This window comes from Lepidochelys kempii, chromosome 1 (assembly GCF_965140285.1).
Source record: "Lepidochelys kempii isolate rLepKem1 chromosome 1, rLepKem1.hap1, whole genome shotgun sequence".
NCBI classification, from domain to species: Eukaryota; Metazoa; Chordata; order Testudines; family Cheloniidae; genus Lepidochelys; species Lepidochelys kempii.
In genome coordinates, this window is record NC_136380.1 from 134,100,450 (window position 1) to 134,961,865 (window position 861,416).

The window sequence follows — 861,416 nt, forward strand, 5'->3', positions numbered from 1 at the left end:
ATTAGGGTTAGAAATATCAGAAAACCAGAAAGATAAGGCTCCTCTCTTTCCAAGACAGCAAGACTTTTTGTTTAGCTCCAAGAACCCATGATATATGGGATTTTAAGAGCCGTAGATTAGTATGTACTATTTAGAAAAGCTATGTCTGGTCATTTTGAATTGTTTCAATACTTCATTAGTTAGAATATTCCTCTTCCTCTGCATCATGAGGCCTCATGATACTGAAGAAGCCTGGCTTTACAGGTAGAGAAATATGAAAAATGATTCCAATAAAAATTATAAAACACTCCATAAATACATTTAAAATAGTCTACCTGTAAAATATGTGGCATATACCAAATACCTGACCATAGGATGTGGTATAATGGTCTTCATGGGATTCATTTAGGATCATTTAAATAATTCACTTGTGGCTTCACTACTTGTAGGTAAGTTGGCCACGCCAAACTCATACTATTATGATAAAAAACTATTTGTACTGCACAACACCATGTATTCTCTCCCTAGAAGTAAAACATGTGACAAATCCCCAATTACAAATCAACTTTCATCTTAAGCAAGTCAAATTTGCACCTGTACTGAAATCAGTTGGATTCTCCAGTTGATAATAAAACGGATAATAAACGCTTGAGAGGGCTGATCCTGACTCTCAGTCCTGATACTAGTACCATTCTTCCAGCAAATCCACAGCCCCAGAAGCAAATCACACATCAAAAACTATTCCTTCCCACTACTCACCTCTGTTCACACATGGGTCCTTCCACCCATACCTATTACTTCTCTCTCCGTCCCCTCCCTCCACCACATCCCCAAAACCTATTCACCCGCTGCCTCCCCCAGCTCAGCCCTCTGTTCACCTCCATCCATGAGCCAAAGACTCTAAAGATAATCAATATCTGGATTTGAATCCATCAGGAATACTCACTATTTATCTATAGAATCCCAAAATTATGGGTTTGTCATATCCCTAGTACGTGGCATAGTGATCACACTTTAATAGTTTCTTCAATTTTGAAATATACTACTGGTTTGGGAGATAGTCTCTTTACTTAAAACAGAGAGTAGCAGTGGAACTAGCAATCTCTCAAATCGTAAAAATGTTTTCACTACACTTTCACTGAGTACCTACACCAAGGAATTAAAATAATTCATATTAGTAATATATTACATGTAGTCAGATTGTATTTAAATGGCTGCTGTAATGTACAGTATGGCCTTTTAGCAGTATCCAATTTTGAGAGTTGAAAAGTCATGGAGACTGATTGCTTTCATTTACTTTCCTGTCGTTCATGTACTGTCTGCAAGTGATGATAGGATTATATTAATTACACTGGAATCAACCTCGTATATTAATAAGTTGCAAGACATAACATTTGAGTATGATTTTGGTCCTGTAAAATATTTCTTTTTAAAATTTGGGAAATGGAAGGGTTGATATGAAAAGGATCAGGAATTAATGCAAGTAATGGCAACAGTGGGATTTCCAGTGTACTCTGGGTAACTTTAAACACAAAGCTTACAATTTAACTATACTGTGCCATGCTCCTTTGGAGTGATGGTACCCTGTTTTCCATTCTCAGCATTCACTAGAAGCTCAGCAGAGATTATTGTATTCTCCACCTTTTATCTGGCATCTGTTTGTAATTACAATGAGCTTTGTTTACTGTGGATAAGGACAGTCTCTAAGGAGGACCTCAAAGGTCAGTGACTAATCCAGTGAACCGCGCTGCCTCTTCATGACTGCCAATTGTTCTCCTAAGTAGCTGCATTCTCTACAGTGCAGGCGACTATTCATGAGACCTATTCTTACCTCTTAAATGAGTGACTTGCTTTCATTTTCCCTTCATAACTTGTTCATAAAATGCACCCGCATTTCAGTGGTTACATAGTGATGGAATCAGTATCATGCTCAGAAACAGAAATCCAGTAAAAATTGCAATTTTCCCATGTTGCCTGGAGAATTTGGAGAGATCATAAAGGGGAAAGGCCTGGCACCAAAAAACTAAATAACCAATGCCCATCATTTTAATAAAAATCACAGCCTGCCTTCACTATTCAAGTAACTAGCTTAAGAATTCCTCTCACTATAAAAATCTAAAGTACGAATTCAATCTCTTGTTACTGAACTCTGCATTTGATTGACCACAAGTATCTGTATAGGCCTGGTAAGCTATCACATTAAAATAATGTTTCTGCAACCTCCAGTCTTCTCTAATCCATAACTTTCTGAAATTTTCCCTCTTTAGGTTGAAACTGTCCATGCTTGAACACCACGATAAACTGGCTACATATATTGAAGCCATTGAGTTTAAACGAGGGGAGATGTGCAACATTTGGTTGCACAACACTATTATGCTACAGTTTTAGGAGTTAAGCTGCTCTTGCACTCTTGAGATCTTGACTCCATGAAATCAATTGCAAAACTCCCATTGAATTTACTGAGGACAGGATTTCACCCTCCCTCTTGGTCATGACATCTCTTAATCACCAGTATACCACCAGAACAATTTATGTGGGACTGCTCCTTTCTGACAGGCCAACAATTCAGTAGTTCATGTTCTTTTTCTCCATAACATCACCCAGAACTGAAGACAGATAAATCACACACTTTCATGAATGGCAACAATATGTATTTCCTCAAATAAAATTGACATATTCAATCCAAATGAGATAAGATAAAAAATGTATTAAAAAAAGGAGAAAACCACACATAAAACTCAAGAAATTGTCTAAATTATTCCTAAAAAATGCCTGATGTTTAACCGAACTCATAGAACATTGGTTACAAAAGAAGAGTCTAAAAGGCTACCATATTACAGTCTCTATTTGACATATTACAGTCTCTGTGTCTCCTAAAGCTGCACTGTGAAGTTATACAACTCTCCCTCCCTATAGACAAGAACGTTGGGCTGACCGAGGCCAGACAAGAAACCTCAAACTACTTTCATTCAATAACTATATGTATGTTCTTAATATTTCCATGTCATGGAAGTGATTGTTTCTAAAATAGATCAATTAACCCTGCATACTTAAAATGGAGAACTAGCACTCTGAGGTTAAGGCATTATAATTCTATTAATACAGATCAATCAAGTATGTAAAACACACAACTATGAGTTTTCCCCCCATTTTATCCTTTTTCCCCAACAAATGCACAAAATAAAATTAATGCAAGAAATTATATTAATGAAACATTTAAGTTGCAAATGAAAAGAAGCCAGGAAGAAGTCAGGAAATGAAAAGGTTACGGGTTTCAGAAAATGCTAACTTGTTCATGTTGCACATACTATATGCAGTATTTTAAAGTATTGGGTCAATTGTTAAGCACGTAACTGATCTGTATGGATCAGTTCACTATAATAAAAAGTGAAGGTTGTATAGTATTTTCTGATTTGGGTATTTAATTTTACAACCTTAACATATTGCTTTTAATAAAGCATTGCTTATAACATTCTACCATATCTATTAACCTTTACATAGGAACAAAGATGTCAAAACATGCTAAAGTCCTGTGGATATTATTTTACCCTTGGAAAAAGATCACAGTGGTTTCTTCTTCATCTCTCACAAAATGTTTCATTAAAACCTTTGTAATACAACAGTCTTCTACCAAGTGTAAGGGCTACTTTAGGCCTCAAAAACATGTTGATACAAGACCAAAAAAATCATGGGTTTTTTTCATGAAATAAATTAAAAACTCAAAGTTGTGGGATCTGATGAAGCAATCGGTATGGAAGGCAGCAGAAAACTATTTGGTACTGAGGAGCTTAAATGTATTAGTAGGAGAAGTTAATGAAATAATGATAATAATGTTATTAAGATTAGAGGGGGATTAAAATACTCTGGAAAATAAATAGTAAAAATGTATATGTTCTCAGCATGGACAATGCCTTCTGAGACCCATGAGAAGACTATTCAGAATATCTAGACCTACAAGGGTCTCATGGGAAGTACTTAGAGCTAGATTCACAAAGAAAATTAGTTGCCTAGATAATAACTGGGATTCAGAAAGCCTGAGTTTGGCACCTAGGCTCCTTATACAATGAATTGGGAGAGACCAGAGTGGAATGGAATGGAATGGAAACCACATTTAGAATGGAAATCACAAAAGCCAGCACATGCTAGGTGGCTCCTCATCTAAATTAGCCAATGGGGGATGCCTAGCCAAAGCCCCACCCTTCTCTCAGAAATAGGTGCCTCCCTCTGCTTGAGAGCCTCAGCTGAAAACCCTCTCTTGGTGTTAGGCACCTGTGCCGTTTCTGCAAGAAGCCATGGAGTGAGGAGGAACTTATAATTTTTAGCTGAGTAGTCAGAGCACTCACATAGGATGTGAGAGACCCGCAGTTCAGTTCCCACCTGTCTGCTGAGGGAGGGGGGGTGGGATTTAAACAAGGGGTTTCCCATTTCTCAGCTGAATGCTCTAGCCACTGGGCTATTCAAATGTGGGGCTCCTTCAATCTCTCCTGCTGACACTGTTCCACTTTGAATGAATTATGAAAGAATCATTGGAGCAGGGGTGACCGGACCCTATGTCTCCCACCTGCTAGATGAGTGTTCTAATCACCAGGCTACAGCATCATTGTGATGGTTGTGCACAAGAGCTCTCTTCCCTAACTCCCCTCACCCTCAGTGGATTCTCTCATTATTTAATCACAGTGCAACAGCTTCAGCATAGGACCAGAGATTTTAGGCACCTACAGGGTTTGGGGCAGCTAAGCAGGAGTTTTGTGAAAGTGGCGGTTAGGTGCCTACATCCTTTTGTGAATCCAGCTCTTACTTCTTAGACCTTAGGAATCTAGACAGCAGAACATTTCTCCAAGTCTTTATCAAAATCTGGGATCTCAACCACTAAGCCAGGCTGTAATTTGAGTTTGTTTTACAGCCCTTTAGTCTTTCAAGATTTCCGTAACTAGCCAGTAACTATGACCTTCCTTCAAAGCTTTACAAATATGTTAACTCCAGGGCTATTTAGAACAGTTCTGCCTTTATTTGATCAGATAGGGAGCTAGCTATCTGAATGTCAAACTAATTAAGGTGGGATAAAGATCTTTGAGCTTGGAGGATGGAGAAAATTGTCATGTACGGAACAAAACATTATGGGTCAAATTATATTTGGCCCTGTGTGGGCAAACCGAGGGGTGAGTACCACAGCCCAGCACAATCCTGAAGGAGGCCAGCATCAGTTGGCTGACTATACTAGAGAGCACATGGGTGGGTGAGAGCTAATGGTCCAAAGCAGATGTGCCTGAGAATGATAATGGAAGGCCATGGTTACCCTGAGCACCAGACAGTACTGGAGGGAAACTTGTTACACATTTTAACCTGCTCACCCACATCCCTCTATGCTTCTGGAGGAAGCAGTGCTCAGGCAACATGCTTCCTTCCCTTACTCACTGAACATCTCTGCCTTTTACAGACATAATTTAGCCCAAGCCTAATAAAAAGGAATAATGGATAAAAGATAGCCCCAAATTAAGATTAAATTAAAAATAAAATTCAAGTATCTATACACAAAGATAAAGAGCATGGGCAATAAATCCGAGGAATGTGGTCACGTATGTGAGAAAGTAGACAGAATGATGCCTGCCATACATAAAACATGATAGGATACATTGACAGAAATGGAATTTCATTATTTATGGATAGAATCTATGGGCCAATTCAGTGTTGGGGTGAATTTATATTTAAATTATCAGTACATTTAGTGACATAGAATTGCCTTTCAGGAGGAAAAGGCAACAGTAAATCTTTATGGATTAATGTAATGCAGGAAAAGCAAAGTGGATGGGTGACAATAGACTGCCACAAATCTGACTCAAAATATATAGGGGAGGGGATGAAGAGATCGTTCTAGAACACACAAATATAATGAATATATTTGCGTAAAAATTGGATCTCTGTGGACTTCCTGAAATATTTGGAGAATAATTTCTTGTTCCAAAAAGAGGAAAACGTACCAGGGATACTGCAATTTTAGATTCAGCCTTGGTACAACAAACAGACAGTGGAAAGACTAATGCCATATGGAAAATATATACATTTAAATATTATTCTTGAGAGTGGAGAGGTAACAATTCTTGCATTCACATCACTGAAAAGGCCTCATTGAGGATAGCATGAAGCGCTTTGGGCATCTCAGTACAAACAGAAGTGATAAAGAGAGAAAGCAAAGAAGGGCAGTAACAGTAAGAAAGTTGGAAGGTACCACAGGAGGAACAAAGTGAAAAGGAGACATTGTTTAAACATACCAGAGAGTACATATGAACCGTTTTTCTGTTTTAAGGGAAACCAGGTGAAAGAGGGGGAAGACTTATTCAAAGTTGACCAAGGATACATTAAAAGAAGTAATGGTCTTCACCTAAAGAAGAACAAGTTAAGATTAGATACCAGGAAAAACTTCCTAATAAGAGCTATTAATCAATGGAACAGCCTGCCAAGAGAAGCCACAGAGACATCGTCAGAGGAAATACTTAGAGAGAGATTAGATAATACACTCAGACGAATAGTATAGCAGATAAACCTGCACTACAAGCACGGGGCTGGACTTGATAACCTCTTCCAGCCCTAACTTCTGAGTCTTTGCTTTATGCTACATATTAATATATGTAGCATAAATATTTCCATCACAATATTAATTAAAGGCCAGATACTGAAACATTCACCCATTCCAGGAATCCTTAGTCACATGAATATTCTCATTGAAATCAGTTTATCCCAAGTTGTTTCACATGATAGAAAAATCTCAGAAATGTTCAGAAAATTCTCTCAGAAAATGTCACAGTTAGAAAATCCTTCTGTCACTGTCTGCCAGGTCCTAGTTTGAGACCAAAGTATGGGAGACATTTCAAATTAAGGTTTTAGATTCATCTATTCAACAGAGATGGGGAAAATTGCCTTCCCACCTTTCTTTCTGCCTACACAAAAGTCATCCACTTCCCAAGGCTTGTTAGTGGATGGAAATTGTCGGGGGAGGTTGGAGGACCCTGACAAACCTCCTAAGGCTTGGGATGATGAGCCTTCTAACACTTGTGGCATGTGTGAAGAGGGTCCCCCAGCAAACCCCTTCAGGCTCATAGGGACATGATGTATCCATGTGGAGCCCTATTCTTATGCACTTCCTAGCATCTGCAGAAATGGGTCCCTCCTATAGAGGAGATCCACAGTAAGAGAAGGAGAGTCCTCCCCACAATGACCTTGATCTCTCTATTCCCAGCTCTCACAGAGCTCCAGCAAGGGACCAGTGGATCCAGACAGATACACAAGAGTAGGCTCTTTTTAGGAAGTCAGCAGGCAGTGGGACAATAGCCCTTCCAAGCTCCCTGCTCTCTCCTCAAGGGTTACTTAATATTTAGCTAATGTAATGAATGACCTTGCTGGTCTCTTGTACTGAAATATATCATTAAGCCACACAAACTGTATTAGCTCTGCCTTGTAGCAACACCCTGAGCAAATTAGATATTCAGACTACCTCATCCTTCCATAATAAGCATCATTTTAGCAATCACCACAAAAATCAAGGTATTGAGCTTTACTATGCCGTGGTTGCACCAACTATGGGTTACTTTATGTTCATACGCCACCCAGAGAAAATAAAATGCTTACTTTACAAATTCCCAATTGAACAAATAGCACACATCAGGCAATTATTCCCCAGTCCTCATTCAGGCCCTAATACTGGGAGCTGCAAAAGGTACTTAGAACTTTGCTGCTGGGCCCTACAATTACATATTAGCCACTTATGCAAGTGTCATTAAGCACAGTAAGCTTGCCTGCATATATCAGCATCCTGGTCCAGATCATGAAATCAAAGCCCTTGCAATAAAAATATGGTTGTTAAATGGTGACAGAGCAACTCACTTAGTATTGGAGACTTACATATGAAACTAAATATAACCAAACATTCTATGTTGCCAGAACTCCTGCAGCAAAAAGAAGGTGAGAGGCTGATATCTCTGCAGTGCCAGAATTAAGATAGCTTGGCTACCTTACTTGTGCTTTCCATCCTTTTCAATATTTGGGTTTCTTTTTTAAATTTAGCCTTAGATTCTCTGAATTTGTGTATAGGCATGTGTGTTGTGTGAGCAGAGAGAAAATAGACCATAAGCTTGAGTAGGAAACTTGAGAACGATCTCTTACTCAGCGGTCCTTCACTTTATCAAGACCCTCATGCAACACATCCTGGTCCTCTCTAAGAATCTGAAGACCAATAACTCTATGATTTCAACTTAACTCCACAGATTTGATTATTTCTAGTAGTCAATTGGCCCACCCATGATGGTCAAATTGTCACATGAGGAGTTTAAAGAATTGGGCACTGATGTGATATTTTGCCATAGGATATATTATTCACAGAAGCAGATATAAATGGCAAAGTATTGACAAACATGGAAGTTTAATTAACTCCAGTGTCTAAGAAAACTTTTCTGCTTTTAAACCGATATCTAGGTACTGGAATGTATGCATTGTCCTGGGGGCTCCATTACCCAAGCTCCAATATTTGCTAACTTAAATGTTTATTTTCCTATATTGCTTGAACACCTCTCATTATTCTCTCTTTTCCAATAACGTTGGGAATGTAACTGAAGGGAGAATTCGACAATTGCTCAGCCTCTTATGGTAATTGCTGTGACACTTATTTTTATGAATTTGGACAAACTACCAGCTGTCTTCAAAAGCAGAATATGATTGCCCTTTACTTTTAAGCAGGAACGTTTAGTTTAAAAACAGTCTTAGAATTACGCTGCTTGAAGAGGAAAATAAAAGTTTGTTTTTGGGGGGGAGAGTTATAAGGGGGGCTGCTTTTTTACTGCCTGATAGTACCAGGTTAATTTAAAAATATTAGCAGTCATTTAAAGAAAATCCAGGAAGTAAAAGGAACTTTTATTCTCTCAAAAACAGTCCCATTCCTCTCACCTTTCTATCGTAGCATATAAGCTTTCTGTATCAGGGAACTGATGGGCAGGATCCCCTGGGAGAATAACACGAGGGGGAAAGGAGTCCAGGAGAGCTGGCTGTATTTTAAAGAATCCTTATTGAGGTTACAGGGACAAACCATCCCGATGTGTAGAAAGAATAGTAAATATGGCAGGCGACCAGCTTGGCTTAACAGTGAAATCCTTGCTGATCTTAAACACAAAAAAGAAGCTTACAAGAAGTGGAAGATTGGTCAGCATGGATTTACCAAGGGCAAGTCATGCCTGACTAATCTAATTGCCTTCTATGACGAGATAATGGCTTTGTGGATGAGGGGAAAGCAGTGGACGTGTTGTTCCTTGACTTTAGCAAAGTTTTTGACACGGTCTCCCACAGTATTCTTGCCAGTAAGTTAATGAAGTATGGGCTGGATGAATGGACTATAAGATGGCTAGAAAGCTGGCTAGATTGTCGGGCTCAAGGGGTAGGGGCATTGCCAGCAGCTCGAGGGACGTGATCGTTCCCCTCTATTTGACATTGGTGAGGCCTCATCTGGAGTACTGTGTCCAGTTTTGGGCCCCACACTACAAGAAGGATGTGGAAAAATTGAAAACGTCCAGCAGAGGGCAACAAAAATTATTAGGGGACTGGAACACATGACTTATGAGGAGAGGCTGAGGGAACTGGGATTGTTTATTCTGTGGAAGAGAAGAATGAGGGGGGATTTGATAGCTGCTTTCAACTACCTGAAAGGGGGTTCCAAAGAGGATGGATCTAGACTGTTCTCAGTGGTAGCAGATGACAGAACGAGGAGTAATGGTCTCAAGTTGCAATGGGGGAAGTTTAGGTTGGATATTAGGAAAAACTTTTTCACTAGGAGGGTGGTGAAACACTGGAATGCGTTACATAGGGAGGTGGTGGAATCTCCTTCCTTAGAAGTTTTTAAGGTCAGGTTTGACAAAGCCCTGGCTGGGATGATTTAGTTGGGGATTGGTCCTGCTTTGAGCAGGGGGTTGGACTAGATGGCCTCCTGAGGTCCCTTCCAACCCTGATATTCTATGATTCTATGATTTTTTGGCACCAGAAAAGTACTTTTTTTTCCTTCAAAGCACAGGAAATTTTCTCTCCTGGAATATACACTAAAAAATGAAGCATGAAAATTGACTTAAATCTTTAAACAGTTAATTTTATTTTACATAAACAACTGTTACTACTGTCAGAGGAAGCTAAATATACTGCAGGTGCCATAACAAAAAATGAAAATGAGTCAAATATGCCCTTGCTAAATACAAAGTGAGATGCATGTAAATGAAACCATGTCTCTTAAAGGCCTGCCTCCTCCCCTTTGGAAGGCAGGTGTTTAAAGGTGACTTGCACTATTTAAAAATAAATTAGCTCTAAATTATGTGCTGAATACCTGGGAAAGCAAGGGTAAAAGCACCTTATGCTGAGACTCCATCATCTGTCACAAGCTAAGTAGGCGTAAGATTAACCGGGGTCTGTTCTACTGATCCTGACCAAACACCTAAGGGCTTCAGGACATAAATTTGAAGAAAGTACTCTTCTCCCTGAGTGTACAGAAAACCAATGGCCCAGCATGGTTCTGGACTAGAAGACCTTTCCAGCCATACATTTCTATGATGTTTCAGGGCATTGTAACACTGGAGAGAGAGTGTTTTAGATGAGACATGAAACCAAGGTCCTGTTTGCGGTTATTGATCCCATGACAATTTTCAGAAAGGTAGGCATATTATCCCTTCTCTCCAAGCTAAATTCAAATTCAGATCATTACATTCTGCTTCGGTATATTTCCCTTGCAATTTCAATCGCATGTATTATTCACTTCTTTACTTGCATTCTGTGTAGCACAGCTAGATGAAGTTTAACACCCGCTGTGTTGCCTTACTGAGGGGCAGGTCTTTGCAAAAGAGACAACATTTTCAGAAGTGAAATTCAATGGGAGTTAAGACACTTAAGTCACTTACATTCAGTCAAAGGTATTTAGGTACCTAGCTCCCATTTCAATGGGAGTTAGGTGCCTAAATACCTTTGAGGAGCTGGGCCTTAGGCATTTTAGAAAATTTTACCCTGCATCACTGTAACAAAATGCAAACCAGAGCCTGCTGTTCATTTCAACCTGCAGCTCACCCTTTGCAATTCAGAGCCAGTTCTTCCATGACGGAGGATGAACTTTGGTCTCCGCGGCAATGTCTAACATTTTTCCACAACAATTATTGCTACTCAAACACACCTACCATGTTATACCCCACAGGCAGAAAAACCTGAGTGTCTCTGGATTAAGTTTAGAAGTGTGTGCAACACGAGTGATGTAGTGGTGGGAGTCTGCTATAGACCACCGGACCAGGGGGATGAGGTAGATGAGGCTTTCTTCCGGCAGCTCACGAAAGCTACTAGATCGCATGCCCTGATTCTCATGGGTGACTTTAATTTTCCTGATATCTGCTGGGAGAGCAATACAGCGGTGCATAGACAATCCAGGAAGTTTTTGGAAAGCGTAGGGGACAATTTCCTGGCGCAAGTGCTAGAGGAGCCAACTAGGGGGGGTGCTTTTCTTGACCTGCTGCTCACAAACCGGGTAGAATTAGTGGGGGAAGCAAAAGTGGATGGGAATCTGGGAGGCAGTGACCATGAGTTGGTTGAGTTCAGGATCCTGACACAGGGAAGAAAGGTAAGCAGCAGGATACGGACCCTGGACTTCAGGAAAGCAGACTTCGACTCCCTCAGGGAACAGATGGGTAGGATCCCCTGGGGGACTAACATGAAAGGGAAAGGAGTCCAGGAGAGCTGGCTGTATTTCAAGGAATCCCTGTTGAGGTTACAGGGATAAACCATCCCGATGAGTCGAAAGAATAGTAAATATGGCAGGCGACCAGCTTGGCTTAATGGTGAAATCCTAGCGGATCTTAAGCATAAAAAAGAAGCTTACAAGAAGTGGAAGGTTGGACATATGACCAGAGAAGAGTATAAAAATATTGCTCGGGCATGTAGGAATGATATCAGGAGGGCCAAATCGCACCTGGAGCTGCAGCTAGCAAGAGATGTCAAGAGTAACAAGAAGGGTTTCTTCAGGTATGTTGGCAACAAGAAGAAAGCAAAGGAAAGTGTGGGCCCCTTACTGAATGAGGGAGGCAACCTAGTAACAGAGGACGTGGAAAAACCTAATGTACTCAATGCTTTTTTTGCCTCTGTTTTCACTAACAAGGTCAGCTCCCAGACTGCTGCGCTGGGCATCACAAAATGGGGAAGAGATGGCCAGCCCTCTGTGGAGATAGAGGTGGTTAGGGACTATTTAGAAAAGCTGGACGTGCACAAGTCCATGGGGCCGGACGGGTTGCATCCGAGAGTGCTGAAGGAATTGGCGGCTGTGATTGCAGAGCCATTGGCCATTATCTTTGAAAACTCGTGGCAAACGGGGGAAGTCCCGGATGACTGGAAAAAGGCTAATGTAGTGCCAATCTTTAAAAAAGGGAAGAAGGAGGATCCAGGGAACTACAGGCCTTTCAGCCTCACCTCAGTCCCTGGAAAAATCATGGAGCAGGTCCTCAAAGAATCAATCCTGAAGCACTTGCATGAAAGGAAAGTGATCAGGAACAGCCAGCATGGATTCACCAAGGGAAGGTCATGCCTGACTAATCTAATTGCCTTCTATGATGAGATTACTGGTTCTGTGGATGAAGGGAAAGCAGTGGATGTATTGTTTCTTGACTTTAGCAAAGCTTTTGACACCGTCTCCCACAGTATTCTTGTCAGCAAGTTAAGGAAGTATGGGCTGGATGAATGCACTATAAGGTGGGTAGAAAGCTGGCTAGATTGTCGGGCTCAACGGGTAGTGATCAACGGCTCCATGTCTAGTTGGCAGCCGGTATCAAGTGGAGTGCCCCAAGGGTCGGTCCTGGGGCCGGTTTTGTTCAATATCTTCATAAATGATCTGGAGGATGGTGTGGATTGCACTCTCAGAAAATTTGCGGATGATACTAAACTGGGAGGAGTGGTAGATATGCTGGAGGGGAGGGATAGGATACAGAAGGACCTAGACAAATTGGAGGATTGGGCCAAAAGAAATCTGATGAGGTTCAATAAGGATAAGTGCAGGGTCCTGCACTTAGGATGGAAGAATCCAATGCACCGCTACAGACTAGGGACCGAATGGCTAGGCAGCAGTTCTCCGGAAAAGGACCTAGGGGTGACAGTGGACAAGAAGCTGGATATGAGTCAGCAGTGTGCCCTTGTTGCCAAGAAGGCCAATGGCATTTTGGGATGTATAAGTAGGGGCATAGCGAGCAGATCGAGGGACGTGATCGTTCCCCTCTATTCGACATTGGTGAGGCCTCATCTGGAGTACTGTGTCCAGTTTTGGGCCCCAGACTACAAGAAGGATGTGGATAAATTGGAGGGAGTCCAGCAAAGGGCAACAAAAATGATTAGGGGTCTAGAACACATGACTTATGAGGAGAGCTGGGATTGTTTAGCCTGCAGAAGAGAAGAATGAGGGGGGATTTGATAGCTGCTTTCAACTACCTGAAAGGGGGTTCCAAAGAGGATGGCTCTAGACTGTTCTCAATGGTAGCAGATGACAGAACGAGGAGTAATGGTCTCAAGTTGCAGTGAGGGAGGTTTAGATTGGATATTAGGAAAAACTTTTTCACTAGGAGGGTGGTGAAACACTGGAATGCGTTACCTAGGGAGGTGGTAGAATCTCCTTCCTTAGAGGTTTTTAAGGTCAGGCTTGACAAAGCCCTGGCTGGGATGATTTAACTGGGAATTGGTCCTGCTTCGAGCAGGGGGTTGGACTAGATGACCTTCAGGGGTCCCTTCCAACCCTGATATTCTATTCTATGATTCTATGTTCCTTTGGTGGGTGAAGTGATTCCAGTATAAAAATGAAAAGGAGTACTTGTGGCACCTTAGAGGCTAACCAATTTATTTGAGCACAAGCTTTCGTGAGCTACAGCTCACTTCACGAAAGCTTATGCTCAAATAAATTGGTTAGTCTCTAAGGTGCCACAAGTCCTCCTTTCCTTTTTACGGATACAGACTAACACGGCTGCTACTCTGAAACCAGTATAAAAATGTACTTAAAAATTCTATAAAATGTTTTGATTCTTGCAAAAAGCTATACATAGCTTTATAAAATCCCTACATAATTCTAAATTTACTTTCTTCATTCTAGGACTTATGCAGTCATGGCTGGTCAGTTCACAATGCACTTTGACAAACCAGCATGTACACATCAGTGTCAGCAAGGAAGACTGCTAGATCATGAAGCTGCTGATGTTCTGCCACTTTTTGGTTTCCCAACCAGGATATTGGAGCTGAAAGAATGTTGTTTGTTTGTTTCTGTGGTATGGACTATGTATCCTTCCTGAGACACATGTCAGCTTGAGGTTTTTTATTATTTCCAGCAAATGAGAAGATAATTGAAACCCCTTCTGCACTACAACCATGTTTCCTGTCACAAGAGAGACTGACAGATCTAGTAACATAGAGGAAGCTGAAAATAAGGAATAGGGCCTACCTCATATCCATTCATATTGTTGCTGCAAAGACTATTCTTCCTACCCGTCATTTTGACATGGAGCACTTCTTTTTGAAGCCCTCCATTGACTCCCTCTTCTGTACTGCATAAAACAAACTGCTTGTATTGACTTTCCCGACTCTTTACAGTCAATTTCTGCCCCCCACACCTACCCACCTCTCTCTCTCATTTAGTGTCAAGCAATCGATGCTTCCTCTGATCAGCCCATCATGTCAGCCTTCGCTACACTGCCCACAACAGCCTGTCATGGCAGCCATTATTGTCTCAGTGTTTCTTTGTATTCCACTCTCCCCTATTTATATCCATCTACTGTTTCTTGACCTATAGTTAACGTAAGCTTGTCGAGCAAGGACTCTCTTATCGTTCTGTGTTTGTACAGCACCTAGTACAATGGGGTCCTGGACCATGACTGGGGCTCCTAGGCACTACAGTAATATAAATAATAAATAAGAGCTCAAAATAATTAATAACAATGATAACACAGTGGTCTGCCAATGGTAGTGACAAGGTCTGTTTGTTCTGCAGACTTCTGTCTAGTGAAAACGAAACTGAGATCATCACCTTGGGAACTGGTTAGATTTCTGGCAGCTTTATGGCTCTCTAAAAAGATGGGGGATTCTCTATGGGGCCCATCAGCTTTGGAATTCAGTCCCCAGCTTGGGCTTGAGGTAGCCTTACTATGTTGACCATCTGGATACACTTCAAAGTCCATCTGTAAGAGCTGGTTTTGAGGGAGGGCTGAGATAGGGGTGGGCTGCATATTTGTTTTGCATAATGGGTCTGTCGGAGGGGCTTCTGATTTGTAGTATGTGTGCTGATGGTGATCATTATTAGAGCTGGTCAGGTATTTTTCATTTTTGGTCAGAAAATGTTCATTTGTCCAAACCGAAGTATGTCACGGAAACATATTGGTTTAGACAAACCTTGCGTCAGGAAATGTTTCTTAGGTCCAGGATAGAATTTCTGGTAAAAAAACACACACACCCGTCAGAGACACACACCCTAGAGTAGTTGATAGCCCGGTGGTTAGGGCACTGAGAGGGGAGGCCCAAGTTCAAGTCTCTTCCCTACCTGATTTAGAACCTAGGTCTAACTAAAAGCCCTACTAATCAGAATATTAACTATTCTGGGATTTTCCTCTTCCTCCTCTCCCCTGCCCTCACGATCCTGGGCCTGAGAAACCTTCCGAGTGAAATTTTCATCAAAATCAGATGTTTCCTTGAAACATCTGTTTTGATGAAATGGCATTTTTCAACAAAGTTTTCTAAAAAATTTTTCAACACACTATCTAGGACCAAATACAAACCACAACCTAAATGTAGCAATGACCATAGGACCTGCATTTCCTAGCTCCAATTTTTTTATTCCATTATTAGATACATAGCCATACTGGTAAAGATCTAAACTGACAACTCATATCAAGCAAAATTGCAAACATTTATGAAAAACATAGAAGGATAGATTTTCAAAAACAGAAATGGCACTTGGGCACCTAATTCCCATTGGCTCTCAATGGCTAACGAAAGCCATTTGTGCTCTTGAAAATCAATCCCAAAAATCTATTTTGCAATCAAATGGAGGGAGAGGAGAAAAACTTTTTTTCTTTTCCTTTCCAATAACAACAAAGCACTTGGAGCAGTAGTTTGACATCAGTGAAGATAGCTTTCTGGAAAAAAAAAAAAAAAAGGAAAAGCAACACTGACTGTTTCTGAATGAACCTTTGGCCCTCAGCAAGCCGGGGGATGTTTGCAAGGCCATTTCCAGGCAGGACACAATAAATTAGAGAAGCACTTTAAGGATCACTCAACAACAAGATACGTGTTCCCTAAGCATGCATAACAGAATCTGTCAACAGCAGAAGAGAGGCAGAAGATTTTCAGTGATGCTCCAGAATTGCGATTTCTATATCCTGTAATTACGCAAATATATAGTCTATCATCAAATGCTTTTGCCGAGATAGCTTTTTTTTGGTCTTTTCGAAAACAACAAATTGACTGATGTCAGAAACCACAGCAGGGTGAGGTTACTGAAGCTGAGCTGATGGTTGGCATTAACTACCAGAAACTCACGGGTCAGATTTCATTCATTTCAATACCATGGGTTGAAATTTGAAAGTATTCTAAATCTTTGACCTCGAGTTTCCTCCCATTCCATGGCCCTTGCCAGAGTGCGTCAACCGCTCAGTTCCCAAAGTCAGTGCAGCATTGCAAAGCCTACAGAAGTGCAGGGTCCTAAGAACTAACTAAGAAGCCTCTTGCATTGCTTGTGCCTAAAGCCAACACAGAGTTTTAAATGATTTTTTTTGTTTCTCAAGCCATCTAGACTTTTAAAATGTCACCTCTTTATTTAGGTGCCCCAAATCCTAGCCTCTCAGGTCACAGCTCTGAAAGGGCATTAAGCACAGAATGCATAGCCCAATCTGTTCTTTGCAAAGGATAGCCACCTTCCTACACAACACAAGAGCAGAACCAGTCTCCTGTCAGTACAATAGCCATGTGCCATGATATGCTGGTTAATGTGCTTTACATATGGAAGATTTTATAAAGTTTAAAGTGTACTGAACACATTTCTGAGCTGCAGCTGAATTTTATGGCAAGATTTACCCAAAACATATGGAAAAATGATAAAACAATAGTGCTGTTCTCGAGGTATTCACAATGGACTTAAGGTTTGATAATTTTCTTTGCATAAATAAGAACAGAAATAAGCTTACATAGCGGCAGATGGCTGTGGGAATCAAATACAACCAACAGCAAAAATACCCATCTCGAGACTTTTGATGTGGTTTGCAAGCCCTGTTTTAAATGGTTACATATGCAATACTACAAACTAATGCTAAGTATTAAAGATACTTCTGTATACTAGAAGAACGAGGAGTACTTGTGGCACCTTAGAGACTAACAAATTTATTTGAGCATAGGCTTTTGAGGGCTAAAACCCACTTCATCGGATGCATGCAGTGGAAAATACAGTAGGAAGATATATATATATATACCCACACAGAGAACATGAAACAATGCGTGTTGCCATCCACACTATAATGAGAGTGATCAACTAAGGTGAGCCATATCAGCAGGAGAAAAAAACCTTTTGTAATGATAATCAGATGGCCCATTTCCAACAGCTGACAAGAAGGTGAGAGTAACAGTAGGGGGGGAAATAAGCATAGGGGAAATAGTTTTACTTTCTGTAATGACCCATCCACTCCCAGACTTTACTCAAGCCTAATTTAATGGAAAGAATCTCTGCAAGGTACTGGAAAAGTCTATCAATAAACACAATACTGCAACCCATATTATTGTCCACCGTCACTATCAGCCCCAGCTCCAACAAATGTGCTAAATAAATTTCCTAGAACAGAATGTGCACAATTTCCAGAAACAAATAAAAAGCATGTAGAGTGACATACTATCCTAAATCTATATGCAGAGCTTCCACTGATATTAATGGGAGTTGCGTGTATTGAATGAATCCCTCCAGAAACAAACAGCCACAACTCTTACACATTAATAAAAAAAAACGACATTAAGGTGCTGAGTGCAACTTGAACGTATAGCTATCCTAGGCTCGCTCTCATGAAGCAAAAGTCAGGCAGTCCTATTCTCTAGTGTCTCTGCAGCAGAAGAATAGTTTTCATAATTCAAGCCTCTGGGTGAGAGAACTCTTTAGTGCATTGAGAACCGTAAAATCATTTGTTACCAGTTTTTGCAAAAAAAAAAAAAAAAAGTTTCTCTTTGCTATCCGAGTTGCCCATCAGCCAGAGTTACTTAGAGCACTTTATAATTGCTAGTGGTATGGTGTCTTAACCAGCCAGTGGTGAGCACTTTAAATTCTTCAAAAAGAAATTACTTCACAGATTCCACGTCTGCTCTTGTAATTTATACCACAGTGAAAAAAAGACTATCTGGGAAGGTAGAGAGGATTAGTGAACCAGTGTATTACACACCAGCAACTTCATTCTCCCCGCTTTCATCAACCCACTCTCTTCCCTCTTTAAGTCCCTCAGTGTCCTTCTTCTCAATCCCTCTTTTCCTTATTTTCATTCCCTCTCCCACCCCCCACCCCCAGCTCACCTCTTTGTATCAAAGACATAAATTGTAATGGGACAGGAGTTAACCAGCTTGCTAGATTCAAGTTTGCCCCACCCATTTCAAAGTTTAAAGAAGCTAAAGAACAGATCTTTCTCTTACTGCTCAGCTGTGTTTATTTTCCACTGCCTGCAGCACTACTATTGTCCTTCAGATCTGTTTATTTTCCATCTACTGCTTTCTCAGCAGCAGCACAAACACAGCCGAGAAAGCTTTGCCCCTGTCCATCACAGCAGGAGCCATCCTCAGCGTCTATTGGGCTATGTCAACAGAGTTACAGGTGGGCAGGAAGCAGAAAAACTCCTATAGAAGGTCTAGGATTAAAACATACAAAGCAGACTCAGGCACAGAGAGGACTGGAGATGGCAGTCAGTTTAATTTGGTGGAAGAGGTTGGGAATATGGAAAGTACTAGAGAAGGGGGGAGAGTTGCAGAATTTGGGATGGGTTAACCATAATCTCTTATAGTTGCTTTTTCATTGTTGTTTTCACAGCTATTGTCATTCCTCTTTTTGATTCTCATGTATTCAATAATTACTGGAGAGTGGCTCTGGACTCTATGAGTCATTCTCATACAGTAAGATAGATTCATTGCCTGATATTTCTACTGAGATGTCTCTCAAAAAACTCTCTTTGGTGAGACTCCTGTCCCGAACTTTTTATGGATTCCAAACTTTTAGACCCAGATTGGAGAATCCCTGTTCACACGAGAAATGCCCATTTTCTGGCTGACCAGGCTCTCCTCCCCATTTGGAGATAACAAGATTACGAGCTGCATTCTTCCTTTGAGCACATGGTTTCCACTGATGTCAACAGAAGACCCATTCATATTTCCACCAGTAGAATTTGTCCTTTAAAGGGTAAACATCAATTTGTTTTCAAAACTCTTAAAACTTTCCTCATTACCAATGTAAAGCATTATTACAAACAACTACTTAGCTCACTGCTCCTGTAATAATACTTTCTTTGATATGCAGCACCAAAAATTGGGAAAGGAGATGCTGGACTGGTCCTCTAATTTAAATGAAATTCCAAATCTTGCTATACAGGCAAAATAGATCAGCTTTACTGCCAAACATATTTTCATCTGGAAGTTTTAAAAAAATGTATATTTTAATTAAGTTGGCATTTTCACATCACATGTTTTTGGAAATTTCCATGTGATGTTTTCATATCGTGTGTCACTTGGACTGCATTTTCTGTGAGAAACTAAGCCATCAGTTTTTCAGTCACAACCCTCAAGATTTAATGATTGGCCAGATGTGACAAAGGGCACCAAAAGTATACAGCTAGCCTAAAAACACACCCAACGTCCCCCTGCTCCCAAAAAATAGAAATTAAAAAACAGATGTTGCACTTCTTTTCTGTTCTACTTAATTTACCAACACCTTTAACTGGACCACTTCTAATGAGGCAGATAACAGACAAAGAAACTAGTGGATGATTAGATACAAATGTAGTGTATATACTCACTAACAACGTACAATTTGAGGAAGGTCTAAAAACCTCAGGCTATGTTCTCAGAATTGACAGTTCACAGCCTGTGTGTTCACCTGGACTCCTTACTGCTTCTGGAGATCCAAACAGGCATAGCCACATAAAAAACACCCTACTGCACCATTCCCTTCACTGATTCCTGATGGAATATGGGTTAAATTCAAAGTTTTGAACCCCATCTTCAAAGCCTTCTGTGGGACTGGCCAAATTTACCTGGGGGACCACCTCAGCCTGTATGATCAAGGCCTCTCATGACAGCTACATTCCACTGAAACAGTGGAACTATCAACCTCAAAAGGTTAAGATGCACACACAAGAGACAGAGCATTTTGGTGTGTGGCCCACAGAATTGAAACTCCCACCTGGAATTGATCAGAATGACAGTGACCTTCAAAGCAATATGCAAAATCCACTTCTTACAGCTCTTAAATAGATATTATATCTCATTCTGTGAAAACTCTGAGAATCTTTCTGTTCCATGTAAAATCTGATATCAGCTGTTTTAGAGAGAAAGAATATGTGAACATGTGCACACGTACTACACAAACCACATTAAAGTTGCAAAAACTGAAAAGCCAGGAAATTTTAACTTAACCAACACTCCATCCATAGCTCACACTATTCCTATTAAAGAAAAGAAAAAATAAAAAGGCTTAACAGCTCTGGAGAATGAAATATTAGCCTTAAGCTTGAAGTCCCTGGATTGTGTCTGCTTGCGTCACCGCCTTAATTTCTGTGGATTTAGTTTCACATACTGAATTTCACATTATTATATGCATGTTTGTGTTCTGAAGTCCTTGCTTTTCTTTAAAATAAATGGTGGGGAGAATGAAAAGTAAACTACTCTTCAATTAATAACATTAGAGAGCTGAGTCCAGAACAATTACTCTGGTATTAGAAGGAAGCCTATGAGGAGTGAAAGAAGATTTACAAATACAGGCCAGAGAAGTGGTCAGATTTCTGCTATTGTTTTCAGGGTGGGTTTCATTCCATAAAATATAAAGTAGTTTGCTTAATTAAAAAAAACCACACATAGTTGGGTGTGAGTACAACTCTGCCACCTCCCTTCCCATCAATTTCAGCCAGATAAACACTCCAGGTCAGATCCTCAGGTCGTTCAAGCTGGTGTAGTTTCACTGACTTAACTAGAACTATGCTGATTTCTAACAGATGAAAATTTGGCTCTCCAGATATAAATTCAATAGTTAAAGTCTTTTAACCACAACTTTTAACAGAGAATTATAAAGTGTACAGTTCACCACCTATCTGATGTGGTGTGACCCTCCACATAAAACATAGTGTCTGATTGCTTACAGGCACAGCTGTGCTTTCATAAAAATTGAGACACGATTACCTCTAAATTCAAGTTTTACATTCCAATAGGAGTGTCTCATTTCTATGCTATCACTGAAGCTTGCATCCACTGATGATCAGCCATTTTGGCTATTCAGTCCAAGCTCCACCTATGAATCCTAGACAAAAATAATTTAACACTCTAGAGAGAGACTACTGACAAAATTCAAACAAACTTGCATGCCGTATAAATGCTTCCTGTGCCACACACTTAACAAATGTCCACCATGTAGATGACAACACAACTTCCTGAAGGCCATCCACTAACAAATCCAACCTAAACAATACCCGTTATTATGTGGTGGACCAGAGAAGGCAAATAACATGTTACCTAGTAGAAGTTATATAGAAAGTGATACAGAGCAACTTTGCACCTGAACCAAGCAATATCCTTTCTTGAGCCAGACAAATATCCCCAAAATATTGGGGTTCATGCTCTCATAAAACCTGTCTGGTGAATTGAAAGGCCAATAGGACAATGAAGGAAGAGGAAGAAAAAGAGATGAGAATGAATGGCCAATGCATTCTAGGGGCAATCGAGAGAAAATGGGAAGTGGGGTGATAGCAAACATTATTCTCTGAAATCCCCTTGTTTTACATTGTTCACATTTTGGAAAACAGAGGTTTTTGAATATTTTGAAAGAACTTGCACTCTGCTCTAGAATGAGTGAGCTTTACAGAAGCAGGGCCCACTGTGCTACATAGTGTGTAAACATAGAATTAGAAATGTAAGACTGGAAGGGACCTCAAGAAGTCTACAAGTCCAGACCCCTGCACTGAGGCAAGACCAAGTAAACCAAGACCATCCCTAGACGTACATAAAAAGACACTGAAGAGCTTACAATCTAAGATGGGCATCAATTAAGTGAATGGATCTAAAAATGTATTTTATTTATTCCTGACTGGTCTGGTCAAAGCTGACTGTCTCTGTGATGACAGAGCACAAGGGAACAGCCAAGGATTATACTGGACCCATTGATTACATGAAGGTGGTCATCAATTGTAATATAGGTTTAGAGTAGCAGCTGTGTTAGTCTATATCCGCTAAAAGAACAGGAGTACTTGTGGCATCTTAGAGACTAACAAATTTATTAGAGCATAAGCTTTCGTGGGCTACAGTCCATTTCATCGGATGCACAGAATGGAACATATAGTAAGAAGATATATATATACATACATATATATATAATGCCTCTTACAGTTTGTATGGCAACTTCCACCTTCTCTGTATGTATATATATTTCTTCTTACTATATGTTCCATTCTATGCATCCGATGAAGTGGGCTGTAGCCCAAGGAAGCTTATGCTCTAATAAATTTGTTAGTCGCTAAGGTGCCACAAGTACTCCTGTTCTAATTGTAATATAGGTTCACGAGTATTAACTTTCCCCTTTAATTTTTAATTTGAAGGAGGGGGCGTGGAAAACCAAGCACCCTATTCCAAAGACCACCCTACTCTTCATTTTTAATTAGGGGAGGAGCAAGGTGATCCTGACCCCCTAACTCCTGTTTGTGACTCCTACGTGGAAAATTTGTGTCACAAACCCTTCCCTGGAAAGAAGAGTTCAAAGAAAATGAATGCTGCTCAATGCAATATTCTGCAAGGGCAGAGCTACATTCAACAAGAAAAATCCCAGCCACTTCTCTGAGCTCAAACATTCGATTTTATAACTGTGTCATACAAAAGGCCAACAAACCTTAGTGAGGAGAAGGAGCTGATGCTGAATGGCCCTTTCAGCATATAAAAAGATTGAAGAGGCATGCACTGGGCTTATCTATATTAAGAGTTCACAATTTACAGCCTTGTCAAGAACCTTTTTTAGTTCCACTAGCATCCTCACCACAACAACATTTTTCCGTTCAACAGAAAATTATGTCCAAATGTCTCAGGGTGAAATACAGTCTAGTTGCAAGGCCACAGTGTCAACATCAATGAAATAGCAATACAGCCATACTAATCAACTCACGCTGCAAGAACTGGATTCTTAGAAAAAATTTTTAAAAATTCCTCTGTAACATTAGATTAATAGATTTCAAGCCCAGAAGAGACCATTAAATCATCTAGTCTGTACTCCTGTATATAACACTGGCCAAAGAATTTCATCCAGTTATCTCTGTATTGAACCCAATAACTTGTGTTTGACTAGAGCATAACTTGTGTTTGGCTTCCAAAAAGGCATCCAGTCTTCATTTGAAGACATCAAGAGATGGATACTCTGTCAGTTCCCTTGGTAGTTTATTCCAATGGTTAATAACCCTCACTGTTAAAAATGTGTGTCTTATTTGTGAAGGAAATTTGTCTGGCTTCAGCTTACAGACACTGGTTCTTTTTATGTCTTTCTCTGCTAGATTAAAGAGCCCTTTAGTACATGCTATTTTCTCTCTATGAAGGTACTTATCTACGCTAATCAATCACCCCTTGGTCTTCTTTTTGATAAGATAAACAGATTGAACTCTAAGTCTTCCACTGTAAGGCATTTTCTCTAATCCTAGTAACATTTGTGTGACTCTTCTCCGCACCTTCTCTAATTTTTCAACATTCATTTTAAATTGCAACACCAGAACTGTACACAGTATTCCAGTATCTGCCTGACCAATTAATTCCACATGCTGAAGTAAAATTCACCTCCCTACTCTTGGTCACTACTCACCTTTCTATTTCGACATCCAAGAATCACATACACCCTTTTCGCCAGAGCAATGGGTACTCATGTTGAGTTGCTTGTTCCTTCTGACCCCTAAATCCTTTACAGAATCATTGCTTTCCCACATACAGTCCTCCATTCTGTAGATATGGCCTGTCTTCTTTTTTTCCTAGATATATAACCTTGCATCTGACTGTATTTAAACAAATTTTCTTTGAATAGACCCAGTTTACCATGAAATTCAGATTCCCCAGTCTGGCTCATCATCATTTACCACTCCACCAACCTCTCTCTCATCTGAAAGTGCAGATTTTGTATTTACTTCTAGATACAAGATGAAAATGTTGAATAGTCTTAGGCCAAGCGCTGATCCCTGTGGATCCCCAGTAGAAACATATAGTGTTAATGTTAGCACATGGCATTTTGATTAAAAGTCAAATGCCTTTCAAAAGCCTAAGTCTATTGCAGTTACCCAGCTATATTTGTCAACCAAACTTGTAATCACACCAAAAAATGAAATCAGGCTTGTTTGGCCAGACATATTTTCATAAAACCACATTGACTGGCATTAATTATATTCCCACACTTCAATTCTTATAGATTGAATCCCATATCAGCGTTTCCATTATTTTACCTGTGTCATAAATATAAAGGGAAGGGTAAACCCCTTTGAAATCCTTCCTGGCCAGGGGAAAGCTCCTCTCACCTGTAAAGGGTTAAGAAGCTAAAGGTAACCTCGCTGGCACCCTTTCTTGTTCCTTCTTCAGCCGCATGAGTTCTATCTGTCTTTCATGTTCCCTTTATCTTTCCTCAGCCTGAAATTTGGCTAATTCAAGCTGTAGTCGAGCCACGGATTTTGTCATTCTAACCTCTCTGTTTTTAACCAACTTTACACCCGAGGTTTAGAAATAAACAAAACTTGGCTGTAAAATTTTGCTGTGCTCGAATAGAATACCTATTCTCTGATAGTGATTGTCAGCCTACAGAAAAAGACAATTCCCTTGATTCTGCTCTGGGCCCAAATTAAAGCAAAAACCCTCCAACTACTTGGAAACCTGCTTACCCAGCCCAAAGAAAAAGCAAATGGGTAGAACACACACCCCCTATTTACTTTTAGGAAGAAAAAAAAAACCTCTGGGTTGGAAGACTGTGAATTTCCCTGCAGGAGTTAAGTACCCTGCCTCCAGGCAAAGAAAACCTGCAATTCACAAAGATAATCCCCTTTTGTCTCTGCTTGGCCACAAAGCAGAGAAAAAACAAGCTGCTTTCAGTTTCAGCTGCTTTCTGGACTTCCTTTCCAAAGGAAAATAAAATTTCCTTTTTAAAATCTGTATTTCTAGTTCAAAAAATCTCAACTGGATCTCAAAATGATTTCAGGTTAATCCCACCATGTCAAGGTTCCTCCCCCACTCTGAACTCTAGGGTACAGATGTGGGGACCTGCATGAAAAACCTCCTAAGCTTATCTTTACCAGCTTAGGTCAAAACTTCCCCAAGGTACAAAATATTCCACCCGTTGTCCTTGGATTGGCCGCTACCACCACCAAACTAATACTGGTTACTGGGGAAGAGCTGTTTGGACACGTCTTTCCCCCCAAAATACTTCCCAAAACCTTGCACCCCACTTCCTGGACAAGGTTTGGTAAAAAGCCTCACCAATTTGCCTAGGTGACTACAGACCCAGACCCTTGGATCTTAAGAACAATGAACAATCCTCCCAACACTTGCACCCCCCCCCTTTCCTGGGAAATGTTGGATAAAAAGCCTCACCAATTTGCATAGGTGACCACAGACCCAAATCCTTGGATCTGAGAACAATGAAAAAGCATTCAGTTTTCTTACAAGAAGACTTTTAATAAAAATAGAAGTAAATAGAAATAAAGAAATCCCCCCTGTAAAATCAGGATGGTAGATATCTTACAGGGTAATTAGATTAAAAAACATAGAGAACCCCTCTAGGCAAAACTTTAAGTTACAAAAAAGATACACAGACAGAAATAGTTATTCTATTCAGCACAATTCTTTTCTCAGCCATTTAAAGAAATCATAATCTAACACATACCTAGCTAGATTACTTACTAAAAGTTCTAAGACTCCATTCCTGGTCTATCCCCGGTAAAGACCAGCATATAGACAGACACACAGACCCTTTGTTTCTCTCCCTCCTCCCAGCTTTTGAAAGTATCTTGTCTCCTCATTGGTCATTTTGGTCAGGTGCCAGCGAGGTTACCTTTAGCTTCTTAACCCTTTACAGGTGAGAGGAGCTTTCCCCTGGCCAGGAGGGATTTCAAAGGGGTTTACCCTTCCCTTTATATTTATGACAACCTGGGATTGATGACAGGCTGATAGGTTGACAGGCCTATACTTCCCCAGGTCATCTCACTTGCCCTTGTTCAACACTGGCATGACTTCAACATTCTTTCAGTTTTATGGAATCTACTTACTGTCAGTGGACAGCCAGTCCTCCTGTCTGGGTCCTTCCCACCCATACTAGACAAATGTTATAAATTGGGCATTTGATATCTATAGTTTCATCCAGTTGTACTGAATAATGCTGGCTCTTCTGAACTCTTCTAGGCTGCTGCTAGAATCATAGAATATCAGGGTTGGAAGGGACCTCAGGAGGTCATCTAGTCCAACCCCCTGCTCAAAGCAGGACCAATCCCCAATTAAATCATCCCAGCCAGGGCTTTGTCAAGCCTGACCTTAAAAACTTCTAAGGAAGGAGATTCCACCACCTCCCTAGGCAACACATTCCAGTGTTTCACCACCCTCCTAGTGAAAAAGTTTTTCCTAATATCCAACCTAAATCTCCCCCACTGCAACTTGAGACCATTACTCTTTATCCTGTCATCTGCTACCACTGAGAATAGTCTAGATCCATCCTCTTTGGAACCCCCTTTCAGGTAGTTGAAAGCAGCTACCAAATCTCCCCTCATTCTTCTCTTCTTTAGGCTAAACAATCCCAGTTCCCTCAGCCTCTCCTCGTAAGTCATGTGTTCCAGTCCCCTAATCATTTTTGTTGCCCTCCGCTGGACTCTCTAGTTTTGGGCCCCACACTATAAGAAGGATGTGGAAAAACTGGAGACACAGTACTCCAGATGAGGCCTCACCAATGTTGAATGGAGAGGAACGATCACGTCCCTCGATCTGCTGGCAATGCCCCTACTTATACATCCCAAAATGCCATTGGCCTTCTTGGCTACAAGGGCACACTGTTGACTCATATCCAGCTTCTCATCCACTGTAACCCCTAGGTCCTTTTCTGCAGAACTGCTACCTAGCCATTCGGTCCCTAGTCTGTAGCAGTGCATTGGATTCTTCCGTCCTAAGTGCAGGACCCTGCACTTGTACTTGTTGAATCTCATCAGATTTCTTTTGGCCCAATCCTCCAATTTGTCTAGGTCCCTCTGTATCCTATCCCTACCCTCCAGCGTATCTACCTCTCCTCCCAGTTTAGTGTCATCTGCAAACTTGCTGAGGGTGCAATCCACACCATCCTCCAGATCATTAATGAGGATATTGAATAAAACCAGTCCCAGGACTGACCCTTGGGGCACTCCGCTTGATACCGGCTGCCAACTAGACATGGAGCCATTGATCACTACCCGTTGAGCCCGACAATCTAGCCAATTTTCTACCCACCTTATAGTGCATTCATCCAGCCCATACTTCTTTATCTTGCTGACAAGAATACTGTGGGAGACAGTGTCAAAAGCTTTGCTAAAGCTTTGTTCTGTTCCTGAACTTCTCCGGCCATAACATGAATTCATCATCTGACTACATCATTAGAGAAGGGCATTGCTTTGACTTGACTGTCAGCAGCAGATCCTGACATAGCAATAATGACATTCATTCAAAACCTAGGCAAACTCAATGTTTCCTCAATTATAATGAAAATTGGCATCTTTCACTATTCACAGTTTCATGAAGTATGATGCATGGAAGGCTCCCCCATCTACTGCATCATTACCATGAGTAAAACAGTCTTCTTATTTTGTAATCCCATATACTTTTGTTTGAAGACTTCAGTGGTTTTCTTTCATAAAGATGGATGGTTGTTCTCCAAATAACTCAGTGCTCCTTCATTTCAATGGCTGTATGTATGCCCCAGAATCCTTTACTAGCTACTGCAACAACTCTTTTGAAGTATCATGGTACCAGACAAGCATTTTGGTTTGTGTTTGGTCTGAGTTCAGCAAAAAGGAAGAGGTGGATCTGCAGAAGGAAGAAAGAAAAGGAAGATGGTTGATACCACCCTGTTACCTAGCTCCATGGAACACAACAAGGAGCAATCACTGAAATCAATTAATTTCCCTTTAAGGAGAAAGAGGAGCAGCTACAGGCAGGTCCTAGAAGAACAAGGAGACAAAAACATACTTGGTTGCTTGGCTATAGGAAATTGGCCATCTCCATGACATATATGTTCCATTTCTAAATGCTTTGTCTGATACTTTAGACTGGAAAGAGGAATAAAAAAAAAAATCTTGGAAGGCATTTGTAAGCCTGGAAAGAAAATGTTCTGAAATTTATAAGACACTTTTGTCAATAGATTTGACTAGAGCAGTAATGCAATGGTTAAATTTAGCTGACATAAATTTTAGTCACACATATAATCTGCCTTTAGCATTCTGAATTAATTGCAACCTATTCAAAATCTGGTATTTTCAATTAACTGAAGCTTATTCACATCTGGCAAGCTAGCAAACAGAGAGAGAGAGAGAGAGAGAGAGCTTAGCGGAAGCCTGCCATGAATACACATTTGGACAGCCTGGGAGAGCATCAGTGTCACTCTGGGAATGTTCCTGGCATAGTAAGAAGAAAACATCAAAGACATTGTAGATTTAAAACTGCCTCCAAGAGTGAATCTGTAGTGACAGGAAATGGAAAAATCATCCTCCAAAGAGACTGTGAAGGAAGAGGCTCTTCCAAGATGATACTGGGTTCTGCACATAAAGCTTGTATCGTGTCAGAATTCCACAAAAGCAAAATGTTGTACAGCTTTGGCCCTGGCTCAGAAGCATATCTTAATGACAGCCCAGAAACCATAGGAACCAAATCAACTTTGGAAGGCATAGTTCAGTAAGGATGCCTGGTCACCTGCATGGCACATCTAATATTTTAAAGGATAGGGTAATCAGGACACTAGCATGCGACAACAAGGGGCTAATAAGGGTCTGAGATGGAATCCTGAAGAGCTATGAGAAAACAAAATCAACTTGAATAACTATCAGAGAGTCCTCTGAAACCATACCAAGCGTGCCAAAATAATACTTGGAGTAACCCAGCAGTGTCCCTTCAAAGTTTATGTTGCATAAGCATGACTGATGGAATCAAAAGCTGCCAATAAACACAAGAAAAGCAAAAGGATAGAACTTTGATCCCAACGTAGATAGAAAACCTTTATAGTCCATGCACGTACTGTGTGTGAAATGCTCATGCATAATGCACAAGTGAAATTTCTCACAGAGTGCGTGTTATTGAAGATTCATAGGAGGTATTAATTGACATAAGCTTTTGATATGACAAATTCTGTGCATAGGATGGATTTTTGTAAAGTAGGGAAATGGCTTCATAAGCAGATGCCTATTCAAAACCTAGCAGCCTGGCTATTAGGAACATACCAAAATCAATCTATATTAAAATACTCAAAATTAACAGATGCAGAGAGTACCAAAGCGAGAAAATTGCTAAGTAAATCTGTGACAGCAACCCTGCCTCACACATGTGGTCTATACATTTTGATACTGCAAAGAGGGCTCTAGTGAAATATAAATCCTAGAATATTATTATTAAACAATTGTATATTGCACCAGCAAAGTGTACTGAGAATGAGGACATGAGCTTTGATCCTTGTTTACATCTGAGCTGAACTTGGTGCAGCTCTGTTAAGGAGGTCAAAATTGCCAACTTTATGGCTCCCTTATGCTAAGGCCAGCCAAGGATTGATTTAGTCCCTGATGTAAATTAGAGCACATGCTGAGCTGCTCTAATTTACACAGCTGTCTATGGCCCCAAGGGCCTGTTCCAGCTACTAGGGATCAGCATTAAACAGACACAAAGCAGCCATAGCAAGGCTGAGAATATGGCCCAGTGTCACTGACCTAAGGATTTTACAACCTATTCCTATATAAATTATAATATTTCTTAGGGCTTTCAAACAATTTTTAAAAATAATTACAATTAATCGCAAGATTTAAAAAAATCGTGATTAATCACATTTTTAATCCCACAGTTGAACAATAATAAAATACCAATTTACATTTATCATCAATATTTTGGATTTGACATTTTGCAAATATATTCATTTCAATTACAATACAGAATACGAAGTATACAGTGCTTTCTTCGTATTGTTATTTTTATTACTAATATTTGCACTGTAAAAAGACAAACAAAAGAAACAGTATTTTTCAGTTCACCTCATACAAGTACTATAGTGCAAGCTCTGTTGTGTCAGTGTTCTAACATGGTCTGCACTGACTTGCACTGAAATAGTTGGTCTTAATCTGAGTGATTTGGTGCATTATCTTGGTCAGCCTAGTAGTTTAGCAATGTAAAGCTTGTCTCTTTGGCCATTCACTAACCCCTACCATTACCATCATGTGGTCTCCACCAGAAAGGGACCTAAACCATATATCTAGATGTGAACATCCTCAATATTTGAGAAGTCTGGATGTGGTTCTATCTTTGCTGCTTCGTGCCATCTCTTTATCTTCAGAGACATTTACAGAGTTTTTCTGCTGTAACTTGCAATCTTTTTGAAAATGTTCTCCATAGACTTAAATGATAATGTGTTTATCTTGTGCGTTTCAATATCATCATAGTGACCTTAATGACATTTTTATAACAATGCTAATTACTATTTAAATAAACATGTAAATGAATGACATTAATAAATTCTTAAAGTTACTGTAGCATCTGTAGTTCTTTTCGCATTGATGTCTTGGCCAGACAAAAACATTTTATAATAGTAAGTTATTAAATATAAATTGTTTTCTAAACACAGGAGGAAAAAAAGTTAGCTATATTAGAATATTACACAGCCAGAGGGACTCAGGCAAGGGATTGCAGGTGACTTTATGATAGCACTGATATCAAATTTATGTTTTCCTTCATATTTCTGTCATTGTAGTTTGAAAAGAGGTCCGCTGCTACAGAATTTAAAGGGAACTAGTTCACATTAAATGGGATGACATTATTATGTCAAGTGGTGTTCTCGTCCATCCTCCCCGTGGAAGGAAAAGGCCTGGGTAGGGACCGTCGAATCGTGGAAGTCAACGAATGGCTACGCAGGTGGCGTCGGAGAGAAGGCTTTGGATTCTTTGACCATGGGATGGTGTTCCATGAAGGAGGAGTGCTGGGCAGAGACGGGCTCTACCTTACGAAGAGAGGGAAGAGCATCTTTGCGAGCAGGCTGGCTAACCTAGTGAGGAGGGCTTTAAACTAGGTTCACCGGGGGAAGGAGACCAAAGTCCTGAGGTAAGTGGGAAAGCGGGATACCGGGAGGAAGCACAGGCAGGAATGTCTGTGAGGGGAGGGCTCCTGCCTCATACTGAGAATGAGGGGCGATCAGCAGGTTATCTCAAGTGCTTATATACAAATGCACAAAGCCTTGGAAACAAGCAGGGAGAACTGGAGGTCCTGGTGATGTCAAGGAATTATGATGTGATTGGAATAACAGAGACTTGGTGGGATAACTCACATGACTGGAGTACTGTCATGGATGGTTATAAACTGTTCAGGAAGGACAGGAAGGGCAGAAAAGGTGGGGGAGTAGCACTGTATGTAAGGGAGCAGTATGACTGCTCAGCTCCGGTACGAAACTGCAGAAAAACCTGAGTGTCTCTGGATTAAGTTTAGAAGTGTGCGCAACAGGAGTGATGTAGTGGTGGGAGTCTGCTATAGACCACCGGACCAGGGGGATGAGGTGGATGACGCTTTCTTCCGGCAGCTCGCGGAAGCTACTAGATCGCATGCCCTGGTTCTCATGGGTGACTAATTTTCCTGATATCTGCTGGGAGAGCAATACAGCGGTGCATAGACAATCCAGGAAGTTTTTGGAAAGAATAAGGGACAATTTCCTGGTGCAAGTGCTAGAGGAGCCAACTGGGGGGGAGCTTTTCTTGACCTGCTGCTCACAAACCGGGAAGAATTAGTAGGGGAAGAAAAAGTGGATGGGAATCTGGGAGGCAGTGACCATGAGTTGGTTGAGTTCAGGATCCTGACACAGGGAAGAAAGGTAAGCAGCAGGATACGGACCCTGGACTTCAGGAAAGCTGACTTTGACTCCCTCAGGGAACGGATGGGTAGGATCCCCTGGGGGACTAACATGAAAGGGAAAGGAGTCCAGGAGAGCTGGCTGTATTTCAAGGAATCCCTGTTGAGGTTACAGGGACAAACCATCCCGATGTGTCGAAAGAATAGTAAATATGGCAGGCAACCAACTTGGCTTAACGGTGAAATCCTAGCGGATCTTAAGCATAAAAAAGAAGCTTACAAGAAGTGGAAGGTTGGACATATGACCAGGGAAGAGTATAAAAATATTGCTCAGGCATGTAGGAATGAAATTAGGAGGGCCAAATCGCACCTGGAGCTGCAGCTAGCGAGAGATGTTAAGAGTAACAAGAAGGGTTTCTTCAGGTATGTTGGCAACAAGAAGAAAGCCAAGGGAAGTGTGGGCCCCTTAATGAATGAGGGAGGCAACCTAGTGACAGAGGATGTGGAAAAAGCTAATGTACTCAATGCTTTTTTTGCCTCTGTCTTCACGAACAAGGTCAGCTCCCAGACTGCTGCGCTGGGCATCACAAAATGGGGAAGAGATGGCCAGCCCTCTGTGGAGATAGAGGTGGTTAGGGACTATTTAGAAAAGCTGGACATGCACAAGTCCATGGGGCCGGACGAGTTGCATCCGAGAGTGCTAAAGGAACTGGCGGCTGTGATTGCAGAGCCATTGGCCTTTATCTTTGAAAACTCGTGGCGAACGGGGGAAGTCCCGGATGACTGGAAAAAGGCTAATGTAGTGCCAATCTTTAAAAAAGGGAAGAAGGAGGATCCAGGGAACTACAGGACAGTCAGCCTCACTTCAGTCCCCGGAAAAATCATGGAGCAGGTCCTCAAAGAATCAATCCTGAAGCACTTACATGAGAGGAAAGTGATCAGGAACAGTCAGCATGGATTCACCAAGGGAAGGTCATGCCTGACTAATCTAATTGCCTTTTATGATGAGATTACTGGTTCTGTGGATGAAGGGAAAGCAGTGGATGTATTGTATCTTAACTTTACCAAAGCTTTTGACACGGTCTCCCACAGTATTCTTGTCAGCAAGTTAAAGAAGTATGGGCTGGATGAATGCACTATAAGGTGGGTAGAAAGTTAGCTAGATTGTCGGGCTCAATGGGTAGTGATCAATGGCTCCATGTCTAGTTGGCAACCGGTGTCAAGTGGAGTGCCCCAGGGGTCGGTCCTGGGGCCGGTTTTGTTCAATATCTTCATAAATGATCTGGAGGATGGTGTGGATTGCACTCTCAGCAAATTTGCGGATGATACTAAACTGGGAGGAGTGGTAGATACGCTGGAGGGGAGGGATAGGATACAGAGGGACCTAGACAAATTGGAGGATTGGGCCAAAAGAAATCTGATGAGGTTCAATAAGGATAAGTGCAGGGTCCTGCACTTAGGACGGAAGAACCCAATGCACAGCTACAGACTAGGGACCGAATGGCTAGGCAGCAGTTCTGCGGAAAAGGACCTAGGGGTGACAGTGGACGAGAAGCTGGATATGAGTCAGCAGTGTGCCCTTGTAGCCAAGAAGGCCAATGGCATTTTGGGATGCATAAGTAGGAGCATAGTGAGCAGATCGAGGGACGTGATCATCCCCCTCTATTCGACATTGGTGACGCCTCATCTGGAGTACTGAGTCCAGTTTTGGGACCCACACTACAAGAAGGATGTGGATAAATTGGAAAGAGTCCAGCGAAGGGCAACAAAAATTATTAGGGGTCTGGAACACATGACTTATGAGGAGAGGCTGAGGGAACTGGGATTGTTTAGTCTGCGGAAGAGAAGAATGAGGGGGGATTTGATAGCTGCTTTCAACTACCTGAGAGGAGGTTCCAGAGAGGATGGTTCTAGACTATTCTCAGTGGTGGAAGAGGACAGGACAAGGAGTAATGGTCTCAAGTTGCAGTGGGGGAGGTTTAGGTTGGATATTAGGAAAAACTTTTTCACTAGGAGGGTTGTGAAACACTGGAATGCGTTGCCTAGGGAGGTGGTGGAATCTCCTTCCTTAGAAGTTTTTAAGGTCAGGCTTGACAAAGCCCTAGCTGGGATGATTTAATTGGGGATGGGTCCTACTTTTGAGCAGGGGGTTGGACTAGATGACCTCCTGAGGTCCCTTCCAACCCTGATATTCTATGATTCTATGTAATGTAACTCACTGTTAATTAGGGAGAACTTTTTTGAGGTGGCAAGGGACAAAGATACCCATTGGAACAAATTCAGAGGTAATATGTAAAGTTGTCTAAAACAATCTCCTCACAGTCCCTTAGATATTGGTAATAGATTTAAGGTAATCTTAATTGATATGACTTATGTGCAGGAGTGCTATATCAAGGAGTTAGGACATATACACTGAAGTAGCATCCATGAGCATCTCTCTCCTGCCTCCTCAGCATGTAAGTGTCACCATCTCAGATTCCCTTATGCATTAAATCTAGGAGAGTTTGAAACAAATTCAAATGTGACTAGGAAAGTCTAGAGAGTGTGGTGCAACTTACAGTCTAAGGGCACAAGAAGAACCCATATCCTATACCAATTTAGACTCTCTCTAGACTTAGACTCTTTTACACTCAGATTTAATTTATTTAGACTCGTCTAGACACGCCAGGTCAATTTTAGAGGTAATGTGTAAATTAGACCCCACAAATACTAACTAGACTTCTTAAGGGCTGCTTTCATTCACTCTGTTTTAACATACTCCTCCTTCTGGACCCGTCATGGGTAGGCTACACTAACTTAGACTCTTTAACACATCAGTAGAGTGGATGTAAGTAGGTCTAAGGGATTCTGAATGAAATGGAACTTAAGTTTTTGAAGAGGTGTAGAGATTACAAAGACCCAACATACTGTGCTTGGGATGAATGTCAGACAATCTGTTTCCTGTTTATACAGACTTATTCCCTTGCTCTTTGCCCCCTGGTGGCCACTCTATAACATTCACAGCTCGCACCACATCCCTCCTTCTGGAAAGGAAAGGCTGATAAAACCTTTATCCAAACTTTAAAGAACAACATACAACAGGAACAATATATCAAAACACAAACCAAGAATAAAAAGGTCTCTGACAGACAGGGTAGACTGCCTGACCTTTCAGCTTTACGTCAGGGATTTAGTCTGCCATTATAAGACATTCGGCCATTCGTCCTCTAAGCGCATGCTCTGGCAGGTCTCAGCAAGCCGAGCAGATGTAAAGCTAGCATCCAAGGTAGTAGGGAGACCAACTGTACCTCTATTATTCTAGGGCAACCTGGCCAAAGTGGAGCGGGCACCACAGCTACGGGGCACAAGGGCCGGCACCCCAAATCCACTGCTGCAAAATTCTTCTGCCAAACAAGCCACCCAAAGCAGAATAAACTGGGAAACTGAGCACAGACTCATGCATTGGCCTGACCAATGCTAACAACCCAAGGTAGCATGATATTTCAAAAAGAACATCAGCAGCAGTGGAAATGGAAAAGCCCAGATGGAGTCACACTGAATCATAATGATAATGGTATTGATGGATACCAGAAGAATCTTCAATGATGTAGCAATAATAGGAGAATGAATCATTTGCAGAGGCTCAGACCATCATATGTTGTGCTCAAAACTATGCACTGACAATGTCTACAAAGACTGAGTCAAGAGAAGCCAGAAACTGAAGTGAAAATGGCACTTCAACAAAGAGGCATTTGCACGGGAAGTGAGTGAAATGGACCTCGAGTGCAAGGTCAACAAGGACATCGATAAAAAGAAAAGGAGTACTTGTGGCACCTTAGAGACTAACCAATTAGTCTCTAAGGTGCCACAAGTACTCCTTTTCTTTTTGCAAAGACAGACTAACACGGCTGTTACTCTGAAAAAAGGACATCGATGAGGACTATGAAGAGTTCACCTTGCAGATAATCTCAACAGCTAAAAAGGCAAAGGCATTGAAAACCCTTGGATGCAAGCAGAGGATCAGCAAGGAAACTGTGAATCTAATGGCAAGGAGGGCATGCATGAAATTAGAAGGAAAAATGGTTGAAGAATACAGAACACTGTGCAAAGAAATTCACATGAAGATCAAAGAAGACTGTGAAGATTTTAGAAAGAAAAAATTGAGAGAGGCTGCCGAAAAGAAGGAGAGTCTGAAGAAGGTACAAAGAGACATTAGGCTGAAACAGGTTATTCCGGCAGCACTGAAAGATGAAAATGGTGAAAGGACATTGGAAAGAAGCAAGATGAACAAAATATCTACAAAATTCTACAATGATCTCTACTCCATGCATTTCAATGTCCAGCATACACCATCAAGGCAGCAGGCTACAGAAGTTCCCAATGTTATGTGGGAAGAAAATCAAAATATGCAGTTCGTAACAAAAAAGAGCCTGGGAGTGGACGATATTTGGCTGGAATATCTCAAAACAGAAGAAGATTCTCTCTTCAAAGCATTGGCACAATAGTTCACCATCTACATCAATAGCAAGTGTGCTCCAGAGGCATGGAAGAAATCAAAAACAATACTATTGATGAAGAAAGGTGATCTAGAAGAATTGAGCAACTAGCATCCAATCACACTCCTCTCACAAGTGTATAAAGTCTTCACCTGTGTCATACTCAATCGAATTAAGAAGGATCTTGAAATGTATGAGAGCAGAAAACAAGCCTGTTTCTGCTCAGAGTATTCGACAATTGATCACATCCATTCAGTTCGGCAGCTCATCAAAAAATGCAATATATACAAAGTACCATTGCGTATTGCATTTGTGGACTACAAAAAGGTCCATCTAGCCCAGTATCCTATCTTCCGACAGTGGTCAATGCCAGGTGCCCCAGAGGAATGAACAGAACAGGTAATCATCAAGTGATCCATCCGCTGTTGCTAATTCCCAGCTTCTGGCAAATAGAGGCTAGGGACACCATCCCTGCCCATGCTGGCTAATAACCATTGATCGACCTATCCTCCAGGAATTTACCTAGTTCTTTTTTGAACCCTGTTATAGTCTTGGCCTTCACAACATTCTCTGGCAAAGAGTTCCACAGGTTGACTGTGCGTTGTGTGACGAAATACTTCCTTGTGTGTGTTTTAAACCTGCTGCCTATTAATTTCATTTGGTGACCCCTAGTTCTTGTGTTACGAGAAGGAATAAACAACACTTCCTTACCTACTTTCTCTACACCAGTCATGATTTTATAGACCTCTATCATACCCCCACTTAGTTGTCTCTTTTCCAAGCAGAACAGTCCCAGTTTTATTAAGTTCTCCTTGTGAGGAAGCCGTTCCATACCCTAATAATTTTTGTTGCCCTTTCCTGAACCTTTTCCAATTCCAATCTACCTTTTCTGAGATGGGGTGACCATATCTGCACAAGATGTGGGCATCCCATGGATTCATGTAGAGACAATATGATATTTTCTGTCTTCTTATCTATGCCTTTCTTAAGGATTCCCAGCATTCTGTTTTCTTTTTTGACTGCTGATGCACATTGAGTGGATGTTTTCAGACAACTATCCACAATGACTCCAAGATCTCTTTCTTCAGTGGTAACAGCTAATTTAGACCCCATTATTTCATATGTATAGTTGGGATTATGTTTTCCAATGGGCATTACTTTGCATTTATCAACAGTGAATTTCATCTGCCATTTTGTTACCCAGTCACCCAGTTTTTAAAGATCCTTTTGTAGCTCTTCACAGTCTGCCTGGGACTTAACTATCTTGAGTAGTTTTGTATCATCTGCAAATTTTGCCACCTCACTGTTTACCACTTTTTTCAGATCATTTATGAATATGTTGAATAGCACTGGTCCCAGTACAGACCACCTGGGGGACACCACTATCTACCTCTCTCCATTCCGAAAACTGACCATTTATACCTACCCTTTGTTTCCTATCTTTTAACCAGGTTTCAGAGTAACAGCCGTGTTAGTCTGTATTCACAAAAAGAAAAGGAGTACTTGTGGCACCTTAGAGACTAACCAATTTATTTGAGCATGAGCTTTCGTGAGCTACAGCTCACTTCATCAGATGCATACCGTGGAAACTGCAGCAGACTTTATATACACACAGAGAATATGAAACAATACCTTCTCCCACCCCACTGTCCTGCTGGTAATAGCTTATCTAAAGTGATCATCAGGTTGGGCCATTTCCAGCACAAATCCAGGTTTTCTCACCCTCCACCCCCCCCCCCCCACAAATTCACTCTCCTGCTGGTGATAGCCCATCCAAAGTGACAACTCTTTACACAATGTGCATGATAATCAAGTTGGGCCATTTCCTGCGCAAATCCAGGTTCTCTCACCCCCTCACCCCCCTCCCAAAAACCACACACACAAACTCACTATCCTGCTGGTAATAGCTCATCCAAAGTGACCACTCTCCCTACAATGTGCATGATAATCAAGGTGGGCCATTTCCAGCACAAATCCAGGTTTTTTCACCCCCCCCCCCACCCCCATACACACAAACTCACTCTCCTGCTGGTAATAGCTCATCCAGACTGACCACTCTCCAAGTTTAAATCCAAGTTAAACCAGAACATCTGGGGGGGGGGTAGGAAAAAACAAGGGGAAATAGGCTACCTTGCATAATACCTTGCATAATAACCAGTTACCAATCCATGAGAGGATCTTCCCTCTTATCCCATGATAGCTTACTTTGCTTAAGAGCCTTTGGTGAGGGACCTTGTCAAAGACATTCTGAAAATGTAAGCACACTATATCCACTGGATCCCCCTTGTCCACATGCTTATTGACCCCAATGGGAGCTGCGGGGGCAGCGCCTGCAGGTTGAGGCAGCGTGCAGAGCTGCCTGGCCACACCTCCACCTAGGAGCAGCAGGGACATGTCGCTGCGTGCGGGGAGCCACCCAAGGTAAGCGCCGCCCAGATGCGGCACCCCAAAACTCCTCCTGTGCCCCAACCCTCTGCCCCTAGCCCCCTCCCACATGCAAACTCCCTCCCTCCATTGGTAAGTATAACTCTTAGTTAATCAGATCCTTTGTTCATATGATTATGCCAATAATTTAATATTGCTTCATGATTTTACTGATATTAATAAACTCGATGATTAGGTAAAAAGTGCCATTATGCTTAAAGATATTATTGCCATGTCAATGGCAAGGCCCTCCCCCTTCTATCTCAATTAAGGAATTGTTATTGCATAGGAATGAAGTAGCCTCTTTAGATGCATTAATGCTTGGGAACATGTCAGTCATTTGGGAAGACTTCCTAGAAATAAGATAGGGCCTCATGTTTGACAAGGGTACAGCACAGTCATCCATTGTTTTCTTACTTCCACTTTTTTCTGTTTAATTTCCTAATACAACCTCTTTTGTGCCATCTCTTCTTGTATCCAGTTGTTTTCATAAGGCTGAAGGAAAATGGAAAATAAGTATTTCTATGTCATATAGTATGTAAGCTATTCCTAAAATCTTACTGGAAAAGGCAAGGCTCTAAGGCGTTCTTTGGACTTTTCACTGAATCTGCTATATGTTACTTTTACTTTGCTGCTTGGTGTTTTCTATATGCTCTACATTGTATATGTACAGAAAAATTTCAGTATAAACTTGTACAGCCTTATTAGGCAAACTTTTTTTAAAGAGACCACCTCAAAGTATCCTCAAGTGTATAGAGGATTTCAGGTCTGCTGTAGCTTTATTAGAAGACCAGCTCCATTAAGCAATCAATTTTTGGTAAGTCCCTTGAGTATCGTTTAAGACATGTTTCAATATAGTTTGCAAAGTCTTCCAGCAGAAAGGTGCTACATTAATATAAGATTATTAACATCATTCCCTTTCTGCTACTCATGTAGCAAGCATTTGCACAGTTCCATCTTTGCAGGTGTCTAAAATAGCCTATCTGAAGTTTTAAATTGAATTAGTTTTAAACTATTTTCCTTCCAACTCTGCTTCACATGAAAGGGATAGATATATAATATATAAAACTTCAGGCATCATCATCAGAACAATATCCAGATTCGTTTTCCATTTAGCTTTTATACTCTCAGAGGTGAAGGGGGATAGAGATCTTACATTTAAATCTATTATTTGATTATGTTAATTGAAGTGGAAGTTAAATGAAGCAGAGACGTGATAAAATGGAGAACAGCTTACACATCCACTATGATTATTATACACACCTGAGCAAAGTTTTTGAAGTTTTCAATGTTGATTTAGGTGCAGTGTGTATTTTTCTCAGAATTGTTGGAAAGAAAATATGAAATCCCATAGGTACCAATATAAATTTCAGAAACTGACATCACATTATGTTATCCATTTGGAGAATATCCTTATGCCATCTGATCGGAGATAACATTTTGTAATTCTCCTCTCATGGGTTAGATATACAATAGAAACCAAAAAGCTTCAAGTTGAAAAAGGGTAATCCCAGTTTCATGCTGCCAAATGTCCAGGGCATACCAATTTATGAAGCCACGGTTCTTCAAATCAAGTGCAATGAATGACAACTGTGGTAACTGGCTGACCTAGCCTTACACATTTTGTATTCATGCTTGCACTGGACTCTATTCAATAAGTAGTAAGTTAATTATCTCAGAATGTATGCACATATGCCTATTGTGTTCCCATTGGTACACAAGCCACAGGTCAAACAGAAGTGAAGGTGGTTTATTCTGCAGTTTGCCTGCATCTGTGTTTGCTGACAGACTATATAAAACAACATCTTAAGAGCTAATGCAGAAGTTTACCAAAATGTTCAGAGTGAACAATTGATCTCTAAAATTACTTGGATTTTTTCCCTTTTTAAAGTTTAAAAGAAAGTTTAAAATTTGTTAACAAAATCCAAGTGGAGTTGTTGGGACTCTCGAGTACCCAACCAACCTACTGACTGTCTTAAGAATGAACAATACCTAATGATTTTAACTATACTTGATATTTTAGTGACCATACTGATAACACATATGTGAGAGATACCTCTCAAGGGGCTGCAAGTCGCTGAACTGCGGGAGAGAATGCTTCTAATCAAAAGGTACAACAAAGGATGTACTTCCACTTGGTCTCTCTGTACACTCTCTGAAGAGCTAGAAGCAGTTTATCTTTGAAGCATATGTAGAACTCCAACAGCTAGTCTCCTCACTGGCTTTATCCAAGTCCATGAAGTTGGATGGTTTTCCCTATTTCCCCTAGAGCAATAGGTACTCCTCTCTCACCATGTTTCTAGCCAATAAACATGGATTTACCAAGAAGCTCTGACAAATGCATCTGTAACCCCCAAAACACTAAACACATACTATGAATCCAATTGGCAAAGCACACTGGGCCAACATTGATACAACACCACTGACTGCTATTTTCATTTGATTCAGTGGAGTTACATGGGAGATTATTTGGCTCATTATAACAACTGTGAATCTGTTCCACAATATCCCTAATCTTTGTTAGCAGATGTCTGCCTTTGGACCACATGCTGGGTATAATACTTCCATTGCTATTTCAAGTGCATGGTGAACAATTTAGCAACTGTCTCCTCCTGTCTGACATCTGGCATAGGCAAAACAAGGCAAACTGATCTTTTCTAACAAAGAATTGGGTATTTTTAATGAATGATGGATATCAAAGTATTTGCATTTAGAACAGGATATCTCCTTTATCAATATTTGCATATTTGTTTCGACATTGACATTAGAGAAAGAGCAGTTTCATAGTGTCAAGGTCTTTCTCAAAAAATCTCAATTTAGAGTGCAAGACTGCCTCATCCTCATCAACTAGATCTGTCACCCTGAAGCTCTCATCCTACAGTGATGTAGATTTTGTACTATCTCTGTGTCACCATGTATAGTTTGGAATAATATATCAGACTAAACCGGTCTCAGACCAATGCTACAATTACATTCCAGTCACTAGTCCCACAAATACCTGAAGTGGAAATGTGTACAGAAATTTAAAAAACAAGACTGAATTAATGACAAAGTTAATGTTATTAAAAACTGTTAAAAAACTGTTTAAAATGTACATATTGGAAGATTTGTATATTTTAAGTGAAGCTGATTAAACATATTCTTCTTTTGCAGTTCCTCCAATGATTTCCCACAGATTTTGGAACTGAATTTCTTTCAGCTTTTCAGTAGCTCATTCTTATGTGTGAAAGTAAACTTAATTCAGCTTTACTCACTTTACTTACTTATTTGTTCTTCAGTTTCCCCCTGTTGGATATCATTGAAGCTAACATATTAAAGGGCCTGATCCTATGGTCATTTCTGTCAATGGCAATAATAAATAATAACAGTCTTTTTAAAACTCAGATTAGAAGTTAAACTTGCCTAACCTGGGTCAAATTCTGATCTCTCTGGTACAATGATGTAACTCCAGAATAATTTAAGTAATTCAATCCAGTGAAAAGCCAAAGATACTCCAAATTCCACAAACTTCAGTGGAATCACTTCACATTAAACACTGATATAAATCAGAACAGAATCTGGCCCTGTGCTTCAGATCCTTCCCTAAAGGATTAAATTTGAGAAATGCACAAACTATGGGCCAGATTCTACACAGAATGAGTATGTGTGTCGTATCTTGGCCCAATGTGTTTAACAAACTCAGTTGCCTGTACTTTAATCAATTGATGGTTCCAATTTAATTAACAAAATTAAAAATTCTAGATTGCCATTAATTTGTTCGTTTCTAATTAGTGTGCTGAGAGTGGGGGAAAAACAACCCATGGGGAAAGGAAGGTGACTGAGAAAGTGTCTCATGACCTTGTTTCCTTAGCAATTTACACAGCAAAGTAAGGTAATCTGAAACTTACAATATTTACTTTGTTGGACTTTAGTTTCTTTTTACTCGTTTCATATTAGGAAACTCAACACTAAAAGTATAGTTTCTTTGCCTCTTTCAAATCCCTCTCTCTACATTCTTTGGCATATATTAGATTTTAAGTTTGCTTCTGATATTGTCCCACAGTTGGCATTTTACTGATCTAATAAAACTACAATAAAAATACTATATATGACTTAATATTGAAACCCAATTATTGATTTTTAGGGCTTAATTTCCAAGCAAAAAGTGGCATTATGTTTGAAATTCCTGCAACCGGAGCTCTCTCTGGCAGAGTACCAGCTAGTCAGAGGGACATACTGTTAAAAACATCACATTTTCCCTTACCACTAACAGAGCCAGGAAATTATGTGTGTTTATATATATATATAAAATAGATGTCACTCAATCATCCCCCACCTCTCTAATTATTTTTATTGAACTATTGCTTTTTCAAGACCAGAGAAGCCAAGGTTGAAAGCAGGACAATGGCTTTACCGTGTTGACATCTGTTATGGTTTCAATCCTGACAGGCAGACCATTTTTCAACACCATGATTTGGTTTCTGGACCAAAGTGACATTTCTCTGGATTCCAGAACAACTTGGGAAAATATTCTGATTTGAGGGTGAAATCAGTGAAGTAGCCCAAATTTACACAGGCGTAATGGATATCAGAATCTCTCTGGCCCTCTCTCTGCTATGATAGCACCTGCACCATTTGTTGTTTCCATATATTAGATGGTTTGACAGCAATCCTGACATTCTGGATTCTTGGGTTCATCAGGGAGTTCATAATGTAGTCACGGTATTCTTAAAATAAAAAAAATAGGGGCTCATCTATACTTTTCCATCAACGTAATTAAACTTTGGATCAACCCAATAACATATAATTGTAGTATCGTTTATTAATGCGTTTTTTGTAATATGTTATTTATTGAATATTTTTCTGTACATATACAATGTAAAGCATACAGAAAACACCAAACAGGAAAGTAAAAGCAACATATAGCAAAACCAGAGAAAAGTCCAAAGAATGCCTTAGAGCCCACCTTTTCCAGTAAAATTTTAGGAATAGCTTATATTCTATATGAAATAGAAATACTTATTTTCCATTTTCTTTCAGCCTTATGAAAACAACTGGATACAAGAAGAGAGGCACAAAAGAGCTTGTATTAGGAAATTAAACAGAAAAAAGTGGAAGTACGAAAACAATGGATGACTGTGCTGTATCCTTGTCAAACATGAGGCCCTATCTTATTTCTAGGAAGCCTTCCCAAATGATTGACACTTTCCCAAGCATTAATGCATCTAAAGAGGCTACTTCATTCCTATGCAATAATAATGGGGATGGAAGGGGAAGGGCTTTGCCATTGACATGGCAATAATATCTTTAAGCATAATGGCATTTTTACCTAATCATCGAGTTTATTATCAGTAAAATCATGTAACAATATTAAATTATTGGCATAAGCATATTAACAAAGGATCTTGAGGCAATATTTGACATATTCAAAGCAAATTCAAAGCAAATTATTTAAAACTTTTCACAGATTTGCGTGAAGTACTGTTTTGTGTTACAGAAAGAAGATGGAGTAGATGTAAAATATTTTGCATGTAACCCCTAAGAAACCATTATCATATAATTATCTTGTAATTAGGTTATGTAGAATAGGCAACAAAAAAACTATGCATGCTGCATTTGCATTTAACTATGCTGTTGGATCAATAATTGTGTGGAGGGCAGGGGTGTCAGATTGTGTCTTGCTACATGGGAAGACTCACCAAAATGAAGTTCCAAGGAAATATTATGTCTTGAAATAAGTATGCCAACTGTAGGTACTCAAGAACAATAGAAAGCAACAAAGTATGACAGCTATTACCTATTATAGAATGGTACGTAAAACGTTGTTTGATCTTAACTCAGTTGCTATTTTCTATGTTTTATAAATTCAAGAGTGGCCTGCAAGTCTTTGGAAGAGATTTCCTTTGTGAACTTATCATACCACATTGTGTGATCTTAAATACTTACCTTTTCTGCATTCTGAAGACTGTTTTCAGTTGACTGATTAATTTCCATCACTTGGAGAAAAAGTTTAAAGAAATTGGAATTATAATATCTCAAAAATCTGGTTCTCCCCCATTCAGGAAACAAACTACAAATCTTAACAATGAATTCCAAATATGAAAACTGCCATATAATTATTCCTATTAGGACAGATTCAGAAGGGTTGAAAAGAGACATTTAAGGGGGGGACGGGGGGAGAATATGATAGAAGTCTATAAAGTCATGAATGGTGTGGAACAAATGTTATTTACCCTTTCCCACACAAAATCAGGGTTCACACAATGAAATTAATTAGCAGCAAGTTGAAGAGGAAATACTTTTTTACACAACATACAGGTAACGTGTGGAACTAGTTGCTATGGGATGTTGTGATAGCCAAAAGTATAAGTGGGTTCAAAAAAAGAACTAGATAAATTCATGAGGATAGGTCCATCCATGGCTATTAGCCATCATGGTCAGGGATGCAACTCCATGACCGGACAACGCTAAACCTCTGAATTCCAGAAGCTGAGAGGGCAGGATGGGTGGATCTCTCCAAAGTTGCCCTGTTCTGTACTGGCCACTGTCAAAGACAGAATACTGGGCTAGAGGGACCATTGGTCTGACCCAGTATGGCCGTTCTTATGTTCTTATGAAATGGATTCTAACTGAAGGCTCTATTTATTGCTCAGCAGTATTCAAAACGTTCTTCTGAATTTGAAAAAGAACATCTATAACCTGCTCATGATGGAAAAGACAGACCAGCAGGCTCTCTTCTACATGCAACAATAATCCTAACCCATAAAGTGTGAAGATATCCAAAACAGCAAGAGCGATTTACCAGTATTTTGACTTTAGAAATTGCCTCTTGAATTCAAGTAAGAAGACTGTGAATGCACTGTATAGTGCCATGCTAAGTAAGCAGTATAGATAACAAATATACAGTATCTCAGTTCTTATGATGAACCCCGACTGCACAGAGATAACACCATGTAGTCTCTCACAAAACTAAGAAAATTACAGATTGCAGCATGCAAGATTACGCTTTGCTAAGCAGTGTCAAACTCCATTGGCAATTTTCACCTGTCAAATGTGTAATTACACAAGGATTATTGCTAGAAAAAGCACAAGTTCTGGATAATGTGATCTTACTACCAACTCAGTCAGCCATTCATCTGAAAACATGTAGCAGATGAATGTGCATTGGATTAAAATAAATTTAGTACATTTTCCATTTTTCTCTTTTTGTGAGGTGGCATCACTACAGTCCTTGTTCACAGAGATTAATAAAGCCTCTGTGATACTCTTCTGATATGAAAGCTTAATCTAGCAACTGGTATGGATGAGAGAACAGGCACAGCGAAGCTAAGTAGTTCTGGCACACTGTACCAACACCTGCCTGATAGCAAGACATAAAACAGCTCCCATTTCAAATTTCCTTGTAATGCTGTTTTTTAAATATGTTGTTTATATGTATTAATCTGATTACCTAAGTCTAGAAGAAGGAATGAATTATCTCATCAGTATTCAGAAATATTATCACAGCATGAAAAGGAAAACAAATACTCAGATGACTGGATTGAATGGTTTAGGGGATTGATAACAGGGCACGAAGCCTTTTCTACCTAAGCCAATGGCTCAAATCTGGCAAAGGCCAGTAATATCAGACATTCATTGCTCTCTGAAGGTCTGTAAAGCAACATGCGTATTTATGGTGCTGTATAAATAATTGTGACTTTTCAGAGGCCTATGTGGTGATGGTCTCAGTCCAGTTTCTAAAAGTTAGTTGTCCATACCCAATTGCTGTTCCTTTCTTTGTCAAATTTATAAAAAAAAAATATTATGGTAGCAAATCCAAATCATCTGTAATAAGTAACTGAAATTATAGACATTGTTTGGTCAGTGACTGATGGCAATATTTGGTTGTAAAGAAAGTAATAAAAATATCATGTCAATGAAAGCTATTACCAACCACAGAACCTGCATCCTTGCTGACATTCTTAAAAGAGAGACAAATAAAGGATCAGTAACAACTACTGAAGTCAATGACTACTAACCCCTATATTGAGACAGGGGTAACAACTAGAACCACTCAAGAAATTTCAAGGTTTTTTTTTCAAAGTTTTGAATTTCAGTGAATAAAACAAATCAATCTTTTAGCAAAAATGTCAACCCATTTTTCAACTTGCTCTACATAGCATTAACCTGCGTTAATCCTTTTTTAATCCAAATGCCAAGAAGCAGAAAACAAAAGTTCACTCAGGTCCCAACACTCGTGTTTCACACCATTAAATCAAACTCAAGTCACATCATGTACAAGCCACATAAAACACAATAAGAAGGGGAAGAATAAAAGAACAATGAAAATGAAAAGGTTTATCTGTGCTGTGGAGTTTTTCCTCTCTCAGTCCTCCTTAAATTAAAGGATGCACACATGGCATATCCCCTAGTACCTGTATACAGTATCTATATATAATCGGCTGATTGGGAGATTTCAAATGGTATTTGCTAGCTAACTTGAAGCAAGACCAGACAGATGGGATCACCCACTTGTTTCAGAAAAAGGTTTTATTACTTTAGCCATTATTCTACCCTGCTGACATAGATGGTGTCATCTGTAGCCAGCTACTTTAGATCCTGCAGGATTATAATAGAAAAGCTGTTGGTCTTCATGTTTGTAAGTGTGACTTAGTCAGTAAAGTGATAATGTAATATAGCACCTTCTGCCTCCTTTTAATATGTGTCAGACCCATCACTGCTTACAGTGCTGAAAAAATAAAATTTAGTTGATGGTGCATAAAGCAGATTACAAAGCTTGTAAATAGATTTGAGTCTGATTTATGCATCATCAGTAGTTTCATATTGCATTCATATTTCATAGTTTCAGAATTATGTGTACTGTGATGATGCAAGAGGCAACATTTTTTAATACGGCTGGATTCAGAGATTCTACATTGAGTCTGCAGGGCAGAACTGAGGGGAATCTTAACTTGTAAACTGAGAACATTTGCTATGGAATCATAAGAAATAAAAAGGTTACTTTCTCCAAGTCCAAAATAAGTTCTTGTTTGTCTGCTTGTTCAGACAATCTGAACTCCAGCAGATTATATTTCGGTAATATAAATACCCTCCATCCCTGATGGAGGAGGATAATACTATTTGTTAAACATAACCAAATCATTATGCTCTTTTAGCCCTGATCCAAAGGAAACTGAAGTCAATGGGAGTCTATCCTTTATGGCAGGGGGCCATAGATTGGGCCCATATATCACGTTTCAGTGTAGAAACTTAGAACATCTCAAGCTGCTGTACTCAATGCACATCATTAGTGGAAGTGAAAGGAACTTCCAAGGAGCTGTTGAGGCCTATGCTGGGTCACGTGTGCATTCTTCGCGTCCCTAGCAAAGTCTTAATTCTGTTAAACTGACTATGGGCTTGTTTATACAGTAAATGGAAACAAAGTAACAATTTATTGTAATTCACACTTTTAGTTATTTCAGTTCAAGTCTGTGGGCTGATCTTCACTCCAGGGAGATTGATGCAGCAGGGATCAATTTAGCGGGTCTAGTGAAGACCCGCTAAATCGACAGCAGAGCGCTCTCCGGTTGACCCCGGTACTCCAGCTCTCTGAAAAGAGTAAGGCAAGTCAACCGGAGAGCATCTCCCACTGACGCAGTGCAGCAGGGCCAGGTTATGACTGAGGCCCTAAGCTATGTCAAATGTAAGAGGCTCCATACCATAAAAAATGAATTTATTATTTTCACAGAAAGGACACTGAATATATAAACACAAAAGCTTTATATTGGCATCTATACAAAGGCAAAGTTGTAAAAATAGAATAATAATCTTTATTTTCAGCAGACCTCTCTGTAACGACGACATCATGACAGGAATAAATTTTATACAAATTCTTTCAACTAATTGCATATGTAAGTAAATTAGAAGTAAACGGTACAAATATAAAAACTACAAAATAAAAAAAATACAGTAAATAATACAATTTACTAGAAGAGTTCTCAGGAACTTTTTCTTCTCTGTTGGGGCATTTAAATTGTGGAATTCCTTGTCTGAATACGCAATGAAACTCTTAGAGGATATAAGATGGCAACAGAGGATACAAGAGGCAACAGAGGATATAGGATGTAGATAACCCACAAGCTTAAAGCTCAACTATAAGTTATATTGATATGAATTACACTCAGGTAATAAGCAAACCATTAGAAAATAGTATGCAGGTTGTATTTTTCCAATACATTGATTTGTTTTGTTTTTATAGAAGGTTATGCTGCATTACCTAATGTTGGTACTAAAATTATTAGCAGAAAGTTTTTATTTAAACAAGTAAAAAAATTAATTTTATATAAATCTCAATATTTATAACACATCTATTCAACAACAAATCATATACACCCACCAAAAATCTGTGTTATTTTACCCGGTTATTTCTGTGAACGTTAGTGCTATTTTGTCTATATTCTCATGGGAAAACAAGAGTGGATATATAATTTTTTTCACACCATGAATAAGGAAAATTATCCTTCTTTTCATATGAATAAATGAAAAATGTTTGATTAGTTTTGTTAGGGAAAGACAGTTTATCCAGACTATATAAAAATACATTTACAAACGTTTATTCAGATTTAATTTTCGCTATGAAAAAATGAATTGTTGGGATTTTTCTTTTGCCATACTATAAAAATAAAATATGTTATGCATATGATATGTGATTTATAAGTCTATATAAGAATTTTTGCATGGCATACTACCTATAATAAAATATTATCTTGTGCTGTCCAAACCCGGCGAGCAGAAAATTCCAGTCTTTTCAGGCAGACATCTCTCTTCATATTCACTTCTCTATCCTCTGTCTCCCCAGGACCACTAATTAATCTCAAGTAAACACCTTGGACACACAGAGTGACAACAAGCTATATGCACAAAAGAGAAAGAATTTAACAGAAAAAAGACTGGTAATCGCTAGACAGGCATTGAGAAAGTGAAAAAACTAGCCTATATTCAAGCAAATATAATGAATATTATAGGCTTTAATAGCCTATAAATAATATATGCACAGTGTGAAATAACTTGCTCACCAAGTACTCAGAATATTTTGATATATATGTATATCCTTCTTCACTTCTCTCAAAACCCTCTATTTATCCTTTTGTCAGCACTTTCCGATATTTACTGTGAAGGTTCCAGAGGTGAAAGTAAGCTGGTATGGTCCGGTACGGCATACAGGCAAGAGCCAGTATGCCGTGCCGGACCAGACCAGCTTCCCCAGCTGGCGCTTTAAAGGGCCCAGGGCTCCCCCGAGTGGCCGGAGCCCCGGGCCCTTTAAAGCGCTCCCTGAGCCCTGCTGCCGGAGCCCCTGGGGTAGCAGTGGCAGGGCTCCGGCAGTGATTTAAAGGGCCCGGAGCTCTGCTGCGGTAGCAGCAGCAGGAGCCCCGGGGCCCTTTAAATCTTGATTTAAAGGGCCTGGGTATTTAAAGGCCCTTCCTCTTCTGGTCAAGGCCACGCCCTCCCCGCTCAGGACTCCAGAGTGCCGGTAAGTCCTTTAAGTTACTTTCACCCCTGGAAGGTTCCCAAAACTGACGGAGGGAAGCCAACACACATTTATCCTCCTCAGGATCCACTCAACCCAAGTCCATAAAATGATCACCTGCAAACTCAATCATGTGAAGCATGGATAGCGCATGAAGCAGAAAGCGGTGTGCACACTAAAATATACAATTGTATGTATGTACAGATCAAAAGAAGAAAGAACACTAACATGCGAGTATGAGCTTGGCAGGATTGCTTCATGACACTGCTGTCTCTGACCTTACATCTGATTTTTTCGGCAATGAGCTTATTTATTCATCTAAATAAGTATGAAGGCACAGTCAGAATTTTACCAGTAGTAGCTGGCCAACAAAACGCTGCCTTAGGAGACTGATAGCACACTTACTCGTAGAAATACTAATTTTACAAATGCAATTATAATTTTTTTCTCAGTCCTGGCCTCCTGTCTGTCAATAACGAACAATTAGTGAAGGGTAAGAGTAGAGTAAGGGTATTTGTGTAGCCAGATGTATATATTTTTGTTATATTTGAACGAAAATGTCTATATTTAGAGAGAATCTTCTTTTTCCCATATTTCCTTTATTTATCAACTGATTTTGATAAAATTTGAAATGGAGTCTGTTTTTTTCTTTTTTAGAGGCCCTAAGTTGTATCTTAGTTAGCTGATGCCTTAATTAGGCCCTACAGCACAGGGAAGACACCGCGGTAAGTCGACCTAAGCTATGTCAACTCCAGCTACGTTATTCATGTAGCTGGAGTAGCGTAACTCAAGTCGACTTACCCCTGTAGCGAAGACAAGCCCTGTGTGTGAACAGTTATTCTGGAGTAAGAGTGCCCTGTTTCAATATAACTTGATTTGATTTTTATTACTGACTTAACGCTTAACATTTCTCTGGTTCCATTTGCCATTTACACAGGGTCAGAGGTGCCCATGGTTTTTCACCATTCTTTCTGGTCCATGGCACAAGTTCATAGGTTTTGGAGCTCATCCTTTTCTCTTGATAGAGTCTTTTAATCATGTCCTCTGCCTTCCACATCCTTTCTTGCTGTCCTCTTCCCCTCATGCTTTCTTTGCTGATCATTCTTCTCCCATTCTTTTCACATGTCCAGCCCACCTATCTATCACTGAGAGTCCCAAGTTCATCTTCCCCCTAATTTCTTCCAGGCATGTTCTGTCTACCCTCTGCTTGCCTGCCATTCTCTTCAGTATATTATTTTCTACTACCTGTACCTTCTTGTCTTCCATCTCCATAAGACCCACTGTTCCCAAATCACAGAGCAGGCATGGGCATACACATGTAGGATATGCTTTTCCTTTCATCTTGTTACTTAATTGCCAATTCCATAGTACTCCTGACACCTTTTTCACAGTTGCCATGCACACTGGGTTCTTCTTTTGAGTTCTCCAGATCTCTCTCCTTTATACTTCCCAAATACACAAATACTTCTGATTCAGCTTCTCTTCTGAAACTTCCATCACACCTCTTCTTCTGCCTTCCCTACTTGCATAACTGTAGTTTTCTTTATGTTTACCTTCAAACCATGGTCTTCAAACATGGATGTCCACTCTGATACCATATTTACAAATTTCTCTTTGCTGTCAGCCAAAAGGGCCAGATTTCAGCATACATTAGTTTTTTCTGTGTCTCCTGCTAATTAACTCCATAACTAGGATGAAGAGAAGTGAACTCAGCACACTGCCTTGTCTCAATCCCATCGTCACATCAAAACTCTCCAAAATTCCACTTATTGGTATCACCTTAGCTCTTGATCCTTGAAACAGCTCCTCTATTATCTCCATGTCTTGAAGTCCCCCTCGCATCTATCTCAATACTCCAAACAGCAGCTCCTAAGGAACCAAGTCAGATGCTTTCTCAATATCAGTAGATGCTGCATAGCAGTTATGCCCTCCATTTATCATTCTTTCAAACTTGTGTCTCATTGCAAATATAGCATCTATATCACTCCTTCCCTTCATAAAGCCATGAGTTTTCACTGACTTAAGTTACATGGAAATGGAACACTCTTAGGGCTTGTCCACATACAAAAGTTATACCAGTTAAACTATACTTAAGGGGTACAACCCTCCAAGTGTGGATGGAATTATATTGATATAAAGGTGCTTTATACTGGCATACTAATTCCCATACAAGGAGGGGAATAAACTATACTGGTATAAGTCACCTTTATATCAATATAACTGTGTACGCCCTAGGAGTTACTGTTTACACACTGGAATAACTATTTTTAATAAAATTTGATTAAAAAATTAAAGCAAACCATGCCCCTAGACAAAGTAATTATACCATTGCAAAACGGTGTAAACCAGAGTGTCTACGTCCACACCTGGAGAGAAATAATGAAAGGGTGTTAATTGCAACCAATTCAGTTTCATTTACTGCACAGTCTGATGCTCACAGTCCTGTGATTTACCTCACATTTGGTGCTATGACTCAAATCCATGGCTGTTATCCATAGGGCCCTACCAAATTCATGGTCCATTTTGGTCGATTTCACGGGCATAGGATTTTTAAAAATCACAAATTTCATGATTTCAGCTATTAAATCTGAAATTTCATGGTGTTGTAATTGTAGGGGTCCTGACCCAAAAAAGGAGTTGGGGGGTGTCGCAAGGTTATTGTAGGGGGGTTGCAGTACTGCTACCCCTACTTCTGAGCTGCTGCTGGTGGCGGCGCTGCCTTCTGAGCTGGGCAGCTGGAGCGCGGTGGCTGCTGGCCAAGAATCCACCTCTGAAGACAGAGCTGTCACCAGCAGCAGCACAGAAGTGAGGATGGCATAGTATGGTATTGCCACCCTTACTTCTGCACTGCTGCCTGCAGAGCTGGGCCATCAGTCAGCAGCCACCACTCTCCGGCCGCCCATCTCTGAAGGCAGCGCAGAAGTAAGATGGCAATATCATGACCCCCCTAAAACAACCTTGCAACCCCCCCTGCAATTCCCTTTTGGGTGAAGAGCCCCACATTGAGACATGTTGGTCTCCCCCACAGTGAAATCTGCATCGTATAGGGCAGTGGTTCCCAAACTCGTTCCGCCGCCAGGCCGAGGGGAGTACTGGCCGCCGCTTCCAGCAGCTCCCATTGGCCTGGAGCAGCAAACAGTGGGCACTGGGAGCCGTGATCGGCCAAACCTTTGGACGTAAACAGGTAAACAAACCAGCGCGTCCCGCCAGGGGCTTTCCCTGCACAAGGGGCGGAACAAGTTTGGGAACCACTGGTATAGGGTAAAAGCACACAAAAGACCAGATTTCACGGGGGGGAGACCAGATAGCATGGTCCATTTTTCATGGCCATAAATTTGGCAGGGACCTAGTTATAAATCTTTCATGTAAACTAATGCCATCACCAGATAAACTCATAAAAATGTCACACACCCCTGCAAAGAAACTTGTTTTTGATGTGTGAACTTTTCACAATTTTAATCAAAGGGAAGGATTTTGATAAGGGAAGTTTGTTTACATTTCTTTGGAGTGGGGGTTAAGTACATAAAATTCTGGAATTGATAACAGTTTGTCCTAGATTCAGCATTAAGAGTATTATGCGTCTATCAATTTTTACAAATAAAACTGGTGATGCAAAAAAATCAGTAATTTTGCCAACATGAACAAAAAGATTTTCCACCTTCACAGTTTTCAAGAATGGTAAGAGATATGGGCTAGCTCAGTTTGTGTGGAGAACAAGACTTACAGTGATTATCTATTAACAGGTCTGACAGTCCAACTGGTCCACTGGAATTATTTTCTATTGAAGGGCTTCATCCTGCAATTATTCCATGCATCTAACTCTCACAGGGATTTGCACATCTGGAGTTACTACAGGATAGGGCCTATATTTCCTGGGCCACTTTGGTCCACTTTGATTTTGAATCTTAGTTCCCCTCACAAAAACTCTTGCAGAAGCTGCTGTAGTTTCACAGGAACATATTGAAGTCCCTATTTCAAGAACTTTAGTTTCATATTTTTGCTTTTTGAAATCTACAAAATGTTTAAAACAATTCTACTGTGTGGGGGGGGGAGTTTTAGCTGGGGTTTCCCCCCAACAATATTTAGCATTTTTCCTCCTGCCAGTAGCAATTAGATCTGAGTGAACTGAAAAATTTTTCGGTGGGGAGGGGGAGGGGACGACATGGGTCAATTTGGGTTATTTCCAGCTGTTTACACTTTTTAAAAAAAAAAAAGAAAAAAGCTAAATTGCTAAACAAAATGTCATTTCAAAACAAAGTCAAAAGGATTTGTTGCAAAACGGCCAAAATAAACCATTTTGACTTTCAGCTAAATCCACCCCAAATTCATAAATGTTTAGGTGACACAAAAAATGCTTATTTTAGTGAATATATATTTGCAATAAAAATGTTGCCCATCTTTAGTAGCAATCCCAGGGCAGTTTTGATTACTCCGACCACACTGACTTTACAAATAATACCCAAATTCAGCTAAGTTTGGTTTTGTTTTTAATAAATCATATCCTGGTAAAGCTACTGCTGTAATATAGCCTGTGTTTCTCTTTTAGAAAAGGAACTATTCCTAAATGCTGAAATCCACGGGATTTTTCAACTGTTGTGCTGAGATTCAGTGACAGAATTCTTCTCTAACAAATTAAAAAAAAAAAAAAAAAGGTTTCTTCAAGCAGTTTCAGATAAACAGTAATTAGATGAGGTCGTTAGTGCTTTGGCAAATAACCTGTTGGGGCCTGACAGCAGCTCTTCTTAAGAGAGAATAAAACATTCTGATGGAGTGAAATAAGAAGGAGAAAAAAGAAAGACCATGTTTAATATTTACAACTTGTCTGCATGCCAGAAGAAAGATTGCAGGGGTTTTGGAAAAGGGCTCTTTCTCTAAATGCCTTGCTGAGCCTTCAGATAGACTCTTCCTGTCAGCTGATTTCAACAGTTTTCTTTATGTAGTCTGTCTGGGCCTGGGGGGAGAAGTACTCGAGTTGTTCTATCCTGCATTGTATGAACAGCCTTTAAAAAAAAAAAAAAAAAAAGGCACAGCATGCTATTATGTGCAATCATTTAGACAGCACTGCATGTTTACACACCACATTCAGAGTAAGATGCTTTTCCTGTGCCAAAGACTTTACACACACAATTAAAAAAAAAAAGCCAAGCTAAAAAGCATGTCTATGGCACTTTGAAAAACGGAAGCAGCAACTGATGCCCCCACAACAGCAGTGACGGACAGTGGCTGGTGTCCCAAACACCGCTGCAGAGAGCCCATAGATGCTGAAACTAGAGGTGTGGGGGTGCTACAGCACCCCTTACCTTGAAGTGGTTTCCATTATATCCAGGGTTTATAGTTTGGTTCAATGGCTCTCAGCACCCCCACTTTAAAAACTGTTCCAGCACCCCTGATAGAGCCTCTCTCAGCTGCGGCCCCACCACTTGATTCATGTAGTTCAACTCTTTAATTCTATAAACTCTTTCAGGTACAAACTTTGAATCTCCTTATATTTAATTATTTAATTCCCAGCTTCAGTTTTCCCATGTCTCCAGCTTCCTGCAGTATCCGCAAGCTTCTCCTCTGCAATCTCTAGCTCCCGTCTTCCTTCCTAGCTACGAGTTTCCAAGTTCCTATCTTCTTTTCACACTATCCCTGCACTCTGCTAGCATCTTTTCTAATGACTCCTAATCCTCTTCTTCTAGCTGTTGTTACTATAATACCCCCCAAAAGTCAACAACCCTCCCAACTTCCAGCTTCTTCTGAAATCATATGTCCTATGACATTTGACCTAGGCCATAGATTAGTGAAGCTTGACTTATCTAGCAAGAAGCAAGAAACTACAGTTGCGGACAAGGATTGGTTTCCATTCCCTCTTCAGAGAAAAGAGCTGACAGACAAGAAATCAGATTCATTTACTGGATGCTGTGAGACTTTGGGTTGAGCGCAAAAGTCAGATCAAAACCTTTTGGTATTTGAAAAACGCACAAACAGCACTGAAACAAGAACAAAACACTGGAGGCAATTTACAGCACTGATTTTTTGAAAACAGAGGAAGTGGAAGATTTAGTAACTTGTTACACCTCTCTCAGAAGACAGTTCTCAGTCTCTTTTTCAGAATAATTAGATCTTTGTAGTCTAGCAAAATAATTTCTGTGAATTAGGGGTGGAGAAAAGGGTCTGGCCCACAGGAATGGGGGAATGAGTCTGGTATACCATAATAAAATAACTGCAGTTTACCTGGGGACAGTCATAGGGGCAGACACAAGCAAAGCAACTACTTGTGCATTCCTGTGCTCCAAAGGCCTGTCTTCACTAGGAAATCTTATGTTTAGCTACTGTCACATTTCATGATGTCAGCTAATCATAGTTAAACAATTCTCAACTTGACTGGTCCTTGTCTACCCTGGCCAATCAGTCATAGGCAGCACCTTGTCACCTAAGTCTTCCCCTAACAATTATGCTTACACACAGTGTGTCCACTGCAACCTTCATGTTGGAGTCTTTGTGCAGCTAGCTGTGGGGGGAAAAGTTATTGCCCCTTTAGGGGCTTTCTTACAATGGGTAGGGAAAAGGGAGAACATTTAAAGAGATAGACAGGAAAAGCAGGATGCAGTTGGGACCAGGTCAGGAGAAGGTTGCTGTCTTTGTGCTTAACGGAATTAGGGTGTGGGGGGTGTAATTTATACCCTATGAAGCCGTAGAGAGGCCCTCTTTTACCTGGATCGGGTAAGATATCCAGTGTAGGCACTCAATATGGAAGGGATATGGTTAACAGATCAAATGGATTGGAAAAGGATGTAAAGGAAAGCAATCCTTAAGGGAGGTGAGGAAGAGCAGCTCCGGGCTCTTACATCTGGAACAGCTGTGAGGTGACACCTCTCTTCTCATAGACCCCTTTCACCTCATACAAGGTGAAGGCAGCGGGGTCCCAGCAGCAAGAGGGCTGGGACATGACTGGTGATTCTGTGGATTAAGGAATGATGACCTGCACTGTACAACTGTGTTGCTGGGTACTCCCAGATATTTTAAGTGAATAAAGTTGCAGGCTAATTAAACCACATCCATTGCTTCTTGTCTTCTTCTAGTGTGGCCAATAATAATATTTCCTAGCAAAGACAAGCTCCAACAATTTGCAGCCCCATAAATTAAGGCTACTTCTGTGCTAATCTAATTATTTTGTTATTTTCTCTTCCCTGCTGCATTTCATAACAAATGAAAATAAATGTTCCCTCCATTCCTATATAGAGCTGTGTTATTTTCCCCTCCCCCCCAACAAATAGCAAATTTACCAAAAATTGCAATTTGGGGGGGAACCTAAACTATTCGTGAATTTGAGTTAAATTCATGGAATAATTTCAACCCAAAAAATGTGGGGTTTTTTGTGATTGAGGTGTCCGTGAATAAAATGGCCAGGAAAGGAGGAAGTAGTAGTAGTAGTGCCTACTTCAGACACTTTAGCTCAGTGGTTAGGGCACACACCTAAGGCAATTTCCCCCTCTTGCTAATGTGAAAAAAGGATCTCACACATTGCAGACTCACACTCTAACCCCTGAGCTATGGGATATTCTGATGTAGGAGTTTCTCCTCTTAAAGTTGTTCCACTGCTTATAAGTAATTAAACAGTTACTGGAGCTGGGTCTCCCAACTCCCGGGTGAGTGCCTAATATGAATAGCGTCTCTCTCTCTCTGTCTCTGTCCCTCAATGACTAATTATTTATTCAAAGTGGAACAGCTTGAACAGGACAGGCTGAGAAGAACCCACCCCAGACTACCCTATGACCTGGAGGATTAGGCCACTATCCTACTACAATTCACATCCCTTCTTTGCATCAGGCAAAGTGGGGAATTGAACCCAGATCCCGGCAGAGTGCCCTAAATCCTGGACGAAAACTTATCAAGGAGACACCATCACCTCCTCCCTGTGAATCTAGCCCTTTAAAAATTCCCAGAAACAAAATGTTTCCGATACAACAAACCATTCCCTCAACCCAAAGTGGACTTTGATTCAGCAAGTGTTTTTGGAATTTTCAAATTTGGTTCAACCTGAACTGAATTATTTTTTGAAAGTGCGACACTGAAAATGCATCATTCGCCCAGCTCTACTGCCATATGTCCCCCTTCTCTATAAAAATACTTTCTGGTTGAAGCCACTGGAAAAATTCTTATTAACATAACTGGGAGCAAAACTCTGCCAACACCTTTCTAAAGTAAGCATCCGTGTTGATTTAGATGGAAAGCTTTCAACTGATTTATGAAATACATCACACAATGTCATTGAGCTTATCTTGTCCCATAATATTCTACAGAAGTCCTTGTTTCGGTGATAGGCATTTCACATCAGTTACGGCAATTAGCAAAAGTGAAAAGGGACAACCTGGAGTTTCTGGCAATCTTAGAAAGCAGGTATCACACATCCACAGCACTGGTAGAGCTTCCTGTAGCTAGACATTAACCAGGGTGTTGTGTTTGGGGCCCACTTTCCTGTGCCCCATGTACTTTAAGCCTCCTGAGTCTAAACAGAGTCCATGCACCGCTCCTGGCAGAGGTTTCTAGGCACACACTCAATGGGCAGATCCTTTGTCTAGCAGCCCCTTTCTGAGAGCTGAGACCCCCATGATTTAACTGCCTAGCCCTAGTTATAGCTACAGCAGAACTCCCGGTAACTTAAGCAGACCCTCTCCCAGAACTCAAGCCGTGCTCTGGGTTCACAGTTTAACTCTTCAGGGTCACTGTCATAAATATAAAGGGAAGGCTAACCACCTTTAAAATCCCTCCTGGCCAGAGGAAAAACCCTTTCACCTGGAAAGGATTAAGAAGCTAAGATACCCTCGCTGGCACCTGACCAAAATGACCAATGAGAAGACAAGATACTTTCAAAGCTGGAGGGGGGGTGGGGGGAGGAACAAAGGTCCTGTCTGTGTGTGTGATGCTTTTGCCGGGACCAGAGCAGGAATGCAGGTCAGAACTTCTGTAAAGAGTTAATAAGCAATCTAGTTAGATATGCGTTAGATTCTGTTTTGTTTAAATGGTTGATAAAATAAGTTGTGCTGAATGGGATGTATATTCCTGTTTTTGTGTCTTTTTGTAACTTAAGGTTTTGCCTAGAGGGATTCTCTATGTTTTGAATCTGATTACCCTGTAAGGTATTTACCATCCTGATTTTACAGAGGTGAATGTTTTACTTTTTCTTTAATTAAAATTCTCTTTTAAAAACCTGATTGCTTTTTCATTGTTCTTAAGATCCAAGGGTTTGGGTCTGTATTCACCTATGCAAATTGGTGAGGATTTTTATCAAGCCTTCCCCAGGAAAGGGGGTGTAGGGCTTGGGGGGAAGACGTCTCCAAGTGGGCTCTTTCCCTGTTCTTTGTTTAAAACGCTTGGTGGTGGCAGCATAAGGTCCAAGGACGAAAGGTAAAAGTTTGTACACTGGGGAAGTTTTAACCTAAGCTGGTAAGAATAAGCTTAGGGGGTCTTTCATGCAGGTCCCCACATTTGTACCCTAGAGTTCAGAGTGGAGAAGGAACCTTGACAGTCACATGACAGGTAAAAGCAAACATACACACAGGCAGACTTTGCACAGAATTCTGTTGCTCTCTACTTAGATAGAATGAGAAACACACACATCCAGACAAAAAAATACATCTACCTGCATTTCACTGTCACAGTTTCTTCAGCACTCTGAAACAGTCTCTGAGTCCAGAATCCTCTGAGAAGTCCAGATCCTTCCTTTCCTCCATGCCCTCAGCTTGTCATCCAGAACATGGAGTCCTCTGGTCTGACCTAGCTCTCTTTCACCCCTGCCCCCAACTTCTTCTGCTTCTGGTCTCTCTCCCAATATCTGGGGAGCAAGAAATCCTCTCTTTTATAATCTTCCATCCCCTTTCTCCAGTGATCTCTATTTAACGTCATCAGGTGATCAAAGTGCTAAATTTCAGCTCATCTGGGCAGATTGGCTGCCACCCAGAAGAACCAATACTTTGTCCAAGGGTGCTTCTATCTGAATAGAGGGTCATCAAGATTTAACAACCCTCTCTTGTTACCCCTGTGCCACCATCTCTTGGAATTTCAGTCCAACATGGAGATTAAAAGACAACAGAGAAGGCATCAAGCCCCGTATTCAAAATGAAGTCCGTGGTCTTACTTGTGTACACATAAAGAGCTCCCAGTATGAAACAGAACTAATAAACTATGTATAGACAGATTTCCCAAACCATCACAGCAGGAATAGGAAGTTGCTATGTATTTGTTTCTTTAAAAATACACAGAGAAAATGTAAATTTTACAGATAACCCTTTTTTGGTAAATATTTTTCTTCAGCTTTTCAGTCTTATATAAAGATCAGAGTCTCTTATTAGTATTAGTTTATTGAACAGAGGCATCCACTGGAGAGAAGATTTTAGCTGTATACTTCATGGCCATTGTTAACCCCAACTACTCCCAGTGCAGTAAATCTGATTCCACATTCCATTTTACGGAATTTTATTTGCTTTACCTCCTACTTAACAGAGGGTGAGGCAACAAGTTCTCCCATAAAAAAACCTAGTATTTTACTCTTGCATTCAACATTTTAATGGCTAAGCCCAGTGCAAATAGAAGGGCACTTCTGTTAGAAAAGCTGTTCCCCTTTCATGATTCCTACATTTATATTAGCAGACTAGAGACAAGTACATTGTTTAAATGTGCTGTTTTTCCTAAACCATTTTTAATTAATTAGGTATCTAAAAGTCATAAAAACCTAATGCTATATATCACAATACAGACATTGCACTCTTAGTAAAAGTGAAAAGAGAGTGATGAGGTGCTAGTGTTTGGCTCATTTCAAATACAGTAAGTAAGGTTCAAGAGGAAAAAAGAGTCTGTGTATCCTCAAAAATATTGTTAAACAATTACTAGGCTGTGCTCTTCCAACCAATTAATGTTAATGTTAGGGTTAATGTTAATGATCTCTCAAAGTAACTGTTGTTTTTTTAACTCAGTAATGTGTAATAAACACACACAAACAGCTTTGTCCAGTGCTGTGTCAGCTGATAAAAGGAACCATCATATGCATAACTGACCATAATACAACTGGCTGTTTGCTCCAACTCCTTCTGCCCCCTACTTCATGTTCTCCAACCTCTTTTCACCTCCTCTCTTCCTTAGTCTTTCAAACTAGCTAATCCTCTCCTAATATAAGCCCAAACCAGGATTTAAACAACAAAGCAAAAACAAAACCGTACATGACATTTGCTGATCATCACTCTGTTCAGTCTGCTTGTGTTTTATATCTCTTTCCCTTTGTCTGCCTTGTCTATTTAGATTGTAAGCACCTCTGGGCAGGAACTCTGTCTTATTCTGTGTTTGTACAGTGCCTAGCACAATTGGGTTCAGTTCTCTCCTAGGTACTACCATAATAAACATTTTAAAAAAATAAAGCAACTACAGACAGTAGGTGTGTCTATCTTTGATAAATGTAGTGTTGGTAATTAGATATGGTGTAAACACCTATGATGCTAGCCATCTTGTATTGGTGAAAAATGTAATTCCACCTTAATTCTAGGCTGAATTTGTATTGTTTCAACTTCTAAGGATCTTGTAATGCCTTTGTCTGGTAGATTAGAAAGCCTTCTCACAGACAAAAGTAAAACAAGATCTGATGGCTGGAGGCTAAAGCTAGACAAATTTAGACTAGATATAAACTACATTGTTTTACTTGAGATGGTAACGCATAGATTCAGAGAGCTTAAGTTCACAAAGGTACATTAGGCCATCTAGTCTAACCTCCTGTGTATCACAGGCCATTACATTTCACCCAGTTACCCCTGTCTTAAACACATCTTCCAGAAAGGCATCCAGTCTTGACTTAAAATAATTCACCACTTCTATTGATAGTTGATTCCAATGGTTAATCAATTTCACTGTTAAAAAATGTGCCTTATTTCTAATTTGAATTTGCCTGGCTTCAGCTTTCCACCATTGGTTCTTGATAGTCCTTACTCCACTGAGTTAAAAATCCCTTTAGTTACTGGTATTTTTTCACAATGAAAGTACTTATACACCATAATCAAGTCACCTCTGAGTCTTTTTGATAACATAACAGACTGAGCTATTATGTCTGTCTTCTCCTTTGTCATTAATATTAATTGTGTGGGCTATCTGGTCACCATTAACCTTTTTATTGAAGACTGAAGCAAAGTAGGCTCTTGAAGCCATCAGTTATTAGCTCTCTCTCCCTGCTAAGTAGAGGATCTACACTTTCCTTCATCTGTCTCTTGCTCGTAATGTACTTATAGAACCTCTTCTTATTAGCTTTTATGTCTCTTGCTAGCCTTAACATTTCTGACTTTGTCTCTACATGCTTGTGCTTTCCTTTGTATTCCTCCTCAGCAATTTGTCCACATTTCCACTTTTTGTAGGATTCCCTTTTGATTTTCAGGTCATTAAATGGCTCCTCACAGAGCCACATTGGCCTCTTACTATTCTTCCTTTCTTTTCTTCATGTCAGAATAGCTAGCAGTTGTGTGATTAATATGGTCTCTTGAGAAACTGCCAGCTCTCCTCACCTCCTTTATCCCTTAGAATTTCTTTCCATGGGATCTTACCTACCAGTTCTCTCAGTTTGTTAAAGGCTGCTGTTTTGAAGTTTATTGTCCTTATTCTGTTGCTCGCACTCCTTCCTTTCCTTAGAACAGGGGTCTCCAAACTACGGCCCGCGAGCCGGATCTGGCCCGGGGCTTCCATTTGTCTGGCCCTCCCACCAACAGGGGAGAAGCGAACAGCGGAGTAGGCAGGCCACGCAGGCAGGGGCAGGGGCCGCCAGCAGCAGCTCACGCAGGGCAGCAGCACAGCAGAGCTGTGCAGAGGGTTGAGTGCCTCTGGGAGCCAGTGTCCCCCCAAAAGGGGAGCCAACTTAGGGGAGAGTCGTTGCTGCAGCCGAACAGGTACAGGGAGAAGCAAACAGGTAGGCTGCAGCGGAGTAGGCAGGCCGAGCAGGCAGCGGGAGGGGCTGCCGGCAGCAGCTCACGCGGGTGGGGGTAGCTCAGCTGAGCTGTGCGGAGGGGTGAGTGCCCCCGGGAGCCAGTGTGCCCCCCAAAAGAGGAGCCAACTTAGGGGAGAGTCGCTGCTGCAGCCGAGCAGGCATGGACCCCTGCCTTAGAGTAAAAGTACAAGCCAGATGCTTAATTACATCTCCAATAAATGGAGTAAAGAAGATGGAAATTAACAATTTCATAATGGTTAAATTTTAACCATAGCACTAATAGAACCAAACAGTCCCAACCAGCAATGGGAACCTGGAGCTTCTCTTACTAAAGTACAGCCAAACTTTCAATCCTTTGTCATTTTCTTCAGCAGAGCAGGCATGCCTATCAGGCACAGCAAGAAGGGACCAGACACCGGGCAGAGCAGACCCAAAAAGGGAAGCCTGATTTAATGCAATACTGACACAGTAGTGTTGTTTTTTAAACGATTTTGCATATATTTGCATATATTTAATGTATTTCACAGTCACTTCGGCCCGTGAAGCCCCTTCAGAAATCTAATATGGCCCTTGTCTCATGAAGTTTGGAGAACCCTGCCTTAGAATAACGCAATCTGTCATTTCATGATCACTTTCACCCAAATTGCCTTCCACCTTCACCTGTTGGTCAGAATCAAGTCTAAAATGGCTGCCCCTCTGTTTATTTCCTGCACTTTCTGAAACAAAAGGACCAGTTAAGTTCAGAATTGTGTAACCATGATTAGCTGACATCATGAAATGTGACAGTGGCTGAAACATAAGTTTTCCTAGTGAAGACAAACCTTTGGAGCACAGGAATATGGGACGCCAAGTATATTCCTATGATTGTCTCCAAGTCAGGGCCGGCCCACAACATTAGGCACCTGAGGCGGGGAGTTCAAATGATGCCCCCATACCCCCTTGCTTGGGCCAAAACTTTGAAAGGTCTCAGTTCTGCCTTCTTCCTGTTCTACTCCTCTCATGGTACTGCTCTGCTACCTACCCCAATAAAGGAGAACTAACAACTTAAAATGCCTTGTTCAAAAATTTTTTAACACTTCACTTTCAAAGGCCTGAACAGCAAATGTAACTTTTCTTGTCTGCATAGTAAACATGGGCATTTTTATCTGTGTGGGTCTTCAGGTATAGTGAGGAGTTTTGGAATATCATACAACATCCCAAATATACTGCTGTGTTCCTTGAGCTGAAACGTTCTTCAAATGACTGTATTGCACAATGTAGCACGGGGTGGGCAAACTTTTTGGTCCGAGGGCCACTTCGGGGTTGCGAAACGGTAAAGAGCCAGATAGGGAAGGCTGTGCCTCCACAAACAGCCTGGCTCCTGCCCCCTATCAACCCCCTCCCACTTCCTGCCCCTACTGCCCCCCTGCTCCATATCCCCTGACTGCTCCGTCCCGGAATCCCCAGAACCCCATCCCTATCCAACCCCCCCTGCTCCTTGTCCACTGACTGCCATGACCCCTATCCACACCCCCACCCCCTGACAGGACCCCCGTGGCCCCCTGACCCACCCAACCCCCCCCACACTCCTTGTCCCTTGACCGCCACCTCCCGGGACCCCCATCCCTAACTGGCCCCCCAGGGCTCCACCCCCTGTCCAACCCCCCGTTCCCTGTTGCCCCCCCTGTCCTGGGACCCCCCGGAACCCCACCCCCTATCCAACCCCCCATGCTCCCTGTCTCCTGACTGCCCCCCTGAACCTCTGCCCCATCCAACCGCCCCTTGACTTCCCTCCGGGACCTCCTGTCCCTTATCCAACCTCCCGTCCCCCCACCTCCTTACCATGCTGCTCAGAGCAGCGGGACAGACTTATTGGAAAGCCTGGGAGGTGGGCAGGAGCAAGCTGTGCTGCCTGCATGGCTGCGGGGGAGGGGGGTCAGTGGGGGAGGAGCCAGGAGCTCAGGGGCCTGGCAGAATGGTCCCGCGGGCCGGATGTGGTCAGTGTGCTGTAGTTTGCCCACCTCTGATCTAGCACCTGGTTAAAGAATTCAACTTTGAATTGTTATTTGGGGTCTCTTATGGGATGATCCCGTGCCTCATAATCAAAATGTCTTCTTCAGTGACTCTTGTATTCTTGAATGGGTGGGAAAATTGCTTCAGTGTGAAGTTCCTCTGCCAACTTCTGTGCACTCTTCAGAATGTTTTGAAATCCCTCATCTGACCAGTAAGACTGTAGGTATGACTTTGCTTTGTCCAGTTGTTCCATTGCTCCAGATATATCAAGGTCAACACCTTGGAGACTCTTGCTTACAACATTTATTTCAAACAGTATGTCATACCACAACACTAAGCCATACAGAAATTTGAAGTTATGTATGTTTCTGGTGATTCCATTTCCCTCTGCCACTGTTCTCCCACGAACAGTTCCTGTCATAGCATTATCCTCCATAATGGCATCATCTAGCTTCCCAGTTTGGTGTCTGATAGGCTTTATTGCCTCCACTTGACTTTCCGATCGTATGGCACTCAGTGGTTTCAGTGTCAGAGAGGATGTTCCCAGATGTTGCTTCAAAATTTGCCATTGATGAGATGATACAGAGAAAAATACATAGATGCTTTGAATTACATTAAAAAATTCAGCAGCCTCACTAGAAGCTGATGCTGCATTACTGACCGCCAACTTCAATGAATGAGAACTGCATGGGACAAAAAAAGCTTGAGGGTCAGATCTGTGTCTGCACTTCTCTGTTCTTTCCTCTCATGTTGGCACCATTATAGTAGCCCTGGCTCTCATGTCAGCTATCACAATTCCCATATCTTCCAGCTTTTTAAGAAGAATATTTGTCATACCAGCTCCTGTAGTATCATCAATGTCAATAAATTCCAGAAAATGCTGTCTGACAGTCACCATTGCAGGCACATTTTCACTAGGTTCGGTTGTTGTTATAAAATGCACCATTAAAGTCATTTGTTCCATATGGCTGATATCAGGTGTGCAGTCCAGAATAACAGAGTAATATGTTGCTGACTTCAGATCTGCCACAATCTCCTGTTTGACTTTTGTTGCCAGTAACTGTATGATCTCATTTTGAATTGTTTTTCCAAGGTAGTGGTGTGTGTACATTTCTTGGGTGGTGACTCTTCTTAGATGCTCCTGGAGTACAGCATTAAACTCAGTCATCAGGGCCACAATTTTAAGGAAGTTTCCATTGTTTGGCACATACAGCTGATCTGAAGTGCCATGCAGTGCTAGGTTTTGGGTAGCAAGCATTCTCACAATGGCAATGAGCCTTTTCAGAACATTTGGCCAGTAAAGAGACTCTGATGCAATCGTCTCTTGATGCTGATCATCTATGGTGGCCTTTAACCTTAGTCTCATCTCAAGCTCTTTCCACCTATGGAGTGCTCTCTGGTGATTTGCTGCCTTCTCATGGCATGTCAGATTTCTAGCCAGATTTTTCCAGTCCTTTGTTCCTGTAGAACCCAATGTGGCTGAAACATTAGACTGGAAGAGTTTGCAACAAAAACAGTATGCAGCATTCTGGGTTTTTGAATACATAAGCCATGGCCTCTCCACTTTGTCACCATTGGGGATTTCACGCCAGTATAATATGTTGGATGGAAACTTCTATTTTCATTGTCTTTGGGGAACAGGACATTTTTCACTTGCTGTGGCCCACGCAGTACAAGGAAGTCCCTCAGGCTACTGCTCAAATGGGTCCATAGTTCTGGATCATCTAGACTTAAGGAACTAAACTCAGCAGCAGCTGTTTCTTGCGCCTCCACCACACTCTTCTCTGATCTACACTTTTCTGCAGGAATGTGCATGATTACATCCATTTGAGATGGAGATATGGATGTTGCAGTAGGTGCCAGCTACTTTTGCACTGTGACTAACTGGAAGATCAGGCATCTCCTCACCACTCACATCCTCACTGGGGCTGGAAGGCTCACCGTGAACATTTGTGTCTATGTATCTCAAGAGAGCTCCTTCCTGCTTAGATAGAAAAGCTTCCTTTGCTTTCTTTTTCTGAATGATGCCCCGGAGGGGCGTTTTCTTCTTTCACTCATGACTGTTGTCCTGCGCCAGCTCTATTGGCTCTCAACACTCAGTTGAAGGGGACAAATAAGCAGGCTGGTAGCAGGGCCTGAGTGAGGGAAGATATCAGCATCTTAAGGGCCTAACTGGCTCCTACTACTTCAGTTGACTGCCTGTTCTCCTCAAGTGGGTTCAGGGAAGCAGCAGGAAACAGGAAGCTCCCTGAGAAGCTGGTGTTAATCAGTCCAGGCTCCTGGGGGTGCTAGAGGGGTACATAAGAGGCTCATCCTCCTCTCTCTCCCTGTATCTTCTGCTGCTTTCTGTTATTCCCTCTCACCTTTTCTCCTGCCTGCCTGTTTTGTCTCTTGTGCTTCCCTTCCCCCAGCACAGCACTCCACCATCTCTGTGCATCTAGAGCAGAGAGAATACATGTGCACCAGCTGCAGACACAATTTTCTACACTTCTACACTCTGGATCCTAGTGGCGCCCCCCCAGTCTGGCACCAGAGGCAGTTGCCTCATGGTAAGGCCAGCCCTGCTCCAAGTAAACTGCAGTGCATTTTTCTATGGTATACCAGACTCATTTCCCCATTCCTATGGGCCAGACCCTTTTCTCCACCCCTAATTCACAGGAATTATTTTGCTAGACTATAAAGATCTAATTATTCTGAGAAAAAAAAAAAAGGCTAAGAACTGCCTGTGTGTGAGAGAGGTGTAACAAATTACTTAAATCTTCCACTTCCTCTGCTTTCAAAAATTAAGTGTCCTAAATTGCCTCCAGCGTTTTGTCCTTGTTTCACTGGTGTTTGTTCTTTCTTCAAATACCAAAAGTTTTAGATCTGACTATTGTGCTCAACCCAAAGTCACAGCATCCAGTAAATGAATTGGTTTCTTCTCTGTAGTTCCCTCCTCTGAAGAGTGAATGGAAACCAATGTCAGCAACTGTAGTTTCTTACTAGATAAGTCAAGTTTTCATTAATGTATGGCCTAGGTCAAATGTTTCTTTCTGAAAATCTTTAAGATGTCTCATGTGGCCACCCTGAATTTTAGGCTATGAAATCACTACTAGCATTTGAAAATTTAGGCTGAATAAAAGTCAATCATAATTGTAAATCACATTTTCAAATGTGTGTGTCAGTGTGCTCATGCTGAAGATTGCTTCCCTTTGAACTTTCATACCGCTCAGCTTAGTACAGTAGGATAGCTTGCTATTAAAACAAGTGCTAGCTTGTTTTATAGATAACAGGGAAAACACACTTAGTACTATTCCAGACCTATGCTTGGAGGGCTGGCCCCCAGATTGGCAACTTCACCAGACAACAGGATTGTACTATCTGTGTAAAACAAGAGCAGGTCTGCCTCTATTAACCAAGGAATGATTGCTGATATGCTGAGAATACTCTCATTGAGTGTTGGATGCTCCTTTTCTTCTCTTGCAGCCCTATTTGAGCTAGTTTTTGTTCCCATAATTGGCTACAATTATTCAGTGGCCAGTCTGAATGTAAATATCTGTCTTTACTGGAATATTTTCCAAATAAACAAATCTGCTTTTAGAATACTAATGTAAACAGCCATATTTCCCTCCTTTCTTATTCCAAGTACAGTGCAAGAAATTTGAAATTACATCTTTAAGAAACCAACACTTTTGACAAATGATATATTATTTCTTCATTAACATAAGTACTCATGCATATGGTAAATCTATAACAGAGTTAGCAGTTGTTTATGAATGGATATTTGCTTGTGGATATAGCGTTTATGTTTAAACATGAGAGCTGCTGAATTGATTATTTGTATATCTTCTCCTGGGTTTTTCATTTCATTTAGCAATGCAGAGATTATAGTCATGATTCTCCTCTTGCTTACACCACTGTAGACTGGGAGCAACTCTTTTAAAGCCTATGCATTTACACCAATGTAAGATGGTATGACTGCGTGGAGAATAAAGGCCCATTTTTCTAGTAACTGTACATATGTTCACAATGCATTACAGATGCTTAATATACTTAGTTCATTTTGTGAGTATATATATTTAGAGTCTTGACATACAAAATGATATAAATGAATAATTCAACAAATCTCTTAACTATAATTTAGCTGAAAGAATACATCATCAGCAGAGCTAAATTAACCAGGCTGTTATGACTTTTGAGATTAAATTACTGACATAAACAAGATCTGAAATTCCTCCACATAGCATCCCACATAAACATCAGCAGAGCAAGAGGTTGAATATTTTCTTATACGGATTGTATGTGAGTGTAGAGAAGATTTCTCAGCTACGGTCATGTCTCATTTTCATTCACAAGGATAATAAGATAATAATAAGGATAATAATACTGGTGTATAAAAATGGCCATTTAATTATATTGCTGATCTTGAGATACTGGTGTGAATTGATATTAACAAGTTAGCTAAGTGTCTCACATAAAAAGGACAACAGAAAAAGCAGTTTACTGAAGTTCTGCTAAAGCCAGTTTCTAGCAAGAAGTCTGCAGCTCACAAAAGTTGTACTTTTATTGAACTTTACATGTCTTGCTTTTAATTGGTCCTTGAGGAACAAGTTACCAAGCAATGGATCCAGTCACCCCACAGGTCCTGTAACCAGGAGTGCATGGTTCAGCCTTAATTCTATGCTTCATAATTAAGCAACCAAGATGAATACACATACACAGAGTGAAACACAAGATCCCTTTGCACTTTCACATATTTCCAAAGTATATTTTGTTGCTCAGTGATGTATGGAGGGCCTTTTCTTTCCCTTCTATCACATGAAATAACAGACAGAGAGATATGGACATTTTGAAAGCCAATGTTCTGTTGTATGTGTACAACATGGAAAGTAAGTTAAATACCAAGCTTTTTAGAAGAGTCCTGTGGCACCTTATAGACTAACAGACATATTGGAGCATAAGCTTTCGTGGGTGAATACCCACTTCGTCAGATGCATGTAGTGGAAATTTCCAGAGGCAGGTATAAATATGCAAGCACGAATCAGGCTAGGGATAACGAGGGTTAGTTCAATCAGGGAGGATGAGGCCCTCTTCTAGTCTATAAGGTGCCACAGGACTCTTTGCTGCTTTTACAGATCCAGACTAACACGGCTACCCCTCTGAAGCTTTTTAGAGTTTACTACAGTATTTTTTAAAAAACAGGCTAAATCCTGCTGTCAGTTACCTAAATGTGACAATCTGGAATAAACCCACTGCCATTTCTGGAGTCATTCCAGATTTTCACTAGTGTAACTGACTAGAATGTGGTTTTACTGTGTGTCTTCCACTTCAGCGGTTTTCATTTTCATTGTGTTTTTACAGCATGCCTCTATTTATTTCCATAATTGTTTTCCTTGTTCTATCTCAATCCATAAATGTCAGAGCTAAATCTAGCCCTCAAACCCCATACAGTTGAGGCTGTTGGGATCTGGATCTGAGCTAGGCCAAATACATATAAAGAAATTGACCAACCACAAAATTGGATCTAGGTTCAAATTCTGATTCCATAATGCTTCTCTTTGAAGTTTGTATTATTCAGGCCTGGAGTTCTAATTCACATCCATCTCTAGTTTAACTCCTTTAAAATATTTTTAGGTCCTTTTATTTTTCTTTTATGGTTTGTTTAGGAAGTTTATTTTTGTTAAATAGTGAGTTATAAATAAGAATTCCAAACTGATTATGGACTCAAAGATAATAAAAAATATCCAGGATGTATACCCATCTATGTCTTGGTGATAACATGACAAACCCACTAGCTAAAAGTATAGGTGGGGAGCACATTTATGTACCTCTCATACAAATTGCAAGAGTAGCAATAACACTAGCAGAAACAGAACACATTTAGTCTTCCAGTTCCCAACATAAATTTCACTTTTCAAAGGTTTCATAATTAAAGGCAGCAAGAAAAGTTTACTCATCAAAACATGTCTCATATTGTGTGTGTGTATATAACATATATAAAATTTGTGTATATGACAGCACATAGCTATATATACACATGCACAGACACACACAATTTTAACCTTTAAATTGTAATTGTAAAAAAAGTCCTCTGGGAACAAAGAGGCTGGTCCTGTGAAACATGAATGGCAAACTTGTTTTCTCTTAAGCAATCTTTGACTTGCAATTCTGTAGTCTTTTCTTAAGAAAATAATGCCTAGCTCCAAACTATGTCTCTAATTTTACAACGATATAATAAAAAAGATTTTAAAAACTGAAATCAATAGCAATGGAACAGACATTAAGAAAGAGACAGAGACAAAGAATGTTTGCCTTACCTAATTAAAATTTTTGAAGGCTAAGCATGCATTTTGTGTAAACTTTAGCCATACTATTCTTACCATTTTGGTTTGGGTATGTTCCAGAGTTTTGCTAAAGGAGTTTATTGTTCTTACATTTGAAAGAGAAAAAATGGTCTTTAAAGCACAGATTTAAAATGAGAGGTCTGAGGCCAACATTCCTTTTTATTACATGCCCAAAAGACTGCCTCTTTGTTGCAAAGATGACAACACAAAAGTAGATTAGCAAGAGAGGCTAACTATGCACTGTGGAATAAACGATCTGTAAATCATTATTATTATTATTTGTATTACCATAGTACCTAGGATCAGTTGCTTCCTCATTTTCAGGGAATATTTTATGTTAAACTCTTCTAACTTAGATTTATATTCTTTTGTCCTTTAGGAAAACCGCAAACTTTGCTGACCATTGCTTTCAACCAATTTCATGTCTAAATGAAAAGCAACAATTAGAGAAACATGGTAATATCTTTTATTGAACCAACTTCTGTTTGGGAAAGAGACACACCTTCAGAGAGCTTCTTCTCCATGTCTCGGAAAGGTACTAGGCTATGTCAACACTGCAGCTTATGTCGATAGAATTTATGTTGCTCAGAGGTGTGAATTAACTACCCCCCTGAGCGACATCAGTTACTCCAACATAAGCCTTGATGTGGACAGTGCTAAGTTAGCAGGTGAGCTCTCTCCTGCCAGCATAGATTCTGCTGCTCATGGAGATGGTTTTATTATGCTGATAGGAGAGCTCTCTCCCATCAGCATAGAACATCTTCACCAGATGTGCTGCAGTAGCACACCACTGCAGCGCTGTACATGTAGACATGCCCTCAGCCTGTCACAGCTAAATATAAGGTACAGCCAGTTGTTTAGCATGAGTAGTTAACACATATTCTAAGGGAACATTCAAGGTGAAGTGGCCCTAACTTTGTAGCGTTGACCAGGACCGAGGGCATGTTCTACACTACAAACTTTTGCCAATGAATAAAATCAGCATAAAGCTACTGTAGTTAGCCTATTACTTGTGCATAGTTGGTTTCTTGCTCACCAGGCATGCTTGTTTCAATGCACACTGCGGTGCACCATGGGTAGGTATCTCAGCGTGCAACGCGCCACCATCCAGCACACTCGTTTTTGGAGAACTTTTGTCAATGCAGGGTGGGGCGGAAATGAGTTGCACAAAAGTGACTGGGACTGCAGGGTCAAGTTCCCATCATGCAACTTTCTCTATCCCATAATTTTTGTGCCTATTTTGAAAATCCCACAAACCTGCATGGGACTTGCCACTGTCTGCCATTTCTGACAGAAGCATGGGAGCTGCACAGTTCAGTACTATTGTCATGAGTGTTGCAAGCACAGGATGCACGATCCTCCAGTATTTGCAGAACTGCAAGAAACATGATGGTTTCCTGGAGAGCAGATTACTGTGGGACATAGAAAGGACCAAATCAAGATCGTTGGTGATGTTCATGGAGCAGCTGCAAATGGTAGAGTGCTGCTTCTTGGCCCGAGAAAAGAGCCCTGACCGGTAGGATTGCATCGTAATGCAGGCTACAGATGACAAGCAACATCCTACTGCACTGTATTAAATAAGGCTGCCCTCCCTAGAAGCCTTCAGCTACTAGCCATCACCTTCAGCCCCCAACTAAAACCTCTCCAGCGCATCATCAAGGATCTACAACCTATCCTGAAGGACGATCCCTCACTCTCACAGACCTTGGGAGACAGGCCAATCCTTGCCTACAGACAGCCCCCCAACCTGAAGCAAATACTCACCAGCAACTACACACCACACAACAGAACCACTAACCCAGGAACCTATCCTTGCAACAAACCCCAGTGCCAACTCTGTCCACATATCTATTCAAGGGACACCATCATAGGACCTAACCACATCAGCCACACCATCAGGGGCTCGTTCACCTGCACATCTACAAATGTGATGTATGCCATCATGCCATTCACATCCATCCAGCAATGCCCCTCTGCGATGTACATTGGCCAAACCGGACAGTCTCTATGCAAAAGAATAAATGGACACAAATCAGACATCAAGAATTATAGCATTCAAAAAGCAGTCGGAGAACACTTCAACCTCCCTGGACACTCAATAACAGACTTAAAAGTAGCAATTCTTCAACAAAAAAAATTCAAAAACAGACTCCAACGAGAAATTGCAGAACTGGAATTAATTTGCAGACTGGACACCATCAAATTAGGCCTGAATAAAGACTGGGAGTGGATGGGTCACTCCAAGAACTAAAAACTAATTTCCCCATGCTAATTTTCCCCCTACTGTTACTCACACCTTCTTGTCAACTGTTTGACATGGGCCACCCTGATTATCACTACAAAAGTGATTTTTCTTCCTATTGATAGTAGCGCACTTTAATTTAATTGTCTCATTAGAATTGGTAAGGCAACTCCCATCTTTTCATGTACTATGTATATATATCTTCCTACTGTATTTTCCACTCCATGCATCTGATCAAGTGGGTTTTAGCCCACAAAAGCTTATGCCCAAATAAATTTGTTAGTCTCTAAGATGCCACAAATACTCCTCACTGTTTTTGCTGATACAGACTAACATGGCTACAGCTCTGAAAGCTGTCACCTTGATGAAATAGTCTCTCTCCCTACTCACACTGTTCAACAAAACCTCTGATAAACCTCCACAGTGGCAAAACTATTAGTTAAAGGAAATGTGAATTTCCGCATCAGAAGGTAGGCTGGAAAGGTAATCATGAAACATAATTTATACAAAGATCAATTATTACCATAAGACAGGTAAAGTGAAAATCAATCAAAAGATATCTGTTGGACATTATTATATTTACGCGCTATCTCAGAGTTATAGTTGGCTGCAGTGGTCACTGCAGTGCTGATGAGCTCTGACTCTCATTAGCCTCCCAGGTCTCTTAGGATATGTCCAGACTGCAATGTCAGCCCAGAGCTAATAGAACTTGAGTTGGCAGACCCTGGGTTTGTTAACCTAGGGCTTGAACATCTACACTCATTTGTAACCCCAAGTTAGGAATTGTTGAACCCTGGGTCCAAACCTGGGGCTCCAGCATCTACAATGCATTATGCAGGCCCAAATTCAAACACCCGTATCCTGGACTTTCTAGCACCCTTCCCAAATGTGGCCACTCTAACCCTTTGTTCATGGTGCAGTGTGGGAAAACTTGACTGTTCACCAAAACTGCCTGTTCAGAGGACAAAGAAAGTCAGCCCAAGGGATTGTGGGGTACTTTTGACAGACTCACAGAGCATGCTTCCTGTGGGGCTGCAGTTACACTGGGTCTTTACCTGGATCAGATTTTACCACCATAACAGAAAAATTAGTAACACAAATTAAGTTTGTACACCTGTATTTTAATATAGTAACAGCTGAAACCAAGAGTTATTTCTTTTTAAATTAAAAATATTTACAATTAAGTGTTACCTGCCATTCTGTAATGAAACTCTAATGAGACCTTGATAAACCTGGTTTTTAAGGTGGTAAATCAGTTATCTAACTTCGCAGGGAGGAATTACTAACCTTTTTGGCCAATTTGTAAATCCATTTTGCCTCCTCATGTTTTAAACAGCATAGGCTAAATTCATGCCTAATAAAACTCCATTATGTCTTAATTGTGTGTATATATTGTAAAAGTTACTTAATTCAGAAGAACCAATGCATTTCACAAAATTTGTTATTCATTTAGGGAAAGATATCACCATCGGTGAAACCCTAACTTGATTGAGGTCAATGTCAAACTTCTCACTGATGTCTTTGGGGCCAAGGTTTCACCTCATGAGGTGTGATTCCAACTGACAGAATACGGCCTTTGATTTGGTGGATATGTCTCCCTAATCCCACTGTCGGCGCCCAGCATTATTTTTTCTTAAGAGAAAAGCTTGCAACGACTAGTCAAATAGTTATACTGACTCTTTCATTAAAAGATAATTGGAATAGAGAAAGTCTAACACATATTTGGCACTGCAACTAATCTTTCTACTGGTGCACTTATTTTTCCATTGCTATTGCCAGGAAGGCATGAAAATTGTGAATGATTAAGAGGGAAGGTTCAAATTCTGTGTTGTATTGTGCAAGAGATTTAAGGCTGAAAGGCAACAAAGCTGCTGGTGTTTGTTATCTTCTCAAACATATCGTAAACTCTTAATTGCAATACTGCTGAGGCTACTATACTCTACATTGGCACAGAGTTCCACTCTCATGGAAGAGTTAGCAAGATTGGGGCATATGACTGTAGTTTAATTTTTTAAAAGGCTCTAACTGGAGAAAAGTAATAATTCCTAATAATAATTACATGCAATATACAATGTATTAATATGCACTAGCCAAATATATGCACATTGCCAAAGTAAGGCACCCAAAATCCATATTTAGACAACATAACATTAGAATGGCCCTCCTGGATCAGACCAAAGGTCCATTTAGCCCAGTATCATCTCTTCTAACAGTGGCCAGTGCCAGATGCCTCAGAGGGAATGAACTGAACAAGTAACCATTAAGTGATCCATCCCCTATCGCTCATTCCCAGCTTCTGGCAAACAGAGGCTAGGAACAACATTCTGCCCATCCTGGCTAATAGCCATTGATGGAACTATCCTCCAGGAATTTATCTAGCTCTTTTTTAAACCCTGTTATGGTCTTGGCCTTCACAACATCCTCTGGCAAGGAGTTCCACAGGTTGACTGTGCATTGTGTGAAGAAATACTTCCTTGTGTATTTTTTAAACCTGCTGATTATTAATTTCATTTGGTGACCCCCTAGTTCTTGTGTTATGAGAAGGAGTAAATAACACTTCCTTGTTTACTTTCTCTACACCAGTCATGATTTTATAGACCTCCATCATATTCCCACTTAGTCGTCTCTTTTTCAAGCAGAACAGTCCCAGTCCTATTAATCTTTCCTCGTATGGAAGCCATTCCATACCCCTAATCATTTTTTTTTGCCCTTTTCTGAACCTTTTCCAATTCCAATATATCTTTTTTGAGATAGGGCAACCACATCTGCACACAGTATTCAAGATGTGGGCGTACCATGGATTTATATAGAGGCAACACGATATTTTCTATTCTGTTATCTATCCTTTTCTTAATTATTCCCAGGATTCTGTTTGCTTTTTTGACTGCCACTGCACACTGAGTGGATGTTTTCAGAGAACTATCCACGATGAATCCAAGATCTCTTTCTTGAGTGGTAACATCTAATTTAGAACCCATCATTTTATATGTATAGTTGGGATTATGCTTTCCAATTGTAGGGGCAGGATTTTAGAATTGCACTGTAAGAATTAATGTATAATTTGATTTCATCCTGCTAGCCACCCCATTTGAATAGCAGAAAGGAATGACCCTCTGGGACTATGAGATTCTGTTTTCCCATATGCATTACTAATTGGGCCCTTTTAGTTCTTTGTTTTAAGGTTTAGTTAGTAAAAGACAGGATTCTGTATTGTGTCTATGTTAAATAGATTAGAGGAACATTGAAGGCCTGGATCTCAATGTAAATTGTCTTGGTTATTGATTGTAAAACTTAGCAAGGTTTAATTTGCAGTGCCTTTTTGCTCGATATAAAATACTACTGTTTGTATTCTCAAAGTCTCTGTAAAAGACTGTTTGGTCTCTGTAAGAGACTGCTTGTGTGAATGAGGGGGGCATGCATCAGGAAAAGATAAGGTGTGAAGGCCATTGTTCACCAGATGGTCAAGAAAGGAGGAGCGAAGACACTTATCAAGATTTGTTGATGCCAAAGAACCATCAACGCGTATCTATGATTGAAGAAGGGTAAATTGACAACCCTGAGGTGAAAGCTGGCACCCCTAAAGACAACTGATTAAATCAAAACCAAAACAGGATGACCTTCTCAGAGGTGTTTTGGAATGTTAACACCAGTCAAGGAGTAACCGGTCAGAAACTAACACAGCAAAAATCTATAGACTTCAACAGAGAAAGAGGACTATAAGAACAGGGTGCTTTGCTGTGGGACTTTGGGTTCGTCTTGCCACACTCCAGGAGCATCAGATCGCAACCGACAGAGCCCTGCTCCCCTCTGTGACCAATCTGGCTGGCCACTAGATTGATCCAGACTCTGGACTGGTAACTATAAACATCAACTGGCAAGACTCTGTGTGTGTGTGTGTGTGTGTGTGTGTGTGTGTGTGTGTGTGTGTGTGTGTGTGATTGAAAAGCATATGCTAACTGTATTCTCAATAAATGCAGCATGCTGCCTTCTTCCCTATAAAGATCCCGTGTGCTTCTTATAAGTATAACACAATGTGCATTACTTTGCATTTGTCAACGTTAAATTTCATCTGCCGTTTTGCTGCTCAGTCAAAAGAGATCCTTTTGTAGCTCTTCACAGTCTCCCTGGGTCTTAACTGTTTTTAGTAATTTTGTATCATTTGCAAATTTTGCCACCTCACTCTTTACCCCTTTTTCCAGATCATTTATGAATATGTTGAATACGACTGGTCCCAGAACAGACCCCTGTGGGACACCACTATTTACCTCTCTCCATTCTCAAAACTAACCATTTATACATACCCTTTGTTTCCTATCTTTTAACCAGTTACCAATCCATGAGAGCACCTTCCCTCTTAATCTGTGGCAGCTTTTTGCATAAGACCCTTTGATGAGGGACCTTGTCAAAGGCTTTCTGAAAATCTAAGTACACTATATCCACTGGATCCCCTTGGTCCACATGCTTGTTGACCTCCTCAAAGAATTCTAGTAGATTGGTAAGGCATGATTTACTTTTACTAAAACCATGTTGACTCTTCCTCAACAAATTATGTTCATCTATATGTCTGACAATATTGTTCTTTATTATAGTTTCAACCAGTTTGCCCGGTACTGAAGTCAGGCTTACCGGCCTGTAATTGCCAGGATCACCTCTGGAGCCCTTTTTAAAAATTGGTGTCACATTAGCTATCCTCCGGTCATCTGGTACAGAAGTTGATTTAAGTGATAGGTTACAGACTACAGTTAGTAGTTCCGCAATTTCACATTTGAGTTCCTTCAGAACTCTTGGAAGAATACCATCTGTTCCTGGTGACTTATTGCTGTTTAATTTATCAATTTGTTCCAAAACCTCCTCTAATGATACCTCAATTTGGGACAGTTCCTCAGATCTGTCACCTAAAAAGAATAGCTCAGGTTTGGGAATCTCCCTCACATCCTCAAGAATTCATTTAGTTTCTCTGCAATGGCCTTATCCTTGAGTGCTCCTTTAGCATCTCGATCATCCAGTGGCCCCACTGGTTGTTTAGCAGGCTTCCTGCTTCTGATGTACTTAAAAAAAAATTTGCTATTACTTTTTGAGTCTTTGGCTAACTGTTTCTCAAATTCTTTTTTGGCCTTCCTAATTGTATTTTTGCATTTCATTTGCCAGTGTTTAAATCTTAGTGAGGAAAATAGAAAGAAGCATAATGTCCACTTTCTAAACTCTCACTTCTTTTACTTTGTTGTTTAGCCGCCGTGGTTCTTTTTTGGTTCTCTTACTATGTTTTTTAATTTGGGGTATACATTTAAATTGAGCCTCTATTATTGTGTCTTTATAAAGTTTCCATGCAACTTGCAGAGATTTCACTTTTGGCACTGTACCCTTTAATTTCTGTTTTAACTAACCTCATTTTTGTGTAGTTCCCCTTTCTGAAATTAAATGCTACAGTGCTGGGCCCCTGTGGTGTTTTTCCTGCCACAGGGATATTAAATTTAATTATATTATGGTCACTATTACCAAGCGGTCTAGCTATTATTCACCTCTTGGACCAGATCCTGTGCACCACTTAGGACTAGATCAAGAATTGCCTGGTGGGTTCCAGGACCAGCTGCTCCAAGAAGCAGTCATTTAAGGTGTCAAGAAACTTTCTCTCTGCATCCCGTCTTGAGGTGACATGTACCCAGTCAATATGGGGATAACTGAAATCCCCCATTATCATTACTGAGGTTTTTTTTTAAATAGCCTCTCTAATCTCCCTGAGCATTTCACAGTCACTATCATCACCCTGGTCAGGTGGTCAGTAATAGGTCCCTACCACTATATTCTTATTATTAGAGCATGGAATTACTATCCATAGAGATTCTATGGTAAGTTTGATTAATTTACGATTTTTACTTCATTTGATTCTACACTTTCTTTCACACATAATGCCACTCCCCCACCAGCATGACCTGTTCTGTCCTTCTGATATATTTTGTACCCTGGTATTACTGTATCCCATTGATTATCCTCATTCCACCAACTTTCTGTGATGCCTATTATATCAATATCCTCATTTAATACAAGACACTCTAGTTCACCCATTTTATTATTTGGACTTGTAGCCTTGGTATATAAGCACTTTAAAAACTTTTCTCCTTTTAGCTGTCTGCCATTACACAGTGTAATTGAATGGGACTCTTTCATTTGACTGTTTCTGATCAGACCTGCCTGTATTTTATCATTTTCCATCCTGACGTCCTCACTGGGACATAGAGATTCCTATTAATAGATCCTCCCATAAGGGATGTGTCTCTCCGAACCATGTGCTCCTCCACACCTGTCGGCTTTCCCCCAGCCCTTAGTTTAAAAACTGCTCTACAACCTTTTTAATGTTAAGTGCCGGCAATCTGGTTCCATTTTGGTTTAGGTGGAGCCCATCCTTCCTGTATAGGCTCCCCCTTTCCCAAAAGTTTCCCCAGTTCCTAATAAATGTAAACCCCTCCTCCCTACACCATCATCTCATCCATGCAATTGAGACTCTGCAATTCTGCCTGTCTAACTGGCCCTGTGCTTGGAATTGGGAGCATCTCAGAGAATGCTACCATGGAGGTCCTGGACTTCAATCTCTGACCTAGCAGCCTAAATTTGGCTTACAGGACCTCTCGCCTATCCTTCCCTAGCTAATAGGTGGCTTGAATTTCAGTTGGAATTGTAGGTGGCTCAGCACCTCTGAAGTTCTAATGACCTCTCTAGTTGCTTATAGATGAGATTGGGTGCCTAAAGATCGGCAGCCATTTTTGAAAATGTTACCCCAATGTTATTTCAAGATTTTTGAGCAATGCATAAACAGAGGGGTTCAAACAGTAGATACAATTACCGATCAGCTCAATGATATTTTTCAGTGTCAGAGTGATTTATTTATATGGGTTCTTATTCCATGAGACAGATTCTTCTTAAAAGAGAACAGTGGGAGGCTTAATGATTGTGGATAACTTTGCTACTGGTTAATGGGTCTGTCTAAATTATCCAATTCTTATCATGGAAATCAGTGTTTTGGGGAATGAAGCTGCACTGAGGGAAAACCCACACAGTATGAACATTTATTCTATCAAACATATTTCACTAGTCTACAAAGTTCTCATTGCAAGTCTCCTCCAGTTTTTCATTTTTATTTATTTTTAGTTTTTACTCTCATCATGATATGTACTTCTCTAAATGCAACACAAGTTGTGTTGATTTAATTATTTTATCCTCTTTCTAATGTATTGTAGCTAGAGGCTGAACCTCTTAATCAGTGAAATTTAATATTAAAGAAAAATAGAGCTTCTCATAATTACCAAGTATAGTTATACAGGACTATACCACAATTTTGAATCCCCAGGATTTCCGGATTCCAAACCACAACAGTTTCAGCTTTCAAATCATAATATTGTTTCATTATGTTGGAATATTTTGGATGTTGGTCCACTTCACTATTACAGAGCTTTAATAAGAACAGGAGGGTGGAGGGGGAAGAGAAAAGAGCTTTGTCAGTCAGCACCATACTTCTAGATGATAAACAGTGACATCTGTGCTTAAAACCAGCCAATTACAACATGTATTAAGTGCTCAAATGTGACAGAGTGACACACCCACATATTTAAAATACCCTTTTTTGTCATTTCATAGATTCATAGATTCATAGATATTTAGGTCAGAAGGGACCATTATGATCATCTAGTCCGACCTCCTGCACAACGCAGGCCACAGAATTTCACCCACCACTCCTAAAAAAGACCTCACACCTATATCTGTGCTATTGAAGTCCTCAAATTGTAGTTTGAAGACCTCAAGGAGCAGAGAATCCTCCAGCAAGTGACCCGTGCCCCATGCTACAGAGGAAGGCGAAAAACCTCCAGGGCCTTCCAATCTGCCCTGGAGGAAAATTCCTTCCCGACCCCAAATATGGCGATCAGCTAAACCCTGAGCATATGGGCAAGATTCATCAGCCAGATACTACAGAAAATTCTTTCCCGGGTAACTTGGATCTTACCCCATCTAAAAACCCATCACAGTCCATTGGGCCTATTTACCATGAATATTTAATTACCAAAACCATGTTATCCCATCATACCATCTCCTCCATAAACTTATCGAGTTTAATCTTAAAGCAAGATAGATCTTTTGCCCCCACTACTTCCCTCGGAAGGCTATTCCAAAACTTCACTCCTCTGATGGTTAGAAACCTTCGTCTAATTTCTAATCTAAATTTCCTAGTGGCCAGTTTATATCCATTTGTTCTTGTGTCCACATTGGTACTGAGTTTAAATAATTCCTCTCCCTCTCTGGTATTTATCCCTCTGATATATTTATAGAGAGCAATCATATCTCCCCTCAACCTTCTTTTAGTTAGGCTAAACAAGCCAAGCTCCCTGAGTCTCCTTTCATAAGACAAGTTTTCCATTCCTCGGATCATCCTAGTAGCCCTTCTCTGTACCTGTTCCAGTTTGAATTCATCCTTCTTAAACATGGGAGACCAGAACTGCACACAGTATTCCAGGTGAGGTCTCACCAGTGCCTTATATAACGGTACTAAAACCTCCTTATCCCTACTGGAAATACCTCTCCTGATGCATCCCAAGACGACATTAGCTTTTTTCACAGCCATATCACATTGGCAGCTCATAGTCATCCTATGATCAACCAATACTCCAAGGTCCTTTTCCTCCTCCGTTACTTCTAGTTGATGCATCCCTAGCTTATAACTAAAATTCTTGTTATTAATCCCTAAATGCATGACCTTACACTTCTCACTATTAAATTTCATCCTATTCCTATTACTCCAGTTTACAAGGTCATCCAGATCCTCCTGTAGGGTATCCCTGTCCTTCTCTAAATTAGCAATACCTCCCAGCTTTGTATCATCTGCAAACTTTATTAGCACACTCCCACTTTTTGTGCCCAGGTCAGTAATAAAAAGATTAAATAAGATTGGTCCCAAAACTGATCCTTGAGGAACTCCACTGGTAACCTCCCTCCAACTTGACAGTTCACCTTTCAGTAGGACCCGTTGTAGTCTCCCCTTTAACCAATTCCCTATCCACCTTTCAATTTTCCTATTGATGCCCATCTTATCCAATTTAACTAATAATTCCCCATGTGGCACAGTATCAAACGCCTTACTAAAATCTAAGTAAATTAGATCCACTGCGTTTCCTTTATCTAAAAAATCTGTTACTCTCTCAAAGAAGGAGATCAGGTTGGTTTGGCACGATCTACCTTTTGTAAAACCATGTTGTATTTTGTCCCATTTACCATTGACTTCAATGTCCTTAACTACCTTCTCCTTCAAAATTTTTTCCAAGACCTTGCATACTACAGATGTCAAACTAACAGGCCTATAATTACTTGGATCACTTTTTTCCCCTTTCTTAAAAATAGGAACTATGTTAGCAATTCTCCAATCATACGGTACAACCCCTGAGTTTACAGATTCATTAAAAATTCTTGCTAATGGGCTTGCAATTTCTTGTGCCAATTCTTTTAATATTCTTGGATGAAGATTATCTGGGCCCCCCGATTTAGTCCCATTAAGCTGTTTGAGTTTCGCTTCTACCTCAGATATGGTGATGTCTACCTCCATATCCTCATTCCCATTTATCATGCTACCATTATCCCTAAGATCCTCTTTAGTCTTATTAAAGACTGAGGCAAAGTATTTGTTTAGATATTGGGCCATGCCTAGATTATCCTTGACCTCCACTCCATCCTCAGTTTTTAGCGGTCCCACTTCTTCTTTCTTTGTTTTCTTCCTATTTATATGACTATAGAACCTTTTACTATTGGTTTTAATTCCCTTTGCAAGGTCCAACTCTACTTGACTTTTACTTTTTTTTTTTTATTTCACTTTTACTCTCTCTGCTTGCATACCACTTCAGATTGACATCGGTTTGATCAACTTGGAAATTACTAGTATTGTTCAGGAATTTTTTGATTAAACGGCTTTCATGGGAAAATGCTGATTCATCAAAAAAAGTTCTCTGGTCCAGAATGGAATTTCTGGTCAAAATGAGAGAGAGACTGACCCCACCCAAAACATTTTAGTTTGCTTCTGTCTGCTGTAAGATCTGCCACAGATGGCAGGGTTTGCCAGGTCCCCATCCAATACCTGGGAAAGGGAAGTACAGGGCCAGGGATTTGCAGCCAGATTACAGTCCCTTTATGCTGCTTTAGTGGCGCAAAGGGGCTGGATCTCAGAAGATAATCTGTCTTTATGAATGGCACAATCTGTGAAACCGTTCATTAAAGAAGGCTTATCTCTGTTAACATATGGTAAAATAACTGACTTGTATTTACAGGTTGTTAAATCAAGATTTCCATCAGGTAATCGTTCAAAGGCTGAAACACAAAACCCTAAAACTATCACAGATATGACTATCAAAGGATAAACTAAAGGCCATCATGCTACCTGTGCTTTTTAGACTCATGAATGGTACTATGAAAGTCCAGCGGGATTAGCAAGGAGATATCCCGGATCGGCATTCCTCTTAGAGCAAACCACTAAGAACTCAGCTTTTCTTCAGTTCATCTGAGATAGGGAATTAAGACATCAGCTCAGAACCTAGCCATTATAGTAATTTGGATAAAGGGCTAAAATGATCTTGGCAGTCCTTTTCAATATTTGCCAAGAATAAGATCAAAAGGAATATGAATGATGTGGCTGCGGGATACCAAGGTGACTAGATAATACCACACAGTGGGAGATGAAAGTTGTATATATTTTCAACGGAAATATAGAGTTTCTCTCTCCTTATTTGTAGCAACCTACTATTTACAGTATCAAAGCGAGAACTCTAGGAGCAAAATAACAAGACTTCCCAGTTTCTGCATCTACTATTCTCCTCAATTACCCTGGCACTGCAGCTGATACACTTGGCTGATGTGCTTCTCATCACATTGCAACCAGTCTACAGTATCCTGCACGACATACAGGGGAAAACTAAGAATTGAAAGCTGCTTGCTTTTTCCTATCAGATTTGGTTAAGTAATCTAAAATAATAAACCCTGAGAGTGTCCATAGCCTTCTTTTAAGGTTTTCCCCATACATATCCAAAGCTCCCAACATTTTCCTTTCTTTTGTCTTTTAAACCTTATGCAAGTTGTAAAGAGTAACTTTCATTATGAAATGATGCACTGCTTATAATCAATAACGTTCAGACAACTCATCATAATCACAGTAGTAACTTCTTGTAGTTGGCAGTATAGAGGTTCCCATTCCTCAATATAGAGGTTCCCATTCCTCCTCAGGAAGCTCCCACCACTTGCCTACTATTCTACCCTTCCAACCCTTTATTTATTTTTCTTTTTTTTAAATAATGATTCCTGCTGATTCCAGCCTCAGCAGTACTAAGGGGATGCCACTAGCGAGGAGGCACTAAGAACAACCACACTTCGTCCATGTCCCTAGGACTGCCTCTACACAGGGGCTTTATTAACGTCACATCAGCACTTACCATTGCTGTGCAGTACTTTAGTGTGCTACAAACTACGGTCATTTCTAGTCCATTCCCCAAACCCTTTATGGCCAACCTTTGAATTTGTGAAAACAAACGAGTACCTGTCTTGCAGCTGGGGATTCTCAAATAGTGCAATTCATTTACTGCTCTTAAATATGGAACAGCGTTAGTGAAGCCACAGAAAAGGGTATGGGTCATGAGCATTAGGAAGGTGTGTATCTGCAGGAATCTGGAGCTTTGTGAAATTTATGAAACTATTTCCTGTAAATAAGGGTCCGCATCCCACCACTCCTGGGTGGAGTTTTTTTTCTCTAAAATGGTTTTCTGTGCCAAAGCAAAGCCTGTGCAATTTGTTACAGTTAGAAGGCCAAGCACTAAAAACAAGGCTACTATGTGCCCCATATAAAACAATATGCAGCATACACATTTCCTTTTCACCAATAAGGGCACCAGAGAGCTTCAATTCCCAGCAAACCACCTAGCCATTAGGTTTATACTATATTATCCATTTTTGCCATTAGCATCTCTAGTGTCCTTTTATTTTACATTATAGCAGTCATTCTGCCCATCACTGGTCCATTTATATTCTGGTTTTCATTGGACGATTTTCCTTTCTGCCTTTACACTCCTGAGTTGAATGCAAACCCAATAACTTTCACCTTCCAATATAACTTTCAAAGCCAACATATTAATACAAGATGAATTTTCCTATTCCAAATAAACCTTTTCTGATTACAACCTTGCCCCCTGCTTGAAGTGTTTACAACACTTATCTTCAAAGAATTCTACAAAAATAATCAATCCTTACAATGCGCAGTTGACACGAGTATTATCCCTATTTTTAAAAATCAAGAAAAAGAAACAACTTGCCTGAGGTCTCGGACGGGAATCCTTGTTAGAGCCCTTAAGGATTCTGTTTCATAGATCTGAAGGCCAGAAGGGACCTTTGTGACTATCTAACCCGATCTCCTGTGTAACACAGGCAATAGGGCTTCCTTCAATTAAGTCTTGTTTGAACTAGAGCATATCTTTTAGAAAAACATCCAATCTTGATTTTAAAATGTCTAGTGATGAAGAATCTCTCACAGCTCTTGGTAAATTGTTCCAATGGTTAATTACCCTCTCTGTTAAAAAATTGCACCTTATTTCTTAAATTAATTTTTCCAGCTTCAGCTTCTTTTTCAAATCTGATGCAAGGAAAGGATGGTCTTATAGATTGAATTGTCCTCCATTATCAGATTTCTGTTCCCCACGTAGGCAGTGTTAGACTGTGGTCAAATCACTCCTTGACCTTCTCTTTTTTAAGCTTAGTAGACAAGATTCAAGGAACTCATTACTATAAATCATATTTTCGAATCCTTTAATCGTTATTGTGGCTCTCTCCCTTCCTATCCAATCCAAGGGCTTGTCTACACTACCCGGTAGATCAGCACTGCTGCAATCGATGCAGCGAGTGTAGATTTAGCGGGTCAGGTGAAAACACACTAAATCGATGGGAGATCATCCCATCATTTGTGTACTCCACCTCCCTGAGAAGTGTAACAGAAGTCGACGGGAGACACTCTCCCGTCGACACAGCGCAGTGTAGCCACTGTGGTAAGTGGCTCTAAGTATGTGGACTTCAGTTATGTTATTTACATAACTGAAATTATGTAAGTTAGATTGATTAACCACGGTAGAGTAGATCAGCCCCAAGTATCAGAGGATTCTTGACTTCCAGTCCTCAGCAAATAGAACTAGGGAGCCCTCTTAGTCTATTTAATAAATACTGATATTATTTTATTTGTGGTGTACAGTATGCAATGGTAAGGCTTCTCTCTATAGACTGCATCTTTAGGAGTAGAATGGGCCCTCTGGTCAGTCTGTAGAGAAGTCACTTTGAGCTAATTCAGGATGGCTGTTGATAAAGAGGAGGCACACGCTCTCTGCTCTCTTATGGAGACTTCATTTTTCTTCAAATCTAAAATATCAATCAGCAGGGTTGTTGCTAGGGTACTAGACTGGGATTTTGAAAATCTGAGTTTAGTCACAAATGTGTTAAGTGACCTTGGGCAAGTCACTTCACCCCTGTGTCTGTTTCTTCCCTTTCTTTTTGTCTGTCATATAGACTAAGATCTTTCGGACAGGGACTGTTCATGTCTTACTATGTGTTTGTATAGTGCCTAGCATAACTAAAGTTCTATATTGGGGTCTCTACGTGCTACTGTAATACAAATAAGGCAACTGAATTGAAAATATATATTTCCTCTGTGGAAATGTCTATGGAAAAACAATTATACTGTATATTGCACCCAGAAGAATACCACACCAATTTATTACCATATGAAAAGATTGTCTGCACAGCACAATTCATTTAGAAAAGAAAGTGAACATTACTGATAAAGCCATCCACTCCTCCTACAAATAATCACGCTACTTCCAGTATGACAAGACCAATCCAGTATGAAAAGACCAATCCAGAATCCAGTATGACATGACACTTAATACATCAAGGTTGATAAAGCCATTAGGTCCTTCTGGCTATGGCTACTGCTTCCAAGATGTACAGAGGCTAGGATTTAGATATCTATTTTTTGCTGCCCTATTTCTCTCTTATTTTAAAATTCTTTATTGACTTCATCTCACCATAGGCTCAAAAGATATAATACATGATTACTTTCTAGGTGGTTTCCCTGAGGTCTACTAGTTAGTTGAATTCTTTCTTTGAAGCACATGCAAGCCATCAGTTAAGCCATCAGCTGAATGAAAAACACCAGGCTATTTTATGTCAGTTTTATGATGCTGTTTATTAATTACTTTCCATATTATCTCATTTAGAGATGAGGATTACCATGCATTTACAGGTAATCTGTTTGGATCCTCGTTAAAGTAAATCAAGGTACAACAAGGTTGCAGGATGTTAACTAACCATTTTGGTTCTGATGTACGGGAATGCATGTGTTTTAGGGAAATTACAGCATACAACTAACATGTCTTTATTCAACAAGTTCACTTGCAGGGGTTTATTTGCACCTCAGACACTTTAATACAGAAATGAAAGTTAGGACCTAGTCCTTGAGTGGGAATCAAAGGCATACTCAAGACTGCATTTCTCAAGAGGCATTCAGAGTAATACAGAATCAGGGCCATAGTGTGCAGCTATCACAGGCTATTCAATTCAGGGGGATAAATATTCCTCTCTGATGAGAAAAAATCATTTTGTATGCATAATATCATTTGCCCATATCAGGCACCGTTTATTTTTGAATGCCCTTTTTCAAATCTGATGCAAGGAAAGGATGGTCGAAGAAGTCTCATTAAGGCCTGAGCAGTTTCAGTTTCTTCAATAGCCTAAGCTGACGTTGTAGGCTTTCAAGCAGTACCACAACTAGTGGGTCCAGATGTTGACACATACGTTGACGCAACTTTTGCTAGCTCCCACGCACATTTTTATGCCCATACATCATACATGACCTCCCATGTTGCTCACTTGGCAGTATTATTGCTTCACAGACATTATGGGATGTATGAGTCAAGCACCAGACACATCTGCTTAGTTCATACCCCAGATCACAGAAGAGTCAGATGCTGGGAAAGATAGCCTTACAGCTACTTCTGTGAGAAGAGCGGGTTCCACGCAAATCCCTAGAAAGCTAAAGTTTGATTTTGCAGAGAAGCAAGTAAACAAAAATATAGCATATATATATATTATATACACACACACACACATATACATATACACACAGTATAACGTTCTGAAAAATAATGAGCCACTTAAAAGGAAAAAAGAAAAAAATAAATACTTTGGGTAATAAAACCCCCTTCTCTCCTCCTCCCGGCATGGAAGAAATGCAACAGCCATTGGGTTATTCCCTACCTACAGTATTTCTTTCAGAAAAAAGTCATTGTTTTTACTTTGATTCTTAGGATAGCTAAAGTATTCATGGAGTTCGTCAGAAAGCCCTCCTAGCACTAATTCAGCTTGCAGTCAAACGCGTTGTGACTGTTCAAAACTGCTGAACAGTTTTTACTGTGGACACTAAAAAAAGTGAGCCAACCCCCTCCCCCCCCCACCCAGTCCCCTTCAATCATCTCATAAAAAGGATCAGAGAACAACTGCCTTGAAAAATCCAAACCAAGTCTAACACACATTCCTCACATTTGCAGCATTCCAGACACAATTAGAAGGAGACCAGAGAAGAGACCTGACCATGTGCAGTATAAACAGCCATTACAAAACAACAGCCAAGTTTATATCCCATGAATACACATTTCCTTAAGTGACACAGTAATGATAAATAAGGCTGTGCCAGCTAAACACATCCATGTGAGGCAAACAAGTTCTTTCATGAGCCATGTTATCTCTATTAGAATGTTAAGAGGAGCAAGAGATTCCCTAAGCCTTAGGTCATCTGCAAGCTAAGGGAAGATAGTCATCATGGGAATAACACCTTTTTATCATCAGTTTCCAGCCAGAGAGTTTTATTCAGAATATCCATTAAAGAAAAACAAAAATCAAGACCCCCATTAATCAAGGAAGGGGAAAAAAATATTCTGCAAGAATATAGATAAATGTCATGCTTAGTCCAAAAGCAGATCAAAGAATGGCAACAATCCTGTTTACACTCAAAAAGAATATCCAAGATCCTATGAAGGGAACGTTTCAAAATATGTTGAGAGGATCCTTTAAAGTATTTGATGTCTGTGTAAAATTACTTTTGCAATGGGCTAAAGTTGCTACCAGGCATTGTAAAAAGAGTGCTAGCTACATGTTTGCTGACAAAAGTCCCTTCCCTTCCCATCAGGAGCTGGAAACTCCACTTGAAACTCTTTGGGTTTAGTCAGAGTATTCATAGCAAACGTGTGCCAAAGAACTCCTTATGATTTCCTCCAATGTATTCATGAACATATTTCATTGACTAATTATTGGCCTGTAATTAATGAGCTATTTGTTGCAAGTATTCAGGGTCCAAAACTCTAACTCTCTGGATTGCTTGGTAACCGGGGCCAATTCAAACAAAATGGGCTTTAATACAGCCAAATGTAATATTACGCATCCAGGACCAAGAAATGCAGACCATACCTCCAGAGCGGGGGACTATAATCTAAAAGAGCAGCAACTCTGAAGAGAACCTAGGGATCAGAATCAGGACCAAGCACTGGAACCTCAGCAGAAGGGGGGGGCATGAGCTCCCTCCCTTGCCCCATGGACCTACCCCTACTTCTGCTCTCCCCACTGAGGCCCTGCCCGCCCCCTCCCCTGCAGGCTGGAAGCTGGAGCTGGGCAGTGGTAATTGCCAACCATGGAACCTGAGTCACCATCGGGTGCCCCGGACCCTCCACCTGCCCTGGGCAGGGGGGCTGGGTGCCCAAGAGCAGCCCCCAGCCCATATGCCCATTCCCTGGGACACACCGCCCAGGACAGGTGAAGGGTCTGGGGCTCCTCACAGTGGCTTGGGGTCCCTTGGCAGCTCTTACCACGGCCCAGCTCCAACTTCTGGCCTGTGCAGGGGGTGGGGCCTTGAGGGGAAGAGGAGGAGCAGGGGCAAAGCCACGGGGGGGGAGGGCCTCTTGGTCGGGGGACTAATGCAATCTTTGGGTATATAAATAGAAGAGTAGAGAGTTGATTTTACCTCTATGCAGTATGAGTGAGACTTGTACTGGAATACTGCATATAGTTCTGGTGTCCACATCTTGAAAAAGGATAATGAAAAACTGGAAAAGGTACACAAAAGAGCAAAAAAATGATTCAAGGGCTAGCAACAATGCCTTAGACTAGAGAGAATTAAAGAGCTCAGTCTGTTTAGTTTATCACAAAGAAGGTAGAAGTGATTTGGTTATACTGTATGAGCATCTTCAAAGCAACTAAAAGGGATCTTTTTTCTGGTTGCAAAAACTAAAAACATAAATGAACCAATGGCTAGAAGGAGAAGCCAGACAAATTCAGAATTAGAATTAAAGCACATGTTTTTAACAGTGGGGACAATTCATCATTGGAACAAACTACAAAGGGAACTGGTAGATTCTCTATATCTTGCTCAGACCAGAGAGAACTAGCTAGCTCACTGCAAATCTAACTCAACAAGCTTAGCAAAAAATAAAGACATAAATCAACTGTGAACCCTGTGGCTCAGAACCTAAATTTTCAAGACACTCGTAAGATGGTAACATGAAAATCAATTTCCTCAGGAATGTACTTCTCAGTAAGGACTATTTCAATGCCAAATTTCAACGTTCCAACTTCACTGGTTTTGGCAGTGGTGCTGTTAAAACAAAAGTAGCAAAAAAAAATTTAAGAATGGGGAAAAAATATTTCCCTGATTCACCAAAGGGATGAAAAGTTTTTACTCACATTTTAAAAATAACCATCTTTAAGAAACAAAGCCTACAACATTATAAACTAAAAGGTGAATGTTTCAGAAAGATTAAGAGTATTAATGTAATAAAGTCTGGAACTACTCAAAAGAAGATCTATAATGTTACAATTACACTTTTAAGTGTGATTCTAAAAAAGATCCTTCAGTTGGGTGAGGCCCCAGAAGCAGTACAAGGGGTGAGAGTCTCACCCCCACTCTGACACCTTTGTGCTGGGCTAAAGGGCCAAAGCAGAGTACAAAGACTCAATCTGGCTCTGGAAGATAGCCTGCATCCGTCTTCCAAGGACCCCATCACAAGCCTTGGGGCATGGGGGGGTTGCCATGGGTGGGGATGCAATGCACAGCACTGCAGAAATTCCTGGCAGAACTATGGACAATTGGGCAGCAGAGTGATGCTGCCAACAGGCCATGCATAGCTGTCTAAATTATATCAGGGACAACTCCAGGATCAGGAGAGTTCAAGGATGGTTTAATGCTAGCTTAGATCCTCTCCTGCTGGGCCGCAATTCTGGGCCTCTGATAGTACATCTCCCTGGCTCACGTCTTTGGGCAGCATCTAGCGTACATACCCACATAGGTCCCCTAGCACCAGTATAAATAGCAGCGTAGCCAGTGAGACACAGCTTTGGCAAGTAGAGTAAAGATAGGCCTGAAGGGTGCAGGTATGTATGCAAGTACATACCATACACACTCTCTACTCGCCCAAGCAGTGTCTCCCCATCTACACTGCTATTTTTAGCACCATAGTGTCCCACTGCAACCCAGCTGTTGCAGCCTTTCCCCTCTGCAGGAAAAGACACTCCAAGCGGGGAAAGGCCCTGCTATGGATGCTTCCCCTACCAAAGGGAAAGGCTGTGGCAGCGGATGTGTGGTGGGCAGGAGGGAAAGGTTCAGGCAGCTCCCTGCTGCTGGACTCTCCCCACGCCAAACCCTTTCCTCACTGCAGTGAACGGCTCCAGCAGAGTGGAGATGCTGAAGCCTTTCCCTGTTGCCTCCCCTCTGCCAGAGCCCTTGACTAACATGTTGCTATGCATGCCAGCGTGGACGCAGCCTGCTTGTCACTGCAGCATGTAGCTACATGCACATTATACACCACCACCAGTAGTGTGTAGGGTAGACTTAGCCTTAGAGTCTGCAGCTAGTTGCCTGGGTACAAACCCACCCAGACCTCTTAGGTACATACTCAGGCAGCCAACCTGAATGGCCACCCACATTACCCCATCAACCCTGCTATTTTAAGCAAGAAGAGCTAGTGCATATGTCTGGCTATGTGTTCCCAGCTGCTAATGCAGACATACCCAAAGAGGTGTGGTACTGATTCTCACCACCCTTGGTGAGGAACATCTTCTTTGCTTGTTTGGAGAGCAGGACAACAAAAGCAGCAAGGAAGGAAGTAAAAGAAAGCAAGTAAGAGGGAAAGCAAAGGGCAGACAGGTAGAATTCACAAAAATCCCATGATTTTTTGCTGTTCCTTAACCTAAAATTTTTCAACCCTGGAGATAAACTCAAAAAATTGACAGGACAGTTACAATTTATCACTCATATTTGGAAATGCCAGGCTGCCATTTCTAAGATTTACATAAAAACAAAGCTTTCCCCTGGTTTTAATTTCTGTTAGTTGCAAGTCATATTTCATTAGTAATCTATTTCTTTAAAAACAAACAGAAAACTCGACTCTCAGAGGCCATATCCATTGCCTGAGGCAAATTTGGTTCATCCCATTCCAAATTATTCTAACAAACAAATCCATAAATCTATTTTGAGAGTGCCATCAGATTAAACATTGGCCTTATGCATTTTTAGATCAAGAGCTGTCCTTAGAGGAACCATGGGAGTTTAAGTTAAAAAAAGGGGAAGAGGGAAAGAAGAGTTGAAATGTTTGAGAAAGCCACTGACATTGCTCCCCTAAAAGCAGCAGAGTTTAATCTGAGATGGTTACCACATAGAGCAAGTTCTTCCTCATTTCGTATGGAAATATAAATTTCTTCCCAACTACATAACTCTAATGGATTTTAGTGTACCTGCCCCTTCAGAGAAAGCCTTGCTGGCAGGGAGCTTCTCATTTTCTCATACATACATGTATATGGGGGCAATCCCACAAATTACAGTTTCATCTCTGGGATCTGGTTAGAAGGGAACCTGGACCTCACACCATGGGGGTTTCCCATAATGACAGCTATAATTCACAGTGCACAGTGATGCTGCATTGAATATTCTGTGCACATGAGTACTACGTGGGTTGCAAAAACGACAATGATGTTTTATTATTTTGGGGAGAGCTGCCTAACACTGTCCATTCTAAAAGATTTGTGCAACTTTTGTTCCTGAGAGATTCCAGCACCTCCATTGTTTGCAGCAGCCCTTTGTAATGCAGCAGGGGAAAGTCCTTGGGCTAGAGAAGAGCTTTTTCTTTGTGCCATGAAATTCCGGTCAGATTTATGTGAGGTATGAACTTTTGACAATCTGTATTCCCTTTCTCTCGTTTGCTTTCCTTGAGAAACTAGTGGCAGCATGACAAAACACACTAACTAGAAACATTTTAAAGTGCTGTGCCCCACCACCACCAAAAAGGAGGAGAGACTGCTGAACAGTGCTTGGCACAACTGGACCACCCTCAGACCCTGCATATAGCCACAGGTGCTCCTTGAACTCCTGGAGAGAGAACATGAGCAAGCACAGGTTTGTGCACCAGGCTGAGCTCCCCTCACCACTCCTTAGGGTCCCAGCTGTCCATCTTGCCCCTCCTCCCCCCACTGCCACCCCCCAACCTTCTTTGCCCTCTACTGTAGTTATTCCTGCTATTCAGGTGGTAGAAGATTCAGGTGGATGCTAAAGGTTCAGGGTTCCAATTCCACTAACAATACATGAAGGGCGAATTGTTACAGCTGTATAATAAAATTTGATTTTACCCTTTTCCTTTCAATAAAAAAAACCTAGTTTTTGTACACAATTTCCTATGTTAAAAGAACACTATTTCACTTGTAGAGTGAATCGCATGAGAGTTGCAGGATTTAAGGTTGCCTGTGCAAATAATATTCTGTATTACAAACATAGACACTAAAACTTCCTTCTTAATCAGTCTCTCCTTCCCTCTTAGTTTTTACTGCCAGATAAAGTTACTTCCCACTGTATCTGCGGGAAGCAAATGGTGTTATGCAGTGGCTAGCTAAAAAGTACACAACCTGCCATAAACTTAAGAGTATCTCAGAGGGGTGTATTGTATTCTGTTCCCAATTTACCATGAAAAGATACAATGAAAAAATGAATTGTGTGTCAACTACCAGATGTTTTCAAGCATCTCTAATTACATAAAAAAATTAAACAACTGCTATATTGTTTTTAATATATATTGTGCAGATGTGTAATTCACAAAAACATATAGAATCTGATTCCCATTTACATTAGGGCCCCTTTACATTGCTTTGGCAGTATAAGCGGGCACAAGTTACGTTTACACTCATTCCAAAGGATCTTTTACACTGCCAGAACAGTCTAAAGCAGCCTTAGTGTAAGTGAGAATCATGTCCATAGTATTTTGAGGGAGACTCCTGTAAGGTATTGAGAACAATTTATTTGCTTTTGTTCAATAGAAGGAAAGGAAAAAGTCTTAATTTCCTTAAAGCAACATTTGCACTCTGCATAGAATAAATCTGCAGATAACAGATTAGGTTCAGTTCATACAAACTATGCACCTTTAAGAATGTCATTGCATATTTAAATTGTGAGTATGGTTCATTTGCTCATGTGGAATGCAAAGTATTCAGTGATGTGTTCCTTATCCAACTCCCCACCCCCCTGTCCCCACACACACACACTTTCTAACCCCCAACAGCGAAAGTTTGAGAAAAACAGAGAGTGTTTTCTCTACTCATAGCAGCTGTAGTGTCTCATCCTCTGTGATCAGAGAAAAATATAATGAAAATAAGCATTCAACTGTAAGAAGGTGGTACTCCAGTGAAGATAATTGGAAATGAAAATAGACAAAGGGCCTGATCCTGGTCCCAATAAAGTCAAGGGCCCTCAGGGCTTGATTCTCAGATCCACTTGCAGAAGCAAGCAGAGGGAAGCTGGCTTAGATGAATCTAAGAATCCTGCTTGCCTAAGGGGAATCTCTTGGTGGAAAAGGGATAAAACTGCCATAATGTGTTACTCCCCTCTTGGCCCCTGGTGGAAGGGTGTTCTCAAGAAAAAGAAGCAGGAGGCCTCAGCAACCCCATACCCAGTGGTCAACAGAACTGTGAGCATTCTGCATGGTACTTATGAAGAGCAGCAGAAAATGTATTTAAGATCTCTGTATGCCCTACCCAAGCAAACTCCTTGCTACTATAGATCTGCAGTGAAGCAACACCTGCCATGAATGCACAGTTCTAAGCCCATTGAAGTAGCATTTTCTAAAAGAAAGAATGTCAATTTTACAAAGGGTAATAACATGACATGAGTCCTGAAATCTGCCCACAAGCAAGACTGACCCAGACTTCTAGAGGATTAGGTCCAAATACATGTTTAAAATAAGCTATTCCTTTTACAGGGCCAGGACTGTCTTTTTACTGTGTGTTTGTACAGTGCCAACACAATGGGGCCTCAATCCTGATTAGAGCTTCCAAGTGCTACTTTATGACAAATAATATAGATGTACCCTGTGTTTAAAAAAGCTTGTACAAAAGATGGCGACAAATAGAATGAAGATTAGGTTTATGTCTAAAGATTTATAATTTTCCATTTTCTCAAACACAGATCCATTTAAGTACTAATTACCATTCACTATTTTCCCCAAAAGTTTCAAAACTATTTTCTTTTCACCATCTGTACTAATTTTAGACTCTACTTGGAGAGGAGCAAGTCTACTGGGTTCTTGGGATAATCATTAATTTTAGTAAAGTTTGTTTATTAGCATAAATATTATCTGTTTGTTTATTAGCGTAAATATTATACTGTAACAGTTGGTGGGGTTTGCCTGCCCCCCCCCCCCATGTAAGCAAGTGATAAGCCAGCTGGAAACAGTGGAGGGAGAAAAAGCAAGCAATAATACTACAGTCTTCAGCAAATCAGTGGCAGAGTCAGGATTAGGATTCCGAAGGAGTTCCAACTCCCAAACTTGTATTTATTAATTAAGTGTAATATCTCATCATAACTAAACTAGGCTAAGCTAGGGGCTGTAGTAGCATTAATTCAAATATTCCTCGCTATGGTCAATTTGTTTCGTGCATAATGTCATGCAAAACAAGTTATATTTGTTTTACTTACAGCAGCTGAACTTGTATAGACATCCATTTTGCCATCATAAAAGAGGTCTCCAGAGATCTGCACTGACAGCTTCATGGGCTGACTGTGATGATGCTATGTGTCCTATGCAAGGGACTAGGGAAATGGTGAATTAACATTTTACAAGAAAGCTTATGAGGGGAAAAAAAGTGTCTTCCAATTATTTTTGCAACTTAAATATCTCCACTGTTTGAAAATATTTTTCAGTTTGCCAGACGCACTAGTAAAACCACTTGCCTAACATTAAATCTTTAGTGGGTTAGCTATTTCAGCTTTTTTCATCGTTTCTCTCATCCTTCTCCCACTTTGTTTTTAATTGTGGGAATTATTTTTAATAGACCGTGCGCAAGTTATATGTGGCATGAAAAGAATGTTGGTTAAAGACCTGTTTTTCTTTGCACATGTTGGCTTGCATTATACTGAACTTTAATTTGCTGTATTTTTTTTTTCAAAAAAGAGAGAAGGCATTAGAAAAAAAGCCACTTTTTGGGTACACAATGATTTTACTAGAAAATGGCTTAATCATTACATTCAGTCCAGTGAATTATAGTTTAAACTAAGGTCTTATAAAGAAAAAAACAAATAGCATATCCCTAGTAAATTCACAGACACAAAAAATTGTTAACTGAAATTAAAATGGCGAGACTACCATAGTTATAAAAAAAAACCCATGCATAATAAATCCTGAGTTAAGACTAACATTTAAACAACTACTCTATGAAATAAAAATACACAATGAGGACATGCAAATAGCCTTAATTCTGACCTGCAACAATTCCACATTATAGTTTTTCCTGTGTCTTTCATACCAAGGTGTAGTGGGGCAATTACCCTGCTCCTGGGGAAAAGGCCTAGGCTGATTGGGGAAGCGGCCACAGCTGTGGCCACACCCAATCAGGCCACAGCTGGCCCTGATATAAGGGCTAAGGGAGGAGCTAAATCAGTCTCACTCCAGCTTGGAGTGGGAAGGACTTAGCTGCCTGGGAGGATAGGAGGGCAAGGGCAAGGGCAAGGGCAAGGGCAAGGGCAAGGGCAAGGGCAAGGGCAAGGGCAGCTCCAGCTCCAGCTCCAGCTCGGCAACTCCCCAGGTTGAGGCCTTGTTAAAGGCCTATGGAGGCACTGGGGCTGCAGAGGTGCAGCCCAGGGATAGGCAGAGGCAGCTGGTCCAACCCCCTTGCCAATGATGAGTGGCCATTACAGACTGCAGTCTGCCCCAGGGAGAGGGATCTAGATGATGACTGATAGTAGCCATTGAGGCAAGGTGGGTATAGAAGTTGGGGGCTCCCTGGGAGGGGAGACCCAGAGTGAGGGATGCACTGCTGCAGGGCAGCACCCCAAGGAAAGGGGCACTGGGGTCTGGGAGGGATATGGGGCCTGGAGCAGGAGGGACACTGGCCAGCAGGAGGTGCTCTGAGACTGGAAAGTGCTAATTCCTGAGGTAACCAGCAGAAGGCGCTGTGCCTGTGAGTGCTCAACCTGCTACACAAGGGTTATATCTTGAAAACTCTTCATGCAATTCACGGTTTGCATTCATGGTCCCTATATTGTTGGATGTGTTATTTGTGGCTCAATGGATTTTTCTAGAAGTCTGAACTTTTTAGACCCATGAGTATAAACATTCTTGCCAAAAAAGTGTAAGACTCCGGGAAAGAATTTAAAACATAATATTTAAGTAGCAAGTAAACATCCTTATGTCCTGCACTTCCCAAATTATCAGGAAATTCTCCTCTACATTATTTGAAACTTCCCAATGTACAAATAGTTCAGTAATACCACTCAGAAGTTTGGAGAAAGCAGTTGAAAATAGGGCTTAGAATGGAAGTCCATACTCAACATGAGTTACAGAATCACAGCTGAATCTTCCATGGGATATTTTTCTACACCATGAATTCATTTATATTGGAATACAGTTGCTAGCTCTGGTGTATTAATGTTTAACTCTTATATTTTGAAGTAGGACACCTTCATTCTGAAATATGAATGGTTACATAAAGATCTGCACCAAAACAACAAAAAAGGTGAATGAATTAATTCAATTTAGTATCTACTGAATGCAGTAATGTGCACTATCAATAGTGTATACACAGACACACATCACGTTTCCCCACGCTTACCTCTAAGGAGCTCCTACAGGCAGGGCAACCTGAAAGTGATAGGTTAAGGGAGGGATGTGATGGGTTAGTTTATAATTTTACCTTACCTTGCACATTTAAATGTTTAACCCTTTTCTATGAGCTATTACCTCTTTGTTTAAGCTTGTCATTATCTAATTATATATTACATTTTCTATTTAGAGTGCTCAATAACCGGACATAAGGAAGGCTCTTTGTATTGTCTGAGTGTTCTACGTGGGAACTAAGAGCAGCTGAAGGAGAGGAAAAGCCAAGAAAGCAAGATGGGTGGCAGGCGTTGGAGCCTGTGAGCTACAATAGTATTGCCTGATTGCCTCTTAGAACAGCTTGTTCTGGAGCATCCACAAACAGAAACTGCTCCTTTGATGGTCTTGAATACCAGATAGGTTTTGGTCTACTCAAGAACAGTGACCACAACATAAATACGAGTGACCCACTTTTCAGCAGTGTTCCCATGTACTTAAGTACAAATATACCAAAGTACACTCAAGTATTTCAAAGCCCTCTACACATCTGTACCTAAGCACTTTAAATATTCTGTACTTTGTACTTGAATTTAAGTACATTTTAAAAGGTACATAAAGTAAAATACCTTCAAGTAAAATAATTTCTTGAAACTATCACATCCCTCCCAACTCTCCCAGAACCCACTGTCCTGACTTGTCAGGGCTTCAGGCCCTGACTTCTGGCTTCGAGGGCTTTTTCTATTAGCCCTGCTGTTGCAGGACCTAGGCCATCTCCCCTTCACTGCTGATTGGTCACTGCAGCTGTCAGCCATGAGACTAACTCCAGTCTGGCCCAGCCAGCGGTGAGAGAGAGCGTGTTTATCTCTCTGACACACACACACACACAAAATGAAATTTATTTACAAGAGATTTTTTCATTGTTACTCCATGCCTATTTGTGTATATGAATAAAATGTCATTGTTGTTCTTTTTCTCTCTCTTCAAACATGGGCTTATATATTTACATAGTTGTCCATATATTGACCAAACAATTGCATTGAATACTGGAGCTCAAAATACTTGTGCTTTTACTTATATATTTATAAGTACTATTTCCACATCATGTGTTTAAGTACTTCTGTCATAGTGTACTTGTCATTTATACTTCAGTCCTTTTTATCAGTATTTACGGGAACACAGCTTTTCAGGGAGTAATCATAGCAAGGGTTAGTATTGTGAATATTTCATCAGAGTCAGAGGAGGGGCAAACCCCAGAAAAAACAAGGAAATGAAAAGGCAAGAAACTAGTGCAAGACAATTGGTGTGCTTAAGTAGTAAGGTATTAGTCCTCTTTGCTCCTTTGAGTGCTTACGACTGTAAAGTTAATTGTTGTTGATATTGGAAACATCAAGCAAGATTTCGTGTACATTCATTATAAGAATCTAGCCATTCAACACATCAGTGGGTGGGGGAGGGCAATACAGACATTTTTATTAAACAAGTCTCAAAACTTCATAAACAAAAAAGTACATAGTCTAGCCACAGGGCTACAAACATTAACATAGACAGGAACCAGGGGTCAGGTGGAGAGCTAGAAACAGAGTGTTTGGCTTCTACAGCAAAAACATGAAGGAAAAAAATTTAATGGTACATTTCTCCTCATCTCATGAACCACTTAAAATGATAGCTGTGGTATTTAGTGAGAATAGGTCTGCACAAAAACACCAAAGGAATAACATTCAAAAGTCCTAGTTTCTCCTGTCAAGTTTTGTCTTGGATAGATAAATTAAAGTCACTCACCCACCTCTCTAAACAAAGCAAGTTCAGAGTTGCAGTATTTTTTCTGAGTGACTAAAAAAACCACAATTTTCTCAGTTAATTTTGAAGGGAGAAAAGGTCTAATGGTCCAAAGTAGTAGGAGATCAGGTTGAGGGGGTAGAACAGCATGAGAGGAAGGAGGAGGGGGTGGTTTTGAAGCCATTCATGTTATAAATAAAAATAAGTATATCATTCAAGACATTTCCTGGGGTTCTGGAGGGAATAGGAAACCACAGGTTGCACTCAAGTGGTTTGCTATCAGAACTCCTTAGCAGATGTCCGACTCTATAACGTATGGTTTATAGTAATAGAGTGCACTATATAGAGACTTCAAATTGGATGTTCCCATGCAAATACTGAAACCCACAAAGACAACTCTGAATTGAAGGGTGGATACTATGAATTACAGAACTCGCTGGAACCAATTGACAATACCACCACTTCAGCAGACAGCACCAATTATTTGCCAGTTTACTAAAGGGATTATGCCAGATACTCCAATCCAGCTGAACACTGGCAGGGGTGGAGGAAAGGTGTCTTTGTTACTCTCTAGTCCTCAACCAGCATATGCCATTTAGGGCAGCAAGAAATTATTCCAGCAGGCAGGGTTGCTGTAGTTCTATGCCTGCTTTTCCTCACACATCCTGATTACTGGGACCAGGAGGGGCTGCGGTGTATAAGTTTTGCCAAGGGGACCTATCCGGGAAAAATACCTATTTAACAAGTGAATGCTGCTCCAGCTGCAGTGAAGAGAAGCATGGCAGGGTAGCAGCCAGTAGGTTACAGTAGCTGTTGAAATGCAGGAGGGGACAGAAATGAGCCAAATTTTTGGGAGACTAAGATTCAGTATGAACATCTACATGCAAATTCAGGACAGCAATCAATGTACGCAGCAACATGGACACGCACAAAAACCCTAGCACATACTGAAATACAGGGTTATTCCAATATTATATGAACTCAAGTTTCATTCTTGTGATTTATAAGGCCTGAGCACTCTGTGGGAAACCAGACCTACCGTGGCAGCCCACTGGAAAATTCTGCAGTACTGTGCACATTAGCTGGATTATGCCACTAAAATGATTACCAGTGAAACAATACTAGACATTTTATATTTAACATTTAATATGTCACCTAAGTTTCAGGCATCCACAACACATTGAAATGAATGGAAAAGTTCACATCATCCCAAATGATTGTTTCAGGCTGTATAACGAAACTGAGGCTGATGTCACTTCATCAGTTAACCTTGAAAACAAACTGAATGCATCTTCACAACCTAAGGGCAAAGAGCCATTATTTTTCAAATGAAAGTGGAGATCCTGGAACACAATACCATGACAAATTCTGCAGCTGAGAAAACAAGAGATTCCTGTTTATAAAAAAGTAACTGAACTCAGATGAAGTATCACCATCATAATATTCACTGTTGTTTGTTTATTCTGTATGTTAAATAGGCTGCTTGCCTATTAAATATGTATTTTACTTTCCTCCTAAGAAAATATTTTAGCAATAGATTATCCTAGAAGGTATCACCCTTATGTTAAAGGGTTACAGGTATACTTTTTGCAGCCAAGAAGCCCCAATATTGATAGATTGTACAATTGGGGAAGACGGACTGTGGTTAGTGCACGAGCCTTGGCCTTAGGAGACCTGAGTGAAGGTCCCTGCTCCACCACAGACTTCCTGGGTGACCTTGAGCAAGTCACTTAGCTTCTCTGTGCCTCAGTTCCACATCCATAAAATGGGGATTAATGATACTTTCCTACCTCATGGGGGTATTGTGAGGATAAATACATTGAAGATTGTGAGGCACTCAGGTATTATGATGATGGATGTCACCAGAGAGAGAGAAGGGTAATAATCATGAATGTGGGGAGGTAAACATCATGAAATACTTTTCAGGTTCAGAATTTACAAAACTAGTTTAAGCTCATAGAAATCCTTCTCCGCCCCTTCATTCCCCTCCTCCCCAAAGGGGTTTCAACTTAAAAAGAAAATCTTTTTTCTAGTTGGACAGAAGACTGAGCTATACATTAGACAGAGATTAATCATGTATATCATAGTTTGGGCCAGCCACTAGTGCCATGCTAGTTTTGGGGGGATTATATTCTATTTTTTCATTTTAATTTTTCTCTCTCTCTCTGCCTGCTCAGTTTTTCAATTTTCCTTAAATAGAAATGAAAACACACTGCTAGAATTTTACTCAAACTTTTGGTGTTCGAGTGGGTTCAAAATTAAGCAAATCAAGTTCATCCTCCTTTTTACCCCAGCTTCCCCGCTGAGAAACTCAGTCAGACTCAGTCTGTTTGCCCCTCATCTAACTTTATTATTTGCCTCTGGCCAGGCTCCTTCTGGGATGTCCATTCTTGCAATGTGCCTTCCATTTAACTCAGGCTGCCTCCCCTAGCAGCACACTTGATTGCATCTCAACAGCTCTAGGAACACAGTTTCTACGTAATTCAGGCTCCCCACCTAGGGAACACAGTGTCTGCCTAACTCCAGTGCTCAGTCTAGACCTTTTATTAAGGTTCCATAGACCTTTTATTAAGCCCAGGTGCTTCCTTGTTTAATTGACTAACAACCTGCTTCCTCCCTACCAGCTCCCAGGTGTGGTTTACAGAGTCATCATGGGCCAAGTGGACCCTTATTCTCCCTAAAGGACTACTAACCCCTTGAGAACCCCAAATATAGTATCTGATCAATACTCTTTGAGTACAGTGGGATTCTTTCCTTCAGTACTGGTCTTCTTGGTATCATCTGGTACTACTAACTTTTGTCTGCCAGAGGTGCTCTGACTTCAGACATAGAATCTCACTTTGGATTGTTCCTGCTGAATGTGTATTGCCATCTAAAATGTGGAAGGAAGTAAAAGATCCATGCAAGAATAATTCAGCACCATTGAACCATAACATGCAGAAACTCCTGAACCTCTGGTATATACAAAAGACAGTCAGAAAGTCTGAATCTTGTTGGGAAACTTCCAGCTAGGGAATACTTCCTTAGACCCAACTACTGTTTCCTGAAAGAAGAAACTCCATTAATCAACTCTAATAACTAACATCTTGTCAGCAAAGGAAACAAGAAGAAGGCACATGCTAAAGCACAAATCTGTCCCTATATGTATATGAGCTATTTTCCTTTGCATGCCTAAAGGTTTACCACTAATACTGTAGTATTCGCAAGGGGCACATTAAATATTATAAAATTAACGTTGGAATTCTTGGAAACTAGATCTGAACAAAAATCAGAATTTCCATCCTGTGGGAAATTCTGATATTCTGACATTTGTTTTAGTCCCAAATCAAGATGAAAAATTTAAAACAATTTTATTTCATGGAATGAAAAGATTGACTCAATCTGACATTAAATTGCATCTGCCTAAGGTTCCATGGTGCCTCATGGGAGTAGTAGTTAGGGTACCTTTTGCACTCATTCTTCCCAATGAGTTGGGCTCTCTGGATAGACAACTCCCATGACTGATCTACATCTTGGATAATCTTTTTCTGGCTACCTAACTTACCCCTGCAGTTTTAGGAATATCTTTCTCTGTCTTTTTTCTCTTCTAAACTATTGTGTTGCTATGTGCTGTTGAACAGGTACATCACACTGGAGTGTTAGGAAAGTAAAAAATTGATTGAATGACCCGGTAAGGTCTAACTTCTATGACATAATTTGTCTGTCAGTCTGTTGAATGGATAAAGAACTTTGGGATTCTCAGGATTAAAGGCACTATTACAGATGCAAGCTATACACTATTGAATAACTGCAGTCAAGTCTGGCACCAGAATCTAAGAATCCAACACTGTAATTCACTCCCAGGTGAGGAGGGGCTATGATCTCTTTTCAATAACTTGGTAAGCCCCTGAGACAGCATGCCTCACATTTTTCTGTTGTTATCCCTCTGGCCATTGGAAGGCGGGCATGCAGTGAAAGGTCACAGAAAGTCACTGATCTAGCCCTCCTCAGTAGAAAGTTATCACATGTGGTATATGGACTTTGTGGATGGAAGGAAGGAAGTGAGAAAGTGGGAAATAAGGTGGAAACTCTCTGAAAAGTATATGGGGTAAAAAAAAAGGAAAAAAAATCCAATGGAGAGGGAAAATCTATCTTAGTACAATTTCAACCATAATGGTTCAATATGAGGCCGTGGAGAAAGCAACGGAATCGAAAATCCACTGTTAAGATTCATTTTCAGATTTGAATAGAGAATTTTTCTATTTATTGCTCATTGATCTTCTGCATTTAGTTTAGTGGGCTCTCTTTTTTTCCATGACATCTGAGGTTTCAAGCCTTATTTATTTAATAAAAAGTAAGAACCAAGTTTTCAGATGTCTAAAATAAATATCTTCTAGACAGACACTTTTAAAAAAAAAATCCCTGTTCATATTTTTTGCTGTTCTCATGCGAATGCTAAAGGTTACTGATTTAGTTTAAACATAACATTTTCATGGTTCATAAGAAAATCTGTATTATTTTACATTTTTGGCAACTTTCATTATTCCCCAGTGCTTCCTAGAAGTACTTATACTTTCCTGCTGGTGAGAGAGACTTTCCATAAAATAACATAGTATAAACATAGTATTATTAATTGTGTTTTGTTTTGCTAATGTAGAGATAATATCCTAAAGGGAGTAAATCTATTCAACATGCAGCCCTGTGGCTATATTTTTCAATGTGAAATTATTAAGTTACAAAGTGGAAATTTAAATAGGTATTAAAGGTCTGGCTTTATGAGAAAGAGTACTACTAGTTAACTGTAATGGCTCTTCATCTCTCACATCTGACAGAGAAGTCTGATTCAGCTACTTGGGAACTCCAAGGGAGATTGTTCATTAGAGTGTGGTTATGCTTTGAAAAATAACTCAAAATGGAACTGTGAACTTGAAGGGCCAAGGCTATGCTTTAGAGTACCGTAAATATCAGTATTTACATGAAGTATGTAGAGAGTGGTAGTCACTATATATCTAGGTTCTAAGAGTTACAATGTTTAGTCTCGTTCATCCCAAAGTCTTTACAAAGCATAGACCCTAGTTTGCTAACTCCCACCCATGTGTGCAGTGCACTGTTTCAGGACTGGACCCTAAACACAGAGAGGGAGAAAACCACTCAAATGCAGCGTATCAGCTGTGCAGAACAACATCTCATTTACACAGAACATGTTGCACAACAGTGGAGTGAAGGGCAAACGATTACTCTGACAAGTACCACCAATGTTTTCAACTCATGGGAGAAGCTGTCATGACCTCCTTTTATGGTCTTGATTGAATGGATCACTACACTATAAAGGAATTATAGATATTTATTACTTCTCTATCTCAGAAGACTTGAATTGACCTCCTGAGATTTGAAGTGTGTAATGCAGGAGATCTAGAATTTAAAATGAACACTTTAGGCTTAATCTACTTAGCCATCTCCTATCACAAGTGCCAAAGAGGTCACACAATTTCTTGATCTCATATTTAAAATAAAGCCTAAATTCCATGGCCCTTCATTGAACAAGACTCCCATTGCCGCCAGTGTACGATTTACTCAATTAAAGGGACGACAGAATTTGGCCCAAAGAAGCATTTAATATTTGCTCTAACAGTGGAGTAAAAGGTTTGTTCTATTCAATAACTGGACTTTTGCAACAGTGCTTCCTCTGAAAATAGGAAGTTGCTCTTTTGACCAACAGCTCACCAAAACAGTCAGTTTTTAGAAAGATGCTATCAGGTTAAGAAACATATTAAAACAAAAAACTAATTTCCTTGTTTATTTCATTCTCTTATTTCATTCATTATTTGCCAGGAGACTTACTGAAGTCACTGCCTGTGCTAATAATATTGCAAGATTGAGGCATAACATTGTGCACCGTCTGTTTGTGTAAGGACGTGCATCAGAGTAATTTTGTCTGCCAGAATTTTGGGTGTTGGTGAGAAGGAGAATTGCATGTACAGCCAGATTTTTAGACAGGCCTCATCTCAACCACCATTTTTATCTGCACAAAAAATTACACCCACAGTTTATCACTAGCGCACAACAGTACTTAGATGTAAAATTACCGTCTTTGCAGATATAAAATTAAATACCTGTTTATGACAACAAACATTTTTCTCTAATATTTATTGCTAGGGAAAAAATTGGGGGGGCACACTCCCTAGAAGGGGGGCCCATTTGAAAATATGGGCTTTGAGTCTCAAAGCAAGGAAATGTATTTACATTTTAATTCTTGGTGTGTCTAAGGAAGTCTAACTCAGTCACAGTGGTTACTCTAGGAAATGCTCTGGATGCTAGACATTTATATCCTGAAGTACAACATTCACACAATTTAGTAGTCTACTTTTAACTTATTTCACAACATTCTGAAAGCCAGGTAATTGAACTAGGACATACTAATGGGATTGTTTACAGGACAGGAGGTACACACAAAAAAATGGTATAGAGAGAGTATTAATATATAGAGATGGCCACTGGTGTGGCAGTGTGGCAATTCTTATGTTCCTTTTGCAAGTAGTGAAATCGACTGTCTTTGGGAAGATATACAAAGTTCCACTTGCAACTAAGGGAGTGAAAGTCCATATAGAATAGGCCTCAGAACGTTTCACAGTGTGATTAGAAGTATAGAGAATAATCTGAAAGGAAGTTAACATTAGAAAAAGTTAGAAAAGCGTTAGCCATTTTTATGGCCAAGTTAAACAAGTCAGCTTGCTTTCCCACCCCAGAGTTCCCGGGGCTTATGAGTCCTGGAATCTGGGTGAGAGAAGTCAGCTCTGATTATATCTTGTTTGTGTTGGCCATTTAAAATGACTATCACTTTTCAGATTGTTATAAAGCGTAGAATGCACATCTTTACATAGTTGACCTTTTTTCTTCTTTGACATTTTTGTACATATTTTAAATATTTTATGATTAGATATCACTTATTTCCCTGGCTCTTTCATGTCTACGCATATCACACGGAGAGAAACATTTTATTAATAAAAATATCTTAATGGAAACATGGGCAGTCTATATACAAATCAACTTTTTTTATTCATCCTCCTACATAGTGCTGAATCTAAAACAAGAGTAGGCAGTTGTTGCAAGGGAACTCACGTGTAATTGTCATGAAACAAAGATGTAGAAGAAACAATTATGTCTAACTGATAAAAAACTTAAAAAGTTCATATTTCCTGGGTTTTAGAAGTTTGAGTTTTTGCAGAGCCTGACATTCTGGAAGGGCATGAGCTATAACCGGGCAACCTTAACTCTGTATGAACAAAGTTTTTTTGCCATTCAATTTCTTAGGTTTTTTTTTAAACATAAAGAAATGTTTATTGGTAGGAGTTAGTGGTCATTTAGATAGTTGTAATTCTCACCTAAGTTTGCAGCTGATATGCTAGTATGGTAATAAACAAGAGACCTAGCTTTTATATAGTGCTTTTTAGAACTAGCTCTGCTATAATACAAGAACCTTATCACTGTACTCTCTTCTGAAATGGAGGCCTCAGTCACTTTTTAAAGTAGGTCTCAGTCCTTATAGTTCTGAGCAGAACAATGCCTAAATACTTTTTAAAATCTGGGCCAAAATGGTTTACCCAAGTCCAAGATGGAAGTCATTCCGTACATCTACACTGGAATAAAAGACCCATGGCAGAGCCAGGTCAACTGACTCAGGCTCATAGGGCTCGGAATGTAGGGCTGAAAATAGCCATATAGATGTTTGGGCCCAGGCTAGAGCCTGGGAGCCTGCAAGCCCACACTTCCACACAGCTATTTTTAGACCTACATCCTGAGCCCCATGAGTCTAAGTCAACTGACCCAGGCCAGCCACAAGTGGTTAACTGCTGTGTAGATGCATGCACAGTTTAAGGCCTGAAAGGAACAACAGATTATCCAGTCTGACCTTGTGTATGTCAGAGGCCACTAAACATCAGCCAGCTACCCCTATGCCAACCCCAACAACCAGAAACAAACCAAATATTACAACTCTCAGGAGACTAAATGATCATGTTCCACAGGGAAAGAACAAAAGGAAAGGAACTGAATCCAGGTTCCCCAGCTACCATTTGAGTGACCTACTCAAAATATTGTAAATATTGTCCAAGGCTTTCTTCGGACAACTAACAGAAGTTTCCAGATCATAGACCCTGGTTCTCATGGGGGACTTCTGCTGGGAGAGCAATACAGCAGTACACAGACAATCCAGGAAGTTTTTGGAATGTGTTGGGGACAACTTCCTGGTGCAAGTGCTGGAGGAACCAACTAGGGGCTGTGCGCCTCTTGACCTTCTGCTCACAAACAGGGAAGAATTGGTAGGGGAAGTAGAAGTGGGTTGTAACCTGGGCAGCAGTGACCATGAGATGGTTGAGTTCAGGGTCCTGAAAAAAAGGAAGAAAGGTGAGCAGCAGAATACGGACCCTCGGCTTCAGAAAAGCAGAGTTTGACTCCCTCAGGGAACTGATGGGCAGGATCCACTGGGAGGCTAGTATGAGGGGGAAAGAAGACCAGGAGAGCTGGTTGTATTTTAAAGAAGCCTTACTGAGGGCACAAGAACAAACCATCCCAATGTGCAGAAAGAATAGTAAATATGGCAAGCAACCAGGTTGGCTTAACAGAGAAATCTTCAGTGAGCTTAAACACAAAAAGAAAGCTTACAAGAAGTGGAGACTTGGACAGATGACAAGGGAGGAGTATAAAAATATTGCTCAAGCATGCAGGGGTGTAATCAGGAAGGCCAAAGCTCAACTGGAGTTGCAGCTAGCAAGAGATGTGAAGGAAAAGTTTCTACAGGTATGTTAGCAACAAGAAGAAGGTCAGGGAAAGTGTGGGACCCTTACTGAATGGGAGAGGCAAGCTAGTGACAGATGATGTGGAAAAAGCAAAAGTACTTAATGCTTTTTTTGCCTTGGTCTTCACAGACAAGATCAACTCCCAGAATGCTGTGCTGGGCAGCACATTATGGGAAGAGAGTGAGCAGCCCTTAGTGGTGAAAAAACAGGTTAAGGACTATTTAGAAAAGCTGGACATGCACAAGTCCATGGTCTGGATGCAATGCATCTGAGGGTGCTGAGGGAGTTGGCTGATGTGAATTCAGAGCCATTGGCCATTATCTCTGAATATTTGTTGAGATTGGGGGAGGTCCCAGATGATTGGAAAAAGGCAAATATTGTGCCCATCTTTAAAAAGGGAAGAAGGAGAATCTGGAGGACTACAGACTGATCAGCCTCACCTCAGTCCCTGGAAAAATCATGGAGCAGGTCCTCAGGGAATCCATTTTGAAGCACTTGGAGGAGAGGAAAGTGATCAGGAACAGACAACATGGATTCACCAAGGGCTAGTCATGCCTGACCAACCTGATTGCCTTCTATGATGAGATAACTGGCTCTGTGGATATGGGGAAAGCGGTGGACATGATATACCTTGACTTTAGCAAAGCTTTTGATACAGTCTCCCACAGTATTCTTGCCAGCAAGTTAAAAAAGTATGGATTAGATGAATGGACTAAAAGGTAGATAGAAAGCTGGTTAGATCATCGGGCTCAACGGGTAATGATCAACAGCTCGATGTCTAGTTGGCAGCCGGTATCAAGTAGAGTGCTCCAGGGGTCTGTCCTGGGGCCGGTTTTGTTCAACATCTTCATTAATGATCTGGATGATGGGATGGATTGCACCCTCAGCAAGTTCGTGGATAACACTAAGCTGGAGGGAGCGCTAGATACCCTGGAGGGTAGGGATAGGTGGACCCTAAGTGGAGTGACTTAGACAAATTGGAGGATTGGACCAAAAGAAATCTGATGATGTTCAACAAGGACAAGTGCAGAGTCCTGCACTTAGGACGGAAGAATCCCATGCACTGCTACCAGCTGGGGACTGACTGGCTAAACAGAAGTTCTGCAGAAAACGATCTTGGGATTACAGTGGATGAGAATCTGGATATGAGTCAACAGTGTGCCCTTGTTGCCAAGAAAGCTAACGGCATATTGGACTGCATTAGTCGGAGCATTGCCAGCAGATCAAGGGAAGTGATTATTCCCCTCTATTTGGCTCTGGTGAGGCCACACCTGGAGTACTGTGTCCAGTTTTGGGCCCCCGACTACAGAGAGGTTTTGGACAAATTGGTGAGAGTCCAGCGGAGGGCAACAAAAATTATTAAGGGGCTGGAGCGCATGACTTATGAGGAGAGGCTGAGGGAACTGGGATTACTTAGTCTGCAGAAGAGGCAAGTGAGGGGGGATTTCATAGAAGCCTTCAACTACCTGAAGGGGGGTTCCAAAGAGGATGGAGCTCAGCTGTTCTCAGTGGTGGCAGATGACTGAACAAGGAGCAATGGTCTCAAGTTGCAGTTGGGGAGGTCTAGGTTGGATAGTAGGAAAAACTATTTCACTAGGAAGGTGGTGAAGCACTGGAATGGGTTATCTAGGGAAGTGGTGGAATCTCCCTTCTTACTGGTTTTTAAAGCCCGGCTTGACAAAGCCCTGGCTGGGATGATTTAGTTGGGGTTGGTCCTGCTTTGAGCAGGGGGTTGGACTAGATGACCTCCTGAGGTCTCTTCCAACCCTAATCTTCAATTATTCCATTATTCTAAATTGAAATAGAGAGCCTTCTTTCCTTCCTAAACTACAGTGTGTCACATTGTTTAAATGTGCTTTAATGTTTTATGTTGACGTGTTGAAACAATGTTTCCTACTCATTAATACAAATAGGAGTTTTGACATTGACCTGTACTGGAACAAGAGCAGGCTTGAAGTATTTTTTATCTGGAATAATAAAAAGAATTAATGCAGACCCATTTCTCTGGTCAAAAAAGATGAAAGAAAAACTTATGGATCTATTGAGATGTTCCAGTACACTGTCTGTATTCCAGATTTCTGTTTGCTAGTTAAAATGTTTCCACTGCTCTTAATTTTCTATCGTTCCTTCTTTGGGGACCACTTTGTCAGGACATGTTGAACAAGTTATGCTTATTTATTGACTTTATTATTCATCCTATTAGGCAAATTCTGAATGTGCCAAAAAATTTCAAACAGGTTCATTTAGATATTGTTCCTGCTTCAACATTTTTCAGTGGAGTAAAATCTCTCACACATTGTGCTTTAATTTTTGAAACCTGTTTGATTTAATATAGAATCTAAACTGAAAGTTCCGCACCTCCCTCCAAAAATTATTTAATCTAATGATTGATCTTAATGTCAAATAGCTGGAGTGGAAAATCACTATTGCACATATTTTATGTCATATTACAATCAACTCCTTTGTCACTAGGGAGAAATAAGGAAAAATCTTAGAAATAAAACAATTCAGAAACCTTACATGTTACATTCATAATGATTGCCGTAGCCTAGGTCATAGCACTGGTGAAAAGATAACCCTGTGTATTTAGCTTGGAATATAGTAAAAATGCAAAAGAACTATGAATCTGTTAAAAATCAATTAAGCAGAAAGTAGTAAACATGGAGGCCCCAAACATGCATGTTACATTGCACAAGTGGACACCCGCTGTAACCTTTTGTAACTTCTAGGTTGAAATGTTCCCAATTAATATTAAATTGTTAAAGATAAGTGTGCAATAAAACCCAATTTCTTTTTCAGGTTCAAGCCTCTAGGTCAAAAATTTCATTAGTAGAGGACCACTAGGCAACACTTTGAATGATGCGACCAAACTTTATTTTAAAAGAAAATGATTAGTTAAGCAAACTGGAATGCAACTACCACTTATACTATTTCATCTTTGAGCATATCAGTGGATGATCAGTCCACTGACAACAGACGGAAGTATAGTCTTATAATCATGAACCTAAACGTACCCTTCAGATGTTAATTGGAGGTCTCCTCCAATTTAGCAAGGCTACTTCTTTTACAGTCCATTTGTAATATTAGTTAATATTAAACTGTTCTATGGCATAATTATATTTCCACAACCTCCTTAGTGGTTCTTTACATTACACATTATTTAAATTAACATGTGCCCCAATGTCTTTCCCTACTGTCAATAAAGATAGAATTTTAATAAAACATTCACAATTCCTTAAAAACACTCAAAAACCATGCTCAAAACAGGTAAAACCAAAACGTAATAGTAGCGTATTCATTTTTTTCCTGACGGTCTGCTCATACTTCTGAGAAAGCTTTCTTTTTTTAATGCTGTGAACATTGTTAGGAATGAAAGAAGATAATGGCATACATCAGCCTCAGCCCCCCTGAAGAATTCATCTTTGCTACACCTTTGTGTAGTGTTCCAGCTAAGGTCAGGTGAACTCCAGACATTGGAACCACCATGTTCATGCAATCTAAATGGAAATCAGACATGGAGAAATTGAACTGTGGTCCACTAGCACAAATTCTGCCCATAAAGAGAAGCATTGCAAGGATTGAGAGGAGCCTCCATCTGAATACACCCATGTTACAATTCTTCCTTATCCTCCCCACTGAAAGGCATCTCAGCCTCTCCCAGAAGCTGATTCCTCTCACATATCCCTAGTAAGAAATAACCCAGTTTGAACCCTGCCCCTGGAAATTCTTCCTCCCATTGGCCAGCTACCACATAGTGTTGGTTTATTCACCCTTAAATAAGGTTTATTTACCCCACCCCTCTGGATTTTCCCCTGCCTCTGTAGGGAGAGACTAAAAGAATAAGTGCTTCAATAAGGAACTTATTACTGAAATTCTGGACTCTGGACCTGCATCTCTTAGGCTGCAGTTTCTGGTAAGATCATTCAAGCAACTGAATACTGTCCTTAACAGAAAAAGTCCATGGAAGCTATAGCACAAATGCTAATGTTCAGCTAACAGACCATCTTAAGCTCCTGTAAACCTGTTAAGTTATAAATCTTTTCTCTGTATGCTGTTATAAAAAGTGGTAATATATAATTAGCATTACAGTTATAGAATTATTATGCTCCATAAATTTTAGAGCAGGCCCTCCGACACACATCGCTACAGGGCTCCAGGGCAGCCAGCAGTTCCTCACTTCTAAAGAAGCAGATGTCTCAGGGGAGATTAGAAAGTTTTGCCAAACACAAGATCTTGGGGGGTTTATTGTGTGTGGCCAAACTTGTTTTATCTTCTGAGACATCATCCACTGTAGAACGCACAAGTGGCAATAAGATTAAGGGGTGAGTAAACGCAGCGAAGTTTAAGTGATGGGTGCAAAGTTCAGTGAGCCTGGACCTGGCTTGCATCTTGACGGGAGGATGTTTGTATTGACACAAGACCACAGAAGCCTGGACAACTGGCAAGAGCTTATCCCTAGAGTATGAGTATTAGAAAAAATGAGTGGCTGTGCAGGGTCCTGGGGTGGCTGCAGGCCAGACCCCGGCTTTTCTTCATGATCCAATAATAGAACTCCCAGAGTGCAGACTCTTCTTGCTCATCTACTTCTGCTTGATCAGCCCTGTGAGGCAGAGACAGAAGTGATGGGACTTGCCCATGGTCATTGCCACAGCTAAGAAGAGAGCCTCTTGTCCCCTGAACTGTACATATGTCATATCCTATCGACTGGACCACTCTGATTCTTCTAAGGCAAAGTGGTTACGTGATGTGCCCATAGGGAATCAGCATCAAAGCCAGAATTAGAACTCCATTTCCCCATCCCATAGGTAGGCAGGCCTCTTCTAGTAAAGTTTACTTATACCTTATAAATTCATTAAGTACCTGACAAAAGTACATAATGAGCAACCACTTCTGATCTACGCAGAGACACTGACACACATAGACACAGTTTTAGAAACTAAATTTCCAGCAAAGCCAAATATGAGGGCGTGGGTATACCTTATACCAAAGGGACTCTTCTGCAAAAATTGACTGAGAAAGGGATGAGTCATTAGAAAGGAATGGGGTTCACCTGAATAAATCCACAAACCTAATATAAAATCTGCCACTCAGCAATGAATGCTACATTTCTAAGTGCAACTTTAATGTAGCAGTATTTCAGAAACAGATCGCCTCTTACCCCCATCCTCTCATCATGGTATCTGGGGGAAAAATAGAAATCCAATATTCCTTTTTATTTTTTGCCTTTACATTGTTAGGCAGCTGCTGAAATTCATTCTCTAATAATAGACAGTCACCACCGTGTTCTGTATTTTCCAATGGAAGCAACATAAAGGCAGACAACAGCTGCCACATCCCCAGCACATTCATAATTCTCCCTTTCCTGCCACAAAAGGTAACTTCTCCACACATTGGTGTCACTATCAAGAAAAAAGGAGGCTGAACAAAATATATTTCAATAATTTTTTACTAGAGTTCAGAAGAAATCAGGTTAAAATATAGAAGGAATGTTGCAGTGGATTATGGATTTACTTCTATCAGAAGGCTCTGTCTCACAGTCTGGAATCAGTTTACCATATAACTTTATACTATAATTACTCAGAGCTATGCACTTATTTTAACAAGTAGCGAAGCAACTGTTAGAGTTGCTTAAAGCTCAGGTAAAATGTCAACCCATAAATTATAGTGATAGTAGCTTGACTGTGCAGTTATAGGTCTTAAAGAGCTTTCTTCACAATTTGCTAATTATTATAATTACATTATTTTGATAATTTTATATTACCCCTTTTTACAAGAGTACAAATAATTTTTAACTGAAGGGTTTTACTAGAGTTTAGGCAAAAAAACCATTCAGCACTCACACAGTAGCTTCCAGGGAGCATTACTATTAAGGATAGTAGTCAGTTGTTCGTTTGTTTGACTGGTCAGACCAGAAGCTGCAGTCTTGCAGAAAGATACATAGTTTTCCACACAAAACAAATGAAGTGAAGAAAAAAAAATAAATGAATAGAAATTCTTCAACAGCCCCTTTTTTAAAAGAATGTATTTCTCCTTGCCATTCTTTGGTATTCTACTGGAAAAGGTGGCTGCCTCAGGTGAACCATCCTAATCTTCCATCAATGTAGTGCTATTTCTCCCCTCACTGTAAATCCCAGTTATGGTGTAAGGGGTGAATGCTTCCCCATCAAATTATGAGTCTGACCATTGCCCACCCTGACACTGAAGTTTCCACTCTTTCCTCTGTTCTCCTAGGTAGATCCCAACCTCAGAGAGAGTTATATATGTAGTCCCAGGTAAGAAGGTAGATGGATTTCAGGGTCAACGATCTGCCATATAGCAGTGATTACGGTGAGTTCAGCACAACTGAGTTGGAGTTGGAGTTGGAGCCCCAGCCCCTTTAAATTGCCTCCAGAGCCCCGCTGCTGGAGCCCTGGGGTAGCGGCTGCAGGGCTCCAGCAGCTATTTAAATGGCCTGGGACTCCCATGCTTCTACCACCCGGGCCCTTTAAAAAGCCACTGGAGCCCCACTGCTGCTACTCCAGGGCTCCGGCGGCTATTTAAAGGACCGGGGCAGTAGAAGCAGGGGAGCCGCGGGCCCTTCAAATACCACCCGGAGCCCTGGGGTAGCAGGGGCTCCAGGGGTTATTTAAAGAGCCAGGGCTCCAGCTGCCTCTGCCGCCCCAGTCCTTTAAATAACCGCTGGAGCCCCACCGCTTCCCCCGGGCTCCAGCAGCTATTTAAAGGGCCAGGGCGGTAAAAGAGTGGAGCCCTGGGCCCTTTAAATAGCCCCCGGAGCCCCAGGCTGCTGCTGCTACACCGGTGGGGGGGGCACTTATCTTACAGGGTGGGCTGGGGCTGACTCTGACCCCCTCAACCCCACCCCTTCCGCCCTAGGCCCCACCTCTTCCAGGGGCCAGAGCTGGCCCCAGAGTACCGGTAAGTCACTCAACTTACTTTCACCCCTGGTAGGATCCTAGTATAACATTTAGCATCTAGAACAAAAATAAACCACATTGTTGTATGTGTACAGGGCAAACAATAACATAATTAGCTAATGCCTTCCTAATGAAACCACACCCAAAAGAAGTTGTGGAACTAACCTGCCACCATTTGCCACCACCACATTGTTCACTGCTCATATGTTTTATCACTTTCCTATATCCTTTGGATGTCTTATCTATTTAGCTCTTTGGGGCATGGACTGTCTACTACCCCCTAGCACAACAGGGTCCCAATCTTGGCTGGTGTTGAGTCATTACCATAAAAAAATACAAATAATAGTATTAACTGCTCAGTTCAGGCAACAAACACTTCTGTGCCAGGGATCTTTCCGGTACAACTGAATTTACATAGAGCTGTTCATTCACTGTATTCTTTGAAAGGTAATTAAGCCTCACAAGACCCATTGTGGAAGCAGATACCTATTATTATAACCCTTTTACAAAGTGGGTAAACACAGAGGGCTTATATAGGCCATACCCACAGAAAGGGTAGGTACAGAGGGACACTAATAGCAAAAGTTCCTGGAATCATTCTGCCTTTGCTGAGGTGAGGCAGGAGGAATGTTTCCAGGATCCTTGGAGGAAACATGCTCAGGAACTCCTCCTCCTTTTTGGAGCTGCAGTGTCTGCAAAACAGAATAGGGTTCAGGACTCTATCTTGCTGGGGGTGTCTAGAGTTGTAGGATGCACTACAATTTCCCTAATAAGTGGAAAAAGAAAAGGAGTACTTGTGGCACCTTAGAGACTAACCAATTTATTTGAGCATGAGCTTCCGTGAGCTACAGCATGTTGAATGTTTCCAGTGAATATTTTTTCTCTGTTGGACTGCATGGATCAGAAGAAATTGTCTAAGGATCATGCAAGATGTTTCTTCTCCCACCCAATTCCCATCTACCATTTCCCTGTCAACCAAGTCTATTATTTTCCACTATAACAATGTGACTCCCTACTTAAGGGCTATTACTTCTGGTGTTCCCACTCATTAGAGAAAGAAAAACAAAGAAGAAAATTAATGAAGTCTGATTTTTCAAATCAGTTCTAAAGGACCTAAGCCTACATTTCTCACTCAGATGTATAGTCCCATTGATGCATCACATCAGTAAGGGCTTGTAGAAGAGTGACTCACCAGCTGGCACACCCTCTGGTAGCTGGATGCAGCATTGAGACACCTTCCATCTGGGAACTATTCAGGTCCTGTGATGGTCTGGTGCTTCTAATGACTCCACCCTCAAGATATGTCACATTCAGTCCCACCATTTTTTGAGTAATCCAATCCTCCAAAACAGTAATTTAATAACCTTACACCAGATCTTTGGCCTAACTTTGTGCTCAGTAGTCTTTACACCCCTTGTCTCAAGGTCTCTTTTATGCCGCCCTCCTCAGTGGCAGGTAAGGAAACCCAGGCTTTGCCTCTAGTCTCAGTTCCAATCCAGGGATCCTGTAGCTTGCACCTAAGATCTGCTTCTTCAGACGCCTTCTTGCCTAACTGGACTTACTTCTTACCTTGGGCTGTCTCTAGGCCCTTTTCCCGCCCGAGGCTCAGTCCTTCACAGGTACTTTACTCCTCTCCAGGCTTTTCACAGGCTTTTCCTGATCTTATACTGAACAATAGAGGGCTTTCCCTTCACCTTCCCACCTCCCTGGTTCCTGTCACACAGACAGCAAGCAGCAAAAAACCATAAGTCGGAAATGCAGACAATGCGATGTTTATTGGGGTTAATTTCCAGCAAGCATGATTCCAATTTCCGACCCACTTCCTGTTTGAATAGTAATATATATATAGTTTATATCATAATATTCTCAGCTATACCTTAACCAATCATTTTACTGAAATTTTACTAATCAGTCCTAACATATTGTAACATTATTCTCGAACCAATTATATTCCACTACCTTAATTAACTTACACCTAGCAAAATTAATTATACAGCAAACAGAAACAATTAGAGAACCAGACAGATTAACAAAAAAGTGGGGGCCATAAAGTTAACACAATACAGAAATAAGGGTTTCACAGCCACAACCATTGATAAATTATTTCTTGCCAGACAGGATGGTATCTAACTAAGTTTTCTTTAACCATCTGAAGATCTGTTTCTTTATCTGGTGGTGATGGGCACTATCAGGACAGGATCGTTTTGCTAACAGCCCAATAGCACCTTATTTCAAATGTGACTGGTTTGGAATGTGAGGATGTGACCATTCGCTTCCCAGTTTATGGCTGCCCCTGCTGCGTAGCCAAAGGCCAAAACCAGGTGCAATGATAATGTCCTGACTCTAGTTTTCTCTGCCAGTGTGGGGTATACACACAATCACAGGGTTACTTGTGAGTACAAGTTGCAAAATTGGACCCGATATATGGGCAAATAATGCTTAAAGGGTTGTTGGTTTTTTTGGTGAGTGTATTTATTTGTCATGATTTTAAGAGCAAACTAAGCATCCATATCACCCCCTACAAACAGGGAAGAGATGACAAAGGTAATTAAAGGTGTGATATTTGGGAGGAGGAGATTTGATATGAAGGGGTTATTTAATGGACTCCACCCTCATAGGTACCACTGAACATTTCGGTAACAAAGCACATGAACACAATAGGACAAAAATCTAACACCTTCTCTTTGCTAAGGCAAAACTCAAATTTAGGTCAAGAATTGCAGACTGAGCTACCTACACCTGGCCTCCCCTCAGACACACAGCCTACCCCACACAAACCAGCCCAAGTTTTCCAAATATTACCACTCCTTCATCCTTGCCCTGAGGGTTCCTTCACGTACATCTCACTAAGCCCCAAGAGAACACTGCCATGTATGCCACCAGACTGCTGGCAATCCCCAGGGCCAGAAAACACCTTCCTGCACCTTTACTGACACAACCTACAAAGTACAGCACTGAAGTGAGGCATACTTGGATCCTTCAAATCATATACCCACCCCCCGGGGTGCCACCTGGAACTGGAGTACCACTGAGCCTTTGATCCACCACCCTGGGCTCCCTCTCTCACTGCACTGCTGTGACAAGTTGCAGACCTGCTCCCAATCCTCTTCCACCAGCATTCACACAGGTAGGGAGACACCCAGCTGCATTTACATGCAGGCTGTCTGACTAGCCACTGTGTGTGAACTAACAATAGAAAGGCTAAAGCCAAGGTAACTCCCCGCTCTCCTCTGGAGCATAAACCCAAAATTATACCATCTTGCTCTGCACAAAGAACTGTATAGTGTAAGCTCATAGAGTTTGTATTTCCCCACCTCCACCCCCCATCCCCAATGTGGAGAGGAATATGCAATAGCCTTTGCCCCTTGAGCTACGATTTCCCATGCACGTCACTCCAACTCACTGGTTTAGATAAAGCAAACAAGTTTATTAACTACAAAAGATAGATTTTGAGTGATTATAACTGATAGCAAACAGATCAAAGCAGATTACCTAACAAATAAACAAAAAACGCAAACTAAGTCTAAGATACGAGAAAGATAGGATCTGAATTAGCATATTCTCACCCTGGTTGATGATACAAGCAGGCTTCATATTTTTAAGGGGCAAGCTGCACTTGCTTGACAGCTTGGAATCCCCAGATCTTTCATATACAGGCTAGAAATTCCTTTAGCCTGGGTCCAGCTCTTCCACCAGTTCAGTCTTTGTTCCTCAGGTGCTTCCAGGAGTTTCTTATGTGGGGACTGAAGAACAACAGATGATGTCACTCCCTGCCTTATATAGCTTTAGCATATGGCAGGAACCCTTTGGTTTAAAACTTGGTTCCCAGTCCAGTTTGTGGAAAAATACTGACATCCCAAGATGGAGTCCAGAATCATGTGGCCTGGTCACATGTCCTTGTAGAGTCATAGCAGCCATTACTTACAGACTATCTGGAGTGTTCTCAGGACGGCTCCCCAGGTGGGAAATAAGTAGGGGTGGTCAACCTGTGCCTCCACTTGCGGCTCTTCAGAAGTTAATATGCGGCTCCTTGTATAGGCACCGACTCCGGGGCTGGAGCTACAGGTGCCAACTTTCCAATGTGCCGCGGGGTGCTCACAGCAAAATCCCTGCCTCTGCCACAGGCCTTGCCCCCACTCAACCCCTTTTCACCCCCTCCCCTGAGCCTGCCATGCCCTTGCACTTCCCTCCTCCCCCTCAGAGCCTCCTGCATGCCACAAAACAGCTGATCGGGAGGTGCGGGGAGGGAGGGAGAGGCGCTTATTGGCAGGGCTGCTGGTGGGTGGGAGGCACTGGGAGTGGGGGGAGGTCTGCTGGGGGGCTGCTGACATATTACTGTGGCTCTTTGGCAATGTACATTGGTAAATTCCGGCTCCTTCTCAGGCTCAGGTTGGCCATCCCTGTCCTAAGGCCTATTGTTTTCCCTAATGGCTCATTTCTCTGAATAGGCCCTTCCCAACCAGCTATCTAGCCTAAAAGCATCTGGTCTAGTGGGCATTACTCAGGTGTAACTACATTTGAAATACAGATACATACTCAGTATTTATGACTTCAGATACAAAAATGATACATGCATAGAAATAGGATAATCATATTCAGCAAATCATAACTTTTTCTATTACACCTCAGATGACTTAACTTGTACAAAATGCATCATAATTATGCCATGATCATATCATAATAATAACACTATGAAGAATATGGGATGCAGTGTCACACAAGTCTTATCATATCACGATGACAATTCTCCCAACTATACATGATGAGCAGACTGGTGTCACCTCTGTTCATAATAAAGGGTAGTCTACAGCAATGGGGTAACAAAACTTTCTGCCACTCTCTGTAGCTGCAGCCTGTGACTTCCCTGTCCTGGGCTCTTTTGTTTTTGGCCCCAGCAGGAAGCATGTCCCAGGAAACTAAGGACTACATCTAGAGTGTACAGGAAGTGTGACATCCTTACTCCATAGCAATCAACCTGCTCTAGTTAATTTTTTCACCATTTAATACAACTACCCCTAACACACTGAGTTTAGCTGGAGTGCATGCAGATAAATGCTGGAATTCAGAACTGTGGAACACACTACAAACAATGGCACATCCTTCTAGCCCTTCCTCAGACTTGCTTATTGTGGCACCACCTTTACTGAACCATTTCCACTGCCTATTGCCAGGCTCCAGGGGGAAGAGCTAAGATTGCATTGCAGGAGTGGTGCACACTTTAACTTCGTACTTATTGGTTTTCAGAAATTTAGCAATTCTCCGCATCCTGGAAAGGTACAAGGCAGCACTGGGCAAGTTTAATTCTGCATTAACAAAGTTTTAGAGTAATTGCTTTTAGTTTTCATTATTAAATAAAAATTGAGATACTTTCTTTATTTAAGCAAACAATGGGGGAAAATGGATTTGTGTTTGGGGAAAACATGGCTAAGTAAAATAAACACAATAGGCTGTGCCAGAATTTCATTTAACAAAAAAGCCAAAAGACAGCAAGCTTTGTTTGAAGACACAATCATGCAATAATAAAATAATTGACCTGCAACATGAGATTTAAAAATCCAGTTCTCTTTGTTGTTCATTAATACCAAGTATAAACAAGAGAGAGACACTGAACACTCTTGTATTTACATTTTGTCAAAAGCATTTTGGAGTTAAAAGTTGATTTGGTTAGTGCTAAAGATGGGAGAACGCGTTTGTACAAGAAACTCGAGCCCAAGATTTCACCGAAAACTTGAAACATATGTGAACAGAATTTTTATGAGGTTCAGAAGAGTTGGGTTTAAGTCTACATTTGTATATTACTAGTGCACCTTTTCACTAGGGATGGCTCTGAGTCAATATCCTAGATCCGAACTCCCCAACTTTCAGAAAGTGCAAATCCTGATCCAGACAAAGCTGCTGACCCCTAGCTCTTTACTAAAGTAAAACCCTAGATGCAAACACCCTGAACTTCTGGAAATTTTAGATCTGGATCTGAACTTGCAGTTTGGACCCATCTTAATATCACTGTCACCTCAAGGCAGAAGCAAGAAGTATCAAAACAGCACACAAAAGACTGTTTTAATGAGATTTCCAGCCGAATTATCCACCTCAAAGACATTTGTTTAATTCCTATGAAGTCAGTGAGAGTAGGAATAACTGGCCACCACAAAAATCACTAATAACATTTGCTTAATTAAAACCTTTTTTAAAAAAATACAGCCAGAAAAAGAGTTAAAGGAGCTCATAGTATTCCAAAGGATGAAGGAATATTCCTGAGCTAGATTAGAACTAGAGGGAAACGGACAAAAGCCAACTGCATTGATGTGATTTTTTTTATGACTAGTAACTTGTGAAGAATTTGACGATTCCCCTCCAAATTTTGCATGATCTTTCTCCTTTATCTTATAGTACCTCTGGCAATTTTCAGGCCAATTCAGTTTTCCAACTCAAATTTATAAGAGCATAAAAGCAGTCATACTGGGTCAGACCCATGGTCCATCTAGCTCAGCATCCTGTCTTCTGAAAGTGGCCAATACCAGGTGCTTCAGAGGGAATGAACAGAACAGGTAATCACCTTGTTGCCCATTCCCAGCTTCTGACAAACAGAGGCTAGGGACACTTCAGAGCATGGTTTTGCATCCTTGTCCAATCTGGCTAATAGTCATTGATAGACCTATCCTCCATGAACTTATCTAGTGCTTTTTTGAACCCTGTCATAGTCTTGGCCTTCACAACATTCCCTGGCAAAGAGTTCCACAGGTTAACGAAATATTTCCTTTTGTTTGTTTTAAACCTGCTGCTTATTAATTTTATTTTTGGAGCCCTAGTTCTTATGTTATGAGGAGTAAATAACACTTTCGTATTTACTTTCTCCACACCAGTCATGATTTTAGAGACCTCTAGCATATCCTTCCTTAGTCATCTGTTTTCTAAGATGAACAGTCCCAGTCTTTTTAATCTCTCCTCATATGGACTCTGTTCCATACCCCTAATTATTTTTGTTGCCCTTTTCTGAACCTTTTCCAATTCCAATATATCTTTTTTGAGATGGGGCGACCACATCTGTACACAGTAGTCAAGATGTGGGACTATCATGGATTTATATAGCAGCAATATGATATTTTCTGTCTTATTATCTATCCTTTTCCTAATGATTCACAATGTTGGACCCAATATATAGTTGACCATTGAAATCTGTAATATTAATGTTATGCAAGCCATGTGTTTTGATAAGAATGTGAGGCTTTGATGCTACAAAACGTAGTGAGTTTGGTTTGTTTGCTCTAAAATGACTCTCCATCTACTGTTAAACAGCATTTTGAGTGTGGCCAAATTTATTTACTTCAATTACATTAAAACATGCAAGCATAGATTTAGCACTAGCTGCTCCAATACAATACATTCTTTTAAAATTGCAAATATATTCAACCTATTTTTCTAAGAGTAGCCTAAACAGAGATTTATTTTTGCAGCGCTGTTTTGTAAATACAAATAAATTGCAGTGAGAAAATAAACTAGTGCTTCCAGTCCTTAAAACAGAAAATGTAACAGTCACATCTGCTTTGATGTTGATGGGAAATTACTGTACTCTTTGAAAAATGGGGACCTAATAGACTGTGATTTGATTGGAATACTTATCATACTCTAAATGAGAAGGGAAAGCTTTGTATGATGAAAAGGGACATGAAGAACAGCATACATGTGTCATATTCCTTGGGGTGCTGGCAGGCACCTCCCGCTAACCTGGTGCTGCAAAGTCCATGGGGTACCTCAGTGCGCACAAACTAGGGTCCTCACAGTACTTGTCATAAATATAAAGGGAAGGGTAACCACCTTTCTGTATACAGTGCAATAAAATCCCTCCTGGCCAGAGCCAAAACCCTTTCACTTGTAAAGGGTTAAGAAGCTACGGCAACCTTGCTGGCACCTGACCCAAAATGACCAATGAGGGGACAAGATACTTTCAAATCTGGAGGTGGGGGGACAAAGGATTTTGTCTGTCTGTATGATACCTTTGCTGGAAACAGATCAAGGATGCAAGTTCTCCAACTCCTGTAAAGTTAGTAAGTAATCTAGCTAGAAAATGCGTTAGGTTTTCTTTGTTTAATGGCTTGTAAAAAATTCGCTGTGCTGGAGGGAATGTGTATTCCTGTTTTTGTGTCTTTTTGTAACTTAAGATTTTGCCTAGAGGGATTCTCTATGTTTTGAATCTGATTACCCTGTAAAGTATTTACCATCCTGATTTTACAGAGGTGATTCTTTTACCTTTTCTTTAATTAAAATTCTTCTTTTAAGAACCTGTTTGATTTTTCATTGTTCTTAAGATCCAAGGGTTTGGGTCTGTGTTCACTTGTACCAATTGGTGAGGATATTATTATCAAGCCTTCCCCAGGAAAGGAGGTGTAGGGTTTGGGGGAATATTTTGGGGGAATAGGACTCCAGGTGGTCCTTTCCCTATTCTTTGTCTAAAACACTTGGTGGTGGCAGCATTTTATCTAATCCAAGGGCAAAGACTTTGTGCCTTAGTGAAGTTTTAACCTCAGCTGGTAGAAATAAGCTTAGGGGGTCTTTCATGCAGATCCCCACATCTGTACCCTAGAGTTCAGAGTGGGGAAGGAACCTTGACAGTACTAAATTAGGGCTAACAGTCTGGCACCGTTTGAGGGGGGTGGGGCTCCTGGCTCCCATTCCCCAAGTCCTTCCAGTATGGTCCCAGATTCACTACTTGGGAGGGGAGGAGGGTAACTTGCGTACCAAATGCTTGACAGCTCACCGTGGAGCTTGTCTGCCCAGGCAGTATGCTGGAGTCTGCTGCCTCCTTACAGGGATATGAGATCAGTGAGTGTCCTTATGGAGAACAAGTTTCCTGAAGTTCTCCAGGGGTTCCTCGTGCATTCTGTAGAGCTATTGTCTGCTCTCTCCCAGAGCTGCCTACCAGTTCCTGCTTTTAACCCCCTGATCTGCCCCTCACATAACTGACAGAGCCAGAAGAGATGAGTCAGAGTTGCCAACAGCAGCTTTTTAACCTCTTTGTCACTGGTATGGGCTTTATACACCCCATCACAAAAACATGCTAAACAGAGAACACACTAATATGTGAAAAGAAAATGGACAGCTAAGATTAAAACTATTTACTCATTGGATTTCATGTTATGTTCTATAAGGTACTTCGTAACATTTATTTAAGGTTAATTTAAAAAAAACCCTCTGTTCTTTTAAAAGGACAGATCAAAAATGTGAGAGTGAAGTGGCACATTAAGACATGAAATTTTTGAAAAATGTTGCATAGTAAAGAGTCTTCTGTACTATCAAACATTTGAGAAAGATGCCCAATTAACTTAGGGCCAATTCTGTCATTGAATATTACCCATGTGAAATAGTAACTTACTTCACAAGCACCCCCTTTCCAGTCAGCTGGACTATTTGTGGAGTAAGCTGCTATCAGAATCTGCCCCTTCATTACTGAAGCTATGTGGAAGCATAGCAATATCAGCTTGGGTAATCTGAGCCCTGTGGTAAATCAAGACAAACAACAAATAGTTACCATGAAAAATGATTACAATATACACACAGGGAGCTCAGGGTTATTAATAACCTGTCAACTAAATCTATCAGCAGTCTTCCACATGGTCAACCATGAAGTACTGCTGGCTAATCTAGGAGGCCTACCAAGACTGAAAGGGTGACAATAAAGGTTTACTCCCCACTAAACGCAAAATGACTACCAACATGATCAAAGTTAAGCACATACTTAAGCGCCTTGCTGAATCAGTGCTCAGCACTTGGCAGAATAGAACCTTAATTTATTTTTGCTCATTTCTCTTAATATATCTTAGGCACTTACATAGCCCCCCATCACCCATATTATCTGCTTGCTTTATGATCTTTAATGTATTTATCCTCACAACGCCCTTTGATGTAGGTCAGTGCTATTATACCCATTTTACAGATGGGGAATGGAGGCAGAGAGGCAAAATGACTTACCTAAGGTCAGGCAGGAAGTCTGTGGTAGAGCAAGGACTTGATAACAGGTGTCTCAATCTGGCTAATGCCCTAACCACTGGGATATGCTTCCTTTCTTTAATAGGTCCTGAAGGATCATGATGGGAAGCTCCCTCTTCACCCCAACAATCTGTTACTTGTTGCGTCCCCGCAAGGCCCACTCCTATTCAATGTAAACGAAAAAACTAGGAAAGACAGTGGGATACTACATGCCTCATTGCTACCAATACACCTATACCTTGTTCTTTCAGATGTCCCCAGTGTCTGAGAGAGGTAAGTACCTGGAAGAGACTTATATGGCTTCAGTCTAGATAAGTTCAGTCTAGATAATACTTCCTCAATTACATTAGCATCACTTGTGTATTTCAAGGATCTGAGATGAACTTGGAATTAGTATCCTACAGAATGATTGTCATCTGATGTTCTAAAGAAGTGTGAGCTCTAGGGCTTTTTCTGAATACATAGATGATACTAAACAGACAAACTGCAATAGTGCCCAGAAGTGCCTTACTCACCTTTAGCTTGCTAGGAGACTGTGTCCTTTCCTATCAGATAAAAGCTTAGCCATGGCCATTCATGCCTTCATCACTTCTAAGCTAAAGCACACTGCATTGTTTAGCTAAGGACTGGCTGTGAAAGCCATGCGGAAGCTTGTCCAGCATGTAGGACATGACTATTTGATTATACAGACCAATGAAAGTGCATCACCCAGTGCTTGACAATCTACATAACCTCCTCTCTAGTTCCAGAGGTTTCAAATGGAAACCAACTCATGTGAGAAAATGGGGGCACCTAAGAGAAACCTTAACCCTCTGAAGGCGGGGCAGAACAGTGAATCTCAACACCATAAAGCAAATAGAAGCAACATAGAGAGGAATGGAAGAATCTAGTTTTGTCCTTGTGCATCAACATGGGCACAAGAAGGATGTAATGTCACTTCTCTATTGCTGAATTCTTGGATTGTCCTCATGGATTTTCTTTGAATCCTCTGCAATATAAAAAGGTTTGTTCAAGAAGATGGGAGAAAGTTAGCGTGTACCCATTGTTGAAGAGGACATGTTAGTTCCTAATGTGTCATGGTTAGTCCATCTTAACAAAAATATGAGCCTGGCTAGTTGTGATGCAATGGCAGAGCCATTACCCATGGAACAAATGTGAAGTGTTTGTAGACAACTGCATACCAATTGTTGAAAGAAGTGTATTCATGGGTAATTTTTTTAATATAAGTTATAAAAATGTAAGCTTAGATGTGGTGACAAATTAAGTCCATTAATAGTAAAGATGAACTTCATTTATTGTAACTAGCAGAGCCCATCTTACTAAAATGTCTTTATAACCAGTATATATTACCTGGAGAATGGAACAAATCACAGGGAAACAGTTGTGAATATAGGAATAATTTACAGTTTATTAACAAAGAACAAACCTATTTTCTGTCTCTTCAATGAATCGTTCATTGTAAGTTATAGATTGCAATGCAAAATAAGTAGGAGCACCCCGACTAAATCTGTGAGCAATGGAATTAGTACTATACACATAACAGATGGCCACTGTGACAAGGGGCACATTAGTTCCATGTTTATATTAAGAAAGAGGAGGAACTCAACTGTTTTATATGAGGGAGTTATGGGAAAGATCTCAAAAAAGGGCTATGGAAAGGTGGGGGAATTGTAAATATTTGCAAGTGTTTATTCAGGTGCCAAGAACAGTACATTGGTAAAATGTGGTAGAAATGGAAAAGGAAGGGAGGGGAGGGAGAAACACCTGATGTAAGCATTACTGGGTTCATTTCACTAGTACAAGTATTGATTCAGTTCATCTGACTTGACCGACAACAGCACCAACCCAAAACTTGCACGTTCATTAGCATCAGTTGTACAGATGAGATTTCCTGATAAGAGGTCAGAGGAGGAAGATTACATATGCAATTCCATTCAAATTGTAAACAAAGGTGGCAGTTCATCCTCATAACAAGGATGACGAATTTCATGAATAATTGGGACTAGGGGAGAGGCTGTCAGCAATGTACTGTTACCTTTTACAATACTTTTATATTTTTAAAATTCTGGCTATGTTTATACTGCAGAGTTAATCCAGGTGACTGGCACTGAGGTCTGACCACCTAGGTTACAGCTGAGCGTGGGTGAGCATCCCTACTGGAATGCCCGACCCAACTTAGTGTTGTTACTGTTTCTGCTCTCACCCCTGTGGGCAAGGGGAAATGGCACTGAAGATTGCTTACCTGCTGGGTAGATAGTAGATACCCCAGCCTGGCACGTCAAAGAAAAAGAAACTTCAAATAAGTCAAGGGTGAATGCTTAGTGCAGCCAGTAGACTCCCTCCTTTACATAAAATAAACGGGGGAGAAACACTTCCCGTCTTTCATTTCTTTATTCAGCTTGTGACAAGTGGCCATCATATCTTTTTCAGGCATTAGAAGTCACTAAAATCTAAAATAAAATGTAAGTAATTGTAACATGGTTTATCTTTATTTTTATCTTAACTGTTGCTGAATATGACCCAGGCCAAGTTGTAGGGTATCAGATCAGGCCTGCCATATGAAATGAGTTTGACATCCCGTCCTACGACAAAAGGGAGGGAGACATTGGTATGGCATTTGCCCTGACTTGAATTAACTGCTGCAGGGATTTTATACAAGTTCTTGTCACAACTGCCCGGATCCTGCCTGCATCCCAATGGACATGTGCAATTATTTCTGGTCCTACAGACGTCTAAGTGGACAGCGAGAGGACACAAATTACAGGATTTTTCACTCTAATGAGAGAGCCCCTATGTGAGACAAGACCACTGATTGGCAGGGATCCTAGAAATCTGTTTGCCAAGGGGGAAAATGCATAATTTGTGTTTTTACAGAGAATCTTTCATTTTTACATTTTGTGAAAAAAACAATATATTAACTACATTTTATTGAAAGTACCAGTATCATTTATTCAGTGTGCACAACCTCTCCCTTGTGTGGTTGATTTTTTAATGCCCTTTATTGGAGTATGTTTAGCTATGTCAATTTAAACTGCTTCTGGCGTACAGAGATTGCTCAATGGTGTATAGGGGTGCATGTTTTAAGGCATCTCAAATTTCACTTCAGCCTCCAGAGGGAAGTAAATAAAGTTATGAAAATATGCTGAAAACTTTAAAAATCACCCCTCAAGACCATGTCACTAACTTTGGTGAGGACAAATTTCACGTTAATGGTAATGTGCTGTTCTGTATGCAGCAAGGCTGTAGAGTATGTTTGAAGACAGACAATTGAAGAACACATGGAAAGCGCTAAACACCGGTAGGCTTCAAACTTGCTTAAAATTGTAAATATGTCAATATATATTGTGGCTAGGGAAACTAAAGTTTAGCATTTCATTTTAATCGTGGAAAAACAGATTTTTATGTTTTATTGGATAATTTGGGGGGGGGGTTAATCACAAAACTTGGATCCCTGCTGATCACATGCACCAATGCTATTGTCTGTTCAAATCAGACTCTCCTTTTTATTCCAAGTATATGCATCTGTTGACATCCAGGTGGACTGAAATTCTGGGGTTCCTCTCAAATGCATTCTTTAGCAACATCACATTAAAGCCGTGGTGTCTATTCTTTACAGGCTGAGGGCTGACCATATTTTAAAAAGTCAAGGAGTCACAGTCAATGCTTTGGGACAGTTCCTCTGCCCTATTTTGCTTTACACTGAGCTGCTCAGGTGGTAGAAAAAGGAGTGGAAATCATGAGTAGTTCCCTGCTGAGGATTTCCCCACTGTGAGAGTGTACACTGGCTGTATGCCCAGTGGGTAACAGTCCCTTGGGGGCCCACTACCAAATGGTGCAAATTAGAGCAGCCTGGGGATTGCTCTAACTTGCACCAGCACACAAAAAAACAAGTCAGAGAGCCATAATTGGTAGCCAGTTCTTAACTTGTCTCCCCCTGCCACCACCCCGTACCCCACCAGCATCACTCCTTCTATCTCCTGGATTGCTGGATGAAAAATGGGAGCCTTCCATTACTAGATGTCCCCCAAGGCTCATACAAAAAAAGTCAAGTTGTGATCCTACCTTTCCTGGTGCTCTCAGAATAGGCAGAACAATTTTCTCATCTCTGTGTATTGCAGCAGACAGTGGGGGAGGGCTACAATTTACCGCCTCAAGGTTGACAAGTAGCCCCTAACCATATGTTGGTACCCACACACACTCTAATAGCACTGTCCATTACCTGTTTACTGGCTACAGATTGTTGATTAACTCTACTTTTCTTAACATAGGCAGTGGCACCTTCCAATTTCATTTTAAAACCACACATGGCTTACAGAAGAATTCACCAAGGAACTCTAAAATGTCACTGACAGATGAATGAGACAGTAACATCCCAGCAGGGGGGAGAATTTTTGCTAAGATTGTGTTGTCTGAGTGGCTCCAAATTAGGACAGCATAAATGTAAGTATAGCACAAATCTGAGTACAAAAAAAGATTTGTATGTGAAAAAACTCATTGACTCTGACAGGAACACGTTCAGGCTCTTTATATTTGACAGGCTAATTTCTAGCCCAAGTTACACCATTATAAACCAAGAGTAACTGCAGTCATTTCAAGAGAGTTACTGATATAAATCTGAAGAACAGTATTCAGCTCACTCTATATAAATGAAAACTGGACGAGACAATGTACACGTTGGACTTCCAGTAGTCAATGTTTGTCAGTTCTCTCTTCCCTCTAAATATCCATGTCAACCAAAATCTGGAAGCTTTATGTACATGTAAGCAGTCTTAGATTATATGTGGCAGTGAAAGTGTATCAGAGTCAGAACAGAATGTATTAGTTTATTCCAAAACAGCAAAAAAGCAGTTAAAGAATTCTAAAACAACATTTTCCCCTATAAAATCTGTGAAAGATAAATTTAAAATCTGAAGCTAATCACACCTCGGCTTTGGTCCTCCAATGTCACAAGAGCAAAAATTAAAACACATAATAGTAAAGATAATCATGAAAGGGAGAAGGAGGAGACATATGCCAGCAGGAAGCCATCTTGCTCCATCTCCAGACTCTACACTCACCTCTTCATTTGAAGTTAAAATAATTTAAATGGGGCTCAAAAATCCCATCATAAATGCTAACTAACCTAAGGACGGGCCTCTTTGCTTTCCACAAGAATCCAAGCCAGCTGACTCAACTAAGTCAGAGGCTGAAGCAGCTGCAGTTCTGCAGAACACATCACAACACTGAAAGAATTCCTGAGACTTGAATGACCGGGGGATTGGATACAATTTCAATACAGATTAGTGGCCTTTCTCAGCATCTACCACATTAAATTTCATTTAACAATTACAAAACTAATTACTAAACAAAACTCTCTTGAATCTAAGGAGTGAGAACAGAACGGACAAAGGCAAAGAGACAATCTGTTGAAAAACTCGTATTGAGCTCAGACACACTGCTTCCACCATTACAGAAACTGGTCCAATAAAAAGATATTACTTCACCTACCTTGACCCTCAGATCCTGAGACCAACCAAGCTAAAGCAAACATTGCAAATACAAAGAGCAGCAAGATAATCTGGAAAACAGATTTAGGAGAAATGTCTTTGGTATAAGAAACATCATGAAAATTCTTGTTGGGAAAAATACGACTACTTTTCTTCAGAAGTTCCCTCCTGACATACTTCACCCTTAGCTCCCTTTACTTGATCTAGAAAGCTCAGATGGTGCTAGGCTGAAAAGGGTTGGAAATGGACAAACCCAGATGCATTGGGCCTAGTTCTCCATCACACTGAATCTTACACAGCCATTTACACTCATGCACACAGAGGCTGGAACTAGGGGCACAAAGGGTGCTGCAGCACGCCCTGACTTTAAGTTGTTTCCATTATATACAAGATTTACAGTTTGGTTCAATGGCTTTCAGCCCCCCACCCCCCCCAATACAAATTGTTCCAGCTCCCCTGCCAATGCAAAGTGGGTGCAAAATGCTGTGAAACCAGAGCGGTTATGTTTTACATCTATTCTTCAGAGGTATAAATAACTACACAAGCCACAAACCAATGCAGATTAAGGTCTGTTAAATTTCAGCTGCTCAAATTAATGATAGAATTAAAAACAGTGCCAGGAAAGTAGGAGAAATTGCCATTAAATCTTGTATCTTCATTTTTCCTGTTTTTAATCTGAACTGTCTCCCCCATCCCAGAATGGAGGGAGGTGGGGAAAGGGATGTATTAAGGAGATAAAAGGAGATTCTGAGAGACACCAAAACTGGACACTGCCTCAAGTATCCAGCTATCATAGTTATGAACCAGGCAGGTTCTGCAAGGTATCAGGAGAAGTTGGGTGTTACTTGAAACCACAAAAACCAATTACACCATAAATAGTACATTTTTAAGTGACATTTAATATTCATCCACAATGCTCAATATCTAGAAAATACCAGGGTCCTCATTAAAACCAGAGGCCAAGATTTAAAAGAAAGATTAAAATTTACCTCCCTATATATGCTTATTTAGCTAACTGTAGGATTTTTGGAAGTGCAGAGCATGCATAAGGACACATTCACTTCAATAGGAGCTGCCGAACACTCAGAGATTTTAACAGGCATTTTGGTGCCCAACATCAAGGTCCTACAAATCTTAATCCTAGGTCACTAGAGCTGTGGCAGATTGAGGCATAACAGAAAGGCCATGCACTAAAAGCCACAAACATGTTGTACTCCATCAAAAAAAATTGACAGTAGAGAAAGTCTGCTGCCTCTGGAACTGCTCCAACTCTAACCACCGCTAATGAGACAAGCCCCTCCCGCCTTCTCAAAAAGGAAGGCATCTTGCCCAGATTGACCACCATTCATCACCATATTTTGGGGTTCATTAATGGTCAAAGATGTTAAACTTACTGTCTTCCAGCACATCAAAAGCCAGTTGCATCTGAATCACCCCATTTAAAAATACATGCTCCACACTTGCAGAAAATGGTAGCACCCCATTTACTCCACTGTATTCAGAGAATAATGGCAGATTCTTATTAAAAGTGAATTCACAGAACCAATATCCGCACTCTGCCTAAAGCAGGGATACTGCAAACCATTTGCTTTAGTGTAGCTTTCAGGAGTTTGATTGGTCTGTGCGTCAAGATGTATTCTCAGTTTAATATTTGGGTATTTGTACAACCACCATTATAATAAAATGGAGAGTGAGAATATTGCAACAGCAGACTAGACAAACTGCTAAAAGCAGTACCGAATCACAATTCCTAAGCAATAGAAAAGCTTATAAAAACTTTCCGAAATATATATTGCCAAACAATGGTTGACTATAGCCCAAGTGGTCCTCACCCAGTTGTGAAATAAATATTAAGAAGTTTTAGCAGCCACTAGGACTTGGAAGCAAATAATGATTCCCCCCTTGGCCCCCCCGGGGGGGCAGTTTATTGAAAATACCCTTAATAGCAAAGGCTGGAGAACATAATGAGCTCAAGACTGGAGCTCACTTGCAGGTATAAAAAATGCTGAAGCTGTAGTCAATGTGTTTTCTTCAAATTCTACTCCTAACTTCCTAGCTGAAGTCTCTCTCTGTACCCAAAGGCTTTATTCTGCAACCATACTTTTGTCAAATCCAGAGAACCAGCTCAACACTTCAGAAAATATTTGCTACCCCCATCCCATTCGTCTCAATGCAATAATATTTTTGGCAAGAGCACAGACATGATTGTTTTCACTAGTCCTCCTTAAGAAGGTCTGTCCAACGGAGGAAAATGACTACAAGAACAAATCTTCACTTAACTGACAACATCTGTGCATTCTAATTTTGTGGTTACTTGTTCTAGCATGTTTCATAGCGCAGCTGAAAATGAAGGAGCTCAAGCTTATTGCAGCAGGACAACTTTTATATTTGCTATGCCTTAGAGTGGCAGCAATTCTTTGCATTCAAGTGCAAATCGGGTGGTTTTTTGCATGGTTAATATTTTTATATTTAAACTTTAGGAGCACTTGACTTTTCACACACTGAGAATAGTATGTCAATTAACTAGAGTTCAGAATGCTAAAAGTAAAGGGTTTTTGCTGCAGCTGGTAGTTAGACTGACAAGTCTAACAGTCAGGTAGTTAGACTGACAAGTAGGAAGAACACCAATTAAATCTAAACCACCTAAGGGCACAGTCCTCTAGAGACTTTATCATGTCTTTTACAGTTGCAGGTGTGTCATCCTTTTTCCTGGGAGTCTTCTACACTGTAACATGAAGAATCAAATGTATTTTCTCTGTGGCATGCTGACAGTGAATGTCAAAAGTAGGGAAGGAACATACTCATGAGTGAACCTCAAAAGGTTCAGAGGTATTTTTGGTCTGGATAATCGTCCAAAAGTTTGGGGTCTTTATTCCCATATTGAGTCTACCTATGTGGCCTAAAAAGCTGCCAGATCAGATATGGAAGAGATGTCTGGCACTTTTAATTTCAGAGATGCATGAAAATGCAATTGAGGAGAGGAAAACACTTTATTTTTCAACCCTCAACATTTTTTGTGTAAGTTTTACCTGTTAATAAAGATATTGGATTTATTTTATCTAAACCCACTAACCTTTGCCTTCCATAGGTACTTGAGCATTTCAGATTTTTTATTCCCATTCAGCCATAGCACAGTGGTCACTCCAGTGTGCAGAATGGATACCCTATCTAATGATAGAAAATACCTGTGTTTCAAGAAGTTTCTATAACCGTCTCCCACAGAAGCCAAATTCTGTCCTCAGTTATACAAGTACGACTCTATTCAGCAGTGTAAACAAGCGCAAGGTTTGTTTCATCATAAAGATATAGGAACTTGTTCTGTTACATAAAGAACCCTCTTCCTCCCCACAATCCTTATCCTCAATACTAAATCTGTCCCAAATTTCTTTGAGGTTCTGAAATGTTTGGATAAGTTAGTCACCCCAGATGTGTGCTTTTTGCTGAACATGCTCACCTCATCATTCTTTGTATTGGTAGGAGATATACACCACTGCAGGGTGCATCTCTTTTTAAAAAAAATTAATAAATAATGCACAAGCACTTAATAGGCCTAATCATGTTCCCATTGGCTTCAACAGCAAGATCTGACCCAAAGATTTGATTTAAACACTGAGGGTGTAACAAACTGGCCTTCTCTTCAGCTTCCAAAGGACCCCCTGCCACACCTAGAGTCTCTTTGCAGACAATGTATTTCCCATAAGGGGGGTGGGGGGAACCACTGTCCCCTAACCCGTGGACTTGCAGTGTTTTTCCACCTTCTCGCTCAAAGCAACTGCCTCCTGCTCCATACAGCTCTCTGGCTCACTTGCCCTCTTTAAAACCTAATTGGGATCAGCTGACCAGGCACAGCTGCTCTGGCCCTGTGCCCTTTTAAAGGGCCAGTGTCATCCTGTGATAAAAGGATACACCTCTACTTTACTTGGTGTGAAGAGAGAATAGGAGACTTAAATTGGCTTCAGTACACTGCAGGGATCAAATGGAAGCAACAGTGTAATTTACACCCCAACCAGTTAGAAGAGGTGGGCTGTAACAGGGAAAAAAACTCAACCTGAACAAAGGGCAGTTTAATTATACATCATTGTACAGCCTCTTGGTGGTTATTTTTCCTACCAGCTTCACCCTTCTGACCCCACAGCATGTAAGTTAAACTTTTAGGTGATATAAAAGTATCTTAATTGGGTGAGAAAATATTTTCTGGGGGTAGTGGGGAGAGTTAGGAGAGATATTTCATATTCACCTCTTACAAGTGATCCAGAGAGAGGGAGAAAGAAAATGGAAGTTTGGTATTTTTTTCCCCCACTAAATTTGAATCCAAGCTCTATTGCAGATGAACACCAACATGAAGTTTGACTTCCTCATTCCCTGTATGTGTACAAAGGAGTACAAAACTATGTGGGACTTCAAAGCAGAAGTCATACTACGTTTGTTTAACAAATTAAATATAGATACTTAAATGAAATGAAACGATCAGCTCTTTGTTATTGCAGTAAATCCAAACCGGTGTAAGAATCCATAGAATAAATAATCTATATAATCCTCTGGATAAAGTAATTCAGCAGAATAACTTGCATCAACTCCAAGAATTAGCCTATGCTTCTGTGCACAACTAAGTCCTCATCTTTAACTTGAATGGCAAATACACAGGACATGCTGCCTTCTTCCATAGAGCTATGCAAAGTCTGGTCAGGATTGTAGACCCAGAGGTCCATGGCTTCTAAAGGGGTTGTTGCTGTCCCACAGTTCTATTTACAGTTTCAGTTCCCATTTTCATAATTGATTTCTTTGCATTAATACATTCAGGCGTTACTTAACCTTTATTCAGAATAGAACATTTTCCTTGGTATTGTGAGTGCAATAAGTCCTATAAAGTCACATAGCAAATACGATTATTTGCTCCCCAGACATTTGTTAGTACTGGAGTTCAGCCCATTTAAAGCAATCCTGAGCCCCCCTCTTTTAAAAAAAAAAGCTAACAACATTCCCCATTCACAGTTGTGTAGTTTGAGTTATGGACACTCAAATTAGTTGGCAAGTAACCTTTAAATTCACAATTCTGAGAGATGCCAAACACCAGCAACTCCCACTAAGGTCAAAGTGAGATGCTGAGCAGGAATGGGCTGGATCATATTCCTCCTGAAATCAACTGATGTTTTACTATCTGCTTCAGGGAGAACAAAAGCATGGTCATAGAAAGTTCAGAAACAAAAACTGTTTTGCTTTCATCTCTATTGTAACCAGCAACTTAGTTTGAAACTAGTTCCACCTCTCAACAGCCACCTCAACTGCTTGCGAAGAAAGGCAATAGGAACATGCCATCCCATGGATTAGCCATATATCTGAGCCAAGTAGTCTGACACCTAATTAAAAAAAAAAAACTACTGAACACTATGGGTCAGATTCCAGATCCTTTTCCATTTATACCACATGCAAGTGTCCTGCCTTCAGTAGATATGCAGAGTGTAAACCAGCATAGAATTTAGCCTCATAAGTGCACGTTGACAGAGATGTACTAATTCTCTCCAGTGAGCTTGTGGCTATCCTTGCTCTTTTTTTTGTTACATGCAGATACCAGGAGATGCAGTATGTTTTAAGAAAAGTTGGCCTTGACTTTGGGGATTTTTTGTTTTGTTTTGTTTTTGAGGAGTGAGTTCATAAAAGGTGCTAATTTCATTTTCTGAGTTGGTTTACCAAGCTAGTATTCTGTGCTTCCTTTGTATTTCTCCCCAGCTCAACATTTTCAAGTCAGTTACCGGCCTTTAATGCATAAACTTACCAGACAGCAGTTTTGGTTTAGCATTGACTTACCATTTGTGAGCTTTGACAGTCTCCTGGTGGACATATTGGGGCACTGACAGTTCTTAGTACAGTATGTACTACATACATAGTACAGTATGAAAGACAGAACACTTTAAATAAGGGACCCTTGTATATCCTCCCCTCGGCTTTGAAGCATTTTACACACACACACACACATACACACAGAGCATTCTGTGTACATGACAGCTCATTAACAAAGTCTGGGAAAGAGTAATCATGTATTTCCCTCAGTTTGCTCCATTTGCTGTGTGGTAACTCTAAAACCCATCTTTAGAGTGTTTGTCCCAGCTAAAGGGGCGGTTGTACCTGGCCCTGCAGAGTAGGAGAGGTTGCTAGAGGGTACAAGGAACATTTCCTTTCCTTGTGTCTGTACAGGGGCCAGGCACAGTCCCAATCCTTGCCCACTCTGCCCCTCACCGAATTGAGGGGCAGAGGTGTGAGCATCCTCAAGTCTCACTGAAGTGTAGTTCTGGATGCTGATCTTTTAAGATGCTCAGGCAGCTTGAGCACAATCACCAAGGGTCTCTACCCACATTGCTAGAAACTCCAAGTTGTGTTGAGTGGTATAAGAAAAGGGGGACATGGCACAGTCACAGGGGCTAGCCCAAAGCAGATGGAGCTGACACTGCATTCTACAAAGTGTTATTAATGGGGTAACTAGTGCCTGCGTTCCCCTGGGCACATACCACTTTTCTCAGCACTCCCCCAGCTCTGTGCTGTAAGCCACAATTTAGCCGTAAGCAGGTATAGCAGCCATAGCAGAGCTTTCGTCTAACACTCAGGGCTTGTCTACATTACTGGCTGGATCGATGGGCAGCGATCGATCCAGCGGGGGTCGATTTATTCTGTCTAGTCTAGACGCGATAGATCAACCGCCGAGCGCTCTCCCATTGACTCCAGTACTCCACCAGGGCAAGAGGTGCAGGTCGAGTCAACGGGAGAGCGTCAGCCATCGACTTACCACAGTGAAGACACCGTGGTAAGTAGATCTAAGTACGTCGACTAAGTTGCGTAACTTAGATCGATCTCTCCCCCCCTCCCAGTTTAGACCAGGCCTCAGTCTGCACAGCAGTTAAACACCCATGGCTGTCTCATGTCAGCTCACTCAGGCTTTTGCGGGGCAGGCTAAGGGGCCGTAATGTTGTGATGGGGGAGGGTCCCAAAACCCAGGCACCAGACCGAGCCTGAATGTCTGCATCACTATTTAACAGCCCCACAGCATGAGCCCTGTGAGCTTGAGTCAGCTGATACGCATCAGCCACAAGTGTCTAATTGCTGGGTAGACATACCCTAAGTCAGTGGTTGTCAACCAGGTGTACGCATGCCCCTGGGAGTACACAGAGGTTTTCCAGGGGGTACATCAACTCATCTAGATATTTGTCTAGTTTTACAACAGGCTACGGAAAAAGCACTAGTGAAGACAGTACAAACTAAAATTTCATACAAACAATGACTTGTTTATCCTATTTTATAACCTATATACTGAAATGTAAGTTCAATATTTATATTCCAATTGATTCGTTTTATAATTATATGGTAAAAATGAGAAAGTTAGCAAGTTTTCAGTAATAATGTGCTGTGACATTTTGTATTTTTATGTCTGATTTTGTAAGCAAGTAGTTTTTAAGTGAGGTGAAATTTGGGGGTATGCAAGACAAATCAGACTCCTGAAAGGGCTACAGTAGTCTGGAAAGGTTGAGGGCCACTGCTCTAAGTGACTTCTATGTCATGGCCCCCTGTTCCAAAATCCTGACTACAGTAGAGAAAGGAAAAAATTCAAAGTTTTTACTAGCTTTAAAGTTTTTAAGAAGTTCAAAACTCTTCTCTAGTTTATGGAGCAAGTCCCGATCTGCTAGCGCATTTCCAGACATTTTGATAGAAGACCCAGACAATCAACTAGTGAGACGGAAAACTGAATTCTCTCTCTGTTTTACAGTAACTTGAATACAAACTCTTGCTTAAAGCTGTTCAGCCTATTTCCTACAATGTGTCCTTCACTTTAGAAGAGTTTTAAACCCACACAAGAATAAGGAAAACTAAGGTGGGTGAGGTAATATCTTTTATTGGGCCAACTGTTGGTGAGAGAGATGAGCTTTCAAGTTCCACAGAACTGCAGAAGAGCTCTGTGTAAGCTCAAAGGCTTGTCCCTCTCACCAACAGAAGTTGGTCCAATACAACATACTACCTCACCCACATTGTCTCTTTAATATCCTGGGGCCAACATCACTGCATATAAGGACACAAAAGGCAGACAAAGCTAAGTGCTTTCCTCGAAGTTCTAAAAATAAAGGGAGTACTTTAGAGAAATTGTGTAGTAAATAAACTAGAGAATTTCCTTTCTTTAGATTTATTCTATTAATTATGCATTGGTCTTATTTATTCACTAGAGTGAGCAAGTGAATTGTATTTAATAAAATTACTATATAAAGAATATAGTATCCATTATACATGATCTATCTGCTTCACAGGCCAAATCCAGAGCCCCAGTCTACTCCAATTAGCCAAACCAGGTGGATGTGTGGTGGACACAGAGAAGGATTCCTCTTCCCCAGGACACACAGCAGCTGTGGAAGCTGCTATGACAACACTGTTTCAGCCCAGTGTCTGAAGTTTATGTAACAGGCTCAGTTCCTCACTGCCTTACCGTTTTATGTAGTCACACCAATGCAATGGGAATTCTGCTTTAGTGGCATTCTCTGCTTCTTTACACTAGTGCAAGAAATTTACACTCCCTTTACAAAGGTATACTTGACTATACGAGTAGTAAGATACAAGGGCAAAGCTCCCAGTGTTACGAAAGGTGCCCATTCTGTTCAGCTAAGGGTTAGTTTTTAAAGGTGCCTAAGGATGCAGATAGGTGCTTTTGAAAAATCCTGCTGGGTGCCTATATGCATCATTAAGTGCCTAAATACCTTTAAAATCTGGCACCAAGTGTTTCAGATGTCATCTGAAAGAGCCACAGAGCAAAACATAGCTACCTCAGAACAAAGAGCTGACTTGACACTGCAGGATTTGAACCTCTAGTTCCACTATAGCTATATATTTCAAACATCATCCTTAAGCTCTCTACATGATATTTTAGTCTATCATACTTGGAAGCTCCATTCTACAAATAGTAGCACTAACTACATATGACGGGATGCTCAACTCACTGCTAGGACAGTGCTTCCTTCTCACCATTCTGGGGATTAGCTTCACAAGGTTGACATCTCTTCCCACAGTGTCTCATTGCTTCTCTTTTGATCTACAGCCTCTCTCTCACTCCACAAGCTGCTGCTGCCTCTTCATGACCATAGGTGCTAGAACTAAGGATGCTGGGGGGGGGGCTGTCGAACCTCCTGGCTTGAAGTTGTTTCCATCATATACAGGGTTTACAGCTTGGCTCAATGGCTCTCGGCACCCATACTATACAGATTGTTCCAGCACTCCTGTTCATGAGTTGGCCCTCGAGCCAGGTTACTATGGGCATTTTCCCCTTCTGGGTACAAAAGTCTTAATTCAGCAATCCTAGGGACCCTTCCCATTCACTACACCATAGTGCCACTCCCTCAGTCACTGGCAGGAGAACCAGGAGCACCCTCTACTCTGGAATCTGCTCAAGGACACTCTAGTCAGCAGCCAAGGTCTGGTCCCTCCTAAAACTTGTAGTCTTTCCCTGAGCCTCTTCCCTACCTTCTGGCTCTAGAGTTGCCAACTGTCTAAGTGCACAAAGCCAAACACCCTTCCCTTCACCCTCTCCCACTTCCCTGAGGCCACATCCTTGCCCTGCCCCTCCTCTGTGGTCCTGCCCCCACTCACTCCATCCCCCTTCCCTCTGTTGCTAGCTGTCCCCCACCCTCCCTTACTATCACCAAGCTGGGTCAGGGGGGTTGGGTGCGGGCTCTGGGCTGGGGCTGAGAGGTCAGGGTGCAGGAAGAGGCTTTCGACTGAGCCTGGGGAAGAGGGTTGGGGTACAGAAGGGGGCCTGGATGCAGGCTCTGGGAGGGAGTTTGGGTGTGGAAAGGGTCAGATGGGAACCAGGCAGCGCTGCAAGGCATCACAGGACAAACCAAGGGCCCTTGCGAAGGTCTCTGATATCCGGAGGCCAGTCTGCTACTTTTGGAAACCACAAGGCCGGCAAAAGGCAAGGCTCATAGTCGACTGGATTCTAACCTCCGTAGATTTCTACTCCCTTGCCTTCACCTCTCAGCCATGACTACACAAGGACAGCCGCTCTAGAGACCACATGCCAAAACCTGTGAGTACTGACCCCCTAACTAAGAAGCGCAGCTCTCCCTCTCTCTCTTGCACCCTCATGGCTCAGTGTCTTTCCACATCCCTACAGTGGATGAGCACGCCTTGAGATGGCAGGAGAAGTCATCCCAAGACAAAGGACAGAGACTTAGAGCCCAGAAGAGCTAGTCATCGCCATGCCAGAAGTATGCCAAAGCTTGTAGAAAATGACCTGGCTCAGGTAATCAATGAAAGAGCTTGTCTGCATGCGGAGCGGAGGGCCATACATGGGCTGACAGTGGCAGCATCCCGCAGTTGTCTTTGACCAAGGCCACAAAGGCTCTCTTCTTCCCTCTCATACTAAGGCAACTCTCTGTGGTGATATGTTAGCCCACGTCTCATCTGACCTCTTCCACAAAAGAGGAGTGTGGTATGGCTTTCACCCCAGTGACCTAATGGCTAAGGCACTGGCCTTCTAAGCAAGCAATTGTGGGTTCAAGTCCCACCTGGGGTGCTCTTTTCTTAGACACTTGCTTGTGCTTACAGCCCTTGGCCTGACAAGACAACAAAGTTGGCAACTCCTCTGGCTGCCATGGTTTGGTGGCTACTTGGCAGCCTATAGGAAAGTAGGTGGCTTCTTGAGGCCCTAGGAGACCCTTGCAGGCAAAGCAGGGCTCTCTTCACAGACATCGCTCTTTTCTTGCTCTCCTGCCTCCACAGACTGCAGACAGGTTGGACTTTTTGGCTCTCTTGAGTCTCAGGGAAAGATGGCCCCCAAGCACAGCATGACCAGCAGAAAGACGAAAGAGCAACTATCACTGTCTTCTACTGCAGGAAGCCCTGCTGGGGAGGGCCAGATGGAACCGGGCAGGAGCACCAAAGGGCCCTTACAAAGGTCTCTGATATCCGGAGGCCCATCCGCTACTTTTGGAAAACACAAGGCTGGCAAAAGTCAAACCCACATAGGGGAAAGAATATAGTCAGCAAGATTCAAACCTGCACATGCAACAGCCAATGATTTCTACTCCATCGCCTTCACCTCATGACTACACAAGTGCACTTGCACTACAGCTTACCCAGGAGAATCTGGAAGGTCTGCCCCTTTGACCATGTTCTCTCTTGGGTATCTTCTCTGAGCTTCTCATTTGTTTTACAGCTCTTCCCTCAAGAAGACAAAGCAGCTTTCAAGCCCCCACTGCTGGCAACCTTTGACAGGTGCATGCTACCCCACTGGAAAGTTGTAACCTGTCTGTGTCCCTCACATACCCTTCCTCCCTGGCCTCCACAGCCGAGCTGCAGAGAATTCCTTGTTGAGCACCCATTTCGAACGGTGATGGACTCCATGCTCAGGAAGAAGCGTTTAGACAAGAAAAATGAAGAAGTCCTGGGCTGCTTGTGATTTACAGTGAGAGGGAGCTACAGTAGAAACAAAGATAGTAAAAACTGTACAAGTAAAACATGCCTTTTTAGTCAACACTCAGCAGGAGTAAAACACACCCTGCTCCCTCCTTGAGCTGTGGTTTCCTGTTACTGTGACCTACCCTTACTTGTTGCTGCCCCAGCCTGATTCAATGGTTATTACAGAGAACAGAATAGGGAGCCTTCCTCTGATCCATTGCAATAATGCTCCATTCCCTGGCCAGCAAGGTGCACTCACACATCAGGGAATTGATACCTTTGCGGCAGAGTGGCCCCAGATGCTGAACACACCTTGGCTTTTCTTTTAAAAGGCTTCTTATTCTGGGATAGGTACAATTTTCAGTTGTGCCCAGGCAGATAAAAATACAGGCCATTTACTGAACAGGTGAAGAGACCAATAGGGAAATCTGCACTGGGTGCAGATCTCGATTTGGGCTGCTGGTGAGATTTGCACTGGCGAGGAAATATGTTCCCTGTGACTTGTGCTTGTAGCATTCTGGGCTGTGACCCAGTTCCTGACACCCTTCTCTACGGTGAGATGTCCATCTAGCCACTATAACCATGACATTGGCATTGTCTCACACTGAAGCACAGCATAATCTGATTTCACAATCACCACAGCCATATACTTTTTTCTGTCTCCACAAAGTGTGTGGGGCCTTGCCTGGCAAGAAGTCAAAGGTCATAGAACCATAGGGCTAGAAGGGACCACAAGGGTCATCTAGCCTAACCCCCTGCCAAGATGCAGGATGTGTCAGGCCTCTTATCAGCTGTCATAACACAGCTTCCCCAACTGAATTATACTTCCCACATGGGTTTTATACAAACAAGCCATGCTGCTATAATCCTTCACCTTTAAAGGGGCATAATCACAATTTACTTGGCAGGATTCAGCAGGAGAAATGATCGGGTATAAGCCAACCATAATATTGTATCAGGAAGCAAACAATAATCAATACTTTTCTTAGAAAAATAAAAATCACAATGTAAAAGATAAAAAACAGAAATCTTACAATCCATCCACCCCACTCCACCCCCTCCCCACCCCAAAAATGGCTGTCTCCCTCATAGAAAGGCCAGAGAAAGAGTGATTTCTGCTTATGCAGAGTCAAATGCTATTGGTAGTTCAACTGCTAGATAATCCACCTCCATGGTAAATTCATTCTTTGTTTATACTTGAGTCCTTTTATTCTACAACGTGTCAGTGAGAAAGGCAGCTGTTTATTCTAACCACAGTCTCACTGTGGAGTGATGGAAAAGCACCAGTATCACTTTATAAAAAAAACAGTAATCCAATTTTATGTCTTTCTGAATATGTTTCATGCTATTAGGTCATTGCAGTATCCATATTTATGTTACAATTATTTTCAGTCCATTTTTGTTAAGGACCTATCAATGAGTTTACTTAAAGGGTATATAGGAGGATACTATAGGGATGTTAAAGGATTGTGTGAAAATTAATGTGGCACCTACAAGAATCATACAATAGCTTCTATTGTCTATGCAATACCTATAGGCAAAAATAAATGCATTATCATTACTCTGTAATATCCTAACTCAAAGCAGCTAAAAAAAGGGGTAGGGGGTGGAAATATGCTTGCTTACCCAGGGCGCTAAAATGCTCTGGTCAGAATGTGAAGACAACCAGTTCTTTAGAAGGGAACTGCCCTGTGCATCTCTGTGGTCTTCTAACAAACTCCACTGTTCTAGGGAGCCCCTATCACACCACCCCAGCACATGATAGTTAGAAAGCAGAGACAAATGCAGTGACCCTGCCCCACTCACCCACCCAAGATACACCCAGTATGTTGGTACTATTAAGATAAAGAGTTGGAGGGGAACCCCTGTATTGCCCCTGATGAAGAGGATCCGCTGCTGGCACTTGATGGAAAAAGGGGATCCCCATGCCACTGCCTTGCCTCTCTGGGACTGGGGGGGCTTCCTTGCCATTGCCACTCCAAGTTGGGAGAATGGCCCTTGTGTGGGGGCAAGGCCACAGGGCCCCCTCCCCCCCATTTCATAAAGTGCATAGGGCTTTGCTTGGTCTTGATCTGGCCCAAAGTGCAAAAACTATAACAAATGTAGTGCAGTCTGTGGCTGTGTTATTATTAATTGTTATTCTTATTATTGCCTTCCCATGGAGCAGCCAGATTCCCTCAACACTGCACAGCACTCTCTGGTGAGTGGATCCAGGGGGAGGGAGGAAACTGTGCTGAGGAAGCAGCCAACTTTCCCCTCTATGTAGGTCACAGGTCCCCAAAATGTTGAGGGTTGTCCGTCCCCCCCCCATTCCCCTCGTCCATACCCCTTTGCACACACACCCCCAGAGCTAGGGGCAGGAGCCGGGCCGCAGCTCCTGTGCAGGGGTGGACAGGGGGAAGGGGACTGAGGCTGGGGTCGCAGCTGGGGGTGGGACTGGGGCTGGGGACGGAGCCGTGGCCAGGCCACAATGTGGGCAGCTGCCGGGCCCAGGGTTGGCAACCAGCTGGGTGTGGAGCCATGCCGAGGCTGGGGACAGGGTCAGGCACAGGGCCCAGGACCACAGCTGGGGGCAGGGATGAAGCAGAGCTAGGGGCGGAGTGGGCTTAGGTGGTACCATAGGGGGGCGTGCCCTATAGTTTAGAGACCTCTGGTGTAGGTCATGAAAGACCCACACTGTGTTCTTTCAATGCTAGTTTTAAAAACATAGTTGTTAGCATCTGAATAGTACAGGAAACCCTCTAAAAGTGTTAGGGACAAAATACATACATTTTCACTACTAACAGTTTCTCTTGCATGCTTATGAGTTTCTGTTGTAGGTGCTTTAAGTTATATCTAGGCACAATACAAGCAAAGTCACCAGTGGCTAGTGGATAAATCTTGATCACCCTGTTTTATGGAAGGACATGTTGCCTAATGCCCCCAGAAAGTGATGTTTAAAATGAAGCAGCCCTACTGTAATTGAAACCATATGCTCTAAGGTATGAATAGGAGGATTCTCGTGCCCTAATCAGGAGGGTGAAGGTAGTTAGCCATTGTATAAACACGGACATGTATTTATTGCCTGAGGAATGAGCAGGCCATTGTGCACCACTGCTCACAATATATACACTTGCTTTATCTGTTCCCTTCTGCAACCAGCAAGATTAAAAGTGATCAATATTCTGGCATTAGCTCAAGTGGCACTGTTAGAGGGCTTACCCTCAACCCTCCCACTTCCCTGGTTCTTGTCATGCAGACAGCATGCAGCAAAAGACCAGAAGTCCGAAGCACAGACAATGAGATGTTTATTGGGGTTAGTTTCCAAGCAAGCATATTCCGAAGTCCTTCACACCAGTCAGGAATGATAGAGTCTGTTCCCCAGTTTTCCATTCCCAGCTCTGACGCCGCAGAGCCTTTACCCCATGTCCCGGTTCCCCATTCCCTATTCCCTGTTCCCATTCCCCCCCTTAGCAAACATGATTCCACTTTCCCTTCCACTTCCTGTTTGACCCCAGTTTGTATAGTAATATTCTCAGCTATACCTTAACCAATCATTTTACTGAAATTTAACTAACCAATCCTAACATATTGTAACATAATTCTCTAACCAATTATATCCCACTACCCTAATTAACTTACACCTAGCAAAATTAATTATACAGCAGACAGAAACAATTAGAGAACCAGACAGATTAACAATAGAAAAGTGCGGGCCATAAAGATAAAACATACAAAAATAAGGGTTTCACAATCATTGACAAGCGATTTCTTGCCAGACAGGATGCTATCAAACTAAGTTTTCTTTAACCATCTTTATCTGGTGGTGATGGGCATTATCAGGACAGGATTGTATTCCTAACAGCCCAATAGCACCTTATTTCAGTGTGACTGGTTTGGAATGTGAGGATGTGACCATTCGCTTCCCAGTTTATGGCTGCCCCTGCTGCTTAGCCAAAGGCCTTAGCTTAAGAACAAGGCCTCAACTATCCTAGTGAGAGAAGGCCCATACACAGGCAGACTTGTGATTTTGATTCTTTGTTTTATATCTCTATAACTAGCTAAGTGATAAAAATACACCTAAGTTTTTAAAGGATAGGCCTTTGCAGGCAGGCCTGAATATCTATTCTAACAGGCACACTCTCTCACATTTAATAAAATGAAACAGTCAACTTTAAGTGGGTTTGATCCAGCTACCAGTGACTTTTTAACTGCCCTGTTATGATGTGAATAGGAAGCACTGCTCAGAATGGAGAGCCTTTGGTCATACAATTCTTCAGTTTTCACTTCAGAGCATAGGCACCGACTCTTTGGGTGCTCCAGGGCTAAAGCACCCACACGGAAAAATTAGCGGGTGCTCAGCACCCACCAGCAGCCAAGCTCTCCCTGCCCCCGTCTCACCTCCTCCTCCCTCCCAAGTGCATGGCGTCCCTGCTCCTCCCCCTCCCTCCCAGCACTTCCCAATCCCCTGCTGCCTAACAGCTGTTTGGCTGTGCTTAGGACTTTCCCAGAGGGAACAGGAGGAGCGGGGATGCGGCACGTTCAGGGGAGGAGGCGGAGAAGGGGGTGAACAAAGAAAAGTTATTTATTTGTTCCCATAATATAAGAACTAGGGGCCACCAAATGAAATTAGTGGGTAGCAGGTTTAAAACAAATAAAAGGAAGTTCTTCTTCACTCAATGCACAGTCAACCTGTGGAACTCCTTGCCTGAGGAGGTTATGATGGCTAGGACAGTGTTTAAAAGAGAACTGGATAAATTCAAAGAGGTTATGTCCATTAATGGCTATTAGCCAGGATGGGTAAGGAATGGTGTCCCTAGCCTCTGTTTGTCAGAGGGTGGAGATGGATGGCAGGAGAGAGATGACTAGCTCATTACCTGTTAGGTTCACTCCATCTGGGGTACCTGGCATTGGCCACTGTTGGTAGAAAGGATACTGGGCTGGATGAACAGTATGGCCGTTCTTACGTAAGGAGGTGGAATGGGGGAGGGAAGGGGGGAATGGTGGTTGGGCGAGGGCGGTGTAGGGGCGGGAAGAGGCGGACCAGGGGCGGGGCCAGTGGGGGGGTTGAGCACCCACTGGGCAAAGGGGAAGTCAGTGCCTATGCTTCAGAGCAGTACATATTTTAAACATGTAAACATGATGTCAACAGGTAGGACAATATTATTTAAAGTACTGAACCACAGCCTTTAACGCCTCTTAAATAAATATATGTGTCGTCCCCCACCCCACAAAAGTCTAGTTTCACTCTTCTGTCTCTTCAAGAGCATTTTGTTCAAAGAACAAGAATGAAAGCTAAGCAACTAGATTCCCATGGACCTCTGGTCTATGAAACTTTTCATCTAGTAACCTCTTTGTTGGAGAATTCCCATACTTAAAAAAAAAAAGGAGAGAGAGAGAGAAAGAGTTCACAAGTACTGACATGCAGCAAATACTTGGATTTTAGATGACCTAGTTATGCAACCCGTGTCCTGTTTTACTGAAAGTAACAATATGCTCCCAATTTCAAAGTTGAAATTCTCAATAAAAAGTCCATCTGGATATATTTAAGAGACCCACATAAAACAGATGGGTGGGAAAGTTGGCAGTATTTTGATTTTAACCATATTTAAAGAGCCATGGCAATTTTTGTTTGTTCAATGTAATAATCAAGGCATTCAGCATAGTTCTCGATGATCCAATTGGAATGGATTTACATTAACTTAATTGTGCTGTAAGAAGAAAAGGAGTACTAGTGGCACCTTAGAGACTAACCAATTTATTTGAGCATGAGCTTTCGTGAGCTACAGCTCACTTCCATGCTAATCTTTGCTAGATAGGTAACTTTATACCGTATAATCGTATTTCTGTTCTAAATTAACTTCTGCAAGTACCAGACTGTGCCTCCAGATCTAAACTCTCCCATGTAGAAGTGGGTGGGAAGGGAGAAAGGTCAGCTGCCTCTGCAGCATTGTCCTTCTCTGCTTTCCAGGCCGCCACACGGGGTTGGGAAGTGCCTAGAGCTGAATTACCTTTCCACAGATCCCCCACTGCAGCAGGGAGCCTCCTTTTTGAGAGAAGTAACAGGGGTATCAGTGGCTCGGGGGGGGGCCGGGGGGGCTGTGCTTGGCGTTGCCATGGCATCAAGGGGAGGAGGAAGGCATGCTGAGGGGCCAGAACTAGGTCTAAAGCATGGTGCCCCTGTGTGAAAGGCCTTCCCTGCCTATTGATCCCCTAGTCCACTGCGGTGAACAAATATACTCCTAATTCCTTATAAGATTTCTGAGGCACGAGACACAAATCAGAGGCCTACTCTGGGTTTGGTTTCAGACCTGAGCTCCAAACCCTAATCTAATTCTAACCTGGATCCAGGGCCGGCTCCAGCTTTTTTGCCGCCCCAAGTGGTGAACAAAAAAAACCCGATTGAGCTGCCGCCGAATTGCTGCCAAAGAGGAAGAGAGGGAATGAAGGATTTGCTGCCAAAGACCTGGACATGCCGCCCCAATAACGCACGGAGTGCTGCCCCTTTCTATTGGCTGCCCCAGGCACCTGCTTCCTCAGCTGGTGCCTGGAGCCGGCCCTGCCTGGATCTGAAGAGGACCCCGTGGCCCATTTTTTAGTATAAATCACTGGAGGGGCAAGCACCAGTTGCCATCAATTTAGTAGACTATCATACAAATGGTTATTTTTAAACTATGGACTTTTTCAGGCTACATATCTATCTGCAACGGTGTGGCTCCCATCACAATAGAATAAATAGATTAGAGTGTGAGGTGCTGGGATACTATCAGCCATGAAATAGGGAAGCATTATTATCCCCATTTTACAGATGGGAAACTGAGGTGAAGGGATTTGCCCAAAGTCACGCAGGACTTCTGGGGCAGAGCAAGGACTTGAATTTCCATCTCTCAAACCCTAAGCTGGTGTCCTGACCACTGGACCAAGGGGGTCCTTTGAGGCACGGCATTTATATTCACTTTAGACCTCTGTCATTTCCCCTTTTATCAGGTACTAATCTGATTTGCTGGTGGTACCATCCCCATACTGGGTGGGGGGTGGATGCAGAGGATTTTTGGCTCTTACCATTAAACAAAGCTGGGGAATGTATTCAGTTTGTCTCCTCCTGCTCTCCCTTTTCCTTATGCTTGCTGTCCCGCTGCCATCTCCATCCCCTAACATTCGTTGGGGCTGAATTTAAAGTGATAATCCCCTCCCTCATAGTCTGACAGAAGTGACAATTACATCTCCTCCCTATGTACAGCCTAGGAGGAAAGGCAGGCAATTGTCTGAGGGGATTAAGATTTCTTCTGAACAGGAGGGCTGCCTGACTTCCTCAGCCTCCTCACATGGGCCCGTTAGACTCCTGCCACCTCTTCCTTGTGTGGCACTGCTCTGAGCTGGAAGAGATACTATATCAGTGTCAAGGCTGAGGACAGAATAAAGAAAGGTTTTGTTTTTAAAAAAAGTCAAAAAGGCATCAAAGGCAAATCTGGCTGGAAAGTGCACATCAGTTAAAGCTGGAGTGACACTGGGTGAAATTCTGCACTCATTCATACTAGTGTGAATCTGGCATAACTATTAGCGTCATATTAACCACAATGAGGTTTTGCAGATTTGTACCAGTGTAACAGAGAGCAGAGCTTTGGGAAGGTCTAAGTACAGAGCTAGTGCAAAAGTCCAGAGGTGGGAGGCACTCATAAAAGCTGAAAAGATGTGGGACTTTTAATGTTCAATTATCCTTTTAAAATACAGACCCTTAACAACGGGATGGGACTTCTGTTCATTGACACAGATACAGCCCCTTTGAGTGCAGTGGAAACTGCATGCCTCTACCCAGGTGAAGCATTTGATTCTGTGCCAGGATTTAAAAAAACAAAACAAAAAACACATTTTAAAGGCCCATCCCATCATTTTTATTTTCATGTATCTTATAAGACAGGAATGTTATTCATGTACCAGTATTTATACAAAAACTTCTACTAACATAGGAAGGGATTAAATTCTAGGGTTATACTGGTACCTTGCTAGTGAGAATTATTGCAAGGAATAGCCTGCTGCCTTCAGCTCAGCTAGTGGTGAACTACTACTCTGTCCTTGCTTCAGTCTAACACAGGCAGCTATTCCCTGCCCAGTTGAAGTACTTGTCTTCCCTTCCCTGTCAGTTATTCACAAAGTAATAGGCCAGGTTTGAACTTTGCTGCCCATTTTGCTGTGACCCGCTGTCTGGAGAGACACAAAGTTTACTTTATTTAAACAAGAGTTGTCTAGAACTAATAGGGCTGCACTGATGTTTCACGTGTCAAATGTGTGCACCTGACTCATTTGTTATTCAGGCTGTCTGGGGAGAGTTCTCCTTTTGTCCATGAAAGTGAATTTAGTGCTAGTGGAAGGTGCCAGATTGACAGCCTTAAAGGCTGAAGACTCCAGTTCATGCACAGAACATACACTGCATGGGTGGCATCACTGCACGCTTTCCCACACTGCCATGTGCTTCAAGAGATTTATGTTCAAATGTCATGGTGACAAAGGCCATGTAAACCACTTGGCTGGGGAGTGACAACGTCTGGGTGTGTGAAGCTAACGTACAGTAATCAGACCTATGATTCTCAAGTTACTCACCTCAAAGTATTCCAGCTGTTACTTTCATTACACAAAAGCCAAGATCATAGACTTCCAGTTGTCACATCAGGTGTCTGAGCAAGTTTTGCATCATGCCCACTGCTTTATCTAGCCAAATTCAATTAAACCAGGGTAGAAATTATTCAAGACAATGAATAATTACTCTGGAAATCATTATTGTTTCCTTATTAGTGCATGCAGTCACGGGGAGTCATTTAGCACTCAACAAAGATGTGTGGTCAACATCTCTGAAAATCAGGCACAAGGGCCAGGTTTTAAAGATATTTAGATGACTAGAGATGCAGCTAAGGTGCCTTGCGGGAAATGCTTTTGAAAGTCTCACTAGGTGCCTATCTGCATCTTTAGCCACTTAAATACCGTTTAAAAAATTTGACCTTAGGTAGCCCAAGTTGGGCACCCAGAAGTGAAAGCACCCCTAATTAGTGAACACTTTTGGAAAATGTAGCACCTCAACATCACTGGGCCCAAGTTGGCCCTTAGTAAAATGGAGGTCACATTCCTTCTACCTCACAAGGCCATTGTGAGGCTTTATGCATTAGTGTTTGTAAAGTACTTTGGCCGAGATCCCCAAAGGTAGGGGCCTAATTACCTTTGGGGATCTGGGCTGTTGGACAAAGAATGAGAAGCATAAATCATCTATTATCTCCCTGTACTGACATAGCTTCCTTCTAGCTACCATATCCTAAATCCTCCTCTACAGTCCTTGTTTTGACACCATATTATGAACATGAACTGCATCTACCCCAACGTTTCATCTGGTGCATTTATAACCACATTGCAGCTGCTGTCTGCATTTGCACTTGTGCTTTCACTCTCATGTGACCATAGCCTATTGTATTTATAGAATTCCACTACTATTTAAGTTAGATTTTTTTATATTACGGTGATGGGCATGGTGTAAGAACCTGGGTGAGACAGAGGACAAAAGAAGGTGGGTGGGGTTTTTTTGGTGCATTTCTTTTGTTTTGGTAATTTCATAATAGCTTAAATGTTTTGTCAAAGGTTGAAGTGAAATCTGTTGCTTTTGCACATGATCCTGTGAACTATCAGACAGGACTAACCTGCTACTACTTTCCACTTTGTAGTGATAACAACAGTAGGCTCTTATAAAGTGTTATTTATCAATAGAAAGTCCTAGCAGGATCAGGCCCAGTATTTCGTAGCTCTGTTCTGTTTTTAACCTTACTTCGCTCTTTACGGCCTGCTAAGTTGCTGGTAGCATTGGAGCCAGGACCATTAGGGTATGGTGGAGGGTCCCAGAGTCAGGTTGCAGCCCAAGCAGAACACCTACACTGCAATTAAACAGCCCCTTAGACCCAGCCCTGTGAGCACAAGCCAGCTGGCATGGGCTAATGGCGGATGTCTAATTGCAGTGTAGACATAGCCGTAGTCTTTACAAAGATTACAAGAATGTCTACTTACAGCTTTCCTCTGAGGTCCTGAACAGGCCCAGTTTTCCCTACTGTCAGGAAACTGAGCCAACAGCTATATTATGGAGGTATACTTTTGCCAGCTGTGGAACCTGGCTGCCTGAATAATGCCTTGCCTGGGTATTTATTACTGGCTATGAAGTAGCCTTTGGGTGTAAGGCAGACTTGTCCTGCAGTGAACAGAGTGTTTTTGCGTCAGTAACCCCACTTGGCAGACCATTGCACACATTTATTTTCTGCATAAAAAAGTTCTTTCCGATCCAAAATTATTTTCCCTTTACCTCTTTTGATGGAGTCTCCACTGCTCATCTCTGCTAAGTTTAAACTGGTAACTCGGGCTGAGATGGTCTTTCCCTTTGATGAACTAAGGACTTTTTAAGTTTAAATTAAAGCTTCTTTCAGGCATCTTTTTTTAGCAGCAGGAGGAATTTAGAATGTTATTAGCAAGACTTCCTACTTGCTGCTTTAAGTACTACAATAAGCTATGAAGGCTGGTACTCAGATAATTTGATAATAAATAAGTTAGGCAGGAAAGAATTTGCTGTTAGCAACTGGGAATCAAGACTTCTGGGTTCAGTTGCCAGCTCCATCAATAACTCACTGCACAGCCTCACCAAAGACACTTAGCTTGACTGTGTCTCAGTTTCCCTCTCTGTAAAGTGAACATATTGCCTGCCTAACTGGTAGGGTGTGGACAGATTTGGCAATTTCCTGTATAATCTTGGGAGACCTTATTGAATTAAGATTGGGATCCGTTATATTAAATGCAAAGATGATGTATTATTACATTATTTGCATGTAACCTCTCTAGTGGGGAGATGTGATGTGAGGCCTGGGCATTCAAAGGATGACACTGAAAATGTGCCAGACAAGAATGGATTTCTGGGACACGTGAAGTGGATTTCCTGGAAAATACCTAGGGAGAGCTTAATGCAAATTCCCCCCCTCTGGTTATGCAAAACCCCAGCCTTTTTAAGCTACATCTTGGGAAGTATGTCATTGTCTCAGATTCAGACCCAGGGTATTTCAGTTGTTTCTTAATACAGCTCGGGCCTGTGATCTCATCTTCAGGAACAGGTAATCAGCAAACAAAGAATTTTTAACCATGAGGAAAACCCAAGTGAGGATTTAGAAGGACTGACACCTACCACGAGCATTAAAATTGGGGTGACTGCTGGTAAGATTTTTAGCATGCATGTATGTTCTTTTACTTTTAATATGTTTTCACTGTAAGAATGTTTCACCGTAAGAATAAATGTACTTGCTTAAGCCTTGTCTGCACTACAGAGTTTTGTCAACAAAAGTTATGCCATTTTAATTAAACCACTGTTGCATGTCCACACTAGTGCCCTGTGTTGGCAGAGTGCATCAAAACCAGCAATTCTTGCATCAACACAGAGAGCAGTGCACTGTGGGTAGCTATCACGCTATAAAATGGCTTCAGGATGTTTTGGGAAGGGTTTGCAATGCCTCATGGGGCAGGCACAGTGTCACATGATGCAGGTTGCTCAATCCCATCATTCCATGGGCATCCTACTAGATGGCCACTTTTCAACTGAAGTGTGTGACAGGGTGTGTGTGGGTGGGGGAGAGACAGAAACAGGGTGTGTGTTGGGGAAGTGTGTGTGTTGGGGGACAGTGTCTGTATGCTCTCTTTAAATTTAGCAACTAATCCTGAGGGAGGGGGAAAACCCCACACACATCAGTCCCTGGTTCTGCACAGCAAAGCAGTCCCTCTCCCCCACTCCTCCCCGCAGCAGCAGCCTGCTTAACCTGCCTGCCAATTCCACATTAATGGTTCTGTGATTCCCTCTGAGTTTTCCCACAGCCTCCACAGCTGCCTGGAGCAGCATCCTCAACAGCTCTGTGAGCTCTCTAGGCTGAGGAATGTCAACACTTCCCAGAGCTTTGAAAGGGGAGGGATGCATGCCTGCAGGGCAGCCAAGTTCAAAACCCTGAGCAGAGCAGTCACAGTGGACATTGTGGGATACTGGGGGAGGTCAGTTATGGCAACATAATGAACACTGATGCTTTGTCGCTTTAACTTTGCTGCAAAAAAGCTTTATGCCTCTTGTCGAGTTGGTTTTGCCACCAATAGTGGCATTGTAGTGTGTATACCTCCCCTGTTTTGTCAGCAAAAGCTGCCTTTTGCTGACAAAACCATATATTGTAGCCAAGGCCTTAGAAAGAGCTGGGTGGTAACTTATAACTGTGGACTACACACTGAACACAGGACCTTAGGATTATAGTGGACGAGAAACTGGATATGAGTCAACAGTGTGCCTTGTTGCCAAGAAGGCTAACGGCATATTGGGCTGCATTAGTAGGAGCACTGTCAGCAGATCGAGGGAAGTGATTATTTCCCTCTATTCAGCAGTGGTGAAGCCACATCTGGAGTATTGCGTCCAGTTTTGGGCTCCCCACTACAGAAAGGATGTGGACAAATTGGAGAGAGTCCACTGGAGGGCAACGAAAATGATTAGGGGACTGGGGCACATGACTTATGAGGAGAGGCTGAGGGAACTGGGCTTATTTAGTCTGCAGAAGAGAAGGATGAGGGGGGATTTGATAGCAGCCTTCAACTATCTGAAGAGGGGTCAAAGAGGATGGAGCTTGGCTGTTCTCAGTCGTGGCAGATGACAGAACAAGGGGCGATGGTCTCAAGTAGCAGTAGGCTTAGGTTGGATATTCAGAAAAACTATTTCACTAGGAGGGTGGTGCAGCACTGGAATGGATTACCTAGAGAAGTGGTGGAATCTCCATCCTTAGAGGTTTTTAAGGCCCGGCTTGACAAAGCCCTGGCTGGGATGATTTAGTTGGGGTTGGTCCTGCTTTGAGCAGGGGGTTGGACTAGATGACCTCCTGAGGTCCCTTCCAACCCTAATCTTCTTTGATTCTCCTTGGGGGTTTTGAGAGTGATAATCTGTCTGTGTTTACAAAGTGCTGTAGATAGAAGGTGCTAAACACAATTAACTTGTTAATGGCAGGCTTGAGGCCCCGTGCAATGTGGGAGGTCAGTGATACCATGATCCAGTGTTAAAACACCCTGTAGCAACACACACATTTTCCTTTCCTTTCCTTAATTACCATATATGCCAGGAAACATTCTTGTCAGAACAGCATGGCCTTCGTCAAATGGGAGAGGTGAAAGGGTGGTTCTCGGGCTGGCCGCACTCTGCCCTATTCTTTCATTCTGGAGTGCAAACCTGGCTTAGCTCAGTGTGACAGGGCTAGACTTTCTTGAGTGGAAACGGCTTATTTGGACTCCATCATTTTGTAGGTACAGTTGGGATTGTGTTTTCCAATGTGCATTACTTTGCACTTAGCATCACTGAATTTCGTCTGCCATTTTGTCACCCAGTTTTGTGAGATCCTTTTGTAAACCTTTGTAGTCAGCTTTGGACTTAAGTAGCCAGATCAGACCCACCTCTGGGAATCTCCCCCAGCTGCAGGAAGATCTGCACTCCCACCCCACTTCCTGCACACATCGCTACCCAGCTGCGGGGGGAAGGGTCACTGCACAGGGAGCAGCTGCGGAGTTTCTTGCAGCAGGGGGAGTTTTCCAGGGTGGGTCTGACCCGGCCCCGGGAGCAGTCCCTGCAGGAGAAGAGGAAGTCCTGTCTCTCCCCAGCCCAACCGAGACTAGTAGCTGGAGCTCAGCACACAGTAGGACCCCTCATCTGGGGCACCCCCGCCAACTGCACTGGAACCGGGCAGGCCAGAGGGCCATACTCCCCGCCTTTTTAACACAGGCATAGTTATCAGCTCCCCCACTGCAAAGCACAGCCCCTGCTGGCACCATTCCGCACTTGCCCGAGGCTTGCAGTCTGGGGATTGGGGGGCAACACCTCCACAAAGCGCAGCCCTGCCAGCACCACTCCATGCCTGCCCGAGGATTGCAGTTTGGATGGGCAACGCCACCCCTTCATCCCCCGCAACTATGCCCATGTTAAAAACTGGGGGGGCATGACTCCCAGCTCTCCCCTATTCCAGTGCTGGTGGCCCCTCACTTTTACATAGGTTCTGGTGCCCTTGTCCCCAGCCCTGCCCCTCCCCAGCTCCAGGCCCAGCGCTTGGGGGTTAAAGGGGCCTTGGGTGGGCTGACGCGACCACAGTGCCCCCTGGCCATGGGGCCCTGGCATCAGACTGACCCTGCCCTCCCAAAATGATAATCCCCCCCATACCATCCAACCCTGCACTGCTGCTCTCTGACTGCCCAGCTCTGAAGGTAGCGCCTCCGTCAGCAGCAGTGAAGTAAGGGTGGCAATACTGCAACCCACCCCCCCGCAATAGCCTTGCAACCCCCCCACTACCCTCTTTTGGGTTGGGACCCTCCTGGTTATAACACCATGATATTTCAGATATCTGAAACCATGAACTTGACAATTTAAAAAATCCCATGACCATGAAATTGACCAAAATGAACCATGAATTTAGTAGAGCCCTAGTTATGAATATGTTGAACAGCACAAGTCCAAGTACAGATCCTTGCTGGACCCTGCTGTTTATCTCGCTCCATTGTGAAAACTGACCATTTATTCCTATTCTTTTTTTTCTATCTTTTGACAATTACTGATCCATGAGAGGACTGTCCCTCTTAGTCCATGACTACTTAGTTTGCTTACGAGTAGTCAAAGGCTTTCTGAATGCCCAAGTACGCTATGTCAAGTGGATCACACTTGCCCACATGCTTGTGGACAGCCTCAAAGAATTCTAATAATAGAATCATAGGACTGGAAGGGACCTCAAGAAGGTCATCTAGTCCAGTCCCCTGCACTCAAGGCAAGACTAAGTATTATCTAGACCATTCCTGACAGGTGTTTGTGTAACCTACTCTCCAATGATGGAGATTCCACAACCTCCCTAGGCAAGTTATTCCAGTGCTTAACCACCCTGACAGTTAGGAAGTTTTTCCTAATTTTCAACTGTAATGATTCTGCCTCTGGTGGGACACAACTGAGAGTATCAATTCAGGATAAATTGCTTAGAGCAGGGCAGTTACAGCCCAAGGCTGAGGTTTCTCCACTTCTAAGGCACACCAAACCAGACAGACAGAGAGGACTTTGGTTTTACCCCACTAGCTAAACATAAGTCATACAAGCAATTCCCTTAGACACTCCAGTTTCCCAGTATCACCACCAGTGCCACTCGTTATGGGGACAAATGGTTATGAAAACCAATGCCCCTGTAAAAGAATAAAGGTTCTCTCGATCCCAAAGGACCAAGCCCCAGACCCAGGTCAATATACAAGTCACATCTTACCCACAAATCACGCTGCTGCCAATCCTTTAGAATCTAAAATCTAAAGGTTTATTCATAAAAGGAAAAGGATATAGATGAGAGCTAAAATTGGTTAAATGGAATCAATTACATACAGTAATGGCAAAGTTCTTGGTTCAGGCTTGCAGCAGTGATGAAATAAACTGCAGATTCAAATCAAGTCTCCGGAGTACATCCACAGATGTACTGTGGAATGGGTCATTCAGTCCTTTGTTCAGAGCTTTAGTATGTAGCAAGGTTCCTCCAGAAGTAAGAAGCAGGATTGAACACAAAATGTTTCCAGGGCCTTTTATATTCTCTTCCATGTGCCATGTGGCTTGTGCTTCCTTTGTCTCAAATACAAGCTGCCCAGCCATAGCTTGAAAGCCTTAGAGTTCTGTCCATAGGCATGTCCCTGCATGCGTTCCTGAGTCACAAGGTCTATCTGCCTTCTCGCAATGGGTCAATTGTATAGCTGATGGTCTTTAATGGGCCATCAAGCAGGCTAGGCAGTATAGAGCCAATATTTATAACTTTAAATACAAAAATGATACATGCATACATAGCATAATCATAACCAGCAAATCATAACCTTCTCATAGACACCTTACTTGACCTCCTTTGTACAAGATTTGGTGCCACTACAGGATCTTGGTTGCAACAGTGGTCTATACGGTCACAGTTTGTGTCAATAACGTCACACCAACCTAAACTGTTCTTGCCCAATTTAAGCCCATTGCTTCTTGTCCTATCCTTAGAGGTTAAGGAAAACAATTTTTCTCCCTCCCCCTTGTAACAACCTTTTATTTATTTGAAAACTGTTATCATGTCCCCTCTCAGTCTTCTCTTCTCCAGACTAAACAAACCCAGTTTTTTCAATCTTCCATCAGAGGTCATGTTTTCTAGACCTTTAATCATTTTTGTTGCTCTTCTCTGGACTTTCTCCAATTTGTCCACATCTTTCCTGAAATGTGGCACCCAGAACTGGACACAAAACTCCAGTTGAGGTCTAATTAGCATGGAGTAGAGCGGAAAAATTACTTCTCATGTCCTGCTTACAATATGCCCACTAATACATCCCAGAACAATGTTTGCTTTTTTTGCAACAGTGTTACACTGTTGACTCATATTTTGCTTATGATCCACTCTGACCCCCAGATCCCTTTCTGCAGTACTCCTTCCTAGGCAGTCATTTCCCATTTTCTGTGTGTGCAACTGATTTTTCCTTCCTAAATGGAGTACTTTTCATTTGTCCTTATTGAATTTCATCCTATTTACTTCAGACCATTTCTCCAGTTTGTCCAGATCATTTTGAATTTTAATCGTATCCTTCAAAGCACTTGCAACCCCTCCCTGGTTGGTATCATCCACAAACTCTGTAAGTGTACTGTCTGTGCCATTATCTAAATCACTGATGAAGATATTTAACAGAACCGGACCCAGAACTGATCCCTGCAGGACCCCACTCTATATGCCCTTCCAGCTTCACTGATAACTACTCTCTGGGAACAGCTCTCAGACCAGTTATGCACCCACCTTATAGAAGCTCCATCTAGATTGTATTTCCCTAGTTTGCTTATGAGAAGGTCATGCAAGACAGTATCAAAAACTTTACTAAAGTCAAGATATACCATATCTACTGCTTCCCCCCATCCACAAGGATTGTTACCCGGTCAAAAAACGCTATCTGGCTTGACATGATTTGTTCTTGACAAATCCATGATGTTACTTATCACCTTATTATCTTCTAGGTGTTCACAACTTGAAAGGCTTAATTATTTGCTCCATTATCTTTCCAGGTACTGATGTTAAGGTGACTGGTCTGTAATTCCCTGAGTTATCTTTGTTTCCCTTTTTATATACTGGCACTATATTTGCCCTTTTCCATTCCTCTGGAATCTCTCCCAATTTTCATGACTTTTCAAAGATAATTACTGAGGCTGTGAGTTTGTTATGGCGGTCACGAAAGTCAAGGATTCTGTGACTTTCTGGGACCGCCGTGACTTCTGCAGCAGCTGGTGCAGCTGGCCCACAGGCCGCCTGAGGAGCTTGGGCAGGCCCTGGGCCAACCACATCGGCCACTGCTGGAGCAGTCTTGGGCCACTGCCCCTGTCCCAGCAGCAGCAGGAGTTTGGGTGTGGGAGTGGGGTCAGGACTGGGGGTTGAGTCATGGAGTGGGTGAGAGCTCTGGGTGGTGCTTACCCTAAGGAGCTCCCTGGAAGCGGCAATGTGTCCCTCCCTCTCAGCTATTAGCTCCACTTTCCCGCCGCCCACAGGCACCACCCCCGCAGCTCCCATTGGCCGTGGTTCCTGGCCAGTGGGAACTGCGAAGCTGGCACTTGGGGTGGGGGCAGTGTGAGGAGCCAGGAGCCAAGGGAGGAACACATCGCCACTTCCGGGGATCTGCGAGGAGCCAGGTAGGGAGCCTGCCAGCCCCACCAACCCTGCCTTAGCACCAGCGGGGGTCCCGGGCCATGTGCCGCCCCCCCAGCCCTCTCCCAGCATGGGTCCTAGACTGCTCCCCCCTGAGCATCTGTGGTGCCCTTGGGCCACCCCCCCCCCATGAGCACCCACAGCACCCCCAGGCTGCCTCTCCCCCTACCTCCCCCCCCGCCAAGATTTAGTCTTGGACAGGTCACAGGCCTGGACAGGTCACAGGCCATGAGTTTTTATTTACTGCCTGTGACCTGTCCATGACTTTTACTAAAAATACCCATGACTAAAACATAGTGTTAATAATCGCTAACGGTTCAGCTATCTCTGCAGTCAGCTCCTTGAGTATTCTAGGATATATTTCATCAGGCTCTGGTGACTTGAAGACATCTAACTTGTCTAAGTAATTTTAACTTGTTCTTTCCCTATTTTAGCCTCTGATCCTACCTCATTTTCATTGGTATTCACTGTGTTAGACATCCAATCGCTACTAATCTTTTTGGTGGGAAACTGAAACAAAAAAGTCATTTAGCACCTCTGCCATGTCCACATTTTCTGTTATTGTTTTACCCCCTCATTGAGTAACAGGCCTACCCTGTCCTTGGTCTTTCTCATGTATTTGTAGAATGTTTTCTTGTCTCAAGTTAATATAACCTCTTTTTGTGCCTTGGTCTTTCTAATTTTGTCCCTACATTCTTGTGTTATTTGTTTATATTCACCCCCTATAATTTGACCTAGTTTCCACTTTTTGTAGGACTCTTTTTTGCATTTCAGATCATTGAAAACCTCCTGGTTAAGCCAGGATGGTCTCTTGCAATACTTCCTGCTCAGTGGGTTTGTTTGCCCTTGTACCCTTAATAATGTCTCTCTGAAAAACTGCCAACTCTCTTAAACTCGTTTTCCCCTTAGACTTGCTTCCCATGGGATCTTAACTATGAGCTCCCTGAATTTGCCTTCCCAAGCCTGCCTTCTTGAAATCCATAGATTGGTGAGGCATGATTTCCCTTTACAAAAGCCATGTTGACTCTTCCCCAACAAATCGCGTTCATCTATGTGTCTGACAATTCTGTTTTTTACTGTAGTTTTCAATCAATTTGCCTGGCACTGAAGTTAGGCTTTCTGGCCTGCAATTGCCTGTATTGCCTCTGGAGCCTTTAAAAAAAAAATCAGTGTTACCCTCTAATCATCTGGTACAGAGGCTGATTTAAGTGATATGTTATGTTCCACAGTTAATTGTTAATCAATATCATATGTGAGTTTCTTCAGAACTCCTGGGTGAATCTCATCTGGCCCTAGTGACATCTTCCTGTTTAATTTATCAATTTGTTCCAAAATCTCCTCTACTGAAACCTCAATCTGGGACAGTTCCTCATATTTGTCATCTAGAAAGAATGACTTGGGTGTAGGGCTCTCCCCCACATCCTCTGCAGGCAAGACTGATGCAAAGAATTCATTTAGTTTCTCTGCAACAGACTTGTCTTCCTTGAATGCTTCTTTAGCACCTCAATTGTCCAGAGACTCCACTGGTTGTTTGGCAGATTTTCTGCTTCTGATGTACGTAAAAAACCCATGCTGCTAGTTTTTGTGTCTTTAGCTAATTTCTCTTCAAATTCTTTCTTTGCCTGCCTTATTTTACCCTTGATATGCCAAAGTTTATGCTCCTTTCTATTTTCCTTGCTAGGATCTGACTTCCAATTTTTCAAGGAAGTCTCTAACCGCCTCCTTTACTCTGCTGTTTAGCCATGAGGGCATTTTTGATCCTCTTACTGGCTTTTTTTTGTTTTGTTTTGGGAAACACATTTCGTTTGAGCCTCTATTTTGGTCTTTGTAAATAGTTTCCATGCAGTTTCCAGGCATTTCACCCTTGTGACTGTTCCTTTTAATTTGCATTTAACTCACCTCCTCATTTTTGTTTAATTCTCCTTTTTCAGGTTAAATGCTACTGTGGCAGGTTTCTTTGGCATTCCCCCGCCACAAGATCAGGCCAGCTCCTGTGCTCCACTTGGGACTCAATCAAGAAGTGCCTGTGCAGCTGTGGGTTCCAGGACGAGCTGCTCCAAGAAGCCGTCACTGACGGTGTCTAGAAATTTTACCTCTGTGTCACTTCAGGAGGTTACATATTCCCAGTCGAGGTGGGGTTAGTTGAAATCCCGTTATTGTTGTTTCCTGCCTTGTAGGCTCGCAAATCTCCCTGAGCATTTCACAATCACCATCATCATCCTGGTCAGGTGGTTGGTAGTATCTTCCTTCCGCTCTATTCTGATAATTCAAGCAAGAAATTTCTATCCATGGAGGTACTCTGGTACAGTTTGATTCATTTTAGATTTTTACTTTATTTGACTCTATGCTTTCCTTCACATATAGTGCCACTCCCCCACCAGTGTGACCTATTCTGTCATGCCGACGTATTTTATACCTTGTTTTTCCATGTCCCATTGATTATCTTCATTCCACCAAGTTATATCAATATCCTGTTTTAATGCCAGGCACCCATGTTCACCCATCTTAGCATTTAGACATCTAAGATTTGTGTATAAGGGCATGTTCATTTTGTCACTATTCCATTGCATGTATTATATTTAAATGGGACTCTTTTATGTTTGACTATTCCTCATTAGTTCTCACCTATGGTTTACCAATGTCTTTTCTATCCTTTTTCCTAAGATATAGAGTTTGCTCATTAATAAATTCAGCCCTAAGGGATGTCTCCACTCAAACTGTGTGCTGCTCTGCACCTGTCAGTTCTCCCCCAGTGCTTAGTTTAAAAACTTCTCTACAACTGTCTCAATTTTACATGCCAGCAATTTGGTTCCATTTTTGGTTTAAGTGATGTCCGGATTTCCTGCTTTGGCTCCTCCTTTCCCATAAGATTCCCCATTTCTAATAAACCTGAAACTCTCCTCCCTATCCCATCATCTCACCCATGCATTGAGACCCTGCAGTTCTGCCTGTCTAAAGGGCCCTGTACGTGGAACTGGAAGCATATCGGATAAGGCTACCATGAAGGTTCTGGACTTTAATCTCTCACCTAACAGCCTAAATTTGGCCTCCAGGACTCCTCTCCTATCTTTCCCTATGTCATTGGTACATACATGTACCATAACCATAGGCTCCTCCTCAGCATTGCACATAAGTTGGTCTAGATGTCTCATGAGATCCTCAGCCTTCACACCTGGCAGGCAATTTACCATGAGGTTCTCCAGGTCATCACCAACACATTGATCTATATTCCTAATAATTGAGTCCCCCATTACTATTACCTTGCTCTAGGGTGACCAGACAGCAAATGTGAAAAATCGGGACAGGGGTTGGGGGATAATAGGAGCCTATATAAGAAAAAGACTGAAAAATGGGGACATCTGGTCACCTATAAAATTGGGACATTTGGTCACCCTGCCTTGCTTTTCCTTGTAACTGGGATTCCCTCCCCTGGAGAGGTGTCCTCAGTGTGATTCAGAGGATACCATGACATCATCTGGAAGGAGGGTCCCAACTATGGGATTGTTTCCCTCCACACCAGCTTAATGTTCTCCTTCCCTGAGATTTTCATCCTCCTCAACAGCACAGAGGCTGTCAGATGGAGGTTGGGACTGTTCTACTGAGTTCCTGAAAGGCTTGTCTGTGTATCTCTCTGTCTCCCTTAGCTCTTCCTGTTCAGTCACTCTGGTCTCAGGAGCCCCTACATGGTCTCAGAGGGCCATGAGCTGCTTACACCACACGTACACATAAACTACCTTGCCCACAAGGCAGATTATCATTGTCAAGGTTCCTCCCCCACTCTGAACGCTAGGGTACAGATGTGGGGACGTGCATGAAAAATCTCCTAAGCTTATCTTTACCAGCTTAGGTCAAAACTTCCCCAAGGTACAAAATATTTCACCCTTTGTCCTTGGATTGGCTGCTACCACCACCAAACAAATACTGGTTACTGGGGAAGAGCTGTTTGGAAACGTCTTTCCCCCCAAAATACTTCCCAAAACCTTGCACCCCACTTCCTGGACAAGGTTTGGTAAAAAGCCTCACCAATTTGCATAGGTGACTACAGATCCAAACCCTTGGATCTGAGAACAATGAAAAAGCATTCAGTTTTCTTACAAGAAGACTTTTAATAGAAATAGAAGTAAATAGAAATAAAGAAATCACCTCTGTAAAATCAGGATGGTAGATACCTTACAGAGTAATTAGATTCAAAACATAGAGAACCCCTCTAGGCAAAACCTTAAGTTACAAAAAAGATACACAGACAGAAATAGTTATTCTATTCAGCACAATTCTTTTCTCAGCCATTTAAAGAAATCATAATCTAACACGTACCTAGCTAGATTACTTACTAAAAGTTCTAAGACTCCATTCCTGGTCTATCCCCGGCCAAGACAGAATATAGACAGACACACAGACCCTTTGTTTCTCTCCCTCCTCCCAGCTTTTGAAAGTATCTTGTCTCCTCACTGTTCATTTTGGTCAGGTGCCAGTGAGGTTACCTTTAGCTTCTTAACCCTTTACAGGTGAGAGGAGTTTTCCCCTGGCCAGGAGGGATTTCAAAGGGGTTTACCTTCCCTTTATATTTATGACAATCATACATGCTGTATTCCGTGCAATAAACTGGGTAGCTCCCACTCTGCTGCTGGCTTTCTGCCTGCATTAGTTTTACTCTTGCAGGCTTTTTTTTTTTTTTGGTGCAGGAGTGCAGAGGGGAATGGAGAAGGAAGTGGATATTGGCCTAAGTTTAGAGTATGTTTGTTATCTGCCTCTCACACTCCCTCACTAAAGTCCCGTTTGCTACTGCCTCTGGTCGCTGATGAGCTGGCTTTTTAAACTCCCCATTCTCCCTGAGTTAGCTCCCCCTTAGCTAAAAGGATCACTTGGGCCCAGATCTGCTTCTTAACCCCTTCCATCCCAGGGTGGGCATAATATACCCCATCACACTCAGATATACAGCCAGTTTGGTGGCCATAGTCCATCAGAAAAACAAAATACAACAGAATTCAGAATTGGGCTAGGAAAGCCCCTCTCCGTGCAAACTACAGGGACCCAGGCAGCTCAGAACTGAGGTGTTCTAGCAGAGCTATAAGGGGAGATGTGCACTAGATCTGCCCTTTCCACAGTACTTTTTGTCCTTCACTTTCCCCAGGTCTTGAATTCAGTCATTACCAAGAAGAGCAAGGTGTTAAGCTGGCTCCCAGTTGCAGCAGCCATGTAATGAACTGCTCTTCTACCAGCCCAGGCAGCAGGAGTCCAACAGTCATTCAGAACCTGGGGCTACCACGTGATGGCTTATGCTACAATCACGACATCAGGCTGACTTTTCCTTTTCCAGTGAAATTCGTTGAAGGGTATGAGAGAGGGCGCCTTGCCTTCACTAGGAGCCTCTGCCTCTACTTCCCTTTCTCTTTTACTTGTCTCAGCTTGTAGTTACTTGTTGAAATGTTACAATGTAAACTTGGTTAGGCCAAGTTTCCCTATGGTCATCAACTACCGTTTTCCCATCTTCTAGTTTACCAATGAATTAGTAGCCATACACTGGAGAAGCCAATACTTTTGTAATGGATCCCTCTCTTTCAGGTGCCAATGCAGAGTGGAAGGTAGCCAACAGAGAAACAGATTCACTGTAGCATGGCCTGAATAATAAACTATTTCCCTTCAAAGAATTTTGGCACACCAGAAATTTAATACTTCTCCACAGTGCCTGTAAAAGGGCTGTTTGATGCCAAGCTACAAAACAGTTACCCAACTTTTGTAACTATTGTGCTTCGAGATGTGTTGCTCGTGTCCATCCCATTCTAGGTGTGTGCGCCCCCTTGAGTGCTGCACCCATGTGCTAATATATCTGGTGCCGTCAGCCCTATGCCCTCTCAGTTCCTTCTTGCTGCCAACTCCAACGAGGGGCAGGATGGCCGGTAATGGGATGGACAGGAGCAACACATCTCGAAGAACAACAGTTACAAAAGGTGGGTAAGCATTTTTTCTTCTTTGAGTGCTTGCACATTTTGATTCCATTCTAGGTGACTCACAAGCAGAATCCTCAGAGGTGGGCTTGGAATTGACCCTCGTGCAGTTTGAAGAACTGCTGTGCCAAAGCCAGCATTGTCTCGAGCTTGCTGGGTCAGCGCATAATGCGATGTGAACGTGTGGACAGACAACCAGGTCGCAGCCCGACAGATTTCCTGGATCGGCACCTGCCCCAGAAAGGCTGCCGATGACGCCTGTGCCCTAGTCAAGTGAGCTGTCACTATGGCTGGTGGAAGCACTTTAGCCAGCTCATAGAAGTAGCAAATGCAGACTGAAAAGGAGGACTTGTGGCACCTTAGAGACTAACCAATTTATTTGAGCATGAGCTTTCGTGAGCTACAGCTCACTTCATCAATTTTCTTTTTGTGAATACAGACTAACACGGCTGTTACTCTGAAATGCAGACTGTGATCCAGGATGAAATTCTCGGAGCAGAAACTGGGCGACCTTTCATATCTCCATCGGCCACGCACGTGCGTGTGCGCACACCTAGAATGGAATAGTCAGCAGAAAGCACTCGAAGAAGAATATTTAATGTGATGGAATCATTCGCTGTGCTTCTGTATTGCACAACAGGATGAGAGTTAAGGCATTACATGGAAACAAAGTTAGTCTTTAGTTCAGTTATTCTTTAGCTCCCGTTACAAGAATGGCTTCTTGCAGCTTTATTGTAATCTCCTACATAGGCCTAGTTTTCTCTACTGGCAGGAAAGTGGGCCAATGGCTACATCATGGAGGATCTACATCAAAAGGAGCACGGTGGGAGAGAGACTAGAATCACAAATACTGGTAGATTTTCCAGAGGACAACAACAAACTACCAATCACACAATAAGCAGTTCTGGAGAGAAGAAAATCAGAAATTTTGGCTTGTCTTCACAAACTCAAGTGCCTAAAATTAGATGCCCACTGTTAGCCTTAGGCACCTAAATAAATATCATGATGCACTTGCAGCCTCTACTGATCTCAATAGAAGCTGGGTTTCTAACATTAAGCACCCAGGGTGACAAATTTGGCTTCCCTCAACTATTGTCAAAGGCAGGGAGCTGTGTCTCCATGACAGGCTCCCCTTTGCTCACAAGAATGTCCAAACTCCACATCCATGGGGTTAGTCTACAGATTAGATGAGACTATATCTGGATGGGAAGAATCAGGAAGCAGCTGTATTCTACAGTTTATGCCCCCTCCAGGACCTGCATATATATGGAAACCCACAAAAGAATTAATGCTTCTCCAAGCAGTATTAGCCTGCAGAGAATCCCTTCCCTGTTTTATACTGCACAGCTATAAGCAAGATCTAAACAGAACCATGCAGCAGTGTGGGAAAAAGCTGTAGGGGATTGTGAAGAGCAGGTTGTCCTTCAGAGGTCCTGGGAGCAGAGTTCTCCTCACATGCCTTTGGAGTCAAGTTCCATGCCCCTTCTGCAGCCTTCTGCTACTTCCAAGAGGAACATTCAGAGGAAATGCTTTGAGGTGACCCTCTGTCCCCATCCTGCAGACTTTGCCACAGGAGGGTATAGTAGGGGTTTAAGAAAGCTCAGAGCCTAGAAAGAAAACATAAAAGAAATCTAAAGTATTAACAAAAGATTTGGCAGATATTGATGCGGTAGTTTTATCAAAGGTTCTAAGGCAGAGCCAACACAGCTATGACTTTGACTTCCTATTGGGAAAGATACAAGAGACTAAAAGATAGAGATTGAGTCAGTATGGGAAAAATGAGATTTTTTTACTTATTTCAGGCTAAAATGGCAGCAACCATATCTGCTTCTCCATTGGGCTTTGCTAGTGCTGGACCCAAGAAACCTCTATGACCCACACTCATTCACCTCTTCATATTGCTCCCTCCCACCACCTTTGATATGCATTATACATTTTAGGTATTAATGTTGAAACATAACAATTGATTAGATAGTTAAAATTATTCTAGATTTTGCTACAATCCACAAAAGCTCTGAACAATAGACTTCCATGGGGTAGAATCTGCACTTTGATTGAGTTAAATCAGGTGGATAAAAATTGAGTCACTCTAGTTTATTTTTTTTCTAACATTGGAACAAGGCAACATGTTAAAGAAAACCAGTGTTTTAATGTTAGTTTTACTAGCTCCTGTAGGCACTTACGCTTTATAGTCCTATCGCCACACAGTCTGACCACTTGTTTTAAAGTTGTTGAGATGATTTAGTAGTACCTTATCTGTCCATCACGTGAAGGTAGCTCTGCCTCAGATTTTCCTTTTGGTTTGGTAGCTTAGTCCTGCAGCTGAAAATCTCCACCCCTTTCAGGGGTAATTACAGTCCATACTCTTTACCCAGTCTCTTTCTCTGGTTCTCACCCCGCTCCAAACACTTTGGCTAGAGAAACCTAGTCACTTTTACCCCTTTCCTAGTTCCCTTCCAAAGACTCAAAGCAGATCTTTCCCCTTCCCTGATCCCTCTTGGACTGAGAGGAAAGGAATTCTTTCTAGCCCTACCCTTTTCCCAGCAAGCATGTCTGTGAAGCCTACAGCTCCTAACCATCCCTGGGAACTAAAACACCCAGAACACATAGTGTGGGAATAGGATACTGTTGGATCTAGGTCTGCTTTTAAAGGGACCAGCACAACCTTTTACAGCTCTAAACTGGTCTCTGTTCATTTTATTCTGCCCCATCCAGCTGCAGTTAATACACAGAAATGAGGTGATCTTGGGCAAGAGTGTTACTTTAAGTCAACAAAATTTGTTCTGTTGCGGTTCAAATACAAGACAGCACAAAGCTTTTAGCAAGCAAACAGGCTGGTCTGCCAACGGACTGGTCCTGTCAGCTTTCCACCCTCTCCTTTATTCTTTCTCTCCCCCCGCGCATTACATTCTCCAACAAATAAAAGGAATACACTGGCTTTGTTTAACATTCTTATTTACCAATTTCTATCTACCGCATTCCTTGCTCTCGGGTCTTGAGCCCAGTCCTGGGAGGCTTCCCACAGATCATGTCATCTGGGAGAGATTCCAAGGTTCATGCCCTTGAGAGGAGCTGTGTGTGCACAGCTCCTGCACAACATTCCGGGTGTGCCCTGAATGTTGCCGAGTGCCTGAACCTTGTATGAATCCTACATCCCCTCCTTTTTTATTTATTTGTGCTCGGCCATCTCATGGTAGCCATCAATTTGCTTTTGCAAGCCAATTAACTCCCGGACAGACAAGGTCATAACTCGTGGAGCCTGCCAGGGCGGGTCTCGACAAAGCCTTAACAAAAAGGAAATACATTGCACACAGCAACAGCAAAAAATAAGCTTAAGAAGGTAAAGTGTAATTGGCCGGGCCCCAATTAGTCATGCTAGAGTACTGGGAAGAGAGGTTCGCGTAAGCAGCCAGCATCATCTCATTCCCAATTTCTGCAGGGTGATGACATACTGGAATAAGGCACCTACCTAACAATTCTTCAGCTGCTACAAAATCAGATAAACAAAAGTTGGTAACATTTGCTATTGAAGCCAATCTTTCCCATAGGTTATATGTCATTTGGGCCCGTAACGGAGGAAGCTCTCCTGAGCCAACCCCTACAGGAAATAGCAGGCACAAAAGGCATACAATCAATACAGAATTAGCAGTAATTTGGGCAAGAATTGCCACAAACAAAGTCTCAGGAGTCTCTGGCTGTTGGTTTGCTGCCAGTCTTCGTTGAGCCGCGGCGACCAATGCTTTTACTGCTCCCCATGTCACGGGCTGGCTTGGGACGCTATGGTTCTCTGTTTCTGTCCCGCCGTTGTCGACCCAGGAGGCACCGCGTTCTCCTCCAAGGTCAGCTGAAACTCCGGTATGGAGTTCGATAGCCCCTGGTGCCACGCCATGCTGTTTCAGTGCCGGTCGCACACACCGGGGCGGAACCCACAATGGTCCTGCAGGGAGAAACACAGCAGCATATCCCCGACCCCAAGTGATTAAAGGTACCGGGCCCAACCATTGCGGATCGGGCAGCTGACGGTAATAGACACGCGGTCTTTCCAGTACCTCGGATTTGTGAAAATGCCGATCCACGGGGGTCTGCTGATCTGCGTTCAGCGTTAAATTATTTAAAGTAAACAAAAGGATATGCATTTGTTGCTGAATGTCTCCTAAGGTTCGGAGACGCAGCTCCCCTTGTTTTAATTGTTTGTTGAGCAAGGTTTTTAGCGTGCGACTTGCACATTCAACAATGGCTTGGCCCGTGGAATTATAAGGGATCCCATGTTTGAGACGGACGTCCCATTGGGCACAAAAGGTGGAGAGGGCTGTGGAGCAATAGGCTGGGGCATTATCCATTTTTATCTGGCTCGGGCGACCCATAATAGCAAAACAGGCTAGCAAATGGTGAATAACTTTGGGAGTGGCTTCCCCATGCTGTGGGGTCGCCCAGAGGAATCCCGAATAGGTATCAATGTAAACATGTAAAAACGAATAGGGGCGGAATTGTGGCACGTGAGTGACATCCATTTGCCACAGCTGATTTGCTGCTGTGCCTCTGGGGTTAACGGCATAAGAAAAGGTAGGGGCAGCAGCGGCACAGTGGGGGCAAGAACGAACAATAGAACATGCATGATCAGCAGGAATGTGAAACTGTCGGGCCAAAACAGAGGCAGACTGATGAAAAAAGGAATGGCTTTCAATGGGGTCAGAAAAAAGGGAATTTACCTGACCACGTAACACGCGATCAACGTGCGCATTGCCTTCAGTGAGTAGCCCAGGCAGAGGGGTATGACTGCGAATATGAGCAACAAAATAAGGGAAATTACGAGTGGTGAGGAGATACTGTAAGGACAAAAACAGGCGAAGAAGGTCCGCATCGACCTGAGGGGTGATGAGGGCAAGGGGTAAATGATCAATTACCTGATAAACATAATGCGTGTCCATGATCAAATTAAAGGGACAATCAGCAAAAAGTTGAAAGGCCAAAATAACAGCAGCTAGTTCCAAAGACTAGTAAAGCTCTCCAAGCGCTATGCATGCAAATGTTGTTGTACAAGTGAATGAAGCGCTTTCAGCTTTTCTTGGGGGAGGGGCCACTGGTCAATCCATATGGGCTCTAAGGATTGCCATACCAATGGTAATGCGGAGGGCAAGGTGGGTGAGGGAGGATTTGGGGCCATTATATATTAATATCGAGGGTGGTGTCCAGGTTTACAAGTAAGTCATGGCCCCAAATATTGAGGTGGACAGGGAGTACAAAAGGGCGGATTGTAGCAAGGACATGACCTCCTGGTTTAGAGACCGTGACCCAAGACAAACTTTGGCGCCCGGGTTTGCTACCCCCGATCCCCCACAACTCTTTAGAAGGAACTGTTGGCCAACCGACCAGCCACTCCGAATCACGAATCACCGTAACGTCAGCTCCAGTGTTCACCAACCCTGTAAAAGGAACATTATTTAAGAGAAGTGTTAACTGAGGTTTCGAGGGGCGGACCGACATTGTTAGAGCAACAAGCGGAGAGGACGTGTTGTGAGACGGCAACTGAGACAGTGTTGATCCAAAGCCGCCTCCGCCCTGGGCTCGATCCTCTGCGGCTGGCACCTGATAGGGGACTAAAATCAATTGTGCAATTGACCGTCCACGCGGGAGCGACTGCGGAAGATGGGTCCACACCTGAACCTTAATAACGCCAGTGTAATTGGCGTCAGTGACCCCTGGGATGACAAAAAAACCCTGTTTCCCAGCGTGTGAGCAAGGGAGAACCAGACCCACAAATCCGGCAGGGAGAGGTCCCATCACCTGTGTAGGTATGGCGCAAACCTCCCCTGGCAACTGAAAATCAGTGTCCTCCTGCATAATCAAATCAAGTCCTGCACTTCCGGCAGTTGCCGCCCTCATGGAATCTATGGATTTTAAGGCAGAGGAACAATTGTCTGAGTGGGAAACACCCCCGTTTGGCCCTGGGTTCGGGGGAGACCCGTCGTGCAGTTTCCCGACCCGCTACGACACAGATTAGCCCAGTGATAGCCCTTCCGACACTTGGGGCACTTCTTTGAGGGGCAGGCGGGCGCTGTCGATGAGCGGCACTCCCGCTGAAAGTGACCCTCCTTACCACAGCAGTAATAATACTTCCCCTCCTTCCCGCTTTTCCGCAGGGCGGTGGCCAGAACCCCAGCTTTATGTGCTTGTGTGCCGATGTTTTGGCACGCCCGCAGCATGTCCGACAGCTCTAGAACGCCAGCGGCTTGTGCCACCTGGAGAGCACAGCGGCAATCCTCGTTCACATTTTCAACCGCCATTTTTAACAGGATCTCCTGAGCTGCCGCAGGGTTATCCACCTGTCGGAGGATAGCCTCCTGCAATCTGTTGGTAAAATCCATAAAGGACTCTGAGGCACCCTGACGGATACTGGCAAAGCTTCTGTAGGCTTGCCTGAATCCGGGACCTTCCGGAAAGCATGCTGGGCGCAGGTGGAAATAATGGGGAAGACGGCCTGAGGGAGTTGAGACTGCATCTGAACGGTAGCAAACTGGCCCTCCCCTGCCAAGTGCTCATAAATGATACCTTGCTCTCTATATATGGGCTTGGCGTTCCGCCATCTGCCGATACTCACTAAGCCAAATAACATACTGACTGGGCGTCAGCATCATGCGCAACAGCGCCTTCCAATCTTCAGGGATCAGGGTGTACCCAGTACGTAGCCCTTCAATGAGACCACGTACATACGTGCTAGTGAGGCTGAACTCGCGAATCGCTTTCTTTACCTCTCTGATCACCGAGTAAGGCAAACTGACCCAGTTTGCAACCTGGTTGCCCTGGCCATCATCCTGCCAGGTCACCGGACAAACTGAGACCAGATCAGCCAACTCCTGTGCTGTAATATCGGAGCGAGTCTTCGCTGCGTGAGCCATTTGTTGCACCAGCAAAAGCCCCTGAGCAGACGCGGACGACCCCCTGGGGGGCCCCGGAGCATGGGGCCCCACGGGGGGATGGTAATCACACACCGGCTCTGGTGGGGAAGGCAAGGGAGGCGGTGGTAATAGAGGCACTAGGGGCGAAGCAGGGGGAGGGATGGTTGCAGGAGCGGACGGGGGTGGCGGGATCGGCAGCCCCTCTGTTGGCGCGGGAGAGGGCCTTTCCGAGGCGACACGCTGTGTCGCATCGCCAGGAGGGGGAATGGCTGCAGGAGCGGACGGGAGTGGCGAGAGCACCAGCCCCGCGAGGGAGGGCCTGTCCGAGGCGACACGCTGTATGTAAAGCCTGCACGGGCGCCTGAGGCTCTTTGTGCAATGTCTGGCCCAACTGCTCCCAGTCCGCTAGCTCAAGGGTTCCGGCTTCAGGGTACCACGGGCATTGAGCACTCACCTCCTGTAGCAGGAGAGTGAGTTCTCGAGTGGGGCAATCATGCTGAGCCTTACGCAGCAAATACTGTAGCTCATTGTGGTGTTGCACTTGCAAAGCAGAGAGGGAGCTTCCCATACTTACCACAATGAAAAATACTCACCGGGATCCGCGAAGCGGATGAGTGACGCGTCTGAAACCCTTGCCGGGCAAGGTGAGTGCTGAGGGCCCCACGTTTGGGCACGAGTTGTTGCGGTTCAAATACAAGACAGCACAAAGCTTTAAGCAAGCAAACAGGCTGGTCTGCCAATGGACTGGTCCTGTCAGCTTTCCACCCTCTCCTTTATTTTTTCTCTCCCCCCGCGCATTACATTCTCCAACAGATAAAAGGAATACACTGGCTTTGTTTAACATTCTTATTTACCAATTTCTATCTACCACATTCCTTGCTCTCGGGCCTTGAGCCCAGACCTGGGAGGCTTCCCACGGTTCTTGTCATGTGGGCGAGATTCCAAGGTTCATGCCCTTGAGAGGAGCCGTGTGTGCACTGCTCCTACACAACACTCCGGGTGCGCCCTGAATGTTGCCAAGTGCATGAACCTTGTATGAATCCTACATTGTTCTATATTTATTTTCTGCCAAACAACTGAGTACTGAACTATATGACACCAAGGATGTCTTCCAGATTTGGTTTGTGTTGCCATCAATTTGCATCAATTCCAAACACACACATGCAGTCTGTGTGTGTGTGTGTGTAAATAAATATATATTTACACACACACACAAGATGCAAAAGAAAAAATATTTCATGTGCTTGAATAACCACTGAACATCTTTCTCTGAAAAATTGTGTAAATGTATCCGCTTCTGTATTTGGAAAGGGATTCAAAATGGAGGACTGGATTTCTATAACACAAGTCCCTCTCACAGGATAGATGATGCTATTATTGGACCTGAGCTGAGGTTTCATCTATAGAATACAGCTGACAGCAGTAAAGTGTGGGGTGGCTTTGGGCTATCTAAAATTCTTGAATTGGCTGGTTGAAGCCATTTTCCTATTGTGTCTCTGCACCATATGTAGTCTCTTTTCATATTTCATTCTCTTTCCTATTATTTTTGGTTTACTTCTGCTCACAGTTCACATTTAACAACAAGCACGTGCCCTATAGCTGCACCCAGTCTATAAGCAGGAATCTGTCTCTATGACCACCCGCTCACAGTTGCAATGCAGTTCGACAGATTGATGTTGTTTCAGAAGGTCTGGTTACTGGAAACTCAGATTTTTTATTTAAATGTAGTGTTCGTGAGAGGAGACAGCCCGCCTGACAGCATCAGGGATTGCAGTCTTTTAGGTATCTCCAATGGATCAAATCTTGCTCACCTTTACTCTGGTAGGTATTCCTATTAATTTCATTGGGAATATGCACCTGAGTAAAGGCAGGCACTTTGAAAACTACTAATAAAAAGTGCTATACAAGAGCTAGGTATTATTAGGATCAACAGTACAGGCATAGCCCCACACTGCCTACATGTCTTAACCCTGACCAGAACGGTTGCCCCTTTACAAGAGAGAAGACAGTTCATTGCTAAAGGTGAAGGTGGCTTCTCTGGGTCTGTTCACACACTATCAACCCTTTTCCCAAAGAGCACCAACCCACCCATCAGATGCTAACTTTGAGTTGCTAATGACCTGGGCTGGAGTCAAACTACTGACTCAGAAGTGAGTATTACAGACACACTGGCGGCCTTGCTCCCTCACACATTCATGGTTTTGTGCCATGTGTACACTAGTTGAGCACCTGCTGAAATACAAGATTCTAGAACCAAAAAAAAAAAATCATGGTTATCTTTTGCAATTTCAGCATCACAGGGTGTGCTTTGATTGGTCACTTAGTTTTACATACGTGTGTAAGAAAAAGCCCAAACTCAAGACCCAGTGAAGACAATGGATGTTTTCCCATTGACTTGACTTAGACTGGGAGTGAACCTCCCTTTATATTAATGCCTCAAAGCTTTCAAACTTGGGTGCCTAAAGTTAGTACCTTAAAACCACAGTTAGACCTGATCAACATTAGAAAAGTTGCTCTGCTTTAATTAAATCTTTTTAAATTGATCTTGTTATAATTATATAAACCTCATATACGGATGTACTTGAACCAGCTTAAACCTTGCATAAATCCATTTAGTTACACTGAGTTAAGCCAGAGTTATGTGTCGGATTTAGGAGTCTAAAGGTATGTCTACATAGCAAAGAAAAACCCATGGCTGGCCCATGCTGGCCGACTCAGGCTCACAGAGCTTGGGCAGTGGGGGTGTTTCGCAGCTGTATAGACTTCTGGACTTGGGCTGGAGCCCGAGCTCTAGGATGTTCTCACTTCACAGGATCCTAGAGCTCAAGCTCCAGCCTAAGTCCAGAAGTCTTAGCAATGAAACAGTCCCACAGCCCGGGCACTGTGAGCCTGAGTCGGCCAGCATGGGCCAGCCACAGTGTCTATTGGCTGTGAAGGCATACAGGAACCAAGTCCTACTGATTTTCAATGAGACTAAGTCACTTTTGAAAATGCTTCTAAGTAACTTAGGTGCTTTTGAAATTTTTACCCAATAATGATAATAAAAATCACTGACATTTGTGGGGTTTTATTATAACCATTATTACAACAAAAGAGCAAAAAATACTGCAATGCTTTTGTTTAGCTTTTTATTCCATCGTTATGGCACAAGATAGAACTTCAAGACAACATCATTGAATAAGTCTTCAGCTTCATTAAAATTAAGACTAACATGTTTTATAAAAATCTTTTTATATGATACATTTTCCCTTATGTGAAAAAAAAAAATCCTCTTAAAATACTGAAGTACATTGCCACCTGCTGGTCATAAACATTTTTGCAGTTTAATAACACCAGCACTTGTGTAACAGCGACATTTACCAATGTAACATATAGTTAGTTATTGAAGAAAAAAAACATTTCCCCAAATTTTGGCACAATATTTATACACAAAGCTGTGAACTTCTCCAAATGTCGTACTCATTTCTAAAACACTGCATGTGACTCCTTTATGAAAATACATTTAAATGCTTATTTCGATTGCTTTGTTTTTTTGTTGTTTAAAAGAAAAAGCCATATTTCTTTCTATTACATGCCTTATTTCATTTTTTTTTAAATTTTGGATTCCAGTTCATTGTTTTAAAATATATAAAATCATACACCTATAAATATATATTATATATTATATACTGTATATATAAGATTGTAGTCGCTCTAGAATGGGAGGGTGAATTTTTGCACTAAGTCTGTTAGTTTGGTTTAGGCACAAACTTACTCTTGATTGATTAGCTGAACTGCTTCTGAACAGAATCTAAAAAAATATTCTTTTATAACATTGTATCAAATTTTAATTTTGTTCACAAACTTACATTTATAAGAAAAAAATATTTGGTAAATAATGTCCCCCCTAGCTTACTACTACCCTTATAAAATATATGGCTTTTCATGTTTCATTCTATTTTAGTGTTTTTTATAGGCAGTGAACAGAAGGACAATGCCCCCCATTAACAAGTTGTTTAAAAGCACAGAAACCAGCTTGTGCACTTTCTATAGAATTCCAACGCATATTATGGTAACATAAGTAAGTGCAGTGATTTGTTTTAAAAAAAGTCAGTCCTAATTGATTGTCATCTGTTTACGAAAACATACTATATGATTATCATACATAACCCAGACTATACAATCATCAAAACTGCAGACATATAAATACACCTTAGCAACACCAAAGCACTAGTTTTATCTTACACACGGTTTGTGCATGCAGAGTTGTTACACTGAAATGTTCATCTCATTTTTCTCTCTCAAAAGCTTGCTATGAAACAGGAACATACTGTATTTGTAAATGGACTGCTTGACAGTGCTATTAAAGATTTAAAGTGAACAAAGTTTTCTAAAAAATTAAATGAAATGTACTTGGTATAAAACAAAAAGTTTTCTAACGTCACTAGTCTTTCCCTATTCAAGAGACGCGTAGGCTTGGGTGGCAGTTCTCAGTAAGAGTCTGATCATACAAGGGTTTCAGGGAGAGCATCTGGGTTATCAGCTGATAAAAGCTCCCAAATTTGCCACCGCTCTCTTTGCCAATCGTGCCAGTCTGGCTCCGATACATTTTTATTGTTCTGATTATTGGCTGGAGTGGAATAGGTTTTACCCATTTTGTTCGGCAAGGGCTGCCACTGCTGACTGGAAGTGGATTGATCAGTTGATTCAGCTGCTGGTCCTCCTGCTGCTACGGTCCCCAAACTTTTTTCTGGTCTTTGAAGTCTCCACAATGAATGCACTGTTGAAGAGACAGCTGGCCGCTGGGACAATGCAGAACTTTGGTTTTTTGGGCCAGGATAAGGGGGTGGTGGCCTCTCTTTTCTGTTTATATCTTCTTGTCTCAGGTACGAAGGTTTAGCTGTTCTTGGCAAACAACCCACATTTGGGTCATGCTCTGTAAGGTCCTCTGCGCTACTAAAAGTCAAATGCCGCTCAGCCCTTGAATTGGACTGGTCTGAACTCCTCCTGCCACCCTCAATTTGTGGCGTACTGCAAACACGAGAAACTGGGGGATGAGGCCTACATTCAGGAATGGCAGCAGTAGTCTGACTCCTTCTGATTATTTGCTTCCCGTTGTCCAATTCTGTTGCACTACCCTGCCACCGAGGCCAATTCAATGATAGGTTCCCTTGGGAAAGAGAGCACCGTCCTGGTCGTAATGAGCTGCTTTCATAAATGTTTCCATATGAACCTGAGGACCAGAATAAGGCAGAGAACATCAATATGACACACTGACATTTTACAAGTCACCACTGACTTGTTGCACTATATTGGCAAGGTCGATGTTGGACCTGTATTATCTGAACTGTACCTGTTGTATAAAGCTGGTGACTTTAACACTTAGCACTGACATAATGCCATATAACTTCAAAGTGCTTTAAAAGCATGAATTATACAACATTCCTGTGAGGTAAGTAGGTGCAGATTGAAGAAAAACTGAGGACCGGGAGTTAAGTGATTTGCCCAGGGTATACAGGGAGTTAGTGGAGTCAGGAGTAGAATTCAGGTCCCCTGCCTCCAAGGGCTGTGCTTAAGCCCCTAGCACACACTGCCTTTCAATTCTATTGTTCTGCTTTAAAGGAGATGAATTTCTATTACCTTATCTTGTGGCTCACTTTTAAATGCTGCCATATTTGTATAATTGTTGTGCCTCTCTTTACCTGATATATTTGTAAAATAATGAAGTAAAAAAACAAAATGGGAAGCGGAGGAATTGTTAAAAAAACCCTGAAGATGTGTCTAGAATGAAGATTCACCATTTAAAAATAAACAAATGAAAACCGTTGATCTTATAAACATGCATGCACATGTTTAATTTTATGCACCATGAATAGTCCTATTGCCTTCAGTTCATAGTGCATATCAAAGTGCTTAAGCCTTTGTCAGACTGGGGCTAAAAAGTATCAAAGAAAGGTCACACCTGTCATTCCTGGATCTTTGGAGCCACATTTCAGTGTTGAATGCCAGGTGCCCCAGATATTGAAATGATCCTCTGGAACATCTACAGAAGAAGTAAAAGAACATGAAATGATCCCTTATAAGCACTGAATGGAAACACATGAATGGAACAATAAATAAATTAAAGGTAAAACTTTATCCAGCAGCACAAGATGAGAGAGCAAACATAGTGATAAGGTGGATTTCCTGTACACCAGAGACAAAGAGCCAAATCTTGTTCTGAATCATTTAGGCTCAAATCTTTCAATGAGCTCCCTATGGAGAAGACCCAGGAGCTTTCACTCTCGGATTGGGGCCTTCCTTAAGTGTGTAACAAAGCCCTCTCAGCAGCCAGGAGTTGGGGAGGCCTCAAGATGCAGACAGATGCCTAGTGAAATTTTTAAAAAGTACCTAAATGATTTAGGGGCATCAAACTCCCATTGATTTCAATGGGAGCTAGGCACCTAACCTGTTTAGGTGCATTTTGAAAATTCATCCGGCCACCTGTCTGCATTTTTAGGCGTCTAAAGACCTTTGAAAGTCATGCTCCAGATCGCTATATTTCCTCAATTTACCCATTAAGTACTCTGCAATTTTGATGTGAAGAGTCTTCTGGAGTGCTGGCAGCATACCACTATTGTAGCATGAACTGTAGACTTTCACAGAAATAATCAAGCAAATGGAATTTATAACTTGAAAGTATTTAATCATTACAGCTGAGGGCACCATTTGGTTACACAAACAAGCAGTAGGGCAAGGCCTGCACTGTAACAAAGTGTGCGGAATACCCCTGGGAAGATGGGAAGGACAGCGGCAGTGCAAGGTTCCCCCACGTTGTTCTGCTAGCATGGCAGGATTGAAGAGTGATGTGTGATGTGTTTTACTTTCCTAAATGGTGGCTTCAGCTTTCAAGAGTTTGGGAAATGCAATACTCTAATGAGCACAAATGCAGCATAATGGTAGGGGCCAGCCAGCAGAGCTCACAACATGGGTTGAGGAGCAGAGCCTTATGGCTCAACCTGGAAGGGAAGATGCCAGCTGTTCATTATTAGAGCTCTCTATTGCTCCATTATATTAATCTTGACGCATAGCACTCTTTACCATTCCAGCCGCACAAGTGCCATGCTCTCACATATCTAAAAGGCCAACCAACAGTGAATCCTCCATTATGTGGAGGGGAGGGATCCACAGGATCCTATATGGACCTATTTTTTATCACAGCTCAAGTACAGTGCGGAAAATCACACTGCTGGATAAGTAGGTCTGAAGAGGAGGAAGCGATTCTGCCACAAGGGGGAGAAACAATAAACAACACGTCCTTATAAACAGCATGTGAGAAAAACAAACATGTACTGGTCCTACTTTACCTTTCACAGCCCATGATCCAGGCAAATGCTCTCTTGATTTAGACTGCAAATGGCCAACCAACATGTACTGTTCGGGCACCTTGTATAGCTTATCTGAACTGAGGGCAACATCTTCTTGCATTGCCATCAGCGACCGTTCAGACAATACCGGTGAGTTGTTGTCATAAGGGGAGACATCTCCGCTTGAGGCTTTGTTGGAGTCCGTGGAAGAATGTCTCCCTTCCATAGAGTAGGAACCTTCTGATCGCAGCATCTCAGGGCTTCTGACAGAATTTGATAAACAAACATTTGTTAATGTGCAGGGCTCTGAGTCCATTAGATAAAGCTGCATTTTGACAACATCAAGAAATGACGTGATCACAGCTGCTGAAATGAAAACACTTTACAAGCAATATGGAGGAGACTTTTCCACAAATTTAGGGGATTAAAACTTGCCACAAAATGGCCAGCAGAGGTCAATAAACTTCAATGGATGTTGCAATTTAAAATAAAAACAAAAAACTGTACAGCTCACCACTGGAAAAGAAACACACTGAATAGATTCCTTATGTTACCTTGACCGCTTTGCCTGTAGTGCAGTGAATTTTGAGGGTGACTGATCTGTTCGATATTAGGCAATATGTCACAATCCCCCGACCCCTACCACTCTTAAGAGAAACAAAGAGCTATGTCTTGGGTGATCTCTCTCATGGCATGAGAAGGATTCCATTCTAAACAAATTAAGAGAAAAATAACCTACGCAGAAACACACATGACAACTAGCTCTTCTGATAATTTTTAAAGTTTCTTTCACCATTTTATCTTTATATCATATTGATACATCTTGTAATTTAATTTTGAGAAAAAGGTAAAAAAGCACAGCTCAGACTCCCAGATAAACACCAATTTTACAAACATCTTGGGGACACTGGAACCCCAATTTTATGAAGGTTTTCAGTGTTATGATTTTTATTTGTGCTGTAGTAGTACCTGTGGGTCCCAATCAATATCAGTTACCCAACGGGTTAGGTACCACGCAAATATTTACCAAGTGGCAATCCTTTCCTCAAAATGAATTTTGAATTTGAGATTTTGAAAGTAATTTAGAAAATCAGGATTTAGATGGACAGAAGGGTGACCAGATAGCAAGTGTGAAAAATCGGGACAAGGTAAGGGGTAACAGGTGCCTACATAAGACAAAGTCCCAAATATCGGGACTGTCCCCATAAAATTGGGACATCTGGTCACCCTAATGTACACAGGGGAGAGCCCCTGAAGCCTCAGAGAAAACTTCAAGATGACCTTGTATACATTTTTGCCTACATACCCTATTTTTTGTAGTTCCCTTTCCTAATTTTTATTACCAGTTACATTTACCTAAAAACTAGATCTTTATTCTTTAAAAGCTCATCTCTTGCTGTCTAGGGTTCTCTGTGTTACCCAAAATTGGGCCAGCTAGTAAGCTTAGGGAGGACTAATGACCCACCAGAGTCTGGCAGAAAGCAGCACGTTTATTATACTGATAGATAAGCTCCAAAGAAGGTGGTGGGGCAGGGGAGGGTGTCACACTCACACTCGCATACTCACGCTCCCAGGACAGGCAAAGCACTGGAGATGTCAGGATCCTTCAAGGTAAGTGTCCCACAGCGCAGCGATGGATGGTGCGATGAAGGTAAGGCTTCCCGAGGCACGATGGAATGCAACGCAGTGAGCCACTGGCCAGGCAATCCGGGCGAAGGGCCTTCATGGGAGGTACAAGCTTGTGAGTGCACTCCTGAGCACATGGCCCCTTCCCCTTTTAAGGACCTGCTCCTCATGGCCTGTGACTAGAGATGACTTGGCCGCATCTGGTTGGTCACACTCCACCTCGGACAATGTCCACGCATTGGGTGTGTGAGCGCTGCCTAATCAGAGTGTCAGACACCTTGTCTACCTGGGAGCTCTTCTGATCTTCCAGCTGTTCAACCAGCCCATTCATCCCACAAGCATTCCAGGAGGGAGGGGGAGGAGGAAAGCCACTTCACAGGTATTCAAAGAGGGAGAGGAGAGGAGTGTAACAGACCTTTTGAGCATACAGGTTATACATAGCATAGTCATACAAAGCATACAGATCACTGCTGCTCCTACAACACTCCGCCCCTTGACCTATGATCATTACAGTAGTAGTAGTTGTTGTAGGTCACAGGTGATCTGTTGCAAACAAACCAAACAATCATAACCGGGTGAATATAACTAAAACCATTACAATTGACTAAACACCAGATATAACAAACACAAATGCAAACAATCACAATCATCATAATTGGGAATACAATAAAACCATGACCATTACAATAATTGGGTACATTGACAAACAAAATGAGGCCCAAGTTTGATGCTGCAATAGCCATCAAACAATAAAAGTTAACCCTAACCCTTAAATACACACAACAAATAAGATTTGTAGGATTATCACAGTTGTCATGCAAGGTTAAAATGATTTGGAAGATGCATAATAACAGAGAACTTGGTGAAATTGCTGATACTTAAACTAACATTTAGTTGCAATACAAGAAAATGTAACTAACAATACAAATGTATCAATAACAAAAATCAACAACAAAATGATTATTAGAGAACCTAATAAAAAATAAACCTGATGCATTGGGGACCAAAGTCTTTTGGCCTGGGGTGGATGTGATTGATAATTTGGTTGGAGATAGGGGAAGTAGAGAAAGGAAAAGGCATTTACTCTGTCTAGTGTAGTATCCCCTCTCTCTGGACCCAGTGCTAGCACAGGACACCCACCAGAGACAGACACAACATGCAACACAGACTTTATCGCGACACTATAACCATGGTATTTCTATAACTCTTTAGCTGGTACCAGCTCTGCTGATGTTCCGGTTCGGAGGCTGAAAGATAGAAGCTTAGAAACAAATTAGCTGAGCGCTCCCACCACAGCAGACCGTACTTGTTCGAGTTGTCTGCGGTGTCTGGGGTCCGGCCATCTGGAGTCCAGATCCGGGGATCCGGATCATACCACATATCCCCGTCCCAATCATCAAATTGTCCTGCACCCCCCTGGGCTTTCACCCCAATGGCAGCAACCCGGGCTGAATACGCCCCCTGGACCCTGTTCTCCTGGGCAGACCCCTTCAAGACCACATCCTTCAGGAGAGAACTGCCTGGCTCAGAGCAGCATTCTCTACTTCCACAGTCAGAACCTGCGCCTTCCACATATCCTGTTTCTTCTCCAACTCATGAATTGTACTCCCAGGTGGAACCGCCCCTGGCATCCAGGGGTCTACCCCTTTCTTCTGGAGCCATTCTAACAACACCCTGGCGCCGCTCCCCGAGGTGGGGGTGTCTTCTTACTCAGGCTGCTTCACCTTTTTCTTCCCTTTGCCCCACAGTGGCATACTTCGCAGTGGCATCCTTTTCTCCCTGCAGTGGGTTGCTAGCCTACCACTTTTTCATGGAGGCTCAAGCTGGACCCACTCAAGAGACTACTGGAGAACACCAGGGGACCCCTACAAGCAGCCTGAGTGAGAAGACACGCCCCCCTTGGGGAGAGGCACCACTGCCCGGGATGTTGTTAGAATGGCTCCAGAAGAAAGGGGCAGACCCCTGGATGCCGGGGTGGTTCCACCTGGGAGTACAATTCACGAGCTGGAAAAGGAACAGGATATGTGGAAGGCGCAGGCTCAGACTGCTAGCGCCCAGGTGTCTTCCCTCTCTGTAGCCGCAGTAGAGGTGGCGGCAGCAGAGGAGGAGCGGGAGAATGCTGCTCTGAGCCAGGCAGTTACCCGCCTGAAGGATCTGGTCCTGGAGGGGTCCGCCCAGGAGAACAGAGTCCAGAGGGCTTATTCAGCCCGGGTCGCTGCCGTTGGGGTGAAAGCCCAGGGGGATGCGGGACCATATGATGATTAGGATGGGGATATCTGATATGATCCGGATTCCCTGGATCTGGACCCCAGACACTGTGTTTCAGTAGTCTGGAGGATGGTCCGAAACTATGGGCCTGCGCCTGCAGGGGGCACGGCCAGGGCAGGTGCAAGGATGTTTCGTGCCCTAGGAGAAACTTCCACCTTGCGTCCCCGGGAGCCCTGCTGCAGCTCCCCGCCCCAGCTTACCTTTGCTCCTCCTCCTCCCCGAGCACATCACCGCCACTCCACTTCTCCAGCCTCCGAACTGGAACATCAGGAGAGCTGGTACCAGCTAAAGAGTTATAGAAATACCATGGTCATAGTGTCGAGATAAAGTCTGTGTTCAGTGTTCTGTGTTGCATGTTCTGTGTCTGTCTCTGGTGGGTGTCCTGTGCTAGCATTGGGTCCAGAGAGAGAGGGGATACTACACTAGACAGGGTAAATGCCTTTTCCTCTCTCTAATTCCTCCATTTTCAACAAAATTATCAATCACATCCAGCCCTGTCCAAAAGACTTTGGTCCCCAATGCATCAGGTTTATTTTTTGTTAGGCTCTCTAATAATCATTTTGTTGTTGATTTTTGTTATTGGTACATTTGCATTGTTAGTTACATTTTCTTGTATTGTTAACTCCACACTTTCCTCTATGCACCATGGTTCTACTTCCCCAATCCCTGAAGAGTAGTTCATGGGCCCCCATAACCTGCAAGACCTTGGCCCATGATTGTAGGGCCCTGTCTTTCAGGTCTTGGATTTGTTCCCTCCCGTCCAGAGACCTCGAGAACAACTGTTAGTAATTGGGGATTCTGCAACATTTTAGCAACTAAATGTTAGTTTAAGTATCAACAATTTCACCAAGTTCTCTGTTATTATGCATCTTCCAAATCATTTTAACCTTGCATGACAACTGTGGTAATCCTACAAATCTTATTTGTTGTGTGTATTCAAGGGCTAGGGTTAACTTTTATTGTTTGATGGCTATTGCAGCATCAAACTTGGGCCTCATTTTGTTTGTCAATGTACCCAATTATTGTAATGGTCATGGTTTTATTGTATTCCCAATTATGATGATTGTGATTGTTTGCATTTGTGTTTGTTATATCTGGTGTTTAGTCAATTGTAATGGTTTTAGTTATATTCACCCGGTTATGATTGTTTGGTTTGTTTGCAACAGATCACCTGTGACCTACAACAACTACTACTACTGTAATGATCATAGGTCAAGGGGCGGAGTGTTGTAGGAGCAGCAGTGATCTGTATGCTTTGTATGACTATGCTATGTATAACCTGTATGCTCAAAAGGTCTGTTACACTCCTCTCCTCTCCCTCTTTGAATACCTGTGAAGTGGCTTTCCTCCTCCCCCTCCCTCCTGGAATGCTTGTGGGATGAATGGGCTGGTTGAACAGCTGGAAGATCAGAAGAGCTCCCAGGTAGACAAGGTGTCTGACACTCTGATTAGGCAGCGCTCACACACCCAATGCATGGACATTGTCCGAGGTGGAGTGTGACCAACCAGATGCGGCCAAGTCATCTCTAGTCACAGGCCATGAGGAGCAGGTCCTTAAAAGGGGAAGGGGCCATGTGCTCAGGAGTGCACTCACAAGCTTGTACCTCCCATGAAGGCCCTTCGCCCTGATTGCCTGGCCAGTGGCTCACTGCGTTGCATTCCATCGTGCCTTGGGAAGCCTTACCTTCATCGCACCATCCATCGCTGCGCTGTGGGACACTTACCTTGAAGGATCCTGACATCTCCAGTGCTGTGCCTGTCCTGGGAGCGTGAGTATGCGAGTGTGAGTGTGACACCCTCCCCTGCCCCACCACCTTCTTTTGAGCTTATCTATCAGTATAATAAACGTGCTGCTTTCTGCCAGACTCTGGTGGGTCATTAGTCCTCCCTAAGCTTACTAGCTGGCCCAATTTCGGGTAACACTCTGCTTGCTGCTTCTGTCTGGATCCCTTGTTTTGGCCATATGACGTTCACTCCCATCCCTGCTTTCTTATTTTTTGTCCTTCAAACTCAGTTGTGGCTTGTGGTTTATGGTTCCTCCCCCCTTTGGTTGATGGGGAAGCCTTAGTTTTGGGCAGGCTAGCCAGTACCTACAAAAAGTAGAAGCTCATCTGTCCCTGTTACTTTTTTTCCACCTGAGGTCAAAGACTTTGTGACATCATATTCATCTCCCCTATAATTAAACATGATGTGACATCAGCTCAATCTTGTGAGGTGCCGAGTTCATTGAAAATGTTGAGCACCTCACAGGGTCATATCCAAAGAGAGGACCTTGGCTTCAACTGTATAGTAAGCATCAGGAGCACATTGTTTCCAATGAAACAATGATCCTCTTTCCAGACAAGTGACAAATGACAAACTGAAGAAGGAAAACAACACGCTTTTAGAGTGGAAAGACTGACAGACCATTTGAGACTCTGGATTAACGCACAACTGAACCTCTCCTATGTTCTGGGTTTATTTCAGGGGACCTGATCTACCAAAGTGATACAGACTTAGTAAAATTTCAGGCTGGATTCTTTTCATGCAGCTTTACAAGCACTAAACTCCAAAACACAAAATAGATACACTAAACAGAATAGCTCTTATGTTTTATTCACATTCCATGTCTTTCTCACTGTGGAAGCATCCAGAGAATGCTGAGCTTAAATAAATTCAGCTGAATCTAGAAATACTTCCCTGAGCTGATTCTGAACTCTAACTGGGAATTAACTCACACCCAGCCAATAGGGCTGCCATTGGGCTTGGTAGAGTTATCTTAGCACTACTTAGGCAGGGTTCACCAAAAGATCAGTAAACCTTGCCACCGACAGTTTCTAGGAAAACACTTGTTGCAGATGTACTAAGGAATTATGGGATCTGGAGTACAACATCAGTGGATGCCAAATATTTTTCTTTTTCCTCTCTTTAAACTTTTCTTCCTTCCTTCCTCATGTCTACTTCTTTCTTTTTCAATTCTGAGAAACCTTTGGGGGTGGAGGTGGGAAATAGAATTAGAGAAGTAGCAGAGGATTAAGCAATGTCTAAATTTCAGAAGAGGAATCAAAAAAGCCTGAGGGAAATGGGGAACAGCTTGGCTATATTTCCTAACATTGACAGTCTTTTTCTTCCTGCTTCCAGATAGATGGAAGTATAAAATGTATTGTAAGCGATCTAAGGCCTGATTCTGAAACACTTATGCTTATGCTTAACATGAAGCCTGTGAGTATTATCACTGAAGCCAGTGGGACTGTGCACATGTGTAAATGTTTGCTGGATCAGGGTCTGATTAAAGTAAGATATGGGAAAAGAGGGGTTATACATCAAGCTAGCTATGGCAAGGTAACACAAGAAACAGTGAGGGGGAAAAGAAAGCAAAATACTGTGAGAACATAACTTTAGTTATATGTAAGAGTCATATAATGTCTTACCTTGAATGATCTTTGTTATATTCTACCTCTTCTTGATAGTGTCCCTGATAAAGACTTACTTAAATGGAAACTGTCACATTTGGAAAGGTCCATATTTTCACTTCTTAAAAAAATCCCTTCTATAGTATCTGTTATTTACATTATGTAACTATTTACATGTGCTATTACTTTCCAAATTATTCTTAAAGGATTAGTTTTCAAAATTAAAAGAAAATGATTGTAGGCCAGAACAACCCTATACCAAACCAAAGGTATGGACAAATAGAGAATGCGGAACACTTTGGGGGTGGAAATTTAATTTTCAGCTTCCAATGATTTATAAAAACAGTTTAAAAATATTATTTGTAAAATACCTTAAACCATGTTCTACATACTATGCTATAAACAAATAGCAAACTACTGCATATTCTTAAAAACAAAACTTCCAGATCTGTTTCACCTAAAATGATTCCATTAGTAAGTGGATGTTTACTGCACTCCAGTATTTACTTTCACTTAGGTAGTTGTGGCATTCTCTATACTTAGATTGGGAAATTAGGTTATCTACCTGTAACTGGATGTTCTTTGAGATGTGTGGTCCCTATGTGTATTCTACTGAGGGTTTACACATGTACACCATGCATCTGGAACTGGAGATTTTCACAGTAGTAGTGTCTGTTGGTCCATGCATGCATCCTTTTCTTGCCTCCTGGTTTTGTCTGAGGTGATAAAGGGCGGGGCGAACCAACCCCATGTCTCCAGTTCCTTCTCCACCATGAATCAAAGAGTTCCGCAGCAGAGGAGATGGGGGGCAGGAAGTGGAATACAGATAGGGACCACAGATCATGGTGGGTGGCCATGGTCAAAGGCTGGGCTCTCATGGAATGGGCCCTCACCTGGCGGGGGAGGCACTCCCGACAACTGATCGAGTGTAATACACCCTGAAATTCACTTGGAGATTCTCTGTGTAGAGACTGCTTGCCACTTAATACTCTCAGCTATTGCAATAGACAATTTAGAAAATTTCCTGATTGGTCTTGTTCTCTGCAGGTGGAAGGCCAAGGCCCGACAGATGTCGTGGGAGTGAAGTCGCCGTTACTCTTCCGAAGTGTGAGGCTTCAGAAAGAAAGCAGGTAAGTGGATGGGTTGATTCAGATGAAACTGGGATACGACCTTTGACAGAAACTTGGCATGCAGGTGCAGGGAGACCTTATCCTTATGGAAAGTAGTGAAAGGAGGGTCCACCATCTGGGCCTCAAGTTCACCTACCCTTCTCGCTGAAGTGATAGTCACATGGAAGGTGACTTTCATGGAAAGGAGGGACATAGAGCACAAAGCCAGTGGCTCAAAGGGAAGTTTCATTAGTATCAACAGAACTAGGTTAAGATCCCACTTGGGGGGGGGGGTGATAGGTTGTATGGGTGGGAAGGTTCTGATGAGGCCTTTCCAAAACCAAGCAGTCAATAGGTGTATAAATACAGAGTGTCCTCCCACAGTGGGGTGGAAGGTGCTAATAGCTGCTGCTAGGTGGACCTTGAGAGACTTGAGGGTGAGACCCGATGCCTTCAAGGACAGGAGGTAATCCAAAAGAAGGGAAATCTCCACTTCTTCTGGGGAAAGCACTTTCTGTTGGGCTCAGAAGGTGAAGCAGTTCCATTTGGCATGGTAGGAACTAGGAACCTAGTGGACCCTTTCCTGCTACTCGAGAGGATGACTTGCAATTTTGATGAAGTCTAGGGACCATGTGGGGTCCAAAGTTGATTTTTCAACATTGATGCTGGAGCAGGGGTGAGTTCAAATGGCTGGACCCTGTTCTGAAAGTGCTGAGGGACTACCGTGAACTTCAGGAACTGTCTTTGGGCCAGATGGATGTCTATGTGAAAATAAGTGTCCTGCATATCGAAAGCTGTAAACCACATGCTTTCTTCTAATGACGGGATGATGGCTACTAAGGTGACTATACGAAACTTGGGTTTGCGGATGAAGCAACTGAGATAATGGAGATCCTGGATTGGTCTCCATCCACCCTTCTTTTTTTGGGTATCAGGAAGTAAGTTGAATAGAACCCCCTTGATAGTCCGGAGGAACCCACGCTATTGCCCCTCTTTGTAATACGGAGTCCACCTCCAGGGTGAGGATGCTGTTGTGAGAGTGGTGCTTGAGGAGGGATTGGGGAAGGGGTTGTGGCAGCATAATGAACTTCATTGTATAGCCACAATGGATGACATTTAGCACCCGCTTGTCCATTGTTATTGCACTCAAAGCTGGTAAAAAAGAGTGCCAGCCCATCCCTGAAGGAAGTGGTGTGATGGTATGGCAGCAGGCAAGGTCGTTGATGGGTCTCTAGGGTTCCTCAGAAATATCTCTTCTGTGGGAGTTGCATCTGGGAGGAGGAAGATTGTGAGGGTGATCCTGGAGGACGAGACCTTTGAGTCTTTTGACTCTTCCTTGGTGGTTTGTAAGGCCATTGATGGAAAAACTGGGAGGTTCTGTAACGCTGTGCAGGCTGTGAGCAGTGGAACTTATGTTTTGGTGCTGGTGTGTAAATACCCAAGGAACGGAATGTAGCTCTCAAATTCTTGAGGCTGTGGAGGGAATTGTCCATTTTCTAGTTGAAAAGATGGGATTCATCAAAAAGGAAGTCTTCAGTGGTATTTTGTGAGTCCACTCCCTCCTCATGACAATGCCCATGGCCACTGAGGATGATGAGATATCTGCCACATCTACTGCTGATTGGACCAACGTCCCCACTACCAGCTTCTCCTCCTCAATTACTGCCTAGAAACAGGCTCAGTTCTTTTGTGGGAGTTTCTCAGCAAAGTCCTCCAATTTGCTGTCGTTCAGGAAATTATATTTGACAAGTAATGCCAGATCATTCGAAATCCTGAATTGAAGTTTGGCTAAAGAGAAGACTTTGTGGCCTAAAAGGTCCAGTTGCTTGCCCTTCTGATCAGATGGGATGGAGCGTGGATGCTGATGCCTAGCCCATTCTATCGCTGGCTGGACCACAAATGAATTGGTGGGGAGTGTGAGAACAGAAACTCAGACCCCTGGCCTGGTACACAGTATCTTTTTTTTTTTTGCCCCCTTTGGGATAGGTGTACATATCGCCAGCATATGCTAAATCATGCAAGCTGGCTCTAGGATGGCATCACTGATTGGTAGAGCGACTCTGCCTGGTACCGATGAGTGAAGTATACCCAGCAGCTTATGCTGAGTGACTTGGAGCTCCTCCAAGTCAGTGTGAATCTCTCCAGCCATTCTACACAGGAGATCCTGGAATTGGCGGCAGTCAGTAGGAGATGGCGGGGACTTGAAGCCACTACCACATCAGGTCAGGACCACAAGAATCTTTCCTGTTCTTGTGCTCCTATTGGAGCCGGACTGGATGACTCATCTTCCATTACAGGACCCGAACATCTACTTGAAGGCACCCCAGATGGTGAAATAGGCAAAGCCTTCCCTATGGAACAGATGGGTTCCAAGGGAGAGTATTAGGGCCAGGATCCCCCATAGGGCCAGATTATGGATTACAGATCTGGAGGGTGCTGAGGAGGGTCCCACAGTGCAGGAAACCAGTGGCTCCATGGTGGCTGGAGTGAAGGATACTGTCATGATGTAGAAGGCCTCCGTTGGTAGTTGTAGTGGTAGGAAGGGACGGATAATCCCTGACTCTTGTCCGAGTCCACTGAAGACATAACTTGGAGACCAGATCCATCGGCAGTACCACTGAAGCCAGCGGAAGCATGTACGCTGCCAAATCAGGGGGTTAAAGAGTGCCTCAGATGTAGCATGTCTTGTCCTGGAGATAATGTCTCCCTGAAAGTAGAGGCTCCGGAAGGCATGGGGATCTTGGCTCTCCCAGGGCAAATGCTTCCTGGGCTCTGGTGCTTTCCCCAACTTTCCGGAATCAAGGGCACTTTTTCAGAATGGACGCAATGGTCTTCCCAGGAGTGGATGACTCTCTAGTTCTGAGGGATGCCAATGTTGACTGTGTGTGCAGGTTTACACTCAGTATCAGTGGATCCATCAATTTATGTGGCTTCTTTTTGTGTTTGTGAGCTTTAGGGTGTGCTCCGTCCCCATGACTGGAACTCACTGAAGGACTCTCTCCTTTCTTAGGCCATGTCTACACTATCCGCCCGATCGGCAGGTAGTGATCGATCTATCGGGGACTGATTTACCACGTCTAGTGTAGATGCGATAAATCAATCCCCGATCGCTCTGCTGTCGACTCTGGAACTCCACCAGGGTGAGAGGCAGAAGCAGAGTCAATGCGGGAGCAGAGGCCATTGATCCCGCGCCATGAGGACGCCAAGTAAGTGATTCTAAGTCGATCTAAGATACGTCAATTTCAACTACGCTACTCTTGTACCTGAAGTTGCGTATCTTAGATCGATCCCCCCCCCCCCAGTGTAGACTAGGCCTTAGGCTTAGAGGAAGACTTACTACAATGCTATATGTACGCTTCCTGACATCCTGACTAGGCCCCAGAATTGGGTCCACAGTGGTGGTACGGCTGGTGCTGACCTTGGATTCCGTAGTTTAAGGGGGTTCATAGGGAACAAAACTCCCCAAAAAGGAACTTCCATCCTAATCCTAAAATAGCAAACTACTAAAACTTACAATAAAAACAGTAAAAACTTTAAAACAAACTGTACAATTGTATATTTTTAAAGTGTGTCACATGCAGAAGGACACTAATAGTTCCAGCCTAGACCATGCAGTGGTGAGAAGGAACTGGAGATGCAGTCGGTCTGCTCTGACCTTTATCATCTTGGATGAAACCATGAGGCAAGCCAAGAGCGCACTACTTTAAAAAACTCCGGCTCCAGACACATGGTGCGCATGCGTAAACCCTCAGTGGAATACAATAGGGACCATCAGTCGAAGAAGAAACCATAAAGTATTTTGATGAATTTAACTACTGCTAGTGGTAATTAGCAAAATTTTAATGGTTCCTGCTGTATTAGCTTCTCTCCAACATTGCAATCCTGGATATATTACAGTTCCTAAAGTTAAATTAACAGGAAAAACACATTGTCACACACGATAAGTAATTAGACGATTATATGCTTTCATGCCTGATGTTTCAAAGGTATTTTTTCTTTTCTTTGTTTCATTCTGAGGAAGGCTTTTAAAGAAAAACATGCAAAATAAGTACGACATAGGTACACTATATGAAAGAAAGGCAGGTTATGGGGTATTAAAGAGATAGTAAGAAGAATCTGTATCATTAAAGGAGAATGGGGTAATGGGAATCCCTGTAATAATATCCTCTACAGGTTATGAACTAGGTGAAGGAACGATTAAGAAAAATGAATCATAACAAATCTTGCCATAAAGCACAATGTAGAAGATGTGCTAAAACAATGACACTACAGGCATCAGATCCCAAGCTTTGAAAATCCACTAAGCTTATCTATTACAGACTAGTTCAAAAATACCATTTCAGGTTCCAGAGCAAACATGAAATGCCATTAAGGAGCCTTGTTCATTGCCTTGAGGGAACTGATGTCCTTCTACATTTATGTAATGCCACCCAGATACTGCTAGGATGGCTGCATTATAAATACTACTACTACTAATAATGAACCGTTCTACTGAGGATCCATTCCTATCTTCCCACTGGAATCAAGGGCCATAAAAACATAAAAATCTAGATACCTTGGTGGTCTGAGCAAAGAGTCTCTCTCTCTCTCTCTCTCTCTCTCTCTCTCTCTCAATATTTTAAGGCTTCCAAAAAAGGATAATCATCATTCTCTCTTGCAAGAGGCAACTCTTATATAGTGCAATGGTGTAGCAGCATCTGAGACTGAAATGAAGTCCCCCAAGAACTAAGAATCATCACAAACCTCATCATCTTCTGTTGCAAATGCAAGGCTCAGTTCTTTGACCTTGTCTTTTCTAACATAAACACATAGCAACAGATATAAAGATACACACTATGAAAACAAGACACTCCACTGCACATGCATCTTTCTTTGGGGAGAGGATGGCAGAATAAACATCAGGCGACAGATGTGTAGTCACACGGCTTAGTATTGATTAAAAACTATGGCTGTCAAGCGATTAAAAAAACGAATCACGATTAATCGTACTGTTAAGCAATAATAGAATACTATTTAAGTATTTTTGGATGTTTTCTACATTTTCAAATATATTGATTTCAATTATAATAAAGAATACAAAATGTACAGTGCTCACTTTATATTTATTTTTATTATAAATATTTGCACTGTAAAAAACAAAATAAATAATATTTTTCAATTCACCTAATACAAGTACTGTAGTGCAATTTCTTTATCATGAAAGTCGAACTTGGAAATGTAGAATTATGTACAAAAAAAAACTGCATTCAAAAATAAAACAAGGTAAAATTTTAGCGCCTGCAAGTCCACTCAGTCCTACTTCTTGTTCAGCCAATCGCTCAGACAAACAAGTTTGTTTACATTTGCAGGAGATAATGCTGCCTGCTTCTTGTTCACAATGTCACCTGAAAGTGAGAACAGGAGTTCTCATGGCACTGTTGTAGCTGGCGTTGCAAGACATATACATGTCAGATGCGCTAAAGATTCAAAAGTCACTTCATGCTTCAACCACCATTCCAGAGGACGTGTCCCCATGCTGACGGGTTCTGCTCGATAACAATCCAAAGCAATGTGGACCGCCGCGTGTTCATTTTCATCATCTGAGTCAGATGCCACCAGCAGAAGGTTGATTTTCTTTTTTGGTGGTTCAGGTTCTGTAGTTTCCGCATTGGAGTGTTGCTCTTTTAAGACTTCTGAAAGCATGCTCCACATCTCGTCCCTCTCAGATTTTTGAAGGCACTTCAGATTCTTAAAGCTTGGGTCGAGTGCTGTAGCTATCTTTATAAATCTCACATTGGTACCTTCTTTGCGTTTTGTCAAATCTGCAGCAAAAGTGTTCTTAAAATGAACATGTGCTGGGTCATCATCCGAGACTACTGTAACACGAAATATATGGCAGAATGCAGGTAAAACAGAGCAGGCGACATACAATTCTCCCCCAAGGAGTTCAGTCACAAATTTAATTAATGCATTATTTTTTTTAACGAGCATCATCAGCATGGAAGCATGTCCTCTGGAATGGTGGCTGAAGCATGAAGGGGCATACGAATTTTAGCATATCTGGCACGTAAATACCTTGCAATGCCAGCTACAAAAGTGCCATGTGAATGCCTATTCTCACTTTCTGGTGATATTGTAAAAAGAAGTGGGCATTATCTTCCGTAAATGTAAACAAACTTGCTTGTCTTAGCAATTGGCTGAACTAGAAGTAGGAATGAGTGGACTTGTAGCCTCTAAAGTTGTGCATTGTTTGTTTTTGAGTGCAGTTATGTAACAAAAAAAATCTACATTTGTAAGTTGCATTTTCATGATAAAGAGATTGCACATCAGTACTTGTATGAGGTGAATTGAAAAATACTGTTTCTTTTGTTTAGAATTTTTCCTCTGCAAATATCTGTAATAAAAATAGTAATATAGAGTGAGCAGTGTACACTTTGTATTCTGTGTTGTAACTGACATCAGTATACTTGAAAATGTAGAAAAACATCCAAAAATATTTAATAAATTTCAGTTGGTATTCTATTGTTTAACAATGCGATTCAAACTGCGATTAATCATGATTAATTTTTTCAATCATGAATATTTTTTTTGAATTAATCGCGTGAGTTAGCTGTGATTAATCAATAGCCCTATTAAAAACCATTATCTAAAGAGAACTTCAAACAAAAAATCTATCATTTTCAAATATTTTTACTCTATAATGACTACTTAAACATGATAAACCATAAATGGTCTTAAGGAACTATTTTTATTTAGAGGTAATTTAGATTTGGTTCACTTTGTAGCTGGAAACCCCAAACTTTCATCATCTTTAATGCAAAGTACAAAAATGTCAGGGAAATTATCCACAACATCCAATGTAGTAAGTAGTGCAATGTTAATAGTAATTAGCAGTTCTCAGTGCCCAACCCTATTACCTTTCCCTGATGTTTCATACAAGATACTCAACTCTTAAGAGAAGTGGAAAATGAGGCAAACTCTGTTTTGTCTGCCTTTGGAGGAGGAAAACAAAGAGATTGCTATGTTATGGCTAAAACAGAGTCCAGAAATTTTTCATTGGCATTAAAAGCATAGATGTGGAAGGCTGGTCCAGTGCATGCACCAGTTGTAGTAGCCTCAGGATAATTTGCATGAGAATAAAATGCTGAAGTTGTTCTCACATACTATGCTATGAAACCCACTAATTTATTTGCAGATGAAGCTTGTCTATTTAATTATTGAGGGATGTGTAAAGTTTTCCATCCCACAGGTCCAAACTGAAATCCATACTCAAGTACATGGTCAGCAAAATCCATTAAGGAATGTGGTTATATTTTGGAGGCTCGTTTTGATTAAATCTATATAGACATTTCCCTTGTTCTCTACTGCCTCCTCCTTCTCACAGGAAAAATAACCAAGATATATGTGGCCAAAAAATGCCCCCACGTCTTTAAATGGAAATTATTTTCTGAAACATACCCACCTCTTAAAAACAGCATATCCCTTGCATTAACACTGAGCCAATATTCCTTCTAATCTCTTAGCTAAATTCTTACCCAAAAGTTTCCAATCACAGCTGAAAACATATATAGCAAAGAAAAGTGAGTCTGTCATAAATCAGTTGGTAGCCAGGTAAAAGAAAAATGACATCACATATTTCTATTCTCAGGGACATTTTAATATTCCATTTTTTAAAGTACAATAAACAGGTAGAACTGCACCTATTGGCTCCTAATGTCACTGAAAACCTTTCCTTGAGGGGTGGGTGGAGGAACTTGTCATTTGCACAAGATATCCACTGTTCCCTGAATGTGTGCATGTTGGCTGAAAAATAAGGAAGCTCAAGGAAAGATTAATAAGCTTTGAGAGTATTCGGAGAAGGATTTAAGAATAAATCTTCACGTGCACAACTTTTTGTGACTTAAGTCTATGATAAATCATAACATGTATCCATATGTGAAACACAATCATACATCTCTATATACCATAGATGGTGAAGTCTAACATAAAGGTTTTTATTGGAATACATTTGAAATGATGTGACCGTACGATACCACGTCCTCATATAGCTTGTATATATCATGATTTTTAACAATTTTGGAAATGATTTTAGAGAGAGTTTTTTAAGAAGTGTTAATGATACTGTTTCCTTGCATACCTCTGTTTGTAAAGTCATGGACTCTTAGTACCCTAAGTCCTGATGTAAAGGCCTTGGAGGGACAGGAGAATCATTGCCGCTGGATTTTAGAAAAAGACGGTTACTCACCTTTGTAACTGTTGTTCTTCGAGATGTGTTGCTCATATCCATTCCAATTAGGTGTGTGCGCACCGCGTGCACAATCGTCGGAAGATTTTTGCCCCAGCAACACTCGGTGGGTCGGCTGAAGCACACCCTGGAGTGGCGCCTTCATGGCGCCAGATATATGCCCCAGCCAACCCAGCGCCCCCTCAGTTCCTTCTTGCCGGATACTCCGACAGAAGGGAAGGAGGGCAGGTTTGGAGTGGATATGAGCAACACATCTCGAAGAGCAAGTTACAAAGGTGAGTAACCGTCTTTTCTTCTTCGAGTGCTTGCTCATATCGATTCCAATTAGGTGACTCCCAAGCATCGTTGTAGAGAGCAGAACACTTGGCATTTCCGATTCTCGTGAGAGGCGAATAGATCTATCAGGGGAAAGCCCCGCTTCAGGAAGACAGAGTGGATGACGTCCAGGTGAACCGAGCACTCGTGAGTCTGAAATGATCTGCTGAGGTGGTCCGCTCAGGTGTTCTGGACTCCTGGGAGAAACGACGCCACCAGATGGATCGAGTGGGCTATACAGAATTCCCACAGATGAGTGGCCTCCTGGCAGAGGGGGGACAACCGGGCTCCCCCTTGCTTATTGATGTAAAACATGGCCGTTGTGATGTCTGTGAGGACTGCAACACAACGGCCTTGAATGCGCTCTTGGAAAGCCTGACACGCCAAGCGCACAGCTCTGAGTTCCCGTACGTTGATGTGCAGGGATAACTCTCCTGCCGACCATAGCCCCTGTGTATGGAGGACCCCAAGGTGGGCTCCCCATCCCAGGGATGACGCATCCGTGACTAGGGACACGGAGGGCTGCAGGGCGTGAAATGGCACCCTTTCGCCCACTGATTTGGGGTCCAGCCACCAGTCTAGAGAGGCTAATATTCCTGGCAGGACTGTAACTACTGTGCTCAAGCTGTCCCGACCTGGGCAGTATACTGTTGATAGCCAGATTTGGAGTGGACGTAGCTGCAGCCTGGTGTGTATGTGCAAGAGGTGTGACAAAGTTCCTCCTCTACCTTGGTGGGTCTTACACTTATTGGTGGATTTGCTTGCCTTGGAGCTTCACGGTAACCCTCAATTTGGCCGTTTTCGTGGACCCACAGTCCAGGTCAACTCCTCCTGTGTCTGACCAGAAGTTGGGAGATTTGGGGGGGAACCCGGGCCCGCCCTCTACTCCGGGTTCCAGCCCAGGGCCCTGTGGAATGCAGCTGTCTAGAGTGCCTCCTGGAACAGCTGTGCGACAGCTACAACTCTCTGGGCTACTTCCCCTTGGCCTCCTCCCAACACCTTCTTTATCCTCACCCTAAGACCTTCCTCCTGGTGTCTGACAATGCTTGTACTCCTCAGTCCTCCAACAGTATGCGTTCTCACTCTCAGCTCCTAGTGCCTCTTGCTCCCAGCTCCTTACACGTGCACCACAAACTGAAGTGAGTTCCTTTTTTAAACCCAGGTCCCCTGATTACCCTGCCTTAATTTATTCTAGCAGCTTCTTGATTGGCTGCAGGTGTTCTAATCAGCCTGTCTGTCTTAATTTTCTCCAGAAGGTTCCTGATTGTTCTGGAACCTTCCCTGTTACCTTACCCAGGGAAAAGGGACCTACTTAACCTGGGGCTAATATATCTGCCTTCTATTACTCTCCTGTAGCCATCTGGCCCGACCCTGTCACAGGGGCCATATGTCCCAGGAGGCATAGGCATGTTTTCATGGTCGAGGTTGGGAAGTTTTGCAGGCTGTGGACAATGTTCACCAGGGATTGGAAGCGTGCTTCCGGCACAAGTGCTCAGGCTAGGCCTGAGTCTAAGACTCTCCTATGAATTCTATCCTCTGAGTTGGTACCAGAGTAGATTTCACGACACTGAGCAGGAGGCCCAGTAGATTGAACATGTTCATGGTGAGCTGGACATGAGACTGCACCTGATCCCTGGAGCGGCCCCGAATAAGTCAGTCGTTGAGGTATGGGAACAGTTGGATCCGTTGTCAATGAAAGGAGGCAGCCACAACAGCTATGCACTTGGTAAACACCCTGGGGGCCGTAGATAGGCCAAAAGGAAGGACAGTGTATTGAAAGTGCTGTTGATTGACCACAAAGCGAAGGAAGCGTCTGTGTGCTGGGTAGATTGCAATGTGGAGGTACACATCCTTCATGTCAAGGGCAGCGTACCAGTCTCCAGGATCTAAGGAAGGAATAATGGTCCCTAGAGAGACCATGCGGAACTTCAACTTTACCATGAATTTGTTGAGTCCGCATAGGTCCATGTGGGCCGAAGCCCGCCCTTGGCCTTGGGGATTAGGAAGCAGCGGGAGTAAAAACCCCTGCCCCTTGACTCTCTTGGAACCTCCTCTATCACCCCCACAGCTAGGAGCGATTGAAGGGAGTAACCCCTTCCCACCGTGCAAAGGACCCAACGGTCTGCTGTTATGTGAGACCCATGCACGGAGGAAATGGGAGAGACGATCTTGGAAAGGCGGGGAAGGATCCTGAATGGAGACTGATGCTCCATCCTCGGGCGCACATTCAAAAGTTCTGCTTAGGCCCAGTCGATGGCTTGGGAGGGCCTTGGCCTTGGCTGGCTTGGTGGCCAGTTTGCCTTCTTCTACCACCTCGGCCACGTCTTCTAAAGAAGTCCTGTCTTGTCTGAGGGGGAGGGTAGGACCTCTGAGGCTGCGGTCTGAAGGGCCTTCTCTGTGTTATGGGGGTATGCATTCCCAGAGCGCTCAGAATAGTTCTCGAGTCCTTCAGACTCTGCAGCTTTGAGTCTGTTTTGCCTGAGAATAGGTCCTGGCCATCAAAGGGTAGGTCCTGGAGGGTCTACTGCAACTCTGGTGGTAAGCCAGAGACCTGCAGCCACGAGATGTGGCACATGGCTATGCCTGAGGCCAGGGTCCTAGCCGCCAAGTCCGCCGCGTCCAGAGAGGCTTGCAGGGCGGTTCTGGCCACCTTCTTGCCCTCCTCCACTAAAGCCTCAAATTCCTCTCTGGACTCCTGTGGAACCAACTCTTTGAATTTCTCCATAGAGTGCCATGAATTATAATTGTATCTGCTCAGGAGTGCCTGCTGGTTGGCCACCCTGAGCTGCAAGCCTCCGGCTGAGTACACCTTGCGCCCAAACAAGTCTAGGCATCTAGCGTTCTTTGATTTGGGTGCCGGGGCTTGCTGACTGTGCTGTTCTTTCTCGTTGACCGAAGCCACGACAAGGGAACATGGTTGGGGGTGCGTGTAGAGGTACTCATACTCCTTTGAGGGGACAAAGTACTTCCTTTCCACCCCCTTGGCCATAGGTGGAATAGAGGCAGGCGATTGCCAGATTGTCTTGGCATTGGCCTGAATAGTTCGTATGACTGGGAGGGCCACCCTGGACGGTGCCTCCGCAGACAGAATGTCGACCACTGGGTCCTCTACCTCCACCACCTCCTCTATCTGGAGGTTCATATTGCACGCCATCCTGCGGAGCAGCTCCTGGTGGGCGCGGAGGTCCATAGGAGGAGGGCCTGAAACCATAGTCCCTGCCACTGCCTCATCAGGCAAGGACGAGGAAGATACCCCCGGGACTAAGGGATCCTGTGTGGGGTCCTCATGTGGAGGAACTTGTTGCCCAAGGTCTACAACGGTAGGGGCATGGGCATGGGCCTGTGTTGGGGCTGGAGCAGTCCCCTCAAAACCCCCGGTGCAGGGGGAGGGGTGGGGGGAGGAGGAGGAGAGACACAGTGGCCCCGGTACTTGGGGCTCCGAAGGAACCCCTTGGGCCTGATGGTATGCCCAGGGGTTCCAAAAAGACCACTGTGGAGGTCCTTGGCCTGGGTCCTAGCCTTCGTCCAGCCACTGTCCTGCACCATCCTTGCCCTGGTCCTGGGAGTTGTGGTCATCTTGTGAGTGTGAACACGTGGAGGCGGAGCGAGATGGCCAAGGTGGTGCTGAACGTGTTGGCCCAGAGTCCCCCGGTGCTGTATGGTGCTGTGGACCGGTGGCGAGATGTAGAATGGTACCGAGATGTCGATTGGTGCCTGCAGTCATATCGGTCCCGGGAGCCTGATCTGGATCTCGACGGTGACCTTCGATGAGACCGGCGCCAGGATTGGCTCCAGGTCGAGCGCCGCTCTGACCAGTACCGGGAGCAGTGCCGAGAGTCCGATCGCTACCGGCTGTACCACGATTCGGATCTTCGCGAGCCAGAGTGGCGTCGCGAGCATTACTGATGCCAAGAAGGGGATCGGTTCCAGGACTGCGAGCGATGCCGTGAAAGGTGCCGGGACCAAGATCAGGACCGGGACCAGTGCTGCCCTGCTTCACTCGGCGACGGCAGTCGTATCAGGGACAGTTTTCCCTTTGAAGGCACCGCCCGCACTGGAGGTGCTGCTGGCTGTAGGGGAGTCGGCTCTGTGAGTGCAATCAAGTCCCGCACTGTAGAGAAAGTCTCCGGCATGAAGGGCAGCCTTAGCTTTACTGCAGTGTGCACCGGGGAGCTAATATGCACTGGACTTGACGGCCCTTGTGGCACTGGAGTTGATGGTGTAGGAACCGTTACTTGTCCTGTGTGCTCCAGCAATGGACGTGGCTCCAGCTGAGGTGCGGGAAGTGTCATTGGCTGTCGAACCGACAAAGAAGAAGCAGTCGGCACCTGCTTGGGCTGCTTCTTCTTCTGGCCTGCAGACAGGGACCGGCGCTGCAGTGGTGGACGTGCCAGGGGGGCCTGACACTGCGAGTCTTTAGCAGAGTCCAAACGCGGTGCCAGACCAGTAGGTGCTGCAGGGGCACTCTGCACCGAAGATGACGCCGAGTCCTGGTGTGTGGAGGAAGGGACCGGGCTAAGTGCTGCCTCCGTAAGGAGCTGCTTGAGTCTGAAGTCCTGCTCCTTTTTGGTCCTTGGCTTGAAGACTTTGCAAATGCGGCACTTGTCCGCTTGGTGGGATTCCCCCAGACACCTCAGGCAAGAGCTGTGGGTGTCTCCTGTCGGCATCGGCTTCAGCAAGCTGAGCAGGGTTTGAAGTCCAGAGACCCCGGCATGGGCCCCGGTACCGGGACAGGGGAGAGGGGAGAGGGGAGAGGGGAGAAGACCCCGCTCCACCCTACTAAGTACACTAATCTAACTACACTAACTATTAACAACTACTAACAACTATAAACAACTATTAACAGGTACTAAGAGAGGAAGCTAGGGAGAGTGGCGATCAGCTACGCTGTGCTCCACAGTTCCAACGACCATCATGGGCAGTAAGAAGGAACTGAGGGGGCGCTGGGTCATCTGGGGCATATATCCGGCACCATGAAGGCACAACTGAGTGTTGCTGGGGTAAAAATCTTCCCATGGTCATGCATGTGGCACCCACGCACTTAACCGGAATCGATATGAGCAAGCACTTGAAGAACTTACTATTTATTCTGGAAGCAACCACAACGTGCTAGGCACTTTCCACACACACAGGAAGACACAGTCCAGCCTGTTCCAAATAGTTTTCAATCTAGGAAACTCTTAAAAAATTATCTTAAATAGCTTTACCATAAATAACAATGGTATGATTTTAAGGTCTGATATCTTGGGATCTACGAGGGCTAGAAGGAATCCTATTAGAGAACAGGCAGTCTCACTATTCCAAATGTATAAAGTTATAGCATCAAGGCACATGGATGTAGATAGGCATAGATCATGTATTTAACAGAGAAGAATATGAATATTTTGCATACCACATTTGCTCTGCTGACTAGCAGGGTGTTTGTTTTTTTTCTTCCTCTTCATGCCTTTCATTAAACACACTGCTAGATCTGTCATCCATTGTCAATACACTTTCTATTATAACAATCAGAGTGTTAGCAATGTCATGTCTATTTTGGAAGCTTATGAATGTGTATAATAGGAAGAGGGCAACAGACTGGCCAAACTGCTAGCCATGATTCTGTTAAGGCACTGCAGGGTATGTATCAATGATAGTGTAATATATGTGTTGTATTACCAAAAGCACAAGACCACAACAAACACAAGACATGTACCAGTGGATTACTAGGTTACAGTGCACTGAATATATGTATGTAAACCTAATGGTATGTTCTCTGCAGCAGTACACAAACCTTTCTCAGAAACAGTAAACAAGTTTTGTCTTTAGAACAGAGGCGGATTTACAGTGAAACACAGGGTGCCCTGGCACGGGGCCCCACAACGACGGGGGCCCCAGGTCTGGGCAGCTGCGGGGGCAGAAGCTTGGTCCTGCCAGCTCCTGGGGCTCCTGCAGCAGGCTCTGCACGAGCTGGCAGCCAAGCTCCCCCCACCCCCACCTCCTCCCCCGAGCGTGCCGCGTTCACGTCCCTCCCCCTCCCAGCGCTTCTCCTGCTGCCAAACAGCTGTTTGCCGGCGCACCTGGAAGGAGGGGGAGGAGTGGGGCCACAATGCACTTGGGGGAGGAGGCGGGGGCGGGGCCTTGGGGAAGAGGGTGGAATCAGGGCAGGGCGAAGCAAAGGCAGGGCCTCCGCAGTTCCCCTACACATACCACCCCCCGCCCCCAGCCCTCTGCTGTGAGCCGCTCAGGGCAGGGGGCTGGGAGCACACCCTCAGCCCTGACTTCTGCACCCCCCCCTCAAATCCCCCCACGACCCCAGCCCTGACTCCTGCACCCCCCCATATACCCAGCCCCCTCATACCCCATGCCCTGACTCCTGCACCCCCACAGATCCCCACCCCCACCCTGAGCCCCAAACGGGAGCTCCTGGCCCCCCCCCACATTCCCACCTGCACCCCTTGCACCAAACGGGAGCTGCCCCAAGCGCTCCACACTGCAACCTCCTGCCCCAAGCCTGAGCCCGCTCCCTCACTAACTCCTGGCCAGACCCTGCACCCCAACCCCCAGCCTGCTCCCTCACCCTAACTCCCTCCCAGACCCTGCACCCCCAGCCCTGAGCCCCCTCCCTCACCCTATGTCCTGACCAGACCCCGCACCCCAATGTTTTTTTACATTTTTTTTTATAAAGCGCTCTTATCCCAAGCGCTTTGCAATCGTTAGCTAATGGTACAAACAATATTTGGAAAGATCATTAAGTGGTCTGCCGAGACCCCCAGTGATTTTCACGTGGTCTGTGGAAAAATAAGTTAGACTACAAAAACAATTAAGGTACCTCACTTTATTTTCATTTACTTGCTATTACTTATAGGAGGAGGATGAAGAAAAGAAAGCATGAAAAGTGGGGGTGGGAGGGAGATAAGAATGTTCTTTTTCTTGGATGGGTCCCAAGGAGGGGCCCCAAAAATGAAGCTGAGCACAAAGCTCCACTAACTCTAAATCCGCCACCGCTTTAGAAAACAATGTTGAAGAGGCGTAATTTCTTTGGCAGAGTCAATGTCATAGGCAGCACTCTCTGACTCCTTCAGAGAATACACACAAGAACCTTTTGAACACTTCCAATGGAAAATGAAAATTCCCAGCAGGAACAGAGATGATGAAAAAACAGATTACTCACGATGACTGGGAAGCTTTCCTTCTCAGCAAATAGTCCACAACGTCTGGGTCAGTCTCTAACAAACTAATTAGCACTTCATTCTGAAGGTCAGGGGGAACCTACAATGAAAACAACATTAAGAAGTTAGTTGCAGAAGAATATCCTACAGTGTATTTTAATTATGTCCATTTTAAAACACCAGACTTGAGCATGAAAATAAAATTGTGCAGAATTACGTAAAATACTGTGTATATATAAGTTGATAATAATAACTATGCATACACACACTCATACATAACAGAAACATATGTACAACACAGATGTATATAGGACTAAAAACCACCTTGTATGTCAGTGTTAAGTGACCACGATCAAGTATCCCATTGGTTTCCAGTACAGGTCTGGACAACACCTAGGGATTTCAAATGAACTACTTGTGGTAGTACAGCTCCAAAGCTCTGATTTAAAGAGCTCACATTTCCACCGAAAAAGCCAGTGGAGCTTATAAAATTCCAAACTAAATAACTGGATTTCTTTTCTTTTAGAACCTGGAATACTAAATGTGAAATTCTACACTGAAAGGACAGAGTATTCTAGGGTGTTTTTCTTATACAGTTCCCAATTCCCTTTTGTCTAGAAATTAGAATGTGGTTGTTGTATCTCCACACTTGTCCAGGCTTGCTCTCGCTTTCTTTCTTTCGCATGCATGCGTGCATGGCATCTACAGAGCAACATTCTCTAGCTGCAGTTCTAGGTCCATAAGTCATTTTAAGGCCTCCTCTGGGACATTGTGTATATGATTCAATTCACCTTTGAATCCATATTTGGGACACTTAGGTTTGGATGTTCTCACCATAGTCACACGAAGGGGAGTCTTTGATTTTCCACTTCTGCATCAAGTGGCTGCATCTTCTATGGTTTGTTTGGAGGCGGTTCAGTGTGGTCCAAATTCTGCATGGCAGGTCAAAACCAGCAGGGCGGCTCGTTGGGTCAGTAGTAATATGCTTGTTTAGAATGGTAGATGAGGTGCAGACACTTTGCCATTCCCTGGCCAGATCCAGAGACATGAGGTGGTCACATGGTCCATAGTGGTGTTTTTCAATTCCAGGCATTGTTAGGGTAATGTTATCCATAACCATCTGGAGGGGAAGTGCTGGGTAATCTTTGGCAAGTTTAAGTTCTCGTGCTATGGCTATATCTCAGTGGATAGCTGGAGAGTCGATGTTTGCTAATAGAGATAGCCACAGTAGAGGTGTTGATTTTAATGTTCTCATGATGATTAGAATGATCTGATTCAGCTGCTTACCCACAAGATGGATATGGCAGCTTCTTGCCTACCTGATGCACAGTACTCTGCAACTGAGTACAGCAGGGCCAAGACCAATGTTCATAGCACTGGGGCAGTTGATCCCCAACTTGTTCCAGATAACTTTGGAATAATGTTGATGCGAGTCTTCACTTTAGAAAGGCTATTTTTTGAGGTAGTCATGAAAGGTCAAGAATGATATTGAGATAGATTGGCTTTGGGTCAGAATGCAGTTTCACAACAAAACTCAACAGAGTGTTTTGTGCAATTCTATTGTCTAGGTGGAAAGCAGAGACTACCGATTTGCCTGAATTTGGTCTCAGATGCCACTTTTGGAAGTACTCCTCCATGATCTTAATGTCAGATGTAAGGGTCACTTCAAGTTCTTTACAGATATGGGGCAGTGCAAATCATCAGTGTATGCAAACTTCTGCGCTATTGTTTCAGGCATATTGCTTGTGTATACATTGAAGAGTGCTGGAGCATGTACAGAGCCTTGTGGTAGCCCATTTGACCTATGAGGTGTATGAGCATCCTTCAGTTGTTAAGCATGCAGTTTAGCAGCCTGTGAATCCGCATGCAGGGGATCCACTTTGGCCAATTTCAGTAACAGACTTTACTTCCAGGCTGTGTCAAATGCTACTGACTGATAGATGAAGGCAGGACCAGTCTTGAGTTTCGTTGGAACCCTACCTTGATGTTTGTAGTGAGGGCCAGGACCTGGTTGCAGCACATTCTCTGCAGTCGAAAACCAGCTTGCTTCTTGGGTAGGCTGGCATCAAGTGGGCCCGATTCTGTTCAGTTATCCAATTACTTAATTTCAATGGGAGCTGCTGAGAGCTAAGTACTTTTGAAAATCAGGCCATTTATTTAGGAGCCTAAATCAGGATTATGAAAGGGGCCTAAGGTAATTAGGTGTCCAATTTCCACAGAATCCTGATTTACGCTCCTAAATAAATGGCCTGATTTTCAAAAGTACTTAGCACTCAGGGGCCACAGGGCAAAAGTGGGACTTAAGTGGTGCGTAGGCCTTGGGAATTGTGCACCTAACTCTGCCTTAGGTCCTTTGAAAGTCTCAGTCCAAGAGCCAGACTTTAAGTGTCCGTTTTGTTATACAGTATCTTTTGGGTGCCTTTAATACAACTGACCATGAAGTGCTGCTGGAACTGCCAAGTTGTTAGCAGAGAGAGCTAAGAGTTGTTTTGGAATGGCTCTTGTTGAAATGATTCACAGGATAATATTGTGAGCCGGCTTATCTACCCACAAGGTCCTCCCACATGCAGTGCCATACGGGTCTCTTCTCTCCTTCCCTTCTGTGCAGCATTTGCAGGGGCAGCTAGGGTGAGGATCTGAATATTTCTGTCTCATGTTTGTGAATGATAGCTGACTGTCTCTCCATTTCACCAGGGCAGTTGTTGACCATCTTACACAGAACATAACTAAGACTGTGGCTTGGATGATGGTGAGCTAGGTGACAGACTATCTGGTCAAGACTGAGATTACAGAATTATAGAAACAGTGCTGGAAGGAACCTTATATTGCCCCTGCACTGAGGCAAGACCAAGTAAACTTAGACCACCTCTCACAGGTGTTTGTCCAAACTGTTCTTAAATCTCCAATGACAGGGATTCCATAACCTCCCTTGGAAGCCTATTCCAGAGCTTAACTCCCCGTCCAGTTAGAAAGATTTTCCTAATATCTAATTTAAATCTCCCTTTCTGAAGACCATTACTTCTTGTCCTACCTTCAGTGGAGATGGGGAACAACTGATCACGGTCACCTTTATAACAGCTCTTAACATATCTGTTATCAGGTCCACGCCTTCCCCCTCCCCCCCAGTCTTCTTTCCTCAAAACCAAGCATGCCCGGTATTTTTAACCGCTCCTCATAGGTCAGGGTTTCTAAATCTTTTATTACTTTTGTTGCTCTCCTCTGGACTCTCTCCACTTTATCCACATCTTTCCTAAAGGCTTTTTACCCTTTAAGGCTAGTTAAGAGGCTGTGCCATCTTCTTTTGGGCTTGGCCCTGGCCAGAGAGATCTATGACCTGTCCCCTCCCACCTGAATTACTGCAATGCCCTCTACATGGAGCTAAACCTTAAAACCACTTGGCAACTTCAACTGCTGCAGAATAGGGCAACTTGTCTTGAGGAGGTAGCAAGGGGTCGCTCACTGGGAGCATGTTGCACTAGTACTCAAGGATGTGCATTGGCTGCCAGCGTGTTTTCTAGGTGCAATTTAACATACTGAAGTTTTATCTACCAAACCTTAAATGGGTTGGGTCCAAATTACATCAGAGAAGTCATCTCTCCCCAATGCTGTAACAGAGAAATCATTTGAGGAACCTGACTAACCACGTCTGGTTTGTTTGTGATGGGTGGATCAGGAAGCAGAACAGTCTCGGGGGACGTCTACATTGCAATGAAAGACCGGTAGCTGGCCTGTGCTAGTGGACTTGGGCTCGCAGAGCTTGGGCTAAAGGGCTGTGAATTGTGGTGTAGACATTCAGGCTCAGGCTGGAGCCTTGGCTCTAGGACCCGGCGGGGGTTTGGGGTGTCCCAGAGTTCAGGTTGCACCCCATGCCCGAACATCTACACCCCTATTAAACAGCCCCTTAGCCCGAGCCCTGCAACCCCAAGTCAGCTGGCATGGGCCAGCTGTGGGTGTCTAACTGCAATGTAAACATATCCTCAGTAAACAATGCCGTCTGTTTCTGGCCTCAGTTTGTCAGAGTTAAAAATCAAATGATGTTCAGGTCAAGCTGCTCGGTTCATTTGTTCTCCCAGGCATTTACTGGGAAATACGAATAGGATTCCTAATAGATTCCTTGGGGATGAGGGGCTGTTTGGGGAAGTATTTGGAGAGACATAATTTGTATTTCTTTGGACTATGTAGTAATTGTCATAAAACTTTAATATTTACAAATGCACTCAAGGCACAAACTGGGCACAAGCTTGAATAACAAAGGAAATAATTGAAAATAAATAAATGCTCATTAATTAAAATAGATACAAAATCTTTATGATAATTGTACATGTCCAATGCACAGTTTTCTCTTTTGCTTACATTTTGGGTATTTGTTTATCAGTCCTTAAATAATCAACCTTCTTTCTACAGGACTGCCTTTTTGGAATCCTACTACTATAACTAGCCTTGTGACCTCTCAATTTATGTGGCCTTTGTGAACAATGGATTTGGTTCTAAAGAAAATTTGAAGGGAAAGCAGAGTTTGCTTCCTCCTGCATACTACACTGAGTAAGTAACATCAAGTTGCTAATCATAAAAGTATTCAGTAAACAGGACTTTGGCCAATAAAAAAAAGTTTAAAGTGTCAACGTTTTCCCTTACAAATATAAAACTAAACAACTCCCTGAAAACTCTAGTAGATTTTGGAGGGGGGGGGGGAGGGGGGAATCTATAAAATGAAAACAGCCGGCTACATAATGTGTGCAGAATTTTTAATAGGGTGAATGAAGCAACTTAAGCCTTGATCCTGCAACTGGATTTAGGCTGGTGGACTTCTCATAACAGCCAAGTTTTGTTTTGCTTCTTGTATAACATTTTATGTAAATGTAACTAATTTGCAAACAAGTGAATGATTTGCATACAACCTGCTGAGGGTAGGTCATGGAGCTGCACAAAACTTGGCAGTGGTGGTAGTGATGCACAGAGACGGAAGCTGTGGGGTTGCTGGGGCTGTGGATAACGCTGGTGGCTGCTGGGAGGTAGGTGGGTGCTACGGTTCCAGGAGGGCAGGGGACTGTCAGAATAGAAGACACATGGTAGTAGGGGCCCTTCAGGTAACTAGGGATGGTGTAGCTGAGGACGCCTAGAGCTGTTATGAGGTCTCATCTTGTGCTGTCTCCTAGCTGCTGATTCCTGACTTAGATCTAGCAGGAGGACCATAGAACAGTGTTTTTCAAACCATGGGAACTGGCCAGTGGGAACACGGCGGGGGGAAGGGGTGTGCGCCTGTAGGCGAGAGTCGTGCAAAGCCACTTGGGGGCCTCCACTTAGGAGCTGGACCTGCTGCTGGCTGCTTCAGGGGTGCAGCGCGGTCCATGGTGCCAGGACAGGTGGGAAGCCTGCCTCTGCACCCTGGCTGTGCCCCTGACCAGGAGCCGCCGGAGCTAAGTCCATGCCCCAACCCCGTGTCCCAATCCCCTACCCCAGCCCTGAGTCCCCCCACCCCCAACCTGGAACCCCTTTCTGCACCTCAAACCGCTCATCCCCGGCCCCACCCCAGAACTTGCATCCCCAGCCCAGAGCTCTGACCCCCTCCTGCATCCCAACCCCCTGCCCCAGCCCAGAGCCCCCTCCCACACCCTGAACCCCTCAGTCCCAGCCCCACCCCGCAGCCCTTACCCCCACTCCCAATCCTCTGTCCCAGCCCTGAGCCCCTCCCACACCCCAAACCCCTCATCCCCAGCTCAGTTGAGTCATGGGCATCAACAATTTTCTTCAACTGGGTCCCCAGAAAAAAAGTTTGAAAACTACTGCCATGGAGAAATGGTGCCTGGCTGCTTGCTCAGTAAGTGCCGTAGTGGCCTCTAGCAATGAAAATGGGGAACTCCAGGCAAATGGCTGCTGCCTCATTGCAGCTGAGCTACATGTGTGAGAATTCACCTGAGACGCAGGAATGTGTAACGGGGGTGCTAAAAGCATAACACTTGGTAGCTTGGACTCCTGCACCCATGCGGAACGCCAATGGAGTCAATGGGGCATGATGTGGGTGTATGAGTCCACCTACTGGGATCCATTTGCATGACTGGGGCCTTAGTTAGGGGTCTAGAGACCAGCAGTCTTTTATAGGACCCTATCCTATATAATTGCACCTCTAAATTCCACTGTAATCAAAGGGAATTGGGGAACCAAAATAAATGCACAAGTTGAGCCCGAAATGGTGGTAAGAATATCTCTACTATAGTAAATTCACTTTAGATTGCTGGTATTAATCTGAATTGCTGGAATCTATTTTAGAAATCTACGCAGTTCATAATTATCTGGGTTCCTTCTGACAAACAGAATCTTTTTGACCTAGAAATAACTCAAAACCATTCTGAAGTCTGTGGTCTGGGCCAAATATCACATTGTTTCTATTAGATTTTATTTCACAAACCTTGCTCTACTCTCAACGCTGAAGCCAGTCATAGTGTTAAAAAAAACAAACCAAATCAAAAAAATCACCCTGGCAGTAATGTACTGTATGTTAATACTGTGGCTGCATGCTCTAGTCCAGCTGTTTCTCAATTTGAAAGTAGTACAAATGTCAAACAATAACTATAAACAGCAGTCCTGGCGTTCCCCCACTCCCTGGGGTTTGGCTAACAATTTGCTGCTGCCTGATTGGGAATCATCAGAGTTCTGTACAAATAAATGTTCAGCTCGGTTCCCAGCAACCCATCAACTTTGCAAAGGATGCAGTGTGCTAATTTCACAGAGAACAAAAAAACATTTAATTGAACCCCAATAGTGACATTAACAAGATGAATATAGACCCATGGTGCTCCTATGAAACAATAAATACAAGAAGTTTGACACTACTGTACTTAAAAACAACTACTGACATGAAACATAGCTTCATTCCTGAAAACAGGCAGAAGAAAACAACAACCCACCCTGTATGTTAAACCCTGGGAAGAGCAAAATCTCCAGAGATGCTTGTGTGCTGTACATTTCTGAATGTTTCAAACCAATATACTTTAGTCATAAAAAGAGCATTTGGGTAGATATAGTTTTCCCTTGCATCCAGCTATCCATTTAGTCTGGCATTCAGACGCACAGACTTTAATCTCACTCCAAAAACTGAAAAGCTACTCCAGAAAACAAAAGAAAATTATTTCTGTTTTCCCTGCACTGAGTTTAACCTTCAGATAAAAATGCTAGCACTGAAGAGATAAAGGAATAAAACTGTCACAATTAAAAGAGTCCATATGTAGGTTAGTCAACCCCTAAACCCCACCCTTTCCACATTAAAAATCTGAATGTGTGCCTAGAGTGTAATGTGCTGCGATGTGGCTGTTCCATAAAATGTTCATACAGTGAAACAAAAATAATAATACTTCAACATTTGTTTTATGTAAACCTGCTGTAACAAAATCATTATTGCTAGCAGTGCTCCAAGCAAGCAGCAGCTCTCACAGGAGCACAGTTCCATCATTTTTTTCCCTAGAAGGAAAAATATACCAGAAATGTTCCTGAACTGTAAAAGCAAAAGAAAAACAAATTGCTTAATGTTTCACTGGAACAAGAATAAAAAATAATGCCCAGGATGTAATGGAAGGAAATACAGTATGAAAGAAAGACAGAGCAGCTCATCTGATGCTGTTATTGGACCTGGCAGGCCATGTTCACTCTTCCTTTCTCATGTCCTTCTCTCCCCAGCTATGTCCTGCACTGCAGTATGTTCCACATTGTGTTATGTTCCTCAAACCTATGTTACCACATTACAGATTTTCCTGTCTTCTCCCCAGCTCCCAACTATGCTCTATCATTGCAGTTCCCTTTCTTTTATCTTCCTGTTTTGAGAACTGATCACCAATAATACAATGCATGCTGCTATGTAGTTACAATGGAAAACAAAACGGAACAGAACACACAACTATTCTTACCTTCCTAAGACTTAAACTTTTCTTTTTCTTCGAGACATTTGTGTGACTTAGTCTCCGTAAAACGAAAGAAAGATACCACTGACAATTCAGACCTGCACTATCCTGTTATTCCAGCCCAGAGGCTCTCTTAAGCCAAAATCATAAATCATACTAAACTGAGTGATAGTTTTGTAGACAATAGGAAGAAAGGCAAGACACCAGGAATGTGATTTAACTAGGCCACAACTTTATTAAGTAACACATCTGGGAACTATGCAGCAATAACTTGTCCGGTGCAGGTTGTTCTTTCTTTGTAAACCAAGCTTTTCTTTACAGACCAGAATGGTGCCGTTGGGCAGAGAAAAATGCTTATAACTAAGGCTACATTTTAGTCGTGGGTATTTTTAGTAAAAGTCACAGACAGATCTCGGGCAGTAAACGAAAACTCATGGCTCATGACCTGTCCATGACTTTTACTATATACTCCTGACTAAAACGGGGGGCGGGCTGTGCCCTGGGAGAGAGCAGCCCAAGTGCTGGGGGCATGGCGGTGCACGGCCCACGAACTCCACTGGTGCTGGGGGGAGGGGGGTTGGCAGACTCCCTACCTGGCTCCGCGCCTCTCCCCCACACCCCCACAGCAGAGTTTGGGTGTGGGAGGGGGTAGGGGCATAGGATAGGGTGAGGCGGGCTCTGGGCAGTGCTTACCTGGGGGGCTCCCCGGAAGCGGCGACATCCCCCTCGCTCAGCTGCTAGGCGGAGGTGTGGCCAGGCAGCTCTGCATGCTGCCTCTGCCCAGAGTGCTGGCTTCGCAGCTCCCATTGCCTGGGAACCGCAGCCAATGGGAGTTGTGGGGGGTATGGGGGGGTGCCTGCAGCCAGATGCGGCCAAGTCTCCACCTAGCAGCAGAGCAAGGGGGATGTTATCGCTTCTGGGGAGGCCCCCAGTTAAGCACTGCCCAGAGCCCACCTCACCCTGTCTCATACCCCAACCCTGCCCCCTCCCATAGCCAAACTCTGCTGATGCTGGAGAGGTGGGGTGGGGTGGCCCGAGACTGCCTGAGCTGCCCCTGAGCCAGGCTCACCGGCTGCTGCAGAAGTCACGGAGGTCATGGAATCCGTGACTTCCATGACAAACCCGCAGCCTTCCTTATAACTTCTCCCTTTGGATGCCTAAGAACCAATAGGCTTACGCTGCATCCCTTCTGCCCAAACAGTCAGCCTACCAAGAGCACCTCCCACACCTGTCTCTCCTCAAGTCAATGTGGGGTGAGGGGCTGGTACCAATCCTTGAAGGGACTAAAGATTTCTCTTTTCCCTCCTGGCTCAGACAAAGTGGGGGATTTTCATTAATTGGATTAGAACAGGGGTCTCCTCTAACCATTGAGTTGCACTGTTTAACTCACAACTTAATAAATAATTCAATCACACAGAAGAGAAAAAATCATCTAGGAAATAACTTAGCATCTTTCTCTAGATATATAAATATTTTTGTGCAGCTTAAACAAGGTTCCTTCCTAAATCTTTGAGAGGACATGATCAGTCAGAATATATTTGCCCTTATGTACAAGAAGTTTTTAATCTACCCATTTTTAATGCTTAACCCTCATTACAAAGCTCTTTTCCTAAAGTAAGAATATGTAGCCTGCTTACCAATTGCATTCAATCAATGCTAATCATTCCTTCTATAACAATGTTTGCATAATTTATTTGAACATAGCTCAATTCAACTTCTTGGTAGCACCATCTAGGATATCCTGACTTGAAGAGTCAAATGCAAACTCAGTTGGTGTAATATTAAGAAACATTCACCTACCATGAAAAGGGTTTCATAGTTTTCAATCATCTTTTGTACAACAGCAATGATTGCAGTACTCTCTTCAGCTCGAGCTGAACTCTGAACTGTGAATTCTTTGTCTGTAGACTTCTGCTTGTGCAACAGGTTAGGTCCAAATATGGTGGCCAGGTTCAGAGATGTCATTTTGTTCCCAATTACCTAGAAGAAAAAGAATATAAATTAGGGACATGTTTTCTCTGGCTATCGATCATTAATTAATACTCTCTCTCTCTCACCGTAAAGAAGTTCATTGCTTTCTCAACATTCTCCTCCCACAAAGCCCGGAAGTAGAAGAATAGGACCTAACATCTCACCTCATAGCCCCAGCAAAGTACTGCCACTTTAGGCCAATGAATTGGTCCCCAGTGCTGCTCCTTTCAACAGGCGATGGTGCTTCCAGGTGGATAGAATAAATACAAACCCTTATATCCTTCTGTACACAAGTTCCTCAAGATACCTAAACAGCTGAGGACATGCTTATCACTTTTATTAATCTTTCCCTTGTTTGGTTCTTGAACACAAAAATTCTTTTCACTTCTACCCCTGTAGTCACCTGATCTTGGCTAAACTAGTAGATACAAAATAATAACAAGAATACACTAAAAATTCTCTGAAAAAATGTGTCATATGGATTACTAAGGACAATTTTCCAGTGTCAAATTTGCAAGGAGCAGAGGTCATTCAGTTGATCTTCCTCTATGTGCCTCCACCTGGCTGCTATTTTGGGAATGCTGCAAAAGCTGTCAGGACTTCACTAAACAAGACTGAATGTAAATTCCAGATGTTGACTAACAGGGGTGGGGGAGGGGGAGATTTTGATGTATAAGAGGAGAAATGCACATATTCATTATTTTTTCCCCACATCTGAACTGTATTCAACTAATTCATTAAAACAAGGGTGAAAGGTAAAAAATAGTCTGTCAAACTATTCCAGAAGGCTTCCAGCATATAATTATTCTTTCAAATACTATTTTGAGTTTGTCCAATAGGTCACTTACTTTACGTACACGCTAAAGTTCTATCTTGTTGAGTAGAATTCTATTGCATGAACACCTTGGTTAAAAATAAGCATTTTCTTTTATAAATAAGATATTTATGCTTCAATCTTGCAAAGACTTATGCACACAATTAACATTATGCATACAAGCAATCCTTTGGGACGAGTTGGTTGTATAAAATTAATCACCTGTATAAGTCTTTGCAGGACTGGGGCTTTAATTAATTGTTAGCAGAATAATATATTATCTATAACAGATGCCCAATTACATACACTGTCCCTGACTCTTATAATACTGACAGGATGGTTTACATGAATTTGCTGTGTCAGAATACCTGCAGCTGAGCAAATGTATTACTAAGGAGAATTCAGACCTTTACCACAGCTACTCTACCAACTCTCTTAAGCAGCTTTGGGCTCTAACCCTGCGATTAGTTTCACAAGGGCGGATTCCTGCACCAACACAGAACTCAGTGCAGGATCAGGGTCTCAGTGGTATAGCTCTACACCATTCTTAGCACAATAAATATTATTACAGGCCAATTCTTTTTTCAAAACCCTCCATTATTAGGGGTCTACTTAAATCACAGAAAAATTACACAATTTTAGTGGGCTGGTCACGGCATAAATAGCAAATTTTATGGCTGTGTTACAAGACGTGTTACACACATCCACAAAATTTGCCATTTATGCCGTGACCAACCCATGAAAAATGTGTGATTTCTCTACAGCGTTTCTCAACCTGGGGTCCGGCACCCAAAAGGGCACCGCAATCCCATGGGGGGAGGGGGGCGAGGGGAAGGAGGAGGAGTATTGCTACTCTTACTTCTCTGCCACTGCTGGCGGTGGCGCTGCCTTCAGAGCTGGGTGCCCAGGCAGCAGCAGCCGCTCTCCACTCTGCCTTCAGAGCCGGGCAGCCGGAGACCAGATTTCACAGGTAAGACCAGCTTTTGCAGTCTGGGACTCGATTTTCACAGCCGTGAATTTGGTAGATACCTAATTATTGTGTCTGTACTTTTCCACCAACTGCTAGCTGAGTGTGCAAATAGCAGTATTTTGGATGGGATTTTCAAAAATGCTTAAGTGCTGTAGTACTATTGACTTTCAATAGCATTTGTCCTCCTGAGTCATATAAATGTTTTTGAAAATTTCACCCGCAGACATCCAAATATCTGACTGTATCAAAAATTGTTTAGGGTTTCTCAAGGGGTTATGGCTAGAAACCATAAATAATTACTGTGTTTTTCACCCAAACACCTCAAAGTGCTTTACAAAAGTAAGTGTGTCACGGGTGGGATCCGCGAAGGTACTTGGCACCTAAATACCAGACCTAGGTGCCTAAGGCCTGCTTTTGGCTCTACTTCGATGATCCACAAAATTCTCACCAAATGCTGTAGGCTCCTAAACTCACTCAGTACTGAAGTACAAGTTCTCTAGGCACCTACATTTCTGCCTCTGGACTTGTGCACAGCTGACTCCTTTTAGGTGTCTGGATCCCTATATCCCACATAAGCCCCAGAGCAATTCACGAACCAGGGAGAGACAGGCATTCGGTCATATAAGTTGCATGCTGGACCTGATTCAATAGGTGGCCTCTGAGCACACCTACTGGATTGGGTCTCATTCAAAATCTAGCTGGAGGAGGCACCCACTTTATAACATTTATCCTAGTGGTTAGAGCACTCTCCTGGGACGTGGGAGACCTGAATTTAAATTTCCTCCTCTGACAGAGGGAGAGGAAGGATTAGAACAGGGCTCTCCTCTAACCATTGAGCTAAAAAAATCAGTGGAGACCCCTACTCCTCGGGCAAGCCTAACTCCAGGAGTGTGGTTCACGTTCATCCATCACTAGCAGAGACAGACACCTAAGTTCAGACTGCAGGGAAGTGCTCATCTCTGAGAGAGGGGAGAGGCTTAGCATACGCCCCTCTCCTCAGCATCTCCCATTGACTAGTTTAGGCAGCTCCCTGCATAGCATGCTGGCTTTTCTGGGTTGCATTCTTAGGCACCTATGTCTCCCCATTCATTGTATAAGGAGCCTGGGTGCTTAGCTCAGGCTTTTGGGATTGCAATGTTGCTCTGTGACTTTTCAAGGTGCCGTGACACTCAGCATTCAACGTTTAAACCCCTTCATGGATCCCACTCATTATCCCTATTTTACGTATGACAAACATGAGGCAGAGAGAGGTGAACTGACTTGCCCAATGTCTCAACTGCGAGTCAGTGGCAGAGTCAGGAATAAAAAGCAGGTCCTTTGACTCACAGCCTTTTGTTCCATATTATATAATGGGATGAAACTAAACTAGGAAAAAAATAGGCTAGATTGAATTAGCTATTTCTTAACAGTGAAGTCTATTAGGCTCTGAATCTCCCACAGGAAGTGGTGGACGCCTCATTGATTGAGTCATTTAAAAACTACAATACAAAACAATCTCAGGAATATACGATTGTAAACAACTGGATGGCAAGAGGGAGGGCAATATTAAGTCTATTTCATCTTTAATGCTTATGATTCTAGGCTCTCTGTTTCTCATCTTTATACATATGTCCTTAGAGCAAGGAATAACGGAAGTGAAGGAACATGAATGATCTGAACATACCTCCTGGCCATCTTTGTCTGTGCTGTCTTCTGCATGGCTAGCCACCGTAAAGAGGAATTGCAGGAGTCTGTGTAGGGTGTCGCAGTTACAGGGAGGTAGAAGATAAATAAGAAGCTGTAAGGTGCTTAGTTGTTCATCTGGCTCTAATACTAAGAGGGAAAAAGAAAAATCTAAGAAAAACATTGACACTAACCTAATGCAATGCACATACATTCGGTAGTGCTCCAGCTAAAAGAATAATATAAGAAAAGAATTGTTTAAGGAGTTTACTGATCATGTTTCCAATACATTTTCCAAGGTAGGTCGATTCAACTTTAAATACATATCAGTTGCATAAAATATTTCTGTTTTATTCTGTGATCTTATCTCAGCCAATAGTGGAGTTGTAGGATTAATTGTGTCTGCTAGCTCAGATTTAAATTCTGCTTACATTATTGGAAACAAACAAAAGTAAGGTTTGGCCTAATATGCCTTACCGTCACTTTTATATATATATATACTGGATATTGGTGGCTACATGTTCTGGCATCCAGGAGAATTTTAGTTTTAAAGTATTCTATTTGTATTTATGCTTTAACCATTTTTAATTAGTTTTCTTACAACTTTCTTTCCTAGAGTGTGACTAGGAAACCTAAAAAGCAGCAAGAAAGAGCACATAAATTCTGCACTGTCTGTAGCCAGTTCATACTTCTAAATGCAATGTTAGTCAACAGTAGAGATGGGCCTGAGACAGGATCTCAAATCTGAAACCCACAAATGGATCTGAGTACACATGAGTTTGTGGCTTGAACATCTTTCTTATATGGGCTAAATCTAAACACTCAGAAATCTGGCAGAGCTTTAATTCAGATTTTCAGCTTGAGACCTCGACAGGCAGGAGTATTTTGAACCATAGTTCTGAGGTCCATGAATTGCCATAAAGTTTGAATCTGGGTGTAAGATTTGGATCTCGGGTTTCGGCCTGTGTGATGGGGTGGTGTCCAGCGGTCAGCCCACCCAATCACGTGGCTTGGCTCTTTAAGGTTTGAAAGCTCCTTATATAATAGGGGTTATTGATAGAGAGGAAGCATTCATGGGAATAAGTGGTGCTTGGGAGAAAATCTTAAGGAGCCTTGTGGGGGGGGGGAAAGGCAAGACTCCCCTCTCACTCAACCAACTGGGAATGAGCTAGGAGAAGGGGAGCATTAATGCAACCTCCTCCCTCACATCAGGAGAAGGCTGCCAAACTCTCTGACTCTGAGCATTAGGTGGGGCCAACTGTGGGAGAAACTGGCTAAGCTCGTACAGCAAGTTTAACTACCACCTGCTCCAGGAGGACAGATGAGGATTCCTGGTTTAAGGAGAGAGTTGAAAACTGCCTGAATTACCCAGCTCCAGGAGGAGAGACGAACAGGGCTGGCCTTACCATGCGGTGAACTGAGGCAGCCGCCTAAGGTGCCAGACTGGGCAGAAGGGCGCCACTAGGACCCAGAATGTAGAAAATTGTGTCTGCTGCTGGTGCATATATATTCTCTCTGCTCTAGATGCACAGAGATGGTGGAGTGCTGTGCTGGAGGAAGGAGGGCACAAGAGACATAACAGGCAGGCAGGACAAAAGGTGAGAGGGAATAACAGAAAGCAGCAGGAGTTGCAGGGAGAGAGAGGACGAGGAGCCTCTTATCTACCTCTCTAGCACGCCCACGAGCCTGGACTGATTAACACCAGCTTCTCAGGGGTGCTTCCTGTTTCCTGCTGCTTCCCTGAACCCACTTGAGGAGAACAGGAGCCAGTTAGGCCCTTAAGACGATGTATCTTCCCTCACTCAGGCCCTGCTACCAGCCTCCTTATTTGTCCCCTTCAATTCAGTGTTGAGATCCACTTTAGCTGGCACAGAACACCAGTCATGAGTGAAAGAAGAAAACTTCCCCTCTGGGGCAACATTCAGAAAAAGAAAGAAAGCAAAGGAAGCTTTTCTATCTAAGTAGGAAGAAGCTCTTCTGAGATACATAAACACAAATGTTCACGGTGAGCCTTCCGGCCCCAGTGACGACGTGAATTGTGAGGAGATGCCTGATCTTCCAGTTAGTCAAAGTGCAGGTGACCTGGCAGCTACTGCAGCATCCATATCTCCATCTGAAATGGATGTAACCACGCACATTCCTGAAGAAAAGTGTAGATCAGAAAAGAGTGTGGTGGAGGCGCAAGAAACAGCTGCTGCTGCGTTTAATTCCTTAAGTCAAGATGATCCAGGACTGTGGGCCCATTTGAGCAGTAGCCTGAGGGACTTCCTTGTACTGCATGGGCCACAGCAAGTGAAAAATGTCCTGTTCCCCAAAGACAATGAAAATAGAAGTTTCCATCCAACACATTACTGGCGTGAAATCCCCAATGGTGACAAAGTGGAGAGGTCATGGCTTATGTACTCAAAAACCCAGAATGCTGCATACTGTTTTTGTTGCAAACTCTTCCAGTCTAATGTTCCAGCCACATTGTGTTCTACAGGAACAAAGGACTGGAAAAATCTGGCTAGAAATCTGAAATGCCATGAGAAGGCAGCAAATCACCAGAGAGCATTCCATAGGTGGAAAGAGCTTGAGATAAGACTAAGGTTAAAGGCCACCATAGATGATCAGCATCAAGAGATGATTGCATCAGAGTCTCTTACTGGCAAAATGTTCTGAAAAGGCTCATTGCCATTGTGAGAATGCTTGCTACCCAAAATCTAGCACTGTGTGGCACTTCAGATCAGCTGTATATGCCAAACAATGGAAACTTCCTTAAAATTGTGGCGCTGATGACTGAGTTTGATGCTGAACTCCAGGAGCATCTAAGAAGAGTCATCACCCAAGAAATGTACACGCACCACTGCCTTGGTAAAACTATTCAAAATGAAATTATACAGTTACTGGCAACAAAAGTCAAACAGAAGATTGTGGCAGATCTGAAGCCAGCAAGATATTACTCTGTTATTCTGCACTGCACACCTGACATCAGCCATACGGAACAAATGACTTTAATGGTGCGTTTTACAACAACAGAACCTAGTGAAAATGTCCCTGCAATGGTGACTGTCAGAGAGCATTTTCTAGAATTTATTGACATTGATGATACTACAGGAGCTGGTATGACAAATGTGCTTCTTAAAAAGCTGGAAGATACGGGATTGTGATAGCTGACATGAGAGGTCAGGGCTACGATAATGGTGCCAACATGAGAGGAAAGAACAGAGAAGTGCAGACACGGATCCGAGAGTTAAATCCTCAAGCTTTTTTTGTCCCATGCAGTTCTCATTCATTGAACTTGGTGGTCAGTGATGCAGCATCAGCTTTGAGCGAGGCTGCTGAATTTTTTAATGTAATTTAAAGCATCTATGTATTTTTCTCTGCATCAACTCATCAATGGCAAATTTTGAAGCAACATCTGTGAACATCCTCTCTGACACGGAAACCACTGAGTGCCACACAATGGGAAAGTCGAGCGGAGGCGATAAAGCCGATCGAACACCAAATTGGGAAGCTAGATGATGCCATAGTTGCCATTATGGAGGATAATGCTATGACGGGAACTGTTCGTGGGAGAACAGTGGCAGAGGGAAATGGAATCACCAGAAACATACATAACTTCAAATTTCTGTGTGGCTTAGTGTTGTGGCATGACATACTGTTTGAAATAAATGTGGTAAGCAAGAGACTCCAACGTGTTGACCTTGATATATCTGGAGCAACGGAACAACTGGACAAAGCAAAGTCATACCTACAGTCTTACTGGCAGATGAGGGATTTCAAAACATCCTGAAGAGTGCACAGAAGTTGGCAGGGGAACTTCACACTGAAGCTATTTTCCCACCCATACAAGAATATAAGAGTCACCAAAGAAGACGACATTTTGATTACAAGGCACGGGATAATCCCCTAAGAAACCCCAAACAACAAATCAAAGTTGAATTCTTTAACCAGGTGCTAGATTGTGCAATAAAGTCAGTTGAAGAACGTTTCATGCAGCTCAATGCCTATAAGCCAAAACTTCTGCAAGAGGAGGCAGGAGAAAAGAAACATTTCTTTGGCATGATTATTGTTTTGGAGAGGGGCTGTATGCAACTGCTCAGAGGTTTGCAACACTGGAAATAATCCAGGCATTAGTGGATTAGTGGGCAGAGCAATAACAAGTCCATGAAAAATGTGGCATAATCACATGGCTCTATCATTTACCTCATTACTCTATAAAGCCCCCAATCCAAAATTTGGATCTAATGAGGTAGACTCTTCCACCTGAGCAAGCCCCATTGATTTTCATGTGACTCTGCATGAGCATAAAAATCAGCCTTTGCAGATCCAATTACAGAATCCGGGCATGTGTGTATGCACGTGGATAGACAGAATGTGATTTTCTATATACACTGAATAACCTCCATGTTGCTGAGAATTTTTTTTCTGTGTTGTACCTATCCAGCACCAAAAGCAAGTAAAGCCCTTTGCAACACATGAGAAAATTCACAAATATTCGCAATGAACTGGAAGTAGAGGGAGTGTTAAGGCTCTTAAATAAAATGTTGTTAGTGGCCTCGTGGAGCATGTAGAACTGAGCTTGTGGAAAAACACTAAAAGAAGAGGTTGTGAAGCTCACAGAGTGTGTTGATGAAGGCAGTGTAAAGTTCTTTGGTGAGAAGTGGATCTGGCATATCTCGTAGAAATTCCTTTAATAAAGCAGCAACGTCATGGATGCTGTGTTCTTCTTCTAGCACAACATCTACACCACGGTCAAACTCTTCCCGTAACTGGAAAAAATCAGGACAAAAGAATAGTCACACCACAGCATACTCATTAGTATAGTATATTACCTAAGAGAACATATTTTTAGATATGGATTTACCCACATTAACATTTCAAGTTTGCTGTTCCTGGGAAGGGCAGGCATACAACTCACATTTAGTTGCTGACTATTTCCATTATATACAGAATCCCTGGTATGTGCCAGATTCTTTTTTTTTTTTTTAAAAAGGGAGGGAGATATTTTTGTTCTTCAATTAATTTATGGTAGTCTTTTACCAAAAATAGAGCACCAATGAATTTAATCGTCATGAAAATAAGAGAATAATATACTTGCTGGAATCAGTTATAATAAGAATATGTAGTAGACATGTTTCCCCATACAGCCTTGCTCCATTATTCCTACTATTCAGCTCCTGAGCCCTTCAGGAGCAGAGAGAGACTATAAGTCATGCTGCATAGTGTAGCAATTTTCATAATAGGAATAAATAAATAAGAAGAGGCCAAAAGTCAAATTTCTCTTGTGACCGGAGATTGCATTGGAATCCAGGTTTCTGGAAGCAAGAAGCCAAGTTTGCGAACACATTGTGGCACCTTGCCCTGATATTTCCTGCTCCTCCTAACCATTTATTTATTTTCACAAAGTGATCACCATTAAAAAGTGAACAAACAGCCAAGTGACTTCATCACAGAATCTGAGTTCTACTGTTGTTTCTAGCCACAACTGCAGTCAAGAGCACAAGAAATGAGCAAGTCTAGCACTGTTAGCAGCAACAGACTTGCCAAAGGGGACATGGAGAGTCTAAGTCACTAGCCCTGCCTCCTACTTATACACTGCCAATTTTGCATGGGGAATGCACACTGAACTGTGTAAAAGGTTGTCACAGTCCCCTTTCCAGTATGTGTGCTACCCCAGCACCCATGGAAGTATTCTGCACATGCCTTTTTCAAACTGTTAGTCTTGTATTCAAAGTTGAAATAATAATTTATGAAATTGTTTTCTAGGAGTACAGTACTTCAAACCTTTGCTAGTATGCAGGGGAATTTCAAATATTTAAATCACCCCAATGACAAATTATAGGTAAATGTGGCTCAGAAGAAAAAATGAGCCCCCCCCCACAACTTACTTGTAGTGGGACTGAGATGTTTATAGGCAAATCACAGACACAAGAGCAGGCAAATCACCAGGAAAGTATATGCCTACATTGATCTTAGTCTTGAGCAATGGGAAATCATGTAAATGTAGATGAGTGTTGAAAATGCCACATTTTCTAATGCAAACTTGGTCCGAAGGGTTGACACTTTGGGAGTGTTTAAGGGCCTGGTGTAAAAACTGGGGTCCCCTTTTCACTGTGAGCTTTGCTATTAAGTGTGGGATTCCCACACTTGAGCATGAAGCCTAGATCAGCCAATTTGTTCTTACTCCATTATTACACTTCCCTGCCCATGAGACCCTGCTTTGTGGGTATTATTTTTCCAGCTGAGGACTTCAAGGGATTCCATTCACAACCCAGTGCCAATCCTCAGATTGGGTGGCAGAGTTACTGTGGAACATCATGAATAGAGCTGAGCGAATAACTGATTTTTTTGGTTTAATGGCCAAACCAAAAAAAAAAAAAAAATTCAGCCTTGTTCTGGTTTATTTGAACTGACATTTTCAAAACAAAATATTGAATTGAAATGATATTTTCTAAACAAAATGGACCCCACATGGTGGGGCAAAGCGTTACCACTACTTCTAATAACATCTAGCTCTTATATAATCCTTATGGATCTATAGATCACAAAAGGTCACCAGGATGGCCTCCAAAGGGATGTTGTAATTAATAGAATATCAGACATACGTTGTCCATGGAATTATTTCAGTTTGAGATATAATATAAGCAGTATAAAAAGGCAATATCTTTCCATTTCTCATTAAGAGATCTCTCAGACACACTGCTTTTAATTACAGTCTTTTCATCAGACGTTAGGAAGCATACCTAGTAAGCATTAAACAATGGCTTCCAATTGAGGTTTAGGAGATTACAAGTAAAATGGTGTACATATTTGCAATTGCTCTAATGCTTCCTTCCCCGCTCAACAACCCAAACAAATCCACTGGCACACACATTTCTTTGTTCTTTGCAAAGAAATTCACCTGAAATAGAAAACTCTCACTTCAGAAAACCCTTGTCCATCTCGCATACAGGAAAGCCTGTGAACAGCTGTAGACGCACAACTAAAAAAGTGTTTTGCAAAGCCTTCTATGGTACAGAAAATGGACAGATTTTTAATTGAAATCAGACCTTACATATCCCGCACTCTATGTTCATGATGACAGCATTTATTATTGTTACTGCAAAAGGTCCAGACATTTCCATGTGGTTTAATACAATACATGAGTTAATTTAATTAAATACATTAGTTTAATTTAATACAAAAATACCAAACTGTTTTGCCTTGCTACGTTTTTGGAAGCTCGGTAAAAGGAAAAACAGGTAGTAAACGACTTTCAAGTGGAGGTTAGCTCATTGCCTAGTTCATGACTGCCCAGCCTCTGGTTCTTTCCACGGGAATGATATGATTGTAGGTTTGCACTTGCCTTTGCTTAAACAACAGATATTTTGTAGTTAAAGCCTGTAGCTCAAATGGTAACTTATTTTTCCTTGATTTTCCCAATTTAGTGGGTGATCTGTAAGCTACCTTGGTAGAATAAAAATGTCTAACTTCTTGATACATAGCCCACGCAGTTGTCAGAACTGGCATACAGTAATCTACAACTCTAAGGGATATTGAATCCTGCCTTCCAGAATGCAGAGAGCAGAGCTAGATTACCCATCAGAGCTCACTTCCAAGGGGACCAGCCCTGTGTCATGCAGGACCTCAGGTTTTCAGGATCTGGCTCATCCCGCTCCTTCTTTTTGCTCTTTTGTACCATATTGTTTACTCTGATACCTCCTTGTAACTACTGTACCTCCAAACTTAGTATAACTAGCAGATGTTACAAGGCTATCCTCTGTCATCCATCTTTTAGTGTGTGTGGCTGCTGGGAGGGAGTGTGAGCGTTAACTCCCAGCTCTGTCTTTATCATTGGATCCCCATGGTGCAGAATCTTTGCTTTCTCAATGTTCGGCTGAGACTGGGACTTGGATGGGAGAAAACTATTTGAAATTAATAGGGGTAAGAGAGGTGACGCTTACGAGATGGAATTCGGGGGTTGAAGAGGTTGATTTCTCCCTATATAATTTAATATCCCGCAACTTCTGTGTAAGAGATTTGTAATTTGGGTTTAATTTAATCATCAACTCTTTCTGGAATGTTAGATAGAATTGGCAGCCAAGAGTACACCTCCTCCATTCAGTCCAGGTATTTGTCAATTTTTCTTTCAAACCTAAACCTTGTCACTGAACTCTACTCAAATCTCATGCTCTACACTGCTTCTTCAGTTGTGAGATGATCCAGACTATACTGAGATTGCTAACCTGCTGAGACCCTGATACGGATTTCACCAAAGGTGAAGGTGGGCAGTTAAAATTGGGCAGAGGGAGCAATTCTTATTTGACCATTTTTGAACTTGTAAAAAACAAATGTAGTTCAAGATTTAGGTTAGAATTCTTGTTTTCTTTGAACTGTTTTGCTCCTTCCTGAGCGGAAGGGGACTGGAAACAGCCTACTCAGAGCTACCATAGATAATACCCAAATACCATAAAGTCACTTCCACAAAAAGCTCTACTTTCATCTACCGTGAGGAGGGGGAAATAATCACATTACTAGAAATTCTATTGGTGAACAGTCAAAAACAGTCAAGTTCATGTAACTAAATGTCTGCTCACCTGTCTGACTCTCTTTTTTGAGCTTCCAACTCTGAATATTCCAACTGTCTGGAGACCTGAAAGCATAGCATATTAGCAGACTGTTTCACTGTTTAAAAACTCGGTCAGAAACTGCATTGAAACAAAAGCAATCTGAGCTATGTGCATTAGCCACAGTAGAGAATAAAAGCATTTCTCTAAACACGTGTTTACCCAGCTCAGGAGACTTAAGGTGCCTTGGGACAAGGAGTTTTTCAATTTAATAAAACTTTTGGATTACTTGACCTGCCGAACTGCAGTTCAGTGCTACTTTTTGTGCCATCTTTTCAATGCTACATCAACAGGCAGGCAGACAGGTGGATGTTGTGGTGGCAATTTTGCTTTAAGGGGCAGCACATCTAGGAGTGATATCACAGGAAGGAGAGAGGCAGGAGAAGTGTCCATAATTAACAGAGCTGGGACACTGGGTGGGGGAACAGGGGGTAGGCCTTAGGACACTTCTGGCAGTCTGGGGTTTTAGGATTCCTCCCCCAGTTTTGTATGTGTCTCTGAAAACAAGGCTGAGTGTTTTCCTGCGGTGGCGGGAGAAAGAGGACATTTAGGTTGAGCAAGAGCTGTGAAGAACTTGAGCTGACAGGTAGACACAGCAGAGACTGGCTGCGGGGGAGGTTTTTATCAAAGTAGAAAATTAAAAGAAGTTGTATTTGTACTTTTGGCAGGTTGCTTGTTAGTTGTTAGTCAGTCTGGTCACTTAGACTGTAAGCACAATGGGTGGGGGGCCTTTATGTGCTACCAGAATACAAATAATTAATAATATTTTGCTGCTGTATGAATATTCATGAGATATTCACTTGCAAGCTAGTTAACATTAGTAATCAAACAACTTGTCAACAGGTCTCACTTTACAAGCAGGTTGTTGTGGAGTGATAAGAAATTGAGGTCATAATAATAGTTGGTCAAATGCCTAGGTAAATAATGTTATTACCATGAAGTGGTTTAAAATATACTATAAATGGGTTAAAAATGTATATCACACTAAACATTATAAGAACATGTATATGTATGCCTATCTGAGTATATAATGTTTAGTTCTACATACATGAACCCTCATAAAAATGTATCTTTCTACCTAAAGCAAAATGAAATACACTTACCATGTTTTTCTAAATGCTGGCAGCAGCTATCTACAAGCCGGGGAACCTGTCTATAAATAGGGTTCAGACTTAGTTTCTTATCCCTTGCCTTTTCTTTCTTGCTTTGAGCTTCAGCTGGCAAAGAGAGTTGTAGAGCTTCTAGCAGTCGGGATTGATTGTCATCAAGATCTGTAATAGAGTCCACAGACATTGCGCCCTGTAAAGTACACATACATGCAAACAATCAGTAAGGATGGAATCAACTAAGCAGCTCCCTTCCCTTAAGAGCGTATCTAATGAGGTCTTTTGACCACTGATCTTATATATTAAACAACATACATACAAAGTGCCCCTGATTCTCCCCTTCTTGACACTGTTCTACTCCAATGGAGTTATACCAGTATAAAATCAGTGTTCTGGAGTGGAGAATCAGGCCCACTATATAAAAGAAGCCCAATTCACTGTTATTCTGCACTTTGTGTAATCACCTATACTAGTGCAAAGAGGGTATAAAACAGTACCAAATGTTTTACACCTACTTTGTGCTTATTTTTACAAGTGTAATTGCATAAAGTGCAGGACAGTTGTAAATCGGGCCGTGTGTGTACATTATCTATATAAACATACATATGCATGTATGGGTATATTCACACTTTTTTATTGGGCCCACATCTTGTGTAATAACCCCAGTGAAAAGGAATGCAAAGTATATTATACACACACACACTTTATATACATAGACACATCTACAGTACCTCAGATAACTGCATAATCCTGCAATGTATTTTTACTTTTGAGTTGTGAAGGACCAGGGATAGGCTCTACATGGAGCTCTTTTTCGACAATCTGCCTTTTCTGCTCTAAATATTTTTAAAACATTTAACATTGTAATAAAATCTTTAAATACATACATTTTTGAACTAAAGGAAGGCACAGCCTCCCATGCAGTGAAAAAGGCATAAGAGGTAAAACACTTCCAAAATTTGACACCTAAAAATGAAGGCCAGCTATTCCCAAACACAAAAAAGATTAATATCCCTATGCAGTGTTGCTGTAGCCACGTTGGTCCTGGGACATTAGAGAGACAGGTGGGTGAGGTAATATCCTTTACTCAATGTTGGTTCAACAAAAGATATTACCTCACCCACCTTGCCTCACTAGTATTCCTATAACATTATTACATTCCATCGACTCGTCCTGTTTAAATTCCTAGGCAAAAATCTTTTGTGGATACAGTTAAGCTTGTAGATCACAATTATATTAAAAAGATTTTTTTTAGTAAGTGTTTTAATTCCATTGACATTTATTGGCAAGCTAAACTGTTTCTTAATGAAGGTTGGCATAGTAATTTCCTTTTTTATTTACAGATTATTTAAAAAACCTTGATATAAAAACATCTACTGTAAATTGTTATATTTCCTTTTATTACAGATAAAATATTTATTATAACTAAAGATGTGGTGTGAAAGAATTCAGTACATGTTGTTCAAGGGAACATTTGAATTGTAGAATTCAAATCCAATACTCTGCTGGAAACCTTGGTAACCTCTTTAAATGCAAGATGTTCTGCTGACAGAGTATACAAATTCCACAACCTGTGTTGGTGGAATATGTAAGCAAATAGAACCTGAGAAGTTCATATGACATAAGTTACTAATTTTGCTGGTACAATTCTCTGTCAGCCCATGACTGAACTTTATAAATATTTCTAGCCCTTGGACAAACTTATAAAGTCCACTGGGAACTGACTGAAAATTAAAATCTTTCATTAATAACATCTAAAATAACCATATGACCTTATCAAAAATAGTCTTGTTTCCTGGATCTCATGGAAGACTTATGAATAAAACAACCTCGAAGTTGCTAGACCCATTCTTTTTTGAGATTCAGTTTTACAAAAATAATTACAAGACCTTTCACAAAGTCAGCTTCACCTCAATTTCAGTTTCATTCTCTGAAAAATGCTTTGTCTGACCCCCCTCAATTCCTCCCAAAGCAAAAAAAAAAAAAAAAAAAAAAGATACATTGGCTACATACCACAAATGTAAAACTTCACGTGGAAATTACGTTTTTTTGAGGATTTTGGACACAGGGGGTTTCAAAACTGGGCTTACAGTGGAGAACTTCTTTTAAAACACCAGTGATGTAGGATGAGATTTTCAAAACATTCAGATTTGGCTTAACTCTGATCCTATTGAAGGGCATAATGGAATTCCCCTGGACTGCAATGGGAGCAGATTTCAGTTAATGCTGAGAGCTATTGAAAAACCCCACCCACAGTCACTACTGCAGTTCCAGAAATACTGCCATCTCAGGAGAAAGTTTATTCCCCTTACACAGCTTGGTTAATAAAAGAGATGGGACTGTGCTCACATTATTTCAGTGCATTTTGGCATAGATAACGTATTAACATAGGGCCAGAATCATCCCTGGCATAAGCAGGTGAAAATCTATTGAAGGCAATGGAGTTGCACCATCTAATGACAATAGCCCTTTTGGTCCACAGACATCTGTAGGATTCCATCACAAAGTCCACGACCCATCGCCACCACAACAGTCACTAATTGGTGCCCTTGTTACGAGCCTGAGCTGAGAGACCAAGGATTGACTACATAAAATTAATCACCCTCTCATTCCTTGCGATAGTCCCTCCAGGTCAAGGTTGAAGCACAATAGCAGGTGGTGTTGACAGGTTTGCACTACTGCTTTTACCTTCAATACACATTTGACCATTTTCTTTGATATATTTAATAGGAAAAAAAACTTTGGGACTCCCAGTATGCACTGCCCAGGAGGTAAAATGTAAGAGGCAGAGTACCCAGAGTCGGTATTATGGAATGGGACAGTTTCCAATGCTTTCTCTTTTCATCTGTGATGCTGCTAAAATATCTTTTAGGAGAAAGAGTATGGGAGTAATAGGACAAGAACACCTGAAGTGCAAGTTTTCTTTTGCATCGGATCATGTATTTCAAAACGGAAGTTGGGGTGCCGTATGAAAACTACCATACTTATCTGAAGGCCCAAGGAATCTCCAGCCAGAAGTAATATACAATATGTGTCTCTAGGGATGACCAGAGAAAGGGAGTGGTAAGCTACTGCCAAATCTCAAGAAAGCAAAAGCACTTAACAAAATTTAAAATACGTCTGCAACATAGATAGATATTTGGAAACTTATTCAGGACTTGGCCAAAATCCAATATATAAATCAATCTATCCCATTTTAAAGGAGATTGAATAAAGAAGAGACAACATAAGGCAGTGTCTTTAGAACACAATCTGAAATATGGTAAACAAGAATACAATCTTAGGAACTTCACAAAAAAAAACCTCCCCAAATACTTCATAGGTTTCTTGATAGTATCTTTTTCATTTTCACTAAGCAGTGACTGAGAGAGGACACAATAGCCAACTGCAGATATCTGTAGACTGTTAACACCAAAGAGGGAAAGGAATTATTTATGGTAGAGGTAATGAGATAAAACAGAGAGGGGATATCTAGACTGAATATTAGGAAAAACTATCCGATAGCGGAAGGCCAGAATGTGGAATAGTCTCCCACAGGAAGAGGTGGTAGCCCCATCAGTTGCAACATTTAAAAGTAGGTTAGAAAATGCACTGTCGAATATCCTGTAAGAAACACTCCAAGAATGGCTGGGGAATGGCCTAATAAAGTGTAGAAGTTAAAGACAGAAGAGAAATGTGAGGTTGTTATAGTTAATAATTCAAACACATTCTAAATAGAAAATTATGTCTGCTTCTACCTCAACTGCTTGCCTTCGGCTACACTTTTATTTATCTCTGAGGTGAACCATATGATATTATATCACCATGACTGTGTACTGAAACTTCAGCCACAATACCCTGCAAGTGGAAGTACTGACTTCCATCTCTCTTGTTCATACCAAAAAGGTGTCAAAAACACAGACTGCTAGGAACTTAGCACTGGGGGGATTGGGGCACATCTTTTAGATGAAAGATTAAACCTAGATTTCTTCTGCTCATCCCTGATGGCTGTCCAAGTGGAAATTAAATATCTCACAGCACTTTTTGAAAAATAATAGGGGATGGCTCCCATCTCCTGGTCAATAATTCTCTCTCTCACTAAAACAGATTCCTATAACTATGGCTACATATAACATACTACTGAATTACTGTACCATTTACTGTAATTGTTTTGTGCTACTGGAATCTAACTTATTGCTTGTGGTACTCTGGGATACACTGTATCAAATACTGCATAAAATCAATTTTTATTTTGTTAACGCTATACTTTACAGAGTCCCCCACAGTACTTCCCCATAAAAGCTTTGATGCAGGGGAGGTGGAGAAGAGTGAATGTCGCTGAGGATTCCTCAGGAACATTTCTTTTTTCCTTAGCTCCTCTGGTATCCCCAACACTTAGATTAGTTGTCAAGGTTTAATTTTTCTCTCCATTTTTCCACATAAAAAGGCAACGTGAGTAGCATTCACGACAGCTTGTTCCAGTACCATCTGATTTTTTTTGTAAAGAGCTCAAACTGTGACATTATCTACTTTACTGCAGTGTTGCGTCAGTTCAGAGCATGGCATCAAGTTATGAAACCCAAGGGATGAAACCCGGCAAACAAGAGGCTTATCAGATATCCATATCATATGCAGGAGCAACATTCTATTTCAATTTAGACACTAACGACTAGATCTGAGTCCCACTGACATCAGCACTAGTTGGGTCAGGTCCCAGTGCTTAAATTCTCTGACTAGCACATGGCCTGAGGAGCTGGGCTGGGTGTTACAGATGTGAGCAGTGGAGAGAGGAATCTTCCTTTGCAGATATCATCTTCTGCACAGCATGGTGATTGCAGACACCTGTGCTGCCTGTAGACTCCTGCCCCCACCTCATGCCACAGAGCCACACTTGTTCTGCTGCCAAGGGAGCCCTCCATGAGCTAAGAGGCAGGGGCATGATTTGCCACCAAGGGCGTGATCTGGATCTCACACATGGTTTATCCTACTGTTATTTTCACTAACTTTTATAGTGAATTTGATTTACTCTGAGGTATGTGACATCTAAATCAGGCCATAATGATTTTTACTAGTGGATGCTAATAATTAAATTAATTTCTGTTTTTTTGGACTCTAAATTAGAATATGAAAACCTATGAACATCAGTCACATATGTGTAGTCCATCTACCATCACCAGTTGAAAAAAATACACATGGTCAGGGCCTGCAGAACTGGACAGGCCAATCTGAACCAAAGTGGAGGAAAACCGAAAGTCTCGTATCCCTTATGGTGTTGTAATAATCATGCAGTGTCCATCTTGTTCTCTTGTATCTTGTTCCCAGTTGGGAAAGCAGGCTGACTATTAAGATTACAACTTCCACCATTAACAAGGGCTGGCTCGAACCACAACCAGCTTTATTTAAATGTGGTCAGAAACCATCATGCACAAGTTTAATTTTTGGTGCTGACCAGAGCCTGAGGCCCCAGCAGGTTCCCCAGTGTGCATTAAGCTGTTACAGGTAAACTTACCCTTCTTCTGGCACGTGGTGCTGGCTCTGGTGTGTTAGGGGAAGTGGATTCATTTGGTGTTTCCGAGGTCGAGCTAAGAGATGAGTTACTGCTTGAGAGTTCTTTGTTCTGTCTTTTAGTTCCAAATGGTAAGAGAGAGGCTACAAAGTCTGACACATCTTTCTGCTCTTCTCTCTGAGAATCCTGCTTAAGTTTGTAGGCCCGGTCATTAGCAATCACTTGGGACAAGGGCATTCCAAAAGCCTGGGGTACGAATTCTGCAACAAGAACAGAATTATTTATTTGTTAAATTTGTTTCACTTTATACCAAACTTGTAAAAATAGCAATCATCCCAAGACTCTTGATATCTTTGACAACTTTCAACTATATAACAATCTCATTAAGGTAACTGCTCCCTCTCAGTAATAACTCCCAGATAACTATGTACTAGCTGCACAGTGTAGAGGAAGCATAGTCTATGGTTAAGGCACTATAATAGGCTTGCTAGGAAACTGGATTCTGTTCCCAGCTCTGTCATGTACTCCCTAGGTGACCTTGGAAAAATCATTTCAGCCTAGTCTATACGCTTTACTATGTTGGTATAGATAAAGCAGTCTGACCCCCATGATGTGGATGCAGTTATACTAGTGTAATGGTACTTTATGTTGCTATCGCCATTTCTATATGGAAAGAGGAATAAGCGATACTAGTATAAGGCATCTTTATACCAACATAACTGCCTCTGCACTGTGGGGTTTAACAGTGTGTGAGGGGAAAATATCATCCCCCTAACAAACATAGTCATACTGGTAGAAAAATGGCATAGACCAGGCCTTAGCATGAAATTTTCAAAAGCGCCTAAGATGTTTTGGCTAAAATGATCAGCAGTGAATTGGTTAATAACATTGTCTTTTAAAGTGTCATTATTAAGCATTAGAGCTAAGAGCCATTTGAGATTAATGGAGTCAGTTCATTTGTCTATTAGAGCTATTGGTTCAGTCTGGTTTCTTAAGTTATGTAAAACTGTGCATCTAAACAGAAAGTAAAATGTTTATTAAGTCTTTGAGACCAACTCATCCCTGGTGAAAGTGGATGCAACTCTAAACACTAAAGTCATTGGCTTTGAACCCATATAGGAGCTGAATTTGGCACACAGACAACACAAACAGGGATGCAGAGGAAGCAATTCCAGCTTCAGAAACAAAGGACAAGCAGAAATTCCTATAAATGCATTTTCTGTCACACTTTTTAGAAATACCCTTCCTCTACCAGACTTCCTGTTGGGATCGAATGCCCAGCTGTATTTTGTAGAACACCTTTGTAAGTCTTAGCATTTTCACTGAGATTATAACAAGGCATTGGAAAAAAAAAGTGTACTCCCTGAATCTTGAATTGAAGCATTATTGTATTATCAGACCTAAGGAGACAAGAGACTCTATTTTGCTCTGGTTAGAGTCATCATCACTACACTTTAGAAGTAAAGCATGCTAGGACACAAACCAATTTAGTGGCCAGACTAAACCAAAATTGGGAAGCTGATTCACTCATATCAAGTGAGTTTGGAGGAGACCAGTACACTGAATGACATCTCAAAACAACTTGCTTTTAATTTAGAACAAGTAAAAATATCACAACAGAATATTTAAGTGTTAATCAAGCAGTATGTAATGTTACTAATTCTAAGAGATCAAAGAACCATGTCAGTCCATCCTTCACCCCTAAATGAATAATAATAAGATTTTAAAAATAAACACATGGTATTGTTTTGGGTTGTCTTCTGATTTTTTCTCATTTAGGGACCCCAATTTGGAGGCAATTATTTCAGGTTGAAAGTTCAACTTTAAAATGCACACACACTAACATGGACCTCCCTTCTGCTGTTTAATGGAGGACTTCATTTAGCCCATCATAACACCTATGGCGTGGAGCTGTTATTCATTCTTTTCCCGGTTTCTATCTCTATCTCTCTCCTGTCTCCTCTTCATTTCCCCAACCCCTTTCCTGCCCCATCAGACTCCTGTCCCCCACATTCTCCTTCCTCTCAGTACTCTGTCCTCCTGACTTTGCGTCCATGCTGCCCGGGTTCCCTGCCTCCAAATTGTTCTCTTGGCTCCCACAGTGACCCTTACACTGTGTCATTCTACTGTATCTACAGTGTCCTCCTCCACCTTCCAACTGCCTCCTATATTCAGCTGTCCCTTCACTTTTCTGGGGAAGATCATTGAGAAATTGGTGTTAGACCAACTCCAGCAGCAAATGACACCTTCCGATTTTGGGCTCCCAGTCAGTCACGCTTGGGATTTAGATGCGATATGGAAACAGCATTGATCTCTTTCCCAATGATCTCCTGACTACGGAGGTCAGATGATACTACTAGCTCTACCTCGACACTGTTGATCATGGAGTGCTACTAATATGAATTTGGGACCTTGGCTGGGCTGGAAAGAATTACCTTAAAATGGCTCCACTCTTTCCTGGTCACAGAAGGTACTCTGGGGCAACACTCTTCCTCCTCCAGGACTGTTGGTTGTTGAGTTTGATCGTGTCACCCCACCTGTTCAACATGTATGTACAGCTACTAGGGGAGATTCTCAAGAGCTATGGCTATTGTGCCATCAATAAACTGATAGTAGTCTACTGTATGCCTTCCTCTCAGAAGATCTTAACCACTTATCTGATTTCTCAATGTGTGGCAGAGGTGGGGACCTGGATGAAAACCAGCTGGCTTGGGTTCAGGCTAGATAAGAGAAAAGTGATGCTGGCTGGCAGTAGGAATCCCTTTAAAGAACCGGCAAAACCAATAAGATCACCCTCTTTTGAAAAAATTAATCTACCTATTATCAAACTGGCTCACAAGCTCAAGGTCTCATTAGAGCAGCAGTAATCAGAATATATTTTTCTTTGCTAACCAAGAGATGGTGCCTATTACTCTCAGATGCAGACCCTGCAGTCATCCATGCCTGTGTTACATCAAGGCTAGACTAGTCTAGACTAGCCAGTCCTCACTTATAGACAGCCCCCCAACCTGAAGCAAAGACTCACCAGCAACCACACAACAAAAACACTAACCCAGGAACCTGTCCTTGCAACAAAGCTCGATGCCAACTCTGTCCACATATTTATTCAAGTGATACCATCATAGGACCTAATCACATTAGCCACACTATCAGAGGCTCATTCACCTGCACATCTACCAATGTGATATATGCCATGTACCAGCAATGTCCCTCTGCCATGTACATTGGCCAAACTGGACAGTCTCTATGCAAAAGAATAAATGGACACAAATCTGACATCAGGAATCATAACATTCCAAAACCGAAAGGAGAACACTTCAACCTCTCTGGCCACCCAGTAAAAGATTTAAGGGTGACAATTTTGCAACAGAAAAGCTTCAGAAACAGACTTCAAGGAGAAACTGCTGAGCTTGAATTAATACGCAAACTAGATGCAATTAACTTGAGTTTGAATAGAGACTGGGAGTGGCTGGGTCATTACACATATTGAATCTATTTCCCTATGTTAAGTATCCTCACCTTTTTGTCAACTGTCTAAATGGGCCATCTTGATTATCACTACAAAAGTTTTTTTCTCCTGCTCAAAATAGCTCATCTTAATTAATTAGTCTCTTACAGTTTGTCTGGCAACTTCTACCTTCTCTGTATGTGTATATATATATCTTCTTACTATATGTTCCATTCCATGCATCCGATGAAGTGGGCTATAGCCCATGAAAGCTTATGCTCTGATAAATTTGTTAGTCTCTAAGGTGCCACAAATACTCCAATTCCAAAAGTGCTGGTTTTGATCTAAGCAGCCCTATTGGTTAAGATCTATTGAGATGCTTGAGCTATCAGATTTAAATACCAGGAAGACAGGGCTCATAACAACATATGCTTAAAGGTGAGCCTTCAGCTCAGTACTCACCACTCCAGCCAATCAGCAATTGATATTAGCTAACGTACTGAGATTTGTGATTTGTGTACTGAGACATACTGTGGTTTGAGTTGCGATTTGGTGTATTGAGATTTCATGTACTCTGGATTGAATCAGCAGTACATTAATGCAAACTAGGGAACTTTTAGTGCACATTTGCAGGGTCCACCCAGACACTTATTGCACGGCAGGCTGGAGCACTGTAGATTCACTCCCTGGCTTTTTGCACAATATAGACGTGTCCTAAACTGCTTGAACTAAAACATGGCTACCTACTTTTCTGTAACTATTGTTCTTTGATATGTATTGCACATGTTCATATCACTAGAGGTATGTGTGCACCTCGTGCACAGTTGGAAATTTTCCCGTAAGTAGTACCCATCAGGGAAGCATGAGCGCCCGCTAGTGCATTATGTCACTGCATGCAGGTATAAATGGCTATGCTGACCCTGACCCCTCTCAGTTTCTTCCTACTGGAAAAGACTCTAATATAGAGGGGAAGGAAGGCAGATCATGGAATGGACATGTGCAACACATCTTGAAGAACAACAGTTACGGAAAGGTAGATAACTATTTTTCTTCTCTGATGGCACATGTCCATTCCGCTATAGATGACTTACAAGCAGTTCAAACTGCAGGTGGATTCAAATGTACTTGAACAGGGATTGTAGGACCACCTGCCGAAATTGGGCATCATCTCTAGATTGATGATAGATGGCACAGTGAGAGTCAAATGACCAGTTTGCTGTCCTAGAAGTGTTTTCTAGGAGTAGATGAGCCAGAATGGCCACAGAAGTTGCCTGAGATTTGTGCAATATCAGCCAATCAGTAGCATAAATGAATACAGCAAGAAACCCAGGAAGAGATCCACTGTGTGGGTGGCCCTTTATTCTGTCTGAAACTGCAACAAAGAGCTAAGACAAAGATCTGAAAGGCCTAGTCCAATCCAGATAAAATGCCAAAGTTCTTCTAACATTTAGAGTATGGAGATTTTCTTCCCCTTTACTTGAATGAGGCTTTGGGAAGAAGTTGGTACTGCTTGATTAATATGCAAATTGGAAACCACTCTAGACAGGTATTTTGGGTGAGGTCAGAGGAAAACCTTGTCCCTACAGAAAAGTGTATAAGAATGCTCTGATACTGAAGTCTGCAGCTCCCCTACTTTCCTGGCTGAGGTTATAGCAACAAAGAAAGCCACCTTCATAGACATGCCTAACAGAGAACAAGTTGCTAGCAGCTCAAAGAGGGGACCCATCAACTTGGCTGGAACTAAATTTAAACACTGTGGTACCAGGCTGTGAACCTGGGGGTATGATCTGAGCAAGCCCTTTAGAAATCTGATGGGCACAGGATTTGAAAAAACTGACTGGTTAGCCATGGGAGGGTGGAAAGCTGAGATAGTTCCCTCAGAATCCATTTGGCAGCTAAGAACTAACCCTTGTTGTTTCAGAAACAAAGATAGTCCAAGATATGGTAAATCAGAGCCATAGCTGGGAGGACGCCTCTTTGTATGGGCCAAATGGAGAAGCCCTTCCATTTAACAAGGTAAGTAGACCTAGTTGAAGGCTTCCTACTATTTAGCCAAACTTCCTGCACTCCCTGAGACTCTAGAGCAAACTCATTCTGAAGTTGTCAGACTTGAAGCGTCCACACTGTCAGATGGAGGGCCTAACGGTCAGGATGAAGGAAGCAGCCATGGTCCTGGGAGATCACATCCACATCTCTGAGGAGCAACAGCAGAGGTCTGACTAATAGTGCTAGCAGAGTTGAATACCAACCTTGACAGATTCATGCAGGGGCTATCAGAATAAGATAAGCAGAATCTTGCTTGATCTTGGACAAGACTTTGAGCAGGAGCAGAACCTGCAGGAAAGCATACAGCAGACCTTTTGACCAGGATAGCAGGAAGGTGTCTGTCAGTGAAACTGCACTATGACCGGATCAGGAATAAAGAAGATTACTTTTTTTTTTGTTGCTTTTGTTGCAAATAGGTCTACCTGGGGAGTTCCCCACAGCTTTAAAATGGATCTGATCACATTTGGTTGAAGAGACCACTCGGGGTGACCTGCAACAACCTGCTCAGGAGATTTGCCAGAGTGTGTTCAACTCCTGGAAGGTAAGCAACTCTCAGGTTGATAGACCTGGCAACGTAGGCATTCCAAAGGAGGATTGCCACTTGGCATAACTTTAACTAAAGCCCCACCTCTAGCCTCTTGTTTGTTTACACAGAACATGGCTGCTGTGCTGTCTGTGAGTACCAACAAATTCCATCCCTTGATATGTGGAAGGAACACCACACAAGCTGAACAAATGGCCTGAAGCTCCCTGCTATTTATTTAGAGACTTAGATCCTGAGAAGACCAAAGGCCCTGAGTGTGAAGCGGACCTAAGCGAGCTCCCCAACCTAGATCCAATACATCTGTGACTAGAGTGGGTGACTGTTGTGGTGGGGCAAAAGAACTCCCTCACAAACATTTGCAGGTTCTTTGAAGACACCAGTCCAGGGAGGACAAGACCTGAGCAGATGCCTGAACCACCATCTCCATGTGACGATGGGCCTGTGAGCACCCCGAGCTGAGCCACCTGTAGTTCTCTGAGGTGTAGCCTGGCATGCTGCACCACATAAGTGCATGCTTCCATGTGCCCTAGACGTTTGAGGCAATTCCAAACCATAGTGACAGGGTGTGCCTTTACATCTTGAGCTATGACCCACATTGTTTGGAACCTCTGCTCCGGCAGGAAAGCCCTGGTCTGTGTAGAGTCCATGACTGCCCAAATGAATTCTGTTCTTTGAACAGGTGTCAGAATAGATTCCTCTGTATTGATTAGGAGCCCCAGCATGTTGAAAGTGGACTGAATAGTGGCTATATTGGAGAGTTCCTGAGACCTGGACTAGTCTCTCACTAGCCAGTCATTCAGATAAGGGAACACATGGATTCCTGACCTTTCCAAGAAAGCTGCTACTACAGCCAGACATTTTGTGAATACGAGAGGTCTGCTGACAGGTTGAAAGGCAGTACCGTAATCTGATAGTGGGATCCATTGACCATGAATCTGAGAAACTTTCAGTGGCTCTGGTGAATTGCCAAGTGAAAATAAACATCCTTTAAAGTTGAGAGTAGCATAGCAGTCCCTAGGACCTAGGGAAGGGATAATGCTAGAGTAACAATCTGGAATTTTGTTTTCGTTAGGAACTTGTTTAGCTGTCTTAGAAATAAAATGGGCCTGCGATCCCTCTCTGCCTTCAGGATTAGGAAGTAACATGAATAAAATCCTTTCCCTCTAAATGACATGGGAACTTCCTATATGGCCCCCATGAGAAGAGACTGCATCTCCAGAAGTAGCAGACTCTTGTGAGAGTGGTCCCTGAAGAGGGGGGATAGAAATAAATTGAAGGGTGTATCCCAGTTTCACCATGCTTTAAGACCCACTGATCTGTGGTGATACAGGTCCACACACTTAGGAAGTGGTATAGGTGATTGGCAAAAATTGAAGTGGAGAAAGATGGTAGTCTGGTAAGTGGTTGACTGCTGTCAACCAACAGGTCAAAATGATTGTTTAGAGGACCCAGTTTGCCTGAACTGGCAGTTGCAGAAGAGGATGCCTCTTGTAACTTCTGCTCCTCCTTTTGGACAGATCTTGGGTATGCAGTGAGAAGGACTTAAATCATTGGGACTGCTGTGGGAGGAACTGGTTTTTTTTATGTTGCCAGTGTATAAATCCCCAGAGACACAAGGGTCATGCTTGAATCCTTAAAGTTATGAAGTCTCTTATTTGTCTTATCAGTAAAGAGTAGGGGGCCTTCAAATGGGATGTCTTGAATGATTTGTTACACCTCCTGGGGAATACCTGTCCACTGCAGCCAAGATGAACATCACATAGTGATGGCGGAAGCTATACCTTGAGCCACACAGTCCACCACCAGGCTCACTAGCAATGTTGGTTTGGCAACTCAGTTGCCTGCCTCCACCATTGCAATGAACTCCTGATTTGTCTCACCAAGAAGCTTGTCTTTGAACTTCAAGATTTATCCCAAAGGCTGAAATCATACTGACCCAGCAGAGCCTCTTCGTTCGCAATCCTAAACTGTAAACCTCCTGTGAAATAAAGCTTCCTGACAAACAGGTCCAGCCTTTGCGCTTCTTTCCCTTTCAAGGTAGAGGCCTGATGTCCCTGTCTCTTTTTTTCATTGGCAGCAGCATCTACCAGGGAGTCTGGAGGAGGATGGTTATAGAAATGCTCAAAACCCTCTGAAGGGACATAGTATCTTCTCTCCACACTTTTAGCACTGGGAGGTAGGAAAGATGGAGTTTGCCATAAAAACTTGACAGGTTCCAGGATAGCCTCATTAATAGGGAGAGCTACCCTAGAATGTCCTGAACAAGCTAAAATGTCCATGAGCCTGTGTGATCTTTCCTGTTACCTCTTCTGGTTGAACATCTCCAGCTACAGCCACCCTCATCAGCAACGCTTGATGAGCTCTGGAATGATCAGGAGCAGGACTAGTAGACTCAGTCACCATCCTCTCATTAGGCAATGAAGAAGAAGCTAAGCATTGTTGAGGAGGTCCCTTCTCCAATTCCTCCACAGGAGAGTCCCTGAGCACACTGTTCCACTTGCACGGTCCCAGTATGGGGAAAGGGAACACAGTGACCTTGCTGCAGATGCTCCTAGCACCTAGACAATATAGAAGAGCGGGAAAGGAGTGGAGAGACTTTAGAATGTGGAAAGAAGAACCAGAGGGCCACTGATATGGAGGCAGGACCCGGCTATGTGCAGGCCATGGTCCTGGACACTACAGTGCAAATAAGCAATGGTCAAATAAACACCATCCTATACCAGAAACCTACTGACCACTATACTTACCTACATGCCCCCAGCTTTCATCCAGACCACATCACATGATCCATTGTCTACAGCCAAGCCCTCAGATACAACCGCATTTGCTCCAATCCCTCAGACAGAGACAAACACCTACAGGATCTCTATCAAGCGTTCTTAAAATTACAATACCCACCTGGGGAAGTGAAGAAACAGATTGACAGAGCCAGAAGAGTACCCAGAAGTCACCTGCTACAGGACAGGCCCAACAAAGAAAGTAACAGAACACCACGAGCCATCACCTTCAGCCCTCAACTAAAACCTCTCCAGCGCATCATCAAGGATCTACAACCCATCCTGAAGGACGATTCCCCACTCTCACAGACCTTGGGAGACATGCCAGTCCTCGTTTACAGACAGCCCCACAACCTGAAGCAAATACTCACCGGCAACTACACACCATACAACAAAAACACTAACCCAGGAACCTATCCTTGAAACAAAACCCGTTGTCAACTCTGTCCACATATCTATTCAAGGGACACCATTATAGGACCTAATCACATCAGCCACACCATCAGGGGCTTGTTCACCTACACATCTACCAATGTGAGATATGCCATAATGTGCCAGCAGTGCCCCTCTGCCATGTACATTGGCCAAACCGGACAGTCTCTATGTAAAAGAATAAATGGACACAAATCAGATGTCAAGAATTATAACATTCAAAAACCAGTCGGAGAACACTTCAACCTCCCTGGACACTCAATTACAGACTTAAACGTGGCAATTCTTCAACAAAAAAACTTCAAAAACAGACTCCAATGAGAAACTGCAGAACTGGAATTAATTTGCAAACTGGACACCATCAAATTAGGCCTGAATAAAGACTGGGAATGGATGGGTCATTACACAAACTAAAACCTATTTCCCTATGATAATTTTCCCCGTACTGTTACTCACACCTTCTTGTCAACTGTTTGAAATGGGCCACCCTGATTACCACTACAAAAGTGATTTTTCCCCTGCTGATAATAGCCCACTTTAATTGAATTGTCTTGTTAGAATTGGTAAGGCAACTCCCATCTTTTCATGTACTCTGTATATCTATCTTCACTGTATTTTCCACTCCATGCATCTGATGAAGTGGGTTTTAGCCCATGAAAGCTTATACTCAAATAAATTTGTTAGTCTCTAAGGTGCCACAAGTACTCCTCATTGTTTAAACAGCAGGGGAAGCCAGCATCATCAGGTTAAGTAACAATCTAGCTGCCTTGAAAGGCTTTGGTGTAGAGGACACCAGAAAGGGCTCTGGGGTCTGCGGTACCAAAAAATGCACTTCAGGGACTGGGCTCCACAGACCTTTCCTGGGCTCCAGAGTCAGTAATCCCTCTGAGTTACAGACTGTATCTGGGGATGTCTCCTCTTTGAACACACCTCCAAGTCCTTGCCTCCGCTTGTTGCCTTCACTGTAGACTTCAAAAGCCCTGGTACCAAGTCTTTGGGAGACTTATGCTGTCTCTTCTTAGGTACCGGCGATGAGGATCTGCCTCTAGGCTCAATTAGAAGAGGGAGAGCACTCTTAGCCAACTCATACTTGCTCGGTTCCCATTCTGAGTGGGAAGGTTCCAACAGTGGGCAAAGCGCAGTACCTTAAGGTGGTACTTTAGTCTGGCAGCACTGTTCTTTTTCAATTGGGCTTTGAACCCTCTACAAATGTCACTCTCATGCACCTCTGCCAGACACGTAAGGAAGCTGGGGTGTGGGCAGCTCACTGGCATAGACTTATTACATGAGTGACAGTCTTTGAAGCCAGGAGAATGAGGTATTAGTCCAGAACCAAGCCCAGTATCCAACTAGGAAACCACTCTAGAAAATTAATATCCTAAACTTATTCGTATATCTAAATATGTACAAACACACTACACGAGATCAAAAACTGATTCTACAGGTACTATATACATTATAAGAGGGAAGACGTGGAGATACAAAGATCAGAGCTCCAACAATCGTCACTGGTGGTAGGAAGGAACTGAGGGAGATTGGGGTCAGCACAGCTCTTTATACATGTGTGTCGTGGTGCCAGGGACCAGAGGGCATTTATGCTGCCCGATGGATACTGCTCAGGGAAAAATCTCTGACAACTGTGCATGAGGTGCGCACACACCTACAGTGGAATGGGCATGTATCGATCACTCGAAGAAGAATTAAATTCAAGTGTCTGAGGACTGGAAGCAGGGTGAAATTCTGGCTTCACTGAAGTCAATGGCAAAACTCCCACTGACTTCAATGGAGTGAAGTGAAGATTTCACCCAAGGTTTTCACGCAAGTGAGGGATCTGCAACTGGAACTTTTCTTGCTGGTCTGAGATCATAAGGCCTTGATTTGATTTGATTTGATTTAGTCAGCCTTTTTCTGTGGGAAGGATTTTGATTTTTTTAAATGAAGAGTCCCTGAAGTTCTTAGTTGACATAAGTCCAAACATGACATAATGTGGTTTTTAAAATTGCTCAGATGCTTAGAGATCACAAGAGGCACGTTTTAGAAATGTAATAAAATAAAACGCAGTAGGGCACAGACAAGGCCTGAAACAAAAATACTATAATGAAAAAGAAACTTTTTGTATTTATTATGGAACTCTTCTCTCCTAAGAATATGCCAAGGCATACTGACAACATTAGAGTGAATTATTACTGAAGTAGCTTAAGTGTAAACAGTAAGAAAATACTTTTAAATTCACAGAAAATGGGTGGAAAACAAGCATGGAAGAAGAAGGTTTCCAGAGTTTCTGGCTGCAAAGACAAATCAAATATTTATTCACAGAAGTGCTTTTTCTCTAGAAATAACCAGCAATCCACCACAAACAGCCTCTTTGGGGTTCAGGAGGCTGAATTGCGCCCTAAATGTTTACATTCCACACAGAAACAAAGGCAAATTGGATAATTCTCAGTTGCTGAACAAACCAAGTTTAAAAGTTTCATGGTCCATCTCTAGAGTTTTCTGAAAGCATAAAATATTTAAAATAAAACAAAATGATCATACCATATTCCAAAGACTTAAACTCCCGCAATGATGTCACCATGCACGTACCTTCTGAATTTTATTATGTGGTTCTAGTTAGTGTTCAAGGAAAATACTTCACTATTTGTTTTTAAGAGGAGGCTGTGGGAGAGGGAGCGAGGAATCAGCTCACTGATAAAATCTTGCAGGAGAAATCCTTTTGAAGAGGCATCTATCTCTGGAATGCAAGGGTGTACAGTCAAAGAAGGGATGCTTAAACTAACACCCATATCACTGTCTAAAGACAGATGAATGGCTGTTTCTCCTGTCATCAAAATTAGAAGTGAATTTGTAAGGGAACAGGATCTCAGCTGTCAGCATGCCAGGCATCCCATTCAGACCAACGCTGACATTTTATTACTCCCCCAGACTAGCACTCTCACTGTCAGCAGCAAAACAGAATGTTTGGAAAATGCTTAGATGGCCAGAGTGACTATAAATACAAGAAGATGGAGAAGAGAATGTGATGACTTTAGAAAACACTGGGATTTATCAGGCTACTGATACTTTCACTCATGCAGAAGTGATAGATAGATAGATAGATAGATAGATAGATAGATAGATAGATAGATAGATAGATAGATAGATATAATCTGCTGTTAAGTGAGTAGAACAAGATCTGATCCTGAAATATCAGTGATTAAATCACACAATACCCCTGTACAATGTGTATTATTATGCCCCTTTGATAGATGAAGCTAGACTGTACCTCTAGGGTATAGCAATTTGTTGAGGATAGTGCAGGGATGCACCATCTGGGAGAAATCAAGGAGAGGATGCACTTCTTGGAAAAACAATCCTTTCCAAGCCTGCTTCCCACAGTGTGCCTGCCCTGCCCTAATGGCTAGCCCAGAGGGAGAAGTACCCGAGGGCAGGGAGCAAGGCCCCACCTTCTCCCTTCCATTCGCTACTCCTTTTCAGGTACTGTTCATCCCTGGTGAAACACAGAGGTAACTGTCCTTGGGCACCTCAAAGTGCAGGGTCTGCTATTGAGGCAGGCTCTGCACAGGGGATGCTCCAGGGAAGGGAAGGCTCTTTGCACTGACATAAAGGCCAGCCATAATCTAGCCCATAATGAGTATTCTGGAAACCTTGACACATTGCTCTACCTTTGTTATTTCCTTACTTGCCCTAACTTTGACCCCTTCTCAGCCCTGAAGAACAAAGCTACTAGCCCAATCTCTTAGGCAAGCCAGCTGGGTCACTAGTCGCAGGAGAACTTGGGACAAGTAACTGTGAATGAGTGAGTGGTCATAACCCGTTTGTGTGAGTATGCCCACATCCACAGAGCTGAGTGGATTTTTGTTTTGAATCAGTTGCCCGGTACTGGAAGACATTCTCTTTATAAAATAAATGGTAGAAAGGCCTGTTAAATAAACATCATGCAAGAGATGGGGATGGCTATTGTTCTTGTAGGCTGGGGGGAGCTGCAGAGCAGTGCAGTGCAGAACCCTTCTGTTCAGGTGAACACACTCCAGAGCTGGGACCAGGATCCTTATGGTCTCCTGGCCCTTTGCTCCCTTTGTCTACATTATTGCCTACCTATCTGCCACCTCCATCAATCCAGCAGCCTCTGAAGGAAGAAGGGAAAATAGGAACTCTGTGGCTCATGTAGAACAGGATATTTTTCCCACACGTTTGTTCCCCTGTATGTTATTTTTTGCAGGAGTGGAACATATAGGCTTCTGATATTAAACTTCAAGATAAGAGTATTTGGAAGGGTAAAGGGGTGTTAGGAGAGACAAGTTTTAAACGTAAGTGCATAAGAATGGTTATACTGGGTCAGACCAAAGGTCCATCCAGCCCAGTATCCTGTCTACCGACAGTGGCCAATGCCAGGTGCCCCAGAGGGAGTGAACTTAACAGGTAATGAGCGAGTGATCTCTCTCCTGCCATCCATCTCCAACCTCTGACAAATAGAGGCTAGGGACACCATTCCTTACCCATCCTGGCTAATAGCCATTAAAGGACTTAACCTCCATTAATTTATCCTGTTCTCTTTTAAACCCTGTTATAGTCCTAGCCTTCAGCCCAAAGGGAAAAAATAAGAAATTAAAATCCATAGAATCAGCACAGAAACAGGTAAAAATGTGTAGTTAAAGTTATTATAAGTATTACAGAATACCAGGAAGTAAGTAAAAACAAGAAGGAATAAGAGAAACAATATGTTGCCCTTTGCTTATGGTAATGATTCAGCCCTACATAGCAAGATGCATTCAAAAAACCACGTCCAATAAAAAACAAAAATCCAGCCTAAGAGATGCTAACAGAATGGAAATTGTTGGCAGGTAACATGCTACAGCTAAAAAAAAAAAATCTTAAGAACAAATACCTTATAGATAGATAGATAGATAGATAGATAGATAGATAGATAGATAGATAGATAGATAGAAAAAATATTCATAAGTATCTAAGCAGTACTGTAAGAGCCTGCCAGAGTCAGTGATTGGATGAAATAAACTTTTACACAATAAAGAAACATTTTAAAAGGCTGGAGTGATGCAAAGAAACAAAATGATATTGCTTAAATAATCTTTTTCATGGTGAAATATGGGGGAAAGAGTTATCCTAGGGTAAGCATTTACATGTAACAAAAGTGAGAAGCTATCTTTTCATAATAAACAGAAAGAAAGAAAGAAAGAAGGCATTGAAATAGCTCTGGAAGTAGAATTCTAGAAAACAAAAGTTTTTGATGGTACTATAGAAGTAATTGAACCATTATCAAAATAGATAATTCATGTTTACGATCAGTTATTAAACTAGAGAATAGTACACCGACTAAAGGAGAACAAGTAGGTGCAATTTATTTAGGGCTTGTCTACATGGTGTGTTAATGTGCACTAATGTGTCACACTGCTGGTCTACACTAAAAGTTCCCTACTGCACATTGACATAGTACTGTGACCTATATCAACACACACTAGAGAACTTTTAGTGTGCACCAGCAGGGTCCACACAGAAGTGTACAGTGGAATTTGAATCCCAGCTGGTGCACACTAATGCACTATACAGACATAGTCAAGTCCTTAGACTCTCAAAAAAGCTTGTAAATAAAGATTTTCTCAAGAGACGCTCAAAATCCTAGGATGGAAAATAAAATCCTACCACACATTCAAAACTGGTTAAGAGACAGAAGACAGAGTTTAGGAACAAGTGGTCAGTTCCTTGTGCATAAGGAGTTTATGGTAAAGCATGTCACAAATCAGTTCTAGAATCAGTGTTATTTACTATCTGCTTATTAACTATCTTGAAAATGGGATGAATAGCAAATAGAATTTTCTCAAAAAAACTAAATTAGTTTACTCAAGACTAAAGAAGACTAGGGGAAAAAACTAGCAAGCTGAGCAACATGATGGATAATTAAATTTACTGCAGTTAAGTGCAAGGTAGCACACACTGAAAGAAATAATTAAAAATATGGTTATTCTTTGTTCAAAAAGGAGTAAAGTATCAGAGTAAAATAAAACATAGGAGTAAAATATCAGAGTTATGAACACCTCAGGAATGGAGGTGTTCGTAACTCTGAAATGTTCATAACTCTGAACAAAACATTATGGTTGTTCTTTAAAAAGCTTAAACTGAACATTGACTTAATACAGTTTTGAAACTTTACTACACAGAAGAAAAATTCTGCTTTCCCTTTATTTTTTAGTAGTTTACATTTAACACAGTTCTCTACTGTATTTGATCCCGTCCCCCCGCCGCCTCTGTGTGTTCAATGTTACATCTGTTCCCTTAGTGACAAACGTAAGGTTTTACTAGTTTTTCTTCTCTTATCACTCCAGAGCAACACAGCTGCAGGAGAGTAAGCTGGATTCTATTCTGCCAGATGAATCGTCAACAGATTTTTTTTTAAACCAAGTTCCAATTACAAGTAGTTAGCTCTCAAGAGCCTAAGGATGTTTGCAGGCAAGTAACCTAGTCTTAGGTTCATGCTGTTGAATGCAACAGTTTATAAAGCATCAACTATCCATGATTCAGTGGAGTATGAGACCCCTCATTTTCCATGTACCACCAAGACCTTGTTGGATGATAGTCTTTTGGCGCAACTGCCTCTACCTGGGTGCTGTATTTAGTGTGTGTGCAGACTGCTTCTATATGGTGCTGAATAGTTCAATGAATAGAAGAACTCCAAGTCTGTGAGGAAATCATAAGAAAAATAAAACTGAAATAAATTAATACTTCACTCTATTGTAGCATGTCTGCATTGCACTATAATCTGTTCAATTGTATTTTAAAGCTGAATTTTGGTTTTAAGAAATTCCTGAAAAAGTATGGCAATTAAATATATGGGTAAATAAATAAGGCCAAAAGCTGGAAATTTGATGTGAGGTAAGGAAAATTAAGTGTATTTGTATTAACTTATTCAGCAAATAATGCTCATAATTTAGTTAGGCTATTGAATCACCTAACTCAATTGGAAAAACTATTACAAAAATCTTTAAAAATAAACATGACCACGGGCATTTCATTTTTTCCTGATCTTTATCAGCAATCTTAATGTGATAAAGCTTAATTATAGCATTTATTCACAAACGTTTCAGATCAACATGGAGCTTTATTGATGAGTCATTAAAAAACGAACAAAACAAACTGAAACAAACGTGCCCTTTCTAGAAATGCACAAACAGTCAAAAAATTACACTGGCTCAGTAGCTATATTAGTTACAAACTGTCATTTCAAAACTCCATTCTTGCAGTTAATTAGTATATCAACATTGGTGTCAGAATGCTAAATGCCATTAATTCTCGTTCATAACTATAGTTTTTGATTCCAGGCCAACTTTTCTGGAGCCTCTTCTAAAACAGTGACTGCAATGTTAGACACACAATTATTTAAAAGCACAAAAGTGTGGGTGCAACTTTAGAGTCTGGTTTGAGGTATCCTCAAAAATTTGGCCATACATGTGTCACCCTGAACTTATTTGAAACTGACTGTATAGTAGCAATGATAGTTTGCCATGTTTTAAACAATAACAATAATTTCCGTTTGCTAGGTAAAAAGGTTGCTTGCGTAAAAAAAGTTAATGTTGCACAGTGCAGCTAGATTATGGCAGTGACAAAAAAAATACAATATAAAATATAGTATTTTTTTCCATTGGAGAATAAATGACTAGGTAATGTATCAGTTTAGGTAACACAGTCCTATTGCAGAAGATACACATTTCAGAATACAAATCTCATAAAAATGTACAGCTATTAGATAAATATGTACGTCTTTAATCTTCACTGTACCTTTATCTCTGTTTTTCTCCTTCCCTAATGAGTCCAGTTTCTTTCTTAAGGATTTTTTCCTCTTTTGTCCATCTATAAGAGAAAGAAAAAGAAATATGTGAGGAGAAAGAATAGTTAAAGTAGCATTATCCATAAACTAGAATATATAGGGTTAAATTGTCAATCACACATGATTGGGCATACTGAGAAAGGAAAGGGTATAAGGAGGTATGTGTGTGTGTTTGTGTGTGTGTGTGTGAGACAAATGCCAGGGACAGTCACAATCCTTGAGTTCAGGGGAACACTGAGACTCTTCCGTTCTGTGCTCCTAAGAGGGTCTATGGAGGAGGTGGGATCATAGTATGCACATCCACCCACATACCAGTTTGCACAATGGAAAGATCTCAAATGATACATAAGTATTAGGTTTCAGTGGGGTAGTCATGTTAGTCTGCATCAGTAAAAACAAAAAGGAATCCTTGTGGCACCTTAGAGGCTAACACATTTATTTGGGCATAAGCTCTCGTGGGATATAACCCACTTCATCAGATGCATGGAGTGAAAAAAAGTAGGCAGGTATAAATATACAGCACATGAAAAGATGGGAGTTGCCTCACCAAATTGGGCGGGGGGGGGTCAGCGCTAACAAGGCCAATTCAATGGATGTGGCCCTTTCCCAATAGTTCCCTCACCCAAGAAGGGGTGAATATCAACAAAGGGAAAATTACTTTGTGTAGCGCTAAAAAGGCCAATTCAATCATAGTGGGTGTGGCCCACTCCCAGCAGTTGACAGGAAGGTGTGAGTATCAGAGGAAAAATTATTTTTTGCAGTGACCCAGCCACTCCAGTCTTTATTCAGGCCTAATTTGATGGTGTCAAGTTTGCAAATTAATTCCAGCTCTGCAGTTTCTCGCTGAAGTTTGTTTTTGAAGTTTTTTGTTGAAGAATGGCCACTTTTAAATCTGTTATTGAGTGTCCAGGGAGACTGAAGTGCTCTCCAACTGGTTTTTGAATGTTACAATTCTTGATATCTGATTTGTGTCCATTTATTCTTTTGCGTGGAGCAGGGATCTCAAACTCAAATCACCACGAGGGCCACATGAGGACTAGTATATTGGCCCGAGGGCCACATCATGGACACCTTTTCAAACAAAGATACAAAAGCTCCCCAATCTGCCTCCAGCCCTGCCCCCACTCCACCCCTTCCGTGAGGTCCCGCCCCTGCCCCACCTCTTCCCATCCCTTCCCGCCCCCATTCCAACCCCTTTCCCAAAGTCCCCACCCCAACTCCACCCCTCCCTGTCCCTATTCCAACCCCTTCCCCAAATCTCTACCCCTGCCCTGCCTCTTCTCCGCCTCCTCCCCTGAGCACGCTGCATCCCCACTCCTCCCCGCTCTGTCCTGGAAAGTCCTAAGCACTGCCAAACAGCTGTTTGGCTGCAGGAAGCGCTGAGAGGTAGGCGGAGGAGCAGGGACGTGGCACGCTTGGGGGCAGCAGATGAAGGGAGCTACGGTGGGCCACAGGAAATAATTCTGCGAGCTGCATGTCTGAGACCCCTGGTGTAGAGACTGTTCGGTTTAGCCAATGTACATGGCAGAGGGGCACTGCTGGCATATGACTGCATATATCACATTGGTAGATGTGCAGGTGAACGAGCCCCTGATGGCGTGGATAATGTGATTAGGTCCTATGATGGTGTGATTTGAATAAATACGTGGACAGACTTGGCATCGGGCTTTGTTGCAAGGATAGGTTCCTGGGTTAGTGTTTTTGTTGTGGGGTGTATGGTTGCTGGTGAGTCTTTGCTTCAGGTTGGGGGGCTGTCTGTAAGCGAGGACTGGTCTGTCTCCCAAGATCTGGATGAAAGCTGGAGGTATGTAAGTAAGTATAGTGGTCAGTAGGTTTCCGGTATAAGGTGGTGTTTATGTGACCATCACTTATTTTTATTGTAGTGTCCAGGAAGTGGATCTCTTGTGTGGACTGGTCCAGGCTGAGGTTGATGGTGGGGTGGAAATTGTTGAAATCATGGTGGAATTCCTCAAGGGCCTCCTTCCCATGGGTCCAGATAATCAAGATGTCATCAATGTAGCGCAAGTAGAGTAGGGGGGCTAGGGGATGAGAGCTGAAAACATAAACATGTTGGCATACTGTGGGGCCATGCGGTACCCATAGCAGTGCCGCTGACTTGAAGGTATAAATCATCCCCAAATCTGAAATAGTTGTGGATGAGGACAAAGCCACAAAGCTCAGCCACCAGGTTTGCCGTGATATTATCAGGGATACTGTTTCTGACGGCTTGTAGTCCATCTTTGTGTGGAATGTTGGTGTAGTGAGCTTCTACATCCATACTGGCTCGGATGGTGTTTTCTGGAAGATCACCAATGGATTGTAGTTTCCTCAGGAAGTCAGTGGTGTCTCAAAGATAGCTGGGTGTGCTGGTAGAGTAGGGCCTGAGGAGAGAGTTCACATAACCAGACAATCCTGCTGTCAGGGTGCCAATGCCTGAGATGACGGGGCATCCAGGATTCCCAGGTTTATGGATCTTGGGTAGCAGATAGAATACCCCTGGTCAAGGCTCTAGCGGGTGTGTCTGTGTAGATTCGTTCCTGTGCTTTTTCAGGGAGTTTCTTGAGCAGATGGTGTAGTTTCTTTTGGTACCCCTCAGTGGGATCAGAGGTTAATGGCCTATAGAATGTGGTGTCAGAGAGTTGCCTAGCAGAGAGTTGCCTAAGTATTAGGTGTTACTGTTAGACAAGTGAAAAGCAGATTCCACAATCCTACTACTTACGCTTCACTTTTAGTCATGGGGCTATATTTCAGTTACACTGATACACAGCTAATATCTTGGGGACAGGTGGGGAGAAAAACAAGACTCAGGTAAGAATTCTGGTAGTCATGTCAGATGGTTGCTAATTGACCAACTTCAAAAACGAAATTCCTCAGACAACAAGCTTTCCATCTGTGTATGGCATGTCCAGATCAGTTCAGATGGATAAGAATTTTAGAAGAACAACTGTTTCAACATAGTACATTTTAAAAAAAAATTCTATGGGGTATTAGGCACTGAAGAGTTCATGTAGCAGGGTAGGCAGGTTTCTTCTTGACTCAACTATTTCAAACGGTTGGCTGCCATTATTTTCTTAAGAATATAATGAAAAGTCAACAAAAATGACACTATAACAGGTATAAACTCAATACTCTAGGTTAAGTTATGTACCTACTTTAACATGTCACTTTTTGTTTTCTAATATCAAAGAAATATAATGGACCTATATTGAATGTATGCACTACTCTGCTTAGTGATTAATGCATGTTTACTCTTAACATGCTGTTTTTGTAATACACAAAAGAAAACTTATACTATATTTGTTTCATTGTAGCAAGAGCAACAAATATCGCCTCAGCATGTTTTCTTACACAAAGCAATTTCACAAACAGGTTTTATGATTAGGATTATTCAGCAGTCATGTTACCATATAACAGTATTATTCATACTACCATTAGTTAGACAGAGCTATTTTTATACACTTTCAAAAATAAGCCTGAATACTGTCCCTGTTAAGAACAAAAAAGTATAACATATTTTAGAATAAAATGTCAAATTCTACTCTCAATTACACTAGTATAAATCAGAAATAATTCAACTCAGGTTCAGAATTTGGCCCAGATTTGGAGATATCCCCCATGTGCATTTCTTTTTTCTTTTATAAATGTCCACAGTTTTTAGTATCTCTACATTTTAGACATTCTATAATAGCATTGCAGACAACCAAAAGACACACTCCCTGCCCAAATAACATTATGAAAAGGACCATGTTTAGAGCAATGCTGTTTTACTCCCAGTACACTCAACTGAAAGCAGTGTCAAGCACTGGCATAAGAAATAAGGGCAAGATTCTAAAAAAATGCACGAGTAACACCTGCTGCACATAAAAAATCAGGATTGAACACATGCAAATGTATGTATGCATGCAAAGCCCCAATTTACACATGAGTGAGCCTTAGCATCTACATCTTTGTGCATGTCCCTTTGCAAGCTGGGACATAGTGCACAAGTTGTCAGGACCAGAGGAGGGGTTTGCAGCAGAATAAAGGACCAGCATGGCGGGGGAAAGAGAATACAGAGCAGAGTCCTTAGAAGAGTGCATCCTTGGACAACAGAAAGAAGCTTTAGAATACCAGGGGAAAGATACTCATCTGGTAGTGTTGGTCATAAGTCCATTCCTTTCCTTTGAACCTCAGCTTTGAATTGATGATGGACATAAAGGAAAACCCATGAAATGAAGAACAAGTGGTGGGAGATCAAAGTGAAGGAGATTCAACAACTCGCCCACACCCATGACATATGCGGATTCTTCAATGCTACCAAACCACTCTACAGATGTCGCACCCACGGGCTCTCTCTCCAGGGATAGAGCCAACATTTTCAAGGACAACAAAATCGATCAATGGACGATAAAAGGAACACTTTGAAGACTTCCTGAATTGTAACTCCAATGTTGATGAAATCTTCATCTTCGATTTAATCCCTCAACATCCCAGCAAGGAGAACCTTAGAACTCCATCAGCGCTGAACAAGATAAAGAAAGCCATCAAACAGATGAAAGGCATCTGGAGCTGACAGAATCCCTGCCGAAATCTTCAAGGGAGAAGAACTGGCTTGTCAGCTTCATACCCTAATCCTCTAGATCTGGAATTTAGAAGCAATCCCAGCCAACTTTAGCCATGATTGTGACCATCTTCAAGAAAGTAGACAAATCAGAATGTGGAAACTACAGAGAAATCATCCTGTTGTCCACCTCCGGAAAGATCCTTGCCAAAATTCTCCTCAACTGACAGTTCCCCATTGCTGAGGAAATCAGCTTCCAGAATCACAATGTTGATTCAGACCATCTTGGAGTACCAGCAACATGATCTTCACTGCCTGCCAGCTTCAGGAAAAGTGCTGCAAACAACACTGTCCTCTATCCAGGGCCTTCATCAATCTCATGAAAGCATTTGATTCCACCAATCATGAGGTTCTGTGGAGATGGCTCCTCAAATTTCGATGCCTGCCAAAATTTGTTGCCATCCCCCAACTCCTCCATGACAACATGTCTGCAATGGTCATTAGCAATGGATCCAAAATGGACCCCTTCTTAGTCAAGACAGGAGTCAAGCAAGTCTGTGTCATCACTCCAACCCTCCTTCTCATCACTGACTAGCTCCCCTGCAGACTTGACATCCAGTATAGAATGGATGGCAAGCTCTTCAATCTCAGTTGCCTCCAATCCTAGACAAAGATTTTCACTAAATCAGTCACTGAACTCCAATATGCAGATGACTGTACTCTGTGCACCCACTCAGAAGATCTTCAAAAAAACAGTCAACATTCTCTCTGAGGCCTATAACCAATGAGGCCTCACACTCAACAAAACTAAAACAACAAGGAGTCCGGTGGCACCTTAAAGACTAACAGATTTATTTGGCCATAAGCTTTCGTGGGTAAAAATCCCATTCTCACCGGACTCCTCGTTGTTTGTGTGGATACAGACTAACACTGTTACCCCTCTGATACTTAACAAAACTAAAGTGCTCCACCAACAAGCTCCAAATCACCATCAATCCCTCCACTATATCTTCTGAATTAAGAGGGATGACTGATGCACCAACTGCAGCATTTTGTCCCAAGCCAAAATCTTCAACATTGAAGCTATGATCATTCGCCACCAACTCTGTTGGCTGGTCATGTTCTTTGAATGCCAAACAATTGACTCTTGAAGCAGGTCATGTTCTCAAAACTGAGTCAAGGCCAATGGATGAGGAGAGGGCAAAAAAAGCACTTCAAAGACACCCTCAAAGCCAACATGAAGAAATGCAACATTGCCATAAACTCATAGGAAACCCAAGCCTTCATCTGACAAAAAATGTAGAAGGATCTTGAGGGAAGGATCCCAACATTTTGAGACCCAACAAAGAGAACAGGAAATGGAGAAATGGGAAAGGAGGAAAGAACACGCTGTAGCCCAATCTAGATCTTCAACAATCTAAATCCTCACCATCCACGAGGAAATGTCTGTTCCAACTTCGATAAGCTCTGTGGATCCCAGAATGGCCTCATTAGTTACCTGCAGTTCCACCAATCATAACTGGCTATCATTTTATGAAGACAATCATCCTCGAATTTTGAGGGATCACTGACCATAGATCCATCATTGGACCTATGAACATGTACAATAGCTGAGGATCTGCCTCAAAGACAAGAAAATAAAGTGTGAAGGTTCAAGTGAGACAGATGGAAAAGACACTTGAGAATCTTATTGAAGAATCTGATGCTAGTCGCTCTGTGCAGCCAAGAGGACGGGGAATGGATTTTTTTCCCACCAGAACACATGATTAAATCAAATCTATTTAATATGTAAATATTTTTGGTAGCGATTTCTGCTGCATGCATTTTGGTTATGTCAGGTATAAGGCATTCTGGAAATATTTGTAACTACTTAAGGACTCAGCACATTTAGGCAGCTTTGGAAATCTTAACCTTAATATTTTCCAATCCAATAACAACAAATAATAATTTTTTGTATTTATGTAGTACTTTGCTTATTTTATGTATAGTGCTTTGAGAATAGAATTAATCCTCAAAGCATTCCCGAGAAATAGGCAAGTATTATTACCCGCAAGCAAAATTTACTCATTCTCCTCACTGTAGTGCTTTGAAGATTAATTAGCTAATATTTGCAAGTGTAGTGCTATCTACAATGAAATATCATTTAGTATTCTAACCTGTGGTTAGAAGGTGCTTAAACCACAAAGCTAACCCCACCCTCACCCAGCCTTCAGCATATTTTATTTCTATGCTCCCTTTGTCAATGATATATTAATTTAAATTAATTTAAAAAGCTAAATTAAAAGAATACTAGAGTTGCAAGGTGAAGTATTTAAAAAAGTCAGGAAATGACAAAATAAAGGATGCCTGCTTAATTTTATTCCCATGCGCTCTTGCATTATGAGAGTCATTAATTATACCACCACTTTTTTGCAGAATTCCTACCTCAGTGAATGTGCAGGTCAGAAGGTGCAAACAAATGAATCAATTGTTCAATATTTGTTATTTTTCATCTTTCTGCTTCATTCACTACCCAATTCTATGTGTTCATTGTCCAACATACATGCTAAGGCCACCATTTTGAAAAATAAGAGACTAAGCCAGGCTGACTAGTCCATATTGAGACATCTAAATAAGTGACCTCTTTATCAAAAGTGCTTTATCAAAAGCAGCTGCAATTATAGCCAATGGTTGCTGTTGGGTTCTTGGCATTTTTGAAAATCAAGTCACCTATGGTTCTGAACCAAAGCCACTGCAGAGAACTGGAGTCTTTCCATTGAAGTCAATGGAATTTGGACTAGGCTGTAAATAAGGTTTTAGGAACCTAACTTCAGACTCCTATTTTTGGAAACATGGGAAATTTATGCCTAAAAAGTGAATGTTAGACAAAATTATAAGCATCTGAAAAAAATCTGTAGACTACAAAGTTGATTAAACAATTTTATCTCTGGGTATCTGTGACAGAGTGTATCAGCCCCACACTGGCGAGGCAAGGGTTAAGGAGCTGCTCTGGACACAGGAAGCCACGCCTCCTCAGCTCTGTTGGCAATGCTCCCACTAGAGGGAGCATTCACAAGGGAGTGGCTCAACTCAATCTGGGTTGACCAAGGAGGAGAAAGTTGTGTACAGCAGCCTCCTGTCGAGAAGCTGCCAGGACTCCAAACAGCCAGGACTGGGCCTCACAGCCAAGCCACAGAGAGCCGAGAGTGATGACTTGCTATTGTCAGGAGAAGGGGTTCCAGAGACAGACCAGAGAGGAACCCAGGAGGGATCCCAAGACCTATTTGTGGTGACGACAGAGACTGGAAAAAGAGTAGGAAGTGACCCAGGGAACACGCATGAAAGTACCAGACCCTAGGCCATGCATAGATTTACTGTTTTGAATGGCCCTAGGTTGGAACCCAGTGAAATAGGGTGGACCCGGGTTCCAGGATGTTTGGGCTGACACTGGCCAGCCATAGGTGTTTTATTACAATGTAGACATACCCTAACATTCAGATTCTGCTACTCTTACTCAAATTGAGTAGTACTTTACTCGTTAGGGAAATCAATAGGCCTTTTTGAGAAGTAAGATATTGTGGTTAGATGTTGATAGGTGTTTGGCTGTGTGCATGTGTTCACTCTGTGTGCCGCCCCAGCCCTGCGCAGACAGCTGGCACGGCAGACCTTGAGCGAACCGCCCAATGACCACAAGATCTGTTAAGGGACGAAGGCACCCAGCCAGGTTTATTGTCACCAAAGCATGGTACTAGTATCCTACAGACTCTGCTGGACCACTAAGACATGTATGCCCATAACAAGGGACCAACTCAGTGAACGGCGGGACTTTCCGTTCCTCCCTAAGGCCAGACAAAGTTACTCTCTCTGAGATACATCTTTATACCCCAACACAAACAAGTTAGTACTGCCCCTTTGACCTAGTTACTGCTCCCTGACATCACTAGTTATCACCCATCGTCTTGGACATGCTGGTTCGATCAAAATATCTCTATTATGTACTGTCATCCTGATCTTATCTTTTACGAAGGGTCAGTGCATTCCTGTTATCCTTGGGGAATGTTTTAGTACCATCCTTGATATCAGGGTTTTCTGGTACCACTTGATATTGGGATGTGTTTGTGTGAGTACTCTGTCTCTAGCACTTCTTAGGAATGTGTATTTCTGCAATATCAGCCTTGTTCTTGCCAAATTTTGTGAGCAGGTCCTGTCTCATACCAGGCCTCTAATACAAGGGCTTATGTCTCAGGCTCTCTTCCTACTACAGATATTACTCAGTGTGAGGAAGGCTATCACAACCAAACCTGAAGGGACTTGCCCAAGATCATACAGCAAGTCAGTAGCATAGCTGGGGTTAAAATCCAGGAGGGCTTGGCTATCTGGAGTTTAGGTCATTATACTATACAGCCTTAGCACAGCCCAAAATTATATGAAATTAATTTTGATTAAAATAATATACAGTAAAAAGATAACTGCATTAGTGCCTGCCATGTCATGTTACTGAGAAAACAAACTCACTACTATTGTATGATATTTCATATGATGGAATTATTCCCATCATAATAAGCTTCAAGCAATTCTAAAACAAGAATATGATCCTACAACTCCTATTATTCTTATGCAAGGTCTGTATGAATAAGCCATATGACGAGTCTTTCTCAGTAGGTCACATGCAAAGAAACTTGCAGAAAAGGAAGAAGTGCATTTTTCTTTTATGCGCACAGAGTGCAACAGATCCTTTCAATTATTTTAATTCTTAGCTTTTTTCAACAAAGGAAATATTCTCTGTTCCTTATGGGGTTACTGAGTGAAGAAATAAACTCATTTATTTGGCATCTTTCTTTTTCTGTAAGATGTGTGTTTCTTGTCCATTTATGGAAGAAAACAAGGTCTGTTCTACAACAAAGAGTTATTTTCATACAGTGCAGAGGGGACTTATCTGGGAGATAAATATCATACCCATGGCTTATTCAAAACAAAAGAAGATGATAAATCTGTAATTGAAGGATATGTGATTTTAAAAATATGGAAATTCAATTTAATATTTCTCTATAGGAGCTGTAAGCATCATAATTTTCATTTAATGGAATATTACTAAACAAGTAAATTTATTTGTAAAAAAAAATAGGGTGGATTTACTTAAAGTGCAGTTCTACTCTGAAAAATGACTACAAATGGTTTCATGAAGCAAGTTTGTTCTCTTATGGATTTCCATACCAAATTTGCTCATTAAAAATCATTCTGTTTCCGTATGCCAGCCCTGAATACCCAGCCAGGGACCAAAAGTCTTGTGGTTTGTGCATCATCACCTAGAATAAAGATTCTGAAATCGAAAGTTAATTAACAATTCTGTTGACAATGCATGAAAGAGAATAGAGACTGCCACACTTTTCCATAGCTGTAGTGTTTTTGGAGTGAGAAACTTTTCTGTTGGTCACTAAAAAAAAAGCAGATTTGCTTCTGGCTACACACATGGATCTAATCTGATGAGTAAAATGGTGCAATTTTTACATTGTCATTTTTCTGACCTTAACAGCACTTTAATAAATCCTCCTTGCAATGTTTATTTAGATTAATATTGCTGAAATGCAAAGTCCCCATGTAGTAGTTTTCAAACCTCTGCCAGCTGTAACACAGATGGAAGGTGAATATTTTCATCTAGAGGGCCCTGGGCTAAAGTTTTGGGGATGTGGGGCATAAAGTCAAGAAGAAAAATCGAAGCTCTGAGCCACAGATGTCCCCAGGCTGTTCCTCCTTCTTCCCTCCACCAACACAGCCTCAGAACCCGAACTCATTGCGTGGCCAACATAAATCTGCACATCCTTTTGGCCTACATTGTTCTATGTTTAACTTTGTGTTGAGTCTAGTCCCCCTCCTCTGTGCCAATTAACCTGGGGCAAAGGGAAACTGGTCCTTGCAAACTTTCTTTTTACAGTTTAGAACAGCTGTTAAGCAGATAACTGTATTTAATGCCTTTTGCCATGCTCTTTCACAGGTTCTGTTGAAATATTTAAAAAATCCTATGAAATCAAGCAGTGTTGAATACTGAAGGGCTGCATTAGGACCATGGGAGAGTCACAAGTGGATTTTCAGGGGAAGGGACAGCTCAGTGGTTTGAGCATTGGCTTGCTAAACCCAGGGTTGTGAGTTCAATCCTTGAGGAGCCATTTAGGGATCTGGGGCAAAAATTGGGGATTGGTCCTGCTTTGAGCAGTGGGTTGGACTAGATGACCTCCTGAGGTCCCTTCCAACCCTGATATTCTATGATTTTTAATGCTTTGTGCCAGTCACTAAAGTCTGAGTTTGCACTCTTTAAGCAAGCAAAACTCCCAAAGTCTTCACATGGAATTTGGCTCATTAAGTATTGTAGGACTGAATCCTAATTATTAAAAAGTTCCTCTAAATACTAATACTGACTGGCAGAGTGACTAAATGCCAGATTTTTATACCTTTACTCATGCTTGTAGCACTTTATTCCACAAGTAGCCCTGATGTAGTACTGCATAGTGGGCAGTAAAGGTATGGACAGAGGACCAAGTGGCTGCACAGCAAATGTCCTGCCACGGGATGTCTGCAAGGAAAGCCAACATGGCAGCATGAACTTGCATGGAGTGTGCTGTGACCGGGGCAGAAGGGAGGGAGACCATATCTGTTCACAATACAAGAGATCCAATGAGCTAGACGTTGCTAGGAGAGAGCGCAGCCTCGACAGCGGTCAGCGATAGTGAGGAAGAGACGAAGGGAAGCACAGAAGTCACAGGTACACTGGAGGCAAAAGGCCAGTGCTCAGCAGACATTGAGGGAGTGCAGTGTGCACTCTCTGGAGGAGGTGTATGGTTTAGGGTAGAAGACGGGTAGGTGTATGCCCTGGTTGAGGTAGAACAAGGAGACCACTTTGGGAAAAAATTTGGGGTGAAGGCATAGGGAGACCTTGTCACGGTAGAAGACACAATCTTCCACAATCCACAATCATGGCCACTAGTTCGCTGACCAACTGTGCAGAGGTGATGGCCACCAAGAAGACCATCTTCATGGAGAGGTGGGTGAGAGAGCAGGTTGCCAGGGGTTCAAGGGGCAGCTTAGTGAGGGCAGAGAGGACAAGGTTGAGGTCCCAGGGGTGGGTAGGTTACCGCACAGAGGGGAAGGCGTTGGGAAGACAGTGAAGGAAGCGGGCAGTAGTTGGGTGAATGAAGACGGAGAAACCATCCACAGATGAAGGTGATCTCGGAACCAATACTGGCGAGGCCAACCAGGGGCCACGACAAGAATCATCACCCGATCCTTCCGGATTTTGTGCAGGACCTGGAGAAGCAGGGGAATGGACAAGAAGACATAATGGAGCTCACAGGTCCAGGCAATGAGAAAGATGGAATGGAGCATGAGACCATGGAGTTCCCACTCATGGGTGGTACGGAAGGAGAGACTGAGCTGATCCATGAGAGAATTGCTTGCCCCCGGGAGGTGTACAGTGTGGAGGATGATGGACCAATTCCAAAGGAAGATGACCTCCGCACAGAAGCGGGGGGGGGTGGGGGGGAGACACGGACCCAGGCCCTGCCCTGCTTGTTGACATAGACGACCACTGCCATGTTATCAGACAGCACCTAGATGTGGCGGGAGCGGAGAAGAGACAGGAAGGCCAAGCAGTCAAGGCGAATGGCACATAGTTCCAAAATGTTGATGTGCATCCTTGCCTCCAGGGGTGACCAGAGGCCCTGGGCCATGTGGCTGTCCAAATGGTCTCCCCAGCCTGCAAGTCAGGCATCAGTGGTAAGAGTAGTGTGAGGCGCGAACGGGACACCTGTGAGGATCATGGAAAAGTTGTGCCACCAGGCCAGGGAGGTCGGGACGGATGGGGGAATGAGGACAGGCTTGGTGAGAGTGTCCTTTTGTGGGTTGTAGGCCGAGTGGAGCCACAGTTGGAGGTAACGCATATGCAAGCGAGCAAACAGTGTGACCATGGTGCAGGTATTCATATGGCCAGCAGGGAGTGGCACTGATAGACATGCATCCATGGCTGGTGGCAAAGCTGCACGATAAGAGCATTGAGGGCAGCAAAGCGGTGCAAGGGAAGAAAGACACAGGCCACTACAGAATCCAGGCGTGTCCCAATGAAGGTGAGGGTGCATGTGGGGACAAGCACCAATTTCTCCTCGTTGATACAGATACCTAGGTAGCCAAGCAGGGCATGCAGGGTCCGGATACTGGTGAGAAGATGGGCACAGGGGTATGCAACAAGGAGTCAAGATTGGAGAAGAGGGAACGCCCCAGCCAATGCATGCAAGCTGCCACAACCACAAAAACCTTCATGAAGACACAGTAGGGGGCAGTGGTGATCCAAAAGGGAGGACACGGAACCGGTAATGGGAGGTGCCCACCATGAACTGTAGGAATTTGTGATGAGCAGGGTGGATGTCTATTAAAGTAGGCATCTTTCATATCGAGAGCTGTGAACCAGGTGCCATGGGGAAGGCATGGAAGGATATGGGGAAGCATGACCATGCAAAAATGGAATTTGCAAATAAATTTGTTCAGGGACCGGAGGTCCAGAATGGGGCAGAAGCCACTCCCCTTCTTCGGCATGGAGAAATGTGGGCGGGAGGGGTGGTAATTTTGCCCCAGTGTGGGCGAACAGGGCAAGATGACCCCCAAAGGTGATGGGTAGCATAATCGGGAGAGTGGAGGAGGATTTGCAGTTCTCATGGAAGGAGTCAAAAGTTCTGCCTGGAGGTGTATTAACGGAAGGCAGAGGCAGATGAGGTGGAGGCAATAGAATGCCATAGAGGTTGAGAACAAGGCAGCGAGACAGCTCAGGTTGGCTTTGTGAGTAGGGCTGGTAGGTTGTGCAGGGACGGGGTCGGAAAGATGACCGATGCTACCTGCAGGTTGGGACGGGGGTATAGAGGCCCAGCAACTGGAGGATAGTAAGAGAATCCTTAAGAGAATGGAGGGACGCATCAGCTTTGTCACTGAAGAGTTTCTGGTTATTGAAGGGGAGGTCCTCAAGCATGGTTTGGACTTCCTTTGGGAGCCCACTGGACTGCAGCCAGGAGTCACGGTGGAGCACCAGTCTGGGAACCAGGGAGCCTGAGGTGGTGTCAGCAGCATCATCTGCAACTTGAAGGGCCATCTTGGCGAATAATTTGCCCTTGTCCATGAAGTGTTGAAAGTCCTGCTGCTTAATCAGAAGTCAGGAAGGCCTAGAAATCAGTGAGCTCGGTGTAGGAGAGTCATATTTTGTGAAGATAATATGATAACTTGCCCCATGCATCACCACTGCTGTGGAAATGGAACAGGGTGTGGTAACGGTAGCATCCAGAGCTGCCTGAAGAGATGTCCTGGGCAGTAAAACTGCCCCTCAGCGATGCTAGCCTGAAATTGCTCCCTTTGGTCTGGAGGAAGGTGTTTAATAAAAGAACCAAATTTTGCATGATTTGTAAAATTATATTTGGCCATCAGTGCCTGGTAATTCACAATGTGGAATTGTAGGGTTGCCGATGAGTAAGATTTTCTCCATAGAAGATCTAGGCACTTCTGGTGTCTGTCATTTGGAGTGGACTTATATCATTGTTGTTTGCCCTGTTCATTCACTGCATCAACTACCAGAGAGTTGGGTATATGGTGAGAAAATAGGAAGTCAGAGTCCCTGGTGGGAGCATAATACTTTTTACTGGCTCTCTTACATTTAGAAGTTACTGTGGCCAGGGCTTGCCAAATGGTTTTCACAGGTTTCATCAGAGCCTCATTGATGGGAAGGGTAACTTTGTATGGTGTCACAAAGTAAAGACGATCCAACAGTTTGTTGAGATTCTTTTACATCCTCAAGAGATATCTCTATGGAGTTTGCCATCTGTTTAACGAGGTTTTACAACTGCCAAAAATCCATTGCCCATAGATGGAAGAGGAGGCCTCATGCAATGATGAGGATGACATGGTAGTCTGAGGGGTAGCTTTTGTCTGCCCTCATCTCCTGATCCTCAAATGTTTCCTCGTCTTGCTGGGGAGGAAAAGCTTGAGTCTCCCTAACATCTTGATGGAAGAGGATTGGGGCCCTGGAGAACTCTAGGTGAGGTTGTGGTACCAATGGACCAATAAATTTGTCCCTGCATGTCAGTACTGAGGGTTTTGAGCATTTCACAGCCAGCGCTGATGTAGATGAAGGCTTACTCTTGCACAGTACTGAACAGCTAGACAGGGGTACAGCGAAAGGGGTTAAATACGATGGTACTGGTTTTCTCTCTTTGCTATGACCATCTCTGCAGGATGGTACTAGGGCCTTCTCACCTCACCACTACCGAAGGAGCTTTTCATCTCTATAGTATAGAGAGCCTCGTGGTCAAAGTCACTGGAGGCTGTTGACCTGCTCGGAGGTATATTTTGAAGTGGATTCCTTATGAGGCAAGTAAAAAGTACCTCTTCTTGGACTCTTTAAAGGAGATCTCTGAGGCTTTCCTCTTTCTAGGAGAATATTGCACCGAGGTGCTACAGAGTCTCAGACTGGTGTACAGGGAGTTCGCCTGACCTGGCTCCAAAATGGTCCAAAGGAAGTGCTTCATTAACAGTCAGAGCTTGATTCTCCAGCTTTTCCATGCCCTGGATTTGAGGGCTAAACTCACTTCTGTGGGAATGCAACTCCCCTAAGCAGCAAATGCACTTAGTGTGTCCGTCGCTGAGCGGGATTGCCTGTCTATATGTGAAGCAGAGTTTAAATCCCGGTGAATCGTGTATGGCCCTCCCAGGGGGGATTTCCCTGGAGGAAATAAAACTTCCAAATAGCCAGTAACTAACTACTACTAACTAAACACAAATAAACTAAGCTAGACTGAAGTCAGCATGCAGCCGAAGCACACACAACGTGGACCTGCTAAGCTCTGTCTCAGGCCGATGTGGTTGAGAAGGAACTGCAGGCAGTTTGTCTGTGCAGCCTGATATAGCCTCATTGTGGGACATGAGGAAATCAGCCGCGCATGTGCAGATCAAATGGACACCGCTAACAAAAATCTCCCTTCAAAAGAGTTTCAGGTGCATGTGCACCTGAAGTGGAGCTGTCTAGGGACACTATTCGAAGAAGAACAGGCTTTTACAGATATTGAAATCAATGGGGGGATGTAATAAATGAAAGGAAGGGGGGAGCTCCCTTTTATGGACCCAGCCAGCCAGTTAGCTATAAAATTCCTCTTAGTAACTGTTCTTTAATTGCTCTACCTGTAAAGGGTTAAAAGAAGTGAGTGGGCACCTGGCCAAAAGAGCCAATGGGAAGGCTAGAACTTTTTAAAATTGAAACAAGACTCCTCTTTTGTCTGTCTGTGGTGGTTCTCGGAGAGAGGCAGACAGGGCTGCAGTTATGCTGTAGGAAACTTGGGGCCAAGTATGAAAAAATTATCTGTATCATACCTAGAAACTACTCATTTGAAATCCCAGATACGTAAGTAGATCAGGAAATGTCTAGGAAGACGCAATTAGGTCTATCTCTTTTTATTTCTTTATGGCTTGTGGACTCCCCTGTGCTAACCCCAAATGCTTTTGTTTTGCTTGTAACCTTTAAGCTGGACCTCAAGAACGTTATTCTTGATGCTTAATTCTTGAAGGTGTTTTTTTTTTAATCTAGCAATAGCCTGAGATTCCAGATGTATTTTCTTTTTTTGTTTGTTTTTAATAAAATTTACCTTTTTTAAGAACAGGATTGGATTTTTGTGTCCTAAGAGGTTTGTGCACATGTTGTTTAATTAGGTGGTGGCAACAGCTGTTTTTCTTCTCAGCTCTTCCCGGGATGGGAGAGTTGGAGGGGGGGCTTGAGGGTACCCCACAGGAAGGAATTCCCAAGTGTGCCTTCCTGGGTCCTCAAAGGAGTTTTGCATTTGGGTGGTGGCAGCATCTACCCATCCAAGGTCAGAGAAAAACTGTAACCCTGGGAGTTTAATACAAGCCTGGAGTAGCCAGTATTAATTTTTAGAATCCTTGTGGGCCCCCACCTTCTGCACTCAAAGTGCCAGAGTGGGGAATCACCCTTAACAGGGGCGAACTTTTTAAACTGAGGACAATAGTGGGACTAATGTTGTGAATTGTCACAGTGTACAGTAGTTGACAAAACAAGAGTAGGACTATAGTCACAGAATTATTATTTTTAGATTGCAGGAGTGTCCAAAGTGTGCTAGGAATTTTCCAAACTCAAAGGTGGACAAAGTTCCTGTTCCAAAGAGTCCATAACATATTAGGGACTTCCATATTGCCATTGATTTTAAGTGAAAGGCATTCAAATACTATGGTGATCAGTGGCAGTATAAAACACAGGGACAGATCGAACACCATCTTGTGCTTGCAGTGCTCTTGTAACCAGTAATATGAAATGTCAAAGCTATGTACAGTACTGCATTAAGACAAATTGCTGTATAAGAAAATATTTTAGTTGTGTTCACAATAAGGAGGAGCCTTGCTGCTCCAGATGGATTTAAGAGGAATACAAATTACAACTCTAAAACAGCTCTCAGCTCATTATAAACAAAAACTAAAACTCGTAATTGTCTGCTGGTCGCCACTGACTGAATAATAATAAAAAAAAAGTTTTACAAATCCTATCGTGACTAGAAATTATATTATATTAAAATACAAATGAAAGCAGTGTTTAAAGTGACTCCCAGTTTGATCATAAGAAGATACTTAGAATATACTGAACTGATGCAAACACTTATTATGTCTCCAAATTTCTTTCAGTTTTGTGGCTTCTAGAATGAGGCTGATCTGAATACAGTTTGCCCTCTCCCTTGGAAAATCCCACAGCAGAGGTTCAGGTGGAGAGGAAAACTCCATGAGGTTTCCCTTGCAGATTTTCCTCAAATTCTTCTTTTCATGAACAGGGTTTCCTGTCAGAGTGTCTCCAAACTCTCTGGATCTTGGGGGATCTGCCTGAGGTTAAAGAGTGTCTGCGTCCAAGAGCAGTTCCAATCCTCCCTTTTCCCCCTGCCTGTGGCTGCAGAGTTTCATTGGCAGAGACTCCTCATCTGCTGTTGCTTTTGGAATCTCCCCTTAAAGAAAGAACTCTACAGGAAAGATAATGCAGCCTCAGGCTTGTTCCCTGCTGATCTGATGTACATCCCACAAAACCCACCCTATTCGTTCACTAGGTACAGATTCCTTCAGAGCTCCCTTGGGTATGGGGCCCAATGAGATGGTAGCACTTGCTGCAGGCAAGGGGGAGTCATGTACAGAAGGCCCCTTCTGTACACAGGTCTGGGAACACATTACAAACCCTGGCAATTTAGATATTATTTTTAAGGATGCTTGTTGGCATTTATTCTTTTTATCAGCATTTAATTTCAGTCCTCTGTAGCATCCATCATAATAAATAATGTGCCTGGAAGGGACCTCGAGAGATCATCTAATCCAGTCCCCTGCACTCAAGTATTACCTAGACCATCCCTGACAGGTATTTGTCCAACCTGCTCTTAAAAATCCCCAATGGTAGAGATTCCACAACCTCCCTAGGCAATTTATTCCAGTACTTAACCGCCCTGACAGGAAATTTTTCCTAATGTCCATCCTAAACTGCCCCTGCTGCAATTTAAGCCAATTGTTTCTTGTCCTATCCTCAGAGGTTAAGAAGAACAATTTTTCTCCCTCCTCCTTGTAACAACCTTTTAAATACTTGAAAACTGTTATGTCCCCTCTCAATCTTCTCTTCTCCAGACTAAACAAAGCCAATTTTTTCAGTCTTCCCTCATTGGTCATGTTTTCTAGACCTTTAATCATTTTTGTTGCTCTTCTCTGGACTTTCTCCAATTTGTCCACATCTTTCCTGAAATTGGACACAATATTCCAGTTGAGGCCTAATCAGTGTGGAGTAGAGAGGAAGACTTACTTCTCATGTCTTGCTTACAATACTCTTATTAGCTCTTATAATTCTCTCTTATGGGGCTTTTTTTGATACACAGAAATCTGTATATGGATCACACACACCTCATGACAGCTTCCAAATCCTGATGCATTTACTATTGGAATTGCTGTGGGACATTTTTATCCTGAGCCTTTCAACTGTACTTTCACTTTATAGTACTAAAATGATTGTTGCAAAAATGATGGCACAGAGGCAATGCTAATTTCTGATTAGTTTGATAATACTGAAAAGGTTAATTCACAGAGAATGTCACTGACATACATAATTCAAAAATATAAAGGAGAAAAGGTCTCTCTTCTACCAGATCTTTTCAATAAATAAATCCATCTGCAGTCATCTTATCTTCACTAATCAGCATTTACAGACTAAATTCAGACTTATGGCACCAACTAAATTAAAGCTCCTCCGCTAAAACTGTCCAATGAAGAAACTTCAAAAATTACTCATATACAAGGGATGGAAGAGAAATCCTTTCCAGGAATATTTACTTAAGTATGTACTTAAAACAGATGTTTAGAAGTCACATATAAAGATAACAGAAATAAAATTGGTATTTCAATTAAATTACACAGCATAATACGCACTTCAAAGCAGGAGACCTTGGCCATCAGTAAAGTAGAACATGTAGAAGAGTAGTCAAAACGCATCTATAGATGGAGATACCAGTGTTATTAATACAACTTCACAGGTCTCCCATGTGTAGTATATTTATTTTTGTTTTATTCTTTGGCTTTGAAGATAAAGAAGAGAACTATAACAAACAATAGTAATTGAATAAGGAGGTCACTACAAAAATCACCACACCTATATGGATCACTCTGCAAGGACTGAGTCCACAGAGACTAACGTATCTATGATTCTCAGTCCTTTCTCAGATTGTTAACTTTATGCATGAGTAGTATCATTGACTACTGACAGACAGCATGTAAATATAAGCATGTGTGCAAATCTTTGCAGGATCAGGCCTACATCAAAAACAAAAGACATTTCCTCTGACTGCCTAAGTCTTGGAAGACAGGGAATGAAGAAACACAGATCTCTCTTTTGCTGTACGGCCAACACCAAGGCTTTAAAAAATCACAAACCATGACTTAAAAAATAAATAAAAATCCCCAAACCATCCATTGGAATCCTTGTAATTTGTCTTCTGCCTTTCGAATGCATTCAATTAATGTTTTCAAGCTTTTCTCCACAACCATAGAAACTTTTTTTTTAAAATGAAAGTTGAGATTCTCATGTAAAATTCTAATAATGAAATACTACATTTATTTTTGTTACCTTGTATAAAATGTAGATGTATAAAATCTACCTTAAGTGCATTATTAAGGAATGATGCTGGAGAGGATTTCCCATGTTTACTACAAGAAAACATTTCTAAAGTCAGTGGGCTCCATGCAGTTATAAAAGCTTGGTGTCCAGGGATCACTTTGCAGGATTAGGATGTACATGTGCCCTACTCCACAAAATCCAACCTCTAAATGAACAATAGGAAGATCCAGAATTCCCCTTGCCTCATGGTCATGATATAATCTCATGCAATTAGGTTTCACAAGATGGCGAATAAACCTTTTGTATGGAAACTTGGATCATCATACATCTGCATGTATATTTGGAGCATCAGTAAGATCTCTTCCTGCAGTAGCATGCCCACTGTGGGGTAGAAATATTTCATAAAAGTCATTTTTGAAAGCTGCCAGTCCCACTCTCACAGCATATCCTGTATTTTATCAGCTACATGAATGTTCTCATGACCCTGTCAAAGAGGCCCTCTGATATCTCTATCCATTCTGTATTTGTACAGTGCCTAGTGCAATACGGTCCTGGTCAATGACTGGTGCTCCTAGGCAATACCACAACACAAATAATAGATAATAATTAGAAAGACAAAGGTACCCCTTCAGGTAATGAGGCAGAAGACATTTCTCATTTTGAATAGGTAAACAGAAAGAGCTTTGGATCTAAAATGCTGAGTCTGTCTGTAAGGCCTGACGGCTTGACCCTGTATAGTGCTGGGAAAAGGGTTGCTTGCGTAAACACAAGGTTAAAAATGATTAGGGGGACGGGGAGAGCTGGGGAAGCCAATCTGATGAGCACGGCAGACAGTGCTGCTGTCCAGCCTTCAAGTTAGACCTGCCTAGTAGTGGGAGTAAGACTTTAGCATGTAGCATTAGCATGATGAAGATAATGATGCCCATATCTCCTCAAACAAGCCCATGCTGCCCATCCCACCTTTAAAACACTGCACATTAGCAAGTAGAGCTGGCTTGGAAATGGAAATCTAAGTTTTCAAGGAAAGGAATTTCCAGGAAAATTCCAATTTAGCAGAACCAAAACTGAATTTTTAGCATTTCAGCCTGTCTGAAGGGCTCTTGTTAATTTCACCGTTCGCAGAAAGTGAAATTCACAGCCTTACAGACAGGCTGCCAGAAGCTGAAAGCCCAAGCTCTCTGTGTCTCCCCAGACCAACTGCCAGAGAGACAGCCGGACATGTGGACAGCTAGGGCGCTCACCCTCCCTGCCTCCCCTCAAGTTCAGCTGCAGCTCCCCAACTGCCCACCTGTCAATTTTTCTCCCTCCTTAAACACAAAAAGGGAAGCTGACCAGAGCCTTCCAGGTGGGCAGCAGTTTCCTGACAGAAAAAAAATAAAAATTTTTCATCGGAATTTAAATTTCCCCCCAGAGAATTTAATTTTCTATCAAAAATAATTCTGACAGAAAATTCCCAACCAGCTCTGTTCACAAGTCTGACAGGTGAGGAGCAGATGTGAGCTAAATCTGGAGGACTATGCTTAGTTCTTAGCCTTTTGTCTCCATGCATTGTTTCCATTAACACTTGTACTAGAGTGTAACAAGCTTACGTTCTGCACAAGGACTTACAGGACCATGGTGCAGATATTTTTATAGGACACAAATAGGGGCAGATGGTAGCATTAATGAAAAGGTGGTCATAAGCATCTGCATTGGTGCATTGGTTAAAGCGGTTTAAAGCTTTTCTTTAAAGCTGTTGTCAAATTTCAGAGTACAGTTTACTTAGATGCTTCCATTGTTTTAATATTTTAAAAATACATAATTCCGCAGTCAATGATTAGAACACAATGACCAAGTTGGAGCACTTACAAAAATGCAAGCAGAGATAAAAATCATGGTCACTCTCATGTTAAGGAAAATGTGTAATGAAATACAATGAACAGCAATGTAAACAAAAACCTGGTTCAAAAATCTACTCCCTGCCAAAATAAACAAAAAGCAGAGAACACATAATTCTGGATTCTCATTTTTATTCATAGCTGAACAGAAACATGCTGGACACAAAATGAAGCACAGCACAATAGAAGTTCTGAAAGCTAATCTACCTTTGCTCCCTTTTAATGACAGGGTCTTGCTTCAAAATCTATGTTTTATTCTTATAGTGCCTTTGATTCAAAGCAACCTAAAATACTCAGTCACTTCATATCTGCCTAATTCCACCCTAATTAAAAAGTTCTATAAGACTCCATAGTACTGATTTTCTGTGAGCAGAGATGCAGCACCTCATAGCTTCTGAAATCAGTTAGCAAACATGCATGCAAAATTAGGGTTGTTTAATTTACAAGCTACTCAGCCATGTGCACCTGCACATACAAGAGCAAGATACGCTACCGTCTCCTTCTCAGAAATGCAGAGGGTTTTTTCCTTAGATCTCCAAGGCAACTTTAGATGCTTTCATTATGTCAAGATTAATTTTAATGATGATTAATTTGGTGATCTGCAGACTATATTTTTGTAGGCATTACTCAAAACATCAAACATGGTGAATTTTCATTAGCAACCAGGCTTGCTTCCCAGTCTCCATGCCCACGGTATACTACTACAGTATAATGAGAAATTTGCTCAAAAACCTGGCATTATTTGCTGTAATTACTGAAGCTATTATACGCTGCACTAATTTTTGATCAAGTACATAATTAATGATGTTGATAAACATGCGTATCCTATGCAGTGGTGATACTGCAAAAATATATTGGTTGAGACACTTTCTATTTTTTGTCTTCTTGATGATATTGACAGATAGTTTGCAGTCAATTTTGGAAGCATAAGAAAATTCTACAGCTCACATTGGTACTATTCTTGCATTTTTGCCTAGCACATTTAAGATACACTGAAATGAATCCACAAGTACAAAGTAAGCACATGGTACTATAAGTATAATGTAAATATACTTCGGAAAGCAGTGCATGTTAAAACACAAACATAACATGAAGGTTCTGACACAAGCCAACAGAAGCAAGAATATTCATTGCTGAGACTGACATTCTGGTCTTAACCCAACCTGTTGCACCCAGGTATAGAAAAATCCAAATATTGGGCTACCATACAGGGCTCAAAATTAAAAATTGGGTGTACCAATCTCATATTTGAGCAATCAGATTGGTCCTTACATGTGCAACAGGTGGAATTAAACACCTAAATACTTGATTTGTTTGAAGACTGGGCCCAAAACATTTGCTGTAATGCTTCCCTTGTAAAAAGGAAATCTCCACATAATTATATAATAATAATAATTTTTGTTGGCTTGTAATCTTAGAATGATATTGGGTTGTTAATAATAATAAATAATAATGCATCTGAAATACTAACCTTCTGAAGGTCTTTTATTTCTATAACCTCTAAACTGAGTGAATCTAGTCCTTTAAAATACGACATAGTGCACAAAAACAAAATTGTTCTCAGGTAGATATCCTGTGTTCCAGGTGTTTTGTGACAGAATGCATTTTATAAATGCCTCTGCATTTTAAAAGAAGGTGTTTAATGAAAACACTGACACAAGATTAATGAAAACTGTGCCACCCAAAAAATACATTTCTGTAGCTGATCCAAATTTTGGACTGTTCAAGGTAAATGTACATTTCCAAACAATCGGAAAAAATCAGGGGTCAATAGCTGGGTTATGCATTCACTTCCCTCAAACTCCTATTGGGGACTCTTTCTCCCTATCCTAGACTCCAGGATCCTCCTTACCCACTAGCCCTGGAAACCTTCATTACCTTAAAAATCTTCTAGGGGTTTTGCTTAGACGGCTGCAAATTGATTCCATACGGGTGACCATATTTCCCTATGCTGAATACAGGACACCTGGTAAAATTACTCATATTTAAGTGAGTTCAAAGGCAATCAATCAGAACTATGCAGTACAAATGTTCAAATTAACACCAAGTTGACTGAGCCCGTTAAAAAGAAATACTGCATAGTTGGATTCTTTTTATTTACCTTCTTATCTTTAAGGCTTTAGGGTTCACACAGGGAGGGGTGACACACACACCCCTACCCTCCCACACACACAGGGAAAGGTCACACACACACTCCTGTACACCTCTCTCACACGAGGGGGGAGGTGACTGACAGAGCCAACCTTCACTGCCCAGCGCTCTCCGCCCTCCATGCCTGGCTGGGCCCCGGGACAGACCCGCCTCTCCTGGTACCTGGCACCACATCTTCCCAAGGCAACATGTGGGAGGGGGGACCCATGCAGGGTCACATGCCCCTTCTCCCCAGATTTCTGCCAGGGTTCACACCAGAATGTGGCCAGCAGCAGCCTTTTGGCACTGTGTGGGAGGGAAGGGACGGGACCTGCTTCCCGCAGCGGGGGGAGAAGGGGGAAGGGATGACCTGGCCTGTGTCTTTGCAGAGTTCATCTCTCCTTCTCTACTGCCCTCCCCTCCCAAACCCCTCGTGGCTGGAAGCAGCTTGTCCTTTCCTGCCCGCATAGTGTCAAAGGCAGCTAACACGTCCAGGCTACCGCTGGCCACCAACATAACCCAGCCACCTTCCATCCCACTGCTACAGCGTGGGCAGGAAGGGGTTAAGCCCTAAGGATGCATTGTGTACCAGGACACCTGACTGTGGGAGTTTCAGCAGCCTCAGAGCCTGGCCAGAGAGGAGGCTCAACAGGTGAGGATGCCCAGGGGCCAGAGCAGCCCCGTGCTCCCTGGGGGCAGGACCCAGGGCAGGAGGGGGGGCAGGTGAAGAGGGTGCTAGGCTAGGCCCCTGCCCTAGGGGCTACTGTGGAGCCTGCAGTTCAGGGTTTGAACAGGTTGGGAATCACTTTGGCCCTGCCATTCCAGAGTTTAGCTGAGGGGTGGAGAGGCTTCCCCGTGCCAGTGCTGTGCGGGACTTTGGCACATGCAGGACTCAGCTCCTCCTGGTCAGCAGCCCCCGGCCGGAGTTGTCTTGGGCTTTCCTGGGGTGCTAGCCCAGCCAGAGGCAGTGAGGGAAGGAAGGAGCCTGCCGGCCAGGCTGCTGGTGAGCTGATTGCTCCGACCAGGGGCTGGTTCTCCACACAGCTGTGGGAGTCGGATGCTCCCCGTGGGGGGTATATGGAGGAGTGACGTGTAACCAGCTCGCAGCCAGTGCCAGCCAGAAACGGAATGGGGGGCAGGGCCCTGCTGACCAGTCTTGCACACCCACCCCGATTGTCGACAAAGGACCCCTCCACTCCCCACTGATGGGTGGGCAGCTGGCGAGCAGGGATCAGGCCAGCAGCAGGACCCGCCGATACTGATGTGGCTGAGGCAGAATATACGGGACAATTTGCCTGTTTTTAAGAAAAAGTTGGGACACCTGCAGGAGGACTTAAATACGGGACTGTTCCTTTACAAATGGGACATCTGGTCACCCTCGTTCGATATGTTTTGGGGCCTTCTCTTCTCTGACCTCCAAGGTTCATCAGCTGGGCATGGATGACTTTTGTCCTGGGTGGCAGATACGATAGGCTGAGGGAGGCTGTGCCTCCTCAAGCAGCCTGGCTTGGCCCCACTCATGCTCCACCCCCAGGCTCCCTCCTGCAGTTCCCAGTGCTCTGCCCTGGCCCAGGCTGGCTGGGGCTGGGGCTGGCCGGCCTGCTGCGGGGACTCGGGGAGGCTGACGCTGGGGCCACACTGCCCACCCAGTCCTCGGACCGTGCCCCGGCGCTCCGGGGCTGGGGGCGCTGCTGTTGCGCCGCCCGGCCACCCGGCCCCTGCCCAGCCATCCGCTGCTGGGGGGGGGGAAGGGCGGGGAAACATGGCTCTGGGCTCCTGTGGGGGAGAGGGCAGAAGAGGGGAGGGGCGGGGCTTTGGGCAGGAGGGGAGGAGCCAAGGTCTAACCTCCCCCAGTGGCCAGGTCTCTGGCTGCCCATGCCTTTTGGGCAACAGGAGGCCTATACCCATCTAGCAGGCTGATGTTACCTCAGTGGCTCTGGGGATGCCAGGAGCATACACGCCCCTGTGTTTAGTTGCTATGGAAACCTGAGGGTTTACCTAGCTACAGACTAAGCCACTTAGTGAACAACTCTTTTCACTGACAACTGTGCACAAGGGTCCAGGGGGCATTTCCCATTCCCAATCCTAACCTCACTGGAATATGAGTTTCCTCTAAAACAGATCTATTTCAAACAAGTTATTACAAAACTAATTCTATGTGCTTTTCAAATAAACCTGATATGTTTTAAAAAAAAAACAAAAAACATTTTACTTAAGGGATTGTATTTCCATACTGAATGGGACTCCCATAAACATCCATAAAACCACCACCCACCTTAAACTCTCCCTTCCTGTGACGCTTACAAAAACCTTGACAAAAGCCACCGGCTATTGTGCTAGTTGGTATTATTTTCTTGTACTCTCCCATCTGTGTGGCTGTGTCTATCTGTTGTCTCTTATATTTAGGTTGTAAAGTGTTTGGTGTTGGGACCATCTTTTTCGTAATTTATTTGTACAGTGCGTAGCACAATGGGGCCTTCATCCATCATTGGGTCTCCAATGTGCTACTACAATATAAATAATAATAATCAGAAAAAAAATTGCCTATAACAATATAAAGCTTTACATTCATTTAGAGCACAGAAGAATAATGAGCCTATCTGCTTATATTTTACTATCAACCTACAGATTTCTAGGACAAAGGCATTGTCCTAGACTTTCAGCAAGGTCATTTCAGCTGTGCTGCTATGAAAGCACATCGTATTACCTGCACGTTCAGCTGCAGATTTAAAGCAACAACCACTCTCTAGGCATATATAAAAAGGGAACTTATTTTTCAGTCCCAATGCAATAATCAGAGGCTGCTTCAAACTGTCAAAACTAATCATAAATGAAACCAATATACAAAAAGCCATTAGCTTTTGTGTTCGTTGTTGTTTTATTCTCAAGTGAGTTTTCAGCTTGTGAAATGTGCCAAACAGAACTGTAAAGCATGGACAAAAGCAGTATAAATGTCTCCACACTGGTCTGCTCATACAGCTAAGTCCCCACACAGAAGGGCCACCTTTACAAGTGACAAAGCCATGTGCTCTTCGTGCTCATTCAATTCTCAGCCTTTCTGCTCTGACTGTCACAAAGCCAGTGGTCTGCCTACCAGGGATGGGTTGACGCTTATTGATCATGTTCCAGTGCTGTGTGGCGTGGAGGAGTGCAAGCCGTTTCATGCTGCTGAAGAGATCTGTGCTGATAGTCGCTTAAGCTGTCCCCGGGGAGATCTGGATGTGTCATCCCTCTTTGCAGCACTCCCTTGAGCAGCTGCAAATTCCTCTCTGCTCTTCAAATGGAAAGTTCTCTCTGCTATTACCCTAACTTCCTCTGCACTCAATTGTGGACACAACCTCTATTTCCTCCCACTGGCACTCTATCCAACCCCTCATGGGCAAGAACCTCCAGATCCATCTAGTTTGCACAGTAATTTGAAGACAATGATTGGGAGAAGTCAGTCCAGGCTGCCATCAAGACTCCTAGATTCACAGAATTTAAATAAGACAAGACCATTAAATTGTCTAGTCTGACCACCTAGTTAACACAGGACATTAAATTTCACCAAGACACTCATGTACTGAGATCACTTAGTTGTGTTTGACTAAAGAATATCTTCCAGAAAGGCATGCAGTTGACATCAAAAGATGCAGAATCTACCACTTCCCTTGATAGTTTGTTCCAATGATTAATCACCATACTGTTACTATTAAAATGTATGCCTTATTTCTAATTTTGAATTTATCTGGCTTCTGCTTCCTGCCATTCATTTCAATCAGGTGGATTGTCATCATGGTAATAACACTATTTGCCTAATTTGCAGCAAGCTGTTTACTGTGCTGTTATGTTGTCTATGTGATTGTGGCATGCAGCCACATTACCAATAAGAAATATAATTGAACAATTTTGGGGCAGGAAAGGGACTTATTCATCTGACTCTGCACACAATTCTGTGAAAACATCAACTATTTTTCATACCACAGTATTGTTTGTAGACTATAAACAAAACACTTCCTATTCGTGATGTCATAGATTTAGTTTAGGGGAGAATCAATGGCATAGAGGAAAAAAGTATAAGATAAAATATTTTTGATACTATGCCATTTGCACATGACCATTTCTCCAAAAAAAGCCGGATCCAATGCCATTGAAGTAATCGAAAAGACCCTCACTGACTGCAATGGGCACTGGACCAGACCCAAAGATGACAAGTTTATGCCTGGCCCTGAGCGGTGCATATAAAAATAAAAATAAAAAAACCTAAGGCCTGAACCTACTAGTCTCCAATTCGACCCTTCCCCCAACTCAATATATTGCCATATAGCATAAGCCTTCATTTACAGGCCTTCAGCTGGCATTCAATCCATGTGACAATGCACACATCCAAGCCAAATGGAATTCTTTATGTGATTTTTATGTGACTTTCAAATGTTTTACTAAAATTCAGCTAAATCCCATTCTCTTCAGTTTTGAACATTGTGACTACATGTAATTTTTTTCCATTCCTCTGGTAGGAATCTCCCAATTCTCCATGACTTTTCACAAAAAAATTCAGAGTGTTTAATACATTAAACAAACAATTTCCATAATGCCTCAGAATGCACATCATTCAGATTTGCTAGTATGCACACAGTATTCCATTTTCCAGGATTCTCTCAGCTAAGGATTTTCCAGCAGCTGTATTTATACAAGCTTCATTGGTTCCTAATTCTCTATATATTTCCTCCTTACTTATCTTGTTAAAGACCAATTACAAAAAGTATTTCAATAGCTTAGCCATTTGTGCTCAGATTGCACACTGATGGGTGCTTTATAAATACACAGATAGTTTTTAGAATTAGCATCAATTTAATCTTCTTAATGTATTAATTGTCTTGCTTTCTCTCCATTAATTATTATGTTATCTCTATTGCTTTAGCTCCCAGATTCCCCTTTAAGTTTGGAGCCCCTTTGTGCAAGGACTACACAGTCACTGGCACCAAGGAATTTACCATCTACAATAACATACTCCAGTGTTTTCATTCCCACTGATATTTATAAAAGTCCTTTTTATTCTCCTTAATCCACTTGACTATCATTTAATCATGTTGCTGTCTTGATGTACTCTTTAGTCTGCGAGCCTGAACGGTCTTTGTATATTCTTGCTCCCTCTCTCTTCTCTATTTGCACAACTGTTTGTTTGTTTTTTTTAACTTCACATTTGGCCAATGTCACATGAAGCCACATTGGCTGCTTCTTGTTTTTGCATTTTCCTTTTCACATCAGTTGTTGATTACTGTGCACCAATGATGGTTACTTTAAGACCATTCAAGATACCTTTCACACTCATGCACTTTAAAGTGATTTATGCTTGTCTTTCTTCCCCTCCCCCCTCAGCCCCCCATTGCATCCCTTCTCCCTCAGCATACAGGACATGGAGGGTCATTGCTCCCCACTGTGGCAATCAGACCATGGAGGTCCTTCACTGCCCCTCACATCTCAGGTATCTGTAAGGCCCCAGTTTAGGAAAACAGTTAATCACATGTTCAAGCCCCTCCCTATTCACCAAAGCACTTATGGACAGGTTTAACTTTTACCACGTGTTAAGTGCATTGCTGAATAGAGATGATCTACTGCAGGAATAGCCAATTATTTTTTGTCAAAGTCCAAATTTCTTAGACAAGGTACAGTCAAGGTCCAGACTCCAAAGAAACATTTTTCAACCTACAAGTGCCCCTGTTCAACAAACACATTACACAATGCTGTGTAATGTAGCCAGGGCCTATTGCTTATATTTTTAGTGCATTAAATGAAAAATAAAATCAAACCACTGTATAACCTAAAAATAACCTCCAAGAAAGATGTAATAAATTACATCTGAGACTTTGAGAAAGAACATATATAAACCATCAAATAGATGGAAATATTAGTATTAAAACACTTTCCTACAACTGTTTAAGCTTTGCATTTGTTTTGAGTTTCCAAAAAGTATTAATTTTGATTTTGTCAAATAAAATAATTATAGGCACATTACCCCCCATGCAACTGAGGGTTACTATGTTTCAAGTTCCCCAATAAAGGACACTGTCGGCTGGGGGGAGAGTTGGGGAGGAGGGGAAGAGCTGAAGGGGAGATGGGGGATGGGGGTGCTGGAGGGGATATTTGGGTGGTGCTGGAGGGGTGTGCATGTACTGGGAAGGGTATTTGGGGGATGCAGGAGAGGTGTGTTTGTACTGGGAGGGGGCAGTTGGTGGGCGTTGGAAGGGTGTGTGTGTGTACTGGGAGGTGGTACTGGAGGGGTGCTGGTGGGAGTACGTGCGGCCTCACTCTTGAGGTAGTGGGAAGTGTTGCTCCCTGTCATGGTGGCAAAGCGGTTGGTGCAGCCTGCCAGTCTGCACCTCCCAGCAGGCCTCTCCCCCTCCCCAGGGCAGGGAGCCAGAGCCTGGCTCTGTCACCCCTCCCAGCCAGGCTCTGAGGCCCTGCGGCAGGGCAGGCAGACTGGCCAAGGGGCACTTGGCAGCACTGCTTCCCTGATAGGCCAGGTGGCCCAGCTCCCCCCAAATCACCAATCACCCACAAGCTTCCTGCCACCTCACCAGCACCTGCGTGTTTGCCCACTTGCTCCATCCCTGTGCTGCAGCCAGCGGATGATGGAGCTGATGGGGGTTACCTCTGAGGGCATTCTGCACCAAAAAATTAAGAAGTCTGTACCAAAAAATTTAAAATTCTGCACAAAATATTTTAAAATTTGGCAAATTTTATCTGTCAAATAAATGTGGAGACTCCAGCATGGCACTGGGGAGCACAGGCCACTGGCTGCACAGAGGTGGGAGATCACTCTGCAGCTCCCCGAGGGTCACAGACTCAGCGGTGGGGCTGCACCCAACCCTGACACAGTGCAAGGATTGGGCCTGCCCCAGAAACATCCAAGGGCCCTGCCCCTCTGTGCCAGGTGCACCAGTGTGGGCAGGCAGGCTCAGCCTGGCAGGATCCAAGTGTGGAGGGGCTTAGTGTGGGAGGATCCAGGTATGGGTTGAGAGGGTTCTGTGTGGGGCACTCTGGTGCGGGCGGCCCAGTGGGAGGATCTGAATGGACAGGGTTTTTTTTGTTTTTTTTTTGGGGGGGGGTGTTCTGGGTGCAGTGGTAATGGGACTTTGCAGGGGGCTCCAGGTGAAGGTGGTTGGAGGTCATACGGAGAGGAGGTCTGTGTGGGGGGGGACAGAGCTCGGCCGGGTAGGTCTGGGTGTGGGGGGTTTACTGAGGGAGTCTAATTGCTGTGGGAGTGGGGCTCAGTGAGGTGGGGATCCAGGTGCAGCTGGTTGGGGCTTAGTGAAGGGGTAGTAGGGCTCGGTGGGTGCCACCAGACTCCTCATTGTTTTTGTGGATACAGACTAACACGGCTACCCCTCTGATACTTGATAAACAAATTAGGGAAATAAAACCTAGATGGAGCTGGTGGGTGCATAACTAGTTGGAACACTGTTCCCAAAGAGTAGTTATCAGTGGTTCACAGTCATGCTGGAAGGGCATAATGAGTGGGGTCTCGCAGGGATCAGTTCTGGGTCTGGTTCTGTTCAATATCTTCATCAGTGATTTAGATAATGGAATAGAGAGTACACTTATAAAGTTTGTGGACGATACCAAGCTGGGAGGGGTTGCAAGTGCTTTGGAGGAGACGATTATAATGATCTGGACAAACTGGAGAAATGGTCTGAAGTAAACAGGATGAAATTCAATAAGGACAAATGCAAAGTACTCCACTTAGAAAGGAACAATCAGCTGCACACATACAATAGGGGAAATTACTGCCTAGGAAGGAGTACTGCAGAAAGGGATGTGGGGCTCATAGTGGACCACAAGCTAAATATGAGTCAACAGTGTAACACAGTTGCAAAAAAGAAAACATAATTCTGGGATGTATTAGCAGGAGTATTGTAAGCGAGACACGAGAAGTAATTCTTCCACTCTACTCTGTGCTGATTAGGCCTCAACTGGAGTATTATGTTCAGTTCTGGGTGCCATATTTCAGGAAAGACGTGGACAAATTGGAGAAAGTCCAGAGAAGACCAACAAAAATTATTAAAGATCTAGAAAACATGACCTATAAAGGAAGATTGAAAAAAATGGGTTTGTTTAGTCAGGAAAAGAGAAGACTGAGAGGGGACATAACAGTTTTCAAGTATATAAAAGGTTGTTACAAGGACGAGGGATAAAAATTGTTCTTCTTAACCTCTGAGGATAGTACAAGAAGCAATGGGCATGAAATGCAGCAAGGGAGGTTTAGGTTGGACATTAGGAAAAACTTCCTGTCAGGGCAGTAAAGCACTGGAATAAATTGCCTAAGGAGATTGTGGAATCTCCATCGTTGGAGATTTTTAAGAGCAGGTTACACAAACACTTGTCAGGGATGGTCAGACTCTAGATGGTCTAGTCCTGCCATGAGTGCACGGGACTGGACTCGATGACCCCTCAAGGTCCCTTCCAGTCCTATAATTCTGAAAACCAGGATCTTTTTAGGTCTCTCAGTTGGATATCCATAAACTGAGGCACTCAAAATCACTAGTTACTTTGAAAATCTTGATAATTTACAACAAGGTTATGATGATCAAGGAAAAACGTAATATATGATCATGCCAAGCAGTGACCAACATACTATATTTTTCTTCCCATGTTACTGTGACATGTAGTTTGTGGTTTACCAAACAGACGTTTAAACTTTCACCATTCTAAATAGTAATGATTGATGGAGCCTTACCTTTGGGAATAGTAATCTGACAACCTAGGTCACAGTCCTGCTGCAACTGATAAAAGGCCACTTCCTGTAGTCGGGCACGCTCCAACTCTGAAAGGCTTTGAACGGGAACTGACTTCAGCCGAACACTGCGCCCTGACATGCTGTTCCACGTGAAGTCACCCTACAGGAAATCAAGTGGAAAAACATGAAGCATCATATGCACAGTTTAAACAAACATACCCTTCTCTTTCATTGGTAAGCAAAACAACACAGGTCCCTTTCCTTAAAAATTCTCTTCTTGGACAGTCCTGATCTTTGAAATGTCATCTTTGTTTTCACAGAATCAATTAATCTATGCAAAAAACTAGGGCTGTAAAGCAATTAAAAAAATTAATCATGATTAATCGCACTGTTAAACAATAACAGAATACCATTTATTTAAATATTTTTGGATGTTTTCTATGTTTTCAAATATATTGATTTAAACTACAATACAGAATACAAAGTGTACAGTGGTCACTTTACAGTTATTTTTTTTACAAGTATTTGCACTGTAAAAAAACAAAAAAAATAGTATTTTTCAATTCACCTAATACAAGTACTGTAGTGCAATCTCTTTATCATGAAAGTTGAACTTACAAATGTAGAATTATGCACCAAAAAAACTGCATTTCAAAAATAAAACCATGTAAAATTTAGAGCCTGCAAGTCCACTCATTCCTACTTCTTGTTCAGCCAGTCGCTCAGACAAACAACGTTGTTTACATTTGCAGAGATAATGCTGCCCACTTGTTGTTTACCGTGTCCCCTGAAAGTGAGAACAGGCGTTCTCATGGCACTGTTGTAGCGGCGTGGCAAGGTATTTAAGTGCTAGATGCACTAAAGATTCATATGTCCCTTCATGCTTCAACCACCTTCCAGGGAACATGCTTCTCACTTGCTGGTGACATTGTAAATTAGAAGAGGGCAGCATTATCTCCAGTAAATTGAAACAAACTTGTTTGTCTTAGCGATTGGCTGAACAAGAAGTAGGACTGGATGGACTTGTAGGCTCTGAAGTTTTACATGTTTTGTTTTTGAGTGCAGTTATGTAACAAAAAAAAAATCTACATTTGTAAGCTACACTTTCACGATAAAGAGATTGCACTACAGTACTTGCATGAGGTGAATTGAAAAATACTGTTTTTTTTATCTTTTTACAGTGCAAATATTTATAATAAAAAATAATATACACTTTGATTTCAATTACAACACAAAATACAATATATATGAAAATTTAGAAAATCATCCAAAATATTTAATAAATTTAAATTGGTATTTTAACAGTGTGATTAAAACTGCAATTAATCGTGATTAATTTTTAAGTTAATTGTGTGAGTTAACTGCAATTAATCAACAGCCCTATAAAAAACCCAAAACAAAACAAAAACCCACCGCATCATTTCTACCCTGAAAAATTTACCTATTATTGTTGCAAAAACATTAGGATTCCTAAAGAACCAGAGGTGTAGGAGGGGGGAAGGCTGATCTTCCCAAGTTTTGTTTCTTTGTGCATTTGACAGCATTTTTTGTATACTCAGTTTCACACCATTTTTCCTGTATAATCAATTTAACATACAGAGATTTTACTGGACTCTTTACAGTACACAGTTTATTTTCCATAAGTGCTGATCCCTTTATGTGGGTCTGAAGAGCCACCTCAACAAAACCCCACCTCTTCCCTATGTATCCCCTCTCCTCCTCATGTATGTCATGCCTAGATTTATCCTAATTGAATGACAAGTTCCTAAACATTTGTCTAAACAGTCCTAATCAACATGTGTTAAAATAAATATAATATACAACATGAGATGCTATATATTCAATAAATAACCACTGAGTTAGGAAATCTAATCAACAGATTTAGCTATTCAGTCTCCCAGCTTTGGAGAGGAATACAAAATCTTACTCTGTAGGTCAATATTTCATTCTGATGAGGTAAGTAATTTTTTCTGTCAATTAGTAATAGTGAAATATACATATTTGCTTCAGGGTTAGCCATGAAATTCAAACTAACATTTCACAATGGAAGCAAAGTCTAAGTGGACATTTTTGTGGCATTGGGACAGAAAGAATTCCTTTGGTTCTTGAACAAATTCTGACCAAATTAAAAATAATGGTCCAGTTGCTTGAGCTGACACTAGATAATCACAATGGTAATTTCTGGTTTTATAGTCTCTAAATCTTAGCAGGCATAATTTGAAGTACATCAAATTGGAGACAAAGGAGCTACACCAGCTGACATGTAAAACAAAAGATACTACGCAACCATATCTTGTCACAATACGCTGAAAATAGATCTGTCATTACACAATTTTATTGTCATCATAAGATATTTTGCCCATTTTTAACATGAACGTAAGCATCACCATCCTTTCTTCTCCTTCATTTGTTAATGAGTCACCTAGGATTCATCCACTTGGCTGTCCTTAAAAGTGAGATTCAAGGCCAAAGAGTAAGACTTTCCAGGTCGTGTGTTAGGTCATTGCTTAAGAGAGGGACTCTCATCTTTGGTCCTTGGCGACACCCAATAGTCCAGGTTTTTAATCCATGACTCATGCCTGAGGTCCCGGACGTATTGTGGTCTCTAGCAGTGCCTGAGTAAAAATAGTTTAAATCTTTATATATTTACTCAAAGTGAGTGAGATAAGCTTAGGAATGTGTGTGAGAGTGAGATAGCATGCTAATGAGTGAGACTTGACATGTAAAAGACCTAAAGGATCCTCAGTGAATTCAGTAGACATTGGATCAAGTCCCTTATGTAAAATATACAGTAAAGTATACAGTATATGTTCTGCACTGTGTTAGTGAGATACACATATATATTACATACAGAAAACTACATGAAAAGAACATTACGATTGCAGAGTCAAGCACCCAGAAGTTAGGAAATGCCAGAATTAAAGTAGCTCGTGCAACCATATATCATCCCCCTTGTCTGTACGCATTATGAGACTTTTTTTTCATCACAAACTCTCATTTCCTTAGGAGCCCTGACTCATTCAGTGCACAAGATAGACAGTACTCACTGAATGAGCAGCTGTTCATTATTTGATTTTCTCCCCTTTGTTCAAAGTGAGGTCCAATGCCTTATTTACTGCACACTGCAAACTCTGTTTTGAAGACAGAATCATTTATTTCCTCACCAGCTTGTCTAGAATGCTCAAAACTATAGCTTTTGAGTTGTTCACAACATTAATTAATGTATCTCCATAACATCCCTGTGAGGTGATGGAATACTATTACTCGCATTTTACAGATGGGCATCTTAGACAGAGATTAAAGTGAAGTTATAAGCAACTAAAAATAGGGCCTTATAATAGGAAGTGTTGAGCAACTTCAATAACAGACGGTGCTACCAAACACCACCTATTACACACATACACACAGCATGCTGGTACTTATAAAGTTTATCTGCTTTGCATTAAATGTGCATGCATGGTGCATAAAAATTACATAATATGTCACAGCTTATCAAAAAGCACTTCTTTACAATAATCTTTTATAATGGAAAGTGTTAGGCAACCTGGATACAGGGGAAACCACAAGCTCAACCATATGCTAAATACACACCTTGTAATATATTCACATAAATTACACTGCACGTATACAGATTATATATCATAGAATTATGGAAATGTAGAGCTGGAAGAGACCTTAACAAGTCATCAAGTCTGACCCCCTGCGCTGAGGCAGAACCAAGTACACCTAGACCACAGCTGTCAGGATGGAGATTCAACAATCTCCCTTGGAAGCATATTCCAAAGCATAAATACGCTTAAGATTTTACTAATATCTAACATAAATCTCCCTTCTGCAGATTATGTCTATTGCTTCTTGTCCTTAACTTCAGTGAACATGGAGAACAACTGATCACTGTCTTCTTTATAACAGCTCTTAATATATACGAAGACTTATGAGGTCCCCCTCGTTCTTCGTTTCTCAAGTCTAAACAGTTTTTTATCCTTTCCTCTTAGGTCAGGTCTTCTAAACATTTTATCATTTTTGTTTCTTTCCACTGGACCTCTCCAATTTGTGTGTTTAGTGTGGTGCCCAGATTTGGACACAGTACTCCAGCTGAGGCGTCACCAGTGCCAACCAAGAGCAGGACAATTACCTCCATATCTTATATACATCACTCTTGCTAATACAGCCCAAAATGAGATTACATTTTTTTGCAACTTCATCGTATTGACTCACGTTCAATTTGTGATTCAGCAGTATTAGCACCTAGCCAGTTAATCCCCATTTTGTAGTTGTGCCTTTGTTTTCTCCTTCTTAAGTGAAGTACTTTCCACCTGTTTTTACTGAATTTAATCTTATTGAATTCAGACCAATTCTCCAATTTGTCAAGGTTGTTTTGAATTCTAATCCTGGTCTCCAAAGTGCTTGCAACCCCTCTCAGATAGGTGTCATCCACAAATTTTATAACCATACTCTCCACTCCATTATCCAAGTCGTTAATGAAAGTATTGACTAGTACCAGGCCCAGGACTGACCCTTGCAGGACAGCACTAGATACGTCTTCTCAGTTTGACAGCGAGCCATTAATAACTGCTCTGATTATGATTTTTCTACCAGTTATGCACCCATCTTATACTAATTTCATTTAGACTACATTTCCCTATTTTGCTTAGAGAATGTCATGTGGGATTGTGTCAAAATCTTTACTAAATCAAGATAGATAATTTTTTACTGCTTCTTGCACTAATGTATGCTAGAGGTTCACACACTGCTGAACAGGAGATGCAGATTGCTGCATGAAAGGGACTCCTCGGTACTATGTGAGCTGCTTGAACACACTAGTGCGACCCGGGACAGCTGCCAGTGAGCTTGGTGCCCACCCCAGTTGGTAGGGCTGGAGGTCGTACAGATACGCCAGAGGAGCTGCCTGAGCTGGGCGCTGGCTCTTGTAAGCAGTGGCCTGACATGCCATTGCTTTCGCCAGTGCAGTTCCTGGTAGATCCCTGCAACTCCACAGATATCCGCTTTATATCCATAGATATTCGCATCCACAAGTATACATTTTGTATCCATGCAGGGCTCTACTAATAATAATGAGAAGTATTGACCACTGTCTTCTCAGACTTCCTACAAGTCTATCAAATGTAATGGTCTCCTAGGACCAACTTTTGCCTCTGCAGAGACAGATCTTGGCAGGGGAACAAGAGCAGGTCTGCTGTGCAAGGAGGGGAATAAGATTCTTGGGATTCACACTGTGCAAGGCACAGCTCTGGAAGCACCTCCTGTGCTGCAGACAAGGGCCATGGAGGGGAGAGGCAATGGACAGACCGGACTGCACATATCGACCTATTTTACTCCCATCCATATGGGGAGGGCACACTTGAAGTGATCCAAGGTCTACTCTACCAGTTGGGTGAAGTGCCTCCTTGGAGAGGCACCACAGCCAGCTACGGTGGACAATACCTCTCCCCTTACCCTGAGCATCTTCCAAGCACTTAGCTCAGTTACTCGCTGTTGAATATGTATACCTTACACACATATATGCATGCACACATGCACACTTTACTTAATTTGTTATAAAGTGTTTGTCTACATGGAGATGTTAGTGCACAGTAAGCTACAGTGTGAATTTAAAGCACACTAGCTACTCCATACTAATGCCCCAAGTGAACACTCTTCTAAACACTGACAGTGCCCTCAGATGATTTTGCTTAGCACATTTCCAAGGTGCATTAAGCTGATACATACAATGGGCACTCTTAGGGTATGTCTACAGAGTTCCAGAGTTTTTGCGGTGTAAGTTTCACCGGTGGTAGGGAACCAGTGAAAGTAAAGTGTTGGTTTTGTACTCATTTAATTCCTCAGGCGTCAGAGAGCGTTTACATTAGCAGCACTTACCTCGCGGATGAAAGCAGCGCTCTAGCTGCTCTATCCCACATGCAGCTCTCTCCATTTTGACTATGGGTCTTATGGGAAGGGGCGAGGGGTGATCGCGGATCATCCTGGGTCCCTGCACAGCCTCCTCTCCCCAAATGCTGATCAGCTCCACTAGGTCAGCAATGCTCCAAGCAGGGGATCGTTTGCTCCAAGAAGCAGCCACTCTCACCTTGTCAGATAAGTGAGCACTTGCCAAGAAAACAGGAAGGGGAGTTTCAAAGTTCCCGGGGCTTTACAGCGGGAGGGGTGGAAGTCTGTTTACCCAGCGTCAGAGCAGCAGAGCTGCTGGCCAGAGTGGTCACCTAGGCATTGTGGGATATCCTCAGGAGGCTAAAAGCTCTATAAACAGGAAGAATGTCTTTACTTGCACATCACCGCAAAAGCATCACCAGTAAGAGCTGTACGCCTCTCGTGGAGGTGGTTTTCTTTTTGTGGGGAAACTTCTCAGTTTCACTGCAAAATGTCATTGGCAAGTGTAGACACTCCCATGATTTTTGCGCAAAAAAGGGACTTTTTCTGCTTTAAATGGCAAGTGTAGACATGCCCTTAGGAGTTATGTGAAGTAGCTAGTGCACACTAGGTACTGAGGACTTTTTCCTTGCATAGACAAGCCCAATTGTAGTATTGCCCAAAGTGTGCTAGACATTTTCTAAATACAGAAGAGGACAAGCTTAAAAGGCAAAGGATACAACATAGAAGGAAGTGATCAGGGTGATGATAGGACATATCTTGTTAGTTGCAAAGTTTTTCTGTTGATTTTTTTAAATCTTAAGCACACTGAAACCCCATCTCAAAATCCTCCACCCATTAATCAGCTCCATCTCCCACATCTCCTACCAGTCCCCAGCTTCAATTATATTTTCCATTTTGGCCCTTCAACCAACATTCAACCCATTTTCTCCTCATAAATGAGAAATTTGTCAGATAAATCAATAAAAAAACCAGAGTAGATGGCTTACTTAGCATAAGGAAGACGTGCCTAACTCCACTTTCTGCTTTTGAAAATCTGCCATCCTTCCCAAGTTCATTGTAAATATTATCCCAACCTTGAGCATAGCCTTTTAATAGGAAACCAGTTTCCATTTTGCAAAGATGTTTTGAACAAATTTCTATTATGGGTAAAATTTCTGAAAGCACTTAACTGAAAAATCAATGGGACTTAGGAGACTGAGTGCCTACATTACTACTGAAAATTTTATCCTATATCTTTTAACCTCTCCTCCACAACCCCGGCCCTGTCCCCACAAGTCAATGTAGGCAATCAATAACCTAAGTCCTGATCCTTAGAGCCCTGTGAGGATGAAAAATTTGTATCTGCAGCAGATCTGCAAACATGGTCCATGGATGTAAAGTGAATATCCACAGATTTGCAGGGCTCTAGATATAAAATTTAGACCCACATCTATCCACGATCCGCAAACCTGGTCTGCGGATAGCTGCATCCGCGGATGCGGATCTCTGCAGATATAAAGTGGATATCTGCAGATTTGCAGGACTCTAGTGATCCTGTTCACTCTCACTGACAAATTCTTCAAGGGATCCAGAATCAGGATTTAGGTTACTAATTACCTACAGCGACGGATTGAGGGTTTAAAACATGTAGCAGGTGCAACCACCAGGAATTTGAGGTGTGCACAGAGTGCAGGATACGGCCTCTAGTCATATTAGAAACTGTAAATAATAATTTTGATATAAGATTGGAATGATGATTTTATACTACAGCAGTATTTGTAATAGGTAATGGCTTTACTCCCTGCCATGTTTATGTTACAGGGTATACAACAAAGACTGTTACTATTAGCTGTACTTTTAATTAGTCATTTGTTCAAGTCCACTTGAGATACTTAAGATCAAAAGCCATTATGCTGGTTTGGTTTTTCTCCTGAACTAGCAATGCTTAGCCAAACGTAGTAGTGTTTAGAAGTGTATTCACTGTAAAATAATTAAATATTTTTTCACATTATAAAAATTATACTGTGGAAAACACGGCACATGCTAGTAGACATAGTGTTACATAGTTTTAACTTTCTTTGCTTAATTACTTCTATAAGCTTAGGAAACTAAGTATACAACTGCCACTTTGTAAACCTTTCACTTACACTGGTAATTTATTTCAAATCCTTCTAAAATTGTTTCCAGGCCTCTCTCAACCGTAGGAACTTTAAATTTTGACAGTTTATATCGCCCCAACTCAGCTTTCACGTTTGAACATCTAATCCCTCTTTTCCTCACTTTCCAGTTGTTGCCATTTGTATGGACCAATAAAAATACGTAAAAACAAGCTATTAATTCCAGTACAACTTTAATCCTACCACATAAAATCAATATAGAGAATACTAGATGTAAAATAGGAAGTGAATGAAGAATTAAGAAAAGGGAGGAGTAAATATCACTAAATGTCCATTATAGCACGAAATGAACATTGAAGGACCAAATCCTCTGTCCCACTAGGTACTCAAAGCTATCTTATTTTTCCTTTTGGGATTCTCCAAGTGTGCAGGAATGACTGGGTGGTGTAAAGGTGGTGTTCTTTTTTTATATCACTCTCTCTTAGCTTCCCCCTGCATAGGGGTCAAGGAGGAATGCTCAGAACTCTGGGTATCCCCTGGGAGCTGTTACAAGCTGGTGCACCTTAGAGCACTGAGGCTGCTCTCAATTGCGCAGGGTGCCAAACTGGCCCCAGCATAGCGGGAGATCAAGGAATGATGGAAACCCTTCTGAATGCTGAGACTGCACTATAATAATAAAATATGGGAAACTAAGGGCTACTACGTAGCCCAGAAACAGACCTGGTAAAAAGTCTGAAAACCAGTACACTAAGCACTGGGACTCTTAATTATTATTCAATACGAAAGTCTGACTTTACTAATGACTTCAACACACAGGGTGAAATCCTGACCCCATCGAAGTCAATAGCAAAAATCCTATAGATTTCAATGGAGCCAGTGTTTCACCCACAAGATTTAACATTGTGTTATAAACATCCTAGTACAGAGTCTCCCATTATGATCAGAGTCTTTGCAATCAATACCGTTCTTAAGACATTATTACATTCTGAAGTTCTGTGTTGTTATTGATTTATCTCACCCTATAGAGCTACATAAATACTTTACCTAAACACAATACACAGACTAATATTCTGTACATTCAGCTAGGGAAATCTATTAGATTTGGCAAAAGATCACACTTTAGAAACTATTATTTTAGTTGTCAATAGTTTTCAAACAGTAATTAGTTTGAATGTGACAATTTTAAAACACACACACACACACACACAGAGTTATCTTCCTCTCTTGCTAAATGCTCTGAACTGCCAACTGGAATCAGATGAACACAGGATACACGTTGCTAAGTTCTGCATAGCAAGACAACATGTGTAGAATACTGGAATGCTGACATCACCCACAGAGGAGAATGAATTCACACCCACACCAGAAATATATCACTAAGTAAGACGATATGATCCAGCCCCAGGGAAGATAAATATCATAGTTGTTGGCTTTCAGTCATCAGGAAAAAAAGTGTCCTACTAACATTAGTATAAGGATAAAGAAGGGATTTGGGAGCATACCCAGAGGTTAGTATTAGTAGCCCAGTGGGGAAAGTGATTTGCCACTACCTTTGTCAATGATTTCCTGAAGTCATCAGACTGCCCCAAATTGTTTCTTCAAGTTTATAAGTAAGAGCATTTTTTATCACAGAGGGCAATTATGGGCTAAATGCATAAGGGAGAAGTCTTCTGATATGGTCCTTCCATTTCCAGACAAAACTGTTTATCATGTAAAATAGATTCAACCTGTATCTACTACTTAGCATAGAGATCATTCAAGGCTTCTGAAGACCCCATCTGAACTGTCCAAATATTTGTGACCCTCTTCTTAGAGCTAATATTTGTTTGTAATAATAAATTTCAAAACAATGAGTCAAATTCAATGAAGCTGGCTCAGCCAAGAAAGCCCATTGCAGTAGATGGAAGAATTCATCTGTCCGTAGGACAGCCCCCTGTTATGAATGGTTATTCATCATTATTATCTGAGTCGCTCTTGTAACAACGGAATTGATGTTTTCAATACATCAAAGCTGATACATTATCTGATGTCAATTTTCTTATGCTTGAATCTGGTCCTATACAACTAAAGCACATGCTTTACTTTCAGAACGAGAGAGAGTGGTCACCATTATGAAAGTCAGTATTTACCTATCATCTCCAAACAGGGGTATCTGAGATACCATTGTTATGTCTTTATCTTTAAAACAGGAAAACAGCTGTAGTGTCTTAGGGCTAGTCTATATTACCATGGCACTCAGGGGTATGAAACCCCCCCCCCCCAAGTGATGTAATTACATCGACAGAAGCACCAGTGTAGACAGCACTGTATCAGCGGGAGAGTTTCTCCCGCTGACATAGCTACTGCTGCTCATGGAGGTGGTTGAGTTCTCTCCCATTGGCACAGAGCAGCTACATAAGCAATCTTACAGCAATACAGCTGCACGCTGTACGCTCACTAGTTTAGACATGGCCTTAGATCCCCTCTGTTTAGAAGGTGTTGGCAAATGTTGAATTTTTAATGGCACTCTTTTGTCTACATATAATTGGGTAATAGTTCTTTATTAAATGCAAAAGTGGTGATGTTTCCATTTTAAAATGTTAGTAATGTGAACTCTTCAACCTCTGTGGGTCCTGGCTCACCATAAGAACAGCCCTACTGGGTCCATCTAGCTCAGTATCTTGTCTTCCAACAGTGGCCAGTGCCAGGTGCCCCAAATTACTTGTTCTGTTCATTCCATTCATCATCCAAAGGGAATGAACAGAACAAGTAATCATCAAGTGATCCATCCCCTGTGGCTCATTCCCAGGTTCTGGCAAACAGAGGCTAGGGACACCATTCCATGTCGTCCTGGCTAATAGCCATTGATGGACCTATCCTCCATGAATTTATCCAGTACTTTTTGAACCCTGTTATGGTCTTGGCCTTCACAACATCCTCTGGCAATGAGTTCCACAGGTTGACTGTGCATTGTGTGAAGAAATACTTCCTTTTATTTGTTTTAAACCTGCTGCCTTTTAATTTCATTTGGTGACCCCTAGTTCTTGTGTTATGAGAAGTAGTAGACAACACTTCCTTATCTACTTTCTCTACACCAGTCATGATTTTATAGACCTCAATCATATCTCCCCTTAGCCATCTCTCTTCCAAGTTGAAAAGTCCCAGTCTTATTAATCTCTCCTCATACTGAAGCTGTTCCATACCCCTAATAATTTTTGTTGCCCTTTTCTGAATCTTTTCCAATTCCAATATATCTTTTTCAAGATGGGGCGACCATGTCTGCACATAGTATTCAAGAAGTGGGAGTACCATGGATTTATACAGAGGCAATATATTGATATTTTCTGTCCTATTATCTATCCCTTTCTTAATTATTCCCAGCATTCTGTTCACTTTTTTGACTGCCACTGCACATTGAGTGGATGTTTTCAGAGAACTATCCACAATGACTCCAAGATCTCTTTCTTGGAGCAAGAAAGGTGAAGTATGATCTCCAATACTATTATATTCAGTGGGAAAGAATTGGCAACCCATACAAACAGGACCTAGCTAACCTGCTTTTATCATGGGTGTGCACAATATTGCCAAAATCAAGTTTTAAAAGTAATGAGATTTTAAAATTAGTACATTTCGAGTTCTTTATTTACTTTTAGGCTTTTGAGCCTAAGGGTTCTTGTTTTCAAACTTTTATCTGCAATCACCTGGATTAGAAACTTAATTTAAAAAAAAAAATGAAAGCTGAGATTCTCATGTAATCTCATGACTCCAACTGTTTGGCCTTTATAAGAAAAAGATCAAATATCACAAGACTCACAATAAGATTGGATGAGTTAGCAATGTGTGTGTACTTATATACAGGGATATCTGTGCACTGTTCATGCATCTCTATTTAGCAGAATAAATTTATAAATGAAAACAATCCGCATTTGCCAGTTTAATCCCTGCAACTGAGTTATAGCATTAAAAATTATTATATCTACACTATTCACGTCCACTTTTTCTCTTACCTGATCCATTACAATAAAATGTTGGATCACTCAACTTTTTAGCAGCCTTTGAAGCCTGTAATTCAATGTAAACCACTCTTTGTAGTGTATCAGTGACAGCTCCCCTGATTCAAAACAATACTTTATGTAAAATCTGCCATTGCCTAAAGAAAAGACCTTTGGACTTAAAATAAAAATTAATTTGTTGGTCAAATGAAAAAGCTATAGTACTAATCTATATGTTATGGTTGGCTGGAAAACAACAATTCTGTTTCATGGGGGGTGGAAAAAAACGAATTCCAAAATTTGTTTTTCTTCTAAGGCACAACAAAAATGAGACCTTCTGAAATTTTTCGCAAAAAAGCACAAGTGCAAGAGACCCACCCCAAGAGCTCGGTAGTTCAGGCACTTGTCTGGGATGTGGGGAACCCTGGTTCCTGCTATGATTCAGGAAGAATAGAGACTTGAACCTCCCACCTCTCAGGTGAGTGCCCTAGCAACCAGTCTATTCTGGTGTCTCTTGCATTCTCATCTGCAACCTGAGACGCCTTCCTGACAGCATGTTTGGCTGAAACCCGCAAGTTTCACAAAACACATTGGTTTCAACAAAAGAGCATTTTTGGATGGGAAAAAGTTTCATCAGTTTACTATACCCCAACATTACAGGTTATCCATTCCATTGAGGCTGGATTTCTGCAATGCCCTGTAAATGTGGCCATTTTTCAGGATAACTGGAAACTTCAGCTTGCACAGCACATGGCTACTCACTTACACTACTTCTCACAAGGAGCATATTATATCAGTTGCTCCGCAGTTGACTAGTTTCCAGTTTTGTTTCCAGCTGCAACTGAACTCCGCAATTCCTCTCTGAAAGATTTTAAGTTTTGCTGACCTTCAGCCCTGTTGCAATCAGGCTTTTCTCTGAATTGTGGGAGTGGGGGTGCTGAATTTTGTGGGAGGTTTTTATGGTAAGGGGAGTTTTCTTTGAGTCATTTGAGTTTGTGTTGTTATTCACTCATGTTGCCATTATTTTACAACAGATGTACAGCACAGACACCTAGAACTGGTAACAGGCATACTTCATATATTGAAAAATAAATAAATACCTCTTATGAAGAATTTTTCAACTCATGTGCTACATAACTGCTCCACCCATTCATGTTTGTCCTCACACCTATGCTGCTCATGCGTTCTCTCTCTTTCTCACATTCCCCCACCTGCCCTGTCCTGCTCATTGATTTATAAAGTAGGAGGAATTGTAACACTCTGAGTAGTCAGTTGCAACTTTTGACAAGGACCCAATGTATTCCAATATTTGGCACTGTGATATCTTCTGTATTCCAATTCCCAACCACAACAAGCAGCTGCTCTAATAATTCCGCTGCTCAAAAAAACCCTGCACAGTTCACTCTCAGAGCAGAACTTATATTGAAAATCATAACAGTGGCCACTAGCTCAAATGTATGCAATATAGAGTGAAGGCTGATGGGCACTCACAAGTGCTCCCATTTTATCAGTTTGCCCTTGTTTATGCATTGAATTAGCGCTGGCTCCTTTTGGGCTGATTTCTCCTGCATTTGGGGATCATGCAGCACATATGAAAGGTCACCACTTCCATGTTACTTGGTGAAAACATGTTTACAAAATTGTACCTGCTTATTTGCAGTTATGGACATATGATGCTAAAACTAGATTGATGGCTCACTGTACAAATATTTGCTCTGACACCAAAGCCGATATAGTGTTCCTTGATTTTCTTTTCAGTAAATAGGTTATAGTTCCATAAAAACAATATAGAAAAATTAAAAATAAATAAAATTTAAAACATTATACATCAGCAGGAAGTATCAAGAGAGGAATCTTTTATAAATTACCCTCTAATCTCAGGTACCCCAAATTGAGACTGTGTGCCTGCTAACTCGGCTGTAATTTCATTCTTTGCTTTAAGCAGCTCATTTATTTTGGACAGGAAGAGGGAAAACTAGCCCATAAGTTCCCAATGTTATGAAAAACAGAAACAATTGCTAGAGTTACAAGCTCCTCCAGGACTGAGCCAACAGATGAACAGCTCTTACTCTACACTACAAATCATTGCAACTAACTGGAATTTAGAGAGACATGAAGGCAGTTTAGCTAGTCTATAAAACACAAGGCTTACAGGATATAGTGTTTTGCACAACTGAATCTATGCATTAATAATTGTATATTTTGGGGTTACACAGCCTTCACGCACACTTAGAAAAACAATGAACTTACACAGATTTCAAAGCAACTCAACATCTGATTAAGCCATTTAAACAAAATCAACCGAAACATACGCCACGATCATTACATGGATTTTGGTCCTCTCAGGCTAGCTATGAAAACATGCAAGATCATGAAACTATCATTAAAAATAAAAGGTCTTTGAGAGCCTTTAGTTTGTTGAGGGAATACATTTCAGAGCCTGCTAAGTGGTGGGCACAAACTAAGTGCCAATTTTTTTCTTACTAAGCAAGAAGTGTTTGTTTTCTTAAAATTTAGCTACAGCAAATAAAAATTAAAATGCAGTTAAGTTAGAGTCATTGCATACACTCCATTACAGTTATCTCTAGCACACTACATATATACAGATTTTGTTTGCTTACCCATTAACTAAATTCTGCTGCCTCTCCGGTGTCTTTTCTAATTTGATCAAACCACACTTGGAACAAGAACTCGATTTAGAATTTTTGTAAAAAATAATGCAGTTTTCCTGAAACTATGTATCAAGTGTCTGAGAAATAGTCCAGCTGGAGCAACTATGACTCCCACAATACCTTTTGTTCCAGAGACTTCTACTATCATTAATCTTAAGAAACCAAAAATAAATTAAAATAAAATAAAATAAAACAACCTTTTTATTTGACTGCTTCAAAGTAAGCTCAGTAAGTTCAGGGAGTTATGTCATGAAGTGAGCGTGTGTGTGAGAGCGAGTGACACAGGGAGAGAAGCAGACAAATTGCAACTGGATTCCCTGCTTCTTATTTCAATGGGATTGTTTTGAAGAAGTACAAGGAGTGGTTAAGAAGGGGCATGTCTCCCTCCTCTCTTCCCCCATTAAAAAAAAAAAAAAAACCTTCTTCCTCAGGGCTGTACAAACTCATAACTGGACTGTAACTGTGCAAGCTTTCCTTATTAGGAATAGATCAAAGAATGTTGGACGCATCTGGTAAAATCACTTTGAGCATGTTAAGATGCATTTGATGTTTTCTCTGTCCTTCCAAAAAATGTTTTCTAAACCTCCTCTGCCCTAACAAGCAAAACCTCCACTCCAAACATCTTTTAAACAAAAGCAACACTGAGGCTAAGTATTTTATGGTTTGCTAGGGGAAAAATTCCTTGATAAAGATTTTGCTTCCTAAATAAAGTCTGTTGTATTCACAGTCTATGAGTACTATACTGCCATTTATAAAATGCAGCCTAATTAAAAACAAACTCTGAATCACCAGTTATGTTAATTGCAGTTCTATTCCATGTGGTAACTTACCAAATCACCACGATAAATGACATCTTTGTTTCTCAGCTGATATGACTTTACCTCATAAAACTGCTCTCCCAACAAAAGGAAGACAAAGATTCCAGTTCACAGGGATTGACTGTATATCATCATCAAGTTTATTGGTATTGAAATAAAAGTTTATTTGTATGGCTCCTAATCAAATTCAGAGCCCACCCTAGGCAAAGCCACACCGTTAAGACTGTTAATGCACATCAGCAATTTCAGGGAAAAGAGATTAAAATAACACTGAAGGATAAAATGACATTTTAAAATTGGAAACCCAGGATGCTTTAAAGCTAAAGTAAAAATCAACAACATTGGAAAAGATGGAAATATACCCAAATGTGGTTAACTCTTTCCTCCAACACTGCCTTGAGAACACTAGAAAATTTGAAATCACCTTATCCATACAGAAAAAATAGCTTCATATCATCAGTGAACTTGTAAAAATACATCCTTCTTTTTGTTGTAAAAGAACCATGCCTTCTCATGAAGGCAATTTGACAATTCAGACATTGAAAAGGCAGCGCAACAGAGGCAATAATGCCTCACTGTTTGCATAGGGTAAAATTCATCCCTGTGCAGCACCAGGACTATGCACCACTCAAGTCTCACTTCAGTCCTGTGTCGTGAGGCCAAGGCACCAACATCCTTCTCGAGCCCTTTGGGTATTATGCAACCAATGTTAAGCTGTCATTATGCATGCAGTCAGTCATAATTCATATAAAACCTCAGACTGAGAGTATAAATCATTACATTAGAGCTGGCTCAAAATCTTCCAACAGAACGTTTTTCTGTCAGAAAATATCAATTTATTGAAACTGAAATGCTCCGAAAATACCTAGCTGTAGTGCTAGCATCCTTTACACCTTAGTTCTTAACTGGTTGTGCATCTTACGTATTGCTTTTGTTTAAAGGATATCAACATAAAGTTTGACTTAGGATAGGAGAGGAGGCTGCTTGAAAAATAATTAAGGAACTGACTACCTTAGAAGGATGCCTGACCTCTCTGCTCTACTATTAATGCCAGCTTCAATCACCTCATTCTCCACTTCTGCCCCAAGCATCTTCATGCATCCTTCCACGTTCCTCTGTATGTGTGGAACATTTCCCCCCAAACTTATCAATAAAGACCTGTCCTCCTTCAGAAGGCTCAAGCTAGGTCAACATTTTCAAATCTGCCATATGCTTTCCACTATGAACTGCTTTCCAGTAAATTACCTTTCAACTTCACTAAGTATTCTATTGTAACAGCCTACAGAGTCAGTTAGGAGTGCATGGTTTTCACTATGCTGCATACTATGGTAACTAATTCATCCTCAGAAACATTAAAGAGAGAAACAGATCCTTCCCTCCAAGAGCATGATCCAAAGCTCGTTGAAGTTCTTTGACTTCAAGGGCTTTCAGGCAAGCCCCAAAAGCATATGGTCCTACAACTGGGTTTAAAGGAGACTGTACTATATCTATAGCTAAATGAAAGCCTTTGAAACACAGCTGAGCAGTTCTAAGACCATTCAGTAAAGGAGAGTAGTATATGTCTACACAAACTAGCCAAGCAACGACTTAATTCCACTGCAATTAAGGTTGAACACTGACCTTTTTGAAATATGCCCTAAAAGACTGTTTAAACCTCAAACTCAGCCAAAATCATGGAAGTTTCAACTAAACAATTTATCTCATTCCTTCAGATTATTGTAGTCAATGATCAGAGCCCCTGCTTGTAATCATTTAGCTAAGCTATACGTATTTAGTATTTTAAATCTTTCCGAAAAAGCCTTCTCCATCTGATTCATCTTTTCTTGTTAGTCTTTGAATTTTCTCCAATTTCTATAATTCTGTTATTCAAATATCCAGAACTGGGCACAGTATTCCAGCTAAGGTCATATATACTGGAACTATCATCTCTATGGTGCGTATTGTGGTGCCTCTGCATACAGAGCCCAATAATCACACAAGACTTTTATGCAATCAACTTTTCTAAGTTGACTGCAGAAAGATAAAACAGACTTGCAGTGAAGCATTCAATTTAGCAACCCTTACTGAAGTGATTAACTACGAAAGCTATCATCTTCACCTTGAACCTGTAATCCACTTACTGGTAGTTTGAAATACATCTTAACAGCAAAAAAACAAACAAAAAAACCCCCTCCTTCCTAATCACTCATGGGTTCCAATGTATTAATACCTTCTGGCTTAAATAAAGATCCCATCACACTCAATCGCTAACAGTCTACATGTCCAGGCATTTTTTGGAGAATGTCACTATATCTAGATGAGTTTATCATTACATTCCTTGTTTTAGACATCATATAAGGTTCTTCCACTTCAAACTGCGGGTTTTTTTTTGTTTTTTTTTTACAAGTGGCTCCTAGCTTTCTGAAAAGTTTTTTCTTTGGGGTGAAATTTTACCAGCACAGTCTAGCCCTAAAGTTTGAGCAAAATCCAAACAGCCATTTACGAGTTCTGTGAACAAGAAAGAAAATGCACTTTCCCCACTATTTCGATTTGGTTCTTTTGCACTGAGACTCAAAATTATTTACCCTTAAGACTTGAAACTGAATATGTGGTTAGACCTCAGTAAGTACGTAATAACCACTTTAAAATTATTAAACCAGTCTCATTAAAGTTCTAAAAGTTGAAAACTTCATTTTTGTGAATGTGCTCTATATAATTTTTCACTAATTTTGAATTGTGCAAAATTCCAAGAACCAGTCCAGACCCCCACTGTGGTTGCCAACCCTCCAGGATTGGCCTGGAGTCTCCTAGAATCAGCATTGATCTCCTGGTGAGTATTGAAAGAAATCTGGGAGATTTTAATAGGATATTTTAAGAAAATGACATTATGTCATGTTGGGGGGAAAAAATCTCCCAGAATAGCTTCAGTCAGAGTTGGCACCCTAACCCCCTCACCAGAGAAGTGATGGGGGTCATGCAAAGCGTCAACGCGCTCTCCAGTGGCCCCAGGAGAATAAAAGAACAGCTTTAGAGTAGTGCTGGTCTAAACATTTCCATCAAAGTTGTTTTACAATGGGAAACTGGGTTTGCAACTTAAAAAAGACGGTGTGAAAAGTGCCTGCTTTTCATGAAAAAAATTGGTATTTTGTTGAAGAAACAGACAGTTTTTGGTTGAAAACCAAATGTATTTTGATTCAAAATGGCTCTGCCATGCCTCATGGGACTTGAAGTTCAAACACCTGATGCTAGCATACTCCTGAATGAGCCTGGCTCTCTGACCAGACTACTGTTCCCATGATGAACCATGGCCAGGGCTTCCTAGGACGTATCCCCATCCTTGACCAACAGGTGAAAGAATGGTGCATCACTGAAGATGCAGCCTGGCCAGAAAGCTTGGCCCATAAGTAAGACCGGGAGCATAATGAACCCAAACTACAACTCCCATGAGGTATGACAACAAAATTTTGAATAAAAATATTTCTAATTGTGATTTAAAAAGCCACCATTTTCTGACCAGCTCTATTTTAGAGCCACCTAAGTGCTTAGTGAGTAGTGGTGCAGCTGAGGATCTGGCCTAAGGGTGCACAGGAAAACTATGATCACACTAAGTTATACACTAAGTTATACACATTTAGTTCTGATGGAGCCCACAATTATTACATTCAGTCACTCATTCAAAAAAAAAAAAGCATTATTTGTGGGTGAAAATACAAGAGTGAAAGCAACCTGTGCATACAGCAGAAGCAATTTCAAATCCAGTTAAGATAGCTAATCAGTTGAAATGTTTATCAATTACTTGCTTTCAGAATATATACTGACAAATTTATGAAAACTGTTAAGTAGTATATTTACATATCTTTGTCAAAAAGAGAGCTTTTCTTTGAGTGTACCTCAATACACCTCAGTCAACTGATACAAAAAAGATGAATAATGTGTACAATGTTTGATTTAAACAAGTGCTGCAATGTCATCTTGGCATCAGTGAATATGCATATGGTAGGCTGGCTTACTCTACAAGATAAAAGAATAATTTACTGAGTCATATAACTGCATACATTGCATAATAAAGCACTCACTTGTTTGTTTCAAAATCAGCAATTACTGGAAAATACCTACGACCCTAGATTAAATACAGAAAATTGTTTTCAGATTCTAGGACTAAGCTCAAAGTCAGTGGCTCGTCATTTACTTACTAAGATGCTTTAGCCTGGAATTTGCTTTCACTGTCTGCAAGAAGCACCATTATTTTTAACAGATGCCATTGTGCCCCAACCTATTGTACACCCATTTTCACATTGTGGAGATGCATCACTGTATTTTTCATCTGTCCCAGGACACCTCTCAGTAGGAAATACTATGATTTAGTTGATAATGTTTGGTAAAATATTTTAAATTAATAAGTGAATTTGAGAGAAGTCTTTGTCTCTTAAGTAAACCTCTGCTACACTTCAGGTTGCTACCTTTCTAATTGTGCAAAACTGAACACCCTTGCCCCAAGTTCCCACCCCTTCTCTGAGGCTCCGCCCCCCACTCACTCCATCGCTCACTCTCCCCCACCCTCACTCACTTTCACTGGGCTGGGGCAGGGGTATGGGAGGGGGTGCAGGCTCCGGTAAAAAAGTCACAAAAATTAGCAATTGCTTATGTAAGACTCACAGAAAGGCAAAGTTTTGTGCTCTTGTACTCCTTTTGTCACTTCAGCAGTAACTGAGTAACATGTGCTAAAGTGCCTAAAAAATACTTATACACAGTGTTACCAGCTCTCATGATACCTGATTTGTTCCTTAAAGTTTTAGCTTCTGGAGTCATGTGATTATGTGAGACTCACAGCTTTGAATAAAGGATATAACCTTCACGGTTGCTGAGAAAAATCTAGAAAACCCGACCCTGAAAGGCTCAAAAGAAAAGAGAAAAGAAAAAAGGGGGGGAAAAGGCAAATTAACCACACAGCCCAACAAAAAAGCTAATAATTTTTAAAACGAAGATTGATTTTTTAACTTTTGTAGTTGGGAATAGTGAAGACATGAATGACAGTGATACAGGTGCAATATAGCACACTGAAAAGTAATTTAATTTCAAAGTCTAATGGAGACAAAGTTTATGGGGCTGGGGGGACGAAGGAGAGAAATCTGCCCTTGCTAATTAGGGAGAAACATTAATGTATGCATGGGTAACAGTGCTGCAGAAACTGGGGGGGAAATAGAATGGGATAACCGGAGAGTTAAAATTGAATAATCAGTTCTGTAGTCAGTGAGCGTCTGAGGAGGGGAGGTTCCAAAGAGGATGGAGCTAGGCTAGGGGTTCCCAAACTTGGTTCGCAGCTTGTTCAGGGTAAGCCCCTGGAGGGCTGCGAGACACTTTGTTTACCTGAGCGTCCGCATGTACGGCCGCTCACAGCTCCTGGTGGCCGTCATTCGCCGTTCCCGGCTCATGGGAGCTGCGGGAAGCGGCAGGGAGAAGGGGTGGTTGCATGGGGGAGGGATTCCAGGGGGGCAGTCAGGAATGAGGGGAGAGGTTGGATGGGGCGGCAAGGGGCAGTCAGGGGTGGAGGGTCAGGGGACAGAGAGCAAGGGGGGCGGGGTGGATCAGGCAGGGGTCCCGGGGGGCCGTCGGGGGCAAGAAGCAGGAGAGGTCAGATAAGGGGCGGGGGCTGTGCCACGCCTGGCTGTTTGAGGAGGCACAGACTCCCCTAACTGGCCTGCCATACAATTTCGGAAACCCGATGCGGCCCTCAGGCCAAAAAGTGTGCCCATCCCTGCCTTAAAGTCAACACTGCTGAATGAAAGGGTAAACAAATAGGATGGCCATATTCACAAAGCATTCGAAGCAGAAAAATTATAGTCTTTTATATGCTCCGAGCATTGACACCAACATAAACTCAGGGGCAGACTGAAAATCTGTTTTTGCATAAAACAACATGAAAGCTTTCTGATGTTCTCCTCTCTCCCTTCTACAGTTTGCTGTTGCTGGTGTGCCCACTAAGTGCCCTCTGCTCCTATTTAAACTCTCTAATAGCGAACTAACAGCTTTCTTTAATCCAATTATTTTAATCTGTGTGAGGCAGACGCAGCAGCTGCTTTGCTCCTCTTGCCAATTTTATTAATACCCTAATTAAAACATACATTCATCAGCTGAAAGACCCACTGAAACCTCTTTAAGTCTTATTTCCTATGGCTTTATTAAGGAAAGAGCTTAGTAAAAAGAAAAAAACCAACATCCGAGATTTTAAGAATTTGAGAGTGTCTTGGAGCTCAAAATAGGCATGCAAAGACAGGAAGCTGAAGAGGTTTGTTGCCATAGCCTTGTAACAATTAATTTTCTGGAAGAAGAATACAATTTGTCTCCATGTCCTGCTGTGAGGACAGTAGAACTGAACCCCCGGCACAACAACACAGCAAAGTGTGAAAACTTCTGTTAACGCATAATTGCATCAAAAAATATAACAGTTCAGTACAGCCCAATACTTTTCTTAAAATACAAGACTACAAAACGCTATCATTTTGGAGATTATAAGAGCTATATATTTCTCATTTACTAAGGAGATTAATTTAGACACTTAGTTGATATAATATATTTTATTTAAGATAAACCAAGGTAGTAAAGTATTTAAAGTAGTATAATCACAATACTAGTATAATGCTGTCTATAGTTATGTAAAGTCACCACTGCTACATGCCTATAGTGCACCAGGAATGGTTATGCTGGCGTAGACCCCATCTTGCAGCTATTCTGCATACACAGGACCACCATGGATTTCTGTGGGAGTTCCATGCATTGGAAGGCTTGCATCATTTGGCCTTCTGTCTATGTAAAGTATACTCATATTCCTTAGGGTGATTAGTATGCTAACATATGCAAAAAAGATAAACTACATTTCTGGACAGAAATTAAATGCTGCAAAAACATATTGTTGGGCCAAATTCTCTGTTGGTGTAAATTGCCTTAGCTCCATTAGCTTTAATTGGCATAGCTCCATAGTTCCATTAGCTCCTCCTGGGGAGAGCTTGGTGGCCCCGGGCTGGGCAGGGGGGATAGATTGGTGGGCAGGGACACATGACCCCCCCCACCAATTGATGGGGGGGGGTCACGTGACATCCCCTTTAGATCCTCCCCCCCTCCTCCCCAGTATGGGGAGGCACCAGTCATCTATGGCGAGGCGTGCTTGGGGGAGGGGGCAGAATGGGACAGGAAGAGGTAGAGTGGGGGGGAAGAGGTGGGGTGGGACCTTGGGGAAGGGGTGGAGTGAGAGCAGGGCCTGAGATGGAGCAGTATGGAACACCCCCGGGAAATCAGAAAGTCGGTGCCTGTGGCCCTAAGTTTTATTTACTCACATTGTTCAAATCCTGCACTGAATAAAGAATGTTTGTTAAAAAAAAATTCTGTGCTCTTCTCACTATAATATATGACAGGTTTCAGAGTAGCAGCCGTATTAGTCTGTATTCGCAAAAAGAAAAGGAGTACTTGTGGCACCTTAGAGACTAACCAATTTATTTGAGCATAAGCTTTCGTGAGCTACAGCTCACTTCATTGGATGCATAAAGTGGAAAATACAATGAGGAGATTTATATACACACAGACCATGAAAAAATGGTTGTTTATCATACACATTGTAAGGAGAGTGATCACTTAAGATGAGCAGCAGGAGAGTGGGGTGGGGGGAGAGAAAACCTTTTGAAGTGATAATCAAGGTGGGCCATTGCCAGCACATTTCCAGGAGAGAACAAGAACGTCTGAGGAACAGTGGTTTCATGGTCTGTGTATATATAAATCTCCTCACTGTAGCTGAGCTGTAGCTCATGAAAGCTTATGCTGCTATAATATACAAGTGCTTCAAAAAAGTTAATGAATTTTCCTCACAAAATCTCCATGAGGCTAGAAAGTTTTATTTTTTCCATTTAAGAGAACCATGGCAGGGAGTAAGTAAGGTAAAGATTTGCAAGTGTCCAATAATTCTGAGCTTCTCAATTACTGGCTGACCAAATTGAGACATGGAGGGCTTGATTTTTTTAGAGCAGCTGAGCACCTACATTTCCCTATGGAACTCTGAACTTCTGAGGTGTCTCAAGCTGGGCACCAACAACATGAGAAAAATGCAATTAGCGGCCACCTCCAAACATTTCAGTTTAAATTCATTGCACAACATTAAACAGGAACTCTGTGACAGAGCCAGAAACATAACCCATTTCTCCAGGATTCCAACCCAGTTCTTTAAACAACATCCTCATTCTTTTTTGTTATTGTTGTTTGGTTGTTTTAAACAGACTCACACCTTTGTGCCTCATTCACACTTTTCAATTTGTGAAGCAAATGCGGCAGAGATCCAACCAGTGCATTCAATGCCACAACTCTGTCTCATTCAGAGTCCATCCAGGAGATGGAGAAATAGCCCTGAACTCCCCCCCGCCCAGGAATTTACTTGCTTAGTGCATCGCCTGGTGTAATTCCCTTAAATCTAATTGTCATCCATAGAAGTCAGCTTTAGTGGAGTCATGGACTCTATCCCTGAGAAGAAGGAAATTACAGACTGCATTCTTCAACTACTGCAGGATTATTCTCCCGTAACCACTGTGTGAAGACTCTACAGCTTCACATCCTAACAGGCTCATAATTTCCAGAAGTGAGCAACTTTACAGGCTCATTTGGGCTGGATAAGCCTCTTAAATGATAAAGCAATATGCTAGGCTGTGTGTGTTTATCTCAATTTTTAATTATGCTAATACTTCTTCTCAACCTTGGTCTATTTTGGTGCCAACCTCTGTGAAAGTAGTTCACAGCACCATTGCAATTTAATCTTAAAACTGCTTCCTGGTGATCTCTGGTACTAGAAGCATACACTCGCTCCCACTGAAGTGAGTGGTATATTTGTCATTTATTTCAAGGGAGGAGGATCAACAACAAGAGCCTTTGAAGTAATAAGATGCAGCAAAAAATACTTTAACAAACATTAATAAGCTTCAGGCAGGGAACATGTGTTAATCTATTATTGTGAAGCACTGTGTTGTTAAACAAATGACATTATTATCTTAAACTACTCTCTTATCCTTTTCTGCCTTCCACCGTCCTCCTACCCAAAAATTATTCCTGAAGCAGAGCTTCTGTAACCCCAAATGGGAGAAGAGCCAGAGGCTGCTTTAAGACCTCTAGGGAGAATGCTATTGCCAATCTATATTTTGTGGAAGGGGCTTTGATACTATGGTGATGGGCAGCATAAATACAAAACAGAAACAGATACCCCCTACAGAATGCAAAAAATATGGTCAATATTGCCCCATCCCCAAACAGAACATAAAACAATAATAAGAATAACATCCATTATTTCATACTTTCAGGAGCAAAATTAATGAATTTAAAAGAAATGCTTCTCAGGTCTTACTTACCATAATAAGTTCCATTTTTTTCTACTAGAAAACAGATTCTGCAGAATTTTCTCAATTTATTGGCGATGAGAAAGAAAACTCAGTTCTAGCCTTATTTTCTTGTAATAGAAAAGTGAAATAACACTTTTTCCAGATTTCCACAGAGAAGTAAAGTTTAGTGGAAAAGTGCCCAGTATCCAGAAACATTCTCTCTTTGGAAATCAGTTTTACTCTTTCCCTCCCAAATAGGGTCTTCTGTAAATGTGCAGCAAAGAATTGTTTGCTTTTAACAGTAGGGTGCACGCTTTTAAAATATTTATTAAAACATTCATTCCGAGGGTTTGAAATGTATATGTTTCAGGAAAAAGTGTATTAATAAATCAATTATACAATATACCAAGCTTGCACAAAAATCTCAATCAAATGAGAAAGTGTTTGGTTTTTGACTCTCATGAAAATTAGAATCAACAAGGTGCAGTCCTGCTTGGTCACATACTGGAAAAATAGAATGGATGAGTTCAGTATCATATTTTTATTATGTATTATTTGTATTGCCCTATATACAGATTGACTGTAAAGGTATCAGTTATGTGTAAACTTGCGTGTTCTAAGTATGAACGTTTGCCCCAAATTCCTGATTCTATTAAACTCTTCCAGCAATTACACAAGTACACCTAAGCTCTGTACATCATGTTTCATGCATACTTTTCCTCCAGGATCTCTCTGAAAATGTGCATACTTTTGTCATTCTACCATAAGTGTGAGAGTAAGAAGCAATTCAGTCTGCAAAACAAACGCTTTTTAAAAAAAACTTCAGATTGGCCTGTTCATAAAACATTCTTGCACAATATATATATAAAACACAAAAGCCACATGAAAGGAACTGATCCAGCTAATTTACCCTACCAGGAAAAAAAGAAAATTGAGTGGGTTACAGATTAGCGGGTCTAATGTTTAATATACAAATTGCATTGTTTTCTGCTCATTTGATCCAACAATCTGAACTAATTTAAGAGAAATGTTATTTAATTTAGCAGTGATTTCACCATCCTGTAAAACAAAATTCTAACATACTGTCAGTGTACCTTTAAGAAAGTGCCATTCCATAGATACAGGCCACTCTGACTGAAGTGAAGAGATGAAAAAGGTCGCATTTCAGGCCAGAGTGCTTAGTTCAGGGAAGGCCTTTTTCTTAAAGGAACAGCAGTTTCCCACGTACCATGTCTTGGCTCATGAAATTATCAGCCAAACTCTTTCTGCAACCCATGCAGATTCACAGCCGTATGTAGAGGGCTCTCTACTTAAAAAACTCTCATATGAAAGATGAGCTGTAAATCATCGCTTCACGGGCTTGCTCTTAGCAGTACTGTGATTGTATGACCTCACTTCAACTGCTTGAGTTTGTTAAGTTAGCCTTCCCAAGAACATAGAGTGTGTTTAGATAATTTCCCCCTATCTTCCTGACCAAAATAGTTAATTTACTCATTCCCCATTTGCTAGTTACATTTTATATTCACTAGAGGCCTGCAATAATTCTGCTGAAATAAACATATGTGGGTGTACATAACTTCTGGGAGAAGAGGGTTATTTTTGTTTGCTTTTGAATACACTCCATGTGTTCTCCATTTTCTCCTCAACCTTTTATCTTAGGAACTCAGATATAAAATAAGGGGAATGTATTGAAAAGTTATTATCAACTTGAAATTTCATCACCTTGCAGGTACCAACCTGCCCTGAGTACTCAATTTTTGAGATTTTAACATTTTCCTACTGTTTTAAAATATTTTTCTTTATTCCTGTTGCTGTGTGCAAAACCCAACACAAACAGAAAGGGAAACTGACTGAGCATCCACAGCAAACAGTAAAACTGATTATTCTCAAAGACCTGCCAAACACACAGAAAAAAACAAAAGGGAAAAATAGAAAAAAAGATTTTTTCTTTAAATATCGCAGTTACTTGAGATGTTTCTTGTAACAATAGTTGGTAAAGGATTTCAGAGAGCATTATGATTTTTAAAATGACAGGGTCCCTAGAAACAGTGCATGTTCTTTTTTGACCCTGCAAACCTAAATCATGTTATCATCTCTTTGTAAGGTGTTGGAGCATATTCTAGAGAATAAAACAGAAGTATTAATTTCCAAACCCCACAAACTAGGAATATTTCATTCTTTTTCATTACAAACAAAAGATGCTCAGATAGCCTTGATTGTCTGTTAATCACTTTAGGGCATACCTACAGCTGCTTCTGTTTACATTACCTTGGTATAAAATACACTCAGTTATTCTTGAAGTAAATATTGACTGAACAGCAAAGAGTTTTAAAAACAAAAAGCTTGAAAGGTCAGCTGATACATTACAGTTAAAGAGATCACATTATTAATGAAGATGGTATTGAGCATTGCATTTAAGCATTTCATTCCGTATTTTAGATATATGTTTCAAATTTACTATAAAAAATATAGGGCTTTCATTTTCCATAGTTCTTACTCCAGATTTGATCTCAGTTATACTGGTTTGAATCCAGTGTAATTCTATTTTAATAAATGGAGCTATTCTGGATTTGTGCCTGTGTGGCTGAGGTCAGAATTTAGTCCTTCATCTTCTGAGATACTCCAGAATAACTCAGAGCTGCCAGAATTGGTATAAACTCCACCAGGTAGACACCTACCTGGCCAAGAGCATTTATCTCAGGTTAGGCCCAGTTCAAAGAATTTACATACCCTGTTGACAAATACTACAGATTTTTAAGCTTCTAAAGCCAAACAACTTCTGCCTATATGTATATTTAAAACATCAGATACACTCCCGCCCTCCACAGATCACCACTGTGTCTGAGCTTTGGAATTCTATTTTGTAATTCTTGAGATTTTGTTTCCCCAATAAATTAGCCTTCTGGTTCCTGAGACTTTTGGATACATGCTTTCTGGCTTTTCTCCACAACCATGAGAGCTAAAGATTTTTTTTTTAATGGAAGTTAGGATTCTCACTTAATGACCTCTCTACAGGAACTGGGGATTTAAGGGAAAAACCACCAAATACCAAGCTGGCAACCCTGTGTTAGTATAATTTGTTAGTAAAGTTTGAAATATCAAATAGTCCAAAAAATAAGGTTGTTCCTGCAAAATTAACTTGGCCACTGTGAAAGTCTGTATCATTTTCTATTTTTGTATTCCTACTTAAATACAAACCTTGTTTATATTATTAATGTGTGTGATGGAAGTGGAGCTACTCTGTAATTATTTATCAATATTATACACTGATGTGGTTATTGAGCAGTTTATGACTATATTGGTTTAGTTGAATAGTGGTCTGTAAGGAAAAATAAGCAGGACAGGAAGAACGGCTCAAAACAATCTTCCCTTTGTAAACATTCAAGGGTTGTTATGGGACAATGGAAGACCCACGGACTCCAAAGACTCTGGTCTGACTGCTGCTGATCCTACCAAACTGGTTTTGACAAGCAGGACCAAAGCCCAGGAACTGACAAGAACAAAGAAACTCTGTTTGGATTAAAAGGGTTTCACTCTCTCTCAAACAGTTGTTGGGAACCCGTTCACGGAAGTCAGACTGATACACAGGCAGTTCATTGGCCAACTTGGAATAATTACTCTTCCACATATGCTTTGTTTGCTCATACTGTGTAGTCAGGCCAATTAGCACCAAAGAGTGTTTCTCCTCTTGGCCTATTTCCTGCTACATCCTGGCTAAGTGTCTCTAAAAATCTGGGACCTCTGCACTCTTTCAACATCCTATAAATTTTGGCTGGCCTGTCCATCTTTGTTCTCATAAGGGCAGACCCATCTTATGTGCCCTCACGTCCATAAATCCTGCATCCAATCAACTGGATCATAGATCTCCACCTGTTTTGATGCCCAGGCCTGTCCCATTGTTGCTGTGGCTGCCAAACCTCATACCAAAACTCTTGAGTCATTGGTGCAACATCACGGACCAGCTTAGAAGGTCAGACGTATCATGATGGAGGATCTGGTAGGCATCGCTCTGAATTGTCATCACTCCATGATGGCAGAGGACATCTTAGTTCCCACTTCTAGTACCGCGTATTAATGGTTGCCTTTGGTCTGTGGCACTGCCCTGAAGTGAAACCAGGCAATTCAGTAAGCCTGCCTCAGTTTCCCTCCTTCTCTGAAGGATCACTCACAATCCAGCCCACCTGTTGGTCCTTTGTCACTACCATAGCCCTCTGGCTAGCTGTTGGACATCCTTTCCCCTTTCAGAGTGCTAAAAAGTCCATCCCCAGCTCAGGGTGTACAGTCACTGGCAGAACTTTGTGTTTAGTTCACTTGCTTAAGGCCTTAATGGACCCTCCTGTTGGGTTTGGTAGACCCAAGCCCACCCACTTCCTGGGTCCCAGTGGTTGGCACCAATCTCTCGTCCCAGCCTGTTTCCTATTATGCTCCTCTTGCAGGGCATTTCTCAGGTTCGCCCTGTGGTCCTCCAGAGGGTTTGGTTTCCTGGGCAATTTCTCACTGGTCTGTTTCTGAGCCCCTGATTCCAGTAGCTCCTCAGCCTCTCTGGCACTCACAGGGCTAGATTGTGGTTGTGGATCTGGTGGTTAAGTGTCCCCAGCTCCCCTCCATGAAGCTGGGGTTGTGGTTTAAGCCAACCATATCTTGGCCTTCAGCTGGGCCCTTCCCTCCCCACCCCCAATTAGTCATCTAGTTTGGACAGTTCATCAGGCCAGCCTTCTGCTGATATCTGCCCAGTTGAATATCTCTTGAGGAATAGAAGCCGCTGCTAGAGACCCCTCTCTACCACCTGACAGGCAAAAAAGGATCAACCCGTCAAAACGATAAAATCTGAAAGTTCTGTATAAGTGATGCAGAATAGGCAGCTTGTGACATGTAAGGATTTTCTGAACTTTTTAGGAATGCTGGCCATTATTGCTGGTGATTTTGTCAGTTAATGCAGATGAGCATTTTTCACTCCATGCTTTTACCATAGCTAATTACCATCTAACCAAATGACCATCCATCTACATCTAGTCTCACTTGCTTACTGGAGAAGACTATCCTCAACATCTAATTAGTGAATGCTTACAAAACTTTGAAATTACAAGCTACACAAAACCTCTGGTTTCATTTACATTACTATTGCATTTTCCAATGGTAACATGCATCAACATCTAGGCTTCAGGAATCTTTATGTGGCCTCTGTGAATGGAACTGCTCATATTGCACTTTCATATGGTGAACAATACTGTATCAGACAGATACATTTTTCTTCTGGTTTCCATATTTCCCCTCCCGCCGTAAAATTTGGCTCTGGGTCTGTGGGTGCCTGGTAGTGTTGCCAAACACAGAACTCAACTGTGTCAGATGCTTGAAAATGGAAAGCTGTTTGGCCATGGACTGATATGTTGGGCCATCTGCTCTGACCCTTCTGAACAGATTCCTTGGAACAATCTCCACTTGCGTAGCATACATACAGCTCAGCATATCCTCTTGTGCCATTTACAAGCAGAGTGGGTAAAATGGCTGACGGACAACTAGGACTGTTCCATAAACCAGTGGTGACTCACTGTGATTATACTTGGGAAAGTAACAATCTTAAACTGAAAGAAAAGGAGTACTTGTGGCACCTTAGAGACTAACCAATTTATTTGAAAATAAGCTTTTGTGAGCTACAGCTCACTTCATCGAATGTGAACTTATGCTCAAATAAATTGGTTAGTCTCTAAGAAGCCACAAGTACTCCTTTTCTTTTTGCGAATACAGACTAACACGGCTGCTACTCTGAAACCAATCTTAAACTGGAACACTTTTAGTCAACTTATTTGTTCAACAGAAATCCAATCTAGCTACCATTGAAGTCTATGGCAAAACTCATATGGACTTCAGCTGGAGTAGGATTGTCATCAAAACCCATCATGTTGGAGTCATATCTGCTCTCTTTTCGTAATCAAAGTCCACATACCATAATCACAATATTCAGTTTAATGATCTATTCTGACAGCTGAAATTTGATGACAGAAGAGATTTTTTTCTGAGCACTGATTGGCTGCTTTAGTTGTGAAAATGGTTTAAATTGTGCAGACGTAGGAAGAGTTCTAAAGTATGAAGATCAGCGGAACTTGTACTGTACACAGAACGTATTCAGAGTATTCTAAAGGTAAGTTTGATCCATTCATATAATGTTATTTTATAGCAAATTTAAAACTTAAACCTTCTCATAGACCAATTTAAATCCGTTATCTCTTGTTCTGTATTTTTTCTGTGGACATACTGTTAAAACAGAGCAATAATAACAAAAGGAAAAATACTAGTGTGTTAGTTCGGTGACATTTTGGGAACAATACCAACCCTGGATTCTGGTGTCTGACAAATGTACCTTTTAGAAAGCACATGTCAATGTCTTTGATTAGTAAGAAGGCCTGTGGGACGTATCTAAAATACTTTACAATTGAAGATAATTATCCTTATATTTCAAAACAAATTTTTAACCTAAGATTATACAGTTTAGTTTGGCAAAATGAATTATAATAATTATTCTCTTATGCATTTTTTATTTGCCCAACGCTGTAGTATAAACCTTTACATAGCCTAAATTGGGTTATTTAATTATTTCAAATAAGAAGAGCGGAACACTGCTCCTCTGCAGCTATTAACTGTAAAGGCAAGAATGAAGAAAGACCTAACCATTTAGCTAAGTGTACAAGATTTCACAGTGTAGCTCACAGTGAATGTACTCTGAGAAAGTAGATGCATCTTGCCATTCTTTTTAAATGTGGCCAAAATCATGCTTTAATGTATTTCATTCAGAACTGACTTTCATTGGTGTGAAATATCTTAACTAGGGAAGAAATATTTTAATTGAAATCCCTATTCTTAATGTATGAATAATGTATAAAACATGTTCTAACATAGAAAACTTCTATCCTGGAAAAAAACAAAACTTTTCAGCATCTTAATTCTGCACAAGGAAATACTTTCAGCTCCTGGAATTCTGAACGGTTTGTGGTAGAGATGGCACAGAATCTAGTACAGGGGTCCCCAATGCGGTGCCCGCAGGCGCCATGACACCCGCTGCAGGACACCCCACCGCCGAAATGCTGCAGAGAAGCGTCGCCGTTTCTCGGCAGCAACGCTTCTTGTGAGAAGCAGCATTTCGGCGGCAGGGTGTCGGGCACCCGCCACAGTGTTCTAGGAATAGCAATATGCTATTCCCACAAGACAGGTTGGGGACCACTGATGTAGTATTAACAGTAGAAATTGGTTTTAGGATAAATGCACATCAACAAATTCTAAAGCAATTATTTGGCCAAAAGTTCTCTATTCTAGGATAAAAAATAGATGCCTCCTAGGTGCAACATTTGCTGTACTAGTAAGTATTAGATCAGCCTGTAATTCAGTGATCAATTCCAATAACCTTGACAGCAAGCAATATCTTGAACTTGCAAACAATAAGTACAACATTAACACAAGTATAATTACATACGTACAGGCTTTATACCGACAAACTTCAAAGCACTAAGGATTATTTAGTTAATTTTTGTAAAACACCTTGAAAAAAGTCTAAAGCACATAAGTCATCCATATTATTATTACTACTACCACTACTGCTGCTACTACTTCTGGAAGAAAATCCTGCTTTCCAGTGCATTGCTCTGTCAGTCCTGATTGAACTGCTAGAAAGAGACTGACACTGTAATTAAAAGTCCATCCTCAGAATGCCTGAAATACAGCATGTCGGTATGGAGTGTCATGGAGGTATGCTGAGGGAATTGGCAGCCGCTCCAGGCCAAAGATTTGGATTCCTTCCACTTAAGCTATCAAACCCCACTTCATGGGTCTTTACATGTGAACGAAGGAGAGGTGGCAGCACTGAATTAAACCCTAATAGCAGGAGGGCTTGATGTAAAAATAAGCCATCTGAACATGGTTGCAGATAGAAGGCAACTTTATAATTCAGCAAATCACTTACACACATGCTTAATGTGACTTGTTCCATTGATTTCCATGGGACAAGAAAGAAAGAAAGAAAGAAAGAAAGAAAGAAAGAAAGAAAGAAAGAAAGAAAGAAAGAAAGAAAGAAAGAAAGAAAGAACTGTCCTAGTAGTACAGAGTACTATTTTGCATGTCTGTGTATAGCAACATGTAAAAAATTACTGAATACTTGAAAAGAAAGATCTATTCAAGAGAAAATTTGATCATGGTATTAGGAAAAGAGAATCACAACTTTGCAGTTTTCTATCTCTTCTTTTTCTTAAAAGTATACAAATATTTGCAATTCCTCTGAGACTCACTGGCTTTAAGTTTTAACCACAGATTGCAGCATAAAAATAGGAAGGCTGGGGATGCAGACTTAAATGGTCTTCAGTATGCACAGTGTATTTAAATCTCTATCTGCAAGATGACCTCATCCTAAGTAATGGAACTAAACAGTGACACTACAGCATATTTAAGCAGAATTCTCAATGTTACTGTCTCTTGTTAGGTTTCAGAGCGGTAGCCATGTTAATCTTTATCAGCAAAAACAACGAGGAGTCCTTGTGGCACCTTAGAGACTAACTCATTTATTTGGGCATAAGCATTTTTTTTATAACCCACTTCATCAGATGCATGGAGTGAAAAAAATATACAGCATGTGAAAAGATGGGAGTTGGCTTACCAAGTGGGGGGGGGGTCAGTGCTTATACAAGTATAATTACATACTTTTGAATAATGGGCAGTAAATATAGCAAAAGCCACAAACACAACACAGGGCTGGATTAATGTTTTGTGGGCCCTCATGCCCGAACCGTGGCTCTGCCCCCGCTCAGCCTCCACGCTTCTCCTGCGAGGCCCAATTAGATTAGGGCAGATGTGGCCCATTCCCAACAGTTGACAAAAAGGGGTGAGTATCCACAGAGGGGAAATTATTTTTTGTAGTGACCCAGCCACTCCCAGTCTTTATTCAGGCCTAATTTGATGGTGTCAAGTTTGCAAATTAATTCCAGTTCTGCAGTTTCTCATTGAAGTCTGTTTTTCAAGTTTTTTTGTTGAAGAATGGCAACTTTTAAGTCTGTTATTGAGTGTCCAGGGAGATTGAAGTGCTTTCCTACTGGCTTTTGTATGTTACCATTCCTAATGTCTGATTTGTGTCCACTTATACTTTACACAGAGACTGTCCAGCTTGGCCAATGTACATAGCAGAGGGGCACTACTGACACATGATGGCATATATCACATTGGTAGATGTGCAGGTGAATGAGCCCCTCATGGTGTGGCTGATGTGGTTAGGTCCTATGATGGTGTCACAAGAGATCCACTTTCTGGACACTACAGTGCAAATAAGCGATGGTCACATAAACACCACCCTATACCGGAAACCTACTGACTGCTATACTTACTACATGCCTCCAGCTTTCATCCAGACCACATCACATGATCCATTGTCTATTGTCTACAGCCAAGCCCTAAGATACAACTGCATTTGCTCCAATCCCTCAAACAGAGACCAACACCTACTGGATCTCTATCAAGCATTCTTAAAACTACAATACCGACCTGAGGAAGTGAAGAAACAGATTGACAGACCCAGAAGGGTACCCAGAGGTCACCTACTACAGGAAAGGCCCAACAAAGAAAGTAACAGAACGCCACCAGCCATCACCTAGAGCCCCCAACTAAAGCCTCTCCAGCGCATCATCAAGGATCTACAACCTATCCTGAAGGACAATCCCTCACTCTCACAGACCTTGGGAGACAGGCCAGTCCTCGCTTACAGACAGCCCCCCAACCTGAAGCAAAGACTCACCAGCAACCACACACCACACAACAGAAACACTAACCCAGGAACCAATCCCTGCAACAAACCCTATTGCCAACTCTGTCCACATATCTATTCAAGGGACACCATCATAGGACCTAACCACATCAGCCACACCATCAGGGGTCCGTTCACCTGCACATCAACCAATGTGATATATGCCATCGTGTGCCAGCAATGCCCCTTTGCCAAATTCAGAATGAGGTCGAGCCTGTGGAACATCGTCTGCACCAGGCTCATGTGGTTCTCCACTTGGGCCTGGGAGCGGCCCTTGATTAGCCAGTCGTCTAGGTATGGGAATATTTGCGCTTGCTGCTTCCGCAGGAAGGCTGCCACAACTGATATGCACTTGGTGAACACCTGAGGGGCCACCTAGAGGCCGAAGGGGAGGACTGTACACTGATAGTGGCTGTTGTTGACCATAAAGCAGAGAAACAGTCTGTGGGACGAGATTATGGACACGTGAAAGAATGAATCCTTCAAGTCGAGGGTGGCGTACCAGTCCCCCAGATTCAGGGAGTGAATAATGGAAGCCAGGGAGACTATGCTGAACTTCAGCTTCCTCATTAATATGTTTAGCTTTTGCAAGTCTAAAATAGGCCTGACCCAACCTTGGCCTTTGGGATTAGGAGATACCGGGAATAGAACCCCTTTCCCCTAAACTCCGGAGGAAGCTCCTCTAACACCCTGAGTTGTAGGAGCGATTGCACTGCTGCATTAGAAGTTGCTCGTGAGAAGGTTCCCTAAACAGGGACAGGGAAGGTGGGAGGGAACAGAACTGGAGAGATTATCCCAATTCTCCCATGCTCAAGACCCATTTGATAGATAAGTTCATGGAGGATAGGTCCATCAGTGGCTACTGATCAGGATGGGCAGGGATGGTTTCCCTGGACTCTGTTTGCCAGAAGCTAGGAATGGGCAACAGGGGATGGATGACTGACGATTACCTGTTCTGTTCATTCCCTCTGGAGGAGTCCCAACACTTCAAGTCATGAACTCCTTCTCATGGCTACAGCTGTAGCCATAGTATGGGTTGCTGAGTCCTGGGAGGCCTGCAAGGAGGTCCTCGTGATGACCTTGTCTTCTTCAAGGACAGCAGCAAATTCCAAGTGGGAGTCCGCCAGAAGCAGTTCCTGAAACTTGAACAGCATGTTCCAAGAATTAAAACTGTATCTGTTAAGAACTCCCTGCTGGTTGGCAAGGTGAAGCTGGAGCCCCCTGGTAGAATACACATTCCTACTGAAGAGATCCAGCTTCTTTGCCTCCTAGACTTAGGAATTGGCCCTGCCTTTCTTTTTGGTTGGCAGCCTCCACCACCAGAGTGCCCAGCTCAGGATGAGTAAACAGGAACTCATACCCCTTGGAGGGCTCAAAATTCTTCCTCTCCAACCCATTTGCCGTGGGTGGGGAGGAGGGAAGTGGGTGTTTGCCACAACACCTTAGTGGTGTTATGGATAGTCTTAATGAGGGGCAAAGCCACCCACAAGGGACCTTCAGGGTCCAGAATGTCAACCATAGGGTGAGTCTCCTCCAACACTTCCTCTGCCTGCATACTCAAATTTTGAGCTACCTTCCTGAGCACCTCTTGGTGTGCTCTGTTGTCCATGGCAGACAGCGTGGTGGAGCTGCCTGCCACCGCTTCATCCGGGGAGTATGAAGAAGATACCGGGGGGGTTGGGAGGGGGAGAATCCCAAGCTACCGACATGGATGATGGAGGGTCCTGTGCCTCTGAAGTCACAGACAAGGATCTGGACCCCAGCCCTTGGGCTTGGTGGTAGGCCCATGGAGTCCAGAAAGGCCACCGAGCCGGCATCTGCCACTGAGGAGGCCAGGACATCATAGGTAGCGGCTGCCCTTCCTCTTCTCTAAATTGGTGCCAAGAGTGGTGCCAGCTTTGCCTACAGGCGTACAACGCCGCCTCTGAGTCCGACGAGGACTCCGACCTCAGTGACCAAAGTGGTTTGGAGTGAGATGGTGCCAGGGAGCGGTGTGGAGGTGAGGGCAAATGGTGCATCATCATCGTCAGCTTGCCCCTACAGGGCACAGTGCGTCTTCACAGCGCTGGTGCGGGGGACTGCTCCTTCATCGCTATGAGGTCACTAGCTGCCTCAAAGGTGTCCAGTGTAGGGGGAAGGTCTAAGTCCTCCTCCCGACACTCCCGCATCGGGGAGTCCATTAGAACCGGACTTGATGAACCTCCCTGTGAGGCCGGAGTCAATGGTGCCAGCTGAGTCGGAGCCGGGTGTCCTGGCACAGGACATACCCCACTGGTGCCTCCTCGCTCCACTACCTTAGTGGGAGAGAGACCTCTGTCTGTCTGTCTTTCTTTTGCGTGGCACCGGTGAATGGAGTAGTGCCAGGCAGTCGCACCAGAGGAGGTCTTCAGTGCCGGGGAATGGCAATGCAGAGGGTCCCTGGAGCCAGAGTCCTTTCTCAGCGCCAATCTCTTACCAAGGCCGGCGCACTCCAGACCAAAGTGCTGGGCTTGGGGTCAGACACCTGTGCCAGCTGAAGACGAAGGACTGACTCCACGAGGAGTAGTTTCAACCTAAGTCCCTCTCCTTCTTGGTCCTTGGGCAGAAGCCTCTGTAGATTTTACACTTATCCATTTGATTGGCTTCCCCAAAGATCTTCAAACAGGAGTCATGTAAGTCTCCCATTGGCATAGGCTTCAGACAGGACCTGCACGGTTTGAAACCCTGAGACCAAGGCATGCCCCGGTCCCCAGAAGGGGAAACGTGGCAGAGGGGTGGGGAGAACCCCCAACTGAAACTTATCTTAAACTGACTAAAATTACTTGAACTAAGTAACACTAAGTTTTTCAACTATTTACAGGTAACAATGAGAAAAGTCCACTAGGACTTGCTGTGAGATGAGTTGCTCCAATGACGGTCACTGGCGGTAAGAAGGAACTGAAGAGGCAGCAGGTCGGCAGGGACCAATATACACCGCCATGAAGGCGCAACTCCAGGGGGCTCCACAGCCAAAACCCGACTGGTATCGCTACGGGGAAAACATTCCGATGACTGTGCACACGGCGCACACACACCTAATGGAATTGATATGAGCAATCACTCAAAGAAGAAAAAAGGGTTATAATGGAAATAGCAATGTAACCCTAAATTATAGCAGACATTACTAGCTAAAATATTACATATTCTACTAAAGGTTAGTCATTACATCTTGACTGATCCTGTGAAGACATTTAATATTTTCTTCTCCCCCTGATGCAAGTGGAAATTTTCCTGTAATTCCTGTTGTAACGGGTTTCTCCCTCCCTCCCTTCCCCCAGGTACCACTTGGAACTGGGATACCACTGAGCCTGCCTGTCCCACCAGCCTGGATTCCCATTACTCTGCTGCTGTGACAGGTTCTCAAGCTCCTTTTCAGCACTCACACAGGTAGAGACATACCCAGCTGCAGCTACATTCACACAGATGCTGAGATCAGCTCTGCATGGGAGAGCTCAGCTAAAGAATTGCCCAGCACTCAAGTACACTCCCCCTCTGGAGAGTAAACCCAAAATTGTATTGTCTTGGGCGTAAGCTAATTGAAATTCACCCTCTCCCTCAATGTGGAGAGAGACATGTACAGCTTGTCCCCCCCGCCCCCGTTATGAATTACACAAATTAAATTAAAACAAAAACAAGTTTATTAAATACAAGAGGTAGATTTTAAGTGATTATAAGGGATAGCCAACAGATCAAAGCAGATTACTTTAGTAAACAAACAAAAACCGCAAACTGAGCTTAACACACTAGATAGATAGGATATAAATTCTCAAATTGTCACCCTGAGTGAGAAACAGGCTGGCATATTCTTAAGACACAAGTTGCCATGGCTTTCCCAAGTTTTCATACACAGGCTAAAGATCCTTCTAGCCTGGGACCATCACTTCCCACAGTTCAGTCTTTGTTCCAAAGGTGTTTCCAGGTGTGTTGTTGCAAGGAGCGTGAGGTCCCTCCATAATGTCATTTTCCCCCCTTTTAATATCTTCTCCCCACTTGCTGGAAAGCCTTTTTGCTGTGACCTGGATCAAACAGTTCCCATTGTATAGTGCTATCTCTGAGAAGTTTCCATTGTACGCAGTTCCTGGGGTAATAATTCTTGTGCTTGTGTGCATTTCCTCAATAAGCCATTAACATTGTTTGGCCTTTTTACTGTCATACTTGAAAGGCTCCTTGTGGGTATTTTCAACCTCAGGACATGTTTCAGCAACACAAACATAACCAAACTTCACATACAACGATAGCACATACAATCCAACAAGATATTATTGTCTAGCAGATCAAGACTTTTAGAATAACACCTCACAAGGCATACTTTGTATAAGACATATCCCAATTACATGACAGTGACGAATATTGTGGTGTCAGGATGTTATGCCTATTCAAGGAATTGTGAAGGGAAATCCCTTGTTAATGGACAGAAGAACTGACCCACCAGAATTCAAAAACTGTATGAGCTGAATCTCTGTATGGCCTGCAGTGAACCACAATAGACTCCAATGTAAAACACCAGCCTTATGTCTGAACAGAAGCTGCACTGGTTTAAAGAACTTTAATTAGTTATTTAAGCCAATAGAAACCTCTATGTGGTCACATATATCAGTTTACAACTGGTTTACATTTGTTTACCTTATATCGAGCTAAATCATTGTCAGTTTCCAAATAAATTTTAAATTAAATGAAGGCAGTTTGTATGAAAGACCAGATCATAGTGCCATAAGACAGATAAGGCCATTCATCTAGCCTGCCAATGGTGACATTAATTGGTATTTCAGAGGAAGACAATAAAATCCCGTCGTACATCTAGCAAATTGTGCAATGCTGTACAAGGGGAAGAATATATTTTCCAGGACCTTGTATCTTGGATGAAAATGTAAACAAACTGACAACACAACCTTTGTAACAGATACAGTTAATAACATGCTGTCCTAACATGTTTTAAAAGAAAAAAATATCATCCAATACAGTATACTGCTTCAGAAGGACAAAAGAAGATAGCAGTCACAACTGAGTTGTTTACAAATCTGTCTATAGATAATTGACATTCTAATTGTATAGTAGGGTTTTGCAATTTATACTTAGTTTAAAGTTGTATTAATTATTTTATTCCAAATGTGAGAGTTCCACTCTTGTCATGCCTTAGAACCATTTCTAATCACTAGCATTAAAAAAAACCCTAAAAATAAAACAAACAAAAAACACGCACACACATAACCTACGACTACTGTGTTTATGTATGAAGCTGGTTTTAATTTAGTTATTTTCCCTTTTCTTTCAGAATTAAAGAGACCAGGAAATAAGAAAAAAGCAAAAGTATTCTAGGCATTTTCACTCGCTTTCAAGAATCCATCATTCCACTGCAGTCAATGATGCGTGCTTCCATTAACTCTACTTCTTAGTGAATGCTATAGCCCCCCAAAAAACAAAGAGAAAAGTACAACTAGCAAACAATAAAATGTTTAAGAAAATATTAAAGTGCTTCTGTGTCTTTTTGTTGAAGCTGGAGCTTAAAAAGATGAGGCTCTTGACACACACTTATATCAAGAATAATGTAATTATGGGATGTCACTTTCTACAATTTATATAAAAAGAATGGAGTGCAGCATAAATATTAACACCTAGAAAAAAATCTACCTTTGTTTTGAAAAAATAAGATACAGCGCTCCAAGTTACATAGAATGATCTTGTAAAGGGTAACTTATAACTTCAAATAAGATGCAGTTAAAACAGGGGTGTGTATCATACACAGTAAATGTCCTTTATATGAATTTGAATTGCACAGAGTAATTTTATACAGAGAGAATTCAACACACACTGCTATGCGGCAAACTGCTTAGAATGCAATTATGATAAATGCAGCATGAGGGTTGAATCTTTGGAGACTGTTTTCACAGTTTTGTTTTTGCAAATGATTTTAACAACCAAGGCCAGATCACATGCATTCCCTTGAGAATAATATGCATTTCTGAATGCCTGTTTTCTGGAACAATCAAAACTGGAGGGACGTAAAATCAGTGGGTTAAAACCACTGGCTTCACTCACTCTTTTTCACAAGAGACAGTGATTCCCACTGTAGTGATCTAAAGCTTAACGTATAAGTTGAATATTAATGTAAAAGATGCAGTCACAAAATGGTTTAATGACTCTCCAAAAAGCCAATTAAGGTTCCTGCAGTATTGCCAACTCTTGTGATTTTATTGCGAGACTCATGATATTTGGTGAGTTTCTTTAAGCCACAGCTCATGTGGTTGCAGAGAAAAGCTTTAAAATGTGATTCCATCATACCCTTAAGGCTCAGAAATTAGAAGACAAATTAAAGGAATCCCAAATCAGTTATTTTGTTTTTAAATCTCTTGATTTTTAAGCCAATCTTGTGATTTTTGGGACCTGACTTACTATTTTCAAAGGCTTGTGTTTGGCAATACTGTTTATTACCCTTTAGATATACATAATCAAAGGTAGTTTTAAATGCTAGCGTTGTAAGTGCCTTTCACTAATCATACAAGGGTAGATTGTGGTCCTGTTTGCTAGCACAAGGGAGTAAGGAGACATAGCCCTTACCCCTTACCCCCTTAAATCAGCTACCATTACTGCTGTGCTCAGTGCAGAAAGGGAAGAGCTGCTACATTCCCCCACAGAGGTGAATGGGGAGGTTCAGGGGATAGGAGGAGCCTTGGCTCTACCCCAACATGCCAAGCAGCATAACTGCTCAGCTGCTTTGATGCACTGGGCAACATATGCCAAGCCATGTATAGACCCATCAGAATTTACTCCCTCCCAAGAGCAGCAGGAAAGCCAGGAGGAAGACTGCAACTCTGAAATTTAAAATCACCCACCCAGGCAACTCCTGAGCAGTGCAACACCACTTGTCTTTTTACTCTACGCTAGTAGCAAAATTATGACTGAGCTCTAAAGAGAGTGGACAACTAATGGGCAGCATCTGCCCTGACCAAGAGCTCTTTAGTTCTAATCCCAGCCCTGGCTTGGGCAGTCTTAACCTCGCTATGCCTCAGATTCTCCTTTTGTCAAATGGGGATTAAAACATTTACCCACAATATGCGGGAGTTTATGAAGATTAGTTACTCAGTAACAAATATTTAAAAGTACTCTCCCAATGTTATTTAATACTATGAATGCATTACTTAAGTGCTATCTTTTCTCCATCTTGGGGTGGAGGGAGCCAGCATCCATCAAAGTGAATGGAAAGGCCCCTGTTGACTTCAGTGGGGATCAGGCCGACCCAACTTTCCATTCCTATTTGCTAAAGGTTAGAAATATTTGCCTTTCATGTCCAAACTAACCCTTAGTACTTGCTTTTTTACCTGAAAAATGCCATGACAATTTCAAAATAATAGTAATCACCCTGAAAAAGAGTTAACTGCAGTTGCCTCAAAACAAGTCCTATTTTTCCTTATCTGACACGTGATCTTTTTGTATGTTTTGAGAAAAAAAAAAAACAAGCCCCCACACACATTATTTCTGGTACTCATGATGATTTTTTCCCCTATACATTGAAAATGTCTATCTGCACTGCAAAAAAAAAAAAAAAAAAAAAAAGGAGCAAGAAAACAATGTTCAACTTTTTTAAAAACAACTGCACCTACAATTACTCCTACTCATCAAGCTCAAAATTTACTAACAGAAGACAACATACAGAGTCAAAGGTATTCTTTCAAAGCACAGGTGTATAAGCCATACAAACGAAACAGAGTCAAGCTCTGTAAAATGCCAACATGATGTAGGAGCCTACGGCCCTTTGGAAAAAGTGATTTTGGCCCAGATTTTTATACATATTGCTCTACTTAGCATTGCAGCACCTAACTCTCATTTTCAAAAGTGACTTATGCACTTGAAAAAAGAAAAGGAGTACTTGTGGCACCTTAGAGAGCTGTAGCTCACGAAAGCTCATGCTCAAATAAATTGGTTAGTCTCTAAGGTGCCACAAGTACTCCTTTTCTTTTTGCGAATACAGGCTAACACGGCTGTTACTCTGAAACTTATGCACTTGAGAGTCTAAGCCTCACTGAAGGTCAGTGGGCAACAGGCTCTAACATGCCATGTCACTTTTGAAAATGAGCAACATTGCAATGCTGAGGAAACCAAAACCTAAATACCTTTAAAAATCTGGTCCTTAGGCTCTTAAGTCACTTCAGGACTTTTGGAAAATGTTACTTCGTATCTTTTAGGAGCCTATGCTCTCCCATAAAGTAATTAATATACATATTCAAGTCCTCAACATGCAATTCATATACAGTTATACAACCTAAGGTATGCAAGGTGCATATAGCACCATATTTGCCAACTGTGCCCTATTTTGGCCAGGTATGTCCTTGGTTTGGACATAACGAGGGAGCCAGAAAACAAGACAGCCAATTGTGGCCACCATCCGAAGTTTACTTTTTTTAAAAAACTGTCCTGCTATCAGTAGGGAAGGTAAGTAAGAATCCAGAACTCTGCTTACTACCTCTACTGCTCTACACTCCTGCTGAAGTCTAAATACTGCACAAGGTGGATACTGGCAAAGACTGTGGGGAAAGAGGGTGGAATCAATCAGACATTGCCCTGCCCTCTCAGTACAGTGCATGAAAAGTTAAAAAGCCTGAAATTTTCCTTTTGGTTGTCTCCAAGCCCCTCCCCCCGGCACTTTTAGAATGGAAAACAGAGGAAGACACAGGAACATAGGGCAGGGGTACGGTGGGACAAAAAAGCCATGTCTTTCCCAGTTGGAGAAAAAGAGGGGAAATCCCAGAGACTATCACTAAGAGAGGGAGGAAGTGCCTCCTAAAGGGAGCTGGAGAGGCGCCTGACAGGAAATCTGTCCTCTGCTGAAAGCCATCACATGGCAGAACAGGCCAGCTGAGTTGTCCTAGAGATGTGAGTGGGGTAACAAGCAGATCTGATGTCTTCTCTTACAGACACAATGAGGAACGGAGCCTGCAGTTGTCCATTGAACTATAGGGGTAGCAGAGTTGGGGCCTCTTTATAAAAGCAAACACAATAATGGGTGCTTTGGAAATGGGGGGTTGTGTGGCATTTCACGACTGTTGGGCTTTGTGATGAACACCCAAGCTTGAATGCTTTTCATCATATTGTATGAACTATACATCCTGGATGCTTCTCTGAGTCACAGTGTTTTTCAGACTCTTATTAAGGGATTCTTATTTATTAACAAAAAGCACTACTTTCATGTCAATTGAAGACACAACCTCCAGCAGCCAGGGACCTGTCCCCTCCTTCTCAACACATCTTACTTGCAAAATTGTCCCTGAAACTTTTTTAAAATGTTGGCAACTATGCCTGACATTTTGTCTTGCTCAGGATGCCCCTGCTTCCTTTCATTCCCTACTGTCCTCTTCCCTGCTGCTCTATTCTGTTCTGAGCCACCTAGCAGGATGGTAAAAACCATCTAGAATCCTGATCCTGATTTGATCCTGTTTGGTGCCAGCATTCCAAGCTCATTTCTTTGGTTGAATTCATTCTGCTGCTGCTAGTCTACCCTGGGTCTGAGATAAAGCCAACTGAAGATGTGGGAGGAGGCTTCCATGGACTCTAAGGGAGAGAGCAAAACGTAAGAAAGTAAAAGGGAGGAGAATATATGTGGCATGTAGCACATTGTGCATAGAAGATACTTTGAATTTTCATCAGGACAGCTGTCAACTCCCAAGCAGAAAAAATAGGGGCAGGTTTGTAGACTTCAAGTGCAAAATATTAAACTTAGTTTGTTTTCAAAGTTTGACAAAGACATGCTCCAGTTCAAGACATGCCCTAGTAAGTTCAAAGAGCTGAAAATGACACATTCTGGGCTGAGCTGAATTCAGTTTACAATTTATTTAAATAACTCACTCAAAATCAATAAATCCTGGAAGATCTTTGAATCAAAAATAAATATCGGAGAGGTATGAGAATCATTATATCGATGGTCAGGAATTGATAACACAAATTGCAAACATGAAAGGAATTAGCTTTCTTGGAATTCAGGCTGGGTTAAATTGAGTAATGCAGAAAATTCAAATGATCAAGGTCTGGTTTAAAGGGACCGCTTCAACTTAACTATTGTCTCTCTCCTCTTCCCTTCCTACTCCCTTGGTTTATCTGGGAGCCCCTGGAGCACACAGCCTTCATTCCCCTGGGTTGGTCAGTGTGGAGTGGGGTGGAAGGAAGACCACAACTCTTTCATGTCCTGTTGGCAGAGGCTAGCACCACCATGTGGACCAAACCTGCAGAATCCTTGGACTCTCTGAGCACACAGAACCCCACTGTGCTGGCCCTCACTACAGGTCCCAAGAGAAAGGAGGTTACTTGCCTACAGAGCTATCCAACCCTTTCTTTTACTCACTATGCTAGTCTAATAACCCACACACTGAAATTTTCATGCCAGCCTTTTACTTTAAGCAGAATGACAAGTCGAATTTCACCTAGCATGAAATATACTGAATCATCTCCATAGATGTTTTTGTCATCTAAAAATCACAGCAAGGCAAGGTCTGAGTACTCTCAACTCCAAACTCTTCTCTTACCTTTGGTCAACATCACCCAGATCAGTGAAATATGGCCAACAAGCAGCGTGGATTATTTCTATATTTGTTTCAGAGCTTTCATTCTATAGTCAAAAAAATGTAAAACTGTATTCTTTAGTACTGGGAAAACAACTGACTTGAATATTTCTGTTAGCTCCAGATAGATTCCCAGTACTTCACATCTGGTTATGAAATACAACCACTGTGGGGTCCCTTCTTCATTACAAAACAGGAATGTTATGATACTGATAGGCTACAGCTAAAGCAACATGATTCTTAAACTGCAAGAAGGGATCAGATTAATAGGGATGTAATCTACTGAACAGAATACCAAAACACATGGAACAGTTTAGCTACATCTAGACTTTATTAAAAGCTGCATTAAAGGAGAGTGAACATCTTCCCTGGTGCTGTTAATAGAGTCTCCTGAAGCCAAAGAGCAGTTCCTACTTTACAATTAATCCTGCATTCCTTCCTCCTGAACTCTTACTAATCAAGGCCTCAACCCTGTGGGTTGGGCCCTATGCCTGCCTAGAACACCATGAAGGTCAGTGGCACTCCATGTAAGCTAAAAGGTCTCCCTGGGCAGAAATCAGGATCAGTGCCATAAAGACTTTTAGATTCAGAAGGACGGCAAGATCAGCACTGTGTGCGTGTGTAAGATCAGGCTTACATAATGTTCATTATTAAGGGCCCTATCCTGCTCCCCCATAGTCAATGAATATTTATATAACCGAAGCAAAACCATGCCTGTTATTATCAAAACCACACTCTTTCTCCTACGGGGACGGAGTCATCCATCTGCCAACCAGACCAGAAAACTCAAGAAGAGTGCTGCTTGCCCAGAGCTAGAATTCAGGATGTGACGGAAAGTCTGTCAAGACTGATCAAGCACTCAGACCGCTACCCCTTCCTACTTCTCCATCTGGTCACCAATGAAACTACCAAGAATGGCCTTGAATGGGTCACTGCAGACTATGTGGCTCTGAGAAGAAGGATAAAGGAGTTTGAGGTACAAGTCGTCTTTTCATCTATCCTCCCTGTTGAACGAAAAGACCCAGTAGGGACCACCGAACTGTGGAGGCTAAATGCGTGGTTATGCAGGTGGTGTCAACAAGAGGGCTTTGGAATAACAGAGATTTGGTGGGGTAACTCACAGGACTGGAGCACTGTCATGGATGGGTATAAACTGCTCAGAAAGGACAGGCAGGGGAGAAAAGGTGGAAAAGTTGCACTGTATGTAAGGGAGCAGTATGATTGCTCAGAGCTCCAGTATGAAACTGGAGAAAAGCCTGTTGAGAGTCTTTCAGTTAAGTTCAGAGGCGAGAGCAACAACGGTGATGTCATGGTGGGCATCTGCTATAGACCACCAGACCAGGACGATGAGGTAGACGAGGCTTTCTTCGGACAACCAACAGAAGTTTCCAGATCACAAGCCCTGATTCTCACGGTGGACTTTAATTACCCTGACATCTGCTGGGAGAGCAATACAGCAGTGCACAGACAATCCAGGAAGTTTTTGGAGAGTGTTGGGGACAACTTCCTGGTGCAAGTGCTGGAGGAACCAATTAGGGGCCGTGCTCCTCTTGACCTGCTACTCACAAACAAGGAAGAATTGGTAAGGGAAGTGTAAGTGAGTGGCAACCTGGGCACCAGTGACCATGAAATGGTCGAGTTCAGGATCCTGACAAAAGGAAGAAAGGAGAGCAGCAAAATACGGACCCTAGACTTCAGAAAAGCAGACTTGACTCCCTCAGGGAATATGAGGGGGAAAGGAGTTCAGGAAAGCTGGCTGTATTTTAGAGAAGCCTTACTGAAGGCACAGGAACAAACCATCCCAATGTTCAGAAAGAATAGCAAATATGGGAGATGACCAGCTTGGCTTAACAGAGAAATCTTCAGTGAGCTTAAACACAAAAAGGAAGCTTACAAGAAGTGGAAACTTGGACAGATGACTAGGGAGGAGTATAAAAATATTGCTTGAGCATGCAGGGGTGTAATCAGGAAGGCCAAAACACAACTGGAGTTGCATCTACCAAGAGATGTGAAGGGTAACGAGAAGGGTTTCTACAGGTATGTCAGTAACAAGAAAAAGGCCAGGGAAAGTGCGGGACCCTTACTGAATGGGGGAGGCAACCTAGTGACAGACAATGTGGAAAAAGCTGAAGTACTCAATGCTTTTTTTGCCTCGGTCTTCACAGATAAGGTCAGCTCCCAGACTGCTGCACTGGGCAGCACAGTTTGGGGAGGAGGTGAGCAGACCTCAGTAGTGAAAGAACAGGTTAAGGACTATTTAAAAAAGCTGGATATGCACAAGTCTATGAGGCCAGATCTAATGCATCCGAGGGTGCTGAGAGAGTTGGCTGATGTGATTGCAGAGCCACTGGCCGTTATCTTTGAAAACTCGTGGCGATTGGGGGAAGTCCCAGATGATTGAAAAAAGGCAAATATAGTGCCCATCTTTAAAAAAGGGAAGAAGGAGAATCCAGGGAACTACAGACTGGTCAGCCTAACCTGAATCCCAAGAAAAATCATGGAGCATGTCCTCAAGGAATCCATTTTGAAGCACTTGGAGGAGAGGAAGGTGATCAGGAACAGTCGCCAAGGGGAAGTCATGCTTGATCAAACTGATTGCGTTCTATGATGAGATAACTGGCTCTGTGGATATAGGGAAAGTGGTGGACGTGATATATCTTGACTTTAGCAAAGCTTTTGATACGGACTCCCACGGTATTCTTGCCAGCAAGTTAAAAAAGTATGGATTGGATGAATGGACAATAAGTTGGATAGAAAGCTGGCTAGATTATCAGGCTCAACGGGTAGCAATCAACAGCTCGGTGTCTAGTTGGCAGCCGGTATCAAGCTGAGTACCCTAGGGGTCTGTCCTGGGGCCGGTTTAGTTCAACATCTTCATTAATGAAGTGGATGATGGGATGGAATTTAGTTAGCAAGCTCGCGGATGACACTAAGCTGGGGGGAGGGGAAGATACGCTGGAGGGTAGAGATAGGGTCCAGAATGACCTGGACAAATTGGAGGGTTGGGCCAAAAGAAATCTGATGAGGTTCAACAAGGACAAATGCAGAATTCTGCACTTAGGATGGAAGAATCCCATGCACAGCTACTGGCTGGGGACCGACTGGCTAAGTGGCAGTTCTGCAGAAAAGGATCTCGGGATTACAGTGGAAGAGAAGTTGGATATGAGTCAACAATGTGCCCTTGTTGCCAAGAAGGCTAATGGCATATTGGGCTGCATTAGTAGGAGCACTGCCAGCAGATCGAGGGAAGTGATTATTCCCCTCTATTTGGCATTGGTGAGGCCACATCTGGAGTATTGTGTCCAGTTTTGGGCCCCCCACTACAGAAAGGATGTGGACAAATTGGAGAGAGTCCAGCGGAGGGGAGGCAGGGGCACATGACTTATGAAGAGAGGCTGAGAAAACTGGGGTTATTTAGTCTGCAGAAGAGAGGAGTGTGGGGTGGGGGATTTGATAGCAGCCTTCAACTTTGGGATTCCAAAGAGGATGAAGCTAGGCTGTTCAAAGTAGTGGCAGATGACAGAACAAGGAGCAATGGTCTCAAATTGCAGTGGGGGGTGTCTAGGTTGGATATTAGGAAAAACTATTTCACTAGGAGGGTGGTGAAGCACTGGAATGGGTTACCTAGGGAGGTGGTGGAATCTCCATCCTTATAGGTTTTTAAGGTCCGGCTTGACAAAGCCCTGGCTGGTATGATTTAGTTGGGGTTGGTCCTGCTTTGAGCAGGGGACTGGACTAGATGACCTCCTGAGGTCTTTTCCAACCCTAATCTTCTATGATTCTATGGTTCACCAGAACTGGAGACAGAGATTTTAGGGAAAAGGTTGGGGGGAGAGGAAAGTCACCTCATACTAGAACTCACTGCCCAGGGGAGCAGGGTGAGTAAATATCTTAATTCTTCCAGAACATCATGCAAAACTCATCTGTTAACACTTACAACTGACTTTCAACTTTTCCAGGCTTCATTGTTCTTGTGATAAATGTATATCTCTATTAGCAGAATACGTACAGATTGACCGTGAAATGTTTCCAGCAGTATGTATTATATCAGTTAATCAAAAGAATTTACACAGCTTTGTCATCTTCAAAGCACTGTACAAGCATTAGCTAATCAATGAACAAAGAAAGAAGGGAATGCTAATACAGGATTAATGTTTTCAGAATTATACAGGAAGTAAAAATGTGCATGGTAAGAGTTTAATCTATATGTTTGATTATACCACTCAATAAAATGTTATTCCTAAGTCATGTCATCTCTCTGGTTGAAGGTGATGTTGGGGGAGAATCAGGAAGCAGCCACTGACCCAGAGCCAGAATCTGCCTGACAGTGGAAAAAGCTGCTTCAAAAGTGCTTAGGGTATGCAGGCTGTTCCCAGAACTTCTTCTAGCTATAAACCCCATCAACAGGCAAACAATTCTCTGGAATCTATTCTGGGTAAAGCGTGACACTGCTGTATTTCAGAGAGAAGTTGTTGCGTGCTTAACAGGCAAAGTAAGTCCAGGAACTGGGCATACAGCAGAATTAAACATAAAGCTTTAAAAAATGTGGACTCTGACCAAGTCTGTGTTATTTTAAAGCAACTCTGAAGTTCAGTCTGCTGCACCAGCCCCAAAGAATCCTTATACAGTAGAACCTCAGAGCTGGGAACACCTCGGGAACACCTCTGAAATGTTTGCAACTCTTAACAGAACATAATGGTTGTTCTTTCAAAAGTTTATAACTGAGCATTGACTAAATACAGCTTTGAAACTTTACTACACAGAATGCTCTTTTTTAATCTCTGCTGCTGCCTGTTGTGTACTTCCAGTTCCGAATGAGGTGTGTGGTTGACTGGTCAGTTTGTAACTCTGGTGTTCGTAACTCTGAGGTTCTACTATATCAGGCAAGAGCAATAGGACAGCACTTTAACCATCCCTCTCCAAAGTACACTAACTATCGTGTGGGATGGGAGGAGTAGAGCCACCTCTGGGTCAACCATGGAACCCCCTTACACTAGGGTACCTCTCAAATCCAGTCAGTTATAGCCCCTTTATGCTGCCACAGTCATGTACATGAGCCATAATGGACTTGTAAACCAGGGACATAGACCCTGAGGGTTCACAGATCCAGGCTATGATAAGTATATGGCCCATATTATTGTCATATCTGAGCACATAACAATCTTTATTTATTTTTACAACACTCCTGTGAGACAGGTATTATCCCCCAAACTAAGTCCCCCAAGTCACACAGGAGCTCTGTGGCAGACCAGGGAATTTAATCCAGGACGCCTGAGTCCCAAGCTGGTGTCCAAATCACTGGATCATATTTCCTTCCATTTATTATGAGGAAGCTCCAAATCAAGCAGCTCCACTTAAGCAATACTGCATGAGGAAAAAGTGGTCTCTCAGACAACCAGGTCCCAAACCAGTAAGTGCTCTTTATATGCTAGCTCTTAAATTAACCTAACCTCTAAAATTTCACTTACAAGCTGATAGCCACATGAGATCACAGAGTACTGCTGTAATGAGCTCTAAATACAAAACTCCAATTAATAAGTGGACAACTGCCTTCTGCACTATTTACAGCTTCCTAATGGTCTTAAGCGTAGCTCTATGCAGAGCACATGGCATTAGTCTAGTTTCAAAAGTGACAACAGCAAAGATACCTGTAGACAGGCAAGCAAAAGAAAAGGACACCATTTTCTTAACAAATGCATATGGCAAAAAAGTGCCCTTGGCCACTGCAGCTACCTGATTATCCATAAGCACTCGTGTGTCTAAGAAGACCATGTTCAGACAGCCAACCTGCATAGCAAGCGATGAGTACATTCCTTCAGTCGGGTTATCATCAAAGAATATCATCATCTTTTCTAGCTACTTTCTTCAACCCACCAATACTATGTCTTATCTGACTGAGCTGCAATTCACTCACCCACCTCTGAGGCCCCATCTCAATACAAAGGCTCTGTCTTCACAGATACAAAGGTGGCTTTTTACAGGAAGATCACTAACATGGGATAGTTATCTCACTGTAAAATCCTAGTGGAAATAAGAAACCTGTAGTTTTTACCACAAGGTAAATAATACAGTCCCCATGCATGTATGATCATGCCTGGTTTTTACGGATAACATAAAATAATCATTAAAATGTTACAAAATGAACTCAGTCAGCAAATCAAAGCAACAGAGAAGCTTCTTTCTACCAGTCACTGCCTCTAGGAATACACCCTTAACCTTTCATATAAACCCTGTCAAATAAAGGGCATTTGCAATATCTCTTGCATTTCTTGGATTGTAAGCTTCTCAGGCAGAGAAGGTTTGTAAGACACCATGTTAACTTTTTGTGCTATGCTTTATAAATAATCAGCCTTTATATTAAATTATTAACAGTAATAGCCCAGATACTCCTAAACTCTCCAAATGATTGTGAGGGCAGAGAGAGTCCTCTCCAAAAGCTTTAAGGAAGGGAAAGGTTCAGACAGGATGGCTGGTATAAAGAAAGTGCTACTTTCCATGTCATAGAAATCCAAAAGGAGTGGCAGAGACTCCCATCAGCAACTTAAACCATCATTTTAATTATTTTTCTGTTTACATCAGAGTAAGCCAAGGATGAGTTATTATTTATTTAACACAAACAGTGCTCTGTGCCATACAAAACTGTAAATATCTGAGGAAGGCAAAATTAAAAACAGAGACCACAGCTGGGGAGTTTTTAAAACAGGAAAACACCTTCTCCTCCCTGTGATCCTTATTTCAGTTCACTGAACAAGGCAGTTCTTCATATCTACAATCCTTTTTTGGTTTTAGAAATTGATTCAGAACCTCCATAGAGGTTCTCTCCTCAAAACAGTTTTAAAGAAACCCAAAACTGTGTGTCCATACATAGAGTTCATAAAATAACAGCAAGACCAGGTCCCTCCTCATCTGGGGAAAGGAGAACAGGATTTATATCTTCTCTTGTCTCTATACCCTCGCTGCTGGGAAAACTACATGTTCCAACAACTGTGCTCCCCTGGCTCCCAGAGAAGAGACAACCAGGAATGACTTTGAGCTAGCCTTGTCCCATACCAAAGAGAGAAGGGGAGTTGCAATCAACATTGCCCATGGAACCCCAGCCCTGGGGGCCTAAAAGTAGAGTCAGCAGCAATGGTTTTCCGCCAACACGTTCCTGCCCCCGGGTATGTTTTAAGAAGCAAAATCTGAAATAGTGTAGTACTGGCCCACAGATGTTCCCTCACAAGCTTCAAAGAGCTGATATACTCCATTAAAATAGGTTTGATCCTTGCCTTGAAGAGCTTTCAACCTAGTTCAGACATATTTAGTACAGTGGTATCAGTATAAGTTCATGGTGTGCAATAAAGTAGCAATGAACAGTTTTGAAAAGCTTCACAAAAGAGTATTTGGAAGTGGAGATTGATTGAACGCAGCTTTGTTAACACAGAAAGAGAGAGCAAGGAAACACAGGCTCCATGGTATCTGAGAATGGCTGAGCTTATTATGGCTACATACTATTTCTCCCTACATGATTAACATTTTCACATTGGGTAGCAGGACTTGGATTTGTTTATCAAGAGGTTTTCAAAGCCTAACTGTAGATTATCTTTTTCTGGTTTTGCAGATGGAATTTCCAGTGAGTGTCAACCACTCCGTAGCAAAGCTCTTTTTAAAAATAGGCATTGTGCTTTTTAAATAGTGAGAACTAAGAAAATTCTTTCATTCTGACTTTATGTGTGTTTAATCTGGAGAGCTGTCATACTATCTATGCTGTTCTGGTGAGAGAGAAAACCTGCTGCCTAGCCCCTACCCACATTGAAAACAGAAGACAGTGAAGATAGAACTTAAATGATTTCCAGACCAATAAATGTAGTCTAGCAATGCATTTTAAAGACATAATAGACCACATAAAGCTCCTCTTATGAGATTCACGATTAAAAGTCTATCTTATTTTCAACGTTGTCTGTAACTTTGTCAGAATTCCCACCTATGATGTGGACTGAGTTGAAAAAAAGACTACGCCCCATTTAAAAATATTGCATATAGATATTAATTTAAAATCTTGAGCTGCAAGATTGGGCCTGTATATCTTATTCAGGCACTCAGACACCCATAGGTCTGAATTCTGCACATGCTGAGCATATTAACTTTAATTAGAATCAATTGAATTTGCGCGAATGGTAATTCTCAGGAGACATAGCATAGAATCATAGCAGATTAGGATTGAAAGAGACCTCAGGGGGTCATCTACTCCGAACCCCTGCTCAAAGCAGGACCAACCCCAACTAAATCATCCCAGCCAGGGCTTTGTCAAGCTGGACCTTAAAAATCTCTAAGGATGGAGATTCCACAACTTCCCTAGGTAACCCATTCCAGTGCTTCACCACCCTCCTAGTGAAATAGTTTTTCTGAATATCCAACCTAGACCTCCCCCACTGCAACTTGAGATCTTTGCTCCTTGTTCTGTCATCTGCTACCACTGAGAACCGCTGAGCTCCATCCTCTTTGGAACCCCCTTTCAGGTAGTTAAAGGCTGCTATCAAATCCCCCCTCACTCTTCTCTTCTGCAGACTAAATATACCTAGTTCCCTCAGCCTCTCCTCACAAGTCATGTGCCCCAGCCCTCTAATAATTTCCGTTGCCCTCTGCCGCACTCTCTTCAATTTGTCCACATCCCTTCTGTAGTGGGGGGCCCAAAACTGAACACAGTATTCCAGATGTGGCCTCACCAATGCCGAATAGAGGGGAATAATCACTTCCCTCGATCTGCTGGCAATGCTCCTACTAATGCAGTCCAGTATGCTGTTAGCCTTCTTGGCAACAAAGGCACACTGTTGACTCATATCCAGCTTCTCATCCACAGTAGTCCCCAGGTCCTTTTCTGCAGAACTGCTACTTAGCCAGTCAGCCTGTAGCAGTGCATGGGATTCCTTCATCCTAAGTGCAGGGCTCTACACTTGTCCCTCATCAGATTTCTTTTGGCCCAATCCTCCAATTTGTCTAGGTCACTCTGACCCTATCCCTCCCCTCCAGCATATCTACCTCTCTCCCCAGTTTAGTGTAATCTGCAAATTTGCTGAGGGTGCAATCCATCTCATTATCCAGATCATTAATGAACATGTTGAACAAAACTGGCCCCAGCACTGACCCCTGGGACACGCCGCTTGATACCAGCTGCCAACTAGACATCAAGCCATTGATCACTACCCGTTGAGCCCGATGATCTAGACAGCTTTCTATCCACTGTGACAGGGTCGGGCCAAATGGCTAAAGGAGCGTGACAGAAGGCAGATATATTAGCCCCAAGTTGAGTAGGTCCCTTTTCTCCGGGTAAGGCAACAGAGAAGGTTCCAGAACAATCAGGAACTTTCTGGAAAGAATTAAGACAGACAGGCTGATTAGAACACCTGCAGCCAATCAAGAAGCTGCTAGAATCAATTAAGGCAGGCTAATCAGGGCATCTGAGTTTAGAAAGGACCTCACTTCAGTTTGTGGCATGCGTGTGAGGAGCTGGGAGTAAGAGGCACTAGGAGCTGAGAATGAGAATGTGTACTGTTGGAGGACTGAGGAGTACAAGCTTTATCAGACACCAGGAGGAAGGTCCTATGGTGAGGATAAAGAAGGTGTTGGGAGGAGGCCAGGGGGAAGTAGCCCAGGGAGTTGTAGCTTTTGCACAGCTGTTCCAGGAGGCACTCTAGACAGCTGCATTCCACAGGGCCCTGGGCTGGAACCTGAAGTAGAGGGCAGGCCTGGGATCCCCGCAAACCTCCCAACTCCTTGTCAGACACAGGAGAAGTTGACCTGGACTGTGGGTTCAAGAAAATGGCCAAACTGAGGCTTCCGTGAATCTCCGAGGCGAGCAAATCCGCCAACAAGCGCAAGATCCACCAAGATAGAGGAGGAACTTTGTCACACCACCTTATCCAATCCATACTTTTTAAACTTGCTGGCAAGAACACTGTGGGAGACCATATAAAAAGCTTTGCTAAAGTCAAGATATATCACGTCCACCACTTTCCCCATATCCACAGAGCCAGTTATAGCATCATAGAAGGCAATCAGGTTGCTGGGGCATGACTTGCCCTCGGTGAATTCATGTTGACTGTTCCTGATCACCTTCTTCTCCTTCAAGGGCTTCAAAATGGATTCATTGAGGACCTGTTCTATGATTTTTTCAGGGACTGAGGTGAGGCTGACCAATCTGTAGTTCCCCAGATTCTCCTTCTTCCCTTTTTTAAAGATGGGCACTATATTTGCCTTTTTCCAATAATCCGGGACCTCCCCCAATCCCCACGAGTTTTCAAAGATAATGGCCAATAGTTCTACAATCACATCAGCCAACTCCCTCAGCACCCTTGGGTGCATTGCATCTGACCCCATGGACTTGTGCATATCCAGCTTTCCTAAATAGTCCTTAACCTGTTCTTTCTCCTCTAAGGGCTGCTCTCCTCCTCCCCAAACTGTGCAGCAGTCTGGCAGCTGACCTTATCTGTGAAGACCGAGGCAAAAAAAAAAAGAATTGAGTACTGCAGCTTTTTCCACATCATCTGTCACTAGGTTCCTTCCCCCATTCAGTAAGGGTCCCACACTTTCCCTTACCTTCTTGCTGCTCACATACCTATAGAAACTCTTCTTGTTACCCTTCGCACCTCTTGCTAGCTGCAACTCCAATTGTGCTTTGGCCTTCCTGATTACACGCCTGCATACTTTTTTATTTTCCTCCCAAGTCATGCCCAGAGCAATATTTTTATTCTCCTCCCCAGTCATCTGTCCAAGTTTCCACTTCTTGTAAGCTTCCTTTTTGTGCTTAAGCTCACCAGAGATCTCTCTGTTAAGCCAAGCTGGTCACCTGCCATATTTGCTATTCTTTCTGCACATCGGGATGGTTTGTTCATGCGCCCTCAATAAGGCTTCTTTAAAATACAGCCAGCTCTCTTGGAATCCTTTCCCCCTCATATTGGCTTCCCAGGGGATCCCGCCCATCACATCCGTGACAGAGTCAAAGTCTGCTTTTCTGAAGTACAGGGTCCGTATTCTGCTCTCCTTTCTTCCTTTTGTCAGGATCCTGAAATTGACCATTTCATGGTCACTCTGCCCAGGTTGCCACCCACTACTACTTCCCCTACCAATTCTTCCCTGTTTGTGAGCAGCAAGTCAAGAGGAGCACGGCCCCTAGTTGGTTTCTCCAGCACTTGCACCAGGAAGTTGCCCCCAATACTCTCCAAAGCTTCCTGGATTGTCTGTGCACTGCTGTATTGCTCTCCCAGCAGATGTCACTTGGTATCTGTAACAGGGTGCTGGCCAGGAGGTCCTGAGCCAGCCCTCTGTTAGCCAGGTCCAATTAAAAAGCATTAATTGGGGCTGGCTGAGTATGCCATGCCTAATTGCTAGAAGAGAAGCACCTGCGGGCCTCATGATCCATTAGACACCTGGGTCTTATAAGCAGGCTCAGGAGCTCAGGGAGGGGAGAGACAGCAGAGAAGGGAGGATACTTTTGCAAGGAATCACAGGAAGCAAGACAGGCTCTTGTGAGGAATGTCCTGAGGAAGGACCGAGAGCAAGCCAGACGTGTGAGGGAAGAATTGAGAGGGAAGTTGGTGATCTGGATATAGCCCTTCGAAGGGGCAGAGGACCTACTCATTTATGGTCACTCGAACTTATAAACATATTAGACTTTTGACACCCCGAAAGGGGATGGGGCTGGAAAAATAACCTAGCTGGAGGGTGAGGCCACAAAATGCAAATACAGCAGACAAGCTGGTGCACTGTATAGAAAGCAGCCAAAAGGGGGAGCCAGAGGTGCAGACCAGTGCAATGCCATATCCTGATTGAAGGAGGAGCTACACCTGAGCAGAAACAATGATAATCATCCTTTTTTAATCTCAGATTTCCACAATTATCACCAACATCAGTATTTCCATCTGCTTCGTTTGACCAGCTGCAAGTAACTTCCCTTTTTTTTAAGATGTTGCAAGACTTCTTGACATGGACCTTCAAGCTAGAAGCCTCGGTGCATCCTGGGAGCAAAATAAAGTTGGACATGGATGGCTTAATTGGATACTGCAATACTAATAAGTTAAATAGTCTGCATTTTATTTTTCTCAATGTTTGGCTATCCAGAATGTTTACAAACACATACCATATGCCTGTAACTTCCTTAAATGTTGCTGCCAGCACACTATCATATGTCCAGCTGGCTCAATATATGCTTTGTTCAACTGATTCAATCAATCCTTTGTAATTCCATAGAGTAGGGGTCCCTGGACTTTTCATTATAATGAACATGTTGATATGATTGAAGCCCAAGAAACAAATCAAAGATTGGCATGGCTCATCAAACCCACCTTTGAAAGGGACCAAATATATCCCAAATTATCTAAAAGTTCTCCCCGATACGAGTATGCCCTACTCCAAAAACAGTATTAAAGATGTAGAAGGCTTTGTCTAAGAGACATGTCAGAGCAGTTGAGGAAAGTTTACATGCCTCCAAGGAAAAAAGTGCCCCTACTGTATTTGTAATCTTTATCTGATCATAGTCCTTGCACAAATATTAGGGTAGCTCAAACTACCTATTTAAACAAGCTTTTAAATTATAATTAAAAGGAGGTTGGTTTCATAAACACCTTTTACATTCTAGGTACCCTAAATTGCTTTCCAGGCAACAAAATATTTACCCTTCACCTTTAACCCAAGGGCTAAGACTATTAGTCAAGGAGAAAAAAATATATTTAATGCAACTTGCTATTAGGGCAGGTTGAACAATAGAAGAAATATTCATTGAATATATTCAGCAAATCCTACTGGTATTCCATCTAAAAATACACTTGCCAAATAGTATTTGACTAACTATATGGCTGGTCAAATACTGCAAAGTAGTATTTGTCAGATGACCTACCTGATGACCTGTGAAGTTAATCAAAATGCTACATTCAATGACTGCTATTTGACAACTTCTATTTACACCTTTCCTGGTTTTATTACATACTTTCCCATTCTGGCTTGACTCCAATTTTTCTTTTTCTTTCAGTTCCTGAAAACAGAATGATCTTCAGTGTTGTTTAATATCCTCTTTCCCTTCCCCTCTCTCTTGTAACACCCTTTCCCCTTTCTTTTTCTACCTATCCTCTTTCTCCCTTGTATTCTCTCCCTTTTCCTATTCTTCCCCACAAAATGTATCTGTTCATATTTCCCTTTTCTAATATCACATCATCTCTTCCCTTTTCTCTTGCCTAAACACACACATCCACAGACCCACTCACATCTAGTGCTATGAAATTTTAACAGACACAATAGTCAAATGAATAAATACACCAGCCACAGATGGATACGTAGGATTGGGGACTCTACTGTCCAAGGGCAATGTGAAAGGAAGCAAGCTCCATTCCTTCCTAAGCTGCTGGAAAGGGATGGTGAAGTTCTGAACAGGATGCTGTCCCTGGATCCTGTTTTGGATCAGCCTTTAGCTAGCAAATGTCTGAAAAAACTTGGAGACCCCCAACCCAACTTCCTCTGGCTGCTGGAGAACAAAAGGAGCATTTCTCTCTAGCTCTATCTCACTTCTGGACACTCAATGTTTTCTCTCATTATGCAGTATGGATCCAATCCTGCTTCCCACTGAAGTCATAGCTTGACTTTAATGGGAGCAGGATAGGAAACATCATGGATAAAACTAAAAGGTTCTAATCTCGCTGGGGCCTGGGTAGAGGTCTCTGCCTCAGACTCTCCTTGCTGATGGCTCTTCACTCCTTCCTCAGTGACTCATCCCCCCTCTTCTTCTTACTATATGTTTCATTCTGTGCATCTGATGAAGTGGGCAGCAGCCCAAGAAAGCTTATGCTCAAATAAATTTGTTAGTCTCTAAGGTGTCACAAGTACTCCTGTTTGCAGATACAGATTAACATGGCTGCTACTCTGAAACCTCTCCTTTAATAGTTAATTAATGTATAAAAATCCATTAATCACTTCTAATTGCTTAATTTTTTCCCACTCACACATTATAAAAGACTTTTACTCACATGGGAAATTTGGAATTTTAAAGCACATTGGGCACCTTCATCATTTCTCCCTTTTATATATTTCTTCCTCTCTCCCTGCCCCAAGAGGTCACCTAAATCTATAACAATGGAATTTTTCCTTTATATTTTACAAAACATCTCACTTTGTGGCTGAGCCCAAGCATAAATACTTTGAGCCCTAAAGGAGAATTTAAGAGAAGTCTCTCATAGAAGTTATCCTGCAGCTTTAACATGCTCCCTTTTGCAGAATTTTGCGCAATAAAAGAACAAACACAGCCTGCTAAGTGAGGTCTCTGCTGCCTTAATCAATCTTTGGCAGATTAAATTATTTTACCAACACTTTTTTAAAAAATTTGCATTCAGATTTTAGGAAAAGTTACTATTATGGCCACAAAACACAAAGAATAAAATAGAGAATGGGGGCTCAATTGAAAAGTAATCTCTCTGGACCAGACATATCTGGGACCCAAGCAAGGTTTTCAGTACCTCCCTTCAGAAGTTACGTTTATCTATAGAATAGTTCCACCTTACTGAATGTCGATGAAGTAAGTAGCTAGTCATCAGGAGTGAGGGAGCCTTAAAAATGCTTAAAATTGTAAATGAATGTTCCTTATTTTCTCATTTGTGAAAAAAAATTGTATGCTTCATGAACTGTTTCACAGAAACCTGAGTTGGGGGGACTTATTCTGGTCAAATACCAGTGTCCCTTACTTGAAAAGCTGGTCATATTTCAGCGATAATTGAAAGTTGATCACTTTGGAATTGTTTATATATAAACCCCCAAAAGCATGCTAGCTGCTTTACACACATGTAAGGATGTAGGACCTGTCATGAAGAGCTTAGGCTGGGATTTTTAGAAGCACTCAGGGTTGGCCTAACTCTGCCCCACTGAAATCAATGGCAAAACTTCCACTGAAATCATTGGGAGCAGAGAGAGCCCAATGCTGAATACGACTGAAGTCCCACCATTAAATTCTAAATACCCCACTATACGTTACATATAGACAGACCTGGTATTCATGTATTTATACTTAAAAATATATAGTGGATTTATGTATATGGGGCCTGATTCTGTAACATTGTAACAGTTTTCACTGAGCAAGGTCAGATGTCAATTCAAAACATAAGGCTTTCAGAATTTCTGTGCCTGTCCATCCATTCAAGCCAGTGCTGACATACAACTTTTGTGAGCACACGGAACTTGGAAGGGCTTGCAATGCTCTAGTCCCAACCCAACTCTCTTCAAGTGGGGTTTCATTACTCCTCATTTGCCACATAATGAACAACAAATTATACACAAAATGTTGTTTCACAGTAATAGAGAAGAGTTTCTAAAACTTGTGTAGAACACACACAAAGGGGAAAGGGAAAACAGGAAAAGGGAATCACATTTAAAAAAACAAAAAACAAAAACAACCTTGGCCCACTTTCATTCAATTCTAACATAATGTACTCAGGCAGAGCAAGGAAGGCATTTTTTCTTTGTAAAGTATGCTTTTTAGAGATGCTTGAATCCTAGCCTTTCGGTATGTAAATAGATCCCTCTTTGCTATATCCATAAAGATCGCAGAACCTCACTGATATGGCTGAGTTGAACAAAAGAAGAGCCATTTCTAGGTTGATCTCAAATTATCTATTGTATTTACAAAAATTGGAAAAGTGGCAAAAGGAGAAGGTGAACAACTTACATAGGCTTCTTACCATTATTATCCTAGCATTCCATAAAAAGTGTAGTTGCCTTAGCAACTATTACATCATATTCTACATTCCCTATCTCTAAGACACAGCACTTTCTCCTAAACATACACACGCAGATGCAGCAATCAGCCTTTTGAATCACATGAAATTTGGTTCTTTTACAATGTTTAAAAGGAAAGACGTGTTAGAATAAACTGACAAATCCTCCTTGGTGCTGTTGCTCAGTTTATATCTTCAGAGAGATATATTTATTAAACTGTACATTTCAAACAGAAACAAGTATCTGAAACCCTGGCAACATGCAATGTCAGAGTGACAGTACTTGGAAAACTGCACACACTTGCATTTTTATCAAACTAATTAAATTATATTTTACCGGTGCTTTTGAATTCTCAAAAAGCACTCAGTTTCTTCTTGCCCTGGCTTTAAATTTCTTTCTCCATTACTCTTTTACTATCTTAGACTTTGTAGCAAGTTCTAGTCTATATAGGTTCTTATACTGCATTCATAACTGTAGAATCTGAGCACCTTCCAGGAGTTCATTAAGTGGTATGCCTAACATCTGTCATGTGTTTGTTCTCTCATCCTTTTGCCATGAGAGAAGTGTGTGCAGTGGAGTATTTTGTTTTGAAATTTTATATCTATATACACACACATACATATATACTTATGGCCAGGTCAAAGAAATGTGCACTGCCCTTAGAGTAGAAGGCAGTGAAGTTTGCAATGGTACCTAGCTCCTCTGGGTGTTCATTCCATAGTTTTATGCTGGCTGCTGAGAAAGCTGAAAAAAAGCTATAGGGCAGATCCCATTCTCATGAAGCAAGTCTCACAAGAGGATTAAAAGATATTCTTCTCCACTGTGTGACCCTCCAACACCACGGATAACCTGAGATCCATTGGGAACTGTTACATATGCCAGGACAGCACTAAAGGCTGCAGCATCTATGTTAAAATTCTGATCCTGCTCAGTACTCTAAGTAACCACGATCTCACCCAAAATATTTTAGCATGTTCCCCACCCCACCCACCATGGAGCTGATCAGTAGTATTACATCTTACTTCAGAAAAAAATAGAAGAGAAAAGCTGATAAGCTTCCTGTCTACGGAAATGGGTGAGACCATTTGGCCTGAAGGAAGGAGAAAAATTAAACTGTCTGAAGCTGGCAGATGGGCTATTTCTGGATACATATCAGGGCATAGCAAGTTCCTCCTCAGAAAGACAAAAAAAGAAAAATGTTATGTGTCATTTGCTCAGGCATAAGCTTACAGGCTATTCTCAGTGGGTATTCTTTTAAATTGTTCCTGCAATAAGTGTGACAGTATTAAAAGAAGGGTTAATGACTTTGGTCTGAAGCAAGGAAATGTAAGAAAACCTCCCAGAGAAAGTTTCCCCTTCATGGCCACCTGAGCATAATTCCATTTAAAAAGCAATGAAAGCCAACTGCTTTCTTTTTGTTCTGCTTCTTAAAATTTCAATTCCTCCAGTTTCATCAGAAGCAGCTGCTCCTCAAAGCTCATACACTGGAATTACACAAGTTCCTGATTCTCTGATAAGGTTCAGCTCTGAAGGAGACAAAAATATTAAAGGCACAACAGCAAACTATCCTGTTGCAAAGGAAAGATAGAAAGAATAGTAAGAGGTCAATATGGCTCCATCAGGAGCACTTGACTGACCTAAAAATCAAGAAGAAATCCTACAAATAGTGGAAACATGGATAAATTGCTACGGATGAGTATAAAAGAATAGCACAAGCATGTAGGGACAAAAATCAGAAAGGCTAAGGCACCAAAATGAGTTAGACCTAGCAAGGGACATACAAGGCAATAAGAAGAGAGCCTATAAATACATTAAGAGCATGAGAAAGATGAAGGAAAATGTAGGTCTTCTACTCAGTGGCAAAGGACAGTTAATGGATGACATCAGGAAGGCTGAGGTGTTTAATGCCTATTTTGTTACAGTCATTACTGAAAAGCTTAATTGTTTCCAGATACTAAACACAATATTTACAACAAGGGGTAAGGAACATAATCAGAATAAGGAAAGAACAGTTAAAGAGTATATGGTTGCTCCAAGAATAAGTCTAAGATTGCTTTCATCAAGCCCTGCCGACTTGAATACACCTAACATGTTACAGCCAATATGGATTTGTTGCGAACAAACCATTCCTAACCAACACAATTTCTTTTTTGACAGGGTTACTGGCCAAGTGGATAGGGGAAACACAGCAGAAGTGACATCTTGATTTTAGTGAGGCTTTTGGCACAGTCCCACATGACATTCTCATAAGCGAACTAGGGAAATGTGATCTAGATCAATTACTATAAGCTTGGTGCACAACTGGTTCAAAGACTTACTCAAAGATTAATCATCAATGGTTCGCTGTCAAACTGGGACGATGTTTCCAGTGGGGTCCAGCAGGGCTCTACCCAGGGTCGAGTACTATTCAGTATATTCATTAATACTTGGATAGTGGAACGGAGAGTATGCTTTATAAATATGCAGATAACCTCAAGGGGTTGCAAACCTTTTGGAAGACAGAATTAGAATTCAAACTAACCTTCACAAATTGGAGAATTGGTCTGAAATCAACAATTCAATACAGAAATGTAGAAAAACACTGAAAATATTTAATTCATTTCAATTGATATTCTGTTGTTTAACAGTGCGATTAAAACTGTGATTAATTGTGATTAATTTTTTTAATCAAGATTAATTTTTTTTAGTCATTTGCATGGGTTAACTGCAATAAATTGACAGCCCTACTTCAACCAATTGTGCACCCCCTTACTGTAATTTCATCTAGACCACATTTCCGCAGTTTGCTTATGAGAATGTCATGTGGGACTGTGTCAAAAGTCTTATTAAAACCAAGGTCTACCGTGTCTGTTCCTTCCCCCCATCCATCAAGCCAGTAACCCTGTCTAAGAAGGAAATTAGGTTGGTTTGGCATGATTTGTTCTTGACAAACCTATGCTGGCTATTCCTTATAACCCGATTATCCTCTAGGTGCTCACCAATTAATTGTTTAATAATTTATTTCAGTATCTTCTCAGGTATCAAAGTTAGGTCGACTGGTCTATAATTTCCTGGGTCCTCTTTGTTCCCTTTTCTAAAAGATAGTATAGTCCCACTGAAGTTAACTGGACAACTCATATTGGGTAAAATTAGGCACATGCATATGTCTTTGCAGGATTGGGGGCCTATGTTTGCAGTGTTTGAATGGGCTCTTATCTGGTTGGCCTCTAGGTACTACTGTAATCCATGTCTGCTTTGTGTGACACTCTGTCCCCCTCTAGCACCTAGAGATTGATGAGTCTGCTGCAACCTTGGGTAAGAGCCAAGTATGACGAGTTGATCCTCTCCCCACGGCGTACCACCCGATATTCTGATGTCCCACTGAGCCCGCCCGGTCCATCCGCCTGGGCTTCCTCACCCTGTCCTGCCATGCCAGGCCCTCAAGCCTCCTCTAGCACATACACAAGTAGAGACACAGCCAGCTGCAAAGGCACACAGACACTGAGATCAGCTCTGTGCGGGAAGACTCAGCTCGGGGATTGCCCAGCATTCAAGTGCACTCCTCCTTTGGGATGCAAACCCCAAATTGTATGGTCTTGTGCTGCACAGAAAACGGTCTAGCATAAGCTCATGAAATTCGCTCCCTCCCTCAATGTGAAGGAAGATATGTGCAGCTTCTCCCCATCTCCCACCCTGTTATGAATTACACACACTGGTTTTAGAATGAACAAAAACCAAGGTTTTTTAACTAAAAAAGGTAGATTTTAAGTGATAACGGATAGCAAACAGATCAAAGCAGATTACTGAGCAAATAAAACAAACATGCAAACTAAGACTAATACACTAAAGAAACTGGCTACAAATAATAATTTCTTTTAAGCTTGCAGCTTAAAACTCCAGGTATATCCTTCACGGGCCAGACACCATTCCAAGCTCAGGTTCAGTACTTCCCTCTATTCCCTTTTGTCTTTGTTTCTTAGATATCTCCAGCAGTCATCCTGGATGGGGATTCAGTGAAGCTAATCCATGGTTAACTCATTCCCTAGCCTTAATTAGGATTTACATATGGGGAAATCCTTTTTTTCCCCAGTTTGACCCGAATCCCCTTCCAGTGGAAAAATGCCAGCAGTCTAAGGTGGTATCCGGTACCAGGTGACATTATCCCATGACCCTGCAGTGCCAAAGCAGCATCCCAGGAAGCTTCTCATGAAAGTGGGAGATTAGTATCTTCAAAGTCCTATTGCCCTTCCTAATGGCCCCTCCATGCTGATTGCATACTGTCTGGTGGGAGTTCCCCAGGTGCAAACACTTTTGTAATTGATACATAGTCCATATTCCTAACTTCAGTTACAGAAATGATACATCCATATAAATAGGATAACCACATTCAGTAAATCATAACCTTTCCAATGATATCTTACATGACCCATCTTACATAAAACTTATCTTAGTTATGCCATATTCATATCACAACGATAACACTATGAAGAGTATGGGGGTATAGTGCCACACCAGGTCACTTTGAGCTCATGCAGTAGAGGCTCCTACATTTAGTTCCAGAGGTCCCAGGTTCGATCCCACTCACCAGTGATAGGGGGCTGTCAGCATTACACTACCGCAATACAAATGTTCAATGATAGTTTACACCAACTTATCTGAGAGCAAAATTTGGCTCATAGAATTAATTACTACTGAAGTTACTTGAGAAATTCAAATACCAATAGGATTTATTAAACATAAAAGAGGGAAAGAAAGGGAAAAGTACTACAGCTGTGCTATAATATATTTAATATCAAGTTATGATGTTGCTATAGCATCTCACTTGTGAGTGCATAGCAACATAACATTCTGCGATCTGGCTTGATAAGTTTTCTTTCACGGTTCAGAAAGGAAATGATCTCATCATAAGCCTTCCATAAATATTACTCAGACCGCCATAAATTCATTGTGAAACTGTATGTGACAAATATTAATTCTTGTATATAAAAAACCACCTTCAGTGGGGAATATGCTGTAAATGAATTTCAGAGAAAACAGTCTATTAGCAAGATATATGCATGTATGTATACTGCTGTGTAATTCCAACAACACACACAAGAATGTGTGCTTCTCCATCCATTGGCACATACCAGAGGAATGAATGTTGGTAAAAAATAAATGAACTCATCTGTAGAGTTCTATAACTTTTTAACAAAAAGATTAAACAAAAATTATATTTTAATAGCTTGCTTGTAATGAAGCGACTCCAGATTTACACCAATGTAGCTCATAGCTGAATATCACCCTTTTAAAAAAATCCTTTTTTAAACCATAGTAGCTTTCCACATGTTGTATGTTAGATAAAAATAAGCCTGTGCATATTTAAGAAATATTGTGCTTCTCTGTTCTCCACTAGAGCCTCAAATACTGCTGATGCTACTGCTCCTTCCTCCTTTTTGGGAAGGAAAAGAAGTGTGTTTGAGTAGTCAGAAGCCCAATGCTGCTTCCCTCTTCTGCTTTGACTACTGCAAATTGACACTTACAGTGCTCCCATTCTGGTTGGGCCTTCATTGCTAACTTATTTCAACCAGGTCGTTGAACAGCCGGAGATTTGAACTGGCAGGCTATTAGTGGCAAGGCTAAATGTCCCATTAGCAGATCAGTGAGTCATTCAGTCTCCATTCAGTGGTTGTAACATTAGCTTGCATTGTTTCTGCAGAATGTACCTGTACCTCTAAAAACATCTTAAATTCTTTTCAAGAGTGAAGGGGAAGAGAAGTAAAACCAACTGTTGAAGGAGAACTGTGTGTGGAGTAAGCTGAAGCAGTATAACAACAGGAGCAGTGAGGGGAGGACAGAGAAGCAGTAGTAAGAAAAGCTGCGATAGCAGGAAAAGCCCTAAACCCAGTGTTAACAGGTGCATCTGTGCACAGAGGAGGGTTGTGGGTAGCTGCAAGTACTGTAGCTGCATCCTTTTGGCAGAGCTTCAGACACAAAGGCATGCTTTGAATCTTTAAATTCTTTGATCTACCAAGCAGCTCCCAATGTACCACTAAAGTGGAGAGGTTTCAGAGTAGCAGCCGTGTTAGTCTGTATTCGCAAAACAAAAAGGAGGACTTGTGGCACCTCAGAGACTAACCAATTTATTTAAGATTGTGCTCAAATAAATTTTTTAGTATCTAAGGTGCCACAAGTACTCCTTTTCTTAAAGTGAGAGGCTGACCTAAAAGGCCTGGAAAATAAAAGAGCAAATGGACTGGAACATATTATTAATTGGAGCTTATTAGAAACTAAAAATTTCAAAGAGCTCAGCTATAATTGTTTTTATTATCGGTGCCCATTTATAACAGTTCAACATTTTAGAAAACAGTTTTAGACTTCACTTAACTCAGACTTATAAAAAATGCAACATAAAAACCCATTTCCGGGTTGGGCTTCAAGTGTTAATTATGCCAGATTCAAATCATTTTGAAAATACACAATCTGGATGGGATATATGCTTTAAGCAGTATTATTTTTAAAAAGCTATTAGGGATCAGCATAAGAACAGATTCACAATGAATTTGATTACTCTGTTTATTCACTGTGACCAGTGCCCAGAAAAAAAGAAGAGACACATTTAGGAGGATTGTCTAGACAGTCAAAAAATAGCTCCAGTAAGTGACAGGTGCAGGGAAAACTGCAGAAATAGGAACAATTTTGTCATCATACTTAGTCAAAACAATAGCCTCCTTTTACTATCTTCCTTACCCTGGAAAAGAAAACCTCAGCATAAATACTCATTCCTAAACAGCCCCCCGATAGCCACAGTTCACACCAACTTTGTAGATCTCTACAATAATCTAGTTCCTATAACACATGAAGTTGCCTGATTGTTTTCATAAAGTTTGAAGTCCTACAAATAAAGAGTATTCCCAATAAAAAGTGGTGAGATGTGTAAGAGCTAAGGAGAGGTCATCAGGGCTTAAAGTCCCTCTCCCCCCCACATTCCAAATCAGCAAATAAACCTCTTAAAAAAAAAAAAACCCTACGTTTATCTTTTTGTTCAATGCGTGAGTTGAAAAAACCCAACCCTAGGTCTCTTTGCATGTTATGTAATGGAATACGTGCTCAGTCCCTTATTCCTCCAGTTCTCAGAGAATATGGTAAGGAAGGAATGCTTATTCTTTCAAGTCAAACTGTGTGTGTGGCTATGCACTCAAAATGACATTCCCATGGCGGAGACGTGCACAATTTGACAATATTCAATTATGTTAAATAATCTTAAAATAGACAGAATGAGAAAAACATGCAGTGCTGTTTTTAGACTTGTTTGATAGTGCTTTTCCATAGTATGGCATTTTTGTTTTTTGTTTTTTCAGTGTGGGATGCATTAGTTCATGTTTTAATGGATCTGTGGTCATTTTTGGTTCCATAGCCAAGTTTACAAAAGAGTTGCAAACTCTATTCCCTGCCCCAGGGGTGGTCAGCTTCCCTTTAGCATCTGGGGCCGGCTGGGAGGCAGTGGTGAATGGTGTGGTAGAAGATGTTTATAACCTCCACTCTGCTAGGGAGCCTTCACAACCCATAAAATGAGTGCCACTAGCTGGGGTGCAGGCATGGCCTGGGTAGCCAAAAGAGGTACTACGAATCCCTCAACAACCTGCACTGCAATCTTAACAGAGCTGCTAAAAAAAATGTTTTCACACACAAAAGAAGGTCTGCAAGTTTCAAAAATGAACTTTTTTTTTTTTTTTTAAACAAATGAAGAATAAATTCAGGTTTTGGTTTTTCCTGCCTTCACTCTTCTCTCTCCCCCGCACACCCCAATACTTTCACTATTTTGCTTTCTCCCTGGGGGAAGCAAGAATGTAAAACCAAAATAAATAAAAAAATACTTAACATCCAAAAAAAATGTAATAAAAAATTAATTTAAAAAAAAAGAAATTAAATTTTCAGTGAAAAAAATCTGACACCCTTCTGCTCCAGTTAGTGTGAATCAGTCCCAATGACTATAAGTAGGCCATCAGAAAGTGAGTACCATGCATTTTCAACAGCTAAACTGCCATTTATTTTTATAACAATGTGCTGAGTTATGGAACTACAGATAGGAACATATACAAGCATATGTATATCAAGACTTCCTCACAGTATGTAAGCTGGTGAAAAAGGATCCTTCTCAACCTTGCTCTACATGGATCATTCCCACATGCTACCCAGCACTCCCATCGTCTTCCGCCTCATTCAGCTTCCACTCTCCCCCACCCCATCCACCCTTAAATATCTTGTGTATTTGGCAAACAGTATACAATAAAAAAACAAACATGGTGTGGAACAATATAGAGGATTAAAAGTATTTTTGAAACTGGTGATATAATTGATCCAAGAGAAACTAAAGAGGATTAAACTGGGTTGTTGACTTTCCTATTATAGTTCCCTATTTCAATATTTTTTTTTCTAATAAAGGAGGAGAAATTTAAGCACAATAGATGTAACTACCATTTCACTTACACAAGGGGACCACGGATCCTTAGGGCTGCCAGGAACAAGTTTCGATCCTTGCATTTAGGATTGCATACTTCTGCTCATCACCTTAATATCGGAGCATCTGACTTCTACCACTGTATAAATACCCCCTCTTGGGCCTGTCCACCATCCTGAGAGTGTTGAAACACAAAGAACTATGCCCATGCCATCTCTTGCCACCCACATGCTCCCCACGTTGGCTCTACATCAACTGTGCTTTCCAAAGGTTAGGATCTGGCTAAGTCCAAATAGTGCAAATCAGGCCTGTTTGAGATTATTGGAGGTGGAGACATAATGGCAGATGGATAGGGTTTTCAGCTGGAAAGTCCGGTCAAAAATGAGACCTGGCAGTGTCTGGTCAGCAATAATGATAAACACTAAAAGTCTGGTTACCGGAGTAACCACAATCAGGCTCCCCACTGAGAGGGCAGGAAGAGCAGCAGCTGCTGCTGGAGCCTGGAGGAGCTGCTTGCTCTGTTCAGCTGCTGAGGGAGAGAAGTGACGGACTGGCTCCTAGACCCCGCTCCAGCCTCTTCAGCAGAGAGGTAGATACCAGTGCTGCCACCGCCTGGGAGGGGAGATCCTGTCCGCCCCACCCTGCTGTGCCCCCACCTCAGCCCCTCATTCTGTCCGCCCCATGACCCCACTGTGTCCCCGCCCCCTCGCTCTGGGGACCGACACCTCCCCCCCCCCCCCACCTGCCTTGCTGTGCCCCCGCCCCAACCCCTCCAGGGACCAACTCCCTCCTCCACCCTGTGCCCCAATTGGGAAGGCAGGCAGGCAGGCAGGCTCTACCTCAGCTTCACCCAGCCCAGCTCTGCAGGTGAGTCCTGGGACAGGGAGGCAGTGAGTGATGGGGGTAGGGGGGAGTGATGGAGGGAGCTGGGGAGAGGAACGAGCAGGGGCAGGGCCTGGGAAAAGGGGCAGGGAGGGGCAGGGGCGTCCAGTGTTCAGCAATTAGAATGTTGGCAACCCTACAGATGGAGTGATGATAGTACCATAAAACGTCACTTCAATGCTCACCAAATTTCTTCATCTTTTAATGAAAAACAGTGATAAACAGGAACTACCTATGCTATTCAAGAGACTGGAAGGACTAACATATAATGCTAGAACATCGAGCGGATCCTCAGCTGGTGTAAATTGCCACACAATTTACATCAGCTGAAGATCTGCCTGCAACTGCTTTACTTTATATAATAATTCTGAGGCATCACATGAAGTAGAAAAGGTTAATTAAATGCTATTGCCAAAGTGATTTGTTCTTTTCATGATTTGCTCAGTCATGAAGTCTTACATTTCTGCTGCTAAAATGTGATGCATTTAGCAAACAGCTGAAGAGGCTGTCCAAAAGGGAAGGAAACAGAATGATCAATTTAATCCATCTTCCTCTTTTCACCAAACCCCTCATAGGGTGGGGTGTAAATAGAGTGTCACGGCTATAAATATACCTGTTTTATAAAATGAAAACACTCTTTTACTGCTTATGATGAAATTCCAACAAGAAAAGAGTTAGAGAGAGAAACAAAGCAGCAACAGAAAATTATTTTAGTAACAAAATATGTTCTGGTTCCTTAAAACAATATAAGAAACTATGATCTTTTATTAAATTACAATTGTAGTTGTATAAAGGTAAATTCTGAGTTTTGATCTAATTAATGTAGTATTTTTATTCTCTCAATGTAAGGTTTTTATCAATTATATTTGCAAAAGGAAAGCAATATAATGAGTTTTCAGCTCAAGCTGATTTATCATCATAGCCGTCAGCTTGGCCAGATAAGTGGAAATAACCAACTTGCCAATTAATTTTTTCAAGTTGGCAACAAGCTATACAGTTAACTTTATTTTTAAATTACAAATCCTAGTATTGATAGAAGGTTTGTTCTTGAGATAAGGCGCTATGTCATGGAAACAGTTTGATCTGTTTAGCTCATAGAATGAAACCTGAGGCAACAGCATTTCCAGAAACAGAAACTTAGAAAACTTTAAAATAATGCAGCAAATTCTTTCCATAGCTAAAGTGAGGTAATAAAGTAGTGTAATGTCGAAAGGACTGAAGGTTTTAACTAAAAGAACCCTTTTCAAGTCAGTAAAACCTTCCACTAGACCAGGGGTCCCCAATGTGGTGCCCGTGGGACACCCCACTGCTGAAATGCCGCCGAGAAGCGTTGCCATTTCTTGGCCGCATTTCGGCAGCGGTGCTTCCTCCCGCTGCTGCTTTTCGGCAGCGGCATTTCAGCGGCGGGATGTCCAGCGCCCGCCACAGTCTTCTGGGAATAGCAATATGCTATTCCCGCAAGAAAGGTTGGGGACCACTGCACTAGACTAGTAATCTATTCCAGAAGCATTAAACTTTCTTGAAAGGCTGACATTCATCATCTAGAGCTCACTTAGGCCAGAGAGAAACATACACTGTAAAATGTAAATGTTCTGATGCCATTCCAGGAGAGAAAACAGTTTGTGTTTCTGAGACAAGAGAAATATATTGAAACAGTGATTTCCCCATGATCCAATTTAGTTATTAATTTTGCAAGGCATGAAATACAAGGATCCTAACTATTGCTACTGTATTTCCACTGGTAATTATTAGAGAGAGGTTGGTTTTGGCACTCTGTATGGAGGACCACAACTGACACTCCTTTTTGCTTCACAGAATGAAAATGCCATTATGCAGGCTCTCGCTGCTTAAAGACAATACTGGCTCATTTGCAACCATAAACTGTTTTCCCTTCAGATATTATGCTGCAATACTAATTTGTAAGAATCACCAATGACAGAGGGCCTGATTTTACAACCCTTACTCACATAAATAATGCTTATGCAAGTAGTCCAGCTGACATTAGTAGGGCCACTCACACAAGCCAGAATTAGAACTGGGCCCTAAAAATCTAACTAGGAGATCTGACAATTTGATAGATCTTACTTCAGTGCAATACACAGAGTTAGAAGTCTTTGGCAATCCAACTGGTTCACTTTCAGTCAAGGTTAGCAGGCCACACTTGGGGGGTGGGGGACGAGGAAAGGCACAAAAAAGCTCTATTCAATGCACAAATCAGTTTCTGTGGAAGCAGCTGAAAAAGAACAGGAGTCATAAAAGTAAAACACATATGGGGGGGATACTAGGAACAGAGAGAGAGCGCTCCTTTTCTGTGGGGAGGGAGGGATGGATTATTAAGCACTCAGATATCACTGTGATTACAGTGGTGTACAAATCTTGGAGGGCAGACAGAAGAAAAGCCTATTCTTAAGGGACAGAATTCCTCTGCATCTCTATTACTCTGTTTCCTCTTTTCCTTTCTTGTTTCTTACTATCCGCATTGTGCTCATCTTTCCTCTGCTTTTTACAGAGCATTGTCTCTTGTTTCTGCCAGTCCTGATGTGTTATCATGAAGAAATGAAATACTTCAGTTGGAAACAGTGCCCCCTTGTACTGGAGGATGCACTGCATCCAAATGACTACATAACACAGAGAAAGTTATGAAAATTGCCTGTGTCATCATGCTTCACTTTTTTAAGAATGATTTGCTCATTAGAAGCTCTAGCAAGGCCATTGGAAAAGAGGTTATTTCTGGATGTGGTCCTGTGGATCTTCCCCATCTTCCAGAAAAAGAAAATCCAACATATTGCAGGCATTATGCCTTAGGTTTTTTTCCTCCTTTAAAATACTTTAGCAAGAAGTTCTTGAGATTTCAAGACGCCCCAAGCTCCTGGCTCCCCCCACCAGCCCTTTAGATTTATTGCTGTTCTTCAGGTTTAGTTTTCTGCTCTCATGGGCACATTTGCTGCAGGATACCAGGCTTTGGTAAGATATAAACTTTCCAGTATATGGACAGGTAGTTGATATTTTGTTTGATGTGCACTGCATGTTCTCAGGAACCATATTGTACACACCTGACAGTGTATATAGCACATCCAAAACATTTGATAATGCTGCCTAGCTGAATGTACTTGAACATTTGTATTACACTGGTTCTACCTCCTTCCCTGTGTTTTTTTCAACCTCTTTTCTCTCTTCTTTTTCTTCTTATGTTTGTATATCTTCCTCCAGTCCTCTCCAATTCATAGATGACATGAAGATAAAACAAACACTACAAAATCTGACAGCACAGGGGGCCAGATTATGGCCCTTCCTGTGCAATGATACAAGAGAGTAAAAGAGGAGGCATCCCGTTATTCCACTGAGGGAATGTACTATACCACCACTTCTTCACAGAACTGCCATGTCCCCCACCATACAGGGAAGGGGCAGGAGATTGGAAGTGCTGGACATGACCCTGTCCCCATAAAGCTGGTGGCATAATTACACCAGTGCACTGGAAAGGGTATGCTGCAGCAGGTCTATACCAGATGTGGTTATTCTCTTCTCAGAAAAAAGAAAAGGAGTACTTGTGGCACCTTAGAGACTAACCAATTTATTTATTTTATAAATTTATTTATAAATTGGTTAGTCTCTAAGGTGCCACAAGTACTCCTTTTCTTTTTGCGAATACAGACTAACACGGCTGTTACTCTGAAACCTCTCTTCTCAGAGCAGCAGGAAGACTGGGAGGCTACTCTAGGACAGCATAACAACATACTACTTCTTACTCTAGGCTGCATCACAAACTAAAAACCTAGCCCTGAATTCTTAAACTGTGTGGCCAATTTTAGGATCTCAGCACTTAGTTTTTCTCTTATTGACACAGCGGCTTTGTCACCATATCCACTTAAGACTACAGTACAGTGAATATGTAAAGGAGCACTCATCTCTTGAGTTTCTCTCAGCGGCAGCATGTGATACCACTCTTCTTTTCTTGCCCTGGTGCCCCCTGCAGGCTGCTGGCCAACCTCGGTTGGTCTTCAGTGGCTTGGCCCTCCAGCCAACTCACAAAGTCCGAACAAACCCCTTCCAGGTATTAGAGTCCTATAACTAACAATCTATTTGCCTTTGCTGGGATCTTCTGTCCTGGCTCTGGACCCTTTAAACGCAGCTCTTTGTTCAGGCTCCCAAATAAGTTCTGACTCCTTCTTGGGGGTTACACCACTTTGTCTATGGCTGGTGGGGGAACCCAGGCCCACACGCTACCTTGAGTTCCAACCAGGGTATCCTACACACAGCAGCCATGCACTGCTGACCCACAACCTGTCGCTGCTGGTTCCCTGGGCCCCTTCCTACTGGGCCCTTTTATCTCCAGCCCTATCTCAGGGTCAGCATCATCAGGTCTCCTCTCTCTGCAATCCCAGTGTAAGTTCAGACAGCCCATAAACTCAGGCTAATTTACAGGCTCCTTTGGCCAGAAAGGAGACTCTACCTCCTCCACGCCCAGCCAGAAACTGTCCTGCTAGGCCTCTGCAACTCCTTTTATCTGAGGCTACTGAGCTCTGATTGGTTGTTACTAGGTCCTCTAGTTGTTGGAGAACCAGATCTCTGTGGTTTTAAGATGCCTGCTCCAGAGAGTCCTCTCTAAGCAAGCTTGGCAGACCCACGTTTGTCGCTCTTTTCCTCTCAGCTCAGTGCTTCTTTGAGTGGGGTGTACTAGGATCACAGGACCCCCACCAGGGAACTGCAAAGGCTGAATACCCCTGTCGCAGCATTAAAATCTCTGTGATAGAAGAGGCCCAGACATTCCACTAACAATATTATGTAGCCAATTTTTTTACAATTGTTAATTACAAGAATTTTTTGAAGATTATACCAGTGAAGCTTCCTGATGCTCAGTAGCTTTACAATGGGTGCCAGCCTAACATCAGCTTACTTGCATTTCATAAAGTTATAACACAGACATGGCACTACAACAATGCATTATATGATGGATCCGTGTGCTCTTGTTAATAGTTCACACTTTACTGGAAAGTACACATTTTGGCTGTAATACCTTTAATTATAGATTATGTACTATACAAACATCACAATATATTCCATGTGTATGGAAACAGCTATGCCATGTTTGTCTTACTTTCATATCACATTTACCCCAATCACTAATTTTTTTTTTTAATAGAAACAGGTGTGTGTGTACAGGAATGTATCCTAAACCATAATCTTCCATCAGCTGTATGGTGTACAGGGTTGCCAACTCAATTTTATATTTTGTGTTTTCCTTCAAGACTCATCTCCTCGAATCCTGTGACTATATGTGAATCTCAGTTTCCATTTAAGGGGAAAAAAGGTTTCTAGCCCTCATAATTGTGGAGAAAAGCTGTGACCTGAGTGCACCCTACAGGTGCAGAAACCAAAGGGCAAATAAAAATAACCGCAGAATGTTTTTAATCTCATGATCTTTATGTCAATCTCATGATTTTTTGAGGTCTGACTTGATTTTTGAACACTTGAGGTTGGCGTTCCTGGATATAGAGGTGAAAAGTTTATAGTAAATTACAACCAATAGACACTGCAGACCACCAGCATAGTTTAAGTGTACCTGAGTGCACACCTTCTGTTATTGCACAGGACGCATTATGTTCCCTTTGGTTTGAAAGGCTGCTGACCAGGGTCTTCTCCCTAAGGAATTGTTAGTGGTGAAATTTATTCCCTAGCTTGGTTTTCCATGTGTTCATCTTCTATGGATGCTACAAATACAAACATTGAGCAAGAAAGAAATTGAGGTTGAAGGGCTTTTGTTATTATGATGCTTAATATGGAGTTCTACCATATTATGTCTGCAAGTGGATATTTATGTTTAAAATTAATTAGATACATTTTTCTATGGATATTACACAATGTAAAAGCAATCCAAACAATATGGGTTGGGTGCTTAGGTATTTTTTATAAACAGAAATACACACGTATGTATGTATGTATGTATGTAAGTAATCGTATTATTTGAACAAAAAACCATATGTCTTTATCTACACATTTCTGAATGCTTATTAGGATTTGTTTACTCTAGAGACAGGATCTACAGTATACCTGTTTGAAGTAAGATACTAAGGTCCTGATCCTGAAAACATTTACATATATACATATATAAATAAATAACTTCACTTATATGAGTACTCACGTTGATTTCAATGGGACTACTCTTGCATGTTCCCAAGTTTCTCCAGGATGGGGGCCTACATTCCCCGTTATAGATTTCAGAATATTTGTATTACAGGCACAAGGGTGTAATATAAGCCATTTTTACTTCAGAGCATTGTATACCAAGGCAAAGAGTAGTAAAGAACTAAGAACATATTAATAAATTTTAAAATTCTGCATCTTCAGTTCTACACCACTTATATTTTGTAAACATTATAAGCTTTGCCACTTATATTTTGTAAACATTATTAACGGTGGGGAGCTAGGGGCAGTTCAGAATGCTTTAATACTCGCTCAAGTAATTATTCATGAGTTCTGCTATGAATTACAATTATGTACCATGGCTGCATTTGAGAAAAATATTGTTAGGTTCATAATGTCTTTAACTCTTGCAGTCAGAAATACACAAACCTAATATTATATACATATATAAAATAACAGCTAATTCTCTCAAATAACTGCACAAGAAGCTTTCCACTTCTTTTACTGACATGAGTTTCAGGATATCTGGAGGACCCTGATCCTCCTACACTTTCTCCCTAGGTGTACACTCAAGGGTAAACAGATGCTCTTTTAGATTTCCAGACGCTCAGATAATATAATAGTGTACCTAGCAGAAATGAATAGATGGGATAGATGCACTTAGGATGGGATTCAAGCAATGCTGGATTCCACCGCTGGTTTATATTATAGAAACTTCAAGCTTCAGGTCCCAAACAGAATTCTAGCTCAGGGTTCTCAAACTGTGGGTCATAACCCCAAAATGGGTCACGACCCTGTTTTAATGGGGTCACCAGTGCAGGTGTTAGACTTGGTGGGGTCCTGGGGTCAAAGCCGAAGCGGGGCTCAGGCTTCACTTCAGCCCTGGGCAGCAGGGCTCAGGTTAAAGGCCTCAGGCTTCAGTCAGCTATTTCATAGTAGCTAAAGCAAAATCTCCACATGTACTCTACAAATTACATTAGCTAATGAGAATCAAACTTATTATATTTTTCTGACAAAGGTCTCTGTGGCATACAACCGCTTTAAGCATTTTAGTAAATGCATACAATTTCCATTTCTAGTTATCAAAACCATTCATGCATCTCATAAAACATTAAATGATATTTTATGACAGCAGATGGCATCATTTAGTTATTTTTAACTGTGATGTTTGGTCTGTTTACGGTTCAGCATAATTCGTTTTTGGAAGGTTGGCAGATGTGATGTCGGCAAACAGTATTCTGGCCCAATGAAAAAAATATGCATCAAAAAAGAAGAAAACAGTGATTAAATCATCTCATTGGCTTGCCTTTGGTTTAACATCACAAAATCCTTACAATCAATATTATTTATCTCAGTCAACCTGACATTCCTTCATGCATCCTAATTTTCTGATCCTGTAAGTAAGCCCCCTAGAAGCCACCAGCTGATTACATTCATATCTTGACATGATCAGTTTGAGTGATGTCTGTTTTACCGACACATAGCAGACAAGACCACATCTCAGTGGTAATTTATGGTCTCCTTTTCCCAACTGTTCCCACTGGAATCATTAACTATTCGAACCACATCGATCTAAATTGCTTTATAATACTACATTTAAACTGCCAGTTTCTAGGTAATTCTCTTTAGAAATATTCACAACATTTGGTTTGGTTATACAAGAAGCAGAGCAAATAATGTGCTATTAAGACATGTTTAAGAAATTTGTACGCCCCAGCTGGAATAAAAACTTTAATTTTTGCAAAAAAAAAAAAAACCTTGTGAAACTTCGGGATTTAAAAATGACACTGATTCAGATTTAAAACAGCAACTGCAATTCACATAATGGTAAGAAACTGTCTTTATTCTTTGTACTCATTCATCGTTAAGATGGAAAAACAACTTATGAAAATAGGGAACTGGAGACCACGGCAGCCTCACAAGTGGCTGAAAAACAAGATCTGTTATTCAACTTATCTTTTTGTAACTTCTCTCTTGGTATCTGACCACAGTGATGTGAAAAAAGGCAAAAAAGATAAACATATTTTTGTCTTTTCGAGGCTAAAAAACTTTAAAAGGGGGAGCAATAAAAACAGAGAAATCTCTGCACAGTCTCAGACCATTTTGGAAGAAACGGGGATTGAGAGAAGGGAATGAACTGAGCTATTTTCCTTTTCAGAAGAATATTAAAAACATTATGATCCATCACATGGTGTCTCTAATGTGCCCATCACTGTGGTTTCCACGATCTCTCTCTCTATACTTAACATAAATAGTTATATTTTTCCAAAGGGTTCTGTTACCTTTTTCTGCATAGTTATACAACAAAATGAATAAAGTGGTTAGTGGGTGCTTTCAGCATAGCATTGTTTTCAGGTAGCCCTGCAAGATTTGTAAGAGTTCTGAGTTTGTAGGAGTCCTGAGACAACAGCCTTCATAGGTGTTGCAGTGTAAGATTCCTCCCAGAAATTTCTGAATGTCTGGCTACTTATTTTGGTGTTGGTGACTCTTAGGTCAGGTCTACACTACAGATCTATATCGGTATAACTATATCACATGGGGGTGTGAAGAATCCACACCCGTGAGTGACATAGTTATACCAACCTAACCCCCTATGTAGACAGAGCTGTGTTGACGGGAGGGGCGGTGGACTAACTATGCCAACGGGAGAAGCTCTCTCTTCGGCATAGTAGCATCTTCACTAAAGTGCTATAGTGGTCCAGCTGCATCACAGTACATGAAGAAAAGACCTTAATCCTTGCTCACCAAGGACAGTGGGGATGTTACTGAAAATTTCTGCCTTCTTCAGCCTGCATGCTAACAACTTGTCTGGCTTTCTTTCCTAGCTCTACATAATTCTGCTTTCAACTCAAGAGCAAATTCTCTCTCAACTATCAATCCTACAAACGGATATGCCAGTACACACTCTGTGACCCACATGGAGTCCCAGTTAAATTAATAACGCTGCCTGGATGAGTGAGAATTCACACTAGTATAGCTGTTTGCAGCAGAGGAGCCTTCATAAACTCAAATTTATGTAGGCCATGTCTACATTACAAAAGTACTCCAATTTACAGAAGTCAATTTTTGGGAACAGATTGTATAAAGTCGAGTGCATGCATCCACACTAAGCACATTAATTTGGCGGTGTGGGTCCACAGTACTGTGGCAAGTGTCAACATTCCGAGAGGTGCACTGTGGGTAGCTATCCCACAATTCCCACAGTCCCCGCTGCCCATTGGAATTCTGGGCTGAGCTCCCAATGCCTGATGGGGCCAAAAATTTGTCACAGGTGGTTATGGGTAAATGTCATCACCCAACCCTCTCTCCCTCCATGAAAGCAACAGCAGACAATCATTTTGCGCCCTTTTCCCTGGATTGCCCAAGCAGATACCATAGCACAGCAAGCATGGAGCCCGTTCAGCTCACCACAGCAGTTACGACCATTGTAAACACCACGTGCATTATTGTGCAGTTTATGTAGAACCAGCACCTGAAAAACCAGGCGAGGAGGCGACGGCAGCGCGGTGATGAGGACATTAACACAGATTTCTCTACAACCGCGGTCCCCAGCAATTTGGAGATCATGGTGTTACTGGGGCAGGCTCATGCCATGGAATGCCGATTCTGAGCCCGGGAAACAAGCACAGAGTGGTGGGACCGCATAGCGTTGCAGGTTTGGGATGATTCCCAGTGGCTCCAAAACTTTCACATGCTTAAGGGCACTTTCATGGAACTTTGACTGCCCTGAAGCACAATACCACCAAGATGAGAGCAGCCCTCACAGTTCACAAGCAAGTGGCAATAGCCCTGTGGAAGCTTGCAATGCCAGACAGCTACCGGTCGGTCGGTAATCAATTTGGAATGGGGGTTGCTACTGTGGGGGTTGCTGTGATGCAAGTAGCCAACACAATCATTGAGCTGCTGCTACTATCAAAGGTAGTGACCATGGGAAATGTGCAGGTCATAGCTTTGCTGCAATGGGATTCCCTAACTGTGGTGGGGCTATAGACGGAACGCATATCCCTATCTTGGGACTAGACCATCAGGGCAGCCAGTACATAAACCTCACGGGGTACTTTTCAATAGTTCTGCAAGCACTGGTGGATCACAAGGGATGTTTCACCAACATCAACGTGGGATGGCCAGGAAAGGTTCATGACGCTCACGTTTTTAGGAACTTTGGTCTGTTTAAATGGCTGCAGGAAGGGATTTACTTCCCAGACCAGAAAATAACTGTTGGGGATGTGAAATGCCTATAGTTATCCTTGGGGACCCAGCCTACCCCTTAATGCCCTGGCTCATTAAACCGTACACAGGCACCCTGGACAGTAGTGAGGGGCTGTTCAACTATAGACTGAGCAAGTGCAGAATGGTGATAGAGTGTGCATTTGGACGTTTAAAAGGTCGCTGGCGCAGTTTACTGACTCACTCAGACCTCAGCGAAACCAATATTCCCATTGTTATTGCTGCTTGCTGTGTGCTCCACAATTTCTGTGAGAGTAAGAGGGAGATGTTTATGGTGGGGTGGGAGGTTGATGCAAACCGCCTGGCCGCTGAGTACGCGCAGCCAGACACCAAGGCAGTTAGAAGAGCACAGCTGGAAGCACTGCACATCAGAGAAGCTTTGAAAACCAGTTTCATGACTGGCCAGGGTACTGCGTAACACTTCTGTTTGTTTCTCCTTGATGAAAACCCACCCCCTTGGTTGACTCTAAACTCCCTGTAAGCCACCCACCCTCCCCCCTTCGATGACAGCTTGCTTGCAAAGGAAATAAAGTCACTATCATTTAAAAAACATGTATTCTTTATTATTTGATTATAAAAATAGGGAGAGAACTCACACGGTAGCCCGGGTGAGATGTGGGAGGAGGGTAGGAGGGAAGGGAAAGGCCACTTTAAAACTTCTTGAATGACAGCCTTCTGTTGCTTGGGTTGTCCAGTGGGGTGGAGTGGTTGGCTGCCCGGAGCCTCCACCCCCCGCATTCTTGGGCGTCTGGGTGAGGAGACTATGGAACTTGGGGAGGAGGGAGGGCGGTTAAACAGGGGCTGCAGCGGCAGTCTGTGATCCTGCTGCCGTTCATGAATCTCCACCAGACGCCGGAGCGTGTCCGTTTGATCCCGCAGTAGCCCCAGCATTGCCTCATGCCTCCTCTGATCTTCCTCCCACCACCTCTCCTCACATTCATCAGCCACTTTCCTGTCTCTGCTATTGTGTCCCTCCACACATTCTGCTGAGCTCTGTCAGTGCCGGACAACTGCATGAGCTCAGGGAACACGTTATTGCACACGCATTTTTTCGCCGCCTTATCTGAGATAGCCTTTGGGACGGAGGAGGGAGGCTTGAAATATTTGCAGCTGCTGGAGGAAAAAAAAGGGAGTGAAGTATTTTAAAAGATACATTTTACAGAACAATGGCTATACTCTTTCACAGTGAACAACACTATTCACATTACATGGCACATGTGATTTTGGTACAAGGTTGCATTTTGCATCTTATATTGAGTGCCTGTGGCTTTGGTGTTAGAGATCACACACGCAGTGCCAGGCAACAGAATTCAGCTTGCAGATGACCATGGTAAGCCATAGTCTTTTAGCTTCTGCAACCTTCATAACAGCAGCGCCCTCCTCTCCCATACCAAGAAAAGCACGTTGAGTTGGCCATTTAGTGCTGTGGTTTTCCTGTTAACATGCGGCAGCAGAAACCAAACTAACCCCTCCCCCCCATCCAATTCTCTGGGATGATTGCTTTACCCTTCACCCCACCAAATGACTAGTATCAGGGAAGATCCCTGCTAGCCAAATGCGAACAGCTCAGGGCCAATGCCCCTCATCCCCCACCGCATGGCTAACTGCGGGGAGGATTTCTTTTCAGCCACAAGCAAACAGCCCAGTAGGAACGGCCACCTCTGAATGTCCCCTTAGTTAAATTGCCCTATTTCAACCAGGATACCATAAAGGATATCACTCTCCTGAAGATAACACAGAGAGATAAAGAACGGATGTTGCTTGAATGCCAGCAAACACCGGGACCATACGCTGCCAGGCTTTGTCATGCGATGATACCAGATTACTTGCTACTAGCATGGCGTGGTAAAGTGTCCTACCATGGAGGCCAGAATAAGGCTGCTTTCCCCAGAAACCTTCTGCAAAGGCTTTTAGAGTACCTCCAGGAGAGCTTCATGGAGATGTCCCTGGAGGACTTCTGCTCCATCCCCAGACATGTTAACTGACTTTTCCAGTAGCTGTACTGGCCACGAATGCATCCCAAGTCCTCAGTGCTACTTAATCGCTTGCTTTTATAACATGTATTATATTTTAAAAGGTACACTCACCAGAGGTCCCTTCTCCGGCTTCATTGGGTTGGGAGGGTATTTCAGGCAGGGTGATAAAAAGATCCTGGCTGTTGGGGAGAATGGTGTGCTGAGTGTTCTCCTCAAGCTCGTCCTCCTCCTCCTTCTTCTCATCTTCCCCATCCGCAAAATCCTCAGGCATGGTGGAGAGGACCCCATCATCGGAGTCCACGGACAAGGGTGGGGTAGTGGTGGCGGCCCCCCCTAGAATTGCATGCAGCTCAGCGTAGAAGTAGCATGTCTTGGGCTCTGTCCCGGAGCGTCCGTCTGATTCTTTGGTTTTCTGGTGCGCTTGTCTGACCTCCTTAAGTTTCACACAGCATTGTGTTACGTACCTGCTGTAGCCCCTGTCTCTCATGGCCTTGGAGATTTTTTTAAATGTTTTGGCATTTCGTCTTTTGGAATGTAGTTCTGATAGCACGGATTCCTCTCCCCATACAGGAATCAGATCCAGTACCTCCAGTTCGGTCCATGCTGGAGCTCTTTTTCAATTCTGGGACTGCATGGTCACCTGTGCTGATGAGCTCGCCTGGCCAAACAGGAAATGAGATTTAAAAGTTCCCGGGGCTTTTCCTGTACACCTGGCCAATGCATCAGAATTCAGAGTGTTGTCCAGAGCGGTCACAATGGTGCACTCTGGGATAGCTCCCGGAGGCCAATACCTTCGAATTGCGGCCACACTAACCCTAATTCAAAACGGCGATGTCGATTTCAGCGCTAATCCCCTTGTTGGGTAGGAATACAGAAATCAGTTTTAAGAACCCTTTATGTCGAAAAAAATGGCTTCATTGTGTGGACGGATGCAGGGTTAATTCGATTTAACGCTGCTAAATCCGACACAAACTCATAGTGTAGATCAGGCCTTAGTTTCTGCTCTGTAGACTTATAACTTGTCTTTTCAAATGTGTTGCCCCTCAGAGCTTTAATCTCTTATTCCCATAATTGAACACTTTCGACTTGTTTCTCTCCCTCTCCCACCCCCCAAAATGAAGAGAGGCTAATAATTTTTCCCCAATGTAGGACTTGAATGGCTCCCATATCATGGCCCAAGAACAGTCAGATTATAACCTGTATTTGGTATTCTGATACCATCTGTATATACACAAGTGAAGACACTAGTTAAATGGTATGTACTTAATAGCAGCTGTATTCATTGGCTTACATATCTTCTGCCTGTTATCTGAGATCTTTAATAAAGATTTAATTATTAAAACTAACAAAGTAAAATAGCTTAGTTGCACAAGTCATGGATTTCAACAGGAGAGTGAAAATGACTGAAGAGAGTATCAAATACGAACACTTGAATTAAGAAAAAAAAATTTAAAACAAAATCAAAAATTGTCAATTTTTTTTTAAATCACAATGATAGCTTGAAGCTCACAACCAAAGCATTCATCCTTTATCTTCTCAGAGCTGGACAGGAAATGTGCTTTTTCAGCCATTCTCAGAGCATACTGTTTTACTTCTGAAAGACAAGCTAGGAAGTTTGAAAAAGAAAAAAAAATCAATCTCTGGCATGTTTTATAGCCACATTAAATTACAGAACTCCCTTCTTTTTTTTTTCCTGTTCGGATACATCATATTAAAAGGAGTATCAGCACTTTCTGTTCCTAATATTTCTTATTTGCTGGTCTGATGACATATTCAGATGTTTTCCCCAAACTGGCAGAAATGGGAAGTGAACTCCCCTATTTATCCACAGCTGAATGAATGGTACTTCCCCCCCCGACCGTTATACCAACATGCCTGAACCCAACATTGGAGGGACCATTTCTAAGGTACAAGGTAGTGTTCTTTACCCATTTAAACCATGTATTTTCTGCTGAGTCAAGTTTAATGTGGCTACTGCTCCAAAAAATAATGGATAAAGATTATAAACTTAACTCACACAGCCAGTCCTCAGAGATCATCCACATTGGGTATCACTACAATCATAACTGTAACCAAGCTAGACAGTTGGCATAGACAACTGTATCACTTTTCAGCAGTTCTCAAACTGTGGGTCAGGACCCCAAAGTGGGTCACAACCCCATTTTAATGGGGTCACCAGGGCCCGTATTAGACTTGCTGGGACCTGGGGCTGAAGCTGAAGCACGAGCTCTACCCCCCACCCGGGGTGGGGGGCTCAGCCTCTGGCCCTCTCTCCCCCAACTTGTTGTCAGAATGGGGTCTCAGTGCAACGAAGTTTGAGAACCACTGACGTAGGTGCTTTGGAAATTTTTACTTTTTGTCTCTAAGTTCCATAGAGTTTCACTGAGATATATGCTTATCTCACACTCTTGCAGAGTCTTACTTCAACCTCTTATAGCTCGTTTATGGGGTCATTTGCAGCAGCTCCAGAAAAAGTAATTTTCTGCTCACCTCTTCTAGCACTTTGCCACAGTGACATTTTCTCCCTTCTCCCTGCCTTCAGACCTGGTGTGAGGAAAGGTGGAATGTCTCAGTATCCAGCTGTATCCGTACAAGCCAGAATCCAAACCAAAACCAGACTCACTGACATTAACCATACAAATCAAACTAAAGGGCCCGAGAACCTTTTGGCTGGAGCCAACCGCCAATTAAGCAAATCAGAATAGAAAAGATGCTCAGTACAATCATATGTTTTTAGCTACTATACCTGTCAAACTTTCTAGTCTAAGGTCCCGATTTCCAGGACTAAACTTGTCTAGAGAAGTGCTTTGGAACTTTTGGTAAAAACTAACGGCTGAAACAACAGTTTTAATGCAACTAGTCTCATTTTAAATCCCTGCAAATGCACCTTAAGGATATTTGTATGAAAAACATACAGCTGTACTTACCACTTGATCTGTTTATGAGAGTTAGAGATTAATAAAATTCTTATTGCTTATACAAACAAATGGCATTTAAAATTCTTAGTAAACATATTACAGTACATTGTTATTTATAATAGGTGGGGTTGCTGTTTGCTTTTTACCACTGTACTTTTTACTAAATGGTCCTAGCTCCAAGGACCAAAACCTAAAGGATATTATTACATTAAGACTAATCATGAAACCTCAACCTAAAAAAAAAAAAATTAAAAAAAAATTTGTACCTAAATCTGATCTTTTTAATGGTAATCTGGGAATTAGAAGAGATTTTTATTGGGAGTAGATGGCAGACTAAATTACAAAAAAGTCATGTTTGAAAACAAAATCACACTGTTTTTCTAAGAGAATTTTCTCAGCCAGTTTACATATTCTATACTGTTCAATATTTGTCATATAAATATACACAGCTTTCTTGCTTTCAAATTTTCCTCATGATCTTCTTAACTTTATTTGACATTAATTTCACTGAATATTATAAACATATAGAGCAGAAAATTTAATGTGGGGTTTTCCCTATTAGCAGTGAAAAAAACAACCACCCCACTTGAAAAATGTAATTGACCACCCTTTGGCGTCTTGGACAGCATCCTAATGTCCAAAGGCCAGACTATGATTACAGTGCTCTAAATCCAATTTAACTTGATTTAATCTGGATTTAAATAGGTGTAACAGAAATCAGAATCAGGCCACAAAGCTAAGTGTTGAGCATATAATAGTTTCTGGTCCATTTGTCTATATTTTATTTCCAGAAACTGATCAATGTTTGTAAAACCAGTTGGGATACCTTGAGGAAAAAAAAGCTGTTATACAGTGCACACTTTTTATTCATATTGCAATTTAACTGACAGAAAACCTCTAAATGTGATACTGACTGACAAGGAAGCTTTGACTTTGGTTTTTAATTTAGCTAGTCATTTACCTACCAGAAAATACCCAACCCAGCAATCACTGTTGCTATAAACTGTGAAAATATAAACAAGTAAATCTTTTAGTTTGTTTTGAAGTTAAAAATGGAATAATCCAACCATATTTTGGGTAGATATTTAAATACCAAAGCCATGGACGGTAGGTATCCATTAGCTATGCTTTCTCCATTCTCACCTTACATAATGAAAATGTTTATACAAGTCCAAACTGTAGTCTGTTCTATTGCCTCTTCTCAAACATCAAAAGACATGCTAGATTGTGTGTTGTATCTGACATTTTCCCGTTAAAGTTTTAATAATGACAACTCCAGTGTTAAAAAAAAAGTGATTAAAATGGCTCACTGTGATTAATGAGCCTAGCACATGGCTCCTGTACACATAACTCTTCTTCAGATATATAGTAGTCTATGTATAGAATTAGCTTTAAACTATTTGCACAATGAAGTTTATTTGAAATATATTATTCTGAGTTATTTGGAAATTACTGAGCATCCACACTCTAAAAATCAGGCCCCTTTAAAGTGAAGTGAAGTTGGGCACGCAAAAATGGAGGTGCCTGAAATCCCTAGACACTTCAAAAATTTAGCCTTAATGCATACCACCCTGGCGTAGCTCCAGAGAGTAGAGAAACAGCCTGGCTATGGTACCACACTTTAAGGGTCCACCATCAGGTTTCCTGTGTGCCTGTAAAATTCTATGGCTGGTGTGGAGGGGTTGGGCAGGTTAGCCTCAATGCAGCCCTTGTGCTACCCAGCCAGGAGATCCAGCTTCCACACACAGTGACATCTTATATTTTTTCTCCCCACTGGGAGAATTCTCCCCTTAGAGAATTCTGTGTATGCTACTTTCACTTAAAGGAAGTGATGTTATCAGTGGCAGGACCAGCAGTACAACTCATTTGTTCTAGTTCCATGCTTTATTCACCACCAAGACTCATGGCCTTCTTAATTGGCTGGAGGGCTTGATGATGAGCGATGGGAAGAACTCCCTGCCAGAGCTAAACAGGCTTTCTTCAGGTTCACTGCTTTTCTTATATAGTCTGTGAAGGTATTTATATTGGAGAATCAACCAGCACTTCATAATGCCTCAAAAGAGCAACACATTTCCAGATTGCCTGTGGTCAGCTTCCTGGGTCTTGGTGCATTTACTAGGGATGTCAAGCAATTAAAAAAATTAATTGTACAGTTAAACAATAAGAGAACACCATTTACTTAAATATATTTCCATGTTTTCTACATTTTCAAATATATTGATTTCAATTACAACACAGTGCTCACTTTATATTTATTTTTCTTACAAATATTTGCACTGTACAAAAACAAAAGAAATAGTCATAGAAGTACTGCAGTTCAATCTCTTTATCATAAAAGTTGAACTTACAAATGTAGAATTACACCTCTACCCCGATATAACGCAGTCCTCAGGAGACAAAAAAATCTCACCGCGTTATAGGCGAGACCACATTATATCGAACTTGCTTTGGCCCCCCCAGTTCCTTGTTCCCTGACCGCCCCCTCCAGAAACCCCCTTCACTAATCACCCCCAGGACCCCACCCCCTACCCAACCCCCCTGTTCCCTATCCCCTGACTGCTCCGACCCCGATCCACACACCCCGCCCCCTGACAGGCACTCACCGGCAGCAGCGGGAAGTGGAGCAATGCAGCCCCAGCCCGCTCCACTCCCCCACCTCCCAGCCACAGCACTCTGCTTCCCGCCCCTGGTGAGTGCAGGGAAGTTGGGGAAAGGACGCCCCCCGTACTCACGTGAGGCGGGAAGCGGAGCACCGTGGCTGGGAGCTGGAAGAGTGGAGCAGGCGGGGGCTGGGCTGCTCCGCCTCCTGCCGCCGGTGAGTGCGGGGAGGTTGGGGAAAGGAGGCCCTCTGCACTCACCAGTGGCGGGAAGCGGAGCGACGTGGCCCCAGCCTGCTCTGTTTTCCTTGCCCAGGCCCCAGCCATGTCGCTGGGGACGAGGGGGGTTGGGGAAAGGTCCCGCACTCACCTGTGGCAGGAAGCGGAGCACTGCGGCCGGGAGCTGGTGGAATGGAGCGGGCTGGGGCCGGGCTGCTCCGCTTCCACTGCTGCCAGTGAGTGCGGGGGGAGGAGGGTCCCTTTCCCCAAGCCACCTCCTCCAAGTGACACGGCTGGGGCTGGGGCTGGGGCAAGGGAAGCGGACTGGCCCCCCGCTAATCCCCTGGGCCACTCTGGGACTGCGGGGCCCCCAAAAGTGCCCCCCCACAGCTCCTGCCTCCCAGACCCAGGGTGGGGAGCCCCTGACTGCCCCCGAGACCCTCTGCCCCTTATCCAACCCCTCGGCCCAGCCCGGCATGCTCAACACGCTGCTCAGAGCTGTGTGTCAGAGCTTTACCGTGTTGTACGCAAACCCGCATTATATCAGGTCACGTTATATTGGGGTAGAGATGTATGTACAAAAAAATAACAATGTTCAAAAATAAAAAAATTTAAACTTTAAAGCCTACAGGTCCATGCAGTCCTACTTCTTGTGGAGCCAATCGCATAGACAAACAAGTTTGCTTACAATTTGCAGGAGATAATGCTGCCCGTTTCTTGTTTACAGTGTCACCTGAAAGTGAGAACAGGTTTTTGCATGGCACTGTTGTACCAGCGTCACAAGATATTTACGTGCCACATTCATTAAAGATTCATGCTTCAACCACCATTCCAGAGGACAGGTGTCCATGCTGATGATGGGTTCTGCTCGATAACGATGCAAAGCAGAGTGGACCGACGCATATTCATTTTCATCATCTCAGTCAGATGCCACCAGCAGAAGGTTGATTTTCTTTTTTGGTGGTTCAAGTTCTGTAGTTTCCACATCAGTCTTCTCTTTTAAGACATCTGAAAGCATGCTCCACACCTCATCCCTCACAGACTTGGGACAGCACTTCAGATTCTTAAACCTTGGGTCGAGTCCTGTAGCTACTTTTAGAAATCTCACATTGGTACCTTCTTTGCATTTTGTCATATCTGCTGTGAAAGTATTCTTAAAACTAACATGTACTGGGTCATCATCCAAGACTGCTATAACATGAAATATATGGCAGAATGTGGGTCAAACAAAACAGGAGACATACAATTCGACCCCAAGAAGTTCAGTCACAAATTTAATTAACGCATTATTTTTTTAATGAGCAACATCAGCATGGAAGCCTGTCCTCTGGAATTGTTGCCTAAGTATGAAGGGGCGTACAAATATTTAGCATATCTGTCATGTAAATATCTTGCAATGCCAGCTACAAAAGTGCCATGCGTATGCCTCTTCTCACTTTCAGGTGACATTGTAAATAAGAATCAGGTAGCAGTATCTCCTGTAAATGTAAAGAAACTTGTTTATCTCCGTGATTGGTTGAACAAGAAGTAGGTCTGAGTGGACTTGTAGGCTCTAAAGTTTTACACTGTTTTGTTTTTGAGCACAGTTATATAACAAAAAAAAATCTACACTTGTAAGTTACACTTTCATGATAAAAAGATTGCGCTACAGTACTTGTATAAGGTGAATTGAAAAATACTATTTCTTTTATCATTTTTACAGTGAAAATATTTGTAATCAAAAATAATAATACAAAGCGAGCACTGTATACTTTGTATTCTGTGTTGCAACAGAAATGAATATATTTGAAAATATAGAAAACAACATCCAAAAATATTTAATAAATTTCAATTGGTATTCTATTGTTTAACAGTGCAATTAATCGTGATTCATTTTTTTATCGCGATTACTTTTTTTTTACTTAATCGCATGAGCCCTAGCATTTATCCTACAAAAGTGACTAGACTCTAAAAAATCCAGAACATTCAAAAAGGAGCTCCAATCACAGGTGAGGGGGGATTATGAGCAATTCCAAGCAGGTATGGCCTCTTTTGGATAAAACCTTGAATTCTTATGATAAAGATAGTAATTACCATTGGCACACCCTAAGTACTAAATAACATGCACTATTCATGGGCCCAATGCCATTAAACTGTAGATGAGTCCACTGAAGAATGCAAGACCTTGAAAAGTCATATTAACAATACAGAAAATAAGCTTAGACCGGGGTGGGCAACCTACAGCCCGCGGGCCAGATTCAGCCCATCAGGGCTTTGGATCCAGCCCGCGGGAGAAGCAGCCAGCATCATGTCCCTGCGGCGCCGGGCGGGAGGGGGGGTGTTTCAGAGGGCTTCACACACTGCCCTCGCCTGCAGGCACCACCCCCCACAGCTCCCACTGGCTGGGAACAGGGAACCACAGCCAATGGGAGCTTCGGGGGAGGTACCCGCAGGCGAGGGCAGTGCACGGAGCACTCTGCCACCCGCCCCCACCTCCCCGGGGCCGCAGGGACATGGTGCTGGCCACTTCTGGGAGTGGAGCGGGGTTACGGCAGGCAGGGAGCCTGCCTGAGCCCCGCTCTGCGCCACTGCCACCCCAGAGCCACTCAAGGTAAACAGTGCCAGGCCAGAGCCTGCACTCCGAATCCCTGCCCTGAGCCCCACACCCCAACCCCCTGCCTTGATTCCCTGCTGCACCTGTACCCCTTCTGCACCCCAACCCCCTGAGCCCCCTGCTGCACCCCACACCCCTCCTGCAACCCAACCCCCTGCCCTGAGCCACCTCCTGCACCCCACCCCCCTTGCTCTGAGCCCCTTCCTGCATACCACACCCCCTCCCACACCCCACACTCCCTCCCGCACCCCAACCCCATGCCCCAACCCTACATTCATGGCCCTAAATGCAATTTTCCTACTCAGATGTGGCCCTCGGGCCAAAAAGTTTGCTCACCCCTGGCTTAGACTAAGAAATGTCAATTTGGTTAGGAGAAGCTAAAACAATCTTTTCTGAATAGATTTTGAGGGTCTGGAGAATACATAGGTTTGATTTTCCTTTAACAATGCATTTCTGCTGCTATTTGTGTAGGTATTAGAACCTCTCAGCTTTTGTGACATGAAAACATGTCTTCCATGTCTACTTTGAAGGCGAAGTTAGTAGTATATTTAGCATTTTTATCTCCAAAGTGCTAATAAGGTGTCACCTAATACACCAACCTGCCTACACACACCTGTGATGTAGCTTATTATTACCCTCAATTTACAGGTGAGAAAACTGAGGCAGAGAGGTTATGTAACTTGTTCAGTGTTCGAAAGAGGGTCAGTGTCAGAGCCAGGGCTAGAAGGCAGGAATCACTGACTACCAGTCCTATGCGCAGACAACACCTGCTTCTCGCTGCAGAAATGGGAATGTGGTTTTCAGGGTTCAAGACTACATTCCTATTCTGCTCCAAATGCTTTTAAGCAACTTTTCAGACTTGTTGGGGTGGACTACAATATGCTAGGATTTTGTATAGGTTTTTTATGTTAAGTTCAGGGTTCATTTAAGCGACCACATGATTATGATTCTTTCCCCCGTGGCTGCTTAGAGATGGACTGATGTTAGTAATGGCTACAATAAACAGAACAAAAAATTTGTTTGAAGGCTCAAATGCTCAGGAAGCCTTTTGCTGTTTGTGGTTCAATCTGTTTCCTCTTGAGATGCAGTCTAATATGCAGACTTCCTTGTTGTAAACTTGGGTGCATATGGAGTTTGATATTTTCAATTAGCCCTACAAAGGTTTTGGGGGAAGGAGGGGAGAGAGAATATCTCCTTTCATGAAACGTGGAGTTTATCAGTGGGCAAGTCATGAGCTGCTTAATGCATACGCACAATGCAAGAAATCAGGAGACGATGTAAATAGGAATGGCCAGAAATAATAAGGTTTTGATACTTCATTCTGTTTCGCTTATAAAAGAAGTCACTAGAAAACTAGGGTGGAACTTCATGCACAACTGAAGTCAATACGAGTTTTGCCATTGACTTTACTGAGACCATGATGGTATCCCTGTTATTTCTTAATAATTTCTGGCATGGTTTGCACGTCACTGAAATGTATATACCTTTGCCTTCCTTCCGAATTAAACAAGGACCTTGGGGAATTACTCTGGTGAAAAAAAGTTGATTCCAATACAGCAGCATTTCTCAAATGGGTCCACAGACCCCTGGGGGTCCCCGAGGGGACTCAATGGGGTCCGTAGGCCCCGCTGAAAAACTCCTACCCCTCCTTCCCAGGTGCACCTCCAACATGCTGGGGAACAGGCTTGTGTGTCCTGGCTCCCCGGTGCTCCCAGAAGCAACGGGCATGTACCCTGGGGCCAGGGGATCTCCACACGCTGCCCCCGCCCCGAGCACTGACTCCGCAGCTCCCAGTGGCCAGGAACTGCAGCCAATGGGAGTTATAGGGGCGGTGCCTGGAGCAGGCACCCAGACTCCCTCCCAGAGCCTGCACCCCACAACCTTCCTGCACCCTGACTTCCTCCCAGAGCCTGCACCCCACAACTCTCCTGCACCCAAACTCCCTCCCAGAGCCCGCTCCCCCTCCCGCACCCAGACTCCCTCCCAGAGCCCGCTCCCCCTCTTGCCCCCAACCCCTTGCCCCAGCCTGGTAAAAGTGAGTGAGGGTGGGGAGAGCGAGTGAGCAGTGGCGGGGCCTTGGAGAAGGGGCAGGGCACGGACATAGCCCCGGGTAAGGGGCAGGGAAGGGGGTGGGGCAAAGGCTGAGCAGGGAGGTTTGGGGGTTCCCGAAAAATTTTAAATCAAAATTGGGGTCCTCATATTGCTAAAGTTTGAGAACCATTGCAATATAAATTTGAAAGATCTAAAAGAAAAACCTTGGAGAAATGTAAAGTATGTGTGTGTTGGATGTATGCAGGAGGCCACAGAAATAACATAAGCAGACAGAAGATTAAAGAGGGAATATATAAAAGATAGGGAATGGAGGAACAGCAGAGAATGGACGTGAGGTGTTAGCAGTGGAGAGAGAGGAAAAAATAGGAGTTGAACATTATAAAAATAAGGAAGTGCTTCCACATCAGTGAATGACAACATAATATACAAACATCAATCCAAACTAGCCAAAATTTTATATATATGCTTTTTTTTTTTTGGTTTGCTGATTGGAATTAAAAATCTTTGGCAATCCCTAACTCTGAAACAGCCTTTAGATCATACTTACCATAATTAGAGAAGCCCTGAAGCTGATAAAACTTCCACTGGGAGTTGAATTGACCTCTGGCTGACTCCAGGGCAGGAGAAGTGCAAGGGTGGTATACCTTGACTTCTCTACCTACATCCATTTAAGTTATGCACAGAGTACTACCTCTCATAGAATCATAGTATATCAGGGTTGGAAGGGATCTCAGGAGGTCATCTAGTCCAACCCCCGCTCAAAGCAGGACCAATCCCCAACTAAATCATCCCAGCCAGGGCTTTGTCAAGCCTGACCTTAAAAATATCTAAGGAAGGAGATTCCACCAACTCCCTAGGCAACGCATTCCAGTGTTTCACCACCCTCCTAGTGAAAAAGTTTTTCCTAATATCCAACCTAAACCTTCCCCACTGCAGCTTGAGACCATTACTCCTTGTCCTGTCCTCTTCCACCACTGAGAATAGTCTAGAGCCATCCTCTTTGGAACCCCCTTTCAGGTAGTTGAAAGCAACTATCAAATCCCCCCTCATTCTTCTCTTCCACAGACTAAACAATCCCAGTTCCCTCAGCCTCTCCTCATAAGTCATGTGTTCCTGTCCCCTAATAATTTTTGTTGCCCTCCGCTGGACTCTTTCCAATTTTTCCACATCCTTCTTGTAGTGTGGGGCCCAAAACTGGACACAGTACTCCAGATGAGGCCTCACCAGTGTCGAATAGAGGGGAACGATCACGTCCCTCGATCTGCTGGCAATGCCCCTACTTATACATCCCAAAATGCCATTGGCCTTCTTGGCAACAAGGGCACACTGTTGACTCATATCCAGCTTCTCGTCCACTGTAACCCCCAGGTCCTTTTCCGCAGAACTGCTGCCTAGCCACTCAGTCCCTAGTCTGTAGCGGTGCATAGGATTCTTCCGTCCTAAGTGCAGGACTCTGCACTTGTCCTTGTTGAACCTCATCAGATTTCTTTTGGCCCAATCCTCCAATTTGTCGAGAGCCCTCTGTATCCTATCCCTACCCTCCAGCATATCTACCACTCCTCCCAGTTTAGTGTCATCTGCAAACTTGCTGAGGGTGCAATCCACACCATCCTCCAGATCATTTATGAAGATATTGAACAAAACCGTCCCGAGGACCAAACCTTGGGGCATTCCACTTGATACCAGCTGTCAACTAGATATGGAGCCATTGATCACTACCCGTTGAGCCCGACAATCTAGCCAACTTTCTATCCACCTTATAGTCCATTCATCCAGCCCATACTTCTTTAACTTGCTGGCAAGAATACTGTGGGAGACCATGTCAAAAGCTTTGCTAAAGTCAAGGAACATGTCCACCGCTTTCCCCTCATCCACAGAGCCAGTTATCCCGTCATAGAAGGCAATTAGATTAGTCAGGCATGACTTGCCCTTGGTGAATCCATGCTGACTGTTCCTGATCACTTTCCTCTCCTCTAAGTGCTTCAGAATTGATTCCTTGAGGATCTGCTCCATGATTTTTCCAGGGACTGAGGTGAGGCTGACTGGCCTGTAGTTCCCAGGATCCTCCTCCTTCCCTTTTTTAAAAATGGGCACTACATTAGCCTCTGCGCGATTCAGAAGAAATCTTTCACTTCTGTGTTGTTTGTTATGGCTTTGAACTACACTCTGTGTGTTGGATTTCAAAGAAAAATAAAAAAACATACTTTTACCTATGAAAACATGAACTCATATTTCTATGAAAAATTGCCCTTACTGAAATTACACTCACAGGCTGCTAATAATACTGGGTGAGATTCTAAAACCTTTATCCTCAAAATCAACAAGCATATTTGTGAAGTAAGGTACTATTCAATGTGAGCCCTGGTGTCAGAATCTGGCCCACTGTAAATTCATGAATATCGAAGGGTCACAGGATGAGATTACAAATGCCTATTCTGGAGTAATTCAGGGAAGCATCTTCTCCATGCCCTATCCCCAACCTGATTGCTTGTTTTTACTCTTGTATGTACAAGCAAGTTCTCAGTGTAAAAAGAGTTCCTTTGAATGGTCTCAAAGCTTAATTAGGGAGGAAGGCAGTTTATCCAATTCCTTTACTGAACCCATCATTAAAAACAGAGGTCATTTCAGTACGGACATTGAATACTCTACAGCAGGGGTTCTCGACCTTTTCTTTCTGAGGCCCCCCACAACATGTTATAAAAATTCCATGGCCCAGCTGTGCCAGGCCCAGTGTTAGGAGGTAGCAAAGAGAGCAGTTGCCTGGGGCCCCATGCACCATGAAGCTGCACTACTCAGGCTTTGGCTTCAGCCCTGGGTGGTGGGCTCAAGGCCCCGGACTGCAGTCCCGCACGCTGGGGCTTCAGCTTTCTGACCTGGGCCCCAGTGAGTCTAATGCCAGCCATGCTTGGCGGATCCCCTGAAACCTGCTTATGGCCCCGCTGCAGGAGGCCCTGGACCCCTGGTTGAGAACCCCCACTGCTCTTCAGGTAATTAACACTTGGTTGCAGATGGACCAAATTCTATGTCAATTACATTGATCAAGATAATGTCACTGAAGTTAAATGAAGTTATTCCAGATTTACACCATTGTAACTGAGAACACTATTAATTGCTGTTTATATTGCAGTAGTAGTACCTCTGTGTGTGTACACCGCGATTTAAAAAAAAAAAAAGAGGCACCAAGTCTCAGAGACCAGGTCAGTTGAATAAGAGCTCACAGGGCTCTGGCTGCAGGGCTATAAAAATTGCAGTGTAGACTTTCAGGGTCCAGCCAGAGCCCAGGTTCTGAGACCCTGCAAGAGGAGAGGATCTCAGAGCCCAGGCCCCAGCTCAAATGACCCAAGCCAGCCACGGCTGTACCACAAAAGGCTTTTATTGCAACATAGGTATATCCAAAATATTCTTGGAAACAAACACAGAAAAAGGCTCAGTCTCTTGCTCTGCAAAGCAGAGCCTAAAAAAAATGTTGATCTAGTGCTAACCACTAATAGGAGATTCTGGAGGAAAAAAATAAATAAATAAAAATCAGAATTTGCATCTATCTAATTTCCAATGAATACTAATAATAGTTCTGGAGCACCTGAACTTTTATTTGAAATAAGAGGAAGGTTCAAAGGAAGAACAATTTCCATTTCTGCAACAGTACAGAACACAGTGACAGAATTCATCTGGTGCATTAATCTTAACATTCCTTACAAGTGACTCAGGACTGCAGGAGAAAACATTCCCACTATCTGATCAGAGATACGTCATGTTTTTTTAAACAGAATGGCCGACAAATGCGCTAGTTGCACAGTTTTACCCTTCTCACTCTCTTGATACCTCTGTTTGCAGACCTCCAGCTGTTCAGAATCTCAAACAGCCAAGGAAAATAATGTTCCATATACCAGGAAAATTAAACTAGCCTACAGACAAATAATTATTATAAGCCAGAGAACTCAAACAATTATTTAATGATTTATAATCATAATCCTGAGTAAAAGCTTTTTAGAGCCATGAACAGCAGCAAAGTAACATAGAAAATATTTTTTCCATAGCAATATTGGTTTAGACACTGAAAATCCACAAACATCTGTTACATTGGGGCAGAGCTTGAAAGAGCACCTCAATAGAGAATAGGAAATTACCCTGGTGTTTGGGGGAACACAGAAGGACAAGAAGCCATCAATTTCTGCAGCAATTGAGTTTTCACAATTACTTGCATAAATGCTAAGTATTTTTAATTAATGCTCAATTTTATAGAAGTGCTGAATATATGCAATTGTCATTAACTTTAATGGAAGCTGAAGATGGGTATCAACTGTTAAAATAAGTTTCTAGCCCCTCTAAATACAAATGTAAGTTTGAAATATGAACAATGCAATACTATTTTTCCATGTGGCACTAAGATGAAACTGACAAAACTGGATCTGGTTTCACTGCAGCTAGTCACAACTCTAGGGGCAGCTCTGAAATTGACAGGAATCATATCAATTTCATGCTGCAGCTTGCAGAACCAATTAGCAGTAGTAAAGGGAAGGACTGGAGCTATATATGGTTCCTAAGAGCTCAAAAATTAGAGGCTGCAAGCAAGTTAAATATTCAGAGACCTTTCCCCAAGGCATTGCAGCAAAGAGAGGAGCTGAAACAGTCAAAAGGCTGTGGAATGGCAGGTAGAATGAGCCCTGTGGCTATGGCGCTGAGTAGGTCTCAATCCTGACTTTGCCACTAGCTTCCTGCTGCCCATTCTGTAATATGGGGAGGAGATTTCCCTACTTCACAGGAGTGTTGTGAGAGTAAATCCACTGATGTCTGTACACAGGTTAAGAGAAGAGTGTCTATACATCTGGGTATAGTGCTTATATTATCCACAAATACCAAGTTTGTTTTAAAAGTCATAAGATACATATAGCACATAATCAGCAGTAAACCAAATCATAGGATGCAGATTACAAATGCCTATTCTGGAGTAATTCTGGGAAGCATCTTCTCCATGCCCTATCCCCAACCTGATTGCTTGTTTTTACTCTTGTATGTACAAGCAGGTTCTTAGTGTAAAAACAGTTCCTTTGAATGGTCTCAAAGCTTAATTAGGGAGGAAGGCAGTTTATCCAATTCCAATACTGAACCCATCACTAAAACAGAGGTCATTTCAATACGGACACTGTAATACTCTACAGCAGGGGTTCTCGACCTTTTTCTTTCTGAGGCCCCCCGCCAACATGTTATAAAAATTCCATGGCCCAGCTGTGCCAGGCCCAGCGTTAGGGGATAGCAAAGAGGGCAATTGCCTGGGGCCCCATGCCACAGGAGGCACCACAAAGCTGCATTACTCACGATTTTGCCTGGGGTCCCATGCCTCATGAAGCTGCATTACTCAGGCTTTGGCTTCAGCCCTGGGTGGTGGGCTCGAGGCCCCAAGCTGCAGTCCCGCACACTGGGGCTTCAGCTTTCTGCCCTGGGCCTCACTGAGTCTAGTGCCAGCCATGCTTGGTGGATCCCCTGAAACCAGCAGTAACCCAAATTTATGTGCATAAATTTAACAATACAGTTTAGATATTGGCATCCAAGTATTCAGGTACATTTACTACAGTCAAAAGGCATCGAAGCAAGTAGTAATGGAACAGCCAGTTTACAAAGCATGTTCCCTTTAATAACGAGTGTAATTTACCCTAGAAAAACCTGCAGAAGAATCACATATGACAGGCGCACTCACCTAGGAGTGATTAGGAGAACTTCCTGTGAGTGCTTGAGGGAAATGTGGACATTTCAATAGTTAGACTAAGATCCAAAAGGTCTCCATTCCTTTTCCTATGGGCCAGCTCTCCTCTTACCATCTGGCTCTCCCTGGTACTTGCAGTTTTTATGATTACTATTATGTATTATTTGTATTACAGTTGAACTAGGGGTCCCTAGTTTTGACAGGGCCCCATTGTGAAGGGCACTGTACAAACGCTCAGGCTGAAATTCTAGCCCTCATAAAGTCAATGATAAAACTTCCCTTCACTTCAGCTGGGCCAGGATTTCACTTTTAAACAGTGTCTCCTCCCCGAGGTTTACAATCTCACGGCAGAACACATAGGTGTAGTACACAATGGAAAGGAGTATTTGTGGCACCTTAGAGACTAACCGATGAAGTGAGCTGCAGCTCACGAAAGCTCATGCTCAAATAAATTGGCTAGTCTCTAAGGTGCCACAAGTCCTCCTTTTCTTTTTATAAAAACTAAAAATCTTAAGGATCATAAAGCCAGTTCCTTCTATCAACATTATTCTTCTCTTTTGTATATGTCTAAGCATTTTGCCACTTAAAACTGCAACAGAACAGAAATGTTTACAAGCACAGAGTGTTCCTTAATTGTTTCCCTTGCCCCACACATCACACCAACTCCACTGCTCAAAATTTCTGCTAAAAATTTACACTCAGAAATCAAGACCCACCAAATTGAAAACACAACTCCAAGATGTGACACATTTTGCTATTCCAAGGAAACTCACACAGCTCTCTTGTGCCTGTTTCTCACACTACAGCTAATGACCTAAGACAAAAGGATGAAATTTGAGCAACTAACAATGTTTTTCATTTATCTTCAATCTGTCATTTTGGTTCACTACGCCTTTAATCTTTTTTTTTTTTTTGGTTGTTGCTGTTGAGTTTGGCACAAGAAAAGATGAAGCATCCCCAAGCCATGGCTTATTATAAGCTTTCAAAGAAAACAAGAAAGCTGCCTTGAAAAAAAAAAAAAAGATATCTGAAGCAGACATTTAAATGAGAAAAGAAAATGCAGGTACCCAGCTGGTATTCATGTTAATAATCTCCCTGTCAACAGGTAAAAATGAGAGACAACATTATAAAGTACATCTGCATTAATTAGACTATGTAGTTGCCAAGGTGATTTTCAAAAAGGCTAATTAATGCCTGTTTTACACACAAATTATATCGATAAAAAAGCTAGTGAGTAGGTATGTGTTAATGAATTAGTTATGATGAAGTTATTCCCAGGTAGAATGAAACAAATCAAGTGTTGTCTAATGTTGTTCTAACAAAATTAAGGAAGATGAGGAGCAGAAACTTGAAGGCCTCACACACTTGCTCCTCTTCATGTTGTCTGTGTCCCCAACAATTTCACTGGAAAGAGAGGAGGAAGAGAGACTATCCTGCTCACTTTATTCTTCTACTGACCCTTTTCCTTCTCAGATCCACAAACAAAAACACGACACTGATTCACTAGTATCCGGAATAAGGTAAGCCCTTATATAGAGGAAAAAAGTTCAAAATTTCAGCACAAGGGAAATTTGACTGTCACATCACATCAATTTCAAGGAAAAGAAAGTATCTAATAAAATAAAGTGGTATTTATCCCTGATACAACTATTTTGTACTTTTAATTGCCTATCCTGAACACTGCTCATTAATCCATCCTACCCAGATCTACTATTCATCTTTCAAACAACTTTCATATATAGGATAATAATGGTCAGACTTGGAGACCGATTAGATAGAAACTCCCACAAATAAGATTTACTTCTTTCACCAAGGGTACGGCTACACTAGAGAGCTTACAGTGGCGCTGCTGTAAGCTCTCTAGTTTCGCCACTCTACGCTGAAGGGAGAGAGCTCTCCCATCAACTTAATTAATCCAACCCCAACAAGCAGCTCTGCCGCCAACATTGTCTCAACACCGGTACCTAGGTTGACATAACTTATGTCACACAGGGGGGTCGCTTATTTGCACCCCTAAACAACATAAGTTATACCAACATAAATGATAGTACAGACATAGCCCAAACATCACACTGTTCGGTTATTCAGAAAAGACAATATTCAATCCTGGACAAGTAATAATTTTAAAGTCAGATTGTACATAACCCGTCACGGTAGAAACACAAACTGTACATCAATATAATGTTTGGAGTTCCCACTTTTCTAATTGTCTAAAGAATCTGCACTGTATTCTGGTGGTTGGCAAAGATACCTGAACTTCAAGTCCTCCTAATGTATCATATAGAGCAGTGGTCACCATCCCACTGATCACGATCGACTGGTCAATCCTGGAGCCTCTGCCATTCAGTTGCTATCTCCGGGCTGCTAAAAGTCCAGCGGTGCAGCAGGGCTGAAGCAGGCTGCCTACCTGCCGTGGCTCCACACCGCTCTTGGAAGCGGCTGGCTGTTAGCACGTCTGTGCAGCCCCGGGGAGGGAGGGGGGGGAGGCGGCGGCTCCAAGCGCTGCCTGTGCCCCCAGCACCATCCCCGCAGCTCCCATTGGCTAGGAACCAATCGCTCCTGGAACCGGCCAATGGGAGCTGTGGGAGTGGTGCTTGTGGATGCAGGCAGCATACGGAGACCTGCTGCCCCCACCCCAGGGGCCGTGACATGCCAACAGCCAGCCGCTTCCAGGAGCGGCATGGGGCCACGGCAGGCACGCAGCCTGCCTGAGCCCCGCTGACCAGGGGTTGCCTGTGGTAAGCGCCTCCCGGCAGGAGCCTACACTTTGCACCCCCGCCCGCACCCCAACCCCCTACCCCAGCCCCCTCCTGCACCCAAACTCCCTCCCAGAGCCCACACCCCTCACCCTCTCCTGCATCCAGGGGTGAAAGTAAGTCGAGGGACTTACTGGTACGGGGCTGGGCTGGGGCCGGCTCTGGCCCCCAGAAGGGACGGGGTCTCAGGAGGAAGGGGTGGGGCTGGGGGTCAGAGGGGTCACCTGTACCGGTGAGTACCTCCCCCCGCCAGGGTAACAGCAGCAGCTGCTGGCTCTGGCAGCAGTTTAAAGGGCCACCGCTGCTTCTCCAGGGCTCTGGCAGCAGGGCTCTGGCCGCCGCTACCACCCCGGGGCCCTTTAAATCGACGCCCCAGCCCTGGCACCGCTACCCCAGGGCTCTGGCAGCAATTTAAAGGGCCGGGGGCTCCAGCCGCTGCTGGGAGCCACAGGCCCTTTAAATTGTGCCTGGGGAAGCCGATCCACCCCGGTATGGCGCACCAGCTCTTGCTGGTACGCTGTACCGTGGCATACCGGCTTACTTTCACCTCTGCCTGTACCCCAATCGCCTGTCCCAGCCCAGCGCCCCCTCCTGCACCCAAACTCCCTCCCAGAGCCCACACCCCTCACTCCTGCACCTCAACCCTGTGTCCCAGGCTCAACCTATGCACACCCCCATAGGGGAGAATGTTACACTGATTTGTGACAATCCCTGAAGGATTTTGGATCTATAAACCACAACTGACACTAATAAAAAGTAAAATTCATGAAATGTCCAGTGGATTCTATGAGGTTAGGTGCAGTTGACGACCTGACCTCTGAACCCAAAGTCCCTCCCAGAGCTTGCACCTCTCACTCTTGCACCCCAACCCCCTACCCCAGGCTCAGCCCAGAGCCCCCTCCCACACTCCGAACCCCTCAGCCCCAGGCAAGAGCCTGCATCCCCTCCCGCACCCCAAACTCCTGCCCCAGCCTGGTGAAAGTGAGTCAAGGTGTGGGAGAGCGAGCGACAGAGGGGGGATGGAGTGAGCGGGGACAGGGCCTTGATGAAGGGGAGGGGTAGATCCTGGGTTGATCTTAAATTCAAAAAGTGATCTTGTGCGTAAAAAGATTGCAGACCACTAATATAGAAGAATTGCTATAGATAATTTATCAAGATTTTTTTTAAATGTACTTTTTCCTGTCCCTCCAAGTCTTTTTCATAGAAAATATAGAAACATAGCTTTCATTGGCTGAAGAAAATGAAAAAAATATTCTCGTTCTTAATTTAAAAAATAGGGGAAATTTGCAGCACCGAAAATTAGATGCGCCCACAGAAAGTCTGGGACATTGCCAGAAAGAGAACTCTGGTCTCCTTACAGCTCACCATGGCTTCTCCACAAGACCCTCAGCCTTGAGCCGAAAGTCGTAAAACTTTGTATAGCTGCTACAGTTTTTTTCACTCTGAATTTAATTTTAAATTAACAGCTGTCAAGCTACTGTTACTTATACCGGAAAAGCTGCTTTTTCAATAAACAATTTATTGACTGAATTGGAGCCCTGAGAACTTTAAATCTAACTAACTGGCAGTAATACAGGTCTAGTCCTTCAAACATGACCTATTTTACATTCTCTCTGAAATCACAGCTCATCCAACATATATGCATTGTGCATGTTCCTATAATGGTAAAGAAGCTCAAACTGAGGGTGAAATCTTGGCCACATTGAAATGAATGGGACATTTGCTATTAACTTCAATGGGCCAGGATTTCACTCTTAAGATTCCCATTATACTCCAGATCACTTCTAGTTTGGGTTGTCCAGCATGATTATTTTCATGCAAAATAAATGGTATCGTCCTTTATCACCTTCATTGGCTTCCTCATCTCTTTGACTCCATTCCAGACTGCCTTCATGCTTTTCAAACTCCTCCAGTGACTCAGAGACCCCTGACCCTAAACCTACTTGCTCCACTGCTTGCTCACTGTGCTACGCTGGGCTTCATCTCTGTCATCTCCCAGTGATTCACTTGGGCTGATCCCTCGGTCTAGAATGCTCTTTCTTTCTTCCTCATCCCTTCTTCATTCAAACCAAGCTATCTGCCTGCATGCCTCTTTTGTGTCCTTTTCCCACACCAACACCTGTATCTATCCTTTCCCTTGAACTCCCTTCCTAATCCTGTCCATGTCTGTCATGCCATCTCCCATATGTCATATAGGCCCTTATTAAAACCCACTGGAGGGTTCTTAAAAACTATATCTTCTAATATATAGACAAAAACATGGTTAGTTTCAAGATGCCTGCATTGCCTCCCAATTGCCCTCACTGTTATATTGCCCGTGTCCTTCCCCTCTCCTAACCCAACATGTGTTTGTCATGTCCTCCGTTCTCATCTTAACCCAGAATATAAAATCTTCTAGGCCTCGTTCTCATTTACGCTACGGACCCTTTTACACCACTCAAGCAGTGTAAATTTTGTTCCTGTGTGAATTCTGTGACACTGCACATGTTCAGAATTTAGGACTCCTGCAAATTCCTCTGCTTCTCTGCAGAAAAATGATTTTCAGATGGGGAAGCAAAGGGAAGCCACAAGAGCAGTCATGCATCCCTCCCCAGCCAACAGAGATGTAACTCACTGTGGGACACGGGGCAGGACTGTGGCAGATGCCAATAGTGGCTTCTACCCTGCGCCGGGCTCAGCTGCTAGTTCCGGCTGCTCTGGTGAGGACAGGACTTCCTCTTCCCCTGCACAGCATCCGGGGCCATGTCAGACCCACTCCCAGATTTCTCCCCCAGCTGTAGGAAGCTCTGAAAATCCCCTCACCCGCATGCTTTCTGCACCCATCACTCCTCAGCTGCAGGGGGAGGGATCCCTGTACAGGGAGCTGCTCCCCCATCCGCCCAACCCCATAGATCCAGACCTCATTGTACCGAGACCTTCCTGCCAAGCCTCACCCCCCCCAAACACCCAGATCCCCCCAACAAGCCCCACTCCGCCTGCACCTGAACCACCCCAATGAGCCACCTGATCCCCACTCCACTGAGCCTCAACCAGCTGCACCTGGATCCCCACCCCACTGAGCCCCACTCCGCCAGCATCTGGATCCCGCACACACACAGACCCCCCCCCTTCTGAGCTCTATCCCCCCGTCACCCAGACCCCCCCCCACTGAGTCCCAACCACCTTCACCTGGATCCCCCTACAGAGTCCCAGAACCCTCCAACAAGACCCTGTGCATCCAGATCCCTCCCACACCCAGATTCCCCCACTGAGTCACCTGCACTCTCTCACCCCACACCTGGATTCCCCCTGGATCTCCCTCCACATTTGGATCCTGCCTTGCTGAGCCTGCCTGCCCACACCTGGTGCACCTGGCATGGAGGAGCAGGGCCCTGGGGTGCTTCTGGGGCAGGCCTGGTCCTTGTGCTGTGTCAGGGTTGGGTGCAGCCTTAACACAAAGTCCATGTTCCAGGATGGGGGAGCTGCATAGTGATCTCCCACCACTGTGTAGCCAGTGGCCTGTGCTCCCCAATGCCATGTTGGAGCCTCCACATTTATATGACAAATGAAATGTACGGAATTTTCCATTTTAAATACTGTGCACAGAATTTTTTTTTTTTTGGTGCAAAATTTTTAATTTTTTGGCGCAGAATGCCCTCAGGAGTAAAATTTACATTCACTTTAAGGTCACTTCACACTGCCAGAGCAGTGTATGCTGCAAAAGTAATGTAAAGGAACCGTAGTGTAAATGAGAATCAGGCCTTTTATATGTATTCTAAAGTGCCACTCACTTATGTCACCACATAAGAAAATACATAAACAAACATCAATACTACTAATCTCCCCTCCCCCCCACCCCGAGACGGATTACTTTCCTCCCTTTCCATCTCACATGAACACTTTTTTCCATTTAGCTTACAGCACCATTCTCGCTCTTTGTGAAGTATTTATTTTTGCTTTGTAGGAAGGAGGCTACAGAATACTCCTTGTCCTGTAATAAATGACAATGCACTCTGACATTTATATTTACTTTATTAAGAGTGTCAGAGCTGTTTCTCTCTTTCTAAAATTCTCCTTTAAATTAGGCTTTTAAAAGCGAGACAATGCTACAAGAACAATAAATTAGTTTGAATGCAAACACACTGAACAATGAGGGATAGAAAGCAGTTTCTGTGCTCCCAGTAATTGCATTGGGAGCTACATAGCCCTAAAGAACTTTTAATAGAAAAACATTACTACTATTGTTTATTAGAAAGCAGACATTTCCACATGCAAATCCAGCCTCTGTCTGTCTTTGTAAAGATGATAATAGCCTTCTTAGCAAGGAGATGCAAACAGAGCAAAAATGAGATTTCCCAAGGAACAAAGGCTCAGTCTTGCAAGGTGCTGAGTGCCCGAAGGCTCCGAGTGTTGTGGTTGCTGAGCACCCAGCAAAAATTCTCTGTACCTCCCAGGACCAAGGCCCAAAATAACTTTCTTTAGTGCCAGCATTTTTAGCATAATACTGTCTACTTGATTATGTGTTTTCTGGGAAGTGAGTGTGGTGTTCTGTCTTCGAATAGATCTCGTACCTTTCCAGTTCAAATAAACCTTTTTAGTCATAAACCTGAAGATTGCTTTTCATGAATAAAATGTGACTTTACAGTAAAAGCTAACTTAAATATAAAAAATAATTGACTAGAGTTAAATAAACTCCTCAAAATGTAAAGCCCAGAATTGTATGGAATCTCTCAGGGATTGCTCCATCTCACATTGGGACTGCGTCATCCTCAGAGCCCACCACAGCTGGTAATCCCTATCATTTTAAGAAACAAATGAGAAAATTCCAAGCAAATGACTAAAATAGATTTTGAACATTATGTCCATATGGATGAATATAACAAAGATTTACACAATGATTAAGTGTATTAACATTGTAAAAATGTGTATGACGTACCAAAATTAACTTTTTGGGCTAGATTCACAAGGGGGACACTGGGACAGAGAAAAAAAGTACATGTTAATTTCTCCATAGCCTGGTGGTTACAGCACTCATCTGGGAGATAGGAAACCCAAGTTCAAGTCCTGAGTCAGTGACTTTTATACAAAGTGGAACAGTTTCAACAGGAGCAATTCAGAGCCACCCACCCTTGAATACCCCATAGCCTAAGACAGAGGTGGGCAAAATACAGCCCGCAGGCCAGATCCAGCCCATATAACATTTCTGTCCGGCCTCCTCTGCTCCCTCGCGATCTCCGAGTCCAAACTGTTAAAGGTCCCACAGCACAGCAGGGCACTCCTGCCGTGGCCCCATGCTGCTCGTGGTGTCTGCATGCCCCGGGGGGGGGGGGGAACGGACTCCACAGAGAGGTAACAGGTAAATCTATGGAAACAGGCCAATGGGAGCTGCAGGGGGGGTGCTGGGGGCAGAGACCCGCTGCCCCCTCCCCACAAGGGACGCGCAGAGACGTGCCAGCAGCAGCCGGCCCCACAGCCGCTTCCAGGAGCGGTGTGGGGCTATGGCAGGCAGGCAGCCACCCGTGGTAAGCGCCTCCTGGCCAGAGCCTCCACCTCACACCCCCTCCCGCACCGCAACCTCCTAACCCAGATCAGAACCCTCTCCTGCACCCAAACTCCCTCCCAGACCTTGCACCCCAATCCCCTGCCCAAAGCCTCCACAGAGAGGTAACAGGTAAGTCTCCACAGAGAGGTAACAGGTACCTCCTGTACCAAACTCCCTCCGAGAGCCCACACCCCTCACCCTCTCCTGTACCCAAACACTCTGTACCAGCTGGGAGCCCCCTCCTGCACCCAAACTCCCTCCCAGACCCCCTCCATTAATAGCAGAAATGTGGGGCCTGTGACGACTTACCAAAATTCATGGAGTAGCCCCCCTGCAAAAATTATTGCCCACCCGTAGCCTAAGGAATAGGGCACTCACCTTGAAAGTGGAAAACCTGGGTTCCAGTCCCTGGTCCAAATCAGGCAGAGAGAGGTAATGTGAACCTGGATATCCCACATCCCAGGTGAGTGCTCTAACCACAGGGCTACTAGGTATAAAAGGACCAAACACCATAGTTTTTTTTCAGAGTAACAGCCGTGTTAGTCTGTATTCGCAAAAAGAAAAGGAGTACTTGTGGCACCTCAGAGACTAACCAATTTATTTGAGCATGAGCTTTCGTGAGCTACAGCTAGCTCACGAAAGCTCATGCTCAAATAAATTGGTTAGTCTCTAAGGTGCCACAAGTACTCCTTTTCTTTTTGCATAGTTTTTTTATGGGTTATGGCATACTCTGAGCATACCTACCAGATATGCTGAGGTAGGTGGGGAAATGCCTAGTTTGTGAATCCTGCTGGCATGAGTTAGGCACTGCATGGCCCTGTCAGGCGGCTTGTGCATGCCCACCAGCAGAAATGGAGGTGCCTAGGGACTGTAGAAGCCTACAGCATTAGGCAGCAGCTGAAGCACGGGTTTTGTGAATGCCAGTGGCACTTAAACGTTGGACTTAGGCTCCGTTACTGGTATATAGCCTAATTTCCACAAGAGCTCTTATTTTGAGGTGCACACAAAAATGGAAGTACGGGCAGTTCCTCAATACATCTGAAAACTTTGGCTAAATTAACTGACAGTTATACCTCAGCTTTCCTCACGAACTGTATCAAAAGATGAAAATGTTTCTCTTGAGCAAGTGGAGCATCTTCAAACACCACCTCTCTCTCTCTCTCAATTCCCGCTTCCCATTTGTGTTCACTTTCCATATTGATGAGCTTTCCTTTTCCTCCTGCACCTCACGGGTGTGTAAATATGCCTTTCACACCATTTCCATCACATCTCATCTCTACCTATGCTGAAACCCTCATCCCGTCTCTCCTTTTGAAGTTAACTGCTGAGCCACCACAAGTCTAAGCTTTCTAGCCTCCAGCATGTACACAATAGTGCTTAGTAGCAGGAGAACTCATCTGCAGGATGGAAGGAGATCAAGGGTTTATAAGGAACAGTATCATCAGGGGACATTTGCAAGAGAAGATTAGGCAATGATCTCTCTCAGTATGCTGGAAAACCAGCATATCTCATCTGTGTAAGTATTTACCACGTCCAGGACAGATAGTAAAGAACCCCCATGGGGCAGAATTTCTCTTGGCCTGGGAGGACTGTCAGCAGAGGATTTAAATGCTGCACTTTCCTTTGGTGCTGGGAGTCTGCCAACACATAGCACAGTCAGGATGTGACCTCAGTATGTGAGCCTTAGGATTAGTTGAGCTTCTTAACTTTTTATACAAATGTAATTGTTTTCATTGTGGTTTATCGTGGTGCTGGCCTTTAATAAAACTTAACTCCCCTCCCAGCCCTGACCCCAAATCCATAGCATCATCATTCCAGTGTGTCCTGAGACTGTGTCTACACTTTCCATGTTTGCTCTTGCTCTGCTGTGGAAGTTAACTAGCAAACAGACTTATTTTCTACTATGGAGAAACAACTAATATAGTGTTAGTGCACAGACAGGTTCCCTGAAGCATATACTTTCTTGCTGATACCATCCATGATGATGCATAGACAGAAACAATCAAAAAGACAGATATATTCTTATCCCACAAGAAAGTTCAGTACAATAAAAACTCAATCCCCTAGGCACACTAGGTTACATTTCAAAAGCACATAAGGGACTTAAGCTCCTAAGTCTTGTTTTCAAACACTCTTAAGGTTCCTAAAGTGACTTAGATGCTTTTGAAAATGTTACCCGATATACATAGAACTCTTCAATGAAGCCAATGACAGCTTCATGTGTGGAGTGGGCCGAGGGCTAGGCTCTAGCACTTTTGCCAAAGAGAGGACAAAGTAAACAAGTGAATGGTAGGGTGGGGAAAGCTACTTTCTAGTTTCAAAGGAGATTTTACGCAGCAGATAGCAAAAACAGAATCAGAACCTGTAATGCTAACTGATGGAACACATAAGATTTTGCATCTAAAGTAGTAATAGTTATCATAGCCAACCACTAACTCATTGTGTCACTTTCACAGTTAACTGAAGTGTCTGGTCTGGGCCCACTGGGGGAAGTTCTCCCAAAGTTGCTGGCTGCAAGCCACACAAGCACTCCACTCCAGGTTATCACAAGCCCCACTCTTTGTCACTGCAGGTTAGCAGTTTACACATACCACCATCCAGTTACAATGAGTGCCCAGTCCCTTGTCCTCAAGACATCTGCAATGTACACCAATCTCCCGCCTTGGTGCAAGCAGTGCACCCATTTGCTGACTTCACCAGAGTTCAATATTCTCCTTAGCACAGGGCACTCAGGGTATGTCTACACTACGGAATAAGGTTGAATTTATAGAAGTCGGTTTTTTAGAAATCGGTTTTATATATTCGAGTGTGTGTGTCCCTACAGAAAATGCTCTAAGAGCATTAACTCGGCGGAGCGCTTCCACAGTACCGAGGCTAGAGTCGACTTCCGGAGCGTTGCACTGTGGATAGCTATCCCACAGTTCCCGCAGTCTCTGCTGCCCATTGGAATTCTGGGTTGAGATCCCAATGCCTGATGGGGCTAAAACATTGTCGCGGGTGGTTCTGGGTAGATATCGTCAGACCTCCCTTCCTTCCCTCCCTCCCTCCGTGAAAGCAAGGGCAGACAATCGTTTCACGCCTTTTTTCCTAAGTTACCTGTGCAGACGCCATACCACGGCAAGCATGGAGCCCGCTCAGGTAACCGTCACCGTATGTCTCCTGGGTGCTGGCAGACACGGTACGGCATTGCTACACAGTAGCAGCAACCCATTGCCTTCTGGCAGCGACGGTGCAGTACGACTGGTAGCCGTTCTCGTCGTGTCAGAGGTGCTCCTGGCCACGTCGCCTGGGAGAGCCTGGGCAGACATGGGCGCAGGGACTAAATTTGGAGTGACTTGACCAGGTCATTCTCTTTAGTCGTGCAGTCAGTCCTATTGAACCGTCTTATGGTGAGCAGGCAGGCGATACGGATTGCTAGCAGTCGTACTGTACCATCTTCTGCCGGGCAGGCAAGAAATGAGGATGGCTAGCAGTCGTACTGTACCATCTTCTGCCGAGCAGCCATGAGATGTGGATGGCATGCAGTCCTTCTGCACCGTCTGCTGCCAGCCAAAGATGTAAAAGATAGATGGAGTGGATCAAAACAAGAAATAGACCAGATTTGTTTTGTACTCATTTGCTTCCCCCCCCTCCCCTGTCTAGGGGACTCATTCCTCTAGGTCACACTGCACTCACTCACAGAGAAGGTGCAGCGAGGTAAATCTAGCCATGTATCAATCAGAGGCCAGGCTAACCTCCTTGTTCCAATAAGAACAATAATTTAGGTGCACCATTTCTTATTGGAACCCTCCATGAAGTCCTGCCTGAAATACTCCTTGATGTAAAGCCACCCCCTTTGTTGATTTTAGCTCCCTGAAGCCAACCCTGTAAGCCGTGTCGTCAGTCGCCCCTCCCTCCGTCAGAGCAACGGCAGACAATCGTTCCGCGCCTTTCTTCTGTGCGGACGCCATACCAAGGCAAGCATGGAGGCCGCTTAGCTCACTTTGGCAATTAGGAGCACATTAAACACCACACGCATTATCCAGCAGTATATGCAGCACCAGAACCTGGCAAAGCGATACCGGGTGAGGAGGCGACGTCAGCGCGGTCACGTGAGTGATCAGGACATGGACACAGATTTCTCTGAAAGCATGGGCCCTGCCAATGCATACATCATGGTGCAAATGGGGCAGGTTCATGCTGTGGAACGCCGATTCTGGGCTCGGGAAACAAGCACAGACTGGTGGGACCGCATAGTGTTGCAGGTCTGGGACGATTCCCAGTGGCTGCGAAACTTTCGCATGCGTAACGGCACTTTCATGGAACTTTGTGACTTGCTTTCCCCTGCCCTGAGGCGCATGAATACCAAGATGAGAGCAGCCCTCACAGTTGAGAAGCGAGTGGCAATAGCCCTGTGGAAGCTTGCAACGCCATACAGCTACCGGTCAGTTGGGAATCAATTTGGAGTGGGCAAATCTACTGTTCGGACTGCTGTGATGCAAGTAGCCCACGCAATCAAAGATCTGCTGATATCAAGGGTAGTGACCCTGGGAAATGTGCAGGTCATAGTGGATGGCTTTGCTGCAATGGGATTCCCTAACTGTGGTGGGGCCATAGACAGAACCCATATCCCTATCTTGGCACCGGAGCAGCAAGCTGCCGAGTACATAAACCGCAAGGGATACTTTTCAATAGTGCTGCAAGCTCTGGTGGATCACAAGGGACGTTTCACCAACATCAATGTGGGATGGCCGGGAAAGGTACATGACGCTCGCATCTTCAGGAACTCTGGTCTGTTTCAAAAGCTGCAGAAAGGGACTTTATTCCCAGACCAGAAAATAACTGTTGGGGATGTTGAAATGCCTATATGTATCCTTGGGGACCCAGCCTACCCCTAAATGCCATGGCTCATGAAGCCATACACAGGCAGCCTGGACAGTAGTCAGGAGCTGTTCAACTACAGGCTGAGCAAGTGCAGAATGGTGGTAGAATGTGCATTTGGATGTTTCAAGGCACGCTGGCGCAGTTTACTGACTCACTTAGACCTCAGCGAAACCAGTATTCCCACTGTTATTACTGCTTGCTGTGTGCTCCACAATATCTGTGAGAGTAAGGGGGAGACGTTTATGGCGGGGTGGGAGGTTGAGCCTGATTACGCGCAGCCAGACACCAGGGCGGTTAGAAGAGCACAGGAGGGCGCGGTACGCATCAGAGAAGCTTTGAAAACCAGTTTCATGACTGGACAGGCTACGGTGTGAAAGTTCCATTTGTTTCTCCTTGATGAAACCTCCTGCCCCATGGTTCACTCTACTTCCCTGTAAGCTAACCATCCTCCCCTCCTCCCTTCGATCACCGCTTGCAGAGGCAATAAAGTCATTGTTGCTTCACATTCATGCATTCTTTATTCATTCATCACACAAATAGGGGGATGACTACCAAGGTAGCCCAGGAGGGGTGGTGGAGGAGGGAAGGAAAATGCCACACAGCACTTTAAAAGTTTACAACTTTAAAATTTATTGAATGCCAGCCTTCTTTTTTTTGGGCAATCCTCTGTGGCGGAGTGGCTGGTTGGGCGTTGGCCCCCCCACCGCGTTCTTGGGCGTCTGGGTGTGGAGGCTATGGAACTTGGGGAGGAGGGCGGTTGGTTACACAGGGGCTGTAGTGGCAGTCTGTGCTTCAGCTGCCTTTGCTGCAGCTCAACCATACACTGGAGCATACTGGTTTGGTCCTCCAGAAGCCTCAGCATTGAATCCTGCCTCCTCTCATCACGCTGCCACCACATTTGAGCTTCAGCCCTGTCTTCAACCCGCCACTTACTCTCTTCAGCCCGCCACCTCTCCTCCCGGTCATTTTGTGCTTTCCTGCACTCTGACATTAATTTGCCTCAACGCATTCGTCTGTGCTCTATCAGTGTGGGAGGACAGCATGAGCTCGGAGAACATTTCATCGCGAGTGCATTTTTTTTTTCTTTCTGAGCTTCACTAGCCTCTGGGAAGGAGAAGATCCTGTGATCATTGAAACACATGCAGCTGGTGGAGAAAAAAAAAAAGGGACAGCGGTATTTAAAAAGACACATTTTATAAAACAGTCGCTACACTCTTTCAGGGTAAACCTTGCTGTTAACATTACATACATAGCACATGTGCTTTCGTTACAAGGTCGCATTTTGCCTCCCCCCACCGCGTGGCTACCCCCTCAACCCTCCCTCCTCCCTGTGGCTAACAGCGGGGAACATTTCTGTTCAGCCACAGGCAAACAGCCCAGCAGGAATGGGCTCCTCTGAGTGTCCCCTAAAGAAAAGCACCCTATTTCCACCAGGTGACCATGAATGATATCTCACTCTCCTGAGGATAACACAGAGAGATAAAGAACGGATGTTGTTTGAACGCCAACAAACATACACTGCAATGCTTTGTTGTACAATGATTCCCGAGTACGTGTTACTGGCCTGGAGTGGTAAAGTGTCCTATCATGAAGGACGCAATAAGACTGCCCTCCCCAGAAACCTTTTGCAAAGGCTTTGGGAGTACATCCAGGAGAGCCGTGAATGCCAGGGCAAAGTAATCCTTTCACATGCTTGCTTTTAAACCATGTATAGTATTTTAAAAGCTACACTCACCGGAGGTCCCTTCTCCGCCTGCTGGGTCCAGGAGGCAGCCTTGGGTGGGTTCGGGGGGTACTGGCTCCAGGTCCAGGGTGAGAAACAGTTCCTGGCTGTCGGGAAAACTGGTTTCTCCGCTTCCTTGCTGTGAGCTATCTACAACCTCATCATCATCATCATCATCATCTTCGTCCCCAAAACCTGCTTCCATATTGCCTCCATCTCCATTGAAGGAATCAAACAACACGGCTGGGGTAATGGTGGCTGAACCCCCTAAAATGGCATGCAGCTCATCATAGAAGCGGCATGTTTGGGGCTCTGACCCGGAGTGGCCGTTCGCCTCTCTGGTTTTCTGGTAGGCTTGCCTCAGCTCCTTCAGTTTCACGCGGCACTGCTTCAGGTCCCTGATATGGCCTCTCTCCTTCATGCCCTGGGAGATTTTGACAAAGGTTTTGGCATTTCGAAAACTGGAACGGAGTTCTAATAGCACGGATTCCTCTCCCCATACAGCGATCAGATCCCGTACCTCCCGTTCGGTCCATGCTGGAGCTCTTTTGCGATTCTGGGACTCCATCATGATCACCTCTGCTGATGAGCTCTGCATGGTCACCTGCAGCTTGCCACGCTACGCTAGCCAAACAGGAAATGAGATTCAAAAGTTCGCGGTTCTTTTCCTGTCTACCTGGCCAGTGCATCTGAGTTGAGAGTGCTGTCCAGAGCGGTCACAATGGAGCACTCTGGGATAGCTCCCAGAGGCCAATACCGTCGAATTGTGTCCACAGTACCCCAAATTCGACCCAGCAAGGCCGATTTAAGCACTAATCCACTTGTCAGGGGTGGAGTAAGGAAATCGATTTTAAGAGCCCTTTAAGTCGAAATAAAGGGCTTCATCGTGTGGACGGGTGCAGGTTTACATCGATTTAATGCTGCTAAATTCGACCTAAAGTCCTAGTGTAGACCAGGGCTTAGATGTGTCAACAGTAAAACCAAACTGAAGTTTATTTAGCAAAGCTTGAGTTAAAGATTCAAATAAAAGGATCTGGAAACAAGTTTCCAGGTAAAAGAACCATAAAATGCAATCTATACCTACACTTAAGTTATTTTACTGTCTAATAAGGTAATTCTCACCCAACTGTCAGTCTGAGTAGCGCTTGTCCAATCCAGAGAGCTCGGATTCACATTTCATGAGATACACTGGCAGAGTGTCCCATCAATAATGGATAACGTCTTGTGCCCTTTCCCTTCTTTTATATAGTCCCAGGACTAGTCCATCCTTCATCTGTTGAGTTGGGTATGATCCATGTTAAAGCAATTTGTGGCCAGAAAGCACCAGTTTGTTCACTAATCTGTAATGTTAATATTATTTAAGCAGTGAGCTGTATTCTAATAAGACTTAGTATTTCAAAGCCTTTGGGTTTTTTGGAAATAAATCTCATTCTCAAGAAAATGTAGCTGCATATTTATAAGCACTAACAGATCACTTGGGAACTTCTCTATTTTATTCCTCATCTATTTAATACAATGAAGGACTCCCAATTGCTGTAGATGGAGAAGATGGACTAAATTTGATTCTCAGCTCCACTGAGAAATCTGGAATAAAACCTGTGTGTTTACTCTGACTTTTCAGCAAACATAACAGAGCCAAGTTTGGACCCACATGTTCCCACCCAGTTCTTCAAAATTACACCATCACCCGGAGTCTAAAAGTGGCTAAACTTTTTAAATACAGTACATCCTAATACAGAGGGCAAACTACAGCCCACGGGCCACATCCGGCCCACAGAACCATCCTGCCCAGCCCGAGCTCCTGGCCCAGGAGGCAAGCCCCCAGTCCCTCCCCTGCTGTTCCCCCTCCCTCTTACCATGCCACCACGCAGGCACCGCTCTGGGTGGTGGGGCTGCCCGCTCATGCAGTGTGGCGCAGCAGCATGCGTGGCTCCAGCCGGGCGGCGCGGTGGCCAGACATGCTGCTCTGAGCGGCATGGTAAGGGGACCGGGGGTTGGATAAGAGGCAGGGGATACCTGAGGAGCAGTCAGGGGACAGGAAGCAGGGGGTGGTTGGATGGGGCGGAGGTTCTGGGGCGGGTGCCAAGGGATTGGGAACAGGGGGCAGTTGGACAGGGCAGAGGTTGGGGGGGCAGTCAGGGGATGGGGAGGGGTCCCAGGAGGCAGTTAGGGGGAAAAGAGCAGGGGGGGTTGGATGGATTGGGGGTTCTGAGAGGGGCAGTCAGGAGGCGGGAAGTGGGAAGGGGTGGATAGGGGCAGGGGCCAAGCTGTTTGGGGAGGTACAGCCTTCCCTACAGTTTTGCACCCCAATGTGGCCCTCAGGCCAAAAAGTTTGCCCACCCCTGTCCTGATAAGATACTAATATCTGCTGGCATCAAGTTGGGAATAAAGTTTCATACTGGACTTTTTAATACAAGACTCCTAATTTATTTGGATCCTATACTGTTGTGCTATTAACCATTTTCATTATGACACAAGGGTATACATAAGGAAAATGGTACCAAATTTGGCTGTTCTCTTGGCATCTTCTGTCACTTCAAGCTTGGATTCAAGGTTTCAGTTTAGAAGTACTTTCATATTATAGTAATTAATTCTTTCATGTACCATCACTACATAAAAAACAAAAACAATTATTTCCTCATCAAAAGGATGAAATCCAAAATATTCAGTGCATTTTCTGGACAGCCATGACGTGATTGCGATAAATCTCTCCCCCGCCCATCTTTAGAAAAGATAGAACCACATCCTTCCCTTTGACAAAAAGGGAATATTTAATGCTCTTCTAAAAGGATTTTGGTGTAAAGTTGAAAAGGAAATGTCACAGAGAGCCTTTGATTTATTTGGTTTTGTTGCAGAACATCATTCCAGTTTGATAAAGATTTCACAAACAGTCATCTTTTGCATCTGCATGTGGGATTTGGTAATCATGAAGCATGCTCAGCAAATATTTCAACTTTCTTTATTTCATAAACATGAAGTTCTTAAAGAAAACTGTTCTAAAACAACTTCTGTCCCCAAAGTGCAGTGTCTCGTAATACCATTTTAAAACAGGAGTTCTCAAACTGGGGTTGGGACCCCTCAGGAGGTTGCAAGTTTATTACATGGGGAGTCACGAACTGTCAGTCTCCACCCCAAACCCCCACTTTGCATCCAGCATTTAGAATGGTGTTTTATATATTAAAAAGTGTTTTTAATTTATAAGGCTTGTTAGGTGAAAGGGATAACCAGTACAAAAGTTTGAGAACAACTGTTTTAAAAGGACTGTGTCAAACTGAAATCGAAACTACTTCAAAAAATGAGTAAAAAATGCTCCTGAATGTTGTTAGTTTTCAAGCTTTTACAGCCAAATTTTCGAGTTTTAAAATATATCTTCTCCCCTATTGTGTGACTGAGAGGCCCACACAAACAAGAAAAAAAAAGACTTGGAGGTGACCTAGAGAGTGAAACGGACTATTACACAAACTTCTGTCAAATGCAGATAGGAAAAAAAAAAAAAAAAAGGATCCTCCAATCTCTTTCAATTATAAGTCATCTTAGATACTACATGTAAGAGTGGTAGGTATATTTTAATGCAAAATTGTGATTTTGAAGTTGTGCCCCTTATTGATGAGTTGTCCATTGCTTAATAGTAGAATATTATGCAAGTTATTACTTTTATTCTTCGCTCCTCTCGCCTGAAGGAAAATAAAATGCTTCATACCTTTTCCCCCCCAAATCAGGCAAAGAGAAGATTTCATTGATCATAGTTCACTAACAAGCACAGAAAATACATGTAGCAACTTTTCCTTCTCAAGAAATACATTAGTTTTTTATGCTACTTTTCCCAACTCTTCACCATTGTTGCTAGATTTTTAAAAGGGTATCAACATACAGAACAATGTATTTTTAAAATGAATGGTAAAACAATCATATCTTTATGATAAATAAGTGCCCTGAGGGACTATTAAGGAAACAACTTTGAGATGTTCCAAATGATAGCATCTTCTTTTTCATTAAGTGTTCTTGCACCACAACAAAATGCGCTGATCATTTTCAGCTATTATACCTCATTTGATGTGTGGCCAATACAAGATGCTACCAAAAGCAAAAAGTTTCTTTCGGGAGGTGAACAAAATATGAAATAAGACACTACGTAATAAAAATGTTGGTCTGGGCTCTGAAATCAGCTAAATATACTATATAAATCACTAAGTCTTAAGAAACTGCTCCTTCATATATAGAACATTTTCTTCTAAAGTTGGGTCCAGCTCACAAAACTGGGACTCAGATCTGGATATGAAGTTCCCTAAAATGTGTGGATAGGAGAGGATCCAAAGCTTTAGTTCACTTGGGTAACTTATTTCAGAAGGAGGCCCAACACAAAGACTTTCAGCTATGGAATCTGGAATTCTGGTTCAGGACCAAACCTAAATTTATTTTTTAAAAAAAAAAGTGATTTTGGAAATACCAAAAGATCTTATACAATCATGAAATAAAAGTGAGCTAGACCCTCTCATTAATAGATTATCTCTGCATAGGTACAAAGAAATTACAGAAGATGAGGTTTGCTGTATTTCCTTGGAAATCTTCCACAGGGAGGCTGGGTTTGCCTTCTAGTCTCTCAGTATAACTTGTAGGAGGCTTCACGCCCTACTCCTGGGAGAATTCTGTGCCATTGTGTGCGTGCAGAATTCTTTGCTTCCTTGCAGAAAAATGACTGACAGGGAAGTAAAGGAAAGTCACAAGAGCAGTCACGTGCCCTTCCCAGCAGCGTGAGCATGTCCTTTTGGGTGCCCAGAGTAGCCAGCAAAGAGGTAAATCACTGCAGGGGCAGAGGGCCTGGGGACGCCCCAGCTGGTGCCAGGTCACAGCCATCCCCACATCTGCCCAACTCCTGTGCATCCAGACCACCCGACAAACCTCCTTCCACCACATCCAGAAACCCCTACCACCAATTTCCCTGAACTCCCACCCGGCCAAGCCTCACCCCCTACATCTTGAGCTGCCCCCCCACCCCAGACTCCCCCCCCCCACACACACACACACACACACAGCCCTCCCCAGCCCCACTTTGGCAAGTGGGTCCTACCCTGTGCCAGGCTTAGCTGCTAGTCCCGACTGGGCTAGGTTGGGCAGGGGGGAGGAGTGCACTTCCCCTGCACATAGTGGCCAGGGGGGGGGAGGGGGTGTCAGGTCAGACCCACTACCAGAAACCTCCCCACCCCACTTTCTGCCCCCATTGCTCCTAAGCAACAGGGGGAAGGGTCACTGCTCCCCCATCCACCCAACCCCAAGACATATGGACCCCTCATATCCAGATCCCCCCCTCCAACCGAGCCTCACCCCGTCGAGCCCCACCCCCTGCATCCCATGAGCCCTCCACAACTAGACCCCCCCCCAACTGAACCCCAACCAGCTGCACTCAAGCCACACCCACCAAGTCCCACTCTCCCAGCACCTGGACCTCCCCGCCACCCGCACTGAGCCACCCAGCCCCAGCTCCCAGTTAAATGTAAAGGTTCCAGCATGGCAATGGGTAGCAAAGGCCACTGGCTGCATGGAGGAGGTAGGAGATCACCCTGCAGCAGCCCCTCCCATGGACCTCTGGGGCAGGTCTGGCCCTTTGATGCAGCCTCATCGCCAAGTCCTTGTCTCGGGCAGGGGCTGCAGGGTGATCTCCCACCTCCATGCAGCCAGTCACTTGCGCTCCCCACTGCCATGCTGGGGCCTCCACATTTATTGACAAAATGTGCAGAACTTAAAAATATTGTGCACAGAACTTTTATTTTTTGGGGCACAGCATTCCCTCAGGAGTAACCCTAGAACTGCGGGTTTAAGGAATCTGTTCAGGCACAGGCAATCCATACAAAGGCCATATGCCTCTGCCCAAGTCAAGTCTCTTTTGGTCTCTTATCAATATGCTCCTATACAAACTCTGCTACAAGGGGCTTCCCACAGACTGGTGTCTTTGGACTACCCTTTCCCCTAAATGGGGGTTCCAAGTTGCAGAAGGAAGAGTGGCTAAGCAAGAACTTACCTACAAATGATGCATACATTTCAGTTATGATGCTACTACACAGAATGGTCAGAGATGAGGTTCTGCAGAGCTAGAGAAAGAAAAGCACCTGCCACAGTGGCTACTTTCCCACCTCCATTATCCCCAGGGCAGGATCTGTTGAATCCCAGTCTCCTTTGACCCATTGCCCTTTAAAGTTTAGCAAATATTTAATTATGATATGGTTAAGCCCCTGTAGCCCGTAGGTATAGGTATTTACTAAGGGAGGCAAAGGTGCAAGTTAAAGCAATAATTCAATGAGCCTATAACCCTCAAGGCCTGTAAGACAATTAGTTTACCAATAATTAAGGCATATGACCCAAAAAGCCTTTGCATAAGTAGCTAACCAAGAGTAACCCTAGATCATAACACATCGTAAGATAGAATGCTGTAATGACTACACTGCTGATAAGTAATCACAAAAGATGCTAGTTTCTACCAGCTTGGGATATGTTTAGCTATGGACATCAGCAAATGTCTGACCACAAGGATGCCAAGATAACCAATTGACATATATGCTAATAAACTTCAGGTAAAAGGATTAATATCCTATGGGAGAAGGGCACCCCAGAATTAGTAGGTGAGGAACTACAAATAAGGAAAAGGGGCTGAAACCCCTACTGAATACTTATTAGCCATAGTGGCATCAGCATAACACATTATAAAAGCTGTATCCCAGCCTATGTGATTTGGGAGGGAGAGATGTAGCTCTTAGGACATGCCAGGATGACGACCACTGGTGATGGTGAGGGAAAAGAGGAAGACGGCTAGATTGGCGGGCTCAACGGATAGTGATCAATGGCTCCATGTCTAGTTGGCAGCCGGTATCTAGCGGAGTGTCCCAAGGGTCGGTCCTGGGGCCGGTTTTGTTCAATATCTTCATTAATGATCTGGAGGATGGTGTAGATTGCACCCTCAGCAAGTTTGTGGATGACACTAAACTGGGAGGAGTGGTAGATACGCTGGAGGGTAAGGATAGGATACAGAGGGACCTAGACAAATTGGAGGATTGGGCCAAAAGAAATCTGATGAGGTTCAACAAGGACAAGTGCAAGAGTCCAATGCACCGCTACAGACTAGGGACCGAATGGCTAGGCAGCAGTTCCGCAGAGAAGGACCTAGGGGTGACAGTGGACGAGAAGCTGGATATGAGTCAACAGTGTGCCCTTGTTGCCAAGAAGGCCAATGGCATTTGGGGGTGTATAAGTAGGGGCATTGCCAGCAGATCGAGGGATGTGATCGTTCCCCTCTATTCGACATTGGTGAGGCCTCATCTGGAGTACTGTGTCCAGTTTTGGGCCCCACACTACAAGAAGGATGTGGATAAATTGGAGAGAGTCCAGCGAAGGGCAACAAAAATGATTAGGGGTCTAGAACACATGACTTATGAGGAGAGGCTGAGGAACTGGGATTGTTTAGTCTACGGAAAAGAATGAGAGGGGATTTGATAGCTGCTTTTAACTACCTGAAAGGTGGATCCAAAGAGGATGGATCTAGACTATTCTCAGTGATAGCAGATGACAGGACAAGGAGTAATGGTCTCAAGTTGCAGTGGGGGAGGTTTAGGTTGGATATTAGGAAAAACTTTTTCACTAGGAGGGTGGTGAAACACTGAAATGTGTTACCTAGGGAGGTGGTGGAATCCCCTTCCTTAGAAGTTTTTAAGGTGAGGCTTGACAAAGCCCTGGCTGGGATGATTTAGTTGGGATTAGTCCTGCTCTGGGCAGGGGGTTGGACTAGATGGCCTCCAGAGGTCCCTTCTAACTCTGTTATTCTATGATTCTATGAACTAACATATCAGGGTTGTTTTGCAAGGCATGCTATAAGAATGTGGATGCTCAGCTCATTCTATATTATTTCTATCTACTTGCTGGGTGACAGCTAATAAAATTATAGGTTTCAGAGTAGCAGGCGTGTTAGTCTGTATCCGCAAAAAGGAGGACTTGTGGTCACAACAGCTTATGCTCAGATAAATTTGTTAGTCTCTAAGGTGCCACAAGTCCTCCTTTTCTTTTTAATAAAATTATAGTTAGTTAATAAAACCATTATAAATACAATATGATTTCACAAGTGTGGTGTTGTAACCGTGCATGTTGGTGCTCCCAATTTAACAGTGATTTTGATAATATTCTGCCTAATCTTGGGACAAGAACCTATCAATTTCAGCGTGCTAATCAGTAATGTAATGATAGACTATCAATAAATCACGCCACCCCAAATCAAAAACTGTAGTGCAATGGGGCACATTCATGCTTGCCAGTAACTAAATAAAAGCATGGGGCCTTGTAAAATAAAGTTATTCTGCTCCCCGATCGTTTTCTGCAACTACAAACAAAGACAACAGAAATGGTTGCATAGTCACAGCTTTGGTCTTAGAAGACTAGCAATGAAGCCATCTTCAGCTGCAGAAACGGACAGTAACTAGACCATGTTTAAACTATGATGGATTTCCTGATACACTGTGAACCAGCAACATGAGTAAAGGAGGACTTCATATTTGATCCAGTTGCCATTGAAATCAGCAGTAAAATACTGACTTCAGTGGGATAAGAACAGCCTTGCTGGATCAGATGAGTGGTTCATCTTGCTCAGTATCCTGTTTCTTTCTGACAGTGGCACGCACCAGGTGCCTCAGAGTGAAGGAGCAGAATAGGTCAATTTAGAGTAATCCATCCCCTGTCATCCAGTGCCAGCTTTTAGCTTTCATCAGTTAGTCCTGGGGTTGCATACCTGAGCACCTTAGCTAACAGCCATTGATGGACCTATATTCCATGAATTTATACAATTCTTTTTTGAATCCAGTTATACTTTTGGCCTTTACAACATCCCACAGCGAAGAGTTCCACAGGCTGACCCTGTGCTGTGTGAAGTACTTCCTTTATTCTGTTTTAAAGCTGCTGCCTATTAATTTCATTAGGTGACCTCTTGTTCTTGTGTTACATGAAAGGATAAAACAACATGTCCCTATTCACTTTCTCCACACCATTCATGATTTTATAGACCAGGGTCATCCCCCCCCACCCCCGTCGTCTCTTTTCTAAGCTGAAAAGTCACCGTCTTTTTTACTTTGTCATACGAAGCAGTTCCATACCCCTAATAATTTTTATTATCCTTCCTTGCACTTTTTCCAATTCTAATATATCTATTTTGAGATGAGGCGACCAGAACCACATGCACTAATCAAGGTGTTCATGTACCATGGATTTATATAGTGACCTTATGATATTTTCTGTCTTATTATCTACCTCTTTCCTAATGGTTCCTATTAGCAGCAATCAGAAAAGCTACATGCTGAGCAGATGTTTTCAGAGAACCATTAAGTCCAATATCTTTTTCCTGAGTGGTAACAGCTGATTTAGACCCCATCGTTTTGTATATATAGTTGCCATGTGCATTACTTTGCATTTATAAACACTGAATTTCATTTGCAATTTTGTTGTCCAGGCACCCAGTTTTTTGAGATCCTTTTTTAACTCTTCACAGTCAGCTTTGAACTTAACTGTCTGAAAATTATGCCACTTCATTGTTTCATTTACCCCTTCATTTACCCCTTTTTCCAGATCACTGATGAATATGTTGAATAGAACTGGTCCCTGTAGAGATCCCTGGGGGACCTCAGTATTTACCTCCTCCATTCTGAAAACTGACCATTTATTCCTACCCTTTGTTTCTTGCCTTTTAACCAGTTATGATCCATGAGAGGACCTTCCCTCTTATCCTACGACTGCCAATTTTGTGTAGGAGTCTTTGGTGAGGGACACAGTCAAAGGCTTTCCGAAAGTCCAAGTACACTATATCACTGGATCACCCTTGTATACATGCTTACTGATTCCCTCAAAGAATTCTAATAGATTGGTGAGCCACGATTTTCCATTACAAAAATCATGTTGACTCTTCCCCTTCCATATAATGTTCATCTATGTGTCTAATATTTTTGTTATTTACTATAGTTTCAATCAATTGCCCTGGTACTGAAGTCAGGCTTACTTCTAACTGCCAGGATGGTCTCTGGGGCCTTTTTTTAAAAATAGGCGTTACATTAACTACCTTCCAGTTATCTGGTATAGAGGCTGATTTAAACAATAGATTATATACAACAGTTAGTAGTATTGCAATTTCATATTTGAGTTCCTTCAAAACTCTTGGGTGAATACCATCTAGTCCTGGTGGCTTAATACTGTTTCATTTATCAGTTTCAAAACCTCCTCTCTATTTACAACTCTGTCCACATATTTATTCAAGGGACACCATCATAGGACCTAATCACATCAGCCACACCATTAGGGGCTCATTCACCTGCACGTCTACTATGTTATATATGCCATCATGTGCCAGCAATGCCCCTCTGCCATGTACATTAGCCAAACCAGAGAGTCTCTACACAAAAGAGTAAATAGACACAAATCTGACATCAGGAATCATAACATTCCAAAACCGGTAGGAGAACACTTCAACCTCTCTGGCCACTCAGTAAAAGACTGAAGGGTGGCAATTTTGCAACAGAAAAGCTTCAAAATCAGACTCCAACGAGAAACAGCTGAATTGGAATTAATATGCAAAGTAGATACCATTAACTTGGGTTTGAATAGAGACTGGGAGTGGCTAGGTCATTACACAAATTGAATCTATTTCCTTAAGTTAAGTATCCTCACACCTTCTTGTGAACTGTCTAAATGGGCCCTCTTGATGATCACGAAAGTTTTTTTCTCCTGCTGATAATTGCTCATTTTAATTAATTAGCCTCTCACAGTTTGTATGGTAACTTCCAACTTATCTGTATGTATGTATTATCTATCTAGATCTTCTTACTATATGTTGCATTCTATGCATCCGATGAAGTGGGCTGTAGCCCACGAAAGCCTATGCTCTAATAAATTTGTTAGTCTCTAAGGTGCCACAAGTACTCCTGTTTTTATGGTAGTTTGATTCATTTTTACTATATTTGACTATGCTTTCTTTCACATATAATGCCACTCCCCACCAGCACAACCTACTGTGTCATTCGTACATATTTTGTTTAAGACCAGGACCTTATATGTATGTAGGGAAAACTGGTATCACTACATCAATGAAATGTGTTTTAAAGAATCCACATATAATAAGGGCAATGCTTGAAAATTTGTTTGAATAGATTATACCTGTACTACACATGGCCAGATTTCAACTCACAGACTATCACTACTGGTGAAATCCAGCATAGGCCAAATAATTTGCCATTCCAGAATGGGTGGGCTGAGGAGAAACAGAAGGCACCATATGGAATTTTACTTTTGGAAGATGATCATTGTGATGAGGTGTCCACCCCACACAAGCCCTGATAGCACTTAGGGCGTCAGGTAAGCCCATCAATTCCTAGGCTGCACCTGCAGGAGCAGCCAGGGAGCAAGGAGGACTAATTTGAGATGAAACGCAGCTGGACAGGAACAGGAAGCGCCTGTAGAAAGCCCAGTAGCTCAGAGTAGAAGGGGCTGCGGTCACTTTCGGGGCAAAAGAAAGCAAGGTAGGAAGTAACCCAGGGATACAGCTGTAAGGTTTAGGACTGTGCAAACTCTCACTGCTTGATGAAGGTTCCCTGAGCTAGAACCCAGTGTAGAGGGTGGGCCTGGGTTTCCCTACCAACCACTGGGGAAGTGGCACCGCTAAGGGACAGCGAAAGGGAAAAAAAGAAAAGGAGTACTTGTGGCACCTTAGAGGCTAAAAAATTTGAGCATAAGCTTTCATGAGCTACAGCTCACTTCAGCAGATGCATGTATCCGATGAAGTGAGCTGTAACTCATGAAAGATTATGCTCAAATTTGTTAGCCTCTAAAGTGCCACAAGTACTCCTTTTCTTTTTGTGGATACAGACTAACACGGCTGCTACTCTGAAATCAGCGAAAGGGAAGACTGCCTGGGACAAGTGGGTCCTGTGAGACTTTGACAAACGCACCTCCACATAAGAGGGAAATTACAGTGAACCAGCCAGAGGGTCGAGCCACCAAGTGGGAACAGCTGAGTTCCAAAAGAGTGAAACAGAGAGACGGAGTGAGCAACCACAGGAGGGGACATCAGAGTGGCAGAGCTAATCCCAGATGCAACCAGAAGGAGGCAATCCAGCAGTCAGTAGAGCACCCCATGACAATCATGCTTTTCAAAATCCACAGAAAATGTCTAAAAGAATAAAATCCTTAATATCATATGTAGATTGAAAAAAAAAAAACAGCGTTATTTTATAACATGGTCTGCTGTTCCAAGGCTTGATCCTGCAAGGTACCCTGTGCTACAGCCCCAGTCTAGCAAAGTAAAACACATGCTTGCTGCTCTGTAACAAAGCCAAACGAACAGGAACGGTGCTAAACCCAGGCGATTCATTCTAGTTTTCCAATTCTTAAACCGATAGCTTGCACTTAGTTTTCCTTCTGTTCTGTTGCCTACCGTACGGTCAAATGTCACAACTAGTGATGCAAATAATTGGCCGCTGGAAGGAGAGCTAAATGCAGGAGGGACAGGAAAGACAGGCTTGTAAAGCACAGAGAAAAAAATTCAGCACATGCAAAAGCAACAGCCAAACTTTTCAGTTTGTTCACTAGCTCAGACAATTTCACTGCTACAAAATAGCTGGGAGCTAAGAGAGCATTCTGTGTAATGACAGGCAAATGAGCATTATACTATGCTACACAATTATCAGTTATCAAATCATACAAACAAATCTAAATAGCGTTAAGGATTACTTTCCCGTTAATAATTCATGGTAGCCCACTACTGCCTATAAAACACATTCAGGTCTTTCTTTAAGTGACTGCCTCTCCAGCCTTGCACAAATGGGAATATATTCCACTGCTACTAGAACCCATTTTGAGGCAAAGAAACTATAATATGCCTCAATTTTTCTGGCTACTTTCCATGGCGCTGTGCTTCTCTGCTCCCTTTCTGTTCTCCATTCCCCTCCAGTCCCTTTTGCATTATTCCATTTATGTATTTAATTATTTAAATAGCACCTATAGCCTTAGCAATGTTATACTGCTTATATCGCCTTAAAAGGACGTGTTTACATTTGTGTTTTTTTCCCCCTGTGCTCACTATGTCAAGGTTGTAAGAAGCCAGCATTTCTTTCCCACCTGTTTTTTAAATATGAATGATTTTAAAAAAAAAAAAAAGTCCAAATGCAGTTTCTTATTTAATTCAGATTTTATTATATTTGAAGTTGTGAACCAGAATACGAATTTTGGTAAGTTCACAGCATGTGAACTATTCTATAATCTTCACTTAAAAGGATTTGGGGGAGGAGAGGGGAGGATTCGCTGGCTCCTTACAAACTTGACATATTCAGCACACACATACAAAAATTTAAACAAGTCCTTTTAAGGCTACATAGCTTCTGTCTTTAAAAAAAAAAAAAAAAAACTTGACATATTTGCTAAACTGGGTTGCTAGCGCTCTCCAGCACTCCTCATCAAGAGTCAGGCTGTACTCAACACTCCCATCCATGGGGACAGAAATGCTCCACTCATTCTTCAGCCAGGGTGCCAGGGATGGCTCTCTGCTCGACTGATATTCCCTCTGCTCAGCAGGAGCCCTAAAACAAAATAAGTATGCTTTCAAACCACCATTTAAAAAACAGAAGAGGAAAGAGCGTGAACTGGATTAATTACAACAATGAAAGAAGACTATTTTCAGCCCATTTTCTTTTTAGTGCCAGTGACTCTCAAACTAAATTGTCTGGTGACCAGCTCTCTTTTCTTTACACACATTGCCACTAGATGGTAGTCAATCTAACCCCTGGATTGCCAGCATATATAGTACTCACTAAAACCCAGGACCCTGACTAGAACATGCCTTGGTATTCTGTAAAGGAAACCGCCCTTAATGTGAACAAGCATGTAACAATTGCTGGAGGTGAAATACACTTCCCCATTTTCCCTTCCTTGCCACGTTTTTGTCTCCAAGGGACACAGAAGGTTTTACTTTCATGGCGTTCCCATTGATTCAGAGTGTACACAGAACTCAGGGTACTTACACAGCACAACACAAAGCCTCCGCAAAGTCTATAAATATACCATACTGCTTGAACTACTTAAATGCAAGACCAATTCTTTAGTATTTGTGTTTTTTCACAACTTGTAAGCACTCATCACTTTTCAGTGTATGGTTGCTTTTATAAAGGAAGTTTTCAAAAATAATCTCTTTCCAGTATCTATCCCCAACCTATATATGGTCTCACTGCATATAATGGGTAGCTATTGAAATGCAAATCCTTTCTAAATTACCATGGACTCAAAAATAAATAAAATAAAACTCATTGTATTATATTCTAGCACAACTGCCAGAATGGCACTATTCTTGTATAATTACACTGACTACATTAGGCTACCATTACAGTACAAGACCAAAAAAAAGCATCTAATGCTCTGAAAATGAGCAACAGTCTTGCAATTTGACAGGGTATTGCAAATCTAGTAAGTGCTGTAGAGATTAAATATGCAGCTAATTCGCTCTTCCTTTTGGCAGGTGAAGTCTGGCACCCTGCTAGAAGGTATGGAAAAAATGAAAAACAAAAGAAAAAATGCACAAATTGCATGTTCCCCACAAAGGGAGTGCTGCCGTTTGCTTTGTATGTTTCACTCAAAGAGGTGATGATGCCATCCTGCAACAAAGAATATTATGACTTCACGAGAGAAACAAACAGGAGCAGATGAATTCAAACAAAATCCTCCCCTCTCCTCACCATACTCCCCTTTCCTCTTGCAAATATTTTTAGTAAGAGAAAAGTTTTTAATCAAAGTTTTCCATGAGATTTCAGACATTTAAGTATCTACAAAATGTTACAATGTCTCTCTGAAGTTCAAGGATGAAATTCTGGTCCTGTTGAAGTTTTGCCATTGGCTTCCACTGAATTCAGTGGAGCTACAATTTCACCTCAAATCCTCACCAATCCCAGTAAGCATTAGCCACATTTTAGAGACATGGAAATTGAGACAGATATATGTACCAGAATGGTCCCTTGTGACAGCTCTGGACAACACTCTCAACTCCGATGCACTAGCCAGGTAGGCAGTAAAAGCCCCAAGAACTTTTGAATTTCATTTCCTGTTTGGTCACCATCAGCACAGTCCACCATCGCAAGCGACCACGCAGTCCCGGATTAGCAGATTACCTACAACATGGTCCGAACGGGAGTTACTGGATCTCATCGCACGTTGGGGAGATGAAACCAGCAACTGTACAACAAAAACATTAACCCAGGAACCTGTCCTTGAAACAAAACCCAATGCCAACTCTGTCCACATATCTATTCAAGTGACACCATCATAGGACCTAATCACATCAGCCACATCATCAGGGGCTCGTTCACCTGCACATCTACCAATGTGATATATGCCATTATGTGCTAGCAATGCCCCTCTGCCATGTACACTGGTCAAACCAGACAGTCGCTACGCAAAAGAATAAATGAACACAAATCTGACATCAGGAATCATAACATTCAAAAACTGGTAGGAGAACATTTCAACCTCTCTGGTCACTCAGTAAAAGATTTAAGGGTGGCAATTTTGCAACAGAAAAGCTTCAAAATCCGACTCCAACAAGAAACTGCTGAACTGGAATTAATTTGCAAACTAGATACCATTAACATGGGCTTGAATAGAGACTGGGAGTGGCTGGGTCATTACACAAATTGAATCTATTTCCCCAAGTTAAGTATCCTCATACCTTCTTGTCAACTGTCTGAAATGGGCCATCTTGATTATCACTAAAGTTTTTTTTCTCCTGTGATAATAGCTCATTTTAATTAATTAGCCTCTTAGAGTTGGCAACTTCCACCTTTTCATGTTCTCTGTGTGTGTGCGTGCGTGTGTGTGTAATACACATACATATCTTCTTACTATATGTTCCACTTTATGCATCTGATGAAGTGGGGTGTAGCCCACAAAAGCTTATGCTCTAATAAATTTGTTAGTCTCTAAGGTGCCACAAGTACTCCTGTTTTTTGCAGATACAGACTAACAGGGCTGCTACTCAAAAACACCAGTAGTAATTCTTCCACTCTCCTCAGCACTGAGAAGGCCTTAGTTGGAGTATCACATCCAGTTCTGGGTGCCACATTTCAGGAAAGATGTGGACAAATTGGAGAAAGTCCAGAGAAGAGCAACAAAAATGATTAAAGGTCTAGAAAACATGACTTGTGACAAAAGATTGGAAAAAATTGGGTTTTCTTAGTCTGGAGAAGAAAAGACGAAGAGGGTGACATAAGTCTTCAAGTACGTAAAAGGTTATTATAAGGAGGAGGGTGATAAATTGTTCTCCTTAACCACTGAAGACAAAGCAATGGTCTTAAATTTCAGCAAGGGAGATTTAGGTTGAACATTAGGCAAAACTTCCTGGCTCTAAGGGTAGCTAAGCTCTGGTACAAAATAACCTGGGGTTGGGATGGAATCTCCATCACTGGAGGTTTAAGAGCAGGTTAGACAAATACTTGTCAGAGAAGTTCATAATAGTTAGTCCTGCCTCAGTACAGGGGACTCAACTAAATGACCTGTTGAGGTCCCTTCCAGTTCTTCATTTCTGTGATTTCTATGATTTAAAGAGAGCTCTGTCAGAAAATGGATTAATTTTAAAAAGTCATTAAAATATAAAATTGATAGTGTCCTTTTAACATATACATCTGATATTAAGACATACAAATTATCACCATTATACTGTACAGTAATAGTGCTATGTACACACAAGAGGGATAAGTTTCAGTTGCTGTGGGAACCATAACTTGCACATGTAAAATCTCAAGTATGATATTGTTTAATATAATCTTATGCTTTTAATGAATCCAAACTGGAAAACCAGGAACAGACCTATGCCTTATTGTTTAGAGTATTAGTATATCTCTCTGCTATACCCTCTTCCCTTGGGCATTAGTTTTAGTACCACTTAGCATTTATTTCCTTTGCACATTTTGCTAACATGATTTCTGGATACAACATTGTAAGTATAGCATGAGCTATTTGAAACAGTGACTCTTGCAAAGTGTTAAACTTGTACGAAAATTGCTTGAAACTACTTTAGTTGAATTACAAAAGTGAAGGAAATTTCTTAAATGCTGGTTCCATTCAAATCAAGATTAAGTCGGTCTGTAAACAACTTATTCATTTGTAAAAATCTCTCTTAAATAGCAATATACCTTCTATTAGGCCAGATTACCTGGTTGTGTGTCAGTTTTCTGATGGTACAAACTACAAAAGACTCAGAGTTTAACGATGAGTGCCAAGAGTCCTGAGTGCAATTCCTTGCTCTGTCAGATTTCCTGCATGATGTCAGGCAACCCGCCCAGGCCTAATGTACAAAAATTTCCACTATTTTTGGAAAAAAGAAAAGGAGTACTTGTGGCACCTTAGAGACTAACAAATTTATCTGAGCATCCGATGAAGTGAGCTGTAGCTCATGAAAGCTTATGCTCAAATAAATTTCTTAGTCTCTAAGGTGCCACAAGTACTCCTTTTCTTTTTGCGAATACAGACTAACACGGCTGCTACTCTGAAACCTGTCACTATTTTTGGGTGCCTCTATTCATTAAGATGCCTTGAGCCTGATTTTGAGAGGTGCTGAACAGTCACAGTTCCCATTAACTTCATTTATAATTGCGGGCACTCAACACCTCTCAAATCAGGCCCAATGTGTCTGAAGTCGGGTGACCAAAGCTAGAGGCACCCAGAATTCTTTCCCTCCTCGTCTGGTAATGGGCCTATCCTGTCCCTTGTCTTCCTTTTGCTTCTCATGTATCTGTAAAAAGCTCTCATTACCTTTTATATCTCTAGCTAATTTAACCTCATTTTGTGCCTTGGCCTTTCTAATTTTGTCCCTATATGCTTGTGTTGTTTTTTTTAAATTATATATATTTTCATCCTTTGTAATTTGATCTAGTTTCCACTATTTGTATTACTCTTTTTTGGAGTTTCAGATCACTGAAGATCTCCTGGTAAAGCCAGGTGGCCTCTTAACATACTTCCAACCTTTTCTGTGCTTTGATATAGTTTGCTCTTGGGCCCTTAATGTCTCTTTTAAAAACTGCCAACTCTCCTTACTCTTTTTTTCCCTTAGACTTGCTTCCCATTGCATTTTGTATACCAATTCTGACTTGCTAAAGTTTGCCTTCTTGAAGTCCTTTTTTTTTTTTTTTTTTTAAATCAGGGTGGCTAAAAACCAATGATTTAAAAAAAAACAGATTTTTTTGATAAAATGCTTTGAGGAAATATCCTATCTAAAGATTGTATAAAAATGTATCTTAATTAAAACAAAGATATCTCATCATGGAATAGAGATTATAAATTCTGAAGTATGAGACAATATATTCATGTAATGTTTAAAAAATGTAAATGAGTTCCAACAGTTCATGGATTAGGGACTCAATCTTATGGGGTTCCAGAGACTTGTGTACAGATTTAGGTTAATCTTTCTACCTACCCAATGGGATTCAGTGCTCAGTCTAGAAGATACCATCAGAGATGCTTAGTTTTGCAGTTCTCAAACTGTGAATTTGTGTCTCCAGAGATAACATGCTTATTAACAGCAAAAATGTTTTTAAATAAATTAGATAGATAGATAGATGTATGTGAGAAACAGACCTCAGCCGTATTGTCCCTCTGCAAATTTGTGTATACAGAGTCAATCCCTTACCTCTCTTTAAGGGTGAAAAGTTTCAAAGAGTTCTATGAATAAAAGATTGTTGTGGAGAGGGGCAAAACAGATCTGGACAAGGAGAAGTCTGGAGATAAATATGAGAAGGGAGGGACAGGCAGTAGAAACAAAAGTAAAACTGTTTGAGCAGCATATTCCAGAAGTCTTGTGGTCTTTCTGCATGTAGCCTTCATTGATTTGAGATCTACCATACCATTCTCACTAGAAGGGAAAACCTCTGACAGCAGGCTGTAAAAGAGACCCAGTTTGGGAATAAGAACCATTCAAGAAATATATGTTTGCTGATGATATTTTAAAGAAAGTAAAGTTACACCAGTGTACTGGTGGAAGTCACCTAAGCACATGGATTCAGAGACTGTTAAAGTGATAATCTCACTTAACAGCAGTAGCTTCTTCTGCCAGTGTAGAAAGAATATTTTCTTCCTTTGGACTAATTCATTCCAAACTGAGAAATTGTTTTGGGACCTGAAAAAGCAGGAAAGCCAGATTATGAACAAACAGGAAAATGAAGGTGAAGAGGACTGAGTTAGCTGCAAAAGCCAATATTTTAAGTTTTTCATGCTGATCTGGTTGACATAGTCTATTTAATTAAATTTAACTATTTTAGTAAAAACAATTTTAACAAAAACAAACCTGATTTAAAAAAACTTGAATGTCTAAATTCAAAAATTCATATGCTTCTTTTGTTATAATATTATATGTTTGCTGTTGAAGAAAAAAATCCAGAACATAATGTTGTTGTTTTAGTTAAATAAAACAATTTAAGTGTCTGTTTGGTGATGTTCTCCTCCTCATACAGCATGGCAAGAAAATCCTCCAAATATTAATGACTAACCTGTTGAATTGGAGATGGTTCACCTCCCAATGACTTCATAAATATCTGCTTTGATTACCTTTGGTAAATGAAATAACCAAACAATCATTCACTTTCTGATATAGCTGTAAAACTGATCTGAAAAGTTTTCAAAATGAAACCTATATCAATTTCTGAGTTGTGAAGAATATGTATTAAGGTTATAACAACCAAAAAAAATGCACTTTTATGTAGAAATCCATTATTAAATTGAGTCTTCCTGACAAATTGATTTAAATCATTATTTAAATCACTAGATTTAAATCAGATCCACCCTGGTTTTTATTCTGTTGTTTCCCCTCCTGCAATTCCTTAGAATGAGGAACTCGAATAACTTCATGATCACTTTCACCCATGCTGTCTTCCACCCTCAGATTCTCAACTAGTGCCTCTCAGTTTGTCAGAATCAAATACAAAATAGCCTCTCACCTAGCTCCTTTCTCCACCTTCTGCAATAAAAACTTCTCTCCAATACATTCCCAAGAATTTGGATAATCTGTGCCCTGCTATATTATTTTCCCAACAGATGTCTGGGTAGTTGAAGTCTCCCACCACCAAGTCCTGTGTTTTGGATGATTTCATTAGTTGTTTTAAAAAAGTCTCATCTACCACTTCTTCCTAGTTAGGTGGTCTACAGTGCACCCCTACCATGACATCACCCTTGTTTTTTACCCCTTTTTTCCTTACTCAGGCTTTCAAAAGGTCTGTCCTCCCACTTATCTCAATCTCAGTGCAAGTGTATACATCTTTAATATACAAGGCAACCCTCCTCCCTCTTCCCCGCCTGTTCTTCCTGGACAAGCTGTACCCTTCTATACCAATATTCCAGTAGTGTGACAAGTCCGCATTCGTATGTTTACCTCCAGGATGGGTGTGTCTGCCTGGACCAGAAAATTCAATAAGCTTACTACCTGCACACAACTCCTTTATCCTTACTCACAAAGCCCTGTAGTCATTTTTGATCTGCTCAGGGTCATACCTTGCAGCATCATGAGTGCCCACACGGATGAGCATTGCCAGCAGATCGAGGGAAGTGATTATTCCCCTCTATTTGGCACTGGTGAGGCCACACATGGAGTATTGAGTCCAGTTTTGGTCCCCCCACTACAAAAAGGATGTGGACAAATTGAAAAGAATCCAGAAGAGGGCAATGAAAATGGTTGGTGGGCTGGGGCACATGACTTACGAGGAGAGGCTGAGGGAACTGGGGTTATTTCATCTGAAGAAGAGAAGAGTGGGGGGAGGGGGAGGAATTTGATAGCAGCCTTCAACTACCTGAAAGGAGTCCCAAAGAGGATGGAGCTAGGCTGTTCTCAGTGGTGGCAGATGACAGAACAAGAAGCAATGGTCTCAAGTTGCAGTGGGGTAGGTCTACCTTGGATATTAGGAAACACTATTTCACAAGGAGGGTGGTGAAGCACTGGAATGGGTTATGTAGGGAAGTGGTGGAATCTCCATCCTTAGAGGTTTTTAAGGCCTGGCTTGACAAACCCCTGGTTGGGATAATTTAGTTGGTGTTGGTCCTGCTTTGAGTAGGGGATTGGACTAGATGACCTCCTGAGTTCTCTTCCATCCCTATTATTCTATGAGCAGCATGGAATAGCAGTCACAAGCACCAGCTGATCCTCTGCAATTCTTCTGTAATATCTCAGATATGAGTCCCTGACAGGCAATACACCTCTCCAGATGCCAGGTCAGGCCTGCAGATGCATGCCTCCATCCCCCTTAGGTGGGAGCCACTGACTTCCAAGAAGAAATGAAGGCTGGTGGGAGTGCTGGATGCGATTCTCCCAGCCTTAGGGGGTACATGGCTGCTTCTCGTCCTCCACCTTTTGGGGGAGATTCCTCATCCCTCATTGCCTGGGAAGCACACCAGATTTTTCTCTCTATGGATGGTGGTGCAAAGGTAGAGCACTGCCTGCTGCCAGAGGAAACCAGCAGCCAGGTTCCTCCCAGTGAAGGAGCAGTTTCCTTCTTTCCTGGTGGTGCTACCACAATCCTCTCCAGCTGGATTTCTTCCTTAAATGTGGAGGTCTGCATATGCATATTTTCAATTAATCCCTCATATGCATGCTCTTCAGCCTAGCCACCTCCTCCCTTGGCTCTTCCACCTGCCTCCTGAGAGATTCTACCAGTACGCACTTCTCACACTGCATGATCTCCCCCAACCCAGCTTCCTATGACAGGGAAATGCACGCCACAGTTTCTGCAAATCCATATCAGGACCTGGGTAGAGAACCCATGGGTGGGTTTTCTGTCTGGACACAGGAGAAGGAGCCAGAAGCAAATTGGAATTGGTGATGCAGCCTTTCTGAACCATTCTGATTTTATTCTGTCTCCCTCCTTCAAACTGTTAGGTAGTATGTCCTGATTTAAAAATAAATAAATGCTAAGTTTTTCTGCTCCACTGCCTATGTTTATAAGAGATGGTAAAGGGGAAACTTTGAAACTGACAAAACAAACAAATGGCGTTGGAAGAGCAGTGAAGTTCATGTAATTTCTTCCAGTTACAGTCTTCTTAGGTGGTACCTGTAAGTATGATGGGTACAAAACATCAGCCAGAAGTGTGATTTTTATGTTGAACATGTTCCTTTTACCGTTGCTGAGGAAATTTAAAAATTCCTGACTTTCATACATACAACGTGCAGGACTTTACTTCAATTTTTGTTTGCTATAGGGCAAAGAAGATGGGGGGAAAAATCTCTCCCACATGAGTGGAAGATTCCAAAATGTTAGAGTGTTGTTTTAAATTATTAAACAACATTTTTATTTCATAGCTCCCAGAGGCTCCTTCCAGAATTGCTGTATGAAGCACATGGAGACTAGGGGTAAGATCCCTGGCCAATGGGAATTTTGCCATTGACATTAACGGGGGAAGGATTTCACCTTGTATCTCTACCCAAAAGAGCTTACAGACAATACTTCTGAGAGCTCAAAATAATCTCTATGTTTGTTTCAGCTACCACTTCAGTTGTACATTGCACTTGGTCCCAAATTGATGAGCGCTGACACTGGGCCTCCCCTATGTATCCCCTTCTCTCTGACACACACGGTCAGTCTTCTCACTCTCCTTGTCTCCCACTCCTCTAAACTTTTTTCCTCCTCAACCCTGTCTCAATCCTCTTTTCCACAGAACCAGGCCTGTGCTACTACCTGCTCCTCCTACACATCACACTGGGGGGCAAACTGCAGCAGAGTGAAAATGATGAAGTGTTAGCTTCATTCTTCTCATTGAGGAAACAGCAGGTCAAACTCTTCTCTCCCCTACACTCTGGCATCCCACTATATGCAAAAGCAGGACAACCTGGGCAGGATTCTCAACTGCTGGGGGGAAGTGTGAAGTGAAGGCTGCTGAGAAAAGACAAATATGTACCTCTTCCCTTAGGCTGAACACTCTGGCCTCCCCAAAACCAGTGGAGAATCACATCTGAGGTTCTGCTGCTCCTGCAAAGACACTTTCTCCAAAGGAGCAGCAGGGTGACACGGATTTAGAGCTAAATTCCATCTAAGCTGCATGGCCGAACAGCAGCCTATTAAATGCTGCGCAGGCGCTCAGGGCTGTGGCAGGGAGAGATGCTGCTCCCCCAGCCCCGGACCTGCCGCAGCCAGAAGGAGAGGCGCCTCTCCCCACCGGCCCCAGCCCAACCCAGCCCTGGACCTGCTGCAGCCAGTGAAGAGGTGCCACTCCCCCAGCCCCAACCCAACCGCGGACCTGCCACAGCCGGTGAAGAGGCGCCTATCCTACGGCCCCAGCCCAAGTTCTGCTGCGGGGAGAGAGCGCTGGGGAGAGTACTCTCTCTCCACTGTAACCCTGGGGCAGCCTGAAACCCAAACCCCGCATCCTCAGCTCCACCCCAGAACCCACACCCCCTGCTGGAGTTCTCACCTCTCACCCCAACCCTCTGCCCCCGCCCACACTCCGAACCCCTAGGTCCTGCCACATGAATTTCCTGCATGGAAATGTCAAATGAGACTGGGGTGACAGGGGGAAATGTGGGATATAATAAAAATAATACTTAACATTTATAAAACACTTCATTTTTCACAGCACTTTACAAAGATTAGGCTCAATTCTAGAGCTGTTCTGTACTTTTAAGTTCTTATTAAAATTAAGAGGCTGATTCTCCAGTGAAGCCTCACAACAACGTTCATTGAACTGTCCCCATTTTACAGATGAAGAAACTGAAGAAAGGAAGTTAAGTGATTTATGAAAAGGCCAAAGTACCTTATAAAAATATTTTAGAAAGTATCACTCTTTGTGGAATTCTTCATAACCAAACGCGGGTATTTGTAGCCACAATGATACATTTAAAATGTAATCACCTAAATACCTTTAGGAATATGGCCCTATGTCCACAGCAATTCTCAAGTTTTTAAAGGAAGTCATCCAAGCATAAAATAAATGACTGGATTTTATCCCCATCTCCAGGCTCTGATCTCTCATAAATATTGGTCAACTGGAATTTTGCTAACCTTTTCAAGGGAATAAACAACTGACTTTCATCCTTAGACCCAGTATGAAAAATTCCAGCTCAATGTTTTTTCCTCAAAAAAAGGTAGAAAAACTTTGAGACATAACAGAAGTGCCTTCCGAAATCACTGGGAGCAGGATAGGCCTACTAATCTGCAAAACACATGAGTAATAATTGCACTAGTTTGTTTCCAGAGTATTATATTACTGTGTGCTACGGCCATTCTTCCCAAAGAGGAAAGAGATTCCCAAGAGAAACAATAAATACATCCAGTCAAGAGGTCACTTCCCCTGGTCTAAAGAGCCCTGCTAATGGCTGTAAACCTCCAAGAAGTAAGCTGCTAAGTATGCTCCCACACAGAGGTGCTTAAACTTTATTAACAAAATTCAGATAGGATGTGTAAAAAGGTGTAATTTCAATCTACATACACCTACTTACATCGACTCACCAACATGCAAGCAAGACAGCAGTTTAAACTAGTATCAGTAAGAGTGGAACGAAGATGTATATTAAAGTAAAGGGTGACCTACAGGAGAGTAATATGTTAACTGATTTTCTTGCTGTGCTTCACTCTGTGTCTGAGTTACACCAATTTAGACTTTAAGGGTATGTCTACACTTTGAGCTGGAGCTGTAAATTCTGACTCGGAGACATCCACCTTAACTCTGACAGAGCTAGCATGCTACAAATAGCATCCACCTGCAGCACAATGAGCAGCAGAAAGGGGCTAGCCACCCCAAGTACATAGCCAGTGTCTTGAAGAGGATCATACTCAGGTGTCTAGTGCTTCCTGCTGCTTGCGCCTATGTGGATACACTCTAGTCTTAGCATACTGGCTCAACGAGAGCTAGTGCAGATACATCTCCTTGAGCTGGGAATTACAACCCAAGCCAAAATGGAGACATCCCTTAGAATGTTGGATATCCAAACATGCAGGTCCCTATGAAAGACAGAAACAAAGAGAAAGGGAGAAACTAGGAATTAACAGGGATGAAATCCATAGGGTTGCAAATTACTGTAAAACCTACATTTAGTACACAGATTGATGTTTTTGTAGAGTTTTGAGCCATCCTTCAGAATTCTATTGGAAAGATGTGATTATCTATTAAATTACATATACTAATTGATGGGGGGGCATACAGAAAGATTATTGCTTGCTATTACATTTTATAGGAATTTTCCTTAAGGGCTAGCAAACTTTGTACAACCAATTCTGTCCTCACTAACATCTTTGTAGAACAGATTGTAATGAAGTTGAATAATGCTGAGAACCCAATGTATAGTGAGTATTATGATTATTATTATTATTTATGATTTGTATTACTGTAGCACCTAGGATCCCTAGTCATGGACCTGTCCCCCAGTGTGCTAAGTGCTGTATGTGCAATGAAGCTGACTGTTGATTTGATGCTTTGGGACCTAAAATAAGGCAATGTGCATCCATTCACCAGTGGAACAGTTGACACAAGTATACTTAGTTATAATGTAACAACTACTGTTCCCCTACCAGTACATCTTAGGTATAAGTGTTTTCTCCTGGGTGATTTACTTTGTCTACTGAAAATAGACAATTGTGTGTCCTTTTTAGCTTAACTACTTCTGCAGCAAGCACCATTTTTTAATGGGTTAAATACACTATAAATGAGGTACTTGTTCTTAAAGGAAGAAGGATTTTAGGGGAAAGAATTTCACAAAACCCAGAGCTGAGTTAAAGTATTACATGTACTAAGTGTAGCATAACACTTAGAAATTACAATCAGGCATTATACTGACAAATCTAGTTTTGTCTGAGCACCTCACAAGCTTATATATTGTCAAAAAGATAATATAAGTAACTTAAGATAAACAGTAATTTCTCCCTCCATTGTCCTTTACAAGTTGTGATACAGGAGGGCCAGGGAGTAGTGTTAGAGGGGAAATATATAAGCCGAAGGCTAATTAAGGTGTGATTCCCTGTAGACTAGGGAGGGTGGCTACAGGTTAATTGGAGCACCTGCAGTCAATTAAGACCCTGTCAGGAATCTAATAAAACCCCCCTGCTTCAGGCAGACAAGGAGAAGGAGGCTGGAGATGTGCTATGAGACTGGAAAGATCAGAAAACTGAAGTAAGGGAGACCCTGCCCCAGCATCTAAGGACTGAAGGTACCCCACCCCAGGGGGAAGAGGGTAAGAACCCACAGGGGCTGAGACTTAGAGTAAGGAGCAAATCCAGACCCCTCCCCTGCTTCCCACCTTTACCACCTTCCTGGGCCACTAGCAGGGCCCTCGATGCCCCAAAAGCAGGGGCAAGGGGTAGCATCTTAGCCCTTGCCAAGAAAAGCGCAGGATCCACCATACTAACATCAGCCATTTTGTCACATTGTAGAATGCTACAAAATTACACAATTTGCTCTCAACAAGAATTTAAATACCTTCTAACCAGAAAGAGCTTTTGAACTGTTATACAGTCAAGGAACCATTCAGCCTCATCTATCTCTCTCAGATATGGTGGTAGCTATGCAACTGCCATTACTTACAGACCAATCATAATGTGGTCACTGGGTAATCTTGTGGATAACCTCAAGAGAAATATTTCCAACAAACAAGAAATAAAGGCACAGCACATAAACATGCATCAAAATGAATACAAATATGTATTCCAGTGCATTACATATGTACATAAGCTGTAAAAAAAAACCCACACAATTGTAAGTTTCTCTTTTCCTAAATCAACTTCTTAGCATGGATCCTAACTAGCAAGAAATTTGTAATCACAAAGAAGACAATAGAGATATAAGGAATAGCCAGCATGCATTTGTTACAAACTACTCATACCAAACCAAACTAATCTCCTTCTTTGACAGTGTTATTGTAGATGTGATAGATCTTGATTCCCAGGAAGGCTTTTGACATAGTCCCATATGACATTCTCATAAGGAAAACTAGGGAAGTGTCTAAATGAAACTACTGTAGGTGGGTACACGATCTGTTTAAAGATCATACACAAAGAAATTTATCAATGATTCACTGTCATACTGGGTAGATGCTCCTAGTGGGGTCTTAGTGGTCTGTATGGGGTCCAGTGCTAATCAGTATTTTCATTATTGAAGTGCAGAGTATGCTTATGAAATTTGTGAATGACACCAAGCTGGAAGGGGTTTCAATCGTTTCGGAGGATAGGATTAGAATTCAAAATGACATTGACAAATTGGAGAATTGGTCTGAAATCAACAAAGTTAAATTAGTAAAGACAAATGCAAATTACTACACTGAGAAAGGAAAAAATGAAACTAACTACAATATGGGGAATAACTGTCCCTCAGACGTTCTTGTCAACAGCTGGAAATGGCCCACCTTGATTATCACTACGAAAGGTTCCCCCCCACCCCACTCTCCTGCTGGTAATAGCTCACCTTAAGTGATCACTCTTGTTACAGTGTATATGGTAACATCCATTGTTTCATGTTCTCTATGTGTATAAATCTCCCCACAGTATTTTCCACTGAATGCATCCGATGAAGTGAGCTGTAGCTCACGAAAGCTTATGCTCAAATACCTTCGTTAGCCTCTAAGGTGCCACAAGTACTCCTTTTCTTTTTGTGAATACAGACTAACACGGCTGCTACTCTGAAACCTGTCTAATCAGTATTATTGTTGAAAAGGATCTGGGAATTTTAGTGGATCACAAATTGAATACAAGTCAACAATGTGATGCAGTTGTGAAAAACGCTAATATTGTTCTGTGGCATATTAACAGCAGTGTCATAAGACATAGGAAGTAATTGTCCTACTCTACTTGGCACTGTGGGGTCTCAGCTGAAAATGATAAAAGGTTTAGAAAACATGACCTATGAGGAAAGGTGGGGGAGAACTGGGCTTGTTTAATCTTTAGAAAAGATGACTGAGAAGGGACCTGATAAGTCTTCAAATAGGTTAAGGGTTATTATAAAGAGAACAGTCAAACTGTTCTCTATATCCACTGAAGGTAGGACAAGTAGTAATGGGCTTACTCCACAATAAGGGACATTAGATATTAGGAAAAAACTTTCTAACTATGAGGATAGCTGAGTTCTGGAATAGGCTTCCAAGAAAGGCTATGGAATCCTGATTATTGGAGTTTAAGAACAGGTTGGCCAAACACCTGTCAGGGATGGTCTAGGTTTACTTGGTCCTGCCTCAGCTCAAGGAATGGGATTTAATGACCTCTCAAGGTCCCTTTCAGCCCTACATTTCTATGATACCATGATGCTACGAAGGTAGGCCTACATTCTGGCCTGGCATCCCTTCAGGGCAGATTGTAACTTCCATGAGGCTTTTCTTTATGAGTCATGCAATATAGGCCAATACAAATCAACATATGGGATCTGGATTTTAAGAACTGCCCAAAGTGTGTGTGTGTGTGGCCAATGCAAAGTACAAGTGTTGCATGGCCCTACATTCTATACTAACAGAAGCTTCCAGGTGGTTTTTGTGGGTAGGCCCGAGAAGGCAGCACTGCAGCAATTTAGCCTTGAGATTACAAGGGCATAGATCGATGTAGAAAGGTCTCTATTAGAAAGGAATGGTTGCTGCTTCTAAGCCAAAAAGTGGAAAGATGGACTGCATGACTCAGCTCTGATAAGAATCTAGGAGCAGGAATTAATCCAAAATTATCCTGATACTGCAAACTAGGTTGACAAATGTGCCTTCATTGAAGTGGTATACCTGGTAGCCACATACTTCTGTGTTCTCTGTATCTGAGCAGGTCAGAACCCTTGTTCAGTCTTTCAGAATAGCTTCCTTCTTATTTGGCTTGAACCTAAGCCTATTTTTTGCTAGGCAAGGGGAAGAGCACAAGAACTGTGACATTCATAAATTGTAACTCTGACATATATACATACTGGTGACAGTGCAGGCCAAATCACATCAGTCTCCCCTAGCATCTATTTGTATTCACTTAACAGGGGTGATGACAAGCTGGAATCCTATGGAAGCCTGATACAAAAGCCCTCCATGAGAAAAAATACACAATACCACACTTTGGCATGTCAGAGAAGAAGGAACATAACTAGTGAAGGGGCTTCCCCACCCACTCACACCAAACTCTGCTGGCAGACATACAAAACTTCATTAATTATGTGGCCACTTCCCCAGTACTTACACTTTTTAATCTAAAATAAAATCATTCATTTGTTATTTATACCTAGTTTTTGCAGGAAAGCTTCCAAAGCTTGTAAGTATCCATTAAAGGGAAATTTAATTATACAAATACTAATGCCAGTGTGATATGATATAGGAGGTGAACCATTTACCACAGAGAAAACAAGAAAACATCTACGGTCATGGTATAAATGAAAGGCAAGAAGTCAGGTTGTTTCACCCAGAGGGTCACTGGACACAAGATAATTTGCCAAAAGGAAGAGGGAGCAGCTAGCATTACAGAATTTAAAAGTTGGCCTGAAAATCCATTTGAAGACCTACAACATATCTTGGCAAGACAAGGGATGGACTCAATGGGGCTATAGTTCTCAAGGTCCCAATGGGTTGTTTTTCCATGTGCATGCATTAACATATCCCCAGTGCTTTAATCAGCTTAATATTTATCTCTCAACTTTTCATCTTCAGATTCTGTTTTCACTTTAAAATGTGTTTAAATATGAAATTACTATGCACAATTTACAAAATGGACTGGAAACAAAAACAAAAGAGGACTGCTCTGTTCAGGTAAAAAAGGGTCCGGCCTGCATTGACATGGAGATGTACAATACACACTTTATACTCTCATCCCTGAGTACGTGATCAGGGATTTGTATACACTGACAAGGGACAGAAGAAATCTTAGACTCTATTCAGTTTTATTCAGGCTTAACAATGTATCCTGACAACTCTTCACAATGTGCTTTTTAAATAGAAACTTGAATAATATTACATTTCCATGTATTGCAAAATAATACATGTCAGGGTTTGTGGTGTTCTGCAAGAATACTGCATGCTTCCAGAAATGTAGACATTCAAGCCAAAATTTTCAAACTTGGGTGCCAGAAGTTTGGTGCCTCAATACATATTAAGACGACATTTATTAAAGTGCTTAATTTCAGAAGTTCTAATCAACTGCTACTGATGTCAATATTGATGATAGTTTGTATTACAAGTTGATCAGTAAAATTATACTCGATTGAGATGTTATGCCTATGTAAAAATCAGTCCTGCAGTATATCATCAACTATGACATTTACAGAATTCAGGCACCTGAGTTATGTGCCTGAATCCATATTTAGGCACCAACTGAACCAGCCTGCTTTTCAGAGATACTGAAGTCAGAGTTAATCTGGTTTTACACCAAAGTAACTGACATCATAATCAGGCTCAGACTCTACAAAGTTAGCACATTCCAAAACAAACCAACACACAAAATCTTTGACAAACAAATCAAGGTGGTCATGAAGTGGCAGATACCATAGGCTCCTGGTATCACGTCTAAGTAGGACTCAGACATGTATCACAAAAATGCAGAGACACGCTTTTGGAGGTTTCAGAGTAACAGCCTGTATGCATCTGATGAAGTGAGCTGTAGCTCACGAAAGCTTATGCTCAAATAAACTGGTTAGTCTCTAAGGTGCCACAAGTACTCCTTTTCTTTTTACACTTTTGGAGCATCACCAAACTCCACTTTGTATAGTTATGACACTCGCACTTCTCATACAACTGCAATAAACTTAATTCACATTGCAGTACTGTAGAATTGTTACAGGCAATCTATAAAAAAAACTACTACTTTAGTATCCCTTTTCACATCAGCACTTTCTAACACCCTCTTTTTTGATTTTTAGTACAAAATATATGCAGGAAATCCTTTACTTTGTAGAGTCGATAAAGTTTTACAATCATTACTAAGGAAAACAGTTCTTATTTTTCTTTTTTAAACCAGTTAATCCTGATAAGGCACAAGCTATTCCCCAAGGGAGCTTTTGGAGGAGACACTCCCATACAGCTAGTGAACACGAACATGGATGTGTTAGCCTGACTTCACTTTATAAAGGATTTTTTATTCCTTATGTGATGAGTACATTGCATGCACACCTTCTGTATTCCCTGGATAGATGAAGCACTTTTATTTCCATTCTTGTATCATTAAATACCTTTAGAAAATGATGAACATGACGAAACATGAACTCTAAATGTACCTCATCGACCCATTAAAAGTTCAGCTGGGCCATCACTATGGAAACAGGTATTGCATTCAAACACAAGAAGAGAACTGTATTTCCCCAGAGGACACTAAGCAATGAACAACCAGAGGTGTATATTGGTAGTCAAAACTGAAGAAACAAACTATGAAATTAAAGTCTTCAAGAGACTTAGCTAAGCATATCAAATAGAATTGGTTTGTTTCTTAAGGGGATAGTATCAGGTCAATTTTGAGTCAAAATTAAGATTTTGTGTCAAAATTAAGATTTTTCAAAAGCTGCAACAAAAGAAATACATCCTGACTTTACATATGTTTCTGTTGGAATTTATAAAAATATTCCCCTGCAGTCTATGCATTGCAGTATTGTGTTAATAAAGCATGAGACTAGGGGCTTGTCTACATTTAGGTTGTGTCTACACCGGCACTTTCATCACTAAAACTTTTGTCGCTCAGGGGTGTGGGGGGGGAAAAAAACACACCCCTGAATGACAAAAGTTTTAGTGGCAAAACACACCGGTGTGGACAGTGTCTTGTTGGTGGGAGCCATGCTCCCGGGGAAGAAGCTACCGCCCCTCATGGGAGGTGGTTTTATTTTGTCACCAGGAGAGCTCTCTCCTCGCAATAAAGCGTGGCTACACACAGCGCACCTTACAATGGCACAGCTGCAGTGCCACAGCCGTGCTGTTGTAAGGTGCACAGTGCAGATGTAGCCTTACAAAGCTGCAACAGCATAGCTGCACTGCAGTGCTTAGTGAAGATGCTACCTACGCTGACAACAGCAGAGCTTCTCCCATTGCCGTAAGTGTAGGTTCTCTACCTCCCCGAGAGGCGGTAGCCATGTCTATATGGGGGATTAGGTCAGTATATCTATGTCGCTCAGGTGTGGAGTTCCCACACTCCTAAGAGACCTAATTATACCAACATTAAAGCGTAGCGTAGACCAGGGACCAGAAACTGAAAATAACCAGCAACTAAAAGAAAAATTGCACTGACTATCTAAATACTTCTATGGCACTGATAGTCATAAGAGTGAATAACTTCATTCTCCAGGCTGAAAGAAATGTAAAAACTAAACAAAAGTCGCAGCTCACGCTGACCCAGATGCGGATGTAGAAAGTTGTTGAGTTCCAGTGGGAAAAAACCTGAAACACAGGACCATCAAATCATTAGATAAAAAACACCAACCCCACAGATTCTATTATTTTTATTTCTGTTACACCACCTTAGTATCTGAGCACCTCCCAAGCATTAATGAGTTAATCCACAAAAACAATTCCCTGAGACAGGGAAGTATGTTCACAGGAAAACTGAGGCACAGAAAGGTGAAGTGACTTGTCCAGAATTACATGCGGAATGTGTGGCAGAGCCTGGACTAGAACCCAGATTTCTCAGCTACCAAGCCTGTGCATTATCTACAAGGCAAACTTTCCTTCCAGGACTAAGCCTGCTACTGACCAACTGCGTGAGAATCTGCTACTTGCACAGACTTCCACAATACTGTGCTATAAAGTTCATTCACAGAGCAGCTGTGTTAATGCAGGTTGGCCAAATCTCCTATTAGAGATGAACTATACTGAGTTTCCTTATCACACTGTCTGGAGTGGCCCATGACTGAGCTAGGGTGACCAGAAAGCAAGTGTGAAAAATCAGGACAGAGAATGGGGGTGTAATAAGCACCTGTATAAGAAAAAGCCCTGGATATCAGGACTGTCCCTACAAAAACAGGACACCTGGTCACCCTACTGTAAGTGCCCACCTCAGGGCAGACTGCCAGAAAACAGGGCAGATATCCCAAACAGGTGGTGTGTTCCATAATCAGATTTCACTAACTCACAGATCACTGTACCAGTCCCACCACAGAGGCACAAACAATCACCCTAGACTCTCCAGTCCATCCTATCACCCAGACAAACTGGGCCTCACGATAAAAGATCATTCAAACCAAACACAACACCACACCACACCAGGCTGCTCCCAGTCCCAAGAAACCAGTCACTCACCCCAGACTACTGTGGGATCATATAGTACAGCACTGTGTTTAAGCATAAACTACTAAGAAAATAAACAAAGGTTAAAGATTTGACAAGGGAAGGAACACTTTCTGTGCTCGTTTCATTTAAATTAAGGTGGTTAAAAGCAGCATTTTTCTTCGGCATAGTAAAGTTCCAAAGCTGTATTAAGTCAATGTTTAGTTGTAAACTTTTGAAAGAACAACCATAACGTTTTTGTACAGGGTTATGAACAACCTCCATTCCTGAGCAGTTTGTAACTCAGGTTCTACTGTACTAATACACAAGTGAATTGACTTGGGGCTTCAGCATTTTACTAGAGTCCTAGATGGTTGCATTAAAGTTAAGAACTCCTGTGCCTATTTGAATTAATAACCACAAGCTCAGCTCAGAAATAGATTTATTAAGCAGTACCTCAGTAAGGACAATTCTTCAATCACAAAGATTATAAATCCCACTGTAATGATAAATTATCCAATATAAGGGCAAGAAAAATCAGTGAGTTGTCTCTCATAATATCTATACCACCAAGAGGTACAAAATTCATATACATAGGCATGTGCAGAGCCAAGACTACTTAATATTTTGTACCATGCGGTGAAAATGCTAACTAATTAATTTGAACTGAATTGTACTTTCACTCTGTAACTTTCTAAGAGCTTGTGACATAGTAGAATAAAATCTTATGTCTTTACAATAGAGGAGACCTCCTCTTCTTTCAACCTGGGTTCTCAATGGTCAGAATCACTGAAACTTTCCATGGTTGACGAAACATGAATAGACTCCAGTGTCCATAAATATCATTCTAAGCTTGACATAGGGTTCATTGTTGAGTGGGACAAAGTGCTCATTTCCTCACTTTAAAAAAAAAAAACCCATAAAGTTTAGCAGAAAAGCCACTTCCCAAATTCTTATGATTTTATTTTGTGAATCGCGCTGTCAATGGGAATTCTGCCCCCAAGTAAAGAATGTAAGATTGGGCTCAATAATCTCAAATCATGATCTATCATTTTTCTCCAGAAAAAACAACCCACACTTCTGCAGACAATAAGATTTGTTAATCTGTAAAAACTAGAAACTCAGGCCCAGAAAAACTGTTGCTAATTGGGCTAGCTAATTTGCTCATGCAATGTAGCTGAAAATATTCCTTGTATCCTGAAATTCTATTAATTTGAAACAGCAACATGAAAACAGTTGAATAGGCCTTTGATTATTTGAGTAATTGAAAAAACTATTATCTTTTTTTTAAAAAAAAGTTATCATTCCACTAAAATAAATTACACTTGAGACCTACCATAACCTTTGAAATAAAAGGGAGATGTTTGTAGCACACAGTTCTATTGTTTCAATCTGAGAAGGGCTTCAGACACACGACATCAGATAGCATACCTTCAAACCAGAAGTACAAGCAACTCTGTTTAAAAAAAAAGTCTAGGATTCTGCAAAAAAATTAAGTACTTCGATTTTCCTCAACCATGGATTTTTACTGTCCGAGCTCTTAGTTTTAAAGGACACTTCTAACTTAAATATCACACTTTTTTTTGGAAAGCACTATGTGCATAGTCATACTCCCCTGTGCACAGCAACAGGAGAGAGAAATATTTAAAAAGCACAAAAGTTAGAGAGTCTGCGAAGGTGCCACAGCAGTTGAGTGTCAATTGACTAAAGACTGAGCCAGAAAGAAGGACATGTCCCTGACTATTGCTGGGGGAACCACCTTCTTTTCCTCAAAAAAATGCAATGAAATAACTAGACCTTCTCTTTTCCTCAGGTTGAGAGAGTATGCTCGCTCGCTCGCTCTCTCCCTCCTAGCTAGTTGAACAGTGAGAGTTTTGCTGATCAGGGCAGCCACCTCCAAGGCCTGCCTTCCCCTTTTATCTCTTGTCCCTCCTGATAACTCCAGCCTCTCTCTCCAGGCTGGCCACTTCTGGCATATGTCTCAGGGCAGGGCTGATTTAAGTCACTATCTTCAGGCTAGACCCTGACCCATTGGAGGGATTTATGCCCACCACACCACCACAGGAACTTAAAATCAGGTGTAGTGCCTAAAACTACTTTTAAATCTTTAATTGACTCTATTTCAGTTAGCAATGACCTTTTAAAAATAATGTAAATATTATAATACTGCTTAATAAGTATTTAAGATAAAAAACATGAAGCTGTAGCATTTTTTTAAATTGCTATTAAAGATTTCAAAAGTGAATATAAATTTAAGAATGAATAGGCAGAGGCTTCCCATCCCAGATCAGGGAGGTGACAATCCCCCTTTATTCAGCTCTTGTGAAACAGCACCTGGAACACTGTATTCAGCTCTAGACCCCCTCAATACCAGAAAGAAATGACTAAATAAAAGGATTCTGCAGAGAATAATGAAGATAATTAACAGGCTAATGGGATTGGCTTGGGAGGAAAGATTAAAGCATCCTACTTGGCTAGATAGCAACTGGCAAGGCAAAATAAGCATCTTCAAGTATTTACAATACTGCAATGATGTAAACACCAACTAGGGAGAGGAATTATTTGGGGTGGTCCAAATCATATAGTTAGGAGGTAGTAATGGAATTAAGTTAAAACAAGAAAACAGGCTGAAAGAACAATTGTGAAGAAAAACCATTTTAATTGAATCACCAAAATTTCCCATTAGCTGACTTTTAAAAAATAGATTTCAAAATGGAAAGATGTTCCAACTAGTTGACAGGAATAAACTTCACCAGTTGAAGTGTTTTTTTCAGTGATAAGGCTCCACCAAAGCATAGCTGTGAAATAAGAAAATAGTTGGCAATCTTGCTCCCACTGAAATCAATAGCAAAATTCCCACCAATGTCAAAAGGAGAAGGATCAAACCCTATGACAGTCATGTGATCCGAGAAGGCAATCCCACTTTCCATATTATAATTTTAGTTTCAACTAAATACAGTAGTTACACCTGATTCTTTATGGACAACAGCACTTAGCACTTTTTATACCTAGCACATGCTTAGAAATATATCATGAACTTTGTGAGTTACAATGATATTCTATGTTATTTCATTCTCTTTTATTTTTTAAAGAATGGCACATAAGTAAACAGTCCTAATAAAAAACAGAAATATTGTTATATAGTCCCAATATAAATATTTGTGGCTAAATACTGTAAGAGCACTATTTTTATTTCGGATAATCATTAAGACAATCCAAGAACTTTTTTTTATTTAGTCCACACAACTATTTACAATTAAAAAGAATATCAATAAGTGACATTCAAGTAGTAGTGTCTAAGGCCTCAATCCAACAAAATACTTAAGCTTGTGCTTAAATGTTAAACTCCCGAAGTCAACTACTATTCACAGGCTTAAAGTTAAGCACATGCATATGTGCTTTGCTGGATCAGAATGTAAATCTTGCTATCAAACGGTTATCCCGCCTTTGCATTTTTCATATAGACAATATAGCTCAATTAGGCCAATACAGCTCAATTAGGTCTTTTAAAGGGAAATTAGATTTATTGATGTAATTATAAAAATAAAGTTATTTTCTCCTCTACCATGATGCAGAATAATTCAAACAAAACACCACAATTACAACAGTTGTCGTTCTTGCCACTTTTCTGATGTAGCTGATCCTGGAGCCTGATTCTTTGCAGGACGGCAGACCTGAACTTCATGGCAGCAGCCCGCTGACATAAAAATGAACTAGTGGCAAACCAAGAGAAACAACAACATGGTTGTAGCTGGTAGCTTCATGGTGGGCTTACAAACATGATCACAGGAAGCAACAGAAGTTCTAGTATGTGACAAATTTTATGCATATAGTGTTGTTGTAGCTGTGTTAGTTCCAGGATATTAGAGAGACAAGGTGGGCTGAGTTAATCTCTTATTTTATACAGAAGTTGGCCCAATACAAAATATTAGCTCACCCACCTAGTCTCTATAAATTGTGTCGGTTTGAGAAACTTCTCAATATCAGTGGGGCTATTATCCTACCAAACCAATAGGATTCTGTATGTATCATGGTAAACAGGTACTGTATATACAGTTACCTCAACCAAAGATGGAAAAGCAAAAAAATAAGAGTGGAATATCAGATTTTCAAAGGGACTGCTCATTTACTGACACTAACGAATAGTTCAGCAGATTTATTACCACTACAGAGAGCCAGGATAGATTTAAAGTATCCCTATAGAAGCAACCAGTTTTTAGAATCTTTTTTATTAGCTGAGTCTACTAAGTACTATCTGTGGCGGAGCAATACTGTGGTTGAGTGGGTATGAAAATATTTTCAGAACCCCACACTCCGTATAAAAGTACGTACTGAAGAAAGTTGCAAACACTACTTCACTCCTGAATGTTCACTTAAACAACTGTGCAACATAAAAGTTGTATGACAATCGCTGAAATAACGTGGGGATTGAGCCCTAGTAGTTCAAGTTGCCACATTCTGTCTCACGATTGGACATCGGACTACATGGAAGAGGATGTCCTTAGTTTTCCTAGCAGCTGAATTCCAACACTGAAAAAAGTTACAGGCCCAATGCTGCTGTCACTCATACATGATTTACATCTATGTGACACTACTGACTGCAACAGAATTATTCCTGATTTACACCAGTGTAAATGTGAGCAGGTTCTTAATTCTAACTTTTACATATGGCTTCAGGCAATAAACAGTGGAGACAGTAGCTTTTTTCACCCAAACAGAGAAAATGCTCCTAATAAGGCTAGTAAAAAAGGAAGTGGTTTCTCAAGAGCTCAGCTCTTGTGAAGTAAATGATACAATATGGTCTTATCCCATAAAATGCCGGAGAAGCAGCAAACAAATCAGTAACTGAAAATGACTTCAAGTACTGGCAATTCATTCTTCCATTCAACTTGTTAGGAAAAAAGGACAAAATGCCAGTATAACTGATGAAGAGTCGCATCACTTCTTTAAAGTACATTATATAAGAACAGCCCAGTTCTAAAAGTTGCCTTACAAAAAGAAATTAACTGGTTATGGCTTGTATTATACTAACAGATTGTACTAACACAGCTAGCTTTTAAAAATTTCCTTGTGTTAATTTTAAAAATAACCACATCTCACCCTCTCTTCAAAAAAGGCAGCGTTATCCCTCCTACAAAGAAAAATCTCCAGTATTTTAACCTATTTACAAAAGGAGGACTTGTGCCACCTTAGAGACTAACCAATTTATTTGAGCATGAGCTTTCGTGAGCTACAGCTCACTTCATGGAATGCATGTAGCTCACCAAAGCTTATGCTCAAATAAATGTTAGTCTCTAAGGTGCCACAAGTCCTCCTTTTCTTTTTGTGAATACAGACTAATACGGCTGCTACTCTGAAATAATTCTAAGGAGATGCATCCTCCTTCCCCTGCACTTTATTCTTGGCAGACAGGAGAGCTGACAAACTCCAGTCCTGTTACACACACACAGTGCCGGCCTCTCACTGGGGAGGAAAGAAAGAGGAAGCCTTGAGGGATCCCATGGAACCCCACACCCAGATGCAACCACCACAACCCCCTTTTTAAGTGCATTCATATGAAAAGAAATGCCTTAAAAAAAACCACACACACACACACACACTCTCCGACTACCCACTGTCCAAGCAAACACTGGCCCCACTTCCTGAGCCCTCGCAGATCATTAGAAACTGGAGAGTTTTGTTCCTGTTCTTCCAGCCTGCCTGCCCCCAGGGAGCCAGCGGACTGAGGAGGAAAAGGGACCGGTCCCCCACGCGCAGCCACTGGGCACTCAGCCGAGGAGCCTCATCCCCACTCCCGCTCCAGACGCCGCTCTTGCAGCCCAGCCGCCGCAGCCCCGTCCCTGCCCCTGCCCGCCTGCAGCCGCGCGGGCAAGTTCGCGGCGCTGCCTGGGCCACGGGGGGCCCCTGCAGAGAGAGCCCCACGGCGGGGCACTGGCGGGCCGGCTCCGCGGGGCCGGGGCCGGGGCCGAGCAGGGTGCCTGGCTGCTCCGTGACCGCTGTCACCGGCGGGGGAGTCGGTGCCTTCCTCTTCCCCCGCCCGCAGCTGCGCCGGCGTGAGGGGCAGGTCCCCCACCCAGGCGCGCCCAGCCCGGGGCTCTGCAGCCCAGGCAGCGCCCGGCGCGAAGCGGGCCACGTCCCTGCCAGAGCGGGGCCGGCGCCCTAACTGCGGGAGCCCCTCCGCGCATCCCCGGAACAGGCCCTGCCAGCCCCCGCGCCCCCGCCCGGCTGCAGCCCCGGGCGCGCACTCACCGCGTAGCAAAGCGCCGGCTTCTCGCTGAACACCGAGTCTCCCATGGCCGGGGACAGTCACCCCCGCGGCGGCGGCAGGGGAGCGCGGCTCTGGCCCTCGCCGCCCCTTCACAGCGCCCCGGCGGCGGCGGCGGCGGCGGCAGCAGCAGCAGCAGCGCCCGCGGGCTCCAACCCCGCAGCCTCTGGCACCATCCTACGCCCAGAGCCGCCCGCAACTTCTCGCCCCGCCCCGCCCCGCTCCGGCGGCGCTGGCATCGAGCGGGGCGGGGGTTGACTCCTTCCGCGCGAGCCGGGCTCGGCCAGAAAGCGGCTCGCCCGCTCGGAGCCGGCCGCCGGGCCCGGGCCTGGCCCTGGTACTCGGCGGGAGCGGGCGGGGCTGCGCCCGCCTACACCTGAGAAGGGGGGCAAGAGAAAGGGTTTGGCGATGCAGGATTCAGCAGACCCAAGAACAGGCACGCTAGAAAGGGGGGGAAACCAGGCAGGTGAGACCCAACTCAGACAGTCCCCAGCCAGACACCAAACGCATCTGCTCTCAGTTCAACTTACATTTGCATGAGTCCACATCTGCCCTAAACTCCATCCAGCGAGCAGTGTTTAAAGGGGAGTGACAATCAGACTTTCTGCTAGAAATCAGGACTCTGGAAATCCTAACTGGGGGCCTACTCTCAAACTCTGGGAGTATTAGTTTTAAGAGCAACTCACCCACAATTTTCAGAGTGGTAGCTGTGTTAATCTGTCCCAGTAAAAACAAGGTGTCCTCCTTGTGGCACTTTAGAGACTAACAAATTTATTTGGGCATAAGGTTTTGTGGGCTATAACCCTCATCAGGTTGCATCTGATGAAGTGGGTTATAGCCCACGAAAGCTTATGACTAAATACCCTAACAAATGTATGTCTACACTGCCCACGTTACAGTGTAGTCACACTTTATCGCTGAGAGAGAGCTCTCAATTTAAAAAACCCACCCCAAACCAGCAGTGGTAGTTTTATCGCTGAGAGCAATAAAGGTCTCTAAGGTGCCACAAGGACTCCTCGTTGTTTTTGCTGATGCAGACTAACAGTGCTACCCCTCTGAAAGCTTACAAAGAGCTCTTCAGGTCTGGGAAAGGTAGATACCCAGTGTCATTGCTCAATACAAGAGGGAAAGGATTGTTTAACATAAGTAATTCACATATTTCAATAGACAATTCAAGGTGAAATAGCCTGTTAACAGTCTTGCAGTCATAGGGAGGAAAGGATGGCGGTGGAGCTACTGAGAGCTTGTTAGTGGGTTACAAGTTGTTGTAATAAGCCACAATGTCTCTTCAGACCATGATTTTTAGCATCCAGCAAAATTTCAAATTTAAGCTCCCAGGCTTCTCTTTTGAAAGCGTTGTGCAGATTTTGACACACAAGGCCAGCTTGCTCCAGGACACAACCTACTTCCTCCACAAACTTTCTTGCCATGTCACCTCCCTCTACAGCAATCCTCACAATGACAGCTTAGCTGCCTGCCTCAAATATTTGCAATACAATGGGCAACCATCAGATATCTACCCCAAACACATTGCCAAACTCAGCCATTTCATCCTCACCCATAACAATTTTACATTCAACAACACACACTTTGTCCAAACCATGGGTACTAGGATGGCTCCTCAATATGCCAACCTCTTCATGGACCACCTTGCAGGAGAATTTCTGGACAAATGCACCATGGAAACCAGTGAAATACCTGAGATACATAGAGTATATTTTCATCCTCTGGACAGACTACTTAAACTCCTTCAGACTGCCACCACAACTTCAACCACCACCACCCATCCATTAAACTCCCTATAAAACACTCCCACACCAGCATCAACTTTCTGGACACCACAATCAGCTTCAACAATGGAGCCCTACAGGCAACTATATACAGGAAACCTATGGATCACCATACATACCTTCACAGATCCAGTAACCACCCTAAACACACCAAGAAATCTGTTATCTACAGCCAGGCACTCAGATACCACAGAATATGCTCTGAGGAGAAAGTCTGGGATATATACCTTAACACACACAAAACCACTATCACTTTACCAGAGAAGTAGATCATATCCTGGAATGGGCCACCCAAATACCCTGAGAGACCCTGCTTCAATACAGAAACCACCCACCCCTCCTTGCCATAGAATCATAGAATATCAGGGTTGGAAGGGACCTTAGGAGGTCATCTAGTCCAATCCCCTGCTCAAAGCAGGACCAATCCCCAATTTTTGCCCCACATCCCTAAATGGATTTTGCCCCACATACCCCTCAAGGGCTGAACTCACAACCCTGGGTTTAGCAGGCCAATGCTACAACCACTGAGCTATCCCTCCCCCCCCACACACCCCATACTGGAAACCATACGGGGTATCAAACAACTAAAACCTATACTCAATTAGGGTTGCCACCCATCCAAATTTTACCCAGTCAGTCTGTGTCCAGGTGCCATTTAGGGTTGCCAGATTCCTTTTTTTTGACACCAAGAGTCCATTACTGTGGGGCAGGGGGAGGCATGGGATCATTAACCTGTGCCAGCCCCTGCTCAGCTGGGGCTGCCTCCTACCTGCTCCTACTTGGCAACAGCAGCTCCTGTCCCAGCCCCAGAGCAGAGGGAGCCCAGCTGGAAGAGGAGGAGGAAAACTATCCAGCAAGTGGCAGGGAGGGAGAGGAGCCTGTGATGGGGGTGGGGCCTTAGGAAGAAGAGGCTGAGCAAGAGTAGGGCCTTGGGGGAAGCAGGGTACAGGGTAGGGCCTCAGCTAATAGCAATTAGAAAGGTGGCAACCCAATATTCAATGGGGAACCTATCCTAAAAGAAATATTTCCTAAACCTCCTCTTCTGGCCTTACATGAACCCTCACCTGTCCAAGCTCCTCATCAGAAACAAGCTCCCCACAGACCAGGACACCAACTTAAAGCAGCACCAGACCCTTCCAGAACAGATACAAAACCTGTAGACATCTCCACTGCTATAATGGCAACAACCCCCACAACACACCTTTCGAGATCCATGGGTCCTACACATGCCTATCCAACATGTGGTGTACCTCATCTAGTGCACTAAATACCGCAATAGCCATTATGTGGGTGAAACCAGACAATCTCTATGCTCTCTAATGAACTCAGACAGAAAAATGATAAAAGACAAAAACACTCTGTCACCTGTGGGGGAACACTTTTCACAAAGTGAACACTCTACATCTGACTTCTCAGCCCTCATCCTCAAAGGAAACGTGCACACCACCTTCAAAAGATGAGTTTGGGAGCTTAAATTCATAACTTTGCTAGATACTAAAAATCATGGACTGAATAGAGACAGGTTTCAGAGTAACAGCCATGTTAGTCTGTATTCGCAAAAAGAAAAGGAGTACTTGTGGCACCTTAGAGACTAACCAATTTATTTGAGCATAAGCTTTCGTCAGCTACAGCTCACTTCATCAGATGCATAGAGACACTGGATTTATGGCTTATTACAACAATCTGTAACCCATTAACAATTCCTCACAGCTGCTCCTCCCTCTCTGCTTCCTTCCCATGACTGCAGAGGTGTTAATGGGCCTCTTCACCTTGAATGGTCCCTTGAAATGTGTTAACTAAACAATCTGTCTAAACAATCTGTTCCACCTTGTATTTAGCTGTGACAGCTGAGTACATCTCCCAGACCTGAAGAAGAGCTCTTTGTAAACTCACAAGTTTGTCTCTCTCATCAACAGAAGCTGGTCCAATAAAAGATATTACTTCATCCACCTTGTCTCTCTAATATCCTGGGACCAACACAGCTACAACAAGACTGCAAACAGAAATACTTCAGGCACTTCTTGAGGCTCTTCACTCTTAATTATAAAAAACTACTCATAACTATCACTGACTGTATCAGACATTTTCACATTACAGGCTAGGGCAGGGGTGGGCAAACTTTTTGGCCCAAGGACCACATCTGGGTGGGTAACTTGCATGCAGGGCCATGAATGTAGGGCTAGGGCAGGGGGCTAGGGTGTAGGAGGGGGTGCAGTGTGCAGGAAGGGGCTCAGGGCAAGAGTTTGGGGCACAGGAGGGGTGCAGGGTGTACAAGGGGGCTCAAGGCAAGGGTTTGGGGCACAGGAGGAGTGCAGGGTGTACAAGGGGGCTCAGGGCAGGGGGTTGGGTGTGGCAGGGGGCTCAAGGCAGGAGGTTAGGGGGGTTGGGGGGCAGGAGGGGGTGGGGAGTGCGGGAGGGGGCTCAGAGCAGGGGTTGAGGTGCAGGAGGGTGGGAGGGGGCTCAGGGCAGGGGGTTGAGGTGCAGGAAGGGTGCAGAGTGCAGGAGGGGGCTCAGGGCAGGGGGTTGGGGTGCAGGACGGGTGTGGCAGGGGGCTCAGGGCAGGGAGTTGCGGTGTGGGAGGGGTGTGGGTTACTGCACAGGGCTGGGGTGCAGGAGGGGTTCGGAGTGCAGCTCTGGGGTGGCAGCGGTGCGCAGCAGGGCTAAGACAGGCTCCCTGCCTGCCCTGGCCCTGCACCGTTCCCAGAAGCGGCCAGCACCACGTCCCTGCAGCCCCAAGGGGTTGAGGGCAGAGGGCTCTGCGCGCTGCCCTCGCCCGTGGGTACCTCCCCCGAAGCTCCCATTGACCGTGGTTCCCCGTTCCTGGCCAATGGGAGCTGTGGCAGGTGATGCCTGCAGGTGAGGGCAGTGCGCTGAGCCCTCTGCCCTCCCTCCCCCAGGGGCCACAGGGACTTGGTGCTGGCCACTTCCAGCAGTGGCTCGGGGCCCGTAGTGCCATGGGGGTAGCAATCCTGCAGGCTGGATCCAAGGCCCTGACAGGCCAGATCCAGCCTGTGGGCCGTAGTTTGCCCACCCCTGGGCTAGGGTTTAAAATAATGGTTTTCTAGATTTCCAGCGCAAAGTCATTATTGTGGGATACCCCTGCAGTTGTTTCCTTGGACCACACTGTTAAGCAGCTCCACTGTTTGCTTGTTGACTGAAAACATATGAGCACATCAGTAGAACTTTCACCTCTCCTCTCCCACCCACTACTATACTGTTGACACCAGCAGTGAAGGCTGATCAGAATTTAACTGAGTCTTGTTTGCTTCAAGATAGCACTTTTGAAGTTATTAGGTAATTCAAACCACTAATTGAGTTTTTACAGTGCCGAGCATTAGTGATACTGGGTTGTTTAATATTTAACTGTCACCCTAATTCTATCTCACAACACTACATAACACTATCCCTCGTGGAGGTGGATTACCAGAGCTCTCTACTCGCACTTTGCTCCCGCAACAGCGCTTTGAAGTTTCCAGTGTAGCCATGCCCTTACAGTGAGCAAACAGTTGTGAAACTGTGGAGGTGTGACTGAGCCACTTAGACATAATCAACTCTCCGTCCTTCATTGTCCTTCTGACTAAGGTGCATACCTCCTCTAGGCAGTGAGAGGCTCAGGTGTCAAGAGGCCATACTAAATGAGGTCAGAGGATAGTTCTCAGACCAACTCTATCTTTCTGTTATGGAGGTGATGTGGTTTAGGTGATGTGGTCCTCAGAGCAGTAAATAGGGCTCAGAACTTCTTGGTTCTTCTCTCACTGTGTGACTTTGAGCAAATCTATTAGGCTTACTCAATAACTTTTTTTGCTCCATCTGTAAAATATGGGCTGTAAAACTCAGTAGTGAGATCCTCAGGTGAAAGGCACCCAGGAAGTTATTTTCTCCTTGTACAATCCCTTCGCTTCGCTAGCTATATACCTCTCCTGTGTCATCAAAAAACTAACTCCATATCTTCGAGGGTGAGCAGAAGCTTCCTTTTTGCCTGCTGGACAGTGCTCAAGAGCGATATTGTCTGCCTATTCCTTCCTCTGGGCATTGGCACATTTCTCTTCTAACCAAGAGAAGACTTTCATACTGTGAAAGTAGAATGAATTATATTGAAATTATAATTCATTAAAGAAATGCTACTTGAAGGGTTTGTTGAGATATAGTTGTCAGGAAGAGAAACATTAAGGCGTGTGAGACAATGGGTCCTCAAACTAACTTACAGCTCCTACTGAGCTAGGAGATTGGTAAACGTTAGTATGCAAATAAGATATGTATGTTTCTGCTTCCTTTTGTCTCTTATGTTAAATTGGCTTTGGCTTAGCTGTATAAATAAGTTGTCTTTAGCCTCAGAGAGGGGCTCACATCTGGTTTCATTGGCAAAGCGCTTTGTTAATAAACAGAGTGGTCTGACAAATTATGTGAGTCCTGAATCCAACTTTGACAATTTGGAGGTTCCACTGAGATGGCAACCGTCTTCACTGGGGCCGTGTGACTCCTGACTGTTCTTAGGTCGGCCGTGGCAAGCTGGCACTAAGGCATTTGGCCCGAGCAGTCCTCTGCCAGAACGGAAGGGTACATGACCACAGTGAAGTCTACGCCATCGAACCTGTTGGTTCCCACTCTGTTCTGGTAGGGATCCCGGGATCTGACATCAGGAATCTGGTCAGGTAATTATTTCTGTGTTTTGTCCAGACTGAGGACTGTCTTGTCTCTGTGTCTATCCGTCCTCCCTGTGGTGTGTTTGAGTCTGGGCGCCGTCTCTATCCGGGGATCGGCTGACCAAAGGGTTCCTCTTCCCACGGTATGAGTGAGTGAAATCTGCACAATCGCAGCCGCAACGCGCCTTGGGTAAAACCCTTAGTGTGAAAGCAAGGGCGATTGAGGCAGTAGCCTGTGGGCTCCTTTTGTGTGTTGCACCGGGCATCGCTCTGATGAACCCGACTTTCCTTCTTGTGTGATTGGTGTGTAAAGTCCTTCTGTATGGGTTACCAGATGTCTAAGTCGGGACAGTTCCCTAAAGGAACGCCGGCTCAGATTATGTATTTTAGGAAGAGTCCGGACTCCTGTAAATTTCTGGAAAAATGGTCTAGGCTAAGGGGGTCAGGTAGAGTGACTACTACCAGCACTACGCTTCTGTCCCCAGAAGCCTTTACAGCTATTCTGAGGGAAAATGGGCCCTTTTCCCACAGAAATAGTCTATAAGGGACTGCTGCAGGCAGCAGGCAGAGAGAGAATCTGATTAAAATTATTTGACTATTGGGTAATATAATCAAAATCACTAAAGGATGTAAGGGGTTTCTATTGGAACTTAACTTGGCTGCTCCTGGTTGTGTCTAGTACAAGATGGAAGTGTAATCGGGGTACAGTTGTGTAAAGAGTAATCACAGCGCAAGGGATGTTAGGCAAAAGAGAATTTTGTGTGTGTGAATAGTGCTAAAATCTGAAGCTGTGTCTCCGCTATTACCTGAGAATAAACTTATAGCTTGGTACAGCAGAGAAACTATTGCAAACATGGTCTGTTGCACAAGAGGGGAAACTGAGGTACACCACCTCATGAATTTCATAGATGACCAGTGAGTGGGGTAATTCACTAGCCTGACTATAGAACAGCGTGACTATAGAACAAAATAAGGACAGCCTGGAGGTAATTCTTCTGTTTTTCCTGCAATTAGCAAGGAAATTTGTAAAAGAAAGTGGTATAATTATAAAGCAATAATCTGTCCCCACCAGGGGGGTGGAAATGGTTTCTTTTGTTTTCAGACTCTACAAGCAAGCTGGTGCCAGCGGAAGAATAATTCAGAATACCATGGATCTATGTTTTGTGTTGTTTGTCTTGTTGCTAGCATTGCTGTGTTTTAATGAACAGAAAACCTCATGACATGGGTGGGGGATGGCTTCAAAAGGCTGACCTTGGCGCGGGGGTGGGGGGGGGGGGGGAGATGTGTATGGGAATGCAAAAGGCTAACTCAGGAGAATCCCAAAATTCAGTGGCCACTGTTAGGATCTTGGGACAAAGACCGAGTAGACATCTTAAAAGACAAACTCGGCCAACCTACGACTAAATTGGCAAAAGGAGAGGTTGATTGTTTCATGCAGTGGTGGGAAGAGGCAAATCATAGGTGGACAGAATCAAAACTTGCCTCTCTCAAAGATTCTGGCTTCTATCCCACCAGATGCAACTCATTTTACTGTTGTTGATTTATGCTCTGCTTTTTTTTCTCTCCTGGTTCACCCTGACTCCCAGTTCCTGTTTGCCTTTTCTTACAAGGGGCAACAGTACACATGGACCACACTGCCCCAGGGGTATACTGAAAGCCCGTCATATTTTTCCCAAGCATTAGCCCGAGACCTTGCTGACCTTGTTTTCCCGTCCAGGTCCACACGAGTCCAATATGTAGATGATCTACTCCTCTGTTCCCCTTCATTGTCTGCCTCTGAAACTGACTCTTTAGTGCTCCTTACTGCCCTAGCAAATAAGGGTCACAAAGCTTCTCGCTCTAAACTACAACTCTGTCAAGCTTCTGTCACATACCTCGGCTTTCTCCTCTCCCAGGGTTCCCGTGCACTTTCTCCCACCCGCTTCCAAGTTATCCTTAGCTTTCCCTGAACCCGCTCCCCAAGTCAGGTCCAGAAGTTTTTAGGCATGGCTGGATTTTGCAGACAGTGGATTCCCCAATATGCCTCCCTTGCAAAACCTCTCCAGGAACTCACTCGATTCTCTGTGCCTGACCCCATGCCGTGGCCCCCAGAGGCCAATTCTGCCTTTGTTTCCCTCAAACAGGGTTTGGCTTCTGCCCCTGCCTTAGGGCTGCCTGACTATTCTAAGCCTTTTACCCTTTTCTGCCACGAACAATCTGGGTGTGCGCTTGGAGTTCTCACTCAGATGCATGGAGAAAAGAACCGCCCAGTGGCTTATTTCTCTGCCACTTTAGACCCTGTTGCCCAAGGCTTACCCCCCTGCCTGCGTGCTGTGGCTGCTGCAGCGCGCCTAGTCAAAATGTCTGATTCCCTTGTTCTCCGCTCTCCTCTTACCCTCCTGGTCCCTCACTGACCTCGCCCTGCTCCAAGACTCTGCCCCAGAAACCGAGAAAGAATCCTGGGTTGCCCAATGTTGCTCTCTACATCCCAATTCCTTTTGGCGCTCGCCTACTGGCGCCTTTGTAGCCCCCTTTTCACTCTACCCCTCTCTGGCTGCCCTGCTACACGGTGTTTCGCATGTCGGAAAGGAGGGGATGGTCTCTGCTGTAACTAAGACAGGATGGTGGGCCCCCCATTTTAGCTCTTTTGCAGCCCGCCACTGTGCAGCCTGTACCACAAAGCCATAATATTGGTAAACCTGTAAAAGTGGCCCAGGGGTTCCAGGGCCTGCCTCAAGCACCGTTCTTGCACAAATGCCTAAGTGTCAACAATATGAATTTATATTGGTTATGGTACGTTTATTCTCCGGTTGGATTGAAGCCTTTCCTTGTCGCAAGGCTGACCCACTGTCTGTTGCCAAACGTTTGTTAAATCATATTATGCCTGCCAAGGGAATTCCTGCTTTGATCGGGGTATACATTTTACTGGACAACTTTTTCAACACCTGGACCGTATATTGTATATCAAACACCTGTTGCACTGTCCCTACCACCCACAGAGTGCAGGTGCAGTTGAAAGACGAAATGGTGTACTTAAGCCTATGCAAGCTATGACTCCCGTTCCAGATTCGAACTTGACTCACAGTGCACTTCTTCAGTATTGCAAGGGACTAATGCAAGCTGTAAGTCACTTCCATTCACAGGTTCGAGCCGCCTGGCCCACGGAACCCACCTCCGACGCTTGCCACAACCTCGAGCCAGGTGATTGGGTCTACGTAAGGCGCCGTCATCGAAAGCACGCCTTGGAGCCCCGGTGGAAGAGTCCTCATCAGGTACTGCTTACTACACAGACGGCTGTTGGACTATCTGGCATCACAGCGTGGATACATGCTTCACAGCATAAAAAGGCACCATCCCCAGAGAACCAATCACCACCTCAGGACAACACAGAGTCAATTTTGACTCCAGAAGAAGACGTAGAGGAACAGTCTGCAATACCTTACAATCTACGTTCTCGTAAGCATTGCCAGAAGCAGACACTGTTCCTCGGCTGCTGGTATCTTACGGTCTGGGGAGACCATGATGACAATTCTTTTATCCAGCAGCAGGTGTGGATAGCTCAGATCCTTAATATTTCTAATTGCTGGGTCTGCAGCCACATCCCAGCCCACTCTCAAACTGGTGTTCCTGTCCTGGCTATCCCACTCAAGTCCCCAGACCTCACTGGAGGCCCCGTCCGTTCAACAAAATATGGATCAGCAATGACACTTGGGAAGCGGTGGGAATAAATGCAACTAAATGGATAAGTGTGGTGGAGGGAAAAAGTCATTGGTGTTGAGTGTGTAATGGGACAGGGCTGGATCTGGGGAAAAGCCATTGCCTTCAGCATATTGTGGCCAATGGTGTATGGGATTATTCAAACAAAACTAAAAAGTGGCGGGCCGGGTATGGAGATATGAATTTTTTCTCAACCTGGGATCAAACAGAGAAATCAATCACATATTCCCCCTACAGTAACCTTAGTGAAAACAATACAATCTTTCAATGTCATGCAAATAACACCACTCCTCGTAAGGAGAATTACCCTGTACCCTTTGGGGGATACTACTCCTCCTTTGCAAACACCTATATGACAAATGGGTGCAACCAACCCTTCTTGGCCTTAATAGGCCATCACTGGGTGTGTGGGACCAGAGCTTATATCGAACTAGCAGCTAATTGGTCAGGAATCTGTTATCCTGCCCGACTCTTCCCACAATTCCGAGTGCTAGGAACCTTCCCTCGAGAACGCCTCTGCAATTTCAGGCGAAAAAGAGGGGACTTAACAGATGCCCAACCGCACGTAAATAACATAAGCCCCTTAACCTGGGAAGAGGCCATTGGCAGTTCCTTAATACCATTAGGGGGAGTAATACACCATACAAAAGGTCTCCTAAGGTTACAAGCAGTAGTTGAAATAATGGCAAATGAAACCGGAGAACGTTTAAGAGCCCTGGCCAAAGAAACAGGGGCAATCCGACAGATGGCCCTCCAAAACCGTCAGGCATTGGACATAGTGCTGGTGGCAAAAGGAGGGACTTGTGCTCTCATTGGAAAAGACTGCTGAGCTAGGAGATTGGTAAACGTTAGTATGCAAATAACATATGTATGTATATTTGTCAGTTTCTACTTCCTTTTGTCTCTTATGTTAAATTGGCTTTGGCTTAGCTGTATAAATAAGTTATCTTTAGCCTCAGAGAGGGGCTCACATCTGGGTGCATTGGCAAAGCGCTTTGCTAATAAACAGAGTGGTCTGACAAATTATGTGAGTCCTGAATCTGACTTTGACAATTCTCTTAGTTACAGTGTATGTACATTCCACAAAAGGAAGAGAGCTCAAAGATAATGGTTATGTAACTCAAAAACAAACAGTTAAAATGCAATTTATGGGTAATGCTGCAATTTATGGGTAATATTTATGGGTAATGCTGCAGAAATTCTTTGTTTTTAACAATCTTTCTTTTTGAAAAATTACAGTTTATGTGCTGGCCCTTGAAATGCATTGGTGGTCTCCATCTAGTTCTTAATAAACATATACCTACATCACCGAATCCACCAATACTATGCAGACGTCAAGGACTCAACAGTTAAGGAGAGTAAAGCATCATCTCATCCCCGGAGGTGCTCTCTCAATCACAGCGTTGAGGAACATTTTATTAGTGAAATAAAACTCCCCCATGAAAAGCAAGTTCCTGCTCCTGGTAGTTCCCCTACAGAAGTATAGAAGTCCTTGCTACTTGATCTGGTGCACAGGGAGAGAATACCATTGCCACACATAGGCATCGCATGAGTCTTTCAAGATCACTAGAAGTGGGGTGGCCCACCAGTACCCAAACCGTGGCCCCCCTATCACAAGGCCCCACCCCCGCTTGGCTTCTTTCCCCAAGACCCCGCCCTTGCTCCACCTCTTCCCCCGAAGCTCTGCCCACCACTCAATCCTTTCTGCCCCCTCCCCTCACCACTCTCTGCCCCCTCCCCTCACCTTAAGGCAGGAAAAAAGTGGGAGGGTATAGTGTGTGTGTAGGTGGATTGTGCATCAGGTATAGTGTGTGTGTGTGTAGTTGTGCAGGGGGTATAGTGTGCGTGTGTGTAGGTAGATTGGTGGGTTGTGTAGGGGGGCATAGTGTGGGGGAGTGAGTGCTAGCTAGACAGTCACGTAACCTGATACCCTCTTCAATCCACCTCCATTTATGTCCCTGCAGAGTCTGGCTTGGGGAAGTGCAGCCCGGCCCCCAGCTGACTGGAAATTCAGCCCCCCACAGCCTGGCAGGTGCCCATCCAAGAGTGCTGCACTGGGGCACAGAACAAAGGCTGCCATTCTCCCCACCCCCCAGGGCACTGCACGGGGGGAACACTCCACTGGCTTGTTGGGTTCACGTTGCCTAGGCGCTGTGGCTTATGCATCCCAGACATGCCCAGTGCCCCTGTTCTGTGCAGTGCCCAAACATGCCCAGCCTCCCCATTCTGTGCAGCCTGCCCAAACATGGGCCTTGGGGAAAGAGGCGGAGTGAGGGCAGGGCCTCAGGGCTAACCGAGGGCAGAGCACAGGCAGGGGTAAAGTCTGGGCACTGGTGGTCCCTGCCACTTCGAGGGAGTGTCCAGTGCTCCTACACAGGTGCAAAGGTGGCAGGCTGGCACACCTCCAAAGGAAGGTGCCCCATGCCTCATCCAGCATTTGTCCCCTGCATAGCCAGCCTCCCCAAGCCTCTTATACATGCTGCCCATGTTGCCACACCATCTGAGGGAGTACAATTTATTTCAGCAGTGCACAGGTTCTGGAGCAGTGCACAGAAGGGCAGCACCGAGCTTCGCCAGGTAAACAGAATTGGAATTCATTTGCAAACTGGATACAGTTAATTTAGGCTTGAATAAAGACTGGGAATGGATGTGTCATTACACAAAGTAAAACTATTTCCCCATGTTTATTTCCCCCCCTACTGTTCTTCACACGTTCTTGTCAACTGCTGGAAATGGCCCACCCTGATTATCACTACAAAAGGTCCTGCCCCCCCACCCCGCTCTCCTGCTGGTAATAGCTCACCATACCTGATCACTCTTCTTACAGTGTGTATGGTAACACCCATTGTTTCATGTTCTCTGTGTATATAAAATCTCCCTACTGTATTTTCCACTGCATGCATCTGATGAAGTGAGCTGTAGCTCACAAAAGCTTATGCTCAAATAAATTTGTTAGTCTCTAAGGTGCCACAAGTACTCCTTTTCTTTTTGAGAAATGGAGCAAGCTCTATGCATCCTCAAATACAGACACAGATATTGTAACTTGGTCATTACTTGGTCCATGTACAAAGTGCAGGAGGAAAGGCACTTCGCACCCTTTGCACACCTGTATAAGGTACACATATAAAGGCCAAAAAGAAAAGGAGTACTTGTGGCACCTTAGAGACTAACCAATTTATCTGAGCATAAGCTTTCGTGAGCTACAGCTCACTTCATTGGATGCATACTGTGGAAAGTGTAGAAGATCTTTTTATACACACAAAGCATGAAAAAATACCTCCTCCCACCCCACTGTCCTGCTGGTAATAGCTTATCAGGAGAGTGGGGTGGGAGGAGGTATTTTTTCATGCTTTGTGTGTATAAAAAGATCTTCTACACTTTCCACAGTATGCATCTGATGAAGTGAGCTGTAGCTCACGAAAGCTTATGCTCAAATAAATTGGTTAGTCTCTAAGGTGCCACAAGTACTCCTTTTCTTTTTGCGAATACAGACTAACACGGCTGTTACTCTGAAACCTGTCGATATAAAGGCCAAGCACTCTGGTCATATGTGAGCAAAGTATGCAAGATAAGACCCCAAATTGTGAATTTAAGTCTACAACCATTCAGCATAAAGAACAGTCAACATATGAGAACACCCCAGGTAAAATCCTAGCCCTAATATAGTGAATGGGAGTGTTCCCATTGAGTTCAATAGCACTAGAATTTCACCCCCATATATGTACATTCAGTAACTACATCCATATTTTTCCATCTTACAAATACAAGAGTTTTATGGTCTGTTAGTCAGTGTATGTTGCCCTCTGTGTGATGATAAAAATTGTCATCAGTAGGTTTGGCAAAGAAATTTAATTTTGCAGACTTGTATTCCAAAATAAAGTTAAATTACTTCACATTCCTATTTGTTTGCATAATGTTCCCTGTCTCCTGAATCTGTGAAATGTCACTATAAAAATCTTTAAACTCAAACTTCTAAATATCTGAGTCAAGAAATCCCACTACCAAGTATTTTGTGCATTGCATTCTAACTTAAATTTAGCTTTTATCTTGTAAGTCACTATAAATTTTTCATTTTTGAAAACTGAAAAGAAACATAGATTAACATGAAAATTAAGCAGGGTTGATGGACACGCATGTGTGTACTTCAACTCCTTTTTTGTTTCTGGAATAATCAAGGAATTGATTTTCAGTAATTTACAGTCTACTTGCAAAAATCCAGGGTTTGGGGAGCGTTTTTTATTCTGTTTTGTGTTTTGCCTTCTAGTGACTTTTTTTTTTTTTTTTAGTTTTTAACTCTTTGAATAATAACTTCTCAATGAGAATTTGTGAAATATTTCAGATTCATTTTGACAATATGACAACGGTTGCCAGACAAAATTCTCTCTCTCATATTTTCAATTAAAGTTCCAAACCATCCTTGATTATACCAAGGATAGATGTTATGAGTAGAGCTAAAGGGATTTTCTTAGAGTGCTAATTACATTAGCCAAGTTTCATTTGATAAGAAAAAAAAAATCTTGAATACAGCAATGCAAATATTAAGCCTGAATTTGCCATCTTTGCATTGAGGCATACTTTACTCCACAAAAGGTCCCATTGAAATTAATGAGACTACTCAGACGAAAGTACTGCTCCATATAAGTATGAATGTCAGAATCAGGCCTTCAGCTTTTTCCTTTTAGGTTTTCCTTTTGGATTCTTTACTTCAGGTTGCATTCAGTTTGGTCACTGAGGGAATCAATCTAAAATGCAATATTTAAGTCAGGAAGAAGCTGAGAACAAGGAACAAATAAATAATAAACTAACAATGCATGAAGTATATGGAAGCAAAATAGCAGCTGAGGCCAAGAAGTAACTTCCAGACTGAGACTTTCAAAGCTGCCTAGGGGATACAGACACACATTCAAATATCCTAGATAGCTTTGAAAATCTCAGCCCTACTTCATTTGCAGAAGTGAGATTTAATTGTGAAAAAACAACTCTTCCAAGGGTTTCCTCTAGACCCCTAAGGGGTCAGAGCTCTGTCATGTATTTCCTTTCCTGATTTCCTCTTACACTTTGCTATTACCTTATTCTAATGCAATGCCCAAGTACCTTATTCTGCCAACACTGGTACATGTGCAGGCTGTAAATAAATACTGTCTGATCTTTTTTGTGTTAAATCTCCAAATTGTCCCCACTTTGGAAACCATTCGATGACTTTCCTAACAGAAAGGGGAAACCCTGTTACAAATTCAAGGGATGTGTAGGAGCCTTCCATGTGTAAACAAATATAATAATAATACTGTTTCCAGGTGAAGAGTGTACAAACAGATTTCCCAAGGAGAAAATATTGAGATAAATATCACCTGTAGTTAGGAGCGCTGTGAATAGAATGCCAAATAAGGTCTTTCCAATTCAGAGAAACAAATCACACTTTCTGATGTGAAGATTACAGCAAATTTAGGCCCCCATCCTGAAAAGGGCGGGTGGGACTACTGCACTCACAAAGTGCCCCTTCAACAGCAACCTGGCTCCATGCAGCCAAAGAACTCCACCCAAGTGCTGTTAATTGTAGGATGAGAGCCTTATTACCAATTACTTTATTACTTAAAATAAGGTTTGGGGAGGTGAGGAGAGAACCACAATTTTGTTTCACTCAACTGATACTGAAAGAAATCACAGATGCATAACAAGCAATACAACCCTAAAATGAAACCTTCAATTGGCTACAGAAATGTGATTTGTAATCCTTTCTGAATAGGAGAATGCCTACCTAAATAGAAGGTCTGCATGATCAACAGCTAATTGATGTCTTGAACTATTGACAATATTTGGACCAGCATCTTAACCTACTATGTGGATGTTTAACAAGGACTTGTTTTAGGTTTTTTATTTATTTAATGTTAATCAAGATTAACACTACTGTAACAATACTATGTCGTTCAGAAAATAAACTGTTGTATCATCAGAGAACAAGATAAGTAATGAATGTTTACATGCAATGTTGCAATTTCTATTCCATTTTGTATAAAGTAATTAAGTAATGAACAGGGTAAAGTATGTGGTGACCAACAGTAGTCTTATTCCTATGTAAATAACTCACAAATGATGTCATTTTTAATCAGTTATGGCTTGTGTAGGCAGTAGCTGTAAATGTATAATTCTCATAAGGTTTGGGATAATGTAAAACAACTGAAACATTGTCCTTGTATTCTAGAAGTTAGGTTCAGAATGTTACTCTTGGTATTCATGGCAATTAAAACTTCCACCCTTATTTTATTTAAAAAAACAGATTCACATGTCAACAATTGCATATATTCCTCATGAGCTGCCTTACATTTCTCAGTCTTTGCCACTTGTCCATTCCAAGAGCTATACACTGGCCTTCCTGCCACTGGAAGTTGTGTGCACGGATCTAGGGCAATGTCCAATTACTGAGCATTTGCCTGTTTTACTTCCTTGTCGTGTTACACTAGTGAAACAGTAAATTCTTGGCCATGTTTTGCCCTCGGACCACAACTCCAATTGCTAACAGTTAGACTTGCACAAGTAGACTGAGAGAATGATATGACTCTCTTTTTGTAATTTGGAAACTAAAGGGACATTGTATTTAATTATATACTTTTTGATATTTTACAGTATATGTGCACTGTTAAGTACTAAGATTCACGTGACTGGGTCAGACACAAATGCCTGAGACGTCTGGCTTTATTCACTCAGGTAGTCCCACTGAACTTAGTGGGATTACTTTTGTGAGAAAGGAAAATTTCCATGAGCGAGGGTTGCAGGACTGGCTACTATATTTACTATATTATTAGTAAATTATTAAAAGACAAAATTTCCTCCCATGGCAATTGTGAGTGGGGTTACATGGCATACACTATGTCACTTACAATACGAATACACTACGTTACTTACAATAATTTTCTTTCTGCAAGTCATGTTATACTATTTACCCAGCAAAGCAGGATATCAAAGAAGTGAATCAAATATGGAAAGAAATGCTATTTTTTTTAACGTACTGGATTATCCTGTAGGGCCCCTAAAACAGGAGGATAGTGGGTTTGAGTCTCTATTCTCCTCGCACAGACATAATACTTAGTTACTGATGTGAACAGGAACCAAGCCATCAGGAATCAAGCCCTAATATTCCTTAGAGGGATTTCACATTGTATCAGTTAGGGATTCAAGTTATATATGGATTAATTTATAACACTGTGTCTATTGTAACCTTTAAGCACATGAGCAATAAAACCCTGTAAAACTACATTTACGTCAAAAAGGCAAAGGAGTTCAGTTCCTACAAATACAAGGAGCAATTCTTTTTGTTATGTGCTCCAACAGCAGAACCTGAAAATCTGCCAAATCATATGTCCAGCAGCTTCTTTAGATTAATACGTTAATTCACAAAACTTGTGTATGACCCAATACTGCTCTTATTAAAACATTGGTAAACATAATGAAAAGAAAATACATTTGCAGAACTCTTGTTGTCTCCTACCAAAGTCATGGTAACAGTCCCTGAAAACTGCATCAGCCCTGACTAATGCTCAGTACAGATGGCTGTGACAGATATGGCAATTTCCTGCAATATCCTGGGGAGACCTTATTGAATTAAATGTAATTATCTTTGGAGTTCATTGTATTAAATGCAAAGGTTCTGTATAATTGTGGGCTGGGATTGCATATTATCTTTTAAGGGGCGAGATGTGGTGGTTTGAAGGAATATATTGAATAATGTGACAGTCAGGAATGGACTTTTGGAACAAAGAATGTGACGTGGTTTTCCAGTGGAATATCTAGGAGGAGGTGAACACAAATGCCCCACCTCAAGTTATGCAAAAATACAGCCTTTTGAAACTACACCAAGAGGAATGATGAGCTATTGTCTGCTGATCACCTGTTATAGGATTCCCAAACTGTATAAAGGAAAGACTCAACTATTTGTGGTTGTTCTGGTTCTGAATCTGAGTCAGTTATGAACTTATAACGATGGGGGAAACCCAGTGATAAGTTTTGAAGGACTGACACCCACAAGAGCCCAAGGTTGGAGTTGAGGTGGCCTGTGGTAAGCTTTTTATTATGTATATAGGTTCCTTTATTGGTTTTGATATGTTTTATCTGTAATGCTTTCATCTTAAGAATAAATGTACTTGCTTACAAAGAGCTGTGTGGTAAATTTAACTGCTGGCAATTACAATGTTCATAATCTCTGGAGAGAAAGTAAAGTGCTGATCTTTTAAATGGTCTGGTTTGCTGGGGATATCACAGTGTGGGCAGGGAACAGTGCAGCCTGGAAAGCCTCTGGTCCAGAGGGAGAGAGATGTGAGTCTCTGCCCAAGCATAAAAGTTGGTGCCCTGGGTGAACTAGGGAGAGGGAATGCAGGTGCAGTTGCCCTGAACTGTGACAATGGCCACTTCACTCCCACAGATTTTGGCCAGTGCCAATGGGGGATGAGGGATTTGGGGTGCAAGAGGGTGCTCCAGACTGGAATCAAGGGGTTCAGAGGCTGGAAGGGGCAATCAGGGCTGGGGCAGGGGGCTGGGGGGTGGGGAGAGGCTCAGGGGTACATGCTCCGGGTGGTGCTTACCTCAAGCACCTCCCAGAAGCAGCAGCATGTCCCTTCTCTGGCTTGTACAGAGAGGCATAGCCAGGCAGCTCTGCATGCTGCCCCGTCCGCAGGCATCACCCCTGCAGCTCCCATTGGAGCACCAGAGGGGATAATTGGAGCAGGGCTATTGGAGCGTGTAGGAGCTGACGGGGGGCCATGCCGCTGCTTCCGGGAGCTTCATGGAACAGCCCCCAACCCTGCTCCCTGGCTGGAGTGCCGGAGGGGGCCATGCCATGGTTTCTGGGAGCCACATGGAGTGGCCCCTGACCCTGCACCCCTGCTGGAGCTCCAGAGTGGGGCAAGCCCCAGACGCTGCTCTCCAGCAGAGCTCAGGGGCTGGCTTAAAATAGCTGGCAGGCCAGATCTCACCCACAGGCCATAGTTTGCCCACCCCTGCTCTAAATTTACATATAAACTTTAAACATGGCTTTAATTGGTGTTTGTATATTTTTTTCTTTATATATATGAACTAGATACAGTGCCCCTGTCAGCTAATTTCTAAGTTATCTGCAAAATACCTAGAGGTTTCAGGTGCCTAAGAATCATGGTTAGAGCCTCCCCTCCCCCACCACCACCACCCACAAATCTGAAATGGCACCTCTGGTGTAATTCCATTGATTTCAGTGAATTTATACAAGCATAAAGCTGGTAGAATGCAGTGGTGAATTAGGCCTCTTCTGTCTTTTTCTTTTTCATCCTTCTCCCTGGTGTGACAAAGCTCTGTCCTTCTCTCCATGGGTCCCACATTTCCTGGCAGATTTCACTAGCCTCAGAGTCTCACTGTGACCCTCCACAAAACCCTTCTTTCTCTACAGACAAGGGTCACAGTCTACTGAGCCATTTTCATCATAAGCCAGCAAGGAAGGTGAGGAGAGGCTATCCTCCCTTGCACAGTCTCTGTTGTCTCCCAGTCTCAGAGATTAACTGGCGGGGGGGGAAGGGGGGAGCCAGGCCCACCCTCGGCTCCAGCCCAGGAACCCTAATAGTATCAGATATGGTAGCTGACCTTTTAGAAACATGACATGTACAATTCCCTGGGCTACTTCCCCCACAGCAGCCCTCACTTCCTCAAGCTCCACTTCACCCTTACCTCAGGGCCTCCTTCCTTGTGCCTGATATGGTGTGTACTGCTCAGTCTCTCCAACAGCACAACTTCCTCCCACAGCTCCTGACATGCACCCCCACCTGACTAACTGGGAGGCTTTTAACTAGTTTCAGCAAGCCCCTGATTGGCTTCAGGTGTCCCAATCAACCTAGCCTTCTCCCTGCCTTCTGGAAAGTTCTTAATTGGTCCCAGCTGTCTTAATTGACGTGAAGCAGCTGCCATTTAACTTATCCTGGTACCAGGGATTTGTTTAGCCTGGAGCTAATATATCTATCTCCCACTATTTTTCTATAGCCATCTGGCCTTGCCCCGTCACACTGGATTGAAAAGTTAAGGGGGCAAGCCTTGGAAATGGCTCTGTGTATAATTTGTGTCCACAAGCAAAGCCAGAATGCAGACAGCAGAGTGCCAGAATCTTGAGAGTTGTACTGTTTATACTGAAGCCTGTATTCTCTGGCTGCAGCATTTCGGGACTGCTGTTCCACACAACAGCTGTAACGTATCAAGGCTCTTGCCAGCTATCCACCTATTCATCTCCAGTTAGACCAACTAGCTACAAATGCTGAAACACAACAAGGCTTTAAGGGAAGACTTTCTTCATGTTAGTGCAAAGAATGCAAGCTGTTTACAAGTTTCTGGTCTTAGGCTGCTACTGCCTAGCAGTACTGCCCCCATCCTTGGTATCTTGGTGATAGAGTTAATGAAAATCCAAGAAGCATTCCAAAGATAGCCATGCAGAAGGAGAGTAACCTTAGCATTGTTTTCTTAAAATCTCAACTTGCCAATGAGGCAAAATGAATTAATGCACTCTGTCAACATGTAACAAGCAGCATAAATGGGATCACTTGTCCATCTGTTAGTGAAATGTGTACAAAGCAGCTATTTGATCAGTGTTAGATAAAATACAATTCAGACACAATCAGCTTGACTTTTTTTTAATATAGTTCTTTACATTTATTTCAACCAAGAAACTATTTTGAGATTACTGATGAAAAAAATCCAAGTGAGTAAAAATTGCAATTTAATGTAACTCATTTACATATCACCATCTCTTTACATAGTCAGTCTTGGATTAATGTCACTCTTGATGGAATTAACGTTTAATGGAGCTAACGTTTTGAATGGTGAAAAAAATCATTTCCATATGCTACTTCTTGTTTCAGTCAATAATATATTCTTTTTCTTTTATAGTCAGAGGTGTCTGGATTAGTTAACCTGGTACAGATCAGACAGGTGGTCACAAATTTACTGACAGCTTCCAAATTGAATTTTGTTGATCCGGACTTCTTAGACAAAGTTTATGGAGCCAGACTGGTTATATGAGTTACTTCGACAGGTAAATATTCACAGGATTCATTTTGTTTGACAAAGTGCTTTTCCTTTTCTAAACAATTTTAAATTAATCTTGAACAAAAACAAACGTTCTTTCAGTACATTTCACGTTTGTTGTTTCTGATCCCTTTTGGGAAGCATTTTCCTTCCACTGGTCTGCACTGCCCCTCCCTCTTCTCAACCATCTCATCTCCTTTTTTCCACGCTCTTCTTCACGCCTTCTATATATACTGTCTCCTGTACCCATAACAGTCCCTCTTTTCTTGTCCTCTAGGGACCATCTCCCTTTCAAATCTCTCCTTAAAACCCAACTCTTCGAGCATTTTGCCTCCCTTCCTCCCATCAGCATTAATCCTCACACCTTTCCTCTGTTATCCTATATTTGGTGTTGTGACTATCTAATTTAGGCCTGGTTTACACTTAAAATTTGTACCAAAATAATAACTACATCAATTAAGGATGTGTGGGGTTTTTTGTTTTGTTTTACTGAAATAATTTTAAAATGGATGCAGTTGTATTTATTTCTCCTTCCTGTATGGGAACAGCCATAGCTGTATAAGGCACCTTTATAACACTATAACTGCAACAACAGTAGGATCTTTGTACTGCGTTAACTATTAAAAACCTATAACTTTCTAGTGTAAACTGTAAATTCCTCAGGACAAGGAATCTCTCTTATTTAAGGGCTTGTCTACACTACCGGCTGGATCGACAGGCAGCGATCGGTCCAGCGGGAGTCGATTTATTGTGTCTAGTATAGATGTGATAAATTGACCGCCAATCGCTCTAGCATTGACTCCAGTACTGCACCTCCTCAAAGAAAAGTGCAAGGAGAATTGATGGGAGGGCGTCTCCTGTCGACACACCACAGTGAAGACACCGCGGTAAGTGGATCTAAATATGTCAACTTCAGCTATGTTATTCAAGTAGCTGAAGCTGCGTAACTTAGATCGATCCCCTCCCCTTCTCCCTGTAATGTAGACCAGCCCATAGGCTTAACCATACCCCAGTCTTCAGCACAGTGAACATAAAGGTCTGTCTGTGCAAATCAGGTTGCAGGATTGACACCTATGTTTGTAAAGCACTACAAACATTTCCAGATTATCACAGGTGTCAGAGTAGCAGCCGTGTTAGTCTGTATCCGCAAAAAGAAAAGGAGTACCTTTTGTACCTTAGAGACTCATATTTACATGTAAATGTTTGTTACTAATGGTACTATACAGTACAAAAACATCTTTATTTTGCATAGCATCTTTCAAACAAGAATAATAAAGCTTTACACAGTTAAATAGCAACAAAATAAAAACAATAGCAGGGAGAGAAGTTACAATATATTCAAGGAAATAGTAAGATGTTTTCAGATGAGAGTTGAAAATCGATGGCGATTTGAAAGGGAGAAAGATGCAGCTGAACTGATCCAAATAGCAGGAGAAACAGAAAAGACAGCTGTTGTTGCAATGGTGGTCAGAATGTTTGAACAGACAGATAAAAAGCCAGTGTGGATAAATAAAGGGGAGTGGGGCGCAAAGAGTAATATAAGGTCTAGGAGACTGACTGTAACAAGTTCGTAGAAAGCTTGCGTGCCCCTGATTTAAGAGAAGGATCAAGCCCTGAATGTACCAGTTGTCTTGTAATATCATAGTGTCCATTTACTAAATATTAAAACAAGCATTGTTTGTTCTTTGTTTGTCTCCAATCTCTCACCTATAAAGCTACACAAAATTACTAAAAATAGCCATTGGGTATCTGTCATAGACTCTTGGAAAAGCAATTCAAGTTTACTAGTCTAAGGTCTTGTCCACATGCAGTTGTACCAATAAAACTGAATGTACAATTTTATACTGACTTAGTTAAACTGACAATTGGGGGCAAGGGGGAGAGGGGAGGCAGAGTAGACAAGCCGAAGTGTGTGTTACTGGATTTTTTCCCAGTCTGGTCCTTTGTGGAATACTAGGGCACAGTGGTTAGTCTCACAATGAGAAGTGAAAATGGTGATACTAGGACTCCTTCTGCTCTCGTATTTCCCCAGAGCCTTGCGCTGAGAAAGCTCTATAGCTCTCTGTTCCTCAGAGCTATACCTGCATGCTTTAAATACTGTTTTGCCAGATAGTCCCAGCTGCAGTTGTGGGTCCTGCAAGAAGAGGCAGCCGCTGAGATGGTGTAGGCATATCCCATATTCTTTGTATTGTAAATCTTTCTCTTTATCTCTGTGTAATGTCCCTTTTATCAGTTACTCCCAGTTCAGTCCCTATTATTTCAGCACTGAAGTACCATCCAAGGGCAAAGTGCTTTGCTCCTTCTCCATGCACTGCATAATTACATTGCATTTGTGCAATATCAGATGTTACAGCGAGTGACAACAGTAGCATGAAGCAAGATAACCACTTAATACAGGGGTCAGCAACCTTTCAGAAGTGGTGTGTCGAGTCTTCATTTATTCACTCTAGTTTAAGGTTTCACGTGCCAGTAATACATGTTAACTTTTTAGAAGGTCTCTTTCTATAAGTCTACAATATATAACTACACTATTGTTGTATGTAAAGTAAATAAGGTTTTAAAAATGTTTAAGAAGCTTCATTTAAAATTAAATTAAAATGAAGAGCCCCCCCGGCCTGGTGGCCAGGACCTGGGCACCGTGAGTGCCACTGAAAATCAGCTCGCATGCCGCCTTTGGCATGCGTGCCATAGGTTGCCTACCTCTGACTTAATATAATCTAACAGTAACTTGGCAGCTGTGCTCCTGAAGGGTGGTAGTGACACACAGACCTACACTCCTGCATGTTTGATAGGAAACTAACCAAAACAAAGGAGGGATTCTAGGATGAAGGGAGGAGAGTGATCTCTGCACAATGTAAACAAACAACTGGAGCCATCAGTGTCGTCTTACAGCTTAGATTGTAGCTAGACCATAACATTCCACAGGAGTATATGCATTACTCAGACCATTTTCTGTTTATTTTCTTAACAAAGGTTAGAAGGTTTTTAAGAACTTTTATAATGTTCTGGTAGGGAAGTGGAGGCAGGTCAGATCTCTAGTTATTAATCTTTCTAGTTTTAAAATGCTGTAATATGATGTTGTAAACAGAATAATTAAAAATCTCTATTCAGAACATGTCCATTTCTTTATGTATTGAGTTTTTAATTATTTAAAACACTATTCAGAAGCTTTAACTTTTCTTAACCTTTTGGCGCCGGAAACATTTTAGTTAAATATTATCATAGAATCATAGAAGATTAGAGTTGGAAGAGACCTTACGACAGGGGTTCTCAAACTGGGGGTTGGGACCCCTCAGGGGTCGTGAGGTTATTATGTGGGGGGTCACAAGCTGTCAGCTTCCACCCCAAACCCCGCTTTGCCTCGAGCATTTATAATGGTGTTAAATATATAAAAAAGTGTTTTTAATTCATGGGGTGGGGTCGGGACTCAGAGGCTTGTGAAAGGGGTCACCACCAGTACAAAAGTTTGAGAATCACTGCCTTAGGAGGTCATCTAGTTTAACCCACTGCTCAAAGCAGGACCGACCCAACTAAATCACCCCAGCCAGGGCTTTTTCAAGTTGGGTCTTAGAAACCTCTAAGGATGGAGATTCCACCACTTCCCTAGGTAACCCATTCCAGTGCTTCACCACCCTCCTAGTGAAATAGTGTTTCCTAAAATCCAACGTTTCAGAGTAACAGCCGTGTTAGTCTGTATTCGCAAAAAGAAAAGGAGTACTTGTGGCACCTTAGAGACTAACCAATTTATTTGAGCATGAGCTTTCGTGAGCTACAGCTCACTTCATGCGATGAAGTGAGGTGTAGCTCACGAAAGCTCATGCTCAAATAAATTGGTTAGTCTCTAAGGTGCCACAAGTACTCCTTTTCTTTTTGCTAAAATCCAACGTAGACCTCCCCCACTGCAACTTGAGACCATTGCTCATTGCTCTTTCATCTGCCTAGCTCCATCCTCTTTGGAAACCCCCTTCAGGTAGTTGAAGGCTGCTATCAAATCCCGCCACACTCTTCTCTTCTGCAGACTAAATAAGCCCATTTCCCTCAGCCTCTCCTCGTAAATCATGTGCCCCAGACCCCTAAGCATTTTCAATCAATTCATATAAATTAATTCAATCAATTAATTCAATTGATTTAATTAAGTAATATCAATTAATTTTCAATCAATTATATCAATTCATTACATATTATCAAATCTGAAAAATATGCCACAAAGGAAATATTCTGAAGCATGTGCTGTTTTGCTTTACATTCGGAGGCTAATTCTTGTTTCTGAATCAAGTTGCCAGTAGCTGCCACCTCATTTGTAAGTAAAATCTTATTTCTTTTTCAATACTGAAACATGATTTGTTAGTCTCTCAGGTGCCACAAGTACTCCTTTTCTTATAACAATGCTGGTATCACACACGTAAGTGCTCTGCACTGTACATCAGAGCAAAACATCAGTACATCGGTGCCTTTCCTACTGGTGTAATGGAAAATCTAGATCAAGGAGACGAGCAGAGGTAGGAAAGGGGAGGAAAAGTGCAGCTACTGCTTATGACGCGCTCTCTCTAGCTCGCTCTTCTTTCCACTGAGGTCAGGACCAGGCATTGAACAAACAAATGTCTACTCACGAAGATCCATTCTTCTATCCACGGGCAGGGAGATTTATGCCCATAACTCTCATGAGTGTTACTAGTGCCCCTAAAATTAGACTAATCAAACACGCCACTTAGTATTTTAATCCCATACTTTAATCCCACGTCTGCAGGGATGAAAGGTGAGTTGCTGCACAGTTTTTAACCCATATAGCTGCCTCATTTCTAAAAGCCATGAAGCTGAACTAAAAATCTTGCCCTTTTTCTTTAATGCTAGCTTTGTTCTGCTGAAGGACTAAGATGCAAAGATGATTTACCATTGCATTACTACAGCTTTTTGCCTTATTGTCCTCTTACCCCACTCCCAACTTCCCAAAAACCCAGAGCAGGAGAGTGAGAGTTTGCACAGGTTTCCTGCAAGCAGGCCTTCTGGTAAGAGGGACGTAGGAGACCATGTATTCTGGAGATTGCTCCCTAACTGTGTGAATACCTGAAGAATAAAGCTCCCTTTCATGTGGGGAGAAGGGATAACTGCTGTTCTGCTGGCTTTATTCCCTCCCGGCTCCATGACTGGTCAGGTATCAGCAACACTGTCTGTGGCTGAGTGCTCCTGCAGTGAAAGCCACAGATGAAACCCAGAGGGAGATAATCAGCTCCAGAGAGTACTACCTCCCAGCTGAAATCAGAGGGTTCTGCAGAGCACTGTGCCCCAGAGATAGGCACCTCCCCACTCCAGTCTACCCATCTCCAAATTCCATGGAGCTCTATCCAGGTCAAGCGCCAGAGAACCATTATCCATGTTGCACAGTGCAGGGGAGATGGCACCTTAGCACTGTCCCCAGCTGTGTCGGCAGGTGGGGAACCATGCACAGAAACCATACTCGAAATGATCATTGGGGGACAAATTCAGGCAACAGATTTTTAGGACTGGAGGGCATTGGGTCTGATACTCAGTTACTCTACTCTTACACCTGGGGCAGATATTGGTGGTGGCAGTGTGATTCAAAAGTGGCTTTAAGCCATCTTGGCCCTCCCTGAATTCTAGAGTGCTTCGTGGCCCTGCCTAGCTCTTGGTGTAAGTTAAAGCAACCTCGGGTCTGCTCTAATTTCTGCTTTGTTTCCCATGGACCCCTACTAGCTATAGAGTAGTGTATTCTGGCTGTGCCCCTGCGCTGCCCTATATATTGGGGAATAACCCTTAATACACCCTTAATGCCAGCTCTATACCATCCAAGGAGACCCTTTGCCAAAGAATTATTCTCAAGGGGACATTTCTATCCATTTCAAGGATCTTCTGCTGCCAGAGTAGCATAAAGGGTCTTAGCATAACTGACAATTGGGCCATTCAACTTTTTTTCTTGCTTGTGTAAGTAAGTAGAACTGGTTGGAAAATGGGTTTTTGATTTTTTGTTTTGTTTTGTTTTCAGGAGGTTTTGACCTAAAACAGAAAAAAAATTGCCCAGAAAACAACAACAAAAAAATTTTCATTAAAAAAAATGTTTAGTATTCACGATTTTAGTTTTCTGACCAAAAAACAACAACAAACCACTACATTTTTGAGGAAAGCAGGCATTTTGAGAACTTTATTTGTTTCCACCAAAAACCAGTTGCCAGGGTTCCCTCTCCACTCTGAACTCTTGGGTTCAGATGTGGGGACCTGCATGAAAGACCCCCTAAGCTTATTACTACCAGCTTAGGTTAAAAACTTCCCCAAGGCACAAATCCTTCCTTGTCCTTGGATGGGTACTGCCACCACCACCAAGTGAGTTAGACAAAGATTCAGGAAAAGGACCACTTGGAGTTCCCGTTCCCTAAAATATCCCCCCAAGTCCCTTCACTCCCTTTTCTGGGGGGGCTTGAGAATAATATACCAACCAATTAGGTAAACCAGATTCTTAAAAAACAGAACTTTATTATAAAGAAAAAAAAGTAAAAGAAGCACCTCTGTAAAATCAGGATGGAAGGTAAATTTACAGGGTAATCAGATTCAAAACACAGAGGATTCCCCTCTAGGCAAAACTTTAAAGTTAAAAAACAGGTTATAAACCTCCCTCTTAGCACAGGGAAAATTCACAAGCTAAAAACAAAAGATAATCTAATGCGCCTTGCCTTATTTACTTACTCTTTTTGCAATAGTGACTCATTTTAGGATGATTTTAGGAGAAGGAGTTTTCTGACTTGATGCTTCTCTGCTTCCCCAGAAAACACAAAAACAAAGAGCACAAACAAAGCCTTCCCCTCCCTCCACAGATTTGAAAGTATCTTCTTTCCCCATTGATCCTTTTGGTCAGGTGCCAACCAGGTTATTTGAGCTTCTTAACCCCTTACAGGTAAGGAGGAATTCTAGGCTACCCTTAGCTGTATGGTTATGACACCCCCCCCACCTCCCCAGCAAATCACAAATGGTACTGGACAGCCTGTACCACACTGGCTGTGATTTCTTCCTGGAGCTCTAGGAGAAAACAGAGTTAATAAGACACATGCACTCTAGATATACTACTGATTATTTAAAAACTAACAATAATTTCCACATTTCAAGGACGATTTTGACCAGTTGATTCTGGGAAAGTTTCACGGGAGATTTCAGAGTAACAACCGTGTTAGTCTGTATTCGCAAAAAGAAAAGGAGTACTTGTGGCACCTTAGAGACTAACCGGAGAGTGCATCAGCCACTTTGTTAGAAGCTCCTGAAATGTGTTGTATTTCAAAATCAAAATCTTGGAGAGCTAAACTCCACCGAATAAGTTTTTTGTTATTGTCCTTGACGGTATGAAGCCACTTCAGCGCAGCATGGTTGGTTTGCAGGTGAAAACGCCGTCCCCAAATGTATGGGCGTAGCTTTTCCAGAGCGTAGACAATGGCGTAACATTCCTTTTTGCTGATTAACCAGTGGCTTTCCCTCTCAGGCAGTTTTTTTGCTGAGAAACACGACAGGATGGAATTCTTGATTTGATTGATTCTGGAATTCTTCAATCCAGTCCTTCCTGCATTAAAACTACTCCCACACCACGCTCGGATGCATATGTGGTTACTAGGAAAGCTTACTAGTAAAGGTTTGTCAAAATCTGAGGCCCTTAGCACAGGGTCAGACATGAGTGTCGCTTTAAGCTAGTTAAAGGTCTTCTGACACTTTCCAGTCCACTGAACGGCATTTAGCTGTTTCTTTTTGGTTAGGTCTGTCAGTGGGGCGGCGATTTGGCTGTATTGCAGTACAAATCGCCTGTAATATCCGGCCAAGCCTAAGAAGGATTGGACCTGTTTCTTTGACTTTGGGACAGGCCACTTTTGGATAGCATTCACTTTGGCCTGTAGGGGGTTGACAGTTCCTTGACCCACCTGGTGTCTAAGGTAAGTCACTCTGTTTAGGCCTATTTGACACTTTTTAGCTTTAACAGTTAGTCCTGCCTCCCTTATGCGCTTGAAGACTTTTTGCAGATGCTCCAGGTGTTCTGCCCATGAATCAAAAAAGCTGGCCACATCGTCAAGGTAGGCGACTGCAGAGTCTCCCAATCCCACTAGGAGACTGTCTACAAGTTTCTAGAAGGTGGCGGGTGCATTTCGCAGCCCGAAAGGGAGCACATTAAATTCATACAGCCCTACATGGGTGATGAAGGCTGACCTTTCCTTGGCGGATTCATCCAGTGGTACTTGCCAGTACCCCTTGGTTAAGTCCAAGGTAGAGATGAACTGGGCACTTCCCAGTTTCTCCAATAGTTCATCTGTGTGAGACATTGGATAGTTATCTGGGCGAATTACAGCATTTAACTTATGGTAGTCCACACAAAAGCGTATTTCCCCATCTGGTTTGGGAACTAGAACCACTGGAGATGCCCATGTGCTGTTAGAGGGGCAGATTACACCCATCTGTAGCATGTCCTGGATCTCCCATTCTATAGCAGTTTTGGCTTGAGAAGACACCCGGTAAGGTTGGGCTCTAATTGGGCAAGCATTACCTGTGTCAATGGAATGATATGCCCGTTCAGTCCATCCTGGGGTGGCTGAGAACATCGGTGTGAAGCTAGTGCACAGCTCCTTGATCTGTTGTCGCTGCATACTTCCAAGGGTCATTGAGAGGTTCACCTCTTCCACGCCACCGTCACCTTTTTGCTTCGTAGTAGACACCTTCAGGCCACTCAGCGTCATCTCCTCCCTGGGCTGTAAACTGACAAACCTTTAATTCTCTGGAATAAAAGGGCTTTAGAGCATTAATATGGTACACCTTAGGCTTTAGGTTTGAGGTGGGGCATGCTATGAAATAGTTAACAGTTCCCAGACGCTCTTGGACCGTGAATGGCCCTTCCCACGATGCTTCCATCTTATGGGCCTGGAGCGCCTTCAAGACCATGACCTGGACCCCTACTTTGAAGGAATGCTCTCCGGCATGTTTATCATACCAGGCTTTTTGCTCTTCCTGAGCACCTTTTAGGTTTTCTTTAGCAAGAGCTAAAGAGGTTCGGAGGGTGTTTTGTAGGTTGTTGACAAAGTCCAGAATGTTAGTTCCTGGAGAAGGCGTAAAACCCTCCCATTGGTGTTTCACCAACTGTAATGGCCCTTTAACCTCGAGAACATACACAAGTTCAAATGGTGAAAACCCTAAACTGGGATGTGGTACAGCTCTGTAGGCAAAGAGCAACTGCTGCAACACTAGGTCCCAATCATTGGAGTGCTCATTTACGAATTTATGTATCATGACCCCCAAAGTTCCATTAAACTTCTCCTCCAGGCCATTTGTTTGATGGTGGTAAGGGGTGGCAACCAAGTGGTTCACCCCATGAGCTTCCCACAGGCTTTTCACGGTCCCTGTCAGGAAATTAGTTTCCGAATCTGTAAGGATGTTGGAGGGCCAACCTACCCTGGCAAAAACGTCTGTTAATGCCTGGCACACACTTTTAGCCCTGGTGTTGCTTAGAGCTACTGCTTCCAGCCATCGGGTGGCAAAATCCACAAAAGTCAGTATGTACTGATTTCCTCTGGGTGTCTTTTTCAGAGAAGGACCCAGAATATCCACAGCTACTCACTGAAAGGGAACCTCAATGATGGGGAGTGGCTGGAGAGGGGCTTTAACCTGGTCTTGGGGTTTTCCCACTCATTGGCACACCTCACAAGACCGGACATAAGTAAAAACGTCCTTCTCCATTCCCTCCCAGTGGAATGACTTCCCCAAACGGTCTTTGGTCCTGTTTACCCCAGCATGGCCACTAGGATGATCATGGGCTAAGCTCAGGAGCTTTACCCAGTACTTAGTTGGAACTACCAACTGTCTTTGAGGATGCCAGTCCTCCTGGTGCCCACCAGAAAGAGTTTCCTTGTATAAAAGTCCTCTTTCTGCAACAAACTGGGATCGATTAGAAGAGCTGAGAGGTGGTGCGTTGCTTCGTGCCACCGTCCAAGCTCCCTGGAAGCTTTCATCTGCTTCCTGCTCGGTCTGGGACTGTTCCCTTGATGCTGGAGGTATCAGTTCCTCATTAGATTCTGGACTTGGGCTTGGTCCCTCTGGAAGCGATGAAGGTGATGGGGTTGTTTCCGTTGACTGTGAACTGCTCTTTGCTGGTGCACTATGGGGTACTTCAGGCTCTGGCTGAGCCTCTTGTGTAAGGTCATCGGCTGCTGCTGCCAGTACAGACTCGGTGGTGCCCTCTGGTGTTGGGGTTGCAGATGGGGTTGAGCGTTGGACTCAGTGCTGGCAATGGTTCTGGTGTTGGTTGCTCTGCCAGTTCCAGTTCTGGGCCTGGCTCTGGCTGGGTCTCTGCGACTGGATCCACTACTGCTGTTGCAGACGTTGGGGTCCAGTTCCAGCACCTCAGTCTGGGTCTCTGGTAACACAGACGGGGCCCTTGTAGAAGGCTCAGAGACAGAGCTAGGTATGAAGGCTTGCTTAGCCTGGCTGCGGGTGACCGTTCCCACCCTCTTGGCTAGCTTCACATGGTTGGCCAAGTCTTTCCCCAGCAGCATGGGAATGGGATAATCATCATAGATTGCAAAAGTCCACATTCCTGACCAGCCCTTGTACTGGACAGGCAACTTGGTTGTAGGCAAGTCAAAAGAGTTTGACTTGAAGGGTTGAATTGTCACTTGGACCTCTGGGCTGATTAAGTTGGGGTCCACTAAGGATTGATGGATAGCCGACACTTGTGCTCCAGTGTCCCTCCACGCGATAACCTTCTTCCTGCCCACACTCACACTTTCCCTTTGCTCTGAGGGTATCTGCGAGGCATCTGGGCCTGAGGACCTTTGGTGTGACCCCAGTGCAATGAATTGTAATCTATTGGGATTTTGGGGGCAGCTGGCCTTTACATGCCCCAGCTCATTACATTTAAAACATCAACATTTTAGGATGATTTTAGGAGAAGGAGTTTTCTGACCTGAAGCTTCTCTGCTTCTCTGCTTCCCCAGAGAACACACAAACAAAGAGCACAAACAAAGCCTTATCCCCCACCCCTCCCAGATTTGAAAGTATCTTCTTTCCCCATTGGTCCTTTTGGTCAGGTGCCAATCAGGTTATTTGGGCTTCTTAACTCCTTACAGGTAAGGAGGAATTCTAGGCTACCCTTCGCTGTATGGTTATGACACCAGTTTTCTGTTGGGGGAGAGGAAACGTTGACGGAAACATTTTGACCAGTCCTAGTGCTAAATCCAGTTTTCTCTGACCATATCTTGAGGAGGGGCTCAACAACTTCCCTAGGTACTGTAGATTATTGCATTTCCTAACTGGTCCCATATAATTTTCCTAATATGCAGCTAGACTTTCTCTGTTTCTCTCGACTAGTTTTCATTGACTACCCTTAGCAAGTCCCTCCCTTTCGTTTTTGTTACCATCTTAAAAAATATGATACAATAATAATATTTTTAAAGTGTATTTGTGGCCCTTCTCCAAACCTGTAAATAACCCTTCTACCTGTCTTTCCTATTAGAACATGATTGCTTTAGGCTCTTTGAGTTATCTCCATCCTTTCAGAACTATGGAGCACAAAACAGAATGCAGTATTCATGGTCTTATTAATGCTGTGTAAATAGGAATTATCACCTTCCTGGTTTTACAAGGGGTATAAACCTATCAATATACCTCAGAATCATATGTGCCTCCCTCTGAATGTGAATCCATGAAACAGGAAAACTAATAGTGCACACAACTTAAAACAACATGTGATTACTTTAACCCACATTATTTATAACATGCTTCTGCATTCCTAATGTAAATAATAGACAATAATATTAGAATAGGTCCCTGTGGAACAGAATTTGAGGTAATCCTGGATCAAAAATGAGAAAAAGTTGGGGACCAGACCCAGAATGGCATTTTCTATTTTTGCAAATGCATCACTCTGAGTTGCTGATATTTATCTATTACTGTCCAGATCCTGCTCCACACTGCTGCTATCTAACCATTCTTCTCTGGGTTTTGATTGATGTTAGTTTGGCTTGGAATTTATTTTCCTCTCGATTTTATTACCTTATATTTAATGACATTGAATTTCCTCTTGGACATCGCACAACTTGCTAGAACTCTTCATGTCCTTTGGCAGTTTCGCTGCACCATAGTCACAATCTTCCGTAATTTGGAATCATCGTCTAGTTTAAAATTCCAAATCATCCATGAAAAGAGATAAAATATAGGATTGTCCTTCATACATATATTTGCATAAATATTGCTTGATACCTCAACACTGAACCAATTTGATCTTGATGGGAATCAACTCTGAACTTCACTCCATTTTTTGTTTGTTTTTTGTTTTGACAAAAAATGTGTCAATGTATCAACAGAAAAGATTTGCCTGGCATGGTCAATTTTCTAACAATCCACGCCTCCCACAGAATATCAGCCAGACATCATCTGAATGTTTACAAAACAATTTCTTTATTTGCCATTGAATTGTACAAGATTTTGAAGTTAGGCAAACAGGTCAGCAGCTCCTTGAGTTATCTATTTTATCATTTATGAAGAATGGAGCTCCATTCACTTTTCTCCAGCCCTCTGAAATTTCTTTTTATCATAGCAGTTTAACGGCTCCCCATCTCTTTACAGAACCCCTGAGTGCAAATCAATTATTAGGTGTAGCTGATTTAAATGTTTTGCTTATTCAAACATTCTGTAGCTTACTTCTTTATTAATAATAATAACTACATGAAATATAGTGCTTTACCTCTTGAAAACACTGTACAAACACTAACTTGATTTGAACTTTGGGGAATGGAAGCAGAGCGTGTTTCCAGTTGGGTGTCGATCAGGGAACTGATTTCCCTATTGTCCAGCCAAAGCCCAATTTTATTGACTTCAGGGCTCACTGCAAGGCCCCCGTATGCACATCAACCCCTCCTGAGTAAGTGGTGAGAGAAAAACACTTCTTTAGTGAGTTGGATGTGTGTGTGTTCTATTTTCAGTTGACTTTTGTCCATTTTTTCATTTTTATTGTATGGTTTGAATACTGTCAAACATGCTCAGAAATTACTGAGCACATTGTTTACAAATAACATACAGTAAAATCTGTGTTAAGTAGCTACTCAAGGACAGACATAATTGCTTAATGTAGGTGGCCTTTTAATAAAGGTGGAACAGAATTGAATATGTTTGGGGACATAATCTGGGGCAGTCTTGCAAAACAGAAAGTTATCTAACAGTGACGTTCTCTTCTACAGGCTTCATTATAAATACATCATTTTATTTAGTGTTAGATCTGCTTTATGCCTCATCTATGCCACTCAGTTCTCTGTGCTCGCTCATTAGAGACTGAGGAAACATATTTGTTAAATAATTCAGCCACCATAAACTTCTTTTTAAGTAATAAAAATACTAATAATTTGCATTTATGCAGTACCTATTCTACTAGGTTCTCAAAGCACCTTACAAACATTACATAAGCTTCACAACATCCCTGGGATGTAGGTAATCCTAGTTAGATATGAGAAGCGGTATTATTGAGTCCAGTATGTCTTCACAGCAAAGTTAACTCAAGTTAGCGACATTCAATTTACTCTAACCAGTTTAGCCTAGTTCAAGTGAGTGGCCTCACTACAAAATAACACTGGAGCTTCTGTGTCCACACTGGTGCTGCATTCATTCATGTATGGTGCTAAGGCTTAGAAGGGACATACCCCACGATTTATTCATTGTGCTGCAGTAAGATGAGCCCGCTCTCTGACTTCTTTCCCAGTGAATTGTGGAGAACTTGTCTCTCCTTTCTGAGCATGCTGGGGGAATTTTGGAAAGGCACTGGCGGACTAGCACCACGCCTAGATCCACAGTGCAGAGTGGTCACATCCGGAGCTGACAAGTTGTGCTAACTGGAGCTTTAGCCTATAGCCCCTGACGGGCAAGCCAACCCAACACAAAAGCACTGCCACACTTGAGGCAAGGAGTTTTGCATGTGGACAGGACTCAAGTTAGGGACAACAGAGTTAATCCACATTACCATTTGCAATAAGAACAAACCCACAGCATTGGGAATACAACTTTTGACTCCCTGTTCTAACCATTATACCATATTTTCTCAGGGGCCCTTTCTACTTCTGGGATGGCCTGACCTTCCACCCTAGTTTTCTTCTTGAAACGTTTTTTCACAGGCAAGACAATTTAGTGCAGCTATTGAAAAATGCCCAACACTTCAACCCAGTTCTTAAGACTCTCAGGAGAGTCAACTGTTAAACTGGAACAGGATTAACAAATGAGCGTTCTTTGTCAATAAAGCAGATTATTTTTGTGTGTACACAGTAAGGGAACAAAGCAAACAGTCATCATGCAAATTTCCCCTCTCCCTCAACAGTGAGTTTGAATGTAGGGTCAAGAATTCTTTCCCATTTCCAAGGGGCAAAACAATGATTGCATTTGGAAGCTACTCTGACTTCCTTAAAACACGAACAATAGAACGGAGTTTCTTTTAACACTTTTCATATTCAAGCTATCCCAAAGCACTTTACAAAGCACAGTAGGCTAGATACTAGTTGGGCAGTGATTGCATGGGCAAATGCAACAGCCATTGTACACTAAGCATATGCTCGGCCACAGCCTTGGAGATTAGTTTTAAGGGGACTTTAGCCAAGACCACTGAGCAACACTGAGGGCTCTGGGCAGGGCATTAGAGCCCTGCACCTTTGCAAGTCTCTGCCTGTCTGTTGTCTGTAACAGCTCATTTGTTAATGTCCCGGGTGCCTCCTCCCACCCCAGCCCTTTCTTGCATTAAGCCTGCTGTCCTCCCCAGGGGAATGTGGGACAGTGGGTCACATATAGGCCGAGTTAGTGACCTTTGTTGCTTCTGCCTGGCACCCATAGAAAATAAAACTGAACTATTAAAGTAAGAAAACACACTTCAGGATACCTAAGCCCCAGACCATCATGTTCCTTGGACCTACACATTAAGGGCCTTTTCACCAGGGGATATCTGGCCTTCCTCCACAAACCAGAAAAAAACAGTCCTAACAGCTTCATCATAATTCGGTCCGAGGGTGGAAGCAGCCCCAAATGCAAGAAGAGAAGAAGCAGGTACTGATGTAAAACTTCTACATTTTGGAAGATGGTGGGAACTCGCCACCCATTCTATTTTTCTACAGCCTACTCTCCCATCTCCAGGGCCTTTTGCCAGTTCCAACTCCTTGTCACGTCCCCCTTTACAGAAGTCCAACCCTAATATTTTAAGCTTCCTCTCTTCTACCACCTTCTGCAGTCTTTGTAAACAGGGAAAGGCTGGCCCACCCTACCCAGCCTGCCACATTGCCTTGCTCTTCTGAAAGTTGAATTGGACCCCCCTGTCCTTGAGGCTCTCTCAATAAGTGTGTAAGCAGAAGCAAAGTCTCTCATTGTCTTCTGCAATTGTGATGATCCCTGAAATAAGAAAAGAAGGACTTGTGGCACCTTAGAGACTAACAAATTTGTTTAAGCATAAGCTTTCATGAGCTACAGCTCACTTCATTGGATGCATTCAGTGGAAAATACAGTGGGGAGATCCCTGAAATGTCATCCACAAAAGCCATTACACAGGGGAAGAGTTCACTGTTACTGATGGCCAGAAGATGGGGCTCTTCAGTCTGAAAGGACTCCCCATTGTCACCTGAGCCCAAGTTAGCATTCTAGCGAACAGGTTTGGAAAGGACTGGTTCAGCTCACTTGTTGGACCACATATTCCTGGAGAAACTCCTTTCTTCAAAGCTAAATTGCCTCCGCTACTTGTGATTGGGGCCCTCAGACTGTTCTCCTGATCTGGAGTGACCCTTGACAGTAGTAGAGACTCTAAAATAAAGTTAGTCTCTCCTCATCTCTTTTGCCTACTTTCTCGCCCTCAGAACCCCTTTGACCCTCCTCGCCACCCCCACGTTCCCTTGAGGGCCTCCTTCGAGTTCTGAAAAAGATCTGAGTAATACTAGAAAATGACTTTGAACATCCCTTCAGGGTCTGTCCTTAAGTGCCCCTTTTAATCTCTCAAACCCAGCATATCTCGGGCTACCAGACTTTCCTTAGTGTAGACAAAAAGGTCATGCCTAGCAACCCTCCACCACTTTTCCCTGTTCAACCACTGATGTTCCATATTTGCCAGCCCTCCTCCCATAACGCAGACTCTGTCCCTTTGTCACTGGACTTTCTCACATATTTTCTTATCTGTTTTCTCAGCAGCCTTTGGATCATCTGTTGAATGCTTCCATTCTTTTCAGCTGACACCATTTTGTTAGTTAATTTTCCAAAGAATAAAGTAGTAGACATTTGACTACAAATAACATTTCAACTGTTAGCTCCTCCATTGTCTGTTTTCATAAGGAATTCTGTTCTCTAATTCAGATTAGTGATACTTTATTAAATCTAGGTGGGAAAAGAAAATGAGGAGTTTTAAATTCAGCTAAAGATGTTTCTTGGAAGCATGATTAGAAACATGCTTTATTCTTTGCCACGCTGTTCAAGTTGATATTTCTTTTCTTCCACACAAATTATAATATCAATCTGTGGGGGAGAGGGGGAAATAAAAAAAGTTCATAAAATAGAGAACATGTTTTGTTGAAAATAGGGGGAGAATGTTTGTCTTTGTAAGACTGGACAAACATTGATGACTTACACAGCCCATACCATCTGTATATTAGGATGCGGAACTTCAACAACTAAATTAACCTTTTGATTCCAATGCTAAACAGACATTATAGGAGAATAGGTGAGGAAACAACAGTCACTGAAGTGGCTCAGTTCCAGCTGACCCCAAATTTGCTTTAGCTAACAATATATCCCTTACACAGAGATTGGAGGCCTTTCCATCATCAGAGTTTAAAGACTCAAAGATGACAGTTCTGATTTGAGACATGTCATTAAAAGATTACCACTGCTGTACAGGAGCAACACGTTCTTAAGAGTCTTTAGTCTCTTGCTTTTCTTAGATGTCCTACCTATATATTTGACCCCAATCATAGCAGTATGTGAAGACCTCCCAAGTATTTACAGATAGACATAACAGCAGCACTTCTATATATGCAGGGAAAGAAATGGGGTGGGGAAAAGAAATAGCTTAATTAGATAATAAGGGTTTTTTTATTTGGTTGTTTGGTGGGTTTTGTTGTGTTTGTCTGTAAGAGAGAAAGTGCATGAGTATGTCAATTTATGAGGCTATGCTAAATCAAATAAATAAACTTTGCATTAGTTCTGAAACTGGTGAGGACTGTGGTCATTCTTCTCTCTTTTGGAAGTGAGTTTAATGGTCTAGGTCCAACTCCCCTGAAGTAGTGTTTTTATACTCATCAGGCTCTCCTTATTGAAAACATCAAATAAAGTTTTATGTCATTATGAAGTTGTTCCTCCTTTTTCTTTCTGGGTTAAGCACACCAAGTGGATAGCATTTTCTGTTCCTTTTCTGCAAAGGCCCCTGAGACAAAGGCCCCTGGAATAGTTGCAACTTCCATCCTTCAATTCAGAATTGGCCAAAAGCAATTTGTAATCAACCTTAATTTTTGCCTAAGGTTGAAATTGCAGGACTTTAGCAAACCCTGATTGCAAAAATAAAGAATGATGTTCTCTCTATTCTTTACAGCTCCATTCACAGCATCAAACCCAAGAACCCACTTTTGAAAGAAACAGATCAAAACATGCTTTTCCTTCCCTCAGTATGGCATAGATATTCTTCCAGGGCTTTCTCTTTGTCAACTAGCTGAAACCAATCAGTTTGAACATTGAGTTCAGTCACAACCATGCTCAGCCCACACATGCTCTGTATTTAAAGAACCTATCTTCTATTATTGGCAAATAGATAACATACTCATGGGGCCTATTAGTAAATGTTTGTTTTATTAAATTTCACCTCCATATATAAAGCGATTAGCGATACTTACATTATTTTGGCAGTATTGACGTCAACTTCATTTTCTTTACGGAGAAGCTGGCTTCCCGTGCCCTTTTTCTGTCTCCTCTGGGCTTAATGAAGATGACCAGTCTGCCTTCAATGGCACTACTCTGCACTTACACTGATGCCACAGAAAGAGAAAAATGGCACCTTGTCTCACTATTTTTGTTATTTGTATTGCAGTAGTGCTTAATGGCCCCAACTGAGATTTAGGGCCCCTTTGTGTCAGGGTGCTGTACAAAACACATAAGAGAGCTTACAGTCTAACCAGACCAGACAAAGGAAAAGAGAGGCACTCAGATGAGAAGTAATTGTCCACGGTGACCATGACACAGTAGGTCAGTGGCAGAGGGAGAAACAGAACCCAGATCTCTTGACTCCCAGTCCAGTGCCCTGTCTGCTACCCCAGTGGTTTTCAAACTTTTTTTCTCATGACCCAATGGAAGAAACACTTATCCCCACAACCCAAAACAATAATCTCTTCCGACTAGAGAGTTTTCATAAAATCACAATAAAGGGCAATACATGCTAGCTTTAACCACTGCAAGTCATAACTAAAATAAGACATTGACATGTCTTGTAAAACATTTTTAAATACAGTATAAATACAGTAAAAAAAGACTATCAGGTTGAGCTTCACTTATTTAATGTGATGGGTGGGTCTGCCTGTTGTTCATGATTTCATTCCAATCTAGATCACAAGATGAAAGCACTACCTGCATATCAGGTGTGCTGTTGAGTCGGTTTCTTTCTTTTGTTTTTAACCTTGTCGAAGTTGAAAATCCCAGTTCACACATGTAAGCTGTTGTGAACCGTAGCAACAAGGGAACACTAATCTTATTTAACAGTGGATATTCTTTGAAAACACTTATACAAAATGATGACAAATTTAATTACTTATGCCATGTTTTGAGTGTGCAACAGGTGAGTTGGAGCAGCTCTTTTTCTTGCTCAGGCATCAAGTTTAGCTCCATTATTGATTCCGGATTTTCAAAAGCAAAAGAATCTTTTACCCAACACTTTTCCTTCAAATTTTCAAACCCCCCTGCAGGGAAGCAGTGACTAAAATTGTCAGACAGAGCAGTGAGATGTAACTGTAGGATACTTTTCATTTCATTCACTTTTTCTTCACTGATGCTGTTCTCCTCGGTGTGTAGTAATAGGGTTGGGAAACATAGTAGCTCGGACGATTACTTTTTAGTCACGCTTGTCATAGTGCTAATGACTTTTGCTATGCTTGTATCTGTTCAGTGTTGAAACAAATCATTGCCTCTTCCTTGTAATTTCAAATTCAGTTAGTTTAAAATTGGGAAAGTGTCAGCTAGAGATGACAACTTTACTAACCAACTGTCATTGTCAAACAAATTTGCCAAGTTAGACTGTTTCTCTACCAGAAAAATTTGAATCTCATTCCTGAATTCGTACACCACTGTAAGCACCCTGCCCCATGACAGCTACCAGACTGCAGTGTGAAACAGTAAATCAGTATGCTCCACTCCCTTCAGAAAGCCTGCTATTCAGTGAGCTTCCTTTAATGAAATTAACCATTTTCACTATCTCCTTCAGTACTGCTGTAGGATCAGGGGAAATACCCTTGGAGTCCAGAGTTTCACAGTGAATGAAACAGTGATTCCAAACAACATCATTACCAGCTGCCTCAGATATTTTTTTCACAACTCTTCTATTTCTACCTGTCATAATTGCTGCACCATCATTTGTAATTTCTTTGCAATTAGCCCAGTCCAATTTGTATTTCCCAACTACGCAGTCACACAGTGCTTCTGTTGTATTTGTTGACAAAGTCAGATAACACAGCAAATCTCCCACAAAGTCATCTTGCCATACATACCTCACGTAAACTACCATTATTGCACAATTTGAAATATCAGTACTCTTGTCAAGTTGGATAGCAAAATCCCTGGCTGACTGTAACCGAGTAATAAGCTGGGCTTCCAAATGCTCTGCAATATCATATATTCACCAAGACACTGTGTTATCGCTGAGAGGAATATGTCTCAATTTTTCAGCAGACTTCTCATAAAAAATTGCATATACTCATGTCCAGAGATGCTGGAAGAATAATTTTTTCAGCAACTGTATGGGCCGTTTTCTCTTTTGCCACATGGTATGGAACCAAATATGATGCTACTTGTGCCTTATCATTCAAAGTCGTTGACTGACTAAAAACTTGCACTGATAACTAATTCCCATTGCTTCCTTTGAAAATATTCAATAGTCTTATCAATGAGTTCCTCATGTTTTGTTTCTAAATGTCTTTTTAACTATGCCATTTTTAAACTCTTGTTTTGCAAGCACTTCATTGCAAACACCACACTGGGGCTTTGGATCTTGGTTTGTGTTAGCACAATTGATGAAACCATATTTCAAAAAAGCACCATTACACTGTCTTGTCCATGATTTGGTTTTCTTTTTAGTAGGTGGTTCAGGCAAGGTCGACATGGCAAAAGTCTGTCTGTTATTACTAGAACTTTCTGTTGCAGATGCCATACCTATATTTGTATTTTCATTTTCAGATGTAGATGGATTTGATGACTCTTTCTGAACTTCTTATTTTTATGACAAAACTGTCCATTTTTCAGGATGAAGGTTTGTTGATTAAGCCTCGCAACTCAAGTCTCCTCAGCATTAACAAAACTGACTGTGTGGAAAGCAGTCTAGTTAGGTTATTATATTCAAAATAAGCTATCTTATGTACATGTCTAGTGCATAAGAAACTCTCTGCAAACGAATACATCTTACTGAAAATAAGTAAAATGTCCAAATTTAAATGATTGTACTGTTATTTTAAAACTGTAATGAAAGACATTTTCAGAGATCATGACATTTTAAATTTGCAAGCAACCCAATGCCTAATATTCCACAACCCATTACTGGGTCGTGGCCTGTACTTTGAAAACCATTGCACTAGACCAGGGGTCTCAAACTCAGTTTACCTTCGGGCCAGTGCCAGTCCTCAAATCCTCCCAGCTGGCCAATAATGTCACTGAAGCAGGTGTTCAGAAAAGAAAACGTTTATATTGTAGTTTTTATTTCGAATTTCTTAGAAATAATAAAACTGTCCTACAACTTTATACAATTCTTCGCCTGCCAGAGAGTTTTTAGTGTTTGCCAGACACCTGGCAATGCTTCAGTTCTGTCTGTTTGTTGATGTTTGGCCTCAGTGTCTGAGCAGTTGAAACCTTCAGGATTGCAGCACGGTGCGCATCAGATAGTTGTGTTCGGTATTTTGACTTGTTTATATTCATTGTGGAAAAAAGTGACGCTGATGCTACAGTTGACTCTGCCCAGCAACTAATGACGTTGCCTCCATGGCTCACTCTGCCCGGCGACTAGTGATGATATCTCTGCCCCTCTCCCCAGCCAATAGGAGCTCTGGGGGGTGGCGCCTGCAGCAGATATTGCCGGCTGCGTGGCTGCTTGCGTCTCTCCTCCGCGGGCTGCAGTGAGGAGGTTCTTGGGTCGCAGATGGCCCGTGGGCCGGGACTTTGAGACCCCTGCACTAGAGCATGTTGCAGACATTTTACTAAAGGAAGTAGAAGACATGGATATAATGAGATGCACATTTCCATAAATCTTCATTTTAGGAAAAGACTTATTTAGTGGGGGGGAAATCTGCTTGGATCACAGAATGGCAACATGTTAACAGAATATGGCACTGCATCACCTACATCCCAGTTACTTTTTAAAAGAAGATTAGTTTTCTCTTTACGGTTAAATTAAAACATCGTAATAATACTTGCATTTCTCAAAAAGAAAAGGAGGACTTGTGGCACCTTAGAGACTAACCAATTTATTAGAGCATAAGCTTTCGTGAGCTACAGCTCACTTCTTCGGATGCATAGAAGTGAGCTGTAGCTCACGAAAGCTTATGCTCTAATAAATTGGTTAGTCTCTAAGGTGCCACAAGTCCTCCTTTTCTTTTTGCGAATACAGACTAACACGGCTGTTACTCTGAAACTTGCATTTCTGTAGCACCCTTCATCCTAGGATCTCAAAGTCCTTCACAGACATTAAGACCCAACACACCTCTGAAAGAGGTAAATGCATATCAGGTTGGTGGGAGGGCTGGAAACAGAACCCTAAATTTGTGGCTTCCATTCCTCTGTTTTGCTCTGATCACTAGCCCACAGACCCTGTCTATGTAGCTGTTACATCACAGTACCTAAACTATCCCATTCAGTGCCCTACATAACACAGGGAATATCTTATGCACCCATTGCTCTGTGTATATAAATTAAACTGGTGGTCTCAAACTGACTACAGACGGGGTTCATAGAAGACATAAAGAAGCTTCCTAAGAAGCCCATTAACATGGTTACACAGCTGCAATTATTCACTGATACTACACTGAATTGTCCAGAAAACTGCATTAACCATACCACCACTGTGGTTACCCCCAACAGACAAATAAAATGCAACGTCTGTTAAACCTCTAATAAATAGGATTTTTTTCTAAATTGGGCTGCTGTCTAACAAACATTGCTCCAAAGGGACATAATGTATAGCATGACCAGGGGCACAGTGATATTCAGAGTGGCTCCTGAGCAAAAATCCAAGGAGTTGAGGGGGTGATACAACATTGAACCCTAACCTTCCACTATCCCTTTTGAAACCAATGCAAGATATTTATATCCCCACCTACCCCAGTCTCTGGTGAGTCTGCCCCTCTCCTTGGTTCCCCTTGCCAGTCCACTCCTTAGTGGCTCTGCCTCTTTCCTCTCTTTCCTCTTCTCATCTCAGTCATTGGTGGCTCTGCCTCTTTCCTCTCTTTCCTCTTCTCATCTCAGTCATTGGTGGCTCTGCCTGAATCCTCACTTCTTCCCACTCACAAGTTCTACCTATCTTCCCAGAGGGCCAGCAGGGATCATCCAACTAGTCTCCCTACTGCACAGGTTCTCTGCTCTCCCTCCTGCTTCTCCCCTGGAGAAGTAGAAAAGGGAGGTAGGGCACCTCCTGAAGCCTGACTCCTACCCTTGAGACAGCAGTAGCTCCTGCAGGACTTAGCCCTGGTCTACACTAGGACTTTAGGTCAAATTTAGCAGCGTTAAATCGATGTAAACCTGCACCCGTCCACACGATGAAGCCCTTTTTTTCGACTTAAAGGGCTCTTAAAATCGATTTCCTTACTCCACCCCTGACAAGTGGATTAGTGCTTAAATCGGCCTTGCCGGGTCAAATATGGGGTACTGTGGACACAATTCGACGGTATTGGCCTCCGGGAGCTATCCCAGAGTGCTCCACTGTGACCACTCTGGAAAGCACTCTCAACTCAGATGCACTGGCCAGGTAGACAGGAAAAGAACCGCGAACTTTTGAATCTCATTTCCTGTTTGGCCAGCATGGCAAGCTGCAGGTGACCATGCAGAGCTCATCAGCAGAGGTGACTATGCAGAGCTCATCGGCAGAGGTGATCATGATGGAGTCCCAGAATTGCAAAAGAGCTCCACCATGGACCGAACGGGAGGTACGGGATCTGATCACTGTATGGGGAGAGGAATCCGTGCTATCAGAACTCTGTTCCAGTTTTCGAAATGCCAAAACCTTTGCCAAAATCTCCCAGGGCATGAAGGAGAGAGGCCATAACAGGGTCCCGAAGCAGTGCCACGTGAAACTTAAGGAGCTGAGGCAAGCCTACCAGAAAACCAGAGAGGCGAACGGCCGCTCCAGGTCAGAGCCCCAAACATGCTGCTTCTATGAAGAGCTGCATGCCATTTTAGGGGGTTCAGCCACCACTACCCCAGCCATGTTGTTTGACTCCTTCAATGGAGATGGAGGCAACATGGAAGCAGGTTTTGGGGACGAAGAAGATGATGATGATGATGATGAGGTTGTAGATAGCTCACACCAAGCAAGCGGAGAAACCGGTTTTCCCAACAGCCAGGAACTGTTTCTCACCCTGGACCTGGAGCCAGTACCCCCTGAACCCACCCAAGGCTGCCTCCTGGACCCAGCAGGCGGAGAAGGGACCTCCGGTGACTGTACCTTTTAAAATACTATACATGGTTTAAAAGCAAGCATGTGAAAGGATTAATTTGCCCTGGCATTCGCGGTTCTCTTGGATGTACTCCCAATGCCTTTGCAAAAGATTTCTGGGGAGGGCAGCCTTATTGTGTCCTCCATGGTAGGACACTTTACCACTCCAGGCCAGTAGCACATACTCGGGAATCATTGTAGAACAAAGCATTGCAGTATATGTTTGCTGGCGTTCAAACAACATCCGTTCTTTATCTCTCTGTGTTATCCTCAGGAGAGTGAGATATAATTCATGGTCACCTGGTTGAAATAGAGTGCTTTTCTTCAGGGGACACTCAGAGGTGCCCGTTCCTGCTGGGCTGTTTGCCTGTGGCTGAACAGAAATGTTCCCCGCTGTTAGCCACAGGGAGGGGGGAAGGTTGAGGGGGTAGTCACGCGGTGGGAGGAGGCAAAATGCGACCTTGTAACGAAAGCACATGTGCTATGTATGTGATATTAACAGCAAGGTTTACCCTGAAAGAGTGTAGCCACTGTTTTATAAAATGTGTCTTTTTTTTTCTCCACGTGTTTTTCTCCATGTGTTTCAATGATCACAGGATCTTCTCCTTCCCAGAGGCTAGGTGAAGATTAGAAAGAAAAAAAAATGCACTCGTGATGAAATGTTCTCTGAGCTCATGCTGTCCTCCCACTCTGACAGAGCATAGACGACTGCATGGAGGCAAATAATGTCAGAGTGCAGGAAAGCACAAAATGACCGGGAGGAGAGGTGGCGGGCTGAAGAGAGTAAGTGGCGGGCTGAAGACAGGGCTGAAGCTCAAATGTGGTGGCAGCGTGATGAGAGGAGGCAGGATTCAATGCTGAGGCTGCTGGAGGATCAAACCAGTATGCTCCAGTGTATGGTTGAGCTGCAGCAAAGGCAGCTGAAGCACAGACTGCTACTACAGCCCCGTGTAACCAATCACCCTCCTCCCTAAGTTCCATAGCCTCCTCCCCAGACGCACAAGAACGTGGGGTGGGGGAGCCTCCGGCCAACCAGCCACTCCACCACAGAGGATTGCCCAAAAAGGCTGAAGGCTGGCATTCAATAAATGCCAGAAGGCTGGCATTCAATAAATGCCAGAAGGCTGGCATTCAATAAATTTTAAAGTTGTAAACTTTTAAAGTGCTGTGTGGCATTTCACACCGTAGCCTGTCCAGTCATGCAACTGGTTTTCAAAGCTTCCTCTGATGCGTACCGCGCCCTCCTGTGCTCTTCTAACTGCCCTGGTGTCTGGCTGCTCATAACCAGCAGCCAGGCGATTTGCCTCAACCTCCCACCCCGCCATAAACGTCTCCCCCTTACTCTCACAGATATTGTGGAGCGCACAGCAAGCAGTAATAACAGTGGGAATATTGGTTTCGCTGAGGTCTAAGTGAGTCAGTAAACTGCACCAGCGCGCCTTTAAACGTCCAAATGCACATTCTACCACCATTCTGCACTTGCTCAGCCTGTAGTTGAACAGCTCCTGACTACTGTCCAGGCTGCCTGTGTATGGCTTCATGAGCCAGGACATTAAGGGGTAGGCTGAATCCCCAAGGATAACTATAGGCATTTCAACATCCCCAACGGTTATTTTCTTGTCTGGGAACAAAGTCCCTTCCTGCAGCTTTTGAAACAGACCAGAGCTCCTGAAGATGCGAGCGTCATGTACCTTTCCCAGCCATCCCACGTTGATGTTGGTGAAACATCCCTTGTGATCCACCAGAGCTTGCAGCACTACCGAAAAGTACCCCTTGCGGTTTATGTACTCGCCGGCTTGGTACTCCGGTGCCAAGACAGAGATATGGGTTCCGTCCATGGCCCCACCACAGTTAGGGAATCCCATTGCAGCAAAGCCATCCACTATGACCTGCACATTTCCCAGGGTCACTCCCCTTAATATCAGCAGATCTTTGATTGCGTGGGCTACTTGCATCACAGCAGCCCCAACAGTAGATTTGCCCACTCCAAATTGATTCACAACTGACTGGTAGCTGTCTGGCATTGCAAGCTTCCACAGGGCTATCACCACTCTCTTCTCAACTGTGAGGGCTGCTCTCATCTTGGTATTCATGCGCTTCAGGGCAGGGGAAAGCAAGTCACAAAGTTCCATGAAAGTGCCCTTACGCATGCAAAAGTTTCGCAGCCACTGGGAATCGTCCCAGACCTGCAACACTATGCGGTCCCACCAGTCTGTGCTTGTTTCCCGAGCCCAGAATCGGCGTTCCACAGTATGAACCTGCCCCATTAGCACCATGATGTATGCATTGGCAGGGCCCATGCTTTCAGAGAAATCTGTGTCCATGTCCTGATCACTCACGTGACCGCGCTGACATCGCCTCCTCGCCCGGTATCGCTCTGCCAGGTTCTGGTGCTGCATATACTGCTGGATAATGTGTGTGGTGTTTAATGTGCTCCAAATTGCCAAAGTGAGCTGAGTGGCCTCCATGCTTGCCTTGGTATGGCGCCCGCACAGAAAAAAGGCACGGAACGATTGTCTGCCGTTGCTCTGACGGAGGGAGGGGTGACTGACGACATGGCTTACAGAGTTGGCTTACAGGGAATTAAAATCAACAAAGGGGGTGGCTTTACATCAAGGAGTATTTCAGGCAGGACTTCACGGAGGGTTCCAATAAGAAATGGTGCACCTAAGTAATTGTTCTTATTGGAACAAGCAGGTTGGTCTGGCCTCTGATTGATACATGGCTAGATTTACCTCGCTGCACCTTCTCTGTGAGTGACTGCAGTGTGACCTAGAGGAATGAGTCCCCTAGACGGGAGAGAGGGGAAGCAAATGAGTACAAAACAAATCTGGTCTATTTCTTGTTTTGATCCACTCCATCTATCTTTTATATCTTTGGCTGGCAGCAGACAGTGCAGAAGGACTGCAAGCCATCCACATCTCATGGCTGCTCGGCAGAAGATGGTACAATAGGACTGCTAGCCATCCTCATCTCTTGCCTGCCCGGCAGAAGATGGTACAATAGGACTGCTAGCAATCCGTATCGCCCGCCTGCTCACCATCAGATGGTTCAATAGGACTGACTGCACGACTAAAGAGAATGACCTGGTCAAGTCACTTCTAATGTAGTCCCTGCACCCATGTCTGCCCAGGCGCTCCCAGCCGACGTGGCCAGGAGCACCTCGGACATGACGATGACGGCTACCAGTCCTATTGTACCGTCTGCTGCCACAAGGCAAGGGGTTGCTGCTGCTGTGTAGCAATGCCGTACCATGTCTGCCAGCACCCAGGAGACATACGGTGACGGTTACCTGAGCGGGCTCCATGCTTGCCGTGGTATGGCGTCTGCACAGGTAACTCAAGAAAAAAGGTGCAAAACAATTGTCTGCTGCTGCTTTCACGGAGGGACGGAGGGAACGGGGGCCTGACGATATGTACCCAGAACCACCCGCGACAATGTTTTAGCCCCATCAGGCATTGGGATCTCAACCCAGAATTCCAATGGGCAGCGGAGACTGCGGGAACTGTGGGATAGCTACCCACAGTGCAACACTCCGGAAGTCGACGCTTGCCTTGGTACTGTGGAAGCACTCCGCCGAGTTAATGCACTTAATGCACTTAGAGCATTTTCTGTGGGGATACACACACTCGAATATATAAAACCGATTTCTAAAAAACCGACTTCTATAAATTCGACCTAATTTCGTAGTGTAGACATACCCTTACTGTAGGCCGCATGGGTCCCTGGCACTGCTGAGATAGCATCTAAAGTAATCCCATGAATATTTATATATCCCATAATATCCCAAGATATTTAGTAGGAGCTGAGTTTTATTCCCTTGTAGTTATTGCCATCTCTTGAAACAGTCACAGATTCAAAACACTAATCATGCTTTGTTTTCTACTCATTTTATAAACTTTTTAAGTAATGACAAACTCAGCTTGAATGAGCACAACTCGGTCTATTCAGCTTACTGAAGGGGATGGATTCTCCATGTAGACTGAGTGTGTGCGTTTACACACAGACACACACACAATTGAAAGAGAGTGTGCATGCACGTGTGGGATTTTTTCCATTAGTTTCTTCCTAGCTTGCTACTTTGTTCTAATGTCACAGCAGTGAGCTTCCATGGAATCCAGCCCCTTTTGAAGACCATGGACAAAATTATTATTAAAATATAACAAAACAGCCTTTAGCAAGCACAAAGGGATTTGCTTTATCAAAGCTGATATAAACTAAACACCTAGGTTACAGGACAGGTCAGCGTGTGGCAAAATAAGGGGTAAGCATTCTGTGTTCTCAATGTGTTGTTGACAGAGCCAACTGATGTCATTTAAGTTTAGGCTTCCTGCTAGCAGTGAAATTTCAAAGCTGGAGGCTCCTTCAGACTGGAGCGAGGGGCTTCTGGAAAAGAGAAACAAAACCTCCTCAGCCTCAGCAACTAGTCAGCCAACAAAGGCCTATGAAACCATGACCTTGATGACTGACAGCAAAAAATGAAGAAAAAGTCTAGCGCAGTAGACAATAGGGCCCTGGGAATTACCAAGACAAGGATAAATATTTTCTTCTATATGGTTGCCAAGTTTTGTTGAAGCAAATTACAGGAAAACAGCTCTGGGATTTTAATATTAGACATCAATATTTTCCATGTTTTATAGTTTCTCACTCTGATATAGAACATAAAATTGAGATGGATATAAACGATCTCAGTAAAACACATATTAGCAGTGTTTTAAAAATAAAAATATCAGAATTTCTTTACTTTTTTTATTGTTAATTTAAAAGCCACCAGGGCAGGCCTCATCTATATTATAAGTTGCACCATTTTAACTAGAGGTATGTTTTCAAATTGATGTAGTTAAAACAGTGCAAATCCTTTTGTGAAAGCTCTTTAAACAATTTCAACTAACTCCTTACCAATTTAAGCTAAAACGATATAAGCCAGGTTTAAATCAGTTTGAGTGTCCATGAAATGTGTTGCACTGGTCTAACTAAATCCACTTAAAACCGATTTAATTTAAGCAGTGCAAAGCATAAAATATCTTTTAAATCATCCCTTCTGGAAAGGTCTCTCTCAGATACATAGTTCTGGCTTGCAGATGGTTCAGTTGGACCACACCACTCCTAATGCTCAGCTCAGAGCTATTAATGTAGCACAAGCTTAAAGTGCAGTTCTTCTATGAGAAGCTTACTAACAGCTGCATCTTGGGATCCCATGTTTATTGACTCTCAGTGCCTGCCATATCAAAGGTGTTTACTTTACGAAGCAAAATATGGTTTTACTAATTGCCAGCCCCAGAATTCAATCTGGGATCTGACACTCAAGCTGGGTTCAAGCATCATCATGTCCTGTAAAAGGTTCTGCTAGTCAGATTATGTTGCTATGTCTTTTGCAACCCTATTATCTTCAAATTATGCTCTGATATCTGTGCTACCTCACTGCTTCCAATGTCCTTTCACAGCTATGAGTGACTGGAATTTAGTAATCAATTCTGTTTATGATGTCCAAGAAGGAACAGACTCCAGTTCAGATTATCCTAGCTTTGCTGGATCAGCATGGCCAACAGAAATAAAAAGCATTAAAAACTTATTTTTTTGTCATTAAGACAAGCAGTGGCTAGAAGCAAGTAGCAACCACTAAAAAGTAATTCTGAACACAAGATACAAGAATTAGATCTGTTGAGAAGGTGACATCTTTACACAGTGACTTTTCAAAGAACAGTACTGTGAAATGCTATGGAAAAACTACTCCCGTTTTCTTTAGTGCAATGGAGCACCACGTTGTTTTGTTTCCTGTTCCGCCAACTCTCCTACAATGGTTTCCAAATTTATATCAGCACTGATTTGATGGAATAATGGGTACGTGTCAATAGCCAACATGACAGGATTTCTGCCATTGTATTGACTGTGCACGCTGCTTACATGTTCTGTTTTTCATATCACCTCAGAGACTAGCATGGATCCCATAAACTTGACTCTTTTCATAAGGATTATCAGTGGTGTTGGCAGGGAGAGGCTGTGAAGGGGAACCAGCCTGGGTGGCAGTGCTCTATCCTAGAGCCAAAGAGAGTCTCAAAGGTAGCCCAGGAAGAGGCTGAGAACAGGGTCCAAAGGATGGGCTGAAGAAAAGCCCACAAAGGACAGCAGAATCTTTTTGTTTGGGACTTTTAGTTGGACACTACGCTATCCCAAAAGGGGTAGTGTTTGTTTGTGACATAGATGGAGGGCTGAACCACATCTCCAGAACACAACAGTGTCTGGAAAACCAAGGACTTTCAACCCAGGGAGGGAAACTGAGGCAGAAAATGCCTCAAGAGCCGCACTCCACCAGTAAAGAGCACTATGTAGTGGTCGCCCGAGGGTTGCCAACTGTTTAATCGCAAAAACCTAAACACCCTTGCCCCACCCTGTCCCACCCCTTCCCAAGCCATGCCCCTGCACCGCCCCTTCTCTGAGGCCCTGCCCCCTACTCACCCCCTCCCCCTCCCTCCATCTCTCACTCTCCCCTACCCTCACTCACTTTCACCAGGCTGGGGCAGGGAGTTGGAGTGTGGGAGGGGATGCAGGTTCTGGGCTAGGGGTGGGGCAGAGGGGTTCAGAGTGTGGGATGGGGCCCTGGGCTGAACCTGGGGCAGGAGGTTGGGGTGCCTGAGGGGATGGGGGATGTGGGGTGTGGACTCTGGGAGGGAGTTTGGATGCGGAAGGGAGCTTAGGGCTGGGGCAGAGGGGTTGGGGTGTGGGAGGGGGTGACGGCTGCAATCTCTGGGCAGTGCTTACCTTGGGTGGCTTCCGGAAGTGGCTGGCATGTCCCTCTGGCTCCTAGGCTCAGGGGCAGCCAGGTGGCACCGTGCACTGCCCCTGCCTACAGGCACCATCCCCACAGCTCCCATTGGCCCCAATTCCCAGCCAATGGGAGATGCGGAGTCGGTGCTCATGGCAGGGCATGGGGGCAGCATGCGGAGACTCCCTGGCCGCCCCTGCGCCTAGGAGCCAGACATGCCAGGCACTTCTGGGATCTGCGCAGAGCCAAGGGAGTCTGGGAGCCTGCCTTAGCCCTTCTGCACCGCCATCCGGACTTTTGGCCTATTAAAATCTCCCAAATTGCTTTTAATAGTCACTGGGCGATTGAGGCCGATTCCGGTAGACTCCCAGCCAATCCATGAGGGTTGGCAACCATATGTCACCCCCATGACAGCTCTCTAAATGCCTCTGTTACTACATTGCTCTGACTTTTCCTGTGCAAGACAGTAGTGACTAGCTCAAAATTACCATAGACAGGGCTTCTGAATAAGGCAGGCATCTTGTGAAAAAGTAGCATGTGATCATGTAATTTAAGACTGTATCATAATGCATATGCACAGAAGAGCACCAAATTAAAATTGGAAATATATTTTCCAAGGGCCGCTCTGCACACAGTTTTTGTATCAATGTAACTATATCAGTAAATCTATGGACATGAGCTATATTGACATAAGCACCTTTATAGCAGTGTAACTGTATCCCACAGAGGGGTGGCACCATTTTAACTGTTTTTAAACTGATATACAGCTAAACCAGTGTAGACCCTGTATTGATAAACCCTAACTTTTCATGCTGCAACCTTTGCATTATTTTAGAATAGATATTTAATGTCAGTTCATATTATAAAACCATATGATTTCTTTTTAAAACGTAAAAAACCCCAAAACACTCTATAAACAAAGAACAAACATGATGGGTGGTACAGAGGGTACCAATGGGAAAAGAGGGGGTGGGAGGGCACCATTGTGTTAGATTCTCAGCAGCTCTTGGGCTGATCTAATTTTTAGCAGTTTGCCCACGGCTGACAATGGCTGGAGGACTTTGACCACTCCCACCCCCACCCTTAACAGATGCCCATAATTTCAGGGGCTGCAGGGCCATGTACACTGCCCTCACGCCATGTCTGCACTGGGGGAATTCTTTGTGGACCAGTTGCACCCTCTTACATCACCAAAGTAGCATTAACGAGACACAGTGGGTGACAGAATCTGCCCTTGTGACTTTCACTGAGTCTTATTGCTTCAAGACTTGGTACAAGCTTTATAGGATAAATATTGGTGTTATTGTCTGTCCAATTATAAAAGAAGAAACAAAATTACTAGGCAGGCAGTTTGACACTCAGAATTAGGTCAGATTGCTTTCCAAAACACAGTGCGCTGGACAGCGTGAGTTTCACAATGGGATACCTACCCATGGTGTATCGCACTCTGCATTAGTACAAGGACTCCTAGTAGGTATGCATTCCACAAATACAAAGACCCAAGTATGCATGAACACAAATGACGTACTAACTGCGGCGGATGTTTCCAAATGCATTTTTGTGGATCTGATTTGTTTACATACTAGGCTTTTAAAAGAAATATTTAAAATATACATTTTAAAAAATCTAATTTTTGATAATATTTGCTTATATGTTTTTAAGCTATGCAGTGGCTCCTCTTCCCTCTCACTCTGTTAAGATAAGGGCTTGATCCTGCATGCCTTACTCATTAAGTTACTGAACTACTGACATGAGTAAAACATGCAGGGCTTGTCCCAAAGATTTTATTAATTAGGGACCCACTCCTATAATCTTATCCATAAGAGCAATTTATGAGTAGCCCCAATGATGTCTGATGTTACTGCCTGAGCAAGGAGTACGCATGTCGGTTAGTTTTTAGATTGAGGTATGAGGTAGGAGAATCTAGTATATGACAGAAGTCAGGAGCTTCTGAATTCTGACACTGGCTTTGAATACTGAGGCCTGGTTTACATGCAAAACTTAGGTCAACCAAGCTACATCACTGAGGACCGTGAAAAATTTCACAACCTGCAGACACAGCTAGCTCTCACCTCTCCAGGCTGTGGATTTACCCCTTCCATCCCTGTAATAAGTGTCTACACTACAGAGGCACAGCTGTAACGCCTGTAGCGTACAGATATCCTGACTTTCTTGGCCGTCTTGTTGGTAGTGACTTATTTTCATTTTATAGAAAGAGATAGAGGTTAATATTTGTCCACATCACAGGAGAACAAGTTTAATGCTCTGAAGGCACCTTTACCAGTATTGCTAAGTCTTATAAACAATTATCTGTATTTCATTTTAAAACAAAACAAAGGTTACTGAATTTTTATAGTTTAAATGGTTGATATCATGGTTTTAAGTATCTGTCTTTGACCACGGTCCCATCTAGGAGATTCTTCATTCTTTAATCCACAGGGATTATTTTACATTTGTGCAGAACCCAGCCCACGCCTGAATGACTACACTGCAAATTTATAGTCCCGCAGTCCAAGCCCCATGAGCCTTAGTCAGCCCACACAGGCCAGCCATGGTTGTTTTTACTGCAGTGTAGACATACTCTTAGAGACCAAGATAAGACCTAGGGTGACCAGGTGTCCGGTTTTCTATTGGAATGCCTGGTCGAAAAGGGATCCTGGCATCTCTGGTCAGCACCGCTGATCGGGCCATTGACTGTCCGGTTGGTGGCACTGCACAGCAGGGCTGGCAGGCTCCCTGCTAGCCTCCGCCCCACACGGCTCCCAGGAAACAGCAGGCATATCTCTCCTCCAGCACCTGCGGATGGGGCAGCATGCGGAGCCACCTGGTTGCGCCTCCACATAGGAGCCGGAGGGGGGACATGCCACTGCTTCCGGGAGCTGCTTGAGGTAAACACCACCCAGAGCCTGCATCCCTGACACCCTCCTGGGCCTGAACCCCCTGCCCCAGCCCTGATCCCCCTCCCATTCTCTGAACCCCTTGGTCCCAGGCCAGAGCACCCTTCCACAACACAAACCCATCATCCCCAGCCCCACCCCAGAGCCCGCACCCCCAGCCGGATCCCTCGCCCCCTCTTGCATCTCAACCCACTGCGTCAACCTGGAGCCCTCTCCCACACTCTGAACTCCTCATTTCTGGCCCCACCCCCAAAGCTGTACCCCCAGCCGGAGACCTCACTGCCTCCCACACCCCAGCCCCATGAGCCAGCCTGGTGAAAATAATCCAGTGCATGAAGGTGGGGAGAGCACACGGCAGGTGTGTGTGGGGGGGGGGGGGGGGGATGGAGTGAGTCGGGGCAGGGCCTGGGAGAAGGGGCGGGGTAGGAGCGGGGCATGGGTGTTCGATTTTGTGTGAGTATACAGTTGGCAACCCTAATAAGACCTAGTGTGTGGGGTGTGGGAGGAGGCACAGATTACCCACATCTGCAGGATTCTTACACATTCATTTGAAGCACCTAGTGATGGCGAGTGTAAGAGACACAATACTGGACTAGATGGACCTTGGGTCTGATCCAGTTTGGCAATTCCTGTGTGCACTCCTCGAAGTAAGCCAATTCTGAGGCCCCAAAACCTTGACTGTCACTCTGAATCGCACCCACAATAGAAAGTTTATGTTTATCCTGGACATGCAGCAGATAAAACAGGAATTAAAGCCACAAATCCACTGACAGTTCAATAAACTATTAGCAAGTAGAACAGGGTGGGCAAACTTTTTGGCCCGAGGACCACATCTGGGTGGGGAAATTGTATTCAGGGCCATAAATTTAGGGCTGGGGAGGGGGTTGGAGTGCAGGAGGGGGTGCGGAGTATGGGAGGCAAGGGGTTGGGGTGCAGGAGGGGGCTCAGGGCAGGGGGTTGGGATGCAGAGTGAAGGAGGGGTAAGGGGTGTGGCAGGGGGCTCAGGGCAGAGGGTTCGGGGCTCAGGGCACGGGGTTGGGGTACGGGAGGGGGTGCGGAGTATGGGAGGCAAGGGGTTGGGGTGCAGGAGGGGGATCAGGGCAGGGGGTTGGGGTGCGGGATGAAGGAGGGGTGTAGGGTGTGGCGGGGTCTCAGAGCAGGGGGTTTGGGGCTCAGGGCAGGGGGTTGGGGTGCAGGAGGGGTGCAGCAGGGGGCTCAAGGCAGGGGGTTAGGGTGCGGGGTGCAGGAGGGGTTCAGGATGCGGGCTCTGGCCCGGCACCGCTTACCATGAGTGGCTCCAGGGTGGCAGTGGCACGCAGAGGGGCTAAGGCAGGCTGCCTGCCTGCCCTGGCCCCGCAACACTCCTGGAAGTGGCCAGCATGTCCGGCAGTGGCTCCTGGGGTTGGGGTGGGGCAGGTGGCTCCGCCGCACACTGCCCTCATCTGTGGGTACCACCCCTGAAGCTCCCATTGGCCATGGTTCCCTGTTCCCGGCCAATGGGAGCAGTGGGGGGCAGTGCCTGCAAGCAAGGGCTGTGCACGGAGCCCTCTGCTCCTCCCCTCCCCCAGGGGCTGCAGGGACATGGTGCCGGCCGCTTCTGGGAGCAGCGTGGGGCCAGGGCAGGCAGGAAGCATGCCTTAGCCCTGCTGTGCCATTGGGGGTGGCAATCCTGCGGGCCAGATTGAAAGTCCTGATGGGCTGGATCCAGCCCGCAGGCCGTAGTTTGCCCTCCCCTGAAGTAAAATAAGCCTCACTCTTTTTATTACTTCAGAAAGATAAATATGTTGCTATAGTATTAGTATTTTTGTCCCTCCTGCATCAATTAATGAGGCCAGATATTTATTTTGCACAAACAGCCCCACTTCTGTCTTCTGAAAGCAGTGTCACAAACAGTTTATTTTGAAGAGTTTAAAAGTTGCAGAAAAAAATAATAAAAGAAATCCAAAGCAATTTAATAAGCTTGTAACTATAGCAACTGTGAAGGGGACACAAGAAAAGCCTAAGGCTGTCCCAACTAAGCCCTTTCTTCACTGAAAATGAAGAGCTCAAGGGAGGTCACTTCCTTTGAACAAAGTGTTTCTTCTGTGATAAGGTCACTGATCAATAAAAACACCACTAAAACACAAACAATGTCTGTTAAACTAATGGACCCATCCTGGCCCCATAAAGTCTGAATAGTGGCTATTATACCGAACGGGGTCACACTTTGTCTCTTCTGAGATTTACTTCACATCTTGGAAGGATGATGGAAGAACATGATTCCTCAATAGCCCAGAGGAAAAGACCATAATAAAACAGATCAGGCAGGCAGGAAGGGGTGCAAAAATTTCTTGAATGATTACTGCAATAACTGACTGGATATACCAGTTGGTTTTACCTGTAAAATGAAGATAGTTGCTAACAGACAATGTAAAGTAGTAGAATGTTGCAGGAAATTTCAGAATTTCCAGAAACATTCCATTAGGGACCAGGTCCTGCTGGTTTTATTCCATTGAGTAGCCTACTCCATAAATGGACCCACTGATACAAATGGGATGATTGTAGAGAAAGATATTGCTCAGCATAAGTCAGGGTACCAGTATTGGGACCTATATATGGCTGTATGGAGCCAAAAACAGCATGGAATGAAGCTGGATTAAATAAAACCAGTTGGCTACAGCAGACTGGGGCGGGTAGGGTGGGAGGAAGAGGTTTCAGACTAATCCAAAAATATACATTTTAAATAAAAAAATACTATTAAAAGAAACTTTTAAAAAAACCCTATATTTTTCACTGTTCTATGACCCTTTCATTCTGACCACAATTTTATTTCAGACCACATCATCTTCATATACTTTTTTTCATGTTAATCCCAAAATTAGAGAAGAAAAAAATCTGTACATTTACCTAAACCATATTATATTTGCATGGGATTTTGATACATTAACTGTTTTTCATAAAATGCATTAGTATACACAACAGATACACATAAAATGCATTAATAAATATTACACAATAACCCAACTGAGTCTAGAAACCGAGCTGGTTAGGTACATGTTAGAGGGGTTTTGATTTCCTGGGCTCAGCAAAATCTTACCCAATACAGTACTTTCCTCTTCAATATATAGATTTTCAAAGGATCACAAGAAAAATGTTCTTCATCCAGTTAAGAGCCGTGTGGTCATCAGAATTTCTATCCTGCAGAAAGTTTCACGTTTCTGATTGTTTTTTCCCATTCCAAAATGGAACAAAATGTTAAAAATGAAAATTTTTCTGTGGAATGGAAATTTTGGAAAAATTCTGGGCTAGATAGCAGGAACCAGCCTGATTTGCATCTGAAGTTCTGAAAGTATTGACATATTTGTGTGTAACATCAATGTGTCAATTTGAATCTGTCAATTCCATGGAATCTGTATTTTCCAACAGAAAACTGTTCCATCCGAAATTTTTTTATGAGTTTTAACCCATGTTTCTTTCACACATGCCACTATTTAACCAAACAGAGGTTTTGAGGGGCTTTTTTGGCAGGTGGAGAGTAGGAGAGGAAGCATTTCTACATATTGCAGATGAGAGGAGCAGATCATATAAATGTGAAGCTTTTTCCAAGGGGGATGTGTTTAAGATAGGAATCTCTTCAGAAGGAGACTTTTACTGAAGACACTGAGGCTATGTCTATATTGCACTTTTGTCGGTAAAACTTTTGTTGGTCAGGTGTGTGAAAAAAACACCGACAAAAGTTTTACTGATGAAGAGCACCAGTTTGGACAGCGCTTTGTTGGCAAAGGGGATGCATATGTGAAGGCGTTTGCAAAAGGAAATTGTGGTTGATTAGTGATATACAGAAGATTCTGGAAAGCCCTAGGGATCCTGCTAAGCCAAAGATCTAGGACTCATGAAGCCTTACATGGGAAACTATGACTACAGCAAGGAGTGCATCAACAGGCTCAGCAGGAGCAGAATGGCCACTGAATGTGCCTTTGGCAGATTAAAGTGTCGCTGGTGCTGCTCTTTGGTCAGGTTGGACCTCAAGGAGGAAAATATTCCCATGGTCATAGTAGTGTGCTGTGCTCTGCATAACATTTGTGAAGCTAAGGGGGGAAAGTTTCTGCAGGGGTGAAGCATTGAGGTGGATCGGCTGGTCACTGCTTTTGAGCAGCCAGATAAGAGGGCAGTTAGAAGGTCTCAACAGGGGGCTATTCGAATCAGGAAGGATTTAAAGGAGCATTTTGACGGTGAGCCCCAGTAATATGTCTTCCTGTAATGCACTGAGACAGGCATTGTTTTCCAGCACGTTGAATGACCCTTGTAATGACTGTTGCGTGAGTGTTAGTTTTACTCTGCAGGTGTACTGATTACCATTGTGTATGAATTTCAGTAGCACCGTGGGTAGGAGAGCATAACAATTTACTTATAGAAATAAAATGAATCTTTATTTAACAGCTATACAGTCATTACTATTTCCTACAAGGGACATACCAATGAAGAACACTTTTCAAAATGAGGCTCTGACAGCTGGTTGTATCTCCAGCTGTCATTGTGAAACATGTCCCTAAGGGTGGAATGCATGGGGTACTGAGACGGCCCGGGAACATGTGAGGAATCTGTGGGGGGAGTTTGGGGAGGCCATGGAAGGCAGTTCTCTATGGGCTGCAGAGGGAGGCAAGCACAGTTGTGTTCCTTCTGCAGCGTAATCAGGGACCTCAGCATGTCAGTTTGGGTCCTTAAGAAGCTGTATCATCTGCTCCTGCCCTGTTTCCTCTCCTGGCTCTCCATTCTCAGTTTTTCATTGATTGTCTCTCTGCTCGCAATCAGCTGCATCAGATGATTGCTGCACCTCCCTAAACATATCTTCCTTATTCTTCCTGGTTCGTCTCCTTATCAGACTCAGCTGCTCAGCCGACATACAAGAGACCCTCAAGGGCACAGCTGCAGAAGCTAAAGAAACAATAGACATAGGCAGCATCATGAGTGCACTCACAGCCTTGATTCATACAAGTTAGGCACACCACTTTCTCACTTTCCTTTGGCAGGAACACCACATGGTGAGAGCCCTCCCTAAGCATGGTGATTTTGGCCAGGGGGGAATGGGCAAGATGGGACAAATAGTGGGTTGGTTTCCTAGGGGGATTGCTACAAGTGCCTAGGAACACTATTCTGAATACTGGCACAATTTTTGGCAAGCGGAGATGATAGAAATGGATATCTTGTTCCTGAGGGTAACCAAGAATGCAAGGGTGCAGCTCCTGTATGCATTCAGTTTCAGACTGGGTCCGTATGCTGCTTGACTGCAGAAGTAATTGCAGATTGGGGGAAGAAACAAGGCAGCCCTCCCAAGGAACCTTTGGCAGAGAATTGCAGAGTACATCCAGGAAACTTTCCTAGAGATATCTATGGAAGATTCCCGGGATATTCCAATGTGCATTAACAAACTTTTCCACAAGGGCCCCTCTGCCTAGCTGCACAGAGGAATGAGATGCAGATGCAAACAGTGCTAGTCTTGGTCATTTCTATCCCTTATCCCTCTTCTACCCTGTTTAAAAAAAAAAGACCGGTCTCATATCACCTTGCAGTATAGAACCACAAGTACTTACTGGAGCTCCCCTCTCCTTCATCAATTTGACCTCCTCATCCACCACTTCATCCTTAGGGTTCACTCTGCTGGCTGCTGCCTCCAGCCCCCCTGAAGTATCCACCATAGGGCACTTGGTGGTGAAGGTTGGGTTGCCACTTAGGATGATATGCAGCTCCTTGTAGAAGCAGCATGTCTTTGGTGATGAAACAGACCAATGATTGGCCTTCCTTGCCTTCTGGTATGCCTGCAAGGGCATTGTGGAACACCTCCTGGAGGCTACTTAGGGTACAGTGACTACACTGACACTGAATCGCTTTAACTTTGTTGCAAAAAGCTCTATGCCTCTCGTCAAGGTGGTTTTATTATGTCAGCGTAGCAGGAGAATTAAATCAGTGGGAGGAGCATAGCAGTGTGTAAACCTCCTCTGTTTGGTCAATGAATGCTGCCTTTTGTTGACAAAACTGTGTAGCTTAGACATGGCCTACTTCAGAAACTAAAGTTAACATTAACCACCCAATTCAGAAACACTGGTGAAGTTCTTTGGCTGAGACAGCTTAAACAAATTTCCAGCTATTTTTCCCCCATCTATCAGTTTGATCATTAATTTCCTTCCACTGCAGTAGTTTAGTATGATTTCATTTGTGTTTTGAGGATGACATTATTCCTTTATAAAGTGTTAAAAAAATTAGGGTCAGATTCTGACACTCAGTTGTTTATTTCCCTAGTAGTCCCATTTGCAATCAGTGGGACCACTCACAGGGTAAGGTTCTAATCAACAGGCGTCAGGTTGGCAGAAACTGGTCCTAAATAAGCAAAAGTCAAATGTTATCCTCTCCAGCAGCCACTGTGTTCTAAAGCAAGCACATTACCAGCATGCAAATTTGTGATCGTTCTGTTGGAAGCCCCTCAGAACAAACATGCTGTTTTGTTTGAGTTTCAGCAAAGAAATTAAGACTGAGCTAATCCAAATGTTATTTTAGCTCTAGCTATTCTCCTATTTCACTATAATTGATAGCACCCTGTTCAGTTTGAATAGCTTTGGACTTAATTTCACAAATCTCTATGAGTTAACAACTACAGTCGGAAAATTTCAGCCGTGATCTTGTCAAGTCTGACAAGCTAAGCACTTGGGGTCAAATTAGACCAGTCACACTAGTTCTGGCACTTCGTTCCTGGAGGCTGCTATCTTGACGGCAAACATCTAATTTTTTTTTTTTTTTTTTTGGAGGAGAGGGCGGGAGAGGTGACATGCTGTTGTTTTTTTTATTTTTTAATATAAGTGTCTAGCCTTCATGGCTGCACAGAAAATCTTAACAATGTGATCTCCTGTAAACTGCTGGTGCAGAGATGTTCTGAACACAACCTGAAACAATACCTCAGAGAGGTGTGACCTTCCTTTGGTCTTAACAAAGAGTTATTAACTTGTAAGTCAGATGATGTTAATTTGAAAAATACTGGTAGCTCTAGCTGGGTCCGTGGATACTGTTGCATCCACAGAAACCTGGTCCAGGTCCAGAAATCAGGTCCACGTATCTCACTTGGCTGAGAGTGCAGCTGGCACCTAAGACCACTCCACCTGCCAGAACCCACAGCAGCCTCTCTGAGCACCAGGGAGAGACAACAAGCTTTTGTGCTAGCTGGGAGGAGTAAGGAATTAGATGGAGCGGGGGGTATGGGAAGGGGGATGTAAGATTGGCAGGGAGCTGTGACACAGTGGGAGGGATGGGGGAGGATTGCCTGGACCTCCTCTTCTTGGATGGGGTTGCCTGAACTCCTGCTCACTCCAGATTGCAGTGGCAACATCATCCTGAGGAATCCTGGGGAGGGAAGGCATCCAGCAAGGCTGGATGTGGGGCCCAGAGTGAGAGGGAAGGAACAGTGCTGGACACAGGGCAGAGAGAGAGAGCAGAGGGGAGTAGTGTTGGACATGGGGCAGAGAGGGGAAGACCCTAGAATCCCAACTCCACAAAAGCCTTGGACTAGTAGGGAGGAGTAAGGAGAGATGGGGGGAGGCAGGGGCTGCTTGGAGGGGAACATAGTGGAGGGAGGGGGATGGGAGGGAGGGCAGACACTCCCACTTTCCTGGGTTTGCAAAAAGAAAAGGAGGACTTGTGGCACCTTAGAGACTAACCAATTTATTTGAGCATAAGCTTGTCGAAAGCTCATGCTCAAATAAATTGGTTAGTCTCTAAGGTGCCACAAGTACTCCTTTTCTTTTTGCGAATACAGACTAACACGGCTGTTACTCTGAAACCTTTCCTGGGTTTCACCATCGTAATAATCGTAAGTCTTCTGACACTGCACTAACTTGCTGCTGTGCTGCTACAACTGAAGAATGGCATAATCAGTCTTTTGTACAGTATATGTTTATAGCAGAGACTTAGTTTAGTCAGTGTAAGAAGTATGATTGTTATTAAGTCTCTACCTGACCACTAAGGTGGCTACTGGCACATCCCCAGAACACAGGACGTCCCTCCTCCGATGGCCAGGGGCCACCTGCGTCATCACGCCACATGGATGCTGCCCTCACCTGTGCCCCTGCTGGTATCCTTCTGCATCCAGAGTCTTGCTCATTTTCACTGGACAAAGCCATATCCGGGTCCTACTGATCAGGAACACCGCTCCACAAAAGGAGAACTGTCTGGTCTTGAACTGGATGAATGCCCCCACTACTGACTTCACAGTAAAAATGTCACAGCTGCTTTAAGTGCTCTTAACTAATGCGAATTTATGGTGATTACCTGCTGGAAATACCCTGGGGGTACCAGCCTGGGCCCTCTCTCACCCCCATCCCTTCTGGGAAGGCAGTGACCCCACTGACTGAAACTTTCTCTCCCTTCCCCCCATCTCTCTCAATTGTTCATTAAGAAGATAGACCTACATTACAGAATCTACATGTCATTATCCAGTGGTATGTAACTTTGAAGTGCCATATCTTAAATAACAGGAGATGAAGAACTCTTTGCTCATGAAGGCAGAGTCCTCTTCCTTTCTAAATAAAGTTGGGACATACAATGGACTTTGAAGCCAACTTACCCTCCCCATCATATCCTCTATGCTGGATTAGCAGTCATCAAGTAATAGCGTTCATACCTAGACTTTACAGGAAGTGAGTGTATACATGATGGACCCTTGGAGGAGGGATTGGAATAGAGTCTCACTCACAGTTATGACCTCAGGCATTAGGATGTTGGTATAAAGGCAGAGCTCATGATAGCTGAGGGGAGAGAGAAAGAGAAAGAGAGACACTGTAATCACCAATTTACCAGAACTATAACTATTAGATTTAATCTACCTAGATCGGCTGTTGCCTACCCCATATACTAGATATGATGTTATTTCATTTACCTTGGAGTTAGTTGATCTAGTAATACATTTTGTTTTAAGATTTTTTTCTTTTATTCTGTACAGTGTCCAAGTATGCTGGGATAGTCACTGTGGACCATTCTTGAAAGCAAACTTCTGACCTCTAGCAAGACACAAGAGGAGGTTAACAGGAACCTGGCCCGCAGCATTGACTACAAGACAAAGGGCAAAAGACCACTCCATCCCCAAGAAGCTGTGTAAACAGACTGACTGCAGTCAGTAAGGAATATGGGGAAAGACTAGTGACAAAGTAGAGCAGGGAAATGCAATTACATTAGTATACATAAAAAGAAAAGGAGTACTTGTGGCATCTTAGAGACTAACAAATTTATTTGAGCATAAGCTTTCGTAAGCTACAGCTCACTTCATCGGATGCATTCCTATTAACCAAGATTTTCCCCTCAAAGCATTTGGGTTGTTTCCCTGGCAGAGTGAATTGATCACCATGGCTTCCAAATGGTCAGGAAGATTTGGACTCCGAAGAGTTAACTATTTACTATAAAGTTACACATCAGTACTAGACTATAACTCAAAATCATGACCAAGATTACATCCAATTTCTCTGGGAAGTGAAAAGTTCCTAAGGAGATCTACCACCTACTACTCAGCTTGAGAAGCGTTTAAGAGAATGTGAAGAACCACAAGGAAACATTCCAGGGACATCTACTGCTGCAATTCTGTCAATTGTTTCACAAATCTTAACTCTTATTGAGTGGATCTATCTGCTGGTAAGGATGAGAAAAAATGTCAACCAATACTTCAAAATGATCCACAGAAAATGATCAGAAAAGTGAACCATTATTTTAATCTGGTGATGGACAAACAATTCCCTTTCATTTTATATTCGGTCCAGGCTGGTGCTGTCTTCTGTTTCTGTTGTTGACAATTCACTCCATCCACAATAAATAAGGGCTCTGGTAGGAATGGCACTGAGTTATTCACTACAACTGGATTTGATAGATAGGAAAAGGCACATGAACACATACAAAGGCATGCTCTTTCTCCTGCTCAAAGTTAGTTTTTCAACAATGGGCTGCCTATCTCTCACACAAAATCAGTAACAACGTCATTGACCGTATCGACTCAGGGAGCAAAAAACACAAGTGAAACAGAATTGATTGTTCTTCCAGCATATTGTTGACTGCACCCTGACTCTTGATTGTGAAGAAATGGCATTATGGGGGTATAACAAGAGAGTGAAAAGTCAATCAAAAGAGGAAACACTCTTGCAACCCTTGATTTACTTCAACAATAGGATGGAACATTCCACAAATTGGCATGGAATGAAGATAGAAACAAATATACTTCAAAAACATTCAAAAATTAAATACTAGAGATGGCTGCATCTTGTGTCAGTAATGTCATTGTCACGCTGTCCTGAGTGGTCCACAACTGTGAATTGCAACCTCAGGGCAGACTGTCAAGAAGCAGGGAAGAGACCCCAAACTGGTTGTATGTTCTATAATTAAATTTCACCAACCCAGTAACAAGTGTGAATTCTCAAAGCACTGTAAGTCTTACCATGTAGTCACAGATCATTCCAGTCTATGCTATACACCAAAGATCACAAAAGATTCAGGTTGTTTCCAGTCCCAAGAGACCAATCACTTACCCCAGGTCAATTTGTACCTTAGATCTCTCACCAAAAACAATACTTGTAGCCAATCCCATAATAAACTAACTAAAAAATTTATCAACTAGAAAAAGAAATGAGCTATTACAAGGTTAAAGCAGGCAAGCATATATGCACAAATGAGTTGCAGTCTGAGGTTTTAAAAGGTGACAGAGTTGTCAGCTCTGAATGTCTGCTCTGTCAGCTCTGAATGTCTTTTAGGGCTAACCCAGGTTGACCCTGGAGAACTCTGCTTTTGTTTCCTAGCTCCAGCCCTGTCAGAGTCCAAACAGCACAAGAGAGACGAAAAATTTTCATGTCAACTATTTTTATTTATTTCTTTCAGAATTCAAACTGACAGGATGAGCTCTTTGTATTGTGATGTCCCACAATGGTCCATTTAGTTTTGATAAGCCTTCTTGATGAGCGGGAGATGATTCCTCCTGTCAGGTGATAACTGCAAAATGTTTGCTGTGAAAGCAAAAACTTACATATTACCTTACAGCATGTGATAAACAAATTATAAGTGAGATTAATGCATTCAGCAATTTACAAGCATTTTATAAAGTCACTGTTATAAATTTGATATCCATCTTAACACATATGTGAAACAGACTGATTTCCAGCAATGAATTTGTGAGTGCTCAGCCTAAAGCCTTGGCAAGAGCTGGCACTTGCTTTGCCAGCATCACAATCATAAAAGAAGAAGTCTTGTGGGCAGGCAAGTTTGTTCTAATGGCCAATGAATCTGAGGACCTCTCACAAAGCACACACAGATAGAAAGCTGCTCAATGTAGATGTTCATATAGATAAAGTAAAAGAAAGGTTTCGCTGGGCTTTCTATAGCAAAAGAAATGTTGGATGAAATTAATAAGGGCTCTCGATCAAAAATTGCATAGCACAATGTTACTTTGATGCCAACGTGATGTCTGCCAAAATGAATGATATCCAAACTTATGAGAAGGCAGCCAGAATCTATGCCCTTACATTCACTACATGACACATTGGTTGAATCTGGTTGTTGTTTACCTAGCATGAGGGATCTGTCAGATCAACAAAATGTTTAGATTTATAGAGACAGTACATTCCTTTTTCAGCATCTCTTCAAAGAGAGTACCAATGTATTCATGAGGGTCCAGGAACTTCATGGAGTACGCAAACAGGAGATTGCTGTCATGGGTGATATTCGTTGGATATGTCTTTTCGGATACATTTGTGAACTGATTTATTGCATCCCAAAGACACTGGAGATACTGGGTGAGTGATTGACATGCTGGCTGATTCAAGTACTGGGAAAGACACAGATGGGTTGCTAGCAGGGATTTCATCCTTAACACCATTGCACTTAATTATGATTATGTTAAGCATCTTGCAAGAAAGACAACCAATCTCCGAAAGCCTACAGAAGAACAGAATGCTTGATAGGGCACTGTCACACAGGGAAAGTATTCTAGTGAATCTGGTGGAATTGCGATCACCTGGATGGTTTGCTAAGATTTGGATGGTTGTTACTGGTATAGCATGTAAGGCTCATGTACAGGAAGAAACACCAAGGTGATGGAAGAAGGCATCCACAGTATCAGGCCAACTAAATTCCAGCTCTATAATGTCTGAAGCAGCAAGAAGGCAAGCAGATGTGCATCAATGATGATGTTCAGTTATATTATCACAGAATCGTATTTGCGGAGATTGTCTTATCAGTCAACTCAATGAGAGATTTACAGACAATCGTGGCTATATCTGCACTGGATCCCTTTTGTGAGATGTTCCTCAATATGTACACAGAGTTACTTCCCTAGCTGATGTTTCTGGAATTTGTACTGATTTTTTACAGCACCTCCGTATACACACTAAATGCTTACTTGCAAGATTATCTCTGACAATGTCACAAGTGATCTAAGAACTGAGTGATAGAGGAGTTCCAGAAGTGTGAGATTTACTTAAGATGGCAATAACCTTCCCTGTGAATTTGTCTAATTTTGATTTCATTCCACACAATGAACAGAATCAAGAACTATACACTCAACGATGTCACAGGAAAGACTGAATTACCTGGCTGTGATTGCAATAGAGCTGAATCAGTCTTACAAAATAGATTTGAATAGACTGACAGACGTATGCACTCAAATGCACCCAAGATGACTAATGTTATAACAGGCTGTTAAAAAGATGGAAAATGACATCTGAAAATAAGCTGTGAATACAGAGCATTTATTGTATTATGCAATGTTATGCATCATAACTTTGTTATTACTAGTTGAGTATCATAACTAATGAGATTAAACTTGTTGAAATAATAATTTTTAACAATAAATGTTGATAAATGATACATGCTCTTTGCATTTTTTGTTGGTTAAGCTCATTCCTAAAATATCTGATACTTTCTGTTTTCGACAACGACAAAAACACTTTCAGAAAAGCCTTGCTACCAATATTCTGCTACTTCAGCTTCCAGCCAGCATCATAAAACTGAAACCACAGGGGTAAAAGATAATAGCTAATCGAACACTACTCCAAAAAAAGTTTTGAGTTTGCATTTTCATCTTGATTCTTACTGATTTTGAATGGTCTTACCCACCACACTCAGTTTTCTGAACATTTAAAAGATATAGTGTGTCAATGGTAGTAATTCATTACCTATGACAAAAATGCTCAGTACAGAGAGAACTTTTGCAGCATGTGACCTTGTATTTCTTCTCTGAGACATGTGCTCCAAAAAACCCAACAGGATTCTGAACATTTTGGAGACTCAAACCTTTGAACCTTCAAGACGAAAAAATTCTAAATTAGGAATCAAAACATTTTCTGTTTCCTAGCAGAACTTTAAAAGCACACAAAACACTCTACGCAATCAGTGAGCTAGCTGAAAACTGGATTTTATCATCCAAGATGTCATAAAATGCCATTCCAAATGAGATATATTAACATTTTAAATTAATGGAGTCCTAAAGATAAAAGTCCTAAAGATACTTTTAAGAGCAAAATGTGAACACTGTTGCCATAATAAGGCTGACTTGTGGCATGTTTTGGGGGGATTTTTATATGTCTTTGGATGAGTGAATTTAACCACCCAAGAAGCATAATAATCCCCCAGCATACATTCATTGTGCAGCATTTTATTGATACAATGAAATGGAAGCTACGTAAAAGAAAGACATACATGAGGAAGGTCAGACCTGTGCATTTAGCGTGTATTCTTGATACCATTATGAGATAACAGACAGGCAATCAGGAAGTTCCACTTACAATACATTCAAAGACATTTTCAACAAACTTGATACAGTAAATCCCGATTGACTGCAATCCCTCTCCTCTTCTGCAATGAATCACACTCCTATGATATGTACTAGAGAACCAACAAAATTGTCCCCCTCAGCTCTTGCAAATCATTTAACGCTGAATTGTCTGGAACTGTACACAACAAATGGAAATTAGGAGATGTTAATCACAACACAGATTTATCTTAATACAAACTGTTAGAAACAACTGTCATATTTAGCACACTTAGTGCATGAACCGTTTAGCAGCTCTTCATCTTACTGCAGCTAATACAAACCAGATTTATTTCCCTCTTTCGGTTTGCAAATTCACCAGATGGGTACCACACTAGGTCTGTTTATATATTTTTGGCTTTATATCAAACAGGGATTTGGAAGGGGAATATTTGGTGTTGGTAACATGTATTTCATGGGCGTTCTGTTTACACAGCCAGCAGGGCAGTGAACACTCAGGAAGGTTCTTAACATAGGAAGTCAGATTACAAAACACTCTAAATATTTCTCTTTAGCCAGCCAGTACTGTTGATATGGAAATGTAGGGTGACCAGACAGCAAGTGTGAAAAATTGGGACGGGGTGGCGGTGGAGGTGGGGATGAGGGTAATAGATGCCTATATAAGACAAAGCCCCAAATATTGGGACTGTCCCTATAAAATCGGGACATCTGGTCACCCTATGGAAATGCTGAATACACAAAATGCCAATGGCTCCAGAATAGAAATGGGGAGGAGGGGACAAACATAGAGTTGCAAGACAACAACAGGACCACGGCAGTAGCCACTGAATGACAACATCTGAAAATAATAAGAAACAGAACTTTACATTTATACCAGATAACAAGTTACACTTGTAATGAACCTCCTCGGTGGGCTTGTCTGCACTTACAGCTATATGAGGCTGGGGGAGGCTAAGCCTCCACAAAAAAGGCTGACCATGCATATGGTTGCCAACTTTCTACTCGCACAAAACCAAACACCCTTGCCCCGCCCCTCCTCCGAGGCCACTCCCCTTCTCCGAGGCCCTACCCCCACTCACTCCATCCCCCTCTCCCTCTGTTGCTCGCTCTCCCAACACTCACTCACTCACTCATTTTCACCGAACTAGCTCAGGGGGTTGGAGTGTGGGAGGGGGTGAGGGCTCCGGCTGGGGGTGCAGGCTATGGAGTGGGCCAGAGATGAGGGGTTTGGTGTGTAGGAGGGGGCTCTGGCCTGGAGAGGTGGAGCCAAGGGGTTCAGAGTATGGGAGGAGGCTCTGGGCTGAGACAGGGGTGTGGGAAAGGGTTTGGAGGGCAGGAAGGGGATCAGGGCTGTGGCAGGGAGCGTGAGGGCTCCAGCTGGGGATGCAGGCTCTGGGGTGGGCTCGAGGATGAGGGGTTTGGGGTGCAGGAGGGGGCTCCAGGTTTGGGGGGGGCTCAGGGCTGGGGCAGAGGATTGGGGCTCCGGTTTGAGGTGCGGGCTTACCTCAGGCGGCTCCTGGTCAGTGGCGCAACAGGGCTAAGGCAGGCTCCCTGCCCGTCCTGGCTCCGCACTGCGCCCCAGCCAGCAGGTCTGGCTCTTAGGCGGGGGGGTGGTGCCAGGAGACTCTGCGTGCTGCTCTCCCCCGCAGGCACCCTCCCCAGCTCCCATTGGCCACGGTTCCCGGCCAATGGGAGTGCGGAGCCGGTGATCGGCGCAGGGGCAGCACGTGGAGCTCCATGGGCCACCCCGTCTAGGAGCTGGATCTGCTGGCCGCTTCCAGGTCGCAGTATGTGCCAGGATAGGTAGGGACTAGCCTGCCTTAGGCCCACAGCACCGCTAACTGGGAGCCACCTTCGGTAAGCATCATATGCCCTATTCATGAACAATGTTGCCTCCAGGTTTTTTGGTGTGGGGTGGGTTTTTTTTGAGATAATCAGTCACGCTTACACATTGCAGTAGTGTCCTACTTTAGAATTTTCTTTACATTTCTAAATGGAATAATGCAGCCTTCCTTTAAGCCATTACAATACATCTGCCATGCCCATTATTTTACAGTGCTCGAGAACGCTAGATGCCTTACAATAAGGGTAAATTTAACGAGGTCCCTTCCTTAAAACATTTACAATCTAGAGGGGTAACAAACTGGGAGTTCACAGGTTTCTCCTCCTCCTTTTGCACTTGATCCAAAGCCTATTGGTCCTCAGTGGGCTTTTGGTACTCAGACTGGTGAACACTGGCATGTTTTGATAGATGAGAGAAGCAAAATTAGCTAAGGGTCATAAGCCATGTGGTGTTAGAAACCTTTCCAGTAGCAGAGGTTTATGTGAAATTAATTTTGTGGGAAGAAATTTAAAGGATTATTGTTGTATGTTTGATCCTTGTGGTATGTGGATTGGGGGTCCTGCATTTTTGTTAGAAAAAGATTGAAGCATGTGGAAACTTCGTGATGAGTGGAGATGTTATTTTTGTATTGAGAAATTTACCCAGTAGAAGAAGGGTAATATGAATTTTGTGCATGGTTGATTTACTCTAATATATACAATGTATTCGTTCATTTTGTGATGTTAATGAAACTCTGGATTTTCACACTAACTACAGTGTTGGGTCAAAGGGAGGGGGAGAAAACAAGCCAATGGAACATGCTTTTTACACAGCTGAGGGGAGGGGAGGATTTTGAGTCTTTTCCACTCCTGGGGCACTCCAGTAACTCTTTGAATAATTGTTTTGCCAACTAAAATACTTCTGACATTCCTGTGTGAGGTCACTTAATGAAAACTGTAGGTTAGGAATTTATTGCTAAAAGAGCAGTCATCAGTTCCATATCACAGAGCACTCACTTCTCTCTCACCTGCCCCTCCCACTACCTCTCCAAAACTCCTGGACTGCATACTTGGAGGTAGTAATCCTCAAGTACCTTCCCTTCTAGATAAACATGAGTCCACAAACTGTGATCTCAAACAATACTTCACATAGGTAGCCCATATAACCATGTGTGCTTGGTTTTCAGAAAGAATGTAATGATAAATAACTGTATCCATGGGTTTGCACATCTCTCATTGATGCTAGGGCCCCAACTACGCCATGCAGTTACAACCAAGTCAGGGGCCCAGGGTACACCATGCTCACCACCTGACCCAGTTACAATACGGTTAGAAGCTTTTATTGTAGACAGGATCCTCATAACTGGGTTTAAAGCCCACGCACACTAAGGTTCTAATCCATTTGCAGGGATAATGTTACACTTCAAATTTCACCTGTATTGTGAATAGGTCACAAAATGTCCTGACTCTGTTATAGATGTGGTATAAACTGAGCCTACTTCCTGATTTTAGAATTAAATTCATGGTATCTGTGTCACATTATGTTGACATGGTTTCATTACCTCAGAACACATCAAGTCAGATATTTTTAAGATTTAAGAGCTCATTCCTTTTTACTTAGATGGTCACAATAGCAAACATCCTATTGCAAATAGAAAAGTCACTTATGCATGCAAAGCAAAGGAATTTGAACTTAACTTGCAGATGTTTGTGCATCCCTAATCATTCACACATCATTGTGTTTTTATTTGGGATTTGAAATGGCTTCCTCTACCATTGCTACAGTTTTCACACGACTGTATTATTCTATATATTTAGAAGTAGCCAACCTCGCAGAAAACCATCTTCTTGCTAACTGCTGTCCAAAAGGGCACAATGTAGACATAATTATTAACATCTAGCTTCAGTTATCACATTCACCCATAACAATTCTGACTGATGCTTGTGTGCTTCTGTCTAGTTTAGCCAGGACTGAGAGATATGACCACGATAATAAAATTAGAAACTTCATCGGACTTAAAGCACAAGGAAAACAACCATAAAAAGCACTCATGGAGAATCACTGTATGTATGTTTGTGCTGTATAAGAGATCACACTACAGCCAAAGGAAGTTAGTGAGTGTTGTGTGTCATATCTTTTTGTCAGAGGAAAAAAAGGCAAAAAACAGGTGATGGCCACTTAACACTGCTTAAATAGAATCAATGAGGTGACAATCAAAAGGAAATTCTGTTGCCAAAGGCTTTATTCTTACTTCAATTTGTAGAAAATGGGAGGGTGGGGGGTGGAGTAGCAAATTGGTTGTCTTTGACCTGGAAATGATTTTGGCTCTTCACCACCAAAGGGCCTGATCCAGCCAGGTGATGAGTGCTTCCTGGAAGAAGCTGAGTGGAGGATTTAATTCCATTGACTTAACTGTGTGTTCAGGTACTCAACACCTGCTAAAAAGCCCTTGGCACCTCAGAGGCTCATAGCTGCTCCCCAACAGAAACTGGTGTGCAGTAGTGTCTCCTCAGAAGACCAGAGATAAAAACTAAGCTAAAATCACAAGCCAAATTCAATCTGGTGCCCATTTGTGTACATCATAAAACTACCACGCACCTTGCAATTTATATTCCATAACCTTTGAGGATATAACTGCACACCAGCATAAACACATACTGGCAAAATACTTTGGGCAAGTTTTGCCTTGAGCCTGCTTACATTAGGCCAGTTTACACTATTAGTTCCTAGTTTCTTGAACTCTAAGGCCATGTCTACACTATCCACTGGATTGGCGGGTAGTGATCGATCTATCAGGGATCGATTTATCGCTTCTAGTGTAGACATGATAAATCGATCCCCGATTGCTCTCTGGAACTCCACCATGGCAAGAGGCGGAAGCAGAGTCAACGGGGGAACAGCGGCTATTGATCCCGTGCCACGAGGACGCAAAGTAAATGATTCTAAGTCGATCTCAGATACGTTGACTTCAGCTACGCTATTCTCATAGCTGAAGTTGCGTATCTTAGATCAATCCCCCCCATAGTGTAGACCAGGCCTTAGTTTACTCCCACAAATTTTAATAAAAAAGAACTGTGGTTTACCTTTAAGCAGTGAGTATTTATTACAAAGACATTTTAAAAAAATCTGGATGCAGTTTTTAATTAAGTGAATTACAATCATTTTACACACACACTACCCAATTTACTTGAAAAATATTGCACTCAGAACAATAATGACATTAACTGGTAGCCAGTTAATGTACACCGAGAATTAGCCTATCTTCAGTGTTTGTCTTCTACAGTTCATGCAGTCAGTGGCCTCTGTTTTAAAAGCATAATATTCTTATATCTCTTGTCAGTACCAATTAACAATGGCTAAAATACTTTCATTGATGCATTTTTATTAGTGTAATAACCTGTTTACAAAATTGTTTTAAATTTAAAAGTTCCTTTATTTTGTCTTTCTGTTGTTCATAGATTTTGAGGGCAGAGGGGATCATTATGATCATCTCATGTGACTTCTCGCATAAACTGGTCATTGGGAAGTTTAGACTTGAAATTAGACGAAGGTTTCTAACCGTCAGAGGAGTGAAGTTATGGAATAGCCTTCCAAGGGAAGCAGTGGGGGCAAAAGATCTATCTGGCTTTAAGATTAAACTCGATAAGTTTATGGAGGAGATGGTATGATGGGATAACATGATTTTGGTAATTAATTGATCTTCAAATATTCATGGTAAATAGGCCTAATGGCCTGTGATGGGATGTTAGATGGGGTGGGATCTGAGTTACCCAGGAAAGAATTTTCTGCAGTATCTGGCTGGTGAATCTTGCCCGTATGCTCAGGGTTTAGCTGATCGCCATATTTGGGGCCGGGAAGGAATTTTCCTCCAGGGCAGATTGGAAGAGGAACCTAGATATTGGATTGGAAGTCAACCTAGATTGGAAGTCAACCTAGATATGTTGCTCAGGGGAATGAAAAATTCTTCTGTCAACCTAGTTACTGCCTCAAGAGGGTGGATTTACTACAGAAAAACGATTCCATCACTGTAACAGGTGTCTACAGTACAAGGCTACAGCACCACAGCCGCAGCGCTACAGCTGTAGTACTTGTAATGTAGACTAGTGTCTATCTTTTCTTGTTACCTTGTTTTCTAGGTTCTACCGGTCTAACTTTTATTGTCTGCTCCTCAAGGCCTGGACTGTCTTCTTACATTTATGTAAAATCCCATGCATGCAAGTGAAACTACGTGAATAAGAAATAGGAATAAAATAACCTAAATTTGGCCAAATTTAGCCTGTTCTAATGCCAGGAGTTAAAGGGAGACAAAAGTTGTGAACTCCAGTAAAACATAGCTTGCTCCTTACTTTTCCATGGTTTAGCCTTGATGACTTTTAATCTACATTCTCAATAAATAAATAAATAAATAAATAAATAAATAAGATCAACAGTGTTAACTTAAGTAAAAAGGCAGAAAAAACTTGTTTGGTCACTAAAATCAGTACAAATGATTCTGAGTACACCCTGGGAGCAGATTTATTGAGTTAAGATGCCACTTTTATACTCACTTTTCAAATTAAAACTGCACTTCGGCCTCAAATTAATTCATGTCTGTCTGACTTCAATGCACAAAAAGATTTGCCCTAGACAGGCAGTCAATCATAATTTTTCTTTAGCTTCTAGTTATTAAAAACAGACAAGGTCAAGTGCAATAGAGGTCAAGTTATTTTAATAGATGTCAATCTTTCTCCATCTCCTCTCTAAAGAAGAAAAGGAGTACTTGTGGCACCTTAGAGACTAACCAATTTATTTGAGCATGAGCTTTCGTGAGCTACAGCTCACTTCATCGGATGCATACCGTGGAAACTGCAGCAGACTTTATATACACACAGAGAATATGAAACAATACCTCCTCCCAGCCCACTGTCCTGCTGGTAATAGCTTATCTAAAGTGATCATCAGGTTGGGCCATTTCCAGCACAAATCCAGGTTTTCTCACCCTCCACCCCCCCACACAAATTCACTCTCCTGCTGGTGATAACCCATCCAAAGTGACAACTCTTTACACAATGTGCATGATAATCAAGTTGGGCCATTTCCTGCACAAATCCAGGTTCTCTCACCCCCTCACCCCCCTCCCAAAAACCACACACACAAACTCACTCTCCTGCTGGTAATAGCTCATCCAAACTGACCACTCTCCAAGTTTAAATCCAAGTTAAACCAGAACATCTGGGGAGGGGGGGTAGGAAAAAACAAGGGGAAATAGGCTACCTAAATTAATAATATCCAATTTGCAAATGAATTCCAATTCAACAGTTTCTCGCTGGAGTCTGGATTTGAAGTTTTTTTGTTTTAAGATAGCGACCTTCATGTCTGTGATTGCGTGACCAGAGAGATTGAAGTGTTCTCCGACTGGTTTATGAATGTTATAATTCTTGACATCTGATTTGTGTCCATTTATGAATAATAAATGAATATTTGTGAACATTTATGAATAAATGGACACAAATCAGATGTCAAGAATTATAACATTCATAAACCAGTCGGAGAACACTTCAATCTCTCTGGTCACGCAATCACAGACATGAAGGTCGCTATCTTAAAACAAAAAAACTTCAAATCCAGACTCCAGCGAGAAACTGTTGAATTGGAATTCATTTGCAAATTGGATATTATTAATTTAGGTAGCCTATTTCCCCTTGTTTTTTCCTACCCCCACCTCCCCAGATGTTCTGGTTTAACTTGGATTTAAACTTGGAGAGTGGTCAGTTTGGATGAGCTATTACCAGCAGGAGAGTGAGTTTGTGTGTGTGGTTTTTGGGAGGGGGGTGAGGGGGTGAGAGAACCTGGATTTGTGCAGGAAATGGCCCAACTTGATTATCATGCACATTGTGTAAAGAGTTGTCACTTTGGATGGGTTATCACCAGCAGGAGAGTGAATTTGTGTGGGGGGGTGGAGGGTGAGAAAACCTGGATTTGTGCTGGAAATGGCCCAACCTGATGATCACTTTAGATAAGCTATTACCAGCAGGACAGTGGGCTGGGAGGAGGTATTGTTTCATATTCTCTGTGTGTATATAAAGTCTGCTGCAGTTTCCACGGTATGCATCCGATTAAGTGAGCTGTAGCTCACGAAAGCTCATGCTCAAATAAATTGGTTAGTCGCTAAGGTGCCACAAGTACTCCTTTTCTTTTTGTGAATACAGACTAACACGGCTGTTACTCTGAAACATCTCTAAAGAAGGAAAATTGATAATAGAATATTATTGGCAAATTGTTTTTGTTCTTCTTTCTGAAAATATGTATAAGAGCCCTATGCTGAATTAGAAAGAGGTTTTAATTAGGGTTGTCAATACATTTAAAAAATTAATTGCGATTAATCGCGTGATTAAAAAAATTAGTTGCAGTTAATCACACTGTTAAATAATAATAGCGTACCATTTCTTTAAATATTTTTGGATGTTTTCTACATTTTCACATATATTGATTTCAATTACAATACAGAATACAAAGTGTACAGTGCTCGCTGTATATTATTTTTATTACAAATATTCTACTGTAAAAATGATAAAAGAGTATTTTTCAGTGAGAACAGACATTTGTGTGGCACTTTTGTATCTGGCATTGCCGTAGCTATCTTTAGAAATCTCACGTTGGTACCTTCTTTGCATTTTGTCAAATATGCAGTGAAAGTGTTCTTAAAACAAACAACATGTGCTGGGTCATCATCCGAGACTGCTATAACATGAAATATTTGGTAGAAGGTGGGTAAAACACAGAGCAGGAGACACACAATTCTTCCCCAAAAAGTTCAGTCACAAATTTAATTAACACATTATTAGTTTAATGAGCATCATCAGCATGGAAGCATGTCCTCTGGAATGTTGGCAGAAGCATGAAGGAGTATACAAATGTTTAGCATATCTAGCACATAAATACTTTGCAATGCCGGCTACAAAAGTGTGAACACTGGTTCTCACTTTCAGGCGACATTGTAAATAATAAGCAGGCAGCATTGTGTCCCATAAATATAAACAAACTTGTTTGTCTTCACAATTGACTGAACAAGAAGTAGGACTGAGTGGATTTGTAGGCTCTAAAATTTTACATTGTTTGTTTTTGACTGCAGTTATGTAACAAAAAAAAATCTACATTTGTAAGTTGCACTTTCACCATAAAGAGATTGCATTGCAGTACTTGTGTGACGGAAATTGAAAAATACTTTTTCTTTTGTATATCATTTTAGAATGCAAATATTAGTAATCAATAATAATAATATGAAGTGAGCACTTTATTCTGTGTTGTAACTGTGTTGTAACTGTGTATTCTGTGTTGTAACTGAAATAAATATATTTGAAAACGTAGAAAAAATCCCAAAATATTTAATAAATTTCATTTGGTATTCTATTGCTTAACAGTGCAATTAAAACTGTGTTTGTGATTAATATTTTTTAAGCACAATTAATTTTTTTGAGTTAATCACGTGAGTTAACTGTGATTAATTGACAGCCCTAGTTTTGATTTTATCATCCTGAAGGCTCCATATACATATATCTGCACACATACATAAAAAGTCTTACATTTTTTAAGATGCAGCTCTTCCTGAGCCTCATTTATTCAGTATGGCCAACCTTGAAAAGCAATTTAAATTCTGTATCTCAGCAAATGCATTACTGTCAAACTGAGAAGCAGAAGTGATACATTTCATTTTCTTCTATTATATTAATCTTTGGCAAGAAACTGGAATAAAACTACTTCCAGAAAAATCTGCTACCATTCAGATACAACAAAAAACAATTCATAGTAGGTGCGAAGAAGACCATTTATGTTGTGATGGGTTTGAAAGAGCTTTTTCCAGTAAGTTAAAGAAACTATCGGTGCATGATGAACTCCAATATGCATTTTCTCCTTGGTCTTTGCTGCATTCACCTCACTTCATTTTTAAAATGATTGTCAAGCTAGCAATTTATTAACATTGTCATGTAGAGAAATCAACTGTAACAATGGAATAGCTAGTTTACTATCTGATTAACAAATACTAAACTTTCCAATGACCAGATCCTGGATAGTGCACCTTCTTAACTTTATGTATCTAAGTAGTTCGATTGATTTCGCTAGGAATACTTGTGTATAAAGTTAAGCTGGTGCATAAATGTTTATAGGACTGAGGCGTAAAGTGGTAAATTGAATCTCTTTAAAACATACTTTGGACTGAAGTCTGAAAGGTTAAAGAAAATAATTTGTTCTGAACTACTTATTTCAACAACAAACCCTTAAGAGGAAAGAATGAGACCAAAGACAGAAAAGCTATATTAAACAGTCTTCAGCTAATGACGTGTGTTCAATCTAAAACAGGAAAGAGTTTATTAATTTTACAGGCCTCCTTTCTAGTAATACACCCACTCACCTTCCTAAGTACTTAACCAAAGTCAGTCTAGAGTACCTCTTGTGTTACATAGAACCATATAGTTCCAAACAGGGTGTCATTCACAGACAACTACTGGACTGGTTTTCTTAGGAAACATCAAATTGGTGCCAACATTTTCAGTACCATCTTTGTTACACATCCATTAGAAAATGGAGAATATCCAGGGTTTGAGTAATACAAGATACCAACACTGGGCTAACCTGGTGCCTAATGACAAAGTTCTCTACTTCCTTAGGGAAACCTTAGTTAGATACCTAGTCCCCATCTCTCATTCTTCAGGTTGGAAGGGGGTTAGGGTGCTGTCTTATACTGTTCAATAGTAACCCCTCTAACCACCTAAGAAGTAGCACTGATAAACTTCTAAAGGAAAGTCTGCGTCAGCTAACAAAAACAGTAGCTATGATGTGGGATTTTGAGAGTGGAAGATGTAAAACAGGTGAGGTGTCCCCAGTAGTTTTGAAAAGAACATGGAGGTTTCCCAAGGAAATCAAACTGAGGTTGGCAATTGCTTCCGGATTTTGTCAGTAAAAAATGCTAACTAATGCCTTCATAGGAAAGTAGGTAGATTTTAAGTTTTAAATTATCACTGATTTGGGATCCCAGTATTTTTCAGCCGCCACTTTGCAGTTGTGATGATTTTAAAAACTCTGCTCTCAGCGCTCACACTATTTGTGCAAGTCTCATGATTTTGAGCTTGACTATAGACCTCTCACGGGACATTTGCAATAGGTCAGGATTTCTGCCTGAGCTGTACTCCCCAGCTCTAGAGGCTAAAGCTGGGAACCTGAACTGCAGGTGTTGTGCTGTGTGATGGTGCAGAACGGCCCCGCACTGGGACTGAGAGTCCTTCCTTCCTAGCAGAGAAAGCCACGCCCCTGCGGCTCTGCTGGGCATGCTCCAACTGGAAGTCAGGTATAAAAGCCTGTGGAGCTGCTCAGTCAGGGCTGGTGGCTGATGAGGAAGGATGCTCAGCAGAGGCTCCAGCCCAGGAGCAGTTACAACCCTTACCAGGGAGAGCTGAGGAGCCAGGAACTGGGACAAGAACCAGAGACTCGCAGCTATTGGAATCCCAGGGAGTGTCGGGTGCTGAGGAACCTGGAGACCTGGATGCCACAGGGACTATGGCGACTGGAAGACTGATGGAAAGTGACCCAGGGAAAGTAAGGGAGTGCTACCTCCCACCACTGTGAGGTCAGTGTGTTTTGGTAGGATTCCCTGCTGACCCAGTGGCAGATCCACCCCTGCCACTGATAGGGCCCTGGGTTGGAGCCTGGTGAAGGTGGGTGGGCCTGGGCTCCCCCACCAGGGGTCATTAACCCCCCCCCCCTTTGCAATGACATAGTCACTTGACCCCTCTCTTAACCCAGAGGAGATGGTATATGGACTCTAGCCACTAGGCTGTGCTATCCCACTTGGGGAAGAGGATTTAGAGGGACTCTGGCCATTAGGCCATAGGATACTGGCTACCGGAGGGGTAGTAGAACTGACATAGATGCAGATACCCCTGGCCCCTCCAACCAAAGGGGTTGAAGAGGTACAAAACCTGCCACAGGCTGCCACCAGCAGAAGTCACCGCTCTGTTTACTGTGGTGTCTCTGCTTGTACAGCTAATCCAGGGCATGAAGACCTCTGCTATTTCTCACCCCTACTTGTGTTATACTGGACTCAGGTAAAAGAGCCAAAGGTGAGCAATGTGCGCCAGAGGAGCTGGGAAGGAGAAAGAGTCCCCGAAGTGTCTGCTTCATCTTCTCCAGCCTACAGGGAACCAGCTCCAGGATGGTTGCACTTTGCCCATCATGCCCCACTGCTGTTGAGCTGTAGAGAGGGGAACTGGGCACAGATGTGGTCAGGCAACAACGGATGGAGTAGGGCAGGGTCATGTAGGAAGAGTAGAGGCCGTTGAATAGAAGAACTGCAGGGGGCAGGGCACATAGGCTGGAGCTGAGGACAGTGCTTGGTTATGGTAAAGTTGAACAAGTGGAATTTTATTAAACTATATGCATGGCTGTGTCAATGGGGCTGAGTTGCTTCCATCCTAACTCTTCACAGTCCCTATTCTACTGGTGTCCCTGAAATACAATAAGTCTCTGAGATCTCTGACTCCAGTTTCATGGATTATACATCTTCCCTATTTTAATACAAACAACATAGAAGACAAATAATTGACACCCAGACCCTGCATTTGTACAAGTCTGATAATCTTTCTGAGAACTTCCTCTGCTCTTCCACACACCTCTCAAATGTGGATCAGCTTGCTACATTCCTTGCAAAATGCTATCCTAGAGCGGGGCACTTCTCCTTTACACTCACTATGGATATGGAACCCTGGAACTTACACTCACTAAGGATATGGAACCCTGGTCACCTGCTCTCCTTTGCTGTCATCTCACTGCACTACTACTGGGAGTGTTGTGCTGCCTAGGGCTTCCATCCCTTCTCTTGAGTCTTCAGCAGCACGCCCCAGTGTAAGCATCTGCCTGTGAGATTGCCTTCCCAGAGCAGCTGCAGGTTGTGATCCCAAGCGCCACAGACTATCATGTTGCAAATCAGGAAATCTGTCACATCCCCAAAATTGCATGTAGCAGCCAGTGTATGTAAGGCAGTTACACAGGAGTCTATCCTTCCCCCAACCCTTTGGATTGGTCTCTAGTAAAACACCTGTGTCACTCCACAGTTTCTTCTGCTTTGGGGAGCAATAGTTCTCCAGGGCTCCTAGGACTGCTGTTAGGCATGGGGTGGTGGAAAGCTTCAGAGTGCTCCAGACTCCTCCGCCTTGTTCCCCAATAAGGTAAAGTAACCATAGGCGCCAACTCCCTGGGTGCTCCAGGATTCAAGCACCCACTGAAAAAAGCCACAGCTGTTTGGCAGGGCTGCCGATCAGCTGGTGGGAGGCACTGTGAGAGGGCGGAGAGCAGCAAGTGGGAGGTGGGCAGGGTGCCTTGAGGGAGGGAAGGAGCAGGGGCAGGAAGAGGTGGAGCGAGGGCATGGTCTCAGGGGAAGGGGCAGAGTGGGGGGCAGGGTCTCAGGGCAGAGTAGGGATGGAGCACCCACCAGGAAAAATAAGTCAGAGCCTGTGAAAGTAACAGTTTTACTTTCCTGCTGTTGTCATCCTACTGCATGGCCAGGTGTGTATACAGCTCAAACTCCTCTTTCCACCAGGTCCATTGTTGGGCTAGGTTTGTGTCTGCAATATCCAGGGCTCTAGGGGGCTTCAGACTGAGTTCCATGGGTCACACTGCCAGAGAACTCGGAGATCAGATGCTGTTTCATTTGAAAAGAGTGATGCTCAACGCAGGTTAAGTTGAACTAGGGGAACATGTCCATGTGGCTGAGCTAACTCCCAGTATTCCCTTTTCTACAGTTCTACATTGTACTATTTTACATCTGTACCAGTCCCTTAGGGAACATGGGCCTTCTGACACCAGTTCCACTGATCATAATACAAGATGGGGTCCACGGAAGGTGCTGAAGTGGGGTGGGTGGTGGGTGTTTATTGCTTTCTCGCATTTCCTGTGGAGTTTCCTGAAATATGTGCACAAAAAGGGGTGATTTTCCCTAGGAGTTCAAAAAGCAGAAGACAGACCAAAGAGAAGAGTGAGTTTAAAAAGAAAAAGAAATTCAAGATTTTTACGCCACTCATGATTTTCAAACTCATGGGGCTGGCAGTACCGTAAAACATCTGTTTTCTTTTATGAAATAAGAAATTGATTATATTGTCTGTGCTTGATTCTATATCACATGCTTGAGTATGGTGGTAGAAATACACTACATCTAGCATCAGCCATAATAACTTCCTGCTTTGAAATTTGGTCTCCTAGACTCTTTCAGCTTTGAACTCTCAACAACCTACATATTGTATTGTGTCCTCATTTACCTTGCAAAATATGTGCTTCCCACACATGAAACCACAAAGAGCTGTAAGTAGCATTCAGTAGGAAACTTCCTTCTGTGGATTAAATCTTCAAGCCAAGTCTGTTGAAGATGCTGTGAAAAAGCACTCACACAAAGTGGTTCTAGACTTCCCGTGCCTCCCATCTGCCTCCTTGTCCCATATGTTATTATATTTGTACTGGAGACTGCAAGAAGGAAACACACATGGAGTTACAACATTCAAAAGAGTCATGGTTTAATCCTATGAAAAGTGAATTTCTGCTTCTGAAATTACAGCACATACACCCAAGTGCATCCAGTTCTATGGCAGCTAACATTAAGGCGTTTGCATTTTTAAAACATCTTCTCATCTAAGGGCCCCAGGCCTAGATTTTCCAAAGGTGACTAATAATTTTAGGTGAATAACTTGAGATCTCTTAAAGGGGCCAGATTTTCAGACGGTGTTGAGTACCCACTCTTTGAAATTTCAAGCCTCTTTAAAGGGGTTTCAAGTCAGATACCCAAAGCTTGAGGCTCCCAAAATCACTAGTTACTTTTACAAAATGTAACCTTGAAGCACTTATCTAACTCACAAAGAGGTTATATTTTTGTATGTATTAGCCCCATTTTACAGATGGGGAAACTGAGGCACAAAGTAATTAACTGTACCCAGGTTTTTCTAACAACAACAAAAAAGAATTTCTCACAAGTGGTAGCAATCTTGAGACTTAATGTAGACAAGGTGCTGGTGGCCACCAGAGTTTTAACTGCTATGTCATCTAGATGTGCTCCCACCTTCTGCTCTGTCTACACAGATTTGAAGATCTTCAGTTAGACACCCCAGTACAGTTTATTTACAGTTTCAGTTTCTCTTCAGTTTTCTGCCGAGGAGAGGGAAGAGATCTCTCTACAAGGAGACCCCTGCTGGTTCTGGCTCTGCTAGCTTGTCTCTGCACTTCTTTCTTGTGCTTCTTATACCTCCTGAAGTAATGGGCCAATTTGCTCACTCGTCCTCCCCCAGCTCATTCAAATCCATTAATTAGGCCTCATCAGGTCAACCCTAGAAGGGAATTAATTGGTGTTTAAGTGACCAGAGTACTGGCCCAGCTGTTGGTTCACAGCACTTTGTCACAATACTCCAGAATTATATTAGCCTTTTTTGAGACTGCATCACATTGCTGACTCATTCAATTTGGGATCCACTATAACCCCCAGATAATTTTCAGCAGCGTTACTGCTTCTCCTCTAGCAGGGTCCCAGAGTTCAGGCTATAGCCTGAGCCTGAACGTCTACACGGCAATTTTATAGCCCTCAGTCTGAGCCTCGCAAGCCAGAGTCTGCTCCCGGGGGCCAGATGCCGGTGTTTTACTGCATCATAGACATACCCTTGGAGAAACTGACAACTCTCCTGAACGTTTTTCCTCAGATTTTCTTCCCAAGGATTATTACCTACTAGTTCTGAGTTTGTTAAAGTCTGCTTTTTTGAAGTCCTTCATTCTTATTCTGTTTCTCACATTCCTTCCATTCCTTATAATCATGTAATCTATCAGTGGCAGATTAGCCACTGGGCCAACAGGGCCCATGCCCAGGGACCCCAGCCAAGTGGGGGTCCTGGAAAAATGGGTGCCCCCACACCTCAACCCTGCTCCCCAGCTGGAGCACCAGGCTGGCACAGTGGGACGAGCCCCTTTGCCCCAACCCCACTCCCTGGCAGGAACACCAAGAGGGCAGAGGGGGAGAGACTGCAGGCAGAAGGGCTGAGGAGGGCCCCCCCCTCTTGTCCTGGTCCAGGGCCCTACAAAACCATAATCCACCTCTGTAATCTATCACTTCCTGATCACTTTCACCCAAATTGCCTTCAACATTCAGATTCACAACTAATTTTCCCTGTTAGTCAGAATCAAGTCTAAAATGACTTTCCTTGGCTACTTCCTCCACCTTCTGAAACAAAATTGTCCCCAGTGCATTCCAAGAATTTACTAGACTTTCTGTGTTGTGCCGTATTACTATTCCAACAGTTGTCTGGATAGTTAAAGTCCCTCAGTACTACCAGGTCTTGTGTTTTGGATATTTCTGTAATTTGATCCAGAAATGCCTCTTCCACCTCCTCTTCATGATTTGTTCATTTATAGTAGACCCTTAGCATGACAATACCCCTGTTTTTCTCCCCCTTTATCTTCACCCAAAGATTTTCAACTGGTCTGCCTCACCTCCTTCTGGACGTTGGAACCTTTTTTCCCTGCCATTTCATCTGAATTCACACCTACAAATAAAATTATAAATATTGAACTTCTTTAAAAATAAGAAGGGCCAACCTGTCAAACATGATTTGAGCAGCATTTTTATCAAAGTGAGGAAATCTACAAAAAAGTTGTTTTCATGTCATTTGTATCAATGTGACTGAACTGATGCAAGTTTCATGGATGCAGAGCATCCATACTAGTTACCAAGTTTCAGATGCACACAGTCCCCCTTACAAGCATTGCAGGGCCTGTGGATAAGTGTGCCTGTCCCACAATTCCTGGTATACCTCCTTGGTGCCAATACACAATGTCTACAGAATAGGGTGTCTATCTGCTAGGCCCTCAGACTATTCATGCTGATGGCTTGTGGGAAAGTGACCAGTCTCTCCTTGAGCTGTTGCCAGATCCACTCTGGGCCTACCAGCTCAGTGTTTATAGTGATGAGCGCCCTTATCTTAGGTGTCAGTGAACGAGCAGATAGGGAACTTTATTATATTCTTTTCTTTATATGTCCGGTAAGTATGTTTAATTGCATTTGTTCATTTTCTCTTTTCTTGTTTTGTATCTGAATTAAGGGCTTCCCTCACATTTGGGTTTTCACCTTGGATAGCAAAACAGAAGTTGTCTGGGCCCTGAGGATGCAGTGGTGGTCAGATTAACTCAAAGCAAGTGCCGTGGCAGTGTTGTTGGGAACACCTTTGCACTATGACGAGAAGTTCTGTGTGGAGCTGGGAGATGTTTTATGGGTTCGCTAAGGGGTTGCCATGGTGGTTGCATCATTAAAATGCTCTTGCATAAGCAAGACTAGACAGAGGGAAAGGGACGGGTGAGAGGTCAAGTTAAACTGAGCTGCCGAATCAATAGGGTTTTTTGCTTTAAGCATGGATACCAAAATATACTCAGGTTTCATGGTGACAGGCATGGTATAAGAACCTCATTAGATAAAACAGACTGTGCTTCCTTGGATTGTATTTAAACTGCTATTTATTTATACCTTTTGTTTTGTTGTTTGGTGTTCTCTAATCATCTTAAAAACAATAGTTTATATGGGTCCTTAATGCTACTCTGCCTTCTCATAAAAACACAACTAGCTAACTTTCTATCTAAAAGATTTTCATCACAGAGGAAAGAAGTGAGGAAGAAGATGTAGAACGAGAAAATTGCTCCAGTATATTTAAAAACCTTTCAGTGTTTTATTTACACATAGAGAAAAGAAGACGTATAGAAAGTCAGCAGCAGCAGCATTAATTGAACATGTGCCATATTTACAGCTGTTGTTAGTAACCACTTGGGCCTCTCTACCCCTGGCTGACGTTAACCAGGCTCAATGTCTTTTCTTACAAAAGCACTTCATTCTGCAGCTTCTCAAAGAAAGGTGTGGAATACTCGCTCATTTTGAAGGGATTTAGCACTAAATCTTAGCAACTCTTCCTTCCTTGGAAGTTCTGAAGAAGATTTCTCCCTCTGCTACCCCAACCATGCACTCACTCCCCACTTCCTGACCCCATGTAACCACCAGTCTTATGAACATGACATCCTATGAGCCACAATCCTTTAACAATCTGCAAAAGTCATTACTGAACATGTTATAATGAATCTTCAGACTAGAAAGATGAGGTCCCTTTAAGGAAGCCAGAAATTTTCCACTCTACCCCATTTACTTAGTATGTAGATTTAGGGTGACTGCTGTTGGTGGGTAGAGTTCTCTGGATGCATGTGCATGTTAGAACTAGGCTCTGCATCTCTTAACCTAAAGACACTGTGTGATAAGGGACAAGGCAAGCTGGAAAAAGAGCTAGAGCCCTTGTACTATATTGTTAACAATAAAATAATACTTTGCATACACCTATCAACTTTCATCCAAAATCTTGATGCATTTTACCCACACTACTAAAGTCTTATAATATCACTGTGAAGTAGGTAGTAAGCCCATTTTACAAATGGGGGAAGAAAGGAACACAGAGCTTAAGTTACTTGCCCAAGGTCACGTAACAAGTCAGTGGCAGAGCTAAGACTAGGATCTAAGAGTCCTGCCTTCCAGGCCTGTACTTAGTCCACTAGATGACATTTCTTTACTTTATCCTAGTGCTGCAGTGAATAAAGTGGAATAAAATCTGCTAATCTATCTCAGTAGTGTTAGTCCCTGGGAGCCTGCTACTACAGTATATACTTCATGCTTGCTTTCCAGGGGCACATCTCCCAGCAGAATCACATCCACTGTTAATATACAATGACCCAAAATGTACGCATCTGATTTCTTCCACCACTCTTTTAAGCATTTAACTTTGCTAATAATTCTGCAAGGGTGTGGAATGAAAATTCTCATGGACACAGAAGTAGGAAGTTAAGGGACTATTATGATAGAAGGGCATTAGTCCTTCTCCAGTGAGGTCTGAAACTATCTTGCATTATAGACCCACTATCCAACCTTGCCAACTTTCTCCATTAACAAACCAAACCCTCTGAAATTTCAGACACCACATCTCATCCCATGTTAACATTTTTCCAGGAACTTTGGAATACATATGTTCATATAAATACACCTTTCTAAGTGCTACAACATGTAAAACAAAACAAGAAGTCTAAAGATTCCTCTATGGTGTGAATGTTTCTAATCCTCTTCAAAATACATGCAAGCCATTATTACAATCAGGTTAGGTTTTGTTAATTGAGTTTTAATTATGATGCTAAAAATTTTGTATGTGTGCTCCTAAAGGATGGATGGATCTTTTAGAGTTTTATTATGGGGTTTTACACAGACCCCATTGAACAGCTTTTTTGGAAGTTACATTGAACCAAAGCTTTACTTTATTTTTGCCATGTAACCACCTTATCTAGTAAGTTCACACATTCAGTACTGATTTCTGTGTGTTATAATTCAATGAGTAGAGAAAACATCAGCAGCTTTAGACTATCTTATATTTATAACACATACCAGCATTTTGTTTTGTTGAACCACAGACTTCACTGTAGAAATGGGTGAATCCAAATAAAGTATGAAGCATGAAGAAATGTAGCCAGAAATGAAAAAAGAGAACCTGAAACTTCCTTGAGATTTAAAAAAAGACAAATCAAAAGACAAATCACTGTTTTACTTCTCCCACTATTCTCCACATACTTTGTGGTTTTGATTCCCATCAGAAGCAGAAAACACCAAAATATCTCACTTGTGTGGCATCTCCATGCTAGCCAGGACCAGAAAGTGCAGGGAATTTTATGAGAGAGCTGATTATAGTGGGTCTGAATTTTAAGTTAGAGGTTCAGGTAAATTCAGATATAGTTGGGATAAGAATACGAACCTATCCCAAATGACCAACCAAACCACTGAGGGTTACTAAAAGAAACTCCATCATCTGCTCAAGAAACTCCCTGAAAAAGCACAAGAGCAAATCCGCACAGACACACCCCTAGAACTCTGAGCAGGGGTATTCTATCTGCTACCCAAGATCCATAAACCTGGAACTCCTGGATGCCCCATCATCTCAGGCATTGGCACCCTGACAGCAGGATTGTCTGGCTATGTAGACTCCCTCCTCAGACCCAACGCTACCAGCACTCCCAGCTATCTTAGAGACACCACTGACTTCCTGAGGAAACTACAATCCGTTGGTGATCTTCCTGAAAACCTCATCCTGGCCACTATGGATGTAGAAGCCCTCTACACCAATATTCCAAACAAAGATGGACTACAAGCCGTCCGGAACAGTATCCCTGATGATGTCACAGCAAACCTGGTGGCTGAACTTTGACTTTGTCCTCACCCATAACTATTTCACATTTGGGGACAATGTATACCTTCAAATCAGCAGCACTGCTATGGGTACCCGCATGGCCCCACAGTATGCCAACATTTATATGGCTGACTTAGAACAACGCTTCCTCAGCTCTCTTCCCTTAATACTCTACTTGCGCTATGTCATAAATATAAAGGGAAGGGTAAACTCCTTTGAAATCCCTCCTGGCCAGGGGAAAGCTCCTCTCACCTGTAAAGGGTTAAGAAGCTAAAGGTAACCTCGCACCTGACCAAAATGACTAATGAGGAGACAAGATACTTTCAAAAGCTGGGAGGAGGGAGAGAAACAAAGGGTCTGTGTGTCTGTCTATATTCTGTCTTGGCCGGGGATAGACCAGGAATGGAGTCTTAGAACTTTTAGTAAGTAATCTAGCTAGGTATGTGTTAGATTATGATTTCTTTAAATGGCTGAGAAAAGAATTGTGCTGATTAGAATAACTATTTCTGTCTGTGTATCTTTTTTGTAACTTAAGGTTTTGCCTAGAGGGGTTCTCTATGTTTTGAATCTAATTACCCTGTAAGATATCTACCATCCTGATTTTACAGGGAGGATTTCTTTATTTCTATTTACTTCTATTTTTATTAAAGTCGTCTTGTAAGAAAACTGAATGCTTTTTCATTGTTCTCAGATCCAAGGGTTTGGGTCTGTGGTCACCTATGCAAATTGGTGAGGCTTTTTATCCAACATTTCCCAGGAAAGGGGGGGTGCAAGTGTTGGGAGGATTGTTCATTGTTCTTAAGATCCAAGGGTCTGGGTCTGTAGTCACCTAGGCAAATTGGTGAGGCTTTTTACAAACCTTGTCCAGGAAGTGGGGTGCAAGGTTTTGGGAAGTATTTTGGGGGGAAAGACGCGTCCAAACAGCTCTTCCCCAGTAACCAGTATTAGTTTGGTGGTGGTAGCAGCCAATCCAAGGACAAAGGGTGGAATATTTCGTACCTTGGGGAAGTTTTGACCTAAGCTGGTAAAGATAAGCTTAGGAGGTTTTTCATGCAGGTCCCCACATCTGTACCCTAGAGTTCAGAGTGGGGGAGGAACCTTGACACGCTACATTGATGGTCATCATCTGGACCCATGGAAAAGAAGCCCCTGAGGAATTCCACCATGATTTCAACAATTTCCATCCCACCATCAACCTCAGCCTGGACCAGTCCACACAAGAGATCCACTTCCTGGACACTACGATGCTAATAAGCGATGGTCACATAAACACCACCCTATACCGGAAACCTACTGACCGCTATACTTATCTACATGTCTCCAGCTTTCATCCAGATCACACCACATGATCCATTGTCTACAGCCAAGCTCTACAATACAACCGCATTTGCTCCAACCTCTCAGACAGAGACAAACACCTACAAGATCTCTATCAAGCATTCTTACAATTACAATACCCACCTGCTGAAGTGAAGAAACAGATTGACAGAGCCAGAAGAGTACCCAGAAGTCACCTACTACAGGACAGGCCTAACAAAGAAAGTAACAGAACGCCACTAGCCATCACCTTCAGCCCCCAACTAAAACGTCTCCAGTGCATCATCAAGGATCTACAACCTATCCTGAAGGACAATTCCCCACTCTCACAGACCTTGGGAGACAGGCCAGTCCTCGCTTACAAACAGCCCCCCAACCTGAAGCAAAGACTCACCAGCAACCACACAACAAAAACACTAAGCCAGGAACCTATCCTTGAAACAAAGCCCGTTGCCAACTGTGTCCACATCTATTCAGGGGACACCATCATAGGGCCTAATCACATCAGCCACACTATCAGAGGCTCGTTCACCTGCACATCTACCAATGTGATATATGCCATCATGTGCCAGCAATGCCCCTCTGCCATGTACATTGGCCAAACCGGACAGTCTCTACATAAAAATAAATGGACACAAATCAGACGTCAAGAATTATAACATTCAAAAAGCAATCGGAGAACACTTCAATCTCCCTGGTCACTAAATTACAGACCTAAAAGTGGCAATATTACAACAAAAAAGCTTCAAAAACAGACTCCAACAAGAGACTGCTGAATTGGAATTAATTTGCAAACTGGACACCATTAAATTAGGCTTGAATAAAGACTGGGAGTGGATGTGTCATTACACAAAGTAAAACTATTTCCCCATGTCCCCCCCCTCCCCCCTCCGCCCCTACTGTTCCTCACACATTCTTGTCAACTGCTGGAAATGGCCCATCTTGATTATCACTACAAAAGGTTTTTTTTTCTCTCCTGCTGGTAGTAGGTCACCTTAACTGATCACTCTTGATATAGTGCGTATGATAACACCCATTGTTTCATGTTCTCCGTGTGTGTGTATTATATATAATCTTCCGCCTGTATTTTCCACTGCATGAATCTGATGAAGTGGGTTTTAGCCCATGAAAGTTTATGCTCAAATTTGTTAGTCTCTAAGGTGCCACAAGTACTCCAGTTCTTTTTGCGGATACAGAATAACACGGCTGCTACTCTGAAATCAGTTTCTTGAGAGGCTATTTGATACTGGACAAATAGCAAACTGATGAGAAAAATCTTGTTTTGTTTTTAAGGGTGGAAATGAAAACCCAAAATGTTCTATGTTAGCAAGTAATCTGCTTGCAGCTAGATAATGGAACAAGACTCCCTCAAGTGGTCCTTGAGATATAGCTCTAATCTACTAAATAGTTAGATCAGACCCCCTGCCACTAAACCAGAAACTAGGTACAAATATCTATTTTTAATCCAACTAAAAACATCAAACAATGGAAATGGGAACCACTGAATATTAACACATAACAGATTGTCATGGTTTTCTCCTGAGAAACAGGTACTAAAAGAGATACTATTTCTCTGTGACTGATGCCCAATTTGCCTTTCTCTCTATAAAGCAGAGAGGCAAAAAGCGTGCTACAATGCAGTTCCAAGACAGCTTTCTGTTAGTCTCCATCAGTTTCTGCAGAAGCTGTTCATTGTAGGTTTATAAATACCCTGCATTTCACTAAATACTGCTTTTTAGCTCTTGTATTGTTTCATTTTTTGCTTAAAAATGAAAGTTTTCTCCTCCACCCTCCCCCAGTGCAGTTAATCTCTTTAAATCCATAAATATAGCAAATTGGATTCATTTAATCGGTTGAGAGGCAGAATATAAAATGAATTGTTTGACATGGGCAAGTTGGGTGGACAATTGGAATAGTGACTATATGGAGTCCTATGTATATTTGTGTGTGTGATTTGGGGAGTATAATAAAAATTTGTAGTCAGTGACAAACAGAAAATGGAACTAGTGTAATTGTTTTTTATTAGATTAGTTGAAGGCTTGTTTTTGTTTTTATTAGAAAGGGAGGTTTAGTGAGTGACAATTGTTCTCCCCCAACCGCCACATCAGAAATCTGCTTTTACACATGTCGGTACTTAAAGAGAAGCAAATTGTTGTGTGTTACATCAAATAATCTGCTTCCGGTTATTACTGAAAGTGATTGAAATGTGTGTGACCATCAAAACATCATGGTACAATTTGTTTTACATGCATGAAATGTAAATTTGTCTTGTCCAAGGTACAGAATGAATGAATGAAGAGGAAGTTTGGGTATTTTAGGAATGATTAGTCGTGTAGTGTTTATTTGAGTATTGTTTAACAAATGGAACGGGGGCTGTATAAATAATTCCATTGTAGTACAGTATACTTTGAGAAGAGCTTTATCAAAACATTTTCCGTTTCTCACATAGAAAAAATCTTACTTTACATCCTTAGATATTTTAGGTTTTTTTGTTTTTATATATAACAAAGTTTAAGAGGATTTGATTATACCCTTTTTGTCAATTATTTGTACGGGCTGCTTTGAGATGGCTAGTTCTATTTAAAATAATTTGAAACTGAAAGACAAACATTTTTTAATAGGGAGAGAAGTGCTTCAGAAGGATCTTAAAATTAGAAAAATGACTTAGTATGGAGGGGGGAAAAACTCAATACCTCTCTGCAGTGTTGTTCAGGAGGGTGGATTATATATATATATATATATATATATATATATATATATACATACACAAAAAAAAAAAGGTGGGGACTATTTTCTAACACAGTTTGGAACCCTAGCCTAGAGTGAGGCTGCAGTACACATATGTAGAGGCAGAAACAAAGATACCTAGAGAACTTATACTGCAAAAATTTAGGTGTGGAGAGTGTTTAGGCACCCACAGGGTTTTGTGGCAGCTGAGGAGGGGTTTTGTGAATCCCAATGGGACCTGATTTAGGAGTTAGTCACTTAAAGTCCTTTTGATTCTAGCCTGAGTCTTTAGCTAAGGTGTTATAATTGCAAAGAAAACCTTCAAAATATGACTTGAGTGAAACTGATGCAGAGATACCTGATACAATAGCTCTGAAATTTTAAGTGCTCCATTCATTTCAATGTGTGTTAACTCAGATGCCAATGATGTTCCTTTAAATGTCAACATTGTTATTTAATAAGTCACCGTCAATCAGTAACTAGGAAAAAGTAAGCTGACCAGAGCCCCACAAAAAAACTTTTATAACAAGACTTTACAGTGAACAGAGATGGAGTTACGGGATTGGGTGGAAACCATGCAAAAGTGGGTGGTTTCACATGGCTTGCACCCAAAACCAAGTAAAATTTGAAAATTTTGAATTAGTTTCACTTTGAGTTTTGGGTGCAGCCAAAGCTGAAAGTCAAAGCAAACCTCAGCAGGTATGAATCCATTTGAACAGAAATGGAGAAAAAGTTCCAATGAACAGGGCTGGATTAACTTTTTGTGGGTCCAGCCCCAAACATATTTGTGGGCCCCCCCGGGGAATGAAGGGGCTAAGGGCAAGAGCACAGCGGGCAGGGTCGATTTGACTTAAATCATAATTTAAATCACTAGTCAGGAAGACTCAATTTAATCATGATTTTCTACATAAAAGTGCATTCTTGTTGGTGGTTATAACCTTAATACATATTCTTCACAACTCAGAGATAGATGTAGGTTTCATTTTTAGAAGGTACACACTATACATTTTTAAACAGTAATTTATTTTGAAAACTTTTCAGATTAGTTTTACAGCTATATCAGAAAATGAATGATTGCTTGGTTTGGAGAACTTTCTTGCCAGGCTGTATTAGGAGGAGAACATCACCAGATAGACATTTAAATTATTTTATTTAACTAAAACAACATTAAGTACTCTGGATTTTTTTCTGCTACAGCAAACATAATACTTTAACAAAAAAAGTATGTCCCTTGATTCTCATATTTATCTCCAGACTTCTTCTCCTTGTCCAGATCTATTCCGCCCCAACAATCTTCTATTCACTGAACTTTTTGAAACTTTTCACTCTTAAAGAGAGGTAAGGGATTGACTCTGTGTACACAAATTTGCAGAGAGACAATAGGGTTGAGGTCTGTTATTTCTCACCTCTATATATTATTTATTTATTTTAAAACATTTTTTGCTGTTAACAAGCATGTTACCTCTGGAGACACAAATCCACAGTTTGAGAACTGCAAAATTAAGCATCTCTGATGGTATCTTCTAGACTGAGCACTGAGCCCCACTGGGTGGATAGAAAAATTAACCTAAATAATCTATACAGAAGCCTGTGGAACCCCATGAAATTGGGTCCCTAATCCATGAACTATTAGAACTCATTTACAAAACTCTTTTTAAATGTTACATGAATATATTGTCTCACACTATAGGATTAGAATTTATAATCCTTATTCCATGATGAGATCGTTTTAATTAAGATAGGTTTTTTTCCTCAAAAATCCGATTTAAATGAAAAAAATCAATTTTTTTGATTTTTTAGAAAGTCATTGATTTTTATCCACCTAACAGCGGGGCATGGTCAGGGGGAAGGATTGGTCCCCAGCTGGAGTGAGGCAGGGGCCAGGGGCAAGATGAGCACAGTGGGGTATGGTCGGGGGGAAGGATTGGTCCCTAGCTGGAGCAAGGCAGGGGCCAGGGGTAAGAGCACAGTGGTGCATGGAGGGAGGTTTAGTTCCTGCTGACTGGAGCAAGGCAGGGGCCGGGGGCAAAAGCACAGCGGGGTGGGAGCTAGGGTTGGTCCCTGGAGCAAGGGAGGGGCTGGGGGTAAACTGCAAGTGCAGCAGGGCTGAGGAGGGGGTAAGGGTACCTACCTTCGGGTTCTAGCCCATTCTCTTTGCCTCTCTGTGTGCTGAGATGAGGGTGGGGGTGCACTGAGCACAGAGATGGGGGTGCAGGGTCTGGGAGGGATTTAGGGTGCAGGAGCAGGCTGGGGGTTGGGGTGCAGGGTCTGGCCAGGAGCTAGGGTGAGGGAGCAGGCTCAGGGTTGGGGCAGGAGGTTGGGGTGCAGAGCTCTTACCTGGGGCAGCTCCCATTTGGTGTGAGGGGTGCAGGTGGGAATGTGGGGTGTGTGTGCAGGAGCTCCCGTTTTGTGCTCAGGGTGGAAGTGAGGATGTGTGTGGGGGGTGCAGGAGTCAGGGCAGAGGGCTGGGGTCGTGTGGGTGCTGGGTCGTGTGGGTCGTGTGGGTGCTCCCAGCCCCCTTCCCTGAGCGGCTCATGGCAGGGGGCTGGAGGGGGTATGCCCCGATTCCACCACCTTCCCCAGGGCCCTGCCCCTGCCTCTTCTCCACCTCCTCCCCAGGCAGCGAGCACGCTGCGGCTCCACTCCTCCCCCTCCCTTGTGCCGGCAAACAGCTGTTCGGCGGTGGGGCAAGCACTGGTCAGGGGCAGGAACACAGCACACCCGCGGGAGGGGGGAACTTGGCTGCTGGTAGAGCCTGCCCTGCAGCAGGAGCCGACACAACCAAGCTTCCGCCCACTGCCCCCGCAGGAGAGAGTGGTGGGTGGGAGGAAGAGAGGAGCGGGCCAGGCCGGGGCCCCTTTGAAGCATGGGCCCGGTGCCATGGTAAATCCAGTACTGCCAATGAATGTATAAATTGAAGCCACTAATTTCAGCACAGCCCTCTCTGTCAGTTACTAAGGGCTTGTCTACACTACAGGCTATTCTGGTATAATTTAGGTTGCTCAGCAGTGTGAATAAGTCACTCCCTGAGCAACACAAATTACACCGACCTAAGCACTGGTGTGGACAGTGCTAAGTCAGTGGGGGGGCTTCCTCACGCTGACTTAGCTACTGCCTCTCAGGGAGGTGGTTTTAGTCTTCCCCAGACATGCCACAAGGGTACAGTGTAGACCAGCCATAAGCTTCTGTTTCAAGAGCCCTCACTGTAACAAGTGACAGTTTTATTTTGCTATCTAACAAACAGACACCCTACAGTAATAACTTACTTCATCGTGGACTGTGTACCGCTCCCAGGAACATTTTAAATCCTGCGTCATCAGTGCTGCTGGTGGAATTTTACCGTGATCTCAGCTGATGAGCTTTTTCAAAATGTATTTTTATCATTAGAGTGCGGTTATGAAATTTCAGAAACAACAATATTTTTACGTAAATACTACTGAGCAAAAATAGCTCATTTTGTTATAATTACAGGGCAATAATTGTTCTGCTGATTTTAAATCATATGCCCTCCTCACTGAAATTACCTTAAAAACTATTAGCTAGATCTAGGTTGAAAAATTTCAATCTGAGAATTTTTCATCAGAAAATACTGTTTTTTTCAAAAATGAAACTTTCTGTGAGCACTGTTGACTTTGATACAATTACGTTTAGGAACAAATATCAAAATGAAATGTTTTAATAACTTCAAAATGGCATTTGGAACAGGACATTTTGATTTTTTTATTTTGAAATGAATTAGTTTCTAAATGTTATAGTTATAATAAATTTAACAAGTCAAAAATTAAACAGTTTGATTTTATCAAAAACAGAATATTTTGACTGACTCCACATTAATTCATTTTTCAAAAATTTTGTTGTGGGAAATTTTGAAAGTCTGTTTATGTTCCAAAAACAAATTGTGGAATTCCCTGTGAAACAGAAATTCCAGTTCTTGCACAGCCCTACTGATGGCATATGATCACTCTGACTATTAGTCTATGTTGTATTATAGACAAAATCATAAGATTGAGGAAAAAACAAAAAAATTAAGTTCAGAATTTTCTTTTGGAATAGTAAGTCCAGTAAGTGAGAGGACTACTGAAGATTTTCCTTACTAGCAAAAAGTTTCTACATCCACTTTTCTTTTCTTTTTCTCTCTTTATTTATTTTTCAGGTGCAGTCTGAGGCTCTGCCATACTCCTCATCTCCACGTGGTGGCATTTCAGAGCTGCTGGCTATTTAACTACAGTAGCTGGTGTGAAAAAATAAAGTTCTCATTCCACATATTATTTTTGAATTACAGAACTATATCAAATCAAATTTCCTGAAAGATTCACCTAAACAATGCAAGCTTTATTCTGGCTGCTATCATATAATACTGCCACTTTTGTTATCTAGATCATTTTTATCTAACATACATTTTCAGGATGAATACCTTTACCCTGAAATACTCTTACCTTTCAACGCATGTTAATATTGTGTTAATATTAATGAACACCATACACACAGACTCAGAAACGGGCTTGGCAGAATTAATTTTTTTTTAATTTCAGTGTATAATATCAATGCTTATTTTAAAGCACTTTTAAAATTTGTAGCTATTTAAATTTTCCCCGTTGTGCAAAATTATGGGTTTTAAGCATTTCTTCCTGATTTTTATCTATTTAAATTCTCACAGTTGCAGGAAATTACAGGGGAGGTTCAGATGATAATTATTTAATGACAGTAGATATTGAGATTCAAAAAGTTAAAGCTTTATAACCACTTAAACACAAACTGTCAACATTACTTTTCAGAATATACAGAGTAAATATCCTTAAACTCTAGTAAGTTCTCAAGCAGCATTTTTCTTATTTTGCCTATCTGTAAATTTCAATTATCATTGATGGAAATATTTTTCATCGGTTTATGTATTTACAGTGAAATCGACATTTACTGATAACCATCTAATCCTTCCAAGCCTACTCATAAAGTGGAAAGATTAAAATAACTAAAGCATGAAACAGTTGTGTGAAACAGGGGCATCCCAAACAAAATTCAGTATGAAAACTCACTCAAACTTTCAGATCTGACTCTGAACCAGATAAAGCAAGGTACTTTAGCACATGAGTAGTCCCACTAAAGTTAGGCACACACTTAATACCTTCTTGAATCAGTATCTGTGACTTGAGGTTACCTCTAGCATGAAACACAAGAGGATATTTACATTTTTTTCCTTTTAAAAAAGGGAGACGAGGTTCAAAAATAGAAATAGGATTTTTCTTTTTATAAAGAGGTAAAGACCAAAATCATTAAAAATATATATAAACAGGCAGGGAGTTAAAATATCAAAATAATTTTACTATATGATTAAATTTTCACTTCCAACTGGCATTGGTTAGGCAAGTGGTGAGCTGAGACATTTTCCTGCTAAGGCCTTTTTGTTCTCATCCTCATGCTCACCTGTGGCATCCTGTCTGAGACCTTCACTGGAAGCTCTCGGGGTTGACACTGTCTTTGTTATTTTTCTGCACAGTGCCAAACACAAGTGGGCATTGATCCTTGAGGGGAGTCCTTAGGCACTACTGCAGTACAATGTGTAACTTTCAAGTTGTTCCACAGCTAATCTATTTAATTGTATAATTTTATTCTCCTCCCCTCTCCATTACGCTCACATGTTGCCTCCTGTTTTCAAGTAGATCGTAAGAGCTTCAGGGTTCCTGATTCTGACTGTACCCTCTAGAACACTAGAATAAAAATAATTTCATATTTCCAAGAAATGTTGTAAGACTAAACTTCTCAGGTCATAGGCTCTGTCTGCCTTGTACAGTACAGAGGACGCTGTCACTTCTCAATTAATAAGATTGGTCTAATCTCGCCTAAGGTTATGGCCTCTGATGTTAATGTACTTATTGCTTTCTACTTCGACTTCTGCTCCAGCCTTAAGCAAAATCAGTTTGAACGAGAGTGTTTTATAGATTTAAAGACAGGCCCAGTCAGGAGCAGCCCGAGCCATTTTCCTGGCCCAGGCAGAAGAAAACATTTTTACCCCACCTCCCTTCCTAGGTGGCTGAGCCCAAAAAACTCCATACACACCATCTAGAAAAAGCTGAGCACTACAGCAGTTCAGTACCCCCTGGAACTTGGCACCCAAGGCCATCGCCCTGCTCGTCCGGCCCTAGTATCAGCCCTGGACCCAATCTTAACTAAGCTCCTGACTTGCACATGCAAAATGCCCAGCGTGTGCACCAGTCCTAGCTTGGGTGTGAGCATGAGTGGCAGGACTGCACATGGTACATCTCTGAGCACGTACGGCTGAAGATTTAGGTCATAATTTACAGTTCTCTAAATTTCCTAACTATGTAAACATTTATAAAGAGCAAATTCTCTCTCCAATGTAAGTCAGCAAGGATAACCCTCTCTTCCTGCTACTTGCTTTGCTCTGGTATTATCTGCATTAGCACATTCATTTCAAGAAAGAACTTTATTTAAAAACCCTCTGTCTCACTTGACTGACTTGTGCTTAAAACCCACATATATGGACAGAATCATTCCTTCTCCTTTTCTACCTCTCAGCTGCTGCATTTTTAATTACAACAGGTTTCAGCATGATAGTTTTTGTCCCTTACTCAGTCAGAATTCTCCACTCTTCCCCTGTGAGCTGAGCTCTACGTACGGTGCTCTTCTTTGTCCTCTGAGGTGCTGGAATGGGGTGGAATTAGAGCATTCCATCCACAAGGACTGTCCATTTAGCGCTCAGCAAGCAAAACATTTTGCTGATGCCATTGACGTGAAGTCCTGGCCTCTTTCATGGTGTGAGTGACTGGGCTTTCAGTGATGGCCAGTAAATCACTAAGGTCCTGATCCAAAGCCAATTTAAGCAACTTTCTGTGTACTTAAATGAGCTTTCATACCAGCCCCGGGGCAAACACTTCTATTGTGTCTACCCTACAAACTAGGGGTGCGATTCCCAGTTTGCACAGACATACTCGCACAAGCTCTCATCTGAGCTAACATGCTAAAAATAGTAGTGTAACCATAGGGAGTGGCCACAGCACCGTGGGCTAGCTGCCCTGAGTACAAACTCGCTTGTACCGCATGGATGTACAGTCAGGGTGGCTAGCCTGTGCCACCGCTGCCCAGGCTACCACAACTACACTACTATTATTAGCATTCTAGTTCAGATGAGAGCTAGCACAGGTATGTCTATGCAAGCTGTGACTCACACACCCCAGCTCATAATGTAGGCAAATCTGTACGGGTAAGATTAAATTTACACACACAAGTAGTCATATTGCAGTCCATAGGGCTACTCACATGAGGAAAGTTAAACATGTGCATAAATGTTTGCTGGATTGGGACCTATAATGTTTTTATCTTTATTTTTCCTCTCAGAGGGCATCAGCAACCCACAACAATAGTGGCATAATAAAATAAAGAGTAGCATCTGGAACTCCAGCATCTGTTATCGCAACTCAGAGGTGGTTAATTCAGGATCCAGGGATTCCTTCCATGGTAGCAATCAATGGTATGTTTAAGTGCATTTTGCTTTTCAGTTATGTCACTTGTCCAGTTGTCTTGGGCTGTGCGTGGTGTACACACATATAAAACATATAGAAAATACCAGACATGTTTATGAGGTTGCAGGTTTGTATTTTGTTTGTTCCTGTAAATCAGATTATACTATTTTGGCAGTGGCAGCAAGAAGCAGTTGGTCCAATGCTACCCAGTCTGCTTAGCTTTGTCATTTTGGGTTTCATTTTTGCTGATCAGTATTGTCTCATTGTCCCTTGTACTGCCCCGTCTGTCTATAGCTATCTGTTGTCTCATCTTACGCTTATATTGTCACCTCTCTTGGGCAAGGACTTTTTGCTCTGTATTTATAGAGCACCTAGCACAACAGGGACCTAGTTCATGACTGAGGCTCCTAGGTACAACAGTAATAATAATAATTTAAAAGTATCAAGTACAATGATGGTATCTCTACTGCAGGGCTCAGGGAAAGTGCTTCTTTCACAGCCAAACTGTACCAAATATAAGGAATTTTAAAACAGTTGAAAATATAAATAAATGACAGGTTTCAGAGTAACAGCCGTGTTAGTCTGTATTCGCAAAAAGAAAAGGAGTCCTTGTGGCACCTTAGGGACTAATTAATAAATTGGTTAGTCTCTAAGGTGCCACAAGGACTCCTTTTCTTTTTATAAATAAATGCACACTGCCAGCTATTTGGGCCACAGTGACTTCAGTGAGACTACTCCTGCGCTTAAAATTAAACACATGTTTAAGCACCTTGCTGAATTAGGCTCTGTATGCTCTCACTTTTCTCTGTGACTTCCCATTCTTCTTCCAAGGGAAGGGCAGCAGTTTGTAGACCTCATGTTGGAGTATTTCACAAGGCATTCAGGGCCACCCGCCAAGAAAACTCAACTGTTAACCCCTCCTTATCTTCAGTACATCTCTACAGTTGACAGAGGGGTAGTTTTCTCTCTTCCCAGACCCTCACCCGAATCAGTTTGGGCTAGGATGCTTTCACCAGAGATGAATTGTGTGAACCCAAAGGGTTAGCACACTCGCCAACAATGATATATTTGCAGAAGACAGTATTTCTGGCCACATGAATGCTAAGATACTCTCCCATGCCTGGTAAGATGTCATTAATCATTTTAATAAGAACACAGAGTAAGCTATTTAGAATTCCCTGTCTCACAGTGTATACAAATTAGCAAATGCAAAAAAAAAAAAAAAATTCCTAATATGTCCTCCAATGCCTTCTCATAATTCCACCCCAAGAGCCCAGGACAGAAATTCTCCCACAATTCACTGGGAAAGAATCAGAGCAGTTTTGCTTACTGCAGCACAGAGCACCATGGGGCCTGCCCCCAGAAAGCCTAGTGACACATAGGGGAGTGCAGCACCATTACTAGTGAGGACACAGTAATTCTGAGGCAGCTTTGCAGCGTGGTTGCTCCTAATGGGGCTAGTCTAACCTGGGTGCTGACACCAGATGCAATACACCCAGGCTAACTCTTCAGCAAAGACATTACCTTAGAGGTAGACCCTGCATTCCTTGCATGTCAATGGGAACTTTTGGTGCACATGCAGTGTCGTACCAGGCCTAACAAAACTTAAGGGAAAACACTACCCAGTAATGAAGTTGACAAGATTTTTTTTCTTTTGTGGTTTCATGTGAGAGTCTGCCAGATTCTGTTCAGCCACATTCGAGTATAAATGCAACACAATTCCATTAGTTGAGGGTGAGTGCTTGACATTCATCAGTGTTTTTCCTTAAAAAAATGTGTGAACACAGTTTTATGGTAAAATCTGAGGGCAAAGACAACTGTTTGAAAATACATTTCTTAAGGGCAAGATTTGATCAACCTTATTCATCTTTTATTTCATAGCGGTCCCTCTGATTTCACTGGGGCCACCTATGTGGACCAAAGTACTACTAGTTTAGAAAGGGTGGCAGATTTGGGCCCCAACATTCCTACTGAAATATCAATTGTCATGTTATGTCTGAACAATCAAGTCAATGTTGCACTGCTGTAAGTGAGAAGAACTGGGCCCTACTGACCAAACTGGAACCAGTGCATCAGCTACACTAGCACGTCAACCTTTGGCACGCGGTCTATCAGGGTCATCCACTGGCGGGCCACGAGACATTTTGGCCAGCGGATTACCCTGATGGGGAGCATGTCCAGCAGTGGCTCCTGGGCGTGGGGTGGGGCAGGTGGCTCTGCTGCACGCTGCCCTCGCCTGCAGGTACCACTCCTGAAGCTCCCATTGGCCACGGTTCCCTGTTCCCAGCCAATGGGAGCTGCGGAGGGCGGTGCCAGCAGGCGAGGACACCTCACAGAGCCCTCTGCCCCATCCCTCCCACAGGGGCTCCAGGGACTTGGTGCTGGCTGCTTCCGGGAGCAGGACCAGGGCAGGCAGGGCGCATGACTTAGCCCCACTGCGCCAGGGGCTGGCAATCCTGCGGGCCAGACTGAATGCCCCAATGGGCCAGATCCGGCTCTTGGGCCGTAGTTTGCCCTCACCTGCTCTAGCCCTTAGTGGGTTTCCATAAACGCTCACATACATTACTAGAGCTGCCAGAAACTAAAAGATACAATTACCCTAGGCACAAAGCTGTATTAGACACACTGACTTTACTCATTTGTGGGTGTATGGCGGGGATTGGGGAGGTAATCCAGCAGAGGCCTTGGGGCTTCACCAAATTTGCAAAACTCTAAACCTGTGAGGTTGGAGGAACCGTAAGAGCCATGCTGTGGAGGCAGCACTCGCCCTCCCTTCGTCATCGGCAGGGTCCTTTGTTGATAGCTTTTAAGTAGTAATAACAAAAAAATTAAGTATTGAAATTTTTCTAAAATTACAAGTATTAAGAAGCCTTGGATACATTTTGAAACATAGAACTCCTTCGGTAAGTGATTTTAAGAGTTCACCCTTCTCTTCTAAGGCTTTTTCTGAAGCTATGTAAGAATTCCGGAGTTTGCAATTCTATTTTTGGAAGTTACCCACTTGGGATCATTTTCAAGATATAAAGGAATCTCCTGTAAGCGCTGAGTCTCACTCTTCACACAACCTCCTCATTCTGTCAAAGTCCCTTTCTCAAAGCAGATAAGGAAACACCGCAAAGGAATCCCCCAAGAGCCTTTGTGACTCTTCAGTCTCTGAAATGCCTTCTCTGTGAGACAGTTCTACTGCAAAATATCTCCATTTCAAGGAAATGTGCAACCTGAAAAGCAGATTCTTCTCTTTGTCCTCATTATTTGCCCTTTTTGGCTCTCCCTGGAAGTATGATTTGTCTCTTTGCCATTGCTATAAATTATTGAGCTATTGAGGATGTTATCTTTAAAGTATATATTCCAAGATGCTGGAAAACATACTCCCTTACCCTGTCCACTTACCCAAGTCATTAATAGTTTTTTTTAAATGCCCCTAGTACTGTGGCATCTATACACTGATAATACAAACACATGTGCTCTAAATGGCAGTATCTTTACTCCCCATTGCTCACGGTATGCTTCCCCCGTCTCTGCCCTGCTTTTCTCTTCTTTCCAGTATTCTATTTTCTCTCCCACAATCTCTAGAACTATGGTCTGGTATTGAGACTGTCTGGTATTGAGACTGTGACGGGTTGGACCCCCCTGTGGGAATGCATCGGATGTGCTGGGGTCCCACTGATCCCCCCCCAGTCCTACCAGCCTGGGTTTCCCTTGCATTGGGTTGCTGGGCCAGGCTCTCAAGCCCCTTTCCAGCACACACCCAGGCAAGGCCACACCCAGCGGCACGCACAGACTGAAATTATCTCTGTGTAGGAGGATTCAGCGAGGGGAATGGCCAGCACTCTGGTGCACACACCATCTGGAGTGTAAACCTCAAAATAATATTGTCTTGCACTGTATAGAGAGATCTGTATGATGCAAGCTCATAAAAATCGACTCCTCCCTCAATGTGGAGGGAGATATGCACAGCTTTTTGCCCCTCCCCAGGTATGAATTGCACCAACTGGGTTTTGAAATAAACAAGAAATAAGTTTATTAACTACAAAAGGTAAATTTTAAGTGATTATAAGGGATAGCAAACGGAACAAAGCAGATTACTGAGCAAATAAAACAAAACAGGCAACCTAAGCTTAATTCACTAAACAAACAGGTCACAAAATGTACTTTTTCACCCTAAATGTTGTTTTTGGCAGGTTGCAGAGTTCCTGCAGCTTAGAGTTCCACTTACGTCTCTTTACAGACTCCAGGCTGAGACAGTGGTCTACTCAGCCCTTGCCTTTCCCCAGCTTAGTTCCTTTGTCTCCTCAAGTGCTTTCAGCAGTCTTCCTTCTTCAGCAGGGAGGCAACAGAGAAGAGCTCTCATTGACTTACTTCCCAGCCTTAAGTAGGATTTACATGAGGAGGGAATCCTTTGTTTCCAGTGGAAAAATACCAGCAGTGTCCAATGTGGTACTCTGTACCAGGTGACATCATCAGATGACCCCGCAGTGTCAAAGCAACATCCCAGGAAGCTCCTTAGAAAGGTGGGAGATTAATATCTTTGAAGTCTTATTATTCCTCCTAATGGCCCATTGATGCTGATTGCCTACTGTCTGGTGCATGTTCCCCCAAGTACACACACAGTTGTAATTGTTACATAGTCAATATTCCTAACTTTAGATACAGAAATGATACATGCATACAAATTGGATAAACACATTCAGTAGATCATAACCTTTTCAATGATACCTCACATGACGCATCTTGTGTAAAACATATCTTAGTTATGCTATATTCATATCATAACAATATTTATATGATGAATATGGAGTGTAATGCCACAGAGAATACTCCGTTTCTAAGAGGTGGGGTTTGTATTTGACCATGGTCAGGGCTGGATAAGGTGCTTGAATCTAATGTACCAGAAAATCTTATTCTCAACCAGTCTAGCTGAAACAGCACTGTGGAGCATAGCTGCCTTTGAAGATTATGAATGGAGATAGTTCAGAGTGAGTCGATTTATGCACCTTGTTGATCAGGACCAGGACTTTAAAGTTAGTCTAAGAAAGACTGGGCAGCCAGTGGAGCTCATGGATTATTGGTGTCATGTGTCTATACCCTGTTTGGCTCATAGGCATTCCTGGAGGAATAACACTCTTTGTAGGAGCTTCAGTTTCCTGGTGGCAACTACCTTCCCCCCTCCAGACAGCGTGAGACACAGCATTCTAAACTGGAGGTGACAAATACCCTGTCAACATGGCAAAGATCCTCATGAGAGAGGAAAAACTTTAGTCTTATGGTCAACAGGAGATGTGTTCCTTGCCACCAATTAATTCAATATGTCCCAGAGTGGTGAAGATTCAAACAAGACCCCAAGAGCTTCCCATTACCGTGACAATCAGTAGTCACAGGCCTTCCATTGCGGGTAGTTGCACTCTATCCAACTGGGAAGAATACAGTAATTGCATTTTTTAAAACGTGAATTACATTGTTTTATTCAGGGGAATTGAGAAAATGTATAGACAGATTTTGTTGTAGAGATCATGCGTTTACAAGACTTTCTACTCGTATTATTTATTTAGATTAACGCCCAAACTAGGATAGGTGCTTGGACAAGATCCAATGACGGCCAACTTGTAGCTAGTCTACAAGGAAAGGGAAACAATACAAGACTCCCTGTGCCTCTCTACAGAGGAGCCAGCCAACTCTGCAAGGACTGAGAGAAAGTACTAGGTAAGTGCCCTGTTCCTTCTCACACAGTACAGAGAAGTACTTGAACTCCTGAAGGTGTGTGTAAGGCGGTCAGAACTGTCCCTCCATCCATCTGGGAGGGAGGCCACACCCCCGCGCTACAAGTCCTCTGGAAGAGCACAGTTCATGGGGCAAATTAGCATCGGGGTCTCCACCATTTGGCCGGGTAACCCACTACTGAGTCTAGGAACCCCAGTCCCCCGACCGGACAGGGCACTAAAAAGTTAGGGGGCTCTAGCCTACAGTCAGTGTAGAGTAGCAGTGTCCATAAGTCCCAGCCCTCTGGCAGGGGGAGGCAGCAAGCAGTTAGGTGGCTTGGGCCTGTACTCAGGACAGAGCAATAAGGAGTCTCTAAGGTCAGGCCCTCAAACAGGGCAGGGCAGCAAACAGTCAGGGGTTCTGGCTCCAGCAGACCACCAACAAACGCAGGCCTCTTGGCCTATGGTGGGGAGGCTGCCACCTCATGGGTGAGGTGGCAGGGGTAGGGTAACACAGGCACCACAGAGTGGTCTGCCATTGGGTCAGTGCGGAAATCCGTCCGCAACATGCTGGCCGGCAGTCAGTCAGCAACACAGCCAAATGATTTTTGGCTCCCCTGAGCTACTTCCTACACTCCAGGTCGAGGGGGTTCCTGGGTCCCGCGGCCATCATCAGTCTCACTAGGGTAAACAGCTAATGGCAGCCCCAGCAATTCCTTGATGTCTCCGGCAATCGGCAGCTCTGGCAGTCCCTCCAGATCTCAGGTGCTGCAGTGGTTGCTGTCAGGGTCCGAGCTCCAGCAGCAGGTGAGAGACATTCTTCTCCGCCGGTGGCTCCTTTCCAACTGAGCTGGGGACGAGGCGCTGCACACCGGCCTTTTATTACTTCCGGTTCCTGTCCTGACCCTAGCCTTTCAGCAGGACAGGCCTGGGTGTCCCAGTTTTGCTCACGGAGGGGCCGGGGGGTCCATCTCTGAGGGAGGCCACACACTCCTGAAACAGTGTGGTAGATGCCACATGTGGACCAGTTCCTTAAGGCACAATTGAGTCCTATGGAAAACATCTGGGCATGCACATTGGAGTGAAGTACTTATCACCAGTGCTGAAGGTGTTTTGCTACCTTCTCTCCTATTCAAATGTGACTTATGGGAGGTAATAAACTTTTAAGCAACTCATCCTTTGATGTGTGGCTCACAGTTTCCCAGAGGAATCATACATACTACGGAAACTAGGACAGATAATCTGTTTTTAAAAAGTGCATCTGTTTCTTACACAAAGTTTCTGGCACAAAACCTAGCTTGCAGTTAACAGATGGATCCTTCTTGTATGGGATCATTTTGTAGATAACTTCCCTCCCAGAAGGCCTCAAATGCTTTTTAATTTTCCATGAGAAAACCACTATTTACATTCATGCTTGCCCATGTTAATGTGATTCTTATTAGGAGACAAAAAGTGCAAAATTTAGATGTTTGATAAGTAATGTGTGGAAATGCAGTTTTCCAAGGGGTCAGTGACACCACCATCTGCACTCAAATGAATGCCAATTCACCTGGGAGTGTGACAGAAAAATTAAGATCTGTAACTCAGCAGGGAGAGTACCATTTTGGGCAATGCTTATTTTTAAATGTGGTATCCTGGGGTATAGCTCCGATCATGCTAACCTGGCCTTTTAACAGTAACATAAGAAGGAGGAAGTTGACCAGACTGTCATTACAGCTGAGTTTGAATCAATGTCAGATCCTCTTTGTCTTTTTCAGGCACTCACTGGAGCAAAGTATTGCTTGCCAGATGCCTTGAAATCCTATTTACATGGACTATGTGGGAAGCTCATCCTCCCAAGTCTTGTGCATAAACTCCATTCAATGAAAGAAACACATCTAAACCTGGAAATCTTCCAAATAGGTCTCTCTGATATCCTTTCAATTCCTTCCTTTGATATACACAAAAATGATCTACTTCCAGTCCAATGAATGAAATAAATTAATAGCATCCTGCACTAGCCTGGCTCAGTAGATCAATGAGAATTAATCACTTCTGGCACAAAGTTAATGTGAGGTCAGTGTTTTCAGTTGGCATCCTGCCATCATTACGGTAATGACATACGTTATTCTCTTGGTAAGTAGTTGAACTTATAAAATACACAATGACAAAAGAACAGAACTTGCTCTTAAGCTTTCAACATTTTCAATTCCTAAAAATATAGGGACTGTATCAGGTGTTTGTCTTTTAAAAGAACCAGTTTTCCTATAAATACTTGGTTCCCGCTATGGTGACTGGGAGGGAAGAGGTGGTCCTCTATTTGGTAGAGTGTTTTATATTGTCAGCTACTTTGGGGCAGTTCAGCCTCATGGTCATCTAAAACACTATTAATAACAAATTTTCCAAGCTGAAAAATTTGAGCCATGTGAGAAAAGATCTATGTCTGATCATAATGGCAATGTTATATGATCAACTGGACTAAGCAGAGTCATACACCCTTATCTGGAAAAAGGCCAGTGCAGAAGTTGTAATGTGCTATTCCATGATTGTCAAAGGGGAGGGAAGGATTTCAAAATGTATCTCTGGAAATTCTGTAGGATTCTTTGGTTTTTAAATCAACTAGTCTTAAGACAATAAAAGCAAGTGTGCCCGCTTAGCAAGGAATAAAGGATCAAGTAGTAGTTTTAAATGTTAGTTCAATTGAATCAATTCAATGGTACAATGACATCAAAAGATGAAAATGGCTTATTTATTGGTCCCATCGTTTCAACATCTCAAACAACCAGCTACACTGCGTTTTTTGACTTTAGTATCAAAAAGTCAACACTTAGTGTTTACTTTAGAAACACAAAATATGGAATCTAAAAACAGTTTCAGATTTGTGGGATTCTATTTTTTTTTAAAAAAGCTTCACTTTGATTAAGAAGTTCAGGCTACCACACTGTCTAAAAAGTTATCAGAGCAGGATTATTATTATTAAAAAAAAAAGTCAGGGCACACTAACGTGGTGCTCTAATATCTAAAAGATTGCCCAGAAGTCCTGTGATGAACTACAAAGGAGGAGAAAATTACAAGCAACAAATGGCCAACTCTAAATTAATGCACTGTAATGCTGTATGATTATGAAGAGAAATCAAATAGACAGGGTTTAGAAAACGCCTGTTGTACAGATAGCAGCTCAAAAGATGGAATTTACACAGGGTCTAAGGGTTTACTTAGTTTCATTTTGCATTTTTGCTGCTGAGGGGGTTTCATGCACCTGATCTGGACTTTCTTTAAGTCCTTCCATAGACCATATGCCAATGGGGATCTCCCTCCTCCAAGCCCCAGGAAATACTAAGCCCATTTAAAGGGGATTTGGGAGAAGAAAGCAGTAAGGCTTTCAAACCACCTTCCATCAGGACTATCTTAACAACCCCATCTGAGCACACAAGCACTATTTCATCCTGTTTCTCCATTACTCAAGCCCTTGAAACCTTGACCAAGGTTTTGTAACCCATTTCTACCTCCAACACCCCAAAACGAACAGTAGTTCCTTGGGCAATTTTGCAGTTTTTGCTGTCCTTTCTTTCTAGAAACACCCTTGCCACATATCCCGCATAACAAGGAAGGCATTACAATTCTTCTCTGAGAGAAGGCATAAAAACTCGCCTTGCTACCAAGCCTGGCAGGATAGCCCTCATAATGAGAGCTTGCATACATATATTGCTTTAGTGCACACCAGCAGGGATGTAAGTTCTGATGCATACTAGCATGTTGTACACTAACTGGCCTGTGTGGACTCTGCTGGCAGGCGCTAAAAGTTCCCCAGTGCACATTAGTACTGTTTGAAATGGGGCCGTGTTAACACGCACTAGGGAACTTTTAAATGAGCACCAGCAGGGTCAACACAGGCCAGTTGGTACACAACACATCAGTGTGCACTAAAATTTATACCCATGAGTTAATCAAGGCACCATGTAGGCAAGCCAAGAGAGTAAGAAAAGGTGGCTTTAAGATAGCTATCTTCTGGAGAAAGACAAGGATCTCTTTACTGACCTGGAGATGGCTCAGTGAATCCAAGGGCTCCATTCAATGAAAGAAACAATGAAGAATCTAAGGCCTGAATCCAAGGGTCAGATCACAACCTGTACCTATCGCAGGTGAAATAGTTTATTTATTCATCCTAGCCTGACTATGGACCAACTTTGTTGATCTTCTCCCAGAGAAGAGGGACAGCTCTGTATATATTCCAAAATAAAGGGACAAGCTTTATTTATTTTTGCCACTCTACAGGAAGAGTTTATTTTATTAGCCCAAAGCTTCGGGACTAGGTTAAAGTTTCTGAACCAGAGACAGGACAAAGGTTTGTTCAACACTCTAAGGATAGAGAAAAAACGGTCTATGGTGACCTTTTCCCAATCTGTTAACCTAAAGTTACCATACATCCGTATTTTCCCAGACGTGTCTGGCTTTTTGGTTCTTAAATCACCGTCCAAGAGGAATTTTTAAATAACTAAAAATGTCTGGGATTTTGCCATTATTATTTTTCCCCAAAGAAGAGTTGATCATTCAAGAAAGAATATGAATGTTGATCACTCGAGAGAGTGCCTGCTTTTTCCCCCTAGCTCCCAGTGCTTGCGCCGCAAAACAGCTGTTTCGCGTGGCTGGGAGGGAGGGGGGAAGAGGGGGAATGCGGCGCGCTCAGAAGAGGAGGCAGGGCTGGGGCGGGGATTTGGGGAAGGGGTTAAGGGGAAAAGTTAAGTTGCTCCATTTGTCCAGCCACACTGCTGAGGCTAAATAGGAGATCCCATTTCTATAGCCTTTCTTTCTGACGAGCGCAGCAAGGCACATAATTAGGTCTTCAGCTTTCAGGCAAAGATGACTGAATGTAACAGGGATCCTTCAGGCCTTGTCTATATATACACAATATAGGCAGGGCCTCAGACATGGGGTCTGGCACACTAAGAACTACACTGTATCCTCGCAGTGGAAATACTAGGGCATGATAGTCAGAAAGGCAACTTAAGATCCTTGGGTGGAAAACAAACAGAAAAAACCCCATTGAATTCATGATGGGATAGCTTTATGCCTTGCCTGTCTGAAAAGGGCCCGAAAAGAAGAAATCATTAAAAATGAAAGCAGTGTCTTAAACGAATTCAGAGTTCAAATACTTCCTCAGAAGCCTTTTCCTACTGCAAATCATGGAAAAGGGATAGGCTTTCTGAAAAGATCTGAACTACATTTCCACTAATGAATGTATTAATTCTGTCTCGTTTTGGAACTCCTGTATAGCAGTATACTAAGGACAATCAACTGTGAAAACAGTATATATTATTGCATAAATGGAACTATTACTTGGACACATACAGGTGCAAACAAACATGAAAAAAAAATCAGCAACTGACCCCAAAAGAACTTGTAGTGGTGTGAGCACTGCCACCTAGTGTCTACTGTGTAGAAGACAAAGAAGTTAGCAGACTGGGATAAAGGAAGTGCGTGGATGTGATCAGCTCCTGAATGAAGAACAGCTGGCTGAACCTGAACCCAAGCAAGACACAGTGATGCTGGTGGGTAGAGAAAAATATTCTGAAGAGGCTTCAACCATGGTGCAGTCTTGTTTGGTTGAAAATACACACCCACAATCGGTCAAGTCATTCCACAGCACTTACGGAACTCCAACGAGTACAGAATAGTGCAGTGAGTCTCCTCAACAACACAGACTACTGCAAGCACATCAGACTTGTCCTCCACTCTCTATGCAGATTACCATAGAATTTCAAATCCAGTTCAAGGTCTCCGTCCTTCTCTTCAAGGCACTCCATGGCTTAGGCTGAGGTGATACAAAAGGTCATCTAAAACTCCAGGATGAAGACTGTGGTCCCCAACTTTGCTCCTCTGGCACAGTGGAACTCTCAATGACGAGAGTAAAGCTTGTCTGTGCAGGAGATAGACCTTTCTTAAGAGGTGATCAGTGACTGTGGAATGAACTCTTCTCAGGAGCTAAGGCCCATCATAAACTTCACCTCTTTTCACTCCAAATGTGACCTTGCCTTTTCTAACAGACACATAGCAACAGGTGTATTTATATTTAAAACAAACAAACAAACACAAACAAACAACCAAAAAACCCATGCATTACCAAACCAAGACACTCCATTGCACACGCTTCTCCCTCTAGGGGAGAATGAGAGAACAAACACCAGGCAACAGATGGGTAGTCACACAGCTTAATGCACTACTGCAAGGTACTTAGATACTACAACAGTAAGTGCTGTATAAGATCCTATATAGAACAGAAGTGCTTTGGGGTTGGAGATGGGAATTGAAGGATAGAAGCAGCACACACCACAGTGTTAACAGTTGGGAAAAGCTACTTGCACAGAGAGAGAGACCTGAGTGATTATTCCAGGGTGGAGCCATCAAAGTTTGATGCGTCAAATGTAAGGAGCCACACTGCTTTCCCTGTATGCAGCCAATGAGAGAACAGTAGTACTGGTTTGGCTGCAAAACCCTAAATTTAGCTATTTGCTCCAAAAAAAGAGCATCAGTTTTGACTGTCTGCTCGAACACCAGGGAACAATTCACTCTTTTCTATGGAAACAAAGATTTTATTCCCAAGAACTGCTGACCCTCTTGGTGGGTTGGTCACGAAAAGTCTCTCAACTATGCTGTCTTCAGCAAGGGAAAGCTTGATATGGGATTCCACCAGAAGCTTTGATTTTTAACAAGAATGGGAGCCAAACTCCCTGGAGATTTCCCACCTCCAACCCTCCTTTCCTCTCCTCAGATTAAGAACTGGATTCAATCAACTGGATATTTTCACAGGCATTTAATCATAATGAAAAGTAAACAAAGATTTGGCAATGGGATACAAGAAGTCAGTTAACCTACCACTCGTTACCAACCCATTTAACTGGACTGTGAGGATGTGGACTTCTATCCTACTACAATACAGAAAATTGCTAGTTACTCCCAGATGACAATGGAAAAGTCACAAACCAGAGAATACTATACAATTAAAAAAAATGAAGTCTTCCAATATTACAAGAGCTCTTTGAATTGCGTATTACTTTAGGGCCTAATTCTGAATGTGTATTTTTATTAAAAAATTATTGAAAGGCCATTACTTGGAAACAAAACATTTTGTTCTAGTAAATGAGTCTTGATCAAGTCTAGGTCATGAGTAAACATCTTTGCACTGTTGTCTGCTAGTCTCTTTGAAGGTGGACAGGATGCCAAGCCAAGGGCAAACCACACTGGTCATGAAGGGGGAGGAGGGGAGGGAGAGGAAGTAGAAGCATCAGAGACATATTTGCAAAGCAGCATTGTACCATAGCATACCGATGAGCAGATTCAAGATCATGACTGTGTGGTTTCTGTACTGGGAGTTTTTTGCAAATCTCTAAACTCAATCTTCAAATTTGACTAATTTATAATAAAATAAATAATAATAAATAGCTTTAATCACAAAACGAGCCATCTGGTTTTACCAGTTGGTTAATGGTAATATTCAGATAAATAATAATCTATGTGTTCTCCCCCTGCACCCCAATAATCCCAAAAATAATTTGGCATTATCTGAAATTTCTAATGTAGCTTTAAATTCAGTTGAAGTTTGAAAGCATAGGGGTTGGAAGAGAGGAGAAGAAATTTTAAAATGTGTTTTCACTGAAAGAAAATTAACTGAATCTGTGCGAAGCAAACAGATTTAAACCATAGCACAAGAGATACAAAAGACAGAATAAGTATTTTATTGCTTATTGTATTAAACTACAAATAAAAAATACAAGTATCTGACAAAATGAGAACAGAAAGTTCACCCAGTCAGGGATAAGGCCCACTGAGCCTTGGACAGTAAAAAACCACCCACTCCTTGCTGATCTCTGCAAGGCATATAAAGGGTATGTCTTGATTGCAATCACAGGGTGATACTGAAGCTTGATCTGACGTTCCTGAGCCATCTTTAATCTAACTAGCTTGGGTCCTGGAGCAGTGAAACCACAACAGTGAGAGCTTCAGCATGGGCTGTACAAACCTGCCTACAGCCCTGGGTAATTACCTGCAGAGCTCGCCTGCACTGAAGCCCACGCTGCCACTGCTTCACTATTCCAGGACCCAAGATAGTTAGATTAAAGCTAGCTGGGGTATGGTAGCTCAATCACACCCCGCCATTACAGTGTGGACACACATTAAGAAGTGAAGTAATTGGAGCGGGAAGTTGCCCATTGGCAAGCTGGTGTAAGCCAAAGTAAGCTCGAATCTTATCTCACCCCCACGATACAAGGCAGTGAAAATTGTACCCTCCTGCCTCAGGAGGAAGTGCTGTGCCTTAGAGAGAGCCGGTAGAGTTTGCATTACTGCCCTCCCTCAGGAGTTCTGCTTGGGGAGGCTGTTTAATGCTGAGACTCAAGCTCAGTTAGAGCTTCTAGTGGACACCGATGTACTCAGTGAACACTGCCTCCCTGGCCAGTGCCACACAGAGTGGGGACTACTTTGGCTGTCTGCAGGCCACAGGCAGAGAAGAAATTGCAGGCACCTTGTGTCACTCTGTAACCCACTTCTGAGCAAGCTTCCTGCAGCTGGGTGCTCTCTGCCCTTCATTGTACCAGCAAAGGCAGGCATACAACAAAGGCTGACTCTAAAATTGTCTTATCAACATGTCACTTATACCAAGTATGTTACTTCTGACTTTAGCCCAGCATCTCTACTTTGACTCTCAATCTCATTGGTTTGGTAGGTCATTTAAATCATAAATATTAGAAAATGTTTGTGTTGTAATATTTTTTTATTTAGATATAGAAAGACCGAGCAACATCATGGGTTAATGCAGTCTCCTCTGGATGCAGAGTGCAACTTCAAACCTCACTTGGGTCACAAAAATTAGTTTGATGGTTTCACTCAACCCTACTGAAATTTCAGATCATAAAAGCCAACACCAGCCTGTACTACTCTATGCAGTGATAATGGTTTCTGTTTCTTTTGCATCAAAATCCTGGGTAGAACTGATTGGAAATTTTTAATTTAATTTTTTTTTTCTTCGCAGCAAAGGACAAACTTTTCATGAAAATTTTCACACACAAAAAGTCCTGCTTCCCAATCAGCTCTAGGCATATCTGTGCCAATAGGGATGAAGTTAAGCACATGCTTAACTGCCTTGAGGAATCAGGGCCACAGGGAGGAACTTTTGAATAAATGAGCAGTCAGAGTCTGATCAGGTTTCCACTGATATTAATGGGATCAAAGGAATGGAGAATCTTAGGAGACCAAGCCCCCAATTTGTGTCAGTGAGAATATTTTTGTTTTGCTACTGGACATTTGTTGCTTAGAGCACCCATCTTTGTTAAAATGTATTTAACATCATTTCGGCCCCAGCTGTAACCAAAGTCATGTAAACAAAGACTGGATTAAAACTGTACTGAAAAGAGGCTCCTAAGAACTTATAACTCAAGTTACGGGGCTCAATATAAAAGTGGCTGAGTGCAATTTAATGGCCTGTGCTATAAAGAAAGTCAGACTAGATGAGATAATGGTCCATTCTGGCCTTAAACTAGATGAAACTATAATGTCCCTTTAGTGCAAAAGCTCTGCTTCCCCTCATTTTCTAGTTCCTTTTGCCTGAAATCTGTCCTCTCAAGTGAATGAATTTCTGAAATTAAACATTCAGGACTTTTATGGGAGTCTAAGAATAGCATACAGAACTAAAGCCAGCCTGTCCTCAATGAAAAGTGAGAACGTATGGTGCGACAGAAATGAAAGACCTGTCCAGGATCACAGCCTCAAAGGACTGTAAAGCACAAGCACTGAAACCACAAAGTTCTTTTAACTGTTTCTTCCTGACAACAAGGGCGTTATTAAAAAATTTAAAAAGCTAACAGCAGCCAAAACTGGGAGAAAGGACAGTCTAGGAATAGGGTATTGGGCCAAAAGCCAAGATTCTTGAGTCTGATTTCTGCCAGAAGTAGTGTGAGGATAAAATACATTAATAACTCTGAGGCACTCAGGTTATATAGTGGCCATATAGGTACCTGGATTGATAAATCTGCAAAGACACAACCAAAGTGTGTGTGTGTGGGGTGGGGGAGGGTTAATTCTAAAAAGCAAATGGAGATGACAATGGAGATGATTTGTATTGTGGTAACACTTAGGAGCCACAGTCATGAACCAGAATCCCATTGTGCTAGGTGCTGTACAAATACAGAACAAAAAGTTGGTCCAGTTTCCTTGTCTGGGAAGCATGGTACTGTGGCTACTGCTCCAAATTAGGATTTATGAGACTTGTATTCTATTACTCACTCCTCCAATGCCTTGTTGGCTGACCCTTACCTTCTGTGCCTCAGTTTCCCAACTGTGTAAAATGGAGCTTTATGTAAGAAAAGCAGTATGCATTATTAACCTTGAAATTCTACCTTCTCCAGACAACCCCTTCTTGAAGGGACAGAGAAATATCTTTCAGAAGGCCTCTCTATGGTTCGGTGTCAATCCCTGGCCTAGCATGCTACGTTACTAAGGTTTACTTTTCTATGGAACTTTCTACCTAGGAACGCTTTGACTGTTTTTATTCATTTCTTTACCTAGAAAAGGTCAGATACATGCTGCATCTGTTCTTCTTTCATTGACCTCTGCTTGTGCTTGATGCTACTGCTGAAGAGGACAAATGAAAGCACTTAACCAGTATTGGAACATTTTAATTATTTGACAGAATGGCACCCTGTCTTTCAAATAAAAACCCTTTAGAACGTACAATGGAAGTCTGATTTGTGTTTTCCTTCTCAAGGATTATTCGCTATCTTATGAAAATAAAATCCTGAAGCATGCTTCTGCTATGGCCCTGAAAAGTTCACTATCTTTTAGAAAAATATTGCTGATATGTTTTTAACTAACAACATTCAGCAGTTAAGCAAAAAGGTTTACTACAACTATAAGTGGTTAAGTAGTAAAAATGTTAGCAAACTTTATTATAGCTTAATTTAAACAAAATATATGTTCCTTTATCCTTTTTTTAAAAACGTACATGCCTAGGGCATGAACAATGAAAGAACACTCACATATCCCAGAATATTCATTTACACGTCTTCAGTCTTGCTCCATTTTGTACTTATTTAATCTGATGATCAAAATCACTTAAAGGTAAATAATTCAAGAAGATACCCACACATGCTGTAAGTTGCAAAGCTTTCCCATCAACAAGATGTCAGCATTCAGATCAACTGTCCATATGTTTCCCAGCATAAGCTTAGCCATGCATACAAATTCATATTTTATTCCCAGTGCTCATGACCAGAGAGAAAAAACTATTAAAATAAAGAGAAAATCTGAATGTCTCACACAGTTTCTAGCCTCAGATACTTGTGGTTTGTGGAGAAGGATTAAGGCAGAGGTGGGAAAACTACGGCCCGCAGGCCACATCTGGCCCACGGGACTGTCCTGTCTGGCCCTTGAGCTCCCGGCCGGGGAGGGGAGGCAGGATAGCCAGTGAAGCGAGCCACATGGATGGAAGGTGGGGTGGGATGAGACAGGGCCATGTGCCCCAATGGAGTGGGGGGCAACATGCCTCCAGCGATGAAACCCTTACTACAGGATCAACAGTGGAGCTAGCTTGATTTTGGTTCCCCTTTACTTCTTCCCCTGGCTTGCCCTGGGGTTAGTTGCCCAGCTGTTTTCAGAGATGAAACCCCGGAAGCAGGTGGGGAGAGAGCGGAAGGGGTCTGGCTAGCAGATTTTTGTTTTTAAATCTACTGGGCCCCCTGCAGCGCCGAGCTCAGATCAAGTGAATGCCCTCTTCCCCCTGTTGCTGGGCTCTCCTTTTCACGAACCTGTCGGCTCAAATCCAGGCTGGCAAGAAAGGGAGGCTCAGCTGAAATTAATCAACCCCAGCCAACCTGGGCTGCAGTGTACAGAGTGCCCTTCCCAATGAGCGGAGGGCAGTGTTGACATTCTCCAAGTATGAGGAAGAGAGCTGCTGAGTCCAGGGGGCCTGTTAGGTGCACATCCAGTGCTGAGGAGGATTAGTTTTATTTAACATTGTAATATTTATATACTACTGTGCTAAAAATCGTAAGTATCATCATTAATAAAATGATACTGACAGCCCACTAAAAACTTGGCTGTTAGAGGTCTCCAAGCCCTTGCACCACTGCGCTGTTCCTCCTGGTGTCTGACAGTCTGACATGAGCCTGTTTTTCACACACACTGAGCACCCAGAGTGCCAAGCAGAGCCAATGGGAGATGCAGGTGCTCAGCACCTCTGAAAACTCCGGCTGCTACTATTCATGAAGTAGCACCTGCTTTCTACTCAAGACAGATATCAAACTACTCACAAAAGGGACGTTTTAGTAAATAACCATGCTGAGGAGCAGGTTGGGGGTGTCCAGCCTCTCACTGGAGAACTGTTAGGTCTCAAATTTATTTAAATGTATGATTTTGCTGCTTGATGCCTATTTCAGTTTTTTCTAGTTAGACTAACATTTATTCTTTCCTAGTTAGCAACATGTTTGGCTGTGAGAGCTGAATCTGACAAGGGGCATTGTGTCAAACTTGCAGGTCCAGAAGCATTGACCACCATGACAATTCTCCCACATTTACAGATGTTACCTCAAGAATCCAGCACAATTTTAGTTTTTATGATGAAACAGCATGGAAGTTTCTTAATTTTGTAATCTCAGGAAATAAATAAAAATTATTATGTTCTTGTCCCTCTTTTGTTTTATTTTAAAGTTACAGGCACTTCAATTTACCAATTAAGGTTCAGATCCTGCAAACAAGTAGACAAGTGTGTAACTTTACTCCCATGAGTAATTCCATTGACTTCAATGGAGTTGTACATGAATAAAGTTTAGCACATATGTAACTTTTTGCAGGATCGGGGCCTTAATACATACTCCAGGATTGAAATAATAGGGTTGCTGTAGGTCATGATTTGGGTTAATTGGCAGAGCTGCAGTCTGGGGAAGGAGACTGTAAATTACCTGGCTGCACTACAGACAGCTACACCAGTGCTATTTAGTCCCTCACCTCTATGAGCACCAAGATACACTACTAGAGAATGAAGCAACTAAAGACTGTCAGGCCAAAATGCAGCTCCTACTTGCACATGAACACACACTGACACACACACGCTACTACAGCAGCAGTAACAAATTCCACACTAGAGTGGTTGACGTTGTTGAACATTTTTCCCTCCAAATTTGGTGCTAACATTTTCATCCTATCATTTTTCATGGGTTTTGAGTCCTCCCTCAATTTGGCTTTCTGAGAAATTTTGAGGCCTCCCACATTTTTCCTCAGACATATTTACATGCCCTGTTTTATACCTTCACAAGTAGCATAGGGATCTGTTCCACATTTTGCATCCTCATTACACTGAGCTGCCCAGGCAGAGAAGTAACGTGACCAAGGCAACAACAGCCCCACAGAGGGAAGTTAAGGGGAGGTGGGGGTGACATTACAGCCAGACCATTTTTAGAGAGGGAGCAGGGCAGTGGTGAAAATTCTCTTTCCCGTTTTGCTTTGGGGCTGTTCTTACTTAACAAGACAGGGACCTGAAAAGTCAGGATTCAGCCTTGGATGACAGACAGAAAGCACTAAAATCTCTACAATGGACACTGAACCACCCCACCACCATACAGCCAGCGACATATATTTCAGAGTTGGTGCAGACAGCCAGAGTGCCTATGAAGGTGCAGGCTGACAATGCAGGCACTTCCTCAACTGAAGCAAAAAATCAGACCTCTCCTCAGCGTGATGTACTGAAAACTGTAAAAATTACAGGCAGTCACATTAAATCCTGTCATGCTTACAGGATAGGGGGCTCTAGAGGGAAACCTGTGATTCCGGGCCTAGCAGAGTCATTTTGCAGTCAGCCAGGTAGACCAAGGCAGGGGCAGGGTGGTGGTGTGTATGAGTTGTTCATCTGTTTTAGGGAGCAGCCTGTTTTGTTTCTCTGTTTTTGGGTTCTTGTGTGTTTCTGAATTTTAAGAAATAAAGAGATGTTAGGTTGCAATCTCCCTGCCAAAAATTTACACGCCTTATGTCCAGTTTGAATTTGTCTAGCTTTAACTTCTAGCCCTTGGATTGTGTTATACTTTTGTCTACTAGATTGAAAATCCCATTTGTTCTCCAGTAGGTAGACTGTGAAAATCCCATTTGTTCTCCAGTAGGTAGACTGTGATCAAGACATCGATTAAACTCTCTCTCTGCTAAGCTAAATAGATTGAGCTCCTTGGATCTATCAAGGCGGCAAGTTTTCTAAACTTTTAATCATTCTCAAGGCTCTTCTCTGAACTCTCTCCAATTTATCAACATCTTTCTTGCAGTGTGGACACCAGAACTGGACACAGTATTCCAGCAGCAGTTGCACCAGTGCAGAATACAGAGGTAATATAACCTCTCCAGTCCTACTCAAGATTTCCATTTATGCATCCAAGGATCACTCTGGGAGCTCATGTTTAGCTGATTATACACCATGACCCTTTTTTTTTTTTTTTAAAGACACTGCTTCCTAGGACAAAGTCCCTCAGCTTGTAATTATGATTTACAGTCTTTATTCCTAGATGTATACATTTACATTTAGCCATAGTAAAACACATACTGTTTGCTTGCGCCCATTTTACCAAGCGATCATGATTGCTCTGCATCAGGTACCTGTCCTCTTCATTATTTACCAGTCCCCCAATCTTTGGGTCATCTGCAAACTTTATCAATGGATTATTTTATGTTTTCTTCCAGGTCCACAAAGGGGGGGCCAGTTGAGGAAGCATTTGACTTTAAACCAGAATTTTGGGTAGCAGGAGCCAGGTGAGTGAGCTGAGACTGAGGCACAGTGGTTACTGTTGTTATGGTCTGCCCAAGGTCGCCCAGAAGGTGTGGGGGGGCAAGTGGGGCAATTTGCCCTAGGCCCCAGGCCCCACAGGGGCCCCCACGAGAGTTTTCAGGGGCACTTCAGCGGCGGGGGTCCTTCTGCTTCATGTCTTCGGTAAAGAGCCCAAAGACCCGGAGCGGAAGGACCCCCACCACCAAAGACCCCAGGCCCCCTGAATCCTCTGGCGGCCCTGGGTCTGCCAGCAGATAATCCACCCCTCTCCTACCAGGACCCCACAGAATACCAAAAGTATTACTGAATCTGGTCAACTGCACACTGACAACCCCAGCAAGAACACAGCAATTATGTATCAACACATGCTATAAGCCAGTCTGACTGTGGCCAACTTGCACGTAAAACATGCTATATGCCAGCCTCAACATAGCCAATAGCATAATGGCAGAACCTAAAAAATTTCAGAGTTCAGATGCTCATGTGATTATCTGGAGGACTCATCTGATGCGGGCCTCTACTCACTACTGGGCAGTGGTGTCTCCTGGAGGTTCTGGGGATTAGCTCTCCCCACTCCTCTGGTTTGCCAGCCCCAAACTCCCTCCTCTCAGGGAGTAGCTACAGGCTACCTACCTCTGTTATCCCAACCACACCTCCCTTCTCCCAGGAGTGACTGCAGACGACTTCCATGAAGCTTCCTTCTGTTTGGAGCTTCCTAGCTTTATAAACCCAGCTCGCCTCCTCCCACAGAGGGCTTCATCAGCCAATTAGGCCTGAGTACTCCCTGGCTTTCCTCCAGTTGCAGCCTATAGGTTAAATTGACTAATTTACGCCTTAAGGCCTCATGTGAGGTGGTCAGCCCACCACAGACCCTTAGCCGTGACACAATTCCCCACCAACCCAACAGGATGTTTTTTTTCTCCAGGCAGGGAGGCAGGAACAAGCAGGCAACTTGCTACTCTCTGCAATATCTTTGGTGGGTAGATGTCTCTCCTTGTTGATGTTTTCACATGGCTGCCAGGGAAATCCTTTGACCTCCTAACGAGGTCTTTTTGTGAGGGCCAATAAGCCCCGTTGCCATTACCACCTGTTTCTGGCTGGAATAAAAATAGAGCCAAAAATTATGTCCCCTGCTCCCCTTTGAGAAAATGTGTCAATGAGTTCTGACCATGTAGAGTTGTCTTAGCCATCCATGGAACCAATACCACGTGTCTTTTGGGATAAGTCACTACAAACCTAACATGAAATTCAAAAAAGTTATGCCAAAAGTTCCACACAAACACTGCATCAGTCTTTCCATTTTTAATACAATTGCTGCTATTCTGCAGACATTTTGCAAAATAATAATAAGCAATTTCAATTTCTGATGCAAAAATATTACAAGTAACTCATCCAGCTCTATTCTGTACTGCTATAAAAAGACATTCTGATTGACTTTATATTTGTTATTAAGATGTCAGTGTGCAGGCAGAGGAAAAACTGGACAAATAAATGATCATAATCATTGAGGAAATGATATTTTATTTTCAGGCTTCTTCGGGATTATCACAAACAATGGAGAGTAACCAGAAACTCTATGAAGAGCAGTTCACTCTGAAAGCAGTTCTTCCAAAAAAGAATTTAACTAGCTGGGAAAGCAAGGAGACAGGGAATAACCTTGTAATTCTGGTCTTTTTATGTATTTATTTTTACTGTTTTCACAGCTCAGCAAAATAATTTAATTGATACCAGTCCTGGCCTTTCAGTCAGTCATCTCCCAGTGAGGGAAGTCCAGGCTGATAGTGCTGCTCTGCTGTAATGGGATTCCTCTTCAAAGGATTCACTTTGACCAGGCCAGAGGCTCATATTGAACTGACCTTCTCCATCACTCTTCACTGGCAGCATTAGAAGCTGTGTCAACATCTGGAGCAGCAGCAGAAGCAGTATCTTGAAAATGAAAAGTTCTCATTGTTTGCTTTCTTTAAGATGTGAGTTCTACATTCAACATGCTGAGATTTATTTCTTCTTCAGTATCACTTCCAGCTGATGCATTTTGACTAACCAGCCAGAGGACAATGTACATCTGCAATGATGTCTGTGAAGTGTTCAGTGCATGCTTTTCCAGAGCCCAGTGTATATACAGAGATTCTCCGATCACTGCTAGTGGTTTACTTCCCTCTCATCTTTCATAAAGGTTTCTGCCACAGAAAAAGCTGGCATGTTTTTATCATTTGTGCAAAATTAGCCTACTTATTTAAAATCTCAAAGGGACATGTACAAGAATCAAAAGATAAAAGATGCAATTTCTTTGTTCTACAAACAATTAACAAAGTAAAAAGGACTTTCCTAAAAAATCAAACCAAATGCCAATCCACGTGCCTAATCTCTTCAGGTAAAAGCTGAGAGAGGAGTTGGGTCCTGCATCATATTCTAAGATTCAACCAACTCACTTAGGCTCCAGAGAAAAAAGCAATTTTTCTCCATTTATTATGAATATACAAAAATAGTACTTAGTGTATCAACTACGGTGGGTCTACATATAACATATCCAATAAAAAAACATAAAACAAAGAAAGGAAAAGTTTATCAAACATTACAACCTTTCTCCTCTACACAGAAACACACACCTCACCATTGGATCAATTACCATATGTTATAGACAATTCACTACAATTTTAAGTCTGTCCCAGTAAGAACGCTCACCTTCCAGCCTCCTCTGTTTCCAAGTGGACCAGACTTCCTCTCTACTATCCTTTCTACACAGTTCTGGGGGGAAAATTGTACTGGTTCTAGTTTAGGAAAATGTGCTGGAAGGCCACCATCCCTACTGGGGCAAAGTTATGATCTCTAATAATAGTAATCTACTTGCACAAAACCCCAAACCTTTATAAAAGTGCACACCCAGCTCAGCAATGCTATTGTCATGATTTCACAAAGCTCCTGTTTTTTTGTGAAAGGAGCACATTGTTTTGTTGAAGATCTTTCTTTATGAAGAAACACAAATGCTACTGGGACTGGAAAAACCCATTCCCCTTCAACATGTGAGCCCCTAATTTCAAACAGACAGACATGGAGCACATTCCTGAGGGCACATGACAATAGCCAACGTTGCACTTCTCTCCTGAAGTGTTAAAAAATAAAGCTGGTTCAAGAGAATTTTATGTTTTTTTAAACAAATTAACTTTTTTTCAAAAGTGAAATTTTTAAAGAAAATATTTTGATTTTTCCCACCAAGTATTTTAGTTTTTGACCAAAAAAATCATTCTCCAATTTTTTTCTGTTTTCCAGGTTTTGTTTTCTTCCTACTGAAATTCTGAAGCTACATGGTGAGGATTTAAAAATCAAAAGTTGTTTTTGAAAGTTCCTAGTTTTGATTCAAAAGTCTTCCAGATGCTGTATTGTAGAATGAAAGCATTATCCATCAGCTACTTGTTATGCATATGTTTTCATGCTGTATTTTTTCATTAGTTAATAAAAAGCATAATTTTCAATGAAGCAACAACTGCTAGTATCTTTGTGAGAAGTCCTTTGGTCACCCTGATTAATGTGAGATATAATGAAATACGTAGGTATGTGTCTCCAACAGAAAAGCATTTCCTCTACCCTCTTTCCTCCTAAGGGCCTAAATCCAGCAAAGCACTTAAGCACATGCTTAACTTTTAAATACAGATTTAAGTCCTACATGCTTAAGTGCTTTGCTGAATCAGAGCCCAGGAATCTAGCCTTTCCCCAGCTGGTCAGAGATACAGATATGAAATGTAAAAGGTCATATTACACTGTGGAAAGAAAAGGAGTACTTGTGGCACCTTAGAGACTAACCAATTTATTTGAGCATAAGCTTTCGTGAGCTACAGCTCACTTCATCAAATGCACGTAATGGAAAATACAGTGGGGAGATTTTATATACACCGAGAACATGAAACAATGGGTGTTACCATACATACTGTAAGGAGAAAAGGAGTACTTGTGGCACCTTAGAGACTAACAAATTTATTTGAGCATAAGCTTTTGTGAGCTACAGCTCACTTCATCGGATGCATTCACTGTAATGAGAGTGATTGTTCCTCACACATTCTTGTCAACTGCCAGAAATGGCCCACCTTGATTACCACTACAAAAGGTTTTTTTCTTTCCTGCTGGTAATAGCTTACCTCACCTGATCACTCTCCTTACAGTGTGTATGGTAACACCCATTGTTTCATGTTCTCTGTGTATATAAAATCTCCCCACTGTATTTTCCACTGCATGCATCTGATTAAGTGAGCTGTAGCTCACGAAAGCTTACGCTCAAATAAATGTGTTAGTCTCTAAGGTGCCACAAGTACTCCTTTTCTTTTTGCGGATACAGACTAACACGGTTGCTACTCTGAAACCCATTACACTGTGGGTTTCACCACTGATTTTAGTGGGATGTCCTGCTTTTCAAAAATAAATAAATATGGTTCATTAATCCTAAGAAGATAAAACATTCAAAATGCAATTATCTTCTCTTCTCAGTGTCTTTCATGTTTCTTATGAAAAACGATATAATATTCACTCTATAAACTGAAGTCACCATCTGTATGTACTTTTCTACTATTCTCGCAATCTTTCACTGCACAGTTATAATCCTGGATTGAACACCATTTTTAAAAGTAGGGTGACCAGACAGCAAATGTGAAAAATCGGGACGGAGGTGGGAGGTAATAGGTGCCTTGTAAGAAAAAGTCACAAATATTGGGACTGTCCCTATAAAATCAGGACATCTGGTCACCCTATTCAAAAGGAACCTGTTGTTCTCCCTGTAAAATGTCAGGCATACTTGTGGTGTTACATACAAATGTTAAGCAATGAAAACTATCCCTCTCCCATGATGGGTACTTTGAAAAGTTAGTGCTGTGAAAGAAAGGCAGTTTAGCACATACTGAAAAAGCATTTTCCCATTCATAGATTTTAAGGCCAGGTGGGACCAGGAGTTAGGGGGTGCAGGTGGTATTCTCGCCCATCTTTCCAGTGGAGGGTAAGGGCACGTGCATCCTGGAGATGAATGTATGGTTGTGCAGCTGGTGACGATGGGAGGGCTTTGGTTTCCCCAACCATGGGATGCTGTTCTGGGAAGGAGGACTGCTGGGAAAGAGATGGGGTCCACCTAACCAAGAAGTTACTGATACATACTTTCAACCTTAATTCCAGTTTAACTCAATTTATTGTATGGCTATTTGATAATATTTAATGTCTATACCAAAACAAACTGCAATATCACCAAGGACATTTTCAATGCTAGGGAACTGTCTGACTGTAAATAAGGAAATCTCATTATAAAGAGCTGTTGCAAACGCATACCAGCCAGATAATGACAGGAAAGTCATGGCTTTCATGCTAATTTGATTCGTATTCTATTTGTAGAGTGTATTAGCCCCATAAAATACTCCAGTTACCATGATTTTATTCTTGTATATGCTGTACTGTAGAAAAAGGCTTAGGAAGGCTTTAAACTTGCTTCTAAGCAACAAATGATGCAGAATGGGAAAGAAGGGAATGACATATGTTGAGATTATTAAAGCAAAACTACCTTAAGTGCCAGAGGTAACTGCCAAAAAACAACAATGTAGTTTGAAAGCTGGTTTTAAAGGCTACATTCACCACCCCATTATGAAACTGAATATTTTCCTTTCTGATGGATAAAGGGATAGCTGTAAGAAAGTTATATTACTTGTATATTAGAGCATGTCAGTCAAGCATGAAGTGTTGGTAGCCCTACAAGCCTGGACAAAGCACACATGCCAAAGTTATTTAAACAACAACTTGCTTGCCCATCAGCAAATACACACATACGTTACATTTGCACAATTCTGTTGTCTCCTTGAGGACTATAATTGCATAAGAGGCAAAACTATAGGGAAAAACAGTCCATTCCAACCGACACAGCAGATTTCTGTTGCATATTTTGCATTTAATTCATACTATGCACAGAATTTCCATTGACAGAAATGGAAGTTCAGCATATGAATATTCACTAGAAATCGTCACTGTCAGATTTGTTGCCAACACTCATTTTTATACGAAGTCTCACAATATATGGTGTTATTGTTAGCCCTCCCACTCTGGCTACCCCACCCCATCATTCCAGGAGTGTTGTGAATACCTGAGAATCTTAGCGTTTCATTAAAAAAAAAAAAAAGGTTTTAGCCCTTATTATTCTATTGTAAAGTTTGAAGAAAAACGCACCCTAAAGGCTCAAAAATCAAAAGGCAAAGAAAAAACACAAATTGTATTATTTAAAAAAAAACTTGATTTTTTTAAGCCTGATTCATGATGTTTAAATAATTGAGGTTGGCAATGTATTGAGAAGCTATAATGCCTCCATGCTTTGGAGCAGGGACTTGCAATTTGACAGGGTGGGTAGTGGTGCTAGGAATGTGCCTTTTACTGGTCCCATAAAAATTCACCCAAATTTGGCCAATTTCTGAGCCGCTGAAAATCTCAAGTTCACACGTGCTCAACAAAGACTTCTTAGAGTTTGCCAGCTATAGTCTCTGAACAGCCTGTCTGCATGCTGACAAGACTGTACATGTGCCCCCCACAGAGCAACTGAGTATGCTCCATCCTGGGGGTGCAAAGGCTGAGCAGGACCCTTCCTGCAATTGCTCCTTGTGTCTGTCAGGAGGCCACTGTAGCATTGGGTGCCTGAACTGAGAGCTCAGAGACTCTCCTCCACTCTCAGTGTGCTCACTGCTAGTACACATGCAGAGTGGTGGAAGAGTAAACAAGCAGCTTAATTTGAATGCAAAAGGTTGAGGCAGTAGGTGCCAATTGGGCGGGGTCATATGTGGAGAGGGTGAAATGGTGGCAGGACCACAGGTGGAAGGGGTGGGGAGGGTCCCCTACTTCCTCTGGCCCATGGCCCAAGGAAACCTTAAATCTGCCTCTGACAGTAATACACAGAACTTGTGTGACTCTTCCAGTGACTACACAGGAGATCCAATCAGCAAGAAAATCTGTAATGTAACAGCATTGTTGTGGTTCAGGATATGTTAACACTTCTTAGGAGCTAAATTTAAGAGCCCATGTCTGTGAGTCTATAAAACACATTTTATATGTAAGATTAAAAATGCCATTTTTAGACTGGTTTCAGAGTAGCAGCTGTGTTAGTCTGTATTCGCAAAAAGAAAAGGAGCACTTGTGGCAACTTAGAGACTAACAAATTTATTTGAGCATAAGCTTTCGTGAGCTACAGCTCACTGCATAAGCTTTCGTGAGCTACAGCTCACTTCATCAGATGCATTCAGTGGAATGCATCTGATGAAGTGAGCTGTAGCTCACGAAAGCTTATGCTCAAATAAATTTGTTAGTCTCTAAGGAGACACAAGTGATCCTTTTCTTTTTGCATTTTTAGACTGCACACCTATTAGCAAATGCATTATGTTCATAAAAAGTTATGAAAAAAAAATCTCATGAAGTAACCAAAACATGTCCTTACTCTAATAATAAAAGATAAAACTACAGCTGGCAAATTTAGAGACAATTAAGTCAGTTTTACAGAACTCCAGATCACTGCCAAAATAAATATTCAGATAAAACAACCCAGCTTCTACTCCTTGCTTCCTTAATTGTGTTTTCTTTATTTGCTTTTTACAAATAATTTTGAAAAACAGATTACAAAAAAAAATCTACAAATGTTTCTGTTGTATATTTGCACTTGATCACTCTTTTAGAGGTGGCTACAAATTGCCAATGAAAAGACTCCAGCATTCTTCTTCCACAAGCAGTGTGTTAAAAATAAAGGCCACTGTATGCACAGGTCACATGAGGAAAAGGTGGTGAATTCCACAACATATGAGACTACCAGGCTCACAAGCTGCCTTCCAAATGCCTGATATTTACAAAGTTCTATCGACTGATTAACAAGATGTGTGGAAATTCACCACAGTTATCAATGTCTTTTTATTTTCACTTGTGGCTTACACACCTATGCCATATGAAGACATTACTTTGTGGCTGAAGAGTAAATCATCTTCCCACGTGTACAGGGATATAAGCCACACTGGGCCACATTAGATCCTGACTCTGTCCAGATGCACAAGAGTGGGTAAGGGAAATGAGAGAGAAGAGGCACAAGCAGCCTCTCCATGGAAGCCAGGTCTAGTTGCAGTCCTGGTGCTCTCTTGGGGTATATATACACTGCTGCTGGGAGCATGCCTCCTGTCAGGGTTGCCAACCCTCCAGGATTGTCCTGGAATCTCCAGGAATTAAAAATTAATCTTTCATTAAAGATTATGTCATGTGATGAAACCTCCAGGAATAAGGATAGCTCAGTGGCTTGAGCATTGGCCTGCTAAACCCAGGGTTGTGAGTTCAGCCCTTGAGGGGGCCATTTAGGGATCTGGAGCAAAAAATTGGGGATGGGTCCTGCTTTGAGCAGGGGGTTGGACTAGATGACCTCCTGAGGTCCCTTCCAACCCTGATATTCTATGATTCTAATATGTCCAACCAAAACTGGCAACCCTGTGAGTCTCGCCTGGGTAGACAAACTCACGCTACCGCTGCTCGAGCTAGCACGCTAACAGCAGCAGCGTGGACATAGCGGCACGTGTGCAGCTCAGGTTAGCCACCCAAGAGTAGACCCAGGAGTCAGACAGGCTTAGACTTGGACAGCTAGCCCAAGCCATGACCTATGCTGCAACATCCACACAGCTATTTCCAGTGAGCTAGCTCATGCAGCGATAGCATGAGTCTGTCTACCCAGGCTGGGAGGCATGGTCCCACCTGCAGTGTAGACATACCCTTGAGCACAAGGGATGTGACTCTAGAGCCCACACTGGTACTAGCCTTCCAGAAGGTGGCTGGAGGGGCCATGAGAGCTGGGGGCCTCTGCAAAGCTTGTGAACACAGCACCCTCTGACAAGCTAGTTCAGGAACTATACTCCCCAGAGCACTCGTAGGCACTGTGCCTCCTGAGTTTTTAGCACAGCATCTCTAATTATCTAGGTTTTATAGGATTCCCACCGCTGAGCATCTGTATTCCAGAGGATTCAGTATACAATAACTTTGCAGAGACCCCGCCAGACTATATTACATATATATATATATAAACACTCGCTAACACACCTGTCTTCTCCTTCTCAGGCTACAGAAGTCAATTGGTTTATTACTTTATAGCAGGGTGGATTAATTTAAATCAAAGCTTTTTAAATCACCAATTTTAATAATGATTTAAATCAGCAAGCAGGAAACCTTGATTTAAATAATCAGTTTTCATAGAATCATAGAATCATAGAATATCAGGGTTGGAAGGGACCTCAGGAGGTCATCTAGTCCAACGCCCTGCTCAGAGCAGGACCAATCCCCAATTAAATCATCCCAGCCAGGGCTTTGTCAAGCCTGACCTTAAAAACTTCTAAGGAAGGAGATTCTACCACCTCCCTAGGTAACGCATTCCAGTGTTTCACCACCCTCCTAGTGAAAAAGTTTTTCCTAATATCCAACCTAAACCTCCCCCACTGCAACTTGAGACCATTACTCCTTGTCCTGTCCTCTTCTACCACTGAGAATAGTCTAGAACCATCCTTTCTGGAACCACCTCTCAGGTAGTTGAAAGCAGCTATCAAATCCCCCCTCATTCTTCTCTTCTGTAGACTAAACAATCGCAGTTCCCTCAGCCTCTCCTCATAAGTCATGTGTTCCAGACCCCTAATCATTTTTGTTGCCCTTCGTTGGACTCTCTTCAATTTATCCACATCCTTCTTGTAGTGTGGGGCCCAAAACTGGACACAGTACTCCAGATTAGGCCTCACCAATGTCGAATAGAGGGGAACGATCACGTCCCTCGATCTGCTGGCAATGCCCCTACTTATACATCCCAAAATGCCATTGGCCTTCTTGGCAACAAGGGCACACTGCTGACTCATATCCAGCTTCTCGTCCACTGTCACCCCTAGGTCCTTTTCCGCAGAACTGCTGCCTAGCCATTCGGTCCCTAGTCTGTAGCTGTGCATTGGGTTCTTCCGTCCTAAGTGCAGGACTCTGCACTTATCCTTATTGAACCTCATCAGATTTCTTTTCACCCAATCCTCCAATTTGTCTAGGTCCCTCTGTATCCTATCCCAGCCCTCCAGTGTATCTACCACTCCTCCCAGTTTAGTATCATCCGCAAATTTGCTGAGAGTGCAATCCACACTATCCTCCAGATCATTTATGAAGATATTGAACAAAACTGGCCCCAGGACCGACCCCTGGGGCACTCCACTTGACACCGGCTGCCAACTAGACATGGAGCCATTGATCACTACCCATTGAGCCCGACAATCTAGCCAACTTTCTACCCACCTTATAGTGCATTCATCCAGCCCATACTTCTTTAACTTGCTGACAAGTTTTAACTGTGTTTGCATTTTTAGTTATTCTCCTAAAGACAGGCTGACTCTTATCAAGTCAGTAAACAGCAAAACATGTTGATTTGCAACTAAATATAGTTTAAAGGCTAAATTTGGTGCTCTTTTTGCTAACGAGGAGGATACACTATATCTATACACTTATTTAAGCAATTATATAGCTTAACTTACATTTATTCAAATTCTTAATTTTTACATTTTTATTATGGTAGAAAATGGTGAATGATGCATTTCTTATTTACTAAATGATTTTTTTCCTTGTAATTATTGTGTCAAGCTCTATTTAGACAAAAATTCAAATTCAATTAAAATGCATAAAAACAGCATTTAATTATTTCCCCATGTTTATTTTCCCCCTGTACTGTTCCTCACACGTTCTTGTCAACTGCTGGAAATGGCCCACCTTGATTATCACTACAAAAGGTTTTTTTTTTTTCTCTCATGCTGGCAATAGCTCAGCTTACCTGATCACTTTTGTTACAGTGTGCATGGTAACATCCATTGTTTCATGTTCTCTGTGTATATAAAATCTCCCCACTGTATTTTCCACTGCATGCATCTGATGAAGTGAACTGTAGCTCACAAAAGCTTATGCTCAAATAAATTTGTTAGTTTCTAAAGTGCCACAAGTATTCCTTTTCTTTTTGCAGATACAGACTAACATGGCTGCTACTCTGAAACCTAGAGTTTTTAAAGTTATTATTAAATAAAATTATCTTAGATGTGCTGTATATATAAGAAAAAAAGTTTATCAAAACATGTTTTGCATTTGAAACTAACTGATTTATTAAATAGAGGAAGTATATATGTACTTAGTGAGTTGAACAACCGATTGTTTTTGATCACCACGCTCTTCAAGATTTTAGAACTAGTATATCTCACCCTCTCACACCTAGTTTTTCTTCATAGATTGGAAGAGGAAAAATCCCAATTGTCTTTTTAACTTTGAATGAACTGGTTGAATAAACAGAAATGTAGAAAATATACTCTCTGCTCCTACAAAAAAGGCTACTGACGTCAAAAGCTGGTTTAGCCCTTCAAACAGTTAGATGTTTAGCCAGTGACTTCCCCCAGTTCAATGGTTTTGCTTTCTTTAAAACTTGGCAGCAAAAATGTCCAGCTTAATATTGTTTTTTGTACTTAATTTAAATTATTTTAATAGATTATAAGAAGTTTGTGCCTAAACATAGGTTGTCAGTTTCAAATTTAATTTTAAATAGATTTTTTTAAAATAAACCCATATTTGAATTTAAATAAAAAAACCTTAATTTTTGTTTTTAAATCATTGATTTTTACCCACCCTGCTTTAATTTGTGTATGAAAAAAGAGTTTGGCATTTAATCCAGAATACAGTGAAGTCTGTGGCCAGTCTTACCTTTTACAGGAGTGAGATCCATAGTCTAGACTGAGCTCCCATGAAAGTTGTCTCCTATGCTCCCAAGGCTCTCTGTTTTGGTCCACAGTTTCTTTGTCCTGGTCACATGGAAAATACCTGTCATGAGAGGTCATGCTCACAGAGGGAGAGGGGATCTCTCAGGAAGCTAGGCCCACTCCTATGGGGGCCTGTGAATATCAGCACAGAGACCTTGCACTGGGCTCTGTATTCAAAGAGTATCCATTGCAGAAAATAAAGTATTGGGGTGATGTGACCACAACAACATGTGTTGCTAAGCAGATGGGCTGCTGTATTCTATATTAGACAAAGCTTTTTCAGAGTGCATGTCTTTAGTCCTAAATATCAGTTGAAATATTCAAGCCTGAAGGTAATAAATGCATATGTTGCAGTGACCAAGTCTGAGCTCAGTAGGAAAGGGTGCAGTGTCCCGGCTAGCTGCAGATAGGAGCATGAATTCTTTCTATTGGGGCATTCAATTTGTAGCATGGAGGTTCTTTTGGAACATTTAAGGCTATTGAACAACATGAGGGCTAAACCATATGCCTTTGGGGAATGTTATAGAGAAGGTAATTTCTTCAGAGTGCTTCCTTCTTCTGCCATACTCACTTTCATTCCACCTGGACCCAGCTCCAGCCAGTTGCCCTTCTCTTGGCTAGGCACTGAGAAAACTGGGAGATAGTGCCATTGATGTTTGATGTAAAGGAGTGCAGAGCTGGATGTCATCCACATAGTGACAGGTTATCTCAGCAGCTCCCCTAATAGAGGGAATGGCCTTAATTATCTGGGAGATCCCCTCTCCCTCTGCGAGCATGAACTCTCATGACAGCTACTTATGATGTTAAATAAGATGGGGGAAGAGGATGAAGTCTTGTGGGACTCCACAGGTGATGACTCTGAAAAGGTATAAACCGCTGCCCTTCCAGATTTGGTCTGAGGGGAAGGATTCAAGTCATTATAGGGCAGATCTGTCCACTCACTCAAGGGCCATTTGAGTCCATTAACACCAACATCAACTTCCAGTTATCAATTAAATTAAAGCTAAGTTTTATGCTAACTTAGTTTAAAAAGAATTTCTCAACTGACCTGCACATTACGTGTCATTTGACCAAACACAATTCATTATTGCATATCCTGTGTGCCATTTATGGGTCTTTAATGGTTATTTATATTCATCTATTTAACTATATGTTATGTGTTAATGTCAATACTATGCAGTGTTTAATGGCTCCTTTCTTATATGTCAAATCAACATTAAAAATGAATGGACAGTAATGTGAAAGATGCATGTGGAGTAATTTACACAAAGCAAACAGATTGGTGGAATTTTACAAGAAATGTTATCTGATTCTGTGATATCTGATACTAAATAAGAGGGGAAATAACTGAAGCCAACAGGAAACAGCACTAACAACAATTCTCAAAATAAAATCTCATTTACTTAGCACTGGCCTGTGTTGGATTATTTTCTTAACATAAAGATCAAAATGACCTTTTCCACAGTAATTAATAGAGTAAAGGAAGCAATCAGAGGAGCAGAAAATAATAAGCGAAGTGGATAGATGTGTGTGAAACTGAACAGTTATTCCACATTGACATTTTTGGAATATAAGAGAAAAATGTCATCCTGTTGCTAGCTTTATCTGTTATTGTGTCTTCCTGAGGAAGAAGGGTGGGGGGCATACAGTGTCTCCAGGGAAAAGGGAAACATTTTTTTCCAGTGAGAATCACAACACTCTTTATTTCAGTTTCTAGACAATTCCTACAATTTCCATAATTTCTTTTACACCTAAATATTTATTTATTTTCAGCACCTCCACTCTACATAGTAGATGAAGCTAGTTCAATGAGACTCTTGGGAGCACAAATTGCTTCTTGTTGACAACCCCTTAAAACAGGGGTGGGCAAACTACGGCCTGACCCTTCAGACATTTTAATCTGGCCCTCAAGCTGTAGCTGGGGAGCGGAGTGTGGGGCTTGCCCCATTCCGCGCTTGTCAGGGCTCCATGCAGATCCCGGAAGCAGCAGCATGTCCCCCCTGTGCCTCCTCCATGTAGGGGCAGCCAGGGGGCTCCGCACATTGACCCTTCGGTTACCATTGGCCGGCAAGCATGAGTCAGGCGCCCAGAATCAGGACATTTTAAGAACTAAACAAACTTTGGGTTCTTTTGTCTTTTAGTTTCTGAGCCTTTAAGGTGCACTTGAGTCATGTTTTCGAGCATTTATTTGCAATCATGAGGACTAGAAACTTACTTTTTATACATGAATGACAGCTGCTATTCCCACATGACTCCGAAAGCTGGAGCTTTAAGACAAACAAGTACTGCAAGACTCATGACAAAATCATGACTGGTGGCAACACCGGTGGAAAGGAGAAGGAGGAGAACACCACTTTTGGATGCCCTGTTTCAGTTGCAAAAGTTTGGGGTGGGGAATATGTGCGTGTCTATTGTAGCATTAAATGTATAGCAGAGGAGGCAATAGAAAATGCTACCCTGTGCAAGACAGCTCATCTGTTTTGGTCTACTGGTAGATTTGGAGTAAAAGTGAGAGGTACTTTCACACCCAAAACCTCCCACAGATCAACATTCTGAACTGTAACAAAACCACCAGATGGAGCCCAGGTTGACTTTGCCAGTTTAAGTGACATTTGTATGATGTGACATTGTTTCTGAATACTCAGGAATGGGCACAAGTATGCAAACCACTCAAAATAATAAACACAGAGGGAAACCTAAATATATTTTACAGCAAGTGTCAGCCAAAAGTAGAAAAAGCAAATTTGTAAAGGGCTTAATGACAAAGAGGCATAGGCCAAGGGGAGATGGATAGCAGTATTTTCTAAGTCAAGCTGAGCGTAGTGAAAAATGAACTACTACCCCTTATAGCAAATTGAATGGATTTGCACTCAGAGCCAGATCCTCCTCACATACATCAGTGAGAATCAGGAGTAACTCTACTAAAGTCAATAGAGTTCCAGTACTCTGAGGAGAATCAGTTCCCCAGTCTGAGATGGTCCAGCTCAAAGTTCTGTAATTGTTTATCTAATGCTCATAAATTATCTGGAATTTGTTTCTCCAATGGGCCAGAGACAGGCCAACCTAAAAATAAGTTCTGTGAACAAAGCTACATAATTATATAGAGATCTCAGGAACTTGACAGCTTTTAGGTTGTGTTCCAAAGAGATCTTTTTCTCCTACATAAAAAAGTAATAAAATATTTTCCAATGCTGTTTAGTAGAACTATGTGCATATTCCTACATGTATATGTCTTGCTATCCTACATTACCAAGACTTCACCACTCTCTTATTTCCTGAAAATGCTCACACGAGTGTCTGCACAGTGGTGGAAGCAGAGGAGAAAGTAAACGCTGCACCAAGCCAGTGAGAATTGAAAACTAAACAGTGATAATTTAACATTAGGTTTTAAGCCATGTTTGGAATAACAACAGAATGCATCATTTTCAAAACAAATCCTAAATGAAGTGGCAAAACATCATTACTCATAGTCCAAGATTTCTTCTCCTTACTCCGCCCCTTAACTTAAGCAAATATATTTAGTTTTACCTTCCTACAGAGTGTGATAAAAATCGAAAAGCAGTAGAAAAAAGTCTATTTTCTGTCAATGCAGAAGTCAACCTAAACCATATATTTTTAATGCATATTGTTTTGTTAACACTTTTTAAAACAGAATGTAGCCATCCTATACAATAATTTTTATGTAGCACTGGGAATCTGGTACTGTGTCTCAGAATGCTTGCTGTTATGCCCTTTAAGTTATAGTAGAGAAACTATTTTTTGTTTGCTGGAATTGCTATTCAGAATCTTTCAATCATAAGCAACCAGAAAAATTTCTAAACTTTAATGCCACTGGTCATAAGATTACTCAATGAACAACTTACCCTTTAAGAACCCAACTCCATCTTTCATTCCCACCCCCCAGCCCTGCTATTATTATTACATCCCAAAGGGTGCTAGGCACAACACAAATGCATAAGACTTGTCTTAGCCCCACAGAGTTTACAGCCTTAAACTAGACAAGATACAAAGATTTGGGAGAAGAGAGAATTTGTGCTGAATCCCAAGTTTTTCCTCTTTTTTATTTTTATTATTATTACCAATGACTTAGCCATATCTTCTTAATCTTTGCCTCTAAAATTCAGTTTACTGTAAACGTTTAGCTTATTAAAACACCACATGGCCATTAAAAAAAAAGCATATGTAAACATACCCATATACACGATGTAATCCTAGCTCCACTCAAATCAATGGGAATTTTACCATTGACTTTATGGGGACAGGATTTTGCTATTTGTGTGTCACACGTACACCCAGAGATTACATATGTAGTTTGGACCCAGTAAGTGGAAAATAGCTGTATGCCCCTTCCATTTGACAACTGCCTCCCTTCATGACCTCTAAACCCCGCTACAAACATCTTCCTCTTACTCCACACTGACACAAACTCCAGTTTGACTCCCAATCTGAGTTACGAACACCCTCTCCCATGTCACCCTGCATGAGGGCAACCTATTTTAGTTTATAAAACACCATATTTGAAAGGGTTATTTTTAGGGCTGTCGATTAATTGCAGTTAACTCATGTGATTAATTTATTTGAGTTAATCGTGATTAAAAAATTAATTGCAATTAATCACACTGTTAAACAATAGAATACCAGTTGAAATTTATTAAATATTTGTCGATGTTTTTCTACATTTTCAAATATATTGATTTCTATTACAACACAGAATACAAAGTATACAGTGCTCACTTTCTATTATTACTTTTGATTACAAATATTTGCACTGTAAACATGATAAATAAAAGAAATAGTATTATTCAATTCACCTCATACAAGTACTGTAGTGCAATCTCTTTATCGTGAAAGTGCAACTTACAAATATAGATTTTTTTTGTTACATAACTGCACTCAAAACTAAACAATGTCAAACTTTAGAGCCTATGAGTCCACTCAGTCCTACTTTTTGTTCAGCCAACCGCTAAGACAAACAAGTTTGTTCACACTGACGGGAGATACTGCTGCCTGCTTCTTATTTACAATGTCACCTGAAAGTGAGAACAGGTGTTCACATGGCACTATTTAGCCTGCATTGCAAGATATGTTAAACATTTGTATACCCCTTCATGCTTCAGCCACCATTCCAGAGGTCATGCTTCCATGCTGATTATGCACATTAATTAAATTTGTGACTGAGCTCCTTGGGGGAGAATTGTATGTCTCCTGTTCTGTTTTACCCACATTCTCCCATATATTTCATGTTATAGCAGTCTCAGATGATGCCCCAGAATATGTTCGTTTTAAGAACACTTTTACAGCAGATTTGACAAAACGCAAAGAAGGTACCAATGTGAGATTTCTAAAGATAGCTACAGCACTCGCCCCAAGGTTTAAGAATCTGAAGTGCTTTCCAAAATCTGAGAGGAACGAGGTGTGGAACATGATTTCAGAAGTCTTAAAAGAGCAACACTCAGATACGGAAACTACAAAACCTGAACTACCAAAAAAGAAAATCAACCTTCTGCTGGTGTCATCTGACTCAGATGATGAAAATGAACCTGTGTCGGTCCGCACTGCTTTGGATCGTTATCGAGCAGAACCAGACATCCGCACGGACACATGTCCTCTGGAATGGTGGTTGAAGCATGAAGGGACATATGAATCTTTAGTGCATCTGGCATGTAAATATCGTGAATCGCCGGCTACAACAGTGCCATGTGAACGCCTGTTGTCACTTTCAGGTGAAACAAGAAGCAGGCAGCATTATCTCCTACAAATTGTAACCAAACTTGTTTGTGTGAGCAATTGGCTGAAGTAGGAGTGAGTGCACTGGTAGGCTCTAAAGTTTTACATTGTTTTATTTTTGAATGCAGTTAGTTTTTGTACAAAATTCTACATTTGTCAGTTCGACTTTCATGATAAAGAGATTGCACTCCAGTACTTGTATTAGGTGAAGTGAAATATACTATTTCTTTTGTTTTTTACAGTGCAAATATTTGTAATAAAAATAAATATAAAGTGAGCATTGTACACTTAGTATTCTGTGTTATACTGATTTCAATTACATTTGAAAATGTAGAAAACATCCAAAAATATTTAAATAAATGGTCCTCTATTATTGTTTAACAGTGCGATTAACTGCAACTAATTTTTTTAATCGCTTGACAGCCCTGAGTTATTTTGGATTAAGGTAACTTCTGAAACCTGCTGGAACAATCACATGCCTGAGCACAATTAGTCAATGCACATTTGTTCTGAAGAAGAGCCCTTGCTTATTTGGCATTTCATTGACTGTGAGTGTTCTCTCACTCAGTATTGTGCTCAAGAGATCGAGGGCGGACTTCTGTAAAAGTTTAGAAGATTCCCTCCATCCCATGCAGACCAGTTAACTTTTTTTAAAATCAAATAATGTCTTTTCGACTTGCCTCTGGACTCTATTATTACTCCAAACAACAAAAAAAGCCATTGCTCTTAAAATTACCCTTCCTGATTACTGCAGGGGAACAGAAGTGCCTACTTTTGTACGTAAATGAAGCCTTTAGAAAGAGAGTAACCTCTTCTTTCAGACAGCACACAAATAAACCATGCTCTTGTAGGAGCAAAATGCTTCATCAAAGGAATTTTACAGATGTAAAATAAACAGAATTAATGAACAAAGAGGCTAAATACCTCTGTGTTTATGAATAAATTAAAGTGCTAAAGCCTTCTGTCACACAGAGATAAGAGAAGAATCCCCATGTTATATTGCCAAGGTACGTGAAGCAACTATGATTTTAGCCAAATTGAAAATGAACAAGAACCTCTCAGATGTATCCAAAGAAACAAACCAAACCAAAAGATCAGTATTTATTACATTTCAAGGTAATTTATGGAGCTATATTACTATAAGGTACTAACACTAATGTGCATTTGTAGCTAATAGGATAATTTAATGGAGTAGTTAAGTTATTAATTCAGCTCATTTACTGAAAGAATGAGAGCTCTATGTCAGACATATCTGTAAACCATATCCGTGCTTTTTGTTTTGTGGTTGTGGCATTTTTGTACTTCTTTAATTTAATATTGTACAATAGTATCATCGTAGTAGTACACCCATAAATATTGAAGCATCATTTTCATTCTAAAGTCTCTTGTTGCTGAAAATTCTCACATCTGCTCTCAGTCCAAAATTGATTATTTTTAAAGTAAATAAAAAAATATATTGTTGGAGTTACCTGAATGTGAAAATAAAAAGTGCTTATGTGACTGGGGTCCCAGTGGGGGCTAGCTGTGGTCACTCAATTAGGGTGAACTGCAAAGAATGGGGCAGACAATCCCCCAAAAGTGAGTGGATATTCCAATGCTTAGATTTACCAAATCAGCATAAAACAGCTTCTTTATTACCCTTCTGGTTACTCAGAAGTCCAAACAACACAGTTCCCTTAAAGTGATCCAGTCTTAGGCCCCCATCCAGGTACCCAAGTCAAATATGATGATTTTTTTCAGAGTAGCAGCCGTGTTAGTCTGTATTCGCAAAAAGAAAAGGAGTACATGTGGCACCTTAGAGACTAACCAATTTATTTGAGCATAAGCTTTCGTGATGCATCCGATGAAGTGAGCTGTAGCTCACAAAAGCTTATGCTCAAATAAATTGGTTAGTCTCTAAGGTGCCACAAGTACTCCTTTTCTTTTTACGATGATTTTTGAAAATCTTATTTCACCATATAAAAGAGACGGTTCTACCAATCCCAAAGGATTGGACACATTACCTCCTAGGTTATTGAATATTTCAGATCTTACCCAAATACACACTACAGCCAATTCTTTTTAACTAAACTAAAATTTATTAAAAAAAATAAAAGAGAGTATGGTTAGAAGATCAATATACATATAGACATGAGTTCAATCCATTGAGGTTCAGGTTCAGATTCATAGCAGAGATGGTGAGCTTTGCAGTTGCAAAGAGTTCCTTTTGAATTTAGTTCAGCGGTTATGGTCCAATGTCCAATACCCAATACCATTTCAGGGCGTTCCAGCTTAGGACTGGGATCTAAGTCCTTATGGCTTTAACTCCCCACGATGAAGCTTAAACAGATCTGAGATGATAGAATCAGGACCTGAGGGTCTTTTTTACAGTGTTCTAGCAACCACTTGACCTGGGTAAACAATATGCTTTTGATGTAACCTTCTGTTTTCTAAACACCACCAGTAATTAGTTACACAAATTTAAACAGGGCAATTTATCCATTAGGCAGTCTATCACAAACTTTAAAGAGACATACAGACAATGATATTACTTCACCCAAGATTCATCTAAATGTTAATATTGCCTTTTGATCTCTGAATTAATAGCTATAGTAACAGACAGGAACTGTCTGTTTACATGCTAGCATCCAAGATACACACAATTAGTATCACTTCTAACAATACAGGTTTGCATTTCAAAGTTCTAGCCTCCCTAGCCATAGAATGGCCCCTAATTACCATTTCTAACATGTCTTTAAAGGTCGGCTTTGGGTCATCCAGCCTGCAAGCTGTTTAACCCTTTCTGGCCATGAGTTATATTTTGTATAAGATTTGCTGCAATTATATAGCTGTGGTAGCAATAATGATTTGCATGGTTATATTTTAATTAGACAACATCACAGCTTAGTTTAGTTGCCTTTGTGTGCTTAGACTAATGAAAACAAGCTATGATATGTATAGTATGTATGTTAGAAGAGACGGGGTACTGTGTGAGAAATTTTTTGGAGAAATTTGGTTTTGAAATAAACTTTTGGGGGCTTAAAAATAGCTCACTGAATATAAACGGTATGTCACAATAACCTCAAATGGTATGCTGAGATTTGCATGGATGGCTATTTGAATTTGCGATCATTCAAATGCAGGAAAAGGTGAAAGTAGTGGGGAGAGAGACCAAGGCCAATGAAATTACATAAACTCCACTGAGTTTGGATTGTCTGCTCATCTCCCTTTTCCTACAAGCATTAGCCATATTTTTCCCCCCAATTTATCTCCTACACACTGATTTATAAAATGTTAACATGAGATTTAAAGTAGGAAAAAAACCAACGAAACCTCAGATAGTGACAAAGCAATTGAGCAACCGCATCGTGAAATAAACTTCAGTCATAATAATTTGCAACTGTGAGGGGGGGGGTATGCAGTTCATGTGCTCTTTGGTGCATAAATATGTCTAATTATTCTACTCCATCACTATGGTATCTGAGGACTATAAAGTCTATGAGCCAGATTCTCAAGTGTGGTGCAGCCACTTTGCATAGACCACAAATGTAATCTAACCCTAAACACAATTTAACTGATGCACAAAGTACGGGAAAACATATGGTAGTGTAGAGCTAATGTAGCAGCACTTACACCACATTCTTTTCCTAGTGCAGGAGGGGAAAGGGATCCCACTGTCCTTAGCTGCATTTTCACTTTGTGGTGGTACTTCTGTGTGTTGTATCTGCAGCTGCTGCCATTGTGGCCTTCAGGGTATCCCCCTCCACGCCCACGGAACACCTGAGCCAGAGGAGAAGAAAGAAGAGGATTGGGGATGACATGCTCCAGGAGATCCTACAAGCCTGCGCTGCATTAGAGAATAAGACCAGGGCCTGAGGATCACCCCTGTACAAAGGAGAAGGAAAGAGTCGAGAGGAGAAAGGCCCAGGAGTCCCAGCAGGAAAAGGAGAGGGAGATGCAACAGCACATAATGGGGCTTCTCAGGCAGGAAACAAAGATGCTGCAAACTCTGGCAGACCTGCAGGTTCAACAATCCCATACTCACCTCCCTCTGTAGCCCATCGAGAACTCAGTACAGGGTCTTCCCTACACCACCCCTCAGCATTCCACGTGGCATCAGGGGTCACTGCCCCGCCCCTGCCACTCCACCCCGGGAGACATTCAAGACAGTCACAGCTGCACGTATACTGACCTGTGAAAACCGCGGTTGGTGTATGTGTACATGACAAGGAAATGTGTGTTCTTTTCCCTTTATAAGTTCTGTTCCCTTAATTTATTAAGTTTTAAATGTTTTTTTTTTAATTTCCCCGTTTATGTTACCCAATAAAATTCTATTTTTTTGGATCAAAATTCATTTTTATTAGTTCACAACACATGCTGTCTAGTGCTGAGCAGCACTGACCCAGCAATTTCCTGCAGCTTCATTTTGTCACAGAACACATAACCTCATTCATAGACAATATTAATTGGTGCACGGACAATTCCTACGTTCACAGCAAATCACGACAAGAATCATATCGAGCTGCAAAGGAGCAAAGCTGGTAGTGCACACTACAGCAACACACACTATTGAAATGTTCTTTCACAGCCTCCCTGAGCCATATAGCTCCGTGCTGAGCTCTTCTGATAGCCCTTATATCTGGCTATTCAAATTCAGCAAAGAGCTGTTCCATCAGTGTCCTCCACCCTGGTAGAAATGTTTCCCTCTTTCCTTCACAAATATTATGCAGGGTACAGTAGGCAGCTATAACCATTGGGATATTTTTTTTTTCACTGAGATCCAAGATATTTCACTGAGATCTCGTACGTAAATGCCAGGATCCCTTCGAAGGGCCAAAGGCACATTTAACTGTCATTCTCCACCTTCTGATCCTGTAATTGAAGTGCTCTTTGGTGCTGCTGAGGTAGCTGGTGTACGGCTTCATAAGCCCGGGGAGCAAGCGGCAGCTTGGTCTCCCAGGATCACTGTTGGCATTGCAACATTCCCAATGGCCATCTGCTGGGCAAGAAAGAAAGTTCCTGCTTGTAGCTTTCTGAACAGTCCTGTGTTCTTAAACATGCACGCGTCATGCACCTTCCCTGACCAGCCCACACTGATTTCGGTAAAGCGTCCTCCGTGATCCACCATCGCTTGCATTACAATAGAAAAGTCGCCCATTCTGTTGATGTTCTCTGTGACAAGGTGGTCTGGTGCTAAAATAGGGATATGTGTGCCATCGATTGCCCCACCGCAGTTCGAGTACTCCACTGCTGCAAAACCATCCACTATGTCTTAAACATTGCCCAGAGTCACAGACTTGCATAGGAGGAGGCAATTTAGGGTGACCAGATGTCCTGATTTTATAGGGACAGTCCTGATTTTTGGGTCTTTTTCTTATATAGGCTCCTATTACCCCTCCACCCCGTCACGATTTTTCACACTTGTTGTCTGGTCACCCTAAGGCAATTAGTGGCTCTGCGCACTTGCTACACAATGGCCCTTGCAGTGGATTTCCTGACTCCAAATTGATATGTGACTGACCAGTAACAATCTGGTGTTGCAAGTTTCTACAGTGCAATCACCACTCGCTTCTGAACTGTCAGTAGGGCTCTGATTTTTGTGTCCCTGTACCGGAGGACTGGGGCCAGTTCAGCACACAGATCCAGCAATGAGGCCTTGCTCCTTCAAAAGTTCTGCAGCCACTGCTCATCATCCCAAACCGGCATGACAATGCAATCTCTCTAGTCAGTGCTTGCTTCCTGAGCCCAGAATCAGCCCTCCACCATCTCCAGCTGCTCTGTGAATGCCACCAACAACTTGAATTGTTTCTTTCTATGTCCCACAGCAATTTAGTCTCCAAGGAATCATCATGTTCCCCACGGCTCACCTTACAGCTCTACTAACACTGCAGGGTGATGCACCCTGTGCCTGCAACATTCATGACAATAGTGCAGAGCTGTGCAGGCTCTATGCTTCTGTCAGACAGCGGACAGAGAGGAGGAACGTGCGAGTTGGTGGGGATTTTTGAAAAGTAGGCATGAAATATTATGGGATGCAGATGAAATTATGGGATGGAGAACACTGTATTATGGGAAATTGACCCCATGCTTCCAGTCCCCGCTGTGCAACTCGTTTCAGTCCCAGGAGGCATTGCAAAAACTTCCCAAAACACTCTGTCCTGGATGGTGGTGAGTTGCACAGTGGAATACCTATCTACGGTGCACTGCTTTCTGCATCCATAGAAGCGCTCCTGGTGAGGGTGCACACCACCAACACAAGGAGCGTAGCGTGCACAAGCACAAGTGATGTAATAACTGTGGTGGCTCTATGCAGACACAACTTAGGTTGACATAATTTTGTAGTGTAGACATGGCCTATCATAGGCACTGACTTCTAATGGCACCAGTGGGTGCTCAACCCCCCTTTGCCCCCGCCCTGACTCCACCCCGCCCCATCCCCATTCCAACCCCTTCCCCAAAGTCCCCGCCCCAACTCCAACCCCTCCCTGCCCCTATTCGACTCTTCCCCAAATCCCCGCCCCGGCCCCACCTCTTCCCCTGAGCATGCCACATTCCCACTCCTCCCCCCTCTCTCCCAGAGCTTGCTACAGCTGTTTGGTGGTGGCAAGCGCTGGGAGGGAGGGTGGAGGAGCGGTGATGTGGCATGCTCGCGGAGGAGGAGGTGAGGTGGGGCACGGGAGCGGGGGGGGCGGGGAGCTTGGCCGCTGGTGGGTGCAGAGCACCCACTAATTTTTCCCCTTGGGTGCTCTAGCCCCGGAGCACCCACAGAGTCGGCGCCTAAGTGGCCTATGTTCGACAGGCTTTTTTTGTTCAAGGAACAGCAAGAAAGCTCACCTCATAGAATGATGGTTTATAAATCGTTACGGCTTGTTAGGTCAGCTCTAGCTCTAATAAATTGTCTGTAAGAGGACAAGCTATAATTTATGCAAAGGATGACTCTGTGGGTTTAAATATTTTACTGTAAAAGGTGCTAGTCTACACATTTTCAACTGTTTCCTCTAAACTAGGTCATGATGAATAAAATGTTACATTGGGAGGGAAACAAAACTGACAAATCCAAATGACCTCGTACTAACCATGTTTGAAGGCCAGAAGGCGACATACCGTAGGTCATGTTTTGCATTCTAATGTGGAGCCAACTAAGCATATTAACATCTGCAAGTCACACCGCTGATGCCTGTACCCATACATTAACTACTGTTAAAACTCGTTAGAGTCATAAACAGCTGCTTATCAGAAATACACCGATTTGTCAAGAATGGTTGAAATGCATGTCTGAGCAGCTGAGTTAGACTGAATGGTTTCTGGTGGGAAAGTTACTTTGCAACAGAAAAATCCTTTTGTGAAACCAACTCCCTACCTGCCACCTCCTATTCCTCCCTCTCTTCTGAAGCTGTTCCTATAAAAGTGATACATAAAGCATTTGGCACTCATTTCTTCATCTAATCTGCTGCTGCTTTCCCCCCTCTTCTTTAAAATGGGCCTAGTCAAGTTAATTTTTTAAACCCAGAGATGGTGATGGTAGAACTGGATATTTTGGAAACAAACACAAGACAAAAAGGAAGTTGCTTTTGTAAAGAGACAGAGAACATGATAGTGCTTGCAGTAGTAAACACAGCATGATATTAATTGGCAGAAGCCTGACACGAAACAAAAATAATGTGTTCTCCAAGAAATACCTAATTTGCTGTGTAGAGTGCCAGATATGTGAGAATCTCAAAGCTTTAGTTATTCACCCGTAGGGTGACCAGATGTCCCAATAAAATCGGGACTGTCCTGATATTTTGTTGTTCGTCCCGCATCCTGACCCATGTCCAGTCGGGACACCATTTGTCCCGATATTTTGCTTTGGCAGCACTCCGGCTTTTTTTTCTTTTTTTTTTGCTTGGGGCGGCAAAAAACCTAGAGCCGGCCCTGGTTGGGGGGTGAGCCTGTGGCTGCCCCCGATGTGTCCCAATATTTTGTTCTTGTCATCTGGTCACCCTATTGATCCATGAAGTCTCCTCTATTGCATTTCCTGCTTGCGCAGTTATGGAAACCTCCTTTAGAACACATATATTCGAATGTCCCAGATTTTGAATCAAACATATTTCAGGATTAGGAGCCAACTTTAAAAAAAGAATTTTTTAAAAAAAGAACTCTAATCCTTTTTAAAAAAATAATCAATTTCTAAACTGAGAAATTTGGACATGGCTGCCACCGAACAAAGAACAAAATATGAAATGCCAATATTCTTCTTTCCCAGCAAATTGCCTCCTAAGAAACAGTGGGTTCCAGTTGTGTTTCTTTTTAAGTAGCATCCTATATCTATGAAGGAAGAGGTAGCAAGGAGATTTGTTCCTCTCTTTGGGGGAATCTTAATAGCTTTTAAAAAAAATCTTACTGTCACCCAGATACTATGATGACCACCTTTTTATGTATATGAAAATAATTTCACAAAGTCATGTTTTAAAAAGCCACAATCCAAACGAAACAATAACTAGCCTGTCATGTAGATTTATATTCTGTTCTGTTCCTTTACTAGGAATGTGGCTGAACTTTATGCAAACATTGCCAAAGCAAGGTTTACATTCCTGTTCTACATAGCTGGATGCCCATGTGGCTGCTGCCAGGATTGAGAAAGGGGAAAACCAACAAAAGCTTGGGTTGCCGTCCGTGCAGCAGTCAGCATAACTCAATGGCATCAGTTCATGAGAGGAATGCTAATGAGCATAACTGGCAGCATAAACCTGTTCCTAGGAAGCAAACTAACAACAGGGAAGGAGAAGGACTGAATGCTCACCCTTGAAGTCTGGCTATAGAATATGAACAGCAATGGCTAGGGTTGATTTTTAATACCCAAATATAGTTAAATTCAGAGTGGAATAACATGAGCACTTTAAGGAATCTTAATATTACAGACAAACAAAAATGCCATCAACCTTACTGTATGGCCTTGCTTTGCTCGGCCAAACAAAATAGCGAGAAATGGTGGGATTGTCTATGCTACAGATGCTTCAGTGGTATAGCTACGGTGCTGCATCTGTCACTGTAACACCATAGTGTAGACACTTGCTAAAGGGGTTTTTCCCGTCACTGTAGTTAATCTACCCATTGAGAGGGCATAGATCAGCTTAACTTTGTCTCTCAGGGATGCAAATTTTTCCACACCCCTGAGTAACGTAGCTAGATTGACCTAAGTTTTAGGTGTAAACAAGGCCTGTGTGAGTGAACGAGTGAGTCAGCAAGGTGATCTTGCAATCAGACCCATGTGTCCTCAGTGAAGCTCACCAGAGTTCAAGTACAGGGACAAGTGCCTACACAGATCTGAATGCAGAATTCCAGTTCTATGTAAGTTCTCTTGGCTGAACAGAGCTAGGAAACTCCCCAAGGTACTGTGCTAAGATCTGAGCAGCAAGGTGGCAAAGCCCAGCACTGCTGGGACAATCATCCCAGACAGGAAAGACTTGCAACCAGGAGATGAATTTACTTCCCTGCTGTGACTCAGATTTACTGTGTCGCTTTGGTCAAGTCACTGAGGGCCAGGTACTTAAAAAGGTATTTAAGGCACCTAAAGATAAAGATAAGAACTTTTGCAATCCTAGCAGGTGCCTAGGTGTCTAACCCTCAATGATTGTTAGGCACTTTTGAAAAATCTAGTTTCCCATCTGTAAAATTGAGATAATAGTTCTTTTGACTATCTTATCTATTTGACTACAAATTATTCAGGGCAGGAACTGTCTTTTGTTATGTGTTCAGAAGACACCTAGTACAGTCTCAATTGGGTCCTAATAAGTGCTACCATAATACAAATAGATAATAATGGGACACTAGCCCTGAATGGATAGTAGGACAAGGGTTGGCAGGTTCTAGCAGAAACTGTAAACAGTCATGGCAATGGTGGGTTCTCTCTTAATATGTAATCTTTCAACCAAGCTAGAATAAATATGGTATGATTCTGATGACACTACATTACATATGCACTTAACTTTACACAGTATGAGAAGTGTCATGGAAGTTGCTGGGGCTAATGTTAGTTAAGTTATGCATGTACATAAGTCCATATTAGATTGTATCCCTAACTTTCTAAAGAAAAAAATGACACACATTCCGTTATGGAGCGGAATATAAAAATGAAACCTAGATATTAAACATATGAAATAATTTCTCTTTATACTTAAGGAATAACAATTATTTTTACAATACATATGAAGTTCTACACTTGTGTACCTAAGATAGTATAAAATGGTATGATTCTAATATTATATTGTGTTATTTAAGAACCAGTATATGATCATGTGAAAACACTGATTGCTAATGCACGTGCAAAAGAGGGCCCAGTTAAGGTTGTACAATCTACCTTGACTTGTCATTTCCACATTTTTGATTCTTTGCTTTGAAACCTTCGTGTTCTTTTACATAGTTTGTGCAAAAGAATAAATAAAGACACCGTTTAACTCATGGCAAGTGCAGAACTATGTCCAGAATTACTACCTTATATGCAGGCATCATCCCCCATCAAGTTGAGGGCTGTGAAAGGGAAAATAAATGAAGATTATGTTTAAAAATAATAATAAAAGGGAGCAACAAATAAGGTGTCTGATACTGGAAAAGAGCAAAAACCACCTAGAGACTGTAAAGTTATGGAAATAGTCAAATGAAACTAGACTTGAGTTATATGTTTGCTGTACAAGCTATTCTAGTTATGGCAAGCACTTCCCTTCCCCACCTATGGACCCGGTCTGCAGCCAGACATGTGCAGGAGCTGTTCCCTTTCAGCCTCTATTACTCTCAGAAGAGAGAGATCAGCTAAAATCACCACCGCCTGTGGAAAATGGTTCCAGTATTCAGTTCAGTTGCCCTATCTGCATATAATCATGCCTGGGAGCTACTCCCCACAAACTTATTATCCCAACTTAGCCCATCTCCCTGCCTCTCCCTCCCCCGAGCCATACTCATGTCTGGGACTACTACCCTGCTCTATAAATCCCCAGGAGAAGTGAGAATGTAGTGCTTGGAACTTGTGTGGCTCAAGGGGAGTGAGTTCAGTATACCAAGTTTCCATTTATCTTGTGAAAACACTCACAAGAGTACCACTGTGCATTGTATCTTTTGCAACTGGAAATGTGGCCTTGAGGGTCTCTCCATCCACACCAGTGGAGCGGCTCAGCCAGATAAGGAGGAGAAGAAAGAGGACACAGGATGACATGTTTCAAGAGATCCTGCAAGCCTCTGGTGCTTCCGATACCGAGCACAGGGCTTGGAGGATCGCCCTCACGGACAGAATGGACAGGGATGGATAGACTGGAGAGGCGAAAGGCACAGGAGAGAGAGATGTGCAGCGGGAGATGCTAGCACTTCTCAAGCAGCAAAAAAAACATGCTGGGGACTCTTGTTGACCTGCAGGTTTAACAGACCCATGATTGCCTCCCTCTGCAGTCCATAGAGAACTGCATTCCAGGACCTCCCCTATTCACCTTGCCAACTAACTTTCCACGTGGAGGCTGGAGCCGCTGCACTAACCTAAGCACTGCACTCCAGAGGCCTGTACGGGCAATCACAGATGCATATACACTTACCTGTGGGAGGCACAGTTGGTGTGTGTGTTTGTGAAATTAAAATGACTGTTCTGTCCCCTTAAAAGGTGCTTTTCCCTTTATTTATAAAGATTCATTCAGTTATAAATATGTCTGTTTGCATGGGTTTGGAATAAAAGTTTATTTATTGAAACTTAATTAATCTTTATTAGTTCACAACATATGCTGGCTGGGTCTGATATCATTCACAGATAATAACAATAGGTAAGACTACCTTTTAGTCATGGGTATTTTTAGTGAAAGTCATGGACAGGTCATAGGCAGTAAACAAAAATTCATGGCCCATGGCCTGTCCATGACTAGTACTATATACTCCTAACTAAAACTTGGGCCAGGGGCCACGGGTGCTCTGTGGGGTTGGCTCAGGGGCACGCTGTGGGTGCTGGGGGAAGGGGGCCGGGGGAGAAGGGGGCGCTGCGGGTCCTGGAGGGGGGCGGGGGGCAGTGCGCAGCCTAGAACTCCCGTTGGTGCTGGGTGGGGAGGGTTGGCGGGGCTGGCCCACCTAGCTCTGCACAGCTCCCAGAAACAGCCGGCATGTCCCTGCAGCTCCTATAGGGAGGGAAGGCCAGGGAGGCTCTGCACACTGCCCCTGCCACAAGCACCAGCTCTGCAGCTCCCATTGGCTGTGGTTCCTGGTCTGCAGGCAGGGGCAGCACACAGAGCCCCCCTGCCCCTTCCGCATAGGAGCTGCAGGGACATGCCAGCCCCTTCCCCGAGGTAAGTGCCGCCCCGCACCCCAACCCCCAGCTCTGAGCCCCCTCCCACACTTAAACTACTCCTGCTGCTGGAGGGGGAGGGCATGGTGGCCCGAGACTGCCCCAGCAGCGGCTGATGCGGCTGGCCCAGGGGCTGCCCAAGCTGCTCAGGCAGCACCGGAGCCAGCCACACCAGCTGCTGCAGAAGTCATGGAGGTCACGGAAAGCCACAGAATCCATGACCTCCGTGACAAGCACACAGCCTTAACAATAGGTGCATTTGCAATGTTATATTACTACACATACGGCACTCATTGCAAGGTTCATACTGGAATGCAAAACAACTATGGCAGACAGAGCACACTATAGCAACACACTTTACTGGGGCTCACAATTAAAAAGTTCTTTCCAAGCCTCCCTGAGCCGTATAGCTCCCCACTGAGTTCTTCTTATAGTCCTGGTAACTGGCTGCTCAAAATCAGCAGACAGCTATTCCTTCTCCACTCTGGTGGAAACTTTCCCCCCTGTGCTTCACAGATATTATGAAGCACACAGCAGGCAGCTATAGCCATTGGGATATTTTTTTCACTGAGGTCTAATCATGTGAGTAGACAGTGCTAGCGGCCTTTCAAACGGCCAAAGGTACATTCAACTGCCATTCTGCACTTGCTGAGCCTGTAACTAAATCTCTCCTTGCTGGTGTCAAAGTAGCAGGTGTATAGCTTCATGAGCCAGGGGAATAAGGCTGGGTCTCCCAGGATGACTACTGGCATTTCAATATCACCAATGGTAATCCTCTGATCTGGAAAGAAAGTCCCTGCTTGCAGGTTTCTGAACTGGCCTGTGTCTTAAAGATGGGTGCATCATGCACCTTTCCTGGCCATCCTACACTGATGTCAGTAACAGCTGTTCCATTAACATACTCTGTGGCAAGATGGTATGATGCTAAAATAGGGATATGTATGCGTGCCATCTATCACCACACCGTAGTCCAGGAACCCCATTGCTGCAACACCATCCACTATGTCTTGCACATTGCCCAAGTCACAGTCGTTTGCAGCAGGATGCTATTAATGGCTCTGCACACTTGCATGATAGCAACCCCAACAATGGATTTTCCATCTCCAAATTGATTCCCGGTTGATCGGAAGCAATCTTCCATTTCAAGTTTTCACACAGTGGTTGCCACTTGCTTCTCCACTCTCAGTGCAGCTCTCATTTTGGTGTTGCTGCACTGGATGCCTGAGGCAAGCTCCACACACGCTTCCAGGAATGTGGTGTTGAACATCCAAAAGTTCTGCAGCCACTGCTCATCATCCCGACATACTGACATAAGGATGTGATCCCACGCATCAGTGCTTGTTTCTTGGGCCTAGAACCGGCGCTCCACCATCTGCAGCTCCTCCAAGAATGCCAACAACTACGTTGAATTGTTTCTTTCTATGTCCCCCAGCAAGCCAGCTTCCAAGGAATCATCTTGTTCCCCGCAGCTCTGCAAATACTGCAAGATCAGGCGCATTGTGCTTGCAACTCTCATCACAACTGTGCAGAGCTGAGCAGGATCCATTCTTCTCACGGAGATGGTGGACACACAGGTTTGTGAGGTTTTTGAAAAGAGATGCAAAGCATTATGGCATACAGATAAAATTATGGGATGGAGAAAATTGCATTATGGGATGTTGAAACAATGTTCCCAGTCACTCCTGTGCGACTCATTTGTCCCCAGGAGGCATTGCAAACCCTTCCCAAAACACTAGCTACCCACATAGCTACCCACGGTGCACTGCCCTCTGCATTAATGCAAGCGCTGCTAGTGAGGATGCACACCGCCACCACAAGGAGCATAATGTGGATATGCAAAAGCGATTTAATTACTCTGGTGGCTGTATGTCAATTAGGTCAACTTAATTTTGTAGTAAGAAAAAGAGTACTTGTGGCACCTTAGAGACTAACAAATTTATTTGAGCATAAGCTTTCGTGAGCTACAGCTCACTTCATCAGATACTGTAGCTCACGAAAGCTTATGCTCAAATAAATGTGTTAGTCTATAAGGTGCCACAAGTACTCCTTTTCTTTTTGCGAATACAGACTAACACGGCTGCTACTCTGAAACCTTAATTTTGTAGTGTAGACTTGCCCCAAGACTCTAAACTAGAACCTAATTAAATAATTAACATAATTGTTTGGGAAAAAAACAGCATCTCTATTTGCGTTGATAAAAGAGAACTTCATATCTCTTCTTCACAACAAATGCCAAGACCACACAAGTAGGAAAAACAGTATCTCAAGTTGAGTCCCCCTGAGAGTATTTGCAAGGTGAAAGCCTTAATGTTCTTCAGCTCTTGAATCCAGTTCTTCACTTTTACATAAGAAAAGTTAGACCCTTCACTCTAGTCCTTCTGTTGTAACTACATCTCAGTTTGATGCTTGTTAGTCTTTTCTGAGACATATAAATAATGAATTCTGCAAGCTTCCTGTACTTATCCATGAGAGGCTTTTTTTTTACCTCTATTTCTCCTTTTTCGTTTACTGTTGGGGCTTTTTGTTTTTCATTTGGTCAGTTTTCTGAAGATCAAGTGGGAGAGGCAGTGCTTCATTACAGTTGTACTGTCTTCCTTTTAAACTTTATTTAAAAAAAATTTAGAAATGAGAGACATTTATATTCCCAATTATCCACTTGCATTAGATATTCCACTCTCTCTGTATCCGTAAGTCCTTATGATCCTGGAGTGTTACAGGTCTTAAAACTATGTTTTTATAGTAAGTGTAATTATAATGGGGATTTGTGTAGTTGGGAGTTAGGTCACAATAGCCTTCCATCAGAAATAAAGCAGGAAGCGAAAGAGCAAGTAGGATTTTTTAGAAACCAATTATTTTAGGCCTCCTCAACAAGATGTACTATTACTAAAAGAGCATATTAAGAACTATTCACAGTAATTCACTATGTAAGGCTTTTTTCTCCCCCATGGCATTTCTGAAAGCCATTTTGACCTTGGAATTTAAGCTTTGTCTTAGCTTTGCGTGGCTATGCTACAACAATGCTATTATGAAAAGTGCTGAATTTGAATTCACAAGTGATCTCAAAGAACTTCTACAGTTACTCCGAATAGGAAATTCAAAATACGGGATGATTTTAATACCTAGTACTAATATAACTATCAGATTAATGAACTTCAAACCTTCACAGGAGTCAGAATCAGTATTAATGTGGTATCTCAGAACAAAGTTGTAGTTTTTCCCTCTACTGCTAGCCTTTAGCTACCAGTCTGACCTGTCACACACAGGCCAATTGCCTTTTTCCTCATGCCGTAATAAGAGCTGTCAGCTAGTGCTGGCACATTCCCATTTCATTCTTCCCCATAAAGATGGTATATTATTTGTAAGAACAACTGCTTGCCTAGAACTGTAACAGGGCTGGAGTAAAACATCTAAAGAGAAAATTCACTCACACTAAAGACACATTTGAACTCTCTCTGTGTTGGGTTTTATTGCAGTGGTTCTGGTTTAATCCATATTGACACTCATATGTCAAGAGTCTCTGGCTGCACTTCCTTCCAGACAATTCTACTAAGAGTAATCTTAAATACACTAGAACAAAAAAAGTGCAAGTCATACAAGTAACTCCTCTAATTCCCCAGAGCATCCCTTCCTTGGCTTCTGGTCAACACATTCCCTTCTCTCTCCTTTTAGGTGAGGATCTTAAATTGGCTCCATGGCACTTAATTACTGACAATCTAGTAATCCTCCCTTAGCTACCTCTCATTCCTGGCTGGGAATCAATGCTCACAAGCCTCAGGCCATGGTCTGGCTTGGTGGGACATTTCCCTGGGGATGCCACTGGGACAGGACTTCAGAGTATGTAGAGATTATGGGGGTTACCCTGTCACAGAATGCTTAAACATGATGTGAACATGTTGATCCCAGATGTTCTCTCTGTCGAGGATGACAGGAATATTGAACTATTTCGCCACAGCATAATATACTGGAAAATCAGTTTTGTGATGCAAGATATGAGAAGTGTGAAGCAGCAGCCACATGTTTGCTACATTCCAATTTTGATGAACTCACATCTGGATTAAACCATGCAGTAGTTTGCCCCTGGGGATGGTGGCTCACTTTCACATCTGAAACCATAAGGGTCTGTCTTTGCAACGGATTGCCCTATTCTGAATAATAGCAACTTCAGATCAATCTTTCCTTTTCAGAGGTATAATAGTTGGAAAATAAAATGAGCTATGGTAGCACATATTTTTCAGTTTCTGGACTCTTAGTTAGCTTTGATGCCCAACAACGTCAAATAAAAAACCTTTTGCAAAATTATAAATCAATAATTTTAAAAATCCATTTTCCCCCTGAGTGTTAATGTGACCTACAAGTCTAAAGAGTTTTCCTTCTTTAAGATTTACTGACAAATTATTATATGTTGATACCAAATGTTTAAGCCTGACCAGAGAAAAGCAGTTGAAGGGTTTGTACCTCACTGTAAGTGACACATGTTTTAGTCCATGTTATGAGCTGCAAAGAGAACACTGTAGTGTTCTCAGTTGAGGTCTGTGGGGTAACGATTAATACAAGAGTTCAAACAAATAATGACTCACAGGGTTAGACAGCGGTCCTGGGAACAATCTCCATGAAGTGAAGAATGACGGTAGTATTTTCTTGCTACTTCCTGAAGTACGCATACAGAGAAAATTAAAATGTAAAATGAATGGATGTGTTCTGTTCAAAATGAGCAGCCAGGTTATTTATGGGTTTCACTATGTACTACAATTCTTACTGTTTAAATTACGATTATTATATATTGGGAAGCACTATCATGAGGAAGTGCTTAAAGAAGTCAGTTGTTCTGCTTTTCCAATTTTTTTAAGATAACAACTCTTATTGCATTATTGTGTACACATTTAGTGAACTCTAAAGGGTTCCTAACTTTCTCTGGCTGCATGCACGGTGCCACTCTTGTCAAATTCACATTCAACTATGCCAAATTCAGCCATCTACTAATGCAAGAATCAGCCTAGCCCCGGGGAAATGAGGTGCTGTCAAGATGGATTAAACCAGGGCTTCTCGAACTGGGAGTCACGAGGTTATTACATGGGGGGGGGGGTCGCAAACTGTCAGTGTCCACCCCAAACCCTGCTTTGCATCCAGCATTTATAATGTTATAATGTTAAATATATAAAAAAGTGTTTTTAATTTATAAGGGGTGGGGGATCGCACTCAGAGGCTTGCTATGTGAAAGGGTCACCAGTACCAAAGTTTAAGAACTGCTGGATTAAACAGTAGTGGATTCAAGCTAGTTATCCTAGAACTCTCTGTTAACACCTTTCACTGTGAAAACCTGGGCTGCTCACTAACGCTGTTCATGGGAGGGCAGGTATCGGCTAATATAATTGTTTTTAAAAACAAAAGAAAACACATTTTGAAATAAAATGTTACTAAATTTCAGGGTGAAATCCTGGTCCCATTAAAGTTATTGGGAAAACTCTCACTGATTTCAAAGGAGCCAAGATTTCACCCACACAATTTTAGCAAAACAAAACCCCCAGTGTGATGAATTTACAGGCAGTACGGGGCTCACAATGGTAGGGGCTGTCAACTTGGCCACACACCACTTAACAGCCCCCATCTCCTCCACCAACCATGTAAATGGTGCAGGGAGGTTTTCACAGTAGTGTAGCACAGGGTAAATGCAGATAAAGCTTACTCACTTCTCATTTCCAGAATATGGAGTTTAGGTTAGGTTACTTTACCCCTCCCTTAAAAAAACCCACTACAACAGTCTTCAGACCTTCAGACCAGAAAGTCACCTGCTTTTCTCAGGGGTCCTGTGGAGGAGATTTGTTTAAAATTGGTGTTACTTCCTAGCAGGAGTGGGGAGGAGAGATTTCTGCTTTTGCTGAGGGAAAGCAGCTTTCAAGCCTCCTTAAAATCCTAGCAAGTGAAACATATAAAAAGGGTCATCTATCTTTAGATAAAGATGGGCCAGAAAAACTGCTCTCAGGAGACTCTTCGGGTATGCATACACTGAAAAAAAAAATTAAAAAACCCCCCGCAGCAGCAAGTCTCAGAACTTGGATCAGCTATGGGGCTTAAAATAGCAATGCAGACATTTGCACTCCACTCTGGCTGGAGTTCGGGCTCTGAGATCCATCCATCTCAATGGGTTTCAGAGCCCAGGCTTCAGTCCGAATGGGAATGTCCATACTGCTATTTTGATCCCCATAGCGTGAACCCCACGAGCCTGAATCAGTTGACCCGGGCTTTGAGACTCATTGCTGTGGGGGTTGCAGTATTGATGTACCCTTCCTGAACAGAAGTCTAAACAGGAAGCTTGTGAGAGAAGAGATTGGTTATATTTGTTTTACTTTTGAGTCAAAATGTTGTCAAACCATATGACAGGGAATAAAGCCTGTGATTCAGCCACCTTGATCTTTAGTTTTCTATAGCACTGTGAAAGCTGTAAGCAAACCTGAAACCCCAGATTAGGTATTTCTTCACTTGGATTTTTGGTTAGTGTTTGTTGAACTGTCCCTGAGCTGCAACATTATAGAATACCCATATGAACACTGTTAAACTGGAGCTAAGGTTAAGTACATATCAGTCACTTAAGGGTAGGAACATTACAGTGGCATTGTAATTATCCCAAAAACAAGCGCTACAAACACAGGAAATTCAGAGTTAAACTTACACTTAAAAGAAACCCAAACATATTAAAGTACAGAATTCCATAATTAAGGAACCCAATCTTTATGGCATCCGGTAATGACACCATGCAGTAACCATATTTTAGTGCCCCATAGTTTTTGTGGTGACAGACTACACCGAGACTGCTGTTTAAAGCCACAATACACTTTCTCTTTTCTTCTTTTTCCCTCGTGGGCCCTATTTTGATGAGAAGAAAGTATGTGTTTTTCAATCATGTTAATTTAATGTGACAAAAAGACCTCTTAAAATGCAGACTATAATGTGTTAGCAGACAGCATTGCAGACTAGAGGAAAGACTAGACTAGAACATAGTCAACTAACATGGCTTCAAACCTCAGATACATCCATGTCCACACTGGGCTTTATGAAATCCAAAGGTGGATCCCGGGACAGCACCCTGGAAAGAATCTCAGCATCTTCCCCAATCCCAGCAGCAGGGCAGGAACTATGCTTTTCATCAGAGTTTCTAGGAACCTCACTAGTGAGTGTTTGCACACTTTTTTCACCATTGGGTAGTAGATCTTTAGTAGAATGTATAAAGTGCAATTAAAAAGAAGACAATGCCTATAGGAAGATTATGATGATGGACAGAAAAAGGGATCGCACTAGCACAACAATATCGTGGAGGTGGTAACAGTCATACACCAAGTAAGGTTATAGATTCTATTACAAAGACAATTACAATTACAATTCTTTTCTATTTCTATAGATTCTATTACAATTCTTCTATTGCAGAAGACAGAGAGAAGCACACAAGCAAAAGAAATTAAGTAATCCAGAAATGCTCTCCATTGCAAAAACTCAATTCAGTTAAGAATTTAAGGAACAAACCATTTTTAGCTGCTTGGAAGATTCTTCTAAGTATATATTCAGAAGCAAAGTTTCTCCAGATACCACTGAAGGTTAACTGGAGTCTAGTGAGAGCTAGTTTTCTATAGCTCTTTGTGAAATATAAAGGTGAATTTATATTTTCAGCAATGATTTTTTATGTGTTGCATTTTACTACTGTCTTTCTGAGGTCTAGAGGGCAGAGTAACAAAAACCCACAATACCCAACCGCATACATGAATATATTCCAGTCTCACAAAAGGAGCAGCATTCATTTCTACCACAAACAGCTCTTCAAAGGCCATTTAGACCCCGCTATGGAAAATTACTGTTGCAGGCCCAGGAAACTCTGCTAGATCCAGCAGCAGAGTTTTCTCCTGATTGTCCCATGGGGTTTGGTAGGAAGGACTTTTCCTTCCCCTTATAATTGCAAGGGCAGCAATGCCCTCTTCACCCGCAGATGGATCAGATCTGTGGTGAAATCCTGTGGATCTCACGATACCAGCAGAGTGCAATGCAGAGCCATGCCTCAACTTCCACCATAGCACAATGCCTCCTAGCCAATTACTCTGTGTAGCTCATAAGTTTCTCTCTTTCACCAACAGAAGTTGGTCGAATAAAATATATTATCTCACTCGTCTTGTCTGTCTTTTACCACCCAAGATAGTTCAAATGTGTGGAGGGGGAAGAAATTTAATATAATGTTGACAAGATCTCTACAGCTCTGAGAGCAGATAGTGCTGCAAACAGCAGCCTAGTCCTGGCATATACCCCAAACTGCTTATCCTTTACCCCTGCAATGCAACTGAACAGGGGTTACCCTGTGATTGTGACTGGTGAGGATGCCCCTATTCCCTCTATTTGCATGCTTTATGCAACAGGCAAGTTACAGTTAACCAGCATTTTAAGCACAATCAAAAGGACACAAAATAGATATTACTGACTTTTCCATCTGATGTTCTGCTTTTAATCTGAACCTAATTTTAAAAATTCATCCTTCGTTCCCATTTGTCACATCAATACGTGTATTCCAATATTACAAATATTCAATTTCTGTTGCCCTTCCCAGGATGAACCCAGCCTCTGTGGTAAAGCTAAGAGAAGGCTGATTTTTTTTGTTTTTGTTTCAGAATACTGGCATCCTTAAGTAATGGCATCCTATTTGTTACTTTTCTAACTGCCACCGCAATTTGTAATGAAATGGTTCAGGATTATTTTGCCAGAGATTGTGTATCATATGCTGTATAACCCCCAATAAGAAGCTATTATTAAACACATATAAAAAGTAAAATGAAACAGTCAAAGCATTTCAAATTTTGTTTTAAAAAAATCAACTAAATCTTTTAACTAATTTCCTTTATTCCAGTCTCTGTCTGTTACGAGAAGGTCTTTTGAGAGATAAAAACCCCTTTACTGAAATTCTTAAAATGAGTCAGTTTAAGTGTTAGCTCAGCTCCCTGATTCTCTTACAAACGCACTAAGGGGTGAAGAAAATAACAGCATAACCTAGGAATATACATCTTCTGTCTCTGCTGCTTGCAGCTTAGTTACTGGAGGTGAAATCCTGATCCCACTATGTGGATGGCAAAACTCCCATTGACTTCAGTGAAGCCAGGATTTCATCCTGGAAGTCCTCAGACATGGCACACAATCCAATTAACCACTCCTGGACCCCCGTTTCACCCTTCCAGCACATACTCGGGAATTGTTTTTGTTTTTCAAGCTGATCAGCCAGGAAAAATATAACCTTGCATCATCCGGCTGTGGCCAGACTTTTAAACAGAAGAGAAAAACCAAGATAGACAAGAAGTAGAAACTGATACACTGGGAGGGGGAAAAGAGAGAAGGGAAAGAGTATAACAGAAACATTATGTTCACAATTCAGGAGTTGATCATGAACACTCAGGGTGAGGAGTCATCTGCCTCCCTCTTATCTTCTGGTTGGGTTAGATCATCTTCCAGAAAAAGAAGGCCCAACTATGTGTTAGTAAATCCCTGGATTTCAGCATATGGTGTTGGTGCCCATGACAGCAACACTGATCAGGATGGTGAATATGTTGCTTCCGGAACACCCTTCCACACTGAGTAAATTCTCAAGTGTCCAACACACTGACAACCTTGACCCATCAAAACAATTTTCCAGCTATCTATATGGATAGTTCCTCTCATTGTGAGAAGAGTCTGTTCTGTTGCTATTAATAACCGCACCAAAAGTCTTGAAGACCCCTTGTCAATATTTCGTGCAGTCCGGACAAACTCAGTAGCCACGATTTCTTTGACTTCCTTCCATACGGCCTTTTAACAACTTTACATAATACACATATTATCATAGCTTTTCCTGATATCTTTCATGCACTTTGGACAATATATGTGTCAGTTAAGGGAAGAGGACTACCACAAGATTGCCTGCTACAAAACGTGAATTAATGTAGCATTTCTCAGGAGTGTGAAATACAGTCTCAGGGTTACTAATTTACCAGGTAACATCAAGAAAGCCTTAACAACAGTAAACTCCTACTAGTATATTAACATATTGTACTGGAATGCAGTATAGGCTCAAAGAAACAATTTGAAATCAATAAATGCACCTGCTTTCCATCCCAAATGAGTCTATTTCTTCTTTTATGGGAACATCTGCTGAGGGAAGGAGGATTTGGCCTTTCAGAGTGGTTCTTTTAGTCAGTGCAAACACTTCTTACTTGGCACACGCTGGAATAATATTAACTGTTGACTGCCTTACAAATAGAAATGGAAATGAAATGAAAAATGAAATAACTCATGATTATGAAGCAATTTATTTAATTACAGTAATGAAAAATTAGCTATTTGTGATATTTCAATTCCAACACTGAAAAGGTATATATAGAGAAAAAAGTTGGGCAGATTTTCACCCCATGTAAGTGCTACATTTACACTGAGCTATTGAAAGCTGAAATATTATTATTTTACAGATAAAGTTGTTCAGCGGTGATTTTCCAACACTTGTATTTAGTTTGGAAATAATAGACACTTTCACAAAAAGTGATAAAGAAAGAAATATTTAAGATTGTGCTGTTTTCATTTTAATTTATTTTCAAATCAACAACATATAAATTTAAACCGTAAACCGGTAAGCTGGAAGTATTCCTGAATTACTAATTAAGAAACATAATAGCTTACAATTTCATTCTTTTCATCCATAATAAAGTGATACGAAACACTAAAGCCAATTATATATTTATTTCCTTTTTGACGCGTTTTATTTATGCTAATGGAAGTTACACACCAAGCACATGTCAAGAAGATAATACACCCCAATTAACCACCCTTGCTCGTACCTCTTCATTTTTAAAGCAATCCAGATGGCATGCATCTGTTTTTTAAAAGTTCCTAGCCCTGGCAGATGGGAAGATTATACTCTGGTTACATTTTGAAGACAACTGATCCAGTGATGTCTGCCTGAGTCTGCAGACAGCCTGAAACAATAAATATTGTTCAGAGAGGGGTGAACTGCCCCTACTCATTTCAGTAGGTTAACTGTGAAGTCTATTAAGGGACAAATTAAATTTCAACTTTGAAATTTCACTCGGATGAAAGCATACAAAGAGAGAAAATTTATGAAGAGGCCAATCTTGCTTTGGCATCTTAAATGGATGGGACTTGTGAAAATAACATTTTTTTTTCAGTTTGACTTCCAGGTCTGCAAGATTAAATCATATGACTGTCCCCTGGATGTGACCTGACCAGCTACATGCTGTGAGCAGTGCAAAGCAGATAGCGCAGACTTCTTTAATTAGAAAGGTGTGAAGAGTGTTCCTGAACTCTTTTGCACTATCTTGTCAGTGGTAGAAAGAAATCAAATTTTGCAACAACTACTCACTTAAGAAGAGGAAAAAGCCAATTACTTGGGAAATAATCTTGTCTAGGCAAAACTATTAAAGAGGTTTACAGAAGGTGTGCGCAAAATCTGTATTTCTTACAATCAGCGATCAGTGTACTTGACAAATAGGAACGATTTAGTTAGAAAACACGTACATTTTTGATTTCAGAAATATTGCTTCTGTGAAGCAACTTATAAAGATGAAATTTGGAGTTGGAAGAGGAGGAAGAAGAGGGAGGACTTATCACAATCATCCAAGTTCCTATCATGCTTGTTCTCAATCCTCTCAGGCAAAACACTCATCTCCATTTAGAAAAAAATGTGTTTTCTGTAAAACAAATTGAGATGTTTGCCTAATCAGGGCAAGTCTACACTTATAATGCTGCAGCCACTACTTCTCCCATCAGCGTAGTTATTCCACCTCCACAAGAGGTGGTAGTTGTCGATGGAAGAAGCCCTCCTGTCGACATAGCGCTATTTACATTGGGGGATTCACTTGGGGTGGATTTCACACCCCTGAGCGACGTAGTTACACCGATGTATGTTTATAGTGTAGACCTGGCCTAAGAGTGTGGAAGAAGATCTTGTGAAGTACTTCTTCTAACATCTCAAAAAGGCAATGGTATAAGGACACAGTAATCCATAGAATGAGGGTAAGTTTAAAGACACAGCTATCGGACTATTGCCTATGTCCAGTCATAATTATCTTCGGTTTAAAGTCTATGTCCCTGCTAAAAGGGCTAAAAATAGTGCTATAACTAGGGACAAAGATGCTGTAAAGGTAAACAATTTATAAATTGGTGTTATTTCGTAACAGCTATGCATCTTCAGCATAGGGACTTATACACAATTGAATGTTAGTGCCATGCAGAAGCTCCATGTGAACTGTAGGACTCCTTCCTTAGTTTGCTTAATTACTCCAGAAAGAGGGGAGATATTGTTTCTGTTATTCCTTTCTGTGTCTAAAGTACCATCAGATTGCTTTCTGGATAATTTCCAGGAATTTAAACTCCCCTTTATGAGCAAATATATATTTTCTTAGGGTGGAACCAGAGTAAGGACAATGCGGAGTGCTTCTAAATATCCTAACTTTAAATGATAAACAATGAACTACAAGTAAGGGATGTCTACACTGCAATTAAAAACCTATGGCTGGCCCATGCCAGCTGACTCAGGCTCCTGGGGCTCAGGCTAAGGGCCTGTTTAAATGCAGTGTAGACATTCAGGTTTGGGCTAGAGCCCAGACTCTAGCCCCCTGCAAGGCATCTACACCACAATTAAACAGCCCCTAAGCCTGAGCCTGAATCAGCTGTCATAAGCCAGCCGCAGGTGTCTAACTGCAGTGTAGACATACTTTCAGAGACCCGTCATGGTTTCTTCCCAGAAGTGTATAGCAGCGATGCTTGGAGTAGCCTGTGTAGAACTGACTGACAGACTGGTTTTTGTGACATAGTCTAACACAACAAGAAAGGAGATTCAAGTTTCAAATTCACAGAATGCCTAACAACCTCAACTTTTTGGTCAGTCTTCCAGCTTGTCATAACTAGATTAGGGACATATAAACATCATTTATAAAGAGTGGTCAGCTAGTCTCTGCAGGCAGTAAAGCAGAAGAAATATATGGTTTGTGGTTTTTGTCTATGTCACATCTGAGACATTTTAAATCCACAACTAAAACCCGATTTGGTTAGATCAAATTACCAATGTAAAACCAGTCAGAGAAATGATAGTGTGTGTGTGCATGCATGAAAAGTCCTGCAAACTTTCCCTCCACCCCACCCACATCCACACACAATATAAAATCCAACACTACATTGTGGGCAAATGTCTGTCTTATTATGGATAGGTGTGTTGTTTTCTCATCCAAGTGTTGCTCTCTTGAAAGTTTTGAATTAATCAGACTGAGCTTTCAGTTGGGCCCATCACCATTCTGATTCTAACCCATTTCTAGGTAACAAGTTAAATGGCATGATACAGTGACCCTATGACTGTCAGGGGACAAATATTAATCCTAGTGAATAAGAGGGATATTTTCAAAAGCACGTGGGGCAGTTTGGCATGCAACTCCCACTAAAAACTGATGGGAATTGGGAACCTAACTCCCATTTATGCTTCTTAAAATCTCCTAATTCACCGTGACATTCTGTTTAGCCATGAGATAAAATGTGTGGAATAACTGTTCTCAAAGATCATACTACATTCTGGAGCCAAAGGTAAATGCGGGGAATTAAAAGTAGGATTATATCAATGTGTCTACTTCCAGGAAAATTGTATATATTAGTGTATATTACAGCGGAGAAATTATTAAAGATGGATTGAGGCAGAGACTCACATATGAAAGCAAAGGCTGTTTTTATTTATTCTTAAACTTGAATTATTTGAATATCATATCAATAATCCTGTTAATCTTTTAGATTTTTACTTTTTTTAAAAAACAGCAAAATTAGGCCCAATTCTGCCCTCATTGACATTGGTGCAACTCACATATATATGTCCTTGTATCTGAAGGTATGATTTGGACCTTGCTTTTTGTGAAACATTATATTGGCAGCTGCAAGAGACTAAGCAATATTATCTTGTGCAATGATTGGGTCAGATGTCACCGGTTTACTAGGCTCAGACCTGGTCAGTATCTGTATGGGAGACCTCTAAAAAACCCTCAGGTGCTACCGTAGGGAGTGTTAGTGGTTCAGTAGGTAGCTCTTCTTTTTAAGTAAACACAAACAATACTCCAGTGTAATGTTTAAAGGGCACTGTGCTGCTTGAGTGCAGCCTTTCAGACAAAATGTAAAACGACTTGGTGACTAATGACTCCATGCTAGTGATATACTTTTAACTATATGAAAGTGTGTGTGTGTGTGTGTGTGTGTGTAAAAAGAATGCTGCTAGTCTATTATATTCTGCTTACTTAAGTCCGATCGCATTACAACTGGTTATGGTTTTTAATTTAATTTTGTCAAGGTCCAAATTTCTTGGTCAAGGTATAGTCAAGGTTCAGACTCCAGAGAAAATAATACAAAAATAATAACTATTATGGTAATAAATAAAAAAAAGATATCGGGGTTTGTTCAAAAGCATCTGGCAGTTCGGATTTGGCCTGTGGTGTGCCTATTGACTACCCCGAACCCTTATGTTGCTGTGGGCTGTTCCACAGTTGCTATGTTTTACCAAGCAGTGACAAAGGCATTCTGTTTAGCCACAGCACATACATAGAGGCAACGCATGCTTCACTGTCAGTGCACCTCATTCCTGACCTGAAGGACTCACGTTTACGAGTGTGAGGATAATTTTACTGTGAGCGTTCTTCAATGTGGACACCACATACCCATTATGAATTGGACTGAGACCACCAATTGGTTTCTCATAGGCTCATTTTTAAATTATTTTGACATAATTACTTTCAACCTGTCTTGTCAAACCTTACTAATTCCTTTCTGGGTGCTGATGTTCCCTGACAGCACAGAACAGCTGCAGTTCCATTCTACAGGTTGGAGGAGGATAGTGGGAGCAGATTTCAGGAGACTGAATGTTGTGCAATCTAGTTCTCTAGGGTTTTATACACTGCTGGGTACAGAGGTTTTTATGGGAGTGGAACAGAGCTAGTGGATCCCCTCCTACATGACTGGATTCAGGACCAGGGGTTGTAATGCTGCAGAGCCTACAGTGCTAAGGCTGAAGTAGTAGCGATTGACTTAATCAATCGCTGCTTGTGGCCTGGGAAACACAGAAGATGGCTTCTGTCCCCACTCCCATTCCAGAAGATTTCCTTGTGCATTTCCTCTGGCTGGATGGTGGAACCAAAATTTGTCCCATAACATAGCACTGGCTTAAACACAACTAGATAGCTGTATAGCATTACTGCTTACAAGAGAATGTCCAACTTCAGTTCCTTAACCACAAAGAAAATTAGGTAAAAGTGGGAGCAAAGGAAAGAACCACATTTCCAAAGGTTACAGAAAGGAATGATTTCTAAACTTCTAGCGATATCATATGGCATCATCAGTCAACTACTTTCCAAGTGTCACTCATTTTGAGTGACAGTCACTCTTTCCCCTGCTGTCACTCTCTCACACCAGCTGAAGTGTCACTCACAAGAAAGGCTGCAGGCAGTGAGCAAGCTTTCCCCTTCAGTTCCTTCTCCCTGCTACTAGAACCTACCAAGCAGACATCCAAGGCTTCGTCCTTTATCACTTCTACTTCTCCTTACTGTTTCTGGTGGCTCCCTCATACCCATTCTGCTCGTCAGTGCAACACACTGACGCAGCAAGTAGGGAGCAACAGACTGGCAACACTGCTGCTTTCTGGCCTGGACCAGAAGCATTTTCCACCTGCAGGAGAAAGCCATGGTGTGAGACAGGGCCACAATGTCATAGACAAATTCAGAGAGCAAAGGACTGCAGCAAAGGCTGAAGAAACAGGGCCAATAGAGGAAAAAGACCAGTGACATGGCAGGGAAGGGACATGGCCAGGTGGTGGACAAAGAGAGAACCAATCTCAAAAACAGAAGGGAGATTGGAACGGAGAGACGGAAAGGGAGGAAATGAGACACTGAAGGGATAAATTAGAGAATGATGGTCTTGTGGCTCATGCACAAGACTGAGAGTTCATTCCCAGCACCTTGATCGTATCACCTCTTACAGCTTTAGTTGACCCCTCTGTAAAGTGAAGATAATACTGATGAAGCCCAGAGTTAGGTAAGAGCACATTAAGTAAGAGAGCTAATTCAAACACTTCAGTACAAAACATTCTGAGTTCTGTTCAGGGAACACATTTTCATTTCATAATCAAACACCTTTCCCCCCTGCCCCACCCTCCCGAATACAATTGCTCTCAGAGGTCAAAAGTGGCCTGTAGGCCATAGCCTGGTCATCACTGAGATCAGGGAAGATGTGGCCAATAAAAAAAAAGTTACTCAAGAAGCTACTTACGGCTTGGCAGCTGTGCGAGAAAATCTGAAAGAGCTGTCCTTTCTTTATGTTTTTACATTTTCTTTCCTGACTTATCTAGCAACTAAGTCTCCTAATTTGGTAGCAAACTTCTCATTGTGTTTGTTTCTTTGATTACAATCCAAACAAACTGCTGTCATGCAAGGAATTGTGTCAGCACAGTAGAGCCACTACCTGCATATTTCTGAGACGATGCAACCTGCATCCCAGATATCTTCGATGTGTGCACTGTAACAGAAGATTACACAAGCAGAAAAAGGCAAAGGATTAGGGGCTGGCCAGCAAACAAGAATTCTGTTTTATGAAAATATTTGAGGGTTTGAAATTTGTTTTTGTTCTGCATTGAAACAAAAACAAGGCCTTTTGACAATTTTCATGAAAAAAACATGAGAGGGAGAAAAAACCCAGATTCAGAGCTGGGACTTGATCCTGGGTCCTCCACACTGCACATGAGTGCCCTAACTACAGAATCAAGCTATTATTTATTTTTGCTTTCTCTGCTTTTGAACAGAAATTCCATCCTAGGCCTAAGAACCTTTCCCAACTAAAGTTTCATTGACACAGACATATTTCCACAAAATTGTTTTAGTTTCAATGAATTGGCATTTTCTGATGGAAAAACCTTCAATCAAAAAATTCTTGACCAGCTCTACAAAGGATAGTCACTTTGGATTCACAGTCACAATGCACACACAGTAAGTGCAGCTGGCATCAATATCAGGATGTGGGTTGATTTCAGGCCAGGGCACTGACTACTACAGGGAAAACACACACACACACACACACTCTCTCTCTTTCCTTCTTTTAGCTGTGAAGATCCTCTACACAGATATTGAGAAGTGACTGAAGAGAATCTTATGACCCCAGGAGATAGAAATATAGAAATTCCAAAGAACCCAAGACGAACCAAAGGAAAATCGTATCCAAAGAGATGAAAAGTTCCAGCTGCCTGCTGACCACATGAGAAATCCAGAACAGCTCCAAAGGTGCCAAAACAACTGTTCAGAGGAGTGTGCCAAGCATCCAGATGCTGCTGCTGGCAGAGCAAACATATCTTCCACAGTCCGATAGCATATGGGCCTGGGGGCAGATATCCAAGAGCTTAAGTGTAAGGGAATAACTGGCAGCTCATCACCCAATTTGTATCCTTTCCTATAAATAGGCATTTAGAAATGATTTTTAAAAGCTTTAAATTCTTTTGGAAATGGCACTTTTTAAATATTAAAATAAAAAGATGTTTGAACTCATGGTTTCATTGCAATTGATAAAGGTCTCCATGGCAGAGACTAATCATGCCAGTGCCTGCAAAACCTCACTCGTGTCAGCAGGCCCACTGCAGGGAGCTGATCCTTTAAAAAATAATTATTCTGACGTGCTGGTGACCCAGGAATGAGTTTTCCCCTTGTCCTCTCTGACTGGTGGAGCCTTCAGTGCCTTGAGACAGGAACTCAAAAACAGGATCCCATCCCAGTGTTAGTTATGAGCTTTGCACCCATCTGCCTTCACTCTAAACAGTTTTCTACGCTCTGCCTGTTCCCAATACCCTCCCTTCCATAAGTCACAGCAGGCCCTGCTCTAGAAGGGAGCTGGTACAATTTAAGCAGAGTAATGCCACGAAGTATCAAGAGAGAGAAGGAACTCATAATGCAATTATATATTAATTGAGTAACCAAAGATTGTTAAGAACTTTAGAGACATTTAATATGACAAGTCTCCACCCCAAAGGGGTCAGATTTTCTCCTCTGGGGCAAGGCGTTATGAGGGTGCAATGGAATCATACTAGCAGACAGTTTCGCTCAGCTATATATACCTGTAATTTATAATCGGTAATATAATTGATTGAGTTGAGCTGGAGCATCATTCAGAGGCAGGAACTAAGATCTGAGAGAGTTTCTGGAGGGAAAACCCTAGGAATAGCCAAGCAAGGGGAGAAAGTTCAGGCTAAGGTTTATATTTTTCTTTCTCTTATTTGAATTGCAGTACCAGTAAACAGGGCCGCTGGGGGGGTGGGGGGAGTAGGGCAATTTGCCCCAGGCCCCATGGGGCCCCCAGGATAGTTTTCGGCGGCCCTTCAGTGGCGGGGGGTCCTTCAGTGCCGCCGAACACACCCGGAGTGAAGGACCCGCCGACACTTCTTCCGCTCCAGGTCTTTGGTGGCAATTTGGCAGCGGGCGGGTCCTTCCGCTTCATGTCTTCAGCAAAGTGCCACGAAGACCTGGAGCGGAAGGACCCCTGCTGCCTGAATTGCCCCCAGGCCCACTGAATCCTCCAGGCGGCCCTCCCAGTAAAGCCAAATCTCAGGACAGAGATAATGTAGCAGGAAGGTCCAGTGACCAGCTGGCCTAGTGGTCAAGTCATGGCCTTACAGTGTCTGCCAACCTAGTCACTCCAGAGGGGACCTCTGCTGTGGCCTCAATCATCCCCATGTGTTCTAACTGTTTTTCCAGAGGTTTGTCATTACAAGGGAGAAGCAAGCAACACAAGTTAAGAAGAACCAGGCCCAGCCACTCCACTAGGTCCCAATCCAAGGCCTAGTAGTTTGTCAAAGCATCCAGCCCAGTTACTGAGCTACCCCAAATTATGTTTTCCCCTGAATCACTTCCTATCTGTCTGGATCTCCTCAATTTGGGGCACGGTCACTGACTTAGCAGACTCTCCTTGGTCGCATAGTGTCCTGCTCAATCAATCTCTTCTAGGGCTTTCAGCTCATAAAGCGTGGAAAGGAGGAATCCAAGTCCCTGCTGCTTGAGCAGCCTTCACAAAGCTGTTGCCACTCCTGACATCTCTTAGCATCACCCTTGCTTCCTAGCACTACATGCAGCTCATTCCTCCCTTTTCCTGGGCTGTCAATGTTTTTAAACTGTTCCTTACTGACAACATGCCTTGCACCTGTTGAGGGGCAGGGCCTTCCTTGCCCAGTACTGCTCTACTCCCAGCCACGGTTTAGTGTGAGGCCTGTAGACCCCATCACAGATATATTTGGACTATATGTAAGGGGACTGTTGCCCCCTTACTAACATTCAGTGGGGGTGTTTTAGTTGCTAGCTCCCAGTACTAAAAAGGGGGAAGGGTCGATGGGGAATCAGGACCCTGATACTGACAGCCCCCAGGAATAATGGGGAGAGGCCAATGCTCCTGGTCAGCCTGAATAACAGGGCGGGCAGGCTAATCAGGAGGCCAGGGAAGTCCCGTCCTCCGTGTGAGCTGGAATTGCCTGGGTCAGACAGAGTGGGACCGAGCTAAGGAGAAAGCAGGGCCCCAAGTTGAGCTGGGGACCAGAGCTGTGCCAGATCCAGAGGGACCAGAAAAGCAGCCCAGAGAGAGCAGACCCTGTCCTGCGAGCAGAGCTGCAGCCCCAAAGCCAGAGGCACAGTCCAGAGAGAGCAGACTTGCCCTGGGAGCAGAGCTGCAGTAACCAGAGCCAGAGGGGCCAGAAAAGCAGCCCAGGAAGCGGGTCAGTGTCGGGAGCAGAGTCACAGAAGCCTGCAGAGCAGACCTGTCCTGGGAGCAGAGCTGCAGCAACCAGAGGCAGACGGGCCAAAGAAGCAGCCCAGGGAGCTGGAGGCAGAGCAGCAGCAGTGCAGAGACCGAGTGGTGGAGCTGGGGCTGGAGCAGTCTGGAGCTGGGTGCGGTGAGCAGCTGGGGAAAGCGAGAGGGACCCTGGGCAGCAGGCCTAGCACAGGGAGACGCCTCAGCCAAGAGGCTCTGCAGGCCAAGCTTGGATCCTAACCCCGGCAGGGCGGGGGCGACCCTGGGAAGAAGGGTCCTACCACTTAGAGCCTGAGAGCGTGTGGCCATCACCAGACCAAGTGTCCAACCCACAGCGTCCCTGCAGCACAGCCAGGGCCTGAGAAGGAGGCCTGGGACTTACAAGTAACAGACTGTGAACTGCCGGGACATTGCAGAGACACTGTTTGTGATGTTCCCTGCCACAGATCAGGTTGATGTGTTTCCTTTAACCTTTCCCATTTTCCTTATTCTTTTTAAAATTAATTGTTGATTAAATAACTTGCATTTGCTTTAACTTGTATGTAATGGTCAGTGGGTCAGACAAGTGCCCAGTGCAGAGAGAGTACCCTGCAGTGGGGACACCCTAGCCCCTGTCCTAGGTGACCACAGCAGGGTTGGGGGTTGAGCCCCCCAGGAATCCTGGGCCCAGCCTTGTTGGGGTTACGAGGACTCTGCCAGACAAGAGAGTGGAAGGGGAGTCCTCAAGGGCAGGGAGGCCACTGGGTAAAGGAAGTGGGAGCGAGGACTCAGATCCTTTCATTAGCGCACTTCACCAGGGTAGTACAGAACCCAGGAAAGTTCCCCACAATAGCGGGACTATTCCCCCGCTTACATATACACAAGAATGTCTAACTGTATTAGGAGCAGGATGGGCACGCCTTCTGCTTACACCACACAGAAAGGGATACAATCAGTGTATTTTTCTTTATAAACTCCTCATCTGCCCACTAATGCCTCTCACTGGGATTTATTTGTAAAACATTCCAGATCCCCAGACAGCTTCCAATAGCCACTTTTAAAATCAACCCATGTCAGAGAAAGATTTCCTCCTCTGTCCCTTCACAAAAGAAAAAAAATATATACCAGGTGAAGGCGCAGGATAGATTAGACTCAGCCCTAGAGCAGTAACAGCTTTGCTATAAATAAATGTCACAAAATTAAAAGTATGACATCTGGCAGCTTTGCCGGATTAGAAGTTAGAAGCAGGAGCTTTTTATCCCACAGGAAAAAAAGATTTCCAACTTCAAAATGAGGCTGAACAATCTAGCCTTGGAAGGGCTTAAGATATTGGTCCTTCAGAACAATGGCTTCAGATGTTTTCATGGTTGTCACTGAGCCCTAAGTGAACTCATGGGATCAAAGCTACCTGGCTCTACCTGGAAGGATATGAAAAATAGTCCCAGTAGAATTTTAAAATTCTCTAAGATATTCCTAAAAATAGTTTGTGACCTATGGGACGCATACATTACAGGGAAACATTTTATAATAATTCTTACTCTCATTTACAATGTCTTGCATAAGTCATTCATGTCCTTTACCCATAAGCAATGCAGCTATCTCAAGGTAATGCTGCTAAAATCTTTCACCATGCCATCTTGTGTTTCATTTTTTTCCTCTCACACTCAAGAGACACAGACAAAGAAGTTTTTAAAATAGGCTAAATGAAGGAACTAAGATTAAGTTTAGAAGTGTGAGCAACAAGGGTGATGTCGTGGTGGGAGTCTGCTATAGACCACCAGACCAGGGGGATGAGGTGGAAGAGGCTTTCTTCCGGCAACTCACGGAAGTTACTAGATCGCAGGCCCTGGTTCTCATGGGAGACTTCAATCACCCTGATATCTGCTGGGAGAGCAATACAGCGGTGCACAGACAATCCAGGAAGTTTTTGGAAAATGTAGGGGACAATTTCCTGGTGCAAGTGCTGGAGGAACCAACTAGGGGCAGAGCTCTTCTTGACCTGCTGCTTACAAACCGGGAAGAATTAGTAGGGGAAGCTAAAGTGGATGGGAACCTGGGAGGCAGTGACCATGAGATGGTCGAGTTCAGGATCCTGACACAGGGAAGAAAGGAGAGCAGCAGAATACGGACCCTGGACTTCAGAAAAGCAGACTTTGACTCCCTCTGGGAACTGATGGGCAGGATCCCCTGGGAGAATAACATGAGTGGGAAAGGAGTCCAGGAGAGCTGGCTGTATTTTAAAGAATCCTTATTGAGGTTACAGGGACAAACCATCCCGATGTGTAGAAAAAATAGTAAATATGGCAGGTGACCAGCTTGGCTTAACAGTGAAATCCTTGCTGATCTTGAACACAAAAAAGAAGCTTACAAGAAATGGAAGATTGGACAAATGACCAGGGATGAGTATAAAAATATTGCTCAGGGATGCAGGAGTGAAATTAGGAAGGCCAAATCACACCTGGAGTTGCAGCTAGCAAGAGATGTTAAGAGTAACAAGAAGGGTTTCTTCAGGTATGTTAGCAACAAGAAGAAAGTCAAGGAAAGTGTGGGCCCCTTACTGAATGAGAGAGACAACCTAGTGACAGAGGATGTGGAAAAAGCTAATGTACTCAATGCTTTTTTTGCCTCTGTCTTCACGAACAAGGTCAGCTCCCAGACTACTGCACTGGGCAGCACAGCATGGGGAGGAGGTGACCAGCCCTCTGTGGAGAAAGAAGTGGTTTGGGACTATTTAGAAAAGCTGGACGAGCACAAGTCCATGGGGCCGGATGCGCTGCATCCAAGAGTGCGAAAGGAGTTGGCGGAGGTGATTGCAGAGCCATTGGCCATTATCTTTGAAAACTCGTGGCAATTGGGGGAAGTCCCGGACGACTGGAAAAAGGCTAATGTAGTGCCCATCTTTAAAAAAGGGAAGGAGAAGGATCCTGGGAACTACAGGCCAGTCAGCCTCACCTCAGTCCCTGGAAAAATCATGGAGCAGGTCCTCAAGGAATCAATTTTGAAGCACTTAAAGGAGAGGAAAGTGATCAGGAACAGTCAGCATGGATTCACCAAGGGAAGGTCATGCCTGACTAATCTAATCGCCTTCTATGATGAGATGACTGGTACTGTGGATGAAGGGAAAGCAGTGGATGTATTGTTTCTTGACTTTAGCAAAGCTTTTGACACGGTCTCCCACAGTATTCTTGCCAGCAAGTTAAAGAAGTATGGGCTGGATGAATGGACTATAAGGTGGATAGAAAGTTGACTAGATTGTCGGGCTCAACGGGTAGTGATCAATGGCTCCATGTCTAGCTGGTATCAAGTGGAGTGCCCCAGGGGTCGGTCCTTGGGCCGGTTTTGTTCAATATCTTCATTAATGATCTGCAGAATGGTGTGGATTGCACCCTCAGCAAGTTTTCAGATGATACTAAACTGGGAGGAGAGGTAGATACCCTGGAGGGTAGGGATAGGATCCAGAGGGACCTAGACAAATTGGAGGATTGGGCCAAAAGAAATCTGATGAGGTTCAACAAGGACAAGTGCAGACTCCTGCACTTAGGACGGAAGAATCCCATGCACCGCTACAGACTAGGGACCGAATGGCTCGGCAGCAGTTCTGCAGAAAAGGATCTAGGGGTTACAGTGGACGAGAAGCTGGCTATGAGTCAACAGTGTGCCCTTGTTGCCAAGAAGGCCAATGGCATTTTGGGATGTATAAGTAGGGGCATTACCAGCAGATCGAGGGACGTGATCGTTCCCCTCTATTCGACACTGGTGAGGCCTCATCTGGAGTACTGTGTCCAGTTTTGCGCCCCACACTACAAGAAGGATGTGGAAAAATTGGAAAAAGTCCAGCGGAGGGCAACAAAAATGGTTAGGGGGCTGGAGCACATGACCTATGAGGAGAGGCTGAGGGAACTGGGATTATTTTGTCTGCGGAAGAGAAGAATGAGGGGGGATTTGATAGCTGCTTTCAACTACCTGAAAGGGGGTTCCAAAGAGGATGGATCTAAACTGTTCTCAGTGGTAGCAGATGACAGAACAAGGAGTAATGGTCTCAAGTTGCAGTGGGGGAGGTTTAGGTTGGATATTAGGAAAAACTTTTTCACTAGGAGGGTGGTGAAACACTGGAATGTGTTACCTAGGGAGGTGGTGGAATCTCCTTCCTTGGATATTTTTAAGGTCAGGCTTGACAAAGCCCTGGCTGGGATGATTTAGTTGGGGATTGGTCCTGCTTTGAGCAAGGGGTTGGACTAGATGACCTCCTGAGGTCCCTTCCATTTCTGATATTCTGTGATTCTATGATTCTATGAAACAGGAAATGGGTTTTCTGCAACTTTTAGTAATAGAAACAAATATGCTGTCAAAAATATAAAAGGAAGGTTAATAACCTTCCTGTATAGAGTGCTATAAAATCCCTCCTGGCCAGAGGCACAAAATCCTTTTACCTGTAAAGGGTTAAGAAGCTCAGGTAATCTGGCTGGCACCTGACCAGTAAAGGGACGAGATACTTTCAAATCTGGGGGGTGGAGGAAAAGGTTTTGGTCTGTCTGTTCTGTGTGCTTACCGGACGCAGATCAAGGAAGCAAGCAATCCAACTCCATTAGAATTAGTAAGTACTAGCAAGGGAATGCATTAGCTTATTTTTATTTTGGCTTGTGATTTTCTCTGTGCTGAGAGGAAGGTGTATTCCTGGTTTTCTTTTTGTAACTTTAAAGTTTGGCCCAGAGGGAAATTCTCTGTTTTTTAATCTGATTGCCCTGTAAGATTATCTTCCATTCTAATTTTACAGAGGTGCTTCTTTTACCTTTTTTCTTTACAATAAAGTTCTGTTTCTTTCAGAATCTGAATGGGGTTTTTCTTTAGTGTCCTAAAAAACCCCAAGGTTGGTCTGTGCTCATCTTGTTTATGCGCAAGCCTCCCCAGGAAAGGGGGTGTGGGGGCTTGGGGGGATATTAGGGGGGAGTAGGAACTCCAAGTGGTCCTTTCCCTGAGTTTGTCTAAATCACTTGGTGATGGCAGCGTTACGTAATCCAAGGTACAAGGGAGAATTTGTGCCTTGGGGAGTTTTTAACCTAAGCTGGTAGAAATAAGCTTAGGGGTTCTCTCATGCAGGTCCCCACATTTGTACCCTAGAGTTCAGAGTGGGGAGGGAACCCTGACATATGCTAACATCTAAGCAGGGTCCAGAGCAAAAAAAAAGAGGGTCAGAGAAGCCATATATATATGTGTGTGTAAATTCAACTGTACATAAGAAGTTCAGATTCCATCTAGGGGTCAAGACTTAAATGAGGTGTCAGAGGAGGGCCCATGAAACTTCTAAAGCCCAATGAGGGTGAAGGGTGGCTATTAATGCAAATTAAAAGCACATAGTGTAATCTCTGGAGTATAAAGAGTATACCAAAGATTTCTGAATGAACCCTACTTTCAGTGGGAAATATCTACAGAAACAGACCAGAGACAATTAGAAATTTTGATGAACTGGTATATATCTGTATATGTTTATATCAATCATCATCAGTCCATTCCATTTTGTGAACACCATTTTGATAGTAAATTGCCATGTGCTCTTCAGTTTTGCACTGTAACCTTCATCTTGGGTTAAGACACGTAGGAGATGTTAGGATAAATCCTTATATCTAGCAGAGGATCTAACAATGGGAAAGCCATCAAGAGTCCTCAGTCTTGAGGATCCTTCATTCAAAAGGGTCCACCCTAGAACCATAGTCCAGGGGAAATATTTTTCCCAGTTTAGACCCCTGGGTAGGAGGCTGGAGTTAAGTAATGATTACCTGACAGGGGATTTTGAATCTACTTGGAGGGTCACCTAACTGAAGGGCCAGAGCTCTATTTAAGGGATGGATCTTGTGAGCAAAAGTGCTCTCTCTCCAGTCAGTCGTTGGTGGCCAACAGGAAGACTGAGCAGGAGGACTCTGAAAGGACACAAACCAAAACTCAAAAAAGCATTGGAGTGGTGAGGACATTAGAGGGAGGGGTTTTGCATGCACATTTGTTATTTTTCCCTATAGTTATAACTCTTGTGCTCTGACTATGAGTAAAGTGTGTCTGGTTTAGAAGTTCCTTTTGCATAATCTCTGTGTACCTTTGTTTAACTGTCACACGGTCCCCAAAGGATTAAACAGTAAACCAGAGTACCTACAAGCATGGAGATGTCAGGAGGGTGTGCTTAAACTATTGGAGGCTTAAGTCAGCTGGACCAGGGGATCCCATATCCCAGGAAAGGATGTGTTGTCCAAGAGTATGTCAAAGAGGCAGACTAAGACAGTATCTGGATGGTGTTCAGACCCAGTAGACTTAAAGGCACATGGGATCCAACGGTTGAGAACATTGCAGCAGCCTAGTGTCCAACCATAAGGGGAGCTCAACCAGCGCTGTAACAGAAATAAAAATTATTTTAAAATGTCTTAATATTCCAGATACAGTCACAATTATTCATGAGTGTATGCTCTTTGGTTAGAGTCCTGATTGTCATATATGACATGAGGAAGATAATTTCAGTGAGCACAAGTTCATCATATCTTAAACCCTTCTGCAAACACAGGCTCAATAATTATACATATGTTCCTAACCAGATGATAGGAAAATGTATATAAAAAGTAAATCACTAAAACACACAGATGTCCTGAGCCTCTTTCAATAAATAAGCAGTCTGATGATGTTTCCAAGATTTTGACTCTACTCTTTTTTTAGTCCTATGTTCTGTTACAAGTAGCCATTTGCTACATGTTAAATGATGTCACCTCATGTTCCATAAGTAATTTTTGTTCACATTGGTACATCTGCTTTCAGTTCAGAAGCTGAAAGTCCAGTCTGATGTTTTGGCAGACAAAAATGGAGCCAATCCTAGGACAAGCAGGTGATTTTTCTCAATTCACACTACTTCACAATGGTAGCATTCCATACCTGTATAATCTTTGATACCATTCAAAGGTTGAACAAAAGAAAACAGAATGAAGATATTACCTGATACTATTTATTTTTACAATTAAGGCAGTACTTGTTTAATTTCAAGGGCCAAATGGGTTTGAACAGGATAGGCAATCAGGAATATGGGATTTATTAATCAGTTTGTCATTAATACTGGCTTAAAAGTCATGGGAGTGTTACTATTTAAATATTTAAGCCAACTGTGTTATTTTTAACAGTGAGCCTTCTGATTACATTTTGATATGTTTCACTGCCAAATTTTCAAAATTTGTTTTCTATATTGCACCTGTTAAGTACTCAGAGGAGCAAATCAGTAATTCTGTATGGAAATTGTGCACATGAAGTGTAATTTGCATTTGCAATTAAATATTTGCATATGTACACTTATACTTTAGGGAGCAACACAGAGGTATAGTTTTGAAAAAGATTAAGCTTTCAAACTAAACTATGTAATTTTCACCAGTTGAGGACCTGGCTCCATGTGTTCAAAGGAAGACAGGGCAAACTGATGTGTTAACTTTACATTTGCTATTAATACATTTTATTTTTGTGCTTGAAAACAAGACTCGCAATTTGCTCTAAATTAACCACAAGTGGTTGGGCTAGACCCGGGAATCACTTGGTGTAATTATATGTCTCTGCTATGCAGGAGGTCAGACGAAATGGCCATAAAGGTCCCTTCTGATCTCAAATTCTATTATTATGTCATAGAACACAGATGAACTAGAAAAACACACAGGGAAGGTTTCATTGTGATCTACGTTGGAAAATGATAAATGGTCTAAAAATCTGAAATACTTGCTACTGGAACAATAAAATGCTTGTTTTAAAATGTTCACTTTAGTTTTCAGTAGTCTCATAACAGCAGATCTGAGCCAGGACGGGTACTGGCATAAATCTGTGAATTTGTAAAACAGTTTATTTAGTGGTTAAGGACTTGATGTCTCCATTGTGCTTTTAGTATGTACTGTTGACATGGATTGTAAAAATAGTTTTATTTTCTTTGGCTATAAACTCTATGTATGATGAAGACCAAGCTACAGATAATGTTGCAGCTAAATTTCCTTCCATTACTACCTCAATGTTAAATTCCCAAAAGGATGTGGTGAAACACAGATTAAAACTATCAGATATTTTAAATGAACGAACAAAATTGAAAGGAGAGGGGAGGCAAGGGAGAGGGGATTCCAGCATAGGCACTGTTTTCACCACACATTCTGGCAAAAACTTTCACCTGTTTCCATATTCCAGTAGTCCCTATAGGAACTGCCCCCATTACTTTCAAACAGCCACAAACAAATACTGCCTGCCCCTTACGTTTGTTGTTCTCATTACAAGCCCAGCTATTCAGAAAGCCTGCCTACTGCGGTCCAAAATACAGTTTAATAAAATCCACTCTCTTAGGAAAAAATGTTGCTTTCTAGGGGATACATAGCAACAGAGCATACAAAGGTTTAACACATCAGCAGAGAAACTATCAGACCTGTTGAATTCCAGCAGGTCAGCTGTTCATTAAAAATGGCTCTTGCTGGTGATAGTCTTAGAGATAGTGGAACGGAAGATAGAGTACTCCCCTCATCTCCCCCACAGAAGAACTCTTGACTGAAGTAAGAATGCCATCACCTCTTACCGGATTATCAATGGTCTGAGATGAGAGTGGTCCATTTCATTGGAGAGAGGCAGCCCAAGTGCTACTGGAGTGTTGAAGGGACAGAAACTACACATCACAAAGATCAACAGGGGGAGCTTCAAAAAATTCAGATTCAAGATAGGAATGATCTGCAAACCAGAAAATAATCCAGTTTGCTATCTCATAGCTGTTAGCTCTGCAATGCCAGCACAGAAGTAAAAGCTAGCAGAGATTTGTTTTCATATCTAATATCAGCAGATATCCCTGTGAATACAGACATAGGGACCAGATTTGCTGAGTAAGAAGATGTTATTTACATAGTCCTTTTTGGAACCACCCTCTAAAAATCCATTGTTCTCACTACACTCTTGCTTTCTCCTCCTGCCCTTCTCAATTCCAGCATTATTGTAGAGCCCAGTATTCTCAGCAACACCTAGAGTTAAATATTAATACATTACCCCATGTGACGTTATCTCATTAAAATGTGACCATGCAAACCATCTGTTATATAATTGCAACGGATCTTATACAAAGTATGACACATGGCCAGAAAGGGTTAAGCAGCTTGCAGGCTAAATAACCCAAAGCCAACCTTTAGAGACATGTTAGAAGTGTATGCAAATTGTAATTAGGGCCATTCTATGCTAGATAGGCTAGAACTTTGAAATGCAAACCTATGTTGTTAGAAATTAAAGGTGATACTAATTGTAGGTGTTTACTTATATCTTGTATGTTAGCCATGTAAACAGACAGTTCCTGTCTATCACTATAGCTATTGATTCAGAGATCAAAAGGGAATATTAACATTTAGATAAATCTGGGGTGAAATAATGTCATTGTCTATATGTCACTTTAAAGTTTGTGATAGGCTGCCTAATGGGTAAATTGCCTTATGTAAATCCGTGTAGCTAATTACCGATGATGCTTAGGAAATAGGTCCACTTCAAAGTATCCGTGATTGCCTATTGTTCGCCTAAGGACTCTGAACTGTAAAAAGATGCATTGGGTCCCAATCCTTTTTACCTCAGATCTGCTTGATGCTTCACGCAGGGGAAGCTTAAGACACAAAGATAAGATCCAAGCCCTGACTGGAGAAGCCTGAATATAAACATTGCACTATAACCTATGAACTAATTCTGAAAGAACGCTTTGCAACTACAAAGCTCACTACCTCTGCAATGTTTCAGAGTAGCAGCCGTGTTAGTCTGTATCAGCAAAAAGAAGGAGGAGTACTTGTGGCACCTTAAAGACTTAGGGCATAAGCTTTTGTGGGCTAAAACCCACTTCATCGGATGCATGGAGTGGAAAATACAGTAGGAAGATATATATACACACAGAGAACATGAAAAAATGGGGGTTGCCATACCAACTTGAACGAGAGTAATCGATTAAGGTGGGCTATTATCAGCAGGAGAAAAAAAATTTTGTAGTGATAATCAGGATGGCCCATTTCAAACAGTTGACAAGAAGGTGTGAGTAACAGTAGGGGAAAAATTAGCATGGGGAAATAGTTTTTAGTTTGTATAATGACTCATCCATTCCCAGTCTTTATTCAAGCCTAATTTAATGGTGTCCAGTTTGCAAATTAATTCCAGTTCTGCAGTTTCTTGTTGGAGTCTGTTTTTGACGTTTTTTTGTTGAAGGATTGAGACTTTTAGGTCTGTAATTGAGTGTCCAGGGAGGCTGAAGTGTTCTCCGACTGGTTTTTGATTGTTATAAATTCTTGACGTCTGATTTGTGTCCATTTATTCTTTTGTGTAGAGACTGTCCAGTTTGACCAATGTACATGGCAGAGGGGCATTGCTGGCACATGATGGCATATATCACATTGGTAGATGTGCAGGTGAACGAGCCTCTGATAGTGTGGCTGATGTGATTAGGCCCTATGATGGTGTCCCCTGAATAGATATGTGGACAGAGTTGGCAACGGGCTTTGTTGCAAGGATAGGTTCCTGGGTTAGTGTTTTGGTTGTGTGGTGTGTGGTTGCTGGTGAGTATTTGCTTCAGGTTGGGGGGCTGTCTGTAAGCAAGGACTGGCCTGTCTCCCAAGATCTGTGAGAGTGAGGGATCATACTTCAGGATAGGTTGTAGATCCTTGATGATGCGTTGGAGAGGTTTTAGTTGAAGGCTGAAGGTGATGGCTAGTGGCATTCTGTTACTTTATTTGTTGGGCCTGTCCTGTAGTAGTGACTTCTGGGTACTCTTCTGGCTCTGTCAATCTTTTTCTTCACTTCAGTAGGTGGGTATTGTAGTTGTAAGAATGATATATGCCATCATGTGCCAGCAATGCCCCTCTGCCATGTACATTGGCCAAACCGGACAGTCTCTACGTAAAAGAATAAATGGACACAAATCAGACGTCAAGAATTATAACATTCAAAAACCAGTTGGAGAACACTTCAACATCCCTGGACACTCAATTACAAACTGGAATTAATTTGCAAACTGGACACCATTAAATTAGGCTTGAATAAAGACTGGGAGTGGATGGGTCATTACACAAACTAAAAACTATTTCCCCATGCTAATTTTTCTCCTATTGTTACTCACATCTTCTTGTCAACTGTTTGAAATGGGCCACCCTGATTATCACTACAAAAGTTTTTTTTCTCCGGCTGATAATAGCCCACCTTAATTGATGAGTCTCGTTAGAGTTGGTATGGCAACCCCCATTTTTTCATGTTCTCTGTGTATATATATATCTTCCTACTGTATTTTCCACTCCATGCATCGATGAAGTGGGTTTTAGCCCACAAAAACTTATGACCTAATAAAGTTGTTAATCTTTAAGGTGCCACAACTCCTCATTCATCTCTGCTATGAATCTGAATCTCAGGAATTGTACTCATGTTTGTATGTATACTGATCTTTTAACCAATACTCACTCTCTCTTTTCTTTTTTAATAAATTTTAGTTGAGTTAAATAAGAATTGGCTGTAGAGCGTATTTGGGTAAGATCTGGGATATTCATTAACCTGGGAGGTAATGTGTCCGATCCTTTGGGATTGGTAAAACTTTCCTATATGACGAATAAGATTTTCAGTAATCCTCATCATATTTTACTTGAGTGTGTGGGTGGAGGCCTGAGGCTGGGTTACTTTAAGGGAATTATGTTGTTGGCTTCTGGATAACCAGTGAGGTATTATAGAAGCTGTTTTGTGCTGGCTTGGTAAATCTAAGTATTGGAATATCCACCAGCTTTGGGTATTGTCTGCCCCATTCTTTGCAGTTCACCCTAATTGAGTGACCTCAGTTGGCTCCCCCGGGACTCCGGTCACACCCTATTTAAAAGTGGAGGTTCCAAGCTTTCAGTTCACATACAGCATTTTAGTTCTAGCTCTAGCAACTCTAAAATAGTCTCAGAATTGAAGCTGAACTGACCCATACTTACACAGTGTAGTGCTATGTCCACCTCAAGTGGCTGGGCCACATAAAGGATTATCACTATGCACAGTCATTCTGCTAACAAACCCAGGCCTCTAAGTTCAGGTGGTAGATGCTCATTCTCTTGATCCAGAGGTTTGATCCTCATCATCAATGACCCATCCAAGGGCCCGATGTAACAAAAATATTGCGTTAATCAGATCACAAGATGCTGGCCATTGAAATCGTTACTCATCCTTCAGATCAGCTATGCTAGGTTGGCACTTTCCATCGCTCAGAATACCAGGTAGGTCCTCATAACCCTAGCTTGCAGCTTCAGTGTTATTTGACTCCTTCTTCCACTTACCACCACACAACCAGGCAGTCACCATGTCCTGCTGCCTTGTTCTCTGTCTCTCTTTACCATCTCAAAACTCAATCCCTTCCTTTCTGATCTCATGGCTAAAAAGTCTGTCCTGAGTATCTTTCACCTGTATCACTGCAACCTCTCCCACCTCCTCAATTCCTATTTTGTTCCCTTCTAGCCCGCTTAAACACCAGCTAAACTTCTCCCTCCCCATTTGGGCAATGTTTCTTCATTTACTGGTGCCCTCTACTCGCTCACTTATAAAGGTCAAGCTTAATTACTCATCCTTGTCGTTAAGTCTCTGCATAACTCTAATGATTACGTCTATGCTCCCATTTCAGAGCACTTCCAACTCTCCCCTGATCCTAATTAATTCCACCTCACTTCTCCCTTTGCTTCTGTTACTTGAAGTTCTCTCCCTCATACTGCAAGCACACTTCTTTGAGATCCCTCATCAAAACACGTCTTTCACAGAGCCCACATATACTAAACCATCTCAGTGAAAGATGCTCTCATCTTTTCATAGCTGAAAAACCAAAACCACACATTACTCTATGAATCCTACTTCTCTAGCAATAGTTTTCTAGTTGATTAGTCAGTACTGCAAGGATTTTAGAATCAAGGCTAAAGAGGAAAATTAACCTGCAGTTACCACAAATTCCCTCCAGAAGAAGGGAAATTGACCTCCTTTATTCCTTTTTACAGATTTTTGATTCAGTTTAACAGAGATTTCTGGAAATTGGACTGTTTATTATTGATTATTTGTGTTGCAGAAGCACCTAGGAGCGTCAGCCGTGGACCAGCACCTTACTGTGCTAGGTGCTCTACAACCAGAACAAAAACAGTCTCTGCCCCTAAAGAACTTACAGCATCTCTATTGGAATTACTCAGTCCTAGTGCCTGGTTGGACTTCAGTGAGTGTGTTGCATCAAGAATTTCCTGATACATTTGGAAGACTGTCTTTTTGGGAAGTTTTTCAAGGGGTCAGTAGTATCTACAGAAGGTCTTTGCTAAGTATCCTTTACAATAGTGAATTTTAGGACTTCTTATTCTTCACAATTTGGAATATTCTTAAGTTTTAAAATATTATTTGTGTTTCTAATTATTTTGAATTGTGTGTATATGTGTATGTTTGGGAAGCTATTGATTTCCATCCCGTTATCAAAGCATGACTATAAAGCATGTCAACAAGTCTACGAATTGGCACTGTTCTCCAGGGTGAAAGTAACTTAAAGGATGTACCGGTACTCCGGAGTCCTGAGCAGGGGGGGCATGGCCTCAACTGGAAGAGGTAGGGCCAGGCCCTTTAAATCAAGATTTAAAAGCCCCAGGGCTTTGGCTGCAGCTGGGAGCCCCAGGGCCTTTAAATCACCCCCAGAGCTACCAGCTGCAGTGGCAGCTGGGAGCCCTGGGGCTCAGGGGTGATTTAAAGGGCCCCGGGCTTTGGCCGCTGCTACTGCCCTTTCAATGATCGCTGGAGCCCTGCCGCCGCTACCCTGGGGCTCTGGCAGCGGGGCTCGGGGGGCACTTTAAAGCGCCAGCCTGGGGAAGCTGGTCCAATCCTGGCACGGCATACTGGCTCTTGCTGGTACGCTGGACCGGACCGGACTGGCTTACTTTCACCTCTGCTGTGATACCTTCTAGCGGCTGACTCGTACTTGGAGCTGTAAGGATGCTGCCTCTGGGGGGACACAACTGAGAGCATCAATTCAGGACAAATTGCTTAGAGCAGGGTAGTTGCAGCCCAAGGCTGGGTTTCCTTTAGTATTAAGGCACACCAAACCAGCTAAACAGAGAGGACTTTGGTCTCACCCCACTGGCTAACCATAAGTCATACAAGCAATTCCCTTAGTTTCCCAGTATCACCACCAGTGCCACTCATTATGGGGACGAATGGTTATGAAAACCAATACCCCAGTAAAAGAAAAAAGGTTCTCCTGATCCCAAAAGACCAAGTCCCAGACCCAAGTCAATATACAAGTCACATCTTACCCACAAATCACACTGTTGCCAATCCTTTAGAATCTAAAATCTAAAGGTTTATTCATAAAAAGAAAGAAATATAGATGAGAGTTAGAATCATAGAATCATAGAATATCAGGGTTAGAAGGGACCCCAGAAGGTCATCTAGTCCAACCCCCTGCTCGAAGCAGGACCAATTCCCAGTTAAATCATCCCAGCCAGGGCTTTATCAAGCCTGACCTTAAAAACCTCTAAGGAAGGAGATTCTACCACCTCCCTAGGTAATGCATTCCAGTGTTTCACCACCCTCTTAGTGAAAAAGTTTTTCCTAATATCCAATCTAAACCTCCCCCACTGCAACTTGAGACCATTACTCCTCGTTCTGTCATCTGCTACCATTGAGAACAGTCTAGAGCCATCCTCTTTGGAACCCCCTTTCAGGTAGTTGAAAGCAGCTATCAAATCCCCCCTCATTCTTCTCTTCTGCAGGCTAAACAATCCCAGCTCCCTCAGCCTCTCCTCATAAGTCATGTGTTCCAGACCCCTAATCATTTTTGTTGCCCTTCGCTGGACTCTCTCCAATTTATCCACATCCTTCTTGTAGTGTGGGGCCCAAAACTGGACACAGTACTCCAGATGAGGCCTCACCAATGTCGAATAGAGGGGAACGATCACGTCCCTCGATCTGCTCGCTATGCCCCTACTTATACATCCCAAAATGCCATTGGCCTTCTTGGCAACAAGGGCACACTGCTGACTCATATCCAGCTTCTCGTCCACTGTCACCCCTAGGTCCTTTTCCGCAGAACTGCTGCCTAGCAGGTAAAATTGGTTAAATGGAATCAATTACATACAGTAATGGCAAAGTTCTTGGTTCAGGCTTGTATCCATGATGGAATAAACTGCAGGTTCAAATCAAGTCTCTGGAGTACCTCCACAGTTTGGATGGGTCATTCAGTCCTTTGTTCAGAGCTTCAGTGAAGCAAAGTCCTTCCAGAGGTAAGAAGCAGTATTGAAGACAAAATAAAGTAGTTTCCAGGGCCTTTTATATTCTTTCTTTTGTGGGCGGAAACCCCTTTGTTCTCCTGTGCAAAATCACAGCAACAAGATGGAGTTTGTAGCCACTTGGGCAAGTCACACGTTCATGCATGACTCAGTTTGCAGGCGGCAGCCATTGCTCACATGCTACCTTGAATGTCCCAGGAAGACCTTTTATGTGGATTGGAGTCTCCCAAGGTTAAGTGTTTCTTGATTGGGCACTTAATCTGCAAATTCCTTTCTCAAGAAGCTGATCAAATGTTTCAGTAATGCTACTTAGAATCAAACACATTGAGATACGAGTACATAGCCAATACTCATAACTTCAACTACAAAAATGATACACAAATACAGATAGCATAATCATAACCAGCAAATAATAACCTTTTCATAGACACCTCACATGACAACTTTTGTACAATATTTGCTGCAAATATATAACAGTGGTTGCAACAATGATCTATACAGTCACAGTTTATGTCAATAACGTCACAGGAGCAACAGAAGAAAAAATATTGTAGGGTCATTTAAAACAAACAAACGGTCTTCTGACATCAACAGCAAAGCATGGGGTTTATTTAATATTCAGAAAATGGAAAAATCCCTGCTACATAACAAAATTACAGTTTAAAGGCAGGTTAAATGTCAGGTTTTCAGTGCACTGTTTGACAGTGTCCTTTTAATTCTGTCCATTTAGGATCCTGTAATAATACTGCATTTTTCTGCTTGTCTATTTAGACTGTAAGCTCTTTAGGGCAGTGACTGCTGTAGCCTAAAGTTACCTGATCTGGGAGTATATCCAGGACAATTAAAAGCTGGGGTGTGAGCTCCTCTTGAAGGTCTAGCAACTTTTCCTGTGACAGGGTCTCAGTTAATAAAAGCTGACTCCTGTAGCATATGAGTCTTGAGAAAGCTAAATATACCAGATAGTGTGTGGTATACACAACAACCTTTTGAGATGAGATAAAAGTATTAACAGCTTTCATATCTAATTTCCTTTTATTAAATTGTGTATTTTACTTAGAAACCAAAAACATTACTAAGTACGGTATTTGTGAAGTAGTAAAAAATATTGCTGTGTTTGGAAAGCACTCTAACCACAGAGTGGTTTAAAGATTAATTACCATTGTATTGAGAACATTTTTCACCTCTTCTATTGTTCAACCAAAAATATCCTCTTCAATGAAAACCTTTTAAAGTAACGTTTAACGTCCTTTTTAAAATTAGTTGTTTATTTATGAGAGACATTTGTGTATATGAAGTCATTACATTTGTTATCCCTTCTTGGAATTACTTTGCTTTGATCCTATCTCTCATAGCATTATTACCATCCAAGTTAGTGTATGCTCATTGAGAGAGGGAATGAGACTTGACTTTAGGTTTTTCTAGATAACCACCAGGAACTAAGCTTAATAAATTGTAATATTGCAAATTAGATACATTTAAGGGATTAATCCCCTCTACATGCATTATTTTCAATGATGGGACAAAAACAGAAGAATGCATAGTATAACCAAAGGATCATGTAAGACCTTTTTTCAAGAGATTTCAAAGGCAGAGATTTCAAAGGCAACTAGGAAAGTTTATGTAGATTTCCTCCATTTATGGCATCTTACTATATTGTAAGGATCAAAGAAAAGGGAAAAGTTTTGGAAGGAAAATAAACCCTCAAGCTAAGTTTAGGTAACCTCTAACTTAACTTTTCCTTTGGGCAGGTTATTCAGTTAATCACCATCTGCAAAGTTTCTTTCTTCATCCTCTGAAACATGGTGTTGACCACTGTTAGAGACAGTATTCTGGACTAGATGGAACACAGGTCTGATCTAGCCATTGTGACACTGAGCCAGAAAGGGTTAAGCAACCAGCAGGCTAAAGTGACCCAATTGCAACCTTTAAGAACATATTAGAGAAGTATTGAAATGATAAGCAGGACCATTTCTTGTAGATTGTTATCAAAGCCATGTTAAATGGTTGAGGGTCCTGTACTCTTAGAGAATTATAAGTAAATACTAATTGTGTTTGCCTGTGTTTACCTATATCTTGTTAGATGTTAACAATGTGATCTAATCAGCTTGTAAATGCTAAATTTCTTTTCCTGTCTGTTACTATGTTCTATTGATTCAGAAGGAGATATTAGCCATTAGGTGAAACGTGTGGTGTAATAATAACATCATTGTCTTTGCAAAAAGAAAAGGAGTACTTGTGGCACCTTAGAGACTAACCAATTTATTTGAGCATGAGCTTTCGTGAGCTACAGCTCACTTCAGTGGGGTAGGAGGAGGTATTGTTTCATATTCTCTGTGTATATATAAAGTCTGCTGCAGTTTCCACAGACAGACATCATTGTCTTTATTTCTCTCTGAAGTTTGTAGTAAATTACCTGTGAACCTTTGAATGGTGAATTCCCTTATGCTAATCAATGCAACTAACTACCTGAGTATACATAGGAAACAGGAAGTGAATTCTTTGCTTCAGTCTTCACGGCTGAAAATGTTAGGGAGATTCCCAAACCTGAGCCATCTTTTGTAGGTGACAAATCTGAGGAATTGTCACAGATTGAAGTGCCACTACAGGAGGTTTTGGAATTAATTGAGAAACTTAACAGTAACAAGTCACCGGGACCAGATGGCATTCACCCGAGAGTTCTGAAAGAACTCAAACGTGAAATTGCGGAACTATTAACTATGGTTTGTAACCTGTCCTTTAAATCAGCGACTGTACCCAATGACTGGAAGATAGCTAATGTAACGCCAATATTTAAAAAGGGCTCTAGAGGTGATCCTGGCCATTACAGACTGGTAAGTCTAACGTCCGTACCGGGCAAATTAGTTGAAACAATAGTAAAGAATAAAATTGTCAGGCAGACAGAAGAACATAAATTGTTGCGCAAAAGTCAACATGGTTTCTGTAAAGGGAGATCATGTCTTACTAATCTATTAGAGTTCTTTGAGGGGGTCAACAAACATGTGGACAAGGGGGATCTAAGGACATAGTGTACTTAGATTTCCAGAAAGCCTTTGACAAGGTCCCTCACCAAAGGCTCTTACGTAAATTAAGTTGTCATGGATAGGAACGGAGAGCCTTTCATGGATTGAGAACTGGTTAAAAGACAGGGAACAAAGGGTAGGAATAAATGGTAAATTTTCAGACTGGAGAGGGGTAACCAGTGGTGAGCTGGAGCCGGTTCGCACCTGTTCGCGCGAACTGGTTGTTAAATTTTGAAGCAGTTTTAGAACCGGTTGTTAACCCGCTTCCCTGCAGGGGCCGCTGAGGCTTTGATGGGCTCCGGCCAAGAAGTGATGAAATTCCTCCTCCAACCGCTGGGGGCGCTGCGCTGCGGGAGCCATGTGGGCTGCTGCCGGGCCCTTGCCATGAGCCCTGTTGCTGCTGCTGCTCCCCTGGCCCTGGGGCTCCCACTGTTGCCTGGTGGGTCTCCAGCTGCTCTGCTGGGCCTGGGCTGCATCCTGCTGCTTGGGGGGCTCCTAGCCACTCTCCCCGTGAGCACCTACCACCCTGCCCGCAGCCAGCCCCTGTCTCCAGCCACCCCCGCACCTCCTGCCCTGCCTGCAACCAGCCCTGTCCTGCCTGCACCAGCCCCTGTCGCACCCCTGCCCTGCCCGCACCGGCCCCGCCGCACCCCCTGCCCTGCCCGCAGCCAGCCCATCTCCAACCAATCCTGCACCCCCTGCCCGCAGCCAGCCCATCTCCAGCCAGTCCTGCACCCCCTGCCTGCAGCCAGCCCCTGCTGCACCCCCTGCCCTGTCCGCACCAGCCCGTCTCCAGCCACCCTCGCACCCCATGCCTGCAGCCAGCCCCTGTCTCCAGCCACCCCCGCACCTCCTGTCCTGCCCGCACCAGCCCCTGCCGCACCCCCTGCCCTGCCCGCAGCCAGCCCCGCAACCCCTGCGCTGCCCGCAGCCAGCCCGTCTCCAGCATCCCCGCACCCCCTGCCCTGCCCACACCAGCCCCGCACCCCCTGCCCTGTATCCAGCCAACCCCTGCCGCACGCACCCCCTGCCCTGTCTCCAGCCAGCCCCGCACTCCCTGCCCTGCCCGCACCAGCCCCGCACCCCCTGCCTTATCTCCAGCCGGCTCCACACCCTCTGCCCTGCCCGCATCCAGCCCCGCACCCCCTGCCTCCAGCTAGCCTTGCCCCACGCCCCTGTCTGCAGCTGGCCCCACGTCCACTGGTGCCCTGCAGTTCCCAGGGCAGTAACCCTGCACACCTGCTTCAATGAGGGGGGCAGGGAGCAGCTGGGACCCACACATGTGCACACCCTAGGGTGACCAGACAGCAAGTGTGAAAAATCAGGTCAGGGGGTGGGGGGTAATAGGAGCCTATATAAGAAAAAGACCCCAAAATTGGGACTGCCCCTATAAAATCGGGACATCTGGTCAACCTAGCACACCCCCAGGGAGCAGCAGGGACCCACACATGTGAAACGGAGCTCATTTCTAGTTCAGACCCATCTTTTTAAAAAAGAACTTTAGGCAGGGTTAACATACACCCGTATTTTCCCAGACATGTCAGGCTTTTCAGTTCTTAAATCACCGTCTGGGAGGAATTTTTGAATTTTAAAAATTCCTCCTGGGAAAATACAGACATATGGTAACCCTGTTGGTACAAAAAATATATACTGTGGCACATCCCTTAAATCAGAACTTTTTATAGGGAACCGGTTGTTAAGATTTTGGCAGCTCATCACTGGGGGTAACTAGTGGTGTTCCCCAAGGGTCAGTCCTAGGACCAGTCCTATTCAACTTATTCATAAATGATCCAGAGAAAGGGGTAAACAGTGAGGTGGCAAAGCTTGCAGATGACACTAAACTGCTCAAGATAGTTAAGATCAAAGCAGACTGTGAAGAACTTAAAAAAGATCTCACAAAACTAAGTCATTGGGCAACAAAATGGCAAATTAAATCTAATGTGGATAAATGCAATGTAAAGCACATTGGAAAAAATAACCCCAACTATACATACAATATGATGGGGGCTAATTTAGCTACAACTAATCAGGAGAAAGATCTTGGAGTCATCGTGGAAAGTTCTCTGAAGGTGCCCATGCAGTGTGCAGCGGCAGTCAAAAAATCAAACGGGATGTTAGGAATCATTAAAAAAGGGATAGAGAATAAGACGGAGAATATCTTATTGCCCTTATATAAATCCGTGGTACGCCCACATCTTGAATACTGCGTACAGATGTGGTCCCCGATCTCAAAAAAGATATACTGGCATTAGAAAAGGTTCAGAAAGGGTTTGGAATGGGGCCCAGATGAGGAGACATTAAAGAGGCTACAACTTTTTCAGCTTGGAAAAGAGGAGACTAAGGGGGGATATGATAGAGGTCTATAAAATCATGAATGGTGTGGAGAAAGTGAACAAGGAAAAGTTATTTACTTGTTCCCATAATATAAGAACTAGGAGCCACCAAATGAAATTAATGGGTAGCAGGTTTAAAACAAATAAAAGGAAGTTCTTCTTCACTCAGAGCACAGGCAACCTGTGGAACAACTTGCCTGAGGAGGTTGTGAAGGCTAGGACTATAACAGGATTTAAAGAGAACTGGATAAATTCATGGAGGTTAAGTCCTTTAATGACTATTAGCCAGGATGGGTAAGGAATGGTGTCCCTAGCCTCTGTTTGTCAGAGGGTGGAGATGGATGGCAGGAGAGAGATCACTTGATCATTACCTGTTAGGTTCACTCCCTCTGGCGCACCTGGCATTGTCCATTGTCGGTAGACAGGATACTGGGCTGGATGGACCTTTAGTCTGACCCAGTATGGCCATTCTTATGTTTTTATGAAGTGGCTTCAAAGCAACAATGTATATTACCTGTTCTTCATCGAAGGAGTACCCACTGTGTTATCTGTGTCAAGAGCCTACTGTAGCCTTCCAGAGATCTATAAAAGAACTCTAGGGCCTGATCCTGTCATCTCAAGTCTGCTTGAACCTTGTCAGGGGAGGTTTGAATCGCAAGACTGTGGTCTCCAACTCTAGTCTGGATTACCCTGATACTTTTAATGGAACAATTTAAACACTTTGCACATGGACTGTCTATTTGGACTATAACTTAATTAACTGATTCTGGAAGGATTTTTTTACAACTCAGCAGCACACCATCTCCGCTATGAAACTGACCTAAGAACTTTATGCATATCTGTATTTATAATGATCGTTTAACCACAGTACTCTCTTTCTTCTCTTCTTTAATAAATCTTATATTAGTTAATAAGAATAGGCTGTAAGCATGTATTTGGATAAAATCTGAAATATTCATTGACCTGATGGGCAATGTGTCTGATCTCTTAGGATTGGAAGAACTTTATATATAGTGAATAAGATTTTAAGTAATCCTTACCATATTTGACTTGGCTGTCTAGTTGGGAGCCCAGGGCTGGATTGCTTTTGAGGGAGCTGTATTTTTGGCTTCTGGATAACCAGTAAGGTACAGTATTGTAGAAGCTGTTTTGTTGCTGCCTTGGTGAATCTAATTATTAGAATAAACCACCTGTTTTGGGATTGTCTACCCCATTCTTTGCAGTTTGCTCTGATTGCGCAATCTCACTGTGGCCCCTCCAGTAACCACAGTCATGGCCATAATTTAGATTATGAAGTTATACATTTTGAATCACTAGAAGTAATTTTCCCATTGTAAATCTGGGAATGTTTTGGTTTCCAGTGTTATAAAACTTCCTTTCATAGCCTTATTAATTCACGGGGCCTTAAACCTGTCATTCTTCTATGCCTGTATTTTGCCTATTCTGCACCTCAAGCCAACATAATTTTTCAGTCCTGGGTGTGTAATTCCCCATTTGGAAGAAAAAGGAACATTTTTCCTGAACAAAGGGTAAAAAGGATTTTTTTCAGTAATTAAACAGAGTCTTTGTTAAAAAAAAGAGTGTCATTTGACAGATAAGAAATAGCCACTGGTTTCTTTCACTGTAAGTGTATCCTGTAGCATTTGCTGTAAATATTTATGCACACTTGACCATAAAAATAAGGGAAAAGGAAAAAAATGTACGAGATAGTTATTTAACATATTGTTACTTCTTTTAGCCTAAGTGGCTAGCCAAAAATTCAGAGTCTTGCTGGTTGTTCCAGTTAGGAGAAATGTGGTCAGATACCTTTGATACAAATATGTTTATTTACAAGGAATGTATAAAGTCCTGTTTCCCTGAACACAAAAAGAATCAAACAACAGAAGCCAGTTTCCTAGCTTGCAGCCCCAAACCTCTTTTAGCCAGAACCTCTCAAAAGCCTATGTCTGTCACTTCCCTTACACACACTCTCACAAAGCTCTCTGTCCACATAGTTCTAATTCCTGGGCAGACTTGCATATGCTTTTTATTTTAGGTGGGAGTTGTTATAATGTATCTGAGATGTTTCTTACAACTATCTTAAATGAAGGGTGGCAGTTACACCCAACAGCTTCAATGACATTTTGACCAACCCATATCAATATTTTGTGAATCTTTGGTGGTCCTCAAATTTTTATGAAATGTCTGATTTTTGAAAGGAGCAATTATTTTGTTTTATATTTATTATTTCTTTGTTAATTTGTGTAATATGCCTCTTTTACTGCCCCATTTGTCTTTTTTTTTTTATGTACTGATTTTATGTTTAATATACCATGATAAAAGAAAGGTAAGTAAAATAGGCATAATATCCAAAGTGAAGTTTGCTAGATTTTTAGTGTGATCTGCATTTTGTCTATGGAAATGCTTTGGAAAACTTCAAATAACTGAAGAGTAACTCATTAAAGAATCAGCTTCTTCCCTCTCTTCAGTCCCATGATAAAGTTTACTTAATGTGACCATTTCAAAATTCAGCAACTCCTGTCTCCTCTACATTCATGTGGGAGAAAAGTCAAGACTCAAAGGCACTTTAGAAAGGAATAGGAAACATACAGAACAATTTTTTAAAAACATGGAAAATTAGGGGAACTGTTGTTCCTTTCAATGTCCTACAATTCCAAACGTATGTTCTTGTTGTGAAATTATGTTTCCTTAAATCATTTATAACTTAAAGTAGTACTATTATCTCTTCCAAACAGAGGAATGGTTCCTATGATCAACCCCCCAAAACCCTTAGCATAGTGGAGAATCAAGACCTAAAAGTGTAATCATAGGATCCATTCCTCTGTTTGGAAGAGATTGGGCCCTCAAAAAGCAGAGATTGAAGAGGCCAAGGCTGAGATAGAGCAGATCCACATCTTGAGTTTGGAGTTGTCTTACAATCCATGCTATATATAACAATGTTTTAACTCCAAACAAAAGCTAATAATAGTTTCTGATCTTAATTTACAAATCAGTGTTTTTAAACACATTTTTGAAACCTTACCAGGTTTGAAAGATTTATCTACAGAACCTAATCATTGACCACAAGTCTGTACAAATAAATTCTTCTGCTACTTACACCAAAATGGATTTAGCAGGTACTGTCCCAAGAAAAGAATCACCCTGCAGTCCTGTAAAGAGTAACAACAATGTTCAAGCGGCAAAGAGTCCTGTGGCACCTTATAGACTAACAGACGTATTGGAGCATAAGCTTTCACATCCAACAAAGTGGATATTCACCCACGAAAGCTTACGGTCCAATACGTCTGTTAGTCTATAAGGTGGCACAGGAGTCTTTGCTGCTTTTACAGATCCAGACTAAGAAGGCTACCCCTCTGATACTTAACAATGTTCAAGAGGTCCTAACTATTAACTACTAGCTGCCAGCAGCCTTGTTTGTATATATAGGAAGAAATCAATAAACGGCCTCTGAAAAGGGCAAGTTAGCCCCCCCCCCCCCCCCCGCACACACACACCGCTATTTTCTATGGTTTAAAACACACACACACACACACAAGAATTTTGCTGAACTTGTATATAGGATTTTTGAAAGCACTCAGCATTGAAATCAATGGTAAAACTCCCTTTGACTTTAATGGGAGCACTGAATGTTTTTAAAAACCCCACCTGGGCATCAGAGCTTATGGTTCACTTTGATAATGGGTGGCTACAACTTGACTCTAAGGGTATGTCTATACTACTACCCGTCGAATCGGGGGGAGCGATCGATCCAGCGGGGATCGATTTATCACGTCTAGTCTAGACATGATAAATCAAACCCTGAGCGCTCTCCCGTCGACTTCTATACTCCACCGGCGTGCGCGGCGCAGGCAGAGTCAACGGGGGAGCAGCAGCAGTTGACTCACCACAGTGAAGACACTGCGGTGAGTAGATCTAAGTACGTCGCCTTCAGCTATGTTATTCATGTAGATGAAGTTGCGTAACTTAGATCGATACCCCCCACATACACACAGTGTAGACCAGGCCTAAGAGTGACAAAAAGAATTCCTGAGTAAAATACCTCCACCCAAGAGCCTGATTCTGATCTCACTAGTGGAACTCCAGTGTCAATGGTCTTCCAGTTTACACGTGTATAGGTGATCAGAATCAGACACCAAATTGTTTTTAGCATATGAACAGAGAATTCTTTTAAAAAATAATTTAGCATCAAGTTAACCCAGCAATTGATGGACAAATATACCAGCAGTATGCCATTTTTAGGTCCTCCTTATATAAATAGCTACAACATGAGATCCTGATGGATCAACCTATTAGAATCCAGTAAACATTCCTCAATAGATTGCCATTAACATTTAAATAGGTTAAATTTGAGGGCTAAACTTAGTGTCATGTACTTAAAGGGACACTATCAGTACACTAGAGTTTTGTTATTTCAGGGATTTATATGCACTCCCAACATTATATCATGAAAGCTATTTAAATTTCAGTATCATTTCACTATTTTAGGCTGTCTGCCGATATGGAATATCATTCAGTTTAACAATTCCCATTTCAAGATAATTGTTTGTGGATTGGGTGAAACATCATTGAAGCTGGTGTGTGTAACTGCCACCCTTCATTTTAAATAGCTATAAAACAGTTAAGGTTCCTTTATAGTAGTCCCCACCTCACACAAAAGGCACGTGCATGTCCACACAAGAATTAAAACTGCGTGAGCAAAGGGCTTTGCTGGGTATTATTTTGGGTAAGGGTGTGGGTGGGGTGGGGAGAACACAAAGGAAAAAGCCAGGCGCAGCCTTGTGGGTCTGGCTAAAAGAGGGTTGAGGCTGTAAGCAAAGAAACGGTCTCCTGCATTTTCAGTTCCTCCTGTGGCCAGGGATGCAGGACTTTCTGTATTCTTTGCAAATAAACAACAGTGCCTCAGGAGTACATGGTTATTGTTAATTAAATGGCGGATGGAGTACATATTAAAAATGACTTGAACTTGTTTTCAGAATTAGAAATGCTTTTTACTAGAATCAGTCCATTTCTTTACTTTCTCTCCTAAGCTCTCTAGGGCTATGTCTACACTGGCAACTGAACAAAACTTTTGTCTTTCAGTGGTGTTAAAGAAACACATCCCCAAAAGACAAAAGTTTTGCCGACAACAAGCACCAGTGTGAACAGTGCATTGTCGGCAGGAGCTAACACCACTTGTTTGGGGTGGAAGTTTTTTGTCGGCAGAAGAGCCAACAAACAGTGGCTACACTGCATGCCTTTTACAGCATGGCTGTGGTGACACAGTTGTAGTGTAGACGTAGCCTAGAACCCGACAGTTACATACATCAAATGTGTGCAGGGTGGTAAAACTGTATTTGCACAGAAAAAAATGTTGAAAGAAATCAAATATGATTCTGTTAGCTTTGTGTGGGCATCCAAAAGAGTGGAGTGCAAGGCTTCCAAAACTTTCTAGATCGATAAAATAAACCAGCATATTCTTCAGGTCTACAAATTGTTTAGTAAAGAAACCCATACAGTCATTCACTTCCCTAAGCAGTTAGATCTTGCTCAACCAGGCACAGGGCTACTTCATAGTCAGAGCAGAACAGAACATTTTAGGATGAAATTTGCCATATAGCAACTTGGTCTTTAGTGTAGCTGGCTGGAAATTTTCTGACTGAATGTTTCTGATCCATGAAAAATGCAGTGTTTGGAAATTTAAACATTTTGTGGAAGTGTGTGGATTTCAACAAAATTTCATTTAGAAAAATTAATTGATATGGAGCATGGTTTCACTGGAACACAGCTGTGGATATGTCAGTCACAGATAGAGAGATGATCTTGGAAATGGCCCAGAACAGTTCCATGGAGGGCTTTGAATATTAAAATGGAGACCACAGTTGGACTGCATTTGAATGAAAGACCATTCAAAGAGCAGAGCATCAGAATGATATGTTCACAGCTACATGCAGTACTGAGAAGGCAGCTGCAGCGCTCTGTACCTCTTGGAGCTGTTTCAGGATGTGAGACCTTAATTCCTAGATGAGAGCTGGAAACTGAAACAGTAATCTAAGAATTCAGATTTCCAATAACTAGACCAGTTTCTGATAGGATGAAACACAGTCTAGTGGAAGTGGGTATTTTTCACAGCTGCAGATATTTGGGCATCCAAATATACTGAGAAGTGTAATTTAAGGCAGAAATTATACAGTTAGGCTAAAGAAACACAACCAGAAGAGCTGAGGCTATTTCAAAATCCTAGAGTGAAGATATCAGAGGGGTAGCCGTGTATCCACAAAAACGATTAGCAGTCCGATGGCACCTTAAAGACTAACAGATTTATTTGGGGATAAGCTTTCGTGCATTTTTGTAGAGTGAAGATGTTCACTTGTCTGGCAGCTCTGCAACCTTTGGCCTTGTTGAATCCCTGGATGTTTCCAGACGTTCAGGTACCACCACATGGCCAGGTGAGCTCCCGTCCTTGTAACCTGTACTTGGCAAGGGGGTTATCAATTCTTTCTTCAATCTGGTTCAACACAGCCCAACTCTGTTCTTCTTGACAGCACACTGCAAACCATATCCATTCTCCCAGCCCTTCAGAAAGAAGAGATGGGTTAAGGAGGATATAAGTGCCTTTCAAGGAGGTGGAATTTATTAGCTCTGAGGGAGTAGGTGGACAAAGAAGAGTTTGTTATTGGTATTGGTTTGTTTTGTATGTGTATTTTATAAGTGTATAAAAATTTTTAATTTCAAGATTAATCCAATGTCTCTGTTTTTTCACCAACACCTTAGCCTGTACTGAGAAACAGACATATAGATAGCATGAGGCAGTGGTGTTCCGTTTTAACAACTAATCCCTCTGCAAAAAGGGAACAATTGCATTCTGCATTAGGAGAAGCTTATAGATGCATTTTGAGGGTTGTCCCAAGAATAATGATCTGCAGTAGTTTAGTTTTGGAAGTTAAAAATAAAAGCTAAGATTTTCACCATTTATGGTGTGTGGATGTCTATTTATACTGCACTCTACTTTTGCAGAAATTAGTCTAATCAGTTTCAATGTTCCCGTTGTTGTACACTAGCACAATGTTGTACTGCATAGGTTTCCAGTCCTACAAGGAAGTTTTGTATCCAAAACAAAACAGTTCTAACTGAAATTAGGAAAGAGAATTCAAGTTCACAGTAGAGTCTAGACCCTGTTTTAAATAAAAGAACATACATCTAAATTTGCACCCTAAACTACATGATACTATCCCTTTAAGTAAGTTTTGCTTGACAAATGCTATAGCAAATATAAACAAAAGCACACATTGTCTCTATTAGCTACATTTTGACAGTTTTAATGGTAAAAATGTAAAACCTTATGCTGTTCAACAGCAAATGATTAACTTTCACACTTTCAAAACATCTATTCTTTGTTGTACTCCTTGCTAATGTACTTCAGGAAAGTTAGGTGGTGTGATACCTGCAAACTGAACTGTCATTTGATTTTGATTTTAAATATTGGTGTTGTGGCTTAGCCCTCCAAACAAAACAAAACAATTCTTTTGCCCTTCAGGGGCTTCTCTTCAGCCCAGCCTCTGTGTCCTGTTTTCAGCACCTTTCTGTGCTCATAATAATATCTATGAATCTATGAATCTAAGGTCAGAAGGGACCATTATGATCATCTAGTCCGACCTCCTGCACAATGCAGGCCACAGAATCTCACCCACCCACTCCTGCGATAAACCTCTCACCTTTGTCTGAGCTATTGAAGTCCTCTATTGAAGAATGGTTTAAAGACTTCAAGGAGCAGAGAATTCTCCAGCAAGTGACCTGTGCCCCATACTGCAGAGGAAGGCAAAAAACCTCCAGGGCCTCTTCCAATCTGCCCTGGAGGAAAATTCCTTCCCGACCCCAAATATGGAGATCAGCTGAACCCTGAGCATATGGGCAAGATTCACCAGCCAGATACCCAGGAAAGAATTCTCTGTAGTAACTCAGATCCTACCCCCATTTAACATCCCATCACAGGCCATTGGGCCTATTTACCATGAATATTTAAAGATCAATTAGTTGCCAAAATCATGTTATTCCATCATACAATCTCCTCCATAAATTTATCGAGTTTAATCTTAAAGCCAGATAGGTCTTTTGGCCCCACTGCTTCCCTTGGAAAGCTATTCCAAAACTTCACTCCTCTGATGGTTAGAAACCTTCGTCTAATTTCAAGTCTAAACTTCCTGATGACCAGTTTATATCCATTTGTTCTTGTGTCCACATTGGTACTAAGCTTAAATAATTCCTCTCCCTCTCTGGTATTTATCTGTCTGATATATTTATAGAGAGCAATCATATCTCCCCTCAACCTTCTTTTGGTTAGGCTAAACAAGCCAAGCTCCTTGAGTCTCCTTTCATAAGACAGGTTTTCCATTCCTTGGATCATCCTAGTAGCCCTTCTCTGTACCGGTTCCAGTTTGAATTCATCCTTCTTAAACATGGGAGACCAGAACTGCACACAGTATTCTAGATGAGGTCTCACCAGGGCCTTGTATAACGGTACTAAAACCTCCTTATCTCTACTGGAATCTTGGAGAGTCTTTCCCCTGCTCCTGTAAATAGCACTCACCCCCCAGGCTGGCTCCCCTGAGTACGTAGCCTGCTGCAGGCCCTGGCTCAGGGCCTCCAACAGGAGCCTACCCACTTCCTATGGTTCCACTCCCCAGACTGATCTCTCTCAGCCCTTCTGTGAAGCCCAGATGTCCATTAAGCTTTCACCTGACATGCTTAGTTCTACCCCCTTAGGTTGGGAGGCAGCTAATTAATTATGGTACAGGTGGGGCTGGCCCATTCTCCCTTTGTAGGGGCCACTCACCTTGTGACAGGTCAGCGAACCAGCCTCTGTTAAATCAATCTAAATAGTGGTGGTTTCTTTTACCTGTGAGAAATAGTCTCTTTCCCGTCTCCAGGTTGCCACAGAAAAGTAATTACAATTTTTTTGAAGTATCTGGTGTGATTACAACTGTTCAATTGTAGAAAACAGCTGACTGGGACACTCAAAATGCAAATAATTGCCTCTCTTTTGATCAATGGCTGGATGAAAGTTAACAAATCATTCAGATAACTATAAATTAAGATTTTTAGAAGGCCAATGGCCAGACTGTGGCACATTTCCCTACACACTTTCAGGATCTGAAATATGTAATAGACCCCTAGCAGCCACTAGGCAGAGGACTAAAACCTACTAGCCTACCTCCCAGAACCCACTTCCAACTGCTGGGAATGGAGTGAGTGCCAAGATGCTTATCAGGGCTCTGCCCTATATCCTGTTGGGAGGGTTCATCTTTCATGGCCGCCTCTGTCTAGTGGGTGGGATAAGTATGAAACTCTCTTAACCGCATCTAGCTGCAGGAAAGAAAAAAGACCTCGCTCTCTACACCCACAACCTGTGAGCCTCCTAGCTCATGTGGGATGATGGGTCTCTACTACTCTACCTGGGCCTTTCATTTTTCTGGTGCTCCTCCCCCATGAATACTTCAGTACTAGCTTTCACTTCTGCTCCTGCCTGCTCAGAGGGGACAACAAAGTTAAAATTGACAAGATTTTTGACTGCTGTCATAGGGCTCTAAATAGTAGCAGGGAATTACAGGGTAAATCTACTGCTCATATCTTTCCCAAGCAGCAGAAGACCCTGGAGTTGTCTGACTGCAGAAATAAGAAGACAACACTGCCTCAGTTCACACTTGGATTATCATTGCAATCAAAAGGGCTAGAAACTTTTGTTTTTAAATGAACACTTAAAATTCTTCCAAAAACTGGTGGTGTAATCTCTTCACTCATTGGGGGAAAGCATGCAATAAAATCTTTTTTTTAACCTTGGTTACATTTTTTCCAAATAACAGACTGAAAAACATCAGAATAACATTGATTAATAATGGAACAATGTGAAAAGAAGGAATCCTCCCATTTTGCTCAGCAGCAGTGAAGATAACCAGATCTAATCTAAGGATATTTAAGCACTGCTACAGGCTATATATGACTCATAACATGCCTGTCATCGAAAACTGTTTAAAATACAGCCTGGGTTAAATAAACAAAGACTGATCATGACTGTAAGCAGCAGTGTTCAGCTGGGTTCAGTTGCTGCATGGCCAAAGGTCTTGTTGGATGAATATTTAAACAATGCATTTAGCCCCATGACCTTGGACTCTGTTAAAGAAAATTCCATGAGACCTCAGAGGTCTGATCTTCCACAACTTCCCTGGAAGGGAAGTTTGAGAACAATTTTTTGAAAGAACAATATGAATAGACAGTAAGGGAAACTGAAAATTTTTAAAGCCAGGTTGAAGAAAAGTTGTAAAATTAATAAAACTGGAAAACATTGAGGGAGAAACGTCAATAAACAGTGAAATTGCAGTATGCTTATGGGGTGGGGGGGAAGAAACAATGGCAGAATCAAAATAAAGCCCATTATGTGTGCCCATTAGGAAAACTTGTAAAACCTAGATGTAAAATGCCATGCAGATGATGTAGACTCGTGCTGCAGTAACCTAAATGGAGACCAATGTATACTACAAAATGTGTATACTGTACTTCTATTTAGGATATATGTTTCACAGGGGGGCTTGTGAGAAATGAATGTTTTAAACTCAGTTGTGATCCTAAAATAAAAGGTGCTACAGAAATGCAAGATGAGAACAGGCACAATTTCCTTCACTGCTACAAAGCTCAAACTGTGACAAGTCTTTGTTAAGAACAATGACAGAAGCAAATCCTGCGAGTGCTTAAAGTAGATCGAGCACAGAAAAACACTAGCAAGGGAGAAGTCCCCTTGACGCTGCACCTACCTTTTTATTTTTATAACCATGGATTCAATCATCGCAAACATCAATACTGGGGATCTGGTGACCACAGGAACCGTTCATTGACTGGCCTCTTGAGTATGAAGATTTTGGCTCTCACAGGAAATCCAGGCAAACTTCGAAAGAGTGATGAGGAGCCGTCTGTGGTCATATTCATATTAATGATACAGAGGAGGTGTAATGCAGAAAAAAGGGAGAAACTGAGGCTGAGGACACAGAAAGCTAAATGACTGCTTTGCATCCAGTCTTCACTACAGGAGATCTTGGCGAGGAGAACTGTGACAAAACTACTCTTTTTAGACAATAAAGATAGTGTACTGTTGCAGGCTCCTGGAACAAATATGTAACGCTGGGTACTACACTGCAATTAACAACCTGCAGCGGGCCTGTGACAGCTGACTTGGGCTCCCAGGGCCCAGGCTAAGGGGCGGTTTAATTGCAGTGTAGACGTTCAGACTCAGGCTGGTGCTCAGGCTCTAGGACCTTGTGAGGTAGGAAGGTTCCAGAGCTCAGGCTGCAGCCCAAGCCAGAACATCTACACTGCAATTAAACAGCCCCTTAACCTGAGCCCCATGAGCCCGTGTCAGCTGGCAGAGCCAGCTGTGGGTTTTTAATTGCAATGTAGACATGCCCTTAAAGAACAGGACTGGAAGGTATGCAATCAAGAGTTCTGAAGAATTTAGGAATAAGTGACTGAGCTGCAAACACAGATATGATTAAAACAAAACTACTGTATTGGAGAACTGGAGCGCAGTAAGTGCACCTATCTTCTGAAGGCGCTGGTTAGATCTTGGAAATAAATGGCCAATGTAAGACTTCCTTCAGTATCTGGAGAATTGGCTGAAGCCAATTCATAACTGAATAATAAAACAATCAAATGAATGCAATACAAAGTGGACAAACTAACACAGCATTAACAGAAAATCATGCTTCTAATTTACTAGAATTCCTTCTTAGGTTTTTGAGCAGCATCCTTCACTTCAGTATGTAGGCACTTCCCAGGTAAATTCTATCTGTATAGTGAGATCCCTAGAGGACTTCATGAAGTTTTCTGCTCTTCTTCCTCTGGTTACAGGAAGCTCTGCTTTGTTTGGGAGGGTGCTGAGGAAATTTTTGCTATTTTTTGTTCTCTATCCAGTATTGGTGAAAGAGCTTTCCGGCAGCATACTCTAGAAGTCAGCAGCTGCAGAGCACCATTAAAGTGGGGGGTCATATATTTATCACTCCACCACCTGTGCTTCCCTTCTCAGGAACCACCACCATCAGCCATAGGGTAACCAGGTGTCCGGTTTTGGACTGGAACATGCAGTCGAAAACAAATCCTGATGGTTCCGGTCAGCACTGCTGACTGGGCCTGCTGAATGACTGATTTGCGGCACCACAGCAGTGCTGGCAGGGTCCCTGCTAGTGCCGCGCAGTGGCCTGCATGGCTCCCAGGTCTGGAAGGAGCCGGTAGGTCCAGCTCCTAGCCTTAGGGGCTGCCAGGGGGTTCTGCGTGCTGCCCCCCACCTGCAGGCACAGCTGCCATGGGCTGGGTCAGGGCAGGGGAGGAACTCGTGCCACTCGCAAGTGCTCCGCAGGTGGCTGTTGAAGGGTCGTGTGGCATGTGCCTCTCCCGCTGCTGCCCGGCCCTCTTCTCCTTATGTGGCTGGGCTGGAGCTGTGGCCCGTGCCCTGCTGCGAACCACGGTCTGTCGCCCCATCGCCAGCACCAGAAGTTGGAGGTATGTGTATCCCCATCTCCGAGTGCTGGGAATGGGGCTCCATCCCCCTCACTGCATCCCTCCATGCCCCAAGCCCCCCGCACTCCCATCCCCCCATCATTGCATCCCTCCCCGTCCCAACTCCCCCGCACCTCCATCCCTCCATTACTGCATCCCTCCCCGTCCTAACCCCCCTGCACCCCATTCCCCCCATCATTGCATCCCTCCCCCGTCCCATCCCACCCTGCCCCCTGCACCTACCCATCCCAGCCCTGTACCCCTTACAGTGCTCTCCCACACATCCTCTCCACCTCCCAGAGCCGCCAATCCATGTCCCTCACCCCCCGCACTCCTGCACCCCATTCACCTCCACAAACTGCTGCACTCCCATTATGTCCCTATATACCCCTGTCCCCCCCACATCCTGAAGCACCTGGAGCCTTCTGCCTCCCCCTGCATCCCCATCCATCCCACATACCCCCAAACCCCCTCCTCTCTTCTTCACTGACCCCTCTCACCCTCACCCTGTTCTCGTCCTTGGCCTCTTTCCCTCTGCATCCTCTCTCCTTCACCCCCAATCCCCCATCTTTTCCCCTCCAGCTCACCCTCCTCCCTTCCTGGCTGGGTGATTTAGGCAGCCCCTGGAAAAGTGTATGAAAACATGTCTCTATGTAGGCAAGTGTGTGCATGAATCATCGTATGTACGTAAGAGACTGTGTGTCTTTGTGTAGGAAGGTGCATGTATTGCTGCATGTGTGTATACCTGCGTGAATAAAATTTGCAGCCTAACTCTTTGACTTTTATTCCTTTTGCTGGCTTGCACGCAAAAAAATTGATGACCCAAAATATGTGTGTATTCATTTCATAACAAGTTTTTAAAAGAGAAGGGAACTCTAAAAGAAATGTATTATTTTTTTAAAAGTGAATGTCATTGACTAGTAACTGCAGAAGAGCCAATGTATCATACAATTCTTCCCACCTTTGTCTCTACATTATAAACTCTTTGTTGCAGACTCTGTCTTTTTATTTGTATGTCCAGCACCTACCACCCTGGAGCTCTGATCTTAGTTCGGGTCTCTAGGCACTAAGCAACAATTGTAATAATAAATAATGTGGAAGTATATGTGTTAGCACATGCTAGATGTGTACACTTGAATACACGTGTGTATCTGCATGTAGGCGTGGGAGTCAGTTTCTACAGATTTATTTTTATAGGTATCTGGACAGGTGTGCATTTCTGTGGTTGTGCTCTATGGATTTGTATCTGGGCTTCGGGAGTGGGCCTTTAATGGATCCATTGCAGCAGTGATAACGTGCGGTCCTAATTTCACACACAAAATTACAATAACTTTAGTGAACAAAAAGCATGGAGCTGGTTACGAAAAACGGGAAGAGGGGAGGGAAAGAATCATGAAAACCTTTGTGAAATTTCATTTTTTTTTAAATTACCCTTTGTGAATATTTTGCTGCCAGCTCTAGCATCCTGTAACAAATATCATCTGAATTTAGCATAATACATCTGTCAAAACAATAAATATGCTTGTTTGGGCCTTGCAGTGTAAATGAACATGAGAGAGAGGGTGAGGGAGAGCAAGCGATGGAGGGAGGGGGGATGGAGTAAGTGGGGGGCAGGGACTCAGGTAGGGGCGAGGCCTCAGGGAAGGGGTGGGGCAGTGGGCCCGGCAAGGGTGTTCAGGTTTCTGCAATTAGAAAGCTGGCAACCCTAACCAGCAGCCTGCCCCCATGGCCCATGAGCCCTTACATCCATTCCCTCCCAGGAGCCTCAGTCCTCAAGGGAGCCCCCCTAACAACCCTTCCCAGGAGGGAGCCCCTACCTACCCCATCCTGCTCCTTATGCACATTGGGTGACAGAGTCCATCCTGCTTCCTGGCCGGTCCCCAGTGCTGAGAGGAGCCACCACAGTTTCTGCAGCCAGCTAGTAAGGCCTGGCCCATAGCACAGTCCACGCTATGCATGCAGAGTGGGATCCAGTTACTGGCCACGGTGCACTCCCACCTGCAACATGCGTGGCCGCTAGTTACAAGAACATTGTGCACGTGGCCAAATGCTTGTGCGGCAAAACACCTGGCAATTTACAAGTCTTGACCAGCAACTGACAAGACAGTAGAGAAAAACCCAGCCAAACTGGTCAAAAATTCGCCAGACAGCAGCCCTATTTTCTATGTACGTGCTTAAAAGTCGTCAAGCCATGGCTCAGGTGGCTCCCCCAGCTCTGCAACTTATGCTAGAAGTGCCTAAAGAAGTTAGTCCATGTCTCTCTGGGAGATCACTCCATAACCAGTGAGTTAAGAACACTATTTCCAGCTCTCAGTATGATGTGTATTTTATCCTAGAGAAGTGAAGCTGTGTTCGAGATTCATTGATGAAAGGGTAGCCAAAAATACAGCTGGGCCCTGATTCACTGATGGTCTCAAACTGGTGCTGGAAGCCAACTGAGAGCCTAGCAGGAAACTGAGGACAAGGAATAATCTGCATATTATATCTGACCTACCCTAATAGTTGTCTCTGTGCTTCCCTGGAATACTGTGCATCACCAGTTTGTTATATTCTGGACCACCATATTAGAACAGAAGCCAGTGATCAGAACCAGCTGAAAGTATCATGTTCTGAAGGCGAATGGGGAAGAAGGAAGCTAGTTTAAACTAAGCCCTTGCTGAACGCCCCCTCGAAGCCTGGCTAATGGAGATATTTAATCACATACTGCTGAAGTAGGTGGAATTTTAATGATTTCATTTGCAATTCACCAGTAACAAAGCCAAACAAAACAGAAGTAATTGCAAAAGATACCACACGCACTTTCAATTATCTATATTTACACACTAATGTATATAAATTAACAAAGTAATGCAATTGGTTCATGGCCAGTCATTACCTCTTCAGGATTTCCAACAGAATATTCACACATGTGAACTAAGCAGAAAAAAAGGCAAAGAATGAGAAAGTCCTCTTACTGCTAGCATTTTGACTATTTAAAATGGCATTTGATATAATATATTGGATATAATAAGCTACATTAAGATAACACTAATGTTACATGGTTAAGCACTCTAAAGTCAGGATATGCTGTTGAAGTTGGATGTGCAAACCTTCATGCTGATCTCATTATGAGGCAATCTTTAATTACATGGTCACATTGAATTTCTCAAATAAAATATTATACTTTTTACCTACAACTTTAAATATTTAAGTATAGCATCTTGTACTATTGGAATACACAGAGTATTACAGAGACAACCAGAGTCTATGAAAGGCATTTGCAAAAAGTACATAGTAAAACCAGTTACCCAGCATTTTCTACATACTAAATCTTCACTAGTACTGTCACAATTATTGACATACATAGCCCACCTAACTCTGTAGCTAAATTACCTTCACAGCGAATGGCTTCATTCACCAATTTGTACCCAAGGAAGGCTGAACTGTGGTCGAAGAGGATTATAATTCCTATGTTATAGTACCATTGCAGCAGAAGTTTTGAAACCAGCTTAATAAACGTAAGATAATGAGGACTTTGAGAGAAAACTTGCACTTTTGAATCTCCTTGAATATGCAATCAATAGTAAGTTTCCATTTTTATACATCTTTCATACATACCACTGAGCTGCCAAAGCTCAACTGTGAGACACAATGTGGAACAAAGTCCGCCAAATGAAGGACATACAAAAAGCATTCATGCAAGAAACTCAAAAATTATGTGGGATTTACTCCTTGAGTTTAAATAATTTTTATAACCTCAGTTACAAGTTTCTTTATTTTTGATGCAAATAATTTTCAACATCAAAAGTGAGAGGACATCAAATTTATGTAGAAAGCAGGTAACAGACTAAATGAGTGATGTCTCTTGAAATGAGGAACAATTGAGAGAGATGCTTCCAGACAAACAAGATTAAACAGCAAAAATTTAGAGTGTAAAGATCATAGAATCATAGAATATCAGGGTTGGAACGGACGTCAGGAGGTCATCTAGTCCAACCCCCTGCTCAAAGCAGGACCAATCCCAACTAAATCATCCCAGCCACGGCTTTGTCAACCCTGACCTCAAAAATCTCTAAGGAAGGAGATTCCATCACTTCCCTAGGTAACCTATTCCAGGGCTTCACTACCCTCCTAGTGAAAAAGTTTTTCCTAATATCCAACCTAAACCTCCCCCACTGCAACTTGAGACCATTACTCCTTGTTCTGTCATCTGCCACCACTGAGAACAGTCTAGATCCATCCTCTTTGGAACCCCCTTTCAGGTAGTTGAAAGCAGCTATCAAATCCCCCCTCATTCTTCTCTTCTGCAGACTAAATAATCCCAGTTCCCTCAGCCTCTCCTCATAAATCATGTGCTCCAGCCCCTTAATCATTTTTGTTGCCCTCCGCTGGACTCTTTCCAATTTTTTCAAATCCTTCTTGTAGTGTGGGGCCCAAAACTGGACACAGTACTCCAGATGAGGCCTCACCAATGCCGAATAGAGGGGAGTGATCACGTCCCTCAATCTGCTGGCAATGCTCCTATTTATACAGCCCAAAATGCTATTAGCCTTCTTGGCAACAAGGGCACACTGTTGACTCATATCCAGCTTCTCGTCCACTCTAACCCCTAGGTCCTTTTCTGCAGAACTGCTGCGTAGCCACTCGGTTCCTAGTCTGTAGCGGTGCATGGGATTCTTCCGTCCTAAGTGCAGGACTCTGCACTTGTCCTTGTTGAACCTCATTAGATTTCTTTTGGCCCAATCCTCTAATTTGTCTACGTCCCTCTGTATCCTATCCCTACCCTCCAGCATATCTACCTCTCCTCCCAGTTTAGTGTCATCTGCAAACTTGCTGAGGGTGCAATCCACACCATCCTCCAGATCATTAATGAAGATATTGAACAAAACCAGCCCCAGGACTGACCCTTGGGGCACTCCGCTTGATACCGGATGCCAACTAGACTCCATATCTGAAAATTTACACATTTTTTAGAAATATTTGTCACTGTTTCACTTTTATTGTAAATGTGAATGGGGTTTTTATCTTTCTACAGCAATTGTCATTATACTAGTACTTCCCAGCAGGAGTTCCCGTTACAGCTTGCAGATTAATACCAAAGAAATATAGCTCCCACAACTGTACGAAGAAATAAGGTAAACTGCTTTAAAAAAATTAAAAAACAAAACAACATACCTAAAACAAGTGTTCATAATTCACATAGTCAAATGGAAACCATATCAGAGTCCTAATCTACATCATTGCATTGTCTAGCTAGCTTCTTATTTGATTGGTCAGTTACTTTGTTTTAACTTTTTTAAATAAAAAAGCTCAGTAAAAATATTATCCTTTGTATTTTAGAATAAATAAAATGTATTGTTTATATTATGGTCCCCCTTAATGATAAAATATATTGCTATTCGTATTCCTTGTATTTCTGTCGACCCCTCCTTCCCCCGAGTCCCAGTCACGGACCAGGACCCATTGTGCTAGGTACTGTACAAACACAGAACAAAAAGATGGTCCCTGCCTCAGTGATCTCACAATCTTGTTTTATAGAACCTCGAAGGGTTTATACTCTTTATTGAAGTTGCTACACAAAACACTAAAGAAGACACAATCCTTGCTGTTAGAACCTGCAGTTGAATTCCCATTCCTGCAAACACTTCAGTGAATGCTGAGCTTTACTCATGGGAGGAATGTTATGCACATGTTGAAGAGTTTGCAGATCAGAGTCTAAATAAAAACAAGTCATAACAAATGGATAAAAGAAAAGGGATGGGAATGGTGAAAGAAGGACAAGAGTTACAAGATTTGTGTGGCTGCTTAAAGAGTAATGTAATCATCTTACTAAGTTTGTAAACTGTGATTTTTGGCAAGGGATTGTTTTGTTTAAGCTAATGTTTATTTATATTATAAAAACTTAAAATATTGTTTTGTGGACACACACTAGTATTGGAATGGGGGAGGAGAAGAAAGGGGGATGGGTAAAGGCAGTACGGAGCTGATGAGAGATAGGAATAAATGTAGGGAAAGGATAGGGCAGGAGGAAGAGTTGAGGTCAGAGAGATGAAATGTGCAGTGGTAAGAGAAGGCAGGATGAAGACAATATAATCAAATATATATTCCTCGTCCATCCTCCCCGTGGAAGGAAAAGGCCTGGGTAGAGACCATCGAATCGTGGAAGTCAACGAATGGCTACGCAGGTGGTGTCAAGAGAAGGCTTTGGATTCCTTGACCATGGAATGGTGTTCCAAGAAGGAGAAGTGCTAGGCAGAGATGGGCTCCACCTAACGAAGAGAGGGAAGAGCATCTTCGCAAGCAGGCTGGCTAACCTAGTGAGGAGGGCTTTAAACTAGGTTCACCGGGGGAAGGAGACCAAAGCCCTGAGGTAAGTGGGGAAGTGGGATACCAGGAGGAAGCACGAGTAGGAGTGCGTGAGAGGGGAGGAATCCTGCCTCATACTGAGAAAGAGGGGCGATCAGTGAGTTATCTCAGGTGCCTATACAAATGCACAAAGCCTGGGAAACAAGCAGGGAGAACTGGAAGTCCTGGCAAAGTCAAGGAATTATGATGTGATTGGAATAACAGAGACTTGGTGGGATAACTCACATGACTGGAGTACTGTCATGGATGGATATAAGCTGTTCAGGAAGGACAGGCAGGGCAGAAAAGGTGGGGGAGTTGCACTGTATGTAAGAGAGCAGTATGACTGCTCAGAGCTCAAGTAAGAAACTGCAGAAAAACCTGAGAGTCTCTGGATTAAGCTTAAAGTGTGAGCAACAAGGGTGATGTCATGGTGGGAGTCTGCTATAGACCACCAGACCAGGGGGATGAGGTGGAAGAGGCTTTCTTCCGGCAACTCACGGAAGTTACTAGATCGCAGGCCCTGGTTCTCATGGGAGACTTCAATCACCCTGATATCTGCTGGGAGACCAATACAGCGGTGCACAGACAATCCAGGAAGTTTTTGGAAAATGTAGGGGACAATTTCCTGGTGCAAGTGCTGGAGGAACCAACTAGGGGCAGAGCTCTTCTTGACCTGCTGCTCACAAACTGGGAAGAATTAGTAGGGGAAGCTAAAGTGGATGGGAACCTGGGAGGCAGTGACCATGAGATGGTCGAGTTCAGGATCCTGACACAAGGAAGAAAGGAAAGCAGCAGAATACGGACCCTGGACTTCAAAAAAGCAGACTTTGACTCCCTCAGGGAACTAATGGGCAAGATCCCCTGGAAGAATAACAAGAGGGGAAAAGGAGTCCAGGAGAGCAGGCTGTATTTTAAAGAATCCTTATTGAGGTTACAGGGACAAACCATCCCGATGTGTAGAAAGAATAGTAAATATGGCAGGTGACCAGCTTGGCTTAACAGTGAAATCCTTGCGGATCTTAAATACAAAAAAGAAGCTTACAAGAAATGGAAGATTGGACAAATGACCAGGGATGAGTATAAAAATATTGCTTGGGCATGCAGGAGTGAAATTAGGAAGGCCAAATCACACCTGGAGTTGCAGCTAGCAAGAGATGTTAAGAGTAACAAGAAAGGTTTCTTCAGGTATGTTAGCAACAAGAAGAAAGTCAAGGAAAGTGTGGGCCCCTTACTGAATGAGGGAGGCAACCTAGTGACAGAGGATGTGGAAAAAGCTAATGTACTCAATGCTTTTTTTGCCTCTGTCTTCACGAACAAGGTCAGCTCCCAGACTACTGCACTGGGCAGCACAGCATGGGGAAGAGGTGACCAGCCCTCTGTGGAGAAAGAAGTGGTTTGGAACTATTTAGAAAAGCTGGATGTGCACAAGTCCATGGGGCCGGATGCGTTGCATCCGAGAGTGCAAAAGGAGCTGGCAGATGTGATTGCAGAGCCATTGGCCATTATCTTTGAAAACTCATGGCAATCCGGGGAAGTCCCAGATGACTGGAAAAAGGCTAATGTAGTGCCGATCTTTAAAAAAGGAAAGAAGGAGGATCCTGGGAACTACAGGCCAGTCAGACTCACCTCAGTCCCCGGAAAAATCATGGAGCAGGTCCTCAAAGAATCAATCCTGAAGCACTTACATGAGATGAAAGTGATCAGGAACAGTCAGCATGGATTCACCAAGGGAAAGTCATGCCTGACTAATCTAATTGCCTTCTATGACGAGATAACTGGCTCTGTGGATGAAGGGAAAGCAGTGGACGTGTTGTTCCTTGATTTTAGCAAAGCTTTTGACACGGTCTCCCACAGTATTCTTGCCAGAAAGTTAAAGAAGTATGGGCTGGATGAATGGACTATAAGGTGGATAGAAAGCTGGCTAGATTGTCGGGCTCAACGGGTAATGATCGATGGCTCCATGTCTAGTTGGCAGCCGGTATCAAGTGGAGTGCCCCAAGGGTCGGTCCTGGGGCCTGTTTTGTTCAATATCTTCATAAATGATCTGGAGGATGGTGTGGATTGCACCCTCAGCAAGTTTTCAGATGATACTAAACTGGGAGGAGAGGTAGATACCCTGGAGGGTAGGGATAGGATCCAGAGGGACCTAGACAAATTGGAGGATTGGGCCAAAAGAAATCTGATGAGGTTCAACAAGGACAAGTGCAGAGTCCTGCACTTAGGACGGAAGAATCCCATGCACCGCTACAGACTAGGGACCGAATGGCTCGGCAGCAGTTCTGCAGAAAAGGACCTAGGGGTTAGAGTGGATGAGAAGCTGATATGTGTTAACAGTGTGCCCTTGTTGCCAAGAAGGCCAATGTCATTTTGGGATGTATAAGTAGGGGCATTGCCAGCAGATCGAGGGACGTGATCGTTCCCCTCTATTCGACACTGGTGAGGCCTCATCTGGAGTACTGTGTCCAGTTTTGGGCCCCACACTACAAGAAGGATGTGGAAAAATTGGAAAGAGTCCAGCGGAGGGCAACAAAAATGATTAGGGGTCTGGAACACATGATTTATGAGGAGAGACTGAGGGAACTGGGGATGTTTAGTCTACAGAAGGGAAGAATGAGGGGGGATTTGATAGCTGCTTTCAACTACCTGAAAGGGGGTTCCAAAGAGGATGGATCTAGACTGTTCTCAGTGGTAGCAGATGACAGAACAAGGAGTAATGGTCTCAAGTTGCAGTGGGGGAGATTTAGGTTGGATATTAGGAAAACCTTTTCACTAGGAGGGTGATGAAACACTGGAATGCGTTACCTAGGGAGGTGGTGAAATCTCCTTCCTTAGAAGTTTTTAAGGTCAGGCTTGACAAAGCCCTGGCTGGGATGATTTAATTGGGGATCGGTCCTCCTTTGAGCAGGGGGTTGGACTAGATGACCTCCTAAGGTCCCTTCCAACCCTGATATTCTATGTTTCTATGAAATGTAGTACAAAAACGATGGAGTATCCAGATTCCAAATTTTAGGACTGAGTGGACTGATGCCATAAGACTGCCAAAGGTCCCTCTGAATCTTGGAAGTAAAAGAGGAAGAGAAGAAACACCGTGACTTACCCTCACAAGCTCATCTATATCTCGTGCTGCCTGGTGCAAAGAAAGAGCCTTCAGGGTCTGAAGCAATCAACTGGGAACTCAGACACACCAAAAAAAAAAAAAAAAAAAGAGCGAAGGGGAACGTGGTGATTGTGAAGGGGAATCCTGAGTCAAACAACCAGGCCAGACTCGATCTACTACTCGTATGTTACTAGGGTGGCCAGGTGCCTGGTTTTCAACTGGAAAGCCTGGTTGAAAAGGGGACCTGACAGTGTCCAGTCAGATCTACTGACCAGACACCCAAAGTCCCGTTACTGTGGGTGGGAAAGGCGGAGAGGCACCAGATCATCACCTATGCCAGCCCCTAATCAGCCGGTGCCACCTTCTACCCATATTGCGTGGCTGCAGCTCCCAGCCCTGGCTCCGCAGGTGAGTCCTTCCTGCCCCGGGCAGAGGGAAGGTGGGGGGAGAGGGGAAAAGCAGCAAGCAACAGGGGGTAGGGGGAAGAGGAGTGAACAGTGGTCAGGGCCTGGGAGGAAGGGACAAGGCGGGGGTGGGACCTCGGGGAAGGCACAGGGCCTTGGGAAAGAGGCGGGGTAGGGCCTCGTAAAGGAAAAGGCAGGGCGAGGGAGGTTCCAGCACTCCTGCTGGAGTATTCGGTTCTAAATATTACAAAATTGGCAACCCTATATGTTACCCCTTCTGTTTAAGGTGTTAATAAAGTCAAAAGGAGGGTTGGGAAGGACACATGGGCTGTGATGTCTTCAGTGTGCTTATTAATTATCATCGCTAGTACATTTGTATGTAGAAGCTCCAACCAAGTTCAGGCCCCCTTATGCTAGGCACTGTACATATACATAGTAAGAGAGAGTCCCTGCCCAAAGCAGCTTACAGTCTAAATAAACAAGACAGTCAGTGCGTGAGAGATAGGAAGTATTGTTTCTATTTTTCAGAAGGGAACTGAGGAATGGAGAAATTAAATCTCTTGTCCAAGATCACCTAGATTTCTGTGAGAGACCAAGAAGCTGAATCCAGGTCTCCTGGGTCCCATTCTCATGCCTTTACCACAATTCCATCCATGATCTCTACATGTTAACCTTTTGGGCACATTTGAAAGCGCTTTCTTCCCCTCCTGGGCATTAAATCAAGAGATAGAGGACAGTCCTATGTTGGGTTCATTATCACCTTTTTCCTATGATGGGTAATAGCACTCAAAAGGAAAAGGACTTCAAGAAGAACACTGTGCCATCAGCCTCCTAGCTCAAACCAAGGGAGATCTACCTCAGCCACTTCCACTGATCTCATTATGGCATAGCATGGGGAAAGAGGCATTCTTTCCGTAGTAAGGCCCCAAGCCATTAGGGCTTTACTGGTTATACTAAGAAACAAAAACCAAACACTTAAATATCTCCCAGAAGCCAATAGACAGCCAGTGTGGATCCCAGATCACTGGTGTCACATGTTCACAACAAGACACCTCACCTAACAGGGGTACGTTCTGCACTAGCCTCACGTTCTGAATGGATTTAAGGTTTAGTCCAATGTAGAGCACGCTGCAGTGATCCAACCTAGCAATAACAAAGGCATGAGCCACAGTGACAAAGTCTGCATCTGAAAGAAAAGGCTGCAGCCTCATGACTTTATACAAATGTTAAAAAGAAGCAGCCATGGTCACGGCTGTTATTTGACCATCCAAAGGCAGCTGAGAGAGTAACTGTACCATTCTCAAATGTTGGAAATACAGAGGGGCAGATGTAGCTTGCCAATTCAGTGGGTACAGTTTGATTCTCCAACACTTGTTTGACAGAGGCAGACTGACATGGAAATGCATACACAGTGACAGACAGACAAACACGCAGACGCTGTATGCTAGGACTTTGGGTGGAATCTCAGCCCCTCCCCTGACCTGCCAGGGTGGATCCCAAATCTGAGGAGATGGTCCAGTGAGGTGGCAGCCCCAGTTACTCATGGAGGTGGGAGAGACCCTACCCTGGACACAGTGTGGGAGGCAGCTCTGCTCAGCATCCAGACCTGGCTACTCAGAGCAGGGAGAGACCCTGCCATGAGTGCAGAACCGTGCCCCTGAGTCCATGCTGCCTGGAGTCTGGGACACAATGGTATCCCACAAACCCACCCCAGTGTCACCTCTGGCAGATTTTGCCCTTCGGACCTCTGTGGCAGCACATGACTCTGATATTATCATGCAGTGATGTGGCCAGGAGTGGCACAACCATGTGCTACAAGTGGAATTGCACACAACGTGTTTTTGCACCTTTGGTTTAATTATATCTGTGGGTGCAACTAAACCCATGCACAACCACTAGAGCTGCCCCTGGACATAAATCCTTATCAGCAAGATGTTCTATCACCCCTCTAACTCTTTTACTTGCTTTCTCCAGAGCATGGTCACCACTTCAGTCTTCCAAGGATTCTGTTTGAACATACTCACTCTCATCTGCATCCAGTCACACCCAGTGTGACACTTTGGGGCTCAAACCAGACCAGTGATGGCTTATGCCATCACTTGCCCTGCAACTCTGGGTGTCTTAAATGTTATACTGCTGTGGCTCACAGCCCTGACACCAACAGCCAGCATACAAGCATGCAGGTCACCTCTGGCTTCCACCACCCACTTTGCAGAGTGACCCCAAAACCTTCCCAGTCTCAAATTTCCCCAAAGCCATCTGCCAATGTCACAATCTACTGAGGTTCCCAGAATTGCAAGTTACTGTGTTACCCCGCTCAGCCGGAGCAAGTGAGAGTTTTGCTATTGTGAAGCTGTGTGGCAGTTCCCTGACACACCAGGTTGTCTACTTTGCCAGCAAACTCTTCAGGACTTCGCCAGTCCAAACTATGCCTTGCAGGTAACAAACAGTGAACCCCAACTCCTGAGTTCCCCAGAGACATATCTCTGTAGTGTCCAGCCCTCTCCTAGAGCATTCAAAGAAGTTAAGTTTGTAGCTCCTTTAAAGGGACAATACATTGCAGATCACTAATTTAACTGGAGTCTGACAAACACTCTTATTTCAATCACAGCACTGATTTGGTTTACAGTAAAAGTAAAACAAGTTTATTTAACAAAAGGAGATATATTTGACATGACTTAGTCCTAAGGAATAAGGATAGAAATGATTACAAAACAGCCAAAAATAAAAACACTCTTCTAACACTAAAACTTAGTTTCCGCAAATTACAATCTTTGCCTAAGCAGGTTTCTCACCTATAGTCAGTTCCTATCGACTTTAGCCCCTTTAGTTGAAGGACCCAACAGTCTGTGATTTCAAGAGCTCTGGCCCCTTGAATCCCCTTTGAGATGTATTTTTTGAAAAATAAGTCCAGACAAAGTTTCTGTCTCCTGTTGGGGTGTAGATGCCATGATGTCTTGTCCCCCGCTTGTTAACTTTATAGCTTTGTTTACCTTCCATGATAGTGTACCTACATTGTCTTTGCCTGACCCCATGCTGGTCAGACAAGCAAATACACATTCCTTTGTCTAGGGCAGACTGGGCTTATGCATTGCTTGCCAAACACATTTTAAGAACATAATCCCATCACATATTTATAACTCTTAGTACACACCCCGTACATACCTACACAAGAATATTCATGATCAGTGAGTTATTAATTTTCCAATGATGTGTATTACACACCACCTTTTTGGTATATATCATGGCAACAGTGTATTAGGTGCAGTGAGTACATCCGGCCTCAAAAGAGTTGCTGACACAGAGTAGTAACCCACCAATGGCCGCTGTGTAACACCCCTGGTTTCATTTGGCCTCCAAATGATTGATTTCCTAGCAGAATGTGTATGTGTCTCCAGGCCACCTTCCTTGTTCTAGAATTCCCCACTCACAAGTATCTAGGGAATTCAGCAGTGATACCCGATTCTACCTGAATTGTGTGTCAAGCTCACAGATATGATTATGGAGTTAGCATGGTATTTGCTCATTTCTGAATAGGAAGTTATGTTACAGTGGATTTGCTACACTGAAAACTTAGAAGTTAAGATATTTGCAAGGAAGCTGAGCGTCACCCATTTTTGGCCAATTCAATCGTGCTTCATTTCTCTTTTGAAACAGATTGGCACTTTTTATGTTGCAGGAAACACCTCTTTCTCTTCTGCTTTGAGAGATAACTTGACACAGGAGATAGCCAAAGACAGACAAGAAGATCAAACCTTACTGGTAAACAAGTACCTTCCTAGGAAAAAAAAAAAAAAGCATATTATGCAGATTTTTTCCTAGCATGGCGCATGGAAATTTTATAAGCATGATGTAACTTTTTAATAACTTGGACTTCACCTTTATTTAGAATGTTGCTAAACATTTAAGGTGACATTTTTCTACATAGAAATGCTTCAAAGAAAAGAAAACCCCCAGAACTGACTCTATTAAATTATTCAAGCAGTGAATAAGATGTCCAACATAGTTTACATTAAGTTTTAAAACGTTCTTATTGGTTTCTCAAAGAATGAAAAGACATTTTGTCACACAGATCAACTATCTCTGTTGGAGCTATATGGTTATATGCCTTCATCTGAAACAAAAGAGCACATTTTATAATCCCTGAGGGAAGCCAAAAATAATCTTACTATCTGCAGAAGACTATCGCTTTCAATAATTGTAACTCAGAGTGGCAAATTATCTGAGATTGCTGGAACCACTGTCCTCAGTTCCAGATAAATGTATAGGGCTAAATCCCATTCCATGTGCAAAGCCTCACTAGGCAGACTTAGTCCAGAGCATTCTGCAGGAGCCCACGGATAGGGGAAAGGAATCCAATCCTCTCAAGCCATGGAAAGGCAGTGTAGCCACTGCAACTGCCATTTTTAACCCTGGGAATGGAATGATGTAGTCCCACTGCTCTTGTGTCTCTGTCTCCATTCAGCAGTGGATTTAGCCAGCCACCTCCAAAGCCTTCTGCACATGAAGCACCATAAATACTAGCTCATACTGTGCAAATAGTCCACTCTATATGAGGTCCCAACTTCTGCCTCTCTCTCATGTAGTGGAAATTCTCTGTTTCTGCTGCGTCTGGAGCCCTCTACAGCTGTGGAGGGGCAGGCAAGCTCTCCCCAGCAGAAAGCAAGACAATATTGTGGTTTGAAGCGAGTTTTCATTTTGAAGCCCTCTTTATCAGGATTCCAAATGAGCCACCCTTCATGCTCAGCTCAATGTCACATTCCACATTGCTTGGTTTTCAAAATATTTTATTCTATAGACAACCAGTAATGGCTCCATGAAACAGTTTGAAAAACATAGAACTACAGCATAACACATCATTGAGCTGTAACATCACACTGAGTTACCATAAACAGAATGAGATTTCAAAGAACAGAGCTAGAAAGACAAACAATTGCTTTTTTGGACAGAATTACAAAATTAGGCCAGGCACTGCACTCTTCACTCAGTCAAAATTCTCATTCACCTTCAAGGATAGAGTATGTGTCTCTTAGTGGGTAAAACGAATACAGTAGATATATTTAGAATTTAGTACTACATTAATACTGTCTCAGGAAGTATTTCTTGAAAAATAATTTCCTATTGGCTCAGATAGGAACATTGTCAGAAACTGAAAACCGACTGAAAATAAATAGTGATGATAATGAGCAATTTAATGTAACAAGTTGTGGTAAAATTTCTCATGCCACAAGAATGACTGTTAGACCCAGCCTTAACATTCTCAATAATAATCAGCAAGAGGGAGCAAACAATACATTACTGACATCTGCAAAGGATTCAAAACAAGAAGAAGATGAAGTCAGAACAATGCAAAAGGAACTAGGAATTATGGGCAAAAAATAAGATTCTTCTGGGAAAAATGAAAATGAATACACCCAATAATAAATAAATAACTTAAAACAATGGTACTTTCCAGGCTGATTGGAATTTCTGTAAGGTTGTAAGAGACCTAAAGTAAGATTTTCAAAAGTGACTTAGGAGCCTAAGTTCCATTTTCAAAAGTGACCTAAGAGCTTATGTTATTTACATGCTTTTGGAAATCTTACCCCTAGATATGACTGTGACAGATATAAAGCCAGGATGATTAAAGGATTGTGTAATAATGTGCCAGTCAAGAATGGACTTTTGGGAAAATAAGTGTGAAGTGGTTTTCCTGGGGAATATCTAGGAGGAGGTAAATGCAAATTCCCCACCTCTGCTTATCCAAAAATCCAGTCTTTTGAAGCTATGCCCTGAGGGGACCTTTGCCTGCTGATCACCTGTTACATGAGGCCAAGAGCAGGGACCCAAGCTGTATAGAGAAGAGACTGAGCTGCCTAGCTGGTTGCTCTGGTTCTGAATTTGAGAGAATTATGAATTTGTAAGCATAGGGAAAACCCAGTTGTGGGTTTTGACGGACTGATCCTTCCAAAGCCTGATGATGGAGTTGGAGTGATCTCTGATAAGCTTTTTAGCATGCATGTAGGTTATTTTATTGTTTTAATATTTTCTCTGTAATACTTTCTTCTTAAGAATACGCGTGCTTGCTTAGAAAGGACTATGTCCTAACTTATAACTGCTGGCAATTACACTGTTTATACCTTCTGAAGAGAAAGAAAAGTAAAGACCCTCCTGTTTAGGCAGTCTGGCTTGCTGAGGATATCACAGTGTAGACAGGGAACTGTGCAGCTGAAAAAAACTACAGTCAGGTTTGTTTGCAGCAGTAAGCTGGGATCTGCCTGATTGTACAGACAGCCTTTGGGTGTATCCCCTAAGCCTTAAATAGCATGCCTGGGGCAATCAGGGAATGTGGTAGGTTCTGTCAGCAGGGGCCTCTGTGGCTGTGACATACAGCAGTGCTTGAACCTGTAGAACTTGCAGGCTGCTGGTCCACACTTCACCAAAGCTGCCTGGTGGCGGTGTGGACAAAGCAGCTGCCCAGGAGCCAGCAGACCTGGGTCCCACAAATTCTCACAAAAAGAGGAGATGGAGAAACTGAATAATAAGGACTGAGGAACTCAGGCTTGGGAACTTCTCTCTACAAATACTTGAAGGGTGTCAACATCAAGCAGGCAGAGGGGTTGTTTAATGTGTTATTAAGAGTAATGGAATAAAATTGGGATCAGGAAAATGTAAACTAGATGGTCAGAAAAATTGCCTTACAGCAAAACATATTAAAAGTATGGTACATTGTCTCAAGAACCTGATGGAAACCTCATCAAATGAGACATTTAGAACTAGATAGGAGAAGACACTAGAAATTTACTGTAGGGAACATGCTTAAATTTGCAGAGAAAGAGATAGGATGACTTAATAGGTCTTTTCCATCTCTAACTTTAGGATTTCATGAATGGATACAAAAGCAAGCAGAGAGGAACAGAGGCTTATACACCATGACTGTATAGCTAAGATGAAAGGAAATGGGGAGAAGGAAAAAACAAAACAGGAAATAAGCAGCTAAGCAAAGTAATCCTAAGGTTGAGAAATATAAATGTCTAATGATCCTGGCAATTAAGATTTTGGTTTAATATAGGCAAGATCTTTTGTCAGATCAATTTCATACACTATGTTAGAAGCCATACTTAATTCATTTTATAGAACTTTTCCAGAAGAATGCAGACTTGCTGAGATCATTACTGAAGAGGGGGGAAAGGCATGGAAAACCCCGTTGTCTACAAAACATATTTTGGAAGCTCAAAACAAAACAGTGGTAAATCATGAACGGTGCTACTTTTAAATAGAACTGTGGAAGCACATACTTCAGCAAGTCAATTTGGTTCTTGTTCTCTCTAGGCTGTGTGACCCATATCTCCCAAATTCTATTTAGTTTAACTTTAGCGGTTCCCAATTACGTAACTGTCCCCATTAGCTTCTAAATTTCAAGGTCAATCTGAGGTTAAATGTTGCTGTGTAATATAAAATAGATACCTCTATGCATTGTCATATTATCACACCTTTTCCCCCCTTTATACCTGCTGAAATTCTCAGTTCAAATCTCAGCTGAAGAGATCTTTTCTCCCTTTCACACACCTTTGAATTTCTTTTCCCCTCCCTGTGCTGTTTCTCTCCAATTTTATTTTTTGCCTCTCTAACACTTTTTGGATGATGGTTTGAAAGAAAGTCACACAAAATGAAGCTGCCATTAGACACCGAGAGTATAGTTACGTTGGGTGTTTAGGAACACTCTCTACAAATAATACTTTGTACCTCTTGAAAAAAGGTGGTTTTGGCATTTTGTTGATTAGACCTGCCCTGAGCACAAGGAGACAAGGTAACCAAACAAACAAACAAAAAACACAAGAGCTGCGTGGAGAACGGTAATTCCATTTTGTAGTGCATTTCAATATTTGGTTTAGTTCTGGTGAGAAACAAACTCCAACAATTTGAAGATTCTCTGACAAAGGAAATGGAGTCCTGGCTCCAAGGCAGGCTGCCCTAGAATCGTGGACCCTGGATGCCCTAGGGTCCCTGACTCTGATGCAGTCTAGTAGGTGGGCTGCTGAGGAGCCAGGCAAGTGAGCTAGCAGGAAACCAGGCAGATTTTGAAACCTCCCAGCAGGCAGAGTTCCATCAGAACTTTGCTTAAATTGAATAGTCTCCATAAAATATTTCAATTTTGACAAATCAGAAAATGTGGAAGAAGAAAAAAAGGAGTCATCAGAATTTTTCCAGCCAGCTCTAAAAACACCCATATTCTTTTTACATTTGTGCTACCTCCAGTGCAGCTGCAAAGCAACAGTGGGAGATTTCCCAAAAAAATACTAGCACAGAAGCAGCCTCTGAGAACAATGAGATGAGAGACATCTCTCAACATAGGCCTTCCTCAGATAAGCATCATTTCTCCTGCACTGCAGTCGTTCAGACATATGCTGTTTGAGATGTGACTGAAATGAGGGGAGAGTTGTAATCCCACAGTGGCAGAAATGAGGTTTCCTTTTATTTATACACAAATTATGTATGTTTCACCATTCATTATTATGTCTAGCTGCCAAATATGAGGGACCTGATTTTCTAGTGCCCTGTACCTTCTGGAGTCATTTATTCTGGTGCAACGTGGGTGTAAAAAATTACCAAATTAGCATTTGTGTGTAAGCTTTTTATACCCATTTTACTCAAACAATGGGCAATTCAGGGAGAATAAAGACCAAGGATGATTAAAATCAATACCATCCTAGTCAGATTACATTCTCTATAGCACTCTCAGAGGACTTCTACATAGAGTGCTTCCGCCGACGTGCACGGGCTGAAATTGTGGAAAAGCAGCATCACTTGCCCCATAACCTCAGCCATGCGGAACGCAATGCCATCCACAGCCTCAGAAACAACTCTGACATCATAATCAAAAAGGCTGACAAAAAGGCTGACATGTTGTCATCATGAATAGGTCGGAATATGAACAAGAGGCTGCTCGGCAGCTCTCCAACACGAGTTTCTACAAGCCATTACCCTCTGATCCCACTGAGAGTTACCAAAAGCAACTACAGCATTTGCTCAAGAAACTTCCTGAAAAAGCACAAGATCAAATCCGCACAGACACACCCCTGGAACCCCGACCTGGGATATTCTATCTACTACCCAAGATCCATAAACTTGGAAATGCTGGGCGCCCCATCATCTCAGGCATTGGCACCCTGACAGCAGGATTGTCTGGCTATGTAGACTCCCTCCTCAGGCCCTACGCTACCAGCACTCCCAGCTACCTTCGAGACACCACTGACTTCCTGAGGAAACTTCAATCCATCAGTGATCTTCCTGATAACACCATCCTGGCCACTATGGATGTAGAAGCCCTCTACACCAACATTCCACACAAAGATGGACTACAAGCCGTCAAGAACACTATCCCCGATAATGTCACGGCTAACCTGGTGGCTGAACTTTGTGACTTTGTCCTTACCCATAACTACTTCACATTCGGGGACAATGTATACCTTCAGATCAGCGGCACTGCTATGGGTACCCGCATGACCCCACAGTATGCCAACATTTTTATGGCTGATTTAGAACAATGCTTCCTCAGCTCTCGTCCCCTAAAGCCCCTACTCTACTTGCGCTATATTGATGACATCTTCATCATCTGGACCCATGGAAAAGAAGCCCTTGAGGAATTCCACCATGATTTCAACAATTTCCATCCCACCACCAACCTCAGCCTGGTCCAGTCCACACAAGAGATCCACTTCCTGGACACTACAGTGCTAATAAACAATGGTCACATAAACACCACCCTATACCGGAAACCTACTGACCGCTATTCCTACCTGCATGCCTCCAGCTTTCACCCTGACCACACCACACGATCCATCGTCTACAGCCAAGCTCTGCGATACAACCGCATTTGCTCCAACCCCTCAGACAGAGACAAACACCTACAAGATCTCTGTCAAGCTTTCTTACAACTACAATACCCACCTGCAGAAGTAAAGAAACAGATTGATAGAGCCAGAAGAGTTCCCAGAAGTTACCTACTACAGGACAGGCCTAACAAAGAAAATAACAGAACGCCACTAGCCGTCACCTTCAGCCCCCAACTAAAACCCCTCCAACGCATTATTAAGGATCTACAACCTATCCTAAAGGATGACCCAACACTCTCACAAATCTTGGGAGACAGGCCAGTCCTTGCCTACAGACAGCCCCGCAACCTGAAGCAAATACTCACCAACAACCACATACCACACAACAGAACCACTAGCCCAGGAACTTATCCTTGCAACAAAGCCCGTTGCCAATTGTGCCCACATATCTATTCAGGGGACACCATCACAGGGCCTAATAACATCAGCCACACTATCAGAGGCTCGTTCACCTGCACATCCACCAATGTGATATATGCCATCATGTGCCAGCAATGCCCCTCTGCCATGTACATTGGTCAAACTGGACAGTCTCTACGTAAAAGAATAAATGGACACAAATCAGATGTCAAGAATTATAACATTCATAAACCAGTCGGAGAACACTTCAATCTCTCTGGTCACGCGATCACAGACATGAAGGTCGCTATCTTAAAACAAAAAAACTTCAAATCCAGACTCCAGCGAGAAACTGCTGAATTGGAATTCATTTGCAAATTGGATACTATTAATTTAGGCTTAAATAGAGACTTGGAGTGGCTAAGTCATTATGCAAGGTAGCCTGTTTCCTCTTGTTTTTTCCTCCCCCCTCCCCCCCCAGATGTTCTGGTTTAACTTGGATTTTAACTTGAAGAGTGGTCAGTTTGGATGAGCTATTGCCAGCAGGAGAGTGAGTTTGTGTGTGTATGGGGGTGGGGGGGATGTGAGAAAACCTGGATTTGTGCAGGAAATAGCCCAACTTGATTGTCATGCACATTGTGTAAAGAGTTGTCACTTTGGATGGGCTATCACCAGCAGGAGAGTGAATTTGTGTGGGGGGGTGGAGGGTGAGAAAACCTGGATTTGTGCTGGAAATGGCCCACCTGATGATCACTTTAGATAAGCTATTACCAGCAGGACAGTGGGGTGGGAATAGGTATTGTTTCATATTCTCTGTGTATATATAAAGCCTGCTGCAGTTTCCACAATATGCATCTGAGGAAGTGAGCTGTAGCTCACGAAAGCTTATGCTCTAATAAATTGGTTAGTCTCTAAGGTGCCACAAGTACTCCTTTTCTTTTTGTCTTTCACTAGTGTCTCTCCATTTCTCTGCCCCCATGGGGAGTTATCTATGGGAGTGTCTAAGATAGAAAAACCTGTTTTCAAACACTAGTGTAGCTGCACCTATATTAACACTACTATAGATCAAGCTTTAGACATTCTGGTCTTTACAACATAGAGCTGAAAATGCCTGAGCCTGGATACTAATGTCAGTGTAGTTGCACTGGTGATGGAAAACAGATAGGAAGTTCTGTTGTGCAGGACATCATTAGAAAGGAGAGGAAGCTCATCAGCTAGATTGTCACTGTTGAGAGAAGATTTGATGAGAAAAGATTTGTGCAAACAGAGGAGTCTTACATTGTGCTTTGAAGGAATCAAAACATGGTCTTCATGCTGACCTTCTCCAGCAGAGTTACACAACAAGGTACCCTTTAACATGAACACATTGTCACCAGCAAGCCTCATCTTCAGCCCTGCCAGATACATCCTGCCTGTTGGTCCCCATATTTTTGAACTTGAGGAAAAGGAGAAGAAGCACTGAGGTAGTCAAGCCTCAGCTCATTAAGAACTTTGAAGATGAGTGCCAGGACCTTGTATTAGATTCAGTATTCAGTTGGAAACCAGTGCATAGCATCATAACATCTGTACAGGATCCCAGACACTTTGCGTTGCCAGCTATAAGAATTAAGGAATAATGACAGTACAATACACATCTTCATGATTTTGTATTAAAATTATAGATAAAGCACTTGCTGATGTTTTGCTAGTTGTATCAATTTACCTCAGGGAATATACAATATTACAAAACATTTGCTAAGCTGAGTCACATTCAGGAAAAAAAAATCAGACCAAGGATCAAAGTGGTTGGTTGCCTTAGCAACACAGGGTGACAGTGGAAAGAAGGGCACAATTTTCCCCATTTTTGATGGGGAAGAAATTTGTAGGAGAAAAGTTACCTAAACTGTACCTACAATATCTGTATAGAAATGTGGTTGTCATCATAATTCCATTCTTATTTACTTATCATCTGGTGTTATTATGATAAGGATATTATAATAGAGACCCATCCCCCCTGATTATGCACAAAGCTAAAAACTGCATTGCTTCCTGCTCTCTGAAAACTATTTTTAGGCCCTGTCTACTATTTTCACCAAGTGCGTAACCAGTTCCTGCATGGTTAAATCTGTTACATTGGAGGGTGTTGGTGGCTGCCACCAAGCAGTCTTTGATCTATGAGCAATCACAGACCTCGCTGAAGCTTCTAGGTGCACTAGCTACCTTTCAATAAGGCTAAATGAGGGAGAAATTAAATGTCCCTTTGTTTAGAGACAGCTGAAACAACAGAAGCCACCGCATAGGTCACTGGACCCTATGGGAAGTTCAGAACAAGAACTAAATTAGGGCTAATAAGAAGGGTTTCCCTGGGTGAGTGCAAATGCAGGTGTTGGGGCACTGATTGGTGAAGTTGTCTGTATGTCCATTTGGTGCTCCCCTGAACAGGGATGGAGCATCTCCAGAAAAGCTGAAAGTTGGCAGCTGTGTGTGCGTGTCAGAAGCAGACAGGAGAAAGCCAGAGAACTGTGAGTGTGGCCCTTGAAGGAAGCCAAGAAAGATTCTTTGGGGCATGAAATAAGTTGGAAAGCAGGCTTGGATTTCTGAACAAGGAAACTATCTCCCGATGTTTGATTCTTATTGTGTTCAGAAAAACAGTAATTTGTGTACATTCATTGTAAATCAACAGGACTGCACCAAAGAAATATCTGACTCAAATCAATTTCTCCTTTTAAAAGAAACAACACAGCAAGGCTCCAAATATTGGCTAACCACTCAGACCAATGGGCAGCAATACACAGTAAGCATGGTAACCTTAGCTTTTCACCTGAGGTTGGCAAATGGTTGCGTGCCTGTAACTAGTTCAAAACTCTTTCTTTCCCCTCTTTGTGCAATGTAGATGGGATTTCCCAGCGAGTTGTGGGAAACCAGACCTCGTAGTCAGAGCCAGAGTTCACAGTCACGAGACAGGAGTCAAAAGTTGTCTGGGTCAGGATACCAGAAGGTCAGAAGCAGGAGATAAACTGGAGATCAGAACCATGAGTCAGGAACTTGAGTCAGGCTGGTCAGGATACCAGAGGGTCAGAGGTGGGAGACAAAGAGGTTGGGAACCGCAAGGCAGATGCTGTGAGTCAAGCCAAGGAAGCAGGAATAGAAGCTTCTAGTCTAACTACACCTATGAAATCCATTTGGCCAGGTTTCCCTCCTCCCAGCTGTGAGAGTGCATTATTAGGACATCACAGAGTGCAGGTACAGGTCTGTGCCTGTTCTCCAGGTACCCTACCCCATGCTGAGAAGGTGAGAGAGAGTTGTCTAAATATTCCCATAACGTACTGGTACAAAGCCTGGTTAAGCAGCATGTTAGACCTTATCTACACTTGCTGTGGCGTGGAGGGCACATGAAGCTACACACGGCAGTGAAAAGCATTGGCAGGAGGGGAAGCAGAGGGAAAGGCTCAGGCAGTGGGGAGCTGCCAGAGCATTCCTCTCCCCAGAGTTTTTGCCAGCTGCCAGAGCCTTTCCCTGTGCTAAGGAATGGCTCCAGCAGCTCCCTATGGCAGAGACAGGCTCTAGGAGTTGGGAGCTGCCAGAGCTTTTCCCTGCTGCCTTCCCTTTGCCAGAGCCTTGCCCCGCTGTTGCAGTCTTTCACTGTGGTAGGGAAAGGCTCTGGCAGCGCAACACTACACTATTAAAAACAGCAGAGTAGATAAGGGAGGCACTGCTTGGGTGCATAGAGAGCCATGTGGATTATATACACTAAGGTTCTAGTGCAGGGGTGGCAAACTTTTTGGCCCGAGGGCCACATCTGGGTGGGAAAATTGCATACAGGGCCATGGGCAGGCAAGGGCAATAGTTTGCCCACCACTGTTCTAGCGTGTCTGTACCCTACTCATCTACGCAGTGTCTCACGGTATTTATATCCACACTAGGGGTGTATGCAGTGTCTATAGTGTACACATCACCGTAAGTGTAGACATATCCTGAGATGCAAACACACAAACATGGTCAAACCATGTATTTTGTCAGATAAAAATCACAAAATTAACCTGTAATGATTGCACAGTTGTACCATAGTGTCATGTAGAATAGGGTCTTTCTTTGAGTCATAAGAATGTCAACCCCAAGACACACATACATCCACACACACTCTCATATTAAAACAACCAAACATACTTAACTTCCAAACAGGATGTTATTATGAGGGTTAAATCTTTCCATATTTACATACATAACTGCTTTCAAAAGAAATTACATTAATTAGATTATGGTCCAAAACTTGGCCAGAATTCATTTAAAACAGTAAAAAAAATTAAATAAATAAATAAAAAATCTCTTCTTCATGGTGTAGGAAAGAACAAAAACGTACCACCAAAAATATTATGAAATTTAAGAAATTACTGAAGATTTGTTAATATTCAAGGAACCATACACAATTTGATTTTCCTCGTGATCTTTAAACTTTCCTATATCCTGTGAGCATCACCTTTTCCCAATCATAGAATCATAGAATCATAGAATCATAGAATATCAGGGTTGGAAGGGACCCCAGAAGGTCATCTAGTCCAACCCCCTGCTCAAAGCAGGACCAATTCCCAGTTAAATCATCCCAGCCAGGGCTTTGTCAAGCCTGACCTTAAAAACCTCTAAGGAAGGAGATTCTACCACCTCCCTAGGTAACGCATTCCAGTGTTTCACCACCCTCTTAGTGAAAAAGTTTTTCCTAATATCCAATCTAAACCTCCCCCACTGCAACTTGAGACCATTACTCCTCGTTCTGTCATCTGCTACCATTGAGAACAGTCTAGAGCCATCCTCTTTGGAACCCCCTTTCAGGTAGTTGAAAGCAGCTATCAAATCCCCCCTCATTCTTCTCTTCTGCAGGCTAAACAATCCCAGCTCCCTCAGCCTCTCCTCATAACTCATGTGTTCCAGTCCCCTAATCATTTTTGTTGCCCTTCGCTGGACTCTCTCCAATTTATCCACATCCTTCTTGAAGTGTGGGGCCCAAAACTGGACACAGTACTCCAGATGAGGCCTCACCAATGTCGAATAGAGGGGAACGATCACGTCCCTTGATCTGCTCGCTATGCCCCTACTTATACATCCCAAAATGCCATTGGCCTTCTTGGCAACAAGGGCACACTGCTGACTCAATCCTTAAAGTCACTGTAAAACGGATTGCATCTCTTCTAAAAACAAGTGAAGTAACAAGTAAAAACAGTAAAGTAAAGTAAAAACAAGTAAAAACAGGTGAGATATCCTGGATCGCATATCCAAAAAAGTCTATACTGAATAAGCTCTGATGAGAACACAATTCCGAAAGATTTATTCAATAAATTAGAAGTACTACCTCCTATGGGAAACAAAAGACGTAACAGAATGACAAACATTTCCTGTAAGAGAAATATTTTTAGCTCTTTCAGAGAGAGAGAAAGACAGGCAAATAAAAACTGAGGAGAACACTGCCAACTCGTTTCTCACCAAATTACTCTCAGAAAGAGGCAACTAAATTGAAATAATCTTTCAGAGACATAGAAGGCCAATGTTGCAAACCACTGTTTAATACAATAATGGCTGAACACACACTGATAACTAGAAATTAAAAACTGAAAATAGCATAGGAACAGTGGTTTGAAACGTTGCAACCTCTCTCTTTTACAGCAATGTTTATGAAGGCTCAGTCATTGTGAAATCACTGTGGACCACATTCAACAAATCAGTTGCATGTTTTGGAGTTGCGTGATCTTTGTATGCAAATTCAAGATTATATTGTTTTAAATCAAATTTAACCCATATTTACAAACGTACTTTACACCTTTGGCATATATTCTCAACTTCTCTACAAATGTGCATCAATGAGTTGCTCACTTAAATCCTCACACACTGAGCTAATGTTCAAATGTACCCCTTTGTGACAGTCTAGGAAATCTGTCTATGTAAAACTTAATAGACAAGGTGGGTGAGGTAATATCTTTTATTGGGTCAACTTCTGTTAGAGAGAGATACACACTTTCAAGCTCCACAGAGCTTTCCCAGACCTGAAAAAGAGCTCTATGGAGCTTGAAAGCCTGTCTCTTTCACCAACAGAAGTTAGTCCAATAGAAAATATTACTTCACCTAGTTTGTCTATCTCATATCCTGAAGCCAACACAGCTACAAAACTTAAAAACATATGTAAAACTTACAAATTTTGATTGATTTTATTATTTACTCCCTGAATCATGTACATTGAACAAGCCATTTGCTAACACATGTGACGCTAACACATGTAACCCTATCTTGACAGATGTTACAGGAACATCAAGACTCATTAACATTCGACTGGGTCTACGTTCACCATACAACGAGTTGGCTACAGAAGGTAGCAGAGCTAAAATAAACTATTTTTTTCATTCTGAACTTCAGGTGTGTGATAACCAAGAAACAGATCACCTGATGGGGGACCCTGATCACCTGAAAGGGCTTGCAGGCTGGCCAGAGGATCACATGGAGAAAACTGGGAAAAACTAGTTTCAGGGTCTAGGCAATAGGACTGCAGGTTCCCAGGGTTGAGCAGTGTCAGACATGAGTCAGCACCTTGAGCATGTGCCTACGTGCCTAAACTTTGCTCTGCCCTAGGAAGCCAAGAGCCCATGGGGATTCACTATTTGGGTCCAGTACAACCATCCAGTGGATGTCCAGCAGGGGAAGCTCAGCAGAGTTCCAACATCTCTCAAAGGCACCATTATCTGTCCAATTAGTTAATCCTGCTTGCTCTCAACCACAATGAAATATACACCTACCTTGCAGTAGATGTTGTAGGTAATGCAAGGAAAGGTTAAAGTCAAATGAAAAAGCAGGCCAGGTATTTGTATAGACATTAATCATTGTTAAGGGGAAAAAACAGACAGAAGACCAATAATAACAGCTTTGAAGATCTATGATTGAAAGAAATTAACAAAAAAAAACCATGTATTTTTCCAAATATCTTTGTCTTCAGTGGGACGTCTCACTTAAAGTAAAGCATATCCTTAAATGTTTTGCTAGTTTAAGATCAGAGTGCTCTATGTCTTGCAGGACTGAGCCCTGAATATCAGCTTCTGGCTAATAAGCGTCTTGTAATTTGAATCCCAGTTTACCTCCCTGCCCCTCCTTTAGTTGCTGTTAAGCAGGAGTAGCATTTGGCTTCTTCTCCTCCCATCCCAACCCCTTGGTTCAGTTAAAAAAGAATGTAATTCAGGAAGTGCATGAGTTATATTTCAAAATAGCAGCGTTGTTCCAACCACAACACACATCCTTTATGTTCTAGGATATTACACTACACATTAAAGGGAACCTGGCAAAGTAAAAAAAAAAATGTGAGCTTGTGCCTTTTTTGTACCAACTTTTTAATAAATAAGAGGAAAATCTGAAAAACTTGTGACAAAAGTGTTTGGTTTTTTCAGGTTTTTTTACAATAGGAATTCAAGTCTTCTAAACTGTGGCAACAGGAGAATAATTAATACTGTGACACTACAAGAGACTGAAAGCTGAGGAGCTGGGGAAGGTCTCTTCAAATTGTTTAAATGTATTCATTGTTAATGTAATTCACTGGTGTGCACAGACGCTGACTCCATGGAGCACCCACACAAAAAAATAGGGGGTGCTCAGCACCCACCGGCAGCCCTATGGATCAGCTCCTCCCCCTTCCGTCCACCCCTCCACCCGCCAGTGGGGCTGCCAATCAACTCCTTCCCCTCCCTCACAGTGCATCCAGCCCGCTGCGATCAGCTGTTCAGCAGCATGCAGGAGGTGCTGGGGGGGCGGGGGTGGATGAGGAAAAGGAGCGGAAGAGGCAGGGCAGGAGGGCGGCTTGGGGGAAGGGGTGGAGCACCCCCCGGTAACTGGGGAAGTCAGCGCCTCTGCTGGTGAGCATGTCATGTGTTTCAGATTCCCTTCTGTGGTAACCTACAGAAGATATAAATTGCTACAGCAGCCACCTAGGGAGCATTGCCTCTTCAGCTCCAGCTGTAGCCATCTATGCTTGTAGCTCTGGAGATCCCCAGTTCAATCCTCAATGTGGCTATCAAAAGGGAAGCTGTCACATTAACACCTTTCTAATTCTAATGCCTAATGAAAACTTTAGAGAAAGAATGCCTTTGCTACAGATTCAATACCCATCTTTGATTTTTCAAAATAAGGAAGCTACAGAATATTTAAGACACAAACATATCCCTTTCAGGCCTTCTTTATAAATGATCAAAGAATACAAAACAAGAATTCTCCATGCTTCTGTTTTTGCAGATAAACTATAAAAGAGAAGCTTCTTTATTTAGAAATTTTGCACAAAAGCTGCGGTGTGACAGTAGGTAGAAAAACTATTGCAGAAAAACTTTCCCCAGTCTAAACATTTTTTTTGAACAGTCTAAACATCAAGTGCAATGTAATCACTGATGCTTAAGGATCTCATCCTGCAAACTCATATTCGTGTGAAGAGCCCTTACTCACTTGAGTTGTCCCATTGACTTCAGAGATACTATCCACACGAGGCACCATGGAAATATTCACCTGTATCATAAAAGTACCCCTCAATCCAATTACCAATAGCATTAAGTTCTAGAAAGCCTTCTAATGAAGTATGATTTGCTCTTTTTCTATCTTGATATTTCTGTGCCCCATCCCAGTCAGTGTAGTTTTTTAACTCCTGAGCACTAAGTTTAAAAATACCATTTGCCTACCCAGCAAGGTGAGTAAGAAACGCTGGCAAGTGAGGGGGCAGATAGGGGCTGATGTTATCAGTGTCTACAGAATTAAGCTTTTAAAATATTAAGGGATTGATTTTCAATTGTGCAGCGCTCCCACTAACGTCTTCTGAAAATCATGCCTTAAGTTATCAGCCCTTATGATTTCAAAGATGAATTGTGAAATAATTAAACTAAAGCAGCGTTGTCCCCCCAAATGTATAGGCAGGCAGCTCCAGTGCCCCTGCTTTTGCTCATAGTTTTGCCAACCAGCAACTTACAGTGACATTAATGAGCCCCTAGTTTATTGCTCTGCTTCTTTTCAGAACCCTACCCAGGCAGTAGGGAAACTGACAAAAATAATGCCAGTTTTCACTTTGTTGCAGCTTGGAAAAGCTCTAAGCAGCAGTAGAGTGCACTGGAGCTATTCATGACGGAGGGCCATCCAAACTGAGCAAAAGTGTCGAATGAAGTGTCTCTCACAACACCCAGGAGGAAGGGTAGGGGAGCTAACTCCCCACCTTGCTACAGTACTCCAGAGCACTTGGAAATGGAGTGGGAAAAAGAGTTCCTTTTCCTTCCCAACAACCAGAAGGGAAAATGGAAGGGTGGCAGATGTAAGAAGCATGCACTGATGTGTTGCCATTACTTTAACAAGAGCTTTTACAAAACAGTGTGTTGGCTTAGGATGTGTACACTGTTTATTCCTGAGCAATAGACACAGTACATTAGCAGAAAGAACAGGAGTACTTGTGCCTTGCATAATGACAGGTTTCAGAGTAACAGCCGTGTTAGTCTGTATTCGCAAAAAGAAAAGGAGTACTTGTGGCACCTTAGAGACTAACCAATTTATTTGAGCATAAGCTTTCATGAGCTACAGCTCACAGTGAGCTGTAGCTCATGAAAGCTTATGCTCAAATAAATTGGTTAGTCTCTAAGGTGCCACAAGTACTCCTTTTCTTTTTAGGAGTACTTGTGGCACCTTAGAGACTAAAATTTATTAGAGCATAAGCTTTTGTGGGCTACAGCCCACTTCATCGGATGCATAGAATGGAACATATAGTAAGAAGATATATATATATACATACAGAAAAGGTGGAATTTGCCAAACAAACTGTAAGAGGCGAATTAATTAAGATGAGCTATTATCAACAGGAGAAAAAAACTTTTGGAGTGATAATCAAGATGGCCCATTTAGACAGTTGACAAGAAGGTGTGAGGATTCTTAACTTAAGGAAATAGATTCAATATGTGTAATGACCCAGCCACTCCCAGTCTCTATTCAAACCCAAGTTAATGGTATCTAGTTTGCATATTAATTCAAGCTCAGCAGTTTCTCGTTGGAGTCTGTTTTTGAAGCTTTTCTGTTGCAAAATTGCCACCCTTAAATCTTTTACTGAGTGGCCAGAGAGGTTGAAGTGTTCTCCTGCTGGTTTTGATCAGACTATAATTTGAATTGTGTAGATCTTTTAGGAGAATCCTGGGCTATCCTCCCATCCAGCTCATCACAGCAAACACTAGATAGACACAGGTATGAAAAATGGAAGCTTCTCCACCACAGCATAACAAAACAGATACCTTTCACATTGTGGTTTTCTATTCTAATGTCAAGTGCAGAAGAATAAGCAGCAGACTTTACATAAGTTGACTGTTAAAACTAATATTTCATTCTAAATTCTGCTAGACTTTTCAGTTTGCAAATGTATTTCAGTCATTAAAAAGATATATACATTCTGAAGCCATGATCTAGCAAACACATACATTCTTAACTTTTATGGGACTATTCACATGTTTAAAGTTTTTGCGGAATTGGGGCGTAATCATCCAAGTATTTATACAACCTTTTCAAAAATGTTCAGTTTACTTAAAAACAAACATAATTTATATGTAAAATATTTAATAAATAGAAAAAAATAATTAAAAACAAGACTTTTTTTGGCAAGTGAAAAACAGGATTTTTTCTTGAAGAAAATTTCTTAAAAGCAGAGCTGACATCTGAAAGGAAACTGAGGAACACATCTGGAGTATTTCCACTGTCTTCAGTACAACCAGGATGAAGCCCTTACTTAAATAGGTCACATATGAGCAAAGAAAGACTTCTTGCTGCAGTTTTACAGTAATACAAATAATACATAATAAATGCACCACTTAAAAATATTCTCTTAATTATAAAACTTTCTTATTCATACAGTTACCATCAATGCACCTGAAAAGCAAGAGTTGAGAAGTAAAAACAGATAAAGCACCTAGAGCAGAGGTGGGCAAACTACAGTGGCCCGCGGGACCCTCCTGCCTGGCCCCTGAGCTCCTGGCCCGGGAGGCTAGCCCTTCTGTTCCTCCTCCCCTGTTCCCCTGCTGTTCCTCCTCCCCCACAGCTTCAGCTCACTGTGCCACTGGCACAAAGCTCTAGGCGGCGGGGCTGCGAGCTCTTGCTGGGCAGCACAGCTGCAGACCCACGGCCTGACCCTGTGCTCTGTGGTGGCATGGCTGGCTCCAGCTGGGCGGTGCGGCTGCCTGTCCTGGTGCTCTGGGCGGCGCGGCTGTAGCGCCGCCAGCCACCGGTGCTCCAGGCAGCGCGGTCAGGGGGCAGGGAGCAGGGCGGGTTGGATAGAGGGCAGGGGAGTTTGGGGTGATGGTCAGGGGGTGGGGGTGTCGGGGCAGTCAGAGGGCGGGGAACAGGAGGGTTGAATGGGGGCAGGGATCCTGGGGGGGATTCAGGAAGGAGGGGGAGTTGTATGGGGTGGCGGGGGGCAGTCAGGGACAAGGAGGGATGGATGGGGTAGGGGTCCGGGGGGGGCGTGTCAGGGGACAGGGAACGGGGGATTGGATGGGGCAGGAGCCCCGGGGGGGGCCATCAGGGGGCGAGAAGCCAGGGGGGTCAGATGGGGGCAGGGGCCGGGCCACCCTTTGCCGTTTGGTGAGGCACAGCCTCCTCTAATTGGCCCTCCATACAATTTTGGAAACCCGATGTGGCTCTCAGGCAAAATGTTTGCCCATTGCTGCCCTAGAGAGTCTTTACACCATTCCTTCAGGTCCATTAGAATCTTGTAGCAGAATAAAGACCATTTAAAGCCTAATAACTTTACATGATTTGGTTAGCATGGTTTACTATTGAAGCTTGCAATCCCACACGTAACTTTGATTTTTAAAGTCATTAGTGAATGTCAAATTGTGCAAAGCTACATGTCAACCTTCAGAAATCATTCCAAAGAATGTTTATTTATAAAATGCCAAAGCCAAATAACTGAAATAAAAAAGTAACACTATCCTTAGCTCGGCCTCACATGCATAATTATGACAGAGATCTTTGAACAGTGAGTGATTCACATATAGCACGTTCTGTAAAGTCTGAATAGAATTGGGCAAGTCATTCTTATCCAGCTGTTCAAGTGACAGGAGGATATGAAATTCTGACACGTTTCCACACATACTATGTACCATGGCAGCCTAGTTCCACGGGGGCTCTCTGCATATAAGTACACAGCTGGGATTTGGGGCAGATGCAGAATATCTTTCTCCAGGTTATTTTTTTTTAATATCTACCATTTGATTTGAAGACAAATCCTCTAATTGCCCATCTACTTCTCTTTCCCCATCTGGCAGCAAGCGTCATGGAAACTGGAGCAAACAGCTATAGGAACTGCTCGGCCAAAGATAGGAAGAAAAGAGATTCTACCTACATATTTCTCCTCAGGGGCAGTGCTGGGGGGGGGGGGGCTTGCGGAGCTATGGCCACCCCATAATTTGTCTTAGCCCCCCTGTAGCAGCCACCACTCTCCTGCCACCCAGCTCTGAAGGCAGAGAGGAGAGAGAGGGGGCTCCTGGCCGGGTTCCCCCCACCCCGCAACAGTTACTAACTGTGAGCCATTGAAAGGCAACAGGGAGCTGAGGAGCAGCTACAGCCCCAGCCAGGGTGCTGGAACAATTTTTATAGTGGGGATACTGATGATGGAAACCATGTATTTGGTTTTTGTTATTACTACTTCAAGCCCATGGGTACAGCAGCACTTCCAGCACCCCAGTTCCAGCACCACTGGCCCCGGCCGGGGGGATGGGGCCTCGGGGAGAAGAGAGGAGGAGACAAGGCCAGAACTTAGCAAGAGCAGGGGCAGGACCATGGAGAGGGGCAGCACCTCATGGCAAGGGGGGGCACAGCACCCTCAATTTTCTGTCTAGCCACCTCAGCCTCCCCACCGGGAAGAGGCTGGCACCACCTCTGCTTCTCCTCTAGAAATGCTTCAGTGTGTAGCTTAGCTGTTTTCACTGTGCACATGGGGAAATATTTGGACCTCTACCTCAGGTACTTACATGGCCCTCATCATCATAGTATCAGAGTACTTCACCATCTTTAATGTCTTTGTCCTTACAACTCTCATACGAGGTAGGGCAGTGTTGGTAGCCCTACTTTACAGATGGGAAACTGAGGCACAGAGAGGCTAAGTGACTTGCTCAACCGCCGCACAGGAAATCTGTAGAGGTGGAGCAGGTCTTCCAAGTCCCAGGTTACTGCCCAACCACTAGACCATTATTTCGCTCTGACCACTTATCAATAAGTATAATTATATCAAAAAATGTAGGAGTAAAATTAATATAAGAAGTATTTGTAATTCATTTTATAATTCTAAAACTAATAAATTGGAAGTTATATGTATATGTAAAGCTGTTTATGGATATATATATATATATATATATATATATATATATATATATATATATATATATATATAAAGCCTCTATGTACAGTTTTAGCCTATAGCAGAGTTTTTAATAGCTGAGTAAACTCTTATCCATTATGAACTTCCTTTTTCCATCTGACATAACTATAGATGTGCTACACGGGATGTGATAATTTAGATTTTGTATCTTTTAAAGTTACAGTATTATAAATAATTACCTCATGTTCACCCATTCAGATCATTCTACTCTAACACGTCAACCAACTCATTTTGCCACAATGATGGTGTTGCACTGTAAAAGCAGAATTCTTTATTCCCCAGCCTAGGGATAAGGCTTTAATTAATAAAGAATGGATATGAAATAATTAAATAGGTTGTTTATAAACATGATTTTCTGATGGTACTAGGTCAAATACCCATTACAAGAGCTGAAATAGAATTAATGCCTGTAAATAGAAGTTTTACTAATGTATTCAATTGGGAAGACTGCTTGCATACATTTTTTAAAGATTAGTTATTTACATTTGTAATGATTGCTGACTATATGGGTGAGTAATTAATGTTTGCACAGCACCTTGCCAATATAAAGTGCTCTATAACTGCCAAGTACAGTATTACTATTGTATGGGAAGGATCTTCACATAACCCTGCCACCTTATTCACTTCAGTTTTCACATTCAAACTCCAAGCCAACTTGCTTGTTAGAGACTACATATCATATCTCTACATTTCCAGCATTCATCCATAGCAAATGCTATGGCTATGGTTGAAAAGAAACTTTCATTCCAAATCATGCAAGGGGCTTCACATAGACTAACCCTTGCAGTCTTACAGAGCTGTAGTAAGCCTCAGAAGAGTCTGCTCAGTGGGCCAGATACATGTATTTAAAAGGGCTGGGGCCTAAACTTGTATTTTGAACTGCTGGAAGTTTCCTCAAATCTCTTCCTTTGCACTGAAATTTCAGCCTTAAGGTGAATTAAATAAAAAAAGCATATAAAGTGTATCATTAAACACATATGTATCTGTTTCTCTAAAAATCTGTCCTTGCCAAAATGACTTCCTCAAAGTGTAAGAGATTACTTATTAACATACTCATTTTCTTAACCTTATAAATTATAGTTATAAATACAAACTATTCAAATTTCATGGAATAAAATAAAAACCTGAAAAAGAACAGCATTGAAACAAACAACATATGAAACCATACTGCGTTTAAATTCAACTAAGGGTCCCATGTTGTAAAATTCCATGTGGTAAAGAGCTATAAGACACCTAATGAATGAAAAAAAGATTATTTACCTAAGAATGCTAGATACACACCAACACTGTCAATCCCCCTTGCTCTTTAGTTTGCAGACTGAGGAACACATCCAGTGCTGTACAGTTTCACCACACATTGCTTCGATCCTGCAAAGAACTCCATACAGACATCCCTCCAGCCACACACACTGATTTCACTAGGGATTGGTGGGGAAGGATGCAAGGATCTACCTATGTAGAGCTCCTTGCAGGATGGAGGACCATGGGCTGCCTAAATCCTGGACTAGATTAAGCAATCACCGAATGAAAACCACACACCTTAATTATCCTAGAAAGTGTTATTTACCAGTTCTGAACTCATCATGACTGAGCACATGCATTCCTACCCTTAATTTATGCTGACATTAAATTCCAGATTACCTTGTCCAGTGTTTCACTATGCATGTCTTTGCTACTAAAGCTGCTACTCCCATAAATTTTCTTTGACATCTACTTAATATATCTCCTAAATTATTTAAAATGTGTTTACATCTAGAAAATTCTGAATAACTTCTGACCAAAACTTTCAATGTTTCTATTTTCCGAACCATGTATAAAATCTCCAGTCTCCTTTACATCCTAGTACACAGCTCTTTGTTACCATACAGCATTGATAGATGTTGAGAGCTTTTATGTTTAGTGTTATATTTTGCTCTTACAATTATCTTCTATTCCTCTATCATGATAGCTTTCAGCTTCATTTTGAACCACAAATCATACTCATATTAAGCATTTTACTTAAGAATTCTACATCAATACTGGAATGATGGATGAGATTTCATTAACTGCTATAGAAATGGTTATTGATAATGGAAGAATGTTTATTAGAGAGACAAGACGAATGAGGTAGTATCTTTTATTGGACTAACTTCTGTTGGTGACAGAGACAAACTTTCCATCTTACACAAAGCTCTTCTTAAGGAGTGGGAAATGTACCTTATATCTCTACCTTATTGTCCTTATGGAAGAAAGTTACCTTCTAATTGCAGTTTGAATGCATCAAAAATATTTAACAAAAATAGTTAACAAAATAAAAACTATGTACCAAAAATAGAAGAGAGAACTTGTGCCACATCTAAATTTAAGTAGTTTACAGCTACGCTTAATCTTCAAACCAATTACAATCAACTAACAATGTCACATTATTTTAATAGCTTTGTCAACCAGCTATGATAAGCACATAAGATATAAACTAAACCAATAAATATTTGCATTGTTAAATTAGATTAGTTTTGGAATGCAGTGGCTCCTCCTGTGGCTCCAACACATCTATGTGGTCAGATAAACTGAGATCACTGGGTGTGCACGTTAAAAATAATGTGTCTATCTTGTTAGAAGCCATTACATATTCAAGTTTATGAGGTGTTAGAGTGGGAGGGGAGTGTTTTACATGCCCAATACAACTATATATGGAATTAACCTTGAAACATAACATACAAAAGTTTACCCTGCCAACAAAACAGATCAACGAGTTTAACTTTAAAACCCCTGTATATTCTTTAAAGAAATATCTGTGAAAAAGTGTATGTGTTTTTTTGAAGAGTGCACAACCGTTAATATCTACAGTTATCCATAAACATTTATAATTCTGTGTGAGTGTGTATGTTTGATTCTTGCTTGTTTCTACTACAAACACGAAGAATAAAAGAATTTCTAGGAACAGACTTCAGACATTGTGACGGATCACATATTTCAATTCTTAACCAACATACAGCAAGACCCATGTACAGGTCAGTCCCCACCACCCCCCGTCGAGCTTTCCCGGACTCAGCCCAGGATGGAAACGCAGCGTACAAACACTCAAAACTCTCCTTAAGTCCTCTAGGTGCACTCTATCGGCCAAACCTGTCAAGTGCTCTCCCATCCTTACTGACAGATCAAGGCACCTGCTAGAGCCATGGGATTCTCCTCATTCACACAACTCCTCCTTTCACCTCTAACAACAGCAGCAGCGGAAGCCAACTGCCCCTAGTATCTGACTAACGCAACCCAGGAGCTCGTGGATAGCTCAGCAACTTGGGAAGAGAGAGATGAGCAGGGACCCTTTCCCGATACGTAGAAGGGGGGAGACCCACCCCCGTAGGACCAAGGGAGCCTGTCCTCAGGGCAGAAGGAACCTGAGGAAGTTGGGGATTTGCGGGAGCCCTATCCCGGGGAGGAGGGTGCATCCTGCCACCTCTCTCGGCCCAGCTGGCCTGGGGGGGGGGGGAGAGGGGAAGACTCTCGCGCTGAAGGGGAGTCCTACCTCGGATTTCCACACGATGTAGGAGGAGGGGTGGCTGCTGGGCGCCTGCTGCCCCTTCCTCTGCTGGAGCCACTTCCTCGGGGAGGAGAAGATGCTGTTGGTGCCGGTGCCGGTGCCGCCGCCGGGGGCGCTGAGGGCGGAGGCGGAGGGCGTGCGCGCCAGGAAGGGCAGCTCCCAGGCCGTGTTCCTCTTGCCCCGGGGGCTAGCCTCGTACTCGAAGTGGAAGCTGCCCGAGGGGGACTTCTCCAGCGGGGTGCTGGGAGTGGAGAGCGAGCCGCAGAGCGGGCCGCCCCCCGGGCGCAGCAGGGCGCGGGAGGAGAAGGCGGCCAGGCACTCCGCCGAGGGGCCGCCGGCCGCCCTGGCCCGGGGCGCCCTGGCCGGGCCGTCCCCCTCCTCCCGGCTGTAGCTGCCGATGATGGCTGGGTCCAGGCTGCGGGTCTGGCGGAGCCTCCGCTTGGAGAGGCTCTTGGAGGAGGCGGCGGCCGGGGAGGAGCAGGAGAAGACGCTGTTCAGCAGGCTCTGGGCGGACATGGTGGCGGCCGCCCCGGGGAATGTGTGTGTGTCCGTCCCCGGGTAGGAGGGTGGGCGTCCTCCCCTCTCAGCCGCCCCGCGGAGCGAGCGACGACTCCGGCTCCCGGAGCGGGGCGGTCAGCGGGTGCCCGCGCCGCGCGGGGCGCCTGCTGCTGCTGCAGAGGTGGAGCCCGCAGGGGCCGGTCCCGGCGCGGGCGGCCGGAGGCTCATGCTGGCCGCAGGGCGCCCTTGTGTGCGCGCTGGGGCTTCGCAGCCGCCGCGGTCACTGCGCCGGGCGGCGGGCGGGGAGCGGGGTTAGCCGAGAAAAGGGGAGGGAAGGAGGCAGCCGCCGCGGGAGTTTTTATCGCGGCGCTCTGGAGCCTGCCAGAGTCACTCCCCCCGCGGCAGCGATGCGCACGGGGTCTGCCCAGTCCCCTCCGGACGCGGCGGGCGGGGAGGGCAGTCGGGGGCCCTGGGGCTGCCTCCCCCAGCCGGCCGCTCCCCGCATCCCCGAGCGCCGCTCCGAGCGCAGCCGGGTGAACGACGGGCGGGCGAAACGGGGGTGAGGGGGGGATAGCCAAAGGCGGCTGAAACTTCCCCAGGCATGTGACCACCAGAGAAGTACACGGCCACATGAAGGGGCCCCCTCCCCCAACTGCTGCCTGTCTGAGACGGGGAAGGAGGTGTTGCCACTCTCGCCCTGGGGGCAAGAGCCCCTCCCGGGGTGTTGTTTCGCTGGTTTTAGTCCCTTGTCAGCTATCCCACAGCTATTGGGTTTCATGGCAGGATGTTTACGCATATTGGAGCAGGGCTTGAGCTCCATTTCATGACACGTGTTACGTGTTTTCCCTCTTCGGGATAACCACAGCTTGCGTTACACCTTCGCCCGTTATGCAGGTGTATGAATGATGGTTCTTGCTCCCGAGACTCGGGGACAAACTCAATGGCGGGGCCAGGTCTGACAGAGCAGCAGGTGCTCTGCAAACTTGCACGCCGTCCCGCCGCTCGCCCCACAGCTGTTCCTGCCGGGGGCCTCCCGAGAGCAGAGTCTGCCCGGAGAACCGGGTGGATCTCGTGTGTGGGATGCCCACGGGCTGGCGCAGAATGACGTTTGTGGTGTTGGATTTGTCACTTGTCGTCCGCTGAAGCTATTGCTACCTAGGGGGAGTAAAATGAAGTCTCTGTAAACAGCACTCGATTTTAAATTTATTTCCCAGTATTTTGCTAGAATTATTTTTATAGTGGAAAGTTCATTTGCTTCAAAAAGGTTTTGGTGGATGTTCAAAAACTTTTTTTTTTTTGGCCTTATTGTCTCAAATGCCTGGTTGTATAAAGCCCAGTAAATCATCCATATTAAATCACTTGGCGCATTCCGATCTGATTATAATCTGTCGTAAATACTATAGAGCATAATTTTGCAGAGTAAGTGGGATATCTGCCCTCTGTTCCCCTTGCTTGTATAACTATACATTTCCGTTATAGTGCTGTTCCTTCAGCCTGATGTTTTCAGAGAAAGCCAATGGCCTCAGAGAATGGCTACAGTAATAGGCAAATTGCCTTCTATTTATATGGGTCAGATCCTCAAGTGGTGTAAATTAGTGTAAATCCTCTGCTTTTTTCCCCATCCTGTACCAGCTGAGAAGATTCTTCTGTTTTGTCTAACCAATAAGAAAAAATACTATATTGAGTTCAGACTCTGCTTCTTCTCGCTGACAACGTCCAGCGGAATAACAGCGCTTAGAAGAGGCATCTGACAAGAGTCCATGGGGTGGCATGGGTAACAGCAATAAGACTGAAAGCATTATTATTGTAATCAAAAATAAAGACATATATGTGTTTTACCACGTGGTTAATAGCAGCAAAAAAAAAAAAAAGCCGTGTTCAATATATCTAGGGTCACTCTTGACAAATAACTAATCCAAACAAATAACTGACCCCACCCAAAACCCTAGGAAAACCAAACACTCCCTTCACAGGCAGGACTTCTCCACTCCCAAACACGCTCCCAGACTGTGTACAAACAAGGACATCTTTATTAAGGGAAAGAGAACACAGTCATAAGCTTGGAAAAACATATCAACATAACATAAATAGATAGATACACACACACACACACACACAGGTATGCAAATAAAGAGTAAAATAAACTTCCCCTTCCAGCAATCCATCTAACGCCCATCCCACCCACCAGTGAGAATGTTTCACAGGTATTAAAAGTGCCTGACCATACCACCTCACTCATCCACCAAACCCCACTCATAGCTGGGATCAGGGATTAGTAGTAGAGTGTCTGAATATGTCTCTCTTGTCCTAAGAAAGCTGCTTGTCCGGAACCACAACTGCCTGCCCCAGCTTAGTGATTCAGCTTTACTAAGGTGCTGGAAAACCAGGACCTCATGGTAGTACACTCAATTCTTCTGCTGTTCTCTACATCTTCTCTCAACATTGTAATTAGCCTGCATTGCCTCTTTCAGCATGCCCCCAAAAGAGGGGAGCCAAGAGCACTTAGGACCTCAGCCTAGAATCTTGACTGCTTGAAAACCAGCTCTTTGCCCTCTCAAGCTTCTCTGGGAGCCCACATCCTATGAAATCTAAGTTCATGTATAATTATGCTGACCAGAGGAATTTTTTCCTTTTCAGCAATAGAGGGAGCAGAGAGCTCTTTCCCCTCTGAAGCTTTTGGCCATTGGACTTACAGAGAGAAGAGGCATATTCAGCCATCCACCTTCAAATTAAGGATTCTCTCCACACTGACAGGTTTCAGAGTAGCAGCCGTGTTAGTCTGTATCCACAAAAAGAAAAGTAATATTTGTGGCACCTTAGAGACTAACAAATTTATTTGAGCATAAGGTTTTGCTCAAATAAATTTGTTGGTCTCTAAGGTGCCACAAGTACTCCTTTTCTCTCTACACTATGTTTTTCAAGTGCTTTGTCCAATGTTTTGGTTTTTTTTAATCATAAAATGTAGCTTCTCCCACTTCTCAAGAGAGACTGTTCCACTGCTTAATTACTGGATTATGCTAGTTACCCCCAGTTGACATTGCAGTTAAGGTTCTATTTAAAGCTAAATTTTGCATTCTAATACTTTCAGTGAGGTCTCATGCAGGTACAAGCCAACATCTGAATGTGCTCTCCCTGCCACCTAGTGATGAACTGGGGTGTGGTAGACTGACAATTTCCTGCAATATACTACTACTACTACTAAAAGAAGTTTACTGAATTATACTTGATTGAATTATATTAATTCAATTAATTATATTATATTGCCTAGGTGATCATCAGACAGACCTGCTTTGTCCAAGTGATCTATTTTGGCTGTTTTGGGTTAAAATTCACTTTGGTCTTGAACATATGGTTAATTAAATGTTGTTATCCTTATTTAATGAGAAAAGGATAGCAGAACTGTACTTAATATGCCCTAGTTTGGTGGGGAGAGTCACCCTAACTTTAACCTCACTCACTAAGCACAGGGTAGTGAGGGTAGTGATGACAAATTCACGTGAAAGTCAAAAGGGGTGAGTACCTGGTGTTAAAGTCTTTGTTTAAAGAACTCTAGTAACAAAGATTTGAATTTTTTTCTTTCCTATGTTTAAAAACAGATGATCAGATTCAATTTAGAGTCCTTGTATCTGCTCAGTGGTCATTAGAGCTGAAATTAGTGATGAGCTGTGGGGATAGTTTTGCGATGAAAGACAACAAGGAGGATGTAGTAGTGAGCTTCCTCACTACCTGCTGAAATCACTAAGAACTGGGCTAAGTGAAGGAACCTCAGAACATGATACTGCAGCTAGAGGCAAAGGTAGCAGAGACAGCAGTGAGCAGTGGCAAATGCAGCAACGAGTGGCAGCAGAGACAGCAATGAGAAGTGATAAAGTTTGTTGCAACAAGCAGTGACAAAGACAATGGTGACAGTGGAGAGCAGCAGCAAGGGTGTTAGTCAATCCCCCGTTCATGGGTGAGACGTGAACCCCTGCAAATGTACCACTGAATTCTCTGACTTTACTGACTGCTAATAGCTAGCTGCGCAATGGCGCAAAAGGGAGTGGTGTATTAAAAGGACATTCGTCCATCAGACATGGGTGCTCTGGGGCTGGAGTACCCACAGGGAAAAATTAGTAGGTGATCTGCACCCACTGGCAGCCAAGCTCCACTCAGCCCCTGCCCCACCTCCTCCTCTGCCCAAATATGCCGCATCCATGCTCCTCCACCTACCTCCCAGTGCTTCCCACACAGCTGCTGCCAAACAGCTGTTTGGTGGCATTAGCAAGCTCTGGTAGGGAGCAGGAGGAGCGGGAACATGGCATGCTCAGGGGAGAAGGCAGGGCCGGGACGGGGATTTGGGGAAGGAGTTGGAATAGGGGAGGGGAGGGGCAGAGTGGGGGCGGGGACTTTGGGGAAGAGGTTAGAATGGGGACAGGGGTGGGAAGAGGCGGGGCAGGTGCGGGGCCTCATGGAAGGGGTGGAGTGGGGGCGGGGCTGAAGGCAGATGGAGGGTTGAGCACCCAGGGGAAAGTGGGGAAGTCGGCACCTATATATCTGAGTGAAGGGTGGTGCTGGTTAGGTTTTGTAATGTTGAGAGGAACCCTTAGATATTGAACCCAGCCCTTGTTGCTGTCAGCGTCACCTGGCTGAAGGGCTACACATGGTACCAAAAAGAAGATATAAAATGTAAAATATGAATAGTTATTTGACCTTGGGTTTGGAGCTACATGACAAGTGTTGGCAATATTGGAACCCATGTGCGATGCGCAAACTTTTTTGCAGAGGTGTTAGCTGCATGCCTGATAGAGCTGCAGCTATCAGCTCTCTTCCTCTCCTCCTCCTCCAGACTTATCAAGGAACATTATGGGGACAAGAAAAGTGTGAGAAGATGCTGTGAATTGAAGCTGCGTCAAGCTTGCCCCGGTTATCCTGCGGGAAATGCACCTGGACATCATCATCCAGAGAATCCAGTTGTAAAATGCAGCCTGAATGCCCTCTCATACCCTCCCTAATACTCCATCACTGGGGAAGGGTTGCCTAGGTTAATGTTCCAGGGGGGAGAGGGAGGCACAAGTTGTTTCCCTTTGCACTTGTCCACAAAGTGGGGAAGGGGTCCCATGGCTCCACTTCCCCTATTCAAGGCTGCCCTGTATACTATCTGCCTATATTCAGCAAGTGATCCAACTCTGGATCGCCAGTCACAAGTGCTGGTTTAGCAATTCACAGATGGATCATCAGACTCATAGGCCATGTCTACTCTACAAAATGATATTGACTTGACTTATGTTGGCATATAGCCACCACAGTTATTAAATCACTTGTGTGTGTTCACACTTGACTCCTTTTGTCAGTGGTGCGCATTCTCACCAGGAGCAATTGTATCAATTGTATTGTCAGTGAAGCCAGATTATGACATTCTGAGGCCCTAAACTATGTCAAGGGTAAGAGAACCCATACCATTAAATATATATATATAATATATATATAATTTTCACAGAAAGGACACTGAATATATAAACACAAAAGCTTTATTTTTGCATATATATAAAGGTGAAGTAAAAATAGAACAACAATCTAAAACACATATCTTACTATATGCCTATTTGCATTATAAAATAATTCCAAATTAACATATTTTGTCTATGATTTCTTAATTAGTAGATATGAAAAGTTTATTTCTACAGCAACACAAAAGCAGTTACAGTTACACAGACCAGCTTAGTTAATGGAAGCAGTACAACCTGCAGTATATCTGTTTGCACATCACATTAATTTTAACACTGAAATGTAAAACATTTTCTTTCATGATTTTTGGAGAGCAAAGTCATTGATGATGTCCTCAAATGATAAGCTACGGAGTTTGTCACTTTTGATGCACAGAATACTTAGGGCAGATAGCTTTTCTTGCAGCATTTTCTAGGCAGACTTCTCTCTTTGCGTTCACTTTTCTATCCTTTATCTCCCCCAGGACCACTAATTAATCTCAAGTAAACACCTCAGACACAAAGAGTGACAACAAGCTATATGCTGAAAGAGAAAGAAAGAATTTACCAGAAAAAAACCTGGTAATCTCTAGACAGGCATTGAGAAAGTGAGTAAAACTAGCCTGTATTCAAGCAAATATAATGAATATTATAGGCATCAATAGCCTATAAATCATGTATGCACATAGTTTGAAATAACTTGCTCACCAAGTACTCAGAATATTTTGATATATATGTATATCTTTCTTCACTTCTCTCAAAACCCTTTATTTATCCTTTCGTTAGCACTCTCTGATATTTACTGTGCAGGTTCCCAAAACTGACGGAGGGAAGCCAACACACATTTATCCTCCTCAAGATTCACTTGACCCAAGTCCATAAGATGATCACTTGCAAACTCAATCACTTGAAGCATGGATAGCGCATGAAGCAGAAAGTGGCATGCACACTAAAATACACAATTGTACAGATCAAAGGAAGAAAGAACACACTAACACTTAAGAAAACCAGTAGTAAAGGCACTATACGACTGAGCATGCAGGACCGTAAACAAAAGATGGCAGCCATCTAGTTATTACCAGCCAAGGGGGATGCTATACATGATTACATGCTATACATGGGTTATCAAAAGAAACTACACCATCTGATCGAGAAAGTCCTTGAAAAAGCACAAGAACAAATCTGCACAGACACACCCCTAGAACCCCAACCAGGGGGTATTCTATCTGCTACCCAAGAACCATAAATCTGGAAATCCTGGATGCCCCATCATCTCAGGCATTGGCACCCTGACAGCAGGATTGTCTGGCTATGTAGACTCCCTCTTCAGGCCCTACGCTACTAGCACTCCCAGCTATCTTAGAGTCCAGAAAATGCCATCCTGGCCACTATGGATGTAGAAGCCCTCTACACCAACATTCCACACAAAGATGGACTACAAGCCATCAGGAACAGTGTCCCCGATAATGTCACAGCAAACCTGGTGGCTGAACTTTGTGACTTTGTCCTCACCCATAACTATTTCACATTTGGGGACAATGTATACCTTCAAGTCAGCGGCACTGCTATGGGTACCCACATGGACCCACAGTATGCCAACATTTTTATGGCTGACTTAGAACAACGCTTCCTCAGCTCTCATCCCCTAACACCCCTACTCTACTTGCGCGATATTGATGACGTCTTCATCATCTGGACCCATGGAAAAGAAGCCCTTGAGGAATTCCACCATGATTTCAACAATTTCCATCCCACCATCAACCTCAGCCTGGACCAGTCCACACAAGAGATCCACTTCCTGGACACTACACTGCTAATAAGCGATGGTCACATAAACACCACCCTATACCGGAAACCTACTGACCACTATACTTACCTACATGCCTCCAAGTACTCAGACCACACCACACAAGATCCATTGTCTACAACCAAGCTCAAACGACTACATTTGCTCCAACCCCTCAGACAGAGACAAACACCTACAAGATCTCTATCAAGCGTTCTTACAACTACAATGCCCACCTGCTGAAGTGAAGAAACAGATTGACAGAGCCAGAAGAGTACCCAGAAGTCACCTACTACAGGACAGGCAACAAAGAAAGTAACAGAACGCCACTAGCCATCACCTTTAGCCCCCAACTAAAACCTCTCCAACGCATCATCAAGGATCGACAACCTATCCTGAAGGACGACCCATCACCCGCACAGTTCTAGGGAGACAGGCCAGTCCTCGTTTACAGACAGCCCCCAAACCTGAAGCAAATACTCAGCAGCAACCACACCCCACACAACAAAAACACTAACCCAGGAACCTATCCTTGCAACAAAGCCCTTTGCCAACTGTGTCCACATATCTATTCAAGGGATACCATCATAGGACCTAATCACATCAGCCACACTATCAGAGGCTCATTCATCTGCACATCTACCAATGTGATATATGCCATCATGTGCCAGCAATGCCCCTCTGCCATGTACATTGGCCAAACTGGACAGTCTCTACACAAAAGAATAAATGGACACAAATCGGACATCAAGAATTATAACATTCAAAAACCAGTCGGAGAACACTTCAACCTCCCTGGACACTTAATTACAGACCTAAAAGTCGCAATTATTCAACAAAATAACTTCAAAAACAGACTCCAATGAGAAACTGCAGAACTGGAATTAATTTGCAAACTGAACACCATTAAATTAGGCTTGAATAAAGACTGGGAGTGGATGAGTCATTACACAAACTAAAGATTATTTCCCTATGCTAATTTTCCCCCTATTGTTACTCACACCTTCTTTTCATCTGTTTGAAATGGGCCATCCTGATTATCACTACAAACATTTTTTTCTCCTGCTGATAATAGCCCACCTTAATCGATTACTCTCGTTCGAGTTGGTATGGCAACCCCCATTTTTTCATGTTCTCTGTGTGTGTGTATATAAGATATAAGATATATATATCTTCTTACTGTATTTTCCACTGCATGCATCTGATGAAGCGCGCTTTAGCCCATGAAAGCTTATGCTCAAATAAATTTGTTAGTCTCTAAAGTGCCACAAGTACTCCTCGTTCTTTTTGCTGATACAGACTAACATGGCTGCTACTCTGAAACCTGTTGCTATACATGATGTCACTCCTAGGATGAGTCCCATGCGAATATGAGCGTGGCAGGATTGCTTCACAAAACTGCCATCTCCGACCACACATTTTTCCCGATTTTATTGGCAGTGAGATTATTTATTTATTTAAATACATTACGAAGGCATGGTCAAAATTTGACTAGTAGCAGCTGGCCAGCAAAACGCTGCTTTAGAAGACAGATAGCAGAGTTACTCATAGAAATACTAAGTTTACAAGTGAAATTATCATTTTTTTCTCAGCTCTGGCCTCCCACCTGTCAATAATGAACAATTAATGAAGGGTAAGGGTAGGGTAAGGGTATTTGTGTAGCCAGATGTGTATATTTTTGTCATAGTTGAACTAAAATGTCTATATTTAGAGAGAATCTTCTTTTTCCCACATCTCCTTTATCAAGTGATTTTGATAAAATTTGAAATTGAGTCAGTTTTTTCTTTTTCAGAGGCCCCTCGTATAGCGAGGCCCTAAACTGTGGCTTAGTTAGTTTATGCCTTAATCCAACACTGATTGTCAGTGTGGGGCTTTCAGGATGGCTCCTGAAAGCCAGTAACAGTTGACATAAGCAACATAGTGACTACACTGATATTGCATCTAATTATGTTGACCATGGCTCTATGTTACTCAGGGACGTGGTGTTACCAAATCAGCGTAAAGAGGCACTTACATTGGCAGGAGTCAAATTTATGTGAAGACACTTCCACAACTAGGCCAACGCAAGGCAGTTTACATCGACCAAACCCTGTAGTGCAGACCAGGCCATAGTTGCAATCAGTGCTTTAAACTCAGCTCAGCAAGTAAGGTATAAACACAATTAGCTACCACAAAGCTGAACATGATTCATCCTGATCTATGTTGGCTGCTACATCATGTCCAGCATTTTATCATCACAAATGTTCACAACCGTGTTCAGATGACAACATTTTGCAATGGAGACAAAGCCTGAGACTTCAACTGACGTGCATGCCTCTCTCCAATCGGATACAAATTGCACTGCATGTATCCTTCATTGTCTTCAGTCGTAAACAGGAGTCTTGTATGTTTCACATCCAGACTCCTTGGATCTTTCATTAGCCACTCTTTATTTCAGTTTTTGCTTCGTTCTTTAGCCCATCTCCTCACTCGTTACAACCTGCTAATGTCATGACATTACAGCACCCAAAATGTCCCTTTTTGCTGTCTGCTGTTTACTGCATGACTAAAATTTTGAATGTGCTGTACTTATTAACTCCTTCCTCTGCTAGCTACTCTTTGAGTTTACCACTCAGCGCCAACCTCCATTCAGCTCATACTCCATTACTGCAGAGTATGAAAAATTTACCAGACACCTACTAGTTGATAACTGTTTTTTTCCCCCAGTAGCACTTGTAAGTTGCTGAGAAGTCCAGCTGGAAAGGTACTGAGATTCCTATCAGGTTGCTGTTTCTGGCCACTGCTCTTTTGCATGACTGTCTTGTAGTAGATATCTGATAAATTTGAAGACCAGCTCCCTTTTACCTGCTTGGTGAATGAGCTATTTTCTTTTCTTTTCATTCCACCCAGACCCTCCTGGTAGTTGAATGCCATTACTGAATGTCAATCCTTTCCCTAGCCCATTGGCAAATAAGGCAGGTTTCTCTGATATTCTACCTTTCTCTCATTTTCAATATATTTATCCTTCTGCACCATTATTATTAACTATATTATTATTATTTATTATTTATGTTGCACTAGTGCACAGAGCCCCAATCAGGATCAGAGCCCTGTTGAGCTAGGTGCTGAATAAACATACACAAGGATGCATTTCTTGCTCAGAAGAGCTTGCATTCTTAGGCCCAGACCCTGACACTGCTTCCATAGGGGCAAAGCTCTGCATGCATGAGGAGCTACCTTGACTTCAACACTGGTGTCCACCCACACAGAGGCAGTTGCAGAATCAGGACCTTAGACAATGGACATATAAAGCATGTGGAAAGAGACATACTCAAATAAATACAATGATATGGTCTGTGTTGTTTTTTTTTAAAGGCTATAAATGAAGTAGATGCCAAGTGTCCACATTTCCTCCCCCCCGCCCCCACCAACCTAACCGTTGTTAGGTAGCTGATATCTAATAGGCTTCATGACAGATGTGGGTTTTGAGGAGGGATTTGAAGGAGGAGATGGTAGGGATTTACAGATTACTTTAGAAAAGGGGTTCCATGAGTAAAGGGCAATGTGCGAAAAGATGCATGGAGGTTTGCATGAGAAGCTGATAAACAAGCAGATAAGGCTGGTATTGTCAGAACAGAGGGTCTGGAGGCAACACAATAAAAGACCAATGCGAACAGTTTTAGTGTCTGTCTTTACTGCTGCTTATAGCTTTCTCAAAAAACAGTAATATGACAGGTTTCAGAGGAACAGCCGTGTTAGTCTGTATTCGCAAAAAGAAAAGGAGTACTTGTGGCACCTTAGAGACTAACCAATTTATTTGAGCATGAGCTTTCGTGAGCTACAGCTCACTTCATCAGATGTTTACCGTGGAAACTGCAGCAGACTTTATATACACACAGAAATCATGAAACAATACCTCCTCCCACCCCACTGTCCTGCTGGTAATAGCTTATCTAAAGTGATCAACAGGTGGGACATTTCCAGCACAAATCCAGGTTTTCTCACCCTCCACCCCCCCACACAAATTCACTCTCCTGCTGGTGCTAGCCCATCCAAAGTGACAACTCTTTACATAATCAAGTCGGGCTATTTCCTGCATAGATCAAGGTTCTCTCACATCCCCCCCACCCCCATACACACACAAACTCACTCTCCTGCTGGTAATAGCTCATCTAAACTGACCATTCTCCAGGTTTAAATCCAAGTTAAACCAGAACATCTGGGGGGGGGGGGTAGGAAAAAACAAGAGGAAACAGGCTACCTTGCATAATGACTTAGCCACTCCCAGTCTCTATTTAAGCCTAAATTAATAGTATCCAATTTGCAAATGAATTCCAATTCAGCAGTTTCTCGCTGGAGTCTGGATTTGAAGTTTTTTTGTTTTAAGATAGCGACCTTCATGTCTGTGATTGCGTGACCAGAGAGATTGAAGTGTTCTCCGACTGGTTTATGAATGTTATAATTCTTGACATCTGATTTGTGTCCATTTATTCTTTTACGTAGAGACTGTCCAGTTTGACCAATGTACATGGCAGAGGGGCATTGCTGGCACATGATGGCATAGATCACATTGGTGGATGTGCAGGTGAACGAGCCTCTGATAGTGTGGCTGATGTTATTAGGCCCTGTGATGGTGTCCCCTGAATAGATATGTGGGCACAATTGGCAACGGGCTTTGTTGCAAGGATAAGTTCCTGGGTTAGTGGTTCTGTTGTGTGGTATGTGGTTGTTGGTGAGTATTTGCTTCAGGTTGCGGGGCTGTCTGTAGGCAAGGACTGGCCTGTCTCCCAAGACTTGTGAGAGTGTTGGGTCATCCTTTAGGATAGGTTGTAGATCCTTAATAATGCGTTGGAGGGGTTTTAGTTGGGGGCTGAAGGTGACGGCTAGTGGCGTTCTGTTATTTTCTTTGTTAGGCCTGTCCTGTAGTAGGTAACTTCTGGGAACTCTTCTGGCTCTATCAATCTGTTTCTTTACTTCTGCAGGTGGGTATTGTAGTTGTAAGAAAGCTTGACAGAGATCTTGTAGGTGTTTGTCTCTGTCTGAGGGGTTGGAGCAAATGCGGTTGTATCGCAGAGCTTGGCTGTAGACGATGGATCGTGTGGTGTGGTCAGGGTGAAAGCTGGAGGCATGCAGGTAGGAATAGCGGTCAGTAGGTTTACGGTATAGGGTGGTGTTTATGTGGCCATTGTTTATTAGCACTGTAGTGTCCAGGAAGTGGATCTCTTGTGTGGACTGGACCAGGCTGAGGTTGGTGGTGGGATGGAAATTGTTGAAATCATGGTGGAATTCCTCAAGGGCTTCTTTTCCATGGGTCCAGATGATGAAGATGTCATCAATATAGCGCAAGTAGAGTAGGGGCTTTAGGGGACGAGAGCTGAGGAAGCGTTGTTCTAAATCAGCCATAAAAATGTTGGCATACTGTGGGGCCATGCGGGTACCCATAGCAGTGCCGCTGATCTGAAGGTATACATTGTCCCCAAATGTGAAATAGTTATGGGTAAGGACAAAGTCACAAAGTTCAGCCACCAGGTTAGCCGTGACATTATCGGGGATAGTGTTCTTGACGGCTTGTAGTCCATCTTTGTGTGGAATGTTGGTGTAGAGGGCTTCTACATCCATAGTAGCCAGGATGGTGTTATCAGGAAGATCACCGATGGATTGAAGTTTCCTCAGGAAGTCAGTGGTGTCTCGAAGGTAGCTGGGAGTGCTGGTAGCGTAGGGCCTGAGGAGGGAGTCTACATAGCCAGACAATCCTGCTGTCAGGGTGCCAATGCCTGAGATGATGGGGCGCCCAGGATTTCCAGGTTTATGGATCTTGGGTAGTAGATAGAATATCCCAGGTCGGGGTTCCAGGGGTGTGTCTGTGCGGATTTGATCTTGTGCTTTTTCAGGAAGTTTCTTGAGCAAATGCTGTAGTTGCTTTTGGTAACTCTCAGTGGGATCATAGGGTAATGGCTTGTAGAAACTCGTGTTGGAGAGCTGCCGAGCAGCCTCTTGTTCATATTCCGACCTATTCATGATGACAACAGCACCTCCTTTGTCAGCCTTTTTGATTATGATGTCAGAGTTGTTTCTGAGGCTGTGGATGGCATTGCGTTCCGCATGGCTGAGGTTATGGGGCAAGTGATGCTGCTTTTCCACAATTTCAGCCCGTGCACGTCGGCGGAAGCACTCTATGTAGAAGTCCAGTCTGCTGTTTCGACCTTCAGGAGGAGTCCATCTAGAATCCCTCTTTCTGTAGTGTTGGCAGGGAGACCTCTGTGGATTAGTATGTTGTTCAGAGGTATTTTGGAAATATTCCTTGAGACGGAGACGTCGAAAATAGGATTCTAGGTCACCACAGAACTGTATCATGTTCGTGGGGGTGGAGGGGCAGAAGGAGAGGCCCCGAGATAGAACAGCTGCTTCTGCTGGGCTGAGAGTATAGTTGGATAGGTTAACAATATTGCTAGGTGGGGTGAGGGAACCATTGCTGTGGCCCCTTGTAGCATGTAGTAGTTTAGAAAGTTTAGTGTCTTTTTTCTTTTGTAGAGAAGCAAAGTGTGCGTTGTAAATGGCTTGTCTAGTTTTAGTAAAATCCAGCCACGAGGAAGTTTGTGTGGAAGGTTGGTTCTTTATGAGAGTATCCATTTTTGAGAGCTCATTCTTAATCTTTCCCTGTTTGCTGTAGAGGATCTTGATCAGGTGATTCCGCAGTTTCTTTGAGAGCGTGAGGCACAAGCTGTCAGCATAGTCTGTGTGGTATGTAGATTGTAATGGATTTTTGACCTTCAGTCCTTTTGGTACGATGTCCATCTGTTTGCATTTGGAAAGGAAGATGATGTCTGTCTGTATCTGTACAAGTTTCTTCATGCAGTTGATAGATTTCCACTCCATACGGCTAAATGCAGTGCCTTGCATAATGACAGGTTTCAGAGGAACAGCCGTGTTAGTCTGTATTCGCAAAAAGAAAAGGAGTACTTGTGGCACCTTAGAGACTAACCAATTTATTTGAGCATAAGCTTTCGTGAGCTACAGCTCACTTCATCAGATGTTTACCGTGGAAACTGCAGCAGACTTTATATACACACAGAAATCATGAAACAATACCTCCTCCCACCCCACTGTCCTGCTGGTAATAGCTTATCTAAAGTGATCAACAGGTGGGACATTTCCAGCACAAATCCAGGTTTTCTCACCCTCCACCCCCCCACACAAATTCACTCTCCTGCTGGTGCTAGCCCATCCAAAGTGACAACTCTTTACATATGACAGTGATTGCTGGTTATGCTGATAATATGGCATGATTGCTGGTTATGTTGCAGCCCACAGGGTTTTTCAGGGGCAGCCTAGGACTATGTCTGCACTGGGGGTTTTGTTGGTATAACTATGATGCTAAGGGGTGTGGTTTTTCACACCTCTGATCAACATAGCTATGCCACTATAAATGTAGAGTAGGCCTAAGTCTACCGTCTTCAGTAAATTATTAACAGTAGCACAGGCAATGGAGCTCCAATTAACATTTGGAAGGATATCTTAACATTTGTAAAATGAAAGCTTAAATTCTGCAAGAACTATTACTTGGGACCCCTGCTCCAGAAGGAATGTTTACTATTTGCCCTATCTTAATCTTAATGTCTGAACTCATCCTGTTCCTATCTCATTCAATAATTGACCAGCCGCTCTGAGTCTGAAGATACTGCCTTCAAGTTTTAAAAAGTATATTTAAAAAAAAATAGTAGTAGAATTAATATGGATTACTAAAGCAATGAGATCACGGAGAGAGAAATTCTGAGGAACGAATGAAGTTGATTGTTATGCCTTCTTCCTTTCCACTCATCAGTTTCATTCTGAATCAGCTTCAGTCCCCACAAATGGAGTTTTGCCCTGGGCCATGCTGCGGACAGACCTAAGAAACCACCATCCTCCTGCTTAACTAAAGATATATTTTCTCAAGGCCCTTTGGCTACCATAATTCCAGCCTGCATGTGCCACTGGATCCCAGAATTTGCCAATTGTTATTTTTTCAAGTCAAAGCCATATTTGAGTTCTGTCAACACAAAATGATATCTTAAACCAGTTAATTACTATTTTTTAAAATTCATGTAACCTAGAGCCAGCCAAACCTAACATATAATGTATTACTTTAAAAATGTATTACTTAAAGCTGTCAGAACTGAAAAATCTTTACTGTGTATTGGCAAATGAATGACATTTGCAAAAGGAGTTAACCAAATATGAATGAGAAAAGACCTAGACTAAAGCTAAGAAAACCTCAATCTCCGGAAACCTTTAAAGAGTCAGTATAAATATTGTATAGATTCTACTACACTCTCTGTTGTGCTAGCAGGCTGCTCAGGCAAGTTTTAGAGGAATTATTGTACTGTACAAAACTTTCAACAAATTCTGATACAACTAATGGCCCAGTTTGATGAATTCAGAGTTAGTAAGAGGTTGAGTTTTTAGGGTTTTTTTTAAAGTTACTTGAGAGGAATTTCAAAACAAAATCTTTAAAAACTCATCAATAGAAATGCACTTACTTATGCCAGCAGTAGTCACTACAGAAGTCATAGTCACTACAGAAAATGAATGAAAAGTTGCTACAAAATATGAATTTTTCCATTTCACAAATTGAACACAGAGCCTCCTGCTACTGTGACTAAAACCTTGTTAAACTTAAGTTCATGCATCCGATGAAGTGAGCTATAGCTCACGAAAGCTTATGCGCAAATAAATTTGTCAGTCTCTAAGGTGCCACAAGTCCTCCTTTTCTTTTTGCGAATACAGACTAACACGGCTGCTACTCTGAAACCTGTCATTAAGTTAAAAGTGAATTGGAAAGAAAAAGAAAAAGGGTTTGTATCCTTTCCTTACTGCTGTACTATGTATCAAAATAGGCTCAAGTATAATTAAAAATATGTAGTTAACTTATTTTTTCCTGCTTCTTTCTTACATTAGACACTCCAAGTCTTGAATTAATGTGTTTTGTTAGAGGACCAGTTGGAGAACTGGAGCTTTTAAATAAAACAGTGATGTCACAATAGGTTGATACCTAAGATGCAGCTTTCCTAGTCCTCAGTTGAAGAAGGAAGGGTTGTCAAGTCTGTAACCGAGGCCTTATCTACACCATGGTAGTAAGTGGTAGCATACACCACCAGCATAGCAGTGTTTTTACCACCTGTCATAAATATAAAGGGAAGGGTAAACCCCTTTAAAATCCCTCCTGGCCAGAGGAAAAATCCTCTCACCTGTAAAGGGTTAAGAAGCTAAAGGTAACCTCGCTGGCACCTGACCAAAATGACCAATGAGGAGACAAGATACTTTCAAAAGCTGGGAGGAGGGAGAGAAACAAAGGGTCTGTGTCTGTCTGTATGCTGCTTTTGCCGGGGATAGAGCAGGAATGGAGTCTTAGAACTTTTAGTAAGTAATCTAGCTAGGTACATGTTAGATTATGATTTCTTTAAATGGGTGAGAAAAGAACTGTGCTGAATAGAACAACTATCCCTTGGTCATCTTGGTATACAGACATAGAATATCAGGATTGGAAAGGACCTCAGGAGGTCATCTAGTCCAACCCCCTGCTTGAAGCAGGATCAATCCCCAATTTTTGCCCCAAATGGCCCCCTCAAGGATTGAACTCACAACCCTAGATTTAGCAGGCCAAGGCTCAAACCACTGAGCTATCCCTGCCTGTGTGTCTTTTTTGTAACTTAAGATTTTGCCTAGAGGGATTCTCTATGTTTTGAATCTAATTACCTTGTAAGGTATCTACCATCCTGATTTTACAGAGGTGATTCCTTTACTTCTATTAAAAGTCAGAGCAAGCAACTATGTTTAACAACTGTATTTAGTTATAACAGAATTTGCTGGATAGTGTGGCAGGAGGAGCCAAACTGTGTTATAGCCCGGTTTTAAAAAGGTGTATTAGCCCAGGTACAGACGTAGCTGGTACTGGCCATGTCCACCCTGACTAACCAAACCATGCTTTTGCCTAGATTAGCCACAATCATAAACTGAATGCATCCGATGAAGTGAGCTGTAGCTCAGGAAAGCTTATGCTCAAATAAATGTGTTAGTCTCTAAGGTGCCACAAGTCCTCCTTTCCTTTAATCATAAACTATGTTACCACATAGCTGCTTTGCGTACCCGCTGGGACCTTAGCTTGTGACATGATTTGGGAATCAGAACAGTCTGCCCCTAGCTATATTGACAGGTTTCAGAGTAGCAGCCTGTTAGTCTGTAGTCACAAAAAGAAAAGGACGGCTTGTGGCACCTTAGAAACTAACCAATTTATTTGAGCATAAGCTTTCCTGAGCTACAGCTCGCCTCATCGGATGCATTATATTGTGTTTAAACTGAGTTCAACTAACACGTGCTTCCCTGAGCGGGGGCTTAGGGACAGTCCCTTACTGCAACAAGAGCCTTGGGGACCGGCTCACCCAGCCAGTGCAACGCCGGAGCGGCGGCCCCGCTCTCTGGGCCGGGTTACAGAAAGCGATGGGCATGACGCGGGGGACCGCAGACAGGGCAACTGCATTGCGACGGGACCCCGGGACACGGGTGTGGGTGTGGGCGGGCGGGTTGTCTCGGGTGTGTGTGTAAAAGTGGGGGAGGGCGAATCCCGGCTCGGGCCGGAGGGCGGCGGCAAGTCTCGGTCACGGGGGCGGGGCCGGCCGGCCGGCGGGGCCCGTGTTCCGGGGAGCAGAGACGGAGCGCGCTGGCCTGTAGGGCCCTGGAAGCACCGACCCGCCCCACCCCGGCGGCCCTGCGCGGGGCTGTGGGCTGGCTGCTGCCGCCCCGCCTCTCCACTGGGGCTGGAGCCGCCGCCGCCGCCTCCCGCGGCGCGTCCGCCCCAGCCGCGCCGATGCCACGTGGGAGGCGGAGGAGCCGCCGCCGGCGCCGGCCGGGAGCCCCGGGGCCCCCCCAGGCGCAGGGGGCGCCGCTGGCCGGGCGCCGAGAGGCGGGGGGCTCCCGGGAGCGGGCGGGGGCCGGCCTGCCCCGCTGGGCCCCGCGGGAGGAGGCGCTCGGCGGCGCCCAGGGAGAGCTGGGCCTAGCGGGGCTGCTCCCGGCCCCGCCCGGTAGCGCGGCGGGGCCTGCCGGGGTCTCCCACCCGTGGGCCGCCCCCGTCCCGCTCCTGGCCCCGCTCCTGGCCCCGCCGGCCCCCCGAGCGCAGGGCAGCGGCCTGCCCGCCGCGCTGGGCATCTTCCGGGAGCTGGCCGGGCTGGCGCGGGAGCCGGGGCCCGGAGCTAGCAGGGCGGGGGCGGCGCCGCGGCTGAGGACCGTGTACGTGAACCCCAGGTGGCTGGAGCGGCAGGCGGCCTTGGCGGCGGCCCCAGAAGGCCCGGTCGGGCCGCAGGGCCCGGAGGCTGCCAGCGGCTCGCCGGGGCCTCCGCCCGCCACCCAGGGGGAGGCCTGCCCGGAGGCAGCGAGTCCCTACGTGGGGCTGCGGAGACCCCTGGGCTACCAGCTGGCGAAGGCCACCAAGGAGCGGATCTGGAGGGGGGAGTTCATTGACCTGTTCTCCTTGCTCCACACAGAGCTGGCCCCGGAGCACGAGCCTGGCCAGGGGCTGGGGGACACGCTGGACCAGTGGGTCTCCGCCTTCCTGGTGTACGCCAGCGTGCTGTGCGAGAAGCACCCCCAGAGGTGTGGGGCCATGTTCAAATACCTGGATGTCATCCGCAAATTCCATGCCACCTACGGCGGCACTTCTTGGCTGCACTATGACGAGGACTTCAGGCGGCTGGCGGCCAAGGACCCCACCATGGCATGGGGGGATGTGGACTTGAATCTCTGGATGAAGTGGATGGCCCCGTTGAAGCCATCCACAACCAGGCAGCTGCAGGCTGCGGGTGACCAGCAGGCTCCACTGCGGCCTCAAAATCCCAGGACGGATGATAAAAGTCAGGTGTGCCGGGCTTGCAACAGTGGCACATGCTCCCACACTGTCTGTGCATTAAAGCAGAAATGTACAAGGTGCCAGGGGCATCAGGGTGCTGCCCATGCATGCTGTGCATCCAAAGGGGAAGAGGAAGGAGGGCAGACTGAAAGACCACGGAAAGCAGAAGAGCAGCAATGCTCAGAATGTCACTCGAGTTGAGACAGGGCCTCACTCCTAATAGTCTAGAGATTTTCACACAGATACAGATTTTTTTGGCTAAAAAAATCAACTAAGAATCTGTAGTTGACTGATACACCATGGTTTAGGGTGTAAACAAAGCTCCAGCAGGTTAGAACAGAACACTTATTAGAAAATGTGTTCCTTACTTGTATCTTTTTTTTGGACATTCTACTGCCCAACAGAAATTAGTTATTGATACTGTTGTAATGTTAAGGCGCCCCAGCAATCTGTTTTTCCTCTTTGTAAAGAATATGTTGCTTTCCAAGAAATCGCAGGTGGGTGGGAAAGAAAACCAGGAGAATTGACCTCTAATTGTCTTAAATATGTTCCTAATGATAGTTATTCTTATACAAAACAGAATGTGCATGAGATTTTGCTGTTGTAATTTTGGGAGGATTTGGCATCTGCAGGCCAAGTGAAAGATAAAAGCTGGACAAAGATGCACATCAATGCAAGTGAGATAAACCAGAGTTTTGGTGGGCACAGTTTGCACCACTTCTAACGAATAGAGGATTCAAGTCAAACTCAGGATTCAATAGATTAAATCCACAAGAGTTTTAGCCTGCCTTGTGCAAAAGCACAAGAAGAAGGCCTTGTCTACATTAAGGATTTGCCATTATTGCAGTCTTCAGTGTAACTGGACTGGTGCAACCCCGAAGGTACACCTGGTGGAGCTTATTCCACTTGAAGCAGGGAGGAGCTCTTCCACCAGTACAAATAGCAGCTCTGTCTGTACATGAGGGGTAGCACCTGTCCAGTTATAATAATAATGACTATAATAAAAGCAAATTCCCCCATATATACAAGATCAGACTGAATATTGAGTCTCGGGTCAAATGTATGCTAGTTGAAAGGCTTTGTTAATGCATTCGCGATTCTTATTTTTTTTAATTGTTTTGAGGACCCTAGGAGGCAAACTAATTTTTGATGCATCCTTTTGGATTCTTGCTATTCTATATTTTATAGTGACTGGCACAGAGCTGTTAAAGGATTGGACTGTACTAGCATGATCTGGAAATAGATAACTTTTCTAGGAGAAGTGCAAGTATTTAATAAGTCACACTAAGTCCTCAGTTTTGTACCACATCAAAACTGGTTTGTCTGAGCCAACTGCAAAAACAGTGGAAATGAGTACCATAGAATGTGTACCAAATAACACATACTATAATAGCTCCCAATGCAGCTCTTGTGGCATTAGTGCATTTTTGTAATGATAATACTCTATGCTTATGCAATTTGTTCTGACATCTCTCTTCAGACTTCTCATTTCTGAGATGTAGCAGATCAGTTTTTACTTCACTGCAGATCTTACCATGTGAGTACTCTAAGTATAACATGTTAGACATATTTTCATCCTGTTAGAGATTGGATTTGCAGTTTGTAATCTTAATCAGACTTTTAATTCTGTTGTTCTAATTATTAGTACTGGGTATGGAACAGCTGTTATGTTTAGCACCAGAGGGCTTGATCCTCTTCCTATTGAAGTCAGTGGCAAAACTCCCTCTGATTTCAACAGGAATAGGATTGGGCTCAAATTTGCAGTGTTTTCCTAAGAATTTGAGGAAGCTGTCAGAACTTACTAGCATATACAGAAGTGTTAAATGTGTGTGGGAGGGTTCTCTTAAATGGGTTCAGATAAACAGTTTGTATTTTACAGTAAGGGCTTGTCTAAAATAAAAATTGTATCCACCTTAACTATAACGGTTGTTGACTCTACCAGTGTAGTTAAGGCAGTATAGCTGCCCTAGCATGGTTGCAGTTGTATTAGTATAAAAGCTTATACCAGTGTAGCTTCCTCTATGCAAATAATCTCTCATACTGCTATAACTGCATCCAGACTGGAGCACATACAGGTATAACTATTTCAGTTTATTTAAAAAAAAATAGCATTCCTAACTGAAATAGCTATGCCAGGATATCTGTTATAGACCTGACTTAAGTTAAAGTGTGAGGCTTCCATGGCAGGGCACTGATGGAGACACAGTGTGGTGGTGTTTCTTTCCTTATGGGTGACCTGCAAAGGAAAACATTTCTTTTCCTGAGCTATTTATTGCTCCTTTATGATGTATAAAGGCGGTCTCCAAGAAATAAAAGTTGTGTTGTCTGTTCGTGCTGGAAGACTATAGAACTAAATGGAATAGTAACATCACATTAAGCTTAAGTCTTTTTCATTCTTGAATGAGAGAAGGGGATGCTGTCTTCACACAGGGAGCTTTTCTCCCAGCTGTTTGAATATTGAATATTCCTTTGTTTGAATATCTTTTCATTTTTTTGTTTCATAAAAACAAAACAATAAAAAATTCAGTTTTAAGCAGTGTGACTAAACATTCTTTCCTTTTACAATCAAAGGTTGTGAAAACTACATCTTAGATTTCAGTCTCTTGTAATGTTTTACCCCCCTCTCCCTCCCCGTTCTCCTGTTCTACAGAATGTTGATCACAGCTAGAACAAAATCAAGACTTGTTCTTCTAATTTTTACATTAGAAATATCTTTTAAAAAACAAAAAACAACCCACTTGAGGCACTCCTTTACTTCATAAAGAAGCAATCAAGAAACAATTTTTAAGGGCTGGGGTGAGAAATGATAATTTGGTTTTGGACTTGATAGTTGGCATCAGTGTGTCATCTGAGACAAATTCTTGAAATTTATGTCTAGATAAATTTTAGGTAATTCTCAATTTTTTTTATACCACATTCAAGGAGAAAGCTAGTTAGAAGGGCAGTCCAACTAAATTGGTGAGTTACATGCTATAACTGACTAACTCTAAATTTTAAATGCGTGTGTGTGCATTTGTTAAAGACAGAATTTTTTATAGGTACCAACAGCCTGACTCCATTGTTGTCTAAGTGGAGCTCAGGTATTGTAATGCATCCATTTACCTCTGCTTTTGCTGCATTGCATGCTCTGCTAAAGAAGACATAGGAGACTCATTTTACCCAACCAGCAGTTGTAGCAATGGACTACAATCAAGCCAGTTTGTTGGACAGTAGGAATACTTGCAGTGCAGCATTTGGCACAGACTATCCAAAGAGGGCAAAGATTCAGGAGGGTGAATGAGTTGAACCGCCTTTGAATGAAGTCTGAAACAACTTCCAGAAGGGGAACCCTACTCTAAAATACTACATGGAAAATATAAGTTAAAGTGAATATTGTAATTACCAGATTGTCCCTTCTCATTCAAACAAACTATTTTGTGCTGTTCTGGGTCCTTAAAAGATCACATCTGAATATTTCAAAATCTATGTACTAATTTAAAAAAGATTTCAAATCTTGGTTTTTATTAACTTTTCCATTTCATGAAGAATATCTGCAACAACATGTACTGAGTTGAAATATATCCTACATTCAGTAGATCAGAGGCTGTTGACAGTTGTCTTACAAGATTCACACATTTCCTCTCTTTCCTCTGGGGGGAAAAAGCATTAACTTCCATTGGCACCTTCAAAAAAGCCATAGGGCAGTCATACATACCTATCTTCTTCACCATACATAGAGATTACAAATTATTCTTCCATTTATCCCGATAGCATATCTAGCACTGTAAATATCAGGTTATGAATGGTTATTGTGTGGTGCCAATGAAAGTTAGATTAGATGGATCATGGCTTAATTATTATTATTATTATTTTTTTCCCCAGTGTTCTGTTTTCTCTCCCCCTCACCTCACACACTAGGGCGTATGATCAAGGTGATAGTATTAGGTATCAGAAAATCAAGTATTATCTGTTCTTTTTCCCATTCTTGGTTGTCACAATATTGTGCACTAACTTGAGATGTTTGTAAATTCATATTAAAAATGTTTGAGACCTCATCTAAATAAATTTTTTTTTTTAAATGTTGTGCTTAGCTTTTAGCCTTAGACTCATTTTTTTTTCTCCCTTGCGCTGCCAAGTCCCCTTTAATTACCTTCTTGCTTCCATGTCCCTTTACCTGGTCTTGCATTGTACCTCTTGGACCCTTTGTGTCTTTGGTTTTTAATTGTGATGGCGCAGCAGAACCTTTTTGTGCATGGAAGGAAATTTTACTAGGATCATCTACAGAAAATACTTTGGGCATGGAGCTATTTGTTTCCTTGGAAATTGGCTGTGTTTTACAAGGGTTTCCTGAGTGCAGTAACTGTTCTGGGGACAGATTCTTAGCTGGGGTAAATTGAATTTAGTGGAGCTGTGATAGTTTACACCACCTGCTGATCTACCTCTTGTTGTCCAGAAGTTGGTACGGCTTATAGTTGTGCTTGGATAAATTCATGCTGTTCTTGAGACAGTAATGCTTTGAAAGTCCCAAAAGAGGGCCTCCACAAGTACTCCAGTAGTCAGTGGACCACCTAGTACTGTAAAATGCAATTGGTAATTTTATAGCTCAGACTGAAAAGGCTTGTTTTAATTAAATGCATTGTCCAGGTGCTGAGGATTGCTATATTTGAATGTCATATTTTCCTGTTCTTTACCCTCTGTTTCTTCCCGCTTGTTTAAAATTCCTCTATTTAGCAATCATGTTGTCTGCTACCCATTGCTACTGCTGTAGGTGCTGCCTGGGGAAATGGTTGTTAACATTATGACGGAATCCCTGGGGTGCAGCCTGGGATTGTGGGACTGTGCCCCCTTAACTCTCCCACCTGGGCTGTCTCTCAGTGCCTTGCTAGTGACCAGCAGCAAACCCCTCCAGGCACTGTGATCACTCAGCACAACAGCATGTGGGGCCCCACACCCAGCTATATTGCATGAATGCTCCCAGAGCCACTCATGAATCACACACACAAGGCATCAGAGCCAAATCCCTCCCAGCACTGTACACCAGGAATATACCGTCTTGCTCGAGATGAGTAGTGCAAATTTATTAATTCGTTTACCACTTCATCAATGGAAAGTGGATATACACCAGCCTTTGCAAAATCTGAGCAGATTTGCCACACACTTCGTAAAAACTTACTGGTCGAGATAAACAGTTAAATTTATTGACTATAAAAGATATATTTTATTTCTTTTGGTAACTAACTGACTTTTTGCCTATCACTTAAAATCTAAGTGCACAGTCTAAACTCTCAACCCTATTAGACTGGGCAGCAACTAGAGAAGCAGTTTTTCTCACCCCACTGGATATTGCAGTCCTTAATATACAGATGTGTCCCTTAAATCTGGGCCAGTCTCCTCCGTTGAAGTCTTCAATCTTCTTAGTGTCTTTGTTGCTTGCAGCATAGGGCGGGGCAGGAGAATAGGTGTGTCCGTTTTTATACCCTCAGTCCATGTGCTTGGACAACACAAGTTAAGGCTGTCTGTGTGGCATTGCTCAGTCTCCAGGCAAGGTTGAGCAATTCCCCTGGTGTGGCCTCATGTGGGTGAGTCATTGAATTGTAGGTCACTTGCCGGACAATGGCTGTTGGTGGGTTGTTTCACACCCCATGTGGGTGTTGGTTACTTTCCGTGTTGTTGCCTCTGGGGAGCTAATAACTGGCTAAATCCCCAACTTGTAGTATGTTTTAGTGACAGCCATACAACATAATTCTCATAACTTCATATGTATTAATGATATGGATAAATGACTTCCAGCAGATCATGACCTTTCCCCTGATACCTTACAAGACATGCTTTATATGCAAGATCACAATCATTTATAAATGAGAAATATGTGGGTGACTGGGTGCGCCCCCAAGATATAGAATATCACAGCTATCATCAGTGGCACTTTTCTTCTGCTGGAGAAGCACTGTGTAAGAGCAGCCCAGGTGTTCCTCCAGGGGTTATGGAAAACACATAGCCTTACTACTACCTCTGAACTTAACTGTCTGCAGTATTTGTTTTCCCCTGAACTTGCTTAACTCAGCCCTCACAGCCTCCTACTATCCTCAACAGTTAGTTACTTATATTGCTCACCTTGAGGAGCCTGGTCAGCTATTCTTTGGTGGACAGGCACTTCTCTAGTAACTCCCATTCTGTCCATGGGAATAATTGGCCTTTTCCCTTGTGAACACTGAAGTCACCATTCCTTTGGTTAGGAATCGTCCTCTCCCCCGCCCCCCTCCCCCCAGTCGCATGCACAGCATTTTTTTTTCTTTGCCAAGTTTCACCAGATATGATGGAATCTCTCGTTGGAAAAAGCTCAGGACCTGAGTTTGCAGTAACTGACTGACTTGGGAGAATCAGCACCATTACAGCTTTATGGGATTCTGAAGTAGTCAAGCAGGCCCAAGGATCTGTGCTGCTTGAGATAACTCCAAATAGTTTTTCTGATTTTTAGCAAGATAGAGAACTTGTTTTCACAGATGTGCTTTTCAGGGTCCTGTTGTGATACTGATTGTGATACTGTGATACATGTTGTTGCAAAGGGCAAATTAAAAACACTGAAAATAGCAAAAGTGCCAGATGCAACATGACTGTGACAACACCAAGCGTCGTGTGTGTCTTCTGCAGAGGAGAATTAAGATAGCCAAAGGGATTTTTCTTCAAGCTAGCTGATAGTGTCAATTGGCTAAAAGAGTGAGGTTACAATAAAGGCAGCATCAATTTAATGGAGTTTCTTCACTGTAAAAACACCTCTAGTTACTTCTACCCCAAGTGTTTTAAATTAATTTTGAGCATTTGAAAAATGAAATAATATTGACATCCTGACCTGACCGATAAGGTGACTTGTCTTATCATCCTCTCTTTAGCTGAATGACCCGTATCTGGAGAAACCTCTGCTTGCCAAACATTTGACTCTAGCAAAGTGATAACCTTTAAGCTCTAATATGCGGGGGTGGCGAGAGGACCATATATGATATGGGTTCTACTGCTACTCTAAAGTGCTTTTTTTTTTTTTTTCTTTCACACTGGAGCACTTGGCTTGTTTTGTGCCAGGGCCAGCAGTTCAGATGTCAACTGAAAAGGTGACAAGTCTCAGCTTCGCTATCCCTGCTTTTGCGCAACTAGTACTTTGAGATAGCTCAACTGTGAGTGATGCTTTATGGTGCCCTTCTTTCCTGTAAGGGATCTAGACCTTGCATTATATGTTTTTGCCAGTCAGGGTAGAAAAATATATATAGGGCTAGATTCTATTCCTCCTCGCATGAGTAAGCGTTTATAGGTTTGGACCTTAGGAAAGCAAAGCATCACAAAGCCTGAAAAGCATTATCAAGCCAAATAAAACATCCATCTTTAGTGGCATCAGACTAATCTTCTTTTGGAGCATAACATATTTCCATTTGGTATTCATTTTTTTTCTTCCTGGAAAATACTGTTTATCACAGAACTAAGAGCATCTTGCTGTCCTACATGTTAGTGGGCATTTAGCAAAGGCACAGATGAGATTTTTAGAAATGGGACTTCTTTAATAATTAAAACTGAATATTTTTTAAATTGGGCTGTTTTCTATTTTTGATCTTTGTTTAATAAACACTTTCTGCCATTTCATGCCCCAGCACAATATTGCTGTGTTAGGGTTTCTAGCATAGCAGGGGACTGTTTACATCCAAACAGAATCTGTCTTCTTTTTTTTTTTTTTTTTCAATTGTAAACAGTTGCACTGCAGGCATTCCCCGCTTCGGTTTCATTCCCCAAAGTACGTCTACTCTATTCTCCACCCACCCATGTGTTGGAGATGTGCCTGAGCCCTAGGGCCAAGTCGCAAACAAAACTTAACCCCTTCTACAGTAGCAAAAATCCAAACAAGCAAAAGATTCTTCTCACCTTTGGGGCATCTCTTCAGCCCACCTTCTGACCCCACTTCTTAGCCCCTTTCTAGGATCTATTGAGAGTCTCTGACTCTGGGCTAGAGAATTCAGCCCCCAGGCTGGTTTCCCTAGTGCACTCTGTTCCTTGTCACCTTCCTTGCTCTAGTAAAGGGCATTGGGCCCCAAGCTGATTCCCCGGAGTACCCTCTTGCAGGCCATACCTCAGTATCTCCCACAAGAGCCTACCCCCAGCCTCTGCTGCTAACCCCTGCCTGAGCGCTCTCTCCTTTTTTAAGGCCTAGTTTTCCTTGAACTATCACCTGGCCCCCTTAGCTCTACCTCTCAGGCTGGGAAGTAGTAACTAATTAATTATAGGACAGGAGTGCCTGGCCTCTTCTCCCCTTAAAGGGACTGGTCACCCTGAGACAATGTTATGCGTTCTAACCATCAGCTATTCCTGCTGTGAGATGCACCAGCTGCTCATGAACAAAACATGGTTAATTTTGTATTTTAATCAAAAGTTCACCTAATAGTGAAATCTTGGGGGTAAACTTCCAAGGACCCGCTGGAGGAATTCATCCCTTACCGATCTCTCTGTAGAAAAAGCCATAGGGCCTGTCCCAAATTTGGAGGGCTCCATGGATCTGTGTGGAGGCTTACTGTCTTTGCACTGGATGTAGGCCATGGTACTCTAGCTTCGTGGCAGTATGTCTACATTGGACTTCACTATCTCTTGCCTATAGTTACCCTTGGGGAGGAGAAGCCTTCATGGAATGGATAATACAGTCCAAGCCTACTTGTAAGAGCATAAACATAAGAATGGCCATATTGAGTTAAACCAATGGTCCATATAGCCCAGTATCCTGTCTTCTGAGAGTGTCTGATGCCAGAGGCTTCACAGGGAATGAGTAGAAAAGGGCATTTATTAAGTGATCTGATCCCCATCATCAAGTCCCAGCTTCTGGTAGTCAAAGATTTAGAGACGCCAAGAGCATGGGGTTGCAACCCTGACCACCTTGGCTAATAGCATTGATGGATTTATCCTCCATGAATTTATCTAAGCCTTATGTCTACACTACAGACCTTACAGTGGCACAGCTGTAACACTGCAGCTGCGCCGCTGTAAGGGCTCATGTGTAGCCGCTCTATGCCAGTGGGAGAGAGGTCTCCTGCCAGCATAATTAAACCACCCCCAATGAGCAGCAGTAGCTACGTTGGCAGGAGCGTGTTTCCTGCGTTGACACAAAACTGGGAGGAGTGGTAGATATGCTGGAGGGTAGGATACAGAGGGACCTAGACAAATTAGAGGATTGGGCCAAAAGAAATCTGCTGAGATTCAACAAGGACAAGTGCAGAGTCCTGCACTTAGGACGGAAGAATCCCATGCACCACTACAGACTAGGGACCGAGTAGCTAGGCAGCAGTTCTGCAGAAAAGGACCTGGGGGTTACAGTGGACAAGAAGCTGGATATAAGTCAACAGTGGGCCCTTGTTGCCAAGAAGGCTAATGGCATTTTGGGCTGAAAAAGTAGGAGCATTGCCAGCAGATCGAGGGACGTGATCGTTCCCCTCTATTCGACATTGGTGAGGCCTCATCTGGAGTACTGTGTCCAGTTTTGGGCCCCACACTACAAGAAGGATGTGGAAAAATTGGAAAGCTTCCAGCGGAGGGCAACAAAAATGATTAGGGGACTGGAACACATGACTTATGAGGAGAGGCTGAGGGAACTGGGCTTGTTTAGTCTGCGGAAGAAAAGAATGAGGGGGGATTTGATAGCTGCTTTCAACTACCTGAAAGGGGGTTCCAAAGAGGATGGCTCTAGACTGTTCTCAGTGGTAGCAGATGACAGAACAAGGAGTAATGGTCTCAAGTTGCAGTGGAGGAGGTTTAGGTTGGATATTAGGAAAAACTTTTTCACTAGGAGGGTGGTGAAGCACTGGAATGCATTACCTAGGGAGGTGGTGGAATCTCCTTCTTTTGAGGTTTTTAAGGTCAGGCTTGACAAAGCTATGGCTGGGATGATTTAGCTGGGGATTGGTCCTGCTTTGAGCAGGGGGTTGAACTAGATGACCTCCTGAGGTCCCCTCCAACCCTGATAGTCTATGATTCTATGATAGTGCTGTGCACACCAGCACTTTTGTTGGGGAAATTTATGTCTGTCAGGGGTGTACTTTTTTCACACCCCTGACAGACAAAAGTTTTACCGACAAAAGTACTAGTTTAGATAAAGCCTAATTCTTTTTCAAATCCGGTTCTACTTTTGGCCTTTGCAACATTCCTTGGCAATAAGTTCCACTGGTTGACCGTACGTTGTGTGAAGAAGTACTTCCTTATCTTTGTTTTTCACCTGATCCCTATACATTTCATTGGGTAACCGCCTAGTTCCGGTGTTATGTGAATGGGTGAGAAATTTTTTTCTCATGATTTTATAGACCTCTCTCATATGCTCCTTCGTTGTCTCTTTTCTAAGATGAATAGTCCCAGTTTTAATCTCTCCTCATATGGAAGTTCTTTCATACCCCTAATCTTTTTTTTTTCCTCCCCCCTCTCTGTATCTTTTCCAATTCTGGTGTGTCCTTAAGGCCCTGATCCTGCAAATACCCACATGCATAACTTTATGCACTGAGAGTCCAGTTGGCTTTGGTGGATAAAATTAAGAGCATGCATAAGTCTTTGCAGGATCGGGACCTAAATGTTACCAGCCTCCTATGCTGCTAAGAGCATTATTGAAAGCGTTTGATAAAGGAGTTGGGAAGTTTTTGGAATAAAGTTGTAAGAGGTTGTCGGGAAATATGGGATCCATCGCCTATAATATGACATCAAATTAAACGTACAACATCTAAACCCGTGGAATGACAGAGCAGAAACAAAACAGCAACAGGCAGCAAGGTCTCTTAAGCAAGAGAGGGTCTTTATAAAGACTCTTTCCTGCTTTTGTGTTTATAAACACAGAATAACTTCATAAAAAAGAATAACAAACAACTGGGGGACCAATCCAGCCCTCATGTCTCCAGGCATAGAAACACAGGAATGCCATACTGAGTTAGACCTGTGCTCCATCTAGTCAGTATCCTGTTTCGAGCAGAGGTTCAGTACCGGGTGCTTCAAAAGAAGGGGCAAGAAACTATGCAACAGGCAGATATGGGGTTATCAACTCCCCATTATACTCTTGTACTAACTCTAAATATGCAGATACTGATTTAAATCCTAAAGTGGGAATTTTTATCCCTTTCAAAACTTTGGATATTTACAATTGCACAATAAGAATAATTTGTCTTTGAAGCGTACTAGGTTCTTGGCCTTAACAACATCCTGTGGCAGTGAGTCCCACAGTCTAGCTATGTGTTGTGTGAAGGTAAAAATGCAAAAAGTTTTGTTTTTTTATTGCTGATATCTTTTTTTCCATAGATATGTTTTTAATCCTTGGAAGGAAAATCGATTAATTTAGAAATTGTCAACAGAAATTTCAAAAAGTAACTATGACATTCCCAGTTACAATCCAGACCAGTGAGGGTTTGTGTCACCACTTGCCCTTTAAACTGGGGTGCCTCACAATGCTTTGCGGCTGTAGCTCCCACCTGGCCTCCTCACAAAAAGCATGCAGGTCACATGGGTGAATAGCGCACACATGGACTAAGGGAAGGCTGATCCTGTGGGTAAAATACAGGTTGGGGAATCAGGAGATCTGAGGTCTGCTCCTGACTCTGCTTCAAACCTTCCTGTGTGGCCTCCAGGAAGTCATTTAAGTCTCAATGTTGTGGTCAGCAAACACCAGCCACACTGTGGCTTCCACCAGCCTCGGTTACTATTTGCAGAGTGACCCCAACACACTCCCAGTCCTGGATTTTTTTCCAAAAAACGTGTGTTCTGCACTGTCCAGCCCTCTCCCGGACAGTCCCAGATGTAATAGTTTTGTTGCCCCTCTGAGGGGATCAACATACAACAGTCTGCTACCTTATATGAAGTTATTCAAACAATTCACAACACTGGATAGTTTCAATTAAAGAATAAAGTAAGTTTATTTAACTACAAAAGGAGATTTTAAGTGAGTACAAGTACTGAGGCATTAAAGTCAGAAATAGTTACAAGAATAATAAACATGAAATACTTTCTAAACTTAATAAACTAGACTTGGTTTAAGGTGAAGTTCTTACCACATGTTTTCAGTACATTACTGACCAAACTCTCAGGCTGGGATCTGCAACCAAAGTTCAAAGGCTGTTTCCCTTGTCGTCTTAGGTGAAAAGAGAAAGATGGATAGGGAGAGAGAACTTGGGGTGTTTTTGCCCCTCATTTTTATAGTTCAGTCACCCTTTGAAAAGCATTTTCCTGAGTGTGACCTCTAGTTAAAGTTCTTTCCAGATGAGAGCAAGGAAACATGGACTCTGGTGGAGGATGGAGGTTTGCAAAGTTGTTTGCTAAGATGCAGCTCTGTTTGTTCATGCCCCCTTTTTTGCCAAAAAATGGTCACTTGATAGGGAATGGCCCATCAGCTTTGATGACACATGGCTAGAGGTGTCAACTTGTCCTTTGTTTAAGACCTGCTTAACCAGTTATGCCTAATCTGGGCTACATGGTTTTAAACATGTGCCACCAACATCATCCCAGGGGGAATGCATAACTTTTCATAAAATGTTGCTACATACACTTTACTATGATACTATTGACCAGCAAGTTATTAGTTTTCAAATGATACCTCACAAGCCATATTTTGTATAAAGATTACTACACTAGTGTGCAGGGTGTGAATACAGGGGTACATTCCATCACAGTAACATTTTGCACATTTTACAATGCACAGGAAAATATATTAGGGCTTGTCTACGCTTACAGCGCTGCACTGGTGCAGCTGTGTCACTGTAGCACAGGGCTTCTCCTTTCGGCGTAGGAACCCCGCCCACCCGAGAGGTGGTTGCTTTGTTGATGGGAGAAGCTGTCCGGTCAACACAGCACTGTCTACACTAAGAGTTAGATTGTTATAACTATCTCGCTCAGGGGTGTGGATTTTCCAGACCCCTGAGTGATGTAGTTATACTGACATAAGTTGGTAGTGTAGACCAGGGCTTAGTGTTGTTCTCTGAAAGTTACTCAAACCTTCTTTCCTTTATTAACTCTGTGTAAATAGTATATGCATGTGCTATATGTGTAATAGCAAGGTGCTTGAAAATAAATAGGCTTTTACGTTAACTACTAAGATAATACAACTAGGATTTTTTAAATTGTATTAAATCAGAAGTCAAAATCATTCCTTCATCTTTATTTGTTACTGGATAACCACAAGAATATGAACTGATTTAACTGACTATGTTCTTAGCACTCTTTAATTTCTATTTTGATGGCCCCATTGGAGCCAGACTTCCTTTTGTTAAATTAAAGCTTTTTTGGCACAGTGCAGAATGGCTTTGGTTTATTATTTATTTATTCATTTTGTAAAGTCTCCCTTCTAAGCAGACATTTGTCAGTTAACCAATGCTCATGCACTCCTTTAGTGTTTCTTACAAACCATGGCAGTTGGTAGCTGGATTTGCAAATCTTGAGTTCTGCCTTAAGTTTGAATGGTATCAGGTTTTAAAATAGGGAAACTCTTGCTTCAGGTTTCTTTTGGGCCATTTTCCCATTCCTAGCAACCCCAAACCTCCAACTGTTGTCAAGGATAGTTTGAGGTGCGAATGGAATGCAGGCTCTGGCAGTTGGGGGTTAGAAACAAAGACCCCAATGCTGCAGGTGATTCCCTTTGGGCTAGATTTTTACTGAGCAAGAGGTGGGGTGAAGTCCTAACCCTATTGAAATAAATGGGAGCTCTCTAAAATGACTTCAGTAAGATCAGGATTTCACCCACGGTATGTAAACTGCACCTCACCATGAATAGCATCAGGAGACATTGTGGCTATGGCTATGTCTATGCTACACAGCTTTTAGCGATACGGCTGTCAGCACAACAGTGTCACTAAAAGTCACGCAGTGTAGCCGCTGTTTGTTGGCTCTCATGCTGACAAAAAACTTCCACCCCCAATGAGCGGCTTTGCATTGTCGGCAGGAGCGTTATCCTGCTGACAATGTGCTGTTCACACTGGCACTTGTCATGGCAAAACTTTTGTCTTTTGGAGGGGGAGGGGGTTTAACATCTCTGAAAGACAAAAGTTTTGTCGTTCAATTACCAGTGTAGATATAGCCTCAGAGAGACACCGCTCTGCGTCACAGTTCCTCCCGTTCCCTGCCAGGGTGAGGGGGTGTGGTTGTAAATTACTTACAGGGTAAGCTCTTTGGGGTAGGAACAGGCTTTTTGTGCTATGTTTTTACAGCACTTAGCACAGTGGAGTCCTGGTCCATGACCTGGGCTCCTAGGCACTACGGTAACCGAACAGACTGAAACGTTAAGGAGAATTTTTGTTGCAGGAAAAGGGTGCGGCTCATTCTGAATAAGAACACATAGCATTTTAGGCCCGAGTCTTGCAGTTTACAACATGCAGGCATACTACTGTATCTGTGCACAGCCCTATTGGGGTTTTCCATTGTAAATTGCAGGAGTGGGGTCTTATTGTCTGATATCCAGGAATCTGTCTCGATATGAAAGATCAGTGGGTTTAACTCACCCTTGCCCTAACTGTGATGATGACTAAAATCACTGGTGGCTGTGAGAAATTACTGTCTGTAGTTGTGAGGAGTTGAGAACATTCCGTTTTGGTATGTTCCTTTCCCTCTCACAAATATATTGGACTATACATGAAGTTTAAATAAATGTTTTTTCAATTATCTGAGTAAAAAAAAGGTCTTAATGTCCAAACAACTGTTTTTCATGTGTATGTAATTTAGAAATGTTCCACTGGAGTTTCCTCATGTTTCCTCATACTTTATTTCTACAGTAATATCAGAGATAAATGCCATTTAGAAGTTCTATCCAAAAGGCAGCCTCCCTAAGATGTCAGACTCTTAGTGGACCAGGATGTGTTGCGTGTGCTGGTTGCATCACTAGTGACAGGTCTTCACAGTCTTAAATTATATTTTTGGGCAAATGCCAACCGAACTGCATTGTGTGCCATAGATTTAGCATCACTACTGTAGATACGTGTGCCGTAAATTGCTTAAGCTTCTGGGATTTGTTATGCTAAACTAGATAATTTGAAAGTGGATGACAAAATAGATCATAGACAGTTTCTAAGAGCGGGAATCGTTTGAATACTCTCTTGCTGCACATCATCCGAGTATCCTAGAAAGACTTTCCACTGCCAGAAAATTTTTTATTGCATTTTAAAACAGGATACATCTTTCTAACTGTTTGTGTTCATGTTGGTATCAATTAGTTTTCTACATACTAAATATAAACTTTTCTCACCTGGGTAGCAAAAGTCATCATATCCTGCTGAGACAATAATGTAACTTCTCTTTGCCACTGTTAGATCTCATAATGCACTGTAGCTCAAAATTAATACTGAGTGATTTTATTGTGCAGAATTGTAATAGGTTTTCCTAACACAAAAATTATCTATCAGCATGTTAAATAGATTCTAGTTCTAGGCAAAAAAATTAGTTGGAACTTGCTGCAGTTTTGAATTGTGAGAATTCTATCTGAGAATAGCCATCTCCCCTGGGAAAAAGACAGGAAGGGATAAATGAAATAAATAAGAGAATTGGAATGGAAATCGTGAGTTATCAGCAACCCAAAGTGGAAAGTGGAATGCAGCTGTTTATCTTAGAATGCGAGCATGCAGTAGACATACCTTTCAAATCTAGAGAGAGCATACGCACAATCTGTCCATTCTTTCCATCAACTTCCTTTATGCCATTATCTAACTAAAACAGTTAACATTTGTATTTTCAGATAGCACAAATACTTTAATAGGATGATATATTTTGTACTGTATAACTAATGTGAGATAAACTGTAGTGATATATTTAGGTGGTTAAATTTGATGAATTGCTAATTTTGATCCCCCGCCTTAAATTACAAATTGTATGCTGACTAGCTGGTTATTTTGTTGTCTAGTGGAAAATATACAAACTTGATAATTTTGCTGTTTGATTTATTCTCTAATTTAATAAACTCACTGTTATAGTTAATCAATACATGGACAGCTTCTGATACTTGTGAAAAATAGGCATAAGAGATTCTAAGTGTAAGCGAAGAAGAGTTAGATATTTAGGACCAGATCCTGGTGCAAGAAAAGTCTCCTTTGTGCTGTTCAGAGGCTGGATAAGGATTAATTTAGGGCTTGTCTACACTTACAGCACTGCACTGGTGCAGCTGCGCCACTGTAGGGCTTAGTGAAGACGCTGCCTACCCCGATGGGAGAGCGTCTGCCATTGACATTGGCACTCCACCTCCCTGAGAGGCGGTAGCTGCATCGAGGAGAGCAGCCCTCCTGTTGACACAGCGCGATCTACCCTGGGAGTTAGGTTGGTATAACTGCATTGCTCAGGGGGGTGGATTTTCCACTCCCCTGAGCAGCACAGTTATACCAATATAAGTCTGTAGTGTAGTCCAGGTCTTAGTGTGGGAGACATCTTGGTTGGTGTGAGTCATTGCACCTGGCTCTACACAGTTCTCTCATGGTTCCTCTCCAACATAAGCAATATACTAGAGTGAAGAGAACATGGTGAGAGCACAATCTAACAATCACTTTTGGCATAAAGGCCCAGTTTCAAGCTAACATAATTTAGAACAGCCCTGAGGATCAGGGTGGGGTCAGAAATTTGGCATGTCACTCTTTCCCAGGTGTGCTGAGCTCAGCTAAAGTACACTTGTAGATTTCTGTAGACTTTTGCCTCTTAGAGCCACACAGTGGAGAAGGAGGGGAGATATGCTACAACGGTCGTGCCTGGAGACCTTATACTTTTGATGGTCAAAAGGAGGTGCAGTGACTACTTCTGACATGCTTTGGGGGAAGGTACTCAGCAGCAGCCCTTGTACAGCTTTGGAAAAAGCATGGCATGCACTTCCCAAGCACAGCCCTCTTGCTGCAAACTGCCACATGAGATAGGAGGAGACATTGCCACATACCTACACTATCAAAGCAAGCCCTCTCCGGGGTAGCACTGCAGTCACTGGAACTCCCTCACCCCCACTCCACACCCAAGAACAGAAGTGCAGGTATTATAGAGCAGGGAGCCACACACTTTTTTACTTCTGTAGGCTGAGCTTACTCCACATGCCAGGGGCTCCTTCCATCCCACCTCACTAGATCCCTTTGTTGCTCCTCCTGTCCCCCTCTATTTCAGGGACTCACTGCAACCCCACCAACTTCCTCCTTCATGCCAAGGGTTCTTAATACCCTCCTTATCCCCCCTTTCACCAAAATCAATAGGGTTCTGCCCACTGATACCTTGAACATTCCCTGAAATTTTGGAATTGATCAGATGCGGCATTCAAAAGTAATATTACGAACAGACCATGTGGTATTACGAACAGACCGTGTGGTCCTTCACCAGGCTAATCTCAGCCAGTGCAGTGGCTGGGTACAGGGGAATGAATTGTTGTCACAATAATCCCACTTGCACAAACAGTCCTCCCATTACCTATCCATAGTGCATTGGTCACTGCTTAGCTACTACTGCCAAAGAGCTTCAGCCATGGACCAGGACCCCACAGTGCTAGGCACTGTACAAGCAGAGAACAAAAAGTCAGCCCCTGCCTCAATGAGTTTACAATCTAATCTTAGACTGCCTATGGGATCTTGTGTCTGCATTGTACCACAGAGGGCCAGCGCCTGCTCTGACCCACTTACTTGTACAAATAGCGCTTGCAAACCTTTGCCTGATATTTTATCAGCATCAGTTTCTTACACAATAATTTTCTAATAAATTTGTAGTAACTTAACCATGTCTCAGAGGAATACTTCCTATGAGTTTATTGCCAGGAGCATGTATGCGGGCACTGGTGACTATATGGAATGATGAGGTAATGCAATCTCATCTGAATGCTCTCATATGGAACACCCTGGTCTACATGAGTACCTTGATAAGTAGGGCCCCACCTGGTCTGGCAAGCTCTTACATTTCAGAAGGCAATCTAGAGAAACTCACACCAAGAACAACAAAAGAAGCATACAGCAACTTTGTGAAGGGTTTTATTTTTTGTTTTAAATGAACATCGTCAGATATGAATCTCTGAAGTACGTCACTGAGATGCAAAGTAAGACAATATTCAGATCTGAAACTAGACAAAAAAGTCTATGATGGTGGGTCCAACATGTCACGGTAATGAGACGGGGACAAAACAAAACCCGGCTGCAACCCTCCCCCCCCGTATTTTGAGGAATTTGATATCCATAATCTGGGAATCATCTCTACCAACAATGTATTTACTTTACAGCAGGCTCTCCTTAAGGGCTCGGTGTTGGTCCGACTAAAGGTATCACATCACATCTTTCCTCTGTATTCTTTCAAGAACTAATACAGGAAGAAAAGCACGACCCTGTTGAATTGCTCTTTATAAAGAAAGCATTATTAAAGAAATCTCATTTTAAGGTTCATTTAAAATCTGACACTTTTAAAATCCTAGTCCTGATGTCTGATTTATGATGTTTCGTTGCCGGATCAGTTAGTTACATAACATTTTACTTGTGAAAATAAAGTTAATATAGTTCGGTTAATAAATGCTGAAGCACTTCACTATTTGTACTTTAAAAGCTACTTAAATGACCAAATCTATTGCTGAATAGTTTTAAACTACAGCTATTTTTTAAATAAAATGGGCAGCTCTTCAGATGAGGTATGATCCAAAGCCCTGTGAAGTTAATGGGAGTTTTTCCATTGACTTTAGTGTGCATTGGATCAGGTCCTTGGTATAAACTGGCATAGCTCCATTGCCTGAGTATCTGGCTTTTTGTCTTTAGCAACTAATGCAGTAAACAGCACTTTTCCAAGGACCCAGAGAGTGAGTTCATCAGCCTTGTCAGTACCAGGTTACGGTCACATGATTAAAAGGGTTATTTGATCATTGGGAAGATGTTAACCAGACCTTTCAGGAACCTTTGGTTGGTGGGATAACTGAAAATAATAAAACTATTCACTAGCAAACACTGAAATGGCAGACAGATGCATCTTGAAAGAATAAGAGGAGAGACTGAAATTCTTTTAGTCCAAATAATTAGTCCAAAACAGATAATAAGAGAACAAGATCAGAGACAGATCGAAAATGTATGGTCAGCAGATAACTATTTCTGAAGGTAATCATAAGCCAGTGAGCTAGTATATCAGCCCGTGCGCCAAAGAACATGCTCCAGCAATAGAATGTCAGTCTCCTTTGTTTTGGGGCTTTAGTTTTAGTTCTTCAAAGTAAAAGTATTTAACACAAGTTCAAAATCTCAGTCATGTCCTTTCCCACCTGACCCAGGGTCTTTTACAGGAGCTTATTTACTCCCTGCAGCTCTTGCACTCCTTCCTAAACTACTCCAAGGCCATCTAGATTTAAGCTAGGAGCTAAGGTAAGCCTCTCTGCACCCTTCTTCTCTCTAGCCTGGTTCTTACACCAACCAAGCTATCCACCTGGGAGGTGCATACGAACTGAATTCTTTCTTCTGATCCATGGAAAAACCTGCAAAAAACCTTCCTACTTCCTCCAGTTCAAATGAGCTACTTGCTGGCTTTTATGAGGACCAGATGATATGCAAGCTATCACCTGATCCCTTGCCTCACAGTATGAGATGGAAGGCTGATGGTGTGGGAATGCCAGGTTAGATCCAACTACCTTAAAGGGCCAGTCACCCTACAACAGTAACATTGCAGCATAGATGGCTTTCTATACTACAGCATAAACTTCTGTACTTCTTCAGCACTTGAATGTCAGAAGTAGTTACTGTCACATAAATGGGAAGCATGTCAACCTTCACTAACATGGATAGGCATGGTTCACACCACTTAAATGGGTCCTTCTTATCTTATCTTTGGTAGCTTGATTGGCCCTGACCAAAAAGGTTAGAGAACTTGGTCCAGATAAAAATTAAGTGTGGAATGGCTCAAACTACCCAACGCTTACTAAATAAGGCATTGTTGCTCCTGCAAACACTTAGTTAGATGCTTATCCTTAAACATGTTAGTAGTCCCCTTGAAGCCATAGGAACTACTTGTGTGCTTAAGGTTAAGAAGTTACTTAAGTGTTTGCAGAAGAGGTGTGTAATTAATTAGCAATATAACACAATCTAACTATAAAAACTAGGGTGATGGACAGTTGCATATAATCTCTGAAATCACCCGAGGCATGGAAAGAAGGTCCTTACATCTTTAACTAGCTATGGAAACAGCTGACATGGATGAGGCCACAACCCCCTTTTATAACCAGGACTCCAAATATTCAGGCATGTCTCCACTACAAACTTTGGTCGACACAAGTTATGTCAGCGTAAAGCTGTCACAGTTAGTGTGTTGCTTGTGTGCAAGCATACTTGTCTGCTTCCATGTGCTTTGCATACTCACTAGGAGGAGTGCTTGTGTTGATGCAAAGTGCAGTCACCAGGGGTAGGTGTCCCAATGTGTCACATGCCACCCTTCAGCTCAATGCCTTGTGGGGAATTTTTGCAATGTGTTGCAGGGCACACACAAGTCCGGCAGAGGGGGCTGGAAGCAAGGGGTCAATATCTCCATCCCATACTGCCATCCATGCCTCCATGATACTCACATCTTTAAGAACACAGGACTGTTCAGAAAGCTGCAAGCCAGGACATTTTTTTCTGATTGTCAGATTACCATTGGTGATGTTGAAATGCCAATAGTGATCCTGGGGTACCCAGCCTACCCCTTCCTCTCCTGTTTTATGAAGCTGTTCACCGGCCACCTTGACAACACTAAGGAAAGATTCAATTACCAGGTCAGCAGGTGAAGCATGACCGTTAAATATGCTTTCAGCAGACTGAATGAATGTTGTTGGTGTTTCCTCACTAGATTGGATCCCAGTGAGAAAAATATCCTAGTTGTTATAGCTGCCTGTTGAGTCCTGCATAATATCTGTGAGGCAAAAGTTGCCATGGGGATGGAGAGCAGAGGTGGAGTGGCTCTCTGCTGAGTTTGAACAGCCAGACACAAGGGCCATTAGAAGATTTCAGTGTGGAACTATGTGACTGAGGGAGGCCTTTAAATAGCACTTTAATGGTCAGCAAGAACAATGTGCTGTGCTGGACTGTGCTCTGTCTAGCCTTGAAGTTTTGGGGGCTGTGAGGAATTGTGTAGTGCTTGGTGTACATGTATGAATATCACACTGTCTTTTAATGAACCCATGAATTATGTGGTGCTTGCTGTACATGTATAATTAATACACTGTGTTTTTCACTGAACCTATGAGCTCTGAGGTCCTGTTCTACTACAAGTAAAGTGTACTGTAAGGAATGCTAGGTACATCTATTTCCAAAAAATAAAAATTTATTGTGTACCAAAAAGAGTGCAAAATTGTGCAGTTAAAAAAACACAGTGCAAACTCAAACTCAGTTACCAGAACAGAACTTTAAAATAGTAGGATAGAAAATGTTCCTGTCCATTTCACTCCATTTCTGCCTTTCTCATAGGTCAGTGTATGTGAAGCTGTGGTTGTCCTGACTGTCCCCCAATGGTAGGGGTAGGGATGGGACCCATGACGCCTCATTAAATGTTGCATTGGAGGGTGGAGGAAGCTGCTGAAATGGTATTCTCCATGGACTGCAAAGTGAGGCAAGCCCATTACTGTTGAACCTGTAGGTCAAGAAGAGTCAGCAGCATTTGTGTTTGCGGCCTGGGAATCCCCATCCTGATGTATCTCCCTCTTCTTTTTCTGCTGGGACTCCTGGGTCTTTCTTTTGTCTGCTCTTTGCTTCTCCAGGCTGTCTGCTGTATTCACCCTCCAGACCTCCATCACGGTCCAGTGCAGCCCTTGCTTGCAGGATCTCGGTGAACATGTCCTCCCTAGTCCACTTCTTTCTCCTGCTCATCAGGGTCAGGCATCTGCAGGTGTGGGGAGGGTAACCCTCAAGGTCTCAATGGCAGCAGCTACAGATAAAACAGACAGATGTATTATTGTATGTACAGTCACAATGGAAAGTGCAAAATAAGTTTCAGAACCTCCCTTCTTTTATTCCCATATGAGTTTTGAATAAGACATGTTTATTGACACTTCAGCAAAATGCCACTCTCCCCGCCCAATGGTGAGTATGGCCTGCCCAGGGCAAGATGGGAGCATTAATGAGCGGGGAATTGTTCAGTGTGTAAATCAATAACATTTCAGCCCCTGTTTCCATGGATATGAACAGGGCAATGGCACTGAGCACTGGCACTGTTTTCCACAGGTGGTGGTGATTTTAGCAGATATCTCACTCCTGAGGGTCACAAAGGCACAGAGTACCCAACTGCTGCTGGCATCCTGAAGCTGCCTGGGCCCGTATGTCACTAGCCTGTTCAAGGCAATGGTGCCCGCTGAAGTGATTGCAGAGTGGCGTGGGAAAGGGTCAGAAGAAATAAGACAGCTGTCCCTAGAAATCTTAGGGAGAAGATTGCAGAGGGTCTCTCAGGAGGACACAAAGGACATCCCTGTGTACATATACAAACTGCTCTACACGACACTCTGTGCCTAACCCTACAGGGTTATGAAAAGCAGATAACAATTCTACCTCTGTCTGTTGTACTGTTGCTTCTTCTCATACTAGTAAAACAATAAACAGTTGATACCTGTGTCCTGCTAACCTAGGGTTGAGCCAGGTGCCATCTTCACATTTAAACACTGTAAGGTAGAATGCATGCACACACACTTACTTGAAGTTCCTTCCCTTGCATCGAGCTCATCCATGCTCAGCTGGTGGGACTGGCTAGAATGCAGTGAAGTCTAGAAAAGATCCTGGCTCACAGCATAGTAGGCCTCCCCCACCCCTGCACTGCATCAACAGTATATCAACCGTGGCTTAACGCTGTTTAGAGAGGTGGTGTTACTGTGCTGCCATAAATAGGCACTTACATCAGTGGGAGACAAATCTGAGTGTCGACAGGTGCACAAATAGGTTGATACAATGCAACTTACGTCAAACTAACTTTGTAGTGTAGACCAGGCCTCTGTGTCATGTGATCATACTTGTACAGCTCCAATGGGCACCACTTCCAAAGAGGTTCCTGCAGCTAAGTAGCATCAGAGGCATACTTGGAAATATACAGAGGCCACCATATAGAAGAATATTCTTTGTTGTGAAAAAAAGAGCCACCGTCAATTCCTCTACTAGCAGGTCTTTTAATGTAAGAAGCCAAATGTCAGGAATAATGTTGGTTGGCATATGCCTCTACAAAATAAAGGTCTCCTTGCAAATTATTTTCACAAGAAATCAAATACTGGCAAAACAAATGCTATCTTAGTTACAGTAACATCAGTTATTCAGAGACAGTCTCAGTTTCTGGGAACCTTATTGCATGTTTACATGGCACCCTGAAAGCAACCCAGTGCATTGTTTACATGGCACCCTGAAAGCAACCCAGTGCATTGTATGAGGGTAAATATATATACTGGCAAATTATAATTGTGGCAGATGTTGTGCTCACCTCTGAAAAGTAAGTGGGCTAATTAGTGCCTTATAGGTAGTTTGATTATCCTTCTACACTCATTTGAAACAGCTTCAAAGGAAACACAGGGCAATGATTCAGCCACGACAGCTCAGGCTGTAAATCAGATATTAAAACTCTCTGAAAAAGTCAAGGAATCCTGAAGATGAGGAGAGACTCATTTTCATAACAGTGGCAGAATACTTGCCAGTCAGACCCTGGAAAGGATTTAGAACAAATGTTCTGCAATCAGTTTATACTCACATTGAAGCAGGAGAGGAAAGCATCCACTGGTAGACAGGCAATCTGAGTCCACTGCTTGTTTCTGCCACAGCCTTCTTTCCTGATCTTGGAGAAGCTACCTCTCACGTAATAATTCTGGGTGAGAACCTCATTGCTGCTCTGGCCCCTGTACACCAGGTAGAAATGCCAGAGCAGTGAAAAAGGGCTCTTAAAGTCTTGGATCTGGCCAGGAGGGGATTCCCCTGGCACAGAAACTGAGCAAGACACATAAGACTGCCTTCTGAGAATCCCCTTTCAAGCCTTGGAATAGAGGCAGGGCTGGTGGTAGGTGGTGGATGTCAGGTGTGAGGCCATATCATGTAATGCTGTGTAGATTCTTGGCAGTCCTACTCCCCATAGCCAGCTAGGTACAGGTTGCTGTGACTTAAATAGGCCCATAGGGTTGTCCATGGTATGCTGACTGCCACAGAGCAGTCCAGAATTGGGAGTGCACAAAGCTGGCTTAATGCTGCTGTAGTTTTGTCCCTCATCCCTGGGATGCGAAGTCAGTGCTGTGCTTCTAACTTCACTCTTTGAGTGCATTTATACTAGAGGGAAAAAAAGGTATGTTCTTACCTCATGTTAGCTAACACACGTGGTAGCTAACACGATTAAAATCCTAGTGAAGACAAGGCAGTTTGTAGTTTTCACATGAGTTAGCTCCAGTTGAGGTAACTGTTACGGTGGAGCTTTTATGTGAGCAAAAGAATATTCTCAGGACAACAAAACAGCTGCAGAGAAGGGCCTTTAAAAAGAGGAAAAAGTTGTTAATTCTCATAAATCTTATTTCCCACGTTGTCTGTTTAGTATGCCTAACTTGCAGTGTATGAAGTAAATAATTGAGGACAGTGTTATGCTACTGCTGAATGGATTAAGTAGCCAGACCACCTTGAGGAAAATGAAGGCAGTAACAGCCTTTACTGACTGTACTTTGTGAAAGGGAGATTGAATGTAGTATGACAGGTTTCAGAGTAACAGCCGTGTTAGTCTGTATTCGCAAAAAGAAAAGGAGTACTTGTGGCACCTTAGAGACTAACCAATTTATTTGAGCATGAGCTTTCGTGAGCTACAGCTCACTTCATCCGTACTCCTTTTCTTTTTGTGAATGTAGTATGTACCCGAGTAATCGGATTCGAATATCTAAACTGTATTGTTAAATCTATTCACCTAAATGTGGGTTATTGCTGATTATGTACTCTATGTATTATATGACTTTCACAAACTAACTTTTATATTTGTGGATAATCTAAGCACTATACCCAAATGTACAGACACTCTTTTCCCAACCTATGTATTATATAATATTTTTTTTTATCATTTCGCTGTGTGTTACTGTTCCTTTGTTCTACCAAAATTCAGGTTCATTTACCATGAGTTATATTTTTTAGCAGCAGAGAAGGTTAGCACACTGTAGCCTAATCAACTGCTACATTCTCTACTTCAGGTTAGTGCCATCTTGGAGAACGCTTTCAGGCAAAATCCACATTCTGAATCCTGTTATAATTCAGGCCAGTTGGCAGCCTTCTTTGTGAAGGAGTAAGGAAGAAGACCATATTGAGGAGGAAGCTGCAGTATGACCTAACAATGGTTTGGTTGTAGCTATGGTAACTGAGAGGGCAGTAGAAGGAAGTTCCCTCACTTTACCCATTTATAGATAAGCAGGCTTCAATGTCTACAGTTCTGAAGACCAAACCTTCAGACCCACAAAGCAGTTAATAAAAGAAACCCTAATAAATCATAATAGCTCCTGTTATTTCCTATGTTAAAAACAAAGTTTAAAGTTTTCTTAAATCACGCTAAGCAGATTTATCAATAAACATGTTAGAGATGAGGGTATGAAATAATTAAAGTGTTTGGCCGGCCTCAGGCCATTCTCAGTGTTTGAAATCACACATTAGGTTATGTGGCTGTGAGGTGTTGATTGGCTTTGGTAATTCGTTGGTAAGTGTTCAGAGACTGGTGGTATTTCTGTTCAGTTTCCAGCTTTTAAATCTTCACAGAAATCATATATTTGCCCATCATTTGGTTTTCCTAGACTCTAGCTACTGGCAAACTTCAGTCTTCTTTTCAAGCATGTTCCTGCCCTGCTAATGGAAGTGAAGCAGTGCCAGGTTTTGTAAATATCCTTCTCAAAAGTGTGACAAAGTCAGACCTGATAGCTATAAGAGAGTGATAGAAGCCAGATATATCAATCCTAGAAAGTCCTTTTCTATGAACTGAAAAGAGTTTACTTCAGATTAATTGGAGACACCTGAGTCCAATTAAGGGCTGCCAATGACCTTTAACTCCTCCATCCCCTTCTCCTGAGAGGAAGGGGGGATAAGAAACAAGCTGTAGCAGTAAGAAGAGGGTCCTCTTAGGTGGACAGCTGTTCTTCTCCCTATAAGGAAACAATCAACCTTACTTCTGTTTGGGGAAGGGCTGGCAACCAGAAGCCAGCATAATAAGTCGAGGCCCCAGAGCGGGAGCAAGAAAATGTATTTCTTATGTGTTGTGAGTTTGGTTTTTTTGCTTAAGAGAACTACTTGGGCCTACCTGGAGGCCTACCATGTAAATATCTGGGAAAAATACCAAAGCCAAAGTGAAGAATTGATTTACTCCAGCTCCCCACTGCCAGAGGGGAGAAACTCTGAAACTGACAAGGCCAAAGAGATGCCTTGTCACAATGAGTATTTTAATCTCTTCTTCAGACCCCTTGTTTTTATTCTTTGTTATTTCTGGATATGTACAATACATAAATCCAGTCCTTGTACTCAATAGCCAAGCCTAGCTTACTGAAGAACAGTGTGGTCTATATGGGCCAAACAAACCTGAACACCTTTAGGCTATTTGTCTGACATAAACAACTGACTTCAATAAATAAAACTGACAATATAAACAAAATGTTATGGTTAAATATTTTTTAACATACAAATTAGTAAAATATAAATGCTAAGGCCGTCATTTGGATACCAGCTATAGTTTTAATATGCATGAGGAACTAACCACTTAGCTTCTACTAACATCACTGATCACATAGCCCACCTTCCCAGTATATAGGTTAGAAAAATATTTTCTGGGAGTGTAGAAAATGATCTACATTTTTTCTAGAAAATCCTTGTTGATTTTTCAGATCTGATCCCATATAACAGAAAGACAATTTTTCCTAGTGAAAGAATAATAATAATAGTAGTAAACAAGGAATATGCACTTTTCTAGCAACTGCTAATTATGGATTTCTGTGTGCTTTACAGACATTAAGCAATTAAACCTCAGAATAACTGTGTGAGGTATTTAGGTATTATCAATATTTTACAGATGGGGAAATGGAGACAGAAATGTAGGTTGGTTTGCTCAAGTTTGATGCAGAAACCAGACTAGTAAACAGAGGTGAAATCCTGATCTTACTGATATTAACAGAAGTTTTGCTCTTCATTGGCATTGGGATTTCACCCCATATTTCTTGATGCTAAGTTCTGTGTCTGATGGGTTCCCCAGGGTGCAACTTAGAACTGGGGTACCACTAAGCCTTCTGTCTTACCAACTTGGGCTCCCTCTCACACTGTGATGCTGTGACAACTGCAAAACTCTCTAGGTCCTGCACTTACACAACCATCCACAAGCAGGGACACACCCAGCTGAGTTACACGAATGCTTCTCCTAGCCACTCATGAACTAACAATAGAGAGGCTCCAGCTAATTACCCCAGCTCCCCAGACTTGGACCCCCAGAGCTGTACTGTCATGCCCTCGTCAGAAGCCTGACCTGTATACATTTATTACCCAGTCTGCCACTTCTACAAAGGAAAGTAGATGTGTACCAGCTTTTGTACACTGAGCAGACTCACCAATAACTTGAAGCAAAACACACGGTTTTAGGTAAAATATAAAACAGACTTATTAACTACAATAGATAGATCTTAAGTGATTATAAGTAATAAGTGTACAGATCAAAGTTGGTTACTTAAGAAATACAACAAATTTGCAGTCTTAGTTTTATAAACTAAACAGTGTTTTAATCAAGCAGTGTTTCATCCTAATGGTGTCATTCCTTAATACACAGGCTGGGATTCTCCTTTCCATCCTGGGACCACCTCCTCGTTCAAAGACTTTGTCCTTCATACTTGTTTCCAGGTGTTGAGTTGTGTGGGGAGTGAGGCCAAATTTCACTTCCCCTCCTTTATAGGTTCCTCCAGTTTGCTGGAAAGATCATTTGCTATGATACAAGACAAGCAGTCTCCATTGTCTATGTGCTCTCTCTGAGAGGTCTCTGTTGTATACAGTTTCTGGGGTAGTTCTTGTGAGTGTGTATTGCCCTTAATGGGCCATCATCAGTGTCTGGTTGCCCCATTGTTGTACCAGGTTGTGGGTATTTTCAGCTTCATAACGTATTTCAGTAACATACACACAGCAAAACTTCATAACTCCACATACAAGGATAGCACACACAATTCAACAGGATATTAATGTTTATCAGAACAAGACTTTAAAAATAATACTTCACCAGGCATACTTTGTACAATACATATCACAATTATATGACAGTAGTGAATATGGGGCTGCCAGGGTGTTGCTTTGGGGTACAGAGTGTCACACTGTGCTTTAACAACTAGTAATTCTCTAACTTCTTCATTTATTTATTGGACAAGTTTAAAAAAGAAAGATCCTCTCTCCACCCACCTTCCCTCCCTACCTCCAATCCCTCACTGCTTGGTTTTCATGATATTTTTGTCTGTGGACTACCAGGGAGGGTTTCATAATTTATTGGTAAGCAGCCATGGCAATCTGATGGAAGAAGCCTGTCTTTCAAACAAAGACGAGTTTGAACAGCGTTTGGGAGAGAACCAGAGAAACAATCTGTCCCACACTAGAGATCAGGTTTCAGATGCAGTTTTCTCCCATGTCCACTTCATGTACTACATCATCGCAGTTGCACTGCTTTTTGTGCACTTATCCTATGGTTCCCAGCACATATCTCCTGTGCGAGATTTCAAAATGCCTGGGAACCAAAAGGAAATATGGAAGAAGAAGTCCAATTCCCATAATTGTCTGAGAAACTCCCATAATTCCCCAGAAGCCAGCACCTTTTCCAAGTCTTTTTCTCAACATGGAAGCTAGGATGAATGCCTCACCAGTCGTTGTTCAGCAAGAAAGGCTGTCGCTTTTGAATAGTAGTCACAAGGTATCTTTGTGGCTCCAACGAGGTAGTGGGGTTCATTCCAGCAGTACCTGCAAAGAGCAGATACCAAGACCAGCACAGAGTTATTGCTGCAACGATCATGCCAACCTCAATCTCTGGCATAGCTGCATATGGGCATTTTTAAATGATGATGTTCATTAGGTAGAGTGCTGCTTTTGGGTTAGGGTCCCAACCAGAAACTGATAGACCAAATGCTTTGAGACCCAGGATGAACATTAGTATCTGCATAACTACTGACTGAGGAAGGAGACATTGATGCCCTTAGAACTGGCTATCTTGCATAGTTACTAGTCTGTAGGGCACTAGTATGGTGCTGGAGAGCCCAAATATTATGCAAAAATAATCACTTGCATGAATGTTTGTAAATAGTGAATAAAACACTATATTTGCGGTATTCAGTCTGTTCTACTATCAACCATTATTGTGTATTTGGACTATATCTTCAGTGCAGCTGGTTGCATAGTTACAGGACTCCGTATAGGGTAATCAGTGCACAGTGCTTAACTGTTTGAAATGAATCTGGAAATTTCCCAGGGTATGCATTTGCCTTTCTAATACACCTCAGATGATGAGAATGAACCGGGAGGCACTCAGGACAATAAACAACTGGGCTGGACTATTTTATTTCTGTAGAATAACTTTCTCCTGCATATACGTGTGAGCACCTCCCCCCCCAGTCTGGCAGATTCTGAATCAAGCATCTGTATGCAACATATACACAGATGAGTTTGAGTTGCTGGTAAACCATCTGCTGAACACACCACAAGCTAGTTGCTTGACTTGGGGTGAATCAGGAGAAGAGATTACTCAGAGGGAGTGGGAGGAATGGGGGGAAAGAAAGTTCACAGCTCAGTTAAGAAATCTTTGAGTGAAAATTCTTTTCACTGCTCTTATCTCCCTCCTTCTCAAGTTTCTGTGTTTTTTCCCCAGATTTAACATAAAAGTGGTGCCAAATGGTAATGAGAAGACTTGGTTGCAATCCCAGACAGTCATTTTTCAAGCAATTTTTCTTGTTTTTAGTTTCACATCACCTCATACTTATATTTTAAAGGTTGATTACTTTGGAGTATTTTGATGGATCAGGTATTTAAATCCTTGCACATTTTTAGAGGTCTATTCAGATAATATTTACAGATAGAAATGTGATTTAAAGTGGAAGTTGTCCCTTTAAACCTCTTGGCCAGATTTTATGCTGATTTATGCTAACCCACAGATTTGAGTGGGATTGCAGGAGTTTGTAAATCAGTGCAAGCTTAATAGTTATAGTTCAGCTTTCTCTTTCTAGTTCATAGCCATTAATATAAGCAAAATAAAAGCACAGGTAAAAGGATCAAGCTGTACAGGGACACTATTCAGTGGTTCTCTCTCCACTATGTTGGGCAAAACTCCATCTTCTCTGTTTTGTTCTGTTGCCAATTTTTTATTCTTTCTCATGGTCCAAGCAGGATCCCTGCTGCCTTTAATTTAACTGGTCCATTAAATGGAACTGTATCAAAGCCTTCCTGAAACCCTAGATCAGCCATGTTGTATTCATTTCCCGTTACCCAATTCATCTGTAAATTCCTCCAAAATATACATATGCATTTAAAGACAAGGAGATTAGTTAGATTGGCTCTATTTAATTTGCATATTTTCCCTAATATTAAGGCTTTAGGCCCTGATTAAGTAATGCACTTGAGCAGATGCTAAACTTTCAGGATGTGCTCAAGTGCTTTGCTGAATAGGGATGGAGTTAAGCATATGTTTAACTTTAAAAAAAAGTTAACTTAAACATGCTCAAGTACTTTGTTGAATTCTTGGGGCCTTATTGTCTTCCAGCAAAGCAACTCTTGGAAGTCTCTGAATCTGTCTTTAAAAGAAGTCTTATCACTTTCTGTTTACAGGGTCCATTAGCCTTCTTAGTAGTAGTTGCAAATGGTAAAACAAATGCTTTGCATGGTGTTTCCTTTTCTTAAGCTAAGGAGTAACAGAAGTACTCTTACATCGGTTTAAGGCCCTGCATTACAGAGGATGCAGAGATTTAACTAAATCATTTTGTACACCTGTTTAGTTAAATTGGTACACAAATTGAGTGTATACAAGGCTTTCGAGCAAGGATGTCAAACTCATTTGGAGGAGAGGCCGAGAGGCCATATTTAAATGCGATCCAGGGACTGAGATGTAATTTCTGGACTTCATAGTTCCCTCACTCCACAGTAAATCTCCCACTCATATCAATAAATTTGCTCTGAGATTAAGGGGACAATACAGTTTTTATGAAGTAACTAAACTTTTCTTTATGATTTTTTCCACGACATTGCATTCAGTGTCACTCTCTAAAATAAAATAAAATCTCACTTTTAGGCCACTACTGCTTCTGCCTTTTGTTTCTTTCCCCTTTTGTTTTTGTTAATAAGGGTACCGGGGGGTGTGGAGAGAGGGAGTGGTATGGGAGAATGAGGAAAGGCAGCTGGGAGAAGAAAAGGAGTAGTTTGAGGTGAAAATGTCACATTTTGAAACAGTCCCTTCCCCTGCCAAGTGCCAAGCCACAAAGTGAGGACCTGAAACATTTTTTAAACCCACTTTTTATGGTATAAGCCATGCTGGAAACTGCAATATTTTTGGCATTTTTTTCTGCAATAGCAATTGAGTTGAAAGTGAATGGTGGATCCACAAATTGGCCTTTCCAGTCCCTTTCTAATTCTCTGTCAGAAGGACAAAGCAGGAGTGCTCCACTCTGCAAACTTGTAGCTTCTTGCTCTCTGTGAACACAGAGTATCTTCCATATGGGGGTCTGCTATTCACCACATCAGCTTCTTGCCTCCCTTGGGTAGCATGGCCCCTGCAGGAACCATGGTGCCAGGGCTACCCTGACTCATGTCTGCCCCAGAATTACCTTCACATTGTGGGGTTCTATGGTCTAAGAGGATGAAGTAAATGTTAAGATATTAATGACTCTTTGTCTGCAGTAACTTGCCCCAGCTTCTCCCACAGCTTTGGATGGAGTTGAAGAGAAAGTGGTGCTCCTGGAAGATTTGAAACCAATTATATTAAGCCTATGATGTTGCCTACAAATGCTGCATTAATTTAATACCTTTATTTTTAATTTATTTATACCAGTAATTAAGGTTGTGGCCTGCCCTAAAGGAGGTTCTAGGGGATGCCGTGGCTAGCTAACTTATCCCTTGAAAGGATACGGATACAGCCCGCCGATCAAGAATAGACAGTCAAGCAGTAAATCTTTGAAAACAAAAGTAATATTTATTTTATTATATTTTATTTAAAACCATAAAATCAGAATCCCCTGGGGTCCCAGTGGAGGGGCTTTCTGTGGATTTGTGGGGAGGTGGGTATTTGCCAAGGAAGTGGCACTCTCATTCCAAGCTTGGATCCATGGACACTGGATCCCTTCTGCACTTATGTGATGGGGACTACAGGGTGACGGCCTTTGTTATTTCAAAACCAAATATTTATTGACCAATTAAAGGAGCATTTTCCCATTCACAACTAAGTGCATGCCAAGTCTCAGTGTTTAAAACCAAAATTAGTGTGGGGTCAGCCAAGACAGAACGAGGGGGGTAAATCTGAAAACAAACAAACAAAAGAGTTTTTTTTTAATGTTTAGACAACTCAGAAGAGGCCTAGCAGGCATTTGTGAAACTTTCCAAAAGGAAAAAAAAAATCACTTAATCATGTATGGGCTAAATCAAGCATGCAAAATGCCAAACCCTTTAGGAGAAGATTATAAGCCACTGAAAATGGGGATTTAGAATGAGAGTGTCATCTTAACCTTAACTATAACATCGCTTCTCCAATGCTGTAATAAAAATAGATGAAGTTAAAGAATAGTCTCCTCAGTGTGAACTTTTGCCCATTCAATTTGTGTAGAAGTGATTCAGAGTTAATCACATCATGTGAGAAGAAAGATTGTCAAGAGTACTGCTTGAAAAGATATCTTCATTACATCTGGCATTGTAAGGGATTTTTCGCTAAGGTTTGCTTTGATAGCCCTCTTACATAGTCTTCCCACAGATTGCACAAGTCAAGGACCCCCTGTATTGGAGACATCCAAACTTTCTTTTTAAAATTCTAAAGTATATTTCAGTGGCACTGTATATCATGATTTTTTGGAGCCTCATTTTGTCTGATTTGTTCAGTATACATGTATTGAAGCCAAAAGAAGAATGGAATGTACTGATTGGGTGACCCTACAACGTAAAAGTAAATATACAATAAAATACATTATTTTAAAACGATCTTTGGATGGTCTTTTCTACTCTGGATTAAGCAGTTGGCTATGTGGTGTGGAGCCCACGGTCTCAGTAGGAATAAGACAACAAATAAGTCCCAGGCTCAGTGTCTAAGTTAAAGCTGCCCAGTGATGATTTGATCACATGCCTCCCAGCAGAAATGTAGGTGACTTTACCAGCGGACACTTGGGTGCCTTGGGACTTCAGGTGCCTACAGAGTTAGGCAGCAGCTGAACAGGGGTTTTGTGAATGTCAGTGGCACCAGTATGTGGGACTTGGATGCCTAAAGGGGCAGCTAGGTGCCTCTGTCCCCATTGTGAATCCAGCCCTCAGACACTAAAATAATAATAATAGTGGTACCTAGCTCTTATATAGCACGTTTCATAGGTAGATCTCAAAGTTCCTTACAAAGGTTGTTAAGTATTGCCCCATTTTACAGAGAACTGGTACACAAGGGTGAAGTGCCTTGCCTAAGGTGTGACAGTTCTGAGGGTGTCCAGGACTGTAAGTCATCTTGTTAGTTCCCCTGCCACTAGTGTGAGTGAGACTCAAGATCAGTACTTTGTTTAATACTGCAACATTAAGATATAATTATAGTGAAAACAAGAATAAGTTTATTATCAAAGATTCAAGAGATAGTGAGTAAGGATAATGAAAACAAAGGGGTTACATATAAGACAAAATTATAACATGCCTTCTAGAGACTGAATTTAACTGAACAGGCTAACCTGTTAGCAGTATATCTCTAACTATCTCTAGATGTCTTCTGCTGCGTTTACAACCAAGCCTAGTTGAGATCCCATTTTCATTAATGTAAATGTACTGCCCGTTTACTTTTTAGGGCCAGGATGAAGGGGTATCTTCTTTGCATTCTACTTATAAACCCCAAAAATTAATTGTCCGTACTCAAAGACAGTATAACCCCTGGGGCTTGCTTTCATGTGTGCCTCTGCCTCATTGACTTCACATTCCTTTGATAATTTAGTATGTAAATGTGCAACCCTTGTGTTAGTTTATAGTTCTTAATTTACATCCAACAAAGAGGTGGGTGAATAAACATCCCTTGTCTGACAGGAAACCTGTTTCTCCACCTCTCTTGTGATACAGAATCTAAGAACATATTTTTAGTATACATACTTAACTCCTAACATAGTATCAGTACATACATTTCACAATGATATCAATGTCCAGTGTGACCCTGGTTTTCATTTAGGACCTCACATGGTTTTCTTTGGCAAACCACAATCATGATATTCTTGTAGCCCACTTGACAGTTAGCACTGAGGGCTTCTTAGGGTCATACAAGTTCTGTTCCCAACAGAGCTGGGAACAGAACTCAGGCCTCCTAAATCCCAGTCTGGTGGTTGGTCCTTTTAGCCACACTAGCTTCCTCAGTGATGAGTTCCATAGAAAAGCCTATGAGGAAATTAATACTTCTGTCTTAAGAGCAGGGTTTGAATAGTGTGCAGTAAATAAGGCCTGGGGCCATACACTGAACAATGAGGAGGAAACAAAATATTGAATAGCTGCTCATTAATGCAGCACCATCTGTTTTGTGCACTGAGTGAAGCAGAGGTCTGGTTGGGAAATAAATAGTATGTAGTTAGAGACCGCAGCATAATACATACATATATGGGGGTTAAATTAAGATTGCACAGGCAAGCTTAATTCTGGCATTTCCTGACTTTTGAGTGCTTGACTTTGCAACCTTAATAAAGTTCTTTTAGGATTTTTGTGTTCAATTTCCCTGTTTTTTAGAAAAGCAAAATGAAAAAACAGAAATTCTGTCATGGGGCATCACATGGGTCATTAGCAAGGTTAGAACCTTCAGCTCCATCACAAAGACCTCTACAACTTGATAACAACTTATTATTGCTTATCAGTTAGCTTCTCTTTGTGGACTAGCACTAGAAGGGGAAATGACACTTTGCCAGTGGGTTTCACAGATATTTGCTGACAACAGAGGAATGGTGAGACTCAGGAATCTTGGGTTCTATTGGCTCTGGTGTGCTCTACTGGGCACAGACTCTTCTGCCCTTTCCACTCAGGCTTCACCCCTTCAGCCCGGACCCTTCCAACCTGTCCCAGTCCTGTCTCTTCTCCTTGCCTACCCAGTCCCAGTCTCCACTCCTCAGGCTTCTCATCCTAGGCCAAGTTTCCTTGCCCAACCAATCCTAGTCTCCCTCTTCAGGTTTTTCTGTCTGAGTCCCAATCTCCCCCATCCCCATTCTCAGTTTCCCCTTCTCCCCACTCTCCCCAGTTTCACTCTTTTTGCCCAGCTAGTTCCAGTTCTCCCCCCCAACCACTCATATGACTGGTGTCTCCGCCCACTGGCTTCCAGTCCCAATCTCCATCCCAGGCTCCTCATCCAATCTCATCCTCCCACTGTGCCCCAACCCTGGACCTTTGGCCCAGTCAGTTCCAGTTCTTTCTCTGCACCTCAGCCACTTGTCAGATACATCTCCCTCCCAACCCTCCTTCTTCCCCATACTGCTTGCTAGTCTCAGTCTTATTGTCCAGCCTGTACCAATTTCAACCCTCCCCTCAGGTCTTCACCCGATCTCAGTGTCCTGTCCTCACCTCCAGTCACTTGGCTACCAGTCTTTCCCCCAACTCCACTTCGCTCACTAGCTTCCAGTCTCCTCTGGGTCTCAGTCTTCTTGTCCACCCAGTCCCAGTCTTCCCCCAGTTCTGAGTCACAGTTTTTCTCCCTCAGGGTCCCAGTCTCACCAGACTGCTTGTCCGAACCTACTCCTTTCCATCTCCCTCTGATATGGGTTTTGTCTCTTCTGCATTCAAGTCAGGCAGCTTCCTCCACCATGCAGCCTGGATCCCAGAAGGGGGGTTACTGAGAACACAGGAGACACAGGGTCCTTGTTCCCAGTTCTAGTGTCCTGCCTCACCCTCAGAAACAGCAATTACAGGGAATAGTCCTATTAGCCTTGGGCTGGAGCATGCTCAGTCACTCAGTTTGGATTGTGCATGAGTAGGCCAGTCAGCACCAGGAGCTGTATGAGGCTTGACCATGCACACTGAAGATGGAATCTTTAGACATTTTACCTGCTAAAATGAAGACGTCTCTACTGAATATGTGCACACTACAATTTTTCAAATGCTTATAACTTGGCCAAATGTGGGCAGATGTTTTCACAGGGATGGCAAAAGGCACATCCCTGACACAACAGTCACCCCCTTGCTGCCAAATTTCAAGTCCCTGCTCTAAATCATGGGTGCACTAGAGCAGTTGTTGAAAGAAAATGTTACCCAATCCTAGCCTTCTTCTCAGAAGCAGCTGAACCATTTTGTCTGAAATTTTCCAAAACAATTCAACCTGAGGCAGACACCCAGAATGTAAAATTTCAGACCAAATTGTTCAAGTTTGGCAAAGTTATATGTAACTGAAAACAGGGTCTTATAATGGGAAATGTCAGGAAACCTTAAAACAGGCAGAGATACCATACACACTCCTGTTACCTCACCCCATTATAATAAATGGAAATAGAGCCCTTACTTCCAGAGTTTCCCATGACTTTATGTATGGTAGAATAGTGACTGTCTTTTTCATATCTCTTAAATAAATTATGGAAAAGCAAGAAGTACACTTTGTATAAGTAATGTCAGGATCTCTCTGTAGAGCTGTATCCTGAAAAGAATAACTGCCTCACCTTCTTGGGTAAAGTTTTATGGAGCCATTGTAAACAGATGAAATGAGTGTAATTACCAGGGTTTACCCTGAAGGAGATTTGAAAAGAGCAAATTTCCCCTTAATAAAATGAATTAGTTTTTATGTAGTCAAGGGAGATTGCAGAAGCAAAAAAGAGTTTCCCCTATTAAATGTTTACTGTCTGAGCCTTGCTAATGATCGTCTCAAAGAATTTAGAAGTTGATTCTCTCCTCCTATTCAAGTTAATGGCAAAATTCTTATTGGCTTCAGTGGGAGAAAGATTAGCCCTTTATTTGCTTATACATGGGGATATAAATTTTCTCATATATGATATTGCAAATCAGCCCAATATTAAATAGTACCAATCATGTAATATTTCTGAAAAACTGTACAATATTGTCAAAGGGAAGTTTTTTATGAGTTGTGCTTTGATTCTCTCTACAGACTCTGCTGCTCTGACAGCGTGATGCCTCTGTCCAGTTCCTTCCAGTGACCTAACTGAGTGGGGACATAAGTATTGAAAGCATGAGCTATTATACTAGTGGGAAGACTTGCATGATTGGAATGTTAAAATCACTGGTTATAACTTATTTATGAAGGATTAAGGGGGCGAAAAGAGCTGGGGAATGCGACTCTGTCAAAAATGGTATACCTATTTCTGAGTCACTGATGGAAGCAAATGATCTTGATTTCTTATGGATAAAATCTCTAACAGGTAAAGCACAAGATGAGGTAGTAGTTGATGTCTGCTACAGACCACTAAATCACACCTGAGAACAGGATGAACAGATCTGTAAGCACTTATCATTAAGAGGTAGGGAAAAAAACCTCTGTAATATTGGAGGACTTCAATCTGAGCAATATGCCAGAGATCTTCCAGTGCTACATTGTCCCTGGTATTATCATGGACAATTCTGCCATTCCCATCAAGTAGTGGATCAACACCATTGCTCTAGTTCCTTTGCTCCTGATGTACTTAAAGAACTCTTTATTGTCTTTAATTTGGCGGGCCATGGAGGGCTCCTTTTGTCCTTAGACTTCCCTTATCAATTTTCTACAATTCCTATCTTCTAATTTATATTCATTGCTATCAGCCTCCCACTTTTTTTCCATCTGTTATACATTATGTTTATTTTTTACAGCTGCTTTCACTTCCCTACTAAGCCAAACTGTTTTTGTTTGTTTGGTTTGGTTTGGTTTTTTAAACCATTGTAGTCTTCTTTCTTGATTATAGGATTGTGGCTTCTTGGGCATCTAGTAAATTGTTCTTAAACCATTCCCAATTATCCTCACTTTTTTCAGTTTAAATTCTATTTCTCAGTGGATTTGGCTCATAATAGTTTCAGCTTTGTGAATTGGCCCCTTTAAATCACAAAGTATTTATATTACTGCTTGGCACTTTATTACGTTTGCACATAACAGATATAATCAGGCAATGGTCATTTTCCCCCAAGCAATGACTAATTTTAGTTCTGTGATCAGTTTTTCTTGATCTGTCTCCGGCAAAAGGAGGCAATGGAGGAATCCTGCTGGGGAAGAAGCAGAGGTAAGAGAAGCTTTGCAGGGTCCAGGAAAAGGAGCCCAGAAGCAGATAACAAGAGGCAAAGCATAAGAAGTTATTAGTTTGGAAATTTATTTATTGAACTTTCATTTGGACGTTTCTGTTGCCCTGGCAGGGCATGAATGTTATGTGACTTGGCTGGAGGGCTGAGCCACAAAAGACATAGTGAGAAGCAGTTGGATTGCAACAGGCATGGGAGCTGAGGATAATGGCAACCTCAAGCACTGACACAAGGGGGAATTATGGTGAAAAGCCCAACCTATCATAACCTATGTTAAATCGATTAAAAGCTGGATTACTGATAGGCCTCAAAATGTGATTTTAACTGGGGAATCATTAAGTGGCTGTGTTTCTAGTGGGGCCCTCCAGGGATTGGTTCATGGCCCTATATGAACCATTTAATATTTTTAGCATGACCTGCACAAAAATATAAAATCATGCTGATAAATATAGATGAAGCAGCGATTTTGGGAGTGATAAATAATGAAGAGGACAGGTCACTAATACAGCGTGATCGGGATCACTTTGTAAGCTGGGTATAAGCAAACAATATGTGTTTCAATAAGGATAAATTCAAATGTATGCATCTAGGAACAAAGAAAGTAGGCCATGCTTACATGATGGGAGACACTATCCTAGGAAACAGTGACTACAAAAGACTTGGCTATCATGGTGCATAATCAGCTGAACCTGAGCTCCCAGTGCAATGCTGTGGCTAAAATGGCTAAAGTGATCCTTGGGTGCATAAACAGGGAATACTGAATAGGATAAGAGAAAGCATAAGAGCATAAGAATTCTCCAGACAGCCTGTAAGTAATGGCTGCTATTACTCAGCTGGGCATGTGACCAGACCACATGACACTGATCTCCATTTTGGGTACCTGTATTTTTCCTGTATTTTTCCACAAACTGTGCCATATGTTAAAGCTACACAAGGTGGGTTGTGACATCATCAAGGGGCCTCACTCCCCACAGACGAGAACTCCTGAAAACACCCGAGGAACACAGATTGGAGAACTGGGGGAAGTGCTGGTTCCAGGCTAAAACGATTTCTAACCTGTGTATGGAAACCTGGTCAACTGCCTGTACCATCAACCAGGGTGAGAAATTGCTAATTCATATCCAATCTATCGAGTATTTTAAGTTTGGTTTGCGGTTTTGTTTATTTGCTCGGTAATCTGCTTTGATCTGTTTGCTATCACTTATACTCACTTAAAATCTATCTTTTTTGTAGTTCATAAACTTGTCTTATGTTTTAATCTAAACCAGAGTGCCTTTGATGGAAATGTCTGGGGAAAATCTCAGCTTGGTTTAAAACAAGCATACTGTGCATATTCCTCTCCACATTGAGGGAGAGGTGAACTGGGTAATAAATTCATACTGGTCAGGGTTTTAATTAGGGCAGGATGGTACAGCTCTGGGGTCCTAGGCTGCGGGACTGGGGGTTATTTTGGCTTCAGCCTCTCTATTGTTGGTTCATGCAGTGGCTGGCCAAAGCCTGCATACAACTGCAGCTGGGTGTGTCCCTGCCTGTGTGAATGCTGGAGTGTGTGAGCGGTCTATAGCCTGTCACAGAAGCACAGTGCTGAGAGGGATCCCAGGCTTGTGAGTCAGAGGACTCAGAGGTAACCCAGTTCCAGGTGGCACACCGGGGGAAACCAGTGGGGCTCTCTCTCCATGCTTCTCCCTGAATCCCATCAATGACAACTTGATTTTCCCTTTTGTTGCTTACATTCTTCCCAAACCCTTTACTCTCGGTCTCTTCCCATTATGTATGCAGTGTTGATGTAGCCATGTTGGTTCCAGGATATTAGAGAGGCCAGGTGGGTGAGGTAATATCTTTTATTGAGACAACTGGGGAGAGAGACACACAGAGCTCTTCTTTTTCCTTTCCCTGGTCTGAAGAAGCGCTCACTGTCACTCGAAAGCTTTCCTTTTCTCATTATTGGCTTTATTAATTCCATTGTTACTATCACACCGAGTACTGTGACCCTGTGCCTGAAATAGTGTCACTGGTCTCATTTACCAGCCTCCCTTTCCTCTGTTAAAGTCCTCTTTAAAACCCTGTTCTCTGAACAATTCCTCCTCCCTCACATCTTCAATAATCCCCCTGTAGTGGGGTGGTCACCCGCTCTGGCCCTGAAGGGGTTAAAACAGCCCTGGGAGAGGGCTTCCTTGGGGAGCCAATAGTAAAAGCAGCCCTGCAGAGGGCTGTGGAAAAGGAGTGAAAGCAGCAAACCTAGGCTGATTGGGGGAAGTGGCCACAGTGGGGGCTATGCCCCAATCAGACCACAGCTGGTCCTATAAGAGGGCTGTGGGCCAGAAGCAGGGGAGTCTCACTCTAGCCCTAGAGTGGAAAGGGCTAGCTGCCTGGGAGCAAGGTACCTGAAGTGGGGCAGTGCTGGAAAAGGGAGCTGGAAAGCTCCAGCCTGGTAAACTCCCAGGCTGCAGACCTTGTTTATGGCCAAAAGATACTGGGGCTGTAGAGGTGCAGCCTGGGTATAGGCAGAGGCAGCTGGTCCTACCCCCTTGCCAGTGATGAGTGGCCATTACAGACTGAAGTCCGCTCCAGTGAGTGGGGACTAGCTGATGACTGGCAGTAGCCAGTGAGGCAAGGTGGGTTTAGATGGTTGTGGGTTCCCCTGGGAAGGGAGACCGAGTGTGGGGGTACTGCAGGGGGCAGGACCCCAAGGTAAAAGGCACGGGGGTTTGTGAGGGACACGGGGCCAGTGACAGGCAAGACAGTGGCCTGCAGAGGGTGCTCTGGGCTGGAAGAGCTAATTTCCAGGATGACCAGCAGGAGGTGCCATGCTGGTGAGTTGTTGCTTTGCTACGCCCCTATTTGTAGTCCTATTTTATTTGTGAAATCCCTTCAACTGGGAAGTAAAGTAAAATAAAAGTAAATAATGTCATCAACAGAGGCCCAAAGAACAAACTCAATTCTTTAAATATCAGTTATTTAAATATCATTTGATAATCTAGGTTTCAGATAAATTAGGGAATTGAACTCACAGAAGACATGGGACAAGACACTCTTTCAGATAAGAGGGAGCTTCAAATGATTGGGGCTAAGGATAATTAAAGTTGCATTTGAAAAAACCAGGAGAAAAATTGAACAAGCTGTGGAAGGAGAGATGGAGATTATTTTCAGGAGTGGCTTCAAATCATCTGTTTAGAACAGTTCTAAATGAAAAATAAACATGATTTACAAGTAACTTAGGCAACATGGGACAAATTCTGGCCCTACTGAAGTAAGTGGGGGCCAGGCTATTGTCCTATGTTTCTAAAGTTTAAGTTCATGATATAATGCAGTCCTCGGGAACCAAAAAATCTTACCACCTTATAGGTGAGACTGCATAATATTGGGGTAGGGAGAGGAACTGCTCCCTGCCCCAGCTCACCTCTGCTCTGTCTCCTCCCCTGAGCATGCCGCTGCCGCTCTGCTTCTCTCCCCCCACCCCACCCTTCCTTCCAGGCTTGCTGCACCAATCAACTGTTTGATGCAGGAAGGAAGGGAGGTGGGGGGCGGAGCGGAGCAGTGGTGGCGTGCTCAGGGAAGGATGTGGAGCGGAGGTGAGCTGGGGCAGGGAGTGGTTCCTCTGCTCCCTCCTCCCCCCCAGTTACTTGCTGCAGCCCTCCTTGGCCCCCCCTCCCCAATCCGCCGCCGCTTTGCTTCTCTCTCCCTCCAAGGCTTGCCACGAATCAGCTGTTTGGCGCAGCAAGCCTGGGAGCGAGAGAGGGAGAAGCAGAGCGGTGGCATGCTCGTGGGAGAAGACGGAGAGGAGGTGAGCTGGGGCAGGGGGGGCCATAGCAAGTAAGCAGGGAAGCGCAAAGGAACCGCTTCCGGTAACATGAATTTGGATATAACAAGATAAAGCAGCCCTGCTCCGTGGAGTGCTGCTTTACCGCGTTATAGCCGAATTCGCATTATATCAGACCGCATTATATCGGGGTAGAGGAGTATTTGCACTGTAAAAAACAAAAGAAATGGTATTTTTCAATCCACTTAATACAAGTACTGTAGTGCAATCTCTTTATCATGGAAGTTGAACTTACAAACTTAGAAGTATGTACAAAAAACTGCATTCAAAAATAAAACAATGTAAAACTTTAGAGCCTGCAAGTCCACTCAGTCCTACTTTTTGTTCAGCCAATTGTTCAGGTAAACAAACTTGTTTGTATTTGAAGGAGATAATGCTGCCCGCTTCTTGTTTACAATGTCACCTGAAAGTAAGAACAGGTGTTCTCATTGCAAGACATTTACGTGCCAGATGTGCTAAAGATTCATATGTCCCTTCATGCATCAATCACCATTCTAGGGGACATGTGTCCATGCTGATGACGAGTTCTGCTCGATAACAATCCAAAGCAGTGCAGATCGACACGTGTTCATTTTCATCATCTGAGTCAGATGCCACCAGCAGAAGGTTGACTTTCTTTTTTGGTGGTTCGGGTTCTGTAGTTTCTGCATCTGAGTGTTTCTCTTTTAAGACTTCTGAAAACATGCTCCACACCTTATCCCTCTCAGATTTTGGAAGGCACTTCAGATTCTTGAACCTTGGGTCGAGTGCTGTAGCTATCTTTAGAAATCTCACATTTGTACCTTCTTTGCATTTTGTTAAATCTGTAGTGAAAGTGTTCTTAAAATGAACAACATGTGCTGGGTCATCATCCGAGACTGCTATAACAAGAAATATATGGCAGAATGCGGGTAAAACAGAGCAAGGGACATACAATTCTCCCCCAAGGAGTTCAATCACAAATTTTATTAACACTTTATTTTTTTAACAAGCATCATCAGCATGGAAACATGTCCTCAGGAATGGTGGCTTAAGCATGAAGGGGAATATGAATGTTTAGCGTATCTGGCAATGCCAGCTACAAAAGGGCCGTGCAAATGCCTGTTCTCACTTTCTGGTGACATTGTAAATAAGAAGCGGGCAGCATTATCTCCTGTAAATGTAAACAAACTTGTTTGTCTGAGTGTCTGACTGAACAAGTAGGACTGAGTGGACTTGTAGGCTCTAAACTTTTACATTGTTTTGTTTTTGAGTGAAGTTACGTAACAACAACAAAAGTCTACATTTGTAAATTGCACTTTCATAACAGATTGCACTACAGTACTTGTATGAGGTCAGTTGAAAAATACTATTTCTTTTATCAACTTTACAGTGCAAATATTTGTAATAAAAAATAATATACACTTTGATTTCAATTACAACACAGACTACTATATATTTGAAAATGTAGGAAAACATCCAAAATATTTAATACATTTCAATTGGTATTCTATTGTTTAACAGTGTGATTAAACCTGCCATTAGTCGTGATTTTTTTTAATGGTGATTAATTTTAAGTTACTTGTGTAAGTTAACTGTGATTAATCAACAGCCCAAGTTCATTTATAAATATGTTCTTTAAGTCACTGCCTCACACATTTGTTTTCTCTTTGTGGGGTATTTTAGTGCAATATCTAGAGGGACAAACATTCATCTCAGGCTTATGCTGTGCAGAGTGAAACTAGCCACATAGTGAGGGGGAAGCTTTGCCAGGATTGGCATCCACATTTCTTGTTAGGTTCATGAAGGGATTAGATATACTGAGCAATCCACATTGTGCGCACACAAACATATACCTTTGTTTTCATGTATCTCAGATGATTTTGACCTTGCTAACCATGGGGATCTCAGCAGGGGAAAACATTTTTCCAAATGATTGAGACACAGATCACGAATCACTGACTGGCATATGAGCACTTTCCTACTTCAGGAAAAAAGCCATTTTCAGAATGAGGTTAACAACAAAATGTGTGCTACAGGGGAACAGTGCTTCATAGTAAGGAATGAGCAAATGTATGATGAAGGTTTTTATGAAGTGCTTACTACTTACAGCACAATGTATTGTTATCAGATCAATTGAGGTAAAAAGACATGATGTGCAACTGTGCAAGTTATGGGGAGACTGTGCTGCAGAAGCTCCAAAATTGCAAACTGGAACACATACATGTAATAAAATGCTAATGTAAAGATTTCAATAACATTAATTTGGTCCCGTTTCACATGAGTAGAACTTTCAGTTGTTGGATAGAGTGTTAAATGTTAAATTTAATGTAAATTTATATGCAGTGTCTCTAGTTAATGGACATTAAATTCTGGAAATTTAATTTTGTGGGTTTGGGTGTTTTTGTGTTTATACAGTATTAAATTTGTTCAGGTTTTCTTTATGGAGTTATTTGTAAGACTGTTGTCTTTGGTCATATACCGTTATTATATATTTCTTGAAAGTTTATTATTTTATTACCTTAACATAATTTTCATTTTTGTTGAGGGTTGCGGATTCCTCTATGATCTTCACATTACAGGTGAAATTTGGATAATTAGATGCTGATTTGTTTGAATTTTTTACACTACAGATGAAAATGACTAAATTGCCTAGACTAGAAAATGACGAGAACTGCCGCTACAACGGTGAAGTTAGCGCTAGCGTCACAGGCTGGCTGGCCTTTTAAGGACAGCCAGGTTCAGCTATACCCCCCCCCCCCCCCCGCGGGATTAAGGGCCTGTTTCCCCAGTTCCTGATCAGCTGGGTGATTTGTGGACGAAGGGCTGAGACCCCTGTTTGAGGGAAGACCCACAGAGGCAGAGCGAGGTAGCCGGGGGATCTGCAGGAGACTATGAGGGGACTCCAGGGACGGAGCCAGGGGCTGAAAGGCAGCCCAGGGGGGACTGGGACCGAAGGGGGGAACAGGGGAGCAACTGGGCCATAACCTCCCAGGGCTGCTGATTGGCACATTATAGGCAAAAAAGCTCCCTAAATAATTTGCACCACACGTCAATCATGCAGCCCCAGAGCACAGGGGAGCTACAGCCGTTCCTTGGCCCCACCCCTCGTGCCCACGGCCGGGGGAGGGGGGGCGGGTTCCCTCCTCCGGGAGGCCTCCGCGGATCCCCGCCCCGCATCCAGGTCCCCGGCCCGGGGGGCGGGGCGAGCTCAGGCCCCACCCCTCGCAGGGGGCGGGGTTTTCTCCACTCTTCGCCATGACGAACAAATGACCGCGCGGGGAATGAGATTGAAGTTCCAGCGAGGCGAGCGCGTTCTCTGCTTCGAGCCCGACCCCACCAAGGCCCAAGTGCTCTATGATGCCAAGGTGACCCACCGGCCGCGCGCGCGCGCGCGCCGCGCCCCTAGCTCCGCCCCCCCTCCCCCCGCCGCGGCCTCCTCGCGCCGGGCCCCGCAGTCGGCGGAAGCGGCAGCTCCGCCCGGCCGCGGGGTGGGTGTGCGTGACGGAGAGAGACAGGCCCCGCCCCGCCCCGCCATCTCCAGCCGGGCGCCTCGGTCTCTCCCGCCGCCGCCGCCGCCGCCGCCTCCTCAGGCCGGGCAGGCTCCGCTTTCGCGTCCGCCCCGCCCCTGGCGCAGCCTCACACCGGGGCTTGGCGGCGGCCCGACCCCGCCAGGGGGCAGCCGCCGCCGCCGCGCCCAGCCCCGCGTCCTGCTGGGGCCCGTTCCCCGCCTGCATCCCGCGCGGGAGTCCGCGGCCCCGGTCCGGCGCCTCGGGGGCGTGCGGGCGCCCAGTTCCCCTGGGCCTCAGTCGGGGTCAGGCGCCGCGGCACCTGGGAGCCTCCGGGCCTGAGGCCGCCAGCGGAGCGCTGCGCTGCGCCCGCTCCGGGCCGTGCCCCTGGCTTGGTTCCCCCGGCGGCTTTGTGCTCGGCGTGGGAGGCGGCGGCCGCTGTGTGTGGGCTGCCAGTCATCGGAGCAGGGCTCTGCATGTCCTAGAGACAGGAGCGGTGTGAACGGGGCTGGGCCAGACACATGCCCACCCTCGATTCCGTGTGCACCTGCCAAATAGGCTCCCCTGTGGAGTTCAGTCCTGTGCGCCTTTAATAGGCACAGTACCGGGAGGGAGCCCTCCCCGGTAAAAGCCTATTAAATTGGGACTTCAAGTCAAAGGTACCGTTGGACGAAGCGGAAGCGGAGCGGGCAAAGTGGCAGTGTGTGATGAATTACATAGTGTTGGCTAAGTGGTTAATTGCTGGGCATTCGGACTTTTTAAAAACGTGTAGAGCTTTTAGAAAAAGAAATGTAATATTGGTTTTGGGTGTTCACTAAACAACAGTGAAACACCCTTTAAATTAAATCTTAACTCAGGCTGTGTAATGGTGCAGATGGTTGTCTTTCCAGTTTCAGGGATTTCAGCAACTTTGATTTTTTTTTTTTCATCACACCCAAAGGATAGCCTGAAATATCTAAGTCCAGTTTTCTGTGATCAAGGACTTAGCAGTTTCTCTCTGTGAAGACTGCCCTTTTAGTTGCTATAAGAACACCCAGGCTTGTATTGCTGACCTGCTCCCTTTAGTGTTCCACAGAGAGAGTTGCCTGCAGGAGCCCCTTAAAATGGGTGTTGCAGAGTTGCGTATTATTTTGTTAATGCCCCCAAATGTGTTTGCAAAAGATATAGAAAAACAAAAAGATCCCTTCTCTTCTGTGGTCCTGGCTCCTTAGCTGGATCACAACTCCTACGATGGACTGCATTGATCCAACTGGTGAGAAGACTGCAGTGCATTACAGGAGCCGTTCTAGGAGTGAGTGAGGGAGCCAGGCCCCTGGAAGAGAATGTGGGCGTGAAGCATCTGAACTGCATGAGGCACTGCAACAGCACAGGTGGATACAAATCAGTGTTGACCTAAAAAAAAATGTTTTGTTTCAGTTCTGCAAACCAAAATATTTCAAGGAACTTGAATATTTAGTTTCTATTTTCCACTGGAAAATAGAAAAAAAATCAGTAACATTGAAATTGTGGAAGCTGCATTTTGTGCCAAACCCCCCAACGGAAAATTTCAGGCCATCTCTAGTTAATATGATTGACTCGATTTTTGTGAGCATTGTGGAAGAGATGAGGTTTCTAAAGGGATTTTCCTAAGAGGCACTATATAACACTCCTGATATGCGTGGTGTGTATGTTGAGTGCGTATTTAAGTCTTATGTGTGACACAGTTGTCCAGACTAGATTTTAAGTTATTTGGCAAGATTAAGGCTATCCTTCAATCTTCTAGATGGTTGTTTAGTTTTTTGGGAGATATCAAAGTGAAAGTACTTTGAATTCAAGTTTGTTTATATGAGTAGGTGGACTTGTTGTACTAGATGGAATAAAAACAGACTCTGTGAGCAGCTGGCAGTATTAGCTATTCTCAAAATCTGTTGTGCTATCTTACTTGGAGTTCAGTTCAGACATTCGCAAATAATTGTTCTCTTAATTCTGCAGTTTGGCCAGGGGTGAAAGTAATTTAAAGGACTTAACGGTACGCTGAGTGGGGGCGTGGCCTCAACCAGAAGAGGCGGGGCCTTTAAAGATTTAAAGGCCCAGGGCTCTGGCTGCAGCCGGGAGACCCGGGGCCTTTAAATCACCCCCAGAGCTCCCAGCTGCAGAGGCTGGGATTTAAAGGGCCCTGGGCTCCAGCTACCACAGCAGAGCTCCAGGCCCTTTAAATTGCTGCCAGAGCCCCAGGGTAGCGGTGGCAGGGCTCCAGCGGTGATTTAAAGGCCCGGGGCTCTGGCCACTATGGGGAACCCTGGGCCCTTTAAATCACCGCCGGAGCCCTGCCACTGCTACCCTGGGGCTCCGGCAGCCGGGCTCAGGCAGCGATTTAAAGGGCCCGGAGCTCCGCTGCTGCAGGGAGCCCCGGGCCCTTTAAATGGCCATCCTGGGGAAGTTGGTCTGGCACAGCGTACCGGCTCTTGCTGGTACGCTGTACCGGCTTACTTTCACCTCTGCATTTGGCCCTACATGCTGTTAACAAGAAGAGTGTTCAATAGTTTTAACTAAGCATTTGGTATTCCTTCTGTATCATGATGTTACTGGTTAGTTTCCTGTATAGAGGGTCTGCAGAAGCAACTCATAAAGGAGATAGAAGGCTACTTGTCCAAATGTGATACCTCTGCAAATCCACATTGTTCCATCCCTCTTCTTTGGAGCACTTTTTGGGATGGATAGGAAATGAGGACAGGGCAGGACCTAATAGTAGTCTCTTCAATATTTAGATCTCAGATCAGTACACAAACATTTTCTGTCATCTTTGCAGTTCGTAGTAGTTCCATGGGCTTAGGAGAAGGTGCATGATTTCCTACAGTATGGGTGTTCAAAGGCAGTTCATTAGGTTTCCATTTACTCATAAGTATCCATTCCTTTATTGCACCCACAAACCCATTCTCTAAACACTCATTTCTATAGAAAGTGCACTGTAATCTTTGTATTAGGCCACATGCTTTGTTTTCTTTTTCAGATTGTTGATATTGTTGTTGGAAAAGATGAGAAGGGCAGAAAGATTCCAGAATATCTGATCCATTTTAATGGTTGGAACAGAAGGTGAGACTATACAGTGCACCATTTTATTTAAAAAGTTTTTGTATTTACAAAATCTTTTCAATGGCATGCTGTAGCCTACAGGATGGTGTAGGGTAAGAGATAAGTAGAAGTTAGGTTTTGGGCCTAAATTAGCCTAAGGGTAGAGGAGTATGGGACATGGAAGTTGCTAGTGTAAGAAAGTTGGAAATAGTGTTATGGGTAGGGCCCTACCAGTTTCACGTCTGTGAAAAACACGTCACAGACTGTGAAATAAGCCCTTCCCTGTGGAATGTGATCTCCCCAAAATCAGCTGGGCTGGGGAGGGACAGGACATGGGCTCTGAAGGCGACACAGAAGTGAGTATGGCAATCCTGCAATCCCCCTACAACAGCTTTGGCCCCCCCGGTCCCCTTTTGGATCAGGGCCCCCAGGGTTACAACATAGTGAAATTTCAAATGCAAACATCTGAAATTGTGAAATTGACCAACCTTAAGACCCTGCGGGCATGAAATTGACCAAAGGGAATTTTGAATTTGGTAGGACCTTAGTTATCGGAAAGTAAAAGTTAAGAAGGACATGGCCCAGTGTTATGTTACCATTATGTTTTTGGTTATAACTGGTTTGAGCAAGGTTTTTAATGAGTACTTTTAAAAGTTGTGAATGGTTTATTAAAATGCTATCTATACTGGTAGTGTGGGAAAGATGTTGACACAGATGTTAATTTAAATTATGCGTAATATAAAGTGCCAGTAAAAAGGTAGTGGGAATATAATTATGGAAAAGGGCAGTTTAAAGTTACTTAGTATTATAATTGAATATAAAAGGAGTAGCCTTGCTAAATTTCAGGAGATCTCCAATTAACATAAAAAGGGTACTGTTAAGTTCCAGGATTATAAGGCTGTATTTCTCTCTGTTGTTGCACTGATTACCCATTGATAATTTGGGGGTAATTATAATTGTAGTATTGTGTAAATGTTAATGGCATGCCTGTTTGCTTAACTAATCATTTTCCTTTTAAATTTTGGTTTTTTCATTCAAAATGTCATCTAGTAGTCCTCTGCTAAATAAATGTTCTGGAGCTGATCTAGAGGCTCGAACCTGAAAACAAAGTTGGGTTTTATTGCATGCTTCTCTTCAACAATTTTATATTAATTGGGAACATTTCAACATAAAGATTACTATACCTTCATAGGAAGAAATAATACTATTATGAAAAAGGAGGACTTCAGTAATCTTTATTTTGTGAATACCTTTAATAAATGCTTTTTATGGGAATTCATTTATGTTGATATACTGGTTTATGGCTTCTGTGTCGGTGGAAACTCAGACTGTATCTCTGTCATAATCTGAGTTGCTTGATGGTGAAGTCTGGAAACATTCTAATGTTGACCTGACGTTTCTTAACATTGTCTTATTGCTTCAGGTACTTCAACTTGTAAAGTTAAGGAAAAAGTGTATTTTATTTATTTATTTTTTTAAGGAAAAATAAAGCCAAAGGATGGTGCAAAAAGATGCAAGTCTACATCATAGTACCACTTAATTCCAGATTTTGTTTCTAAAGAACACTAAAATTTTACTTTGTAGATGACTGTAAATCTACATTTATCATTCAGTATTTATTGGTAAAGTCAGTTTCTATTTATTATTTTTTTCTTTTGCCCTATATTTAGCTGGGATAGATGGGCAGCTGAAGATCATGTTCTTCGTGATACAGACGAAAACCGCAGATTACAACGTAAATTGGCAAGAAAAGCTGTAGCTCGCATGTAAGGAATATGTTTATCTCTTGACTTCATATGGCTTTCATTCAAAAATCTCTTTAAAAACTGGTATATAGTTAAGACTTGTTATAAAATTCCTATGTACTGGATCCACATCCTTCTGAAGAAACATCACTGACAAGTACATTGGGGAGACTTGAAGCAGGACTCTTTCCCCAAAAACAAATATCTGTTTGTAATACTTGCTAGCCTTTTAGGGCTGCAGAGAAGAACAGGGTGGCGGGAGTATAGTAAAGTGTAAAAACATTGATGTGTCCGAATATTGTCCCTCAAGTAAATTATTTTTGAAATAATAAATACAATCACAAACATTCATTGCCTATGCATATTTTATTCTTGCTTTTGCATATAGCACTGCTTCTTATGCTTTGACAGCAGTAGTAAATAAGTGGAGTGATGACAGATTGAACAATTCACTCAAATTCTTCTTTAGGAGAAGAAAGGGAAGGAAGAAGAGATGTTGTCGATTGCCTGGTGTTGACTCTGTGTTAAAAAGCCTTCCTGCTGAGGAAAATGATGAGAGTAGTGAAAATTGTAAGTTGTCTTCTCTTTGATTTGATGACTACACTTGCATTGTGCTATTTACAAAATTGTTAACTTATTAAACTACTGTGGCATCTCAATTTTACAAACTCCAATCTTATGAACAACCAGTTATATGAACAATTTTTCCTGAGTAGGTCGGGGGGGGGCGGGACATAACGAAAGCAATGTTGATGATGAACAAGTTGACATCCCTTCACATTCTGATGCCTTCATTGTGTTGGTAATCACTTTGCACTGATTTGAAGGACAAGAAGAAAACAATGCACGGCACCATCCTGCAACATATCCTGTATCTACTGTAAATTGAGATACTCAGTTTTATGAACTCCATCCTCCATTCATTCATAAAACAAGTTTTACTGTAACTGTGCAAATTCAACAGTCTGAGTTGCTACTGAGTTTGGTGTTATATGCATGTAATAGCACTGGCTAGAATGTTAATATAACTATATGAAGTATATTAATATGTTTTGTATAAAAAATGAGCAGACGTTACACCAAGATATCCTTCTCCTCTCCCTACCCTTGAGGCAGACAATACTCTTTGCTTTACCCTCATTCAGCTCTTCTGGGCACTCTGGCCCAGATTTTTAAAGCTATTTTGGTGTTGCTGCTCTCACCGTGTCAACACCTAACTGATTTAGGAGCTTAAATATCATATTCAAAAGGGGATTTTAGGCATCTAGTTGTTGCAATGCTGAGAACAGCAACACTTAAATATCTTTAAAAATCTGGCCTCTACACTACTCTCAAATCAAAGGGTTGCTCTGTCTGGCCCCAGCCTCCCCCAAGGACTCTGATGCCTGCTCAGTTACCATTTTGGCTTGTCCTGATCTTTTGGGCAACAGGATTTTTTCCTACCTGCATGGTAAAGAGATCTGTTTCTTGCCTCCAGCATGCTGGTGGTGGTTGTTCCTGGCCTCTTTCTTCTATCAGCCATCGATCCAAGGGCATTTTTCTAGTAACTTTAAGGTCTGTTTGTATTGTTTTGCAGTGTCAACACTTCATTAGTGTGCTGACCATTGTCATTCCTCTGATTCAGACATCTTTACACCATTAGTATTTACCACTTTTTCATTTCAACATTTGGTATAATTTGCTCACAACTTGCATTTGGGCATATCATGTGATATTTATTTAAAAGCTTTTTCTTCTTTTTGCCTTTTTAAGCTGAATACGCTAACCTTTTGCTTACAACTAGAGTCCAGTGAAAATTAAAAAGAGCAACTGGTTGTTGAAAAATTTTGTGAATTTGCATATATTGGTGAATGTTCATGAATTAAAGTTGATATATGAGCATTGTTTGTTTTGAGTTTCCTAACTATTGCATGCTAAAATACTTAAAATATTTCTTCAGCATTTCTAGTTTATACCTCATTACAAAAAACAACAAACCAAACAGCCTTGAATTAAATGTTACAAAGTGAAAAATTGTTGGATATGAATCTATGTCCAATGCGATATGCAGAATAAATTTGTGAAATATCAAAAATAACTCATTTCTCTCTTAAACAGCTATAAGTAGTTCTTCTGATGACAGTGATGAAGGAACAGATGAAGAAATAAAAAGTGAAGAAAGTGACATTGAAGAGAGGACAGACATGGTATATTCCTATGAGCTCCCTTAATTTTAATAATACTTAATACTTTACATGGTTGAACCTGTCTCAATTTTCCCAGTTAGGTGAATTAATTGCTCAAGGCCATGCAGCATGTAGTTATAGGGCCGGGACTAGAACTCATGATTGTTGACCTCTTAATAGAGGTCTTATTGTGGTAGAGTTATTCAAACCCATAGAAGATGTTTTACTCCCTTAGATGGCATTGATCTCAATATAAAATGTATTTAAATTAGACTTGTTCTTCTCATTCTATTTCCACTCTTAAGGTCTGCCAGCAAACAGCACTACCCAGATTTATAGTTCTTGTAAAATGTTACTAGTCTCTGCAGGTGAAGCAGATTCTAATGTCATCAGGATTTTAATGGCTGATATACACAGTGTCTTTAAAGAGGGTCTGCCAACTCAAATTAGTTTAAAATTTAGACCTATTTGTAAGAATCTAAGACCAGTAGAAATATTTCCACTGTACAAAAAGTCAGTGGAAACAGGTGCATGAAAGCTGTTTATAATCTAAACACTGCAGGAGAGATCATTTGAAAGTGAAACTGTTTAAAAACAAATGGAAAAAGTGACAATTGATTTAATTATTATTAAATTGTAATGTGAGGGAGCAAAAAGCAAACAGGAAAACCAGTGAAAAAACGAATAGAATTTTTAAAACAGGACTTTTTTAAATACATTGAAGGTATTACTGGAAAGAAACTACACTGTGTACTGTCCATCTACATTCAGAAACTACTCTTACATGTATTTTATCATACAAGTAGTTAGATTCAGTTTCTGTTTAGCAGAAATTTTAATATTTGATCGAGTTTTGCCTAACATACTACAGTAATTAACTAGTAACACTAACCATTTTTTCTTACCTTGATTTGTGCTGTTGCAGAAAGAAGAACAAGAGATTCACACTAAAAGGGATATGGAAGAAAGAGCAATAAGCATAGAAATTCCTGAAGTTTTGAAAAAAAAGCTTGAAGAAGACTGTTATTATATTAACAGGAGAAAACGGGTATGATTGGTTAAATGAGGGAGAGTATATAAAAAAAAATACCTAAAGGCAGTCAAAAGTCGCACTTGCATGTAGAGCTAACTTGCCTTTATAGCAAAACTTCTAAGATTTCAGGGGATAAGGCTTCTAAATGACTAGAGTTCTGAATTACCAATATATTAATCTGTAAAATTAGGGTTCACATCTATATCTGGTTTTGTTTTAAGAAACTTGGAATACAACACTGAGCTAATCCCCTTCTGCTATCATATTTATATGTTCCCCAAAACTGGACACACAAGGGATTGAGCAAAAGTATAATTTAAGGAGCAAATTTGAAATAAATATATATAAAATAGACTAGTTAGGCTAGCCTATGGGTCAAAAATTAATGTTGTGGCTCATTGCTTAAATCCATAATTGTATTATTTGACAGTCCATCAAATTGTCTCTTCAGCTAGTGAAACTGCCTTGTCAGAGAAATATAATAACTATCTTGGAGTCGTATGTGAAGCATTTTGCCATAAATGCAGCATTTTCAGCTAATGAAAGATCTCGGCACCATCAAGTGACTTCACATGTCAACATGAACCTTCATTACGTCCCACCAGAAAAGAAGTAAGTAATGTCTACCGTTTGTTTGGGTGTAGAGGAAGTGTAGGTTTGAATTTCAAGCCCAGGTTTTAGATGATGTGTTCTTTTTGTGCCCATCCATATACTGTGGACTGATACCCCGATGTGTAAGACAGCACAACAATATCAGGACAACTTTATGTTTAGAGATGAGAAAATTACTATTATCCAAAGAGGTGATGTTGGAATTGCTAATAATAATACAGGAATATTACCACAATACTAATTTAACCATAAATTCCTTTATTAAGTCTAAAGGCCAAATGGTATTTTATACAATTGCTCTAAACATGCCTAACAGCCCAACGAATGAGCGGTCACTACACCCAATACAGCAACAACGCATTCATAAGCATGTGATCAGTATATTTAAGAATAGTTTCCCCTACATTTGGCCTTCTCATCCTGGCGTTCTCCAGCATGATCAGATAGGGTCTGACAAAGAACCTTCAGATTCATAACTCTTTTTATACCCTTCAACAAACAAATGATGTCATAGCTATTACTACTTTAGCTACCAAACAATGTGAGACCGTTCACTCTTATTTACAGTCTTAATTCAGACAAGATTTACAACCTCCTTTTTCCCCAAGGCCTCATCATTCTTGCTGACTTAATAGCTTTTTTTGTTGCCCCTGAGTTCACATGGGGCGTTACTTTTTAAAATAATACTGGTATGTGGGATGGGAAGCTCCATCCTGGCTCCTTTTTGGACAGATTCTCTTATTTAAAACTATCTTCAGTTACCTCTTTTGGTCAGAGGCCCCCTTCTTAGAGACTTCACCTACCTTATTAGTTATTCTTTGAGCCAACATCCTCCCTAGTTAATTTCTTTTGGCCGTAGATTATTACTTTCAAGAACTTTTTTCTGCTTGCCAGTTAGGGCCTTTCTTTACAACACATATATTTCCTTAACTGAATTTAAGATAACTAATTCTTTAATTTCATATTTATTCTACACTTGCATTACAATAAAGCGTCACTCTCTCCTTCTGTCACATAAGTCGAGGCTTCTATTTTAGCCATTTTTTGTTAAGAATTTCTGTATATATGGGACATTTTCACCTTTGCATGACAGGAATCTAATTTTGAGCTCTAAGAGGTACCTATCTTCCACTACAGAGGCTGGTTTGAGACACCCCCTGCTAAAGTAAAGTTAAATTTTGAGCTTGTCAGGTTATAGTAGCACAAACTCCAAAAGTCCAGGTGTATCACAAAATGCCTTCAGAGGACACCAGTTACAGGCAAGTCACTTTCTTGTGTGATTAGGCTGCTGAATGCTCTTGATCTCAAGCATCACTATGCAGTGAAGATATATGTGTGTAGTGATAAAACCATCCATACATGTCATCTTTGTGATTTTTGAAGCATATGATCCCTTCTGCTCAGGAGTTACTTTTAAGAGGAGTTAACAGTCTAAATGGATGGACTGTCCTATTTCAGGTTAACATTGGGGTGGAGTCTTTCTTTTTCTTTTTCTTTTTCTTTTTTTTTTAAAGGATTAAACTTTAATTTGTCTTGTCACATTCTGTTTCAGCGATTCAGAATTGTCTTATTCCCTGCAGTGCCTCAGTTTGTACTATGATGTATTAGTCACTATTTTGACAGGATAATAATACTTAGGTTCTTTTTGCATTACAATATCCCAAACTAATGCTTATCATGAGACATCAGAAATAGGAATAGAGAACTTAATGACTTTTTTATTAATTTAAACTAGTGTATGTGTACTAATTGAGACTATAAAAAAGCTAAAAATCTATTAGATTTTTAAATGTTGATTAAAATAAAACAAATTACAGCCAATGGGAAGCGGTGAGCCAGTACGTCCCTGTGGCCCGGTACTTCCCACAACTCTCATTGGCCATGAACTGGGAGCTGCGGGGGGCCTTGCCTGCGGACAGTCAATGTCAGCAAAATGTCTCACGGCCTGCAATCAGATTACCCTGGTGGGCCACAGGTTGCCCACCACTGCTGTAACTTCAAAGCAACAATTGGTAACTTCAAAGCAACAATTCCAGGACTCTTTGTCACTTAGAAGCAAATTAAGGTCAAGGGATTATCTGCCACCTAAATTAGAGAAATTTCATCCTCCTCACTGTTCACAAAGAGTCAACTAAATAATGAAATGGTCTGTCTCTTTGAAAAACAATGCTTTTCCAAAAGCTGTATTCCTTTGTCTTTTCTCTCCCATACTTTTGCACACCATTCTGTGGTCTGTTTATGTGAATTTACAGGTATTTCCTTTGGTGTTTTATTAATGGGGGTGTCCCTGCTTTTCACCCATATTAACAGCGCCCATGTGAGATAAGAGTTGCCCTATTTTGTAGATGGAGAAGGGTAAATGGATGCGTAGCGGGAAATTAATGCACAGAGGTAAAGACACTTGCCCACAGTGTCTCAGAAAAATTGTTGGCATGGCTAGGAATAGAACTCATGTTTGATTCCTAACCCCTTAGAAGCACAGAAATGTAGGGAGGCTGGAAGGGACCTTGAGAAATCAAAGGCCAGCTCCCTATATGCTGTGGCAGGACCAAGTAAACCTAGATTATTCGTGACAAATGTTTGTCCAACCTGTCTTTATAAACCTTCAATGATGGGAATTCCAGTCTCCCATGGAAGCCTATTCCAGAGCTTAACTATCCATATATCAAAGCTAAATCTTCCTTGCTGCAAATTAAGCCCATTTCTAGTGTACTACCTTTGCTGCATATGTATGGAGTACAATTAATCATTGTCCTTTTTTATAACAGCCCTTAACATATTTGAAGACTGTTATCAAGTCCCCTTTTGAGTCCCTAATAGATATGCCCTCCCAGTTTGACAGTGAACCATTGATAACTACTCTGAGTACAGTCTTTCAACCAGTTGTGCACCTACCTTATAGTAATTTCATATAGACCTCATTTACTTCTGAGACTAATGTGGGACTGTGTCAAACGCCTTACTAAAATAAGGATATATCATGTTTATGACTCTTCCCCTTTCTGCTAGGCCAGTAACCCCGTTGAGGAAGTAAATTAGGTTAGTTTGGCATGATTTGTTCTTGTCAAATCCATGCTGGCTATTCTTTATAATCCTATGATCATCAGAGTGCTCACAAATTGTTTTAATAATTTGTTTCAGTATCTGTCTAGGTATCAAAGTTAGGCTGACTGTTCTGTAATTCCCCAGGTTCTCTTTGTTCCTATTCTTAAAGATAGAGGTGCTATGTTTACCCTTCTCCAGTCTTCTGGGACCTCACCTGTCTTCCATGAGTTATCAAAGATAATTGCTAACAGGTTCAAGATTGCTTCACCTAGTTCCTTAAATACACTCGGATGAATCTCATCAGGCTTTGCTGACTTGAATACATCTAACTTTGTTAAATAATCTTTAAGCTGTTCTTTCCCTATTTTGGCTTGCATTCCTTCCCATTTATTGGTGATATTACTTGTGTTGAGTGTCTATCACCATTAACATTTGTAATGAAGATTGAAGCAAAATAGGCATTAAATACCTCACTTTTCTTGATGTCATCTGTTATTGGCTCTCCTTCCCTGCTAAGTAGAGGACCTACACTTTCCTTTCTCTTTCTCTTGGTCCAAATGTATTTAAATAACCTTTTCTTACTGCATTTTAGGTCTCTTGCTAAGTGTAACTCATTATGTGCCTTAGCCTTTTTGATTTTGTTCCTATACACTTGTGCTATTCTGTTGTATTTCTCTATAGTAATCTGTACACGTTTCCACTTCTTGTCGGATTCCATTTAAATTTTCAGGTCATTAAGGGGCTCCTAATGGAGCTGTATTGGCCTCTTAAAATTTTTCCTATCTGTCCTTTACAACAGGATAGTTTGCAGTTGTGACTTGAATATTGTCTCCTTGAGAAACTGCCAGCTTTTCTGAACTCATTTTTTCCCTTGGTTTTTCTTCCCATAGGACCTTTTACCTACCAGTTCTCTGAGTTTTAGTCTGCTATTTTGAAGTCCATTGTCCTTATTCTGCTGCTTTCATTCATTTCTTTCCTTAGACTTATGAAATCTGTCATTTCAGGGTCACTGTCATCCCCATTGCCTTCCCCCTTCACATTTGCTATCAATTTCTCCCTATCGGTCAAAATCAAGTCTAAAATGACTGTCCCCTTGGTTACTTCCTCTACTTACTGGAACAAAAAGTTATCCCCAATGCATTCTAAGAACTTATTGGAAATGTTATGTTTTGCTATATTACTTTTTCAACAGATGTCTAGGTAGTTAAAGTCCCCCAATACTACCAGCTTTTGGATGTTTCTTTTATATGTTCTAGAAATGCCTCACGCACCTCCTCTTCCTGATTTGGTGGTTTGTAGTAGACCCCACCATCATGTCAGTCCTATTTTTTTAACCTTTTTATCTTTACCCAGAGACTCTCTTACCTAGTCTGTCTCCCACCTCCTTCTGGACTTCAGAACAAGCGTGTATATTGTTATATAATGCAACACCTCCTCTGTTTTTACCCTGCTTGTCCTTCCTGAACAAGTTATAGCCCTCTATAAAAATATTCATTGTCTTTATTAATGCCTGTAAAGTGGAATCGTCATTCATGACAGTGTATTAAAAAAAAATAAAAATAAAAAATAAACAGCTCTGGACTCAGTAGTTGTTAATTTCTTCTTTCTCTCATACCAAAAACCCTTTGCTCTCCTGATATAACTTTCTCAAGAACTTCTACCATACTAAAGTAAATAATTTTAATGTAATTTTCCCTTCCACTCAATCAACATGATTGTGTAACTCTTCTATACAGATCTTGGGAGACAGGCCAGTCCTTGCTTACAGACAGCCCCCCAGCCTGAAGCAAATACTCACCAGCAACCACACACCACACAGCAGAACCACTAACCCAGGAACCTATCCTTGCAACAAAGCCCGTTGCCAACTGTGTCCATATATCTATTCAGGGGACACCATCATAGGGCCTAATCACGTCAGCCACACTATAGGAGGCTCGTTCACCAGCACATCTACCAATGTGATATATGCCATCATGTGCCAGCAATGCCCCTCTGCCATGTACATTGGTCAAACTCGACAGTCTCTACGTAAAAGAATAAATGGACACAAATCAGACGTCAAGAATTATAACATTCAAAAACCAGATGGAGAACACTTCAATCTCTCGGGTCACTCGATTACAGACCTAAAAGTTGCAGTTCTTCAACAAAAAAAACTTCAAAAACAGACTCCAACAAGAGACTGCTGAATTGGAATTAATTTGCAAACTGGATACAATTAACTTAGGCTTGAATAAAGACTGGGAATGGATGGGTCATTACACAAAGTAAAACTATTTCCCCATGTTTATTCCTCACCCCCCACTGTTCCACAGACATTCTTGTCAACTGCTGGAAATGGCCCACCTTGATTATCACTACGAAAGGTCGTCCCCACCCCTCCCCCTGCTCTCCTGCTGGTAATAGCTCACCTTAAGTGATCACTCTCTTTACAGTGTGTATGGTAACACCCATTGTTTCATGTTCTCTATGTTTATAAATCTCCTCACTGTATTTTCCACTACATGCATCCGATGAAGTGAGCTGTAGCTCACGAAAGCTTACGCTCAAATAAATTGGTTAGTCTCTAAGGTGCCACAAGTACTCCTTTTCTTTTTGCGTATACAGACTAACACGGATGCTACTCTGAAACCTCTTCTATAGCTGTCTCTTGAGTATTTATAAGAAATCTTTTTAAGCAGAGGTAAAAATCGGTGAATTTTTTCCATAGTGGGGGTTTTATGACACAAACACCATTCTGTACAGACTATAGAGAGAGCTTGCACCAGGAACTTTGAAAGTAATTACGAAATAGTTTTCTTTTCATCTGGCAAGCATGTAATCTTGTTTCTTATGGAGTTATTTTGTTTACTACTCTGCTTGGTCACAAACATAATCTTTAAACTGAATGGGATTTTCAAAAGGACCGACTGCTGTCATAATTCTTTTCTCATTGAACTCAATGGTAAAACTCGCATTGACTTCAGTGAGAACAGTTAAGCCATTGCTGAGCATTGCTGAAATCCCGCCCAACCCCATGTGCAGTATATAATTGCTGAGGCAGAGTCCTCTCTGGTGGTATTGTGCTCTGTTTCAGGAAATGCTGACTAAAGTAAGTTTGTATTTTAACTTATCAGCAACAATTGTTGGTTTTAAATTTTAAAATTGAGATGTCACTTTTGCCTTTGTGACAAAATAGATTGAATTTTGGCACGTATAGTAGTTGAGTCTCTTCATGGTCTGTTTTTAAAGGGGATTTCCTATAATTACATCATGAAATCTTAATAACATGCAACTTCAGGGTGCATAACCTGGAACTGAATCCTTCTCTCCCTCCTTTTCAATCTTTTCTCTAGTGTTGAGTTGTGTAAAGAAATGGTGGATGGACTGAGGATAACCTTTGACTTCATTCTTCCATTGATCTTGCTCTATCCCTATGAGCAAGCACAGTTTAAGAAGGTGACTTCATCCAAATTCTTTCTTCCAATCAAAGAAAATACAGCAAACACTAACAGGTAAGTTGGATAGACTCTGAATTGTGTCACTTTCCTCATGATACAGCAAACAGATTTTGTTGAGTACTGAAATACATTTTGAAATAGGGTGAATAATCATAACATGTTGCTTTTGTATTTCAAAATTGCTTTTATAAAATCTTGAACTCTTTCTTCCAACAATTGTTTTTGTGGGCTTTTTTTTGTTCTGGTTTGGAATTTTTGTTGCAACCAGAAGGTTAACTTAACCTTTGAAAGAAATTAAGGTAGAACTAAGTGGTATAGAAGGAAACTGAAATTTTGGGAATAAAGTAAGATTTACATTTCTGTTTAATTGGTGTAAAGGGCTTCAACATTTGAAAAATAAATACTTCTATTTGGGGATTGCAGCTTTTTAAATAATAAGCCACTTGTCCCTCAGTTTTCAAAAGGAGACTTCAACCCTAATTTTGAACAATTATTTAGCTAGATCCATGAAGACATAATTTTTTTTTTTTTAAATCTGGAAAGCTGTTCTCTTTTATAATTATATGAGAGGCTTTCTCCTCATTTCCTAGAAATCAGGAGGAGCTATCCCCGAGTCCACCTCTGCTGAATCCACCAACTCCTCAATCCACAGACAGTCAGCCTACAACAGGAGAGCCAGCAACACCCAAGAGGCGAAAAGCTGAGCCTGAAATGCTACAGTCTCTGAGGCGTTCTACACGTCATACATCGAACTGTGACAGGTTGTCAGAAAGTAGTGCATCTCCACAACCTAAACGGCGGCATCTCGATACGCCTGCTTCAATGCCAAAACTGTTTTTGCATCTGGAAAAGAGTAGGTTGCAGTTTTATGATATTAGTGTAGCTCACCTTTGTGGGCTGCAGAACAAATATGTTTGTCTTGAGTACTTCCTTATTGTCCTATTAACCTTTTGCCTCTAATTTTTTATGCAAAAAGGGGAAATCTGTAGCGACTGTGGGGGAGTTTTAAGCAAGTAATGGAAACTGGGCAGAGGATGGCTTCCGGGAGAATCATGGGAAAGACTTGGAAGTAGGTAGGACCAGTAGTGGGGAGGTGAGATTTGTGGTAAAGGGAGAGCCAACTAAGTGAGAGGACCCTGAGTGGTGACTGGCCTACTGTCACACAGAAGCTGCAGCTGTGACACATGGTAGAGGAGAGGAGGTGGAGCTGCATGCTGGGGTTGTGAAGAGGTAACTTTTTAGGGAGTGAAGGGAGAAGAGCTGGTCAGGATGTTCCATTTGTTTAGTTAAGGGGTAAAGCGCTTCTGAAGTACTGGAATGTTTTTGTTAGCCAGCTGTTTCCAGTGTGCTGAATTACACATACTCTTTCCAGTATAACTGCTTTATTCACAGAATAGTTTCTGTTCTGAAACTTCTTAAATTTCCAACACATTATACAGAGTCCCTTGCCTTGTATGAAGGATCCTGCCTTATTCTTGTCCCTCCCAGCCTCCCCTTTAAAAATAAAAAAAAAAAAATATCCATGATGCTTTGGTGTCAGAAATAGGAATTGTAAATTGAGTTGGAAGAAAAACTTTTTATTCCCCCCTCTCTCTCTCTGTCCTGTTCACTCATAAATTTTGTCCTTTTTAGCTAACATCTTCTATATTCTTTATGGCTTCTAAACTAATAGTAGGCACACTACATTTTATGCCCCTTTGTGGGCAACAAATGAAACTTTTTACTTATTCACACTTGCACTAGTAGAGGCCATCTCATAGCTCATTACACGTGATAGACGTATTACTGTTCTTGTAGGCTGTCCCAGGTGATTGCTCATCCCAGTGATGTGTGGGGGCCACTGGGACCCAGTGTTTTTGCAGATTTTGATTAGTCTGGGTACTTTGGGGTAAAAGAGTTGCAGAACAATACTTGCTCAGAGTTCTGGTGTTTCTGCTGGCTGGCTGTAGGGTGAGGTGGTCTGGGATCTGTAATAGGCTGCTACAAATGGCTCTGTGCCCACCAGATGGGAGGTCACTAGGATTGTTCTAAAAGACATTCCGGGTGAATAGGTTTACAAGGATTTGTCTGAAGTGGTTGGATTAAAAACTGGTTGCCAGGCTTTCACTTGATGATCAGCAGCTCTGAAAATCAGGCCAAAGGTTTTCAGTTGAGCTTTCTGATGGTTGAGTGGCACTCACAGAATCAGCTCTTTTTAGCTCACGTCTGCACAAACTGTCTCATTCACATTGTCCACAAGCATGTGTGACTTTTCTGACCTTGTAATTCATTTAATTCAGACATTTTAAGTGAGATTTCATCATCTGGAAAAATTACTCTAAAAATGGATTCCATGTTTTTGTCTGTCCCAAAGCAAAATCAGGGAACAGGGTCATAAAGTCATAGTTTTTCAGAAGAAAAATAATGTGGTTTAAAAAAAAAAAAAAAATTAAAGGAGCAGATTTGCAGAGTTCTTGTAGATATTCAGTCATATAGGTAAGGCTCTACCAAATTCACAGCCATGAAAAATGTGTAACGGACTATGAAATCTGGTCTTTGTGTGCTTTTACCCGGTACTATACCAATTGCATGGGGGAGACTAGAGTTTCTCAAATTGGGGGTCCTGACCCAAAAGGGAGTTACAGGGCGGTCAAAAGGTTATTTTAGTGGGGGATCATGGTATTGCCACCCTTACTTCTGCACTGCCTTCAGAGCTGGGTGGCCAGAAAGAGATGGCTATCAACTGGGTGCCCTGCTCTGAGGGCAGCGCCCCGCCAGCGCAGCACATAAGTAAGAGTGGCAATGCCATACCATGCCACCTTACTTCTGCGCTGCTGTCTTCAGAGCTGAGTGGCTGGAGAGTGGCGGCTGCTGACTGAGGGCCTACCTCTGCAGGCAGCAGCGCAGAAGTAAGGGTGGCAATACAATACCATGCCATCCTTACTTCTGTGCTGCTGCTGGTGGCGGACTGCCTTCAGAGCAGGGCTCCTGTCAAGCAGTCGCTGCTCTTTGGCCACCCAGTTCTGAAGGCAGCGCCGCCACCTGCAGCAGTGCAGAAGTAAGGGTAGCAGTACCGCAACACCCCCCCCTCCCCAACTAATAAACTTGCAAACCCCCGCCCTCCCGACAACTCCTTTTGGGTCCAGACCCCTATGATTAGAACACCATGAAATTTCAGATTTATATAGCTGAAATCATGAAATTTACTATTTTAAAAAATCCTATGACACTGAAATTGACCAAAATGGACCATGAATTTGGTAGGGCCCTACATATAGGCATACTTTATTTTTATGCCTGGTGAATCAACACAGCTGCAGGAGTGAACTGGATACTTTTCTGGTTCGTACATAACCAGAATTGTTAATAGTTCCCGTGGTAGGATGATCTGTGCAAAGGCAGTTGTCTTCGAATTATTTCTCCTGTTAGACCACTGCCTCTCCAGTAAAGGCAACTAAAGACAGCTTTTTAGTCTTTTAGCAGTGATAATGTATGAACCAGAAAGAAGACATCTGGACTTTAACATCTCAATTGAATTTGCAGTGCTGTCTGTTAGAAAACACGTGTAAACCTGAACAAATTTGATCTGGAAATTTATTTGGATACAATGCTTTCACAACTCTCCAATATCAGTTTTACAAAGTAATTTGTTTTTCTAGCAGTGACCCTCTTCTAAAGTATTGCAAGAGTGTTTCGGGGCTGAGGGCTGAAAAGCCAATGGGTGGGCTGGGGGATTGAACCAAGCCCAAGAAATCCTCTTGCTTAAACCCCACTTGCCCTCTCCCTTGATAACTTTACACAAAAGCTGCAGACTTTACGATTGGTGCAGGTTAGAACTGAAGGGGCAATGGTGTTTTTGTTTTTGTGGGCAGATTTGATAAACTCGTGACAGGTACGTTGGATATTCAGTTTGTTCCTATGTTTAAAGTTTTAAAGGTTTTAGCAGCAGGCTTTGACTCTGTTTAATAGCTGCATAAGAAAACTGACCTTTCTAGCTGAATGAAATAAACGCCACGTTTAATGGATCTTTGTGTAAAGTATTTTTCTGTGTACTTTTTGAAGAAACGCCGGTCCATAGTGGGTCGTCGTCACCTATCACTCTGACCCCTAGCAAAGAAGGGAGTGCAGTATTTGCTGGCTTTGAAGGTAGAAGAAATAACGAATTGAATGAGGTAACAGCTATACTGAAGAGTCATCTCCACAAGTGGTGCTCCAAACTGATGTTAGATTTATGTGGAAAAACTTAGGACCCTGTAAAATGCAACACTTTTTTTTTTTTTTTTAAGAAGGGCAGTAGCATCTCTATAGTTCAGAGTAAAATAGTAATTTCATTACTTATTGGTTTATATGCTTCGTTTCCAGTCCACCCATCACCCTGAAGACTTCTTTTCCGTTCTGTGGCCAAATGGCTTTTTTGTCTGTCCAACACTTATTTTAAAAATGAAGGCACTTTGAAATGTTTGTGTATAAACACAGTAAAACCTTTAAGCAAAATACTTAGTTTAAAATTACTACTCTGAGAAATTAGTGTGACTGGGAAAAATGAAGCTACTGTACTCTCCCCCCCCCCCCCCCTCGGGTTCTGATGAAAAAACAGTATTCTGTGTTTCCGCTGTTAATTCTGTAGGACTAGTTATATAACAAAATGCTTATTCATAGAACTGTGCTGGCATTGGTTGGATAGGCTAATTGACAGTCAGGAGTGCATTTGCATTTAGGAGGCACAGACTCTGCGTTTAACACAGTATTGTAGTGTGTACAGCGAAGCTTTGAATGGTGTTAAACAGCCTTTTTAATATCAAACAAGGAAGTTAAATAAAAGGCGGAATGTAAGAAAATATTTTTAAAAATCTGATTGTCCTCTAATCCAGATCTCTGTGTGAATTAAGTCAGGCTAAAAGCTATACTGTTCTTGATCATACTTTCATGTATTTTTCTAACCAGAATGTTGTATTTAGGTGTTGTCTTGGAAACTGATGCCAGAGAACTATCCCCAAAGTGATCAGCCACCTCCTCCTTCTTACATCTATGGATCTCAGCATTTGCTACGGATGTTTGGTAAAACATAACTCTTGTTTTATGAAACACAATCTTGTATGCTGTACATCTAAATTAATGGTTTTACATTCGTGTTTTAATTTTTTTCCGATAGTGGCCTCAGGTAAATTTGGCTCATAATTTAAAACTATTAGGTTCCAGGTGCACTTACAGAACAGCCATTTAAAAAAACTCTGTGTACCTCAAATTGGTATCACAGCATTGTAAAATGGAAATTTTTATGTTTAACGCAGTTGTCTAGTTGCAGTAAAATATTTTGAAAAATGTGCATTAGATTTTAAACACATTTTGAAAAGAGTGTTCTTTAGATGAGCATTTACAATCTGCCTCTTGGGTGCTGAAGCCACAGACAGAGTTCTGAGCTCACTTTGCTGGCTCTGTAGCAGTTATATATCGAGAGAGATATCCAGTGCATGTCAAGAAACCGAAGTAACAGTATTAACTTCCTCATTCTATTTCTAATGGACATTAAGTGCTTGGTGGTGGTGATTATAAATACTTTATAAAGAGAAGAGAAGCTGTTCGGGGAAAGATTTTTATATGCCTCTTCTATGAGTATTAAGTCAAATATTGAGTAAAAGCAATTAAACTGTAGACTAAGTATTTTGTTTATTTCTCTGTTTATTTACAGTTAAACTTCCAGAGATACTGGGGAAGATGTGCTTTCCTGACAAAAATCTAAAAGTTTTGGTAAAACATTTTGAACTGTTCTTGAGGTAATTTGACATCATATACTACATGTAAAAATGATGAGGTAATATTGGCCTAAACTTTCAAGGGTAATTAGTGATTCTGGATGCCTTGATTTTTGGGTGCCTGATGCAATATCCTAAAAGGCCTGACGTTTTTTTTTTGTTTTGTTTTTTTCCCCAGGAAGTTCTGAGTGCCATTGAAAATCAGACTCCTGTAAGGCATGTGATTGGGAATGCAAAAATCACTAGTCATTCTTGACAGTTTAGGTCACTGAGTCCATGTGGTGTAACTGCCAGAGCAAATTATCATCCTTAAACTTTGCCATAACTTTTGTTAAGGTGCTTCCGTAATTGATTGGCTCAAGGGGAAAGCAGAACTTTCATCTGTAGTCTGTGATGGGCATACAGTGGTTCAGAATTATAGCACATAAAACTTTTATTGTTGACCACCAGACATCTATCATCCCATCTGTCTTGGCCTGGAGATAAATTTTATAAATTAACATAAATGTACATATGCTCAGCTTGCATTGAGGTCATAACCTGAAGACAGTGAAGTTACACAGATAGAACTGAGGGAAGAAATTCAGTCCCCAGAACCTTTGATAAAGATATTAACTTAATAAAAGGAAAGAACCAGCCTGTATTTTAGGTCCCAACACAAGTTTCCCAAGGTTGAAGCTATAAAAATCTTGTAAACTGAATGTACTTGGTCAGGAAGGCATTGAAAGAACATGAATAAACCTCTTTTAATGTCACTTCGTGTGTGTCTTCAAAGTAGTCACACACTGAAAAGTGGTTATGTGGAACTAATGTATCAGAAGGTGTGTAAGATTATTATGTCTGTATAGTTTATGAAATGACTTGCTGTGTTGATTATTGAAAACAAAACAAATCCTAATTGTTACAGTATACCACAGTGTAACTTTAAAGCGTATAACTTTACAGTTGTGGTGAGAACGGTACAGGTTTTTGATCACTTATTTTTATTTGATAAGCCCTTCCAATAGTAGTCAACATTTACTCACCCTAATATGCTTGTAACAGGATCACCATTATTCAGCATTTGGATATTGTTTTTGCTTGGATTGACTATTATCACCTTGCTGTACCTCAGTTACCTGTGTCTGGATGACAACTCCTCACTTCCATAATATGTACAGTCTGCATTTTGTTAGATAGTAGCCTTGAAAGATTATCACAAATACTTATCAGGCAAGGCACAATATCTCTTTGCATATCCTTGCCATTGGGCAAAAAATTTAAAGGTATTTTACAAACAAGTTACAGAGAGGGAGAAAATTGCCTTTTACAAGTGGCTGTCTAGAATTTTGCCAGACACTTTAGTCCATATCTGTCTTACTTCCATCAGATTATCATGCTGAAATTTCTACTCTTAATCACTAACATACCACCTAATTATGGATGTTGCTGAACTATTTCAAGTTTTAACTTATAAAAATAAACTTTTTGTTGGTTCGTAGTGATGGTTGAGCAGAGCTTCTAGCTTAGTGTTTCTTTGATCTCTCTCTCGTATATTGCATAGTTTCTGTGCCTCTGTTCCACTGTCTTCCGTATATGGTCTCAGTCATGGAAGTATCTAAGCACCTCCTGACTATTTTTATCTTTAAAAACAATGTCTTTGACCCTATGTCCTTATTTGAAAAGTTTGGGTACTATATTGATATCAAACGTGTATTTGTGTCTTGTAGTGAGAGCGTCTTTCTGCCATCCCTAGACTACTGGTAGCCTGAAACATTTGCCTTAACAAACGTGGCATCACTAAAAAGTGCTTTCATTTTTCAAGGCTTACCTACTATTATTCTGCTTTTAAAGGCACTCCCAATTTTATATATTGAGGGTGCAGTAGCCTATATTTTTAAAGCTATTCAGTTGACTTAATACATTGCTGCTGGAAATCCTTTCATTTGGCTCTCAATCCAACTCCATTTTAACTTGTTTTATTATATTTTAAGGCACGAAATGATTATGGCCTTCGTATGTGGTGGAGCTTTTATCACAATGTATCTTAATCTATGTGTTGAGGTTAGAATCAGCAAGTTGCTAGCACGTTCAAATTGTAACTCAAAATCTTAGAAAAAGGCCTCCAGCTATCTTTCTATGAAACTCTATTCTTATTACTGTAGTCAGTACTCTGTTACATGTTTTTAAAGAAAACTAATTGTTTCATGGTGCTTGCTAAACAATTTTTGTGAGGTGCTTTCCAAACGAAGGAGACTGATGCCTTTTTAATTCTCTGCGTCTCTTATGCTGAATTACTATTTTTATAATCTGTAGACCGTTGGAAATATTTGCTTTTAATTTGTGGACCCCTCTAAAGGAAAGTTTCCTAAATGTAGCTCTTGCTATAGGAGGTTTTTACTCCTGTTTTATGTGAATTTCTGACAATTTTTGTAAAATAGATTCTGAATTTTTGCTGTAATTGCCCCACTAGGAAGGACCTTTATCTTTATTAGCCAGCCATTAAACTGCTTTTCTTAGCAGGTATACTAGCATCTATTCAGCAAGGATATTTAGAATCCAAAGTAGTTTAATGGATTTTTCTCCCTAGAGCAGTGGTCACCAACTGGTCAATTGTGATCGACAGGTCGATCCTAGAGGATTTCCCAGTCGATCGCAATCTCTGGTGGTGCAGTGGGGCTGCAGCTAGGGCAGGGGTCCCACGCCGCTCCTGGAAGCGGCTAGTGTGCCCCCAGGGGTGGGAGGTCAGGGGTCTCCTTCCACGTGCTGCTCCTGCATGAAAGCACCATCCCTGAGCCCCTCCCAGAGCCGTCACCCCATATCCCCTCCTGCACCCGGAACCCCCCCCCCATATCCCAAGCCTCAGCCCTGACCCCCCTCTCGGGGTGCAGGAGTTGTGGCTCTAACACTTAGCCCCAGCCAGGAGCCCCTCCTGCACCCACGCTTCCTCCCAGAACTTGCACCCCAAACCCCATCCTGCACCCCTGCCCCAGGCTCAACCCAGAGCTCCCTCCTACACTGTGAACCCCTTGGCCCCAGCCCAGAGCCAGCACCCTCTCCCGAACCCCAACCCTGTACCCCAGCCCGGTGAAAGTGAGTGAGGGTGGGAGAGAGTGAGTGGCGGGGGAAAGGGGAGAGGAGTGAGCAGGGCAGGGCTCTGAGGAAGGGGCAGAGGCCTCGGGGAAGGGGCAAAGGCGGAGTAGATCCTAAGGTTGCCCTTAAAAGTGATCTTGGGTATAAAAAGATTGGAGACCACTGCCCTAGAGAATATAATTTGCAAAAACTCAGAACTTCAGAACCTTAATTTTAAAGGTAAAAATAATTGTTTTTAAAATTGTTAAATTAGTCCTTAACAAAGGAGAAATTGAGTGAAGAGAACTTAACTCTTCATGTTGGCTTTCTCCTCATATTGCATATGCTAGCAGTCTTCCACATTTGGAGAGGAAGATGACTAGTGAATGTTCAGTGTGGAGTCTCTTTTCCCTCTCCCCTGCACTTTGAGTGAGATTTATTTCGCCTTTAATAAATAGGAGCTGAGTTTGTTAGAGACAAGCAGCCTACTCACCTGAGGACAGTTCAGTGAACGTCTCGGTGAGAAGTTGGACAGTTCAGAATGGCAGGCTGAAGATCTCTCATTTTTTTTCTTTAACTTGTGGCTGATCGAAGGGAAGAGATCTACGCTGTCCATATCAATATAACGGTGTTCCTAAACCCCTTTTTAACTAACCAGTATAGATCAGGCATAAGTAGTTTGCTATTACACTATTGGCATGAACCATGTTTAAATTTTATTTAAGAAAAAAATCAGTTAAGCATTTTGATATCTAGTGTAGACAGGGATTTAATCTCTGAATTTTAGAGAGATGAATTTAGCGTTTAAATTTATAGTTTCACTTAAGTCTTTGGGCTATTGCAGTCTATCCTGAATTGAGAAACTTTCTTTGATATACCACTTTTGTCTGGAAGCTCATTTTACACTACATTTGCTCACAGCCTGGTGGATGTTATAAATGAGATACTGCTCTGTAATACTTCTCAGTCAAATGTCAGATTGTTTCTGGACATGATTGATTTCAATTTTCCAGAATAAATATATTGTAGTAAGAAATATAGAAAATATACACTGTTTGTTTTTTCATTAAATGAACAGTGTACCCATTGTGCTCAGCAGAGCAGTCTTATAGACTATAGTGAGCATTTCTTCATGTACTGTTGAGAAATGAATTTTAAGTACAGTACACTTTTTGCAAATTAAAACTGGCACTTGAGAGAACACTGACCCTGAGTCCTAAACAGCTCAAAACACTTGCTGTAAGAAGGTAAAACTGGGTTGCCATTGAGGCTAGTGCCTAACTTGCCATTTCTTGGTTGTGATAATAGAGTATTCTATCAGTAATCCCTTCTAGTCCTACACTTCTGTGATTCTAGGCAGCTTGGGTTAAAGTGATCATGAAACGGTAGAGTTCATGATTCTAAGGACTGGTAGGAGGGAAAACAGCACAACAAAGATAACATATTTCAAGAAGGCAGACTTTAACAAACTCAGGGATTTGGTAGGTCAGATCCCATAGGAAACAAGTATAAGGGGAAAAGCAGTTGGAGAAAGTTTGGCAGTTTTTCAAAGAGACATTATTACTGACACACGAGCAAACTATCCCACTCCATAGGGAAGATAGGAAGTATGGTGAGAGAGCCTCCTGGCTTAACAAGGAGATTTTCAATAATTTGAAACTCAAAAACAGGTCCTTCAAAAAGTGGAAACTAGGTCAAATTATGAAGAATGAATATGGGAAAAAAACAATGTAAGCATGTAGGGACAAAAGTAGAAAGGCCAAGCCACAGAATGAAATTATACTAGCTAGAGACATAGCTCTAGCTATGTCTAGACATAGCTCTAGCTATGTCTAGACATAGCTCTAGCTATGTCTAGACATAGCTCTAGCTATGTCTAGACATAGCTCTAGCTATGTCTAGACATAGCTCTAGCTATGTCATAGCTTCCTCATAGCAAGAGGAAGACCAAAGGCAGGGTAGGCACATTACTCAGTGGGGGGGAGGGGGGAGGAGACAATAACAGAAAATGTGGAAATGACGGAAGTGCTAAATACCTTTTTTTTTTTTTTTTGGTTAGTAGCAATTGGACATCTAATATAGTGAATGCCAGTGAAAATTAAGTAGGATCTGAGGTTAAAATAGGCAAAAACAAGTTAAAAATTACTTAGACAAGTTAGATGTCTTCAAGTCACCCAGGCCTGATGAATTACATCCTAGAATACTCAAGGAGCTCACTGAGGAGATATCTGACCTGTTAACAGTTATCTTAGAAAAGTCATGGCGGATGGGGGAGATTCCAGAGGACTGGAAGAGGGCAAATAGTACCAATCTATGAAAAGGGGAATAAGGAAAACCCAGGGAGTTACAGACCAGTCAGCTTAACTTCAGTACCAAGAAAGATAATGGAGCAAATAATTAACCAATCAATTTTGCAGACACCTACAAGATAATAAGGTGATAAGTATCAGTCTGGATTTGTCAAGAACAAACCGTGTCAAACCAGCCTAATAGCTTTCTTTGACAGGGTAACAAGCCTTGTCGATGCGGGGAAGTGGTAGATGTGGTATATTTTGACTTTAGTAAAGCTTTTGGTACTGTCTTGCATGGTCTCATGAACAAACTAGGGAAATATAGCTTAGCTACAGCTACTATAAGGTGGATGCATGACTGGTTGGAAAATCATTCCCAGAGAGTAGTTTTCAGTGGTTATCAGTTAAGCTGGAAGAGCATATAGTATGGGGTCCCGCAGAGATCTGTCCTAGGTCTGGTTCTGTTCAATATTTTCATAAATGATTTAGATAATGGCATAGAGAGTACAGTTATAAAGTCTGAGAACGATACCGAGCTGGGAGGGGTTGCAAGTGCTGTGGAGGATAGGATTGTAATTCAAAATGATCTGGACAAACTGGAGAAATGGTCTGGAGTAAATAGGATGAAATTCAATAAGGACAAATGCTAAGTATTCCACTTAGGAACAGTCAGGTGTACACATATAAAATGGGAAATGACTGCCTGGGATAGAGTACTGCAGAAAGGTATCTGGAGGTCATAGTGGATCACAAACTAAATAGGAGTCAACACTGTTGCGCAAAAAGAAAAGGCAAACATCATTATGGGATGTGTCTGCAGGAGTGTTGTAAGCAAGACATAAGAAATAATTCTTCCACTGTACTCTGTGCTGATAAGGCCTCAGTTGGAGTGTCATGTCCAGTTCTCGGCACCACATTTCAGGAAAGATGTGGACAAATTGGAGAAAGTCCAGAGAGCAACAAGAATGATTAAAGGCATAGAAAACATGACCTGTGAAGAAGGACTGAAAAAGATGGGTTTGTTTCATCTTGAGAAGAGAAGACTGAGGGGGAGGGACAAGTTTTCAAGTACATAAAAGGTTGTTACAAGGAGGAGGGTGAAAAATTGATCTTAACCTCTGAGGATAGGACAAGAAACAATGGGCTTAAATTGCAGCAGTTGAAGCTGAGGTGGTATATTAGGAAAAACTTTCTAACAGTCAGGGTAGTTAAGCATTGAAAAAAATTGTCTAGGGAGGCTATGGAATTTCCATCATTGGAGGTTTTTAAGAACAGGTTAGACAAACACCCATAAGGAATAGTCTAGTTATTACTTAGTTCTGCCTTAAATGCGGGGGACTGGACCAGATTACGTATTGAGGTCCCGTCGAGTCCTATACTTGTATGATTTTACCACTAGGCTCATAGAGGTACATGCATATTTGGTGACACTGAAATTAGGTCTGTAAGATTGGTCGTGTCATACACAGCACCAAGAGAAGAGGTGACTTGAGAGAGATGAGATTATTTACTGTAAGACTTTATTTTTCCATAACCATCTGAAGGGTAGCATAACTATGAAAGGCAGATATTATGGGATTATTTTGCTTAACATTATTCTGACATGTGAAGGCTGTTGCCACAGAAGTACAGTTAATGAGGGGAAATTTTAATTTCTTTAGTAGATCCATGTGTCTAGGAATTCTCACTCTTGGGACTTTGGTAGTTCTGGAATGGCACTGGGTGTAACTCCCCCCAGTTCAAAGCTTTTCTGACGTAATGAGTTTAAGATAGTAGGTGCTGTTACAAGAACTCCTTTTAGTCACAGTGTACAATAGGACAAACCACCTACGAAAGTTGCCTCAAGCCTTCCTGCCAGATACCACGGGTACAGTGTAAGAATTTGTTTTTCCCCAATTACGTAATTTGTCTATTTTTAATAAAATGTGCTATTGGGCTGTAAACTCTTTGGAGCAGGTGTCACAGATTTCTGTGTCGTATGAGGCACCTAGCATACCTCGATCTGCTGCTTAAATAATAAAAGATGGTACTGTATTAGTGTGAACTACCGCACCCATTTGCCATAATTCTGATCGAGCGCAGCCACCTCTCAATGAAAAGGGATGTTCACGTTCTTTCCTCCTACATCCTTGGTATCTGTCAGCCAAGGGTACCAGTTATAATTAGTCTTCCATGTTGTAGACCCCTCTCTAGTGGAAATGGTCTTTCAGTCAAATCTATTTGTTTCATGTAGGTCCTTGAACAGCTTCCAGAAGGCTACAGCTATTCACCATTTCTCTTCACTACTTTTCTACTATTTATTCATTAGGATTTAGAGAAAATTATGTTAGTTCCTAAAATGACACTTCTAAAAAATTTATCTTTGCGAGTCCAACATGTGGCTTTTCAGATTATAGGAAAGTGCTTTCCTAGTAGTCAATAGCTTTTTCCGTTAGAAGCTAATATTCTTATTAAAACTCAGTCAATCCTGTAGGCAGCTATTTCATTGCATTCCTTAAAACTTTCTTTTAAAAATATTTTAAAGCAGCCCACTTCCTGTACTGCTGGTCTCAAACCTTTTGCATTATGGCAGTAAAAAATTTTTTCTTTTCATACTTTGAATATTTTCTGTAGGGAGTCAGATCAATATTTGACAGAAGTATACAGGAGTTTAATCTGATGAGACAATGAGAAAAGTCTTGAGTGGTTATTTTCTGTTGAAAATCAAAGTTGTTGCAGAAGATGTGAATTTACGAAAAAATGTCCACTGAATTCTGCAGCCATACTATTTCTGCGAGTAATAAGTAATTTTGTTACTCATTGTAGTAGTCAAGTGTGTCCACTAGTCTGTGCTAATGTGCAATTAATGTTAAGCGGTTGTGCTACTAGAAGCTTCATGCAAGTATGATAAGGTTACAGATTTTAGATACTCAGTTGATAAATATTTAACAGAATATTTTATATATTTTAAGAAAAGACGTTTGCTACTGAGCTGGGAAGATGAGGTGAGTTGAAACATTCTGAGATAAGAGCTGGTTAAAAGTTGTTATCTAACAAATGTGACCCCTGTCAGGAGCCTGGTTCTGTTGCCATTTCTCATGTTGAGAAGTGCTTTATTCTCGTGAATAATCTCTCTGATTCAGGAAAGTATACCTATTTAGGACAGTAATTAATCACATGCTTAAGAGCTTTCCTGAATCAGGACCTAAATATGGCAGAATCAGTTATTCACGTAGCTGGAGTTGCATAGCGTAGGTTGACTTACTGCGGTAGTGTAGACAGCCTAAGTTTTACCCTCTGAAATATTTCAACCAAACTGATGTCCATCACAGATGCTCCCATTTTATTAATGTAATTTAAAATTACTTCATCCTAGGATCCACCTGTTGATGCTGGGATCAAAGAGAATGTCACCTTACATTAGAAATTTGTTCACGTTTTGTTTGTGGACTGCAAACTTAATTGCTCTTTCATAAATTCAGAATTAGAGTTAATGAGGGACTCTTATTAGCTCATTTCTGCTTAAGTGCTTCATTCCAACTCTTTATTCAACCCACCTATCCCAGGGACAGAGACAAAGCGTAGCCAAGTCCACTAGTATTTTATCGTTCAGCATTCCTTGTTTTAAAAAACCCCCTACTATATTTATGGTAGGCTTTTTGTAGTGTTTTCTTAAAGTAAAATAGGTGCATACTACATATGACAAACAGTTTCTGTGGGAGCACGGAGAGTTTTTCGTTGACTCTTCAAATAGATTTATTTTTTTTTAAGGAGTGCCATCATATGTCCTCTAAGTGTTGCATAAAGTCTTTGGTTGTGCAGCCTGGTAAACTTAGCAGAGTGGCACTACATTCTCTTGTGATCAACTAAGGTGTGTGGTGGAGACAGATTACTCAAATCTTGATTACTGCATCGAATTCTGGTTCTATATTAGCTTTTATTCAGCAATAAAAGTTTTCCCACTCCTTTTTATTCGTCTTGGCAACTGCCAAAATACTGAACTATAAAATACTTTATAGTGAATATAAATGGATCTTCAGTTTCTTTGATTGTGAAGTCGCCTTTTATTCTTTTAGGACCAGATACATAGGGAACCATTGTAATTTCTGTGAACAGAAAGCTGTAATAATACATCTATAACTATGCTGAACCACTAAATATAATTTTTTAACCTCAGTTGAGGGTAATTTTCATAGAAGTCTTCAATCCTATCTATCTTCCCCCTAATCGTATGTGTCTTTCTGCTAGCCTGTTAGGTACTGAGCAAAATCTCCTGATAGCTTTTGCAGAAACCAGTGTGAAACCAGTAGAATGTGCATATTATATTGCATATAAAAAACTAAGTTAAAAACAGAGTGCACAGTATTCATAAGTTGGGAAATGTCAGAATGAAGATTGCCCTTCAGTTTGACCTTTATACACCTGCATTATGATAGTCTTGCTCAGCATCAGAATCTGTGACAGAGCCTATGGAATCCTTGCTTTAAACACAAAGGAACATCCTTTCCCCCTCGCCCCCCTGTAACCCTCTTGCTCAAATACATAATGCCAGAATTAAGTTAACTTGGTAGTTTGAATTTTTCTAATGTAGTTTTCTGTATGTAGCTTCCTAAGCAACTCCATTCCCCTCTCTACCTGTCCCAAAGGCACAATTCTATCACATGGAAACATATATTGTCCCCCCTCCCCCCTGTCTTGGCCCATCAACAAGATTTAAAATTCGGACCTTTTATGCCAAATATAGAGGTCTGCCAGCCTACACTGTTGACTTTCTATAATTAACACCTGTGAGACTGAATGAAACTTCATAGGATGGCAGAGCCCACTCTAAACAAATAATGATGAATCAAAGATGTTCACTAGATAAAATGTCTATCTTTTATTGCTTCCATTATTTTATTTTTATAAATATTGAAGTAGTGGTCTTGCTTAAGCAAAACCAGAGAAATAACATGTTTGATACCCTGGTCTGAAGAAAGTTTTAAGTAGAGACAAGTGTTGTAGAGAACACATTTCCATGGTTGCTGTATTCTGTTTCTATTTAAAGTGAAAGGTAAGCATCTGAGCTTTTAGTAATTAATGTATTCCTGTTTACATTGCCTTATGTGTAGAATATTCTTTTTCAGTATTCTTTGCTGCTTCAGATTTCTTAATATATAAGATCAAAAGAAATTACTTATTTAAGGGAGCTTAGTGAGGAATAAGGTTGGAGAAATGTACAGTTTTTTTGATACATTATATGCTGAACATCATTGATACCACTTATATCTAGATCGTATATACTGAAGTATTTATTATACTAAATTTACTGACTGGAATTCTGGCTTCTAACAGATAACTCCCGTCCAACAGCCAAGCACAATGGGACCAAATTTCCATTCCTTACCTACCAATGCACAAATGTGCAAAGTATGGCTAATAGTTGAAAATACTAAGTGATATAAAACTTATTTATTTTCTACAGGGATTATTTTTGAGGAGGAGGGGTTTTTTTTGTTTTTTGTTTTTTTACTAAACTCCTCCGTTCCCAAACCCTGGTTTCACTTGTATGTGTCCCAGAGAAGGGAGATTTCAGAGTAACAGCCGTGTTAGTCTGTATTCGCAAAAAGAAAAGGAGTACTTGTGGCACCTTAGAGACTAACCAATTTATTTGAGCATGAGCTTTCGTGAGCTACAGCTCACTTCATCGGATGCATACCATGGAAACTGCAGCAGACTTTATATACACACAGAGAATATGAAACAATACCTCCTCCCACCCCACTGTCCTGCTGGTAATAGCTTATCTAAAGTGATCATCAAGTTGGGCCATTTCCAGCACAAATCCAGGTTTTCTCGCCCTCCACCCCCCCACACAAATTCACTCTCCTGCTGGTGATACCCATCCAAAGTGACAACTCTCCACACAATGCGCATGATAATGAAGGTGGGCCACCCCCAGCACAAATCCAGGCCTTCTCACCCCCCCCCCCCCCACCTCCATACACACACAAACTCACTTTCCTGCTGGCAATAGCTCATCCAAACTGACCACTCTCAAAGTTTAAATCCAAGTTAAACCAGAACATCTGGGGTGGGGGGGGGTAGGAAAAAACAAGGGGAAATAGGCTACCTTGCATAATGGCTTAGCCACTCCCAGTCTCTATTTAAGCCTAAATTAATAGTATCCAATTTGCAAATGAATTCCAATTCAGCAGTTTCTCGCTGGAGTCTGGATTTGAAGTTTTTTTGTTTTAAGATAGCGACCTTCATGTCTGTGATTGCGTGACCAGAGAGATTGAAGTGTTCTCCGACTGGTTTATGAATGTTATAATTCTTGACATCTGATTTGTGGAGAGTGTGTCAGTTTTAGCAGCCCTCTCCCCAAGTGTTGGTGGCTGCATCATTGCTTCTTGGGCTCAGCTCTCCAGCCTACACTGCTTGGGCTTCCCTAATGTTTCTGTATCAAAGCTGGGCTCCAGCTGTGGCTCCCAACCCCCTTTTTTGCATGGCTTCATGGAAGAGTGAAGGGAATGTGCACTGTAAGCCAGTTAACTTCCCCTTATGGGGAAAGCTGGAGAGCAAGAGGCAGGTTGCAGCAGAACAAGGAGATGACAAAATGTCACCCCACTGCAACAAAATGATGCATTTTGTGGCATCTTGGAAAAATGCCAAATTATGTGGCTGTGGATCTGCCGTGTCTACAAAGGAACAAGTGTGTGTGGAATCAGGGTCTGCCCTAGACCAAATGACACCCCAAGCAAGGAACGTCTTCGGTGCCTCCCTCTTTTGTTAAACTTTTGAGTACCTTATTTGTTGTTGCAGTTGTAGCCCATTTCACGACTTTGATGCACTGCTTGCATGCATGATTTATCCCCATCATTTAAGATGATAAAGTTGCATGCTAGGATCTGTAAATCTGTATTTAATCATGCAATGTATAAGCAAATAAAAAAAATTTTCCTCTAAGCTTATAGAAACTTTTAAATTTTAAGAATAATTGAAATGTACTAACGTCAAGAAATTGAACAGTGCACCAACATTGGGTGGACCCCAGTATTAAACAGTGTTACGGTGGGCCTTAGAGTGTTAACCCTAGTCCTTTAGTTCAAATGGTTGTTTTTTCACCTTTGCCCTCACAAACTGAAGCACAGTGTCAGAGAGATCCAAAGATTGGCCAGTGGCATTTTCAAGTGGTAAAATAGCAAACGATGTCAGTCTCTCATCAGCAATCGTCGATCAAAGATACGTTTTAATGAGCATGAGTTTCAAAAAGCTGCGCTCCCCACTTGCGACTGTCCAGTTTGGCCAACAGTGCCCCTCTGCCATGTACATTGGCCAAACTGGACCTTCTCTACGTAAAAGAATAAATGGATACAAATCAGACGTCAAGAATTAGAACATTCAAAAACCAGTCGGTCACTCGATTACAGTCCTAAAAGTTGCAATTCTTCAACAAAAGAACTTCAAAAACAGACTCCAACGAGAGACTGCTGAATTGGAAATAATTTGCAAACTGGATACAATTAACTTAGGCTTGAATAAAGACTGGGAGTGGATGTGTCATTACACAAAGTAAAACTATTTCCCCTTGTTTATTTCCCCTCCTACTGTTCTTGTAAAGTGCTGGAAATGGCCCACCTTGATTATCACTACGAAAGGTCGTCCACCCCCCGCTCTCCTGCTGGTAATAGCTCACCTTTCCTGATCACTCTTGTTATAGTCTGTATGGGAACACCCATTGTTTCATGTTCTCTCTGTATATAAAATCTCCCCACTATATTTTCCACTGTATGCATCCGATAAAGTGAGCTGTAGCTCACGAAAGCTTATGCTCGAATAAATTGGTTAGTCTCTAAGGTGCCACAAGTACTCCTGTTCTTTTTATGGATACAGACTAACACGGCTGCTACTCTGAAACCTAACATTGTCTGTGAGGATCTTCCACCTGATAGTTGATGCTAAAAACAGGATGTTTATCCTTTTGCAGTACTCTGAAGAGAGATACTGAATCTAAAGACGATGATGCTACATCTGGCACAACCAGGTTGAGAGAATGGCAGCCACAAGGCACAAAAGCTCTTGGATTCAGCACAAGGATCCTTGCCTGGACGCTACTGTTTCTTCCTTTCACGTTCATGCCATTGTTGTAACCTTGGCCACGGCAGTCCCGAAGCTTTTATTTTATTCTCATTTAAAACATTCATAGTTCTGCTAGGTCTTTTCCAGTAGAGTCATCCACGCACCGGAAACAGATAAAGCATTCGTTTACGTGGCTACAGCCTCCCTCATCAACAAATCTTATTGTAAACATCTTTCCACTGGGTCTAATATCAGGAATGCAGACCATTTTTATGGCATAGTACTTCGTTTTGCTGAGCTGCATCAATATGTTATCAAACACCTTCCATTCCATAAAGTCAATCAATTTGTTTTGAATAATTTTGCTGCAGTAATGGTCCATAGCTTCTTTACAAACACTCTAGGTACGTGCTCACGCATAACATCATCGTATTTCCCCAGGAGTTCTACGAAACTGAGGAAATTACCATTATGCTCAGTGAACAATTTATGTGGCGAGCCCTGGAAAGCCAGATTATTCTTTGCTAGGAAGAGGATAATTGAGATCAGATGCTTGAGCACATTCCTCCAGTGCTGGGTATCTGCATTAATGTTGCACTGGTTTTCTTCATATGTGCATTTATTCAGCTTGAGTCTGGACTCGACCTCCATCCATTTGGAGTAAGCTGTAAAATGGCCAGGTGACTTTTCATGTTGCTTCAGAGAATCCACTAAATTATGGCAGTGATTGTAACCGGAAAGTGCAAGCAGTGTCTTGGCATTCTTGTCAATTATTTTGTAACAAAAACAGAATGTGTTGTCCATTGATTTTGAGTAGCTAACACCGATTCAGTTTCTCACCATTCTCAAACACTCTTTCGCAGTGTGACTTAGAGAAGTGTTGCTTCTGCTTATTTGCTGGAAATGTTATATTCTCGATTTTTCCTGGCCCGTTCAAAATTGTACTAATCATTATCAGCAGAGTTTAGGATCACTGGCCATAAAGCAGGATCTGATGTATTGATTTGTGGTGTGCATGTTTTTTCTCACTGCTCTTTCTGTCATCACTGAGACTGATTCATTATTGTTTCTCTCCTTTTCATGTAAACCAGATTTTTCTTTATCATCACTCTCCTTTACAGTGCCAGGAAAACTGGACGATTCTCCATCACTTTGCTCATCTTTCATTTCTTCTTTTCAGGTAAATCTGTTAATTCCTTAGTAATAGGACTTCCATTATTTATGCTTCGCTCCTCAATTTCTTCTGCACTGGGACAATCGGTATTGCCTAAAGCCTGGTCTATGTTCTGCTTCAGATGTTTTCCCATTAAATTTGCCCCTTGCTGCAAACTGGATTGCAGTTGAGCTTTTCCCTTCCTATACTGAGCTCCTCAAGGCTTCTTCGGGGGCATCTTTCATTTCCTACAAGGGAAAACAAACAATATTAGGGAGAGCAAAAGTCTATGTTCTGCAGTCTTAGAAAGTCCTCAAACATTACGTGTTAAGCATGACAAAAGAAGTAACAGTATTTCTGTTATGTTGTTGCATAGATAGGGGTTTGATAGATATCTCTGGCGTCTCATTAAATATGTCCTTTATTAATCGCTACTTAAACTCTTCAAGTCTTAAAACACAAGTACGCTTTCACAATTATACAAAACAAGGTTCGCAGTATTGCAGTTGGGCTCTCGCTTCACTTCAGTTTGTTCTTTATATCTCGCTGACTGACTGGCGAATCCCCACCCTTTTATACTCACAAGGGCCCGGCTGACCACTTTGTAGGAGGTTTGAGGAAAATGTAGTTCTCAAAGTCTGGAAGGTTCCATGAGATTCTACAAAGGTCCAGAACATTGTAAAAATTGAATCCACATATGGAATACCTGAAATGTTTTACTTCAAACATCCTGTTTTCCCTTTGTCGCTAACAACAAAAACTGTACCCCTAGCCCGGCACCCCAGGTGATTGCCTGGCTCGCTTGGCCCTAAATACATTCCTGTGTGGGATTGGTGGGACTCTGTGAGTGTGTGTGTGAATTAAGAATCCATGAAAGAAGGAGGGCACTGAATGCTCACAGGAAGACAGAAATAGGATTATACTTACTTTCAAGGGTATAAGCTGACTGTTAGAGCTACAGATTCCATTTTAAATAAATGTGGGTGAGATACATAGTAGGCTCATATGGTGTCTGCTACAGGTAAAGTTGCAAAAACATTTCTGCAGTATCCCCTCGTTTTCATATGCTTATTTCCTGAAACTTTTGTTTTGCACTGAAATTTTCCATACATAGCCTCTATCCCAGTTTTTTGTGTGTGTGTGATGCTTGAGCAAACTCCTTCCATCTCCTTTAGATTTGAAAGTCTAGAGTGGAAAGGCTATGTTCTTCACCGTGTATGTAAGACTTTAGCACCATTTACACTTTGAAACTTGTGCAGGAAGGACTATGTACGTCAGCATATGCTATGTTAAGCTTAAAAAACGCTTTGAGAATTGTACAGCCTATTTTACTGCATCTTTAAACCTAAGTATTTTTGTTCTTTGTCTGATTTTAATCTATTGTGTGCTTTCTTCTCAGGTTTCTAGCAGAATACCATGATGACTTCTTCCCAGAGTCTGCTTATGTAGCTGCATGTGAAGCTTACTACAGCACCAAGAATCCTCGGGCAATCTACTGAAGCTTTTAGTGAACAATAAATCCTACTGTACGTAGCCCATGGCTATGCTGCTTTGCCACATAGCTACGAGATGAAGATGAAAGGGAATTTGAATGGCCTTTTTCAGATAGGAAGAAAGGAGTCGCTTCTATGACTACTGGATTCGTTAGCAGAGATGGACCACGTCTTGTTTCAGAGCCGTGCAAAGATTAAATTCTGAATTGCTCCAAGTGTTGCATGTAAGCTGCACTGCTAGAAGAAGCCCTGCACTGATTTCTAATGCATAGGACTGCATATAGTTCTTATTAAGAAGGGTGGGGGGGAAAGCAGGTGCATTAGCAGTGGGACGTTTTCATAAAAACAAATACCACATGCTGTCTTTCATTTTAACGTGAACTGTTTTCAGCATGAAAAGTAAAACTGGCTTCACTCTCGTGTAAGGAGAATGCATAACTGGCATCCAGTGGATTTCGTTTCACACACAGAACCCATACTTCATTTTGTGCAACGGTCATGGCAGGAAAGAGTGCTGTATATAGAGGAAGAATTGCATAGCTATTTTATTGTCCTGGTCTCTGAGTCAAGGAAGTAGTTTTCTGTGGCTTAAGTGAAAAATGTAGCTTGCTTTTTCTTTTAAAAAGGTATCTGTTTCTTACCCATAGTAGGTTGCCACTGTTACGAGTGCAGACCTCACCCGTGATTTGTCTTATCCATGTCTGAATGATTCCTAAAGGCATCAAAGAACAGGATGTTCTAACTGCTTCTCACAGAGGAAGCATAGAGTGAATAAAGTGACAGCAATTACTTTTGACAAACTTTTTTCTTAATAAAGAAACTGGTTGGTAATTGAAGGTGTGATATTTGGGTGGATGATCTCAAAAATGGAGTTTTGTTTGGGTTTTCTTAGTATATTTTCACTAAATATTATTATGTAGAGAATGAGGGGTGGACTGTAAAAATGGCACCTTTTTATTGTACAATTCTGCTGTCTGTCATTTAAACCAGAGGCACATCTTAGATTTATACTGACAAATTTTACTCTCTTTAGCACTGCAAAACTCATGTAGCTGTGTGAGAATGAGCTGGATTCTGTTATCCCTCTGACAATACATATTTGGCAGAATTAACTAAACCAATTCTGTTTATCTTGGGTACTTCCGTTACTGTGAGTGCCTACAATCATTAACGTATTTATCCTTACAACACCCCTGTGAGGTAGAGAAGTGCTGTTATCCCCATCTTGGAGATGGGGAATCTGAAGCACAGAGAGGCAAGTGACTTGCCCCAAAACACAAGAAACCTGAGCACAAAATTGACCCAAGGTCTCCCAAGTCCTGGGCTAGTGCACCAATCACTGGTCAGTCCTTATTCCCTTGAAGTACCTCAATTACAGAACGATTGCCTGTGATTCTGGAGCCAAAAAGAACCCACTTGAACTTGCAGATCTTGGAGTAAGTAAAACCATCTCTTTACATGTAAATCACAAATATATTCTGTAAGGAGTAACCCAGATCTGAAGAAAGAGCTTGGTGTAAGCTTGAAAGCTTCTTTCTCACCCCAACAGAAGTTGGGCCAATTAAAGATATTACCTCACCCACCTTGTGTGTCCAATATCCTGGGACGAACACAGCTACAGCAGCACTGCATTACCAGTTAATGCCACTTGTCAAGAGTGGAATGGCATGGAAAGCCTTTGAACTGAAAAGCTAGAGATGACCTTGGTTTTAGTGAATGAGACTCTGCAAAAGAAAAACTTCTACATAGACGTAACGTCAGCGTAGCTACACTCATTTTGGATCCATACCAAAATGAGATTTGGAGACCCTTATTTCTAAAGGTTCATTTAGTGGTGCTATTTTTTAATTGTATTCCTGTACTACCAAGTTTCCCAGGCTATCGTCTCCATTCCAAAACTGTAGAGATTCTGAATCTGTAGTACAAGCTCACAATCCTCTTTAATATGGGACACTCCTGTCATAAACTTGATACAGCAGGTAAAAAATACCATTCAAATATTAATGTCTAACAAGATATTAAGCTTAGAATATTGCTGAAACTCCATCCTTAATCCTTTCCATTGTGGCAGAGTATTGCAGTGCATATGATAGGTCAAATCTTTTTTCCCTATCAATGCCTAAGAATAAGAGGGCAGACTGAGAGTAGAATTTAAATCTTATTGCATGGTTATGTTTTAACTGTAACAGTGACATTTTGTGCATGCCATAATTATTTATTAATGTCTGTATTCAGTTATCTCAGTGATTTGAGAAGCAGCATAGGTAGTATCTGCATGCATTGTGCCTGGTTCAAACCAGTTGTATGAGCAACTCATTTTCATGAGTAGCCACTTCTTTTGCATCCTATAAATCTGCTGCAACATGTGAGAGCCTGGTCGAAGTATTCATTGATTTGTGTTGAGTATAACACTAAAGGCAACCTGCAAATCTTCCTACAAAATGTCTTCATCTGGAGCAATATGTGACTTGTCCATTTATGAGGACTATTTGCCACATTACCAGATTCCTCAAAGGGAGCAGAGAGACTTGCAGGCTATCTTTTCATACCTATGGTTTAATTATAGTGGTACTGAAGAAGCTGCTATAGGTGAAGGTTAGAGAGCATTTTGGTTACTTGTAATATGTTTTGTAGGCTGCTTGTTTTTAAAAAGAAAATCCTCCCAACAGAAATACTTTGGTTATGCTTAGATCTCACGTGTGTGGCTGAGTAGGAGGTAGTTTTTACTAATTGTTTGTTTTTTAATCAAAGTTTAATATGGATTTTTATACTTTTTACTGTGAGTAAGTCACTAGTGCACAGTTATCGAATTACTCTGGCATTAAATATCTGCTGTTTTTAATAAAATTTTTTGAAATGTACAATTGATATAAACAGCAACTAATTGGATTTTTTGTAAGGATTTTACTCACTGACGGATGATATGATGCACACAGTATATATGCAGTATTGCCAACCCCAATCATTCTGAAATCATGAGTTATGCCCCCAAAAGTCATGAGATTGGCTTACATATCATGTTTACCTTCTGTTTTTGGGTCTCTAAGGTATACATGGGTCAAGTTTTTATGCTTTTCACTGCAACTATGAGTTAGAAAACTCCCCCCCCCCTTTTTTTTTAAATAAGAGCTGAGATTTTCAGCTAATCACAGGCCTCCAAGAGCTGGGACTTTAGGAAAGTATCAGAAGATTGGCAATAAAATTGTGAGTTGTCAACACTGCATTGTTGCAGGATGCCATTACATTCAACACACACTTTGCAGTTTTTCTGATGCAAACAGATGTGGGACATAACTCTGCTTCCAATAGGAGTGTTTTTCAGGTAAGAAGTAGTTGCTTAGACAAAATTGTACTTTATAAAATGGCCTACCTATGCCAAAAGGATATATCTATAGTTTATGGAGCAAATAATACATTTTTATGACTTTAAGTTTGCTTGCAATGAATATTAATGTCTAGGTAAATAGTGTATCAGCACGAAATTACACTTCTTTAGAAAGAAAGAAACAAACAAGATGACATTGTGACACTCTTGAATTACTGATATAGTGGTGACGTTGTTCATATTGCTCCTGATCCCCTCCTGAATGTTTCAATTTCTTTTGCTTATCATAAGAATAAGGGGAAAAAAGTTACCAACTGATATTGTCTTAATCCTCTTTATTACTGAACCCAGAAGAGACAGGAACTAACTTGTTCTTTCTATCACGGATCAAGCACACACACTATGTATTAGCAACAGTGCAAGCTGACTTGAGGCACTATAGTTGCTTGTGGCTAATGATATTTGGATCCTCTGTAAGTTAGAGCCCCATTGATTATAAATCCCTCCTCTGCCCTTGCACCAAACTTATTACAGATGTCCATGTGCATCACCATATTACTAAACAAGAACAACCAAAAAGATGACGTCTTTAAATGGAGGACAAAAGCTAAAAAGAAAAAAAAATGCCCAGAACATGGAAGAAGCATAATATTTGCCAATTTTGTCTATGCAAATAACTGGGTAATTTATTTGGGTAATTTATTGTTTGCAGGAAGAAGCGGCTCTGTGTGGCTTGAAAGCTTGTCTGGAAGCATTTTGGCCAGATGGCAAGTATAAATGTCTTCAGAGATGCTGGGTTGAGGAGCATGCTGTATGGCAGCTCCTTCCAAACCATTAGGAAAGATGTAGTTAGTAATTCCTTCCCCAGAACCAGTTTCATTGTTCTTGCCAATGTGGGAGATTCGATGTCTCCAGCCAGAGGATACTGGCTGTAGTATCCCCTTGTGCTTAGGGAGCGCACACAGCCACATTGCCTTCTATGCAAAAACATTGGAGGATGGGAAAGGGGCTACTCTGCTGTCTTTTTTTACCCACATGCCCCTATGCACCAATAATAGAATGGCCCTAATTTTAGCACAAAAGGGATGAAAGCCAACTATTGGACCCAATATAGCCAACAGCACTAACTTCAGACAAATAAATGTATTAAATGCTAATTAGTGAGTAATGGAAAGGGTTAAGATGCTAGTGAGAAAAATACAAAGACTATTATTTTATTATCGGCTGGGATAGAAGATATAGCCAAGGGTTCATATGATTCAAAAACTATTGAAGACTGCTGTACAACAAATGGGCATTTTTATTATTAAGCACAGATAACATCAGTGATTTGGGGAAGGACAAATGTAGTTCCAGTCTTTATGAAGGTGAAAAGGAACTCATCACCATATTCACATTGTGCTGAAATTCATGTGAAATTTACACTTTGTACCAAAGATCTTGACTGCCCCCCCCTTTTTTTTTTACGATGGTCCCTGTCTCTAAATAATGCTTTCTGGCTGTTTAAAGATTTTTTTAAATTGGGGTTGAAACTGCTGCAAGTAACAGTAAGAAGTAGTCAGTGCCAGCAAATGTCAAAACACCAGTACAGCTTTCTTAGGGTATGTCTATACTGCAGCTGGGAGAAGTCTCCCAGCCCAGGTAGGTTGACTTGCGCTAGAAGGGTTCAAGCTAGCATGCTTAAAAATAGTAGTGTGGACATTATGGCTTGGGCTGTGAAGCCTGGGGAAGAGGTGAGCTTGGGAGCCCAAGCTCTGGCCCGAGCTGCAACATTGAAGCACCATTTACAGAGCTATTTACATAAGCTGCTGATCTGGACTGGACATAAGCTGCTGATCTGGGGGCTTCCTCCCAGATGCAGTGTAGACATGCCCGTAGAAGCCAAGTTCATTCAGGGCTTGTATGTCAGCTGGAGAAGATGAGGAAATCGTGGCAGCCAAGATGAGGAAACTGAACAAGTGAGTCAAATGGAAGTGTAAATTATATCTACATATGAGGGGGAAGAAAGATTGATGAAGACTTCACTAACTATGCCTGTAAAAATGCTAGGGAAGGGGCCCTGCACTGTTCAGTAATGCAGTGACCACATCTGCAAACCCCACACGTAAAAGATTTGGAGATGCTGGAGGTATCCCTGCTGCTTCTGGCAAAATGTAAGAATCACCCATTAGAACAAGATATTTTTTTGGGATGGGGAAAACTGCTGTTATTCTAACAAAAGTGCAGAGGGAGATTAGAGTTTCCACCTGAGATTTGGGCTTCCTAATAGAGGATTAAATTGAACACCAAATGGTGTTCAATCTGTGTGCTTGTCAATAATTAAAGAGTACTGCCTCTTTCATAGGCAATAATCAGTTTGGGGTTCAGTAAAGGGAAGTGAATTCCAAGTCCCATCAAACTGGTAGATGTTTTTATTACTGTGAAAATGGAGGTGAAGGATTCAAACTGTAAATGAAGGAAGATTGTTTCCAAAGGGGCTGTTCAAGCATTGAAAAGGAAATGGTTTAACCTAGTTTTTTGAACAATAATAGTTTAACATAGGGGTTCTCAAACTTCATTGAATCACAACCCCTTGTGTCAGCAAAATTACCACATGACCCCGGGTTGAGGGGAGGGGGCTGGAGCCTGAGCCCTGGGTCAGGGTGGAGCTCAGGCTTCAGCTTCAGCCCTGGGTCCCATTAAGTAATGCTGTCCCTGGCAACCCCATTAAAATGGGGTCATGACCACTTTGTGGTCCCGACCCACAATTTGAGAACCAAAACAACTTTTGGACCTTTCTTATTTCCTTGTCTTTGTTTTAAGGCAGAATTGGGAGGGAGCTCAGATTCTCCATATGTATTGTAACACCACAAGCCATGCTAATTTCTAGAGTGGGAAGCATAAGAGAGAGGCTGGAAATCCGGTCAAGGTTATAAAACAATTTCCCTCTCACCAGTATGAGAACCCCATTTTCATGAATTTTGGGGTAGATATTTTTTTCAAGTCACATAACATGAAGTGTTTTTTTCTGCTTTAGTTGAAGAATGTAAGGGTGTAGTGATCAACGGCTCGATGTCTAGTTGGCAGCCAGTATCAAGCAGAGTACCCCAGGGGTCGGTCTTGGGGCTGGTTTTGTTCAACATCTTTATTAATGATCTGGATGATGGGCTGAACTGCACCCTCAGCAAATTTGCAGATGACTCTAAGCTGAGGGGAGAGGTAGATACACTGGAGGGTAGGGATCCAGAGTGACCTAGACAAATTGGAGGATTGGGCCAAAAGAAGTCTGATGAGGACAAGTGCAGAGTCCTGCACTTAAGACGGAAGAATCTCATGCACTGCTACAGGCTGGGGACCGACGGGCTAAGCAGCAGTTCTTCAGAAAAGGACCTGTGATTCAATGAAGTGGACGAGAAACTGGATATGAGTCAGCAGTGTGCCCTTGTTGCCAAGAAGGCTAATGGCATATTGGAGAGTGTCCAGTGGAGGGTAACGAAAATGATCAGGGGCCTGGGGCACATGACTTATGAGGAGAGGCTGAGGGAACTGGGCTTATTTAGTCTGCAGAAATTAAGGGTGAGGGGGGATTTGATAGCAGCCTTGAACTACTTGAAGGGGGGTTCCAAAGAGGATGGAGCTTGGCTGTTCTCAGTGGTGGCAGATGACAACAAGGAGCAATGGTCTCAAGTTGCAGTGGGGGGAGGTCTAGGTTGGATCTTAGGAAACACTATTTCACTGGGAGGGTGGTGAAGCCCTGGAATGGGTTATCCAGGGTGGTGAAGCCCTGGAATGGTGGAAGCTCCATCTTTAGAGGTTTTTAAGGCCTGGCTTGACAAAGCCCTGGCTGGAATGATTTAGTTGGTGTTGGTCCTGCTTTGAGCAGGGGGTTGGACTAGATGACCTCCTGAGGTCTTTTCCAACCATGATATTCTATGGTTCTATGAAGTTGACTAGGCCAAGCCTACATTAAAAACATAGGTTGACTTAGCTGTGTCGCTGAGGGCTGTGCTATATCCACACTGCTGACTCAGATAGTTAAGCTGATCTAACCTCTGGTGTAGCTTGATGGAAGAATTCTGTCAGCCTAGCTACCACCTGCTAGCTTGGTGCATTAACTATAGCAATGGGAGAACCTCCCCCTGTGCTGTAGGGAGAGTCTGTACTGAAGCACTACAGCCGGCAGTGTTTTTGTTGCTGGCAAGTAGCTTGACAGTTATGAGTACAGGAGTCATTTGGACAAGAGAAAATGCAGTAGCCAATCAGAAAAGAAATACTTGCAAAATGTGCAAATCTACGTATTCTGGCTGTAATGGTTATCCAGTTAGAGTACAGAGATTTACATACTGTGTGGTTATTGAGAAATAACAGCATAATGATGAACACAAATAGACTAGTTGTATTATAAGATATTGCCTAATTGATTTGTGCAGTCACACATTAGTAATTATACAGCATCCCTTCACCTTGACAGAGACCAAAATTCTATTTTGATATAATAATATTTGAATGGAAAAAAGATATCTGGTCAACCTATGGTGTACAGCTTAATGTTGATATCTTAATGTCTGTCAGTGCTATGATAGGAATACTTTTTATGTTTAGAATAACTGAGGGGCGGATGTCTGGCCAGAAGCTTTGAGGTGAAGTGAATTTGTTTTATTACTTAATCTTAAGAGCTGTCGATAAGTTACTACTTCTGTTTCAAGCTTTTATAATATATCACGAACATGCAGATGCTGACATTTCTCTCTCCTTCCTAATTTGGAAACAGATAAGATGAAAAATAAAGTACAAGATTTCTTCTGTTAGTAAAATTGATCTGTGTGCATATCTGTTTAAATATGCAAAAGCATGCAGTTGTCATTATCATGAGTCAATAATTAACACATGTTGTCATGCTGTACCTGAGCTCTGTGTCACTGTTTTTAATTAAAACATTTATTTAGAAGACTAATTTGGGAGCTCAAAAATATTTCCAACCAATGAGACTAAGCTCTCATTACTGTGTCATGCTTAAATAAGTAGTAAGGTAATCATGGTATAGGTACTTGGAGGCACATAAGTTGACGAGTTGTAGGCAACATGAGTTCATAAACAGTATGTGCCAAACTTAATTGCTTTCTTTACAATTTCAGTAGATAATGGACATAACCTAGCTAGATTTCTGTAAAGGTTCAATGGGTTACCACATGAGTCTAATTAATTAAGTTAAATGATAGTTTGAATAAACATAATTGTGGTGTTAATACAAAATTGGCTGAACCACAATAAATAGAGAACAACTATAAATGGTAAAATAGCAAAGTGGGGCTCAGCAGGGATCTGTATTGGAACTAGTATTTTTACATTTCTTCTTACGTGATCTAGAATAATAACAGAAGTAAAAACTGTACATTAATCAGATTCACAGATGCTACCATATAGCGAGTGATTTCAAAGGAAGTGCTTGTTAGAGACAAACTATGGAATGTGTTAATCCAATTTAGAGAAATGAGAAACACGGAGATTTTTGAGAAATGCAAGGCAATTTTGTAAGCTAAGATAACACTAATGTAAGTAGCCACTGGAGTCGATAGATTACTGCTTTTGCCAGCTGACAAGAATACGTTTTCTATAACTCTGCCTCATGTCATATAATAGGCCAGATAATTCAGCTCAGGCTTTAACAGCAATCTTGTGTGTCACACTCTTTTTTTCCTCAGAAGTAGAGCTGGCTGGAGGACAACAATTAAAGTAAGTGACAACTTTTGTAATTTGTTTCCATGCTACATTGGAGTGAAAGACAAATCTTTTCACAAAACAGAATTGTGTTGAAATGTCCATTTTCATATGGTCATGTCAGGTTTTCAGTTTGTGTCTTGGCGTTCCTCTGTCTCTCTCTGGAAGTGACCAAGGAGACTATACCTCAAACCTTCCCATTGAAAACTGCATCAAAATCAATTCAACTCTGGCAAAAGGAGCAAATGGAACAACCTGAATCCCTCATTGTGGGGAAGGACTTTGCACAAAACCAGAGGAGAAGGTTGCTGTGCTTCCAAATTTTCTGAAAAAGAGTGATATTGCAGATAAATATGAGAAGGAGAAATCCTCCTCATTGATGTATGTGGCAGATGTTAGGGGCTTAGGAATGTACAATAGATTGTGCACAAAGAGTAGATCAAGCTGCTAAACAAAGCCATCTAAAGCTTTTGAGATTATTGTGATCCATGAAATATTGTCACTTTACAAGAAACCAGCTGACAAGGAAAACCACTGACTATTCCTTGTGCCCTTGGGCAAGTCACTCAATCTCTCTCTGTGCCTCAGTGCATCTGTAAAGGGGGGATAACTACACTTCCCTACCTCACAGGGGTATTTCTAAAAATTGTGAAGTGCTTGGTCGCTGTGATGTGGGTGGGTGGGGGGTGACATGGGTACAATAGATATCTAGATACTTTTCCAAATGAAACTGGTAGCAAGCAGTGAAAGAACTGAAGTGCATGTACAAAACTGTGGCAAGGCATTAAGACCAAAAAAATAGCACCCTTCCCGTCCCCCCCCCAACCCTACTTGACAGTTGAAGCATGGAGGCCAAGAACTGATCTGGCACAGAATGAGTTACCCCCTGAAAGTGGTCCCTTTCAGTGCTGGGGTGGGAACGTATTGATGGATGAGACAAAGGAGCTTGCGGTATCTTTCTTTAAAGAAATAGAGGGTGTTATATGAAATAAAAATTGTTCCTGCAACACACTCCTCTATTTTCAGAGGGGAAAACAGGATAGTGCACACACACGGCTGCTCCCGCTGCCATGGCCGTTGCATTATACGGGTTGGGGTGCTATTACATAATGTGCCATGGACACACATTCAAAAGGTTCTCCTTAAACCCGAACTATTAAAACATGATCTCTGTTTATTTTTTATGCAAAGCACTGTTTTGGGGACATTTTGTTCTGTCTCTCATTAGCATAATATTTTCTTTTCCACTTCCTGTTTGTATGTTACGGTCATTTTTTTACATGTTTTCCCCATGGTTTTCTAATCCTTTCCTAATGAGGAAGACCACTGGGGTCAGAAGAAAGGTACATCACTTTAGAAGTCCATGTAAGTTTTCAAAACGATTGAGCAGTTTTCTGTTTAAGACTATTGGCTTGTTTCACATCTCTTGGTGAATGTGGCATGCAAATTAACCATGCAGCACCAGGGGTAGGGAACTCACTCAGGATCCCTGGGGAAGAAGCAGTTTGCTGGGTATGCAAAACTTCTGAAAATCAGGCTCTTTCTTTAAGGTTTCTAAATGCAGAGTTAGAGGCCAAATTTAGCTCCTTCCCCTTCCCGTTTTTAAAAATGCCTCCCAATAAACTTATATGTAATTTTGTTTATTATTGAATGCACAACCCACAATATAATGGTAGAATACTCTTTAATCAGTAGCCTGTAAAAATTAAAGAAAAATGTTAGATGGAAAATGTTACATTGACAAGTGCGGTTGTATTTGTTCTCTTTGTTCTATGCAGGAGCGTAGCCATGGGTGGGCCTGGGTTGGCTGTGAGCACGCATGACTACCTAAATCTGCTCAGGGTGTAGTACTGCTAGGTGTAGCTATTACTAATAGTTAAGCAGCAGTGATTTTCAACAAAGTGGATGACCAGCTGTCTACCGTGGAGTAAGAATGGACTTTATTTTGGGATTCTACCACAGAGATTCCTGGAGAACAACTAGGACTAAAGAGAATTTAAAAAATGCTGGATTACAGATGATAACTTCAAATTATGGGTGGGGGAAAGGTGTAGTGCTGATGGGAAGGCCAGAGGCAAGTCACTGAAGGGAGGAGGAAATGGGTAGTAGAGGCAAAGAAGCTTGTTGAAAAAGCAGTCAAGAAGTCTGGTAAAATGATCATAATCAATAGTGAAATAATATGGCACTGTGCATTGAGGAAGCCTTTGAAAGACATGACCAGAAATGTGAATCTGAGACTTTGAAGGCCTCAGTTGGACATCTGTTCTCATGGCTTCTGCCAGTTAAGGACAAAAACAGAGAACACTGCCAGGATATTGATGCACAACTTAAGCATTGGGGTGAGCATTTTTGTAAAGTAATGAATGGATACCTACCAGAATGTAAACTATCACTTCATCCAAAATGAACCCCGCAGAAAGAAGCTTGGTGTCACTGTCCACAGCATCACTTCCTCTAAACATTTTCTGAAATAACAACTCACCGGATCTTCACAATATTTCATCTGAACTGCTTAAGAGTAGAGATCTGGACTTGGCTCAATGGCTTCATAGAGTTGTCTTAAAAGTTTGAGAAACGGGTCACATTTTAGAAGATTGGGAAAGGGGGGGCTGCGTCTTCCCTTTTTTTTAAAAAATGAGCGAGAGCAGCGTGCTCAGATCATAGGGAATTAATGCTGCTGACAGTCCCAGGGACGGTGTTTATGATCATACCGTTGAGCCAACTGAAATTTTGTCTTAACCCAAAAACAAGAGACAACCAGTGTGGTTTCTGCACCGGTTGATTTACAATCCATGCAATTTATGTTGTATGGAATGTTACTGAAAAACAAGTATAGCAACAAAAGGGAGTTATTAGACTTTGTTTATAGACTTTGCAGCTGCTTTTGACTTACTGCGTCAAACAATACTACAAATACTTCCACACCAGTATGGGGTGTCTGAGCACTTAGTGTGCCTAGTGCGGGAAAGGTACCACAGTATATTTAGCTGTAGGCAGGCCAATGGATGAATTAGGCTGGTTTTCAGTATCAGCAGGAGTACACCAGGGATGTTTCTCTCACCTACCTTAGTTAATAGTTTCATAGACTATCTGATGACAAAGCTGATGGAGGCCAAAGTAGGCGATGTGAAATTTTGAGATTTGTCTTTAGAGGATCTCTAGTATTTGGATGATATTACCCGATTCTGAGAGGCTACCGACCAAGTACAGTTAATGCTGAAAGAGCTGTGAAAAACTGCAGAATCTATGGGACTTAAAATCAGTAGTGATAAAACCTGTCTTCCATAAAACAGAAATCAATGATCTGCCAGCACTGCATTTGGATGGTAATGACACTGAATGGATGAATAGTTGTATCTATCTGGGTAGTCAGTTGACAGAAGGAGGTTCTATAACTGAAGTAATCATGTCAGACTGGTCTTGCATCAGTGGCATTTCAGCATCTTCAAAGGCCTCTATTTAGATGGTGGGATGTCTGTGTGACAACTAAGATATAAGTATTCAACACGGTAGTAATGACAGCTCTGTTACATGGAGCAGAAACGTAGCTGGAAAAACAGCTGAGGAGAGAGAACTAAACAGTTTTCACTGTCCAAAGTTATGGTGTATTTTTAACATCCATTGGTTTGATTTCTTCACAAATGAAGAGCTTCTTAGACACTTCCAGCAAGTTGCAGTCTTGCATCAGTTGAGAACAAGATGACTGCAATGATAGGGTTATGTCCAATGTGCAGAAGAAGGTACGCTTTGACAGAAGGCTTATAGAGCTGAAACTGAAGGAAGTAGAGCATGAGCCAATCACAAATGAGGTTGGAAGATGCAATTTTGAGGAATTTAAGAAGCCTAAATCTTCCCATACTGACTCTTGCTGAAGGAAGAAAACTTTCAAGGGATCATTTAAGCTTATAAATTCAGAATTGATAAATGATCAATTCTACATGCCACCATGGCTACACTCTGTAGCAACATGAATATGCTGCGCTGTACTACTACCAGGTACTCCTGAGCATTACTCAGGCACCTGAAATCCAGGATGGATTGACACTTTGTCACATCAGAAAGCTATGCTCCACCAGCTCTGCCGTGTCATTTTGAGCCACCCTGTGCATGTGCCTAGTTTGGCAAGTGAAGCCTCACATCCAACAGCACCATGGCCAGAAAGAGGGCAGGGTGCAGTGTCATGGCCCCACCTGTGTGCAGAAAGACGAGTCACGTGCTGCTGTGGTGGGCTCCTCCAACTTGGTGAGTGGTGAGAGCCAATGGGCTGGAGCCGGGAGCTAGGCCCAGCCCCTGGGGACAGAAGTACTTCTACTGGGTGAATGCCTGGTGCTTGCTGTCCAATTCCCCTCCCCCCAGGACCTTCCTTCCACAATGGCCTCACATTCTCTCTTCCCCCTCCCCAGAGAGAGGGCTTGTCCTCATGCACACAGGGGAGGGGGAGGTGCCTATCCACCCTGTGCATCTGGAGAGCCCTTCTCTGCAGAGCTGGGATCCTGGTCACTCCCCCCACCCTGCTACAGAACCACCCTCCCTAGAGAGTCGACACAGACCCTCCTCCTCCCTGAGTGGGTGTTGAGGCAGCTCCTCTGCCTCATGGGGCCCACACCTTATTTCGCACTCCCAGAGGCCATAGCTGTGTGTACCAGGGGCAGGCATCTCCTCCAGTCAGATAAGTTTCTCTTGCTTCTTCCCTACCGTAGATCCAGGGAGTTGGGCAGGCTTGGACTCAGGTGGCTAGTCTGTGCTGCAGCATCCACACCGCTATTTTTAGTGTGCTAGTCTGAGCAGGGCTAGTGCGAGTCTGTCATTTACCATCCACTATATGTTAGGGCCCACCCAAGTTTCCATTCCGCACTACACCACTGGTTCTATGTGGTTTGTATTGTTTTACAGCCCATTTTAAAAAGGAATCCAAAGTAATCACTATATTTTTGGCCTGCCACAAAATATATTAACATTTTTCACCCCGTCTATATATGTCTTAAAAGTATGTGTAACAGGACCATGTATTTTGTTTCCATTAGAACAAAGCTGGTTTGTTTGGTGGTGGTTTTTTTTAAAATATTTAGGCTTGAGTGAACTGAAAGGGGAAAGGGACAACTAAGATATAAGTATTCAACATGGTATTAACGACAGCTCTGTTACATGGAGCAGAAACGTTGTAGGAGTTGTAGACCAAGCTGGATGAGCAAGCATCTCAGAGAGGTGATTAAGAAAAAGCAGAATTCCTACAAGGAGTGGAAGATGGGAGGGATCAGCAAGGAAAGTTACCTTATTGAAGTCAGAACATGTAGGGATAAAGTGAGAAAGGCCAAAAGCCATATAGAGTTGGACCTTGCAAAGGGAATTAAAACCAATAGTAAAAGGTTCTATAAATAAGAAAAAACAAAGAAAGAAGTGGGACCGCAAAATACTGAGGATGGAGTAGAGGTTAAGGATAATCTAGGCATGGCCCAATATCTAAACAAATACTTTTGCCTCAGTCTTTAATGAGGCTAATGAGGAGCTTAGGGATAATGGTAGCATGACAAATGGGAATGAGGATATGGAGATAGATATTACCACATCTGAGGTAGAAGCCAAACTCGAACAGCTTAATGGGACTAAATTGAGGGGCCCAGATAATCTTCATCCAAGAACATTAAAGGAACTGGCACATGAAATTGCAAGCCCATTAGCAAGAATTTTTAATGAATCTGTAAACTCAGGGGTTGTATTGTATGACTGGAGAATTGCTAACATAGTTCCTATTTTTAAGAAAGGGGGGAAAAAAAGTGATCCGGGTAACTACAGGCATGTTAGTTTGACATCTGTAGCATGCAAGGTCTTGGAAAAAATTTTGAAGGCGAAAGTAGTTAAGGACATTGAGGTCAATGGTAATTGGGACAAAATACAACATGGTTTTACAAAAGGTAGATCATGTCAAACCAACCTGATCTCCTTCTTTGAGAAGGTAACAGTTTTTTTAGACAAAGGAAATGCCGTGGATCTAATTTTACCTCGATTTCAGTAAGGCATTTGATACGGTTCCACATGGGGAATTACTAACTAAATTGGAAAAGATGGGGATCAACATGAAAATTGATCAGTGGATAAGGAACTGGTTAAAGGGGAGACTACAACGGGTCACACTGAAAGGTGAACTGTCAGGCTGGAAGGAAGTTATTAGTGGAGTTCCTCATGGATTGGTTTTGGGACAAATCTTATTTAATCTTTTTATTAATGACCTTGGCACAAAAAGTGGGAATGTGCTAATAAAGTTTGCAGATGACACAAAGCTGGGAGGTATTGCCAATACAGAGAAGGACCAGGATATCATATGGGAAGATCTGGATGACCTTGTAAACTGAAGCAATAGTAATAGGATGAAATTTAATAGTGAAAAGTGCAAAGCCATGCATTTAGGGATTGTCATAAATAGAAAGGGAAGGGTAAACACCTTTAAAATCCCTCCTGGCCAGAGGAAAAATCCTTTCACCTGTAAAGGGTTAAGAAGCTAGGATAACCTCGCTGGCAACTGACCAAAATGACCAACGAGGAGACAATATATTTTCAAAGCTGGGGTGGCGGGGAGAAACAAAGGCTCTCTCTGTCTGTGTGATGCTTTTGCCGGGAACAGAAAAGGAATGGAGTCTTAGAACTTAGTAAGCAATCTAGCTAGATATGCATTAGATTCTGTTTTGTTTAAATGGCTGATAAAATAGCTGTGCTGAATGGAATGTATATTCCTGTTTTTGTGTCTTTTCGTAACTTAAGGTTTTGCCTAGAGGGATTCTCTGTTTTGAATCTGATTATCCTGTAAGGTATTTACCATCCTGATTTTAACAGAGGTGATTCTTTTACTATTTTTCTTCAATTAAAATTCTTCTTTTAAGAACCTGCTTGCTTTTTCATTGTTCTTAAGATCCAAGGGTTTGGGTCTGTGTTCACCTATGCAAATTGGTGAGGATTTTTATCAAGCCTTCCCCAGGAAAGGGGCTGTAGGGTTTGGGGAGGATTTTGGGGGGAAAGACATTTCAAGCAGGTTCTTTCCCTTTTATATACATGTTAGACGCTTGGTGGTGGCAGCAATAAAGTCCAAGGGCAAAAGGTAAAATAGTTTGTACCTTGGGGAAGTTTTAACCTAAGCTGGTAAAAATAAGCTTAGGGGGTTTTCATGCAGGTCCCCACATCTGTACCCTAGAGTTCAGAGTGGGGAAGGAACCTTGACAGGGATTAATAACAAGAATTTTTGTTATAAACTGGAGACACATCACTTTGAAGTAACAAAGGAGGAGAAGGACCTCGGAGTATTGGTTGATCACAGGATGACTATGAGCCACCAATGTGATATGGCTGTGAAAAAAGCTAATGTGATCTTGGGATGCAGCAGGCGAGGTATTTCCAGTAGAGATAAGGAGGTGATAGTACCGTTATACAAGGCACTGGTGAGACTCAACTGGAATATTATGTGCAGTTCTGGTCTCCCATGTTTAAAGAAGGATGAATTCAAACTGGAACCGGTACAGAGAAGGGCTACTAGGATGATCCGAGGAATGGAAAGCATGTCTTATGAAAAGAGACTCAAAGAGCTTGGCTTGTTTAGCCTAACCAAAAGAAGGCTAAGGGGAGATATGATTGCTCTCTATAAATATATAGAGGGATAAATACGAGGGAGGGAGAGGAATTATTTAAGCTCAGTACCAATGTGGACACAAGAACAAATGGATATAAACTGACCATCAGGAAGTTTAGACTTGAAATTAGACAAAGGTTTCTAAGAAGTGAAGTTCTGGAACAGCCTTCCAAGGGGAGTAGTGGGGGCAAAAGACATATCTGGCTTCAAGACTAAGCCTGATAAGTTTATGGAGGGGATGGTATGATGGGATAGCCTAATTGTGGCAATTAATTGATCTTTGACTATTAGCAGTAAATATGCCCAATGGCCTGTGATGGGTTGTTAGATGGGATGGGATCTGAGTTACTACAGAGAATTCTTTCCTGGGTGTCTGGCTGGTGAGTCTTGCCCACGTGCTCAGGGTTTAGCTGATCGTATTTGGGGTCAGGACGGAATTTTCCTCCAGGGCAGATTGGCAGAGGCCCTGGGGGTTTTTTGCCTTCCTCTGCAGTGTGGGGCATGGGTCACTTGCTGGAGGAGTCTCTGCACCTTGAAGTCTTTAAACCATGGTTTGAGGACTTCAATAGCTCAGACATAGGTTACGGGTTTGTTACAGGAGTGGGTGGGTGAGATTCTGTAGCCTGCGTTGTGCAGGAGGTCAGACTAGACTATCATAATGGTCCCTTCTGACTTTAAAGTCTATGATTCTATGAACTGTGTTTAAGATAGCTTGTTAATGTTATAGAAAAGCTTTGGTGCTGACTAACTGCAGTCAATAAGGATCTTTTAATGTAACTTCTGTTGTCTTGCTTGAATTGTAGTTTCACCTCTAGTTATAAAAGATTGCTGCTGGAACTGTCAGTTTGAGTAATTCCACATGCTTTTTAGGCCTGGAACTGTTAATGGACTTCAAGATCACCAATTTGATAAATAATTTAGCCTTGAGCCATTTTTATTGTAGCTTCATTTTTCATATTTTGCTTCTCTGTACTGATTGTATCAAATCTAAGTCTGCTTTAAATTTAAGTGTCTGGGTTTGGCAGGGGAACACGGTTTCCTAACCCATAGGAGTCTTACAATACAGCAAAGAAGCTTAATTCATACACTTGCTCTGAAAAATCAGATTTCTTTAAGTTGATATGACAGGCTTTTCACATTTAAGACAAGTTTTAAATGGCTGTCTTAAAAGTTTAACCATATTGTGTGAATAAGGAAACTATAAGTGTCCAATTACTTTATCAGCACTGTGAAATGTACTTCACATTTTGTAAATCATTTTGCGAACTTATTGGATTCTCATCTAAAATAGCAGTTAAAATGGGATGATGACCAGATGAATGCTTAATACATTTTAGTTAATATGATCTGTATTCTTCAAAAGAACTACAGTATTACATTTTTCTAAATGATAAATTGTGGCCTAATCTTCAGACAACCACATCCTTCCATTCCAAGCCCTCCCATCTTGCCAGAACTCTTGAACCATATTGTGAAAGTGGGCCTTTTATTTTTCACATAGACTGCATTGGTGTTTTAGTTTCTAATTACATTGCTGCATTAAACCACTTGAAGCCAAAAATTGTGTATAATTTAGACGTAAGTCGTGTGTACACTACAGAGTTAAGTCGATGTAAGTTATGTTGAGGATCATAAACTGCTGTAATTACATTGCTTATGCATGTCTACACAACACTTCTTGTGTCGATAGAGTGTGTCCACAGTTGGTGCTGTAGCACTGACAGAGAGACCAGTGCACCGTGGGTAGATATGCCACTGTGCAAATTGCCACCTTCTCCTTCTAGGAGTTCTGGGAATGGATTGCAGTGTATCATGGAGGTGGGATCACAACCCCAGCATGTAGTTTTCTCCATCCTATAATTCCAAGGGCTTCCAACTATGTTTCATGTCATTTTTCAACTGCTCCTGTAAACTTTGCGCACGCCATCTCTGCCTGAAAGCATGGATCCTGCACTGCTCACCAGTCTTGTGATAAGTGTTATGAACACAACGTGGATGATCCTGCAGTACTTCATGAGCTGGGAATCTGAACAGGAATCCATGATGCCTGCCCTTCTGTGCACCATGGAAAGAAACAATTCAGGATTGATGTTGGCATTCATAGAGCAGCTGTACATGGTGGACCATTGCTATTAGACTCAGGAAACAAGCACTGAGTGATGGGATTGGTTTGTGATGCAGGTATGGGATGATGAGAAATAGCTGCAGTACTTTTGTATCCACAAAGCCACCTTCCTTGCACTGGAGAGCAGGGGTGAACTCCGCACACAGTTCAAGGACACCAACATGAGAGCTGTCCTCACAGTGGAAAAACATGTGGCCATCGCTGTGTGGAAGCTGCAACGCCAGACTGCTACCAGTCGGTCGCGAACCAGTTTGGAATTGGAAAGCCCACTGTGGGGGTTGCAGTGATGCAAGTATGCAGGGCCATTAATCGCCTCCTGCTATGAAGGACTGTGACTCTGGGCAATGTGCAAGAAATAGTGGATGGTTTTATGGCAATGGGATTCCTTAACTACTTTGCTATCATATTCCCTAACTACTTCTCTATGGTATTGCAGGCGCTGGTGCATTATTGGGGTTATTTCACTGACATCAGTGTAGGGTGGACAGGGAAGGTGCATGAGGCACACATCTTTAGGAACACTGGCCTGTATAGAAAGCAGCCTGCAGGGACTTTCTTTCCAGACCAGAAATGCCCATGGTGATCCTGGGAGACCCAGTGTAACGCTTACTCCCATAGCTCATGAAGCCTTATACTGGAAACCTTGCCAGCAGCAAGGAGCACTTCAACCACAGGATCAGCAGGTGCAGAATGTGCATTTGACAGATTAAAGGATCAGTGGTGCTGCCTTTTTGTCAGGTTAGACCTCAATGAGGAAAAGATTCCCATGATTGAGGCAGTCTGCTGTGGTCTGCATAAAGTTTGTGAAGCCAAGCGGGAAAAGTTTCCCCAGGCGTGGAGCGTTGAGGTGGATTGCCTGGCAGCTGATTTTGAGCAGGCAGATACCAGGGCTATTAGGGAGCTATTTAAATCAGGGAGGCTTTAAAGCAGCATTTTGACAATGAGCCACAGTAATGTTTTTCTGTAATGCATTCAGGCAGGCATTGTTTACTTGCCACCTTGAATGACACTTGTAATGATTCCTTCCTGAATGTTAATTGTAGTATGGAAACATGCTGATTGCCACTGTGTATGAATTTCTGCTGCAACTACCGTGTATAGGTCACAAATAAAGAATCATTATCTTCGTAAGACTAAAATTTTATTAAGCAGCAATACACAGAGTAACATTTCTTACAAGGCATATGATTTTGAGCCTCTCTGAAATGAGGCTCTCACAGCTGTGTGTAAATGCAGCTGTCATTATGGAAGATGTCTCTGGGGTACTGTGATGGGCTTGGAACGTTCGGGGAATGTCTGGGGGGAGTTTGGGGAGGGCATGGAACACAGGAGGAGTTGAGCACGGATGTGTTCTGACTGCAGCGCAATCAGGGACCTGAGCATCTCTCATTGGTCCTCCCAGGTGCTTTATCATCTACTTCTGACCCTCTATTATTCGCTCCTGTCTCCTCTCCTGGCTATCCATTTCTAGTTTTTCATTTATTGTCTCTCTCCATGCTGAAGTGATGATCAGACAATTGCTGCACTTCTCAAAACATGTCCTCCTTGTTCCTCTTCATTCCCCTCTTTATCTGCCAGAGGTGATCTGCTGGTGTGTAGGAGCTGGCCTGCAAGGGCTCATCTAGAGAAACAAGAGAAATAATACACAGAATCAATATTATGTGTACATTCACAGTCTTGAATCATAAAAGTTACATACAGATCTTTCCCACTTTCCCTTGGCAAGCATGAAGCACATCCAGAGCACTAAGCATGGTGAGTTTGGCCTGAAGGTTGGGGCAGAGGGGTGCAAGATGGGACAAAGGGTCTGGGTGGTTTCAGAAGGGCATCATTACAAGCGCGTAGGGCACTATTCTGAATCCTGGCACGGTTTTCCACAGGAGGGGGTGATCTAAGCTGATATCTTACTATTGAGGGTAACCGAGGATGCAAGGCTGCATCTCCTGCATGAATGTGGCTTCAGACTGGGTCCGTATGCTGCTAGCCTGTGTGCTTGTGTGGTTCCTGCAGAAGTAATTGCCAATTGATGCAGCAAAGTTTCCTATAGCAGGGGAAGAAACAAAGCAGTTTTGCCAAGGAAAGTTTCCTAGAGATCTCTATGAAGGATTTCTAGGAGATCTTGGTGTGCATTAACAAACTTTTCCACAGGGTCTTCACTGCATAGCTGTACAGGGAAATGAGAAACAGATGCAAACATTACCGAGTGTTGTTAATTTCAGTCCCTTCTCCCATGTGCACAATGTAACCAAATAAAGGACACCTCTACCTCATGTAGCAGTACAGTATCAAAGCAAAATAATTAGATTCCAGAGCTCCCCGCTTCTGCTTTAGGCACACCAGAGCCACAATGCTGGGACTTGCTAAACCACTCTGAGGTCCAAAAGAGGTGCTGGCTCACTGGGCCACTGGATGAGCCTCTCGCCTGTCCCATATCCACCTCCAATTCGACCTCTGTGTCCACTACTTCATCCTCTGGGTTGACTCTGCTGGCCGCTGCCTCCAGTCCCCCCGAAGTATCCGTAGAGCTCTTGCCTGTGGAGGTGGAGTCACCACCAAGGATGGCAAGCAGCTCCTTGTGGAAGCGGCATGTTTTCAGCACTGCACCAGAGTAACAGTTGGTCTCCCTTGCCTTCTGGTATCCCTGCCTGCCTCAGCTCCTTGAATTGAGCACAGCACTGCTGTGTGTACCTTTTGTGCCCCTTCTGATCAATGCCACATGCAATCTGCCTCCTCTCCCCACAGATCCAAGAACTCCAGTGTACTACAGGCAGGACATGTTTGCTGTGGAAAGCTGGCATGGTCAGCTGGGAAGATCAATGTGAGCTGTCCACCCCAAGCAAACAGGAAGTGGAATTTCAAAAATTCTGGGGCTTTAAAGTGGGAGGGGCTCAGACCTGTGTAGCTGGCTGCAGGGCAGTGGAGTAGAAACTGCTTACCGGAGCAGTCACAATGGGCATTGTGGGACACATCCTGGAGGCCACTTAGCGTGACATAAAGCAAGTGCACTGTTTACGCTGACACTGCGTTGCTCTAACTTTGTCCCAAAAAGCTCTATGCTGTTCACCAAGGTAGTTTTATTATGTCAGCTGAGCAGGATTGTTAAATTGGCCTGAGGAGCATTGTTGTATGTAACTTCCACTGGTTTGTTGATGAAACTTGGCTTTTTTTGACAAAACTGGGTAGTGTAGGTAATGCCTTACAGTCATGATTTCCCAAGTACGAGCACTACTTCCTTTCCATTTCAGAAATTATTTTTCACTTTTTAGTTATCTCACAAACACTACTGACAAGAATGTATGATCAGAAATGAAACACCAAGCATGTGCATAAAAAATACAAGTCTGTCCTATCTCATCTTTATCCTTTTAGCCCCAGCAAGATGAAAGTTACATAGCAGCACTGTTAGCATCATTCTCTTGGACTAAACATAGTCACAGATGTCCTGTCAAGACACCCAGCTTTGTCTCTTTGCTTTAGTAACAAACATAGTAAGATTTGTTAATCACCATTGGTTTCTATTCTATGATGGTTATTGGCCTTTCTTCTTCTTTTGCTATACTGATAACACGTTGACTTTTCATCTTCCTTAAAGTCATCAAGATGCCATATATTTGTTTTTCTCTCTCCTTGAAAGATCCAATATATGGGTATGTTTTTACGGTAGACTTAACTCTAGTTACCTACACTCAGATTACTCTTCTTGAGTTAGCCTAGCATGAGTGAAAGCACAGGGCAGCCACAGCCACACTGTGAAATAACACTTGCTGGTGCGTCAGCTCTGGCTCTGTTTTCAGTTTGTGCATTGCTAACCATATTCCATGGCATATTCCATGGTTCTTACTGCTGCAGAAACTGAATTCTACGAATTCTCTTGCCGTGTATTGTGGAAGAATTTGTATTGGGTAGGGGTGGAGGAAGTTGTGGGCAGGGATGAAAGTACTAGCAGGACTTTAATGGTGCTAGCCTGCATCCACACTACAAATGGTCATGTTAGCAGCTAACAAGTTGTGCTCGTTAAAGTTTTAGCCTGTGCCCCTTGATGGGCTAGCCAACTTTAGCTAAAGCACCAGTACACTTGAATTAAGGGATTTTGTGTGTGGATGGGAGTTGAGTTAGTGGCAACACTTAAATTATAACTTGTTAACTTTGCAGTGAAGACAAGCTTTATACCTTCCTATGTCGCATTCTTGCTGGCTTTTGGGAGTGAGGGGCAAACCTCAGAAGGCTTGGAGTTTCTGTCTGTTTCAGCATCCAAAGGTTTGGCTACTTATCCAAATGTATTTTTCTCTTTTTCTGGAAATCTCACATGATCGGGTTTCTTTCAAAAACTTCCTTGTTTTAGTTGGGCTGAAAATATGTATGTGAGGGTGGTATCCAATATTTTGGTACTTCAGGTTCTGAGCCATAAGGGAAAGTGTCTTAGTGTGGTAAGAAATGCATATGTTTGGAAGCCGTTCTACTTCAGAAGTGACTGTGTGTTTGTTTCGGAGCTATAAAGTGTGTTAGTATGTTTGGGAGTTTTGATGTTTGGATGGTATTGCATGTGTCAAGATTTGGCTGGATGCTAACAGCACAGTAACAATTCAAACAATAAACTTCACTTAGATACTATATTGAGGGCATCATAGAGGTGACTAAAACAAATGTAAATACAATTGTATTTCTGCATAAACTAATCTTGTAAAATGTGTTTTGTCATAAGGTCAGCGAGTGATTCAAGATCCAACCTCTATGTAAATTTTCATGAGAGAGAACTCAGCTCCTAAGGCATAAGTGTCTCCTTTAATGCTACCGCAATTGTGCCGAATATAGTTGCACATTAAGATCATAACCATTAGCCTCATTGAGTACCTCAGTTTTAATTTAAACACATGCCTCTTTTTGATCCTGTATGTGTTTAACTGGGAATTTTAGTTCTATGACTTATTATATTAAAGATGAACAGCCTAATGATCTGTAGATGCCACCAGCTCATCTGAGACTGTGAGATGATCTGTTACAGAGAAATATAAAAGATTGGCCAGAAGAACACAGTGGGTCGACATTGTCTCTTTCTTGTAGTAGAAAGGTTTGCCATTAAAACGTGTGGGAGAATGGAATGGTGCCAAAATGGTATCTTTGGCATAAGCAACAAGTTTTTAACAAACTTTCATGCTATGGAGGCACAGTAAGCATTTTCTCTTCTGATGGAACTGTAGGCATGGATTTCTAGCTTCCACTAACTGCAAACGCTGAACAAAAAGATAATTCCAAACAATGCAGTCATACACAAAGATGTGCTTCTAAATTTAAATCCATAAATACTCATTTATAAGAACAAGACACGTAAGACAGGAAGAAATTGATCTGAAAGATGGGAATTGGCAGAGCTGTTCTGTAAAGTGCCATAATGAATAAGAACAGCCACTCAAAACAGAGAGTGAGCAACCACATATTTCTGATTTTTTAAGTCCGGTGGGCAGGAGCTTTGCTTTTCACTTCCACACAATGCTAAAATGTTTAATACCACATGTTAAGTGCTTTCCCCAGATGCTATGGTGACTCCTAAGAAGTGAAAAGAATTTGTCCTCTTTGCAGAACTTGGCTTACACACTTGCGTCTCTGTACATACATTTTGTACATACACGGTTTTGCAAAAGGAAGTTATGCAGGGTCAGAGTTTAGTTTAGCTACAAGAAAGGGGAGTTGTATTTGTGAGAGTTTATCTACGTGCTCTCAGCCATCTTCACTGCAAGCAAAAGCTTTTATTTTAGACCCACATTTGCATAATATAATTGTGATGGGCTCAGTCACAGAGACCCCATCAAGACTGTCACTCAATGAGCTGGCATACCACTGAGAACAACCCTCCTACCGGAACAGGAGCCCCTCCACTCCTGTCTTGCTGAGTTAGACACTCCAGTCAGCTCCAGCACAGACCCAGAGGTTGGGCCACACCTCTCTGCAGTTCACTTAAACTGAGATTCACTTAGCCCAGGGGCTTCTCAATTAACAAGGACTTTCCAAGCACCCAGTGTTCAGCCTAAACCCTAATAAATCTGTTTTACTCTGTATAAAGCTTATACAGGGTAAATTAATAAATTGTCTGCACTCTATAACACTGCTACAAAGATATGCACAGTTGTTTGCCCCCCCAGGTATTAATCACGTACTCTGGGTTTATGAACAAACAAAGTGATTTTATTAAGTATAAAAAGTAAGATTTAAGTGGTTTCAAGTAATAATAGACAGAACAAAATGAAACATGCAAGTCTAAACCTAATACATTAAGAAACTGATTACAGGTAATATCTCACCCTCAGAGATGTTCCAATAAGCTTCTTTCACAGACTGGACTCCTTCCTAGTCCGGGCCCAATCCTTTCTCCTGATACAGTCCTTGTCAATTCCAGCAGACATCTCAGGTGTTAAGCAGGGGTTTTCTCATGACTGGCAGCCCCTTTTGTCCTGCTCCCCCTTTTATAGCTTTGGCACAAGATGGGAATCTTTTGTCTCTCTGGGTCCCTACCCCTCCTTTTAAATAGAAAAGTACCAGATTTAAGATGGATTTCATTATCCGGTGATGTGGTCACATGTCGCTGTAAGATCCCTAGTCTCCATTCCTCATGGCCTGGCCCATATGTACACAGGAAGGCTTTCAAGTAACTAAGGCCATTTACAACTGATTGTTTCTGGAGCACCGTTAATGGCCTCCACTTAATATGTTTACATCAGTGATACAAGTTTATATCTTATTCTCCTAACTCCAGACATATAAATAATACATGCAAACAAATAGGATGAACACACTCAGTAGATTATAAGCTTTGTAATGATAGACCTTTTGCATAAAGTATATTCCAGTTACATCATATTCACATTCATAAGCATATTTTCATAAAGCATATGGAGTGAAAATCACAATAATAATCTATGTATTGTTGCATCCTGTTGTCATTCCATGTTTGTTTATGTAATATTTTCACCTTAGAAAATGCCACATCATGAAAGGTAAGATAGAAAGAAATGATCTCAACATCCTAGCAAAATCCTTCTGCCTGTGTCTTTTGCTTGGTCGTACATTTCCAAGGCCTGTGTTTTGCAATTAAATTCATGGCAAGTTCAGAGCTTCAGATTTTATTTTTAAATGTGTTTTGTTTCATCCTTTTGTATTTGTGTGTGTGACCTACAAAGTGGTTTGAAGCTCTCTTGCCTACCTTTATTTTAAAAAAAGCCAGGAACAAGCTTTGTCACCACATTTTTATTTCCTTTGTGACTCCAAGTCTTGAGCTGTGTTTACATTGACCATTTTGGTGAAATCTCCCATTGTTGCACTATATCAGTGCAGCTACACTGGTGACTGGAATGTTGGGAACACTAGTGTAAATAGGGTTTGGGCATTCTTGCCACTTGATCTATGAGTCTGGCTTTGACTAGGGTTAGACAATACAGTAATAACATCTGACTCCTGTCCACTCTAATACACCTGCTGTTGCTACTGCCGGTGGAGCTGTACAAGTGGTAATGCAATGGTGGGAGATTTCCTGGAATATGCCAGTGTAGTGGCAGCCTCACAGGCCTACACGATGGCTCTCAGGATTCCCAGCACCATGAGACACCTTGTTACCACCTGCCTCCAAGACAAGGGAGTCTTGCCTATGCCTGGAGGGTGTTAGCTCCCTAACAGGACTAGCCTTTTAGCCACTCAAGCACTCTCCTCTGGGCTATGCCAACCCAGCCCCTGACACTGGCTTCTCAGAAATCCCAGATCCTCTGCTCCCAAAGAAGCAGTGTGCCCCAGTTTACCAGATTTACGTAAAATCACCACACCTGTAAACCGCACAGCACTTGTGAGCACTTATAATAAAACAAAAATAGATTAATTTAAGAAAGGTTAAAGGTATAACTAGAAATGAGAGAAACTGGTGGAAACAAAGAGTTACAATACAAACCAAAATTACAAAACACACACCTGGGTCTCCGCTTATGAATAATTGCCTTTCCTATCTAATAAAGTAGGTCCCCTCTGCCCCAAGTTCAGTCTGTTGCAGGGTTGGCTGGTTTAATAAAAACCAGGATCCAAATCTTTATGAAAAGATCTCTGCTCCACAAGGGCTTCCTCAGTGAATGGATTCAGAGGACCTCTCCACTGTGTTATACTGAAACAGTCTTTTGTGACTATTTGTATAGAGGGGGAACCTGTCTATGTTCCTTTCTTCCCTTTAAGTGGTTTCAGTTGTTTGCAGTTGCCTTTGATGGTTTTCCATGGGAAATCTTAGTATTATGCAAGGTTAAACAATTGAGCACTGCATTGCCACACTGGCTAAACAGGGTGAGATGACAACTTGCTCTTGTCTCAATGGGCTATTACTGAGAAACAGTATCCCCTGGTGACTGACCTTTTCTCCACGTCCATAAAACATACTTTCAATATAAACACATTTATTCCTTAAATAGTACCCATACATGCATCTTACAATGACTATGCATCTTGACAAGCTATGAGCTTCCCATAGATACTTGATGTAAGCAGAGTCTGAATGAGCTCTCCCCTGACATCTAATGGTGAGCTGTGGAAAAAGACTTCAGAAGCTGATTTTGTTTGCATAGACACACCCACCCTGCCTAGGTGCTTAGCATGATCTGATTGCTTGCCCAAATGATCACTTGTGGCTGGTGTTGGATCCCCAGTCTCCTTGTTATTGGGGGTAGGAGTAATAAAGAGTTGTTATCCTTGTTGTGTGAACTGAGGGCACCAGAACTATATCTGGCATACCCCAATAGAGGGACTCACCCTCAACTAAATGGCACTTGCTAGGCAGGGGACATGGGTTCCAAAGCCCAAAGAGAGGTACTTGTACCTGGTGGTGTGAGCCCTAAACAGCATTTGACCTTTCCCCTTTCTATGGTATAATAAAAGAGTTAATTTAGACTCAAGTGAGAGTCTTGTTACATGCTGCAGAGCTGAAATCACTGATACCTAGATCTAAGTATTAGACCTACTTTGGGATAGTGTTTCGAGTGCAAGAGACTGCCCAGTGTGCACCAGTAGTGCAGCTCCCCCACTAACAGCTGAAATCACTGAGAGCTGTGTTAAGTGTGTGGGGGGCCCCTGAAGACATCTTGGTGAGTGTGGGCAGCTGGTGGAGAGGCGGGGCAAGCGGCCTGCAGAGAAGCTGGTGGAGAGGGCCAGAGCAGAGCCCCGGCAATCAGCTGTTGGGGTGATGAGTGAGTGCCAGAGCAGTGCAGCGTGTAAGGTGCCTCCTTAACTCCCCCCCCCCCACCTTCCACGTGTGGTTGAAGGTGAATTTTGCAGATGAACCTCTGAACTCTGGGGCTGCAGTGGCCAAGGACAGCAACTGTGAGTGGGGTACAGAGAAGGGATGGGTAAGTGAAAGGGACTTTTGGGTTGATAGACTTAAGACCCTGAGGGAAAAAGGACACTGCCCAACTTATTTGGGGGTGGGTCTTTTGCTCATGGTTCATGTTTATGAATCCTAGTTGCAGTGTTTTCCCAAATTAATGCTGAGTTAATTCCCTCCTTTTATTAAAAGTTTTTGCTACACTCAGACTCTGTGCTTGCAAGAGGGGAAGTGGTGCTCAGGGGGCAGTGTGTAATTGTCCCAAGTCACTAGGTGGGGGCTCGAGCTGCTTTTGTGTTGTATTGTTGAAAAGGAACCCCTAGATACTGAACCCAGCCCTTGTTGCTGCTGGCTCCACCTGGCAGAAGGGTTACACTTAGGGAGGAGGGATAGCTCAGTGGTTTGAGCATTGGCCTGCTAAACCCAGGGTTGTGAGTTCAATCCTTGAGGGGGCCATTTAGGGATTTGGGGGGAAAATTGGGGATTGGTCCTGCTTTGAGCAAGGGGTTGGACTAGATGATCTCCTGAGGTCCCTTCCATCCCTGATATTCTATGATTCTATGACTTACATGTTACTCTTTATGGATAAATATCCTCTAAGATGAGTTGGTGTAGTGAGTTTGTCAGGTCTGAGATAAGAGTTGTTCGCAAAGAACAGCGGACCCTTTGTTAAGGAGCTTTTGTGTCCCAGCCTATCATTTTCTCCTACCTTGAGAGGTGTTCAGGAATTTCAATCACAAGTTATCCAGATCCAAAGGACAGGAGGGGAATTTTTTTGTTTTTGTCTTTGTTTGCTTGATGGGAACAAAGGAATGGCAAATTGGAATTGTTTCTGGAAGGCCAAGCAGTGTGGGTAGCAAATTACATCAATAGTTTCTCCTATCTCGTGTGATGGAACATGGCTCATCTAATTTACAACTAGAGATATTAAAAATAAAAGGTAGGTTTGTGACAATTACTATTATGACTTGAGTTTTATGATAGTGCCTGGTAGACTCCTGTTAGGTTTAGGATCCCATTGTGCTACACAAAGAAACAGGAAGGCAGGGACCTGAGTCTAAAAGATAATGGGCTACTGGTCTGATTGACTGGTATGTCAATTCCTATGCTTCTGTAGAACTTTTTTAGGAAGTTCAGGTCAGCAGAGTTTGAAAGTGACTATAAAATATCAGTTTTAGAAAAACAGGGACTGAGAAAATGGATTGTGCCTATTTTTACCCTTTTATGCCATCTTCAGTACAGAGACCTGTTTTATTGCATTTGTTGCAATGGAGCCTTTGTGTAACTTTATATAGGTTTGGGGGGCAGTTGGCACACATGGCATAGTACTGGTTAATAATGACATGGTTTTTCTTCAGCATTAATTGTCCTGGTCCCAACAGACACCCTGTTTGGATCAAATGCACAGCGTTTGAGAGTTTGAATATAACTTCAATATATTCCATTTTAAGCCCCCAACTGCTGCGAGAAGTACACCTTGAGGCCTAAACAGGCTAACAGGGCCCCTTTAGCCTGTCAGGTCAGTACACATACAAATAATTTTTCCCAAAGTTTTTGTGAACAAATGGAAAAAAGTATTGGGAAGTTGAGTTTTAGAGAAGCCAGGAAGCTGTATTCCAGTTTGTTTGGCCTTCTGCTAGATTCCTAATGTTGTCAGTGCTTTATCTGTGAAATTCCCAGTGGGTCAAGAGGAGAGCTATACGCATCATGGAGACATCAGCCAAGGTAAATGACTTGTCACATTAACAAATGGATCATGAAAACTACAGAAAAACATACAGAGCAAGGGAAAGTACATTCTGTGGCTGGGAAGTTATTGAAGATTTAGTGTCATGGAACAAGTAGCTTAGAAAAGAGATTTCCCAGGCTTTGTCACACACAAAAAAAGGTCAGTGCTTTAGGTTTTATTTTAAGGGGTTACCAGTATTTGTTTCTTGATTCTTTATAGTCCATTCTCCATGGTGGAACGGCTAAGAAGTGTGTCCTCCTTCCTTTCAGCTGGGACGGCACAGGGTTTTTCCTTTGAAACCAGGTACTTCCCATGATCTAAGTCAAATACAATCTTTGAGTTAATGAAAATGATTTTTTCCCCTTCTAATTAGTTTACTAAGACCAATATTTTCCCAAGTTTTGCAGTGCCAAAATGAAAAACCCTAAAGGGAGTTATTAAGAAAGAGAGAAAGAAAAAGAAAAGCTGGGTACCTGAAAATCAGCTTGGGTAGTGTCTCAGTTTGGGCAACCAAAAATGGAGGCACTCAAAATCACTGTTGCTTTTTGAAAATCTTGGTAAGTACTTCTGGAGTTCTGTAGGAATATTGCAACCAGAGCCAAGGAGTGGAAGAATTAAACCATCTGCTACACAATATAGCTTCAAATGACAATGAAAAGTCTCTCTTTAACTGTGTTCCTTTCTTTGGCCTTCTTAAGATTTAAAAAAAAGAAGAGTTGCATTGGCTGTAAAATGCTTTGCTACTGTAACGCCATCATGACAGAGGTTAGACCCGGGAATGTTTAGAAATGTAAAAGCCTCAGTTTGGGTAAATGCTGCACTTACACACAACAATGCTTACAACAATAATGCTATTTGAAAATGATAGCAAACACTAAGGGAAAGATACAGTTTTATGAAGTTTATGAATCATTGGTCTTTTGGGGAGCTAGCTTGTAGCTTCCTTCTGCTGGTTCTGTTCTAATATACTGATTTAATTTCTGACCCATCCTCTGGAGAGAGGGCTTAATAATCACAACCTTGAGAAGGCAGTGTCAGTATTTCAAAAGGCCACACAGGCCTAGAGCCACCAGAGTTCTGGAGGGGAGAACAGACTTTGGAAAGGTTCTTGGCACACAATTCTGTCTGTGTGTGGATGAGAGAGAGCACATTTTTTGGATGTAATCTATTTGGCTAACGGTCCCTTACGTACTTCATAATATTGTGAATAGAGTACCTTCTGACTGCTACAACTATTCTAACAATTGATTTTCATCTGTAGACAGGTTAGTACTGCCAAGGAACTTTCTTGGCCCAGCTGAAATTTTGTCAGCTGGTTCTTAGTCAGGCTTATCTGCGTCTCTTTGGTCCATCTATCTCTTGGTGTGACATCTGTTTAGATTACTGTGATTAGACTTCTTATGGGTTTTTTGGTACTCTGCTTTCATTCCTGACTGCAAGCAGGCCATGTTGAATTCTCTCTGAGGTTGAATCATATTTAAAGAGATATCTGTTTCTTTCCGAATGATGTTGTAAAAACAGTCAATTTGATATTAAAAGTTATTTCATATTTTATCATTTACGTATACTGTTTGTTTACCATTTTGCTTAGTTTGGACAATGAAAACTGCTCAATTGCTTTCACTTTCTGGTTCACAAGTCCTGCAATGTTTGGCCAGCACATGCTGGGATGGGAATAATTAAATCTTAACATTGCTGGCACTTTGAAAAATAAAATTAAGGAATGCAATAAAAACATCTCTTGATATACTTTATAAATGTTTTAAAATAAAATTTTAAAAGTGGGGTTTCAGATTTCAGAAGACATTTGGATTTACTTTGAATTTTTAGGCCTTTATCCAAAGATTAAAATCAGTAGTAGTCTTTACCTTGACTTCAGTGGGCTTTGAATAAGGCACTTCATGGAGATTTTGGTTATTTTTGTTTGGTTGAGCATAACATGTCTTTATTTACTTAATCTCCCTACATCCAGTTTTCTGTCCTGGTCTGTCTGGTGCCTCTCTTCACTTCCTTTCTAAACAACTTTAGCTATTTAAGAAGCTTTTCCCTCTTAGAGAAGGGAAGAACCAAAAGTGAGCAATTGTGCATCTATCATCCTGTTGAGATGCAAAGAAAAGAGACGGAATTCTAAAATCTGCTGATGAAAGCCTAAGGGCTGGTCTACACTGAAAAGCTAGCCCAGCATAGCTATATTTTTCAGGAGCATAAAAAGTCCACATCAATGAGTGATGTCATTAAGCTGACCTAACCCCAGGTGTAGCTAGCACTAAGCTGATGGAAGAATTCTTCTAAATACTGTCTCTGGGGGAGGTGGATACCTACAGTGACAGGAGAACCCTTCTTGTTGCTGGAGTAAATATATACACTGAAGCACTATAGGTCTGGAGAAGGAAACCGGAGTGTTTAAGCTAAATACAAGGTGGGACAGATTGTTAAGCAGAATGGATTCACACATGTTGAAGTGGGCAATAAACAATCCAACAGTGGTGGGACAATGGAGGATTCGTAGGCAGCAGGGTGTGTTACAGGTTGTTGGAATTAGCCATAAAACCAGTGTCTCTGTTAAGTTCATAGTTGTTACTGTCCAGCAGAGTTAGGAATGTAAGCTGTCTTTTGAAGGTGTTGTGCAGGTTTTCTTTGAGAACAAGGACTGATAGGTCAGATATAGAGTGATCATTCCATGAAAAGTATTCACCCACAGGTAACAGTGTTTGGGGCTTTTTTAATATCATTGTTCTGTGTGAGTTCATTCAAGAGGGTTTATTCTTCTGGCCTTCAGATCCTGCCCACCCCCCCCCCCCAATCTCACCAAGCTCATCCTCAGAAGCAAGCTCCCCATAGACCAGGACACACCAACTCAAAGTGGCACCAGACCCTGCCAAAATAACAGATGCCAAACCTGTAGACACATCTCCACTGCTACAATGATCAATATGCCACCCAACACACCTTTCCAAGGATCCTACACATGCCTGTCACAACATGTGATGTACCTCATCCAGTGCACCAGATACCCCAATAACAACTGTGTGGATGAAGCTTGACAATCACTACGCTCTGCAAGGGGAACTACACCTACAAAGAGAGTTTCATTTGTGTAAGCTTTCTTCTCGAATTCCTCCAGTGACACTTTAGGAGACACGATAATTAAATACAATCTCAGAATTGGTTGCGTAGTGGAACCTGAACTGAAAGAAGAAAAAGGGCTCCCATTGGTAGCAAAGAGTGCATTCCCAGTGGCAAGGACTCTCTTTATAGTCCTATAGGCTATTAGTTCCCCTCCAGTGAAGAACCTGTACCAGTGGCAGGGCTTTTTGCTGAAGCCAAAGAAGACAGCAGCAAATCCGAGCAAACTCTCTGGTGAGGCACCCTTCTAGCCAGCTGCTAAATAAAGCTGAAATCACCATGGCTGGCCTAGGTGGTGAAGATCGAGGACAGGACCAGGCAGCACTCTCCAAGGGACTGGAATCAGACCTCCCCAGTGCACCTCTGGACTCTAGGAATACACTACCCACTGACATCCATTGACGTGAATTGGGTTTAGTGCATGGCAAAGGGAGAAGAGAAGTGGGAAAGGGACAGTTGCATGTTGGAAGCAGAGTTAATGGACTACTGCCAAAGTCACCATGGGAAATGATTTATTTGTCGTTCAAATACATATATTGTTGCTGTGTTCAGTTTCCCTGTAATAAAATGTTCATAAGAACAGCAATACTGGGATGGACCAAAGGTCCATCTAAGCCCAGTATCCTGTCTTGACAGTGGCCAGTGCCAGATGCTCCAGAGGGAATGAATGGAATGAGTAATCCTCAAGTGATCCATCCCCTGTTGCCCATTCTCAGCTTCTGGCAAACAGAAGCTAGGGACACCATCCTGCCTAATAGCCATTGATGGACCTACCCTCCATGACTTTATCTAGTTCTTTTTTGAACACTGTTATAGTCTTGGCCTTCACAACATCCTCTGGCAAAGATTTCCACAGGCTGACTGCGTTGTGTGAAGAAATACTTCCTTTTTGTTTGTTTTTAAAACTGCTGCCTATTAATTTCGTTTGGTGATCCCTAGTTCTTATGTGATGGGAAGGAGTAAATAACACGTCCTTATTTACTTTCTCCACACCAGTCATGATTTTACAGACCTCTGTCATATCCCCCCTTAGTCCTCTCTTTTCCAAGCTGAAAAGTCCCAATCTTATTATTCTCTCCTCATACGGAAGCTGTTCCATACCCAAATCATTTTTGTTGCCCTTTTCAGTACCTTTTCCAATTCCAGTATATCTTTTTTGAGATGGGGTGACCAGATCTACACGCAGTATTCAAGATGTGGGGGTACCAGGGATGTATAGAGAGGTAATATGATATTTTCTGTTGTACTATCTATCCCTTTCCTAATGATTCCCAATGTTCTGTTAGCTTTTTTTGGCTGCTGCTGCAAAACTATCCATGACTCCAAGATCTTTCTTCAGTGGTAAAACCTAATTTAGATCCCATCATTTTATATGTATAGTTGGGATTGTTTTCTAATGTGCATTATTTTGTAGTTATCAACATTGAATTTCATCTGCCATTTTGTTGCCTTGTCACTCAGTTTTGTGAGACCTCTTAGTTACGTCCAAAGCAGACTGAGAGGAGTTACAAAACTATTCAAGATCGTATCATCTACAAATTTTGCCGCCTCACTGTTACCCCTTTTTCCAGATCATTTATGAATATGTTGAATAGGATTGGTCCTAGTACAGATCCCTGGGGATCTCCACTGTTTACTGCTCTTCATTCTGAGAACTGACCATTTATTCCTACCCTTTGTTTTCTATTTTTTAACCAGTTACTGATCCATGAGAGGACCTTCCCTCTTATCTCATGACAGCTCACTTTGCTTAAGAGCCTTTGGTGAGGGAACTTGTCAAAGGCTTCCTGAAAATCTAAGTACACTATATTCACTGGATCACCCTTGTCCACATGATTGTTGACCCTTTCAAAGAAATCTAGTAGTTTGGTAAGGCATGATTTCCTTTTACAAAAACCATGCTGACTCTTCCCCAACAAATCATTTTCATCTATGTGTCTGATAATTTTGGTCTTTAGTATAGTTTCAACCAATTTTCCCAGTACTGAACTTAGGCCTGTAATTGCCTGGATCGCCTCTGGAGCCTCTTAAAAAAAAATTGGGGTCACATTAGCTATCCTCTAGTCATCTGGTACAGAAGCTGATTTAAATGACAGGTTACATATGACAGTTGCTGGTTGCACAATTTCACATTTGAGTTCCTTCAGAACTCTTGGGTGTATGACTTATTACTGTTTTATCAATTTGTTCCAAAACCTCCTCTAATGACACCTTAATCTGGGACAGTTCCTCAGAATTGTCACCTAATGGTTCAGGTTTGGGAATCTCCCTCATCCTCAGTTGTGAAGACTAATGCAAAGAATTCATTTTGGTTCTCTGCAATGGCCTTATTCTCCTTGAGTGCTCCTTTAGCATCTTGATCGTCCAGCGGCCCTGCTGGTTGTTTAGCAGGCTTCCTGCTTCTGATGTACTTGTGACACTACACCCCATATTTGTCATAGTGATATTATTATGGTATGATTATGGCATAATTATGATGCATTTTGTACAAAATGGGTAACGTAAGGTGTCATAGCAAATCATAACTTTTCCAGAATATGAATATCCTATTGGTATGCATGTATCATTTTTGTATCTGAAGGTATGAATATTGACTATCTATTTGTATTTCAAATGTGCTTACTCTGGAAAACACTCTCAGCTAGCCTTTCAGATACAACAATGAAGAAGCTAGAAAGTGCTGATGGCCCCATCAGCAAAGACAATGGACCATGGAAGAGTTTAACATTCCTGAGAATGCTCCATCCAGCCTGAAAGTAATGGTTGCTATGACTCAGCAGGGCATGCAAAGGCATGTGACCAGATCACATGATACCGAACTCCATTTGGATACCTGCATTTTCCACAAACTGGTCTGGAAACTGAGTTTGGAACAAAGGGTTCCTGCCATATGGTAAAGCTATATAAGGTGAGGTGTGACATCATCTCGTGGCCTCACTCCCCACGCAAGGATACTCCTGGAAACACCTGAGGAACAAAGACTGAACTGGGGAAGTGCTGGTCACAGGCTAAAAGGATTTATAGCCTGTATATGGAAACATGGTGGACAGCTTGTATCATCAGTCAGATAGGGTGAGAAACTGCTAATTCATATCCAATCTAATATATTAGGCTTAGTTTACATTTTTGTTTGCTAGGTAATCTGCTCTGATTTGTTTGCTATCACTTAAAATCTATCTTTCTATCGTTAATAAACTTTTTTTTGCTTTATGTAAACCACTTTGCCTTTGAATGAAGTGTGTGGGGGAAAAAATCTCAGCTTGGTTAACACAGGCTTGTTGCATACCCTTCCCACATCAAGGGGAAGGTGAACTTGATTAATGAGCTTACCTTGTCAGATCCCTGTGCAGTGTAAGATGGTATAATTTGGGGTTTAAACTCCAGTGGGGGATACGAGCCTCGGGAACTGGGAAATTGGCTGGCTGTCTTTGAGTAGCTTAGGTAAGCACTCAGGTAGCTCAGTTTGGGTGTGTGGCCCACCTGCCAGAGTTTATGCTCCTTTCTATTTTCCTCAATAGGATTTAACTTCTACTTTTTAAAGGATGCCTTTTTGCCTCTAACTGCTTCTTTTACTTTGTTTAGCCCCAGTGGTACACTTTTGGTTCTCTTACTATTTTTTTTAATTTGGGGTATACATTTAAGTCGAGCCTCTATGGTTTCTTTAAACAGTTTCTGTGCAGCTTGCAGGAATTTCGCTTTTGGCACTGTACCTTTTTAATTTCTGTTTCTGTGTAGGATCCCCTTTTTTGAAATTAAATGCTACTGTGGTGAGCTGCTGTGGTGTCCCCCTGCCCCAACAGGATACTATATCTTATTATGTTAAGGTCACTATTACCAAGCAGTCCAGCTATATTCACCTCTTGGACCAGATTCTGTGCTCCATTTAGGACTAAATCAAGAATTGCCTCTCCTCTTGTGGGTTCCAGGACTAGCTGCTCCAAGAAGCCGTCATTTAAGATGTCAAGAAACTTTCTCTGCATCCTGTCCTGAGGTGCATATGGAGATAGTAATAATGAGGGATTTCAACTGAGTTGTTTGTTTTTATAGCCTCTCTAATCTCCCGGAGCATTTCAGAGTCACGGTCACCATCCTGGTCAGGTGGTTTGTAGTACAGTAACTGCTTGCTTAATGAAAAGGAGTACTAGTGGCACCTTAGAGACTAACCAATTTATTTGAGCATAAGCTTTCGTGAGCTACAGCTAACTTCATTGGATGCACAAAAACTTATGCTCAAATAAATTGGTTAGTCTCTAAGGTGTCACTAGTACTCCTTTTCTTTTTGCGAATACAGACTAACATGGCTGCTACTCTGAATCCTTCCTTAATGTTATAGTTATGTTCCTGAAAAATGGATTCGCTTAACATTGTTTCACTTAAAGTTGCAATTTCCTATATATATACATACACACGCTGTATAAGTTTTAGACAAACGATTTAATACTGTACACAGCAATGATGATTGTGAAGCTTGGTTGAGGTGGTGAAGTTAGAAGGTGGGATATTTCCCAGGGAATGCCTTACTGCTAAATGATGAACGAGCATTCGGCTGAGCCCTCGAGGGTTAACACATTGTTAATTTAGAGTGTGAGGCTGCAAGGCAGCACAAATGGAGGGAGGGGAGACAGCATGGCAGACAGAGACACACACCCTGTGTGTGAGAGAGAGAGATGTGCATTGCCCCTTTAAGTACGCTGACACCACTCTAAGAACATTGCCTTTTTAAGTAGATCAGGAAGTTGAGACAGCAGCTGCAGCCAGCAAGTTCCCTCTGTCCTGAGCCCTGTCCTATCCCCACCCTGCCCTATATGGAGAAGGGGTAAGAAGGGGGCAAGAGTAGTGGGGAGGAGGACACCCTGACATTAGCCCCTCTCTCCCCCAACCCCCGCACAGCAAGCAGGAGCTCCTGGGAGCAGCTCCAAAGCAGAGGGCAGGAGCAGCACATGGCCAGTGGGGAGGGACAGCTGAACTGCCAGCAATTGGTAGCCTGCTGGGTGGCTGCCACACAGGGAACTTAGGGGAGCGGGGAGATGATGTGGGGGCTGCCAGTCCACCCTGGTTCCAAGCCCCCACCAGCTAGCACCAACAGGCTGCTCTTCCTGAAAGCAGTGGACAAAGCAGGCGGCTGTGAAACAACATTATAAGGGAGCATTGTGCAACTTTAAAAGAGCATGTTCCCTAATTGATCAGCAATGTAACAATGAAACAACATTAACCAGGACGACTTTAAGTGAGGAGTTACTGTATATCCCAAGTGCTATATACTTATTATTCAAGCATAGAATTTCTATCCATAGAGATTCCGTGGTAGAGTTTTTGGTTCATTTAAGATTTTCACTTCATTTGTCTCTATGCTTTTTTTCACATGTAGTACCACTCCCGCATCAACACAACCTATTCTGTCCTTCTGATATATATTGTACCCTGGTATTATGGTGGAATGAAGATAACAAAATGAGACACACAGTTTCTGTGATGCCTATTATATCAATATTCTCATTTATTATGGGGCACTCAAGTTCACCTAACGTTTGTATATAAGTACTTAAAAAATTCATACACACTCAGACAATATTTCCCTACTGCAAGCACTATTTCGGAGCCTGATGGAATATACTCCTGTATTCACACCCTACATACTATTGTAATAATCTTTGTACAAGATATGCCTTGTAAGGTGTCATTTGAAAACTCATAATTTGCTAGTCAGTGTTGTCCTGATAAAATGTCTGGCACCACTGTATATCAAGTTATAAGATTCCTTGTATGATGATGATTGCATGTACAAAACTCACGTAGCATCAAACTTATCAAACAGGCTTGTCTTGAACAAAGGAGTGTATGTTTGCCTTAATTTGCATTTAACAGAGTCATCAAGCAGGAAAGGAAAACAATGGAGTCTCAAACAGGTGGGAAAACACAGCAGGGAATATCCTTCCACACAGACTGTCTCCTAGTCCCCAGCTGGAAATGTTTTTTTCAAAAAGGGGACTGAAACTATGAAAGGAAAGGGAAACATCCCAGGAAACCCTCTGCCCCCCTGGTCTGTCTCTGGCTTCACACCTAAAGAATACGGGGGGGGGGGACATTGCATTTTTGGAGGAAAGGTTCTGACCTGAAGATATTTGGTCAGTAGCCTTACTGGAAAAATGTGATCAGAATTTTTGCTTGAATCTGATATAGTTTGTTAGGCACCAGTAAACATTTTACCTTTATTTTTGTTGTAACCATTTCTGACTTTTGTGTCTCGTTATTTATATACTCCCTTAACATCTGTCTCTTTGTAGTTAATAAACTTGTTTTATTGTTTTATCTAATCCAGTATGTTGAAATTGAACTGTCTGGGTAACTCCATTTAAAATAATCCTGGCATATTATTCTCTTAAAGGAATAATGGACTTAATATATTTGCACTGTCCTAGAGAGGGCTCGTCAGTACAGGACATACATTTTTTGGAGGAAAATCTAGGACTGGAGTTGTGTTGGGGTCTCCCTGTAGTATAACAAAGGCTGGTGAGAGCTAGGATGTGACTGGCAGGCTGCAGTTACACACAGACAGATTGTGGCTTGCATGCTGGAAGTCTGTTTGTGAGCGGCCCAGGTGGGAGCTACTTCAGCTCAGCATCGTAAGACACTCAAGGTTGCAGGGCAGGGATGACACAGCCCCACACTAGTCTGGATTGTACCACAGTTTGTCAAATTTAGGGAAAGTATTTGGCCATCTCAGAAGTTCTGGGTGAGGTTTAAACCATTTGTTTTAATTTTAAAGCAAGTCCTAGCTCTTTGAACCTGGCCCTTTTTGTTGCCAGCATCCCCTTGCAGAAGGATTACATTTATGTCAGGTATTACATCTTCAAAATGCCATACAAATATGAATGAATCTAACTTTTCCCCACCTATAGAGGGATGTTGTGAGGACTATATGTTTTGCCCAAGGTAGAGAATGAGCCAGTGGCAGAGGCGGGGTTATTTTTTGGGAGTGCTTGGATCTCAGTCTATGTGTGTCCAATCTACCAGAGCCACACTGCCTGTTATATGCAAGATTCTTTTACTAACAAAGCTGGCAGATTTACCTTGGCAGGAGAGGACAAAAAAGGCCTTTATCAATTCATTCTTTCTGCAATAACAAAGGAAGTTGTGGATTTCATCAACTGAATCATTCCACAAAGAAAAATCGGTCTCTTCGTTCCTGCCAGCTACTTACTAAAAATAAACTATTCATAGTTGTTTGTTAAAATGCAATCATGAAGTGCTGCCTTCTGTTCTGTTCCACATTAATAAGCAAGATATTTACTAAATCATCAACTGCCTTTCTACATTGTGAGAGCTTGCTAATAAATGTGAAATTCCCTTTGCAACAAAATGTGGAAGATTATCAAAAATAATGAATACCATTAGAGAACAATGGAACAAAGCTGTTTATTCCAGCATTTCGTTAGCACAGATGTAGTTTGCAATTTGTAAAAATTCTTTATCAGTTCTTCGTCTTTGGAAATGGGTTCTTTAGAAATCTGCTCAAGGGCTTGCACACAGAATGTAGTAATTTCTTTTTTTTTTAATGGTGTTGCATAATTTTGTTTAAGTAGAATTCGCACTCCATAACATGTCAATGGGTGTTTTAGAAATGTCTAAGTAGATTGAGGTCCCAAATCAGGAAAGCATCCAACGAACTGCATCTTCAAACCTCCCCACACTTCTTCTGCCTTTATGCCCTGTCTCTGGGAGATCTCATTCATAAATATAACTTGAACCATCATCTTCGTGGTAATGACTTGCAGATTTATCTCCCTTAGAGATTTACCTCTGGACATGTCTCCTGCTGCTCAAACTAAAATCTCAGCTTGCCTTCTCAACATCTCCTCATGGATGTCCAGTCATCAGGTAAGCTATACATGGCCAGAACAGAATTCTTAATATTTCCATGCTCCATACTTTGTCAGTCATTGTAGACAACACCACCATCCTCACTCTCATTAGGCTCATAACCTGGATATCTCTCTACATTCTCACGTCCAGGCTATGTCTACATCTTGCTGCTATTTTCTGTGTAACGTTTCTGAGACTGGCCTTTCTTCCCCATCTACACAGCTAAATCTTTTGTCCAGGTCTGCTCATCTTGTATCTCACCTACTGCAACCTCCTCCTCTTTGATCTTGACAAATAGTCCATTTTTATACTATTTATATCCATTCAAAGTGCAGCAACAAAGATCATTTTTATAAATTCCAAGGCCAGAAGGGACTGCTGTGATGATCTAGTTTGACTTCTCATATAACACAGGCCATAGGACTTGACTGAAATAATTTCTAGAGCACAGCTTTCAGGAAAACATCCAATCCTGATTTAAAAACAGTTGTAATGGAGAATCCACCACGACCCTTAGTAAATTGTTCCAAAGGTTAATTACCCTCACCATAATATAATTATACCTTATTTCCAATCTGAATTTGTCTAGCTTCAACTTAAAGCCATTGGATTATGTTATATGTTTCACTGCCATGTTGAAGAGCCCATTATTAAATATTTGTTCCCCATGTAGCTATTTAAAGACTGTAATCAAGTCATCCCCTAACCTTCTCTTTAAGCTAAATAGATTGAGTTCCTTGAGTCTATCCCTGTAAGGCATGTTTTCTAAGTCTTTAATTCTCATGGCTCTTTTCTGAACCGTCTCCAGTTTATCAACAACCTTGAATTGAGGGATTCCAAAACAGGACACAATATTCCAGCAGCAGTTGCACCAGTGCCAAATACAGAAGTAAAATAACTTCTCTTCTGCTCCTCCAGATTCCCTTGTTTATACATCCCAGGATCACATTTGCTGTTTTGGTCACAGAGTCTAATTGGGAGCTCATGTTCTGCTGATTATCCACCATTACCCCCATGTTTTTTCAGAATCCCTGCTTCCTGGTATAGAACTCACCATCCTATATGTATGGCCTACATTCTTTGTTCCTAGATGTATATATTTACATTTAGCCATGTTAAAACACACACTGTTTGCCTGTGCCCAGTTTACCAGATCTAGATCGCTCTGTATCCGTGACCTGTCCTCTTCATTATTTACCACGGCCCAAATTTGTGTAATCTACAAACTTGATCAGGGATGATTTTGTTTTCTTCCAAGTCATTGATAAAAATGTTAAATGCCAGAGGGCCAAGAACCAATTCCCGTGGGACCCCGCTGGAAACACACCCGCTCAGTGACAATTCCCCATTTACAGTTACATTTTGAGACCTATCAGTTAGCCAGTTTTACATCCATTTAATACGTGCCATGTTAATTTTATATCATTCCAGTTTTTTAATCAAAATGTTGTGCGGTACCAAGTCAAACGCCTTACAGAAGTCTAAGTATATTATATCAACACTATTACCTTTATCAACCAAACTTGTAATCTCATCAAAAACAGATACAAATTAATTTGACAGGATCTATTTTTCCATTAAACCCAACTTTATTTGCATTAATTATATTACCCTCCTTCAATTGAGTACTGTACCAACCACTCCATTATCTTGCCCAGAATCTATGTTAGGCTGACAGACCTATAATTATCTGGATCATCCCGTTTATGCTTTTTAAATATTGAAACATTAACTTTCTTCCAGTCGTCTGGAACTTCCCCAGTACTCCAAGACCTACTAAAAATTGAACATTAATAGTCCAGATTGGACCACTTCATCTTCTCTTTGCATCCCTCCATGGACTACCCATTCTCTACTGAATCAATAACAAATGACTTGTCTTCACCTTTCAGGTCCTTTCATGGTCTATCCCTGTGCTAGCGATCATCTCTTATACAGTAGTGAGATGCTGAGTCTGTCTGCGTTCTGCGTATGATGCCAGTTTTGATTGCCTATTTAAATATTTTTCCAACAAGCACCTTTGCATTTTCTCTCCAGCTGCCCCTTTTTGTCTGGCAGAAATGTCATTTAAATAGCTGCAAGGCCACCTCATTCTCCTCTCTCAAATCTTTCTTTTAAACTCTTCCCTTCCATGATGCCTGTGGGGAAAAAAATCTCAACAATGGGTAAGCAGCTGGTGTGCTGTGACCACTTCTTATCATGCTGACCTGCATTGACTCCTAGTTCTCTTGTGCTGCTTCTCCCCCACCTCCCACCAAATTTTTTTGTTTGCATCCACCTATTGCACATAGTCTTATCCTCAGATTCTACACTCTGTAGGGCAGGCACTGTTTCTTTGTTTTGTGTTTGTACAGCACCTAGCACAGTGGGGCCCTGGCCTCTAGTGGCTACCAGAATGCAATAGTCATTAATCCCTGTTCAGAAAAGCATTCAAACACATCCTTAACCTTTAAACATGTGTTTAATTCCCACTGAAGTCAATGGTACTTAAGCACATACTTAAAGCTAAGCATGTGCTTTCCTGAATCTGGGCCTTAGATTGTAGCCTCACAATCTAACAAGCTGATCAGATGATGAATATCTGTGTGTGCATCAGGATAGCATAGATTACACAATATAATCAAGAGTATTACTATTCGATTACTATTGACATTTCTATGGCACCTGTTGTTGTGATTACCCACAATAATTCCTTTCATTTCTATAGCATCTTTTATCCTACAATCTCAAAGTGCTTTTCAGATGTAAAAGGCCACGTTCTATGAGAGGCTGAGAATTTTGGGAGCTGCAGGATTAAGCTCTAAATAATTGCTTACCTTTTTTTAAAAAAAGTCTTTGCTTGCCTGTTAACAGAGTTAAATTTGAGTTGGGAACAGGTTTCAGGTTTGTTCCATTTATGCAATTTATGATCATTTTTGTTCCTCATTTCTGAAAATAGCGGTAGTTTGGTTGGCATCCTGATACTGCCTGGGTCACGTACCCCAGCACTGTGACTTCATGACACGGAGGCACTGCTTTGGAAGCTCATTCCTTCTCATTTGTGAACAGCACTTGATACAGAGAGAGCAACATTATCTCACTGTTATGTAATTGTACTGCAGTAGTTCTAAGGCTACAGTGATAGGTGCCATGCAGATGCACAGTAACAGACCATTCTTGCTCTTCTACAAATAGACAAGACAGACAAAGGAAGTATATCTCTGTTTTATAGTTGTGGAACTGAGACCCAGAGAATTAGGCTGTCTACCCTGCCCCACTGTTTGCACTACAGGTGTGTCAATAGTGTGCACCAAAGGGCTGCACTGTAACTCCCCCTTGTGGATACTGCAGATGTGAACTAAAAGGGTCTTGGACTAGTTCACATTAACATGGCCCTATTTGAAGGGGATTACGTGGATGCAAACTAGAAACCTTTTAGTTCATGCCTGCACAGGGAAGTTACAGCACCACACTTTAGGGTGCACTGCTATTCACACCCCTGTAGTCTGACCTGTGGGGCAGTGTACACAAGCCCTAAGTAATTTGCCCAATGTCTCATAGGAGTTCTGCAGCAGAGCTGATGACTGAACCTAGATCTCCTGAGTCCTAATGCAGTGCTTTAGCCACAAGATGATTTTTTTCTCACATTTGTTCCCTTTCCCTCCCAGCCTTGATAATTAAGCATTTTCAGTGGAGAAAATGTTGGGGAACCCAGTATCAACACTCACCCCGTCCTTTTCTTTTGTTCAGCAATCTGTATTTGGGAGAATCTAGAAGTAGTCTCCTTATGGTGACAATAACGATACGTTGAGAATTCTACCTGATGATATTCCTTTGTACTGAAGATGTTTTCACCACAACCATATTCAGGCAACAGAGCCAGAAGGAGAGTCGCCACGTAGTCTGAATCTTTACTGCTGGAGCACCTAGATCATCCATCTCATTCAGGCTCTTATGCAGCAAAGTACTTCAGTGCACATTTTTAAGTTTGTACCTCCAACTGACATCAATGGGACTAATCATATGACTAAAATTGGGCCAGTACCTTGCTGAATCATGACCTAAAGCAGGAGTAGAAGAAGTCAGTGTGGCCACTTGTGTACTCAAAGGTATCTTATTTGAGACATTGAGTATGCAGAGATTGATTTAAGAATCTGGAAAGAATTGTCTTGTTAAAAATGTCATTCATATCTTTTTTTTTTTTTAAAGGGTGGTAACTGTTGGCAATGAAAACTATTCTATTCTTTCCACAGGGACCAATCAATTCCACAATTTATATTTTAAAATGCTTGTCAATTTCTTTGAGGTGATTAGCAGACTTTCCAATTGGCCTTTAAAACCTTTCACAATTGGAAGGCTATGCAATGCAGGTATTGATACAACCTGTGAAAGTGACATCCTGGGCTTCCTGATGCACAGTTTGTGGGATAAACATATTTTGCTTTTGAATGGAAGTACTTTTATCCTTCTAAAGAAGCCAACACCAGAATTAGAATGTCTTTGGTTTAATTTTTTAAAATTCATACCTTGTATAATTTCTCCAAAGGGAAATGTACTGCAGTGTATGTTCTACTGCATTAGAGGGGGGACAGGACACTTACAGTATGAAAGAAAATGAAAGAAAAGTTATTGGCTAAGCAGTTTATCCCCTATCCATCAATTCTTTTAGTTGTCAAATGTTTTCAGACCTGTTCATTTGTTCTGTGCTTCAATACCAATTTCTATCATTTTTCAGTGTGGCTCGAATAGTTTGTGAATTACCCATTTACATGTGCTAACTTTACACTGAGAAAAAGCAGTTTAATAAATGTTCCTTAGATATAGATTTTGTTTAACCTTTATCTTAAGAAAAGGCGAAAAATCAATGTTGGAGGGAAAAGGACAGCAGTCATCTAACTTTCATTTGAAAAAATCTTTTTTATCTCAAAAGGCATATGGAGCTTTGATAGATTAATTAGAGGTTGAAATGTGTTTGTTACCTCCTTTTTGCTTGATCAGACTACCTTGATCTGCTTATCTCCTCTTTTAGATCAATTTCTTCATGAACAGATGAAATGCCTGAAAAGATTTACTATGTGAGTTGAAATAACTTTGTAAAACACTTTATTTAGGAACTGCTTTCTATATATTTTCTTGTGGTGAAGAGAAGGGGCATTGCTGCTGATTAAGGGTCAAATTCGGGACTCCTTATTTACTTTGAGTAATACGTTGATCGAATAGTCATATTTTTGTTCAATAGGGCTACATAAGGAGTAAATTATTACTCAACGTAAGTGAGGGGAGCTCAGTCTGTAGGGACACTTTTTATACAAACTAGCTTTGTTATTTAGGAATCCATCTTTTCACTCCTCACCTGAACATGTTGCATACTGCATAGTATTAGGTTGCATACTCTTTATCTGTATGGAACCTAATAATTATCTCAATAACAATCAAAGGTGTTATAAGCAGAGGATAACAACTTCAGCTGAGGAGTAAGTGTCAGTCCGATAAACTCTTCTGAAACTAAGATCTAGTTTCATGAGTGTCCATATTCATACAAAATTCGGTGAAGAGATACAGAAAATACAATGTAGTAACAGGAATTAGAGTATAATCTCACTAATTACCACTTTGCTACACCTGAACACTTCATAACATGCGCAAAAGGGCTAGTGACCTATCCCCACTTCTCAAAGATTTAGTAGAACATGCTCTAATGAGGTCCTGTGTTACTAAGATCCCATTATTGTTACAAAATATACTACATTACATTTACTGGTAAACTATTATTCAAACTAAACTAAGTTGAGCAAAGTACACTTATGATGTATCGATGCTTAGCCAGTGAGGGGTGCAGTTCTGCCCCCATTATATGAAGTGTGGTGCATTCCTTTCAGAGTAATCAACCTGAGTGAGGATGACCGAGCTAGGCATTGAGTCACGAATTCAGTACTTGGCAATGGGTCTGCCAGTCTGTCATTATTGCAAATTAGCCAGGTGCTTTGGTATTTCTAAAAATAAGAGTCTAGGTTTTCCACTGTGTTTTAGTGAATCATTATGGAAAAAGTACTCTTCTGCTTTATTGACCCAAAGATGCTGATTTAGGGCTAGGCTGGGACTTTGCCACAAGCCCTGAGTGGGGGCAGCATGCTGCTGTGCTATCCCATGAACAGGTTAGGAACGAGACCATGACTCAGACAACCGTCTGGTCTCTGCTCCCCCATTTGTTCTGGGATTAGGAAGGGGCTGAGACAGGGGCTAGAATATAGCACATCTGGCACAGATTACCTCCTCCTCCAACCAGCTAACCTACATATGCGGTGCAGAGTCAAGGCTTTGTCCACTTCTTGCTCAACTGCTTGGGAGGTCGGGAACAGCCACCACACAGGTGCTGCTTTTTCCACAGCATTGTGATCCATGATATGAGTAGCCCATGAAGAGGAATAAAAGGTAACACTTGTGAATGTCCACATTTTAAATATCACAGTGTGCTGTCCATGGTGCTGTAGCTAAAGGTGTGCTAATATTTCCATGATAAACTCTGGTTTATGCTTGTTCAGGCTTGGCTCTCTCATACTATTCTGGGCACAGACTTGGCATGCAAAGTCTTAATCTGTCATGCAGATTTTTTTTAATGCTAGATGTGGGAATTTTCTTTTAAAATTATGAAATTGTCAAATATAAGTACTGGATTTTTTTCCCCCACTCACAAAATTCAAAGTAAGGGAAGGACTAAAACCACTATACTCTCATGGATGTAATTTGACCATGTAGTTCAATAAGAGAAATTTAACCTCAATTTCAGCACAGTTCTATGTAAAATTTGTGTGCAGAGTCAATGGAATCATGTATCCCTGAGTTACTTCATTGATTTTCCTCAACATTGTGTACTCTATAGCCTCTCCTGGATCAGGAAAATTAGTGTCTTCTGTCAACAATGCTATTGAGAAACTCAGGCAGTAGTTCAAACTGGAGGAACACTTTTTAGTTCCTTGGAGGTGTCCTGTGAGATTTGCAACTGAACTCATGTAAACTGTAAGTGGTTTGTTTTGTTTTGTTTTTTTTACTGATGAGATAAGAGCAATCTGGGTTCTAGTTCTGGGCCTTGCTTTGTGACTTTGCGCAAATCATTGCTCCCCTCTGTCTCATTTCTCTTCCCACCCCTTTCTCTCTGGTCCCTTTAAATAGCAGTCTCTTTGGGGCATAGACTGTCTCTTAATGTTTGTACAGTGTCTACCCCAGTAGGGCCCCAATAGCAGTACTGTAATTTAAATGCTAAACAATAGGAGAGACCTCAAAAAGCATTTTTTTTTCACCAGACTAGCAGAGTTAAAAAGATGGAAATACGAACTTGTATAACACTAGCATAATGATGATGCTCTGACCTGCACCTGGTCATAACTCCCCTGAGAACCCATGCATATGAGGAACAGGATGGGTGACTGTGACCCTAAGAACCCCTAAATGCCAACTGGCAAAAGGTCACTGTTCTGCAACAGCAACTCCTACCAGGCCTGACAAAGTCACAATTGCACAAACACACTGCTTTCATAATATTTACCCTAAAGGTTCATGTGAGTGTCTAATGAAAGCTTAAGTCATACCAATCCTCCTAGTTATTGCATGATAGATGTACACGTGATATTTAAGAAGGGGGGTGTGTGTGTGTGTGTGTTTAGGATCTGTATCCCAGGCAGATTTGGCAAGCTGGTTTTGCCAAACAAAGGGATGTGGGATCACCTGCCTTGGTTAATGTGTAAACTAAGCATTATAAAGCCAGAACAAAGAGAACTCCCATTTACATGTGAAAGTCAACAGGAAAAACAGATTGATGGGGGGGATGTGAAACAGAGGAGTATGGGAGACATTTTGGATACAGATCCCCAGGAAAGAAACCACCGGGGTCATCCTGACTGGGAACAAAAACATCACAGGCTGAAATGTAAGCAGAGAAGACCCTGGGCACAAGAATGTGCTTTCTGGAAAATGCTTTATTGATCTCTCTCAATTTAGAAAGAGAGAACTTTATTTTCCCCTTTTTTAATAACCATGCACAATACAGCCACTTTCTTAAGTTCTCTGCAACCAAGCTTTTGAAGGCTACCTGTGAATTAAAAACTCATTAATTTAGTGGTGACCTTGAAAATCCTGACTTTTGTCAGGAAAGCATTTCAATGCATAAAAATAATTTCTTTTCCCATTTGATTTATATTTTTAAAAGAAAATTGTAAAACCAATTTGACTAATTAAAAAGGTATTTTCTTTTCTTTATCTGAGAGGAAAAGATGAGGATTCTTTCTGTGTTTTGTTCCATGTTGTTGCATAATATGAAAGCTACAAGGTTATTCTGATGTCAGGTATATGATACCTTTTGTTTCCCCCTTTTATTCACAAACTGTATTCTTCTTTTGTGAACAAAAGAAAACAGAAATATAGATAAGAGCGCAGATAAAGGAAATTGTACCAGAAGTAACTTCAAATTTATTCTTTTAAAGACTGTATCCACTGACACCAACTTTAATTTTCTTAAAATAAAAGAAATCTCGACACTACATAGTTATCTGAGTTAATTGACATTTCTGTGGGGTACATTACCTTAGTGTTTGTTATGCTCAGTATTAAAAGTACTTCATTTACCTCTTGATACAACTCTTCTGTCTTCTTTTGAAAGTGATCTCTGGAAGGGTGATCCTTGGAAGGGTGTTGATGGATGATGTGATCAATGCAGTTTAGACAGGAGTATTTGTTTCCACAGTTCCTTCTATTGGTGAAGAGGTGAGTTCAGTCTGATATCCTGGAGGATTTGTTCCATAGGTGTGTACTCTGACTTTGGTTATAATGAAACCTTGTTTCTGTCCCTACTGAGTGCACTGGTAGGGAGAAGAGAATGTCATGGAGATAATTAGTCTTTAGTCCTTCTGGGGCTTTGAAGAAAAGGCTTAAGATTTTGAAATGGATCCAGAATTTGAATGGTAGCCAATAGAGAATAAGAAGCTCTGGCCCATGTGTCAGTCCCAAGGATAGTGAATTCTTGTAGTCTAGTTTGGAGGTGAAAATTATATGAATTGGTGTTGCTGGGTTAAGAAGAAAAAGCAAAAGAAATAATTTCTAGTATGTCATCAAAACTTCCTGATTATCCAGGAGTACTGTAAAAACTCTCACCACTGGTGGGATGAGAAATCTTCTATGAATGGTGAAGTCAAGTTTTCATCTCATTCTTCAGTGCTGTTTGCCTCCCAGCCGGTATCACTTTTGTCTGATACGAAAGCTACAAAGTTATTCTGGTGTGTAAGGTGTATATGATACCTTTTTGTTTCACCCTTTCATTCACAAGCTGTACTCTTCTTTTTTTGTTCACAAAAGATAATGGGTTGAGCCAGGCGGCACTTCATCCCCTCCCTACTACGCTCAGCTGTTCTGTCATTAGAGGAATCACATTGTCCACACTGATTAAGAAGGTGATGCAAAGGTGAATGTTGTCCATGTGCTATTAGCACCCAGGGCAGTAGTTGCACCACATAATGTGCCTTAGGGTATGTCTACTCTACAATTGGGAGATGATTCCAGCACAGTAGGCATATCCAAACTAGCTTTGATCAAGCTAGTGCACTAAAAATAGCAGTAAAACCTCAGCAGCAGCAGCAGCATAGGCTAGGTCCCCAAGTACACACCCAGGTTCCCGGATAGGATTATATTCTTGGCGGGTAGCCAGTGCTGTTATGTGTTGCTGTGTCTTCAGTGAACTAGCTCAAGCAAGCAAGCTCAGGTGTCCTCTCTATGTGCTGCAGTCACACCTCCTGACTGCAGTGTGGACATACCCTCAAAGACCTCATTTAGATGCTGAAGAGAGAAGCTTATAGGATTGATCCATGCAGGACTCCAAGGGCTCTTGGAGTGGATTGGCCACGGGTATTGTATTTTCTCCACTGTAATTAGTTTACATACATGATATTGCTGCAGTTGCAAACAGCAGAGATGCTTGACTTGGTGCTTAAATGAAAAGGAGGCTTTGTCAGGGTATGATTTAATTGGGGGTCGGTCTTGCTTTGAGCGGGGGGTTGGACTAGATGACCTCCTGAGGTCCCTTCCATCCCTGATATTCTATGATTCTATGATCCTGTGAGAGCCCTGAAACTCCATCCTGCCCAGTCTGAAATAGCCTGAAGTTGTTGACCTTATAGACATCCTGCAAAGCCAAAATTTTATCAAGCTTCTTGGGAAGAGAAGGGCTATGGGTGAGGGTTGGTAGGCTCAGGGAGGATGGAGTATTTTACTGCCTCTTTTGGTTGGATATTTTGCTATGTGGTAGGGCAGGAGGGATGAATAATGAGCTGAACTGGTATTTATTGTGTTATGTAAGGTTTTGCAAAAGGTTTCTATAATGTGGAAGAGCTATATTTTTCTTGTCAGTTATTCATCAAAATACATAAATCATTTGTTTGCCGTTGTTTTTCTTGTATCAGTACAACGTATGAAAAATACACAAAGGATCGGATCTGATAGCCACTCTGCATGCAGAAATCCCAGTAACTTTAATTGGAAATTCACAAAGAGTACAGCTGCAGGAGAAGGCCCCCACCCCTCCATGAATGCTGGCCAATTAAAATATATGCAGATTTACAAAGAATGGGCCCAGTTTCACAAACACTGAAGCATGTGTGTAACTTTACTCTTATGAGTACTCCCATGGATTTCAGTGGGATTACTCATGTAAGTAAAATCCTACACGTGCATGCTTTTTCAAGATTGGATCTTGTGTATATTTCACAGCAGTTATTAGGTGTCATGACTATATTAGGGAAATTGCTCATTACCTAAAATCATTTGTACTAGATTGTTGTTAACAATCTACTATATTTGTAAGTAGGGGAGAGATTTTGTAAGGCACAAAGGGGAGGTAGGCACCAACTCTTTTTTTGTGCCTTTGAAAATCTTCTAAGTCATCTAACATAAATCTGCTGCTTCTTTCCTTGTGCAGAAAAATCCAAACTCCACTAAATAAAGAACCCAATCCTACTCCAATTAAAGTTAATGGGAGTTCCATTATTTATCTCCATGGAGGTAGGACTGGCTCAAAAGGAGAAGTACATCTGAGAAATGTGCAGAGAAATCATGTTTTCTCATAAATTTCAAACTAAATGGGCTTTATCTAGAGACTTACATGTGTGTGCCACCAGACCTCATTTAAGTAAGTTCTTTCCAAAATGGTATGGTCTTACTTTATATCATTTATCCAAATACATAAGACCCTAAGCGGGAGGGAGGTTTAAGTGCATTGAAAATGGAATGAATTCTTTGCTTTTCCTTTGGCTTCTTCCATTTGTAATACAGATAGGCAAGTACAGGTTTTCGTACGTTAGTCAGACTCTGGTGTTCACCAGTCACTTACTGAAGACCGAAAACACTGGTCACTTAAATGGCTGACCATGCAATACCATGCAGCCTGAATTATTCCCAATTCAATGGGAATTTTGGGTACTGTGGAAGTGCCTCATTAGCACTAGACGTGAGACAGAGTAGCTTGGTTGCACTCTTGGTGCCCTAAGATCCCATCAGTGACCTGCTGCAATTAACTCCAGTTCTCAATGGGATAATTGATCATTTGAATAATGTATGGAGCCTGTAACAAGCTGGCCTTCTCCCCAGCTCACAGAGGACCCACAGCCACACCCAGAATCTCTTTCCAGGCAGTTTTATTTCTCAAAACATAGGCAAACACAACAAAACAGTTTTTCTGCCCATCCTGGGTTACAGCTTCAGGGTTTTTCCATCTTTATCTTTCAGTCCTTCCATGCTCTGTTCACTGAGCACTGCCACCCAGGGCTTTTCTCCCTGGAGGTCCTTTTTTCTCTAGCTGGTTCCCACTATCACCCCTCCCAGAGGACTCTGGCGGTCACTCACAGGGAATTTCCTGCTTTTGACCTGTTTCCCTATTCCCAGGGAGCCAGCACTGAGAACCCCATGTCTGCTTTCTCTGCCTCTTTCCTGACTAACTCTCAGATGTGATTCATCCAGGCTTCTTCCCCCTAGAACCCAGGGGGCTTTTTCTTATAGCCCAGTTGGGTGTGACCAGACACAGATATACTGGCCCTGTTGTCTCTTAAAAGCCCAGTGCCACCCTGTGACAGAGCTCCTTGTTCCTAGCTAAATTAAACAGATAATATAAGAAACGGCTCTTGATAAGAGGTTCAATTAAATGAGACAACTAGTGGATGACAGGTTTCAGAGTAACAGCCGTGTTAGTCTGTATTTGCAAAAAGAAAAGGAGGACTTGTGGCACCTTAGAGACTAACCAATTTATTAGAGCATAAGCTTTCGTGAGCTACAGCTCACTTCTTCAGATGCATATCGTGGAAACTGCAGCAGGCTTTATATATACACAGAGAATATGAAACAATACCTATTCCCACCCCACTGTCCTGCTGGTAATAGCTTATCTAAAGTGATTTCCAGCACAAATCCAGGTTTTCTCACCCTCCACCCCCCCACACAAATTCACTCTCCTGCTGGTGATAGCCCATCCAAAGTGATAACTCTTTACACAATGTGCATGACAATTAAGCTGGGCTATTTCCTGCATAAATCCAGGTTCTCACATCCCCCCCACCCCCATACACACACAAACTCACTCTCCTGCTGGTAATAGCTCATCCAAACTGACCACTCTTCAAGTTAAAATCCAAGTTAAACCAGAACATCTGGGGGGGGGGGTAGGAAAAAACAAGAGGAAACAGGCTACCTTGCATAATGACTTAGCCACTCCAAGTCTCTATTTAAGCCTAAATTAATAGTATCCAATTTGCAAATGAATTCCAATTCAGCAGTTTCTCGCTGGAGTCTGGATTTGAAGTTTTTTTGTTTTAAGATAGCGACCTTCATGTCTGTGATCACGTGACCAGAGAGATTGAAGTGTTCTCCGACTGGTTTATGAATGTTATAATTCTTGACATCTGATTTGTGTCCATTTATTCTTTTACGTAGAGACTGTCCAGTTTGACCAATGTACATGGCAGAGGGGCATTGCTGGCACATGATGGCATATATCACATTGGTGGATGTGCAGGTGAACGAGCCTCTGATAGTGTGGCTGATGTTATTAGGCCCTGTGATGGTGTCCCCTGAATAGATATGTGGGCACAGTTGGCAACGGGCTTTGTTGCAAGGATAAGTTCCTGGGTTAGTGGTTCTGTTGTGTGGTATGTGGTTGTTGGTGAGTATTTGCTTCAGGTTGCGGGGCTGTCTGTAGGCAAGGACTGGCCTGTCTCCCAAGATTTGTGAGAGTGTTGGGTCATCCTTTAGGATAGGTTGTAGATCCTTAATAATGCGTTGGAGGGGTTTTAGTTGGGGGCTGAAGGTGACGGCTAGTGGCGTTCTGTTATTTTCTTTGTTAGGCCTGTCCTGTAGTAGGTAACTTCTGGGAACTCTTCTGGCTCTATCAATCTGTTTCTTTACTTCTGCAGGTGGGTATTGTAGTTGTAAGAAAGCTTGACAGAGATCTTGTAGGTGTTTGTCTCTGTCTGAGGGGTTGTAGCAAATGCGGTTGTATCGCAGAGCTTGGCTGTAGACGATGGATCGTGTGGTGTGGTCAGGGTGAAAATTCATTTGCAAATTGGATACTATTAATTTAGGCTTAAATAGAGACTTGGAGTGGCTAAGTCATTATGCAAGGTAGCCTGTTTCCTCTTGTTTTTTCCTACCCCCCCCCCCAGATGTTCTGGTTTAACTTGGATTTTAACTTGAAGAGTGGTCAGTTTGGATGAGCTATTACCAGCAGGAGAGTGAGTTTGTGTGTGTATGGGGGTGGGGGGGGATGTGAGAACCTGGATTTATGCAGGAAATAGCCCAGCTTAATTGTCATGCACATTGTGTAAAGAGTTATCACTTTGGATGGGCTATCACCAGCAGGAGAGTGAATTTGTGTGGGGGGGTGGAGGGTGAGAAAACCTGGATTTGTGCTGGAAATCACTTTAGATAAGCTATTACCAGCAGGACAGTGGGGTGGGAATAGGTATTGTTTCATATTCTCTGTGTATATATAAAGCCTGCTGCAGTTTCCACGATATGCATCTGAAGAAGTGAGCTGTAGCTCACGAAAGCTTATGCTCTAATAAATTGGTTAGTCTCTAAGGTGCCACAAGTCCTCCTTTTCTTTTTGCGAACTAGTGGATGTTTTACTCTAGATAATTTTTCTAAATTGGCTTTGTCAACTTGAATCTATCCAAGGTAGGGTTTTCTGTAGGATCTATCACTGTAGATTGAAGTATTCCATGAATGGAATGACTGAATCTTTAAGGGGGAGGTGTGGAGTTTGGGGAGGGGTAGAATTATTAAAAGTAAGTCTGAATATTGTATTCCCATCTGTTCCTGCTTGATACTATTTATATTAAAGCAAAGCTGGATGTATAATATTTTCATAAATAATAGAAGAGCCATAATTCCTTAAAGTGTTTTCTAAATGCACTCATATTTATTTTGACTTTTAATATAAAAAATGTCAAAATTGATGCAGTGTGCTTATTTTAGATGTGGTCTGAAGAGAGAACACCAAGTGCAGTCCAGCTAGAGAGTGAGAGAGAGAGAGATTTCTTCAGACAGCAGAGAATCTGGGACACTTTCATTTTAGGCTCAAGTGGTGAAGGACAGGACCTTAGATCAGGAATAGGGGAATAGGAAGGAGGATAAAGATGACTTTACATCATTTTTATATATCCGGATTCTGGGGATGAGAACAGCCTTCAGTGTAATTTATAGTAGGCCCTGTGGCTTCTGTAATTTACACTCTGCTGCAAGAGTTCTCTGTCAGCATAGAATAGCCGGAGCACAGTGGTCACTGATTGCTCCCTTACTATTTGTATTTCCTAGGTGCTATGGTAGCCAAGTCATGGATTGGGACCCCACAAAAAGGCAGTAGCTACCCCCAGGAGTTTACAGTCTGAGTTTAAGACTAGAAACAACAACTGGATATAAACAGGCTGATAGGGCGTACAAGGAAACAATGAGCCATCAGTCAGCATGATAGGCTTTGCACTACTTTGAATAATGTACGGAGCCCCTTACTCCTGGATAGTCAGATTACAAAAGAAAAGGCTTTGCAGCAGGCCATTTTCCATCTGGGAAAGAAATATTGATGAGACCGACCTAGGATAATTTCCAGTGTAATTTATTTACAAAATATACACAAGGCCTGTTTACCTTGGAGGACAGGTTACACTTTCATTTGCAGAATATCCTGGCTGAAGCACTACTGAGTCATGCCCTGTTGGCCAAGAAGCAGATCTCCGCCTCCTTTCTTTCTTTTTGCACATTCTATTCCTTTCTCCTGCCTGTGCTCTACTGTCCCGAGAAACCACTTAGATGATCTGGTGGTTCCTTATGCTTTAAGTTCTATGTCTCTATGACACTTAGCTCCAAGTCACTAGCCATGGATCACATGGACTACTATTGGTGGGCCTGGTACTACCCTTCTTTTTACAGCTGCTCTGTAAGACACTGAAATCTGAGAGGTTTTACTATACCCAGTGCCCACTGGTTCATCTGCTAGGACCCATCTAGACAACAGAGGATGTATAACCCACACAATTTGCGTAACATCTGCCCCTTGCCATTGTTTTGCATGGGAGAGGTGAGAGACTCTGTTTTTTTTCCCCCCCAGAAGGACTGGACATTTCCATTTCCCCCTCTCTATTTATTCATGGACCTCATTTTCTCAGGCCCTGGAAAAGTAGGTTGTCCTCCCTCTCCCCACAACTGGCAGTCCCGTGCCTACTGTCATGCATTATGGTCTCAACAGCATCAAGTGCTCTTTATATTTTCCCTCAAGCTCTAAAGGAGATGGTTTCATAGTTGACATCCTGTCTGTCTTTTTTTCTTTTTTTTTTTAAAATAGACGTACTCTGCCACAGTCAGAGGCCTTGTCCATTTATTGAATATAAACGTTTATCTTTTCTACTTTAGAAGTCATCTGTATCTTCACATTGTTGTTACCAATGACAAAGTATCTGAAGATAAACCTTCCCTGAAAAACATTTCATCTTCTTTGAAAGAAGTAAAATGAATGTTTTATGACTGACAGAATTTGTCATTTTTTTTTAAAAAAAGCATGCATATCTCTGACCTGTTTTAAAAATCTCCTCCTGTTCTCCACAGTGCTGAGTCAGACCAGTTTGAAGGTGCACTTCTTTGTGTTTTCTTGTAGGTGGTATGGCATACTTGTATTGCAAGTGTTTGAATGTTAATGCTCATGACAATGAAAGACTGATAGCAGTAGCTAAGTGTAAGTATTGTGTGGTCTAACATTGTGCAATACTTTCTGATTGGATCTCCTACAATCTCATTTCTACCCTGCTGTTCTAATCTTTGGGATTTTCTGAACAGAGGCTGGCAATCTTTGGCAAACTGTTCAATAGTCCTGTGATGTGATCAAACCCAGCAGGTGCTTGGCTGAAGCCAACAAATTCATTTCACTAGTTTCAGTTAAAAAAATAAGGCACATATTCTGCAATGGTGTTAAGTGACCTTGTGTGTGTTAGCACAGACAGGCACAGCCCTGGAATAATGACACTGGTACAAGATGAGTAAATCAAATAAACATTTCTTTTTATTTCTGGAAAAGGAGACAGAGGCAGGTCCCTTCCTGCTGTTACAAAACTTTTCCCTTCCTACGACAGGTAAGATGAATAGACCCCTCTGAAACATGGGAGTTACTTCCTGAGACACGGGAGTATCCATACCCTTTAGGGACTGTCTGTGTTTGCGCCAAGAAACACCCAAAAACAACAAGGAGTCCAGTGGCACCTTAAAGACTAACAGATTAATTCAGGCACAAGCTTTCATGGATAAAAAACCACATTATATACTGAAACATGTCTGCGTCTTGAATTTTCACTCCATGCATCTGAAGAAGTGGTTTTTTACCCACAAAAGCTTATGCCCAAATAAATCTGTTAGTCTTTAAGGTGCCACCGGACTCCTGGTTGTTTTGTGGATACAGACTAACACGGCTATCCCCTGATACAAGAAACACCCACTCATTCCACCAGTTCAGTAATTCTGTTACATGCGTATGGCTTCTTTTTAGTGTACGCAAAGACTGTGCAGAAAACAATTGATAGAAAGGATAGCCCAGTGGTTAGGGCATTAGTTTGGGACTCCAGAGTTCTGGGTTCAATTCTCTGTTCTATACCAGACTTTAAGCATGACCTTGGAAAAGTCACTTAGGATATGTCAACACTGTGAGCTGGGGCTGTGATTCCCCTGTTTGTATATAGATGGTAGCATGAGTACAAATAGCAGTATAGCTACAGTAGCCTGGGTAGTGGCAGTAGAGGCATCGCTGAATTGTGCGGTGTATAAACCTGCCTGAAACTGGTGGGTATGTTCTCAGCACAGCTCAGTCATGCCTCTACTTGGCTATTTATACTCATGATTAGGGCTGTGTATCTGTCATGGAAGTCACAGATTCGGTGACCTCCATGACTTGTGGCTGACCCCAGGGCTGCCCAAGCAGCTGCTCAAATGGCCCCTGGGATCGCCACACCTTGAAAGAATACCATTAATATATGCCTATGGACACTCAAAGTATGAGGTTACATATATCCTGACTTCTGTAAACAGAGAATCCTCTCCATATTACATAGATAGATACATACATGCATACTGCTAGCTTCTTCCACTGCTGAATTACATAAAGAAATATGTTTGCTGTGTTGTATCCATGTTAGTCCCAGGCTATTAGAGAGAGAAGCTGAGTGTGGTAATATCTTTTATTGGACCAACTTCTGTTGGTGAAAGAGACAAGCTTTTGAGCTACACAAAGCTCTTCTTCAGGTCTCAGAAAGGTACTCGGAATGTCCCAGCTAAATAAAAGGTGTGACAGTTTATTTAGCCTAACTAATTATCACATATTTTAAAAAAGGAGGACTTGTGGCACCTTAGAGACTAACAAATTTATTTGAGCATAAGCTTTTGTGAGCTACAGCTCACTTCATCGGATGCATGTAGTGGAAAATACAGTGGCAAGATTTTATATACACAAAGAACATGAAACAATGGGTGTTACCATACACAGTATAACGAGTGATCAGGTAAGGTGAGCTATTACCAGCAGGAGAGCGGAGGGGGGGAGGGGGGAAGGGAGGAAACCTTTTGTAGTGATAACCAAGGTGGGCCATTTCCAGCAGTTGACAAGAACGTGTGAGGAACAGTGGGCGGGGCCGGGGGGGGGGGAATAAACGTGGGGAAATAGTTTTACTTTGTGTAATGACACATCCACTCCCAGTCTTTATTCAAGCCTAAGTTAATTGTATCTAGTTTGCAAATTAATTCCAATTCAGCAGTCTCTTGTTGGAGTCTGTTTTTGAAGATTTTGGTTGAAGAATTGCCACTTTTAGATCTGTAATTGAGTGACCAAAGAGATTGAAGTGTTCTCCAACTGGTTTTTGAATATTTCCCCATGTTTATTCCCCCCCACCACCACTGTTCCTCACACATTCTTGTCAACTGCTGGAAATGGCCCACCTTGATTATCACTACAAAAGGTTTCCCCCCCTTTCCCCTGCGCCCCCCCCCCCCCACTCTCCTGCTGGTAATAGCTCACTTTACCTGATCATTCTTGTTACAGTCTGAATGGTAACACCCATTGTGTCATGTTCTGTGTATATAAAATCTCCCCACTGTATTTTCCACTACATGCATCCGATGAACTGAGCTGTAGCTCATGAAAGCTTATGCTCAAATAAATTTGTTAGTCTCTAAGATGCCACAAGTACTCCTTCTCTTTTTGCGGATACAGACTAACACAGCTGCTACTCTGAAATCACATATTCTAAGGGACCATTCAAGGTGAAGTGGTCTGTTAACACCTCTGCAGTCATGGAGGGGGGGGGGGGGGGGAGATGGTTTACAGATTGTTGTAATAAGCCATCAATCCAGTGTCTTTATTAAGACCATGATTTTTAGTGTCTAGCAAAGTTATGAATTTAAGCTCCCAGGCTTGTCTTTTGAAGGTGTTCAGGTTTCCTTTGAGGACGAGGACTGAGAGATCAGATCATTTTGGACTGATCATTCTGCGCAAAGTGTTCACCTACAGGTGATATGGTGGTTTTGTCTTTTATCTTTTTTTTTTTTTTGTGAATTCATTTGAGAACATTGTGGATGAAACCAGACAATCACTGTTTTTCTTCGGACATTTAGTGCACTGGATGAGGTACACCACATATTGTGCTAGGCCTGTGTAGGACCCATAGATCTTGAAAGGTGTGTTACAGTGGGTGTTGATTGCCATAGCAGTAGTGATGTATCTGCAGGTTTCATATTTTTTGTTATGACAAAGGTCTGTTATCGCTTTGGTATGTCTTGGTGTGTGGGGAGCTTGCTTCTGATGATGAGCTTGGTGAGTTAGGGGGTTGCTTGAAGGCCAGAAGAGGGGGTTCAGGAAAGATTTCTTTTAGCATGTGGTCCCCATTGAGTATGGGTTGTAATTGTTTAATGATACCCTGTATGGTTTCCAATGGTAAGTGACAACTAGGAGTTTGAGGTCAAAGAGGGGATGGTTTCTGTATTGAAGCAGGTTCTGTTTGGGTCTTTGGTTGATGCATTCCATGACGTGATCTACTTCTCTGGTGGAGTGCCCTTGTTTGGTCCATTTCCTGGACACTACTGTGCTAATAAGCGATGGTCACACAAACACCACCCTATACCGGAAACCTATTGACCTACATGCCTCCAGCTTCCATCCAGGACACATCACACAATCCATTGTCTACAGCCAAGCTGATTCAGGACTCTCTCAGTACAGAATAGCTAACAGCATATATTTAGTGCATTGCTGGTCTATTTTCTATACTGGCCAGTCGTCGCTTACAGACAGCCCCCCCAACCTGAAGCAAATACTCACCAGCAACCACACAACAAAAACACTAACCCAGGAACCTATCCTTGCAACAAAGCCCGATGCCAACTCTGTCCACATATTTATTCAAGTGACACCATCATAGGACCTAATCACATTAGCCATGCCATCGGGGCTCATTCACCTGCACATCTACCAATGTGATATATGCCATCATGTGCCAGCAATGCCCCTCTGCCATGTACATTAGCCAAACCGGACAGTCTCTACGCAAAAGAATAAATGGACACAAATCTGACATCAGGAATCATAACATTCAAAAACCGATAGGAGAACACTTCAACCTCTCTGGTCACTCAGTAAAAGATTTAAGGGTGGCAATTTTGCAACAGAAAAGTTTCAAAAACAGACTCCAACGAGAAACTGCTGAGCTTAAATTAATATGCAAACTAGATACCATTAATTTGGGTTTGAATAGAGACTGGGAATGGCTGAGTCATTACATATATTGAATCTATTTCCCTAAGTTAAGTATCCTCACACCTTCTTGTGGACAGAGTTGGCATCGGGCTTTGTTGCAAGGATAGGTTCCTGGGTTAGTGTTTTTGTTGTGTGGTTGCTGAAGAGTATTTGTTTTAGGCTGGGGGGCTGTCTGTAAGCGATGACTGGCCAGTATAGAAAATAGACCAGCAATGCACTAAATATATGCTGTTAGCTATTCTGTACTGAGAGAGTCCTGAATCAGCTTGGCTGTAGACAATGGATTGTGTGATGTCCGATGAAGTGAGCTGTAGCCCATGAAAGCTTATGCTCTAATAAATGGGTTAGTCTCTAAGGTGCCACAAGTCCTCCTTTTCTTTTTGCGGATACAGACTAACACGGCTGTTACTCTGAAACTTGTTTGGTGAAAGAGCTTTAAGTATGTTAATGTGTGTATTCTGGACTTTCTTAGAGCATATTTAGCTAAGACACCCTGAGTACCTTTCCCAGACTGAGAGAAGAGCTCAGTGTAGCTCGAAAGCTTGTCTCTTTCACCAACAGAAACTTGTCCAGTAAAAGATATTACCTCACCCACTTTGTCTCTGTAAAGAAATATATATGTTGTGTAATAGTTCCCCAGTGTGATGTGCAGTTGAACTCCACATAGAGCTGAAGGCTGCTACTGCTGTTGCACCTTTCCTGGAAGGAGACTCTTGAAAATACAACACATAAATGCCATGTGCCCTTTCCTTATCCTGTAGTAAGTTGGTCTTGCCCAGAACAGAGAGTATTTTCCTTATCTTGTATGAGTATTAGACTGGGGTTCTTCTAACTGCTTTGGAGATGCTTCAAGGATGCTACAGAAAGAGAGAAATCCTAAGCTTTGCTAACAGATTTGGAAAAAAAGTAACCTCTTGTGGCTTTTAAAAATATGTTTTATATATATTTATGTGGCTCAACATTTTTGACACTGTCCTGGATATTTGATGGGAAGTCTATAAGCCTGAATATCAGGCTGAATATCAATACAGATCCTGCTTCTGTTAAAGAGAGAACCTCATACAGCTTCTCTGATAGTCATTGCCTCTGTAAATCACTCGGGGCACATGACCTCTTAAGCATATCTTGTTTCTAACTAGCAGAATGATAAAATGTGATTGGCCTCCAAGCACTTACTGCCACTCTCCTCCCAGTCTCTTACACAAACACACAATCCCTTTTCTAGCTCCCCCCGCCCCTCCTGCTGTTGCACTGACAAAGTAACTCTAGCTTGCACCATCATTCTCCTTCTGAAAAGAACCAAAAGCAGGACTGCGTTCTTGGGAAGAGCAAGAATAGTTCTACCCTTGGAAAGAACAAGTTTATTCCTGCTCTTTATCATGGAGAGGGACTTCGGTGAAGAGAGAAATCAGCAGACCCTCTGCATTTCCTGGGACATCAGCAAGGTCAGATATGAAGAAGAGGAGGAGCAGTTTTGCCCGTGAGTAATAACAATGAATTCTGTAGCTTCCTTTTTATGATTTTCACAGGATTCACAACATACTGGAGACATGTTAGCAGATCTGAGACCCATTCCTGAGTTACATAAGGGAGCAACAAAGCACATTTGACACTTTGCATTCATATATGTAAATGTATTAAATGGTCAAGAGCACAGTTAGAGGATGATCTAGGCAGAGGAGAACAATGGACCATGTATATCTCTGATGGTTCCTTCATCTGTACACATGCAGACTTTCCAAAGAAATATAAAATGTTTAAAAGTAATTTAGAATGAAGGCAGATAAAGCTAGATACTACAGCTATTAAAATAGCAGATAGAGCCGCTACAGGCTATGTTATTGTCTGAATACAGATTTTTTTTTTTTAAAGGATTGGATGAGAGTCTATATTTTCGAAAGATCCACACACCCCTGCAGTATAGGCTAGTTGAGAATAATTATTATCTAAATATTGTATCTTTCAATATTAAAGACCAGAATATGAATTTGTGTGTGTGTGTGTGTGTGTGAGAAAGAGAGAGAGACAGAGAGAGGACAGTATGATATCTTAGCCTGATGCAATGGCAGAGTCAAGTGTTTTCTCATGTTTTAATCTTGATAAAAAGAGCAATCTTAGCAGACTTTCAGTTGTAATTGGTGATGTCTCTTTTGATCAGTATTGGACTCTAGCAAACTCTTCTAAAGCTGCTTGACAGTACACAATCATATTCAAATGCTCTTTAAAATCAATAATACATATATTAATGGATTCAATTTTTAAATAAAGTGGACATCTTTCAGATATAGAAGTTGTCCCAGGAAATCGGATATTTCACAGCTCTGCTAATGGTGTCGTCTATTTTCTAGAGGTATGTCCAGCCCTCCCTCACCCCTGATGGGCACTGGAGGCCTGGAACAAAGCAGAACTACTGCAGCTTCACTTAGAGTAATGAGGTTTGGGAAGCAGGGAACCTGTGCAAGGGACCTGCTTCATCTATAGTATCTGGGGCAGAGCTTGGTAGGGTCTCTCTGTGACTTAGAGGGAGTGATTGGGCTGGCTGATCTCCTGTTATGCATATCCAGCAGCCAATGCTCTCACCATTTCAGAGGAGAGGGATACTGCAGCCCTGAGGCTTCAGTATTCTCTGCAAAGCAGCACTGTGATGATTCAACCATCTTTGTGGAAGAGAGATTTTTCTTCTGTCATTCAGTGCGGTCCCTTGTGACAAGATTGTGTATGCAAGCTGGACATTAGAATGAGAATGTACCCTTCTGCATTTATGACTGTAAAGGATCAGTCCCCTGATCCTTGGCACTGATTTGGTCCCAATTTGCTCTTAGAGCAGCTGCAGAGTTCTAAATTGCACCAATTGCAAGGAAACTTTCCAGTAACTGATCACCAGAGCTTGAGTTCTTCAGCCATGCCCCTTTCCCCCACCACACCCTCTATGCAAGGAGCTGTGAGAGAGGGTGGTATGGACCTGCCAGATTTCTGCCCCTCTTCCCCCACCCCACAGGAGGAATTCTCAACTGGCTGGATAAGATGACTCTAAGGGTATGTCTACACTACGAAATTAGGTCGAATTTATAGAATTTGGTTTTTTAGAAATCGGTTTTATATATTCGAGTGTGTGTGTCCCCACAGAAAATGCTCTAAGTGCATTAAGCGCATTAACTCGGCAGAGTGCTTCCACAGTACCGAGGCAAGCGTCGACTTCCGGAGTGTTGCACTGTGGGTAGCTATCCCACAGTTCCCGCAGTCTCCGGAAATGAGATTCAAAAGTTTGCGGTTCTTCTCCTGTCTACCTGGCCAGTGCATCTGAGCTGAGAGTGCTGTCCAGAGCGGTCACAATGGAGCACTCTGGGATAACTCCCGGAGGCCAATATCGTCGAATTGTGTCCACAGTACCCCAAATTTGACCCGGCAAGGCCTATTTAAGCGCTAATCCACTTGTCGGGGGTGGAGTAAGGAAATCGATCTTAAGAGCCCTTTAAGTCGAAATAAAGGTCTTCATCGTGTGGACGGGTGCAGGTTTACATCGATTTAATGCTGCTAAATTCGACCTAAAGTCCTAGTGTAGACCAGGGCTAAGGCAGTTTTTCATTGTTCAACAGGGCTAAGTCTCTGTCCCTTTGGATTAAGAATAATGAGTGCTGAAAGCTCACAGAAAACCAGTCATGATCAACCCATATTGTATGTTTAAAAAAATAATTTGAGAACATCATTCTTTGCTGTGGACATTATACCAGCAGAAAAAGAAGCTGAACTCACTGAGTGAATAATTTGTTGAAATTATTCACTCAGGTGTCTCATACTGTTATGTATATTGTTTAGTCATTTACTTTAGAAGAAAGAGAAGGGGAAGTAATAACAGAAAGAGGAACAAATTTCAAACTCAAACAATCATAATACAGTAAAAGCTTTTTTATCTGACATGTTGGGGGAATCGGGGGTGCTGGTAAGTGAAAAATTCCAGTTAACAAAGAGGGAGGGATTTTGGGTACGGGGCTCGGGGCTGGGGCATGGAAGGGGGGGCGGGGCATGGGCTCTGGGAGGGAGTTTAAGTGCAGGAGAGGGCTCTGTGCAGGGGGTTGATGCGTGGGAGAGGGTGCAGGGTGCCGGATCCAGGCAGCGCTCACCTCAGGTGGCTCCCTGAAAGCGGCTGTGACCTGTCCCTGCTGCTCCTAAGTGGAGGTGCAGCTCGGCAGCTCTGAGTGCTACCTCCGCCAACAGGTGCCACCCCCACAGCTCCCATTGGCCGAGGGAGGGGGGGCAGCGTGCAGAGCCACCTAGCCAGGCCTCTGCCTATGAGCAGCAGGGACAGGTCGGCACTTTATATGAAATGCAGGTTTATAGAGCTTTCTGGTTGGTAAAGTGCCAATGACACTGCTTTTACTCCACCAAATTTCTGTCTCATTATATTTTCTCTAAACATAGAGCAAAACACGAACCTTCCATCTAGATGACTTTAGATATAGGAAAAGACAGGACAGCAAAAAAAAAAAGGAAGAAAAAATGTAAAATCTCAAGCAGTGTCTCTTACTCCATAAGATCCTCTATCTCAAATATTTTTACAACCCAGCAGGAACACTTTGTAAATTTAGAAGGTGTATTACACATGCACCCATACACACGTATCATAGCCACAGAGACCACACTTCCCTCCAAGGTTCTTCAAAACAGTTACTAATAATCTAATGAGGTAAAGGACCTTCCTGGGTTATGTAATAACCCATTAATGCACCTGGCACATAAGTGTGAAATGTGCTAATGTATATGTTGTCAAAGTGGGGTTCTCCTTTGATTTAGAATTATAGGTCTACCCATTTTGGGTCAACCTTATCATGTTTAGAAGCCCAGATTAGAAAGGGCCACAAAAGTTGAGGTTAAAAAGGATTTAGTAGATCATTAGCACAGACCTCCTCTTAAAGTGAGCTTTTATATGGTGCACCTGAATTACCTAGGATGGAGTTTTTGTCCCCCTATTCCACAGAATCTGCACCTTACAAGATAAACAACTTAATGTTTTAAAGGAGATTTTTATGCTTCCTTTTACTCTATTGTATTTTTGAGGTGAATTTTTGACATGAATATTTCCATGACTTAGTGAGGACACTACTTGTAAGATTAATTCCAGTCGTTTTGTGGGGCTCCAACTAATCTTGATTTGACTCACTTTGTACATGGATGGAAATTCAGTAGATGCCTGAGCTTCATATGATTATTTATACACAATTTGTTAACTACTCAGACTGATTATAAGTGATTTGTGTACATGGTAAAGATGTAATTTTTGCTTCACACGTTTATAGTTTCCCATAAATATATTCTATTTAGAAACATTGTAGGTTGCTTTCATCTTGTTTTTGATGTAGGTATCTACTTTACTGAAGGGATGGGCCTTAGGTGCATTGGGCCAAATCCGAAGAAGTGCAAAGCACCTTCAACTTCCACTGAAATGAATGGGAATTGAAGGTATTCTGCACATTCCAAAGTATCTAGCCTATAGTTTGAATCCGGATATGACCTCTCCCAGAGTTCATTAAGGTGTTTGTTCCATATGTTTGCATTTGGGCTAATTTCTATTATGAAGCAATTTCAAAATAAAAGTATCCTAACTGAATGTCTTCAAAATGTGATCACCTCTCCTATATAGTCATGTTTGCAATATGGAATTACTAAGAAGCATTTAAAAAGATTTTACCTCTCTTTAGGGGCAAGGACTATCATTTCACTACAAGTTTGTACAATGATGAAGAAAAATGGGGCCTGATGGAGTCCTCTACTATTATAGTTAATAACAATAGATTAGACTAATAATTGATTAAAAGTATGTTTACAGGCAATAATCATTCAAAAGATGCTTTTGTACAGTGAAGACAACATTGTACACAAGAACATTATGCTGGTGTTGCATGATACATCAAGGATAAATACACTTATTCTGAGGTCCACAAGGAGATGAGATGCAGACGAGTTGAAAGTCTCTGTTTGTTTAAAAATAATAGGGATGACATCATGGTACGGGTTGTGACAGGTTTGGTCACAGAGACCCCCTTGGGACTGTTACCTGATGTGCTGAAACTACCTCTGAGCCCATTTTCCACTGTCAGCTTGGGACTCCAGAACCCTGCATTGTTGAGCCAGACAGGCTAGTCTGTTGCAACCCAGACCCAGGTCCCAAAGCTGCAGACTTTAACCAAAAACTGCTCAGCAAGTCACCTATCTCCAGCACCCAGACACCCAGCTCCCAATGGGATCCAAACCCCAAATAAATCCAGCATAAACTTTATACAGCATAAACTTATAAATTGTCTGCCCTCTATAATACTGATAGAGAGATGCACAGCTGTTTGCTCCCCCAGGTATTAATCACTTACTCTGGGTTAATTAATAAACAAAAGTGATTTTATTAAGTATAAAAAGTAGGATTTGAGTGGTTTCAAGTAATAACAGTCAGAACAAAGTAAGTCACCAAGCAAAAAGAAGCAAAACCATGCAAGTTTAAGCCTAATACATTAAGAAACTGAATACAGGTAAATCTCACCCTCTGAGATGTTCCAATAAACTTCTTTCACAGACTAGACTCCTTCCTAGTCTGGGCCCAATCCTTTCCCCTGGTACAGTTCTTGTTTGATCCAGCTCAGGTGGTAACTAGGGGATGTCTCATGACTGGTAGCCCCCTTTGTTGTGTTTCACCCCCTTTATAGCTTTGGCACAAAGCAGGAATCTTTTGTCTTTCTGGGTCCCCACCCCTCTTCCTAAATGGAAAAGCACCAGGTTTAAGATAGATTCCAGTACCAGGTGGCATGGCCAGATGTCCTGTGAGACCCCAAATTTGGAGAGAATCCAGAGAGCAGAAAAAATTATAAAAGAGAACCTGACCAATGAGGAAAGGTTAAAAAACCTGGCATGTTTAGTCTTGACCAAAGAAGACTCAGGGGTGACCTGATAATAGTCTTAATATATGTTAAGTGTTATAAAGAGGCTGGTGATCAGTTGTTCTCCATGTCCACTGAAGATAGGGCATGAAGTAATGGGCTTAATCTGTAGCAAGGGAGATTTAGGTTAAGTATTAGGGAAAACTTCTAATTATAAGTGTCGCTAAACTCTGGGGTAGGCTTTCAAAGGATGTTGTGGAATCCCCAACATTGGATGTTTTAAAGAATAGGTTGGACAAATACCTGTCAGGGATGGTCTAAGTTTACTTGCTCCTTCCTCAGTGCAGGGGGCTGAACTTTGACTTCTTGAGGTTCCTTCCAACCCTTTCTGTGATTCTATGATTTTCAAGGCTGCTGTCCCCTTTAAAATAAGGTTTGATAGCTATTTGTCATAGGGTTGTCTTTTCTTTCCTTAAAATGTGGTTGGTTGCCTTATTCACCACACTGGTTTTGTCTGACAAATTGAATTTTGCTACAAGTCTGTGCTTGATCCTGAGGGGTATTGTGCACACTGTGAAATCAGTAGGAGTAAAGGGCTCTCAGAAACTTTCAGGATTGGGGTTCTGGTACAAAATTTGTTTTGAAGACCAGCTCAGCCACAAAACATAGCCTTTATCTGCTTTTGTTTATCCAAAAAAATGATTGCTACTTAATTTTTGTTTAAACTTTGCTTCTGAAAGGTGTCAGATTAACAGTAAGAGTGAAGTCATTTATAGATCAACAGAACACAGTGGAAGGGAGATCATCTTTAGGAGGGAAGAGTATGCTTATAAAAATTAATTTAATCCAGCACTTGGACTCTGTAATGAGACTGTCATTTGTGATTGGGGGCAAGGTGGTTTAAGGAACTTGTGATGTGGTTATTTGTTCACTAGGAGCAGCGTTGAGATAATTTTTGTTACACAAATTTTCTCATTCTTAAACTGTAAGTCACCAAGAAATTTTCATTCTCTTAGGGAGATGGGTCCATATATTCAGTAGCACAGAAGTTGTTTGTCTTGTCATTAGAGCCAGATACGAAGAGATCCTAGATTGGTTTCCCAAAAGTCCAGAATATGCTGTCAAACACCCTCTGATGGAGACACACCACCTCCTGATCCACACTTCAGCGGCTAAGCCAAACTGTGTGGTATTCACAAAAAGAAAAGGAGTTCTTGTGGCACCTTAGAGACTAACCAATTTATTTGAGCATAAGCTTTCGTGAGTTACAGTTCACTTCATCGGATGCATACTGTGGAAACTGCAGAAGACATTATATACATAGAGACCATGAAACAATACCTCCTCCCATCCCACTCTCCTGCTGGTAATAGCTTATCTAAAGTGATCACTCTCCTTACAATGTGTATGATAATCAAGGTGGGCGATTTCCAGCACAAATCCAGGTTTTCTCATCCTCCGCCCTCCCCCCCCCACAAACTCACTCTCCTGCTGGTAATAGCTCTTGCAAACTGTTGGAGATTTGTGAGAGTGTTGGGTCATCCTTCAGGATAGGTTGTAGATCCTTAATAATGCGTTGGAGGGGTTTTAGTTGGGGGCTGAAGGTGCAGACACAAATCAGATGTCAAGAATTATAACATTCATAAACCAGTCGGAGAACACTTCAATCTCTCTGGTCACACAATTACAGACATGAAGGTCGCTATCTTACAACAAAAAAACTTCAAATCCAGACTTCAGCGAGAAACTGCTGAATTGGAATTCATTTGCAAATTGGATACTATTAATTCAGGCTTAAATAGAGACTGGGAGTGGCTAAGTCATTATGCAAGGTAGCCTGTTTCCCCTTGTTTTTTCCTCCCCCCCCCCTCCCCCAGACGTTCTGGTTAAACTTGGATTTATGCTGGAAATGGCCCACCTTGATAATCATACACATTGTAAGGAGAGTGGTCACTTTGGATGGGCTATTACCAGCAGGAGAGTGAGTTTGTGGGGGGGGGGGGGGGAGGGGGAAAGAAAACCTGGATTTGTGCTGGAAATGGCCCACCTTGATTATCATACACATTGTAAGGAGAGTGATCACTTTAGATAAGCTATTACCAGCAGGAGAGTGGGATGGGAGGAGGTATTGTTTCATGGTCTCTGTGTATATAATAAGAAAAGGAGTACTTGTGGCACCTTAGAGACTAACCAATTTATTTGAGCATGAGCTTTCGTGAGCTACAGCTCACTTCATCGGATGCATACTGTGGAAACTGCAGAAGACATTATATATACAGAGACCATGAAACAATACCTCCTCCCACCCCACTCTTCTGCTGGTAATAGCTTATCTAAAGTGATCATCAAGTTGGGCCATTTCCAGCACAAATCCAGGTTTTCTCACCCTCCCCCCCCCCACAAACTCAGAAATGGCCCAACTTGATGATCACTTTAGATAAGCTATTACCAGCAGGAGAGTGGGGTGGGAGGAGGTATTGTTTCATGGTCTCTGTGTATGTAATGTCTTCTGCAGTTTCCACAGTATGCATCTGATGAAGTGAGCTGTAGCTCACGAAAGCTCATGCTCAAATAAATTGGTTAGTCTCTAAGGTGCCACAAGTACTCCTTTTCTTTTTGCGAATACAGACTAACATGGCTGTTACTCTGAAACCTGTGTATATAATGTCTTCTGCAGTTTCCACAGTATGCATCCGATGAAGTGAGCTGTAGCTCACGAAAGCTTATGCTCAAATAAATTGGTTAGTCTCTAAGGTGCCACAAGTACTCCTTTTCTTTTTGCGAATACAGACTAACACGGCTGTTACTCTGAAACCTGTGTGATATTCAGTTTCCCTTTGATATGCATGGATTGATCTGACATAACGTTTATTGTGATCCACCTGAACAAGATTGTGGCTTCCACTTGTTATGAGCTCAACTGTGTGCCCCCTTGTCTGTGTGTGTATTTCATGGCAGTAGTGTTGTCTGTGAACACAAGTATGTGTCTGGCATTTAAGGTAAGGAGGAGTGCCTGAAGGGCTAGGCAAATTGCTCTTAGGTTCAAAATGATTCTTAGTGTAGTAAGATTCCATCCATGACCACTGACTTTGTATCATGTATCCAAGTGTGAGCTCCCTTTCCCTCCAAACCAGAATCTGTCATTATAGTGTCTCTGGCTGTGTCAATTGTATATGCATGAAACGAACATGCCTAGAAGACCAAGTAAGTCCTTCATGCAGGAGTGTGGATGGTGAAGGATCTTGTATATTTGCTCCAGAATCCATGCCTGCCAGTCTCTGAAGAGAGAGGCCCTGTGGAGTGTGGTGTCCAGCTAACCCCACACATTTTCTATTGCCTATGTAGGGACCAGCTGGCTATTCTTGAGACTGATTTATATACCCATATTATTGAAGGGTGTGTACTGTCAGTTGTGTGCCCCTGACTGAAGGGGCTGTTCGTCAGAATGTCATAAAGAAAAGGGTACAGATGTTCCTGTTTCTTGCATAGGAATGTCACTTTTGCCATCAAGACGTTTGTGAATACAACTGAGGAAAGTGGCAATGCCAAAAGGGAGGGCTTTGTACTGCATAGGATGAGTGCTGTATGCAAACTTCAGGTACTGTCTGTGGGCCGGAAGGAGAAGGATATAGAAACATGCCTCCTTTAGGTCCACTGAAGTTAGGAAATCTCCCTGGGTGGGACTTGAACTTGTGGGAGTGAATTGACTTGTTGAGTGTCTTTTAAACCCAGGACTCAGCCCTGATAGCTATCCTGGTCTGGGACAGGCAGTTTGGAGGAGGTGATCAATTTGCCTGAACTTAGCTTTCCTCTTGGATGGGTTGAGGGAGAGGGGAGACATCTGGGGCATGCAATCCTTTTGAATTCTAGGGCATAGCCCTAGCAAATGATGTCTCACCCATTTGTTCATAGTGGTGGTAAATCAGGTGTGAATAAATAAGAGACATGTGCTGCCTCAGGGGAATGTTGGAAGGAGGGAGGCAGAAGTTGCTTTTAGGGGCGATCCTGGACAAGGAGTCACCTCTGGATTTGTTGTACCTGTACTTTACCGCATGTATTCTTAGAGAATATGTCACCTCTCTTACTAAATCTGAATGAAGCTCCATATCCATGAAAGGGCTCCTAGGGCAGAAAGACAGCTTCAAAACTCTCTTCCGAGTTTTGTTTGTCATTGTCATAAATATAAAAGGAAGGGTAAACCCCTTTAAAATCCCTCCTGGTCAGAGGAAAAATCCTCTCACCTGTAAAGGGTTAAGAAGCTAAAGGTATCCTCACTGGCACCTGACCAAAATGACCAATGAGGAGACAAGATACTTTCAAAAGCTGGGAGGAGGGAGAGAAACAAAGGGTCTGGGTCTGTCTATATGCTGCTTTTGCCGGGGATAGAACAGGAATGGAGTCTTAGAACTTTTAGTAAGTAATCTAGCTAGGTATGTGTTAGATTATGATTTCTTTAAATGGCTGAGAAAAGAACTGTGCTGAATAGAATGACTATTTCTGTCTATGTGCCTTTTTTGTAACTTAAGGGTTTGCCTAGAGGGATTCTCTGTTTTGAATCTAATTACCCAGTAAGGTATCTACCATCCTGATTTTAGAGAGGTGATTCCTTTACCTCTATTTACTTCTATTTCTATTAAAAGTCTTCTTGTAAGAAAACTGAATGCTTTTTCATTGTTCTCAGATCCAAGGGTTTAGGTCTGTGGTCACCTATGCAAATTGGTGAGGATTTTTACCAAACCTTTCCCAGGAAGTGGGGTGCAAGGGTTGGGAGGATTTTGGGGGGAAAGACCTGTCCAAACTACATTTCCCAGTAAACCCAGTTAGAGTTTGGTGGTGGCAGTGGATATTCCAAGGACAAAGGATAAAATTTAATTTGTACCTTGGGGAAGTTTTAACCTAAGCTGGTAAAAGTAAGCTTAGGAGGTTTTCATGCAGGTCCCCACCTCTGTACCCTAGAGTTCAGAGTGGGGGAGGAACCTTGACAATCATAAACAGAGGAGAGAGATTTTTTTGGTTTTGTTTGGTGCTTCAGAATTGGCTTTTTCTCTTAGTCCCCAAAAAGTTTCTTTCCCAAATATGGGTTGCTACCAAAACCTGTTTGGCAGAAATATCTGCCTTCCAACCCCATAGCCATAATATCTGCACTGGATCTACTGACTGGAGCTACTGGGGCCTCCACGTTACACCTTCCTGGAGTGGGACACCCAGTGATGGGGTCTAGTCCATATCAGTGGCCAGGGATTGAGCCCTCCAGGCCCTTTCTTCAGCACCTTGCCTTTCTAGGACTCTTCCTTTGTCTATAACTGCTGCTGTGCTGTGCTGTCCTGTTGGGGCAGGCTGGCAGCCTGGTATGGTAGCAAGACTGGAGAAGCAGAAGGAACACATTTTTCCCACTTCAATACACTTTTGCCAAGGGTGCTGAGCACAGGCTACAGACCCTGCCCTTTCTCTTCTTTTTCAGCCATTATCAGCTACTAGTTTGGGGGGAGAGCATGGTAAAAGGCCTCACAATTGCCTACAATTCTATAGGGTATATTGAAATGGCCAATAACCCCAACCTTAAAAAAATAAATAAATGGAGAGCTGAGGAAAACAGGACCTGAAAAAAGAAGAAAAAAGTAATTGGGTGATGGACAGCAGAACAGTTTCTTAGCCTGCTTCACCTTTGGCGGCAGAGAAAATTCTGGAGAGGCTCTTCAGCTGTAGCAGGTATCTGGCAAGTCCACCTCGCCAATCAAAAGCATTTGACTGTACCTCCTATGGTATGGGAGAACAGAAGAACCTATCATTATTGAAATTTTGGACCCATCCTCCACGGTGAGAATCTGTTTAACAATAAAAATAATTAAATATATACATATCTTTCTTGATGCTAAAGGTGTTGGCGGATGTGATTGTAGAGCCATTGGGCATAATCTTTGAAAACTCATGGCAATCCGGGGAAGCCGTGGATGACTGAAAAAAGGCTAATGTAGTGCCCATCCTTAAAAAAGGGAAGGAGGAGGATCTGGGGAACTACAGGCCAGTCAACCTCACCTCAGTCCCTGGAAAAATCATGGAGCAGATCCTCAAGGAATCAATTTTGAAGCACTTAGAGGAGAGGAAAGTGATCAGGAACAGTCAGCATGGATTCACCAAGGGCAAATCATGCCTGACTAACCTAATTACCTTCTATGACAAGATAACTGGCTCTGTGGATGAGGGGAAAGCAGTGGACGTTTTGTTCCTTGACTTTAGCAATGTTTTTGACACGGTCTCCCACAGTATTCTTGCCAGCAAGTTAAAGAAGTATGGGCTGGATGGACTATAAGGTGGATAGAAAGCTGGCCAGATCTCAGGCTCCGCAAGAAGTGATAAATGGCACCATGTCTAGTTGGCAGCCGGTATCAAGCAGAGTGCTCCAAGGGTCGGTCCTGGGGCTGGTTTTGTTCAATATCTTCATTAATGATCTGGAAGATGCAATGCGGGTGCAATCCATGCCAAGTTTGCAGATGACACTAAACTGGGAGGAGAGGTAGATACGCTGGAGGGTAGGGATAGGATACAGAGGGCCCTAGACAAATTAGAGGATTGGGCCAAAAAAAATCTGATGAGGTTCAACAAAGACAAGTGCAGAGTCCTGCACTTAGGACAGAAGAAACCCATGCACTGCCACAGACTAGGGACTGAGCAGCTAGGCAGCAGTTCTGCAGAAAAGGACCTAGGGGTTATAGTGGACAAGAAGCTGGATATGAGTCAGCAGTGTGCCCTTGTTGCCAAGAAGACTAATGGCATTTTGGGCTGTGTAAGTAGGAGCATTGCCAGCAGATTGAGGGACGTGATCGTTCCCCTCTATTCGGCATTGGTGAGGTCTCATCTGGAGTACTGCGTCCAGTTTTGGGCCCCACACTACAAGCAGGATGTGGAAAAATTGGAAAGAGTCCAGTGGAGGGCAACAAAAATGGTTAGGGGGCTGGAGCACATGACTTATGAGGAAAGGCTGAGGGAACTATTTAGTCTGCAGAAGAGAAGAACGAAGAGGGATGTGATAGCTGCTTTCAACCACCTGAAAGGGGGTTCCAAAGAGGATGGCTCTAGACTGTTCTCAGATGACAGAACAAGGAGTAATGGTCTCAAGTTGCAGTGGGGGAGGTTTAGGTTGGATATTAGGAAAAACTTTTTCACTAGGAGGGTGGTGAAGCACTGGAATGCGTTACCTAGGGAGGTGGTGGAATCTCCTTCCTTAGAGGTTTTTAAGGTCAGGCTTGACAAAGCCCTGGCTGGGATGATTTAGTTGGGGATTGGACTTGCTTTGAGCAGGGGGTTGGACTAGATGACCTCCTGAGGTCCCTTCCAGCCCTGATAGTCTATGATTCTCTGAACTTCTTGAGGATCCATGGCGCAAATATCGCATCAACTATGCTCCTCCCCGGCTTGAATCCATACTGACCATTCCAAACTTCAGCCATTCCAAGTAGATACTTTTCAATAATCTTCCCCCATACTTTCATAGCCTGTGACATCAGCTTTTTTGAGCAAAAATTAGCACACACTGTAACATCTGCTTTGTTTAAAAATGGGCAATCAAACTTTTATGCCATTCATCTGGCATTTTCTCTTGTTTAAGAATATCGTTGAACAAACTCGTCAGACACTTGATGCCTTCACTTTCCGATGACTTCACCCTGCTCACTGATACTTCATTTTTCCTTTTCCTTAGTGCCTCCGCAACCTCTTCCTCCTGTATGGAATCTCTCCCATCCCGGATAGGTTTACATATTGTTAGTTCCTCCCTTGCAATCTTCTCATTCATTAGCCTTTCAAAATAATCACTCTAAACTATGTTGGTTGATTCACCACTTCTGTGCAGAATATTATATTCCATTTCTAATATAAACAAACTCATTCATATCCCTTGCCATTTTATCTCTTTCCTTGGCGAGTCTACAGCTAGTCTTTTCTTCCTGCCTTTGTAATCAATTATATAAATCATCATAAGCCATACTTTTAGCTGTTGCAACACTTCTTTTGACCTCTTTTTTGGCCTCTGTATATGCCATCTATCACTGTTAAAGCCACTGGCCTGTTTTTGGGTTTTTTTTTTTTTAGGTTACCTCTTTTTCCCTCAGCAGATTCTTTAACTTGAGGATTTCAGCATCAAGTCTCCTTTCTTATGCTTTTTGGCAGTGGTTTCCTCATTCCTAGGATTTCATGTGCCGTTTCCAGCAACATTAACTTTAGTTTGAACCAGTAGTCCTTCACACATCCCTGTCTACACATTATTCCTTGTTTGACAGTTTTTGCATTCCCATCTTTAAGTTTCCATCACTTAGGCTTTTCCAGTGTCTAGGGATTCAAATGCTTTGGCAGTCTCTGCATTCTGAAGTCCATAAGAAGAAATCTGTGCTAGCTCACAATGCACTTATAAGTATGACTTTCCAATTCACTATTTGTGCCTGATGGCAGTTGATCGCTCCTACACAGGTACATATACGCATGTCTAATTCTCTTAAACAACTTTTTTTTCTGTTTCATTTCACAGAGCTTACTATTTGCAATAAATAAACTGTTGAGATGCCTGCTAGTATCATCCATCAGGAATGTGTTTCATCAAGAGATTAACTTATCTTTTGGTATGAGAATAAAGTTCTGCTAATGAATTTTACCTGCCAACTCTTTCTTCAAAATCCAGTGAGAAGATTTTGATTAACCAAACATAAATTCAATCTTATTGATGCAATTAGAGCCATTTCATTTCCAAAGTTGAAGCAGCAAATGAGATGTTTGTAAATCCAATGGCCTTAAAAAAAAAAAAAAAGTGACATTTTGAATGGTCTAACTTTGGAAAATATCTATCCTGAGGGATAGAACAAGAGTTTGTATTTTTTGGCCTGGTCTCATCCAGACCTAGCAAAAACAATCAAAGTATGGCGAAGCTGCCAACCCCCCCAAACTGTTCTACTCTGACTGTGGATTTTCTGCTTACCTGATTCCTCTTCTGAAAAGCTAACTCCTGTCTCACCAGAATCATCTGAGCTTCTGGGAGTAGTCATGTGAGAGCTGGAATCGTTCGTGTCTGCCACCTTGGAGAATTGCTCTAGGACATGAATTCTAGGATGTATTTGGGAATGAATGCCAAACACAACTGAGCTAAAAATGGGGGTACCCTTTCGAAGAAGAGTTGGTATATAGGACTGAGTTGGACGTTGAGCTCTGTGGATCAGTTGGCTTAAAGCAGAAGGGGACAATTCTGCAAACGGGCATGAAATTCCATCCGAGTGTAAGGTGCCAATGCTCCTGGGCCCAGCCCTAATCATGGCACAACAACTACAATCTGAATATATTTTAAATTAGAAGTGTTGTTGACTCTCGCGTGCAGTTTGAATTGCCCACTGATTTACTGGCATGATTTCCCATTTCTCCCTGTTTTGTTGCACTCTTGTGCTTGATCATACAAGGCCACGATAAAGATGGAATTTACCAGGTGATGAATAATGGTAAACTCCTATTAAAACAAATGTTGAGGGTCTTGGTCACTGCTGTATCCATAACTCTGCCAGATAAACTGATAGAACAATATGGTTTTATAGTTTACACTCCACTTCTGTGGCTGCCTTTCAGTTATATTACTTTACCCCAACTGCCTAACATACATTAAAAAGACCCCTCAGCTACAGTGATTATATTCTGACCTTTTAAAGCTTACTTTCAGAGTAAAGATTTTTATCCTATATTACACATAATTGCTGACTGAGCTTAATACAATCCTCCCAGTGCACTGAAACTGAAGGGTCTGTGATTTCTGTGATTTAATAGATCAAGTATCTTGACTGGTAAAAGGGGGAGGGGGTAAAGCCTACGGTAACTGGATCTTTGCTATTTGGTGGATTTTAGGTTTCCTACCTAGGTGCAGTTTGTAGTCTCTGCTCACAAGCCTTGATAGACTGGTTTGGATTGTAGCTGTGTCTGTAATGTATGCTAAGAGACCAGAATCCAAGGGCCGATTTAGGATTTTAGGGACAAAAAGGCTGTCTGCTGCTAAGCTTCTCAATCAGTGAGGTTAGAGAAGGAATAGAAGGTGCATTAACCCCATGCACCAACCTCCATCTAATAACCTATTTTCCAGTAGTCATACCATGTATATGGCTCAGCAGTATTTCAAATGGAAAAGAAATTTGATAGAAACCATGGCACATTGATCTGTTTACTGCAAGTCTATTGGATCAGTGTAAGGTAGTGTACTCACCACCCGCAGTACCCCCTTCTTGAACCTGCCTTTTTCTTTTACACTCTTGTCTTAAACAGCTTTTCCACTGCCACCCCCTCCAACTATAAGCTTAGGGTCTCCTTGTTCCCCTGCCTAGTATCCTATAACATTCCCCAATCTACCTGAGTGTTTATGACTTGAACCCAGAGGCCATCTCCCTCCATAGCCACCCTCTGTTGGGGTCTCCCTTCAGGAACTTATCTCCCTTATTACAGCACTGCCCACTGTCTCCTAGACCTTATGTCACCTACTGTTTAATCATGGAAGGAAAGTGCCCCCCCAGTTGTGAGGGGAGTCCTCTTTTATCAGGTTTTTTCTTTTAAGATCCCTGTTACCTGACAGGCACCCTCCTATTCCTTAACCAGATTGTACAAGGAGGTACTCCCTCCTGGGTTTCTTCTTTCATCCAGTTTGCATAGTCATTGTAGCTCCTTACACTGTCCTGAAAAGTCATGATGGGGAGACCACATCTGCATGTTCTGGAGCTCTTGCTAAATTCTATCATCTCAGTCATCAACAGTAGGTCAGCCATGGTATCCACCTCCCTCATGGTTATCGCCTTCTGCTGCTCTAATGTCACTGCTCTTGTTACAGGATCTGCATGACTTCCTCCATGTCCAAATTGCTCCCCCATTCCAACTCCCAGGGGACAATCCTGTCTCTCATCGGTTTCTCTTCCTCAATGCATGATGGGAAACCCTGTCCTCCTTCATTGTTGGGCGGGGACCCAGATCCCACTACTGGTACCACTTTGTCACAAGCCTATGCCTTGGGCCATGCCTCAGTTACCCTTTTGGCTATATAAATAAGTCTTGATTCAGACTTTACCTTCAAAAACCCCTTGTTTGGGGAGAGTTTATTCATTAATAACCAATAAACTAGCAAAAGAAATTGTCCCAGGCATCAGTTGCCTCTTCACAGGAGTCATTGTCTTGTTGTCTTCTCTCATAGGTAAATTGCCAGCAGCCCCCACTTATCTGCCATAGTTACTCTGCTTCCATCCACACTGAGGTTCGGTCTCTGGTTTGCTATTCCTCACTGGAGAGCTAGCCTCTTAGTTAACTGCTCCCTCTCCAGGGGGTGTGTCTTTGTCAACACGCTTCACCTTCCTACTCTCTTTACAAGAGTCAGGATCAAACTGTAGGCTTTCTGGTCTAGAGACAGATATCCGCTCTCTTCTTGGAGCTTACTGACAGGAGCTCCCCACTGTCTCCTTTCCTCGGGGACACTGACAGTTTTCTTGGGCCTCTCACTGTTCCCACAGAGGCCTATTCCTCCTCCTGTGGGTTCCTCCAGCCAGCAACAGCCATAGGGTTTCTTTAGAGAGCACTTCTCCCCTCCGCTGGGCAACTTCCTCTTTATACTGTTCTAGCAGTCTCCTAACTCAACTTCTCCATTTCTAATTAGCCAAAGAGGCACCACCTGGAGCATCTGATTGCTCCCAGGTATTATGCACAGGGGCAGTTAGATCCTGATCCTTCCTGAAGGGGCACTGGCCCCATGACAAGCATATGTCCTGTTTGTACTAGTGCTGGGCAGTGCTACCGTCCAATGATCATTTAGTACTGGGATGAGGGTTGGTGGGATGGACAATGGTAAGGGACAAGGGATGTAGAAATACTATTCCAGAGTCAAAATTAGAGCATCTGGGGCCTAAACAACAGTGTTCTTCATCTTTTGCCACCATTTCCTCTTCACCTATTACATTTCATGAGCTCAAACGATTAACTCAAAACACTTGCATTTTTAATATTTGTTTTTATTCCTATAGTGCCCAAAGGTTGCAACTATGATCGCAGCCCTATTGTGCTATGAGCTGCATAAACTTACAGTAAGAGGCAGTTCCGGCTGCAAAGACCTAGCATTCTAAACAGAAGAGGCAGAGAAAGGAAGTAGTATTACCATCTCCATTTTCAGATGAGGAGCTAAGGCACAGAGAAATTAAGTTACCTTCCCAAGGTCACACAGGAAGTCAATGGCTGAGGCTGGAACTGAATGCAGATCTTCCAAATCCCAGTCCAGGGCCTTCCCCATAAGACTAACCTTCTTCTCTTTAAAAAAATAAAAAAGGAAAAGGAGAACTTGTGACATCTTAGAGACTAACCAATTTATCTGAGCATAAGTCCTCCTTTTCTTTTTGCGGATACAGACTAACATGGCTGCTACTCTGAAACCTTCTCTTAGTTTTAATATTCAGATGCTAATGATACAGCACATACAAAGAGCGCACTCACTTTTACTGACAGACTACATCAATTCAAGGGATATAAAACATGTAGCAACCAAAATGTTAATTATCCTTTTACTATGAGCAAAATCCACACTAGAAGCCAATTGAATATTTAGAAGCCTAATTTCTCAAACTGTTATTCCCAAATACCAGATGGCGTATGGTAACACAGGCTTTGCCCACCCAGACCTTGTAAACACCATTGTAGTGGCTACTTTTGAAAACCTGATACAAAATGAATGGGGTTAAAAAGCATGTGAATTAGTGTATACCAACAAAAGCCAGCAAATTCAGAGTTAAAATCTGAGATAGCAAGGTTGTGAAACATAGATTTTTAGATCCTGTCTTGTTTATTTCCTTTCCATTTTATTACAAAGGGCTTCTGCATAAAAATATTCTTGCTAAATCATCTGCTTGGACCGATGATTCCTGTCCCTGCCAGCCAAGGAAGGGGAACAGAGATGTTAATTGATTTATTCTCTCTACTGAAATCCGGCCGGTATTGCTCAGAGGGGCTGAAAAGGGAGGCACATTCTGGAGCAGACCTTGCTGGTACTCTGAACAGGAAGAATGTGCACCTTGGCTATTGACTGGAATATACTTACTGGTTGGCTAGGAGTCAGGAAAGCTCCTTTCTCCCACATGCCCACACACAAAACCACAGTCCAGGCTCCATTTGACATGTGGATCTTAAGCACTATGTAGTGATCCTTTCTTGGAGCTTATGCAGGGGGAAAATGGCTTCTCTCCCTTTGTAGTGCCCTAGCACAAAAGGATTTATCCCTGTGACATCACATGAGGAATAAGTAGATGAATTTTAAAAAAATTGTGATTTCATGCTAGTGTTCCTGGTAACTAGGCTGAGCCAGATCAGCTGAACTATAAAATACAAACCTTCAGCCAAGACAGACTGATCCCAACATTTTTGAAATTCAAAGAGTTTGATTTTTTTGTTTGTTTCTTTAATTTTGCATTTCTTGAGCAAGGGGAGAGCGAAATGGGATGAGAGTGAAGAGGCAGGGAAGTCAGTTTCTCAGTAAATTTTAGTGCTCAGGGAAGGTGCTGTATTGAAAGCCCTTGAGAGGGAAGCCCTCTGTTACGCTGCAGCTATTGCTGTTCAGTGGATTAAGTGTCTCTGCACTATCCCATCAACACACCTGTCCTGAGTCCAAGTACCCACCTCAAGGAATTAGGTGGTAGTTTGGTTTCTTTGCCCACTCTTTGCTGGGATTACTACTATGCATGATTTTGAAATGTGGACCTGTGACTAGGCAGACAACTGATTTCATAGGATCACCAACTAGCCATCACATGGTAACAACCCTTATTCACTACCAGCCTAGGCTGGATTTGTACTAACAACCGAGAGTTGAAAGGCTGTGTATCCTGTGCCTCACCAGTCCCCTGAGCCACTCAGTTCCTGGGGAATCTTTATTTTTTCACTGGATGGCTTGAGTCAGATATTTGTTTTAATAATTTTCTGTCTTTAATTTACATTTCGCTCCTGGCATCCATCCTTCCCATGTAGTCTCTAAAAGAACACTAGCCAGCTGAATGTTAAAAGGAAACACTTTAGTAGCACACCCCCACGGTTTTCAGAGTCTGAACTTTTGTTTCAGCTGTGATGTTCTACAACCCCTATTTCCATGGCAAATGTACAGCCACAGGCTTTTCAAAAGGCGTGGTCTATTTAGCAAAGTTGTTGAGACTCACAAATGGCATATGCAATTTCCTATACTCTATAAAAATGTCTTAAAAACTGTGTTTTCCTGCTCTGATTAGGTCTGTCTTTTGGGCACTTCAATGGATGTATTCGGCATCAAAGACTGATTCCAGCCTGGCTCTCCATAAATAAGAATACATCATTCAAAAACAATCACTGTACCCTTTTATGATTTTTCCCTATCTTTTATAATCCTCCATTATATATGGTATTTGTTCCGTTCCCACCCACCCACACTTATTTATCATGTATGCAGAAGCTTTTTCTAGTGGAATGTATAAGGTGCCTGTGATTCACACACCTGTTTGCACTTGAAGGTAGAATAATAATAATTTGAATCTCTAACACATTTTATCAGTGGGTCTCAAGTAGCTGTGTAACCATCAGCTACCAAAGCCCCTCAACTCTGCAGTAGCCAATATGACAGGCAAGTGCCCACATAGTCATTGTACAGGTGGGGTGACAGAAACCGAGGGATGTGCCTAAGGGAAGAAGACCGCCTCCCTGATGAAGAAGTGGCAGAGAGTCAAGAGAAGGCATGTACAGATGAAGTGTCTGCCCCATCCCTAGGACTCGAAAGGAGCTCCCTTTATCACCAGGGAGGGGAAGGGAGAAAGACAGCA

The 861,416-nt window shown here is 42.4% G+C and overlaps 4 protein-coding genes and 1 pseudogene across 10 annotated transcripts; 3 read left to right on the plus strand and 2 right to left on the minus strand.

The window, feature by feature from the left end:
- The first annotated feature begins 36,311 nt into the window (after positions 1-36,311).
- LOC140904177 (uncharacterized) lies at positions 36,312-37,136 on the plus strand (annotated as a pseudogene).
- Positions 37,137-177,379: 140,243 nt separating this feature from the next.
- On the minus strand, positions 177,380-677,642 carry ARHGAP6 (Rho GTPase activating protein 6). 2 transcript variants are annotated; one of them, XM_073354775.2, is made up of 13 exons: positions 676,599-677,642; positions 283,625-283,784; positions 251,177-251,248; positions 234,145-234,401; positions 228,654-228,849; positions 227,521-227,576; positions 223,563-223,713; positions 218,961-219,109; positions 215,343-215,522; positions 205,653-205,750; positions 181,566-181,828; positions 180,182-180,262; positions 177,380-179,452 (listed from the first exon to the last, which is right to left on the minus strand). In XM_073354775.2, exons 1-13 carry the CDS (start codon positions 677,127-677,129, stop codon positions 178,725-178,727), a joined length of 2,922 nt encoding a protein of 973 aa, XP_073210876.1. In that variant the 5' UTR covers positions 677,130-677,642; the 3' UTR covers positions 177,380-178,724. The 2 variants fall into 2 exon arrangements, with proteins under 2 accessions (XP_073210876.1, XP_073210880.1); XM_073354779.2 differs by lacking the exon at positions 676,599-677,642 and adding an exon at positions 436,448-436,753.
- LOC140907216 (myb/SANT-like DNA-binding domain-containing protein 7) lies at positions 395,981-397,630 on the minus strand. Its single transcript, XM_073332645.2, has 2 exons — positions 397,072-397,630; positions 395,981-396,481 (listed from the first exon to the last, which is right to left on the minus strand). The coding sequence occupies exons 1-2, from the start codon at positions 397,628-397,630 to the stop codon at positions 396,396-396,398; spliced, it is 645 nt and encodes a 214-aa protein (XP_073188746.2). The 3' UTR covers positions 395,981-396,395.
- Positions 677,643-694,930: 17,288 nt separating the features above from the next.
- LOC140915225 (uncharacterized) lies at positions 694,931-700,278 on the plus strand. Its single transcript, XM_073354802.1, has 2 exons — positions 694,931-696,225; positions 697,697-700,278. The coding sequence occupies exons 1-2, from the start codon at positions 695,182-695,184 to the stop codon at positions 697,709-697,711; spliced, it is 1,059 nt and encodes a 352-aa protein (XP_073210903.1). The 5' UTR covers positions 694,931-695,181; the 3' UTR covers positions 697,712-700,278.
- Positions 700,279-741,469: 41,191 nt separating this feature from the next.
- On the plus strand, positions 741,470-780,990 carry MSL3 (MSL complex subunit 3). 6 transcript variants are annotated; one of them, XM_073354829.2, is made up of 14 exons: positions 741,470-741,626; positions 744,757-744,839; positions 746,489-746,584; positions 747,033-747,133; positions 748,661-748,749; positions 749,654-749,776; positions 750,213-750,373; positions 756,757-756,915; positions 757,452-757,714; positions 760,903-761,012; positions 761,799-761,898; positions 762,530-762,614; positions 777,067-777,155; positions 778,528-778,621. In XM_073354829.2, the coding sequence occupies exons 1-14, from the start codon at positions 741,528-741,530 to the stop codon at positions 778,533-778,535; spliced, it is 1,566 nt and encodes a 521-aa protein (XP_073210930.1). In that variant the 5' UTR covers positions 741,470-741,527; the 3' UTR covers positions 778,536-778,621. The 6 variants fall into 6 exon arrangements, 5 of the variants coding, with proteins under 5 accessions (XP_073210930.1, XP_073210939.1, XP_073210924.1 ...); XM_073354838.2 differs by having other exon boundaries at positions 777,097-777,155; XM_073354823.2 differs by lacking the exon at positions 777,067-777,155 and having other exon boundaries at positions 778,528-780,990.
- Positions 780,991-861,416: the final 80,426 nt, after the last annotated feature.

Coding starts and splice junctions, on each gene's coding strand:
- LOC140907216 (XM_073332645.2), bottom strand. CDS start 397,630: ATGATGGAGTCCCAGAATCGCAAAAGAGCTCCAGCATGGACCGAACGG. Junction 396,482..397,071: donor AGGCGGAGAAGGGACCTCCG/GTGAGTGTAGCT, acceptor TTTCTCCACCAG/CTGCATGTGTTTCAATGATC.
- ARHGAP6 (XM_073354775.2), bottom strand. CDS start 677,129: ATGTCCGCCCAGAGCCTGCTGAACAGCGTCTTCTCCTGCTCCTCCCCG. Junction 283,785..676,598: donor ACATCGTGTGGAAATCCGAG/GTAGGACTCCCC, acceptor GATTTCCTGTAG/GGTGACTTCACGTGGAACAG. Junction 228,850..234,144: donor CACCACGTGCCAGAAGAAGG/GTAAGTTTACCT, acceptor TGTACTTTACAG/GGCGCAATGTCTGTGGACTC.
- LOC140915225 (XM_073354802.1), top strand. CDS start 695,182: ATGCCACGTGGGAGGCGGAGGAGCCGCCGCCGGCGCCGGCCGGGAGCC.
- MSL3 (XM_073354823.2), top strand. CDS start 741,528: ATGACCGCGCGGGGAATGAGATTGAAGTTCCAGCGAGGCGAGCGCGTT. Junction 761,013..761,798: donor GAAATAACGAATTGAATGAG/GTAACAGCTATA, acceptor TGTTGTATTTAG/GTGTTGTCTTGGAAACTGAT. Junction 761,899..762,529: donor GCATTTGCTACGGATGTTTG/GTAAAACATAAC, acceptor GTTTATTTACAG/TTAAACTTCCAGAGATACTG.